Genomic DNA, 1,136,679 nt, shown 5'->3' on the forward strand with positions numbered 1-1,136,679 from the left:
CACATTTATGTAACCTGCACTCACCTCAAATTTTTCACATGTAATGCACCGATTGCCACCTCCTGTATGCTGGTTGCTCACTAGTGTCTCTTTTGCCAGCTAGTGCCATTCTTGATCGATGTAACCTGCTGTGTTTGCATTTGCATCTTGCTCCTGCTTATCATTATTGTTCACCCTCCCGCACTACTTTTGCCGCCATACCAACATGGATCTCATCGGCAAGCACACATATAAAATCAACTACCCACCCGTGCTCACCAAAAAAGCAGCTAAACGCTTCAAACACGACTTCCTTAAGTCCCACCCAGAAACCCCCTTTGCCGACACCTACTTCTCATCGGTCAATGGACCCTTGAACACCGATATCATCTTCCACACTACACGCAGAACTCAATGGAAAAAAGCGTTCCCCACCCTACTCAACATCTCCACCACCAGGAAATCCACCCATGGCCTAACACTCTCCATCACACCATCCCAACTCTTCCCAGGCAGAACCACCATCACTATTTACAATAACGGGATTGTCCTAATTCAATGGACAGACAGGAACCTGGAACTACTTGACAACCTGTTTCCCACTTTCAAAGAGCACCTATTCAATCCTCGGACTTACACTCATATCACCCCCTGTCTTACCACCCCTGACGGCAAGCACCCACCCTTAACATCCCCAACCCAGTTCAGCACCAGAACGACACTCACCTCACCTTCACACCCAGCACCATAGTCAATTACCCACCTGCTGCAGCTACCCCTCCTCACCCCTCAATCTCAGACAGAGATCTCGCCCCCCCATACACCACCCGCTCCCCCATCCCCCCTACCAACCCTCGTACCTCCGCTCATCTTCCCATATCCCCCCCCACACTTTGCACTCCCGTCCCGTCCTCCACACCAATCCCCTCAGAACACCCTTCCTCCCCCAACTGCACCCCACACAACATGTCTCTTCTCCGCCTATCTCCTCCCCCACACTTAGCATTCCCGTCCCGTCCTCCACACCAATCTTCTCAGAACACCCCTCCTCCCCCAACTGCACCCCACACAACATGACTCTCTCTCCGCCTATCTCCCCCCGACTCTTAGCACTCCCGTCACCCCTATCCTTCACCCCTCCTTCAACCTTTCACCCCCCACTCTCACTCCCCACTATCCCACCTCCTCCCCCGCTACCACCAGCCTCCACACCGCCCTCATTTACCCTTCCCCCCCTAGCACTGATGCCCTTCCCGATAACGCCAACACCATGCCTAACACCTATCCTCTCTCTAACACTTCCAACCCCTTCGCCAGCTCCACCTCCTCACCCCGATTCCCACCCGTCTCCAGCAACCTATTCGCCTGTTCACCGCCTGTATCCCTCCCCAACTCCGCGCCCAACACCACGCTGGACATGATTATGTCCACCCTCCTCCAATTGAAAGAAGAACTACACTCCATCAAAGAGTTGCTCATCACACACCCCAGACACCCCCCTCCCACCACCACCTTTACACCTAATAACACTTCCCCCGCGCCTTCTACTCGCCTCACCACACAACACTCCCCACACCGGACCTCTATCCCCTCTCGCAATACCAACAATCACAATACCAATCGCAATCGCATTACCACCAATCGTAATACTCCCTTTACACCTAACAACACTTCCTCCTCACCGCCTACTAGCCTTATCACACAACTCTCCCCACACTGGACCTCTATCCCCTCTCGCAATACCACCAATCGCCCCAGACGCACTACCAATACGATCTCAGACCATGACACACACGCCCTTCTCCAATCTTACGTCCCGGCTCCCCAAAATCGCCTAGCCACCAACCACCTGTCCATCCCAACGATTATCTCTAACCCCCTCAGGCACCAAAAGGATAACAACAGAGGCGCCGTCCCCAACAACCTCACTAATGTGCCATCACTATAGAACCTTCCTCCACCCTCTGCGCCCCTAGCCTCAAATGCATACTTCTCAATTGCAGATCGGCCCAAAGACATTCCGCGGGGGTCGCCGACCTCATCATGTCTCAGGAACCGGATCTGGCCATTCTGACTGAAACATGGTTGTCTGATTCTTCTACACCTATCTTGGATATCCTAGTCCCCCCAACTACTGTATCATTAGACTTGACAGGCCCAAAAAGACAGGCGGTGGAATTGCCTGTATCTACAGAAGCAATCTCTCAGTTACTAAAGCGTCCGCCCCTTCTCTTACTTCCTGTGAATACCTCTGCCTTGATGTCATCAGCGAAAGCAAACCGGTCTGCTCACTTCACATCATATACCACCCACCTGGGGACAAGCTCTCCTTCTGCCAACAACTCATGGACACAATATCAACCAATTCAGGACGGCAAAACACCCAAATTTTCCTTGGCGACTACAATCTCCATTGGAATGACAGCAGTGACACAGTTCAAATAGCCTCAAAAGCTTCCTCAACGCCCTTGATCTCACCCAAATATGCAATAGCCCGACCCATGAGAAAGGTTCTATCCTCGACCTTATCATCTCCAAAGAGGACGCTATTCAACTTGAGTCAATCCAACCTTGTGACTGGTCAGATCATCATATTGTCTCCTTCCTTATCAATGAAAAAATTAAATTTAACCCAGTGCAACCCTCTAAGCCCAAAGTCTGGAAAAGGGACATGAAGAAACTCAACCCAAACTCCTTACCGCCTAACAGCTGCAATCTCCTACTTCCCCCGTCCGGCGCTACGGACGTTCAACTCCTGACTGACCACTATCTAAATGCTATGTCCACAATAATCAATGAGGCTGCAACCATGCAACTGAAAAGAGTCTCGTCCAAGATCTCCAACCCATGGTATGACGGGAGCCTCAATGAGGATAGACGGGCCATGCGAATGGCAGAGCGCACTTGGAGGTCAGCCCCCTCTGCACTGCACCTAAAAAGCCTGAAGAAACAGAGAAACGCCTACTTCAGGAAAATAAAACGCTCAAAAAGAGATTTCTTCAGCCTCCAGCTCGCCCAAGCAAAAAACCGCCCAAGGAAATTGTTTGAATTAATCAGAACACAATCCAAAGAACAACCCCAGACAATCAGCACCATGGGCGTTACACCTTCCTGTGAAGACTTCTCTGCTTTCTTTAACCAAAAAACTGACAACATAAGAAGCGATCTCATCAATGACGCAATCCTTTACTCCAACCCCCAACTCACAGCAGCGCCTGAACCAAAGAACAATGCTACATGGTCATCCTTTGGCACCTACTCCGAAGAAGAAATTGGCAGATTGCTCAGCACCCTGAAACCATCCAATCACCTCACTGACCCCCTTCCTGCAAACGCTGTAAAAGACTTTACCCCTTTGCTCCTCCCACTCTGGACTAAAATTATCAATAGCTCTCTTCAACAAGGATCCATCCCTGACGCCCTCAAAGTCGGACAAGTCACACCTCTACTAAAAAAACCAACAGCAGACCCCACTGATCTAAACAACTACCCCCCTATTACAAATATTCCCACCCTTGCTAAACTGTTGGAAAAATGCGTACAGCTACAACTGACTAAACACATAGACAAGTTTGATCTCCTCAACGCTCATCAATCAGGCTTCCGTGCAGGGCAGAGTACCGAAACAGCCATGACTCACATAGTGGACGACGCCCTCCAAATCCTAGACCAAAACGATACCTGCCTCCTCATCCTTCTGGATCTCTCCTCAGCATTCGACACAGTTAAACATGAGAACTTACTCGAACTGTTAAACACAAGAATGGGCATATCAGGGACAATGTTCCCTCTAATTTTTTTCCTCTGTGTGCGGCAGTGTAGGGTCTCTGTGCACTGCAGCCATGGCTATGTGCGCAAGGAACCAGACCGTGCATGTGTGCAGAGCCAAATATCCCTCCAAACTTTTGCTTAAAAATCTGAAAAGATGGTGCATTTCCACACATACAGTGCCACGTTAAACTATACTATGTTGTGTGGTTAGGTTTGCCGTAATTTGTAAAGCAAATACAAGTCAAAGTACTTAAAAAGTATTTTAAAGTTGTGTAAACTAATTACATCGATGATACTCACAGTCTTAAGCCCTTTGAGCCCAATGGGTGTTGCGCGCCTGGATGTAAGCACATTCAGAATTTGGACAATTGCGCCTAGAGACAAAGACAGATAGGGACAGATACATACAGATAGGGAAAGAGACAGAAAGGGATAGAGACAGAAAGGGACAGAGACAGATAGGGACAGAGACAGATAGGGACAGAGACAGAGAGAGAGGAAGTTAGAGTGAGGGAGGTAAGTGGAGGGAGGGAAAAGGTGGTAGAGGGTGGGAGAGGGAGGTAGGGGAGGTAGAGAGAGAGGGAGGTAGAGGGAGAGGGGGTAGTTGGAGAGGGAGGGGCAGAGGGATGGAGAGGGAGGTAGAGGTAGAGGGAGCTAGAGAGGGAGGGACAGAGAGGGAGAGGGAGGGACACAGGTAGATGGAGAGGGAGGGAGAGGGAGGGGGAGAGGGAGCTGGAGGGAGAGGGAGCTAGAGGGAGAGGGAGCTAGAGGGAGAGGGAGCTAGAGGAAGAGGGAGCTAGAGGGAGGGACAGAGAGGGAGTGGTAGGGGAAGGTAGAAGGAGAGGGAGGTAGAGGAGGGAGAGGGAGGGACAACGAGGTAGAGGGATGGAGGTAAAGGAAGAGGGAGGGAGGGACAGAGGTAGAGGGAGGGAAAGGGATAGGGAGGGACAGAGAGGGAGAGGGCGGGACAGAGAGGTAGGGGGAGGGAAAGGGAGAGGGAGGGACAGAGGTAGAGGGAAAGGGAGAGGGAGAGGGAGGGACAGAGCGGGAGAGGTAGGTAGAGACAGAGAAGGAGGTAGAGGGAGCGGGAGAGGGAGGAAGAGGGAGGGACAGAGCGGGAGAGGTAGGTAGGGACAGAGAGGGAGTTAGAGGGAGGGAAAGGGAGGGGGAGGGAAAGAGAAAGGGAGGCAGAGCGAAGGACAGTGTGGGAGAGGTCGGTAGAGACAGGGAGGGAGAGGGGGTGGGAAAGGGAGAGGGAGGGAGAGTGAGCTAGAGGGAGAGGGAGGGACAGAGAGGTAGAGGGAGGGAAAGGGAGAGGGAGGGAGAGGGAGAGGGAGTGAGGGACAGAGGGGGAGGGGTAGGTAGAGACAGTGAGGGAATGGGAGAGGGAGCTAGAGGGAGAGGGGGGGACAGAGGTAGAGGGAGGGACAGAGGTAGAGGGAGGGACAGAGAGGTAGAGGGAGAGACAGAGCGGGAGAGATAGGTAGAGACAGAGAGGGAGGTAGAGGGAGAGGGAGGGAAAGGAAGAGGGAGGGACAGAGTGGGAGAGGTAGGTAGAGACAGAGAGGGAGTTAGAGGGAGGGAAAGGGAGGGGGAGGGAAAGAGAAAGGGAGGCAGAGCGAAGGACAGTGTGGGAGAGGTCGGTAGAGACAGGGAGAGAGAGGGGGTGGGAAAGGGAGAGGGAGGGAGAGTGAGCTAGAGGGAGAGGGAGGGACAGAGAGGTAGAGGGAGGGAAAGGGAGAGGGAGGTAGAGGGAGGGATAGAGGGAGGGAGAAGGAGGGACAGAGGGAGAGGGAGGGACAGAGAGGGAGAGGGAGGGACAGGGAGGGACAGAGTGGGAGAGGTAGGTGGAGACAGAGCAGGAGGGAGCAGAGGGAGAGGGAGCTGGAGGGAGAGGGAGGGACAGAGAGGTAGAGGGAGGGAGAGGTAGAGGGAGGTAGAAGGAGAGGGAGGTAGAGGAGGGAAAGGGAGAGGGAAGTGGAGGGAGGGAGGTAGAGGAAGAGGAGGTAGAGGTAGAGGTAGAGGGAGGGAGAGGGAGAGGTAGGCGAAGGGACAGAGCGGTGGAGGGAGAGGGAGGGAGAGGGAGAGAGCGGTAGAGGAAGGGAGAGGGAGGTAGAGGGAGGGACAGAGCGGGAAAGGGAGGGTGAGGGAGGGAGAAGGAGATAGAGGGAGGGAGAGGTAGAGTATTTGCTACTTCTGTGGACAATGTGCAACCTTTAATTTTAAACTTTTGTGTGTTCTAGGAGCGAAGTTGAATGTTTTCAGATATGTTTTTGTCCTACCCTAACAAGGATGTAAACGTTGATTTAGGTGTTTCACTGGTAGTAAGGTCAAAATATCCGGTCTTAATTTCGGAGGTCGGTTGTGGGGTAGAACATTAGGGTCAAACAGCCCGGGCACTGTTCATAATAAAATCAGTGTTGAAACGATGCTATCATTTTTAAGAGAACAATGAGTCTTTGTTTTTATTAACCCTATTTTGCTTAGTAGTATAGAGTATAGCCCTCATATGCTAGAGCCTGCATCAGGGCCATCGGATACTTTTTAGGACGACACTATACTTCCTAAATTACATTCCACATCACTATATACCACTTCATAACACACCATACCACTCAACTCAGAGTCATTCCATAACAATACACTCTACTCCACGTTAGAAGGCTTCACTCCACGCCACTTTGCACCAGTAATTTTTAGCCATACTGAATAGCAGCCACACTGCTGTACAACATGGCTAAGACAAATTCGTAAAGCTGTAGGCGAGATCTATTAGCTATGCCAGTGCTTGTTGTTTATACTTAAGCATACATTATAGGATCTCCTTCATATTTTGTCACTTTTGATGTCAATACCAGCTGGGTAACAGGAGTTTTAAATGCACCACTGCACGAATGGACCATCTCAATCTCCTTGCCAACTCCGTCTTGTTTATTGCTCTCTATCAAGGGGTAGACCTATATTAGAAGCAGAGTTGACTGATCTTTTTTCCGCACAGTAACTACAAGTTAAAGGCATTCAATGCTCTATTATTTCAATCTTCATTAGTTTTCATTAGGATACTGCTAATTTTCTTAGTGTTGTCTGGTACATCATTTTTAGATTCCTGGGTATGTTGTGATAAATATATCATTTCTGAATGGCCTTCAAGACGATGTGGTTCATTAAAAAAAATTATGTCCATTCAATGCCAATAGGATCTCGTTTTTTCCCATTTAACGTTAATTCAAAAGGTTTTGCTTTCAACTTAAGTTCAGTTCAAGATCTAAAGAAATCTGGCTTTGGTTTAAGTTTCATCTGCTTCCCAAGTCGAATTGAAAAGTGTCTCATCACTTCATCTTTGCAGTGTTTTATTGCCATCTTGTGTCAACAAAAGCAGTATTGGTCCAGACGATTTTGACTCCCACGTTTTTTCTATTTTTGACATTGCCAGTTTATAGTTTATTCGAGAAAGTCAGAATAGTTTTTTGAGCAGATACTAACCTATGGCTCCTCTTCCTAATTCTCATCAGAATGGGAAATTTGTTCTATTGCGTTAATTTGCTGCAATTGATGTGTAAACCTTTTTTGTCACTACTGAAAACCGAAATCTTTGGACTGTAGTCTTCATATTTTGTGCCACTATGAACTATCTGCACTACAGTTTGGTTTAAAAAGAGTGCAGTTGTAACAAATAATATTGTCATGATCATGAGGGAGGCACTGATTGCTGACATCATGCAAACCTAACTTAGGTAACATCATTTGCATAGTAGGCAGACAGAAAATGAAACATCCTGAAAAGACAGACACTAAACATAACCCTGTTTTCTCTCAGCACGTTGGAAAAAACTGTCTTCATGTCAGTTTTCAGTGTTTTTTACATCCTCTGCACTTTTTTGCCAATGTTCTGTTTTCTTCTTTTAAGGGTTGCTATAAACTCTTTTTGGGACTGATAGTTGAAAATTATTTCTGTTCGTGATTTGGATAGTGCTTCTGAATAGTATGGTGGGAAATATAAACTTAAGCTAATGGGCACTCGGTAGGGAACCCTGGCCTTATGGGAAACCTTTTTATTAAATATACAGACTGCACCTATGGCCATTACAAAATGATACTTTTTTTGCATGCTTTTTCCTCACCCACCCACCAGCTGGTGGAACGATGCATTGCATGTGAATCCTGAGTAGAATCACACTGCAAAATATTCACAGCCTCAGCCACCAAGCACCCTTTTCGTTAGTCCAAGAATCTTTCCATCAACAGCATAAAGTTAATGTTTAGCAATTTTGGTTTCCATGTCATGCTTCATCTCATCTTCATCACTCAATGTTGCTACAGTCCTGCTCTTCCCACCGACTAACCAGGCCCCAAAAATCTGTTTTGTTCAACTTTTTTATTTCCCTGTTCATCAAATGACTCCAGCTTCTTACACCATGTACTCGTTAATCATACCTTTTTTTTGTTACAGGCTTATATTTTACTTCACTCCCTATTCTGACAGTTACTCTAGGCTTACCCTGATTCAGATTTTATCATTTTTTTGACTTAAAGCCAATTGCCATTGACTGACAGTTGCCTTTAAACTAAACAGGAACAGGGTTACGATTAAAATATTAGTGCAGAAATATCTCAAGGGGGGGGGCATACTCAAACTGCTACTTATGTGGACATTGTGGACAGTGTCTAAGTTATTGCTGCGTACTTGATAGACTGTCTCTCCAATATCTTGCCACTTTCTTTTTTATATAAATGTCTTGCAGCGTTTTAAATGAACGTTCTTCCAAAGCTATTGCAGCGTTTTAAAATGAAGTTGCTTGCACTTGCCTCTCCCCTTCTTTCTTTTCTCTATCTTCCTCACGCCTTTCTCCTTTCATTCTACTTGTTCACCCATCCCGACCTCACCTCACTTCTCTCAATTTTAATCTCTGTCACCTATTCCTGAATGAGGAGGCTCAGAGGTCAGAGCATTGCACAGGCCCGACCGGGGCCGCTCGTGCACACTGCGCTATTGAAATATAATGAAAGAAAGGCTTGGGCGAGCCTCTCTCCTGACCCTCGGGGCCCAGGTGTGCGTGTACAGTACACCACTTAATTTATTAAGAGCCGTAATTTTCATTGATGAAGTGAGGGGGGCCCTGGAGCATGCCCCCCCACCCCCCCCCCCCCGACACACACACACACACAACAGGGGGCTGCGGAGGGCTGTGTTACGCCCCTTGTCCTCTGTCTGTTTCGAGAGCAGGGAATCCGTGTGTGTCAGGAAAAAGCAGGCTGAATGTGATTGGTTCTGGATTTCGACTATGCAGATTTTTAAAGCAGTGAGTAACCCATGATCTACTAAGAATGCTTTATTTGACGAATACGTCTGACTGTGCATCTTTTGATTGTTATTTTATGGTGTTATACAGCCATAAGTTTTTGCTTGAGTTGGTGATGCTGAACGTTTTCTCACTGTATGTGAGAAAGGTTTTTACTTTTTCTGTCCGTGTGAGCAGCAATCACAGTCCATTAAGAACATATTATAGAAAACGGATCCGTAGTTTTTAACTGAGGACTTGAATTTATAAAGTGTGTGGTTTTCGCCAACCGGGAGGAAGACCTTCTGAGCGCAATGGGATTGTTTGCGGCGTGTTAGGCACTCTGCATTGAGTTTCTTTCAGTGCACGGCTGCTGGTGTGCCTTGCAAGCAACACGAATACAAAATCGGCGTGTTAGGCACTCTGCATTGAGTTTCTTTCAGTGCACGGCTGCTGGTGTGCCTTGCAAGCAACACGAATACAAAATCCCGCATCTGTGCCATCAAAGAATCCTCGCGTTTTGGAAGCGGCGTTGTCGCGGTAGTGCGCGCTGAATACAGCGCACTGCGCGCTTAGGGTGACATCTGTGCGCGCGCGCTCACCCGCGCAGCTTATTGGGAACAGTGATCAGGGACTGTTCTCAAGTGGTTCACCTCCTTTCTACACAACCGGTCACAAAGATTCAAAAGCAATAACCTGATGTCCTCTCCGGTACCTGTATCGCTAGGCGTCCCGCAAGGATCCTCCCTCTCCCCAACACTGTTCAACCTAGTTATGGAACCTCTCACTACTTTGCTACAGACATCCAATGTTCACTTTCACATGTATGCCGACGACACCCAACTTTATCTCAAAATACAATCCCCCAAGGACATCATGCTTCTGAACACCACGATCAGAAACACCCAATCCTGGCTTGCCGAGAATCACCTCAAACTCAATGCCCTGAAGACTGAGTTCCTCCTGATCTCACCTCCCGCAAAAATCTCTACGGCGCAAACATGGCTTAAGCACTTAACGGCTCTAAATGTACAACCTACCGTCGTAGACTCAGCAAAATCCTTAGGCATAACACTTGACGCCAATCTCAACATGCAGCAGCACATCAGCAAGGCAACCAAAGGAGCGAACTTCCAAATCAATACCTTGAGAAAACTTAAACCCTTCCTTCCAGCCAAAGACTTCCAAACTGCAGTACAATCTATAGTCATCCCGCACATAGAATACGGAAGCACCGCCCTCTGCAGGCTCCCCCTAACTACAACGGCACCCCTAAGAGCGTCCCTTAACGCTGCAGCGAGACTCATCACTGGCTCAAAAAAACACTCGCATATTTCCCCTGACTTTAAATCCCTGAACTGGCTACCTTTTGAAGCCAGAATACATCTGAAAATCGCCTGCATGACTCACAAGGCTGTACACATGAACTCACCCGCCTACATCACTCAAAAGCTGACAATCTCGGGTGGCTCTAGAACTACTAGAAGCACAAACAATCTTCTGCTGAAGCCTCGAAGATTCCGGAAGGAAAAAACCTATAAACGCTCCTTTTCAGGAATGGCACCCAGGATCTGGAACTCACTCCCTCCTGAAAGCAGGCTCATCTCCTCCAACAAACTGTTTAAGAAAGAAGTAAAAGCGATCCTCATGGCTAAATACACATGATCTATTATTCTGTATTTCTCATGAATCCGCTCCGTAATACCTGCCTGACCCCTTGGTCTACTTGTACTACTTGTATTATGACTTATTTGATTGTATATGTTCCCTCTTTGTATTTTGATATATTGTTGACGCATCTGTCTGACTTTGCACACTGTACCTACACCACCTCAACCATCCCTACTTTTGTACTACTGATGCACCTGTGTGACTATACATCCTGCACTCACCTACCTCAACTATGCCCACCTTTATGTTATCTCCAAAAACACTTTAAGCACGCTTAAACAAGTATATGCTTATTTTTGTACTTTTATATTATTGGCGCATCTGTTTGACTATGCACCTTGTACAGACACTACCTCACCTATGATCTACCTCCTGTTTTTTGACCTACCTATGTACCTATGCACCTTGTACCTAACTACCTCAACTATTACATTCTTTTACTCCATCACCCCTGTGCCCTTGTAAAGCGCTCTGATATCTGCAAAGATCTTGTTCGCGCTATATAAAACTTTCAAAATAAAATAAATAAAATAAAAATAAAATAATAAAGAACTGTCTTTTCTGGATGTAAAAATAAGGATTGAAGACAAAAAACTCATCACGAACGTTTACATAAAAAGTACAGATAGAAACAGAAGTTTGCACTTTGAAAGTTTTCACCATTATTCTTTAAAAAAGCATCTACCCTTTTCACAGTTCATCAGACAAAAAAGAATTACATCTGACCCCAATGAGGTATCATCCACTATTGACAATCAGATCAAAAAATATCTCAAATGAGGATACCCGAAAAAGATGCTGGAAGAATCTAAAAACCAAGTGTTGGCAATGAATCGAGAAGATCTTCTTGAAACTAAAGAGAAAAAAGACAATAAACTCACAGTTTGTGTGCTCAAACATTCTACACAATCCAAACAAATCACAAGAATAATGAGACATTATTGGACAATGATCACTCAAGAACCAGATCTCCAACCACTATTTGCTGAACAGATTACATTTGCTTTTAATAGATCAAGAAACATTAAAGAACTGTTAAAAAGAAAGGAATTGAAAAGCACAACAGGAAATCATAAAGGTATGCAGAAATGTATGAACTGCGTACATTGTAATAATGTGATATTGGGAAGTGTATTCACTCATCCGATGACAGGAAAACAGATTCCTCTACTCCATTCAAGTACTTGTGACACAAATTTTTTTATTTATGGTATTAAATGCCCGTGTGGTAAACTGTACATAGGCCAAACCGAACGAAAAATCAAAGTTAGAATAACAGAACACAAGAGTAACATTAGACAAAGGAATCAGAAGTCATCTATAGCGGTTCATTGGTTGGAGGCTAAACATAACATTTCTCAACTTCGTTTTACTATACTTGAAGTGATCACAACAGAAGAAGACTTTGACATTCACAAGAAAAGATTAAGAGCTGAATATTTCTGGATTCGCAAAATGTGTAGTTTACAACCACAAGGACTAAATGACAGGATTGAATTATCCTGTTTTCTTTAATGTACATTACTGACTGTTGTTTCTGCTTACTACTTCCCAATTTAAGATGGCCGACATTTCTGTGATTTAGTTCATGTTTTAGGGTTGCGATAGCATTTTTTCTTTAGATTATACTCTTTAGCTCTTGGGTAATTCCCTGTGACTGCGTAAATAATTTTTTCACGGAAAAATTATAATTTTTTCATGGGTTAATTTTTCATGGATTAATTATATATTTTTGGGACTGTTTTGCATTATGGGTCAGATGTTGTCACCAATACATTATATACCTTGTCAGGTTATGTACACATTTTTGATCGTATTCTTAGTTAATTCACATACACAGGTTGCGATCACGTGATTCACATAGTATCCAATCATTGGAGAGTTTTTCAGTATTATTATACGCAGTGGAACGCCAGCGCGTAACGATCTAGTCACACAACTTTGTAACCGTAGTTTAATAATTCAACTTTCCAGATCCCAGTTTGTTTACTATTTCTTTCACAATTAATATTTATTTGTTTTATCAGCGTTTAGTTTCGCATTTAAATCTGAGAATTATCAAGTTGCGATCATGTGATCCACACATGACCCAATCACCACACTGGTTTTAAACGAGACATGCAGCTAAACAGCTAGCACGTCTAGGATTGGCTATACTACGAAGCTGACGCGGATTTTCACTTCCGTGAGTACCAACAGCGAGTTTAGGCTTAAAAACTTTGCGCAGTAAACTATCTTAGCGAGTATAACAAACAGTGTAGTTTATTTCAGATTTTTTATACCATGATTGTTTAAGTTAATGTTTTACGTGAAATGTCGAGACTATTTTGATTATACAGGGTATGGTAAAGCGATTTGATACACCCATTGATTGAATGGTTTGCTTATAGAGTTGCTTTAAAGTTTTTTCTATTGTTTATGCATTGAGATAAGAGATATGTAAGGGTGGCTCGTAAAAGTCCTTGTTTTTCCTTATAGAGACCCCAGAAGAAGGGTCCCTGACCCGAAATGCATTGGGTAAATGAGAAGTGAATATGATTTAACCAAGATGATAACACCAAGTATAAACAAATAAATAATCACAAGAAATGAATAATCAAATGATGACTTGGATGAATTTATTTGAGAAATGTGTTTGAAATGAATAAATGAAGAATTTTGGAATGACCTTTTCAGGCCAATGTTGAAGAGTGCACACGACCTCTAAAGGTGGGGGATCTCCACCTTTCCTAGTAATCAGTTATACAACAGTGTTCTAAGACACAACACTTTGGAAGGAGTGCACTAAACTAAAAAACAAACAAGGATTTATACAGTTTAAGCAAGGAGTACACCAGTGGATCTAATATAAGTCAACCAGCGAGGACCAGAATCAAGTTTTGGATCCAGTGTGGCCCAGAGGCACAGGGCCGAATGCGCCTGTGCCGTCTGAGCCAAAGCACCAGTCAGCGTCAGGGCCGGAGAACCAGACCCACTAGGGACCCCAGACGTGTCCGCTGGGCCCAATGCCGCGGCATTCCCCGTCGGAGGAGTGAGGGACAGCATGGCCATGAGGAAGCGCTCAAATTCATCCTGCATTGCATGCTGGCCATGGACCGGAGGATGTGGGGCAGGCTACGACGCCCGTGACTCTGACAGAGCCTTGTGGGCGGTGTTACACAAATCCCCTGCTGCATTCCACGTGCATCGTGGGCATTTGGAAGAGCGATGACCTCTCTGACTTCTTGTGTTTTGCAGACGACTTTGCCACAGAGGAGTGATGTTGACTCCCGGACCTGTGATGGCTCAAACCCCACGCCCGGTCCCTCGACATCCGTCCAGACCATGACCTCTTGCAGTGCAGGGCAACTGCTGGAGTAGGAGCCGCTTGCGGGACCACTACCGCTTACATTCCAAAGTCAGGGCCCGGCAGTCGGAGCAGCTCTTGTTGTCGTGTTTGACGTTGAGACTGTGTAGACACCGATGGTGAGGGTCAGTCATCGACATCAGTCGGTCGCAATCCTCAGAGGTTTGACATCGAACATCCCTATTGGCACCGTCCAGATTAGAAAATTAAAGTCTACTCAGCAAAAGTGATTGTACAAAGTTTCTAATGGAAATAACTAAGGTGACACTTATACCAGAACTGCGCTGCTGGGGTTTAAAATTCAGACCTGACGTCAGCACACGTAGGCGGCGTTTGAGTACTCAGACAACGTCATAAAGGCGCACACAATGCCAACGACACACACGAAGCCAAAGACGTTGCCTACAGACGCACAAGGGTACTGCTGGGCACAGATTTGCAGATCCTGTCTGACGCTTGTGGATATTGTAAAGGGAGGAATATGGTACTGACCTGTTAATTTCATATGCTATCAGCATGCATAGTGTCACACATGGCACACACATGAGGTGGTCACACAGGGTCATGCTGTGCGTCAATTTCACATCTGTGAAAGTGGGCATGTCAATGTCATGATGTGACATTTCCATGTACTGAATGGCGTGCCCTTCCAGTGTTGTTGTGCATCACAATATGTTGCAGACGTTACTCAGCTGATAAGTGTTGTATGTATGTGAGACACATGTGCACCATCATCATTGACATGTCTCAACAGCTCTTCACACATCAAGTGAGCCACAAGATGACATTTCCTGTGCTACATCACTGTCTGCCAGACCTAGGGCCTGCTGATGGAAGGATGCCATGCAGATGTATACATCCACTTGCTCAACATGAGTGTACACTACATCCCTGCCATGTGATTTACTAGGTGCACTCTCCCAATGTTGACATGAATGAGGTCATGGACGCAGCCTACACAACCATTCACTTGAGCATGTCTGACGCACTGTACGGGACATGCGTGTGTAGGCCTCTTCCTCATTTCCCCAATGCATTGTAGCCATACGCGAGCAGAGCGTACCCCATTCGTAAGCACGTGTGTAGGCCTTGTTTCCCAATGCATTGTAGCCATACGCGAGCAGAGCGTACCCCAATCGTACGTGCGTGTGTAGGCCTTGTTTCCCAATGCATTGTAGCCATACGCGAGCAGAGCGTACCCCAATCGTATGTGCGTGTGTAGGCCTTGTTTCCCAATGCATTGTAGCCATACGCGAGCAGAGCGTACCCCAATCGTATGTGCATGCGTAGGCCTTGTTTCCCAATGCATTGTAGCCATACGCGAGCAGAGCGTACCCCATTCGTACGTGCGTGTGTACGCCTCGTTTCCACAATGCATTGTAGCCATACGCGAGCAGAGCGTACCCCAATCGTACGTGCGTGTGTAGGCCTTGTTTCCCAATGCATTGTAGCCATACACGAGCAGAGCGTACCCCATTCGTACGTGCGTGTGTACGCCTCGTTTCCACAATGCATTGTAGCCATACGTGAGCAGAGCGTACCCCAATCGTGCGTGCGTGTGTACGCCTCGTTTCCCAATGCATTGTAGCCATACGCGAGCAGAGCGTACCCCATTCGTACGTGCGTGTGTATGCCTCGTTTCACCATTCAATGAGTTGCATTTGCGATGGCAATCGCACCGTACTTGTGTGTACTTTCAAAAATGAAACATGCTGAACATCTAGGGGAACAGTGGTAGGATTAGAATGCAGCCAGGTTGTCATGGTTACAGAGATTTCAGAGTGTCCTACAGGTGATCTGGAAAATTCAGTTGGGCAAAAGTATACAATGTTGCAAAAGTTGTTGTTCAGCTCTGGCTCACTTTTCAAACCATGCATACGTGTGTCATGGCCTTTTGTGTCATCGGATTGGATGGAACATAGGATGCTAACTATTGTGGCCTATCACACACTACTCCATGCACTCACAGACCCTCAGCAGCACAGATATAAGGCAGCATGTGGCTGAGGGAGGGGACTTGCCTGCACAAAATTGGAGTGGTAACCACAGCTGCTGTCTCTGTATCCTCTGGACCCTGATTAGCTGACCATGGAGAGGGCACCTGCATTCAGTGAGGGGGTGAACAAGGCCCTGCTGGATGCCCTCCTGCCTAACTACAGCAAGCTGTATGGGAGACCAGAGGATCAGGTGAGTGATGTGTGCATTACCTTGGAGTGCGCACCTGTTGTGTGTGTGTGTGACACTACAGCCATTGTGTATGCATATTTCTGAGAGATGCAATCTTGTTTTGAGTGAGTGCCGGTGTGCACAGTATTGTCTGAAGAGGGTTATTTGTTGTAGTTGGGTGTGTGACTGCATGTCACGTGCTGCAGTGCACCCTCATGTGGCAGATATTGCTCAGTGAGTGCCATGCAGAATGAGTGGTTTGCACCCCTTATGTCCTCTGTAGCCTTTCAATATCATGTAGTGCTTTTCTGTTTGCTCACAGGCCACAAACTCCTGGACAATGATGCAAGTGTGTTCATCATCCTATCCCCTGTTGTCCTCAAGTATTTTGTGCATATGTGTGTCTTTGGGACATGGACCAGGTGTACTGATGTTCTTTATCTTTACATTCATGACAGGTATCTGCCTTTGAGAAGGCTGACATCTGACTGGACATCGCCAGGGCTGTCAGGAGAGAGGGGGGCCTCGCAGGAGGCTCAGAAACATCAAGAAGAGGTGGCAGGACATCCGGTGCTGGACCCGCCGCATCGCCAGAGTACAGCTGAAGCTAGAAGCTCCACGCCGGCATGGCCGCACCCGCCACCTCACCCCCCACATGCTCCGGGTCCTGGAAGTGGTGTTCCAGACCTCCATAGGCAGTTGCAGGGGAGACAGCAGCAAGAAGGGGGTAGGTACATGTCTGGTTGTTGTCATGTGTGTCACATGCTACCTGCAGTGCTCCCATGCATGCTAACACTCCCACAGTTGGTGTGGTGTTGTCAGACAGCCACTTCATGCATTGGCATGAGAATGGCCAAGTGTCAGCTGATGCTGGTTTACTTGCCTTGCCGTACTCAACATTTGCCCTGCTCTGTGCCCAAACTTTTTCTTTCACAGGTACTCCTAAGGTGCTATGTGTTAGTATGCATATTCCTTAGCACATCATAATGTTGGAGGGAGCTCTGTGACACCTGTTGTTACCTTACATGTAGCACCACATGTGCACTGTGTCTGCCCTTCTACATATTTTCGCTATGATCAACATGTATTTTCTGCATGAGCCTGCCTCAGGGGCCTTTGTTCATGGTGTACTTTCTAATTGTCATGTGTTAGCTACAGGTGCACACTGTACATGTATAATAATTTTGGGTTGTGCATAGTCACACAGTGTGTGTGTGCATATACTCAAAATTAGTTGCATGTTGTTAAGAGATCTTATAGATGGACAACCAGACAATGTGAAATTGGGTGTAGACATCTGTAATGCCAGTGTGAGGTGAAGGTACACTTGGCTCCAGGTCCAAGGATGGCATCATATCGGAGTTCATGAAGGAGTTTTAGCATGTGGCACGGAGTCACAGCTATTCAACCATGACCAGGTCTTGTTTTGTGTGTCAGTGTGGGAAAATGAACAGTGAATGATCACCAGCTATCCAGTTGTCATGCAGTCGGTCATCAATGTGTCTCTCTCATACAAGTTGTTGCCTTGCCTGTTACTTCTACCCTACTATACATTGTACGTAGTTTCTCTTCAGATTGGCCAAGAGTAGGCTTAGCATTGTGCATAGTTCAGTGTATTGGGACTCATGATGCATGCCATGTTCAGAAACGTTGGCAATTTGTTACTAGCTGATTTGTCAAATGTGTACAGGTGACTGATATGTTTTTCTTATTCTCCTTGCCAACAGCATCATCACCATAATCTGGAGGAGACACAGACACGGACCAGACAGAGGGACCCAGTGACAGTGCCACCTGCTTTGAGAAGTCGGAGGGAGCCAGTGGCCCGGAGGGTGAGGAGAGTCTGCGGGCCGGACCCCATGTGACCGACACCTCCTACAATGCGGACGGCTCAGCATCAGACTCTCCGGAGGAGGGGGGAATATGCAGAAATGGCCTCTTCTTCATCTTTGGCTGGCCTCTCCTCCTCCATTACCATCTCCACTCTCCCAGTTGTTAGGGTCCCTAGGGTCCGTGCTAGCCCCCATGTCTCCTTTGGTCCCAGCACCGCAGCACCTGCCCCTGTGTCCCCTGCTGCCCTCAGTGCTGAGTCTGTGGACCTACTTCGGCAGCTTGTTGTAGGTCAGAAATCCATGTTGACTGCCCTCCATGGACATACACAACTCATTACACAGTTGGTGTCGTTCATGGATGGCATGTCATCTGGCATGTCTGATCTTCGTCGGAGTGTGGCTGCCATAGAATCAACACTGACGGCAGCTCTGTCCACCCAGCAGCATCTGCCCCCCCATCCTTCTGACCCATCCACCTCAGCCTGTCCCATACCTTCCCAAAGTACACGCAGACACCACAGGTCAGACACAACAACAGACACACCCAGCACACCCACACGCAGGAGAAATTCAAATCACCACGCACCCAATCTCAAGGGGATGTAGGCACACCCACAGGCAGAGGGGACACACAACACACACGCATCCACAGACCCGCGACCACACACTCACAACCCTCTACCTCCACCCCCAATGTGTCCCCGGGTTCATGTGGTAGCTTTACAGAACTGGCTGAGGTGTGCAGCCAAGTATATGTTGCTACTTTCTGCAATGCACCAGCCAGTGTGGATGGATCCACGCCACCTGCACCCACTACACCTGTCCTTCCCTCTCCTGTCCCTGCGGTGCCGGGGGATTCCACAGATGATGCCCCTACTGTTACCATAAATTAGCTTTGCGGACCACAGCATCAGGTAAAAGAAGATCCATGACCTCAGCCACTTTGAAACTTTCTGGTAGACTGGGATGTGTTGATGGCTTGTAGTGATTTTGCACACCTTGGCAAGGCAGCTGAGTTATAAGTTTCCAGCTTCGTTTGTTTATGCCTACAGCTGTCACAGCTTGTTTTCTAGCAGCTACTTTATTGGTACCATCTTGAAAAAGCACCATGGCACTGTCATGTGTGCTGGATGTTCCGGACAAAGAAGATCTGTCTTCAAAATCAAAATTATCAAGAGCAGCGATTATAAATCCTTTCCTGGTAAAGTGACTTGGAGGTTATGTGCTGTTGGTTTCACAAGATTTTACAGCAGGAGCTGCTAGCTAGTTTCTGCGCTGTACTTTATCATTATAACTTGTTGATACAGCGATTCTATTCATTGAAGTGATTAGCTTTCTACTTTTCCACTTGTCATAGATTGTGTGGGCAGTCATCATGTGTCGGGAAGTTTTATTTTTGCTGTGATGTAATTCATAAAGCATGATTTGGAAAAGACAGTATATTTACACATCATAAGCCTATCGGTTCATAAGATTGCCTTCCACTCTTCGCTTATATCTTCAAAGCCATCATCAATGTTATCGGCTTCTGTTCCGAACTCAAGAACTTTTGTTTGTAACAGTTTTGCTTTGCTGATATTAAACAATGATGTAAAAAATTTTAAGACAACATCAGGCATTCTTGTTGACTCCCATGATTTTCAGAAATCTGGGTTATCAAAAAATTTATCATTAAATTCAAAATATCTTTTAGGTACTTTCTTAAAATGGTTCCTGCTGATTTTACTGCATCCTGTTCTTTTATTTTGGTAGCAAGAACTTCAGGAGTCAAAACAGCTGAGAACACATAAGTGTCCTATTCTTTTTGTTAGGCTGACAAAAACGAATTCGGTCATTGCAAATTCTCACTTGAAAAATCTTAATTTCATTATTATGGATCAATACAGTTTCACCAATGTTAACCATTATTTCTCTGTTCTCCCTGAGTGTGAACCCGTAGCCAACACTCAAAATTGGCTTCATTTGCTGTTTCAAAGAGTGCAAACGTAACTGAAGTCTGTTGGTTACGCTGCAGTTGTGAGCACATAGGAATTTCATATGTTCAAATGTATGCATGCATGTAGTTCAGGTGGGCATAACAATCTGCTGCAAACACATTCACCTTGCTGTTTAGATCAGCTACTTGGCTGAAAACTTCCTCTTGAAAGAAACTAGCTGCAGATAAAAACATGTTTGCCCAGTCAGACTCACATACTCTGTGCTTTATTCTTTCATCAATCCCTTTGGCCCTTGTTCTGGCTAGGAAAAACAAGTAGGAGAGTAAGGAGTTGCGTCCGTAGTCGTCGGACGGGGAATACTCCTGATTCCCTGGGTCAAGGTATGAAAAAACAAAATGAAGGAGTACTACCCGATGAGGGTAAATGAAGGCTTTTTGTTTAGACAGAAGGAAATATTATTCCTTTGTTAGGAAACCCCTCACTCACCACCTGGTGGTGACTTGCTTCATCATCGGGGCCCACCCAAGTGACCTAGCGTCACTTGGGTGTGCTACAACACCTGCAACTGCAGTGGAGCTGGTTGTGAGATGTGGGGTGCAAACAAAAATGTGTAAGTGTTAAAAATTGTCCTGGTAGTCTTCTATTTATGATTTAATAAAAAAGTAACTGGACAAAGGTTAAAAATCAAAGCTGAGATAGTAGTAGGGAAGTTACGGCCTACTTATCTCTGTGTTATGTGATGGTCGACATGTTTCTACCATGAGGGGAAAATTCCCCGGTATTCATCAGGACCAAAACAAGGAAGTGGGTGGTATGTGCCCCCTAAAAGACACACCCAGTCCTAAATCCTTGGGCATCAGAAGAAAAAAATATAAACTTCTGGAACGCACACCTAAAATTTAGGGTGCTGCAAAAACCTGTGGAAAGGAAAAATGAATAAAATAATTACTATCCTGTTACGTAGTGCAGTGATGAAGTGCAGGATACATGCAATTATTCAGATATTCCACAGTGGTGGTTGACACAGTGCCTTCATCGGTGTAGAGCGTGTCTACAGGTGCTGTGCAAACGTGCTCTTAACTTGGGAAAAAAATATCTATTGGATAAGGTCTGTTTCTAAATCTTAGTGCGTGCTATAGAATATGTGCATGCTGGCATCACAGACTGGAGTGCACTAAGTTGGAGTGCTCATATAATATACCGCTGTGAATTCTTCTTAGTGCCAGCTAAGTGGTATATTCGGTTATTTAAGAACCTGTTCAGAGTTCGTGGTCAACATATAGTGACAAACTAGACTAACAAACATCAACAACATTGACTAGTTCACGACAGTATTACAAGGCAGAGAGATGCTCACAATGCTGGCGCTCGAATCGAGCTGCATCAGGCAGGGGCAGGGCGCTATGCCGGACACAACATACTCTAGAGAGAAAAAGGTATGTTGTTGGTAAAGGGGTAACTACCCATTTAGGCGTTAGGAGGGAGGTCTCCGTAGTTCGTGTCCTGCTGGAGGGAAGGAAAGGATAGACTTACAGTTTGTACGGGCGGGATCTGGCGGGTCACCTATTTCGCCGTGCTCGCTGCTTGGGAGTAATGCGGCAGTGCGGGCGTGGCGTCTATAAGCGTGTAAACGCTTCCGGCGCCGGCCACGGTGATACGGGAACCCAGACGGGTCACACGTAGCCATAGGAACCCAGCGAAGCTGCGCATGCGCAGAAGAGTGGAAGACGCGGGCCTGTGAGCGTGGTAGGCGCCCGGCGTCCAATAGTGCGTGATCCTCTTTGGAACAGCGGTTTCCAAGGGAAACGTGTGACGCTGCGTCTGCGCAATGACAAAGAAAACACAGGCTGGAGGGCGGAGAAATTGTTACCGCCCGATGCTTTGTGTTTGTAAAGTTGATCAAAGCGATCTTGGATGGGATAGGCTGGGACTTTGTTCAGCATGATGGAGGCTTTGGCTGTATTATTAAATGTAGATGCCGTCTGTGGTATCTACGGGATATGAAGCTACAATAAATAGCTGTCATGTCTGTGGGAAAAAGGGCGGGAGCCTTCAGTCTAGTGAGGGGCATATAAGGGCTATATGCTGAAGACATGGGGGACTAGGAGTAGTGTAAATAGTACTACAGCTATGGGACTAATTCAGGAAAAGGGTGCAATGATGCATATCCTCTGTAGGAGGAATCAAACTTAATGAAAGTTATCGTGGGTACAGTCAGGAAAGGGAATCATCTCAGTACAGAATTCCATGGGATGTTGTCATTAAGGCCATGGATGTGAGTGGAAAGTCTATATATCCATCTCTGTTCCTTTTCAAATAGGCGGGCCTGGATGTTGGGGCCCGCTTGTAGCTGTTCGATGACCGTCCACCTCATGTCGTTAGTAGTATGGTGGGCTGTGAGGAAATGATCTGTGAGTTTCGTCATATTTTTCTTACATCTTATCGTACTTCTGTGTTCACAGATTCGCTGTTTGATTTTTCGTGTTGTCATCCCGACATATGGTTTGCCACAGGTGCAGGTGATAAGGTAAACTACATTGGAGCTGTTACAATTGGTATGGGATCTCTGCTCCCATGTCTTTCCTGGTTCCAAAATGATAGTTTTGGTATTTTCAGTGAGGTGACATACACTGCAGTCCCCACAGCGGGAATGTCCAGTGACTGGTGGTAGACCCCATATCTGGGTCAATGTTGGTTCGTTGGTATTTTGATTGTTTTTGGGTCTGGTGTTTACCAAGGTATTTTTTAGACTGTTTGCTTTTTTGTATGAGAAGAGTGGTTTTTCCCATTGGAATGAGCCAGAGTTGATAATGGACCAGTGTTTCCTTATACTTTTACTCACTTCATTGGAGATGACATTGTAGGTCGTCACACATGTCAGAGGTATATTCTCAGTGTCTTTTTCATGTTCCTCTAGGAGTGCTTGACGTGGTTGATTTCTTGCCCGTTGGCGGCATTTTCTGGTGATTTTGGTGGGATATCCACGTAGAGACAATTTAGTGGAAAGGTCGTCCGCTTGTTTCCTGAAATCCTGGAGACTGGTGCAGTTCCTCCGCAGTCTAAGGTACTGGCCATAAGGGAGGTTCTCCCGTAGGGGTCGGGGATGAAAGCTTTCGAACCTTAGGAGGTTATTCTTAGCCGTAGGTTTGAAATATGTCTTGGTGACCAGAGTGTCCTGATGTTTTTGGATTTCAATGTCTAAGAAGATCATTTTTTCTTTGTCTATGCTATGGGTAAAGTGTAGATGTTGGTCCCGTGCATTGACCCAAGTGATAAAGGTTGTTAGCATCTCTTGGGGGCCTTTCCAGATTGCTAGCACGTCATCAATGTAACGGCGCCAGAACACTAAATTTCCAAGATAGGGGTTATTGGGCGAAAGTATGTGTTGTGTCTCAAAATCATAAACATAGAGTCCTGCTATGCTAGGAGCAAAGACACTGCCCATAGATGTACCCCCTACTTGTAGGTACAGGGAACCCTCAAACTCAAAGAAGTTCCTTTTAAGCGCCAAGGTGGCACAATCGATGATGAAGTTAATGGGTGTTCTATGTTCCCATGTGGACTTTTCCAGAATTTCTTTTAGTACCTTGATGGTGGCGTCTTGAGGAATGTTTGTATAGAGACTCTCTATATCTAGGCTGACCAATATCATGTCTTCCTCCATTTTGATGGTTTCCAAGATGGTCAGGAGGTTTTTTGTGTCTTTCAAGTAAGTTGAGGTTCCTTGCACAATTGGTTTCAAAAAATAGTCGCAGAATCTCGACAAAGGTTCTAGGAGTGAGCCTATACCGGACACTATCGGTCTCCCCGGGGGTGGGTTTTTATTCTTGTGCATTTTCGGGACTATGTAGAAATATGGTATTTTCCCTTCGGTCTTGGTGAGATAGTCCGCTTCCTGTTTGGAGATGTCACCTCTGTGTTCTGCTTCTTCGACCAAGTTCACAATTTCTCTTTTCAGGTCATCTGTAGGGTCCTGTGTGAGGGGAAGGTAATTGTTCCTGTCCTCTAGTAGTCGTCTGCATTCTTGTTGATAATCAGTGGTGTTCATGATTACTAGGCCCCCGCCTTTGTCGGCTGGCTTGATAGTGATCTTGTTATCCTTCTTTAGGTCAGATAGGGCTTTTCTCTCTGCTCCACTGATATTCTGGTAGCTTTTAGGGATTTGCGTGGACTCTATGTCTTTAAACACAGCTTGTTCAAACGTGTTTATCTCCACCGGGATGGTATGTGGTGGTGGGACAAATGATGACTTGGTTTTTAGGCCGGTTTCATTGGGTATTTCCTCTATGATTTCCTTGTTATTTTTCTCAAAAAACGCTTTGAGTTTTAATTTCCTGAAAAACCCTGCAAGTTCACAGTGTAATTTAAATTTGTCTAAATTTGCAGTAGGGACAAATCCTAGTCCTTTGTTGAGGACTTTCTTCTCGATATCCGTAAGGGTGTGTGCTGATAGATTGGTCACTAAGTCCTCATGTTGCTGGGACCCGCCTTGTTGGATGCGGTTTTGTTCCTGGTGTTGCTGCTCACCATGTCCTCTTCTTCCCAGTGTACGGTGTTGCCCCTTTTGTTGCGTCCTCTCCCGCGCCTGCCTCTGTTCTGAAAAGGAGGGCGGTATTGGTTTTGTTGATGTTTACCTTATCACCTGCACCTGTGGCAAACCATATGTCGGGATGACAACACGAAAAATCAAACAGCGAATCTGTGAACACAGAAGTACGATAAGATGTAAGAAAAATATGACGAAACTCACAGATCATTTCCTCACAGCCCACCATACTACTAACGACATGAGGTGGACGGTCATCGAACAGCTACAAGCGGGCCCCAACATCCAGGCCCGCCTATTTGAAAAGGAACAGAGATGGATATATAGACTTTCCACTCACATTCATGGCCTTAATGACAACATCCCATGGAATTCTGTACTGAGATGATTCCCTTTCCTGACTGTACCCACGATAACTTTCATTAAGTTTGATTCCTCCTACAGAGGATATGCATCATTGCACCCTTTTCCTGAATTAGTCCCATAGCTGTAGTACTATTTACACTACTCCTAGTCCCCCATGTCTTCAGCATATAGCCCTTATATGCCCCTCACTAGACTGAAGGCTCCCGCCCTTTTTCCCACAGACATGACAGCTATTTATTGTAGCTTCATATCCCGTAGATACCACAGACGGCATCTACATTTAATAATACAGCCAAAGCCTCCATCATGCTGAACAAAGTCCCAGCCTATCCCATCCAAGATCGCTTTGATCAACTTTACAAACACAAAGCATCGGGCGGTAACAATTTCTCCGCCCTCCAGCCTGTGTTTTCTTTGTCATTGCGCAGACGCAGCGTCACACGTTTCCCTTGGAAACCGCTGTTCCAAAGAGGATCACGCACTATTGGACGCCGGGCGCCTACCACGCTCACAGGCCCGCGTCTTCCACTCTTCTGCGCATGCGCAGCTTCGCTGGGTTCCTATGGCTACGTGTGACCCGTCTGGGTTCCCGTATCACCGTGGCCGGCGCCGGAAGCGTTTACACGCTTATAGACGCCACGCCCGCACTGCCGCATTACTCCCAAGCAGCGAGCACGGCGAAATAGGTGACCCGCCAGATCCCGCCCGTACAAACTGTAAGTCTATCCTTTCCTTCCCTCCAGCAGGACACGAACTACGGAGACCTCCCTCCTAACGTCTAAATGGGTAGTTACCCCTTTACCAACAACATACCTTTTTCTCTCTAGAGTATGTTGTGTCCGGCATAGCGCCCTGCCCCTGCCTGATGCAGCTCGATTCGAGCGCCAGCATTGTGAGCATCTCTCTGCCTTGTAATACTGTCGTGAACTATTCAATGTTGTTGATGTTTGTTAGTCTAGTTTGTCACTATATGTTGACCACGAACTCTGAACAGGTTCTTAAATAACCGAATATACCACTTAGCTGGCACCAAGAAGAATTCACAGCGGTATATTATATGAGCACTCCAACTTAGTGCACTCCAGTCTGTGATGCCAGCATGCACATATTCTATAGCACGCACTAAGATTTAGAAACAGACCTTATCCAATAGATATTTTTTTCCCAAGTTAAGAGCACGTTTGCACAGCACCTGTAGACACGCTCTACACCGATGAAGGCACTGTGTCAACCACCACTGTGGAATATCTGAATAATTGCATGTATCCTGCACTTCATCACTGCACTACGTAACAGGATAGTAATTATTTTATTCATTTTTCCTTTCCACAGGTTTTTGCAGCACCCTAAATTTTAGGTGTGCGTTCCAGAAGTTTATATTTTTTTCTTCTGATGCCCAAGGATTTAGGACTGGGTGTGTCTTTTAGGGGGCACATACCACCCACTTCCTTGTTTTGGTCCTGATGAATACCGGGGAATTTTCCCCTCATGGTAGAAACATGTCGACCATCACATAACACAGAGATAAGTAGGCCGTAACTTCCCTACTACTATCTCAGCTTTGATTTTTAACCTTTGTCCAGTTACTTTTTTATTAAATCATAAATAGAAGACTACCAGGACAATTTTTAACACTTACACATTTTTGTTTGCACCCCACATCTCACAACCAGCTCCACTGCAGTTGCAGGTGTTGTAGCACACCCAAGTGACGCTAGGTCACTTGGGTGGGCCCCGATGATGAAGCAAGTCACCACCAGGTGGTGAGTGAGGGGTTTCCTAACAAAGGAATAATATTTCCTTCTGTCTAAACAAAAAGCCTTCATTTACCCTCATCGGGTAGTACTCCTTCATTTTGTTTTTTCATACCTTGTTCTGGCTAACCACTGATAATACATTGAAGATCCTCTGATCAGTTGTTGGAGGTGGATGAGGGATAGCCATCGTTCTTCTAAATGGATGGGCATTGGGTTTGGTTGTCGTTGCCTTCTTAGAACACTCAAATTCTTGTTGTGATTCACTGGTTTCTGCTATTTTTTGACAATTCATTTTTCCCATTGTATACAACTTATAGCACTTGTTGTTACAATGATAAAATATTTGATCCTCTTCACCCATCTCTTTCAGCCTTTTGTGAACTTCATCTTGCCGTATTTCTGCAGCATCTCAAACTCTGTACTGTCCAGCCGCAGTTGATGTTAGCTTTTTTTCAGATTAGTTTGACATATGACACATTTTTCTTTGTTGAAGGAGTCCTAGGATTTTGTAGTTAGCAGCACTCTGTCAGAAGGTAGAAATCCTCTGCTGCCACCTGCTCTGCTCATGTTTATGAATTTAAATCGACGGAAAACCTGAAACAAAAACAATATTAAAATAAATTACCAAAATGATAGCTAAAACACATCATTATAGAGCCGCTGTTTTGGTAAATGGTCGAAGGGTTGCTCTGAGAAGTTATTTTCTCTCTCTATGAGAATACTTGACCCCCAAAACCTATGTCTTGACACCAAAATGAAGTATATAGGTATCATGGTTGCTGAAATATTACATCATCACTGCAAAACATCTGCAAGTTTTAAAAATCTTGTCCAGGAAAATTTGGCCTGGATTAGCAATGTCTAGATAAGCTGAATTACTTCTGTAACGATACAAAAAAACAAATAAAAAATGAACATTTCTGCACGGCAGGACTTGCAATCTTTAAAGGGTTCCCAACAGCCACCAACCATTTTGAGCCTCTCAGATGCAATTGCTTTAACTTGGTTATTTGATGTACTTTGTTTTTTCTAAAATTTTGCTGAAAACTAATTTTAAAGGAACACGTTTGACCTTCTCCTTTTTCTGGAGTTTCCCCTATCAGGTGCATGAAAGCAAGCTGTTTTGTTAGTTTTTAAATCAAATGTAACCGTTTTTTTTATTTTTATATTAAATATGTCAGGATTGGAATCCTTTGCCAGGAATACCAAATCTTATACAGTGGCATGTGCTCCACTCATTACAGAGGATCCTGGTGGGGGTGGGCAGGGGAATACAGGGGGACACTCCCCTAATTCTCTCGCAGCTGTCTGGCTCTTTTCATTCATTATCAGTTGAGATATAATGTCCTCTGTTTGCTGCACTGATCTCTCCAATGCTGTGATTTTATCATCACTCTATTGCTCTCTATGTAGGGGAACACATGTAAGCTTATTTACCTCTCCTCCCTCAAATCAGAGACTCGTTTCTTTGGAGAATAGTTGTGATTTTATTTGTGTGAAAAACATTTTTGATTGATAAAAGTTTGTCCTGCTGCCTTCATCTTTTTTCTGTCTGCCTGATTTTGGAAACTTCCATTTGCATATTGGTATTTGATAGCTGTCCACCATGCTCTTCTCCTGCACTTCAGGCCTATTTAAGGGCTATTTCAAAGCTAATTTGCCAACTATAATTCCGTAATCAAATAGGTTTCTAGGAAGTGGACTCTTAATCATTTAAACACAGATTCGAAGAAAAGCTGGTTATACCACTACTTTCTGAAGGTAGACTTGCCTTATTCCTCCTATGATCTCTCCTTTGATTCGGAATTTTAAGTGCATCTGTACGTGTTTTTAGTTCTTCTGTTTCTAGTCCTAATGCACTAGAATCTAGAAAGTTATTTTGCTTTTGTATCTGCTACGGTATTTTTCCATTTTTATTTTATTTTTAGCTTGGTTCAGCTTAAAATACATTTCATGATATAGGGACAGCTCTCTTTTTTTCTAATACAAAATAAATGTGTATTGCTTTATCATTATATTAACAAATGATTCATTAAATATCAGACATCAGTTCGTAGCAGTTAAATTATATATACTTTTCTGAAAAAAAGTCCACATCTTATTCAGTTTATACACTGCCCCAACACGCTTTGCATACTTTTCTCCTTCTTATATACAGTGCTCATTCTAATCACCTATATGCAAAATCCAACATACATGGTCAGCGCCATTAATCAGTAGACAAAAGAAGTCATTGAATGATCTCACCTTGAAAGCAGCTGAAACATTCGCCACTAGACTGCCAGGGACTGGCCGTACCTTACTCCATCAGAGTGGTGTGATGCTAAAAGGGTTCCACCTCCAAATGACAGACACAAAAGGGTGATCAGGCGAGGGAAGGAGAGGATGGGAACTGCAGGGAGGGAGACCTGAAACAGAGGCACACAAGCACTAGGAGTACAATCTCATGTTGCAGACACTACAAATACCACATGAGATTCACTGTACCAGTCACACCTGTGAAGTGTACCGACTGTAGCCAATTATAGACCAGTCATCATGCTATCACATAAGAGCAGATGCCGTAACACGGACACATGAAACCTAGGACAGCCTGTCACCAATTTCAGTCTTGGTTCAAGTTCACAAGTCTGCTACGATGCAATGAGATTTGTGTTCACAAATAATCATTCACTATGTATGCTGATGTGTCCCCTGCAAACACAGGTAAACATATGGAAGTGGTAATTACGCAAAGTGTAACATCTGTATATGTTCATGTGTACCCGTAAGGGCCATGAGGGCAGACTGTACATCACCCACAACTGCTGTCAGCATCACATATGATGTGGAAGATAATCACCCAATTGCAATACAGGCACTCTATAGCAGGTTTTTTGCTATAGTGAATGAGCTTCAACATGGTAAACATGACAAGCTGGTGGAATAATAGTCAACAACAATCAATGAGGAGCCAAGCCACATAAAGACCCCGACCGTCGCACATAAATGCTGCACGGGACAAGAGATTCATGGGAATTACCGCACCCCACTGGTGGCAAAGAATATTGAACATGTGCATCAGCACACCATTGTGATGTCATCAGCCCAACATACATGGCATCAGGTCAATGTAGACAGAACTCATACTCACAGTGAAGGCTGGTGTAGCGGTAGTCACAACCTGCAGTGAGGTAACGACACAACAGCGACATGACATACTGCAACAAGGGGTGATGCATCTATGCGAACAGAATCACAGGACAGTTGTCTTAACAAGTGGAACTTTCACTGGGCCACACCTACACAACATGGTTGTTATGTACCCAACTGGACTTGTCCACAAGTTGGAGGTGATGATCTTGATACATTGTAATGCACACAGTGAGGCTGCAATCCCCCACAGAGTCTGTGGTTGAGACCTCCCACACAATGTCAAACCATGGTATATGCAATGCAATGTCTCAGTGTCAATGTCAACCCACATTGATGCTGCCATCAGAGTCTAAAACAAGTACAGATGAACTGTCAGGTGGGGTGGGGTGACTATCCTGTCATGGGAGTGGGCCTACATGTGATAGGAAACATGACGTGGTTACATGTATGTATGGTCATACAACATGCGCAAGAACATGTACCACACTATAGAAAACATACCAACGCTAAACAGCCTTATATTAGTCCTTACCTAAAAAGACTTTTCCACATGTCCATGCCTGCTCCCTTGATTCGGCTGACGTTGCAATCATGATGAGCAATAGCAGGATGACCAAGATGGCACCAGCGGACAACAGGCAGGGCGAGTTGGGGATGAGAGGCACACAAGGGGTCAAGTCCTGTAGAATGTCATTCTGACATTCTCATGGTAATTACCCTGATGTTGTAGTACACTTGTACATTCCAACTACACACATAGCACATATGTGTGTTGCATGACATCTGCACCTGTGTGACACTGCACATCAAACATAAAAATGACATTCCATACAGTCAGCTGCATACACAGCATGCTACCCATGCAACACTGAAGTTGAGTTCTGGACAATATTCAACTATGACTCACCATCATAAAAGGAAGTTGCGGATGAGGTGACTCCGGATATCATCTTCAACCTCCTCGTCACTTGCATCCTGGGCAAGGCCTTCATCCTCAACGGGCGGATGTTCCAGCTAATCAGGATCGAGGATGAGTGGCACAGCCTTCTCCACTGCCATGTTGTGCAGCATGCAGCAAACAATAAAGATGTTACACACCTTGAGTGGGGTGTATTGGAGTGCACCGCCTGTCTTGTCCAGGCACCTGAACCTGCTCTTCAGGAATCCAAATGTACGCTCAATCACCCACCTGGTCTTCCCATGAGCATTGTTGTACTGCTGGTCTGCAGCTGTCCTGGGATTGCGTAGGGGAGTCATTAGCCACGGCATGTTTAGATATCCTGTGTCTCCTGCAAATTGACATCATGGAAATGAGTGTGTAATATGATGCCGTTCATGAAGTAATGACATACTGACATACATGGCTAACAGAGTACACCCACCAACTAGACATGCCCGATGGTTGTGCAGCTGCAGCATCATCTGTGGTATCCTGCTACGCCTAATGATGAAAGCATCGTGGTACGATCCTGGAAAGCGAGCACATACATGTGAGATAAGCATGTTGGCAAGACACACCACCAGGGCATTTATCGAGTGGTAGTGTTCCCTGTTGCGGTACACTTGCTCCTGAGCCTGTGGTGGCACCAGACTAACATGTCTACCATCAGTTGCACCAATTACATGTGGCATGCGACCCAGGGCATAGAATTCACCCTTGACATCTGTCAACTGTTCAGGAGTAGGGAATGTGATGAATTCATCAATGTGCAGCAACATTGCATCCAATACATCACTTAATACCCGGCTGAACATTGTCTGTGACATCCCTCCCACATCAGCTATGGTAAATTGGAACGTACCTGTGGCAAAGAAATGTAGTGCCGCCATCACCTTTACCTTGGGTGTCAGCGCAGTCGGATACCTATGTCGTGGTAGCAGGTGTGCTTCCAGTCTGTCCGTCAGGTTCTGAATCAACTGTGCTGGGAAGCGGTAACGCCGTATGCAATCACGTTCCCTCATGGCATCCAAGTCTGGCAACGGCCTTGGCAGAGGGGGTGCCCTGCAAAACATTTACCAGTGAAAAATTGTGTACAACTGTCAGACAAAGAAAATTACAATATACATGGCACAAGCAACAATGCTCAACACATCAATACAATTGTGAGTGTGGCGTGGGCTACACACACAGGAAACATTTGACAGCTCCAAGCCACTCCTACATGTAAAGTACAAGACCTGTGGTTTGTGGAATGGATATGACATGCATACAAATGATCTGATGGGAAGGTCTGAGTGAGCGTGACAATGTATCTGGTCAGTCACACACGTCACGTGATTTGCATTAGGAGGTTGTCTGCACCTCCAGACAGCTGACAGCAATGCACACACCCACAACACATGTCCCATAATTAGCAATGATCAGACATATTCTCTTTGGGGTGTCACATTTGCAATAGTCAAACATAGGCATCATCAGACAGCCTAAATATATCTTATTGACTATTTGTGTATGATGCCATCACACATATGGATCATTGGCACAAGTGGCATGTTGTGCGTACATGGGACACACTCTCATCACAGCTCCTACAGCAGATATACTTAACAGTATGAACAAGTTACTTACCTTTTGTAACGATTCATCTGTAAGTAACAGTAGTCTGCATCAGATTCCTACCTTGGAAAACATACCCCAGCAAGACCAATGCCTGTGGTCAGTTTTAAAAAAAATAATCACACAAGAAAATCCAGGAGGAAGGAGTGGCCAAATAAGACATCCCTCCGGACTTGGCTGTCCAGGCAGTAGTGTTTTCCAAACGTGTGCATTGAGGCCCACGTAGCTGCCTGACAAATTTCCTGCAAGGGGACTCCCCGACCCAGGGCAGTAGTAGCCACCGTGTCCCAATTGGAATGGGCCCTCAGCCCAACAAGGGTCTACGTATTTGGGAAGGGGTACCAAGCCTTCATACACCAGACAACACACAGAGAGATGGTCTGCTCGTGTACCGGCCTTCACTTTACAGCATACACGTTACAGACTAAAAGGTGTTCATCCACCAGGAACTGTTGTGTGCGATCCACATAGTATGTGAGCACACATTTTGGGTCCAGACGGTGTAGGTGCTCCATCTCCTTTGGGGGAATGCGTAGGTGGGAATAAGGTGTACAAGGTGAAAGAGTGGCGGATGTGGAAGTCCGTGTCAAACTAGTGCTGGAAATAGGGTGTATTCTGAAACACAAACTTGTCCGGATGGACTGAAAGGTGAGGAGGTTATGTACAAAGAGCCTGAAGCTCACTCACTCTCCTGGCAGTGTTGATGGCAAAGAGAAAAGCAGTCTTCGGAGTAAGAAGGTGGAGAAGAAAATTGTGCTGTTGCTCAAAGGGAGCACACTACAGAAATGTAAGAACCATGTTGTAGTCCCACTGAGTCATCACATACGGAACATAATGACACGTGTGTCTGATGCCTTACAGAAAACAACTCACAATAGGGGACTAGTACAAAGAGGTTGATCAGTCAGCCTTAGTATGGGTGTGAGGCCATGAACGTAGCCCTTGACAGTGGCCAGAGCAGAGCCCTGCTGGGCATCAGGAAGATGGAAGAGATGAAATTCATGAAGAGGTGCAGAATGAGGGCCTTTGGTGTGCACCATGCCACTAATCTTGTCCACCTGCAGGCGTATTCCAACTTTGTGGAGTGACAATTGCCAGCATGGATGAAATTACAGACTTGAGGATGAAAGTCAAATGGCCTCTACAGTCGCAGCTCAATCTCCAAGCATGGAGGTGGAGACTGTACAGGTACGGGTGGTAGACTGTCCTCTGATGCTGCAACATAGGGTCCTCCAGGAGAGGCAGGTGAACCGGCTGGTCAACTGACATACTGAGAACTCTGGATACCAGTACCGCTATGTACATCCGTGTTGCGCAGCTAAGGCCAAAGTGCAGCTGGGAAACTGTAAGTGCATGTGGCCTAACGTGAACCGCAGGTAGTGCCGGTGGGCCGGCAGGATGGGGATGTAGAAATATACATCCTGGAAGTCCACTGCTTCCACCCGGTATCCTTGGTCCAGGGCAGGTAGGACCTGGGCCACTATCAGCATTTTGAGCGTCTACTTCCGGAGGAAGCCATTGTCATTACATGTGTCCAAGATAGTGGGTACGCCCCCATTGGCATTCTTGGGTAGCAGTAAGTAGTCAGAGTAGCAGACACACCCTATTTTGGGCCCAGGAATGGGGATGTTGGCCCCCTTGGCCAAGAGGGCTGTAACTCCTGCATGCTGCAGTTGCCAATGATCTCCAGATATGCTTTTGGATAGCGGTGGCATGGCTTCAGTGGTTGCATCAAGGGTGAGGGAATAGCCGCTTAGGATGATTTTCTGCACCCACCTGTCAAATGTGACAGTGCGCCAGTGGTGGAGGTGTTGGCGAACCATGCCCCCCACTGGTGTCACATGGCCATGAAAGAACAGAGTAGGGGGGTGTGTAGGCAGATGTTACAGGGGAGGTGTGGACTGACCTCCCGTTGTCCACGAATGCCGCCACAGCGGTTACCTCTGCCGCCACTGCATTGGATGTTAGTCAGCGTTGTGTGGCTGCCAGCACATGTGTGTGTGTCACTTCCTTGGCCACAAAAAGAGCAAGAGGTATCAGTTTGCTGGTGCGGGGGCAACAGGCCCATGGACCTGCCCGTAGCCCTAGAGTCCTTAATGTGCTCCAGCGCATGGTCTGCCTTGTTGCCAGAAAGACAACTTACATCAAACGGCATGTCCATGAATGTACTCTGGACATCGGGTACAAATTGTTTGACTTCAACCAGGCTTTGCTACAAATTTCCTCCGTGGTTGCGATCGCCCTGCCCAGTGAGTTGATGCGATCCAGCCCACACCGGATCAAATGCCATGCCGCAGCTTGGCCTTCCACAAGGGCTTGGTCAAGTTTTGCCCGTACCGACAACGGGCAGCAGTTCCGCAACCGTGTCCCGCAAAGAGTGGGTGTAGCGGACACAGAGGCATGTGATGTTGGAAGACTGCAGTTCCAGACTCAGGGAGGATGATACCATCTTGCCGTACTGCTCATACCTCTTGGATACCCTGTCCGGCAGGGCAGATGGGAATGCGGTCTGTGAATTGGAGGCCTGGATGCCCAGGCTCTCTGGGGTGGGGTGGGAGGACAGGACACATGGGTAGTCCTGTGGCAGGTGTTGGCATCTGCCCACGTGCCTATCCACAGCCATACCTGCATCGGGCCTGGACCCAATGCCCGAAATAGCGTCAGGCAATGCCTCGTGACACGGCTGCAGAGGCTCAGCCGAGCCTGACTGCACTTTAAGAACCTCAGTGAGGAGGTTGGTCCTCACAGCCGCGACAGGGAGACGAAGGGGCAAGGCTTTGGCCGCCCGCGTCAACACCACACTGTAGGTTGGGCCCTCCTCCGAAGCCACGGTTGGATTTGTGACAAAACCGGTGTCTGGCGAGGTGTGCAGACCACTGGCATCCCCCAGTCCACTTGTCCATTCGTCTTGGGATTGACACTCACGTGTCAGTGGGTCTTTAGACCAAATCACAATACTCCTTATCACCCATTCCATGATTATCAGGGTTGTCGAGAGATGTGGCCGGCTCGTCTAATTTATACTCCCCATGCGGCATCTAAGGCGCCATTTGGCTGCACCTTTCCCGCGCCAGAGCCGTTTAGAGTGTGGTATTGTGGACGGCACCACCCGATGACGGCGCCAAGGGTGAAACCTGGGGGACTGTAGACGGTGAGTGCGTAAGGTCAACCAGCGAGGACCAGAATCAAGTTTTGGATCCAGTGTGGCCCAGAGCCGAATGCGCCTGTGCCGTCTTAGCCAAAGCATCAGTCAGCGTCAGGGCCGGAGAACCAGACCCACGAGGGACCCCAGATGTGTCCGCTGGGCCCAATGCCGCGGCATTCCCCGTCGGAGGAGTGAGGGACAGCATGGCCATGAGGAAGCGCTCAAACTCATCCTGCGTTGCATGCTGGCCATGGACCGGAGGATGTGGGGAAGGCTACGACGCCCGTGACTCTGACAGAGCCGTGTGGGCGGTGTTACACAAATCCCCTGCTGCATTCCACGTGCATCGTGGGCATTTGGAAGAGCGATGACCTCTCTGACTTCTTGTGTTTTGCAGACGACTTTGCCACAGAGGAGTGATGCTGACTCCCGGACCTCTGATGGCTCAAACCCCACGCCCGGTCCCTCGACATCCGTTCAGACCATGAACTCTTGCAGTGCAGGGTAACTGCTGGAGTCGGAGCCGCTTGCGGGACCACTACCGCCTACATTCCAAAGTCAGGGCCCGGCAGTCGGAGCAGCTCTTGTTGTCGTGTTTGACGTTGAGACTGTGTAGACACCGACGGTGAGGGTCAGTCACCGACATCAGTCGGTCGCAATCCTCAGAGGTTTTACATCGGACATCCCTATTGGCACCGTCCAGATTAGAAAATTAAAGTCTACTCAGCAAAAGTGATTGTACAAAGTTTCTAATGGAAATAGCTAAGGTGACACTTGTACCAGAACTGCGCTGCTGGGGTTTAAAATTCAGACCTGACGTCAGCACACGTAGGCGGCGTTTGAGTACTCAGACAACGTCATAACGGCGCACACAACGCCAACGAAACACACGGAGCCACAGACGTTGTCTACAGACGCACAAGGGTACTGCTGGGCACAGATTTGCAGATCCTGTCTGACGCTTGTGGATATTGTAAAGGGAGGAATATGATACTGACCTGTTAATTTCATATGCTATCAGCATGCATAGTGTCACACATGGCACACACATGAGGTGGTCACACAGGGTCATGCTGTGCGTCAATTTCACATCTGTGAAAGTGGGCATGTCAATGTCATGATGTGACATTTCCATGTACTGAATGGCGTGCCCTTCCAGTGTTGTTGTGCATCACAATATGTTGCAGACGTTACTCAGCTGATAAGTGTTGTATGTATGTGAGACACATGTGCACCATCATCATTGACATGTCTCAACAGCTCTTCACACATCAAGTGAGCCACAAGATGACATTTCCTGTGCTACATCACTGTCTGCCAGACCTAGGGCCTGCTGATGGAAGGATGCCATGCAGATGTATACATCCACATGCTCAACATGAGTGTACACTACATCCCTGCCATGTGATTTACTAGGTGCACTCTCCCAATGTTGACATGAATGAGGTCATGGACGCAGCCTACACAACCATTCACTTGAGCATGTCTGACGCACTGTACGGGACATGCGTATGTAGGCCTCTTCCTCATTTCCCCAATGCATTGTAGCCATACGTGAGCAGAGCGTACCCCATTCGTACGCACGTGTGTAGGCCTTGTTTCCCAATGCATTGTAGCCATACGCGAGCAGAGCGTACCCCAATCGTACGCGCGTGTGTAGGCCTTGTTTCCCAATGCATTGTAGCCATACGCGAGCAGAGCGTACCCCAATCGTATGTGCGTGTGTAGGCCTTGTTTCCCAATGCATTGTAGCCATACGCGAGCAGAGCGTACCCCAATCGTATGTGCGTGTGTAGGCCTTGTTTCCCAATGCATTGTAGCCATACGCGAGCAGAGCGTACCCCATTCGTACGTGCGTGTGTACGCCTCGTTTCCACAATGCATTGTAGCCATACGCGAGCAGAGCGTACCCCAATCGTACGTGCGTGTGTAGGCCTTGTTTCCCAATGCATTGTAGCCATACGCGAGCAGAGCGTACCCCATTCGTACGTGCGTGTGTACGCCTCGTTTCCACAAAACATTGTAGCCATACGTGAGCAGAGCGTACCCCAATTGTACGTGCGTGTGTACGCCTCGTTTCCCAATGCATTGTAGCCATACGCGAGCAGAGCGTACCCCATTCGTACGTGCGTGTGTATGCCTCGTTTCACCATTCAATGAGTTGCATTTGCGATGGCAATTGCACCGTACTTGTGTGTACTTTCAAAAATGAAACATGCTGAACATCTAGGGGAACAGTGGTAGGATTAGAATGCAGCCAGGATGTCATGGTTACAGAGATTTGAGAGTGTCCTACAGGTGATCTGGAAAATTCAGTTGGGCAAAAGTATACAATGTTGCAAAAGTTGTTGTTCAGCTCTGGCTCACTTTTCAAACCATGCATATGTGTGTCATGGCCTTTTGTGTCATCGGATTGGATGGAACATAGGATGCTAACTATTGTGGCCTATCACACACTACTCCTTGCACTCACAGACCCTCAGCAGCACAGATATAAGGCAGCATGTGGCTGAGGGAGGGCACTTGCCTGCACAAAATTGGAGTGGTAACCACAGCTGCTGTCTCTGTATCCTCTGGACCCTGATTAGCTGACCATGGAGAGGGCACATGCATTCAGTGAGGGGGTGAACAAGGCCCTGCTGGATGCCCTCCTGCCTAACTACAGCAAGCTGTATGGGAGACCAGAGGATCAGGTGAGTGATTTGTGCATTACCTTGGAGTGTGCACCTGTTGTGTGTGTGTGTGTGACACTACAGCCATTGTGTATGCATATTTCTGAGAGATGCAATGTTGTTTTGAGTGAGTGCCGGTGTGCACAGTATTGTCTGAAGAGGGTTATTTGTTGTAGTTGGGTGTGTGACTGCATGTCACGTGCTGCAGTGCACCCTCATGTGGCAGATATTGCTTAGTGAGTGCCATGCAGAATGAGTGGTTTGCTCCCCTTATGTCATCTGTAGCCTTTCAATATCATGTAGTGCTTTTCTGTTTGCTCACAGGCCACAAACTCCTGGACAATGATGCAAGTGTGTTCATCATCCTATCCCCTGTTGTCCTCAAGTATTTTGTGCATATGTGTGTCTTTGGGACATGGACCAGGTGTACTGATGTTCTTTATCTTTATATTCGTGACAGGTATCTGCCTTTGAGAAGGCTGACATCTGGCTGGACATCGCCAGGGCTGTCAGGAGAGAGGGGGGGCCTCGCAGGAGGCTCAGAAACATCAAGAAGAGGTGGCAGGACATCCGGTGCTGGACCCGCCTCATCGCCAGAGTACAGCTGAAGCTAGAAGCTCCACGCCGGCATGGCGGCACCCGCCACCTCACCCCCCACATGCTCCGGGTCCTGGAAGTGGTGTTCCCAGACCTCCATAGGCAGTTGCAGGGGAGACAGCAGCAAGAAGGGGGTAGGTACATGTCTGGTTGTTGTCATGTGTGTCACATGCTACCTGCAGTGCTCCCAGGCATGCTAACACTCCCACAGTTGGTGTGGTGTTGTCAGACAGCCACTTCATGCATTGGCATGAGAATGGCCAAGTTTCAGCTGATGCTTGTTTACATGCCTTGCCGTACTCAACATTTGCCCTGCTCTGTGCCCAAACTTTTTCTTTCACAGGTACTCCTAAGGTGCTATGTGTTAGTATTTATATTCCTTAGCACATCATAATGTTGGAGGGAGGTCTGTGACACCTGTTGTTACCTTACATGTAGCACCACATGCGCACTGTGTCTGCCCTTCTACATATTTTCGCTATGATCTGGAGTCTCAACATGTATTTTCTGCATGAGTCTGCCTCAGGGGCCTTTGTCCATGGTGTACTTTCTAACTGTCATGTGTTAGCTACAGGTGCACACTGTACATGTATAATAATTTTGGGTTGTGCATAGTCACACAGTGTGTGTGTGCATATACTCAAAATTAGTTGCATGTTGTTAAGAGATCTTATAGATGGACTACCAGACAATGTGAAATTGGGTGTAGACATCTGTAATGCCAGTGTGAGGTGAAGGTACACTTGGCTCCAGGTCCAAGGATGGCATCATATCGGAGTTCATGAAGGAGTTTTAGCATGTGGCACGGGGTCACAGCTATTCAACCATGACCAGGTCTTGTTTTGTGTGTCAGTGTGGGAAAATGAACAGTGAATGATCACCAGCTATCCAGTTGTCATGCAGTCGGTCATCAATGTGTCTCTCTCTACAAGTTGTTGCTTTGCCTGTTACTTCTACCCTACTATACATTGTACATAGTTTCTCTTCAGATTGGCCAAGAGTAGGCTTAGCATTGTGCATAGTTCAGTGTATTGGGACTCATGATGCATGCCATGTTCAGAAACGTTGGCGATTTGTTACTAGCTGATTTGTCAAATGTGTACAGGTGACTGATATGTTTTTCTTATTCTCCTTGCCAACAGCATCATCACCATAATCTGGAGGAGACACAGAGACGGTCTCCTTTGGTCTCGGCACCGCAGTGTGGAAAATCGTTACGGTTTGGTGAACATCGTCTGCGCCATCTTGCCTTTTTTCCCGATGCCACACTTTTTGTCATACGTTCCCACCATTTTAGCTGTTTTTGATCAGAACCGCTCTCTGCACGTCCCTGACCCCCAACCCGGTTCTTCACCCTCGCCAGCGCCCCCATGTACTAGTCACCCCCGCCCTCACATACCTTGCGCATAAGCGGCAGCCATTTTAAGCACCATGGCCTCCCTGTCCCTCGCTGATAGCCAGCGCGTCTCACTCTCTCTTAACCTCACAGGCATCCCCCGCACGCTGACAAACCCCCTCGCTCTCACATGCCTTGGGTCATAAACCCCTCTTCAGCGCAGATCTGCCTCAGAATCCCATCCTGTTCCCAGCGCGACACCTCCCTTCATTCCTTTCATAGTCTCAGGCCCTTTGATGCAAACCCCCTTTTCCTGTGTGCCCGTCTGTCTTCCTTGTTCCCAAGCTACCACCTGGCCCTGCGGATACTGTTTATTACCCCGTACAATAGGAAACCTCCCCTCCCCATCAAAAGACCCTTGAGCCGATCAAAAGCCCCCCACTCTATGAGATCCGATCAAACTCCACACATTCCGTGAATCGGCGGAATGTCCAGCTGCGCGATAATCATCACCTGTTGTGACCGGGGTGGGGAATTCAACTGTAAATGTATGTGGGAACGGGCCTGAAGGGGAGATTCCGAGGATGTTCTTTCACATATCAAAGTGTTGCAAGAATGTGTTACGTGCAATAAAGATCATAAACCTGTGTATAAGAGGCCAGGCCTCAGAGATGCGGGTAGAGCACCTCGTGACGATACTTGCTGTCCGAATTGATGTGTTCTCCTCCGGAGAGAATAAACCCTCGTTTCCTGCCTTTCAGTCTCCAGCGCCTGCTTCTTCATTGATTAATATTGGTGGGTCATTGAGGCGACATAGCCGGGCAACACTAAAGGGTCTTTGGTCACTGGTTGTCTTTGCACCCTTTTACAATTGGCGTCCCAAGCGTGGGGCCCATCAGCGACTCGTCGATCCAGTGGGAGAGGTCCTGACGACAGAGTGAACGACTGCAATGATCGGAAGGTACCCTGTCCGATAGACCCTCGTCTGACAGCCGATCATCCGAACTTCACTGGTTCCGAACGGACCTCTCTCGAGTGATCTACGGTCCTGACTGGGAACCATCAGGAGTGCCACGAGGAGTACGAAGAGAAGAGGACGATCGGGCGCTGGATTCGGAAGACAAGAAACTGTCCATACGGTCCGGGTAAGGTCGTGTAAACACGACGAATTGCGGAATGATTGATGATTGATGGAAAAATACTAGTATTATTCTTTGTTAATTTATTTGGAGTTTCGCTGTCGGCAAACGGAGAAACAACCGGCTCTCTCTTTGCAAGCAGTGAAGGATAGGTAACGCACCCGTCGTGCCTATCTTTCTCCCCCACTGATCAATTGCCCCTCCCCATTGATTAACTGTTACGGATCATTTTTCTGGAGATTCTCTGTCTGCAAAAAGGAAAGAATAGGTCCCCCTCTTTGCAGATAGTGAAAGGGTAGGTGACGCAGACCTTTGCGGGCCTACTTATTCTCCCCATTGACCATTTTTTATTTTTTATTTATTGACCAAACACTGATTGCCCGATATTGGTTCTTGAGGTATTCACTGCCTGCAAACAACGTAGAATAGAAATATTCTGTCTAGTCTTTGCACGCAGTGATAAGATAGGTAGTGCTGACTATTATCCCCATTGTGATCCGTCATGCCTGTCTTCTCCCCACTGATGGATAGCTGGTTCAGCCCGGACCGTTTATTAGAGGTGGACCATCTAGCCCCGCTGGAAGGCACCCCTAATAAAGACATGTTCACAAAGTATGGATTAATTACCATAGCCTATAGTAAGCCATGGCACAAGTATACCAAAGCAAACCAAGAGAAACAGTGGCCACTGATAGGATCCTTCGATTTAGACAAAATAGAAACGGTAGAAATAGCCCTTCGTAATAATAAGACAACGCCTATTATGCTCGATAGTCTCGGTATGTGGCGCAAAGAATCTACGCAACGAAAGGAAAGAGACGAAGTCAGAGTAGGTAAAGAAACGCAGCAGACAACCCTCCAAACGTCTGGTAGGCAAAAGGAAGGGCCAGCGACGACACAGTTCCGAGGATTAGACACAAAAAGAGAACGGTGTAAAGGGATGTGCCGACAGGACAACCCCGAGACACAACGACCCAAATGTAATCCCCCGACACTATGCACAGGACGAACAGATTTAAGGCAAAACCAATGTGCTTTTTGTAAATGTCTCGGGCACTGGAAAGCCCAATGCCCGACTCTACAGAACATAGGTAAGAGCGGAGGGTCGACAGAAATAACAGGCCGGCAGAAAGGGAAAAGGCGCGAGATAAAAACAAATCAGACTAACACGGACAGGACGGATAGAACCACCACGTTTGATTATGCTCGATGGCACAGATTTCGTCAGACCAATTTCAACGACATGTTTGAGTTCTGGGACTGATTGCTCCCTGTTGCCCCCCCCCCCCACTCTGAAAAACAAAAGCAATTACAGGCCGGCGTAGACAACCCCCCGTTAGAAAAAGGACTCAAGGAAGCCAAGCATCTGTTATATAATTTAGGATTTAATTACGATAAAGATAACACACAACCAACGATAAATAGAAAAACTAGTAAAACATTCTTTAAAGTAAACTGTACTAATAGGAACAATACAAAACATATTACGCTCACTCCGGAAGTTCTCAAAATGTAACAAGTCAACGGTCCCGCCCATCCGGAAGGTGAAACACACAGCACGTGTGGGGCGGGGCCAGCCATCAGCCATAGACCAAAAGAAATCGCCGACGAGAAGGTACAGGAGGCTCCATGGGCCGACATGAAATGGTCTTCCCATACTCTCCTTCCTGGGGTGACGTCCACCGGGCCACGAGTAGGGAGGGGGCGGATGCAGGTGACCCCCTCCCTCGTATCTCCTGGTCCGGCCATCACGAATTCCTCCATCGAACTGATGCAGGGTGGGCTGGGAGGGAGAGGCGACGCGGACGAGCCTCTCCCACCTCCACAGGTAGGAGGTCTCCCAGCCCTGGCCCGGCGCCGAAGTCCTCCAGCCGGGCGATGGACCCATATTTACGCAGCACAGAACATGCAATGTACGGCGGGCATAGTTCCGCAGCACAGAACGTGCAGTGTCCAACGGGCATATACTTGCGCAGCACCGAACATACAATGGTCCCCCAAGAGTCGGAGTCAGGGGTGTAGGGTGGTCATCATGTGCACCCCTGATTCGAAGGGACGGCGTGGGATGCGCTGGGAGAGGGAGGCGGCGCGAACGAGCCTCCCTCACCTCCCCAGGTGGAGGCTCCACAGCTGCACCCTGGCGCCCCGAACCAAATGTCCTGCTCCAACAGCATGGTGTTCTGTCTTTGTCGCCACAAGAAGTTTCTTCCACTCCTGAAAGACACGACGAAGGGCGGCGGCTGCAGGGTCTCAAAATGGCGTCTGGGCCCTCTGGAAGGCGGGTCTAGGCCGCTGGAGTAACTTTGTCCGGAATTGCAACTCGGGCACTTGCCCACCTGGGCACAAGACCCCACCTTCGACAACATCCCCACAGCTTTGAAGATTCTACCAAAGTCCCGGGAGCCCTCGGCCCCTACAGGTTTCCGGAGGGGAACAGCTGCATTAATCACTAATGAAATAACCACTACACAGCCACAAGATGGTGGTGCTCTCGTGACAGCGCCAGCTTCAGTCTGAACCACCCAGGAACATTATGGGCTAACGAACTCGAGTAAGTTCCGGCTGAACATCAACGTGACCCGGTAAGAAAGATTCTACCTCCCTCCCCCTTTTTGATTGACGGTCCACACCACCAGCCCCTCTGTTAGCACAGGTTTTTGAACTGCCGAAAGGGACTCTGGTCCAACCGCCAATCGTCGGAGACATTTTGCCCCTGATGCTACTTCCGGACTAAACCGGCCTCGCCCAAAATGGCGCCGGTATCAATAGGAACTAACGGACACCTCGTGGTGTTCTTTAGCTAATGAGACTTGATGTACTAAGATATATATGTGAACCTTTGCACACTTGACGAAAAAGGGAGGAGGGTTCACTTGGCGAACATTTGAAAGGGGTCCCGTCAAAATGTTGATTTCAATGAACGATTTATTTTGATATTTATTGTAACTGGTACATAACGTCGCTTATGATGCACACCCACGGTATACATCTAGGAAATGTGATTACAATGAGCTTGACTGTGTTTCCATTTATGAACTAAAATGCCCCTGATCCCTCATCACTTAATGAGACGTTTTTAGTTACTTGCAAATAATTAATTAGGCCTTTTTAACATGTTCTTATGCTGCAAAATAACCCCCCCTACTGTATGTGCTTCCACCGTCGCCATGTCCGGCCAAAATATGATTGCACTCTCACATTTTACGTACTGAACGATTATGCAAATAAAGGTTTTCCAAACTATGAATGGGTATCACATACTTTTGTAAATGTGGGAATTGGTGGGAGGACTTTTCTGTGCACAACCGTTTTGATCTCTATTTAAGGTTATTAGAAAATGGTTGGTCGGCCCCGGATGGATGATTGAATCTAAGGTATGATACGCTGCCTCCAAATGTGCGACTAGGCTCAGGAACTAACACAGGAAGAGGGACCACGACTTCTGAGAACGGGTAAAGTGAAGCGGTACGAATGACAGAATGTTATAAAGGTATGATACTCGAAGGTGCTAAGGAACAGGGTCGGCCGAAGAACTGATATGCCTTAAAACATCACAGCATTGAGGATGATTTAAGGGTCCCGATAGCTAGATACACCTCCAAAAACCAAATACCTTGCGCCAGGCGCCCCTGGTTTCTTCTTAGCGTTTCCCTACACACGATCTAAAATACCACGCTCGGACCGTCTCCCCCATGAACAACCTATCGCTCGCCACCCTTACCACACTGCCCACCCCTTTGACTTCGGAAACCGAGACCCCAGGGATTATATCCTGAGGGGATAAGACGAGTATGTGGTAAGTAAAGGACTTTCGTGCCCGTACATTTGATATGCTCGAATGTTGTACCCCCTCCCTTTCCCTCTTTTTCTCCCTCTGCAGGTTACAATGGAATCACGATTAGGGTATCGTAACAGATCTGGAGCCACGTCACGTCCGATACATGAAACGGACTAACGCTGCAAGATGACACCAAAAGGCGCCCAACTCAATGCACGTCCTTCTTGTACCTGACCTAATGCTCTTCGGTCCCAAAACTGCATGCTTTCTACATCCTAACACAGACCCGAAACGTCTCATATTGGGTAATGCACTGAATAGCCTAAATAGTACACAGTCACTCTCCAGGACACATGTGTATCATTTAGCCTATCGTTGCATATCTCTCTCTCTCTCTCTCTCTCTCTCTCTCTCTCTCTCTCTCTCTCTATCTCTCTATTTTTCTCTCTCTCACTCTCTCTCTGTCTCTCCCTAACGACTGGCACCTAATTGGCGAACCTGGTGTACCACCCAATTGGCTCCAAATACCACAAGTATTTGCACAAAATTCGTTTTTAATAAAATTGCATTGATGCCATGTTAATACCTCTCCTTTTCTGCTAAATATTGATGAAAACTAGATTGGCCGAAAAGAAAGGGATAGGTAAGACGACTACGGTTCCCTAATCTGACCCGTAATGAGGGACTACTTGTCAGTGGCTTCTATGATAAAATGTCTCTAGTAGCGCGACCTTCCCCGTCCCAAATTGTCTCAATGCCCCAATCAGTAAAAGCGATCGAGACATACCCGCCTTCCCAGGACACCATCAGTTTTGTATCGGCTGCCCCAGACGAGAATGTCCCTTGCTCCAATTCGCTGTGTTCCTAGTTGTTTTCCATAAGACCCCACTCACCCCAAAGATGAGTTTAATGGTTATCGCAAGCCCCTCCGAGTTTTTAATGAAGTAGCCAGGTTGTAAGAAACGATGTAGAAATTAGAATGATGTTTACAAAGTTAAAATTAGATCGAAAAATGAAAGAACTTGTTGCAGTAAACCTTGTTGAAAATAAGATGTTTAGCTAAAAGATAGGACGCATTGATGTAATGGAGAATCGTTTAGCCTATGTTCATTCCTCAGAAGGATGCCTATCAGACTATGGTGAATAACACGTTGCACTTTTCCGTAAAATACAAAGCCCTGAAGACCAGTCTAGCCTTGCAAGACTCGTACTAGGGAAATGGGTCTCTACCAGGAGAACTGACATGACTGTAATAAACGAATGCAATGAATGGGTATCAGACCTCGTACCACGACAAATGAATGTAATAACCAACAAAACGCCAAAGAAATAGCCTCAAAGGGAAGTTGTTGGGAATCCAGCAAACCCATCATCAATTGTTTATACGTTGGCTGCAAACCTCAATGTAGCGGATGTTTACCCCAGTTGCTTGGTGTTGGGAGAGAAATAGATTTACGTAATTACCTTCCTCTGCAAAATCTCTAAAGACTGTCTTTTCAAACTCATTTAAGGGTACCACTGTCGGAGGAGAAAGAGACCGGATGTGGGAGCACGCGGCCTGACTGCAGATCGTGGAACCTCAGCGACGGAGGCCAAGGCGAGAACACAACAGTAAGGAGTCGCAGGACGAGGCACTGTTTCCGACAAAACTAAAGGAAAGGGCTGACCTGAGGCCCCTGCTCTATGATCGACGTGTGCCGAAAAGTCCCCGCTCTCTGAACCTGGTTATGGACCCGCCTGTCAAAATTTTCCGTCCCCCTGATCTGTTCCCGACTTGGCCCTGCTCCATCCCCGCCTCCTCCGACCTACCATAAGGACTACTCACACACACCCCCCTTCCACCTGAACTTTCGAAATCCTCTAAATCCTACTGAACCATCCAGAGAAGGGTATTTCCTGCGACTAAAGGGAGGGAGCTCCGACTAAGTAGACCACGAACTATGTTAATCTCAGAACGGTGACCTAAACTCCACCAAGGGTCGCTCCAAAGAGAAGATGAACGAAGTATGTGGTTCTACCTGCTGCTGAGCGCCTCGACGATGATGGAAGCAACAGGAAATACCCACCACAGAGACCCAAGAAACAAACAGACTCCACAACTCAAAGACAATTGCACTTTCCATCGCAATCCTTTTCTGCCTCCTAATAACTATGCTCTGAGTTATGGAAGAAAATGTACGTGCTCCGAAACCATAACGCATTTCTCCCATGAGGTCTGGCGAAACAAAAATGTACTCCCGCCCGCAGACCTCCAACGACTCAATCCACATGAACATTCCTGTTGACAGAACGAATTGTAATACAGGTGCTTAACAGTGCCAACAGAAGACGACAAAGAATGCATTTTAATTTTGGATCCAGCTAAATAAAGCTATTTATTTTCTTTCTGTACTTTTGTTAGTCTGATAATGTCTTTGACTGCTGTTTGCCTGGGAGCTGGTGTGAAGTACAAATTTGGGTATGGTGACATGTGTCTATATCCTGATGGTGATGAGGTTACCAATGGAATGTTCTGGGTTTTACTGCTGGGGGTCTTAGCCACACACACACACACACACACGCACTGTTATGCTGGGCACTGGTGGGGGTCTTAGCCACACACACACTGTCATGCTGGGCACTGCTGGGGTCTTAGACACATACACACTCTGATGCTGGGCACTGCTGGGCACTGGTGGGGGTCTTAGCCACACACACACTGTCATGCTGGGCACTGCTGGGCACTGGTGGGGGACTTAGACACATACATACTCTGCTGCTGGGCACTGCTTGGCTCTGGTGGGGTTCTTAGACACATACACACTGTCATGCTGGGCACTGGTGGGGGTCTTAGCCACACACATACTCTGCTGCTGGGCACTGCTTGGCTCTGGTGGGGTTCTTAGACACATACACACTCTGATGCTGGGCACTGCTGGGCACTGGTGGGGGTCTTAGCCACACACACACTGTCATGCTGGGCACTGCTGGGCACTGGTGGGGGTCTTAGACACATACACACTCTGATGCTTGGCACTGCTGGGCACTGGTGGGGGTCTTAGACACATACACACACTGTCATGCTGGGCACTGCTGGGCACTGGTGGGGGTCTTAGACACATACACACTCTGATGCTGGGCACTGGTGGGGGTCTTAGACACATACACACTGTCATGCTGGGCACTGCTAGGCACTGGTGGGGTCTTAGACACATACACACTCTGATGCTGGGCACTGCTGGGCACTGGTGGGGTCTTAGACACATATACACTCTGATGCTGGGCACTGCTGGGCACTGGTGGGGGTCTTAGACACATACACACTCTGATGCTGGGCACTGCTGGGCACTGGTGGGGGTCTTAGCCACGCACACACTGTCATGCTGGGCACTGCTGGGCACTGGTGGGGGTCTTAGACACATACACACTCTAATGCTGGGCACTGCTGGGTATGTTTTCTACACATCACTTATACTTGCATTGAGACTGCAGACTTATGTCCCACATGTCTGACTGTGACACTGGTGGTATGCGGGAGCGTACTGTACCCCGGGATCGATGACGTAGGTGCGGCACGTCTGACTGTGACACTGGTGGAATGCGGGAGCGTACCACACCCCGACATCGATGACGTAGGTGCGGCACGTCTGACTATGACACTGGTGATATGCGGTAGCGTACCGCCTCCCGAAATCGATGACGTAGGTGCGGCACGTCTGACTGTGACACTGGTGAAATGCGGTAGCGTACTGTACCCCGGGATCGATGAGGTAGGTGCGGCACGTCTGACTGTGACACTGGTGGTATGCGGGAGCGTACCGCACCCCGAAATCGATGACGTAGGTGCGGCACGTCTGACTGTGACACTGGTGGTATGCGGGAGCGTACTGTACCCCGGGATCAATGACGTAGGTGCGGCACATCTGACTGTGACACTGATGGTATGTGGGAGCGTACCGCACCCCGACATCGATGACGTAGGTGCGGCACGTCTGACTATGACACTGGTGATATACGATAGCGTACCGCCCCCCGAAATCGATGACGTAGGTGCGGCACTTCTGACTGTGACACTGGTGAAATGCAGTAGCGTACTGTACCCCGGGATCGATGATGTTGGTGCGGCACGTCTGACTATGACACTGGTGATATGTGGTAGTGTGTGTCGCTACGTACCCCGACATTACAGGCGTTTGATGGGGTTGTGCGCGTGTGGCACCACGTACAGGTATGTATGAGTTTGTTGTACTCACCGTCTGCGCCGTCGTCGGTTTCTATGTACGAGGTGGTGGGCGTGCAGGACTGGTATGACACGGACGATGGGGTTCATGTCGTGTTTGTCGCGTACCGGGGTGCGGGTCGGGCCGCACTCTGTATTTACGGCAGTTTTTGACTCTCGTAGCAAGAGAGCCGTACGGAGTGTCTTCAACACGGATCGTACTTCCTGGTATGGATGACGCGGTGTATTTACGTTCGGACGTAGCGTGAAGCGTCAGCCGTATGCCATTCGTATGGACTTTTGATTTGTATGGAGATTTTTACGAGTCGTACGGAGTGTTGCTTTGGATTGAGATCGTACTTGCAGATGTGTACGGATACGATTTGTACGTGAAAAAACGCTTCGTACGGTAATTCGAAGCGTTTTTTTCCGGATCGGAATCGAGCCCATAGTGTTTTCTACCCCCATCTGTGAGTGTAGAAAGAAACCTACTAACAAATCCTTGGTGTAAAATATGTTTTTTGAATACGGTCTATAATTCTCGAATACTTTCTATGTCCACCTTTGATAAATAATTTAACACACTGCAACCCTGATTAAATGCAAACTGGTACCAATTTATATTACCCACAATCTGCAGTTTAATGTGTCCCCATGAGGCAAAATGGTAATTTATCATCTGGTCTCCTATTTTGCCTAACCCTAGTGTTTCCCAAAGTAATAGTCCCTTCTCTGATACCTCAGGAAGTATAACCTCCATAAATGAATGTGCATGCACCTTTGATCTAGTCAAATATCAGAAAAGATGGGTAAGTCTGTTATTCTAAATATTCAAACTACAGAATTGGAAACATTTTGGCTTGCTAATTAGTTTCTTGCACTGGTAGGTAACTAAATAGATCCATAATTCACTTAAAGAAGTGATTGTTGTAGCCAGTGTTTTCTACTAAATTATAGAGCCGGGAGGTAAGAGTTAATAAATAAGCAAGATAATAGCACTGATAATCAGGCAAAGCTAGCCACTCTTTCTTCTTCTCTAACTAGAGTTCTTTTCAAGATAATTTGTAGGGGGCCTTTTTATTCAAAAGAAAGCTACGAATTCATTGTTCAATTTTATTAACATTTTTCTCATAGAGCATACATGAGAGTGAAGAAAAGTGGAATGTTAATAACACCAGAATATTCATTTTAATCAAGGTAAATTAACCAATAACAGAGAAGAAGATTACTCAGATTTAAGGGCTTGGAGTTTAGTTATTAGTGGTTGAAAATTCAATCTATATTGATCTTCAAATTCTTCTGTGATCGAGATCCCTTAGTTGTTCTTAGGAGATTTATTGTTAGTAGCAGCTAAATCTTATGGGAGTAAACTAGTCTGCAAATGAAATAATAACATTGCTGTTTTGTTCTTGTTCACTTTATATCCTCCTACTTTAGAGAAGTTAGCTTTTACCTGGAAAAGAGCTTCTTTTGATGATCTATCTGAGGTTGTATGAACCACTAAGTCATCAGTCTATTGTCACTGAGCTTTGGGGTTAATGTTGCTCCAGTACCAACTGCTAGTGGTTCAATGTAGAGTGCAAACATAATTAGGGAGAGAACACATCCTTGCCATGTACCCAGTGTTATCTTGATTTGTGCTTGTGATCTTCCCATTTATTTTGAGCAAAGCTGTTGCTCCTGTATAAGGTAAAGCTAGTGTCCTAACTAATTGACCCAGAGAGCACAAATTTCCACTGCACCAAGTTGAATGCTTTTTTAGCATCTAGAAAAATAAATGGTGCAAGGATATCATTCAAAAACCACAATCAATTGCCAATGCTGCTACAATTTCCTAAATTAAATTTACACCAATGTAAGAACTAACCATCAGTACATCTTCAAGCTCATTAGTCGCTTTTATTTTTGAATTCTTATTTCATTTTTTCAAAAAAACGTTTTCATTTTTATATTCATACTAGCAGCCCATCCAGACCTTGTCCGGGAGCAACAGGCTTCACCAATTCCCCGCCCGCCCCAACATTGTCCAGCAGCTCGGGCCACTGCCCGGCCCGTCCCCCGCCTGCCCTGACCACCGCCTGCCCCGACATGGATCTCCTTACCTCCGCCGCCGCTCCTCCCGCCTGTCCGCTGCTCGCAACGCCGCTGGCCTGTCCGCTGGCCTGTCCGCTGCTCCTCACGTCACTGCTCCTCCCCCGCGCCATGTCCGCCACTCCCTTACCTCAGCCGCCGCTCCTCCAGCCTGTCCGCTGCTCGCACCGCCGCTGGCCTGTCCGCTGCTCCTCACGTCACTGCTCCTCCCCCCACGCCATGTCCGCCGCTCCTCATCGCGCTCCTGGACGCGGCTCCTCTCCGCGCTCCTGACGTGAGCACGCACGTCGCGGCGGGCGCTACTTCGGAGGGACTACTTTTTTTTTTACTGTAAATTTTTTAAATAACGTTTTTTTTAAAATGTATATAGCCTATAACCATCTACACACCCTGACGATTCCAACAGTGTAATCGGGTGTGTGGATTGGCGCTGTGGTTCCCGAGTTTACCCACCTCAAAGGCTGAAAGTTCTTCCTTTATTATAGTAGTATAGATATACAAAATTTTTACAATAACCCACAAATACTGTGCAAAAGATTTCACAAATTACACGACAAAAATCACATCAGACTCACCATTTCAAACACACTACATTCATACTCGTACACAAAAATACATTAATAAACCAAACATTAATACCCTTTTTCAATAAACGAAGTTATGTACACTTTATACATTTGATGCGCTTAATAATTTTTTGTATGAATCCTCTATTGGATCTAATGTACATTCAATGGAAAAGATGTTTGGTTTATCCAATGGCCTACACGTTTCAAACCTATTTGTTTTAAGAGGTTCTCATCAGGACCAAACTCACTACAAAAAAGAGACAAAAAGTTTATCAGAAAATGACCTTGTTTATGGAGCTTATACCCTGACTACCAGTCTTACATCACATCAGCAGCTTACCTCCAAGTGGGCTCAAAAAATGCCAAACGCCACAGATGGCACAAATTGCAGAAATACGAATCTAAAAAGAAACATAAAGGAAACAAGGGAGAAGGACTGTCAAACATGTGTCCGTGCTTTTATCAGCCTACAGAGTCCTGAGGATTGCATTGGCTCTGGACGAGTCACTTACATTCTGATGCGTAGGAGAGTTCCCAAGTATTCAAATATGTCGTTTTGCAGACGTCGCTTTCGGCGATCTAAAATGACCGAATAGCAGCGCTAATCAATTAAAATGAAATGCATGGGCGGTGGCTCAAAAGAACGCTAGACGTGCAGGCAGAATCGCTTACCTGGTTTATGGAGCGTCTTCCATACTGTCGATTGCAAGTTTAAATCTAAAAAGTAATAGGGAGGAAAGACGGCATTAGAGAAATCTGTACGGAAGAAATAAGGAGTTTTAAGCGTACGACGTCCACAGAGTTGTTAAGCCATTCACTCACCAGTGTCGAACAGAGTCTTGCATGAACCAGCGTTGGCCTATCGTAGTGCCTATTGCTGTTGGAAAAGGCAGGCCTTGTTTATACGCGAGCCTGATTATGCTGTGCAATGATTGCCGGGATGTGTAGTTTCTTTAAACACTCGAATGTGATGAATTTTTTCTTTTTAATTGCGATCTTATGTGCGATCCACCGCATAAACCACCCGGGACAAGGAGGCAATCTTGTCATCCAAAGCGGGGGTTGTTAGTTTAATTTAAATTTCAGCACGGCAATACCCCAAAGGGATCCTGGGAAGTCACATTAGTGGACTATGCTAAATTTACACAGATCATGGAGCCAATTAAAGAAGGCAATCTTGCCATCAAAAGCGGGGGTCATTAGCTTGATTTTCATGACGAGACCCCAAAGGGATCCTGGGATTTGTAGTAGTCCGTATGGATCTACATTCCATAAATTGAGTGAAACAGTTGTGTGGCTATACTCCTTTATGTGGGCATGTTAAAAAGTCACATAAGTGGACTATGCTAAGTTTTTACAGATCATAGAGCCAATTCCGGGTAAGTATCAACAGTTTTGCGTACACCATCCTAGTGCTCAGATGTAGATTCGTTGATTGTTCTGCAAGTCCCTAGTGGGATTAAATCGGTACGAAATGTAGAATGCTTATTATTGCAGAGTCGTGTTTATAACTTGTAAAGCTCAGAGATTTCGTTCAACCCTGACACGGCAGTGTCAAATTTGACTATAAGTAAAGCCTCCCTTTTCGATAATTTTTATTCTCTGTCACCGCCACGGGGATCCACCTTGACAACCGAGATCACAGTCCATTGTAGATCTTTTACAAAGTGTTATTTCCTGGTCCAATGATTCACAAGAGGGGCTGTTTCAACTTTTTTCCTAATGTGAGACTTGTGTTGGCTTATCCTTTGGCGTATTTCCTGGCTTGTTTTTCCAATATAAAGCAACCCACAGGGACAGGTTATTCCGTATATAACAAATTTTGTTTTAGAGTTTGAAAACATGTCATGCTTCCAGTGTATTCCTCTGTGGCTGAAGACATCGCCTTCCATTGTAGTCTCACAGCAGATGCATGCACCACATTTGTGGTGGCCTTTTAATGGTGTCATACCCATTAGCTGTCGTAGTGTAGATTTTGGTTCCTGTTTTAAAGCTGCACAAACAATGTAGTTCGAAATGCTACTTTCCTTTTTAAAGGCAAATAAAGGATTTGATTTGAACTCCTCGTCAAGTTTTTTGAGAAGGTGCCAATTTTGGTTAATTACTTTTTTCAATATATTCGACTCCGGACAAAAGGTGGTTACACAAACTTGTTGTGTCATTGTTGGCTTCCTTTTCCTTTCTAAAAGTGTCTCACGAGGAGTCCACCAGGCCCGCTTCATAGCTACTTTCACCAGTTTCCTGGGATAGCCACGTTATTTTAGTTTGGTCATCAAGTTGTTGGCATGTATCGTGTACTCATCTTTATGAGAACAATTACGGCGAATCCTAAGGAACTGCCCATATGGCAGATTTTTGCGTAAGCTCCTCGGATGATTGCTGGTGAAAAGGAGAGATTTGTTTCTATCAGTGGGCTTTTTATAAAGGGTCGTTGCTAGACCATCACTGTCGGCATATACTTCCACATCCAAGAAAGAAATTCTGTGAGCTGATTGGGATCTGCTGAATTAAATATCGGGCATCCTGGAATTTAGCCAGTTGTAAAAATTGCTTAATTGATCTTCATCTTCGGTCCAGACCATAAAAACGTTGTCTATGAACCGGAGCCAGGTGGCCACATGTACTGAAAATGGGTTGTTATTATATACAAATGACTCCTCATACATGGACATAAAGAGGACCGCCAGCTCCGGTGCAAAGGGGCAGCCCATTGCCACGCCTTTTATTTGATAAAAGAACTCTTTTCCAAATGAAAAATAATTCTTTTTCAATGCGAATGAGGCCAGGTCAACAATAAACTGAGTTGGTACTCTGAAGGGTCTTTCTCTACCATCCAGGAATTGAGTGAGCACTGCCACTGCCTCATCTTGGGGAATCTGTGTGTACAGAGACGTGACATCAAGTGGCACCAGCAAATCTTGTCCTTTTGTGAATTGAATATCCTGGAGTTTATTGATGAAATCAGTGGTATCTTGCAAGTAAGATTTAACTTCTGGCAGAAATTGTTTGAGAAATCCATCAACGTATTTTGAAATAGGTTCAAACAGGAAATCGCAACCGGACACAATCGGTCGTCCAGGGGGTTGAATTGAATCTTTATGAATCTTAGACAGTATATAAAATACTGGTGTCCGTGAATGCCTATTTTGCAAGAAGTCATATTCCTTTTGCCCCAAAAATCCTTGTTCAAACCCCTCTTTCAATAGAGCAAACAACTGCCCATGTAGTTCTTTTGTAGGGTCTTTTGAGATCTTCTTGCAGCAGTTCCAGTCGTCAAGCTGTCTGCGAACCTCTTTAGTGTATTCATTGGTATCCCAAACGACAGTGGAACCTCCTTTATCTGCCTGCTTTATAGTGACTTGGGGGTCATTTTTTAGAGCCATTAGCGCGTCCTTTTGGTCCTTTGAGATGGTATGTTTCAAATATTTTCTTTTCTTTTCCATTTCTGAAATAGCTGACAATACGTTTTTTTCAAAAATCAGTATTTCTTTTGGAACTTGATTAGCTGGTGGACAAAAGGTGGATTTCCTCCGCAGGCCTGTAACTTGCATTGTTGTTGGGGCACTTTTATCAAGAAAAAAGAGTTGCAATCTCAATTTTCGATGTAAAAGTCTGATACAGAACTATACCCGCTGGACTCAACCTGCTGGCTGTCCCGCCCCATCCCCTTCAGACAGAGCCACTGGGCTGACAGCCTGTCTGCCTCGGGCGTGGCCCAGGATTAAAAGCCAGGTAAAAGGTAATAATAGGGGCTAGAAATTACTAGTGGGTCAATGCCCCAGCGTCCTAGCCACTGCTATATACTTGTATCCGCCATGACGACTGAATAAAGGCTTGAAACAATTCCTGAGGTCACGCCCCATCAAATACAATGAGTACATGAGGATGCTTCTAGAAATCATGTTGTATTGGTGACTTACTAAGAACGTATTCATGTTTAATGATGAGCTCAATGAGCAAAAAAGGGGGGCTGCAATGGCTACATATTTCGCCACCTGCTGTGCAAATTTCTTTACAGGCTGGTGGGAGGAGCTGGTACTGAGTGATTGTGACAAAGTGGAGTGAGCACATTATTCTATGAGTACATTTCATAGAGAATATTGTTGTGAAATGGAGAGGGAATACCAAGTTGTCAGAAGAAATTGTGAGATAAATTATTGTGAATAACCTTAACCTGAACATTGTTAATGAATTCAGTGACAGAGAGCTTGAGGTCTTGGATGTGAAGCTCCATGTAGACAATGCTAAATTGACTACCACAAGCTACGCGAAACTGACTGCGAGCAACAGTAACTTGCACGCAAATAGCTATCACCAAGAGCTTCTTAAAAACAGCATACCTTATGGAGACATGCTTAGGGGTAAAAGACTATGCAGCTCTCAAGAGAAATATGTGAAGGTGGAAGAGGAGATAGGGTGACGATTTAGAGGAGGAGGCTACAAAGAACAGTTGTTAGGGGTTGCCAGGAGTAGAGTATCCAATATATCAAGGGAGGATGCCCTGTTTAAAGCGTGTAAAAAAGATGAACAAAGTGAAGGAGTTGGCCAATTCATCCCCAACTATAACTCGGCACATAATGCAGCTATTGTGAATGAAAAATAGCACTTACTCTGGAAAGATCTTATTAAGGGTTAGAAGACTGCTAGTAGAATACAGATTACCTACAGAAGAACAACATCAATGACAGATGAATTGGTGAAGAGTACTGTAAGTACGAAGAAAGATTTGTGGCTTAAACCATGTGATGGTTTTGTTCGTTGCCCTATCTCTAAGGCTTGAAGGCATAGTGAAAGTGCTACTTCCATCCAAAATTATTTTAATGGTAAACAGCTCAAAATTAGGGGTCATGTAAACTGTAAGATGGAGTATGCAGTTCATATCTTGATGGGCCCTCACCCTAATTTGAAATTTGGTAGTATCAATTTGCCAGTACACAAGTGCATTCTACACTATATAAGGGCTATAAAAAACAATGTTTCTACCTATCCTGTTGCTAGGCACTTCCATATTCAGCATGGGGGTGATCCCAACAATATGAAATATAGCAAGAGTGATCATTTTCATTTTAAGAGAGACTTGAGAGGAGGTATTAGAGAAATCTACTTGCACAGGTTGGAGTCGGGGTATATTTTGTCTCTGAATAGTAAGGAGCCTTGGGGGTTAAATATATATGAAGAGATGTATGTTCAGCTGCAAATTTGCTTGATGATGAGTTGTGGTGTTTTGATTTGGTAGGATGCAGTTTTCATTATGTAATTTTATGACGTTTTTACATGTTTTTAATGTAGGTATTTTCTTTATTCCTTTCCCTTTCATCTAGATAATTTTATATGAATTTGTTGTGAATGTATTGGGAAGTAGCTTTAGCTGTCACAATATCAAGTTCTTTGTGAATAATTGGATATGATACTCTTCATTAAATTAATCTCAATGAGTAATGGATATCAAGTGTATAATTGTAGTGAGTATTAAAGAGTTTCAGCCCACTTGGGTGTGATTGTTGGGCCTATATCCTATTGATTAATATGGGTCCAACAGTGTATATCTGTTGCTGAGTAAGACTAATTTGGATTATATATTTATTTAGTTATAAAATGTATTTAACATGCTTTATGTTTATGTCCATTTTCTAAACAGTAGTGTTTGTTTAATTATTTTTCCACACGCATACACTATCATGAAGGCAGGAGGTACTATGTTGTCAATGTTTGTTTTCTTTTTTCACAAGACAGGTGTATTTCATAGCATTTCAAAATGGCATCACTTATCGCGAACAAAGGCTTTTGAGGGAGCTGACAAGTGTTGATGGTTCTATATTTGCTGTTTAAATAAATAGTTTGCACCGTAAATCGTTCTTTGAGTGCTGGCTCTTTCCTGCATTAGAGTGAGACTATTAATATTATAAATATTATATATTTAGTTATATATTTTACCCAGTGGCAGCTGCTAGGGGAATTTGGAAATAGGGGGGTTCCCAACATGCATTTTCCCCATTTGATTTTGCATAGGAAAATTAGACACAGCTACTTTCAAAACATCTGAACGGAATCATACCAGATTTGGCAGAAAGCTGGATCTTGGTCCAGAAAGGGTGCTTTTTGTGATTTGGTGTAAATACGTTCAGTAGGTTTAGAGAATCCGCGGAGCTCACAGATCTCAAAATTAAATCTAATTGGCTGCCACCACACTAAGAAAGATGTGGCTGCAACCATCTTAGGACTCAGACTCATTCCCCTCTCCTAGTTTAAAGTAAACAAAAGAAAAGATATAGGCCCCCAGGCCTGGTGGGAGGGTCTCAGAGAGACACCCCCATGGAGCCAAAACAGGCATGGAGGATCTGGGATCTGATAAAAAAAATGTCAGTGTCCCACCATTCATTTAAAAAGGAAATGTGATGGAGCCATGGCCTGAGGGGATGGCAAATGGTATTTTTGGGGGAACGGGTGCATGGCCTCATCCCCAAACCTGGGTTGTTGGGCCCCAGGGACCGCATCCACTGGTGCATTTCTAAAATAGAGGGGAGGGAACACGTGGCCCCTCCTGAGCCACTGTTGGGCCCCACAAGTCAATAGAATGTTGGTGAGGGGGCGTCAGGCCCCCCTAACTGAGCTCAGAATGTGGTGCAGTATCGTGCAGCCCCCCCCACCCCAGGGGGGAGCAGTGAAAAATGCTGCTCTGGTCTGGGTAGCAGCAAAAGAATGGAACCGGCTCCCAGTATGGCTGGGGCAGAGGGTATTGCGGCTCCCCCACAGACCCCATCCTGGGGCATCCACAGAAAAGTTAAACAAGGGCGGTTCCCAGGGGGGGATCCGTCAAAGGTTGTGGGGCCAATGGGGTTTCCCAATGGCCCCTAACAAGAATTGTGTGGGGTGCCCCTGTTAATCAAAAATTGGAAAGAAAAGTTGCCTGCTGCTGCACATGGGGCCACTAGCAAATGCCGGTGGAGTCGTGGGGGCCCTGGGGCTACCCTCTTAACCCCCAAACAAAAAAAATGTGGATGTCCTGGGTGGGCACTGGGACACCCAGCATACTTTTTTTTAAAGCTATAAATGAGTGGCAGAAGTAGCACATTTATTATTAAATGCTCTGACATGGAGAGCTCCATAATGCCCTGAGAGGGCTTTTTATTTAAATTTTTAGAAGGGGCAAGGACACCGTTAAGCATTTTTTTAAATGCTGTTGAGGGCTGCAGGAAGTGCAGCAGCTCCCAGCGACATTTAAAAAATAAGGAACAATAAGTCTTCTCAATCATTAAATCCAGAACTCCAGGAGAGTTTACCATATTTTTAAAGGACACTTAGCTCGAGCTCTATTCCCTTCAGCTGGAGTGCGTGGCCCTCCTGTGGTTATATACATTACTGCATGTTGAGGGCTTAAAAATGTTAAAAGAAAGTCTCTGAGACTTTTTTAAATAAAACGTTATTAAACATTGTTTAAGATAATCACCTTTATTAAACATTGCACTGTATGACTTAATGAGACATTTATTTGATTATAATTATTGTTGATATTTTTACAAACATGATAGATCTGCTTTATATATTGATATGCTCTCCCCTTGATAAAGCGAATAGGCCTACTTTTTATATTTTGGTGTTGTGCACTTTTGACAAGTCAGTAATTCTGCCTCACTTAAAATAAAACCTTTTGTAGTGACTAGTGAAATAGACAACATACTACGATTTCAAACATTGTGACTAAGGTAATTGAAATAATCAAGATTGAGTCACTTCAACCTTAAAGTATACATGTATACATACAAATACATAACACTAAAACAAAATTGAATAAACATTTGTATTCAAGAAATTCATTACAGTGAAGTCACATCGTGTGTGAAAGACCACTTTCCTTGTTGATGATCTGCCAGCATTGCTAGATTGCATGTCCAAATAGTCATATTATGATTAGAGCTCCCGGTTTTATGGTACTTATTTTTTTGACATTTCCGTCTGTATTTATCCATATTTATTTTGGGTTTTGTGAAAAAATGAAGCAGAAATATGGATATTTCCACGTTTATTTAACCAATAAATATGCACTCATGCTTGAATGCATGCCAGATTTCAGTGATATGGACACCCGCAGAAGATTAATCAATGCACTTATATGAAAATATGCACATTTCAGTATAAACCTTGTATATATCTACTGGTGTTAAAGCCTCTATACTAAAATTGCTTTCTATTTGAACACCCTCACCTATCAATTCCCACAGCTATTGGCCTGGCTGTCATGGCAGACAGTATTTAAAATTACTCTAAAACCAGCCAAACTTCCGTTTTTATCCACATTTAAAAATAGTTATATATTTATCTATATAAATCAGTAAAAACGGAAAACAGGGAGCCTTAATTATGATCTTATAATAATGAATTGAATTGCAACATAACAATAGAAAAATAAATTAAATAGAAACTATTTATCTAAAAAGAATGAAGCCCCAGTGGGCATACTGATATATAGAGGGTTCTTATAATTACACAATGAACTCACCATGATTTCATACAACACCAGTAGCTCTAATTCATCTATCATGTAATTGTGACAATCGCTATAAACCCTATCCACTTCTATCAATGCCATTACTCTTTGGGCGTTGCATCCCCAATTAAAGAAAATGTATATACTTATTGCAATTTGTTCAGAGCAAGTATGCCCAAAGGGTTACACATAAACGCTCATATTCAAATGAGATGAAATCCCCATGCTTGTTAGAATCTCAGTCCGACTTTTTTTTTATCACACTTTGTTTTATTTGTTTGAGTAATTCTGAGATGTTATTTCTTAATATCTCAATTCTTTCTGTTTTCGCTGCATCTTTCGCATGACTTAGCTCATCATCATCCTTTAAATCTGCCATCACTCTGTCGAATAGTTGAACAAGCCAATCGGTATTGTATTGCTTCCATCCATTAGACATCAGCCGTTGTACTTTCTCTTCTGTATAAAGCAGCACGCCTTCATCATCTGCTATCCTTATCACAATCTTCAGGTTTGGTCGATCCCGTTTCAGTTCCTTTACATTTCTTATTCCAGCAAACCCAAAAAGGTTCATACATAAGCTGAAAAAATAAACCCGTAAAACATCTTTGTAAGTGAATGATAAGGTAGTTGTCTGCCTTATACTGTGTTCAATGTTTACGTATGCAAAAACCGTACACAGGCAATATATATATGAACACATATCCAATCTAAAACATATCAAAATTCCCCCATGGTCTCTTCTTAATTTCTCATGTGGCACAGCTCACAGAAACTAGACAATTAGCATTCAAATCAGTGCAGGGACAACAATATATTTTCTTTTGTTAGATATTTTTTATTATTTAGTTTTTTCATTCATTTATCAAAATTATTTAAAACTTTTTTTTCTTTTTTTGATCTTTTCTTGCGTGTACACATCAATTCATCATTATAGGTAGTCATCCAATCAATTTAAAAGTGTAATGAAACATGACATAATTATTCCTAGATTTCAAAAAGTATCATATGTTTTACAAATTAAATAAAGAAACAACTAATACCCTGTCTGGCACACACTATCTCACATACACACCACTCATTCATACACATCTACAAACTTCAAAACAATTTGTAATTTTGTAATATGTAATTATGTTATTTCCACGCCAGGTCGACCTGGCGTGGAAATAACATAATTACATACTGTGTCACCTCAACCTTAGAAATTGTTTTGAAGTTTGTAGATGTGTATGAATGAGTGGTGTGTATGTGAGATAGTGTGTGCCAGACAGGGTATTAGTTGTTTCTTTATTTAATTTGTAAAACATATGATACTTTTTGAAATCTAGGAATAATTATGTCATGTTTGATTACACTTTTAAATTGATTGGATGACTACCTATAATGATGAATTGATGTGTACACGCAAGAAAAGATCAAAAAAAGAAAAAAAAGTTTTAAATAATTTTGATAAATGAATGAAAAAACTAAATAATAAAAAATATCTAACAAAAGAAAATATATTGTTGTCCCTGCACTGATTTGAATGCTAATTGTCTACTTTCTGTGAGCTGTGCCACATGAGAAATTAAGAAGAGACCATGGGGGAATTTTGATATGTTTTTGTTTATATGTGCAATCCCCTCTTTTCCCTGGTCAATAAAGTAGCTATAGAGGGGGTCCCAATTCTCATATTAGCACATATCCAATCTATACATGTGTGTTTGGTGACAGTGATTGTAGGTCTGATTATAGGTAGGTGTATAGGTTTGTCACACTGTTAAGCACTTAAACCCTACAGTGCCCAGCGCCTGCTGCTCATGGTGAGGAGTTAGTCAATCCCTAGTCAAAGTGTTCTCTATTGTCATAATCCCATCACCAAGTTGAATGCTGAATGTACAAAATGCTTTCCAAAAAAATGTCATGCAAGCCAAATACTGGAAATTTTTGTAAATTGGTCTGGAACTTCGCTGTCTAGGAATGATCCCAGAAACTACTTGTCCTGATACATTTGTCATAGGGAAGTTGTGGACTTAGTGCTTGATTTGAGCCATTGTTTGCCGGTGCTACGCCCTGAAACTTGTGACAGCCTACCACATGGTGGCTCTGTTTGCCTAATTTCCAGGTAAACACAACAACAAAGTGTGGCCTGGAATAGTCAATTGTAACATTTGTAGGAGTGCAATAATTAGTAGATGTACGGGTACTGGAATTGGCAGTGCTGGCAGGGGCAATGGGTGGTGTAAACTACAATGGCATTCTGTTAATGGCCCTGGCACTTACTTTTTACACATTAAGCACTGGTTGAGTAAAACAAATAACTTGACAGATGTACCCCAGACCTAGCATAAAGACAGAGCTTAGGCACAGAAATTACATTCTATGATTTTGATTAATAAGGTTTACTCCAACTGTCATTATATGATCCATACTGGAATCCTTGTGTCCATGCTGGCAAATATTTTGCTGCAGCCTAGAAAAGTATTGCGAGCACATCATATGCCTAGGTGCAGCTTAGGCCATTAGTAGTGAAAGTGCAGCTGTCCCCAGTAAAAGGACAGCGTTTGTCAATAGCTCCACAAACCTACTTTCCATGAATTGACAAATAGGTTTTACCTGAACTTTGGGTGTAATATCATTTATGAACAGAGAAATATGATTTGGGTGAAATATTAATAGTGTATGTCCCTTCACTTTGCTTGCAACAGTGTATACTGTCAGCAAGGAATTCAGCAAAGGCCTCACCTGCGAGTCTGTTACATTTGAGTTCTAAAACCTTTTAGATGGGCCTCACTTGTGAGTCAGCTTACAACTCTTTATTCCACCATATTTCCTCAAAATACCCCAATGCATGCTATGAATTACTTTTCTATGGATGATGGACTGGTAATTCATTCCTATTATTCCTTTTAACTGTATTCATTTAGACTCCTTGCCTTGTAGTGAGAAGAGCTGGTACCAGGCCCTCTTTGTTTTTTGGCAATTTGCTTCTTGAAGGTGAAGTTCGTGTCCAGAGTGAATCCAAGTGACTAAGCATTCAATTAAATTTCGGTTTTGAAGCAAGGAAAGTACATGCACTTGAGCCAGGTTTGTACTGTATCTTGTCTATTGTTCTTGGCCTATAACAGGAATTTGGTCTTGATTGGGTCGAACTTCAAATAGGTGCTGGACATCCAGGTCTGGATGATGTGCAAGGAATATTTTAGGAATTGGGTGTCTGAGGCACAGGAGACTTTTTAAGCAGAGTTATAAATGATCACATATTGGTGAATCTTGATGTGGTTATCTGTGAGTAGATCATCATGTGACTCCCATGTAGACATTGAAGATGACAGGGGAAAGTATAGAATCCTTTTGCACTCCACAGATTAAAAGGATATTTTGGAACCTGGAGGTTCCCAAGTAAACAAACTGGTGCTGATTGGAAAGTGGAAAGATAGGAGGATAGCAAATGTAGGACATTGATGGTAAATCCCATTTGACACTTCAGGGTGAGTATGGTGGTGGTATAGTAGACTGTGCCAAAGGCAGTTGAGAGGTCTGGCAATATCAGACAGCAGGGGATTATCTTCCTCTGTGGTCAGAAGGGCATCATCAGCGATGTGTAAGGTAGCGGCCGCTGTGCTTCAGTGTGAACTGAAGCAGATTGATAGTTGTGCAGGAGATAGTTAGTATTAATGTAATCTTGGAGTTGAACATAGATTGCTTTTTCATTGATCTTGCAGATGAATAGGTAGGTGAGTGAAGGGCTGGCAGTTGGCAAGGTCATAAGGGTCTTGTTTATGTTTCTGTAGCAGTGATAGGATCTGGCCTGTCTTGATAGATTCTGGGAAGATGCCTCAAGTGAGGGTGGCATTGACAATGGTGATTAGGGGTGAGAGGGAATCCCCAGAGAGAGCTTTGGAGAAGAATGAGGGTAAGACATTATCTTCATACAAAGTCGATTTGAGAGAACGGAGTATATCAGTAAATTTGCAAGAGATATGACTATGAAGGATGACCATTGCAGGATTCTATGGGAAGGAGTAGGTGTCAGAGATTAAGCAGGCTTGGTCTTGTCGATGTCCTATTGGATATTCTGTATTTTTTCACTGAAGAGGAGCTTGATGGCCTTAAACTATCTATGGATTTTGGAATAGGTTTGTATGGTAGAGGATTGTTGCAGTGCTTGATTGTCTCAAAAAATATTCTGCTCATGTTGAGGGCTACATTAATGATGTTGGTATGCTACTTTGCGTTAGGTGGTGTACTGATATGTCATCTTATTGCTTGGTGGGGACTTCAGTATTGTAAGCTATTGAAGATTTCTGTTTTTCTTTTATTTTATTTCCTGCCTGCAGATGCATCACATATTGTCAGCAAGGTCTTTAGAGTACTGTGATGCTCCAGGCTCTGGCTTTAATCTTTTTACATTTAAATTGGGGCATTGATGTTCAAATAGTTTTCCAAAATTGTGTGTAAATTGTTCAAAAAGGTGTTTGCATCGGATATGCAGTTGATAGGATGAGAGATGAGTTCAAGCATTAGGTTGTCCAATTGTCCACTGAGAAGTCTCTGAAGATTTGGTCTACTCTTTTGAGTTTCCCTTGGTTTGCTGGTAGGACGTTGAGAAGGGAGATAGGGATAGTGAAGAGGTAGATCCATTCTAGGGTCATGGGTGGATTTCACTGATTGCTGGTTATGTAGAGGAGAAAAGGTAAAGGATTTAGCCTTTGGAGTGGGACGATTATATGACATGCTGTACCAAGTTAATGTGCCGATGTGGTTGAGCAGGTTGTCTCTTTTTGAGCTTGTGTTGTCTAGGTTGTTGAATGCACCCAAGAGGGAAGTGAGGCCATGGACAAGGTGGAAAGGAGTTTCAAGAATTCATCAATGCAGTCCTTGTTCTGTAGATGAAATGGAAGGTGGTGGTCTGAGTTGCGGAGAGTGAGAAATGACATGTCAGCAGCTCCATGAAGTTGAATGCTGCTTACTTTAAAAGGTCGCAGGACCAGCTGGACTTATGAATGACAGTGATGCCTCCTTCCTTATTGTCTGCAGTCTGTGGGAAGAAGTATGTCTAGGGTTTATGAGAATGTTGGGGTGAGACTTGTTTCTGTTGTGAAGTGTGTGTCAAGCCTGGTATAAGTGATGAGGTGCATGGAGTACACTGGTGTGTCTGGTTAATGTAGTATTGCAGAGCAAGTGTTAATGAACATCAGTTGAAATGTGTGATTTGCAGTTTGATGGTATGTGGCATGTGACTGGGTCTGTCTGTTATATAAATCCTATATGAATATCTGGGTTCTCTAGGTCTGAATGTGATCGTGTGATTGATAGTATGGGATGCAGGGTGAGGCACATGATTATATCTTACCTTGTGAGTTTCAGTGGAAAACTGGATCTGGCCCAAGGACCTTCCTGGCCCAAACAGACAATACCCTTATATGTAACAGCCCTTTGTTGGGGGCATACGTGCAATTGGACACCCTGAAGAGTTAGTTGAAATAGGGAGAAAGCAGGAAGTAATGTTACTTACTATACAGATTGCTAATGGGAAATTAAGTTCTCCTGTCTGTTGTCTTTTAAGAAAGCAGATATTACTGTTTATGTGCATATTGAGCTTTAGGCTTTGGATTGCAGGGGGTATGGACAGAGCTGTATAATGATCCATAAAATAAGATTAGTAGGAAGTTTGCTTTCGTGATGCAGTTTCCCTGTATGTACTAAAACTACATAACAGCAAGCAAAAACTATGACACATTACCACCGGCAAACTGCTGAGGATGGATGTAAAATCAATAAAAAATTTGACAAATCAGTCTTACTGCAAGTTAAACTTCCTTTTTAATTGCTACATAAGAAGCATAGTCAACAGAGGCAGAGTTTTTTTCCACCATCGGGGTTTACCTCCCTATTTATCAAGAGTTATAAATGAGAATAACTTTGTTTCCTTTAAGTTTGCTTCCTGGTTCATTCCACATAGTGCCTTTAATGTATTCTTTGTTAAATTACTTTTTCTTCTAACGTATTCATTCAGGTTCCCTTCTGTTATCAATACAGTTCATTTTGTGTAGAAGACATGCTAACTCCCAATACTACTGTACCATTAATTTGCCCTCAACTACTGGTTAAAAGTCAGCTCCTGGTTATACAATTCAATCTACAGAGAGCTTCAGTCATTTGTTATAAGTAGGGTGTTAAATATGTCATGGTTATCAAACTGAGTGCTTTAAACAGTGGAAGCAATCAACAAATTAGGGTAACAATTAAATATGTTTTAAGGTATACTCTTAAATACATAAACAAATCACCAAACTACTATTAGGTGACCATTCATTCTCGATTGCTTTATAAACAAACAAATAGATAGCACATCCTCGCATGCAGAGATTACCTATGAATATGCATGTATCACAATTCACGTGGCAGGGGAATGGGTCAGGGGGTTGATGAGTAGCAGCCTGATTTTGACTCACTTTCACACCACAGGAGTCAGCAGTTATTACACTCACCCTCATATGTGCAAGTTTCAACCATATCTAGGAAGCAGGGGCTGAGGAGGAGTCCGTTAGACAAGGGTGTTGTTCAGCAGGTGCTCACAGTTGCAAAGGATCAGTCCTTTGATGACCTTGCCTGTGTTTTTAGGTGATACGAATAAGGTTGTCTTATTGCTTCTTGTCAGTAAGACACAGATGTTCCAGTCCTGGGCTTCCATTTAACAAATGAGTCGTATTCCTCATCTGCTTCCAACATAACCAATCTTCATAAATAAAAGGAATAGCATGCTGGTATTCTGTCAGCAAGAAGCAGTCCGGTACCCCTGGGTAGAGACCTGGCGGGCAAAAGCCACATCACTGCATATCCGGCCCAGTATTTGCATGCTTGGCTTTTTCCTTCTGCATAAAGAAGGGCAGGGCGCGTTGCCTATCCTGGGCACGCTACTACTAATAGCAGAATGTGCCTGGAACAATACGCCTACTTGTGGTTTACTGTTTTACAAAAACACTGCCCTTGGTGCCCTTACTTCTGGCAAAGCACTCAGGATGCTCATTAATTCTGATGTGGTTAAAGGTTTCAGAACGGGGAATATTGTAAAACATGAGCAGGAAAGGTTTCTCCTGCTGTGGCATTGCTGGTCTTTTGTGTGCAGACTGAAGGGGGGCTGGATAGCCTTTAATGAGAAGAGTTCCTCCAGCTCCAACAGACATATTAATTTTATTCATATTTCAGTGGCAATAGCAGAGCGAGAGAGACTCTGCTGTGAGACTTCATCAATTTTCTTCGTGTGCAGAAGTATTTCAAGAGGGGACACTCATCTCAAAAGACAAACTATTTTTCATTTTCATTGATGAATGAGGGGTGGAGGTTGAGAAATAACACGTTTTCTTGGAAGTGGATAGTGCGAATTGGCTTTCAGACACTGCAGCTCCCGTGGTCTATCATTAATAATTACCATCATAAGTTGTGAAAAGTCATTAAAACCTTGCTATTACCCAATCAGAACTCCACTGACAGCCAGTAGTTCTTTTTTCGGTGACGTAACTGCATAAAGAGGGTTCCACTGAAGAATGTGCACTGTATAAATGCCAATATCCTACCACACCATCGTCAAAAACTGCAAAGATGATGGACCCTTTCTAGACTAAGCACCTGACTATCTATCCCCCATGCGATATTAAACCCTTAAGTTCAAACAAGGGGACTGTGTGCACACTGAATGGCACCCATCATCACTGTGCCTTTTCCCTAGGGAATTTTTTATAATACAAACAGCCGCAAAGGTGCACCACAAATATTATAACAGTTGTAATAATAATAATATATCTTGAAGATGTTGGAGTTCTTCTTCAAATCCTTTATTTTCAAAACATTCAGTCAAACATAAACAGCCGACGCGTTTCGTCCCAAACTGGGACTTCTTCAGGGCTGTCGGTAAAAAACATATATACATATGATCAGTATCGTATGTACTGAAATACATGTACAATTTACAAAATTTTAAAACATTAAACACACCAATTAAAAAACGAATTACTACAACAGACGCGGAGCCTATGCATGTGTTTGATGTTAAGGCATAGGCTCACTGTCCATCTGACAGCAAAGTAGTATTAGATGGCCTTAGGCTATGTACACGTGTATATACAAAATTTACATGTGAAATCTATATCTCTACAGTTCAGATCTACAAGATTGGGAAAAACTACTATTTCATAAATTTTCATGTATTTTCAAGAGATGGGAGACAAGAGTAGACATTTGGCATTGTGCCCATGTTTATGACCATGACACAAATGGAACGCACTTGGAAAAAGTACCCTGTATATAACAAAATGAAAGCATAGTATGAGTCTGGCTGTTAGGCACAAAAAGGGGAAGCGGTGATATGAGGACCCTAGAAAGTCTGTTTCTATCACTATTGGCGCTTAGGGTCCACATGCTCATTTACCTTTAAGTTAGTCGGACGTCGCGTGCGTGGCGGAAGAACAGAAGCGTAGTCCTGGGGTCTCCTTGCCAGCTACAATATATCCTGTTATTTGCGTTCTAACCGACGCTATTGGTTTATCTGGGATATTAAGAGAAAAAGAAATCTCTGTGAGCATATCAACTTTTGATCTTGTGTTTTTGCACCGCAGGAGAGTAGCACAGTATGGTGAGACTTGTTGACTGCTGTGCGGGGCACCTCTGACTACCTAACTCAAAGTCAGTCTTATGATCAATCTACTTACTATATGCATGCTAGCGGGCGACAGCAATGCAGAATTCTTAGAAGTTCTTCTGAGGTTTGATGGAAAAGTGCCACCTTACTTTATATATTGTCTCAGTCCATGTGCTGAAAGATGTAAACAGAGCAAAAAAAAGGAGCTAGAACCCTTACTATAGATATGTAATCATTAGTTCGTTAATGGCCAAAAAGTCATTAAGAAGGGAAAATAAATGTCCAACAATGTTTACCTGAGTCAGATGTGTCAAGATGTTGGACTGGAGGTCATGTGAATCCTATGGAGGAGGGTGTGGGCACTGTATCCCAGCAGGCCTGTTGAGGAAAAGTAAACAGGAACCTGTTTGTCAAGAAAGCCTCCAGCTCCATGGACATGAAAGTATACCATGATTATGTGAGAAGGTACCTTATGTCATAGCGCATCCAGTTTGGAGTATGCATAAGATTTGGCATGTACCAAATAGAGGTGCACAAGATCAAAAGGGTGAGCATGCAATACACCCTGTCTTGAAGCATAAATTGGTAAGTCCTTAGCCAATAAAGGGTTGATTGAATGGGGAGGTGGAAGGACCCAGAGTTTCCCAACCCAAGGTGCTCCATTGAAAAGTTGGTCCCCAAAGCCTGAGGAACAAAGTGTCCCCATTGTAGAGGGAAATGCCCAAGACCTAGCATGGGGACATAGGTAAGACTGCAGAGGTCAGCCAAGAATGACTGGTCACAAGTAAACTCACCGTCGTAGTCAGAAGCGGCCGGCGCCCATCCACAACCCTCGTCCTGACCAACACCTGCAGCGACGTCGTGTGCTGAAGGTGTGGGTCCATATTACTCCCTTTATAGTAGGGGAGATTGAACTGATGGATTGCACCTGGCCCCCGATTCCCGCCCTCACGCTGTCCTGGAAGGCAAAGGACCCAGCGTAATGCCGACCGTCAGGAAGACGGCGGCCATATTGTAGTGTCTAAAAGAACGTGTGTTCTAATGCTTCAGACCTCTTTAAGCCCTTTGCTATGTCCATATGCCCATCCCATGGGTTGACCGTAATATTCTTTGATTTGCATGTGCAGTCATTGATGCTCTCTATGTAAATTAACCATATTCTATCCGGCCGATAAATAAAATAAAGAAGTAAGAACCGCACCGAAAAATAAAGGAAAATCGAACCCGAACCCGTAATGGGGATAGAGCCGATTATAGGTCCCTTATGTGTAGAGATGTTAGGGGACGAAAGATGCATGTTGATGCAGCGTTTTCTGGTCAGGGAGCCCAATCTCGTAAACCCACGGTCCGGGTGAGCCTAACCTTGGCGGCCATCTTGGAGTGTCTAGGTTGAATGGCGATCTCGGTGAACGGGTTAAGAATACAGCCTGACTCGGTATTTTGAACACAGGAGGGAAAAGAAGCCTAACGCTTGGCTCACTGATAAAAACCGGGTTAATATGACCTTAAACAATATAGAAGGTGTCAATGTCTTTAGGGAAGATCTCGAAAAGATCCGGCAAGCCCTTTGTGCCTAATCGGTCCATCCAATATACAATAAGCCTACAGAATCAAGGCAGTGGAGAGTGCAAGGATAAGGGTGAACCATGGGTGCGTGAACAAGGGCAAGGACAAATGCATTGGGAACACAAGTGAATGTGGCGGCCATCTTTAACAGTCCTCCTGTTTATGCGGAGCTGTCTGTCGGATGTCGGATGTATTCATAAGAATATAGTGCAAGGGCCAACTGTTGTCTACGGGGGGCGGCGGATGGCACAAAAGGAGGTCAGTGGGATATAGACCCGAAGGATGCATAATGCGCGTTTACAATTGTGTACTGGGGTTTTCCAAGTGCTAAATGCCAAATTGCTCCATCTTAGGGCGTATGCTTTCAGAGAAAAGGGGAAGGAAGAAAGGGCAAGCCAAAAATGAGCTGATAAAAGTAAGCCAGAAAAGTGAACTAACATAGATACATGGTTCACAAACAAATGAACCCTTTCCAGTGGGAAGAGAGAGGTGTATACTGATATGTACAGTATGTAAGCAGGCAGACATTCCTTCGATGTTATAGTTTACAATAGTGTCATAATAACCTTGAATGTAATCTCAACAGAACAGCATGGCAGACATACCTACGATGTTAAAGTGTACAACAGTGTCATAATGACCTTGAATGTAATCTCAAAAGATCAGCATAGCAGAGACAGAGCAGAACATGATATGGACAGTGAGTGCGGGCTACTCCAGAAAATAATGTAGTTCATCTTCGGTGTTAAGACCAAATTCAGTGCACCGAAGTCTACAAATCCAGCCCGCCTCCCGTTGTCTCAATGCCAGTTCTCTGTTTCCTCCCCTTGGGTGTGTGGGTTGGTGATCTATGCCCATGAACCACATCTGGTCTGTTTCTTTGTGGTGTTCCTGCATATGAAAGGTCAGAGGATATCTTAGGTCACCATTGCGTCTTGCTCTTACATGTTCTTGTATACGGATCTTTAAGGCTCTCTTGGTGCTGCCAACATAAATCTTATCACAGCCGCAACCCAAAACATAAACTACATATTTTGTGTTGCAGTTGATCAGGTGATCGATTGTATAGGTTTTGCTTGTGTTGAAGCGAAATACCTTAGTTCTATTTCTGCCTAGTGCACACATATTGCAATCGCTACATGTGAAGAAACCTTTGGTGGGAGTCGTTAGCCAGTTGGTCCGCTTTTTCGATTCTAAGTAACTGGGGCAGAGGATATCACGGAGGTTTCTGCCTCTCCTGTAGCAGACTTTTGGCGTCCTGGTAACCGAATCCTGTAGGCTCGGTATGTCCGCAATCAGGTGCCAATGTTTTCTTAGAATGTTGAAAATTGTGCTGCTCTGATCTGAGTATTGTGTAGTGAACGACAGGGGTCTGCTAATATCCGTTGGCCTATGCTTTGGTTCTTTTAGACACTACAATATGGCCGCCGTCTTCCTGACGGTCGGCATTACGCTGGGTCCTTTGCCTTCCAGGACAGCGTGAGGGCGGGAATCGGGGGCCAGGTGCAATCCATCAGTTCAATCTCCCCTACTATAAAGGGAGTAATATGGACCCACACCTTCAGCACACGACGTCGCTGCGGGTGTTGGTCAGGACGAGGGTTGTGGATGGGCGCCGGCCGCTTCTGACTACGACGGTGAGTTTACTTGTGACCAGTCATTCTTGGCTGACCTCTGCAGTCTTACCTATGTCCCCATGCTAGGTCTTGGGCATTTCCCTCTACAATGGGGACACTTTGTTCCTCAGGCTTTGGGGACCAACTTTTCAATGGAGCACCTTGGGTTGGGAAACTCTGGGTCCTTCCACCTCCCCATTCAATCAACCCTTTATTGGCTAAGGACTTACCAATTTATGCTTCAAGACAGGGTGTATTGCATGCTCACCCTTTTGATCTTGTGCACCTCTATTTGGTACATGCCAAATCTTATGCATACTCCAAACTGGATGCGCTATGACATAAGGTACCTTCTCACATAATCATGGTATACTTTCATGTCCATGGAGCTGGAGGCTTTCTTGACAAACAGGTTCCTGTTTACTTTTCCTCAACAGGCCTGCTGGGATACAGTGCCCACACCCTCCTCCATAGGATTCACATGACCTCCAGTCCAACATCTTGACACATCTGACTCAGGTAAACATTGTTGGACATTTATTTTCCCTTCTTAATGACTTTTTGGCCATTAACGAACTAATGATTACATATCTATAGTAAGGGTTCTAGCTCCTTTTTTTTGCTCTGTTTACATCTTTCAGCACATGGACTGAGACAATATATAAAGTAAGGTGGCACTTTTCCATCAAACCTCAGAAGAACTTCTAAGAATTCTGCATTGCTGTCGCCCGCTAGCATGCATATAGTAAGTAGATTGATCATAAGACTGACTTTGAGTTAGGTAGTCAGAGGTGCCCCGCACAGCAGTCAACAAGTCTCACCATACTGTGCTACTCTCCTGCGGTGCAAAAACACAAGATCAAAAGTTGATATGCTCACAGGGATTTCTTTTTCTCTTAATATCCCAGATAAACCAATAGCGTCGGTTAGAACCCAAATAACAGGATATATTGTAGCTGGCAAGGAGACCCCAGGACTACGCTTCTGTTCTTCCGCCACGCACGCGACGTCCGACTAACTTAAAGGTAAATGAGCATGTGGACCCTAAGCGCCAATAGTGATAGAAACAGACTTTCTAGGGTCCTCATATCACCGCTTCCCCTTTTTGTGCCTAACAGCCAGACTCATACTATGCTTTCATTTTGTTATATACAGGGTACTTTTTCCAAGTGCGTTCCATTTGTGTCATGGTCATAAACATGGGCACAATGCCAAATGTCTACTCTTGTCTCCCATCTCTTGAAAATACATGAAAATTTATGAAATAGTAGTTTTTCCCAATCTTGTAGATCTGAACTGGAGAGATATAGATTTCACATGTAAATTTTGTATATACACGTGTACATAGCCTAAGGCCATCTAATACTACTTTGCTGTCAGATGGACAGTGAGCCTATGCCTTAACATCAAACACATGCATAGGCTCCGCGTCTGTTGTAGTAATTCGTTTTTTAATTGGTGTGTTTAATGTTTTTAAATTTTGTAAATTGTACATGTATTTCAGTACATACGATACTGATCATATGTATATATGTTTTTTACCGACAGCCCTGAAGAAGTCCCAGTTTGGGACGAAACGCGTCGGCTGTTTATGTTTGACTGAATGTTTTGAAAATAAAGGATTTGAAGAAGAACTCCAACATCTTCAAGATATATTATTATTATTACAACTGTTATAATATTTGTGGTGCACCTTTGCGGCTGTTTGTATCCTACCACACCATGTTTAAAACGTATTATGAAAATGCACTTCTGGACACCACTACTCTCTCAGACTTTCCTTCTGGCAGGCTTTGGCATCATATCTGGTACAGCCGTTCTTTAAGCAGCAATCCGATTATTCTCAGTTCTAATAGCTTTAGAAAGATAATGTTGATGAGCAACTCCCCTACTCTGATAACTGTTCCAGAACCACTGCCTGCCAGACTTGGCAGAGTAAATTTTATTTCAAGACCAGAGGCTCCTATTATGCATTCTATTCTTGCTTTATTATGAACAGCAGCAGTCAATATTTAGAAACTACAATTCCCATAAGGCATGGGACTACCATCCAATGGAAAGAAACAACGCAGTAACAATAACAATCAATAGGCACAAAATACTCAGCTTGACTGCGAACAGCCCTCTTTTCTTGCTGCTCGCAGTCAAGATAAGTATTGCCCATACTTTTATTATTGCCCCATACTTTTATTATTGCATGATTAATAATTGGTTTTGCTTATATTTACAGATGTACTTGACATTTTAGCCCTGTTTGTATTCCCCAAGCCGGCACCTTGCCGCATTGTATGCAAGCACTTCCCCTCGCGCTCAACAGTGCTTACCGTTGCATTGGCCATTTTTTACGCCTTCTGTCATATGACCGTTTGTCTTACAGCACCCTTTGAGTTTCCGCTCGGTGACTCCTTGTGACTCTTGGTCACTTCTAAACATCTCCGCTTACAGGCATTCCGTTTCCCATATTAGCCTACATTTCACTTCCTCAGCTTTGTCAATTGCTATCGTGCCCCATGAGCTTGGCATCAGAGGTTTCGGTCATACAGTCACTGCGAAAAGTAAGCGTTAAATAAGTCTAAGCCGCTGTGCAACATGGCCATAGATTGGAGACTTTTGACCGTAGTCTTACTCACTTTACCGCCGATAATACTCCTCCATTGCGCCTCAGTGCCGGTCCGTGGGTTACCTTTGTGTGTCTGACATCCCGGTATATATCGGTCTTTGAATGAGGAAAAGACCGCGTAAAAAAGAGAGGATTCACCGAAGGCTGGTCTGCTGCCTCTACTTCCGTTGTGACGTGGAAGTATGTTTTGGCAGGCTTGAAGTCCAGAGCGTCAACAAAGATGGCTGCCGGTTACCGGCACTATGTGAATTTATGTCACCCTTACGCATTGGTAGCGATTGGTGGCATCCTATCTAGCTCGGTAGTGTGGCCGGACCAGCCACTTGTGTTTTATTAAAAATTACGTAGTTTACTTGGAAAAAAGAGAAAAGAAGAGAGAGAAAACACTTGGAGACATGGAGCGTATTTCAAAACAGACATGTAGTCTGCACATTGTTTTCTTTACTGCTCCTTTATACATTTCAACCTCCCTTGCTTCCTTTATATTGGTCTGTGATATATGGCTAATTATAGCTGTATCTCATCCTATTAGAGAGACAACGTTTTTTTATGTTATATTACAACAGCACGCAACAACTGAAGGGAGAGCCGGCTCGAAAAGGCCCAAACAGGAAGACAAACAACCATTTTGTATAACTACATACAATACCAACTCTAATCAGGTGACCCAAATAGTCACAAAACATTGGAAAATCTTAAACAGTGGTGTTCTAGACATCCCAAAACCAATGTTCTCGCACAGAAGAGGCAAGAGTATTTGAGACATGCTAGTCCACACCGGACCGCAAAAGAAGGAAACGTTACACCTATCTGTCAGTATGGGAAACCTACAAGGTCACCATCCATGCGGTAGGTGTAAGGTCTGCCACCTAAGAAAAGCAAGGATCTGAAATTTCAAAATGGCATCTAGTGGGAATAAAGGAAGTTCACCACATGCAACAGCCACAACGAGGTTTACCTAATCACATGTCCATGAAAACTAGAATATGTTGGCATGACCACCAGACCGGTAAAAACAAGAATAGGTGAACATAAAAGCAGCATTTAGTGCAAAAAAACGAGTACAAAAATGGCCTCTCATTTCCTAGAAAAAGGACATAAACCAGATGATATCTCATGGAAGATCATTGAACAAGTAAACAACGTCAAATACCTATTTGAAAAAGAACAGAGGTGGGTATTCCGGCTCAAAACTAACCTCCAAGACTTAAACGATGAAATCTGTGATACCACAGACAACTGTGATACCAGTTAAACACTGACAATCTTCCAACAGAATAAGCACTTTAACCAGACTGGTATAATCAACAGACTTCTAACAGAACAGTGCAACCCTGCTATTCTAACTATTTTGGTACAATTGACTCTCTATACTATGTGAATTACCGGCATGAAACCAGTCCAATAAAATCAATCTGGACCAACTAACAACCAGATTGGCATTTGGCACATTTTTACACAAAACCACATTAAGACTGACCAACTGAAATAAGAACCTGAACCAGCATCCAAAGAATCAGCTACAATTATATGTGGGTTCCATCTTATTTTTCTTTCTTCTAATTAAGAAAACACTGTTTTTCAATAGGTAGAGACACAGTTGTCCCAACACATAATGAATCAGGACTACAGGCAGCGACTGCAATCAGATGTGGTGCCCCCTTATCGCTCCTTTTCTTGTAATATAACATTCAAAAACTGTTGTCTCTCTAATAGGATGAGATACAGCTATAATTAGCCATATATCACAGACCAATATAAAGGAAACAAGGGAGGTTGAAATGTATAAAGGAGCAGTAAAGAAAACAATGTGCAGACTACTTGTCTGTTTTGAACACGCTCCATGTCTCCGAATGTTTTCTTTCTCTTTTTTTCTCTTTTTTCCAAGTAAACTACGTAATTTTTAATAAAACACAAGTGGCTGGGGGGGCGTGGCTTCGCGGGCGAAGATGGTGGACGCAGCCTTCTAGAGCTCCCACCAGCCCGACATCCATCCGACGACTTATCCTGGCCCCCCGGACCCGATCTTCAGCCCACACCCTTGGCGATTGTGACGGACGGCGGGGGGTGCCTTCCGGTGCAGAGTGTGGCGCTCCCGGGCCCTCCGGAGTTGAGATAGCGGCAGAGGCGGCCTGCGGCCTAGTCCCGGCGAGTGCAGCCAAGGGCCTCAATTTTGGTGACTCCCGGACGGGAGATCCTTGTGCGGGCCCGCCGCGCTGACAAATAACCCTGGTCCTGTGCCCCTGGTCGGCGGCGGAGCTGCAGGCAGTGCATCGGAGCTGCCCCCTACTGCAGGCATGACGGCCCGTGCAGCGGGACGTCCGAGGAGAGCTGCGGCCTACATGGGAAACAAGAGACCGGGACCTCGAGTTTGGAGGCCCCCGGCTGCTAGTGGTGGTGCCCTGTGGCGACCTGGCGGCGAAGTGGAGGGATCAGCGGCGCTGTGGCCGCCGGGGCGCGACCCTGCCCAATGTGCCTGGCATAGCGCTGCCGTGCTTCCTGGGACCCCGGGCCGGTGGATGGCCTGAAGTTCCTGCGGGTGTAGCACCCGAGCCTTGGGGAGCCCTGCAACAGTGCCGGCGGCGACGACGAGAGAGAAGTGAGTGACTCCTGGGGCCCCAACTGTGTGTGTGGACGAGGGGGAAGGGGGGCCGCGGCCCACAGCTGCTGTGCCCGTGGGCTACCCAGGACGATTGGACTGTGCAGTGAAGGGGCCCCTGCAGTCCAGGGCCTGCAGCCGGCCGCTGAGTGGCCTAGAGTGGAGCCACGAGGCCCCCCTGTGGAGCAGCGTCCAGACCAGGGGTCTTACAGCGAAGGGACAGGGCCCGGCCGAGACCACGCTGTGTACCTTAGCCAGGAGGGCAGAACTGCGTAAGGACTTGGGGTGCCCCTCAGCAAAAGAGGACGACAGTGTGGAGGAGTTGTATACCCGGGGGCAGGAGAGACTTTAGCGTGGTGTAGCCTTGGTCACTATCGGTGGTGCGGGGTGTCTGAGCTGCGGCAACTTGCTAACGAACTGAAGAAGACAGCCTCCCGGTGCACCTCAGACATGACCAGGGGCGGAGGGGGCAGCGGGCCCGCCAAGCAGGGGCCCATTGATAAATTCACCGGGCCGAGTGGGGGGCCCGGGGCATCTGGTGGCGGTCAAGGGACAGGGCCGGACAACGCAGCGCTCATGGCGGCGATCACTCAATCCAGGGACATGCTGGACGCCAAAATAGAAGCGGTTGGGGCCGATGTGACCCTGCTGCGTCAGGATCTGCGCAATGCGGGGACACGTATCACGGAGGCGGAATCCAGAATATCGGTTGTGGAGGACGACGTGGGGACCCTAAAGCAGAAAGTGGCGGCGATGGAAAACATTCAAAAAGGCCTTGCGCTCCGAGTGGAGGATGCCAAAGGGCGGGCGCGCAGGAATAACCTTCGCTTTGTGGGTTTTCCCGAAGGATGTGAGAAGGGGAATATGGAACACTTCTTGTCCCAGTGGCTGGAGAGCTGGCTCCCTCCGGATGTTGTATCGCGCTGTTTAGTGATAGAGCGTGCACATAGAGCCCTGATGCAAAAGCCACCTGTTGGGGAGCGGCCCAGGCCGGTGATAGCTAAGATTCTGAATTTCCATGACAGAGGCACTATCCTACGAGAGGCGAGGGCAAAGACTCTCTTCTATTCGATACCAGAATAGTGCAACAACAATAACACTCATTTATAGCTGCCAAGGCGAAATTACGGGGTCTGAAGATCCAGTATTCCTTAATTTATCCGGCCCGCCTACGGGTGGTATTCCAGTCACGGACCCACTTCTTTGATACCCCGGAGGAGGTCTTCAAATGGACGGATGAGAGGGTGAGGGTCCGGCCGCATGCCCAACGGGGCCTGGACCCGGGTCAGTCGAGGGGCTCATCACAGGAGCGGGGTGACCAGAGTGTCCGGGGCAAGAGGAACAGGAGATCTAGATCGCGGAAGCGCTCCTCTTTTCGCAGTGGAAAATAGGACGGGGCGCCTGCTGACTCTGACCACTCCGGAAAGGATCATTGAGAAACTTCAGGGGGGCGAGTTTGTCTGCGGATGTCACGGGCTCCCGCTGGGAGGAGTTGAATAGCTGTGCCTTGCTGAACGGACAATTGAAGACTAAGTATATAGCCACTGCTCGCTTTACATACTTGTGATTGTGTGGGGCTGCGGGGTGGGGTTCGGGGAGCTTTTATGCAGGGGCTACTTGCCTCCCACACGAGTGGGAATGGGCGGGGGGGTTCTTTTTGGTTGAGTGGGTAGTTGGGATCATTGGTATGGTTGGCCTTGGGCGCTTTGTTTTGGGCCTGAGGTTGCCCATGCCGCGACAGATACTTCAGAGTTCTATGAGGTATAGGGGTGGGTGGCAGGGGACAGGGGACAGGGAGTTGAGGGAAATGTTCTGGGAGGGTGTGGGTGGGGGGGTCAGGGGGGTTGGTGGGGGGTGCACGTGACTTCTAATGCCTTGCTACTGACTGTGCTGTGCGCCTGGGCCTGGTGCTGGGTGCTTTTGTGTTGTGTCCCATTGGATCATGGCTGATGCATCAACTCCGGGGCTCCCCATGGAGTCCATGCGCATATTGAGTTGGAATGTTAGGGGGATGCTGGATAAAATTAAGAGGGGGGCGATTTTGCAGTGGGGGAAGAGGGAAGCAGCAGATGTCTTACTGCTACAAGAGACGCACATGATGGGGACAAAGGTGCTTAGCCTGCAGCGATTTGGTTACCAACAGGTTTTTCATGCTGGGTTTTCCAGGGGCTCCAGGGGGTTCGCCATTTTGGTCCATCGCAGGTTGGCTTACGTTCATGAGCGACAGTGGATAGACCCGCAGGCCCGGTACGTCTTTGTGAAGGGAATGGTGGGTACGGAATCTGTTGTGTTTGGGAGTATATATGCCCCTCCCCCGTTGCAGTGGTCCCTGGCTGAGAGGTTGTTTGTGGTGTGGGCGGAAATCCCGGAGTCCCTAGCAGTGCTGGGAGGAGATTGGAATGATGTGATGGATGTGCATATGGACCGTCGGAGACCGCGGGAGACGCTGACTGCTGCTGCCCCTACCCGGGTGAGTGCGATGGTGGAAGGGTTGGGCTGGGTGGATGCTTGGCGACACATGCATGCTAAGGCCCGAGAATATACCTCTGTTTCTGCTGTGCATGGTTCCTTCTCGCGACTAGACTATGTTTTTGTGCCCTGCGCTTTTTTGAGTAGGTTGCGGGAGGCAGGTATCTTGCCTAGGGGGTTGTCTGACCACTCCCCGGTGGCCGTGGATATTGACCTGCATAGGAAGAGACAACCGTTTTGGTGGAGGATGTCTTTGTGGCACCTTCAGCAAGCTAAATATGTAAAGCACATGCGGGGTGCGATTGCCCACTACTGGCAGGAAAACCTTGTAGCGGACATAGATGCGACGGTGGTCTGGGAAGCCATGAAGCCCACATTGAGGGGAATTGACATAGCGTGGTGCGCGGCGGCCCGTCGCCGACGTCGGGAGGCCATAGTTGCAACCGCGGCGCGTGTGGAAGTTCTGGAGCGGCGGTGTCAGAGAGAGGGAGATGATGTGGCGGTGCTGCTGCTCCTGCAGGCGTAACAGTCCTATGCGTCCGTGTTGATGGATGAGGCCCGACAGGCGTGGCTGGCCACGCGGAGTAGGATATATCAGTGGGGAGACAAGTCCTGTACTATGCTTCATAGGTTATGTCAACGTACCCTGCAGCCACTTACGTTGCCAGGACTCAAGGATGGGGACGGTGTCACGATAACAGACCCGGTTGAACTAGCAGCTAGTTTTGCCCGATATTATGCGGGGCAATATGCGCCGCAGGATTGCCTTCCGGCTGATGCGGTCGATAAATTTATTGCCGACCTTCCCCCGAAGGCAGTCTCCGATGAGACGCGAGCAGCATTAGACCACCCTCTTACGGCGGAGGAGCTGGGTGATGCGCTGGGGCAGCTCAACACAGGGAAGGCACCCGGGCCGAGCGGCTTCCCGTGTGAATTCTACAAGCAATTCCAACTCCAATTGGGGTCCCATTACAGGACTGCGCTGGAGGCAGCGCGGGAGCTGGGTCGGCTGCCAGCTGACTGGTGCCACGCTGAGGTGGTGGTTTTTCAGAAGCCGGGTAGGCCGCCTGATCGACATGAATCGTATCCCCCTATATCTTTGCTCAATATTGAAGCTAAACTGCTGGCAAAGGCATTGGCGAATCGTCTTCTCCCCTACGTAGCCGATCTGGTCCACCCGGATCAGGCTGGCTTTATGCCACGCAGGGCGACGCGGCACAATATTAGACGGGTGCAGACGGCTGTAGACGCAATCGGGGCCATCCGGGAGCGGGCAGCCCTACTGTTGGCGGATATCGATAGGGCCTTTGATTCTGTGAGTTGGACCTACCTATTTGCGCTCCTGCCTCATCTTAATCTAGGCCCGGTGTTTATTTCGTATCTCAAACTGCTATATACTGATATTACGGCGTCCGTGCGTGTCTCCGGAGCGGTTTCAGAGAGGTTTCCATTCGGTCGGGGGACCCGCCAGGGGTGCCCGCTGTCCCCGTACTTATTTGCGCTGGCCATGGAGCCCCTGGCCTCTTGGGTACGCATCGACGCGCAGCTACCGGGCTTCGTGTGGGATGGGGGACTCACTGACAGGATCGCACTCTATGAGGACGACGTCCTCTTCTTCCTCATGGACTTAATTAGATCGGGCCCCCGAGTATTGGAAATCATGCGCATATTTGGCGAGGTATCGGGCCTCTATCTTAACCCGCGCAAATCCACCCTATGGGTGCTGGGTGACGGGGCAGGTGCGGGCTCTTGGGCGTCGGCCTTGCAGGTGGCGGCCGGGGGCATGATGTATCTTGGTGTGTTCCTGTCCGAGTCCACGGCGATCTCATGGGAGCGCAACGTGATACTGGTATGGGAGAAGGTCCAGAAGGACATTACAACGTGGTCCCGGATGCCTCTTACTATATATGGTAGGTCTGCGATCTTAAAAATGGTCGCACTTCCGCTCCTTTTATATCAGCTGCAGAATCATCCGCACCGGATCGCACCTCAGTGGTTCCGGCAGGTCAATTCTGTCCTAGGCCGCTTCTTGTGGGCTGGGGCTCCACCAGGGTGGCGCTGCGTACATGCTTCCTATCCACATATTGTGGTGGTCTTGCTACGTCGGACGTACTGTCGTATTATCAGGCCTCCCATTGGTTAGTGCTGAATGAATGGTGGTACGGAGATGGAGGAGACCCGGCCTACGCCCTAGAGCGCTCGCTGATGGGTGACAACACGCTGCACACGATCTTGTACTCGGCCAGACTACGAAGGCGACTGCCATGTGCCACACAAGTGGTTTTTGCGATCTGGCGACAAGCACTACGTCGCATGGGCTGGTGGAGTAGATTGACGGCAGAGACCCCGTTGTGGAATAACGGGCAACTCCCCACACTCGCCTCGCTAGCGGGGTTTGGTGGATGGGATTCTATTGGGATCTCTTCGCTGGGAAATGTTATGACCGGTGTAGCCCTCAAGTCATTCCAGTAGCTTAGGGACGAATTCCATATGCCCAAAACCCAATTTTTCAGATACCTGCAGTTTCGGCACGCGCTCGCGCCTAGTTTAGTAGGATTGGAGTCGCTGCCGGAGTTCAGCCCCATGGAAGCGAAAGTTTTCATGGGAGACCTCGGGGATAAGAAGGTGTCCCGTATTTACCAAACACTAGTCACTCACTGTTCCTCTTCCTTACTTCCATTAAAAGAAACCTGGGAAAGGGACGTCGGACCCCTGGATGAGGATGATTGCAGGGAGGCCTTTCAAGTCCCCGTGTGGGACTGCTATTGCGGTACGACTCAGGTTAGTCCAATTTAAATATTTGCATAGGGCTTACTATACACGGGAGCGGCTGTGGAAAGCGGGCCTGATTGCGTCCCCGGAGTGCCTGCGATGTGGAGCTGAGATGGGTACTCTGCTGCATACTGTATGGTCTTGTGCTGGCCTGACCAGGTTCTGGAATGGTGTATGGAGCTGTCTGTCGGAGGTACTGGGATGGGATCTTCCCCATACCCATCGTTTGGGCCTTCTCCATGTGCTGGAGGGTGTGGGAGGGAATGTCTACAAACGTCACCTCTTGTTACTGGGTCTAGTGGTGGCCAAACGGGACTTGGCACGAGCGTGGAAGAATGAGCGAGCCCCCCCACTGAACGCTTGGAAGGCAGGGCTGGACTATTTTATGGGGCTGGAGCGCCCAGTGTTTGAGGCCAGAGGATGCCCCCGAAAACATTAAAAAATTTGGAAAAGGTGGGCCGACTATAGGGGTTTAACTCTGGAGCCTTCAGCAGAACCTGAAGATGGTCCGGATTTGAACGATGGACTTCAGGCCTAGGGAGGCGCATGGTGCCTGGCTAAGCATGGGCGGAAAATCCGTTCCGCTCACGGATTTTGCGGATTTTCGGTAAATTTGCAATCCGCGAACGCTCGCGAATTTACCGAAAATCCGCAAATTCGCACGCAGCGGATTTTTTTTTCTTGGTGATACAATTTTGCGGCGCGCGGCGTTCACTTACCGTCATTCAGCGTTTGCCGAGTTGTTTTTCTCGATATTTTGCGAGTGCTGCGCCATTTTGGATCTTGCTGCGAGATCCCGCTGGAGTTTGGCGACCGCGATTACGTCATCGCGCTCGCCACCTTGCACAGCGAGAGTTTGTCAACGCGAGTACACCGTGATCACGTATCGCGAGAGTTCGCAATCGCGAACCCGTACATGCGGCGGGCAGCAACAATCTTGCACTCGCGAAAATACAATTCTGCATTCTGCAGAATTTGCAATTCTGCACAAGAAATCCACCAGCAAGCAGCATAAAGCTTCTGAAAATGATGATTTTTATCTGAATAACTCCTCAGGTTGACATTTGCCTGCACTTTTTTTGCAAGGAGTCCATTTTGGGGTGGGGGGGTGGGAGGAAGGAAGTGCCCCACAGTCTCCAACTTCCTGTTCCTGTCCAGCAGGCTCCTCCCAGTGCTTTGTCCATCTCCTGGTCACTTTTCATTTGGATCTGGAGCTGGAAGGATTACTTTTTGTGGATGCTGCTGGATATTTGGATTTGAGGCCTTTTTGACTTTCTTTGGATCACTTTTGGATTAGAAATTTCAAAAGTAAGTTTGTTTGGGGCATTACAGTTGCTGCAACTACAATTTTGTAATTTTCGATTTTTGGGCTGTTGTTGGGGCCTTTTGCCCAGGGGTACTCAGTGGTGGGTGGACTGAGTCTTTCTGTGGGGTCTCTTTATTAAAAACATCATGGAGGGCCTGGATGGCTTGGGATTGTGCTGATTTTTCTGTGATTTTCGTTTTTTTGGGCTGTTGTTGTGGCCTTTTCAACAGGGCTAGTGAGTGGTGCATGTGCCTAGTCTTTCTGTGGGGTGTCTTGAATTTAAACATCATGGACGGCCTGTATGGCATGGGATTGTGCTGATTTTTCTGTGTTTTTCGATTTTTGGGGTGTTCATGGGGACAGGCCATGTGGCTGGGGGCCATTTTGAGTGCTGCTACAGGCCCTGGCCATGTGCTGGGAGGGAGGGGGCCATTTTGAATGCAGGCAGTGTTGTTAGGTCTGCAACCATTTTGCCTAGCTTTCAACCTTTATGCCCAGGGGTACTGAGTGGTGCATAGGCCTAGTCTTTCTGTGGGGTGTCTTGAATTTAAACATCATGGAGGGCTTGGGATTGTGCTGATTTTTCTGTGATTTTCGTTTTTCTGGGCTGTTGTTGTGGCCTTTTCACCAGGGATAGTGAGTGGTGCATGTGCCTAGTCTTTCTGTGGGGTGTCTTGAAATTAAACATCATGGAGGGCCTGGATGGCATGGGATTGTGTTGATTTTTCTGTGTTTTTCGATTTTTTGGGGTGTTCATGGGGACAGGCCATGTGGGTGGGGGCCATTTTGAGTGCTGCTACAGCCCCTGGCCATGTGCTGGGAGGGAGGGGGCCATTTTGAATGCAGGCAGTGTTGTTAGGTCTGCAACCATTTTGCCTAGCTTTCAACCTTTATGCCCAGGGGTACTGAGTGGTGTATAGGCCTAGTCTTTCTGTGGGGTGTCTTGAATTTAAACATCATGGAGGGCTTGGGATTGTGCTGATTTTTCTGTGATTTTCGTTTTTTTGGGCTGTTGTTGTGGCCTTTTCACCAGGGCTAGTGAGTGGTGGATGTGCCTAGTCTTTCTGTGGGGTGTCTTGAATTTAAACATCATGGAGGGCCTGGATGGCATGGGATTGTGCTGATTTTTCTGTGTTTTTCGATTTTTTGGGTGTTCATGCGGACAGGCCATGTGGCTGGGGGCCATTTTGAGTGCTGCTACAGGCCCTGGCCATGTGCTGGGAGGGAGGGGGCCATTTTGAATGCAGGCAGTGTTGTTAGGTCTGCAACCATTTTGCCTAGCTTTCAACCTTTATGCCCAGGGGTACTGAGTGGTGCATAGGCCTAGTCTTTCTGTGGGGTGTCTTGAATTTAAACATCATGGAGGGCTTGGGATTGTGCTGATTTTTCTGTGATTTTCGTTTTTTTGGGCTGTTGTTGTGGCCTTTTCACCAGGGATAGTGAGTGGTGCATGTGCCTAGTCTTTCTGTGGGGTGTCTTGAATTTAAACATCATGGAGGGCCTGGATGGCATGGGATTGTGTTGATTTTTCTGTGTTTTTCGATTTTTTGGGGTGTTCATGGGGACAGGCCATGTGGGTGTGGGCCATTTTGAGTGCTGCTACAGGCCCTGGCCATGTGCTGGGAGGGAGGGGGCCATTTTGAATGCAGGCAGTGTTGTTAGGTCTGCAACCATTTTGCCTAGCTTTCAACCTTTATGCCCAGGGGTACTGAGTGGTGCATAGGCCTAGTCTTTCTGTGGGGTGTCTTGAATTTAAACATCATGGAGGGCTTGGGATTGTGCTGATTTTTCTGTGATTTTCGTTTTTTTGGGCTGTTGTTGTGGCCTTTTCACCAGGGATAGTGAGTGGTGCATGTGCCTAGTCTTTCTGTGGGGTGTCTTGAATTTAAACATCATGGAGGGCCTGGATGGCATGGGATTGTGTTGATTTTTCTGTGTTTTTCGATTTTTTGGGGTGTTCATGGGGACAGGCCATGTGGGTGGGGGCCATTTTGAGTGCTGCTACAGGCCCTGGCCATGTGCTGGGAGGGAGGGGGCCATTTTGAATGCAGGCAGTGTTGTTAGGTCTGCAACCATTTTGCCTAGCTTTCAACCTTTATGCCCAGGGGTACTGAGTGGTGCATAGGCCTAGTCTTTCTGTGGGGTGTCTTGAATTTAAACATCATGGAGGGCTTGGGATTGTGCTGATTTTTCTGTGATTTTCGTTTTTTTGGGCTGTTGTTGTGGCCTTTTCACCAGGGATAGTGAGTGGTGCATGTGCCTAGTCTTTCTGTGGGGTGTCTTGAATTTAAACATCATGGAGGGCCTGGATGGCATGGGATTGTGTTGATTTTTCTGTGTTTTTCGATTTTTTGGGGTGTTCATGGGGACAGGCCATGTGGGTGTGGGCCATTTTGAGTGCTGCTACAGCCCCTGGCCATGTGCTGGGAGGGAGGGGGCCATTTTGAATGCAGGCAGTGTTGTTAGGTCTGCAACCATTTTGCCTAGCTTTCAACCTTTATGCCCAGGGGTACTGAGTGGTGCATAGGCCTAGTCTTTCTGTGGGGTGTCTTGATTTAAACATCATGGAGGGCTTGGGATTGTGCTGATTTTTCTGTGATTTTCGTTTTTTTGGGCTGTTGTTGTGGCCTTTTCACCAGGGATAGTGAGTGGTGCATGTGCCTAGTCTTTCTGTGGGGTGTCTTGAATTTAAACATCATGGAGGGCCTGGATGGCATGGGATTGTGTTGATTTTTCTGTGTTTTTCGATTTTTTGGGGTGTTCGTGGGGACAGGCCATGTGGGTGGGGGCCATTTTGAGTGCTGCTACAGGCCCTGGCCATGTGCTGGGAGGGAGGGGGCCATTTTGAATGCAGGCAGTGTTGTTAGGTCTGCAACCATTTTGCCTAGCTTTCAACCTTTATGCCCAGGGGTACTGAGTGGTGCATAGGCCTAGTCTTTCTGTGGGGTGTCTTGAATTTAAACATCATGGAGGGCTTGGGATTGTGCTGATTTTTCTGTGATTTTCGTTTTTTTGGGCTGTTGTTGTGGCCTTTTCACCGGGGATAGTGAGTGGTGCATGTGCCTAGTCTTTCTGTGGGGTGTCTTGAATTTAAACATCATGGAGGGCCTGGATGGCATGGGATTGTGTTGATTTTTCTGTGTTTTTTGATTTTTGGGGGTGTTCATGGGGACAGGCCATGTGGGTGGGGGCCATTTTGAGTGCTGCTACAGGCCCTGGCCATGTGCTGGGAGGGAGGGGGCCATTTTGAATGCAGGCAGTGTTGTTAGGTCTGCAACCATTTTGCCTAGCTTTCAACCTTTATGCCCAGGGGTACTGAGTGGTGCATAGGCCTAGTCTTTTTGTGGGGTGTCTTGAATTTAAACATCATGGAGGGCTTGGGATTGTGCTGATTTTTCTGTGATTTTCGTTTTTTTGGGCTGTTGTTGTGGCCTTTTCACCAGGAGTAGTGAGTGGTGCATGTGCCTAGTCTTTCTGTGGAGTGTCTTGAATATAAACATCATGGAGGGCTTGGGATTGTGCTGTTTTTTCTGTGATTTTTGTTTCTTTGGGCTGTTGTTGTGGCCTTTTCACCAGGGGTAGTGAGTGGTGCATGTGCCTAGTCTTTCCGTGGGGTGTCTTGAATTTAAACATCATGGAGGGCATGGGATTGTGCTGATTTTTCTGTGTTTTATCGATTTTTTTGGGGTGTATAACTGAACTGATGTTCCTCTGTCTTCCATTGCTTTTAGGTGCACAAGACTCAAGAGAACCACCAGTACCAGGAAGAAGTCCTGCAGCGGTGTGTGTGTGCAGCATAACGTCACGCGACATCACGTCTGGCCACAGACAACTCTGCAACTCGTGCAACTGCGGCCTGCTGTTCTGACCTGCTTTGAAGAAGATGGCCCCAAAAAAAGTTCCCCGTAGCTCCTCTAGCAAGAAAGTTGCCAGTAAGGAGCAGAAGAAGTAAGTTACCAAGGAGACTGGTGTGCCGCCCGCCACGTTTTTTGGGAGTAAAAAAAAAAGTACACCTGCAGCAGCAGCGGGATCTGCTGGGGACCAAGCTGGGAGCAGCAACCCCGCTCCATTGGGCTCAGTGCCACCACCACCACCACGCCAACTTAAGTCCAAGCCCTTGAGTGCTGCAGAGGCACTTAGTCTAGTTGTTCAATCACCATCGACCAGTGATGTTGGCTCATCGCAAGAAAGTAGCAGCAATGTCCCTGAATCAACACAGGTTGTTGTAACTCATCTGACGAGTGTTGAACAACCACAGCTGCAACAACAACCACATGTGCAAGTACAAGCCCAAGTACATGTGGAAGGAGAGGCAGCGCAAGGAGATGCGCAAGCAGACGTGCATGGAGGGTCACAAGTGCCCACAATAGTTGTTCCTTCTTAAGTAGGGGCACATCAGGAAATCGACAATCAAGGCGAGGTATCATTTGAGGAAGCCACTCCTCCTGATGATCATTCATTGTCTTCCACACCCCTAGCAAGGAAGAGATCAAGGGTGAGGTCTACATCTTCTTCAAGCCCACCTCCTTCTGATGATACGGATCTAAATTGGGAACCATCACTGCCGTCTGAGAGTGAGGCACACCATGATCTGACAAAGGTAGTTAAGCGTAAAAGGAAGGTCGTCGAAAGACTCATAGTTATGGAGTGTGATGAGGCTCAACAAGAAGTGGCGGATACTCCTGCTGATGAAGACTCTCACGACGACGACGCAGTCATCATAAAGGTCACTGCAGCCCCAGCGGGCATGCAGCAAAAAGACATTTTGACCCTAGCCCGAGAAGCTGCTGAGCGTGATGATGTTGTCGACGAGAAGGCAATGGAAGAAACACCACAATCATTGGAGTTAACTAGTACACCAACACCTACCGCTTCCATATTTCTTACTCGCCAGAAGGGACCTCCATCCACCTCGACCTCAATTAGTGGTGGTGAAAGTGCAAAACGTACTGAAGTTCGGCAATCCACATCCTCCACTTCATCTGGCATTAGCAGCAGGTCCACCAGTATCGCCACCTCCTCCGGCCCCCAAAGACATTTCAAGTCCGCAGTTTGGGACTTCTTTAGTGTTTGCCCAAAAAAGGAAAACCTCGCCATTTGTAGCATTTGTAAGTTGGCAGTTAGTTGTGGTAAGTTTGGTTCCAACTATGGTACCGGAGGCCAGAGAGGTCATCTTGAAAGAAAGCACGCTGTCAAATGGTTTGCGCACCTACAGGCGATCAAGGAAGCCCGAACTGCACGTAATGAAAACGTTGATGTTTCATCTGATGATGACGAGGAGATAGAAGACGTGTCAAACACTTCACTTACACCCAGTACCCCTGTCAGCAGCACACCCCATGTGAGCCACACTAAGAGTGTGGGAGAGAATGAGACACCAATGCGAAAAAGTTCATCAGCGAGCGTAACTGGGTCGAAGAAAACATCATCATCATCCCGTAAATGCTTGGTCCAGGGCAACATTAAAAAGATGTTGTTTACAGAAGCGCAATATGAACGCAACCACCCACTGACGCGTCTGTATAACACTAAGCTGGCTAAAATGCTAGCTCTGGACCTTCTCCCTTTTTCTTTTGTAGAAGGGGTTGGTTTTCTAGAATTAGTGGCAGCGCTCTGCCCTAAATGGAAGGTTCCTAGCCGGTTCTATTTTGCCAGAGTTGCGGTTCCAGCACTACATGAAGATGTGCTGGAGGTGATTGGGGCAGCTTTGCAGAAGAGTGCTGTTCACACTATACATCTGACAACAGACATGTGGACCAGTGGCGCAGGCGCTGATTACATGTGCATCACTGCACACTGGGTCTCTTTTTCAGGGGTTAAAGCAAAGCTAAACGCAGGTGTTGACCCGGACCAAGTTTTGAAAGCTGCTCGGAAACATGCAACACTAGCCATGTTTGGCTTGGAGAAACGTCACACAGCACAAAACATTTTGGATGAGTTTAACACAAAGGTCCTTCCCTGGCTGTCCCCCAAAAAACGCCAGGTTGGTTATGTTTCCACGGATAATGGCGCCAATGTAGTTAAGGCCATGGAGCAGGGTCACTATTTCAGAGTGCCGTGTTTGGCGCACTGTATAAACCTGGTTGTTAAAAAATTCTTGAGTGATAAAGACAGTCCAGCGTACGAGGTAGTGGACACCTGCCGAAAAATGTGCAACCATTTCAGCCATTTTTTTAAGGCCCGGAAGCATCTGAGGAGCCTGCTACATGAACGTTGAATGCCAGTGAAAGCACTCATCCAGGAGGTGGCAACACGTTGGAACTCAACCTTCTACATGCTTGAGCGTCTGTATGAGCAGTATACAGTATTCGATCACTATTTCTTAAAACAGGGTACAGCTCACAAGGACCTGAGGATGGATGCGGCGCAATGGGAAATAGTTATAAGCCTGACACACATGCTCCGTCCTTTTGAGGTCTTCACGCGTGCAGTCAGCAAGGAGGACTGTAATTTGGGAAAAGCTATCCCATTGTTGTACATGCTGGAGCACCAACTGAAGGCGGTGTCTTCTGTGTTTCAAAAAAATGAAAAAAACCAAGACCCTTTTGTTTTGTCGGAGAAATTATTAGAGCGCCTACAAGGTGATGAACGTCTTAAAATGATCCACTCAGAACAGCATTACATTTGTGCTACTATTCTGGATCCACGCTACAAAAAGGCGCTGGCAGGCCGAGCATTCTTTCCTTTTGCTGATGAAGATGTTACAAAGTACAAACGTTGGCTAGTCTTGTCAGCCAAGAGGTTTGAAAGAGAACGGCAGCTCATTGAAGGAAAAGGCAGTACATCAGCATCAGCAGGCCATCCCCAGTCAAAACAATCCACTTCTGCACCTGTGGCTGTGGCACAAGGGACCTCTCAGCCGTTAAAGACACCGGCAACCGGATCATCTGCACCAGACACAACAGTAACATTGGATGCAGAAGAGGATTGGCTAACTTGGCTTGGGTTTGGTTCTCAAAAGGTCACAACAACAGCTAAGCAAAGTGGAGGAACCTTGGAGGAGGACCTTGAGTCGATGGTGCAGGACTATCTGAATGACTCAACAGAGGTCTATGTTAATGCTGACCCATTGGCGTATTGGCATGGGAAAAAAGAATTGTGGCCACAGCTCTCCAGTAATTCAACTACAGACCCAATCCAACGGCGTCAAGGTATATCAGTGACTCTGAAAAAGGGGCAGTCAAAATATACTGCTCCCAGACATTCTCTAATACACGTTATAAGGAGGTGATGCCCTGTACTCCGCCCACGTTAAAAGACACACCGGTTCTCCCCGACAGTACCACAGAACAGCACAAGTTGTGACCCAAAAAAAGGTTGGTCGCAAGAGTCCACAGCTAGTGTTGGACTAAGATCTTAATAGAACAAATGTGCGAGAAGCAAGAGACGCCTCACGGAAACACCACCAACGGGGTAACTGGTATGTAATTTCCAGACAGGCCCCTGTCTCATCATCGGTAGTCACTTGCTTCTCAAAAGAAATAAGAAGAAAGAAAAGGTGTCCAAAATAAACAACAGAAATTGTGACAAACAGTGAAGGGCAGAAAAATCTGCTAGTGACAAACACACACATATAACCGAGTGCCTAAAAACACAGCACACAAGTCCCTTAACCAACTTTATTCATAGGGAGGTGATACTGTGCTGTTTATATTAAAAAGGCTGGTAGCTATTCATGCATACCATTACCTAATGCCAGTGCCGACATGTTTCACTGCTATAATGCGTTAAGCAGTTTCATCAGGGCTGCACTCATAAGCTACCACTCCACTTTTGGACACTAGTTCTGTAATGCACAGGAGTCAGCCAAGTTAGTCATACCCGCCGCTCCAGTATCAAAAAGGTAACAGGGTACTCCAATCGTAAGTTTTCCCTTTTCCTTAGTCTTAAGTTTTCATCACGACACCAGGAAGACGCCTTTCCTCCGCTCTCCAACCTGGCTTTAAACTACTTGTCTTGCCCACTCGCAATCTTGTCTTCTGAACGTGTTTTCAGTGCTGTTGGTGGCATTGTAACTCCCAAACGGAGCCGCCTCTCGCCCAAAAATGTGGAGAGGTTAACAATGATCAAGATGAATCAGCACCTCATACCACCAGATTACAAAGTACGAGAAAGCACGCCGGATGAAGACGAGGTGGACAGCAACGTAGATGAGGGAATTTCTTCTCTGTTAGGTGACACTGAGCTCACCCTGCCTGAATTCGCAGAGTATGATGACGAAGCCTTATTCTTATTCCTGGACCCTGACACCGAGCCCTGAAAATGAGACAATGAATCAATAACTTTCTTTTTCATCCTTATTCACTTTTATTCCTGTGTGTCTGTCTTTCTTTGTTGTGCACAGTTAATATAATTCAAACTTTAATCACCTAATCACAAAAACAAGCCCATCAGCAGAACTGTCTTCACTTGTTTGCTTATTGATTTGAAGGTGCCGCAGTCTGCATTCCTCAGGTTCACAAGTTCAGAAGAACATGCTCCTCTATCCTCCTCCTCCAGACTCCTATTTCCATCAAAGCAGAGGACTGGATTACGCCCAATGAAGAAAGACTCAGCACTTGTGGGGGTGTTCTACTTCTTTGCGGGTGAGTTGACGGCTCTGGGGCCATTGCTGGGAAGCTCTAATACCGGATAAAAGTGGTTTGGACCAAATCGGAGGCGGAATTTTTTTTGTGTTTTTGCTGACTTGCTTGTCTTTGAGGTGCTCTTTGGGGGGTTCCGGGTGTTTGTGGGTGAGTTTTGGGGTCTGGGAGCACTGCTGGGACAGTCTAATCTTGATTGCATTTGCTTTTCAGGAAAACCGTGGTGGAAAACTGGAGGTATGGCCTAGCTGCACAGCGCGTTTGGACCGAAGGCCGAGAAATATTGTAAGTATGAGATTTTCCTTTTTGGCAGTTTGGGGGTGTTGTGCTTTTTGGCGGGTGGGTTGGCGGGTCTTGGGGCATTCCTGGGAAGGTCTAATACCGGATAGAAGTGGTTGGGACAAAATCCACGCGGATTTTTTTTTTGCTATTTCTGACATTTTGCTCAATGTAGCGTTTTCGGGGGCCTGTTTTGGGGGCTTCCTGGTGTTTGTGGGTGGGTTTCGGGGTCTGGGAGCACTGCTGGGACAGTCTAATCTTGATTGCATTTGCTTTTCAGGAAATCCGTGGTGGAAAACGGGAGTTATGGCCTAGCTGCACAGCGCGTTTGGACCGAAGGCCGAGAAATATTGTAAGTATGAGATTTTCCTTTTTGGCTGTTTGGGGGTGTTGTGCTTTTTGGCGGGTGGATTGGCGGGTCTTGGGGCATTCCTGGGAAGGTCTAATACCGGATAGAAGTGGTTGGGACAAAATCCAGGCTGATTTTTTTTTTGCTATTTCTGACATTTTGCTCAATGTAGCGGTTTCGGGGGCCTGTTTGGGGGGCTTCCTAGTGTTTGTGGGTGGGTTTCGGGGTCTGGGAGCACTGCTTGCTATGGATACTTTAGTTTGCAAGAGGTTTGAAGCAAATCCATGGTGGCAGAGGGGAGTTAGGGCCTAGCTGCAGAGCGCGCGCGGAGTGATTTGGGAAATTGGCAAAAAAATGACTAAGTCCCCATTTTTGTACTTTTGCTTTTTGGCTGTTTGGGGGTCTTCTACTAGTTTTCTCCTGGGTTGACGGCTCTGGGGCCATTGCTGGGAAGCTCTAATACCGGATAAAAGTGGTTTGGACCAAATCGGAGGCGGAATTTTGTTTGTGTTTTTGCTGACTTGCTTGCCTTTGAGGTGCTCTTTGGGTGGGTTCTGGGTGTTTGTGGGTGAGTTTTGGGGTCTGGGAGCACTGCTGGGACAGTCTAATCTTGATTGCATTTGCTTTTCAGGAAAACCGTGGTGGAAAACTGGAGTTATGGCCTAGCTGCACAGCGCGTTTGGACCGTAGGCCGAGAAATATTGTAAGTATGAGATTTTCCTTTTTGGCTGTTTGGGGGTGTTGTGCTTTTGGCGGGTGGGTTGGCGGGTCTTGGGGCATTCCTGGGAAGGTCTAATACCGGATAGAAGTGGTTGGGACAAAATCCACGCAGATTTTTTTTGTTGCTATTTCTGACATTTTGCTCAATGTAGCGTTTTCGGGGGCCTGTTTGGGGGGCTTCCTGGTGTTTGTGGGTGGGTTTCGGGGTCTGGGAGCACTGCTGGCTATGGATACTTTAGTTTGCAAGAGGTTTGAAGCAAATCCATGGTGGCAGAGGGGAGTTAGGGCCTAGCTGCAGAGCGCGCGCGGAGTGATTTGGGAAATTGGCAAAAAAATGACTGTCCCCATTTTTGTACTTTTGCTTTTTGGCTGTTTGGGGGTCTTCTACTAGTTTTCTCCTGGGTTGACGGCTCTGGGGCCATTGCTGGGAAGCTCTAATACCGGATAAAAGTGGTTTGGACCAAATCGGAGGCGGAATTTTTTGTGTGTTTTTGCTGACTTGCTTGTCTTTGAGGTGCTCTTTGGGGGGTTCCGGGTGTTTGTGGGTGAGTTTTGGGGTCTGGGAGCACTGCTGAGACAGTCTAATCTTGATTGCATTTGCTTTTCAGGAAAACCGTGGTGGAAAACTGGAGGTATGGCCTAGCTGCACAGCGCGTTTGGACCGAAGGCCGAGAAATATTGTAAGTATGAGATTTTCCTTTTTGGCTGTTTGGGGGTGTTGTGCTTTTTGGCGGGTGGGTTGGCGGGTCTTGGGGCATTCCTGGGAAGGTCTAATACCGGATAGAAGTGGTTGGGACAAAATCCACGCTGAATTTTTATTTGCTATTTCTGACATTTTGCTCAATGTAGCGTTTTCGGGGGCCTGTTTTGGGGGCTTCCTGGTGTTTGTGGGTGGGTTTCGGGGTCTGGGAGCACTGCTGGCTATGGATACTTTAGTTTGCAAGAGGTTTGAAGCAAATCCATGGTGGCAGAGGGGAGTTAGGGCCTAGCTGCAGAGCGCGCGCGGAGTGATTTGGGAAATTGTCAAGAAAATGACTAAGTCCCCATTTTTGTACTTTTGCTTTTTGGCTGTTTGGGGGTCTTCTACTAGTTTTCTCCTGGGTTGACGGCTCAGGGGCCATTGCTGGGAAGCGCTAATACCGGATAAAAGTGGTTTGGACCAAATAGGAGGCGGAATTTTTTTTGTGTTTTTGCTGACTTGCTTGCCTTTGAGGTGCTCTTTGGGGGGGTTCCGGGTGTTTGTGGGTGAGTTTTGGGGTCTGGGAGCACTGCTGGGACAGTCTAATCTTGATTGCATTTGCTTTTCAGGAAATCCGTGGTGGAAAACGGGAGTTATGGCCTAGCTGCACAGCGCGTTTGGACCGAAGGCCGAGAAATATTGTAAGTATGAGATTTTCCTTTTTGGCTGTTTGGGGGTGTTGTGCTTTTTGGTGGGTGGGTTGGCGGGTCTTGGGGCATTCCTGGGAAGGTCTAATACCGGATAGAAGTGGTTGGGACAAAATCCACAAGGAAAAGCCTTTTGGCACTTTTTGTAACTTAGGGTTCGTTAGGGTTAGCCCTAACAGCAGGATTGCATGTGTTTCGGGGTGTTCTAGATTTTTGCAACTGAGTTCTGGGGGCTTAGAGCACTCGTGAGAATGTGTAATTTTGGTTGCAAGTCATTTGAAGAAAATCCATGGTGGGAAAGGGGGGATTTGGCATAGTTAAAGAAAGCCTTTGCCACTATTCTTAACTTAGGGCTCGTTAGGGTTAGCAGTATTTCTATTGCATGTGTTTGGGTGGGGGGGGTTTTCGAGTCTTGGAGCGATGCTGGCTATGGATACTTTTGCTTGCTTGCAAGTGGTTTGAATACAATCCACGGTAGGTAAGGGGGTATTTGGGCCTACTTTTACTTTCGAAGTACGTTTTGTCACCAGTTTTCTGCTAGGTCTCGTTTTTTGAGATCTGATTGGGGGTCTTCTACATTTTTGCGACTGGCTTTAGTAAGGGTCTGGGTGGGAGCACTGCTGGGAAGGTCTAATTTTGTTCTAAAACACAGTTTACAGTACACCTAGCTTGAGGGGAAAGATCCGCTAAATTAATTTGCCCATACTTATTTATCCTTCAAAAGGTGACTCAGACAGAGTACGCACTTTCAAAAATATTGTACTGTCTATTAGGAAAATCAAAGTGTGACTTTTTGCACTACACAGCGTACATACCTTATATTTATTTATCAGTGCTGTTTTTCACTCAATAGTTACAGGCCGGGTTTCAGTCTGTGCAATGGGGAAAAAAGGATGAAGTCAGGCTTCACATTAGCGAGCCGCAATTCAGCATCCGCCAGGCAGGCAGTGGACAGGGTGTCTTCTGGTCACCAACATTGATGGACGAAGCGTCAGCTGGAATGGAGGAGTGCCGCTAATAAGAGGAATTGTTTGCTGCATGCAACTTACTTACCAAATTCAACAGGAGGACAACTACAACAACATACATATACAGTATCCATTGTTTTCTTCTATGAGTGTGACTGCATTTCTTGGATCTCTCTCTGCTTCTAAATTGATCCCTACAGCCATTCTATAGGTTTTACTTCGCTATTTTTTAAACCTAATTTAATGTAGCCCTGTACTGTCGCATTCTGTCATTCACGGTTGTCGAAAGTACTACTTACTTTTCAGTAACAATGCATTCAGTAGTGCATGCACTTCCTTTATGTCACGTAAAAGATTTATGGTTAGCTTTGTACCCAAAAATTTCTTTATGTTCAATTATTGTTTGTCCATGCTGTGCTTTTTTTTTTTCTCTCAACAAAACCTACCCAAAAAGAAACCCCCATTCCCACCCATTTTACAAACCCTAACCCTCTTCCCCCGGGCTGTGTGGTTTTGCTTGATGTGTGACTAAATGACATCAATAATTCCACACACTTGCTGGGGAGAATAAGGTCATAGCAACAGGCTGGTGAAGGAATCCGAGGATATATTCTAGACTTACTCCGCTTCAGTACTATTTCTTGTAGTAGTAGCCAATGTCAAAAATCTAACACAAGTACAAGTTATACTATCAATACTTTACCATTTGTTAGGCTACATTGTGGCACTGTTCTAGTGTACTGTCACCTGCTATATTCTCTATCGTACCGTTGTAATGCTACAGTAAGGACAAACCAGATTTCATTTTCTTTTTTTCCATAGGCATGCAACTGCCACTGTGTCACACCACTAGTACCACCGCAATGAGGAGGAAATTTCATCCGCCCTGGATTGCCAACCTTAATCGCCATTTCCCGTGGAGCCAGCCCTGGGCCTAGCCCTACTTTCAAACACAAATTACAGGTAAGATAAGCGTTTGGTTGGAGGTAGTATAATGGAGTATTAAGAGAGACGAGAGATTGACGGTATACTACTAAAGTTCTAGGACTATTCAGGAAAACAAACTTACTGTTGAACCCCCACCCACCAGACTCAAAAGCAGTAAAAAACAGGTATGGTCAGATAAAGTTTCAAAAAGTATATTTTTATAGCCCTAACAAAATAATCTCCCGCAAGACCCTCTCTAACCCCAACGATTGTCCTTCAAAAGTCCCAGAAAAACCCAACTACCAATTCCCACCCCCCAAAAGTCTCTAAAAAAGGGGCAAGGGACACTACGGCAGGGTGCTGTTGACTTTAGCGGCCAGGGCATCATGCTCCTTGCGGAGGGTGGCATGGTCGAAGCGGAGGCCCTCCACCAAGTTCTTATAGTTTAGGACCTCCTGCTCCAGGTAGGACACTCTGAAGCATAAGCGGCGCTGGCGTGCCTTGCAAATCCTGTGGGGGGCAGCTGCTGTCTTTGCTGCTCGGCGGTGGTGTTTGGCTTTGGTAGCCCGGCTCCGTACCGCTGGAGCACTCCGCTGGCTGGCAGCCCGTGGGGGCACGGAGGAGGATTCAGCTGTCCCAGTGGATGTTGTTGTTGTTCCTGTAGACTGCGTCTCCTCCTCCTCCAGGGCCACCAGCCGCTGATATTCGGCGACAGTGGCATCCAGCCTCCGTTGCCGGGCCATTCGAGCCAGCTCCCTCCTCCTTGATGGTGTCTTTGATTTGGAAGGAGCAACTATATGAAGAAAGAAAGACATAGTCTGTAACCAATGCTCCTTAAGATTAACACAAAATGATTGAGCAGAAAGTTGTGTCACAGTACAAGTAGCAAATTGAAAGCACAGTACATAACTATTGAGGACAGTATCTATGTAACCTCCGACTTCTTCATCCTTGCTCTAACATTAGTGGGAGTTTAAGGAACAAATTCTACGAGCACTATGGACTTCCATTACAGTCGACTATGACAGTACACCAGTCGTATTCTTCTTCTTCTCTCTTGTTTAGGAAAATTGGTACGTTATCTTATGCAAGCCGGCATAATGCCAGCGCAGTGAACTTGCACCCGAGAAAAACAGACGCACACCATGATGAGTGAGACAGACTTGCGTTACTGTACCGGTCCAGTACATGCAGGTGGTGAAGCTCTTACTTTTCTATTACGGGTGGCACTGAGAATACTCTGTTAAAAGGGCTACTGCTTAATTAATTTAGCTTTCACCCTATAGTGCAAATGAGTATTAGAAAAGGAAAATGAAGAAGCTAAATAATCTGATTATCTATCACTTCACATGGGATGTATTTGATGACATATGGGATGACTTTAGGTGCTTTGCTTATTATTGAGTAAACAGTGATACACCCACACATGAATGACGTACTACTACTAAACTAAAGTTATTAAGAGAGGTAGGGAGTGTCCACCGTAATAACCGGATATATGCTGTGCTTGCAGTTAATACAAACTACTGCTACTATTCATGGTAGTATTTGGACAAAATTACAACTTCTTTTCCTTTCCTTTCCTACACTGGAACGGACGTGCGGGTGCGGTGTTACATGCTCTTCAAAGTAACACTTAGTTCATCCAGTGACTGTCTACTCTCTCTAGATACACATATGCTATCTAAAAGTCAGATAGTACCATGATCCAGGCATCCATCCATTCAAAGTATTTGCACACGTACAGTTTCTGTTTCACCCACCCAGGCTGTTCTCCTTCCACCCATCCTTGCTTCATCATTTACCCAGCCATGCACCATACCATATTCTTTCCTTCCCAGCCACCTCGGGGACCAAGCAAACACATATCATTCTTCTTTGCCAGTCATCATTACATTTCTCGTCCTTCCACACTTACTTACACCCTTCTTTCGCTTTTCGTTCATCCCATCCATCAAGTTCATCTCAGATCTGATTGGGATTCATCTCGCCAAAAACTTCACAGCTAAGTCGAAGTACATTTAGAGGAGGCTACTACCTGGTTGATTTATAATACACCCGTGCAGAAAGCACACTCTGCAGTCTTCAATCTCAATAAGTAAGGAATATATAGCTTACCTCTGCCCACCACCACCGTGTTATCCCTCACAGGCATGTCCGGCACTTGCACCGCCTCCTCCCCAGAGTTGTTCCCCTCGTCCAATGCCACCACCTCCGCGCTGGCCCCGCCTCCAGATGTTCCACCTACAAAGTACATTTAATAATGTTAGAATACACCACTCACTACTATATAATATTTGGTCTAGGAGGAAGAAAGAAATGTGAAAAAAACAGAATACAATTTAATAATTTGTGACTGTCTACTCTAAAGTAAAAATGTCCCTTTTTCCAGGGAAGGCTGTTGTCTTGCTGCACTTTTTGGCACAACTGATGAATGCTTGCTTTTTATTTTTAACATGCACCACTTTTTCTCCTAACAGACAGAAGCTTGACTTCTAAGAACACGAGCAGGATCAAGTTCAAACCAGGTGAGAGCTCGGCTCGACCACAAGAAATGTGTCCAATTAATCGTCAGCACTAAGCACTTTTCCATTTTCAGTTAAACGTTTACTTTTATGACAAACTTGATTTTAATAAATGTGTTTACTTTTAATAAAGCTTTTAAACTTAAATAGACTCTGTGGTTTTTGGTCCTCCAGACTTGAGTGGATGAGCTAAAGGTTTTGGAATTTTTGCAAGCATGAGTCCGTGCCTCTGACATCATTGGGGATCAATCATCGGTGACTTTGGGAGCTAAATGACTCTGCCACACTATCTAGTCAGTAAGGAGATTGGGGGTTCAACTACAAAGTCTGTTATCACTGAGGTATGTGGAAAGTCTAACAGCACCTATTATAATTGATAAGGTAATCAATGCATTATTTAGTGTCCATAGTTCTGTTTGTGCAGATTTGTCCCTGCAACAGTAGTAGAATGGATTGTCCTACTATCCAAACCAAAAGTAAAGTAGTATCTTATTATTTCTTGGTGGTCATTCACCTTTTTATTGTTGGCAATTGTCAAAGCATAAACATTTAGGAGACTTGAAAAGACATTATGGACAATCCCAGAGGACTGCACTCAGTGCATAGAGCTATTGCTGACTAGAATGGGAGTCCAATGGAATTGCCAAATATGCAATCTTAGTTAGCTACACAGACAGACTAATAAGAATAATCTAGTAATACCACAGGGAGTCATAGTCGAGGCAGGATAAGAATTTAGATCCAGTCTACAAGAAGATCAAAGACGATTTAGAAAAAAATCGAATGAGAAACGCTAGGAAAAAATAAGTACTCTATATTAAAATTAAAACTTACTGGGGCCAGCAAAGGAGCCCTCGCCTGCCCGATCCTGGCCTGCATCCTGAACAGCACCCTCCTCCTCCTCCTCCTGTGTCCTCTTGCCCCTGGGGGGAGCTGATGTACAACATGAAAGAAAGAAAGACCAGAAAACATGGATGATATTTGTCAACCAAATCAAACATTTCAAAAGAACAATAACAAAATATTTTGGCGAAATAGCAAATAGACAACTATTCCACGGGATATATTATTGACCGATCTCATGTGGTCTACTACGTTATTAGTATTGCTTGATTTACGGACCGTCGAATTGGAAACTTCTTATGTAACTCACTAAACAAAGTACTAAAAAGGTTTGCCTAGGATTGGCAGGCAGCAGTCCGCAGCACGCGAAGTGACAGACAAAGTCAATTGTGATTGCAGATCAGCGACAACACTAAAGTTTCCTACTACATTAACCAGTCATTAAAATACTCAAACTATCAATCCACCACCACTATTTCTTCTTATCACCATGTGTACAAAGGAAGGACTGGACTTGAGTCTGTAGGGGCTGATTTAGAAGCCCCTTGCGGCTCTTTTGCTCCATTGTTGCGTGACCTTTGTGACGCAGCGGCAGAACAAAAGAGGCGCAATGGTGCGGCGTATATTATTAACACATATGGGAGATGCATCACGTTGTAAAGCCCTACGCCATCAGGGGGCGTTCCGGCGCAAGGAAGGGCGTTCCTGCGCAGGAACGCATCCTAAAAGTGGCTGAGGGAAATCGACAAGATTTCAATCACTCACTTTAACGACAATGATGCGTGACTCAAACCCTGCGCCTGCTTGAAGCAGACGTACGGCTTGACGCAGCATTGGGGAGATAGGGCACCCCAGAGCATTGATGGAGCTGCGCCATCGTTGCGACGCAACTCCTGCAATACGCCGCCATTACGACACAGATGCGTAACGCTTTGGTGACATTTTGGGCCCATGGTGCGCCGCATTGTAAATACGGCGCACCATGGGTGGTGGTGGCGTGGCGCACAATTAATGGCGCATCCCTGCTACTTTGCAGGGATGCGCCGGTAATTAAAAATCTGAACCTTAGTGTCTAGCATTACGCAGTTTTTTAAACTACACTCATGCATAATTTCACAGGCCAATGAAATGAACACAAAATCGAAAACAAATAAGCATAGTAGCAACACTACTGAGAAGGAGAGCAGTGCACCTGAAATGCACAGAAGATTTTGAAATAGAATTTACCTACAATGTAATGAGCAGCATTATTGCTCTTGGTAAAAAACAAAAATTTGCAATATAATAACACACAGAGCAGGAGAAAACAGAGTAGTAAAGAAATAGCTACTACTACTCACCAAGCCCGGGGATCTCAAGGCCAAGCAGGTCGAGCAGATCTCGTTCACGGTCCAGGACATCCGTCCAGCGGTGGGTGGCCTGGTTGTAGGTGCTCCCGGATCCCGTACCCGACACCGATCCTGCCGCCTGCCATGATGGTCCTGGGGAGGCGGCGCTGAACATAAAAAATGAGTGCGGCCACCTCCTCCGGGCTAAAGCTCTCCCGGGGTACGACCTGCTCCCCCCTCAAACGCCCGCACGGGAGCCGGGCACGGGGTGCGGGACCCTTCCCCTTCTCGGGATGCTTCACCATGGTCTGGGCAGAAAGGAAGCTAAATAATAAAGAAAATACAATAGGGAAGAGAAGAAAAGTAAAGAGTTGAAAAAAGTAGTTTAAAATTAACCAAAAGTAGCAAAAAACACAAAAATATAGAGCAAGAAAAATAGAGAGATAGATAATAGGTAAAATAGATCAAAAAAAACTTCAAACAAGCAAAGGATGGCTGAGATACAGAGACGATACCAAAAGCATGCCCAGAACCATAGCAATGAATGAGAAACAAGATGGCCGCGCCCGTTCACGACCGCGCGGGTAAGTTCGCGCGAGATTTTCCTCGCGAACACTCGCGAAATTGTACTGGCGAGCCACACACTTTGCGAGATTACACTTTGCGCCCGGAAACGGAAATACGTCATGCAAACAAGATGGCCACGCCCTTGAACGACCGCGAGGGTAACTTCGCGCCTTGCGCTACAAGCGGCTCGCGAAAACGCACAAAACCTTGCGAACTAACACGCCGCAAAAAAACAAATCGCATATTCGCACAAATTCGCGGCTTCCGAATCCGATCTCGCGCGTGTTCGCGCCCCGCGAATCCCGCGAAATTGCAGAAAAACTAGTTTTGCAAAACTGAAAGCACTCGGCAGGTGCAAGAGTTCAAACTCATCATTAGTAACCATTCCCTGTAGTGCTTCCTGACTGGGGCCCCTCCAGAGTTCAGTTGCTAGTTGCAACAATTGTATGACCCTGCTCTGACCCTCACAGCAGGCTCATAGAATAGCTACAAGTAGGCCACAAAGGTCCTGGAAAAAAAATTTGCACTGCAACAGAAAGCAAATTACTGATAAGGAAGCAGGTGCCAGACCTGGAATTTTAAAACAGTGACACATTAATAAACTAACCCCAAATTAATTCATGTCAGTTGAAGCAGGGCAGGTGTGCTTGCTTTTCCCCCCCATAATCTACAGTGATGATGAACCAGAGGGTGGCATTGATGTAACAGAGGGTGGCATGGGTGAAACAGAGGGTGGCAGTCGTGAAACAGAGGGTGCTGGGAACCTGTGATGATGAACCAGACGTAGAAACAACATAGTCACGACCGTTGCGAGCCGACAAGTAAGTTTCGATTGCGAACTGGTACCAAACCCTCGCGAACTGGCACAAACCCTTGCGACACACAAAAAAAAATCCGCAAATTCGCGAGAATTCGCGGATTGCGAGTTCGCAAAATCGCAAAATTTGCGAACGCCAGATTCGCAAAATTCGCCCATGCTTATGCCTGGCATGATACAAACAGTTACTGGAGGCTTACTGTGATCACATGCACTGGGTTAGGGAGGGATAAGGGGTGGGTAGGGGGGTTGTTGGGCATCTGTGGGAGGTGGGGGGATAGGGGGGATCGTTCCTTTGTTTTTTATTGATTGGGTTTGCAAAATAGTACTACATGTGTTGAAATTTGGCAGCGATCACCTGACTGTGGAGAGCTGTGTATATGCCTTTACCTGATCAATCAATAAAAATGTGTTGTGAAAAAAAAAACACAAGTGGCTGGTCCGGCCACACTACCAAGCTAGATAGGATGCCACCGATCGCTACCAATGCGTAAGGGTGACATTAATTCACGTAGTGCCGGTAACCGGCAGCCATCTTTGTTGACACTCTAGCCTTCAAGCCTGCCAAAACACACTTCCGCGTCACAACGGAAGCAGAGGCAGCAGACCAGCCTTCGATGAAGCCTCTCTTTTTTACGCAGTCTTCTCCTCATTCAAAGACCGATATATACCGGGATGTCAGACACACATAGGTAACCCACGCAGCGGAACTGAGGGGCAATGGAAGAGTATTATCGGCGGTAAAGTGACTAAGACTACGGCCAAAAGTCTCTAATCTATGGCCATGTTGCACAGCAGCTTAGACTTATTTTAACGCTTACTTTTCGCAGTGACTATATGTCCAAAACCTTTGATGCCAAGCTCATGGGGCACGATAACAATTGTAAAATGTATGTATACTTTAAAAAAAACTTTTCCTTACAAAATGCTTCATACCAATGTATTTAGACAAGTATGCCGTTCTTTGACAACAAGCGGCTATCGGTACAGATTTACCATTTACTTTACTAGTCCTAAAGCACGCAAACGGTTGGTGTCCTCTATAAACAACTGACATACGTTTTTGTGAATCCATTAAGTCTGAATCAGTTCAAATTGCTGAAACGCCCACAGTACTTAAAACATGGATATCATGTCTTGTTTGCAGATGTAAGAATGAAACTCGTGTGTGTGAGTTCTTTGATGAAACTGAAAAATGGCAAAATGACCTCAAATTATGACGATTTTCGACAGTTTAAACATATGGATCTCTGCACATAGAAAATCCATGACAAGAAAAAAGACTATGAGAAAAATATATCACTTCTCTCTACAGGTCAAACTGAGATCTACGTAATAATATTGTGACATTTGCAAAGGAGTTTCAGAAAAATGGTTTTTGATCCTTTATTTTTTGTTTCTTTTCCTTTGTTTCTTTTTCCTTCCAGAGACCAGACTGGGTCATAATTTTTTCACAAGGGCCTACTCAAGTCCTGGAATAAATAAACTAGCTTATTTTTGCTAGTTTATTTTAGGAAAGTAGGCATATTATACATTAGTTAGTTTCTTGAGTTTGTTAGGGATCAACATAGGTCCTGATGAGTAAGCAGAGGGGGTCTGCTTACGAAACATGTTGACCAAGTAGGGCATAGTAAATAAACCTACCACAACCGCTTTTTTACATTTCCAGCTAGGGAAGCGAATAAATACTTTTTTCCACTAGCCAGGGAAGTTTTAACATTTTTCACTTAAACCGTCCACCCCCTACCACTAACACTATTCTCCAACCCCACACATAGCCTATCGTCATAACAAGTGCTCCCGCGTAGTTCGCAGGTCGCAGCACGCCCCGCCCCATAGAGGGATGGGAAGACCCCAATGATGAAGCATGACACTATGGGAATCATAGTGTGTGAGGGGTATTTTAAAAATACATAGTGCTTTTCCTTATCAACTACAAGGATTAGAAGCACTAACTATTAAATTGTCTACAGCCAAGTATAAGTCAAAATCTAAACATATTTCGTCACCCATTGTCAATGCTGTATTCACAAAAGAGGCCTGAGGAGATTTATAGACCAGCAGGGGACGACTACCCTTTAATGTAATCTAGCAGCACAAAAATGCAACTCTGGGTCTAGAATGAGAATGGAGTGCAGGGGAGTCCCTTTTAAAGGACGGTTCCATAACCCATCCGTAGTTGGCATGCTTCATCATTGGGTCACAGTGCGGGCTACAACCCCCTCACTGAGAGGGAGGAACTCAGGGATGTTTTATGGTCTGGTCAAGAGATACTGTAAAACATTTAGATGAGACAGATGTGGAGGGAGTGAAAGAGGTGTGTGTGAAAGTGAGCTAAAACTAATTCCCTGGTTTGTCGCAACAACCTATAATAGGATATCCAGAGGTCAGGATTAAAAGAAGTGGGCTATGGCAGGAGGATTCAACCTGTCATAGACTTTTACTGGTCGACATGTTTCAGCCTTTATACCCCCCGTAGAGGTGTAGTGGCTTTCTTCGGGACCATAACGTGCAAACTAAAGTGAAGGAACCACATATACCAAACTTTTGTAGGTGGTTAAGAAAGCTTACAACCAGCTAGTAGGTATTTAACCATTGGTAAGTTCTGCTGGTCAGCGTCTTCCCCGTATTGTCGGGTGAGCTAATGGCGCCTTACCCTCGGAGCACATATTTTAGCTGGCATCCAAATCCTTACGGATGGCCCCTTCTTACTGCGGTACAGTGCACCCAGGAAGGGACCTCTTGGCCGCACCATATAACATCCCTGAGCTACTCCCTTTCAGTGAGGGGGTTGTAGCCCGCACTGCAACTAGGTTCGCAGTGCGAGGAGGTAACCCAATGATGAACCATGCCACCTACTGATGGGTGAGGGAAACCGTCCTTTAAAAGGGACTCCCCCACACTCCATTCTCATTCTAGACCCAGGATTACATTTTTGTGCTGCTAGGCCCATTGCCAATGCCCATATCCCTGATACTGGATCCCTGCAACTTGGGTGATTTCCATTCTGACTTAGACAGCGACGGGGCATTCATGACCCTTTTCCTGCTCCTATCCTCAAAAAATCTAAGTTGTCTTTTCCCACACAAGACCCTTTTAAAGTCAATTTGGTATTGGAGTCAGAGGGTGCTCCTATGTTTGATCCTTGTCTGATTCATCACCCTAATTCAACCGAGTAGTATCCGACTGAACATGTGGGAGAGTATGTGGCTTCCAGATTACGTCTGCCATTTGATAAACAAGCAAGAGCTAAACTGAACTCAGAATGCCCTCATCCTTCCCTTCGTTCCAAAAATTCTCTCACCCCGAATGTAGACCCTAACCTTCTCACTTTTGTTTCCAATTTTTTCAAGGACCCGTGCAAAATGGGGGCACAAGGCCTGGTTCACGTGGCAGGATAAATTATTGGACATTGTAGGGCCCTTGGATTATATTTTCAATTTGGCAGAGTCTGCACTTCTAGATAATTCATCCATTGATCCTGATTTGCTTTTTTTATGGGTACAATGATCCTTTTGCCTACTTGGCAATAGCAATGTTGCCATTGCACATGTATGTTGTAAAGGACTTTTATTGAAACTGGACCCTAAATTAGCCAACCTGGCAACTATGGACCCAAAGCTGAAGGTATTTTGTTTGGAGATTCCTGTTTTAAGGAGCTACCTTTGCTTCTTTTGATAAAGCAAGACCATCACTCAGAAAGGCTTTTGCTCAACAGGTTTTCTCCAGGGCCGGCAGAGGCAGGGGCCACTCTGCCAGCCGCAACTCCTGAGGTTCCTTCAATTCTTCCTACCAGGAATACAAGCCTCAACTTTACCCCAAGCGCAATTGAGGTTTCAGCGGTCATGGACACAATGGCTCTCGATTAAATTCCCAGTCCAGTAAGTCCCTTTTCTGGCCCTCCCTCCGTAGGGGGTCGTCTCCGTTTATTTCTACCAAAATGGCATTCTAAAACTTCAGATCCAGGGGATCTAAGCATAGTTTGAGGTTATCTTATTGAGCTTTACTCCAAGCCTTTCCAGACTGTATTTCCTTCCCCTCCAAAGTTCTCTTCCGAGATGATCAGTCTCATCTCTCTAGAGATCCAGTTCTTGTTCTAAAAATGCACAATTGTGTTAACCCTTCCTGATCCTTCAGGTTTCTTTAGCTCTCTCTTTTTAGTCCGCAAGAAAAACAACAAAATGAGACTAGTGATAAACCTCAGACAGTTCAATCAGTTTGTCGTTTATCGCCATTTCAAAATGAAAACGATCATTTATTTCAGAGACTCCCTTGCTCCAGAATGACTGGAAGGTTCATTTGGATCTTCTGGATGCTATTCATTCATCTCAAAGGTAATTCCTACAATTTTAATGGCTCTGCCAAACTTATCACTTTTATATCTCTCCTCTTCGGTCTCTCTTCAGCACTATGGTGTTTTACAAAACTCATGAAACCTGTGGTAGCTTTCCTCAGAGCTCAAGGTATAAGGTTGATCATCTATTTAGAAGATAAACTTTTAATGAGCCAAAGCTTATGCTCCCTGCAGAATCACATTCTCTTGACATGTTCTTTACTCACGGTCATCGTTTTTTCTGCAATTATAGAGAAATATTTTCTTGTCCCTACCAAACAGATAGAGTTTCTGGGTTTCCTGATAAATTCTTCTTCTGCCACTCATTATCTTCCCTCACCGAAAATAAAGACTATAAAATCCGAGATTCTTCAGACTCTTCAAAGTTCAACAATTTCCTTCCGATTCCTGGCAAGAATTGTGGGCCTCCTCCTATCCTCTATTCAGGCACTTTTTCCAAGTCCTCTACATTATATGGCTCTTTAAAGAATAAACATCCGTCACCTGCAAAAATTACTCGCTTATTCCGATTTAATTTCCCTAGAGCAAGAGTCCAGACAAGAACTGCAATTGTGGTTAGACCATTTAGATGCTTGGAATGGCAAAACTATCTTCACCTCAGCCCCAGATCTTGTATTAAAGTCAGATGCAAACCGAACAAGATGGGGTGCCCGTTGTAGTCCAATATCGACTGACTGTTTATGGTCACTAGAGGAGTCCAAATTACACATCTATTGTTTAGAGATGCTTGCCGGTTCCTTTGCAATCAGAAGCCTTGCAAAAAACAGGGTACATTGCTCCATTCTTCCCTGAATAGAAAACATTTCCGCAGTTCTTTATATAAATCACCTGGGTGGAACCAGGTCCAGGTCCCTAGAGGAACTGGCAAAAGCTTTTTGGGAACACTGCCTTTTAAACAAAACTTCTGTATATGCAGAATGTTTGCTAGGAGATCTCAACTCTGTAGCAGATTGGCTTTCTTGCGACCTTCAAGATGCCAGTGATTGGAAACTTCATTCGTCAGTCTTCAAGTCTCTGCTCCTTAAGTGGGGTCCTTTTCAGATAGACCTGTTTCCTTCCAGACTGAACTCACAACTGCCCCAAATCTTCAGTTGGCGCCCAAATTCCTTGGCCTTAGCTTCAGACGCTTTTCTTCAGGACTGGTCCAACTACATAAATTATGTTTTTGCACCTTTCATCATGATAAACAGAGTCTTTGCACAAGTGAGAAATCACCAGGGAACTCTGGTATTGGTAAACACAGGTCTGGTTTCTGCCTCTGCTGGAATTAATAATGGATTTTTCGATTCTGCTCCTTTCCTTCCCCAGTTTTCTCCTAGATCCCTCGAGCCGTCCGCACAATCTAGTGTTAGAGAACTCCCTCTGTCTTTCCACTTGGAAAGTAACAGGGTCTCCCATTCTGTCCTGCTCATTTTATCAGAAGCGTCAGACTATATTAACAAGTCCTAGGGTCCTGGAACCACTAAAGTGTACAAATCTGCCTGGTCTTTATGGGCAGGCTGGTGTGTGAGGAAAAAGTATTGATCCCTTTTCCGCGACTATAATAAATACTTTTAATTTCCTGGCTGCGGAAGCTAGTAGTGGGAAATCATATCGTACTATCAATTTGTACAGATCTGCTATTTCTACCAATCATCAATACGTCAATGGAAAAGTGGTAGGGGAGCATCCGTTTATTTGTCGACTTTTAAAGGGAGTAAAGTTTTCCAATCCTCTCATTCCAAAGTACAGTACTTTGTGGGGTGTGAATGGTATCCTAAAGTTGTTTCTCTCATGGCCTGACAATGTTAACCTCTCTTTAAAAATGTTATCTGCAAAACTGACTATGTTGTTGTGTTTGATTTCCATTAAATGTTTGTCTCATGTTAGAGCATTCGATATTTCTTCTCATCAATTTACTCCAACATGTGTACTGTTTACTGTTTGCAGGCACACAAAAACAAATGTAATGTCTGTATTTTATCCTTACTTTCCGGATCAGTCCAGATTATATGTGGGACAGTGTCTCAAAATTTATCAGCAAAAGACAATTGATCTCAGAACGTCTTCACATTCCCAACTCCTTATTTCATTTAGGAAACCCAATTATCCTGTCCTCACCTACCCTTGCTCGCTGGATAAGGTGGGTTATGTCCCTAGCAGGGATTGATACTTCCATTTTTGGTGCCTATTCTTCCAGAGGAACCATGGCCTCCAAAGCTTTTTGGGCTGGCTATCGTCTCAAAGACATTCTGAGATCAGCCGACTGGTCTAATGATACTGTTTTCAAAACTTTCTATTGCAGACCAGAACATACAGCATCTAGGGCTAGATGTAGGTAGAATAGATTTACCGATTTTTAATTACCGAATGTTACCGATTCGGTAATTAAAAATCGGTAAATCTAAGGGGTGGGTATGTAGGTATTCCAGATGTGCTGGAATACAGAATCGGAATAATTCGGTATTTACCGATTCGGTAAATACCGAATTGGTAATGCCCATTCATTCCTATGGGCTTTGAAGCCCTTAGGAATGAATGGGCATTACCGATTCGGTATTTACCGAATTGGTAAATACCGAATTTCACAAGGGTGCAGGGGGTGTCACTTTGACACCCTCTGGCACCCCAAAAATAGGCATGTGCGCAATGTGGTACACAGACATGCCCTAAGGGGATGTCTGTCTGTCACATGGCTAGGTGTGCATGCACACATGTGCATGCACACCTGAATTCGGTATTTTAACACCCAATTGGATTGGGTGGTAAAATACCGAATTTGTAGGGCCTTTGGGACTCAGAAGAGTCCCACCTACATCTGGGAATTACCGAATCGGTAAAAATACCGATTCGGTATTTTACAGATTCTGTAAATTTACCGATTCGGTAAATTTACAGAATCTGTAAAATCTGGCCCCCTACATCTCAAGATGCCAAATACCGGTCGGAAACGGCCGAATTCGGCCGTTTCCGACCGGTATTTGCCACCTACATCGGGCCCCTACTGTGGTTGTTAACATGCTTTAAAAAAGCATAATGGGAGCCTCTGGTCTTGAAATAAAATGTATATTTTCCTAGCCGTTTATGAAGTAAAGTCCTAATTTTATTAAAGACACAGAGGCAAGTATTATCCCGCCTTAACAGTGATTAATTTCATGTTTCTTTCCTTCCCTCATAGTGACCCCTTCGCTTCCAGCTTCTTCTTAAGGAATTGTCATCTTCATCTAATGTTCTTTGTCAGACTCCTCTGGGACTTCATAGCCTTGCTGCATCTACTTCACCTTCGCCTGGATCTTTGGGTCTTCGACTTATCTGTGTTTGCCAAGAAATGTTCTCGTTGACTTGAACATGTGCTATATTTTTTCTATAATTCCTTTGTTCAATATTTATTAATTCTCGCACAAGAAAAGAGGGTTGTTCGTCATCAAGCTGAGTATTATGGGGTCTATTTTGTGCCTGTTGATTGTTATTGTTATTGCATTGTTTCTTCCCATTAGCTGGCAGTCCCATGTCTCATGGGAATTGTAGTTTCTAAATCTTGACTGATGCTATTCAAAATAAAGCAAGAATAGTATGCATAATACTCGCCTCCATGTCTTTAATAAAATTAAGACTTTCCTTAATAAATTACTAGGAAGATCTACATTACAAAGCAATGAAGAGATACCTTGCTTGCATAATAAATACGACCATTTTCGACAGAGCAAGTAGAAGGGATATATATATCTAACAACAAGCATTGCCAGAGCCAGGAGGTCTGGCTAATAGCCGACAAAGGCATGTCAAACCTTTCGGCATTGCTAATGCTTGTTTTTGTTTTTACGTTCTTTATTTCCATTCCTTGAGAGTGGTTGAAAAGCATTGCCTTGCCAAATGCAATTTGTTACGTACCCAAATTTGTGAGTCAAATAAACCTCTTTTCAAACTTTTCTTTTCCTCAAAATACAAATGATAGGAAAAAGAATAGTTGTAGCTTTTGCAATTGAAAACACACTTATTTGTTCGGACTTACCAAAGATGAATCATTATGATTGGATAGCCCTATGTTGTTCAAATATTTTCTTTCAGTGGTTGCTTGTCTCCCATTTGCTTGAGTTGTAACTCTTTCTTGTGACCCTTCATATATTCTTTGGAAGGTTTTGTTAGGTCTGTCGTTAGGCAAGACCTTTTGATTTTACTAAAATGATACTTCTAATATACTTACTTGATGTGCCTTTCTGCCACTTCTCTTCATCCATTGGTCTGGTGTGTCATTCACATTTTGCTTCCGTCCACTACAGCATACAGCATGGGGCAATGGGTCATCCTACTTAAGGCATCGGTTAACTTCACTTCGAGTGATTGCATTTCGCTTTTTCACAAGGAGAACATCCTCACACAATGCCAGTGTTTTTGGTTTTACTTTATATTAACTTTAGTGTTGTCTTTGAGGTGAGCACAGGCCCCCTGCCAGCTTTATCAGATCCCATCTTAGGCTTATTCTGTTGTAAATTCCTTGCTGAGGTGGCTTTATTTATCAACATACTGCTATTTCACATCAGATCACATGAACTCTGAATATAAGTTAATCGGCGTGCTATATAATCTTGCCAACCCTAACTGCTTTCTTTCTAGTTTTTTTCTTTCTTTCTTGTTTTATTTTTGTTTACTTTTGCTTTCTCTTTCTTTTGTTCCTTTCTTTCTCTTTTTTCTCTTTCTTTCTATTTTTACTTTTCTTTCTTGCTAGCTTGTTTTCTTTCTTTTTCTGTCTTTCTCTTTCTTTTTTCTTTCTTTTTCTTTTTCTTTCTTTTTCCTTTTCTTTCTTTCCTTTTTCTTTTTTCTCTTTCTTTATTTTCATGCTTTCCTTCCTTCCTTCCCCATTCCTTCCTTCTATCTACTTCCCTCCTTTACTGCTTCCCTCCCTCCCTACCTCCCGTCCTTCCTTTCCTTCTTTCAATGCGTTGCACAAATCCCATTTCTATCAGGCAGACATTTTTGAGTATTTGAGTGTCATAACACCGCTAAGATCTTTTAATCTTTCACATACATGATTTGAATGTATGAAAACACTTACTGAAGCTCCTCGAGTGTCTCGTTATTCTTCAAACTCTGAGCCATGCTTCGTGTGCCAAAGTCACTTATGTTGTTATCTTTCAGAGACAGGATTCTCAAACTTTTGTTCTTTTCAAGACCTTCGAAAATACGTCTAGTGCCAGAATTTCCCACACAGTTGGTTCCTAGCCTACAGAATACACACATGTAAGGCCCATGTCAATATAATGTATTAATATTCAATTATTGTAACACAGTATGTTACTTGTGCACAATGTTTTTTAGACAACTAGCCCACAAAGGATGTACACAGTTTATACATATACCTGTACCCCCCTCGTTCTCCCACCTCAATCGCCCTTTTTCTCTCCAAGAAAATGTAAAAATTAGATTGTATAGTGCATTTTACCAATATAGTGGGTAAAACACCACACATTTCACAATTCACCGCACATATATATTTCAGTGCTTCATTGTATATCTCTGTGCTCGAGCTAATTCCTTCAAAACAGAAACATTACCAATAAAATCATTGTGTACTGTCCTTTAAGATATTTGTAGAAAAAGGGTAGGGCTGATGACCTTTTTCAGAGTTGCCCGGCATTAACCGCCTCTATACCATTCTAGTTATCAAACAAAGAGGCAGGCGCTGGAGACTTGAAGGCAGGAAACAGAAGTTTTTATTCCGACGGAGCAGAACACATCAGATCAGACAACAAGGTATCGTCTCGAGGTGCTCTAACAGCCTCTCTGAGGCCTGGCCTCTTATACCCTGGTTTATGGCATGTGACCACTCTTTATTACAATCAAGACATTGTGAAGTAAGGAAAAAGACATCCCCGTAATCCTCGTGTCAATCCCACCCCCACATGCATCCACAATAGAGGTCCTCAACCTGCTGATAAGAGGAGGGGGCTATCACGCAGCTGAGTGTTCCGCCGATTCTTAGGATGTGTGCGCCTGATCGTATCCCAGGGGGTGGGGAGGCCATGATCAATAGTGGGTCCTTTGAAGAGGAGTGACTCCATACAATAGGGGGCAGTAAACTGTATCTCCCGGCTTAGGCGATGGCCTCGGACCTGTGTGGACAATCGGACTCGGTGGAAGGGGTCATCAAAGGAGAGGTATTCATGCCGCGTGGACAATCAGGTGCAGAGGGAGAGTTTACCAACAGAGGGGTATTCATGAAAGGAAAGGAGGTGTTTGGTCAGGCGCGAGCGTGACTCCCAAGGACAGAGTCTTGCAGAAGAAGAAGGTTTATGACTTGCCCATGTGAGGGAGGGGGGGAAGCCAGGGTGCGCGGAGGATGCTTGCCGGGTCAGGAGAGCACGCTGGCGATCGATCGTGGACAGGGAGACCATGATACCTAAAATGGCTGTCGTGCATGTTGTACGTGGGTGACAAGCTGGCGCAGATGATGTTCAGCTCGCGCACTAAAATTCCACAGTCCTCCCTTTTAACATGTCTCGCCAACTTGTCAGTTCGGATTTATCCCCATAAGGCCACGTATTTCTACTTCATAGAGGGGACTCATGCGTTCATTTCTGAAGTCCAAAGTCTTTGGGCACATACAGTTAGTAGCGAGTGCACACAAGGATGGCAGGCATTGGATACTTAAGCAACACGCACATAGTATCACAATCGGTATCAATAAAAAGGAAAACAACTTCCAACCCCAGTCCTTCAAAGCGCCCCAAAACCAGCTCCCAAGCGACCATCCTTCTTGTTCTTGGTGAACCTCCGAGGAAAGTCTGTGGAGGTGTTCAATGGCTTTGTAGACTGAGGGCGAGTTATCTGGCACGTAGGTGCAACAGCTAGATCCGATAATGCGGCATGCTCCTCCTCGATCGGCTAGAACCACATCTAGAACAAGGCGGTTTTGAAGGGCCACAAGGTGGACCGCCTGAAGCTCAGCCGTGTTGTTAGCGAGGATGTCAGCCGTGATGTTGATCGTTGTTTCTACTGCCTGGGTCAGGTGTCGGATAGCGCGGCTGTTCGCCATTGGGCCCCACAGAGGAACAAGTCCCTTTGCTGCATCCAGGAACTGTGCTCCAGTGGAGTCGGCTTGTTCAATGTCATTTGCGCGCCTCTGCCGGTGATGGTTAGCAGGGGCTACATATGTGGGAGGGAGAACGAAGGCGATGTAGCAGGTACCCTTCCAACCTTTTGGGAGCCAGGTGTAAGCCTTGGTGCCACAAACAAAGTACATATTCGGAGAAGCAACAAAGGAAGGGGGATCAACTGAGTCCAATGTTGTGGTGATGCGGCAAGAACTGTGACCCACCAGCTGCGTTCCCCGTCCTTCGAGGCACACAAGACCGGTGACATTGATAATGGACAGGGCCACAGTCAGAGTGGCGGCAGTCCGTTTCTGCAGATTAGAGAAGGTGGGTCTAGCTGGATTGTGGAGCACCTGCACTTCAACACGTTCTTTGGCTGGGATGTTCATAAGGAAGGCGGCACCCGAGGGCACAGGACACAGGGGAGCAGAGGTCCTTCCGGTTTTGTTCAGCCAGAACCCATAGTAGAAGTGGGATACTGTTTGACCGGAAGTGGCGTTGTCCTTGTGGCTCTCTTGCATGAGGATCAGCCAGGCGAGGCAGGAGCCGTGAACTGAGAAAGGAGAAGGGATGAAGGGGATGGAGTGTCCAGTGGCATGCAGGAGCAATCCGCAGATCCAGCAGTTCGTGGCATTTGCAGCAAGGTTGTGTTGGTGCAACAGTTGCACGAAGGAATTGTTCCAGAATTCCCTGCGCCTTTCTCGGAGCTGAGGCGACAGGGAGATCAGGTGATGCTCTTTCATGGGGGTCGGTTGTGCAGTGGGCAGCAATGCCTGATGAGCGGGGGTGTTTTCCTCCAGAATCCAGAAGGAGGTCATGAGGAGGAGGCAGAAGAGGAAGACAATGAAGCGGGCGATTGTCTTTGATTTGTGCAAATTGTCAGTCTTTGGGTTCCTGTAGTGGGTATTTCCTGTTGCTTCCATCATCTTCTTATCTGGCGCTTCCATCATCTTCTTATCTGGCGCTTCCATCATCTTCAAGGTGCTCGGTAGCGGGCAGAACCACAGACTTCGTTTACCTTCTCCCCCGGTAACCCTTGGTTGTGTTTAGGTCACCGTTCTGAGATTTAACTTAATCCGTGGCCTACTTAGCCGAAGCTCCCTCCTTTTGACGCAGGAAATACCCTTCTCTGGATGGCACAGTGGGATCGGGGAATTTTGCAAGTTCAAGTGCCTCGGTATCGGGATAGCAGTCCAGTGCTGGCCGGTCTTTGTTCAGGAGCTCTTCTTGGGTGTTGACGTTTTCTGTCAGGGTCGGGGAGACCCTCCTGCAGTGGTGTGCGTGCAGCCAGTGCCGCTTCCCCTCCACTCGAAGCGCTGTCCGGGTGGTGATCAGCACTTGCCAGGGGCCCGTCCACCGGGGTTCCAGACTCTTGGCCCGTTGAAAGTTTCGGACTAGCACATAGTCCCCCGGCTGGATGTCGTGGCCTGGGCCCCTGGAAGCATCGGGGATGGCCTGCTGCACCTGTTGATGAATTACAGACAACGTTTTTGTCAACTTGCACAAATAATCAGACAGTAGGAGGTCCGGGACGTCATGAATGGAGGTCGGTTTGGGGGCAGTCCAGAGGTTCATCGGTCGCCCGAATACAACCTCGTAGGGGGTCAAATGGTGTTTGGTGGGAGTGGAGCGCATCGACAGCAAAGCCAGTGGGAGGGCATCTGGCCACTTAAGTCCGGTGGTGGCCACTATTTTTGACAATTTCAACTTCAATGTGGTGTTCTGTCGCTCCACCAGACCGGCGGATTGGGGGTGGAAGACCGCATGAAACCTTTGCTTCACCCCCAACCCTTTTAAGATTAATTGGATAACCTCAGCTATGAAGTGGGGGCCATTGTCGCTCCATAAAATTCGACAAAGGCCATAGCGAGGGAAAAACTCTTTCAGTAGTACTTTGGCAGTAGTCATGGCGGTGTTGTCACGGGTTGGATAGGCCTCTACCCATTTGCTGAAGGCACATACAATGACTAGTACATACTTCAAGCCTTGGCATCTCTCTAGCTGGATGTAATCCATCTGGAGGACCTCAAAGGGGTGATCGGGGATCCCAAACCCTCCCCGGGGCACCACAGTTCCCTTCCCGGGGTTGTGTTGCAAACAGATAAGGCACTGCTGGACCAGGCGTTTGGCTGAGTCGGGGATTTTGTCGTTGTGACAGACTTTGGAAATGAGTTCGATCATGGGTGCAGATCCTATGTGTGCGGGGGAATGTGCCATAGTCAGTACCGGGATCAGGTATGAGTCAGGCAGCAGCCATCTGTTTGCGTCTTTTGTCCGCCAGCAGCCCTCAACGTCCTTCAAACCCACCCGTGCCCACTCGGTCAGTTCGTGAGGGGTGCTGGCCGACTGGATGTCTCTAATCATTTCCCTAGCATCAGTCCATTTCTCTGCTTGTGACCTGGTCACATATATGCGCGTCACCGTCTTATTCTCAGCTGTGGTTCGTGCAGTGATGTCGGCCAGTGCGTTCCCTTGTCCGACTAAGTCTGTCACCTTCTTGTGTGCCTGGCATTTGATTACTGCTAATCGTTTGGGGAGGAGAACTGCTTCAATCAAAGCAGAAACCAGATCTCCGTGAAGGATGGGTGTGCCGTGTGACGTCAGGAATCCCCTTTCCCTCCATAGGAGCCCAAAATGGTGAACCACCCCGAAGGCATACTGGCTGTCTGTATATATGTTCGCGGTGGTTCCTGTGGCTATGATGCATGCTCGTGTGAGGGCTATCAGCTCTGCTGCCTGTGCAGATCGTTGTGTGATGCGGGCTGTCTCAACTACTGTTCGGGCTGTCGTTACTACATAGGCAGCTGAAGTGGTGCCGTCTGGGAGTTTGATGCATGAGCCGTCTACCCATAGCTCTCCATCAGGGTCTGCAAAAGCAGTGTCTCGGAGGTCAACTCTACTCCTAGTTTGTTCGTCCGTGAGGGTTACACAGTCGTGTGTGGGAGGCACGTCGGGGTCATTTTCAGGCAGGGGCAACAGTGTAGCAGGATTCAAAGTCGTGCATCTCTTTAGTGTGATGTGGGGTGCAAGTAGCGTCAATTCGTACCCTGTCAGTCGTGCGCTAGTCAGGTGTTGAGTCTTGGTTTGGTTCAAAAGGGTGTCGACCGCATGGGGTACTAACACAGTGAGGGAGTTCGAAAGTACGATTCCCTCGCTCTGACGGATAGAGACAGCAGCGGCAGCTACTGCTCGAAGGCAGGCAGGCAAAGCTCTGGCTACAGGGTCAAGAGTGGCAGAGAAGTAGGCACAAGGGCGCTGCTTAGGACCGATAGACTGTGTTAGGACGGACAATGCACACCCCTCCCTTTCGTGGGTGAAAAGGGCAAAGGGCTTGGAGTAATCCGGTGTTCCCAGGACAGGGGCCGAGCAAAGGGCATCCCGTAGCTCCTTAAAGGACACTCACGGGTCCAAGGAAGCGGGAAGGGGGCATCTTTGGCCAGCAAGGCAAGTAGAGGTTTTACAATGAGGCTGAAATTTGGTAACCATTGTCTGCAAAAAGAGGTAAGGCCAACTAAAGAGCGGACTTGCTTTTGTGTTTTTGGGATGGGGGTATCTAGGATGGTTTGGATTCGATCGGGCGTAAGTTTCCTCCCTTCTTTGGACAGGAGATGGCCTAGGTATGTCACTTGTGACTGGCAGAACTGTAATTTCTTTTTGGAGACTTTGTGGCCATTTTCTGCGAGAAAGTGTAGGAGTTGGACAGTGGCTGTGATTGCAAGTGGGGTGATGTCAGCCGCCAAAAGGATATCATCGACATATTGGATCAACACCACTCCATCTGGTAGCTGGACGGCGTCCAGCTGTCTTTTGAGGGCCTGGCTGTAAATGCTGGGACTTTCAGTGTAGCCCTGGGGAGCTCTACAAAATCGGTATGAGCGGGATTTTAGAGTGAAGCCGAAGAGATAACGGCTGTCTGGGTGGATGGGGATAGAGAAAAACGCATTTTTGAGATCAATAACAGTGAAAGTGGTGGCAGTGGACGAGATGAGGGTCAGAATGGTGGTGATGTCTGAGACTACGGGGTATTGGGGTACAACCACTTTGTTAATCTCTCGCAGGTCGATGATGAAGCGGTACGCTTTCTCATCTCCCTCGCCTTGCTTCTTAACAATGGGTAGGATAGGGCTGTTGCAGACATTGCTAACCACTTCTTCGACCACTCCTGCATCTACCAGAGACTGAGTGATCACTACCAGTGCCTTCTCGCCCTCGGGCGATATCCGATACTGTGGGAGTTTCGGGAGCATGGCGTCCTGCCTTACAGTTATATGAATGGGGTCAATCATCATTCGTCCCACATCAGAGTCATTTTTGGCCCATAGGTACGGGGGCAGGGCGTCGAGCAAGGACAGATCACAGTCAGTCAGGGAGCACATGTGTCGTGTTGGGCAAGATTTAGGCACGCTCGGGTTGTGGTACAGGAATGACTCGGACTCCATCTGGGGAACACCTGATAGTGGCTCGAAAATGTTTCAGCAAATCAATGCCCATAATGGCGTCAGGGGAGTTGGAGGAGAGCAAAAATGTTGTGGCAGTGGTGTTGTTATCTAGATCAAAGGAGATAGGTACGGACAGGGGGTTAGTGGAGGGCGTCCCATCGAAACCTATCGATGTAATGTGTGAGCCAGACAAGGGTGCCCTTGGAACCAGTCGTTTCAATAACACACTACGGGTCGCCCCAGTGTCTACCAAAAATGGAGACTCTGTACCCAGGACCTTAGCAGTGACGTAAGGACCTTGCTGGTCAACACAGAGCTCGACTGGATCCCTCCCTTGCCCCTGGCAGTCCTATGCAAAATCGGGGGCATTCTCACCGTCGGATAGTTGATACTGGTTCTGTCGGGGACGGTCAAATGTGTTCGATCTCCCTGGTCTGTCATTGGTGGTGTCGTTTGTGTACCCTCGTCCTTGTCTCCTATTTCTCGGCCCACCCGCTACGTCCTTGGGGTCCCTATTTCTGTTCATCTCTAATAGAACCGGACACTGGGATTTCCAATGACCGAATCCTTTGCAGAAGGCACACTGGTCCCCGCTAATGTCTCTACGTCCAATGTGGGGTGTCGGGGTGTGGTCTTTGGGAGGTGGATTTCTAGGGGTGGTCGATTGGTAGTTCCCCCCATGGGGTTCCCGTCCGACCGCTATACCTTGTATCTGGGCTATCATCACCCTTTCTTTCAAATCTTTCTTCTTTTTCTCGGATGCCCTATCACTCTCATTCTTCTGGTGCTCGTAATACTGAGCCATCTGAAGGATAGCTGCGGGTTTGGAGGCCCCCCAACTACTCTCACTCATCTGCAGCTTTTGGGAGACCTCTTGTGATAGGCCCTTCACATAATTTTGTACAAACAGGTGTTGTCCGGTTGCGGTGGTCATGTCTTGGCCACTGTAGTCGGAGAACACTGTCTCGAATCGGGAGAAGTATTCCGATACATCTTCCTGGGGTTTCTGACGACAGGCCGTGACTATCGACCAGTCTACCTTTTTCTCTGGGATCAGTGTCTTTAACTTCTGAACTAATTTGTCTGGGAGTTCTAATATGTCCTTTACTGGTTTCTTTCCGGGCTCTCGCTGTCTATCTAGATCACTGAGTTGCTTCCAGGTATGTCCGAACAGATCCGTGTGGTCAGCCTTCCGGATTTGCTTCCACACGTCAGCTGGCAGGCATAACCCGAAAAACAAGTCAATGTCCGCTAAAGTCATTATCGTCGAACCCAAGGCTGTGCCTAATTCGGTATAGAATGCTGTCGGGTTCTTTCTTAAATCGGGCAGAGTTTGTCTAAAGGTTAAGATGTCTTGTCGGTCCCATGGTTGGTAAACCCAATTGTACACAACCCTCCCCTTTGCATCTTCATGGTTAATATCGTCGTTTGTTCCCTGACCACGCGGCGGAACCCAGTAAGGGGCCGCCTCTCTGATGGGCATCATAGAGTTGGCTACTCCTACTGAGGACTCGGTTGTTTCAGGGACTGTAACCTTGACTTCTGGTTTCTGTTCCGTGAGGTGGCGGAAGACCTCAAGCATTTGCATGAAGAGGTCCGTCGCATCACGTTCAGTCCCATCTCCAACATCAATCTTTCTATATAGCGCTGTCAGTTTAGCGGGGCCCTTACTCTGATATCTATCCTCATATGCGTTCAGGGTGTGGTAGCTGAATCGTAAAATGAAATGCCGTCTGTGGCTGTCGGCATGTGAATTATACATGTTCATTGTGTATTCTTCGCTCTCCTTCCGTTCTACTAGTGTCTTTGCTATTTTGTCAATCCCATCCCGCTCATCTTTACTCAACCTATTTGGTCTGGCTGGTGGTTGCTTGCTAGCCTCGGGGTCATCTGGTGGTGTTACTAATGCGGCTGGTGCGGAGGCCGTGAGGGCTGGTGCACTAGCGCTAAGGTCGCTCTCGTTCGCACTCAGGGCTTGCAGGTGTTGTTGGCAGGGAGCATATGGAGGGGGCATGTAGATGATTGGGGGACCTAGCAGTAACTCAACGTTCGCCCGTTGTTTGGAGGGCAATTCAGGGTAGAGCGTAGAAGGGGTCCTAACAGGACATTGACCTGTCAACCCTGATTCTTGTTTTTGTGTAGCTTCCTTTCTTTCTTTTATTTCTTCTTCTAGTTGATTAGCGGCTAGGTGGGCTGCCTTTCGTAATTCTTTCCCTATTTTTGCTTCTTCTCTTTTTCTTCGTTGTTCCGTTTCTTTGCGCCACATGCCGATACTATCGAGCATAGTGGGCGTAGTCTTATTTTTCTGGAGCGCTATTTCTAATGTTTTTATTTTATGATCATCAAAGGAACCTATCAGTGGCCACTGACTTTCGGGGTTCTTCTTTGTGTATTTATGCCATAACTTAGTATAAGCTATAGTGACTAGTCCATGCTTAGTGAACATGTCCTTATTAGGGGTGCCTTCCAGTGGAGCTGGATGGTTCATCTCTAATAAGCGGTCCGGGCTAAACAGGCTACCAATCAGTGGGGAGAAGATAGGCATGACGGGTTACAATGGGGACAAAGGTCTGCACTACCTATCTTATCACGGCGTGCAAAGACTAGACAGAATATTTCTATTCTCCGTTGTTTGCAGGCGGTGAATACCTCAAAAGAACCAATACCGAACACTTAATGTACGGTCAATCAAACAATCAGTGGGGAGAATAAGTGGGTACGACGGGTTAAAAGTTTGCGTTACCTACTTTTTCTCTACCTGCAAAGAGAGACCTTGTTCTTCCCTGTTTGCAGACAGAGAATCTCCAGACAACAATCCGCGAACAGTAGTTCGGGAAAACAGTGGGGGAGGAAGATAGGCACGACGGATTACAACGGGGACAAAAAGTCTGCGTTACCTATCCTTCACTGCTTGCAAAGGGAGAGCCTGTTGTTTCTCCGTTTGCAGACGGCGAATCTCCAGAGGAACCAACAAAAGAGTAATACTAGTATTATCCAAACCAAACAATCATTTCATATTTTTGTCGTATTTACACGACCTTACCCGGACCGCATGGACAGTTTCCTGTCTTCCGAATCCAGCGCCCGATCGTCCTCTATTCTTCGTCTGTTCGCGGCACTCCTGATGGTTCCCAGTCAGGACCGTAGATCACTCGAGAGAGGTCTGTTCAGAACCAGTGAAGTTCGGATGATCGGCTGTCAGACGAGGGTCTATCGGACAGGAGCTCTCCCGATCGTTGCAGTCGTTCACTCTATCGTCGGGACCTCTCCCACTGGATCCACGTGTCGCTGATGGGCCCCACGCTTTGGGACGCCAATTGTAGAAAAAGGGTAGGGCTGATGACCTTTTTCGGAGTTGCCCGGCGTTAACCGCCTCTATACCATTCTAGTTATCAAACAAAGAGGCAGGCGCTGGAGACTTGAAGGCAGGAAACAGAAGTTTTTATTCCGACGGAGCAGAACACATCAGATCAGACAACAAGGTATCGTCTCGAGGTGCTCTAACAGCCTCTCTGAGGCCTGGCCTCTTATACCCTGGTTTATGGCATGTGACCACTCTTTATTACAATCAAGACATTGTGAAGTAAGGAAAAAGACATCCCCGTAATCCTCGTGTCAATCCCACCCCCACATGCATCCACAATAGAGGTTCTCAACCTGCTGATAAGAGGAGGGGGCTATCACGCAGCTGAGTGTTCCGCCGATTCTTAGGATGTGTGCGCCTGATCGTATCCCAGGGGGTGGGGAGGCCATGATCAATAGTGGGTCCTTTGAAGAGGAGTGACTCCATACAATAGGGGGCAGTAAACTGTATCTCCCGGCTTAGGCGATGGCCTCGGACCTGTGTGGACAATCGGACTCGGTGGAAGGGGTCATCAAAGGAGAGGTATTCATGCCGCATGGACAATCAGGCGCAGAGGGAGAGTTTACCAACACAGTGGTATTCATGAAAGGAAAGGAGGTGTTTGGTCAGGCGCGAGCGTGACTCCCAAGGACAGAGTCTTGCAGAAGAAGAAGGTTTATGACTTGCCCATGTGAGGGAGGGGGGGAAGCCAGGGTGCGCGGAGGATGCTTGCCGGGTCAGGGGAGCACGCTGGTGATCGATCGTGGACAGGGAGACCATGATACCTAAAATGGCTGTCGTGCATGTTGTACGTGGGTGACAAGCTGGCGCAGATGATGTTCAGCTCGCGCACTAAAATTCCACATATTGTCACCTGCCTGTTTCAGCATTGTCTCAGTAAAGCAAATATTGCCATGATGCCATTTCTCATATTATCCTAGTAATGCATACATTGACATTCAAGCATTCACGTTGTCCCCAATTGTAGCAATTATATCTTCATTTAATTCGACATTAATAAAATGGTTCCAGACACATATTGTGCCTCTGTCCACATGTGTGCATGCATAGTGTACACACACACTTGCACACTCACAGGCACACTCGTATCGCATAGTGTACACACACTTGCACACACCTAAACAAATGCTTTGAACTTTTGTTTGTGTGGGTGCAGGTGGAGAAGGTTAGAACAAAAGTAACCTTTCACAAGAGGAGGCCAGATGAGTAGTTCAATCTGAGTTGATATTTTCTACATAATATCACAACCAGTAACTGCTCATGTGCAGAATATACAAACAGGCACCTGGTAAAATTATACTTGAAAAAATATTAGGCATGGCTACGAGGTGAGCTTCGTTAGCTTGATGGAAACTTTTTTGGTCATACCTTCTGAGCAGAGAAACTGCCCTGTTCAATGCAGGTGCGGTGCAGAAGGATGCCCGTAGCCCATTACACACAGCCTATTGCAATGCCCTTTTACATTCTAACTTCTTCTGTGGACACTAAATATAACCCGCTACTGCCAAGGGTTGTCAAGTGCACACTCCTCTTGCAATCAGTGTTTTGATCCTGAACTCTAAAATCTAACTTCACCAAGTAAAGTGACCAACTGTTGGAGCCCTAATGCTGATCTTTTGTCATAGACGAACACGGATCATGCGTGTATGCCATGACATTGGTCTGTCTCATTGTCATGTCCCAGAACGAACCACGGACGAACACGGCTGGTTGGCGGTCTAGCACTTACAGCAGCGCAGTACTGCGGGTTACCACCGAACTAATTCCGGGTGACGCACCATTTAGCAACGGATGGATGCTCACCCTGGCGCTTCTTATTTCACTCGAACGCTATCCCAGCACCTGTACGAGTGCTCTAGCCCTCACGGTAAGCGCAGGAGCACTTTACCGTTACCTTGCCTTTGATCCCCTCGGCAATGGCCCTCTCTGACTTCCTTGAAAAAGGTCCAACAGTTCCTTGGCTTTGCTAACTACTACCGGCGCTTCATCGTGGGATTTTTGAACATCATCACTTCCATCACGTGCCTGCTCTGAATGGGAACCAAGTTTGTGTGGAACCTAGAAGCCGAAAAGGCATTTCTTGAACTTAAAACCAGGTTCACCAGTGCACCCATCCTTATACACCCCGATCCGCAACAACTATTCGTTTTTGAAGCAGATGCCTCACAAGATGCGTTGGGAGGTGTGCTATCCCAGAGAGACACTGAATCAAATCTCCTGCATCCTGTAGCATATTATTCCCAGAAACTTCAACCGGCGGAAAGGAACTACACGGTTTCCGATCGGGAACTGCTAGCAATCAAGACAGCATTTGAGGAGTGGTGTCATTATCTAAAAGACGCGAAACACCCTGTCACCATATATACGGACCACCGGAACCTGCAATTCCTTCGAACGGCCAGGGCTCTTACTGCTTGCCAACTACGATGGACGCTATTCTTCAATGAGTATGACTCCTAGTAAAGAAAACGCCAAAGCTGACGCTCAATCAAGGCTAGAAGAGACCAAGGAAGGAATAGACAAGACAACGCCCTCTTCTATCTTACCAGAACGATGTTTGCAGGGAGTCATTGTTTCCTCTTCCTTCCCGAACCAGTTATGAGATCATCTCCAGGTAAAGAAACCAGAAGAGTGAATTGGCAATCTAACAGGGATCACTGCACGTGACCGACTCCTCTACAAGGGGGAATCATTCTACCTTGCATTACCACACCAAGAACAACAAGCCATGTACTTGTGCCATGACCAAGCACTGTCTCTACAGCCAGGATACCACAAATCCTTGGATCTATTGCAAAGACACTTCTGGTGGCCAACCATGCAGGAGTATGTATGCATCTATGTAGCCCACTGTTCCGTATGTCTGCAGGGCAAGACCCAACCACAACCTACAGTGGGTTTACTGAATCCCTTCCCTGTGCCATCCTACCCGTGGCATACCATGTCCATGGATTTTGTGGTGGAATTACCTCGTACCAAGACAGGATGTAGCACTGTTCTCACCATCGTTGATCACCTGACCAGATGGCCCACTTCGTACCATTGAGCAAATTGCCCTCTGCGGGGGAATTAGCAGGAATCTTCATGAACAATGTAATCCGTCTACATGGCATTCCTTCTGTTCTGATCACCGATAGGGGAACCCAGTTTGTTTCCCGGTTCTGGAGAACTGTGTGCGACACCATAGGTACGGACGGACGTCTCTCCTCTGCCTACCATCCCCAAACTGACGGTCAGGCGGGGAGAACAAACCAAACCATGGAACAATACCTTTGTTGCCTACTCATCACAGTTGAGACGGAATGGTCTGACGTCCTATGGATGATGGAGTACGCCTATAACAACAACAAACATGCTTCCATTGGATTGTCACCCTTCTACTGCCTTCAAGGACAACATCCTCGCACCACACCCTGGGATGCTCCCCAATCCAGTCCTCTGCCCACCATCTAGGTATATCACACACAGCTATGCGATCTTTGGCAACAGGCCCGTTTTGAGTTAGCCAAGGCTAAGGAAACATACAAGCATAACGCCATTATACACAGACAGGCCGAACATGTGTACAAGGAGGAAGACAGGGTATGGGTGTCTCTTAGAAACATCAATGTGCACTGCCCAAAGAAGCTGTTACCACGCTACGTAGGCCCCTACAGCATAGCCAAGGTAATCAATAAAGTATCCATGAAACTCACTCTACCTCCTCACATGAAGATACACCCTGTCTTCCATGTGTCCCTTTTGAAGCAGGCTTTGTCCGATGGCCAGGCTTCCGGGCCTCCACCGCCTGTACTCAGGGATGATCACAAGGAATACGAAGTCTGTGCAGTACTAGATTCACGTAGAACCAGAGGGAAGCTTTTTTACCTCATAGACTGGAAGGGATATGGTCCCGAAGAGAGGTCCTGGGAGGCCCTGTCCCTTGTACACCATGCCCCCCAGTTGGTACATGCTTTTCATACCTGCCTTCCCCTGAAACCACGCCCTGTTACTCCCATGTGAAGGTGGGGGTTTTGTTTTGTGGGAGGTACTGCCCTGTCCCTGAATGAACCACGGACGAACACGGCTGGTTGGCGGTCTAGCGCTTACAGCAGCGCAGTACCGGGGGTTACCACCAAACTACTTCTGGGTGACGCACCATTTAGTAACGGATGGACGCTCACCCCGGCGCTTCTGATTTCACTCGGACGCTGGCCCAGCACCTGTACGAGTGCTCTAGCCCTCACAGTAAGCGTAGGAGTGCATTACCGTTATTTTACCTTTGATCCCCCTCGGAACGGCACAGTGAGCGCAGGAGCGCGTTACCGTCACCTTGCCTCTGATCCCCTCAGCACGGCACGGTGATCGCAGGAGCGCTTTACCGTCACCTTGCCCCTGATTCCCTCAGCACGGCCCGGTGAGCGCAGGAGGGCATTACCAGCACCTTGCCTCTGATTTCCCCAGCACGGCACGGTGAGCGCTGGAGCGAGTTACTGTCACCTTGCCCTTGGGTTCTCTCGGCACGGCATGGTAAGCGCAGGAGCACGTTACTGTCACCCTGCCTTTCTATTTATTTTCTCATTTTCAGCATGGTGAGCGCAGGAGCGCAACACCGTACCTGGTCATAGTATTCCGGTAAGCGCTGGGCGCGTTACCATTTCTTATCGTGATTCCACGGTGAGAGCAGGAGCGCAACACCGTACTTTGCCCTTTGTTTTGCACCACATAGAAACGGTGAGCGCAGGAGTGCAACACTGTACTTTGTCTTGTTTATTTTGGTAGCGCTGGAGCGCGTTCTCTTTCTTTGCCCTGGTTAATATTTTCCTGGTATCAAAGATGCTTCACCCATTCCTCCTACTGTTCATCCGGACAACAAGCGCAGGAGTTCATTGTTTCTTTCCTTTCCTCTTCATATTGAAGGACTGCCTTGAACCTTCCTTTCCTTCACGTAACTATAGTTCCAATCTATCTTCCTGAACAAATGTATGCCTGAGAACAACGTGCATGCTATTGTACAGATGGTAATTGTTGTGGGTTGCCCTTCCCTCAGGTCCCGAGGCAGGAAGCTGTATTCACCCAGGAGGGTCCCTTATTGCCTAACCACACCTTCAGGCACCTCATTACCAGGATTCCCTCCCCCCGCAGTCACCACGCCACCGGCTGGTACTATTAAGGTAGGACAGGGCAGTAGATAAGAGACTGAGGAGGTAATTCATGTCATCCCTGCGGGACTACTCTACAGGCAGACTGTAAGGCATGTAGGGATTGTGACACTTATGGACTGTAGACTTGATGGACCGGATGGTCAAAGCTCTACCATCATACAGAGAATTGACATTACATAAAGGAAAAGCGGTTACTCATGATAATATGTTATTTAAAACCGAGCATTTAAACTTGCCACCAGAGGCCGCTACTATTGTGTCCTCTCGGGAGTACCAGAACTTATAAAGGGGAAACATGAAAGTCATCTGGACCTAAGAAACAAGGTTGTGTTTTGGCTAACCAAAAATAGACCCCTACCACCCAACATCGATGGCACCATACTAAATGTCAGAAGGGTGGGTTGGCTAGGACCTCTTCCTAAGGATATAGCGGGCAACTTGGTTCTTGTCAAATTCAGATCTAAACACGTTGTTCCATTTCTCCAATCCTGGCAGCCACAAATAGGAGATGGTCCTATATCTATCTGGAGCATAAGTGACTTTTACCCTAGATCATTATATGTCCCGCCCAAATGTCAAAAAGCAGAGAGCAACCTTTTGATGAGCAGGAGTGGTCTTGTATCGAGTGGCCGTATCATCTCCACGTCTAACCAATTTGACTCATTATTTCGCTCTAAAATGATTCGCTGATTTATTTTATCGACTTGTTTTTATTGTAACATAAGTAATTTTGATGAAATGTACTGATGTATTTTTATGTACTGTTGTTGCTTTTATGATTTTTATACAGAAATCGAATAAAGCTAAGATTGATTGATTGATACCATCATACTGGTGGAAGGCTACCACCTTCACCAAGAGTTAAGTAGCACAAGCATGGTGGTAGCAGCGTACCGTTTCATGATAAGTAGTAGTGAACAGGTCCTTTTTACCCTGTGTCACTGGAGTGATTCCTCTAGACTGATTGACCTTTTTAAAAAGTTCAGCTACTGCGTACTTAACTCACCCATATCCTACATCAGGTAGGTGTGGAGTCCTGCACAGGCGTAGTGACCCTGCACTGGATATATGTGTGCCTGGGAAGGGTACCATATAGGGATGGAGCAGTGCTGTGCAGTATATGTGTGATTGGTTCATGTACTGTGTGGAATACATTACATGAGCAATGTAGTGCTGTGCAATGCATGCGCAAATGCAGCATGTGATGGGTGTATGTGTGCTTGCGTGAGGTACAATACACGAAGGGTGCAATGTTGTGCAGAGCGCACATGGCGAGTGTGTGTGCTGGCAGTGTATTTGTGTACAAATAGCACACCCTGGTGCAATACAGAAAAAGTACAGTACTGAACAGAGTGCACAGACTGATTGTGTGTGCTGAATGTGTGTGTAATGGCACAGTGCATGGAGATAATAGTGCTGGACAATAAGTGTACTGTGCAGTACACTGAGTGCAAATGTACATGCAATGGTATATTGCAAGTAGGAGGACATTGGATTCCATTTTGGGAAGTCAAAACCTGCCTGGTGAAGACATGTGGAGTACAGGGATTCCCACAGACCGTTGTGTATTGCTGCATTCCTGTGAGCTGGGCAGACACACACTTGAGGTTCTCATCTCTGACCGTTTGCTTTCTATATGCCCACAAGCATTTGTCATTATTGTACATCACTGAGGGGCACCCAGCACCATAGTCACCAGCGTCTGATATTTGTTGATTAAATCTTACTTTACTGTCTACCTTAATTCTTTGGTATTTATTGAACAGTAAGAATTATGATAATAAGGTAATACAATGATTCCTCAGCTAACCAAAATTTCTCTAATACCATCACTTTCCTCCCACATCCATACAGACAACTTTTTAAGTTTAAGTTGAGCCCTGCAAGACCTGTTATTTCTCTTCTATGAGCTTTGGCACACCCACCAATTGCAATTGGTTATCGTCTGTGTCATTTAGAAATTATGGCTTGTTATTGGTGCAATTGTTTAAATGTCCCTCCTTTGTGTGCTCAGCTACCTCCCTGGCGATTTCACTAAGAGAACATTTGTTTGGCCATCAGAGTTATAGTGTGTGATGGCCTGTTCTTCCTCTTTCCGTCTGGCTGATGGCTCATGAGGTGCTGTTGCGAGCTCAATAGCCAGTGGTGCTGGGAGTCTGTACTACCCAAACAAACATCACTTTCGTATTTCATTTGTGGTTAACAGGGTAGGTGGGGTGCGCCGAAAGGTGCCCCGGCACTTGTGTGAGGCGCTCCATAGGGTTTTGGCAGAGGCCGTCCCCAAAGGGAGCCTTGAGGGTCGGTGCCATAACAGCTGCTGAGCCACTGGAAGGATCCGGTTCTGGGTGCTGCAAAGAGTCCAGAAGCAGATAGAGGCAACCCTTTATGCCAAGGTGTGCCTGAGAGACGCCAAAACCTCCTGACCAATGGAGGAGGACAGGTGAATTAAGAACCCCCCATGGGGGAAACCACTGTCAGATGCGGGAAATCTGCAGGGGGTTATAAGGCGCTGCTCCCCCCAGTACTGCTCGTTATCATCATGGAGTGGGGGGAGTGGCACAGCAAGAAGTTTTGAGCCGCACTTACCTTGGCATGGACGGAGCTTGGCGTCGAAGCAGGGGCTGTAGGACCCCCCCCCCCCCCCCCCCCTTGATCGTCACGATGAGGAAATTGACTGTGACCACTCCGGACTTCAGCAGGCTCCAAAGTGCCTCTCCGGGTGCGCTGAGGAACCTCCCAGCATCAGTGGGGGTCCAACTGTTGCTCAGAGTTGTCCACTGGCCGCTGTCTTACAGCGAGCAGCAGCGGAGTGGTGTGTGCAGAAAGAAAAGTCCGTAAGAGAGGGCTGGTGTGGTTCTGTGGTCGCTGGGAGAACGACATGGCTGAGCAGAGTGTGCCTTCCCCGTCCAGACAAACCGACATCTCATTCCGGATTGCCATCGCTGCCTCTTCGGCCAGACTGGGGAGCGGCTGCTGGGTGGAGACGGAGGAGGTGGAGCCGGTACATCGGTACAACGTGTTGTGGAGCATTCGAGCAGCCAATCGCTGAACTTAGGCCTAGATGTAGGTAATAGCAATTTACCGAATGGTAAATACCGAATTTTACAGATTCGGTATTCACTATTCGGTAATTGCTATGTAGGTAAAATAATCGGTAAAAATACCGAATCTGTATGATTCGGTAATTACCGATTCTGTAATTACAGAATCGGTATTTGCCATTGATTCCTATGGGCCTTGAAGCCCATAGGAATCAATGGCAAATACTGATTCTGTAATTACAGAATCGGTAAAATTACCGATTTTGCAAGGGTGACAGGGTGTCACTTTGACACCCTGTTGCACCCCTGTTTCTGGCTTGTGTGTCATTTGACACACAGACATGCCCTTAGGGCATGTCTGTGTGCCACATGGCACAGGTGTACATGCACAGATGTGCATGTACACTGGAATTCGTTATTTACCATGGAATTGTATTCCATGGTAAATAACGATTCGGTAAGGGCCTGTGGCACTGATTACAGTGCCACCTACATCTTGATTTACAGAATCGGTAAATTTACCGATTCGGTATTTTACCGATTCTGTATATTTACCGAATCGGTAAATATACCGATTCTGTAAATAAAATGCCACCTACATCTCAAAAGCCAAATACCGGTCGGAAACGGCCGAAATCGGCCGTTTCCGACCGGTATTAAGGCTCCTACATCTGGCCCTTAGAGGCCAGGGTTCGAACTTCGGGGTCGATGCCACACGTGGGGATTCTAGGCAATTTAGCAGCGATTGCTGCAAACCTGTCCCCGTGCCGTGTGGAGTGATCTGCCTGCAGTTGGAGGACTTGGCAGGGAGCAGAAGCCTCAGCAGTGCAGCGTTGGTTGGACTGCAGTCAGCAGGAGCTCGGAGCTGTGGTCAGACTCAGCTGTGCAGTGCTCAGTGTTCTGGGTCTGCGAGAAAACAAGTAAAGGGGCAGGGCCAGGAGCAGGATCAACCGCGGGTTGGTTGAACAGGTCGCTGCTTAGTCTTATTTCACTTGAACACTCATGAGACAAATTTGGCAAAAAAAGGGGGAATAATTACAGAAGAAGCAGCACTAACAAAGAGGAAGTTGGCTACATGTTGCTGGTGTTGGAAACTAGTGCATTAGGGGGGCTGTTCCCCAGTGGTAATAACACCCTGTTGAATTTAAGGTGTTTTGATGCATAAGAGGGCAGCTGCACCACACCAAGCAGAAAGATTGAAGGAAGTGAGCAAAAGGCACGCATGATTGAGAACCAGGGCGGAAAGGAGCAACCAGGAGGGCTGAGGGATTTATTGAGGTAAATGCGCGCAGCATCTGAGGTGCACGGGACCAGCCGGCTGCAGTCACACTTGGATCACAATGCCGGTGAAGGGTCAAGCAATCCGCCTCTCTAGAACGTCAGTAGGCCAGCACCCTGGAAGAGACAAAGGGCTGCATCGAGAGCACCGCAGAGGACGGCGGCCAAGAAAGGGTACAAGAGGACTGGCCTGTAGCCATCCCGGTGACAGCAGGAGCTAGCGGAGACGCCAGCAACACAGCGACAAGGGGTGAGAATATTGGTACAATAGTACAGGAATGCTTAAAATCAATAACGCCATTGTTGCTTAATGGCTTAGGCGCACAGGGGCTAGGGACAGTGCTCTCCCTACCTCAAGAGGGGGTATTTGGGCTACCATGGCACCTGGTAGACCCCGGCTGCTCGCGACAGGAGTGATTGCAAGGGCAGTTCATGCAGAAGACATGTGGGGGATTAGGGACCCTCATGGCAGCATGGGGCAGCACAAGCAGGAAAAGCGACCCAGAACAGGTCTACCCAAGGATGCTTACACTAGGCGTTCGCCAGGTCCAGCATCAATGACCACGAGGGCCACGGGGCTGGCGAGCCTTATCCCCTTAGCAGTAAAACAGAGGATATGGAGGAAGAAATGTATTGACGTTTTCTCCTTATTAGAGACTTAATTAGAATGGCTGGACCTGACGGTGTGCGATAAAAAAGTTGAGGAAAGAAGGGAAAGGGGAAGGGTGCGGAAAGAAAGGAATTTTGATATTTGGTTAGACGCATTTAGAATCATGGCCTGCATTATTGTTGAGAAGTTCCCACGCTGTGCGGCAGACCTATGGCTGTCTAAGGCCAACATCCACGGGGCACATAGGCAATTCCCAGGGGATGCATGGTTAGAATACGATGAGGGATTTAGACTAAAAATGCAGATACACCCAGAAATGGAATGGAATGTAGAGGGTGTGTCCGGTTTCATTCACAAAATGATGGTGGCGATAGAGGTTAAAACAGGCGGGGAAAAGTGAGCAGCCCTTTCAGGGTTCTTTCTACAAAGGGAAGTGCGTCATTTCATAGGCCCAAAACATAAAATACTTGGAAAACCCCATCCTGGTGAAAGTATGATTCGAACGAGTGCACATGGGGGGCCTTTTGCTAATTTCAGCACATAAGCTCCACGTGTGGCGGAGGACATCCAGCAGCAGGGAGCAGATGCAAGAAGGTGCCATGAGGGGAGAAAAAAGAGAAAACAGAACAGACAAGAGAGGGAGGGGGGGACAAAATGGTGTACACAACTACAGGTTAGCCGAGTCCCATATCAACACACAGCAACCCTGATGGCTACCCAACGAATATCACAACAAGACGCTGCCATGCTGGTGGAAGGTTTTGACAAAGGTTTTATTATATCATTTGAGGGTCCCCTACTACTGGGTGGCTCAAATAACTTGAAATCTGCACTATAGTACCCAGAGGTGGTTCGCAAAAAGCTAGAGAAAGAAAAATCTCTGGGTAAATAGAGGGTCCCCTTCCTCTCCCGGTAACAAAGAGATTGGTAATTTCTCCCCTGGGGTACTTCCCAAGAAGGAACTGGGGCAGTTCAAACTCATCCACCACCTCTCCTTCCCTGAAGGGATGTCTGTGAATGACGGAATTAGCATTGATGCATGTTCAGTGGGTTACGCTACTGTCGATGATGCCTTCAACCTGGTAAGGGCCTCAGGCCATGGAGCCCTCATGGCAAAAGCGGATATTGAGTCCGCTTTCCTCCTCCTTTCGGTTCATCCCGCAAGTTTCCACCTGTTGGGTTTCCAGTGGGAGGGGGCAATATATTTGGACAAAGCAATGTCTATGGGGTGCGCACTGTCCTGCGCATACTTTGAACAATTTAGCACCTATCTGGAATGGGCCCTGCATAACAGGCACCCGCTGGGGGTTAACTACACTACCTCAATGACTTCCTGTTCACAGGCCCGCAAGGTCAGCAGAGTGTGGGGACACCTTCACAGCATTTCAAGAGTTAGCCAGGGAGTTGAGGATTCCGCTGGCGGCAGAAAAAACAGTGGGCCCCTCAACCAAACTCACATTCCTGGGGATAGAGCTAGACTCAGTTGCTGTAACATCCAGACATCTCGATGAGAAGGTGAGGGATTTCAGGGAGGAGGTAAGGGTCTTACGCAACAGGGAAAAAGCAACCCTCCACGAGCTCCAGCAGTTGATTGGCAAGCTCAATTTCGTGGCCAGGGTCATTCCTGTGGGCAGGATTTTTGCCAGGCGCCTCACACAGCTAACAGCAGGGCTCACTCACAAGTACCACCATGTCAGGCTGAGGGCAGGGGTCAAGCAGGACCTGCTCATGTGGGATACATTCCTAGTGGAATTTAATGGTGTCTTGATATGGAGATAGGGCTGGGTGACAGCCAAGCAGATAGCCCTATTCACAGATGCAGCGGGTAGCACAGTTTCGGGCTAATCTTGGGCGACAAGTGGTATGCAGGTCAATGGTTAAACAGATGGCAAACACAGGGCCTCACCAACAACATTACATTCATGGGGCTCTTACCCATCGTAGTGGCCCTAACAGTCTGGAGGCGGAAACTGAGGAACATGAAACTGACGCTTTGGTCTGTCAACAAAGGGGTAGTTCAGGCAATCAATAGAGGCTCAGCCAGGTGCCCAGATACGCTCAGACTAATGCGTCAATTGGTTAAATTGCAGTTGGAAAGGAACATAGATCTGAAGGCACGTCATGTACCAGGGATGGAGAACGTAGTGGCGGATGCCCTTTCACAAGCACAGATGGGGAATTTGCACCTGGTGCGGATCATAATAAGACCCCCTTCCCAGACCAGTGATGGGACCTGGCGGGATAGACTTGTCAGTACTAATGAGTCAGGCCCTCGCCCCGGAAGCAGCCAAGCACTACAAGAAATACGCAGGGACAGTGATGCAAATAGGAGGAATCCAGACACTGGGAGATGCGGTCAAGACAAGGAGGGCCGTCGAGCAGTTCATCCAGTGGGCATTCACCAGCAAAAGGTCGAGATCATGGGCTCAGGCCTATCTGTCAGCTATTGCTTACTTCACTAAGATAAGCACGGGTAATGACCCCACGGCCTCTCACTATATTAAAGCAGCTATGAAAGAGTGGAAGGAGTCAGAGGGGGTAAAAACAGAAAATAGACGACCCATAGACTTCACAAGATTGGGCCAGCTCATGGACACACTGGGGTCAGATCGGGTTTTGCACTTTTGCACTTTTTGCCCCTTTAGGGAGGGAGGGTATGTTGTATTGAGTTACTGCCCTCCTGTTGGGTGCTAAAGGATTCTGTAGATTGCTTTTATCTCTGCCTTGTGGACAATGTAATGTATTTGATACACTGTGCTTATTTTTGGAAAGAGTTTTCAAAAAGTTGAGAAATTGTATTTTTGCATTAACCAATTCTGCACATTACGCTTTTCTAGTAGGTTTATAGCTGGAAAAACTTTACTATTGCATTATTGTACTATTGCACCTTGCACAATTTCACTTTACCTTCCCCCTGTTCTTGTTTGGAGAGTGGTGAAAAAAAAGAGGGGGAAGAGGGAAGAAAGGGGATAGGAGAAAAAAAGGGGGAGGGGCAAGAAGGAAAAGGAAGGAAAGGGAAAGGGGCTAAAAAGTGGGGGAGATAAAAACTGTGTGGCACAAATTTCATGAATTGTATTTTCTCTCATGCTCTCCCTCTCTGACGTACCATCTCTCCCCCTTTTTTTCACCGGAATATTGGACTATTGGATCATTGCACTCTTGCACTTTACCCCATTCCCCTGTTTAGGCAAGAGGGGGGATATAGTGGGAATATATCTCCTTTTAAATGGGGCGGTTCAAAGGGGTTCAGGGTTATGTACAGTAAAAGGAGTTAAACGCCAAGTGTTATTGCAGATCCACCAAGGCCTCCTTAGCAAGGCATTGGATATTGCATAACTGCAGTTTTGTTTGAAGCACTTTATACTAGGAATAGCCCAGGGTAAAGTACCATAATGGGGTTGCCCAGAGGGGAGGGGGGATGACGTGCCCCCGGGTGCCAAGTCAAGCACCTTGACGTTAGAGGGAAGCTGTGGATGTGAGGGAAGGGCTACCTCACTCTGCAGTTTCTGGTGGGTGGGGGCGGGGAGCGGGGGGAGCGGGGGAAGCGGGGGTGTTGCATAAACAAAAAAAAAGCGTATAGGTATTGGTCAAACTTGGGATAAAGGCTGGATTGACAATATGGTTAAATTGGGAGGCCAATCTAAAATTGGCAGGGTTTTTGTCATCAAGGGGTTATATCTGGTTTTTCCAAAAGAAATGATACAGCTGGAAAATAGACAGATGAAAGAATTTAGCAGACTCTTTCTAGAATGTTATAACTTGATTGAGGAATGGCATAATTGCTTAAGGTAGTTTCTTGTAATGTGAACAGACTCTTAAACGTACAAAAAAGAGGACCAATGCTAAAATGGCTAGAATCTTTCTCCGCTAAAGTGATGTTTTTACAAGAGACACATCTTAAAACTAATTCCCCTAATTTTACTCTCCCCAAGAAATATGCACAAGCATATTTTGCTTCAGCCCATACAGCAGTGAGTGGAGTGGGTGTGTTTTTATCCACAGAGTTAGATTGGGAGGTGGGCAAGGTTATTTGGGATGAGGGAGCTAGATAGATCTGGCAGGAAGTTTTAGTTAATGGAATAGCTCATCCTGCTTAATTATTATGGATCAATTGGGGATGACTGTATGGCCCTCAAACAGGTACATGGATTGCGGGTGAATGCACATTGGTCTATAATTATTAACCCTGGGGGCAGTAGTTTGTGCTAATTCGCACTCCGCAAATTACACGTAGCACAGTACAAAAACTGTGCTTAATCACGTAGCGTAGCAGCTAAATCAACAACATCCTCAAATGCTTTGATAAAGCAATTTTACATGCTAAAAAGGATATAACCAATTCACAAATGTGAACTTTTTGAATGAAAATATTAGGCAATAAGAGAGGTGATAATGTTGGGGTTCCCCCTAACCTAGGGGGAGGACCAAGCAGAGGACTTGAACACAAAGAGCATAAACAAAAAACACATCTTGTTGAACTTCGGTGGTGGTTCCATCCTCTTAGGACCACCCCAAGCACAGTTATTAGCAAAAAGACAATCCAACCAAAGGCCCTGCAAAGCATTATGGGATGAGATTAGCAGTGGGCAGTGAATATTATAGTGTCCAATATCAAAATATTTCTACAAAGAGCTGCAGTTCAACTAGTCGTTACTAGATGTCCCTCACGAGTCAAAAGCAAAAGCATTGAAATTATTCTTACATCAAGCTGCAGTTCCACTAGTCGTTACTGGTTGTCCCTCACAAGTCAAATGCAAAAGCAATTAAATCTTTTCATGAAGCTTTTGCATTTGACTCATGAGGGACATCTTGAAACGACTAGTGGAACTGAAGCTTGATGTAAGAATAATTCACTGCTTTTGCATTTGACTCGTGAGGGGCATCTAGTAAAGACTAGTTGAACTGCAGCTCTTTGTAGAATTATTTTGATATTGGATACTATAGTATTCTCTGCCCACTGCTAATCTCGTCCCATAATTCTTGCAGGGCCTTTGATTGGGATGTTTTTTTGCCAATAACTGTGCTTGGGGTGGTCCTAACAGGATAGGACCACCACCGGATCGTTCAACAAGATGTGCTTTTTGTTTTCAAGGCATCTGCTTGGTTCTCTCCCTAGGTTAGGGAGGATCCCAAAATCATCACATCTCTCACTGCTGGCTAATTTTTCAGTTTTACTTTTGTGAAAGTACTAAATGCTCTTTAGCATATAAAGATTCCTATTTTATCATAACTGGCACTGTGCAAGTTGCCATTTGCAATTATTGCACAGTGCAGACAGGTACACAGTGCCATCAGCTATGTACTATGCAGTTTGTGTACTACGAGTAGTTCAAAGTATATTACGTGCAGCTGCGTGTACTGCTATTACGCAAACTACGCCCAGGGTTAATAATCATGGGAGGAGATTTTTATTTAATACAAGATCTGGGCTTTGATACCTCTAATAAGGGAGAAAACAATTAAAACCAAAAACAGACAGACTTCTAAAAATTATTAAAGAGGACTTTGGCTTACTAGAGCCCTGGAGGGTAGATCATCCATATGGTACTTAGTTTACGTGCTACTCGGCAAGATTTAAAACAGCATCTCATTTGGATTATTTTGTGATAAGTAGCTATCTTGCAAGAGGATAATCCTCGGATCTGTCTAATCCGTTCTCAGATCACTCTCTGGTCTCCTTGAAATCATATTTACCCCCCTCAAGAGAAGAAATAACAAATGTTATTTCAATAAAACACTATTATCAAACCAAAAATGGATTGATGCCCCCATGATTTTATAACACCGTTTTTTAAAGAGACTGTGAACATGGCACCAGGTTTTATGGTCTGGGAAGCTTTTAAGGCCACATTTAGGGGATGGGTGGTGGCATATAGGGCCAATCTTTATAGATTAGGAAAAAATAAGATTTCTGACTCCAGGAGACAATAGAGCAGGTTAGGAGTGCTCTTTTGTGCAGGAGATCAAGGGGACCTGAGGAAGGGACATTCCAGCCCGATCTTTAAGGGCAAAAGGTGAGTTAAAGAGTTTTTTTATACTTGAGGAAATTGCGGGAAGTAAGGCTTCTCAAGAAAAAGTATACGAAGAAAGCGAGCAGGAGCAGGCAGTCTATTTCACAAATTAGAGACCCTAATACTAGGTGCCTAGTAAATGATAAAGAGGGAATTGCTTACATTTGTTTGTCCCACTTCTGCAAGATCTACGCAGAAGTCCGGTCAGTTAACCCTCGGGCTCCTGTGGATTACTTTATGACAATCCAGCTACCAACGATCAGTGAGGAGGAATGCAGGCTGTTGAGTGAACCAATCACAATTGTAGAACTAGGTGAAATTATAAAGAAAATACCAAATGAGAAGGCAAGTGGTAATGACGGAATTCCTTTTGTAGTATTTTAAGTGTTTTTTGTCGAACTCGCCTCGTTTTTTATATCATTATATAATCACATTATGGCAGGAATGGCAGTCTCAGATAGGTAGAGTCAGTTCTGGTCTCAATTTTAAAGAAGGATAAGAACTCTGAAGACCCAAGTTCGTATCGCCGAATAAGTCTACTAAATGTAGACTATACGTTTTTCATGAAAATTTGGGCAAATAGAATGATGGGCTGTGCTCCACATCTGGTATATGCCGACCAGACAGAGATCTTGCCTGGGAGATCTATGGCTGCAAATACTTTTGAACTGATTCAGGCCATTGACTACTTCTCTGCTAGAAAGAATGCTGTGGCCATCTTAATAATGGACTCAGAAAAGGCATTCGACCTGGTGGATTGGCAGGCCCTCTTTTTTTATTCTGGGCAGGTTTGGTTTTCCACATCACTTGAGGCTAGAGAGATGTGTAAGGAAGCCAGTGCAAAAATAATTATAAATTCTGAAGAGGCGAGAGAAGTGGAGATAAGGCAAGGTACTAGGCAGAGGTGCCCCCTTCCCCCCTTTATTTTCACTCTTTATTGAGCCACTGGCAATAAACATTCGCTCAAATGTACTAATTCAAGCTCCCTTGCTAGGAATGACAAAAATCAAGCTCTTTGCCAATGATTTGATCCCGTACCTGAATCTGGAGAAGTCAAATATCCAGAGAGCGCTCAGAGAAATTCAGGCATTCACAGAATTAAGGGGTTACAGGGTTAATCAGTCTAAAACGGAGCTTCTCCTACTTAACCCCTTCCATGCTCATGACGAGCTCAGCTGGTCATGAGGCACAGTTGAGCTGTGCTGATGACGAGCTGAGCTCGTCATGAATAGTGGAGTTCACCATAAATCAGCACAGGAGGGGAAAATGCACAGCAGCCAAGGTGTTAATGCATCAGGAATAGAGATGCTGGAAGGACTACAATTTTTTCATCACAGACCTATTAGATATCTGGAATTGTATGTGACAGTGGACTTCCTCCAACTTTTTCATTTAAACTATGGTAGGACACTTGAGAAGATAAAAAGTCTGTTAGAAAAATGGCCACTTTTACCCTTGTCGATAATAGGGTGAGTCTCTTTGATAAAAATGTCGATCTTTCCCTTGTTGTTATTTTTATTTTTATTTTTAAATATTTCTTTAAAGATTCCAATCTCATATTTTAATGAAGTAGAAAAGGTGATCCAGGAGTTTATCTGGGCTAAGAGAAAACCCAGGATCAAGTTATCCATTGTACAGTTGGATGTTGAAGAGGGGGGCCTTGCAATACCCCTTTTAGCCACTTATTATCAAGCTGCATTTTTACAACTCAGCTATTGGCTCCCATTTCGAAGGTTGATAATTTTTTATTTGATCGTGTGTTAATGGAGAGTGCAATTTAGCTACCAGCATTCCTCCGTACTGTAGTTACCAAAAAAGACAAGATACAAGGTTGTTACTAAACCTTTTAGCCGTATGCAGCGATGTATTAAAAAGTATAGTATTCCACTATACCCCGCATATTCCTCTCTATATGACTGTGATCAATGGGGCCTTGAGCTCTCTCTAAATGGGGTACAGCCCTATATTACGCTGGGTGTTTCTAAGCTTGGCGACTTCTACAACGCTGCAAACTTGATGACGTGGGCTACTTTTGTAAGTCAAATTCAATTTCAGAGAGGGGATCTCTGGCTAAGCTTTAGGCAGATAACATGTTTTTTACGGATTAACTATAGAGAAATTAGAGAGAGAGCTAGATTGAGTTTGAAGGCAGCTTTCGAGATTAATCTGACTGGTGTTGGTAACTGGTACAGGTTATTGCTCCAGGAGACAAATAAGAACCTTATTGAAATAATGCTCCCTAGAATTGCACTGGAAACCAATTGCTGGTTCAGTATCTAGGACTGGGGACGAATCTGTGAGATTGGCCACAGATCTTTTAGGGCAGCAAATTATCAAGGAATGTCTTTTCTCTCTAGATGGGGGACTATTACACTCCTTCGCAGCTCCATAAATGGTTTCCTACAAAACCGAATGTCTGTTTTAGATGTAATCTGTCAGAGGTGAGAGATTGTACACATATATTTTTTACTTGCCCGAAACTACACTACTTTTGGAAGGAGGTGTTAAAGTTTATTAGCTCATGTTTGTCAATATAGATCCTTCCAGATGCATCGCTGGCATTATTTGGTTTCTCCCATGCAGTGGGTCAGCTTTCTTTATGTAGACAATATTTTGCTTTTATAGCTATAACAGTAGTCAGATCACTAATATTACAGATTTGGAAATCTCAAAAGTCCCTATATTGGCTCAGTGGCTACTTAAGCTGGAAAGGACTCACAATTTCAAAGAGGCCTACGCGAAGAGGATAGGGGCAGTACGGAGGTTTGGGATGATATGGGAAACTTATGCCATGAGTATGTATCCAAATGATAAGATGCAAAGGGGGTTCATGGAATACCCTTCCTCTGTCACTCCGCTGTACTTCAAACATGCTGGCCTTCAGAAAGGGTCTGAAGACGTGGCTCTATGGACAGTGATCTGCTTGTTCTTTTCTCCTTTTTTGCCTGCCCTCTGTAGTCTGTTGTGGGTTAGAAAGCGCCGGGACACTCCTCGGAGTAGCCGAGCGCTATTTAAGACACCCATAACATTAACATTAACATTGTACTTCTAGGCTGCTATCTAGAATTCTGGTATCTTATATTAAGGAAAATGAGGGATGAAGTTGCACTCTTCATTTATTAGACTATAGTTCAAAAATGAGACCTAATAGTATACAGGTCTCTTTTTTCCTTTATGTATTTTTTATTGTGTGCAAATGGATCATGTAACTTGTTCTATTTATTGACTATTTATAATATGAGATGGGAGAGCTTTTGTGTTTATGTATCCTGTTTTCCATTTTTTTTGTTATGCTCAATAAAAAAAAGACACACTGGGGTCAATAGCAAGGGACACATTCAAGCAAAATTTTGGCTCAGCGAGTCGGTGGCCTCCAGAAAGTCTGGCCCAGGGCGGTGCTGCTTGTAAGGAGCCGACATCAAACCTGGCTTGGCGGAGGTAGAGCTAATACTGAGGCAGTCAAAGACGGACCAGGCTGGCAAAGGGGCAGTGGTGCGGTTGAAGTGCACCAAGGACCACAGATACTGCACAGTCTGCTGCCTCCTAACTTACACGTCAGTGCGCCCAGCAGGGGTGGGCCCACTTTACAAACATGGGGATTGGAGCCTCTTAAGTAAATTTCAATTCACATCAGTGATGCGCCAAGCCCTCACTAGATCAAGGCTCCCTCCAGCAGCTTTCGGCTCGCATTCATTTAGGATTGGCGCAGCAACATCGGCAGCTCAGCGCTGGATGACCGAGGCAGGGATGAAGGCGATCAGCAGATGGTAGTCTAGGGCATACAGGACCTACCTGAGACTCCAGTTATTGTAGAAACACTTGGCAAAAGAAAGTGGCGCTGTGAGGGGGGAGCGCAGCATCCAGTGCGAGAGGCCATCTGACATTTGTGATTATTGCTTCAGCAGGTAGGCGACCCCAACTGGTATGGATTGTGGAGCACTCTTTTGTATCCCGGATACAGTCTTGGTGGAGGCGGGGGGCCACAGGCATGAGGGAAGGCCAGTCAACACATGTGTCCGCTGGCGGGGTCGTCTGGGATGAGATGGAACCAGTTGCCGGAGGCTCTAAGGGATTTACAGGCTGACAGGACGTGGCATCTGGACATCTTGATAATAAACCTCGGGGAGAATGATCTAGCCCAGCTGGGGAGGAAGGTGGTCCTTCACGCCATCCAGATAGACTTAACAGAGGTGGCGAGGTGCTTCGGTAATGCATCCATCAAATGGCCAGAGTTAATCAGTAGAATGGCTTGGTGGGGGCGAGTCACACAAGGCGGTTGAAAACCCAAGGAGAAAACTGAACATCGCAGTAAACAAGTTCTACAAAACCAATGGCCTGGAAAGCATCAGGCATGGCCTCATCCACCCAGGCCGCCCAGAGCTCTATGGGTGGGTTGGGGTTCACCTTTCGGAGGAAGGGAGGATGCGTGCAGAGAAAAGTGCTCCAGCACTTATGTGAGGTGCTTCATTGGGTTTTTAGCAGGTTATTTCCTGGTTTTAAATGAGGGCCCAGCTTCCTCAGCTTCCCCCCTTGCTTAGTGCTGGTTCCTTTTATGTTTTTTTTGTTTGCTTTATACTAATCTCCTGGGTTGCAGGCAGCATGATGGTCTACCGGTTTAAGTCACAGTGGAACTTTTCAACATTTCATTAACTCCGGCTACGAACAACACAAACGCCATTCTTTGGGCACTTGGAGCACATTCTTCGGACAAACCAACCCGCACTCGGAGCATTCCCTGCTTTCCCAGTGGCGCCCCTCCCAGCAAACTGCGCTAATTCGCAGAGGCTCAGGACCTGACTGAGGAAAAAGCTTTTGGAGACTGGGTTTCAAAATCACTTTTTACGTGAAAGTTATATTCAGTATGTAATAATTTTTTATGTATCTTTTGTTGCAAACATATGGCTATCCCATTTAGTTAAACAAACAAAATATTCAAAAGAGGGTCTTAGGGGAAGAATTTTTAAAGACCTCGTGGTATCGAACCCCCATTAACAATGTATCACAACAAAAGAAATACCACTGGTCTACTGGTACGTGAACATATGAAGAAGAGGAAATGTCTGTGGTAAGTCTGGTTGTGTTGCAAGTGAGAAAGAAATGAATCCCATCAGCCCACCCAATGGCAGAGCTTCATCATCTGGGAATTTGGAAAAGAAGGTGTTCCAGATATAGGTGGCACACTAGTTGTAATCGTGTGTCGCCTTAATCCAACTCCTTCAGTGATGGATCATACCAAACGACCCACCAACACAACCAGACTTACCACAGACATTTCCTCTTCTTCATATGTTCATGTACCAGTAGACCAGTGGTATTTCTTTTGTTGTGATATCCCATTTAGTTGCCAGCAATCACACCGGAAGTTAATTGGCACTGCGCGCCTTTCCTGGTGGAAGGAGTTCTAGGTCAGTGCAGGAGGGGTGAGGGGCTGCTCTTGTATTGTATTGTGGTATACTTATATAGCGCAAACCTGTCACCACCAAGGGCATCCTGGCGCTTTGAACGATGATCCAGCAGATTCAGCAACTTAGCCTGTCCTAGGGAAAAGGTAGGTTTTTAACGCCTTTCTGAAGGCTAAGAGATCCTCAAGACTCCTTAGGGATATTGGCAGGGAGTTCCAGAGTTTGGCCGCCGCTACTCTGAACGATCGGCCACCCATCCTCACTCTCTGGAAACGTGGTACTACAAGTAGCCTGGATGAAGAGGAGCGTAGAGCTCGGGATGGAAGGTACCAGGCGAACATTCTCCGCAAAGGGACCGGGCCCAGGCCATGGATAGCCCTGAACACAATGCACGCTGCTTTGTAGCGAACGCGTAGATGGACCGGCAGCCAATGGAGTTCCTGTAACGCTGCCGTGGAAGAGCTGTGGTAGGGGCGGGAGAGGGCAAGTTTGGCAGCCATGTTTTGCACTCTTTGGAGCTTGCCCAGAAGTGTTACCGGGGCCTCCAGAAGTAGTGCGTTACAATAGTCGAGTCGACTTAGGATGGTGCTCCGCACTACTTCGGGTCTGGCTTGCTCAGGGAGGAGGGGCAAAACCTTGCGCAGCATGCGAATCAGCATCATGCACGTTGAGGTGGTCTTATTTACGTGCAGATCCAGCTGCAAGTTGGGCCCAAAAATGACACCCAAATTGCGCGCCGATTGTGCAGCTGACACCGTCTCTGGAAATGACGGGGGCCAAAAGTCGTCTGGGAGATCTCGGGGAACTCGGTCGTTGGAGCAGTACAGGACCTCTGTCTTAGTTCCATTGAACTGCAACGAGTTCAATCGGAGCCATTCCGCTGTAGCCTGCATGCACCGGTGGAAGTCTCCAATGGGACTGCATCCTGTCTCTCCAGTGAAAAGACCAGCTGGGTATCGTCCGCATAATTAAATGCGGAGATCCCAAATGATTTAATGAGCTGGACTAGAGGGCGGAGGTAAATATTAAAGAGTATAGGGCTGATGGCTGAGCCCTGAGGTACTCCTTGTCCTACTCTCCGCTCCTCTGAGCTCAAGGGAGGGAGCGAAACCCGTTGCTGACGGTTGTCCAGATAGGAAATTAGCCAGTCCCTGGCCTTATCTTTGACCCCGCACTCTTCCAGCCTCAATATCAAGGTAGGATGGCTGACCGTGTCGAACGCGGCCGACATGTCGAGCAGCACCAGAAAGGCTGCCCGACCACTGTCGACTCGCGCCCGCAGATTGTCTAACACGGTCACTAACGCGGATTCCGTCCCATGAGCTGGGCGAAAACCGAATTGCGTCTCATCCAACCAGGTGTTCCCTTCTAAGAAGCCGGACAGAGTGCGGGTGACCAATTTTTCCATGATTTTGACTGGAAAAGGAAGCAGGGAAATTGGCCGGTAGTTGGAGAGGCAAGCGGGGTCAAGCGTAGGTTTTTTTAAGAGCGGAGATACCACTGCCTTCTTCCAGCAGCCCGGTACAGTCCCTGTTTCAAACGACTGGCAGCAGATGGAATGCAAAGGCTGGAAGATTTCCTCCTGAAACACCCTCCAAAGTTTTGGAGGAAGAGGATCAAGAGGCGAGCCAGATGAGATCGTAAGAGCCAGGCTGCCAAACTCCTCCAAGGAGGGAAGGGGAAAGCTACTCAGCTGGGGTCGACTGGCCTCAATCGCCGGAGCTCTCAGGCTGAGGGCCTGGTCCTCTGGTCGGGGTCGACTGGAAGGCATGGCCGGAGCTTCCAAACAGAGGTGAGAAACCCTCTGCAGGGGTCGACTGGCCATCGCCTCCGGAGCTCCCAAACCAGTGGTGGAATTGACTGGGTCCTGCAAACCCTCCAGGATTTTGCAGATTTTCTCCTCGAAGGCATCAGCAAGTGAGTCACAAAGAGCTTGCGATGTGGGGACGGAGTTGGCCACACACGTAGGGTGGGCAAGGTCCCTGACGATTTTAAAGAGGGCCTGTGCCTTGTTTGGGGCCTGATTCAAGGTGGATTCAAGACAGGTCGCTTTAGCCATCTTGATCTGAGCCTTGTATTTTTGTAAAGCGGTCCGGAACACAGTTTTCTCCGAGTCTAAGTACTGTTTCCTCCACGCCCTTTCTGCGCGTTTACAGTCAAGTTTAAGCTGGCGTAATTCACTCGTATACCAAGGGCTAGCTCGATTCACCCTCCCTCGTGACTTCCGGAGGGGTGCCAACTTATCCAGCGAGCTCGAGATGGACTGGCAGAAGAGAGTGTAGCTCTCTTCAGCTGTATTGCCAAGCTTAAAGTCCTTTCCTAAGATATTCGGCAGTGGAGAGGTTTTGAGAATTCGGGACCAAGGTCTCTCTAGCTTGGCTTGGGGTAGTCCAGCCTCCCGCGAGGTGTGATCCTCTGAGCAAAGAGAGAACGTAATCAGAAAGTGGTCTGTCCAGAACTGGCACTTAATATCGTCTATTGATACCCATTGTGGATCCGCAAATATTAAGTCCAGGATATGACCCTTCCGATGCGTGGTGGCGTTCACCAACTGTTCCAGATTGATGTCCATGCAGGCTTGACTAAGGGAAAAGAATGCATTGCCCAGTGAGCCGCCTGCCCACAGGTTAAAATCTCTGAGAATCAATAGCTTGGAGTGAGAGCTGGAGAGCTCATAAAACAGATCAATAAGGAGCGGTATTGAAGGTGCCGGTCCTGGGGGACGATAGCATAGGACGCCCGAGCAGAATGTTAGCTCCTGCTCTTTGACCGAGAAACCCATCAGTTCAAATCCCGGCACCTCTCGAATCTTCAGCTGGGAAAGGGTCAACGAGTCTTTATGAATGAACCCGATTCCCCCTCCTCGATTGAGTGTGCGCGGGGCATGACTGATTTTATAGCCTGAGGGGCAGGCTAAGCCCAGCTCCACCTCACAGTCTTCCCGAGTCCAAGTTTCTGTGAGGAAAAGGACATCGAGTTTTTCAGATTCGATGAGGAAGGCAATTTCCGTGTAGTGCTTACAAAGGGATCTAACGTTAAGCAGCCCACAGGAAATTTGCCTAATAGTTGAGGCATAGGCATTGGCTAATTGCCTTACCGGGTTCTGACAGGGTCTGAGTCTAAGTAGCTCAGCCCGAGAATAGGCTATACGAAGAGGGCCAGAGGGGCCAGAGGTAGCAGCCCTAAGCGCGTCCGTTGCGCGAACGGGCGCAAACGGGCTTACCTCTGGCGCACCTCCGGCGCGCCTACGACGCGCGAGCGCTGCGCATCGGTATGTCCATCCTGAAATACTATTACGCTGAGCAGAGGACCGCCTACTAGCCTCTTGCCTTACGCAAGATGGCCGCGGAGTGCCTCGCTTCACTACCCAACCCAAGATGTCGGACCCGACTAAGTCTGTCTAATCCCCGCCGAATGCGAGGAAGTGAGCAATTATGGTGCCGGTATGCCTCACAAATTTCCCCGGCCTGCGGACGCCGACAAGAATGATAAGAATGGTAAGGGGAGATTCTGCTCTCCATTCTCATACCGTACTGCTTAGCTGCCTTCTGAGGAGTGTACAGGCCTTCGAGTGATGTAATAGATGTAGCCTTTTGTGAAGTAGAAGGACCGCCTCATTAAAAAAATGTATTGTATTTTGCACTATTTACTTGCATCTTGTATAGCGCTTTCAGGTCTGACGAGGCACTGACTTGCATGCAGTTCTCTTGAATTGCGGCAGGGTCCTGGTACTAACAGTTTTCTAAAAGTATTACTTGCTGCCCTGCAAAGAAGTGTGAGTTCTTTCGCCTTAGGAGCAATGTAGAGCCCAGAAGTGATATGTTTTACCCGCCACATCTCCTGCGGGATAGTGTGAGCCTGGACTCTATCCCTAAGTGATCATCATGGCTGAGAGTCAGCTAGCGCCCTTCCTTCCCTTAGGTGCACGGCGCGTATAACAACAAACCACACTAGGCACCTCTCCTCCAGCACGCTTCACCATTCCAATCCACAGGAATGGTGCAGAGCCCGAGGTGTTAGAAGAAGCATCTCGCCAGGACGCTTTTGGGCTGCCAAGAGGTACAGTAGCTGAGATATTAGTGGAAGTGCATAAAAGAGCGAGCTGGAAGCTCTTGCCAGCCCCGCCACTGACAGTACATTTCCAGTAATCTAAAACGCTTTTGTACGGGGTATAAAAAGCCAAATATGCCTCAGTGTTTTCAAAAGTAAAGGCGTTTGTCTGTCCCTGGCTGCAGGCATCTCCTCCTGTCTTCATAACAAGCATTTGCAATGCAATGGTCTCGGCATCATTAAAGGTAGAGCTATTGGCATTGCTCATGACATTTTTTTTCTTTAAATCAAAAATAAAACTCTGCCCTCACCACTCTGCACTCACCACTCTGTACTCACCACCACTCTGCACTCACCACCACTCTGCACTCACCACCACTCTGCACTCACCACCACTCTGCACTCTGCACTCACCACTCTGCACTCACCACCACTCTGCACTCACCACCACTCTGCACTCACCACCACTCTGCACTCTGCACTCACCACTCTGCACTCACCACTCTGCACTCACCACCACTCTGCACTCACCACCACTCTGCACTCACCACCACTCTGCACTCACCACCACTCTGCACTCACCACCACTCTGCACTCACCACTCTGCACTCACCACCACTCTGCACTCACCACTCACCACTCTGCACCACTCACCACTCTGCACCACTCACCACTCTGCACCACTCACCACTCTGCACTCACCACTCTGCACTCACCACTCTGCCCTCACCACTCTGCCCTCACCACTCTGCCCTCACCACTCTGCACTCACCACTCTGCACTCACCACTCTGCACTCACCACTCTGCACTCACCACTCTGCCCTCACCACTCTGCCCTCACCACTCTGCCCTCACCACTCTGCCCTCACCACCACTCTGCACTCACCACCACTCTGCACTCACCACCACTCTGCACTCACCACCACTCTGCACTCACCACCACTCTGCACTCACCACCACTCTGCACTTACCACCACTCTGCCCTCACCACTCTGCACTCACCACTCTGCACTCACCACTCTGCACTCACCACCACTCTGCACTCACCACCACTCTGCACTCACCACCACTCTGCACTCACCACCACTCTGCACTCACCACCACTCTGCTCTGCACTCACCACCACTCTGCACTCACCACCACTCTGCACTCACCACTCTGCACTCACCACTCTGCACTCACCACTCTGAACGGTTTTAGGGAAATCGCAGGTAAACGTACAGGACGGCATGCGTGTAAGAACAACTTGAGTTTGAAACTTATAGCCAGATTTTCAGATGTCGTTTCTTCAAAGCGCTACAAATGCAGGGAGATTAGCGACCGAATGGGTCTGCCATGGTTGACACAATTTGGTGAAGTGTGGACGTTTTGCTTGAATTGATGTTTCGCATCTTAACCTACTCATCCCATTTTTTCGTGAGCCCCAACGACCCCTCCCCAGATCTATTTCCATGCCTGCCAAAAAGAAAAAGTTTAGGGTACATTGGGATGAGCACGCTACTTAACTGTATGCAAACAGAATTGGTTTCAAAAGCTATCCCCGGCCTTCGTGTCCTCAGAAGGCTGCTTGCCCGGGCAGTTCTTCCTCGGTACATTATATCGTAATAAGGGAAAACGGGGTTCCAATTATCTAATTTCACGGCTAGGGGGCCCCCGCGCTACAAGTTAGTGCTAATACAGTAATCTGCCTGAGAGAGAATCATAGTAGGGGGGGAAAGTGAAAAACAAAAAGACAAAAAAAAGGAAATAATGGCAGAGAAACACCTGCTCCAGAAACTGCTGACAAGCTGGTCTACGTTTTAAGTGAAACAAGAACTTTGTTTGATTGACCCTGTGTGCTTTTAGGTCACACTCGGGTATATAGTATTTTGCTTTATTATGGAATTCGGACTTTGGAACTGGGGGGTCGTTTCACATCCCAGCGCATATTGGGCGACAGTCGGCATATTGCTCAGCTCGGTGTAAAACTGTGTAGCGCACAGAAACCCGCCACTGACCCCCCTTCGCAGCGCTGCCTCTACCTATCCCCTGCCTCGTTCACTGCAGAGCTCTTGTTTACTGACCTCCGCTTCTTTCGAAAGGGGGCTGCCGCTTGCACCCGTCGCATCTTGGCCTCTGTCACCCCTCACGATTTCATTGAACTCGCGGCCGCCCCGGAAGTCAGGCACGGTCGCCTGTGACGGGGGCGGGGCCACGTTCACGCCGGAAGAGGAGGCAGGCGGAGTCGTAGCGTCAGCAGGAGGTTGGGCGCCGCGTGCTGAGGTAAGGTAAGTTCCAAACGGCTGGAGCGCGATTGGTGCACTTGTGTGTGTGTATGCTCGTGTGTGTGTGTGTATGTATGTGTGCGACTGTGACGGTGGGGGAGGGGGAGGGGGGGCCCTCGGTGCACTTGTGTGTGTGCGCGCGTGTGTGTATGAGTCAGGGGTGGTGTCTCTGTATGTATGTATGTATGTATGTGCGTGCGTGCATGGGCGCGTGTGTGTGTGTATGCGCATGCGTGTGTGGTGCTTGCGCTTCCCAGGAGACAGCGCCTGGCCACAGCGCGCGTTCCAGTTACAAATCGCCTGGAAGGATGCGCGTGGCCAGGACTGTCTCCTGGGACTGCTACTCGCTGACATAAGATCTCGGCGGAGACGCGCTTACGCGCGTCTTTTAGCCGAGACCTAAAAAGCAGTCACAGAAGGAGATAAATGCCATTTTAAGCGTCGGTTGTCTCAGGTTCCTCTCACCTCTAGCATGTGGAATTAATATTTCTGTAATCTTCGATCAGGCAGCTGGTTCTTGTTGGCATGAGCATACATGCAGCACGAGCGTAACGAAACTTGAGGGGGCCCCCTGCAAAACATGAAGAGGGGCCCCCTCCGGACACGATTGGGAGAACTCTGACCAGAGTACTTTGTTGAGGGGGCTCTCGAAGCTTGGGGGCCAGCCGCACCGCGGGGGCTGTGGGGGTCTGTGTTACACCACTGACATGCAGGAAATCCACTGCAGAGCGGCATTATTACATCTCCTCCCGCTGTGTCGGACTGTCAAGGGGCAGCTCAAGATTCAAAAGTACTTCTTTTATCTCCAGTGTGAGGCCTTTCTCCAGACCAGGGTATGACTTCAACAACTGAAAAATAAAAAATACTATTTTTTCAATCGGGAAATAACATGTTTTGCCTCATTGCCATGGTATCCTCTTGGCACTTACGAACTATACTTGCACTTCAGTGTTGCTGCAACATTGGGTAACTACATCTGCGAATTGGCTATCAAAGGGAGCACCTCCTGCATTTCCAGTCTGATAGAATATTAAAGGAGTAGCCCTACATTCAGGGCTGATTGGACTTTAAAGGGTAGCACCTGCTTTTTAAGAATTGATTCAGAACAGCTAACAGCTCCTGCATATTAAAATCCCAAAATATGTACTGAATATGACCTTCAGTAGTGATGGCACACACTCGGCAAAGACCTAGCTGCAAGCAGTAGGGTCCACCCCTGATGGCGTGAAGGTAAAGACAGTTCCCTTATTTTAGCATTGATGCCAGATTAAAGGACCATACCTGTATTTAATTCTGATATTAAAGGAAGTGTGCATGGTCCCAGGTCTGGTCACACATAAAGTCGTAGTGCTTGCATTTCAGGTTCAATGACACATTAAATGACAGCCCCTACCTTCAGTACTGAGCGCATGGGGATTGAAGACAAACTTTAGAGTTAATAACATGCAAGTACCATCCCTAATTGTATTCCATCACTAAAGACTCATTAAGTACCTCACTTACTTTATAATGCTGAGGAATTAATGAACTTCAGTATTTATGGTATCCCCATTCTACTTTTAATGTAGTCATATAATTCGTGCCTCGGCTACTATGATTTCTCAGTAATGTTTCAGACACCATCCACTGCTGTTGTGTGTACCTTATAATGTTCCCTGATCATCAGGCGTGTCCTTTTGCATATGTACATGACACTGCTGCATATTGCCTATGAACTCACTTGTGTGTGATTCCATCGGACAATTCTGGCTTAACTGCAGATTGCATTCTGGGACTTGCAGTTCACATTTTAGGTATGTGAATTCTGGCCTGAAAGTGCTGATGGCTAAAATGTCATGACAGGTTGCCACATAATTCCACTACACAAATCCACGGCACACAATTCCACGCTACACAATTCCACAATTAATGATCCCAATCTAACCCACATAATTCCACTACACACCACATACATACACTCCATAACACATAGGTAAAAGACATTACCATTACAATGCCAACAGTTCTAACTCAGACAAATGCAAGGCCGGTTGTATTTCCAATGCTTGTTTAAGGCCTGCCACCGCAATGCAAGATAAACACAAAATTGAGGAGAACCCTGCTCGGAGTGTATATGTCAGGCTGAAGCTTGACAGTCCTCGGGCAGAGGACAGGCCCTCTTCACAGCAGGATTTGTGCTCCTCTTGTGGATGCTGAGCAGGTGAAAGCGGCACAGGTGTCAATGAAACTAGGGTACTGACCCCACCCTCCCAAACATGCAGAAAGGGTTGGGGCCCTCACTGTTTGCATCTCAGGTAACTGATGCATAGTGCAACAAACTGTAGGGAAGGAGGGCCAGGGGAAGGAAATAAAGAATAAGAGAGAGATGGAGTGATACAGAAGAGGGGAGATGAGAGGGAAGGAGGGGCAGATTGATAAAGCATTAGAAATGCATGAGACATTGTCAGAGTAGTTCGGTGCTGCTCAGTGGCGGTTTCTCTATGAGGGTGTCGGGGCTCCACCCCATTACATTGCTGGATATGCTCTGCTGAGCACTGAGCAGATATTTAATACCCATAATTTACGAGCTCAGCTGCCAAAATGCCTTGAACGCGGGGCACTGTATGCGACACACTCACTCAATGCCGATATGTATCACCACTGTAGTGACTGTGTTAATTCAATTGTTAATTGATTGAACACCTCACGTCTGGTGACTTGCCTTGCCCTGTTGTTTAAGGCTACGTGCTTCCCGGCTCAGAACCTCACACAGCCCTGAAGGCTGTGATGTCATCAGCTCGGCAAAGACCTAGCTGCAAGCAGTAGGGTCCACCCCTGATGGCGTGAAGGTAAAGTTAGCCCCGGGCGTTTTTAATACAAGCCCGGGATCACTAACCTTTCACGTCAATCTGAGAGAGTGGAGCTTGTCACCACGCCCTTTGGGAGGGAGGGGTGAGGGGGGGTGAAGCAGACCAGGACAAGGAATATGTGGAAAAGGCTGCTTTTATTGGAACAGGTGCACATCACATATTAAATAAACCTCGGCAAAAGCCTTCCAAAACTAAACCTCACTAAATACGTAACATCCCTAACCCCGCCCCCTCCCCTAAAATTTCATGACCCCGTCCCCACCCATACAATACAACATTTCAAACATTGCAAAAACATTACATCCCCATATCAACCACTATAACCTATAAATACAAGCCCTCCGTTAACCAACTCCCATGCCTGCCCCTTCACATCTGTCAATCCCCCAAAACTTGTAACCAAACTAAAAACAACCAATCTATCCTTTCCCTGTCGATAACACAACTTACCCATGAATCAACAAACCTCTGCCAAAAACTGCCCAAAAACAAATAGACCCCGCACGGCACCTGCTCCAAGCGACAGAATACAGCAAAAAACTCCTGCTCCCCTGTTCCAACGAAACAAACCGAACCACTAACCCACTGAGAATTTTTTTTTTAATTAAAAAGACAAAAACACTGACTGGCTAAAGGGAAGAAAAGCATGAAATATAGAAAAAATGGGAGGGAAAAAATTCCTGCCTGAGCTCCCAGCCACCAGGTCACCAAACCTAAAATGGTGGCTGGGAGCAAGGAGCCTAAAGCATTTATGCTTGGGCTCCTTTTGGGCTACATACTAGGAAAAGCCCAAAAACTGAAATGGCTGCTGCCCTGCCTCATAAACCCCCCCACACAGCCCCTCCCAAATCGCCGGCGGGGGGGGGGACCTCCCTTCGGTCGGCTGCCCCCCCCCCCCCAGCCCCCCTTGGGAGGGAGGGGTGAGGGGGGGTGAAGCAGACCAGGACAAGGAATATGTGGAAAAGGCCGCTTTTATTGGAACAGGTGCGCATCACATATTAAATAAACCTCTGCAAAAGCCTTCCAAAACTAAACCTCACTAAATACGTAACATCCCTAACCCCGCCCCCTCCCCTAAAATTTCATGACCCCACCCCCACCCATACAATACAACATTTCAAACATTACAAAAACATTACATCCCCATTCCAACCATTATAACCTATAAATACAAGCCCTCCGTTAACCAACTCCCATGCCTGTCCCCCAACATCTGTCAATCCCCCAAAACGTGTAACCAAACTAAAAACAACCAACCTATCCTTTCTCTGTCGATAACACAACTTACCCATTAATAAACAAACCTCTGCCAAAAACTGCCCAAAAACAAATAGACCCCGCCACCCAGAAAGGCGGGGGAGGGAAACTACCCCCCCTTTCTGCCCCCCCATAGGAACAATTCTAAAACCCTTCACTTCTGAACCTAATCAATCAATCAATCAACACATTTGTATAGCGCGCTACTCACCCGGATGGTCTCAAGGCGCTTGGGAAGGGGGGGTCCGCTACTGCTCGAACAGCCAGAACTTGAGTTGCTTCCTGAAGGCGAGGTGGTCTTGGGTCAGGCGGAGGTGGGTGGGGAGGGAGTTCCACGTCTTGGCGGCCAGGTAGGAGAAGGATCTTCCTCCCGTTGTGGCTCTTCGGATGCGGGGGACGGCTGCGAGGGCGCGGGTGGTCGATCGTAGCTGGCGGGTGGGAGTGTAGAAGTTCAGGCGGTCGTTGAGGTATCTTGGGCCTTGGTTGTGGAGAGCTTTGTGTGCGTGGGGGAGTAGTCGGAACGTGATTCTCTTACTGATGGGGAGCCAGTGCAGGTTTCTCAGGTGTGCGGAGATGTGGCTGAGTCGGGGGATGTCCAGGATGAGTCGTGCTGAGGCGTTCTGAATGCGCTGGAGTCTTTTCTGGAGTTTTGCAGTGGTTCCGGCGTAGAGGGAGTTGCCGTAGTCCAGTCGGTTGGTGACGAGGGCCTGGGTGACCGTCTTCCTGGTTTCGGTGGGGATCCAACGGAAGATCTTACGTAGCATGCGTAGGATGTTGAAGCATGACGAGGAGACGGCGTTGACTTGTCTGGTCATCGAGAGGGAGGAGTCCAGGATGAAGCCCAGGTTGCGTGCGTGGTCTGTAGGTTTGGGTGCGCTGCCCAGGGCGCCACCAGGAGTCGTCCCAGGCGGAGGGTGACGATCCCAGGATGAGGACTTCCTTCTTATCTGAGTTCAGTTTCAGGCGGCTGTTCATCATCCACTTGGCAACGTCTTTCATCCCTTTGTGTAGGTTGGTTCTGGCGGTGGCGGGGTCGTTGGTGAGGGAGAGGATCAGCTGGGTGTCGTCGGCGTAGGAGCAGTGGCGGTGCGTCCATAGGGGGCGTTGGGGCGTTGCCCCACTAGCCATGGACGACCCCGTCACTGCCAAAACATGCATAAATAAGAAAAGTTTTAAAACCGATTGTTAAATAAATCTAAGCGCACTGACTCGGCGCTGGCCCGGGAAAAGCCCGACAGAATCGGGCATTGCTTCGAAAGTGGGCCGTGAGGGGCGGGGCTGCGGCAGAGTGAGTGGCAGTCAGAGCGCACCGTCAGGCAGGCAGCCAGAGCACTATATGAGAGCAGCAGGGTGACTGCGCATATGACAGCCAGGAGTATTCCGAATGTAGACTGGCCTGCGCATGCGTAGTACCTGTTAGACCTCCCCCCCCCCCCAACCCCCTATAGCCCTGAGACACAGGAAGGGACCCGGGGCCCCGGTCTCATTACGGGCAGATTTTATCCTGCTCGAGGGCCAATCCTGGTGCAGCGGCGCTGTTAAGGCTGCGCCAGGATTGGCTGAATTAGTCAGTGTGAGAGCGCGTGACTCAGTCCAGTCCTGACTCGTCGTCATCGTCGTGACCACACCAGTTGTTTTGCTCCTACAGCCTAGCCTACTGCGGACCCGGACGGCGCAATTATATTGCACTGACTCAGGCCTGGGTAATAATTTTATAATGCTTCTCTTTCTTAGTCTTCTTTATAAATGCCAATTCCCTCCTTTTCTGTGTGTCGTGACTGCACTCGTGCCTCTCGTTCTCTCCCTGCGGCCCTGCCCACTCACAATCACTCTTCAAACTCCGAGCAGCTACACCGAGTGTAACAGCAGGTATTAATCGGAAAGGTAGTGGAACGGTGGGATGAAAGACCGAGCCCTCATCCTTTCATAAACAGAGACGTTGCTGCTTGGTTTTCAGATTGAAACAGGGGTTTTGCGCGGATTGCCAGTCAGGGCCTCACACAGCCGATAGAAGTGCTCCGTTCGAATTGCTCAGTGGGTTGAGTGCTCTACTCTGCAACATGTGATGTCCAACAGGTCACTAGATGGAATCAGAGAAAGGCCGACTAAGCTTGCCATCCTTCAGAGGATGACAAATGAATATAATTAAATGGAATGATAGTAACATTTATTGCCTATAGCGCTTAGTAGCAGAGATAATGGCGGCATCTTGATTCCCACTAACCATAAGCCCACCCCCAGATCTGGTTTGCTGCTTTGTTCATGGTGGTACAAAGCCTTATAGGTGCACTGAGAGCATTGAGATAAATCACGTTTTTACAGTTAACTCGCTTTTTTATGACGGTGGGTGGAAAGTCACGTGCCTACCGGAATGGTAGAGTGTGTTTGCTCTCTTTAGATGAAAAACAAACCCATGGAAATAGTTTTGTTTTAAAGATTTCCCAGCCATCTGAGGCTTTGTGGGGCAGTTGCGAGAGACTGCGAGCATTCTCCTGTGGCGTGTTTTCGGTATTGAGATTACCATAAAGGTAAAAAGAATTTCAGATTGGTTATTATTGTGCCATTGTGTATACATTTTCGGTATGATTTTTGAGTGAGCGCTGTTTTTCACTTTTTACAGAGTCATTCCTTAAAATTATCGCTTTTGTGGATAGAGATTTTTTGCTCAGCACATACAAGTTTATCTGTACCCGTTGGGTAGATGGTGAGTGTTCATCCCTCCTTAAAAACTGATCGCATGTGTTTGGACTACTGGTAGCACAGCAAACACAATGTTATACCATGATATACATCGCACTGTTTGTCATTTTCAGGTACTCATTCATATGCTGGCAACCTAAATTTGGTAGAACTAAGTTATCGCCTGCAGGCGTTTTCAACTATATTGCAACCCTGAGTCATAGGCAGCTGCTATCGTGACAAAATTGTGACAGTGAACTCACTAATCATACCAAAGGTGCGCTATGTTTTCCAAGCGATTTTGAGTTTTGTTTTGAGCACATAACACGTTTAAATTTTTAGAAAGAACACATCCTTACAGACACTTTTGATTTTACATTTCGCACTTGGGTGATGATATTGTTTACTTGGTTGATGTTTTTTATGTATTCAGTACTGGTGATTAAGGCGGATATTTGACCAGCAGTAAGCACATGAGGATGTTTGGCGCCTTGGCCATTATAATGATCGTGCATAGATTTTTAGCAAAATATGTATCTGGATTAGCAAATGTACATAATGTAACATGTTGTTCTATATATATTTTTTCATTAGTACCCCCGAAGAAGGGAGTCTCTCCCGAAATGCATTGGGCCTCAAACAAGAAGCAGTTGTAATGTGTATTGTGTTATATGCAGAAACGTGCATCATTTATCAGTTTTTGAAAATATCTGCAGAATATTGAACGATGACATTTCTTAGTTTGTTTTATATTTGCAATCACAAGAAGAACTTTTGCTTCATAATTTAAACATGAATTGATGTTTTTGAAAATAAGTGTGTCGTTTTGTTTATCATTTCTTGAATACTAGTAGCAATGAAAAATAACACTGTTTAAAATCTAGTACAATACTTTAGTTTCAGGCAGTGCACCTGGTATACCAGTGGTTTTCCACTAGCAGATGAATATTGATTGGGGCTGGCTGCCCATAAACCAGGGAGCACGCAATCAGTTGATTAAGTAGAATTAGCAATTGTTTCATGAGTAAACTTAAAAGGGTGTGCACCTCCTGACATTATCACAGTTGCAGCATTCCCATTCAGCGAGGTCCTGTCCATTGAAGTCTGCTGTCCGCACTGCTCCGATGCACGTGCACCTGGCGCGCTGTTGGCGGGAGGGGAGGGGTTTTAATTGCTCAGTAGGGAAGAGTAAGGCATGCAGTTAGCATGGGTTTCATCGCGCGCGATCCATATTGTCTATTCCATTTCCAGTTTGTACCCAGCCCCCCCCCCCCTCCGCCTCACCCACTCCGCAGAAGAGGAGTAAGCATGGCGAGGGCGCAAGTTATAGTCACGTGCAATACCTAGCTGTTGTATTTTAGTGGGTTTTTTTAAGTTTAAAACGTTATGTTACTGCAAAGTGTTGGATGCTGAGGAGAACTCCGTGAGGGTGGACGGATAGGTTAGGCCCCGCTCCGGAGGAAGCACAGCTTTACAGAAGTTATGGATTATCGGCAGCGTGAGGAAGGCATGGAGGTCCGGAGGAAGGAGAACGGATGGCGGGGGCCAGGTAGGCGAGGTGAAGAGGGCGGACTGGAGATCCTGACGGGGGGGAGGGGGTGGGTGTCCGTATACCCATGCAGGCAGGGTTTTGGTGGGACAGTGGTGTTTTAGGGAGATGTTCTTATTGGGTAGGTTTCATGCTACCCCTTAAGGCGACATGGCAGGGCACAAACATTGTAAATGCAACTCCTCCACATTAGAGGTGTCTTTTATTTACTATTGCAATATGTCGCGATTGTGCTATTCTTTCTAGAACGTGGTTGAGCCTCAAGGGTGACAGTAGATGGGTACACAAAATGAGAAGGTTACTATTAGGCTCATAGTAAGAGGCGAGGGGGAAGGGGTCTGTGCAGCATGAATTGCAGGACTTGGGCCAAATTAGTGTACCTTTTTCTGGGAAGCCAGTTCCTTGGAGAACGCAGGCTGCAGACTTTTCCAGAGGTGACAGAAGCCATGATCCAAAAAGTGTATGTTCCTGCAGTGACCACAGCACCCAGGAGGACAGAGAGTGCTCAGCTCCCCCGTTCCTGGTGGGGGGGGGGGGGCAGCTCAGAAACACAATCCACTTCAAGTTGTATTTATTCTTCAACCGCACTGACAAAAGAAGCCGAGACTTGCAAAGGTGCTAACTTAGTTATTTTTCATTGCGCACAAATCCTCTCTAGTATGTAACATTCAGTTGTCTGGACAGATTAATCGAGGACCAGTGCAGTGACCCTCTTAAAAGACTCATCTCCCATTCTGTGACTTTTTTCATGGCAAAGGCAGTTTAGGCACACGCACACGGTTGGTTGCGTCTCCAGGGTGTCAGATTTTAACCAAACCACTCAATTTGATCTAATGTCTTTCAATTGAGCAGGACCTCTTTATATCAACCAAATAAGTGTTTTTTGCTCGCAGATTGTAAAATGGCGGGAGCAGATTGTAATTCGATCGCCTGTGCCAAGAAGAGCCTCTCGGTGCAGAGTGACATGATGAATCTTATTGCCTGGTCAGGGCGAACTCCGTGCCTCTAGAATGAGACGTCGGTGCCACAAGGGCGATTTAGACACCTGGGTCTAATAATCACCGCAAGAAAAAAAATGCAAGCCAGAAATGTTTCCGAGGGGGTGTATTGGCTGCCTGTATACCACTGTTAATCACTGTTCCATCCGCAGTGGCAGGAAGGAGTGATATATGGGGTCATGTTGAGCCGGTAGATAGTAGGAATACAGGATGCAGGCATATTTGGGGTGGGAGGGTGACATCGTTGGCCCTGCTACCTGGGGCTCCTCCTTCATTTTGGCACTTGTGATGCTGATCACCATTCCTCGACCTCTCCTCTATGAGCAGGGTGACACGCTCGATCTGCAAACTGACACAACCACTTCATCACAATGCACGTCCATGTTTGTGAGTATAGTTGTAGGCTGCATTAAAGGGCTCTTGCTGAGGTGGATGCACCTGGTAGTCAGGAGTGTTGAAGAGCTCACTGTGGTGGGGGAGGTAGTGTTCAAAATTCCTGGATTTCATGAAAATAATCATCTCTTTGACGCTTCAATTAGGTTTGTTGAAGTTTTTTCTAATGTTTTTTGAGTAATCCCACCTCGTAAAACACAAACGTAATCCTAATACAAGATCATAGATTATACTTTAGGACTTTCACGGTAAGAAATCAACATTTCACCCAACGGGACAGAATGCTTACGCTTTTTATTTGGCAGCCTTGTGTCAGTAAATAATGCTTCCTTTTCCTCAGGGAATTTCTATATGATTAGAGTTGCAAATTTCTTATCTCCCTTCTCCTATCTCATATCTGTACTGAATTTCTCTTCAGCCCAAGTTATTAACCAATAGTTTGAAAATGTTACATTTTAGCTCCATAATAATATTATGTAATTTCAAAGGCTTTCTGTATTTCTCCATGGTATATCCATGTCTATGCTCATTAATCAGCTCATCAGATGACAAATAATTGTGGCAAAACTCAAAAAATCTTTTGCGAGCTATTCGCTGTAATTGTACAAATATGCAACGATTTCTGGAATCACCCGCTTTGCTTTTATTTTATTTTTTTATTGTTGGTATTTTTCTTTTAAATCTGCATGGTTAATTTGTTTTGATGTATTTTGCTGGATATATTTGGATTTAGTATTTTTTTTTACTTAGGTCTTGGCTGCCATTTTGGGTGCAATGTATAAATTGTAGTTAGCAAACCAGCTGGTGTTTTTGCACACCGTCTGGTTTGCGTCCTGAGTCACATTATTTGATGGAACATAGGTCCTGATTAGTTACATCACAACATCTAAATTAGCCGTAGGTGGTAAAACCTACTGCCTCGTTCATATATATGAGGCAGGAAGCAGTTTGCGACCCCCTCGGAATGCCTGTGACTCTAGGTCTGAGAGGGACAGCAGACTTCATTCCCTGCATTTGTAATCCCCACTAGAATTAAAAAAAAAAAGTATAATCTGTACCTTTAAAGGGACTGAGAGGCAGATTTACCGATTTCTCACGTATCACAGTGCAGCAGCCGCAAATGTTGCGCTGCGCTGCATGATGAGAGACCATGAGAGCACCAACTTTACTGAAATATGGCACTCCCCTCGGCCTCCCCTCTCCCTAGGGCATGTGCTGAAATTCGCTGCCGTGCCCACAGAGACACCTTTGCACCACAGTTCAAGGGTGCCTCCGTTAGTCAAGCATAGGTTTTGTACTGGAAGGATTCTCTTCCAGTACTAAATACTATGCTTAGACTTATTTTAAGCATTTTCCCACATGCAAAATAAAGGAGAAAAAAGGCATTTCTTCTTTACAGCGCCTGGTAGAAGGGTGCACTATTTTCTAACGCTGTCACTTTCTGTAGTAATTTGGATTTAGTGTCAAAAACCATGGGGGAGGGAGTGTTCATGGGTGTGCCCATGTACCACCCATGGTACACCCCCTTGGCGCGAAGTAATGCAATGCTGGTTTCACATTATTTCCAGCACTAAACAAGTTTAGCGCTAAAAAGAAAATCAGACTCAAAGATTTTGATCTGATTTGCGTAACTTCTGTGACACACACACAGCATCAAATCTTAGTAAATCTGCCCCTGAGTGATTTAATAATGCTTGAGGCGCTTTAAGAAAAATACAGTCAGCAAGCAAGGAATGAAATAGGAGGGCATGCAGTGTGCCCTGCAGCTTCCACTGCTCCAGATGGGACACCTGCCGGACACCTGCCACTATTAACAACGTGGAAGCTGTCCCCATGAGTCCCACAGTGCATCTGAGTTACCATCTCATGTCGGGTGTCGGACACCAGTCAGTGTTTTTTGACTGCAGATGCAGTCTGCGTTCTTCTCTGGAAAATACCTCTAAAGTGCTGTGTCCTCTGTACCCCTGTGCACACTTTTGGTGGCCATGTCATCGTAATGTTCAGGTCGGAATACCTCATTTGCAGTCTGGAGTCGACTTTTAGAAGCCTTATATGGTGAATCCTATTCTGGAGATTCACATAATCCTGTTTTTCTGATCCCAGATTTGATTAGGGAATTTATAGAATTTTTTATTCCAAGTTTTACATTTATTTATTGAATATTTCACTTAACATTCTCCCCTTACCTCACATCAACTGTGAAATCTGCAGTAATTTTTGTGCTTTCCCACTTTTTTTGCAGCGGTTTGCCAGGTTTTTTTTAGGAGTAATTTAAATATGCTGATTAGCTTGAAAAGTTAATTCACAAGGAAAAGGTGTTCACTACGTTTGCATGGGATTTTCCTGGTCAAGTTTTTAATGAGCTTTTGCTAGCATTCACAATTGTAACTTTGAAGCAAATTTAAAACTAAAACTGCCGCTGTGTAACAACTCATGACTGTGTACGTTACTAAGGTGTGCATATCATTCATAGGTTTCAATTTGGAAAAGATTTTTGATCAGGTGTGAAATATACAGACATAACTTACCACTTTTTACAGATGCAATTCAGACTTACACCTGGAAAATGTTGTGTGACCATTGCATTGCTCCATAAGTTTAGTCGATAGGAACTGTTTTGTCACTTTTGCCTATCCCGAAGAAATCGATACTGCAAGAAAATGAGTGTTTTTGTGCTCACGTTTTATTTATTTATGGCACATGTGATGTGAGGCTTAGCTATGTCGCACAGTGTGATCTAGGGCAACATTACGCTGGTGGCGGTGCTGTTTTGTTTTGTATGTTATCACATTAGCAGCACAGACCTGTATCATTAAAGCGGCCTTTTCTCGCGTAGCCTGGCACCGTCTTGCCCGAGGAAAGCGTTGGCACAGAGATCACTTTTTAATTTTGGAGAGCAAACATGTCATGTGTGTGCTGGTGGTGTGCCAGTGGAAGCAGAAATAGACACTGTGTCTATTTTTGCTTCCACTGGCACACCACCAGCACTTGGACAGAAAACGAAAGAGGGAATCCTGTTTCCTGTGGTAGAACGGGCACACCCCTCCTTACTAAGGAAGAAAGGCAAGCCGCCACTGTGCACTGGTGCGGAAACCTCAAACAGCGCGTGCAGAGCAGAGTTGCTCCTCACGGCCTCTGTTACTTGTAAATAGAGTTGTGCAGTTATGAAGCGCTGTGGTTATACTGAAAAGCAGCTACCTATGTTATATGAAAGCTCTTTAATAATGTAATACCTACACTTTCACAATAGCTTTATTAACCTTCCTGCTTTCTCAAATTTGCTTGAAAATGCACCATTTTCCCACTATTTTTTCAAAATTTTCTCGGGGGTAAATCCCCCCGAACCCTCCTTAGGGGGTTCGGGCTCGCTCGCTACGCTCGCTCGCTGCGGTGCAGTATGATTATCAGTTTCTGCCCCACCACTTTCAAATGTCACCAGCCGCCACTGCGTAGGAGATGATGTTGAGGTTGTGTTGGCGTGCGATGGCCGCGAGGGGGCTCATGTAGATGTTGAACAGTGTGGGGCTGAGTAATGACCCTTGTGGTACGCCGTAGATGACTTCGGTGGCTTCTGATCTGAACGGGGAGGCGGACTCTCTGTGTCCTTCCGGTGAGGAAAGAGATGATCCATTCCAGTCCCTTCTCCTGGATTCCAGTGTTGTTGAGGCGCTGCACTAGGGTGCGGTGGCAGACTGTGTCGAACGCCGCAGAGAGGTCCAGGAGGATGAGGGCCGCTGTTTCCCCGTTGTCGAGCAGGATTCGGATGTCGTCGGTGGCTGCGATGAGGGCGATCTCGGTACTGTGGTTGGCCCGGAAGCCGGACTGCGAGTGGTCGAGGGATCCATTCGTCTCGAGGAAGGCGGCCAGCTGTCTGTTGACGGTCTTCTCGATGACTTTGGCAGGAAACGGGAGGAGCGAGATGGGGCGGTAGTTTTTGAAGTCGGTGGGGTCTGCTGATGGTTTCTTCAGTAGGGCGCTGAGTTCGGCGTGCTTCCAGCTCTCAGGGAAGGTTGCGGTGTCGAAGGAGGCATTGATTATGTCCCGTATGTGGGGTGCGATGACGGAGTCGGCCTTGTTGAAGACGTGGTGGGGGCAGGGGTCGGTTGGTGATCCGGAGTGGATGGAGTTCATCGTGCGGATGGTTTCTTCGGTGTTGATCGGGGTCCAGGCACGGAGGGTGGTGGTGGGGGGCGTTGGTGCGGTCGTAGGGTGCGTCGGTTGTGTGCTGAAGCTGTTGTGTATGTCTGCGATCTTGCTGTGGAAGAACGAGGCGAGCGAGTTGCAGAGGTCTTGCGATGGGGTGATGTTGTTGTTTCCGGCGCTGGGGTTGGAGAGCTCTTTGATGATGTTGAAGAGTTCCTTGCTGTTGTGGGCTTTGTTGTCCAGTCGTTCCTTGAATGCGGTTTTCTTGGTGGCGTGGATTAGTTGGTGGTGTTTTCGAGTGGCGAGCTTGAGGGTGGTCATGTTGTCTGGTGTCGGGTCTCTGCGCCAGGCTTTCTCGAGGGTTCGGCAGTTCTTCTTGGAGTTCTTGAGTTCATCAGTGAACCAGGATGCTTTCTTGCTGCCGGGTCTGCTGGGAGGGGTCTTCAGTGGGGCGAGGTCGTCTGCGCAGTCGCTGATCCACCTCGTGAGGTTGTTGGCGGCTTGGTTTGGGTTTGCTGAGCCAGCGGGAGGGTTCTGGTTCAGGGATGCGGTGAGCTGGTCGGCTGTGATCTTGTTCCAGCTTCTGCGGGGGACCTGTTGCTGATGGTGGTGGAGCGTGGTCCTTCTGAAGCTGAAGTGGACGCAGCTGTGGTCCGTCCAGTGGAGTCCGGTGGCGTGGCTGAAGGAGATGTCCTTGCTGCCTTGCTGGAGGAGAAGACGGGGTCAAGCGTGTGACTTGCGTAGTGGGTGGGGGTGGTTACCAGTTGCTTGAGTCCGAGGTTGGCGAGGTTGTCCAGCAGGGTGGTGGTGTTGTTGTTCTCCAGGTGGAAGTTGAGGTCCCCGAGGAGGATGTAGTCCGCGGAGGGGAGGGCGAGCGGGCTGAAGAAGTCGGCGATGTCTTCGCTGAATTGTGTACGTGGTCCCGGGGGTCTGTAGATGAGGGTGCCTCTGAGGGTGGTCTTGGGGTCGGTGTGGATCAGGAAGTGCAGGTGTTCGGCGGCTGTGAGGGTGTTGTCCGAGTCGGTCGTGATGTGGATGGTGTTCTTGTGGACGATGGCGATGCCTCCTCCAGTCTGATTGACGCGATCTCTTCGGGTGATCTTGTATCCGTCCGTGATGGCGATGGCGATGTCTGGCGCTGAGGAGGCGTTCATCCAGGTTTCCGTGAGGAAGGCGACGTCTGGAGCTGTGGTGTCGAGCAGGTTTCAGAGCTCCACGGCGTGTCTGTGGACGGAGCGAGTGTTGAGCAGGATGCACTTCAGGTGGTTGCTGCTGGTGCTCGGCTTGGCGGGTGTGGGTGCGGTGCAGGTCTGGATGCAGGAGAAGTTGCAGGAATGGCAGCTGAAGGGTCCGTGGGTGCGTCTCGGGGTGGCTCGGTAGCATCCGGGGATCCGTCCGGTGTTGAGTGCGTTGAGTGTGGTGGTGTTGTACGTCCGGTGGGTGGGCTGGTGTCTGCGTGGACCAAGGGTTCGGGCGCTGGGCGCGGGCCAGGCGTGGACGGGCTTGCCTTTGGCATACCTTAAGCGCGCTTAGGGCGCGCCCGCTGCGCGTCAACGCTGCGCGTTTGCCACTCTGCCATAAGTGGAGAGTGGGGGGCGGAGCGAGGGAGGAGCAGCTGGGAGGCGGGAGCGGGGCGGCGAATGGGAAGGGACTCAGAGAGGGAAGGGGGCGGGCCGCAGGGGAGCAGAGGCGGGGGGCGGGGAGATGGCGGGAAACGCGGCAGGGGCTGGGCACAACAAGAGGGCAGCAGAGGAAAATATAAAAATTAACACAGGGAATACAATGCAGCGCAACAGAGGTAATACCACAACAGCGGACCAGGAGCACAGCTGCGGGCAGCGGCGGCACTCGGCGGGAACGGGGGCAGCCTGGACTCACTCACGGGGACTGTACACGGTGCGTGGGGTGACCGGCCCAGAGGGTCAGAGGTCACCTACAAGCATCTAGACAAAGCTTCTCTGAACTCCAGCAAATAAAGGTCCATACCCAACCTGGATACATGAACTCCATCATCCCGAAAAAACTCAATTGACTCAAAGCGGATATCCCTGTGTGACACATCTCCCCAAACCCAACTGACGGCAAAACCTAAAACTCTCTGAATTGACCTTCTTCTTAGCCCTGTCAATTGCTCTAGGGTTCACTCCCCTCTCCAGATCTTTCACGGCACTAATTCTGACCATAACACATGGCAACCAGACCAACACTCTTCAATTAAAGATAAATACTTCTGAGTAGCCAGCAACAAAACCACTTCCTATACCCCACAAACATCATTCTCTCCCAGGTGTATCAAGAAAATATCCAGACATAGTCCTCTCACCATCGCCTTATTCAAACACGGAATGAGTTCCCTCCAAAGAATACCCCCTTTCCCCTTCCACACAATATCGAACATTTGATCAGTAAAACCCAACATTTCAAAAATAACTTTGGGCTGCCTGCACCTGGGCCCCTTTAATGAACGAATGCCCCATTATCCAAACCGTCACTTCTTTAGACTGGGGCCCAGCTACAGAACCTGTAAAAAGAAAAATACAATGAATCTCAAATCAAGGAGGATGACGCATGCGCCTCCCCCGCGTTGCTCCTCACATAACACTGGAAACAATTTGACAACCAGCGCCCTTAACCGCATGATTTCCCCTTGAGACCATCCCCTATTATGTGCTTCAGACGCTGCTCAAATCCTAAAAAAGTGCGTTCCATATTGCTCCCCATCCAACCTAATCTTCTGCAAGCTTTACGTAACACCATGCACAGTTGATATGCTGTAACTAGCGCCCCATTAAATGTGCTGAAAACAGTATTGCCGTCTGACCCCCCTGACAATGTCTTCCAGCGGCGGGCCAACTCCATGAACAAGTAACCTGAGGAGCCCTCGCTTCCAACCAGACCCCTTTCCCCAACTTCCCCTGATCGGTTTTAGAACTAGAAAACCAAACCTGCACCCCTTCTTCAAGGAAAAAAACTTCTTACCAAGAGATTCCCTTTTTAGATTTGAAAACCTGATAACTCCGAGACTCGAAAAGCCCCAAAAAACACGAATGCCTGCAAACCAAAGGTAAAACTTCCAACAATGAGCCAATTACTGCCACGCGAGGGGAGAACGGGGCAACTGAACATCTCCCCGCTCACTAGCCCAACCTTCAAGCATTCTCTTCCCGACTTCGCCAACCAAAGGAGAATAACCCTAATCGTCCTGCGATGAAAAGCCTCTCTCTAAAAATCCATAATGAACCGTACAACATCCTCGGAACGCCGCCAAGCTCCTTCACGCCTACCTGCCCCATACACCAAAAATTCCTTCCATGCCAGGGCATATGCTATTCGCGTGGACGCAGACAAAAAACCTACCACCAGGTGTAATACCCTACGTTGCCTACATACTACAGATGTTACGGCATTGGGATTGGTGTCCTGTCCGCCTCCTTGTCCAGCCCACGGAATCCCCCCCCCCCACTGCGAACGAGACAACGCATCAGCTAAGTCAATGTCCACACCCGGCATGTACAAAGCTCGAAATGTAAAATCATGTTTCAGGCAGCCTAGAACAAAAACACTCATTAACTTCAAATTCTGTTAATCTCTAGTTGATTGCCTGTGGAAGATCTCAACCACTGCCATGCTGTCCACCCAAAAAAGGACCTTCTTGTGTGCCAGTTCCTCCCCCCAAAGGGTCAATGCCACTAACAAAGGAAAAGGCTTAAGAAATGTTACGCACCTCCCTCCATCCCTCCAGTCCTGTGGCCCCTTTTCTGCACACCACCTGCCGCACCAGTATAAGCCAAAACCGTCACAGCCCGCTGTATCTGACAACATTTGTACATCCCACTGAACATCTTCCTCCCTGACCAATGTCACACCATTAAATGAAGTAAGAAAACAAAAGGACCACCTACGCAAACCCTCCGTCACTCCCCTGACAACCGGACACGGTGATGAGGCAAATGCCGACCAGCCAAAGCTCTTCCCAATCTCTTACAGAAAAACCTCCCTGCCCTGACCACCCTGCAAGCGAAGTTAAGATGTCCCAGCAACACTTGAATCTCCTTCACCTCCACCTTCTATTTTGACAGCATCCTGACCAGTAATTCTATCATTTTCAGCTTTTTGTCAACCGGCAAGCGAGCCCCCATTGCCACTGAATCGATTGCAATACCCAAAAAGGATAATACTGTAGCTGGTCCCTTTGTTGTTTCAGGAGCCAAGGGCACTCCCAAGTCCTTCATGAGCTCATGGAACGTGTCTAGTGCTGACTGGCACTCCGCGGAGCCTGGGGAACTAACAAAGAAAAATCAACCAAATCGTGTGTTACCCATAAATGACCTGTGTAGTGCGTGAAATACCATTGCCCAAAAGGTGCTGAAACATTCAAATAGAGCACATGACATGGAGCAACCCATCGATAATGCTTTGTCCACGTACCATTTATCCTTGAAATGGATACTCAGAAGATCCCAATCATCTGGATGGACTGGAAGCAACCGAAAAGCAGACTTAATATCAAATTTTTGCCATTTCTGCAGTTGCGCCCGCGGTCACCACTAGTGACATGGCCACGTCAACTGAGGAATATGTAACTGAGGCACTCTCCTCATCAATGAAATCATTCACCGAAGACCCCTCAGGCCATGACAAATGCTGAATTAGCCCGTATTGCCCTTGTTCTTTTCTGCGTACCACTCCAATAGGTGATATTATCAATTTCAGGATCGGCCAATGAATAAAAAGGGCCTGCCATCCTTCCTTCATGCACTTCTTTGCTCAGTTTTTCTCGCACCCCTGCTATGTTCTGACGCTGACTTCAAGTTATCCGCCCACCTTCTCTGCCTTGGTCCCAGATATCCCAAATGAAAACCATTTTGAAAACCTTCTAAAAGCTTCTATTTCACTCCTACCTCCTCATAACCCTGGAGTGCCTGTTCTAGCTTTGACAGCCTAACTGGCGTAGGAGCCCTTTGTACCAGATCCCTGTGCCCCTCTACCTCCCCAACCCCCTTGAAACTGCTGTGTGGTGCCAGATGTACCTGCCCCTGACTGATTACCTTGCTGACTACCTGGTGGTTTTGGCTCCCAACATTTAACAAGGGGATGGCACTTACCACAGTTGGAGCATTCGTGTCTGTACTTGCAATACTCCCTAGTGCATAGCCCTTTGTTGAAGTCCCAGCATGCTCCAGTTCCAGCCTGTGTAGCCGATCCGCTTCCCACCCCACCCTGGGTGGGCTTCCCCTAAAAGGGGCGATAAATTAATGGCAAACCATTAACTGTAAAAATAGTTTTGCCGCCTGCAGCCGCCCCCATGGTATGCTGCCATAAAGCTATAAGTAACTCCCCCCACTTTGCTTCTTGAACCCATGCAATCTGAGCTTGAAACTCCTCAACGTATTGGGCCCATGCATAACCTCCCCCCGTACGCTGGGCTTTCAAATCACATCCATATATTTAAAGATAGACGGTCCAGGAATATCTCACAATATATACTTGCACATATTAGAAACGCTGCTGTCCAGTTCTCAATAGTCAATGTCACTTTAGGGCGCTTAGCCAATTCATACTTTTCCTCCTTAGAACCTTCTTTTAACCTGATCTCCCTGTAAAGGAGTTTCAATATCTCAACATACTCACTTTCCAAAAGCGCTCTTTTGTTGCCAACCTTAAATGAGCACCCAACGGCTTAGTTACCCCCATGTAAGGCAGCTTTTTAATTTTCACTTCTTTACTATCAAGTGGCTCTTTAACCCTCTTTGCTTTATCCGTATTAGTCTCACTCTCCACCTTATTGTCCAAAGCCACATTTCCATCCACAGTGCCCACTCCCGTGACCTTGACATATCTACCCTCGAGCAGTCAACCCTCCAACTCCCCCCCGACCCCCTCCACCCCAGTCCACACAGACACCATTTTTGGTTTGGCCTGTGTATGAGCTTTCTCACCTGGCTCTAAAGAGGCTGGTCGAGCCGACTCCGACCGCCGTGCCAATAATTCCACTCTTTATCTTGTCCGAGGAGCCCTCACCAGGGGGCCGCGCTCTCGTCTGTTCCTTGGTTGCTGTGCCACTCCTGAAACCTGTAAAACACTATGAGAAGCGTGAGAGGGCCCTCCCCCCTCCATATCCTGCAAGTCCCCTTCCTCGGGGCTGTCTTCATCATAATCAAGCAAACTCGGCTCCACCACCTGAAGCCCCTCATTATCAAAAGCAACCTCATGGGTCCTACCAAAAACCCGCATCAAAAATACTGTCCTTCATGTACACTTGGCGGGGGAGCCGACTGTACCCGCCGGTACTCCCCCAAGCGTTGACTCTGAAGTTCCATAGCCGACGGTAAGGTAGACCACCTACACCTGCTATTCGTTGGGGCCAGCGAGGTCGCGCCGGACCTTCATGCGCTGACCGCGACGGGGTCCCTCAGCGGTACGGAAAGTGCTACGCAAGGCTCTGTCCTCCCTTCACCTCGGCGCAGCTGGGCCGAACTACGCCCTACCGAGTCTGCTGCGTCGCGCTGATCTGAATCCTGAAAGTAAAAGTTTGGACTGATGTACTGGGACCCCTAATAGAAAAAACTGACTCTGCCCTTGCCAACTAGACACCACCGGGCCCCGCTGACCGCCTTCTTACACGCCCTGACTGCACTGTCCTGCCTGTACTCGCCACAGAGAGATGTGACCCCCCTCCTCAAAATCACTCCAATCCAACCTAGACCCCAATGCTGCTGAAACTTGACCGCAACTCTTGTCCACTCTAGCAACAACACTCTCACCTTGCTGCCTCCCGACTGGCCCACTGAAATCCAACCGGCCCCCAGATACCCCACCGGGTCATACTGTTCCACCACACCACAGCCCTTTACACCAACTGACCAAGAAGGGAAATTATCCAGGCCCTCCCAAGCTTGTCCCCCACTTGCTGGCCCCAAGTCCCCTTCCACCCCTACCACTGAACTAGAAATAACACTCCCAATACTCTCAACAGGAGACATTACGCGTGTCCTCACAGGTGAAACCAAGAAAGCACCATCATCACAAGAAAAACTCCCTTTAACCTGCCCTGCACCAAACCAGAAAAAACCCCTTTTGACAAACCCTCCAGTTGAAGTACCTCCAAATGTCTCCCTCCTTTCTATCTGCCTCGCACCCGAAAAGGAAAAACCTTCTTTACTGGAGCCCCCTTCTCCCACCTGCGCCCACTCACCATCACCTTTTAAACTCCCAACCACTTTATAACACCTTAACGCTAAATTTAATTAAACTAGCGCTAATTACAATTACCTCATAATACCACAAAAAATTCCTGCCTGAGCTCCCAGCCACCAGGTCACCAAACCTAAAATGGTGGCTGGGAGCAAGGAGCCTAAAGCATTTATGCTTGGGCTCCTTTTGGGCTGCATACTAGGAAAAGCCCAAAAACTGAAATGGCCGCTGCCCTGCCTCATAAACCCCCTCACACAGCCCCTCCCAAATCGCCCGGGAGGGGCCTCCCTTCGGTCGGCTGCCCCCCCCAAGCCCTCCTTCACAACTCATTACAGGGAGTGGGTGGGACTGGGACCCCTCCCTGTCCCTGGAAGCAGGAATTGAGTCTGCAGAGAGTCGACCACCTCAGGCGTCCCGCGCATGAGTATGAGTGACTCTGGCAGTTGGTGTTCGGACTCGAGTGCCTTTTTGACTGTGTGATAAGGTAAGGCTTGCCGTTCCCAGGTCTGCCTCATCTTGCTTTGGGTCCCATTCAAACACCTCTTCGTTTCTACATCCATTCCTGCCTTTGCCTGTTGTCTCTTCTGCCTCTCTCCCTTTGTATTTGCCCAGCGTCCAACTTTCCGTGCCGTTTGTCCAGTCCCCTGCCCCCGTTTATCATGCCTCCATCTTGTGCCTCCCCTCCATCTGTTCCGTCGAATTTAATCAGTTCCTGAAGGATGAGAGGATGGCAGGTATTTTCAAACAACACCCAGGCTGGCCACGTGTCACGTTTATTTTCATTTATGTATTCTATTCCTGCAGTTTTATATAGTGCAAAGTGCAAACATGACCTAGGGGCATTAGAGCGATTTTGAATGGAAACAGCCAGCTTACATAGATCATACATTACATAGCGAGTAAACACAAGAACAAATTACGCGGGGAAGCAGGCAAAACTAATTAAAGTAGATGAGAGAAAATGAAAGTGCAGAGTAAGTGGGAAGCAAAGAAAAGGGATTAACACCAAATATGGTCTGTCAGATGCACAGGGTAAAGGTTAGAAAGAAAAATGAGAGTGGGGACGGTGGGACAGAGGGATTGCAACAGGAAGTGAGTACCAAAGGCATCACCCACTAAGTTTTACGCCCACTACACCCAACTAAACAACAAGAAAATGTGAGCTTTTCTGTCTTGTTGTTGGGTGTATCTGTGCGCAAAAGTTTAAGGTGATGCAAAATTATTAGCAGTGTGCTCTGGGACCAATAGGCAGCTATTGCAGTATTATTTTACACAGGAGTCAGTGACGTGATCAAATTTTTTGGCTTCCAGACATGAAGCAAGCTCTGACGTATGACATTTCCCACTATGCTGCATTCGCAACATGATGTGCTGGCAAATGTGTGATGTGTACATGACTTACAAATAACCCTAGGCAAAGTACTATGCTACGCTCGCATAGTTTACGCAACTTCGCACTACGTGAACTGCATGTAGCACAGTGCAAACATGCGCAGCGTAGCATAGCGTAGTGCAGCTGTCATTTTTTGCTTGCTCGCGGTCCATACCGTCAAGTTGGCGACCGCAAGCAAGCAAAATTACATCTTGGCAAGACTTTTTCCTTGTTCGCGATCAGCAACATCAAGTTGCCGATCGGGAGCATGGAAAATAAACCTCCCAGCGAGATTCTCAACGTGGGGAGGTCAAATTTCTCAGTGCGAGTGGTCGCGCATGCTCGCGACCGCTTGCGATGAGAAACTACCAGTCTGCGTTGAGAAAGCTGCAGCTCGAGTAAAAATCTAGACAAGCGGCAGAAAAGTACAGCTTGCACTGTGCAAGATGCCGTTTTCAATGATTGCACAGTGCCGGATGCTTGCCCGCACTGTGCAATCATTGAAAACGACATCTTGCACAGTGTGAACATGCTACTAAGCAGTTCGCGTAGTGCTACGCGTAGCTCGTGTAGTGCGAAGTGCACTTTGGTAACTACGCATAGCGCTACTTCGCGAACTACGCCCACCCCTACTTACAAGCAGAAGACACACATACACAAGCTCACACCAAGCAGCCATGCAAAGAGGGGCATACAAACGCACTCATTAACATGCACATTGTACGTCCAAAACACACACAGAGCAGACACACCCACAGGAGAGACATGCACACTTCAGATATACATACCTCACGGCAGTCAGACAGGCACCCACATATACATACAACCGATACACCTACGCAATACACACTTTTCTCATTCGTGCAGTGCAGTCACAGGCTGCAGAGCAGTATTTAGCTTCTGCTGTAACAGGAGATCCTAATCCCGTCGCTGTCGCTCCTGTCTTTCCTTACCCTACATTCTCCGCCCACCCTACCACTCGCCCTTCATCCTCTCTCCCCTGACATAAATACACCGCAGCTTTCGGGAATGTCGTGAGGCGACAGCACACTTAGGAAAGTTAAAAAACCCATGTAGCAATCTATTGTGGGAATGTTGTCAGATTTTCAGGAAATTATTTTCCTGTTGTGTCTGCTCGAACTGGGACAGGGTGCACAGATTACGCTTTTTCTTGTTAAATAGTTGCCGTTTATTTAGCGCCCCCCCAAGAAAGCACATAGCTTCTTGGCTCTTTTATTGAGGCATTATTAGTTGGAACAATGAATGGGAGGGTTCAGTTGTGAGCCGCTGTGTAAATAACATACATGAACTTGGCAAGCTTTTACTGTGGTTCGAATCTGTGATCTGCCTGAGTGAGGTGGCACGGGCTTGATCTGGCGAGCAAACTTACTTGGGTTCAAGTGTTCAACCTGCAGATTATAGTGGCAGATTCATGATGCCTTGGGTGCGATGTTCATTATTGTGGATTTCTTTTTAGCTTCCTTGCCTCTTTCTTGTATTTGCACGTGCCTAGTTTCTAATAGATCATTGTGCTGCCATTTACTGTGTTGTATCAAATAGTTTGACATTGTATGTAGAACTAACTTTCAAACTGAGTATCCAAGCATTTGGAGAAATAGACTGAGAAACAATGTCCCAAAACCTTAATCTGATGCAGGCACTTGTCCATGACGCAAACATAGAATGAGGCAAAAGCATATTGCCCTTTCAGCAAAGAAAGCCAGTGTATTTCTGCTGTATCGCCACATCTGTCAATTATTTGGCTAAATGAATCCCAGCCTGGCAGAGGTATTGGAGCTGTTGGTCTATGTCAAGATCTTAATGGGTCTGCTCCTTTGACTTGGTGGAATTCTTGCTTGCACTTTTGTCAACATTTCAACTTGTTATGGATAAGATCCTAATTGGTATCCTCTAGTTATCTAACCACCTACACCAACTACAGCTTTTGCTGAACTATCCCTACAAATGCCAAGAGGATTTCCAGGACTAACTTTTCTTGCTTTGAAACCCAGTGAACAAGAACAATTTAAACCTCTCCCAGCATTATATGGCTGATTAAAGCATCTATCTAGGGATGATACCAAGAACCTGTGCGTGAGAAACATGGCAATCATCTCCTAAAGCACTGTCTTTGGTTCCCTTGAAGGGCTTCACGCCTGCCTGTCTCTTTCTTATCTCCACTGTCTCTCTTACGTGTCGGGTTGTCCTTCTGGGGGTTGTCTCTCATACTTCATGGATGCTGGATCACTCTCTCATTCCTTGCCTCAATTTTGGCAGTTGTTCTTATGGCGGCACAAAATGTTATGCCACCTCTCACTCATGGATGATATCTCTCAGTTTTCCCTAGAGGAGATCACCTCCACATCCTCAGAATCCGGTGCCCAGGCTTCCTTCAGGGATGCGAAGAGCTGTCGACCCTCCTGCAAGAAGATCCCTCTATGGGGCTTTCCCCAGTGATATATGATGCCTTTGACTGACAGAAAGTCTGTGACAAGCTTAAAGGGCTTCCGGTTGATGAGACAGCAGAAAGATCTGGGAAGAGCTATATCTGATCCCCAATGGAGGAGATTGGGCTTCCCTGGAAAGGTAAAGATGTTGATTTGGTTATGTAATCTGAGAGCCAAACCATGAATGAAGATTTGCACTTTGAGAATCTCGTTAAGCCATTTTAGTAGAGGTTATAGCTTGTTTTGCTAATTTTGCCACTATGGCCTCCATTTCTGTGTAGAAATGTATCAGCGGTAGACGATCTAGAAGCAAGCTCTTTACTGAACCCTTGAGGCCAGCCTGTGCAGCCTATCCAATGTGATTGGTTCTTTTTCTGGCCTTTCAAATATGGCATCAGATAGATCTGAAATACACTGGTGCAACTTTCTCTGGAACACTTTGAGAGGAGGCAGTGGCTGTCGAGTACCTGTTCCAGAACTTCAAGCTTCCGCAGGAGTCAATGCTTTTTTCCAAAATTCCCAAACTCTGATACCACAGTCATATAGAACGTTGGCAGCAAAGAGGGTGAAAGGGTATTGGGAAGAAAAAAGAAACGCCACATCTTCGTCTTGCTGGACTGGACTGCAACTATTCTTGCGTATTCTTCCTGTAAAAGAACAACTTTAGCGATTTCTATAATTACACTTCTAGTCTAATTCCCTAACCCAAAAGGATCTTTACCTGTCCTAGCTTGGTGGCTAACAGTTCTCTTGTGGTTATGTTTTCTAACAAGGTATCTGCTACACTCAGGTTCTCTTTGTGATGTAGAAACTAAAGTAGAGATGCAAAGAAAAAGATTTAAGGTTATGTAATGTGTCTCTCTCTCAGTTCTATCTTTCTCTGCAATCCTAAAACCTCCTATTACCTTACAGGGACCTTGAGTGATTGTAGTCTTTATTCTCTTGAGGTTTTATAGATATTTTGACCATCACTTTGGCTAAACTCCTAGAAAATCACCTCAATATAATGGAAGAACTTCGCTAATGTTGGTAAGTATCCATATATATATATATATATGGATATCATTTATTCAGGGAACTTAACAGCAACGACGCGTTTCGCCAAAGGGCTTTGTCAAGATGTACCGTATATATATATATATATATATATATATATAGCTACAGATATATAGCTACACATACTTGTTGAATCGATGTGTCTGGATCTTCTGTTGCACCTAGTCTCTGGGTGATTCTTGTCAGGGTTCTCAAACAAAGAAAATGCGGAATGCCCTGTACTATGATATTCTTTTCATATCATATGCAGCAGGTAAGTACTGTCTCTGTAACTGAGTCTCTAAGCAACTGAAGTCAGAAAGGTCCCTAGGGAGTGAGCTCAAGAGCACACAGTCTCTATCCTCTGTAGTAGAAATAAACAAATATTTGAAACATTGTAAGAGTCTCAGGGACTGGACTGCAGACGCTACGATGGAAACATCTTCCTGAAGCTCCTCATAAATTAAGAAAGGAATAGACCAACTTACTGCAGCTGCAAAAGCAGTCTAACGGCTGTGAGAACTCCTCTAATACTCACAAACCAAGGATTTCTCAACGTTGAAACGCCACAAGGAAAGAAGCGTCCGTTTCTCATAATTTTCCAGTTGAAGTGTGCAGTTTGCCATGAGGGGAGCCGCGAGCACAGCTGCGGTTGCTGAGGAGTCAAAACACTAGACCTGCAACCTCAATAGTTCCCGCCGGCAGCCATCTTGGAATTCCGCCACAAGAGAATCATTTGTTTCTTGAACAAGATTGAAGACCATCTATTAGGGAGGTATTTACAGGGTCTGCCATAGTGGCTCTGATGCATTTTACAAATGACCAGGAAGGAACTTAAGGCTTATTGGTGGCTTAGTCTGACCAGACCTGACAGTACCCCCCACCAAAACTCCCCCCTCAACCTCTTTGGGCATATTGGGGTGTCTCTTGTGAAACTCTCTAATTAATCGTGGAGCCTGAAAATTGATATTTGGTTCCCAAGTTCTCTCTTTTGATCCCAAAACTTTTCCAATCCACCAGATAGAACAATTTTCTCTTCTTCAACTTAGAGTCTATGATCCGCTTAACCTCAAATTCTTCTTCTGACTGGACTTGAATAGGCACAGGAGGACCCTTCTTTTTCAAATTTGGTGGGCTCTTTCTTAATAAGGAAACATGAAACATGGAGTGGATCCTAAACGTCTGAGGCAGTCGAATCTTAACACTAACAGGATTTACCATCTTTTCCACTTGAAAAGGACCAATGAATCTTGGCAAAAACCTCCAATTTCCCTTTAAACAAAGATTTTGTGTGGAAATTCAAACCTCCTCCTCAGACTCATAAATTCAACTAGAACGTCTCTTTTTGTCAGCTTGTTCCTTGTAGGAAGCCTTTGCCTTGATTATATTGTCTGTAGCTTGCTGATAAGCCTTTTGAAGATTTTGAACTACTACCTCAACAGCTGGAACATCACTCTCCTGTCTTCCTACAAATGTGTTAGGATGTCTACCTGAGTTTAAATAGAAAGGAGTGTAACCCGTAGATGAATGCTCTGCGATATTATAAGCAAACTCTGCTGCCCAAACTATATCTGGCCACTCCCCTTCATGATCCATCAAACGCAAGTACTGCTCCAATTCCTGATTAACTCTTTCCGTTTGGCCATCAGTCTCTGGGTGGAAACTGGAAGACAAACAAGAGTCAATATTCAATCTCTTTAGGAATGATCTCCAGAAATGAGAGATAAATTGGGGTCCCGATCAGAAATGACCACCGTAGGAATTCCATGTGTCTTAACGACATGTTGCTCAAATAGGGACGCTAATTGACTAGCATTTGGAATAGATTTTAAAGGAATGAAATGACTCATCTTTGTGAAATGGTCTACCACCACCCAAATGACAGAGAAACCCTGACTAGAAGGTAGTTCTACAATGAAGTCCATGGAAACAGTATGCCATGGATAAGGAGCCGGGGGCAAATGTAGTAGTAAACCTTGTGGGTCCAATCTAACAGATTTTCCCTTGAAACACTGCTCACAAGAGGCAACATATTGTCCCATCTGAGCCTCCATGGTTGGCCACCAAAATTCACGTAGTCCAGCGTCTTCTTAACTCCCTTGTGTCCAGCCAACAAGTCATCATGAAAATGTTGAATAATCATAGTTTGAAGTTCATCATTGGGAATAATATTTTTTCCCTTGAAATATGGTTGGCCATTCTTAACCTCTCGGTTATCATCTAGTTTGACCTATTCTGCAAGATTAAAGGAACCTAGAACCTGAATCAGCTGCTTCTCCAATTCCGGAAACAAAATTACGCCAATTATCGTTTCCTTTGGAATTATCAGTTCCTTCTCCAAGACCGGGGAATCTTCTCCAATATCCAAACGCAATAAAGCGTCAGCTTTACCATTGGTGGAACCAGGTTTGTAAGTTAACACAAAATTATAATCTGCAAAAAATAATGACCAACGCAACTGCCTGGGGGTCAAGGTTCGAGCAGATTTTTAAAACTGGAGATTCCGATGGTCTGTGAACATGGTAACTTCATGCCGAGCACCCAACAGATAATGCCTCCACTCCTGAAAAGCATATTTGACTGCCAATAACTCCTTATCGGCAACGGAGTAATTTAACTCAGCCGGAGTCAGTTTTCGGGACCGATAAGCAAAGGAATGAAGCTGACCGGTAGATCTATCCCACAGAGACAAAATCCCTCCAATAGCCAAATTGGAAGCATCAGCTTCAACAAAGAAAGGCTCCGCTGGTTTGGTATGCATAAGCACTGGTGCTGAGGTAAAGACGTCATTTAATCCACAAAAGGCTCCTTCAGTATCGGTGGTCCAATCAAACTTAACGCCTTTCTTCAGCAAACGAGTTAGTGGAGAAACCTTCTCTGAAAAGTTTTCAATAAAACGTCTGTAAAAATTGGCAAAACCAATGAAACTCTGCACTTGTTTCGAGGAGATGGCCACCCCTTGATTGTCTTCACCTTAGCTTCAACCATTGAAACTCCATCTGGTGAAAGGACGAAACTCAAAAATTTGACTTGGCTGGAATTGAACACACACTTCTCCAGTTTTACAAATAATTGATGTTCCAATAGTTTCTTCAAGATTTATTTATTTATTTATTAAGAATTTTATAGAGCGCACGGCTACCTCCAGAGGGGGTGTCCCGGCGCTAAGACTACTTGTTTATCACAGAGGGGGTTGCTGAGTTCATGAAAAATCTACAGGTCTGCAGAAGCTTTGCAGGCTAGTGCTTAGAAAACAGCCATGTTTTCAGTTTACGACGAAAGACTTGTTCTGATTCAGAAAACCTGAGATCCAAGGGTAGACTGTTCCAAAGCTTAGCGGACACAACGGTAAAGGTTCTGCCACCAGTACGCGTGAGTCTGAAGCGAGGGACCGTCATCAGGCGTAGACTATTAGATCTCAGATGCCTTACTGAAGAAGCTATTTTAAGCCTTTTGCTCAGATAGCAGGGGCCAATGCCATTAATTGCCCTAAAGGCAAGGGTCAGAACCTTAAAGTCAATGCGACGGGCAATTGGAAGCCAATGAAGCTCCTCTTGGTAGGCTCTGACCGAGTTGCGAGGAGGGATGTTGCCAATCAGCCTTGCAGCCGCGTTTTGTATAATCTGAAGTCGATCAATGAGATATTGGGGGGCACCGGCATAGAGGCTGTTGGCATAGTCAAGGTGTGACGTGATGAGTCCCTGGACCACTGTTTTACGGGAAGACTGGGGGAGGTAGGGAAAAATCTTCCTGATCATGCGCAGTTTATTAAAGCAAGCCGCCGCTACTTTATTAACCTGGGTTTTTCCGGACAAGGTATTATCAAATATAAAGCCCAGGTTGCGGGCTGATTGCACTGGTACAGGAGGAGGGTCAAGAATGGTAGGCCACCAAAGAGTTGAAGGGGGAGCAGTTTTCTGGCTGAAAAAGAGGACCTCTGTTTTTTCAGTGTTGAGGGCAAGATTGTTAGCAGCCATCCAAGTGCAAATGTTGCCAAGGCAGTTTCGAAAGTTGGAAAAGAGGGAGTCAGAATGGTCTCTAAATGAAAAAACAAGCTGAGTATCATCAGCATAAGAGACCACCCTGACTCCAAAAGACTCAACTACCTTGGCAAGGGGGGCCAGGTAAACATTAAACAACAAAGGGCTCAAGGCTGAGCCTTGGGGCACGCCACACAGGAGGGGTTTATCTTCGGATTGGTATGGATGCAACAGTACCCTTTGGGTCCGTCCGGATAAAAAGGATTTGAGCCATGCTAGGGCAGTGCCCTCAATCCCCAGCTGTTGTAGTCGGGATGTAAGAATGACATGGGAAACCGTGTCGAATGAAGCGGATAGGTCGAGGAGGACCAACATGGCCTCCTCACCCCTATCCACTGATTCCCTAATTGTCTCTGAGACTTCCAGCAACGCTGTCTCGGTGCTGTAACCGGTTCGAAACCCAGATTGAGAATCGTGAAGCAGTTTATTTGTTTCCAAGAACTGGGCCATTTGTTTCTGAACAACTTTCTCCAATATCTTAGCTGGCTTGGGCAGAAGCGAGATGGGTCGGTAACTGCAGAACTGGGAAGGATCAGCGTTGGGTTTTTTAAGAATGGGAAGCAGCCTAGCTTGTTTCCAAGCTGAAGGAAAATGACCCTGGGTCAGGGAGGCATTCCAAATGGAAAGAAGGGGATTAATTAAAACTGGGGCAAGATTGCCCATTACTTTAGCAGGAACAGGGTCTATAGGTGAGCCAGACTTGACTTGCTGAAGAAGAGATAGGGCAGAATCAAATGATAATTCATTAAAGGAGTTAAAGGAACATTGCGTAAGGAGAGAGGAGTCTGGAATTGGGTTGGGCATGGCTGAGACAAATGAGGAAGCAAGTTTAGTAATTTTGTCCTGAAAAAAATCAGAGAGACCATTGCAAAGATCTTGGGAAGGGCTGCATTGAGTTTTTATGGCCAGAGGAGTAACAAAATCTTTCACAATTGAGAAGAGGGTTTTTGACGAATTCTGTGCCAGTTGAATACGGCTGGAGAAATATGATCTCATGGAGGAACGTTTGAGCATTTGAAATTTATTTAAAGCAGATTTATAGGCCAGTTTAGCCACTGGATCATATTTCTGACGCCACATGCGTTCTAGCCTTTTGCATTTGCTTTTTTCCTCGCGGAGGAGGGGGGTGAACCAGGGAGCCGAGGGACGGGATCTGGCGGACGCCAGGGGAGCAAGAGGAGCAATGGAATCAAGTGCTGAGGTAAGGGCAGAGTTGTATCTTGCCGTTTCCTTGTCCAGATCCTCCGTCTGATTAAAATGGAACTGAAATTGAGACTCAATGGCCTCACAGGTCACCTTGACCCATTTACGACCACTATCTCTGTTGAGGGAAGAGGTAGGGGGAAGGGGAGGTCTGTCAATAAGAAAGGGGATAAGAAAGTGGTCGGACCATGTAAGGGGGAGAGATGGAAAAACCGTTATGCAAGGATGATTTGAAAAAATCAGGTCTAATGTGTGACCGGCTTTGTGCGTAGGGCCTTTAACTAGTTGGGACAAGGTCAGTCCTTGTAGGGTTTCCAGAATTGAAGAGGCTTGAGCACAGGAAGGATTATCTATATGAAGATTAAAATCTCCCAGCACTGTGAAGTGCGAGTGTTTAAGGGAAAAGTCCGCAATTGAGTGCAACAGGGCACTGAGAGAACAGGCAGTAACGGGGGGGGGGTTATATACCAGGATACCAGCAAAGATAGTGCAGGCGGCGTCCTTAATTACAAAATACATGGCCTCGATCAAACCGAGGTTAACAATTTTAGTCGAGCTCAGAGTAAAGTGAGATTTTGCAATGATCGCCAGACCCCCTCCAGGTTTAGTGCCGTCTCGATTAATGCCTATCAAACGGAAACCAGAGGGAATGGCCAAGTTGATATCTGGCATGGACGAGTCTTTAAGCCATGTTTCTGTGAGAAATAAAATATCCCACTTGTTCGTATCTAGTAGAAGCCAAATGTCGGATGCATGTGCAGGAAGAGACCGGCAGTTAATTACGCCAGCATGAATGGTAGACGGAGATGAGCAGTTAGTACCACTGTTGGATGGTGGACACCGTTTAATGAAAGCGGGAATGTAATGGTTACACCCAAGGCAAGAGTAAGAACAGGTGTCCAAGGTTTGGGGGTTACAATGTTTATGCGGGTTGCAAGTGTTGCGGCGTAGCAATACAAGTTGCTCCGAGGACCAAGTAATCATGCAAGTATGAGAGGCAGGGGGACTGGCGATGGGCGCGGGTCCGGCGCGGACGGGCGCAGACGGGCTTGCCTTAGGCGCGCCTTCGGCGCGCCATCGGCGCGCCCGCCTGCTGCGCGGACGGGAGAGTCGTTTCTTTATATCCATATCGTGTTGGGGTGGGAGGAGGGTGGGAGGCGTCCAGGAGCGGGAGCGCTACCCTGCCTCCCCCCAAGATGGCGGTTCCGCTTTGCCCAGCCGGCGAGAGCGCTGTGCTCGGCTGCACCGGTGGAGAAATGGAGATCGGGACCCCTGTGACGATTTAATCTCGTCAAAACATGCAGGCGGTCAGTGTCCGATTTTTAAAAGAGCCACAATTAAAATAATTACAATATTTAAAAGGCCGGTCAGCGCGACTGCATAGAGGTCATAAATCACCACACAAACAGTCTATGAGCAAACAATCATATACTCTCACACAGGTTCGATTTTAGTAAATTAGCAGAGAGAAATGCCCCCGGCTTCCGCCTCAGGGGAAAACAAGTAGTCACATTGTTCGAACATGCTGAATATGTTCCTTCAATTTTTCAGAGAAAATGAGAATGTCATCAATGTAAACGACTGCAAAACTGTCTAAATACTCTCTTAGGACATCATTTACAAAATGTTGGAAAGCAGCCGGAGCTTTACATAAACCAAAGGGCATGACCTGATACTCAAATAAGCCCAATCTAGTTTGGAATGCGGTCTTCCATTCGTCGCTTTCAGCCATGCGAACTAGATGGTAAGCCCCCCTCAAATCTAGTTTTGTATACACTCATGCTCCTTTGACCTGGTCTAACAACTCAGAAATTAATGGGAACGGATATCGATTCTTCTTGGTAACAGAATTTAAGGCTCGATAATCGATGCACGTTCTCAGACTTCCGTCTTTCTTGGGAATAAAAAAAAGTGGAGAAGATACCGGCGACTGAGAAGGGTGGATAAAGCCATTAGCTAGGTACTGTTCAAGATACTCCTTGAGGTGTTGATTCTCTTTTTCTGGGAGAGCATAAATGTGAATGCAGGGCAAAGTAGCCCCGGGTTCCAACTCTATTTTACAGTCGTAATCTTGGTGCGGAGGCAATTTATTGGCCTCCTTTTCATCAAAAACTGCTGCCAAATCCAAGCATTCACTTGGGATCTCTTGGGTTTCCATTACACAAATTGATTTGGCTTGACTAGCCAATAACCGAGGTGGTGACGAAGAAGGGAATTCCGAACTCCAATTGTGACAATGACCCTTGCAGTACTCAGAATCCATTTCAATGGTTCTCTTAGCTCAATCAATTGGATTATGTTCTGTCAGCCATGGTAGACCCAGAATGAGCTGGAATTGGAGTGCATCAATGAGACTAAATCTCAAAATGCTCACATGATCTCATCAGTGTCACGTACAATGGGTCCTGAGGACAGGTTGGTACCGTCAACAGCACGAACAGCTTCAGGTCTTTCTTTCTTGACAAATTCGATTCCCAACAATTTAGCAAAGCCTATGTCACAAAAATTGCCTGTTGCTCCAGAGTCGATCATCACCCAGATTTCATCCAACCTGGTTCCACCAAACTCAATTGAGCTTGCAACAATTAAATGAGGATCAGACTATTGTAATGTATGAGCAACTTACTGAGGATCAGGAGTCGACTTTTCTTTAGCTTCCACCAGAGCAACTCTTCTTACTGATGGAGCCTGTCTTTTACTGATACATTATTCTTTGGTTTCTTGGAACATTCCTTCACAAAATGCCCTGAATCACCACAATACATGCATAGCTTGCCCATTCGTCTCCTCTCTCTTTCCTCCTTTGATAGAGGACCACGAACCAAACTGATCTGCATGGGTTCATCTTCCAAAAGTGTTTCCTTAATCTTGGTGTTATCAGACTGTATTCGGTCGAAGCGGGGAGAAAAATACTTAACCTCCTTCCAATGCTCACTCTTTCTCTCACTCTGGCGCTGGTCAATTTGCAGGACTAAATCTATTAATTCGGAAACATCAGTTGGTTGCTTGGGTATCTGTGCTAGACCGTCCTTTAGCTCGTCTTTGAGACCTCAATAAAAAATTGAAGCTCTTTTGCCTTCGGGCCATGGGTCTCAACAATTAACTTATTCAATTGCGCCAAATATGCAACCAAGTCTCTATTTCTCTGTTTTAAATCCAACAATTCCTCATCCGTACTTTGCGAAACAGACCTTCTGTCGAAAATTCTCAAAAATTCTTTTTTGAACTCATCAAAATCATACAGAATTGAATCGCTGTTATTTACTAATGGCATCGACCAAGCTGCGGCGTCACCATACAGGTAGGACAACATGAACGCCACCTTAGACTGATCCTCCTTAAAAATAATTGGCCTGCAGAGATAGTATAAAGAACAATGCGTGAGAAAAATTTGGGCCTTATGAGGATCCCCACTGAACCTTTTGGGAACTGCTAGTGGGATAGTGGGAGATATGGCATGAATGGCCTGAGTGGTTAATTCTACAGACGAGGGAGCAGGTGCAAATGACTGAGACTTATTTTCTTTTGTTCCAGACGCTGAACTAGCAGATAACTCTTCTAAACTTTGTCGCAAGAACAGAGTTTCTGGACTAGACTTTCTGACTTCCTCTCTGAGCGGTTTATTCTCTGACATGGCATCACTTAGTTGCGTCTGTATCCCATCTAACACTGTTGCTAGGGCTTTAATATTTATTCCATTAGCCATTCTGCTCTGGCGGAAGTATTTTGGAATTTGGCACTTCAATCTGTCGAGTACCTGTTCCAGAACTTCAAGCTTCCGCAGGAGCCGATGCTTATTTCCACAATTCCCAAACTCTGATACCACGGTTGTATAGAACGTTGGCAGCAAAGAGGGGGAAAGGGTATTGGGAAGAAAAGAGAAACGCCACGTTTTCTTCTTGCTGGACTGGACTGCAACGAAGTTCATCTTTGTTTTGTGGTGGAGGAGCTTTGACAATTGCCTCAACAAGTTTTTCTTTAGGTTTAATGCCATCACAACAAATATCATGACCAAGATAAGTTACACTAGATTCTGCAAACTTGCATTTGTTAATTTCACTATTTAAACCTTTTTTATCAAGCACTTTTAAAACTTTCCTCAAAACGTCATCATGGTGTTTTTTTGATTTGCCCATGATTAATTTGTCATCTTGAAAAAATACTATGTCTTGTATGTCACCAAATAGTTGTGTCATGAACAATGTTCCCTCTATTTTTTTTTCTCTGTGTGCGGCAGTGTAGCGTTTCTATGAGCTGCAGCCATGGCTGTGTGCGCCAGGAACCAGACCGCGCTTGTGCGCAGCGCCAAATATCACTCTAAACTTTTGCTTTAACCCCTTGCATGCTCATGACAAGCTCAGCTCGTCATGAGCTACAGTGCTCCTGTGCTCATGACAAGCTGAGCTCGTCATGGCCTTTAGAACGCTCGCACGCTGGGCAAATTCCCCTGCTGTGCTGAGCGTTCTAAAGAAACGGGTGTGGCCATGACGAGCTGAGCTCGTCATGAGCACAGGAGCACTGTACTGCATGACAAGCTGAGCTCGACATGAGCATGGGGGCGCTGTGCGCACATCCCCGCCCCCCAGCACAGCAGGGGAATGTGCGCAGCAGGGAAGGGGTTAAAAAACTGAAAAGACGGTGCGTTTCCACACATACAACCCACGTTAAGGGGCTTAAGGCAGATTTGCAATTTGGATACACACGCCATGACATGAATTGGTTACACAGGTGAGTACACTTTAGTTTTAGAAAACCACAAGACTCCAACGGCTGAAGGGTCCATAGACTGCCTGAAGTACATGCAGTTCTCCAGCTAAAAATGCCATTATAACGGAATGGTCAGAATGAAATTGGGGGAGAAGAAATTAGATGGGGGATGGGGAGAGCCTGCAAGCTGACAGGGAGAACTGACATACTTTAGTTGGAACCTTCCAGGACTTAGTGCAATCTCATAATATCCCACATACTCAACAGTGGAGACATGCTCTACTGGTGCACCCACTACGTGGAAAACTGGGTCCATGACCTATCTACATACCACAGTCCCCAATTCTTCAATATCTACTCACCTGGAAGGAATATGGTGGCACGGATTCTGGCTTATATACAACTCTAATTGCTAAGATCTTGCAAGCCACCTCAAATGCACTTCATAATTGGAGGGAAGTGCAATTAGACACAATTCTTTGAGGGGGATTCAGAGGAGCCATTAGAAGAACATGTTTGAGGGTTAAGGGAGGCCCATCTGAAAGATAGTTATTTTACAATACTACATCAATGGCAGTGGCCCCCCAAAAGACTATACCTCCTTCTAACCCAACCCTTTTTTCTCTCTTCATATGTCTTTCTTCTCCTTTTGTCTCTGTCTCCTCCCATTGCTTCCCTCGTCCTCTTCTTTTTGCTTTTCTCTTCTTCTGTCCACACCTCTTGTCTCCTTACTTGTTTTTTCTCTTTTCCTCCCTTTTGTCTAGTTTTCCCTGATACTTCAATCACACATGTGATCTTTGTTTCTATCATCGCCTTGTCTCATCCCTCTCCCCTTATTCCATGTATCTCTCCCTCCATTTTGCCCTACTAACACTCCTGTCCATTAGCCTTTACCTCCCTTTCACCTCTCCTAGAGGCCCTGTTCTTCCCTATCACTCCTTTACTTTTATTTCCCTACCTCTCTCTCTTTCCTCAGTGTTGTTTTCTTTCTCTCTCCTGGACAGTTGATACAAGATTAAACTGGTTTTAGTTAGCATTAGTTTGGACAAAGAAAATCAATCTTTTGGGCCAACATTACCCAGATGAGTGCCAATAATACTCGTTGCTCATACAGCTTTCTGCACAGGGACTGGAGCCTTGCTGTCTGTGCAGCCATGTCCACAGGACAGCTGGAGAAGAGACAGTCTAGCCCAGCAGGATATCTATGTACACCTCTTCACCTGGGCACACAAGAGAGGTGCCCTCTAGTATGTGTCATGAAGCACACGGTTCTACACTAAGTAGTAAGCAGCCCCTACCTAGACAGTTCTCCACAGGAACAGGCGTTCCCCCGAGCTGTAAAGCCTGGTCTATGCAGCCACACTACTCTAATAATGGCTCTACTGAAAAGCCATTCAAAGTGGTGGACTAAATAGACCAGTTTGGGGCAGGGTCTAACCATACAATGCTGGTGGCAGAGGAGTTCTTCTGTTCAGGTGGGTGAAGGTCATGTATGCATGTATCTATATTAAACTTACTACAGGCTCCTCAACGGGAGCTTCTTACCCCAGCTAGGCCCTCTACAATTAATAATGATTATGATCAAAGATGTCTAGACTGTAACCCCGTCACAGTTTTCATTGGGCAGGTGGCAGATCGTACTACTGTGCAGACTGGGGACCACAATTAGAGTTTGGCCGAGTAAAAGCACCAACAAAAGTCGGTGGTGCTCACGCCCCTTGAAACTCACAATTTCTCTGCTCTCTTTAGACTCGGGGGAAGGCCTGCCCTCAAAGGTCCACTGATCAATTTAATTCTCAAAGCACGCCCTATTAGAAAGGTCCTTTCATTGTACTTTTTTTTTTTTTACTGTTTGAGACTGCTTAGCAAAGCTAAGGCGTTTCTGAACAGGAGACAAGAGAAATTACACCTACACTGGCAGAAACTCCCAATATATCAGGGCATGGTGTTTTTGCTAAACAAATTTCCACTTTGGGCATTTGTTTTAGAGAAACAAAAACATTACCAAATGCATGTAAACATGGTGCATACTTAGCAAAGCTTCAGCACTGTCAACATAGTCTCTGTCAATGTAACGCTGCTGAAGGCACAAATTCCTGGATTTCTGGAGAGGATTTCTAAATATGGATGGCAGTCATCTACAAGGGGAGCAGTGACCATAACTTCTGCAGACCTGGAGGGCGTGGGGGTCTCTGGCAACCTTTAAATGAGGTCCTTAGTTTTAGGTGCTGTCAGTGATACACGCCAAACTTTGCACGCTTCCAGATGTATACATCATACACCATCTGAGTTCATTACAGAATAACAATGTCTCTGTGGAGTTACCTTACATAAACCTCCTTATCGTTAAAAAGTCATAAACCACTGTGTTTTGACTTGAGTGGTAACATCGAATGAAATTGATTAGAGAGAAGTACCTGTTTAGGAATTATATAGGCATTAATCGTTAATAGGATTTAATCGTCAACGTCACTCATCATTACACTGTAATTATGAAAATGTCACATTTAGCAATCTGAAACCTTGGCAGCTATGCAGTGTGTACTTACACGCTGTGATTTAAAACTTGCTCTTCTCTTTTGTTAGTAAAGTGCGGATAGACTGTGGGCTTTTGTTGAAGTATTCGTGTTAATCACAGCCCCTTCACGAGCTGTGATTAACATGAATACTTCAACAAAAGCCCACAGTCATCCCCGCACCACGCTGTACTAACAAAAGAGAAGAGCAGGTTTAAAAACACAGCGTGTACTTACGCAGTGTTTTTAAACTTGATCTACTCTTTGATAGTAAAGTGCGGTGCCGGGAAGACTATGGGCTTTTGTTGAAGTATTCATGTTAATCACAGCTCGTGAAGGGGCTGTGATTACCATGAATACTTCAACAAAAGCCCACAGTCTTCCCCGCACAGCGCCACACCAAAACCATTCATCGTTTGCCCCAAGCCAGCCTTACCTGCACTCTACTGGCAAAACTTCAAAGTGCTTTTCGCGCCGCTCGCTTTTTAAAGCGGCGATGCAAATTCTCTTACCGGGATGTCCTGTGTGTGTGCGTTCCACACACTGGAGTGCACGCTCACAGGAAGATAGATGCGGGTGCGCGCGCAGCTCATTGGGAACAGTGGTCATTAGTCTTTGAAACACAGCTGCTGCCGGAGCCAACCCAAAGGGCATGCGGCGGAGCTGGAAACAGCCAAAAGGTGTACAGAAAGCAGTCAAGTGCTTACAATCAGGATCTAACATAATTTGATGGTAAGTTGAGGATAAATCTAACGTGGAAAACCACTTTACATCCCTGGTTAACGACAACATTTCATCAATGCGAGGCATTGGGAATTGATCAATAATAATGTTGTTGTTCAATCCTCTTAAATCAACACATACACAGACTTTGCCATTGGCACGTCTAGCGACGGCCAACAGAGATATCCATTCAGATGATTCCACAGGTTCAATAATGTTTGCATCTAATAATTTATCTAATTCCAGTTTCACTTCATCCCTCACAATAAATGGCATATTTCGTGTCTTATGAATTTTGGGGATTGCGTTCTGTTTCAACCTGATGGAATGAGAAAATCCTTTCAATTTACCAACTTAACTGTTGAATACATTAGGAAATTCTTCCAATACCCATTTCTTTGTATCCTCTGACTCACACGCTACCAATACCTGTTCTGCACTATTGGGATCTAAAACAATGTTGCATTGATCTTTTCATCCAAGGACAGATGGTCCATCCTTAGCTACATAAAGTTTACATGAAGCAGTTCTGCTATTGAACCTGAAAATTAGCTGTCTAAAACCAATAATATCTATTTTCTCACCTGTATAGCTTTCAGGATTGATGTCAGTTATTTTCAAATGACTTCCAATAGCAGAACAGGGCCCCACCCTGAGGTAGCTGCGGGGGTAGGAGGCTCGAAACTGGGTAGACCCTGGTCTCGTCTCTCTAAGTCATCCTCACTACCCGCACTACTATCAGCCAACTTTTGTCTGAGCAACTCGGTGGAGGAAAGTTATCTCTCCTTATGTCAGTCTATCACCGAATCGTTGGATAAGCTGGCTCCCCCTCGTCAGTCGCGAGGGAGAGTGAACCGAGCTTGCCCCTGGTATACGGAAGAGCTACGACTGCTTAAACTGGGTTGTAGACGTGCTGAACGGGCGTGGAGGAAGCAGTATCTGCCATCGACAAAGGCCTCGTTTAGGGCTGCTGTGCTGGGGTACAAGGCGCAGATCAAGTTGGCCAAGGCGGCCTTTTTGGAATCCACCTTGAACAAGGCGCCTAATAAATCGCAAGCCCTGTTCAAAATCGTCAGGGACCTGTCTCATCCAGCTTGTGTGGCCAACACGGTCGTGGCGTCGCAAACCTTGTGCGATGCACTGGCGGGTGCCTTTGAGGAGAAGACTGCCAAGATCCTAGAGGGCTTAAAAAACCCTCTGCCAGCAGACCTCGGTCTGGGAGCTCCGGTTAGCCCGATCAGTCGACCCCGGTCAGTCGGGTTCTGTCCTGACCCGGGAGCTCCGAGCGGGTCACCCAGTCGACCCCAGCCGAATGATGCAGGCCCTATACAGGTTTCGCTTGGAGTGGGAGCTCCGGGTGATCCCTCCAGTCGACCCCAGGTGGACTCACCTGGTTCCAATCTGGGAGCTCCGGTCGGAACATCCAGTCGACCCCACTCGAGTGACCTTGGTCTTTGTTTGGGTGCTCCGGATATTTTATCCAGTCGACCCCAACTAAGACAGTTTCCCCGTCCCTCTTATGAGGAATTCTGTAGCTTGGCACAAACGGTTGCCTCGGGCTCTCCGCTCGACCCACTACCTCCCAAATTTTGGAAGATCTTCCATGCAGAACTTTTTCCGCCGCTGCATGCCATCTGTCTCCAGTCTTTGGAGTCGGCTTGGGTTCCTGATTGCTGGAAGTTAGCAGTGGTATCTCCACTGCTCAAGAAGCCAACGTTAGACCCTGCCTGTCTCTCCAACTACAGGCCTATCTCTCTGCTCCCATTTCCTATTAAGATCATGGAAAAATGGGTGACCCGCTCGCTCTCTGGTTTTCTTGAAAACATCGGTTGGTTTGACGAGGCACAGTTTGGCTTCCGCCCCGGGCATGGGACGGAGTCAGCACTGGTTACCGTACTGGACAACCTCCGGACGCGTGTCGACAGTGGACGGGCAGCCTTTTTAGTGCTGCTCGACATGTCGGCCGCGTTCGACACGGTCTGCCATCAAACCCTCATCAGAAGACTGGAGGAGTGCGGGGTCACAGGTAGCGCAAGAGATTGGTTGGCTTCTTATCTGGGTAGCCGGCAACAGCTGGTCTCGCTTCCTCCTTTCCGCTCTGAGCCTCGGAAAGTGGGACAGGGGGTTCCACAGGGCTCGGCCATCAGCCCGATACTTTTCAATCTGTATCTTCGCCCCCTAGTCCAGCTTATTAAATCTTTCGGTGTCTCGGCTTTCAACTACGCCGATGACACCCAGCTGGTCTTTTCTCTGGAAGGTAACAACGCGGTCTCACTGGAAACTTTCCATCGCTGTATGGCAGCTACAGCAGATTGGCTTCGAGCCAACTCCCTCCAATTTAACAGCTCTAAGACGGAGGTGCTCCACTGCTCCAGTGACCGAATTCCGCGGGCTCTTCCAGAGAACTTCTGGCCCACTGCTTTCCCGGAACCAGTAGCGGCGGCGGAATCAGCCCGCAACTTGGGGGTTATTTTTGGCCCGAACCTACAGCTCGACCTGCACGTAAACAAAACTATCTCTACGTGCATGATGCTGTTACGCATGTTGCGCAAAGTTCTGCCCCTTCTCCCCGCCCAGGCCAGGCCAGAGGTAGTTCGCAGTACTATTTTAAGTCGCTTAGATTACTGCAATGCGCTGCTTCTGGAGGCCCCAAAAATCCTGGTGGGGAAGTTACAACGGGTGCAGAACATGGCGGCCAAGCTGGCTCTCTCGCGGGCTAGATCTAGCTCTTCCACTCTGGCTTTAAGAGACCTGCACTGGCTCCCGGTGCATTTGCGAGTGATGTATAAGGCCGCGTGCTTGGTGTTCAAGGCTGTACACCAACAGGGCCCAATACCACTTCGCGACATGTTTGCTTGGTACGCTGCTTCGCGGCCCCTCCGCTCATCCTCAGCCAGCCTGTTGGTGGTCCCGAGGTTCCAGCGAGTCAGGATGGGTGGCCGCTCATTTAGTGTGGCGGCGGCCAGACTATGGAACTCCCTTCCTCTCTCTCTGAGAAGCCATAAGGATTACCTACCATTTAGGAAAGCGCTGAAAACGCATTTGTTCCCGAAAATTGTTTGAGCAGTGAGTTGTGTGTCTGCCGAAGTTCAAAGCGCCAAGATGCCCTCTGGGTGATAGGTTGCGCTTAATAAGTACACAAATAATAATAATAATAATAAGAACAAAAATGATGTAACCACACACTTTCAGCAATGATAGTGTAAGGAGAGCCAGAATCTGCTGCCACCTGCAGTGATATGCCTCCAAAGGAAACCCAACACAGAGGTTTACTTTTACTCTCACCAGAAACTTTCTTCTTAGTGTCGCACCTAACCTTGATGTCATCATCACAATCGTCAGAGGAAGATTCCTCAATATCACTAACTATGGGTGAATTTTGCGGATCTGCAGCTGTGTACACTGCAGCTGTGTAAAGTGCCAGAAGAGTTGTCTCCAGTGACCATGTGTGTGTTACTATGCCGTTGCGCCGAAGGGCGCAGGGGTCCCTTGAGTGAGCTGTCCATCATAGTGGGTAAATGGCGGGGAGATGGTGCAAACCGCTAGTGTGTGGGCGGGGCCAAACGGGCGGGGCTTCTATGCGAGTTCACATGCCTCTTGTGTGCATAAAAGGTCAGAGACCAATCAGAGCAGCAGATGAGGAGAAAGAAGCCCCTGGTCACAGGAACTGCATGGGGATTGCCCTTGTGAAAGTGAAGGATGCAAACTAGGCCTCCATCCAGCATCACAGCTAATTTTCTACGGTATATATGGGGAGAAAGCACACCTGCCCAGCCTCGACAAAGCTCATGATTGTTTTTTGGGCTGATGAATGCATTACTGAATTTGAGCTTCAACTCGGGCACCTGCTTTATTTATATCTGTAAGTGCTTCCTGTTGAGGTTGAATTTTTGTGACAGGAGCATCGTGCCAGAATGAACCCTGCCCATCATATTTATCCAAGAAGACACCACCGGTTTGTGCGATACCTCTACTCAACTGCCAAACTTGCAGGCATTCTAAAACCCCCCCCCGCTCGCGAATTTGCAGATTTTTTTGAAATTTCGCGAGATTTGCGGATTGCGAAATTGCCAAAAATAAGCAAATGCGCAAGGGGAACGGATTTTGCGCCCATACTTAAATATCACTCTCTCTCACACAAGCAACTTTAATTTTTTTCTTATAATTCATACGTCTGCACGCTTTGGCAAAATGTCCAATTAATCCGCACTCTAAGCATTTGGCAGATCTTGATGGACATTTGTAATACTGAACAGAGTGTGAACTTCTACCACACTGATAGCAAGAATAATTGTGCTGCTTGTTTTTTTATAGAACTATCACCTTTCTTTATGCCATTTATATCAAACTTTTTTTTTTAAATGCTTGAGAGGATTTACGCTGACTCTGAAATTTTGTTCAAGGAGTCTTTACCTTCTTCTTTATCAGATACTATAGTAACTTTAGCACAACGCTTTGATAACTCAGCTTTTTTGACAAGAGCAATAATATCTTTCCAGTTGAATTCACCCTCCACCCACAATCTATCTTGAATAGCCTTATTTTTTGCATACATTACTATTTGGTCTCTTATTAGTTCATCATGAAGATTTCCCAATCTACCCGTTATAGAAAGCTTTCTTAAGGCTGACATGAAGAACCGGGTTTTAGAACCCAGCGGCGCCAGGGATAATGCCCGATGTCTTCGGATTCCCCTGCCTCGGCAAACAGAGACACGGGACACTTCTTGATGAAGTCAAAGACCAAATTTATTGGCTGCAACCAGGAACAGAGGTCTACGAAGCACAACACGGGTGGTTCGCTAGAGACTGCACAAATTCATAGAGCGGAGCATCGTCTTTTATGCTAAAAATCACATTCCTGGCTAGCATCAATTACTTACAAACTGACCAATGAAACGGTGACATTTCAAACATATCGCATGACGACAATCCCACTTTCCGCTGTTCAGCCCACCAGAAATGACCAAGCACATTCCAATATTCCTGTTCGATCAGGCCGTACAAACCCATCATAAAGACCTCAACCCAAATCAATGATTAAGTCATAAAGGAAGGAACAGAAGCATATGAGAAGCAAGATAGAAGGGTGTGTGCATGTACCATAAACTCAGCAATGTCCTGCTCTTTGATCTTTATCTGACAAGCTGCTTAACAAGGAACTGGCTCAACGAGGTCAGCCTCGGGCAAGGGAGTCAGTTCGGCCAGGTCACACAAAAGTCAGCTAAGGTGTACGTGTCCCAAAGACTCGTTCGGCCATAGTCATCGGCCTATGTAAGGGCAACCACACAAAATGGCTGCCGCACACAAAATGGAACCCGAGAGTTCAAACGAAATTCCTGAATACGTAGTGTTCTCATTGATCGGTAATGCAAAAACACTCGTACATACTGCACTCGTCATTTGCGGTCCGCTGATACCAAAATCGTCTATATCCGACGACCTTTATTGAACGGGTTCAGAATCTCCGAACCACAAACCCTCAGAGTCACAGAACCACAGAACCACAGACCCTCCTTTTTGCCCTTACATAGGCAATAAACCCAAACCCATGTCAGTCTGAATCCAGGTCTATATTCATCAGATCATCAAGATGTTGCTGTAGCATCATCCTAGTACTTAGCAACTCTCTCCGGACAGGTCTCCTCACACACGAAGTAGCACAAAGGCCACATTTAGCAGGAGCACACTGTACACAGAGACAGAACAGGAAAAGGATAACTAAGATCATCCCAATGACCATCAGAATCTTCCATCCCCACGTGGATATCCATCCCCAAAACCATCCCATTAACGACCAATCTCCCTCGTCTATATGTACAGACTTGGAGATCTTATGTAGCTTGGAAATGGCCTGGAAGACTGTCGGAGCGTTGTCTAGAATGAAAACGCAGCAGCTCGATTGAATCAGTTTACACACTCCACCTCTGTCTGCAAGTATGACATCAAGAGCAACTCTGTTCTGAAGTGTCATAAGTCGATCCGACTGGAGCTCAGCAGTCAAGTTACTAAGGGCACCAGCGGTTTCGACTATGGTGGACTCAACCACTCTCGTCAACTGTCGAATGTTCCTGCTGTTAGCCATGGGTCCCCAGAACGGCAGAAAACCCTTAAAGAAATCGTCCAATTCTTGCCCTGCAGTATCTTCCTTAGTGAAGACACCTCTAGCAACTCTCGTTTTATGGTAATCTGCCGCAGCTGTAAAAGTGGGAGGCAACAGGAACGAAACAAAACATGTGCCAGAGAAGTCAGGGGGAAACCATGTGTAAGCTTTATCATAACAAATGAAATAGGTACCCTTAGATGCTAAGAACGCTAGGGAAGTCTGAGACGCAAATACATAAGTCTCAGTGCAGATTCTCTTCCCTAACTGAGCTCTCAGATTCTTGCCATTACCTTGCAGACAATAATAACCCTGATGGGGCACTATCCAAATCGGTGGAGAACTTTTCACTTGCTGGTTAACACTCAGACTAACTCCATATCCAGTAATGTTCTAACCAATGTATGCTTGTGTCTCATCTCTCGGGATAGTCTCATAGGAACTAATTCCTCTAATCATGTCGACTATACCCTTGACCAGAGCACTAGTCTTCGGACTATCTTTCACGGAACGTTGGGGATAGACATCATGAGCATAAATGAACATCGTTCTGTATGCCCAAATAGAACCATTATAGCTGAAAGGCAAAACCAGGTAAGGAATACCTTTATCGGTCGTATGGGGCATTAGGCCACAAACCCAACAATTTGTCGTGTTCATGACTAGCTGGTGTTGGTGCAGGAGTTGAACAAAGGAATTATTAGCAAATTCCAGTCTTCTAACGATTTCATGTTCGGGCAGAGGGTGAAAAGAATGAGAAGAAATAGTAGGAGGAGGTATAGGTTGCGTAGTGGGCATGAACGTCACTTGAAAAGAGGATTTCTCTTATCCTATTAAAAACATCATTAAACTAAGCAACATAAATAAACACAATATTAAAAATCTTTTTCGAGTCATCAATTTACAGATTTTGCTCTTAAAGCTTATTCTCTCAACAGGTCTCTCTATCTCGAAAAACTCCATCCTCTCTAATTGCTGCCCGCGGTGGTAGGGTGTTCTATGCTAAGGAATGCTCTGTCAGCCCAGGGCAACTCCCTTAGGCCAACCAGAACCGTCGACTTAACGTCTTCGGCTTGAACTCCAAAGACTTCGTCAACCACGACCCTACAGCTGAACCCAGATGGCGGTTCGAAAAAAAAAAAATCAAAGTAGATCCTCGGAGGAGAGTTAACCTGCAAAAAATCATAAAAAGAAAACTTTATATTTTTATTTGTCCCGCGACTCTCGGTCGCAAATTAGAACGCTCTTTGCCAGGCAATGTCTGTTCACGGAAAAGTAGCTCAGATTCAACAGTGTTCAAACGGTTCAATGGAAGCACTGCTTCTTGTAGAAGATCGTCACTTTCTTGCTCAGTGTTCGACCCAATCAAACGGGCATCGCTGAAAGGCAGAAAACGAGGCACGGTCTCAGTCTCAGAATCAGGAAGTCCTTTCTGGACCCACCGGTCGTACGGCAGAGGCAAAGGAACCCTTTTGCAATATACGCCATGGATCCAGTTATTTTTACCATGCACTCGAACTGCAGAACGGGTAGATAACAACACCAGGTAAGGTCCTGTCCAGGGGGGCTGCTCGTTCTTCGTTTGCTGAAAATTCTTCACGAGCACCCATGCGCCAGGTTCAATGGCGTGCCCTGGATCTTCAGAAGCTTGTGGCAATGAATCGTGAACCTGTTGATGCAAAACACGCAATTTAGCCGTCAATTCATACAGGTAGTCAAGCAACACAGGATGTTCTATTTCACTAAATTTTGTCGGCCTCGGCACTCCCCAAATGTTTGCGGGGCGACCAAACACTACCTCGTATGGACTCAAACCCATTCGTGAATACACAGTCATTCTAGTGGACAAAAGGGCTAAAGGCAAGGCATCGGGCCATTGTAAACCAGAGCTCGCTTGAATTTTGGCTAACTTCAATTTTAGGGTGCCATTGTAGCACTCGACTAGACCAGCTGATTGGGGGTGATTTGCAGCGTGAAACTTCTGCTGGATACCTAACCCATCACATACTCTCTTCATCACTTGACCCACAAATTCACTCCCATTGTCACTCCAGATCATTCTCGGCAAACCGTACCTAGGGAAGAATTCCTTAATAAGGGCTTTCGCTGTGGACAAGGCAGTATTGTCCTTCAAAGGGTAGGCTTCCACCCATCTAGAAAAAGAGCAAACAACCACTAACACATACTTCAGGTTGTTGCACCTCTCCATGTGGATGAAATCTAGCTGCAAAGCCTCAAACGGATACGTTGGAGGAGCAAAATGACCAGCTGGAGTTGGAAATCCCTTACCAGGATTATACATCAAACATACCATACAGTTCTTAACCAAATTCTCTGCACGCTTAGGAATTCCAGCATTCTGCCATACCGGAGCCAACAACTTGCAAATTCCTTTCACGCTGATATGAGCCAATCCATGAGCCATTGCAACCACTGGAAGCACATCGGGTAACAACCATCTTTGATGCTCTGACAAATCAATCCAACAACCATTCAAATCCAATTTACCCTTACTCTCCATTCATTCAACTCTTTCTCTGTAGCTTCAGCTTGGATGGATTTCACACTTTCAATCGTATCTTCACACATACTTCCATCTGGAACCCATCTCGTCGGACCTGCAACAAACATTCGACTCATCACATTTCTCACAGTTTCTTTCGCGACCTCATCTGCAAACGCATTACCACGACCAACATCATCCGTAACTTTCTTATGCGCACTGCATTTCACAATCGCTACTTGCAATGGCAAAGTAAGTGATTCAAGAAGTTCATTCACCAACTGACCATGCTGGATCTTGGTCCCATGTGAAGTCAGGAACCCACGCTCTCTCCACAAACGTCCAAAACTATGAGCCACACCGAATGCATACTGGCTGTCAGTATACACAGTCACTCGTTTTCCTTTCGCCAACACACACGCTCTCGTTAATGCAATCAACTCTGCTGCTTGTGCTGAATTATGTGGGATACGTGCAGCTTCAACAATCGTATGCAAAGTCGTAACAGCATATGTCGCAGTCGTATCACCATTCGGAAGCTTGAAGCACGAACCATCAACCCATAAGGTACCATCACACTCTGAAAGAGGAGTATCCCTAAGATCTATCCTCCCTTTCGTTTCTTCCTCAGTTCTAAGGAAACAATCATGTTGTTCGATATCATCTGTCTCAATTGAAATCGGCAACAACGTGGCTGGATTCAACGTGTTGCATCTCTTTATGTTCACATGACTCGCTAACAAGGTCAATTTGTAACCCGACAACCGAGCACTACTTAAGTGCTGTGTCTTGGTACGATTCAACAAGGTATCCACTGCATGTGGAACCATCACAATCGGTATATTGTCCATTACCAAACCAGCAGACTGTCGAATAGAAACAGCCGCTGCCGCTGTAGCTCTCAAACAACTCAGCAATGCTCTAGCTAACGGATCCAAAGTCGACGAAAAATAAGTACATGGACGCTGCTTATCGCCAAACTGTTGAGTCAAAACTGACAATGCACATACCTCTCTCTCGTGGACATACAATGTGAAAGGCTTACTGTAGTCGGGAGTACCCAACACAGGAGCCGAACACAATGCATCACGTAATTCTGAAAAGCTCTTCTGACATTCGTCAGTCCAAGGAATAGGATTTGGAGTATCCTTAACAGTAAGAGCTATCAAAGGCTTGGCAAGCAACGAAAAATTAGGGATCCACTGTCTACAGTACGACGTAATACCTAAGAAAGCACGCACTTCTCTCTGTGTCGTAGGCACACTCATTTTCGCAATCGCTTGAATTCTTTATGGGGTCAGTTTCCTTCCCTCCTTCGATAAGAGGTGACCTAAATAGGTAACTTCTTGTCGACAATATTGCAACTTCGAAAGAGAAACCTTATGATGGAAATCAGACAAATGACGTAACAACGACAAGGTAGCCTCTCTACAAATCTCTTCATTGTCAGCAGCAACTAACAGATCGTCAACGTACTGAATAAGAGCAGCACCATCAGGTAAAATCAACAAATCAAGTTGCGTCTTCAAAGCTTGACTATATCGATGGACTCTCACAATAGCCTTGAGGAGCGCGCTTAAAGCGGAAACTTCGTCCTCCTAAAGAGAAGCCAAAAATATCTCTACTTTCCACGGCAATCGGGATGCTGAAGAAAGCATTCTTCAAGTCAATCACCGAAAACCATGTGGCTGTAGCCGGGATCAAAGTCAGTAAAGCGGTGATATCAGGTACAACTGGAAATTGCGGAACAACAATCTTATTCACCTTGCGGAGATCGATCACGAACCTATATACTGGAGGCTGTGAAGAATCAGTCCTCTTCAGAACAGGCAAAACCGGACTATTGCACACATTACCTCTTGTTTCCTCAATCACACCTTTCTCAATCAGATCATAGATGATCTCTAAAAGTGCTCTTTCACCATCGCTACAGATGCGATACTGCGGAATGCGTGGCAATCTAGCATTCGCCTTCAATGTCACAACATATGGCGGAATCTCTAGGAGACCCACATCATTTGGACCAGTAGCCCAAAGAGAATCAGGAAGAGAAGACAATTCAGGTGGAAGTCGATCTTCAGACAAGTACATCGGAGAGATCACTCTCTTACCCAATGTAAGATGTACTCCTGAAGGAGAACAATATAGCGTCGCGTACAATCTCTTTAACAAGTCCAATCCCAACAAGTTCTCACCACAACCAGACGTCAGAATGATGGGTGCTTCGAATTCACAAGGTCCAACAGAAATAGACAACGGACTAGAAATCGGATTCGTAACCGGGGCGCCAGAAAAACCTACTGAAACATTCTTTAAGCCAGACAAAGGTGCGCCAGGGAGTTTAGAGTGCATAATAGAACTCTTTGCAGCACCAGTATCCAACAGAAAAGGCTCTGACACACCTGATGCAAACACTTCAACATAGAGTCCACTCTGATCTACTGGAACTAAAACAACTCCCTCTCTTTGTCTATGGCTGTCCTAGCAATCATTACCATCCACATCCTCACCTTCAACATAGTAATCGTCCGCATAGTACTGTGGCGTCCTACCAGACGCACCATTCTGCTGATCAAAGCTATTCATAGAATTCTGTGGAGGCAAAGAACGCGTATTCTGACCACGACCTCTACCTCTAGAAGCTTGTTGAACGCCTCGACCTCTCACACCAGAAGCACCATTCGTGCGCTGTAACAGAACCGGACAACTACTCTTGAAATGACCCTCTTCTTTGCAATATGCACACTGATTAGGACCTACGGGAAAACGCTGCTGAGAAGACTCGAACCTCTGCGAGTTTCTCTGATATTGCTGAGGTTGCTGATAATCGCGCTGATTATTACGAGGCGGATAAGCTTGCTGTAGAAGAACTTTAGTCTTCAATTCCTTAGTATTCCTATCCGCTTTCTCTATCTCATCCTTATTCCTATTTTCATAGTACTGGGCAGTAGCCAAAATCTGCGCTGACGAAGAAACAGCCCAACCACTCTCAGAATCCTTCAGCTTATTGCACAATTCTGGAAGCAAATTATGAACAAATTTGTCAACGAACAACCTTTGACCACATTCGGTACTCATGTCCTGACCACTGTGGTCTACAAAGGTCTCTTCGAACCTAGTGAAAAAGTCAGACACAGTTTCGTCTTTCTTCTGCTTGCATGCAGACAACTTGTCCCAATTAACACGCAAAGCAGGCATCAGAGTCTTCATATAATCAATTATCCTACCAGGGAGTTCAGCAATTATATATTCAGGCTTAGCGCCACCTACTTGTCTATCCTCTGCAGCTTTAAGATTATTCCATGTATCACCTAATTCCTGCGCATGATCCGAATGACGAATCTTTCCCCAAATAGGCTGTGGAACAACATTGCCAAACAACATATCTATATCTGCTAGATTCATGATACATGAATCCGCAGTTTGAGATAGCTCCTTATAGTACCCTGCTGGATTTTTGCGGGGATCAGGCAAAGTCTGCTTAAGGGCCAAAACTTCAGCACACTTCCAAGGAACATGTACCCAGACACGCTGAAAGTGTGCAATAATAGGTGGAGCAACATTTGCATCACCAGGTCTCCAAACCGGGGGAACCTCACGCATCGGATATTGACGCGCCTTCCTCCTAACCGACGAATCAGGCTCAAACAGTCGCTGAGAAGGAGATTCACTCCTAAACGACAACAACGTCCCAACTGCTTTCTCAACCTCGAGACCCACAACAGTCCCTTTGGCAAACTCAGAACGTATACGGTACAACTCAGGCGGAGTTTGTCCTACCTCACTATCTTCCCATTGTTCACGAAGGAAAGAACACATCATATCAAATACATATCTTTGTTTTGGTGCTTCCCATTGATGGAAAACATCCATAACAACCTCAAGATCATAGTGCGAAGGATACGAAACCCATTTACGCGCTAAGTGATCTAACACCGTTCGTTCGTTAGCATCAGGCAACTGACTACGTGATTGCCTACGCTCGACAACAGGAGACATACCCAATGAACCCAACAGAGGAGAAAAGATACTAGCAACCGCGTCAGTCATTCTCTGTCGAGCAGAAGGAGAAGGTGACAAAAGAACAGGAGACGGAGCAGAATGAGAGGAAACCAAAGAGGGAACAGTAACAGGAGTAGTAAACAAGACAGGCATAGGCGTAGCAGACAATGGAGGTGGCAAAGGCGGCAGCCCTTGAGAAGGCTGCACCAAAGGAATAGGAGCCAACGGAAGAGGAGCTGGCTGTTGAGGAATCACAGGTGGCAAAGCAACCGGAGGTTGCGCAACTACAACTTGTGGCAGTGCCGTAGCATTCTGTGCATAAGGGGGTGGTGAACTCAATAGATGCGACATTAAAGGATCTTTCACACGATCTTTCTTCTCTTCTTGCTGTTGAGGTGGCAAAGCTGGATAGCATTTGTCTACTGCTAGTTTACGCTGCCTAAGCATCTGTTCGCTCTCTTGTTCTTCTTCATTATCCCTAAACTGTACAGCAGCTTGCACCATTGACATACCTCGTTCTCGTTTATTTTTCTTCGCTAATTTAATTTCTTTCTGTTTGGCTTCCTTTCGCCATATGCGGAAAGAGTCAAACATTGCCGGCCGGGCTTTCTTCTTGAACAGTTTAACTTTGAGATTGTCTAAAATCTCAGTTTCAAAGCTACCATAACGGGGCCACTGTAGGACACCGTCTTTCCTGGTATATTTTACCCATATTTCATTATACGCGATGGGGCCCACTCCATGTTTTACGTAGAGCTCATAGGTCGGAGTTCCAATCGGAGGAACCGGACACAAATCCTCCAATCGGGAATCCCTAGTACAACCAAAACCAAATATCTTTCCAAGTCTGCTAAGACCAGGCATCTGCGCTCACTAGTCTAGCTTCAAACTTCAAGGGAAATCTTAAAACGATAGTCTCGTGAATACACGAGTCCCTCGGCTTTGGGGCCTGCAGGTACCAAATCAAAGCGATCCCGAAGGATACCAAAACAAAACTAAGGACTGGGAGGCGCTCCACTCATACTTAACTGATCGATGGCATCACCAGAAGACCCGTCTATTGTCTCTCTCTACAAATCGTCTAATGGCTCCAAGACAGGGCGACAGTCAGGGCAGCAGTCCTTCGTAGCCGTCGGAAAGCGGGGAAACTCGCAGCAAAGACTTTCGGACCACGACGACATACAGGGGTCGATGAAGTGGCAGGCCTTCCTCCAGAATTTCCACACGAAGCTCCTCACGATCTTCGGGCTTGGACCGGTATCGCTGAAGTCGCCCCGCATTGGGCGCCAACTGAAGAACCGGGTTTTAGAACCCAGCGGCGCCAGGGATAACGCCCGATGTCTTCGGATTCCCCTGCCTCGGCAAACAGAGACACAGGACACTTCTTGATGACGTCAAAGACCAAATTTATTGGCTGCAACCAGGAACAGAGGTCTACGAAGCACAACACGGGTGGTTCGCTAGAGACTGCACAAATTCATAGAGCGGAGCATCGTCTTTTATGCTAAAAATCACATTCCTGGCTAGCATCAATTACATACAAACTGACCAATGAAACTGTGACATTTCAAACATATCGCATGACGACAATCCCACTTTCCGTTGTCCAGCCCACCAGAAATGACCAAGCACATTCCAATATTCCTGTTCGATCAGGCCGGACTAACCCATCATAAAGACCTCAACCCAAATCAATGATTAAGTCATAAAGGAAGGAACAGAAGCATATGAGAAGCAAGATAGAAGGGTGTGTGCATGTACCATAAACTCAGCAATGTCCTGCTCTTTGATCTTTATCTGACCAGCTGCTTAACAAGGAACTGGCTCAACGAGGTCAGCCTCGGACAAGGGAGTCAGTTCGGCCAGGTCACACAAAAGTCAGCTAAGGTGTACGTGTCCCAAAGACTCGGACGGCCATAGTCATCGGCCTATGTGAGGGCAACCACACAAAATGGCTGCCGCACACAAAATGGAACCCGAGGGTTCAAACGAAATCCCTGAATACGTAGTGTTCTAATTGACCGGTTATGACAAAAACACTCGTACATACCGCACTCGTCATTTGTGGTCCGCTGATACCAAAATCGTCTATATCCGACAACCTTTATTGAACGGGTTCAGAATCTCCGAACCACAAACCCTCAGAGTCACAGAACCACAGAACCACAGAAACATAATCCTCTATGGATTCATGTTTTTCCTGTTTTCTTTGAAAAAAAGCGTGCCGCATAACTCCAACACAAACCGTGGGTGAAAAGTGTTCATCTAGATCCAATAAGGCAGCTTTAAATACATCAATATCACCAGGTCTATCACATTGCTGTAATTGCCCAAAAATACGAAGACCTTCAGGACCAAGACAGTATATTAAGATCCTTTTCTTTCTTTCAGGAGAATAAGTTCCACTACAATCTTCAAGATTAGCAAAGTAGTTTAAAAAAATTCTTTCCATTTGTTCCACTGAATTATAGGCTCTCCCATAGTACGTAGGTGAAATGCAGTGTCACCCCGTGGTGCTGCCTCTCCTTGAGAAGATGCAGTTGAAGTGGTCATTATGCAGTATTACGTATCTAATTAAATAAACTGGGAATGTAAAAGTAATGGAGAGTACTTTTAAATAGGTATAATGTACTTACTGCCCAGTCAATTTTGTAAATAAAACCTCTGGTGCACTCCTGGTAAATATTAGTTGATTTCTCTCTCTCTCTGGCAAAGTTCCATTCGACAATTAGCTGAAATCGATTTGAGATCGAAATCTTCAAAATGACATCATGTTGGGGTCACGACCATGTACTGCGTAACCCACCGAGGCGAGAAACAGAACTTTTGTCAACAGAGCTCGTGAAGACCGCCGCTCGAGCCTGGGCAACGTTGAACTTGAAAGGTAAAAAACACGCGTGGAGGCGGTTAACTGCCAAATGTCGTCAGACAACGAGATTAAAATACAAAAGAATATTTCCATTATTTAAAAAAAATTGTCAGCTTACCAGGGAGCGTAAGTAGGAGTTTCCAAACTGGTCCTGTGATCTTTCAAAGCAAATCCAACTACCGTAGTTTTTAAACACCGTAGCTGACTGTGATCCACTGCGAACGTCTTGACGCAGATTAGGATCAGCGTGAGTCCATCGAGGTTACCATATCTCGTCGCCAAATATGTAAAGATGATTCAGTACAAAGGAGAATCTATTCTTGTCGTTTATTAGTAACTTCGAGCAGCGCTGGTGTTGAGGTATGAGCACATCCACTGCTAGACCCCGTCTCCTGTATTAACATTCTTTTTACATCATATAGAATACAAAGTCCACGTAACATTCTACACACTAATTCAAATTCAAATTTTATTGTTTGATTTCTTAAAATCATAACAAAATGTTAAAACCATATGACTCACGTATACATGTATTAATTTAAAAAGGAGCGAAAAGGAACTTTGATTAGTACAACAGCAGTGCAATAGTATAGCAGTAAATTGGATAACATTTTTAAATTGTCCGAATGTACATTTGTCTTTTACAAATCAAGCTCATTAAGTAACATGGCAGTCACGGAGTGGTTTTAAGAAAGTTTGAAAAAGGGAGACAAGTGAATATGACAGCTGGTTTTGAAATGCTGAACACAGTGTCCATGTGGGCCTTGCTGAAGGGGGCCGGGGGCCGGGGGCCGCTGGAGTTTTTATTGCAGGGTGATACCTGGGCCAACTGGAGGAAGAATTTCTGCCTTTTCTTTCCCACATGTTTTTGCAGCTCTGGCAACAAATTTGGTTAACCGGATGTTCAGCTTTATGTTTTCCTAATGTAATCCACTCTGCTCTCAGTAAGGTCCCTTTATAACAGAGCTGGGCATGCGCAGGCTATGTGCTCCAGACTTTCGGAGTGGTAGCCGCATTCCCTACATTCGATTTTGTGATTAAGGCGCCGTCGTTGTGGTAAATGCTTTAAAAAGGGCCATTCGCCTAGCCTTAGTGCCATAAATGTGATCTTCCAGAAGATTGAATAAGTACTTGATAGGTAGGATGACTCAACTCCCGGTTTATAATCAGAGACAACGGCCCAAGCGTGCTTTCTTCTGGATAATTTTGCTCTGTCGGGGTGGAAAGAACAGAGCCGAAAGCTTCGCTTGATTACGCTCTTCAGTGCCAGTTGTGAGGGGTATGCTCCCCAATATTCCGAAACTCCAAGGAGCTGTAGGGATTGATCCAAGTGGTGCCAATGTTTTTGACTAGATACACTGATCGATATTTCGTTCCAGAGTTTCGAACTCTACACACTTTAAATTCTAAAATCTATTTAAAAACCCATTACTACATAGTGCTCTTTAAATTGGTGTTGCCAGTTGTTTCCTAAATTGGAGCAGGGTTGGGCAATCCTGATGGCTAAGGTAGTGGGTGCATTTGTATAGAGGGTCTGTTTCCTTGTCTTTTATTTTTTGCACTTGATCTTCATTTTGCTGGTGTCCTAGTGGCAAGTGTGACAAGGGAAAAAGGAGGTTGTAAGCTTGTCAGCCAAGTAGAGGGGAGGTTGCTTTGTAGATGATTCAGCAGGCCAGCAAGGGGTGTCAGAGTTATTCTATGAGGCTTGGATTATGTGATCATATTTGTTCAGGCCACTGATACAAGATAAACTTTAGGGGCATTGTGTGAACTCAGACAGGCCATGGAGCACGCCATTGCCATTACCCACATGTACCCACATGTATTAGGTTTGAATGGAAGCTCCAAAGCCCCTTTCTTGGAGGAATGGTTTTACTTTATACAGTAGAGACAGCTGGTCCCAGTCTGACTAATTTTTCTCGGCAATATGTTCCTTGAGGGTGAGATTGCTTTTCAGGGTGAATCCAAGTGCCTTAGTGTTGGGGAAAGTTGGAATTCACATCTACCATGCCAAGTTGTTGCTTTTTGTTCTTGGTGAATAGCACTAATTCTGATTTGATGGGGTAGAGCCTGATGTAGGTGCTGGCGTCCATGTATGGATGTGGTGCAGATCATGCTTTAGGTATTGGGTGTCTGAAGTTGTTTGAAGTGGACGGTTACCCCAAACTTTTCAATTTCCTTCTCCTATTTTTCTGACCTTGTTTTTGTTGGCTTCAGGACTCTGGGCACAGGTTCGGCCTGGCTGTAGAGGGGGGCAGTTTTGGACTCCTGGGGGGGGGGGGGCGTTTTTGTTACCGAAGGCCGGCAATATTGCCCCTCTGTAACAAAAATAGCTGCAGTGTTTTACACGCGCATCTCCCCCTCATGCCCTCCTCCATAGCAAGCCCGACTGAATTGCCAGGGCTGGTTTGCATTTCCAGTCCAGCCCTTTCTGGGCACTTTAACACTGCTGACGAGTTCTAAAGTGTGTGTGCTCTCTCCTCTAAACATGTTATAATTGGTTTACACCTGTTTGGCATGTTTAATTTACTTGTAAGTCCTTGTAATGTGGTATACCATATACCCAGGGCCTGTAAATTATATGCTACTAGTGGGCCTGCAGCGCAGATTGTGCCACCCACAGTAGTAGCCTTTCAAACCTGTCAAATCGAATCAAATGAAACTCTATTTGGATAAACAAAAATATCCGTAAAAGAGTTCAACAAATATCATTTACAAAGAACTTAATGAAACAATTTATACTAAAATTCATAGAAAAAGGTCTCATGACATGAACACATTAAATAAACAAACCCAAAAGCTCAAGATACCTTTTTTGTAATTTAAAGTGTCCAAGCATAGCAGCTTTTTCCTTCTTTGGATGGCATAAGAAGCATAGATCGAAACTCAATGGCATAGGTTCACATTGTTACGTTTACGGATAAAGTAAAAAGCATCTTCAAAGTAAAATCTTTTCCCTTTTAAAAATAATGGCTGCTATATTTGCTTCCTCGGATCCCTATAAAATTTAAATGCAGCGTAGATTTGTTGGACTTACCATCACTTGGGTATTTGGGTAGCGGGTAGCTTTTGTGAACAAAAGCCCATCTCCGGAAAAGCAACCAAATAGTGCAGTTTGCATATTGCCAATCTTGTTAGATAAAATCTATGTTGAATGTTCTACACTAGGGTGAGATAGCAATGGGCACTTGGTTGTGTGGGACCTGAGAGGTACATTGACACAGCCAGTTTAACACTTGTCTCTTTTTTCCTATCAGCCATTTGTTTTCCAATCAAGATTGTCTTACTAAATTGTAACACTTCCTCTGGATCTTGAATGTAAATTTTCCCATCCAAATACTTTAACAAACTGTTTACATATGCCTACCATGGTATTCTTGCTCTATATTCCAAAGTAAGACAGTCTGTTATCATCTCTTTGGTGCATTTAGTGCTCTCGTCACTCTATATATTATGCCAGAGTGTAATGGGACTTATCTGCAAGATGTCCTCTAAATAGGGGACTGCTAATTCATTTTGAGCTATATTAGAGCAGGCTGAACAGGGCACAAGTAATAATCTGCATAAAAAAGATTTTCCTGTGCCTGCAACAATTTACAGTTTGTCATGCCCCACAAGGGGGCACCATAGTTGACACTAGAAAAACATTTACTTCTGTTTATAGTCAACAGCTTTCTAATGGGCTTTTTTCCCAATTTTCGATGCAAACCTAAAAAGAGCTTCTGATGATCTGATCAATTTCAGTTTTGCGGCGTTCACATATGTTCCCCATTGCTAGAAACATTCACATCTAAATCAGTAAAACTTTCTGTTACAGCAAATGCTACTCCCTTGATAAACTGAGCTTTCTTCTTGGGTCTCCCTTTCCCGCACATCATGGTAAAGTTTTTTTTATTAAATTAGTTTTCATATCCTTGTCCTCGAGGGGAACATCACTTACAACGCATTTATTACAACGCACTACCATTACAACGCAACCATTACAACGCAAACCATTACAACGCATTGCGCTGGGGGGCGCTCTAGGATAGGGAATATATTTAATTTACTATCCAACACCTTCCCTACTATCCACGGGGACTGGAGTTGGAATAGTAAATTAAATAAATCACTATCCAGCGCTTAAAAGCACTATGCGCTGTAGTGGTATGCGATGTAAAAACCGCGTTGTAACAGCAGGCGTTGTAATAGCCTGCGTTGTAACGACCCCAATCCGTCCTCGATGTACGTTGTGAAACCGTCAATCAAGAGCGGGCGGCTATTACCAGTTCGAGCGATCCAGACAGTGTCACCTGTACATAGGAGTACCGGTGTTGGACGTTGGCCTACTTTTGGGGTGTCTGCATTAATCCTTTTAAAACACTCATCTACCCCATTATTGTATAGAAAATATAAAGAGGAGACAAGGTCATAGCCCTGCCAAATTTTACAACAAGGTTTTACTTCCCCCCCTTGACCCATAGCGTACCCTTGATGGTAACTGTGCAAAAAGCTGTGACAAAAAGTTCACATCTCAATGGATGCCTTGTGTTGAGGTCTGCCACTGCAGTGCCTGTGTGAAGATTACTTCTACATTGACTTGCCATTTAAAACTACTTGCCAGGCCTGAAACTCCACATTTAATACATATGTGTCACCCCTGAAGTAGGCCTTAGGTAGCCCCAAGGACAGGGTGCTATTTCAGTAAAAGGTAGGGCATGTAGTGTTATGTTTTACATGTCCTCCTGGTAGTTACAAACAGCAAAACTCATTTTTCACTACTGTGAGGCTTGCTCCTCCTACAGGCCAGCATTGGGAATTCCCCCATACACTTTTAAGTGGTAATTCCTAATCAGAAAGAAGTAGATTCATCCTGTTTCATATATTTGGAATGGCAATGAGAAATCCACTACATTACTATTTTAGAAACGTCCCTTTTAAAAAGTGGACATTTCTCTGCTCTTACTGCTCTGTGTGCCTTGCAGCCTGTCTACAATGCATTTCTGGGCTAAAACTACACTTTGTTTATTTCCTCTAGACAGCAACAGCACAGCAAGGGCTGGCATTCATCTGCCTTTTGATAGCCTTCCTGGGCAGGAAGGGTGAGAGGGAAGCTCATACTTACACATGATTAGAGTGTGTCCTGTCCCCACACAAAGGACTGATTTCACCCCACAGATGGCAGTCAGGACAAGGTTGAAAGGGATTATTGCACTTTTAGAGAGCTGCTTTGAAGTCACTCCCTACATCAAAGGCACTTTTGGGTATAAGCACTAGAACCCAGGACCCACCAAATCAATACACTACTGGACCTGGGAAGAACTGTGCTGGAGTACAGAAAGCTGTGGTGTAAAGGTTGCTACTTTGCCTTGACTGACTGTTGCTTTGCTGAGATGTCCTGCTGCCAGTTGAGCTCTGAATTGCTGAGGACAAAGACTGGACCCATCTCACTTGGACCCAGAGTGACACCAAGGGCTTGTTGGCTAGCCTCCTGTTCTTTTGAAGGCTCAGGGGCACAAAAGACCTTCCTGCAATCCTTCTGGTGCTCTAGAACTCTAGCATCCGTGAGTCCTACTTTTGTCTGAGTTGCCCCTTTAGGCTCTGTGAAAAATTGACACATTGTTGGGCTGAAAAAATGCTTTTATTTAGTTCTCTGTGCACTGTACTGTTTGAGTTAGCATTCGTTGCACCATTTTGTATTAGGCCACCAATTTAAGCTATGATCGAAACTTGTTGCTTGCAAATATTGTTTTGTGTGAAGTTAGCATTAGCAGCGCCATCTTGTGTTAAGCAGCCATCTTGCCGCTGTGATTGCATATAATATGTGCTTTCTATTCACGCTGTTCTTGGTACACCTCACACCCCAAGGCCAGATCTCTTTTGCTAATGAATACACTGTCTTGTTTGTGCATACCTTTCCCACCAGATAGAGGGTTTCTCCATCCTTCTGGCAGTGGGTACAGGTAGAATGACCTTCACGTAGAGATAGCGTGTGCCATCTGCAGAATCGAAACTCATCCTACTGTACTCCTTTGTTTTAGCTATTCCGAGTGGAAAAACCCAAGGAAGTTGGGTGTTACTTGACTGAGAATTCGTACATAATGCTATTTGATGCCCATGATCGTCAGTCCCCTCTGCAGCAATCCCAGAAGGTTGGTCAGACTGGAACCCACTCGAGTGTACCTTCAATAAATATTCTCTACTGCCTCACCGACTCTTCATTTGTGTGGAAGGCTGAGAGGTGGTCATGAGTGACCCGGGTGACCCTAAACAGGCCACTTCCTTCAGTTGGCGCACAAACAGTGACTCCATCGGGTTGACCCATCCTTGCCCCCGGACGAGTGAGGAGGTCGGGGCCACATCGGGTTAACAGGCGGACCAGGATCCCTGTATGAGAGAGTCTTGTCTTGTACTCGCCAGCTGTCCATCTGTCTGACCGGGCGGTGCCTTGTCCAGTGATCATCCCGACTGAGTTCCTGAAAGGCAAAACCTTTGACAATCGGACAGTTTGGTCCGAAGAGTCGGCAGTGGAGAATAACTTTGTTTTGACCTGTGTGCACCAGGTGAGTTTGCTTTGGTTCTTTTGGAATATGTCTCCATTTTGGCTTGCATTTGATACGGTCTGAGGATCGTCATTTGGAAAAGCGCTTATACTTTGGTTTGGTACTTGACACGGTCTGAGGACTGTTTCTTTGGAACAAGCGTTTGAATCCTTCATAAACACTGTACCATTTTGCTTTGTGTTTAATGAAGTTTGAGAGCGAATTTTGGTAAGTACATTTGCAAATATCTGCTCAGTATAATAGTGAACCTGTTTTCATTTTAAAATGCCCTGTTTGAGCAAGGTTCTGTGTTTGAGGTGTCGTTGTTCAACTGATGCTCGATTGGAAGAATATCAACCGGCCCCTCCGGAAGGCACACCAAATTTAAAAATGTATGTGAAGAATAGCCTTGGTCCTATCATGTTTCGCACACTAAGGCACAAATATACTAAGGGTGGGTGGACAACTCCACTCCGCCCATGGAATGTGCAGAGTTTTGCCTGTCCCACGTTTCGCAAAGTAGGCAGAGCAGGCAAACCTCCGGACGGTATGCACCTGTTACAACGCATTTTTTACAACGCACTACCACTACAACGCCGGCATTACAACGCATACCATTACAACGCATAGCGCTGGGGGGCGCTCTAGGATAAGAGGTAAGTTTAATTTACTATCCAACACCTTCCCTAGGGTCCACGGGGACTGGAGTTAGAATAGTAAATTATACTTACCACTATCCAGCACCCCAAAGCGCTATGCGTTGTAACGGTATGCGTTGTAAATACCGCGTTGTAATGGTATGCGGAGTAAAAGTATGCGTTGTAACGTCATACATCCCCTCCGGACACCTGCGGAGTTGGCCTCCCGCCCACCTACCACCCACGCTACTAATAATTTTCAGCAGCTTTTAAAAAAGCCATTCAAAGAATAAGAAAACGTCTTACCTTATCTGCGGCGTCCCCAGGCTGCTGTCTTCCTCCATTGTGACTTCTTCAAGAACACTGCGCATGCGTGGGCACCCGAGCATGCGCATTCCTCGAGTGGTGGCTCAGAGAGGCAGCTTCCCCATACTAGCAGAACTGTAACACCCATTGGGCCGAATCGGTGTGCATTCTGTAAGGAGGAGGGACACTGGCGTAGCTATTGTTCGGTATTGTTGCAGAAAGTCGCAGCCCCTAGACAACGAGGCACTAAGGGATGGGGTCGTGTAACAGGTGGACAGGGCAGGGCTCAGCAGGCGATAACATCACAGGATCATTCTGCCAGTAATAATTTTGATGACAACAGAGGGGGACAGCACTTCCATGAGGATTATGACATGGAGGAGGTGACGGGGCTGGATCACAGCTAGGACAGCCAGGGACAGAGTGAGGGACCACTTCCGATACCTGTAGATCAGTGAGGTCCTTATGTTACTGCAGATTTGCATGGCTCAACTAAGGAATTTTTGTGGACACAGGGGCAATGAATAGCTCCATCTCCTGTTCATTGGTCCCCTGGCCATAATAATTGTATTGGTAGGTTTTTCTGTTGAGCCGGTTGTAAGCCCCATCTCTAAGCCCCTTACGCTGACTATAGGTCCTTTTACTGTGGATTCGCTTTTTTTGTTAACATCCAATTGCGGAAGAAATTTGATGGGTTTGGATTTATTAAAGAAGTTGCATGCTACCATCTATTGTTCCCTGGAAGGTGTTTATATGATGATGGGTGTGAACATAGTTAGCACTAAACAGTGCCTTTCCAAAGATGTTCCCCTTCCAGTTGAATTCAAAGATGTGCCTCCCATGTTGTGGGCGACAGGTGACAGATGTTGGACTATTGCAGATACTGCCCGTTTTGATCAAAGTTAAAGACAATGCTGTTCTGCCTCGTAATCCCCAGTATAAAATACCCCGAGCAGGGAAGAGAGCCTTGTTGGACAGTATTTGATTACATGGGGAGTTGTTGAGGAGATGCCTGCAAATGTGTGTAACAGCCCTATTCTTCCCATTCTTAAGAGGGCACCTTCGGAATCCTCTGACGATAATGTAGAAGTTCATCGCTTTGTGATTGATTTGTGCAAAAATAACAAGATAGTAGTTCCCCAGTTTCCAGTGGTTCCTGACATTACTGCCCTCTTGAATATGATTCTTTCTACTGCAAAATTATTTTCTGTCATTGATCTTAAAAATGCATTCTTCAGCATTCCGATAGACACACAGAGTAGGTATCTATTTGGTTTTACACTTGCTGGCAGAAGTTTTAGATTCTGTTGAGCTTTTCAGGGCTATACTGAGAGCCCCAGTATATATAGTCAAGCTTTAAAAGCCCAATTGGACTTCCTCACGGAATGTATTGCTCCAATATGTCGACGACCTTCTTATCACTTTTGACACTGAAAAGGGTGGCAAAGACAGTATGGTTAAATTGCTTTTACATTTGGCACACCACGGACATAAAGTGTCCCTTTCTAAATTTCAATATTGTCAACAGGAGGTCACCAATTTCGATCACCTACTGTCAAAGGAGGGTAGGAGATTGCCTCCTGAGCGCATCAGTACCATTGTTAAAATGCCTGTTCCCACAACCCAGAGGGAGGTGCGTGCCTTTATAGGTATTACTTACAATTGTTGCCAGTCTCTTCCTAACTAGTCTATATTAATAAGCCCCTGCTACTACTAACCACTAAAGATGTGCATGAACCCCTGCCCTGGAAGCCTGAATACCAACAGTCTTTTTTTGAGCAATTAAAAGTTGCGCTTTGCTCTGCTCCTGTGCTTGGTACGCCCGACTATGCAAAGCTATTTGTGTTGTATGTACAGAAGACGGCTGGCTGCACTCCTTCTGTCTTAACACAGGCCTTTGGAGGTAAGCAACGGCCATGTGCTTATTTTTCTGCCATCCTTCACCCTGTCGCAAGAGCCCTACCGAGCTGTCTAAGAGCGGTCGCAGCTTGGTCGTCTCTGGAAATCAATCAGATGGGCTCATACTTGATACTGACCTCACAGTTATTGCGCCCCGTGCTGTGGATACACTTTTGAACAGGACTAAGACACAGCACCTCACCAGTTCAAGTCTGACCGGCTACGATCTAACTTTGTTTGCACCGCATGTTATGATCAAAAGATGTGCCACTCTGAATCCAGCCATGTTACTACCCCTCCCTTCTGAGAGTGAGGAAGTTGACATACATGTTTGCATCTTCCGGACAGAGGAAGAGACAAAAGGACGTGTGGACCCGACTGATGTTCCCTTATCTGACCCCCAAGGTTAACTATATGTTGATGGCTCTTATTTTAAGTCACCAGATGGCTTTACCACTGCTGCATATGAAATAACAACACTACATAAGTAGTTGAGATGTTACAAGTTTCCTATCAATCGGCCCAAGGAACAGAGCTCGTTGCCCTTATTCGAGCCTGCGAGGTAAGTGAGGGACTGGCTGTCTACATCTATACTGACAGTCAGTACGCCAGGGGTCCCCAACCAGTAGCTCGGGAGCTACTGGTAGCTCACCACCACCCTCAAAGTAGCTCTCAGAGGTGAAGCCAAACCAAGCCAATCTCAGAGGTTCTGTGCATATCAAAGAAGGCAGCACTGCTCATTTCACTACCCGTAGGAATTACAGACAGCCAAACCAATGGCAGGGCCTGTTGATAACGCTCAAACACACACAGTGGTGACCAATCAATCAATCAGGGATTTATAGATTGCATTACTCACCTGTGTGGGTCTCAAGGCGCTGGGGAGTCTTGGGGGGGGGGGGTTTGGGCAGCTCAGGTCATTCGAAAAGCAAGGTCTTGAGGCTCTTTCTGAATGCTTTTAGTGTGGGGCTTCATCTGATGCAGAGTTTGTTCCAGGTCTTGGCAATGATATAGGAGAAGGGTGTGCCTCCTGTTCTGGTTCTAAGGATGCAGGGAATTTCAGCCAAAGCCTGTTCAGCGGAGCAGAAGTTTCTTTTGGGGGTGTAGAAGGAGATTTTTTTGTTGAGGTATTGGGGTCCGGTGTTGTGGAGGGATTTATAGTTGCGTGTGAGCAGCTTGAAGGTCACTCTTTTTTCGACAGCAATATAGTGGAGGTCTCATATATGCTGGGTAATTTGGTCTTGTCGTGGGATGCTGAGGATGAGTCTTGCTGCGGTGTTCTGGACAGTCTGAAGTTTGTTGAGTAGAGATTAGTTGATTCTGGCATAGAGGGCATTCCCGTAGTCCAGGCTGCTGCTGATAAGAGCATGGGTGACGGTCTTCCTGGATTCGGGGGGTGGGTCCATTTGAAGGTCTTGCTGAGTATGCGGAGGGTATTGGAGCATGTGGAAGCTGCAGCTTTGGCCTATGGGTCTGCCACATGAACCATCTTTATCCACTTTAAATCTACCGATGAAGGAGATTGGCCATGTTATCCGCCCTGCTCGATCAGTCGCACTGTGTGTGCCATCAAAGAATAGTTAAAGAACAAACAGAAGTGCCAGTACTGATATAAGTTGATTTAGATAAACAAATAATCATCCAGAACTCGAAAAGACATTCAAGAACGGGGATCGCTAGTTAATAGCTTTTTATTTTAACAATTTTTTGAAAAACACATTACACACAAATTTTTCAATTCATCATACAAAGGGGGAAGAAAACTCAGGAGGGACACATAATACATTAAAAACGAATCTAACTGTACATCAATCATTCATTCGTAGTTACATACATATCACAAACATACAATACCACTCAACCGATTGAAGAAAAAAGTAATGAAGCAATAAAACATATAATACAATATATATACAATACAATACAAAGAATTGAAAGGGAGAGAACGCCACAGTCTGCAAACGATTTTTCTATGATAATAAGAGAAATAATTTATACTAACTACATTCCTGTGTATTGAACCAAATGGTCAAAAAAAAAAATCATTCGAACTGTAAGTCCTCGGTAATGTACAACATGGAGCAGCAGGACAGGTTCATTCGATAACCTGCGGCTCTCGCAGACCAAACTGTGGCAAAGCCTACGCGTTTCGAATCCCACCAATTTATTTGGGATTCTCTTCAGGGCCTCATGCAGTATCTAAGAGAAAAGGGGAATAAAGCAAAGGAAAGAATGTAAGAGACACAAGTTTGCCAGTTACTGTGTAGATTACAGAGCATGACACCAAAGGAGTTTGCCAGGCGACTCTAACCGACCTCCAACAGCTTACCAATGAGTGTTGATGCCGAGTGTTCTGAATGGCTTCGCTGTTAATTAAAACACGTGAATCCATGTCTGAAGATAAACCACAGAAAGGTATGCTTAATAATCACATTCGGTGTTGAAAGCACTAGTTCAGATCGGTTCATAAGAACTGGTGGAATGCCTGATTTTACTCACCTTGTGCATAGAGTGCGAAGTATCTCTTTTTTTAAAAAGTGTCCGTAGGAAAATGATGAAAAGAAATGCCGGGATCTAAACGTGAACCTGTTGTGAAAATGAAAACTCTAATTTAGAGTGGAATCAGGCTATCACTTGGCAAAAGTAGATGGGAAAATCAATATCAATTCTCACCCCTAATATAAAAAAGAAGCATTTGGGGGCCTGATCGGAGTGAACAATCATTCCATGGTCGGTCTCTACAGTCCGAAAAAGAATGGAACAAGTTAAAGAAAAGGATTGCAGTATCTTACATCTTTAAACTAAGTTGATCTTAGTGCACGTTTCTTACCGGTATGAACGTATTTGTGAACTTTCGCGGTCTTGATTTTGGCAAGGTCAGACGTATGACTGATTTATGCTAGACAATAGTAAAGAAAAAAGGGTTATATATTTTTAAACGAGGGGAAGATTTTGGCTAACTAAGAAAATAATGCACGTAAAACAACGTACCGCGCTTAGTCGCGTCTATAAGATCGAAGGAGCCAAATGAATGAAGTGGTGAGTATATAGAATCTCTAAACGGGAGATAATGTGGAAAAACCGCATTAGAATCTATGGGTTTAGATGAAAGCATGAAATGGGTCCCATTTAATTACTATAACTAAAGCTTACCGCGGTTGATGCGGAATACAATTCAGACCTTGGGCTTGTCGTCGGAGCAGTCTGCTTCTAAGTAGCAGCCATAGTACATGTAAACTGTGGAGAGAGAGTTTCTGTGTCATTTTAAAACATATGTACAGTCTTACGAGATTTTCAGGGGGGGAATAGGAGGAATGCACTTACTTGTGACTTAAACCGATAAACGGACCGATGGCGTTCAGACCCGCACTACACCTTGGCGCATGCGTCTTAGAAACAAGGGCGGTGGATTCGACCTTTTATACGCCGTGGTTAGTGCTATACCGCCTCTAAGAGAGGAGGCGTGGAAGACATTATTGAAGCCCAGGTCTGTGAGAAACCACGGACCGGACACGATTACACAAAAGCCTAAACAGGGGGGAAAAAATGCAAAGAACGCAAGTATTAGGGAAGGAACAGGGAGTCCTACGTTAATGACACGTTTACGGGATAGAGTCACCGAAACAGGATACATATATGTAACATAGGATTCAATTCAGCATATGAGCAAAATTTACATGAAAAAAAGCGGCATGTTATAAACAGATACATAAGCAAATCTAGAGAAAGGGATGTTCAGCTGCATACTCGGCACTCAGTGAAGCATATAAGCAAGATCTACATAAAAGAAAGGGGCATGTTGCAAACAGATATATAAGCAACTCTAGGGGAGGATATGTTCAAGTTCATTTGCAAGTTCTGGGCACGGGTTGTTCTGGTCACAAAGTACAAGGGATTATGCGTCCCTAATTACAATCACAATGATGAACCATTCGAACCAGAACTCCCAGAAGCAGCGTGATTGATCCGCTTTAGGAGGGGAGATTGTATTCCCGCTCGAGGAAACTGCTAGAGCGCTCCACCTTAAAAATCAGCTTTACCTGACAGCGAAAAACGTGTCAAGCGCCCATCATTTTCCAGCAAAACCTCGCTAATGTAAACGTTCTTCTTTCCAGTTTGGAGAAGATTCTCCACTCGATTTTAGAGTAGATGGAACTTGATTGATCTACTTCAGGAACCATTGTAATTTGTACACCGTCGTAATCTATAAAGTGACATCATTCAACATTCTGAAGAGATTATACAGGACCCTATCCTATTTTACTTCTTAAAAACGTGGTAGAGAACAGACCCATCAGCTAACCACATCGCACAGAAACACACCGGGGAATTGTACAGACCCTGAAACAAGACAGACATCGAACTTTAGTCTTGATAAAGGTGGAACATATTCGCTTCAGAACCACCGAAACGCGTCGACGCCAAACTCCTGTACAATTCAAGTCCTCTCCTCCCCTGTTGATATACAAATTTGTGGCCATAAAACTAGGGAGTGATGAAATTGTAGTATTGAATGTACCACTTGTATTTTACAATTCTTTACGTTTTACAACAAATTTTTGTCTGTCTGTTGCATTGTGCAGGTCACAATAGATTGTATTATTAGTTGAAATTTTAATTGTTTTTTAGCAATTGTATGATGTATAAATGTAAACTGTTTTTATTTCTGTTACTTTAATAAATTGATGTGTACTTTATGTTTGGAATTGTAGTAGTTCATGATTTAATCATTAGTTGCTTTAAAGCTAAGTTTTAGCTTATCCTGTATATGTCTTAAGGGAACTAGTCTTATTTCTGTTTATAACATGCCGCTTTTTTCATGTAAATTTTGCTCATATGCTGAATTGAGTGCTATGTTACATATATGTATCCTGTTTCGGTGACTCTATCCCGTAAACGTGTCATTAACGTAGGACTCCCTGTTCCTTCCCGAATACTTGCGTTCTTTGCATTTTTTTCCCCCTGTTTAGGCTTTTGTGTAATCGTGTCCGGTCTGTGGTTTCTCACGGACCTGGGCTTCAATAATGTCTTCCACGCCTCCTCTCTTAGAGGCGGTATAGCACTAACCACGGCGTATAAAAGGTCGAATCCACCGCCCTTGTTTCTAAGACGCATGCGCCAAGGTGTAGTGCCGGTCTGAACGCCATCGGTCCGTTTATTGGTTTAAGTCACAAGTAAGTGCATTCCTCCTATTCCCCCCCCTGAAAATCTCATAAGACTGTATATATGTTTTAAAATGACACAGAAACTGTCTCTCCACAGTTTACGTGTACTATGGCTGCTACTTAGAAGCAGACTGCTCCGACGACAAGCCCAAGGTCTGAATTGTATTCCGCATCAACCGCGGTAAGCTTTAGTTATAGTAATTAAATTGGACCCATTTCATGCTTTCATCTAAACCCATAGATTCTAATGCGGTTTTTCCACATTATCTCCCGTTTAGAGATTCTATATACTCACCACTTCATTCATTTGGCTCCTTCGATCTTATAGACGCGACTAAGCGCGGTACGTTGTTTTACGTGCATTATTTTCTTAGTTAGCCAAAATCTTCCCCTCGTTTAAAAATATATAACCCTTTTTTCTTTACTATTGTCTAGCATAAATCAGTCATACGTCTGACCTTGCCAAAATCAAGACCGCGAAAGTTCACAAATACGTTCATACCGGTAAGAAACGTGCACTAAGATCAACTTAGTTTAAAGATGTAAGATACTGCAATCCTTTTCTTTAACTTGTTCCATTCTTTTTCGGACTGTAGAGACCGACCATGGAATGATTGTTCACTCCGATCAGGCCCCCAAATGCTTCTTTTTTATATTAGGGGTGAGAATTGATATTGATTTTCCCATCTACTTTTGCCAAGTGATAGCCTGATTCCACTCTAAATTAGAGTTTTCATTTTCACAACAGGTTCACGTTTAGATCCCGGCATTTCTTTTCATCATTTTCCTACGGACACTTTTTAAAAAAAAAGATACTTCGCACTCTATGCACAAGGTGAGTAAAATCAGGCATTCCACCAGTTCTTATGAACCGATCTGAACTAGTGCTTTCAACACCGAATGTGATTATTAAGCATACCTTTCTGTGGTTTATCTTCAGACACGGATTCACGTGTTTTAATTAACAGCGAAGCCATTCAGAACACTCTGCATCAACACTCATTGGTAAGCTGTTGGAGGTCGGTTAGAGTCGCCTGGCAAACTCCTTTGGTGTCATGCTCTGTAATCTACACAGTAACTGGCAAACTTGTGTCTCTTACATTCTTTCCTTTGCTTTATTCCCCTTTTCTCTTAGATACTGCATGAGGCCCTGAAGAGAATCCCAAATAAATTGGTGGGATTCGAAACGCATAGGCTTTGCCACAGTTTGGTCTGCGAGAGCCGCAGGTTATCGAATGAACCTGTCCTGCCGCTCCATGTTGTACATTACCAAGGACTTACAGTTCTAATGATTTTTTTTTTACCATTTGGTTCAATACACAGGAATGTACTTAGTATAAATTATTTCTCTTAATATCATAGAAAAATCGTTTGCAGACTGTGGCGTTCTCTCCCTTTCAATTCTTTGTATTGTATTGTATATATATTGTATTATATGTTTTATTGCTTCATTACTTTTTTCTTCAATCGGTTGAGTGGTATTGTATGTTTGTGATATGTATGTGACTACGAATGAATGATTGATGTACAGTTAGATTCTTTTTAATGTATTATGTGTCCATCCTGAGTTTTCTTCCCCCTTTGTATGATGAACTGAAAAATTTGTGTGTAATGTTTTTTCAAAAAATTGTTAAAATAAAAAGCTATTAACTAGCGATCCCCGTTCTTGAATGTCTTTTCGAGTTCTGGATGATTATTTGCGTATCTAAATCAACTTATATCAGTACTGGCACTTCTGTTTGTTCTTTAATGATTTGGGCTCAGCCTTACCGATTGGAGCCAGCCCCTAGTTGTTGTCTGATCAAAGAATAGTAGCAGCAGTAACCAGGGCTGACCCACCAAAGGGTGTGACTGCAAGAACTAGAGTGAAAATGTGTTAGTTGGGAGCATGATCAACCAAAGAGCTGGGAGAAGAGAGTATGCATCCAGGGCAGAGAAAATGAAAAGCATCACATTCATTTTTGTGTGGTTGTGTGACATTGTGTCCTTCCCAAATAAACAGTGTTGAATCCTTAAAGCTACTCCTAGCGTCAAGGACTGCCAAATATATATGCTGGTCTCCATCATAAGAGTATTATCTTTGACTCAATTGTGCCCATTCATGGTATAATTGTGCCATAGCCATAATATTTTTGTCCTTGACTATTTTGGGTATACAAGTCTAGTAATTACATACTTGCTGCCATCACTGACATATTAAGAGCATGACTTGCCTGCTTTTAGCCATTCCTGATAGAAATTATGCTTTTTCAGAAAAGGTTTTTCTTATGGACAATTGAGTTTGATTGCTCAAAGTGGAAAGGGATTTTGATAGAAAAATATGTGTATTTTCAAAAAATTAATATGCTAATGATGACAAAATATCGCAATTCTAAAACACATTTAAAGTTGTTAGCTGAATGGTAATTCAATTTGAGTTGGGGAGACTTACTGCTGTGGTAATACCCTTTGTGACACATAGCATGTGATGATTTGGATTTTACTTGATTACTAGCATTTAATATTGATAAACGTTTTCCTAGCATTCTGCTGATAACTTCACCTGGATTTTTTGGGTGGTTACTATTGATAATTGTGCTTAGGGTGGTCATAGTGTAATGTTAATACATATCATCAGCATTTTACAGTGATAAAATATGCTAGTAGCTCAGCAGGACTTTCCTTGAGCAGAATTAGCTCTCACTACAGAAAAGGTTGGAGACCCCTGTACTATACCAAAGTAAGATATAGTGTGCACAGGGTCCAATGGATCCCCAGAGGCATATGTAGAGAATACTAAAAGCTCTATTTGTGGTAGTGTAGTCGAGCAGTTAGGCTTATCAGAGGGCTGATAATTGTATACAGTCAGGCAGAAAATGAGAGCCCCCACTCAAAGACTGAATCCAGACCAATTGTTTTGAGTCACAAATTATTACGTTGTTGTTTTAATACTAGAACCAGAAGGAACTCAGTTGCAGGTAAGTAACAGTTTCAAAAGCAGCAATACTTTTCAAATGCAGCAAGATGGTTTTGCAAGGCAGTGAAAAATGCTTTACAGTAGTAGAAATACTTTTGTAGAATCAGTTCAGATAGTAGAACTTTGCAACAGAAATAGATAGACTTTTGTATGCAATAGGTTTGCAAACGTAATGCAATCCTATAGGAGAAAAACAGTACCATGCATTAACATGTAAGTACATAACTTACTCTCCTAGTCTTCAGGGGTTAGGATTGACACTTGGCAAGGTTCAGTTTACGGCTAGTACTGCACATCTAGCGGCAGTGGGGTGGCCGGGTGCAAAGGTCACTAGGCCTAATGCAAATCAAATGAGGCTGTGTGCACCTCGCAGAGGCACGGTTTGCAGGTAAGAATCTGTGCTTTCAGGGCAGAGGCTCTGGGGGTTAAGATCAGCAGAGAGAAGGCCACGAGGCAGCACCACAGCTACACCACCAGTGGCACCGGGGCGGCAGAGTGCAGGGTGCACAGCAGGGTCGGGCGCCCAATGCCTTTCTATGGAGGTTCTCGGGCCACAAAGAGGCTGCAGTCTCGGGCCAGGAGACTAAACAAAGACTGGGCAGGTAAGTTAGAGGGTGATGGAAATGGCGCTTTTTGCAGGGTTATCCCTAAGCGTTTTGCTTTTTCCTCCTATTTTTTCCTGACCTGTAGGTGTTGGTTTTAGGACTCTGGAAACTTTACCACTGCTAATCAGTGCTAAAGTGCATATGCTCTCTGTATAAAATATGTTATGGATTGGTATTTCCATGATTGGCTTTTTGATTTATGTGGCAGTCCCTAGTAAAGTGCACTGCGAGTGCCAGGGCCTATAAATCAAATGTTGTTAGTGGGCTGTGGCACTGGATTGTGCCACCCACGCAAACAGCCCGTAAAATGTAACTCTGGCCTGCCATTGCGGAGCCTGTGTGCAGCCTGGGGCTGCCATGTCGACTTGGCAAGTGCACACACTTGCAAGTCCCTAAACCTTCCCTTTTCTACATGTGAGTAGCCCCTAATGTAGACCCAAGGTACCCCCATGGGCAGGGTGCATTGTATGTGAAAGGTAGGACATGCCCTGGTATGTTTGGCATGTCCTGATAGTGAATTACAGCCTACTTCGTTTTTCACTATTGCAAGGCTACCTGTTCCCCATAGGCCAGAGTGGGAAGTTTGATTATAACATCCTATAATCCTAAATGACTCTGGAAACATGATTGAAATTCGAGTTTAGTATGCCTGAACTCAGAATGATAAAATACATATTTTAGTGAAGTTGATTTTAACATTCTGTGTTTGAAAATACCACTTTTAAAAAGTAGGTCTTTTCTGACCTAACCATCCAGCCTGCCTCTGCTAGCTTGTGTATTGTCTGTCTGGTTTGTGAATGACAGTGGCTGGGGGAGACTCCAGGAGACAGAATGAGTCAGCACAGGGCTGAATAAACCTATCTGCACATAGATGGGTGGGAGGAGTAGCACCTGGGTCTGAATAGGGCTGTGCCTGCCTGCCTTCCATAATGCTGGCTCCACCTCCTGTGGTGCGTCTGATAACCTTGGCCCACTTTGACAAAGGAAGAAGGTGCACACTGGCAGAATACAGCCAAAACTAGTTTGAACTAAGTCCAGGCCCCTCTGCCTTCAGAGAACAAAGGAATTGCTGGTACAAATATTGGGCCCCAGACCCCAAGACTTTAGATTACTTCTGAACTAAGGAACCTGCCAAGAAGAAGGACCGGGAAAGCTGGAGGAGGAGTACTGCCCCTATGCTGCATGTTGTGGGGTTGGCCTGCAGTGGTTGCTTCTGTCTTGGGTGGGGAAAGGACTGGACTGTGCTTTCATCATCTTCCTGTAAGAGTTTTCTCCAAGGGCTTGAAGTAGAGCTTGCCTCCTATTTGAAGTCTCAGGGATAGAAAAGGCTTCGAAGAACTCGCTGGAATCAAGGAACCTGCCAAGAAGAAGAGCTGGAAGAGCTGCCAGGAGGAGTACTGCCTCTTTGCTGTGTTGTTGCTTTGTTCGGTTGGCCTGCAGCTGCTCCTTCTGCCGTGGGAAGGGAAAGGACTGGACTAAACTTTCTCTACTAGTGATGAGTATCTCCAAGGGCCTGAAACTGAGCTGGCCTCCTGTTAAGAAGTCTCAGGGACTGCAAAGACTTCATAAACCTCTGGGTACCGCTGTTTCAGTTGCCACAGAGAAGAGGGAACCGCGACCAACTCTGTCACCGACTCCGTCGCTGGCCTGTGTCCTGAAGGCACCGCAGGACGCACCATCCCGCCCTGCACCGCAAGCCTTGGTCTCACAGACGCCGTCTGCATGATTGTCACCGAGCTGCTGCCTGCACCGCATCGAGAGGACACCGCAGCCCACACGCCTCACTTCATTTCGCTGGCCTGGTCTCACCGTCATGACCGCGTTGTCACGCACAGCTGTCCAGCTCGGCCTGCGCCAATTCCCGCCAACCGGCTCTGTCGCTTGCATCGCAACCTGCCAGCACTGCATTGAACACCATCTTGCCCTGCACCGCAAGTCTTGGTCTCACCGACACCGTCTGCACAATTGTCACCAAGCAGCTGCCTGCACCGCATCGAGAGGACACCGCTCCCTGCACCGCTTCCACTTTGCACCGTACCCGCGACGGATGCCATGACTGGCTCTGTCACCTGAACCACAACCTGGCAGCACCGCATCGAGTACCGTCTACCCCTGCACCACAAGCCTTATTCTCACCGACGCCGTCTGGACAATGGTCACCGAGCCGCTGTTCGCACTGCATCAAGAGGACACCACACCTTGCACCGCTTCTACTTTGTATCGCAACCGCGATGAATGCCAAGACCGGCTCGCACCTCCGTGTGGGCCGCACTAAGAAATATACTGCTAACGAGTCTGTTCACGCTATTGCTGGCCCGTACCGACGCAGTCAGCTGGAACTGTGAGACTCTGTTGTTTTCAGCATTGCAGTAGGCTTGGACCGAACTACTGACTCATACAAACTGTGTTTTCAATGTATTTTTGCAATTTAAAGACATCTTGCGTAGTAACTATTTTTAAAGTACTGTATTGTGGATTTTTATCGTATTTGGTCTTGTTTTAAGTATATAAAAATATTGGATATTTTCTAAACTGGTGTGGTGTCCTTTTGTAGTGCTTACACTGTATTACTGTTGGTTATGTGCAAATACTTTACACACTGCCTCTAAGATAAGCCTGACTGCTCGTGCCAAGCTACCAAGGGGGTGAGCAGGGGTTATTTTAGGAGTGTAACTAGAGATCACCATTTCTAATAGAGGGTTGCTGAATACCTGGGCACCATCAGCTGGGCACCCCAGAGTCGGGGGGCTGAGGATGCAGGGGTGCCTTTTGGTGTCAGGTTTTCTTTGCTGGAGCGGGTCGTCTTCAGGGGGACCCTTCATGAAGAGGCTGCAGGCGACGTGGAATCCAGGAGAGGTAAGCCACTGATGGAGAAAAGGTTAGGATTGCTGGGGAGACTTCACAGGATACGTGAGCCACTCAAACTCGAGCCGTGGGTGTCAGGTGTAGAGTAGGCTGAGATCACGTCTCCGAGCTGGAGCTGGAGTCCTTGAGTTGTATTATTGTGGACAGGGCCGCTGTCCTCAGGAGATCATTCCTTTTCAGAAGTGAAGTCAGTCCTAATTGGGTTTCTGGAGCTAGCTACTGCTGGACAGATGTCGCTGGTTTCGCAGGGTCTTTAAAGCTGATGAAAGGCCTGTAGGGCTGGGGCCAAGTCAGTGGGCATCTTCAGGCTTTGCTGCAAGGCATCCTCTTCACTGTTCTACTTCTTATTGCATGAATCTGAGGCTCTAGGTTCAGGAGTATCCCTAAATACTGAATTTAGGGGTGTTAAATATGCTGGTAGAAGGTAGTCAATGGGCTACTTGCCTTTAGGATGAATACACCCATAAAATGTAACCTCCCATTGGGGAGGGGGCATCCCCCTAACCTGATTGGGTTAAATCTTTCCATTCAAGATGGAGGATTTCCTAAGGATGGGGTCACCTCGGTCCTGGGCACCTAGAGGGTGGTCCTGGCAAGAGAGGGGACACACATCTCTTGACTACTCATTTTCCAGCTGACCTTGATGCCAAAATGGTGGCTTGGTCAAGGAGGCAGGCATCTCCAATTGCTGGAGAGGCCCTGGCTAGCACATCAAAGGAAGCCTTTGAGACTCATCGCCCTGAATGATGTACCTAATTGTGAGTAGGTGTGAAGTACCTCCACTCAGCCTATAACCCTGACCCACAAGAGCACAAGGACTCCCACCTCAGGGGGTCAGAAACATGTCTGTGTGTGGTAGGCTGGTTCAGACGAGTCAGCTGGACATGAGGGAGTTGGTCATTTTTCTGGGGGCATCTCTAAGATGTTATGTTATGTTATTCGGATTTATATAGCGCACAGCTGCCCCAGCAAAGGGGCATCCCGGCACTGCCAGCATGAGAGAAAGGACCTAAACACTAGGACAATAGAACGCCAAAGAATAGAAAGAGTGACCAAGGAAACTAAGTTGAGGGAAAGAGGAAAGTTTTAATAGCTTTCCTGAAGTCCAGCAGACAATTCATCCTATGGATTTGAACAGGCAGGGAGTTCCATAACTTGGCTGCCAGGTAGCGAAAGGACCGGCCCCCGCGCAAAGACGTTTCACATGGAGAACAGTAACCAGGTGCTGCCCCAAGGAGCGCAGCTGGCGTGGGGGAAAATATGGAGTAAACAAGTTACCAAGCAAGCTAGGCGTAGCAAGCTGCAGAATCTTAAAAGAAAGACACAGCGTCTTAAATTGAATGCGCTCCGCCATGGGAAGCCAATGAAGTCTCCGGATGGCGCCAGCAGAGGGGCAAGACCGCGGGAGCCCCAACAAGGCTCTGACTGCGGCCGAGTTTTGAACACGCTGCATCCGTGTTATTTCAGCTTGATTGACCCCTAATATGAGAGAACTGGCGTATTCCAATCAGGATAGAATAGCTGACTGGACAATCAGCTGGCGCGTTGGTGAGTCGAAAAACTTCAGAAGTGGCTTAAGACCCCACTGGAGTCCAAAGCATGTGCCGGCAACTTTTTTTGTATGGTTTTGAAAACTGAGGGAGGAATCCATCCATACCCCCAGGTTCTTAACCACTGCCTTGGGATTAGGAGTACTACCCAGGACACTCAGCCAGCATCGCTCACTCTACAAGCTCGAGTTCTTCCCTACTAACAAAATCTCAGTTTTGCTAGCGTTCAACTATAAGCAATTAGTGGTCATCCATTCTGCAACACCAGCCAGGCCGCCTCTAAATCTAGAGGCATTCACTGTGGAACCTTCAGCCAGGGCCACCGCAAGCTGCGTATCATCAGCATATGAGAACATGGTGAGGTCCCACTGCCTGGCGACCGCAGCAAGAGTCTGGACATTCAGATTAAAGAGTAAGGGACTTAGCGCCGAACCCTGGGGCACCCCCTGGTCGATGGAATGAGCCTAAGAAAAAAACGGAGGGGCTGACACTCTGAAAGATCTTTCGGTCAGAAATTATCTGAACCATTCCAGAGCCAGGCCAGCCACGCCCGCCTCCTTCAGCCGCTATAGCAGAATGCCATGCGAGACCGTATCAAAGACGGCACTAAGATCAAGCAAGATCAGTGCTGCCGTCTGACCGGAATAGAGAATGGTCCACAGGTGTTCAGTCATGGCCAGGAGAGCAGTCTCCGTACTGTGGCCCGAGCGCAAACCATTCTGAGATGGATCCAAGATGTTGTTGGTACTCAAGAAATTTATTTGAGTGTTATTAACATGCACCTCTGCTATCTTAGCCCCCCAAGGGACTCGAGTTTAGCCGAGTCAAGCAATGGTTTTTTGAGAATGGGGGATACCCATGCCTGTTTCCACGGCTCCGGGACAATAGCTGTGGAAAAAGAAACGTTGTCTATCTGGCATAGCGGGCCAGAAAAAGAGAGAGTGACTCCCTAAACTGAACCGGCTTTAAAGGGTCAGCCGGATAGCCAGATTTAACTTTCCTGCTCAGCCGAATGAACTCATCCTGTGAGATACTGGGGATAGCTATTAGAGAAGGCAGTGGCAAGGGTCTAGGAAGAGCAGTAGAAGGAGACGTCACTTGTGGGAAGGACCGATAGATGGTATGAACTTTCTCAACAAAGAAAGTAGCCAGCTCCTCACACTGCTGTTCAGATGAGATAGCAGATGCCGAATTTTTCCTAGCCATGAGGTCTTTAAGGATCTTAAAAAAACATTTGCCCCCTGAGGGCTTTTTGGTATAAATCCAACACTGGCATCAGTGTGGGTTTATTATGTTGAGGAGTTTGATACTAAACTCCTTAATATTCAATAAAGCCTTCATGGAGCTGTGGAGTACGTGATGACAACCTCCCAGCCCAAGTACTCAATATGGCTTCAGTGCACTTACAGTGTCTGTGAATGGCACATACACTGTAGGAGCACATTGCAAATACAGCTGTCCCCTCACCTGTGGTATAGTGAACCCTACCTTAGGGATTTGAGTCCTGCTAGAGGGGTGACTTACCTATGCCACAGGCAGTGGTTGATCGGCATGGCACACAACCCTGTTTGCCATGCTGTTATATTCTTGTCATGGAATTTATTATTAATTAACCTTTTCCTTCAGGTCCTTTAAGTGCATGCGACATGTGATGTTTCTTCATGCATTCTATGTTCTGAACAGAGCTTTCCTTATGTAACATTCTGCATTGCCTGTCAGTTATATCCCTGTTGTTGCTGTGCAAGGACTTAATGCTGTGCTGATTAATAAACCTTTAAAAAGTCTAATTTCTCTGGATTATTACAAATTTTGGCGACGAGGACAAGCCTACTCCAGCCATTTCCAGCACAGGAGCGGAGTTTGGATCCACTTTTACATTATTCTACAATTTTGGATTATCGTCTTGTTTACCTACTTCAAGAAATCGAAGAAAATATTACTGCCATTCTACTCAGAAGTGGGTAATGTACTTTGGTTTTATTTACTGCCTTTTGGGATGCGTCAACATTTAAAAGATTCCTTTACTTCTGATGCATCTTTTAAACTCACTGTTGCCTCGATTCTTTCATATGTTGCCGTTCCTGCTCGAGCTTGTTAAGTGACGTCTGGATCACTCGGCAACCATCTGGATCACTCGGCAACCAACTTCACGTCATAAGGGTCTGCCCTTATCTTTCACGGCATCACGACCTTTCTGATGTTTCATGGCAACCATTGCCGTGCATTTCCAAGTCAACTGACGACGCTGACGTAAGCGCGTGCAGTTTGTTGTTTCTTCATTTCTTTCCTCTAATTCATCAAGCGGCGCTGATGTCATCACATCCTTCTGTCAGTTGCCAAGCAGCCAAAAGCATCTGAGGAGTTCTCATTTAACGCGTACATTTCCTTAACACGTATTTTTCTTTTACATTTCAAGGTTATACGTTTGTTTCTTATATTTATATTTTCATTTAAAACGGAAAGGAAGTTTATTCAAATTCATATTCTGCTATACCAAATACAACATTTAAAGCTATTTTCGATTTTGATCATATTTCGGGTCAAAATCTTATTTCATCAGTTCTTGTGGATCAAACCTGGGCAAGTACTTTTAAACTGTTCTACATTTGTTTTATATTATTTCATTATTTTCCGTTTAACCCCTTCGATGCTCATGACGGAACGGTTCCGTCATGAGCATCAGTTGAGCTGTGCTGATGACGAAACCGTTCCGTCATGACCACACCCATTTGAAAGGATCCAGCACAGGAGGAAAATCTCTGTCGCAGCGATGAGGCTAAATAACTTTAGTTGCTTATTGTGACAATGCAGTTTGACCCTCCAGCAAAATTTTTACAGATCAAGGGTGATCCCCCCATGCCTTGGTCTAGATGTAAGGAGGAATTGTTCAACTAACAAAATAAAATAGAAACTGCACAAAACTCGAATAAATCCCTATATGAGACCACCAAACAATTAGCAGGTCTCTCTGTCGATCTTACACCTCCCCCGTCCCAAACTCTCTGTGACGCTTTGTCCAAGTTCTTCTTCAGTAAGGTTGACGACATTTACCGGGTCTTCGCTAACAACGCAACCCCTTCCCACAGGCCATCAATTCAACTTGACGGACCAATCCTCCCTCAGTTTAGAGAGGTGACTTGCCCGCAGGTGCTAAACATTGTATCCTCCATTAAATCCGGCTCGGCCCTAGACCCTTGCCCCTTGAAGGTCCTGCGGCCAATCATGGATGCAGTTCTCCCGACCATAACCGATATCTGCAATTCCATGTTTAGCACCGGTATCTACCCTGAGACACTTAAGAAAACTCTTATCAAACCGCTTCTCAAAAAACCTACCCTTGATAAAGAAGAACTCAAAAGTTACCGCCCCATCGCCAGTCTCCCACTACTAGCGAAAATAGTGGAAAAAATCATGAATGCCCAACTCTCTTCCTTTATCGAGGAAAACAAATGCCTGGCCGAATCGCAGTTTGGTTTCCGCCGTTTCCATGGAACTGAGACGCCTTGGTCAAAGCCGCGGACGACATCAGATCCATCCGGGATGCGGGAGGCACTGCTGTCCTTATATTATTGGATCTATCGGCGGCCTTCGACACGGTCGACCATACCACCTTGGTCGACCGTGTCGAGAGCATAGGTATTCGAGGCAACGCTAAAAATCTTCTTGCTTCCTTCCTGGCTAACAGGACCCAGGTCGTCACTGTAGGACCTTTTGAATCCTCCCCCCTGTCACTACCATGTGGAGTCCCCCAAGGCTCATCCCTCAGTCCGACACTATTTAACATTTATGTGTCGGACCTTGCCAATGTCATCAGGGCACACGGGATGAGCCTCACGTCATACGCTGATGACACTCAACTGGTCCTCGCCGTCAAAAATGACGGGCCTCAGAAAGCCAACTTGTTCAACCAGGGCATGCTGGCAATCGGGAACTGGATGGCACACAACTGTTTGAAATTAAACTCCGATAAATCGGAAGTTGTAATTTTTGGCAATCTCTCCCCGGAGTGGTCCCCCCTTTGGTGGCCTTCACCTATGGGCCAGCCCCCAGACCCGGTTAACAAAGTGAAGAACCTGGGAGTCTTGTTCGACAATCGTCTGAACTTCTTACCACATGCCAATCAGATATCCTCCTCAGCCTTTCATAAATTAAGGCTCATCAAGAAAATTCTGCCCTTTCTACCTGAAAATACCGCCAAAACATTGGTAAGCTCCCTGGTACTCTCCACCCTAGACTATTGTAACGCTTTGTTTCTAGGTGCCCAGGAGAGAGTGTTATCGAAAATGCAGGCTATTCAGAACGCGGCCGCCAGGCTCCTAGGGCGAATCCCCAAATACCAACCGGTGTCACCCACCATAAGACAACTTCACTGGCTTCCGGTGAAGAAGAGGATCAAGTTCAAATCCCTGTGCTTGGTATACAAGGCTTTACACAATGCCGGACCAGTGTTCTTCACTCAGAACTTAACCCCCTACTGCCCGTCCAGAACACTGCGCTCCTCCAGTTCCTTGGAACTGGTGGTCCCCCGAACCAAATCTGTCAACTGGGGTGACAGAAGATTTCTCGTAGCCGCACCAAAATTGTGGAACACACTGCCTCACTCAATTAAGACCAGTACTTCCCTCTGGTCTTTCCGCAAAAACCTCAAAACCTGGCTTTTTAATCAATGAACTTCAGTCCCCCTTGTTGGCTAAACATTGCAGTTACTTAGCGCCGAGATGCCCACGGGCCTTCGTTCGCGCTTTACAAATGCTGTTATAAATAAATAAATAAACTATAGGAGAGCTTTTGATGGAGAACGCATGGGGCAGAAAGAAAAAAAAGCATTCTGCTACACTGTATTGGTTCTGAGGGCCAAGAGATTTTTAGAACTTTACCCCAGTTGATAGTTCCTACTGGTAGTGGTGATTCTATAAATGTTTATACAGAAGCTCTTAACAGATTGGAGAAAAGATTTAAATCTACAGCTAATATTGCTTTAAATTGCTTCACATTTTACACTAGAGCACAAAAGCAGGATGAATCTTTTGATGAATTTCTCACTGCGTTAAGAGCCTTATCCTTGCATTGTAATTTTGGAGTCATGTCCGACGAAATGATTCGTGACCAAATTATTGTTCATGTTAAGAACAAAAAAATTCAAGACAAATTGTGGTGCATAGGTGATCCAAATTTGGAGGAAACTATTACCATCGCTAAATCCACTGAAATGTCTGAAAAATGGATAGACATTGTTGGTAAACAAAGTTCTACTTCTAGCAAAACCACTACTGAAGAAGTATGCATTGTAAAGCCTAAAATGGACAACAAAAATGTCCTTCCGATACAAGGGAGAGCAAAAAATTCTTATAATATCAGTAGCAGGAGAACAGATTTTACCAATAATTCTTTTTCTTGTTTTAGGTGTGGTAGCAGGTCACATATTGCGTAATTTCAGGGTTGTCCTGCTATAAATAAAGAATGTAATGTTTGTGGTAGATTAGGACACTTTAGTAATGTTTGTAGAGAAAAACGTTACAATAGCCAACTACGAACAGGACAATCACGTCCATCCACTAACAATGTCATTTCTGCAAAAGGGTCTTCTATTAGCAATATTGAGGAAGTGAATCAAGATCTTGACAGAGGTTATGTTGTTTCTATTGTTCAAAGTGGGTGTGTAATGCTAACTAGCAAGAAGTCACCCAAATGTATTTTCTATATTTTTTCTATTGCAATTGAACTTATGGTAGATTCAGGATCCCCGTGGACTATAACTACTAGAGAATACTTAAATGAAAAACTACAAAGTGTGTGTGATATTGCTAATTTACAACAATCTGATATTTTTGCAGAGAGCTTTAACGGAAACAAGATTGACATTCAAGGTTATTTAAAAGTTCCTTTAAGTTTTAGGGGAAGGTTAGCTCACATCAAACTCTATATTGCAGTAAAGGGAGTCAATGTGCTTGGCTGGCATGACCAATTGGAACTTGCATCAAATTAAACCCACTTGCCAAAGATCTTATCTCTCTGTGTAGTGAACAAGACAAGATGAATGAATGCTATTAGTCCTAGTGGAGAAGAAAAAAATGATATCGCCTTTTGGAGCAACAAGTTTGACAAAGTTTTCTGTGACCAGTTAGGGAAATTGAAAAATTTTGCACATAAAATTGTTCTTAAAGATGGGGCAATTCCTGTTAAACAAAAATTAAGAGGGGTCCCTCTTAATGTTAGAGATGAGTTAAAGGAAATGTTAAATGATTTGCTGAAGGATAAGATCATAGAGCCTATTGAGTCATCAGAATGGGTTTCACCCATAGTTCTAGTACGGAAGCCTGATCAAAAATTGAGAGTATGCATTGATTTGAGTGCACTTAACTCCAACATTATCATTGATTGTCATCCCTTTCCCAATATTAATGAACTTGTTTCCTTATTTGATGGTGCGCAGATCTTTTCCACTTTGGATCTTAGGTCAGCCTACCATCAAATTGAACTCACTGAGGAATCTAAAAAATATACAGCCTTCATTCCTCCCATGGGACTTTTCCAATACAAAAGAATGCCTTTTGGGTTGGCATCCGCCGCCTCTGTTTTTCAACGGGTTATGTTCCAAATTTTTAGAGACCTTGATTTATTTGTAAAATGCTTTCAAGATGACATCTTAATCTTTTCTAAAATGGAACTTGAACATGTTTCACATCTAGATGAATTATGTAGAAGACTTGAAAGTTATGGTCTTGCCCGCAAGGCACATAAATGCAAGTTATTTAGGAAATCTGTTGAGTACTTGGGGCACACGTTATCGGGGAAGGTTTAATTCCAAAAAAATCAAATGTGGAAGCTATACTCAATGCTCCAGCCCCAAGCAATAAGGAACAACTGCTGTCATTTTCGGGTATGTGTGAGTACTACAGTAAATTTGTTGAAAACTTTGCTACTAAAATGGAGCTGTTAAGGAGGTTACTAAGGCAAAGCAATGCGTTTGTTTGGGAATCTGAACAAGAAAAAGCATTCACAGATATTAAGAATGATATTGTTAATTCACCTATTTTGAAACCTTTTAGGATGGGTAGGAAATGTATCATCACTACTGATGCTAGTCGGTATGGTCTTGGGTGTGTGTTATCTCAGACGGATGGTGTTATGGAATGGAATGTAGCTTTTTCATCTAGGACGTTAAATGAGACGGAGCGCAGGTATGTAGTTACTGAACGAGAGTTGCTTTCTTGTGTGTGGGCTATCGAACACTATAGAATTTACATATGGGGAAGCAAATTTATCCTGAGAACGGATCATAAACCTCTTGTACACATCTTATCAGCAGGTGGAGGGTGGAATTCCACGGCAAGAATTGCACGTCTGGCATCCAAGTTACAAGAATACAATTTTATAGTAGAATACATACCTGGGAATTTTTTTTTACTGCTGACTGTCTGTCACGTCTTCCTTGTGAAAGTAGTGATGATCATGTTAATGCACTCAAGGAGGTTGATTTTTTTCTAGGATTGTCTGATTTTGTTTCTCCTCAGTATCAGGATATCACTGAACAATTTTGGATGAAATGTCAGGATGATGATGAGAAATTTGTAATGCTAAAAAAATGTCTTCTAGAAGGCTGATCCAACAAAACCAATGTCAGAGAAGATTTACTTCCGTTTTACAATGTTGCTGAAGAGTTATGGTGTGAAGGTGAATTAATTTTCAAATCTGGGAAATGTATCCCACCTAGTGGAGTGCAAGAGTTGATATTGAAGTTGGCACACAAAACTCATCCTGGAATCTCGGCCATGAAGCGCTTGATAAGATTACATTTTTGGTGGCCAGGGATGGATAGGTTTGTTGACCGTACTTTTAGAGAGTGTAGTGAGTGCCATACAAGTGATAAGATGCTAAAATTACATGTTCCACCCCTCAAAACCGTTAAGTGGCCAGAGTTTCCTTGGAGTAAAATAGCTTTTGATATTTCAGGCCCTTTTCATATCTTACCAGAATCCTCACGGTTTGCATTGGTTATTATAGATTACCATTCGAAATGGCCGGAAGTGAAATTTGTTGCCAAAGTAACATTTGATGTTGTTATTGCCTTTTTCAAATAAGTTTTTGCTAGAGAAGGGTGCCCTTCCGTGTTAGTTTCTGACAATGGTGTGCAGTTGGTTTCATCTGAGATGAAATCCTTTTTACAAAATTGCAACATTAAACACATTCGGACATCTCTTTATGAACTACATGAGAACGGACAGGTTGAGCGCTTTAACCGAGTACTAAAGAGTTTTGTTTCTGACGCTGTTAAAGAGAAAAGTAACTTGTTGAATGTTTTTTGGTGAGAAGCTTTGGACTTATCGCATAACTCCTCATACCACCACGGAACTTAGTCCTTTTAAATTACTTAAAGGAAGAGATCCTGCTTCAGTTATATGTCCCTGGTGGTTTAAGGAGAAATGTAAAAACTTGGCTGAGAATGAGGTGGACATTCAAAGTATTGCAAACAAGGTTAGTTGCAAACAAAGCAAGTCAGCTTTGTGGTACAATAAAAGGTGGAGGACAAGAGAACATAACTTGAAGGATGGTGATTGGGTCAGGATTTTGAAATCTTTCATGGTTAGCAAGGGTATGAGTAAGTATGGTAGACCCATTCAGGTTAAAAAAGTTTTTAATAATACCGTCATCACCCAAGATGGCAAGGTTTGGAATGTGAGTAAAGTAGCTAAGTGTACTACACAAAATAACTTACAGTCTCTGTCTCAAGATAATTTAAGTCAATGTAATAATTTCAAAGGTGAAACTAAACGTAATTCTTTTTCTGATTCAGTGGCATCAAGGATCAAAAATGATATGCGAATCAGGGGAAGACCCACTTCTCTACAAGATTTTGTGTAATCTTTATTTTGTCATTTTCCTTTAATAAGGAATTGTGTTATATTCTTGTCATGGAGTTTATTATTAAATAACCTTTTCCTTCTGGTCCTTTAAGTGCATGCGACATGTTATGTTTCTTCATGCATTCTATGTTCTGAAGAGAGCTTTGCTTATGTAACATTCTGCATTGCCTGTCAGTTATATCCCTGTTGTTGCTGTGCAAGGACTTAATGCTGTGCTGATTAATAAATCTTTAAAAAGTCTAATTTCTCTGGATTATTACACATGCCCACACCAAAACATATAGTCTGCAATGGCAGTGTGTATGTGTTTGGCGAGGGGCCTCTGAGGTTGGCATAATGCATGCTGCAGCCCTTAGAGACCATCTCTGGTCATAAGGCCCTTGGTACCACTGGTACCTATTACAGGGGACTTAGATGTGACCAGAGGTGTGCTAATTGTGAAAACAAAGGTACAGTTTTGGGAAAGGACACAGGCACTGGGAGCCTGATTGGCAGGGATCCAGTGCACGCTCACTCACAGTGCATCAGCTATCATGCAAAAAGAGGGTGGTAACCATGTAAAAAGGAGTACTTTCCTACAATGAACATCCTTGCAAGTTTTAAAATCAGCTGAAAGTTTGGAAAAGTGAAACAGCGTAGGCTTAAAGTCAAGGATTGTGCAGCTGGAATCCTTTCTGGTAAACAAACTGATCTATTGAAACAATCAACAATGCCTGGTCTACAATCCTGCCCCAGTCTCCCAACTCTAGGTGTCCAAAGAGGTTGTCTGTAATATCAGTCAATGGTGCCAGTTGTAATTTCTCAGTTTCCGAATCATTTTGATGATCTCGTTTGTGCTGCATTTCATGGTGCTACGCAAACAAATTATGGACTGAATACTGAATAAATCATACATTCACCACCAGTCAAGAGAACTGGGTTAAATCCATTGTTCTTTTGCACACCATGCAACCCCAGTTTAGACTCAGCCATATGCAAAGCAGTCTTGACCCTGTGCCTCATGGGAACAGTCCAGACTGAACTGCCAAACCAGGTCCCAACACAATTGGTGTTTCATACATTTTCTACAAAACAAATGGCTCTGCATTGTTGACTGACTTTAAAACTGTTTTGGTAACTGTGCCTGCCTACTTGAATTATTGTTTTTAAACTTTTTTGGTGCAGTATCAATGGTTTTCATTGCTCTAGGTAGTGCTGTGCCTGCCCTCCTTTGAAGGTGCTAAACATGAATAACAGGACTCCGTATTCAAGCGAGCTGCACTGTTGCCATGCTACAGCATCCTACTTGGGAGAAGATCTGCTATCCAGCCTGTGTGAGTAATGGGCTTTGTAGGACTTTATAGGAGTAATACTGTTACCATGCCCTGACACCGAATATCTCAAAACAGGTAATGGAAAGATTAATGGGGTGGTTTATAGTTAGGCAACCAGGCTACTGAATAGCAAACTTGACCATGTACGCTTTCTGTCCACCCTATTTAGGGTCAGGAGGAGAGTCAGCTTTCCATTAATGGAGTCCCATTGCCTCTAATGATGGAAAGCTACCACAGACAGAACAACAGAGTAGGAGGCTGTCGGAGTGAAGCCATTACAACATCCACTCTATTTAGAGTGGACGACCTGACTTGGAAACTTTGGGAGTTTGTTTTCGAAAAACAAACATTTTTAAAAGTTTGGTGGACAGCCAGCAAAACCAACCAAGGCCATCCCTTCCACTAAATGTACCTTGAAGGGAACAGCTGTGACTGCGGTTCGTTTCAAGATACTGAGATGACCGCTTTGCCGGGGTTCGTCTCTATATAGGACAGAAGCCATCCGTCAAGGTGGCGAAGGACTTAATGCCCACTAGCCTCACGGTCAATACTCCGATCTCCAGGGGCTAAATCAGCCCCTTAGTGATCAAGTGCCATACTTGGCTGTAAACCATGACAACACCATGTTCACTTATTTATGGTACAGGTTTCTTATGCACATCATGGCAGTGGACCAATTATGTGGTTTTTCTTACCTACGGAATGCAAAAAAACACAATGCCTAAGGATAATTTGCCTCGGCCTCTGAATCGGGTTCCTAAGAAACAAAAACTTGACCCCACTTTTTCGATTTACTATTGTTGTGTTGAACTTATCTGACATTGTTAATATTAATTCTGTGACGGAATGACTGCCCCTAGAGAAAGCCTATCAGTACATGCCAAACCGGTGGCTTTAAAGGGCATTCATTTTGTCCAATGTACACATGAAGTCTACTTACCATAGCTTTTCAATGGCACATTTCTCATGTTCCAGAAGGCGTCTGAAGATTTCACAAGATTTAGCAGTAAGTTTGTTGGAGCTCAGCCTGAAAAGACAGATTGATACAAACGGAGTGAGATCGTAGGATCCGGGAAAGGAATTCCAATTTTTTAAAGAATATATAATCTCTACTTCCTATTGCGGGTAATAGTTTACAGTGCTAGTCTTTCCTGTGCCGTTTAAATTCCTTGCTACGAATGCTAAAGAGATAATACAACTCTTGATTTATGCCATTACCCTTAAACCGCCTTCCTCGTCCCTGTCCTCACTTTAAGACAGGTAACCCTGTATTCCGTGATTGCAGAGAGGCTTTTTTTCCATAGAGGATTGCCTTTCTTCCATTTTCAAACGTTGACTCTGGACCTTCCCTATAATTCAGCCTCGCAGCCGCATTCCTCTGGGTTACAGCATGCGACTGGTACCGCAGCACTGGGTAATGACCTGGAAGGGGTTGGGGGGCAGGGGAGAGGGGGGCACTGGCCTCAGGGGAGGGCGCTTTGTTTAGCAATAACTTCCGATTTAAAAGCACCTACTGCAGAGTTCCTTGTGCATCCAGTTTCAGGCGGCAATAAAAATGTCAAGAAAACTCTTGTGAATAATGTTGGTGCTGGTGTTTTGTCTAGTGCCAGTTTTGACTCGTCATAAAGTAGCACAGAGGGTTAGTATGCCTGCTGCAAAGGACAGTTCTGTATTTTATGTTGACAGCTGAGTGGATTTGTAAAGCCAGTCTTTACCAGCTCTTTAAAACAAATGAAACATATGTGAGAGAGGGGCTATGGAGAGATATGGGGCACTTTGGCTGGTTGGTAGTGAGGGAATCCGAGGAGGATGTCATGAGGTTGGTGGGGGCGGAAAAGAAGATTGACGCACCAGGCACCACCAGTGCTAAAGCCGGCCGTGTCCACCAGGATACAGATTTTGCGCAGAGCGGTAGCCGTAGTACGACCAACTCATATTTCAAATCTGGATTGAATGGAGCGTATGACCTGGAATACACCTGTACCTATATACAATAAGACCCTCTTAAGACCCTCTCGGACTTTTAAATGCTGATACATGAGTTTGGTCTTCATACCTACTTGTGCCCCTTCTTACCCCCTTTTATCTAGCTTCTTTTACTTTTCTTCTATCGCTTAATTTTATGTCATATCACACACCCTATGGGTTTATCTAATCTTCATATGTGATTTTGCTCTTACTTACCGTCTGCTACCTGGGATTTGCTCTGTATTCTGGACCCTCAGGTCTCGATCAACCCTCCAGGACTTCACGCACCTGATATGTAAACCTTAAATTGGACCCTTGTATCCTCTGATTGTCCTTTTTTCTCTGTTCATGTTTTTGAAAAATATGCTCAATAAAATTTGCCTGAAATTAAAAAAATATTTCAAATCTGGAGCAGGGCTAAGGTTTCATTCCTTTCTCAGAAAAAGAATATGGACCATTTGTTTACATTTTGCTTTTCTGGAACTATGAAGAGCCGACAGGGGAAATGGCAGTTACCTCTGTTTGCTTTAACGATCCAAAATTAAACGATTTAGATGCTCTCGAATACCTTTTTACTGATCTCTTTATGTGTTTGCTGTTTTAGATTTACATTTCAGACGGGAAAAACAGCAGATTTCACGACAGTTTCCCAATTATTGGACATAAAAACAGGCCTGGCTGGTGGAAAACAAGACAGGGATAACTCAAGGTGGATTAGGTGGTACAGTGGAACCGTGCAACAGTGGTTGGCTTCCATTAGCAAGCTTCATTCCTGCTTCCTTGCTTCACCACATTCTGTAGGCCTAGTTTCTAGTTCCTAGCATAGAGGCACTGTACCCTGCTTCACTGACCTCCCTTGGTGCAGCAGTGCTTCTGTCTCTCTCCTCTAGTGGGATCAGGTATGTACTGCAGTATGATGTCACTGCTGTGAATGGCCTCTCTCGCCATTGCATCCATTATGTTGTGGTTATAGTGGGTCGCATTAACATCGATTCACCAAAATGCCTGGGGTAGCAGAAGTGATCTCATACACTCTTTGACTTCAGTGACATCACAAGAAATGACATCATATGGCGTTTGATGCTGAATCCCAAGAAATGATGCCACAAGACCTTTATCCTAATGAAATCCTAATCATTGACACCATTGAAGCCTAGTATATACCTTAAAGAGAACAAGTAGAACTAAATCGCAGTTAGAGGTTAAAAAAAAGATGTATTTAAAAAACAGTAGTGGTTAGACCTTCTAATACTAATTCATATGCACTATAATTGCAAACAAACTATGTTGTTGGCCTGATTTACTCCTTTTCATTGTTAATAAGTTTTGACATTATCGCTTGTAAGAAACTATCACACTTGCGAAGCACAAAAGTGATAGTTCTGCTCAAAAATATTTTTCACATATTCACAATAATGGGCGGAGGTAATAATTAAAAAAAATATATTTTCTCATTTCTTTACATTTATTTTGTATTATAAAAAGTATGCATTCCACTTAAAGTGTAGTCTGCCGGTGGGATCTGCAGAAAGTAAACAGTGTTCATCAAAACACTGTTTAACTCCTGTGTTTGGTACTGCTTTTGCTACCTCTGAGGCCATGGGTCGCAAAAGAAGTGCTAAGAGTCGCAAGAGGTAAGTCTGATCGAGGTTGAATTTCAGGCTGTAGAGGATTCGGGCCTTCTCTGCCCTCATCTGCAGGGTGTTGCGACCCTAGCTATGTTCTCTCAATTATAGTTCTTCATGTTTAGTTCTTGCCTTAGAACTAGGATTTGGGGGCTGCAGTATGGTTAGGTCGAGGCCTCGTCGCACTGCGTAAGCAGTGGGCCGAGTCCGAGATTTTTTGTTTTGGCTACAGTGGGGCTTGAACCCGCCCCTCTTCTCCATTGGCTGGCCTCGTAAATGCTGGTCAGCCATTGGAGAAGAGGGGCGTCACTCGGTTCAAGCCCTGTCTTTTCCAGATTCGGGGGCGTTTCTCTCTTGTTTTTTAGGCCCCACCCCTTTTCTAGTGATAGGCGTTACACCCTCCCTCTCGCCGAGGTCCATGGATTCGAATAAATGCTTTTGACTGGAAGAGTCGTCGCACCGAGTGTTCTAGTGTACCCTGAGGGCTGGTTGACACTGCGAAGGATGACAAGCAGGATGTCTGAAGCACAAAAAACAAGACCATTAATTCTTCACTTAGACGCACAGACACATAAACCCATGATCCGGCCACCGACGCAAGGCCTGCCAGACTGGGCGTTTGACTCCATTAAACTCCGTCTCGCGCTTCACCACCGGCTTCCAAACCTCAGCCCCCCTGGGCAAATACTCAGGGCCTCGGAGACCCCATGGGGTGTCCCCGTGTTTGTACACGAGGCCGTGGTCTGCGCGGGAACAATTACTCCAACTTAATACTCTTACTTCCATCCACTTAAATCTCAGTCGCTCCGCACCACTTGCCAAATGTAGCATAAACAGATGCGCAAGCTTCACACCCAGGAATAGGCGGCCTCCCGGGGGGGCGTGCAGGGCAGCTGGCAGCCTGGGCATGTCCCAGCACGCTCCTGCGGGTCACGGCTGGGTGCAACACTGGCGGTGCTCCCGGGGCAGCTCTGCAGCATGTGCTGCACCTGTTCAAGGCAGGGCCGGGTCACGGCTGCTTGCAACACTGGAAGTGCTCCCGGGGCAGCTCTGCAACATGTGCTGCACCTGTGCAAGGCAGGGCCCCAGCTCACGACCCTTTCACTCACCCACTTCTTTTATTTCCCTCCTTCCACCCTCCCTTCCTCACCAACCTCCACTAACCCCCCTTCCTTCTTTGCGCACTCCCCTCTTCTTCCCCCGCTCCCCCTATTTCTCCCGCCGTTCCTCATTTCTATCCTATCTCTTTTCCTTCCCTCCGCCTTCCTTGATTTTTCTTCTTTCCTTCTTTCCCCCTTTCGCGTCTACCTTTCCTCCACTCTTTCATCCGTTCTCATCGAGTCCTGTGTCCCATACCCTTCTTCCTCATACCCCCACCCTTTCCTTCTTTTTTTATTTCCTTTTATTTCCTCATTTCATTTCCTCCTTCCTCCCACCTTTCCTTTCCTCCACAATCGCTCCTTTTGCTTCATTTATTCTTTTCTCTGTTCAACCCTTTTCCTGTTTGTTCACATCTCCCCCCTGCACTATCGTTTTCCTCTTCTTTTCCCACCCACCCTTTAACACCCCTACTAGTTGTTGATTACCCTTTCTTTTCATTCTTTCTTTTCAGATTCCTTATGCCCCGTGCCCTCCATCCTGCCCTCTCGTCCATTCTAATCTCTCTTACTGCCCGCCCCCTCTTCCTTCCGCCGCTCGCTCACACAGTTTCCCCTTTTCGGCAATTCACCCTCTATTTCTTTCTTTTCAGCCCCCACCCCCTCAGCATTCCCAGCCTCCGGATGCCCCATTTCCTTAGGGTTCAATTCTTGGCTGATGTTCCCCCTCCCATCCCGTGTGCCCCTTTTCACTAAGCGCTGCCCTCCACCTTACTTCTCTGCTCCTCCAACTTGTGCCCCAATGCACCGTGGGTCCCACCTTCTTTCCCTGCCCTCCCCGCCCACACCTTGTGCCCTTTTCACCAGGCGCTGCCCCCCCTTGCCTTGGGTTCCACCTTCTTTCCCCCTACCCCCGAGCTTGTATCCTTTTTCACCAGGCGCTGCCCCCCTTGCCTTGGGTTCCACCTTCTCCCCCCCGAGCTTGTATCCTTTTTCACCAGGCGCTGCCCTCCCTTGCCTTGGGTCCCACCTTCTTCCCCCCCCGACCTTGTGTCCTTTTCACCAGTGGCTGCCCCTCCCTTGCGTTTCACCTTCCTTCCCTGCTCCCGTCCCCACCTTTTGCCCCTTTTCACCAGGTGCTGCCCCCCCCCCTTGCTGTGGATTCCACCTTCCTCCCCCCGCCACACCGACCTTGTGTCCTTTTTCACCAGGCGCTGCACCTTGCCTAGGCCCCCCCTGTGTCCTTTTTCACCAGGGCTACCCTCCCTGGCCTCGTTGGTCATTCTGGGCCATCATCACAGTGCCCTGTTATGTGTACCACTGTTCCTTACATTTAGACGTAAGTATCCACTTTACAAGATCTTGGTGGCCTATAGGGCACCATTCTGTTTGCTTCAATACCCCTACGAACGTCATGATTAAAAAATAAAATCTCTAAGCGAACAGATGAGCAGACAGAGCAAGGTGTGTGTGATTTCGAAGCACGCGTGCAGCAGTCTGGGGTACATAATTCTAAGTGGAGATTTGTGGTCCAAAAATTCCATTAGAGCTGCCTCCAATTTGCGAGACGCACTTCCAAATGGTCGTACATCTGGCACTAAATTCTTATACATACAATGAAAATCTTTTGCGGGAGAACTATGAGGTCACACAATGCAAACTGTTCTTATCTTCTGTAGAGACATGGGAAGAGGTGAAGGCATTGCCGGATGTAGTACCAGAACCTGAAAAACAAGTGTGGGTCAGAGCAGTATGCACAAAAAGGCAAGAAAATGAGGTGTGGGTGAACACTGATGGGAGACCTGTTTTACCAGATAGTTTGGTGCCTCCTATGGTGGTATTCTATCATGGTCCTGCTCACACTGGTAGGGATGATATGATGCGTCTATTTCATAAGATATGGTTCAATCCAAGTTTCAGATCAGTTGCAGAAGCCTTGTGTTATTGTTGCATAGTGTTTCAACAACAAACCGCAGGGGAAAGTACTCTTGTTATCATGAATCAAGTTGGAAGATCATGGGCTTATTTCAACTGAATGCAAGTTGATTTTTGTTGAAATGCCCCTTTGTAGTGGTTTGAGATACCTTCTTGTGATTTTGTGTGTGTTTTCGAGGTGGGTAGAAGTTTTCCCCATCAGACGAAATGACAGCCTTACGGTAGCTAAACTATTGTTCAGGGGGCTAATATCACTTTTTGAATTTCCAACTTCTTTGGAGTCAGACCGAGGGACACACTTTAACAATGAGGTCCTAAAGATGTTATGTGCAGCATTGCAAATTGATCAGAAGCTCAATTTTGCTTATCGTCCAGAAGCCTCTGGAATTGTGGAGCAAATGAACGGAACATTGAAATCCAGAATGACAAAGGTGTGTGCTTCCACTTCTCTGAGATAGCCTGATTCATTACCTCTTGTGTTGCTGAGTCTTAGAAGTACCACACTCAGATGAACAGGACTATCGCTTCAGAAAATCATTATGAGAAGGGCTATGAGACAGCCTGCAATTCCAGTTAATGCATTGATTGACATTACAGATTATTTGGTGCTCAATTACTATAAATGACTGGCTGGTGTGGTACCTTCTGTGACTCAGCAGGTTGGGGAAGCTGCAACTTCACCTCAACAGGACCAGTTTAAGAGGAACAATCTTCATGGAACTTGCTTTTCTGCTAAACCTAATAGCATCTAAATCCAAATTCATAAAACAGTCGTAAGAAGCGATGGATCCAAATGCGGTATCATCAAAACGCAAAGTGATATGTGCTTGTATACTTCCTACATTTTCTGTTGTGTTTGTAACATTGCTTATAGTTTTAAACCTGCCTCATCATATTTACATGAGCAAAACCTACTGCTGCACCTAAAAATGGGTTTGTGAATATTAATGAATTACTTGATACAAATGATGGATTGTTGCATGGAAATCAGTCCACTAGCGATTTTTCAGCTAATGTAATAAAACAATTACTCTATGAATGCATCAGCACCGTGGATGCTAGAGATTGCTATGTGTGTTTGCAATTGTCTACATCAGTTACTGAGGGGGTGACCTACCATCATCTACCTGTAAACACATGGTATTTCTTGTAGTGTTGTAGCAAGCTTATTTTATGGCAAGAGACAATTTCAGCTTTATTGTTCTAATGAGGATCTAATCTTTTCTGAAATACCTGAGAGTATTTAAATCCTGGGCCTGATACTAAAACAGCTGAATGATGGGAACATTATTTAAGCCTACACAAAGTCTAGACACAGCTTATGCACACTGACACAATTTAACATGCCTTTTGCATAATGTAGAAAAGGAATTTGTAGAATGAATAGAGGGTAGATGAAGAGATTTTATGGCTAAAGCTGCCAATCATTCTAGGATGCCATCTTGGGCACGTAGGGAACCAGATCTCAAAGCCATAGGAAACCAAGCTGGTATTGCCTTAGATTGGCAAAGCAGGGGGCAGCTATGTATACTAAAGCGTAGAACTGAAGCTGATACTAATTGTGTTGGTTCCAGCGAATGTGACGCACATTCCAAGTTTTGAAAAATGAGGGATTGTTTTTGGGAGATGTTGATTCAGTATTCCCTGGGGTTTAATATATTTGTGGGCAGAATGTCTATTATTGGCCACCTAAAAATTGTATGGATCCTGTTATATGGGGATTGTTTTTCCAGAAATCTACCATATGAGCCAATCTGATGGAACCAATGGAGATTCTTATAGGAGATTAAAAAGAAGAGCAAGTGCAGGGGAAGTAGTAGGGGACATTTTTGGAGCTCTTATACAATATGTGAGGGTAATACTGAATTTACTGATACTGCTTGAGGATTCCTAGCAATTGATACTGAAATGATTGCCATGAGATCTATGGTACTTCAAAATCGTCTTGCTTTAGACGTCCATCTTGCAAAAACACTTTGAGTCTGTCGAATGCTTAAAGTGTAGCATTGTTGCACTTATATTTCAAAGAAAAGTAAAGACTTGAGAGGTTACATTCGGAACGTCGCTCAACTTGAAAAAGACTTGAAAGGTTTAAAAGTCAATGCTGTTTGGAAATCAATTGGGAAAGGGTTTTCTTCTATAGGCAGATTGCTTGCAGGAAAATGGGTGTTTGGGAAAATCTTGAAGCTCATCTTGACAATTGCATTATGCATACAGACCTTTGTTGTTATCTTTAAGGTCTAAAGATGAAATAGAATTGGAGGATAGACAGTTTGGCTACTACAACGAAATAAAGGATTTGAAAAACTCTAGACTAAAATTAATGAAGACTACAGAATTGTAATGTGTGATTTCAGATTAAAATTTTATGAGGGCTTGATTCACCATCAAATGGGGGAATGATGAAGCAGATATACTACTTAATTTTTATATGACATAGCAAACAAAATTATTTTTGAAAGAAAACGACAAATGTGCACAATGGATGCTCATTTACGTTGATGTGTTTTGAGAAATAGTTATAAAGAAACTTATTTACTGCATCATAAGAATGATTATTACTATATTTGCTCAATGGGCATTCACAGAGAAGAAATGGCGTTGCACGTAAATAATAAATCTGATGTCACTGAAACTTTCACCGAATAATCTTTATATATGTACTAATGTAACATATCTAAAACTACATTTGTTTATAAGATTTTTGAGAGAAAGGTGCATGTTGGTACTGACGAAATGCAGTATGACGTTATAGTTATACATCTGAACAAAAAAGGTTGAAGCTGTTCCTCTGGGTTGGATGTCACCTACCAGCTGGTTTAGTGGTGGTGAGAGGGGACTGGAAAAAGGAGGTAGTGGGATGGGGAGATCCCACTTTGGCAGAACTAGGGTCCTCACACACCCAGCAAGCTAGGTGTCATGCTTCATCATATGGACCTGCACATCGTTGAGCCGGCGCTGCAATGCTCAACGGCACCCGCAAAGGGGCTCTTTATCGGAGATCTTTTGTTCCTTTGCCATATGATGAAGTGGGGGTATGTGACCCGTGGGTGTGTAGATATGGTGCGGTGCCGTGAGTGCGTATTTAAAAAAGCTTGGATATTCCAAGAAGATAAACTTTATTTTGGCTGGTAATCCTCCTTACTAAAATATTATCTAATTGAGTGGCAAAGCCCTGATGAGGGATATTCATTGAATTGAAAGATTTTGTAGTCATAGAAAAAGGACCTTCCTAGTGGGTGCGTGTTGCCTCAACAGGGGCGAGCAGGTCGTGGGGGCCCCTCAATAGTAGGAGCCTTGTCTCCGATGTAGTCCACGCTGGGAACCTACCCTCACCTCCCGTCCCTGGACCGGGAGGCGAGGGTAGGTTCCCAGCGTGTACTGTATCCTGTTTTAGGAGTTCTCATGGGTCTACAAGGGCAATTTGATACAAATATGTTACACCAGGAACATCTGCCTGGGAAACTGCCCTTTCGAACTTGTTCATGTGCTTTGTTAAAAGATCTTTGTTTAAAGATCCACCTCAACTGGATGATCTAATCATGTGCGTAACCTGAAATGCCTATATTTCCGAAAAATGTGCCTTCTTATATCTCTTGACAAGCATCCTATAAGAACTGACCAATGGACTGAGTGGTCTGATCTAATAAGGTAACCTAGAAGGTGCCACCCCAGAACTGTGATAATATAATACCCATTGGATTGATGATTGGAACACACATTCTTTTTGCCACCTTTACCATGCGGACTCCTATCGAACTGAGAGACAACTATCGGACTAGTGGACACGCCTGGCTGGTGCAAACGCTGTGTGCACTATTCCCCGACTTCTTTCCCCCATGGGAGAGAATCTTTGAGCTGACTTGATTCCTGTCCTTTCCTGAACTTTCCTTCTAGAACTTTGATAATTAATGGCCCATAAAGATCAATTTGATGATTCTGTACTCTTAACTTTTAATGCCTGATATTGGTATATTTACTTCCTAAAAATACTGATGAAACCAAACCATTTATAAACCCTGTTTCTGTCTGTCTATGACTAGTCTCCAGTACTTGATTGTGCATTTCCATAGTTTAAATGAGGGATGGGAATTCTAACATAGAGGTCTCTAGTCTACAGGTCTGCTGTTACTATTTAATATAGCTTTAACTGAGTTGCTTGTTTGCATGATCCTAGCTCGTCTAAATTTCTTCAGGGGATTTGGTTTAGCAGTTATAATTCTGTACCTATATAATATATTGTTAAGAGTCATATACAAGAATCTAATTACTAGCTTACAGATCAGTTATACAAGCCCTGATCCTCATTGGATGACTGGATTGGATCCCCTATATACGACCCCTGCCTGTACTGTTCAAGATCCATTGCAGGACCAAGTAAATGACTCTGAGGTGCAGTGGCAGGTAAATTTAAGACCAATAGTACATGGGACCAGTGGCACTACAGCAGCCCTCCTGGTACACTGTCATTAGACCAAAGAGTACACAGTGTTCTTTGGTAGAATTTCTCTTCCTGTTGTTCATCTCCTAAATCATGCTGGGAGACTAGGTGACTATCCATATGCTGGCTAGCGCTGGCTGAGGTCCGTATAGCGGCCAGTTTCTTCTGCGTATATCCAACTACCCAGAATATGGTTCGGCTTCTCCTCCTGTATGGCCAGACAAATTCCTTTCCTCTCTGAACAGGCAGGCAGAATATGAGGTGTGAGGCGGACCCTCAGCTTCCCTACTTGAGTGTGCAGACTTTGGGTGATATCCATCACCTCTGAGAGATTGGCTGTCATGCAGACACCAGCCTTTGTATCACAGCAGCAATTGTTTCTATTGATGTGCCTTTCTACTGATGATGAAGTGCTTCTCATTACCTGTAAGGTCCACAGTGTTCACAAGTGCCAGTATATCAAGTGAGTAGATTATACTTGTCTGAACAGAAAACGTTCAACAGTTCACAGCTCTATTACTTCTGTTTCATTCAAGCATTCCAGACTGATTGTAAAGACAAGCTGATGTAAAGGTCTGGTGTTCTTGTAACTGGGGTATGTTAGCTTAAGATGGTTTTATAGAACATGTTCTGTATAAATCCCTGAAGGTACTCCAGAGCACCAGCCTAAAACATTTGTGGGCCACTGATCAATAGCATTGGAGTTCCTGAGCATTCAGTGTATGCTAAGTTTACATTAAAGTTCTGGAAAGCCTTGCATAGTAATGGCACCATCTTCAATAAGCTTCTGAATTTAATTTAGATCTGTTCCTCTCAAATCCCCAAACATAACTCATGCAAGGGATCATCCATGAATGTCATACTGGTGTCTTTCTCTTGATTTAGTTTCTGTAGGTAAATGTTGGTCTAAGCATTTGGGTTTACTACATCTGATCACTCACTTCTGAAGATATCTTGGTCACTTGTCCAGACGGCTCTGTGGGTCAGATCTTGGAACCTGAATTTAACCTCCAATGTCACTGACAGCCAATGCAATCTTTCTCAGGTAACATCCTGCCTGATCTGAGGAGTCTTTGACTCTTTGACGGCAGCTAAGCTTGATAATTCACCTGCCATTAATTGTGTTTAAAAAGATAGTTAAGCAGAGGGTTGGACTGGAACAGAAAATAGGCCCCTGGGTCCAAAATAAAAGTGGCCCGCATTAGTGAATTAGACAGTTAAAAAAAAGTGATCCATGTTAGTAAGATGAGACAGTTTTGAACCTCTAAAGGCACTCTGTATACGTTTTTTGCAAGATATAGAACACTGTGTGGATTTGTGGTTGCAGCAGGCAATATTTGTGTTAATATCATCGAATGCAACAGTAAACACCATCCAAACAGACCATAAAATAGGCCTGATAAATGCAGAAAAACTGGCCCACAAACTGGCATGTCAGAGCAGCTTATCAGGCATTGCCTGACTGCCCTATAGACCAGTCTGACCATGGTTAACCAACAAACTAAACTCCTATATTTTACTCCACAAGTCCTGTTTTTGGAACCTAGCTCGTCGGGCAATTTTAAGGGGGGCAAGTCAGTTGCTCCATAACAACTTTCTGCAGTAATTTGAAGGCACATTTACTCACCATCACCCATGTATGGATTTGCAGCAGGTATTCATGGAGTAGCCCTGTTTCAATATTGGTGTCATTGACAAACATCTAAAAGTCTAGAAGGTGAGATCTGAGTTCCCTGCCATAAAATAGTTTGGCACTGAGTGGGGCCAACGCTCGAGGGATTCCACCTTTGAGGGAGACAATCAGTTAACAACCCCTTTTAATCTATTTTCTCCTAAATTTCAGAAAGTATTGTAGGCATCTCGTAACTTTCCCAATAACTCCTTCCAAAACATTTATCCTCTTTAAGCAACCAATGGGGTCCACTGGATAAATGGTGATGGATAGATTGTATTGAATTGTAATTGCAAGTATTACACCTGATGCAGAAACGCACCAGAGGATGAATATAACTCTCTACTCTGTTCTTGGTTGGTAGAGTACTGAACGCCAGTTTGGTTGAGTTGGACATTAGGGAAGACATCCACGAGCAGCCCATGGCATGCACTGGACAGAAGCAGCCATGACAGATGCTCTATATATTTCCTCAGAGTTACTGATGAGAGACCTGCAGTCAAACACTGTATACATTCAGCTCTCGCAAATTATCTGAGTTCATCTAAGAGCAACAAATAGTCACCCACTTCCCATACACAGGATTTTGTGTGCATCCAGAGTCAATTGCATTGTATTGCACTGTAGTTGAATTTATATAGTGCTTCCTACCCCTGATGAGGCGCTAAAGTGTTTGGTGGATTGGTAGCAGGCTACTCTGTGGGGCAAGAAAAAAAAGTAAGAGGAACATGAGACTTTGACACAGTTCAGGGCAGGCCAGTGGGGACTACATTGCCCAGCTTCATTTGTGCCAGGAGAAGCAGTGTCGCTTGCCCAGCCCTGCCCCACCCCACCTGCTGCTACAAGCACTCGATCCCTCCTGCGGAGTGGGAAGAGCAATCTGAGACTTTGCCGAAGATTGGGGCATACCAGTAGGAACTACACTGCCCAGCATAATTTGTGCCAGGAGAGGTGCCGTCACTTGCCCTGCTCAACCGTGCCTGCCGTTACAAGAATCACAAGGGCACCAGCCCTCTTGCATTATGGGAAGGACAACCTGAGACTTTGCCACAGTTGGAGGCACACCAGTGGGGACTACACTGCCCAGCATCATTTGTTCCAGTAGAGGTGCCGTCACTTGCCCTGCCCCACCGTTACGAGCACTCAAAAGGGCTCCACCCCTCCTGCACCATGGGAAGGGCAACCTGAGACTTTGCCACAGTTCCGGGCAGACCAGCAGGGACTAGACTGGCCAGCATCATTTACACCAGGAGAGGTGCCATCCCTTGCCCTGCCCTGCCCTGCCTCCTGCTACAAGTGCTCAAAAGTGCTCTAGCCCTCCCATGGCGCGGGACACACCCGGGTCGAGACTGGGCCTGTCTTTATCCGTCATTGACTGGATGAGGCCGGGCTCGGACACCCTTCTGACACTGGCTTCCTTGTGGTAGGTCTGCGAGCCTCTATTTACAACTTTCGAAGCTCAGAACCATTCTCTAACCTTGGAGGCCATCCTGCTTGTTTTGTGTCGTTGTAGCTGCTTTTTAGGTCTCGCAGAGGGCGCTGGAGGGTGCATGCGCTCCTCGCTCTGCGAGGCTTATTGTAATCGGTAAGATTTCAGAAGTGGTGTTTGAGCCCCCGCCCCTGCATTTCAATGGCTTGCGTCATCATCCATGCTAAACTGTGGTTTTGGACTGTACAGATGGCTTCCTAGTTCCTCCTTGTTACCGCCCTGTCTAATTTTAGCCCCGCCCATCCGGACTGCACGGTGTACTTGCGGCGGTACACTATTGACTTTATTAGTTGGTGCAGGCACTTTTTTCATTAAAGTGAATCTTCTGTCACGTCTATGCATAACATACATTTTTGTGGCATTACACTGTTTTCTTTATTATTATTGTTGGTTGTAGGCAATTTTTCATTTAAGTGAAGCTGCTTTCACGTGTTCGTGTTGTGTTGATACGTGCGAAGGAAGCGCCGAATGTCCTCCGATTGTCTAATAATAAACCATGGAGAGGTTAGTACATTCGGGGCAATACGCTGCGTGTTCAATTGTTGCTCTTCTGCTTTCACGGGATTGCTTAGTACGTTCGGGGCAATATGATGCGTGTTCAATTGTTGCTCTTTTGCTTTCACGGGGGAAGTTTAGAACATTTGGGGCAATACGCTGCATGTTCAATTTTTGCTTTTCTGCTTTCACGTCGCTGTGCATGTTTGAGTTGTGTTGATTTTTGGCGAAGGAAGCGCGGACTGTCAGATTGTTTAATAATAAGCCACAGACAAGTTAGTATGTTCGGGACAATGCACTGCATGTTAACTAGAATGGGGCGAGCCATGAGACAAAGAGGGAGGTAGAGGCTCACGGGGAGACAGAGCGAGAGAGACACAGAGGCAGTTAGAGCTTTCACGTGTTGATGCGCGGCAAAGGAAGTGTCGAATGTTCTCCAATTGTCAAATAATAAGCCTCGTAGAGGTTAGTACGTTCGGGGCAATACGCTACATGTTCAATTGTTGCTTTTCTGCTTTCACGTCACTGTGCATGTTTGTGTTGTGTTGAATTATGGTGAAGGAAGCGCCGCCTGTCAACCGATTGTGTAATAATAAGAAACAGAGAGGTTAGTACGTTTGAGGCAATACGCTGCGTGTTCAATTGTTGCTCTTCTGCTTTCATGGGAGAGATTAGTACGTTCTGGGCAATATGCTGCGTGTTCAATTTTTGCTTTTCTGCTTTCACGTCGCTGTCCATGTTTGTGTTGTATTGATCTATGACGAAGGAAGTGCTGACTGTCCACCAATTGTTTAATAATAAGCCACAGACAATTTAGTACGTTCGGGGCAATACACTGCGTGTTAACCAGAATGGAGTAAGCCATGAGACAAAGAGGGAGGTAGAGGCTCATGGGGAGACAGAGCGAGAGAGACACAGAGGCAGTAAGAGCTTTCACGTGTTCGTGTTGTGTTGATGCATGGTGAAGGAAGCGCTGAATGTCCTCCGATTGTCTAATAATAAGTCACGGAGAGGTTAGTACGTTCTGGGCAATACGCTGCGTGTTCAATTGTTGCTCTTTATGAGCATCTTTTCCAAAGTATGCATGCTTTCAAGTGCCAAGCCGACACTCATTTCCTAGGGTGCTGTATACGAAGACAACTCTCTAATACCTGCAGAAATGTTTCCAATACTCACAACATGGTGCATTCCACAGCAGCAGGTCTACCGCAGGAAGAAAGACTGACCCTCTTCAGATAAAGCTGATCTATCTATCTGCATGTAAGTGAACTTTGTTGCTAATATGCCATTGCCTGGAAGGCGTTACAAACCTCTAACAGCGTGACTCTCACATAAAATGACAATGAACATGTCAATCATTGTAACACATGTTGAACAATTATCAGAACAAAGCAGCTACTCACATGTACTACTTTCAAGGTGCACGCGCATACCTGCCAAGACCCGTGTGAATGCACATGTATAATGGATGAGGTGTAATAGGCATAAAGCCTTCAGGGGAACTGTAGGCTAGCGATCAAACATGCAAATGTGCCACACAACAACACATAAAAGTACAGCAGATGACATTTGTGAGGATTCTATATACCAGTGATGTATGGCACGATGCTCCAATGGTTTACAAATGCTAGTGACATGCTGATCTGCTGTACAGATGTTAACAAGTGTTCACATGGAATTCATTTGTAGGGACAATCTTCTATTGTCACAGAAAGTTTCTGTGTATAATTGTATCAATAATGTAAGGATTCAGAATATAAAACAGTTTAAATCTGTCTGAAAGAGTTGAAAGTTTCTTATAATTTTTAGTCTGATCTAAAATTGTTAAGGACACATAGTCCTGCTGGACTAAGTTATTTATGTTACGTCAATTATTGCACAGGATTCCAAACATGAGTATTACATTTATGGAAAAACAAAAGGCGCATGTTGTTTAAATTTTTTTTTGATAAGGTGATAGAGAACCCAGGTGAAATAACCATAACCCAACATCTAGAAGAAGTGACAATGGAGTGAAAAAATACAGTGAATTTATGAGATTATTGGTTTTTGAAGGAGGTCTAATGCTTATACAGACAGATTGAAAAGGAGCAACCAGAGTGCTTAATGTGCCTTTGCCTAAAGACTGTCCTTTCCTTGGTATCGATGACATTTCAACCCTATAAGGGATAGGAGGGTCTCATCAGGATTGCGATGATCTGGGGGGCTACCCCCGACCCCACCCCCCCATAAGGGACACCACAAATGTGGCAATTGCATGGCCTGTCAATATACTGTCAATACTAAAGAGTTCATACATGGAGAAGTGAAAATGACTTTACAATGGCACACGAACTGTGCTTCAAAGAACGTCATTTATTGTATCTTGTGTCTGTGCAATCTAATATATATCGGGCAAACAACGCAACCAATTAAGGCCAGAATTGGACAACACAGAGGCAGGATACAGTGCCACATTGACACGTCTCCCCTTGTACAACACTAAACTGAACAACATCAAACACCGGAAGATGTAAAATGGCAGATTATAGAGCAAGCCATACTTCCACCAAGAGGTGTGGATGTCCTCTCAATTTTACAGAGGTTAGAATGCAAATGGATTGATAGATGAAATTCTAGCAGACAAGTTTAAACACAAAGTAAGAATGGTGCAATTTTGTAACCTTGATGAACTGCCCCTCCTGATACAAACACTATACACCTCACGTCTGATAACAAAAGATGGCAGATTATAAACCACACTAAGCTACTGCTAAAAACGGAAAGATGTCCCTTTGATTTTACAGAGTATCAATGAATGTAACTCTGTCGTAATGTCAGACTGGTTTAAAAACAATAAAGGAATGGTGTAACTCTTGCAACTCTCATAACCTGAGTGCAATTCTACCTGCCCAGTATACACATTTGCACTCTTTTTGAATATTAATCGTATAAACAAATATAAACCACTATATGGACAATGACTACGTGAAATTGGATGACATAATATATACTTTTGTTTTTATGTCCTAGTTTTGTATGCTGTATTTTGTTTGTCTCTCTAGATATGTATATGTATATAGAATTAATGATGATTCCAAAAAACAGAAAGGACTCTTCTGAACCTATTATGTTGACAATTTATTATGAAATATGTGTAAACAATTAAGGATGAATCAAAAAAGAAATAACTTCTCTGAACGCACTATTAACATTTATGTTGTTAATCCATTATGAAATAATCTCAAATTCCTTGTAAGAATGTTTACTGTGGTATTTAAAAGGGCATCATTAATTCTATTGAAATTAAAGAGAAACAAACAAAGCCGTTCTCCCCCGGTCACCATGACAACCGGGTCCGAGCGTTTAGTAATTCTTCCAGCTTGAAGAAAATTAGTGCTGCAATTTTAGCCAAGTAAGATTACTTCCAGATTATATCCAGTCTGGTGACCCAACACTAGATATTGCAAAAAACATAGTTGATGGACAGAATTCAGAACAATGTCTTACATTCACCCCAGTACAAAGATCTGGGCCTAAATCCATCGTTTGCCCTGTGCCTCATGGGAACAGTCCAGCCCGAGCTACCTACCCATGAGGCACAGGGTCAAGGCTGATTTGCATATAGCCATTGTCTGACCCAGGGTGGTGTGGAGTGCAAAAAAACGATGGATTTAGGCCCAGATCCTTGTACTGGGGTGAATGTATGACATTGTTCTACATTCTGTCCATCAATTGTGTTTTTTTCAATTTTCACCCCGAGTGTGCTGGGTATACTCAGACGTGAGTCCCAGGCTCTCCACACCACTGGAGTCAAGCTATCCAGGCTGATGAAGGCTGATAGCCAGAAACCGGTCCTTGGATGCTTGATTCCGGTCTAGGAAAGACATGGCTTGGTAGTTCGGACTGGACTGTTCCCATGAGGCACAGGGTCAGAGCTGATTTGCATATAGCCAGTGTCTAACCCAGAGTGGTGTGGAGTGCAAAAAAAACGAAGGATTTAGGCCCAGATCCTTGTACTGGGGTGAATGTATGACATTGTTCTACATTCTGTCCATCAACTGTTTTTTGCAACCAACACTAGATATAGCTTAGTACAACAGCAACCAACGAGTCTCCGATTGGGAGTGCGTCTTGAGGAGAACCGGCCAGACAGTTGTGCAACTCTGGGTGCATCGATGAAATTCCCGAGTTTTGTACCGGGGAGGCTCTTTGAATGTTTTTATCTTGGTAAGATTAACCGCCCATCTCACATAACTCCCACATGCCCTGAGTAGCAGCATTCATAATCAGTGGCGGCTGGTGACATTTGAAAGTGACGCGGCGTAAAAGGGACACCTGAGTGCACCACAGCCAGCGAGCGCAGACAGGAAGCCCAAGCGACATAAGGGGGGATCGGGGAGGATCCCCCCTGAGAAATTGTTTTTAAAAGATGGGCAAATGGTGCATTTTCAAGCAATTTTGAGAAAGCAAGAAGATTAATAAAGCAATCGTGAAAGTGTTGTTAGTACATTGCACTTCTCCATTCTGGAACTGACCCTAAGGCAATGGTAGTAATGTGCAGAGAGTTAACATGCCTACTGCAAATAAAATATAGCTTGCAGATCACAAAAAGGTCATATAATGTAAATAATTCAGTGGATTACTGCTTTTGTTAGAGTCATGCTTTTGTTACTTGCAGTTTAAAAGTTACAAGTTAGTGGATAGAGCTAGTAACTTTCATCAGAGAGCTGCATAAAAATTGCAGGACATAGGTTAGAGCGTTATGACTTTTTTTCTCCAGTCATTCATTATCCTAATGTTGCGAAAAAGTGTGCATTTGGCTAGAAATTAATTCTTATTTGTATAGTCAACACAACCATGGTGTTACAATGGGTTTTAAATTATATGTTTGTGCTGCTCCAGACCAAACAGTCAGTCTTAAACTATACTGCCTACCATTATGGATGACATGTGACACCTGCACCATGTAGTCACGTTTGTTTTATGTAACATTCCCTATGCAATGATTTCACATGTATGCCATTGTCTCTGTATAATGTGTGTGTGTATGAGATGTAAATGGCTCTGAAATCCAACACTCCACAGCACTATAATACAAAAGAAACGCATGTGACAGAGGGGCTATGTGGAGATGAGGGAGGAGGCTATGTAGGAGCATAGTAGATGCATGAGACAAAAGAGTCCCAGATGTATTCGCCTTACAATGATTGCATGTAAAGATGAAGCTTGTCTTAGCTCACTGTAATTCAGTTCATACCTTGTACAGTGGCGGCTCCCCCATTAGGGTATGAGGGCGTCGCCCCATTGCTTTCTCGCAGTGGGAGAAGGCAGAAACATAAACGGTAAAAACGACCATTTATGTTTCTGCCTTCTCGAATTGCGAGAAAGCAGAAGTGTCACTGTGCTTGGTTGGGGGCAGTGGGTGGGGGGTCCTACCTGAGGGCAGGGGGAGTGGCTTGCCCACTGTTTTGGGTACTGACTGGTTAGTCGGCCCTGGAGCCAATTCAAACAGTCAGTAAGTACCCACAATAGTGGATAAGCCACTCCCCCCAGGCCCTCGAGCAGGACCGCCCACTCTCCCTTTTTCTCTATGCAGAGAAAATGTCCCGGATGAGGCGCTCTCCTGCTGCGCCTACCAGCATTGTGATTGGCTTCCGTTGCGTAGGGGAGGGAAGCTGCATGCTGGCTGCTTCCTGCAACAGGAACACGTGGATCCACCATTACAGCTTGACCAGCCTGGAGCGGAGGCGGTGTGCACTCAGGTGTGTTTTATTTTAATTGTTTATTATTCCCCACTCGCGACCCCCCCCATTTCCCTCCCTCGAGCATGCCACTTCTATGTAATTGGGGTTGACTACTGTAGTCCGAATACTCTGCCGATGGATCGGAATAGATTGCCTGGCTTGCAGAAGCTGTTGCTCGTGTGGTGGAAATAATTCCTTTTTAATCCTGCCGCGAGAACAGAGAATCATTTTGAAGAATTCTGCCACATTCTATTATTATCCATATTAAGTAACTTTTTACACAGTTGATGCCCCCTGCAGGTTTGGAGCCAGAGTGTAAAGTGTTTGTGGATACACGTGTGTGCCTAAAAGAATGTTTTAAATGTGCTTTACCAATCCATATGTAAGATGGATAGAAGAGCCGGCAGTGATTTAATAAAAAATCATAAATATGCTTCCTGCAGGCCTGCCTTTGTGTCTGCTATTTATTGTTCCTGCCCGTGCTCTGACTCATGCAGCACTTCAGCCGGAGGCCGTCCTGGCCAGACAGCAGCAGTGAGAAGATTGGCTGACGCAGCAAGTTTACTACCTTCCTCAGACTCTGTGAAAAGGACTGGGCGGGAAACAATGTTCTGAATTTTAATCGAGAATAAGCAGCAGAGCATTGGTCAAGACAGTGGAAATCTGATGCGATTATATCGCGAGGGTGAGGGTCGATAAACCAGCAATCGGTTAACCAGATGAGTGACGCCAAAAAAGGCCATTCTCATGACCGAGTAATCAAATTTGCCCATGGATGTTTCACAGTGGAATTATGTTTTAGGTTTTTTAAAGTAGAGTGCTTTTAGTATTTATTCAAACAATCGAGCTTCCTTAATTATTAGGTATTTTTCTTGTTACTTTGTGTGCCTCTGTGTATGTGTTTTTGCAGGTTTTTAGGTCTCGCCTTTTCCATCCTGAAGGAATGGAAAATGGAGAGAATTCAAGTGCTCAAAATACTCGTCAAACCAAGGGTTTTTTGGTGCGGTTTTCTTCGAGTTCACGTGGCCACAGGCACGCGCTTTTGGCCCATAAACTTTCACGGCCATCTGTTCCCCAGCTCCAGCAACTCCCCTCTCTCTCCCCGCACACAGCCTTAGTTGGATTTCTCCTCCCCCTACCCATCCGGCTTCCCTCCGCGCGCCTGCCACACTTCTCCTCCCCTCGCTCGCATTCCCGCCCCCCCACCAGGCTCTCCCCTCCCCATCCGGCTTCCCTCCGCGCGCCTGCCACACTTCTCCTCCCCTCGCTCGCATTCCCGCCCCCCCACCAGGCTCTCCCGCCCCCATCCGGCTTCCCTCCGTTATCTTTTTCAGTCTCTCGCCCTTTTCTGTCTTGTCCCTTCCTCTCATTCGCTGTCACCCTCCTGTTCCCTCTCTCCCAGTGATCAGTTTTTTTTTTCACTCGTCCTTCCCTCAACACCCTTCCTCTTTCCAGTTCCACGTTTACTCGATCGGTATTGTTCTTTTCCATGCCAACCCCCCCCTGCGCCCTCTCGCCTTAGTCTTCCCAGAACACGTCTCTCCTTGGGGGCGAATGCCTCTCATTTCTAAAAAGGAAGTCACCTTTTTCTGTGAATAGCGAGTTGTGCCAACAATACAAATCGGTCGCCGATGCGAGCTCATGAGTTCCGTATGCGCACACCACCCCCGTCAGATTCACCGTAACCACCACCACTACAATTCACCTCACACACTTCCCATTAATGGACCCAGCAATGTCTGCAGATGCACGAGGGGGCGGGGTCACATTCTGGGCTGGAGAAGCTTCAGGGTGGCTATGATGCGCAGGATGGTGGGGGCATGGAGGAGGGAGCATCTATCCCAAATGGTTTATTCAGATGAGGGAGTATCGGTCAATGACGTTCAACCTCTTGTGCGCACCCATCGAAAAATAGCCACTGAGTTATCAGGCAACAAATATCAATCTAGATCAGTGCCATCACACTGGGACCAGGTCGTCTTCCCGGCTCGTGCCTTCATTACAAAGTCATGAAATATTTCCAGATCTGATATCAATTCAATGTATTCCAGAGGCATGCCATCATATTCCAGAACCGAGTCATTTTCAAGAACCCTGTTCTGCCTACAGAGCACTCTCACCGGATCCAGAAACCAGGCATCATCCAAGAAACATGTCTTGGGAATTCTTACATCATTTCATAGCCCTTGCTTCGTAATCCAGAACCCGTCATCATTCCAGAAGCGTGGATTCATTTCAAGAATCTTGTTTTCATTCCAGAACATCCTTCACCATTTGATACTCATTGTATACTCATGGCTGCAAACCAGACATTGTTCACACCCAGAAAACAAAGTGCTTTCTAGAAACCTATAAGCACTTGTAAAACTAGCGGAAATACATGATATAGTCTCTCTAGAGTCCCTGTGTGTTTGCCTGTGCACACGCGCGTCTAATTATACGTAAGTATATACTGATTTGTATATTATAAGGTGTTGGAGTGATGGCTGGATTCTGTATGCATGCATGTGCAACTAAATATGACAAATGTGTGAGTGCGTGTATACGTACATCTATTTGCATACGATTTTATGACCTAACAACTACTGCCTAAACCACGACATCCTCAATAACGAAAGCTTAACAACGAACTGCATTTAACCACTACTTCTTAAACAACTACATCCTAAACAACGATATTAATTAGCTTAAAATGCCCATTACCAATTAATGCTATTTTGTTCTTTTTATTAAATACGTTACGAACTGTGTTATTCCGAGTGCACAATAATGCTGAGTGAAGCACAATGAAACCTTTATTTTTTAAAGGTAGGATTGCGTTCATTACCAATTTTGACATTGGAAAGTCATACTTGACAATACATAAAAAGAGAAGAAAGGTGCGTTAAAACACACTGCGCCACTTTATTTTTAGTTCATCGTCTTTTTTTAATACTGCTGACTGCAATGTAGACTAAAATTGCGGAATGACGAATTAGAAATGTTAAAAAAAATCACTTTGTCAAAACATCATTAATAATCACATATTCACTCATAAAATATTTTTTTTTAAACGATTGCAAAACATATTTCAATTCAAATATAACTCTAGAACATTCAATTACATTTAAAAAACGGACATCCACCATTGTAGAATCAATAAAGTTAAATACAGACTAGTTTTCCACACGGAGATGAGTGACGTTATGCTATGTCACTGGCCAATCAAAATGCAGGATAGGTGAATGGGACATCCCTATCATTCTTGCCGGATATTGTTGTTCCAATCAAGGTGAATGTGTCCTGGAAATGAAGATGACGTGTCTAACATTCTTCGTGGTTCCAGTCTTTGTTGTTCCGGTCGTCGTGGTTCCATACTTCGTGGTTCATCCTGGTTCGTTATTAAGACTTCGTGGTAAACGTAAGTCGTAGTTCAGACTTCGTTGTACAGGATGTTTCCCATTTGCATACATGTGCACGTGTAGCTAGACTGATATATATGTATGCGTATGATTGAGTATGCAAAAATATGATTGTATATATTTGTTAATTTCAATACATATTTATATAAGCAATCTAAAGGGTATGAATGGCCATGTGTTGGTGTGTATGTGTGTTGTGCGCGTTTGTGAACATGAATGTGTGTTGATGAGTGAGGTATTGGCCATGCAAGTGAGAATAAACTTTCCTTGGTTGGTTACTTTACCCTTAAAACAAAAAGCTCTGAGAATTGTATCCATTATTTGGCAGTATCTGGCCTCGGGCTCTCACGCACCAGTAGACAATGTAGTTTCACATTATGTGTCGCAGATGGATGGGGGAGGACCCGCAGGGCCCTCCCCTGGCCCGCCTTTACAGAGCACAGCCATGCACGCCTGTTCGCCTGCTTTACTAGCCCTGCCAAGATTTCCATCAGCCCTTTAGCGAGACTCTCGCACATGCCATTGAGGCGAACTGCAGTCAGAACTACTGGCTGTGAGACATTAGTTCACTCAGTTACCATTCAGATGGGCGGGGGTATTCTGCAAAGGCTAGTGAACAAATGTAACACATACAGACCATGGTGTGCACAGAATAAAGCAGAACTCGGTGGAGCAAACGACAGATGAAGGATCAGAGAGACCAGTGGGCGAAAAAACGCTAGACAGAGAAAACAAGCACTGGCGTTGCCAATAGGTTTCGCATTTGGAAAGTTGGAGCTATTGGTTTTGTAAATGACATTTTATATTTATATATTGTTATTGACAATGCCAATAACGATATATAAATATAAAATGTCATTTACAAAACCAATAGCTCCAACTTACCTACTGTGAGACCTATTGGCAATGCCAGTGCTTGTTATATAGTGCAAACTGTTGGAGCGCTTTACACGAGCACATTGCCTGCACGAACTCCAGTTACATTACACAGGTCGGATGATGCTGCTGTTTTTATGGGTTTTACTTCCTGGTATGAAGATTTTCGCTTCCCCAAATTGCCATGTGCATGATGATGATGAACTACCTGGCTAATCACTCAGCTTTTACGAGTGGCCTGCTGGGAAGGGGAGGGGTGGGGGGCAGTGACAAATGGCTTATGTTGGATGCCAAATGGTTTTCATTTTACTACTTGCGTTTGGAAGTGATAAACACACTGGTTTGTGCTGAAAGCAGCCGCTTCCAAATGCTAGCACTAACATTCAAGCTAGTAATCAGGGTATAAACTAAAACTAGCAAAATATCCACGGATGGCACAGTGTGAAATTGTGTTATGCCTCATCATTATTATACAAGGCTAGTGGTGGCTGCTGAGATTTCTAAGTGGTGGGGCGCAAAAGTTGGCCATGGCTTTGACATAGAAAGGGAGCAAAGCAAGCAAGCCTGACTATCATAAGTGTGTTTGGGTGGAAGTGCGGAGTTCAACTGGAAAATCAAGAGAGTAGGAAATGCCACATTTTTAAAATTCATTTTACCAAAGAACTTTGTGAAAACGCGAGAAAGTTTAGAAAGCAATTATGAAAATGTGATCTCAAAATATTAAAAAACATTAAATATCATCCCATATCTTAGCGCATTAAATATGGCCAACATTCATAGAAGTAAGATAAATGGACTTTAAAATTCACTGAAATTTATTTATCTACACGTAAGAGCATGTCACTTTAGCACATTAGAATGTTTTAAACCTGAGAAACAGTCCTGCCCTTCCCCTTAAGAGGCAAGTCAGCTGTCATGTATGCGGTATAAGTGTCTTAGATTTGTATTGTAGGAGGAGCGACTTTATAGGCTATTAAATCAAACACAAGACAGCTTTTGGGTACACTGCACATCTTTAACTCAAGTCTTTGAAACTGCACTTGTATGTGTTGATAAACAAACAAGATGTCAGTGAAATAATGTATTTGCTTAGGATCACACGATTTGGTCAAGCAGTGAACCAGGACTGGGATTGATGGCACTGTGCAATTCAGCAAGTAGATTGGTATCTTTTACTATTCCTGGCCTTCCGTCCCTCTTCAGCAAAGCATTACATTTCAGCACACCCTCTGACTGTAATACCATCCTATTTCCCTCACTTAACAAATCACTAGTTCCTTCCTTCAACACAACCCAGTATCCTCCTGCAACACACTTATACTAACCATCTGCAGCACACATCTCCTCTGTAGTTTAGCTCACCATTTCCAGGTCTGCCACTTTATAACTGCCCCTCTGTCAATGCATCTCAGCACATCTTGAATTCTCATGCCTTTTTACTACAGATGAATTAATTTAATGCCCGTACACCGGGAGATGCACTGGAATTTTCAAACTGGCAAACATGGAATACGACCTTTTCTGACACAACTACCCATGGTCTCTTGATTTTTGCATACATATGTATAATGTGTAATGCCTGAAAATAAAACTCTGCTTCACCGTGATATTTGTACACAGTTTTCAAGACGTCAATATATGATCATTGACTTGCCCCATTCTCCTGTGTTCAAGGGAAACATATTGGAGATGTGTTGTCTTTCTGTGCATGTAAGCAGAGCCGAATGATGTTATGTTATGTTAAGCTCCATTTATAACATGCACGGATACTCGGAAGTGTCCCGGCACGGAAGCCAAATGGAGGAGACCATGCTGGCTGAGATTACAAAGAGTACAGCTGCTTATATTTTTATACAGTGTTATATAGCACAAACTCGCCACACGGGCAGTAGTGCACTTTACATGATCACAAGTTACTTTACTGAAAAGTCAGAATATTTTTTCCTTTTTTAAGGCATGAGGAGATTACGTGATTTGCCGAGAATCACAGGATGTTGTAATTCTGCACTTTGTACTGTAAAATATTGCTACTCACTACAAGCAGTCACAAACGCTGGTCCTAATGTTGGTGACTCGGGGCACTACAACAAATATGTTTACTGAGCCATCAGAACCGGCCGACATCATTCACAAAATGTGCCCTTTTTATGGGAAAGGAGCTATTTGTTTTATCAACCTAAGTCAATGCATGGAGTACTTAGTAGCTTAACGCTTTCACTGTGGAGCAGGTACACAAGCCAAGCAACCAGAAAGAGCTCAAATCCCTTGTCCAGTTAGGACAGTTAGGGGTGATGGAGCTGGGATTCGCGTGCAAGCGCCCTACTCTCATGCAAAACCCTTGTCTAAATTGCATAATCGTATTAACACTGTTGTTCGTCATTTATAAAGTGTTTTTCCCAACACGCGGGTGTCCCCAGGATGCTTGCTTGTATGTCTTTTCTCGTACTAACGAAGCTTGCACTAAAAGCGGCTGCTTCGCTGAAATTCAGTCTGCGCATGCGTCGGTCATACCCATGTGATGTGACGCACTCGCATTCTGGAGGGAGTTTGTGCTCATGCGCACTGTTGCCAATATGGCCGCTTGACTCTCACCACGCTCTCCGCTTATTGCTGCTGCTTTTGCTTATCTGTCTTTTCGCACTAAACAATAACGCTATAGTCATTATAAAGTAAGGGTTGGTTAATATCTCATCATGGTATACAGTGTGCTCATTTTATATATGATTTTAATTTGTTCTCGCTTACTTTTCATGTACCGCGTCTTTGTGGGCTGGGGCATACGTGAGCAACGCCATACTGAGGCTCCTCTGAACCCTGTCAGCTGACCAGGGAAAATCCTAACTGCGCAGAAGCTAAAACTAGCCAGCTGGCTCCTGAAGCTCGATGCGCCTGGGAACCCATCCCGAAGATGCAAGATTGTACCTTGAACTGTCATACACTGTTGCTATATACTGAACTCGTGTATTGTATTCTGTATTCCTATGCCTGGGAACGTGAACCCAGGGGGCGGGTATGCAAACCTGAATATTAAATATGGGAAAGCTGAATTTTAGGAGGTGGTAATGATCGCACCACCTCTCTTGACCAATCATAATATGAGAAGCTGTCACTTGCAACATTAGTGGGTGGTCTGAGGGTCCCCAAAACTGTATAATTGCCCTAGTTTAGCTTAGGAAAATTGTCCGACTTGTCCGAGTAGCAGACCTGTCACTGACCCTACGAACTCTATAGGTGCTCAATCTGAAGTGCTGCGGAGCACTCTGTCCCTACTTTCCACAAACTCCTAAGGGGTGGAAAATCCTAAGTGCTGGCGAAGCACTTTGCTGGGAAATTCGAAACCCAAATCGGGGTTATTGGCGGATTACTTGCAGAGAGGGGTAACGCAGGCGTTGCTGTCCGAAGCTGTGGGTGTTGGTCGTACCCTGGGAGGCCCAGTCCTTTTGACCCGAACCTGAGGGGTATCCTGTCCTGATCTGTCCGCGAGCTGTACCTGCTTGCATTCTGGCATTCCTTCCTGAGGGTCCTTGTCCCCGTCTTCCCATCTGACCCGTGGCCAGGGTTGGACTTCAATCTGAACTTAGGTAATTATTAGACCGAGGGTTTGCATCTCTCTCTCTTCTTTCTCTCTCTCTCTCTCTCCTTTTCTCTCTCTTAAAATTATTTCAGTAAAGCATTACTTGCCAATGATATTGCTCTATTCTCTTTTTGCGAACTATACGTGATTGTTTAATAGGTTTGTTCCACTTCTCTCCCCACCCTTAGTAAATTGTCAATCCGTTTTATTAAATAGTATGTTCCCGTTTTTCCCTTACCTTTAGTTGGTTGCAGTGAATTTAGTAAAGATAGCTTGAGGATAAGTACATGTTTTAGGTCCCAACCTTAAACTCGTGTCCTAGTATAAAATTGCAGTGATTAGTCCTGTTCTAAAAATTCCTACCCTTAGTCTTCCCATATGTTCTAATGGTTATAATTCTAATACAAAGTTACCTATTGGTATTAATGTTGATGTTTGATATATTATTCTGCATATCGCTTATTGTCTTGGCATCTTCTCTTTGAATCTTTACATAAAGGTTAAAACTTCATCAGGTGTCTGTGGTCATTTTACAAATAATTGTGGATAAGTATGGTAGGAATTGCAGAGAGTATTTGATCTAGACCTGTCTACTCTTTTCCCTGCTTAGCTCCAGATCCGTCGTAGGAATTGTGCCTGTGGTAAGTCAGGTACATGGTAAGCAGAGGTGAAACCAACCTTAATTACTCATAAGAGCGTGTAGCAGAAGCCAAATCACCCAGTTCACCCCGAAAGTAAATGGTGTATTAGATCTTGTGCACGCCGTGGGCCCAGTGCGTGTAAAAAATAGGTGAACTCGGTGACCCGGGTGAACTGCGCGCTCTATCAGTAATTTTCTGGCAGCCAGAGGATGGTTTGGACTAGTTAGATTAGGTAGACAGGATAAGTCATAAACAAACCGTAAAAATAAAATGTGCTGCTGATTTGCTACTGTATTAGGTTCAAATATTTTGAAATGTTTTAAAGGATTTATATGTAAATGTATATGATTTTCATTGCTGCTATAAATGTTATATTAACCTGAAAATTGTTTGTGAATGTTCAGTGTAGTCCGAATCCCCGGGGAAGTATTTTAGCTAAACGGTGAGCAGAATCCGGTTAGCTGTTGAAGTCACTAGGGTTTGAATCATTAGTGCAGGGTTAGGATAACTGGAAGCACTAATTAGGACCTTTTGTTTTCTAGAGTGAATGATAGCTACGAGTCCTTTATAAAACTTTCATTGCGATATCACCTAGTAAGGGTCGCATACGGGAGGAGTAGTAGGGTCTCCGAGGCTTGTCTGGTAAGTAAGATAGTTCACTGGTGAAATCCTGGCTCAATACATATCCCCGACTAAGGTGGATGAGTCAGAAGAATAACGGGTTCTATGTTGCTAGTGTGAAGGGACAGGCAAAGAAGTCTATCCAGAGTGAATGAAAAGTAGACAGAAGTGGTTTACTTGTAGCGAGAGAAAGTTTTTCTATCTTTTTAGAACACTCAGACATAGTGGCAAACGTTGCGTGTTGGTAAATAAACTCTGTATTCGCACTTTAGGGAGAGTAAAAAGTTTCCGTTACCTTGTGAAGGAGGGAGTCAGTCGGAGAGCTGCTCTGACGTCACTCCGTGCCGCGCTGGTATTGGTCAAAACAGCGGGTGTATAGCGGAGCTGAATTTGTGAAGGAGGGGTGAGTGCTGAAGCGTGAGACTCTGTCTTGCGAAAAGGCCGCGCACCCATTGGACAAGGGAATTTGTAATCACTGACCTGATTGGGTATTGTGAAAATAAAAGTCGCGCTAGCATTGGAAGCACAAAGGTAAACAAAATTAATCAAGCCGAGTTAGAAGAGAGTCTGGAAAATTATATGTGGTATCCAGATTTTATACCGAATCCAAAGCACCTAGGATTTTACAAGGATCAGCTTATACGAGGTAGACCGCACATGATGTATGGAGTAAAGAGGAAATTGTCATTTACTGACAAAGTAAAGAATTTTTTCAAAACCGACAAGCCCATTAGGACGAGGGAAGGTGTGCTTATTCCCCCGCCGAATACCCCTGCTTCTTTTATGTTGTTTGATAAAGGGTATCACACTTGTGTCTGGTTAGAAAATTGGGCAAAGTATACTGTAGATGACGGAGTCCTAGCATTCCCTGTTGAAGGTACATTTAATGGTCGGATCCTGTTTAACCTAAGGACCCGCATGAATGAATTACACCCCAGACCTAGGTTGACCCAGTACGAAGCTCTGGAGGAATGGGAGATTGAGGCTGCAGAGCGAGATAAACCCAGGATGGATAAGGGAGTGAGTAAATGGTATCCCAGGCTTCCTACACCAACCAAAGAGCAGAAAATGAAACAGTGGAGGCAATCTATGTTGACGGAAGGATTGTTTCCCATGATGGGGGTAGTAGAAGAAAAGGGAGGTAAATGTAAAGAAAAGACCCATCACCTAATGACTGTAGGGGACTCAGAAGATGAGCACCTGGAAGATTTGTTAATGAAAAATCCACCTCCCTATGTTGCAGAGTCAGAACCTGTGCATTCCCCAAATCCCTTTTCAAAATATCCCAGATGTAGGAGGGATAGTGATACAGATGGAACAGGTACAGACAGTAAAACCAGTGACGGGGATGGATTTTGCAGACCTAAATCCACGGTCCCAAACTATCAGCCGTTCGGAGAAGGTCCACCTCGAGTGGTCACTCCGACTGCCCCGAGTATTTATCCGTCCTTAGTACCACAGGTATTGCATGACAATTCTGCCGAAAAAGCATTGCGGGAAAAAGAGAAAGAAGCCCTGGCTAGACAGCGGGAAGATTTAGTTCGAACCATTGCCCAGATACATCCCCATCCTGATTCTCTAACTATTCCAGTAACTATTGGCCCAGCTATTCCACTGTATAGAAATGACCTGACTTGTCCCCATCCTCCTGTTATTCCCCCCATACCGCCTACTCCTAGTGTCCCTTCCTCGAAGAAAGAAGTATTCATAGATGAGGACCAGGAAAGTGAATGTGAGTCTGTGGTGCTGATGGATTTGCCCATTAGAGAACCTAGGACTAGCACCGTAGGGGCAAGAAGTCAGCCTAGAGTAAGAGAGGTGTCGATTGAAGGCGCAACTGGGATTAGGAGTGCTACTGTAGTAACACCAGAAGAATTAGACAGATGGTCAAAGGAGCTGGAAAAGGAGACTACCCCCCAACCCAAAGCATTAGAGATATATAAGTTGAGAATAGAAATAGAAGAAATGATGGCTGGAAATGTAGGAGTTGAACGCCTAAGCTCGTACAATGAGGAAGAGTTACTGTTCATCAGCAAAAATCTTACCCGGAGTGCTAGGTTGCTCCATGAAAGGATAATGGATACAGCCACAGAAATGGGAATTGATGTCAGTCGCTCCAAAATTCTTCAGAAACCCTACAGAGTAGACTTTTCAGACAAAGATTTAGAAAGCCTGAATGTGATGGGAAAACAGATCCAAGTAAAAGAGTTGTTGAAGCTCCTGCAAAAGTGGGGAGAGGTGGGAAAATGGAGAACCCGGTGGGCAAAGAAAAGGGAAGACAGCAGGGCGAAGTCTCAGGCTTCAGAATTTATGTTAAAGGAAGTAACACCAACAGAAAAATTGTGCCCCATGAGAGAGGTCCCGGGAGGGAAATATGTCCATGTCCCTTGGTCCCGACAGGATATTGTGTCATTTACAAATGACTTCCCGAAATTACGAGAGAAGCCAGTTGACTGGTACAGGCAGGTAGAACGCTTCATAAAAGTTCAGAAATGCCTCTTGAAAGACCTGGATGGGTTTTTCGACATTGTTGTCCCTGTAGACCTGTGGACTGAATGTAAAATAGAAATTGATTGGCCTAATGATGAATATCCCAGAGATGAGAAAACGGGAGCCCCTTCACCTGATGTAATGAGGAAATATGACCAGGTCATACAGTACCTTAAGAAAAAAGTGCCAGCAAAGGAGACAGATTGGACCCGAATAGATAGAACCACACAAGAACGTGATGAAACGGTGCATTCATTTTATGAAAGGCTGTTGCAGGTATTTAAAACTTACAGTGGTATTGATAACGTAGACATGAAAGACATGACTCACTTTAGCTACAGATTCGTGCTAGGATTGAGACCTGAAATCTCACAATGGATTCGAGATAACAAAATCAGTTGGCAGGGAAAGCCCATAGATGATGTCCTGAAATATGCTAAGTACTGCGAAGATGAAATCGAAAATAAAAAGAAGGCCCTCAAGGAAAAGGTCATGTGGGCACAGGTAAAATTAGCTGAACAACAAGAAAAACAGTTAAGTCAGTTGACCTCTGGTAACAATGCTCAAAATGCCACTGCTGGGGGAGGAGGGAAGCCCCGCACTAAAATGAGTAGGGAAGAGGCCATGAAGAAATTTCCGTGCCACGGGTGCGGCCAGATGGGGCATTGGCGAGACGAGTGTCCACACCTGCAGGCCGGTAATGCCCCTGTAAATGGTTTAAATCCACAGGTGCCGAAAGAGGGGACGAGAAAGAACCAGCAACAGGTAAAACTACCTCCAGTACCTCGCGCTCCAAGACAGAATTTTAAGAATCAGGGTCAGCAGAATGAGAGGGCGGAAGTATGGGAAGTCGAGAGTGAAAGAAACGCAGTCATTCCACAGTATTTGTTAAATGATACCTTCCTCTGTGAAGATCAAGATTGACGGGGCCTGAGGGGGGAGGATGAGGAGTGCGTGCTTGGCGCCTCCTTACCGGTAGACCAGACTGGACCATACATTGAAGGAAAGGTTGAAGGAAAAGATGTCACCTTTCTGTTGGACACTGGCGCTACCAGATCTACTGTAAGAACAGTGGATGTTCCTAACCTACCCCTCTCGGGAGAAGCGATCCAAGTAGTGGGCGTCTCAAATCAGATAATAAGTACTCCAGTAACTGAACCAATGGAAATTTCTATAGGAAATTTCAAAGAAATGCACAGATTTGTGGTCTGTGATTCCAGTCCTGTAAACCTGCTAGGACGTGATTTGTTGTGCAAGATGCGTTGTACCATCTTCTGCACACCAAATGGCGTCGAAATTCAGACCCCTGATGAAGATGGCCTGTACAAACTGATGTTAGTCAGACAAGATTCTGATATTAAGCCTTTGACAATTGAGGATTTACCTGAAGAGCTCCAAGTAAGAGTAGTTCCAGAAGTATGGGATTTCACAGGAAAAGATGTAGGCTTAATGGCAAATGTGGACCCAGTTAAAATAGCAATAAAAGCAAATGCTATATACCCGAAAACCAGACAGTACAAAATGAGTGCAGAAGTAAAAGCTGGAGTGGCGACTGAAATTACCAGGCTACTCGAAGCAGAAATAATAGAGGAAGTGATGAGCAGTCCCTGTAATTCACCAATTATTGGGATCAAAAAGCCTAGTGGAAAGTACAGGGTAGTGCAAGATCTGCGCAAGGTGAACCAAATTGTTGTGCCTTGCTGTCCTGTTGTGCCCAACCCTGCAGTGATACTGTATCAGATTCCCTGGAATGCAGAATGGTTCACTGTCATCGACCTGTGCCATGCGTTCTTTTCCATCCCATTGCATCCAGAAAGCAAATTCCTTTTCAGTTTTGAATTTGACAGCCATATCTATGTCTGGAATCGTGTCCCCCAGGGGTACACCGAAAGTCCATCGATTTTCAATCAGATACTAAAAAAGTGTCTTGAATCCCTAGTGCTGCCAAGAGAGTCTGTCTTAGTGCAGTACATATATGACCTGTTGGTGGCGTCTAAAACCCAGACTGACTGTGTCACTGACACAATTGCCTTGCTGAATCACTTAGGAAAGGGAGGACATAAAGTGTCGCCTGACAAGTTACAATTCTGTAAAAACTCAGTAAAATATCTGGGGCACCAGATAGAAAAAGGAATCAGGAAAGTCACTTCTGAAAGGATTAAAATAATTAAAGCAATGGAACTACCCAGAACTCAGAAAGAAGTGAGAATGTTCTTGGGAGTCGTGGGTTACTGCAGACAATGGATCGTAGGATTTGCGGCTCTAGCAAGACCCCTGATAAAAATGACAAAGAAAGGAGTAGAAGACCCCGTCAGCTGGGACAACGAAAGCATGAATGCTTGGGTAACTTTGAGAAACTGTCTATGTACCGCTCCTGCATTGGGTATGCCTGATTACACCAAGCCTTTTGAACTATTCTGTGACACAAGAGAGAATTGCGCTCTTTCAGTCCTGACCCAGGAGCATGGGCTGGTTAGAAGGCCAGTGGCCTATTTCTCAGCCACTCTAGATCCAGTGGCTGCTGGATTACCTGGGTGCTTGAAGGCAGTGGCTGCTACTTGCGTCAGCCTGGAACAGAGTGAGAACATTGTCATGGGACATCACGTCACTGTATATGTTCCTCATTCCGTTGTAATCCTACTGACCAGAACTAAGACCCAGTACCTCACGCCTAGTCGACTGACTAAGTATGAGAGAATTTTAATTGGCGCCGAAAATATAACTATTTCTCGGTGCAACGTCCTGAACCCTGCAACCCTGTTACCGGTCCCTCTGGATGTAGAAAATGAAGAGGGGGGGGAACATAATTGCATCGATTTTACTGAGTACAGTACAAAGCCCCGTCCGGATATCCGTGAAATAGCATTACTTGATGGGGATAAGACAATGTTCGTGGATGGCTCGTGTTTAAGACATGAGAGTGGGAGTCTGAGTGCTGCCTATGCTGTGGTTACATTGACAGAAACAATAGAAGCATCCTACCTGAGCGAGGTGAAATCTGCACAAGTGGCAGAGCTCATCGCGTTAACTCGAGCATGTAAGAGGGGAAAGAACAAAAGAATTACTGTTTACACAGACAGTCAGTACTGTTTCGGGGTTGTTCATGACTTCGGCCAATTATGGCTGCAAAGAGAATTCATGACTTCCTCAGGCACTCCTATCAGAAACGGAAAGGTGGTGCATAACTTACTGGAAGCTATCCAATTGCCCAAAGAATTGGCTGTGGTCAAGTGTGCGGCTCACAGATCTGGAAATGATGATGTGACTGCCGGTAATAGGTACGCTGACCAAATTGCACAATTTTGTGCCCGACACCAGATGTCACTCCAAATTGCCTTGTGGAGTGGAACCAGCTGCCAACTTATGTTGTTTGAGAATGTGTCAACGTGGGAAGAATTGAAAGAGTTGCAACAGGCTACAGACAGACAAGAGAAGGGAAAATGGGCAGCAGAAGGATGCAAATTGAGAGATGATGGTGTGGTGGTAAACCCGACTGGTGTGCCCGTACTGCCTGATAGCTTGATTGACCCCATGATCAGAATGATACATGAACCCACACATATGGGAAGAGACGCAATGTGCCGAGTGTTTGACAAGGTGTTCTGTAACTCAAAGTTCAGGAACCAGGCGGAAAGGCTGTGCCAGAGGTGCCTAGTGTGTCAGCAATTCAATGCAGGAAAGAGGACTGTAGTAGAGCAAAGTACTGTTGGAAAGGCAGTAGGTCCCTTTGTTAGAATGCAGGCAGACTTTGTAACCATGCCCAAATGCAAGGGATATAGATATATCCTAGTCATAGTCTGCCTGTTCTCCAGGTGGGTGGAGGCTTACCCAGCAAAGAAAAATGATGCCCTAACTACTGCCAAGCTATTGCTCAGGGAGTTGATACCTAGGTATGGAATCCCAGAGACTATCGAAACGGACCAAGGTGGGCATTTTGCCAACGATGTCCTAGAAGAACTCTGTAAAGCATTCAAAATGAAGCAAAGACTGCATTGTGCCTACCGTCCAGAGGCTTCTGGGGTAGTGGAACAAATAAATGGCACCCTGAAATCCAGATTGGGAAAAATGTGTGACTCCACAAAGATGAACTGGATAGAGGCTTTACCCCTTGTGCTGATGAGTCTGAGGAGTATCCCGAACAGAAAAACTGGCCTAAGTCCCCATGAAGTGTTGATGGGAAGAGTGATGCGACAGGCATGGGTACCCGGACACAAACTGCTAAGCATTTCTGATGATATGGTATTAGAATACTGCAAGCAGCTGGGTGACCAAGTGCGTTCTCTCTCTCAGCAGATTGGAGAGACAGAAGACGAGTGGCCAGAGACTCCAGCGCATAAACTGCGACCAGGAGATTGGGTGGCGTTAAAGAAACACACCCGGAGCAGTTGCCTGAAGCCGAGGTGGGGAAAGCCACGACAAGTGATCCTCGTCACTACTACTGCTGTAAAGTGTGCTGGTGTACCAAAGTGGATCCACGCCAGCCACACGAAGCGGGTATCTGGAGAAAACGCGACTGGAGCTGAAGGCAGCACAGCGGAAGACGCTTCTGAGGAAGAGAGTCCGGAGCTAGCTGACATTGAACTGCCGAGCACAAGTCGAGACGTTGAATGGTATCCCGCCGACGAACAGGTTCATGATCCAATACGAACCAGGAAATATTCCTACTTAGACAGTGAGTGGGATAGTCCAGGTGAGCTAGAACTAGAGGAAGAAGGTCAGGTCAACGAGAATCACTTCACACCTGATCAGGAAGTAGGCCAAGTAGGGTCAGATCGAGACCTCGAGAATTCTCCTGAGACTCCAGAGAGTGAAGAGGGACAGTTAGAAATTAGAGCTGACGTTCATGCAGAAGAAAGTGAAGAGATCGAAGGGCATGAACAGGAACAGATAGAACTAGATCAAAGTGCTCAGACAACGGAAACAACAGTAACCAAAAATAAAAAGAAAGTGCGATTTGAATCTGAGCAGGGTCAGAATAGGGACCAGGCAGAAGAAGTAGATGAAAGACCTGGAACTAGTCAGACAGGCAGGAAAACAGAGGTGCCACAACAAAAAGTGAAAAGAGTGCACGAAGAAGGCCAAGTCTCCTCAACCACTGGGAGGCACGGAGGGAGAAGTGCACCCCGATACGTAAAGAGACTAAGGCTCAGACTAAAGACAGTCGAAGAAAACGATAAAGACCGAAAAAGGGCTCGAAGTGAAAGAAATGCAGCCCAAGGAAAATCGCTGAGAAAAAGCGACAGACTAAAGAAACAGAACCGACGGTATCGAAGCCCTGAGTGGACTTACTTTGTGTTGGAAGAAATAGACGAACCACACCACAGTGGCAACAGTGACGAAGAGTCCATTGCTGATCGGAGCTCTGACGAAGACCCTCCTTGAAAAAACCCCAGAAGTGAGCCTTTGGTGCAAAGAAACGAAGAGGGGTAGCGAAAGCCACCTGTAAGCTAAAAATGTCTGATCCGAGTGTCTCTGGGAGATCCCGGTGTGGGTGTCTCAAAACCTGTTGTAAGATATGCTTGTGTAGTATAGCCATGCTAATAGTAATGTGGATAGGACTAACAGTTTTTCTACCTTTTATGATAAGTAAAAATCCTAACTTGTCCCCCACTGAACCCGAAGCAGTAGACGTAGGAGATGTACAGACTGCAGAAACACCACGAAGCTTAGAAAGACGCGACAACCAAATCAGACTGACACACACACGACCTAATTTAGAAGCATCAGATGAGGATGGACTACATTTTCACAAAATGAAAAACAAGACGCATCTAAATGTTTTTGCTAACTTATTAGTGCATTACGTAGAAGCTATGGAAATAGAGGACTGTTATGTCTGCATGAAGCTGCCAACTTCAGTGGCTGAAGGCGTGACATACCACCATCTGCCTTTGACCTATGGAATCTCCTGTAGTATATTAGCTAGCTTGTTCTATAGAAGCACCTTGCAGTACTATTATTCAAATGATGACGTAGTATTTTCTGAACTACCTATTAGAGGACATTTGAACCGTGTACATACTACAAGCGACGTGACCCGTTATATGGGAGAATATTTTCTGACTATAGGTAACATAGATTTAGATGAAGCTAGAGAATCTAATCTGACCTGTTCTCTGCAAGAGCAGGAAAAGATGTTCATTAAGATGGCAGACAGAAGGAGAGAAAAGTTTCAGAAGAAAGCAAATGACGAAAAGGATAGAGTCCCTAGGTGGGCTGAGCACATGGATAACACCTCGCAAGGCGAAGCTAATCCTGCCTTGTTGCTGGATTTTGAACGAAAGGGGAAACTTTGTATCCATAGGGAAAAGACAGAGTACTATAACAATGTATTCATCGGTTCCAGCGAGTGTGAACATAATTACAAGGTAATTGGGGGTTGGGGTTTCAAAAATGGGTCAGAACCTGTGTTTCCCGGAATATATTATATATGTGGGAACAAGGCTTATTTTAAATTGCCGGATCACTGGTATGGAAGCTGCTACTTTGGCATTGTTTTCCCGAAAATATACCATGTGAATAATGCAGCTGGAAGCGATGAAGGTACTAATGGCTTAGTGCGTAGTAGACGTGAAAGTGTAGGTGAAATTATAGGTGATATTTTTAGTGCACTGATACCTGGAATGGGGGTAGTTCTGAACACCCATAGAATCTGCAAATTGTCTACAGTAGTGGACCGGTTGTCAACGGACACTGCTGCAGGATTCCTGATGGTCAATACCGAAATGGTTGCGATCAGATCAATGGTTTTACAAAACCGTCTTGCCCTTGACACCCTATTAGCAAAAGAGGGCGGAGTCTGTAGAATGCTGAAAGCGCAACATTGTTGCACTTACATTCCAGATAAAAGTATCGAATTAAAACAATATGTGAAGAACATAACTAATTTGGAAAAAGAACTCAAACCATTGGAGGTTGACAGTGCCTGGACGAGACTGACTGGAGGTCTCTCCTCTATAGGTAGTTGGTTTGCTAACGTAGGTAGAAATATTTTGTGGAAAATACTGATGCCAATAGTTGTAATAGGTGTAATTGTATTGATCATTTTTATCTGCTGCAAATGCCGGAAGTGTAAAAAGAAATATACAGTAAATAAGAGGGGGGTGAAAAGAAATATTGATGATTTAGAATTGGAAGAATTAAAGAGTGAAATTTACAAAAAGGTGAAAAATCACCACTCTCATAGAGAAGCTGCAAGGAAGCTCAACGATAAATTTGTTGAGATCCCGATGAGTGATATGGATGAGTGAGAAAAGTTGGCATCTGTTTCCTTCTGTGTGGTGATGATAGTAAATATCATCAAAGAGGGGATTGATGGAGCTGGGATTCGCGTGCAAGCGCCCTACTCTCATGCAAAACCCTTGTCTAAATTGCATAATCGTATTAACACTGTTGTTCGTCATTTATAAAGTGTTTTTCCCAACACGCGGGTGTCCCCAGGATGCTTGCTTGTATGTCTTTTCTCGTACTAACGAAGCTTGCACTAAAAGCGGCTGCTTCGCTGAAATTCAGTCTGCGCATGCGTCGGTCATACCCATGTGATGTGACGCACTCGCATTCTGGAGGGAGTTTGTGCTCATGCGCACTGTTGCCAATATGGCCGCTTGACTCTCACCACGCTCTCCGCTTATTGCTGCTGCTTTTGCTTATCTGTCTTTTCGCACTAAACAATAACGCTATAGTCATTATAAAGTAAGGGTTGGTTAATATCTCATCATGGTATACAGTGTGCTCATTTTATATATGATTTTAATTTGTTCTCGCTTACTTTTCATGTACCGCGTCTTTGTGGGCTGGGGCATACGTGAGCAACGCCATACTGAGGCTCCTCTGAACCCTGTCAGCTGACCAGGGAAAATCCTAACTGCGCAGAAGCTAAAACTAGCCAGCTGGCTCCTGAAGCTCGATGCGCCTGGGAACCCATCCCGAAGATGCAAGATTGTACCTTGAACTGTCATACACTGTTGCTATATACTGAACTCGTGTATTGTATTCTGTATTCCTATGCCTGGGAACGTGAACCCAGGGGGCGGGTATGCAAACCTGAATATTAAATATGGGAAAGCTGAATTTTAGGAGGTGGTAATGATCGCACCACCTCTCTTGACCAATCATAATATGAGAAGCTGTCACTTGCAACATTAGTGGGTGGTCTGAGGGTCCCCAAAACTGTATAATTGCCCTAGTTTAGCTTAGGAAAATTGTCCGACTTGTCCGAGTAGCAGACCTGTCACTGACCCTACGAACTCTATAGGTGCTCAATCTGAAGTGCTGCGGAGCACTCTGTCCCTACTTTCCACAAACTCCTAAGGGGTGGAAAATCCTAAGTGCTGGCGAAGCACTTTGCTGGGAAATTCGAAACCCAAATCGGGGTTATTGGCGGATTACTTGCAGAGAGGGGTAACGCAGGCGTTGCTGTCCGAAGCTGTGGGTGTTGGTCGTACCCTGGGAGGCCCAGTCCTTTTGACCCGAACCTGAGGGGTATCCTGTCCTGATCTGTCCGCGAGCTGTACCTGCTTGCATTCTGGCATTCCTTCCTGAGGGTCCTTGTCCCCGTCTTCCCATCTGACCCGTGGCCAGGGTTGGACTTCAATCTGAACTTAGGTAATTATTAGACCGAGGGTTTGCATCTCTCTCTCTTCTTTCTCTCTCTCTCTCTCTCTCCTTTTCTCTCTCTTAAAATTCTTTCAGTAAAGCATTACTTGCCAATGATATTGCTCTATTCTCTTTTTGCGAACTATACGTGATTGTTTAATAGGTTTGTTCCACTTCTCTCCCCACCCTTAGTAAATTGTCAATCCGTTTTATTAAATAGTATGTTCCCGTTTTTCCCTTACCTTTAGTTGGTTGCAGTGAATTTAGTAAAGATAGCTTGAGGATAAGTACATGTTTTAGGTCCCAACCTTAAACTCGTGTCCTAGTATAAAATTGCAGTGATTAGTCCTGTTCTAAAAATTCCTACCCTTAGTCTTCCCATATGTTCTAATGGTTATAATTCTAATACAAAGTTACCTATTGGTATTAATGTTGATGTTTGATATATTATTCTGCATATCGCTTATTGTCTTGGCATCTTCTCTTTGAATCTTTACATAAAGTTTAAAACTTCATCAGGTGTCTGTGGTCATTTTACAAATAATTGTGGATAAGTATGGTAGGAATTGCAGAGAGTATTTGATCTAGACCTGTCTACTCTTTTCCCTGCTTAGCTCCAGATCCGTCGTAGGAATTGTGCCTGTGGTAAGTCAGGTACATGGTAAGCAGAGGTGAAACCAACCTTAATTACTCATAAGAGCGTGTAGCAGAAGCCAAATCACCCAGTTCACCCCGAAAGTAAATGGTGTATTAGATCTTGTGCACGCCGTGGGCCCAGTGCGTGTAAAAAATAGGTGAACTCGGTGACCCGGGTGAACTGCGCGCTCTATCAGGGGCACATGCATCAAAAATCGGTAAAGCGATTCCTTATTACCGAAAAATAAGGAATCGGAAATAAGGAATTGCTTATCGGGATGCATGTACAGATTCGGTATTTTCTAGCGATTCACTATAAATCGCTGAAAAAAACAGAAAACACAATTGCGATTCGCAAAAAATAAATTGGCTAATAGCGAAATCGGTATTAGCGAAATCGCAAAAAACGGGTTGCTCCAGAAGCAGGCTGATGACATCACAACCAGGAAGCCATCCAGCCATGCTTCATTCAGTGCCCTGAGGAGCTCAGAGGAGGAGGCAGAGGACTGAAGCTGACATAAGAGACTTCACCCTCACAATCCAGCTACTCTAAACCTAGCCAGGATGGATAACAATGATGCACAGACAACTGACACGCCCAGGAAGAGGAAGAGAAAGTTCTCTGAGAGGGAACTGGAACACCTGATAGAGGGGGTGAAGAGCAGGCACGACAAACTGTTGGCTAGTTGTCCCTCAAGGTGCCTGTAGATGAGAAGCGCAAAATATGGATGCACATTAAGGAGAAGGTAAATGCTGTGGGAGTCACACACCGCAGCATTGACGAGCTGAAGAAAAGGTGGTACGCCCTCAGGAAACATGCCAAGGAGCGCATAGCAGAAAGGGTGAAGGAAGCAGCTGGCACAGGAGGGGGACCATCCAAAGTACCCACCAACACAGCCCTGGAGGACCTCGTTGAGGGGACGATTGAGCCAGAGGCATTCGTCGGAGTCACCCAAATGGACCCTTCCGGCACAGCAACCACACAACAAGGTAAGATGCATGCCTGCGCCAATACGGTGCGTATTGTATACCCATGCACATCTCCCCAGGCAAATCACAGTGTGCAGGAAGACGTCCATTACACAAATACCCTCACATACGTATAGCATCATGGGAGTTGTAGTCATGTTAGCCAAGTGTGCATGGATAATCACCAATGAGCAAGAAAAGACACCAGCAGTACATGTCCGACAGTGTGTTTAAATCTGTGATTTAATATGTGAAAAATGAGGCTAAATGATAAACAGATAGAGGAACAAACTAAAATAACAATGCACTGTTTCACACACAGATGCATCATGACAGTGAGCGCCTCTTCATTTCGGAGACACCGGCAGAGACGGATGGAGAGACTCCGCCGGACCCTCAATCCACACCACCACCACCACCAGCAAAACGCAGGGCACATGTACCCGCACTGCAGGAAATGGAAACTGAGCCGACCGCAGCATCCACAGCAGTCCCCAGCCAGACATGTGTTCCTTCACTAGCTCCAACACCAGTACGTGGCCGAGTCAGACAACAGCGCAGGTCCAGTAGCAGGATTGTGGCAAAATCAGGACATACTCCAAATGTCTATGCTGGGGTTGAGTCGCAGATGCTACGTGTGCAGCGCCTGCAGGGGAGACATATGGGCACAATAAACCTGCAGATCACCAAGCTGGCCAAAAACATGAGCACGATGACAGACTGTGTGTGTAACCTAATGACAGTTGTCGTAGAGGTGAATCAGAAGATAAACAAAAGCCTGCAGGAGCTGACCCGTGCCGTTATAGCAGGACAACGCACTAAGCGAAAGAGACGTCAGCAGAGCTTGCTTCGTCTTTCTGTGAATTCTAGGGCCATCACCAAGCTCTGCAACAGCACAGCTGTCTTGTCACGCCGCTCCGTGTCACTGCAGATTGACCTAGGACATTTCTGCAGGGATGTTGCTAAGGCCTTAGGCCAAGTGACCACTGCTGTGGAACATATACAGTCTGGGACATTGAGTGCCAGCAACTTGGAAGGGGAGGAGGGTAGTGAGGAGGCATCGAGAATGAGTAGCGTGTACCTGCCGGTGACCACTAGCAGGAGGCACAGTTCACGCAGCTCAACAGCCACAGGCACACATCAGAGTGATGTCGAGGAACCATGCGACAGGAGACTGGGGGTATGTGGCAAGAGGCGCTAGACTTGCATTTCTGCCTCTTTCTCCATGGTGGTGTAACCATGTACAACTTTAATATTGTGATTGCACTCCTGTGCGGTTAACGATTACATTTCATTTCATCAACCAATGCAATCACCGTCATGTTTCCTAAACATGAATATTTACTTTGACCTGTGTCATGTGAATAAAACATTTGAATTCAAAGATATTTTGTGATGGCTCATTCTTACCAGGCTTAGAAGTGATGTTGTGTGATGTATGTCCGCCTCCTCTGACCTTCAGCTGTGTTTGGCACGTGTGACTGTCGGTGTCGTGCAGGTGGTTGTTCATCCCGGTCGTTGTCATTTCTGTCAATCTCAATGGGTATCCCCCGTCTGGTTGCAATATTGTGCAGAATGCCACATACTGCCACAATCCTGCAGCAGGTCTCGGTGTTGTATTGTAATGCACCACCAGTCTTATGTAGGATCCGGAAGCGACTTTTCAGGATCCCGAGTGTTCTCTCAACCACATTTCTTGTGCTAATATGTGCCGTTTTGTAGAGCTGTTCCTGTGGTGTTGCTGGGTTGAGGTAGGGGGTCAGGATATATTCCCGCAAGGCGTATGCGCTGTTACATACAGGGTGGGAAGCAAAGGATTAGCCGCAGTAATGCAATTACATGTGGGATAATGATGTAACAAATAGGTATATGTATGTACCAAGTAGGTGTTCTTCTCCAAATTCACCGTTGAGCAGACGCCTGTGGATGCCACAGTGCCGGAATATATATGAGTTGTGTGTGCTCCCTGGAAATTGTGCCACTATATCCGTAATGATGAACCCGTTGGCTGAGGGGGGACAGATGGGGACATGCGTGCAGTCAAGGCATCCTATGACATGGGGAAATTGGGCCACCTGGTAGAACTCCAGTTTGGTCTGGTTTAACTGCTGTGGGGTTGTCGGGAATGTGATGTGGGTATGTATCATTGTCAGCATGGTATCAATGAATTTACGTCAAAAGCGTGAATGTGCGCTCTGTGGGACGCCTCCGGCTACCGCTACGACCCCCTGGAAACCTCCGGATGCCAGTAGGTGCAGGCTGCATAGGACCTGGATGTGCGCAGGAATGTCATTGGTCCTACGGGTCTGGTGCTGCAGTAGTTGTTCCAGGTCAGCTATTAGGCGCATTATCATGGCACAATTCAGACGGTACTTGTCATATATTTCGTCGTCATTTTGGCCCAGCAATGTAATGCGCACTCTGAATACCTTCTCCTGGAACCTCTTCCTGCGCGGTGCTGCTGCATTTATTCTCATCCTCCTTGCAAGCATGTAGAGGGCTGCCATTTTTAAAAACGTACGGGGTCTTCCGTGTCATTTTTGAAGGGTTTCAGATAGTTTACACCTGTTTATTTTTTTTTGTGTGTTTCATCTACTTTACCTCCTGGTTCAGATTCCCCTTATTCTGCTCATGCTAAATTGCGATTTTGATGAAATTCGGTATTTGCGAATTTTGATGCATTTTATTGCAATTCTTTATTTGCTAATCGCTATTGGCACGCGCAGTTGATGTTTATTACAGGCCAGGCACCAAAAGAACAAGACTAGGGAGGACTGGGTTGGTCTTTGGGAGGGCTGGAATTTGGAAGGGGGACAACATCAGTGGTAGGCCTAGATAGAGGGGGTAGACCAACATCAATGGGGGGCCTAGATGGAGGAAGGGGGTGGGCTAGGCTTCAGGATATTGGGAATCTTGTACTGCTGAATGGTTTGGAAGGGAATATGGAGGGTTGTTGGTTTTCTGGATCTGGATTTTTCGGGTGTTAAAGCTTTCCTCTTCCGGGAACCTTGGGGGGTACTCTTCTTTTTTGTAGGGGGCTGGCTTGGTGTTTAGTGGGATGTAGAAGGATATGGCAGGGGTGCCAGGGTCTTTTTCTTAGTTTTGGGAGGGGGTTGGTCTGTTTGGGTAGGGAAGAGGTCAAGGGCAATGAAGTGGAGTTTTTGGGCAGAGTGGGTATAATGAGAGGCAAGGGTAGGGGCTTTGGTGGCAGAGTATGCAGTATGGCTGTGGATGCTGGTGTGGTGCCTATTTCCCTGTTAGTGTGACATGTGGTGCAGAGGGTGTTGTGTCTGTTGGCATGTCTTTGGTAGTGAGTGTGAGGTCTGTCTTGTGAGTGTATGTGTTTGCCCTTCTGTCTGTGTGTTTGTGTGCTGCATATGGATGTTGATCTGGATGCATGTTTATGTTTGCGTGTGCTTCTGTCAGGGAGGGAACTGGGGACTTTGGATGGGGAAGAGGCAGGAGGGGAGTGGGCAAGCTGAATTTAGACTAATGCTGCCGTCAAATTAGAGGCTAGAGCCTGATTAGGTCTCTGTAGGGAAGACTTGTCAGAGTGAATACCCTCCAGGACAGATACCATCTGTGTAAGATGGTTGGTATGCACTTTGAAGACATTTAGCACTGCATTTTGCCCCACAGAGATGTGCCTCAGGAGGTCAATGGCCTCCACTCTCAAGGCAGCAGGAGAGACGGAGACAGGGGGTGAGGTGAGGTGCCTGGCGCAAAGGAGATACCTCCCCTTCTAGGGGAGCGGACACAGACAGGGGGCTTGCAGCAGCTCGGAGGGTAGAGATGGTAGGGGTGGTGGTGGACTCTGGTGGAGTGGACACAGCTCCAGGGGCATCCACCACCACTTGGGAGTCGTCACTGGAGCTTGAGCTTGATGTTGATGTGACCGATGTAACGTCGCTCGTACTCTCAGTGATGCTCTCGACACACTCCGTTCCACTGGTTTCCTCTTGCTCGCTGGCAGTATAGGAACCATTCTGGCTAGCTGCTTCCCCATCTGTGGTGCTGTCTTCTTCTCTGCCCCGGTCTGATGCTGTAAACAAGAGGTAAAATGAATTACATGAGTTGTTCATATGGACTTGCCACTAAGATTTCATCACAGCTCTTCCAAGATTACTCAACTACATTATTAGAACTTATTGGTTAAATAATTGATACTGTTCCATAAATATCCACATTTCAACACAAGAAAACCTGTGCACTGTCAAACTGTCATAGTGTCAGAAACATTGTGTGCTGCAACTTCTACTTCCTCATTCCCGATATCTTCACCATAACTTTATACCAGCTAATTAATTGTCTCTCACTACTGATGGCCTTGTGTCATAACATTCTTGTCTCATCTAATCCAAGGCAGTTTATAACTTATATTGAGAACAGGAGTCACACACTAGATTTTACATATGGTATCCAATTTGCTATCTAGAATCATCAACTTGGGCAAGAGCAGGTCTAGTGTCAAAGGTTACTTATCTTGATTATTATACAGAAAGCTGGTGTAGTCATTGAATGGGCCATATTACACAGATCACATTGAAGTTGCTCATATGTCCAGTAGCAGATGTAGTTGTTTGCAGTGTAACATGGGTTTCTCTTATCGTGGACATCGGAAATAGCCGTAGCTAGGATGAAAGTTATTTGACCCCAAACCTTGTGTCATTTATGCACAGTGTTACAATGATGAATCAGATTGCTTTCCAGATTGTAAACATTATACCAGTTTGGCCTGGAAACACAGCTTAGCACACTGCCAATTACAATAACCGCATCTTCTTTATGCTTCATGTGGATCACTATACCACCGGTCCAGCTTGATGCATAGTCTGTAGGTTTAGGGATTTATAAAGCACATGGCTACCCACAGGCATCCCAGCGCTGAACAGGGAGGGCAGACATCATACGCAAACTTTAAAGGAACAGCCACGTTTTGAGTTTTTTTTCTAAAACACTGTTCATTTTTGATTAGCCGTAGTTCTGGATCCATACCGTTTCAAAGTTTGTGGATCATATGTGAAAAGGATCTTCCACCCCATCTTGCTCTCTTGACTTTTGTTGTATTCATCAGGAAACTAGCTCCTGACCTAAGGCATCTATCGGGGAATAATGAGAGATCAAGGTTCATAACATCTCTCCCATGCATGGCTCTGTGAGCCAGGCAGAGGGACTTGAATTTAATCCTGGCCTGAACTGGCAGCCAGTGTAGTTCCCTCAAGGATGATTTAACTGGCAAGTGCCTGGGGATCTTGAGAAGCAGTCTAGCTGCCGCATTCTGCACCACCTGCAAACTATCTTCAATGTATTTGGGGGAGCCGAGGTACAGAGAGTTGCCATAGTCTAGTCTCAAGACTACCAAGGCTTGTACCTCCGTCCATATTGATTTTTCTGGGAGTAGGCTCAGGATTTTTTTAATAATCCGAAGGATGCCAAAACAGGTTCCCGACAGTTTTTTGGCTTGCATTTCCATGGTTAGGTTTTGGTCCAACTACATCTCCAGATTTTTTATGGAAGTTTTTGGGGTGGGTGGAGGTCCCCAGTTTACTGGCCAGTTAATCTCAGGGTGTGGGCCTGGACCACTACCTAAGACAAGGAGCTCAGTTCTGTCCCCATTAAGTTTGAGGCTGTAGTTGGCCATCCAGGTTCCTATTTTTTCCAGGAATGGGATTAATTGCTGGTGGTTGGAGTTGGGGGTCTCTGCCACTCAGACCACCAGTTGGGTATCATCCACATATTATACAATGGCTAGTCCAAACTCCTACACTTTATGAGCTAATGGCACCCGCAGGCATCCCAGCGCTGAACAGGGAGGGCAGACATCATACGCAAACTTTAAAGGAACAGCCACGTTTTGAGTTTTTTTTCTAAAACACTGTTCATTTTTGATTAGCCGTAGTTCTGGATCCATACTGTTTCAAAGTTTGGGGATCATATGTGAAAAGGATCTTCCACCCCATCTTGCTCTCTTGACTTTTGTTGTATTCATCAGGAAACTAGCTCCTGACCTAAGGCATCTATCGGGGGAATAATGAGAGATCAAGGTTCATAACATCTCTCCCATGCATGGCTCTGTGAGCCAGGCAGAGGGACTTTAATTTAATCCTGGCCTGAACTGGCAGCCAGTGTAGTTCCCTCAAGGATGATTTAACTGGCGAGTGCCTGGGGATCTTGAGAAGCAGTCTAGCTGCCGCATTCTGCACCACCTGCAAACTATCTTTAATGTATTTGGGGGAGCCGAGGTACAGAGAGTTGCCATAGTCTAGTCTCAAGACTACCAAGGCTTGTACCTCCGTCCATATTGATTTTTCTGGGAGTAGGCTCGGGATTTTTTGAATAATCCGAAGGATGCCAAAACACGTTCCCGACAGTTTTTTGGCTTGCATTTCCATGGTTAGGTTTTGGTCCAACTACATCTCCAGATTTTTTATGGAAGTTTTTGGGGTGGGTGGAGGTCCCCAGTTTACTGGCCAGTTAATCTCAGGGTGTGGGCCTGGACCACAACCTAAGATCATGAGTTCAGTTCTGTCCCCATTAAGTTTGAGGCTGTAGTTGGCCATCCAGGTTCCTATTTTTTCCAAGAATGGGATTAATTGCTGGTGGTTGGAGTTGGGGGTCTCTGCCACTCAGACCACCAGTTGGGTATCATCCACATATTGTACAATGGCTAGTCCAAACTCCTACACTTTATGAGCTAATGGGCTCAAGTAAATGTTAAAAAGGGTCGGGCTCAGGGGTGATTCCTGAAGTACTCCACACGGGCCAAGGAGGTATCTTCCATACATTGAAAGGACCTGTTACTTAGGAATGAGGCCACCCATCGGTTGGTTGTCTCTCTGATCCCAATGCCTTTGAGCCTATGAATGAGAATCACGTGGTCTACAGTGTCGAAGGCCGTACTTAGGTCTAAAAGCAGAATAGTAGCGCTCTTCCTTGATCAAGTATGGATTTAAATTTTTCGGTGACTACAAGTAGGGCTGACTCAGTGCTGTATTCTGGGCATACAAAATAGTTGTCCAGAACATCTTACTTGAAAACGTGTGCTCAACACTTCTTACAATTGTGTCAATAGTGCAGATGTCCATGGTTTTCAAAGCATAATGTATGACCATTGAAGGGCATTTACACACATGCTAACCTTTGGAAATGTGTTTTTTTTATCATCCCTTTATTTAAAACCCTGTTTCCAACAAAGACCTACTTTGCAAGCCACTGAATGACATGTGGTGTTACCTTTACAGAGTTAGAAACATGGATTCAACTTTGGAATCGATATGATGAAATCTGACACTCAATCATGGGAATGGCCAGAGTGACATGTGACATGAGTAGGCAAAATTATCATTTGGCCATCAGATACATTGGATTACACTTTGCGCCACCTTTGCTGGGACCTAACATTGCCACACTGAACAATCACTACTCTGCAAGCCCTCAACATAAACATTACCTGCTACCTAGATGGGTAGCATATCATTTCACAGTTAAGTGATCCAACATCAATTTACTTTACAACATTGCTGAGGCCACACAGAGAACAGGCCAAACATTTGCTGATGTGCTAAACCATGTTGAGCAATAACAAAAAAAGACTGAAGGTCATCTCCCTGCACATGATGTTTTCTTATGTGTTCATATTACAATAGAAGGTCACTACTGGCAATACACTGACTATTTCAGCCTCACATGCCCCAGATTAAAGGCACATAACCATGCATCTTCAACGTTTATTTATTTATAAAGCGCAGCACTCATCCCATTGGGATATCAAGGCGCTAAAGCACATGGTCCGGTAGAGCTTAAAGAGGGTCGGGCTGAAGTTTCTTAGGTTTTGGGGAACAAGTGGGTCTTTAGTTTTTCCGGAAAGCTAAATGGTTGGAGGTGAGCCGTAGATCCAAAGGTATCTCATTCCATTTCTTTGCTGCTAGGTATGTGAAGGATCTCCCTCCGGCCCTCACTCCCTTGATGCTCTTTGTTCTAGCCAGCACTAGATGTAGTGACTGCAGGCTCCTTGGGGGGGGACATAAAATTCAATTTTGTCCTGGAGTATTTTTGGGCCGCTTTGGTACAGTACTTTATGAGCGTGGCAGAGCAATTTAAATACTGCTCGTTGACACACGGGTAGCCAGTGCAAGGTCTTCATGCACAATGATGCAGAGCTCTTCCTATTTTGGTTGCAGACTAGTTTGGCGGCGGCGTTTTGGAGTATCTGAAGCCTCGTGAACAGAGGCTCATTCATGCCGACAAATAGTGCATTACCATAGTCAAGTTGACTTATCAGCAGGGCCTGCATGAGTGATTTCCGATAGTCCATTGGTATCCACGGAAACAGTTTTGTTAGTAATTTTAGTGTTGCAAAACCCCTTCCACAGAGGATCCCTACGTGGTCCAATATGGATAGGGTGTCGTCGATAAAGATGCCTAAGTTTTTTGCACATTGTTTAGGACGTGGGGCGGTGCCCAGTGTTTGTGGCCACCACGTGGCGTCCCACAGAAGCTTGGCACCTCCAAAAAGTAAAATCTCGCATTGCCCGCATTCAGTTTTAGGCAGTGCTTATTCATCCATTGGGACATCTCTTTCAGGCAGTTATGAAGTTTATGTTTGGAGACTTCGGGCCTTTCTTCCAGTGCCACCATTAATTGCGTGTCATCGGCATATGAGCAGATGCCGATTACCCACTTCCTGCCAATTATGGCCAAAGATGAGACATAGGCATTAAATAGGGTTGGGCTTAGTGATGCCCCCTGTGGGACACCACATCTGGAGGTGCTAGGTTTAGATTGGAATTGGCCCAGGCGGACTGATCGGGTTAGAATGCTTAGGAATGATCCAAACCATTGCAAAGCGTTGGAATGGATTCCCTTATCACTGAGGATTTCCAGCATTCTTTTATGTGAGACCGTGTCGAACGCTGCCGACAGGTCCAACAAGATCAGTGCAACTGCTCCGTCTTGATCAGTGCATATTCTGATGCTGTCTAACACTGCCATCAGCGTGGCCTCCGTACTGTCAGTGGCCCTGAAACCTGTCTGTGATGGATCAAATATATTATTTGTTTCCAGGAAGAGTGTCAATTGCTTATTTACCAGTCTCTCCAGGACTTTGGATAGGTAGGGAAGCTGAGAAATTGGTCGATAGTTCTCCGGATTGAGAACATCTGATCCGGCTTTTTTTAACATGGGGGTTAGTATTGCCTTTTTCCAGATATCTGGAAAGATGGCAGTTTTGAGGTAGTTGTTGAGCAACTGGGTGACATATAGGCAGAGGATGGGGGCAATCTGATTAAAGATGAAGTGAGGGCAGGGATCGAGGGGAGAGCCAGATTTGACTTCTCTCATTGCATTAAGAACCTTAAGTTCTGTCAGTGGTGTAAAGCTACTCATTTCTGATAGGGTCTCCGGATGTGGGATTTGTGAATCCAAAGAAGCTGTGTTTGTATGTATAGTTGTATGTAACGTTTGTGGCATATGCATCTTTTAACGCTAAACAGTGGTTTTAAGTGTCTCACAATCTAAAAAAGGGAAGGCCAGCATCAAACACCTGCACATCAATGGGCAATTATGTTGTGCAACAAGGCACAAACTCACCCCCTCCTTGCCTCTGTCTGGCTCTCACTGTGCCGACGTGTGACCTCCATGGAGCGCACCTTCCAGGTGATGGTCCTCCACAGGATGACCTTCTGACAGGAGTTGAACTGTAAGGATGACATGGTGGCAGACTCTTATTTCACATGCAACATGTACATATACAAATACTTGTACACATAGGTCATGAACAGCTTGCCCTAAAAATCTATAAGTTAGCATAGTGGTATTCTCAGCACTTCACCTGTGGCAATGGGGACTCTTTCCCTTGTGAACAGTGATATAATGTTAACACTAGTACACTCACATCTACAGCAGTGTACCTGGATAGAAAAGTTACATACACAGTTTGCAAGGTTTAAAAACAGATTTAAATTGCTGTCTCTGTGATTACTAATGCCAGAAGTGCATGGTGTTTATACATGTAAACTAACAATGCTGTCTGATCATCACTCACCTGCTCCTCTGGTGTGCCATAGAGCTGCCTGTACAGGGGCAAGACCGTGTCCAACAGCACCTTGACTTCTTCAGCTGTGAAGGCCGAGGGCCTGCGCTCTGTACAACGAGATATTGTAGTTCTCAGAGGATGTAGACAGCAGCAGAGAGATAGGGGGATCCTAAAACAATGCACTTAGTGCAGGCAAGTGAACTCTCTCGGAAATCGCCAAACTAATATCTAGACTGTATAGGTTGTCTTCAGTCCAGGCAGCCAAAGCGATAAGTCCCATCCAATGCATTCTATTGCTTATTGCAAATACTTTTGTCAGTGTTGTGAGTTTGTAATATTCCATGCCTGGATGCAGCATATTTCTGGTGAAAGGGGCATCTAACTGAAACAGTCACACTCCCATGATGACCTAACCTTGAAAGGCACATAACACACTGATTTGGAGGCTAATATTGACAGGAAAAAGACTATGCCATTTAGGTACGTAGGGTTTATATCAGTCAATATGCATCTCATGGGCATTTCAAGTACAGATTACACCTAGTCACTGCATTACACGACAGCGTTACCCAGTGTGCGATCTGTGTGATGTGCAGGTAGAAAGGGGGTGGATGTTTGAAGTCCTGGATACTACATTTCCGAAGGAATGACTACACTCTAATATAAAACAGCCTACATATGCTTTGCTCTGATATGTGAGGTTTATAGGACATCTTTGTGTGCTACACTTAAGTGTACAACAGCATTAAGACATTTCTACATTGTAAATGGCTTGTGTATGTCATTGTTTAGGGAATGCAGACATCACAACATTACTGTGTCCACCATATGACATTAGTGTGAATATATTGCGTAGTGATACGCTAGATGCATGTGGTGTCCCAGATGTCATGCATTACATGATCCTATTGTGTGTACAGATGAACTATACAATTGATATCACAAATATAACTCTAGGTTTCATTGCTTGTGAGTTTTGGAGTATGTCATGCTTGATTTTGCATGAACAACTGGCACTAGTGAAAATTACACTACTGCACTATCAATGCTGTGTCAACAAACATTTTATACATGTTTACCAATATCATGTATGCAGTGATATGTATCCAATGACAATATTGATCAGTGAAATGTGTTTTTCACTAACATGGAGTCTTATGTGTGTTTAATTACTATATGCTGCTGCTCTAAGTGCATTTTTATTGGAACATTTTAAACTGACACCAGCTTTGTAGGCACTCTACACATAGGTATCACAGAGGAGCTGGAAGACAGCCTCCTGTGTACAGGCCCTGTAAAGACCTCCAAACAATGTCAGAGAGATCCTTAGTAAAATATTACCATCTCAGAAGGGCATCAATCAATGATTTGGGCCAGCAGTTGGCAGGATAGGGCCTGATGGGAGATGTAGTCATTGCAAACACTCCTATTCCCACCCAGCACAAACATATCAAGATGGCTGACACTGGTGTCTGACTTGACTACTTCTCCCAACAAGGCCTTGTGCTCCAAAGACCATGCAGCAGTGTCAGTCATTGTTACAGGGATTCTGTGCACACACATGACAATGCGTAGGATTATGGGCTCTTAGTATATAGGCACTGAGTCTTCCTAGCACCTTAGTACCCATAATCCCAGGACCGACTAGCTATAGTGTCTCACTTGCCCTCCGACTCACCCACAGAGGAACAAGTGATTAGACACCCCAGAACATAACACTCCCAACTCTCTCAGGAATTGCAGTTACAAGACACACCCTTCCGCTGACACTCTTGTACGTGTCCACAATAAGATCTGATAGAGACATGAACAGGTTTAAAGTATTTATTTTAACAAACATGCTCTAATAGGCAGTAGAAGTGCCACAGTAAGCAGAAAAATGCATAAGACAAATACGGTCAGCATAGCAAGTAGTGCATAAATGATAAAATGAGCTGTTATAATGAGAGACAGCATAGCATAACCTCCCTCCCCTTGTATAGAAGCAAGATGATTACATAACAAAAGATCTCTGAGTGTTTTCTACAGACCCCATACCTCAGTCTATAGATGGTAGTTCTTCATCACAGGTGCTGTTGTGCTCTTCTCCCTGGAAAGGTCGCTCTCCAAGTGTAGGCTCCCTATCTGTGTATTCCAATAAGACCAAAGTACGTATTCCCAAACAACAGCTGCATCTGTATGTTTTGTCTAGGTGCTAGGGCCTGACCTGAACAGAACAACAAGGGGCATTGTTGTTCAACCTTGTTCACAAAGTTCAAACTAAATCCCAGGAACCTGCAAAGCGTGAACACAACAGTAGGTTCTCATGTGAAAATATCAAAAGAGGCATTTGCTAAATAAACTCATGTAGTAACGTGTGCAAAGCAGTGGTCAGTCTGCAGCATGCTCATGCTAACTTAGGGAAGTCAGCAATGTACCCAATCAGCCACAGGTCACCATCTTATCAGTACATTTCCACTCACACGTCAGGAAAGCATAGTTCCAGGTGGGCTGGTTTTGCTGGGTGGGAGGAGGAGTGTTTGCAATGACTACATCTCCCATCAGGCCCTGTCCTACATTCACCATCCCATCCTACCCAACCAGCCCACCTGGAACTAGGCTTTCCTGACAGTGAGTGGAAATATACTGGCAAGGTGGCTGACACAGGTGCATGGTGTTTGGAGCACAAGGCCTTGATTGGAGTTTGGGATAAGTGTGTACATGGCAATAGTTTAGAGACTTTTGATCTTCATTGCAGGTATGCAGGTTATCAGTATTACATACACATCACATGCTCTTTGACTGATAGTTTGTTTGAATACAAAATGAATTCATGTAGCTAACTGGAACCATTACAGAGATGTTTGCAGAAGTATCATTGCTAACTTGTGTGAAATGTAGAGTACCTACTTACCAGACTCCATTCCGTCAGGTATTCCAAATAAACTCTCCAGCAGAATGATGGCACACACCTTCTCCTCCCAGGACGTAAAGTGCAAAGAGAGTATAGGAGTACCACCACCCATCTGTTGTGTGGACTGGTGTTCTTTGGTGGCCAAACATTTGACCCTTCTCCTGACGCTGTACCGCCTCTTTTTGATATCATCCATTGTGCACAGGATGGGGGCTTCATCTTGCTGACTATCTTGTCCCACATCTGATTTTTCTAGCTCACGGGGGTCTGTTGGACTAGGGTCCTGAATAAATGTGGCTTTATTCTAAGGATTTCATTAACAAGCACTCTCAACTCCTCATCAGTAAAAAGTGGCTGCTTCTTCTTTGACATGGTGAGTGTGAAGGTGAATGTGAATTAGAAGGTGTCAAAGAAAGGAAAATGAAACAAAAAATGATATGTGAGGGTAGTCGTGTAAATGCAGTGCATGTGTGTACGCAGGGCTTACAGCAATATCTGAAGAAAGAGCTCCTTACTTCACGCAGCAGTATTGTGTTGCCAAAGGATCATGGTCTAGGTTTTTTGCAGGTGGTTTGTTGGGTGTGTCGACTTTTTTAATTGGCATGTACTGTTTATTTGGCACTGACTATGCTTGTTGTTGTGTTATTTGGCCTGAGTTTTTAATTTTTGCTCTGGCCATTGGGCACACAAACCGCCATGGTTCTGCCACTGCACCGGATGCATCATAATCTGTTCGGTGGGTCAACCGATGCATTTTCGTAACCGCAAACCTTATGGGACAGCCTTTCTAACTAACGCAGTGGGATCTGACTCGTTTCCAGCCAATGCTGTCACGTCGGAATCACCCCCGACCAACACGGTCAAAGTTTTGCCAGATATACATCATAATATGGTGGTCGGAGACATCGTGGAAGAGTAGGCGGAATGTCTCCACGGCCGTGTCAGTCAGATGGTCTTTCCGACCGACATCATAATATGGCCCCTAATGTCTTAAATTGATTCACCCAGCAATAAGAATGGTTTTGGCCATAGCAGTTCAAATCTGTATATCGATGATGATGTCAGTCCACAGTGTGCAACCTCTAATCTTGAAGGATTTGTTAGCTCATGCAAAGGGCTTTTAATTACTTTATTGAACAATAATAGAGAACTGATATTCTGACAATATTTAGTATGATGCTGTTGGATATGGAGTTAATACCCCCCAAAAGACAAGAGATTCAGGAAAGATCTAATGCAGCAATTTTTGATGCGTGGGTATCTGAACCTTTGACCCTGATTTGCTTCAGCATCCAAACTCCTCAGAGGGGGATTATATTGAATCGAGAATCAGAACTTCAGTCGTCAGGGCTAAATGTCCTGGACATACTGTAGCAAACAAAAATGCTAAAAAACATATCTTGAACTCCAAAATAGTTTCCTTTTTAGGCAGGGACGGAGAGTCACCAGAAGGGGAGTGGACAAAGATTGGGCATCGTGTGAGGACGAACTGTGAACATCTTGGGGTCCAATAACTAAAATGTGGTGTTTGGAAGCTCTGGGGAACCATTAGATCACACAACAATTTCCAGTTGGGCTCAGAGAGCTATCTGTGTATTGGGAAATGCTAATTCGAGACTGCCATTTGTGAGGCTTATGGGCCTTTTGATCAATGTAGCTGGCGAGCTCTGATATCGACCCAGAAAATCAAGGCCTCTTTTTTGGTGACGGACACATCAGGGAAATAGGCAAATACTGGACAAGGCCCTTCATCTCTGACTAGAGTTTTTTGGGATTGGGTCACTTTAAGAGTCAGTGACCACTGAGGTGGTTTTGCTGGTCCTCACACGTATGACAGACCTTTCTACCACCACTTGTTCTATGTTCTTAAGACGGGGGTCGCTTTCCCTCCTAAGAAGGGCAAGCATAGAAAATGAGTCCAGGGTAAATGCTCCTTTCACTTCTCTCGAAACAAGTTCTATTTGTACACTGTTGGTAAAAAATTGCAAATGATCCCTGGTGTTGAAATGTAAAATATGTTATGCATTCATTTTGTTCGCATATTGTTCCATGTAAAGTTAGCATTCGCTGCACCATTTTAAGTTGAGCTGCCATTTTGAGCTATGATCTAAACTAACTTCTGCCTCACTCTCTGTCCACTTCAGCTGAAGGCAGCAGCGATAGTTTTTTTTTGTTTCTTCAAGGTTGAGTTTCACTGTGCTAATGAATACATTGCCTTTGCTGGTACATACCTTTCCTTGGAGATAGGCCTGCTCCCACCTTAGAGAGGTGGGCATAGGCAGAGTAACCTTGAAGTTAAGATAGCATGTACCCGGTCTCAGGATTGCAACCCATCCTTCTATATCTCCTTTGTTCACCACCTACCAACTGGAAATTTCCAGTTGGGTCGTATTTTAGTGGTTCTGAAGATGTACATTGTGTGTTACCAGGCTGGCACAAAGGCTCTGCAGCAATCTAAGGAGGCTGGTCAGACCGGACTCCACTTGAGTGCACTTTCAGTAAATATCTTTGGTTTGTGTTCTCTACTGTCTGACTGACTCTTCATTTGTATGGAAGGCTGAGAGGTGGTCGCGAGTGACCCGGTTGACCATAAACGGCCACTTCCTTCACTGGGTTTGACAAATTGTGTAGTTTTCAAATAGACTTTTATTCTCACCCTGTTCAGAAACATATTCCACTCCTGGCTCAATTTTCTCAGAAGGCTAAGGCTTCAATTCCCATTGAGGTGAAAGAGTTGTTTTAGAAGGGTGCAATAGAACTATATCTCTTGGATCAAAAACAGTTTATGAGCAACATATTGGTAGTCAATAAAAATGTTGAAATAATCAACCTGTGATAAATCTGAAAGATTTCAATCATTCTTGTTGTTTCCTCACTTCAAGATGGAGATAATAATCCATCTCAGAGATATTCTACTCCTGAGGCATTGGATGGTTTAGTTAGATTGAAATGATGCCTTTTCGAAGTACCGACAGTTCCTTTGGCAAGAACAGGCACTCAGATCCTCTTCCCTTCCTTTTAGGCTGTCTCCTCAGTGCCTTTGTTTTTGAATAAGCTAATGAAACCACTTGAGGTGACCCCAGAGTTTGTGGTCTCAGGATGTTTGTTTATTTAGACAACATTATCTTCTCAGATCAGGAGAAGGAATTTTTTTTTAACTGATCAAAAAGAATCAAAAGAGCATGTGGATTTACAAACGGTTTCTCTTCATCACTTAGTAAATCTGGTGGGCCAGGTATCAATTCAGCCAATTTTACAGAGTCCCCATTATTATCAGGCACTTCAGCCATTAAAGAAAAAGAACATAGAAAGAGACCTTGATTACTCAGATGCAGTTCCAATAGATCGGGAGACACTGGGTGAAATAACTTGGTGGTTAAGTCACATAGGGTCAGATGTATCAAGATACCCTTTTGCGAATCTCAAATAGCGATTTTTAAGGAATCGCTATTTGAGAATTGCAAAATGGTATGTATGTAGAAATTTGCTAATTTTTAGCGATTTCTTAAAATTCCTTAATTGCACTTAGCAAATTGCTAATCGCAATTAAGGAATAATTTCCCATTCATTTCTATGGGCCAGAAGGCCCATAGGAAGGAATGGGAAATTATTCGCAATTTGCGATTCGCAATTTGCTAATCGCAAATTGAGAATAATTACAAGGGTGCAAGGGTGTCTTAAGGACACCCTGCTGCACCCCTGAATTGACATTTGTGCGCATATGGCGTACATACATGCCCTAAAGGCATGTATGAGTGTCAAATGCCAGCTTTACAAATTGTAAAAAGTGCATTTGTAAAAGAATTCGCAAATTACCACCAACGACAAGTTGGTGGTAATTTGCGATTTCTTAGTGTGAATTCGCAAAACCTTCTTGTTTCTTACATACCATTTAAGGAATCGCTTTTTCCGATTCCTTAAATGGTAGCGCAAAAGTAAGGAATCGCAAATTTTGCGATTCCTTAATTTTGCGATGCGATTTTTTCATACATCGCATTTCCCGCTTGGTACATCTGCCCCATAGATTCATAGAACTGTCAAGCAATTTTTCCTATGTCCCCAGATCTAGTGCAAGAATCAGATGCAAGCCTTTGGAGATAGGGGACCCCGGTGTGTCATATCCTTGACTGGTAGAAGATAGTCAAAGATGGAGTTGTCAATGTGCATAAATTGTTTGGATCTTCTTGCAGGCTCCTTCGTGATTCAAAGCTTTGCAAAAGACAAGGTCGATTGTGCAATTCTGCTGCAGGCAGACAATTTAGTCAGGAAAGAAAATTGTTGCTGGCGGAGAATCTTCCAGGATTGTGAACTGGCCCTCCAGAAGTGTCTACGGAGGCACTGGCTGGCGTCTGCATCTCCATATCTTCAGAGCCCTAAGCAAATTTTTGGGACCCTTTACAGTAGATCTTTTTGCCACATGATTAGCGACTTATCTTCAATAAATCTTTAGTCAGAGACCAGATCCAGGTGCATTACCGAACAATGCTTTTCTGCCAGATTGGCTAGGCAACCATATGTACACTTTTCCTCCTTTGTGATGATATCCAAGTGTCTGGTACCAATCTGCAGGCTGGAAACAATAGTAGTTGTGATAATTCCCCTATGGAGGGCCCAGCCTCTGTATCCTCCCTACTGGAGTTTTCATGTGCTCTCTCAACTCTATTACCGGTCCTTCCAAAGTTGTTGGCAAATCCAGAGAGACACATTCATGATCTAGCCTAGAGGGCAACCTTGTCTGGTGGTTTAATCTTTCAGGACATATGCAGACATCCCACCAATTTTGGAATCGGCCTCTGAATACATTAACCCATTCTAGGCATAGAAGACGTCAAAAACATTCAAAGCAGCCTGAGACATTTGGTCTAGCTGGTACATGGAAAGGAATATCAATCCCATTTAGTCAGGTGTGTCTGCAGTTCTCTATCGAATAGCATGTATGGCATTTAATCAAACACACATCATACTATAAATGGATACAGATGATCTATTTCAGCAGATCATCTGAAGGTGGAATCAAAGCCGGTTAGATGCACCCTCTGATATGTAGGTTGTTAAAGGTAATTGGGTATTCAAATCTGCCAAAGGCATGCTATAGTTCATTGTGGGATGGGCATGTGGTGTTGCTGTTGTTTGAGCCATGGAAGGAAAACTATGAGCTTTCACTGAAAACTATTAGCTAAGTTAATATCTTTCAGGAAAGTTTCTGATGTTAGAGCTTATTACCGCTATGCGGCTTTCCCGAAACAGAGTTCATTTTATCATTGCTAGATGGAGTAAAAATGCTTCTTCTGCTATGAAATTTCCTTCTTTTCATTATATCCTAAAATGTGTGTGGCAAGATGTACTAAGCAGTGTTTGCATGTGATGGAAGGCCCAAGAATGTCCTCTCCTGAGTTAGTAAGCTCTATACTGCACCTTACTCTCCAGTTTCTTCTGCTACCCTTAGTCGGTCTGTGAAAGAGATATTGACCCTGGCGGATTTGAATACAAAATAATTTTGGTTCCAGAATGTAAGGGGTCAATTTGGCCTCAAAAGCCTATTGAGCCAGCAATCACTAAAACATATGGGATGGTGGGATAGGCTCACTCGGGAGACCCCACTCTGGGTGGGCAGCCTCCTACCACAGATGACTACCGTACAAGGCTATCAACACTGGGATGACACAGGTATTTCCACACTAGGGGCAGTTATACATGGGAGAGTTCTCAAATCCTTTCAAGATCTGCAAACTGAATTCCATATGCCACATACACAATTCTACAAGTATCTGCAGTTTCAACACGCTGTGACCCCATATATTAAAGACGTGCCAACACTCCCCGAATTCAATCCACTCGAAGGTAACTGTTCATGGGTGCATTGGGCGACCATAAGATTACAAAAATATATCAATCACTCATCACAAACAATCATAACACCCTGACAGCCCTTAGGCATGCTGACCTTGGCCCACTTGAAGAGGACACTGGAATGAGGCCCTGGAGTACCCTTGTGGCGCAGCCATCTCATCCCGTCTGCGATTTATCCAATTTAAATTCCTGCATAGAGTATACTTTTCATGTTATAAGCTGTGACAGTTGGGCCTGGTGCCCTCCCCCACCTGCTTGAGCTGTAATGTCATAGAGGGATCCTTCCTGCCCACGGTGTGGTTGTGCAATGCGTTGGCCAGGTTTTGGAAGAGAGTTCTCACATGCCTTTCAGAGGTCCTAAGCTGGGAGCTCCCTACATCCCCTAAGACAGCACTCCTACATTTAGCAGTCGAACTAGGGGGCAATAGAAATAAATGCCACCTTTTATTTCTGGGTCTTACGATCGCAAAGAGAGACATAGCCCAGCTATTGAAAGCGACCATCCCTCCACTGCTGGGTGTGTGGAAGCGGGGTCTTGATTTCTGTATGGGCCTTGAATGCCCAGTTTTCATCATGTGAGGATGCCCAAAAAAGCATATCAGAATATTGCAATCCTGGGCAAATTACTATGGTATTCTGCTACCCCCCCTTACCACTGACCACACAAGGCATGCCCTAACTGAGGCACAGACACCGACTATAAGGTACATTCTTTAAAAAAGACGGTGTTTGGACGTCAGTGGGAGCTTGCAAAGTGTCATAACGGGCCTATGGCATGTGTTGGGGGGGGGTTATTGTTCATTTTTGCGTAGTTGTAAATGTTTCTAATAATTACTAGATGCCATGTCTCTGTATTACATCAAAATGCTACTGTATATGGGCCCTTGGGCCAAATGTGGCTTCTAAAATGCTAATAAAATATGTTGTTTAAAAAAGAAAAGCCTTTTGAGCCAAGGCTAGATTGTAGGACATTCTCAGGCCGGCAGACAGGTCTGGAGTTACCACTAAAGATTTTCTATTGCAAGCCAATATAGCATGTGGTATTGTTAGAAGAGGATACGACCTGGGCATGCACAATTTAGCCTACTTTCTTGTAATAACATTAAAGAATCTCCTAGCCATTTTTGAAGGAGCGTCCTGGTTATATTGATGGACCAGAAGTGAAGACTATCTCACCTCTTGCAATTGATCCCTCCCTAAATGTCAGCGTCACAGTAAATTATGTAATTCTCTAGTCTTCATGTAAACTGCCACAAATACACAAGAAGGACGAAGTTTAATGGTTCCTTTTGGGATTTCTATTATTATTTCTGTTTTGCATTTCTTGAACGGAATCTGATCACATGCATCAAGAAACGATGAAGGTAATTGGATTCAGCAACTCTTTATGCATCGTATTGCGCTTTGCTAATGTTTCTACTTTTTGCCTGGGTGAGCAAAATGGTGGTATTTGTACTTTTGCTTTACAATGTTTGCTATTGAAATAAAACGGTACAAAAGGGGGTGGTGATAGACGGAGCATCTGAATCAATCAAACACTCACACCCAGTCAAAGGATCTGGGTTTAATCCATCACCGTTCTTTAGCCCACTCTGCCACCCCAGTTCAGACATGGCTATATGCAAATCAGTCGAACCCTGTGCCTCATGGGAACAGTCCAGCCCGAACTGCCAAGCCATGCCTTCCCTGGACCGGAAACAAGCTTCAGAGGACCGGTTTCTGGCATTCCAGCCGTCTTCAGCCCGGCTTGCTTGAATCCAGTGGCAAAGTGAGCAAGGGACTCACGTCTGAGCATACCCTGCCACACTTATGGCGGCCAAAAGCGGTACAAAAGGGGGTGGTGATGGACCATCCCCTTTTGTACCGGCAGAGTAGGCTAAAGAACGGTGATGGATCAATCCCAGATCCTTTGACTCGGTGTGAGTGTTTGATTGGTTCAGATGCTCCGTCCATCACCACCCCCTTTTGTACCACTGAAATAAAACAGCAAGATACAAAACTGCATAATAATCGCTTCTGTGTTAATGATAAAATAATTGGGACTCTCCCTCACAAATGGCTGGGGGAATCTGCAGTTGCTTTTCTGGTGCAACTGTCATGGTATCCTAAGGGAATCCTCTTCAGGGTAAGGACATGTGGGGCCCGTCACACCGCAGGGGCTGTGGGGCCTTGTGTTACACCTCTGGGAAAGTATGGAAGCAAGATGACAGCTTTGACGCAGCATGACTTACCCCAGGGGCTCTGAAAATTCGGCTGAGTAATGGGATCCTTGTTAGAAGAGGGAATCCAATAGAGACGGAACTGTGCGAAGAGCCATATGTTTTGAGGAGACAGAGGGGCATATAATCAAGGACATGCGATAATTATCGCGAATCACGATTAGCGCAATTCACATTATCGCAGTATTACATCGCTGTGTTAGCGACGCATTATCTACGTTTAGCTAACAGGCGATGCAATTCCAGCGAATAACAAGAATAGCGCGTGAAATCCAGCGAAGATTTTACAGCGCTAAGGAGAGTCTTGCTGATAGGGAAGTGTGGACCTAACATGGCATTCAACCTCCCATTATCAGTATGCCTAAGTCATCGGCTGTATCCGACATAGTGGTCCCTACAAGCAGTGAACGCGCAACTTGGAAAGCGCGGACTGGTATTTTTTGGAACAGTGTTCGAGTTTATAAAAAACTGCCCGAGTCTGTAAACAATGCCGTGAGTGATGGCCGCTTGAAATATGAAAAGCGATTAATGGTGTCTGGTTTGTGAATTGTGTCTGAACCTTCTTCTGAACCTTCAACTGCCTTTACTGGTACACCCAGGACAGATTACGACACGCGGTCACCCCTAAAAAACTTTGGTGTTGGGCAAACTACGGTCAACTATCTATATCGTCCATCCTGAAGTAGGAGGACCGAGGCCACCCATTAGAAACTCGTGGGTACACACTTTGAAAATCTACGGTTTGAAGGTTGTGCCATACACGTCCTGAGGAAGACCCGGAGGTCGAGGCCCCCAGTTACCCCTGAAACCAAAAAGACGGGTCGAAACGTTGACGCTTCTTTTTATATGCAAATAGGACCACCATATATTAAGAATTTCATTATACATGTTATTCTTGACTGTATAAATGACAAAAATAGTAACCATTAATAGTGGCCTTATTGTTCAATAAGCTGGATTCTAAACAGCTTTGTTCTAATTCACTTCAATTGTTATTTTCATGTCACTTTTCTTTGAGGCTTACACCCTTTTCTTAAAATCACTCTTTCTTCTTTTTCTTGCACCTTTTTAGAAGCAGTTTGCTCCCTTTTTACCGTTAGCATTGAAAATGTATAAATGTATATAAACAATTAGGTTGCGATGGAGTAATTTATTAAAACTCCCCCTTTTTTTGAAAAAACTTGGTTTTGTGTCAGGTAGTTGCTTTACTTTGGTAAAACATTCCTACCGATTGATCTCATAGAGCAGATTAATTCAAATACTCATCTAATAATGTGAAATGAGTAACTGTGAGTACATCATTTGTTGATTTGAAGAACCATTTCGATTTGGACCACTGTTTTTTTATATTAAGTCATTTTAAAAGCAGGTGTTACATACTTGCGATAACATCGGTTAGCGCGGTTATTTTTATCCCTTCGCGGGTCTGCTGCACAGCTTGCTAATATCGCAAAGCGGTATTAGCAAGGCTTTCAATGTTGTTTAGCTAGGGAATGCCTACTTTGCGTGTCATGAGCAATATTGATCGCTGACATGCAAAGTCGCAAGGAAACACGCGCTAACGCTAAAAGCTTTGATCTTACTATCACCCTATTTGCAAATAGGGTGATAATAAGATCGAAGCTTTTTCAGTGCTATGTGCCGAAAAAGCGGCAATGCTTCACTTAATAATATGCCCTCGAGTTCTTAGATAAGTTGCTAACTTTGAAACATGTAGACCTAGGTTCTTACCAAGGCTTCCTACTTGACCAAAGATGTTTGATCCTGAACAACTCAATCCATGAGCCCATACATCTGCTCCCTTACTTGCCAACGTTGAGGGCAATTAGAAATTGTTCAGCTAGTAGTATTAGGCTTCACACATACAACATACAGACTATTCCGTGCAGCCTGGAGGCGCATAGGGGCACTTTGTGTAACGTAGCACAACACAAATTCTTTACTTCTTCCTCCTTGACTGAGGCTTTGGACACAGAGGGCGGTACAACAAACAGAAGTGAGATCCCTTAGTTGAGGTTATGCGCTTATCTCTGCAGAGATACACATTTTAATTGGTCATGAAAAAAATAAGATATAGCATTTTCAGTATTCTGGCGCACAATGTACTTACTTTACATCTTTACAGGTGCGTATAACGTCTTCCAGCTGTTCCAGGCCTGCGTCGCTCAGCTCGCACAGTCTTAGATCAATCAAGTCGAGTCTCGAATGTTCAAAGCAATAACGCAACGCGCTGATGTCCAGGGAGTTGAGCGGTATGTTAAATACATTGGCTTCCTGGGTGTGACGTGAAACATGCTCTGTCACGTCACCATCGTGTAACTCGAACACACAGTGCAAGAAGACGAAGAATTTTATTTTGACAGGTTTTTTATCGATCCAGGCCTGAAACCATCTTTTCAGAAGCTCCCTCCTGCCTGGGCTGAGAGAAGGTTTCTCGGACAGTAGGCCTTGGTCTGCATAAGGCAGCAGGCCCAGGAAGAATCGTATAAAGCCCTGGAGCCTTTTCCAGTGAGTGGGAGTGATATTATCAAGAAGAGGTGGACGTGGAGATTCGGAAAAGACTCCGAAAACCCAGGCGTTCAGGGCGGTCTCGAGCTCCGCCTCATCCCGGATCTCCCCCACACAGTACAGGGCAGCAAACATGTCCCTTATGCTGGCGTGTCGATATTCAAACTCCTCTCCGCTTCCGTCTACCCTAAAGAAGAACTCGGCAAGATGTTTCAGGAGGCATTCTGTGTGTGAACAGTTTATTGCAATGTCTTTGGTATTTATTTCCCGTGCTCCGCAGATAAGATTATTGTAAGACTTGTTGCACAGCTGATGGACAGAGTTCTGAATGCATTCTGGTACATGGGAAGCATTATTCATTAATGACGCGCAGCGCTTGTGATCACTGTGTCCTGTCTCTGCTAAGGTGGCCTTCAGAGTGACCTGTAGAGCAGAGTACATCATTCTGCTGCGCGTGGCCAGAGCTCCCTCAGACTGGGGACCAAGCCCTTTCTTGTAAATGTGACACAGGGCGCTGCTTAGCAGAGGAACTGACAGCAAACTGCACAATTTATAGTTGCTGATACATTCAGCGACAGTTTTTGTTCGGATATCACCAGGTAGGAATGTCCGACAGTATTCCCGAACCTGATCCTCCGTGAAAGCTTCCAGTATAAATGTGGAGGTGAAACGTTCTCTTATTTTACGCACAGAACCCATCCGAGATGTGATTAGAACATGTGTGTCTGGGAGAAGCTCCCTGGATATGACTTTTGATATCAGAGTGCTTATATCGAGGCGCGTGTCAATGTCACACATGGCATCGGTCGGTGAGCCGTCCTTCAGTTCTTGATTAAACTCGTCCAGGCCGTCTAGAATGATGAGCACTTTGTCTGTGTTGAGCAGCTCAGTGAGCACTGGAGACAGCTCCGGGCACTCTCTTCCTAAGAGGCTTCTCACACTTAAAGGACCCTTCGTGGTATTTAACTCACTGAATGTCATGTAAATGATACATGTGTAGCAAAGATCCCTTTGTCCAGACGCCCATCGTTTCAGAAGCCCTGCCGAGAAGCAGCTTTTCCCAATCCCAACATCGCCTATTATCAGCATCCGCGGTGAAATCAGCTCCAGGGTTTTATCAGTGAATAGATCTTCTGACTGTACATTAATCTCATTTTCATCAAACGCAAACCCCGTGCGTTCAAGCAGCTTCTCTTTATCCGAACATTCCGGCGTCCTCTCTTTCTCCATCCAGTTAATCAGATTTTTTCCACTCGTGTGAAACCTTCTTCGCAAGTGAACATCGTGTTCATCTCCTCCAGGGCGGGTGGACTTACAACCAATCGCTTCTGTCTTGTGGACTTTGTTCCTGTAGAATGTAATTGTCCCTGCAAAGGGGAAAGGCAGTTTAGAAATATGTTTACATTACTGCATGGTAAAAATAACTAACATACAGCTAAAGATGAGTGACAAGTCTGCTCAGCTAAGCTTTTCTTAACTTACTCTTTCTTAGTACCTTCCAAAATATTCCTCTTCAGATCTCTGTTTCACACTATAATAAATGGATTGTTTGAGGGGACAATTACTGACCAGAACAGATTTAATATTCAAACTCTAATCAATAAACATTATGAAAAATTCATAAACTGGAAGGGGTCATTTAAAATTCTAACTCACATCCCCCAAAACGTTAGAGAAAGTGCATAGGATTCTCTTTACTAGATCAGGACAACGTCATTTGTGTGAGATTGCTGATAAAGGTTAAGAGAACTATTGGATCAGATACAAAGGAAAACAAGTATTGGCATTAGCAATAGGTCTCACCTTTGGAACCTTATAAGTGTTTAGGTATGCAATGGTTGGTGTTGTTGCACCAAGGACATTGTGCTGCATAACTAAATTCTTATAAGGTCCCAAAAGCGAGACCTATTGGCAATGCCAATGCTTGTTTGTTTAGCAAATTTATGTGAGCATTTATCTTTAAAATGCACTATTTAATCCCATGTTCTTCTCTTCACTTACTCACTGCAACTCGGTGCAGTGCAAGCATTGACCTTACCCCTTTCAAACATCTTCAGGCGCCACTGCACTAGGGCACCTGCAAGGATACCAATGCTGTTTGGGGAATTGGGGGAAAGAGAAGGAGCACCATTCAAGTCCCATGGAGCATATAGCAATGTGTCAAATGAATCACAGAATCAAGTATGCTCTGGATGTTCCAATCAAATGTGACTGCCTTCTGGGGCGCTTGTCTTTTCTAGCAAATTTCAGATACCAGGGGGTGTGACTAACATTTCTGCCTACAACTGTTGTTAGTATAGACAACAAATGGTCCTAGACATAATTTCAATGGTAAAAATAATCATAACATTTGATCAATCTTATTAACTCCACAATCAGACTTAATCTATAGTCTTTCTGACATGGATGATATTAGCCCACAACCTCAAAGAACATTTACAGTATGTGCCAATAAATCAATAAACTCGAAAAAAGAGGGGGTTCAGCTGAGATAATTAATTTAATTTATCATGTATTAGCAAATGGAAATCAATATTTCTATATACATATATATTTACACAAATCCTAAGACGAAATACATTTTTACTCTAAAACAGGAAAAAAGAGAACGTGCACAGAGAAAGATAAAGCGTGTGCTCAAGTGAATGATCAAGAAGATCAGGAAAAACAGTGTAGATCATTTATATACAGGGAAACATTGAGCCTGTCCTAGGTATAGCTTGTAAAAAATACTTCTTTTTTACTCGCTAAGTGCTATCTACAATTCCTTGGTCCTTAAATTGCCCCGTTGGCAATGGGATTACCAGGGAGAAGGGGATGGAAGGTGGACTGGGGACAGGGGTCACTAGGTACAGGCTCCCAGAAGGGAATGTCGTCGACGTTTCGACCCAAATAAAAAGTGGGTGGTTCAAGTCCTCAACAGCGGGTCTTCATCAGGACGGAGTGACAGGGGATATCTCTCAAAAGTGCACGTCAATTAAAACCATTTGTATGGCACCCTCCCGTGGTGCCTTGATGCGTCCAAGTGCGACGACCGGTCCGCACTTGTACTATGCAAGTGTCCAAAATTATACCAATGCGTTTGTCACTGGTGTGCTTATTTCAAAATTGTAAACTGTTTATCCGGCACGTCTGATGCCTCACGCTCGTGTGTGCAGTCAGCGCCGAGGTATCTGGTTGTTCAGCTCCGTTTCGCGTTGTGCAGCCTTCCGTCTTGCACCGCGTTTGGAATGTTTTATAACAGTACAACTGTTGTTAGACAATAGAGAAAGTGAGAGTGGAGAAAATCATTTGCACAACCAATCACTGAACCTTCACAATTGTCCAAAGAAGCACAAGCTTGAGCTTTTCCATCCTGGCCCCTTCTACGTGGAACTCCCTTCCACTTTCGCTCCGTCTCTGCCCTAAGTATGACTGCTTCCGCAGACTCCTAAAAACCCTGCTCTTCCAAGCCGCATACGACTAAACCTCCTGCTTCTGGGTCACGCCACCTGTCAATGAGCGCCAAGAAACCGATGGTGATAGTGCGCGTTATAAATGTTTTTTAAAGTAAAGTAAAGTAAAGAAGCACCTACACCTTATGAAATGCTAGTACTGACCAAATATTTCTATTATGAAAGCTACAAAGTCTGTCTTGAGTTAACAAATATCTATATGTCTTTAATAATAAAGTACAGAATGCAAGGAATGCACTGCTGAAGTTCAGTGGATGCAATTTCAAAATGGATTGAGTATTTTTAGTTAATTTGCCAAAATACTGCACTCAGATGATGCGCTTTCTTGTATCAATTTACACATAGAAAACAAATGTATCCTAAAAACGAACTTCTGTCTTGAAAACGACATCAGAATTTTGAGTCATTCCTATTTTTAATACAGGACACAACGTCATTCAATTTTTCGAACGATTCCAATCTGGAGCCTTAAGTCCTCAATAAAGGCAGCTTGAAAACCAGGGATCAAAGTTTATAGAGACTGGGAATTATATAGGATTGTTTAAGATTATGATTACAGCCAGCAAAATCATACTCTGCAAACACATTGTTTGCATTCGTTTTGCAATAAAATTACGTAAAACCTATGGTGGAAGTCCTTCACAGACTGTCAAGGGGAGCCTTCCCTGTAGATTAGAGGTAATCCCAGCCTATATTCAAAATTATATAATTATTTGAAACCCACTCCTGCAGGTACATTGTTTTGGCAAGCTGTGTGCCAAAGGTGGATAAATGCCTTACCTAGGAACTTTCTCTGTTCAAATAAAAGGTAAAGGATTATTATTTCCGCTCTGAGCCTAACAAGCAAAAAGCGATAAAGTCAAGACGTCAAACTTTTACCATGTACATGGAGAACTTTATTTAAATGCTTAAGGGAGAAGGGAGCAACATATATGGGCTTATGCATGTTGAAATTGTTATAACTGAAGCACTGGGTTCATTGCTAAGTATGTTTTTATTGTAACCTGTAATCGATACCAGTGAAAATGTACAGACATACATATAAACTGAGTAAAAATAAAACATAAATATGTACAAATACATAGGATATTCAGGAATTGTCGCGTTGTACATTAAATACTGTTTGCTTTTTTATGCTAATGCTCAATTCACACACATACAAGGAATCTGGGGCCAGATGTAGGTAATCCCCGATTACAGATTCTTAAATACCGAATCATACCGATTCGGTATTTAAGAACTGGCAATCGGGATGTAGGTATATTTACCGAATCGGTAAGATTCGGTAATTACCGAATCGGTACGCCATTGATTCCTTTGGGCCTTGAGGCCCATAGGAATCAATGTCAATTACCGATTCGGTAAATACAGATTCGGTAAAATTACCAAATTTACAAGGGGGACAGGGTGTCACTTTGACACCCTGTTGCACCCCTGATTCTGGCTTGTGTGCAATGTGACACACATACATGCCATTAGGGCATGTATGTGTGCCACATGGCACAGGTGTACATGCACAGATGTGCATGTACACAGGAATTCGTTATTTACCTTGAGATAGTATTTCATGGTAAATAACGAAGTCCTAAGGGCCTGTGGCACTATTTTAAGTTCCACCTACATCTGGAATTACCGATTCGGTAAATATACCGAGTCGGTATTTTACCGAATCTGTAAATTTACCGAATCGGTAAATTTACAGATTCAGTAAAATTCAGGCCCTCTACATCTCAAAAACCAATTACCGGTCGGTAACGGCCGAAATCGCCCGTTCCCGACCGGTAATTGGAGACCTACATCTGGCCCCTGGTACTGTTGCTGAACATTGTGCAACAGTTCTGAGAGCATGAAAAAACAGGCTTGTGGTGTGGCTCACCGTCATGGGTATGTGGATGCCATCCTCTCAGGCTCCGCTCTCCACTGCACTTATCTGTCACATGCAGGTATGTAGGAGACACAAAATGTGTCAAAACCGAGAGGACTATTGGCGGGGGCATTGAGGGTGGCTCCGATGACTGGGTCTACCCATCCAAATTAACAGTGGCCCCAACAAAGAGGAGACTTGGATGATATCTGTGACTCGTCGATGATCGCCGCAGGCGAGGTGCTGTAGGGGTTACGGGGGACTGAAGCCGCCCACCGAGGCTGGAGAGCACCGCATACTCGACTGCCTGACCCAACATGGCATGACACCAACCATGAGACTGATCTACGGGTTACTGAGGAGGTGAGACACAGGAGCCCAGACCTTTCTAGGCTTGCGCTGTGACGTTTGCGGCCCAGTAATTGCCAGACTCCACCCCTCAGTAATAGTAAGAAGCCACAAACCCTCCGGGCTTCATTTAATCATCGGATTCCTCGCTTGGGGGAAAATATCCTGGTTTCCACTTAGTATGACCCGATGGAAGTTGTCTCAAGATGGAACGGCAGGGGTGTCAACAGGTGTGTCACTTCGCACCCCTCCTTCCACCCTTGATTGGGGTAAATTTCCTCCAGAGATGAAAATGTCCTGACCCTTAATCCTTACCCCAGTACCTTTAAAAAGGTCTCGGTGCATTTTAGGAGCTTTGGGACCCCTGGCCCAACCTTCTGTTCACTCCACCGAAAGCGGTTTAATTAAAACAACGAAGCAGACTCCCTGGCCTTCTTTCAATCGATGGAGGGTCAGTGACAAGGGCAGCATCTTGCCCCAGGGGTCACAGTTGGACCTGAGCCCAGGTTCATGTATTGGATTGGATGCTGCTCCTCAGCAGAAACCTTCTGACATCATGAGAGGATTCAGGCACAGTGCTTGGCTTCAACATCAAACAACTGAAAGCCAGGGGTCGAAGTGGGGGAAAAAAAGTGGGGGAACTGGGGGCGGAGACTCTGAGGGCAGGGATAACCCAAGGATTGGATCAGTGGGCGGAGTTAGAGGTGTGGCCAGAATGTGCCAAACATCCCAATCTTTAGTATTTGTTTGGCATTTCACCGACCAGTTACAGCTTATTGTGTTATTTAATTCAACCAATGGATACACTTGATTATTTAAGGTTTAATAGGAGTTATTGGCATTTAAATACATTCCCAAAGTGGGATATATTTCCATATCACACAATGTCCCAAATACACTTAAAAGTGAATCACAAGCCATTTGTCTCCAAGCCATGCAGTTTCTCTCATTAGCACTTCTCCTCCCTTCTTCCACAAGAGCAGTTCAAACATGAATGGCAAAATATCCTAGTTTGCAAATGTTTTCTATATAATTATGGCTCTGTCATCTTTGCCACATAATGCATCATCCACTGCATAATCGTACAGTTTTAACTAATCATTTTTGTAGCTCAAAAGGATACAAAGTTACTAAAAAATGTGACTTGAGTTGCTGAAAAGTGGATGGCCCTTTGCAAAGATTGACTGGTCACCTTTCTCACTGCTGCATTTGTATGTTATACTGATACTAATGAGGCAAAATCTTTGCAGACTTAACATGTGTAAAAATGTCTAAGTAATAAAGTATAAAAAATATATTTCACTAAGCTGCAGCCTTTTTTTGTTGCATAATTTAGTCAACACTGCTGTATCATTTTGACCCCCATTGTTGCATAATTCCAGTGGCTCCAGAGCAGCTAGCACATGTTAAAAGGGCTTGTGCATGAAGCAGAGAGACTGTGAAGTTTGCAAACTTAGTTTGGCGTGCGTGCAAATCCTGCATTGCAGATCCTTGGTGAATTGCAGCTACTACTGCTGAAACAAGGCCAATGGAGGTACCAATGGGTAAGGCGGATTGGCCTCAATGGTAGGGCCGGCTTTAGTGCTAGTGGAACACTGTGCAACAATGTTTGTTGGTGCTCCCAATGTTCACCTATGCCTCAGACCCCCTCACTACCACCCTTTAAGAGTCCCCCTCAAGTCTCCATAACCACACTCTTTCTCAGATGCATTTAATTTGATTTACAGCGCCACTCATACCAGTGTATGGTGTCAGAGTACTTTACATCACACGCACTACACAGAGATAATCATTTATACATGTGTAAATCACTGTATAGGAAATGTTACATAAGACAAAGGACTACAAGGTGTAGAAGCCACATGACAACCATACTAGTAGGCAGTATAGTTTAATAGCTTACTGTTCCATGTTAGGATTTTAACTTATAAACTGCAAGTAACAAAAGGATCTCTCTGACAAAAACAGTAACCTTTAACCTAGCACTTTATGATCTGCATGGTACATGTTCTTTGTAGCAGGGACATTAACCCTCTGTGCTACCTTTCCACCAGTCAACCCTTCCACTAGACAAAACGTTGATCTTTCTCTAGGAAGAACATTACTCACCAAAGTTATCATTACATTTTTATTGTTGCTGAAAATTGCTGGAGGCCAGGAAGGAGGCAGAAGTTTTTTTTAAACCATAATATACTTGCAAACACTACGCACCCACCCGAAATAGGTACCCAGTGCGGTCACACCGTTCACACCGCCCTAACCTGCTCAAGGTTCATGTGACCTCAGTGACAGAGTCACAGTGACTGGATCACTGTTGCTCTAGGTTGTGCTGCTACGTAGACCTGCCTGCAAGATTGGAGATGAACTTCAGTATGGATTGTGGTGGACAGGCCTTCAAGGTTAACCCACAATTGACACTGCTAGGGTACACCTGCTTGTGCTAAGACATCAGGCCTTCTAAGGTCTAGTGGGGCCTTCTAAGGTCTAGCATGGGAATATGCTCCCTCAGTAGAGTGGTCTGGTGGACTGATCATGAAGGCTGAACCCGGTTCCCCAGTTCCAGATTCGACAGCACTGGCCATAGTGCCATATCCTCTCCCCCACTGAACACCATACTGCCCCACTGAGAGAAACTCGCACTGCCTTCAGCTACAACCTAATTGTGCCCGCTATGTGGCTCAATTCAAATTATGCACTTGATAAGACTAATATGCTGCCTAAAAAAAAGGTAAACACAAATACTTATAGGGAATGCAATATTAAGTAAAGCATTTGAATTGTATCCGAAACAATATGGTTACCTTAATGATCTCTCACTCTCTATTCAGAAATCAGCAAGCGGTTTTACCTGAAAAGTTAAGGACATGACTACAGGGCCCTGAAGGGAACTGTCACGATTCGCTCCCTGTGCTCTCGTGCCCACCACCAGGGGGCTGAATTGTGGGGTTTCCAATGTTCTAATATGCCTCCAGACACTCCCCTGTATGCATATCCTGACTTCCAGGCATTTGGACATCATTTAGGAATTGACATCCATTCCCAATCCATGCCGGGTTTTGTGAAAGCCAGCCTGCTTAGACTTAAAGGCAGCCTACTCATACCTGAAACTCCAATACCCAGAATTCCCTGCTCACTGCTTTGTCTCCACCCCTGCAGGCCAAGGATGGGTGGAGGAATTCAGCTCACCTGTGGCTGGCTGCAGCTAGCCTGCTCCACCTGATGCATATGATTACTGTGAGCTCTTTTAAGCCCCAGCTCCCTTCAGGCAAAGGTTGGTCATTGTAGCTGTTTACCGGTGAGACCGATCCTTGGTTCCAGAGTTCCCTGAGCTTTTGCTATTCTTGTTTCCAGTGTTTCCTGAGCTTTAATTATGCCTTGTTCCTGACCTGCTGCTGTTTTCCCTGTTCCTGAATTAGCACTGCCTGCACTGCTACCCTGACCCCATAGCCTTACTATTCCTTGTTCCTGAACTGCAGCAGTTTCCCGTCTCCCGAATTAGCACTGCTTTCAGTGCTACCTTGTTTCCTGAGTTCCTGAGCTATAGCTATTCCCAGTACCTGAATTAGCACTGCCTGCAGTGCTACCTTGTTTCCTGAGTTTCTGAGCTATAGTTATTCTTTGTTCCTGGGCTTAGCTATTCCTTGTTCCTGATTTGCACTGCTTGCAGTGCTCTCTTGACTCCTTGTTTACTGAGCTGTAGCTATGTCCTGTTTCCTTGAACCAGTATTGCCTGCAGTGCTACCTTGACTCCTAAACTCTAGTAATTTCCCTGTTCCTGAACTAACACTGCCAGCAGTGGTGCTTTGACTCCTGAGCCTTAGCTCACTTCTTGTTCCTGCCCCAGCACTGCCTTCGATGCTACTTTGTTTTCTTGATTCTTTAACCTGCACTATTCTAGTATACCCTTGTAGCCTCCCCTTCTGCATATCCGTTTCCAATCCCTGCCTTGCTTCCCATTTCCTTGATTCCAGTTCTAGTTTGCTGCCTTTCTATTCTGCTGTCTTACTTCTGTTACCTTGTATGTCTGTTACCTGCTTTCTGCCAAGTGTGCCCTGTCATTTCCTCCCTTTCCTGTTAAGCACTCCTCCTTGCTAGCTCCTTGTCTATTGTGCTTGTGTTTAGTTCTACCTCTTTGCTGTTACTGCCTTGCGTGTTCCTGTTTGATCGCCAGGATCCGTGGGCTCAGCGGACTACCTAGGTGGTGTTTCTTGTTCACTGTGAGTTTTGTCTTTGAGTTACATTTATAACATCACTATAGGTATAAGCTCCACAGACCCTGCCTTTGCATGCATATCCTACATGTGGGTATTTGCAGTCAGTATCTGTAACAGCAATTGCGTGTAAGAAACTTACTGAGCTTCAGTCTTACCATGCTGAGCTCCTGATTGCTTTACCCCTCACCCTCCTTTATTGTTAATGTTGTATTATATATATGTCTTGCACGTCCGTCCTGGGTGTAGTTAGTCAGAATGCTAAATTGCCTTGCGAGTGCCCTTCCTTTCTGAGTCTTACCCATCTTGTTCACTTGTACAGGCTTCCCCACATAGTCCCGGACAGTCCCTGACAGGAACCGTTTCAATGTTCATTGCTTATATCCATACAAAACGCAAGCAGTATAGTTTAGAAATACCTCATCCATAAACACAGAGCATGGTACACATTTTGTTTTCCAATCCACCCATGAACCAGGTAGTGCAATACATCCAGGAATGGTGCACTTCCCCACCTGGGGACAACAATACTGTTCAAAGAAAGAGGAGAAAACAAAGTAGCGCTTCACTGCAAAGTCTGTAAAGTGAGGCTGATGTGGTTGGATGTGAATAAAACCAATCTGGCCACTTTGGAAGCACCACTCTGGCTTTCTTTATTTAGTTATGTGTTTATTTTTCATATTTAAAACCTTTTATTTCTCTCCATCCGGAGGTTGTGAACCGTTTCTTCAAGTCAAGGTTTTCAGTAAGTGAGGAGCAAGACAGAAAGAAAGAGAATAATGGGAAGCGGGGTGGGGGCAGCTGCCATCACAGAAAAGAAGAGGACATTGTCCGTGTCTTCTCTGGCAGTAAGGAAGAGACCGAGTTCTTTTACTTTCTCTGGGCACAGTCACCTGTCACCTGCTCCTGACTTGCTGCCCGCTCTCCCTCCTTCAGCCTTCCCTCCGTCGCTGCCCTGCTCCCGCCTCCCCACCTCCAGTCTCGCCCTCCCTCCCCCACTTAATGGCGGCTGCTGTGGGGGACTGAGTGTGATGCCCAGACCGCTGGTCCAGGCAACACTCTTCCCAGCAGCTCGGCTCGTAGTGTTCCCTGCTTCAGCGCCAGGACTTACCGCCTCCTGGGTTTGCACTGGCAGTCCGCCACCACCGCGACTTTTCCCCCCAGCTCTTCAGTTCTTTTATTTTTTAGGTATTGTTAGCTTTATTGGACTTTACTTTCTCTGGGCACAGTCAGCTGTCACCTGCTCCTGATGTGCCGCCTCCCCACCTCCAGTCCCGCCCCTCTCCCCTACGTAATGGCATCCGCTGCACGGTTGCGCAGAGGACGCAAGCTGCGGACACGCTTAAGGCAGGCCATCTGCGCCTGGACAGCGCCCAGTCACCAGACCCCCTGGCCCCTGAGACAACCTCAACATCTGACGCCACTACGACGCCAACTTCCTCCACGAACTCAATGCCGGACGATCCCCCAACTGCTTCCAGGCCACCCCGAATCCCACCCACGGACCCATCTACTGCCGAAGCTGCAGCCTCACCAGCCACAGAACTCCTGCACGTCCTGCCCCACCCACCAGGGCAGGACGCAACCATCTCAGACGCATAATACTCCACACTCGCTCCAGCCACAAGCACGCCATCGAACTCTGGGACCTACTCGACTCAGCCTCCCAGGACGTCGCCTTCCTAACGAAGACCTGGATGAACCCCTCTTCGGCACCCGACATTGCCATAGCCATCCCGGACGGTTACAAGATCACCCGCAGGGTCCGCGCCAACGGACTAGGAGGAGGAATCGCCATCATCAACAGGAATACCCTCAGAATTTCAACCAGCACCGGAGACACCTCCAGCGCCGCCTAATATCTGCACTTCCAGATCCACATCGACCCCAACACCACCCTCAGAGGAACCCTCGTCTACAGACCCCCCGGACCTCGGTCACAGTTCAGCGACTCCATCACTGACATCGTCAGCACGCACGCTCTTGGTTCCACAAACTACATCCTCCTCAGAGACCTGAACTACCACCTCGAGAATGCCGACGACAGCAACTACATTGCCCTGCTTTAAACCCTCGTCAACCTCGGACTCAGACAGCTCGTCACGACCCCCACCCACTGAGCCGGACACACACCCGACCCCATCTTCTCTGCCAGCAACCACGTCACCTTCAGCCACACCACCTAACTCCACTGGACGACCACCGCTGCGTCCACTTCACCTTCAAGAAATCCACCACGCACCACCACCAGCAACAGACTCCCTACCACAGCTGGAACAAGGTCACCGAAGACCAGCTCATCGCCACCCTCGCCCGAGACTCACCAACCAACGCCACTGACACAGCTGCCCGCAACTTCAGGCAATGGATCAACGACTGCGCCAACACTCTTACCCGATCAAAACACCCTCCAAAAGACGCACTGGCAAAAAGACCAGCTGGTTCACCACCAACTTCCAGGAATCCAAGCGGGCTTGGCGAAGATTCGAGAAAAGGTGGTGCTAGGAACAGACACCGGACAACCACGCAGCCCTCAAGAACGTCAGCTGCAAGCACCACCAACTCATTCGAGCCACCAAAAGGCCTTCCTTCAAGGAACGCATAGACAACAACGCACACAACAGCAAATAGCTCTTCAACATCGTGAAGGAACTCTCCAACCCCAGCTCCAGCTTCAACGACATCCCACCATCGCAAGACCTCTGCAGCTCCCTAGCCACTTTCTTTCACCCCAAGATCGCAGACCTCCACGACAGCTTCAACACCCAGTCGCTCCTGACAGCCACCGCCACCACAGATCCACCACCACCCAACCTCACCAACCTCCTGGTCTTCTGGACCCACTTCAACAACAAGAATACCATCAAAACCATGAACACCACCCACTCCGGCTCACCTTCTGACCCTTGCCCTCACCACATCTTCAACAAAGCAAATCGCATAATCGCACCCGAATTCCGGAAGATCATCAACAGCTCTTTTGAGACCGCCACCTTCCCGGAAAGCTGGAAGCATACCGAGATCAACACCCTTCTCAAGAAACCAACCGAGGACCCAAACGACCTCAAAAACCTCTGTCCCATCTCCCTGATCCCGTTCCCGGCGGAAGTCATTGAGAAGATAGTCAACAGGCAACTTACCCAGTACCTTGAGGAGAACAACATCCTGGAACCGTCCCAATCCGGATTCCGCAGCAATCACAGCACCAAAACCACCCTCATCGCTGCCACCGATGACATCAGGACCCTATTGGATAATGGCAAAACCGCCGCCCTCATCCTCCTGGACCTCCCTGCTGCCTTCGACACCGTCTGCCACCACACCCTACGCACACTTCTCCGCGATGCAGGGATCCGCGACAAAGCCCTGGACTGGATCACCTCCTTCTTAACTGACAGAACCCAGAGGGTCCGCCTCCCCCATTCCGATCTGAAGCTACCAAGATCACCTGCGGCATGCCCCAAGGATCACCCCTCAGCCCAACCCTTTTCAACGTCTACATGGCACCGCTCGCCGACATCGTCCGCTCACCCAACCTCAACATCGTCTCCTACGCCGACGACACCCAGCTGATCCTTTCACTCACCAAGGACCCCCCCCACTGCCAAAATCAGCTTCCACAAAGGAAAGAAGGCCATGGCAGACTGGATGAAGAACGGTCGCCTGAAACTTAACTCAGACAAGACAGAGGTCCTCATTCTTGGCTGCACCCCCTCCGGCTGGGATGAGTCTTGGTGGCCGGCCACTCTGGGAGCCGCACCACAACCCACCGACTACGCACGCAACCTGGGGTTTATCCTGGACTCATCGCTCTCAATAGCCCAGCAAGTCAACGCCGTCTTGTCCTCCTGCTTCAACACCCTCCGCCTGCTTCGCAAGATCTACAGATTTTTCCCCACCGAAACCAGAAGTACGGTCACCCAGGCCCTTGTCAGCAGCAGACTGGACTAAGGCAACGCCCTCTACACAGGAACCATGGCCAAACTCCAGAAAAGACTACAACATACACAGAACGCTTCCGCACGCCTCATCCTCAACATCCCCCACCACACCCGCATCACAGCCCACCTGAGAAACCTGCACTGGCTCCCAGTCAACAAGAGGATCACCTTCAAGCTCCTCACCCATGCTCACAAAGCACTCCACAAAGCCGGTCCAGCATACCTCAACAAACGACTCACCTTCTACACCCAGAACTGCCAGCTTAGCTCTGCTTACCTCGCTCTCGCCACCGCTCCCCGCATCCACAGGCAACAACTGGCGGCAGATCTTTTTCCTACCTTGCCCCCAAGACATGGAACACCCTCCCCTTCCCATCTGCGACAGACCCAGGACCTGCAGACCTTCAGGAGACTTCTCAAGACCAGGCTGTTTGAGCAGTAGCTGTGCCCCCCCCCCCACCCCACCCCCCTCAGCACCTTGAGACCCTCGCGGGTGATTAGTACCAAATACAAATGATTGATTGGTTGATTGGGCGTAGCTTTAACTATCCCTTCAGGTGTCAATATTTTGAGTAAGGGCTTGTGATCAGTTCGAAAAGTAAATCTTGTGCCCCAAACAAAATGCCTGAATTTCTCCATGGCCCAAACAGTAGCTAACATCTCCTTCTCTATTATAGAGAATTTCTAATCAGCAGGAGATAGAGAACGAGATTCAAAAGCAATCGTTAATTCTACTCCTTCCTCATTAACCTGAGACAGGACTGCGCTAAGTTCCTTGTCACTAGCATCAGTAGTGGGCAAGATTGTCGAAAGCTTGTAATGGAAAAGCAGAGACTAAATTGTGTCTTCTATAATCAAAGTCTTTCTGAAGTTCTGTGTCCCAGTGAAATTCTTGTCTTATTTTGAGAAGTTGTCTGAGGTTATAAGTTTTGGTGGCAAAATGTTGTTTATACTTTGAATAAAATTCAGCAAGGCCAAGAAAGGATCTTACATCATCTTTTGATTTTGGCACAGGGGCACAGCTGATTGCTGCTATCAATTGTTTTTTAGGTGAAATGTCATCACCACCCACCTCAAGTAGGTAACAGATTTCATCCAAAATTTATATTTTTTTAACTCTGCCGTAAGTCCTCTTTTTGCAAGTGTGCTTAATACCATAGTGAGACGCTCATCATGTTCCTTTTTGTCATGTTCCATGATCAATATATTGTCTTGGAAATAAACCACCCACTTAAACAGATTATGCATTAACCTTTGGAAAATCGCTGCTGCCGAAACCAAGCCAAATGGCATTCTCACAAAGCGATAGCATCCAAAAGGTGTAATAAATGCTGTCAGGTTTTTGCTGCTGTCATGTAGTTGGATCTGTTGGTAAGCTGAAGTTAAATCTATGGTCGAGAACCATTTGATACCTTGAGACTGGACCAAAAGTTTGTCTATTCTTGGTAAGGGAAATTTGTCAATTACAATATTATTATTAAGGTCTCTCAAATCAATGCATAGATGCAGACAACCATCTGGTTTGCGTGCCACGACCAATGGGGCCAACCATTCCGCACATTCTACGGGTTCAATTATGCCTTTCTTCTTTAGAGCATCTAAATCTGACATGACTCCTTCCCTCACACTAATGGGGATGTTCCTGGGCTTGTGACATACAGGAATTGCATTTTCCTTTAGTACTATTTTATGTATGAACCCAATTAATTTTCCAACTTCTCCAGCGAATACTGTAGGGAATTGTTTAATAATGTTGTCAATAATATGTGAGTCACCATCTTCTAAGAGCATTACCTGATTTTCAGATTTAGGGTTGAGAATGATACCCAGTGCTCCCTGGTCTACCCAACCTAAGACAGAAGGTCCCTTTTCAGCTACATATAGCTTACCTATTGCGTTTCTGTCCTTAAATTAGAAGATTTCTCCAATTAATCCTACCATGGGAATATTTTCTCCTGTAAATGTCACGTGCTGTATTTCAGGTGGTTCTAATTTCTTATTTCATGTTTTTCCAAACAAGTCTTCCCATACATCACGCTGAATAATAGGAAAGGGAGAGACTGAATTGGGTAAAATCTGTTGTTGTGCACCACCAATTATTATGTCACACACAGGTTTCTTTTTTGACTTAACACTACATTATCTGAGTGCATCATCTACACACAATATTTTATCATCACTGGATGAATCAGAGTTATTACCACATTCTGTATCTTTATCCTCAATGCACCAAACACTTTTTTTGTTGATTCTACTTAACCTTCTTCTGCAAACCATGCCAAAATATCCTATTTTGCCACAATATGTGCATTTTGATTTTAAAGCAGGACACTTTTTGTCATTTTCTATGTGGCCATTATATCCACATCTATAACAAACAGAACTTTTGAACTCAACCTCACTTTTGTTATTTGATGCATATGTTTTACTCGTATCTGTATGAGGACGTTTTTCATTTCTTTTCGTGTCATTTTTGCTATGAGTAACTTTACTGACGACCAGTCCTTCTTCATTGCTTTTCAATGCAACTTTCACACACTTTTTTGGCATTTCTCCCTTTTTAACTATAGCAATAATTTCATTTAATGGAGCATCACCACATACCCATAACTTTTCCTGGATAGAAGAGGTATTTGAATGCATGAAGAGTTGATCTCTAAAAAAGCTATCATGCAAAGTGCCAAAGTCACAATTTATAGCTAATTTTTTTAAGGAGGAAACATAGTCTTCCACAGACTCAGATTTGCTTGGTTTTCTTTGAAAGAATTCATATCTATTAATACCAACACACACAGTAGGGTGATAGTGAGAATCTAAATCTTCCAGTGCTCCTAGAAAAACATTGTCATTTTCAGAAGATCTTACTCTCTTCTCCATCTGAATAAATACTCTAATACCGTCTGGTCCTAAACTATGTAGTAACATTTTTTTCTTTCTGATGGTGTACATTCTTCATCGTTCTCCTCTTCTAGTGAAGCGATATAATTTAAAAAATAATCTTTCCCGTGGTGCCACTTTAATATTGGCTTCCTTTGGACGAGGTAAAAACGGTACAGGTGAACCTAACCCACAACCTTGTGATGCTATGTTATAGAATGTAAAAAAAAAAATTATAATACTGTCTGAAGAGGTGTGACCTGGAAGTAAAATGTGTGTAGTAAATATAAATTAAACACTTAATATAGCATTAAGTCAAAGTAAATATTTGGTACAGCTAGCAGTTAAAGAAATTTTGCAATAGGTGTGCACATCACCGTGTGCAACAATAGTTATCTTAGAAGTGGAGAGTAGTAAATAATATATGTGGTGTGCATATCACCAAAGGAATCTGTAAAAGTAAACAAATACCGTGTTATTTGGAGATATCAGAAGCTTTCTCTAAGTTGCCAGTTAATTTCTGTAAAATAGCAGTTTTGTTAAAAAAAAACCTGAGTTCTTGGATGTTCACAATGAAAGTCTGACGGCCGGCCGGTTGCTAGGAGGCAAACAACAAAGAAAGAAAACAAAGATGGCCGCTACACAAGGTCATGCTGCGTGACCTTACGTGATGACGTGGTCTCTCCTTCCTTGCACATTCCAGACAGCGTCTACGGAGCTTCACAGAGCGTGTGACGTTCGATGGAAGAAGACGTCACTTGGAATCTTCGGAGAACTCGAAGGATGCAGCAGAGGTTTGGATTTCGCTACGAATGGAATCACGCAGAGGGTCCTTATGGACTGTGGGGGCGTGCCTATACATGTGTGCATCATGGGCAATGTAGTTTGTTATATTGGTATTTATGAAAAAATGCATTTTCATTGGCTGCTGTGTTTTTGCAGTAAAGATTGAGAAGCATAATCTGAAGCCTCCGGTCCTGTAATAGAATCCTACTGCTGCTCGAATAATGCGGCCGAAGAGGGGATTCCACCAACGGTAAAAGCAACAGATTTGAAGGTAAACACTTCCTAAAAGTGCTCAGACAGTACACTTTTTGCTCAAAAAAGCTGCCAAGGTGCCTGGTCCCATAGTAAATAGCTGTAAAAGCAGTAAAGGTGTCCCAAAGATTACTCACATGTCACAATGAGTAAGAGTCGGTTGCTGCAATCCGACATTAAAATGATCAATCCAGGGTTAACTGGTGGAGTTCAATCCTTGTAAAAAAGGTGTCTAAGTCCTTGGTTTCTTCGATAATTAGAATCCTTTTTCTTTAATTTGTTTAAAATCAGCAAAATTCCATAGATTCAATGAAAGCTTTACTCTGCTTGCTCAGGATGCTCTCCTCAATTGTCACCAATTGTAATGAAGATATATCACCAGAAAGTTAAGTAGTAAAGACTTTATTCAGGAGCAAGCAGGTACATCTTCTTACAACAGTAGATCCACTCCAACTGGCCTCCCACTACTATTCTAGAACCCCTCTATGTAGTATGCTTCCAATTATCAGGTCTGCTGAAACTCGTGAATGTTGAGCAATTACCAGTGTAACAACTCAGATATATTTATATATTTTCTCTTTACAGGGTGGGCATTTGTTCGATATATGTATAGCAGCGTTGCTGTGAAGTATGCATACTATTCTATGAGAAGCATAGCAGTTATACTACGTATTGTGCCATCAGAGTCCTTCTGAGAAGTGTTTGTACAGAACCACCAATAGCATGATAACCCTGCTGGTGTGTGCCTACTGTGTCTTTCGAAATATTACAGCCATGCGCAGAAGCACAGGTATTGTTCCATTAGGGGTTCCCCAACCATACATGGGCCCTCATTACACGTCGCCCTGAAAATAGTTGGTGCTTCACCACCCTTGAAGTTACAGATACAGGGCTAGCAATAACTCTCGGGGTTGGAAAAGGTAGGTCATTACAAGTGGGACCCTGAGGGTCCCCTTAGACTTGAGGAACTACTGAGTAATGCATGTATTGTACCATTACAAATTTAGCAGCTCTGCTGAGAAGTATGCATCCTGTTTTCTTACAAGTACAACCACTCTGCTAAGGTGTGTGCAATAGCCCTACAACAAGTATTACAGCCCTGCTCAAGTGTGTGGTATTTGGCTGCATAAAAAGTATAGAAGCACTACTGAAAAGTCTGAGTATTAGGCAATCACAAATATAGCAGTTCTGGGAAGATTTGTGAAAGGTGTACTTTTGTAGCTTTACTGAGAAGTGTGGACATTGATCCATTATATGTATATCTGCTTTACTGAGAAGCGTGCATGTTGTCTCATTGCAAATATAGCAGTCTCAATGAAAAACACGCATTGTGTGCTCTTCTGGAGGGTATCATTTGTGTCATTATAAGTTTTAAAGCACTGCTGAGAAATGTGCATTCTGTCCAATTACAAGTAGAACAGCCCCTCTCAGAAGTGTGTAGGTTATGTCATCAGTAGTATAGCAGCACTCCTGGGAAGTATGAACATGGTCCAGTTACAAGAACAGCAGTTCATTTGAGAAGTGAAGGCATTACTGAGAAGTGTGCTGATTGCCCTATTACAAGTAAAGAAGACATTCTGGGAAATATGCATATTGTGACATTACAACAAGTTCAACAGCTCTGCAGAGAAGTGTGCATACTCTCAAATTACAAGTAAATAGGCCCCATTTAGGAGTGTGCACATTGATTATTACAGTGTGGTCTGGTACTCCCCAAGTCCCCGTTTTACCTTTTGTACCCACATCCCTTGTCCGGGTGGGGTCTCCCTCCCTCCTTCAAGTCAAGCATTAGGACCACACCATTTTTGAATTATGGATTGTAACCCCTCGGCCGTATTTATTACAAAATCTAAAACATTAGTTATTAACATTATGTACAATTACGCAGAAAGTCCAGATACATTGTTAGACAGATGATGTCACGCAGCTAACCTTAAGAACTCTAATACACACAACAGTCCTACCGTAAATCTAACAATGCATATATTCCCTTTCTGCGTGTTCCCTCTAGAGCCTATGGCAAGGACAATGACCGGGAGCCTCCAGATCCCAGCAAACTACGGAAAAATTACTCCGCCGGAGTAGGCTTGCACAGGGGGTACAGCTTATCGGACGGATACCTTCCCCCGTGCCCTGTGCCTTAAACTCCATAAAGGGGGCTGCAGAAATTCTGCATACTTGCGCCCTGATGCACGAGTGAGGGTGTCCACAGGCCCACTGGAAAGAATTACTTCCCTGGCAACGCACCTCGACAGCCTACCTACCGGCTGTCACTGACACTGGAGTTACATGGTTCTAAAGGCTAAGGACCGAAGACTATGCTTACCAATCATGACCTTACCACCACTGGACAGCATAGTTGCCCGACTATCTGTTCCCACCCTCAGCCCACTAGGAGGTCATGCCCTGTAACTTGCGCCCTTCACCTATGCTAAAATGTCCTCCTTGAATGCCTGATTCCCTTTGAATGATATGTAAAACCCGTGCAAGCAAACATGAAAATAGAACTTCCGTCAGTGTATTGCCCTACTGACAGGCTAAAACCTACGCCACTGCACATGATACTATGTAACTGTGTACTGATGCAAACTTCTCCCTGAGTCACAGGATAAAGAAACTTGCAATTCACATGAAACAGAACCAATGGGATAGAGCATGTTCAGCCGGACATAGCGCTCATAGTAGTTAGAGGACCACCTACCGATCTTCTTGACCTGCTCCTCCCTTAGTTGCCACTGCCTCGGTGGCTGCCCCAATTCTAAAGGAGTGGGTCCTAAAGTTAGCCATATCCAACCCGGCGTCTTGGATGGCCAAACCCATGACTCTTTTGAACTGAAAAATAGTGAGGAGTGACCCATCGCCACGTAGCAGAAGTGGCCCTGACATCCCGCCGTCATTGCGGTGTGGATCACCTTACAGGTATCACATTCATGGATCCGCCATACATAAAAGAACATAAAACACAGATGATTGGTGGTCCTAGCCTTTGGATAAGAGATGCGGTGTGCATGCCAAGCCCATTGACTACATCATGAGGCTGTAACTCCCCTTTACCACCCACACCCTCAGCCCAGGGTGCATAGTTACGCTGTGTCACAACCCGTACATCAAATGCGCAAGCCAACGGATGCATAGGTACTGTGTGTCAGCACATATGTATCTATCTAGTGCAAAAAGTATACAAGCTCAGGGTGCATAGGTACTGTATGATACGACCTAGGCATTTAATACCTATACAGGTATTCCCATACAGAGAATTGGTACAGTGTGACATCACAGGCATATAATGCTTAATTGAGCAGGCCCAAGGGAGCATAGGTACCGTAACACAAACACGGACATCCAATGCATAAGTGTTCGGGCACAAGGAAGCTGAGGTACTGTGTACCACAATACATTAATATTATAAGTGTACAAGCACAAGGGTGTGATGAACCACAGGCATATAAAGCTTGATTGCACAAGCACAAAGAGTGCATAGGTACCGTGTGATACAACACGGACATCTGATGCATAAGCGTCCAGGCACAGGGTGCCGAGGTACTGTGTGATACCATACATAACTTATAAGTATATGAGCACAAGGGTGCATAGGTACTGTGTGACAAATCCACAGGCATATATTGCGTACGGGTGTCAGCACACAGGTGCAGAGGTATGGTGTGACATAACCAGTTTCCAACGCATATGTGTACCTGCGATGGGTGCATAGATGCTCTTTGACAACAGACTCCTAATTTTTATGTGTAACAGCACAAGCATGCATATGGCACTCTAAAAGGTGTGGCAATGAGGCCTGGGATGTATTGCTGTAACATCACAAGTACTGATACTATATGTAAGTGACATCACAGAGGCAGGCGCCTCCCAAGACTGACATCACAGACTTGGAATTATGTTGACGTGATGTCACCATGGCTTGGAATGTCTTGATGTGACGCCAATAGTAAGCAGTCACGTTTCAACCTGAAAAAACGTCAATGGTTTGACCATTCCTTGGCAAATAATGGACACTCCATGGATACGTAGCATTGCGTTCTTCGCGCTCAGATTGACCAGACACGTTCTTACTCCACGAGTAAGTTCTACCACAAAATGTGGCATGAAATTAGAGCGAGCTAACCAGGTTGTCATCACTTTTTAGCAAGCAGGGATATGTTCGCTTCCGCAAGGATTTGTTTGTTGAACTCCACTAAGAATAACGGGTAATATACCGTATATAAACCTTGCTGGCTGACCCGAAACAGGGCTTTTAAAACTTTATATTGAAATCAGACTTTCAATTCTGACCGCTAAGCATAGCCTCAGTTGCATTATCTAAGGAACATTGAAATCTGACTTTCAATGAGAGCGCCTAGCATAGCGCCAGTTGCATGAAGTGAGGAACATTAAAATCATACTTCCAATTAAGAGCGCCTAGCATAGCACCCGTTGCATTTACGTGAGGAACATTGAAATCAGACTATAAATGAGAGCGCCTAGCATAGCACCTGTTCCATTAAGTGAGGAACATTGAAATCAAAAGATTCAATTAAGAAAATCTAGCATAGCACCAGTTGCATTACATGAAGAACATTGAAATCAGATTTTCAGAAAGACTTTGAGAGTGCTAAGGATAGTACCAGTTTCATTACATGAGGAACATTGAAATCGTACTTTCAAATGAGAGCGCTTAGCGTAGCACCAGTTGCATTAACTGTGGAACATTGAAATCGGACTTTCAAATGAGAGTGCTTAGCGTAGCAGCAGTTGCGTTAGCTGCTGAACATTGAAATCTGGCCACGACAGGCTGAAGTCCGCTCGCGCCCAATGCAAACTGGGGCCAGATCACAGGATCTGCGCCAAATCGCACAGTTTGCATTCTGACTGCTACCTTGTACCATATTATTTTGACCAGCAAACATATCCTCATTAAAATCATAATCAGACAACTTGGTCATGAAATGCATACCATATGTTGGAACCTCAGTTTCCTATGCATTATCACCAGTGATATAAAACAGCCATCTAGCCGGGTGAAATTCTAATTTCCATGTTTTTGTTATCAGTTACTCTGGTCGTTACGATTAGTGTAAGAGTGTGTTGGCTCATTTCAGGGCTGGCTGACCCAAAGCTGCGGGACTCAAGACATTAAGTTGAAAGAACTTAACATAGCCCAACCATATTATATGAGGACACATTCATATTTGTTAGGCATGGGGAGATTAATTGATCTCCTGCCTTACTCCTGCGTATCATGCGATGCAGTTGTGTTAAGATGGACATGACAATATGTGGTAACCACTCCACGGTAACACACATGCTGTAACACCCATGCGGTAACACCTATGTGGTAATACCCAATAACGCCCATGTGGTAACATCACTGCAGCCACCTCCATGCGGTAACAGCCACATTGATCTCACACAGTAACAACCACTTGTTAACACCTACATGGTTACACAAGGTAACAGTCACGTGGTAACACACCCACGGTAAAACACAAATGCAGTAAACCCCAACACGGTAAACACCCATATGGTAACACCCACCAAGCGGTAAACATCCACGCAGTAACCCCCACCAAACGGTAAACAACCACCAGGCGGTAAACACCCACCAGGCGGTAACACCCACCAGGCGGTAACACCCACCAGGCGGTAACACCCACCAGGCGGTAACACCCAGAAAGCGGTAACACCCACAAAGCGGTAACACAAACAAAGCGGTAACACAAACAAAGCGGTAGCACCCACAAAGTGGTAACACTAAAAATGTGGCAACACCAACACAGGGTAACCCCCCCATGGTAACCCCCGCAGTAAAATCCACAAAGTAACATCCACCAAGCGGTAACCACCCACCAAGCGGTAAACACCCTCAAAACGTTAAACACCCACAAAGCGGTAAACACCCACAAAACGTTAAACACCCACAAAACGGTAAACACCCACAGAACGGTAACACCAACAAAAGGGTAAACACCCATGCGGTAAACACCCACAAAACGGTAAACACCCACAAAACGGTAAACACCCATGCTGTAAACAGCCACGCGACAACACCCACGCGACAACACCCACGCGGTAACACCCACGCGGCAAGACCCACGAAATTCAACATATAATCCCCCTGGGACCATACATTAAGTAATAACAACAACGGTTATTCACTGTGCATGGAAATCGCCAATACTGTGTTATGAAGAGCTACATACAACAACCTCTCTTCTCTATCAGTTTGGTCCAAAGAAGTGCCCCAACGCTCTTGAGCTCGACATGTCACCCTCAAATGTCATACATGACCCCACTGTACTATCTTAACCCATCCCCAAACTTTAATGCTAGATGGGCAAATACTTAAATGTTTAACCCCAAGAAATAAAGGATGCAACCTATGCCCTGCGGAACAAAGGTTCTCATAGTGTAATGTCTGATGGCACAACTAACCCCGCTCAGTCAAGCAACAAGGAAAATGTTGGAGCAAATTTCCCCCTGCAGTGGTCAAGAAACCGTCATAATCAGTGGCTGTGCGCAAGTGGTCCACGGAATAAGGGATTGTGGGGTGTTACTATTGATCGAGGTAACAGTTAAAAAAGGGACAAATGGTGTGCTAAACACTTCTTTATACATCCTAAAAACCCCACTAAACACAGGATGCTGCGCACAAACCAGCACAAGCCCACTTTTGATGCCACTTTAAACCCATGCCCAACCTTGTGATAATTTGACACCAACATGCGTGGCTGCCTTGCTGCCACTGTACCTAGGATTGAATAACAGTACAGCTGGACAGAGATTGACCCTCAAACAATTCTGCCTTTGGCGCTCACTCATCTCGGGAACAATCCAATCATGCAGCAGTAAAATACAGCCAGCGTGTGTGTGGGAATTCTTGGCAGGATTACCAGGGAATTACAAGTGGGATCCTTAGGGTCCACTTAGAGATGAGAATTTACGGATTAAATATTACATTTTTGGTGTGATTCCCCTGATAGTTTCTCGTTTTTGCCCTAGATTTCACCCTATTTTACACATGGTGAAATGAAACACATCTACTTTGTTTCTCTGATTTAATCATTCCGATGCAGCCACTGACTCTTTTTACCGGACGCTGACCCCTCCTGAGTAAAACTAATGAGACCTGGTGATGAGGCCAGCTTGTGTGCTAGTCTCTTCTCTCATTCCATTGTCTCCCAGTGAAGCAAAGCGACTGTTGGTTTAGCCTGTTCACAAGGTCTTTTTGTCTCTTGTGAAAGGCCTTACCTAAACCCTTCGCATGCATTGTGTTTGCTTTTACTAACACAATGAACACATTTCTCATTTTAATTTTCCTGCTAAGGCACAGCTGCGCGGATTGCAATAAAAATCCATGACTGCTTTGAAAATTATAATCAGCATACAACGTAACTTTCACAGACTACTGTCTGGGACACTACTAGCTACGGTCTAGTGTCTCAGTTCTTTGTAATCTTACACCTTACACCCACCCACCACCAGGCGTCACAGGTCAGATGACCCTGGCCAATAAAAGGGGCTGAGCACACGTGCTCAGGGCCCATTACCTATCCCCATTCACTGTGTCCGTGTCTGCTTACTGAGTGATTGCATGCCTGCATGATGAGGGCCTAGAGCCCCTCACCAAACCTTACAATGGCGACGAGGCGGTAACGCGATGCCACGCGTGCCAGCTACAAAGAAATCTTGACGAAAGGGGAAAGAGCTGCAGGGCGATGTCGCGCCCCCCCCCCTCCCCCACAGGAGTGGCACCAGCCTGCCGAGCGATCCACGGGGCGTGTGCTGTGCCCCAGGGCTCAGGCGCTGATGTCGAGGTGACCGGGAGCCGACCCCACACCTCACACGCCGTGCCTGCCGAGGAAGTGCGAACCACGCGGAGCCCACCCGCTGTGGTCGCAACCAGGTGCCCACCGGAATAAGCGGACCGACCAGAGCTCACCCGAGTCGGCCGCGACTGACCCCAGCTGCGCTGAGAGGCGACCACCGCAGAGCCCACCTGCGTGGTAGCACAGTCCCGTCGGCCGAAAATGAGCCCCAGCGCTAGAGAAGCGGACCGGTGAAATGAAGATAATTCAAAGGAATTAAAGTAGATCCTTTATTCAATCGAAGAGAACAGTACAAGTAATCCAGCAAGATCAGCATCAAGGAGTAACTGACTTACAAAGGATGCACATCAACATGACATGTATAACATTCTACATTCAGTAATGACATAACTTAGAATGTGTATGATTAAAGGAACAGTGCAGTAAGTAAGCAACACAACACATCCCCCTTTCTAATAATAAAATAAAAAATAAAGGAACACGGAAAACATACATTAAGTGGATCAAAACCTTTCCAATCATAAACAAATAAAAAGGAAACTACTACCTATTGTTTGTGATAAAACCTTTGAAACTACTACCTATTGTTTGTGATAAAACCTTTAACTATTGTTAGTGATATAATCTTTAAGCCACAGAGGAACCACCCTCTTCCTTGAGGAATGGCGGAGAGTAGGATCCTCACAAGTAACAGAACCATCTTCCATAGGAGTGACAACGGAATCTTCAGGGATGTTGCTAGAAGACTCTAAGTTGTCATTCTCAGAAACAACCACACTAGAATTAGGAATATCACTCGAACTAGAACAACTAACCACTCCAGAATTGTCAATCAAATTATTGTTGCCACTAGAACCATCAACATCCAAATCTTCTGGTTTCCAAAAGGTGTTAGAAAAATCAGGTCTAGAAGAACAACTCGGATTACATCTGGCAACTCTACTCAAATTCCAAACTTTCCCATTGCTAAGTTTAACAGAATTCTTTAAAACTTCCATTACTTGAAAGGGTTCAGAAAAAGTAGACTCGCCTTTCTGGACCTTAAAAGGTTTTTTAATTCTAATCCAATCACCGACACTTATCTTGACTTCTTTAGATCCATGTTTCAAATCATGATATTTTTTACTTCTGTCATGGACCTGTACCAACCTTGCCTTGACTAAGTCCTTAGAATAAGGCTCAACTTCACCTGAAAATAACCAAGTAGGGATAGTTTTAGAACGTGGTTTCCTACCCTTCATTAAGACAAAAGGGGAAACACCAGTAGAATCATTAACAGTAATACGGTAATTCCAAACAACTTTCCCAACCTGAGTTGGCCAATCCAGATTATTACTGATAGAAAGCTGAATAGTATTCTTCAATACCCTATTAAAACGTTCTGCGACACCGTTACCACCAGGATTATAAAGAGAAGTTGTCCTATGCCTAATACCAAGTTTACTAAAATATCTTTTCGTTCTTACAGACAAAAACTGAACACCATTATCGGTGAGAATGCAAGAAGGGATACCCTTTGTAACAAAAGTTTCATCCAGGAAACTTAAAACAGAATCACTATCTGCTCTCTCTACTACCTTAACAACGGGCCATTTAGAAAACAAATCAATGAGGACAATCAAGTACCGATGAGAACCATCCTGTTCTTGAATAGGACCCATAATGTTCACCGCAACACATTCCCAAGTAAACTCAGGAGAAGAACACTCCAACATAGGAGGACGAAAGGTACGCAAGGTTTTGTCTGCAGAAGCACAAATAACACAATCTCTAACAATCTTTTCCGTCTGAGAATCACAACCAGGCCACCAGAATGCATTCTTTACCAATGATTTAGATCTCACAATCCCAGGGTGACCCTCATGGCAAAGTTCAATGATTCCTTCACGCAAACTACTAGGAGGAACAATCTTCTCACCCCTTAATAAAGTCTCATGAACAACTGAGAGTTCAGACCTAACTTCCCAAAAAGGTCTTAAAACATCATCCAACACATCTTTTTTATCTGGCCAACCTTCAACTGTGTAGGAAATTACTTTCTGTAAACATTCATCAGCCAAGTACTCACTACTCCATTCTTCCCTGCTGAAGGCTGAAAGACCTTCATCATGAACATAGGCTATTTGTAGTTCATTCCAATCATTATTATCAACTTCCTCTAACATTACAGGCATCCTTGAAAGAAAATCAGCAAGAACGTTGCTTTTACCTGGCACATAAACAATCTTGTAAATGAAGTTCTGTAACCTCATAGAAATTCTAGCCAGGCGAGCAGAAGCATTGATAACCCCTTCTGTTGTCAAAATCTTAACTAATGGCTTGTGGTCGCTGCGTAATAAACACATTTTACCCCAAACGAAAGACTTGAAATGATCTAACGCCCAAGCACAAGCTAAAGCCTCCCTTTCTATTATAGGGTACTTTTCTTCACAAGGAGAAAGAGATCTTGAAGCATAGGCTATTACATTTTCCTCCCCTTTCTCATCTATTTGCACCAAAACAGCTCCAAGACCCTTGTTACTAGCATCAGTAGTAATTACGTTCTCCAAGGATGGATCGAAACTGTGTAGAGCAGTGGCCTGAGCAATAGCGTTCCTAATATTCTTGAAATCTTCATTACAAGATTTAGACCATTCAAACTTCACACCCTTCTTTAAAAGTTGTCGAATATTATAAGTGACACTCGCAAAATTAGGAACATACTTAGAACAAAACTCAGCCATTCCTAAGAATGACTTAATGTCGTCTTTACTTGTAGGAACAGGAGCCTCAGAGATAGCTGAAACCAAGGAAGGTTTAGGTTTAACACCTTCAGCATCAATGACATGGCCTAGATAAGTTACGCTCTTCTGAGCAAATTTACATTTAGAATGTTCAACGGTAAGGCCCTTGCTTTCAAGAATATACAATACTTTATGCAGTCTTGACAAATGTTCATTTTCATCATCCCCAAAAACAAGAATGTCATCTTGAAAAAATCTGACACCTTTTTCTCCCTTAAATAATTGATACATTAGTCGTTGGAAAACTGCAGCCGCCGAAGCTAAGCCGAACGGCATGCGTTTGTAACGGAAGCAACCAAAGGGTGTCACAAAGGATGTAAACTTCATTGATTCAGGGCACAGAGAAATTTGGTGGTATGCAGACGATAGGTCTATAGTAGAAAACCATTGTGCATTACCAAGACTAGAAACCATCTCATTGATTTTAGGAAGTGGGAACTTGTCAACCACAATATTGTTGTTTAAATACCTCAAATCCACACACAATCTGATTTTACCATTGCTCCGTCTCGCGACGACAATTGGCGAAACCCATTCACTCGCTTCAATTGGCTCAATAATGTCAGTAGAAACAAGTTTATCCAGCTCTTTGCTGACTTCATCTCTTACCAAGATAGGAACGTTCCTACATTTATGTACCTTTGGACAAGCATCATCCTTCAATATAATCTTATGCTCGAAACCAATTAAATTTCCCAAAGTTTTACTAAAAACTTTTGGAAATTTTTGTAAAATACTATCAGTAACAACAGAACTATCATCCACTACCAGTAGCGGTCGGCAGTAGGTGTTTCTATAGGGCGGTGACGTGGGCAGGAGGAGGGGCAGGGTGGGGGGAAATAATGTATGGATTACGGAGTTTTACAGGTAAGTAAACATTTAAATACATAAAACGAATTTCGTTGCGCGCACTGCATCACATTTGGTGATGCAGTGTGCGCAACGAAATTCGTTTTATGTATTTAAATGTTTACTTACCTGTAAAACTCCGTAATCCATACATTATTTCCCCCCACCCGGCCCCTCCTCCTGCCCACGTCACCGCCCTATAGAAACACCTACTGCCGACCGCTACTGTCCACTACTAAAACTTGTTCTTCACTGTTTGGATCTAGAATAATGTGAAGTTGTTTTTGGTCAAACCACCCTAAAACAGGTGGTCCTTTCTTAGAAATGTAAAGCTTTCCCCTACATTCTCTATCTTTGAATCTGAAAACAAACCAACGAAAACCCAGGATAGAAATAGGTTCTCCCATATAACCTTCAGGGTGGATATCTGATGGCAATAACTTTTCACCAACATGTTGAATAAAAGAAGATTTCCACATTTCCTCATTAACAATGGTATAAGGTGAGCCCGAATCAGCATAGATTTTGACAACTACTCCCCCAATACTCATTGTACAAATAGGTTTGTTAACCATGTCCTCATCTCTTATTCTTAAAACTAACTTATCATGAACATTCATTACCAAATTATCTTCTATGTCGTTCTCAAAATTTTCTTCTTCATCAATGTCATTTACAAAATTTACTTTACTCTTCTTTTTCCTGTTACATGCTTTTGTCAAATGGCCTTTCAAACCACAACTAGAACATTTAGCTTTCAGGCCAGGACATCCTTGGAAATCTGCCAAATGTTCCAAACTGTTGCATCTGTAACACTTAGGTTTAAAATTCGAGGAAGATTGAGGATTTTTAGTTGAAAAGATTTGTTGTTAGAACCAAAAGATTGCCTAGAGTTATAACTAAACCTCTTTTTATCAGTAGCATTCACCTTGCCAACCACTTCATTAGTCAGTGCACTATTATCATTCTTTATCACGTTAGCGCACCTGCCAGACATTTCTGCTTTGCGTGCAATAGCAAGAATGTCATCTAAAGGAGAATCTCCATTTATCCATAACCTATCCTGTATGGAAGCATTGTAAGAATGCATAACAATTTGGTCTCTAATTAACTCCTCTTGTAGTACACCAAATTTGCAATCCAAAGACAATTTTTTAAGATCAGCAAGAAAATGGTCAATGTAAAAAAATTTGTACCTTGTTACGCCAATACACACTTTAGGAGCAAAGTAAGTGTCTAAATGTAAAAGCGCTAACATATAAACATTCAAATCACCAGGAAAAGAGGGTTTAGTCATGGTTTCATATACTTTTAGTCCAACAGGACCCAAAGAATGAAGAAGAAATCTCTTTTTTTGAGCATGAGACATTTTTCCATCCTCATCTAAAGCATCTATATAGTTACAGAAATAAGGCTTCCATTCCAACCATTTAAGTGGTGGTTCATTGCCAGAAACCCAAAATGCCTGAGGTGGACTAATGTTATAATTAGGTTGAGTCATAGTAAAATATGAAACCTAAAATAATAACAATTTAAAATAAAAATGTTGAGTAATGCTGGATTAAGTACTTAAAGTATTAATAGCAAGAAAGCCAGTGCACATACAATAATCAACATAAAATATACTTATAGTGGTTCAATAGTGTAACACGCTAATTTAAATCATCATCACTGTACTGAATAAAATAATAAAGAAAATAAGAAAAATGGAGAAAGGTGTGCGAATCACCGTCGATGGTAACACTCTGATGAGAGTGTGGAAGGTGTGCGAATCACCGCTGATGGTAATGCGCTGATGAAAGAAATGTGCAAACTTCCTCCCGATCGTTTAACTTTCTCTTCAAGTCTCTCGCGAAGAACTTCGTAACTTTTCTCTCGACTTCAGGTTTACCTAAGATGGCCGCCAAAACATGTTACGTCACACGCAATTACCCATAATTCCAAGCGGGGCGTCAGAGCGTCGAATTCCAAGCGGAGCGTCAGAGCGTCGAAGATGGAACCAGAAGGGAGAAGCTGACAGCAGTCACGAGGAATCACTAAGAAAGGTGATTACTTTTGAAAAAAATGGTGGAGCTGTTGAGCGAGCAGTAGTGCGAGCTGTGACGTGCTAATGGCAATTTAAACGGTAAAACACTTCGTTTCTTTAACATCAAAAGTCACGCCAATTTTTCAATTCCACTCGCATTCAAAGTTAAGTCAAAGTGAAATTCTTTTTTTCAAAAGCGAATAAATTTGATAATTAAAATGCTTGCAATATTTAAAACGTTTGTAATTTCTTAAAGCACAGCGCTATGAAGGAGTTCAAAGCTCAAGCACCCAAAAGTTAATTCAAAAGAATCGCCAATAAGTAATTGGTATATTTACCAAAGAAGATAGGCGCCAATGTCCTTTCCAGTCCACTTGAGAATAGAAGTCAATGTCCTTTCCAGTCCAATTGAGATAGAACCACAAAAAAAATAATGATCAAAATCAGGTTAAAGTAAGTGTCCCACGTAGGTTCTGCTCTTCGAATCCCGTCGCCAGTGAAATGAAGATAATTCAAAGGAATTAAAGTAGATCCTTTATTCAATCGAAGAGCACAGTATAAGTAATCCAGCAAGATCAGCATCAAGGAGTAACTGACTCTTACAAAGGATGCACATCAACATGACATGTATAACATTCTACATTCAGTAATGACATAACTTAGAATGTGTATGATTAAAGGAACAGTGCAGTAAGTAAGCAACACAACAACCGGGCAGTGCCCACCTGCGCCTGCCGCACCGGTGGCCGGACCAGAGGAAAGCCAGCGGAGCCCACCCGCCACGGACGTACCTATTGAAGAGGCCCGTGGGCCTGAGGTGAGCCGGGAAGTGCCTGGGGGGCCGGGGGTGCCTGCAGCGACCCCACCCTATGACTGTGGATTAAAGCGGTGCCCACCCGCATTGAGGAGAAGGTGAGCCTGCAGCGAGAGGCATGGAGCGCGAGACGCTTCCTACTTTCCCGCCCCAGGGACAGAAGCAATCGTGTCCCGAACGGAGTCAGCGCCAGCCCTTCTCCAACTCGCGCAGCGCGTGGAATTGAGAGGCTGCTGCGGGTGGGGAGAGCAAGGACCGGACAGCTTGCGGCCCGTGGGCGAACAGAGCGCCACTGAAGCGAGGATGTCAGACGTCCGGAGGGGGAAGCAGTGCCCATCCCCCACCCTGCGGTTTGGAGGACGCCCGACCCGCCCGCAATGGGGGCAGCGAGGGAGCGGCAGGAGCGGCCGTGAGAGTAAAGTCGCAGCAATGAAAGGCCTGCAGTGTGTGGAGAGCTGCCAGGCGTGAATGCACTAAGCGGAGCCCACCCGCAGCAAAAGTGAACAGTGTGCGCCCTAGCGAGGAGAAGTACATTCAGGCGGCAGGCGGGACATGCAACACTACGAGAGGCAGCCGCAAAAGAACAGTTTGTTCTCACCCCCCCTTCCAGCACCGAGTGTGCATCGAGCCCCCTGCACGTCTGGGGATAAAATGAACAATAATGGACAGCCTCTGGAAACGGCCAGCGCCAAAAGAGCTCACCTTTGAGAAGCTCTGCACCCCACCGTCTCAGCTGCACTAAACACGGAGAGAGAAAGCCCACGAGAACGGAAGAGCTGCTGGGAGCTGATAACAGAAAGGGGAGCTTACCCGCTGCAATCAGTAATGTTGCCTCACCTGTGAAAGCGCCAGGCCCTGGGGAGAGCACAAAAAGGGGAACAGTGTGAGGGGAGTCAAGAGGCGCTCACCAGGACGAAGGCAGCAGTCCCCCTTTTCCCTCATGGAGACTAACGGGCAGACACTGCCGAGAGCACTGAAAATGGACAAGAACCAAGCAGCACTGCCACCCTGTGGCCAAGTGCGAGATTGCACCTGTGCATTCCAAATAAACCCTGCAAAGAAACTGGAGCAAGCCCAAGGCTGCCAAAGCGCCGAGCGTACCCCAGGACAAGTGAGCAGGTCCTACAGGGATGCAACAGAAGTGCAGGAACACAGTACGGGGCACACATCAGAGTGCAAGAGCTACACACCCAAAATCCAAAGAACGCGCCAGGCGCACAAGAGTACCAGGAACACATGAAGGAGAGCGCAAGGATGGACGCTCGCAAGCAGTGACCAGGAGCAGGAGACAGAGCAGAGGCGCAGACCACCTGATGCACGGGGACAAGCAGAGACCAACTGCCAGCGGAGCGGCACCTGATGGCCACAGGTTGTCGTTGCAACCGCAGGGAAGAAACTGCAGCACCACCACCACGGGAAGAGACAGAGGTCCCAAGACGCCCCACCAAGCAAGTGCAACACAGGGAGGAAGCGCGACGACCGCCAACACTGCTCCAGGATCCCCAAAGAAAGCAAGCACACCCCGTGAAGTAACGGGTGCAACTTGAACACGAAGAAGCCCGGAGCAGTGACGTAACCCTCTACACCCAAAGAAGCACAAGAGGAGCGCGGAGAAAAGCGCGCCAATGCTACAACAAACCGTAACCTAGCACGTATCCCGCAAGAGGACCGAAGATAGCCTGCCAGCATCGGCAGAGTGGACCGGCCAGAGGTCCAAGAAGTTCGAACATCAAGACGCAGTCCACGATCAACGACTAACGAACTTCAACAACCACCATTCAACATGTAACGTCTAAAGAGAGAGAGAAGTTCGCAACGCCCGGTCCAGTCACAGATGAGAAGAGACAGTGTCCGTGAACCTGGACAAGTCCGGATGTGAAGCAGGCGGAGTGCACGCTGCCTGGAGAAGTCTGGCCAGGAAGAGGAAGACAGCAAGGTGACCAGACCGCGTTGTGAAAAGGAGAGGAGGTCTGAGTGGCACGACGCCACCAAAGAATAAGAAAGGAGAAGAGGTCTGGTTGGCACGTCTGCCACCATCAAAGAGAAAAGGAGAAGAAGTCCAAGCAGCACGACGACAGGAAGATAAGAGGATAGAAGAGAGCAAAGAGGAGTGTGGACCAAGACGCTACGACACTAAAAAGGGGAAACACCGAGGAGAACGTGAGAGGTGCACAACAGTCCACACGCACGACCGGGATACAAGTAACACCACTGGAAGCAAGCATCCACGTGCGAACCCGACAGCCATCCAGGAAGGACAGAAGCGAGCATGCCGGTCTGTTGGCAACACCCACCTCTGGGATGGAACGGACATAAGGGCCGCGGAAATCCAGGGGCAGAGGCCTCAGGGACACCGGTGGCAGCGGGTCCCACAACGAGAGATGGACTGTTGAAGCTCACGCTGAAGATCCTGGAAGACCGAAGGTCGCACATGACTGAACCAGTGCCAACAACACCCTTTCAGGTGGAACTCGGACACGGAGAAGATGACCAGTAGCGACGTCCTTCAACATGTTTGAAGAGGCAAGGCGGCATGCACACCGGTCCAGTGGAAGCCTGGTAGAAGGGCCTCCAGGTCGTCCAGTGAGAGGGGACACCCACGAGAGAGGGGTATCCGTGAGAGGGATAACCTGCAGCTGAAGGTCCCGTCAGGAACAGACACCAGTCTGAACCAAGCACTTTGACCAGGACGGTCCCGCTGAAAGTAACACACTTGGGGCTCAATATATATCTATACCTCTGCACGTTCACAGGATGTGGAACAGAGCGAGAGAGACTGTAAAGCCCACTTACAAGCTGAGACAACATTGCCAGCAATCAACGTGACCAGCAGTGGAGAAGACTACGTGGGAGTCGTCGTGATTAAGTTATGGGTTTTGTGTGAACTGTATTCTTTCCCACAGGTTGGACTTTAGTTAGGGCAATTTTTCTTAACTAAGGTTGGGAGGGATGTAGTAACGTGAGACACGGTCTAGTGTCTCAGTTCTTTGTAATCTTACACCTAACACCCACCCACCACCAGGCATCACAGGTCAGATGACCCTGGCCAATAAAAGGGCTGAGCGCACGTGCTCAGGGCCCATTACCTATCCCCATTCACTGTGTCCGTGTCTGCTTACAGAGTGATTGCATGCCTGCATGATGAGGGCCTAGAGCCCCTCACCAAACCTTACAGCTATGAAACACTTTCCACTTTTCTTTCCAGCCAGGATTACACAGTCATACGGCCAGAAATACCGCCAGCGCGCATGTACTCAACATTTTGTGTGAAGCACCCCTCCTTACACACTGCCGCCGATCGCACTCCGGGCCTGCCGATTCAGCTGCCGCTTGCTCTCCTGCTCCTCCTGGAAATTCCCGAAGACGCTGCCACACCTCTCCAGCTGAACAAGGTGTGATCTTGCACGCTGCCACACACAGACCTGCAGGAAAAACAAAAGGGAAAATAAATTACGGGCCGCTGGTGGCCCGGGTGCTGTGCCTGGTGGGAGCGCAGGAACAAGAGACTGTTCTGCTGCCACTCCCCCTTTTAAGAGGGGGGCACGGCCGGTTTAAACTGGTCAGACCCCAACACCGGACGCCCGTGTGGTTCACGCCCCGCCGAACGCTACCTATTGGACGCTCATAGGGAGGTGGGATAGCTCCCACCTCCTCCTTTTCACCCGGGGACAGGTCCGACCGCAGCTCTTTTGAGAAGTATGCACTGTTATGAGGAAGTATACCAGACCTGCTGAGAACAGTGGGGCATATTATCAAGGGGGTTTATCTCCGCTTTTTTGGCTTTAAAAGCCAAGAAAGCGGAGATAAAATTATCTCCCTATTACCAAGCTGTCACTAACACCAGTTAGTGACAGCTAAAAGGAGATAGCGACCATCTTGGGCCCCGCTTTGCATGTGAGTGATATTTATCACTAATGACATGCAAAGTGGGCGTGCCAAGATGTTAGCGACTGGAAACAGTCCCTAACATCGCTATCTCCTATTACCAACTTTTGGAGATATTCGCGCTAAGCGCGAATATCTCCAAAAGCTAACACCTGCCCTGAGCAGTTCTTAGCCATGTTATCCAATGGGAGGTGGATAACATGGCTAAGAGCATTTGCTCGATAATGCATGAATATCGCTGACTTTTCAGCGATATTCATGCATTGCGGCCGTTTTTTATCGCATTTGCGATAAACCTTGCTAATAGCAAGGTTTATCTGCGATAAAAATCGCCGATGTGCGGCGATAATGTTTGTCTCTAAACAAGTTAGAGACAAAAATTATCGCTAGTTGTTGGTAATATGCCCCAGTGTCCTTTTACAAGTAGAACAACTGCACTGAGTTGTGAATGTGTGTACTGTGACATAACAACTATTGTAGCTCTGCTGAGAGGTATGTCTCCTGCTCCTTTTAAACTGTATCAACTCTGCTGAGAAGTGCGCATATTGTCCCACTATAATGATAGCAGCCCTCTGACAAGTGTGACCATTGGAACCATGAAAAGTAAAGTAGTGCCGCTGAAATGTTTGAGTATTAGGCTATCACAAATGGATCAGCAATGGTGGGAATTGTGCAAGGTGCACTTTTTACAGTTATATAGCAGCCCTACTGACAAGTGCAGGCATTAGTCCATTGTATATATAGCTGCTTTGCAGAAAAGTTCATACATTGTCCTATTACAAGTATAGCAGTCCAAATGGAAATATGCATAGTGTGCCCTTCTGAGAAGTGTGCATATTGTGTCAAAACATGTTTTCCAGCCCTACAGCTGTTGGCACTTACAATCATTTATATTTGTTTCTGTCTTATGGGTGTTTCAGCAAACTTATTTTACATTAGAATGACGCAGGTTCAATAAATGTTTATTGAAAAACGTCCCCACCGTTTATTCTGTGTATTTCTCTGAGACAAAGTGAGCATGAGTGACTGAACGAAAAGTACTATACTGTTTCCACGATCCCGGAGGGCACAGAGTGGTCATGTTCGATAGTTCCCAAGAACTATTCTCTACTTGGTAAGAGGGGTTATAGTGGCACTGTGAGCTAGCTGGTATACAGGCTTACATACCCGATGGGGGTGTCCGGAATCAGTCTGAACACCAATCCCGCAATGTATGTTGTCTAAAAGCGCATATCCTAAATAGGTTTATAAGAACTACACAACATGGCGCAGCCAACGTTGGTTTGGTACTTATTTAACTGTCAAATATGAGTCGTTCAGTTGTGCTGTTCTCAGAGACCCCTACTCACATTTACCCAGAGACGTTTGGAGAGTGAAGGGAACTATCCGCCACAGCTGAGTAGGCATATCCTATGTATTGGCTGTAGGTTTATCAAGCTTGAAAGACAAGCAGTTCTCTGTTGTGCATAAAAACTTATCTCAGCTTCCTTGAAACTTCTTTTTAATAATGGCTGACGAAGACGCCGCTGTGCCAGCCCTACTGAAAAGTCTGAGTATCAGGCAATCACATATATAGCTGCTCTGGGAAGATTTGTGAAAGGTGTACTTTGGTACAGGTGGACTGCAGCAAGGGAGGAAGAACAGGAAGGTGAAATTAACATTTCAGAAAATATCAGAACTGCCCTTACTTTAAATCTAGCAGACTATGGAGTCACAGCTAGGGGTGGGACAGTAATATTCGTGATTGAGGCACACGAATCATACAGAACAGAGGTATTCTATTCATGGGTTAAATTTCCACCAGCAGATGCTCGCACAAATATATTTCATTCTTACACTGAAGATAAAATACCAGAGGAATACTGTCCATATGAGGACATTGAAGTTCCCTTCACCTACCAGGAGCATAAACTGGTTTAAAGGCACCCTGGCCACATACAAAGAACAAAGTGAGGCTCGGTCTGCTCAGAAGAGACAGAGCCACTTGGCCAGTTCTAGCGGCTTACAAACTGCATCCAGACATTGACTCAATGCCAGTAGCAGACTTACGCCCACTTCATAAAGAAATAATAAAAACTTTACAGAAACCTGACACCATTTGTGATGAGAACACTCACACTTCAGCCAGAAAGGGCTACACAGGCAGGACAAATTCAGGGATCTACAACTAAAATGACTCCACAAACGCTACACACAGTTATGGGTAAAATACCCACTAGACGTGAACAAATGCCATTCTGGATAGCTCAGAAAATAACACAGCTAGAGGCAGTGTTTCCACACACAAGCCCTCAAGAAAAACACAGAATGCTAACTATCTGGTTGCCAATGAGGATAGCTCCTTAGATAAAGGAGTGTACCTGTTGGGGTTCAGTCTTCGCTGCCATATATACCAGAACTCATGGTATTCCTTCAATAGCTGTAATACCAGATGTATTAAGACAAATACAGAATGAGTATGGAGCAAAACCGGCTCTGAACTTAGGGATGAAATTGTTAGGAAATGTTGCCCAGATATCAAGTATTATATCAGCAAACATAGAAGAGGAGGCGGCAGCAGTGGCAATACGCCAACGCCTGAGGGATTTCACTCCTTTACAATAGGAAGATGAAGTACCTTAAATTATCGAAGACACCTATACCGAATTAGGTAGAGATGGCTTGGGAATAGAGCAACAAAACCTCAACTCATGGGTGGTCCTGAAAAGGATAACACCAAGCATGCACCCGACTCTTCTAAAAAGAAACGGGATAACAATAATAGAAAACAAAAGTATAAGCAAAATAGGTCACAATCCAGGAGTGGGTCTCCTAAACAGGAGCCCTCTGAAAAGGTTTTAAATCTTAGGAATAGAGAAAACATTAAAAAACCTGAGAGGTATCAGGATACTGGTACACTTTCCTCTTGTTCCTTACAGGTTTCACCAAGAAACTGCGAGAGGGAAAGATGGTCAAAATATAGACAAGAGCATACAAAGTCCAGAGACATGCAACACGCTTCAGACTACACTTCCAAAAAAAAAGAAAGAAGAAAAAAACAAAAAACAAAATCAAAACCTCAATTTCAAAAGATGAAAGTAGCAGGTCTCATAGTTAGACGTGCCCAGAATTCTGAGGTCTTAACTTCTGAATGGGGAATGGGCTATGACAATGCTAGACAGTGCAGCAGAAGTAACAATAGTTCACCAGATCGAGTTGATTTCTGGTGACAGCGGAGTTGAATGAACATATCACGGTGGAGACAACTAACACATGGGTAAGTGTCCCGCATAGGTTACATGAATTAACACTCTAAATGAAGGGAGACAAACCCAGAAAAGTTAAAGTTCTCTTTTTTTGAGAGCCTGACTAATTGATATGACATACTTTTGGCTGAAAAAGATTTGCCACTTCAAATTGTTATGGATTGCCCAAAAGGAGAAACGGTTATTTTACCTGCCTTCTCCGACCTCGTTCCTATATACTCAAAACATACATACGCACAGGAGTGGGCAGTAGCACTCACTCCGGCACTATATCGCAACGATGTTCGGTGGGATGCTGAGTCACCTCACCATGTAATCCCAGTAAACTCCACAGAGATAGTACCCAATAAAACAAGAAGTGAAAAAACAGGTCAGGGAGATCTTAGATCAACTTGAATACCAGGGTGTAATAGAAACTTGTACCTCCTCAATGAATATTCCTTTGTTTTCCGTAATGAAACCCAATAATTCATATTGTCTAGTTTTAGACTACAGACATCTGAACACATGCACTAACATTTGCAGTACAGAATGCACACAGTGCCACATTGATGAATAACATTGTGTGGGAAAAAAAACCAACACTATGGGCCCCATTAGGATGACGGGCGGACTTTGTCCGCCCGCCACCCTATCGGTAATCTGGACCGCCCGCCATAAGGGCGGGGGTCCCGTTGGGGGAATTAGGATGTGCCCGCCACAGTGGCGGGCACATCCTGTAGTTTAAGCATTGTGGCGGGCGGTGCACTCTGCACCGCCCGCCACAATGCAAAAAATGCATTTTCACATTTGCATATGCAAAGCGGCAGGAACCGCGCGGTGACTGCCGCTTTGTATATGCAAATGAAGGGGGGTGCCATAGGTACCCCCCCTGTGCACCCCTACCTCAGCCTTCACCATGGGGGCCCGCAGGGGCCCCCAGTTGCGACAACCGCCTGCCTTTCCGTGGCGGGATCGCCGCCGCGGAAAGGCACCAAATCGCACGCATGCAAATATGGCTGGCGGTGTCTGATAGACACCGCCACCATATGAACCCTTTTCCGCCCCGGCCGCAAGGCGACCGGGGCGGAAAAGTGGCGGGGGTGTTAGTCTCCGCTGCGGTCCCCCCCGCCATTGTAATGTGGCGGGGGGGAATAGGGTGGCGGACGGGCATTTTTGTCGGGCGGATCGCCACCGCCACCATGGCGGTGGCGATCCGCCCGACATCATAATGGAGCCCTAGGTATCTCCAATGGATTTTTCTGCCAAAATATAGCACCTGAAAGCAGATATTTGTCAGCATTCTCAGCATTAGGATCTTAGCACCAATTTCTGAGACTGCCCCAAAGGTATAAGAATAGCCCTGGGTTGTTCTCAGCTAGCGTAACAGAATTACTTCAAAATTTGGATGAAGAGGCATTGTCCTATGTAGATGATATTTATCTGACGGTTGGTGATTTCAAGGATCACTTGACCAGGGTGAGCAGCATATTTTTTTGGTTCGCCTCTCAGGGCTACAAATTCAACTTTAAAAAATCTATAATAGCCCACCTCAATGTCCTATTTTTGGGATATGAGCTTTCAGGTGACGGGAAAAGCCTGACAGCTAACTTTTTAGGAAAGTGTGGCCTGCTCCAACCTCCTAAATTTGAAAAGAATTTACATTCCATATTGGGATTCCTCTATCAATCAATCAGGAGTTTGTTAAAGCGCAACTACTCACCTGTAAGGGTCTCAAGGCGCTAGGGGTGGGGGGGAGCAGGTTCCATTCCATCAAGGAGGGGGTCTGTCGAAGAGCCAGGTTTTGAGGTTTCTTGCGAAGATGGGGAGCGATGTTGTCTATCTGAGGTGGAGCGGAATGGCGTTCCATGCTTTGGCCGCGAAGAAGGAGAAGGAGCGGCCTCGGATCTGGTCTTTCTGGTGCGGGAGACCTCAGCGTAGGAGAGCTGGGCTGATCGTAGGGTCCTTTGGGGTGCGTGGAATTTGAGCCGGCTGTTCAGGTATGCTGGTCCGGTGCCGTGGAGGGCCTTGTGTGCGTGGGTGAGCATCTTAAAGGTGATTCTTGCCTCGACGGGGAGCCAGTGGAGTGTGTGCAGGTGCTGGGAGATGTGGCAGTGTTTTGGCAGGTTGAGGACCAGTCTTGCGGCGCGTTCTGGATGTTCTGTAGCTTGCGGATGAGGTTTTTGTTTATTCTGGTGTAGAGTGCGTTGCCGTAGTCGAGTCTGCTGGTGACCAGGGCGTGAGTGACTGTCTTTCGGTGTTTGAGGGGGATCCATTTGAAGGTCTTACGAAGGAGGCGGAGAGTGTGGAAGCAGGAAGATGAGACCGAGTTGATCTGGCGTTCCATTTTGAGCTCGGAGTCCAGGATGATTCCCAGGTTGCCTGCGTTGTCTGTGGGGGTTGGCGGGTTTCCGAGGGCGGTGGGCCACCAGGTGTCGCTCCAGGCATCGGGGTTTGGGCCCATGATGAGTACTTCTGTTTTGTTGGTGTTTAATTGTAGGCAGCTATTTTTCATCCATTTGGCGACGGCTTCCATGCCTTCTCGAAAGTTGCGTCTGGCGGTGTTGGGCTCGTTGGATAGGGAGAGGATGAGCTGGGTGTCATCTGCGTATGACACAATGTTGAGTCCGTAGGTTCTGACGATGGGGGCAAGTGAAGCCATGTAGACGTTGAAGAGCGTCGGGCTGAGGGAGGAGCCCTGGGGGACTCTGCAGGTGGTAGGTGTGGGGTCTGAGAGGAAAGGGGGGAGTCTGACCCGTTGCGTGCTGCCGGAGAGGAAGGAGCAGATCCAGTCGAGGGCCTTGTCCTGGATTCCTGTGTCGTAGAGTCTGCGTATTAGGGTGCGGTGGGAGACTGTGTCGAACGCCGCTGATAGGTCTAGGAGGATGAGGGCTACTGTTTCTCCTTTGTCCAGTAGGGTGCGGATGTCGTCTGTTGCGGTGAGGAGGGCGGTTTCCGTACTGTGTTTTTTTCTGAAGCCGGATTGGGAGGAGTCGAGGATGTTGTGTTCTTCAATGAATGTGGCGAGTTGGCTGTTGATGGCTTTCTCGATGACTTTCGCTGGAAAAGGGAGCAGGGGGATGGGTCTGTAGTTTTTGAGGTCGTTGGGGTCCGCTGAGGGTTTCTTCAGGAGGGGGTTGACCTCGGCGTGTTTTCAGTCGTCGGGGAACAAGGCGGTCGCCAGGGAGCGGTTGATGGTGTGGCAGAGCATGGGTGCGATGGTGTTAGCGGCTCTGTTGAAGATGTGGTGGGGGCAGGGGTCCGTGGGGGCCCCTGAGTTGATTGACTTCATTGTCTTCAGTGTGTCTTTGGTGGTGAGGGCTGTCCAGTCATCAATCGCTGGTTTCCGGGTGTCGGGGGTGGTTGGTGAGGGTTCAGTGTGTTGGTTGTCTTCGTCGAAGTTGTCGTAGATGCTCTTGATTTTGTGGTGGAAAAAGGTGCTGAGTTTGTCGAAGAGGTCTTGTGAGGGAGGGATGTCGGTAGACTCGCGGGTGGGTTGGGCGAACTCCTTGATGATGCTGAAGAGTTCCTTGCTGTTGTGTGCGTGGGTGGAGATTCTGTCTTCAATCGCCTTTTTACTTGTTTCTCTGATGAGTTGATGGTGAGCGTTGGTGGCGGCTCTGAAGTTGTTGTGGGCTTCTGTGGATTTGGTGTTTCTCCAGGCCTTTTCGAGGCGGCGACATGCGCCTGGACTCTCGAAGTTCGGTGGTAAACCATCTGGCTTTCGTGGCACGGGTATTGTTGTTTTTCTTGAGGGGGGCTATGGTATTGGTGCTGTCCGAGATCCATTTATGCAGGGTTCGGGCTGCGGTGTTGGGGTCATTGTTTTCCGCGATGGTTGGGGTGGAGTTGTTGAGTGAGGAGATGAGCTGGTCATCGGTGATTTTGGTCCAGTTTCTTTGTGGAAGCAGGTGCTGGTGTCTGTGGATGGTGGGTGTTCTGAAGGTGAAGTGGACGCAACAATGGTCGGTCCATGGGAGTTCGGTGGTGTGGCTGAAGGTGATGGAGTTTCCTGTAGTGAAGAGGGGGTCGAGGGTGTGTCCTGCTGAGTGTGTGGGCTCGGTCACGATCTGGCAGAGTCCAATGTTGTGAAGGTTGTCCAGGAGGCATGTGGTGTTGGGGTCCAGTTGATTGTCGAGGTGGAAGCTGAGGTCTCCCAGCAGGGTGTCGTTGGTGGATGCGATGGCCTGCGGGGAGATAATGTCCGTGATGGAGTTGGCGAAGGGTCCGCGGGGTCCAGGGGGTCGGTAGATGAGGGTTCCTCGGAGGGCGGCAGTGGGGCTGGCCAGTATCTTGAAGTGAAGGTGTTCCATCAGTTCTGTGGACTCGTCAGGGAGTGTGCTCAGGCGGAGGCTGGATTTGTGAACAATGGCGATTCCTCCTCCTGGGTGGGTGGGGCGGTCCTTCCTGTAGATCTTGTATCCTTGGGGGATGGCGATGGCGATGTCCGGTCCTGAGGTGGCGTTGGTCCAGGTTTCGGTGAAGAATACTACGTCCGGGGTGGTGCTGTCGTGGAGGTCCCAGATTTCTGTGGCGTGTTTGTGGAGGGATCGGACGTTGAGGAGGATGCATTGCAGGGTCTTCAGTTTGGTTGTGTTCTTGTGGGCGGGTTGTGCTGGATCCGTGTTCTTGGCGGTGCTGCAGGTGTGCCGGCAGCGGTGACAGCTGAAGGGTCCATGGATGTCGGCTGGTGATGCTAGCTTGCAGTTGTTGTTGCAGCCTGGGTTGAGTGCGTGGAGTGCTGCTGGGTCGTAGCTTTGGCGGGCGGAGGTCCAGGGTTCCTGGTGCTGGTCGTGGATGGGTCGCGGACGGGCGCAGACGTGCTTGCCTTTGACGCGTCTTCGGTGCACCAGCGGCGCGCCCGCAGCCCGCGGCCGCTGCGCGGCCCCACAGTGGCCGCCATTAAGTAGGGGTCGGGGAGGGCTGGACAGCTGGGAGGCGGGAGCGGGGAGAGGAGCTGGAGTGGGCCGGTCGCGCTGGGGGGGGAGGGGCCGAGGGGGCAGCAGCAGCAGGGAAAGGCAAAGGGAGGAAAGAAGGGATAAAGAAAAAAGGGAAAATAAGCAGAAATAAGGCACAAAAGAGCAGAGATGCAGAAAAGGGCAGAAAGGTGACAGATGGAAAGGGTAGAAAAACGAGTGAAAACGAGTGAAGGAGCAGAGGGAGAGAAAGGGAAAATGGGCAGAAATAAGGCAAAAAAGAGCAGAGGTGCAGAAAGGTGAAAGATAGAAAGGGTAGAAAAACGAGTGAAAACGAGTGAAGGAGCAGAGGGAGAGAAAGGGAAAATGGGCAGAAATAAGGCACAAAAGAGCAGAGATGCAGAAAGGTGCAGAAGGGTGAAAGATAAAAAAGGGTAGAAAAACGAGTAAAGGAGCAGAGTGAGAGAAAGGAGACAGAGGTCCACTGGACCACCAGGGATGAGGCGCAGGGAAACCTGCGGGTGGAGGAGGGCCTCGATCACTAACACTCAAGAGTGCAGGGGCAGGGGCACCTCACTTAATGGTGGAGCTGCGAGGGTGGGAGAGCAATTTCACTGACAATGAGTCAGTGGTCTTGCTCGCCTGTCCCCGCAGTGGCCGCCATTAAGTAGGGGTCGGGGTGGGCTGGACAGCTGGGAGGCGGGAGAGGAGCTGGGTTGGGCCGGTCGCGCTGGGGGGGGAGGGGCCGCGGGGGCAGCAGCGGCGGGGAAAGGTAAAGGGAGGAAAGAAGGGATAAAGAAAAAAGGGAAAATAAGCAGAAATAAGGCACAAAAGAGCAGAGATGCAGAAAAGGGCAGAAAGGTGAAAGATGGAAAAGGTAGAAAAACGAGTGAAAACGAGTGAAGGAGCAGAGGGAGAGAAAGGGAAAATGGGCAGAAATAAGGCAAACAAGAGCAGAGGTGCAGAAAGGTGAAAGATAGAAAGGGTAGAAAAACGAGTGAAGGAGCAGAGGGAGAGAAAGGGAAAATAGACAGAAATAAGGCACAAAAGAGCAGAGATGCAGAAAGGTGCAGAAGGGTGAAAGATAGAAAGGGTAGAAAAACGAGTGAAGGAGCAGAGTGAGAGAAAGGAGACAGAGGTCCACTGGACCACCAGGGATGAGGCGAAGGGAAACCTGCGCCTCATCCCTGCGGCTAAATTTGGGCAGAACGTACATTTTGGATTGCGCAGAAAAAGTGAAACCTTTCTACGTCTTAATAAGACCTGATATTTCAGTTAGGCTTTGGACTCATGAACACACAGATAACCTTAGTTCCTTACAAGATGACATGATAGCTTCCAAACAGCTACACACAGATGTAAACACCACAAATCTGGTGATCCATGTTATAGCGGGTCAATCTGGGTACACTTACCTAACCTTCAATGAAGGAGAAACAGTACCTATAGAACATAAATCACACCTGTACAAAAACGCAGAAATGCGTTTTGCATCCACAGAAAAAGTTCTTATAGCAGTACAGACTGCAGTAGTTAGAGAAAGAGAACTGGCTCAGGGGAAATAAATAATTGTCGTAACTCCAGTGCCAGCCTTAGAGGCTGTCACAAAGGTAAGCATTCCCAATGCTAAAGCTTTACATCTGAGATAGATACAATGGGCTAAGCATGGGCGAATTTTGCGAATCTCGCGTTCGCGAATTTTGCGGATTTGCGAACTCGCAATCCGCAAAATCCGCGAATTCCCGCAAATTTGCGGATTTTTTTTTTGTGTTCGCGCGTGTTTCTGCCAGTTCGCGAGGGTTTTTACAATTTCGCAATTTGCGAACTTACCTGTCGGGTCGCAAGTTTTGCGAACTTGTTGTTTCTACGTGTCCAGCCTGTTTGGGACACTCTTCTTCATCACTGCCACTCTCTGTCACCACTGCCACTCTCTGACTACTCATGCCACCCTCTGGCCCACCCATGCCACCCTCTGTTTCATCACCACACCCTCTGGTTGTCCAGTGTACATTATCTTCGGCAAAGCAAAGCACACCTTCCCTGCCTCAAGTGACCTGAATTAATTTGGGGCTGATTAATGTGTCACAGAATATTTTTTTAGCTGGCACCTGCTTCCTTAGTGCTTCCTGATTAGTGATCTTTTGCACTTGCTAAGTGCTTTCATTGTTGCAAAATTAGTTACAACACCTGCCCTGCCCCAACTGACAATAATGAATTAGGGGCTGATTAATGGATTTTAACTTCCAGCCTGGCATATGTGTAACTATTCTGAGGTTCAGAGCAGGGTCACATAATAGTTGCAACTGGCAACTGAACTCTGGAGGGGCCCCTCAGGAAGCACTACAGGAAATGGCTACTAATGATGAGCCTGAACTTTTGAACCTGGTAAGTAGTTTCAGTTTTGCTAAGATCGTATTTCTGCAATTTAGCACTTACTCGCGGGGTGCGAAGTTGTACTGGCAAGCCGCGAACTCACGCGAACAGTGCGAGCAAGCCATAAAATCCGCTGCTCGCGGATTTGCTGATTTTGCGGGAGATTCGCGGATCTCGCGGATTGCGAATTTTCCGAAAATCCGCAAAATCCGCGAGCGAAACGGATTTTCCGCCCATGCTTACAATGGGCTAATTCTCTCACTGCAACAGATGCAGATTACAAATTTGACTCTACACTTAAAACACAAGCATTTCTGCAATATGAAAAAGAACATCCTCTCCCGATAATACCTCTAGATCAGCATGAATATATTCTTTACACTGACGGATCTGCTCAGCCAGCCATAAGAAGTAAACAACAATATAGCACCGCATGTGCGATTGTGAAGAGTCGTATGCAGGAAGGCAAGTTCCATCCTAGCAGTAGGAAGACACAGTCTCTAGGAGACTGCACGGCACAGCTGGCAGAATTAAAAACCCTGTTATGGGCACTAAGAAATATGGATCAAGAATTCCCCACACTTATTGTGTGCGATTAATTTTACTGTGTCCAGTCATACAATGATTATCTTCACTACTGGGGTCAGAATGGGTTTAAAGACTCAAAAGATTGCACAATCGAGCATAAAATGCTATGCGAACAGGTGGAAAATGAACCACCAAGAGCTCACATGATACACACACTAAGTCATCAAAGTGATGGCGTTCACCTTGAAGGGAATTTATTGGCTGATGAAGCTGCAAAAGGGGCAGTACGAATTGCTGCCGAACCTCTGCCGTAGCTGCAATCACTTGTTCTAAAACGAGAATGGAAAGGGGCGACCACTCGGTCCCCCCGAACGTATGGTCAGGTGCCCCGATCCCCCCGGGAAGCCATTTTTGGGCGGGAGGCGCGTCACGGCTGGTATGCCCGAAGCTGCGTAGCCGGGGCGCGCCTTTTTCCCGCCCAAGAGGGGTTGTCCTAGACACCTACACCGTTGGCCACGCCCTGTAGGCGGTCGGAGGAGGGTCCACGCCCTCCCGGAGAAGAATAAAAGGAGCAGCAATCCAAGGAAGCATCCTCTTGTTCCTGTGCTTGGAAGCTGCACCTCCTCGTTGCACGTGAGCCCTTGATGGAACAAGAGCCAATTTTGAGAACTTTTAATCTTGTGTTTCTTCTTTCAGCGATTTCGAAGCTTCTTGACCTAGGACCTCGAGGAATATCCGTGAACGATGCCTGGCAAGAAAGTCGGAAAGAAGGTTGGAACCGACCAGATGCTTCGTATGCTGGTGAAGGACATGGCCGATATGAAGAAGCAAATGGCGGCAATGAATGGTGCGGGTGGACCAAAGAGAGTCATCGGACCAGCATTGCCGGGAGTAATCCCTAACGGGAGAGGTAGAAGGCCCAGAAAGGGGGCATCAGGAGGGGAGGCTCAAGTTCCCGAATCACCTCCAGCGAGCCCGGTCACTCCGATCGGGGCCCCAGTTCCGGTCCCGAATGCGGGACAACCGATCCCTGTGGTGGTCACTCCTGTGAACGAGGGCGATATGCCTCCTGAGCTGGCTGCCCAGTTGGCGGCGTGGTTGGGCAGAGAGAATGAGGGGGCCACGGCTGATGAAGCCAGGTCGATAATGAAGCAGTTGCGGCAATCGAAAGATGCTGCGAAGGCACCTTGTCCTCTTGTTTCCCCGCAGGTTCCCGAGGAACAACCAGTATCGGGCGTTGGGTCGGCAGCGACAACGGTCACAGCTACCGGTTCGGGTAAGCAGTCATTGCCGATGGCCGGGGAGGGGTCGTTACCCTCAAGGAGGGAAAAAGTTGTGCAACATATCCCGATGGATGTGAAAGAAAGGATTTGGGCAGATAAATATGTAAACATGTTTTCCTTGTTGACCGATCACTATGAGATTGAGCATGTGAAAAATCAGAAAGAGTTGTTGCATCCCAGTGTATGGCGTGCAAAGATGGCGGGTTTCAGAGTAGAGGAAACGATCGCCAATTGGGCCAGGGCGTTTGGAATGTTCACTGCAATTATGGGGGAACGTAGGCCTGAATTATTGTTGGAACTAGCAGTTTATCAGACACGTATCATGGAATTCTATGAATCGTACGGGGGCAATAAATGGTGTTGTTATGATAGCACATTTCGTAAGTCCAAGGAGCACGACTCATCCCTGACGTGGGATTGTTTCGACTCCATTTCCTGGCAGAAACTTGAGAGATCAAACACGGCGAAGTCGCCTTCTTTGGGCGGGAACGGGGTCGAGCCTTCCCGCCATTCTTTGGGGGCGCCCTTTCGAGCGGGCACAAGCAGTGATCAGAGCGAGAAGAATAATGGGAACTCGGGTAGAAAAGGGGTCTGTTGGAACTTTAACAGAGGCAAGTGCACTAGGCCACAGGGGACATGCAAGTTCAGGCATGAGTGTGCAGGGTGCGGACAGTCCTCACACCCCGAAAGTTCGTGCAGAGCCAAGAATGGTGATACGGGAGGTAGAGGAGGCGCCAAACAGGTCTAAAATCGACCGAGGGGCACCATTACCTACTCCTGTTGATATCATGGCACTGATCCCTTGGCTGAATGAATACCCTGATCATATCTCCGCCGGGGTGTTGCGAGACGGTTTCTCATATGGTTTCCGCATCCCGGCGGGGGATTTTCGGGGGTAGGCAAATGTAAGAACCAACTATCGGTTCAACAAAATACGGCGGTGGTACAGGCAAAGATTGGGAAGGAAGTGGCCTGAGGTCGGGTTGCTGGACCATATGGTATGCCACCAGTTGGCGATTTTGTTTGTTCACCGTTGGGAGTGGTCCCCAAGAAGGACCCAGGTGAGTTCAGGTTAATACACAATTTGTCTGCTCCTAGGGGTCTTTCGGTGAACGATGCGATTGACCCGGGAGTTTGTTCGGTGCGGTACGCTTCCTTTGATGAGGCCGTCGCCATTTTGAATCGCCTGGGGCCCGGAGCGCTGATGGCTAAATCAGACATCGAGTCAGCGTTCCGGTTGCTCCCGGTACACCCAGATGATCAGCGACTCCTAGGTTTTATGTTTCAAGGACGCTATTACATGGACAAATGTATGCCAATGGGTTGCTCCGTCTCTTGTGCGTATTTTGAAAAATTCAGTCGTTTTTTGCAATGGGCGTTCACAAGGGCCACGGGCTTTACACAGGTTATGCATTACCTTGATGATTTTCTATTCCTGGGGGCAGCCGGGGACACGGAATGTGCACAGGCTTTGAGGGAATTCTGTACTCTTATGAAGGAATTTGGCGTGTCACTGGCACCGGGTAAGACGGTAGGGCCATCTACTACACTTGAGTTTCTGGGAATTGAGCTCGATTCTGTAGAGGGGTGCTTCCGCTTGCCCAAAAGGAAGATAATGAAATTCAGGGCCTCGCTCGAAATGTGTCTCGGCGAGCGAAAAGTAACTCTACATCAGTTACAACAGGCTGTGGGTCAGCTTAACTTTGCCCTGAGGGTAATACCGATGGCTCGCCCCTTTTCCCGTTCTATCGCACAAGCCATGGTGGGCCTCAAGGAAGGGCACCACCGCACAAGACTGTCAGCAGAGGTTCACCAGGATATGCTCATATGGCTGGCATTCCTGGCGGATTTCAACGGTCGTGTTGTGTGGACCGAGCCACCAGTTTCCTCGGAGGAACTGGGGTTGTGGACCGACTCGGCAGGAAGTGTAGGTTTTTCCGCCATATTTGGCAATCAATGGTCGGCACGAACCTGGCCTGTGTGGTGGCACGATAATGGACTCACTGGTAACATTGGGTTTCTGGAGCTGTTCCCCATTCTGGTGGCCTTCAAAACTTGGCCAGAGGGGTTTCGTGATCGCTCTGTGGTGTTCTGGTCTGATAACATGACCGTGGTTGAGTGTATCAATAATCAGGCAGCACGCTGCAAATCGATTTTGAGATTGCTGAAGGAAATTGTCCTGCTATGTATGAGACTAAACGTCCACTTTAGGGCAAGACACGTGCCAGGGGTACTAAACCAGGCAGCTGATGCACTCTCTCGTTTCCATATGCAGGCCTTCCGGGGTTTTCTGCCCTCAGCGGACTCGGTGGCGGCACCATTTCCCGAAGCTCTCTGGTCTCTCGGTGCCCCGGATTACAAAACCTCGTGGGAGAGAGTCTAGCACCCAGGACAAGGAAGGCATATGAAGGGGCGTTCCATTCCTATTGGTCCTTTTTGGGTTCAGCTATGAGGGAGCACTGGGGGCAGGAGGAGTATGTCCTGAAATTTCTGGTATCACTACATCAGGCAGGCAGATCAGTGGCTTCGGCCAATAGGCACCGGGCCGCCATTTCCTTCATGGCGCGGGCTCATGGCATCCAGGACCCCACGTCGTCCTTTCTGGTACAGAAGGCGCTGCGTGGGTGGCAACGCCTTGAGGGTCGTAGAGGGGATGAGAGGCACCCGATAGGTTTAGAAAGATTGTCCCTTTTAATGTCCGTACTTCCTGCAACATGTTCATCTCAATCCGAGACGGTGCTGTTCCGGGCCGCTTTTGCATTAGCATTCCATGGGGCTATGCAGGTAAGCGAACTGGTAGCGAGGAACAAGCAGGACACGGGGGGAGGACTGTGTCGAGAACACATTCAAATTAAGGGCGAGACAATGGTGATCTCGATAGCCAGGTCCAAGACCGATCAGGGAGCAATCGGGGACAGTGTGGTAGTCCAGCGGATTCCGGGATCTCCCATGTGCCCGGTTAAATGCGTTGAAGAGTACTTAGCGCTGAGGGCGGCAGCATGGGGGGGAAGCTTGCTGAGGCACACCGATGCCACCCCACTGACGAGGTTTCAGTTTCAGCGGGTGTTAACAATGGCAATCGCGGCGGCGGGCTTGAACCCGAGCGATTTTGGGACCCATTCCTTCCGGATAGGGGCTGCTACAGAGGCTACAGCCAGGGGTCTGAGTGTTGAAAAAGTGAAGCGGTTGGGGCGTTGGTCCTCAAACTGTTATAAAAGGTATGTGCGTTTGCACATGTTATGAAGCTAATGTCATGCACTCACGCTTCTTGTTTTCTGTTTGGTTTGCAGTTTCGCAAGCAGGCTTTGCGGGGTGGACTGTGCAGTTGACCCGACACCTGGGGACCAGCGGTCAAAGATCACCGGCTGAGGAAAGAGTGGTGTGGGTCGTTGGCCACTCATATGTGAGGCGCGCCGCAGACGTATTCAAAGCAGGTGACATGATTCACGTGGCTGGGGAATACGGGTACAGGGTGACCTTCCACGGAAGGGGCGGGCTCTGTATTGACCAGTTTCAAAGTTTCATTGAGGGACTGTTAGGGCGGACGAGGTCACCGCCATCTGTAATCATAGTGCATCTTGGGGGCAATGATTTGGTGACCGTTGGTCGACGAGTGCTTCTCGAGTTAATTTTGTCCACAGTAAGTTGGTTGGCAAGAAGGGTTTCGGGGTGCACAATCGCATGGTCACACATGATTCCTCGGAAGGTGTGGAGGGGGGCCCTCTCTGTGCCAGCTTTGAACCAGTCAGTAAAGAAGGTTAATAACAAATTGAGTAGGTTGTTCCGTACAGGTAAATTGCAATGTATTCCACACGGGTGTATCCGGGGGGACCATATGTATTTGGCGGATGGGGTCCATTTGTCCCGGGAGGGAAATGTCTTACTCATAGGAGACTTCTTAGCTTGGTTAAAGAGTTTACGTAATCATGACCTTTAGTAGGAGCTTTTTGTGGGGGGGTCCGGATAGCCGGTCAACTATCCGGCCTGTGGCGGTAAGGTCATGATCGGTGAGCAGTAATTGGAAGATCCCTAGAGGTGGGGCGCCACCCATTATGGATGGGAGCGCCCGGGGGGAGGCGGCCATTGGCCACTCACACGGGGAGGCAGTACCCTTCTGAGGATGGGACCGCCGAAAGGGAAGGCGGTCAAGACCCCTCCCTGGGGAGGAGGGGCTACGGGTCCCCTCCTTGGAATTTCCCGGGGCCAGGACATCCGCGACGGCGGATGTGGTAAGCAGTGTGGGGTGGGAGGGGGGTCTACGCTACCTTCTAGACACCTCACACGAGTCCTCGGACGACCACCAAGATGGCGTCGAGTAAGTATGGGCCCCCGTTAAGACAAGGGAAATTGGAAGTTGGCACAGAGGTACAGTCCTCTGTGCGCCCGCCCCTCACAAGTAAGGGGGGGAGTCTGGTATTAGGGATCTGACACCGGTTACGACCTTGCCGTTGGCCCGTAATGTTAGGATGTACAATTTGAATTTTGAGAAATGCATTTACAGGATGTTTTAGAATCGGCTAGGAGAACCTTTGTATTAGAGATATGTTAAGGTTAGCCAATAAACATCGTAATGTATAAATGAAATTGTACATGATATGAAACTGTTATTTTAATGTTTTAATTTTGTTTCATATTTTAATAAATACGGCCGGGAGGGTAACTCCCTCCCGCCTTCCAAAAGCTCAAGAACTGTATCCGTCTTCCCATTCTTGGGGATTGTGTTGGGAGGGGGTGACGGGTATCCAGGCCATATGGAAAGAGGCGACCACTCGGTCCCCCCGAACGTATGGTCAGGTGCCCCGATCCCCCCGGGAAGCCATTTTTGGGCGGGAGGCGCGTCACGGCTGGTATGCCCGAAGCGGCGTAGCCGGGGCGTGCCTTTTTCCCGCCCAAGAGGGGTTGTCCTAGACACCTACACCGTTGGCCACGCCCTGTAGGTGGTCGGAGGAGGGTCCACGCCCTCCCGGAGAAGAATAAAAGGAGCAGCAATCCAAGGAAGCATCCTCTTGTTCCTGTGCTTGGAAGCTGCACCTCCTCGTTGCACGTGAGCCCTTGACGGAACAAGAGCCAATTTTGACCCATCCACCAGCCCCTGATGACAGCGTTTGTATTGCAATAAAGTCGATTGATGATGATTTATCTCTTTTTCAGGTTGTTTCTAATAAAGTTTGATGTCTCTTTTCAGGTTGTTTCTAATAAAGTTTGATGTTTTGATATACAATAAATGGTTGCTCTTTTAGCATGAACTCAGGCGAGTATCGCAGCTGTAATGAATGAAGTGTATTGTAGAGATAAAAGTTTATACTTGAATGCTGGTATAACTGTATATGTCGTTCTCAGTAGATTAAACAATGTCGTATTTATTTTTTGGTCGGGCGGTAAGGTCATGATCGGTGAGCAGTAATTGGAAGATCCCTAGAGGTGGGGCGCCACCCATTATGGATGGGAGAGCCCGGGGGGAGGCGGCCATTGGCCCCTCACACGGGGAGGCGGTACCCTTCTAAGGATGGGACCGCCGAAAGGGAAGGCGGTCAAGACCCCTCCCTGGGGAGGAGGGGCTACGGGTCCCCTCCTTTGAATTTCCCGGGGCCAGGACATCCGCGGATGTGGTAAGCAGTGTGGGGTGGGAGGGGGGTCTAGGCTACCTTCTAGACACCTCACACGAGTCCTCGGACGACCACCAAGATGGCGTCGAGTAAGTATGGGCCCCCGTTAAGACAAGGTTAGCCAATAAACATCGTAATGTATAAATGAAATTGTACATGATATGAAACTGTTATTTTAATGTTTTAATTTTGTTTCATATTTTAATAAATACGGCCGGGAGGGTAACTCCCTCCCGCCTTCCAAAAGCTCAAGAACTGTATCCGTCTTCCCATTCTTGGGGATTGTGTTGGGAGGGGGTGACGGGTATCCAGGCCATATAGACGGAGACATAATAGTAGCTGTCATTGCTGCACGAAACAATTCAGCAGTACCAAAGAAATTCCCACTCAAGTACTCCTACAAGTTAGATGCAAATAACATTCCATATGCTCAAATTCCAGGAGCGGGGATAGAGTAATACCAAACATGGATCGATTAGACTCAATACTAGCTGCACGAGGGTCTGGGTTCTCCACATGCAGGAGTTACTGCAACAGTTTCTATACTGAAACATTGTTATTAATGGCCAGAGTTAACTAAACTGACAAAGAATGTTGTCTTAAAGTGCGACATCTATGAGCAGATGAAGGGTTCCACCGTAGCACGTCCAGCACAGACACCATTATTAATATCAGACAGAACACTCGCTTGTGTCTATTTGGACCGCTGGGGCCCTCTACAATCAGATGGGGCTTACAAGTATATCATGGTGGCAGTGGATTCATGTTCTAGATTCCTATGGGTATGGCCTCAGTGCTTGGCTGACGCTCGAACTGTTATAAAAGATTTGCAAGTCTTCATAGGGACATACACAGTTGAAACATTATATTCTGACCGTGGCCCCTCATTTAGCTCAAGGGATTACAAGGAAGCCATGGGAAGTATGGGTGTAGCTCTGCGGTACTCCTCTCCGTACCACCCTGAGGGAAATTCGGTAATCGGAGAGGAAAAAGTGGGACTTAAAGCAATCCTTAACAGCAAGGGTATTAGGTTAGGGTGGTGAGGATGGGTCAATCACTTATATGGGGTCCAGAGGGCTCTGAACAATATGCCAAGAAATCCCTAAGAGGTGTCACTCCTTATGAAGTCCTATTTGGGACTAGAATATCGGTAGCTGATCTCGATTAGGAAAGCACAGTGGCGGATGAAAAACCATTTGAGATCAATAAACGTTTAGCTGTTTTACAGGATCTCAATGAATTCTGGGTACTACAAAGTAACGTGCAAGTAAAACACACCGCCACTGGGGAAGTCAAATCAGTCACAGCAAGACCTGCCTGGATCCCAAAAGTCAGAGATCTGGTCAGAGAAAACATTGTGGACAAGAAAGAATTTGGGCCATCGTACAGAAAGCCTGTACCTGTCCTGGCTGTGGAAGGAACACAAACAGTGCTTCTTCCACCTCTTGCTGGAAAAAAAGAAAAGAGATTAAACTCCATTGATCTGATCAAACCACACTATGTGGCTGATACTGAATAGTAGGCCTTGTGGACTCCTGAGTAGCCGCTGCCCTCCTCTCGCTACCATACAAGAAGTTCAGACAGAAAGGCTCATAACATTCGAAGAGACACCAATACAAAGTAATGTACTTTCCAAGAATGAAATGGAACGCATTCCTGTTGAAATACAACATCAAAAAACAAATGAAAGACAAATATCAATTTGGCCGACCACTGATGTCTGCATCAATATGCCTCTACAAGAGAGGTCTTCTGGTTCAACAAAACCTGCTGAGCTACCAAAGATGTATAAAACTGTATCTGGCTACTTCTCTCTTGATCCCAGTAAACCTGAATCAATGCCAGCCCCAGTTTCTACATTTTTCTGAAAAAGACTTACCTAGTTTCACCATAGCTACAGCTCTTGATAATAACTGGTATATTGTTTTTTCTATTCTGGATTGGCTTAGTGACGTTCTTTGGCTTGCTCATGAATGGAAACTATCTCCCAGAATGCTCTGCAGTTTCAAATGTGAACTTGGTCGTGAAACCTCATACGTTATCTCTTTGTGAACAAAGAGACCTGTCTTTCGTGAACATTACAGCTGTTCCAATTCCTGATGGTATAATGTGGGACAGGGTTGATTAGGATGTATTAGGCCCCAAAGAACATTAGAAAATACCTTATGTATTCAAAATTCTTCCTGTACATTTTGTGATGATTGGGATTTTGAAACTGTAAATAGCATGTTGTCTGATTTAGAACAATCCACTGCATTTTCAAGCATTGAAATGTTAGAGGACACAACTGATTTCAACAGTATGTACTGTTACAAACATTATGACTTTCTTTTAGTTGTGATTAGATTGTAACCTAATTTGGGAGGATTGATAACATGATTTTGAATGATAATAATGACTGTCTAGATATAAATTGCATCTTTTTAACCAAATAAATATGTTTTTAACTCACTTTTTTGAATTGTGTATAATACTTTAGGTCTGTTACAGTTGATGACTAATACATTTCTGGTTTAAGTGCATGTTTTGAAACAATAGATGACCATTGGTCATTTGAGGTAATATTGGTCTAAAAGAATTGTACTTGGTCTAGGACACAACAGTTAGCCCTTTCCTTAGAATTACAGGGACTTGTTTGTTGCTGTTTGTTCCATACACCGTCCCTTTAGTTTTTACTTCTGGAGTAACTCCCTTTTCTTTGAAACAAACATTATGGTCATCACTTTTTACATAAACCCATTATGCCACTTAATGTTTTTACATACCACCAATGGGAACATTGCCCAACACCTCCAAAAAGTAGTTGACAAACATTTGCACAGAAGTTTTCCTATTTTTTAGGGTTTAACACTTCAGACCTGACATCATATTACTGGAAGGTTGCACCAACAACTGCACAGTAAAATAGGCTAACAAACACCAAACAGATTTACTCTGCAACCTTTATTTCCCAACTGTCTGAACAGTGTTTTGACTTATGGAAAGACACTATAGACATAAAATCATTCTGGGGATCAGAGGAGTGGCAAGTTCAGGGAACAGAGGCACTATTCAGAGCATGCTTCATTCTACAGCAAACCATCTTTCTGTGCAACAGACTTTGTGTCTTGGACTAGCCAAGAACAAAGACTTGAACACAACTCAGATTCCCTCACCAACACACTTTGAGGGGTGGCATAACTTTACAACACATGGTGGGGATACAGTTGATGACACCGTCTATACAGTTTCATACAATTCATCATACCCCGAATGGAAGGGTTGGTTAGTTTGTATCAGAAAAATTAGAACAAGAAACCCTGCCTAGGGATTTAAGATAAGGTCCTGCACAGGGATCCTGGGTAACCAATGGAGCCGTAACTGTCTTCTAGAGCCCAAATTACAAGCAAAACATAGTATACTTTTTATATACACATTTATAATTTATTTTTATATATATATATTATTTCAAATTCTCATAAGTTGATATTACAACATACAAATAAATATTAATTCATCTTACAAATGTCCATTAAAACATATATGGTTTAATGCCACATATACAGTCCCACACAACTCACATCACTCTCAAATTCACTCTTCAACATACTCTAAACACACACATACCATCATTCTTTCACAAATCGAAACAGACAAACTCCCACTGATACGTAGACGCCATTACATGAATCGGTAAAAATGAAATACAATTCAAAAAACAAAGGGATGCTGGGCAACAAACGACAACAGAAGGGATTGAAGATGCATAGACAATCCTGTTGCCAGCAGGAAACATGCCTGGGACGGTTAGTTTGGCCTACAGACACAAATAGATGTCCGTCAAGGTTCAGGGGTACCACCGAAGGGCTTAGTAGCCATAGGTCAGGCCAACACTATGTACAAAGAGAACATCCATGGGTAGTGACATCATATAGTGTTGGGAAGTTTTGCCTCGATTGGCTAAAAACCTTGACAGTGTCTCAGGTGAAACAGCACTTATCCTTACTGTCTGAAAACATGGATCTAAGGTATTTTTTACTAGGAAAATCTCTCACCAGGAAGCTGCGGACAGACTGTGTGAATTTGACAGAATTAACCTAGAAAAGGCCTTAGAGGTTGTTGATAATGGTATGACCACATTTACATCCAGGATTTATTTATTAGGCAACATTGTATCTTCTGCTATAGATATACAAGAGCAGGATTTGTCCATATTACAGCATGGACAGTCTCAACTACGTTCTATTATGTTGTTAAGTTGGAAGCTACAATCATTGCGTTCTGGCTATGTGCCTTGGCGATTTATCAACAGTACATCCCTGTTCTCTGCATACAATCTAACTAAGAAGCAGATAATGATGGCACAAAGAGGAACAAAATATACAACGCTGCATATTGAAAAACTGGACCAATTAACTTTTACTGTAGCCGAGTCAGGTAGCAAGGTCTTCAGCTGAGTACAGGCACTTGTAAGAACAAACTGCCCTTTCGATTTCACAGAAATGGTACAATGTAGCTTAAACATGTCTGACACAAAGGGTATAGTACACCTATTTAACCTGCTCCATGCTTGCGTCGGCCAATGGCCGTCGTGAGCACTACCTCGCTGGTGATGCGCACATCCGTTGGCCGACGCAGCCCCGCCCACTGATTAGAACTCCCGCACCGCGGCCAAAGGAGCACCACGGTCAAGGGGTTAAGACCATAGGCACTGGGCTCTTAAGCACCTTTCAGAAAGTCTTGGGAGTGATTCCAGCTTTCATACACTCCGTATTCAGAAACATTTTTGGAGGACTTCCACTGATCCTGTTCTTAATAGCAGGGATCCTGATTGTAATTTTTCTGCTACACAATGGATGTCCCAGTCACCAAGGAGATAGAAAAAAAGCTCTTGGAGCGCCAATACTGTGATCGCATGGTACTCCATCTGGGCACACCTCGCCTTCGGGAACTGAGCAAGTCTTGGTTCTTATCATTTGGACCAGTCTGGATTGACTGTGTTCAACCTGTCCTCTGCTGCCTACTCTGTGGACAACAAAGTGTGATGAATCTCTGTCTAACACTTCCATCTGTTGCGGCACCGGACGTGGAGGCTTTACTGGACCCGTTAAAGGCCCATGTACTGCTGTGTCCTCAGTGTATTCCCACGTTGATGTCAGCATTTTTAGAGCCACCAAGGGATGCTTCAGCTCCTGTTGGAATGGAGAGCCACTCCTCTACAGGCACACACATCATGGATAGCATTCAGGCTTCCCCAGCATTGGCTGTGTGCACTGCAGATCATCTGTGCTCAATTGACCTGATCTGTGAAGTGTTGCAGGGATCGTCGTCTGCGATGGCAAGCAGCAGTGATGTTGCGTCTCCCGCACTGGACACATAAACCTTTGGCTCATCATGTACTTGGGAAAATGTGTCCTTTTTCGAAAACAACCAAAACATGGTATTTCAAAACAAAACGCTTTTTATCTTCTTTTGCTGAATAGCATGGCTTTTAGGCACTCATAGTTGTTCTGACCGTATATACGAACATATTTTAATAGACTTATACAGCTTGTGCTAAAATGGTAAATTTTTTAATGCATTTTTAATAGACTTGTTAGCTGTTTGCGTATTTTTAAAATACTTTTTTAGGTCTTTTAATATGTCGTCCAGTCGGATAAGGAGTGGGTGTTATGTTTCATTCAGGTGCCTGATATAGGCTCAGGTAGCAATCAGACCTTTCACCTACATTTCCCCTGACATTACACTACATAATAGTTCTTAGTACTGACCTTATGTCTAGTTACAGTAATGTCTAAAGGAAATTGGGTTTTCTCTGAAAACTATCCTCATTCATAATGCATGAGGATCCTTGGAATCTCAGCAGGGCTGCATAATAACTATATATCAGGGTCATTCCTTCCGTCATTCTAGTCTGACATGACACAGCAAGGTATATCTCCTTTGGGAATATAAACACCATATCTTTACTGAGACAGGTAGAGGAGAAAAGTACTTGCATGCTGACACACTGGCGCGACGCAAGACGCTAAGGTTCCTGCACGCACACACTCCAGCTCTCAGTGGTCCGACATCCCTGACGGGGTGTCTATCTCAAGATCAAGATGGGGTCCCACAGTCTCTCAATCCAGTTAACGGGGTTGGCTTCATACTAGGAGGATTCTTGGCTCCACACCTACATACATGCTAAGTACACTTAGGTATATCTAGTTAGGGTCGTATCACAGGAGTAGCATGTATTACTGTCATGTATTGTTTTACTTGCCTGTATTCATTGTTTTAGCACTATGGTAGGAATCTACCACCCTTTTACTCTGTTGGTGCTTACAATCATCAATACCTGTTTCCGTCTCATGGTTGTTTCAGAACACCTATTTTGCATTAGAATGACACTGGTTCAATAAATGTTTATTGACAAACGTCCTCACCGTTTGTTCTGTGAATTTCTCTGAGACAAAGTGAGCATGAGTGACTGACCGAAAAGTACTGTACTGTTTCCACGATCACTGACGGGACAGAGTGCTCATGTTTGATAGTTGACAAGAACTATACTCTCCCTGGTAAGAGGGGTTATAGTGGCACTGTGAGCTAGCAGGTATATAGGCTTACATACCCGTTGGGGTGTCCGGATTAAGCATGGGCGAATTTTGCGAATCTCGCGTTCGCGAATTTTGCGGATTTGCGAACTCGCAATCCGCAAAATCCGCGAATTCTCGCGAATTTGCGGATTTTTTTTTTTTGTGTTTGCCACTCTCTGTCACCACTGCCACTCTCTGACTACTCATGCCACCCTCTGGCCCACCCATGCCACCCTCTGTTTCATCACAGCACCCTCTGGTTGTCCAGTTTTACATTATTGTGGCAAAGCAAAGCACACCTTCCCTGCCTCAAGTGACCTGAATTAATTTGGGGCTGATTAATGTGTCACAGAATATTTTTTTAGCTGGCACCTGCTTCCTTAGTGCTTCCTGATTAGTGATCTTTTGCACTTGCTAAGTGCTTTCATTGTTGCAAAATTAGTTACAACACCTGCCCTGCCCCAACTGACAATAATGAATTAGGGGCTGATTAATGGATTTGAACTTCCAGCCTGGCTCCTGCTTGTCTCCCTTAGCTGTAATTCAGGACCTTTGTGGCATATGTGTAACTATTCTGAGGTTCAGAGCAGGGTCACATAATAGTTGCAACTGGCAACTGAACTCTGGAGGGGCCCCTCAGGAAGCACTACAGGAAATGGCTACTAATGATGAGCCTGAACTTTTGAACCTGGTAAGTAGTTTCAGTTTTGCTAAGATCGTATTTCTGCAATTTAGCGCTTATTCGCGGGGCGCGAAGTTGTACTGGAAAGCCGCGAACTCACGCGAACAGTGCGAGCAAGCCATAAAATCCGCTGCTCGCGGATTTGCGGATTTTGCGGGAGATTCGCGAATCTCGCGGATTGCGAATTTACCGAAAATCCGCAAAATCCGCGAGCGAAACGGATTTTCCGCCCATGCTTAGTCCGGATCAGTCTGAACACCAATCTAGCAGTGTATGTTGTCTAAATGCGCAGATCCTATATATGTTTATAGGAACTACACAACCAGTAACTATAACGCATGCCCTCACCAAGCTCAGCTGATTACCCACACATCATTGACGATAAGACTACGCAAGGCGAGGGCACATGCTATAGTTAGCTAAGGATACAAGTTATAGTTATTAGACATAACTATAATTGGTGAAAAAAACATATATATATAATCATTAAGGCACGTATGAAAGTGAGTTTGCTTCTACAAGTCAGCCGAGTTCGTAATGTCACCCCTTCCCTGGCCATATAAGGCTCTGGGGACCTCATCTCCCGGGGCCTTTTTCTTTTTAGGAAAGAGGATGGGGCCACATGGCCCCCTCCCACCCCATCCCTAGGGCTGTTTTTTTAACTATAGGGGCTTTGTAGCCCCACTCCTGAAGCCTTTTTCTGGCCTGAGGACCCCATCCGTAGGTGCCCACAACAATAACCCACCATTTACTCATTCGGGGCAGTGGGGGTGTGCAGATCCAGGGTCCCACGGCCCCAGCCAGCTCCCTGCATGCAGAGAATGCCTGCACTGCTCTCGCCTGCAGGGAGCAGCTACTTAAGCTGCTTCCTCCAGGCAAGAGCAATATTTTGATCTGTTCCCTGCCTGCATCAGTGCACATTAATTGCTCAAAAACTAATGAACAAATTTATACCAAATCATCAAATCACAAAAAGCAGGAAGAGGTGTGGCACAGCAGCCAGGGCGACTGCCGCCGGACGCTGGGGATCACGGTTCAATCCCCGGCACTGGCAGCAGGGGTCTGGCCAGCACCATGTGACTCTGGGCAATAGATTGCTTATTCTTCCCAACGGACCCCAGCGCCGGTATGCCTAAGGGTAGCTGTGCGCTTTACAAATACTGGATTTGGATTTTTCACTCTTTCTGGACCAAGATCAAGATATCTGGTAAACTTGGTGTAAATCCATTCAGCGGTTTAGGCTGTAGCTGTATCTAAAGTTCCTCTGGAAAAATGAATGGGAAAAACACGTTTTAGGACCCCTTTTTTCTCAGCCCCTGTTCGATGGATCACCCTGAAACTTATCATGCACTGACTAGTCAAAAAGTCACACATCTTTAGAAAGTTTTGTGGACATTCATCAAAAAGCGCCAAAGTTATTAGCAATACGAAAATTGCATTTCTTCTGTAAGCAGGATCCTAACTATAACTACTCACTACTTTCCAAGAAAGAAGCACTCACAGGGGTTCTTTATCAATATCCGTCAATGTTTATTAGGGAGCAAACATGACGCGTTTCGTCATCCGCCTTACCCTGAAGTTCGAATAGCGCGCCAAAAAGCAGTGCAACAATTAGTCACATGGTGTGTTGGGATTCAATAATCAAAAATGGACTACCCATAATGTTAATTCTATTCGCCAGAGTCAGCGCCATCTTGGTACGTATACCTTCACCATATTACTAACGGGCATATTTTACAACATAGAGTGTCCTTTTTCTCTTCATTTAAACCATATAAATTAAGTGATTACATCAACATCTCCAATATTGCACTGCAACTGAGTATTTATTCATCACAATGACAACATAGATGTTATCCTTGCTCCGCAATCGTAAAAACATATCACACCATATATTAGCTTTGAAAACGATCTGCGTAATGTCAAATTTATGAAGATGTGTATCAGCAAAAAATAGTAGTTGTCAATATTAGTTAAAAAGCTCTTATGACACAGGAACATAATTTAAAAACATGATTAAAAAAAGTGGGAGAAAACCCATACAGTTCATATTTCATCAGTAGTTCATACCCATTTAGAATTATCTTCGATCCCCTAAGTGTACCATCAGCTCCTCACCACTATTCTTCCCATTCGGGATTTTAGTCTGTAAATCTAATATATACCTAGATACGAGTCTTCTTAGCCTATCACTCTGTCACCCCCTCTTATATTTGGTGGCACATGATAAATTCCAAAATAGCATAATAGATCCCTATCACTACAGTGTTATTTCTAAAAAAGTGCCTAGCCACAGGATATGAAGCATTGTTTTTTGTTATTGCCTGCATGTGCTCTAAAATGCGTACTTTGACTGGGTGAATGGTGCTTCCAATGTATCTCAGTCCACATGGACACATTAAGCAGTACACTGCATATGCAGTGGTGCACATTAAAAACTTGTTTATAGTTTTGTGTCTCTCTAGACAAAGGAGCAAGCCTTACACTTACCGCACTGGTAAAATCCCCTCATTTCTTTCAGGGTACTCATAGGTTTAGATTCTGCCCCTAGATGGCTGTATACTAGGCAGTCTCTTAATGAACTCGCCTTCTTAAACATTATCTGAGGTACTAAGGGTATATCCCTCGGATATACCCTTAGTACCTCAGATAAACCTTGAATATACCCTTAGTACCTCAGATAACGTTTAAGAAGGCGAGATCATTAGGCAGGGTGCACATCATAGTTACTTTAGGGCATGAGTTATAGTTACTTGAGATAAGTATAACTGGTTAATTTTATTATTTGTTTCTTTCAACTGTTTTTTTTTAAAGACATTTTTATTTAGCTGTAAAGTCCCTGTAACCTTTGTATTTTTAGTACATTTCTATGATTTTGTTTTATGTAAAGTAACATATTATTAGAATTCCTAACTATAGTATCACTTTAACCTTTTTTCCAATAAATTTCTATGCTTTTTCAACATAAAATAAGATGTCAATAGCCAGTGGCCAGACCCAGTGCCCAACCCCCTGCAAGCACCTCATCTGCTGCACTTGGAAGGGTACACTCACAGATAGCAGAGTCCAGGCGCGGATGAGTGGTTTTTGGAAGCCTGTTGTGTCCCTTAGGCTTCACATCAGGAGTCCAGTTAACTAGATCTTTGAGTCACTCTACGTTCAAGTGTTGTAGGTCAGTCCTTCTCACCCAGGCAGGAGGGCAGCAGGTCAGCACAGCAAAGCCAGAGTCCATCATAGTGCAGTTCAACAACACAGCAGTCCTTCTTCCTGACAGAGTATCCACAGGTCCAGAAGTGTACTGAATAGTTGGCGGCTGAGGTCTCCTTTTTATATCCTGGTACCCTGGTTCTAGAAGGTGGGAGAAGCTTCTAGACAGTGAAGTGCATGAAATTACCTACCTCCCCAGCCCTAGCTCCAAGATGGCTGCAGTAACAATGTGGGTTGTTACACTCTGTGTATGAAGGCAGAGCACAGGCTTTTCAGTTGCAGGTGGGGCTGTGCTAAGCCCCGCCTCCCATCCTGCCATCAGATGGCCCATTCAGGCACACCTAATCCCACTGTTGTAAGACTGCCTGGGAGGAAATCACACAAAGTCTGTCAGTTACACCCAGTCATGTGTCCAGAGACAGGCTACAGACACTAAATGTGTGGAAAAGTCAGCCCAGTTTACAATCGATGCCCAGGCTGCTGGCGCAAGACACCTCTTAGTTCCCATCCTGAATAGTTACCAAATAAAGAGACGGGCGCTGGAAGCAGGAATACAAGAACAGAGTTTATTTCTCATTAGGAGAGCCTGTCATTTCAGACACGAAACAAGGTGTCATCGGGAGGTGCTCTAACAAGTTCTCTGAGGCATCGCCTTTTATACATCACATACATTCCTTATTACAATAGTGACATTGTGAAGCAAGGAAAAGCCCTCCCCGACCCCTCCCCGTTCTGGCGCAATCCAACACGTGGCTACAGTACAGGTCCTCACACCATACAATGGGAGGGGCTTATTGCTCAGCTGAGTGTTCCGCTGATTTCTTTGGAATGTGTGCGCCTGATCGATTCTCGGAGGGGTGGGGAGGTCATGATCAATAGTAGCTCTTTTGAAGAGGGACGAGTGCATACAGTGGTGGGCAATGAACTGTATCCTCAGGCGAAGGGGATGACCAGTGGTCCGTGCGGACAATCGGGCTCAGTGGAGGGGTCATCAAGGGAGGGGTATTCATAGGAAGAAGGGAGGTGATGGTCAGGCACGGGGTGTGATTCCCAGGGACAGAGTCGCACAGAGAGAGAGAGATCTTATGACCCGTATATGAGAGAGCGGGGGCAGTCAGGTACAGCTAGGGGGGGGGTTATGTCAGCTGAGGCGAAGGATGCTTCTTCAAGAGGAAAATGGGGGGGTGCGTGGGTCAAGCAGGAGGGTTACTTTTCAGAGCAGGGTCGCGCAGAGGGAGAGGGTTTTATGGTCTGTGCATGTGAGAGTGGGGGGGGTGTACAAATACGCGCAGGAGGGAAGCCGGGGATTCCAATGAGCGGGCAAAAAGGCCATGGTGCCTAAAATGGCTGTCATGTATATATGGGCACGGGCTTTTACTAGCGGGGATGGTGCGGTCAACGTTTCACGGTATTCATGGTGCCTACAGGGAGGGGGATGGGAGAAGGCAAATGAACGCCGCTTATGTACATTAATATTGCTAATTTCCACAGTCGCCACTTTTAACATAAGTAAGTTCATTTCCTAACTAATGGGCGTACATATAATACATGTGTGGACGATGAGATAGCGTTTGTCATATACCAGTGAATTGCATATAACCATGGCACGATCGATGCGGTTGGTGGAATGTAGCACATATGAATTCACAGTTGCTGGGTTACCTATACAAGCCTAGAGATCAACATACTACATAGTATAGATGTTCTGACTTTCTTTTCGGTAGCATCAATGTACAGCTTTTAAAAGTGACCGAAAAACATTTTGAAAGCAATACAAAGTGGTTGAGGGCGGAATTCAGTTCGACACAAGTAATTTAGTCAAATTGATGGGTGTCTTCGTCACAGTGTCTTTTTAGCAGTGAGCCATCACTGGTAGGCTCTAGTCCGTTTTCTTTCGTTGGCGCTGTTGAGCACCGGCGGTGGAGCTATAGGTCCAGCTCGGATCTATCCGTACGCGTTGCAGGGTGCGGTCAGTCCTCTGCTGTTAGACCACAGTCCTGTTCCCTAACCAATTCTTTAACGGTGCCTTATGCTCGGCACCTGTATTTCCTTTTTCCTTCTGTGGCAAAACCCATTTCCATCTAAATGCTGTTCTTCTTGTCTGAGTCAAAAAGTCAAGTGGGAAAGAGGGGGTGTTGGATAGTTGAGGGAAGAGAGGGCGGAGTGGGGTCAGGTCTTTTCTTGGACACATCAAGGGACCAAGGGAGCAAAGGAAAACGAGCAGGCAGGCCCATCAATCGGGCCCAAAAAGGGGGCGAAGACTTCAGGCACACGTGGGTTAGCAGACAGAGGGCTTCAGGGCAGCCCTTCAACCTTTTATTTTCCACGTTTGAGATTGCTGTCTCGTCCCGTATCTTGTTGCTCTGCAGCTCCACCTTTGGTCGAAGTCACATGTGTCTCAAGATCTGCAGCCAGGCTGTACGTCACGTCCGACCCTTCTCCTCCGATGATCGTATATCTTTGAATGGGTACAAAACAAGTTTTAGAGAACTGGTAGGAGAAGACATTTAAGCATTTGAATTCCGCCCTCAATCCTACGCATTTGGGGGGCTATGTTCATCGGTCACAGTCAGAACCCTACCACCATGAAGTACACATGTCGGCACTCCTACTGTGTTTGTGCCAAGTCTATTTATCGTTCATTCCGGCTAACCCTTTCAAAAACAGGGCAGGGGTGCTATCATCGAGAGAGGGGGAGGGAAAACAGGCTTTCATCGAGGAGCGACAGTTAATCAAGGTCATCAGTTATTCTTCAAGGACAGCTGATATGGAGCAGGGCTCAGGGAGAGGCGGGGACGCTTTGGACATTCGCGCTTGAGTGCAGAGGGGTGGGGCAATCTGGGCATTGGGGATCAATCTGGACATTGGGGCTTGTATATCTAACGAACTGAAAAATAGGATGCCATTGACATATAGTCCCCCTATAAAAGGGCCAGATTAGGGGGCATCAGCCGTCTTACCTGTCCCTTCCTTCTTAACCAATTCAAGTTCTTTCATTTTTGCAGAAAGGAGAGGTAGTAATATGGCGAGCTGCAATCATTTTAGTTTCTGTTAATTTTGCTGAACACCTTCGCGTTCAATGAGTATCCGATTAGGCTGGTGACGGCGGGGCACAATTTTACCACAAAAAGGGAAGAGGCAATAGAGGGGGGAGGCTCTCATAGAGAGTGAGAGTCGTACCATATTCTAAACAAGCCATTCGGTACACGTATGACATGTAGAAAGGTAGAGAGAGAGAGAGAGAGAGAGAGAGAGAGAGAGACGTGTACGGTAATAGGTCATTTAGTGCGCTCACAACACAGAACGGCAGGGGTCAGGTAACACGGAAACGCAAACAGAGGGAACACATAAACCCATACATTACATACACACAAACTCAGACAAGGGAAGACAGTACGTGTGTTACAAAAAATTCACGACAAAACATAGAACAGTTATTGGCCAAAAAGATCTCTTTCTGCATGCTGCGCATCTTTAGTATCCTATTTATCTACGTTCTGAGCTCTTTTTACCTTTTTCCTCCTTTCCCTTTCGTTTGCCATCTTTGCGAGTGTTCTCGGTTGCTAATACTTGCACCTCGGTCAGTTGGTCAGGAATTAACCTGGTCGGGCTACTACTCACGGTGGGATCTTTGAATCATTTTTCCTTTTCTCCCTTTGGCGAAAAGGTTCTCCAGGCTGAGGCAACGGAGGGCATTAATCGGGAGAACAGTCGGACAGCTTAGCTATATCTATACGGGTGCGAGAAGGAGATGGTACACGGTCTTAAAACATTAACAACATTCCTAATTTTCCAGACGGGCGGTGCTTAGGCAAACCTTACCCCGGAACTTTCATTGTCTTTTCCCTATCTAGTTAAACGTCATAGTTGTATTATCTGGCGTGTTGGTTCGAGTCATATTCTGTCATATCGTACTAACTCGTCGAGTATCTACGTCAGTCCATCCTCCCAATCACTAGGTTCTGAGGGAGGAACAGTCATGTCTAAGCAAGGGGCTACATCTTACAAAGCTCGTCATGTATAAGCACTATGCTCAAATTCCCTACTCCCCCGTCCGTCGGTCGTTCGGTCATTACTCCTCCAAACTTCAGCCGATGTTCCGACGTGACCTGCAGACGGAAGGAGAAAGAAGGGGGGTGGGGGCAACATTCTCTACCATCTCGGCGTTTAAGCCCAGAGGGACCAGTAGTGTTAGAAACATAATCATTGGTGTTCTGCGTATCCGTAAGGATCACTCGAGCGTGGTCTTTTAGATCATGCGCAAGGGTGGTGGTCAGGTGGCGTTTTCTTCAGCATTGTTTAAGGGCACCTAAAACGTTTTCCTGTTGCCTGTGGCATGTAATGTAATGGCTTAAGTATCGGGCTTTTTAACCTTCAACCTTAATAAAGCTGCTTATCTTTCACTTATATCGGAGACAGTAGTAACACATTTGAGACTTATTAATGCAATCGCTACAGTTGTACTTGCTTTTTCAAAAAACATTTAATAAAAAATGTTGGCGCACAAACACGAGCCTACAGCCCAGTGGGCCGGCCACAGAGCAGACTGGAGCCGGGCGTGAGGGGAACGGAGTCAGTGGCCATTCATTTCATAATATAAAGTGCGGCAAGTGCAATAACATCATATCAGAATTCATTGGGAGTAAGCATCATAAATGTCGAAAAGTCAAACTTTCAATAACCATGGTGCGTTAAAACTTAATATCAATTCATTGTCCGAATGCTCAATTAGTACCTATCTCATATCAATTCATTGCTTTAACACATAATTGGTACCCACCCTATACCAGTTCATTGTCCCAACACATAATCAATATCCATCTTATATCACTTTCTTTTCTGAACACATTGTCAATCTCCATCTTATCTACTTTCCTTGTCCAAAAACTTCTTACACATCTCAGAACGTCAAGGCTTGAGCAATCAGGGTACAGCAAGGAGCTGAAAGTTTCATTTGTACCGGCGCCATTTTGGGCGAGGTCAGGCAGGCCCAAGTATAGTCGAAATGTCTCCACCATCTCGTGGTTGGACCAGAACCTCTTTCGGCAGTTCAAGTTTGTTTTCGAAAAGGGCAACAGAAGAGACTGGCAATGTGAACCATCAGTCAAAAAGTGGGGAGGGAGGCAACAATTTTCCTACCGGGTCATATTGGTATCCCACCGGAACTGTTCAAGCTGGCGGTCTTGCAGGGTCTTAGTCATTTCAAAACTGAGGTCAGCGACGGCAGGAGTGCGCCGATGTCGCGGTTCCCAATGGGGGCGGGGGCGCCCGTGTGGAAGGGTCGGGGGCCCCCCGGCTCTCATAGAATCTTCAAGGTTGAGGAGAGAAAAAGCACAGGACGTGCACCGGTCCTGGGCCAAGCGCCGCTTTTCGATTGGGACCCTGTTGATCGAAGCGTTGGGGGTGTCGCTGGAAGCCCCCACCTGGGGGGGTGGGGGAGGCTCGTTCGCGCCGCCTCCCCCTTCCAGCGACCCCACGCCGCTTCTCGGCTCCAGCACTTTGGAATGGCCGTACCAGGCAATGAAGAGAGGTGGGGGGTCGGAGGCAGCAAGACATCCCCCCCCCCGTGCGGCCTGCAGGGCACCGTTTTCTCTGGACTTTTCATAGCGGCTAGACCGGGCGAGGCTATCTGCAACTCTCCAGTATTGCCGCAGCATTGCTACCGACCTCCGCTCTGGTTTCGTTTTTCTGACGGCCGGAGCAGGCGATAGAGAGGGGGGGGGGGGGGGTCGGAGGCAGAGGCAAGACAACCCCCCCCCCCTCCATCGTCGCAGCCATCATTGGAGGTGCTGCTGTAACCAACAACCCTCCAGTGTTGTCGCAGAAGGGCGCTGTCCTGCAACACTCCAGTGTTGTCCAAGCCATAATTGAAGAAAGAAGTGTTGTCGCAGCCATTATTGCCGAAAGAAGTGCTGCCGACAAGGGACCCCTTCGCCTTGGCTCCGGTATTTGATGATGGCCGGATCAGGCAATAGAGGGGGGGGGTCGGAGGCTGAGGCAAGACATCCCCCCCCCGTGGCCTGCGGGGCGGCAGAAGAAGGGAGACTGGTACATTTTCGGGCCATCCGCCCCACGGCCTCCCCCTCCGATGGCAGTCAGCCGGGCCCTGCTCTGCACGCGTCAAGGCCTCGCCTTCCGGATGGGCGTAGTCGCTGGCCTGTTGCACCTCGGGAGCTTCCGGAATGGGGGTAGGTATCTGCTGATTTGTATCTATTTCATTTTACAGTTATTGGGCGTGGCGGGCGGTGGGATAGACATGGTTGGAGCAGTGAGGGGCGGTGAAGCCTAACTACCTCGTGTCTGCCTTGGTGTCAAGCTTGGCTTCCCTCGCCATTTTTATGTTTCTTATTGTGGGTTATTTCTAACGTTTCTTATTTTTAGCGATGTCGGAAGCTCATCAGTGGCCTACTGATTTCTCTCGACTTCTTTTTCCTTCTTTTCTTTATTTCTTCTTCTAGTTGTTTAGCGGCTAGGTGGGCTGCCTTTCGTAACTCCTTCCCTATTTTTGTTTCTTCTCTTTTCTTTCGTTGTTCCACTTCTTTGCGCCACCTGCCAACACTATCGAGCATGGTGGGCGTAGTCTTATTTTTCTGGAGCGCTGCTTCTAAGGTTTCTATTTTATTATCATCAAAGGAACCTATCAGTGGCCACTGACTTTCGGGGTCCTTCTTTGTATATTTATGCCATAACTTATTATAAGCTATAGCGACTAGTCCATGCTTAATGAACATGTCCTTATCAGGGGTGCCCTCCAGTGGAGCCGGATGGTTCATCTCTACTAAGCGGTCTGGGCTAAACAGGCTACCAATCAGTGGGGAGAAGATAGGCATGACGGATTACAACGGGGACAAAAGTCTGCACTACCTATCTTATCACGGCGGGCAAAGACTAGACAGAATATTTCTATTCTCCGTTGTTTGCAGGCGGTGAATACCTCAAAAGAACCAATACCGAACACTTAATGTACGGTCAATCAATCAATCAGTGGGGAGAATAAGTAGGTACGGCGGTTTAAAAGTTTGTGTTACCTACTTTTTCTCTACCTGCAAAGAGAGACCTTGTTCTTCCCTGTTTGCAGACAGAGAATCTCCAGACAACAATCCGCGAACAACAGTTCGGGAAAACAGTGGGGGAGGAAGATAGGCACGACGGATTACAACGGGGACAAAAGTCTGCGTTACCTATCCTTCGCTACCTGCAAAGAGAGAGCCTGTTATTTCTCTGTTTGCAGACAGCGAATCTCCAGACAAATCAACAAAAGAGTAATACTAGTATTATCCAAATCAAACAATCATTTCGCAATTTGTCGCATTTACACGACCTTACCCGGACCGCATGGGCAGTTCTTTGCCTCCCTCCTTTCAGCGCCCGATCGTTCTCTTACTTCATTATTTACCGCAGCATTCCTGTGGGATCCCAGTCAGGACAGTAGGTCACACGAGAGAGGTCCGTTCAGAATCGGTGAAGTTCATTCAATCGGCAGCCGGGCGAGGGCCCTCTCAAGGCAGGTATACTCCAATCGTCTCGACGTTCACCCCTTCGTCTGGACCTCTCTTACTGGACCTTATGTCGCTGATGGGCCCCGCGTTGGGACGCCAATTGTGGAAAAGTCAGCCCAGTTTACAATCGATGCCCAGGCTGCTGGCGCAAGACACCTCTTAGTTCCCATCCTGAATAGTTACCAAATAAAGAGACGGGCGCTGGAAGCAGGAATACAAGAACAGAGTTTATTTCTCATGAGGAGAGCCTGTCATTTCAGACACGAAACAAGGTGTCATCGGGAGGTGCTCTAACAAGTTCTCTGAGGCATCGCCTTTTATACATCACATACATTCCTTATTACAATAGTGACATTGTGAAGCAAGGAAAAGCCATCCCGACCCCTCCCCGTTCTGGCGCAATCCAACACGTGGCTACAGTACAGGTCCTCACACCATACAATGGGAGGGGGCTTATTGCTCAGCTGAGTGTTGCGCTGATTTCTTTGGAATGTGTGCGCCTGATCGATTCTCGGAGGGGTGGGGAGGTCATGATCAATAGTAGCTCTTTTGAAGAGGGACGAGTGCATACAGTGGTGGGCAATGAACTGTATCCTCAGGCGAAGGGGATGACCAGTGGTCCGTGCGGACAATCGGGCTCAGTGGATTCATAGGAAGAAGGGAGGTGATAATCAGGCACGGGGTGTGATTCCCAGGGACAGAGTCGCACAGAGAGAGAGAGATCTTATGACCCGTATATGAGAGAGCGGGGGCAGTCAGGTACAGCTAGGGGGGGGTTATGTCAGCTGAGGCGAAGGATGCTACTTCAAGAGGAAAATGGGGAGGTGCGTGGGTCAAGCAGGAGGGTTACTTTTCAGAGCAGGGTCGCGCAGAGGGAGAGGGTTTTATGGTCTGTGCATGTGAGAGTGGGGGGGGTGTACAAATACGCGCAGGAGGGAAGCCGGGGATTCCAATGAGCGGGCAAAAAGGCCATGGTGCCTAAAATGGCTGTCATGTATATATGGGCACGGGCTTTTACTAGCGGGGATGGTGCGGTCAACGTTTCACGGTATTCATGGTGCCTACAGGGAGGGGGATGGGAGAAGGCAAATGAACGCCGCTTATGTACATTAATATTGCTAATTTCCACAAATGGCTAAGGCAAAAAAAAACTTTCTAAAAGTGGCATTTTCAGAATTGCAGTTTAAAATTCACCATAAGGTAGGATTTCAAATTAGGATGTCAGAGACACCAAACATGAACTGGTTATCTCTTTCCATTGGAAACCACACTGGATTAAGGCAACTACCAGGACATGTAAAACTTAAAGGTACATGTCCTACTTTTAAAATATATTGTACCCTGCCCTCTGGGCAGTCCAGGGCCTACCCTAGGGGTGTTTTATATGTATTAGAAAGGAAGGTTTGGCCTTGCAAAAGTTTTAATTTGCCAAGTCGAAATGGAAGTTTAAAACTGCACACACAGGTTCTGCAGGAACATGGTTAAATGGCTAATTAAGTGGGTGGCACAATCAGTGCAGCAGCCCACTAGTAGTATTTAACTTACAGGCCCTATGCACATATAGTGCCACTTTAATAGGAACCTATAAGTAAATTAAATATACCAAGTGGGTATAAGCCAAAGTTACCATGTTTAGAGGAGAGAGCACAGTCACTTTAGCACTGGTAAACAATGGGAAAGTGCACAGGGTCCTAAGGCCAGCAATAAATAATTCAGCAAAGAAATATGAGTAAGGTAAAATATTTGGGGGTGACCCTTCAGGAAGGGCTAAATCCAACAAACATATATAAAGCAGATCTATCATTTTTGTAAAAAAATCACCAACAACTATAATCAAATGTATATTTTTCACAATGCAATGTATAATAAAACAGATTGTCATAAAAAGTGTTTAATAAAGTTTTATTTAAAAAAAACACTACTCTTAAGTCTTTTTTAAAACTTTTTCCATCCCACAAAATTTAGTCATAAAAACAACCACAAGAGGGCACTGCAGTACAGCTGAAGAGCATAGAACCCCATCTAGGAGTGCATTACAAAAATATGGTAAGCTCTCCTGGGTTAAGGATTTAATGACCTAGGAGACTTACTTTAAAAAACTGTTGCTAGGGGGCTGCTGCAGCCCCCACAACACCAAAAATGAATTTGGTTTGTGCCCCTGCCTTTTCTGCGTGCACCACCAGCAAGAACATATTTAGGGCATTATGAGGTGCTCCTTACCAGAACATTGAATATTAAATGAGCAACTTCTGCCACTCATTTATGATCTTTTTTTGGGGTGTCCCGGTGCCCAACCGAGACACCCACATCTTTAATTTTCATTGAGGGGCAATAGGGGGACCTAACAGCCCCATCGTCCTCAGCTGGTTCCCCAACTGGCACCCATCATAGGTGCCGGTGAGAGACATAGGGGCATATTATCAAGGGGGTTTATCTCCGCTTTTTTGGCTTTAAAAGCCAAGAAAGCGCTGATAAAATTATCTCCCTATTACCTAGCTGTCGCTAACACCAGTTAACGACAGCTAGTAGGAGATAGCGACCATCTTGGGCCCCACTTTGCATGTCAGTGATATTTATCACTAATGACATGCAAAGTGGGCGTGCCAAGAAGTTAGCGACTGAAAACAGTCGCTAACATCGCTATCTCCTATTACCATCTTTTGGAGATATTCGCGCTAAGCGCGAATATCTCCAAAAGCTAACACCTGCCCTAAGCAGTTCTTAGCCATGTTATCCAATGGGAGGTGAATAACATGGCTAAGAGCATTAGCTCAGTAATGCATGAATATCGCTGACTTTTCAGAGATATTCATGCATTGCGGCGATTTTTATTGCATTTGCGATAAACCTTGGTAATACCAAGGTTTATTTGCGGTACAAATCGCCGCAGCTCAGCGGTAAATTTTTGTCTCTAACCAAGCAATAGCGATAATTATCGCTATTGCTTGGTAATATGCCCCATAATTTTTTTACTAAATGGTGCTCCAGTCTCCACCACGGACAGCCATAGCTCCATTTTTTGGGGGCGCCGTAGGGGAAGGTCCAGGGCCCCAGCTAGCTAGCCTGGTGGAAGCCAGTCATTTTGTTCAATTTTATGTGGGTGCGCCAGGCCCCCCTGGGGCACCAAAAATACATCTTTTGTTGGGGGCTGCGGGGGGGAGCTTAATGACTCACCATGAAACTTTCAAGGAAGGACCTGAGGTGAATCTGGCATGTGTTTGGAAAGTTTCATAAAGATTTGCAAAGAGCACCAAAGTTATAAGCAAACCCAAAAATGTTTTTGCTATGGAAACATGATCTTAACTATAACTGCCCAGTGGCAACCACCACTTGGTAAGATATAGATATTTAATACATGGGATTCTGCAATCCCTGTATTATAAGCCTGTTTATAATTCCTTTATAATTGGTGACTCCAGGCACATTTAGTCACCAATTATAAAGATTAGAGATGAGAAGTCAACTATAGTACCTTATTGCAGTTGAGTTCTGACATCACAATGCTTTCTACCAACAGCTGAGGTGAAAGACAGGTCAGGCCATGGAGCATGTCTGTAAAAGCAATGAAAATAAAAGTCACATTTTCTTTCTTCTGCTCTCTTTTTTTTTAACTCTAGCGTGAAAATCTGAAAGTTATGTTCTTGCACTCCTTGGGACATTTTAGAAAAGTTAAACTTTTTCTGCATATTTTTGCTATGCCTTTTTTTTTAACTGACAAAAAATTAAACTGCTTCTAATATATTTGTTCACTAACTAGCTAACAACTTTTTTTGATATGTTTAAGTTTTACTAGTGATTCTATTTTTAGTCTTCATGTTTGCATATTTTTAGTCTTCATGTTTGCAAACATGCTCTCTTTCATATGAAAGAGCTACGCATCAAGGATTTAAGTGGTTTATTGGAAAGGTAATAGCGTCACCGTGTGTTATAGGGGATTAAGTACCCCCTGCCATACATGATAAGGATATTGCAAGTCATCACTGAGTTCTTTAACCTTCTAAAGGTACTCAGCATTCGGCCTCATTCCTCTATATGGCCATGGAACTCCTCAGTGACTTGTAATATCCTTATAATGTACTGCAGGGGGTAATTTATCATATATATATATATATATATATATAGATATCCGTTTCACTTCCTCCAACGAAACCGGGACACATTGACTGCGGTGCACAGCAGGGTCAGAGGGTTTCCTGCCAATGATACTCAGTTTCACAAAACGCTGCAAAGAAGCGTAGAATGCACTCTTTCTCCAGTCTCAAACACCACTTTTTCAGACCAAACAATCGTATTTCGTATTCTTCATATTTTTATTCCAGCATAACAACAGTGCATGGAACCAACCCAACGCGTTTCACCGAACACTCGGCTTGAATTGTGTTCCTCAAAACCATAGTTAAATAAAGTTACACACATCACTTCCCAAAGTGAACATAAACATAGGACTGTGATTCGTGTCAAAAACGGAGCGGCCATATTGGAACAGTGTCACATTTAGCGAAATTGATGGCATTTCGTATAACTCCTAGTTAACAAAAAGAGATAGCGGACATTTTCTAAATATACCCATCCGGGTTCTATGAATTGTCCTATACAATCATTGTTGTTGTCACATTTAGCGAAATTGATAGCATTTCGTATAACTCCTTGTTAACAAAAAGAGATAATGGACATTTTCTAAATATACCCATCCGGGTTCTATGAATTGTCCTATACAGTCAACTAGTACTATTAAGATCTAATACTGTAATTATGTAGTTGTGCTATGCAGTCACCTGCTGGTGCTCCTTATGTTTTAATTCACATTTAGGTTTATCACTTTTTTCACGTTTTATTATCAATGTTGCACTGTTTTGATTCATATCATGAAGGAGGTGTAGCGAATAGAGAATTGAAGAGATTGTTTCTTTTTATACAGGTATTGTGCTGATGAAGATGGAGTGTATAAATGAGCATGATACACGGAGACCATTAGCCCACTTGGGTATTACTTTGGAGTCTAACGAAATTCCCACTTGGGATTTAGTACTTTGAATTTTTTTCTGCAATGAACTGTTTCAACAATGACTGTATAGGACAATTCATAGAACCCGGATGGGTATATTTAGAAAATGTCCATTATCTCTTTTTGTTAACAAGGAGTTATACGAAATGCTATCAATTTCGCTAAATGTGACAACAACAATGATTGTATAGGACAATTCATAGAACCCGGATGGGTATATTTAGAAAATGTCCACTATCTCTTTTTGTTAACTAGGAGTTATACGAAATGCCATCAATTTTGCTAAATGTGACACTGTTCCAATATGGCCGCTCCGTTTTTGACACGAATCACAGTCCTATGTTTATGTTCACTTTGGGAAGTGATGTGTGTAACTTTATTTAACTATGGTTTTGAGGAACACAATTCACCCGTGATCAAGCTGAGTGTTCGGTGAAACGCGTTGGGTTGGTTCCATGCACTGTTGTTATGCTGGAAAAAAAATATGAAGAATACGAAATACGATCGTTTGGTCTGAAAAAGTGGTGTTTGAGACTGGAGAAAGAGTGCATTCTACGCTTCTTTGCAGCGTTTTGTGAAACTGAGTATCATTGGCAGGAAACCCTCTGACCCTGCTGTGCACCGCAGTCAATGTGTCCCGGTTTCGTTGGAGGAAGTGAAACGGATACTAAAAGTGTTTACCGGTCAGACCGCGTTACTTGGAGTGCTTTGTGCAGTCGATGCAGGCGGAGAAATAACTACGAAGCAAGGTGGGAGAGGAACTGAAACCCAGAGAAAAACGGAGACACGGGTGGAGCTCCACTCGTTGAAATCCTATATCTCCCGAGGGGTGAGTCTTCTCCATTGTGATCTAATACAACCTTTGCTCACAAACTTTACCCGTACATCCAGCAAAGAAGGGGGTTATTTCAGAACATTTCCTAGCACGCTGCATTTTGAAAGTATTGACTTTTCGCCACAAGCAATAACGCGACTGTCTCCTACACGGCTACCAGAACACAATAAATCTGGGTTAGTGGAGTGGGAGTTTTTCCAGTACACCAACAACAAGTACCAACTTCTGATCATATTTTAAACATTAACATTATTCCTTACTGAGCATGTGGAGATAAAATACACTCTCCTAAACAACGAAAATGGAAGAAGAAATAGAGTCGCGCAGGAGACTGCGAGCACAATCTATGTTCACTCAAACAATAACACCACAAGCACAACAGAATATCAGTGCTAATTCCAATCTTCCCACATCTATCCAACAAAAATATTCGAGATTGGAGAAACTAATCCGAAAAGAAATCTCAAAATGGTGGGAAGCTATTACACTTGAAAAATATCAAGAAGAAAAAAGAGTGCCAAGGGGCCTGAGGATTCTGATAGCCCCTTCTTATGAGGAAGCAGATGTCGAATTAGCTGAGGAATGGGCGGAAAACCTAATGGACTGCTCTAACAGAATGCTATCTATCTTGATCAAACACGCCTGGAAAGACAGAGCGTTATTACTCAAAGAAATCGCTGAACTAAAAGAGGAAATAACCAAAGAAGATACGCCTGAAAACCTGACCAAAAAGATGGAAGAAATAATGAAAATAATTGCCAAACATGAAGACGAGATTGTGGCTAAAAAGGAGAGAAAATTCCTGAGAGATAAAATAGATTACCAAACGGGTCGTATTTTCACATTTAGCCGCAAGTACGATAATGTCAAAAGGAAAGGAATACAGGCAACTATAGACAAAGTACAAGCCGAAGGGCTATCTGAAGAAGAACCGATTGAAAGTGACACTTCAGAAGATGGCAGTCTACTGGTACAAGCGAACGCTGTTAAACCTTCAAATTTTTGGGAGGAATTTCGCACAATGTCCCGAGTAGCTCAACAACAAAATTGGCAGATAGACCGGGGCAGAGGGAAAGGAAGGGGATCTCGAGGACAAGGCAGAGGAAGAGGCAAAGCTGGAGAAGGAGCCACCACGTCCAACGCCAAACAAGGAGGGGGCGGCAGGTTGAAAAGCCAGCGTTACCCCAGTGGGAGTGGAAACACGGGGACAGAAAAACAAGAGAGGAAAATGAACCAGAAAAACGTGGTAAATTTATCTTTACGCTTACTTTCTAAGAATGAACATAATGTATTGCAATATGGCCTTTCTTTCTGCCCAACATCAAATTTCATTTATTCCCAGGAACGTATTGACTTATTTAAATTCACACGTAAGCTACGGCTGCAAAAGTGGAATAAATTGAAGTTAAAGAATGTTACTAATGGAAAGGGGCGACCATTTGGTCCCCCCGAACGTATGGTGGAGTACCACGATCCCCCCGGGAAGCCATCTTGGGCGGGAGGCGTGTCTCGGCTGGTATGCCCGAAGCGGCGTAGCCGGGGCGCGCCTTTTTCCCGCCCGGGAGTGGGCTGGCCTAGACACCGACGCGGCCGGCCACGCCCTCGGAGGCAGGGGGGGGCGGGTTTACGCCCACCCTGAAGACGGATAAAAGGAGCGGAAGCCAAGAAAGCATCCTCTTGTTCCTGTGCTCTGAAGCTGCACCTCCCCGCTGCACGTGAGCTCGAGACGGAACGAAGAGCCAATTTTGAGCGTTGTAATCTTTCTTTTTGTCTTACAGATATCCCGTCTGAGAATGCCTAAGAAAGTCGGAAAGCGGGTCGGTACCGAGCAGATGCTCCGCATGCTCATGAAGGAGATAGCCGATCTGAAGAAAAAGGTGGAGGCTAAAGACGGGCCGGGAGGAACGAAACGGCCTTTACAGGGAGCGGTTCCCGGTGAAAAAAGCAAGAGGCCCAGAAGGGGAGCACTTGGGGGAGACACCCCGGTTCCCGATACCCCACGTGAGGAGCCAATCCCGGTGCCGAAAGAAGGGAATCCAATTCCTGTGGTGGTCACCCCCGTGAACAGGGAGGATATGCCCCCCGAGTTAGCGGCACAATTGGCAGCGTGGTTGGGAAAAGATAGCGAGGGCGCCACGGCTGACGACGCCCGGGCAGTAATGAGGCAGCTGCGGGAATCGAGGGAGACTGCGAAGGCAACATCTTCTGTTCCCTTACAGGTTCCGGCGGCTGGAAGTACAGCAGGCCCAAGTTCGGCGACAAGCACGGGGTCTACTTCAGGTAAGCGGCCATTGCCGATTGTGGGGGAGGGGTCTGTGCCTTCTCGAAAGGAAAAGATTGCACAGCATGTCCCGCTAGAAATTAAAGAGTTGATTTGGGCGGATAACTATATAAATATGTTTTCATTGCTTACCGACCATTATGAGATAGAGCATGTAAAGAGTCAAAAGGAGCTCATGCATCCGAGTGTTTGGCGCGCAAAAATGGCCGCCTTTAAGGTCGACGAGACCATTGGTACTTGGGGCAGAGCGTGGGGAATTTTTACATCCATCATGGGTGAGCGCAGGCCCGAGTTGCTGACCGAGTTACCCATTTATCAGTCACGTATTATGGAGTATTCTGTGGCAATCAGTGGTTCTGCTATGACAATCTATTTAGAAAAGCTAAAGAACACAACCCATTGTTGTCTTGGGATTGTTATGACTCCGTGTCATGGCAAAAAATGGAGAGTAGGGGAATGTTGAAAGTACCATTGGTAGGGAGTAATGGGGGGGAATCTTCCCGCCAAAACTCTGCGACACCCTTTCGGACGGGTGCAGGTAGCGAATACCACTCGAAGCCGAGTGGCAGCACAGGTAAAAGGGGGATCTGTTGGAATTTTAACAGAGGGAAATGTACAAGGCCCCAGGGGTCATGCAAATTCAGACATGAGTGTGGGGGGTGTGGGCAGTCATCCCATCCTGAGTCCATGTGCAGAGCCAAAACGGGTGATAACGGGGGTAAGGGAGGCGCCAAACAGGTCTAATACAGTCCGAGGGGCGCCTTTACCTACCCCGATTGATACCATGGCAATGATTCCTTGGCTCAGCGAATACTTCCGCTGGGGTGTTACGAAACGGGTTTTCATATGGTTTCCGCATCCCGGCGGGGGATTTTCGGGGTGTACCGAACTGTAAGAACCAACTGTCGGTCTTGCAGCATACGGCGGTGGTGCAGGGAAAGATTGGGAAAGAGGTGACTCGAGGTCGTGTCGCCGGTCCCTTCGATTTGCCACCAGTTGCTAACTTTGTTTGTTCCCCTCTAGGGGTGGTCCCCAAGAAGGACCCGGGTGAGTTTCGGCTGATACATAACTTATCAGCCCAACGTGGTCTTTCCGTGAATGATGCGATAGACCCGGAAGTGTGTTCGGTGCGGTACGCATCTTTCGATGAGGCCGTTGCCATGTTAAATCGCCTGGGGCCCGGGACGCTGATGGCAAAATCGGACATCGAGTCAGCGTTCCGGTTGCTCCCGGTACATCCAGACGATCAGCGTCTCCTGGGTTTTCAATTTCAGGGTCGCTATTACATGGATAGATGTATGCCAATGGGATGCTCGATTTCATGTGCCTATTTCGAGAAATTCAGTTGTTTTCTGCAGTGGGTATTCACAAGGAAGACAGGTTTTCAACATGTTATGCACTATCTCGATGACTTTCTGTTTTTGGGGGCAGCCGGGGATCCTGAGTGTGGACAGGCTTTGCATGAATTTTGTGTTCTAATGAATCAATTTGGTGTGCCATTGGCGCCAGGTAAGACTGTGGGTCCCTCGACCTTGATCGAGTTTCTGGGGATCGAGCTCGACTCAGTGGAAGGTTGTTTTCGATTACCCATGGAAAAAGTGTTAAAATTCAGGTTATCCCTTGTGACATGTATTCGTTCAATGAAAGTAAACCTGCATCAATTGCAACAGGTGGTGGGTCAATTGAATTTTGCCTTAAGAGTGATACCAATGGCGCGCCCCTTTTCCCGCTCGATTGCGCAATCCATGGTCGGCTTGAAGGAAGGACATCACCGCACTAGACTCTCGGCAGAGGTTCGCCAGGACATGCGCATTTGGATCGCATTTCTGGCGGATTTCAATGGTCGAATTGTCTGGAACAAACCAGCGGTGTCTTCCGAGGAGTTGGGGCTTTGGACAGATTCGGCGGGGAGTATAGGTTTTGGCGCCATATTGGGTACACAATGGTCGGCACAAAAATGGCCGTCATGGTGGCATGAATGCGGGTTGACGAGTAACATTGCTTTTCTCGAATTGTTCCCTATTCTGGTGGCGTTGAAAACATGGCCGGAAGGGTTTAGGGATCACTCTGTGGTATTCTGGTCTGATAACATGACCGTGGTTGAGTGTATCAACAGTCAGGCAGCACGATGCAAATTGATTCTGAGACTGCTCAAGGAAATTGTGTTGTTATGCATGCAACTGAATGTACTGTTTAGGGCGCGACACGTGCCGGGGGTGATGAACCAAGCGGCTGATGCGCTTTCTCGTTTCCGTATGCAGGCTTTCTGGGGTTTTCTGCCCACAGCGGACCCGGTGGCGGCACCCTTTCCCGAAGCTCTCTGGTCTCTCGGTGCCCCGAACTACAAAACCTCGTGGGAGAGAGTTTAGCACCCAGGACGAGGAAGGCATATGAAGGGGCGTTCCGTTCATATTGGGCCTTTTTGGGTGCTGCCGGGGGGGAGCTTTGGGGTCAGGAAGAGTTTGTGGTGAAATTCCTGCTCTCTTTACGTCAGGCAGGTAAATCAGTGGCTACGGCCCAGAGGCATCGGGCCGCCATTTCCTTTGTGGCAAAGGCTCATGGGATCCAGGACCCGACAGCGTCTTTCGTTGTGCAGAAAGCGCTACGTGGGTGGCAACGCCTTGAGGGTCGCAGAGTAGACGATAGGCACCCGATAGGTCTGGATAGATTGACCCTGTTGTTGTCCGTACTTCCGGCAACGTGTTCATCCCAGTACGAAGCAGTGTTGTTCCGAGCCGCATTTGCACTAGCATTCCATGGGGCTATGCGGGTGAGCGAATTAGTGGCAAAGAACAAGCGGGATACGATGGGGGGGCTGTGCCGAGAACACATTCAGGTCAGGGGGGAGACCATGACGGTCTCGTTTGTTAGGTCCAAATCCGATCAGGATGCAATCGGGGACTGTGTAATCATTCAGAGGGTCCCCGGGTCTTCCATGTGCCCTGTGGTGTGCGTAGAGGAATATTTAGCACAGAGGGTAGCAGCATGGGGGGGGACCTTGTTGAGGCACGCTGACGCCTCCCCACTGACGAGGTTTCAGTTCCGGAGGGTGCTTGCAATGTCTACTTCTGCCGCGGGCTTGAACCCCGGCGAGTTCGGGACCCATTCCTTTCAGATAGGGGCTGCTACTGAGGCTACAGCCAGGGGTCTGAGTGTGGAGCAAGTGAAGCGTGTGGGGCGTTGGTCCTCTAACTGTTACAAAAGGTATGTGCGGTTGCACATGTTGTGACGCTGTAATGTATACTCACGCTTCTTGTCTCTGTTTAATTTTCAGTTACGCAAGCTTACGAAGCATGGCGGACTGTGCGGTCGACCCGACTCCTGGGGGACAGCGGTCAGAAATCACCGTCTGCGAATAAGGAGGTGTGGGTCGTGGGCCACTCATACGTGAGGCGTGCCGCGGACGTATTCAAAGCAGGTGATATGAGTCACGTGGCTGGGGAATACGGGTACAGGGTGTCCTTCTACGGAAAGGGCGGGCTCTGTATTGACCAGTTTCAATTCTTTTTTGAGGGTTTGTTAGAGCGGACGAGGTCACCGCCGTCTATAATCATAGTCCATCTTGGGGGTAACGATCTCGTGGCCACTGGTAGACGACTTCTTCTTGAGGCGATGCTTTCCACGGTAAGTTGGTTGGCAAGAAGAGTTCCAGGGTGCACAATTGCATGGTCCCATATGATCCCACGGAAAGTGTGGCGGGGGGCTATTTCGGTTACTGCTTTGAATCATTCAGTAAGGAAGATAAATAACAAAGTGAGTAGATTGTTTCGTTCAAATACACTGCATTCTGTTTCGCATGGTTGTATCAAAGGGGACAGTATGTATTTGGGGGACGGTGTTCATTTGTCCCGGGTGGGGAACGAGTTACTCATAGGAGACTTCTTAGCCTGGTTAAAGGGTTTGCAGCATGACCTTTAGGTAGGAGTGTTTTGTGGGGGGTCCGGATAGCCGGTCAACTATCCGGCCTGTGGCGGTAAGGTCATGATCGGTGAGCAGTAATTCGAAGATCCCTATGAGGGGGCGTCACCCATTACGGATGGGAGCGCGCGGGGGAGGTGGCCAATTGGCCCCTCAACGGGGAGGCGGTCCTGTCTAAGGAGAGGCCGCCGGAAGGAAAGGAAAGGTGGTCAAGGCCCCTTCCTGGATAGGAGGGGCTACGGCCCCTCCTGGGGAATTTCCCGGGGCCAGGACATCTGCGACGGCAGATGGGTAAGTTGTGTGGGGTGCGGGAGGGGGTTTACGCTACCTTTTAGACACCTCACACGAGTCCTCGAACGACCGTTAAATGGCGTCGAGTTTATTGGGGCCCCCGTCAAGTCCAAAGGGAAATTGGTAGATGCACTTGAGGTACGCCTCTGTGCGGTCGCTCCTCTCACAAGTGAGGGGGGTATGTCTGGTTTAGGGATCTGACACCGGTTACGACCTTGCCGTTGGCCCTTAACGTTGGGATGTACAATTTCAAGTCAAATGTTTTGTAGGATGTTAGTTCGGCTAGGAGAACCTCTGTATTAGAGATCTGTTAAGGTTAGCCAAACATCGTAATGTGGAAATGAAATTGTACATAATATGAAACTGTTATTTTAATGTTTTATTTTTGTTTCATATTTTAATAAATACGGCCGGGAAGGGTGACTCCCTTCCCGCCTTCCAAAAGTTCAAGAACTGTTTCCGGTTTCCCAATTCTTGGGGATTGTGTTGAGAGGGGGTGGCGGGTATCTCAGCCATAATCAATTGACATTGTTCCCCCTGCACCCAAGTCTATTTGTGAAGTAGAGGATATCATTGCTACCAAGGAATTGGAATCTGATATCCCAGTTGATGCGAAATCATTGGGTTTCAGCAACAATTCAAATTGCCCGAATGATTTTAAACCTAAGTCTAATTTCAACCCCATGTTACCCACATGTGGAATTGACATCTTTGAAACTTTGGTTATCAGCGATTTGAAAATGTTGGCCGGAAAGAAGGGTTGGTCCAAAGACAATTTGAATAAGAATGAACGTCTTGCTATCAAAACTTTAGAGAGTGACACTCGATTGTTATCCGTCAATCGGATAAAGGAGGTAATGTTGTTGTGATGGATGTTAACAAGTACATTAATGAGGGGATGCGACAATTGAGTGACACAGACTGTTATGAGATCTCTTCAAGCCAGATGGTCGAAAGGACAAACACAATCTACTATACGATGTTGAAAGATTGGCAACAAAATGGCTTATTTGATTGGAACGAATACTCTTTTTTACTCAATCGCAATCCCATAGTGGCAGTATTGTATCTGCTACCCAAACTCCACAAGAACGCTGAAAACCCACCGGGTAGACCAATAGTCTCCTCCATGGGTTCTTTGTTGGAGAACACGTCCAAATACATCGACTTTTTTCTTCGTCCCTTTGTGGAAGCTATACCATCATATCTTAAGGATAGCAGGGACTTTATCAATAAAATCAAGAACGTTGTATGGCAGGACAGTTTTTTACTCAATTCACTTGATGTCTGTAGCCTCTACACCTCAATTCGACACAAAGATGGTATAGATGCTTGTTGTCAATTCTTGAAAAAACGCTCCATCTCCTTTAAAGATCACACCACCATGATCTTAGACATGATGTTGTTCTGTCTTCAGAACAACTTTTTCATCTTTAATGAGGTCTTTTACAGACAACGACAAGGGACTGCGATGGGAACTTGTTTTGCTCCCAGCTTTGCCAACTTGTTCATGGCAAGCTGGGAGCAACAAGTGGCCGAGACCCATGTACTATATCGCAGCCATGTGAAGACCTGGCTGCGTTATATAGATGATCTATTCATCATCTGGGATGGTCCACAAACATTGGCTGAGAGCTTCATTCGAGATCTTAACAGAAATGATTTGAACTTGGGTCTAGATGGCAAGATTAACAGCCAATACATGGAGTTTTTAGATCTCAAAGTGACAGTTGCTGGGAACAGACTAGTAACCAAGTTATTCCGCAAAAGCACGGCGGGTAACACACTGCTTCATGCGGAAAGTAGCCACCCAAAATCTCTAATACGCAGTATTCCCTTTGGCGAATTCCTCCGGGCCCGGAGGAATTGCAGTAAAGATGAGGACTTTCTGTTAGAGGGAGATTGTATGAAGGAACGATTCAAGGAACGTGGGTATCGTCCACAAGTAATTGAAGAAGCCTTTCGGAAGGCAACAGAGTTGAGCCATGATACACTTTTGATCCCCAAAGAAGAGAAAGAGAGTGAGACACAGGAGGTGGTTAGATATATCTCCACCTATCATGCCAAATCCTGGCAAGTACAAAGCAGCCTAAAAAAACATTGGAATGTTTTAAAAACAGAACCCACCATAACATGTGTGTTCAGTTGTAATCCTAGCATCACATACAGAAAGGCAAACTCTTTAAAAGATAGACTAAGTAAAAACGAAGTAACTACCAAACAAGGGAAAACATCTGATATACAGGGCTTCTATACTTGCATGTCATGCAAGGCGTGCAAGTTTAGCCAAAATGTTAAAACAGTATATTACCGCATTGAAGGTAGGGAGAAGTCTATCAAACAACACCTTACTTGTCTATCTGAATATGTGGTTTACATTCTTGTGTGCCCGTGTTCCAAAAAGTATGTTGGAAGCACGATGTTTCCTGCTAAGAAACGTATTTTGGAACACATGCGGGCAATTGAAAACAAGGATCAGAACTCACCTGTAGCCAGGCATTTTGAGGAATTACATCGCAGCAATCGCAATTTACTTACGTTTTTTGTGATCGATAAAATACCTTCCATGAAAAGAGGTGGTGACAAAATACGCAAGTTGCGACAACTAGAGAGCAAGTATATTCTGGATTTAGACACCCGTATACCTGGGGGGCTGAACTCTGAGGAGGAATTAAAATGGCACTTGGGCGAGTGAACTAGTACTATTAAGATCTAATACTGTAATTATGTAGTTGAGCTATGCAGTCACCTGCTGGTGCTCCTTATGTTTTAATTCACATTTAGGTTTATCACTTTTTTCACGTTTTATTATCAATGTTGCACTGTTTTGATTCATATCATGAAGGAGGTGTAGCGAATAGAGAATTGAAGAGCTTGTTTCTTTTTATACAGGTATTGTGCTGATGAAGATGGAGTGTATAAATGAGCATGATACACGGAGACCATTAACCCACTTGGGTATTACTTTGGAGTCTAACGAAATTCCCACTTGGGATTTAGTACTTTGAATTTTTTTCTGCAATGAACTGTTTCAACAATGACTGTATAGGACAATTCATAGAACCCGGATGGGTATATTTAGAAAATGTCCATTATCTCTTTTTGTTAACAAGGAGTTATACGAAATGCTATCAATTTCGCTAAATGTGACAACAACAATGATTGTATAGGACAATTCATAGAACCCGGATGGGTATATTTAGAAAATGTCCACTATCTCTTTTTGTTAACTAGGAGTTATACGAAATGCCATCAATTTCGCTAAATGTGATACTGTTCCAATATGGCCGCTCCGTTTTTGACACGAATCACAGTCCTATGTTTATGTTCACTTTTGGAAGTGATATGTGTAACTTTATTTAACTATAGTTTTGAGGAACACAATTCACCCGTGATCAAGCTGAGTGTTCGGTGAAACGCGTTGGGTTGGTTCCATGCACTGTTGTTATGCTGGAAAAAAAATATGAAGAATACGAAATACGATCGTTTGGTCTGAAAAAGTGGTGTTTGAGACTGGAGAAAGAGTGCATTCTACGCTTCTTTGCAGCGTTTTGTGAAACTGAGTATCATTGGCAGGAAACCCTCTGACCCTGCTGTGCACCGCAGTCAATGTGTCCCGGTTTCGTTGGAGGAAGTGAAACGGATACTAAAAGTGTTTACCGGTCAGACCGCGTTACTTGGAGTGCTTTGTGCAGTCGATGCAGGCGGAGAAATAACTACGAAGCAAGGTGGGAGAGGAACTGAAACCCAGAGAAAAACGGAGACGCGGGTGGAGCTCCACTCGTTGAAATCCTATATCTCCCGAGGGGTGAGTCTTCTCCATTGTGATCTAATACAACCTTTGCTCACAAACTTTACCCGTACATCCAGCAAAGAAGGGGGTTATTTCAGAACATTTCCTAGCACGCTGCATTTTGAAAGTATTGACTTTTCGCCACAAGCAATAACGCGACTGTCTCCTACACGGCTACCAGTACACAATAAATCTGGGTTAGTCGAGTGGGAGTTTTTCCAGTACACCAACAACAAGTACCAACTTATGATCATATTTTAAACATTAACATTATTCCTTACTGAGCATGTGGAGATAAAATACACTCTCCTAAACAACGAAAATGGAAGAAGAAATAGAGTCGGGCAGGAGACTGCGAGCACAATCTATGTTCACTCAAACAATAACACCACAAGCACAACAGAATATCAGTGCTAATTCCAATCTTCCCACATCTATCCAACAAAAATATTCGAGATTGGAGAAACTAATCCGAAAAGAAATCTCAAAATGGTGGGAAGCTATTACACTTGAAAAATATCAAGAAGAAAAAAGAGTGCCAAGGGGCCTGAGGATTCTGATAGCCCCTTCTTATGAGGAAGCAGATGTCGAATTAGCTGAGGAATGGGCGGAAAACCTAATGGACTGCTCTAACAGAATGCTATCTATCTTGATCAAACACGCCTGGAAAGACAGAGCGTTATTAGTCAAAGAAAATTTCAGAGGAAATAACCAAAGAAGATACGCCTGAAAACCTGACCAAAAAGATGGAAGAAATAATTAAAAGAATTGCCAAACATGAAGACGAGATTGTGGCTAAAAAGGAGAGAAAATTCCTGAGAGATAAAATAGATTACCAAATGGGTCGTATTTTCACATTTAGCCGCAAGTACGATAATGTCAAAAGGAAAGGAATACAGGCAACTATAGACAAAGTACAAGCCGAAGGGCTATCTGAAGAAGAACCGATTGAAAGTGACACTTCAGAAGATGGCAGTCTACTGGTACAAGCGAACGCTGTTAAACCTTCAAATTTTTGGGAGGAATTTCGCACAATGTCCCGAGTAGCTCAACAACAAAATTGGCAGATAGACCGGGGCAGAGGGAAAGGAAGGGGATCTCGAGGACAAGGCAGAGGAAGAGGCAAAGCTGGAGAAGGAGCCACTACGTCCAACGCCAAACAAGGAGGGGGCGGCAGGTGGAAAAGCCAGCGTTACCCCAGTGGGAGTGGAAACACGGGGACAGAAAAACAAGAGAGGAAAATGAACCAGAAAAACGTGGTAAATTTATCTTCACGCTTACTTTCTAAGAATGAACATAATGTATTGCAATATGGCCTTTCTTTCTGCCCAACATCAAATTTCATTTATTCCCAGGAACGTATTGACTTATTTAAATTCACACGTAAGCTACGGCTGCAAAAGTGGAATAAATTGAAGTTAAAGAATGTTACTAAATCAATTGACATTGTTCCCCCTGCACCCAAGTCTATTTGTGAAGTAGAGGATATCATTGCTACCAAGGAATTGGAATCTGATATCCCAGTTGATGCGAAATCATTGGGTTTCAGCAACAATTCAAATTGCCCGAATGATTTTAAACCTAAGTCTAATTTCAACCCCATGTTACCCACATGTGGAATTGACATCTTTGAAACTTTGGTTATTAGCGATTTGAAAATGTTGGCCGGAAAGAAGGGTTGGTCCAAAGACAATTTGAATAAGAATGAACGTCTTGCTATCAAAACTTTAGAGAGTGACACTCGATTGTTATCCGTCAATCGGATAAAGGAGGTAATGTTGTTGTGATGGATGTTAACAAGTACATTAATGAGGGGATGCGACAATTGAGTGACACAGACTGTTATGAGATCTCTTCAAGCCAGATGGTCGAAAGGACAAACACAATCTACTATAAGATGTTGAAAGATTGGCAACAAAATGGCTTATTGGAATGGAACGAATACTCTTTTTTACTCAATCGCAATCCCATAGTGGCAGTATTGTATCTGCTACCCAAACTCCACAAGAACGCTGAAAACCCACCGGGTAGGCCAATAGTCTCCTCCATGGGTTCTTTGTTGGAGAACACGTCCAAATACATCGACTTTTTTCTTCGTCCCTTTGTGGAAGCTATACCATCATATCTTAAGGATAGCAGGGACTTTATCAATAAAATCAAGAACGTTGTATGGCAGGACAGTTTTTTACTCATTTCACTTGATGTCTGTAGCCTCTACACCTCAATTCGACACAAAGATGGTATAGATGCTTGTTGTCAATTCTTGAAAAAACGCTCCATCTCCTTTAAAGATCACACCACCATGATCTTAGACATGATGTTGTTCTGTCTTCAGAACAACTTTTTCATCTTTAATGAGGTCTTTTACAGACAACGACAAGGGACTGCGATGGGAACTTGTTTTGCTCCCAGCTTTGCCAACTTGTTCATGGCAAGCTGGGAGCAACAAGTGGCCGAGACCCATGTACTATATCGCAGCCATGTGAAGACCTGGCTGCGTTATATAGATGATCTATTCATCATCTGGGATGGTCCACAAACATTGGCTGAGAGCTTCATTCGAGATCTTAACAGAAATGATTTGAACTTGGGTCTAGATGGCAAGATTAACAGCCAATACATGGAGTTTTTAGATCTCAAAGTGACAGTTGCTGGGAACAGACTAGTAACCAAGTTATTCCGCAAAAGCACGGCGGGTAACACACTGCTTCATGCGGAAAGTAGCCACCCAAAATCTCTAATACGCAGTATTCCCTTTGGCGAATTCCTCCGGGCCCGGAGGAATTGCAGTAAAGATGAGGACTTTCTGTTAGAGGGAGATTGTATGAAGGAACGATTCAAGGAACGTGGGTATCATCCACAAGTAATTGAAAAAGCCTTTCGGAAGGCAACAGAGTTGAGCCATGATACACTTTTGATCCCCAAAGAAGAGAAAGAGAGTGAGACACAGGAGGTGGTTAGATATATCTCCACCTATCATGCCAAATCCTGCCAAGTACAAAGCAGCCTAAAAAAACATTGGAATGTTTTAAAAACAGAACCCACGATAACAAGTGTGTTGAGTTGTAATCCTAGCATCACATACAGAAAGGCAAACTCTTTAAAAGATAGACTAAGTAAAAAGGAAGTAACTACCAAACAAGGGAAAACATCTGATATACAGGGCTTCTATACTTGCATGTCATGCAAGGCGTGCAAGTTTAGCCAAAATGTTAAAACAGTATATTACCGCATTGAAGGTAGGGAGAAGTCTATCAAACAACACCTTACTTGTCTATCTGAATATGTGGTTTACATTCTTGTGTGCCCGTGTTCCAAAAAGTACGTTGGAAGCACGATGTTTCCTGCTAAGAAACGTATTTTGGAACACATGCGGGCAATTGAAAACAAGGATCAGAACTCACCTGTAGCCAGGCATTTTGAGGAATTACATCGCAGCAATCGCAATTTACTTAAGTTTTTTGTGATCGATAAAATACCTTCCATGAAAAGAGGTGGTGACAAAATACGCAGGTTGCGACAACTAGAGAGCAAGTATATTCTGGATTTAGACACCCGTGTACCTGGGGGGCTGAACTCTGAGGAGGAATTCAAATGGCACTTGGGCGAGTGAACTAGTACTATTAAGATCTAATACTGTAATTATGTAGTTGAGCTATGCAGTCACCTGCTGGTGCTCCTTATGTTTTAATTCACATTTAGGTTTATCACTTTTTTCACGTTTTATTATCAATGTTGCACTGTTTTGATTCATATCATGAAGGAGGTGTAGCGAATAGAGAATTGAAGAGCTTGTTTCTTTTTATACAGGTATTGTGCTGATGAAGATGGAGTGTATAAATGAGCATGATACACGGAGACCATTAACCCACTTGGGTATTACTTTGGAGTCTAACGAAATTCCCACTTGGGATTTAGTACTTTGAATTTTTTTCTGCAATGAACTGTTTCAACAATGACTGTATAGGACAATTCATAGAACCCGGATGGGTATATTTAGAAAATGTCCATTATCTCTTTTTGTTAACAAGGAGTTATACGAAATGCTATCAATTTCGCTAAATGTGACAACAACAATGATTGTATAGGACAATTCATAGAACCCGGATGGGTATATTTAGAAAATGTCCACTATCTCTTTTTGTTAACTAGGAGTTATATGAAATGCCATCAATTTCGCTAAATGTGACACTGTTCCAATATGGCCGCTCCGTTTTTTACACAAATCACAGTCCTATGTTTATGTTCACTTTGGGAAGTGATGTGTGTAACTTTATTTAACTATGGTTTTGAGGAACACAATTCACCCGTGATCAAGCCTAGTGTTCGGTGAAACGCGTTGGGTTGGTTCCATGCACTGTAGTTATGCTGGAATAAAAATATGAAGAATACGAAATACGATCGTTTGGTCTGAAAAAGTGGTGTTTGAGACTGGAGAAAGAGTGCATTCTACGCTTCTTTGCAGCGTTTTGTGAAACTGAATATATATATATATATATATATATATATATATATATATATATATTCACTGAAAAAAACGTAGGTTATAGACCATATATAGTCTGCCAAGCGTTTCAGCAGCTTCCTTTTAATGCATGTGCAACTTCACTCAAATAAAGCGGCTTTTCCAGTCCCCCGGAGCATGGTCACACTTTTTTCCAAAGATTGGGAGAGAGACTGGTGCGTATGTGTAAGCTGGCTAGCAGGAGCTGGCTTTTGTGACCGCCCTCTCGTTCTGGTGCTACGCGACCTTCCTGTAAAAACTTTGGTACTTTTGTTGCAAAACAGCAAATCGCGTCGCCCCCCCAGTTGCTGTTTACAGTGCATGGGGAGAGAGGAGGCAGAACCTTCTGCCTGATAAGGGGGACAGAGAAGTCCTTTGTTACCTGCTCTTCGACTGCTGCGGACTGTGGAGCGCTGACCGACGGCATGTTGGAGGCATCACCGGGTGTCTAGTGGGTCCCTTCTCTATATGGGTCCCTGCAGCAAACTTCAGTATCCAGCATGCATTGGGGATGCAGGCACAGCGCAAGGAGAATCACACACCTGTGAGGCATAGGAGGGGCGTAACCACGTGACTGGGAGTGGTCACAGCAAGATAAAACCTAACAGCAAAAGAGCCCCCTTAAGGAGAACGAACTGAAACAGGCACTGAAGAGTCCATTCTAAGGACGAAACGCGTCTGCCAAGCGTTTCAGCAGCTTCCTTTTAATGCATTGGCAACTTCACTCAAATAAAGCGGCTTTTCCAGTCCCCCGGAGCATGGTCACACTTTTTTCCAAAGATTGGGAGAGAGACTGGTGCGTATATATATATATATATATATATATATATATATATATATATATATATATATATATATATATATATATATATATATATATATATATATATATATATATATATATATATATATATACACTGAAAAAAACATAGGTTATAGACCATATATAGTTAGGAATTAGTTAGGAATTAGCATTTACAAAACCTTAAAAATTCACTGAAAAAACCATAGGTTATAGACCATATATAGTTAGGGATTAGCATTTACAAAACCTTATTTTACTCGCACAAAACCATTGAAATTCGCATATATAGTTAGTTGCACTAACTATATATCACGCACCCGCAATCCACTGCTAATGATGTCACATATTACATCATTCATGACATGGTCAGTGACATCACTGATGACATCACTGATGACATCTCAAATGACATCACTGATGACATCACTGATGACATCTCATTTGACATTACTGATCATATCACTGATGATATCATTCATGTGATAATACGTTGAACCTCTTCAGACTCTAATATAACCTTACATACACTCAGTGTAAACAGACACTCACAGACTGTCACTCATCCATGGAGTTACTCACACACCTAGTCAGTCATGCAAAGAATCAATCACACCTCCATTTCCTCAACTATACAGTTATACACACCTTACTTATTCAAACATATACTAACACATATTTACTCTTTTATACAATCCTTGATTGAAGTTCACAATGATCCATACAGCCACTCACACATTCACTGGCTCTTATGCACAGTTATTTATATATGTCAACTGTACTTACTTTGACATGTAGCACTGAGATATCCATTCACTCACCAATACACTCATGCACACAGTCAACTGCCCATACAGCTGTTTCCACCTGCACTTTTGAACCCATACATCTAGTGAATCAACTGCTCACACATCTATGCACAGAGTCATACACCTCCCAGCCACCCACACACATACTCAGTCTCCCATACAAATACTTGGGCAACCAATCAATAACCCATATAGTTACTCATATAGCTACTGATCAACACATGCAGCAGCTTACACAACAACAGACATCCTGATGCACAAATTAAGACAGTTTAGTCACTAACCATGCACTCAGTGAGACACATTTAATCACTCACTCATACAGTCAGTCATGCACCTACTAAATCCTTCATCCAGACACTTATACATCCACTCATTCTTCAATATGTAAGACATATTTTAACTTTACAGAAACATACAGTCACTGGATGTTGTCATCAGTGATGTCATCAGTGATGTCACTGACCATGTCATGAATGATGTAATATGTGACATCATTAGCAGTGGATTGCGGGTGCGCGATATATAGTTAGTGCAACTAACTATATATGCGAATTTCAATGGTTTTGTGCGAGTAAAATAAGGTTTTGTAAATGCTAATCCCTAACTATATATGGTCTATAACCTATGGTTTTTTCAGTGAATTTTTAAGGTTTTGTAAATGCTAATTCCTAACTATATATGGTCTATAACCTATGGGTTTTTCAGTGAATTTCAATGGTTTTTTAATAGCAAATATCAAAAGCTATACAATGTATTCTTATTTTAATGTAAAAATATATTTTATATGTTTGTAATATAATTTTTTTATTTATATTTTTTTTAATGATTTTTTTTTGTTTCGCCACAGAAGTTTTCCTATTTTTTAGGGTTTAACACTTCAGACCTGACATCATATTACTGGAAGGTTGCACCAACAACTGCACAGTAAAATAGGCTAACAAACACCAAACAGATTTACTCTGCAACCTTTATTTCCCAACTGTCTGAACAGTGTTTTGACATATGGAAGGACACTATAGACAAAAAATCATTCTGGGGATCAGAGGAGTGGCAAGTTCAGGGAACAGAGGCACTATTCAGAGCATGCTTCATTCCACAGCAAACCATCTTTCTGTGCAACAGACTTCGTGTCTTGGACTAGCCAAGAACAAAGACTTGAACACAACTCAGATTCCCTCACCAACACACTTTGAGGGGTGGCATAACTTTACAACACATGGTGGGGATACAGTTGATGACACCGTCTATACAGTTTCATACAATTCATCATACCCCAAATGGAAGGGTTGGTTAGTTTGTATCAGAAAAATTAGAACAAGAAACCCTGCCTAGGGATTTAAGATAAGGTCCTGCACAGGGATCCTGGGTAACCAATGGAGCCGTAACTGTCTTCTAGAGCCCAAATTACAAGCCAAACATAGTATACTTTTTATATACACATTTATTATTTATTTTTATATATATATTATTTCAAAGTCTCATAAGTTGATATTACAACATACAAATAAATATTAATTCATCTTACAAATGTCCATTAAAACATATATGGTTTAATGCCACATATACAGTCCCACACAACTCACATCGCTCTCAAATTCACTCTTCAACATACTCTAAACACACACATACCATCATTCTTTCACAAATCAAAACAGACAAACTCCCACTGATACGTAGACGCCATTACATGAATCGGTAAAGATGAAATACAATTCAGAAAACAAAGGGATGCTGGGCAACAAACGACAACAGAAGGGATTGAAGATGCATAGACAATCCTGTTGCCCGCAGGAAACATGCCTGGGTTGGTTAGTTTGGCCTACAGACACAAATAGATGTCCGTCAAGGTTCAGGGGTACCACCGAAGGGCTTAGTAGCCATAGGCCAGGCCAACACTATGTACAAAGAGAACATCCATGGGTAGTGACATCATATAGTGTTGGGAAGTTTTGCCTCGATTGGCTAAAAACCTTGACAGTGTCTCAGGTGAAACAGCACTTATCCTTACTGTCTGAAAACATGGATCTAAGGTATTTTTTACTAGGAAAATCTCTCACCAAGAAGCTGCGGACAGACTGTGTGAAATTGACAGAATTAACCTAGAAAAGGCCTTAGAGGTTGTTGATAATGGTATGACCACATTTACATCCAGGATTTATTTACTAGGCAACATTGTATCTTCTGCTATAGATATACAAGAGCAGGAATTGTCCATATTACAGCATGGACAGTCTCAACTACGTTCTATTATGTTGTTAAGCTGGAATGTACAATCCTTGAGTTCTGGCTATGTGCCTTGGTGATTTATCAACAGTACATCCCTGTTCTCTGCATACAATCTAACTAAGAAGCAGATAATGATGGCACAAAGAGGAACAAAATATACAACGCTGCATATTGAAACACTGGACCAATTAACTTTTACTGTAGCTGAGTCAACATCCACAGAATGGTTAATTCATGTCCATATAACATTACCGGTCACAACTTTCCAGTTTCAGTATTGCCTAGAACAACCACAGGCAGGCAGATATGAAGAAATGGGTAAGGAATCCATCAAGGAATCCTGGGATTTGCCTTATAGATTTCGGTGCATGAGTGGGGACATGGAAGTGTTTCTAAGCGGTTCAGACTGCTAAAACCCCTTAAGTGGATCACTCATCTGCCGGGATATCATGCTTCACGGGCCTGTAATCTTTTAGTTGCAAACTTATCCTGTCATTTAAAAGGTTCCCTGGCTGCCGTGATTAATACGGTGTTCAAGTTGCTCATGAGTTGGAGTTACTTGATGCTGAATGATCAAGGTTGTTGTGGGATGATTCCGGGCATCGCACATCTTGTCATGGTAGGCTCCAGGGTTACTTGCTGTATGACAGTATTGTTTCCACCGACCAACACAGTCATAGAGGCACCATTATGGCCTTTATTGAATATTTCCTTTATACAGTTTGATACTCTGAGCAGAATGAAAGCCATGCTTCTACAGAAAGCTGTGCCCTTAACCTCCGCATGAGAGACATTAGATCTTCAGGTTGCAAGGTCTTCAGCTGAGTACAGGCACTTGTAAGAACAAACTGCCCTTTCCATTTCACAGAAATGGTACAATGTAGCTTTAACATGTCTGACACAAAGGGTATAGTACACCTATTTAACCTGTTCCATGCTGGCGTCGGCCAGTGGCCGTCGTGAGCACTACCTCGCTGGTGATGTGCACATCCGTTGGCCGACGCAGCCCCGCCCACTGATTAGAACTCCCGCACCGCTGCCAAAGGAGCACCACGGTCAAGGGGTTAAGACCATAGGCACTGGGCTCTTAAGCACCTTTCAGAAAGTCTTGGGAGTGATTCCAGCTTTCATACACTCCGTATTCAGAAACATTTTTGGAGGACCTCCACTGATCCTGTTCCTAATAGCAGGGATCCTGATTGTAATTTTTCTGCTACGCAATGGACGTCCCAGTCACCAAGGAGATAGAAAAAAAGCTCTTGGAGCGCCAATACTGTGATCGCATGGTACTCCATCTGGGCACACCTCGCCTTCGGGAACTGAGCGAGTCTTGGTTCTTATAATTTGGACCAGTCTGGATTGACTGTGTTCAACCTGTCCTCTGCTGCCTACTCTGTGGACAACAAAGTGTGATGAATCTCTGTCTAACACTTCCATCTGTTGCGGCACCGGACGTGGATGCTTTACTGGACCCGTTAAAGGCCCATGTACTGCTGTGTCCTCAGTGTATTCCCACGTTGATGTCAGCATTTTTAGAGCCACCAAGGGATGCTTCAGCTCCTGTTGGAATGGAGAGCCACTCCTCTACAGGCACACAAGTCATGGATAGCATACAGGCTTCCCCAGCATTGGCTGTGTGCACTGCAGATCATCTGTGCTCAATTGACCGGATCTGTGAAGTGTTGCAGGGATCGTCATCTGCGATGGCAAGCAGCAGTGATGTTGCTTCTCCCGCACTGGACACATAAACATTTGGCTCATCATGTACTGGGGAAAATGTGTCCTTTGTCAAAAACAACCAAAACATGGTATTTCAAAACAAAACGCTTTTTATCTTCTTTTGCTGAATAGCATGGCTTTTAGGCACTCATAGTTGTTCTGACCGTATATACGAACATATTTTAATAGACTTATACAGCTTGTGCTAAAATGGTAAATTTTTTAATGCATTTTTAATAGACTTGTTAGCTGTTTGCGTATTTTTAAAATACTTTTTTAGGTCTTTTAATATGTCGTCCAGTCGGATAAGGAGTGGGTGTTATGTTTCATTCAGGTGCCTGATATAGGCTCAGGTAGCAATCAGACCTTTCACCTACATTTCCCCTGACATTACACTACATAATAGTTCTTAGTACTGACCTTATGCATAGTTACAGTAATGTCTAAAGGAAATTGGGTTTTCTCTGAAAACTATCCTCATTCATAATGCATGAGGATCCTTGGAATCTCAGCAGGACTGCATAATAACTATATATAAGGGTCATTCCTTCCGTCATTCTAGTCTGACATGACACAGCAAGGTATATCCCCTTTGGGTATATAAACACCATATCTTTACTGAGACAGGTAGAGGAGAAAAGTACTTGCATGCTGACACACTGGCGCGACGCGAGACGCTAAGGTTCCTGCACGCACACACTCCAGCTCTCAGTGGTCTGACATCCCTGACGGGGTGTCTATCTCGAGATCAAGATGGGGTCCCACAGTCTCTCAATCCAGTTAATGGGGTTGGCTTTATACTAGGGGGATTCTTGGCTCCACACCTACATACATGCTAAGTACACCTAGGTACATCTAGTTAGGGTCGCATCACAGGAGTAGCATGTATTACTGTCATGTATTGTTTTACTTGCCTGTATTAATTGTTTTAGCACTATGGTAGGAATCTACCACCCTTTTACTCTGTTGGTGCTTACAATCATCAATACCTGTTTCTGTCTCATGGTTGTTTCAGAACACCTATTTTGCATTAGAATGACACTGGTTCAATAAATGTTTATTGATAAACGTCCTCACCGTTTGTTCTGTGAATTTCTCTGAGACAAAGTGAGCATGAGTGACTGACCGAAAAGTACTGTACTGTTTCCACGATCACTGACGGGACAGAGTGCTCATGTTTGATAGTTGACAAGAACTATACTCTCCTTGGTAAGAGGGGTTATAGTGGCACTGTGAGCTAGCGGGTATACAGGCTTACATACCCGTTGGGGTGTCCGGATCAGTCTGAACACCAATCTAGCAGTGTATGTTGTCTAAATGCGCAGATCCTATATATGTTTATAGGAACTACACGACCGGTAACTATAACGCATGCCCTCACCAAGCTCAGCTGATTACCCACACATCATTGACGATAATACTACGCAAGGCGAGGGCACATGTTATAGTTAGCTAAGGATACAAGTTATAGTTATTAGACATAACTATAATTGGTGAAAAAAATATATATATAATCATTAAGGCACGTATGAAAGTGAGTTTGCTTCTACAAGTCAGCCGAGTTCGTAATGTCACCCCTCCCCTAGCCATATAAGGCTCTGGGGACCTCATCTCCCGGGGCCTTTTTCTTTTTAGGAAAGAGGATTGGGCCACATGGCCCCCTCCCACCCCATCCCTAGGGCTGTTTTTTTTAACTATAGGGGCTTTGTGGCCCCACTCCTGAAGCATTTTTCTGGCCTGAGGACCCCATCCATAAGTGCCCACAACAATAACCCACCATATACTCATTTGGGGCAGTGGGGGTGTGCAGATCCAGGGTCCCACGGCCCCAGCCAGCTCCCTGCATGCAGAGAATGCCTGCACTGCTCTCGCCTGCAGGGAGCAGCTACTTAAGCTGCTTCCTCCAGGCAAGAGCAATATTTTGATCTGTTCCCTGCCTGCATCAGTGCACATTAATTGCTCAAAAACTAATGAACGAATTTATACCAAATCATCAAAATACTAAAAGCAGGAAGAGGTGTGGCGCAGCGGCCAGGGCGACTGACGCAGGACGCTGGGGATCACGGTTCAATCCCCGGCACTGGCGGCAGGGGTCTGGCCAGCACCATGTGACTCTGGGCAATAGATTGCTTATTCTTCCCAACGGACCCCAGCGCCGGTATGCCTAAGGGTAGCTGTGCGCTTTACAAATACTGGATTTTGATTTTTCACTCTTTCTGGACCAAGATCAAGGTATCCGGTAAACTTGGTGTAAATCCATTCAGCGGTTTAGGCTGTAGCTGTATCTAAAGTTCCTCTGGAAAAATGAATGGGAAAAACACGTTTTAGGACCCCTTTTTTCTCAGCCCCTGTTCGATGGATCACCCTGAAACTTATCATGCACTGACTTGTCAAAAAGTCACACATCTTTAGAAAGTTTTGTGGACATTCATCAAAAAGCGCCAAAGGTATTAGCAATACGAAAATTGCATTTCTTCTGTAAGCAGGATCCTAACTATAACTTCTCACTACTTTCCAAGAAAGAAGCACTCACAGGGGTTCTTTATCAATATCCGTCAATATTTATTAGGGAGCAAACATGACGCGTTTCGTCATCCGCCTTACCCTGATGTTCGAATAGCGCGCCAAAAAGCAGTGCAACAATTAGTCACATGGTGTGTTGGGATTTAATAATCAAAAATGCACTACCCATAATGTTAATTCTATTCGCCACAGTCAGCGCCATCTTGGTACGTATACCTTCACCATATTGCTAACGGGCATATTTTACAACATAGAGTGTCCTGATTTTTCTCTTCATTTAAACCATATAAATTAAGTGATTACATCAACATTTCCAATATTGCACTGCAACTGAGTATTTATTCATCACAATGACGACATAGATGTTATCCTTGCTCCGCAATCGTAAAAACATATCACACCATATATTAGCTTTGAAAACGATCTGCGTAATGTCAAATTTATGAAGATGTGTATCAGCAAAAAATAGTAGTTGTCAATATTAGTTAAAAAGCTCTTATGACACAGGAACATAATTTAAAAACATGATTAAAAAAGTTGGAGAAAACCCATACAGTTCATATTTCATCAGTAGTTCATACCCATTTAGAATTATCTTCGATCCCCTAAGTGTACCATCAGCTCCTCACCACTATTCTTCCCATTCGGGATTTTAGTCTGTAAATCTAATATATACCTAGATACGAGTCTTCTTAGCCTATCACTCTGTCACCCCCTCTTATATTTGGTGGCACATGATAAATTCCAAAATAGCGTAATAGATCCCTATCACTACGGTGTTTTTTCTAAAAAGTGCCTAGCCACAGGATATGAAGCATCGTTTTTTGTTATTGCCCGCATGTGCTCTAAAATGCGTACTTTGACTGTGTGAATGGTGCTTCCAATGTATCTCAGTCCACATGGACACATTAAGCAGTACACTGCATATGCAGTGGTGCACATTAAAAACTTGTTTATAGTTTTGTGTCTCTCTAGACAAAGGAGCAAGCCTTACACTTACCGATCTGGTAAAATCCCCTCATTTCTTTCAGGGTACTCATAGGTTTAGATTCTGCCCCTAGATGGCTGTATACTAGGCAGTCTCTTAATGAACTCGCCTTCTTAAACATTATCTGAGGTACTAAGGGTATATCCCTCGGATATACCCTTAGTACCTCAGATAAACCTTGAATATACCCTTAGTACCTCAGATAACGTTTAAGAAGGCAAGATCATTAGGCAGGGTGCACATAATAGTTACTTTAGGGCATGAGTTATAGTTACTTGAGATAAGTATAACTGGTTAATTTTATTATTTGTTTCTTTCAACTGGTTTTTTTTAAAGACATTTTTATTTAGCTATAAAGTCCCTGTAACCTTTGTATTTTTAATAAATTTCTATGTTTTTGTTTTATGTAAAGTAACATATTATTAGAATTCCTAACTATAGCATCACTTTAACCTTTTTTCCAATAAATTTCTATGCTTTTTCAACATAAAATAAGATGTCAATAGCCAGTGGCCAGACCCAGTGCCCAACCCCCTGCAAGCACCCAATCCGCTGCACTTGGAAGGGTACACTCACAGATAGCAGAGTCCAGGCGCGGATGAGTGGTTTTTGAAAGCCTGTTGTGTCCCTTAGGCTTCACATCAGGAGTCCAGTTAACTAGATCTTTGAGTCACTCTACGTTCAAGTGTTGTAGGTCAGTCCTTCTCACCCAGGCAGGAGGGAAGCAGGTCAGCACAGCAAAGCCTAGTGACACTCCTTCAACAACACAGCAGTCCTTCTTCCTGACAGAGTATCCACAGGTCCAGAAGTGTACTGAATAGTTGGCGGCTGAGGTCTCCTTTTTATATCCTGGTACCCTGGTTCTGGAAGGTGGGAGAAGCTTCTAGACATTGAAGTGCATGAAATTACCTACCTCCCCAGCCCTAGCTCCAAGCTGGCTGCAGTAACAATGTGGGTTGTTACACTCTGTGTATGAAGGCAGAGCACAGGCTTTTCAGTTGCAGGTGGGGCTGTGCTAAGCCCCGCCTCCCATCCTGCCATCAGATGGCCCATTCAGGCACACCTAATCCCACTGTTGTGGGACTGCCTGGGAGGAAATCACACAAAGTCTGTCAGTTACACGCAGTCATGTGTCCAGAGACAGGCTACAGACACTAAATGGCTAAGGCAAAAAAAAACTTTCTAAAAGTGGCATTTTCAGAATTGCAGTTTAAAATTCACCATAAGGTAGGATTTCAAATTAGGATGTCAGAGACACCAAACATGAACTGGTTATCTCTTCCCATTGGAAACCACACTGGATTAAGGCAACTACCAGGACATGTAAAACTTAAAGGTACATGTCCTACTTTTTAAATATATTGTACCCTGTCCTCTGGGCAGTCCAGGGCCTACCCTAGGGGTGTTTTATATGTATTAGAAAGGAAGGTTTGGCCTGGCAAAAGTTTTATTTTGCCAAGTCGAAATTGAAGTTTAAAACTGCACACACAGGTTCTGCAGGAACATGGTTAAATGGCTAATTAAGTGAGTGGCACAATCAGTGCAGCAGCCCACTAGTAGCATTTAACTTACAGGCCCTATGCACATATAGTGCCACTTTAATAGGAACCTATAAGTAAATTAAATATACCAAGTGGGTATAAGCCAAAGTTACCATGTTTAGAGGAGAGAGCACATACACTTTAGCACTGGTAAACAATGGGAAAGTGCACAGGGTCCTAAGGCCAGCAATAAATAATTCAGCAAAGAAATATGAGTAAGGTAAAATATTTGGGGGTGACCCTTCAGGAAGGGCTAAATCCAACAAACATATATAAAGCAGATCTATCATTTTTGTAAAAAAAATCACCAACAACTATAATCAAATGTATATTTTTCACAATGCAATGTATAATAAAACAGATTGTCATAAAAAGTGTTTAATAAAGTTTTATTTAAAAAAAAACACTACTCTTAAGTCTTTTTTTAAACTTTTTCCATCCCACAAAATTTAGTCATAAAAACAACCACAAGAGGGCACTGCAGTACAGCTGAAGAGCATAGAACCCCATCCAGGAGTGCATTACAAAAATATGGTAAGCTCTCCTGGGTTAAGGATTTAATGACCTAGGAGACTTACTTTAAAAAACTGTTGCTAGGGGGCTGCTGCAGCCCCCACAACACCAAAAATGAATTTGGTTTGTGCCCCTGCCTTTTCTGCGTGCACCACCAGCAAGAACATATTTAGGGCATTATGAGGTGCTCCTTACCAGGATATTGAATATTAAATGAGCAACTTCTGCCACTCATTTATGATCTTTTTTTGGGGTGTCCCGGTGCCCAACCGAGACACCCACATCTTTAATTTTCATTGAGGGGCAATAGGGGGACCTAACAGCCCAATCGTCCTCAGCTGGTTCCCCAACTAGCACCCATCATAGGTGCCGGTGAGAGACATAATTTTTTTACTAAATGGTGCTCCAGTCTCCACCACGGGCAGCCATAGCTCCATTTTTTGGGGGCGCCGTAGGGGAAGGTCCAGGGCCCCAGCTAGCTAGCCTGGCGGAAGCCAGTCATTTTGTTCAATTTTATGTGAGTGACCCAGGCCCCCCTGGGGCACCAAAAATACATCTTTTGTTGGGGGCTGCGGGGGGAGCTTAATGACTCACCATGAAACTTTCAAGGAAGGACCTGAGGTGAATCTGGCATGTGTTTGGAAAGTTTCATAAAGATTTGCAAAGAGCACCAAAGTTATAAGCAAACCCAAAAATGTTTTTGCTATGGAAACATGATCTTAACTATAACTGCCCAGTGGCAACCACCACTTGGTAAGATATAGATATTTAATACATGGGATTCTGCAATCCCTGTATTATAAGCCTGTTTATAATTCCTTTATAATTGGTGACTCCAGGCACATTTAGTCACCAATTATAAAGATTAGAGATGAGAAGTCAACTATAGTACCTTATTGCAGTTGAGTTCTGACATCACAATGCTTTCTACCAACAGCTGAGGTGAAAGACAGGTCAGGCCATGGAGCATGTCTGTAAAAGCAATGAAAATAAAAGTCACATTTTCTTTCTTCTGCTCTCTTTTTTTTTAACTCTAGCGTGAAAATCTGAAAGTTATGTTCTTGCACTCCTTGGGACATTTTAGAAAAGTTAAAATTTTTCTGCATATTTTTGCTATGCCTTTTTTTTTAACTGACAAAAAATTAAACTGCTTCTAATATATTTGTTCACTAACTAGCTAACAACTTTTTCAGATATGTTTAAGTTTTACTAGTGATTCTATTTTTAGTCTTCATGTTTGCATATTTTTAGTCTTCATGTTTGCAAACATGCTCTCTTTCATATGAAAGAGCTACGCATCAAGGATTTAAGTGGTTTATTGGAAAGGTAATAGCGTCACCGTGTATTATAGGGGATTAAGTACCCCCTGCCATACATGATAAGGATATTGCAAGTCATCACTGAGTTCTTTAACCTTCTAAAGGTACTCAGCATTCGGCCTCATTCCTCTACATGGCCATGGAACTCCTCAGTGACTTGTAATATCCTTGTAATGTACTGCAGGGGGTAATTTATCATATATATATACACCGATTCACAGCCCAGCTTGGCTTTGTATTCGGGGGCAGAACGTTGGGGACTTGAGGGAGTTCCTAATTCAAGCCCTGGGGTTTGGCCGCATCATTAAACTTCCCCCCCTGACTGGCAATTCAGCATCCATTGCAGGACATTACCGCAGCTCCGCTGGTCTCACTGGAGAGTTGAATTTTGGGAGCTGTAGTTCGGCCAATCAGACTGCAGCTGCAACATATTCAGAGGAGCTTGCTGACCTCACAACAATGGGAGGGGCCTAGTATTACAAGAAGGAAGTTAGACTCACCTCATTTTCAGCTACGGCATCTGAGGAAGGCTCATGCGAGCAGAAATGCATTATGCCATACAAGCTGCTGAATAAAGAACCCCCGTCAAGCTCCCCGCTGTGTCCTCTTGCTTCTTTGTTGGAGAGGTATTTCTTGGATATATATATAAATATATATATATATATATATATATATATATATATATATATATATATATATATATATATATATATATATGTATATATATATATATATATATATATATATATATATATATATATATATATATATATTCACTGAAAAAACCATAGGTTATAGACCATATATAGTTAGGAATTAGCATTTACAAAACCTTTAAAACTTCACTGAAAAAACCATGACTGACTAGGTGTGTGAGTAACTCCATGGATGAGTGACAGTCTGTGAGTGTCTGTTTACACTGAGTGTATGTAAGGTTATATTAGAGTCTGAAGAGGTTCAACGTATTATCACATGAATGATATCATCAGTGATATGATCAGTAATGTCAAATGAGATGTCATCAGTGATGTCATTTGAGATGTCATCAGTGATGTCATCAGTGATGTCACTGACCATGTCATGAATGATGTAATATGTGACATCATTAGCAGTGGATTGCGGGTGCGCGATATATAGTTAGTGCAACTAACTATATATGCGAATTTCAATGGTTTTGTGCGAGTAAAATAAGGTTTTGTAAATGCTAATCCCTAACTATAAATGGTCTATAACCTATGGTTTTTTCAGTGAATTTTTAAGGTTTTGTAAATGCTAATTCTTAACTATATATGGTCTATAACCTATGGTTTTTTCAGTGAATTTCAATGGTTTTTTAATAGCAAATATCAAAAGCTATAAAATGTATTCTTATTTTAATGCAAAAATATATTTTATATGTTTGTAATATAATTTTTTTATTTATATATTTTTTTATTGTTTTGCCACAGAAGTTTTCCTATTTTTTAGGGTTTAACACTTTAGACCTGACATCATATTACTGGAAGGTTGCACCAACAACTGCACAGTAAAAAAGGCTAACAAACACCAAACAGATTTACTCTGAAACCTTTATTTCCCAACTGTTTGAACAGTGTTTTGACTTATGGAAGGACACTATAGACATAAAATCATTCTGGGGATCAGAGGAGTGGCAAGTTCAGGGAACAGAGGCACTATTCAGAGCATGCTTCATTCCACAGCAAACCATCTTTCTGTGGAACAGACTTCGTGTCTTGGACTAGCCAAGAACAAAGACTTGAACACAACTCAGATTCCCTCACCAACACACTTTGAGGGGTGGCATAACTTTACAACACGTGGTGCGGATACAGTTGATGACACCGTCTATACAGTTTCATACAATTCATCATACCCCGAATGGAAGGGTTGGTTAGTTTGTATCAGAAAAATTAGAACAGGAAACCCTGCCTAGGGATTTAAGATAAGGTCCTGCACAGGGATCCTGGGTAACCAATGGAGCCGTAACTGTCTTCTAGAGCCCAAATTACAAGCAAAACATAGTATACTTTTTATATACACATTTATTATTTATTTTTATATATATATTATTTCAAAGTCTCATAAGTTGATATTACAACATACAAATAAATATTAATTCATCTTACAAATGTCCATTAAAACATATATGGTTTAATGCCACATATACAGTCCCACACAACTCACATCGCTCTCAAATTCACTCTTCAACATACTCTAAACACACACATACCATCATTCTTTCACAAATCAAAACAGACAAACTCCCACTGATACATAGACGCCATTACATGAATCGGTAAAGATGAAATACAATTCAGAAAACAAAGGGATGCTGGGCAACAAACGACAACAGAAGGGATTGAAGATGCATAGACAATCCTGTTGCCCGCAGGAAACATGCCTGGGTTGGTTAGTTTGGCCTACAGACACAAATAGATGTCCGTCAAGGTTCAGGGGTACCACTGAAGGGCTTAGTAGCCATAGGCCAGGCCAACACTATGTACAAAGAGAACATCCATGGGTAGTGACATCATATAGTGTTGGGAAGTTTTGCCTCGATTGGCTAAAAACCTTGACAGTGTCTCAGGTGAAACAGCACTTATCCTTACTGTCTGAAAACATGGATCTAAGGTATTTTTTACTAGGAAAATTTCTCACCAGGAAGCTGCGGACAGACTGTGTGAAATTGACAGAATTAACCTAGAAAAGGCCTTAGAGGTTGTTGATAATGGTATGACCACATTTACATCCAGGATTTATTTACTAGGCAACATTGTATCTTTTGCTATAGATATACAAGAGCAGGATTTGTCCATATTACAGCATGGACAGTCTCAACTACGTTCTATTATGTTGTTAAGCTGGAAGCTACAATCATTGTGTTCTGGCTATGTGCCTTGGCGATTTATCAACAGTACATCCCTGTTCTCTGCATACAATCTAACTAAGAAGCAGATAATGATGGCACAAAGAGGAACAAAATATACAACGCTGCATATTGAAAAACTGGACCAATTAACTTTTACTGTAGACGAGTCAACATCCACAGAATGGTTAATTCATGTCCATATAACATTACCGGTCACAACTTTCCAGTTTCAGTATTGCCTAGAACAACCACAGGCAGGCAGATATGAAGAAATGGGTAAGGAATTCATCAAGGAATCCTGGGATTTGCCTTATAGATTTCGATGTATGAGTAGGGACATGGAAGTGTTTCTAAGCGGTTCAAACTGCGAAAACCCCTTAAGTGGATCACTCATCTGCCAGGATATCATGCTTCACGGGCCTGTAATCTTTTAGTTGCAAACTTATCCTGTCATTTGAAAGGTTCCCTGGCTGCCGTGATTAATACGGTGTTCAAGTTGTTCATGAGTTGGAGTTACTTGATGCTGAATGATCAAGGTTGTTGTGGGATGATTCCGGGCATCGCACATCTTGTCATGGTAGGCTCCAGGGTTACTTGCTGTATGCCAGTATTGTTTCCACCGACCAACACAGTCAGAGAGGCGCCATTATGGCCTTTATTGAATATTTCCTTTATACAGTTTGATACTCTGAGCAGAATGAAAGCCATGCTTCTACAGAAAGCTGTGCCCTTTACCTCCGCATGAGAGACATTAGATCTTCAGGTTGCAAGGTCTTCAGCTGAGTACAGGCACTTGTAAGAACAAACTGCCCTTTCCATTTCACAGAAATGGTACAATGTAGCTTTAACATGTCTGACACAAAGGGTATAGTACACCTATTTAACCTGTTCCATGCTTGCGTCGGCCAATGGCCGTCGTGAGCACTACCTCGCTGGTGATGCGCACATCCGTTGGCCGACGCAGCCCCGCCCACTGATTATAACTCCCGCAGCGCGGCCAAAGGAGCACCACGGTCAAGGGGTTAAGACCATAGGCACTGGACTCTTAAGCACCTTTCAAAAAGTCTTGGGAGTGATTCCAGCTTTCATACACTCCGTATTCAGAAACATTTTTGGAGAACTTCCACTGATCCTGTCCTAATAGCAGGGATCCTGATTGTAATTTTTCTGCTACGCAATGGACGTCCCAGTCACCAAGGAGATAGAAAAAAAGCTCTCGGAGCGCCAATACTGTGATCGCATGGTACTCCATCTGGGCACACCTCGCCTTCGGGAACTGAGCGAGTCTTGGTTCTTATCATTTGGACCAGTCTGGATTGACTGTGTTCAACCTGTCCTCTGCTGCCTACTCTGTGGACAACAAAGTGTGATGAATCTCTGTCTAACACTTCCATCTGTTGCGGCACCGGACGTGGAGGCTTTACTGGACCCGTTAAAGGCCCATGTACTGCTGTGTCCTCAGTGTAGTGTATTCCCACGTTGATGTCAGCATTTTTAGAGCCACCAAGGGATGCTTCAGCTCCTGTTGGAATGGAGAGCCACTCCTCTACAGGCACACACATCATGGATAGCATATAGGCTTCCCCAGCATTGGCTGTGTGCACTGCAGATCATCTGTGCTCAATTGACCTGATCTGTGAAGTGTTGCAGGGATCGTCGTCTGCGATGGCAAGCAGCAGTGATGTTGCATCTCCCGCACTGGACACATAAACATTTGGCTCATCATGTACTGGGGAAAATGTGTCCTTTTTCAAAAACAACCAAAACATGGTATTTCAAAACAAAACGCTTTTTATCTTCTTTTGCTGAATAGCATGGCTTTTAGGCACTCATAGTTGTTCTGACCGTATATACGAACATATTTTAATAGACTTATACAGCTTGTGCTAAAATGGTAAATTTTTTAATGCATTTTTAATAGACTTGTTAGCTGTTTGCGTATTTTTAAAATACTTTTTTAGGTCTTTTAATATGTCGTCCAGTCGGATAAGGAGTGGGTGTTATGTTTCATTCAGGTGCCTGATATAGGCTCAGGTACCAATCAGACCTTTCACCTACATTTCCCCTGACATTACACTACATACTAGTTCTTAGTACTGACCTTATGCCTAGTTACAGTAATGTCTAAAGGAAATTGGGTTTTCTCTGAAAACTATCCTCATTCATAATGCATGAGGATCCTTGGAATCTCAGCAGGACTGCATAATAACTATATATAAGGGTCATTTCTTCTGTCATTCTAGTCTGACATGACACAGCAAGGTATATCCCCTTTGGGTATATAAACACCATATCTTTACTGAGACAGGTAGAGGAGAAAAGTACTTGCATGCTGACACACTGGCGCGACGCGAGACGCTAAGGTTCCTGCACACACACACTCCAGCTCTCAGTGGTCTGACATCCCTGACGGGGTGTCTATCTCGAGATCAAGATGGGGTCCCACAGTCTCTCAATCCAGTTAGTGGGGTTGGCTTTATACTAGGGGGATTCTTGGCTCCACACCTACATACATGCTAAGTACACTTAGGTACATCTAGTTAGGGTCGCATCACAGGAGTAGCATGTATTACTGTCATGCATTGTTTTACTTGCCTGTATTAATTGTTTTAACACTATGGTAGGAATCTACCACCCTTTTACTCTGTTGGTGCTTACAATCATCAATACCTGTTTCTGTCTCATGGTTGTTTCAGAACCCCTATTTTGCATTAGAATGACACTGGTTCAATAAATGTTTATTGACAAACGTCCTCACCGTTTGTTCTGTGAATTTCTCTGAGTCAAAGTGAGCATGAGTGACTGACCGAAAAGTACTGTACTGTTTCCACGATCACTGACGGGACAGAGTGCTCATGTTTGATAGTTGACAAGAACTATACTCTCCCTGGTAAGAGGGGTTATAGTGGCACTGTGAGCTAGCGGGTATACAGGCTTACATACCCGTTGGGGTGTCCTGATCAGTCTGAACACCAATTTAGCAGTGTATGTTGTCTAAATGCGCAGTTCCTATATATGTTTATAGGAACTACACGACCGGTAACTATAACGCATGCCCTCACCAAGCTCAGCTGATTACCCACACATCATTGACGATAAGACTACGCAAGGCGAGGGCGCATGTTATAGTTAGCTAAGGATACAAGTTATAGTTATTAGACATAACTATAATTGGTGAAAAAAAATATATATAATCATTAAGGCACGTATGAAAGTGAGTTTGCTTCTACAAGTCAGCCGAGTTCGTAATGTCACCCCTCCCCTGGCCATATAAGGCTCTGGGGACCTCATCTCTCGGGGCCTTTTTCTTTTTAGGAAAGAGGATGGGGCCACATGGCCCCCTCCCACCCCATCCCTAGGGCTGTTTTTTTAACTATAGGGGCTTTGTGGCCCCACTCCTGAAGCCTTTTTCTGGCCTGAGGACCCCATCCATAGGTGCCCACAACAATAACCCACCATATACTCATTCGGGGCAGTGGGGGTGTGCAGATCCAGGGTCCCACGGCCCCAGCCAGCTCCCTGCATGCAGAGAATGCCTGCAGTGCTCTCGCCTGCAGGGAGCAGCTACTTAAGCTGCTTCCTCCAGGCAAGATGTAACAAACCGGGTCTGGCGTGTGGCACAGTAAGGCTGCGCCAGTTCAAGAAACAAACAAAACAATTTGCCAGTACTGTGCGATTTTTTGATTTTTTAGTAGAAGAGCTACTAATTGCTCCTCGACAAAGACCAATCTTTCAGTCCAAACAGTTTATGAAAACATCAGTTTTTTATTTTATTATTTTATCTGAACTGTCTTTCAGTTCTAGTTCATATATTTCGCAATATTTTATTCTACGATATTTTCAGAATATGCATATACTCTCTGTCAATATACATAACACAGGGGAGGAACAGGGAAGTGCACGCAGGAACAGATAAATCAATAGGTTATTGGACAATTAGACAATTGACACGAGACATAGACACTGAACAACATTAAACATTCATGGCTATCTACAAGAGGTTGGGGCGGTAGGAGTTGGTGGCGTTTCTTTCAAGCTGTTTGTCATAGAAACACAGAATGTGACCTAATTATATGTGCAATTCACCTTATTTACACTTAAATCATATTTAGATCCCACTGGATCAATGCTTGCATTGACTACTAAACAAAACAATCCATTTCAGGCCACCTAACAAATAGCGCCTCAATTGAAACGCGTCGACCAATTGAGGCGCTATTTGTTAGGTGGCCTGAAATGGATTGTTTTGTTTAGTAGTCAATGCAAGCATTGATCCAGTGGGATCTAAATATGATTTAAGTGTAAATAAGGTGAATTGCACATATAATTAGGTCACATTCTGTGTTTCTATGACAAACAGCTTGAAAGAAACGCCACCAACTCCTACCGCCCCAACCTCTTGTAGATAGCCATGAATGTTTAATGTTGTTCAGTGTCTATGTCTCGTGTCAATTGTCTAATTGTCCAATAACCTATTGATTTATCTGTTCCTGCGTGCACTTCCCTGTTCCTCCCCTGTGTTATGTATATTGACAGAGAGTATATGCATATTCTGAAAATATCGTAGAATAAAATATTGCGAAATATATGAACTAGAACTGAAAGACAGTTCAGATAAAATAATAAAATAAAAAACTGATGTTTTCATAAACTGTTTGGACTGAAAGATTGGTCTTTGTCGAGGAGCAATTAGTAGCTCTTCTACTAAAAAATCAAAAAATCGCACAGTACTGGCAAATTGTTTTGTTTGTTTCTCCTCCAGGCAAGAGCAATATTTTGATCTGTTCCCTGCCTGCATCAGTGCACATTAATTGCTCAAAAACTAATGAACGAATTTATACCAAATCATCAAATCACTAAAAGCAGGAAGAGTTGTGGCGCAGCGGCCAGGGCGACTAACACCGGACGCTGGGGATCACGGTTCAATCCCCGGCACTGGCGGCAGGGGTCTGGCCAGCACCATGTGACTCTGGGCAATAGATTGCTTATCCTTCCCAACGGACCCCAGCGCCGGTATGCCTAAGGGTAGCTGTGCGCTTTACAAATACTGGATTTGGAGTTTTCACTCTTTCTGGACCAAGATCAAGGTATGTGGTAAACTTCCTCTGGAAAAATGAATGGGAAAAACAAGTTTTAGGACCCCTTTTTTCTCAGCCCCTGTTCGATGGATCACCCTGAAACTTACCATGCACTGACTAGTCAAAAAGTCACACATCTTTAGAAAGCTTTGTGGACATTCATCAAAAAGCGCCAAAGTTATTAGCAATACGAAAATTGCATTTCTTCTGTAAGCAGGATCCTAACTATTCGCCACAGTCAGCGCCATCTTGGTACGTATACCTTCACCATATTGCTAACGGGCATATTTTACAACATAGAGTGTCCTGATTTTTCTCTTCATTTAAACCATATAAATTAAGTGATTACATCAACATTTCCAATATTGCACTGCAACTGAGTATTTATTCATCACAATGACAACATAGATGTTATCCTTCCTCCGCAATCGTAAAAACATATCACACCATATATTAGCTTTGAAAACGATCTGCGTAATGTCAAATTTATGAAGATGTGTATCAGCAAAAAATAGTAGTTGTCAATATTAGTTAAAAAGCTCTTATGACACAGGAACATAATTTAAAAACATGATTAAAAAAAGTGGAAGAAAACCCATACAGTTCATATTTCATCAGTAGTTCATACCCATTTAGAAATATCTTCGATCCCCTAAGTGTACCATCAGCTCCTCACCACTATTCTTCCCATTCGGGATTTTAGTCTGTAAATCTAATATATACCTAGATACGAGTCTTCTTAGCCTATCACTCTGTCACCCCCTCTTATATTTGGTGGCACATGATAAATTCCAAAATAGCATAATAGATCCCTATCACTACGGTGTTTTTTCTAAAAAGTGCCTAACCACAGGATATGAAGCATCGTTTTTTGTTATTGCCCGCATGTGCTCTAAAATGCGTACTTTGACTAGGTGAATGGTGCTTCCAATGTATCTCAGTCCACATGGACACATTAAGCAGTACACTGCATATGCAGTGGTGCACATTAAAAACGTGTTTATAGTTTTGTGTCTCTCTAGACAAAGGAGCAAGCCTTACACTTACGGCACTGGTAAAATCCCCTCATTTCTTTCAGGGTACTCATAAGTTTAGATTCTGCCCCTAGATGGCTGTATACTAGGCAGTCTCTTAATGAACTCGCCTTCTTAAACATTATCTGAGGTACTAAGGGTATTTCCCTTGGATATACCCTTAGTACCTCAGATAAACCTTGAATATACCCTTAGTACCTCAGATAACGTTTAAGAAGGCGAGATCATTAGGCAGGGTGCACATCATAGTTACTTTAGGGCATGAGTTATAGTTACTTGAGATAAGTATAACTGGTTAATTTTATTATTTGTTTCTTTCAACAGGTTTTTATTTAAAGACATTTTTATTTAGCTATAAAGTCCCTGTAACCTTTGTATTTTTAGTAAATTTCTATGATTTTGTTTTATGTAAAATAACATATTATTAGAATTCCTAACTATAGCATCACTTTAACCTTTTTTCCAATACATTTCTATGCTTTTTCAACATAAAATAAGATGTCAATAGCCAGTGGCCAGACCCAGTGCCCAACCCCCTGCAAGCACCCCATCCGCTGCACTTGGAAGGGTACACTCACAGATAGCAGAGTCCAGGTGCGGATGTGTGGTTTTTGGAAACCTGTTGTGTCCCTTAGGCTTCACATCAGGAGTCCAGTTAACTAGATCTTTGAGTCACTCTACGTTCAAGTGTTGTAGGTCAGTCCTTCTCACCCAGGCAGGAGGGCAGCAGGTCAAAACACAGCAAAGCCAGAGTCCATCATAGTGCAGTACAGCATAGTGACACTCCTTCAACAACACAGCAGTCCTTCTTCCTGACAGAGTATCCACAGGTCCAAAGTGTACTGAATAGTTGGCGGCTGAGGTCTCCTTTTAATATCCTGGTACCCTGGTTCTGGAAGGTGGGAGAAGCTTCTAGACAGTGAAGTGCATGACATTACCTACCTCCCCAGCCCTAGCTCCAAGCTGGCTGCAGTAACAATGTGGGTTGTTACACTCTGTGTATGAAGGCAGAGCACAGGCTTTTCAGTTGCAGGTGGGGCTGTGCTAAGCCCCGCCTCCCATCCTGCCATCAGATGGCCCATTCAGGCACACCTAATCTCACTGTTGTGAGACTGCCTGGGAGGAAATCACACAAAGTCTGTCAGTTACACCCAGTCATGTGTCCAGAGACAGGCTACAGACACTAAATGGCTAAGGCAAAAAAAAACTTTCTAAAAGTGGCATTTTCAGAATTGCAGTTTAAAATTCACCATAAGGTAGGATTTCAAATTAGGATGTCAGAGACACCAAACATGAACTGGTTATCTCTTCCCATTGGAAACTACACTGGATTAAGGCAACTACCAGGACATGTAAAGCTTAAAGGTACATGTCCTACTTTTTAAATATATTGTACCCTGCCATCTGGGCAGTCCAGGGCCTACCCTAGGGGTGTTTTATATGTATTAGAAAGGAAGGTTTGGCCTGGCAAAAGTTTTATTTTGCCAAGTCGAAATGGAAGTTTAAAACTGCACACACAGGTTCTGCAGAAACATGGTTAAATGGCTAATTAAGTGAGTGGCACAATCAGTGCAGCAGCCCACTAGTAGCATTTAACTTACAGGCCCTATGCACATATAGTGTCACTTTAATAGGAACCTATAAGTAAATTAAATATACCAAGTGGGTATAAGCCAAAGTTACCATGTTTAGAGGAGAGAGCACAGGCACTTTAGCACTGGTAAACAATGGGAAAGTGCACAGGGTCCTAAGGCCAGCAATAAATAATTCAGCAAAGAAATATGAGTAAGGTAAAATATTTGGGGGTGACCCTTCAGGAAGGGCTAAATCCAACAAACATATATAAAGCAGATCTATCATTTTTGTAAAAAAATCACCAACAACTATAATCAAATGTATATTTTTCACAATGCAATGTATAATAAAACAGATTGTCATAAAAAGTGTTTAATAAAGTTTTATTAAAAAAAAACACTACTCTTAAGTCTTTTTTAAAACTTTTTCCATCCCACAAAATTTAGTCATAAAAACAACCACAAGAGGGCACTGCAGTACAGCTGAAGAGCATAGAACCCCATCTAGGAGTGCATTACAAAAATATGGTAAGCTCTCCTGGGTTAAGGATTTAATGACCTAGGAGACTTACTTTAAAAACTGTTGCTAGGGGGCTGCTGCAGCCCCCACAACACCAACAATGAATTTGGTTTGTGCCCCTGCCTTTTCTGCGTGCACCACCAGCAAGAACATATTTGGAGGTGCTCCTTACCAGAACATTGAATATTAAATGAGCAACTTCTGCCACTCATTCATGATCTTTTTTTGGGGTGTCCCGGTGCCCAACCGAGACACCCACATCTTTAATTTTCATTGAGGGGCAATAGGGGGACCTAACAGCCCCATCGTCCTCAGCTGGTTCCCCAACTAGCACCCATCATAGGTGCCGGTGAGAGACATAATTTTTTTACTAAATGGTGCTCCAGTCTCCACCACGGGCAGCCATAGCTCCATTTTTTGGGGGCGCCGTAGGGGAAGGTCCAGGGCCCCAGCTAGCTAGCCTGGCGGAAGCCAGTCATTTTGTTCAATTTTATGTGGGTGCCCCAGGCCCCCCTGGGGCACCAAAAATACATCTTTTGTTGGGGGCTTCGGGGGAAGCCTAATGACTCACCATGAAACTTTCAAGGAAGGACCTGAGGTGAATCTGGGCTGTGTTTGGGAAGTTTCATAAAGATTTGCAAAGAGCACCAAAGTTATAAGCAAACCCAAAAATGTTTTTGCTATGGAAACATGAGCTTAACTATAACTGCCCAGTGGCAACCACCACTTGGTAAGATATAGATATTTAATACATGGGATTCTGCAATCCCTGTATTATAAGCCTGTTTATAATTCCTTTATAATTGGTGACTCCAGGCACATTTAGTCACCAATTATAAAGATTAGAGATGAGAAGTCAACTATAGTACCTTATTGCAGTTGAGTTCTGACATCACAATGCTTTCTACCAACAGCTGAGGTGAAAGACAGGTCAGGCCATGGAGCATGTCTGTAAAAGCAATGAAAATAAAAGTCACATTTTCTTTCTTCTGCTCTCTTTTTTTTTTAACTCTAGCGTGAAAATCTGAAAGTTATGTTCTTGCACTCCTTGGGACATTTTAGAAAAGTTAAAATTTTTCTGCATATTTTTGCTATGCCTTTTTTTTTTAACTGACAAAAAATTAAACTGCTTCTAATATATTTGTTCACTAACTAGCTAACAACTTTTTTTGATATGTTTAAGTTTTACTAGTGATTCTATTTTTAGTCTTCATGTTTGCATATTTTTAGTCTTCATGTTTGCAAACATGCTCTCTTTCATATGAAAGAGCTACGCATCAAGGATTTAAGTGGTTTATTGGAAAGGTAATAGCGTCACCGTGTATTATAGGGGATTAAGTACCCCCTGCCATACATGATAAGGATATTGCAAGTCATCACTGAGTTCTTTAACCTTCTAAAGGTACTCAGCATTCGGCCTCATTCCTCTATATGGCCATGGAACTCCTCAGTGACTTGTAATATCCTTATAATGTACTGCAGGGGGTAATTTATCATATATATATATATATATATATATATATATATATATATATATATATATATATATATATATATATATATATATATATATATATATACATACATATACATATATATATATATTCACTGAAAAAACCATAGGTTATAGACCATATATAGTTAGGAATTAGCATGTACAAAACCTTAAAAATTCAGGTGATGTCCCTGACCATGTCATGAATGATGTAATATGTGCAGTGGATTGCGGGTGCGCGATATAAAGTTAGTGCAACTAACTATATATGCGAATTTCAATGGTTTTGTGCGAGTAAAATAAGGTTTTGTAAATGCTAATCCCTAACTATATATGGTCTATAACCTATGGTTTTTTCAGTGAATTTTTAAGGTTTTGTAAATGCTAATTCCTAACTATATATGGTCTATAACCTATGGTTTTTTCAGTGAATTTCAATAGTTTTTTAATAGCAAATATCAAAAGCTATAAAATGTATTCTTATTTTAATTCAAAAATATATTTTATATGTTTGTAATATAATTTTTTTATTTATATGTATTTTTTATTATTATTTTTTTGTTTCGCTACCGGTCCGCGAACCGGGCAGCTTCCTGTTAGCTCCATTTGGTTCCGCGACCCGGTCCGCGAACCGGTAAACGTTCCGTTAGCGCAACTACTGCGTTAGAAAGCAACATCGTGACGCATCGCGTGAGCGCGACGTATCGCATTACCACGTAATGCGTCTTATGACGCGCCGCGTTAGCGCACCCGGTAGCGCTCCGGAAAGCGAACCGAGGCGCGAAGCGCATCGCCCCGGAAGCGCTCCGGGTGCGTAGCGGGACTCGTAACGTAAGCATAACAGGTCATGTGACTTGTTCATAAAACTTTTCATTGGTTCATTTTACTTTTGGCTTCCTAATGATGTAAGGCTTGGTCATATGACCTAAAAATAACACTTTTCATTGGTTTAGAACATTTTTTTCCCAAATGATGAAAGCCCCACCTTTTTTCCTCACTCTGACTGATTTTTATGAGAGAAAGACCTACTTTGAATATCTTAGAAATGGCTTCATTAATAGCTGCAGGTGGTGCACCCCCACCACCACCACCACCTCCTATGAAGAGAGGACCACCTCCTCAGGTAATCCTTCAGCAAGAGGAGGAAGAAGAGGAAGAAGAGGAAGAGGGGCAAGGGAGGAGGAGGTTTTTACCTGAACAGCCGAGGAGGTCCCATGTCAAAGAAAATCATATATGGCAATTTTTTACATTTCCCCAGGGCCAAAAAAAGGTAAATGCCCGCTACGTTACCTGTCTGATCTGTAAAAAAGATCTGTCCAGAGGGACAGAAAAGAAATACAGTTATGGCAATTATACCATGCATCGGCACATGGACAGGTGGCACCCTATAAATTATAGTGCTGCACAAGTACGTGACCTGCAGGATAACCCCCCACCTGTGGCCAGTACATCCAATGAAGAGGCAGTGACGGGACCAGAGGCGAGGGAGATGGTCCCAAATATTCAAATGACGTTTGGGAATGTGAAGCACGTATGCATTTTTTGTGGCCAACTGATTTGCTACAGGAAGAGTAGCATACATTTAATCAATACAGCTATTGACAATCACAAATGTCCAAAACGCCCCAGAAAATAAATTATCTTTTTTTTTGTTGCTCCTGTTGAGCCCTTTATAATGAATCATTTTTGTCCCCCCCCCCAAAAAACAAAAAAATATAAAACCGTTCAAAAAATACAAAAAAAGTAAAAAAATGTTCAGAAAAATAATAAAAAATCATATAAAACAACAAAAATAATTTAAAAAAAGTTCTTTTCAGAACTACCTCCCCTTTATAAGAAATTGCTATAATGTTTAGCACTCTGGCAACCTCTATTTCTTTTGATTCGCTTCCCCGTTCGCGCGCCGGTACACGAACCGGAAGCGAACTAAAAAAATAAAAAAAAAGAAGAGTAAGTAAACAGAGAGTAATGTTAAAAGAAAGACAGCTAGAGGGAGTAACACAGAGATACTGTTTAAAGAGGGACTGAGAAAAGGAGTGGAAAGAGTAGAGTAAGTAAGTAATAGAAAAAGGAATGAGGGAAGTAGCAAAGGCAGGAAACTGAGGGTTAAAGAAATGAAGCAGTGGAACTAATAAAAGTAAAATGTGAAAGAGATGTAACGGAATGAGTACTAAACACTTACCTTATAATTATCGTTAACTTATTCATGTGTTATTTTTATACTTTCAATCTGTGAATGAGAGAACAAAAATTTTAAAATTGATAGAAAGTAGTAAAAGATGAGTGAGCATGAGACAAGATGAGTACATATTAAAAATCACAATTCAAAGTACAGAATTAATTATACATATTAAATGGTTTATTTTTGCTGTTCTCAGAATATATCAAATTTCACTGAAAACAGTGAGTTGAAGGTATTCATCATATAACAGCCGGGAAAAAAAAACACAATCAAAATGATTGGGTTTAAAAAACCCATATAATATAATCAATCAGAAATCAGAACTCCTCAAAAGTAACTTACTTTCCATGACGTCAAAGGATGTCCTATGAACAGCTTATACTCTGTTGTGCTGTTATTATTTTCTGCCCGCCACTTTCTGAAAGATAAGCTCCATCGTTTTAAGAAAAATGAGACATACAAAGCAATTTAAAACAGCACACTAAATTACAGCAACACCTAGAATCATTATAATCCAGTTACCTACCCTAAATTCTCACTTCTGAAAACAAGTCAAAAGGCAACATTGCTCCATAGTCAAATACTAATCATTGCCGAAAGACCAGCCTTTTTTACATTTCGAATAAGCTGTGTAATATCCTGGAGTTGTTAAAGGACCATCATGTCATATAATAGCTGCAGTTACAAATGTTCTTCCTGAAATCGACGACTGTGCAGCCAAAACATTTTTAATTAGACTTGACAACTTATTTACATCCGGTTTATATAGTTGGAATTGTAAAATGACATTTCACCGATAAGTTTCTATAAATAATGTGGACAGCATTGCAGACTTATATTACCTCTACTCCTTCTTTTGATCTGCTGCTTGAATTAGCTTATTAAAACAAACAATTTTCGCTCTGTGCTACACTTATCCACAAGGCTATGTAGTGTAGGAGACATTAGAACCTCTTGAAATTCCTCAGAACAAATCCCGAGATTCCTTCCCTAAAATTTTGGTTGTAAGAACACCAGGTAAGAATTTTGAAGGTGAAAAGGCAATCTTTTTTTGAAAGTTAAAACAGAATCATTGCAGAATGACCAGCCGTTTCCAGACTTCAAATAAGTTGTGTAATGTCCTGATGTTGTTGAAGGACCCTCATGATATATAATTGCTGCAGGTAGAAAAGTCCTTCCTGATATTGACAACTGAGAAGCCACAACATTTTTAATTAAAGTTGTCAATTTTGTTCCATCAGGCCTACATCGTTGGAACATTAAAATGACATACTGGCCATATCTTCGTATAAATAACGTGGACAGCATTGCAGACTTACATTGGCTACACTCCATGTTTTGATCGGCTGCTTTTACTAGCTTATTAAAGGATACTGATTTAGTGTCTGGCAAAGTTAAATATATAAATCTTTCTGAGTCTACACTAGTAGTACTTGATAACGTACAATTCTCGCAGTCATGCTGCCATTGATAAGAAAGGCCAAACAGATGATCTACATCTACACCTTCATCTTGCAAAACATTAAGCATATACATTAAAAACTCCTGACACTCTTGCTGAATATTTTGAGAGAATTGTGTTTGACCTGAACATTTGTCTAACAGATTTGGAATTTCAGACACACATTCTACTCTTGTTCTATCAGCGTTACATTTCTCTAACACAGAATTCAACAAACAGCAAAAACTTTGATCCGAATTGATCACAATCTGTTCTTTTAAAGTTTCTAGAGAAAAGACAACATTAACCACTACACTAGCATAGCAGTTCACACCAGAACTATTTTCAAATTGAAAACCAACAACATGTTCAACAGAATTCATTTTCTTTCTGCTTACAATTTTAAGTTCATCGACTTTTGGTCTTTTTGCTACAACCTCCCTACTATTAGTGACATTTCTATGTTTCCGGCCTACCACACGTTTCTCAAACAAAGGATATTGAGGCAAATGTGGCGCATCCTCTCTTCGTAACCTATTGTATTCCATAACACAATCTAGATCCGCAGAAATGTTTGTGACATCACACTCAATCAAGTACAAACCCGATAAAGTTCTGACTCGTGACAATGCTACATTAGCCATACCCTCCTTGAACACAGAACTGCCAATATTCACCAAAGCACTGTCTACACTTAAACCTTGTGATTTATGGATTGTCACCGCATATGCCAGCAAACAGGAAATTGCTTACGGCGAACATATAAGTCTTTTACAAGCAAAAACCTAGCTGTGCAACGACCAATTAGCTGTACTTCCTCAATGCCATCAAATTTAATTTTTAAAAATTCAATTCCATCCCTATTTCTGTATTTCTCAAAATCAGCAACATTACCCATTGATCCATTTACCAGACCTCTTTCAACATGTAAATTCCTTCTCAAAATGATACGGCAATTTAAGCACACATTCAGAGTCTTTTCAAAACCAGCAGTTTTAGATATAGTCTTCTCTAATGAATCCAATTTAGATTTCAAATTCTCAGACAAAACAATTGTTGCACCCATATGCTCTATTCTGTCAATAGCTTCCAGTTTCACAATCTCTTGGTTTTCTAAATTCAACATTTTGTTGTTGAAGATGGAATATTCTGCAAGAGTTGGCATCAAACATATTCCCAATTTCTTCTCAGTAATTTTATGAAAAATATTCTCTGGCAGAACGTCTTCTTCTGGAAACAAATTTGACAGTAATCGTGCATGTAAAGCTTCTTTCCCACGCTCAGTCACTTTCCCGATTCTAACATCTTGTAGAATATTCTTGTAATCTTCATCCTTCGCCTGACGCATATTTTCACGCAGCTCAGCATAACTGAAGTTTAACCATATGTTAACGTTGCCAATGCTCCCTAGGCACTTCCTGGTATCTTCATGCGTAAGCAGTTTAAACACTGGTTGTCCTTTCACTGGTGTCAGCTGCAGAAGATCACCGAAAACAATGATGTGTTTGCCACCAAATAACACATCATACTCTGTTTTAAGAACTTCCTGCATTCTCAAATGCACAAAGGCAAGCATGACATTGGAAACCATGCTTACTTCGTCAATGATAAGAAGTTTCATCTTCTTCAGGACTCTAGATACTTCACAACAAGCATCTCCCGATAACTTGTGGTATTGTAATTTGTTATCATGCACCACTGGCAGCATCAGTAGACGATGCAAAGTAATACCTTTAATGTTATGTGCTGCCAGACCAGTTGGAGCGGTGACAACACAAGACAGCGATGACTCAGTCCTTTTCTGCAAATAACATGAAATTGCTTTAATGTTCCTGCTTCTCCACTCACGTACAGTCGGATAGGCTTCAACGACGTACATGAGCACTCTTTCTTCTCATGACTTAATCCATGATCAATTTGGCTGGTAACTTCGTCATATATTTTCCTCTGCTCAACGTTGAGTTGTCTTTCCAAATCTTCTAAGTTAACCACATCCTCCTGAGCATGTGCCATGGCTCTTTCCACTTCAATCATGGCAGTGGCAGCTTCATTTTCGATAACTGGTCCTCCTAGTGGATCCTGACTCAATAAAACAGAACTCTGACTGTCTTGAGAACTGTCTCTAGCAATCTCGGTTGCTATTGTTGCTTCCTGCTCGATTTCTGCATTCAACATTTCTAGATATTTTGGGAAAACAGGACATTCTATGGACTCCTTGGCTGCATTGAAAGAGTCTTCATAACAGAGGAAATCTCCAAGCAGTTCCTCTTCTGCACGCCAAGGCTTGAAAAGTTGCAAAAGAGCTAAATAGAAAAACTCTTTTCTTTCTGGAGATTCGCAATCCAATTTTCGATGATTTACCAATAGACATTTTTTTTTGCTTGACCAGACATCCCTCACTTCCAATTACAGCATACACTCCTTTATCAATATCTTCTGTGATGTTCCTCTTGAAAATGTAATTTTGAGGAACCTCATACAGACAAACATTCTCCAGGTGACTGCTTCTATTTAGATAATATGTATCCAACATGTTGGTCTTCAAAATATCTGTACTGCTTGTCTCCTTCTCTGCCAAATACTCAATTTCCCGTACAGGTTTGAGAACTCGATTACGCGTTACAGCAAGACCAAGACTTGCCCAAATGATACTCCTAGATTTGGCATAGAGACTTGCTGAAGATAACCGGTCAGAACACTCGTAAGCTCCGATTTCTCGATGCGACAACATCTTCAGACTGAAACTGTACAACTTCTTACTGAGGCTCTTTTCATGGGAAATGTCCTCCCACATATCCTTGAGTTCTGTCTTTTCTTTTTTTGTGATGTAAGACGTCACATACAGAGCCACAGCCATACAGTTGTCAGCCACAAACTGTATATCCATGTTAGCATTCCACATGGACAAAATCACTGGGTTGTAGTCATTGATGTTCTTGGACTCTTCGTTTCTCTTCAAATTGTATGTATTTTTGGGTGATTTCCTCATCACATTACGTCGCAGCGAAGACATCAAATTGTTCACTCTTCCTTTAGATATCACCAATCGTGGAAATCCAAAACGACATTTTGTATAGTACTTGTTCTTGTTTCTGAATTTACGACGACAGTACTTTCCACAATGATGGCTTTGAAACCGTAAAACTTGTTCTCTTAGACTTTTGTCTTCCTTTGTCTTTGGAACAGCACATGTAGAATACTGTTCTATGAAATTCATCACTAAGTCATCCGTATCTGTTCCAAATTTGGGTGCATCTTTGATCCATAGCAGCATATGTATATGAGGAGCACCTCGTGCTTGATACTCCTTTCTCCAGAAGAAATCCAACATGTCTCCAAGAGGTGGATTTTTCTTGTTCGTGATGAAAGACATCATAGCTTCAAATCTATGATTGAAGTACCTGCATACATTCACTGGATCCAAAGAGCACAGTTCTCCGGGTGTCTTGAATTCAATATTTTCAATGTTTCCATTTGCCTCTCGTAGAAATTCAAGTAAGTCTTCCCAGCCATACTCAGCACAGCTGAGAGTGAGGAACCATGTGGGAGTTCCTAAGTTCCTCAGCATACATTTTAAGTCACCATGACGACGGTACCAATACTCATTAGTACCACGCTGACATGCCATCAGATTATTCAGGTGAGAATCCAAAATACTGTCTTGCACATTGACTTTATCCATAAAGTCCCTTGCTGAGATATTTCACAGTTGTAAACCACTTTTCAGGATGTGGTTCACTGCATAAGACAGTCCAGACAGATCACTTTCAAACAGTAGATGAAACAAATAGGGAATGCATTGACGAAACCTAGGATCTGCATTCAATCGTAAAGTCCGGTATTCAGAAGAAGGAATTTGATCAGGTCGCTCATCATATCGTCCTCCTCGACCTGTGGGAAATAACTGTGGAAAACACCGAGCTTCCAAACTTTCCTCCCAAACACTAATGGGACTCCCTTTGGCTTGTTTCATTTGAAACAACTCAATAGCATTCCCCATGACTTCCTTGGATTGCAAAGGATGAACACTATAATGTTCATATATTTCTTCATTTTTAGAGGCTTCTACTTTCTCAATTTGTCCAGCACACAATTCGCTGTCTTCTTCTTCACTTACTTCCTCTTCTGCAACACATACATTCTTGTAGTACTCATTGATTTTTATCAAATACAATGTTGCCTTTTTGACTTTCCTAACATCCACAAAATCTTGCCAGATTTTCTTACTCTTTGTCGGAACACCATTAACTAGGATAACCAGAGGTTCCTCTTCCACTTTCTCTACTCCAATTGTATTAATGTTTTTCTTCAAATCTAAAGGCAAATAAACAACTCTTCCCTTTAATCCTCTCTGTAAATCTGATGGAGGCAATTTCCCTGTCTTTGGCTCCATTCGTACAATAGCCTGAAAGGGATGCATACTTTGAATCAAAATAGATTCCTAAGTATTTAAACCCTTCAATTCAGAAGGAATGTCAACCAATTCCAGATATTATGAACCGCTCTAGCAGGCATCCGGTTTTGGTTTAATTTGTTAAAACAATAAGTACACATACATTGGTCCGATTCCAAATCAAAACAATTTTCTACCATCAAATATGTAGCAAAATCCTTCCATTCACTATTGTTTTCCATTTCACTTTTTGCATATAAATCCGCTTAGTCTGATTCTTATAATAAGTCAGTCGACAACACACACAAGTGAAATTAGGCCTCTCACTTGATTTCACCTGAAAGATGGAAATTTCTTTGTGAAACTTATCTATATTAGAAATCTGTACACTGTCTTGCACATTACCTTCTTCTACTGGGTCAATTTCAACATTGTTCTCTTTACTAGCAAAGTAACAGAACTCAATTTCTTCACAAATATTTTTCACATGTTGTTCTGAACCATGCAAAAGAGCACTGCTCAATTGTTTAAGCATAATTGCTGGACTCTTAGCATAATACAACATTCTCACTAATTTCCTCACTTTATTATGATGCACTGCTAGCATCCTGAAATGATGAAAAACACTCTGGCATACTCTTCTGGAAAGACAAGCCAGGGAATGCCCATGCAAACCTGTTACTTCTCTCACTCTGCAAGGATCTAATTCTTGCAACAACTTCATTTTCTGTTTTAAACTTTTCTTATTAAATGTACGTACAAAATCACAAAACAAATTGATGAAATCCTGTCGCACACTACAAATGCTACTACATTTCCAGGTGTAGACTGGTCCCTTAGGACGTCTTCCTAAAATCTCATCACCTAACACCTCTTCTGCATCTGCAGACACAAGTTTTTCTTTTTCAACCGGACAACCATCTTTTACCTCATATGCTCGACCACTGGTGTCAACTGCATGCACCAAATCATTGTCCTGAAAGTAACTCTCCTCATTGAAAAATGCCTCACAACTTGAACTATGCATCCATTCTCCTGAGAATACTTCACAAAAATTACTTCGATTAACTACTCTCTTCCATCTACTATTTGATTTGAAATCAGAAATTACCTTGTTTAGTTTCCTAATTCTATTGATTACCAAAATAAATAACTTTCGCTTAATTTCGAAAGCCTGATCAATAATTTTCTCTACATTTTTCTTTTTCTTATAAAATGTCACTTTCTGTTGGCCTTTCTTAAATTTTTTTAACAAATTGACAATTATCCTGTTGCGGAACATTCGCCTACGAATGTCCCTGAATTGATTTTCCCTTTTACTGCCATGCACAGACTTATCTCCTGCTCTAGCAGAAACTTTTTTGACGGGCCTTTCCTTTTCCTTTAAATTGTCTCTCTTCTTATGCACTAAAACATGTTCAATACTGGGTTTTTTTTGTCTGCAAATTGTTTTTAAAAATGATTTTATTTTCTTACCCGGAGCTTTTTTGGCAACTTGATACGATTTATTATTACAGGACTGTTGCAAATCTTTACCAAGATGGAGTGTAAGTCGCTTTGCTTCTTTGAGTATTCTCTGCCTTGAGGGCATTTTTAAAGTTTTCTAAAGATCTTCAGTTAAATCTGTGGGAAAATATTTAAAAAATTGATATTAACCACTATTACCATACAGTAAACCAATAACAGTAGGCAAACAATTAACACACTAGATGTCAATTCTATCTACAGTAATTTAACAACACAAAGGGGAAATATTTACAAGGCACTTGCACCATGGGGAAAATGAGTTAAAATTCCAAGAACACATAGGGTCGTATTTACAAGGACCTTGCACCAGGGGAAAGTGACTTAAATTTGCCAAGCAGACATGAGGGCGTATTTACCACACCCATGCAACAGAGGGAAGTGAGTTAAAATTGCCAAGCACACATGAGAGCGTATTTAAAAGGCCCTTGCACCAGCAGGAAGTGACTTAAAATTGCCAAGCAGACATGACGGCGTATTTACCACACCCATGCACCAGGGAGAAGTGACTTAAAATTGCCAAGCAGACATGAGGGCGTATTTACCATACCTATGCACCAGGGGGAAATGAGTTAAAATTGCCAAGCACACATGAGGGCGTATTTACAAGGCCCTTGCACCAGGAGAAAGTGACTTGAAATGGCCAAGCACACATGAGGGTGTATTTACAAGACCCTTGCATCAGGGGGAAGTGACTTAAAATTACCAAGCACACATGAGGGCGTATTTACAAGGCCCTTGCACCACCATAAGGTGTGGCCTATGCAGAGGTATGCTGGATTGTCTGTCTGCCATGGTAAAACCAAGAAATATCTAGGAGCAAAAAGGCAGGTCTGGCAGTCACAAAAGTTTGTTTGAGGTGAGGCCTACTCAGGGTTGCAGATGAAATTTTGGCTTGTTGAAGAGTACAGAGGACATAATACATGTGCAGGCCAACAGATGAAGTGAGTCATGTCCACTGCACACTTCAACAAAGGCCAGACCTCCTCTGTCTCCCTGGACAGGCCTAAACCTCATCTGCACAATGTGATTAGTAATGTTAGGAAACACAGGTGATGCAATTGAAAAACGTGCAAATATTTTTGCTCATTTCACAATCACATCACCTGTGTTTCCTCAGCTTAGGTATCTCATTGAGCAGATATAGTCTAGCATATCCAAGAGTACGCAGAAGGTGAGGACTGTATGCAGCAGTGCAATGTACATAATTCTCCTCCAATGACAATTACAGAAGCCTCAGCATATCCATGCCCCCTAAACAGTCCTAAATGTATATCATAATTATCATAGTGACTATGAAACTCTACCAGTACATATTGTGAAACCTAAATGACTTCAAGAAACGAGTTTTTAAACCATCAAACAAGCAAATTATTCTCCCATATTCATGTTGAGAAATAAAATATTTATTTAAAAAAGCAGACCCCTTGTTGTCCTTCTCATAAATGTGAAAAGTATTTCTTTTATTAAAAAAACGATTTTTTGGTCATAATTTCAAAACACAGCACAGCTCCTATGTACAAGCACACCCTAGCTGGCTTCCTTATTTTCTCCAAAAAGCATACTAATCTCCTTCTAAATTAAAGGAATCTTTTCTCACCTTAGCACGATTTTTAAACACATCATGTAAGCAAATTAGTCTCCCAGATTCCTGGGAGAAGTACCTTAAAATTGTCTAACACACATAGGGGCGTATTTACAAGGCACATGCACAAGGGGAAAATGACTTACATTTGCAAAGCACTCATGAGGGTGTTTTTACAAGGACCTTGCACCACCTTTAAAGTCACTTTTAAAATGGGGAAAATGACGTGAATGTGTCTCATAAGCCTTGTAAATATGCCCCCATGTTGACTATGTAACTCTTGCAAAACATATTGTGAAACCTAAATGACTTCAAGAAATGAAACAAGCACACCCTGTCAGTACTAATACTTCACATTATCTATAATTATAATTTGTCAAAGAAGCAAAATCTTTTTGGAAAAAATAATGAAAACACTTGACACAAAACAACATTTTAAATGTACAGCTGACTTCCTTATTTTCTCCATAAACTATACTACTCTCTATCTAAATTAAATGATTTTTTTCTCACCTTAGCAAATGCTTTTTGAATTTCAAAACAGTCTCAGAAACACACCAATCTTTCTTTAGCAGAGCAAAAGGTATGCACTCCAGAGGCTGCAACCAACAAAGGCACTGAAATGCTGAAATTCATCACACATATCTCTCATGTGACCCAATCAAAACTCTTCCCTCACATTTTTCAAATCAACACCCTTCCCCCCTGCCCTTTCCTGGCCTTTTTCCATAGCAACTACCTCCTGCCAGACTTCTCATGTTTACAAGTTCACACAACAATGTTTCAAATGAACTCTGAACTCTCAGTACACCTGCTAATCCACTGCAATGTTTCTTAAAATCATGTTTTCTTAACCATTCAAATTACATGTTTCAAAGAACACATCCATGCACCCTAACTTTCTGTTTTCAGCAATGGAAATCCACCAATCACTACTACTGAATCATTAGCACTGAAACTCCACAGTTTTTTTTCTTTACAAACTCCTACTGTTTCAACTGCCATTTCATTCCCACACTTCATCTGACTGCAGCAGAACCTCCTCTCACCATGTTTTCTGTCTGGATTGTTGGACATAGTTACATCCACTGGGCTCACAGGTATGCTGATAACAGAAATTTACACAACCTCAATTTACAAAATGTGGAAATCAAATGGATTGGCCAAAGAGGATTGAGATGTCACCAATTGATACCATTGGTGAAAACCTTTTTACATTTGCCAAACCCTGACCTCATAATAGTGCACTGTGGAGGAAATGATTTGGGCACTTTGACTGGGGTAGGTCTGGAAATGCTCTTAAAGGACACCTTTGAGCAATTAACGGCACTTTTCCCTCAAACTGCCTTGGTATAATCCAATATATGCCAAAGACAGAAATGGAGGTGGTCCAATCAAATTTGTCCACAAATTGAGAAAGCGAGGAAGCATGTAAATAAGTCTGTTTCAGCTTATATGAGAGACCATGGAATGGGCCCCATCTACAACAATAACTTACTTTACTACATGCAAGATATCTACAGAGGAGATGGTGTGCACTTCCCAGATGAGGGAAACAGAGTTGTTTTCATACAAAATTTAAGACTGTGTATTGGTACCTACTTATAAGTACCTAGAACTTACACAGAACCCAAAAGCTCTTTTCAGAGCTACCTTAACTATAATTACTCTTTTAAAATTTCGAATGTACCTTTTTTCAATAATTTTCACTTATGTTCGTTTCCCGGTTCGCTACCCGGTTCGCGTACCGGCAGCTAACCGCGCGAAAAATTTAAAAAAAGAATTTCCGACATATATGAGCCTCCTCAGCTACCCTCAGAAAACCTAGGGGGTCAAGATACGTCTCCCGTGCCTCCTTATACCCATTTCCCACATTGTTATTCCTCCATCTTGTGATTAAATTTGTCCAAAACACAAAATGGCGAACTCCCGTTACGCTACCGGTAAGCTACCCGGTTCGCGTACCGGGACGCGCCTCTACGGCGAAAAATCGCAAAAATGTTTTATTTTTTATGTTTTGCCCCGCGGGGTACTTTAATATCCCCCTCATCAATCCTAGGGGGTCAGGAGGGGTCTACCTTGCCCCCTTTCATTAAATTCCCCCTTCATTTTTCTCCACCTCTTGTCTCTCGATCCTACCGAGAGACAAGATGGCGGCCGTTCCGGACTGTTTAGAATGTTGACAGACACCGGAGAGCCAATCAGCTTCGCTTCGCAAAGTTCCGTAACGCGTCAGGTACGCGAACAGGAGCGCTGTTACAGATATATCTGTTTTTTAAAACGTTAATTTCTCAAAATCCACTGGAGCACATATATTGAGACATAGCAAAGGCACGTCGGGCAAACCATATCTACAATTTTGCCAAGTTTTGTGTAAATCCATTCAGCCGTTCGAGCTAAAAGTGATTCCAACCGCCCTATGGAAAAATGAATGGGAAAAACGTGTTTTGGGACCCCCCTTTTTTCTCGGCCCACCCTTGACGAAACCCCCCCAAATTTTCAAGGGCTGCTCAGAAACAAAATGTGCCATTTTCCTGAAAATTTCAGCCAATTCCGTCCACAAACGCCAAAGTTATTCGACATAGAATTTTCAGAAATCCCATAGGAAAAAAATCCTAACTATATATACCTACTGGCGACCGCCAGTAGGTAATATATATATATATATATTTTTTTATTAATATATTTTTTTTCCTACTGGCAGTCGCCAGTAGGTAGTTATATTTAGGACCTAGTTTCCATAGGATTTTTTATTTTTTATTTTGCCAATAACTTTGGCACTGTTTGCTAAATCTTCACAAAAGCTTCAAAACTACTTCGCTGCTCACCTGAGCTGCTGTCTTGAAAGTGTTGGGGTGATCTGTCAAGCAGGAGCCGGGAAAAAGGGAGGGCCCATAACGCGTTTTCCCCATGTTAATTCCCACAGAACCGAATTACAGCAAATTAGTATATATTGGTCCAGGGAAGGGCCTTTCTCTGATTGGGTAAAAATCCGCTTAGTAGTTGCAGAAATTCAAATGTTTTATATATAGGAATGCAGAGGTTCTGCGAACCCTGTCGCTCTCGTGCTGAAATTTGATTAGCTGCCAACACTTCAAACCAGGAGGTGTTGGCAGCAATTTTGGTAATTGGCTTGAGCCAAGTCCGACAAAAAAAGGTTAAAAAAAATAGAAGAGGGCAGGGAAGGAATGCCCCCCTAGGCTTCTTGGTGTGAGGGGGGGTCCTGCAGGGCATTTGTTAAAAATATTTTTGACAGAGTTATGCTAAATCCACAGCATTTGCCCCAAAAAAAGTGTGGGCTCCTGCACTTCTGAAATGTTGAGCCCCCGGGTAAGCACTTATATAAAGGAGGTGGGCGCATGGGGCCCGCGTCCTATGGCTTATCATAAGCCCCGGGACCACCATGTCCCTGGGGCACTTTCAAGTCCCACTGGGCCTGCCCGGGCAAGTTAATTTAACTTAATATGGTGGACCTTCACCCCCCCACACAGCCCTGGGGACTGCCACCTCCTCATGTCACTTTGAAAAAATTTGCATGGGCCCGCCTGCTCCCTGGGGACCACCACCTCCATATGGCAAAACATAAAATCAATGCAGGGGCCCACATGGACCCCCCCAGCCTGAGGGACTGCCCTTTCCCTGGGTTACTGTATAATTTACATATGCAAGTGGGCCCGCTAGGTTTACCTGCAGTTGAAGATTGCCACCTCTCTGGGGTAAGGAAAGTGAAATAAATGTGGTGGGGCCCATCAACGTTCCAGGGACCTCCACTTCCACAGAGCAAAGAATATAAAATAAATACCTGCATGCAGCCCCGGGGACCGACACCTCCCCAGGCCTCAAAGAAAATAATGAAGGGGTTCCATCATGGACCCCCAGTCCCAGGGACCACCACCTCCTGGGGTTTAAATATACATTGAAGGGGGCACCATGGCCCCCCTCATGGAGCTATAGATGGTCCTGGGGAGCGCCAGCCCATGGTTGGCTCCTCCTACCTCCTGAGGTGGCTTCCCTCGGGAAGTAGATGTTTGCTTTTGCCTGTTGGGAACTGACAGCTTCAACCAAGCAAATTCAAACATAACTCCGCTTTCTGCAAGCCGGAGCTGTCAAACAGCTTCGACTTGCAAAGAGCGGAGTTTCCATCTGTTTCCCTGCACACAAATATGAGTGCAGGGAAACAGATGAAAACATATGCTATGACAGACAGGGTGCTGCCTTTCGGTAGCCCCCTTTCAAAGCAATGCAGGTTCCTGTAGGATGTGGGGAGCTGGCAGGGAAAGCGGGAGCCTTGAAGCTCCCCCTGCGGTCCCCAACAGAGGACACTGGATGCCTTGGTGGCACCCGGAATAAAGAGGCCTGTGCCCTGGGGATAGGGTCCCCGGGGCCAAAATTGGCCCCAGGAGTGGGGCCACGCAGTCCCTCCCATAATAACAAGCATTTGCAATGCAATAGGTCTCGCATTAGGAAAGTTTGAGCTATTGGAGTTGTAAATGACAATTTTGTTATTTATATGTTGGTTTTGAAAATAGCGGGATTAATAGCTTTGTCATTTACAATGCCAATAGTTATAACTTTCGCAAATGTGACACCTATAGCATTTGTAATGCAATATGTGTTGTATTTAAGTGACTTAGATGTATTGATATTGCAAATAACAATGGCTTTTATTATTTTTTATTAATTAATAATTAAATAAAAGTTATTGTAATTTACAATGGCAATAGCTTAAACTTTTGTAAATAACTTTTGTGAAGATTATGTTCAGTGTATTTTATTGTGACGTAAATCCAAGAACAGAAGTTAAATATTGACTTTTTTTGTGACATTTGTAATAAAGTTTGAAACATTGAGAGAACATATTTGAACCAGTTGTTGTTGAATGGTTGCACAGATTGATGCTGTGGTGGGGCTGAGTCATGTTGTGGTGCCCCTGAGTGATGCTGTGGCGTTCAGTGATGTTGTGGTGCCCCTGAGTGATGCTGTGGCGTTCAGTGATGTTGTTGTGCCACTGAGTGATGCTGTGGCGTTCAGTGATGTTGTGGTGCCCCTGAGTGATGCTGTGGCGTTCAGTGATGTTGTGGTGCCCCTGAGTGATGTTGTGGTGCCCCTGAGTGGTGTTGTGGTGCCCTGAGTGATGCTGTGGTGCCCCAGAGTGATGTTGTGGTGCCCCTGAGTGATGCTGTGGCGATGCGATAGATAGAGTGCAATAGAAAGATAGAGTGAGGGCGACAGACAGACAGGTAGATAGATAGATAGATCAATCAATCAATCAGGAGTTTGTTAAAGCGCGACTACTCACCCGTAAGGGTCTCAAGGCGCATGGGGTGGGGGGTGGGGGGGTGCAGGTTCCATTCCATCAAGGAGGGGGTCTGTCGAAGAGTCAGGTTTTGAGGTTTCTTGTGAAGATGGGGAGCGATGTTGTCTGTCTGAGGTGGAGCGGAAGGGCGTTCCATGCTTTGGCCACGAGGAAGGAGAAGGAGCGGCCTCCCGATCTGGTCTTTCTGGTGCGGGGGACCACGGCGTAGGAAAGCTGGGCTGATCGTAGGGTCCTTTGGGGTGCTTGGAATTTGAGTCGGCTGTTCAGGTATGCTGGTCCGGTGCCGTGGAGGGCCTTGTGTGCGTGGGTGAGCATCTTAAAGGTGATTCTCGCCTCGATGGGGAGCCAGTGGAGTGTGCGCAGGTGCTGGGAGATGTGGCAGTGTTTTGGCAGGTTGAGGACCAGTCTTGCGGCGGCGTTCTGGATGTTCTGTAGCTTGCGGATGAGGTTTTTGTTTATTCCGGCGTAGAGTGCGTTGCCGTAGTCGAGTCTGCTGGTGACCAGGGCGTGAGTGACTGTCTTTTGGTGTTCGAGGGGGATCCATTTGAAGGTCTGTAATGGCCGGATTTTCTGCTTAGATGGGATCCGCCCCTAGGGGCCCCTCTAACCCAGCCAAAACGTAACCACATCCCTCCTCAGGACCATCTATCCAGGCACCTGGGTACCTACCTGAGGATGGGGAACTCGCAATATACAAGCTCATATTATCAGAAACACCACTAAATCTATAGGGATACTAAGAATACTCACTGATTACTAAGGACATCCATGCCCTACACCACACTCATACCTTATAGTCTCGCGACCACATGGGTCCAGACTAATCTACCCTGGGGCAGTTCTGATTATCTACCATTTACACACCAGTATCCTACCTGACGTTCTCATTACACACATGGGTCTGCAGTCCCAGTGCTCTCATTTATACCCGGTCTGCAGTCCAGCAGACCTACACACCCCTCCATCTTGGGTGCTCTCACTTACACACGGCTTACAATCTGGCAAGCCTCCGCACCGTAGCCCTCAGGTGCTCTCATTTACACAAGCCACAATCCTGTGGGTATACACACTGACTGTAATCAGTGCTCTCACTAACGCCACTTACCAATGACGACCACTTTCCTATGAACACCTTCAGCTTTCTGTCTCTTCACTAAGGGTCTGCTATTACAATAATATTATGGGATAGCCAAATTACTTAGTGTCAACAATTCCCTAGCTCAAGGGCTCCCTGTTCTCCCTATTTATTCAGACTTACCGGAACATCTGACTAGGAGAAAAAGGTTACCTATGCTTTGGAACAGAAGACGCTGTTTACAGGATTATGGGAGGGTGTACTAACTTTGTCCCTTAGTTGCAGGTCTCCTATCTCCCTAATTATTCACTATTACTTACCTGATCAGGGGTAGCATCTGTTCAAACAGTAATACCTGACTAGGAAAGGGGATTACCCTCACTGTATGGGGACAAAGATATACACACTACAAAGATATACACACTATGTGATTGAGTTATTCCTTGATTTAAGCGCTCCTACTCCCTTCTGAAGACAGGCTAGCTTTATCATAAACACACTCATACACACCAGTTCATTAATTAAATGGAATAACTTTATTGTAACAATGATAAAGACACATACACAAAACTATGGGGTCTCTATAACTAGCAGTAACTTTAACACACCGCTGAAAGAAAAGGATTAGACATACAATTTATCTGCGGGGTAACAGGAACTTTTAACACACCGTTGCAAGGAAAAGGATTAGCAATACAAAAGCCTAGGGAATAAAGATAAGATTAAGATGTAAGTGTGATTAGTTCAGACTACCTCACCTATTAGAAGGAAGATTTCTCTCTGCCTCTGGTGGGATTAGGGCTCTCTCTGTCTCTCCCTCCTTCACCACATCATCACGCCTCTGGTTCAATTGCTCCAGCTGACAGCCTTCTTTGATGCTCTCTGCACTGCTCTCTCTCTCCTCATCTTCAGCAATCGTCTGCCTTCTTTCTCCATTCCAGAACTGCACTCTATTCTGCAGCTCCAGCAGACATCCTGTTCTCTCTCTCTCCAAGCTGAACTGAGCTCCAAGCTGAACTGAGCTCCAGGCTGAACAGCACACAAGCTGGAATGAACACTCCTCCTTTCCTGTAGCTCGCTAATATGGAAGCTTGTCCTTTCATGGAAAGTTACGGCCAGTAACCTGCCGCCCACCAAATTCTTGTACCTCCCTGTACCAAGGACACGTTCCCAGCTGGCCAGCCTGAAGTTGTGTCTTCGGAGTGGAGAAAAATACATTCCTTCGATAAGGGCCAGCCTGAGCCGGTTCTCTCCAAGCGAACAACAGCTTTAACTATAAACTTTACCTTTACTCTAAAAAGCCTCTCAGCTCCATCAAGATGGAGTCCCTCTAGTTCTAGGCCTGTAGGCCTGAAAAGGATGAAATACCCCTTAGCTCTGTCAGAATACCTACATAAACCATACCAATGTGTCAAGTATGTCAACGCCAATAGGCAATAGACAGATTAGAGTCAAGAATAAGGGATCTATCATCATATTAAGCAGCTATCCTCTTCTAGGTCTGGAAAAAGGGCTTAAAAGGGCCAACACAAGCTAAGAATACCTATCCTAGATGTGAGCAAGATTAAAGTCTATATCACTGCTAAATAGAGCCAAAAACCATGTCAACACAAGGTCTTACGAAGGAGGCAGAGGATGTGGAAGCAGGAAGATGAGACAGAGTTGATCTGGCAGTCCATTTTGAGCTCGGAGTCCAGGATGATTCCCAGGTTGCGTGCGTGGTCTGTGGGGGTTGGCGGGTTTCCGAGGGCGGTGGGCCACCAGGTGTCGCTCCAGGCGTCGGGGTTTGGGCCCATGATGAGTACTTCTGTTTTGTTGGTGTTTAGTTGAAGGCAGCAGTTTTTCATCCATTTGGCGACGGCTTCCATGCCTTCTCGAAAGTTGCGTCTGGCGGTGTTGGGCTCGTTGGATAGGGAGAGGATGAGCTGGGTGTCGTCTGCATATGACACGATGTTGAGTCCGTAGGTTCTGACGATGGGGGCAAGTGGAGCCATGTAGACGTTGAAGAGCGTCGGGCTGAGGGAGGAGCCCTGGGGGACTCCGCAGGTGATCGGTGTGGGGTCCGAGAGGAAAGATAGATAGATAGATAGATAGATAGATAGATAGATAGATAGATAGATAGATAGATAGAGAGCGATAGATAGATAGAGTGAGGGCAATATATAGACAGATAGAGTGAGGGCGATAGATAGATAGATAGATAGATAGATAGATAGATAGATAGATAGATAGATAGATAGATAGATAGATAGATAGATAGATAGATAAACTGAGGGCAATAGATAGATAGAGTGAGGACGATAGATAGAGTGAGGGCGATAGAGAGATAGAATGAGTGTGATAGATAGATAGATAGATAGATAGATAGATAGATAGATAGATAGATAGATAGATAGATAGATAGTTGTGTGTGTGGTTGTGGTTGTGTGTGTGGTTGTGTGTGGTTGTGTGTATGGTTGTGTGTGTGGCTGTGTGTGTGGTTGTGTGTGTGTGATGGTGTGTGTGTGTGGTTGTGTGTGTTGTGTTTGGGGTTGTGTGTGTGTGTTTGTGGGTGTGTGTTGTGTTTGGGGTTGTGTGTGCTTGTGGTTGTGTGCATCTGGTTGTGTGTGTGGGTGTGTGTGGTTGTGTGTGTGGGGATGTGTGTGGGGTTGTTTGTGGGGGGTTGTGTGTGTGTGTGGGGTTGTGTGTGTGGGGTTGTGTGTGTATGGGGTTGTGTATGTGGGGTTGTGTGTGTGGAGTTGTATGTGTGTGTGGGGTTGTGTGTGGGGCTGTGTATGTGGGGTTGTATGTGTGTGTGGGGTTGTGTGTGTGTGTGGGGTTGTGTGTGTGGAGGGGTGTTGTGTGTGGAGAGGTTGTGTGTGTGGAGGGGTTGTGTGTGTGGGGGTGTTGTGTGTGGGGGTAGTGTGTGTGGGGGGTAGTGTGTGTGGGGGGTAGTGTGTGTGGGGTTGTGTGTGGTGTGGGGGGTAGTGTGTGTGGGGTTGTGTGTGGTGTGGGGTTGTGTGTGTGGGGGTTGTGTGTGTGGGGTTGTGTGTGTGTGGGGTTTTGTAGTGAGCTCAGTGTAACAGTATAGCTGAGAGCAGCATGGTACGACCCAGGCACGGGTCCTAGGAGCCAGCGCGAGGCGCGTCTGAACGCTCTTGTCAGAGTGCGGCGCAGCAATGACTCTGAGGTGCTTGATGGCATTTTTGACGCAGGCATTTAGGGGAATGGGCAAATCGAATGCCTGGACATAATGTCAGCTGCTTGACTATGTGTGAGAAAAAATATACTATGTTTAAATGGAGATGAACTGGGGATGTAGATCGATATTACACCCATGTGCATTTTAATAACGATCAAAACTCATAAGGAAGATGCATGCCTTAAAAAAAATTAAAAACAGGATGAGTGTACTCAGCAAAAAAAAAAAAAATCTGTTGCGAATGTGTGCTTTAATAGGGAACTGGAGGTTCTGCCATGTTGAGTGCCATCGTTAAATAGAGAACCCTGTGTAGTGTCAACGTAGCACGGACACTGTGACCTCCTACTGCTGATATAATACAATAGTGCCCCCAAAAGTGCCCTTTTGATAGAAAGAATACATCTGAGCTGCTCCAGTGAGGTACATCCTCTATCCTTAGCACTAGCCATGTCAGTACCCATGTGCATGAGCTAATATCAGGGTATTAATACTGGAAGGTAATTTCACAAGTTTAGACTTTGCTTCAATGTCTTTTTTTAGGGCCTGGCACATTTTAGACGTGTTTACTCAGTGAACAGCGATTTTTAAGTGCATTGCATTAATGACGAAGGGCACCCTAGTTTATGTTTCCCCTGTACTCCATCAACGTATGGTGAAGAGAGAAACGGTGCAGGAAAGAAAGGAAGAGAAATCGCCTAAAACAAACACATCCTCAGTTAGTTGGAGCTGCATAGATCTGGATGGAGAGATGCTGCATCATGAATAGCCTTGCACGTCTTTGCAAACCTCTTGGGCGCGGTGGCCTGCACTACGAATGCCTCAAACCGCGCCTCACTAGACTTTTCATCAGTACTGGCTTTTACATGATAATCTGGAAAGAACAGAACTGACCAGACACTAGAACATATGGATTGATACAGCGCTGACTGTGGATAAAATGGCATTTTGAGAAGATGAAAACAATGACATCCACCTATATAAACTGACTGGTTGCCGAACATAGCGACGGCAGCAACTCACGAAAAAATAAGGCGCCTGGGCCGGTGGGTGCTGGGGGAGGGGAGAGGAGGGGCGAGGGCTGCCAGGGAAGACCAGGAGAGGAGGGATAGGATTAATTCCCCCACAGATGGCAAGCTGCCATTCACGAGTCTCTAGCGCACAGTTGTGCACCTAAAAAAGCCTTTGATGCAGCAGGGGGCGGAGAGCAGGGGGCGGAGCGGGAAGAGCTGCTGGCGTGGGAGGGTGATTGATGGGCGGGGCAGTGCTGGGGAAACCTTTGATGTGGCCTGGCGGCCGTGGAGAAATGCTGCTGGCAGTGGGAATGCTCGGGCATGGGATGGCTGGGCAGAAATGCGAGTCACAGTAAGAGGAGCCTTTGAAGAGCAAGGCAGGGGGATAGAAGCGCGGTCACGAGCACGTGCACTTCTACAAATCTGGATTGTAAATGTCAGCTTTGTGGATGGGCGGCAATAGGTCTCTCTGCAAGACCTAAAAATGAGGGATTACTAAAACGTCATTAAGCCCACACCCCCTTTCTTCACCAGTCTGCAAAAGCACCTCCTGGTGCACACCTGGTTGGGGGATGAAGTCCCCTTGGATGGTGAGGGTCCTTGGGGGCCAGAACCCCTCCTGTTACCACCAGTAAGTCCCACACAATGGGATTGCAGAGAGATCAGAGACCCTGCCCCCTTTATTTACCCACTGTAAAGACCCATACAGCCACTCAACACACAGACCCATAGAGCCACTCACAGATGCACTCACACACCCACATAGCTACGCACACAGTCACACACTTACCCAAACAGCCACCCACACACCCACCCACTCACCAATGCAGTCACACAGCTTCTTCTACACCCATACAGTTACTCACACACCCACTAGTTCACCCATACAGATACTCACACACCTACTTATTCACCCATATAGACACTCACACACCCACTCACAAACCTATACAGCCAATCAGACATCTACTCACACATTGATACACACAGTAACGCAGCCAATGACATAATATATGTTAGAAATATTATCACTCAGTAATACACAAAGTATAATAAATTAACTTTTGTAGTACATGTAGTACCTTTGTATATATGCTTCACACTCACAGTCAATGGATGAGGTCATAAGTGATGTCATTTGAGATGTCATCAGTGATGTCTCTGATGATGTCATGAGTGAGGTAATATGTGGTCATAAGGAGTGTATTGCGAGGGCATATGTTATATGTTATAATTAGCTCAGGTAACTATAACTGCTGAATTTCAATGGTTTTGTATGATTAAAATCTGAGCCAAACTATAAAGTCTGTGTAACCTTTGTTTTTTCAGTGAATATATATATATATATATATATATATATATATATTTATATATATATAAAGTGAAAAGGCTGAATTTCTGATCTAATTCAGACAGAAGTCGCACTCCACAGTTCAGGATTTTCCATAAGAGTTTTATTATTGCAACACGTTTCACCCGCACTCAGGCTTTGTCACGGCCATTCAAAGTAACTGCTGAATTTCAATGGTTTTGTATGATTGAAATCTGAGCTTAACTATAACATCCCGGTAACCTTTGTTTTTTCAGTGAATATATATATCAAGCGAAAAGGCTGAATTTCCGACCTAATCCAGACAGAAGTCGCACTCCACAGTTCAGGATTTTCCATAAGAGTTTTATTATGGCAACACGTTTCACCCGCATTCAGGCTTTGTCATGGCCATTCAAAGTAACTGCTGAATTTCAATGGTTTTCTATGATTGAAATCTGAGCTTAACTATAACGTCCCTGTAACCTTTGCTTTTTCAGTGAATATATATATCAAGCGAAAATGCAGAATTTCTGATCTAATCCAGACAGAAGTCGCATACCACAGTTCAGGATTTTCCAATCATATATATATTTATTTTTTTTCACTGAAAAAAACCCACAGGTTTCGGTGACGTTATAGTTAGTTGGACATTTCACTCATACAAAAGTAGAGAAATTCAACCGTTATAGTTAGTTGCGCTAACTATAACTTGCGCCCCCGCAATGCACTGCTGATGACGTCACCTATCACATCACTCATGACATGGTCAGTGACATCACGGATGACATCTCAAATGGCCTCACTGATGAAATCATCCAGAGATTGGGTGATTTTTAAAAGTTAAATAATATTATATATAGATACGCAAAGGTGTATTGAAGGATGAGTAGGTGTATGAGTGTCTGAATGGATGATTTAGTGGATGCATGACTGACTCTATAGGTGAGTGATTAAACGTGTCTTAGTGAATGCATAGGTGAGTGACTAATCTGTGTCAATGTCAGTATCAGTCTGTCAGTTGGTATGTAAGTGGCTGGATGGGTTGGTGAGTAGCTACATGAGAGTCTATATGGGTTAATGATTGGTTGTGAGTGCCTGTATGGATACCTGAGTATCTGTGTGGGTGGGAGGGGGTGTAACTCCTTGCATGGATGTGGGATTGGGTGATTTAGTGGGTGTATAGGTTGCTGAGTGCGTCTCCGAGGGGCTGTATGGGTGAGTGAGTGTGCGTATGGCTGTGTTGGTGAGTGAATTGATGTCTCGGTGGTATATGTGTGAGTAACTACATATGTGAAAGGTAGTATGTGTGAGTGCTGGGGTATATAACTGACTGTATGTGAGAGTGAGTGATAGTGAGAGTGGCTGTATGGATGAGTGTGTGCTTGTATAGGAGAGTAAGTATGTGTTAGTATCTGTATGAATAAGTGAAGTGGTGTGTGGACTTACATGAGGTACCAGGAGTCCCTCAGAAGTAAAGTGGATTTCATCCCCCAACCTGTAGTGTGCCAGGAGGTGGGTTTGCAGAGTGGTGGAGAAAGGGGGCATGGTCTCCGAACACCTCTTAGCAATACCACTGTGTGGGACTTACTGAAGGTAACAGGAGGGGTAGTTGGCCACAAGGACGTCCTTGGGGGCCAACTACCCCTCTTATTACCTCCAGCAAGTTCCACACAGCAGCATTGGTAAGGATGGAGATTAAAGTCCCCTTTGATGCTGGGTGTCCTTAGATGCCAACTAGCGTACCTGACACCTCCAGTAAGCCCCAGATAGTGGGATTGCTTCGAAGTGGTCGCGGGCCACGCCACCACTCTGCAAACGCACCTCCTGGTGCGCTCTTGGTTGGGTGATGAAGCCGCCTTGGCTCCCCAGGGTCCCTGGGGGCCAACTAGCCCTCCTGTTATCTCTAGTACGCCCTACATAGCTGAATTGCTGAGAGTGGCCCAAGACCATGCTCTTTTTACACCACTCTGCAAACACGCCTCCTGGCACACTGCTGCTCGGGGATGAAGCCCACTTTAATCTTGAGGTCCTCAGGACACAAGAGGACCTCATCGCGCCCCCAGCAGTGCACCAAGAAGCGCATTTCCAGAGTAGTGTAAAAAGGGGCGTGGCCTCGGACCCCCTCTCAGCAATCCCAACCCAGAATTCACCACTAGGCGCGTTTGCAGAGTGGTGCAGGGAGGGGGCGAGGCCTCTGGTGAGATGCCGGATTTTATTTTATGTTAGAAGGTGGGCTGTGTGGCCCCCCTTCTCTCAATATTTTTTCGGGCGCTGGGGACCCCATCCCCTAAGGCATGGCCACATATTTATTTCTTATATTAAAAAATGTACATTTAAAGGAGGGGGCTGTGCGACTACCCTGCTGAGGCTTTTTCATCCCCAGAGACCCCACACCCTGGGGCTTTGCTCTTTTGTTTTTATTTATTTCGTTATGGGAGGGGGGCCACTTTTTGCCCCGGGGACCCCATCCCCGGGGCCTGGCCTCAATGTTGGGGAGCCCCAATGCCCCCACAGTCCCAGCCGCCTCCCCGCCTCCTATGGGAGCCGGCATTGCTTTTGGACAAGTGAAGCTGTAAATATGCAGCTCCACTTGTACAAAAGCAATCTGTTTCGCTTCATGGAAGGGAAAGAAGGTTTCCTGCTCTTGCTTCCATGAAGTGAAGCAGTGTTTGCAATGACAGGGCGGGAGTAATGCTCCCACCCCGTCATTGCAAACTGCAATGTCCCGGGGGTGGGCACTCTGGGACATTGCTGAGGCTGCCCCTGGGGGTGGCGGTCCCAGGGCCAAGTAGGGCTCCAGTAGGGGGGCCACGCAGCCCCCCTACAAATGTGATCATAGCCCCAGGAAGGTGGTGGTCCCAGTGGCCGGGGGTCCACAACGGACCCTCACCCTTAATTCAAAATTCCTCAGGGAGGTGATGGCCCCCTGGGCAGTGTGTCATGATTCTGTACATTCTCCATTCTTCCCATGCCTAACTCTGGCAGATGCCCCTGAATAAAGTTCCCTGAGGAAGTGGACGAACGATTTTTCTACCCCCAGCTTCTCCAGGATCAGCCAAAGTTTACTATGAGTGACGCAATTAAAAGCAGACGTCAAGTCTACAAAAGTTAAAAACATGCAGCCACCCTTAGCTTTAGTGTATTTCTCTATAGGACATGCAGATTCAGGCACTGATCAATGGTACTTAGCCCTTTCCTTAAACCATATTGTAAATCGCTGATCATCTTGTGTTCGTCAGCCCATGATTGAAGTCTATTTAAAATCACACAGCCGAAGATCTTAATGGTGGAGTCCAAGAGCGATATTGGGCGGTAGCAATGGCAACTTGCTCTACCCCCCTTCTTAAATATTGGCACAATTATAGACCCACACTAGGAAGATAGGAGACCAATGCGAGATGTAGCATTAAAAAGTTGGGTGAGGATCGGGCCCCAGAGACCATTATTGTTTTTATATAAGTCCACCGGGCCCCGATCGGGTCCGGGTGCTTTTTCTCCCAGGCTTGCATTTATGCTTGCATTTACCTCCACTAAGGAAATACCCGGATCCAGGCTAATCCGTGAGTGATGGGAGTCTTCAAATAAGTTATCCTCTACTGAATAATTTTCCTCAAAGCTCACCGCAGAATATAATTCTGAATAATGCTTCACCCACTCTGTCTCGGTGATAGCTACTTCTATCCTTGCCGAGGCGTTATCATTTAAAAAAGGGGCATTTACTGCTTGCCAAAAAGCTGCAGTATCTCGGCGCAAGGATGCCTCACACAATCTATCCCAAGCTTCCTTTTTTAAAGTGTCTTTTCTCTTCTTCAAAGTCTGCTTATAGTTATTTCTCAGTACTTTGACCAAGGTGCGATCTTTATCAGGGGCTTTTAAGCATGTTTGAGATTAGAATAAGTCTTGGTGCAGGCCGTGTCAAACCAGCTGGTTAAATACTTTTTTACATGGTACACAGTAATATATTCATTTGATTTCTTGAATGGTTATATTTAAAAAGGGTTTATGATTTGTAATAAAACAATACTAGTAAAATCCCTATGGGTTACTGAAAGTTGGCAAAACAGGGACCAGACATATTATTTACTACATATTTGTTTCCTATTTTGAGTGACACAATTCTATACAGGTGCTAAAGTTTTCAGAGAGGACCATGGTAACTTGATGATTTTGTAATTTTTGGGCGTCATAGGTGTTCATCAAAATATGTGAGCAAAAGAGCTTCTCCACACAATTTAGGCGCAGTCTACGAATATGAATCGACTCCATTTACTCCTTATGAAAAACCAAGTATAACATTGGTAATTCATGGTTGAATAAATGTATACAATTTGAAGTTGTCTCATGAAGAAGGCTGCAGGATGGGGGGCATCTCTACATCGGTAATCAAGATGGTTGCTCAGCGGGAAGCTCCAGGACCAAGCCTTCACGCATGGAGGAGGACGAGTCATCAAAGAGGAGATGAGAGGGGTCAGAACATTCTCGAGCCCGGGAAACACCAGAAACATGCTCTCAGGCCATTCTGTCGCATCAGACGACTGAAAGACCTACTAAGCAGTGCCCAACCTTGGAGGCTAGTGGCGATATGGACTACTTTTATGCCTGAAGCGGTCACTAATTTGGCACTGAAAGGCTCACAACGGGGAGGATATAGGTTTTTTCCTCTTACAGCTCATATGCTAGATGAGCATTCATATTGATTCATATACAAATATAAATTACTGAGGGCTACATCATAAACATGAGGAATCAGAAGGCCGATTTACCCTGCTAGATAGCGTGCTGAAGTTTTCCATAAAGTTCTTCTGACACTTAGACACACAAAAGCAGAAACTGTGCTTTGGGGAGGAAACGTAAACATGGGTCTTGACTCATCGGTGGACTTCTTCAGGATTTAGAAATACCAGTAAAATGCTCTAGTGCAAACATTGGCAGACATAATAGATCAATATAGTCTAAACTATGTGTGGCGTTAGAGACATGCAGTATATGTTCCATTCGGCAACACATGGGTCACAATCATATATACACTACTGGCTGGACTCAAAAGAGGTATTGCGCTGGATTACTGAAGCCACACTTCTTCCTTGCATGCTATCAGATCATTCACCTATTAAATCGATTCTTTCCATTCCATGCCCCAAATGATGTCATCCCTGTCGAAGGTACCTTGGAGAGGCATTAATGGGCCCAGTGTTCCGTGCTGAGAGGTAGGAAACGATAACTGGTTCAATAATGAGACAAGTGACTCTCTGGGATGCAAGTAAACCTATATGCAGAATATTGCGATACCCAAACAGGGCGGTATATTGAAAGTCTAATGCATCTAGATGTCTCCCTTAGAGCAAAACATTAAGGATCTGGAGGATAAAATTCCACAACTGGCAAACAATGTTTTTTTCATGAACATAACCAGTTATTACAGAAATGCAGAGACTTAACAGATAGAGAGGCAGCTTATCTCTGAAAGCACACTCTAGTGAGACGATATAGACAGGGTGAAAGACCGGACAGAACCCTCGCTTGGCTATTAGAAGAGAGCAGGCAATGTAACCCCATTATTCAGCTGCAAACTGATAGTGGAGACATGTCAATAAAGAACAAAGACACAGCCACTGAGTTGGTTTGCTACTATCAACAACCATAAACTACACATATGACAGAAACATAGGAATCCATACAGGCATGCTTAGATGAAATTTGAATGGGGTGGCTATAAGACATCACTGTAGTGAGGCTTCATCTCGCCCCAAACAATCGCACTGCTGAATGTGCGAATTTCGCAAGTGTATATTTATTTATTCAACCATTTTCCAAGTTCATCAATGTACTCCATGATAATCCATATTCATTTTAACCTCTTCTCAATTTTTGTGCGAGACCACATGCCATGTGTTAATGCCATTTCCGATGTTTTACTGCTCACTCCACGTCTATCCAGACTTTTTAAATGAACAGAACTGAAGCATAAATTCATATCAGGCAGCGTTTATTTAAAAAAAGTACCCAATGCATTTCGGGCTCAACGCCCTTCTTCGGGGGTCACTGTGAATAGAATGATAAAAAACCACCATCACTCATACTGCTTGTAATTTCCATAAAACATTCCCTATTACTAACCCATACTAAATATATTGTGTAATAGCAAAAGCGTTTATATCACTTTAACAGAGCCTAGCGAGGTGATTGCATATATTACAAAAATGACAAGCAGCCTACCTCATCCTTTCAACCCTGCTTGTAAAAATTTTCTTATTAATCAGCTTCCGATATTTTAAAACAACCCTCTCCCCCGTAACAGACACATTGATTTTTAATAAATCTTCCTGCATCCCTCCTACTAGACAGCGTGTCAATTATGTTTCACTTCCAACCTTCTACGCATTTTATCTACAAACGCCCTTGCTCCACTCGTGACTCAGTTTGTGAAATGCCATAAACATATCTCGCAACTCAACTCCCCCACTTCCGTTCTAAAACCACCATTGTTTTACCACCTGTTCTCACTCCCTTTCACCCTCGGTAGCAGTATGAGTGATGGTGGTTTTTTATCATTCTATTCACAGTGACCCCCGAAGAAGGGCGTTGAGCCCGAAATGCATTGGGTACTTTTTTAAAATAAACGCTGCCTGATATGGATTTATGCTTCAGTTCTGTTCATTTAAAAAGTCTGGATAGACGTGGAGTGAGCAGTAAAAAATCGGAAATGGCATTAACACATGGCATGTGGTCTCGCACAAAAATTGAGAAGAGGTTAAAATTAATATGGATTATCATGGAGTACATTGATGAACTTGGAAAATGGTTGAATAAATAAATATACACTTGCGAAATTCGCACATTCAGCAGTGCGATTGTTTGGGGCGAGATGAAGCCTCACTACAGTGATGTCTATAATTTCAGTGCTGACAGGGCATAGCACTTTACACAATCAGCACGCATATCTCAGACATAAGAAGATGAACTTGAAAAAAGAGGAATACAAGGTGTGCATCCTGCTCCCCTTTACAGTGGCTATAAGACAGCCATAGACAATTCTTAAGCAAACCCACAGCATCCGAGGGGGAGTGGCAGCCATTGACGGCCTTGGTAGATATAAAGCTGCTGGACTTCTACAAAGCTTACAAACATATTATAGCCCTCTAGTTACTGTAAGTCTACTTCCACCACCACTCTGGGAGGCAGCGATTACATTACTATTAAAGCCGGTTAAAGATCACATATCTAGCACCTCATATATGTGGCTCTAAATGTGGCTAATAAAATTCTATCCAAAGAAGTAGCCTCTCAACTGTCTATTTGAATGGAGCAAATGATCTCTCCAGTTCAATATGGGGTTGTACTGCACAGATGAAAAGCTATCAATCTTCATTCAATCTTTGCAAATACCACATCAGGTGATCACTAACTTAAGAGCAGTGGTTGCCCTACTAAATGCCGAAAAGGCGTTTCACTCCTAGAAGACATTACATAGAATGGGCATACCAAAGTTTTTTTTTCAAATTAATGCAACTCCTCTACTCATAACCAATGGCTCGGATTCAATCCAATGGCTTTACTATCTCCAGAGGTGTCAGACAGGGTTGCATTATCACCACTGGTATTTATCCTGGCTATGGGTCCGCTGGAACGGCAATTGCAAGAGAGGTACGTACACAGAGGACTGTGTTTTCATACTGGTTGTTTATAACTCTCAATGTATGCAAATGCTATTCTGATATTTGTCAGAGAAACATCTGAGAATCTTTTTGCCTTAATATGAGAGGTTATCAGATTTAGACGGTACTCTGGGTGGCTAAATCTAAGCTTTTCTCTTATACAGATTGTACTACAAAGACTGACTTTGATTTTCCTGCAGGATCAGCTGCTGAATGGGTTAAATATTTTGATGTGGTCCTAAACAGAGATAAGGAAGCAATGACACAGTTAACCTACAATCCTGTAGTAGAAAGATGTTTAACTCAGATAGAAGGCTGGATAAAACTACCCCTGTATTTGCCATCAGAGTGGCAATAATAAAGGTTGTGCTTCCTAAATTACTATATATATATTCATGAATATACCTAGCCCACATACCAAGAGCTTTTTCTTCACTGTAAGTCTAGTAATCAGACTCACATGGTCAGGAAAACAGCCTAGCATTACCTGCGATACACAAGATTCCAGATTCGGATACTTACTGGCACAGTGCCATTTTTCCAGGCACTGCTATCACTCGGATGCCAGACTACCATAATTCAAGCCCAAAAGAGACCAGACAGAAGGAACCCCGTTAAAAACACTCCAACCGAGGCGGCTACCCAGAACCCTGAATTAAATCAAAACAATTGCAACTTCGTGCTGGACATGGAAACAGTTAGGCCTTAAAGTGGGATTTTTGCTATTGCACTCACCAGTGCTTCAATTAGTACAAATTCCACACAACAGGCCCTGTGGTGGACCTAGAAACCTGTACGAGAACAAATGCATGGGTTCCCAGAAAAATCCAGGTAATTCAAACAAATAATGCAATTTATTCGATTGGCAGACGTCACGGGATGGGTCTCCAAACTATACAGCACATGCTCTGCGTTTAGAGAAAATAAAAACATACATACTAGATTATCCTGCAGGCAAATATTAGTTCAGAGATCACAAACATACAGCGGAAATATTGCTGCACACAAGCGAAGCTCGTTTCGATGAATAACAGACATGAATTAGTATTTAACATCATCTCCTACGCAGACGACACCCAGCTGATCCTCACCCTGACCAACGACCCCGCCGCCGCCAGAGCCAACCTTCACGAAGGGATGAAAGACGTAGCCGAATGGATGACGACCAGCCGCCTGAAACTGAACTCAGACAAGACGGAAGTCCTCATCCTGGGCTCCTCGCCCTCCGCCTGGGACGACTCCTGGTGGCCCCCCGCCCTGGGCACCGCACCCAAACCGACGGACAACGCACACAACCTGGGCTTTATCCTGGACTCCTCCCTCTCCATGACCAGACAAGTCAACGCCGTCTCCTCGTCGTGCTTCAACATCCTGCGCACGCTACGGAAGATCTTCCGGTGGATCCCCACCGAGACCAGGAAGACGGTCACCCAGGCCCTCGTCACCAGCCGACTGGACTACGGCAACGCCCTCTACGCCGGAACCACCGCCAAGCTCCAGAAGAGACTCCAGCGGATCCAGAACACCTCAGCCAGACTCATCCTCGACATCCCACGACACAACCACATCTCCGGACATCTGAGAGACCTACATTGGCTCCCCGTCAACAAAAGAATCACCTTCCATCTCCTCACCCACGCACACAAAGCCCTACACGATCAAGGGCCGAGCTACCTCAACAACCGCATCAACTTCTACGCTCCCAAACGCCACCTCCGATCAGCCAGCCACGCCCTCGCCGCCGTCCCCCGCATCCGAAGAACGACTACAGGAGGAAGGTCCTTCTCCTACCTGGCCGCCAAGACCTGGAACTCCCTCCCGACCGACCGACCTGCGCCTGACCCAAGACCACCTCTCCTTCAGGAAGAAGCTCAAGACCTGGCTGTTCGAGCAGTAGCAGCACCCCCCCCCCCCCCCTCCCCCAAGCGCCTTGAGACCCTCCGGGTAAGTAGTGCGCTCTATAAATGTCTTGATTGATTGATTGATTGATTGAACATAGTTAACATTTTTACATTGCGCATATTCCACACCTAAAACAGGCTAAAATGAGCACTTCCAGACCACATCACTTTCCCGAATGTAATTTAGGCCAAGAATGTTTTTACCATACAAGCCTGGTCATATTCTCCCATGTAGGCTTTTTGGTCAAGGGTAATTGAAACAGTATCTGTTATGCTTAGCAATAAAAAAGATCTGCAGCCATTGACTGCTCTGATTGGATATGTCAAGAAGATACCCCCGAGTACTCAAGCTGCCTGCAATAGCTTTCTTGCTTGTTACGAGGACAGGAATAATAATGATTGTCCAAAAGACTAAAAATGATGTCCAAAAGACGTGGCACAGTTTAACAATGGAATGAGGCGTTTGTTACTCTCCAGCCCCCAACTTCAAGACCCAAAGTTATCGGGAGCCCTCTGTGACTCTATTTAATCCGATCAGGTGAGGGGGATGAGACACAGTAGCCAGATATAAGGTTGGGGGAAACAAACTGTTAGACCTGATATCGTTGGCATGGTTTCCACTGTCTTTTTGGCCTCTGCCTTCTGTATTTTTGCTGTGTGCGGAATTTTGTTTTTGCTGGTATAGATGCTTTGGGCACTTTGCCACTGCTGATCAGTGCCAAAGTGCAGGCGCTCCCTGTATAATTTGTGTTTATGGATTAGTGTTTCCATGATTGGCTTATTTGATTCACTGCAAAGACCCTATTGCAGTCCACTGTGTGTCCACAGGGCCTGTATATCAAACTTTGCTAGTGGCCTGCAGCACTGATTGAGCCACCCACACAGGCAGCTTTTCAAAGGTGTCTCAGACCTGCCACTGCAGTGTCTGCGTCCCGTTTTTACTGCCATGTCGACCTGGCCAGTACACCCACTTGCCAGGCCCTAACCTTACCCTTTTCTTACATGTGAGTCACCCCTATGGTAGGTCCATGGTACCCCCCTGGGCAGGGTGCAGTGTATGTAAAAGGTGGGACATATATTGTTCTCATTATATGTGAATAATGTTGTTCAATATCTCCAGGGCTGTAACCACGACTTGCCGAAGTTAGGAGGGACTCCAGTCCCTGCGTTACTTTTTGCCGATGACACAATCTTAATATCACAAACACCTACGGGTCTACAAAATCTCCTAGACACTTTTAATAATTTTTGCATGCTAAAGGGTCTTGAAAATTTCAACAAAACCAAATACATGGCGGTTAACCCACATAAATCCTTTAAGAAAAACATAATTTTACAGAATCAAAAACTAGAATATGTGGCACATTTTAATTATATGGGTATCATACTCGACACAAAGTTGTCATGGAAAACACACATAATAAGTAATCAACTGGTAGGGAAGAGGAAAAAATTTGTCCAGTTATTTCCCCATGATAAGTATTCGGTTTATCAAAAAAGAAAAAAGGACACTTGTTACAGTTCTAAACCATTGATTAGAAAAGTGAATGAAACACCCTCAAAAACTCAATGTTGGTCGTAAAAGCGGTATATATTTTTCATCCGCCCCGCATTGATGTTGTGGCATTTATCATTGGATGTTACAATACGTGCTCAATGCCAGCCTCATCCAGAGGCACCTCTGGCATAGAATGCAGTGTCCAGAGAATTGAGGGTTGCCCCCCAAAAAAGGTGTGGAGAAAAACAGGAATAATTAAAAAAGAAGAAATGTTAAAAAAGAGAAATCACCCAAATGCTTTAATAAGAGGTGAGGTTCTACTTTTGTAAAATGTATGGGTACTTTAAATAGATCGAGTTACTAGATCCATTAGTATTCTTAGAATAAGCTTTGGGGGGAGGGGGGAGGGGGTCAATAGCCAGAATATGCTCGTAAGGGAGGAAAATATATTTCTGAGAATACTATTAAAATTGCCTCATGTACACCAATGATCCCCATCACATTTGATGTAAACATTAGGCGCATCGAACATCAAGATGCGCTAAGACCTATGTTGTTCTGGGTGCGCGTGTGGACTACACAGAAACTTTCAAATTAAAAAGATGGTTTAATCGAGTTATTGAAACTCGATCAAAGTATTGCACTTCCCTGGGTCCAATATGTTCGAACCTGATTTTACAAACTAGGCCTGAATAGCTATTGGGATGCCCCGAGTTGCTTTCACGACTGTCAAAAACAGCTTTAAACAGCACATACTGGATGTACATAGAAAATAGCATACACTGCACCTTATGGACAGGAAGGTTGACTTCACAGTTTATATCCATGAAACCTTTTCCTGCCTTTGAGGAATATCTAGATGAACTAAACCTCCGATGACCAAATCGCTATATATGAAGTTCCTCTTCGATGTGTTACGGACAAAATACAATACATGAAAATGGGATAGGCAGCAAAACAAATGACAGGGAGGGCTTTTGCTCTCCATGTTCTCAAAAAGCTGTCGAAAATGATGTCCATATATTATTCTTCTGTTCAACCTATGCTACTTCTAGGAAAAACATGGATTATACCAATATGCCGGAATAGGGAATTCAGGACCCATCTAGAAACATTGAGAATTTAAAAAACAGATACGTTGCAGAAAATAGTTTTTAGTCTAAGTAGATACTTATTTGCAGTAAGCCTCACTTGTAAGGGAAAGGGTTTGGAATTTTGATGCCCTACGGTCATGACATATATATCCAATAAGTTGATCGCAACTGAAAAGCATCTGCACTAAATTTTTTTATAAAGCTTAAAAATTGCACTATCATAAGGAAAAACTAATGAGGCTGTTGCAATTGCACTCTAGCACTTTAGTGGCCAAAATGTTCACTTTAGTCACAGTTGATTGATACCATAGCACTAGCACACAAAGCACTTTCATGTTGGATATATATGATTAAATGTGTACTTTAATGCCTCTAGTGGTTAACATCTGTGTTTTACTCCTTTATTCTCTAACCTGTATCATAGGCTTACCCTTGGTTGCACAGCTCTCCGAGAGATACAAAAAAGTGCCAAGAATCTAATACATCTTCTATTTGTCAAAATTAAAAACTGTTTGATATACCGACTGTATTTGGTTTTACCCTATGAATTATTTGCCTGTATCTGCACATTACTCGGAAAGTGGTTTTAGATAATGATTGGTTTTTAAATTTCAACTATTTTAAACATAATAACATATTTTAAAATCAAAACCAAATGTTATTCTACCTACTCAATATGTATTTTCCATTTGTTGAATATATATGTGTCTCTTTATGGTTTGTTAAACCAAATAAAGATTATTGAACAATCTACAATGAGTTTTTTGGGTGAACCAATTGCTTAGTGAGCAGAATTCAATAAATGATACAACTAACCCTGTGCGGAGTTCGCGAAAACGTCAAGGAAAGGCTGGCGGAGATTCTATTCTGGGGCCCGTTGTGGACCCCTAATGTGTTGGGGGGTTTGGGGGAGGTGTATGTGCCCTGGGGGGTACCCATGGTACACCCCTACATTTCAGTGCACTAAGTGGCAGGCACCGTGTGGTGCCTGCCACTTAGTGCACTGAAATGCTCAACCTGCATTTCCAACATTGCTGCGGATGCTGCTGTCAGCAGCACCCACCACAATGTTAAAATGCAAGATGTGACCGCCATGGTGGCGGTCACATCATAATTTGGTGTGCAGAACCGCTGCATGTATTGCGGACGGTCCCGGTCACCACCACGATGGCAGACGGACTGGAGTCAGTCTGCCATCTTAATCGGCCCCTTAGTGCAGATTTTGAGCTACAGAAAAGTACCCCTGCTCTTAGCCATGCCTACTCCTACTGCCCTAAGTGTTATATGAAATTTTCAAGGGGACACAACTTTTTACCATCAGTTGGCACAAAAGTTAAGACCTTTATTGTAGGTGAACCTTTTCTGTCCTCTTTTTAAAACTCTAACAGAATTCCTGAATCCACAACTTATGCTTCACTCATAACCCTTTAAGTGTGCCCCTCGGTCAATGGCCATCGCGAGCACTACCTCCGTAGTGCTGCACACGTCCGTTGGCTGACGCGGCCCCGCCCACTCAATGGAATGCCCCGCACTGGGGTAGAATCGCCGCCGCGGTTAAGGCGTTAAGTTCATAAAGGAACTTTTTCTTTCTTCACCTTCTTCCCCCCTCTTCATCAATGCCTTGCTCTCACCTGTGCCTCATTGACCAAGTGCCCTCAATGTTACACTTATGAACCCTTGTAACCATAACCATTTCTCATCAGGCACACTATATGAAATAATGGAATTGGAACTTTTTAAAGGCATCCCAGCCTTATTAAAAACCAAAAATGGTGGTGGTAACATGATACTGATGTATGTTGTTTTGCTTTTCTAGAGTATATGATGTCTGTGTGAAGGTCCAACGGTTGGTCAATGCTGGACAACTGAACTATAAGAAGGAAGCTGGCTATAAAGATTGGCAACGATAGAAGAGGACTAAAGAAAACTCAGAATCTAGAAACAAACAACGAAGTTGCTTGTTTTTGTTAACCCTTTTGATGCTGATGACGAGCTCAGCTCGTCATCAGCCACGGGTGGCGTGTGCTGATGACGAGCTGAGCTCGTCATGTAACGCGGCTTTAAAAAAAAAGCCGCACAGCGCAAAAATCGCTGCAGCAGCGATGCGGTTAAGCATTTCTGTTCTTGTTGCAGTAGTCTTGCCCTTTTTCCCTCTTGCACAGTGTCCTGGACTTTTTCTCTTGTTTTGTATCCTGGCCCCTATGAGGCCAAATGTGTGCTTTAGATCAATGAAATTACATGTTGACACATCCCTTTTGATAATTTTTCCTTTAACCACTGTTTTGTTCAGTCTTTTGCCATGGATCGCCATGTCAAACAGCTTCAGATAATGCTCTGTACCTCAAAATAGGGCATGCCCCAGTGAGTCAGGAGTATGGGAGTAGCTTCACAAGTTGTTAAGCTTCTCTGAATGCAAAAGTATAACATTGGTGCAGACCACTACTTTTGTATGAAGGTGCTTGTGGTATTTCTGAAGCACAAACCTAGACAAAAAGATAATTTCTTAGATTTATTTTATATAGGTGTCTACCTGTGACTGTTGAGTTTAAAAAGTAGTCTTTCCAAAACAGGAGAATATTGATCCGATTATTTGGACCAGATTTATAGAAGTCTTGTGTTTGGTTTGCATAAGTTTTATCTTTCAGACCTGAATCAAAATCCTTTTCAGGATTTACAAACCAGAACAAATTGGTATTTGGTACAACACTCATACGAAATGGGAAATGTTTCACGTTTGTCTAAACATAGTATTTGTTTTTTAGTGAATGGGGACTCTTTTCGTAGAAAACCTAAGCTAGACTCTCGCAGACAACTTTGCACTTTAGTGCAAATTTGTGTGCATGGCGCTCGGTTGCCTAATAGCGCAGTGGTGCTAGGGAGAGGGGTAGACATGACAATTTCCTGCTCTCTCCCTGTCATGCAACGCAGCAAATTAGGGTGCGGCACGGCGTTCAGTGACAGTTTTGTAAATCTGGGCCTTACTTTAGACCTTGTGGTTTTGCAAATAATTCATGGTTACAATGTAAAGAAGGCATATTACATCCAAAGGGTTTTCGACAGGAAGGTACATTGAGGAGGTGGCCCTCCAAATGTTTTCCTAGTGATACACAGGCATTCTAAATTATTCATTAAATCATCTGAGATTAATCTACACTTGGCCTTCCGTTGGCTTAAAATCCTCCAAGAGTATTTTACAATCATCTGAAAGTCCTTATGTAGTCATCATTTAGTAATCCACACTCATTCTGTAGTTGTCCTTCAATAATCCTGTCATCCATGCTCATTTTTGAGCCATCATTAGATCATCCTAGAGTAATCAACACTCATCCTAAAATTGTCATGGGACTATTCTAGAGTAATCAACAGCCATCCTGAAGCGGTCATAGGACCATCCAGGAATAACCAACAGTCATCCTGAAATTCTTGTAGAATCATCCTAGAGTAATCCACAGTCATCCTTAAATTGTCTAGAGCCCATCCTGGAGTAATTCTTACTCATCCTGAAATTGTCAATTAGTATTCGTTGAATTGTAAAAGATAATCACTCCCTGCCAGTGGAAGTCATCAGAACACCATCCTAGAGTAGTTTTTGTCTTGACTCTAGAGCCATCTCATTTAAATATTTCATCCTATAGGCATACTTCAGGATGGTTTGGATAACTTTCCCAGATAATCACAGGAATAGCTCAGCTGAAGCCATCAGAGGACTTCAGAATGACTCCAGGATAATCTTCCTTTTTGACCTCGGTACTGTGCCTCTACATTTTTAAATGGCAGCAGAACCTCAACACTCACAAGGGGACAATACCAATGATTTGTAGGAGGGCAACGTGATGTGCGTTCACCTTGCAAAGAGAGCACAAAGATGTGGGGGGTGGGGGGGAGATTGTGGAAATTATCACTAATAGGAGCCTATAAACTCCAGGTGTTGTCGCTTAGCTACCTAGGCGTCGCATCAACTTGTAAATTAAAGTTTCAATTAAAATAAATGGTTGAAAACAGTAACACATGAAATGATTACAAATTCTGTATAAGCTAGGCAACTCACAGTATACAGGGTAAGAAACAAAGGTAAAGGTACTGTTAGCACAGTAGGCGCTGGCTTCCTTCCAGTGAATCAATGGACTGCGTATACAGTGACGTTAAATGGCTACCCTACCTCGACAAGAAGGAGGGGCATGGCCAAGAATTTTCAACTAGGCAGCACAATGCATGTTAACTTAGCAGAGAGACTACAATTGGGGTGGGGGTTGTTGGGGGAGGTAATCATGAAGAGGAATTAGGTGTTGGCACCTAGCTACCTAGCTATCACTTCTACTGTTAAATTAAAGTTTAAATTAAGATAAACAATCCAAGTAAAATGTGAGCAATGCTAACACAGCAAATGACTACAAATTCCAAGAGACAAGACAAGCAATTAGTTGAATACAAGTAAGGAAAAGCATATAAAAGAACTATTAATAAAACTATGGAATGCAACTTGTCTACCAGAGAGAGAACAAGGGAAGGTGGCAGCAAATATTACAAACGGCTGCCCAGATATAGAGTTTTTAACAACATCCAGTGATAATGAATGCACTCATTCACTAGAGCCACATATTTTTTTCCAATATGCTATGCACTGTTTTGTGGCAAATCATAAATAGTTGTGCATTCACTTTTTCTATGTTTATACTTGGGTTTTGATTGACATATTACTGGGAAGAAAGCCACATGTTTGACTCGCAGAAACTCAAGAGCATCAAATTCTACAAATCACAAAAGTTTGCCAAACACTCCAGCCTATTTAATGTACTCTGTGTACTTAATGCCCTCATTTCCAGAATTGAATACTTAATTAGCGCTTTGAATTTGTTCAGTCTTTTTAAAGAAATAGGAAGGTGGCGTCTAAGTTAATGGGAAAACATATTTTCAAAACAGAACAAATTGAAGCTATATGCTCAATCCACCTGCATGAGTCGAGAGTTTCAGGAGCACGTGCATGAAGCATTTTTGTATTCGCAAACGGGCCGATTCACAGAAATGGCCCATTTGCAAATACAAAAAACGGTTTTCAGATGCATCAAACTCAAATTGCGATTCGGTAACCTGTTACCGAATCGTAAATTGGGTTTTGCAATTCGGTATTTGGAAAGGGCGTGTTAAGGACGTCCCTTCCAAATACCGAATCCTTCACAGTAGGCATGAATGTTTTGTGACTGTGAATGCGGTCGCAAAACATTTGCATATTACCACCTACTTCAAGTAGGTGGTAACCCATTTGCAAATGTGTAGGGGTCCCCGAGGGACCCCCTTCCCCTTTGTGAATGGTTGTAAAAGCATTTTTAAGAGCAGGCAGTGGTCCCACAGACCACCGCCTGCTCTTAAAAATAGGAAATAAAACCTTTTAATTTCACTTTTTGTACAGCATCTCGTTTTACTTTAAGAGATAAAAAGGCCATTTTCCTTAAAAGATAACAAGATGGTTTACAAAAAAAAAGATTGCTTTATTTAAAAACAAGCATTTACAATGCAATGGTCTCGGCAATATTATAGGTAGAGCTATTGGCATTGCTCATAATTTTTGTATTTTTATTTTATCCCTAAATAAATGGCATTGTCATTTCAATTGGCAATAGCTGAATTGTTTGCATATGTGAGACCTATTGCATTAGCAGAGAGAGAGTGAGATAGTGAGATAGAGAGAGAGAGTGAGGTATTGAAATTGAGAGAGAGTGAGGTATTGAAATTGAGAGAGAGTGAGGTAGTGAGAGAGAGAGTGAGGTAGATAGAGAGTGAGGTAGTGAGAGAGAGAGTGAGGTAGATAGAGTGAGGTAGTGAGATAGAGAGAGTGAGGTAGTGAAAGAGTGAGGTAGTGAGGGAGAGGGATGTTGTGAGGTAGTGAGATATAAACAGAGATTTTTTTTTAAAATCATAAATAAATGGTATTGTCATTTACAATGCCAATAGGTTAATCACTCGCATATGCATGACCTATTGCATTTACACCCACACAGAGCCACACACACAAAGCCACCCACACACACATACAGAGCCACCCACCAGTCATTCACATAGAGCCACCCTCACACAGACAGAGCCACCCACACCTAGAGCCACCTACCCAAAAAGCTATCCACACAGAGCCACATGCACACACACACACACACACACACACACACACACACAGACAGACAGAGCCACGCGCACACACGCACAGACAGCGCCACGCACAGATAGAGCCACGCACAGACAGAGCCACGCACAGACAGAGCCACGCACAGACAGAGCCACGCACAGACAGAGCCACGCACAAGATAAATGCAGTGTGTATGTGTTAGCTGATTACTGCATAAGTGAGTTAAAGAATGTGTTGAGGGTTTCACTTAACTCATTCAGCTGTAGTGCTTTAGGGACGAATTCTACTTGGAAGAGGTTTGATACCGTTCTTTAGACCCCCCAAAAGAAACGTTTTGCTTCATTTGTGGGACCAATAAACACTATTGCTACCCACACAATATAGATTTTTTACAAAAACTACAAAGCTGGTGCTTTTTAGTTTGTCAGTAAATGTGCAGTTTAAGTTTTGCCAGGCAGGAGTGTGCTTGTGCCCTCCGTCGTGCTGTGTGACTCTAAAAGGGGACGTAATTGGAACTCACGGTGGTTGTCGGGTGTTCTGCGGGACTATTTTCGCCAGCACGAAGGCCCCTACCTCCACGGTGTCGAGCAGCATGGTGGCGGCCCGCATCTGGTTGCTGGTCGTCAGGTCCCTCCACGCACCCACGGGCTGCAGCTGCAGGAGGCTGTTTACCAACTCCACCATGTCTTGCGGAGCACATGAAACAGGATCTGGACAAAAGTCTGGTGTGCCCTCACAGCTCACGCAGCTCTCGCAGCCCACGCTGCTCTCTTAGCCAATGCATCTCTCGCAGCCCACACAGCCCACACAGCTCTCACAGCCCTCACAGCCCACACAGCCCACACAGCTCTCACAGCCCACACAGTTCTCACAGCTCTCACAGCCCACACAGCTCTCACAGCCCACACAGCTCTCACAGCCCACACAGCTCTCACAGCCCACACAGCCCTCACAGCTCACACAGCCTTCACAGCCCACACAGCTCTCACAGCCCACACAGCTCTCACAGCCCACACAGCTCTCACAGCCCACACAGCCCACACAGCTCTCACAGCCCGCACAGCTCTCACAGCTCTCTCAGCCCACACAGCTCTCACAGCCCACACAGCTCTCACAGCCCACACAGCTCTCACAGCCCACACAGCTCTCACACCCAACACAAGCTAGAGGCGGGTTTCACTCAGTGCCGATGGAGGAGCACGAACACATGCAATTGGGCAAACACCATTACTTTGAGCAAGCATTACAGCACATGCACACACCACAGATGAGAGCAATAAAACGGACAGTGGGATTATTTAGGCCAATAAAGGATTGAATGGAGGGGTGGAAGAGACCAACGACTTCAAGAGGAGGAAAAAGTGGGAAAAAAAGAGAGGGCTAAGGCAGGAAGAGGCGAGCAGAGGGCTAGCGTTCGGTGCACAGCTGATGCAGTGACACTCGGATTACAGCTATTATTACTACGTCAGTTGGGGCTGGGGGGGGTGGGCAAATAACCCAGGACTACATTATGGCCCATAGCACTCTGGATACGAAACAGCAGGAAAGGTGGCTACAACGAGGATGTGGGTGAAGGGAGATATTGAGCGGGGAGGAGAAATGGGAACCAAGAAGGGTGGGTGGCTGGGTTAAGAATGGCGTGAAGGAGATAACGAAACAAACGTGCACTAGGTGGAAAGTGAGAGAGAGAAAGAGAATTTAAGATGAGGAGGCAGAGACACTGTGGGGAAAAAGAAACAAGGCGGTAAGAAGGGGCTACTGAGTCAAATGCTGGAATAAAAGAGGAAACGTACCGGGCTAAGGGGTGCGAAGGAGAGACTAGCAAAGACAGAGCAGAGGGGTAGGAAGTGGCAGAAAGGGAGAGCGAGAGACCCTGACGTTTATAGGACTAGAAGCTCGGGCATAGAGGGGTCCAGTGAGGCTACCAAAGAGCAGAGACATGCCAACAAGAATGACATACACAGGCCGGCAGAGAGTGACTGACGGCGAGAGCACAAGCAGTGACCGATGAAGTGAATGAAGGGTGCGGGGCGTCGGAGAACCTCGAGGAGAAGTTATCCAGAGAGGCAGGGGTAGATACCTATGTCAGACATCCACAGATAGGGGGCATGCAGACAGTAGTGAGAGGTCAGACTTCCACGACATTAGGGCACACAGGCCGTGGTGAAGGGTTAGGCATACACGGGAAGAAGTCAATGCAAATAGGTAGCGTGTGACAACGTCCACACGAGGAAGATGAAGATGAGGGCTCAGACACCCACTGGGAGAGGGCATGCACAGAGTGGTGAGGGGTCAGACACCCATGAGGAGAGGGCATGCACAGAGTGGTGAGGGGTCAGACACCCACGAGGAGAGGGCATGCACAGAGTGGTGAGGGGTCAGACACCCACTGGGAGAGGGCATGCACAGAGTGGTGAGGGGTCAGACACCCACGAGGAGAGGGCATGCACAGAGTGGTGCGGGGTCAGACGCCCACGGAGAGAGAGGGCGCAGACAGTGTTGACAGGGGTCACTCCCCATTGAGGCGTGCAGGCAGTGGAAAGAATAACAGGGTGAGATATAGCAGCGACCCACCAATACAGACCTCGGTGCCCACTCGGAGGGGTGTTGGTGGGTAATGAAGGGTGCTGGAAAGAGAAACACCCAGAGACCCTTGGGAGGCGGGTATGCCACGCAATAATCAGCTGTGAGAGAAGGGCACATGGATGAGACATGGGAGGAGAGAGTATTCAAAGAGCGTGACATGGTCGGACATCCATGAGAATGCAGGAAAGAGTGGGAGGTTAAAGTGCACACACACAGGAGTGAGGACGAGGAGGTCGACTCATTAACAAGGGTACATACACACTGAGTGTTATTTGGGGAGGAGCCCCCAGACAAAGAGGGTCATGCAGGAGGGACAGGGGTGAGGGGTCGGTTACCTTCTCCCCGGAGCCCTGCTGCTCTTGCAGCCACAACTCAAGCCGAGCCGCTCTCCCCATCAAGGCTGCCACTCCTGGAGCCCGGGCGCGAGTCACGTCCTTCTTGGCCCCGGCTCCTCGCCAGCTCCGGTGCCCTGCGATCCTCAGCCCAAGACTCCCCACTCCATCCATCTAGACTTCAGCCAAAATCTCCTCTGCCAGCTCCCGGCTGCACTGCTGCTCCTGCTGCCGTCAGCGCCCTCTGCTCCTCTGCCCCCCAGTCCCGGCTCCGATCCGGTCCGCAGCCCCTCTCCCCTCTCTTCTGTCACAGTCCGGAGCCCCCAAGGCGGCCTCGTGCACTGCCGGGTGCACCTGTCGCGGCCCCCGAGCCCCTCTGTGCAGGGCCGAGGTCCCGGACCTGGGAGAGCGGCTCAGCCGTTCACACCCCCTGAGCGGTACCAAGCAGGAGGCAGGCAGTGGAAGCCCCCAAATCCGGACGAGCGATGCACAGAGCAGGAGCCCCTTTGTGGAGCAGACGGGCCTACAGCCACCCCCGCCGACGAGGATGAGCAGGGGGTGGGAAGCGAGGCAAGCCAGCCAACCCCCTCTCAGCGGCGGTGGTGGAGGGAGAGGGAGCGAAGCAAGACGGAGGGCAAATGCAGAGGGAAGGACCACATTCAAAATGGAGAGAGAGAGGCAGATCACCCCATCTGATGGCACAACCTCAGACCCTTTCGCATAGTAGAGCGAGCACCAAAGCCCACCCTTGGCGTGCACAGGCAGAGTCAAAGCAGAGTCTCGGAAGCACCCGCCGCCCCCACCGAGGGAACAGAGACCGCGAGGCAGCACAGGCGCCCTCACTGCTAATGGACGCTACCAATCAGCTAGAGGGGGGTTGTCTCTCCCACAATACTGTCTGAGGACTCCCACGCTCGGCGGCTTCCCCTGCGAGCAGACACGGAGATGAGGACACGGACAGCGAAAATACACGGAGAGCGGGAGGGGGCAGGAAACAGACAGGGGGAAGAAGGCACGGAGGGAAACAGACACGGGCTTACCTTCACTGCGAAGGATACAAAATGGCAGACAACCACCATCTTTCTCTGAGGTGAGGCAGAAATGCCTCGGAGAAAGTGTCGTCTTTTTCCAATTCGGGGGCGTGTTTGGCCGTCCCCAAAAGCGGCGTGGAAAAAAAGTGGAAAGAACACCACTTTACACGCCCCCGAATCTGAAAAAGACGGAGCCTATTTGGAGGGACGGCTCTCTCCTCCAATGGCTGGCCTCCGTTTAGGAAGCCAGCCAATGGAGGGAGAGCCAAAAAGAGGGAGGGATAAAGCAGCCCTCTTACTGACAATAAATCTCGGACTTCCGGTCTGCAGACCGGATATTACCTCGACCTAACAATCATGGACATGGTGGTCTGCTGACCTCATTAGGCCAACATCCCTGTGATTTTTGTGATTCCTAGGGAGTCGCAAAGTGCGATCTACCTCATTAATATTAATGAGGTAGAGCGATTTGCAATCTGAAACTCTTTGAGTTTCATGCATTGTAAATTGTGATTACCTAATTACGATTCTCAGGCATTCGCAATTAGGTTTTTGCAATTTGCAATGCTGATGTATGTGCCCCTGAGGCCTTACTTTCCATCCGTAGGAAGAACCGAAGTCGATTATAGACAGAGAGCATGGTTTGGAGTGGCCATACAAAGGAAGAGGGAATCAAAATCTGATAATATGAGCAGTTGAGTCAAGTAAATTACCTTCAAATCTGACCTTCCAATATAAGGATAAATGTACTAAGCATTTTAACATTAGCACACACTCTGATGCTGTGTTTTCAACCATTACATTTTTGTTTTAATGAATAGTCACATTTTAGGAGTCTGTAAACTTTTATTTAGCCTTCAAATGGGATTGCAACATATTACCGATTCAATATTTGGAATGGGCATTTTGCAGGTGTCCTTCCTTATACGAATAGGTGTTACATGTATTATTGTTTTGCAACCGAAATCCAGAAATGCAGTTGCAATGCCCCTTTTGAATCTAAAACAATTCATAAATAAACTTTTTTTTAAATTATTTTATTTTTAATGATGCAGTCCCATTTCCTTTAAGAAAAACTGGCTACAATTAAATAAACCTTTTTTTATTGAGAGACAATCACAGAAATGGTGGACTGCTGGTTATCGGAGGCCACCGTCTATGTGATGGTCTCCAATTAGAGTAAGTCGCAATTTGCAACCTACCCCATCCATTGTTTATGAAGCAAGTTCGATTACAAACTACTCTGAAACAGAATTGCAGAAACCATACTATTAGTCCATAGGTTGGTTCATAAAATATGTCAATAGAGGACAATTGCGACCAGTAGTTAGAACAATTTGAATTTTTGTAATAATATTTTCAATGTCTATCTAGAAATCCTTGTTAAAACAAATACAATTAAGTTTTATTTTCGAAGTTCGACAAAGAGGCTTTTATTATCTTCAGCAGTGCTTGGTTTCCTCAGCTTTTGACACAAAGGTCCTCTTCATACCTTTGGAACCTATGGAACCTTGAATGTTTCTGGACATTCCATTGTCTTTCCCCCAATTATCTCGACAGTCATGTGAGACCACTGAGTGTTCTCGTATTTACTGACTTTTGGAGATCAGACCTGACTCGGATTTCGATAGTTAATTTAAAGTTCATCCTCTTTGTTAGAGTGACTACTGTTTCCTGAATACAGTCTGTGAGTGGTCTGTTAGTGAAGTCATCATAATCGTCTTCCACCCTTTTCACCTGTATCACTGGAGCTGTAGGTGTAAAGTAATTCTTACTTCTTCTTTGTAAGTCTGTGCTCTCGTCTATACTTAGGGTTTCCTTGCCTCAATATGTCAGGCATAAGTGTGGAGTTCTACTGTGCTTACATCTATGTAGGTTTGTGAACACTGAGGGATTTCAAGTGTGGTCACATTCTAATGCATTCCATATGTGTGAATGCCTCAAGAAAGTAGAATTCTTTCGGTAATGCTACCTGGAATCCATTCTGGATCTGAGAGCCTACACGTACACAATTTACCATGTCAGGTAGCCCACCAAGGTTTTGAAGTTGTCATAGTTCTTCTGCTAGGTAGAAAAGAATCCATCGCTTTCACCTCCCCCTTCTTGCTATGGATCTGCATTCCTTTATGAAATGACCTCCGTTTTTAGGTGAATGTCTATTTCATCAGTGGCTCTGGATTGTGCAATATCGCTATGGTGTCTAAGCTTTCTAGAGCCAAATATTGTAATTTTACTAAAACCCTTGCTGCTCCATTGCTACTTGTATCATACAAACTTTGCACTTTTAAAACCTTCACGCACTGTATAATTACCTGATCACAGAACACAATCATGAAGCAGTAAATATGCTTATTTATGCAAGTTTGTAAAAGCCTTTATTGTGATTATTTCTGATCTCATAATTAACAGTGACTTTTTATGTGATTAATTATTACTGTAAATCTAATTGATCTCTCCACAGGTAACATTTTGTTGTTTTAGTATTTGGATGCCCCCGGTTCCAGGATGTTTTGGGACCGCCCCTGTGTTGTGTAATTCGTGCCCAAGGATCTGGCCATGGTATCCACAGTATCCAGGCCGTACTTTATAATCTGTGTGGATTTATCGAAACTATAGAATGATGACTATCTTTCACACCAGTTCCGGCTCCGGCATGAACATAGCAGACGAGACAAGGTATGCAGCGTTCGTCATCTGGAGGGCGAGGCTACCAGACCTCAATAACGTTCCAGCCCATGAAGTCCATCCTTTTCAACCCTCTATCTGGAGGTGTCGTGGAAAAGATATCTGATTTTAATTCAGAGAAGAAGCTTGGACCACTATATTTTCTGGTGAAGGGTGTGATGACCGGAGCTTCGGGTCGACTGGGCGGGTCAATGCAGGAATCGGCTGTACTATAAGCTGTGAGAATTTAAGAAAAGAATCATGCAACTATGCTATAAGTACAGCAATCGAAACTTGTGATTGTCTATGAGAGAGCGCAAAACTGAAATAGAAATTGTAAGGGGTGCACCATATTCATGAATAATCAGCACCCACATATAAAAAGGACTATAATCATGTTTTAATGTGATGTATAGCTATGAAATAATGTGCCAGAAGTGACATAGAGTAACGTAAAGAGTTTTGAAAATACTAATGTCGAGTTAATCTAGAAATTGTTTGCAGTGAAGTATTTACTCAATTCATTAATGTATTAAGATGCTTGATTAGAAATTCATTATTGTATTCATATAACGAGATAGAAGTGCATAAGCTAGTAAATGTGTTTAGAAAAATGTATTTTTGTTATAATGATGAAGGCCTAATGAACGAAAATGTACTGCTCATGGTAGGATGGGATACCCAGAAACGTCCAGAGGCCCAGGTGGGGAAAAAGATTGTGTAGGCCGGATTGAGAATGTTTCACTTGACATTAAATCATGGAAATGTCTTTTCTAGAAGGTTGCTTTAGAAGGTTAATTGCAAGTAGCATGGAACTGTGAGCCGATTTATGTGCGTTCTTTTGCAGGTGCAAGGTTAACTAGAGATTGTAGAAGAAGGGCCCATTGTGTATGAGTGTTAGGATGGTAGTCCCAGACGTGGAGGAGTGGCTGCGGAATTTAGGGAAGCAACTTCAAGAGAAGAAGGCTCTGGGACCCAAGGACGTTTTTCAACGAACAAGGATGAAGATGTCGTAATGGAAATTACTGAAAGTTAATACCTTTGAGAGGGGCGTATCTTAGGGCGTGTCGTCGATATTGTGGGATTTTGTATTAGGGACAGCACCCCGAAGGATAGGCAGAGCAGATGCGCATGAGGGCGAAGAAAGATGTTGGTCAGGCAGAAAGCTTTGCTATGCAAGATGGGGTCTTAGGCTAAGTCCGAGCAAAGTGAGTGTGCTTCTTTGGAAGTCACCACAGCTGACACCTTTGATAGAAGGGAACTTTGTTAAGTAGGGATGTCATTTAGTATAGTGTAGGGACAGATTAATCTGGATTTATTCTTTCTTTTCAGATGCCTACTAAAACCCAAGTTATAGCAATCCTTGTTAGTCTGATGATTTTGGAATTAATACTTGTATTGTTTCTTAGTCGATTGAGACTTTTCCGTAGAATTATGTTTGTATTAGTGCCTGTTTATCTTCTGAATCTTTTGCTGAGGTGTTTATATACACAACTGTTTTTGGCTTTATAATAAATCTTTAAACTCGATCTTATGTCAGTAGTTCTTTGGGGTAAGCAATGTGAATCGTTCAAGTTGATATTACACTGTTTGGATAGATTACCTTCTACACTCTATGACAGGTAAAAAGGTCTAGTCGACCTGTGACGGGATTCTAGAAAATACTCTTCTAATGGTAAAGTAAATATCCCGCCTTTCCAGTTGGTAGCAGAGTAGGATGGTTTATCTTCTGGAGTGAGGGTAATCTAGGATAGGTTAAGATTTCCCCAAGGCCCGTAGAGATCTGGAGATGTGCGTCCGCAGAACCGCGGAGGATGGCGTTCCACGGAAAATGACGGAGAGTGACGGTGCGGCAGAAAGCAGCAGGTCGGAAGAGAGTGAGTATGAAAAGGGTCATGCGTGTTAGATTGCGGTGTGCATTGTGTTGTTGAGTTGTGTTGTCTAGCGGAGTTGAGTGCCTGTAGTGTGAAAGGAGATCAGGTTGTGAGCACGCGCAACCGGTGAAAATCTTAGACTCAAGGAGAGTTTAAGTGGTTCGGGTGTATCGAACACCTACAGTAATTGTCGAACATTGTAAGGGGGTCATGAGGTACGTACCATTGATCGCCCGCATGACCGAGATAGGGGGAACGAATGTGTGAATGCGTGGGTTACGGACGCTGGTCGGAAGTTGCCGTGTGTATGTAACCTATCAGAGACGCGATTGTCTGGTCATTAAAGGGACAGACAATTGCCAGTTCGGTGACAATTACAGTCAGACTGTGGACGTACAGTCAAGGAAGTGGTTGCTTGGTCGGAAGTGATCATTTCAAGTGTATGATTGGGACGCATGCATGACCGAGAGACGAGCGGAGAAAGGAGGGGAACTGCTGCGAAGCGGAAGCGAGTGACGCCAGAAAGAGCTGCGATGGGATAGGACGGTTAGTGTGGAGCCGCGCTGAGATTGGGCGGTTAGCGAGAAGCGAGTGACGTCAGAAGAGAGCCGCGCTGGGAGAGGGCGGTTAGAGTAAAGCCGCGTTGGGATTGGTGGATTGTCATCAGGAAGTAAACGAGCACCGTAAACAAGGAAACGTTGTGGGTTTCATCATGAAATGTCTAAAAGGATTGCGAAGCTGTTTTAAGGGAGAAAAGAAGCTAGAACCTCGGGGTGGGGAAGAGGCTCCAACCGAGGATACGCCAGCCCATTACATGGCTACGAATGTTGGGTTGCATACCATATTATGGCTTGAGAACTGGTGTAAGATGACTGACGGAAGTGAGGAATTGACTTTTCCTAGATATGGAACGTTTAGATTGGAGGTGTTGTACCAGTTAAAAGTGACTATGGCTTCTTTGCGACCTTTGCCTAGACCAACGCAGTTTGAAGCATTAAATGCATGGATCAGGGCAGCCTACGAAAAGAACAGAGATAGGCGACAGGAGAGAGTGAAGAGATCAGTTAGGGTGGTACAGGATGCGAGATGGGATGCACTGGCCAAGAGATAGAGAGTGCAGACCATTGAGGGAGCTAGACTGTACCCACTGTTGGTAAATGCAGGGGAGGCGCAGAAAAAGAGTACAGAGGATGATGACAGTGAAGCAGACGACAGCCTGATAGAGAGACTGTTGTCGGAGAGACCACCTCCATATAATCCGGAGGTAGAAGGGAGGCCAGCACCACCAATGGGAAGAGAGACATCTGTAGTAGACAGTGGAGTCTTAAGAGAGAGCGACTTGGGCCCAGTAGGGGACAGGTCCGGCTCAGTGGAAGGAGAGGGGGCATCTCAGCAGTCCCCAGAAGCGAGAGTAGTGGGAAGATTCACGGTACAGAAAGTGCACTGCGAAGAGGGGGCCAGTGCTCAGAGGCTACCAGATGCTCTTATGGTACCTGTCACCATAGGTCCCATAGTATCAGTATACAATCCAGAACAGATACAAGGCGAGAGTCTGCCACAAATAGACAGAGAGAGAAGTACCAGCGAAGGTAGAAGTAATGTGGCGGACGAGTGGAACCAATGGTCCAGACCCATAGAAAGGAGCACCCCTTTGGCGGCATCAGCAGACTCATCCAGAGAACAGGGAGGTTTGAGAGGACCGATGGATCTGAGAGGACCACGACCAAGGCCGATTAGGGAATTGAGGCCAGATTTGAGAACTTGGGAGACGGTCGTGGACACCCAGAGCGACAGGTCAAGGGATGGTTATGGCAATGGAGGTCAGGAGAATAGGGGGGTGTCTCATTGTACGTCTAATGGAAGCAGGCATGAATGGGACCGTAGGGGTGAGGAGAATAGGGGAGCGCCCCCCTCTGTATCTACAGATAAAGGACAAGACTGGGATGGTGAAAGATGGGAGCGAGGAAGTGTTCCCCATAACACACCCGAGGAGGACAGACGAGTGAGTCAGGAATGTAAGGGGAGGGACTCTAGTGAAACCTCTAGTCAGGGCACATTGAGGGCGGCGATAAAGGCAAGGAGAATTGATGTACTGAGACTTAAATCAGAGGTGGAGGAAATAGTGGAAGGTACCCTGCCTCTGGAGAGAATAGAACTCTATGAACCAGATGAACTGTTGTTCGTAGCGAAAGATGTTACTCGGAGGGCTAGGACAGCTCATGAGAATTTGTCTGAACTAGCGGACAAGTATTCTGTGGATTTGACGAAGACCAAAGCATTACAGGGTGGCCATAGGTTGCAGTATTCGGATCAAGATCTAGATGAGAAGAGAGTGATCGGATTAAAAACCCACATAAGAGAATTGATTGTGGGAATCCGAACGTGGGTCCAATTGGAAAGGTGGGAGGAAAGGTGGTCAAAGAAAAAGGGTGTTAGACGAAGCGCTATTGAGGCATCACCGGGAGCGGGACTGATGCATGCAGAGACATACCCCTTGAGGGAGGTGGCTCATGGGGGATATGTGCATGTACCTTGGAGTAGGGGAGATTTGGCTGCCTTTACGAACACATTTCCTAAATTGAGGGAGAGTCCAGTAGAATGGTACAAGCAGGTAGAGAGGTTTGTTAAGATCTCGAAGGTACTGTGGGTTGATTTGAACACGTTGTTTGACATTGTGGTTCCGGGAGACCTGTGGGTAGCATGTAAGGTCAGCGTTGAATGGCCCACAGAGGATCCAGAACGAGATGCACTCACGAATGGACCCTCACCTAGGGTGATGATAAAGTACGAACAGGCGATTACGTGGTTAAAGAATAAGGTACCACCACAGGACATAGATTGGGTGAAAATAGATCGAACTAGACAAGAACCGAAGGAGACAGTTCATGAGTACTATGAGAGATTATTACAGATATTCAAACAGTGCAGTGGATTGGATGTGATGGATCCAAATGACATGGGACAGTTCGTGTCCAAGTTTGTTCTGGGACTGAGACCCGATATCTGTCTCATGATACAACAACATTTGATTTGTTGGCAGAACAAACCTCTAGATGAGATCCTGAGGTATGCAAGGTACTGCAGTGATGAGATAGACTCTAAGACTAAGAAGCTCAAGGATAAGCTGATGCTAGTCCAGATGCAACTGGGAGGGCAGGGTCAGTCGGGAAATGGAACATTAGGGAGGAGATCGGGCGGTCAGAAAAGAGACAGTGAGGATGGTCCAAGGCCAAGGGTAGACCTGGCGACTCTGAAAAAGACAACCAAGTGTCATCAATGTCATGAGATCGGACATTGGAGACACGAGTGTCCCCATAACCCGGAAAATCAGGTACAGGAGGAGGAAGAGGAGAGTCAGGCCCCTCAAGTACAGAGGGCAACAGTAGTTAAGTTCAAGGCGGCAAAAGGGGGGACTCCTGCTCCTAGAGCTCCGGTTCCCCAGCCACTGAAGATTGCGGCAGGAACCAAGGTTTACCGGCAGATGCCTCTCATAATAGACGGAGACGAGTACTATCACTTTGACCCAGTAACCGGACGGTGTCTGAGCGAAGAGGAGAATTGTACCCTAGGAGCAGTACTGGAGATAGACCAGAGGGGACCATTAGTAGAAGCTGATGTGGCTGGACACCCCACTACCTTTCTGGAGGATACGGGTGCTACCCGTACTACTGTACGGTCTGCAGTAGTTCCTAATCTACCACTTTGCGGACAGACCATCCAAGTGGTAGGGGTCGCAAATAGGAGAATGACAAACCCATTGACCGAGCCAGTCCCAGTAAAAATAGGGAATTTCAGAGACAGACACCAATTTGTGGTATGCGATTCTAGTCCTGTGTGTCTGCTAGGGAGGGATCTATTGTGTAAACTTAAGTGCACCATCTACTGTACACCTAAGGGAGTAGAGTTAGAGACAAATTATAATGATGCTGCCTTCAAGGTGGCAAACACACATGTGTGCATAGAACTGTATCCTGCACTAACGGTGGCAGAACTCCCCTGGGATTTGAGAGAGGCAGTCAGACAGGAGGTTTGGGACTTTACAGGAGAGGAGATTGGATTGATCAAAGGAGTGGAGCCAGTTAAGATTCAAGTGAGACCAAATGCAGAGTTTCCAAGAACACCCCAGTACAAGTTGACTCCAGAAACAATTGCGGGAATATGAATCCATGATCAGACAGGGAATTCTGAAGGAAGTAATGGACAGTCCATGTAACTCCCCGATTATGGGCTTGCAGAAGCCTAGCGGGAAGTTCAGGATTGTGCAGGATTTACGAAAAGTGAACGACATAGTTGTTCCATGCTGTCCAGTGGTACCGAATCCATCAGTGATATTGTTTCAGATTCCAGCACAGGCTGAGTGGTTCACAGTGATTGATTTGTGTCAGGCTTTCTTCTCAATACCATTACATGAGGAGAGCCAATTTCTTTTCGCTTTTAAGCTGGAAGATCGCGTGTTAACATGGTGTCGTATCCCTCAGGGGTATACAGAGAGCCCATCGATTTTTAACCAATTGTTAAAAAGGAATCTTGAGAGTCTAGTACTGCCCCAGAACTCGGTTCTCGTACAGTACATAGACGACCTCCTTGTTGCGTCAGAGACAGAAGATGCCTGTAGAATAGACACTATCGCTTTGTTGAACCATCTGGCAGAAAATGGTCACAAGGTATCTCCCAGCAAGCTACAGTACTGTCTGTCTGAAGTCCAGTATCTGGGACACAGAATAGAAAAGGGCAAATGAAAGGTATCCCCAGATAGGATAGAGGCCATAATGAAAATGATGGTGCCCTCAACACAGAGAGAGGTTAGAATGTTCTTGGGAATGGTTGGCTACTGTCGCCAGTGGATTGCTAACTTTTCCCTGAAGGCGGAGCCCTTACAGAAACTGACGCTCAAGGACGTAAGTGATCCGGTACCATGGGACACAGACTGCATGATGGCTTTCCTTGAGTTGAGAGAGGACTTATGTCGTGCTCCGGCTCTGGGAATGCCTGATTACAACAAATTGTTTTCATTGTTCTGCTGCGAGCGAGAGGGTTGCGCGTTGGCAGTTTTAACCCAAGATCATGGAGGTGTCCGTAGACCAGTTGCTTATTTCTCGGCTACCTTAGACCCAGTAGCCGCAGCGTTGCCCGGATGTCTCAAATCCGTTGCTGCAACAGGTGTCAGCATTGAAAGATGTGAAAGCATTGTAATGGGACATCCACTGATGGTACATGTTCCACACTCGGTAGAACTGTTGATGACCAGGACCAAAACGCAGCACTTGACCAACAATAGGCTCACACGCTACGAGCAGGTTATACTTGCCGCGGAGAATGTGACCCTTAAGAGGTGCTCGGTTTTGAACCCTGCTACGTTAATGCCATTGCCAAATGTCTTAGATGATGACTGTGAAGACCACGACTGCCTTGAAGTGACTGAACTGTGCACCAAACCTAGACCAGACATTGTCGATGAGCCATTGGAAGACCCTGATGAAATTTACTTTGTTGATGGCTCATGCATAAGAGACAGTGCTGGACAGTTAAGAGCGGCTTTTGCTGTTTGCACGATTCATGGGATAGTCGAAGCTGCCTGCCTAGAAGGAGTACACTCCGCTCAGGTGGCTGAGATAATTGCGCTGACGCGTGCCTGTTTGGCAGCCAACAAAATTTGAGTCACCATATACACAGACAGCCGATATGGGTTTGGTGTGGTTCATGACTTCGGTCAGTTGTGGTCTCAAAAGGGTTACATGACATTGTCAGGTTCCCCTATCAGGAATGGAGAATTTGTCAGGTTACTGCTGGAGGCTCTGCAGGGTCCAGCAGAAATCGCTGTGGTGAAATGTACAGCACACAGCAAAGGTGCTGATTTTGTGTCCTTGGGTAATCGTTATGCTGATGAAGTTGCACGCTATTGTGCAGAACAAGGTTACTCATTTACTGATCAAGTTATCGAGGGGATGCAGGGAGGGACCGAGCTAAACATGATACTTGAAGTGGCTGATACCTGGGATGAATTGAGGAAGATGCAGGAGCAAGCGTCAGAGTTCGAGAAAAGAGTGTGGGTGACCTCTGGTTGTATCAAAGGGGAACTGGACTTGTGGATTTCAGCTGATGGGAGAGCTGTGTTGCCGAATGAACTGGTGAGCCCAATGGCTCGACAGATACATGGTCCTGTGCATTTGGGAAGGGATGCAATGATGCGAGTGTTCAGGCAGACTTTGTACAATCCCAAGTTTCGAACGGCTGCGGAAGCAGTGTGTCAGAGGTGTGTTACGTGTCAACAAATGAACGTTGGAAAAAGAACACCAGTCACACTGAGTCACGTTGGAAGGTCTGGTGGGCCTTTCAATAGGGTACAACTGGATTTCATTGAAATGCCGAGGTGTAATCGTCTCAGATATGTCTTGGTGATTGTATGTGTGTTCTCCAGGTGGGTCGAGGCATACCCAACTCGTAGGTGCGATACACTCACAGTAGCAAAATTATTGTTGAGGGAGTTAGTGCCAAGATTCGGGGTCCCGACCTCTTTGGAATCGGACAGAGGGACGCATTTTAACAGTGAAGTTGTGAAAATGCTCTGCTCTGCACTGAACATTGACCAGAGACTGCATTGTAGCTACCGACCAGAGGCTTCTGGCATAGTGGAGCAAATAAATGGAACACTCAAGGCCCGAATGGCGAAAGTGTGCTCATCCACGTCCATTACGTAGTACACCAGACAGGACAGGAGGACAGGACTCTCACCCCATGAGGTGTTGATGGGGAGGGCTATGAGATTGCCGTCCGTCCCTTCAGCAGCCTTGTTAAATATCACAGATGATCTGATTCTTGACTACTGCAAGGGACTATCTGATGTCATCCATTCTGTGTCTCTTCAGGTGCAGACTGCTGAAATCCCGACTTCTAGAGACCTTTGTCACGACCTGTGTCCAGGTGACTGGGTTCTGGTGTGGAAGCACGTGAGGAAGAGCTGCTTGGAAATGCGCTGGCGAGGCCTGTTTCAGGTTATCCTGGTGACGAACACTGCCGTGAAGTGTGGTGGATTGCCAAACTGGATACATGCTTCTCACACCCGAAGAGTTCCAGCACCCATAGAAGAAACAGCTCCTCTCGTTGATGAAAATCCAGATGTGGAGGAAGATCCACTAGAGGGGACAAGTCAAGCTGTGGGGGTGTCTGAAGAAGCTGGTAATTCATTCGACCGAGCTGAAGGAGATCACGACGACAGTGACACGGAATCTGCCTCTGAATGGGGAAGTTGTTGTGAAGGTGATCTCAACCCAGAGCAAGCTTAAGGTAGTGATGAGCAGGGTGTGCCAGCGAGAAGCAGAGGAGTGAACAGCACAGAGGCAAGTTGGCCTGAGAGGCGAAGAAGGCTGAACGTGAGGGTGACCTCTAAAAGAGATCTTGCACCTGTATCTGAAGAATCAGACCCGGAAGGGGGAAACCAAGAGTCCGAGGAAAAGGGTCCGAGGAGATCAAGGAGGGTGAGAGTACCGTGTCGAAGATACGCCACCCCGGAGTGGACCTACCCTTTGACAAATGCCAGGTGTACTGAGGTCCGGGAGGGTGAGGTCAGTGGTTGTGACCAATACGATTCCCAATGTTAAGTTGGAAGTGATACTGTTGGTACCTGGACTGGAAATTGAAGGCATACTGACGATCACAATTCCTAATCCCCCTTACTTAAGCAAGATACATGATTTAATCCTGAATAGACTGATATTCCCTACATTTGGTCCTGAGATACCTGCTTATGAATCAGTAGTCCTTCGAATGGAACTCTTGGATTACGTGCTATGTGCAGTTGGAGCCAATATCATCATTGATCAGTAAAGACTTTGTAAATAGTTGCTGAATTTACTTAGAGCCGAGTGGAAGAAGAAGAAATTTAGGGACATCCCTTAGAGGATGGAGAAGGGTCAGGGTCGCCTGAATGCGGATGGAAATGAAGAAATGAAAGGGGGCTTCTGCTTCTAAGTGTGGTTCGATTCACAAAGTCAAGGAAAAGACTTTGTGTTGCTGCTAAAAACGAATCGCACTGTTTGGGACCATGGAGGCTGGGAACCCGACTCGTAGAGCAAAGTGTATTATAGGCACACTTATAGGGTTAGTGATATTCTTTATATTTTTAGTAGTTTTAGTTTCCTATTCAGCACCACAAAAGCAGGACGTGGAGGTCGAGGGAACTCCTACACCTACCACTCCTAGCCAGAAAGAGGTCAACATAGGAGCTGAGAAAGCTTTGGTAGCAGAAGAAAGCCGTAGATTACATGCAGATTTGTCTAAAGGAAACTTTGGAAAGAATGCGTATGCCAAGTTGTTGTATGAGTACATTGATGCGATGGATGCGAAAGATTGTTATGTGTGTATGCAATTGCCAGCTTCAGTAGACGAGGGTATTAGATACCATCACTTGCCATTGACATATGGAATTTCATGTAGTTTGTTGCTTAGCATATTTTATGGGCGGAATCATTTTGAATATTTCTTTTCGAATTATGATGCTGTGCTTCCAGAGGTCCCTAATTATAAACACTTGAACAAGTGGGATTATTATAAGTCAGAGGATAGACTTAGATACTTTTTCATTCCAACAAGAGAAATAGACACCTCATATGCTCATCGACACAATTTGACCTGCTCATTGGCAGAGGTAGAGAAGAAGTTCATAGAACAGGTAGAGGATAGGTATCAAAAACAAAAGCAGTTGCAGGCGTCAGGGCAAGGCAAAGTAGATTGGACGGATGAGGAGAAGTTGCATAAGACAAGGGGAAGCTATGGTCCGATAGTATTGGACGAGGTACAGAAAGGGAAGTTGTGCCTTCACAGACCAAAGAGGTATTATAAAAATGTGTATGTGTGTCAGACAACTTGTGAACACACTTTCACATTAGAGTATTACACCAAGGATTTCCTGAAGAGTGTGGTACAAGTGATCCCTACTGTGTATTTTGTCTGTGGGAAAAATGCGTACGTGAGGTTGCCGGATAAGTGGTATGGGACAAGTTACCTGGCGATTATTTTTCCTAAGATATACCACACTGAGGACTTTGCTCTCGTGGAAGGTGGACACTTGACAAGGGTAAAGCGAGGAGAGAGTGCTGGTGCAATAGTGGGTGATGTGTTTGGAGCTGCGATACCAATGTTGGCAGTGATCTTGAATGACGTGAAAATACGGCGGTTGGCAACGGTGGTGGATGAATTGTCAATGAGTACAGCTAAGTCGTTGGTGTTGATTGAGGGTGAAATGCTGTCGATAAGGACAATGGTTTTGCAGAACCGTCTTGCTCTAGACGTCCTTCTGGCGAAAGAGGGCAGAGTCTGTAAACTTTTAAAGGTTCAGGAATGTTGCACGTATATTCCAGATAATTCCAAGGATTTGAAGAAATATATACGGAACATTACTGCAATTCATTACGAAATTGAGGATTTGGCGCAAGAGAATGCATGGGAAACAGTCGGCAAGGGATTTGGAAATGTTCGAAACTGGTTTGCAAGCCTGGGAAGGAGTTTCCTTGGATACATACTGAAACCCCTTATCATCATAGTGGCATGTGTGATCGGATTATGGGGTTTGCTGAGACTGTATAAATGGTATAGGTCAAATAGGCTGACAAGGTCGATGAGAGTACAAGAGCAGAGAATGGAGAACTTGCAAGACAATCAATATCGAAGCCTAAGGGCATTGGAGATGCTCAAGCGAGGGAAACTTGCGATAAGTTCTGTGTAGCTCGGTTCCTACCCTAAGAGACGTTGGGTTGTTGGTGATGGCACAGGTCATCAAAGGGGGGACTGAGAGAGCGCAAAACTGAAATAGAAATTGTAAGGGGTGCACCATATTCATGAATAATCAGCACCCACATATAAAAAGGACTATAATCATGTTTTAATGTGATGTAGAGCTATGAAATAATGTGCCAGAAGTAACATAGAGTAACGTAAAGAGTTTTGAAAATACTAATGTCAAGTTAATCTAGAAATTGTTTGCAGTGAAGTATTTACTCAATTCATTAATGTATTAAGATGCTTGATTAGAAATTCATTATTGTATTCATATAACGAGATAGAAGTGCTTAAGCTAGTAAATGTGTTTAGAAAAATGTATTTTTGTTATAATGATGAAGGCCTAATGAACGAAAATGTACTGCTCATGGTAGGATGGGATACCCAGAAACGTGCAGAGGCCCAGGTGGGGAAAAAGATTGTGTAGGCCGGATTGAGAATGTTTCACTTGACATTAAATCATGGAAATGTCTTTTCTAGAAGGTTGCTTTAGAAGGTTAATTGCAAGTAGCATGGAACTGTGAGCCGATTTATGTGCGTTCTTTTGCAGGTGCAAGGTTAACTAGAGATTGTAGAAGAAGGGCCCATTGTGTATGAGTGTTAGGATGGTAGTCCCAGACATGGAGGAGTGGCTGCGGAATTTAGGGAAGCAACTTCAAGAGAAGAAGGCTGTGGGACCCAAGGACGTTTTTCAACGAACAAGGATGAAGATGTTGTAATGGAAATTACTGAAAGTTAATACCTTTGAGAGGGGCGTATCTTAGGGCGTGTTGTCCATATTGTGGGATTTTGTATTAGGGACAGCACCCCGAAGGAGAGGCAGAGCAGATGCGCATGAGGGCGAAGAAAGATGTTGGTCAGGCAGAGAGCTTTGCTATGCAAGATGGGGTCTTAGGCTAAGTCCAAGCAAAGTGAGTGTGCTTCTTTGGAAGTCACCTCAGCTGACACCTTTGATAGCAGGGAACTTTGTTAAGTAGGGATGTCATTTAGTATAGTGTAGGGACAGATTAATCTGGATTTATTCTTTCTTTTCAGATGCCTACTAAAACCCAAGTTATAGCAATCCTTGTTAGTCTGATGATTTTGGAATTAATACTTGTATTGATTCTTAGTCGATTGAGACTTTTCCGTAGAATTATGTTTGTATTAGTGCCTGTTTATCTTCTGAATCTTTTGCTGAGGTGTTTATATACACAACAATTTTTGGCTTTATAATAAATCTTTAAACTCAATCTTATGTCAGTGGTTCTTTGGGGTAAGCAATGGGAATCGTTCAAGTTGATATTAAACTATTTGGATAGATTACCTTCTACACTCTATGACAGGTAAAAAGGTCTAGTCGACCTGTGACGGGGTTCTAGAAAATACTCTTCTAATGGTAAAGTAAATATCCCGCCTTTCCATCTATCTATAACTTCAATCTGCTTTTGCTCCACATGTTTCTGCTCAAGGCCTACAGGTAGGTCACCACAGTGCAGAGATATGCTCTAGTACAGTTCCACATCCATTCAGGTGTATTTTCAACTATTGAATATTCTCATTCAGGGCCAGAATAATGTCAAACTAAGTATGTGGATCTTTAGTGTTGATACCCTTGCTACACCCAGGATGGCAGAGGAAGACATCCGAACCAATTAGGAGCCATTGTCGGTATACACAATACAACATTATTGTGATTGAAATGTGCTAGGTGAGTATTCCACTATCAGTCAGTTGTCATAAAACAGCCGTTCAATTTTGTTTCCACTATGTAGAACAAGTATTAGGATTCCGGTGTCAGGGATGGGTCAACAGGAAGTGGGCTCATGTTGGACTTGGCCCTGCTTAGAGGGTCATCCCAAAACATTTTTGCGTTTCCTCTAGCCCTTTCGCTGTGATGGAATTGGTGGGTTCAGGATGATGGACACTTTGGCGCTGGTTAGCAGTGAAAAATGTGTGTGTTTCTGCCTTACATAGGTATATTAGGACCCCCCCTTTTAGGGAACAGCTCCCCCATGGTAGGAAATGTATATGCCATGTGTGGTGTGAGAGGAAAATAATAAATGCTGTGTAATGGTGTACGTACATTTATTTTCACCATTGCAGAAATGTCACTTTTAAAATGGATGCCATTTCTGTCTGCTTGTGCCGCCTGCCGGAGGTGGGTTGGCGGTCTAGTGTTTGAAGTGACAAGGTGCTCTACACTTCCCCCAGTGACAGTGAGGCTGGAACTGCCAGGGACCCTCTAGAAGCTTCCAGCTCTTTCTGGTAGGTGGGAGGAGGGGTGTATATGTAGAGCAGTAGAGATGCCATGTGCTCAGACTGAGGGTGGACTGGAATGAGAGGGGACACTCTGCCAGGAGGTACCACCACATGGGCCTGTGTGCTAGCCCCTGAGCCCATCTGTACCCCTCTGCTGTCCACAGGGCAAGTGAGAGCCGTTGCTGGAGTGAAGACTGCTGTGTCAGGAGGAGTGCCACTTTATGGGAGATGACTGATTCTAGGAGCTGCTGTCCTGTACTGATGAGTGCCCACTGTCTGCTGATCTTGCCCTGCCTCGCCTGCCTGCTCTGCTGCCCTAGCGCCTCGTGAGTGCTATACTTTGACTGCCTGCACTCCAAGGAGGTGAGGAGCTTGGGCGCTACTCCCACGGTGGGACTCCGGGAACTGTGAGTCACCTAGCGCCTGGTGAGAGCCATATTTGAAGTGACTGTGCTGCTCTGCCTGCACTCTAGCGTCTGGTGGGCACTGTTTTCCCGATTACCAGAAGAGGTACACTATCTTTCTGCCCCTGAAGCTTCTAGTGGAACCTAGTGCCTCGCAAGCGCTATATTCAAGGTGCCAGGGAAAGAGGAGCTGACACCTGCAGCGCTGTGCTGTCAAAGCGCTATATTTCACTTCCCCTGTGTGTGTGCTGCATTTGGGTGCTGCCAGAGTGGAATATTTGCATTGACTATGCTCTGCTTGCTGCCAAGGCGCTACAACTGTGCCCAGAAGAGGAGCGGACATCTGCAGCACCACAAGGGGATCCCGGCATGTGGGATTCCCCCCTGCCTGCTTGGTTGACAGTGGACAGCTGCAACATATTGGGGGGCATTGTACTTCTCAGGAGTAGAGAGAGAGGAGTGAGAGACACTCCTGCCCTGCCCAGTGCTTTGCGCACTTTGCTTTTGCTGTTTTTGCAGCCAGCCCTGTCGATGAAGAAAAATGTCAGTAATATAATGAGTTCCTGTTATTATAGCCTCCGGCTGTTGCAGAAAATTATTCCATACCTCCCATGAGCCACCGTAGGACGGTGGTCCAGGCTCCAGTAAACAGCCGGATGGACTATGGTAATGCTTTGCTGGCAGAAATAGGGGACACGCAGTTAGCAAAGCTCCAAGTTATCCAAAACTTAAATCGTCCCCCTGGCACACCATCTCTCCCTTTATTGAGGGAACTACATTGGCTTTCAGTCAAAAAGAGATCCTTTTTTAAGACATGTTGTCTAGTTTTTAAAGCTATGAGGGAAACCGGCCAAAAGTACTTACAAAATAAACTCTGCAAATTAACATCTTGCTGTAACTTAAGATCTAATGGAAAGGCTCTTCTAGCGATTCCATGCATTCAACGGACTCGTCTGGGAGGTAAAACTTTTTCTTTTGTAGGCCCAAATATTGGAACTCACTTCCAGAAGTTTTGCGTAAGTCACCATCTTATCTGGCTTTCAGGAAACACCTGAAAGCCTTTTTATATTGATGTCTCTTTTGGGCGTTGTTGTTCTCGGCAATTGGTCTAGGTGGCGCGGGTTCCCCTGGGTGATTCATGCGCTTTATAAAACACCAATAACATAACATAACATAACATTTGAAGGACATAGGGCATTAGAGCCCCGGAGAGAGGCCAGTTGGCCTGGGGCCAGTTTCAGAGTGTTGTGCCCCCGATTGGGGCATACTGTGTTTATGGTGGCGAGGCCTATTACCCCATATGATTTCTTGCATAATATTGTTACATAATGCATTTGTACTTAGGATGATACCTAATGCTTTTCCCTCCAATTTGCAGTGCTGATTCTGGGCCATTGGTAATTTGAGAGCCCCCGAGTAGGGGCTCCCCAGGTGCAGTAACGCCAGAAACGAATCTGCAACCTTGGGGTAGGTATTACAGGTGTATTCACATAAAGGGTACTGTTAATGTTGCTTATGCCTAAAGCATGTGGTTATATCGCTATCATTATTTCCCCCCTAATGCTTACAGGATGTGTGGGATGTTACTAGAGATGCACCATTATGCTAAAGTTCTGTACTAATGTGCGCAATGAGGAAATGCCTCATGTGTATGCCCCATTCTAATATGATAAGGCTCCATGTACCGCAAGAGGTGCCTTATGCATCTGCCAAAGCCTAAGGTGATGTTGCCTAGCGTTTTTACCCTAATGAGAATGCTTCATGCCTACTATGTTCATGCCCACAGGTTGATGCCTAATGCTTTTGCCGCCTAATAGGTTATTCATACTGTTTGTATGCCTAATACATTAATGCTGGCAATGCTTTTACCCTAATGCTACATTGTGGGGGTCCTGCGTAAAGTACCCTAATCTAAGGTGATTTAATGCTCCCATCGTGTATGCCCCAGCTGAGTATGGTGTGCCTAATGATATGCAGAATATGCTCACCCGTTATGCATAGTGTATTTGTGTTTTCAGGTCCACTGTGACGATAAGCCTAAGGTGTTGATTCAGGCTTTATGCCTGACTGCTGTGTTTTTTATGCCTAGTGCTAATGGTTTCTTTTCCCCTAAGGCTGCAATGCTGGTGTTCTGCATACTATGCCTAACCTGAGGTTCCCATTCTAGGCTACCGCAACGATGATTCTTGCCTGAAGTTATGCATAATGTGTTTTTATGATTAAAGCCTTTATGCTATTGTTTTTCCCTAATGCCTACGTGGCTGGTTTCATGTTTAGGCCTACCTTGACAAATGCCTAAAGTGATTTATGCCAAGTGCATGTCTACTCATCAGTAGGTACGGCCGGTGAGAAATTATTTCTTATGGACTTTCAGTTATCCTTTGACTTGTGATGGTTCTGGTAGCGGCCCGATTGGCGCTGCCGTGTATATAGTCCCCCTGTGAATTATTCCCTGGTGCCGGCTGGCACAGTTTATCTGCACCTGTGATTCCCTTCTGATGTGTTTATTTGACCATACACATACTGTTTTTCACCTAACCTGGTGTGGAGTCTCTTTTTGTAGTGTGCCTTGTGTGTCGCCTGTGTGTGCTGCGCGGATGCTTTACACATTTCCTCCGGCATTTGGCCCGCCAATCTGCGAATCACATTTTCACATGCTGCTGTATTCCAATGTCTCTCATCCATTCCTCATGGTTAGGGAATGTGGAATATTCCTGTTTTTATAGGATACAGACCTTCATAGCTGTTGGCTAGTGGGGCAATCATTGTCTTTAGTGCTTTGTTGGGTCAGGGATGGATGATGCCTCATGATGAATTATCATTAAAGCAGAGAAGATGGCACCTTGGTATCTGGGCCCAGTAACCATTCTCCAGACATGCAAGCAAAACGTTGTCTGGCACTGCCACAACCAGAGGATGCACACAATGCAGCATCCATTATAATGGCATCACCAACAAAGTTAGTTTTACATGATACACACTGCTCTAAACCTCCAGGGGGACTAATGCCAGACAGAAATAATTTTAGAACAGCTGAATGTGAGATGGGCCTCCTGCAGGCCTCTCATGCAGGTTAATCATCATCTGAAAACTGCAAAGAAGACACTTCTTCCACTGTTCCTTAATGTTAAACACCATGCATTCCTAGAGTAGTCTATCAACAATTATACAGTGTATTTCTTGTGCTGTGCTTTGAATTGGGTCCACATTTTCAGTTAAGACAGGATTGGCGCTCTGCCCACAGCATAATTTTTGTAGGACCTGAGTTGGGACAAGGTGTTTTTCTTACACTGCCTTAAATGACATCACATATAAGGCGGCTCTGAAATCCCATTGTATTCATATTGGAGCCGCCAAGAAGAGCTATCTGCAGAATAAGATTGCTATCTCCAACAATAAGGGAAAGGAGATTTTTAACATTGTGAAGCAGTTCACTACTCCTAAGGCTGCTATTAAGGAGCCTACACACTCAGCTGAATGGACAAGCCAGCTGGCATTGTTGCTACACGAAAAGATTGTTGAGATTCAAGATTTCTTTTTCAGAGGGGTCTATGGAGGACCCTGCTCCAGGGACTCAGCCGTCCAGACTGTGTTCCACCCGGCAACCCCCTGTGTTAATGCAGATACCTTTTTTACAACATGAGACATCTCTTGAGATTCTGAAGGCCTAAAGTCTGGCTCGCCTACAGATGCGTGCCCAGCACAAATGTTGGCCTCTGTGGCCTCTGTCGTAAACCCTGTGGCCAATAAGGTGATGAACACATCTCTTTCAACAGGCCTCATGCCTTCCATCTGGAAGCATGTGAAAATTCTTCCACTGCTTAAAAAACCCTCTGCTGATTCGAAAATGCTTGGTAACTACAGGCCCATCTCTCTCCTACCTTCTCTTTCTAAGGCGCTGGAGAAGCCTGTGAATAGAGTAATTTCAGAATACGCTGAGAGTCATAATCTCCTACACATCACTCAATCTGTCTTCAGGGCTAATTATAGTACAGAAAAAGCTCTATTGGAGGTTACGGAGCACATCAAGGAAAAGCTAGACCAAGGCGGCAGAGCTATCCTTATTTTATTGGACCTGTCGGCAGCCTTCGATATGGTCCCACATGACAGGCTCCTGGAGAGTGTGAGGGAACTTGGCATAGGCGGATCTGCGCTTGCAGGGCTAGCCTCCTTTCTTGAGGACAGAAGCCAGGAAAATTGGATGCCCCCTTTTGCTTTCCCCATGCTCAACCTGAAAGTGGAGGCCGCTCAGGGCTCTGTTCAAAGCCCCACTCTCTTCAACCTCTATATGTCGCACCTTGCATCTCTGGCGAAAGCTTGTGAAGCCAAGATAATGTCATATGCCGATGATACACATCTGATTTTCACCTGTGAGAAGGGAACAGATTTTGATGGTGAAAGGATCAGATCATGCCTCACTAAGGTGTTCAACTAGTTCAATAGGAACCAACTTAAATGTAATTCAGAAATATCGGAAATTGTCTTTTTTGACTCTCAATCCGTGGTGGACTGGAGACAATGGTAGCCGGATGAGATGTCTCTGCCCTTCTCAGCCCAATCCATGGTAAAGAATCTCGGCATCTACAATGACAGAGCTCTCTCTATGAGACCCCAAGTCCAGTCTGTAGTGGACATTTGCTTTGGCATGCTGCGTATGCTGAGAAAGTTTCTTCCTCTTCTCTCATTCGACACCAGGAAAATCATGGTCCAGGCTCTGGTCACTTCCAGACTGGACTGTACCTGGGCCTTTCAGGCTATCACCTCCAGCGCCTTCAAATGGTTCAAAATGCCACTGCCAGACTGGTCCTTAGCTTAAGCCCAGGACCCACATGACCCTGTATCTTAAGGCATTACACTGGCTTCCTACAAGTAAAAGGCTCCAGTTTAAGGCCCTCTTAATGTTCTCCAAAGCTCTTCATGGTAAGGGCGCCGGCTACCTCAGAGCTAGAGTCAGCCACTACTTGCCTGCCAGATCCCTGAGGTCATCCTCCATTAGCCTGGCCAGCGTTCTCAGAATACGCCTTGTTCCGGCAAGGTTGGATCTAGCCCTGATCTCTTGACTGGGTGAGAGTATTCTGCTTAATTCAGAAACTCTGTCCATCACCACCCCTTGTTGTTAAATATTTTGTCCACCCTAAGAGTGGAAGGGTATACTCAGATGTGAGTCCCTTGCTCATTGCACCATCAGGATTCAAGCAAGCCGGGCCGACGACGGCTGAAATGCCAGAAACCAGTCCCCAGAAGCTTGTTTCCTTCCCAGTGTAAGAATTGGCTTGGTAGTTTGGTTTGCCGTGTTCCCATCATGCACTGGGACAGAAACAGACTAATTTGCATATAGCCAGGTTCTGAACTGGGATGGTGCAGTGAGCTAAAACACGGTGTTGGATCTAGCCCTGATCTCTTGAATGGGTGAGAGTATTCTGCTTAATTCAGAAACTCTGTCCATCACCACCCCTTGTTGTTAAATATTTTGTCCACCCTAAGCGTGGAAGGGTATACTCAGATGTGAGTCCCTTGCTCATTGCACCATCAGGATTCAAGCAAGCCGGGCCGACGACGGCTGAAATGCCAGAAACCGGTCCCCGGAAGCTTGTTTCCTTTCCAGTGTAAGAATTGGCTTGGTAGTTTGGTTTGCCCTGTTCCCATCATGCACTGGGACAGAAACAGACTAATTTGCATATAGCCAGGTTCTGAACTGGGATGGTGCAGTGAGCTAAAAAACTGTGTTTGATCTAGCCCTGATCTCTTGACTGGGTGAGAGTATTCTGCTTAATTCAGAAACTCTGTCCATCACCACCCCTTGTTGTTAAATATTTTGTCCACCCTAAGCGTGGAAGGGTATACTCAGATGTGAGTCCCTTGCTCATTGCACCATCAGGATTCAAGCAAGCCGGGCCGACGACGGCTGAAATGCCAGAAACCGGTCCCCGGAAGCTTGTTTCCTTCCCAGTGTAAGAATTGGCTTGGTAGTTTGGTTTGCCCTGTTCCCATCATGCACTGGGACAGAAACAGACTAATTTGCATATAGCCAGGTTCTGAACTGGGATGGTGCAGTAAGCTAAAAAACGGTGTTGGATCTAGCCCTGCTCTCTTGACTGGGTGAGAGTATTCTGCTTAATTCAGAAACTCTGTCCATCACCACCCCTTGTTGTTAAATATTTTGTCCACCCTAAGCGTGGAAGGGTATACTCAGATGTGAGTCCCTTGCTCATTGCACCATCAGGATTCAAGCAAGCCGGGCCGACGACGGCTGAAATGCCAGAAACCGGTCCCCGGAAGCTTGTTTCCTTCCCAGTGTAAGAATTGGCTTGGTAGTTTGGTTTGCCCTGTTCCCATCATGCACTGGGACAGAAACAGACTAATTTGCATATAGCCAGGTTCTGAACTGGGATGGTGCAGTGAGCTAAAAAACGGTGTTGGATCTAGCCCTGATCTCTTGACTGGGTGAGAGTATTCTGCTTAATTCAGAATCTCTGTCCATCACCACCCCTTGTTGTTAAATATTTTGTCCACCCTAAGCGTGGAAGGGTATACTCAGATGTGAGTCCCTTGCTCATTGCACCATCAGGATTCAAGCAAGCCGGGCCGACGACGGCTGAAATGCCAGAAACCGGTGTCCGGAAGCTTGTTTCCTTCCCAGTGTAAGAATTGGCTTGGTAGTTTGGTTTGCCCTGTTCCCATCATGCACTGGGACAGAAACAGACTAATTTGCATATAGCCAGGTTCTGAACTGGGATGGTGCAGTGAGCTAAAAAACAGTGTTGGATCTAGCCCTGATCTCTTGACTGGGTGAGAGTATTCTGCTTAATTCAGAAACTCTGTCCATCACCACCCCTTGTTGTTAAATATTTTGTCCACCCTAAGCGTGGAAGGGTATACTCAGATGTGAGTCCCTTGCTCATTGCACCATCAGGATTCAAGCAAGCCGGGCCGACGACGGCTGAAATGCCAGAAACCGGTCCCCGGAAGCTTGTTTCCTTCCCAGTGTAAGAATTGGCTTGGTAGTTTAGTTTGCCCTGTTCCCATCATGCACTGGGACAGAAACAGACTAATTTGCATATAGCCAGGTTCTGAACTGGGATGGTGCAGTGAGCTAAAAACGGTGTTGGATCTAGCCCTGATCTCTTGACTGGGTGAGAGTATTCTGCTTAATTCAGAAACTCTGTCCATCACCACCCCTTGTTGTTAAATATTTTGTCCACCCTCAGCGTGGAAGGGTATACTCAGATGTGAGTCCCTTGCTCATTGCACCATCAGGATTTAAGCAAGCCGGGCCGACGATGGCTGAAATGCCAGAAACCGGTCCCCGGAAGCTTGTTTCCTTCCCAGTGTAAGAATTGGCTTGGTAGTTTGGTTTGCCGTGTTCCCATCATGCACTGGGACAGAAACAGACTAATTTGCATATAGCCAGGTTCTGAACTGGGATGGTGCAGTGAGCTAAAAAACGGCGTTGGATCTAGCCCTGATCTCTTGACTGGGTGAGAGTATTCTGCTTAATTCAGAAACTCTGTCCATCACCACCCCTTGTTGTTAAATATTTTGTCCACCCTAAGCGTGGAAGGGTATACTCAGATGTGAGTCCCTTGCTCATTGCACCATCAGGATTCAAGCAAGCCGGGCCGACGACGGCTGAAATGCCAGAAACCGGTCCCCGGAAGCTTGTTTCCTTCCCAGTGTAAGAATTGGCTTGGTAGTTTGGTTTGCCCTGTTCCCATCATGCACTGGGACAGAAACAGACTAATTTGCTTATAGCCAGGTTCTGAACTGGGATGGTGCAGTGAGCTAAAAAACGGTGTTGGATCTAGCCCTGATCTCTTGGCTGGGTGAGAGTATTCTGCTTAATTCAGAAACTCTGTCCATCACCACCCCTTGTTGTTAAATATTGTTCCGGCTAGGGGCAGGTCTTTCAGGCTTCTGGGAGCTCGAGCGTGGAACCAATTCCAGTGTTTCTCAGAGCTTCGGCTAAACTGACGGTTTTTAGGAAGCTTCTTAAACCCGAGCTCTTTTAGTTCTAGGTGTCTGCGCCAGGTCTGTTAGTTTGAGACTATTAGCACCGGGACACTCTTGTTGAGTAGCTGTGCGCTCTATAAATGTATTTCATTTATTATTTCATTCATTAATTCGACCACATCTTGGATTGGATGTTATTGTCCTTGCCAACCTCCTCCCTAGTGCAGCAAGCAGTCACCCCCAGTGACCGTAAATTGGCAGACCTTCATGGCTTGCCAAACCCGAAGTTCCCCACTCCATTCTGAGGTGTGAAGAATCAATGGTTTAGCGACAGCAGAGCCCCAGTTGGCTCTCCTAACAGTAACTCATCAGCTGCCCTATTAAGGGTGAGCCAACCACCACTGATTTTCCCTCCCATGTTGCCATTTAATCAGTCCGAGCAGAGAAGCAAGTCATATAGTACAGAGAGGATACTTTACGAAGACTGTCTGTTACTGTACAGGTCTCTTTTCCTTCAGATTTGTCATGCACATAAAAGCCCTGAGCTGGAGCATGGCAAACACCCAGCAGAACAAACGCCCGACGCAGGACCATAGAGATGCGGAAGAGCTTAGCCCTCAAAGGTTGACACTACTTCTGTTATCTGACACCCCGAACCGAGGCAGCCTCCCCAATAACCAGGACTGCAGACAGAGGCATAATCAGAAGGTAAGATCCAATGGGAACACCTTGAATGCTGCAGTACCCCCACCTTTAGGGGCACCTTTTAGGAAGGGCTGATTTAGTAAGATGAGAAGAATGAAATAATACAACTATACAAGATGCGTATACAGCAAATGCAGGGTCCCAAACTGAACCTCTGGGCCATATTCTTTCTACCCAATGAGATATTGTAAAACTCCATTAAAAAACATATAACTATCTTCTGCACATATTTCTCGAAACCCACAGGGCCGGGCTGGGAACAGAAACCGCCCTGGCAAACTGTTCGGCCGGCTCCCCCTGGGGTTAGGGGGGGTGCAGCCAAACTGTTTGCGAGGGCCAGTTTCGGCTGATTTTGTTACAGGGGGCTGATATTGCCGACCCCCGGTAACAAAAACGGCCCCAAAGGGTCCCAAAGTTGGCCCCCTACCTAGCAGCCTACCAGGGAAACGCGCGGTGCCCGCTAAGGCCAGTCCAGCCCTGCAAACCCATGGCTAGAACAGGAAAAGGAGTAGTCAAAAAGTGCATCAGTGTTAACTAGTAGGAAGTATAGATATTTGAAATAGAATGTTTTGAGCTTTAAACAGGAACTGTAAGTCAGACCACCACTGGACTGATGACTTTTTTAAGTACGTCAGGGCAAACATAACAAGGAAGAATATTTCTGTTTTGTACAACTCGAGGATTGCATGTGTATTGCCAAACCTTGCCTCCAGTGGAATACAAAGGAGTGTCACTGAGATGGTGGCTTGCCTTGTGTTTTTACTGTTATTTGGCTCTATCCAAATTCTTTTTTGCGTGCTTTCTTAAATGGTTTATATATGTTGTTACTCTTCCACTACAGATATAAAAATTCTACTCTCACCAATAATTTAGAGTTTTGATAAAATACAAGTCAGTTTCCCTTATTTTCTCCGGTGAAATGGTAAACGTAGGCTTTTATTTACAAATAGGTATTCTCACAAGAAAATGTAACTTGACCTAACTAAACAATAACGCACTGTGGGGATATATGTTTCTTAAACATTTAACAAGTTCTGCTTTTATACATCCATCACCCAATCCTGTAGGCTTATAGCCTACACTTAGGTGTGACTTAACTAAAGTAAAAAAGGTGGATTTCAAGATGATGAAGCACATTTCTTTGACACGTGTTACTACATTATTTTTAAAACTACGTCCAGCCTGGCCACTACAGAGCCATACATTATAGTAATGTATGCGAGGGAGGCAGATATACACTTCAGTACACATGTGACATTTAACATCCATGCCATTGTTGATTACCCTGTGCTAACTTATTGTGGTCTTTCTGAAAAACTGAAGAAGCCAGTTGGTTATAACTAATTTTACATCATGTTTCATAGGGAATAGCACACATGTTGTGATACTGATTAGCAGCATCTTTAGCGTGCACTCTAATGCCAGCAAATCCCCTTACCCAGAGCTCGAGTGGGGGTACCACATAGGTGGAAGGCGTCCCCCCACTTATTTTACCGGGTGGACGCCGTCCCCCCTGCCAAACAGCTGGACTTCACTCATTGGCCTCTCTGGGGCGAGATCGAAGCTCACAGCACGCTGCTCACGTGCTGGCTTCTCAGATGCAAACGCATCTAAGGGGTGAGCGAGAGGACGCAATGAGCCCGATGGTGCAAGCTACCTTTCGTGACATCATTTCCTCTTGTGACGTCACTTCCGGTGACAGCGTCCCCCCACTTCTTTTTTTAGGACTTTTGCCCTGCCCTTACCCTCTGCTTTCCAATCCTAACATGATGATTTAGCTAATGTTTGAACAAAATGGTCGCCCGGGGCTCAACCTCCTCACTAACGGTTCTCTGTGATGGAACTCTAGGCAGCTCCTGTTCTGTTTCTAAATTGGCGAGGGCAAGTTCATACATAGCAAGGACCCCTGCTCCTGTTTTAAGTGGAAGCGAGCTGAAATTCAACCTACAAACAAGGTTTAATCGGAGCCTTCGGATGTAACCACCCGGTGAAAGGATACGACTATTGCAAAGTGGCAACCGCCATGTGGTGAGGTTCATACCAGCTCCAACAACAGAGGTGCATCTGGTCCTTCAGATCATTAACAGTGGAGTGCCAAATTTAAAAAAAAGCAGAGACGTGAACCCTCATAATGCTTTATTTCTGTCAAGCCGAGCAGCGGAGGACATTGTCATTTTAAGTCCAGAGGTAACAGCTAGCTTTAAGAGCCTGTCATAATTAACCACCTCTGGTAATTGAGACATGTCCTGGGTGCACCTAGGACTTACCGGTAAATCAAATTAGCCAATTATGGAAACACCAATCCACAATGCAATTTACAATAGGTGCACTTGCACTTTAACACTGAAAGCAGTGAGAAAGTGCCCAGAAACTAAATCAGCAAAGACAGAGTCAAAATCAGGAGGTCAGAAAGCAAAAAAACAGGGGAAAACGGCAAAAGATGCCAGGTCTAACAGGACTTGATTTGCATTGACGGCTGTGACAGAAAAAAAATCACATTGTGAGAAGCGCACAGAGCACTCACGCTGATGTGCACAGTTTTGATTTAAACATTTCTTGGCACTTCATTCTCGTATTTAGGGGGTCATTAGGATGGCGTCCGCCACCCCCGAGGTAGAGGGACCGTCCACATGGGCAGCGGCGGTCCCTCCATGCAAATTAGGATGTGACCGCCACCATGGCGGTCACATCCCGTATCATTAATCTTGCGGCGGGTGCTGCTTGAAGCAGCACCTTCCGCAAGGTTAAAAATGCATGTATTGCATTTACATGCACAAAGCGGCAGGCACCACGCGGTGCCTGCCGCTTTGTTCATGTAAATGCAGGGGGGTACCATAGGTACCCCCCATGTGCACCCCCCACCCCCTGACACGCTGGGGGCCTGCAACGGCCCCCAAAACTGAAAGTTTTGGGGGTCGTTGCAGGAAATGGAGTTGAGGAAGTGGAGGTGTGATTGATTCTTTGCATGACTGACTAGGTGTGTGAGTAACTCCATGGATGAGTGACAGTCTGTGAGTGTCTGTTTACACTGAGTGTATCTAAAGTTATATTAGAGTCTGAAGAGGTTCATCGTATTATCATATGAATGATGTCATCAGTGATGTGATCAGTAACGGCAAATGAGATGTCATCAGTGATGTCATCAGTGATGTCATCAGTGATGTAATTTGAGATGTCATCAGTGATGTCATCAGTGATGTCATTTGAGATGTCATCAGTGATGTCACTGACCATGTCATGAATGATGTAATATGTGACATGATCAGCAGTGGATTGCAGGTGCGCGATATATAGTTAGTGCAACTAACTATATATGCGAATTTCAATGGTTTTGTGTGAGTAAAATAAGGTTTTGTAAATGCTAATTCCTAACTATATATGGTCTATAACCTATCGTTTCTTCAGTGAATTTTCAAGGTTTTGTAAATGCTAATTCCTAACTATATATGGTCTATAACCTATGTTTTTTTCTGTGAATTTCAATGGTTTTTTAATAGCAAATATCAAAAGCTGTAAAATGTATTCTTCTTTTAAAGGAAAAATATATTTTATATGTATTTAATATAATTTTTTTATGTATATACATTTTTTGAGGGAACGAATTTATCAACTATCATGCTGAAGAAGAGTGTGGGGAAAAAAAAACAAAGAGGAGGACTAAGAGGAAAGAACAATCAGTTCAAAAATACAATTGCTTTAAAGCATGAAGTGCTTTTCCACACATTTACATTTAAATAACCCATATTAGAACATACAAAATATCTACAGAGGAGACGGTGTACATTGAATTTTAGACCCTTCATTGGTACCTACATGTTGGTACTTACATCACCCACACAACACAACAGCTCTATTCAGAGCTACCCTACCTCAAAGCACTCTAAAATATTATTTTACTATTTCCCTTGGTTTTCCCCTTGTTACGCTTTCCGGAACGCTACCCGGTGCGCGGACCGGGCGCTAACCGGGCGAAAATTTGAAAAAAAAAGTATTTTTTTTTACATATATGGGCCTCCTCAGCCACCCTCAGAAAACCTAGGTGGTCAGGATATGTCTCCCGTGCCCCCTTATACCCATTCCCAACATTGTTTATCCTCCATCTTGTGACTAAATTCGTCCGAAACACAAGATGGCGGACTCCCGTTACGCTACCGGTGAGCTACCCGGTTCGCGTACCGGGTAGCGCTTCCACCACGAAAAATCGAAAAAAAAAATATTTTATTTTTTTGCCCCGCGGGGCCCTTTAATAGCCCCCACATCAATCCTAGGGGGTCAGGAGGGGTCTACCTTGCCCCCTTTCATTCATTTCCCCCTTCGTTTATTTCCACCTCTTGTCTCTCGATCCTACCGAGAGACAAGATGGCGGACGTTCTGGACTGTTTAGAATGTTGAGAGTCACCGGAGAGCCAATCCGCTTCTCCTAGCAAAGTTCCGTTACGCGTCTGGTACGCGAACCGGGGCGCTAACCGGGACGCTGTCACAGATACATATATTTTTTTGAACGTTAATTTCTCAAAATCCACTGGAGCACATATCTTGAGACCTAACAAAGGCACATCGGGCAAACAGTCTCTACAATTTTGCCAAGTTTCATAGAAATCCATTCAGCCGTTCGAGCTAAAAGTGAGTCCAACCGCCCTATGGAAAACTCAATGTTAAAAACACGTTTTGGGACCCCCCCTTTTTTCTCGGCCCCCGCTTGATGAAAGCCCTCCAAACTTTCAGGGGACGCTCAGAAACAAAATGTGCCATTTTCCTGAAAATTTCAGCCAATTCCGACCATCAACGCCAAAGTTATTCAACATAGAATTTTCAGAAATCCCTATTCAAAAAAATCCTAACTATATATGCCTACTGGCGACCACCAGTAGGTAATATCTATAAATATATATCTACTTCTCTTTACTTCAGGAGGAAACTGCCACCTTCCAGACCAGCGGGCGTCTCGTCTCAAACGGGGCCTCTGAAGTCAGGTCCCGACAACACTTCACCTCCCAAGTAGAAAAACTACCAGTGACGAGACTTTGTGCAGACCAAAGTGTTTATTTTATGTCGCCCTCGGACGCGTTTCACCTGACCAGCAGGCTTGCTCACCGATACTTCAATAAATTACAGTCGCCATTTTAAAGAAAAAAGTGCACCCAAAACAGTCACTCCCCCCTCCCCTCCTTTTTCCTTTCTTCACCTCCCCGCCTCCCCTCTTTCCGCACCTTCTTCCCTTCACATTCACTCCACCTCTCCCTCTCCCTGTCTTCCCAGTCCCTGTACTCCTGCCGACAATTGAAACTAGCCCACTTTGGCACTATTTATCTATAACAACACCTATAATGCAGATGAATTTTAATCACTACAATGCCTTATCGACATGTATCAAACATATGCCCACCATGGGCTGAATGTATAACTTTTGTGCATTGCATAGTTTTTGACGCAAGTGTAAAAATACGCACCAGGCGGGTATTTTCTCCACAACGCTTCTGACTGTAGTAGGACCAGAACGTTGGGGTTAAATATGTAAAAAATGTTTTAACTATGCGACAATACGGAAAAAGTTGTTTAAATGTACATGGAGGCGATCAAATTGAAAGTAGTGAACGAAATGAATTGTGCAATGGCATATATTGTAAAAACTACGAGTCTGTTTTCTATGTCAGTCGGTGTGTAGTACTAATCACGTGACTGTTTTGGGTGCACTTTTTTCTTTAAAATGGCGACTGTAATTTATTGAAGTATCGGTGAGCAAGCCTGCTGGTCAGGTGAAACGCGTCCGAGGGCGACATAAAATAAACACTTTGGTCTGCACAAAGTCTCGTCACTGGTAGTTTTTCTACTTGGGAGGTGAATATATATATATATATATATATATATATATATATATATATATATATATATATATATATATATATATATATATACACATATATATATATATAACATTTCTATGGCAAAATGAAACCCCTCATTTTGTTCCTTTTCAAATTAAATGTATTAAGTGTTACCACTTTATTCCAATCAAGATGACTTCAGGTGTGCCATACTTTTGTCATAAGTAAGACTGTTAGCGTTCTAGTTGTTCTTTAGAACACTCTGGGACATTCTGTCATTGGGCTATAGTTGTGCTACTTCTGGCTGATATTTGGGCTACATTTGGGCTCTTTTGTCTCTGGTGGCCATCTTGGGAGACTGCATATCAGAATTTTTTTAATGAAATATAAGAGGATTTGAGAAGTCACTCAAAATGTGCCCTAATTTTTCTTTCTTCAGCACTAATCATAATTTCTATGGCAAAATGAACCCCCTCATTTTGTTCCTTTGCAAATTAAATTTTAAGTGTTAACACTTTTTTCCAATCAAGATGACTTCAGGTGTGCCATACTTTTGTCATAAGTAAGACTGTTAGCGCTCTAGTTGTTCTTTAGAACACTCTGGGACATTCTGTCACTGGGCTATAGTTGGGCTACATCTGGCTGATATTTGGGCTACATTTGTTTTTTTTTGTCTCTGGTGGCCATCTTTGGGCTACATTGGGCTACATTGGGCTACATTTGGGCTCTAACATATACATAGCCCAATATATATTTTTCAAAGGTAATTTTTGTAGAAACCACTGGAGCATATATCTTGAGACATAGCAAAGGCACATCGGGCTACCAGTCCCTACAATTTTGCCAAGTTTTGTGGAAATCCATTCAGCCGTTCGAGCTAAAAGTGAGTCCAACCGCTCTATGGAAAACTCAATGTTAAAAACACGTTTTGGGACCCCCCTTTTTTCTCGGCCCCCGCTTGACGAACCCCCCCCCAAACTTTCAGGGGACGCTCAGAAACAAAATGTGCCATTTTCCTGACAATTTCAGCCAATTCCGTCCATCAACGCCAAAGTTATTCAACATAGAATTTTCAGAAATCCCTATTCAAAAAAATCCTAACTATATATACCTACTGGCGACCGCCAGTAGGTAATATCTATATATATATATATATATATATATATATATATATATATATATATATATATATATATATATATATATATATATATATATATATATATTACTGCTCACTGTTCGAAGAACACACCACACTCACGGGGATTGCATTACCGATGCTTTATTCTGCAGCAGCACACTGATTCACTCAAGGTGAGCAAGCCTGCTGGTCAGGTGAAACGCGTCCGAGGGCGACATAAAATAAACACTTTGGTCTGCACAAAGTCTCGTCACTGGTAGTTTTTCTACTTGGGAGGTGAAATATATATATATATATATATATATATATATATATATATATATACATATATATATATATAACATTTCTATGGCAAAATGAAACCCCTCATTTTGTTCCTTTTCAAATTAAATGTATTAAGTGTTACCACTTTATTCCAATCAAGATGACTTCAGGTGTGCCATACTTTTGTCATAAGTAAGACTGTTAGCGTTCTAGTTGTTCTTTAGAACACTCTGGGACATTCTGTCATTGGGCTATAGTTGTGCTACATCTGGCTGATATTTGGGCTACATTTGGGCTCTTTTGTCTCTGGTGGCCATCTTGGGAGACTGCATATCAGAATTTTTTTAATGAAATATAAGAGGATTTGAGAAGTCACTCAAAATGTGCCCTAATTTTTCTTTCTTCAGCACTAATCATAATTTCTATGGCAAAATGAACCCCCTCATTTTGTTCCTTTGCAAATTAAATTTTAAGTGTTAACACTTTTTTCCAATCAAGATGACTTCAGGTGTGCCATACTTTTGTCATAAGTAAGACTGTTAGCGCTCTAGTTGTTCTTTAGAACACTCTGGGACATTCTGTCACTGGGCTATAGTTGGGCTACATCTGGCTGATATTTGGGCTACATTTCGTTTTTTTTGTCTCTGGTGGCCATCTTTGGGCTACATTGGGCTACATTGGGCTACATTGGGCTACATTTGGGCTCTAACATATATATAGCCCAATATATATTTTTCAAAGGTAATTTTCGTAGAAACCACTGGAGCATATATCTTGAGACATAGCAAAGGCACATCGGGCTACCAGTCCCTACAATTTTGCCAAGTTTTGTGGAAATCCATTCAGCCGTTCAAGCTAAAAGTGAGTCCAACCGCTCTATGGAAAACTCAATGTTAAAAACACGTTTTGGGACCCCCCTTTTTTCTCGGCCCCCGCTTGACGAACCCCCCCCCCAAACTTTCAGGGGACGCTCAGAAACAAAATGTGCCATTTTCCTGACAATTTCAGCCAATTCCGTCCATCAACGCCAAAGTTATTCAACATAGAATTTTCAGAAATCCCTATTCAAAAAAATCCTAACTATATATACCTACTGGCGACCGCCAGTAGGTATATATATATATATATATATATATATATATATATATATATATATATATATATATATATATATATATATATATAAGATATTTACACTTTTAGCAAAATAATCTCTTACAAGAAATAATATAAACAGAATTGCATTGAAGATCATTCTCCGACAAATCACAATTCATGAATATTTCTTGTTGCTGATCACTTGTTAAAATTACAAAAATTACAAACCAACCCCCAAACCTAGAAGCAATGCTTTCCTCGAGTCTGTTCCTACCCTTCCCACACTTCCCATAATACACAGTCTCATTTGAGCCTCCCATTGGTGGGTGTGTCATATGGAAAATGGAGAAGTGGATTGGTGGTTGTGCACACCGCTTCCGTTAAAGCCCCTGAAGAGAAGCATATGGAGCTTCGAAACGCGTCAGGCAGATCCATTACGGAGCGGCATCTACAAGTGGATCCCCATCCTCACCTACACATAAATGAAGCTGCTGCTCGTGTGCTACTCAAAGGTGGACAACCTTGGAGCGACAATTTATACGCGGCCGTCCAGCCGCGGAGTATGCACCACCCCGTCATCCTTGGGGGTCACAGAAGTGAAACAGCAGCCGTACACTGGATCAAGGACGGGCCCACTTGCGGGGTCCATGCAGGACTTGATTGTGTGCTTTCCGCACCACACTTCCCATAATACACAGTCTCATTTGAGTCTTCCATTGATGGGTGTGTCATATGGAAAATGGAGAAGTGGATTGGCGGTTGTGCACACCGCTTCCGTTAAAGCCCCTGAAGAGAAGCATATGGAGCTTTGAAATGCGTTGGGCAGATCCATTACGGAGCGGCATCTACAAGCGGATCCCCGTCCTCACCTACACATAAATCAAGCTGCTGCTCGTGTGCTACTCAAAGATGGACAACCTTGGAGCAAAAATTTATACGCGGCCATCCAGCCGCGGAGTATGCACCACCCCGTCATCCTTGGGGGTCACGGAAGTGAAACAGCAGCCGTACACGGGATCGAGGACGGGCCCACTTGCTGGGTCCATACAGGACTTGATTGTGTGCTTTCCGCACCACACTTCCCACAATACACAGTCTCATTTGAGCCTCCCATTGGTGGGTGTGTCATATGGAAAATGGAGAAGTGGATTGGCGGTTGTGCACACCGCTTCCGTTAAAGCCCCTGAAGAGAAGCATATGGAGCTTCGAAACGCGTCGGGCAGATCCATTACGGAGAGGCATCTACAAGCGGATCCCCGTCCTCACCTACACATAAATCAAGCTGATGCTCGTGTGCTACTCAAAGGTGGACAACCTTGGAGCGACAATTAATATATATATATCTATATATATATACATATATATATATATATATATATATATATATATATATATATATATATCCAAAGAAAATCCCCAAACCTCCACACCGCATGGCGTGGCGAAAGAAGAAGACAGACCCCACGGCTTCAGCCAAGATGTTGCTTTTTATTGGTAACCTTTCTGGCGACGCGTTTTGAGTAACGTGTACTCTTGATCACACCAAAACGCGTCGTTCAGATCCAATACGGAGCGGCATCTACAAGCGGATCCCCATCCTCCCGTACACATAAATCAAGCTGCTGCTCGTGTGCTACTCAGAGGTGGACAACCTTGGAGACACAATATAAAAAAAATATATATATATACATATGCAAGAAATTATGATGCCTCGCGCCAAGCACTACAATCGAGAACTACCCCAGCACTCGAACTCCTCACGTCTGAATCCGATGTAACGGAGAATGAATCCGGGGATGAACAACAAACAACAAGGATGCCAGCCAAAGCACGGCAGAAATCAAGACCAACGCAAAATGACAGTGAAAAGACCCCTTTTCATCAGGAGTACGATGTTATCAAGGGGACCTGGTTAAGAGGCGGCAAGACAAAACCACCGGACATGGCAGAACAATCACAGAAAACAACAAAAAAACAAGGCGGACAAGGAGAGGGGGCGGCGGCAAGCGGCGGCGGAAAGGGAAGAGGCAGAGCCAAGCCCAACAATTGGGGCAATCGGACACGAAGCAACAAGAACTGACTCAGGCAGCAGAAACCACCAGACAAAATCTGACGGTGGTCAACCTGACCGAAAGAACTCTAACCGATACCGAAACAAATCTACTTAGCCTTGGATTGACGTTTTGCCCCAGCACCCCCCTCGAATATACCCAAACAAGAATAGACCTCTTTAGATTTACACGCAAGTTGAAGTTGCACAAATACTTCAAACTACGACCCCACCTAAAAGAAAAGGTAGGGGTAGGAATCAGAGCAACAGCCACGGATGCCCTCACGGGCAGAGAAATTGAAGCTCTGGAAACTTTTGAAGAACTGCGTGAAGAAGATCATAGACAGGACCCATTTGGACCCCTGAATAGAGGACAAAGAGCTCTTGCGTTGGGTATAGAACAAGATCGCGAAGAGAGCGGATATAAACCTCCATCAACATTTGTCCCACAGATGCTCTGGGATGCGATCGACGCCTTTTCTGAAGCCATGACCCAAGAACTCATGCAATACAGAAAAACAAACCATCCTGTAAAGTACAACATTACAGAACAACAAAAAATGGCCCTACAAGATCTTATGAAGGATGAAAAAATTATCATAAAGCCTTCGGACAAAGGGGGTAATGTTGTACTTCTTACCAGAGAATACTATAGATCTGAAGCCCTACGCCAATTAGATGACACCAAGTTCTACGTCAAATGTACCAACGATGTATACTTGGAAAGCATCCGGAACTATGATAAACTAATAGGGAAATGGCATAATTGTAATATGCTCAGCAAAGATGAATTTCTCTATCTCCGGACTACCCAACCACTTACACCAACCTTTTACCATCTGCCAAAACTACATAAGGACAGTCTATTTCCTCCGGGCCGTCCTATCGTCTCTTCAATTGGCAGTCTCACCGAAAACATGTCCCGATTTATAGACAAATTCCTATTTCCCTTGGTATTGACTCTACCCTCATATGTACGGGATACCAAGGACTTTTTGAATCAAATAAGGAATGTGAATTGGGATCCTGACTGCCTATTGATTGTACTTGATATCACTAGCTTGTACACTGTTATTGACCATCAACAGGGCTTACAAGCTATCCAGCACTTTTTGAACTTGAGACAACTGAGATTTACAACGCATAGCGTTATGATTCTTGAGTTCACTGAATTTTGTTTGAACAATAACATATTCCTATTCGAGGATCAATTGTTTAGACAAGTGTCTGGTATGGCGATGGGTACCTGCTTCGCTCCCAGCTACGCGAACCTCTTCGTTGGCTGGTGGGAGGAGCAGGTACCCAGGAGCTGCATGGTGGATGGAGTGGAAGGGAGGACTGAGGGTTGGTTTAGGTACATTGACGACCTGTTTATTGTCTGGCGGGCCCGTTAGTAACAGCACATGCCTTCATTGATAAACTGAATGAGAATGCCTATAATTTACATTTTTCAGGGACAGTAAGTGCGACATCAGCTGAATATCTAGACCTGAAAGTGTTCTCACAAGATTCAAACAGCTCTACACAGGAAAACAACCGCTGGCAATTCTACCCTTTTTGCCAGCAGTAGCCACCCTCCCCAACTAATCAAGAGCATTCCGTACGGAGAGCTTCTTAGGCTCCGTAGGAATTGTTCAAGATTAGAAGACTTTGATGAAGCAGCCAATGAGTGTGTGACTCGATTTTAGGTCAGGGGGTACGGTGAGTCTCTTCTGAAAAACACCTTGAAGAAAGTAAGGGCTATCCCTAGAGACTCCTTAATCACCACTAAACCTGCCATTGAGAAAGCTGACAACGGCACAGGAAAGTTTAGGCTAATAACCTCTTTTTCTGCTGGAGCTAACAACCTTAGATCTATGCTGCGAAAAAATTGGCATATTCTCAAGACGGATAGCACCATTAAAGACGACCTACCTGATCACCCTCTGATAACCTTTAATAAAACTAGATCTCTAAGAGATTATCTGGTGACCAGCCACTTGGAGAGACCACTGCCTAAAAGTAATACCTTAAAATCTATGAGTGGTTTCTTCCCTTGTGGGAAATGCAAAGCGTGTGCCGGGAGTAAAAGAGTACTTTCAGTGGACAATCAAGACACCGGCAAAAAACTGCACATAAAACAGTTTATCACCTGCAGTACTCCCCTAGCTGTCTATTGTTTGGTGTGTCCCTGCGGCCTCCGCTACATAGGGAGCACCATCAATATGCTGAAGTTGCGGATTTTAGAACCTCTAAGAGCCATCGACAAAGCCGATCAGGCATACCCAGTTGCCCGGCATTTTGCCGAAAAACACAACAGGGATCGCAATCAGCTCCAGTATTTTGGTCTTGATACCATAAAAAGCAATGCTAGAGGGGGTGACCGTCTGCGACGACTACGCAGACTTGAGTCACGCTACATTATAGATCTCTCCACGAAGTGGCCCAAGGGGATGAACAGTGGGGAAGAAATGGTCGTTCATTTAGGCAAATAACAACATGGCTATTCCTATAATTAACTGTATTCTATTTTTGCTAAAATATGGGTCACAGTGTATATATTATTACTGCGTGTGTGTGTATATATATCGTATGTTTCTGTATAAGCGTGTGGGGGAGGTTATCAAGATGAATTGACAAACTGCCTCTCCAGCCCACATGTAATCTACATATGCAGAAGTTCTATTGATCTTTTTCATCTTTTTTATCTTGTTTATATATACATTGCTCATGATAAGTGGCACTTTAATAGGATTCGAAAGGCTCTTTGTTTCCTATGTTACTTGTTTAGTTAACAGTAACTAGATTATAATACACCACTGGCATATTTTCACGTTTTCTTTTGGTACCCCTCACCCTTTTGCACTTTGTATGATACGTTTACGGTTTATCTATTGATGTATACAACTTTGCATTACAGGTTGCACATAGAGTAATGCCTATAATTTACATTTTTCAGGGACAGTAAGTGCGACATCAGCTGAATATCTAGACCTGAAAGTGTTCTCACAAGACCAGCAGATTCAAACAGCTCTACACAGGAAAACAACCGCTGGCAATTCTACCCTTTTTGCCAGCAGTAGCCACCCTCCCCAACTAATCAAGAGCATTCCGTACGGAGAGCTTCTTAGGCTCCGTAGGAATTGTTCAAGATTAGAAGACTTTGATGAAGCAGCCAATGAGTGTGTGACTCGATTTTAGGTCAGGGGGTACGGTGAGTCTCTTCTGAAAAACACCTTGAAGAAAGTAAGGGCTATCCCTAGAGACTCCTTAATCACCACTAAACCTGCCATTGAGAAAGCTGACAACGGCACAGGAAAGTTTAGGCTAATAACCCCTTTTTCTGCTGGAGCTAACGACCTTAGATCTATGCTGCGAAAAAATTGGCATATTCTCAAGACGGATAGCACCATTAAAGACGACCTACCTGATCACCCTCTGATAACCTTTAATAAAACTAGATCTCTAAGAGATTATCTGGTGACCAGCCACTTGGAGAGACCACTGCCTAAAAGTAATACCTTAAAATCTATGAGTGGTTTCTTCCCTTGTGGGAAATGCAAAGCGTGTGCCGGGAGTAAAAGAGTACTTTCAGTGGACAATCAAGACACCGGCAAAAAACTGCACATAAAACAGTTTATCACCTGCAGTACTCCCCTAGCTGTCTATTGTTTGGTGTGTCCCTGCGGCCTCCGCTACATAGGGAGCACCATCAATATGCTGAAGTTGCAGATTTTAGAACCTCTAAGAGCCATCGACAAAGCCGATCAGGCATACCCAGTTGCCCGGCATTTTGCCGAAAAACACAACAGGGATCGCAATCAGCTCCAGTATTTTGGTCTTGATACCATAAAAAGCAATGCTAGAGGGGGTGACCGTCTGCGACGACTACGCAGACTTGAGTCACGCTACATTATAGATCTCTCCACGAAGTGGCCCAAGGGGATGAACAGTGGGGAAGAAATGGTCGTTCATTTAGGCAAATAACAACATGGCTATTCCTATAATTAACTGTATTCTATTTTTGCTAAAATATGGGTCACAGTGTATATATTATTACTGCGTGTGTGTGTATATATATCGTATGTTTCTGTATAAGCGTGTGGGGGAGGTTATCAAGATGAATTGACAAACTGCCTCTCCAGCCCACATGTAATCTACATATGCAGAAGTTCTATTGATCTTTTTCATCTTTTTTATCTTGTTTATATATACATTGCTCATGATAAGTGGCACTTTAATAGGATTCGAAAGGCTCTTTGTTTCCTATGTTACTTGTTTAGTTAACAGTAACTAGATTATAATACACCACTGGCATATTTTCACGTTTTCTTTTGGTACCCCTCACCCTTTTGCACTTTGTATGATACGTTTACGGTTTATCTATTGATGTATACAACTTTGCATTACAGGTTGCACATAGAGTAATTTCTCTTTGTTTTAGGGGACCATTGCCGATCCACGGCTATATCAAACAGTGTATAAAAATCCACTAGTATGGTGAATAACACCTCCCATCTACGCATACTTACCTATCTGTAGGTATGATTACGTGCAGTACATTCATTGCGAACATAAATGTATGTATATTTTGCCGTTACAAGATGGCGCCCGCGATGGCTGGGAGAGTTGTGGTCCTCTGTCGATGTCGACTGAGAGGTGTAACCTGTGTACTTTGCAATCTATATTATGTACCGGTTGTTCATGTGTAAAACACACACTGACGAAGGCCAAGAGCCGAAACGCGTCTGTGGCGCGCTTGTAGTTAATAAAACTACTGTGTGAGTGAAGGTACCCCCCGAGTGCTGTCATTTCTTCCTTGGGAATACAAGGTTGTACGAGCGCAATATATATATATATATATATATATATATATATATATATATATATATATATATATATATATATATATATATATATATATATATATATATATATATATATATATATATATATATATATATAACAATCCAACTTGTGCCGGGTGTGCTTCACTGCACCGACAGGTACGCAGACTTCAAAAATTAGCCCGAGTCAGTCTTCACATTTTTCTCAAAATATTTATTTCATTGTGGTGCAAGCCATCAGACGCGTATCGGACCTCATGTCCTTGCTCAGTGATGGGGAGTGATTGAGTAACCGCTATTTAAAAACAGTTTTCACACACAAAAGCGTGCCATTTCATTTCAAAAAGTAAACATAAACAAAGGACTGTGATTTCACATGTAGTCCTTAACGAAATGTTTCTGAAGGCGCCATTTTTACACAATGCATTATTCATATGTTGTATAAAAATGTGTTGACTTCCACATGATACACTTGTAATTAACTATATACAGGCATATAATATCGTGACCCAAGCATCATATTTATAAAGTGATATGTGCATTGGATGTTATACAAAAACAAATTAAGTTTTAAAATGCATACACTTCCCTGATGTCTTGCAAATCGGTAATAATGCAACAACATTGAAAACACATCCTTACATGGCACATAGGTCATTGGACTATAGACAAAGATTTATGATTGCCTATTATCTGTACAAATACTAGAAGATGTCATGGTCAAATCTGTGCCGACCGTATCTATGGATACTTTGTGAACTGGTCTGCACATGCCTGGGATCTTATTAGTCGTACTAATACCCATAATACCACATATATATATGTGTAACTTGTCAACTACTAACCCACACAAGATGTCCTAAATCTGCCCTCCATTGTTACACAACAAGACTTTGTTGTGTAAATTCTCTGATTAAGAACCTGAGTACATCCATTTACTAATTCCTGAGTCAGGATAAGGCAAGAGGATGGTAAGGAGGCACCTCTAGTCTAGATCTGCTTATTTATTCTTCTGTATTGTGTTACAAATTGGGAGAGACAGATGGACAGTCTTCAATTTTTATCACTGGACTTTAAAGTGAGGCTAACTTAAGAAGGGGCACCATTGGCATTGAGAACTTGCACAATTGGGCCAGTGGCAAAGATAAAGTTCTTTACACTTTTCTTGAGCTTCAAAATGTCCTGTACAAACCCAGGGAGAGAAACAGGGATGTCTTGCACAGGGGACAGGGTTTTACATCCTCCAATCCATCTCTAGTTTGTCTAGCAATGAAAATTAATCTTAAAACATTTCCCTCAATGTCGGCACTCGCTATGGTCATGCCTCACCAGTGATCAATTTTTTAAGGGGTTTTCTCTCAAAGGGCAGTTCTCATTAAGGATAGTTCTATTTAAGGTTTGCTCTCACACTGGAACCTGACCTCTCAGGCAGTTGACACTAAGCAGTGCTTAATCTAACAATGCGGAGGACTCACGATTATCTACAAAAACACAATTGACTGCACCACCTCCACGTACTTGAATACCAACTGAATGGAACACCTCCACTTGAAAATACAAATGGACTACAACACCACCCTTACCTACCATCCCTTGGGCCCCCAAGCCGGATTCTACAACCAAATCGCAGAATTTATTGCTCCCTTCTCCACCAGATCAACCAACTACACCCTCCTTGGAGACCTCAATTTCAGCCTCGAAGACACCACAGAACCTAACTCCACTGCCCTCCTCGACAACCTCAGCAATCTTAGACTCACACATCTTATCAAAGGGCCATCACACACAGCAGGCCACACCCTCAACTCTATTTTCTCCTCCAACAACAATATTGACACCACGCATATGACTCTGCTCACATGGTCCGACCACTACATCATACATTTCCAGATACCCGCCCAACAAGCCATCCCACCAGAAAAACCCAAAGCACAATCAAGACACTAGGACAAAATGTACAAAGACAACTGAAGCAACACCCTACAGGAACTCCCACCCAACCACACCGGGAAACTCTCTAATAAATGGCTCGCTGATTGCTCCAACCCCATCGCTCCCACCAGAAACAAGACCTACAAAAACAACAAACGATCAAGCTGGTACACAAACAACCTCAGGGAGTCCAAGCACCACTGCAAACAACATGAGAGGAAATTGAGACTGGACAAAAACCCCACTGCAAGATCCACATACAAATTCACCCTCAAACTCTACTACCAACAACTATGTAAAGGAAAAAGGACCTAACTCCTTGACTCAAAGCCAGTTCCGACAACAGCAAAGGAATCTTCACCATTGTGGGGTTCTCCAATCCTGCAGCAGCCAACAATGACATCAACCCATCCCAAACACTCTGCAATGACCGCTCAAAACTTCTTCTAACAGAAGATTTCCAAGATCGACAACACATTTGACCTACAGCATACGGATACAGACTCCTCCTACCAGATGCACACCTCCTTCATTGTGAAACAGCATCCAAGCAACTGGATGCCCTTCTTGAATGAAGAAACCACTGCCCTGATGAACAGCATCCGCTCAGGAGCCCCCTCCAACCCATACCTTAACTTCATATACAACCTTGGAAGAACCATCATCTCCCCCAAGCTCACCACTATCATCAACACCTCCATAACCACTGCCACCTTCCTGTCTTGCTGGAAAAATGCAGAGGTCAATGCTGTATTGAGGAAACTAACAGCCAACCCCCACACCCTCAGCACCTACAGGCCCATCTCGATCCTGCATTTTCCAGCTAAAGTCATTGAGAAAACCATCAATACCCAACTCGCAAACCACCTTGAACTCCATCAACTCCTAGACTGCTCTCGATCAGGCTTTCACACCAACCACAGCACAGACACCGCCCTCCTTGTGGCCACCAATGACATCAGAAGTATCCTCGAGCAAGGAGAAACAGTTGACTCAAACTCTTCGACCTCTCCACAGCTTTCTCTATGGTCTCCCCCCAGTCACTCATTTGAAAGCTTTAGCACGTGAGAACCTGTGGACCGGTCCTCAAGTGGATATCCTCCTCCCTCACTGAGAGAACTCAATGAGTTAGACACCCCCTACACCTAAGAACCCAAGAAACTCATCTGCTGCGTCCCTCAAGGATCGTCCGAAGGCCTAATACTCTTAAATGTCTACATGACACCCCTGGCAGACATCATCAGAGCCCATGGCATCAACATAGTATTTTATGCCGATGACACACAGCTCATCATCTCTCTTACCGACTCAACCAGCACTGCCTAAACAAACTTCACCAGTTGCATGAGAAACATTGCTGCTTGGATGAAAAACAACTTCTTCCAGCTCAACACTGACAAATCCGAAGTCCTAAACTTTGGCAGCATCCACTCCCCAGGACATCTCTTGGTGGCCGTCCAAACTTGGCCCTCCACAAATCCCAGCGGACCATGCCAAGAACCTCGGATCATCATGGGCACCAACCTCTACAGCAGCAGACAGATCAACGCTGTCTCCTTATAATACTTCCATGTGCTGTGAATGCTATGCAAGATTTTCAAGTAGATCCCACTGAAAACTAGATGAATGGTCACCCAGGTTCTTATCACAAGTAGACCTGATTACGGAAACGCCCTTTAAAACATATTCCTAGCCCATGTACCTCACTGACTCCAAACCACCCAGAACGCTGCTGCCAGACTCATCCTGAACATCATGCAAAATAACCACATATCTAACACCTCAACAATCTCCACTGGCTCCCAGTCCAGGAAAGATGTAAGTTCAAGCTACTCACCCTACCTACAATGCTCTCCACAACATCGGTCCAGCTTACCTCAAAGACCACCTCAACTTCTACCAACCCAGGGGGCGTGGCTGACCGCGCAGCAAGATGGCCGATTGTTAGGCGAGCTCCGCCGAACGGGACAATAATCCTCTATTTATCCGCAGTGCGACCGGTTCTATCACCTTGGCGGCTGAGGGGGTTCAAAGTGCTGTGCCTGGAGGAGAAGCGCTTCGGTTATATTGCGTGTGAGAGCTGCGACTGAAATCGGAATGGCAGGACCGGTGTGGGCGGGGCTGCTGAGGCCGTGCCTGGAGCCTCACTTCTGGAATTGAGCCCCGGGCGGCACACGAGTCTGCAGGCCGCCACCATGATGAAGGGTCACAACGATTCACAAGCCCCCCCTACGTTGCGAGACCCGGAACCAGAGGCCAGACCACAGCAAGTACTGAATGGGCATATGTAGAGGGCTGATCTGCACCGCTGCTTTGGCTGGGGCAGGCAAACATAACAATACAAGTTGCGGCCCTCAAGTTTGGTACTGCGAGTTATGGCGGTGCCCTGGGGCTTCATATAATTGCGGCGGAAGCTGGATATCGCGGCATAAACGGCGCAGTGCCCTGTGGAGTCGAGACTGTGGGGTCCCTGCATGGTGACAACCACGCTGGCCAACGAGGATAGGGGGTCTGAGAGTGCATAAAGAGACGACCTCTGAGGTAACGAAGAGCCATTCTGGGGCATTGCGGAGGCAGAGTCTGGGCTTGAGAGGCCCATGGAGAGCCGCAGGCTAGCGAAATTGGTGATTACCGCCGCATGAAACTAGGCATACCTGGGACACAGTGCCTGCGCTGTTGGAGCTGAGGTTCCTTACAAGATACAGTCGGTCAGTATATGCTGGCTGGTGGAGGTGGCTGAAAGCTGTTTGAGGAGGTACGATTGCCTGTGGGTGGCGTGGGGGCATATCCTGCTGCTTGCCTAGGTCAAGCTGGCTACTGGAGGCCGGGGCATGCCAGAGAGGCGAAGAGAGGTGGTGGAGCAGTGAATACCGGGACTGTCCTAGTGGAGTACTACTGTGCTGAGAAGTGCAATCCATTGAGAGCTGAGTGGCAGTGTACAACAAGTGGCCTGCTAGACGTCCTCTGCTGTGGGGGAACTATGGGCAAACAAGATCCCAAACAATTGAAAATTACATTTGACCCACAGCGGTCGACCAGGCAGGCTGAGACAGCTGAAGGAGCGCAGGGTGGGGTTGAGACAGAGATGCAGACTGGGACGGGAGACGAAGATGTAAAAACCCAAATATTGGAAATGCGCTCGAGCCTAAAGAGTATTGATTCTAAACTGGACACCCTGACCAAGCAGCTGAATGCAGTGAAAACGCAAGTGGCAACACATGAGACGAGATTGGACGGATTGGAGAACCGACAGGTGGAGGCCCATGAGTATCAGACTGAAACGAAGGAACAACTGCTTCATATGGATCAGATGCTGAGAGTGATCCGGGAAAAGAACGACGATTTAGAAGCCCGCTCTCGGAGGAGCAACCTACGCGTGGTCGGAATCCCGGAGACGACAGCTATGTCAAAAATGGAAACCTACATGTCTGACCTCTTGCATACTCTGTTTAATCCGCATCTTTCGACGGTGTTCACTGTTGAGCGGGCGCACAGGACTCTTGGCCCGAAACCACCAGTGGGGGGTAGGCTCCGTCCCATACTCATCAAACTGTTGAACTACCAAGATAGGGACACGATACTGAGATTGGCACGAGAGAAGGGAAAGGTCACACATCAAGGGAACACTATTTCTTTCTACCCGGATTTCACCCCGATGGTGCAGGCAGCAAGGAGAGACTTTTTACCGGCAAAGCGGCTCCTATTGCAGGCACAGATTCCGTACTCCCTACTGTACCCAGCAAAGCTAAAGGTGGCTTATGAGGGCATGTCGCATTATTTCACAGACGCCAAGTCAGCGTTGAAATTCGCGAAACATGTTGCTGGCAAGGGGGCCAAGAAGAAAGCAGCTGCGGAGGGGTCTGATGCTGGAAGGCTAAGTGACAATGACTGAAGTGCTGATTTGCTGCTAATTTTTGGCTTTGACATGTTTGCTTTGCTGATTTTGTTGCCCGGTGGGTGGGGTTGATGTGCTCTGGTCTGGGGAGACTCTGGCAGGCTGTTGTAAGTGGGACTGCATTTGATTGAGATCCCTCGTAATTTGTAATTTCTTGATACTGGTTATACTTGCTGAGGTTGGTGGTACATGGTTTGCACTGGCTGTATGTTCCCGATCACCCTGCGCAAGTGGGGGTGTTAGCCAGTTTACTTTCGCCCCCCTGGGAAGGTTCCCACAAAGAACTGTTTATGTTTGCAATGGTTAAAAAAGGGAGGGGTATGTCACAACCTGATTGTGGGGCTGGTGTGGGAAGGGGGTGGATTGGACTGTGGGGTGTTGTTTTGTTTAAGCCAGGACGTCTTGATCATGCATTTGGCATAGTGCGACTGCTGGGAGGCTGTCATAAATTAAGAGCACGTAGGTCTGTGTTTATTGTATTGTAATGGCACCTAATGCACAAAGATTGACCATTGTAACATGGAAAGTAAGGGGGCTAAATGACGGTAGGAAAGCAAGGTTAGTCCATGCATATTTAACGAGACATGATGTTGATATATGTTTCTTACAGGAAACGCACTTGAATGTTGCACCGTCGCAGAGGCTAAAGCATAATAGATGGGGGGAGGTCCACTCGGCAATTTATTCTAATTATGCACGGGGAGTCGCTATCATTATTAAGAGGGGGTTGGATTAGAAATGTATCATGTCAAATGTTGATCCAGAAGGACGCTATGTGCTGCTGACTGGCATGGTGGGGTGAAGGTGACGCCAAATGTGGCTTGTCCTGAGTTCTTTCACCAGATCTGGTCCAAGATGAGAGCGTTGGGCTGTCATACTGTGATATGGGGTGGGGATTTTAATGCAATACTGTCTGAGGTGGCGGATAGACGAGGCGCGGCTGGGTCGCTGCACCCTAGGACACGCGCTGCCCTCCTTGATATAATGGCTGATGGGGAGTTCCTTGACATATGGAGGGACAGGAATCCAGATCTGCGGGAGGGCACATGTATGTCCACACAGCACCAGGCTTGGTCCAGGTTGGACTTTTGGCTGGTTTCAAGGGATGTTGCCACATGGACGGTGGAGGTTGCCCATATGGCGCGCTCACTATCGGATCATGCACACTGCCTCCTCTGCCTGGTTTTGCCCGGGCCCCCTCAAGAGCCTTCACTTGGCGTCTCCCTCAGAACGCTCTATTAGATGAAGCCTTCAGGGAAGAAATCCGGAAGGATATAGAGCTATATTTTGAGACCAATGAGGGGTCGATGAAATCTGTGGCTACGCTGTGGGATGCCTTTAAGGCTGTTATTCGCGGTCAATGCATTGCGAGACAAGCTGGGGTGCTGAAGGCAACAAGGGGGACACTGACTAAGTTAGAGGCTGAGATCAAGGAGTTGGAACGTACGTGGTGTTTGAAAGCGGATGTTGAAACTGCAGGCCTCTTGAAGGCAAAATTGCTAGAATTTGAAGATGAAGCTGCTGGAGAGGTTAAGTTCCTTGGAAAGTATGCTGAAGCCAGGCAATATGGAGAGGAAGATAGGCCGGGACGGACCCTGGCAAGTATGATTCGGCATTGAGGGGTGCTACCTATGTGCATGAGGTTACAAATGCAGAGGGGGAGACAATAAGACGTTCAGAAGGGTATTTTGCATGCATTTAGGGAGTTTTACACAAGGCTATACACATCTGCTGGAGAGGCTGATCCTGCCAATATGTCGGAGTTCCTGGACTCGGTTGCATTGGCGTGGTTCAATGATACTCACAGATTATATATGGACTTGCCCCTGACAAAGGAGGATGTGGCGCAGGTGATTAAGAGCTTACCCCTAAATAAGGCTCCGGGCCCATATGCCCTGACAACTGCCTTTTACAAGGCGTATGTTGAGGAACTGGCGCCTAAGCTACTGTCAGTTTATGAGGAAGCACTGGAGACTAAGATTCTGCCTCCGTCGATGAGGGAGGCTATGATTATTACGCTCTTGAAGCCTGATAAGGCGGAGACTGAGTTAGACTCTTATAGGCCGCTGTCCCTGATAAATGTTGACATCAAAATATATGCTAAGTTGCTGGCTAATAGGCTTCAACCGTTGTTGCCGATGATTGTGCTACCTGACCAGTCGGGATTTATTCCGGGGAGATCGACATTGCATAATCTGAGGACGCTCTTCTCTGTCATACACTACTTACACCCTACTATGCAGGCTGCTGCGATATTCTTGGATGCCACTAAGGCATTTGAGACTCTGGAGTGGTCATACCTGTTCTTGGTGCTACAGCGCATGGGGTTTAGCCCTTTATTTCTTAAGAGGATTCGGCTACTTTATGAAGCGCCTAGGGCCCGCATTCGTGTGAATGGCATGGTGTCAGCCCCTTTCCCGATATCGAGGGGTACGAGGCAGTGATGTCAGCTGTCGCCCTTGTTGTTTGCGATAGCTATGGAGCCGCTGGCTGCGCGTGTCAGGCAGCACCACACCGCCAGGGGAATAGGTTTTAGTGCACGGAGTCTGGTTATCTCTCTATATGCTGATGATGTCACACTTCACATTCTTGAACCGGAGGTGAATCTGGAACCAGTGTTGAGGGAATTCATAAGATTTGGTGGATTTGCTGAAGTGGCTATAAACTGGTCTAAATCGGTAGTGTTCCCCCTGACGGATGGCAAGAGAGAAGTACGATCTGAGTTCCCACTTCGATGGGAAGCTCATGAGGTTAAGTATTTGGGGGTATGGCTAAGCAGAAGTCTCCAAGATATATGGACGTTGAACTTTGGTCGAGCGTACACCTGGCTTGAAGGGAAGGTGGATACTTAGTTGAGGCTGCCTTTGTCCGTGGCGGGAAGGGTGGCCCTAGCAAAAATGGTGATATTACCTAAATTCCTGTATCTCTTCGTAAATGTGCCTATACCACTCACGAAACACTTCTTTACACTGTTGCAAACCCAGATGCTGTCGTTGGTGTGGGCTGGAAAGCAGGCCAGGGTGTCCTGGGATCTCTTGACTCTTCCGCTGAAGCAGGGTGGGTTGGGTGCCCCTCATATGCATCTGTATGCATTGTGTGCACAGGCGCAGTTTCTGCATTTCTGGGTGCACGAGACTCTATTTCAGCCACATGTGGCTGTCGAGAGGGATGCAGTGGCTTCGACACCGTTGGCAGTGGCGTTGTACCGGAAAGTCAGCAGGCTGCGGGAGGATGTAGATACAGCTGGGACGTTGTGCTGGGCTTGGCGAGAATTGCAGAAAAGGGCGGGAATGCGGACGCTATATGCGCCTTCTATGGTACTTGAGTGTAATCCCATGTTGGCATGCATGGAAAACGGTGTAGATAGAGCACTAACGGCGGTCCTGAAGCTGCGTACATTTGAAGACTTGTATCCGGAGGGACGCTTTAGGCCCCGTGGTTGATACTGAGGAGGGCACTGTACCGTTTGCAGAGAGGTTTTTATATCACCAGCTGCGAACTGCCTGTGGCGCGCGCTGATCCGGAGTTTCCTGATGCCCCCCAGTTTTGTTGCCCCTGGAGAATGCACTTAAGGCGGCAACAGCCAAAAAATTGATTACGAGGCTGAGCACGGTCATGCAGTCGTCTTATCCGGTTGTGCGGCCACAGTCCTTGATGCTTTGGAATGCAGAACTAGAGCCGCAGATAACTGAGGAGCAATGGGATTTTTGCTGTCGTGAACTGACAAATCTCCCCCCAATTACCACCTGAGATTGATACACTTCAAGTTCCTGCACAGATCTTATAGGACTCCGATTGGTTTGCACCGGAAGAAGTTGAGGGAGGATGCTAGGTGTTGGCAGTGTGGCTGTGACAGGGCGTCTTTTCTGCATGTGGCATGGGAGTGTCCGCACCTGATTAGATACTGGAGTGAGATATTTGATGCGATAAATGGAATAGTTGGCAGAACTGACCAGCCCTCTCCTATGATGGGTATATTGGTGTATGTGCGAGACACTGTGCCAGAGAGGCGGAAATTGCATGCTCTCCTACTGTTATATGCACGAAGACAGGTCGCGATGCGTTGGGGTACGAAACTGATGCCTAAGTTTAAGGATTGGCTACTAGACGTGACTTATGGGCATACTCAGCTGCAGCTCTTTTGGGAGCAGATGCCATCCACATCCCGCCCAAAGGACATATGGGGACCGTTTTTGGAGTGGTCGAAGGTAGCTGCTGTTGGCGTAACATTGCATGGGGAGGTTGCTGTAGAATAGGCGAGAATGGTATAGAGCGTTTGGGGTCACTGTACGGATGGTCGGGTTGTACTTAATATTTTTGGGTGGAGGGGTGAGAGACTATTGATGTATATGTGTGGTAGATACGACATGTTGAGCCACTTAATAACTTGATGTGCTAGACTTTACTATTGGTGCCTCTATTGTTGAATGTACTTTGGACAATTGCAATATACCTATGTATATGACTGAGAGATCTATAGTAGTATAACACTGTTAAAAGAACGGGACTGCGGAAAACTTTGTAATTTCGATGTTTTTTGTCTCACTGATATGATCTGACTGGCTGTAAGTTGGCACATTATGCCTTTTGTTTTGTCTTTAACTTGAAAACTAATAAAAAAAATTTAAAAACTTCTACCAACCCACAAGACACCTTCAATCTGCTTCCCAGGCAAGAGCACGCCTTCCGCACACCCCACTCATGGACTTCCGAAGGAACCTCAAGACATGGCTCTTCCAGGCGAAATAGGCATGATCTCCTTCTCCCCCCTCAGGCCACCCCTACTCAGCACCTGAATACCCTCATGGGTGATTAGCTGCACTCTACCAATTCACATAACATTAATTTATGAAAGAATAATTGACGTCCCACATTTCTCTCAAAAGCCCTTTGGCGCCACTGCTGATATGTCGGGTTGCTGAATAAAAAGACTGTCAAGTCTTTATTTCAGCTCATGCCTATTTCTTCCCCCAATATATTGTCCCTTCCCATAAACATTACACTCGTAGGTTCCTTTTCATCCCTATCACTGATTTTCGATCTCATTTCCCCCTTCTTTCCCCTATTCCTGCTTCTTTCTCTCTTGTTCTGGGCCAAAGTCTGATGAGTAAAAATAACTCCTGGTCCCCAAAAAGAATACCGGTGGGCCCACCTCCAACCACTGGCTTAAATTGTGCACTGACACTAAGATCGGTTCTTGGCAAAGGCGGAAGTTGCTAAAGGCATTTCCCTCTAAGGGCAGACTAATATTTTTCTGAGCAGTACAATTCTTTATAAGAGCGAAATAAAGGCATGCAAGGGAAAAGCAGCACGTTACCATATAAGTCCGGATTGGTGAGTAAAGATTCTTCATCTGTTGAAAAATTAAAGCAATGCTATTTAAAATGCTGTATCTCATATCACATGATTGACAAACAATAGGTGTTAACGATCATTTACTTGTAATTTAGGGCAATCGGTTTCCGATTGTACTGCGTGATGTGAATTATGATAGCCACAGTGTGGTATCTCAAGAAGAATTAATTTAATGAAATACAGTCTAACAATGACAAATACATTATTTACTGTTTTTTGTACATGTATTCAGGGGAGTGGCAATCAAAGGTGCAGCAGGTGCAGTGGCATCATGCCCAGGGCTATGAGGGCTCTCTGAACTTACTATCCAACAGAGAGTTATGCTTGCTTGTACTTAGGCCCAGTGTACCCTTGATATACCTCTGTGTGTATTTCTACACTGGAGTTTAAGGGGGTTGAAAAAAGTGGGGTTCTCTAAAAGAGGACCAGCCTCAGAAATGTAATAAGGAATCTTCTCCAAGAGGTGTGACCTAATAATGAAGGGCATGGCTTAAAACATTTAAACTAAAATTCTATACTTCCCATAGAATGCAACCAGAAGAGTATGTTGGTGCCTTTCTGTGAGCTTTCTGTTATTGCATCCAGACATATCACACAACAACGGACATGCACCTAAAAAATGCCAGACCCATTAATTTGCCAGTGCATGAAGGTAGTATCAGATAATTGAGTAACAATGATCTCATTGTGAATCATTGAATTGAAAATGTTTACAATCTGAAAACATGAGACAGTAAATTAAACCTTACCAAGATATGAGGACGGGTTAATGGTCTTCTGAATGTGACAATCACTTCTGTTTAATCTCTTTCAGTCACTTTCCTCTGCAGTCTATCACTTGGTTAAACACATATACTTTTTCTTCCACAAATCTTTCTGAAATCCTCCATCTGCATATGTGCCACTTCATCTGTTTTCTTTTTAGCGCCCTCTTTTCACTCTCTTGTACATGTACTTTCTAGCATCTCCTTCCCTTCACCTCTTCAAACACAGAACCCACTCAATCACCTGTAAGCACTGTATTTTCTTTTACTTTCAGCCAGTCAAAATTTCGACAGCTAGGTACCTACTTCTTATACTTTTGCATGTTATCCAAACACAATCAAGCACCACAAAAGTGAGTCCCTGAGTCTGGAACTTAAACGGAGTACGGGGGAATCCCTTTTAAAGGACGGTTTCCCTCATCCACCCATAGGTGGCATGCTTCATCATAGGGTAATCTCCTCGCACCCAGAACCTAGTCACAGTGTGGGCTACAACCCCCTCACTGAGAGGAAGGAACTTTTTATATAGAGAAAAGGTATCCTATAAAATCTTAAAATTAGCAGGGTGTGGAGGGAGTGAACTGAGAGGTGAGTGTGAGCTACAACTAACTCACTGGTAAGCCAGAACAAATTCTAACAGGGTATCCAGAGGTCAGGATAAAAAAAATAGGTAATGGCAGGAGAATTTAACTGCTGATGGTCGACATGTTTTAGCCTTGGTGGTAAGAGAAGCATACAAAAAGCTAATTGGTATAGTAACGACTCAAGTTTGCCGCTGGTCAGCGTCTTCCCTGAAAACAGACAAAGTGTTAGATAAAAAATGTATAACACACAACACCACGCACTCGCTTATAGATCACCACATGTACATGCTGTGAATGCAGTTGTGGCCTAATACAGTATAGGAGTGACTGTTCTGAATGCTTACCTGTATTATCGGGTCCTCTAGTGCACGCAGGACATCTTTAGTATCTTGTAACCTCACCCTCATAGGTATACCCGAGCCCACGGGCTCCATTATGGCAGCCATGTATGGGACACGAGTTATCCCTTATGGTTGCGCCCTTTCCGGGTCGGGCTGTATTGTTACATTCTACAGAAGCCCCAGCACCCACGTACTCCAGTGAGTTATGGGCTCCAATTGTAGGACATTTCCAGACACACTCTACTTTGTTTGTGGCAACGTAGTTTTCTCAACGGTTTGCTGGTCACTAGTTTTACATTTTAACCTTTGCAATGACAGCTGAGTGGGGCATCATCACACCTTTTTTATAGGTGCGCACCACTTACTATTTTTGGTGGGGTGACAGATGCGCAGTTTCTTTATAATGCAGGGAGCCACTGCATTGAGGGGGTTGTGTATTTTAAGGTTAGTGTCCTTAGTGCAACAATGAAGGAGCTCTGTGTTGGCAGTAGTACAGTCTAGATGGTGTACTCTCCCTTTTTCTTTCCATTTGGCTTCTTGACAAGTTTACCCATTGGCCTTTTCCATAGGTGGGTTTAAACATCATTGTGAGTCTAGGACTGCTTTTTCCTCTAATAATACAAGTAAAGCCTTGCAATAGGTTAGTAACCATGTCATGTGTACAATTTTCTTAATGACAATTTTTTGGTTAAGTACCTTGATGCTAGAATAGGGCCCAAGTAGGTCCTCTAGTCTTTCATACGTTTCCCCATCAGATAGTTTTGCATTACTTCTACCGCGGCCAGAATTACGGGTGCTTACATTAATACAAGACCTCTCATTCTTTGCTTACACAATTGAATTTACATCTAGTCAACTGTGTGTTTTTGTATATTTTATGACTGCACTTTACAGTCAAGTGTTTATTCCCACTTTCCTCCCATATAGGAACTGGATCCCACCTCAAGTGAGTGTGACGAGGTTAAGGTGTCATTAGCTCACCCGATAATACAGGTAAGCGTTCAGAGAGTCACTCATAGTGTATTAGGCTATGACTGCATTTACAGCATGTAAAGTGATGATCTATAAGCAAGTGTGTGGTGTTGTGTGTTATACAATGTTTATCTAACAATTTGTCTCTTTTCAGGGAAGACGCTGACCAGCGGCAATCCTGAGTGGTTACTATACCATTAGCTGCTTGTATGCTTCTGTAACCACCTACTGAGTTTGGTATGCATGGTTAACTCACTTCACTTTTTACATTTGGTCCTGAAGATAGCCGCTACACCTCTACGGAGGGTGCCAGGCTGAGACATGTTGACCATCACCAGTCTATGACAGGTTATATTCTCCTGCCACAACCTAATATTTAAATCCTGATCTCTGGATGTCCTATTAAAATTTGTTCTGGCATTCCAGTGAGTTCGTTTTAGCTCACACTCACCTCATATTTCACTCCTTCCACACCTTTCTAATCTTAAGGTTTTAGGATACCTCTTCTCTACATGAAAAACATCCCTGAGCTCTTCCCTCTCAGTGAGGGGGTTGTAGCCCGCACTGCGACTAGGTTTGTGGTGTGAGGAGTTGACCTTATGATGAAGCATGTCACCTACGTGTGGGTGAGGGAAACCGTCCTTTAAAAGGGATTCCCCTGCACTCCGTTCAAGTTCCAGACCCAGGGGCTCACTTTTGTGTTGCTTGATTGTGTTAGAGGGGAATCACCACCTGCTGGTCTTTAAACCTTCTCAGGCCTATCTTTAAGACCTATCGACTGGTGCTGTCAGAAACATTTGTTGCCTTCAGCCTCAATTCCAGATGTCTATAGCAGCCCAGTAGATAAACATACTCGCAACTTGAACTCACACAGACACTTCGAGGTGACTATATGCTGTATGAAAGAAGATTACAGAAACAAAAACATGTAAAAAGCAAACACTTTTAGGGAATTAAACATTAAGTAAAATAATTGAAATGTTCACAGGAACCAAACCACTGATATGGATTGGGAGAAGGTGGTGGTTTTGACTAGGGTGGGAGATGCTTAGTCGTAGGCACAACCAGACTCTGGAACCCTCACCCCCTTGAACTGAAACCGCCCCAGATCTGTTAGCTTTCTGAAAAGCCTTCAAGACTTGCCTTCTCATCCAATAACTTATACCCTGTATTTCTTCTCTTATTCATCAGTCTGGCTTTCTCTGAGATCAGTGCCTAAACATCTCTGGGCTTGAGTTTGCTCTATAAATCTTATTTTCATTTCCTTAACGTTTTTTACATTGTTTTAAAATCGATCAGTGGTTTTACCACTATTGCTAGGGACATAAATATATATAGGTGCCCTACAGGGACCCATTACAAGGACAGGCTTTCATTACTGCCAGGTCTGAACGCCTGGAAAGACCCGGCCGTCTTAAAGTCCTGTTTCTACAGATTTTCAACTATAACCTGAATAGCAAAAAGTTTTGAGACAGATTTCAAATTACCCCTCGGCTCTCCCCAAGGCTTTAAGTGGGATGAAAAAACAGGTGGGTCTCTCAAAGAGGCAAGGCCAATGTATCTGCGGGCCGTAGGTTAAAAAATACATAAGCGGCAAATCTGTGTTTAGCTTAGTGTGCCACCCGACTGGTATTTTGCTACTTCCGTCATTACCTCCAGATATTATTATTTTTTTCATCCTGAGGGTGAGGGAGAGCACGATAGGAACCCGTCTCAGCATCTGCTTTTTAGAATTGCTGGTGCTGAGCACCTATAAGACTGAGCTCACTTAAAGCCCTGCCTCTCCCTATTAATTAATAGGCTGTGGAAACTTGAAGTCTGTGCTCAATCAGAATGGTTACAGGGAAACAGGGAGGAGTCAAAGACACCTCTCCCCCTCAACCGATCACTTCCTGATCCGATGAAGTAACACAAATGCACCTACAGTAATGTAAGGGTCACGTTCGGTAGTGAACTGCTAGGTCTTAGTAATAAATGTGGTGCATTGTAACGCTCCCAGAGTGCCAAAGAGACCGCTATGGGCATCTCATTACTTTTGAAAGTGAGATTTCCAAGCTGATGTTCTAAATAATTTTGTATTCAAATCGTTTATTTTTAAGTTAGTTTTCAACATTGAAACATGCAAACAAGCATGGAACTGGCAGTAAGTTTCAAACCATGCCTCTTGATTGGGAACAGTGTTGTTGCCAGAACCAAAACTTAACAGTCAGGAGAACAGAGGCAGCGTTGCAAAAGAGAGCAAAAACACACAGCGACTAACAAACCCTCAAGATTCAGTAGCAAAAATATCTGGTAGCTGTCCCCGTCACAGTCCAAACCACATAAGCATAGCTCCTCCCACCAGAACTTCCAACAAAAAAGCCCATCCCTTCCCTCCAGGCCACTCCCACATCCTGTGGCATATAATCCATGAACCCCATATCCACATCCTGTACCACCAAACACAAGAAGACGAACAGGGAGGGAGGGATGGCAACCAAGAATGTGACAGGAAGGGCTACGACTCGGAGTAATGAATATAACTGGTAAGTAACCGGACATCACTTCCTCCTCAGCCCTCCCCTTCACAGTCCAAACCACATGAGCAGATACCAAAGCAAGAATCGGCTTCACTGGCAGTTCGGGCTGGACTGTTCCCATTGGGCGCAGGGTCATGACTGATTTGCATATGGCCGGTCCAAACTGGAATGGCATGGTGAGCAAAAAAACAATGGATTTAGGCCCAGATCTCTGTACTGGGGTGAATGTATGACATTGTTCTGCATTCTGTCTATCAATAGTTCTTTTTGCATTTCTCACCCCGAGTGGGACGGGTATGCTCAGACGTGAGTCCCGTGCTCTCCATGCCACTGGAATCAAGCTATCTTGGCTGATGAGGGGTGAAACCCCGAAAGCGGTCATAGGATGCTTGTTTCCAGTCCAGGGAGGACCTGGCTTGGCAGTTCAGGCTGGACTGTTCCCATTGGGCGCAGGGTCAAGAATGATTTGCATATGGCTGGGTCCAAACTGGAATGGCATGGTGAGCAAAAAAACAATGGATTTAGGCCCAGATCTCTGTACTGGGGTAAATGTATGACATTGTTCTGCATTCTGTCCATCAATAGTTCTTTTTGCATTTGTCACCCTGAGTGGGACGGGTATGCTCAGACGTGAGTCCCCTGCTCTCTATGCCACTGGAATCAAGCTATCCTGGCTGAAGAGGGGTGAAACCCCGAAACTGGTCCTAGGATGCTTGTTTGCAGTCCAGGGAGGACCTGGTTTGGCAGTTCGTGCTGGACTGCTCCCATTGGGCGCAGGGTCAGGACTGATTTGCATATGGCTGGGTCCCAACTGGATTGGCATAGTGAGCAAAAAAACGATGGATTTAGGCCCAGATCTCTGCACTAGGGTGAATGTATGACATTGTTCTGCATTCTGTCGTTCAATAGTTCTTTTTGCATTTGTCACCCCGAGTGGGACGGGTATGCTCAGACGTGAGTCCCGTGCTCTCCATGCCACTGGAATCAAGCTATCCTGGCTGATGAGGGGTGAAACCCCAAAACCGGTCCTAGGATACTTGTTTCCAGTCCAGGGAGGACCTGGCTTGGCAATTCAGGCTGGACTGTTCCCATTGGGCGCAGGGCCCTGACTGATTTGCATATGGCGGGTCCAAACTAGAATGGCATGGTGCGCAAAAAAACAATGGATTTAGGCCCAGATCTTTGTACTGGGGTGAATGTATGACATTGTTCTGCATTTTGTCCATCAATAGTTTTTTTTTGCTTTAGGCACGTAGGAAAACCAACGGCCGCAAACACAGACCGCCACACACTTACCTGTCAAAGGTATTTCAGGCACCCCCCACGACGAGTCTTGCCTGGAACAGCATCCAACAGAAAAAAAACAACAAGATGTGGCTAGGGGGGTCATGGGTTATATGCCACAGGATGTGGGAGTGATCTGGAGGGAAGGGATGTGCTTGGAGGTTTGCTTGGAAGTTCTAGCGGGAGGAGCTATGCTCATGTGGTTTGGACTGTGACGGGGAGCTGACGAGGAGGTAATGTATCCAAGACCAGCAGGGACATGCTCTGATGTCAGACAACACAATTAAACCAGGTTATGTAAACAGTAAGAGACAAGCTTAGAGACTGAGTGGAGGAGGGCTGTGCCCCATAGGAACACCCTGCGTTTAGGTCGACCCTTCTTGGGCCTGCAGACTCCAGCGCTATGGGGCCTATGGGCCACTCAAAGGACTGCACAATAAATAATATAACCATATATTTCATGTCAACAAACTTGGACAGCGCTCAGCTACTTCATGCTTGTGTGCTGCATATTAAAATTGACAATGGGCCATATGTATCATTCCAAATTGCCATCGCAATTGGGCTTGGTGGTATGTATGAAAGAAAAACTGCCTCGCAAAATAAGGAATCGCAAAATTTGCGATTCTCTATTTTGTGATAGCATTTAAGGAATTTCATATTGCTATTCCTTAAATGTAATGTAAGAAGCACAGAAAAAGTGCAATTTGGCATTAAGGAATCACAAATTACCACCAACTTCAAGTTGGTGGTAATTTGCAATTTTTGTGAAAAATTAACTTTTTTGCATTTTCCAAAGTGCCATGTGGTGCACGTAGCCACATGTGCACACATGCACATTTCAGGGGTGCAACAGGGTGTCCTTTTGACATGCTTGAAATTGCATTCTCAATTTGCGAATCTCAAATTGAGAATGTCTTCCCATTCATTGCTGTGGGCCACTAGGCCCATAGGAATGAATGGGGAGGTATTCCTTAATCGCAATTTGGATTTCTCAATTAAGGAATATGTAATATTCACAAAATTATTTGCAAATCCTACATACATAGCGTTTTGCGATTCTCAAATAGCGATTCGCAAAAATCGCACTTTGAGAATTTCAAAATCAGAGTTTGATACATATGGCCCAATGTTTACAATTGTGCGATTTAGCCCCGGGAAGACTCTGTGCATCAAAGCTGATGTTTTGCCGCCAGGGTGGGGCTGGTTTGGGGCCCCTGTCAGTCCGTTTTTGTTACCGGGCCCGGCAATATTGGCCCCCTGTAACAAAATTACAAACAGCCCGGCAGTACCCCCACCCTCCCCCCTAGGGGGGGGGGCGAGCGAGCAGTTTGCCAGGGCCAGTTTTGGTTCCCAGTCCGGTCCTGACTATGTACATACTGATACTAGAGGCAGGGTCAACCCTTGACTGATGTAAAATATAGACGGGCAATGAATTGTTTCCTGTGACATACATTCTGCTCTCACATTTCTATAATTAGTGTCTGAAACACTTGGCATACCTTCTTTCATTATTTCCCTCATTCGGTTCTTTCTGATGCGGACGAAAGGCACGACTGCAACAATCAGAGCCACGGGAATTGCCAACAGTAAATAATATAGGAATCTTCTCTTTTGCTCGTCAGCACCGGATGTTTCTTCATCTGTAAAAACGTTCAAATATTAATTACAAAGACACTTGTCCGGGAAGGCATAAAAAAATACTGTGTTAGTTCTTCAATAAAGTCCAGTTCCAAATCTTGAATCTGCTCAAGCAAGAATTCTTTAAAGACCCTGAGCAGTCAATAAGGTTTTTGGTAGCATAGAAACACTGGGCCCGATTCACAAAAGTAATCTGAGACAAAATCCTAACTTTATGACTTTTGGTATTCACAAAGGATATTTACATTTTTCATATACAAATAAAGGATTGGTGAAACAATAAGAAGACTGACCTATCTGGATCTTTGTTCTCTGGATTAGTGTTATTGACTTTTTTCTTTTCATTGTCCAGTAGAGGGTTTTATTGATACCCGAAGAAGTGATAATTATAGCTAAGACTAAATAGAAACTGAGTGGTGTGCTTTAAATAGCCCTAATTTTGAGTATATAATTTGGTTGCACATTGATTTGTGACTACAGCACCTTGAGGTAGTAGGTGTTTGGGGCGGATATAGCACCCGCTTTGTGCATTTAATAGTATATTCATATTATCACGCTCTACTTCTTGTTACATTATTGTGTTGTTCAGTGAAATGCGCGGACACTTCCCTATGGGAACACTACTACCTAAATTGTATTGTGTTGACTCACTACTTTGGTAGCGCCGGAGCAGGCTGGCTTTGTACCTAGCAGAAATGTAACATATAATTTACGAACCGTTTTTGCTGCTCTACAACATACACGTCCGGAGGTTCCTGCTATTGCGGTCTTTTTGGACATGGAAAAGGTTTTCGACTCGGTCGAGCGGCCCTTCATGAGACAGGTCCTTGGCCGCATGGAAGTAGGAGTGGTTTTCTTACAGCTCTACTCCTCCCCACGGCATGCATCCGGATTGGATTCCTGGTCACTGACCCCATACGAGTTTGCAGAGGTACGAGACAGGGTTGCCCCCTATCACCAATACTATATGCCCTGACAGCAGAACCCCTGGCTTGTGACCTATGGGAATATCACGGGCAGAGGGGTATACATTTTCCAAACTACCGTTTAATTGTCTCTATGTATGATGACAACACGCTTATCTATGTTAGAGAGCCTGTGACCAATCTCTCTCTGGTTCTGCGCGAGGTGGTCCTCTTTGGTTCCCTATCAAGTATAAAAGTGAACTGGAACAAGTCCATCATGTTCCCCCTCACCCCAGCCACGGTTCAATTTGAGCTGGAATACCCCTTGCAATGGACCACAGAGGCGGTGCGATACTTAGGTATCCGGCTACATACCGGTTGTCCTTAGGGAGAATTATGGAGTTGCTATCTCCAAGCTGTAGGATGATGTTTACAGATGAATTGGTCTCCCTTTATCATTGATGGTCAGAGTATCCCTTATGAAAATGATTGTCCTACCATGCTTCTTCTTCCTCTTTACGAACATACCCATGGTCCTGTCCAGAACATTCTTTTCAGCGTCTACACTCCCTAATGGTGCGTCTGGCATGGGCGGGCAAGCAGCCATGCCTTGCTTGGGAGATATTGACATTGCCATATATGATGGGGGGCCTTGGAGCTCCTGACTTGGAATTATACTATAGAGCTGCTCAATGCTCGCATGCATATCACTGGATAGGCGGACCCTTTGACATTCCACACATACGGATGGAGACCATAGTTGCCACCCCAGGCCTCTTCCATCCCTGCTGTTTGCGCCTTGAGATAGACTCACTGGTATAATGGACTCTCTAAACTCGGTTACACACGCTTGGCATTATAAACTGGATGCTCAAGCCGGTAATATACTATATGCTCCACTAGCCCGTCTTGATTGGTGCCACTGGCTTGCTCCATGTAGAGACAGGGGAGTCATCACTGCATTGCAGACGCTAAAAGTACTTACCATAGGAGACCTCTTTGCAGACGGCACTTCCCGTTCATGGGAGGATGTTACAGAGGGGGCTGCAGTTCAGACGCCCCTTGCACAATTCCAATACCACAGACTCAGAAACGCTCTCAGGGATCTACTTAGGAAGGATATCGCTGAGCCTCCAGAGTTTCCGGCTCTGACTGCTGTTATTAAAGCACAGTCACCCGCTAAGTTAGTGTCCAGAATATATCACACCACGCTGTCTGCCAGAGAAGGCAACTACACCAAACCACGACTGGCAAGGCAGCGGGACTTACAGGTAGACTTGACGGATTATAAGTGGCTCTATTGCTGCTTGAGTACCAAACGAATCTCACTTAACAGACGTCATAGATTAGTCCACTTTAAATTCCTCAACAGGGTTTACTATACACCGGAACGATTATATCGCTTTGGCCTGCGCGAGGGATCTTAGTGTGAAAGATGCGAGGAGCAAATCGCTGATTTCTTCCACGTAGCCTAAGTCTGCCCGGGGTTCGCCCATAGGAGATGTCTTTACTGAAATTAATCATATCACGGATTTGAGGCTATCCCTGGACCCGGTCCAAGCACTACTGGGATATTCCAAACCTCTTCCTAAGGCACACAGACGTCTTGTGGACATGGCACTCTTCCTAGCTAAGAGATGCGTTGCACTCTGTTGGCTTCGCAGCCCGACTCCTACATTAGCGCAGTGGTCCAGGGACATGCTGTACTGCTGCACTCAAACGGAAAACTATAGCGAGCTACTACCACCCCGCAATAGACCCAAAACCTTTGGGCCATATATATGACCAGAAGATCCACCCTGATGACTACCGAGCATAAGGACACTACACCTACGGCGACGGCCGGTCAAGACAGGCAAGACTCTACCACGTAGCGAGACCCCCTATTTTGACTCGGATCATTTAACCTTTCATATTACTACCCACCAGGGTAGAAGTATAGAAGATAAGGGGCTCTTTGTCGTTCTGTGGGCGGGACCACTCGTATGTTTGCTGTACTAGCTTTTTTATCCTTCTTTAGAATGATGCTACGATGTATGATCATCAGACTGTCGCATGTAGATGATGTTTTTATTTTCCTTTTTTACAAACTCAATAAAAATATTTCTTTTAAAAAATGATGTGGCCAAGGTAAAAAAAATGTTTTGTTGACGACTGGACAGGAAACCCTCAAAAGGGGAGGCGTAGACGCCCTTCCTTACACGTATCAACATTCTCTACACCGTTCACATTTGGTGTGGGAGCTTCAAAATGACCCCGGCCCCTCACATTTGTTTGACCACTTGTGGCCCTTGTGTGTTTCTGTTAAATTCCTGAAAGGTTTAGGACGGGACTCCTGCCTGTCCAAGGATGGGACCAGATTTCCCTTACCACAGTAAATGCCCTTATGCCCACCACTGCAACCCTTACTGTGCTTTAAAAGTTAATACAATCTAATACGTAATGAAAAATGTGTTGTAAAATGCTTTGTTTTGGCCTTTCTGTCTCCAACATTTTCTTGGGGGGACAACTTCCCAAACTCCCCCTAGTAGTGGTTGTTCACTAGGCTTGCTCGCTACACACCATGTGTGGGCTGGTCTCACTTTTACTTTGTTCTCTCTGATTCAGTACTTGTGTCTAATTTTGGTGCTCTCTGAAAGAATGTCTATGGGTACATATGACTGGGTGGGTAACCTGTTGCTCTTTAAGGTCATCATCCACTATTTACTGTGCTTTGAAAGTTAATACAATTGAATATGTAATGAAAAATGTGCTCTAAAAATCAACATTTTGGTCTTTCTTTTTCCAAAATTTTCTTGGGGGGAGAGCTCCCCCAAAATCCCCCTAGTAGCGTTCGGACTTGCTCGCTGGGCTTGCTCGCTACGCGCCAGACAGGGGCTGCTTTGGCAAAAGTTGCCAGGGCTGCTTTCAGTTCCCAGTCCGGCCCTGCTAGGAATCCTAACTTTACTACTCCTAAATGCTCTTCGTGAATACCGAAAGTCGTAAAGTTAGAATTTTATCTCAGATAACTTTTGTGAATCGGGCCCACTGTTTTGATTCAATGATTACTACAATATAAAAAGACAAAACACGTGAAAAGAAGAATATGAAATACAGGATGGGACTTCACTTAACAATGACTCATTTTCTAATACAAATAAATAAATTACAAAAAATTCAGAACTTAAACGGGTTCCAGTGAAGGTCTCCTAACCGTACAAATGTTCACAACAGTTATTTTACTTGTTAGCTTTTCTCTGTGATCAACAGAATAAAGCAGTGACCCGGGTGTGTGACACCTCAAAGGAACAGGCGCACCTTGACTTCTTTCACTTTCCAACTACACCCAGGGCAGGACTAGGGAGCCAAAAGCAACCCTGGCAAAAAAGGTCAAAACAGCTTTGCCCCATTCATCTCTTCATGCCATCTCTCTCTTTCCATCTATCCTTTCTCTCTCTCTCTCCCTCTTGTTTCATCTCTGTTCACTTTCTCTCTACTTTCTCCTTTCCTCCCTTTTTCTCTCAGGAACTGGGGAAAGTGACAGAGGCACCAGGAGAGGTTCCGGGTTTTCAAAACTGGCCTCCAAGGGCTCCAGACCACCAGATAAATGACCAGTGCAATAAAAGTTCTGTCTAGCCCTGACAACTTTTCCCCACCAGCAAGAATCAACGATTAGAAGACACCACGAGCCCTCAAAAGGAAAACAAACTTTGGCAAAGTCAACAGGTCTCGCTCATGCAAGAGCGATTATCTTTGGCAATGAGTTTAGCCATATTGTAAACCAGTGTGGCTGCTGTTCAGCAAAGTTAAAAGTTAGTGGCGTGGAGTGGGTGGAATGAGGCAGATTGGGCTAGATTGGAATGAGTAGATTGGGGTGGACTGGAGTGGGATGGATTGGGGTAGAGAGGGTTAGTTAGATTGGGATAGAGTGGAGTGAAGTTGATTGGGGTAGAGTGGAGCTGGGTGAAGTCGGGTAGATGGGGGTTAGCTGGCGTGGAGTAAATTAGGGTAGAGTAGGGCTGATTAGAGTGGGGTAGTTTGGGACAGAATGGGGTAGATTGGAGAGGGGCAGACTGCAGAGGAGTGGAGCGGGGTAGATTGGAGTTAAGTGGGGTAGATTGGAATAGAGTGGGGTGGAATGAGGTATATTGAAGTGGGGTAGATTGTGGAAGATTGTGGTGGAGTGAGGTAAACTAGGCCTTCCTGCCTAGTGGCATGCATGTGGCATTAGGTAACACAATTTATGTTAAGTTCGCGCATAACCCCATGATTGGTAATTTGTCACGCAAGCAAGATAAAGATAAAGCTATGCGGATATCTTTTTTTTTTGCTGCCTTGTTGTGGATGGCTCTACTCTTTTAATTGGCGGTCAGACAGTGACACCTAATTGCAGCCAGCTTCGTTGATCAAAACAGTTGTAAGAGCGCTCCTGACACATGGGCATCCTTACATAAGCAGCTGAGAAGAAGCACTCTTACCCAACCAGGTCTGAGAGTGTTCCAGAATTATGTTGTGTCTGCTGGTAAGAGTATTGGGGCCAAGTAGTTGGGGTGGTTTAACACATGCTGACTGTAGAGCGTGGGTGGCAAATAAATCCAATATATTGATGTTTGCAGGTCAAATTTTAGTAAATGAAAAACATTTGCATATCTGAAACTCCTTGTGGGTGGGAAATGCCATTGAACGAGAAACACTATTTTTATTTTGCAGGGTTTATGTTTGTAGGCGAGGCAGTGGTTGCAAAGTAGCCTTCTCTTATGTGATTTATGCTTTCTGCCAGTGGGACTTTGCTGTCCAATTGATTACCTATTAACCGTATCAGGCTAAAGCCTTCTAAGTTGGCTACATTAAATGCTGGTTTAGAACGTTATCATTGCATTAGATCATATGGGCTTACAGTGTACATGAATATAAACATGGTTTCAAAAAGCCTTGTGAATTGCGTATGAGCCGGTACATCCCATACTACAGTGAATACATTTTGGCCCATCATACACAACTTAGCTTAGCTTGGCTTATGTTCAGTGTGTGTACAAGGTGGTGCTAGGGACATGCACTCATTAAATGGACATAACTGCTTGACTACACTCACCATAACATATCACTCAAAGTTTCAAGAGTATGGCAATAAAATGTCACAAGTAAACAATGTAAACACAGAAATGTCGCACTTATGGAATCAGAAAACTTGGCAGCTATGCCATGCTACTACTAAGTGTGGGGGACATTATACAGTTCTCAATAAAGTGCCACTCGTAGTCATTGAATGTCACTCAAAATTACACTGAAATTATGAAAATTGCACACATAGCAATCTGAAACCTTGGCTGTTATGAACTGGGGTAGATTGGAGTGGATTAGATTTGACTGGAGTGGAGTGGGGAGGATTGTGATTGATTGGAGTGGCGTGGAGTTGGGTAGATTGAAGTGGGGCAGACTGGAGTACGGTAGATAGTGGTACAGAGAGTCGGGTAGATTGGGGTAGAGTGGAGTGGATTAGATTGGGGTAGATTGGGGCAGATTGGACTGTGGTAGTTGGAGTGTGGTAGAGTTGCGTAAATGGAAGTGGGGTAGACTGCAGAGGAGTGGAGTGGGGTAGATTGGAGTGGGGTAGAATGTGGTAGATTAGAGTGGAGTGGGATAGATTTAAGCTGAGTCGAATAGATTGGGGTTGAGTGAGATGCAGTTGAGTAGAATTCTGTGTATTTGTGTAGATTTGGGTGGAGTGGTGTAGATTGAGGTGTAGCAGAGTGAATTGGGGTATATTGGGGTAGATTTAGTGGAGTTGGGTAGGTTGAGGTAGATTGGAGTGGATTGGGGTAGATTGGAGTAGAGTGAAGAGGGGTAGATTGGGATAGATTGAGTGAAGTGGGGTAGACTGATGTGGAGTGGGGTAGATTCGGTGGAGTGGAGTGAATTGGGGTAGATTGGATTGGTTTGAGGTAGATTGGGTGTAGATTTAAATGGACTGGCGTGGGGTAGATTGGAGTGGAGTGATTAGGAGGATTGGGCTGAAGCCATCTCAGTGCCAGAAGATGTTTAAAAACAGCAAGTATGATGGTGTTCCATTTGAAACTAGGGTTCCCAGGGGTAGACTGGTGTAGATTGAGAGGAGTGGGTTGGATTGTGGTAAATTGGGGTAGACTGGAGTGGGGTAGATTGTTATGGATTGAAGTGAGGTAGATTGGAGTGGATTTGGGTAGATTAGAATGAAGTGGGGTAGACTGGAGTGATGTGCAATAGATTGAAGTGAAGTGGAGATTGGAGCGCAGTGGAATAGATTCTGTAGATTGGAGTGGAGTAGGGTAGAATTCAGTGGGGTAGATTGGATTAGAGTAGGATAGGTTAGAGTGAGTTAGATTGGAGTAGGATAGATTGGGTTGAGTGGGGTAGATTAGGGTAGATTGGAGTGGGGTAGTTTGGGGTAGAGTTGGGTAGATTGGAGTGGGGTAGACTGCAGAGGACTGGAATGGGGTAGATTGAGTAAATGGCTTTTCCTGAGTGGACATTAACTGCATCATCATGTACTCTTTCTCTAGTCCCCTTGTTGACAGATTTGACATTTATCCCAATGTATCATTCGCTATGTATTCTTGATTGGATGTTAAACTGTTAGGGCCCTTTCGGAACTATAATAGAAGAATACTTCTTGGGCCGATTACAGATTTGTCATTGACTCTACTATGCTGTGACGTGCCTCTATATGATTGTTTTACTGAATTTTATGCGAAATATTTTGCACTATATGGGAAACTGAACTAGTAGGGCCTTCTACCCGGTAGCTGACTTTGATTGTTTACTCCTTGTTGTTTTACAATGTTGGCCTCAACTGTTCTGAGTTCATGCATGCTTCTGCCTCTGTGTACAGCGCTCTGATACTCGCTAGGGTCATGTTCAGGCTTTATAATACTTTTCAATAAATAAATAAGTAAGTGCGTTCATTGACTGTTTAATTATTTAAAATCTTTACAGTAGAAAGGCATTTTTGGTGTAAAATGCCATTTCCTTAAAACCAATTAAAAATACTCTTATAGATAAACGTGGGGAGCCTAAAAATTATTAATTAACGTGTGCCATCGGATGTAAGAATGCCCTGTTCTGGTTAGCAGCCTTTGGCACAACCCGAGAATGTTCGAGTGCAAAAAGTCAGGGATAAAGTACTGTTTCCTCGCACCTTGCCGCTGGCCGCGCGACACGGAGGGGAGCATGGGCGAGACAGCGTCTTAGTCCCATACGTCGCGCAAGAGGAGCCTGCAGCGCGCCAACCCCCCTGTGAGCCGCCCTCCTCGCCAACGGCCAATGGGAGGGCTCTTCTAGGATGGGGGCGTTCCCGGGGGTATATCAGCAGGCCCAACAACTTTGCTCGGCCTCTCCTTCCCGCGTCTGTTCCTTGGGCTGCTCTGCGCTGTTCGTTTCGTCGCGGCGTATTTCGTCTGCTAAAACCAGGTATGTGCCGCTCTCTTCTCTCCCCCCCGGCCTTGTCCCTGGGCATGACCAGGTTGTACGAGGCCCCGGTGTTGAACATACGGGGGGAGGAAGAGGTGGCCACGCTGGTTGTGCGTGCGGGCGGGCGCACCGTTGGAGAGCACGGGCGGTGGGGGGAGGTTCAGCTATCCCGGGCTAGCATGCACGGCCTCGTACGTGGTCGGGACGCCGTGTGGCTGAGTGGAGGGCCAGCTTATCTATAGGCTTCTTTCGTTGCAGGGTGTGAGTGTTTGCTCGGGCTTTTGTCCCGGCGTTCACTGGTCTCCGTGACAACGGGCCCCGTTCCAAGCGTTGTGATTGCGCGAACAGGACGACAGTCACCTCAGCTTTTAAATTGTTGACAACGCTGGGAATGGCAGCATTTATGCTGTTAGTGTGTGTGGGCAGAGAGTTCTCAATACATCTATCTCTAGTTTTAGTGGGGCTCTGCAAGGGAGCTAAATGATTGATACCGTCGATGGGTAAATCAATGATGTCATTAGAATGCAGATGAGTCTGATTTTCAGAGTGTCACTGCAGCTTCTAAATATAGATTTAGCCGTTTTGTTGTAGGTGCAGGGTTCTTTAGTTTCTTAGGTTTTGAAAACATTTTAGGGATGGTTTGAGCTGTGCTATGGCTGATACGGCTCAGGGGCTATAAGAATCACTGGAGCCCACACCCCTCCCAGGTGGGTCTAAAATGCCTTCGCATCACCCAGTAAACTGTCTATGCGATCCAGGACGCAATTGCTCCTTGGATGCCTAGCCAGTTTCTTGCTTTCTTGGATTTGACTGAGCCTGCCCCTCCACCACCCTACACTACCTTCAATTTGGCCTTTACACAAAGGGAAGGACTGCCGCAAATGAAACCACCTCAAATGACCGCTAGATCTTTAGATCGGTTGTGAAATTGGCAGACTTTCCTTGAACTTACATCGAACGGGAGCGGATTCTGTCCCCCTGATGGCCTTCTGTGCCATCCATCCCCCATTTATGGACAGCGTCTGCATTCTCAGCGGTTTGTCCTCTCATCATAGCGTCGGTTTGTTTGTTCGTGGGACGCTGTCTCCACCGCCCAGACGGTGCTTGGAAGCCCGAGTCGCCAGGCGCTACACAGGCCCTCGTCTTCTCCGCCAGTCACTCTCCGCACCTGCTTGGGTCACTATCGGCGGATGGGGGTTGTTTGGCTTTGGGCAGGGGCGGCAGCGAGGAGGGCTCCCGAGTCCCCAGGCGCTACACAGGCCCTCGTCTTCTCCGCCAGTCACTCACCGCACCTGCTTGGGTCACTATCGGCGGATGGGGGTTGTTTGGCTTTGAGCAGGGGCGGCAGCGAGGGGGGCTGTGTGTTCAACGAGCAGGGCATGTTTGGGTCCTATCGGGCCGATCCGGTCTTTCATTCTTCCGAAGTCCACAGAACTGGCCGTAATGGGTTGCTTGCGGAAGGACCTATTTAAGTGCTTTAAAAGAGCGAATATTGTTAGGTATGCACTCACGTACCACAGAATAAGGTGTGGAAAAATGTTTCTTGATTTGCTAGTGTGTTTACGATCGAGCCAACAGATGTACAGTCAGTCGCGGTGCTCAGCGCTGGCAGGCCGGAGGGCAGGCTGGCTTTTTAGCGAAATCAATGTTGTAGATACTCAATAATGTAACAATGTTCGTGCATTTTCCGCGGAGATGTCTGTCGGGGAAGCACTCTTGCAACTCTTGACAACTTGCACAGGGTTTTGCGATCTTACTTGTGTCGGGCATTTCCAGTTGCGCGAGTGGGGGTGAAGGACCCAGCGGGCTGCCCGGGTCGCGTGGGAGGATTGGGCCTTGTCCCCTGGACGGTAGGCGCCACAAGGTGTGGAAGTACTCCCCCTCGGGCAATCTCGGTGGAAATACCCCCCCTTGGGCAATCTCGCTGCGATTTGGTTAATTAAACAGGTCGCACCCACTTAACGAAATTCGTTCACCAAGGTAACCGGTGGTTGGCGCCAAAACCTGGACCGCCATTCCGGCCCTTTGTTCTAGGCCCTGCAAATACCAGGCCCGCGGCTCGGTCCTTCAGCAACCGCCCTATTTTGTAGTAACTTCTATGTCGTTTCCGCTCGGTGCCTTGTAAATACTTATTCGATTTAGTTAGAATATTCGAGGCACTTGGTAGTCAGTAACTGTACACCCCCCCTGCTAACCACTGCTCTGTTGTGTGGAGTCTGCTTCGGCGGGAGTGAAAGCGGCTCAAAACAAAAGGGGCAATGAAAGAGACGGAAGATCGTTATTGCCGCTGTAAATATTCCTCCTGTGCAGCGACCGGCCCAGGCAAAATGTTTGTTATGCCGACACAACTTTGCAGAGTTTCTGTAAATGTGTGTTCCACGTTGTGATGCAAAATTCCATAATTAAGACAGCACCAATAATTGGTGTTGAATGTTGCATAATAAACCATAATTCTGTCGCATTTCACCGCAATTTCTCATAATTGCTTAAATGCAGATCGCGAGACGTCCAAGCGTTCCTTACTGTAGGTTCCAACCCCTTACTTCTACATGACGCATTTGAGTTCCAGTCTTACTTCCCTAAGGTTGCCTTATGACTGTGAGCAATCGAGTACAATACCTCCATGCTTTCCGCGGGAAAGGGTGTGTCGCATTGTGTTTCCGACATTGGAAGCCCCTGGATTCAAAGTTTCTATACGTTTGTAAAGACCGCTTTCACTCAAATGGGGTGACAAAGGGGGATGTTTTAGCGACTATGATACGATATGGGTTTGTATATTTATTTAATGCGATTTTATATAGCGCAAACATTACTCGAAGGTGTCAGAGCGCTTACAAAAGAACCAGTTGCAATACTATGCTCCCTCCTCGCTTCTTTTGTTAAGAGTTCTCGAAGTAACCTACTGTATTCTGCAGCGCGTTCAATGGGGCGTTAACTAGAGCTCCCTCCGCGCTTCTTTTGTTAGGAGATCTCACGTCTTGCCATCTCTACCTGCAGGAGGAATCGATAGAGATGCTAATGCGTCGCTCTTTGTGCGCCTGGCGGTGTGGTGGTTTGGAAGAATGGGACTGCAGGGAAGTGGATGGAGCGAGACGGGACTGCCGACCACCCGCCATCCTTTGAAAAGGGAAGGGCCGCATCCGCCCGCCTCCATTGGCCTATTCGAAGCTGCCTCGGCCAATCCTAATTGCGTGATTTCCTTGCGTACAAAGCCTTTGTGCACCTGGTTTAGTTCTGCACAGGGTTAAACTACTGCTCGAATAGCAGCTGCCGCAAAATGCTTTAAAAGCAAGAGGGCGCCATGGCTTCGGATTGCTTCGCTAAATTACGGGTCCCAGGCCAGATATGCACTCGGACGCGTTTGGGCAAACGAGACCTGGCTAATCCTACAGGCGGTTTACTCCATCCAGTCCCCCGGCTAAGCACGTTACCCATCTCTAAGGGGGGATTAGGCCCTCGTACACCACTATTCATAGTAAGTGGGTAGTAGAGCGGCAATTGCAGAACTAACTTGAGCAGCTCTGTTTGCCTGACCTGCAAACAATGAGCCTGGTCCTACAAAGCAAATCACGTGGTAGCCGCCATTGGCTGAACGCCACCACCGTGTAAACGATCTCATCGCGGCTTTTGCGCACATACATGCGAAGCTTAGGTGCACACGGGACTTTGAGAATCAGACCCACACCTGTTTCTTATAGGAAGAAACTCCCTCACTGAGACAGGCATAAACAGGAGCGTAGCTTCCGTGGGTGCAGCGGGTGCAGTGGCACCGAGGACACTTGAACCCTGATTGTTGCTGTAGTTGATCATTGCTGTATTTTATCATTCTAACACATCCCGGGGCCCATTTCCTTTCTTGAAATAGTGCCTATGACACACTAACTACACTATTAGGCGTGCACTCAGCACCCAAACCTTGCGATCCTGGCTCAAAGTAAACAAGGCAAAACGCAGCTATAGATCATGCTGCACTCCGGGCAATGTTACAAACAGCAACCAGACATCTTGGCAACGCACGACTACTACAATTTGATAGTTTTGTCTTGCAACTGACACGCAGGTATTCTCAAAGGAAACTCCAGTATCGTTTTATGTTAATCATTATTTTAAAGTACTTACGTTATAACTTGGTTCAATTTACCACAAAAGAGGTCATTATCTTACTAAATAGGCACAACTGCCGATCTCTATTCAGTCCTTGGTTTTCTAACATGCGGTAAAGTGCTAGACATATGACATCTATATGTCACACGTAAAAAGACTGGATATATGGCTAAGCACACATACCTAGTCTCAAACTTTGACAGCTATGTATAGGTCACTGCAATTACTCCAGTAAGTTAAACAAGAGGCATGCTATTCTTTGGAATACCAGGGCTTAACTTGTTTCGCAGTTAAAATAAATATTATGTATGTGTGTGAATGATGTGTGAATATGCAAGCCTACAAACGGTGTATACGCTATGGCACAAGTCATAATGATCAGATAAATACGATCCCTTGCTGAGCAGCTGCTGTTTCCCTCGTCTTCATTGCTTGATTTTACGTACGAGAAAGCGTCACTCATAGCTATTGAACTGTCACTCATAATTACACTCAAATTATAAAATGTCACACATAGCAACCTGAAACCTTGGCAGTATGCGGACTGGCGTAGACACCCCTGCATCGGAGTTAGGATGAATGCTAAACAAGTGAGTGTTCATGTAAATAAGCCAATGCCATATCGAACTGCCTTGGCGTGTCCCTGTAGACAAAGTTAGCGCTAGCAAAGGTGTATTGTTTCCAAATGTTTTGTTTACATACTAACCAACCAATTTCTTTCAACATATAATCTACTGGAACTATAGGCAGACACTTCCTCCTGGGACGAAACAGCTACCCAGGCTGTACTTAAGCACACAATGGGTGGGTATGATTTTCCTGACCTCAACACATATCAAATCCGCTTTATCAATCACCAGGCTAAGCACTGTGTTACACCAAAGAATTCTGAATGGATCCACAATAAAGACTCCCCCCCAATTATATATCATTCCAAATAAGCCTTTATAACAACAAAATCACACCAAAATCATCCCTGTTAGACATGATCACAAATGCCAGACGATTTTTAGTGGTGTGGCAAAACACAGTCTACTTCTGAGAAGAACCAGAAAGCGAATTTCTGAGTGTTAAATTTCCAAACTGGGGTAATCATAAATGCTTAGAACCCCGGGAGTTGACAGTAACCCTATTATTTTGGGCAGGCGAAGGGAGTGCAGCAAAATCGATTATGCCATGCATGGTCGGCAAACACGTCACCCTGAGTGGGGCTCAATAGGTACAGAAAATGACGGGCAAGAAACTTTGCAGTAAATGACAGGGGAAAAACCTACAAAAACAGACAAGTTACATGAGGTAAGACTGACAATTGTGAGTAAATGAACTGCAGGAGGTAGCAAACAGTACAACAGTGTGCAGGTTGCAAGGGAACATACAGTATAATTAGAGGTATAGTACGCAATACATACCAGACACCCAGGCACAAGAACAAACGATACGTAGGCAATGATGGCACTTGTGCAAGTGCAAAGGTAAACAACACGTGAGAAATAGCAAACAGTGTGTTATAAGAGAGAAGTGGCGTGGCATGCACCACAGAGTACCAAACACAGGTTCAAGGAGAGCACTGCAATAATGGCAAACACTTTAAACTGAGAACTGGGAATGACATTGACGGTTACGGGTGTCTGCTAGTTGGCTCTAACCAATCGCAAATAATGATCTTGCAGTGATTTGCCAGGACAATCACTGTCATGATTATTGCAGCACTGTGCCCATGCAGCAAGTAAATGATTTGACTACAGGATAACTGTCATAATCCCACCTCTTTGCGGGGACGAATATCACTGGTTTTCCATTCTCAGCAGATACAATAATGCAAATAGTCACTTGCCGATCCCCCGTATAATATGTCCGGACAGTGACTAAGGGCGTGGCCTAAGAACCGTGTCTAAGCAATCGCCATAAGAGGTGCGGCTCGTGTAACGAAGGGCGTGTCCTAAGACCCGTTCTAAGAAATATCCATAAGTGGTGTGGCCTATGTAATTGAGAGCATGACCTGAGAACCATAGCAAGAAATCTTCATTGGCAGGTACCAATACGGAGAGAAAGCGGAAGGGTACTATGATAAAAGTGCACTTAACAGCGACCGAAAGTAGCTAGGTGGTGGGGGGCTCTGTCATCGACGGGGGCCTCCTCCAGAGCTGTGGCGGAGTACAGGGCGATCTGGAAGCAGATGGACAGTAGGGGTACCTCTGCGGCAGAAGGATACAGTCTAAATACCTCTGCCTGGCACAGTAAGGGTGCCTGAGCCAAGAACCTGGAGCCGAGGGGGTTCCAGGAAACAGCGTCGGCGCCCCGTTAGTCCTTCGGGCGGTCGGGGGGCCTGAACCGACCGGGGGTGTGCCTCATCGCTCCGCCCTGACAGGGGGGGGCGGGAGTATAATGAAATAAAGTGATAATTTACTGCACCGTCAGAGCATCGACTCGCCGTGCAAGATGGCTCCTTAGGCATGCGGGTCAGCGATGGGCTGCCGCATTGGATCGCCTGTAAGATGACCCACCTTATCAGCTACTTGTTGTACGAAATAAACCTGCACCACTGCTTTCCCACAAATATGTCTCATGAGTCTCTTTGGTATATAAGTGTTAACGTGCGCAATGCGAGCGAGCGCTGGCGGTGTGGGCACTATGTTGCTGGTGTGATGCCTCAGCAGCCTACTGTGAATTAATTCCTCGAGGGGCTGGAGCTTTTAAAGGTGTGAACCTTTCATCTGCGGGCCCCGCTATGACACTCATTGTTGATGGCTCTTTTTGTTGCCAGGAACTGTCAATTTGATTTTGAGCTCAGACGGAGCGCCCAGGCTGTTTTTCTGTTTAAATTTATAACATGCCGAGGGCTCTGGGGACTGTGGCAGGTCTGCAAGTGCCTGTCTCATTTGGTGTGTGAACTTCGCCACTCTCGCAAGGATGCAGGTTTTTATTTCAGAAAAACACTAGTCAGAAGCCTCCTTGCAGGTCCTTGTGCCCTAGTCCCTGAAAATGGGCGGTAGCAGCCGATGACGTTCTCTGGCCAATTTGGAGCATCAGCATAGTAAATGTAACCCGAATTCCTTATGATAATAATATAACCGACAAAAGGCTACTCCATTTAATTAGCCCAAGCTGAGCTGAAGACCGAAATCCTGAGTGCGATGAGCAGCATAAACAGAATTTTCCTGCTTGGCTGGACTGAGACCACCTCTCGTAAGTGTTACTGGGCTTTCCCCGGGATGTAAGACAAGTCTAGTACCGTTTTATTAAGGTTATAACAAAGTGAGGATATCCTTTTCATACGAGATAGCCCGGACCTGCCGCTACACTGCATTTGTCCAGGCAGGTATCAGAATCTCAGTTAAGGGCAGGCTCTCTGCTTCGATCTTCAGATTCCCAATTGCTTGGCTCAACTTGGAATACCAGGGGGACTCCACTTCCCTGAAGATCGATCCCAATTGATGTTTTAGGGTGTTTTACAAGGCTTTAAAGACCCTGATATAGTACTTCATTAAATCCCCCTGTAATGCCAGACGGGTCTGTAAAGGCCAAATTCCAGCCATAGCCTGACTTCCCTGGCTTGTCTTGGCGCTTGCATCACTGTCTTATAGGTTTTTATCTTGGTCGCCGTTTCAAATTGATCCAGGGGTCCTAGGAAAGCCAGGTGGCCGTAGTTGATGGCCGGAATTAGTTTTGCCTTGAGGACTGTCAGCAATGGCTCCGCTGTTGGACTTATCAAGCGTTGGCCTCAGTGTGAAGATTACTTGGTTGGTCTTTGCGCTTAGATGTTTTTTATGGGTCACCGGGGTTGCTCTCTCTGAGAGGCAGACCCCAAGGTAGTTGCAGGCAGGTGTTGTCCCTATTTGATGATCTCCCAATTTCCATGTAACTTGCCTTTTATGAGGGTATTTGCCAAGTACAACTATCTTGGTTTTACTCTGGTAGACTAGCAGACAGATTTCCTTATTGTACTTGTGAAGTTTGTTTAAGGCTCTGTGAAGACCCACCCTAGTGTGGTCTATTACTACTGTGTCATCCGCGCACTGGAGGTTTGAGAGCCTCACCTTGCATCGAGGCCACTAAGCTGGCTTCTTTCAGGACGTTCCCCAAGTCCACGGTGTAGAGATGGAAAAGTAGGGGGGCCCAAACACAGCCCTGCTTGAGCCCATTGTTGGTTTCGACTATTGCTGTAACTGCTGTGGGGATTATTTTGACCCAAACCCATGACCCCTCGTCAAGAGCTGTAATCGCTTTCAAAATCTTAGAGGGGATCCGCCAGGCTGTCAGATTCCCCCAAAGCCTGCCTCGGTATACACTGTCAAAGGCTGTGGTATACTCCATGAAGCAGCAAAACAGGGGCGGGTGCTTTTCTTTAACCGCTTGTTTGGAGAGATAAGCCAGCACAATGATGTTGTCCATGAATCCTGACTGATGGAGTGGTAGAAGTCTCTTTTTATTTGCTTTTTCCTCCAAGTCTTTCAATAGTATTCGGGCGTAGGCCTTGGCTTTTAGAAAAAGCAGAGCAACAAGCCTGTAATTAGCACCTACTCAAGTGCCTAGATACCGTCACCTGTGATTATTCAGCTATATTAATGGACATAACATAACATCAAGTGAGAGAGTATAAGGAGGTTTTGGGTGAGTTTGGACACCTCTTCCTACTGACTCCAGGGTTAACACCTGACTGTGTCTATGAGATAGACATAGGAGATAGTCTTCCTGACAAAAGCAAGACGTATTGCATGTCTGACGAAGTCCAGTGGCCCGATTCACAAGGGTAACTACTTTTCGGTATTCACAAAGAAAGGTAAGTTATTTTGTCTAAGTTTACCTTTGTGAATAGCAAACAGCAGTAAAGTTTGATTTTTGGTCTAAGTTTACCTTGCGAATACCGAAAAGTAGTAAACTTACACAAAAGCGCAAGTTTACATTTATGTATCAGGCACCAGGAGTTCATCAAGGCAGAGGTGGTCAAGATGTTAGATGTGGTGTGATCATGAACTTGCATAGCTTTGGCACCAGACCAGGGATGCTGGTGCCAAAGCAAGGTTCTATGAACTTGCAGGTCTGCGAGGACTACTGAGGCCTCAATGAAGGCATCAAGAAGGATGCACATCCGATTCCCAGCACTCATGAACTTGTGGACCACTTGGGTGCTTCGAAGCACCTTTGATCCAAACAGTGGTCACTGACAGATCACTTTAGCATCAAGTGACAAGGAGAAGACCACATTTTCAAAACCAGAGGGATATTTCCAGTTTAAGGTGATGCCCTTCAGAATGAAGAATGCTCCTGTCATTTTTCAGCACCGTGTTCTTTCAGGGTTAGAACCGTTTGTGTATCACATAGATGGCTGCTCCATGTTCAACAGTTCATGGAAGGACCACCTGCAGCACCAATGAACAGGATTTGGACAGGATACATATGGCAAAAGTGCCAGATGGAGAAATCCACTGTAGTCTACCTTGGGCATCTGGTGGGAAACAGGATGATTTGGCCATTGACTGCAAAAATATAATCAATGCCAGTTAGCTGGACTAGAATGCATGTATTCTCCATGACTTCCTTTTATACACCAGCCTATGCTTGCTGCAGCATGAAAGGAGAGGCCAGTACAGCATTTACAATCCATGCAATTGACTACATTGGGTAACATCTTTCCAGAAGGTCAATTCATTGACCTACAGTTTATTATATCCAAACCCTCACATACAGCACTTATGTTTTTATACTATAGCCTCAGAGTCACATGCATGTGTGTGTTTCCAGGATTCCCAGAACAGCTCCTTTGAGCGTACTCCACTCACTATGGTACTCTCATCCGCAACTAACAGTCACATGGTTTCAAACCTATATGCGGCAGTTCAGAAGCAGGAACCAGTGTTTCACACTTATTAGAATGGCTTGTGGAGTGCTGAATTAGGTTGTCACATTACAGATGCAGATTGGGGGCATTGCTGTGCACAATTTGTCACCATATACAGGATAAGTCTCTATAGAATGATCCACTTTAATTATTTCCACAAAATATACCATACCCTGATAAGTTTAAAACATTGTGTTTTGGTGGAAGATGCAAGATGCTGACACTGCAGTTCTACTGATGCTGGCTTGTTATACCTAGCATGGGTTTGTCCGCAGATCTACAGCTACTGATGTGCAACAATATCTTGGCTATCAGCCATGGTGGGATTACCTAGTCAACTGGACCCCAAAGTTTCCCTACTGGGTCTGGTTAATGAGATCCCTCCAGATGTTCGCAAATTCACAGCAAAAGTAACCAAGAGGAAAGTATTGAGATGCTGGGGGAGAGGTAGTGCACCAACAAATCAGAGATGGCTCAGAGAGTTAACTTATTGTAGGGAGCAGTTTGAGCAAAACAAGAAAGTATTATCAAGGACATCCAGGCCCAGGGGCATTTGACAGCGAAAAGCTAAAATAAGTGTGATATTAAATAATGTTAAAATAGGTGTTACATGTCATGATCAAAACAGTATTTTGATGTATTAATTCATTGACTGTACTATGCTTGAACAAAGCAGAAACACTTCAATCTTATTCTCCTTTACTGCTTTTCTTATTTGTATGGCTAACCCAGCTATATTGATTATGCAAGTTAGACCCTGCCATGTGTGGCTGAACTGCATTTAACTGTGATCCTGAATTTCGATTTTCAGTCATGCAATTCACTAATCCTATGTGCATGCATTGACCCAGGCTCAGTCTTTGACAATGATCAGATCTGGACCTTGTCCAGAACTAGGAAGTGCATGCCAAGAACACCGTCATACTGTCAGAGGACTACCATGGGATGGGCGTATGATTTGCACCCATAGACCTTCCCTCAAACTCTGAACCTGAGGGGGGACCGAAAGAAGAGGGGAACCAATAATGTACAGGTAGATCGATGACTGCAGAGGCTCCTTAAAAGCACAAAGACTCATACCCATGCATTGGAGATTCATGCAGTAATATTTTATAGTGGAATTCTATGTTTTCTGTGTAATAAAGTGCTTGTCTTTTCGACAAAGAGAAGCACTTGGCTGAATACTGATTTTATTGTGCTGCTGGGAGGTGGTATTGATTTCTTAGCCTGAGTACTCCCACAATAGCCTCCCTGAAAAGCCTGTTACTCCTCTCCTTCACCACCACTTACAGTCAAGTGGGGAAAGGTTTGTACTTGGCCCAGTTTGCAGACAACAAGATAGGCCTGGGACAGCAATGGAAAATTCTCTCAACCCGCACAGTAATGGCCTTGTAGCCACTGACTGCCCCATGCCTTTCTGAGCAGGTCTCACACATCCTGAGTCTCCTGGAAGCACTGAAGGTACGCCAAGTCAACCTTCTTTTATTGATGCACACTGCTGACCATGCTATGCTGGATAAGTGCTGTTAGGAATGGGGGTCTCTAGTTGGCAGTGGCTGGCCACAGTCCAAGTAGGGACCCTTCTTCCTAAGTCAGAGTAAGGGGGCTGCACCCTTTGACAACCCCTGTTCAACCCTGTGGTAACATAGCACGAGCAGCTAGGCTTATCTCAGAGGCAGTGTGTAAAGCATTTATGATCATACACAGTAACACAGTGAAGGACACTACAAAGGGACACCACACAAGTAGTTATAAAAAATAAGTATCTTTATATTGTGGTAAATAAATATTTACCGTCGGAATTTCTATGCGGTAAAGTTCAATAAAATAACTCACTCGGAAATGAGAGGCAGAGTCCGTGGTATCTGATTTATAAGGGTTTTATTCCATAAAATGGAATGGTTCGAACCATGGTATCATGTTCCTTTCACCACTAAGGATCAGGAAGGGATAGACAATACTTTATTAACAGAGTACAATATATATAGTCAATGCATATAGTGGTGATGGATACAGAAGGCGTAACAGCTGAGAGAAACGAGATAAGAACACATGTGCGTAACAGAAGGCGTGCACGAGGGCGTACACAGAGGTGTGTGCTAGAAACGTCACATGAAAGTGTCACAAGTGGGTGGATACATGGTGGAATCTTGCAATGTCAGCAGAAATCTGTAGCAAAGATGCGCGCGCAGCGGCATGACGCGTGACTGACGTGAGGCTGGAGGGTGCAGGGGACTTGACATTTAGCACTAGAGGAAGAGACAGAAGTCTGGCATGTCAGATCGACTCGTTCCTAAATCACATCTGATATCTTGTGTTTGGGGAACTATATTATCTAGAAGGAAAGGTCTCTTGGGCAGAGGCTACTCTATACTGACTATTAATGCGTGCATATGTGACTACGTGTCTGCGTGTAATGCGAGGGGCCATGGGCCTACCATGGTAACGGGAGCAATGAATTACTTGCATGGAGACAGAAAGGCCGGGCCCTTTGCTCTGCAGCCGGGGATTGTTTATCTACTCTGCTAGACTGGAATGTGTTTTCGAGGAGCTGAGCTCGGCTATACTGATAACTTGAAGGCAAAATACTGTCTTTGGCAGGCAAGCAGGCCGAGCCGGGCACCGCTCGCCACGCAGGGAGTAGGACAGAGGTCAGGGATGTATCCCACGTTGCAGCTTTCAGGAGGCAGAGAGCAGAAAGGGCTCGATGGCAGAAATCAGGGCCTAGCTCTGCAGGGCTAGGAAAACGTGAAAGTGCACCATGAAAAGACGTTGGCAAGGCATACTTAGGAACTGAATTATCAATCCATTCATGGTGGATCTGAAAGAGGACATGTTAACGTTGGACGCAAATGTATTTGCGTCTTCATAGCTGGTCGAGGAGGGAAGTTACATGCACTTTAAGCACGTACATGGAGACGGTGGGGTACACGTTAGGGGACATTTCTTGACCATAAAATTAAAATTACCTCATTCCCTCCTTGTCCCCTACGGACCCTTCATGATATATCGATCTTCATTAATCCATCTATCTGTTCATATAACATCATTTGCTCATCCTTTCTCAGGCGGGATGTAGAGCGTGAACTTGAACGGGGGATGCAGGCTGTGGCACACAAGCCACATATCGCTGGCCCACATTGAATGCAGAGACAACAACTGAATACTATGGCCAATATAATCCCTAGGAAAGAAAGTAGCTTCCATCCCCAGGCTGTTATCGTACTCCAGAACCAACCGGACCAAGTCCAGGTGCCTGGATTCTGATGAATCTGATTAGCGATCTTATGAAGACGGGATATGGCTCTATATACTGACGGTGCATTTTCTGGAATGAAAACACAGCAACTCGATCCGATGACTCTACAAGCCCCGCCCCTATCGGCCAGGATGACGTCAAGGACGAGACGATTCTGTAGAACAACAAGTCTTATAGCAGACTGTTCCTCCGTTAAGTTACCTAGGGCGGAAGTAGTTTCATTCACTACTGCTTCAAGGGTTCTGGTCAATTTTCGTATCAATTTACTATTCGAGACAGGTCCTAAAAAGAAAAAGAATCCTCTATTGAAATCTGTATATTGTTCCCATGCTGTTTCAGTCTGATCTACAATTGGGAGTTCTCTCTTGTGTCTAGTATGTATAAGCTGAGGATTTCTATGGTAATCAGGAGGAGCTAGAAAAACAGGGGGCAGTAGGAATGCAATGTAACAAGTACCATCCCAATCTAGGGGTAAACGTATGTATGCGGTATGACCACAAATGAAATAGGAATGACGGGAAGCTTTGAATGTGGACTTGCCCTTATCACTGAATTCGATCACAGTAGTACATTCACTATGACCTAGGTGTATTGAACCATTCTTTTTGACACATAATTCGCCTTTAACGGGTAGCACTGACATAGAGGGCAAGTCTGGTTCGGTTTCAGACTGGACATTCAGAATCATGAGGTTAAGTGTATAATTACCTAATCCATATACTTCGTTTTCTAGATCGGTCCCTGTCCTTTGTGGGAGACCCTCCTTGTCTGGGAAACATGCTTGATGCATGACTGTGTTCAGATTTCCCCATACCCAATTGCCTTGGTAAACTATGGAATCAGTGTCTACAGAATTAATTAAGCTGAACCAGGCACCACAGGAACCATTATGCGTAAACGGATACGGGAAGAGGGGCAGAGCTCCCTTGTATTTCTGATAGGGAGGGAGTCGGCCACATATCCAACAATTTGTAGCATTGCTGGTCTGATGGGAATGGTGTAACATACTGATGAATGTATTGTTGCGCAGCGCAAGTCTATAAGACAATTCGTGTGGAGGCAGTTCACTGAACGTGTGCTCTGCAGTGTTATTAAGAGTAGAGTGTGCAATAGGAAAGAACATATGCAATAATACACTTATGCCAATAACCATAAGACTCAGAAAAAACATAATCAATAACGTAATGATGAAATAGCTCCGGAGAGATTTACAATGTTTCTGTTTCTTGATCTGTTTCTGTCTATCTCTCTCTCTATTGGGGTCTAACTTGTACATGTCAGGAACCTGTCTAACCGCTTCACCTAGGGGAGGACTTAAACAATTAAACTGTCTGACTTACTAGACCTCAATTTTGTTTTGTACTCCTGAGACGGAGTTTTCTCTAACAGGGGGAGTTTAGAGTCACTGGAATCTGGGCAGTCCTTAGAGGGGGAGGAAGAGTCTGGCAACAGTCCGTGAAACTTTTTTATATGGCTTGTGTGGAGCCAGCCCTTCCTCCCTTCCAACTTCACTGCGGTCCTTGTAGTTAGTAGCACCAACTTTGGCTGCTTCCATCTGGGCTCCAGCGGGCTTTTCCTGTCGAAATTTCGGACGATGACAGTGTCCCCTGGACGGACGTCGTGTTGTTTTACTTGGGTGTTGTCCGGAAAGGCTGCGGCAACCTGTGAACGACAAGATTGTAGTGCAGACATCAAGGAGGCAAGGTAATCTGTCAACATAGTACTATCAACATCGGTTATTTTCCTCGGCAAAGGCGTCCCCCACATATTCGGTGGCCTACCAAAGACCACCTCATACGGGGATAGCCCTGTTCTAGAGTGTGCGACCATTCTCATATAAAACAATGCAACTGGCAAGGCGACAATCCAGTCTACCCCTTTCTCGGCACAAATCTTAGCAAGACGTGTTTTCAGTGTCTGATTGTGGCGTTCCACGAGGCCTGCTGCCTCGGGATGTCGGACACAGTGGAACTTCCACTGATATCCTAGCAGGAGTGATACCTGCTTCATTAGATCGGACGAGAATGGCTGACCGGTATCTGAGTACACGACACGAGGCAAACCGTACCGTGGGAAGAATTCACGAACCAACTGTTTGGCAGTGGTCGGAGCAGTGTAATCTGGGACTGGATATGCTTCTGTCCAACGGGAAAGTGCACATACAACTACGAGGACATATTTGAATCCTCAACATCGTTCCATCTGGATATAATCCATCTGGAGGACTTCAAAAGGGTGATCGGGAGGATGAAATCCACCTTGCTCTACAGGAATGCTTTTGCCTGGGTTGAACTGACAACAGATCATGCAAGTACGCACTTTCTGTTTTGCTGCTGCTCGTAAATGTTTATTGTACCAGAGATTCTGTAAACTGTCTAACATGGCTTTTTCTCCTAAGTGTGCTGGACTGTGTGCGGTGTTAATCATAACTTGAACCATAGAGTCGGGGAGAAACCATGTGGCTTTTCCCTTCGTCATCCATCCCTGGTCTGTCTGGATCCCTCCTAGTTCAGTCCATTTCTTTATTTCGTCTGGAGTAGCATGTGTGTGTATGTCAATTACATCTAGTGCGGGATCCTTAACTGTCATGCAATGTGTCGGAACTATTGTCTTTGTCATATCAGCTGCATGTGTGTGGGTCAGAGCTGTGTGTTTCGCGGTTCGATCGGCCAGGTCGTTACCCTGGGAAATAATATCTGTAACTTTAGTATGTGCTTTGCACTTCATGATAGCTATGGCTGATGGCAAATATATTGCTTCTAACAATGCTTGAATGAGGGGACCATGCTGGATCTTGGCTCCGTGAGAGGTCAAGAAACCTCTTTCTTGCCAGAGTACACCGAAGTCGTGTACGACTCCAAATGCATAACGTGAATCTGTGTATATGTTAACGTTCCTGTTCTTGGCTACTATACAGGCTTGAGTCAGAGCAATGAGCTCTGCAGCTTGAGCAGACAGTGTATCAATACGGTGTGTTTCTTTGACTTCAGTTTCAGTGGTCACTGCATATGCGGCCACTAATTCTCCTGTGCTTGTTCTCATACATGAACCATCCACGTAAAGTGTCAGGTCTGGGTTAGTCAGTGCAATATCTGTCAAATCTCGTCGGGGCTTTGTTACTGCATTAATGATCTCTATACAGTCATGTGGAGCTGGATCTGTTGTGTTCGAGGGTAACAATGTGGCAGGATTGAGTATATTGCAGCGTCTGATTTCTATGTGTGGCTGGAACAATGTCAATTCATAACCTGTCATTCGTGCTATAGTCAAGTGTTGAGTCTGTGTTCTGTTTAAAAGAACTTCCACAGAGTGTGGAACTTTTACTGTCAATTGGTGTCCTAACACTATGGAATCACTTTGTCGGATTGCTAGGGCTGTCGCTGCAACTGATTTTAAGCACGCAGGCAAAGCCTGGGCTACTGGGTCTAATGTACTCGAAAAATAAGCACACGGCTTATGTGAACCTGCTTGGTCTTGTGTGAGGACAGATAATGCTGTGTCATCACGTTCTGTAACGAAAAGTGTAAAAGGTTTGCTGTAACATGGTGTTGCTAAAACTGGTGCTTGACATAATGCTTTCTTTAATTCATCAAAAGCCTGTGTGTGTTCCTGAGTCCAAGGGAGGACAGTCGAAGTCGCTGCCTCCTGTGTTGTCAACTGTATAAGTGGTTTGGCTAGAAATGCGTACTGGGGAATCCATTGTCTGCAGTAAGAGGTGAGGCCAATGAAGGCCCGCACTTCCTTTTGTGTCTTGGGTTGCGGTAAGTGTGCAATTAACTGAATGCGGTCAGGTGTTAGCTGTCTCCCCCTCTTGGACAGCAAGTGCCCAAGGTACACCACTTGCTGAACACAGAATTGTAGCTTCGAAGGGGACACCTTGTGTCCCTTGTCAGCCAGAAAATACAAAACTGTCAGTGATGCTTGCTCACATTCTGGTTCACTCCGAGCGGTGATCAACAGGTCATCGACGTACTGGAGTAGGGCAGTGTTAACTGGCATGTGAATACTGTTAAGTTGTCTTTTCAATGATTGCCTGTAGATGCTGGGGCTTTCTGTGAATCCTTGAGGTGCGAGTGCAAATTTGAAGCTACGGCCATTTAAACAGAATCTGAAAAGATATTGGCTTTCCGGATCAATGGGGACACTGAAGAAGGCGTTCTTGAGATCAATTACAGTAAAGAACGTCGCCTCTGAATCAATAGCAGTCAATAATGATGAGATGTCTGGGACCACAGGATACTGTGGTACGATGCATTTATTTAATTCTCGTAAATCAATCACCAACCGATATACTGGAGGTGCATTCGGATCAGTACGTTTAAGAATCGGAATGATAGGGGAATTACAGACATTTGAGTCGGTTTCTACAACCACTCCTTGTGCAATGAGCTCTTCAATGATTTCCAGTAAAGCCACTACAGCATCGGGTGGTAACTTGTATTGTCGGATTCGGGGTAATACAACTCCTGGCTTGAGTGTAACACGGTATGGTGTAATGTGCATACAACCTACATCAGTTGGGCCTTGCGCCCACAAATGTTCTGGTACATTTTTCAATCTGACATCAAAATCCCGTAATACATAGTGACCCATAAAGTCACGCAAAAACAGTCTAACTCCTTCCGGAGAACAACATATCACTGCTCCTAGAGCTTTTAGTGTCTTGATACCCAGCAAGTTTTCTGGACATGATTTAGTGAGCAATAAGTCTGTAGTACGTGACAATGGACCAACTGCTAGGGGAACAGGTTTCGATACTTCATTAACAATAGGCTGTCCTGAAAATCCAAGGGAAACATTCTGTGAGCCTGAGAGGGGTGCCCCTGGAACCTCGTCGTGACTTATTGTTGTTCGACTTGCCCCTGTGCCAATCAAAAACTTTCTATCTTTTCCTAATACTTGACTATGTACATAAGGACCCTCTTGATCTACAGGAATTTCAATAAGAGGCAAGCCTACCTCCCTCTCTAGGCTGTTTCATGTGTATCGCTGATAATCGGGGTAATCAGATTGTGCATAATGGTACATCTGCTGTGATACTTGCTGTGTCGCGGCAATGGGCTGTGGATGTGGTACCGCTACTGTCTGTACTGTCTGTTGTGGAGCAGGCATAGGCTGTACGTTCTGTGGAATATGTTGCTGGACCTGATGTTGGACCTGGTCCTGTCTAGGCTGACGTGGTCTCTCTTTAGTTTTACCTGTTGCTATATTGTGTTTCAGAACTGTACATTCATTCACATAGTGACCTGGCTGTTTACAATAGTTGCATGTCCCTTTAACGGGAGCCGTCGTATTATTAGACTGTGTCATACCCCTTTTCTGACCGTCAGCTGGAACTGACTGAGCAACTAACATTTTCATTTTCGTATCTTTCATACGTCTCTGTTCGTGATCTTGTTCTTCCCTAATTCTATTCTGGTGGTACTGTAACATTTGTAACATTTGGGACGGCGTATTTGCTTGCCATGTGCTTTCGACTTTCAAAACACGGTTCTTAACTTGAGGCAGGGAATTCTCGACTAATTTTGATACAAAAAGGTGTGGGTATGACTCGCTACTTGTTTTCAGGCCACTGTTAATAATAAAACATTTCTCGAATCTAGAATAAAAATCACTAGTATCTTCATCGTGTTTCTGCTTACAGGCTGAGATTGCGTCCCAGTCTTCCTTTTTAGTCGCTAACAGTCTAGGCAAAACCTGTACTAATAAACCTGGTAATGCTTTAGCTTTATCCCCAAGGCCTAACCCTGGGGTACGACCATTTTCTTCGACTTCTAATGCAGCCCAATCAATCTTTTTGTCTCCCACCTCCCATTCTTTCTCCTTTAGTTTCTCGTAAATGCCAGCAGGCAATAGTACCTTTAACATTTTCATAATATCTGAATACGTGTAATCGCCCATGAGTAACATATCTTTAATTTATCGGTGAAAACCTGCAGGGTCCTTATCATGACTGGGCACTATTTTCTTCATTTCCAATAATTCCATTTTAGTTATGGGCGTGTATACGAATACACGTTCTAGTGTGTTATCGTCTTTTCTGACCGGATGTACTTCCCGTAAGGGATTCTGTCTGTCGAAGTAAAACATTTTTCTTTCTGGGGGCGGTGGAGCTGAAATAAACTGCGGTTTCAGGAAGGCACTATATTTGTGTCGATGTTCTAGAATTATTTTAATTAAATCGGTACCTAGGCCTCTCCATCTATTCGAGAGCAGTTCTATTAATATATCCGGTAGGGGACCTGGATCAGAATGTTGGCTTTTGAACATTTCCTATTCGGGCGCCAAATTAATGTGGTAAATAAATATTTACCGTCGGAATTTCTATGCGGTAAAGTTCAATAAAATAACTCACTCGGAAATGAGAGGCAGAGAGAAAAAGTCTTTTGCTTTCTGGACGTATTGTTTTCTTAAGGGATCTTCCCTTACCTACATATGCTATCATGTCTCTAGTTGCTAATTGCGACGTTTCTGCTGTGGTCTCTGGTTGTTCTTCCTCCTCTGAGGTTTTCCCGTCATCTGACTCTAGTTGCTCTTCAGATACTCGGCGGGCATGTATTTCTATTATTTCTTTACAGATCTTTCTAACCATAGTATTTACACTGTTCTCCTTATCATGTTTACCATCCGCAATATTCTGGCTCCATCTATTCAGTCTATTCATCTCACTTTGTGGAAAACCTGCCTGATCTTGTTCTCTTATTAAACAATTAACCAAAAATCGCATTATTAAACCTTTGTTCTCAACTTTCTGACGTGACATGGCTTCAGCAACACACTCCGGTCCTTCTCCTGTTCTAATAAAATAATACAATTTGTCTAGATGTTCTGGCATTTCTGGTAGTAACATCAAATAATCTGTAACGCGTCTCAAACGTAGGGACGCTAACAACATGGGTCCTGTCGTACCAGGCACTGTGTCATATCTGCAGTCTGTAAGTTCTCTTCTAAGTTGTTCGGCCGGTGCACCTTTAGGTGTCCGAGCCTTTGCTAACTCTCTCATTGTCACTCGGTGTAACGGTGGGGGTGTTTGATAACCTCCTGTAGCACCTCCTGAAGCGGAGGCTTGAGCATAACCTGGCTGTAGGGTCGGTACCTGCTGTAGCTGGGTTGGATCCTGGACCACGCCAGTCCCAAAAGGATTAGATGGATGCAGTTGTTGAATACCAGGGGGAACAACGAGAGCGGGTGCGGGTAGCGAACCTGGAGGGATCTGCTGTTGCGGACCTGGGGGCTGATGATCAGGGGGCGGGTTACCGTCAGCAGGTGGTACATGGGCAGGTACATTGGCATATGCGGGAGCTACATCATCCAAGTAGGACGAAATAAAAATGTCTGCTGCGGTCTTGTGACGTAATTTAGTCGGAACCAATGGAGGGGGCAGATCTTTTGGTATTTCCGGAGTGGCCTTAGGTAAACCCTCGGCGAAAAGAGGATACATACCATTCACAAGAGTGTTTCGTTGTCGGTCTACTTGTTCTGCTTTAACTCGTATTCCTTCTTCAACTAGTTCGTTTTCTCGAGCTTTATCTGAATCTTCTCTACGTTTTTCTGCTTTTCTGAATTCTTTCTCTGTACGTCTATGCGAATCTTTACGCCACAATTCTATGGCGTCTTTCTGAGATTGTCTGGCTTTCTTTTTCCATAGCGCTTCTTCTACTCTCATGATGCAATCTGCATCCCATGTCCCTGTAACGGGCCATCTATATTTCTCGTCTAGGTTCTTAGTATAATCGACCCATAAATCTAGATATAATATGGCATCTAAGCCGTGTTTGTGATACATAAAATTTCCAGGAGTGTCCCTAGGTGGGACAGGAATCGCTTCCTCTAGTATCCCTTTCCTAGTTCCTAACTGTCTTAACTTTGAGAACAATGGCATCTTGATACTTTGGCACTTGACACTTACTCGAACTTGGACACAATTTTTACACAGAAACACAGTAATGTAGATCAAACAGTCACTCATACCACGACATTAATCACATAGGAACATTTTGAACACATATTGACTATACATGAATTCTATAACGAAAACAAAATCAAACCGTTGAAGACACGAATTACTTGATATACTGCTAAACAGTACAGATACACTGCTAAAACAGTGCAGACCGGGTCTGTGTACCCAAACCCGTCTTGACCGGATACATAGTAATGCACCCGTCTAGATGCGTCCCCAGCAACGGTACTCACCGGGAAGCACGGAACGGAAGGCCTCGGAAACTCGTCTGGACTGGACCGGACTGGACTCGACTCGACTCGTGACGTCACAGGTACGTCGGCGCTGGTGGGCCTCTAGACACCTCGGACCTTGCTCTCTCGGCTGGGCTCTGGTCGGGATCCTCCGCACTCCTCACCGCCTCGTCTGGATGCTGATCGCAGTCTCCGTCACCTCCGTAGGCCTGAGGGAGATACAGGAAATCCTGCGGGTATGCGTAATTGTCCGTCACGGCTGTGGCAGGGGGCAAAGCCTGCGACGCACCTACTGGCGCGTGGGGTGGGGGAGGGGTCCCTATTCGGGCGCCAAATTAATGTGGTAAATAAATATTTACCGTCGGAATTTCTATGCGGTAAAGTTCAATAAAATAACTCACTCGGAAATGAGAGGCAGAGTCCGTGGTATCTGAGTTATAAGGGTTTTATTCCATAAAATGGAATGGTTCGAACCATGGTATCATGTTCCTTTCACCACTAAGGATCAGGAAGGGATAGACAATACTTTATTAACAGAGTACAATATATATAGTCAATGCATATAGTGGTGATGGATACAGAAGGCGTAACAGCTGAGAGAAACGAGATAAGAACACATGTGCGTAACAGAAGGCGTGCACGAGGGCGTACACAGAGGTGTGTGCTAGAAACGTCACATGAAAGTGTCACAAGTGGGTGGATACATGGTGGAATCTTGCAATGTCAGCAGAAATCTGTAGCAAAGATGCGCGCGCAGCGGCATGACGCGTGACTGACGTGAGGCTGGAGGGTGCAGGGGACTTGACATTTAGCACTAGAGGAAGAGACAGAAGTCTGGCATGTCAGATCGACTCGTTCCTAAATCACATCTGATATCTTGTGTTTGGGGAACTATATTATCTAGAAGGAAAGGTCTCTTGGGCAGAGGCTACTCTATACTGACTATTAATGCGTGCATATGTGACTACGTGTCTGCGTGTAATGCGAGGGGCCATGGGCCTACCATGGTAACGGGAGCAATGAATTACTTGCATGGAGACAGAAAGGCCGGGCCCTTTGCTCTGCAGCCGGGGATTGTTTATCTACTCTGCTAGACTGGAATGTGTTTTCGAGGAGCTGAGCTCGGCTATACTGATAACTTGAAGGCAAAATACTGTCTTTGGCAGGCAAGCAGGCCGAGCCGGGCACCGCTCGCCACGCAGGGAGTAGGACAGAGGTCAGGGATGTATCCCACGTTGCAGCTTTCAGGAGGCAGAGAGCAGAAAGGGCTCGATGGCAGAAATCAGGGCCTAGCTCTGCAGGGCTAGGAAAACGTGAAAGTGCACCATGAAAAGACGTTGGCAAGGCATACTTAGGAACTGAATTATCAATCCATTCATGGTGGATCTGAAAGAGGACATGTTAACGTTGGACGCAAATGTATTTGCGTCTTCATAGCTGGTCGAGGAGGGAAGTTACATGCACTTTAAGCACGTACATGGAGACGGTGGGGTACACGTTAGGGGACATTTCTTGACCATAAAAATTCAAATTACCTCAATACATAGACTTAACACAAGACCAATAACGGTAAAAAGCCACAATACTGAAAAATGAATGTCTGACAAATTATCGAAATTCAGATTATCGCCATACACTAATATCGGAACAAAAATATCGACATCACTATTATCGACTTCCTATACTTAACGATAGATTTACAAATATATCGATATCTTAATATCGGCATACGCAAACATCGTTTTCATTGATATCGACCACTTTTACATCGGTATACATAAATATCGATTTCTTAAAAATACATACACAATATATAAAATATCGACATCAAAAATATCGTGAACAAACATATCGGATTTTCTGATATATCGACAGTTTATATACATATCTTTGCACATTTCTTTTACTTTTTATTTTTTAACATCTAAATAAATACACACTAGTTAAATTAACAGTATTTTATCCCAATTAAATCTTCAAAACTATTCTATTTTTTCCATTATATTACCTACACATCGAAAAATATTCTATGCTATTTTTATAATTATATAATGTATTTTATTTTTCACTTCTATTACAAAATACTCACAACTGAAATTCAAATATACTAACTAACCAATCACAACACTGATTTTTTAAATCAACCAATAGCAAACTAATTACTAATGACACTCCCCTATATAAACAATTAAACCCAAAACACAAACTACTTGCTAAAAGTCACGGAAGGAGATTCATCTCTCTATGAATTGCAGCACACCAACAAGAACATCAAGACTATCAACATACAATTACATCTTCCAAGTAAGTAAATAAATAATAAACTACATAAATTGCTACTACTACATTACTTACCTGCTCAATACCCACTGCTCCTTTTCTATTCGTACTACTGAACATGCTAATAGTTTATATATACAAATGTTTTTATAGATACTACAACTAGAGAATATTCTACACAAAACAACTGTGAACAAAAACATAGGAATACAGATTATAATAACTAAGTAAGTAAATTGTCAGTTTTTATTTAATTGTAAATAATTCTAAACACACACAAAGTATGACAATTTTTCCCACATTTTTGTTTTTTTCCTCCAGATTCTATTACTGAAAACTGCACTACAAATCAACTAAGGACATCATTACTATTTCTACATTACATATTACTAAGTAAGTAAACTGAAATAAATGTGGAAAAAACCTACAAACATTTTCACTTGTTCTAATCAGTTGCTATTATCTATTTTTTTACACTGCTACCACTACAAATAGATATACTGAAATTATAAAGATCTCCAAAATCGGAATACCACATATACAACTCACTAAGTAAGTATATTAAAGAACATAATTAACTGCTAATCTGTTAAAAACCTACCAACATGGTGAATATTCTAACACATATGTTCCTTATTTTTTTAGATAACACTACAAACTACTCTCCAGAAAACGAACATACAACTATACTGGAAAACACTAACAAAAATAAAAATGTAAGTATCTTGACAATGTAAATGATAAATGTACACTTATTAGTATCCCCTTTTTTTGTCGAATTTAGCTGTAACATTGTAAATATATACACAAAAATGGGTAATAATATACTCTTTTTATGTTTTTCCTAACAGCTACAACAACATCACAAAACAGTATCCCCAACAAAAGAATAAAGCTGATCAAAATTTTGAACAGATTTATAAAGAACGTAAGTATATACATTACTACTTATCACTTACTTAGATTTATAAACACATTTTCCTTAACATTAACTATTATTTATATATTTTTTAGATATACAAAGTACAAAATGACAGAAGGAGCAGAATTTGTTACCAGACAGAAAGGAAAACTATTACGGTGCTACATGGGTTACACTTATACACAAGAAAAGCAATATGGCATGAAAGTTAATTGGAAATGTTGTAAATATTATTCTGTGTGTTATGGAAGAGCAACAACTAGAGAAGCTACTGTACTGTATACTAGGGAACACAATCATCCACCAAATGTTACTGAAATTGAAGTTAGAACAGCTTTGGAAAATATAAAAGAGGCAAGTACAGGTTCCCAAAACAAACAAACATCATATTAAAAGAAGCAATTCCTAAAATCCCTAAAACTGCCACAACCCAAATGCCAAATATTCTCTCCCTAAAAGGAACTATAGCACGAACTAAAAAAGCTACTACTACTACCATACCACCTCCCAGAACATATCATGATATAAATTTAAATGCTAACCAAATTATAACTTTAAACAAACAACCATTTATATTTTACGACAATGAAAACAATGACAAAAGACTTATTATATTTGGTACAAATATGAATTTAGTTAAACTTCAGCAAAGCCAATATTGGATGATGGATGGAACATTTAACATCTGTCCCAAACCATTTTTCCAATTATACACAGTACATGGCCTCTACCACAACTGCAACATACCACTACTATATGCACTATTACCAAACAAAAATATTTCCACATATATGGAATTATTAAATATTATTAAACAAAAAACAAATGATTTTTCTCCTGGAAAAATAATTCTAGATTTTGAGCAAGCAATGCTTTCAACAATCCTAAAAATCCACCCCCATACCTGCATTCAAGGCTGCTACTATCATTTAAACCAGTGTTTATGGAGACATCTACAAAAAACTACCTTAAGTGTAGAATATGCTACTAACTCATCTTTTGCATACCAAATTAAAAAGCTCATTGCACTGGCTTATGTCCCAGAAACAGACGTAGCAGAACACTACAACATTCTTATAGACAGACCCTTCTACAAACAAAATGAAGCTAAGTTGAGTCCATTTTTGGACTACTTTGAAGACACCTGGGTAGGCAGACTCCACAGATCTGGCCACAGAAGAAACCCCAAATTCCTAATACCCTGGTGGAACGTTTACAGAAGCACCTTAAATGGAGAATCTAAAACTAACAACGCAGTAGAAGGTTGGCACAAAAAAAATGCAAAAATACAACTGTTCCCAAAATACCAAATCCACGGTGTGAAGAGCCATCGAATAACCATTAAAAACCCGAAAAATAGTAAAAAGTTAAAGAAACGCTCCAGGAAAACCGAAAAGTGAAAAGTAGTGTTTGCAAAGCAGTGGTGAATAAAACCAACAAACACTTCCTTAAAAATAAAAACCGGGAACTTCCGATGTAGCGAACACCTATAACAAAAACATAGAAAACAGACATTCCCACCCAGATAAACCAACACATAATTAAGTACTAACATTATAAAAAACATAATTTTGTTAGTACATATACTTTAAACCTACAAAAAGTAACTCTGTAAACAATCCTATAACTAAGTAAAACTACGTGTATCTACCACACGGAAATAATCGTTTTCAAAATGTAAAACACAACTCCCTCACATTTAATAACAGTAAATAGAAGCACACTACTCTCAAAACATCATTAAAAGACACATAAAACATATAAAATAAACCTTACCTGAAGCGACGTGAAGTGTCTCCCAACCACGAGCAGCTCTTCATCCAAATGACCCAAAACGACCTAACCCGGTTACAAAATAAAGAACCCAAAAGCAATAAAATAGTCCAAAGTAATAAATATAATATCAATACTTTAAACAATTGCCTAAAATAATTTAAAAATTGCTATTATTTGTAACACCTTAGCTGCTTTGGAACGTCCAGCTCCAGTGCTGAACGTTCCATTGCGCAAGTGCAAATGGAACGTCCAACGGCCGACGGCAGCACTCCCGAGGTAGTGGTGCCGTCGGCCGTTGGTATAGGCGCAGCACTTAAGAGGTTAAATAAAGTTTAACTTTTGTACTACTCTAGTTTTATTTACAAATATGTATAAAAAGTTAATAAATAAATATTATGAAAACAATAATATTTATTTAAACAATGTATAGAAATATTACTAGATTGTCATACAATGTATAAATGTAAGAAAAATGTTAACAAAATATTTCCCTTATTTTATTAAACTTTAATGTTAACAAATAAAGGTGAAAAAAATTATTATTAATATAAAAATTGTTATTTTTTTTTTATATTTAATATACAAAATAATATTACATATTAATAATAATAAATAAAAAAGATATAATGCTTCTGTAAATTTGCTTGTCATTGTGTTTATACATTATTATCATAAAAATAAATGTTTCATAAATTTGCATTTGTTATGATTTAATTTGTTATCTCTGGAAAATATACAAAACATAATAAAAAAAAATTACAATCATGTTGCACATTTTATGTTATTGTATTACTATAATCTAACAATCTTATAATTGGGAAAAACTCCAGTGTATCTAAAATTGAAGTAGGTGCAGGACACTAATTAATTAATAATTAGTATTCCAACTCCAGTCTACCTTAATTTGTAGTAGGTGATGGACACTAATTAATTAAAAATTACTATTCCAACTCCGGTCTACATGAAATTGGAGCAGGTGCTGTACACTAATTAATTAATAATTACTATTCCAACTCCATTCTACATTAAATTGGAGTAGGTGCTGGACACTAATTAATTAATAATTACTATTCCAACTCCAGTCTACATTAAATTGGAGTAGATGCTGGACACTAATTAATTAATAATTAATATTCCTACTCCAGTCTACATTAAAATAGAGTAGGTGCTGGACACTAATAATTAAAAATTACTATTCCAACTCCAGTCTACATTAAATTGGAGTAGGTGCTGGACACAAATTAATTAATGATTACTATTCCAACTCCAGTCTACATTAAATTGGAGTAGGTGCTGGACACTAATTAATTAATAAATACTATTCCAACTCCAATCTACATTAAATTGGAGTAGGTGCTGGACACTAATTAATTAATAATTACTATTCCAACTCCAGTCTACATTAAATTGGAGTAGGTGCTGGACACTAATTATTTAATAATTACTATTCCAACTCCAGTCTACATTAAATTGGAGTAGGTGCTGGACACTAATTAATTAATAATTACTATTCCAACTCCAGTCTACATTAAATTGGAGTAGGTGCTGGACACTAATTATTTAATAATTACTATTCCTACTCCAGTCTACATTAAATTGGAGTAGATGCTGGACACTAATTAATTAATAATTACTATTCCAACTCCAGTCTACATTAAATTGGAGTAGGTGCTGGACACTAATTAATGATTAATTACTATTCCAACTCCAGTGTACATTAAATTGGAGTAGATGCTGGACACTAATTAATTAATAATAACTATTCCAACTCCAGTCTACATTAAATTGGAGTAGGTGGTGGACACCAATTAATTAATAATTACTATTCCTACTCCAATTAACATAAAATAGATGTAGGTGCTGAACACGAATTAATTATTAATTACCATTACTACACCAATCTACATTAAATTCAATTAGTTGCTGCACACTAATTATTGAATAATTAATCATCAAACTCAATTCTACATTAATTGTCTTCATTTATTGTGATTTAAAAATATATTTTAAAACACTTCCCACCCTTATCCCCTATTAACCCTATCACCCGCTCCTAAAACTAAATAATGTATTTTATGATTTATTTTTATTTTAAATATTATTATATTATTTTTTTAATTTATGTGTTTTTAACATACATTTTAATACACTCCCCACCCTTATCACCTATAAACCCAATAACCCGCTCCTAAAACTATATATGTATTTTTTAAATTTATAATAATTATATATTTTTTTAATTTTTTTATTTATTTATAATTTTTATATTAACATTTTTATACTAATTTCATTACTTTTTTTAAATACATTTTTTTTTATTTTCCAGTCTGAAACGATATTTTTTATAGTCGATATTTTGTCATACAATATTATTAATTGCGATATTTTATAATACTTACCAATTACGATATTTTTGTATTCGATATTTATGTTTTCCGATATTATCGACCTTCGATATTTAAACTTCGATATTTTGTCTTGTCGATATTTTTTTTTCGATATTATGTCTGATTACCCTGAAAAATGGGGGTACTCTTGAAAAGCTGGAAAAAGAGTTCAAAGTGTTCAAATAGGGGTTCAGTTCAAAGCAGTGGTCTCTGCGACCCTTTTACTTACAAAGTACCTGGATTTTGTAGCAAAACCAACAAAATGTCGCAAAGGAGCAGTAGCGAAGATTTTCCCCACGCTAGGCTGGCGATGCGTTGAATCCTTGCCGCAAGGGAGGATGATGCGCCGGGCTGCGGGTGCATGCGGGACAAAGCGACAGATTTCCTCACGCTAGGCCAGTGATGCGTTGAATCCTTGCCGCAAGGGAGGATGATGCGCTGATCCTGTTGTGTGTGCTATCTTGTTGCGATGAAAGAAAATGGCACGGCGTTAGCGACGATTTTCAGCTCTCTCTTCTCTGTAGTAGAACTAGAGGCCCTGGAACTCACAGGGGCCTCACCTGCAGATAGAAATACTCGCTGGGAGGAATCAGGAGGCTGATGGGGGAGTCAGATGTGCCTGTGACTCCAGCAGGAGGCTAGCTCTCTTCTAGCCCTTGGGTGATTGCTTAGCAAAAATAAAAGTTTCTCAAAAGTCCTTTTCCCTCTTCTTCCAAGTCCAAGGGGAATTACTGTAGGCCAATCCAAAAAACAGCACACAAGCACAAGGACAGTCCTCTCCTGCTGATTCCTTCAGTAACACGGACAGAAATTCCACTTGACATCCAGGAGCAATACAAAAATTAGGGGTTTGGGCACAGATATTTATACCCCAAAAGTCTTTGTTCTCAGAAGTCTCTAGTCACTGAACCCAGCCAGAACCAGTTCTGCTCAGGCATGGATCACTTTGTTTACCAGGCTGCATCCTTCCTTTCAGAAAGAGGGGGTCTGCCATCAGACACACAGTAGGAGGTGGAGCCAGCATTCACCTTGCCAGGCACAGCCCTATTCAGGACAAGAAGCTACCCCTCCCCAGTACTCAATGCAGATCTCTCTATTCAACCCGGGTCTGACTCAGCCTGCCTTGCCCCTCTAAACCCCGACAGCTAATACACATAACAGCACAGCACACTGGAGGCTTAGGCAAGAAAATACATACTTTCTAAAAGTGGTACTTTCAAACACAGAATATTAAAACCAACTTCACTTAAAGATGCATTTTATTATTCTGAGCTCAGACATACTAATTTCGCATTTCTACCATGTTCCCTGAGTCAGATAGGGCTATAGGATGTAATAGCCAGCCTGCCTAATTTAGCCTATGGAGAGCAGGTAGCCTTGCAGCAGTGAAAAACAAAATGGAGGGGATTCACTACCAGGACATGCTACACATATCAAGCCATGTCCTACCTTACGCACACAGTGCACCTACCATAGGGGTGACTGGCATGAGGCTAAGGGAAGGGACAGGGGCTGGGAAGTGTGGGCACTTTACAGCCAAGATGGCAGTTCTGGACTGCACGTAGACACTGTAGTGGCAGGTCTGAGGTACACTTTACAAGCTACTTCTGTGGGTGGTGCAAACCAGTGCTGCAGGCCTATCAGCAGCATTTGGGTTACCAGCCCTGGGCACACACAGGCCACGCTACTAGGGACTAACAGGTAAACCAAATAAGCCAATCAGGGATATACCAATTCACAAGCATGTTTACACCGGGAGCATTTGCGCTGTGGCACTGAATGGCAGTGGCACAGCGCCCAGAGCTTCTAATACCAGCAAAACCAGAGGAGACAACAGCGAGAAATGGAAGGGAGACCCACGCCAATGGTGCCAGGTCTAACAAGTACCTAATCGTCATCAACCTTCCTTTACTTTCTAAAATTCTGTAAAACCTACTTTAGAATTTCATCCCTGACCATACACTTCTAGGAAGCATTTTTTGTTGTATTTCAGACCAGGCAATGGTTTGGAAACTGTCATTCTAGTGGTAGACGACGCTGAAGTGTGCTCCATGGATAAGGGTGGTTCTTGCAAGATGATTACCTTTGTCCTTGCAGCAGCTTTTGATACCTTACAGAACGTGATCCTCCTTGAGACCATGAGTTCCAGAATGGTTAATGGTTGGCAGGTCATGAAATGGTTCAGCTCAAATTTTGCAAAATGCAATTAAGGGGTGAGAATAAAAGCTTCTCCTTCTTGAATAGGGACCACTCTCCCGGATGGCACAAAGAGCTACTTTGTTCTTCAACTTTTATATGGAACCCTGTAAAACTCTTCTATATGATTTAGATATTCTCTATCATCACTATGCTGACAACACATAGCTGGCTAACTGCTCCCTCTCCACTTAGGGGATCACAGAGTTGTTCCAAAGTGATTCCAAAAAATTCAAAGTCACTGCTCCTCACCCCAACCACAACAATGCTGAGTAAAAGGCCTGGTTCCACCTGCCAGTACCCTTACTGGTATCCCAAACATTGCCTATGGCTACCTTTGTCCAGTACTTCTCCTGGAAAAGAGCCAATGGGGTTCATTTTAATGGGGGGCTTGGCACAAGGGTAGAACCACCATCAATCATTGGTTGTCCCTTCCCATCACACCTATAGTTACCCCTCTGCTGGCAGTCTCATCTGACTCTCCTGATGAAAAACCTCTGCCTGGCAGTCCATTCATCGAAGGACTTCCAGGTTATAGTGACAATTATTCTGTCGTATTTACGGCAGGGCGACAATCAGTGAGTCTACCATCCTAGGTTCACCACTCAACGCATAGAAATCACAGCCAGAAAACACCATGCCTGTCAGGGACATTGATTTTGTATTATTTTGAAACAAACTGCAAATGTGGGAGATTCTTTAAGAAAAACAAAAAAGGTTGCATGGTGGGGCTAAAATAGCATAGCACTGAAGGAAAAGAGATCTCGGCCAGGAAGGCAAAGATCTCTATCTATGGCATGTGCTCCTTTGCCAAGCGAGTGATGTCTAGAGCCACTGTTGATATGGTGGGGAATACCCCCACTATATTTCATGCATTATATCAAATTACACTAATGTTGGATCTACCACAACGTCCTAACTACTACATCACAAGGTTAGCATATGTGAGTCTAATGCAGGTAAGAATACAAATTGTATACTTACTCAGCAATGTAGTGGATGCAATATTATCATAGGTCGATATTACTGACCTTCATGTAGTTTCATATAGGCCCTGGCTGACTTCACTCAAAAAGGTAGATGAGAACAGGACCAAAACTGCCCAACTCCAGCTAAGGCTTCTTCATGATATCAAAACTGACATTCACACGGAAGAACTCAAACAAGGTATGGGGCACTTGTGATCTCTTGTATAGATTACTGGAATGATCTCTGGATAGGTTAGTCTTTAAGTTACCCTTTATGCAAACTCATATCTCATCTCAGGAGGCAACAATTTCACTGGCACGATCTGAAAGATCGATGTAGGTTCTTATAGAGGCCTGTCCATCTACAAACCAGCCTGCCATTTCTACAAGGTAGTAAACCAGAGCCCCCTCACATCCAAAGCTCAAAAACCCATTTTGTATGGCCAACACTTGGGGGCCGATTAGGATTGCGGTGAATCCGCATCCTCCGGGCCGGCGATGTGGATTCACCGCTGCGGTGATTGCAAAGACCCCCCGCCAGATTAGGATGACAGGGGGTCATCTGCAGACGTGAAGAACGTCCGCCGCTTTTCCACCGTGGTCCAGCGGCGGAAAAGTTCTAATATGGTGGCGTTTGGTGTTTGGGGGCCCGTTGCGGGCCCCCAGGGTGTCGGGGGGTGGGGATGCACATGGAGGGTACCTATGGTACCCCCCAGCATTTAGATGTACAAAGCGGCAGGCACCACTTTGTGCCTGCCGCTTTGTGCATGTAAATGTTCAACATGTATTTTTAACCTTGCGGCGGGTGCTGCTTCAAACAGCACCCGCTGCAAGGTTAAACGAACAGGATGTGACCGCCAGGGTGGCGGTCACATCTTAATTTGCATGGAGGGATCGCCGCTGCCCATGCGGACGGTCCCTCTTCCTCGGAGGTGGCGAACGGACGCAGGTCCGCCCGCCATCCTAATGACCCCCTTGGTTAGGAGCAACAGCCATGTGATTTAGGTCCCTATTTAGGAAGAAGTCTACAGTTCTCTGCTCCTCATTAGTAAAGACTCATGGAGCCTAGATTATCCTATGTCCTAAATTTAAAATGACCCCTTCATAATCCACTTTCTGTCCTGACGTGACAAATCTGAGGTTTTATAAATATTTCAAGGATACCATGTGCCTATGACCCGGTTTTTACCCCATAGATTGTTACACTCACCTCTGATGTAAACTGAAATTCTCATAGCTCATATCCTTTGACACTGATTACTTTCTATTGCTCTTACCCACAAGCACATGATCTGGTTTGGTCTCAAATACAGACATGCACCATCCCCTGTTCTTATGGCATTCGTTGTTGCAACGTCATAATTACATTTGTTTCTTAAGCACTATTATTCTAGACACAAATTATGTATGTTAATTTGTGAATACCTTGCTTCACATGTTTTATTGTACCTTGGTGCACTATGCACAATTTTTGAAAGACATATTTTGAGCACTTGGCCTTTGTTCACTTTATATTTATTGCACTTATATAGCGCGCTATCACCTCGAGAAGCATCCTGGCGCTGGCAGTAGCAAAAAAGCAGAGAGGAAGGGTAGTTGGAGGCGGCTAACGATTAAGGCACGCGTGGAAAAAGCCAAGTTTTTAGCTGCCTTCTGAAAACAGGTACATCATCAATATGACTGAGTTCCATGGGCAGAGAATTCCACAGCTTAGCCGCAGCCACCCTAAATGATCTGCCTCCAGCTCTAGATCTTTTAAACCTAGGTACAGCCACCACCCTGGCCAGGGAGGAGCGTAGATTACGGGCTGGTACATACCATGAAAACATCCGTTGGAGGCACACTGGTCCCAACCCATGAAGGGCTTTGAAGGTCAGACACAAGGACTTAAAGGTCACCCTCTCCCTCACTGGCAGCCAATGTAGCTGCGCCAAGGCCATAGCAGAAGAGGATCTCGGAGGCCAACCTAAGGCCAATTTGGCAGCTGCAGACTGAAGTCTCTGAAGCCTATCCAAAAGATAGCCCTGGGACTCCAGCAGAAGGGCGTTGCAGTAGTCTAACCTGCTTAGCACAGTGCAACGTACCACCTCTATCCGTGCCGTAGGTGGTAACAAGGGCAGGATTTTTTTCAGAGGGCGAATGATTGCCATACACTTTATGATTTGCCAGCTTGTGCCCTATCGTGCTGCATTCATACTACTGTTTTTACTTCCATTGTGAAGCGCTCTGACATCATCTGTGCACAGATGATTGCACCACAAAATATCATAAATAGATGAATAAACAACCAAAGACCGTGTTTGTAGTTTAGCAGACAGGGTACGCAGCCAAAACGTGGTAAGCATCCCATCTGGTGTTTTTAGTATGCCATGATCTATAAAGCATTTGTGAGATGGCAGGCCTGAGAACCACCACATTTTTGATTGTGGATCCAGTCCACCAACCTCTATGTAAGGCCCCAAGGTTTTAAGCTTTCTGGACGATTTAGATATAAATGGCAGGAATATCAATGGGTCCAATAGTCTAGTTGATAATAAAAGAAGAACCTATTAAACATTTTATAGGTAAACATGTTGCCTACTCCGCCTTCTTAGATAAAGGCCTATTTCATGTAGGGGACGGGATACATGATTCCTCTCTTAAACTTATGTAGATTTCCAAAGGTGAACAACTTCAAGCCGTGGAAAGTCTAGTCGGGTTTTGAGCTCCACCTGTCCTGTACTGAAAATGCCAAGGTGAGACTAAAACTTGTTTATAAGAGACTGCCATGAACTAAACTGAGCAACCTGTCTGTGACCATCATAGAGTACTCTTTCCTCTCTTTCAATCTGTATGCAGACCAAAAATGTATTTTATCTCAGAAGTCAGTGCCCTGTCATTTTTCCATAATTGGCATCTTCTATCCCTACACTGACGCTCCCACAGATTTGTATTTGACAGAAAATGAGAGTTCAGTAAAAGCAAACATGTTTCTGTGGCATTTATAAAACATCAGCATGGCATGAATTTGAAAGAATTTTCTCTCAGTCGAATCGCAATTTTTCCCCGAAAGATTCAGATTAAGAATTGCATGCACTTACTATGCTCTGGAAATGACCATCCTTTGAATCTTAGCCACAACAGCCCCCACCTTTTACTCCCACACCATTTTATCACATTTTCTTTTTTGATAGTTAATAGGTCCAAACATAAAAAAATGTTGATCGCCAAAAACACTTGAAGTGAAATATCGAGTAAGTCTTTTCAATTCTAGAATCATGCAATGAGACAGTGGGGCAAGAGAGTGAGTTGCTCCGCAAGAGAAAAAGCTAACAACATTTGCACAATCTGGTCAAGAGTGGAAGGAAGTTGAGAGTATTTGTTTAACTTGGTGTTAGAAAACATCTTTTTTCTAGACTTAAGAGGACTTAACAAGCACAGCAAAGTTAAAATGTCATCATCGATATAGTTCATATCGGAAATAAGACCATTAACACACCAATCATAGAAAACAATAAACTATACAGCATTACAATCACATAACAACAAAATGGCAGATGACACTGTTTTTAGCACAAAAAAATGACCATAAGTCACCATATATAAAAAAAAAGTGAATACAATTCACACAAGTCTGATAAATTATCAATATATTCCCATCTGGCAATTATAAGATTCACCAGCAGGTACTGCACTTGAAAACATAAAGTGCAAGTGTGACACAATTATCGAGTTGTGAACAACTGTGCTCATCAATATTATTGCGGTACAAAAGGGGGTGGTGATGGACGGAGCATCTGAATCAATCAAAAACTCACACCCAGTTAAAAGATCTGGGTTTAATCCATCACCGTTCTTTAGCCCACTCTGCCACCCCAGTTCAGACATGGCTATATGCAAATCAGTCTGACCCTGTGCCTCATGGGAACAGTCCAGCCCGAACTGCCAAGCCATGTCTTCCCTGGACCGGGAACAAGCTTCCGAGGACCGGTTTCTGGCATTCCAGCCGTCTTCAGCCTGGCTTGCTTGAATCCAGTGGCAAAGTGAGCAAGGGACTCACGTCTGAGCATACCCTGCCACACTTATGGCGGCCAAAAGCGGTACAAAAGGGGGTGGTGATGGACGGAGCATCTGAATCAATCAAACACTCACACCCAGTCAAAAGATCTGGGTTTAATCCATCACCGTTCTTTAGCCCACTCTGCCACCCCAGTTCAGACATGGCTATATATGCAAATCAGTCTGACCCTGTGCCTCATGGGAACAGTCCAGCCCGAACTGCCAAGCCATGTCTTCCCTGGACTGGAAACAAGCTTCCAAGGACAGGTTTCTGGCATTCCAGCCATCTTCAGCCCGGCTTGCTTGAATCCAGTGGCAAAGTGAGCAAGGGACTCACATCTGAGCATACCCTGCCACACTTATGGTGGCCAAAAGCGGTACAAAAGGGGGTGGTGATGGACAGAGCATCTGAATCAATCAAACACTCACACCCAGTCAAAAGATCTGGGTTTAATCCATCACCGTTCTTTAGTCCACTCTGCCACCCCAGTTCAGACATGGCTATATGCAAATCAGTCTGACCCTGTGCCTCATGGGAACAGTCCAGCCCGAACTGCCAAGCCATGTCTTCCCTGGACCGGAAACAAGCTTCCGAGGACCGGTTTCTGGCATTCCAGCCATCTTCAGCCCGGTTTGCTTGAATCCAGTGGCAAAGTGAGCAAGGGACTCACGTCTGAGCATACCCTGCCACACTTATGGCGGAAGATTGTTTCCGGGCCTGTGAGGCGGTGTCAAGGCAGTGCCTGTCTAAGGATCCCCTATTTAGGGAGAGGTCCACTCCCCAAAATGGACTTTGTAGGTAGATTTATATAAGACCCTATATAGTGGGTTCTGCAGCAAACAAGTCACTTAGTATGCCTTCAGGGCCTGGGGATTTCCCATGGATAATAGCTGCCAAGGTCTAAAGATAAATCCCTGGGATTGTAGAGCCCTGGACTAGGGGTATTACAGCATGTCATTGGGGGATCAGAATACAGCCCTTCAAAATGTTGGCAGGAGAAAGAAGTCAACATGGATTACAGACAATTTGCTCCCATGGGCAACAATATTCCAGAAGACTTGTTGATCCCCGTTCTCACAGCAGAACCAGATCTTCCCACACATCTGTCTTCCAATTGGATCTGGCACACCTAATCTGCATAAATTGCTCCCATCTATTTAATTTAATTGACCGTACTAAGGCTGTTTTAGCAAACACATACTGCTTGTTAGACTAAGCATGTTTAAATCTTCCTATGTTTGGCTGTTTACATTACCTAAAGAGTTAAAATGTCCTTTGGAGGTAGAGAGCATGTTGCCCTCATGAGCTGCCGGGATTGGGTCTAGGAGAGTGGGACATAAAGTGACAAGGGAGAACCAGTGCAAGAGTAGTTGGTCTTTGTTGTGTGTTACTGTTTGTAATGACGCGCGTGGTTGCAGGTGCATCATTGCAAACAATAATGAATTATGTTGTGGTTTGAAAGTCGGTATCGCGTGTTGTTCCGCATGCTGTGTGTTGTGTTGGGATATCTGTTTCCGCGTGATGTTGTGTTTTGAAAGGGGAGCGGGAAAGTGATATGTTGGGGAATGACGGTTTGGAGGCATTCAGTTACTGCTGTGACTTGTGATCACCTGGATTAAAGAACACCTACTTATATCTTTACTTGGATCCTGTTGTTCTTCTCTCGGATGTTCCTTGATGCTTTTATAACAGTCTTCCAGCTTACAAATAGGATGACAATGTTATTGGAGAAGAGAGCCATTTCATCATTAACTTAGACAATGTTTTAAGATGGCTGTGCTGACACGCATATCCTTGCGTTTGTAGAGTGTGATAAGTAGCCCATGGGCCTGCACACTAAGAGGATGTGGAAGCAGACACACAGCAGATGACTCTTTGGTTCTCATTATATGCATATGGACACCCTCTGGGAGCAGGATTCCACAGCCTTATCATATTGAAGGCAATAAAACGCCAGGGGAACAGAGTGTTTGGGGTGACACTGGGGATGTAATGCATTCCGAGATGTATTCTGTAAAATATTTGGTGAGGACATTTGAAATACATCCTTGAGTGACTCCAAACTGCTATCTAGCGAAAGGCTAGAGCAGAAGAGGCCTACAACTCTACCTGTGTGGTGGAATAAAACCGGTGCCTAGGGCGTTATTTTTAAATCAAGTTGGTAGAGCAAATACATGATGGCACCCACACATGGTACGAGAGGTACTTCATGTAAGAAGCGCATTGTTGGTGTAAACTCGTGTTGCCTTTTTTTTACTAATTTATTTCACGTGTTTCTTTTCCGTTACTGCTTAACAATTGAAAACGAATACAAGCGAGTAAATTGTGAAAGAGAGTTAGCACTGGCTGTTCATTATCTCTGGAGATGGACCATTCTCTCACTGAGTGCTTACTTATATTTCTGCTTCAAGTAAGACTGAAGTAATTCTCTTTCACTACGGTAAGAAAGATGTACTAGTGTTAGAATCTGCAGATTGCAGAGTAATTAACCAAACTGCATCACGTTTTAAATGCATTTCTGTTTTTTTAATATAATATCGTATAGTCCCAATATCTTCGAAGTCCCTGATCAGATTGTCTCTATTAACTAAAAGGATGGAGTCTGACCATTTAAATCCCATAGCAGGTGCTCACCAGCGGCCATCGAAGGACTTGTCTTTGATGACAAGCTGTTGAATTCAGCCTTGACTGTAAACAATTGTAGAATTCTGAGTAATGAGGTAGAAAATATGTCAAACGAAAGGTGTGACCTTTAGTTTCTGGAGGCTATTTCCCAGATTGAGCAGTGCTTGCTAAATTTGATAACAGATTAGTCAACACCTACTACCCAGGCCATAGTAAAACTGTTAAGTTGAGCCATCAGTCGTGGCATACTTTATTTTCTAAAATCAATCCAACTTCAAAGGCTCGGTGATATACGATGATAGATTTAGTTTGTAAGTCAAACAATGGCAAACCATTGTGACTTACGTTGCCACCTTTGATAGAAAGTTGGGACCCTAAATGAGATAGTGGAGTGGTGGAGGTTACAACCCAAAGGCACCTCATAAATGCTTTTCAACTTTTAGATAAATTATGTAGTTAAATATTTTAGAGACACTTGATGATGACCTAAAGACCGCACATAGAAGCCGGTTATCACATTTTTATGAAAAATTATAAAGGACAGGATGCTTGAGAGGAGTGTTAGCCCCTTCTAGATTGCTCAAAGAAAGGACTTCTCCTCCCAGTAATCATGGTGCTTCTCTGCACAGAATAGTATGCATGGAAAGTGTCAAGTTTCTTCTTAAGAGGATCCCAAATCGAATGAAAACTCCACAAAGGGAACAAAGCCATGGCAAACTTATGAATCTTGAATGAAGATGAATAGCTAAGCACCACACTCTTCTTGAAGGAACAAAAAAGAGAAAATTGCTAGGTCAATTCCAAGAAGTAGAATACAGTAGATTAGATAGAGAGAATACCTTCAGCAACTGTCTTATCTAAAACATAGAGACATCGCCCTAACATATGCCTTATGTTGCTAGTCCAGCACAATCTATATTACCCTATGGTTTTGTGGGTTACCTCTAGATGTTCAGCAAATAATAAGATTCTGCCCGAGTTAATCTTTTTATGGCTTTTTTTTAGCTCCCTAAGTGCACTTTTCCTTGTTAGGTGATGCAGAATTTGAATTATAGTCTCAATCTCAATAATGCAAGCAGTCTTTCTTAAATTATGTTATCAAATCCATGCAGGAAAAAAATACTAATTAACCCTACACCCTGAGAGCAAATTCCCAGGGTGTCAGGATCATTGTATATTCGTTTTTCAAAAACAAACTTTCAGTTTGTGAATAAAAATGTTTGCTGTGCAGATGTTCACCAAACTTTTAGTGCCTTCATAGGAGCTGCTTTGGAGGCAGCTCCTGTGAAATGCACAGAGCTTCCTAGTGGCCCAACAGTGTTCTCTAGATAAGGGGTTGATAGTCTGCAAGATAGAGCGTGTAATGTCCGCTGCCACCCTGATGGATGGCGGGCCGCCCCCAATCTTTAGAGCAGTCCCAGAGTCTTTCAATTCAGTTGTAATAATTTAATGTGTTTCTGTTCTTCCCAGAGAGGCTAGGACCAAAATACGTTTTCAAACAGGTTTAAGCAGTATGTGAAACTCACAAACTCTATTCGCTTTCCCACATTGTAGTAATTAAGTAATTTGGTGTAATTTAACATTTTAGGTACTCTTCTTCTTGCTCAACTGAGCAGTCACTTTCTCTTCTAAGTATATTATTAGCTTAGGGATGGGATGTATTGCAATAACCAAAACCACTTTAGTTCAAGAGATTGGTCAGACGGAATTCTGCTACATCTGTGCAAATGGAGTTGAGAGCGTCCTGGAGGCTATCTGTGGGCAGTAGAGGAAAAAGCCCTGTAGCATGGATTTTGTTATGGTGTGTTACATTCTGAGATATAACCTGTTTAATTTTTAAAGGACAATGGCTAATCCATTTGCTGTGACTAATCTAATTTTATGTTTTGAGCTACCACCATCACCGGGATGCATATCGCTGTTTGGGGCAGGGTTACATCAGCAGGATGCAACCCTGAACCTAACAAGTTTATTATTTATTTTCATTAACAAAATCCCAAAATGAAATTTTCTATTTAAAAAGAAAAAATAATAATGCTTCCCCTCACCATAAGAGTCATCGGCCATGGTGGGGGGAGCATTATTCACATTTTACTGTCCCTCACTGTTGGAAAGTGGATTGTTGGTAGGGGCAAATGTAGGTCTGCCACTGGCAACAAGGCCACTAAAACAGTATAGGGCTCTGAAAAGGTCTTAGAAAATTATTCCTATGCTCAACCCTTGGTAGCTTGGCTGTGAGCAGGCAGGCTTAACTTCAAAGACAGGTATGTAAAGCATTTAAAAACACAAATTCAGCAAATAATTATGACATAACACAAAATAAAAATCCAACACCAATTTATAAAAATGTGCAAAAATTGGATCTTTTAAATTACACCAAAATGAAAGAGATCCACTGTAGGGAACCAGAGATATGAATTTTCTAAAGAGTAGTCACTTTCTAGTGCTTAGAAACCAACAGTGCCCCTTTTAGTCATTTTGTTTTCTCTGACAGGGACACACCTTTAGAAATTGTTCTGGAGAATTTCTCACAACTGTGTTGTGCAGCCTTCTCCAGCAGGCTGGGTCCAGTTAGAACTCCTTCCTGAAGTTCTGCTCGCGGGTCCCAAAGTATCCAACACACAATCCAAGGTTGAGGAATCTGCAAGATGGTCCTTGAAAATGTGTGAAACTTCAATTCTGCCATCCAGTTGAACAAAACCCTTACAAATGCACTGGTACTCCAGGCTTGGAATTCTTTGGGGATGTCCAGGTGAGCTCTGTTAATCTGCAGCTTGCAGGGAGTCCACTCTTTAGTTCTTTTACAGCAAGGTAGTCCACAGGGCTGTAGTTTCAGGTGGAGCAGTCTCCAGAGGGGTGGCCTTAGAAATTGCACTTCAAAATTCTCAGCATGGCAACGTCTTGCTTTCTCAAGTTTCAAGCAGCCGATCTGGAGGGCTCTGTCCCTCTCAGATACTTATTCCAACTTCTCTGGGTCAAGCAGGTAACTTCTGACCAATGGGAGCAGGGTAACTCCTCCAAGCTATGACCACATCCTGTAGAGTTTGTCCCAGAGTGCATCACATCTTCCAAATCCATAATGGCTGATTTTCCAGCAAGAAGGTAGGAGCTGGCTAAACACACCCCTAGGATGGCTAATTTACTTAGGCTCCCCCCCCCTGCTTCTGCTCATACCTTCGTTAATCTTGACATCTGCCTAACGTGGGAATTTCAGAGTGTAAATGACACTGTTTTCTGCTCTCCTCTTTGAAGAACATAGTTTACGACTCCTCCCCCTGGCCTGGCATTCCTATGGAACAGCACACTGCCCTGCCGGCAGAGCTGACTGACCCCAGGGGCTCTTTATCACCTCTTCAAGGCAGCCTGGCTAATCCACTTAACTCTAACCAATCAGGGCTGACCACTGGAAGGCTGAATCTGGACTTACAAACAAGAAAGTCTTATTACTTCTTGTATGTACACTTTAGGAGAAATTCAACAATATCATATTGTTGAATTTATTAATAACATTCGGGGAAGTCTTTGAATGCCACTTCTAGTCCTCTCCTATCATGAGTTATTAATCAATAACTTCCTACCATGTTAACCTATGTAGCAGGGGATTTGCAATGGGAAAAAGGACTTGGGCCATTTTTCCAGCATGAGGACTTACAGAAACATATTTTATAAGTACTTTGTTTATATCTACAACCCCCACCCCAGGTTCAACTAGGGGAGACTTTAGGGGTTCTGAATCTTTAGAAATATTGTAGATCCTCGCTCCAAAGTGCTTCTAGCATCAAAGTCGAATTAGAACAGCACTTTACCACAATGTGTGGAGTGAAATGTGAAATTTCACTTTACCCAGGAATATAAAAACTCATGTTATAAGGGTGTACCTTATAAATACATGACCCCCCCCACCCCTGGGATACCTAGGGGAGACCCTGGGGGTCCCTAATATGCCAAAACATTGTAGGTTATTCATTTTTAAGTGCCCCAAACACCAAAAGTCGAGTTTGGGCACAATTAACTTTTTAAAAGCAGTCCCGGCACTCAGGGCTGTTTTTAAACGTACCTCAGGCTTCAGCAGTGCAAACATGCAAGTGCAGAAAAGGGATGCTGGCCTATAAACTGCCATTTCCCAGGGTTTTGGCGATTTCTAGGTAGTTTTAATCACCTTGCCCTATTATATATTAGGGGCCTACAGGGGAGGTCATGCCAATCACAGGCGTACCTCACCATACCATTGTGTACCTTAGAGTATGTAGGTGTTTTAACTGTATTCTAATGTGTCTCTTTCAGCATAGCACTGGCCCTGGGCCTGGTTAGGCAGAGCCCAGGGTCAGTCAGAGTCAGCTACCACCAGTATCAGTCAGCAAAAAGTTGAGGGGTACCCAGGGCACCTGATGACTTTGCAAAACTCGCCACCAGGGTTAGCCTGGTGGCGATAAGGAGTAAAAAAAATGGGTACATGCCTGCCCCTCTAAATTGTGGAGTAAGGGTCATCGGAGAAGTTTGACTGTGGTGGAGACAGAGTGGTCTTCACCATAGCCAAATTTAAAACCCACCCGCTATATAGATCAGGCAGGTGGACTACAATGTTGGCGGGAAAGGATCTCAATTGCAGCGACAACAGAGTTCCCTTTCCACCAATATATAAACTGGGCCCTTTATTTTCTAGAGCAACAGTGTCAGCAGAATTTCCTGGCCATAAACTCTGGTGACTTGATATAGGCACCCTGGTGTGCTATTGTCATGGCCTTCAACAAAATTCAACTTGCCTTAGTCACTGATTCAGACTTTATGAGGCCATATGTTACTCGTGATCAAATAAAGGCATGACAAATGGTACTCAAAGTACACACAGTATGGCATTTCAAGCAGAGACAGAACACTTCAAGAATCTGGTGATTCATGTCATGAGGAACACAGATCAGGTTATGTAGGGAAACAGAGTAACATTTGCCGAGGTTCAAAGAAACTGCAAAACTATGGAAGGGATTGCATTTTAAGTCAGAAGTAGAGATATCATTTTCAAGACCTCTCCTCATCTGTGTTCGCTCCATATGGCACACAGTTCTTCATTTCAGAGGCCTGAGATATTCAGGGCCAGATGTGCAAAGCATTTTCATGTTCATAAACACTGTGCAAAAATGCCTTTTCGAGTGTATAAATTACATTTTTGGGGCTGGTAAACATGTACCATAAAAAATCAGTAAACACTGAAACAGTATGCAAAGTAGCAATGTTTTGCGACCGCACTCTGGTCGCAAAACGTTAAAAAGTTACTGCCTGCTGAGTTGGAGTTGTAACCAATTTCAAAATGTAAGAGGTCCCCCAGGAACCCTTCCCCTTTGTGAATGCTTAGACAAAGTTAGTTGGAGAGTGGTCTTGGGGATCACTGCCACCTCTCAACAAACATTTTTTGAAGCAGCTCATTTCCTTTAGAGAGAATGGTCTGCATTAAAAGAAAAGTTTATTTTATTGAACTGTGGTCACAGATATGATGGTTTGCTGACCCTAGCACATCACCTTCTCTTTGATCACCTACAATCAAACTGAGCTGAGAAGTGTGGCTCACCGGTTAGAGGTGGCAGACCCAGAAGCAGAGGTCGGCCCGGGACCAGGGTTCAATTCCCAACGCGGCAGGGTACGGAACCAATGTCAGCGGGCTCAATAAATCTCGCCTCAGTGCCTCTCTAACCATGGGTCCCATGCTGCAACTCTGGGCAATAACTTGCTTAATCTCCACAACGGCCCCCTCGCTGCTGGGGATGCCTGGCTTCACCTTGGGGATGCCCATTAGGGACAATCTCACATGGAAAGCCAGGACGGGTTCCCCAGCGGCACACAGCGCCAAGAAACCATGGGGTGAACGTGCGCTCTACAAATTCATACTAACATAACTAACAGCTGCAATTGGGAGCACACCTCATAATATTCATTAGGTAAGTGAGATTAAAAATCAGAATTTTATGAACTGACTTATTAGTACATAGGTCAGCGCATAAAACGTTTTAGTGGTCGCAAAAATACGTTTACACAAATTGCGACCAGTTTTTTGCAACCAATAATGGCACATCTGGCCCTTATTTGCAGGCTGTAAGAAGAGTTACAAAGATTTTTTTGCAACTAGTACAAAGGTTTAAACTATATACAGAAACATATATGGCGGTACAAAGTCTGCCTTCAAATTGACAAAAGCTATCAGTGGGTATCACAGTTGATCTTCATTAAGAACTGGATTCATATGACAGTTAAGGAACCTTCTCCCCTCCTAAAGTGGAGCTAATAAAAGAGGCATCATGTTCATATCTTCAGTATGGAGCAGGCCAGTGACTAGCATACCTGTTATATTCGTATATATTTTACATTACTATTTGTCATATTGTAAATGTTTGATATTACTAATAATCATGTTGTAAATATTTTAGATTACAAAAAATCATACTATAAAATTTTCTGTTATTATATCCTGGGTGTTCTGTACTTCTTTTATATCTGTGTTGGAATGTTTGCATCAAGCTGTTCTGACTCGCTGCACTGCTGGGTGGAACTGGTTCAAGAATCTTGTCAGTTGGTTTGTGTTATGTCAGAGATGGATTACAATAAATGGATTCCTCCATACCTGAATTGATTTATTCATAAACATGGTGACGGTTTGGCTGCTGACTCATCCCAACAGGTTTCGGCACAAGAGTTGGTTCTCTGCCCAAACACCAGAGTTGTTGAGCAAATCCATATCTCTGCTGTGTGTATCTTGAGAAACACTCTGTTGTAACTTGGAACATGTTTCACCCTAACCCTTCCCCTTTCCTTTTCCCCCTCTCCTTATGTGAATGTTGGTATCTTCCAAGTGTCAGCCGGGCGCTCGCTGTGGAATGTTGACACAGTGACCCCGGCTGTGAGTTTGACAAGCTGACGGCAGTCTATTATGCTTTATGAGGCAATAAAGAAACTCAGTTTGAACTTAACGTTGTCCCGCTTTACTACATTTTTTCCTGGCGACGAGGTGGAGGAAACTGAGCCAGGGACAGTGACTGCCGTTTCCCTGGAATTGTGAGTGCTTGTCATCCTGAGGAACCTACTGGGCGCCAGCTACCAGTGCCCAGCGAGGAGGTTATCGCTTCACCGGAAGAAGGAAGAAAAAGCCACTTCAAGTAAGGCGATTCAGCTAAGCTACCCCAGCGCAGTGCAGCCCTTTTGATTTATGCCGGCTCGCACCGGGTGTCATATCGGGCATCGTGTGGATTGTTGTGACTGTGCCACGAGTGTGAGGGCGATGTTAGCGGTTGGGGTAGAAGCTTGGTTGCTGTGTTCGGGTGTCTTATCGGGCATCGCGTGCAGCTGAGGGAAGGAGCGTCGTCTTTAGGTTGCGCACGCAGTGTGAGGGAAGTGGAAGAAGATACTCCTTACGCTCCTCCATGAACAAAGAATTAATTGGAAACGTGATGGAAAGTATGCGCACGCATCGACTCTGAGGAGAAGTCATCTGCGCCTCTTACAGTGTCGTTCCTCGGTGCACATGAAAGTGTTCCAGCGTGACGCACAAACAGGCGGGCGAGCTCTAACTGAACGCTCTCGCTCTCGCTAGCTGAATGAAACCAAGCGGCGCACTCACCATCGGTTCCCTTGAGCGTGGAGAGGCTCGCTTCAGTGTGAAAATTGTGAATCTCGGCGGGAACGTCGAATAGACTGAGGGGCTCGTCGCTTTTCTTAGGAGCAGTTCTTGAAAGACATAGCCCAGCCGTCAGAGAAAATTTCCTCACACAGGAACTCGATGAGTGAAGCTCCCAGTACAGGAAGCTAACGCCAGCTAAGGGGAAGCTGCAACTCTACAGGAGAGTTACAGTACACCAGTAGAGGCAGAAAGGGGACTACACTTTCGAGTGTGCTATGCAATAGACTTTTTTTTTTTGGTCTTGAAATTGTGTCTAGCAAAAAAAAAAAAAAGAAAAAAAAAGAAAAGGAGAAAAGGTGAAGTGGTTAAAGCTTGTGTGTGTGCACTCATCCTGACAGGAAAAGTTATAGAATTCTGCTGCTTTTATCACGTCTAGCAATAAGGGGTGAGTTATATGGCCATGGCAGGAGCAGGAATGAGCCAACCTCCTCCTTTCCTCAACGAGTTGGGTGAACCAGTTATTCCTTGGAGAAGGTGGGAAGGAATATTTAAATCATATCTGATAGCGATAGGAGGTAGTAATTACACCAATGTGCGCAAACAACATATACTGTTACATAACTTAGGTACACATGGTAGGAAAATATACGAGGACATTACAGGTAGATTGATTGAGGATGAGGAAGAAGTCGTAGAGGAAGGCGTTAATGTCTATGAAAGCACCCTGAGAGAACTAGCAGCTCATTTCAAGGAAAAAATAAATGTTGTGATGGAAAGGCATAAGTTCTTCAAGAGAGTGCAGAAGAGGGAGGAGAAAGTGAGCAATTATATAGCAGTGTTGAGAGGTTTGTCAGCCACATGCGAATTTGGGCAGCTCACAGACTCTTTAATAAGAGATCAACTCGTCAGGTGCACAAATGACACTAAAATACAGGAGGAGTTACTGACTAAAAACCCCAATCTAGAAGAAGCAATTAACATAGCCAAGGGCTTAGAACACACGGCGCGCTGCATGAGAGAAATGAAGGTATCAGAGAGCTCTAACAGAGAAAGGGTTGATGGAAAATCTAGTACAGAGAGTGAAACAGTGTGTAAAATAGGTGAAAAGGCAAAAGAGATCACTCGCAGCAAGCCTACTGCTTCAGTGTGTTATAAATGTGGTAGTCCCAACCATATGGCCAATAATTGGAAATGTCCGGCAAGGAATGTACAGTGCAGAAAATGCAATCGGTGGGGTCATTTTTCCAAAGTGTGTAAGGCCTCTGGGAAAGCAGTACATGTCATTGAGGAGACACCACTGGATGAGGAAAGGGAAAAGTCGTATGTATTTCAAGTGGGGGATGAGGACAATAATGATGATGTGTATCCTAAATGTGATGTCTTACTTGATGGGGTCAAGTTTTGTATGTATGCTGATTCATGCTCCCCATATACCCTAGTTGACAAGAAAGTGTTCGATGATAAGTTTGCCAACCATCCAGTTAAATTGCTACCTCCTGATATAAGTCCTAAGGGTTACAATGAGGGGAGGATTCCTCTGGAGGGAATGGCGATCATGAGAATATCCTTTAAGGATAGGCACACGGTTGGGAAGATTTATGTTTCCACTAGGGGTTCCACACTATTGAGCTGGAGGCACCAGAAGCAGTTGGGAATCACCCTTGACCCTAACAATAGGGAGCAGGTGTTGTTGATTGAACCAGAAGGAATATCCGAGGACCTCACTAAAGAATTTAAGGAAGTGTTCAGCGATAGATTGGGGGTTTTCAAGAACTATATGCATAAAATAGTGTTAAAGGAGGGGGCGGTGCCTGTGGTGCGCAAGACTAGGTCCATACCTTTACGCATGAGGGACCCCCTCCAGCAAGAACTCAAGAGATTAGTCAGTGAAGGGGTCATCACAGAAATTGAGAGTTCTGAATGGCTAGCACCCATCGTCATCATGGCCAAGGATAAAGGAAACAGTATAAGACTCTGTGTAGACCTAAGAGACCTAAATGCAAACATCCTTGTCAACAGGTTTCCCCTTCCTAGGATAGGGGAGATGCTTAGCACAATAAAGGGGGCCAAGTATTTCAGTGTGCTGGATTTATCATCAGCCTATTATCAGATCAAACTACATCCAGACTCCCAAATCCTCACCGCTTTTACCACCCCATTTGGAAACTTCAAGTTTCAGAGAATGCCATTCGGATTGGCATCAGCGGCGGCTGCCTTCCAAAGGGTTATGCAACATGCATTAAAGGACTGCAAGAACACCCTCTGCTTCCAAGACGACATACTTATCTACGGAAGTGGAGAAGAAGAACACAACAAAATGGCTAGGAGAGTATTGGAAAAACTAAAAGAGGTGGGATTCACCACTAAACCTTCGAAATGCAGATTGGGAGTAAGTTCAGTAGATTACTTGGGACACACGTTATCTGAGGACGGAATGAAACCTAAACTGGACTTGGTGAGGGCAGTGGAGGATGCTCCGAATCCAAAGAGTAAAGAGGACATATTGTCTTTCCTGGGCCTGGCAGAATACATGGCCAAATTTATCAAGGATTTCGCTATAGTTTCGCAGCCCTTGAGGGACCTCATAAGGAAGGACAGTGTGTTCGTATGGGGCAAGGAACAAGAGATGTCCATGAAGAGTATCAAGAAAGCCATCATCGAAGCTCCTTATATAGGGAAGTTTGACCCCAATGGTGTAACCATCATCTCCACAGATGCGAGCAACAGAGGCATTGGGGCAACCCTATCACAGGAAGAAAGAGGCAAGATAAATGTCATAGCTTTCGCATCCAGAACCCTCACCTTGGCAGAGAAGAACTACTCAACCATTGAGAAGGAGGCCCTAGCAGTGTATTGGGCCATACGCCACTACAAATTCTTCATTTGGGGTACCACGTTTGAAGTACGCACGGATCACAAACCATTGGTTGCCCTGTTCACAAAAAAGGACATGGAAAGCATGACACCCAGAATAGCCAAATGGGCAGTAGGCTTACAAGCCTATAACTTCGTTGTATCATACATTCCGGGGCAACAAAACAGAGTTGCAGACTTTTTGTCAAGAGCACCCACAGAAGGAGATGTAGAAGAAGAGGAGAAGGGCAACTCGATCTTGGAAGTGCGAATGGCAGCCGTAGAAAAAGAGTCATGGGAAACACAAATGGAACGAGACGAAGATTTGAAGAAGGTGAAGAGGTATATCTTGGCAGGATGGCCCAAGAAATGCAAAGACGTGGAGACAGAGATCCAACCCTTCTGGAATGTGAGGGAGGAGCTATCGGTGGAAGGGGATCTCATAATGAAATCAGGAAGATTGGTCCCTCCAGAAGCCCTGAGAAACCAAGTAGTGGAACTAGCTCACGAAGGACATCTGGGGAGAAGCTTGTGCAAGGCCAGACTTCGTGCAGACTACTGGTTTCCAACCATGGACAGAGAGATGGAAGACAAGGTGCGTGATTGTTACGCATGCGCGGTGAGCGATAAAAACAAAATCATAAGAAGGGCACCACTGGCACCAGTGGAAGTACCAGAAGTGCCGTGGAGCAAGTTGGGATTTGACATTGCAGGTCCAATCCATGGCAGAGGCCCGCAAGACAGTTATTTATTGGTCCTAGTAGACTATTTCTCAAGCTGGATAACCTGTAAGTCAGTACACAGTGTGTGCACAAAGGTGATCGTTGAGTTCCTCAAAGAGGCGTTCACACAGGAAGGCATCCCTTCAACATTGGTCACCGACAACGGTGTCCAACTGGTGTCAGAAGAGATGAAGGACTTCCTCAAAGACTGCTCGGTGAATCACATTCGTACCCCACTTTACTGTCCCAAAGCCAACGGGAAAGTGGAAAGAGTAAACAGGATGTTAAAGGAATGTATTCAGTTGGCCAACCGTGCAGGAGAGAAAGTAGAAGAAGCCATAAGGGACATGCTGTGGGCGTATCACACCACGCCCAAGTCCACTACTGGAAAAACGCCGTTTGAGCTACTGAGAGGAAGAAAAGCAGGCACAAAACTCACCCCAGGATGGATGGGGAGAAAACAGACAACGGAAGTTGAGCACAGTGAAGTCAAGAGAAGGATAGAAGCCAGCCAACGCAAGTACAAGGAATGGTACGATAAGAAGTGGGGAGTGAAAGAAAGAAAACTTCAGGAAGGACAAGGAGTCTACGTAAAGAAACCTGAGAGAGAATGGAGAGGGGGCGACAAGTTCTATGCCTCAAAGACCATCTGTAGACCCAATAGAAATTCGGTGGTCCTGGAAGATGGGAGGTTGTGGAGCCATGATCGAGTGGTTCCGGCAGAAAGAAGAGAACAGGGGTCAGGAATGAGAAGAGTAGGAAGTAATGATGTAAGAGAAAACATAAGGCAACACAGAACGAGCGATAGACTCAGGACATCTCCCCAATGGCACAAACAGTACATAATGAGGTAGACTCGCAGGCAGGCTTTAGCCCCCAGCCATCTCTATGCATGGTCCTTATAGTGTTTTTCAATTTCCCTTAAGGGGGATGATGTGTTGTAACTTGGAACATGTTTCACCCTAACCCTTCCCCTTTCCTTTTCCCCCTCTCCTTATGTGAATGTTGGTATCTTCCAAGTGTCAGCCGGGCGCTCGCTGTGGAATGTTGACACAGTGACCCCGGCTGTGAGTTTGACAAGCTGACGGCAGTCTATTATGCTTTATGAGGCAATAAAGAAACTCAGTTTGAACTTAACGTTGTCCCGCTTTACTACACACTCCTTGGATAATTTTTCTTTGAAAGATTTAAATGTTATACTTTTGCTCAAAAAGATGGAGAGACATTAATTAATTGTATTGTTCAGTGTTAGATCTTTATATATGTCATGCAATTTTTTTCCAGTAATGGAATGAATGAATGAATAAGGAATTCAGTTGTAATTCACAGCAGCTACTTCAGAAAGAAGTTTCCGGATCCTAGTGAGGAGTACAAGTTTTAACCTGCTGGGTAAAGAAACAAGAGGCTGAAAGAAACACCAACATCAACCCAACAATTAGAAGGTGTTGGTAAACAGGTTAAAATGATCAGAGATTAGATTATATCAACTATCAGAATGGTAGCACAGGGAGCAACACCCCTGCTCAATCCCCCCCAAAGAGATTTGGTTAATGTTAAAAATGAACAAATAAGTAAAGATTCTACAACAAAACCCACTCCTGCTAACCGAGAGTACCAATATGGAAATTACTAGCAGCAAGCCCAAATATAAATACTCAGATTCGTCTGGAGTACCAAATATATTAAATATGTCAAACAAGATTCTGACCGTAATAAATATGATTCAAGAACATTGATAATGAACCAAAAATGCACATGTAACCAAAGCCCAAGGTTTTAGTGTTCAACAAGAGACAATAATACAAATACTCCTACTAGCATTGGACATTATACAAATATTTTTGTGTACACTCCAAAAATAAACAGTAAAAAAATCTCCCAAAGTCTTTTAGTTCGTGTGCTCATTAATCAGAAGTCAGACATTGACATCAGGAAAATTTCTTCCACATCCAACATATTTATTACAGACTGTCAACATGTGTTTTGTCTACTAGACTCTTTCAGGACTGGAAGAGTACATTAATATCATGTTTACAAAAAGTAATCAGTTTTTTATTGAACAGTACATTAGAGTAAAAATGGAAAAACGGGTGAATACATACCAAAATCAAAGACACCCTTAGTTGTGCTAAAAAGGCATTTATAAGAAGAAAGTGTGTAGTACATAAATAGGTTAAAAGTCAAATAGACGTAGTTATACCAAGAAAGAGTTTTCTTAGGTAACAACATCAAGCCCTAGGGACAAGAAATATGTAGATAGAAGACCGAAGCTAACCATAGTCCATAGCCACCATATCAAAATGGCCAGCGCACATAAAAGACTGTAAACGTTAAAAAACGCTACAAGCCGTAACTACATCCATTTTGACGCTAGCCATGTATAGAAATAATTTAGAGATATTTACAATACCAAAGGGCTCAAAAAGTGAAAACAAACACCTGATAACATACGGAAATTCTAAATTTAAAATTCTAGCAAAAGGTTGAAAACGGACCGTCTGCTGTATATAGGAAGAGTCCTTTCTGGGAGAGAAAACTACAAATTCAGTAAAAAAGGGGTGGAACACCAAGGCTATTACAGTAAGGGAATGATAACTCGCATTCACCGTGTAATTGAATAAACTTTATTACTGTCAGAATCCTATGTGATAAGAAATATACATAATACAAAGTAAACTTATTTGGAATCAACTATGGATTCTGGGAGACCTTTCACTGAAAGTTGCAGTAACAACTGTAAAAGCCATTGGACAATTTATGACATGAGTAAGATCTGTCATTGAGGAAAGACTGGACACAAAGGGCCTCATTATGATGTCAGTTGGAAAACATTCCTACCGACTCTTGTCGGAATCAGTTCCGACAGACTCGGGTTCGGTGATTCTGACTGACCGACCGACAACACAGTCTCCCATTGAAAAAAGTGGTGGCTTCGGAAAAGCTTGCACCCTGTCGCAGGCACCCCATTGTACCTGCCACACCATGCATGATTAGAAAGTGGGTACCCCCACGGGTCCAAAACGCATCACATTGCAGGGGATCCTGCTACGGGCCCCCAAAGTCAGTTTCCAACAGCTGTACCGTGTCGAACAGACCAATCCGGAAAGCCTGTCCGAATTCTACATCGTAATACGTCGGTCGGAAATGCAGTCCATAGAGCTGTACGTTTCAGCTCCGACCCACTCGGATTCTCCGAATGCCGGTCTGATCCGAGTCAGAAAGACCAAACGTTTACCTTTTATCATAATCGGTCAGTCAGAAATCTTTCTGAGTTGGTCGGAAACATGGGTTCCGAGATTGGTTAGGAAAATCCGAATGCCGTTCGGAGCCATTCCGACCAACATCTTAATGAGGCCCAAGGAATGAGGGTGTATGCAGAGTTACTAACCAGGTTACCATAGCTTAAGATCAAAGAAGTCAGAGAAGAATTTTATGTGTTAAAAGTGTAGTCATTTGTTTTATTTATAGAGCTCTGAATTGATTGTTTCCTCAATGTAACATAGTCATAAAATCTTAACAGCATAATGTGATCAATGTCAGGTCGGGACGTACTTGTCTACATGAGTCATAGATAACTTTTAACATTAACATCACTATGTAACAAACCTCATCACATTGCTCAAAGAATGCTACCACAACATAACATATTCAATAGCCAGAGTTCCAGTGGTACCCCATAGCTCTCAAATATAATCCCAAGAACCTCTTTATGTCCAGTGTGGATGGGGGGAAACTCCTAGATATCATCACATTTGGAGGGTAATGATCCCCAGTCATAAGTTTGGTAATTTGTCCCATATTGCATCCTTTCCAGAGATTGGAAAAAGGTGTAAGACCTGTGGAAAATATGGAGATTTCACAAGAGCTTGTAAAGACCTCACAAATGTAAGCAGAGGTTTGAGAACTACAGTAGTATGTACACCAAAATGTTCAGAAGTCAAAAAACCTATAAGGGATGAAGTGGATGAGAAAGGTTTTGTTTTAGCAGTAAGAGAGTGTTTTGAAATATAATGATGTACCTCCTAAATGTCCTCCTTTATGTCAAGTACATATATTGGGCAGGTAACGGAATGTAATGGCTGATTCAGGATCGTCCTGGATTGTCATTATTAAGGAGAAAATCCTAGAGAAGCTTTGAGACATCATAGGGTTGAATGCCCAGAAACCTTCTGACATCAACTGTGAGGAATTTGAGGGACCCACTGTTCATGACATCGGGTTTTAGCCTTTAGAGATGACTTTTATGAATAAAAAAGCTAATATTAAGTTATGTGTTAATCCTTTTGGGTGACGAGATCAGTGGGAGTTGGGAATCATACTGAACCCCAGAGCTGAGGAACAAGTGTTACTGGTTAAGACCAAGGCTGAAGCCTTAAAGAATAAACAAATATTTCCCAAAGATTTTAATGATAAGCTTAAGAAATGTGTACTTATGATAAGGTAAAGTTACATAAAGGCAAAATTAAGAAGGGTCCCTAAGCATCATTTACAATATAGGTTCTTCTGATCGCCTATAATTTTAGCCAAAAAAGGAGACCACAGTTTAAGACTATATGTCAATTTGAAGTGTTCTCGGTGCTAACATTTTAGTGGATTCTCATCCCTTACCAAGGATTAATGAGCTATGTTTCACATTTCCACAGCAGATTTAAGATCTAATTGAATTATGTTCCGAATCTAGACCTGTAACACAATTCATTACACCTTTTTGCCTTTTTCAGTAGAAATGTACACCGTATTGGCTGGCCTCAGCTACATCTGTTTTTCAGAGAGCAGTATACTGTATAATTAAGGACATGGGGGCGGGGCACTACACTTAATCCTTTCATGATAATATCCTTACCTATTCAAAGAACAGGAATGAACACCATAGTCACAGTCATAAGGTGTGTCAGAAGGTGCAATAGAAGGATCTCTGATTTAAGAACCAAAGAAATGTACATTGTTTTCCAAAGAAGTTGATTACCTTGGCACACTATTTCAAGTGATAGTATTATTCAATAAAAAGCCCTTGGTGTAGTCTATTTTTAAAACCCCTTCTCCTGATTCTTAGGAAAAACTTTCATCTTTTGCTTGAATGTGTAAATGCCGTAGCAAATTCACCAGTATATTTGCTGAGAAAAGTGGGTCTAGAAGGAAGGTAATTAGAAAGAGGCTACGTTTATGTGGGTAAAAGAACAACAAGAAGTATTTGAGAGAAGTAAAGACGAGACATGCATTACACTCAATTTGAAATCATTTTACTCTGGTAGAAAATGCATTATAACGGTTGGTACTAACAAGGATGGGCTAGAAGGAGTATTGTCCCAATATTTAGAGTGTGAAAAATGTAATGTTACCTTTGCATCTCATATGTTAAATGTAACTGAAAGGAAGTACGCTGTCATCAAGAAAGAATTATTGGCATGTGTATGGCCTGCAGAACATTTTGGAGCTCATGTGTGGGGATATATGTTTGAAGTGAGATCAGACCACAAGCCAGTAGTTGGGATTTTATCCCCAGGATATGGGAAGGGAGCCACTGCTCCTATTGCAAGGTTGCAGGAATACAATTTTGAGGTCACATATGTACCAGGAAAATAATGATATGGCAGATTGCTTATGTATAATTTCTGTAGACCAGAAGGTCACCAGTTTTGAGGCTAACAACTGTAAAATGGATGCCACAGTAAGTGAAGTAGCAAGAGGACAATATGGTAACCTGAAGGAGGAAGAATGGAATGATGCTAATTATAAAGATACTATTTTGAGAACTGTGATTGAGGATGTGAAGGGAGGATGGCCAGATGTGAAGGAAGGTTTGTTATGAGCTCTATTCTCTTGCAGAACAGTTGCCAGTGGAAAACATGTTGCTTTTAACCCCTTCGCTGCAGGGTGTTTCCCCCCGCTGTGGGGGGCGGGGAGGGGGGTTGTAGCACGGCGCGGGTGTGCTTGCTGGTGACGAGCTCAGCTCGTCATGAGGCACAGCGGAGCTGCCCTTATGACAAGCCGAGCTCGTCACTACCACACCTGTTTTTGGAACGTTCAGCACAGCGGGGAAATTATACCCGCGTGCAAACGTTCCAACTGCTGTGACAGGCTCAGCTCGTCATGAGTACAGCTCAACTGTACCTCATGACGAGCTGAGCTCGTCAGCAGCATGGGAGGGGTTAAAGATGGGAAGTGTACCTACTGAAAGCTATTTGTTGGTCTATACTTAAAGTTGCACATCAGGGGCATCCTGGTATGTCCTCCGTTACATAACTATAGAGGGATTTCTTTTGGTGGGCAGAAATAGATAGGATGCCAGTTAAATGGGTTACAGAATGGAAAAATGTTCTGACATTGACAAGCCAATGAAAGTGACCTCCATTGTCCTCTGTTCCATAGCCACAGTATGCATGGCAGAAAATTGCCTTTGAAATTTATGGACCTTTTAGACAGTTACACCAGGAGAACAAATTTGCTTCGGTGGCAATAGATTAGCATTCCAAATGGCCAGAAGTCACATGTGTGGCTCAAACTACTACTGATCTTGCAATTTAATTTTCCTAGGAAATGTCTAAAAAGAGGGTTATCCTGATATAGTGGTCATAGATTACAGAGTTCAATTGCTGTCTACCTGTAAAAGAATTGTTTTTGTGCCTGTGGTATTAAACTTATAACAACTTCCTTATAGACCCACCAATTAAATGGCCTTCAATTTAACAACATTACTAAGGACATTATTGTGTGGGATCTTACAAAGGATTTGCACTGGAAAGAGCAGTTAAAGGAAAAAGTATGACAGTATCACACAACTCCTCACAGCTCCACTGAAGTCAGTCATTCAAGGTTTTGAAGAATAGAATGCCCTCTTTCAAGATATGTCCTTGTCAATTTAAGAAAAAAATTGTTCTGTGAGAGATGCAGAATGATTGCATGAGGCTGTTCCTAGCAGTGACGAGAATAAACAAAACAAAGTTAATTGTTGGCTTGACCTCAACAAGACAGTGTTGTCAAGGAGAATGATGTTTTACTTCTTTTAAAGCCTGGTGCTGTACGTAAATATTAGTCAAAATTTGGGCAGTCTATTAAAATCATGAAGGTCAATAAAAACAGTGTAATAACACAAGATGGTAATGTTTCGAACTTAACCCCTCCCACGTTGGTGACGGAACGCTCCGTCACGCCCCTCGGGTGGGCTGTGCTGGTGACGGAACCGTTCCGTCACGGCCCGCTCGCCACGCTTGCGCGGCGCTGATTTCGCGCCTGCGCAGCGCTTTCTATTGAGCGGGCGGGGCCATGACGGAACCGTTCCGTCACAAGCACAGCTCACCCGAGGGGCGTGATGGAGCAGTTCCGTCAACAGCGTTGGAGCGCTGCACCCCCCCCCCCATTTGGCGCTGCGGCGGAATTTCCGCCGCAGCGAAAGGGTTAAAGACAGTTTTTAAGTGTGGAAGAAGTGTGTGTAGATGATTCAGTCTCTTTTGGTAAGTCAAGCTTTAGTGGTGAATTTGGTAAGACTACATAGAACGTGGGTCATGTTTGGTTGGTGGAGAAGCAAGTGGTACCCCAGCTAAGGTGATGACAGCTGAACTGTTTTACTGGGATGACATGCAAGATTCTAACAAGTGAACTAATCAGTTGTTATGTTATGTTGTTATGTTATGTGGATCTGTAAAGTGCACTATCACCCATGAGTGTATCCGGCACTGAGCAGGTATGAATGCCTAGCCCTGCCTATGGTAGGTTGATTAACAGAAAAGGCAGGTCTTTGGCTTCTTCCAGACATCAAGAAGAGAGTAGGAGGCCCTGCTTCACTTTAGGAGCTATGTGAGAGAATACCAGCCCTCTGGTTCTGTGTATGCATGGGATGTGTGCGAGTAGGAGTCCTGCAGAGAAACGGTGTCTGAGTGAGTGGTGGAAGGAGAAGATGCAACTGTTTGGACAGGTGGGGTTTTAGTTATGTAGTGCCTGGAATGTGTGTGGGAGGAGTTTAAAATGAGTGTGTTTGTGAGCTCCCTGAGGTGTGGTGTTACATGAGTTCTGTATGGAAGGTTGATGATGAGTCTGACTACCTAGTTTTGGATGGTGTATAGTCTTCTAAAGAGTTGGTTGGTGATCCTAGCAAAGAGGATATTCCCGTAGACCAAGTTGCTGGTGGTTAGGGCATAAGTGACAGCTTTTTGTGTGTTGTTTGGGAGCCATTCCTCAGCATCATCAGGGTATGGAAGCAGGATGCAGTGAAGTCATTGACCTTTGCGGTCAAGTTCAGTTTGCTATTGATGATTATTCCAAGGTTCCTGGCATGGAAGTGAGGTGGGGGTTTGGGTCCAAGTTCAACTGGCCACCATTAGGAGTCCCATGGTTTGGTCTCCTTGCAGTAGATCACTACAACGGTCTTGCCATTCTGGAGCATGAGACTGTTGGATTACATCCAGTTAGCGACTTCGGTGATTCAGGCGGTTAACTTGTTTCTTGTGTTGGGGGTCTTGTCTGAGAGGGAGAGTATGAGTTGCATATCATAGGCGTAGGAGAGCATGTTGATGTTGTGTGTGCAATGATGATGGCCAGAGGAATCATGTATGCATTGAAGAGGGTGGGAATGAGCAGTGAACTTTGAGGCATATGGGTTTGGGGGGCTTCAAAGGAGTAAGGTGCCAGGCTGATAGGTTGCATTCTAGCCATTAAATAGGAGCAGATTCTTGGATGCCAATCTCATGCAGTTTTCTGATGAGGATGTGGGTGTGAGACTGTGTCAAATGCTGCAGAAAGGTCTAAGAGAATGATTGCTGCCATGTTTCCTCCGTCAAGGATCATCCAGATGTCATCAGTGGTGGCAGTGAGTGCTGTTTCTCTACTGTTGGTATGAGTCTAGACGGTCTGGCATCGAGGAGCTGGTTGCTGCTGAGGTGGTCAGTGAGGCATAGGTTGATTAGTTTCTGTAAGACCTTTGTCAGCTATGGCAAAAGGAAGATGGGTCTGTAGTTAGCGTGGCTGGGTCAGCGGATGGTTTCCTGAGCAGGGGCATGATGGAGGCTTGTTTCCAGGTGTACACGAATGTGTCTGAGCCGGTGGAGTCATTGAGGATGGATGTTAGTGCTTTATTGATCAGTAGGTTCCTTTGGCGAAGTCATGGTGGGGCAAGGGTCAGATGGGGCCCGAGTGGATGGTCTTCATGGCAGCAGTGATTTCGGCTGTATCAATTACAGGATTCATTCTTTGTCCATGATGCAAAGTTGAGGGGTCCGGTTTAGAGTCAAAGTTGGTATATGTGAGGGAGATTTTGTTACGCAATTCCAAGAACTTGTTGCAAACGTCTTGTGATGGGGTCAGGTTGTTGGAGGTGGCAGGAGTAGCAATCACATTTTTGATGAAGATGGAGATTTCCTTCCTGCTGTTATTGCCTGTGCACTTTGTGTTCGGTATCTGATGGTGGTAGGGTCTGAGGGCTGACTTGAAGATGTCTTTACCCATGGTGTCGTGACATGTTCTCCATTTGCCCTCCATTTGCTTGCAGTGCTGTTTTGCCAGCTTAAGTTCCTATGCGTACTAGCTGGTCTGTGGTCAGACTCTTGCTGTTGGGTTGTGCTTGAGGATAACTAGGGTGTTAATACATGCGTTGATTCAGCTGTTGAAGTTCTTGATGGCTTTCTAAAAGTTCCTTGTGTGCTAGGGCAGCTGTGTGGAGAGAGGTGAAATTCACTCCTCCTCTATGATGCTTTTACAACTGCTGCAGGCTGTTCTGGTGGTGATAGGTCAGTGGTGGTGTAGGATAAGTATACTGAAACTGACAAGGGCATGGTCTGTCCACAGCATGGTTGCTGGCTTGCTGACTGTGATGCTCCTGATTTAGGAGAATAATTGGGACAGGTGGTGTGGGTGGGTTCAGTAACAGGGTGGGTGAGGTCATGGTTTCCAAAGTTTTCTAGAAGGGCAGTGGAGTTTGTTTTGGTGTGGTCTTGTAGGTGAAAGTTAAGGTCTCAATAGAGGATGAAGGTGCTGGTGTTGATGATGAGGAGTGTGATGAAATCTGTCATGTCACTAACGAAATTGGTGCTGATCCCAACAGCCTATATATAAGAATTCGATCTAGGGAGAAGTTGGCTGTGATGCGTATCATGGATGTGAGGTGTTCCATGTAACTGGTGGTTGTATCAATGTAGGTGGTGAAGTTGATTCTATCTTTGAACCTAATGGCAACTCCACCTAAGGGATTGCCTGGCAATCTTGGATCCTGCGGGATGGCTGTAGCAATGTCTGGTGCAGAGGTTGGATTTAGCCATGTTTCCATGAAGAAGAGAAGGTCCAGAGCATGGTCTTATATCTCTGTGGTATGTTTGTTGAGCCAGTGGGTGTTCGAGGAGCATGCATGTGAGCGTGGTGTGTTGTGTGTGTGTGGTGTTTAGTCTGTGTGAGCGTGAGCAGGTGGCTGGTTTGAGTGAGTGTGGGGTGCTTAAGTAGTGGGTGTAGTAGGGTATGGAAGAGTGCATGAGAACTTGCAAGAGGCACATGTGAACACTCCTTCCATGTTGTGTGATGTGGTGTGGCAGCATTGCAGCAAGTGGAGGCTGGGGTTGAGAGCATGGAGGAGTGTGCAGGGTAGAGCTGAATAAGAAGAGAGCCAGAGCTTCTCTTTACTGTACTTTTGGCATGGTAGTGGTGCACCCACTGCACATCCATGCTGCAGTCGCCATTAAGTATGTCTTAGGAGGGGGAGGGCCACAGGGCACTGTGGGAGGTTAACCATTGATGTCACTTCCTGTGCAGATGGATGATGCAAAATTAAGTGATGTCACTTCCTGAGCAGATGGTTGATGGGAAATGTAGCTACGAATGACACAGTAGCTTGCTGAGTTAGATAAGAGGAAATAATCCATATTAGGTCAGATAGACGGAAAAACTTTGTATAGTTAGTTCAAATTCTATTCTACATTATTCCATGATGTATGATCTTGCACTTGTTTTAAAAGGAAAGGATTTGTTATATTGATAATTATTGTATAATACTAATTGCGATATTGTAAATAATTGGGATTACTAATAATCATATTGTGCAATGTTAGATTATTATATTGTGGATGTTCTGTATTACTTTTGTGTCTGTGGGGGAATGTTCGCTGCGCTGTACTGTCTCGCTGCACTGCTAGTTAGAAATGATTCAAGAATCTTGTCATTTGGGTTGTGCTGTGCCAGAGTTTGGTATCAACAAAGGCGTCCTTCCATACCTTGATTTATTTATGAAAATACCAAAAACCACAATGGCAGTAATTACAGAATATATACCAGTCTACACATTGATAGGCTGGAAAAACAGACATAAAGGTGAAACACATGTTTGTAAAGACTATGCTGTTAGACTTGATATAGTTATAGGTTTTTCATAGCTATGTAACCAAGAGACTTATCAGGAGTTGGCCTGGACGGAGTTTCGTGAGTGGCAGAGTGCATTACATGGTCCTGTTTGCAGTGTTAGCGGCGGGTGTTTGCCCCGTGCTGTGAAATCAGCGCAAAAGGCATCACATGCAGCGCAAGAGGGTGCTGCTTCTTTCTGCTGCTCGAGTGGAAGTTCTACTCGAGAGGCAGCTTCCTCAACGCGAATGGAAGGGTTCTCAACATGAGCGGTAGCCACCATCCGCGACCGCCCGCGTTGAGAAATCTTGCTGGGAAGCAGTTTTGCGCTGGAATTTCCACACTCGCTACGCTAACTTATTGTTGGTGAGCGATTGAAACTGCTACATGTAGCAGAGTTTTTCTGAACCCCGCGAGCTCTGTGGAGTGCGAAAAACCCCACAAATAGAGCAGAGTTCACTGCCCAGGCCTAATCAGGAGTGTCTACACCCAACAAGATACAATATTACAGCGGGATTGTACCTCTGTATAATGCAGATCTCTCCCTGCATCAGAAGAAGCATTCTAAAAGAGGGTTGGCACATTATCTATGAATTATGGAGAATCCCTAAGAAAACATTTGTCTTCCCCTCCCAGTAAGCACTATTCAGTCTTGTCCCCAAAGGATAGGCATTACCATAGAGGCTATCTACATAACTGCTTGCCTTGAACAGATAGAGTGTAAATTGGAAGTTCCTGGCTGGCACTTTTATGTCAGCAGGGGCAGTGGACTGGCTCAGTGCTGCCACATGGAAGCATGAAGAAGGCAGGTGATTAAAAGTGTACTATATGCTTGGTATACTACAACTCACACCACGCCACACATATGACATCAGATAGGCTGCTTTTAGGATGATGAACATCTTACTTAACAACCTGACACATTGTGATTTAGGTGCTCCACTACTACTTTGTCACAGCGACCTCCACTAACCCTTTGCCTTAACGTAGTCTCTTGCTAAAATAATAGTTGTGTTTCTTCTCCCTTCCTGGATATTTTGCTTAAGAGCCCGAATTAAACTGGCACTGCCACAGAAGGATATTTTTGCTTCAACTAACCTTCTGAATGACTTACTGAGTACTTACAAGACAAACTAAGGGCCTGATTTAGATCTCAGTGGGTGAGTTACTCCATCACAACGGGGACAGATATCCCATCTGCCGAAATATATATCCTATGGGATTTATATTTCCGCGGACGGGATATCTGTCATCGTTGTGATGGGGTAACATGTCCACCGAGATCTAAATCAGGCCCTAAGTCTTAGTTTTGACAATTGTCCAGGAAAGCACGCTTGGAATTGCCTTATGTTTTTTTTAATTATTCTTAGTTTTCTATGTGTGGATTGTTAGCTTTACTCTGTTAAGGTTGTTTTCCTTGTAACTTTTGAATGGATGTCTGGAACCTCACCCTTCCCATGCATGTATGTGTCCCTAACTATTTCTGACCAACATTCCAGATACGATTATGGAAACCAAGTTTTCACTACCATCTCCTCTGATTGCAGTCCGCTGAGCTTCCTCTCAGGTTGGCACCAACTTCAGTCATGATGACTGGACTAGTAATGAACTGCACACAACCTATCCCTTTCCTTTAAACCCCATCTTTTGGTTCATCAGATTCTGTCAAATGGGTCCTCTATGAACCGTGAACCATGAAGGAACTCATTGTTGTGCACCAGAGTGTCAGGATGTGAAGTGTATACCTCTAGCCGCAAGGCCCGCAGTTGCACTACTTCCGAAGCTCCTGAACTAGCAGTCTTTAGGAACAGAAGATGAATGAAGGGTGCATAGAGAGTCATCCCCATCTGACCCGAAGCCTCATATCTCGGGACAACGTGCTATGATAAACACCTGAGTAAAGGCAAGAAAGACTCCTCGTCCCATGGAGCCAAAGGGCTCTCACAGACTGGCCGATGGTGGCAGCCAGCTTCAATGCCTAAAATATATGTTACTCGTATTCCATAGAGTCCTTGCTAGGCAATTGTAATATATACTTTCTGCAGTTGAGATTTGCCGTCTATCAGGAGACAAAAGACAAGGGAAGGGTCAGATGTTGATTGGCAGAGTCCTGATTAAATGTGGGCTTTAACACATTCCTGGGGGCTGTGTGACATGTTATGTCGGCTTCATGAAGCATTCTACAAACCCTCCTTAGCAAAGGTGAATTTCGAGGTTTAGCGACAAACTTTTTGTGTTTTTTTGCATCATATTTTGGGATATTGATACTTTTTCTATAGTAAAGGGATTTTGAAGGGTATTTAGTTGCCAGGTCTATTACAGCCTGAGAAGAAGGCCATTCCACCCTACCATCCATCTCCAACCGCACCAACCTTTTGCATCATGATCTGCCTACTTGCAGTCAAGATCCCAACATGGCCAGCAAATAGCATACAACTACTTCCACTAATATGTTTCAGGATAACACGGCTTTCCCTCACCAGCCATGCATAGAAGGCTCTTCAGCAGGTACCCTCACCTCAAGACTCAGCACCTACTATCCACTTATTACAAAATGGGCACTATGCAGGCTTTCTATAGGATGGGAAGAAGTGGATAGTAGGTGCTGAGTCTTGAGGTGAGGGTACCTGCTGAAGAGCCTTCTATGCATGGCTGGTGAGGGAAAGCCGTGTTATCCTGAAACATATTAGTGGAAGTAGTTGTATGCTATTTGCTGGCCATGTTGGGATCTTCACTGCAAGTAGACAGATCAGCAAAGTAGAAGCCTGCATAGTGCCCATTTTGTAATAAGTCGCCAGTGCCCAAAGTTTTGCTCGGAAGCCAATGACTAGCGCAACTGAATGTTGAGGTGCTGAATACCCAGGCTGTGAATTCTTGATTTCACATTATAACTCTTTAATCCACCAGGTATTCCCTGCCTCTTTAACTTGCTGGCTCTTTTCCATCCTTCCTTTCTCCCTTCGTGGCTGTTTGTCAATAATTCTCTTCCTCCTTCGTTCCCCATTTGGTGTGTGTTGTTTATTTGCTCTGGATCTAGGTTTGTTGAGGGAAATTAAAGGACACGGTCCCCAAAAATGACTGCACTGCTTTTGGGTCACATTCAAACAGCTTCCTCCTACCCTCCTTCATTTACGCAACATAATGACCACAATATGCCACTATTTCTGTATTATGTTCAAACACATTGAGCCCAAGTAACAACCACTGTAAACCTCTCCAAGCTCACATTAGCCAGTCATCTACTTTGCTTTTCTAATCCCATTTCACCTCATGTGCTGAAACAAGATCCCCCACCTTCAAAAAGCTGTTTTTTTTCCTCAGCACCTGCCGCCTACTGGTAAAGAATACCCATCCACACCACCCACACCACTGCAATCCCGCTATGGGCCAACAGGAAAGCAGCAACTACTATGACACTATTGTGCTCCCCACTTGCTCTCAAGCAATCCAGTCTTTCCGATCACCAATGCAACCACCTTCTCTCTAATTACTTTCCTGTTCTATTGCTTCAACTAGAACGTTATACCTCATGTACCTGCTCCATCATCTTCTACACCTGTTCACACCCCACCCTCTATAACTCAGAGACCCAGTATGGCCAAGTCCACCTACAACAATCTCAGCTACTACTGCTTCCACCTGTCCTTCCAAAATCTCTGGCACGAAGAGACCGCTGGCCTTCAAACCAGATATTTGCAACATAACCATACTCTACTTTCGTACAGCATATCACCCATTCCAACCTGCCGCTGACAAATACACACCAGGCCCTCCCACCTCTGCGGGTGGTCATTGCCCCTCTTTACTTCGGTCCTTTGAAACTTCCTCTCAAAATACCTGTGCCGTCTTAGATATTTTTGCCTTTATGAAAATAGTAAAAACGTGTTTCTGCCCCTCGTGACCGCTTTCACACTACCAAAATCATCTCACTTCCAGTCACATTTTCCCAAGAATAAGCGCAGACTGTAATCACCAACAGGCTTATCAGCCTTCTGCGAAAAACAATCCAAACCTCAGATATCTCATTGCCCAGAGGTCACCCCAAAGGCACAGTCGTAATTTGCAAATACTGCATGAGGTAACCCTTCATACAGCTGATGTAAATGGGAAAGATACACATGGCAGACCTCGATATTAATGAATCATCTTTTACAAGAGACCCGTTAGCATGCCTTGTAGGGCAGGGCTAGGTCTAATGTGTCACTCCAGTAAGTACGTCACATATTTCTGTGAGGGTGCTGTCAGTCAAAACCATCCCCTTCAAGCAACTTTGGACAGAGAGCTAAATTAAGCCGAGGGCACGTTTCTTTGAAAGGAATGCTTTTTATAGTTAATTAACTTACAAATTAGTTCCCCAAGATTTGCAAAATGTCAGCTTTTTGTCAGTAATTTGAAAGTAGTATGTCATCTATATGAAGGCTATCCTTCCAGTGTTGAAGCACCGCATGACCCCGAATCATAATTTTAGAATAATTGTAATCAGCCATAAGTTGCTGAAATTATTTTACCTCAGTTTGGTTCTTTACTATCTTTTCATATGAATTAAGGAACACAAACACATCTCTTGGGAGCGATTTTAAGAATCTTCTCCGTCTTTTCAAGTCACCCAATAACTATGCGATGTTATTGATGTAAAAACACTATCTGTGAGAACGTTCTACCTTAGAATAAAAAGATACGCAGGCCACGTTAAATATTTTTACACCTAAATACATTTTCCTACTAACGTCTTTAATTGTGGTATCAAATTTCGATTATCAAACGTTTACTCATCTACTGAGGATACTACTTATGGCCTTCAAAGGAATGACATCAGAGCCACTTACTCTGCACTTGAAGTACAACGCGTTGAGCTGTGTATCCGTCCCTGTCATGCAGTATGTAGTGACAGGTATAATTCCCAGCATCGGACTCTCGCACATCTTTCAATAACAGAGACGCGTTTCCTTCCTGAAACTCTCCAGGGAATAGCTGTGTCCGCCCTTTGAACTCCTCTTCCTGATACTCAGGCTGATCTCCTCCATGAAAGAAGCTGTGCACAACTGCGTCATTTTCAGAGCTCTGCCAGCTGATAACCAGGGATTCCAATGTGAATGTTCCACTGTAGGCCCCTTGACAAGGCAGCAGCACATCTTTGTGTACATTCGCTCTCATCACTGAAGCATCCTGGCCTATCAAAACAATATTTTTTATAATTAAAACAAAGAAATGGCAAGCAACGGGTTCATTCAATGTACGTATCTCGATTGAATGCTGTTAGACGGTAACATATTATAGTATTCTCTATCAACTCCATTTAATCATTTTATCTCCATGACAATTTCACTCTCAGTTGTATGAATGTGTCTACACCCGGATGCAATGTAGCACTGCTTTAGAGTTACTGAAACTGTCGTTTTTTCTAATGAGCAACATTTGCATTTATCGTGTGAAAATTATTTGTGAGAATTAATGATTTTAATGATGCATGGAATCGTAATTGATTAATTAAAGATGTTTCTCTTGAAACAATTTGACTACCTTACCTAGAAGTATAATTAATTATGTGAAGTAGTTATGTCACATTTTCTTGTGAGATCCCATATATATTAAAATGTATGCAGTTTCTGGTGTTCTGCTCATCTTGCTTCTGCTCATCCCCTCACCCAATCAGTGACATGCTGCAAGCCATGCATTCCCTCATTTCCACGGAGCACAAAGTGATAAGACCTCAACGTTGATAGTCAAAGGTGGAAAACTGTGTTAAAAAGCATACATTATGAATGAAGCTTCCATCATGTACCTAAAGTATGATTTTCAAGGACGTCCGCTGGAAGTTCTGATGCAGGTGTGCTAGAGAACGACTCAGTGAGCCATTGTTTAAGAAATGTTTCATTTTGTTCTACACATCTCCAGAGTGCAGTGGATGAGAAAGAAGGTGGAAGATTTCTCTTAGATTAAGGAATGGGTTAGTGCTAATACCACGAATAATTATGTAGGTGTTTCTGATTTTTCAGTGCAACCTAGCCATGATCATACCATGCTGAATTTGCAGATTCTATTAATAGATATGCGTGATTTATGTATAAAATGCCTGTGTTTTGGGATCCAGGGCGACTTCCATTTTCCTCCTGAGACTATTTGTTTTTAGACTTTCCTTTATGAGATGTTGTCAGTACTATTTATGAATTTGGCTCTTAGAATTTGTCTAGACATGCCTCAATAGTGATTTTGCTAAGTTTTGTGATTCTGTATTTCTGTGTCTGAGCCTTTGTGATGATTTATTCATTGGTTGTACCGTAGTTATTCAGAATTCCGTAATACATCTATTTTTCCCTATTTTTGATCTGGAACATAGTTATTAATGGTTCCATATTTGATTCTGCAAATGTACACGTATTTGATGAGGAGTGTTTTCTCCTAACTGCTAGGTCAAGGGAAAATCTCAGGGTGTCCAAAATATTAGGGTTCAGGTGAATATTGGGGTTCAGCTTCCACAAAACCACGAATTTACGTTCTTTATCTCCACTTTTTACTTCCTGCCTTTCACTTTTAGCTTTTTAAGTAGTTTTTTAAGTAGACTAACCATCTTCACTGGAAAGCTCTGGCACTGATTGGGTCAAGGGCCTGCCAGTGGCAACATGCTTCACATTTTCTACATACTACGGCGCATATTCATGCATGCACAGCACACTCATGATCTTGTATGCAAATTGTTGTTGCCTCCCAGTGACTGCCTAGTTCATTATTGTGTATCAAGTAGACTATCTGGAAATGACAATTTTCTGTTTTAACTTCAAACGTTTTCAGCATTAACTTCCTCCTGTTTGAATCTCTGAGATTCAAGAAAAAGACGAACTACACATGCACCTTCTCTGGATCTGCAATTAAATTATGAAACCTGCTCCCATTTGAGATTATGTCTATTCCCTCAAATGACGCATTTAAGAAAGAAGTCAAAAAATTCTACTGGACATATTCCTAACATACATTTCTGGTCCTGAGGATTTCCACCCACAGGACATCACCCTTAGGAAACTATGCTTCTCCGGCAAATATGCATCTACATGCTGCCACGAATATTTTGCCTAGATGATGATATCCTGTGTAGAGCATTTTTGAATGTCTTGGAAAGGACCAGACTATCATGAAACAAAATGTGATGTTTATGTACAAAGAAAGCAAAACAACAACAATCTACAGCAGTCTAATAATGATACTAGTGCTGGTTTGTGACAAATATATTTAATGATTATTTTTACAGAATTGAGTTCTTAGTAAAATAAACTTTTGAAAAGGATTAAATCACATGGTGGAATGAAAAATAAAAATGAAGTGATATTTATTTATTAGCACAGGATTTATTGTATTAAAAGCAAAGTAAGAGTTTCAAACAATGGTTGTGTGTGTGAATCATCACAGTTAACACAAACACTTGCTGTTTATAAGTGGCTAAAAAGCACTATGTGTACCAAGCAGTGGCAAAGTGAATAGGCTTGGCTTGCATTTTTGCTTATCAGTCAAAATTACTAGGTTTGCCAGTTAGAAGAATGGAAAGCAGCGCAATCCCAAAGGGCAGGCCAGCTCAATGAAAATGCAAACATTACTTGTGAGCCATGAAGGCACATCAATTCAGAATTGCATTCTTCTGAAGTTACTGAGTGCAATTACATAAGGTAGTATTAGTACCAGCTATATGCAGTACTTACAAGTGTAAGACATAGAAGAGAAGTTTAGATTATCTGGATAAATTAAATAGCCCAAAAGCTGCACTATTTAACAGGATATCGGGATAAATGGTGCAGAAAATGTGCCTTGTAACATGCAGTCTGTGGCGATCCTCCCGCCATCACAATTTGATTCACCCACCGTCAAATTAGGATGGTGGTGGGAATCACATTGGGTCTGCGGCGGACGGAAAGTCTGCCTGCCATGGCCCTTCAAGGCGGTCCGTTTTTGGCTGCCTTGCGGAACCCAGAACCAGGGCATCATTGAGGTGGTGCAGTGCAGGCACTGCCATAGTGATTAGGATGAGCCCTTCTTCCTGTCTTTTTGCGGCGGATAGCCTGCTGCAAAAAGACAGGTGGAGACTGGCTTTGGGGGCCCGTTGAGGTCCCACTCTGTGGCGGGGTTGCACTGGGGGTATCCATGGTACTCCCCTACATTTCCATGCACATGGTGGCAGGCACCTTGTGGTGCCTGCCACATTGTGCATGGAAATGCACATCATGGCATTTTCACATTGCGGACGGTGCTGCAGCCGGCAGCACTGTTCGCAATGTGAAAAGGCCAGGATGTGCCCGCCAGTGTGGCGGGCGCATCTGAATTGGACTGGTGGGACCGCCGCACGTCTGGCGGGCAGTCCCATCACCGTTATAATGAGCCCCTTAATTCGGTAAATCTGTGTTAATTAACAAAATATAAGGGTAAGTAGTGGAGAATCTGCTATTAAACAAACTTCATTTTAAATGGTGCAGTGCTTAAAGTATTTCACATACACCCTGAATAAACAGCAATATATCTGTGCTACCTAACACAATCCCTGCATAATTCGTTTTGAATCTGCACTGTTTAACGCAACATCCAGACATATATTCCTGTAAATAATCTTTTGAGTTTTTTATAAGTTTCATGATTTTTATTGAAATAGTAAAAATATATTAAGAGATACCTATACAAAAATGTAACAACCATGCAATTAAATGTGAATGATAATAGTTCACAAAGTCATATCAGAAACAGTAAAGAACATTTTTTAAGAACACATTTGTATACCTATGATAAATGCCCTAAACAAATTTGTTAGAGACAGGCAAAACATTTGAAAAAGAAAGTGGGTTTTGAATGATTGCATTTGTTTTTTTTTTGTGTAAAATTTTTATTTTGCAGTATATCAGATGAAACAGAGAGGGGGTAGGGAAACAGTAAGAGGGGGATCAGAAAGAAAGAGAGAAAGACAGGCAACATACCGCCACAAAACCCCACACAGGGGGAGCAAAAATAGGGAGGGAATCATTCGAAGAAGAAGGGCAACAAAGCTCCATAGTCCACAAGAAGCTGGCAATAGTCCGACAAAGCAACGGGGGAGAGTCCGCTCAGTTCAGCTCCTAGTTCAGGACAGATATCCCAACAGTGGACGCGGTACCCTTAGACAGAAAGAACAGCCCAAACTCCGCCCAAGGCCCAGTAGCCATCCCTAGTCAGAGCCAGTCGCAACTAAAGAAGAAACACAAGACAATTTCCCCAACTATCCCCCCACCCTCGTCCCTCCCCAACATCACCCTCCCCCCAGTGGCGGCGACCAGCAAGCATACAAAGCAATACAGACACTCTTGAGATCAAACTTGGAAGAGATGAAGGGACCGCAGCGTTGATGGGCACACAGCCGAAGGCAGGCCTCGGGACAGAAACCTCACAAGCGGGCCCCAGTTGTACATAAAGTTCTTAAAATTCCCCAGGAAGATGTCAGATAGGCGTTCCATGCTCAACAGACGCCACAATCGGGCATGCCACAAGGAAATAGCGGGGGCAGATGGGGACTTCCACGCAGCCGCTAGAGTCATCTTAGCCGCACCCAGACACAACCACATAACACGCTTATCCGCCCTAGTCTGGTGCTCGAGCAGCGGGTCCCTAAGCCCTAATAAGACAAAGGCCATGGAGTCCGGGATCGGGTAACCCAAAATGTCCTTTATGTGGGATAGAATCTCAGCCCAGAATGGCTTGATGGTGGGGCACTCCCACCATATATGGCTAAAGTCTCCCAACATCCCACAGCCCCGCCAACACCTATCTGAAGCAGTGGGAAATATGTGGTGTAATTTAGAGGGATATAGGTACCAATCAAAGATGAGTTTCATATGCGCCTCTCTGAGGTCAGTAGAGTGATTATGCGCTGTCACGTCTCTCCATAAGCCCTGCCACTCACTAGTAGAAATGTCCCTCCCCAGTGTGGACTCCCAATGGTCTTGGTATCGCGGTCGCGGTGTCACGGCAGAGTCTAACAACAATTTGTACAGGAAAGAAATCGTTCCCTTCATGGTGGAGGTGCGAAGAAGGAAGGATTCAAATTTTGACAAGGGTCTGGTAGCAGCGTCCACTACGGCAGGTGACGTCGCCCAATGCAGGAGTTGGAGATGTCTGAAGCGTTCTGTTGGAAGAACGCCATAATCCCTCATACAGTTGTGGAAAGTGAGGGGTTCGACGCCATGGAACAAGTGGGTGAGGGCTCTACAGCCACCCTCCCTCCAAGCTTCAAAGGGACCTTCCGTCAGAGCCGGGGGAAAGGCCGGGTTGAAGTGAATCGGGGTGAATGGGGACGGGAATGTGGTCCAGCGGTCGTCGCCGCTCACCGTGTCCCAGACCTTCAACACTGTGCTCGTGGGAGTGCTAATGTAAGCATTTTTGGGCCGGTCTGCTTTAGGCTTCCAGGCCAGATCCCAGATGGAGTGGCCCGCAACGCTCCGATCCATGTGGAGCCAATGCTTCTCCGACAGCTGTTGGGACCACTCCACGATGACCCTCAGTTGGGCGGCCTTGTAGTACAAATGCATGTCCGGAAAGCCAACCCCCCCCTCCAAGCGTGGGCGCCGCAGAACCGAAAACGGAAGCCGTGATCGGCCACCCTGCCAAACATATCTCAGCATCACGGTCTTCAATCGGCGGAAGTAGTCTAGCCCTATCGGAATAGGCAAAGCCTGAAACAAGTACAACAATTTGGGAAGGAGCACCATTTTAAGGGCGTGTATCCTGCCCAGCCACGAGATGAATTTAGGCTTCCAGCGTTCCAGCTCAGTCTTAATGGAAGATAACATCGGTGGGAAGTTAGCGTGGAACAGGGCATTCACGGTGGAAGTCAACCGTACGCCCAGGTAAAGCAAGGACTTCGACGCCCAAGCGAGCGGAGTAAGCAGCCGGGTCAGTTGTACCTCCCCCGCCGACAGGGTCAGATTTAGGATGTAGGATTTATCGAAATTAACCTTGAAGCCCGCCACCTCCTCGTAGGTAGAGAGTACCGAGTGGACATGCGGTAGCGACAGCGCTGTTTCCCTGATGGACAACAGGACGTCGTCAGCAAAGAGCGAGATCTTATGCTGCTCGCCTGTAAAGGGAAGTCCTAGAATCCTCTCGTCCTCCCGCACCGCCAATGCTAACGGCTCTATACTAAGGGCAAAAAGCAGGGGCGAGAGGGGACATCCCTGGCGCGTCCCTCGGGAATGACGAAAACTCGAGGACCTATGGCTGTTGACCAACACACGAGAGGTAGGGCCACTGTAGTTGGCCTCAATCATCCTTATGAAAAGAGGCGAGAATCCGAAGGCCACTAATGTCTGGTGCAAAAACCCCCAGTCGACGCGGTCGAAAGCCTTCTCCGCGTCGAGCCCTACTAGCACCGCAGGTATGCGAAATCGTTCCGCCTTTTCGATGAGGTGTACGACGCGGCGCAGGTTATCATGAGTCTGCCTGCCCTTAATAAACCCATATTGATCAGGATGGATCAGGGCAGGCATCAGATCCTGCAGTCTACCCGCCAGAATAGAGGAGTACAGCTTGGCGTCCAAATTGAGAAGCGCGATCGGGCGGTAAGATGTACAAAAAGTAGGATCCTTCCCCGGCTTGGGGATAATAGTGATCAATGCTTCGGCCATAGAGTCCGCGGTCCTACCATCAACCGCCATTGCGTTGAAGAGGGAGACTAAGTAGTCGCAAACTTCAGAGGCGAACGTTTTGTAGAAGAGGGCCGTGTAGCCGTCAGGCCCAGGGGCCTTGTGCATCTTCAGGGCTTTAATGGCATCTAAGACCTCCTCCCGGGTGATGGGGGAGGACAGTAATTCATTCCATTCTTTAGAGACTTTCGGGAGAGGCAGACCTTCCAGGAATTTGGATTGTGCGGCCGGATCGAGAGCGTCACTCGAGTAGAGCGCTGCATAGAAGCGCCCGAATATGGTTGCCTTGTCCGCATCTCTATGCTGAACAGAGCCCGCATGGTCGCGAATTCCCCCTATATAATCTTTCTCGCGTTTGTCCCGGAGTTGCCGGGCAAGATGGCGCCCGATCTTGTTGCCCTGGGAGTAGGAGGTGCGCCTAAGTCGCAGAAGAGTAAACTCCGCCCTGTTATTATAATGGGCCCTCAGTTTCCCTCGCACCACCGTCAGGGGGCGCAGAGTCACCCTGGAGGGGTTCGCCTTGTGGGCCTGTTCCAAAGAGGCCAGTTCCGATTCAAGAGCCTCCCTCTCCTCGCGCCTCAGCTTGTTCAAGTTCGCGTTGAGGGCGAGGCATGTGCCCCTTAAAGAGGCCTTGCACGCGTCCCATGTGGTATACACTGATGTGTCCGCAGGGGGATTGAGGAGAAAAAATTCACCAATAGCCTTGCGTAAGGCCTTACAGGACTCCTCATCTCGCACCAGAGCTGCCAGGAAATACCACTTACGCCAACCATCCCCCCCGGTGGCCCAATGTAGTCCCAGAACCACGAGGCTATGGTCCGATAGTGAGAGTGGAAAGATATTAGCCAATTGTATGTCCCCCCGAAGAGCCTGACTAACCAAGATATAGTCAATGCGGGAGTACGATTGATGTACGTTGGAAAAAAAGGTGTAATCCCTGGTCTGTGCATGGATAAAGCGCCAACTGTCGATCAGTCCCATGTCACCTAACTGACGTTTAGTTTCATCTGAGAAGACGCCAGTGTCTGCCCTGCGGGCCCCAGAACTATCCAAACCCCTGTCCCACACCATATTGAAATCACCCAGCAAGAGTAAGTGACCCTCCACAAAGTCCCCCATCTTGTCTAGCAGACCCTGCAGAAAGCCATTCTGTCCCGCATTGGGGGCATACAGTACAGCAAAAGTACACAGGCGGCCACGCAACAATCCCTTCACCAGCAGCCAACGGCCATCCTTATCCACACTCACTCCCATGGGCTGAAAATGCAGGGAAGCCCGGAAGAGTAGGGCCACCCCTCTATGCTTCGTGGTCGCAGACGCCTTGTAGATAAGAGGGAACTGCCTATGACGAAGCCTCAACTCATCTCTCCTAGCCAGGTGGGTTTCCTGGAGGGCCACCACATCCAAGTGATGATCCACAATGTACTGCCAGAGTTTCTGCCGTTTCTGCGGGGAGTTAAGGCCCTTTACATTCCAAGTTCCTACGCTGATAGACATAAGGGACAATAAAGACTCCACGCCATGCTCACATCCAGACAGCCACGGTGCCCGCACCGGTCTCGCACATGCACCAGAATCCACGCCCAAGGAAGAGAAGCAGACACAGGGACTCGAGGGAAAGGTCCCAGCCACAACCACCCCGAAGGGCCCATATGTTCATTCCTCAAGCCCCGCGTGGCACCCACGCTCCTAAAGTACGCGGGGGCGAAGGAAGTCACATCCCGGAACAACATGCGAAATACAGGAGGGAATATCAACAAAAGCACCTTCAGTACACAATCATCACACACTGTCGCCGCCACCACCCCCCCGCCCCCCATCCCCAACCCAAACCGCCCTGTCATGACATCCATACTCAGAGCGCTAACAGACCCACCCTCTACCCCCCCAAGAACAAAGAACAACAAAATGCAACTCAAGGCACTGAACCTGAACCTCGCAGTCTTCAGTTCCAGCAGGACATGGTTCAGAAGTCCCCCACTGGACTGGAATCGGGGCAGGGGTGTCAACCTGGTGACCCCCAGGTCCAAAGTCCGGGGTGTCTTCTCCAAAAGTACCATTGTACCCCGGGGACCTCAAGCCAAGAGCCCCTCCGACGCCATTCCATGAGTTTGGGGTCACGCTGCTCCAGAGCTCATCTGGGAATCCGCCATGGTGGCGGAGGCCACCGAAGCCACTGCGGCCCCTCTCTCCTGCTCACTAGCCGCTGAGTCCGGTCGTCGCCGCTCTGGGGATGGGCCCACCCTGTGCCATGAGGAAGAGCGACGCCGCCTCCGGAATGGGGAGCCACGCGCCCCCTGCAACGGTTCCGTGTCCTCGATACCTAGGAGATCCTTCGCCTCCCGCAGGGAATTGATCTGTCTCAGCCTATTCTCCCATCGAAAGATGATCCGGAAAGGATGGCCCCAGGAGTAGGATACTCCGCGTTCCCGGAGAAAGGCGGTCACCGGTCGGAAGTCCCTTCGCTTCTGCAAGGTTGTCGCCGCCAGGTCCTGGTAAAGCTGGGGGCGATGGCCCCTAAATTGCAACGAGGCAGTGGTTCTAGCTTTTCTCAATATCTTTTCCTTCACCTGAAAGTCATGCACGCAAACGAGGATATCTGGCGGCGGCCCCCCGCCCCTCCTGGGCAGCCCCACTCTATGCACTCTGTCCATCTGGATGTCACGCACCTCTTCATCCTCTAAGATCTGGAGAAACAAGGCTTGGACGTACCCACGCAGGTCCCCCGCTTCACCGTCCCATGGCACCGCCTTAATACGAATGTTATTTCTCCTGGAGTGGTTCTCCAAGTCTTCTGCGTGGGTCTGCAAATCCAGATTCTGCTCCGTGAGACGTATGATGTCCTGTTGGAGCTGGTGCACATCATTCGCCATGCTAAGGTCATGGTCCTCCAGCGTCGCCACCCTTTCGCCAATCCCATCCACGTCCCTCCGTACCTCTCTGAGGTCCGAGGCCAACTGCGTACGGAGTTCGGTAATGTCCTCCTTAATAGTTGCGAAGAGCTCCTTCATGAAGGCTTTAGTCGCCGGCGCCTCATCATCTGATTGTTTTGAGGAACCGCTGGCCCCCGCCGACGCCGGTTGCTGCGATGGCTTGGGGACTCCCTCCTTCCCCGTTTTCCCCCCTCTGCGTTGCGAATTGGACATGGCCGTGAGCTGCTTCCACACTCCTTCAACTAGGCTCTAGGTAGCCGCAGCCAGGAGGAAAAGTCTCAGGACGGTGACTCACCGCGTCGGGACGACCTGTCAATGGTGCTGTTCGCCTTCCCCAGAGTTCATTCAGGCACGCTCCGTCGGTAGTGCGGCCTCGCCCTCCCCAGGGCCACCACGACTCGCCGGTGCCTCGAGTGTCCAATGTTCTGTCCAGCCCCAGGGGCAGACAGCGGGTGGAAAGGCTCTCACCTCAAAGCCGGCACCCAGGCACAGGGCTTGCGTGACCCCAACACAGCACGTGTCCCCGCCAACGGTCAAGACCAGGGACAATCCGGTCCGGTCCGCCAAAGTCAAGGCTCCTCCAAATTGGCGCCACGTGCCCAGTCGTAAGAGGGGCCCACCACCCCGGCGGGCGGCAGCCTCGGCGCTCTGCACCTGAAAATCCGTGCTTTCAAGCTGCGAACTCTCCGCCCCCCCTGGGCGCCAATGTACAGCCTAAGGGTGCGACCGCGCCGGTGAAGTCGCCGCCCGGTAGGTCCACCTCAAGTGCGATGCCAGGCCCCTCCACAGCATCGATCAGCAGAGCCAACTTTCCCCGATGGCTCCTAAAGCACCGCCACCACCATGGCCTGTCCGCTAGGCTTTATGTCCCACCTTGCGTTTCGCGGGCGTGTGCAAGACCACTCGTCGGCCCTCCAGCCGCTCTCCCTCTCCAGGCCCGGCTCACGCAGGCACCAACGTGGCGCTCGCTCCTTCGCAGATATGGGGCCCGTCACAGTGCAGCCTCGCCCCTTCTCCCCCATAGGTCAGGCACGCCGATCTACTGTCCCTGGTGAGACGGGTTTCTCCTGCTCTCTCCCGCTGGGCAGGCGCTGCTGCGCTCGGGTCTGCTCTGGATCCCAGGAGGCCGCCACCCAAGTCTTTGCACGGCTCCTCCCTGCTTACTACCGGCGGCGTCCAGCCACCGGCGCGGTCCGCCGAGTCCTCCGCCCAGCCTCCTCCGTTGTCTGTTCCTCCGCTGGCGAGTCCAGCTCCCCGCTTCTCCAGCACAGCGCGATGCCACCAGCGCCGGTGTCGCGCCAGGGCCCGGGTCCGCTCCGCCCCCTCCGGCCTCTAGATCACGCGAGGCCGCCGCCTCACAGGCCGCAGCTCGGCTCCTCTCTACCGGCTCTCGCAGGCCACAATTCTCTCAGGCGACGGCACCGGAGCACGCCGCCAGTAATCGGCAGCCCCCGCCGACCGAGTGGCACTGGCAGGACGCCTTGGGACCCCGCTGTAAGCCGCTATGCAGGTTCGGCGTCGGAGAGGCTCGAGAAAGCGTCCTACTCCGACGCCATCTTGGCCACGCCCCCCATTTGTTTTAATATAGTGAAATGCACCCATACTATTAGGTTATTCATTACTTCTAACAATTCTGAACTTACAAAACACATGTAGGTCATTGTCGGTAAGGAAACACTTCAACTTCTTAGCCTGAAGGGGGTTTGTTTGCTGAAAAGGTGGCCAGTTGTTTCAGGTTGCCAGTCATGTTAGTTCTATGTTATGTCTGAAGGTGGCTGTTTTTCATGGCTGTCCGACTTGAATAATCTAATACGCCATAGCTGTTTGTGACTCAAATGAGAAAATGCCTTTTGTGACGAATGGCTACATACTGGGGAGAAGGCGTCTGCTGTGTATGAAGCCATTAGTCTGTTAGTTAAATTAGGCATACTAATTACATGGATGGTGCTGAAGTTAAGGGGATTCTTGTCATTGTTTTCTGCTAAATACTCTAAAATGATGCCCCACACCATTATTCTGGGACGCCCTGTCTTGCACCTTTGTTGTGTGGTGCTTTCAATCCATGTCCCTTCTCTTTTCCAAATGCAAACCTGTGGCCCATTCGAAGATCTCCAAGTCATGCCTACTTGTCTTTGAGCTAGCACGAAAGCCAGAATTTGCACATCTACACTCTAGGTTCTCCTTTTTCTTCAGTCTTGCTATCAAGTCAAGTAGGCATGTGTCAGGGTTATATAGATGTGCTCCACAGAATGTGTTATCACTAGGTCAGAACCTGTTCAGAACCTGTTAATTCAAAGTATGTGGAGGATGTGCTGCTCATCTTACATTGTGGGCATGTGCTTGGTATCTCTGGATTTTCTTTTGTGTAGTGGTTGTGGTGTCAGGTAGATTGTGTGTAAAATGCTTCATTGTATTAGCTTAACTTCTGTGTTTATATAAACTCTGGTGGGGAATGCGAGTACTGAGATCCTTTCTGCATCCATTAGTGGTTTATGAAGGTTTATGTCCTACCTATCTCGGAGATAGGTGACATTCATCTTTGCTATTCCTTGAATACTTTGGTATAATATAGAAATTGCGTTCCAAGGCTTACCAATAATGAGTGTGAAGTATTTGTGATTTGGGGTTCAATGTTATCACACCCCCATATCTGTTGGGTTTGCCGAGCAAGTGAGCTGTAGGACAAAATTGGCCCACTAGTATGAAGTATATGTGCTGCCTGCTGTTAAATCTGTACAGAGTACATCATCAAATAAATTCCACATTTTCAAAATGAGTGCCCTGTGCAATATCTTAGTATTAATAGTATGTGCTTGTTCTCTGGGCTAATCCCACAGTGATGGCTCCTGAGACCATTTAAGGCATCACTCCCAACAGTACTTGGCAGTATCAGGTGGTCTTGTGGATACTGGTGGCATACATAACTCATGTATTAAACATCCTTTCTGTCAGTGTTGTGTACCCTCAGGTATCACGATTTTTCGACTTTCAGGTCTCAATCAGAGCCAATAGTAGTCGGCCGGATTGATAAAAGGTTTGATAATCTGTTGCTTCCAGTTCTCCCTCGATGCCGGTAATTGGAGTTTTGGCGGTGCTACTCTGTATCTGCAGTGCTTTACGCCACACCCAGGTCAGATCTGTTAACAACAAGTCCAAGATTTTCAATATTTCCCATGAAAATGTCTCTTGGATATTTGCAAATTAGAATAGGAAACAAGGTATGGTGATCATTTTAAAGGGAGACTGTGGAGATTGGTAGTTTTTTTCCAAACGTATATTGTTTCTAGTGTTCTCAGCGCCATCTGTCCTGATCAGGAATGGTTATGATTGACCGTTTCGTGTGCATTCATATAGGCAAGGTTAATAAACAAGGAAAGAAAGCTTTATTTTACAGGACTACGAGTACCATGATCCTTAGCCCTGATCTGGCATGGCATCTCCAGTACATAAGGTAACCACACCCAGTTAGCAATGCTTACTATTCCAATTCTCCCCTGCTGGTCGGAGAGAAGGGGTGCTCTCTCTCTGACTTACAGTTGTCGTTATCATGGAACCTTGGAATGAGAGTATGCAAGCTCTCAGCATTCATCATCCTCGTGGAGCATGGTTGCTCATACATCTGAGGAGTGAATGTGTCCTCTGTTATACCATTGTAAATGCGCGGTAAGCAGCGCTGTGGAAGCACATTCACTTTGGAATAATCAAAGTTTCATCTTATAAATATCTGTTTAATATTTATGATTAAGTATGGCAGGAATGCATTTGTCTCTCTTAGCAATGAACACTGTTAAATGTTTTCAATTTCAAAAGTTAAAAGTCTTTGCGGAAACCATGAACTCTTCCAGGAAAAATTAGACTCACTTTGTTTTCAAGAAACTCGAGGAAAGTGAATTAAACTTGTTTGGTAGTGAATGCTGTTAATTGCTTCAGTCACAAAAAGGAAAACCTTTTCTTTTACATTAAATCTTTTGAGAAAGACTGGATTCACTGGGGCAGATTCACAAGGAACTGATGCCTCTGTATGGATGTGTCAGTTTCCTTGCGCCACCTCCAAATGTCTATGCGCCACCATGGATGCGCTGTATTCACAATACAGTGCACCATGGCACAAGGAATTACAGATGCGCCAGTAATTCTGACGCATCTGTTGGAGTAAAAGTGACACATTGTTGGAGTTTGTCACAAAAGTGATGCAACTCTAGCAATGCGCCAGAAAACATAGGTAGGTCCCATGTAAAATGCCCTGTGTCAATCCTTATACGCCTGGGCTGAGCAGGCGTAGGGGTTTTGATGCAGTGAAGGCGTACAGTGACGCAGTGAAATCTTGTAAATTTCACATTGTAATGAAGCCGCAACTTTTGCGCTGCCGCTGCGTCACAAAGTGACGCAATAGCGGCACAAAAGTGACGCAAGAGGCTTGTAAGTCTGCCCCACTGTATTTATCAAGAAGCTCAAAGAATGCGGATTTGTCGCATTGGACAATAAACCATGTTAACGGCTTTCAGTTTCAAATGTTGAAAAGACTTTGCAACAACAATTAACTCTTTTGAGAAATATGAGACATGCTTGTTCAGATGCTCCAGGAAAGTGCAAGGATTAATTTAACTAAGGTGATGTCTGTGAATAATTTTATTTCTGTGGCAAATACAAACTCAGATCACTGGCATTGCTTTCGACTTAACAAGCGCTGAGGAAAGTGCAATTTAGGTACACTACAACAATATTAATGAAGCATAAAGTGCTGAGCAAAAGCACAGTTGTTTGGAGATTAAAGACACAATAAATTAAGAAGCACTGAGGAAAGTGTAGTTGTTTAGTTTTTCAAAGACACAATGAAAAGTGCACTTGTTTGAAGATTGAAAGACACATTGAATTAACAAGTGTTGAGGAAAGCGCAATTCAGGTGAACTACAGTAATATTAATGAAACATGAAGCGCTGGGGAAAAGCACAGTTGTTTGGAGATTCAAAGACACCACGCATTAACATGTGCCGATGTAAGAGTGACATGTGAAGAATCTAAGTCATATCTAATTGGCGGGGAGTAGCTTGATGCCGCAGCAAGATGGTGGTCGTTGGGTCTGTTCCGCCAACTCGTGGAGCTTCTTTGTTTCCCGTTGCCTATGAGTGCTGGTGTTTGCGTACAGGGATGGCGGTTCCGATGCCCTAAATCCGCGCTGCATCTAACGGACGCTTTTTCCTGCCTCTACATCCAGGGTGAAGCACGGATTCGCCATCGGTGCTGATTCCCTCACATAATCGTGGGTCCCCGCGTTTCAACGGAATTGTACCTCAGGTTCTGTTTTGGATCCTTAACTGCTGGTATGTCCCCTAATGTGAACTCCTTTCACTCAACATGAATGCTGCACCTCTATTTGTATTCTTTCTATTGACTTTACAAGGAGTCGAATTCCTCCTTCATTTCCAAATGAATGCTGCTTCTTCTTTTCCCTTTGACTTGCAATAAGAGGGGATGTACAATTACAGAGAAGGGTTTTCCATTTTTCTCTCTTACAGTGAAGGCACTCTTTTGAAATAACAGCTTATTTCTATCAAATCCGAGGTACACACATGAAGCATTTATGGAGCAGCACTTATGGTTGTAATTGCTATCACCTTCAATTTTACTGATATAAAAAGGTGCATTTTATGATGTCTTACTCTTCACTCAGTAGTTACACAGTTTTTAGCTGTGATGCTTTTTCCTACTGTGGTAATATTGGATCTTCCACTTTCCCTTCATTGAATACAGTACTATATTATAGTGCTCCATTTCAATTCACCACTTGCTCTTATTCGTGGACGGTCATCATTCCTGCCTTCCTCCCCTGTGGTGTATAGGTCGCATTCGTCCACTCTCAACTTCTACTCATCGTTCTCTCTTACAATTCAAGATGGCGAATGGCATTCACACAGCCTCTAGATCCTCCTCCTCTGGCCCTAAACCAAAGAGACATAAGTATGATTCTCCATCCCCCATTCTTATATTACAAAATCCTGTGCTGGACTCTATTTTAGAGGAGATTTGAGGTCTTCAACCCTTCATGGTCACCACTAATGAAAAATTGAAACAAATTGAAGACCGCTGGATAATCATGGAGGGCAAAGTTTTGGAACTTGAACAACGTGTTGGAGATCTTCAAGATATCGCTACTAAAATTCCTTTGTTAGAGCAAGAAATCCACAAGCTTAAATTTCACACTGAAGATTTGAAAAATCGCAATCAAAGGAATAATCTTCGTCTTTACGGCCTGGCAGAAAATATTGAATGTCTAGATATGCTGTCCTTTCTAAAAAAGTTTCTACAGGACCTTTTAGACCTTCAATGGTCACCACCTCTCAACATACATCGTTTGGGTCATCCTTAACCTAACTCCAATAAGCCACGTAGTATCATCATGCTTTTCTTAGACTTTACTGAGTTGATGCATGTCTTCATAGCAGTTAAATCCAAACGACGCCTCACACGGTCAGGTCATGATATTTTCATTTTGCAAGATGTTTCAAATGCAATGAATGCACACCGTAAAGAATTCTTGGCTCTCGGTCCCTAGATGAGACAATTGAACATTCAATATGGTATTCTTCCCCATGTCTCTGTAAACTTACTCACGCAGGAAGGTCTCGTTCTTTTGAAGATCTGGCAACGCTGGGACTCTTTCTTAATAATATCTCCCCTCAAAATATGGAAAATTAATGTTGTATACTTTCTTAGTTATATCAGTTAACTGGTTCTTGCTCATCTAATTCTACCTTTATTCCCCTCTTTTTACATGTTCCTTCTTTAAATTGTTTTTTTTTCCTTTTTTCTTTTCTATCTTAACTATGCACTTCATATTACTATTGTCTATTTATTTATTTATGAGGCTTATTATTATTTATTTATTTGTATCGCTGTCTCTGCTTTTGTCGTCACCATGTCCCATCTGTCTTGTTGCTCGTTTTTCTTCAGATCTGGATTCTGTTCCTTGATCTGCTTACTTTCTTCCTTTCTCCATTTTTCTCTTTTTTTTCTTCTTTTTTTTCTCCTCTTTATCTTTCTACTGTTCCTATGCTCCTTTGTTATGGTGCTTCTTTATTATCGATCCTTTGTTTTCACAAATATCTTTCCCTGTTTTTCCATTAAGTGTTTACGTTTCTCTATTTTGTTGCTTGATGCTTTTGCCTATTTTCATTAATCATTGTTACACGTTTTCTTTTTTGTATTTATCTAATATGTGTTTTTTTTTGCTTCCAGTCGTTCTCCTAAAGTGTTTCATCTCTATTTATGTATTGCCCTCCCTTCCCTTCATTATGTCTAATGTTGTCACATGGAATGTTCGTGGTCTTGGAAACCCTGTCAAAAGACAAAAGGTACTCTCTCACTTATCTAAATTGAACTCTCACGTCTCTTTTTTTCAAGAAACGAATTGCAATGATATAGAATCACTTAAATTGAAAAGACATTGGGTGGGTCAAGTTGTTTTTTTCTCCAGCTTCTAATCGAAAAGGTGGTGTAGCTATTTTTAATTTCATAAATCGATCCATGTTCAAGTTTTATCTACGCAATGTGATAGTGATGGACGTTGGGTAATAGCTAAGGTTGTTATACAAAATAAAGAAATTGTCTTATTGAACATTTACGGCCCTGTTAAACCAGATCCAGTCTTTTGGAAAAACATTAGGATTTTACTATCCTCTATGGATACCCCTAATGTTATTGTTGCAGGGGATTTTAATCAATGGTTAGACCCATTTTCAGATAGACAATCCAAATGCAAATTTAACCCAGATAAAACTCATAAATCATTTCAATCTGCCATTTGCCTCTCGTCCATTACATGATGTTTTGAAGACCTGTAAGCCTGACACCCTTGAATTTACTATTTAGGTCGAGGACCGTAGGCTGCGCTTGGGCAGTCTCGGTCAGAGAATTAATGTCTCCTAGAGTGGGGCATTAACCTGCCCCTCTTCTCCATTGGCTGGCTTCCTAAACGGAGGCCAGCCATTGGAGGAGAGGGGCGTCACTCCCTTTAAGCCCCGTCTTTTTGCGATTCGGGGGCGCGTTTTTTGCCTTCTTTCTATCTGTGACGTCATCCGTCACTCAACAAAAAAAACGCCCCGAATCACGAAAAATGTCGGAGCCTTGTGGAAGCCATTTTTTGTTCTTGTTTCCTGGTTCGCGTGTCCTCTTTCCTTCCCTGCTATTACATGCCAGAACCTGCGGTGCCCACCGCCTTACCACCCTCTGCTGGCTGTCTCACTGCACCCACCGACAACAGAGACATGGAGGCGAAATTGTCTAATAGGTATGGAGGGGGGCGGGGCGCTACGTTTTTGGGTGGCGGTTTTAACGTGCTCTGTAATTAAAGTGGGTCTATCCAAGAATTATCCTCGAAGGAATGCAGAAACATTTTGAATTGATTAATGTATTGCTCTAAAAAAGGAGGATTTTTTTTCGGGGGTGGGGTTTGTTCTCCTCTTAATTGTGCGTGCCTTCCTCTCCAGCCCTTGCTTTCCTCTCACAATGAGGGCCGGACTGGCCATACTGCCACCTGACATTTCCCAGTAGCCTGCGGACTAAGGGCTGCTTTCAGAGCAGGGTGGAACGCCGTGACCCCACCATACTCCAGAGCCCTTGCGTGACATCGGCCTCCGGCCCTGCGTGGTTGATTTTACATTTCCGGTCCGGCTGCTTACAAGTTACACATCATTGTTACCAGGTGCCTCAGGTTTATTGGTTCGATTGAAAGGAACCGGCTTCTCGGCTCAGAAAACGCACCGGTTTGTCGCTTCAAATACCAGGACACATCGTGTTCTCCTTCAAAATGCTGCTTGTAGCCGGTGAGCATGAATGCCTCGGGTGGGCCCTGCGATGTTGAGGCGGGGGGCTGGCCTGACCGTGACTGGAATCCCCCAGGCCATTTTAACCCTGCTCCAAGGAGCTAGCGCCCAAGATAATACACTGCGTTTGCAGCGTGAAAAGCAATATTTTGATCAATTTACAATGGATGGGGTAGGGCAGGTTAAATTAATTTCTCCTGGTAAGGAGATTATTCAAAGACTGTTCTTGCTGCTCAATTTTTTCCCCTTTAATTTATAATGGCGAGGATTTCGCCGGATGTGCTTAATTTAAAGCATATGTATAAGCCTTTCGGTCCCCTGGCAGGGTCTCAAGGGATGGCCCAGGCCTCAACCCCTCACTAGGTCAGTTGAATCCAATTTATCAGACAGCGCTAATCCCATAATCTGGCTGTGTCATTTCAATTAGTGGTGAGGGGCATGCAGGGATTATCTACTCCTAAACCGAATTAGCGAATCTGCTGAGGATAGCTCTGTGGGTTCAAGTGCATGCTACACAGATCTGTCTGGAACCAAAAAACCACGGGATTGAATATGTACCGCGCCATCTGCTGAATGAGATATGTGCAAAACCAGCAGGTTATGGGGTGGGAACCCGACCTGTCAAACTTCAGACAATGATAAAAGGAGCGGTGCTGGTCTGTAGGTTGCACGGACAAATCTTAAATAGGACATTTTATCCGTGCCGAGCTCTTACCGGTATATTTCTCAGGCCCGACACGAGGCCACCTCCCTAAAAAGGAAAGAAAGTGACTCAGCCCAGATTAGCGAGTCTGAGGTCAGGTTAAGGGTGGTGCGCGAGCCGGGTTAGAGTGATAGTGGGCGGTATAAGAGCCACTTTCTAAAGAGTTTGTGCAAAGTTCATACAAAGGCACAGCAAAGGACACACTGCTCGGAGACACTGCAGACAGATAGGCTGACTGGCTATAAAACATAACGTGGTGGCCATAAAGTAAGTTTTATGGTCCAGAGGAGTTGACGTCCAGCATTATAGTCCGCACAACATATAATCGTCTCTGACGCCGGACCGCGCTTGCCTGATTTGCGAGCAGCATCTGTGGCCCTGGTGGCCACCTGAGTAGCCCGTTTGGTGGTGCTTAAGGGTGCGGTGCCCCAAGGTTCCCCTCAACTTTCAGGAACAGCCCCGCTGCCACTCCAGGTAAGTTTTGATGTCCGGTTTCTTACGGCCCCTTCCTGCTCCAGCGGCTTAGAGATCACAGGGCAGGGCAGTCTGGTGCAGAAGGGAGTTTTTGTGATGTAAACTTTCTTCACTTGCAGCTGCGGTTGTCTTGCAGGTATATTTAATAATTTAATAAAAGTTGGTAAGACGCAGTTCTGGGAGGAGGGATGGGGTAAGTTGTGGACTAACAAGCTTGGGGGAGGGGAAGTGATGGCTTCCGCTTTGGGTGACTTTGCATGTGTATGATGCGGGTTTGGCACCCAAGAGGCAGACAGGCTGCATTCAAACACCCGAAAGTGCCAGTGAGTGAGTCTAGCGATATTGGTACTTAACTGCCTGTTTCATTGGCCTTACGATCTTAAAGATGCTTTTGTGACTGCACCAGGGCCACATCTTTGGAAAAGCGAAGCAGATGCGCTATTCTAGTTGTGTTTGCTGTAGTTGTGAGTTTGCAAGCAGTGTTTTCAAAGGGCAGGGCTATCTCTTTTTATCTCCCATCTGAGGCATGCCTACCAAATTGTAGCACATCAAAGAGAGTGGGGGAACCCAGTCTGGCTTCTTGGAGTTTTATGGCCCAATTAATAGCTGCCTCTTGGCGAACAAACGCTGCGTAGGCCTCAGCTTTGTGCCACGACATAAAAGGGCTTCTCACCAGAGCGCGATTACTAAACAATGCACTTTATGGCCGCATTTAACACCAGTCTTTGAATTTGCACTGCTAAGTAAAAGGACAGTGGGGTGTTCTTTCCTTTTTGTGCCATATAACACACTGTTGATTTCCTAGAAAGTGTTGCCTGGTTAATCTTTCACCACCTGTGCTGATTAAATCAGTCCTATTTATCTATCTATCTATCTATCTATCTATCTATCTATCTATCTATCTATCTATCTAGCTTGTCAGTTACACATGCTTGTAGATGTGAATGACTGCTGTAGTTCACTCCGTCGCCTCTCTGCAGAGGTCACCTGAATGAGAGAACTCTGATTTCGTATTTATATAAGGCCTTCCACCTGCTGGAAGTGAGGCATTGGGGCTGAGGGTGAGGCTGCGAGGGTTCAGTCTAAGGATTCTGACGTCTGGAGTTAGTACCCTCAGGCCTGGAGTGAGAACACTGAGGTCTGGAGTGAGGACCCCGTGATCGGGGGTTCTTACAAGAACATTCAGTCCCTAAACTAAAATTACTCGTTTTACGTGGACCCCTGGCTACATATTGACACTCATAAAAGGTGAAACCTGCATTAAAGCACTCATACACACTAGGCCAAAAAAACACACCTTGTTCCCATTGACTGCAGTTACGAGGTCTTCAAAAAATCAGCATGTTTTATAATTTAGTTTTATTATAAACACTTACATTGTCCTAAAAACACATACATTATTGTGCACAGTTTTACCAACACCGTATTTGCATTTCATTTTAAGCCACACGTGTGTGTGTGTGGGGCTCTGTGTGTCTGTGTGGGGCTCTGTGTGTGTGTGTGGGGCTCTGTGTGTGTGTGGGGCTCTGTGTGTGGGGCTCTGTGTGTGCGTGTGTGGGGCTCTGTGTGTGTTAGGCTCTGTGTGTGTGTGGGGGGCTCTGTGTGTGTGTGTGTGGCTCTGTGTGTGTGTGTGGCTCGCAGTGTGTGTGGCTCACTGTGTGTGTGGCTCGCTGTGTGTGTGGCTTACTGTGTGTGTGGCTCACTGTGTGTGTGGCTCGCTGTGTGTGCGGCTCACTGTGTGTGGCTTGCTGTGTGTGTGGCTTGCTGTGTGTGTGGCTCGCTGTGTGTGTGGCTCGCTGTGTGTGGGGCTCGCTGTGTGTGTGTGGTTTGCTATGTGTGTGTGGCTCACTGTGTGTGTGTGGGGATCGCTGTGTGTGTGTGTGGGGGGCTCTGTGTGTGTGTGGGGCTCTGTGTGTGTGTGTGGGGCTCTGTGTGTGTGTGGGGCTCTGTGTGTGTGTGTGTGGGGGGCTCTGTGTGGAGGGGGGGGCTTTGTGTGTGTGTGTGGGGCTCTGTGTGTGTGTGTTTGGGGGGGCTCTGTGTGTGTGTTTGTGGGGCTGTGTGTGTGTGTGGGGGGGGCTGTGTGTGTGTGTGTGGCTGAGTGTGTGTGTGTGGGGCTCTTTGTGTGTGTGTGGGGCTCGCTGTGTGTGTGGGGCTCGCTGTGTGTGTGTGTGTGTGGGGTTCGCTGTGTGTGTGGGGCTCTGTGTGTGTGTGTGTGTGGCTCTGTGTGTGTGTGGGGCTCTGTATTTGTGTGTGGGGCTTGCTGTGTGTGTGTGTGGGGCTCTGTGTGTGGGGCTCTGTGTGTGTGTGTGGCTCTATGTGTGTGTGGGGCTCTGTGTGTGTGTGTGGCTCTGTGTGTGTGTGTGTGTGTGTGTGTGGCTATCTGTGTGTGTGTATGGCTCTCTGTGTGTGTGTGGCTCTGTGTCCGCGAATACTCTCTACTACTCTCTAATGCTCACCTATTGCCATTGTAAATGACAATACCATTTATTTATGTTTTAAGAAAAAAAATGAAAAACAAATGTCATGAGCAATGCCAATAGCTCTACCTTTAATAATGCAGAGACCATTGCATTGTAAATGCTTGTTTTTCTAATGTCCACCACACGCGTTCTAGAATTGATTATATTTTAGTTAGTAAAACACTACTCCCATCCATTCACTCTTCTGAAATTGGATCTATTTTTATTTCTGATCATGCTCCTGTGTTCTCTACCCTAGACCTCTCTCTGAGTTCTCCAAAATATGGTCCTTGGAAACTTAATAATTTTTTATTGTCAGATAATACTTTTGTTAATCAATTGTCTCCAGCTCCTGTTCTAGATTTTGGATTTTTGATAGATAGTTTTTCCTCATAAAGGAAGCTCTGTTGGTAATGCAACCTCTCAGGTATGCCTTAAGAGTTTCCCAAACTAAAGCGAGGGAGGTTGAGTGCAAATTACTATCTAAAAACATCCTAGCTTCGGAGTTGAGGTATGTCACTTCCTCCGGGACCAATAAAATGGTTCGATCGAATGACCAGGAGGGATGTTTTTTTTGAGTTTGAAGTATTAAGATGAAAGACAGAGCTGAATGATCGGATAGGTGAGAGGGTATATACTTAATACTGGCTATGGAGTTTTGGAGACAGTAGCTAAACAGGGCAAAATCTATTCGCGATGTATGTTTGTATTTTAGATTCCTATAAGATACCCCTGGTTTAGTGCCGGCTCTTTCTCTCCATAGATCTGCCAGGGCTAGGTCCTCCATAATCCCTTTTAGAGTCTGTCTAGATTTTGAAGGGGGTTGACAGCTATACCTACTACTATTAGTGGTTTTATCTAATTTCGGGTTCAAAATAACGTTAAAGTCCCCTGTCCAAATTATGGGGCCAGAGGTGGTTGTTAAATCGTTCCTTATTGTTTCCCAAAAAGATGGGTCATCAGTATTAGGACCGTAATATCCAACTAAATTGTACTTCTGCCCATGTATAGAGAGGTTAACTATGAGCCATCTTCCACATTTGTCCTCTCTGAATTCAAGAATCCGCACATTAGCTGATTTTTTGCAAATTAAGAGAATTCCTCTTATATTTGCATTGTGGTCGGTGCTTAAGAATACGTCAATCCATTTTTGTTTTTTTAAAATTGCATCTGCCTCGTTTTTTAAAAGATGTGATTCTTGGATAATGATGATCTGCACCGGGGAATCGCGCAAATATTGTAAAATGCATTCTCTTCTCCCCTGTACGCGCAGACCATTCACGTTCCAAGATAAAAAATGTATCAATGTCATTTTTCCTTCCCATTATTCACTTCCATTCCACACAGTTTAGTATTTATTGCTTTGTTGCTTTTAGTTATTTTATCTAAGGCAGTCGGACTATTAAAAAGAAAAATCTGTTTTGAAGGGCCAAGCTTCTGAGGATAATTTTGAGTTTTTATGCTTTTGTGCCCCCCCCCCCCTCCCCTCCCCCCCCACCCCTTTGGAGAACCCATCCGTACTTACTCCGGCCAGTTGATGGGCCGGTTCGCGCTGATCTGAGCTCTGCTCTCAACACGGAGTTGCACTCCTTAAAGTTATCTGGGAAAAAGAACATTGTTCTATCTTGTGCATTCACCATCGCCATCGCCATCACCTTCACCTTCCACCTATTGATTTGTTATTTACATTCTCCAGGTAGTGTGGGTTTTATTTATTTGTTTATCTACACAAAAAGTTTATTTGAGATAGTGCAGTTTTTTTTTTTTTTTTTCCTCCTCCCTCTTTTTATTTATATATGTATATATATGTAGGCTCGGGGGCACAACTGGCTCACTACAAGATCAAAAAAAATGTCAGACCTCAGAAGTCAGATAGAAGATATCCTACAAGAAAGGGTCTCAAAGAAATGGGAGGCGAGTAAATTGTCCAGCTTTGAATTCGGAGAAACCGCAGGTAAGATTTTAGCCTGGAGGGTTAAAGCAGACCAAGCAAAAAACCACATAAGAGGGATTATGGCTGCGGGGGAAAATCAGCTCAGGTCATCAGATGTAGGAATTAGTACTGCCTTTACGCAGTTTTTTGCGGAAATATACAGGGATGACATTATAGATGACCAACAGGCAAGTAAGTCATGGCTGGATAAGATATCTCTTCCACACTTATCGCAAGCGCAAAGCGAGGCAGTGGAATTGGACATCTCAGAGACAGAGGTTAAAAAGGCCGTATCCGCACTAAAACATGGCAAAGCTACAGGTCCTGACGGACTCCCCGGAGAATTGTATAGAGCCTTGGCCGACACAATTGTCCCTACCCTGACGGCCCTTTTCAACGGTATCCTGAAGGACGGTAATGACCCACCTCAATCATGGAGCCAGGCAACTATAGTCTTGATCTTAAAACCTGGAAAAGATCCAACACTATGTGGGTCTTACCGCCCTATATCATTGTTGAATAATGATTACAAGATATATGCCTCCATTTAGGCAGCTAGATTGGGATCAGTAATGGGGGAAATAATCCATCAAGATCAGAAGGGATTTATTATAGGGCGTCAGCTCTCTGACCTAACATATGATCTAGTGGGGGCAATCGACATCGCCTCAGCTTTTTCTATCCCACTGGCAACCCTCACCCTAGACGCGGCTAAAGCTTTCGACAGGGTAAACTGGCCCTATTTAAACGACGTTTTAAAGAAGGTCAACTTAGGGGAGAAATTCTGTCGAACAATAAAGCTTATATATAAATCGCCAACAGCACGGCTTCTAATAAATGGCAAACTGTCTGAATCGCTCAGGATCTTTAGAGGCACAAGACAGGGCTGCCCGCTTTCCCCCCTCCTCTTCAACCTATACATAGAACCGTTTGCGGTAGTTCTCAGACGAGAAGATTCTATTCCATCTTTCAGGTTCGGGGAATGGGAAAAGCGGGTAGCCTTGTACGCAGATGACATCTTGGTCTTCACCTCAGACCCGGAGACCGCACTCCCAGTAGTCATCGAGAGAGCTGAAGACTTTGGCCGAATCTCGGGCTATGAGATAAACGCCTCCAAAACAGACATTATGGCATGGAACATACCTGACCTACGGTTAAACACATCAAACTCAATGAGATATTTGGGAATCCGGATAGTGCAAGATATCGCCCAAATTGCCCAAGTTAACCTTGAGAGGATTCTTAAGGAAACTAAAAAATCTTTAAAATCTTGGTCTAATCTCCCACTAACTATCCTAGGCAGAGTAAGTCTGTTAAAGATGTCAATCCTTCCCAAGTTTACCTTCTTATTTAACACGATCCCCCTCGCCTTTGATAAAACAGCGCTAGAGAAATGCCAGAGAGAGCTTAACTCCTTCGTGTGGGGATATAAGTCAGCAAGAATATCCTGGAAAAAGCTGAGGAGGAGGAGGGAAAAGGGGGGCCTATCCCTACCCGATCTACAATACTATGCGTGGGCATTCCAACTATCCCATTCGAGAATGCTCTTAAAAGTGCCATCTAATACATCAATAGGTCTCATGTTCATGGCAATGCTGATTGGTGCTGGCTTACCAACTAATGGCTGCATGTTTAAGTTTGGAGAACAGAAATATTTCAAGAAATTTAAATTAAAAACTCTCATGTCCCAAGCGAAGCTATGGTCACATATAAGGAGGAACCTGGGTTTGTCATACTACTCTAACCTTGCGCCCATCTGGGAATCCCCAGGGCTCCCTTCCTGCTGGGATGACAGGCTTACTATTCTGTTGAGAGCAGGAGGGATACTAACATGGGGAGAAGTGTTGACAGGTGACTCTCTGAGGCCCTGGGAGGATTTGCGGGAGCAGCGGGGGATAGAGCTCTCGAGGTTTAAGTTTCTACAATTAGATAGTTGGGTTAAGGCAACAAACAGGTCCGGGGTATCATTAGGGAAGCATAGCATCACTGAAGAGAAATTGGTAGCGCAACCTGCAGGGGGTAAAGAGGTCTCGCAGTGGTACTGGTGCCTGCTAGAAGAGACAGACGGAGATTTCACCCTCCCGGAACAACTATGGGGCTCAGATCTGGGGGCCCAGAGCATCGAAACCTGGCAGAATTCCTGTACCCTACTATATAAATGCGTCAAACCCGCATGGCTAAGACGTAATCATTTTTTTACAATTCACCGTGCATATTTTACACCGCTAAAGCTATCTAAATTTATCCCAGGGAAGAAATGTAATAAATGTGGCCATATCGCAGCCTCAGATATCCATATGTTCAAGGAATGCCCCAACATATCACAGTTTTGGAATGAAGTTAAAGTAACTCTGGACTCTATTCTTAATACTTAGATCTCCATCACACTCTCCTTGATTATATTTGGATGGGACAATACTATAAAGGGCTACGCAAGGACATTTCTGTTCTTTGCCATACTGCTTGCAAGAAGAGAGATATGCAAGGTTTGGATTGAAAATTCAGCACCAACCCACGCAAACTGGCTGTCGTCTCTCTACGCAACCTCTAAAACAGATTTGAGGAGATCAGGTGGCGAGCGTAGCCGTATCTTTTGGGACGTTTTGGTTCGTTGGAGACAATAACCGGGGTTTTTTTTTTTTGTTTTTTTTCCCCGGTCCTATGATTATGCCTTGAAACTCCAAGAACTAGGCCCCCCCCCCCCAGTCGGCTCAGAATGGCTAGTTCAATTGAATAAAACTTCAAGTTTGGAGTCTTTTCCCACGATACTCTTCGGGCCATCTCTTGCCGAGTTCCACCAAATAGAGCACAAGATGCAGAGGAAACTCTGCACCTGGATTAAGTGGTTGGCAGTTGGAGGCTAAATAAGAGTGGGTCAGGCAAATGAGGATAACAAAAAAAAAAAAAAAAATACTTTTGTTAAAGAAGCCACTACCTTTATTAATTATTTTTTTACTACTAACAATCCATTGGACACTTCCATTACTAATAACTGGGAAGCCTTTAAGGCTTCCTTTCATGCTTTTGCTATTTCATATTCAGGAAAAAAGAAATAAATTGCTAAAGCCAAATATGCCATTTTACTACAGCAACTTAAACGATTGGAACATAATTACTTTACCTCTAAGTCGCCCTCGGTTCTTCATGAACTGATTAAAGACAAATCTCCTCTTAATAAACTTGCCACAACTGATGCTTGTAATGTTCGTTTCAAAACTAAGTCCAAATACCACGATGGTCAGAATAAAGCTGGTAAAATGTTGGTACATTTAAAAAAAATTTAATCTGAACGTAAAAATATAGGTCCTATCATCAATGAATTTACTAATAATTTGTCTTCTTCTGAGGAAGATATTGCCTCTATATTTCATTATTATTACCAGTCACTATATTCTGATGATACAAATCCCTCTCCTCAAAATTTACATACATTTTTTTCTGGCCTCTCTAGTCCTCCTTTGCTTCCTGATAAGTTTGAATTGCTAGAAAAAGAGATTACTCTTCAAGAGATAATGGAAGCTATCAAATTCTCCCAAAAATCCAAAGCTCCAGGTCCTGATGATCTTTCTGTTGAATTTTTTGCTACTTTTTCTCCATTTTTGCAACCAAACTCCTGGCCCTTTTTAACTCATTTCTTGTTGACTCCAAAGCATCTGGCTCACTTATGGAGGCCTTGATTGTACTTATTCCCAAACCTGACAAGGATCATTCCCTCTGCAAAAACTATCACCCCATTTCATGAATCAATTATGATTGTAAGATATTTGCTAAAATCCTTGCCACTCGCGTTGAAAGTATCATCCCTCTTTTGGTTAAAACTGATCAAGTTGTTAAGGGCAGATTGGCTTCGGACAATGCTCACATGTTCGCTAATGTTATTTCCTTCTGTAAAAAGTACAAATCCCTACTTGCAGCTTTGTCTTTAGATGCAGAAAATGCTTTTGATCCCATAAACTGGAATTTCATGTTTAATACACTCAAAATTGTTTAGTTTTGGTCCAAATGTTATTTCTTATGTTAAATTATTATATTCTTTTCCCCATGCTAGTATTTTTGTTAATAACCATTTTCCTAAATCTTTTCCGTTATATAGAGGCACTCGTCAAGGTTGTCCTTTATCGCCCTTGTTATTTGTATTATGTCTTGAACCTTTCATTGAACTTATTCAAATTAACCCATGTATTTCTGGTTTTTCACATAATTCTATAGAATCCAAATTATCAGCATATGCTGATGACATCCTGGTATATATGTCTGATCCTAACTTCCTCCTACCTCCTTTCCTGGATGAAGTTCGGCTATATTCTAGTATCTCCGGATATAAGCTGAACTTTTCTAAGACAGAAGTTTTACCCTTAAGCTCTCTGTGTTATCAATATATGTTCAATAATACAAATTTTACCTGGTGTCCCACAAAAATTAAATACCTTGATATTTGGTTTTCCTCCATTTTATCCTCCACCATTAGTTATATGTTCAATGTTCTGCTTACCAAAATACAAGCACTTGTTCTTTCTTGGTCTCCCCTTTCCTATTACAGTGGGGTAGATTAGATACCATTAAAATAATGATTGTGCCCCATGTCTTTTATACATTATCTATGTCACCTTTTTGAATTCCAACCTCCTATTTATCACAGATTTATTCTATTTGTACACATTTTTTATGGAATAATAAACATCCCCACATTGCTCCTATAAAATTCAAACGTCCTAAGACTGAAGGGGGTGTATGCTTTCCAGATATTACATTTTACCACTTCGCATTTTTAATTCGTACATTTTTTGCTTTAACTTATGATTTTGCCGACATCCCTATCCCGGTTGGATTGTTTTTGAATGCTCCTTATTAAAAGATTTTTCTTTCCGTGATATAATATATATGTCTAATTGTTCCTTCATACCAGATAATCCTATCTTAAAATACTCCTGACAATTACTATATAATTTTTTTTCTGATGGTCTAGATTCCTATCAATGTTTTTTATTCTCGACCATTTGGTATAACAAATTTATCAAATATAAACGTAAATCATTTTATTACAAACAATGGAAGGAAAAGGGAATTGTTTTTATTCATCAATTTATCAAACATACAGGTTGATTCATTGAGCCGAAATCGGCTCGCAAAGGGCCAGATTCTGAGAATCTGGCCCTTTGCGAGCGCTATTTTTGCATTTGGGATTCATCATCCCAAATGCAAAAATCGCAATTCTAGAAATCGCAAAATTGCGATGAATTGCATTTAAGGAATCTCAATTTGAGATTCCTTGAATGCAATTCATGAACCATTTTAAAATTGCGACTTCGCAATCTGGGGCTGCTATTTACCGCAAAGTCTAACTACGTGGTAAATAGCAAAAACTTAGAAAAATGCATTTTTCTAAGTTGTATGTTACACACACACATGTCTTTTGGACATGTGTGTGCGCAACACCAGCGTACATTACCATTTCAGGCATGCTACAGGGTGTCCAAAGGACACCCTGTAGCACCCTTTAGGCCCCTAGGAATGAATGGGAAAGCCATTCCTTATTTGCGATTTGCAATTAGCGAATCGCAAATAAGGAAGCAGTAGAAATCGCATAAAATATTGCGATTTCTACATGCATACCGTTTTGCGAGTCTTTAATAGCGATTCCTTAAAATTCGCTAATAAGGACTCGCAAAACGTTACTTTGATGAATCTGGGGGATAATTCTGTTATTCCCTTCCCGGAATTAAAGTCACAATATAATTTACCCGACTCATTTTTTAATTAATACCTTTTACTATGAACAGCTTTACAATCTTACTTATCTTCCAACACTTTCCCTTTAGCCTCTCCATTACTCACGTCACCCTCAAAGTTATGTAATGTTTCCCAAGATCATAGACCTAAAGCAGCTTTTATTTATAAGCTGTTATTATCTCGTGATAATGAATGACCTAAATCCCATGCTGAATTACTCTGGGAAACAGACTTATCTTTGTCACTCCCCCTTCTTTCTTGGGATAAATTATGGCTCAAGCTATTTAAAACTTCTGTTGCGGCACGTATTACTCAATCCCTTTATTTAATTTATAGTAGAACTGTTACTAACCCAGTTCATATATTCAAGTTTTCCCCTACCTCCTCATCCCTCTGTTGGTCCTGTTCTGAGTCTACTGGGACTTTAAGTAATCAACTTTATGATTGTTTGAATGCATTAAAGTGTTGGCAATCTATTTGACCTAAATGCATGATAATATTTCAATGTAATATTCCATTAATGATACAAAATGTTTTTCTGGGTTCCTGCTCGCATGATTTTGATGTTTCTAATCATATTACTCTGTTGTTTGATGTACTTATTGCTATAGCATTTAAAGTGATTTTGTCCTGTTGGAAAGACAATTCTAAATTATCATCATTAACCTGGTGGAATTTTATCTGCGATGAACACAGAATTGCTACTTTTTCTTCTCTTACTCTTCATCAGAAAATCAAATCTGACCTACTTTGGCAACCCTTCACTTCTTATCTTTCTTCTTATGCACCTGCATCTTAATTTCTCACTCTTTCCCAATGTCTAACTCTCTTTTTTTTCTTCCTCTCCTTCATATTGCTTCCTTTCCTTTTCTTTCTTTTTCCTCTGTCTGTTTTCTTACCTCTTTTTTATCTTCTCCTATTTTGAATTATTTGCTTATATATTTTTTTCTTTAAATCAATTATTGTACTTTATTCATAATGCGTTTATTTAATTATCATATGTTCTCTTTTTCTGACGACTTAATAAAAATTATTAAATGAAAAAAAGCATATCTAATTGAAAACGCTGAGAAAATCGCACTTAATTTGGAAAGACAGACATGCGACATTATCATAGCTAGAAGGTTCAAGCTGTAAGTTATTTTTGTTCATGAGAAAACATTGTGGAAAAAGAACAATCACATCTAGGCTCCCTTCTCTTTACATTTCCTGAAAGACAAATCAGGATAATATTAAGCAAGCCAATCTACCTCTGGAATTATATATTTTCAAAAATGTATTGAAGGTACAGGTGATTACTGAAACTGAGACATACAAATACTATGCTAATATTTCTTACATTTGTCATCTCAGACTTCCTTCCAAACAGTCTCTTTCCCTTCTCCTTCCCCTCACCTGGCATGTGGGGGTGCTGTGTTGATTTAATTTAGGAACCCAGTGGTGCTTGGAGGTGGGTCCATTCTTAACATTTGTGTCATCATGATGTGTCTGAATCCCCAGATATATAAAGTTTCCATTTCCCACTTGATCCGGAATAGAGGTGTGGGGGAGGGGGGAGGGGGAGAAAGAGGAAACCGACATTATGTGCTTATGTTTACATTTAAATTGGGTATTTTGAAATGATATCTTAATTGTTTTAAAATATTAATGGTGTTTCCATGCTATGATATAACTGAATATAGAGTTTATGAATTGTGGTTTGTCTCTACCATATGGAATCTGTTTTTAAACTATTACATTAATCTTATGTCTATTTATGAACAATAACAATAATTTTGTAAATATGGGTTAATGTTATGGTACTGTGTAGAATTCCCAGCAAGGAAATTCAGGAGGGAGCTGGAGGTGAAGTCTTTTGGCCCTGAGACTTCCACTGGAGGCAAGCACAGTTCAAGCCCTTGGAGAATATTCTGTAGATGAAAGTCCTTACAAAGTTCCTTCTTCTTTCCCTTGGCAATGAAGCAACCACTGTAGGCCAACCCAGCAAACAGCACACTGGCAGAGGGGCAGTCCAAACTCCTGTTCAAACACGGATCTTCTCCATGGCAGAAAGGTTTCTTGTTCCAGAAGTGATCTAATTTCTTGGGATCAGGGTCCCAATATTTATACCCCAAAATCCTTTGTTCTCTGAAGGCAGAGAGGCCTCTGACTAGTCCAAACTAGTTCCTGCCCACTTTGTTTACATGACTGTCTTCTTCCTTTCACTGTGCAGGGCAGAGACATCAGACGCCCCTCGGGAGGTGGAGCCAGCACAGGGGAGGGAAGATACAGCTCTGGAGCACTCTGTTGACATGATTCCCCCTCTTCTTTCACAGTACTGGGCAGAGACATCAGACTAGCCACAGGAGGTGGAGCCAGCATTGTAGAGGGAAGGCCCAGCCCTATTCAGGTCCCAGGTTCACTCCTCCCTTCCATCTGGATGTAAATCTCTCTATTCACCACTGGGCTGTCCCAGCCTGTCACTCACAAACCCAGACAAGGAATACACAACTCAGCAGAGGCAGGCTCAAATGGTTAGGCAAGCAAATACCTACTTTCTAAAAGTGGTATTTGCAAACACAGAATATTAAAATAAACTTTACTAAAAGATGTATTTTATTATTCTGAGTTCAGGCATACTAAACTTGAATTTCTACCATGTTCCCTGAGTCAGTTAGGATTGTAAGAATGTAACAATCTTAACTGCCCATTCTGGCCTATGAGAACAGGTAGCCTTCAATAGTGAAAAACAAAAATGGCTGTAATTCACTATTAGAACATGCTACACACATCAGAGCATGTCCTACCTTGTACTTACAATGCACCCTGCCCTTGGGCCTACCATAGGGGTGTCTAATATGAAGCAAAGGGAAGGTTTAGGGACTAACAAGTGGGTGCACTTGGCCAAGTCGTTATGGCAGTGCTAGACTGCACACAGGCCTTTCAATGGCAGGCATGAGACACACTTTACAAGCTGCATCTGTGGGTGGCACAACCAGTGCTACAAGCCCACCAGCAGCATTTGATTTACAAGCCCTGGGCACACATGGTGCACTGTACTAGGGGCTGCCAGGTAAATCAAATAACCCAATCATGGAATCCAATCAGTATATCAATTTAACATAGGGAGCACTTGCACTGTGGCGCTGATTAGCAGTGGCACAGTGCCCAAAGCATAAATCCAGCAAAAACATATTAAAACAGACGAGGCAATCAGTCAAAATGGAAGGGAGACTCACGCCAATGATGCCAGGTCTAACAAAGTCCATCTGCAAAATTGTTACATCTCAGTGAAAGGCCTCACCAGGAAAGAGGAGCTGCAAAAGGCTCTGTGGGTCTGGGTAGCAGCCATGAATTCCCATGGGCATAGAGAGGAGACTGTGATGGAGGCTGAGGATTTAAATGTACAACACGATGAGTTGTTGGTTTCGGACCTGCCTGGTGGGAAGGGACCCTCCAGGGCAGGCATTAGTGTCTCTTCATGGGGTTTGTCTCCAGGGAAGCTAGAGGAAAGACAAAGGGCCAGAGAGCATGAGCTTGAGCTAGAAAAGCTCAAATTGGAACTAGCAAAACACAAAGAAGGAGAGGGAATTGCTCAAAAGGAAAAAGAAGCAGCCATTGAAGAAAGGAGATTAGCCATGGAGTAAAGAAAGATGTGTTTGGACCATAAGCTAAGTCTGAAGGAACTGGATATAAATGCCAAGAGTGTGGAGTCCAAAGGGTGGTAGCATTTCATGGGTGCACATAGAAGGAAAGGTATGCATACCGAAGGGTGTGGTAAAAGGTTTCATGGTAGAGAATGACATTGACCAGTGATTTAGGGTTTATGAGGTATCAGTGGGTTCACACAAAGTCCCTGAGTGATATTGGGGGGTGGGGTTGTGGAATCACTCCACAGCAGAAGGGAAGGACAATTTGCTAACCTTACCCATGGAGGATCAGATTAAATAACCCCTATTGAAAGAGGTCTTGGTCAAGAGGTATGGGTTGACCCCACAAACTGTATAGGCAAATGTTCAAGGTCTTCAAGAAACTTGAATCATAGACCAGGGTTGAGTGGGTTGTTTCATTTTGCAGGGTCCTGGATGGTTGGGTGAAGGGTAGCAAGGTAACTGACTATCAAGGGATTTATAGTTTGATTGCATGGGAGTACTTGCCCAATAGTAGTTTTCCAGAGCTACGTCAACACTTGATTGACAGTAAGCTTACTGACTCCAGGAAGCTGGCTGTGGAGGCGGACCACTGGGTCAGCACCAGGGTCTAAAAGAGGTTGTTTGTGGGAGACTCTGCCAAGGGTGGGCAAGGTCCCCATGAGAAGATTGGGGGGGACAAGGGTAAACAAAGAGAGTTCTCAAAAGAGCCCTAAAGTGGTTACCTGGGTAAGGATTCTCAACCCCCAGGTGATAAGAAACCTTGGTTCTTTGCAGCAATGCCTGCAGATGGGGGTCCCCATACGTGCTATGCATGTAGTCAAGAGGGTCCCAATTGTCCCAAACAGGCACAGCCACCCACCGGTGAGCAGTCACGGGCTAGTCAGTGTAGGGAGGAGTTGGTTCTATGAGAAGGGTGGGAGTCAGCCGAGATGACCCATGTCTCACCAGGGGACAGTGATATGATCCAGAGAACACTGATGCATGAGAACACTAAAAAGTTCAGGCAGTGTGTGACCATTAATGGACATAGGGTGAAGGCTCTGAGAGACACAGGAGCCAGTATGACTACCATCCAGTGTCACTCGGTGTCTGAAGAGCAGGTGGTTCCCAATGTCCTCCACCAGGTAGTTAGAGTGGACAACTCTGAGTGCCAGTACAATGTGGCACAGGCTCCTTTTGAATGGGGGAGGGGGTCTCAGGTCTTTTAAGGGTAGCAGCGAGTCCATCCTTGCCTGTACACTGTCTGCTAGATTATGACCTGTAGGAATCCCACTGGTGGGAGGTGGATCTCAAGTTTCATTTGGAGATGTTGGGTTTGCCAGATTGGATATGAATCATCACTCAGTCCAAGGCAGCCAAGAAGGGTGATCAAGAGGACCTGGAGCCTGAAAGAGTGGTCTATGTGTCTATGTGCAAGGGGAGGTGCAGGGGGTATGGGAACACTGCTCCAGAAGTTCCCACCACCCGGAAGGAGACTGACATCAAGGGAGATGCCCCAGAACCTAGAGGGGAGCAAATTTCCGAACTGAGGGACTTGCCTGAGCTGACTCATTGGCAGCAAGAAGGTGGTCCCACCAGGGAGGAGTTCTGCATGGAGCAGAATGTGTGCCCTTTTCTTGAGGGTTTGTGGCAGTAGGCTGCGAACCAGGCAGCTGGTGATGAGTTTGGATCACACTGGATTGCCTGGGAGAATAATCTCCTGCATAGCGATCTTGAGGTTGCTGAGCCTGGTGCAGCCCATGTGCTGGTGATACACCAGTGCTTCGGAGCCGTCCTACTGGGTCTGGCTCATGATGTGCCTTTGGTAGGACATTTGAGGCAGGACAAGACCTTTGAACGGTTTGTCACCCACTTCTTTTGGCCCCATACACAAAGGCACTCAGATGTGCATTGTAGGTCTTGCCAAACTTGCCAGGCAAGTGGCAAGAGTAGTGGTAGAGATAAGTCTTCACCCCAGACTTTTCCTGTCATGAGCACCCCCTTTTGAGCAGTAGGGCATTGACACTGTGGAGCCCCTGGATTCCAAGACAGCCATATGCAACAGGTACATCCTGGTCTTGGTGGACCATGTTACCTGGTACCCGGAGGCCATCCCTTTGAGGACAACGACTGCACCCATTGTGGGCCAGGCGTTGATGGGGATCTTTACCCATGTGGGTTTCCCCAAGCTGGTGGTACCTGACCGGGTACTAACTTCATTCCCACATACATAAAGGTAGTGTGGGAATATTGTGAGGTGACCTACAAGTTCACAGTTTTATATCTCAGTGCAATCCGTTTTACAACAATAATGACAAATATTTTGCTAGTTCGTGGTGTGCTACTACATCCATTGCACTGTAATACTGAACTACATGGGTCAGGCGAACCTGTCCCTAGGATGTGTGCACTTTTATTGAAACATTACGTTTCTTATCATAGTTCCACTTTCATCAAAAGAAATATTTCCAATGTTTCTGAAAATTCAATTACTTCATTCATTTATTAGTTCATCCATTAAATCATGGAACGTTGATTCCAAATTCCAATATGGTATAGACATAAGAACGCTTTTCATGATCCCCAATGCATTTTGGGCAAGTATCGACCCTTCTTCTACTGGCAATCTAGAACGTTATGCCGCCCGGCCCCCGGGATACGGGCTGAATGGCTGTGTATACTTTATGTTACTCGAACTATGCGGGGGGGACACCATGAGTGTGCTGGTTGATTTATTGTATGCAATGGTTTCTAATTCTGCAATAAAAACAAATTAAAAAAAAAAAAAAGTATCGACCCTTCTTCAGGAGTATAGGAAAAAATACAAAAAAACAGATCAAACTTTAGTCAATCATGCCTGAAATAGCCACATCGTTGAAATACATAGGTCGAGTGCACAGAGATAATGGGTGGTAATACAAATGCTAGAGCACATGGAGCAACAGCAGATTTACATGAATAAATATTACGATCTCTCAGATAACAGTGCAACCACATCATTGAAATACCTAGGTCAAGTGAAATGTGCACAAAAATAATGCGAAGAAATACACATGCTAGAACACACGGAGCATCAGCAGATTTACATGAAAAAAGTGTTACGATCTAACAAACCGTTGTGCAAAGGTTACCTGTGCCGCTAACAGCTGAGCGATGTTCTTTTATAAGTGTAATGCTCCGTCTGCCTATCATACGCGCTACAGCCTAATGGTAACTGACCATGCTGCTCTCAGTTAGCCCCTTACCTCCACTACCTGCCTCCCGCTTACTTACTTCCAAGCGTAAGTGTGCACGCCTGTCAAAAAAACCTGTCGAAATACCGTCAAAGCGGCACTTCCGAGTTCATTCTTTCAAAGTTTTATATTAGCCAATCATGTTTCAACCTTTCATGTTAACAAGTCACATGATGTGAGAGAACCACTCCAGCACGGAACTCGCTTGCGTGCTGATGTAACCCAATCAGCTTACATCAATCCAAGCTCCCTCTGCACCTGATCTCGGGCGTACTCACGCTTCTATCCTATCTACATCGTTGACCTTATGTGCTAAACTACTCTCAGTGCTACACTCATATTGCTTCCTATCTATAGCGTGTGGCAATCGCTGACAGTATTATCCCATCCTAAATATATCTAAATGAGATCTCCTAGGTACAGTTAATGAATAAGCATAATAATATTACAATAGCAAAGACCTATCTATGGGAAACACAGAAACTCAGTCTGTTGTGCAGTGTACAAAAAAAAGCGAATAAATAAATAAATAAAAAAAATTAAAAGATCACATGTTTCTTGTCTCTCTTTATAAAAAGCATGCTAGTTCCACTCGGTCATTCATTCCATATGGTTTCATGGAATGCAATTTCCTGATCCAAACAAATTCTGCTCTTAACAATTGTTTATGTGGATCCATGTCACAATGTTGATGAACAGCTTCCAAAATCGTGAACCTGATTTGTGCAATTTGATGACCAGCCTCCTGCCAATGTGTAGCTACGGTAGACTTCATGTTCTTCATTCTACCATTACTTTTATGTTCTGTCATTCTGATCTTGACCTTTCTTTCCGTCTGCCCAACATAAATTTTGCCACACAGGCATTTGATGACGTACACAACATTTTTTGTATCACATGTGCTGGAGTGAAATAATGGTATTTTATTGCCTTTCGTGGAATGTGTAAATTCATTGCCTACACTTACGTTGTTGAATGGACACAGTTTCTTGCATCTTTTCATGCCTTTTGACACACACGCCTCTTTACTCTTTTATTATTCAAAAACTCTTTAATGTTCTTTGACCTCTGAAAAGCAACCATGATTCCGTCATCAAATAAAGGTTTTAAATCTGGTTCCAATTGAATCAATGCCCACTGTTTCTTAATGATGTTGTAGTGACCTTCTTAATAAGATAACATCCCACAAAGTAGTTAGTTCTTAAGTATTTATTTCAAGAATAGTTCAAGAGATAAAAAGTGCATGCAGCAGATCAAGCAGGTAACAGCATAATGATCTCATAACATTCTACCATCTACAGAACACACTACACTAGATTCTATTACATAGTACAATTCTATTAGTAATTAAAGAAACATACAATCAGCACACATCCCCCTTTTTTATAACAAATAAAAAAACAATTAATCACAAAATTTACAAGCGCACAAAATCATTAAATTTACTTGGAACACGAATAGGTCTTCCAAAGCTGCTTGACTTAATACCTTCAGCATTGTGTATTTCAACTGCAGCAGGAACATGAGTAACTTCTACTGCAGGAATTTCTGGTACTTGTGTGGAAAAAAAAGTGGAGGTAACAGGAGCAGAAATAGCTCCATCCATTGTGCTAATGTCAGGAACTGAGAGCTCAGGAATAACAGTGGCCCTTTCAACATCCGGAGTACTAACACCTGGAAAGGGATACTTTTCACACCGGAGTTTTAATTGTGTTTATTTGCCCACATCTCGCGGCCCCCGCTTCGCGGGAGCCGCTTGTGACTAAGTCCGTGAGGGAGTGCTGTTTTCATCTGGGCACACGGAGCTGCGTTGGACTCTGCACCTTGACTCTATTCATCTCCAGGCTGAGGCAGGACTACGGGGACCAGCGTTCTGAGCGGCGCTGATCGGCCGCAGATGGTCCTCTTCCCGCCCCCTCCCTGCTCGGTCAAAAACCGCCGTAGGAATTGTACCTGCGAGATACCTTTCACACCGGAGTTTTAATTGTGTTTATTTGCTCACATCTCGCGGCCCCCACTTCGCGGGAGCCGCTCGTGAATAAGTCCGTGAGGGAGGGCTGTTTTCATCTGGGCACACGGAGCGGCGTTGGACTCTGCACCTTGACTCTATTAATCTCCAGGCTGAGGCGGGACTGCGAGGACCAGCGTTCTGAGCGGCGCTGATCGGCCGCAGCTGGTCCTCTTCCCGCCCCCTCCCTGCTGGGTCAAAAACCGCCGTAGGAATTGTACCTGTGGGATACCTTTCACGCCGGAGTTTTAATTGTGTATATTTGCCCACATCTCGCGCCCCCCGCTTCGCGGTAGCCGCTCGTGACTAAGTCCGTGAGGGAGTGCTGTTTTCATCTGGGGACACGGAGCGGCGTTGGACTCTGCACTTTGACTCTATTCATCTCCAGGCTGAGGCGGGACTGAGAGGACCAGCGTTCTGAGCGGCGCTGATCGGCCGCAGCTGGTCCTCTTCCCGCCCCCTCCCTGCTGGGTCAAAATCGGACGTAGGAATTGTACCTGTGGGATACCTTTCACACCGGAGTTTTAATTGTGTTTATTTGCCCACATCTCGCACTTCGCGGAGGCCGCTCATGACTAAGTCTTTGAGGGAGTGCTGTTTTCATCTGGGCAAACGGAGCGGCGTTGGGCTCTGCACCTTGACTCTATTCATCTCCAGGCTGAGGCGGGACTGCGAGGACCAGCGTTCTGAGCGGCGCTGATCGGCCGCAGCTGGTCCTCTTCCCGCCCCCTACCTCATCACTGACTATTTCTGCAATTGGCCTCCACACGCACGCAGGACGCGCGCCGGCGAAGCCTGGGCAAACGGCGGGCCGTCTAAGGCCGTCCGAGGCTGGTTGAGGCTGGGCCGGGCCATCCCCCCAAGGGTTTTTACTTTGGTTCGTGCTTTGTTTATCAAATCATACTATTTATCATGTGTTATGGCGGTACAGTTGGTAAAGGGGGGAAGGTAGGAGAGAAATCCATTACCGGAAGTCTTATGGGTACATTGGATAATTACATTACACGGGTCTCAGTGGCTTTGGATCACCAGATAAGTGTTGTTGAGAAAAGATTATTAACGGAAATATTTTCTAAACGGTCCTCTCTGGGGCCGATTCAGCATTGTACTACGCCTGAGAATCGTATTAGTCAACAGTTAAGTGATTTGGGTCTGCCTGAGTCCAGTATTGAAATAGACTCTCTCGCAAATATCCTTGAGGAAAATAATTCATCAGACATACAGACAGTTAGTGCTGACCTAGTGGAAATTCCCACTAGTAAATCATCGCCTCAATGCACTCCTGTCTGTCTCATAGACGATTCACCGCCCTAATGTAACAGAGCAACAGGCAAAAGGAAAAGAAGAGGGGGCGAGCCAAAATGTAAAAGAGCTAAGATTTCAAGGCTAATGAAAAAGGGGGCCAAGTCCATGGGTGTAGGGATTCATGCTGAGACTGTTAATCCAGTGCATTCCAATCCCATACCAAAACCTCCTTTTGTTGCACAGGGTGAAGGGTCTCTGGTGGGGCAGGTTGAACATATGATTACATCCCTATTACTCCCTGTAATCTAGAGATTGAGATTAGTCACTGTTAGTTTGGATAAATTGGAAATAGTCGTTCAGGACAATTCTAAAATGTTACACTCTTTAGTTAGTGAAAAGAGGAAGGGACAAGATCACATTGCCACTCCCAAACAGGTAGACACTAGAGGTGAACAATTACCCACTATTTGTAAAACTCCACTGCAGAATGAAAAAAAACTAGTGCCACACAATGATGCAAGACTGACTGATCTAGGGGGGAAAAGCACATGCTATGAGATTAACGAGGGCTACAAGGAGGCTTTGCAATCAAATCAGGAGGTCCGTGCAGAACCAGCGAGATCGGCATCTCGGCACCCACCCTCTGTAAAATTGGACTTAGTTTCAGGTAACCAATCTATACTAGACCTACCCCCCCAAAGTGCTCCTTTGGTGGTGGTTATGGATAATGCTCCCCCTCTTCGTGCTGGTTTAACAGAGGGCTACTACCAATTAAAGTCTAAGGTTACACACTGGTTCTCAAAGAACCTGGAAGACGGCCATGAGGTAGGACGCAATATACTCATAGCCCGCAGAGTAGCACGGGTGGGTCGCTCAAAGAAGACTAGAGAGGGTGACTGTATAGTCATAAATTTTAATAACTCAAATTCAGTTGGTAGGATTCTCTGGGAGACAGAACAAAACTCACTAGTAAGGGGGCAGGGCATTGAAATTTTGCCCCTTGGGTTATTCTATAGACCTGGTAGTCAGGGAGTATCCACATTTAGGATCCCCACATCGAGGAATTTTAACAATCAAACTCGCCCTATGAGAGGACAGGGGTTGTGGCATACAACTCATTTGACATCAACTGGACCTTGCTCTAGGGGAGACTTAAGGGACAGAGGCAAAGCTGAAGTTACAAATAGATTCAATGCCCTGTCAGGGCTCAATGATTGCGACTGACTTGGTTTCAACCAAGTTGGACGTAATTTGGAGTATGACTCTAATCCCCCCCTTGACCACCCTTTTAACCGTGTGTCTATGATGAAGGGTAATATCAATCCAGTAGTTGTCGCTGGCAATGCTATTTATCCAGATGCACCTCTGACAGGCACTCCTGGGGAACCATTAAAAAACGACAGGGATGGTGTGGGAAGTCTGGTGTCTTGGAATATAGCTGGCATGCGTCATAAACAGGAGTCACAAGATTGGGTAGATTTTGTTAATAGTTTTGATGTCTGTATATTTCAAGAGATATGGATGTGTTAACCTTCCTTTTTCCAGGGGTATTTGAACTACTCGGTTCCTGCAATTAAAGGTCGAAAGGGTCGCCCAAAGGGAGGTTTGACTATCTGGGTGCGGCAAAGTTTGCCTCTTTCTGTCAAGGTGGTAGAATCTGGTAGCAAGGATATTCAATTTATAAAACTGGATATGGGATTACTAGGGCGTCTGGACATATATAATGTATATGCTAAGGGTAACAAGGGAGGGAAGTCAGAAGTTTTAGCAGCTTTGGTTATCCTACTTGAAACCCATTCCCTGGATAATAATATCATAATTGCCGGTGATTTTAATTGCACGTTTGAGCCCCTGGATATTTGTGATGATCTTGCTGGGGCGGAAGAGGATAGGCAATGGGGAGTTCCCAAAATAGACTTAGACCCTGTTAAACATTGGTCCGAGGACATTATTTGCCTAAATGCCATCTGTCTTGAAAGGGGCCTCAGGCCACTAAATGGGAGAACAAAGAGTGACGGGGGGGGGGGGGGCTTGTACCTTTGATAATGGACGAAATAGGAGCAGGATAGATTATGTTCTGTGTAGCCTTAAACTATGGAAGCTAGTCTGTGACATGGAAGTCAAGCGTAGGCTCGGAGGTGACCATGATCCTCTGTGCGTAGTGCACAAATGGTGGACATCTTACAAAGGGAACCCAACTATAGAGTGGGATGGTGTCCCCTTGCCTGTCCCCACTAATGACCTGCGTCAGCTAAAATGTGTTTTGGCTAACCAACAGTCTATGGCTAGTATAAATATTGAGGTGGACAGGGCGATAAATGCGCTGGAGCAGGTTTATACAGTCACGCCAGAGTCAAATGAAGTAACAGCTATTCATGATAATCTCTTCTCTGCTATTAAATCCCACTTTCAGAAACCAATCAGGAAAACCAATAGGGTACCTATTAGGCCTGCGAAGTGGTACAATGCGCAGTGTAGGATCGCCAGGCTAGCTCTGGGCACTGCTATTAAGAGCAGGGAACAGGTGGCTATTCGTAGTGCCAGAAAGAACTACAAAGATAGTATAGCCACAGCAAAAAAAAGTGGGACGAGCGGCATTGGAGTGAGCTAAGGGAAGCATGTAGGACCAAAGATTCCAGGCTTTTCTGGAACATTGTTAAATGGGGTAGAGGTGGTGTACCTGACTGCCCCGATAATAATGTCCAGGAGGAGGATTGGGTCAATTATTTTAAGCCACAATATGCCGGATCTTTGCCTGGCAGTGAGATGGAGGAGTTTATGGCTGTGTATTCCAAAGATAATTTTTTTAGTGATAAAGAGGTGTTGTTGGCCCTAAGTGCAGTGTCTAGGGGCAGAGCACCTGGCTTGGATGGGGTCCCGGCGGATCTTTTTATTAACGATAGGGTACGCTGGGGTAAATATATTCTTCTTTTTGTTAATGCTGTTGCCCAGGGAGCATTGGTACCGTCATCTTGGAAGGGTGCAATTATTATTCCCGTATACAAGAAAGGCGATCGGGGGTTGCCGGGTAATTATAGACCCATAAGCTTGATTGCTACCATTCAAAAGGTGGTGGGGAGGATGGTGGTGAACAAGCTTATGGACTGGGTTGATGAGCATAACTCATTATCCCCCTATCAAGCCGGGTTTCGGAAGGCCACTAGTACGGTGGATCAGGTGTTCCGCTTTACTTTATTACGGTGGCGAACTGTGGTGCTAGGCTAGGGCAGCTTTATGCAGCTTTTGTGGATCTGCGGGCTGCCTTCGACTTGGTCCCCAGGACTAAGCTGTGGTCAGTATTGAGGACCCTGGGACTACCGGAGGAACTACTGACTATGATTATGAGGTTGCACGAGGCGAACTTCGCTAAGATTCAGTGGGCTAGGCAGGGTGAGGTCACCGCCGACTTCCCGGTCGAGCGGGGCGTTCGGCAACAGTGTGCGATGGCCCCCTTGCTCTTTTCATTATTTATTAACGGGGTAGTAGCAAGAATGCTGTCTGTTAATGTAGATGCACCCTCGTTGGGGGACATTAAGGTACCAATTTTAATGTTCGCAGATAATACCCTGATCTTATCAAAGACCCCGAGTGGTCTGCAACGTGCTCTCTATATTTTATTTTGTGGGGAGCATGGATTAGAAGTCAATGTGGCTAAAACCAAGTTAATGATTTTAACCCCATCATAGTTTTCGATCTACGGTGTTTATGAACCATCGACCTTTAGAGGTAGTTAAAGCTTTTACCTATATTGGCATCTATGTAACTAATGATCTAAGATGGTCCCAGCATATTGATCTTGCGGCACTAAGGCATAGACAATTAGCTGGAGCCCTTGGGGCCGAGCATAGAAAATCAAAGTCTAAACCAATCACGCCAGCACTACAGGTTTACGAAGCAAAAGCCCTCAGCTCTGCATTGTATGGGGCTGATCTGTGGGGTTTTGGGAAGCTTTATTTAATGCAGAAGTCCGAAAACAAGTTTTTTAGGGCAATTACTGGTCTTCCCAAAAGTACCCCATTGCTCCCCCTTAGGTATGAGTTGGGTAGGAAGGCTGTAGAAGACTTGGCGAGGCTTCGCCCGATTTTATATTGGATATATATTTATATCTGGAGCACCCCAGAGCTTAAACATTATGCAGAGGGCTTTCTAGCAACGATTAAAGCTGATGTGTTCCACAGGATAAAATGGTTAAAAGATCTTAGAACCATGTTATGTGTGCTTGGCCTCCAATTCCTTTGGGATAACCCTTCAGGCGTCCTTTTTCCTAGCAAAAAAACATTAAAGGAACTATATTGGGATTATGTGGCCAAGCGGGACTGGTGTAAAACTGATGCTGAATCTATGACAGGTCGTTTTTTGGAAGCTAAAATCTTCCCCAACCGAGAACTCTACTGGGACAATATAACCAAGCCAGGGGACAGGAAGCTTTTTTTTCAAATGAGGACAGGTGCTCTCCCTCTCAGGTCCTTAACTGGCAGGTGGAGGGGTTCATCTAACACTACCTGCCCCACCTGTGGAACTCCTAAGGAAACTATTGGGCACTTCCTATTTTCTTGTAGAGCCTATGTTGTCCCAAGGCGAATTTGGCTAACACCGGTCTGTAAAAACGTAGGCACCTCTAGTAGCTCAGTAGCTCTGAGAATTATCTGCACCAGTACTTGTTTGCCATTAGCTATAGCAACAGCTACATTTCTGGGGTGGGCATGGTCTATCAGGCAGAAAGCTATAGCCGAGAGACTGCCTATAGAGGGATTGTTTTATTGTATCCATTTGAGTCATTGTGTAAATTTTAACCATATGTTTTTTCTTTTTTTTATTATGTTTTCTATGTTTTGTAATCGATTCTTATCTGAACGAGGTACCTATTTAATGATGTTTTAAATGTATGTATGTGCTTTTATGAGAATTACTCGAATAAAGCCTCTTTGAATTGAATTGCTACACATTGAGAAGACTCTGCCACTCCCTGCACATCCCCTTCCTCAAAATTTGATAAAGCATTTAACCACCAATAATCTCTACAACCATCATTAATGTTTTCTGAATCAAAACTGGCTTTTGTCAAAGCTATACGACTCATGTGATGTATGCTTCCATCCTCAAATTGAACAGTATTCTTCATTACTTTGGTGATTAGCTTAGGGTTTGAAAATCTAGGTTCCAATTTCCCAGATTTTTTTCGACGCTTAATGCTGGCCCACTGTCCAACTCTCACAGAAACTTCTTTAGTACCATGTTTGCTATCAAAGAATTCTTTATTTTCTGCTTGGGAGATACTAATGGACTGCTTAACTTGAACCACATCCCGCTCATACCTTTTGCTTCTACCAATCCACCCAGGATTGATTTTGCAATGAGGAAAAATCATCTGCCTCTGTTTCAATTTATTAGATTAGATTAAACTGTATAACCTCTGATCCCACAGAGGTAGCAGCAACGATCAATAACCAGGCCATGAAATATATGAGGCGAGGTTACCCGAGGAACATCATTGACGAATCGATTGTAAGAGTGGGACAGTTGACCAGAGAAACTTTACTCACACCTAAAGTCCCTAATGAGAAATCACCAACTATCTGTGTTCATAAAGATTCCACGCAAGCTAACACAATCAAAAACATCATTAAGAAACAGTGGGCATTGAGTCAATCGGAACCAGATTAAAAAACTTTATTTGATGACTAAATCATATTTGCGTTTCAGAGGTCAAAGAACATTAAAGAGTTTTTGAATAATAAAAGAGTAAAGAGACGTGTCAAAAGGCATGCAAAGATGCGAGAAATTGTGTCCATTCAACAACTTAAGTGTAGGCAATGAATTTACACATCCCACGAAAGGCAATAAAATACCATTATTTTACTCCAGCCTATGTGATCCAAACATGTTTGTGTACATCATCAAATGCCGGTGTGGCAAAATTTATGTTGGGCAGACAGAAAGAAAGGTCAAGATCAGAATGACAGAACTTAAAAGTAATGTTAGAATGAAGAACATGAAGTCTACCGTAGCTGCACATTGGCAGGAGGCTGGTTATCAAATTGCACAAATCAGGTTCATGATTTTGGAAGCCGTTCATCAACGTTGTGACTTGAATCCACATAAACAATTGTTAAGAGCAGAATTTATTTGGATCAGGAAATTGTATTCCATGCAACCGTATGGAATGAATGACCAAGTGGAACTAGCGTGCTTTTTATAAAGAGAGCCAAGAGACATGTGATCTTTTTTTTGTTTTTTTTTAAATTTTATTTATTTTTATTTATTTTTTGTACACTGTACAACACACTGAATTTCTGTGTTTCCCATAGATCGGTCTTTGCTATTGTAATGTTGTTATGCTTATTCATTAAATATACCTAGGAGATCTCATTTAGATATATTTAGGATGGGATAATACTGTCAGCGATTGCCACACGCTATAGATAGGAAGCAATATGAGTGTAGCACTGAGAGTAGTTTAGCACAGAAAGTTAATGATGTAGATAGGATAGAAGCGTGAGTACGCACAGGATCATGTGCAGAGGGAGCTTAGATTGATGTAAGCTGATTGGGTTACATCAGCATGCGGGCGAGTTCCGTGCTGGAGTGGCTCTCTCATATCATGTGTAGGCCTGGGCATAGTTTGTGTAGCAGCACTCCACGTAGCTTCACATAGTTCACGTAGCTAATGACACTGTGTACTGTCTGCACTGTGAAAAAATGGTAAAATAATTGCAAATGGCATCCTGTACAGTGCCAGTTATGATAAAATGAGAATCTATATCCTTATATGCTAAAGTGCATATAGCACTTCACAAAAGTGAAACTGAAAAATTAGCAAGCAGTGAGAGAGGTGATGATTTTGGTATCCTCCCTAACCTAGGGGGAGTACCAAACAGATGCCTTGAAAACAAAAAAGCACATCTTATTGAACGATTTGGTGGTGGTTCCATCCTCTTAGGACCACCCCAAACACAGTTATTGACAAAAAACATTCTCAACCAAAGGCCCTGCAAAGCATTATGGGATGAGATTAGCAGTGGGCAGTGAATATTATATAGTATCCAATATCAAAATAATTCTACAAAGAGCTGCAGTTCAACTGGTGGTTACAAGATGTCCCTCACGTCCCATAATGCTTTGCAGGGCCTTTGGTTGGGATTGTTTTTTTGCCAATAACTGTGCTTGGGGTGGTCCTAAGAGGATGGGACCACTTCTGAAGTTCAACAAAATGTGCTTTTTGTTTATGCTCTTTGTGTTCAAGGCATCTGCTTGGTCCTCCCCCTAGGTTAGGGGGGGACCCCAAAATCATCAGCTCTCTCATTGCCAAATGTTTTCATTGTAAAAGTTCACTTTTGTGAATTGGTTATATGTTTTTAAGCATGTAAAATTGCTTTTTCAAAGCATTTGAGGATGTTGTTAATTTAGCTGCTAAGCACAGTTTTGGTACTGTACTACGTGCAATTTGCAAAGTGTGCATTAGTACAAACTTTGCATGCTCCGTTAGTGTAGTATTAAGCCCAGGGTAATCATGTGACCTTTTAACATGAAAGGTTGAAACATGATTGGCTAATATAAAACGTTGAAAGCATGAACACAGAAGTGCTGCTTTGACGATACTTGGCCAGGTTTTTGACCGGCGTGGACACTTACGGTTGGAAGTAAGTAAGCGGGAGGCAGTTAGTGGAGGTAAGGGGCTAAGTGAGAGCAGCATGGTCAGTTACCATTAGGCTGTAGTGCGTATGATAGGAAGACGGAGTGTTACACTTTTAAAAGAACATCGCTCAGCTGCTAGGGGCACAGGTAACCTTTGCACAGTGGTTTGTTAGATCGTAACACTTTTTTCATGTCAATCTGCCGATGCTCCGTGCGATCTAGCATGTGTATTTCTTTGCATTATTTTTGTGCACATTTCACTCGACCTAGGTATTCAATGTTGTGGTTGCACTGTGATCTGAGAGTTTGTATTATTTATTCATGTAAATCTGCTGTTGCTCCATGTGCTCTAGCATTTGTATTTCCTCTCATCATATATGTGCACTCGACCTATGTATTTCAACGATGTGGCTATATCAGGCATGATTGACTAGAGCTTGATCTGTTTTTTGTATTTTTTCCTATACCCCTGAAGAAGGGTCAATACTTGACCCAAAATGCATTAGGTATTAAGAAAAGAGTTCTTTTGTCTATACCATTTTGGAATTTGAAATCAACGATCCATGATTTAACGGATGAACTAATAAATGAATGAACTAATTGAATTTTCAAAAACATTGGAATTATTTCTTTTGATGAAGTGGGACTATGATAAGAAACATAATTTTTCAATAAAAGTGCACACATCCTAGGGACTGGTTCGCCTGACCCATGTAGTTCAGTGACCTACAAGTTCACCACTTCTTACCACCCTAAAGGCAACTGGTAGGTTGAGAGATTCAACCGTACCTGAAAGGCATGATTGTGGGTCTGTCAGATTCCATGAGTAGTAAGTGGGACGTCTTCTTACCATGCAATCTCTTTGCATACAGGGAGGAATTGCAGTAAGGGATTGGTTTAGCCCCTTCGAGCTGCTGTATGTGCACCCTGTGAGAGGACCTCTAAGTCTGGTGAGAGAAGGCTGAGAGAATGCTCCCAGTAAGCAGCCCCAGCATGTTTACAGATACATGCTGGCCTTCAGAAACCAGACAGCCGCTTCAGGAAACTCGCTCAGGCGAACCTGGAAGCAAGCCAGGAGGATATGAAATAATGATATGACCAGAATATCACTCCGGTTGACTTTCAACCTGGCCAGAAATGAAGGGTCATAGCCCCAGTGGCGCCCTGCAGGACAAGTGGTCCAGGTCTTTTGAGGTGAAGGAGCGCAAGAGCGATGTCACCTATTTGGTGGACTTCAGGATCGAAGGAACCTTTTGAGGGTCCTACATGTGAACGGCCTTAAACCCCACTTTAGGAGGTTTGAGTTGTCCATGCTCTTGGTTACTGATGATAGGATGCAAGAGGAGAATGAGCCCCCCTGACCTCATGTCTGCCAAGGAGCATGATGGGTCAATAGAGGGTATGAACCTCTCCTCTACTTTGACCCAGAAGCAACTGAGTGACTGTCGCCAGTTACTGGGACAGTTTGCCTCACTGTTCTCCCTTACCCCAGGAGTCACCCATTGGTGTACTCATGATGTGGATACAGAGGACAGTTCACCTGAAAAGGACAACATTTATAGGTTGGCTGACAAAGTCAAAGCCAGCATTAGGGAGCAGGTCTCTAAAATGCTTGCGCTAGGGGTGACCGAGCCCTCCAGCGGTCCTCTATCCAGCCCAGTGATTTTGGTACCGAAGCCTGCTGTACCCAGTGCCACGCCTGAACTGTGGTTCGGTGTGGACTACAGTGGGCTCAATACCGTCACCAAGACTGAGCTCAGTAATTGGTTAGGAGCTGCCAAGTTCCTAAGAATGTTTGACTTAACATCTGGGTGCTGACAGATTGTTTTATTCGAGGGGGCCAAAGAGAGGTCAGCGTTCTCAATGCCAGAAGGGCATTTCCATTTCCATGTCATGCCCTTTGGGTTGAGGAATGCCCCTGCCACCCTCCAGTGACTGGTCAACCAGGTTGTGGCTGGACTGGAGGACTTCAGTGTAGCTTATTTAGATGACATTGCGGTCTTCAGTACCAGTTGGGAAGAGCATTTGCCTCTCTTCAGGCAACAAATGTTGAAGGCACTGCAGAGGGTAGGCCTCACTATCAAGGCCAGTAGGTGCCAGGTAGGGCAGGGGTCAGTAGAGCACTTGGAACACCAGGTAATGAGCAGTCAGGTGGTGCTCCTACAGACCATCCTGGCTTGGGTACCCCTACCAAAACCCAGACAGAGGTGAGGGCCTTTTTAGGTCTCACAGGATATTACAAGAGATTTGTCATGGGATATGGTACCATTGTTGCCCCCTCTATAGAGCTGACTTCTTGGAAGCAGGCCAGGAAAGTGATCTAGACTCAGGCCTTCCATACCACTTTTGATGTCCTCAAGACTGCCAGATGCATGGCACCCATGCTCAAGGTGCCTGACTTCTCCCAAACCTTTGTGGTACAGACAGATACTTCAGAGTATGGGGTGGGGTGGTACTCTCATAGCTTAAGGAAGAAGGCCTAGATCCACTGTAGCCTTTATTAGCAGAAGGTTACTCCCCAGGGAACAGAAGTGGCATGCAATTGAGATAGAATATTTTGATGATGTCCGGGCACTGAACAAACCAGGACCCTACTTGCTTGGGGCTCACTTCTGGGTTCAGAAAGACCTTAGGCCCCTCAGATGGTTAATGCAGATGATGGGTGAGAACACAAAACTGTTGAAGTGGTCTATCTCCCTAAGGGGTATGGGCTTTACAGTTGAACACCGCCCTGGTACAGAATATACCACTGCTGATGGTGTGCCCAGGTTCTTCCGCCTTAGTGAGGAGAACTCAGAGAAGGTTGGTTAGTTCTCCATACTTTCACCTGGGGGGGCACATGTTAAACCCGGCATCCTTTGCATGGTTTCCACTGTCTTTTTCCCTCTGCCTCCTGTATTTTTTACTGTGTTCTGGACTTCGTTTTTTTGTAATTGTAATAGTTATTGCATTTATATAGCGCTTACTACCCTTGACAAGGCATTAAATCCCTTTTTGGTGAGTAGCACTTTAATCCAGAAACCAAAAAGCATTAGTGGTGAAATAATATGGGGAAGTATGAAATTAATGTGAGTGGTGGACATGTAAGTCTGTTATTTGGATTAAAAAAGGATAGCGGAGGTACAGAAGAGGGAAAGGTTTGCATTTATATAGCTCTTGCTACCCCTGATGAGGCATCAGACGCTTTTCGGCAAGTAGCACGCTAGTCCGGAACCCAAACAGGATTAGTGATAAATTCTCCTCTCTTGCCCCCATCGCCCATGGTGCCCGTGCCCAACCCCCCCTGCCCCCCAACCGCTCCCCCTCCCTTACTCTTCCCGCTGTTGCCACCCTGTGGCCCGCCCCCCAGGTACCCCATTCGCCACCCCGCTCCCGCCTCCCAGCTGCTCCTCCCTCCCTTAGCCCTTCTTATGGAGGCCGTGCAGTAGGAGCGCGCAGCGGGCGTGCCGCAGGCAAGCCCCTCTGCGCCTGTCCGCGCCTGGACCACGCCCAGCACCAGAACCCCTGGCCCCCGCTGAAACCAAGCAACCCGACTGAGATACGACACCTCGACCCTCCACGCACTCAATACCGGCCGACCAGCCGGCTGCTACCAAGCCACTCCGAAGCGCACCCACGGACCCTTCTCCTGCCAAACCTTCAAATTCACCTGCGTCCGAACCCACGTCCCACCACCCTAACCAGGCAACAACAACAACCACCTCAAGTGCATCCTGCTCAACACCCGCCCCGTCCACAATCACGCCGTCGAACTCAGGGACTGCCTTGACACAACAGCACCAGACATCGCCTTCCTCACAGAAACCTGGATGAATGCCTCCTCAGCCCCCGATATCGCCATAGCCATTCCAGATGGCTACAAGATCACCCGAAACGACAGCATCAACCAAACCGGAGGAGGAATCGCCATCATCTACAGGAACACGATCGACGTCACGACCAACTTTGAAGATGCCCTCACCGCCGCCGAACACCTACACTTCCAGATCCACACCGAACCCAAGACCACCCTCAGAGGAACCCTCGCCTACAGACCCTCAGGCCCACGCACACAATTCAGTGAAGCCATCGCCAACTTCATCAGCCCACACGCCACCCGCAAACACCACCAGCTGATCCGCATCACCAAAAAGACATCTTTCAAAGAACGACTGGACAACAGTACACACAACAGCAAGGAACTCTTCAACATCGTAAAAGAGCTCTCCCATCCCAACGCCAACAGCAACGACATCACACCGTCACAAGACCTCTGCAACGCCCTTGCCACGTTCTTCCACCACAAGATCGCCGATATACACAACAAATTCGGCGCCCAGACTCTCCCCCAGCCACCGAACAAACGCCCCCTACAACCATCCTCAGCGCTTGGACTCCCATCAGCACCGAAGATACCGCCCACGCTATGAACACCATCCATTCCGGCTCTCCCTCCGACCAATGACCTCACCACATCTTCAACAAAGCCAATACCATCATCGCTCCCCATCTACGGAACGTCATAAACAACTCCCTCGCGTCCCCCACCTTCCCAGAGAGCTGGGAGCACGCAGAGATCAACGCCTTACTGAAGAAATCCACAGTGGACCCCAAAGACCTCAAAAACTTCCACCCCATCTCTCTTCTTCCCTTCCCAGCGAAAGTGATCGAGAAGATCGTCAATAAGCAGCTTACCGCATTACTCGAAGCCAACGGGTCCCTCGACCCATCCCAGTCCGGATTCCAAGCCAATAACAGCACCGAGACTGCCCTCATCGCAGCCACCGACGACATCAGGACTCTACTCGAAAACGGGGAAACCACCGCCCTCATTCTCCTAGACCTCTCAGCCGCCTTTGATACAGTTTGCCACCGCACCCTAATAACCCGCCTCCACAACGCCGGGATCCAAGACAAAGCCCTGGACTGGATCACCTCTTTCCTCTCCGACAGAACCCAGCGAGTCCGCCTCCCTCCCTTCCGCGGCCACCGAGATCATCTGCGGCATACCCCAAGGCTCATCACTCAGCCCAACCCTCTTCAATATCTACATGAGCCCCCTCGCCACCATCGCATGCAAACACAACCTCAACATCATCTCATACGCTGACGACACCCAGCTGATAGTCTCCCTCACCAAAGACCCAGCCGCCGCCAAACTCAACCTCCAGGAAGGAATGTAGAACGTCCCAGAATGGATGAAACTCAGCCGTCTGAAACTGAACTCATCCTCGGACCTTCCCCATCCACCTGGGACGACTCCTGGTGGCCCGCAGAACTAGGCACCGCACCGACACTCACTGACCACGCACGCAACCTGGGATTCATCCTGGACTCCTCTCTCACGAGGACCAAGCAAGTCAACGCCATCTCATCCTCATGCTTCAACACCCTGAGCATGCTCCGTAAGATCTTCCGCTGGATCCCTACCGGAACCAGACAGACTGTCACCCAGGCCCTCGTCATCAGCTACAGGAACGCTCTATACGCAGGAACCACAATCAAACTTCAGAAAAGACTCCAACGCATACAGAACGCATCCGCACGACTCATTCTCGACATCCATGCCACAGTCACATATCAGCCCACCTGAGAAACCTGCACTGGCTCCCCGTCAGCAAAAGAATCACGTTCAGGCTCCTCACCCACGCACACAAAGCGCTCCATGACATAGGCCCCGAATACCTCAACAACCGCCTCACGTTCTACACTCCAACACGCAAACTCCGCTCCGCCAGCCTCACCCTCACCACCGTCCCACGGATCCGCAGAACCACCCGCGTAGGAAGGTCATTCTCCTACCTGGCAGCCAAGACATGGAACTCCCTACCCGCCCACCTACGTCTGACCCAGGACCACCTCACATTCAGGAAACACCTCAAGACCTGGCTTTTTGTTTTGAGCAGTAGTGGCACCACTCCCCCCCCCCCCCCCGAGCCTTTGCAACCCTCACGGGTGAGTAGCGCGCTTTACAAGTGTATTGATTGATTGATTGATTAGTATAGGGAAATATGAAATTAATTTGAACGGTGGACATGTGAGTCTGTTCTTTAATTGGAAAGGATAGTGTGGGATAGAAGAGGGAAGGGTCTAGAAAGTTTGTATTTGGAGATCCTAGCAGTAGGAGGAGGTTTGGGATGTCTAAAGGGGAGATGGAAGGGTAATATTCAGAGGGAAGGGATAAAAAAGGCTTGTTTGGGAGATCTGATTAGTAGGTTTGAGATCAGGCAAATAGGGGTAGAGGATGGAGGAGTTAGAAAGGGTTGTTTTCGGGGATCATAGTAGTAGAATGTGGTTTGGATGAGTCAGAGAGTGGAGGTAGAGCATATATTGAGAGAGATATAGGGTGAGATTTAGAGTGGTTTGCATTGGAGATCCTGAATTAGGAGTAAAGTAATAAATATAAAGATATATATATATACATGGAAGGTATAAATGTAGAAGGAAGGTTATCTAGGTTTAAGCTGCATTTATTAAACTCAGACCTTCAAGTGTTGCTGTACTTTAAGCTAATTTATGTTTTTATAATTGACAAGTTTTTAAAATTCAATATTAAAGCAATTGTGGATAAATAGTTCTGATACAAATGTACTGATGTATGCAGTGACCTATATACTTGTTAAACATAAAATGATATAACCATACATAATATCATATGTACATTTGTTAAGCAGAATCTGACAAATACCTCTATAATTATAAACATTAATTATTATACACATTTAAACAAAGGAATACACATATTTAGGTACACATATATAATCCAAATAAATGCTTATATACACAGGGATATTCTTTATATTTATGTTTGAGTGTGGGAGTTATTTGGGGAAGAGCCAACGTGTCCTGTATGGGAGTCAGCAGAATACAGTGAAGGTTGCACCGTGAGGTATGAAGAGCTCAAACATGCTGTCCACCATGGGTGCCTGTTGCATGTGCTTTACATTTACCTGCCTGTCTCTGAGTCTGCAGAATGCCTTGGAGGCATACCTGCCTCATTGGGGCAACCTGCAACAATCTGGGAGTGTGGTCTGAGGAAAATCTATCCTTTTCTACCCAGATTAAGAAGTTAGTGGGGACCTGCTTCGGGCTACCCTAAAACCCTCAGGAAATTTGTCCCGCTCATCCCCAGAGCAGCTAATGAAACAGTGATTGGGGCCTTGATACTTTCTCGACTCAACTATGCTAATGCTCTGTATACCGGCTTGCCGGACTACCTTCTTTGGAAACAGCAGACTGTCCAGAATGCTCCTGCATGACTTGTGTTTAACATACCGATGAGAAGCAGTGTTCGGCAGCATCTGCGACTTCTCCACTGGCTGTCGGTGGCTAATCGAGTCAAATTTAAAGCATTGACTCTGGGCCATTGTGCTCTACATGCCCTTGGCCCTTCCTACCTCCGGAAGAGGTTTTTGTTTTACACCCTCGCCAGACACCTTCGATCATCCTCAGTTCTTGGCCCATATCCCTCGCTTCCGGCTCACAAGAGTGGGGGACAGCTCACTTGCTGTTAGAGTGGCTACGGCCTGGAACTCACCTCTGGTTCTCCGCAGTATTCAGGACTTCTGTCTATTCAAAACAAAACTGAAGACCCACCTTTTTGACTAATTCACCCCCACTTCCTTGTATCTATTCTTTCTCTCTTGATTTGCGCCGGGACACTCCTCAGAGTATCTGCACATAGTATAAGAATAAGTAATATAACATAACATACCATGAAAAGCTCACAAATGCTGCTTACCATGGTTGCCTGTTGCATGCTCTTTGGCCTCACATGTCCTGTTTGTAAATCTGCAGAATGCCTTGGAAGCTGCACCCTGAAGTATGAAGAGCTCACACATGTTGTCCATCCTTGGTGTCAACATCAGTAAGGACAAAGTTGATGCATGCTTGGACAACTGTATGCACAATATTGAGAATGTCGGTAAAAATGATATCAATGACCACCACATTATTTGTCAAAGTTCTAATGAACTCATATCATTGCTGTCGGATTCACCCAAGGTGACCTCCCCATCAACCCTAAGTCAGACATACATGGTCAGTCAGGCCCTGCCACCCCAGCCCATGCCTATCGAGTGACAGGTCACAGGTGGGGTCTCACCTAGCCCAACGACAAAGACGCACCCAGGAAAATGCCGGATCAATCCCATGGATATAGTTGCACCACAAAAAGGTGAGGGGAAATTGGCCATAATAAAACACATTTGGCCAAAGGTACACGTTCCCCAAAAATACCACAAAACTACAGCCACATGTAGATAGAAACATTCAGCCAATCAGAACACAACACGCACACTGCACATACTGATCACTGCATCTGGACAGCAGACATACGGACACATACACACTGGCCCACACTAGCTCTCCCCGAGGTTGGGAGCCATCTGTGTCCTTATTCGATGACCAAACGTGTTATTTTCGAGTAAGATGCTTTTTCAAGAATGCAGAATTGGTTTATTGTACCTCACAAGATGTATATATTGTGGCCAAAACTTTGTACAGTGTGAGACTTTCTTCAGACTCACTCCGTCGATATTCTCATGGCCTCTGCGTTTAATTAAACTAACTTGTTATTGTTTTGCCAAACACCTCTTGTTTTTCATTTCTTTAACGTAAATTCTTATCCGAGCAACATGGTAAACACTAATTTCTACAGGTTTCTGGAACAGGGGTGTTGCATAGACTCTTTAAGGCCAAGGCACGGTAAACATCTTTATCATGGAGGAAATTAATCTTGACAACTTATACACAACAATATTTTATACAGTGGGGATTACCAGTGATAATTTTGTGGACTAATCATCACATATTGGATAGCTAAACTGGAAAACGTTTCTAGAAAAATATCATATCATGTGGGTGGTAAATTTTAAAATTTTAATTGTATTCTTGATATGTTGAGGTGCCAGCAAATTTAAACGTTTATTAAACATTAGTCTTAGTATTTAGAGGGCCCAGCTTAATAATCTTTGGAACATTTAAAAAAGTAAATACCCTGCTACTTTCTGGGCTCTAATATTTGTATTTTCTGGTTTCAATTTTGAGACTTTGGAAAGAAATCTTAAAAGTTAATATTGAGACTTTAAATGCTAATTGGTATCTGCTGAGGTTATCTCAAAACTATATAGGATGGCTTTCATGCACTAACTCACAAACTTTGTATATCGGAGGCCCAATTTCAATACAATAGGCCTTGGTGATAGCCCTGAGATGAGTCTGAAACGTTCAATGGCCCTTTGTGACATAATTAAATAGATGCAGATGCGGACCTTAGATTGAACTTTTCATTTAAGCCCGGGGTCTACTAAAAGAAGGCAACTGACCAAATTTTGGAAACAGGATCCTTGCTTATTTTATTCTGTGTGGAGTTGCAAGTTAAGTGTCCCATTTTAACTTTTGATGTCAACTTCGATGTTTTCTTGACTTGTTTGCACCCCATGTTATTTTATACTCTGGAAATGTACCATCCTTGCACCAGACGAAGTCGCCTCCATCGCCCCGCTACCACCACCGCTCCCTTTGTTTGTATTATTTGTTGGTTTTAGGTCTCTGGGCACTTAACCACTGCTGACCAGTGGTAAAGTGCAAGAGCTCTCTGTGTACATTGTACTAACAATTGATTTCTCCATAAATGGCACATTTAATTTACTTGTAAGTCCCTATTGAAGCGCACTGTATGTGTCCAGGGCCTTTAAATAAATGCTACTAGTGAGCCCTCAGCACTGATTGTGCCACCCACTCTGTAGCCCCTTAAACCTGGCTCAGGCCTACCTGCATGGCAAGGGCACCCAATTGTAATATGTATCATCATGACGAACTAGTCTAGGGGTACGTGATAATAAAGGAGCTGTATGTTTTTAGCGAAAGAAAAAGAAAATAACTTTCTTTAGGTCTTGGCCTGATCCAGCGCATGTGCTGGTCTGGCCGAGACATCTAGTAGCTGCTTAGAAAAGTGCTACTTTTCTGGCCACCAGCTTACTATTACGAGCACAAGCGCGCGCGTGACGTGCACAGCTGCCACCGTGCACAGCTGACATTTGGCCTATTTTATTGCACGTGTTCAGTCCCTCCCTTACCATGCGTGCCGCGCTTCAATACCCGCGTCACTCTGCTGGCCTTCATGTCTGTCCTTCTTTCTCTCACACTCCCCCACCCCCACCACAGAGCACGTCTTGTCTCAATTGCCAATTGTATGTGGCGCCACCAGTTTTAGCTGTTGACCCTTTGTTCAGCCCGTTCCTCCTTTCTCCAATCCCCGTTCTGAAGATGTTACTGATTGACCAGAGCGTGAGGTTGATTACACAAATCATATTTACAAAAGGGCACCTTGAATGTGTATAAAAATATGATGTGAACTTTCCTATTTCATGCTCGAAATGCCCCTACCACCGCAGATTTCTGGCCCTCGCTCTTTTCTCATTAGCTCAAAAGAAACGAAAAAGAACTACATCCCTCCCAGTTCCTTAAATTCACTCTGAGGAAAGTTGCTGTTTCAACACCTCAGAGGGGATTTCACAGAGAAGAGATTCATATCGGTGCTTGGTCCTCTGGCCATATATTTATCCTGAAATGAAGGTTTTAGCGATCTTTGTGCTTTCAATATTAACAGGTAAGCTGGACGGATTTAATAATATCAATGGCTGCACTCTTGTGCAGTGATTAATACTTTGCAGTAACACCCGTTAATATTACCCAGCTTAAAGATATTCAGACTTTTGACCCTCACTAAAGTGAAATGCAAAATCTATATTAGCCTATAGGTGACATTCAAGAGATCGTGCAAGCGTGCGCATGTGTGTAACGCTTGTTTGTTTTGTTGCAAGAAGCCTCAGTCAGTTGTACCTAAACTCCTGACAAATACGTGGCCCAAGGCTTCGGTTTAGACTCTGGCAAGGCAAACTCAGACTTGCATCTTTGTGATGTCGTTTTATTACCTACTGGTAAATTGGCCAATAATAACCTATGTAATTAACAACAATATGAAGCACTATACAAAAAGTATTGTTATGTAGCAGGTACACAAGCCCACTGCGTTTCTAAGAAGGAAAGAATGTATACATTTAGTGAAAGCATTTTTTAGATTGATACAGGAATCCTAACGATTATCCCGTGCCTACTAAACGGCTGCTGTGGTGTCATGTATGTGTGTGTACTGTATATGCAGTAGTTATCTAGTGAAGGCGTAGCTAGCACCCATGGGGGAACTACATAGGAAATCGGGGATTGGGAATGATTCAGGTTTGTGCACTTATGAAACAGGCTGGGCCTTGAACATCCATAGCGCATGGGCTGAGAGTGACTTGGCAGTCACTGTGCCATTACTATAAACTCAAGACAGCGGCTTGTCCTTCTTTTTCATAGAAATGAAATGAATGAAATGAAAATTAAACTTATATAGCGCGTAACTACCCTGAGGCCTCGCAGCGCTTTAGCTAGGACTGTTCTGACAACAGGATAGGGCGCTAATAAGCTTTTGCAAACAGATGAGTTTTTAATTGTCTCCTGAAAGTCAGCAGGTTGTTGTTCTCTCTCAGGGCAAGCGGGAGGGAGTTCCACATTCTGGCGGCATTGTGCGAAAATGAGCGGCCACCCCAGCGGGCTTTGTTTATTTTGGTCATAGTGGCCAGGTGCAACATGCTGGATCGTAGAGCTCTAGAAGGGGAATAGGGAATGGCCAAGGGAAACATTATGGACGGGCCTGTCTTGCGAAGGGCCTTCTGAGCCAGGCATATAGATTTGAATTGTATCCTGGCTGCTACCGGAAGCCAGTGTAGCTTCCTCAAGGCAGGTCTGGCCGACTGCCATCGAGGGATCTGGAAAAGCAAATGGGCTGCACAATTTTGGGTAACCTGGAGCTTCTGTATTGCGGCAAGAGGAGCTCCAAGATAAAGCGCATTGCCGTAATCCAGGCGGGAGAGGATCAGAGCCTGAACCATGATTCTCCTCGCCTGGAACGGCAATAATGGGAGGACTTTCCGGAGCATTTTCATGAGTCCGAAGCAAGTAGCAGATGTCTTGGTTGCCTGGACAGTGAAGTCGAGTGATCTGTCTAACCAGACTCCTAGGCTCTTTATCCGGGGTTTGGGAGAGGGGGGAGGACCAAGACAGGGGGGCCAAATGGGGACCGGAATGGAAGGTGAAGGGTTCCCCAACAGCATAACCTCCGTCTTTTCCCCATTTAATCTAAGGCAGGAGAGCTCCATCCATCTGGCGACCGCCTCGAGACAGGTACTCAAAGTGCTAGACGAGCCCTGAGCATTGTTCAATGATACCACAAGCTGAGTGTCGTCTGCATAGGTGACTATACGGACACCAAATGGATGGGCAATCTGTGCGAGGGGCCTCATATAGACAACAACTGAGTGGCTGTTTGAGGAAACATAGTTCACTGTAAAAGCCTCGCTGCTCAAAAAGAGCGTGAAATTGACATGTTTATTCTACCAAAGAAGGAACCGGTTACGGAAGTCAACAATGAAATACCAGCCATTATGCATGTTATCCCCAATTCCATATTCCTGTGTGACTGAGCTACATTTCCACAGAGAAGGACTGATTTATAAAGGAAATTACACTTTTAAGTAATTTACACATGAGTAAGTTTACTGCTTTTTTCTGATTGTAAGCTACTATTAAAACAAGCACTGGCATAGTCAATAGGTCTTCCCATTGGGACCTTAGAAGTGTTTAGCCATGCAACACTTGTGCTGCATAATCCTTGGTGCAACAAATGGCTATAGTCACAACCACACACACACAACCACAACCACACCCACAACCACAACTACCCACACAACCACACACACAACCACACACACAACTACAACCACACACAAACACACACAACCACACACACACAACTACAACCACACACAACCACACACACAACCAAACCACACACAAACACACAACCACACACACACAACCAAGTACTACCCACACAATCACACACACAACCACATTCACACACTAACACACACAACCACACATACAACCACAACCACACACACAACCACACATACAACCACAATCACCCACACAACCACACACACAACCACACACAAACACACAACCACAACCACACACACACAACCTCAAGCACACACACACAACCACACACACACACAACCACACACACACACAACGACTCACACACACACACACACACCAAACCACACACACAACCACACACAACCACACAACCACACACACAATCACACAACCACACCCAACCACACAACCACACACACAACTGCACACACACACACAACCACACATAACCACACACACAACCACAACCACACACACAACCACGACCACACACAAAAACACACACAAACACACACAACCATGGATGGCACTATGAGCTGGACATCATGTTTTGAAAGGGATTCTCCTAGCCAAAGGCAGCCAGTGTAGAAACTGAAGAGCAAGGAAAATGCATGAACTTATATGAAGGTTGATGAGCTGTTTTGAAGTTGCATTCCAGATTCTTTTTTATCACTTAGTTGGCTGCTGTGCCTTATAAACCATTGTCGAAGTCCAGACAGATGAGGACTAGACTAAAGGTGGCTTGTATCTTTTGTTGGAATCCTAAATAAAGGGAGTTTTTGCCTATGCATCGGATCATGTAAAAACACCATTTTGTGATTTGCCTCACTTGAAGTGTCAGGGATGGGCTTGAGTCCCAGTGCTTAATGTGAGCCAGTGTTAGTCAGTGCTCGGCACCTGTACTTATTTATTCACACGGCACATATTTATGAGAACCCACTTCATGGTGGCACTGTCAGTCTATTAAAACAAGCATTGGCATAGCCAATAGGTCTCGCTTTTGGGACCATATAAGTATTTACTTATGCAGCACAATATCCTTGGTGCAACAACATCAACTGTTGCATGGCTAAACACTTATAAGGTTCCAAAGTCGAGACCTATTGGCTTTGCCAATGCTTGTTTTCAAGAAGCCCTCACCCACCAACCTGGTTGGTGGCATGCTTCATCATCGGGCCCTCCTGGTGACACAGAGTGTGGCCTTGGTGTGGTACAATGCCTGGCTTACAGCGGAGCAGGTATTGTTACTGAGTGTGCAGTGAGTGGTGTGATAGTGATGTTTGAAAACAGTACAGCGGTCCCATTACCCACAGGGTTTTACTTAATGTTTGGGCCGCTGGCAGTAATAAAAGCAAGGCGGTGGATGTGGGTGGAGTGGTGTTTAAGTACTCCTACATCCAAAAGACGGTCTACATGTTTCAGCCAGGCCTTGGGTATATACTTGCTTTCCTCAGGACCTTAAATATGTGAAGTGTGAAATCTAAATCAAGTTTAAATGTTTAGATCAAGAATGTGTTGCACGGTCTAAGGTGCATTATGTGTGAGAGGGGAGTTTCCTCTCGGGGCATTCACTAGCGATTGGCAGGAAATGCCTCATGAGATTTCGGCAGGGGTTCTGACTGTTAGGTAAAATTACATCATAGCTCTGGACCCGTGTGGAGACCTATTCATCTGCTTCGGATCTCCGTCGATCGATCATTAAAGTGTTATGACTTGTTTATGTACAAAATGCTATATAATGTGCTGTTACTAGTGGTATAGTGCAGGTAAGTAATAGCAACATTTTGAACAATGAAATGAAAGAGAGAAATAATAGAATTCATTAATGTAATAGCAATATTATGTGTTTAGAGGAGTTCTGACAACTTTTGGGCCCGGTGCCACTGCACCTGCTGCACCATTCAAATCATGCCCCTTGTCCCTTCCAAATAACTGCATTTGTGATTGCCAGTTTTATAGTACAATATGCAATATTTGGTCTTTAGAGGAGTTATAACGAATGTTGGCCCCCTTGCCACTGAACCTGCTGCACTATAGAAATCATGACCTTAGTGTCTGCAAAGTAATTGCACTGGTGACTGTTTATTTAGTAGTTAAATATAACAACATTTGGTGTTTAGAGGAGTTCTGACAACTTTTTGTCCGGTGCCCCTACATCAGCAGCACCATTGAAATCCTGACCCTAGTACCTGCTAGATAAATGCACTTGTGACTGTCTTGTTTAGTAGTAACATTTAGCAATATTCTGGGTTAAGTGGGGTCCCCAGAGTTTTTAGCCCCAGTGCCCTGCACCTGCAGCACTATTCAAATCAAGTCCCTTTTAATTGCAAGATGACTGCAATTGTGTCTGCCTGTATAATAGTAAAAGGTAGCAATATTAGGGGGGTTCTGATAACTTTTTGGACCTGGTGCCACTGCACCTACTGCACCATTCAAATCATGACCCCATTGCCTTCTAGATGAATTCACTTGTGACTGTCTGGTTTAGTAGTACATTTTAGCAGTATTCCTGGTTTAGTGGGGTCACTAGAGCTTTTAGCCCAGGTGCCACTGCACTTTCTGTACCATTCAAATCAAGTCCCTTTTAACTGCATGATAACTGCAACTGTGTCTGCCTGTATAGTAGTAACAGTTAGCAATATTAGGTGTTTACTGGGGTGCCTAGAGCTTTTGGTCCTGGTGCTGCCGCATTTGCTGCACCATTAAAATCATGACCCTATAGCCTTCTATATAAACGCACCTGTGACTGTTATGTTTAGTAGTGCAATTTATCAATATTCTGAGTTGAGTGGGGTCCCTAGAGCCCCAGTGCCACTGCTCCTGCTGCACCATTTAAATCAAGTCCCTTTTAATTGCAAGGTAACTGAAATTGTGACTGCCTGTTTAGTAGTCAAATATGGCAATATTATGTGTTTAGAGGAGTTCAGATAACTTTTGGGCCCGGGCTACTGCACCTGCTGCACCATTCAAATCATGACCCTAGTGCCTGAAAGATAACTGCACTTGTGACTGCCTGTTTAGTTATACAATATAGCAATAATCTGTGTTTAGTGGGGTTTGTGAAGCTTTTGGCCCCAGTACCACTGCACCTGCTGCACAATTGAAATTATGACCCTAGTGCTTGCTAGATAACTACACTTGTGACTGCATGGTTAGTTGTAATATTTAGCAATATCAGGTGTTTAGAGGAGTTCTGACCTCTTTTAGGCCCAGTGCCTCTGCACCTGCTACACCATTCAAATAATGACCCTGCTGTCTGCAGGATACCTGTACTTGTTACTGCCTGTTTAGTAGTATAATATAGCAATATTTGGTGAATAATTTACAAGCACCTTGCACCACTTTTGCATCATTTTTAAAATGGTAATAGTGACGTACAGGTGGCCCCTAGGTGTTCGGTGGAGTTATGACAACCTTTGGCCCCAGTTGCACCATTTTAAATCAAGCCCCTTTTAACTGCAACATAACTGCAATTGTGACTGCCTGTATATTAGTAAAATATGGCAATATTAGGTGTTTTGAGGAGTTCTGACAACTTTTGGACCTAGTGCACTGCTGCACCATTCAAATAATTATCCTGTTGTCTGCAAGGTAACTACACTTGTGATCACATGTTTAGTAGTAAAATATACTAATAGGAGGTGTTTAGTGGGGTGCCTAGAGCTTTTGTTCCTGGTGTCACTGCGCCTGCTGCACCATTGAAATCATGACCTGTTGTCTACAAGGCAACTGCACTTGTGAATGCCTGTTTAGTAGTCAAATATAGCAACAATGTGTGTTTAGAGGATTTCTGACAACTTTTGGGCACGGTGCTACTGCACCAGCTGAGCCATTCAAACCAAGTCCCTTTTAACTGCAAGGTAACTGTAATTGTGACTGCCTGTTTAGTAGTCAAATATAGCAATATTATGAGTTTATAGGAGATCTGACAACTGTTCGGCCTGGTCCTACTGCACCTGCTGCACCATTCAAATCATGATCCTGTTACCTGCATGGAAACTGCACTTGTGGCTGTCTGTTTAGGAATAAAATATAGCCATTTTAGGTGTTTAGTGGGGTTCCTAGAGCGTTTGGCCCCAGTGCCACTGCACCTGCTGCACTGTTAAAATCATGACCCCAGAGCTTGCCAGATAACTGCACTTGTGACTGCCTGTATAGTAGTACAATATTGCAATATTAGGTGTAAGCATGGGCGGAAAATCCGTTTCGCTCGCGGATTTTGCGGATTTTCGGTAAATTCGCAATCCGCGAGATTCGCGAATCTCCCGCAAAATCCGCAAATCCGCGAGCAGCGGATTTTGCTCGCACTGCTCGCACTGTTCGCGTGAGTTCGCGGCTTCCCAGTACAACTTTGCGCCCCGCGAATAAGTGCAAAATTGCAGAAATACGATCTTAGCAAAACTGAAACTACTTACCAGGTTCAAAAGTTCAGGCTCATCATTAGTAGCCATTTCCTGTAGTGCTTCCTGAGGGGCCCCTCCAGAGTTCAGTTGCCAGTTGCAACTATTATGTGACCCTGCTCTGAACCTCAGAATAGTTACACATATGCCACAAAGGTCCTGAATTACAGCTAAGGGAGACAAGCAGGAGCCAGGCTGGAGGTTCAAATCCATTAATCAGCCCCTAATTCATTATTGTCAGTTGGGGCAGGGCAGGTGTTGTAACTAATTTTGCAACAATGAAAGCACTTAGCAAGTGCAAAAGATCACTAATCAGGAAGCACTAAGGAAGCAGGTGCCAGCTAAAAAAATATTCTGTGACACATTAATCAGCCCCAAATTAATTCAGGTCACTTGAGGCAGGGAAGGTGTGCTTGCATTGCCACAATAATGTACACTGACTGGACAACCAGAGGGTGCTGTGATGAAACAGAGGGTGGCATGGGTGGGCCAGAGGGTGGCATGAGTAGTCAGAGAGTGGCAGTGGTGACAGAGAGTGGCAGTGATGAAGAAGAGTGTCCCAAACAGGCTGGACACGTAGAAACAACAAGTTCGCGAAACTTGCGACCCGACAGGTAAGTTCGCAATTTGCGACATTGTACAAAACCCTCGCGAACTGGCAGAAACCCGCGCAAACACACAAAAAAAAAATCCGCGAATTCGCGGATTTTGCGGATTGCGAGTTCGCAAATCCGCAAAATTCGCGAACGCGAGATTCGCAAAATTCGCCCATGCTTAATTAGGTGTTTAGAGGACAACCTTTGAGCCCAGTGTCACCACACCTGCTGCACCATTCAAATCATGACCCTGTTGTCTGCAGTGAACTGCACTTGTGGCTGCCTGTTTTGTAGTAAAATATAGTATAGCTCTTCTATAATAATTTTATTTTTAACATGACATTTTTTTACAACATTTAGAAATTGATCATAATGACCAAATAGATTAAGTTGAAAAAATCAATCAGAAAATGCCTACAAAGTGCAAAGAAAGGTACCGAGGCATGAATAGGAAATGCCACAAACGTTCTAAGGCTAAAGCAGCTGCTTTACACAACTAAGTAATGAAAAGCAAGCATTCCAGCATACTATTAGAAGCTGTCTGCCTTTTCCATGGAAAGAGATCCTATCTTATCAGTAAATGGGGTTTAAACAGTGTGAACAGCTTTAGTAGAAGCACTGTAAATGCGTGTAGCCAGGGGATGTTAGCAAAAAAAGTTTCACACAAAAGTGAATAAACAAAGTAATTTGAAAATGGAAACTGATAAAATATATTGAATACAAGATATTGCACAAGCGCAGCGCAAGTGCTGTGCAGGCGAAACCTAGAAACTGATACCATCCTAATGCTCACAAGATTACCCCGTAAAAATTATTTAGCAGTCTAACACTGGTTAGACTGGTAGGGAGGTACAGAGGTACGGTCAGGTACGGAGAGGTACGGAGAGGCCCAATAACTCATAAACGTTTATGTGTTCCATAAACAACACACTTTTATCCCAAACCATCAAAATAGTTACCTTGACTGAGGCACCTTCTGGTGCCTCACTATAATTTTATGAATAAAGTGTAGGGAACATACCCTAAAAGAAGAGCACAGGAACATCGAAGAAAGTAATTTAATGATGGCACATGAATTAACAATTGAACTAAGCACTTATCCAACAGGTCTTCAATCGAATCTGCAAGTGCACCAACTTTTTGGTAGCCACATCAACACCCAAACAGGGTCTAAAATGTTAGAATAATAAGTTACGAACTGCACTGTGAACTTTTTGTCTTGAACTATTAAACAAAGAAACCCCCAGTCACCAGAGGACTACAGATATCTTCCCTGGATTTATCCCAAGGCCCGAAATATTCAATAAGTTATGTATTGTACACTTCTATGTACCCTCTGTTTACTATGGGTGCTGCCACATCCCTTTATTGCCAAAGAACTGCCTAGTCAAATGGAGTCCATCCAAAAACTCTCACAGTGCTTGTGCAGGGATCTTTCCCATATCACCTATAATTACATCAGCTCAACACTAGCATTCCACATGTACTCAAAAACCTTTTCCTCAACCATTTAACCCACTTTTTTAGGCAGAGGTTGGGGCATCCGAAGAGGAGGCACAAAAAAGGTTGAGTGGCAAGAACCACAGCCAATGCAATCCCAGAGCCAGTCTGGGAAGAAAAATTGATAGTCAATTTCTCACAAGGGGTCCTCACAGAGACAGAGACTAGAGTCCTTAAGAAAGGTTTGGGCTTTGTACCCACTCCTAAAACTGACATGTTCCTAAGCAACTGGGAACTTCACAATTTCTTCCCAAAAATATGTCTGAGGACTTTCTCTTTTGAAAAACCCAGCCTGGAACATACAAATTCAGGTTTAGAGAACCCTTTCAAATGTACTCCCCCTGCGCATATGATACCCAATGATTTCTTAACTTTTTAACAGGCAGTCCTCAAGGATGTGGCAAAATACTTACAAGGACCCAGCTTACACAACATGTCCAATCAAGAACTAGAAGCAGCAAAATCCCTGGCTAATGACACTCAAATGACTATCAAACAGGCGGACAAAGGGGGTGCAATAGTGATTATGTCCACTACTGACTATGAAGTATAATGTTGCCGGCAACTGGCTAATAGGAAATACTACACTCCCATTGGTCAGGATCCCACTGTGCTCTTGAGTTCTCAGACCAACTCAATCGTATCCACAGCAGAGGCACAAGGATGGATCAGCCAAAACAAAGCTGATTTCATAGTTAATGCACAATCTAGGAGTCAATCAATTTACATGCTCCCGAAAATGTATAAGTGACTACACCCCCCACTGGGAAGGCCTATTGTTTCAGGGATTGGCTCACTCCTGAAGCCTCTGTCAACATTTTGTGGCCATTTCTTACAACCTGTCGGGATCCTCTCGGGGACACTAGCGGTGTCAAACAGATTGATCACATGGACCCTTTTTCTTCCCCTAAGCTCCTGGAATCGGAGGTGTGCCTAGCTGGGGGTGAGACGATTGGTGAAACATATCACTGACCCTTTAGGAACCTCTACAAGAAGACGGTAGCCACGCCCTTTGGAGGTGGGAACCTAGAACATCATCCACTGAAAAGGAGCTGTTCTCCAATGAAGGTGTGTTCCTGGACCAGAAGGCTGAAGACGGAGGAGCCGCATCGAGCCTCGAGATGGACAAGCCTCTACAGGAGACGAGAACCACATCTGGAGAGCTGACTCGAAGACTGGAGGAAAAGCCAGGATTCCCACAACCCTACGCTGCACCCAGCCTCACTCCCGGAGGAACGTGGCTAGAGTAACATCTCTAACTGGGGGCTCCCTTTCCTTGACCTCATGATTTGTTGGGTGGGGGACAGAATACAAACCACTGCATCCAAAAGCCAACTGACAGTAACAGCCTTCTTCTATACAGTAGTCATCACCTGAAATTGCTCAAGGACAACCTCCTTTACAGACAGTTTGTACGACTGTGCAGTAATTGCAGCACTACAGAATACTTTAAGACACCAGCACAACTGCTGTCCAGTAATCTGGTGGCACAAGACTATCCCACACATTGTGTTTGAACAGCTTGAAAGCGTGCTAGAAATAATAATAGGGAAGCCATGTTGGAACTACACATGAGACCACGGAGGATATACATACTTGCGTTACCACTTTCACACCTGATTCCAACAAAAAACAGAAAATCCTCTGAAAACATTGGGGTATCTTGAAAACAGGCAACCTTCCACTACCACCACCTCGTTTTGCCTTTAAACCCACCTCAAATCTAAAAGACATGCTTGTGTGTACCAAGCTACGAAAACCCACAAGAGCTGAACAAAGATCTGTATGGGATTTACCCCCTGTAATAGGACATTTCACATGTGGCTCATGCGTAGCCTGTGCCTTCACAAACACTACCAGAGAGGTCAGATTGACCAGTACCTTCATCTGGATACAGAAAACACACACTAACTGTAACACAAGAAACTGCATATACACAATGACATGTCCCTGTAGCAAAAGATACATTGGGATGACCACAAGGCCTGTCAAAATACGAATCATGGAACCCCGAAGCAACATTTGTTGCAAAAGAATAAGTGCAAAAATCTTCACACACTTTTTGACTGAAGGGCATTCACCTGATGACATACGTTGGACAGTCTTGGAGGCACACCCACACATGAACAAAGACACCCTACTTAGTAGGGAACAAAGCTGGATTTTCAGTCTGTCGACTCATGCGATTGGACTAAATGACGACATTCCATGGAGTGAACTGAACAATTGAACCGCCTATGGTCACCTCCAGGAATGACGGTTGTCCATCAATATTGACACTCCACCACTATTCGGCCTTGCAACTCTGTCATTCAGAATAAAGACATCTAAACATTGAGGCAACATAGGGGCAGACATACAAAACTCTAATTTTGCATTTCCTAAATGGCGATTCCATAGGAATCGCTAGTTAGGAATTGCAAAATGATATGTAAAAAAGTTGTGTTTTCCTAATAGCGATTCCTACAGAGTAGCAAATCCAAACCCAAGGGTGCCTCTGGATTTAAAGCTCCCATGCAGGCACCCCGAAATTCATATTGCACATGTAGGTGCACATATGCCATAGATGCATATGTGCGCTTTATGTCACATTAAAAATGCATTTTTAAATTTTGCACATGGTTATCATTGACTTTGAGTTGATGGTATCAACATTTCCTAAATGCCCATTTCACATTTAGGAAACGCTTTGTACATGTGCGATAGGAATTGCAAATAGGTAATCCCTATTTGCATTTCCTAAAACCCAGTCGCAATTTGCGATTTCTACAGGGTAGAAATCACAAATTACAACAGATTTCAGGCCTTTGTACATACCAAAAGGCCATTTAGCATTTCTTAATGGGCTGAAATAGCGATTCGGCCCATTAGGAAATGCTAAATGGCTTCGTACATCTGCCCCATACACTGTTACATACTGCTCCTCCATCTATATGGCCTCACACCGGTAGGCAGGGATTGACCCCAGGGATCCATATTAGTTATTAACAACAGACACAGACATTCAGCCGTCCCACCAGTGGGTTGAATTCACATCTCTTTATGAGACCCACCTACTCCTGTGGCACATTTACTATTGGTTGGCAATAGACACCTTGACTTACGCTTTACACATTTGTGATTCTATTGTGTTTAATTTTGTTCACATGCCAGGCATCCTAGCCATGTCTTCCATGTTCCAATATGGCGCTTATGGAGAGCTGGTTTGGATTTTGCTGACATACTTGTGAACAACACTCCTATGTCCTCACACATCAGTCACTAACCTCATTGAATGCAAGTACAAGGCACCTTGGCCATATTTTCTTGCTCCAATATGGTGCGGCGGGAGAGCCGGGCTACACTCCTTAAACTGCACTAACAAGCATGTGCAATCCGAGTACTTCAGTTTTCTAGCAGAGCAGTAGCAAGGGAAGATCTCTCTGTGTATCAGAGAGATCTGAGGACCTACTCAGTCCTCTTAGTGACCATCTCTACCCTCAAGATGGGGCTCGCACAAACCCCTTTGTGACACTGTCTTGTCTTACAATGCACAATAACAGAAACCACCTGATAGTCATTAACTACTGGCCATGGCCATTTAAGGTGACCCACTCTCTCGCGCCTCCACTTCCAGGGCAGCAGAAATTGGGTCAGTCGTCCTGTGGATTCTTCACTACGACACTGTAAGTAGCACTATATGGTCTTTTTAAAGGTCTCCCCGACGGAATCCAGGCCTCTACAATGAGATGGCTTCAGCATAATTTACCTTTAGCTCTATATTCTAGCATGCTAAATCAGACTTAACTCTTCTCCTCAAGGAGGCAGTATTGATACCCTAATTGGGTGCGTTTTTATCCTTTGTGACACAGCGTCTAAAATCTAAGTGTCTGCAACTACTTCTGAGTGTATCACCTGTATGCTGTGTTGTGTGGTGTGTTTCTCACTGTGCCAGTTGCACCAACATTGATAGCAGAATGTTGAGCAATACTATGCATGCTATACTGAGATAAGAATATTTTTATGGTTAGCCTTGCTACGCAGATGGCTTATTTTATGGTTTTATTTCCATTACAGGTCGGCCTCTCTTTTTTAGAGAAAACTATATGAAGATATCTACCTTTACTAAAATCTAGGGGCCATATTACCAAGGCAGGCGATATGAAATTATCGCCGCTTTTGCGGCCGTTTTCGGCCACAAAGCGGCGATAATTTCATCACCTTATTAGCAAACTGTCGCTAACATCAGTTAGCGACAGCTTTTAGGTGATAGCGAGCGGTTTGGGGCCCGCTTTTCATGTCAGCGAAATTTATCGCTAATGACATGCAAAGTGGGCGTACCCAACCTGTTAGCGTCTGAAAGCAGTCGCTAACACCGCTATCGCCTATTATCAAAGCAAGCGTAGCGATTTAAAAAATTTGCGCTAACCACGAATATCGCTGAAAACTAACGCCTGCTCAGGCCACTTCTTAACCTCTATATCCAATGGGAGTTGGATATTCAGGTTAAGACCCTATTGGCGTTAATGCCTGAATATCGCTGGATTCCCAGCGATATTCATGCATTTCACCGCTATCGCCGGATATTTTATCGCATTGGAGATAAATGTTGCTAATAGCACTTTATCTGTGCGATAAAATCCGCCGATGCGCAGCGAGAAGAAAAATGTGGCTAAGCTTATTTAGCGATAAATTTCGCTAGTTGTTGATAATATGCCCCTAGGTTATTTGTGTTTCTATTACCCCTGGAATGACATGACCCCAGATTTCAACCACTGTGTAGATTAGGGACAATTGTCCCTGACAAATTGCCAGCTATTCATTATTGACTTACAAATGGCAAGAATTATTTTGTAATCTATTGAGCTATCATAGATCATTGCCTCTCTTGTTAGACATCATGTTTTTATTTAGACACCAATTAAAAATACATTTTGGAGGAATACCTAGTCTATTTTAACACACACTTCTACATGCACATACACACAACTACAACAATCTGAACAAGCGACCCTGCACCCACACTCTACGTACGGCATTGGAACAACCGATGTCCGATAAAGAGCCCCCTTGTGGGAGCCAGTCGGGCATTGCAGCGCCAGACCGACGAGGAGCATGCCCTCTGATGAAGCATTACACCCATCTGAGTGTGTGAGGGCTCCTGTTCCTGAGATATTGGACTCCTTGTCCGATTCCCCAGTTTATACCAACCACATATTCTCTCTTTTACAACCAATAAGGAACTGCATACCCTTTGTTGTAACACTTCAAGGCATCAGACAGGTCATGCTACATCTGTTCACTGGTACCGAATGCAGGAGGTATAGACAGACTTTACTTGTCCCAAGAGGAAGACCAGAAAAAGCAAAATGCCTTATCCAACTAAACCTATGCAGGATTAGGGTCAAAATACAACCCAACAAGGTAGAACCCCGCAAAGTAGTAGTGAATCTGACCCGATACCAGACCAATCCAACAGCACTGCACCTTTTCACCAAGTCTAGCGAGATTCAAATTGAGCTAGATAGGATGCGAAGGAGGGGCTCCAAAGGGAAGGATACTGTTTTGGCCCTAAAACTTCCCAGAGAAGAGATTCTTGGAGGTAGCAAATCCACCTATGGTCCTAAGGTGGCCCTTAGCCTATCTGGGGCAGTCTTCTATAATATCAAATAGACCCTAGAAATGGTCTATTAAGGTGATCACTGCTGATGAACTTCCATACAGGGATCACCAATGTAATATTGTTCAAGGTGGTCACTTTTAATATTAGAAGCTGGGATGACTTTCATTGATCATAAGTAACTGTTATTAAAGATAAGGTTAGAGTCACCTGCTTTTTACACTTGAATAGGTTCAAATTTAGTCATTACACATCAATGCCAAGTAGAGTATTTGATAACAAAAAAAGTCCAAAAAAATATTAGCAGAAAAGCAGTACATGGTTTAATACCTGTGATGGACCAAGGATTCGAGAAAAACAAACTTGCTCGGATCAATCTCTCGCTAACAAACACTAATGAATAGAAATCATAAATAAGTGAAAATTAACAAATATGCAACGCTCATACACGGGGAAAAATGCTTTTTGCTTGCTTAAATATCAAAGAATAATTTGCTACGTAATTGAAATCCCGCTTAAACGCATGTGCGAACCTGTCTTGTGCAAGTAACCATGCGATTAACCATGAGAAGAAAATCCTCACACATGCGCAAAGAGTAGCTTACCATGGGTCTCGAAGTGCCACATGTCTGGCATATGCTTACCCGAATGCTAAAGGAAGTGTTACGCTACTAACGCCTTGCTTAACAAATGGGATAGAGTAGAAGGGGGAGGTAAACAGTGATAATAACATATTTAAGAAATTAATATCTGTTTACAATTCTTTTGTAAATAGTGAGCATTTTGGGCCTGATATGATAACTTGAGTGACTTAAGATTAAGAGATAGCTGCTGCAAGAACTTGATGATGAGTGAGAAGTAGGCGAGAACTGCTGCTGGGACGAACAGACTGAGAAGATTCAATACTTAAGACAGCCTGATTAGAGTGAAGATTCCAGAAGAATATCGAGGAGGAAGAGAGTGTAAGAGAGAGATGCGCTCCGGTGTGTCGGGTTGTAGAGAAGTATAGTAAGTATAAATCTATCCTGCACCTGTCCTATTGTCTTTGTCTCGTAACTCTTGTTCAGAGGACCACTACCAGTCCTTAGGCCAGAGGGTTGGGTTTCTTGTTTCACCATTGGGTAAATATAGTTCTGTCTTAAATTTGCATATCCTTTGCAAATCTATGATTTATTATGTCCTTTTGTCCCTCTATCTATCCACTCCTAATGCATTGGATTGTTGAATGTATCGTGAATTGAATGTATTTGTTAAATAAATTTTTCTCTCCCATGACAGTTCATGGAGTTTGCACTGTGAATCTGTATAAATGATCGTTCATTCTATTGAATCATTAGATAAAATCCATTGAATCTTACTCGGAGTCTGTGATCATTTTATTGAAAAGTTATAAGATAAATCAGTGAATTTGTTAGTATCACCGTCAACTACTCGACTAATGCTCCATGAACTAAAGGAAGTGTTGATCTGTAAAGATTAGTTAGATATTGACTAATTCAGATCAAAGGAAATAAAACTTGACCCCAGTGAGTCAGGAAATCTGAATGTGTTTATGGACCCAATTTTGAACGATATGCTGATGTGTGAAACGTTTGTCCTGGCCTTTCACTGGATCACCTGTTCGATAACTGAATTAAAAACAAAAAAAACACTTTGATAGCATTTAAGGTTTGACATGCTTCCATCATAACTTTACCGATTACAATAATGCAGTATTTGTTTACCTCACACAAATCCCTTCAGGTGTTGCCTTATATAATTTGCTCACAGTAAATAGGTCGAATAATAGAAAATGCGAGGATTTTTTTACTTTTGTATGTGCTATGCATAGGACAGTAAAGTGCCACATGCACATGTCCTATATAGTCAAGGAGCACTGCAATGTGCATGGGTTATGCTGTAAACATACAAGCACGCCAGGCTCAGAAATCATTCATTTCTGCTCGCAGAGGCAGGACCGTTGACATGGCCACAACATTTGTGTGTATGAACTGATGTCCACACAGATGCGCTTAACCCAGCTTTCCTTTCTGTGTGCCTGATATGGCCAGGCAGAGGGGAAGCAGAGGGTGTAACTATTAACAGTGCAGCATGTGCAGTAGCACCATGCTAAGTGAGGTGAAGGGTCCATTCACCCTACTAAACTAGGGGATGGGGTCTCAGGTTTTTACCTTGCTTGAGAGATAATGGCACAGTTTTTACACCTCCGAGTGGACGCCTCTAGACAGGCAGTTTTCAGTGCTTGTGCTATTCTTTGCTTCATTGTTTAGTCCTATATACTTATATTCAGGTTCACTCGGGTTATAGGTGTCTTTAACGTATCTTCTCATTCATTACCAATTTATGCTTCTTTAAAGAAGTCTTCCCCATCTCTGGGACAAATCACGTCCTAATAGGCTTCATTAAGAAAATATGGGCTCAATAACACGGTCCTTGAAAGTTCATTCCCACATGCAACACCTGCTCTCCAGGAATCTAAACAACAATTGCCCAGATCACCCCACCCAGTCGTTCCACAACAATCCAGATTCCCTATCAGCATCTAAGCGCACCTGATGATTAAAAAGGTGACAATGACACTAGATGCCCCTGCTCCCCTCTTATTGCGTAATCAACACTTGCTGAAGTTCAATAAATCATTAAATAATTCACAGAAGACTTGCAGAATGGCAGATCACTATAAAGATTTTGGAACAAATCTGAACTTCCTGCTACTCTAACAAACTGCAAGAAACATTCCAGAGTGTATAAGTCAGTATCCATTGGGGTATAAAAGATGTATTTCCATGCCCTCATTTATGAGGAAGGTAGTTTCACAGAATAATGTTTCTGTGTTTAAAATAATAAATTGACTCTTGAAACTTAATCCAAGTTACCTTGAACTATTGCAGACAACGTCTTGTTCATCTTAAAGAAAATATCCACACTCTTCGAGGGAGTGTCTCCCCTTCTCCACAATCAGAGTCACCTCCTTTCCTAAGCCTCCCCCACCCACTCTCGTGGATTTCTCTCTTACCTTTGAGAACGAAGTTGGTAAAGTCCTGAAATTCTTCAAAAAAATCAGCCCTCTCTGGGCCATCTGTAATGTGAAAGTCATCAACCCTGGGCTCCCCATCATTGCTCCCACTCATCAACAATCTTCACAATACCTCTATCTCTAGCGGGTTCATCGATCAATCGTTGAAGTATTCTTTTATTACCATAATCCTAAAAAAAAACTCCTTCGAATATACATCATTCTTGGGCCTCCCTTGCGTTGCCAAAGTAATTCAAATTGGGGTTGCACAACAACTCTCCTCTCATCTTGAAGCCCATAACATTCTCAGTGGCTTTCAGTTTGGTTTCAGACCACGGAGGAGTAGAGAATCCCTGCCTTTCAAATATGAAGAAAGAACTTCTAATTTCAGTTGCTCAAGGCACAGTGTGCCCTAATTCTACTGGACATCTCAGCATTGTGTGCCTCCATAAATCACCAGGTAATTCTTGATGGTCTGGAACTCTCGACCAGCATAAAGGGAATGGTGCTATCTTGGCTCATTTTCTTCCACCAAAACTTGCTCTGTAGATCAAACTGGGCAATTTCTCTCCAAATCTGAGGCAGTCACCTCATGGATTCCTCATGGCTGCGCTCTATCACCCATGCTGTTCGATAGCTAAATGATCTTTCTCAATAGAATACAAGATTCCTTCAACATACAATGTCATTTGTATTCCAATAATGATACGCCCTTACACATTAAGCTTGTTGATAGTTTGGCAATTCATCGAAAGTCACTCACTGATTATCCAAGTTGCACTGTTGGATGAAGGAAACTGTTTTTTGACAACTGTTAAAAACTGAAATTCTGTCTCTAGAATTCTTTTCCCCTGCCCATCTTCCCTTTGTCTGGCATGATTCATTGGGTTCCCACCCACAACAAGTAGAAAAACTTACAACCTGGGTGTTTTGTTTGAAATCGTTCCCTCAAATTTTCTCAGTTACAAAAAAAAATGTCCATCACATGTGGCTACTCTGAGGTGTCCTCCACCCAATTCACCTCACACAAAAAATTGCTAACCTCCTTATTAAGGTGATATCCCACATTGACTATTGCAACGGGCTTTACATCGTACTAAATCCCCATGACCATATCACCTCTACACATTAGGCACTCCACTGGTTTCAAGCAAAGGTACGTGCTGATTTCAAATCTCTGCTTCACTTAGAAAGCTCTACACAGGTCACCTGTTGAATCTGTTACTCTCCTAAGTCTTTTCCAGAACCCTCAGATACAAAAATCACAACCTACTTTCCACATGCTCCCATCCCTACAAGAAGTTCAATAGCTAGGCCCTATACTTATATGGAGCTTCCTTCTTGATCTTCCTTCCAAGGAGATAGAAACCAGACTTCAACAGATGCAGAAATCTGCTTACAACACATTTGTTCAGACAATCAATTCTTCATACTGCCACAGACTGCTCCCGGTCAGTTTAAACATGTAAAGCCAGCCCTCCGGTCCTTATAGCGCCACCCATGCTCCATCCATTCTAAGGCTTTATCATTTAGCACCGTTTCAGTGCTCTGGGGCTATAATGATGGCTTGGTGTGCCATATAAATCATTCAAATAAATAAAATCTATAGCATAGTTATGCCCTTGTCGATTCCAGATACTAATTTGAGTGGGGCTTGCATTAAAAGAGACAGGGGGGATATTCTCAAGAACGTGCTATAATCATCGCCAACCTAGGCTAAAGCATTTTTATATAACGCCGTCTATCACGGGAAACTAACAATGTGTTAACGACCTATTCTCAACACGCCGGCAACAGGCGATAGTGCCCCGATAACACGTCTGTGTTAAAATTACTGGGACGCCGATAAAAAAGGAAACCCAAATGTGAAAAAAGTTGCGATGGGCCCAACAGCGATAAAAAATCCATAAAAATATCAGCGATAATCAGTGCCAGGCTTGCTATTCCCATGTCAGGTGGACACATTCACCATAAAAGCTGCCTAACAAAAAACAAAACCCAAACAACTGAGAAGCACCATGGAGGAAACTGGAGCAACTACAGAGGCCAACCAGAACCCCACAAACCTCCAGGAAGGCCAGCCAGGGGCGTCGGGGAAGGAGAAGGGCAATGTCAGGAACCTTAGCATTGCCACTATAGGAGTTCCCGAACCAAGCAAGAGGACCTGTACAACCTTTAAAACCAATCAGGTAAATGTTTGGTTTCCTAGTATCTTGTAATCTTGTAAATAGCGCCCCTTTGTTTTCTGTACATCATTCCCACCTAAGATGGCCGCCGCAGTGGCTCTTTGTTTTTCAGTAGAGTAGGGCAGGCTAGTGTATCTGGGAAGCGAGCGAGTAAGTAACTGCGCACTTCAACGAAGGAATTCAAAGAAGCCACAGTGGAATTCTGTAACTCCGCGTTATTATTCAGACGGGAGTTGCAGAGACCTATTTCCAAGTATTTTCCCAGTTTATTCACGAAGGCTTATTAGCCTTCGAGTTTTGAGCAGTAATTCTGCTTTTCAGTCATTTCCGTTTTGGTTCGAGGTCCGTGCTTCGGAGTCTCGAGTTTGAAACAGCTGAGTAGACGTTTCAGCAAACGGCAGTAAGTGAACTCTTTTCACTAGGAGTCCTTGAAGTCTCTGTGCAGCATTTCTGGGAGCTGACCGTGAACTCCAGAGAAGCAACTGCAGTAATAGCGCTTCAGTCAGTAAGTGAACTCTTTACCTGAGCAGCGTCAGAGGAAGAAGCGCTTCATGTCTAAGAGCTGAAATATTGTAAAGGGCAGCATCAAGAGAAAGCTTGACAGCAGCGTAGTCTTTTCCAGCAGCGTACTTGTCCTATAGAACTTTCCTATTTGCACTTTACCAATTCTTTCCCCCCCCCCCCTGTTCCTACCCTGTACCTTTTTGCGCGCCATAAGGATTTCAAGGACTAAGAGACTGCTTGGCTACATTGTGAACAATTGGATAACTATAAAGAACACCTTCAAGACAAGAGCAGGAGGTCCTTCAGATAGAAAGCTTCCTGCTCAACATTAATACATATACATGAAGAGTTGCTATTGCCTTGAGCACCACTGGTAGGATAAGCTTAATTATTTCACATAGAGTGATGTAAGAAAAGGTTGGTTGTTGTTTATTCTCTTCCCCATTCTGTGTATTAGGCTTTCCTACTGGGCAGAGGAACGAAGCTAATAGCGTCCAGCAGCCAGTGCGTGTAGCAGAGGAATACAAGGTGTCTCTTCTTTTCTTCCACTTCCCCTTTTCCCTTTTCCCTTTGGCTGGTGTTCTTTGCTCTTGAAGTGGAGACACTGGTTGGAGGGCGATTGGGACTAGCATCGATGCTGCCTCTGCGAAGTGCTTGGAGCTACTTGACAGATTGAAGTGCCCACGTATTTTACTTCGCCCGGGCAGTATGGCTGAGGGAATGAATTTGAAGGCCTTGGGGGACATCCTGGAGGGAATCCAAAGAGAGATAGGGGCAGTTCGTGAGGAGAATCAAGGTTTAAAACAAGAATAGGTGGCGTCTCGTCTTGAGACTAGGACATTAGCTCAGAAGGTTGATGGATTGGCTATGGGAAATCCAGTTCAGAGTACGTCAGTTCCTAGTACCAGTAATCCAAGCCCTGATCCTAAGGCAGTTGCACAGGTTATACATTCGGTCTCTCCTTTGATTCCGTTGGCAGCTCCAGAAAGATTTACTGGGGATCCCCAAAAAGCACAACTTTTCTTAACTCAATGCTCCTTACATTTTATGTGCCGTCCCACGCTCTTTCCCAATGCTCAGTCTAGGGTGGCCTTTATTCTATCCTATCTGGGTGGCGAAGCAGCTAATTGGGCTATGCCATTGATTAGTGCAGATGATCCCCTTCTATGTGATTTTGATCTATTTAAGAGGGAATTTCTTAGAATTTTTGACAGGAGAAGGATTTCCCAGGCTACCAATAATGAGTTGCTAGAGTTACGTCAAGGCTCTAAGGATCTCATCACTTATCTCACTCAATTCAATAAACTCATTCTGGAAACCAACTGGCCTGAAGAAAAGAGAGCAGCACTGTTTTACCGAGGCTTGAGAGATGAAATAAAGGACACTCTAGCCCAAGTCCCGATTCGTCCGACACAACTATCTGCGTTGGTGGATTTGGTGTTAGAATTGGATTTCCGTAGTTCTGAACGCAATGGAGAGAAGAGAAAAGATTGGAGAGTCAATTTTCCCCGTTTTGATCGAACACGATCTGAGAAAGGAACTGTTAGAAACAATGACAGCAAACCAATGCAGATTGGAGCAGTTAGAGGTCCCTTGAGTAAAGAGGAAAAGGAAAAGAGACGATTGAAAAGGTTGTATTTATACTGTGGTGGCTCCGGTCATTTTGTGAAGGAATGCACTAGGCGACCCAAGACACCGTTGAAGGGAAAAGAGACAAACCATCAGTAGACTGAGTCGCTCTGGTGGTGAAGGAGGATAAAACGGCTCCAGAATCTCATCTGATCTGAAACACTCTTCAGACAATGTCTCCTCATGTGATTCTTCATATGACGTTAAAGTTTCGTTAACATCAAATTTTTGGAGAGGCCATAATGTTGGACTCTGGGGCCACAGGCAATTTCTGTGACATCAAATACGCCCGTAGTATGGGAATTCGTGCCATCCGAAAAGAAAGACAGGAACCAGTACGTGCAGTGGATGGAACGAATTTGACTTCCGGCCCTATCACCAGTCATACAGAGAAATTAATGTTTACTCAATCCGATGGTCATTGGGAGATATTACAATTCAATCTAATTGATCCACCACAATTTCAATTGATTTTAGGGTTACCGTGGCTAACCACTCACAATCCGACCATCGACTGGGAGAACCGAACAGTCAGCATGCAATCTAAATTTTGCTTGGAACATTGTTATGGTCCCAAAGAAGTTTTGGAAGAACCTTCTCAGGCAACCTTGATTTCGTTTGGAGGGCAGTCTATTGGAGTTATCACTTCTGGAGAAATCCCTACAGAGTACCAAGATCTAGAGGCTGTCTTTAGTGAACAAGAAGCTGAGGTGTTACCACCCCATCGTTCATACGATTGCACTATTGACTTGGTGCCTGGGGCAGTTCTTCTGTGCAGTCGGATTTATGCTCTTACGGAAGCAGAGAATGAGCACCTTAAAGAGTATTTGGATTGTTTTCTTGCTAACGGTTTCATTAGACCATCTCAATCGCCGGTATCCTCTCCCTTATTTTTTAATCCAAAGAAGCAAGAGGGAAGTTTAAGAACTTGTATTGACTACCGTGCTTTGAATCAAGTGACTATTAAGAACAGATACCCTTTACCGTTAATTTCGGTTTTGTTGGATCAAGTTAAGGAGGCCCAGATTTTCACCAAGCTTGATTTGCGGGGTGCTTATCACCTTATTCGCATGAAAGAAGGGCACGAGTGGAAAACAGCTTCCCGTACCAAGTTCGGCCTCTTTGAATACTGTGTGATGCCTTTCGGTTTGTGCAATGCACCTGCGGTGTTTTAACACTTCATAAATGACATAATGGGATACTTGATTGATAACATTGCCATAATTTATTTGGGTGACATTTTGATTTTCTCCAAGAACTCACAGGACCATCTCAAACATGTACGATTGGTGTTGGAGAGACTAAGATCTCATCATTTGTTAGTCAAGCTGGAAAAATGTGTCTTCCATGTGAGCAGAGTGGAATTCTTGGGATTTGTCATTTCTTCTCAGGGAATCACTATGGATCCTGGAAAAGTGTTAGCTGTGGAGAATTGGCCAGCTCCTCATAATATCAAGGATATTCAAAGATTTTTACAGACGTTTTATTCAAGGATTTTCTCAGTTAATTGCTCCCATTACTCGTCTGCTGAAGAAAGGAGTCAAGTTCGAGTGGAACCTGGAGGCGGAAAAGTCCTTCCTGGATTTGAAGGAGAAATTTGTGTCTGCTCCTATTCTGTTACATGCGGACCCTGCAGAACCCTTTTTTGTGGAAGCTGACACTTCAGATCAAGCAATTGGTGGAGTCCTTTCTCAGCGTCATCAGCAAACTGGGCAACTTCCCCCGGTAGCCTACTGTTCAAGGAAATTGAATCCGGCCGAATTGAATTACACAATTACGGAAAAATAATTCTTGGCTGTGAAAGATGCTTTCGAAGATTGGAGACATTACTTGTTGGGGGCCAAACACACTGTGACGGTATTCACGGATCATAAAAATCTGCAGTTTCTAAAGATGGCCAAGACTTTAACCCCGCGGCAATTACGCTGGTCCTTATACTTTGCAGATTTTGATTTTGTGGTCACTTATCGTCCGGGCACTAAGAATGGGAAAGCTGATGCATTGTCCCGTTTGAATACAGAAGAATGTGAACATGCAGTGGATCCACAACCAATCATTCCAGAGACCAAGATTATTTGTACTCTTTCCATAGACAATTTTCAAGAAGAAGTCCGGAAAAGTTTGACTCTTGAAGAGATTCAGAAGTGGGTCTTGCTGGGAGGAGAAAGACATTGTCATCAGCAACTACTTTATTTCAAGGAGGCTTTATACCTTCCCACGTCCACTCTCCAACAGAAGGCGTTACAAAGGTGTCATGATCATCCTTTAGGTGGTCATAAAGGAGTTTCCAAGACTCTTGATTTGGTGCAGCGTTACTTTTGGTGGCCTGGGCTATCCTCTCAAGTCAAACAATATGTGCAGTCTTGTGAGTTATGCGCACAAAGTAAACCTAGTAGGCAGGCTCCACAGGGATTTTTACAACCACTTCCCACTCCTACCCATCCGTGGCACACCATTTCCATGGATCTCATTGTAGATTTGCCTGTCAGTAAGGGGTTTAACACCATTTTAGTGATAGTGGATACTTTCACTAAGATGAGTCACTTTATTCCACTGTCTGGAACCCCTAACTCTCCTGAGATAGCCCAAGTCTTCAGTGAAAGCATAGTCAAAATGTATGGAGTCCCAAAGATTGTGGTGTCAGATCGAGGCCCTCAGTTTATCTCCCATTTTTGGAAGGCTTTTCTTAAAGGTCTGGGAATTGAGAGTAGATTATCTACCAGTTATCATCCTGAATCTGACGGACAGACTCAATCAGGAGTTAGAGCAATATCTCCTTTTGTTTCTCATTGATCAGGGTGGCGAATGGGCAGATCGGTTGTGGATGGCTGAGTTTGCTTGTAACAACGCTAAGAGTGTTTCTACGGGCTATTCTCCGTTTTACTTGAATTTTGGTCACCACCCTAATCCCTTTGTAACTCAGGAAGATTTGGTGGTACCTGCAGTTAAGAATTTTATTTCAGAAATCTCTTCTCTTCATAAATCTGCAGAACAAAATGTGATTAAGGCTAAACTCTCTTATAAGAAATTTGCAGACCGGCATAGACAGTCCGCTCCACAATATCAGAAGGGAGATCGGGTTTGGCTTTCCACTAAGCATCTTCATTTAAAAGGGAATAGGAAGTTCCAACCTAGGTTGTTGAGAAGGTTTTGGGTCCAGTGAATGTAAGATTAAAATTGCCAGCTAAGATAGGCATTCACCCAGTGTTTCATGTATCCTTATTGAAAAAGGTTAAGCCACAAGTGCGGTTGAGTAAACCTCCGGAACCTTTAGACATTCAGGGTCAGTCTGAGTATGAAGTCAAAGACAGCCTAGATTCCAAATTTAAAAAAGGGAAACTACATTATTTGGTGGACTGGAAAGGTTATGGCCCAGAAGATGGATCTTGGGAACCTGTTGCTAACATTCATGCACCACATTTGATTAAGAGATTTCACACACAGAAACCACTCAAACCAGGACCGATGAATCGGTCATTGAGAGGGGGTACTGTCAGGAACCTTAGCATTGCCACTATAGGAGTTCCCAAACCAAGCAAGAGGACCTGTACAACCTTTAAAATCAATCAGGTAAATGTTTGGTTTCCTTGTCACATGTAAAATTGACCTTAGCAATCTTGTAAATAGCGCCCCTTTGTTTTCTGTACATCATTCCCCTCCTAAGATGGCAGCCGCGGTGGCTCTTTGTTTTTCAGTAGAGAAGTGCAGGCTAGTGTATCTGGGAAGCGCGCGAGTATGTAACTGCGCACTTCAACGAAGGAATTCAAAGAAGCCACAGTGGAATTCTGTAACTCCGCGTTATTATTCAGACGGGAGTTGCAGAGACCTATTTCCAAGTATTTTCCCAGTTTATTCACGAAGGCTTATTAGCCTTCGAGTTTTGAGCAGTAATTCTGCTTTTCAGTCATTTCCGTTTTGGTTCAAGGTCCGTGCTTCGGAGTCTCGAGTTTGAAACAGCTGAGGAGATGTTTCAGCAAACGGCAGTAAGTGAACTCTTTTCACTAGGAGTCCTTGAAGTCTCCGTGCAGCATTTCTGGGAGCTGAGCGTGAACTCCAGAGAAGCAACTGCAGTAATAGCGCTTCAGTCAGTAAGTGAACTCTTTACCTGAGCATCGTCAGAGGAAGAAGCGCTTCATGTCTAAGAGCTGAACTATTGTAAAGGGCAGCATCAAGAGAAAGCTTGAATAAAACAGCAGCGTAGTCTTTTCCAGCAGCGTACTTGTCCTGTAGAACTTTCCTATTTGCGCTTTACCTATTCTTTCCTGCTCCCCCCCCTGTTCCTACCCTGTACCTTTTTGCGTGCCATAAGGATTTCATGGACTAAGAGACTACTTGGCTACATTGTGAACAATTGGATAACTATAAAGAACCCCTTCAAGACAAGAGCAGGAGGTCCTTCAGATAGAAAGCTTCCTGCTCAACATTAATTCATATACATGAAGAGTTGCTATTGCCTTGAGCACCACTGGTAGGATAAGCTTAATTATTTCACATAGAGTGATGTAAGAAAAGGTGGGTTGTTGTTTATTCTCTTCCCCATTCTGTGTATTAGGCTTTCCTACTGGGCATAGGAATGAAGCTAATAGTGTCCAGCAGCCAGTGTGTGTAGCAGAGGAATACAAGGTGTCTCTTCTTTTCTTCCACTTCCCCTTTTCCCTTTGGCTGGTGTTCTTTGCTCTTGAAGCGGAGACACTGGTTGGAGGGCGATTGGGACTAGCATCGATGCTGCCTCTGCGAATGCTTGGAGCTACTTGACAGGCAAGGAGAAAAAGAAGAGGAACACACAATTCAGTCAGTAGGAAACAAGATCCTGATTACAGAGGTGATAGAACACCACCAACAACTGTTCATCACCTCCACTATGTCATTTGCAACTAAAAATGCAATATGGCAGTCCATCTTGGCCAAGGTGAATGCAGTCGGAATGAAGAGAAGGGAAGTGGACGACTGCAAAAAGCGCTGGAATGATGTGAAGCGCAAAACCAAGCTGAAATTCACTAAAGCCGCAATGCAGACTGGCGGTGGGAGTCCAGTGCCACAGCAGGAGCTGGATGAGATGGAGGAAATGGTGTCCACAGTCATCAGTAGGGAGACAGTGGCAGGAGTTGGGGAACCGGACACTGCTCAACATGACCTGACCCAACAGCAACAGGGTAACTGTGGGGACGGGGGAGATGGGCACAATGGCACACATGCACAATTAAGTATAGCACAGTGCACACCCACAATGACTCTGGATCATGTCCCTGATCACCTTGGGATACTGCAGCACACATAGAAACATCAAGTAGGCCCCTGTCGACAATGTGCCCAGAGAGGGCCCTCCCCACACATCACCAATCTCACAACAAACCCATGCACATGTGCTGAGCCCAGCAAAGCTGCGGGTCCATGAAACACACTGACATTGCAAGTGACGATTAGCATGGCTGCAGACCAATTATCATGACAAGGTGCACGCCACGACACTGAGGTGGCTGAGTGTGGACCACATCAGTAAAGGAGCAGGTGACACCCTGAAACATCCACATGCACAAACAACCCCTGATGTCAACAAGACATCTGCGGACAAACCATGCCCAAGAGTCCCAACTCCCACCAAGAGCTCAATTTACCCAAGTATGCAACATCTCAGCACTGTATGAGCACAGAAGTTAAAGACACACCGCCTGAAAGGGATAAGGGCTAGCAAACTCAGGGCTGCAGGGGCAAATCTCCCACAATGCCCCACACACACACATAAGAAACAAAATAAATAAATAAAAATAAGAGCATTTCAACATTGACAACAATGTGGTACAAACTGCAACACTTTCACACAAGAACAGAAGACACAACTGCTGCCGCTTGTGTGTAGAAACTGGCCAATCACATTTGGCACAACAGGAAACTGAGATGATAATGTACAAGTACAACCTCACATCCCTGATGGTGAAGAAATGTCCACTGTCCTGCATCAAATAGGCATCTCCTTCTAAAGTCACAATGTACATTGTCATGTAGTCTGTCTTTAAACTTGTCCAATGTGTGAACATACAAGGAACACACTGTTAAACTGCATCTCCCCTTTACATGGCAGAGGGAGAATCAACATCTCCTGCAGAGCAGACCGTACATCTCTTCACTGATGATGAAAAGGACCCCCACACCATCGACACCAATGCCCTCCAACAGCTCATGGACACCCTCACCCTCACCATCCCAACACCAGGAGCGGGGCAGCACAGCTGCATTGCGGAGGCCCCACCCCCTGCAAAGACCACACAACAGGGACCACCCACCACCTCAGCTGTCTCCCAGGACCCCCACAACCAACACATGGCATTCCAACGCTGTGTGTTAGATGGCCAGAGGGAGATGTCTGATCAGGTGCGGGTGGGGTTCAATCTCAAGCCAGTCAACCTAGATGCCCTACATGGGTGCCTAAGTCCCATCAGGGACCACTTACAGTCCCTACCGGACACCCACAGTCCGCTCTCTGCTCTCCAACAATCCGTGTCTGACATTGCTGTAGTCATGACTCTGAGGCAAGAACAACTGTCTACTCAGAGTGGCTCCAGCGATGTCTCCCGGGAGTTGGGACACATGCAGAGGATCATGGAGAACATGGAGGGGATGAAGGTGGAAAGAATGGCTGCCATGGCTGCACACCAGTGAGATGAAGCTGGGATCTTCCATGGCCTGCAGATCCTCATCATGGCATTGCTTCCATGTGGACGACGTGCTTCAGGACACCGGATCCCAAAAACCTGGCAGGCACTTATTCAATTAAGAAACGCATTCAGCGATGCACTGCCCCATTAACAGCACTATACATAGAATGCTCCTTTTTACATTCAGTCACCGTCAGGGAGGCAAGGAGCACACATCTAGGTGCAACTACGGGAGACACACCTTGAGGCAGTAAGCGAATGGTTGTGCGCATGCTTGAATGCACAAATGTGTCATGCTTAGAGCAATTATGGGATCTGTATGTTTGATGGAAACATATCATTGTTTTATTATATTTTGTTTTAATTTATGCTACCCTTTTTTATCCTCATCTTGTCCCCCTTCAGAGTCTGACAACAGGGGCCTCCCTCTCTCCTCCTTCCATGGGGCATTACCTTTCTGGCCCTTGGGTAAGACTAGTGAGAACTATTCTCTCACAGAAAAAGCTTTTACTTAAGTATGTGAACATATGAGTGTCACAATTTTCTCACAAATAGCCACCCACTTAAAATATTGTGCATGTGGTTATCATACTATCAAGGGGACCAAGGTATTTCTCATTGTACTATATTTCATATTTTGTCTTTCAGGCTTTACTATGAGCGAAGGAACAGTGGAGCGTGACACAGGTCGCTACGCAAAGTGGTCCCCTCCCACTACAAGGTTGGTGGTAACGGAGCCCCTACTTTTTAAGTTCCTGATGAATGCCACTGACCCAACTGGACCATTCGGCAGAAACATGTCGACCGCATCCATTACGGTAAGGGGACAATGAATTCCCCAACATACCGTTCACTTGTTTTTAGTACCATACAGCTACTTGTCACATTAAATTGTATTTTGTAACTGCAATGGTTTTTAACCTCACTTACTCTATGTGGGCTCTGACTTAGTTTAGAAGTGCATCCTTGTCGTCAGGTGTATGCCCGTCCTCTTTCAAACGTAGTTTTTAGAGGGCGAGGACTGGCCGATGATGAAGCATGACAGCAGGTGGTGTGTTAGACCAGTTCCACACTTTTTATGAGATGTCCACACTCATAAAGTAACTTTTTGAGCACCTTTGTCACATAACTGGGAGCAGCTCATTTTGTGATGAACATTGCTGCCACACGGCCTGGCACAGATGAATGCTGCTGCTACTACTTCATCCACATCGCCGCCCCATGATGTGTCAGGCCTCACAGCACGGCAGACATCCACCATCCGGCCCATGATGCGTAAGTGCCACACAGTGCTGTAGATAAAACACCACCACCCACATGTGAGGAACATAACACATCAGAGGACGATGATGTGGATGATTCTGCCATTCTGGTAGGAAGGAAGCGGTAGCATTTATCTCCGCCATAAGGTCTGTTTCAGTTTGGTTCTGCCCTCTGCATCATGCCTGGAATAACAACACCACTGTCCCCCGATACACTCTGAGACACTCACCTTGGCCCTCTACATGGACTGCCATATTTGGTTTGGTTACCAATGACACAGCAATCAGATTGCGGACTGAAATCTTCCTCTTCCGATGAACTTATCAATCTCTAAAGGACTCTGGCTGGCTCTCCACAGGGCAACAATGTAAAGTGGGGTTTGCATGGCCATGTACTGGTCCAGCTTCAACACTCCACTAAATTTGATTAAACATTCTTATTCACATAGATGTGTGATGTCTATGATCAAGCAAGTATGCTATTGACGTTACGCCTTTGGCTTATGCTGCAGCAATAAAGATACACACACAACAGTTGGCATGTATGAGCCAAGACCCCAAGCAATCTTGCGCTCCTTTGTTTTTGCATTCGGGCGAGCCCTCCCTATGGGTGCATGCTACATTGCAACATTGTCGATTAAGGTCCGGGCAGTGCCGACACTACAACGGAGACACATGCCATAGTGATGTGTTTTATCTAGGAACCCGATCAATATTGTGACCTTATGCCCCTATACGGCTATAATCAATGAATACCCCTATAATGGCATAATAATCAGAGCTATATTTCAGTAACTCGCCTCTGCAGTTCATGACACCGCAGAAGCTACTTCCTTAGATTCCTAGAGAGCACACCGAGTTCTTTCAACACACCAAACCCCCAGCAACCTGGGAAAGCCCTGCTTGCTTTGTTTTGATTTGTCATAGAACTCCTGCGAGCACTGTAAGAACGACCAGTTCTTAGTGACATCTTTATTGACGTCTTATGTCCAAAACTTACGTCAAACTCGGCACCTTTCAGGTATAAATATATCCACGTTGCCTTAAGCAAACACACGGTGGTGGTGAATTCTGGAGCAGAACAGCTGTCCCCTTGCAGAGAGCCCAGCAGATGCGAGAAGCCCACGGACGCTGCCCCTCCTCCTTTGACGCTCAGAGAAAATCCAGCTCCGGCGTTTCCAGCCTACCCTTGCGGGTGACTGGGATATCGGGTCCTGAGAGGGAGATACCAGACCTCATACATTCTATTCCAGAGGTACGGTGCTGACTAAACCCTTAGAGAGAATTCTTGAATCAGACTCTTGGCAAAACCTACTTAACTTAAACTGCTACTTACTTACTCCCTCCCACATATTAGGCTTAGGTCAGGTACACCGGGGTAGGCGTAGTTAGAAGCACCAGTTGAGCAAGTTAGCCTATGTATATATGTATATATCTTTTATCCATTTTAAAGTGTCTTATGGCTAAGAAACCATATCAATGCTTTTACAGTATTATTTCATAATACTCCTTTTACTGTACGTACTTTACTTAGTAGGAAGAGATTCCTATGTAGAGTTTCTGGTTTAGTCAACGTTGAAGGATACAGTGTTCCAAAATATTGTGCACCAAATCTTTTGTCTCCTTGGAGACCTGCTCTGCAAACTTTTTATTAAAACAATGTCAACTAACGGCGACAGCAACTAAACCAATGAGGCTGCAGTAGATGCGAATCAACTGAGTTTCGATGTTACAGGGTTTCAATGAAAATTAACCGGGTGCAATTATCATCCCGGCAAATATAAGAAGAACTATAACTTTAAAACTTATAGAAAACGGACTGACAGCACGAGGCGGTACAGTCATTTTCGTGATAGAGGCACACGAATATCGGCAGACAGAGGTATTCTACTCATGGATAAACTTTCCAGCGGCAAACGCTACAACACATGAGTTCCACTATTACAAGGTAGAGGAACCCCCGGGAGAATATACTCCTTTCGAGGAGATTGAAATCCCATTAAAATACCAACAGCACATGCTCTGGTTTAAAGGCGCCCTAAAACATAATGATCACATCACCAGGCTCGGTCCACTAGGTAGACCATGAGCAACGTGGCCGGTTCTAGTCAGCTACACACCATATCCAGACATTGATAAAATGTCTCGCGAAGAACTTTTAGTACAGCTAAAATTACTAATTAAAATTCGCAGACAGTTAGTCCAATATGTAGTGCAGACTGCAACAGTCCAAACAGCTGTTAATATTCCACAGCTAACCCCTCATCAGGGGAACACAAATAAAATCACACCACAGAACATACAATCATGTCTTGGAAAAACACCCGCAAAACGGGAACAAATTCCTTTCTGGTTAGCACAGAAAATAACTCAAATAGAGGCAGTATTCCCGAATACTACCCCTATTGAGAAACGCAGAATTCTGACTATCTGCCTTCCAATGGGGGGTCGCACCACATGTGGAGGACTGTGACACTTGGGGTACAGTTTTTGCTTCCATTTACACAGAAACACACGGTGTTCCGTCTATGGCGGTAATACCAGATGTGCTAAAACAAATTCAGAATGAATACGGTCCAGAACCTGCTTTAACTCTTGGTATGAAATTACTGAAAGACTTCAAGCAGGTCTCGGCTATATTATTAGCCAACATAAAAGGAGAAGCAGCATCTGTGGCGATACGCCAGAAATTGAAAGAAACAGATATAACAGATCAACCAATTGAACTTGCCAGAATCATAGAAAAATGCTATGAAGAATTAGGTAGAGATAGTTTGGGTGGGAAACCAGTAAAACCCCAACTACTTGAAAATCCTGAAAAATTATTTATTAAAAATAATATAAACACTCCTAAAAAGAGCTGGGATGGAAATAAACAATCCACTCCCAAAGAAAATTTTTTCCAGTCCAGAGGAAGGTCTCTTTGGCGGAGGGAAAGAACTCCGAATCGAGAGCACCAGTCTCCCCAGAGGGAGCCCTCTGAGGAAAGATATAACCTTAGAAATAGGGATAACTTGAAAAAACCTGATAGATATCAAAGTGTTGATACACGTCCCTCTCGATCTTTTTCGCAGAAATCGGAAAGAAGAGGACGGTCAGAACCAAGGGAAGAGCACGCCAAGTCCAAAGACAAGGAACCTGCTCAAAGTAAAAAATTAAAATTTCCAAGAAAGAAGGTAGCCAGTATTAGAGTAATCGAACATGCCGAGAATACTGAGGACACAACTGAAAAACGGGGAGTAGGCACAGACAATGCTAGACAGCGCAGCGGAAATCAGCATCACTCAGAAGATCCTGATGAGTCATCTGGAGACAGTGGACACGAATGAATACATTCAAGTGGAAACTGCAGATACCAGAGTTAGCGAACCTCATAGGATATACGAAATAACACTGCGTATAGAGGGAGATAAGACTAGGAAAATAAGGGGTCTATTTTGGGATAACCTCTCAAAAGGCTATGATATCCTGTTAGCAGAGAAAGATTGGCCCCCAGAGTTTGTCAGGGAGTGCCCTCATGGCGAAGAAATGATTATGCCTGCCTTCTCAAATCATATTCTAATTCATACTAAATATATATATGCAAGGAAATGGGCAGTAGCTCAAGCACCTGCACTATATAAGAATCATGTAGGATGGGATGAGGACTCTCCTCCTCACAAAATCCAGTTAAAATGTCAACCTACTGCACAATGGCAGTATCCGATTAAGCAAGAAGCTAAAAAACAGGTCAGGGAGATTATAGATCAACTTGAATACCAAGGGGTGATTGAAACATGCACCTCTCAAATGAACAATCCTTTGTTTCTTGTCTCCAAACCAGACGATTCATATCGTCTAGTCTTGGACTACAGACACCTTAACTCATGTTGCAAAACATTTGCGGTACAAAATTCGCACAGTGCGGCACTAATGAATAACATAGTTCGCAAAAAATACAAAACAACATTAGACATATCTAATGGGTTCTTTTGTCAAAATATTGCACCAGAAAGCAGGTACTTGACTGCTTTCTCAATAATGGGGTCACAGAAAAATTTATGTAGGCTCCCACAGGGATTCAAGAACAGTCCAGGATTATTCTCAGCCAGAGTAACAGAGTTACTACAAATGTATGATGATGAGGCATTATCTTATGTCTATCTCACAGACGACGACTTGGATACTCACTTGAAAAGAGTGAACACCATAATACTTGGGTTCGCAGCAGAGGGTTACAAATTCAACTTTAAAAAGTCGCACATTGCCCATCCAACTGTCTTATTTTTAGGATACAAATTATCAAGTGAAGGCAAAAGCCTAGCGGACAACTTCTTAGAGAAGTGCGCTGTACTCCAAGCACCAAGCACCAAAAACGCTGAAGAACTTACAATCGATTCTAGGCTTTCTAAATTTCGGAAGAACTTATATCCTAAACTATGCAGAGAGGATTAAACCTCTCTACGAACTGATAAAACCTGATTTTAAACCAATCAACTGGACTCAAAAACACACAGAAATTTTGAGATCACTGCAAACAGACATGTTAGCTAAAACAAAATTAGAAGCACGTGACAATACAGGCAACCTTGTAATCCGGGTCATCCCAGGAAGATGCGGATTCACATACCTGACCTTTAACGAGGGAGAAACGGTACCAATAGCTTACAAATCACATTTGTATACAAAAGCTGAAATAAAATTCAGTTCAACTGAAAAAATTCTAACTGCGGTTCAGACTGCCGTAGCAAAAGAAAGGGCCCTAGCACAAGGTAAACGAATAATATTCGTTACACCTATACCTGCTTTAGAAGCAGTAACTAAAGCGAGCATCCCAAATGCTAAAGCTCTGCATCCAAGATGGATCCAATGGGTCAATTCTCTTGCTGTAACAGACGTAGTATATGAATTTGATCCTAACTTAAAGACTCAGGAATTTTTACAGTATGAATATGAGTGTCCTCTGCCAATTGAAATCCTGCCTCTAGAACAATACGGAAGTATCATATATACAGACGGATCAGCACAACCCGTTGGGGGTAAACAAGCTTACAGTGCTGCGTGCGCGATTGTTAAAGGTCGCTGGCACAAAGGAAAATTTAGACCACTGGTCACTAAAACGCAATCTCTAGGAGATTGTACAGCTCAGCGAGCTGAACTACTAGCATTTAAGATGGTGCTTGAAAATACCAATCGAGAATTCCCCACACTTATAGTGTGCGATTCATATTATTGCGTTCAATCTTATAATGAATACTTGCAGAATTGGGTTGAAAACGGGTTCAAAGATGCAAAAGGTGGCACAATCAAGCATAAAATGCTTTGGGAACAAGTAGTTCTTTTACAGAAGGAACTACAAACGACTCACGTGATACACACTCTGAGTCATCAACGTGATGGCGTTCACGTTGCAGGGAATTCATTGGCTGATGAAGCCGCGAAGGCAGCTGTGCAAACGGCTTCCGTAGCTGCTATCCCGGTCAAAAACAAAAATTGACAGCGATATACTACAATCTGTCAGTGCGTCAGTAAAAGATGATAAAGAAACACTCCCAAAAGGCTTTCCAGAAAAGTACTCATATTTAACAGATACGAATAATATTCCTTTTGCTCGAATCCCTGGAGTGGGGGATAGAGTAATTCTAAATATGGAACACAGATTAGGACTAATTACAGCGGCACACGAAGGGCTTGCTTCTGCACACGCTGGCGTTTCTGCCACAATATCATTATTAAAACAGAGATATTGGTGGCCGCGCATGAGATTACAAACTAAGAATTATGTGCTAGAATGCGAAATATGCCAAAGGATGAAAGTATCAACAGTGAAACGACCAGCGCAGAGACCCCTTCTCATCTCAGATAAACCTTTAGCATGTATTTACCTGGGTAAACAGTCATAATATCGATTCCAAAATATAGAATGAACATAATATCGAAGTAAAAATATAGAATGGACAAAATATCGAATGGACACAATATAGTGGTTAAAAATATCGATTTTAAGGTAAGTAATATCGATTTTTAAAATATAGAAGTCAAAATATCGAAGGATACAATATAGGCATTGAATATATCAATTTTTTAATAATATTCATTTTTTTAAAGTGTTTTGTATGTTAGTATATGTGTGAAAAGTGTATATTAATTTTTGTAATGTATGTTTAACGTATTTTAAGTAATGAATTTTATGTTATTTAATTTTTGCGTAATTTAATTCTGTAGCGGGTTGTGGGTTTATAGGGGAATAGGGTGGGAAGTAATTTAATTGTAATTAAGTAAATAATTTTTTTCATTCATTAGTATTGATTTTAAATTTATTGTTAATTAATTTTTAATTGGTAATTATTTCTATTAATTGGCAATTAATTTTTATTAATTGGTAATTATTTTGTATTAATTAAATATTTGATAATTATGATAATTGTATTAATGTATTTTCTGTAGTGGGATGTGGGTTTATAGGGGAGTAGGGTGGGAAGTAATGTAATTGTAATTAATTACATGTTAAAAATACTTTTTGTGTATTGATAATTAATTTACTGTTAATTTTTAATTGGTATTAATTTGTGTTATTAATTAGTTTTTGTTATTGAAAATTAATTAGTTGTTAAATAATTATGAATAGGTTATTAATTTTTAATAACTAATATGTAGTTGTATTTCTAATTAATTATTACATAATATTAAATTGGTTATTAATTTCAATTAATGTTTTATTGGGATTCATATTTAATTTATTTTTAATAATATATTGAATCATTACTTTCCCTACTGTTAAACTCACTGGAGTGGGAATAGTAATTTTCACCCTTCCGCTATCCAAAGCTTTCCCTACTTTTGCACTCTCTGGAGTGGGAATAGTATTTTTTACCCCTACGCTATCCAACTCTTTCCCTACTGTTGCACTCTCTGGAGTGGGAATAGTAATTTTTACCCCTACGCCATCCAAAGCTTTCCCTACTGTTGCACTATCTGGAGTGGGAATAGTAATTTTCACACTCCCGCCATCCAACGCTTTCCCTACTGCTGCACTCTCTGGAGTGATAATAGTATTTTTTACCCCTACGCTATCCAACGCTTTCCCTACTGTTGCAGTCTCTGGAGTGAGAATAGTAATTTTTACCCCTACGCTATCCAATGCTTTCCCTACTGTTGTACTCTCTGGAGTTGAAATAGTAATTTTTACCCTTCGAATATCCAACGCTTTCCCTACTGTTGCACTCTCTTGAGTGGGAATAGTAATTTTTACCCCTACGCCATCCAACGCTTTCCCTACTGTTGCACGCTCTGGAGTTGGAATAGTAATTTTTACCCTCCCGCTATCCAACGCGTTCCCTACTGTTGCACTCTCTGGAGTGGGAATAGTAATTTTTACCCTTATGCTATCCAACGCTTTCCCTACTGTTGCACTCACTGGAGTGGGAATAGTATTTTTTACCCCTACGCTATCCAACGCTTTCCCTACTGTTGCACTCTCTGGAGTGGGAATAGTAATTTTTACCCCTACGCCATCCAACGCTTTCCCTACTGTTGCACGCTCTGGAGTTGGAATAGTAATTTTTACCCTCCCGCTATCCAACGCTTTCCCTACTGTTGCACTCTCTGGAGTGGGAATAGTAATTTTTACCCTTATGCTATCCAACGCTTTCCCTACTGTTGCACTCACTGGAGTGGGAATAGTATTTTTTACCCCTACGCTATCCAACGCTTTCCCTACTGTTGCACTCTCTGGAGTGGGAATATTAATTTTTACCCCTGCGCTATTCAACGCATTCCCTACTGTTGCACTTTCTGGAGTGGGAATAGTATTTTTTACCCCTACGCTATCCAACGCTTTCCCTACTGTTGCGCTCACTGGAGTGGGAATAGTATTTTTTACCCTCCCGCTATCCAACGCTTTCCCTACTGTTCCACTCTCTGAAGTGGGAATAGTAATTTTTACCCTTACGCTATCCAACGTTTTCCCTACTGTTGCACTCACTGGAGTGAGAATAGTATTTTTTACCCCTACGCTATCCAACGCTTTCCCTACTGTTGCACTCTCTTGAGTGGGAATAGTAATTTTTACCCCTACGCTATCCAACGCTTTCCCTACTGTTGCACTCTCTGGAGTGGGAATAGTAATTTTTACCCTTACGCTATCCAACGCTTTCCCTACTGTTGCACTCACTGGAGTGGGAATAGTATTTTTTACCCCTGCGCTATCCAACGCTTTCCCTACTGTTGCACTCACTGGAGTGGTAATTTTAAATGTTACCCTCCTGCTATCCTACGGTAAAATATTGTACATTTGTTATTAATAACTTAAATTAATTATATCTTAATTTTAAGGTTATTTGAGTATTTTTAAGTATATTTTAGTTAATTATATTTATTATTTCATTAATTTAAAATTACTTTTAAGACATTTAAAAAAATTCGATATTTTGACTGACTATATTTTTTACAGACTATATTTTGGATTCGATATTTTTGTACTTACCTGTTTGTAGATAGGAATTCGATATTTTGGCATTCTATATTTTGGTGACTATATTTTGGTAAGTCTATATTTTGTCATTCTATATTATGTCAGTGATCCGTTTACCTGGACCACTGTGGTCCCTTACAAAGGGACGGCAACTATAAATATATCATGGTTGCAGTGGACTCCTGTACAAAATTCATATGGATGTGGCCCCAGCGCTCGGCTGACGCCAGAACTGTTATAAAAGATTTGCGAGTCTTTATCGGCACATACGCAATAGCCATGCTTCATTCTGACCAGGGTCCCTCTTTTAGCTCTCGAGCTTATAAGGAGGCCATGACCAGCATGGGCATTGGGTTGCGGTTCTCTTGTCCCTTCCATCCTGAGGGAAACAGGGTAGTGGAAAGAAAAAACCGAGACATAAAGCAATCTATAACGTCAAAGGTATTAGGTTCGGTTGATGGGTGGGTCCAGCATTTAACAAGTGTCCAACGTAGTCTTAATAACTTGACAAGAAATTCTCTAAAAGGTTTCAGCCCGTACGAACTATTGTTCGGAACTAGAATGTATGTTCAGGACTTAGATAGTCAGTCTTCAGTGGTAGCAAATAAGGAAAAATGCTTTGACATCAAAGATCGTTTGGCTGTTTTACAGGACTTAAATGAAACAAGAAAAGCCCTGAGCAACATAAAGTTAAAACAACAGCCAACAACCACTGAAGACACACCACCTGTCCCAGCAAGACCTGTCTGGATTCCGAAGATTGGGGATCTGGTCAGAGAGAAAATAGCGGTGAAGAAGGAATTTGGGCCTTCTTACAGAAAAGCAGTACCTGTCTTAGCAATCAACGGAACAAGATCAGTTGTACTACCGCCCCTTGCTGGTAAAAAGGAGAACCGAGTTGTATCAATCGACCTGGTAAAACCGCAATCATGTGGCCAATCATAAGTAGTAGGCCCAGTGGACTCCCAATAAATAGCAGAATACCCAAATTTGCTAGTATCCAAGAGGTTCAGACTGAAAGACTAATCACATTTGATAAACCTGCAGTAAATAAAAAAAGGACTATGCAACAATGCCATGGAACTTGTACCTCTTGAAACCCAAATTGAAACAGTTCGTCATGAAACACCAGTCTACAATGATGTAGCATCAGAATGTGCTAATGAGAGGCAAATTGAGAAAACAATTCCAACAATTGACAGAACTGCATCTGGCTACTTCATCAATTTTGATAACTTTTCTGAAGATCAAAACGACACTGAAGTGACGCCAGCAACAAAGACTTTTAAAGAAAAAGCAAAAGAAATCTTTCATCAACTCAAAGAAACCTATCTTATTTCTCCATGGTTAGAATTTTGGATTGTGCTAGGTGTATTTTTTCTCCTATTTTGGCTCATTATGGTACTTTGTTTGGGAAAATTCATTGAGGGAAAATACAGTACAATGGACACAGCAAGTCAGAACATCAACTTTGTCCTGAAGCCACACAAATCATCTCACATCGAGAAAAGAGAACTATCATCAGTGAATGTCACAGCCATTCCAATACCCGGCAGGGAAGTTTGGGACAAAACAGATTACAAAATCTATGGCACGGTGGAAATCCGGAAATATCCTCACCAATTTAAGGTTTCTTTAAGTGACTTTGTGAAACCAAGTACTTTCTCTGATGATTGGGACTTTGAAAGTATAAATAATATGATGTCGGATTTAGTTTTGTCAGCAAAATTTACAGAACATGATTATTTGCAAGGTTCATAGAATTATGAACAAATGTACTGTTTTACTCATTATGCAGACCACTATTTGCATAAATCTGCTCAACCTAGAAATGTTTTTAAATATAACCAATGGGAACATTGTGCTACTCCACCTAAAAGCAGTTCATAAACATTCTATGAGAAATTCCAATACTTCTCAGGGTTTAACACAAGTGATGCAGAAACATTTTATTATAAATTGTTAGATAAAACAGGGACAAAAACAATGCTGACAAATACTAAATTGATATATTCAGAAACATTTTATGAAAAACTGATTACATTTGGTTTTGATTTCTGGAAGAACAACGTTGAAACAAAAACCATCTGGGGTACAAAAGATTGGCAGGTACAAGGCCTAGAAGCATTATTTCGAGCCTGCATGATCCCAGAACAAATAATCTTCTTGAATGACACAATTCAACAGACCACTTGTCTTGGCCTAGCTAAGATAAAAGAACTGAACAAACTGTCTATTCCAAAGCCAATACCTGATAGTAACACCACTGCAGATATTGAAATAGACGTATCCAACATTTTAAATGAAAACAGATCACATCCTGATTGGAAAAAGTGGTTAATCTGGCCTACAGACACAAATAACTGTCAAGATAGATTCCTGAACAAAATACAGGGGTTAAAAATGACCAGACCAGACCCTAGATACTCCCAGAGACAACATCCAGGGATAGTAACAACATACAGTATAGGGAAACTATGCCTTGAATGGTTACAAACATCCACACTGGCACAAATTAAGCAACACTTGTCTTTACTTAAAGATGGTGCTGACTTGCGCGATTTCATAATGGGACCACGCAAGCAGCGTCAAAAACGTTTCATAGCGGCCAGTATATATGCTGCTTACAACGAGGCATGGAAAGTGACTCAAATTGAGACAGCAAAGAAAATACGAGAAATCGATCGTATTCATTTGGATAAATCACTTTCTGTTGTGGACAATGGGTTAATGACTCTGTCCTCCAGAATATATTCACTAGACAGTATTGTATCATCTGCTATCAATATAATAGACCAGGACCTGCTAATGTTACAACATGGCCAGTCCCAATTACGTTCTATTGTACAGCTAGGCTGGACGTTGCAAAACCTGCGTTCAGGCTATGTGCCATGGCGTTTAATCAACACAATGTCATTGTTTTCTATCTTTAACTTTACTGATAAACAAATCAGCTTGGCACAGAAAGGAGCAGACTATACAATCCTGAGCATTGAAAAACTTGAGAGATTACCATTGACAATGTCAAAAAAACCTGTCATTGAATTGATAATACACGGAATAATCACAATCCCGATAACAACTTTCCAATGTAAAAATTGCCTAAAGTATATACCAGCAGGCCAGTATGAAAGGTTGGGTAAAGGATACATTAAATCATCATGGAAATTACCTTATACACACACATGTTATAGTGACAATAACAAAAATGTATTTCTTAGTGGTAATGAGTGTAAACAATCACTAAGCGGTATACTTTTGTGCCAAGGTATTAACTAGCATGGGGCCTGTGAGGGGACTTCAAATAACCTTTCATGCCACCAGCATGGTACACCTGCAACACAGATAGAGCCATTCTTTAGACAACTTTCTAACGGGAGTTACGTTCTAATAACGGATCACAGCTGTTGTGGCTTGGTGCCAGGGAAAGCATATCTCTTAAGCGTTAGTTTCATGGTCACTTGCTGTATGCAAGCATTGTATCCAAACGCCCCTGGAGACTCAGTGGCTCCGATTTGGCCTCCGTTGAATATCTCTTCTATACGAATTGATACTTTAAGCAGAATGAAGTCTGTGCTTTTACAGACAACAGTACCCATCACGTCATCAAAAGAGACGTATGATCTCCAAGTTGCAAGGACAATGGCAGAAATACATACACTTTTATCAACAAATTGCCCCGTACATTTCGTAGAAATGTTAAGCCAAATCCTAAATATGTCGAATGCCAGTGGTATCTCGAATGTATTTAAGACAATTTTTTCGCGACTGTTAACACCCTTCGAAGCAGTCCTTTTGTCCATTCGGTCTTTGGCGGCCTACCACTACTTTTGGGACTCGTAGCAGGTATATTATTTTTGACCCTCCTGCTCCGATATGGCAAGCCAAAACACAGACATGGCTCCAGCGATAATAGAAGAAACGATCCTAGCAATACGCTACCGGGACCGCATAACTAAAGTCCTTGGACTAGCCCGGCTGAGAGATCTGAATATGACCTGGTTTCTTTCATTCAGACCTATATGGCAGAACTGCATCTTACCTGTGCTTCGATGTATGCTATGCTGAGAGGAATGTGTGTTAGACACCTGTCTTGCACTACAATCCAGTAACGGCTCATGCATCGTGTTGTCCCCAGCGGTTACCAATCCTGATGACAGCATTCGTTGAGACTCCTGCGCTACAATTAGGTGGTGGGAGTGAAGCAAGAAATGAAAGCAACATCACCCAGGTACGACCTTCTGTGAGCATTGCTGATCCCGACATCAATGATAGCAATCATTCTCACGACTGCCAGGTTACAGCGTTATCAAACTTGGTCGAACTGTCACCTGAATATATAGACCAATTTTTTGCGAGTCTGTCTGAAATGATGTTCTCCCCTGAACAGAAACAATAACTTTTTGAAAAACAATCCGGCACACAGCGTTCCCATGAACTCTGAATTCGGCCTTCGGCTTTGATAAACAAAAGCTACTAAAAACATTTGGAACTATTTTTTCCCCTGAAGATGAAATTATTTTTTCCAAATTCCAAAATATTTACCTTTTTTCTGGCACTTGTACTTTGCTTAAAGTAGAACTATTCATAAAGAACAGAGCTTCTATTTTTAGTAGATCTAGAGACAAAATATTACATCAGCCTCTAGCACACTTCACAGCAACTGTATTTATATGTGATGAAATAGTCTCGCCCTTCTTTTCTGTATTTAGAGACATTTCATGTGTAATTTTTCGCAAATCGTTCAACTGAAAATATATGCAAAACCTTTATGAATGATTACACGGCTTAAAACGTACAGTACCTATTATCATTTTCATGTATTTCGTATACACCATTTCAAATGCAAAATGTATTTTGGGGTGGGTTGGAATACACAGGCATCTTTTTATTGCTTAAGTTTTTAGTAATTTATGGACATAAAACCGTGGAGTGGGTGATGTGTTTTATCTAGGAACCCGATCAATATTGTGACCTTATGCCCCTATACGGCTATAATCAATGAATACCCCTATAATGGCATAATAATCAGAGCCATATTTCAGTAACTCGCCTCTGCAGTTCATGTAACAGCAGAAGCTACTTCCTTAGATTCCTAGAGAGCACACCGAGTTCTTTCGACACACCAAACCCCCAGCAACCTGGAAAAGCCCCGCTTGCTTTGTTTTGATTTGTCATAGAACTCCTGCGAGCACTGTAAGAACGACCAGTTCTTAGTGACATCTTTATTGACGTCTTATGTCCAAAACTTACGTCAAACTCGGCACCTTTCAGGTATAAATATATCCACGTTGCCTTAAGCAAACACACGGTGGTGGTGAATTCTGGAGCAGAACAGCTGTCCCCTTGCAGAGAGCCCAGCAGATGCGAGAAGCCCACGGACGCTGCCCCTCCTCCTTTGACGCGCTGAGAAAGACGCTGTCTTTTCTCCTGCCGAGAAAATACAGCTCCGGCGTTTCCAGCCTACCCTTGCGGGTGCCTGGGATATCGGGTCCTGAGAGGGAGATACCAGACCTCCTACATTCTATTCCAGAGGTACGGTGCTGACTAAACCCTTAGAGAGAATTCTTGAATCAGACTCTTGGCAAAACCTACTTAACTTAAACTGCTACTTACTTACTCCCTCCCACGTATTAGGCTTAGGTCAGGTACACCGGGGTAGGCGTAGTTAGAAGCACCAGTTGAGCAAGTTAGCCTATGTATATATGTATATATCTTTTATCCATTTTAAAGTGTCTTATGGCTAGGAAACCATATCAATGCTTTTACAGTATTATTTCATAATACTCCTTTTACTATACGTACTTTACTTTATATTAAGTATTGTAATTGTGGCAATCCATTTCTCTTGCATGAGAAGGAAGACTGTTCAATAAATCATACCTTTTATTGAAAACGCCCGTCTCTCTCTTCTCTGCACTCTGGTGAAACTAAGAATGCACGTCTGACTGAGTGAAATAATTGTCTATTGTTTTCACACGACTATAGAGATTGACTCTTATTCTGGGGAGCAAAGTTGTCATGTTTATGCGGTTGTCGGAAGCTGAATCCCTTCTTGTCTGAGCCAGGGAAGCTGATCACTTCCTATTCAGTCAAGAAAGTTTCCAGTGACCTCTGAGCTAGCTGGCGCAAACCTAAATTAAGTCTAACATAGTCAGTAGAGACCTAGAAGACCTCAGTCCTACGTCTACACTGCTGTTTATGTTTTTCCAATGCGCAGGGCCTATAGGGAAAATAGGAACTACACTACAATAGTTACTTTTGTGGCCAGCCCAGAACTGAACCATGGCCAGAGCCCAGAACTAAACCATGCCCAGAGCCCCCGGCCATTTTTTCACACCCCCATATGCCTATGCGCAGTCTGCTGCCGCAGCGCTGGGATGTCGTGCCCTTCGGAGTACGTCTCCAGACATTCCACCCAGGCTTTCCAGTGGCCTGCCTGGGACGGGGGTGGCCATGTGACTGTGAAGGGCTCCAGTGGCGTTACCGAGGACATGCTGTTGGCTGCTTGAGGCGGATTTGTAGGGTAACCCCACGGAACGATGACTTGCAGTGCACTCAGTTATTCCAACCTGAAGAGCTGAGCAGGTGTGCAGCCTGCGATTATGAGAAGCCTGGAGGCTGAACGGTGACTTGTGGTTCACTGAGGTAGGCACACCTGAGAGCTGAACGGGTGTGCAGGCTGCGATGATGCTGTGGCCTGGAGGCTGGACAATGACTTGTGGTGTACTGAGCTAGGCCCACCCGAAGAGCTGAAGGGTGTGCAGCCTGCGATGATGCCATGGCCTGGAGGCTGGACAATGACTTGTGGTGTACTGAGCTAGGCCCACCCGAAGAGCTGAGCGGGTGTGGAGCCTGCAATGATGCCGTGGCCTGGAGGCTGGACCAATACTTGTGGTACACTGAGGTAGTACCACCGGAAGAGCTGAGCAGGTGTGCAGCTTGCAATGATCCTTGGCCCCTAACACTCCCAGATTAACAATGTCACCAAGGGGGTTCCGCAGGGCTCTTGTTTGAGCCCCACATTATTCAATATCTATGTTACCCCCTTGGCAGGGCTACTAAGGAAACTAGGCATTACCCCATCTCCTACGCTGGTGACACACAACTTCTCCTTTCCTTTGATAAAACAGACCGCACATTCAGGACACCTTTTCAGAAGGGATGAAAGGCATCGTGCAGTGGATGAGGGACAATGTCCTCCAATTGAACACTGAAAAATCCAAGATCATGTTGTTTCTAGAAGCAAAACTGAGATGGTCCCCAACTGGTGGCCAGGTGAATTAGGATCAGCCCCTCCCCCAACGCAGATAGTGAAAAACCTAGGAGTGCGAGTTGATCAGGAACTAACATTAGAAGAACATATTAACACTACAACCAGGCTATGCTTTCACACACTCAGCATCCTCCGAAGGGTTTTCCCCTTGCTGCCATTGGCTACCCGAAAAACCCTTACACAGGCTTCGATCATCAGCAGTCTGTACTATTGCAATGCTTTGCTGATTTCCGCCAAAGAAAAATCCTTAAACAAATTGCAAATAGTCCAGAATACCGCTGCTTGTTTGGTGAACAATGCCCCTCCCACTCCGCTCCTTCGTAAACTTCACTGGCTCCCTATAAAAAAGAGAATTAAGTTAAAAATTTGCTGTATGGTGTACAAATCATTACACAATATGGGTCCCAGCTATCTAGCCCAAATATTGTTTAGATACACACCGGCCAGGCCCTTGAGGTAAAGCCACCAAGCACTCATTCGTATCCCCGTGTCAAACTGGCACGCACGGGGGCAAAGCCTTTTCCCATTTGGCCCCTCGCTACTGGAACCAACTACCCTTACAGATGCGCCAGTGTACTAACTTCTTGGCTTTCAGAAAACTCCTGAAAACTGCACTGTTCTAACTCTTTCCAAGGAGGGCCACTAGCCGTCTCAGAAGAGATACTCCTTTGGGGTGATTCAGGCGCTAGATAAGTCTCATAAAATAAATAAACAATAAATAAAATTAGGCCTGTTGGGCTGGACTGGAATGGATTTGACTGAGACCTGCTGGACCGCAGTGTAGGCCGAAGGGAGCAGTCAGCACACACTCAACTCCGCAGTGAGGTGCCGCAGGGTGCGCTGGGGGCCTATTGCGTGGAAGCCAGCGATCGGCTGAGGAGGCTGCCAGGCTCAGGGGCCCCGGTAGCTTGAAGATTGATCCGGCACGTGGTGGGCCCTCTTGGAGACACGCCGGTGGTAGAGCAATCACTGCTGGGTGCCGGACGGGTCTGGGGACCAGTGGACTGGGGTGCAGCAGGCGCACAGGATCGTACAGGTTCCACTGCTAATGGCAGCAGCCTCGTGGCAGGGTGAGGGGCGCCGCCCTGGCAGACACGCCCCTGCAGGCGATGACGAGATGTGCGCCGGGTTACGTGTGACGTAGCCACCTCGCCGCCGGTGTAAATTTGCCCATTGGAAGTGGTCGGCCATGCATGTGTAGGCCTATGATCAGGATATGGCAGTCACAGAGACACACTCAGAAGGTCCGCTGTCTTGTTCTGCGCAGCCTCATTTGTAGTCCGGTGGTGGTGGTCTTGGGGGTGGGGGTGGGGGTGGTGGTGGTGGCAGTAGATGTTTTGGCCCTCTTGGGTCTCCAAGCTGTATGATTAGTAGCTCTATGGCATCTGTTGGTGTTCAGATGTGGCTCTGGGCTGGGCTCCCTTTCTACTGTAGGTTTTCGTCCTACTTAAGAACAGAAAAAAGCAGGTCTTAAGTCCCTGCTGCTAACGTGCCTTATTGCCTGTTTTTGGTCCACATCGCCGATCGGGCTGGTCATAGAGATTATCACGAAGTGGTGTTATCGTGAGTATTTGGATGGGAACGCCTACTCTGAATATGACTAGCGTTAGTTGTTCTAACCACTAGGTAACCAGGTATTAGACTAGGCACTCAACACTTAATCTGAGGTAATGTAACGTCCTCAATGGTGCTCCCTACACTCCCTATCTCTACAAGCCTAACCTTACCCTCAAAGGAAGGTAACAAAGCAAATTAAAGAAAACCCTCCTGAGCACTTAAACCTGTAACAATGATTAATAGTCCCTAAACAGTATATAAGAATACAAATAAGGAATAGTCCCTAAAATACTGTTTAGGGACTATTAATCATTGTTACAGGTTTGAGTGCTCGGGGAAGGTTTTCTTTAATTTGATTAGCGTTAGTTGTCGTTGTCAGCCTTGACGATGTTTTTAGCGGCAGCTATCGCAGGTAAACTGACAATGTTGGCTGTTAGCACATGCTTGTGAATAGGGTGATAAATCTATTGCCACTTTCGTGGTGGAAAGTGCTGCTAAATCGGCGATGTGTCCTTGAGAATATGCCCCACAGTCTCTTAAGCCCTGATCTCTGCGATGCACTCCTGTCACCCACGTACAAGGAAAGTAATGGGCCTACTTGAATTCATGTGATGTTGGCCAACATATAATACAATAATAGGAATCCACATAAGATGTTATTCAGACTCTCCAGGATATCGCGATTTCGCGATTTGCAAAAAAATCGCGAAATCTGCAGTTTTGAAAAAAGTCCGCGATTTTTACTAAAATGCCCGTGAAATTTGGAAAACGCAATCCTTTTGGTTTTTTACAAGGCACTCCAGCTCATTATTTCTGTGCCCTCTATAAAAGCATCTGTACTCCTTTCATTAAGGCATGGTACGAGTATTGTTAGAATTAGCGCCGACCTCTGAACTTAACTAACTAAAAGTTGGACAGTTGTATTTTTTCCGTCTGCCAAATGTTAATTAAACATAGCCGTCGTGCTGGCCAAGGGTTCATACTTACACCAGCGCGTGCTGTAGGTTTGCACGTTGCCTATCGATATGTGCTCAAACTTCTGTTTTAGTTTATTGACGGTATACCAAGCCCTGGGACAGTTAAGGGGGTTCACTGGGCAGTTAGAGGCCTAGTTCTAATGAAAGTTGGTTGGCCTGACTTAAAGGAGCTGAGCATGGCAGTGTTGGTGCTTTCATTGAAAAACTTCCACGGAAACGTGCAGAAGCTCAAACAATGGATGATGTGTGCATCAAGCTCCGAAAGCAAAAGCGTCAAAGCCAAGGAAGCGTGTAGAGGCAGCTTGGCTAAAATCCTGGAGGAAATAACTATGAATGTTTAGTTTAATGTTGCGACTCTTGGAAGTCAGTGTTGCTTCGTGTCAATGGACGATGACATAATGATGTCATAGGTACTGATGCATTGGCCTCTAGGTGGTCTGATGGACATTAACCAATTGGATTGCTGTATTCTTCAATAATATAATTTTTAGTTAGATTAGTGGGTCGAAAAAGATATAAAAACTTAGCCTTTTGAGGGGAGCGGGGCTGACTGTTTCCTGAGGGCGAAGTGCTGTCCGTTTTCCTTTGGACACGTAAGAACTTAGAACGCTTAATAAATGTTTATTCCTTTTCAGGTCAGAAAGCTTAACTTAGGTAGTTAGGTTGATGTTTATTTTAATTCATTAATTCTGTGCTATATTTTGAAGTGCCAGATCTTTGTGCCAATGATCTAATGAATAAAGCTGATTTAATAAAATGTATGAAATTAATAAATGAGCTAATAAAGATTTTGAAACTTTGAAACTTTTAAAAATAAAAGACTTAAAACGTCAAGCTGGTCTTGATTATTTAGTCGTTACCATTATTAGAACCATCGGCCAAAGTGGTCTAGTTAAAAGTTATTTCTTTATACTTATGAATAAAATGTTATACTGCAGTTGTAAATATTGTATATAAGAGTTTGCATAGAATAATTAATTAGGCCACATGATTCAGCTTCATGATTTTCTGTCATAGCTGTATGGGCCTAGGTATTGATTAGTATGGTGAGTATTAGGTAGTGAATGGTGACGCATGAGTGACAGAATTTCTATAGTGACGCTGGATCAATTCTTTTGATAGCAGAGTTCGGTTACTATGGTAACTGACATGTTACATGTTAATTACATAGGATACATGTCTAAAATGTGTTGTTAAGTTTGTTCACTTGTTGCATGTAGTCGAAAGGATTTTTTCCAGCAGTGTGAAAAATTCCTGGTTATTTGCCGGCAAAAGAGTAGTGTGACTAGAAAAGTTACACAGTGCATTTGTTCTGTTTCAAAGTTGTGGTATAGAATATATCACGTGTTGTGGACGTACAGCACAAGTTTAGGGACCTTAGATGTGACTGGTTGAATGTAATAGTGAGGATTGTCTATGAAATCGTAGCATTAAGCATAGGGACCTGGTGAGCCTGTTTTAAAACTTTTTGTGAAAAGAGTAATAGAATTTATCCAAGCTTGAAAGAAGGGTGAGATAGCGTCGTCTATTCTTATCAATGTTTGACGTTTTCTATGGTTGGTTCAAGTCCTGCCAAGATCTCGTGTGTGTATGAATAGGGTTTTCGTATGAATGCGCAAATGATCGTATAGAAATAGCGTCGTCTATTTTATGCGGACAGAGTTCTGAATGTTTGTAGAAACTATCACCTTATTAGTGAAACAGACAAGTGGTTTGTTTATTTGTGGTTACTAATTAAAATTAATTGGAAAGCATGGTTTAAAATGGCGCTGTGAACATTTTTTGTGAAGGAGGGGTGAGTTTACGGAGTAACACGCAGAGAAGCTGCAGCGGCAGTGTACGTCATTTCGGTTCGCGCTGTGATTGGCTAACATACGTCACAGCAAGCGCACTGATTGGTTCACGTGGTTGGGACAAGCTGGTACTAGATAGGTCAGTTCTGAATACTGTACTTCTATTGGTTGAGCAAGGTGGTGACGTAGCTTAACCTGATTGGCTTGTTGGTGTCTTTCGCACACGGATTGGCTAGAATAGCGGAACAACGAGAAAACATTTCGAAGCTTTTGGAATAAACAATTTTGATTTAAAAACATGAGTTTTTGGAACGATAATGAGATAAAGAAGCCTTCATGGTTTCAGAAAGTGAAAAATTTGTTTAAACCTGACACGAAAATTGAAACGCGTGGTAGCAAATTACTTCATAAGTACAAAACACCCGCAGCCTATATGGAAGGCGAATATGGCTATCATACTGTAATTTGGTTTGACAATTAGATGCATTATACTAAAAATGATGGCGTATTAGCCTGGCCGAAAGATGGGTCATTTAATATGAAAGTTTTGAGAAACCTGAGAGGAAAAATTATGGATCTTGTGCCTAAGCCTAGAACTACACAATTTGAGGCATTGGTTGAATGGGAAGTTGAGATGATGGAACTGGAACGTGAAAGCAAATGCCTGGCACCTAGAAATTCAAAGTATATCCTAAATAAAGAAACACATGAAGACAAAGTGAGACGCTGGAGAAAAGCAGACATGTATGATGGCTTGTACCCAGTGAGAATAATGATCACAGGAGACCCAGGTCAAAAGAAAATTCAAGAGAAAAGTAGACTTGATGAGGAATTAGATGATGCAGTTTAAGAAGACATTTATGCTACTAAACGCAAACCGCCACCTTATCAAGTAGATTCTCAATCTACCCCGAGAGTTTCTACAGGAACTTCTCCAAGTGCACCTCCTAGGGAAGCTGAGGAAGGCTCTCCCAGATTTTTAAAATTACCTGAAAGAGTAGGGTCAACGAATAATTGTAGTACACCTAGAGAAAATAGATTTCCTCAACAGGAAAATAATTTTGTGAGAAATCAGGAAAGAATATTTGCTGACATGCCAGAAATGTCTAGTTACAATAAAGCGAAGGAAGATTTAATTCAACAATTGACAAAAAACATGGAAGCAGTGACAGTACCAGTAACTATTGGTCCTGTTGTACCAGTTTTTGATCAAGGAGAAAATAGACATACTGCTTTGACAGTTCCATTAAATACAGAAATTCAAAAAGTCGCTGAGAGATTTTATTCGGAACTTTCAGAAATACATAGAGAAAAATCTATGATGCCAAATTTAACTTTAAATGGGAGTCTGTCAGTTTCTCAGACACCATCAGTTCTAGAATCAGATCCAGGTCCGTCAGATAGAAGCTTAATCAGAATAGATTTAACACAAAATGCATTGTCTTCAGAAGCACCTGATTATAAAAAGCTTGATGTTGCAAAATTAAAAGCTGATTTAGAAGAATTGATTATTGGCACAATTGTTACTGACAGTTTGAAATTGTATCAGGATGATGAACTTCTTTTTATTTGTAAAAGTATTCAGTGGAAAACGAAAAACAGGTACGAGCAACTGGAAGAAATGGCTGCTGAATTAGAAATTGATCTGAGTAAACAGAAACATTTGCAAAAACACTACAGAGTGGATTTTTCTGAAAGGGATATTGACAATCTCAATGCTGCTGGAAGAATGGCCCATATAAAAGAATTAATAGGTTTTCTCAGAAAATTAGGTGAATTAGGTAAATGGAGAATAAAATGGTCAAAGAATAAGGAACACGATAAAAGGTGTCCTGGACTGTCCTCAAGTTGCTCGTACCCTCACGACCTGCTCTGCTGTGGTGTCACTACAAGTCTCTGCTTCCACCAGTCTAGCTGCTGTTGATAGTATTCTCAAGGCTGGACGACTTGTATAATGCCGCTGACAGCTTCTTATCAGAGGGAAAAGCCTCATTCCCTGAAGTGCATGACATTTGTATCCTAACATTGAATTGACTCCAGAAATCAGTTAAGAATAAAGCAATTATAATGTTCTAATTTTATAGGTCTTGTGCTATTCAAGTCTACAGCCGAAGATGCACGCCATAAGCACTGTATGCTGTGTTTGTAGATAATGAATTTGCCTTTTTTTTGTAAAATGCATTTTTGCTATCAGTTCTCATCAGTGTACTCAATATGAAAGAATTGAAATGTTCCCCCTTTCCCTAAATAAAGAGTTTGTGTAATATTTAAAAAAAAAAGAGAAATGAAGTGGTTTCAGAATTTCCAATGGGGGAAATTGCAGGAGGAGGGTATGTGCATGTTCCTTGGTCCAAACAGGATATTCTGCTGTTAACAATGATTTTCCTCGTTTGAGATAAAAGCCAGTTGAGTGGTATCGACAGGTAGACAGATTTATAAAAGTGTCAAAAGTTCTGTGGATTGATCTGGATGGATTCTTTGACATTGTTGTCCCATCAGATCTTTGGACAGAATGCAAAATTTCTGTGGATTGGCCAAAAGAAGAACCTGCCCGAGACACAATTACAGGTGCCCCATCAAAAGATGTCATGGACATTTATAATAAAGTAATTTATTGGCTGAAAGGGAAAATTCCTCCTAAAGAAGTGGACTGGGTTAAAATTGACCGAACAAATCAGGAACCAAAAGAACCAGTACATTCATTTTATGAAAGATTACTGTTAGTTTTCAAACAGTACAGTGGCTATGAAAAATTAAGTGAAAAGGACATGAGTCACTTTATTTACAGTTTTGTTTATGGCCTGAGACCTGAAATTGGTGAAATGATTAAAAATGGAATAGTGTGCTGGCAATCACTTTCAGTTGATGACATCCTGAGAAAGGCAAAATATTGCAGTGACGAGATAGATGCAAAGCAGAAAAACCTCAAGGAGAAGGCAATGTGGGCACAAGTGAAGTTAGCAGAGCAACAACAACAGCAGTTAGCTTCTATGCAGCAGCAGAATCAAGGCAAATTTAAGAATAATTTTAATAATAATAACAAGCCTAAATTTAATGTAAATGTTGAAGAGCTAAAACAAAAGCTCCCATGTTTTAATTGCGGTGAAATTGGACACTGGAAACGCGAGTGTAAAAACCCGCCCAGAAATTTTAAAAATAATTCATTGAATCCACAGGTGCAGTGTGAGTTAAATCAGCAGCAACAGCAACAGCTACAGCAATAGTTAAACGAGTTAAGTCAGCAGCGACAGCTACAGCGACAGGTAGCAAATCAGCAGAGCCAGATTCAGCAGAACCAGATACAGCAGAGCCAAATTCAGCAGAGTCAGGTACCACAAGCACCATTTCCTAATAGTGCTAATGCTCAGAGGTTTACACCTGAAACAGGTTTCTGTGGAGGTAATCAGGTAAATAATGTGTCAAGAGTTAACATGTCAAATGCTTCACAATTTTGGCTGAAAAACAAACAAGAGAGTGATTCATCAGAAGATTATTCATGACGGTGCCTGAGAGAGGAAGAAGAGTGTGTGCTTGGACCCACTCTTGAGGTAGATCAGTCTGGTCCATTTGTGAATGGTAAAGTGAATGATGTTGATATCACTTTCCTTGTGGATACAGGTGCTACCCGTTCTACTGTTAGATCAGCAGAAATAGAAAACCTTCCTCTCTCTGGTGAGTCCATCCAAGTTGTAGGTGTAGCTAATCAGCAAATTAAAACAAGCCTGACAGAACCAGTGAAGGTAGAAATTGGAAATTACAAAGATAAACACAGGTTTCTAGTTTGTGATAGCAGTCCTGTGAATCTGTTGGGTCGTGATATATTATGCAAAATGAATTGCAAGATATATTGCTCACCAGATGGCATTGAAATGCAAACATCAGAAGAAGATGGGCTTTATAAATTGACAATGTTAATGGTTGATGAAGAAAAGAAACTACTGTTTCCTGTTTTTGACAAAAATGATTTACCAGAGGAGCTCAAGAAGCCAGTTAATCCAGAAATTTGGGATTTAACTGGGAACGACATGGGTCTTATGAAAAATATAGATCCAGTAAAAATTACTGTGAAGCAGGGAATAAATTTTCCAAATATTCCTCTATACAAAATGAAAGCTGAGACAATTGAAGGTGTCATTCCAGTGATTGAAAAATTCATAAGTCAGGGTGTGCTAAAAGAAATTGAGAGTAGCCCATGTAATTCACCAATAATGGGTATTAAAAAGCCAAACGGAACATATAGAATTGTTCAGGATTTGAGAAAAATTAACCAAATTGTTGTTCCATGTTGCCCAATTGTTCCAAACCCTGCGGTAATTCTTTATCAGATTCCGCATGACGCAGAATGGTGCACGGTCATTGACCTGTGTAATGCCTTCTTTACAGTTCCATTGCATCCCGAAAGCCAGCAAATTTTTGAATTTAGGTTCCAGGATCGTATTTTAGCATGGTGTCGTATCCCACAGGGGTATTCTGAGAGTTCATCTATCTTTAATCAGTTATTAAAGAAGTCTCTGGAAGATCTGATTTTGCCTGGAAATTCTACGCTGGTTCAGTATATTGATGATTTGCTCATGGCAGCAAAAACACGAGAAAATTGTGTAACTGACACCATTACTCTCTTAAATCGATTGGCAGACGAAGGACATAAAGTGTCACCTGCAAAATTGCAGTTTTGTAAACAAGAAGTAAAGTATCTTGGTCACAGAATTGCAAAAGTTACGAGACAAGTGACAATTGAAAGAATTAAAATGATTCGAGCAATACAGCCTCCGACAACACAAAGACAAATCAGAATGTTCCTAGGAATGGTTGGTTACTGTCGGCAATGGATTGGTGGATTTTCGGTAATGGCGAAACCACTGCAAAGACTGACAAAAGCAGACATAAAAGACCCAATCAGACTATCAAAAATTGAACTAGAAGCTTTTGAACAAATAAAAAGAAGCTTATGTGAAGCTCCAGCTCTAGGTATGCCAGACTATGAGAAAGAATTTGAACTGTACTGCAGTGAAAGGGAGGGTCGTGCATTGTCTGTTTTGATACAGAGACATGGAAAACTGAGAAAGCCAATCGCATATTTCTCAGCTGTTTTAGATCCTGTTGCAAAAGCTTTGCCAGGTTGCTTAAAAGCAGTGGCTGCAACAAGTGTAAGTCTTGAACAAAGTGAGGGTATCATTATGGGATTTGCTGTAAAAGTATAATTACCTCATTCAGTTGAAATTCTTCTTACCAGAAGCAAAACTCAACATCTTACCAGTAACAGATTGACAAAATATGAGAAAACAATTCTGGGATCAGATAATGTTTCAATTGCAAGATGTGTGAATCTGAACCCTTCCACATTATTGCCGGATGGAGTTGTTACTGAGGTAAGTAACGAAATTGATATTGATCATGAGTGTCTGGATGTTGTAGATTATTGCACAAAACCTCGACAGGACATAAAAGATGTTCCATTGCCTGAATCAGATGTAGTCTACTTCGTGGATGGTTCTTGTTTAAGAACAGACGAAGGAATTCCGAGAGCAGCATATTCAGTATGCACAGTTTCTGATGTTGTAGAGGGTTCACCTCTTGATGGAATTCGATCAGCTCAGATTGCTGAGTTACTTGGTCTAATTCGAGCCTGTGAGAGAGCAGCTGGCAAAAAGGTAACCATAGTGACTGATAGTCAGTATGGATATGGCGTAGTTTATGACTATAGACAGCTATGGTCTCAAAGAGGTTATTTGACCTCTGCGGGTATGCCAATCAGAAATGCAAAATTGATCAAAAGATTGATCAATGGCATTCAGTTACCAGAACAAATTGCTGTAGTCAAGTGTGCAGCTCACAAGAAAGGTGATGATTACATCACTAAAGGCAACGCTTATGCGGATGAGATCGCAAGGTACTGTGCAAAGAACAATTATTCAATCAATCGGGAAAATGACAAAAGTCACACATTGAATTCTCTCGTGCTAATTTCTGTAGTTGAAACATGGCAGGGGGTAAAAGAATTACAAGATGAAGCAGAAGATGAAGAGAAAAACACATGGTTAAAAGCAGAATGTAGACAGCGAGAGGAAGATGGAGTTTGGGTTTACAAAGATGGAAGGCCTGTAATGCCAAACTGTATGATTGCTGACATGGCACGGATGTATCATGGTCCAGGGCATTTAGGAAGAGATTCAATGATCAGGCTATTCAGAGAAACATGGTTCAGTCCAAAATTTAGAATCATTGCAGAGTCACTTTTCCAAAGATATTTGACCTGTCAACAGATGAATCCAAATAGAAGAACTGATGTAAGCATGGGAACCATAGGACGGGAGGGTGGTCCATTTAGCAGATTAGAGATGGATTTCATTGACATGCCGATGCACAACAAGCTAAAATATGTGCTTGTGTTTGTCTGTTTTCGAGATGGGTGGAAGCTTTCCCGACTCGTCACAATGACTCAGTCACTGTGGCAAAATTGCTTTTGAAGGAGATCATACCTAGGTACGGATTTCCAGTAACCATTGAAAGTGATTGCGGAACCCATTTTGAAAACAGACTGATGAAATTGATTTGTGAAGCTTTAAACATTGAGCAAAAGCTGCATTGTGCATACAGACCAGAAGCATCAGGTGTTGTTGAACAGATAAATGGAACTATCAAAAACAGGATTTCAAAAATGTGTCTAGCTACAGGAGTGAAGTGGACAGATGCTCTTCCACTTGTTCTGATGTCATTGAGAAGCACTCCAGAGAAAAAGACAGGCCTTAGTCCCCATGATATTCTAATGGGTAGAGTAATGAGGCAAGCATTTGTTCCAGTTGGCAAAGTATTGAGTATTAATGATAGTGCAATCATTGAATACTGTCAGAATCTCTCTGATGTAGTTAATTCTGTATTTCATCAGGTGGGAACAGATGTAATTACAAAGGAGAAAGAGCAAGCTCATGATTTGTTGCCTGGAGACTGGGTGAGGACTAAAGTTCATCGAAGAAGAAATTGTTTAGTACCAAGGTGGCAGAAAGCAAGACAAGTCATCTTGGTCACAACAAATGCGATCAAGTGTAAAGGGCTGAAAAGGTGGGTGCATGCGAGCCATACTATTCGTGTACCACCTCCGGAAAACCTTGATGAAGAGAGTGAGACAACAACTGATTTAGATTCAGAAGGAGACCTTGAAGATTCTGAGTCTGATGATCAGTAAGAAAATTAACATCAATAAAATCTAGATGAGAATCAGAACTTGAATGAAGAAGATCTGAATATCGAAACTGGAGATCAAAGAGTTGATGAAGATCTGCTAGAAAAAGAATCTCAAAAAGAGAATAGAGATTCAGAAACAGAAGATTCTGAGCAAGATAGAAATCTAATCCAGGAGAGTTTTGAAAGGCAAAGAAGTAACTCTGTGTGCAGGAGCAAGAAACCTGAAACTGGGAAGCTAAAGGTGATCCCTGAAGAAGTGGAAGAATTACCAAGTACCAGCTGTAAGGATATTGTTCCTAATAGAGGGAAGCTGCCAAGTAAAGAAGTTCCTAGGTACAGATTTGAAGTCTCAGATACAGACACTGATGTAAGTGATGAAGAATCTGAAATAAGAAAATTCAGAAAAAGAGCTTGGAAAGTTGAATGTAACGAAATTGTGCCAAAGAAGAAAATCTTGAGAAAAGGAGATATTTGGCCTGAAGATAATTTAAAATTCAAATTGGTGAAAAAATCAAAAGAGCAGATTAACGAAGTATCTAGTCAGAGAGAAGACTCAGATAAGAAAAGTGAGAATAATAAGAAAATTGAAGTGATCACTCGTAAGACAAAAAGAGTGGTATAGCTGAATCAAAAGTATAAGTCTCCGGAATGGACATACATTATAATTCCGCCAATTGTTGAGGTAGAGAGTAGCAGTCAGGAAGACTTGGAAGAAGCTAGTGACAATGATTGATGCTGTTTAATTTTAGATAAGGGTTTTGATTTCCTGGCATAAGGCTGAAGAAAGTGTGTTAGGTGACTTTAGGTCGAAGAAATTGTGTTTACCTGGAAAGCACATATTTATGTGACGCAAGGTCGAAGAAAAGCTGTTTAGGGTTCTAACAAAAAAAAAAATTAAAAGGGGGAATATTAGTTTTATAGTTTTATTATTCACAATATTTTAATATTTAACATTTTAGTTTTATAGTTTTATTATTCACAATATTTTAATATTTAAAATTTTTGTTTTCATTTTAAGAATGCCTAGGTCAGATACTTCAAGGTGTTCTATTTTGAGAAGATGTTGCAAGATGCCTTCAATCTGTGTGGTTTTATTAATTTGAGTTTGGTTAATATTAGCTGTAGTATACCCTTTTGGTATTGACAAACAGAAACAAAAGACTAATATAACAAGCAAAGTAGAGACTAATCATGAAAAACATGCTGACAAATTTAGTAGAGTTATTAAGCATGATCCAGAGATCCATCAAGATAGATCTGTTGGAGATTTTTCTAGTAATTCATTGTCAAGGCTTTTGTCTGAATGTTAAAGACTGCTATGTCTGTGTGAAGCTGCCTGCTTCTGTCTCAGAGGGGGTTACTTATAACATGTTACCTCTCACTTATGGCATTACTTGCAGTGTATTTGCTAGCCTGTTTTACCAAACTGGTCGTCTGGAGTATTATTACTCAGATTTTGATGAGGTTTTTGCAAACCTCAAAGTTGTAAATAGCTTAAACAAAGTTAAGCCTGCGAAGCAGATGAGGGAATTCTTTTTAGTTACTAATGAACTTAATTGCGAGTATGCTTATAGAAATAATTTGACATGCAAAATGAGAGCAGAAGAAAAGACTTTCCTGAACATGGTTGAGGAGAGAAGGGCTGTTTACAAAAGGAATGAGATGCTTAAACATGCTAAGTCCAAGTACTGGCAAATGGAGGATGCTAAGCTAAATGGTGTTAACACAAATGCTGCTATACATATAGATGAACCAGTTAGTAAACTTTGCATAGGAAGAGACAATACTCTTTATGATAATCTTTTTGTTGGTGCGAGTCAATGTGAAGATACTTATCTTATTGCTGGGGGTTGGGGATTTTAAGGTGGAAAGGATCCAATTTTTCCAGGAATTTATTTTATCTGTGGTAACAAGGCATATATTAGCCTTCCAGACCATTGGTATGGAACGTGCTACCTTGGATTAGTTTTTCCCAAAAAATTTCATGTTGACAGAAATGAAAAGGGAACCTTTGAATTTGGTGAACACCTGAATAGGTTCAAGAGAGAACGTTTTTCAGAAGTCATGGGGGACATATTTGGTGCAATCATCCCTATGGTTGGAATACTGATGAATTCAATCAAGATTAGAAAGGTGTCCACAATTGTTGACAGATTGTCAACAGATACTGCAAGTGGTTTCCAATTGGTTAGCACAGAACTTGTTGCTACCAGAAGTATGGTTATGCAGAATCGTCTTGCATTAGACATTCTGCTTGCAAAAGAGGGAGGAGTCTGTGGGGTCTTACATGTTCAGCGTTGTTGTACTTATATTCCTGACAAGAGTCGGAATATAGAGTCGTTTATCAAAAATATAACGGAGTTTCATAAGGAAATAGAACCCCTGGAAGAAGAAAGTTTCACTGAACAAATAGGCAAAAGAATGGGGGCAATAAAAGAATGGTTTTCGGAAATAGGTGGCTCCATCATTGGCAAAGTGCTTTACCAGTAATTGTCATTATTACAGTGATATTGCTGCTAAAAATTAGTTGCATGATTCACAAGAGGAAGAAGCATCAGAAAGAAAAGAGGAGGATTTACAAACTCAGAAAGGAACAGGAGAAGGAATATGAGTTAGAAGAGATGCAAAGGGCTCAGTTTGAAAGTGTTGATCAGACAGCAGAAACAGGGGTTTAGGGTAACTAATACTGAAAGAATTCAAAGTGTGATGTCTCTAAATTGGGTTCAAAATTTCTTAAATTTTGGGTGTTGTTTGGTGATTTTAAAATCACCAGATGAGGGAGTTGATGGAGCGAGTTTCAGAATTCATTTTATTCTGGCTCGTGAAATTAATTCTCTGTAATATGAATTAATTTATTAATGAATTGTTGCATGATTTTTATTATTAAACCAACCTAGAGTAAAGTTGCATTCACAAATACGTGGGATTAACGTTTATGTGCTCATGTTGCATTTGCGAGTTTGTCTTGTAACATATGATTAATATTGTTTTGTTCGTCCTTTTGTCTTTGTCACTATTAAATGCGGCTGATTATTTAATGACATGTGCTTTTATTATGTGTGCATATGTGTTTGTCTTTGTTGTGATTGTCTATCTATGTTTTGTTTGTCATCTTTTTACTCTTTCAGATATATAAAGAAACCAGCTGGATTTTAAGAAGAATGGTAGATATTAAATGTGCTGCTTTATTTGTGTGCTTCTGCCAGGTGATTTCTATTAATGAGTTAAACTTTAGCAATGAAGGGTGGGTAACAGAAGGGTTTATTTTACCTGAATTAATCATTCTTTTGTGTTTGTTTAAATACTAGCCCGAGAGAAAAACTTGAGGCCTAGTTCTAATGAAAGTTGGTTGGCCTGACTTAAAGGAGCTGAGCATGGCAATGTTGGTGCTTTCATTGAAAAACTTCCACGGAAACGTGCAGAAGCTCAAACAATGGATGATGTGTGCATCAAGCTCCAAAAGCAAAAGCGTCAAGGCCAAGGAAGCGTGTAGAGGCAGCTTGGCTAAAATCCTGGAGGAAATAACTATGAACGTTTAGTTTAATGTTGCGACTCTGGGAAGTCAGTGTTGCTTCGTGTCAATAGACAATGACATAATGATGTCATAGGTACTGATGCGTTGGCCTCTCGGTGGTCTGATGGACATTAACCAATTGGATTGCTGTATTCTTCAATAATATCATTTTTAGATAGATTAGTGGGTTGAAAAAGATATAAAAACTTAGCCTTTTGAGGGGAGCGGGGCTGACTGTTTCCTGAGGACGAAGTGCTGTCCGTTTTCCTTTGGACATGTAAGAACTTAGAACGCTTAATAAATGTTTATTCTTTTTCAGGTCAGAAAGCTTAACTTAGGTAGTTAGGTTGATGTTTATTTTAATTCATTAATTCTGTGCTATATTTTGAAGTGCCAGATCTTTGTGCCAATGATCTAATGAATAAAGCTGATTTAATAAAATGTATGAAATTAATAAATGAGCTAATAAAGATTTTGAAACTTTGAAACTTTTAAAAATAAAAGACTTAAAACGTCAAGCTGGTCTTGATTATTTAGTCGTTACCATTATTATAACCATCGGCCAAAGTGGTCTAGTTAAAAGTTATTTCTTTATACTTATGAATAAAATGTTATACTGCAGTTGTAAATATTGTATATAAGAGTTTGCATAGAATAATTAATTAGGCCACATGATTCAGCTTCATGATTTTCTGTCATAGTTGTATGGGCCTAGGTATTGATTAGTATGGTGAGTATTAGGTAGTGAATGGTGACGCATGAGTGACAGAATTTCTATAGTGACGCTGGATCACCACCCTCGATAAAAAAAGTCCCTGTCTTCACAAGAACAAACTGCCGAGAGCTGGGCCACAATATTAATCTGCACCTCACACGCTAGTAACCAGTGTTGGTACTCAGCCCTAGTGCAGTTTTTGCTGGCAGCTTCTGAAACAAATCCGTTTTCCTCGATGAGCTAGGAACCCACTCAGCTGGCTCGGTAGAAATCACCTAGGAATTTTTTAACCTGAATTTAATCTTGAAGAAGCCGCAGCAGCCATCTCTCGGCGGAACAAAAGTTGCTCAACTAGGCAGCTGCCCACTTCTGTGAAAGCCTAAGCTGGTAGATGCGCACATACACTGTAAGGGTTTATTAAATTTACACTTGTGTTAATGTATTTTCAAGAAAACGTATTTGAAAATCATTTAGTAAATGTGCAATTAAACAATGTTAGAAAATATGTAGTATTTCTATTGGAATGTCTCCAGTTCGTCAATTGTGAGCACAACAGCATGTTCTGGGATTTGAATTATATTTTTGGCCATTACTTTATGACACCTTCCTGATACTTCTTGTTCACACCGTGTGTGTTTGTTAGTCGCACTGAATACATGAGGCGCTGCCGGACATAGAATTCCACGTGCTTCCTGACAAAAAACACACCTGGCAAAATATTATTGAAGGTTGGTTTAAATAAAACGATCTGCGACACAATATTTATCGCATTTAGTAGCTCGACCTGTGCCTGCACGCCCGGTCCGACCCTCCATCCAATCACGGGTGCGGAAGGCGGGGAAGAGCCAGGAACATTCAGGGAGGCGAGCTGTTAGCGCTCTAGCTCTCCCCTACTCGAGGGCTATAAAGCAATTCGTCGGCTCAACGTGCAGTGTTGACGCGCAGTGTGGCGCCTACTCCTGCGCCTAAGACGAGCTGAAGACTAGCCCGTCTGCGCCCGTCCGTGACAGGACGGGACCAGGGGCAGGGGGCTATGGCGGAATGTAGCAATTGTCTGGAGAGATCCAACTGCAACATACTTACATATACCAGCCAGACACTAATGGATATTGGTAGGTACGCTCCCACACTGTGCACCCATAGGGTAGGAAACAACCTGGAGGGGCCCTTCTCTTGTTGGGGTTGTCACGAGCAATTCACCATCAGCGCTGACACCGCACCATGTCTGTCAAGGTCTATTAAACATCCTGCAGAGCTGACTGTCAACCCTCTTAAGGACCCAATTTTAAACTGTAAAAGCTTATTGTGCAATATCCGCTCCTTAGTTACACATGCAACCCAGGTATGGGATCTTATAACATCTGAGAATCCACATCTCTGTTTTCTAACTGAGACATGGCTGAAGCCACATACTGTCTCGGCCATAACACTGGGGGTACCGCTAGGGTACAAAATAGTGAGGATGGACCGCCCAATTAAAACAGGAGGGGGGATAGCCATTGTATTTAAACAGGAGATGGATGTTGTAGTTACCGAGACAGTGTGTACCCCCCAGATGGAGCTCCTGATCTTTACAATTAACCCTAGCTCTAGGGAAACTAGGAAGGGAACTTTAGTTTATCGACCCCCAGGCCCATGTGGGAACTTTTCTATTCAACTCGTTGAAGCTCTGGTACCCCATGTGCAGGAGAATTCAGACTTCATCCTGGTAGGGGATTTTAACGTCCACAGTGAAATTGCTACCTGAGTGGAGGCTCAGACTCTATTAACTGATCTGGGCACACTGGGGCTTAATAAGATAAATCAGGGGCCCACACACTTAGCAGGTCACACATTGGACCTAGTGTTGTGCAACTCAACTGCCATAAAATGTTTGCCTCCCATCCAAGTGGAATGGACTGACCATTCCATTATTGGATTTTACACTCATACCAACTATAAACCAAAGGGTATTCAGAAGGTTATGGCAGATATTAGGAGGCCCTGGAATAAATTAACACCAGAAGGTTTTAGGGGGAAATATACTGAACCCAATTGGGACGAATGTGGGAACAATGTTGCCACTGCACTATGTAAATTCAATGAAGCAGTGACAGCGACTATAAACCACGTTGTACCTCTCAGAACATTCAAACCCCGGCCTGCTCCAAAACAAGAAGTTTGGTTCACTGACGACCTCAGACAACTAAAGCTAACTGCGAGGAAGTTAGAAAAACGATGAAGGGTCACACGCAAGGCTGAGGATAAGGAGAGCCACCGGATCTCTCTAAAAAGCTATCACAAAGCCATTCGGGCTGCTCGGAAACATCATATAGCAGCCCAATTATCAGCAGCCGGTAAAAGCGTAAAAGTTCTATAACAAGTCTTACAAACCTTCATCAAGCCCATTGCTTGTGAGACTGGGGAGATAGAATCCCAGGAACTTTGTGATAATATCTCCCAGTTCTTCATTAGAAAAATCGAGGGCATATATGATAAGATATTAGCCTCCAAGAACAACACTAACAACATGGTCACAGTTGACCGTATGGCTCAGTCATCCATTGGTGCAGTAGAGAACTGTGTTAGTAAGCTTGTAGAATTCCCTCCCATATCAATGGAGGAGACAATTGCCTTAATCACTCAAATAAAGAGCGGGTGCCCCTCAGATATTATCCCGGCACGTATCATGCCACTTCTGACTAGTGATCTGGGTGCTGGAATTCGGCACGTAGTTAATCTGTCCCTGAGCACAGGGGAAGTCCCCCCGGACTGGAAGCGTGCTCTGGTGAGACCACTGCGGAAAAACAATACCATCCCTTGGACCGAATTGACAAACTTGAGACCTATCTCACTCCTCCCTCTCTTAGGGAAGCTTACTGAGAAGTTTGTCAACCGGCACCTGTCAAAATACATCGAAAGTGCCTGGGGGCTAGACCCCTCCCAGTCTGGGTTTAGGCCTAGGCATAGCACTGAGACCGCCTTGCTGTCCGTCGCTGACGATCTTCATATGCTACAGGATAAAGGTTACTCCGTTATCTTGGTGCTTTTAGATCTGTCAGCGGCGTTTGACACTGTGTCACATGACATCATGACCTCCAGACTAGTTGACATCGGTCTGGGAGGCAAGGCGCTGGCCTGGCTAAGGAGATTTTTCACTAAACGTACCCAAAGGGTCATTCTGGGTCCATATCAGTCGGAGGAGGTGGAGATCTCTAAGGGGGTGCCACAGGGCTCCTGTTTGAGCCCCACGCTATTCAACATCTATGTGGCCCCCCTAGCTAACATCATGAGATCCCACGGGTTCATGCCGGTATTGTACGCGGACGATACTCAACTCCTCTTTCCGTTTAAAACAATGACACCTGAAGCACGTAACTCCTTTGCCCGGGGGATGAAAGAAGTGGCCCACTGGATGGCAGTAAACTTCCTGCAGTGTAACGTATCCAAGACTGAGGTGATGCTCTTCGGGGAAGCTAAACACCTGTGGACTCCTGACTGGTGGCCTCAAGAACTAGGTCCAGTCCCTGAGCCCAAATTGGTTGTGAAAGATCTGGGAGTAAAACTGGATCAGGAGCTCGCCCTCAAACAACACGCCAATCAAGTGGTCAGCTCCTGTTTCCATGTTATCGGGCTTCTTCGGAAGGTATTCCCCCTGTTACCTGATACCACCAGAAGAACACTGGTACAGTCGCTCGTGCTGAGTAGACTGGATTATTGTAATGGTTTCTGCTAGCCGCCAACGAGGGGATTATCGCAAGACTTCAGGTTGTGCAAAACACCGCTGCACGCCTTGTTCTTAATGTCCCAGCTCGTACTCCTTTGAAACCCCTGTTAACCAAACTTCACTGACTCTCAGTGAAACAGAGGGTGATGTCTAAAACATGCTGCATCATCCACAAGTGCCTTATAGGTAAAGGTCCAGATTACTTGACTAAAAAATTCAATCTATATGTTCCCTCCAGATCTCTGAGATCAGGAGATCAAGAATTGCTATGTGCTCCCAGGTTCAAGAAGACAAGGCAAGGGGGAAGGGCCTTATCAGTAGCCGGCCCGAAGTTGTGGAATGATCTCCCTATGGAAATCAGACTATGCAAAGAACATCTTCCTTTTAGGAAAAAATTAAAAACTTTCCTCTTTCATTACTAGGCAATCCGTCTAGGGAGAAAGGATACATGACTGGGCCCCTTTTGCTCTCAGATGATGCCAAAGGCGCGGAGATACTCATTTGGGAGTCGATTCCTAGCGCGGTACAAAATTGCAAATAAATAAATAAATAAATTTAAGGAATTGGCAGTGCACGATGAGCATGGTTATTTTTCATTATTTGGAGACTCATAAACGTCAAATACTTTGAGATGACTCCAATTATATTCAAAACCTGAAAGGGGGAAGGCGCAGACCCTTGAGTACAGTGACTATAATGAAGGGAAACCATTGCTTGCATACTTCGCAGCTCGTGGTGAGTGAGGCAAGGTGACAGGATGTGGCATTACAGTGAAAACTGCTGACTCGAACTGGAGAACTCGGTTCGAGTCTCGGCGTTAGTTCTTCATCCTGTGATTCTGGGAAAATCACTTAAACACTAAAAACATGAATATGTCCTTGTGTAAAGTAACTGCCACTCAGGTAAAGCTCCAATCAATACCTTCGGGTTGAGTTTGCCCTATAGATGTAAATATGAAAAAGTGCAGTCCAAAAAGACCAATACTAAACTACCCCAGCTACCCTGTGGAAACTTTGAAGAGCCTAATGATGTGAGAGGGTAAGTCTGAGGTGACTAACAGGCTGAGAGGCTTAGGTTTAGCCCACAAGGAAGAAGATTTCTAGTTTGAAATAGTAACACGTTCTATGAATACTCAATTTCTACATTTTGCATAGAATTATAGTCGAACTTACATGCCTGAAACAGATAAAATACAGAAGGTAGGCTGAAGACAAATTCACATATGATGGACTCCTTTTCTGCGGCAAACGTGCGACTCCTGGGTAACACCCTATGCATGGCAGAATTCTTTAAATTTTTTACTCCCATCACAACATCCAGCTTGCTTTGCAGCTCACGTTTCTACAGATCTTTCAATTCGCTCCTCTAGTCAGACCCCCCAGGATATTGCGGCATGGATTAGCAAGTTTAGCGGCACAAGGAATAGTACCAGGGTGTTAAGTACATGCTCAAGTCAACTTATGAGGACTGAACCCGGTAAGCAGGTGGTGACCTTCCTATGCAGTCTGTTTAACTTATTTGGATCAGCCACTACAATTCTGCGCCCTAGGGTGCCTGAGGAAGATGTGTCCTGCCTCACGGATCTGGGAGGCAGCGGTGCCCCGGCAGAGGTGCACACATGGGCACTAGAACATCCCAGGGAGAAATACATCTCCCTCCCATAAGGTTAAGACTTGAGCTGTGCTTCCGTAGAGCTGCAGACCCTTTAAATATGCCTATTGCAAAGTGGAATACCCTGCTAAAACAGTTTCCATTGATTTCAGGCTAAAAAGGAATGATTATGAGTTAAATAAAGTGCCGCAAAAATGCAGCTAAATTTCCATATTTGTGCCGCTAAATTTGCGAATCCATGCCGCTATATCCTTGGGGGTCTGGTTATTGTGCCGAAACACAGACTGCTACTCACTTGTGATGGTTGCCCTGTTGTTTCTCTACCTCACATACATCCACTGAGAGAATAACTGGATCTGCGTGATCTGCTTGTGGCACGCCTGCATTGTGCAGTGTGCACGTCACTGGCTTGTGACAAGCTCTGTGTCAATCAGAAGCAACATGTTCGGAACAATCTCTTAGACCTGCAGTTGATGGAGCAAGGTGGTGAAACAAAATTTTGTGCACCCTTGTGAAATCATACTTCAATAACCATAACTTGTATTAATGAAATGTTGTGCATGAATTACCAACATAGAATAAGAAATGCATCTACACAAATACACGTGGGAAATTAATCTTGCTTATGTTGCAATCATAATCAACTAATTGTGGGGTTTTGTTATGTTAAAACGAATAAGCAGCTTTTAAATTAATGGAATGCGGCCTAAATGTGCTTTTATTTATGTGTCTTTGGGCAAAAACGCGAAAACAGAGTAAGTATACTGTGCTTAAATGTAGCTATATGCCAGGTAAATACTAATTGGGAAAACCTTAGTAAGGGGGGAGGTAAACAGAAGGGTTAAACAACTTAAATGTATGTTTATTTGTGTTTGTTTCTATGATAGTTCCCATTCTCATATCGTGAGGCCTAAGAGAAAATATAGTCACTCGCTTATTGTGGCCACAAAAGAACTACGCATGAGTGAAAATTGAATGCGAGCAGCTTGAGCCCAGACTGAGTAAAGTTCAAGGTTGTTCTGGACTGGAAGTGACAGACGCCTGCCAAGTGATGAGCACAGTGGTACAGAACGTGGGAATATTCAGTAACGTTGCAAGTAGGGAACCGGACTAGGCTGGACATCGAATAGTACAATAGACCCATTAGAAAAATTGCGGACGGAAGGAAACCTAAGTTTTGATGACAAGATGCTGCTCATCCACCCCAAAAACTGTCCAATCAGAACTCACATTTAAGTTAAAAGATACAATTTTTGTTATATAGAGCTAGTGAAAAAGGTATAAAAAGTGCTGATTTTACAAAAGGGAATCGCTTCCTTCGATTTCCTCCTGAAATGATGCCGGATTGCTGATTTTTCCTGAGATGTAAGAAACCTACCTAACTCTGTTTTCTTTTACCATGAGATGCACTTTATCTGAGAGTTTAGTTAGGGATGTTAGGAGAATAGGTGAATGGTATGGGAACTATCAGTCTATTTGCTAATATCTGATCTATTCAAATAATGAAAATGTCTATTCTTGAGTTTTTCTAAAATAAATGTTTTAACTTTCCTAAATCCGAATCCTTTTATTTTAAATGTTGAATTTTCTGAAATAAAATAAATAAAAGTGAATAATATAAGACATGCTGAATTTGCTATTAATAAAAATTAGATAAATAGAGAATCAAGCTGGTCTTGAGTTTTCCTACACCTAATTTTCTTACTAGCAGATCTATCGATCTCAATGGTGGTGTGTCTAATAAAATGTCGTATTTTATGAAACCATGGTAAATACATCAAAACTGCAGGTGTAAATAGTATAAATATGCAATTTAGTTTTTAGACATTCCACTATGATACAGCAGCTTTTCCTTTGAATTTCACCAATCCATAAAATAAAGTGTAAGTGTTTAAGAGTGATTCGCAGAGTTATGGGCCACACTGTTTGAGAATATGTTCGAAATTATACTTCAGGGAGAGGTGACATGTCTTTAGAAAATTATTTCTGGAGGAGCGCTGCATCATAGTGACACTTACCTGCTATGCAAGATGACAAAAGCACAGTCACAGTGAAGAAAGTGTTGCCAGGTTTGGAAGGCGCTGCTCTTCTTTTAGTCAGTGATTTCATGTTCATCTTTGTAAGCTGATTCCTATGTCACAACTTCTTTTCTTTGGTCACTAGTTTTAATTAGCTTGGGTGTCACTAGAGGCAAAAAAGAGGGGCCAAAAGCTTGTTATTGTTCAAAGAAAGTATATACATTTTTACGTTGCAATGAATGTGGAGCTGTTCTGCAATACAAACAATACAATACACAGATCTACTACTTGGTATATGCAGTTTGCCAAGTATTTCTTGTTTTATCATAAACAGCTTTTAATAATGCTATCATGTACATCAGTTATAGGTTTTATTTAGAGGAATCGGCGTTCTGCTACTTTTATCTATATACCGGTGAAATAGTTATGTTAAAACAAACCAACGTCTCCTTTGGCTCAGACCTGTCGCCTTTTGTCTGCAGTCCATATTATGAAGCCGAAATTGATCTAACCATATCTTCTATATTTTCAAAAGTTTCCTATTAAAAATATCCGAACAAACATTCTAAGTTCAATTTCGTACAAGTTCAACAGAACGTTTCAAGAAATACATTCTCCCTTCTTTAGGGTTTCACAGGAGCCTTTGATTAAACCGAGCAGTTGGCCTCAACTTTAATATAAAGGCAAACGGTTATGTAATCGCTTTAAATCAGCAGATAATCAATCTGATCATTATTATTATTTCATTTGCAAACCAACCAAACCTTTCCCTGGTATATTCACCTAAATACTGTGCCTATTACTGAATCGCCTCTCGTTTTCTTGATTTTCAAATGTTATTGACGTTAATTAAAACAATTCCCATCTGTACACATCTACGAAAGATGGGAAGTACAGATCTAACCAAAATATTATTCCCTACGTTTTCGCACTGGCTGCTTCCAGTGGTTGCAGGCACACATTCAAACATGATGCCTGTGAGACCTGGTAGTAGGAAGTCGCACAAACACTTATAACTTACACTAATGTTTCCTTTGGGCTAAAATCATTTTTTCCAGTTTTTAAGAAGCTTTTTTTGGGAAAACAAAGAATCTAATATGTAATTTAAAAAATATTCAATATCTCTGAACATTTTAAGTACTAATTTGTAATTCGAAAGGGTCCTACCATCCATTAAGGATTCGATCACTGTTCATGCTCCTACACAAAGTTGCGCTCAACCGCAGCAGCCGCTTATTGACCCCTCCAAGGGTCCTTCAATCAAACTCAGGAGGGCGATCTTGTTCTTATGAAGCCCCCTTAATGTGGAATTCTGTCCCTTCTCACCTTTGTATGTCTTTCTGGCAATAAGCTAGATGCTTAAAACACATCAGTTTACTTCATAAATGTATTGCTTATGGCCATCTTAGAGCCAAGATACTCCTACCAATGTAAAAAGTATGGAATGCCTTACACCCTTCAGTGTCCCTTCTCGGGAGGCCTTATGTACAATAGCTGGTAAAATCAAATCAGGTTCCCCTACAGATCCTGCGTCACCTAAAGTACTAAGAGGCAGTGTGGAGATTCTAGAGCCCTATATTAGACACTTACTAGAGCTCTCCTTTAACTCGGGGAAGGTACCGAAAACTTGGAAGGAGGCTGTGGTGCTCCTCTTGAAAAAAAAGCCTAATATCAGCATGGAGCGATTAGAGAACCTGCGCCCCATCTCACTCCTACTTTACTTTGCCAAGATCGCGGAGAAGGCTGTCAATAATCAGCTGACAGCCCATATTGAGGCTCATAAGATGCTCCATCCCACCCAATCTGGTTTCCGTGCACTCCATTCGACAGAGTCAGCGCTACTGTTATCTACAGAGACCTTACGGAAATTTGCGGACGAAGGTCAAACAGCGACGCTGATCCTGCTGGATCTAAGTGCCGCATTCCACACTGTAGCGAATCCCACGCTGCTACAGTGTCTAAAAAGGGTAGGAGTGGTGGGTAAAGCATGGGAATGGCTGGAGTCCTTTCTGCTAGATCGCAGTTTCCAAGTGGCACAGGGACCCTACCGGTCCAAAGACATCAGCCTGAAACAGGGGGTGCCACAAGGGTCCAGTCTTAGCCCAACCCTTTTTATTAATTTGTATGTTGCACCAGTAGCAGAGATCACGGAAAAATTCGGGTTGAAAGTCGTGTCCTATGCAGACGACACGCAACTGGTTGTGGCTTTGACACAGCCAGAGGAGCAGGTCGCCAGCAACTTCAGTTCTTGTCTGCAGGAACTGGAGGCCTGGATGGCAAATAATTGCCTCAAATTGAATGGAAATAAGTCGGAGGTACTGATTGTGGGGAAGGCCCCTTTGGTGTGGACCTCGGCATGGTGGCTTGCAGCGCTGGGCGCTCTACCCACTCCTAGCGATCAAGTGAGGAACTTAGGGGTATGGCTCAATACCCAAATCTTGTTTGAGCACCACACAAAACGGGTGGCAGGCACCTGCTTTGGCATTCTGAGGGTTCTCAGGAAGACACTGGACTTACTGCCATTGACTGCCAGGAAAACCATGGTCCATACCTTAATAACATCAAGGCTGGACTATGGGAATGTTCTCTATTTGAGAGATAATGCTAAGCACTCAGAGGTTGCAGCGCATACAGAATGCGGCTGCATGCCTGGTCTTGATGCTGCCTAAGAGAGCTCCTTCGAAGAAAGCGCTGAGAACACTACATTGGCTTTCGATTAGGGAACGTGTGATGTTTAAAGCCCAATGTGTTGGCCACCGAATTTTACAGGGCAAATGGCCCACCTATCTCCATAACCTGTTAACCCCTTACCACCCTACCCGAGCGCTGAGATCTAGTGGGACGGGCAGGTTCAGGTTCCGAAATTCAGGAGAGTGAGAATGGGAGGGCATTCCTTTTGTGTTCTGGCAGCTCAACAGTGGAATAGACTTACTCTGAGTCTCCGGCTGGAGACGTCAGAGCCTGTATTCCACAAAGAGCTGAAAACTCACCTGTTTCCCAAAGAGTAGGGCGGTGCTAGGTTTTGGGGTGTGTGGGAAGAAATAGCAGTTGAGGTGCTCTAGTTATAGCCGTTTTACAGCGCGGGGACACACTAGTACAGTGCAACCAGGCGCTTTATAAATTAAATTATTATTATTGAGAGGCCTTGTTGGTATTTGCCCCTTCACAAAACATTCGACATAACATAACATAACATGCCATACCATACCATACCCATACCATACCATACCATTCAATGGATACTACAGTGTTTGTGTTCCCACCGTCCTTTATGCAAGTTTCCTTTGGTTGCCAAACTGTGGACCGTTATTAATCATACCTACTTGTCTGTTACAGCTGATGTGGCTGTGTCTTGCACTTGGACATATGTTGTTTAAAATGTTATCCACAGATAGGTTACTCTTTTTTGGTTTAGGCAGTTTAAAAGGAGGACATTCAGTAGCTTTGTTAAGGTTTGCAAAGCAAATAGCATTCTATTCCTGGTATGACCAAACTGCCTAGTTTTGGATTACTGTTCTTACAGTTTGTAACATAGGAACAGCGTGTGTCATAGCTGGGACACATGCAGCAGCACATTCACACATTTAGGGGTATATTTACTAAGCTTTAGCTCTGTGTTTGTGTCAAAAAAGTGATTCAATTTGACGCTAAATCTCTTTTTACTAATTTACTTTCCAGCGCAAAACTTGTTTAGTGCTGGGAAATCATGCGAAAGTAGTGCTGCTGTGCATTACTTAGCGACAAGGAGGCATACCATGGGTGGTGCATGGGCGCTCCCAAGTAACCACCCAATATTTTTGACGCAAAACCCTATTTACTTAAAAAAGTGGACAGGGTTTAGCTTCAGAATGTAGCACCCATTTCAAATGGGCACTATGAAGGAGAAATTCTTTAATTTTATGACTTTGCATGTGTGCTGCAATGTACAGCACACATAAAAAGTGGGAAAAGGTTTAAAGTTAGTCTAAGCATTGCATTTTGTTCTGAAAGGGTATGTTAGACTCATGGAGACATTCTTGCACTATGGCGCAAATGTGTGTCTGTAGCGTGCGGCAGAACATTTCTGCAATGATGCTAGGGAGAGGGGAGGAGAGTGCCATATTTCTGTAAATATGGCAAAATCCTATTCTCTCCTTCTCATGCAGCACAGTGCAGCATTTGTGGCTGCTGCACTGAGCTGCACGATACACTAGTAAATCTGAGCCATAGTGTGTAGAGCATATATGCGAGCGTGGTTCGAAAATCTTTCTTCCACCACCGCTCAGCTACAAATGTCTCACTTCAATGCTGATCACTAATTCTTTTTGTTCAAGTTGTGACATGGTTGTAGCAGATGTCTGAAGTCTAGGGAAGTCCAGATAGATGCACAACACCACTCTTTTCTGAAGACCCAGAAACCCCATTACGAGAAACAAGGCTGGACTTACCTTGTCATTGCACAAACCCAAGAGATAAAACAAGATGCAATAAAGCATTTTATTTATCATGCATTTTTGGTTTAAGTGCCTTTTTCTTTGGGTTTAAAGTTATAAACATTAAATTCCAATTCCAGCTTCCCCACCATTACCTCCCTCACCCATCTACCTTCTTTATTATGGCCCATCATAGACACTTTTTCCAGTCCAGCTTCAGTTACATAGCCCTTTGCCTTCGGTTTCACAGCTACACAGATTTGGTGATCCATGGTACCCTGTTTGCTTTGATAATAACTTTCAAGCTGAGATTTGTCTATGTGCAATGTTCTTAATGGCAGATGCAAAAACGTAGCCTTTTGCTATTCCTAAATAGCGATTTTTAAGGCATCGCTATTTAGGAATAGCAAAAGCCTATGCATGTAGGAATCGCTATTAAAATAGCGATTTCTAAACATTCCTTAATTGCTATTTGCAAATTGCTAGTCGCAATTGAGGAATGCTGTCCCATTCATTCCTATGGGTCTACAGGCCCATGGGAATGTATTGGAGATTGCATGAGCAATTTGCGAGTACCAGTAGGTACTCGCAAATTGCTCATGCAATTTCAAGGGTGCAAGGGTGCCAAAATGACACCCTGTTGCACCCCTGAAATAGATCTATGCACATATGTTGCACACACACATGCCCTAAGGGCATGTGTGTGAGCAACATGAAACTTTGAAAAATGCACAAAAGTGCTTTTTTCAAAGTTTTAGCAAATTACCATGAAGTCCAACTTTATGGTAATTTGCTCCCCCTATTAGCGAATTTGCTATTTTTTTTACTTTCATGCATTGCATTTAAGGAATCTCAATTTGGGATTCCTTAAAGGCAATCTCAATTTAAGGAATCTCAATTTAGAGATTCCTTAAATTGCGATTTTTGCATTTGGGATGATGCATCCCAAATGCAAAAATACCGGGAGCAAAGGGGCAGATTCTGAGAATCTGGCCATTTGCTCCCGGTATTTACTTTGATGCATATGCCTGTTAGTCTTTTGGGGCATTGTAGTTCAGTAAAGTGTTTGTTGCTAGTTAGTCAATCACTAGTTCCCATTGTTTTATGAATTCACTTTTCTTTTCCTGGTCCGTTTTCACCAACTTTTCCATGTCCAGGATCAGGGATCCAGGTCATGCTAAATGCTGACAAGACTGCTAAAATGTCCATGCTAAAATAATACAAAATATTGTTCCCTTTCTTCTATACAGTGGGTATATTTCTTCTGAAAGGTTGCATATTAGAAAAACTTCTGTGGGCATTCTGCTAACTGGGAACCTGCTACCTCTCCATTTTCATGCCATACCTCGTGCGAGACCATTTCAAGTGTGCACAAGGCCAGAGATTAGATGTTGGGGATTCGTTTTACCACATCCCCTCCTCCAGCAGAGTGTTCCCCCTAAATGGCCCATTGCTCCTAATTTCCCCTACATGTAATACCCCAGTATGATATTTTCAAGAGCGTTTCTTCCCTCTCGCAAGGCTTGTATTATTTGTTCTTATTTAGGCCTGGGGAACAATTTCTGTAATTAGGCATTACTTTTGTGATGCAAAATTACTGAAATTTCACGCTAACACCACCTTCCCTATTGAAGAGTAATTTGGGGTAAACATCCTACCACAGGAGCCCAGGAACAACCATCTAAGAGAGAGCATGCTGCTGCTGGCTTCTGCTGTTTTTTCTTTGTGCAAAATGAATCCTTTGGACCAATTTGGGCACGAGGGTGCATTTTGCACTAAAAAAAATAGTGCTAAATGCTGATCACACTTCTCACGTGATTACACATAATTACGAGTAATTTTGTTGTATTTGTGAGTAGTTATGCTTGAGAGAATTATAGGCCTGATTACAACTTTGGAGGTCAGGGAGCAGGCCGCCACGCCATGCCACACCTGCGCCCCATTCCCAGACCGCCAAAGTCGACTGCCGCCCACCCGCCAGATTATGAGTTTCCTTATTGTCTGGTGGGTGGCGCAACGGTCTCATTGCAATGCCTATTGAAAAGACACGGCAGTGGGAGGGCATGAGGCCATTCCTGGCATGACATGGACTGTCCAGTCCATGTCGTGGATGAAAAGGGGGGCATGCAGACAGGGGGGCAGAAGCCCCAGATATGTGAAAGTGGATTCAGCCCACTTTAACAGATTCAGTCACGTCAGGGTACGGACTTTTTTTTTAAAGCATCAATATTTAATCCTGACTTGTTCATGTTTATTGGAAGCCTCAAGTTCAACACTAATTGGTGCTCTTTGACTTTCTCCATAGGGAGTTATTGAGTTGACAGAGTCTATCAGAGACAGTGGATTATCGTTTGAAAACTTAGTGAGCTTAAATGACCTCTTCCCAATCATTTTACTGTGATGGAGCTAGTATCTCTAAACTACTGCACTTTTAGTTCTTGTGTAAGGACAAACAACAGGCAAGAGAAGTGGAATCCTTGTCTAGTTACGCTTTTTATGTGAATTCACTGCTGACATTTTCTATTAAATGTGTGGGGAGTGGTATCTATTCTCAACAACAAAGGAGTGACTCTAGTGAAAAAAGTGATAATAAAATTAGAATCACAAGATAACGCTTCACTGTATGCTGCACGTGTGATCAATACTCACACGCGTGCAGGGAATACAGTCAGGCAGTCTGAGAAGTCCCTAGGGGGGCCCGGGCGACCGTCTTCAATCAGAAGAAAGTCAAAGCGTTTGTTAGTCACCATCTAATGGGTGGGGGGAGGTCCTAAGTTCTTAGAAGGACCCTCACTCACCACTAGTTGGTGACATGCTTCATCATCGGGTCCCCGCTGGGGTGACCGAATGTCTCCCCAGCGTGCTACGACGCCTGATTACAGCGGAGCAGGATGTGGTGGGTGCAACAGTGCCCAAATTAGGAAGTGACTAAACGTGGTAGTGCAAAAGTGTATTAAAAAATTAAAAAATGCAGAGGTTGTGCCCTTAGAAATTTTTTTAATAATGGCCAACCCGCATTGGTTAAAAACAAAGTGTGCGGACTCCCACGGTTCTTAATTAAGGAACCGGAGTCCTAAGTCAGAGGTAAAATTTGGTCGACATGTTTCAGCTGTTAGGGTTGCATGTAGCTCAGCTTTCTTCAGGAGAGACAGCCAGAGCCCGTGTAGGTACACGGTGGGGAGCCGCAGGCGTGGAATATAACGCCGCGTGAAAATCAGCCAGGCTGCCATTTCCGAAGGAGCACAATCTGTTCCCTCAGAAAGTTCCCGTTTTTCTAAACCCCTACCAGAGTGAGTAGTGTGGTTGAGATGGAATGTTCTTCCATCCTTTGATTTTAAACAACATTTTTCACACTTAGAGCCTCACGGGAGGGTGCACCTTAGAGCGTGCATACCACCGGAGGACTTTTGTTGTAGGTCCTGAAGAAAGCTGAGCTACATGCAACCCTAACAGCTGAAACATGTCGACCAAATTTTACCTCTGACTTAGGACTCCGGTTCCTTATTAAGAACCGTGGGAGTCTGCACACTTTGTTTTTAACCAATGCGGGTTGGCCATTATTAAAAAAATTTCTAAGGGCACAACCTCTGCATTTTTTTATTGTTTAATACACTTTTGCACTACCACGTTTAGTCACTTCCTAATTTGGGCACTGTTGCACCCACCACATCCTGCTCCGCTGTAATCAGGCGTCGTAGCACGCTGGGGAGACATTCGGTCACCCCAGCGGGACCCGATGATGAAGCATGTCACCAACTAGTGGTGAGTGAGGGTCCTTCTAAGAACTTAGGTCCTCCCCCCACCCATTAGATGGTGACTAACAAACGCTTTGACTTTCTTCTGATTGAAGACGGTCGCCCGGGCCCCCCTAGGGACTTCTCAGACTGCCTGACTGTATTCCCTGCACGCGTGTGAGTATTGATCACACGTGCAGCATACAGTGAAGCGTTATCTTGTGATTCTAATTTTATTATCACTTTTTTCACTAGAGTCACTCCTTTGTTGTTGAGAATATATTTAACTGGGGTACAGGAGTGTCTACACCCTACCTCTCTTGTTGTTTTTGAATAGGGAGTGGTATCTAGCCACAATCAATCCTCTAAAATTATCTCCTAGGTCAATGTCTTGCAAGGTGTTTGTTGTAAAGTCCCAATCTACCATGTCAATTACCTTTTCTGCATCCTGGGAGCTTAAGACCACTATTCTGTCACCTTTATTTCCAATGTCTAACAAATGGAAGGTTTTCTTCATATTGTCACCTGTATGTCTCCTTCAAATAAAGTCTGAATGGGTATTAGAGATGGGTTCTTTAGTTGGCAGAGGTATGCATCCTGTCCAAGTAGGGACCACCACTCTAGTCAGGTTATGCCAGATACACAACCTAAATTAACCTGTGATCTTCCACTGGTAGCTGGGCACACAGCAGTCAGGCTTAACTTAAGAGGCAATGTGTAAAGTATTTGTTTAACATTTGAATGACAGTAACAAAGTGAAAACACCACAAAATGTCTCCACACCAGTTTAGGAAAGTACAGAATATTTATCTGATTAAAACTAAGACCAAAACAACAAAAATCCAATAAGTAGAACTCAAGATATGATATTTTCAAGACTAAGGGGCACATTTCGATGTCTGGCAGATTTGGGTCTGCCTGACATCGTTAAGGAAATGGGACCAACTGACCTCCGGTCGGCAGTCCCCATTGCTTATCATGATGCGACCGCATATGGTGCAGTCGTGTACTTCCATTCCTCTATGGGAGCTCCTGCTATGGATGTAAACCGGCTGTAACACAAGCTGTCATAGAGGAATGGGAGTCTGTGTTCTTCCCTGTACCCTGTGGCAGGCACCTATTGCACCCCCTTGGCCCTCAACCAGAGACCGAAAACAGAAAGGGGCCCTATTAGGGCCCCCAAACACGCTTTTCAACAGTGTTTCCATGTCAAAAAGACCGGCATGGGAACCCTGCCGGAAACTTTGCATTGTAATCTAGAAAATCAGAAACGCCTTCCATTTGGATAACGGGCCAGACTCAGACTGGCAGACGGGCTCCTGGATCCCGCCGGAAGCCTGCCGGAATGACCGGCCGGTTTAAATTCCAACCAGCTTTATTGTAATCAGCTGGTCAGAATTAAAACCAGCGATCTTGATCGTAAGGGTCCTAACCTAAGGTTGGAGGCTTTACAACTGAGATTGTAATTGGGCCCTTAATGTGAAAACAGTGCTTCGAAGTCACAAGCAGTCAATAGATTACTTGAGGTTGTGAAGGACCAGTTCAAATTCAAAGTTCAGGCTGACCGCGATGTAGGGCAGGCAGGCTACAGAACCCACACAGGATTCACTGAAAAAGTACCTCATATGGAGCAAAGCATTGACGTCGAGAACACAATGTGTTGATCTTTTCCACGCAGTTGGGGCACTGCATCACCATTGGACTTTCTTTGAATTACAGTTAATGCATCATCATCGAGCCATGCAGGGGGTTGTAGTCAAAACGAGCAGGCAATGTAAAAGAATTGGTGCTGCATTGTTGAAACATGCAATCAGGACCCTTGTTGTGGTTTAATTGGCATTGCGACGAAAGGCGATGTGTCGGTTTTTCTCTCGCAACAGGGGCGATGCAGCAGTTTTGGATCAAAACAACTGCAGAATCCTCTTCTGAGGCCCAGGATTGTTGGAAGCACCTCAAGCGAGTGTAGGGCTCACAGATCGCAGAGTCCAGCAGCACCTGCAGAGTTGCAAAAAGTCTTTTGTGTCCCTGAGAATTTTGAAAACAGGAAGAAAGTCAGCAAGCCCTTGGAGAATCTTGGGCTGAAGGGTGTAGAGAGCAGGTCCAGTCCCTCTTACTCCCAGGCAAGAAGCAGCAGGCATCAGGCAAACACAGCAGTGCAAGTTGCCATGCGGCAATCCATCCTGTAGCACAGCAGGCAGCAGCCCAACACAGCAGAGCAAGTAGCACAGTGGCAGGGACTCCCACTGCTAAGCAGCTCTTCTTCTGGGCAGAATATTCTTGGTACCAGCAATGTTCTGATTTAGTGGTGTCAGAGGTCCACTACTTATACCCAAATGTGACTTTGAAGTGGGGGAGATATCAAAGAGGCCTTTGAAGATCACAAGCCCCTGCCTTTCCTGCCCTGGCTCCAGACACACTACAGAAGGGTGTGCAGCTCTTTATGTGGGGACATCCACAGTCCTATTCAGGTGGAAGTGTCAGATCCTTCCTCCCAATCTTCCTCATGACGGCCCATCAGCCTGGTGATGGGCTATCTATTAGGATGCAAATTCCACATTCCAGCTTCCTTTGGGTGACTGCCTTGAGGGAAATCACAAAACCCAGCTGTCACCCAACCCAGACTTGTATTCTGCCAATTTCTATTCAGAGACAGGCTGAAGCACAACATGGTTGTCAAGAGAACCCACCTGTCTCCGGGTGCTTGATCCTTCCTTGACGTTGGAGATGCTGAGTCCCAATTCCTCCTGAAGTCCACAAGAACGGCAGGGGGACAATGTCAACCCTGGCCACTCAAATGGTCTCCAAAGGGAAAGGGAAAGTGGAATGAGACAAGACACAAAAACACAAGAGACTGGTCACAGGTGTCTTGGGTTGGGTTTGCCGTCTCTGGGTGTCTTCACAAGATGTCTCAGCAGATTTTCGAAGTGACTTGAGCCTTGATATTTATAGTTTGAAATTCTATTCAAGTTTTATCTGAATACAGAAAAGAAACGGCCCATATTAAACATCCCCAAAACAACTTCATGTTAATTGGAGGCGATGTTTGACTGGCAACAATCTCAGAATGCCTACCCATAAAATATCAAGGCCCAGCTACACTTCAGTTTGGAGAATTAGTAAGTTTTGATTTGGTCTTGATAACCTGGAAGATAACACGGAAATATATATATACATTTTCAAGACAACTTGTAAATAACAAACTAGTTTTTACAGTACTTGGACGTTCTTTTACATATGCCTTCAAGTTCTGAGAGCTTGTCCTTAAATGGGTGTCCAATGCCTAAGCAGTAATGTCTGCACACAGAAGAGAGGATGACAAAAGAAAAACAAGCATTTGCAATGCAATGGTCTTGGCATCATTAAAGGTAGAGCAATTGGCATTGCTCATGACATTTCTTTTTTTTCTTTAAATCATAAATAAATGGCATTGTCATTTACATTGCCAATACACAGCACTCTGCACTAAACAGCACACACCACTCTGCACCTGCACTCACTACTCTGCACTCACTGCTCTGCACACTCACTACTCTGCACTCACTACTCTGCACTCACTACTCTGCACTCACTACTCTGCACTCACTACTCTGCACTCACTACTCTGCACTCACTACTCTGCACTCACTACTCTGCACTCTGCACTCACTACTCTGCACTCACTACTCTGCACTCTGCACTCACTACTCTGCACTCTGCACTCACTACTCTGCACTCTGCACTCACTACTCTGCACTCTGCACTCACTACTCTGCACTCTGCACTCACTACTCTGCACTCACTACTCTGCACTCACTACTCTGCACTCACTACTCTGCACTCACTACTCTGCACTCACTACTCTGCACTCTGCACTCACTACTCTGCACTCACTACTCTGCACTCACTACTCTGCACTCACTACTCGGCACTCACTACTCTGCACTCACTACTCTGCACTCTGCACTCACTACTCTGCACTCTGCACTCACTACTCTGCACTCACTACTCTGCACTCACTACTCTGCACTCACTACTCTGCACTCACTACTCTGCACTCTGCACTCACTACTCTGCACTCACTACTCTGCACTCACTACTCTGCACTCACTACTCTGCACTCTGCACTCACTACTCTGCACTCACTACTCTGCACTCTGCACTCACTACTCTGCACTCTGCACTCACTACTCTGCACTCACTACTCACTACTCTGCACTCACTACTCACTACTCTGCACTCACTACTCTGCACTCACTACTCTGCACTCACTACTCTGCACTCTGCACTCACTACTCTGCACTCACTACTCTGCACTCTGCACTCACTACTCTGCACTCTGCACTCACTACTCTGCACTCACTACTCTGCACTCACTACTCTGCACTCACTACTCTGCACTCACTACTCTGCACTCACTACTCTGCACTCTGCACTCACTACTCTGCATTCACTACTCTGCACTCTGCACTCACTACTCTGCACTCACTACTCTGCACTCACTACTCTGCACTCACTACTCTGCACTCTGCACTCACTACTCTGCACTCACTACTCACACTCACTACTCTGCACTCACTACAGCTTCCTTCCACAGCTAGAACTAGTGCATAATGTCAAAACAGAGAAAACAAGGAAACACACTGAAGCTGTCTGTACCACGCCAAGTTCACATTTCGAGCAGCATGTGTTAAATCACGCTTTAGACTACTTCTCTACTCAAAAGTAGTACATTTCCTTCAAAAAGATAAAAATATGACATGCAAACAGTAATGCCGAAACAAACTGTTCAGCATGGGTTCTGATTTACATGAAAACATTAATTTCACTTAAAATAATAATAGTTTTTAGCTAAATTAAATTTACATTTGGATTTAGGGCATATTCACATATTTTTAGTAAATTTAAATGTCAGTGGCAGATGGACACGCTTTCATTTAGCAGCCAAATATACAATAACTTACTGCCCCCGGAATTCCGCCGCGGCCGCACCGGAAGTCAGGCAAGGTCGCCTGTGACGGGGGCGGAGCCGCGTCCGGACCGGAAGAGGAGGCAGGCGGAGGAAATGCGTGGAGCGGCCCGGGGCTCCTGCGAGCGTGGAGAGCCCCCGGGGCCGACAACAGGACGTTGCACGCGTGTTGCGGGGCTCCCTTGACTAAGAGGGAGTCCCGGGATAGGAGCCGCAGCGTCAACTCTCCCTACCGGTGCGGAGCAGTAAGTTAAAGGGGAGAGGGGGGGCCGGTGCGCGCGTGTGTGTGTGTGTGTGTGTGTGCGTGTGTGTGTATGAGTGGGGGGGTTCTGTATGTATGTGCGTGCGTGAGCGCTTCTGTTTCTATGTATGCGTGTGTTGTGTGGGAGCCTCGCGCAGCGCTCGTACTAATGCGCGTGCCAGTTTAGAATCGCCTGCGCGCGGCCAGGAGTGTCTCCTGGGAAGCACGCTCGGTGACATAAGATCTCGGCGGAGACGCGCTTCCGCGCGTCTTTAGCCGAGACCTAAACAACCAAAAGAAGATAGCTCTACAGAAAAGTCCCTTGACTGACACTGCAAGGGTTATTAGCAATGTAACAACATTACAATTCTGTCACTTGTATTCTTTCACGATCTTGCCTTTTTATCGGCTGTGAAATTATTTCTGTACTTATTGTAAAACAAATTATGCACCTTCTAATCTTCTAAGATTTATCCTTTTAAACACACATTTGGTTACAGTTTAATTAACACACATTGTGCCCAACAGTTATTTTGGCAGTCCAGAAATGTACTGTAAATTATTCTTCATTTACAGCTAAAGAAGTGTTAATGTGTAACAAGTCACTCAAGAAATGTCTTTTTTCAAAAGTTCTTGGCAAGCTGTATATTTAAACAGTATAAATTGTCCAGAAATTCTTACCGCTTTTCTGTAGTTTAAGCAGTGCAGGATTTGCCAGGCAACACTAATGATTCACCTCTTTTTCTTGTCTTTCAGGAACTCAAGAAGGAAACCGGAACCTGTGTCAGAGTAAGGCTGGGGAGTTTCCAGTGGAACCGGAATGAGGAAGTCAGCTGGGACCAAAGGTTAGGAGCAGAGGGCCTGCAGCAACCAGAATCAGATAAGCTTCTTCCTTCAAAAGCATGAAGTCTTCAAATGAGTAATGACTGGAGACAGGAATGCTCACAAGAGCCGGAGACAGCTGAATGCTTTGCCGGAGAGATGCGAAGCACAGACTGAAGGCAGGAGGGAGTTAAATAGGGTTTGGGAATTCTATTCATTTAAATAGCACTTGTATCACGAGGCCAAAGATTTACAGTGGGCACATGCTGACAACAGTAGTTCAGGGCTCAAGGCACGCCCTTTCCAGATTATTCCAGAGCAAGTCCATATTAAAAAAGCCTTGGCATTGACAATCAAGTCCATAATACACAAACATTGGCAATAATAAACAAGCATTGGCAATAATATGAATACATCAATGATGTGCTAAAGAACAATGTTAAGGAAAGAATAATTCTAAATATTACCACAATATTATTGAGATCTTTCAGGATTTCAATGGTTGTTTGCTTTTTCGTGACAATGGTTATGGTAAGAAAATGCTAACTTTTTAAAAGTCTAATATACGCACAAAGGGGGTGTATAGAGTGGATAACATAAACAAAATATGCAAACAGAGAAGGCCCCAATAAGGCAAATCACTCTATTTGAAAAAACTGCCCTCACTCACATACCGAAGTATGTGACATGCTTCATCATCAGGCCTGCTTGCAATACGCCCTGGTGTAGCCACACACAGGGCGGAGCATTAGGGAGGGGGAAAAAATTATAAATTTCTCTTAACAAAACATACAGTCAAGACCAGTGGACATAGACGACATGTAACCCAAATATTGGTGAAAGCCGTGCAAACACCCAGTGACCACAACTGAAAAGTGCGACGAAAAGTGCAGTTTGGAAGAGTGATTAAAACTGATTAAGGGTGTCAACCAGAACACAACCTTTATTAAGATTTTCTTGACACCCCTATCAGGATTAAAAAGAAGAAAGAGGATGGGAAAAAGCCTCAAAGAGATAATTTAGGAATCTCAAAGCTTCACTCCTACCACTGCCAGAGTCAACATGTTTCGACCGCTCTGTATGTGCCCATAGGGTCACTCCGGTCTTCTTCAGGACCGTCGCATTCAGTGTCACTCGTGTTCATGTAGCATTTACGTGGTGACCTATCCTGCCTGGGACCTCTACCGGGATCGATAACCAGGTTTCTTGTAATACAATTATTTCATAGCTGTCCCAGTTCTCAGTGGTCCCTTTATCATGTAGGATTCCTCTTGCTCCTGCCACGTTCCAAGACAGAATCTCGATTAGAGAAGAATAATCTATTGGGTGCGTTGCACTAGCACGTCATTCTCCTTTCCAGCCTGTAGTGGGTTATCTTTGGTGTACTATTTTTGCAGACTCTGTTCTTCTGTATTTGTACCGTCTGCACCTTTGGCACCTTGCAATACAAAAGAGATTAGGCTTGTGGTTGGATTATTGGGTAGAGACGTATTTAACAATAAAAAAAGGTGATGGATAGCGTTTTATTGCTGGAGTGAAAAGTGGTATTTCCCAGTATTCAAATTTTATGGTTTCTTTTAAGATGTCTGTTACTATGTCTTCATTTCTCCATATTGCTAAAGTATTTTCCTTTCCTATACTCTCTCCAGTATTAACGAATTCTACTGCTGTGGATTTGAGGCATTTCAATGTTGGAATCACTCCCATTAGGCGCATGATGTTCCCTATGTGAGAGTGATGTTTATGAATAATGCAAGTTTATGCAATTTTAACTGACCAACTTTGAAATAGGATTGTGCAACTGATCTTTAGAAGAAATCATACCTGGTTAACACTTGGGGGAAGATTTACAATAACTGGCGCATCCCTGCATATCAGCAGGGATACACCAGTTATTGTGCGTCATGGCTCCGCCACCATGGATGCGCCACATTTACAATGCGGCGCACCATGGGGCAAAAACGGACAGATGTGTGACGCATCTGTGCCGTAAAGGCGGAGCATTGCTGGAGTTGCATCGCAAGCGCAACCCAGCTCCTGCAAGGCTCTGGGGTGCCCTATCTTTAAAATGCTGCATCAATCCTTGCACCTGCTTCAAGCAGGCACAGGGTTTTGACGCAGCATGGGCTCAAAAGTGAATGAGTGAAATCTTGTAGATTTCACTCAGCCACTTTTAGGAGGCGTTCCTGCGCCAGAATGCCCCCCGCTGCGCAGGAACACCTACTTCTGGCGCAGGGATTTACAACGTGATGCATCTCCCAGATGCGTCACGTTGCAAATACCCCCGGCATGGCGCTGGCTTCGCGCCACCGCCGCGTCACAAAAGCGATGCAACGGCGGCATAAAAGAGGTGCAAATGGCTTGTAAATCGGCCCCTTGGTCCTTTTGTGTTTTAAAATGGAATATATCTGAACCCCCACATGTTGAAAGTATATAAATTGGAAGTGGTCCCTGAAAAAGTGATTATATTTCTGATAGAGGAACCAAAACCTCAGTTGAGACTTCACTAAATTTAGGTGCACTAGACACAGACTAACAGTATATAATATAAACAACGAAGTAATGAGAGACACTGGTCAGAAACTTGAAATTGTTTTTGTAGGAACTTTTATTTTCATTAGACAGCTAAATGTGTGCGTTATTGTGAGTTTGTTATATTAGGGAGTTCCGTATGCACAAAGAACAAATGTTTAAATAATGAAACTGAACTGATTATATATAATTATGCATAGTTAGTTAAAGGTTTCAATGTTTAATGAAATTAGAGATTCTATTGTGAGCTAATAGATAAATTCTTTGTATTTTTTAGAGATCCTATATTTATCTTTTTTCAAGAAGCAATAGAGGCTGAGTGGAATTATGTTTTGAATCTAGTCATCCCCCCATGGTCTAAACATAGCTTTAGAGGGATACCCTTTTTGTATTCATAATGATAATGAGGACATAAAAAGGCGCCTTTGTGGGACAGGATGAAATCATACACTAAAGGAACTTAATAAAAGAAGCTGTGTGCTTAAAGAAAATTAGAGAGACATTATAAATCCAGCTGAGTAAACAGCTAATGGAGATTTAGGAGATTTATAGGCGCTCACAGTCCCCAAAAACATGGAGGAAAGTATCGACCACATGAGAGCCAAATTAAAACACTTGAAAATGACAGAACAAATTGTCCACTGGCAAAACTAGAGATAACCATTTTTAGGAACTTAGCAACTACCTTGGCAAGCTGTTAGTGAACATTCCTTAACAAAATAAGCAAGAAGTCACATTTTGGAAGTTAAAAACAGTGAAGGCCTACTTTGCTCAAGCGAAAAGTATGAGTCTAAGTACTTTTAGGAATTGTATGGGGAACTATATGACAAAGAACATGCAGACAGAGAGTTGTAAGTCTAATTTACACATAGAAAAAGTAGAAAGAAGTCTTTTAAAGGGAAGAGAGAGATTCTGAAGATGCTAGCCTGCCTTCATACTTCGAAGTCATCAGGCCCAGATTGGTTGAACAGGAGATAATAGAAGAGAGGAAAGTAACGCCCACAATAGTGAAAACCACAATATTGCTAATATTAAAACATAACCACTCCTTAATAGCTGTATCTCTTCTAGACCAATATCTCTGCTAAACTTAGATTTTAACATTCCAACTAAAATAGTTGCATTCCAATTGCAGAAGGAAATTGGAACCCCAATGCAAGACCTGGCATCCTTGGGGCGGTTTCTTTAGACTTCTTGCCTCCTGACCTCCTGTTTTGTGGACTTCATTTTTGCTGGCTTTAGGATTCGTGGGACTTTATCACTGCTAACCAGTGATAAAGTGCATATGCTCTGTACTCTAAATTTGCTCATATTGGCTTATCCACAATTTGCATATTTAATGTACTTGTAGGTTCCTAGTAAAGCGCACTATGTGTGCCCAGGGCCTCTAAATTAAATGCTACTAGTGGGCTTGCACCACTGATTGAGTCACCAACTTCAGTAGCCCTTAATATGGCTCAGGCTTGACACTGCAGATTCTTTATGTGCAGTTTTGAACTGCCATTTTGACCTGGAAAGTTCACCTACTTGCCAGGCCCAAACCTTCCCTTTTATTAAATATAACGAACCCCAAAGGTAGCCCCTAAGCAGCCCTGTGGCCAGTGTACAGTGTATTTGAAAGGTTGGATATGTACGTTTGAGTTTTACATGTCCTGGTAGTGAAAACATTACTAACTTTGTTTTTCACTACTGCAAGGCCTGTTCTCCCACATGTTAACATTGGGATTGCCTTAAAACATCTTGTAAGTATTATTTCCAATTAGAAGCAGATCAAAATTTGGAATTAGGTGTCACTTAACTCACAATATAAAATCACAACTTATGTTGAAGTGGGATTTTAAATTGTAAGTCTGAAAATGGCACTTTTAAAAAGTTATATTAAAAACGAAAGAGGGGCGAGGGTCAAAACAATTTATACTCTAACACCCCAGACCCCCAAGAAACTCTAATATACGCACAAAGGGGGTGTATAGAGTGGATAACATAAATAAAATAGGCAAACAGAGAAGGCCCCAATAAGGCAAATCACTCTTTTTGAAAAAACTGCCCTCACTCACATACCGAAGTATGTGACATGCTTCATCATCGGGCCTGCTTGCAATACGCCCTGGTGTAGCCACACACAGGGCAGAGCATTAGGGAGGGGGAAAAAATTATAAATTTCTCCTAACAAGACATACAGTCAAGACCAGTGGACATAGACGACATGTAACCCAAATATTGGTGAAAGCCGTGCAAACACCCAGTGACCACAACTGAAAAGTGCGACGAAAAGTGCAGTTTGGAAGAGTGATTAAAACTGATTAAGGGTGTCAACCAGAACACAACCTTTATTAAGCTTTTCTTGACACCCCTATCAGGATTAAAAAGAAGAAAGAGGATGGGAAAAAGCCTCAAAGAGATAATTTAAGAATCTCAAAGCTTCCCTCCTACCACTGCCAGAGTCAACATGTTTCGACCGCTCTGTATGTGCCCATAGGGTCACTCCGGTCTTCTTCAGGACCGTCGCATTCAGTGCCACTCTGGGTTTCTCCGTACTTCGGATAATGATACCCCAAGGGTAAGGTAGGTCCGCTAGATCCGTACATCTCCCGTGATGTGTGTGGAGACAATTCCCTCAAGTGCGGGAAAACATTCACTGTCGCAATAAAAGAGAAGATAGTACAGCCAACCTCTTAGTATTCACATATTCTTACTATCATTCTCTTATCATTATGTCTCTTTAAAACAAAACCCAATAGAACCCATTGTCTACTATTGAGCTAAAATACCGGTTACACATTGTACGCAGAGTCCTGCTCATACTTTAATTATCGCTCGCCCATATAAAACCTGATGTATGCAGGATGCAAGCCCTTCAAATAGCCCATTTCCTCACATTTTGCGTGATCACTCGTATCTAGTACCTAGCCCCCTCGATGTTCATGGGGCCATCATTATACTACAACCTACTTCTCATCCTGTCTAAATGTCCACTCTCGAAAAGAGTGTATGTTTAGTTGTGCACTTACTGAGTTTATCGATTTTACAAACTCGAACTGGTGTCCGGTAAAAAGGACGCCAAAGAACACAATCTGGAATGAAATGAAATAAATGAGGGAGAAGATGTTACCTTCAATACCTCCACCTCCCGATCCGCACCTCTGTTTACAAACGCTAAAACAGCGTATAGTGTTATGGTGCCTTCATTGGGTCTATGAAGCCACATGCACTCTATGCGCTCACCCCCTAAAGCCCTCTCCTTACCGTTCTGTAGGCGAGTCCCGGCGTAGTCACCTGCAGACCGTGACACCGCGCAGATGATACGCGTGGTGTTTCTCAGAACTTAAAAGATGTCCGGTGCCGGCTCGAGCATCCCACGTGACCGTGTCGTCGGCATCGTCATGTGGAGCGCTGTCACTCCCACACGTACTCCATCTCATGGGGAATGTAGTTCTATAGGCATATACCACCCGCGTTGTTGGTTCGAGACTCCTACGACACTGCTACGTATATTAAGTAGCAACTTCCCTGCAATCTGATCGATAGCAATAGATATCATTTTCCCGCAGTGTGCCCCCTGGTGTCGGAGTGATGTTTAGTGGGGTAACCCTGCGATTGACGGCCTTAGGAGATTACTGAAAAAGGCGGTCAGTAGGAATGGAACACTCATTAGAGGGCAAGGCATCCCGCGACACCATCCTATCCATTCCATGTGTGGTTTTTCCATGGCTGCAATATGGGCTCTATGTCATAGGGATTGTGTTTCTTAAGCTCAAAACTAAGTCACTTCCGTTCTAGCCGAACTCAAACCCCTGTGGACCATTACTATTATCTCTCCCCAGTTCATTGCTAACTCCCAAACACCAGAGGGTGAAAGTTTGCGGTTGGTTTCATATCTCATTAAAACCATCCGGACTAGGGAGGGGAACTGATATGTAGATGGTAATAACCCAAGGAGCCATACAAATACCAATAGGGTATCATTATCCGAAGTACGGAGAAACCCAGAGTGGCACTGAATGCGACGGTCCTGAAGAAGACCGGAGTGGCCCTATGGGCACATACAGAGCGGTCGAAACATGTTGACTCTGGCAGTGGTAGGAGGGAAGCTTTGAGATTCCTAAATTATCTCTTTGAGGCTTTTTCCCATCCTCTTTCTTCTTTTTAATCCTAATAGGGGAGTCAAGAAAAGCTTAATAAAGGTTGTGTTCTGGTTGACACCCTTAATCAGTTTTAATCACTCTTCCAAACTGCACTTTTCGTCGCACTTTTCAGTTGTGGTCACTGGGTGTTTGCACGGCTTTCACCAATATTTGGGTTACATGTCGTCTATGTCCACTGGTCTTGACTGTATGTCTTGTTAAGAGAAATTTTTAATTTTTTTCCCCTCCCTAATGCTTCGCTCTGTGTGTGGCTACACCAGGGCGTATTGCAAGCATGCCCGATGATGAAGCATGTCACATACTTCGGTATGTGAGTGAGGGCAGTTTTTTCAAATAGAGTGATTTGCCTTATTGGGGCCTTCTCTGTTTGCTTATTTTATTTATGTTATCCACTCTATACACCCCCTTTGTGCGTATATTAGAGTTTCTTGGGGGTCTGGGGTGTTAGAGTATAAATTGTTTTGACCCTCGCCCCTCTTTCGTGTTTAATATAACTTTTTAAAAGTGCCATTTTCAGACTTACAATTTAAAATCCCACTTCAACATCAGTTGTGATTTTATATTGTGAGTTAAGTGACACCTAATTCCAAATTTTGATCTGCTTCTAATTGGAAATAATACTTACAAGATGTTTTAAGGCAATCCCAATGTTAACATGTGGGAGAACAGGCCTTGCAGTAGTGAAAAACAAAGTTAGTAATGTTTTCACTACCAGGACATGTAAAACTCAAACGTGCATATCCAACCTTTCAAATACACTGTACACTGGCCACAGTGCTGCTTAGGGGCTACCTTTGGGGTTCGTTACATGTAATAAAAGGGAAGGTTTGGGCCTGGCAAGTAGGTGAACTTTCCAGGTCAAAATGGCAGTTCAAAACTGCACATAAAGAATCTGCAGTGTCAAGCCTGAGCCATATTAAGGGCTACTGAAGTGGGTGACTCAATCAGTGGTGCAAGCCCACTAGTAGCATTTAATTTAGAGGCCCTGGGCACACATACTGCGCTTTACTAGGAACTTACAAGTAGATTAAATATGCAAATTGTGGATAAGCCAATATGAGCAAATTTAGAGTACAGAGCATATGCACTTTATCACTGGTTAGCAGTGATAAAGTCCCACGAATCCTAAAGCCAGCAAAAATGAAGTCCACAAAACAGGAGGTCAGGAGGCAAGAAGTCTAAAGAAACCGCCCCAGGGATGCCAGGTCTTGCATTGGGGTTCCAATTTCCTTCTGCAATTGGAATGCAACTATTTTAGTTGGAATGTTAAAATCTAAGTTTAGCAGAGATATTGTTCTAGAAGAGATACAGCTATTAGGAAGTGGTTATGTTTTAATATTAGCAATATTGTGGTTTTCACTATTGTGGGCGTTACTTTCCTCTCTTCTATTATCTCCTGTTCAACCAATCTGGGCCTGTTGACTTCGAAGTATGAAGGCAGGCTAGCATCTTCAGAATCTCTCTCTTCCCTTTAAAAGACTTCTTTCTACTTTTTCTATGTGTAAATTAGACTTACAACTCTCTGTCTGCATGTTCTTTGTCATATAGTTCCCCATACAATTCCTAAAAGTACTTAGACTCATACTTTTCGCTTGAGCAAAGTAGGCCTTCACTGTTTTTAACTTCCAAAATGTGACTTCTTACTTATTTTGTTAAGGAATGTTCACTAACAGCTTGCCAAGGTAGTTGCTAAGTTCCTAAAAATGGTTATCCCTAGTTTTGCCAGTGGACAATTTGTTCTGTCATTTTCAAGTGTTTTAATTTGGCTCTCATGTGGTTGATACTTTCCTCCATGTTTTTGGGGACTGTGAGCGCCTATAAATCTCCTAAATCTCCATTAGCTCTTTACTCAGCTGGATTTATAATGTCTCTCTAATTTTCTTTAAGCGCACAGCTTCTTTTATTAAGTTCCTTTAGTGTATGATTTCATCCTGTCCCACAAAGGCGCCTTTTTATGTCCTCATTATCATTATGAATACAAAAAGGGTATCCCTCTAAAGTTATGTTTAGACCATGGGGGGATGACTAGATTCAAAACATAATTCCACTCAGCCTCTATTGCTTCTTGAAAAAAGATAAATATACGATCTCTAAGAATTTATCTATTAGCTCACAATAGAATCTCTAATTTCATTAAACATTGAAACCTTTAACTAACTATGCATAATTATATATAATCAGTTCAGTTTCATTATTTAAACATTTGTTCTTTGTGCATACGGAACTCCCTAATATAACAAACTCACAATAACGCACACATTTAGCTGTCTAATGAAAATAAAAGTTCCTACAAAAACAATTTCAAGTTTCTGACCAGTGTCTCTCATTACTTCGCTGTTTATATTATATACTGTTAGTCTGTGTCCAGTGCACCTAAATTTAGTGAAGTCTCAACTGAGGTTTTGGTGCCTCTATCAGAAATATAATCACTTTTTCAGGGACCACTTCCAATTTATATACTTTCAACATGTGGGGGTTCAGATATATTCCATTTTAAAACACAAAAGGACCAAGGGGCTGATTTACAAGCCACTTGCACCTCTTTTATGCCGCCGTTGCATCGCTTTTGTGACGCGGCGCGAAGCCAGCGCCATGCCGGGGGTATTTGCGACGTGACGCATCTGGGAGATGCATCACGTTGTAAATCCCTGCGCCAGAAGTAGGTGTTCCTGCGCAGCGGGGGGCGTTCTGGCGCAGGAACGCCTCCTTAAAGTGGCTGAGTGAAATCTACAAGATTTCACTCAGTCACTTTTGAGCCCATGCTGCGTCAAAACCCTGTGCCTGCTTGAAGCAGGTGTAAGGATTGATGCAGCATTTTAAAGATAGGGCATCCCAGAGCCTTGCAGGAGCTGCGTTGCGCTTGCGATGCAACTCCAGCAATGCTCCGCCTTTACGGCACAGATGCGTCACGCATCTGTCCGTTTTTGCCCCATGGTGCCCCGCATTGTAAATGTGGCGCATCCATGGTGGCGGAGCCATGACGCACAATAACTGGCGTATCCCTGCTGATATGCAGGGATGCGCCAGTTATTGTAAATCTTCCCCCAAGTGTTAACCAGGTATGATTTCTTCTAAAGATCAGTTGCACAATCCTATTTTAAAGTTGGTCAGTTAAAATTGCATAAACTTGCATTATTCATAAACATCACTCTCACATAGGGAACATCATGCGCCTAATGGGAGTGATTCCAATAATCCAACCACAAGCCTAATCTCTTAGGTATTGCAAGGTGCCAAAGGTGCAGACGGTACAAATACAGAAGAACAGAGTCTGCCAAAAATAGTACACCAAAGATAACCCACTACAGGCTGGAAAGGAGAATGACGTGCTAGTGCAACGCAACCAATAGATTATTCTTCTCTAATCGAGATTCTGTCTTGGAACGTGGCAGGAGCAAGAGGAATCCTACATGATAAAGGGACCACTGAGAACTGGGACAGCTATGAAATAATTGTATTACAAGAAACCTGGTTATCGACCCCGGTAGAGGTCCCAGGCAGGATAGGTCACCACGTAAATGCTACATGAACACGACAATATGGAAGAGCAATGGGGGACCTTGCTGTCTACATCTCCACTAAACAACAACAGAGATTGCATGTGCTGCCACTCATTTGACTCTCTTATTTTGAGTTTGAACATCTGACCATAGAACAAATGTTACTGATGACCAAAATGTGTCGTTTTATTTATATTTTATTTTGAAAAGGGGTTATTTCTTATTTTTTGAATCTCAAAGAACGATTTAAGAATTTTCAATAAAAAATTTAAGACCTTATGTACAACAAACAAATGATCATTACTTAAAAGAAACAAAACTTTTTTCCGCAGGTAGAAATCTTTTTAGACTTTTTTGGACAACATATAGTACATACATTCAATCATACCACTCTCAAACCACACTATTTACATATATACAAACAATACAAAGAAAGAACATATAAGTTGTATCTACAATGTAATCACTTTGATTTACAAAGAAGCCTAGAAAACATTCATATATTTCGAAACCATTCAAAAGTAAATATCACACGTTTTTTGGTCTTTTTTAAGGCTTGAAAAAAACGAGAGTAAAATAAGAGAGTCAAATGAGTGGCAGCACATGCAATCTCTGTTGTTGTTTAGTAGCTTGTGGCAAGCAGTGCTGTTGGGAGCCCAAACCCAGTAGTTTTTTGTTTAAGGTCTACATCTCCACAGCAATAAAAATCTCCTCAACTCAATTGTCAATAACCACATCAGCTATGCAAATAATAAAAATGGAGCTGACCAAACACTCAGGGTTAAGCACAATCTACGCACAACCGAAAATAAAAACAAAAAAGGATCTATTCAACAAACTCATTGCAACTATCATGGAATTTCGCTTAGAACAGCCAACTTGGGAAATTATTCTCACTGGAGATTTTAACTCAAACCTACTGTACATCCAAGAAGCAGAAGCTAACACCACCGCAGCAAATGCTTTCTGGGCTGTAGAAACGCAAATGTTTCCTATCCCTATCAAATCTGATTTATTGGTCCACCGAGAACAAAAAAATTCCTCTAATCCAGTTGGGCTTTCGACGGGGCACTGGTGCAATTGCCAATGCATTAGCAATAGGGCTACTGGCCGACAAAAGTCTACGACAACGAATAGCATTGCTTCTATGCTTTGTGAATTTTATGGCGGCATTTACCGGGTCAGCCGACTCACACTATGGGCTAAATTAAAGCAGCAAGGTCTGAATCCAATGATGGATCTTTACACCGGCACCTGGATGCAGGTCAAAATCACCGAAGGACAGAGGCTAACAAGGAAAATCTACAGAAATGAGGGGCTAAAGCAAGGATGTGTCTTGGCCCTGCACCTGTTCAATCTATTTATGGCTGATTTAACACCAAGGCTCGACGGGGTCAATTCACATCCGCCACGTCTGGGCACATTGCCATTAACACACCTGTCTTATGCAGACAACGTCGTCCTCCTTAGCTATCCTAGAATTGGTCTGCAACGATCAATAAACGGATTTGCTGAGTACACCAAAACAAACCTGATGGAAATTAATACAAAAAACCAAAGGTCATGATCATTACTCATAGACTACCCAAACAGATGATATTTGTAATAAACAACGCAAAATTAGAGGTGGTTACCAGCTATGAATATCTTGGAATTTATTTGGATCGAAGGTTTTCATTCTCCATGCATTATGAGGCTATACAAAAAAATGGTACTGCTTTACTGTTCGCATTTTGCAGTAATTCCAAATTGTTAAAAGGTCCACTGTTTACTCCACTACTCACAGTCATGAAAGCAAAACTACTCCCAACCATCGCCTACGGAAGCATGGTTCATCACCGAAACAGCGTAGCAATTCTAGACAACATCCAAACGCAAGTGTACAAAAGAGTATTCTGTCTAGCATGCGACGCTTCACCTGCTCAGGTACGTCTAGAGTTTGGACTACACCAACAAGCACTGTACAGAAGGTATGAGTCAATCAAAACCTGGTACAAAATTTGGATTAATCGCAATCTAGAAATCAAATCAGCACTCTGGGAAGCTTTGCAAAATGATCCAAAATCACACTACGCAAAGTATTTAAACACCTCATTGCAAATAACCAGGATGGCAGATCTCTGGGATCGGAAACTACCTTTATCTTCTTTCCAGTCAATTGTTAAAAAGGTGGCAAAAACACACTCACTAATGGAAGATAAAGCTATGTTGAGTTGCCGTGACAACGCATGGATGGTATTACACTCCTATAATAGGCTCGAGCCAGCGACATACCTGGGCCTCGCTTTTTCCCCTTATCTAAAAACCAAATTCTTAGAACTACACTTGGGGAAACTGCCTTCCAATGCAGATCTTCCGAATTGGAAGTTCCAGGGCTCAAAATCATGCAGCCAATGAGAGTTCATGGACTACCTCTTCTCCGATTTCTCTTTTGACTATGGCTCAGTAATATGAACTGCAGGAATTAAAAACTAAGGTTATGTTAACTCAGGCTTATGGTCCGCCTTCTAGAGGTGGTGACAGGGGTGGACGTGTGTCTTATGGGCCGTCTGTTCCTCCTTATGCTCGTCTGACATTGTCTTCTGACCAGTGTGCATGCTGCAAGAAATTTCGACATTGGGCTGCCGGTTGTCCTGTATTGCATGCTCAGCAGTATCCGCGGGAAAGAGGTCAAATGAGAAATCGTTCAGGATATTCAGGGCCTAGAGGAAGCATGGACTACAGTGCTAGATTTGATACTAATACTAATACTAATACTTGATACTAATACGTGTGGACAGAATGGTTTTAACACTTTCGATAGACGGAATCAATATCAAACGTCAGACTATTTGCAGTCTGATTTGAAAGATTCTGCTTATGCATAGGACTGCCTAGGATGGGGTAAGGAATCAGTTGAAGTTCCAGTAGATCAGAAGGGTCCCTATGTTACAGCACATGTTTTGGGTTCTACTGATCAGTTTCTGGTTGATACAGAAGCTACTTGGAACGTCTTCTCTAAACAACTGGTTCCAAGGGCTTCCCTGTCTGGCTTAACCATTACATCAATAGGTTTCGATAGAACACCTTCCCTTAGTCCACTGTCACAACCACTTGCATTTCAGGTTGACAAATTTACTGCTCCTTGTCCATTTTTGCTTTCTCTGAACACACCGGACAATATTGTGGGTCTTGATATGCTCAAATATTTCAGGGCTACGATACGATGTTCTCCAGAAGGTGTACGTGTTATTTTTAATGACAACTACCCTGTGATTGAGAGATCTTCTCTTGGTAAAGAGGACATTGCATTAGCTTCACTCCCTAGTACTTTGTGGGCTACTTCTGACACCGATGTAGGGCAAATGGTATTCCACCAGTACATATTAGTGTCCAGGAGGGCGCTTCATTGTCACGCTTGCCTCAATATAACATTTCTCAAGAAGGCGTAGAAGCACTTGTATGCATTGTTCATGATTTAATTGAAGTGGGGGTTATGAGTTCCTTATAATATCTGCAACAGTTGTATTTTTCCCATTTTGAAAAAAGACACTGACACTAGGATTTACAAATTCACCATTAATTTGCGAGAAGTTAATGAGATTGTAGTGCGTGTATCAAGAGGGAGAGAGAGGACCAGATAGCTAGCCCAGATCCCCGGTTTATATGTTCAATTAATCAAAAAAGGACTAGCTGGAATGGGGTTGGTATGATATTATATTATTATCATAATAGTGACTCAGTATTGTTTTGTCAGAAGGAGATGGCACCTGTTAGGTGTCTTATGAAAGCCCTCACCCACCAACCTAGTTGGTGGCATGCTTCATCATCGGGCCCACCTAGTGACACCTAGCGTGTCCCGGGTGTGCTACGATGCCTGGCTACAGCGGAGCAGGTATGTCACTGTGTGTGCGGTGAAGGGTGTTAAGTAAGTGAGTTTAAAACGGCTTGGCGGGGGTCCCAGTACCCAAAGGGTAAGAACACTTTATTAAATGGGCCTCCGCCAGCGGTTAAAAATAAGGCAGTAGGACGTTAGAGGCGGGTTACGACCTCCTACGTCCTTTGATGTGTCAACATGTTTCAGCCAGTGCCTTATCTGTAATCTGGCTTTCTTCAGGACTGATAAAAGTGTGTGTAGTTAAAATTAGGGGATGTGTAGTGCAGGCTATGTGTCTACACGCCCTAAAGTGTATCTAACTGTGAGAGGGGGGATTCCCTTCTCAAGATCACCTGTACAAATAACATAAAGGGACATAGACAAAACATACATGGGAGAAAAAGAGTCACTGGAGGAAGTTTATCATAGGTACTGACAGCCGGCTAAATAGCGATGGGGTGCAGGCTATTCACGGCTCAAGTGTAATGGTACTGGTGGTAGCATTATGGTGAAAGATCGCACTAGAACTTCGGTGGTGAAGTGGTTAAAACAACGGAAAAGTAAACATAGGTGAAGAAAGTGAAAAAATTAGGCGTAAGGGCTATGGCTTACGCTAGTTTTAGGTAGGTATGGCTTCAAGGTTATTGAAGTGGCATGGGGTTGACCCTATATAGGAGACAAAGGTGGGACCACTGGGGTTAGGAAACCTGTAGGGAGAAAGGTAGCGCTTACCCAGCGTAGTGGAGGTAGATCAGCATACTCACAGGACTTCTGGTCAGAGCCGGCGTGGGACCTGTTGTGCCTCCTTCGCAGAACCGGTAAGTAATGGCTTGTTCTGCTGGTTTATATACTGGTGCTGATGGGCTAAGTGAGGGCACCTGGAGGGGGAGGAAATGGTGGAAAGACTCGAATATCCGAGTCATAGTCGCGCTACAGGTGTGCCGGTTGCTTAGCGCTGTTGCGCGTCGTTGTGGCTTGTGTTTGCGCATGCGCGCGTATTTGTGGCTCTTCTTCGCGCATGCGCGAAGCGATTGGACAAAGGGGCGCATGCGCGGTGAAGCGGTGTTGCCGCGCATGCGTCTAAGTTGTTCTGGGCGCCTGGGTTATGCACGGGGCTGTTGTACATGTGCTGGCGCCGGGTTTACGCAATGGGATCGGTCTGAATGGCACTCTATTGGGTAGTTCAGAGGGGTGCCAAATTACAAAACGAGCATTACAGTTAAACATAACATTAGAGGGGTATAAAATGACACTCTGTCGGGTATTTCAGAGGGGTGCCAATTTACAAAACAAGAATTACAATTAAACATAAGCTTAAAAAGGCTTGTCATGAGAGCTGGTAGTGATAGTGGTGACAATCAAGGGCAACAGGACCCAATATCCAGGGAAAATATGACCCAAATGTGCAGAGGGGTTTTCTGGGGGTTTCTCAGTTGGTGGGTAATTACATGGTAGACAGAGAGTTCCAGGGGATGGCATCGTTCAGGCCATTAGTGGATGTGGAAAGGCGGTATATCCATCTTTGTTCTTTATTGAGCAGTTTTTTATCATTATTGATGGGGCTTTCGGGGATTTGCTCAATGACTGTCCAGGAGAAGTCATTAGGTGTGTGGCCTTGGGTAATGAAGTGGTTAGTCAATTTACTGATGTTCTTTTTACATCGCATCGTACTGCGATGCTCGGTTATCCTGGTTCTGACTTTACATGTGGTCATGCCCACATATCTGAGGCCACACGTGCACATGAGTAAATAAATCACATTGCGGGAATTACAGTTGGTGTGGCTCCTTTGGGACCAGATTTTGTTAGGTTCCAAGTTTAAAGTTTTAGTGTGGGATGTGAGGTGGCATACACTGCAGTCATTGCAGGGGTAATGTCCTGTGACTCTCGGCATGCCCCAGGCATTAAGTATGGTGTTCTCCGCCGGTTTTGGGGGTGGTTTTGGGGGGGTTCTGACTAGTTGGTCTCGCAGGTTATGGCACCTCTTGTAAGCGAACCTTGGTAGCTCCCAGTTTCTCTGTCCAGAGTTAATGATTTCCCAGTGCTTCTTGATAATCTTCGCCACTTCATTGGAGGCAGTGTTGTAAGTGGTGACACAGGTAGTAGGTTGTTCCTCATCTTCTTTGATGATGTCCTCTAGTAGTGCTTCCCGGTTTTGGTTTCTGGCCCTTTTCTGGGTCTTTTTGATGATGGCCTTTGGGTAACCGCGGTTTTCTAGTTTTGTGGCTAGATCCGTAGATTGTGATTTATAATCATTCACAATGGTGCAGTTTCTTCTGATCCGAAGGAACTGGCCAAATGGTAGGTTTTCTTTGAGAGGCCGGGGGTGGAAGCTGGTGAAGTGGAGTAATGAGTTCCTCGCTGTGGGTTTATAGTAGGTAGTGGTCACCAGTGTTCCATTCGTGGCAGTTATTTGCAGGTCAAGAAAAGGGAGTTGGTAGTTTCTGGCTGTACTTGTGAAGTTCAGATATGGGTCTCTGCTGTTGAGCCAGTTCAAGAAGTTGTCCAGTTCATGTTGCGAACCTTGCCAGATGACCAGTATATCATCGATATACCTGTGCCATTTCAGGATATGATGTTTGAACGGATTGGATTCCACTGCGATGTTGGTGCTCTCGAAGTGGTGTACATAAAGTCCGGCCACGCTCAGCGCGAAAACACTGCCCATTGAGGTTCCATTTGTCTGTAGGTAGAAGGTGCCGTCATACTCGAAATAGTTTTCTTTCAGGGTGAGGGCTGCACATTCCAGTACGAAGCTCCTCGGGGTGTGGTAAGGCCAGGATGATGCTTCCAGGATGTCATGTAGTACCTGCAGGGTGGCATCTTGTGGAAGGCTGGTGTACAGGCTTTCCACGTCAAGCCCTACCAGTAATTGTGTGTCAGGGTTGAAGGAGATGTTATTGATTACCTGCAATAGGTGTTTGGTATCTTTAATGTAGGAGGGGGTCTTTTGTACCAGGGGATTTAAGAAGAAGTCACAGTATCTAGAGAGTGGCTCTAGTACAGAGTTGATGCCCGACACAATTGGTCTTCCTGGGGGTGGGATTACCCCTTTGTGTACTTTGGGTACTGTATAGAAGTACGGTATTCTGGTGTGTACTGGGCAAAGGTATTCGGCCTCCTGTTTGGAGATGTATTCCTCGTCTGCTGCCCTTTTGACTAGGGTATGCACAGTTGTTCGTAGCCGATCTGTTGGATCATGTTCTAGTCTGCAGTAATTCCTGCTGTCACTGAGTAGTCTGCGACATTCTGTTTCATAGTCAGCCTTATCAAGGAGTACGATGCCACCTCCCCGGTCCGCTGGTTTTATTATTAGCGTCGGATTGTTTTGGAGGCGTTGTATGGTCTGTCTGTCCTCCCATGACAGGTTATTGAAGTGTGTGGTTGGGTTGAGATTCTCAATGTCATGAAATACTGCCTGTTCGAATGTGGTGATCTCAGGCGGGATGGTGGAGGGAGGTGGGATGAAGGTGGATTTGACTCTAAGCCCTGTGATGTTAGGGTTGTCATCTGTTTGTGTGGGGTCGGGGGTAGTTGTTTTCTCAAAGAAGGATTTTAGTTTCAATTTCCTGAAAAATTGTGCTAATTCGGCATGTAGCTTGAATTTGTCAAGCCTGGTTGTTGGCACGAATGACAATCCCTTCTCCAGGACTGCCTGTTCCTTGATGGATAGTGGGGTGCTGGATAGATTGAACACCAGTGACGGTTGGGCTATGGGGTTTGCTATTTGCTCGTTCCTGGTGTTGCTTCTTTCGTCTTCTGGCGTGTGTTGGAGCTCACTGGGTTTTCTTCTTCTGCCCAATGTACCTGTGTGTTGTTGTGCTGGGTTGTTCTTCTGCGACCTCGTGTTCTGTGGCCCCGTCCTAAAAAAGGAAAATTAGGGCCCTGGTTGCCTGCAAAAAGCGGCATTGGTCCTGTGGGGTACATGTTGGGGAAGCCAAAATAGGGATTCTGCATGTGGCTTAAGTTCGGTGGGAAACCATAGAATTGGTTTGGTTGTCCTCCTTGCCAGTGGTTAGGCCACCGTTGTCCTCTGCGTCCTCTTCCTCCCCGTTTCTGTGATCCACTGCTGGAGTCACTGGAGACGGAGCTGTCACGCTAGGTGCCACTGGGTGGGCCCGATGATGAAGCATGCCACCAACTAGGTTGGTGGGTGAGGGCTTTCATAAGACACCTAACAGGTGCCATCTCCTTCTGACAAAACAATACTGAGTCACTATTATGATAATAATATAATATCATACCAATGAGATTGTAGTACCACAATACCCCGTGGTTTCTGACATAACGACACTTCTTACTTTAGTTCCTCCGACAGCAACTACATTTACTGTGATTGACCTGAGAATGCTTTCTTTTCAATTCCTATTCATCCTGATAGCTGATATTTGTTCGGCTTCACTTTGAATAATCGATTGTACAGATTTTGTAGAATTCCTCAAGGGTATACTGAGAGTCCGAGTATTTACAGTCAAGCATTGAAAAGACAACTTGATTCTTTCACTTTGTGTGAAGGAGTGGCTCTCATACAATATGTTGATGACATCTTGTTGGTAGCCAATACGCCTGAACATTGTGAATAATGCACTTTGTCTTTGCTTTCCTTTCTTGCTTCACACCACCATAAAGTGTCACGGAAGAAATTACAATATTGTAGACCAAAGGTTACCTACTTAGGTCACCTTCTGAACTAAGGAGGGGCGTGCACTTACACCAGATCGCATTCAAGCAATTTTAGACACACCGGTACCTTCTCCTCAGAAAGATGCCTGTGCATTCATTGGTCTTGCTTCTTTTTGTAGGCAATGGATATTAGGTTTTTCACACATTGTTAAACCCTTGTTGGAACTTCTGACCAAATGCACTCCAATGCCCCTTCAATGGTTACTGAATGCCAGAATGCTTTTCGTCAGTTATGTCAAGTACTTTGCTCGGCACCAGTGTTAGGCACTCCAGATCACACGAAGGCTTTTACACACTATGTACACGAGAAAGATGGGTGTGCATTGTCAGTGTTAGTACAGACACATGGTGATAAGCAGTGTCCCTGTGCATATTTTTCAGCTGTTCTTGATCCAGTTGTGCGTGCATTGCCTGGGTTCTTCCGTTCAGTTACAGCAGCAGCTGTGTCCATATGGCAGAGTCAAGAGATAGTTTTGTCACATAAATTGTTGGTGCTAGTACCCCATGTGGTCGATGCCCTTTTGAACCAGACTAAGATGCAACACTTGACTAGTGCTCGTTTGACAGGATACGAATTGACACTGTTGGCCCCTCATACTACCCTGAAGAGATGTGTGACTCTGAACCCAGCTACGTTGTTACCATATCCAGCGACTCAGACTCAGTCACAGGAGTTTCATGATTGTATATTCCTTACTGAGGAACAGACAAAGGGTTGCGTCGATTTGCAAGATATGCCCCTTTCAGATGTAGATAGGGAACTATGGGTTGATGGGTCTTGTTTGAAGTTACCAGATGGCACGACCTCAGCCGCATATGCAATTATGACACTTCAGACAGTAGTGGAGACAGCTCGTATACCACAGAAGTCAGCTCAAGCAGCTGAACAAATAGCTTTGACACAAGCGTGTGAACTTAGTACTGACTAGTGTGTGAATATCTATACAGATAGCCGCTATGCTTTTGGAGTGGCCCATGATTTTGGCCTACTTTGGAAGGAAAGAGGCTTTCTTACATCCCACAGGATGCAGACAATGCATGGAGAACTAGAGCATAATCTTCTGACTGCATTGACATATCCGAAGAAAATAGCTATTTTTAAGTGTAGCACACACAATAAAGTGACTGACAAGACAGGACAAGGCAACGCCTTTGCAGATCGCATAGCTCGTGAGACTGCGATGCAGCAAAGCACTACAACTATGTATGTAGTGAAGCCACAAGCTGAACGTTGGCATGATGCTAGACAAGAGGTTCTAGACACACAGAGATCTGCTTATGTGGAGGAGCTTGAGCAATGGTCTAAAGAGGGAATGTTGGATGATGAGGGCTGTTGGCGCAATAAAGAGATGGATAAGTGGAAACTGCATATAGCCTATTTACAGCCTATGGTTCAGATGGCACATGGGCCCGCACATGTTGGAGCTTCAGCAATAACGAAATTGCTCACACAAGTTTGGGAGCATCCAGAAATTGCTGGCACAGCTAAAAGGATAGTACAGTCCTGTTTGATCTGTTGGCAGTACAATCCTGGTAAAGGGACACGGGCTCCTTCAGGAGGGTTTGCTACACCAACCGCACCTTTTGAAGTTTTGCAAATGGATTACCTCCAACTTGAACGTTGCAACAACTTGAAGTATGTTCTAGTAGTGGTATGTGCCTTCAGGTAATGGATAGAGGCATAACCTACAAAGGATAATACGGCTCTCACCAAAGCAAAGGTGCTTTTAAAAGAATTCTTCCCTAGATTTGGTGTTTGCAAACTTTTGTGGAGTGACAATGGACCTCATTTTGTTGGGCAAGTTGTTGAGTATGTCTTGAAAGGATTAGGGATCCATCAGAAGTACCATGCAGTCTTCCACCCACAATCAGCAGGGCTAGTGTAAAGGTATAACGCTACTTTGAAGTTGAAACTAGCAAAAATACTGGCTTCCACGTCTTTGAAATGGCCTGATGCCTTGCCCTTGGCATTGTTGTCTATTAGATCAGTGCCACATTCGCTATCTGGGCCTACATCATATGAGGTGATATTTGGGAGACCGATGAACATTTGGGGAGTTCCTAAACCACGTCACATACATGATGTCCAATGTGTTCTGATGAGTGACTACTTATCACGGTTGACTGACAGTTTGATCTCTATTCATCAACAGGTTCGAAAAGCTCTTCCTGACAGGTCCACAGGTGAGGACTATGAACTCCGACCTGGCAACCACGTAATGGTCAAGGTCTTCGAGAGGTCAAACAGCTTGGAGCCCAGGTGGCGAGGACCGGAACAGGTGCTCCTAGCCACGAGGACAGTGGTTCGAGTGACGAACTGGATTCACAGCACTCATTGTAAAAGAGTGGAACTTGCAGTGCTGACTGACCATCAAGAGATTCTGGATATGGAGAAAGGCCAAGCTATATCAGCTGACTAATCTGAGGAAGTCTTCCCGGACCACACGATCCCTGGAGTATCCCAATACCAACTGAGACCTCGGAAAGGGCTTGCATTGTTGAAAAAGACTGGTTGAGCTTACGTCCTGGGTTTGTGAAACGGAGCTGATGTGGCAAGGAGGGGATCAGTCCTAACTAGTGACACCCGTCTTGACCCTTGGTGAAGAAACCAATGGCTGCCCAGGACTTTAGAGCTCCAAGGATTGATTCAACAACGAAGTGATCATGTCTGCAGGGAGATCAACTGTTAAAAATACCATTTGTGCTGTAGGATTTGTTATTGCTATGGTAGTTGTAGAAGTGACAACCTGGTTTGGTGAGAAAGTGGCTCCTGCTCAGCAACTGCTGATTGCCACTACCCCAATACCAGCTGAACATCATTACTTTACACTTCCATACCATGAGCAAAAGCATCAACAATCTTATTTGAACAACACGTTTATTCAGATGTTGCATCACACTCACAATGCCACAAATACTACTGACTGTTGGGTGTGTGGGATGATACCTGCTCACCAGAAGGAGGGAGGAACACCTTTTATTCCTCTTCCTTTCTCGCATAATGGTTCTTGCCAAGCCTGGTTTGCACTTTTGTTTGCTTCTGAACAGGCTAACATCTTAAGGAGGACAGTAGGACGGATTCATTATCATCTCAATAAAGTGTGTTATCCAGATGAAGATGGTTATCCTCGAGTGGAAGGGACTAAATGGGAATGGGAGGAGTATCGACCTGAAAATATTTCTACACCGTATGTTTTCCCAGTTATGGGAACTATTAAGAACAATGGACCAATTGTGACTTCTGTTACTAGAGCTAAAGCAGACTTGTGTATAGGTAGTGTTGGGAGGATTCCAGTGGGGAGAAGTGAGTGTACTGTGGCTCTGACTATTGAAGGTACCAATAACAGCAGTTTCATATCCTCACATAATACCTACTTTGTCTGTGGTAACAAGGTATATTACCAACTACCTGTTGGATGGTCTGGAGTATGCTATGTAACCTTTGTGTTGCCCTCTGTGTTTCTGGCACCTGCATCATATCACAAGGATTTCAAACTGTACAATGATATTTCTAAGAACAGATATGAGAGGACAATAAGCACTGGTGAGGTGGACCAGACTGCCACCACCTTACAACAATACGTTGATTTCAATTTGGGCTTGTTTTTCTTTGTTGGTGCTGCATTAAACAGCAGAAAGATAAGATGATTGACTCGTATTGTGGAAGCTGTTACCAATCAGACAGCTATGGCACTTGGGAACATTACAGAAGAGCTACAAGTTGCAAGGATCGTAGCACTCCAAAATTGTATGGTTTTAGATGTAGTTTTGGCTGATCGAGGTGGTGCATGTCGCATCATCGGTAGTAGTTGCTGCGTCTACATTCCGGATCACTCTCCTTCAGTGTTTGATGCAATCTCTAAACTGCATAAGATTGCTGCTGAAATTCACCCAGAGACTGGCACCTGGACTTTTGCCAGCTGGTTTTGGACACTATTTGTTACTTGGGGATGGAAGCTATTGACCATCTTATGTGTAATACTAGTGATACTATTTACATGCTGTGTATGTATACAATGTGGTCCAATGCTTTGCTCCGTCTGCATCACTGCCTGTACGCCTGCTAAGCGGAATGTTGCAGAAATAAAAACCCAACACATACTGAATAAAGAGATTACTGGCATGATGCTAATAAACGTACAGGATGCATATTCAGATTACCCTAAATGAGCTAATGCTAAAAGGGTCGTCTGTTGTAATTTGGCAGCGATCGGGGTTAGCATTTAGATGAAGCCATCTTGTTTTCGGCAGCCATCTAGTCTGCCATGTGCTCACCATGTGCTCTGTCCTTCCTTGCTGTTGTTTACTCTTGTACTCTGCTTTTAGACAGACTATTTTTAGACTCTGCTACTCTGCACATGCGCAGAAGAAACTGTAACTTTTCATACACCTGTTCTAGTCTGTAACTATCAGGTTATTCTTATCGGAGTAAGCAAACTGCCAGCTCCTCCCAATTGTTGACTGTGCATTCCTGTATGACTTTTTATGTATGTACACCTTCCCTTCTGTACTTGTACCGCCTTCTTGTGACCCCCTGTGTGGGTATAAAAGGACCATGTTCCTTCTGTTCAGGGTGCTACTTCATACACTACCGAAGGGTGTTGTGTGAATGTAGTTCCACCTCATGAGGTTAATAAACACTTTGTTTTATATTCTAGTTTCTGTGCCAACTTCTATTCTATTGGTCTGAGGACTTGTGCAGAGAAGCGTGAACCCCTAGCACTGGTAGGCCTAGCTGAGGCTCACCACGACACTCGGAATCACTAAAGACGCAAAAGCAAAACTGCAGAAGGGTGGAAAATAAATGGAAGACTAACTATGATCAACGGTTGAAAGACGAATATAAAACATCCCTGGCTATGTACATAAAATTAATATTAGAAGAAAAAAACAAATATTTTATACGGAAAATAAACAAGGCCAAAAATTCTAGTAAGCAACTCTTTACAACGGTGAAAAAACTAACAGAAATTGATAGTAACAAACAGACAGTAATTAGTATGGAATATTTTGGGCCAATTTTTTGTTGATAAAGTCACCTCAGTCTAAGAGTCCTTCAAATTGACAAACAAGTACATTCCCACACCGCCAAACACAGAACTTAAAGAGGAATAGTTCCCACTAACCCATAACTCCTCATTTCACTGTTCGTCACCATCAATGGAACAGATTCTTCAGGTGGTAATGACAACTAAGTCCGGGGGTCTAATGGACCCTTGGCCACCAAAGGTTATGCATCTTTTTCCTGAGCTGTTGAGCGAGCAACTAGGACTGCTATTTATAGAAATAGTTAAATCTAGCCGCTTTCCAGATGCATGGAAAACAGCCTCAGTTCTGCCGTTACTAAAGAAGCCAAATCTAGACCCTTAGGAACCCTGGAATTATAGACCTATTACGAAAATCCCTTTTGCCGCAAATGTACTGGAGAAATTATTGAACAAACAGCTGTTTCAATTTCTCTTGGATGCAAATGCTCTGGATCACTCGCAATTTGGTTTCCGAGAGGGACCTGGAATAGAACAGCCCTGCTCATGGCAATAGAGGAACTCAGGAGTGTACTGGGTACCGGAGGGAAGGCCACCTTGATCCTTTTGGACCTCTCGGCGGCCTTCGACACGGTAAACCATAATACACTCTTGATCCGACTAGCTGAAGTTGGAGTTCATGCATCGGCACAAACGCTGTTAGTCTCATATTTGTCTAACAGAACGTTCACAGTGGAGCTGGGAGAGGCTAAATCGAAACCATTTAACTCTCCCTGTGGTGTACGTCAGGGGTCTTCTTTAAGTCACACTCTTTTTAATTTATTTGTGGCATCTTTGGCGGCAATAATAAGGAATTGTGGCTTCCTACCGGTCTCCTATACTGACAAAACCCAAATAGTGGTATCAATTGCAAACAATGCTAAAGAGACTGCAGACAGATTTAAAACCTGCAGGAGTCAAATCAGTCAATGAATACAGGGTAACTGCTTAAAGTTACACGGAAAGAAAAGCGAAGTCATGCTGTTGGGGACAAACATGAAAATCTGATCCCTGGAGTGGTGGCCTGATAGTTTAGGCGATTACCCATCCTCAGTTAGCAAAGTTAAAAATCTTGGAGTGATTCTGGACAATAATCTGTCATTTGACACTCAGTCAAACAAATTGGCATCCACTATATGAACATTCTGAAAATGATAAGGAAGCTCCTGCCATTTATTTCCCTTGATTCCTGTAAAACGGTGTTAACAGCGCTGGCCTTATCTATGGGAACGCTCTGTATGCTGGGATACAGATCCGATTTAGAAAAGGGGGTGGTGATGAACAGAGTGTCTGAATTAAGCAGACCACTCTTACCCAGTCCAAAGATCAGGGCTTGATCCATCACCGTTATTTATCTCACTGCCCCATCCCAGCTCAGAACCTGGCTATATGCAAATCAGTCTGTCCCTGGCCCAGTGCATCATGGGAACAGGGCAGACTAAACTACCAAGCCAATTCTTCACCAGAAAGGAGACAAGCTACCGGGGACCGGTTTCTGGCATTTCAGCCGTATTCGGCCCGGCTTGCTTGAATCCTGATGGAGCAGAGAGAAAGGGACTCATGTCTGAGTATACCCTGCCACACCTATAGTGGCCAAAAACGATTTAGAAAAGGGGGTGGTGATGAACAGAGTGTCTGAATTAAGCAGACCACTCTTACCCAGTCTAAAGATCAGGGCTTGATCCATCACCGTTATTTATCTCACTGCCCCATCCCAGCTCAGAACCTGGCTATATGCAAATCAGTCTGTCCCTGGCCCAGTGCATCATGGGAACAGGGCAGACTAAACTACCAAGCCAATTCTTCACCAGAAAGGAGACAAGCTACCGGGGACCGGTTTCTGGCAATTCAGCCGTCTTCGGCCCGGCTTGCTTGAATCCTGATGGAGCAGTGAGAAAGGGACTCATGTCTGAGTATACCCTGCCACACCTATAGTGGCCAAAAACGATTTAGAAAAGGGGGTGGTGATGAACAGAGTGTCTGAATTAAGCAGACCACTCTTACCCAGTCCAAAGATCAGGGCTTGATCCATCACCGTTATTTATCTCACTGCCCCATCCCAGCTCAGAACCTGGCTATATGCAAATCAGTCTGTCCCTGGCCCAGTGCATCATGGGAACAGGGCAGACTAAACTACCAAGCCAATTCTTCACCAGAAAGGAGACAAGCTACCGGGGACCGGTTTCTGGCATTTCAGCCGTCTTCGGCCCGGCTTGCTTGAATCCTGATGGAGCAGTGAGAAAGGGACTCATGTCTGAGTATACCCTGCCACACCTATAGTGGCCAAAAACGATTTAGAAAAGGGGGTGGTGATGAACAGAGTGTCTGAATTAAGCAGACCACTCTTACCCAGTCCAAAGATCAGGGCTTGATCCATCACCGTTATTTATCTCACTGCCCCATCCCAGCTCAGAACCTGGCTATATGCAAATCAGTCTGTCCCTGGCCCAGTGCATCATGGGAACAGGGCAGACTAAACTACCAAGCCAATTCTTCACCAGAAAGGAGACAAGCTACCGGGGACCGGTTTCTGGCATTTCAGCCGTCTTCGGCCCGGCTTGCTTGAATCCTGATGGAGCAGTGAGAAAGGGACTCATGTCTGAGTATACCCTGCCGCACCTATAGTGGCCAAAAACGATTTAGAAAAGGGGGTGGTGATGAACAGAGTGTCTGAATTAAGCAGACCACTCTTACCCAGTCCAAAGATCAGGGCTTGATCCATCACCGTTATTTATCTCACTGCCCCATCCCAGCTCAGAACCTGGCTATATGCAAATCAGTCTGTCCCTGGCCCAGTGCATCATGGGAACAGGGCAGACTAAACTACCAAGCCAATTCTTCACCAGAAAGGAGACAAGCTACCGGGGACCGGTTTCTGGCATTTCAGCCGTCTTCGGCCCGGCTTGCTTGAATCCTGATGGAGCAGTGAGAAAGGGACTCATGTCTGAGTATACCCTGCCGCACCTATAGTGGCCAAAAACGATTTAGAAAAGGGGGTGGTGATGAACAGAGTGTCTGAATTAAGCAGACCACTCTTACCCAGTCCAAAGATCAGGGCTTGATCCATCACCGTTATTTATCTCACTGCCCCATCCCAGCTCAGAACCTGGCTATATGCAAATCAGTCTGTCCCTGGCCAAGTGCATCATGGGAACAGGGCAGACTAAACTACCAAGCCAATTCTTCACCAGAAAGGAGACAAGCTACCGGGGACCGGTTTCTGGCATTTTAGCCGTCTTCGGCCCGGCTTGCTTGAATCCTGATGGAGCAGTGAGAAAGGGACTCATGTCTGAGTATACCCTGCCACACCTATAGTGGCCAAAAACGATTTAGAAAAGGGGGTGGTGATGAACAGAGTGTCTGAATTAAGCAGACCACTCTTACCCAGTCCAAAGATCAGGGCTTGATCCATCACCGTTATTTATCTCACTGCCCCATCCCAGCTCAGAACCTGGCTATATGCAAATCAGTCTGTCCCTGGCCCAGTGCATCATGGGAACAGGGCAGACTAAACTACCAAGCCAATTCTTCACCAGAAAGGAGACAAGCTACCGGGGACCGGTTTCTGGCATTTCAGCCGTCTTCGGCCCGGCTTGCTTGAATCCTGATGGAGCAGTGAGAAAGGGACTCATGTCTGAGTATACCCTGCCACACCTATAGTGGCCAAAAACGATTTAGAAAAGGGGGTGGTGATGAACAGAGTGTCTGAATTAAGCAGACCACTCTTACCCAGTCCAAAGATCAGGGCTTGATCCATCACCGTTATTTATCTCACTGCCCCATCCCAGCTCAGAACCTGGCTATATGCAAATCAGTCTGTCCCTGGCCCAGTGCATCATGGGAACAGGGCAGACTAAACTACCAAGCCAATTCTTCACCAGAAAGGAGACAAGCTACCGGGGACCGGTTTCTGGCATTTCAGCCGTCTTCGGCCCGGCTTGCTTGAATCCTGATGGAGCAGTGAGAAAGGGACTCATGTCTGAGTATACCCTGCCACACCTATAGATACAGATCCAGCACCTAGCAAAACTGCAGCGCTTGCAAAACGCAGCAGCTAGACTGATGCTGGATATTTCCAGATCTGAGCCTATTGCACACAGATTAAGAACCCTCCACTGGCTTCCAATGGAAAAAAGAATACAATTTAAGTCTGTGTGTCTGGCCTATAAAGCCCTTCATGGGAAGGGATCTCAGTTTTTAAAAACACATCTGAAACTTTATGAGCCATCCAGGAATTTGAGATCTAGTCAAGCTAAACGGATTCAGGTGCCAAAATACAAGCAGGTCAGGTGGGGGAGGAGGGCCGGGGGGAGAAGCTTTCTGCTGCATACAGCTAAGGCTTGGAATCTTCTCCCAATTGCAATCAAAAATAGCCCATCTTTGCTTTCGTTCAGGAAAGAGGTAAAAACCTGGCTGTTTACCTCCTGTTAGAATCTAGTCTAGGCAGATTCCTGGTCTCTTTGCATCTACTCAGCGCCAAGACGCCTATGGGCAATCGCGCGCTTTATAAATTCACAAATCAAATCAAATCAATCGATCTGGTTTTACCTTTGTATTCTGGGGACTAGTAGTTTAGCTTTTTTTATCATTGCAACAGTAACAGTGTCAGAATGCAAAAATAAGTATTGGATGAATTACTCACAAATGACATGGGATGACTTCAGAGCTTTACTTGAAACCCCCCAGCTTTCACTCTGTCTGTGGGCCTGGGTGAGTACCGGCCCATTACTCCTGAAATATTGATAGACTTCAGTGTCCTGTGGTCTCCCTTCAGAATCGCCTTAATTTGAGTTCTATCCATAGCTTTGTACCTAAGGGCTCCGAAACCTCCTCAAAGTGATATAGGTGCTATTCAAATCCATAAATAGAAGAAAACAATCAGGCAAGGCACACGTAGCATGCATTGTGATGGATTTTTCATTGTATTTTTATTTCTAGTTTTCTTTCATAGCAGGAAAAACAAAACTACACATACCCAACTTCAAAGAAAATACCTACACTGGACAAAATACTCGGACACGGTGTTTAATTTGAGCAGGTGGAGCGCACCAGTACGAATTTTTAGGGATTTGGACTTATTTTTCACCCTCAGACTTTGACCCAAATCTAGAGAGAAAGGCAGGTAAGGGGAAAAGGAGTTGGGAGATAAACCTAGAAGAACAGTAACTAAGAAAGCAGGGGAGAAAAAGAACCTTCAAAGTGAGGTAAGAGACGGAAGAGTAGGGTAGTGCATGTTAGAGGGGTGAGGTGGAATCAAGACCAGATATCCTTGATATTCGACAGACCAGACATTGAATTGCGCCAGCGGAGGGCTTCTCAGAAAAAGCTTGTACCCTGGCATTTATTCTTTTACAAATTAGCCACTGCTCACACCTGATATGTTCACAACTTGTGAGCTGGGTATTTCCATTTATTTAAAAGAGGGCTGGTACTTTTGTGCCAAGTAGTGTAATTATTACAGTTTTATTTTATATGATAATGTGTATTTCAATTAAATTCTTGGTCAAAATCATAAAGCAAGAGATTTGACACTGAATAGGACATCTGGAGTGTCTCTTTAACCTGATCTTTTGTCAAAAGATCAGGTTAAAAACAAAAAGGCTCCAGCCCTATAGCTTCTTGCGGTGTTATCATTTTCAAATCGACATCATTCAGGGTTGTGGCATTCTATAGTGCGACCAGTACAGTGGCATAGGGACCCAGCGGTGCCGGGAGACTACTGCACCCAATTATTTAAGTTTCTTACTAGAAAACTATCATATGGGCCCATGGCACCCTTAATACGCCACAGTCACAAATGAAACAAATTGTGGCACACCCGATGTGCCTACCCATTTCCAGACACATCCACTCAATGAAATAATAGAAACTCTATGAGACTGAGTCTGAACGTAACTGATTTTGATTGCAGTACGTCGCATACAGGTTACATGCAGACTTTGTCTCTACTTCCTTTATGAATTCTGATTAACTTTATTGAAATTTTAATTGTATGTTGTTTTGTATAATGTATTTTTTGTCGAATGTATGTTAATTGTATATAGTGATTGTAAATAATTCGTTTGTAAATAGTCAGATATTGGAATGTAAATGTATTGAATGTATAGTGTTTTCTTTTTTGCAAAATTTTCAAAAAAAAGTTCAAAAAAATATATGAAACATACAGGTATAAATAAAAATACCGGGTCAAACTCAATAAGTGTGTTTCTCCTACAATTGAAATAGATTTTTGGAAATTAGTTGGGTGTAGGCACATCTCAGTGTTTTCTATTATGATGCACCCGCCACACTGGCGGGGGCATCCAACATATTTTACATTGAGGAGGGCGATGCTGCAAGCAGCACCCTCGCAATGTAAAAACTGCATGTTGTGCATTTGCCTGCACAACGTGACAGGCACCGCACAACGTGCCTGCATCCTTGTGCATGCAAATGTCGGGGGTACCCCCCAAGTGCACCCCCCAACACCCCGGGGACCCGAAACGGGTCCCAACACAAATAAACACATGCCTTTAAAGGCCAATTGCCTCCATCATCATAATATGGATGGCTGTGTCTTGCCGCCTCCGCCATCATATTATGCATGTCTTCCGTCCTGATTCCAAGTGGTCGTTTTCCTAGAGCAGCGCATGCGTGCAGCCCTAGGCTCATCCTAAAAATGCTTTGCCAATTTGTAATGTCTTTACATGAGTAATACATTACAGCCATAGCTGTAATACCCCTTTCACCAAGTTATTATTATACATACATCTCCTCTAACTTCAGCTCATAAGTATGTGAAATACAGACATTTTCATCTCAAATGCACACTTTCCGATTTTGGTATACATGTAATAATTCAACCAAGCAAAAGCTTCTAATTTAGTAGGCTGGCTGAACATAGGAGAGCTACTTATGAGTGCCCGGAGAGCTACCAGTAGCTACTTATTGAAGAAGCCTGCTCCAGTCTTTACCTTCTGATGCCCATCCTTTTTGACTTTCGAGAACAGGAATCTCTCTTCTTCTCACTCTTCTTCTTTTCATGCACTTAGTTTACTATGGTCAGTGCTTAATTTGTAAACAAAAGTATGCACCAGGGACCTTCTCAGAAGGTCACTGCAGCTTGCACAACCAATTGCCCCTACCAGCGCTGCCAAAGACAGCACTTTAACTACTAAAATTCATCGCACTCTTACAGAGTGACAATTCAGAATATTCCAGACCACCCAAAGCTATAAAGATGCCGTTGGTGGCAGGTATTATTCATTTGTAATATAAATTATATTTTTAAACACTGTTGTTGTTCTCATCTCAAAATTAGCCAGACAGTGGTGCCATGTGCTGTCTGTCATTAGTGCGATGTTGAAAATTAAGTGTTAGTCCTGGAAACTACCAGCTCAAATGAAGCACTTGGTGTGACAGGGAGGAGGGCAACAGCGGTAGCGCATGACACTTCTGCTCTTCATTTACTGCAGGGGACTGTTGTCTTTAGGAGCACTTATTAGGGGGCATGATGATGACCGTGTAGAATGCTGGGCTTGCAGCTCCACCCTAGGGAAGAAGCGGGAGAGGCAGCTGAGCTGAGTAGCCTGAAATGTGGTGTTACTCAGGGTGGAGAACCTGCCTCCCTCTGAGCTCACACTGGTCTCCGCAGAATACCAGAGAGACGTAGGTTCGGTTCTTTCTCATTTCTGCCGCGATCATGTCATGAATTGCATGGCGTGCAGCTGGTGTTCTCAGCTGCGTTCTGCTCCAGTGTCTCTTGCCGCCCCAAGGTTCAGGGTCAGGGGCGAAGGAAAGGGGGTGCGGTGGGTGCGGGCCGCACTGATGTCATCACTGAGGGGGGGTGACAAAATGGCAAAAATATGTGTTTTAAACACATTTTTGCCATTTTGTCACCCCCCTCAGTAATGACACTTGACACCCCTGGCTTGACAAAATGGCAAAAATATGTGTTTGAAGCACATATTTTTGCCATTTTGTCAAACCGGGGGTGACAACAAATTTTCCGCACCGGGTACCACTTGACCTTGCTACGCCACTGTTCAGGGTTGGTCCTGGAGTGGACTGAAGCAGCAGCGGTCCAGCAGAGGACTACAAGGATAACCTGCCCGAAAATGGAACGACATAGTTCAGGAGTTAAAAAACTGAGTTATATTTCCGGAAAGATGTGGACACTTTCCCCAGACAACGGCAATCAGGAAAGCTCCCAATCAAACAGAGCAACAACGGGAGCAGCGGGGTTTACCGCAACCTTTAATTACTGAGTTTTTCTCCCGAGCTCCAGTGGATACTTGCCTGATGGTGGAGCAGGTTTCAGATGCCGAAACGGAAGCAGTAGTTGGGTGCAAAGACTCTAGCATGGATTTTCCCAGATTGTCTGTCGCCTGGAGCAAAACGGCGGAGGCCTCTATGCTCTGGCCTCAGGATGGTGCCGAGGTCGTACAGAGATACTCGAAGGGTGTCACAGGTTCTGCAGGATCAAGAATCTCCAGAAGTTCTGCAGGTCAATGTGGGGGGGCCCGGTGAAGGAGTTGTGTTCCCCAGCTTCTGTTGCAGCTAAAATGAACCCTGTTTGGTTGGGTGGACAGTTTGGAGCAGTCAACTAAAGTGTAAAGCGATTTAGGAAATAGACAGCAGCAACTGCTTAACAGAGCATCTGTGATCACAACTATTCCTGTAGAATCTGTCCGAATCTTAAACTGGTAAATTGAGTACCATCTTCTGTGCACCTCCCGTAAACACAGTCATCACTGCTACCACACATACAAGACTGTGTCCTCATGAGGAGTGTGTGAGCTGTTTAAATAGCTTGGTGGATTCTCCAGAGAATGAGGATACATTTTGTTTCATCACAGATGGGTCAGAATCCTCCAAATCAAGTGCCAGTGATTTTGACAATGATCTGCTAGCTTTAAACTTGGGGGCTTCAGGGATTAGTTCAAGCAGCACTCTCAACAAGCCAAGTGGAGGAAACATGGGATAAAGTTGAGAGGGGGAAGCCATAAAAAAAGGGCTGAATCGCAAAATAAAACTCTTGGGCCTCCGGCCCTAAAATGGGACTACTCTGCAACTTGGCAAATCTAACCAGAGAACCTCATCTCACACCCTCTCAGGAAAGCAATCATTTGACTCCTCCTGTAGGAGGTGAGGCCTCGCTCGGGTTCATTTACAACTCCATAAAGCAACTTCAGGAGGAATTCGCAACGAGTTGACAGGTTCATTTTGACTAAGGGTGGGCGTAGTTTGCGAAGTAGCACTACGCGAAGCTACGCGAAGTGCACTTCGCACTACGCGAACTTCACGTAGCATGTTCGCACTGTGCAAGATGTGTTTTCAATGATTGCACAGTGCGGACAAGCATCTGGCACTGTGCAATCATTGAAAACGGCATCTTGCACAGTGCGAGCTGTAGTTTTCTGCTGCTCGAGTAGATTATTACTTGAGCTGCAGCTTTCTCAACGCGAACTGGTAGTTTCTCATTGAGAGCGGTCCCCAGCATGCACAACCACTCACAATGAGAAACCTTACCTCCCCGCGTTGAGAATCTAGCCGGGATGTCATTTTGCTTGCTCGCGGTCGCGAACATGCCGTTCAGGCCTGCGAAGAAGCAAAAAATGAGCGCTGCACTACGCTACGCTGCACTACGCGTGTTCGCACTGTGCTACGTGCAGCTCGCGTAGTGCGAAGTTGCGCAAACTTCGCAAACTCCGCGAGCGTAGCGTAGTGCTTCACCCAGGGTTAATTTCGACCCAAAAAAGCTGCAAGGAGTTATCAGGAAGGTTAATAACACCTACACAGAAATAGGGGACCATATCTCTTCAGCGGAAGAGCGTTTAGCGGCTCTGGAGCTTGATGTAGGGACACTCAGAGGTAAAGCTGATGCAGAAATCCCAGATGTCTAATTTAATGTGGAAGATGGAGGATTTGAAACATAAACAGCACAGGAATAATTTCAGATGCCTGGGTCTTGCAGAGGGAGTAGAAGGCAGTGATATCAGGGCCTTTATTCTGAACCTTCTTAAGGAGGCTTTTCCTGAACTCACTAGCTGCAATTGCGGTCTGGAGGTTCAACAAGTGTATCACTTCCCATTAAAGCTTAAAAAACCACAAGATGAGCAAGCTGAGACACCTAGAGCTCTCTTGGTATACTTTGGGAGTTTCCTGCTCCGGCAGGCAATCTTTAACAGGGCCTGGCAAGATGACAAGCAGAGTTCTGATGGTCATTCCTTTTTTACCAATCCTGATTTTTTATCATGCCACTGTGGAGCAGAGATGGTGGCTTAGACAACTCATTAAATCATTTCAGGATCTTGGGGGGGAGGCCTTCTTTTTGAATCCAGGCCACTGAAAGTCATTCTCAAGGCAAAACTCAGACATTCACCTCTGAGATCAAGGCTATGGAATAATTTTACAATGTATCCTCCGGGGTTGGAAAAGTCTCTTAGCCGGGATGGTACCTCTACAGTTTAGAACGGGTCATTAACACAAGTTTTTAGATGCATGTTTATTGACTCTTAGCACGAAAATCCCCTCTCCCTGTATTTTTTCAGAGCGTGTTAAGCATTTTCTCTGGGGGCTCTACAGGTTATGAAATTTATGATTGATGAAGGGGGCAGGGGGGGTGCTCCTAAACCCTTCTGATGTTTTGATGTTTTGAGGTATCTGCATGTTATGCTTATATTTGCTCTTTTCTCCTTTATATTTTGTACTAGAGCTTACCCGTCTCGTGTTACTGCGATCTGAGAAGAAAGTAAATTTAAGGAAACTTGTTATGATAACATTCAATTTACATTTTGACATTTTTATTGTAACTTATTCATTTTAATATGGAAAACATTTTAAAGTGTTGTTTTAATTCTGTTTATTTATTCGAGTGCTTGTGGATACACAGTATTTTTTGTTTTTCCGTCTGGTGCGTACACAAATAAATCAGAAGGTTTTCCGACGCGTGAGCTGGCCACATACAGTTGTCCATGTGAGAAGCATGGATTCTCTAAATCTAGTCCACACACCTGCAGCGATTGTCCTTGTGCTTTGTTGATGGTCATTGCAAAAGTGAGTTGCACCGTAACCTGTAAACGTTCAGTATTGGAAAGATTAGGAGGGCCATCGGGGGCCGATATTTAACATTTTTTTTTTTTTGCCAGAAACCTCGCGGAGTGTACTCAACAACTTTTAACAATGTATTTATTTATTTTATTATTTTTTTGCCAGAAACCTTTGCAGGAGTGTACTCAACAACTTCCCAAAGTTTCATGGCGTCGGATGAATGGTGTAGTAATGCATAAAGGACAAACAGACATACTTTCGTTTTTATATATATATAGATTTTGAGCTGGGGGAGCACAAGAAGGGTGGTCTTGGGAGTCATCACTCAGATCATGGTTGGCCTGACTGCTTCATGGTGGTGGTGGGGTTGGAGGAGGTCAGTGGGAGGGATGTCGAGGGAGGGGGGTTGAAGGGGCATAGGTTGGTGGCACTCAGGATGAAGGTTGGGGAAGGGAATCAATGGGGGAGTCAAGACAGGAAAATAGACAATTGGAGAGTATGGTGTGCATTAGCTAGAGCAGGGGAAGCATGTTTGCAAATGGGACCAGGGTCTCAGGGCAGTTGTTCTGTTTTTGGTACAATGATTATAATTGAGTTACAAATAGCAACCATGAATATGTGTGGGTTAAACAATAGCAGTAAGAGGAGAAAGATAGCCCAGGATCTAAAAGTATTATGGGTATACCTACATTGTTTACAGGAGACACACATAGTGGGAGCAAGGAAACACCTGCTCAAATTTTTATACATTTAATTGGCAGGGTGTATGATCCAGGGGGTGATGATTCTGAGGGGTGGCTATTCTTGCACAAAGAAATGTTGGTCGGCAGGTTTAATTGTACATTGGTAGATAGATTCTGAAGATGGATGATCACTGAGTGTCATTATGCAGGTGGATATCGAATTGGCACTTTAGCCAATCCCGATCCTAATCTGTGGGGATTTTAACATAAATATAAGGGGAGGGCTGTTGTATGAAGGGGTAGATTCCTATTCAGGTTGGAAACCCAAAGTTTTTAGATCCTGGTTTACCTGTGGAATAATCATTGGTCAACTGACACCTGGCATAAGATTAAAGTATCAGATTCCAGGTTCACCTATTTATCTGCCCAACACAGATCACACCCTCGCTTGGATTATTTCTTTAAATTCACATAGTTTACTACATGGGCCTAAGATCGAAAGATTCCTAGGGTTAAGTCAGACCATAACTCACTGGTCATAGAGTTGGCAGAGATAGGTCTGGGTTCAAATACACAGTACTAGACTTTGGAGCAGGCATTACTCATGGATGAACAATATAGCCGGCGTATGAGCAACTGAATCGTGGAATTTATGGAGTATGATAGAGGATGGTGGTCAGTTGGGGCCATGTGGCATTCTTTTAAGGCCGGGGTTTGAGGGGAAACATTCAGCAATGGTCTAAATTGCCAAAAGAAGGAGAGGTTGTAGTGGACGGAGATATAGAGTGCCCCGGAGGAAGCTGAATCTCAATTAATTTCAGTGGCCTCCAAAGGAAAAAATATTGAGGGGGCTTATCAGGTGGCTTTGGCTAAGGCAGCGATCAATGATATCTCTGGAAAAAAGCAGCAGATAAATATGTGGCTTGGAAGAGGGAGTATTACAAGTATAGTGAAAGGGTGGGACATATGCTTGCTGTCCAAACAAGACAAAAAATTTCGCAATCCGAGATAACTGAGGTAAAGGACTCTTGGGTGGCTTGGTCTCTCATCTAATATGAGAGGTTTTTAAGGGATATTATGAGAGGCTCTATAGAGAGTAAAAGGAAGAGGATTATGAAGGGGGGGGATTTAATTCACTTTCTAGAGTCAGTTCCCTTGGCAAGACTAAGTGCTGAAGATCGAGATTCATTGGATGCACTCTTTCATGGGGAGAAGTTCAAACTGCCATAAAAGGTTTTCCCTCATGGAAAGTAGTATGGATGGACGGGACCCCCTTAGAGTTTTATAAAGTCTTTTCCTCTCAGCTAAGGCCAGACCTGCTGTATATGTTTTTGCAAATACTAAGTGGCAAGGGCAGTCTGATTTGTAGTCCAAAGGTAAATATTATTGTCGTTTTTTTTTAAAAGGCAAACCACCTCAAGAGCCAGGGTCATATAGGCTGATCACCCTAATTAATTGCGACACTAAGATTTATTCTAAAGTATTTGCTACACACCTAAGCCTCGTTATAGGTAAGGATGGCTCTCCAAGACAACACAGGTTCATACCCGGAAAGGGAACCACAGACTACACTTGCCGCGTCATTACGCTCTTTGAAGCTTTTGCTGTTTCTTGGAACCCTATGGCTCTGATTTTATTAGACACAGAGAGGGCCTTTGTTAGAGTTTCCTGGAAGTACCTATGGACAATTATGGATCAGTTTGGAATAGGGCATGTTAATGGAGTGAGCGCAGTTTACCATGCAACTGATAGGTGGTCAGACAGAGGAAATACAATTCAAAGAGGTACCAGACGGTGGTGTCCTTATTCTCCCCTGCTATTTGCACTATATATTAATCCCCTAATCTGGAAGCTAGATATGAACCCCATGATTGTACCTATGCAATTTCATGGCTGGGACACATAAGTCCTTGCCTATGTGGACAACATTGCAGCAGATGCACCTAATTCCGGGACTGCACTAATTGAAATTGAAAAGGAGGCTCGGGTCTTTGGGAATTTCCTGGGCATTTACTTAATCAAAGTAAAACCTAAATAGTTCTCAACAGGTATGCTTAGCTCAGGTATAAAAGGGTAGTTGATAAAGCTGTGTATTTGGGGGCCAATAAGGAGGCTGGGGTGGACCAAATGGTAGAAACCGATCTAGCCCCAGTCATTGGGAATGCAAGATGTCACAAAGGATGGACAATTTGCATCTTTCTATTGTCGGACGCAGACATGTCGTTAAGATGGTTTTCTGACCTAAGGTTCTGTATCTATTCTGGGCAATCCACTTGAGTTTTAAAAGTATTGGTTTATGCCAGTCAATGATATATCCACATGATTTATCTGGGGTTTCTCGGAGGCCAGAAGGGTGATTGAATATATTTAACTCTTCCCAGACACAGAGGGGGTTGGGTGGTACTGGATTTTAAACTGTGTTACTGGGCAGAGGCTCTCCAGCATATGGACTCACTGTTTAGGGACCAGGGGTGTGCAGATGAAATCTCCCCAATTTCTCATTATTCTTAGGGAAATAGTCTCGAGGCTGTTTTTTTGTGCCACGTTGAACCCAGTTATTCCAAGAAGGTTGCGTACAAGACCTTGCAGGGAGCTTTCAAGATTTGGTCCTCACTTCGAAAGAAGTTGTGGTTAGGGTGGCTGAACCATTATTCTCTTCTATAAAGGAACCCATTACTCCCTTGCTTTTTCAGGGATTCACTGGTGCTGGGCTGGGAGGACCGTGGGCTCAAGAAATTAGGCGATTTCTTCTCCCAAGATGGAATAATCTCTTTCGAAGAATTATGTCATAATTTTGAAATCACTCAGAAGGAATTTTTTAAATACCTTCAAATTCGTGATTTTTTTATCTAGGAAGGTGGGGGAGTCACGGGGCTTTGTGAGAACAGAATTGGTAGATTGGTTGGTTGAGGTTATCAGGGCACTATTAGTCAGCTCTACATCGCTTTGAATTCCGTGTCACAAGATGATCTTGAAAGACAAGCTGAGAAGTGGCAGAATAAGCTGGGGGCCTCAGACTGTGCCTTCTTAGAATCTTTGAAGTTATCTTGAACTTTGCTACTCTCGGCTAATCTACAAGCTCAACATTACAAAACAATCTTCAATCTCTACTACATGCCTATAAAAATCGCCATGTGGGGGGCTCGGTTGGCACTTGTAGCCCACGTTGTCAACATTGAGGGACTGATTTAATACATACGTTCTATAATTGCCTGTATTAGAACTGCTCAAGAGTGAGATTACCAGATTTTCGGACATCAGGCTAAGAACCAGGATCACCCTCACCCTCCAACAAATCCTGCTGGGTGTGCATGACGATATGGTTCCTGGGACTTCCCAACTGTTTACATTGTTTGCTATGGCGGTGGTCCATCTATGTAGTGCTTTGGCCTGGCTTGACAGTATCCCCACGACTTCTCACCAAAGGCGTGAACACTTGTTTGTAATATTTGATTTGGAAATGTCTCTTTAATAAAGAAGAGGTAAGAAGGCTAGTATACAGGGAAAAAAGATTTGGGCATCCATCTTAGGAGCTGATTACGATGCCGTCCGGAAAGGCTCCGAACAGAATTCGGATTCGGGAATCCTATTCGGAACCTTTGTTTCTGACCGAATTGGACAGATTTTCCAACAACCGTTTACAATGCAAGGAAACCGTTTGGGCTGTCCGAATCGGTTCCGAACAGCATTCGGACTTGCAGAGTCGTTCGGAGCTGAAGCATACAGCTCTATAGACACATTTTCCGAGCGAGCGATTATGATGTTAGAATTCGGATAGCCGTTCCGATTCGGATGCCAGACACGAAATGGCTGTCGGAATCTGACATTGGGACCCGTTGCAGGCCCCCCTTCACCCAGAGGCCTCTGGTTGGAACCTTGGGATTACCCAAGGGACCCCTCTTTCCAACCATGCACAGTGTGGCAGGCACCATGTGGTGCCCGTCACAGAGTACACGGTTTTCCCCAACAACCCTTTCTTCAATGGGAGCCTGTGTTCTCTCCTTCAGAACACAGGCTCCCATTGAAGTCAATGGGAGTTTGACGGAACGATGTTCTGAAGCCTCGTAATCGGTCAGTCGGACTCGCAGAACCTGATTCGGTCAGAAGAGTTTCCTGATGACATCGTAATCGACCCCTTAGATGGGTGTGGTGATGAAGCTCAGGACCCAATCTAAGACTGAATCACAATAATAGCTTTAGAAATATCATCCATGGGTATCTATGCTAGTGTGAGTTACAACAGAGACTGGATAATATTGGTTGATAAAGTGGGACACAATTGTGCACATAACTGCAGGCATTGGTAAGGCTAATCGGCCCATGAGGGAGATATTAGGGGGTTTCTTCTTTCCTGGTTCTCATGTTAGGATTGAACTGTGTAATATGTTAACTTGGATAGGGGCTTTGAAGCTTTGCTATTATGTTGAACTTATAGAATGTATTTTTCAAGAATATTAATTGAGTAAATGTGGCACCCTATTGTACGGGTGGTCCAAATATCATGGTCTTATGGGAGGGAGTGTTTGACCAATGATATGGGTAACCGCTTTTTGATCGTCATATACGGTATGCACTTTTGTTCAGATTGGATGCATTGTGTAATCTTATTTGATATGAGCTGGGGCTCCCCTGTGAGAGTAATTACATATCCCTCTTTCCTACGTGTACTATTCTATCCTTTGGGATAATTGTCTTCACTATATAGTGGTACTATCTTCTTGTGTTATTTTATAAATAAAAAACTGCAATAAGAATAAAAATATAATTTTTTCAAAAAAAAGTCTTGCAGCTGAATTGGCGAATGTCTAAATGTAGAGGGTTTTTCACAGTTGGAGCTCAGTGGGTCTAAGTGATCTAGATTAGGATACGTCTCCCCTATTGAGAGCCTATCCTTGATGGTTTGGAATGTTCACAGGTTAAAATTGTTTTCACAAACGGAAGATTTAAAACAATTGTTGTGTGAGAATGCTGGTTTATGTTTTCAGAAGGCTTCACTCCGGGGGAAAAGTAATAGCACCTCACTTTATTTGAATATGTTCTGAACACTTCTGAACACCTCTGGGCGCAACTCGATTTGGCTCATAAATACTTTAATGTCAAACAAGATTGCCAAAGAGGTAATTCAGTAATCTACAAAAAGCAAATGGTTGCATGCTAGTATGATTGTTTCCCAATAATATGGCAGTAGAGATCATTATCATCATAAATGTTTATATAAATCTCAGGGAAGTCACCGATAATTCTAAACAATTGTCACTCCTTAAGGGAGACTTATATCAGATCTATTTATGGTTTATCAAACCTATCATAATACTTTTGGGTGATTTCAAAATGCATCTAATACCCTGCCAACATGAGTAAATGAGGCTTGTTCCATTCCGGTGGCAAATTTCACCAAGTGCACAAATTCAAGGACTTCTTGGCAATCATTTTCTGCCTGAACGGGCGATTTCGATCTCACTCTTTGGCTTCTCCGACATTTAAACTGGGAAATCTAAAGAGTTGAATTGATTATATCTTTGTGCAGGCAAGGCATTTCTCTTTAGTACAGAACTTTCCACCTCTCACGCTGAGGGGAAACTGATCATCTGCCCCTAAGGCCTCAACTGCAACTAGAAATGCTGTCTATGGTAAAGTTCTGCTCTTTGATATGGAATTTTCTATATGTTTTACAGTTAGAATTGGTGCCCACCATATTCAAATCTTACTTGACTTGCAAAATCATACTGACTTATTTAGGGGCATATTATCAAGAACGGCGTTAAAATAATTGCGGCTTTAGCGGCAGGAAACTGGCGCTAAAGCGGCAATAATGGGCTTGATAATATGCTCTTGAGAATTCCAATAGAAGCCCATGTTCACACCAGAATATAGGCTTCTATGGGAATTCACAAGGGCATATTATGAAGGCCATTATCGCCACTTTAGCGGCTGTTTCTTGATAATATGCCCCACACTTTGGTCTTGGTAATCAATAACACTAATGATAATTATGAACTACCAATAATAGCTTTTGTCAACTGCTTGATAGGAAACTGGAAGACTTTTACCAAGCTCTCGATTAAGAAAGAAGGCCACCTGGTGTGATGCTCAATGCCGGGAGTTAAAAAGAAAGTTAAGGAAAATTAAATGGGCCAACATTTCAAATGATGATGGTAGTTCCTATTACAAAACCTATAAGAAAGATAAACCAAGGATAACGATGAATAACATATCAGCATAAAAAGGAACTGGGGTGAAATGATGGTGGTAATCTCTTCTAAGGATGTGCATTCATTTTGGAAACTGTTGTGATCTGTGGTTAATGGTAGCGATTTACAAACAGAAAGTATTGATCTTAACAGGGTTGGATGGACCATTTATTGACAGTCTTTGCAGAGAAAGAGAATTTGTAGCCAAGGAGATTCCTCCTGTTGATACTAAGGGCCTGATTTAGATCTCGGCGGATGGGTTTCTCCATCACAATGGTGACGGATATCCTGTCTGCGGAAATATAAATCCCGCAGGACAGTGGTTCCCAAACTTTTTTGACCTGTGACTCCCCTGACCTAATCGGCATTTGGCCGTGGCTCCCCATCATTTTTTTACCGGTGGGTGGGTGGGTGGTGTGTACCTCCTGTTATCTTCCTTAAAGTATTTGGGATGCAATGAAGGTATTATATTGCTTGGAATGCTTGAATTATTAATCTCATCCACTGGCAATCACTGTGGCTGCATCCCAATCCATTGTTTTTTTCCCCAACAGAGTGCCTGGTCCCAAACCCTTATTCATGCCAGCTGCTGCTTTCAGTACCCGCTCTGAGAAAATGGAACATTGAGTTTGGTCTGTCGTAATCAGTATCCCCAGCCTTATTTTTACACTAAAAAGGTCTGTCCTTCCATCTGTGTGCCCATCTATATCCAAACATATTCAACCATTTGCTCACCTATCCACCATATATCCTTCCGTCCATCATTTCACTCATCCATCCCTCCATCCACCCTTTCACTCATCCATCCATTATTCATCTACCCACCCTTTCACCCCATCCATCTGTACAATCATCCATGCATCCACTCTTCCACCCAGCCATCCATTCACTTACTCATCCATCCACCCATTCACTTACTCATCCATTCACCCAGTCATTTATCCTTCCACCCATTCACCCTTTCAGTCATTCATCCCCCCTTTCTCTCTCCATCCCCCTTTCACTTATCCGTCCATCTACCCACCCATTTACTCATCCATTCATGAATCCATCCATTGATCCTATTGCTCTTCCATTCTTTCACTCATCCAACCATCCGTTCACTCATCCAGCCATCCGTTCTCTCATCCATCCAGCCTTTCACTTCACTCATCTATCCATCCTTTTGTCCATTTACCCCCTTTCACTAACTCATCAATCCTTACATCCACCCTTTCACTCATCCATCCATTCACCATTTCACTTATCAATTCATCCATCCACCTATTCAGTTGCCCATCATCTACCCTTTCATTCATCCACCCATTCATCCTTTCACACACCCATCCACCAATTCACTCGCCCATCAGCTGCCCTTTCACTCATCCATCCATCCTTTCACACACCCATCCACACTTTTACCCATCCATCTACCCTTCCACCCATACATCTACCCTTCCACCCAAACATCCATCTATTTACCTTTTCTCTCATCCATACTTCCATTCATTCACTCATTCATCCATCCTTTCTTTCATTATCTATCCATTCCCCCTTTCATTCATGCATTCATCCTTTCAGTAATCCATCCAGCCATTCAGACATTCCTTTACTTATTTACTCACCCACCTTTTCACATTATGAGCTGAGTCTTTGTTTGCAGAGTTGCAGGCAGAAGAGTCCCATCAAGAATGAACTACAGCAAGGGGTGGGCTGGTGGAGAGTTCACTATGCCCCTGCACATAGGCGGACTGAAAACGTAGAAGTCATGCATGATGCACAGTGCCAGGATGTGAGGTTACTGTAACATGGTGTTGTTTTCAGGGCTTTAAGTGGTGTAAAAAAACTGGGGGGGGTCTCTTCAAAGGGGGTGTTTGACATAATTAAGAGCGCAGCTTAAAACACCTAGGCTAAAAATCTGCGCTTAGCATAGTGTTCCGCCTCACTGGTATTATGTTGTCTCTGTGATTGCATCCAGATATATAATACAGCAAGTATCATTACACCTCAACAAGCTAGGACTATTGGCTTTGTCAATGGTTGCTAGTTCCTTAAAAAAAAAAAGGAGCAACCATGGCTTAGTTGAATACAATATTGAAAATACATCAGTTCTAAAATGACAGGACAGTGAGAGAACGATAACCTGTTCGTTTAAACTTATTTTACAGGCTTCTTTGCATGAAGTGTTTTCTAACGTTGCAGCATGGGCGTTTTACTTTTTATCGTACAGAATGCCCTTCTGTACACTGAGGCAGGAGGAGGCCGCCACATGGTGTCACACCCCCAGACGGCCCCATTGTCATTCAGTAAGTGGCAATCAGCGGCATACTGGATGACAATGGGCGGGAGGAGCTGCTCTTGTGCTCCTGGAGGAGTGCGAGGCGCCTCCAACAGCAGGGGGGTGAGGCCTATCACAGGGGAGCAGCGCTGCTCCCTGTGATGGCCAAAATGACAGATAAAAGGCCCGTGAAATTTACGGACGGTTGGTCACCCTAGTGTGCGCGGCGCCCCTGGCACCTCATTACGGCGCACCGCGGCGCAGACTTTGGGAACCACAGCCGTAGGAGATAATGGGATTCATGTTTCAGCAGATGGGATATCTGTCACCGTTGTACCGGAGTAACCCGTCCACCGACATCTAAATCAAGGCCTACGTTTTTTGCTTTATTCTCAGAATCTGCAGTTAGAGACACCATCACAGAGATAAAATTAACCAAATAGGCAGGACTGGACAATCTGCCAGCGCTAATAATAAAGACCAATTTAAATTGATGGCCAGAATGATTTTCTGAGGAGTTTAAGCAATTTCTCGGACCTACCCTGAGAATTGGAAAGGTGCCACAATAAAAACAATCCATTAAAAGAGTGACCCGGCCGACTCCAAAAACTACTGGTTAATTAGTTTAGGCGATATGGATGCTAAATATTGATAATGAACTCTGAGGGAAGAGGAATTTGAATACAATCTTTGGTTGATGGACATCAAGCCCTCAAAGGTGTCGATGAGGTTTTGCTTGCCAAATTTAGAAGAATTGAACTATTCAGGCAAGGCACGAGTGTGACTGATCACGTGTAGAGAAAATACTGTTCTGCATCATGTGACCCATAACGTGAGGTAGTGTGAAGGGAGAGAGAAAGACTAGAGCATGAAGCAATGCTTGCAGGTATAAACACTGTCTCATTCATTCCACATGTGCTGGCCAGTGCGAAATTTCTGTGGTATCTACAGTTGTTGTGTAAAGGACAACAACATTTATTTCTGTGCTGTGCAGTGCAGTGACCAATTTATTATTTGCTGTTGCTTTAGGACATACGGTGATTCGCAAACCACTTATTGGTTTTTAATGCAGATCTAATTCACAGCACATTAGTTTTCAATAATTCGGTGATTCGCTCACCTTTCACTGACAGTAACTGATGGTGTTTTGTGATATACAGTGATTTGCACACTAGTTATTTAAACCGAGTGTGGGTCTAATTTCACAAAACATCTGTTTATTAATATTTCAATGATTCACACACCCATTATTTTCTCGTGTAATTGTATTCTGATTCTGTCACATATAATATGGATGTAATTTCTGCACCTGTGCTTTTTTTATCCAATCCTGAGGATCCTAGTTTGGAATGGACACTATGGAAAGATGGTTTTGAGGCATACTTGGAGGCTGTTGGTGGGGATGTGTAAAAGGATAAAAATAAGTTTTCAATATTGAAACAATGTCTGGGATCCAGAAAGGAGGTGAATTATATATCATTTACCAACAATAGGGCCTAATTACAATGCGGTTCGGACCACAACCGACGGCTTGTCGTTGCGGTCCAAACCGCATCTTCCGCTGCGGTCTGACCAACGCATTATACGGTGTGTGGTCAGAAGCAGCAGTCTGAGGGACCAACCAATGCTTTCCAATGGGCTCATGGAGCTTGGCAACTCACCATAATCTCTTAAGGACAGCACTTCTGCCGTTGAGATTAGGATGTCAGTTTCTGAGAGCCTTTACATGTTGCCATTCTGACGTGAAAAGGCTGTCGGAAAGTGGCACTGGGGGCCCTTAGCAGGGTCCCCTTGCCCCCTGGCCCTCCACATCTGTTCCTGAGGGGGCACCTATGGTGCCCCGCTGAACACCCCTGCACCGTGTGGCAGGCATCGTGAGGTGCCTACCACACGGTGCACAGATTTTCACAAACGCCCATTTCTCAATGGGAGATAGTGCTGCAGGCGGTTCCCGCCGACTGCAGAATCTTCCATTGAGAAATGGCAGTGCGGTTGGATCGTAATTCTGTGTGTGGAACTCCGACCAACATTGTGTACAAGTGTAGAGGAAGAGGATAATGAAGACTATGTGTATGAAACAGCTATAAAACAACTGGATAGAAATTATAAGAAAAAAATAAATGAAGTGATTGCAAGGCTTACATTTTTGGGAAGGGGGTTAGCCGTCAGTGACCTGTGAATATTAGCCACAAAATTTAACTGTGGGGATTTTTGGGATCAGATGATCTTTGTCCAGATGGTACACAAAACTTCAAATAATAAACTTCAGGAAAAATTGTTCTTGACTGAAGAATTGACTTTGGATGAAGCTATATGTATAACACATCAATTTGAGGAACTGAAGATAGGTATGAGAGAGTTAGCTAATAGGATAACTGATGAGTACATTCAGCAAAAAGAGATGGTGTTGGAAAGAAGCAAGGATCCCGATATCAAAATGATCTATCATAGGAAAGCAATAGAGAATGAAGAAATTATTTGTTTTAAATGTGGGTTCGTTGGGCATGTAACTAATGACAAGACATGTCCAGCAATTGGTCAAATTTGCAGATTCTGTAGACATAAAGGCCATTAACCCCTTAAGTGCTGCCTCGGTGCATTGGCCGACGGCAGCACTACCTCCCCAGTGCTGCGCACGACCATTGGACGTCCATTCAGCACTAGTTCCAATGGACAGCGCAGCACTGGGGAGGAATGTTTAATAGCATCTATGAGGTTAAGCAAGAATGTGCAAAAGCAAAAATACAAATATAAATGTCAAAGGCAATTCTGCTGCCAGGCAAAGCAAACCAAATTACATCAAGGAAGTAGTTGGATGTAGATAATGGGCCAGAAGAGTATGTTTTAGGTATATATGAGATAAATTTGAAGATGCCCCCTTTGTATGGTGAATATTGGTGGTAAAGAAACAAGAATAATGGCAGACTTGGGAGCAAGATACACTTTGATTGGCAATTATTTATCGTATTTATTTTCTGAGGTTGATTTGCTATCGCTAAACATCAGGTTAGTGGGCTATGGAAATAAGTCCATCGATGTTATTGGTCATTTTATATCAACTATTAGTTGAAAAAGTAAATCTATTAAGATCAAAGCATGTACCAAAAGATGGATCTTGCTTATTAGTTTGGCACCAACAGAGAGATCTTATGATAACTCTAGGACCAAATCATCTGAATTAGGTTTTGAGTTACATTGATTAGATCTCAGAAATTGAGAAGATAAAGATCAGGAATGGAGAAATTGCATCCTAAAGATTCGATCCAAAGCAAGACTTATTAAAAGAGCTTTATACACAAGACCAGTTTGAAAAAGGGTCCAATAGCGAAAGTTAATAAAGTTAGAAACATTACATTGTCATTGAGATATGCACTGAAAGAAGAGATAGAACATTTGTGCAAGCAACACATCATTTAGGAAACAGAGTCATCTGAGCGGTTGTCGCCGGTGACGGTTGTGCATAAACTCAATGGAAAAATCAGATTATGGACCTCATTACAATGCAGGTCAGACAAGGTTCCGACTGACATCGTTTGGGGATCGGGACCGCCCGACAATTAGGTGGAGGTCCCGACTGCCAAATTACGATCCGACCGCCGTGCAGGTGGTCAGAAATATGCCTTTCTGCATTGAGGCTTGTGCTGGGGCTCTTTTCGGAGCTGCAGCACAAGCCTTAATGCAAAAAGGCATGTTTGGAAACATCCCAACACCATGTACCAGCACCATGTGGTGCTTGGCACAGGGTGCATGGATGTTTCGGTAGGCACTATGGGTGCCCCCCGGATCCCCCAGCTGAGGCCCTGGAGGGACAGGGGCCCTGCTATGGGCCCCAGAAGTCCCTATCCGATAGCCTTTCTATGGCGGTCGGACCATCATGAAAAGGCTGTCTGAAAAGAACATCGTAATCCCTACTGCAGTATCTGAGTAGGCACCAACCCTATTATAGGGTATTATGCTCTGACTGACTGTCCGACGGGCTCCTTGGGCCTGTCAGAAACGTTGGTCAGTCCCTCCGCCGGCTGCCTCTGACCACCACACATCATAATGCGGCAGTCAGACCGTGGCTCCAGATGTCGGACGGACCGCCACTGTCCGACATCCTAATCGGGCCCTATGTGTAGACTTGGAGATCTCAATGACTGAGTATGGGTAGATCACCACTGATCTCAATTGCACAGTGCAACAGTGTTTTCCACCTTGGAATTGTCTAGTGCTTACCATCAAATTGCTTTGCATGAAGACAGCAAACACTATACATCCCCACATAACGCCTGAGGGGGCATACAGATATAAAAGAATGCCATGTGAATTACTATCTGCCTCTCCAGTGTTCAAGAGTTATGGGCAAAATATTTAAGAATGAGAAAAACATAAAATGTTTTCAAGATGATATACTAGTATTTAGCAAAACTAAAAAAGAACATGCAGAAATGCTATGCAAGGTATTAATGATTTTGCTAAATAAAGGGTTGACGTTTGCAAGAAACAAATGTAAATTTGAAGTAGAATTTGTTTATTAGAAGTTGATTCTTTAGGTCACAATATTGGCAAACAGGGAGTATCTCCAAAACAACGTCTTGTTAAAGCCAGGATCTGCATAGATCATTTCTGGGGTTGGCACGATACTGTGCAAAGTGTATTCCAATACTTGTAGACAAAATTAAGCATATTAGGCAATTAATGAAGAAAAATTAACAGTTCATATGGTATACCAAATATGTTTGTGAATTCAGTGGGTTAAAAAGAATTATTACATGTACGCCAGCATTGTCTGCTTTTGGTATTAACTCTGAGTCTATCAGCATGACTGATGCCAGCAATGTAGGAATCTGAACTGTCTTGTTACAAAAAACCAAAGGCAAATTGGTTATCATTGGTACAAGACCGTTGAGAGGTGCAGAACTAAAATATTACATTCTAGAAAAGGAAACACTGGCATTTTGGTGGGGTATTGAATATTTCAGAAAATATGAATATAGTACAACATTCAGAATAAGAATTGATCATCATCCATTAGTAGTGTTGTTCACTACAAAGGGTTGCCAGCGAGCAACATCTAAGGTGGCAAGGTGGCAATACAAATGACAGGAATTTAATTTCAAGGTATAATATGTTCTGAGAGCCAGGAATGTTCTGGTGTACTGTTTATCGAGACTTCCAGTTGACGATGATGACAATATATCATATTCAAGATGATGACTTAGAAAAAGCTATATCTATTTGTGAAGTTTCAGGAGGGTGCATTTTGGAAAAACAGTGGAGAGAAGCATGTGATAAAAATGAAGTAATTAAGAAGATATTGGAGTACAATCAGACAAGATGGCCTAATAAGAAATTCAAAGATGAGGATTTGTTATCTTGTTTATATGTAGCAGCTGCGCTTTCAGAACAAGGTGTCTCCTGTTTCATGGTAAGCAACTAGTGGTACTTGTGAGTTTGTTAAAAATTGTTCTTGACATGGGACATGAGGGGCATCCAGGAATGAGCTGCCCTGCAAGGAGTGTGCCACTAGTGACAAATCACAGAAGACAGTGAAATACGGTGGCAGTGTCTCCCGGACCCGCTGCTGCCTGTGAGTACTATCAACTTCAGAGTGTTCTTATCAGCGATATTATCTGGGCTGCGAGAAGCTTTTTATTAGAAAGGAAACATTTTTACTTTGGCGCTTTTAAACCCACCTGACAGACTATTCAGGTTTTTCATTTAAATCCAGCTTTCTCTCCCACTCTCATCGCTCGCCTGGGCTCAATATTACAGTCTGCCCGCCCTGGTCCGACTCGGCAAGCAGTGCCGTTGTGCGGAGGGCGGACAGGCAAGAGCCAGGCTGCACTTCCGGTTAGCCGGAGCTGAGGTTAGCGCTCTAGTGGCTACCTCACTCCGGGCTATTTAGGCCGCCCTGACTCACGAGCACGCGCGGTAGGGAGACGGTGGCAGTGTCTCCCGGACCCGCTGCTGCCTGTGAGTACTATCAACTTCAGAGTGTTCTTATCAGCGATATTATCTGGGCTGCGAGAAGCTTTTTATTAGAAAGGAAACATTTTTACTTTGGCGCTTTTAAACCCACCTGACAGACTATTCAGGTTTTTCATTTAAATCCAGCTTTCTCTCCCACTCTCATCGCTCGCCTGGGCTCAATATTACAGTCTGCCCGCCCTGGTCCGACTCGGCAAGCAGTGCCGTTGTGCGGAGGGCGGACAGGCAAGAGCCAGGCTGCACTTCCGGTTAGCCGGAGCGGAGGTTAGCGCTCTAGTGGCTACCTCACTCCGGGCTATTTAGCCACGCCCTTCCTACAAGCGCGCAGCGGTTGCGCGCAGGGGGCGCCTTCGAGCGCGCCTAAGAAGCGCCGAAGAAAAGCCCGTCTGCGCCCGTCCGCGACAGGACGGGGCGAGGGGCGATGGACCCTGGTCTCTTCCCCCAAACAGTTACTGGTAAGGATTCCCAACCCCTCATTTACTCAGCCCACACTTTACATAGCCTTAGACCACCTATATGCTGTAGTACAGTCATACCCTGGTATCGCATTGAGGAGGTTTACTCTTGTCCTCTGTGTCGACACCTACTGAATAACAACTTGCCCCCCCCAGATTCCAACGCTTCTGTCAAAGGTTTGAAAAGCTTTCTCCTAAACGTACGTTCCCTACCTAAACACCAACATCAGGTTTGGGACCTTATACATTCTATCCAACCAGATATATGTTTCCTTGTGGAAACCTGGCTGAAACCCCATACAGTTACAGCCATTGCAATGGGGATTCCCTCTGGGTACAAAATCAAACATCTAGACAGAGATATCAAAATTGGAGGTGGTGTGGCAATTATATATAAGGATAATATACAATGTACAATCATTGAACAACACTCTAACTCACAATTAGAAATTTTGCTTTTTAAAATTCACCTAACTAATCAGTTCACCTGGAAGGGTGCTCTGGTTTACCGTCCCCCGGGAGCAGATCCTAATTTTGCACTCACCCTTCAGGAAATTTTAGCCCCACATATAAAATCCAAAGAAGACTTCTTACTTCTAGGTGATTTTAACATACACGTAGATCAGCCAATGCTAACCGAATCCACGGCTCTACTTACAGATCTATCGAATCTGGGCTTGGAATTAAAAAATCAAGGACCTACTCACATAGGAGGACACATGCTTGATCTTATCTTCTCCAATTCCACCAAAATAAACTGTTCCCTGGCCATAAGTATATCATGGACCGATCACTCTTTATTGGAATTTATACTACTAACCCCTGTGAGACCTACTAAGAACGCTCCTCCCCCCCCCTCATGGAGACGTTAATGGCATAAAGTTAATGCTAACACAGCTCAAGAAGCATGGACAGATCCGAACTTTTTAGAATCTGATACAGCGGATCTAGCCCTAGCTAAGCTGAATGAATCCATTAAAAAAGCAATTGAAATTATTGCTCCCCTAAAAAAACACAAACAACATCCAGTGTCAAAACAAGAAAAATGGTATACAAAGGAATTGAGGGCAGAAAAACAAAAATGCAGACGTATGGAGAAAGCTTGGAGAAAAACTAAAAATGAAGACTGCCGTTTGATCTTTATAAAAGCTCAATCAGAATACTATAAGAATATAAAGCTGGCAAGAAAACAACAATTAACACAGCAAATAGCAGAGGCAGGCAATAGCCCTAAGGAGCTTTTTAACATTCTCCAAAACTTTATTAAGCCCACGGCCTGTGAAAGCTCAGACGACTTTTCGCAGGACCTGTGCGACAAAGTCTCATTGTTTTTTGAGAATAAAATCAACATCATATATGAAAAAATAGTAGCTGCCAACAATGTCAATAAAAATAAAACTAATCTATGTCCCACTACGATTACCACTACAGGCAATAAACCCTCTCTGACGTCCTTCCCTCCCGTCACGTATACAGAGCTTCTTACTCTCTGTAACCATATTAAAACGGGATCCCCCAATGACCTTGTCCCAGCCAAAATGGTAGGCCCTCTGATTCCTCTTTTAGGTCCCCACATACTTGAAATGGTCAACATCTCCCTTAGGACAGGCCAGGTCCCGGCAGATTGGAAAAAGGCAGTGGTGAACCCGATAAGAAAAAAGGCATCATCTCCCTGGACAGACCTATCCAACCTACGTCCCATCTCTCTCCTACCCTACCTGGGCAAGATCACGGAGAAGCACGTGAATACCTATCTTTCCCAACATCTGGAAGCGACGGAAGGCCTGGACCACTCTCAATCGGGGTTCAGGCCGAACCACAGCACAGAATCAGCACTTCAAACAGTGACCAACAACATCAAAATGGCACTGGATGATGGCTGCTCTATGATTCTGGTGCTGTTGGACCTCTCCGCCGCTTTCGATACGGTGTCACACAAGGTGCTTCTCCATCGCCTAAAGGAGGTGGGAATAGGGGGAGGGGCTTTGACATGGTTGGAGAGCTTTCTGTCCGGGCGTTCTCAAGAGGTTAGGCTGGGCGCCCACACATCCATCCACAGGGAGCTCAATAAGGGGGTGCCACAGGGCTCATGTCTGAGCCCCACACTTTTCAACATATATGTGGGTCCCCTTGCCAACCTAGCGAGATCTTTCGGGTTCACCCCCGTGTCGTACGCTGACGACACCCAACTCCTTTTTCCCTTTAAAAATCTTACGCCTGCAGTTAAAAGATCATTTGCAGATGGCATGAGAGCCATTGCAGACTGGATGTCATCAAACTGTCTGCAGTGTAACGTCGGGAAAACCAAAGTGATGTTGTTCGGTCAGGCGATGACACACCGGTCATCAGACTGGTGGCCTCAAGAACTGGGCCCTGTCCCTACCCCCAAGAGTAAGATCAGAAACTTGGGAGTATTATTTGACCAACAACTTACCTTCAAGGACCACGTTAATCAAGTAGCCGGCACCTGTTTCCGGGCTATAGGGATGCTAAGACGTGTCTTTCCCTATCTTCCGGATCACCACAGAAAAACTCTGGTGCAGGCGCTGGTTATTAGTAGGGTTGACTACTGCAATGGATTGCTCCAAGGAGCCAACGAGGAGCAACTCAAGAAATTGCAGGTCATTCAAAACACTGCCGCAAGGATTGTCGTGAATGCTCCTCCCAGGACACCATCTTGCCCCCTACTGTCTCAGCTTCACTGGCTCCCAGTGAAGAAACGAGTTCAGTTCAAGACTCTTTGTACCATACACAAGAGCCTAATGGGGATAGGCCCTAAGTATTTCACTGACATCTTTCAGCCTTACATTCCAGGACGCTCTTTGCGTTCCAGCAACCAGCAACTTCTTAAAACACCTAGAATCAAGAAAACCAGACAAGGTGGCCGTGCACTGGCCCACACTGGACCCATATTATGGAACTCACTACCGCTTGAACTAAGGTCAATCACCAACCATTTGATGTTCAGAAAAAATCTAAAGACCTATCTGTTTCCCAGCTACTAACGCTACTTCATTCCTGAATACACTGTTACTCCTACCTCCATCTGCAGTTATAGCGCGGAGATACCCCTTCGGGGGTCTAGTCAGGCGCTCTACAAGCAAATAAAATAAAAATAAAAATAAAAATAAATGTATGAAATTACCCATGTCGAGACCATGTAGAGTATGGGAAAGAGTTTCTTTGGATATAGCCTGGCCAATGTCTTTAGTGAAAAGCCAAGTATTTGCTATAGTATTAAGTGATCAGTTTTCGCAGTGGCCAGAGGTCAAAATTGTAAATCATGTTACGTCGAAGGGGATTATTCCGATGCGGTTAGAAACTGTTCCGACCGTCAGTCTGAGCCGTTCCAATCACATCGAAATGTCCTGTTTGGATTCCTTTCCAACCGACCCATTTAGATTGGGTCGGTCAGAAAGGAATCCAAAACAGATTTCTGAATGGCCTCCAACGGGCTTGGAGAGTTTGTCTGTCATTTGGAAAGCCTCCAGTAATTCCTCTGGCAGCTTTTCCGCTGAGGGATTAAAAAGGCAGATTCCAGCAGCTTTTCTGTGCCGGCCTTTCTGACACAGAAAGGCAGTGGGAATCCGACTTTAGGAGCCCCTAGCAGAGCCCCATGTGTGCAAGGCCTCCAGATAGCAGCCTAGGGGACATGTATGGGCCTCCCAGTTGATCCCTGCACCCGGTGGCAGGCACCTTGAGGTGCTTGCCGCGGGGTGCAGGGATGAACTGCACCTCAGTTCTTTAGAATGAGAGCATGCATTCCGGTTGGACTGCATGCTCCCATTGTAAAGAATAGGAATGCGACCGAACAGCGTTTGGTCGCATCCTAATTGCTGGGTTGGGACCGACGACAGGAGGTCATTTGGTCCCAGTTGCTAAACAATGTTTGACGACTCAGGTTTCGTCCGACATCATAATCTGGCCCTAAGGAAGTAATTCAATTTATGAAGAGTTTTCCAAAGGATTTATTAACAGATAGCCATGTGCAATTAACATTGGTTGAAATTAAGGATTTTTTTACAGAGCAAGGCATTGTACATATTCATACATCTGTTTTTTAACCACAGAGTAATGGCACTGTAGTAATATGGAAGAGAGTTTAGAAGGCGATTTGCAGTTGGTTTTAGCTAATGGAAGAAATTGTATTCAAAGGATCAAGGATTTTTTGTGGTGGTAATAGAGATAAATCGCCTTTGGAAAGATGAGAGGTAGAGAGGCAGTGTGTAATTTAAAACCAATGTGGTTGTTGGATTTAAAAAATAATTCTGGAAAAGAATAGGTGAAGGACAGGGAAAGCAGATGGGGTGGAGGAAAATCTACTTCTGAACTTGTGGCCAATTTATGGGCTCATTAGGATGGTGGGCGGAGGCACATCCGTGGTGCTGGCAGTGGCAGTAAATGCCATTTTCCGCACTCCAGCAGCGGTCCTCGCGCCCGCCATATTACAATGGGTAAACATAGCCCATTTCCCGTCCGCCACGGGGCGACATGAACCGCCACAAATATGCGCCCGCCACCATGGCGGTGGGAGCCAATAGAGTCCACCGCCATGCGGAATGACTTCCCGTACGCAGTACAAATCAGGATGCCCTAAACAGCCCGGCACACCGCAGACAAAAACCAACCAACTGGAGATGGCGGAAGCTCGACAGCGGAGCTTGAAACCAGACTCCTGGTCCACTACATCCGGTCCCGACCGCAATGGATTCAGCTCTACAAGCCTTTCCGGTGCTGTACACGATCCACTACCATCAAATAATGGACCGTTGCTGACAACGCCGCAGGTACGCAATCACACAACTCAGCACACAACCACAACACACAACTCCTGGGCTGATATACGGTTCCTGTCCATATCAGACACTCTGCTGGGGACAGGAACACATCTCCAAGTGTACCCACACATGCCCTACTTTTAAAATCACCCCTCCTCATCCGGGTCACCCCTCAAAAGCGAAATCACTGCAATGTCCCAGTCACATCACCGCCACGGTGTATACGCAGGAAAACCTGTGCAGAATGTAGTGGGCAGGGCCGACGCCAGGCTTGGGCAGTGGAAAAACATTTACAGGGCCCCACCTCCACCCTTCACACACTACGCCCACACACCTATTTGGGGACATGCTATGTGCTCCTCCTGTGCCCTCCTGCTCAATTCATCTGCCAGGTGTAGCCAGACCCTGCACCACACACACCAAACAACCAGGGAGCCTGTCTTAGAAGGTGGGTGTGAAGAGGAACAGCCTGCACAGAAGCTCAGGGGCAGGGCATCCCTCCTCCTCACACCTACCCTCCACTCATGTCAAGGAAACTGAGTCCAATCACAAAATGAAAACTCACACTGCATAGGAATATCCACTGAACTGTCCACACTGCCTGTCAAGTCACTCAGCCACAACCCACACTGACACACAGCCACATACACATACCAGATGTCAGCAACAATGGAGGACAATACATGGGCTAGCCAAAAGTGAAGCAGACAGTGCTGGAAAGCCATGGAGCAAGCCACAAAGCGTGTGTAAATCACAGGCAAGAGAAGGAACATATCACACCACCCTTAGGCCATCAAATCAGACATGGGTGGCACAGTGAGTGAAATCAAACCAAAGTGACATTCATACAACAACCCAGGGAGACATCAAGGCAAGCTATGCATAGGCACAGGATGATAGGAAGTGTCCGAAGTCAGTGATCAGCCACACATCTGTGTTAACTTAATTGACATGTGTATGTCATCAGCGCAACACACATGGCACATTGTCAAGCTCCCTGCCTTTCGAACACAAGTAGGACCTTCATACATACCCCTCCTCTACCCACCTCACACCTGCAGCACTCAATACCAGTGTTAAACATCCCAAATGGTGCAAATGGGTGAACAGACAAAATATCGACTCCAAAATATCGACTGGACATAATATCGACTTTTAAATATAGACTGGACAAAATATCGACTGGACAGAATATCGACTACAAAAATATCGTTTTTAAGGTAAGTGAAGTAATATCGACTGTATAAAATATAGATAGCAAAAATATCGAATGTTTAATGATATATAATACTTTATAGTGTATTTTTATGTAATAATATGTGTGAAAAGTGTGTATTAATGTTATAAAATATTTTATTAAATGAATTTTGTTTTTATAATAATTGCGTAATGTAATTCTGTAGCGGGTTGTGGGTTTATAGGGGAATAGGGTGGGAAGTAATTTAATAATAATTAATTGATTAATATATGTTTGTAAATATTTTTAATTAATACTTAATTGATAATTAATTAATATTAATTTAGTTAATTAATTAATATAATTTAGTACATATTTTTTATTAGTAATTAATTGGTAATTAATTATTTGTAATTAGTTAATTACATTAATTAGAGTAACTTTTACATATATATAATTTTGTGTTATTGTAAAGTAATTAATTGGGGTAAAATAATATTAATTATTAAATTAATTACAGCTAATGTGCTAATATATTTACTTTATTGTTATTGTTAATTAATAATTAATTGGTAATTAAATAATATTGATTAATTTTGGGTAAAGGAGTATTTTTAGGGTTCAGGGTCAGTTTTCAGTTTTTGGGTAAAGGGGTATTTTTAGGTTTTAGGGTCAGTTTTCAGTTTTTGGGTAAAGGGGTATTTTTAGGGTTCAGGGTCAGTTTTCAGTTTTAGGGTAAAGGGGTATTTTTAGGGTTCAGGGTCAGTTTTCAGTTTTAGGGTAAAGGGGTATTTTTAGGGTTCAGGGTCAGTTTTCAGTTTTTGGGTAAAGGGGTATTTTTAGGGTTCAGGGTCAGTTTTCAGTTTTTGGGTAAAGGGGTATTTTTAGGGTTTAGGGTCAGTTTTTAGTTTTTGGGTAAAGGGCTATTTTTAGGGTTCAGGGTCAGTTTGGGGTTTTTGGGTAAAGGGGTATTTTTAGGGTTTAGGGTCAGTTTTGGGTTTTTGGGTAAAGGGGTATTTTTAGGGTTCAGGGTCAGTTTTTAGTATCTTATTTAATTATAGTATGTTAATATATATATATGTTTTAACAAATAATATTGTAAAAAATAATTTTATTACTTTCATTTATTATTTAATTATTATAAGTTAATGTAAGTATTTTTAAGTATATTTTAGTAATTACATTTTAATATTAATTTAATTTAACACTGTTTTTTATAAAGTCAATATTTTTTACAACTATATTATTGTAAACGATATTTTGTACTCGATATTTTTGTACTTACCTGTTTGTAGATACAAACTCGATATTTTGACTGTCGATATTTTGTCCACGATATTTTTGCTAGTCGATATTTTGACCCTCGATATTATTTCAGTGATCCGGTGCAAATGATGTCCTGTGAGTACACTGACAACCTATCATACTCCCTGGGGTGCATCCACAAACATCACACCCACACTCAGGGATGCCTGAGCCAATGCAGACACAAAAACAATAGCCAAAAACAAACCGCACAAACAACATACACAGAAGTCCAACAAGCCCACACATGGCCACTTAGACATTTGAAAGGCAATGGGACCCCAAACAGAACAGGAGCACAGAACATTGTCACTCAGGACCAATGCACAGACAGCATACCCCAACTCAAACAAGAATTGCATCATCTAAAATCTATCATGAACACAAACTGGGATGGGGCGTGGCTAAGCACGCAATGGCGGAGGACGTGCCTGGGTAGAGCTCCGAGCTGAGCTCCCTTTACACAGGCCAATTCTCAGTTTATTTTATCCGGTACTGGCCCCAATTAGCAGCGGAGCTGCGAGAGGGCGATCTTTGCATCCCTGCCGAATCTAGGGCTGCGGAACTGTTCCTAGCCGCTCCGGTCGCGGCGTGGGCTGGCTGCCTCCCTTGCTGGTTTCCCCGGCCGGTGCTCACATCTACGCGAGGCCGGGGACGGTCTACAGACACGAGGCCCTGCTGCCGAGGCCTAAGCCTGGGAACGCCAGGGGCGGACCCGAGAAGCTGTATACGGACCCGTCGGCCGGACTTGTCAGTCCGGCCCTGCCAGCACAGGAAATGCCAGCACAGGTACTTGCCTTCAAATAGGCAGTCACCTTAGAAATTGACATACTAAAAGAAGTGGAACATAGACGTTTCTGGAACATCACACAACAGGAAAGAGAAGCCTTCAGAGAACTTTCAGCTGACAAATCTATGGTTGTATAACGTGCTTATAAGGGGCTGCAATAGTCATATTACTACCTAAAGATTGTACAAAGAATCGTTTTAGGCCACTTGCAGATGAAAGTAATCATAAACGTTTGACAATAGACTTCATAGCAGACATAATGGATGAAAGTTCTTGCCTATATGGCAGAGGGGCAGAAAATGAATGGATCACAAAATCAGAAGCTGATTTATTGATCAGCAAAGAACCTCGGTTTCAATATTTTTATATCATCTATAAGGTCCACAAACACCCCCCACAAGAACTGCCCATAGTCTCTGCTATTGGTTTGGCCCTTTGAACCATTGTCACAGATCTGTGACTGATTGTGAGACTCTTGGTATGCAAAATGCAATTTTTTCTGAGGAACACCAAGGATACACTGAAATGGACTTAAGGTAGGGGCATAACAAAGGCCCCCACAGCCCACGATGCGAGGGGGGCCCAGGCTTACCCTAACTAGAGGGGGCCCCCTCAGTCCCGACTGTTGTGAGTATGAGGGGCCCCTTCAGCATATTTTGCAGGGGGGCGCCCATACGTTTTGTTACGCCACTGACTTAATGATGTGAACTTTAACCCAGAAATGAGATTCTGATCAGCAAGGATGTTGAATCAGGGCCGGCTTAAGTGCTGGTAGTGCCCAGCACAACAGTCTTTGTTTTCGCCCGCATGACTTTCTTCTTCATGGATTCCCTCACTACTTTGCTCCAATGGTGCCCTTCATTTGTCCATTGCCTTTATCTCATATTTATTTAAAAAAATTATACCACTACTTAGAACAATGAAACTGTCAGAACACTTTACATCATACACACATATTAGAGAGGGGAATATCCATTACCACTGTCTCTGTCCCCTCCATGTCCTCCAAAAAAGACTTCAACTGTCAAGAGTTCTTTCTGAGTATCTTCTCTGTGTTACCACGTCCAGCATCTGAGGTTGAATTTTAAAATAAGACCTCAGAGAGGGGGTAATCGTAACTTTTGAATCTAAAGATTTACCCTTAGCTCCGCCTGTTTCAATACTCCTACCCTTAATGTCACAGTGCTGGAATGTTGAAATGTTTTCAGGTTCTATAGCCAAGGTATTGCTTCCTTCTGAGTTATACCATTTTATCTGCCCAATTTACCCCTTAAGGGGAGTTTGATGTTTTTCCCGCAAATTTCCCTTTTATCGACCCCTGTGCTGTATGCCTCCTACCTCTCTTAACGTTTTTTGTCGGGGCTTCGATATTAGTGGGAGCTGTACTAATCTTAGAAGGCCCCCCCCTCCTGGCCTCCTGATGCCTGCTCTAATCGAGGTTGCAGCGTAAAAAAGACAGGTAGGTCAAGCTTACCATCATCCCTTACGAGCGTTTTCGCACTTGGTATCTTCGCCGAGGCTACTGAGGTTACCCCCCTCCTCCCAATTCCCCTGTACCTCGGGCTGTCGCAACTGCAGAGACGGAGCAAGCACACCACTTTCAGAGGGAGAGCACAAAAACCTTCTCCAGCGTAGACAGCTTCCCAGTGCGCGAGTCGACGCGGAGAAGCCCACGAGCCGCCGCTCTACGGCCCCTCCTCAGCTCTAGGGCGGTAGCGGTCCATTGCGGGAGTTCTGCAGGCACTCCAAAAAACATTCACCAGACGCCAAAGGTAAGTCGATGCTTCAAAAAATAGATGCGGCGGTCGTGGAAATCAAATTGTGTGGGTTTTTGCGGGTCTTCAGCTTCCCATATTTAGAAGCGGTACATGGGTGTCTCCGGGCGACAAAAAAACGCTTTACTAACAGCCACCATGTTCTTCACCCTACCATTTTATGTGTGCTGATGTTTTTATAGGTGTAAATGGTGGGAAGTAATTTATTTTTTATTCATGATTTAATAATTATTTGTTAATTAATTGGTATTAATGAATTTGTTAATTAATTTGTATTAATTAATTTGAATTAATTATTTAGTAATTATTAATTGTAATTGTGTAATTAATTTTAGATGTCTGTTGTGGATATTATAGTGTCAAACAATGTGTAATTAATGAATATTTAATAATATATTTAAATTTCAATATTAATTATGTTAATAATGGAAATAAAATTTAATAAAAATGTTGATATTTCTTTTTTTCATTGGTGTGGTATCCAGCACTTTCCCAAATGTTGCACTCACTGGAGTGGGAATAGTAATTTTTACCCCTCCACTATCCAACACTTTCCCTACTGTTGCACTCACTGGAGTGAGAATAGTAATTTGTACCCCTCCGCTATCCAACAATTTCCCTACCGTTGCACTCACTGGAGTGGGAATAGTACTTTTTACCCCTCTTCTATCCAACATTTTCCCTACTGTTGTATTTATTGTGTTGCGAAATGTATTTTTTAAATTTCTTTTAATAGGTTAATGTGTTAATTAATTATAGAATGTTTTATTTTATTTTTAATGTTCATATATGTATATATTCTATTTGTATATAAAATTCATAAATTAAGGAAAGATAATAGTTCATAAAATGTTTTTAATTAAATATATGTATTTGTACACATTTTAGTATGTTTATAATTTATTTAATTACGTTTATTTGTTATATTTAGTTAAAATATAAAATAAATGTAATTTATTTTGTTAATAAAATTAATATGATTTAATATATTTTATTTAATGTATATATCTTTTTTGAATCAATATATTTTACATCCATTTGTTTTACTTTGATATTTTTGTATCGATATTCTTGTACTTACCTGGTTGAGTATAGGGAGTCGATATTTTTGTATTCGATATTTTTACCACAATACTTTTGTAAACTATATTTTTTACGTCAATATTTGATCAGGGAACCATGCTTAGTATGCAAGGCTTATATGTGCTACAATGGTGATGACTTATTTTTGCATCTGTGATCTGTCTTTTTGCTTAATATGTAGTGTGCTTAGTGTTGTGCTATATGTTGAAGTCTGTGTGTGCTGCAGGTATGATTGTGTATATAAAAGCTGGTTGATGAGATTAGTTGTAAACCCTTCAACAGTAGCTTGTCCAGCAGGCACAATAGTGTGCTTCTTATGCGCACTGTCTCTTATGAGGTTAATGAGCTGGATGTTAAGCTTGCAATGCTTACTGCTTTAAAATGAAAGCCAGCTCCCAAATATTTCCTTCCCAAGTCACTCTCAACTTTGCCTACTGACAGTGTAATGCAATATGCGATGCACAATTGAACAATGTACTGCACCTTACTGATGTCCAAATAGACATGAACATAAGTACCAATACATTGCAGACTGCTATTTGTTCTGAATCTGCAGAATTCCACATCCATGCGATGTTAGTTTAACCCAGAGGTGTTCTTTGTTTGCTGTAATAGCTTTTCTATTCCATTTTTCCTTCTGCATTTTGTAGTCCTGAATATTTAATAAATGTCAATCTACTAGAAACGGGATTCAATGTAAAAAACTCAAATTGATAGGTAACTTGTATTTCATAGGTTGACATGAGCGCTCCGATTTGTTTTTAGCACAGGTTTTAAAACCAAATGTAAATGCAACCTTGAAAATACCAGATACTGACAGCAAGCTGCCACCATATTACTGACTGTTCTGGACCACCCTTCCTGCTTCAAGAGTTGTCAGGCTAAAAGGGGAGAGGTGCTTGGGTGGTACTGTTACCACTGTCACTTCTCCATTCATGAAATAAAATGCGTACATGTCACTAACAATTAGCTGCGTGTTGTGGTGGTTTATTTTGTTAAAAATATACAACTACTGATTAGTGGCATAAGGCAAAATGATGCGCCCTGTAACAGATTGTGATGAGGGACCCCGGCGTATCACAAGTTGCACAGATAGTAATTGGTCTTGGGCTCAATGGGGGACATCTGAACAGTTGGGGCCCCCCTTACACTGCAGGGGCCGGCTTGGAAAGCAGAGGGGCTCCGTAGAGCATTTAACTATTTCCTATTCCTTACCATTGCACACATGCTTAGAGTGTGAGGGACCCCCTCCAAGACATGAAATCCTGGGGGCTGTGGGGGCCTCTGCTACACCCCTGCTACTGGGCCTTAGCAGGGTCACTGAAAGCATGATTCAAAACTCCCGTTTTGTCTTGATGCTCTAAAATGAATTCCTGTCTCAATTTTAGAGCTCCTAACATTTATCTCATATTCTTTGCCATCAGAACATCGTTTGTTCTCGTACAAACAAATCTCATTGCAAGACAGATTTCTTCTTGCATCCAGGAAAGGGAATGAGACAGCTGAGGAAGACACTCAATTTGGCATATTCCTGTGTACAGTGCTGCATTAAAGAACTCCCCCCGACTTCACCTTACAAGGCTTCAGTGGCAGGCAGGGCACTGGGGGATTCTGGACATCATCAAGGGACAAAGGTTTTAAGTACACCTTCAGCCATTAAACAGGCATACACGTGAACTGAGCAGTGATAGCAGTGAAAGTGGACACATGACCATACACATCAACATGTTGGAATAGGAGACGTTCAAAAGAAGTCATTGAAATGTTTTTTCTCAAGTAATTAACATTGAACTAGAGGTTTTTGTCAAAGTGGAGAAAGAAAAACTAAAGGCACTTTTGCTTAAAAGTGATAGGCTCAACAAAACTGGCAGAGTTTTTCTGTCTTAGTTTGGGAATAAAAAGACAGCCTCCCCTCCCCACGTCCATCACACAGAAACAGGTGCACACACTCATCCACCAGAATACATATCAGTGGACACATATGCAGACACAAATATGCACGTCGTTTCACACCTTTTTAAGGGTATGAAGCGCTATATCACTAAAATACATTATACAGATATGAATCAAGAGACCTACAGTGGAACCTTCTTAGGTACAGCACCTAACAAAAAATAATCCCAATTTAGTAAATGGGATTACTAAATATTGGGAGTATCCGATATTTAGAGATGGATAAGTGTGCACACTGAAAAGCACCCACTGTAACAGTGCTAGTTCCCAAATGGAACCTGGTAAAACGATTACAACAGCACAGGTGCATGGTAACACCGTTATATGCACAGTACAGACCCAGAGCCTGCACTATTATGGCAGGAACGTGCCCGCCTGTTACTCTTCATCGCCCCCATAGCGATACCGTTCCACCGCTTCCCAGCCTGCAGGCGTCTTTACACGATCATAATGCACTGATTAACCGAAGTCATGTATATGTGTACCAGTTCTATAAAATAAGAAAACGTTGCACACATAGCTGTTCGTGGCTGAATGTTGAGGCCACGTCGGCGGATTGTTTACACTGTACTGATATACTTTACTGCAACAATAAAAACAAATTTAAATAAAATAACAGCACAGGTGCACCACAATTTTTTGGCATGTAATTCACAAATTTCAATAAGTCACAAAAGATGTAGTTCCCCTTTTTCATTTCTTTATTTCAACTCAAAGAGAATGGAGCATCATACAGCCGACGCATTTCGTCCCATACAAAGGGGACTTCTTCAGGGCTTATATTAGTAGACCGAAGTTTCAAGCAAAAGACGATAGGTAATGATTTCAACAAAGTAGTGCCGCAAAGAGAATAACAAGTGATTCAATCTGATTAGAGTCAGAGTTGCCAAGCAAGTGAAACTAGTCGATGTAGCCGTAGGTTCACTGGGGGAAAAAGGTCCAGAGGCTGAATAAGGCCTGTAACAGAATTTCGATCTATACGTAAAACATTGCAGATGTTAACTTAAGCAGCACGGCCTCTGAGATTGAGTGTGAAGGGTGGAGTACCCCAATCGGAATTTGATAAAACTGAGAAGTCCAATGTAATCCAGAAGTGAACCCAGTGCTTCCTCCGGCTCTGTACATTATACAGACTTTGACACTGCTGTTAGTTCTGCTTAGTGCTGGTACCAGGCCATAATCTGTGCTTCCTGCAGCTGGCATTGCTGTCCCTCCCCCTTCCTTTGCAAGCACTGGCCTTGCTTGTCTCTATACACAAACTCTTGATGCTGCCCTCTAAAAAATACTGAAAGTTGTATTTTCATTGAGTTCACGAATACCATACCCCAATCCCCAAAATCATGTGTTCTGCACACCTATAAAGACATAAGAGCATGCCATTCTATGCTATATTAAGCTGTTGGAATGAGCAAACATGTTTTTCTAAGATTGAAGGTGGAAGATTCCTTCTTCAAAGAGAAGAAGCCATTTAAGGTAGTTTTGTCTCTTCAGGAACAAACAAAGAGGGACTTGAAAGGCTATGGTATTAGAAACATAGTCACTGCAGCACTACAAAAACCTATCTCACCCACCAATTCTCTCATAAGAATGCTAAATTATTTTGTTTCCTCGCTCATCGACTCCCTTCCCAAGACCTGCTTTCCTCTTTCAACAGTGTTGAGGCCATGGTCATGGGATCACAGAAGACAGAACCTCTGTCTCCCTTCTCAGGCGCATTGTTGGACTGTGAGAGAAAATAAGCTCGAAAACCAAAATAAACATGGCTCATTAGCAAATCAGATAGGAAACCCCATATTTATAAATTAGATTCGTTTTGAGCTTGCAGACTCACGCTGTACGGCTGTTTTGCAAGATATGAGAGATACATACATTTGTGCTTGCTGCAGGCAATGGTTGTATTAATCAAAAGCAAAAAACAGCCCTGAAGAACATAAGCAGACCACAAACAGACAAAAATAGCCAACCCACTGACCTGTCAGATCAGTCCTCCTGCTACTGGTAGATTGCCCAAAGGAGAGACCTACCCTGCTCAGCCCCATATGCAAGCAACAGACTCTCTGGGCTGAGTGTGACTGTTTATTCACTGACTAAACTAATGCTACTTTAAACACAGAGAATGGGTATGATTTAATTTGGTGTGCCAAACTAATAAACAGAATCGAACCCTAACCTGATCTTCCACTTGATTAATGGCCAGTCTGTCTTGCGCTGCTGCAGTCCCAAGAGGAGCTGCAGACTGAAGAGAAATATTCCTGTTTTGCTTGGAGGTGTGGTAAATTGGGCCCGAGAGAAGTCTGCTTCCTCCCACCCCTGTGCAAAATTATTACAATGTTGCTACTTTCAGTGTGGAAGAGGTGTGCAGCAGCCAGGGTGCATCAGCCAGGGCGACTGAAGCCAGACGCTGGGGATCATGGTTCGATCCCCGGCACCTGCGGCAGGGGTCAGCACCATGTGACTCTGGGCAATAGCTTGCCTAATCTTCCTGACGGCCCCCAGAGCCGGGAAACCCACGAGTAGCTGTGCGCTTTACAAATACAGGATTTCCCTATCTAAAGGCCTCTGACCTGCAGGCATTTTCTCTTTCCTAAACGAAACCACAGCAAAAGCAAAAGGCATCATTGTTAAAAGTGAGGCCCAGTTTCCTGATTTTCAGTTTTTTAGGACTGCTGCTTCTGAGATGAACTCACTAGCCCCGTAAGCATTGCAGAGCAAGCTTTCCTTCTGAAAGCAATCTCTGCCATGCTTGCAGTTTCATTTAGAGGGCCCTGGCATTTTTATGGAGGTGGCCGGCACCCTCAGGCCCCCCGTGGCTGCGACCCTGCTGGAAGCTAGATGTGAACCCCTGATTGTACCTATGCAATTTCACCGCTGGGACACTAAAGTCCTTGCCTATGCAGACACCGTCGCAGTAGTTACACCTAGTTACTGGGCCACACTAATTGAAATTGAAAAGGAGGGTCAGGTGTCTGAGAGCTTTTCTGGGTATTTGCTTAATCAAAATAAAATCCAAATAGTTCTTAACAGGTATGCGCAGCTCAGGGATAAATGGGTAGCTGAGAAAGCTCTGTATTTTGGGGGCAATATGGAGGCGGAGGTGGACCAAATAGTAGAAACAAATCTAGCCCCTGTCATTGGGAAGGCAGGAGAACTACACAGGATGGACAATGTACATCCTTCTATAGTCAGTCATGGTAATGTTGTTAAGATGGTTTTCTAACCCGAGGTTCTGTATCTGATCAGCGCCATCCCACTTGAGGTTGAAAATTATTGGTTTAAGGACATCAATGATATGATAATGTGATTTATCTGGAGTTACTGGAAAGCCAGAAGGATGCTTAAATATTTAACTCTTCCCAGAGACAGAGGGGGCTAGGCCATACTGGATTTTAAACTGTATTACTGAGCCGCAGCTCTCCAGTATATGGGCTTACTGTTTAGGGAGCAGGGAGCAGATGCGTGGGCAGATAAAATCTTCTGTATTTTTGAATTATTGCTGGGGAAAGAGGATAGAGGCTGTTTTTTGTTGCAAGTTGAACCCAGGTATTTCAAGAAGGTTCAGTTAAAGACCTTGCAGAGAGCTTTCAACATTTGGTCCTCACTCCTAAAGAAGCTGGAGTTAGGGTGGCTGAACCATTATAGTCCACTATAAAGAAACCCATTACTCCCCAGCAACTTCTGGGATTCACTAGTGCTGGGCTGGGAAGACCATGGGCTCAAGAAATTAGGCGATTTTTTCTCCCAATATGGAATAATTTTGGAAAAAGTTTGAGTTCACTCACAAGGAATTTTTTTTAATACTTTCAAATTTGGGATATTTTATCCAGAGAGGGGAGGGGGGCACAGGGCTATCTGAGAACAGAACATGTAGATCGGTTGGTTGGTCAGTGCACTAATAGTCAATCAATCAGTCAATCAGGATTTATATAGATAAACACCCAATTTGATACCACGATAGCCCCAGACGCTTATTTGAACAGCTAGGCCCTAATGGTACAATTTGGAATTCCGGAAGTGAGGTGACGGTCCGAAGGTACATAGGGAGGCTGATCCAGGTCTTTGCTGCAATGTGGGAGAAGGAGCATCCTCCACTTCTGTTTCGTTAGATACGGGGAGTATGAGCAAGTGAAAGGAAGGCAGAACGTAGTTTTCTCGATGGTTGGTGGAAGTTCAGGCAGTAGTTAATGTAGGGGGTTTTCGGTTTGTAGAGCCTTGTGTGCGTGGGTCAGCAGTTTGAATTGGCATCTCTTCTGTAAGGGAGCCAGTGGAGTTTCCTGAGGTGGGGTGTGATGTAGTTTTGTCAGGGAAGGCAGAGGATGAGCCTGGCTGCGGCTCTCTGTATGGTCTATGCTTTCTGTAGAAGGTGTGCGATGATTCCTATGTAGAGGGGATTGCCGTAGTCCATTTAGCTGGTGATGAAGGCTTGTGTCACAGTGCATCTCAAGCATAGGACTAGCCATTTGAAGATCTTAGGTAGCATGTGCAGAGTGAGGAAGCAGGCTGAAGTCAACTTTACAAAGCTTTGAATTTCCTCTCACAAGATGATCTTGAAAGACAAGCTGAGAGGCGGCAGAATAAGCTGGGGATCTCTGATTGTGCCTTCTTAAAATATTTAGCTCAAACATTGTTACTCTAGGCTAATCTACAAGCTCAACATTACAAAAAGATCTTCAATCTCTAATACATGCCTGGAAAATTCACAATGTGGGCTGGGTCAGTTGAACTTCTTGCCCATGTTGGGAAGATCCGGGGGCTGATTTAATACATATGTTCTGCAATTGCCAGTATTAGAACCACTCAAGAATAAGATTATCAGATTTTTTTACATCAGGCTAAGAATCAGGATCACCCTTACCCCCCAACTCAACCTACTGGGTGTGCATGGCAATATGGTTCCTGGGCCTTCCCAGCTGTTTACATTTATTGCTATGGCAGTGGTACACTGATGTATTGCTTCTGCCTGGCTTGACAGCAACCCCCCGACTTTTCACCAATGGCGTGCACTCTTGTTAGCAATATTTATTTTGGAAATGTCTCTTTACTCAAGAAGAGGTAAGAAGGCTAGTATAAAGGGAAAACAGATTTGGGCGTCCATCTTAGATTGGCGCCAAGATCAAGCTCAGGACCCAACCTTAGGCAAAATCACTATAATAGCTTGAGACATATCATCCATGGGTATCTATGCTAGTGTGGGTTGTAACAGGGCTTGGATTATATCGGTTGATAAAGTGGGATACAGTTGTTCACTTTACTGCACGGACTGGTAAGGCTAATCGGCCTGTGAGGGAGAATATTGATGTGTATCTTCTTGCAAGGTACGCTCTTTAGGATTGGACTGTGTAACATGTTAACTTGGATGGGGGCTTCAAAGCTTTGCTATTATGATGAATTTATAGAATTTTTCATTCAAGAATATTAAATGAGTTACACTTATGCACTTTATTGTACAGTTAGTTCAAAGCTTACGGTCTTATGCGAGGGAGTGTCCTAACCAATGATAATGTATACAGGTAATGGCTTCTTGGTTCTCATGAACGGTATGCACGTTTTTCAGACTGGATGCATTGTATAATCTTATTTGATATGAACTGGGGCTCCCCTGTATGTTGAGAGTAATTACATATTGCCCTTTGCTACTTTTACTATTGTATCCTTTGTAATAATTGTCTGAACTTTATAGTGGTACCTTCTTCTTGTGTTATTTTATAAATTGAAAATTACGATCAAAATATGTTTTTTTTCAACAACAAAAAAAGATGTCTTACAGCTGAATGGACACATGTCTAAATGTAGAGAGTTCTGCTCAGTTAGAGCTCAGTAGGTCTAAGTAATCTAGATTAGGATAAGCCCCCTAAGGATTGCCTATCCTTGGTGGTTTGGAATGTTCAAGGGTTAAAACTGTTTCCACAACAGTAAGATTTACAAGCATTGTTGTGTGAGAATGATGTTTAAAGCTTTCAGAAGACTTTGCTCCTGGGGAAAAGAAATAGCACCTTCATTAATTCAAATATGTTCTGAGCAGTTCAGAATACCTCTGGACGGAATATGGTTTGGCTCATAAATACTTTACTGTCAACCCAGATTGTCAAAGAGATCACTCAGTTATCTACAAAAAGTGAATGGTTGCATGCTAGGACGATTGTTTGCTGATTACGTGGCAGTTGAGAGCATTATCATCATAAATGTTATATAAATCTTAGGGAAGTGCCCAATAATTCTAAACAATTGCCACTCATGGGAGACTTAGATCAGATCTAGTCACATTTTACCAAACCTATGATAGTAATTAGGGTGATTTCAAAATGTATCTGATACCCCGGCAAGAAGAAACCAATTTTAGTGAATTATTGAGGCTTGTTCCATTCTGCTGGCAAATTTCACCAAGTGCACAAGTTCATGGACAGTGCAGTAGAGAGCGCAAAAGTCTTCAGCCTGAACGGGCGATTTCAATCCGACTCCAAGGCTTCGAAGACATTTAAACTGGAAATCTAAAGGGTTGAATTGATTATATCTTTATGCAAGGGTGGCATATCTCTTCAGTATGGGACTTTCAACCTCTCACACTGGGAGGGGACTGATCATCTGCCCATAAGGGCTCAACTACAACTAGAAATGCTGTGTAAAGAAAACCTCTTCTCCTTGGCATCAAATTTTCTATATGTTTTACAGCTAGAATTAGTGCCCATGATAGTCAAATCTTACTTGCAAAATCATGACTTATATAGTTTGGGCTTGGTAACCAATAACACTGATAGTAATAATGAACTAGAAAGAACAGCCGTTGTCAAGTACTTGATAGGTAACTGGAGTTCTTCTTTTACCAAGTCCTCAATTGAGAAAGACGGCCACCTGGTTTGCTGCCCAATGCCAGGAGTTAAAAAGAAAGTTAAGGAAAATGAAATGGGCCAACATTTTACATGTTGATGGTAGTTCCCATTAAGAAACCTATAAGAAATATAAAGCAGGGATAAAGATGAATAAAATATCAGCATAAAAAGGAACTGGGAGGGATGATGGTGGCAATCTCTTCTAAGGATGTGCAAACATTTTGGAAACTGGGGTTAATGGTAGAGATTTGCGAACAGGAAGTAAGGCATATGAAGAGGTTAGATGGACCATGTATTGACAGTCTATGTGGAAAAACAGAATTTGTATCTAAGAAGATTTCTCCTGTTGACACTAAGGGCTGTATTTAGATCTGAGGGTGGACGGGCTATTCCGTCACCACAGTGATATATATTCCGTCCACCAAAATATAAATCCCGTAGAATATAATGGGATTGATATTTTGGTGGCTGGGATGTCACCGTTGTGATGCAGTAACCAGTCAGCCAAGATCTAAATCAAGCACTAGGTCTTTGCTTTCTTCTCAGAATCTGCATTTAGAGACACCATCACACAGATAAAATTAACCAAATTTGCAGGACCGGAAAATCTGCTAGTGCCAATAATAATGACAAATTTAAACTGGTGATTAAAATTATTTTCTGATGAGTTTAAGCAATTTACAACTGCTCTGACCTACCTTGAGAATTGGAAGGATGCCACAATAAAAACAATCCATAAAAAGGCTGACCTGTCTGACTCCAAAACTAATGGTTAATTAGTATTATCGATTTGGTTGCTAAAGTCTTTGGAAAAATATATCTCCATGCTCTAATAAAGTGAAAAGCTGTATTTGATTCCATTGAAGCACAGTGGATTTAAGACAGGTCACCCCAGAAGAGGCCACTGGTTAAGCCTATGGGCTTTTGCACAGAAATCACTAGAAACTGAGGGTTCTTAAAGCACTGGTTTAGCAAATTTCTGGGTCACCTTTGACTTGGTGGAATGGGAAATTCTGTGGGCCAAATTGGAAAGCATGGAATCCCAGGCACTCTACTGGGGATACCAGAGGAGATCTACAGGGGAAACTGGGCAACAGTGGAGTTGGTAGTGTGACTTATAGACTAAGGGACCACTGCCTGCCCTTAAAAAATGTAACGAAAACGTTTAATTAAAAAAAATATGCATCCCGTTTTCCTTTAAGGAAAACGGGGTGTATTCAAAAAGAAAAAAGTGCTTTATTTAAAAGCAGTCCCAGACATGACGGTCTGCTGAGCCCAGCAGGCCACCTTACCTGGGAGAGCTTGCCATTCCCAATGGGCCCGCAAATTGAGAGAGGTTCATTAATATTTATGAGCCTCGCACTTTGCGATCCCATTGGGAATTGCAAATAGTGTTAAACACACTGTTATACATCCAGTTTTGCGAGTCACAAATTGCGAGTCGTAATTGTGACGCAATTTGCGAGTCACAAAATTGCTGGTCATACATCTGGCCCTAAGTGTATTTGGGAATTCATGAAGAAAAATCAACACTTCATATGGAATAGCGAATATGCATGTGCATGTGAATTCCGTGAGTTAAAAACAATTATTGCATGTACGTCAGCATTGTCGTTTGGTATTAACTGTGAGGCTATCATCATGACTGATGCCAGTAATGTAAGAATCAGATCTGGTTACAAAGTAAGAATGGCAAATTGGTACTATTGCTACAAGACTGTTGTGAGGTGCAGAATTAAAATATTCCACTCTAGAGAAGGAAACACTGGCATGTTGATGGGGTATTAAATATTTCCAAAAATATGGATATGGTACAACATTCAGAATAAGAACTGATGATCATCATCCATTATTGGACGTATTCACTACAAAGGATTGTAAGAGAGCAACATCTAGGGTGGCAATAAAAATGACAGGAATTTCAATTCAAGGCAGAATATGTTCTGAGAGACAGGAATGTTCTGGAGAACGGTTTATCGAGACTTCCAGTTAACGAGAATGACAATATTCAAATTCAAGATGATGACTTAGAAAAAAGCTATTTCCATTTGTGAAGTTTCAGGAGGGTGCATTATTGAAAAGCAGTGGAGAGAAGCATTTGATGAAGATGCAGTAATTAAGAAGATTTTGGAGTACAATCAATCGGGCAAGATGGCCTGATAAGAAATTTCTCAATGAGGATTTGTTATCTTATTTATATGTAGCAGATGAGCTTTTTCGAACAAGACGGTCTGATGTATCATGGTGAGGAACTAGTGGTACCTGCGAGTTTGCCGAAAATTGTTCTTGACTTGGGACCTATGGGGCATCCAGGAATTAGTTTCCCTGCAAGGAGTGTGTTGTTAGAGAGAAATCACAGAAGATAACGAAATATACAAAATTTCTCATGTCGAGACCATGTAGAGTATGGGAAAGAGTTTCTTTGTATATAGCAGGCCCAGTGTGTTTAGTTGAAAGCCAAGTATTAGCTATAGTCTTAATTGATCAGTTTTCACAATGGCCAGAGGTCAATATTGTAACTCATGTTATGTCTATGGGCCCGATTTCGATGCAGTTTGGAAATATTCCAGATCTAATTGGTTTGTGAATGGTTTCTGACCGACTTGGATCGGGAGAGTCAGACCGACTGATTACGATGCATCCGGATGCTTCCAGATACGATTTGGTTGGACTCCCATTGACTTCAATGGGAGCCTATGTTCCGACAGAATACATAGGCTCCCATTGAAGAAAGGGGTGGCTGAGGAAAATTAGGCACCATGTGGCGGGCATCCCCTGGTGCTTGCCACACTGTGCATGGATGGTAAGGGGGGCCTGCCACGGGCCTCCAAAGTCTGATTCTGAATGCTGATTTGAGTAAGACGTTACAATTCTTAAAGTCTGTCTGAATCCAGCATTGCAATCCGTCATTCGGAAACGCGGCCCGGAGAGACGTATGATTCTGCTCCATATGGCTCGGTCATTCCGAATGCCTTCGGGTTTGGATTGGGATATTCCTAATGCCTAACTCGCATTGTACTGGGTCGGTCAGAACCCTTTCCAATTCAGTCAGAAAGACACATTCCCAACCCGATTCGGACGAAGCCTATGCCATTAGGAGGCCTTCCTAACAGCATCTGAGTCGGGCCTTCGGTCGGAAAGACACGTTCCGGTCCAATTTGGAAGGAGCAAATGCCATTAGTAGGCTTTCCAATCAAAATCGGCCCCTAAGAATGTAATTCAGTTTATGAAGGATGTTTTTGAACACAAGGGTTTTCCAAAGGAATTATTAACAGATAACGATGCTCAATTAACATTTGTGACAGAGCATGGTATTGTACATTTTCGTACATTTGTTTTTTACCCACAGAGTAATGGCACTGTAGTAAGATGGATAAGAGTTTAGAACGAGGGTTTGCAGTTGGCAATAGCTAATAAAAGAGATTGTTATGAAAGCATCAAGGACTTCCTGTGGTGATATCTTATCGCACCACACCAAGAACTAATAAAGATAAATCTCCTTTTGAGAAGATGAAAGGTAGAGAGCCAGTGTGTTATCTGAAACTGATGTGGTTGTTGGATATACAAAATAATTCAGAAAAGGATTAGGTGAAGTACAGGGAAAGCAGATGGGTTGGAGGAAAATTTACTTGTTAATGTGTGGCGTTTTAGGCTCCGAGTGAATTTTCCAGATTCATGCCCTTATATAGGTACAATTCACATTGCCCTAATATAGGCATAGAAATCATTCCCTTATTTAGATATAGCCCATGGAGACCAAATACAGGCAAGGCTACTTCCACCCGTACAAAACATCACAACGATTTCTAGGAAAATCGGCTTGAGCAGTAAGGGACCTTCCCCTTGCTTGAAAATTGATTTGTCCAAGAACTCATGTACTTTGCAAAGAACTACTATTCCTTAGGGGTTCTTTCCTGATGTTATCATGCCCGACTTTACGTCAAACTAGACACCTTCAAGGTATAAATATGCCTTCACTTACTACGGTAAGACGCGGTGGTACGGAGCATGTCGACTATCTACTCGCCCGACGCAGCTCGCTACAGCAAGTGCCGAAGGAAGAAGACCCTCCAGCTGACACACTGATTGATAAGCTGTCCTTTCTTTCACTGAGAATCCAGCTCCAGTGTTTCCAAGCTCCCCTTGTGGGGTGTTGGGAAATCGAGTCCCGAGACAGAGATACCAGACCTCCTTCATTGTAAACTAAGGTATGGAGCTGATTAGAAACTAAGAGAATTCTTGGTATGATTCCTGGCAAAGAAAACTAAACCTAGGCTACACAAAACTTACTTCCTCCCGCATACTAGACTTAGGTTAGGTACATTGGGCTGGGTGTATTTTAGAAGCACCAGTTGAGTTTTTAGTCATTGTTATTTATGTGTGTATTTTTATGGCTTATAAACCATACAATGCTCTTACAGTATAATTTTATAATATTGTTCTCACTGTACGCGTTATACTTTGCAGTCTGCATTACGATTGTAGCAGTTTATTTGCATGAGAAAGAAGACTGTTCAATAATTCCTTTTCATTGAAAAACGCCAGTCTCTCTATTTCTCTGCACCTCTGTAGAAACTAAGCATGCATGATTGACTGAGTGAAATTCTTATATATTGTTTCCGCGACTCGAGAGATACATTTCTTATTCTTGGGAAACAAAGTTGTCATGTTTATTAGTTTGTCACAAACTAATCCCTTCTTGTGTACTCGAGAAAGTTTCTAGTAACCTCTGGCACTCACTATTAAGTTTAATATATTCGATAGAGCCTTCGTCGACCTCAGTCCTACGTCTAAACTATAGGATATAATATTCCAATGCGCAGAGCCTATTGGGAATATAGGAATAACACTACACCGTGGCCAATTTAGATTACAGAAAAGTTACAAATACTTTGAAGAAAGGTTAGTGGGTTCAGGTGAAGAAAGGAAGAAGGGTATAAACTGGTGAATCAACATTTTCTGATCCTATGGGGATAAACAGAGTTAGTAATTGAGAAGTTGAATTGTCTGATGGCAATGTGTGGAGTATGAGTACAGTGATCAGGATGCTTAGGTATTTGTGGCCCAAATGTGATACGATGATTGACAAACCAAGTACCACTGTGTCAGATCAGTGACACAATATCAATTCAATAAATATCAAGAAATGAAAATATCGGAAATTTAATGTGGAGAACAAAATATTGACTCCTTATACATAACTATAAAATCAATAACCTCGAGCACACAAATATCATTAACAACATTTTTTTTACATATATCAATCACAAAAAATTGGTAACACAAATATATATAAATGTATACCATGTCAAAAACATTGATTATCACATTATCAACTACAAAATTATTGTCAACATAACTAATAAAAAAACACAAAAAGCCAGTTTTCACATAAACCAATCACTTCAAATAAACCTGAAACTTATATTAAATATTATAATTAATTTAAAATAAATTTCATCCTAAAAAAATTAAACTATCACCCAATAAAAATAGTACACCTACAAATTATACAATAAGTGCATCTAAAAAGTTATTTAGTATAAATATTAAAATACACATAACAGTATCAAACATTATATCAAAACAAATACATTCATAGTTAAATAAATGTTCAAAAAGTATATTGAATGTAAAATAACGTGAAAATTTATATTATACAAATATGTATAAAATCTATGTTTTCTTTTTTTTTTTTAAAAAAGAAACTACTTTAATTGACTTTAAAATTGCTATTATTTTGGTTTACAAATATATTTCACAGAATTTAAATTGGACAATAAATTAACATTGTTAAAAATACATTTTTTAAATTAGGTGTGACATCTTTTTAGTATACCAAACCGGAGGAAAACGTTAAAAATTAAAGGGCTAAAGGTGTGACATTTTCTATTCCCACTCCAATCTAAACCAACTCGGGGAAGTTGTTAGACACTAAAGGGGTAACACTAACTAGTCGCCTTCCAATCTAAACCAATTTGGGGAAGCTGTTGTGTGCCAAAGATTGACATTTACTATTCCCACTCCAATCTAAACCAATTTGGAGAACGTATTGGACACTAAAGGGGTGACATTTACTATTCCCACTCCAACCTAAACCAACTCAGGCAAGGTGTTGGTCAGTAAAAGGGTGACATTAACTATTTGCTGGGGGGCCCCCCTCAGACAGATTTAAAGCCCCTGGGTGGTGGATGTCCCCGGGGGTCTGCTACGGACTCCTGTATATACTTTAGTCAATGACCTGGGGAAGTGGTGGGAAGCCCCCCGTACTTTTATTTCTATTCAAACCCTGGGGAGGTGACACTTCCAGGGGCTTGTGGGGCCTGCGAGGCCCCCACACATAATTATACAGATCCCCAGGCGGGTGGTAGTTCCTGGGGCAGCGTCCCCAATGCATAATATATACAAGCCCTGGGGAGGTGGTGGTTCTTAGAGCTGCGGTGGCTGCGTGCCCCCATGCATAATATTAATCATTATTGTTATTTCAGTACTTGTTATAGCGCATACTGTCACCCTACGGGTATCCTGGCACTTCCGACTGAAAAGAGAGACAGGAGTGGAAGAGAGAGGTCAGGCAGAGTGTAAAGGAGGCGGAGATCTAAGCTTTTGGGAAGAGCCAGGTTTCAATCAGAGTATCCGCTTGTCTAAGGTTCGGAGGAAGTTCATTCCACAGGCGGGCACCCACCACATTGAATGCCCACCCTCCGAACATGGCACGTTTGAACCTGGAAACCGACAAAAAGCCGGCAGTGGAGGACGGAGATGCCTCTTGGGTTGGTACCACCTGAACTTTTCCTGCAAGGGGATTAGACCCAGCTTGCGCACTGCTCTGAAAATCAGACATAAGGATTTAAACTGGACCCTTTCCTTAATAGGCAGCCAGTGCAGCTCTTTCAGAGCCATGAAGGAGGATGAACTACGCGGCCTATTAAGTACTAATTTCGCTGCTGCCGACTGTACTCTCTGCAATCCCTGAGTGATGTATTGTGGGGCACCCAAATGCAGAGAATTGCAGTAATCAAGCCTGCTTCAGTGGAGAAGTGTGGCTCACTGGTTAGAGCAGGCAGACCTGGAAGCAGAGGTCAGCCCAGGACCAGGGTTCAATTCCCGGCTCGGCGGGTCTTGAGTCCTAAAATGTCCATGGACTCGACAATTCTCGCTCCGGTGCCTACTCCATTCATGGGTTCACACTCTGCGCAATAGCTTGCTTAATCTCCACAACGGCCGCTCGCGGCGGGATGCCTGGCTTTCACCTTGCGGATACCCTGCCGGGGTAATCTCACAGGGGAATACCAGGACGGGTTCCCTAAGCAAGCGCTTAGAAACTAGTGGTGATTTGCGCTATATAAGTTCCTGTACATTTACATTTACTTAGCACGGTGCTTCTTACCAGCAGTGAGCGTGACTCAGTCGGTAATAGCGGAAGTATTTTTCGTAACAGCCGTATTAAGGAGAAGCATACATTAGCGGTCTTAATTGCATGAGACTCCATCTGGAGGTTGTCATCAATCAAAACCCCCAGGTTGCGTACCTTCTTAACCAGTGCTATTGGTTTCTCCTCAGGAGCGAATTTAAATTGACAGATATCTTTACAGTGGAGCAATACAGCACCTCGGTCTTACCGCTATTAAATTGAAGGGAATTTCTCCTGAGCCAACCAGCCGTGCGTTGCATGCACTGCTGGAAGGAGTCCAGGGAGATCGCATGTTCACCTTCTAAGGAGAACGCCAGCTGAGTATCATCAGCATAATTAACTAAGCTGATTCCATAGGATTTATTAATAGGAAGCAGGGGCTGCAGGTATACATTAAAAAGAATAGGACTGATTGCAGAACCCTGCGGCACTCCGTATATTACCAGAGATTTGCTAGAGGAGAAAGGTGCTAAGGACACAACCTGTTGTCTCCCCGTCAAATGGGACTGGAGCCATTGCAGTGCTCGTCCCTTCACCCTCAGCCTCCTAAGTCTCTCTACTAGGATGGAATGATTTACCGTGTTGAATGCTGACGACATATCGAGAAGCACTATAACCGTAGCATTCCCGTTGTCGGCTTGCATGCGCAGGTTATCCATCATGGTGACAAGCGCCGTCTCGGTCCCATGACCTGGTCGAAACCCGAATTGGTCTCTGTCAAGCAGGAAATTATCCTCCATCAAGCACGACATTGTCCTACTGACTGCCTTCTTCAGGATTTTGACCGGATAGGGCAGGAGAAAGGTAGGCCTAAAGCTATCCGGGATTGATGGATCAAGAGTTGGTTTTTTGATCAGTGGGGTCACCACCGCCTGTTTCCAGCTGTCTGGAACAGTTCCTTCCACCAGTGATTGATTACAAATCTGTCTCAAGCACAGGAAGGTTTCTTTACCAAAAGTCTTCCAGACTTTATGAGGGAGAGGATCGAGAGGGGATCCCGACGTGACGCTGTGCGCCAGGCTGTTAAAAACGTCCTCAGTAAGGACAGGAAAGTTATCCAGAACCATTGGTTGAGGAATGTCTTCAGCCACCGGTTGTTCTAGTTCATCTTGGCATTCCTCATTGGTATTTAGTGTGTTAACAATTTTAGTGATTTTGTCCTGGAAATAGTAAGAAATGTCATCACATAGTTTTTGTGATGCTGCTACCTTGTTCTTTAGGCAGGTAGGGGAAGACAGGTCCTTTATGATTTTAAAAAGAGCTTTTGCTCCATTCAGTGCTTGTATTATAGAGGTAGCATGGAATTCGGCATTTGTTTTAAGAATGAGTACTTTATATTTCAATTGTATTAATCTAAGCTCTTTTTTTTATCTCCCTCAGTATACTCCCTTCTCCATTTCCTTTCCGACTTCTTGCGGGGTATACGCAGCTGTTTCAGATCTTCATTGTACCAAGGGGCCATGATTTTGTTCCAATTTTTAGCTTCTTTATTGGGATTATCCGGTCTAGAGTATCTGTTACATAGCTGGTATAGATCTTATAATTCTCTTCGGCAGTCACCATAGATGAAAAATAATTATCCTCACTAGCATGTAAGAAAGAGCCAGTCTTAACTAATGTTGCCCAATCCCTACCGCTCCTGTAGGATTTCTGCTGGCTGGTTTTGACCTGTACGCAGGGCTGCCTAATCTCAAACTGAATTAAATAGTGGGCGGTCCAAGACTGGGAGGTGGCAGTCCCCCGCATATATTTTACTTATTGACCCCAGGACCTGGCTTACCCGGGGGCTCGCTAAAACAAAGTGCAGAACACTGCGCTTCTTTCATTAAAATTTTCTCTGTGAGATTCGTGCTGGGTGTGCGAATCCAGATGAAAAAAATGTTTTTTGGGGCCCTGGGGGTCCCTGTGGGACCCCCTGACCAGGAGGTCGGGGTGTTTCTACCCTGCCCCTTTTTCTTTTTTTGAACCATTTTCTTCCCTTTTTTCTTGTGAGTCTGTTTTAGCGAGTCATAAGATGGCTGCCCACACTTCTTGGTTTGGAGTGTTGACAGCCAATCAAAACAAAGGTCGTGATCGGGAGGGTTCGCGGATCCACCGCGGTCACCATATATCAATATTCTTTTATTGTTTCATTTCTCAGGAACAATTGAATGGGTTTACACCACTTAAAGCAAAAAGTGTAATCTGGACCAAGTGCTGCCTCTGCCAGTTCGAGTTGTAGCCGCGACAAAAGTTTTCTATGGAAATGAATATGAAGAAAATGCGTTTTGGGACCCCCCCTTTTTTCTAGGCCCCCGGTTAATGAATCACACCAAAACATTTAAGAAAGGAGCTGACCGGAGCGCCCCGTTAGTTTTGAAAATGTTGCGAAGATTCGTCAACCCACGCCAAAGATATTGGCAAAAGAATAAACTCTTTTCATATGGAAACTAGGTCCTAACTATAACTATCTACTGGCGACCGCCAGTTGGTAATATATATATTTGTATAACGGTGCAAGAAAAGCCCCCACAACAGGTGGTGATTAAAATACATTTATTGTAGCTAACAAGTTTCGACTACCCCGGTCTTTTTTAAAGCCCGCAAGACTTTAATTACAATGCCTTATTTCTCATGAAAACAAACACCCATGTAACTACTTCTTAATAGACATAATAGAAAGACTGTGTATGTTACTAGACCCAGCGCATACCCTTGAAGGATCTGTGGTTGCTGGCAACTAGGTGGTAGATTCTATAGGCACCAAAAATTATCCTTTCCCATTCATAGTCACATTCCCCCCTATGCTGACTTTTTCTCCTTACCAGGACTGTGGTTGACTGCTGTTCTCCACTGAGCTAGGGTCATAAAAAGAGACTACAGGTCCAATGGTGACTGGTACCGTAAGGGCCTCTGGCAAAAGCAGGGCAATGCCAACTCCCCTCGGCTGTGTACCTCCTAATGCTTGCACCCCTTCTCCTCCTGCTGAAATCCTTCCCACTACTCCTGCACTAAGGCCCATCTGAACAGTTGCCGCCCTTTCTAGTTCTGCTGCATTCGTCTTCTTCTCGGCTTACCTCTCCTGAATGGGGATTGTAGGGTGAATGTTGCTCTGACAGTAACCTATCTAACAAGCTGTCCTCTGTATCATCCCCATAATCCCATCCACTACTACCCTGTATCCTTCCCTCTTTCACCAGCATGGTGCACAATATCTCTCCCTTAATGGTATCTACTCTCCATCGCTTCAACTGTGCATCCTATCGCACGTCTTGAAATTCTCTCATTGGCTTGTCATTCGTCCTTAAAATGTTTTCCTATTCTTTGCCTGTGCTGCTCACATCTATGCATCTAGTGCCTCAAATTGTGTTGGTCTAGGCGGGAGACGTAAGGAAGACATCACTCCTCTCAACTGATTCAGTACCTCCAATCAAAATGAACCATAACATGGGAAAGCCAAATCACCCTCTTTCTCAGTAATTTTTTGCCAATTTTGAGGCCAAACTATAGTATGAATTCCCACATTTGTTGCCATATAGTGTACTGGAGTATCCTCGTGTGGTGCTTCCGCGCCCACTTGAGTGACCACTCCCCAATGCCGTCTAAACACTCATCGCATGATTATTCAAAATTCTCCACAAGTTCTCTCAAATCCGACCTCCTGCGTTTACCAGCCAATCCTAGCTGGCATTACCCCAACTGACCTATCATAGTGCAACGTGCTCTAACATCACCCTTTCTTCCTCACAGTGTCTCACACTCCTTCACAATTTCTCCAATACACATTCACTTACACAATCATCAAAACCAAGTAACCTTCTAAAAGATCGATAGAATCCAATCACTCAAGAACCTTATACACGCAGTGACCCTCGAACTACGCTGGTCACCTGAATCAACATCGTCCACTCCTGTACCATATGAGTCTCACGAGTCCCACTCACAAAAAGTTTCCTGCCTTAAATGGAATTGCTAATGACGTCTCACGATAACTCCCCAAACCAATGGTCAGACAATCACAACAAATCAATGTTTCCCCCACCTACTTACCAAATATCCTGGGATCTTAGGCCACTTCAGGGCTTGAATCAAAACCAAATTCCTGGACCATGCCAGTTCCAAACCCACATTCACTCAACTCTCACATAAACTCTGCCACACATCATACAATCAACACACTCCTCCAATCCAACACACAATGCATCCCATTTTAATACTCACTCTAACTTCTGCCGATGTTCTTGCCACACCATCAATCTCCGTTGGTCCCCGCCAAAGTCTGTCGTGTTCTGTTCTCAATCATTGGGCTCTGTTATGGGTTCTAGGGATCTATAGCTGCTCTAAATGTTTTGTAGGCCAGTCTCCTAGTCCATGTAACAACCATCCTATGCTTCTACTAACTGAAGGAGCCTGGTTCCACATTCTAGATCAGCCTTGGAACCCCCAGTTAGATATCACTTTTTGTCAACATGTGTAAGGAAGAGAGAATCCATTATCAATACATCAATTCTTTTGTTCCAATAAACTATGATTCCTAAGAAACACAAACTCCAAGAAAGTTTGGTTAATTTATTACAAGGCCAAGAACAGTTGAGCATACAAACACATCAAGAGGAGAGTGTAGAAATACATAGGAACTAATAAAAATACAAATCTCCAAGCAAAATTGAATTGGTGCAATATGCACAAAATGACGAACTCAAGAATCAAAATATAGAAAATTACTTGGCAGATGTTGAGCTTTCTCTTCATTGAAGTTCGTAAGTACAAAGCATTAGTCTGTCTGTACTGTGACATCCCTTTTCAATCCTTCCTAAGGCAAGGTTCCTTAATGTGTCAGCATGTGAAGTCTTCCTAAGAAGCCTCTCCACGTTCCATGAGTCAAGTAGCATAAAGCTGCGGAGCTCGTTCTAAGATGCTCCCTATCTCAAAGCAAGGTAAGAATCTCTTGGACACTGTCCCTACCTCAACACATTGCCTCCAGAATGCATTTCGGCATCACACCACTTGTCCAAGACATATCCTTGTAGGTTGTAGGTAAATTTCCGATGGGCAATGATGGTCCTAGGCCACGGCAAGCTGACCTTGATTCCCACCCAGGCTTGCCCCGCTGAGAAAGCACAACAGTCCATGTTATTAATATCTGTTCTTAATGTATCCTTTCTTCCCTAAGTCTAACTCCTAAAACAAAGACATTAATCGAGTTAACGAGGCCGAATTCTCCACCTGCAATAGAAACGTGAGAGAGAACAAATTCAACATGCACATGAAATTCGACTATTAACCCTAATGCAAGAGCTTCCTGGGGAACATACTATCCAGACCTACAGAAACTGGCCAACATAAGAAACGGCACCAGGGCCTCTTGAATTACAAATAATAAGTACCTTTCTGAGCTTCTTTATGTTAATACATTAACTAGTGAAAGAACAACAGGAGTAAAACCCATAAACCACGTCGGGATGGGTGTAGAGTATATATATAGAAAAACAATTCCCAACAGGTATCAATTTAAGGCAGTAAATGATGTATGCAGTCAGTTTTTTTCCGTGCACTTCCATCGTTGCCCTAGCAACACTCTGACACGGCCACTACCCCGCCCCCTACCCAGCCACGCCCCCCCTTTATTCACTACCCAATCACGCCTTATATACAACGCGACACCCCTTCCGGGTTCACCGAGCTGCTCCTTCCCACAGTTAGCCTCCTGAGCGTTCTGAGCCTTTGTTGCCCCCGGCCGCCTTGATTCATTCAGGTATGTGACCCCTCCACGTTCTTTTTCACTCTTTATTTAACTCGCCGAGCGTGGCACCAGCTAACTGTAACTGACGGCTCTCCCCTGTCAATTTTCACTCGCCGAGCGCGGCACCAGCTAATTGTAACTGGCGGCTCTCTCCCTCCCACAGGCGCTGCCCTTCCGAACCCGCCCTCGTCGGCGCCAAACAAATTGCAGGTAACTATCTGACTATGTTCCTGCGTCACCATCATGCCCTTCACCGGTCATGACGTTCTTTGTCCCCTTTCTCCCCCAGACTGTCCATCCTCTGCCTCCGCCCATGGACGAAGAAACCACGCGGCCAGCGGACTGCGTAAAAGTATGTTCTATTGCCTTGTTGTGTACCATCCCACCCACTATAGTTTCCCTTCACGTAGTTCTTGCACCCCTTAAGCACAGTCGTGGGTCGTTGCCATGCCAGGTCACCCACCTCAACTACCCAGCTTCTGCTGACCAGGTGACCCACCAACCAACACCCCGCCCCCCCCACCATCACCACCTCTCACGAGTATTCAGCAGGATGCCATACCCTCCGAGCACCATTCCTCATGATATCCTCATGATACCGTTGCCAATCCCCGATTCACGCCCTACCCACCCAATTGCACGACCAATCACTCGCAACTACCATGCGCGACCCTTCCCAGGCTTCTATCACATTAAACCGCACTTCGTTTAGCCCTTAATGTGCCCGTTCACACCCACACCGGACACCCAGTCGACCCACCTTTAACTCGCTCCCCTCCGGGCCTGTGTCGCCTCAAGTTGACACCCACTGGTGTACTCCAGGCCTCTTGATCTTTCTCCCTCACTTCTCACACCCACCCCCCCGGTACCGATTTTAGGCCCGCTCACCACCACCCCGTAGGCATACCACAGTCTGATTACTCCTTCCCGCTCCCCCACCGCTCCGCTGCCCAACTGCCCCTCTACTTCACTCCCTGGTCCACCCCCCTCCTCCATTACCTTGCCTGATCCAACCTTTCTCCCCACAGCACTGCCGGAACCCGACAACCCTGTCCTGAAGACGATCCCGACTCACGGGGATCAAAACGCCGTCGACATCACAGCGCAACCTTATGGCACATCTAACGTTTTTGGCTCTTGTAAATTGTTTGATACCATGATTTAAGTGACTAAAACTAAATCCTACGGAGCCACCACTGTATATTTCTTTGTCACCTTGCGCCGTTCACGTTCAGCACTTGCATCATCACCTTTCACCAATTGTATATATCACCACTCACCAAGTGCCTTCGGGTTGTCACATGATTTCCTCTGTACAGTGCTGCCTATCTGTATTTCCATGTGGAACACCCTCCTTTGAATTGGTGAATAACAAGCTCTTAAAACATATGAGTCTCCTTGTTTCTCTTTTATGTAATGCTGACTGCATACATCATTTAACTGCCTTAAATTGATACCTGTTGGGAATACATTAACTAAGCACAACAAATATACTGATGATTATTGGCAACATGATGGAACAACCTCTATGCATTAATGTTTCCAACTAAAACATAAGTTATTGCAATAATGATTTCTTCCCATTTACTCTAAAACGCTAACACATCACTTTTTGCCTTATTACAGCCATGTCTACTATCCTAAATTAGCACAGTGAATGATTATATGTCGGCGCAAACTACCCTCAATTATAATGCACACCTGCAATTTTAAAAAAGAAAATTCTGTGCTCTATCAGTCCCCCCTCAAATGACAAGTGTCATCAACCCACATTGCACCCTGTAGGACGAACTGACCTAAACAGAAGTTGTAGCCAGTTTTCCCTATTGAAACCTTTCTAGATTCTTGAGATTCTCATAGTGACTGTCCTGCAGTCGTTCCAGTCTCCTTTACCTTTCCCTAAAAGAATTCTCAGTTCATCTTGATTGATGCCATTTATAAGTTTTCACCATTCCCATCAGCAAGATGACACAAACCACAACTATGACTTTTGGTTTCAGGATATAACCAATAAGTCCCTTTCCAAGGTTTGCAAACCAACTTCCAAGTTTTCCAAATCCTTTCCCAACTTTGTCCCGAACTCCCTCAAATGTCAGATCATGTATCTTCTGATGTAAATCAGTGATGTTACTTATATAGTTTCTCAGATCCTTACTGTGTTCTGGGATATAAGTACAGTACTGTTGGACCCTCAGCATTTTGTAGACTCCGCCCTCTTTTGCTAGCAACACATCTAAAGCAAGACGGTTCTGCATCACTATAGCCCTTATCGAGACCATCCCTCCATCAACAAGTAACAACGACTGAGCTGTATTAACAGACAACCTATCCCCTAGAGTTGACAATCTTGACATCATTTAAGACCACTCCCAAGTTAGGTATCATTGCTACAAATACATCTCCTATAAACTCTACTGCAATGGTACCACGTCTCTCCCTATGCGGTACTCCTGCCAAATTCCTCAGATCTTCCACCTGGTATATTTTGGGAAACACAAAAGCCACAAAACATGTGCAATGCCAATTCTTTGGCAAATGCACATATGCCTTCCTTCCGCACACAAAATACACATTTGGCACCACTTGTACTGCAACCTGTATAAACTTCTTTACAGAATCTTCCATAGTGAAGATGTGATCACTCACACACTGTCCCACAAATATCTTGTAATAGTATGTCTGATGCAAAGCTTCCCTTGCTGTTTCCAATCCAAAGCTATTGGACCATAGCTACCCTTAGTCTTTTGAGCTAATTCCTCCTTGGGCCATGTAAGATCTTCCTTCCTATTCTTAAACTTAACCATTATTGATCTATATCCATCCTCTACCTGATCTACAAACTTCTTCTCTGTGTCTGTTAGCACACATGTCAAATTATGCCTATGAGCAAAATCTGTGTCTAGTGTAAAAGTAGGTATGAAATACTTTCCTACTATTTCCTCTTGCTTGTAATATTCATACTGGTTCAGATGCTTATATGCTGGAACCTCAGAAAGCACTAAATTATAATTCGAGAAGTAGTACTCGTAATAACCCTTTCTATAAAACATGAAAAGCAATAAGCTATAACTAATGCCATAAGTCAAAGGCAGGTGGTGATCCCTGATGCCCTCTGCCACCGATGCTTGCAATTGCATACCACACATAACAATCTCTTGCATCCATGGTATTCACATACTCATGAAAAAGCTTCACATAAGCATTCACTGTATAATCACCCTTCGATAGATCTATATGCAGCAAGTGACTAGTCTGTTCTATTAAAGCTCTCTCAGCTCTTAAGTTACTCCTTTTTGTGCAAAAAGTGGTAGATATGGGTGTCCCATGTACTCCCACTCCTTGAACCTCAGCTTCCTGTAAACTTATTATGGGCATAATAATGACCATAGCTATCATTGCCTACAATTAATATATTATACATGTGTGCATACGGTTTGACTTTCCAGACTTCATCTTTAATTGGGATTGGATCACAACAGTAATAGGGTTAGTACAAAGTCTCTTTCTCAGCTTCCCTCGGTGCCACAAAAGTTCACATACAAGATCTAGGAGTCGTGGAAATAACTTCCATTTTCAGTACAATATTAACACAGTTCAAAAGACTTCCCTATCCCCTTTCTTCTACTACGGAAAAATTCCTATGTTTATTCTTCTTCCACTTGGACCTAGGTTGTCGTCTTTCAAACACGGACATTTTATACAATGTAATATTTCAATTTACATCCCTTATGAGCTCAGAACAAATGAATTCAATGACACGTTGCACAAGTTCAATGAGGAAAGCTGCCACTCCTGAGGTGGTGGCATATTCCCAAAGGATGGAAACGTGAGATCTTCCAAGATCAAGCTCCTCAAGCCACTCAGTCTCGGTGTATACAGTACAATCAATGCCGCGCTACGAGGCCTCCGGGTAGTATGCGCTTAACAAAACTCCATTAATAATAATGTCAAAACATCTTTGACTTCTATTCTGGGGACTAATATTTCAAACTTGATCACCAGTACTGACGTTCCTGATCTCACTCTCCGCGGCATTTGTAACATGGTTAGTCAACTCAGGAGAGGTGTACCTCTGACACAGTACTCTTGCTCTCCTTGACCTCCTCACATTCTCCTGTGCCTGCTCGGGTTCACTATGATCAGATTCATATGATTCAGTTATGGGAGCAAGGTCTCTTTCTGTGGCAAGTCTCAAGTTCTGCCTTTTCTGTCTCACAAATGCAAAAACAACAGTTGATGGACAGAATGCAGAACAATGTCATACATTCACACGGTGCATGTCTGAACTGGGGTGGTGGAGTGAGCTAAAGAATGATGATGGATAAAACCCAGATCAGTTGACTGGGGGTGAGTGTTTGATTTGCTAAATGGCTCCGTCCATCATCCCCTTGGTATCGCTTTGTTTGCCCTAAGTTGGCAGGGTATGCACAGACGTGGGTCCCTTGCTCACTTTGCCACTGGATTCAAGCTAGCCTGGCTGGTGACGGCTGATTAGCAAGAAACCGGTCCCAGGATGCTTGTTTCTGGTCCAGGGAAGACATGGCTTGGCAGTTCGGGCTGGACTGTTCCCGTGAGTCACAGGGTCAGACTGATTTGCATATGGCCATTTCTGAACTGGGGTGGTGGAGTGAGCTAAAGAATGATGATGGATTAAACCCAGATCAGTTGACTGGGGGTGAGTGTTTGATTTGCTCAAGCGTTCCGTCCATCATCCCCTTTGGTTTCGCTTTTTTCTGTCTCACAGGCCACGACTCTCTAGCAGAGATAGTTTTCCTTTCCTGCCCCACCACCTCCTGCGCCAATGTCTTCAGCGGAGTCAGACTCTACACCACTCGCAACGTTTGAGTCAGAGTCTTTACCTTGGTCTTGTGTCTTGTGACCCCACTCAGCTCAACTCAGTGGATATCCAGACTCGCCAGGAAACCTCAGAGCTTGGCTTACCCTCTATGGTGGCCTTGCAATCACAGCTGGACTCACGTCTGAGAGAGGAGCGGTTTCTTCCGAGGGTCCTGAAATTCAGTGGGTATGAGAGGCATGTATACAGTTTGGCAAACCTCCACACTTCACAGAAGTGTTTGTGACCAGTATCACCTGGTCCGGCCGTCGCCAATGTGCGTCAATACAATTCTTCCTCACATGTTTACGAACCAGCACCCAGTCTCCTGGGCACAGATTGTGACAACAGCCCTTCGAATTCGATGCAGTCGCAGCTTCAACTTGGTTAGACACAGAACGAACCACATCAGCCAGTCCCTTGCAGTATGCAACAACCAAATCATCGGGGATGTTAATTAACGCTGTAGATAGCACTGCAGGGTAGCACATTGCCATCCCCATCAAAATCTCATAAGGGGATAGTCCAGTCCTCCTGTCTGGAATGCTGCGAAAACTCATCAACACCAAAGGTAACACATCAGGCCAGCTTAGAGACGTCGAGGAACACACCTTTGCTATCCATAACTTTAAGGTCCCATTAAACTTCTCCACAATGCCAGATGCCTCAGGCATGTAGCTACAGTGCAACCTCTGATCAACACTTAGGGCAGCACACAGCAATTTCATGATTTCGCTGTGAAAATGTGTTCCTGTCCCTGACTCTAATGTAGTTGGAAATCAGAACTGTGGTATGATCTCTCGTGACAACAGCTTGGCTACAGTGAGGCTATTAATCTCCTAGTTGGATATGCTTCCACCCATAGTGAAAAAATGCACACTACAACCACTATGTACCTCAAGTCATTGCACTTAAGCATCTCAACAAAATCCAGTTGCATCCTGTTAAAGGGACCTCCTAACTTCCCAATGTGACTCAAAGCAACTACAGTTTTCCTACCAGCATTCATCTGTTGAAAAGTCACACTTCAATGACACACTGCATCTGCAAATACTCAAAACCTAGAGTTGAATGACGTCTGTCTGAACACTCGCACCGTTGCATGCCTCCCAATGTGAAGTACTCCATGAATCTGCCACGTCATGGGATTCAGTAAACAAACTGGCAACACTGTCCTGGCATCCATAGACACCCAAATGCCATTCTCATTCCATTCAAATCCTGCTTTGACCCAACTGGCCTGTTCCTGATCTGATACTTCTCCCTGCACACTCCTGATCTCATCCCAGGTATCTGCAATGGCTAGGATCATGTGGAGCTCGGTTCCTTCTGTGCTCTCACCTAATTATTCCCCACTAAAACACATGCATGAATTGCATAGAACCAGGCAACCTCATCCTCGTATTTGTTACCAACTTTCATAAAGTCTTCCCCGTTCTCATGCGCAGCACATTTCACTACTACCACTCCCTTTGGCTTCTGTATGGCTTCCAACAGCTGTCTCACATATTCTCTATTTCTTACGGGAGACCCTGATGACGTTAAGAACCCCCTCTGTGACCAAAGCTGTCTAAAGTCATAAACCACACCGAAACCATATTGGCTATCTGTATAGATGGTGACTCGGATCTGTTCCGAAACAAGATAGGCACGGGTTAAGGCAATGATTTTGGCTACTTTTGCAGAGTATACTCCTTGTAACCAAGCAGCCTCCACCAATCCAGAAAGGGTACAAACAGTAAATGCTGCTCTCAGATTACCCTAATTTTCTCTTAAACATGAGCCGTCAACAAAAAGGATCTGATCAGTATCGGGCAAAGGCTTATCGACAATGTTGGGTCTTGGTTTGGTACAAAGTTCAGTCACATCTGACAGTCCTGGTCCTCACAATCGTCACCATCAACATTTGGAATAGGCATCAAGGTGGCAGGATTTAACATAGGACATTGCTTTAAATTTACATATTCTGCTGCCAATAAAATCTGCTCATATCGGGTAAGCTTATTTTTCATCAAATGTTGTGTCTTGGTTCTTGTCATCAGGAGCTCAACTGAAAGTGGAACATAAACAGTAAGTGGCTGACCCATGACAATACTTACACATCTTTCAATGCTGACACCTGATGCAGCAACGGTTTTGAGACATCTGGGCAATGCTGAAGCCGGGGTCTACTGTAGCTGAAAAATAGGCCACTGGTCTATGGACACCCCCATGTGTCTGGATGAGTACAGGTAGAGCACAACTCTCCTTTTCCCAACAGAAGAGTAAAAATGCTTCTTTGTAATCAGGCAATCCCAGAGCTGAAGCATGATAACGGCTCTCTCTCAACTCCAGAAAGGCAACCAAACAGTTGTTGTCCTAGGGTACCAGATCACATCACAAATGTATGACGTTACAACGCATACATTTACAATGCATGCCTTTACAACACAGTTTTTGCATCGCAACATCCTTTACAATGCATTCTTTTACATAGCATGCCATTACATCGCATTATACCTTTACAACGCATACCATTACAATGCATACCATTACATTGCATTCATGGTAAGTGTTGGATAGTATAGGGGTAAGAATTACTATTCTAACTCCAGTGAGTGCAATAGTAGGGTAAGTGTTTTATAGTGTAGGGATAAAAATTACTATTCTAACTCCGGTGAGTGCAAAAGTAGGGTAAGTGTTGGATAGTGTATGGGTACTATGAGTTGTAATGGTATGTGTTGTAATGACTTGCGATGTAATGCCTGCGTTGTAGTGACATGCATTGTAATGACATGCGTTGTAGTGACATGCAATGTAATGGCTGTGTTGCAATGACATGCGATGTAAAGGATGTTGCGATGTAATAACTGCTATGTAAAGGTAGTGCGATGTAATGACTGTGTTGTAAAGGTTGTTTCCCATCACTCATATCCTTATGCGTTAACCTCTGCAAGGGTTTCGCCGTCAACAAGAAAACGGGAATCCATTGTCAGCAAAACAACCTCACTTCTTTCTGTGTCGCAGGCATATTCATTTTCATGATCACCTCAATGCGTATTAGTGACACCTTTCTTTTACCTTTTTCAATGTGATGACCTAAATACTGAACCTCTGTCAAACAGTACTGAAGCTTGCTCAGAGAAACCTTGTGACCATTTTCTGCAAAATTATTCAACAAGACAATGGTATTGTCCCTGCACACCTCCTCCAGATGCAAGCAGAAGGCAGTCAATGTATTGCACCAGTACCAAGTTCTGGGGCAAAACCAAGCTCTCAAACTTCTTCTTCAAGATCTGATTGAAGATGGATAGACTGTCAGTATACCCTTGAGGGATACAACATGAAGTTAAGACACAGTTCTCCGGCCGGAAAGCAAATAAAAATTGGCTCTCCTCATGCCAAGGGATGATGAAAAATCCTTGGCACAAATCAATCACCATGAACCATTCTGTCTCACATGGAATCTGAAACAGTATCACAGATGGATTCAGTACCACAGGACAGCATGGAATCACAATCACATTGACCGTTCTCAGGTCGTGAACAATGAGATACTTGCCACTGGGTTTCTGCAACCCCATTATTGGGGAGTTGCATGCACTTCCTATGATCCCCTTTAGGATGCCCTGTGAAATCATAGACTTGATCACAGGTGTGATCCCTGGGATGGTTTCGGGAGTCAGATTGCATTGGGGCATTCTTGGGTATTCTGAATTGGGTTTCACCTATATCCAGACTGGCTAAACTCCTAGAATCAGTCCCATACCACTGGAGGGATTGTGTCTCTCAAATCAAGGGGCAGATCTTCCACTGTCAACATAGGAAACATCTTTGCACAAGGGTTTTTATTTTTCCAACTTAAAGGCAATATCATCATCATGAGTCTGTAGCTCTACTCCTCTTGGTGTACAGTAAATAGTGCAGTTCAGCTTACATAAAGGTCACGCCCATTACAGACAGACTAGACTTGAGTCACAGTCATATTTTGACGGGTAATTCTTCTGTTAATGGGTTTGTCATACTTCTGTTAGCAACTCCTACAACTTGGATGGATTGTCCCGAGAGGGGTAGGTTTTGGACTACTGCAGAGCTTACAGTGAAATTGGGGGCACCGGTATCAATCAAATAGTAATGGAATGAGCATCTACTTCAGCTTCCAAAAATGGTCCACTCTGGTGTACCTCTAAGACTGCTCCAAGGGTACAGTCTTCCTCCCCCCTCAGGCATCGTCATTGCGACAGGTCCAGATCCAATACATCTAGGGTTTCCATAAAAGGCATTTGTTGGTACATTTGCTTTTCCTGTGAGATTCTCTGAGGTTGGAGCACTTGCACTAGCTGACTCTGGCTGCCCCCAGTAAAGGACCTAGGGCTGGTTCCTGTCTCGAGCCCGTCTGGCACCACCAATACTTCACCTTCCTGTATTTGATTTGCTGGCTTTAATTGACACTTGTGCCTCCAATGCCTGATTTTGGGACAATAATCACAATCAGTTGGTCTCCTCAAGGTAACAAAGCCTACACCCATCTTGGGGTCTGTACCTTTCACTCTTCCCTGACCCATGTTGTTCAGACCGCCCTGAGCTCCTCCTTGTCCATTTCCCACCTTATGCCCTAGGGTTCCCTCATTTGTCTGCACTTAATTTGGCTTGTTCGCTTTCTTCAACTGGACCAACATTAGCTTGTCCTTAATACTCCTATGCTTGGAGTCCACCTCATCACTGCAATACCTGGCATACAGCAGAATCTTGTCCACTGACTTGTTTTGCCAGCATATTAGATGCTGCTGCATCATGACACTAATCTCTGGTCTCAGACCTAGTACTAACTTGGAGGCAAATGGTCCCATGTCCTTTGGGCCTAGAGTACCTAACCCACTGTACTACTTGAATGCCTGTAAGAGTCTTTCATATTAAGCGTGTACTGATTCCTTAGGCTCCTGCATCGTCCTGTTGGGCTATTTTGAACTGTACATCGGGTAGCTTGCTCAAACATTTTCATAATTAAGGGTGAGGAACCATGAGTTCTGGGGACTCTGTCTGGTTCAGTAGAGGGCCAGTAAATAGCAATTTTACAAGCAGACCAAAGGTCACTGGGAACCACAATATCAAGTGTATTTAGGTCAGTCCACAACACCTTGGAAATCTTTACAAAGTGATCGACTTGCTTGTATCTTTCAGCTTGTTTTCCCTCAGCAGAGGAAAATCATTTGTGAACGCTGCAAAGTCAACCCCACTCGATGGTATATGTACATACACTCCAGTAGGCACCTCCCACAGTAGATAAGCCTCTACTCCCAAAGTTCCCCTCCTAGAGGCAGAGTTTCCCTATATCCCTTCTTGACATTTGTTTTCTTCAACCACCTTTCTTCCCACTTATCAAGCATGCTCCAGGCACGTATTCCTACAATCAACTCTCTAAAATGTGTTTTCAGTCCTGTTACTTTTTTCTCTTTCAACTCCTGATTACTGTAATTTAATCAATGATTTCCCTGTAACAAGTCGACATCATATCTCTTAGCCAATTCCGTTAATTTCCCATGGGCTCGCCTCGCTTTACGAGTGTCATCCCTTGCCACAAACACAAGCTCATCCTGTTCATAAATGTCAATTCTTTCCAAAGGCAAGTTTCCATCAATTATTTCATCTACCTCAGATTTCAATCTTGCTACATTCAACAATGTCTCCTTTACTGCAGCCTTGATTGTCCCCTGACTCAACATACTGCTCTGTCCATCCTCTTCACTGGTTTGGTCTCTCTGCTACTTCTCTGGAGCTGGGGTGTGAGAGACATGCCAGTTTCCAGAAGTTCCTTGGCCTGTACCTATCTCCAGTATCCTTCCCATGGGTCCCCTGACTGGAACTTCCCACATCCTCAAATCTGAGTTTGTGTTCCCTAATCACACAGACCGTATATTACTAGACCCTGAGCACAACCTTGAAGGATCTGCGGTCGCTGGCAATGGCACAAAAAATGAGCCTTTCCCATTCACTGTCACATTTTCCCCTGTGCTGACCCTTTCTCCTAACCCAGACCGCAGTTGACTGGCGTTCCCTGCTGAGATCGGGTCGTAAACAGATTACAGGTCCAATGGTGACCAGTACCATAAGGGCCTCTAGCAACCGAAAGGCTGTGCCAACTCTTCTCGGCTCTGTACTTCCTAACGCCCGCGTCCATGCCACTCCTGCTGAAATCCTTCCCACTACTCATGCACTCGAGCTTGTCTGAACTTTTGCCGCCCTTTCTTGTTCTGCTGCATTCGCCAGCGCTTGCCTTCCCTCTTCTGAATGTGTATTGTAGGGTGGAGCTTGCTCTGACAGTAACCCATCTAACAAGCTGTCATCTGTATCGCTTCCATCATCCCCATAATCCCCTCCACTATTAACAGTGTCCTTCACTCTTTCACCAGCATGAGGTACATTCTCTCTCCTTCGATGGTATCTCCTCTTCATCGCTTCAACTGTGATATTATCTCATTGCTTTTTCATTCTTCCTTAAAATTTTTCCTATTATTTGCCTGTGCTGCTCACATCCATGCATCTAGTGCCTCAAATTGTGTTGGTCTAGGTGGGGGACGTAAGGAAGACATCACTCCTCTCAACTGATACAGTACCTCCAATCGAAATGAACAATAACGTGAGAAAGCCAAATCCCCCTCCTTCCCAGTATACTTATGTCAATTTTGAAGCCAAACTATGGTATGAAGTCCCACATTTGTAGCCATATAGTGTGCTGGAGTAGATAGATAGAAAGATAGATAGATTAATATCTTTATTCAGTTTCATCATAAAAACCATGAAAGCACATTAATTTGCAGTACATTTTTAACAAGAACGTTTAAAAAAAAATAGTAGGTGAAGAGGGAGAGGGAATAAAAACATGCTTCGCATCAGATGCCCATAGTTAGATATACTATTGGATGAGTTATATCTAATACTTTACTTTTCCGGACTTTAACCTCTACTTTTTAGCTACTTTTTTTCTACGAACAAGGAGCTTACTAAAAAATACTCCTTCTTTATTCTTTCATCAGTATATGCTAGGCGCCGACTCTAATCAATTCCTACTACGTGTTCATGATCCAAATTACTTTAAGCGGGTCAAATTTAAGACTGCTAAACATGCTATAAAAATTTGGGATAAAATTTTACACATTAGTAACAGCTCATTTTACAACGCCAAACTTAGATTATGGAATAATCCTGGTCTGCCAAGTATATTTTCGGATGGTTTGGCGAATCGCTGGATTAGACATGAAATAAATATACTAGGAGACCTTTATGGGACCAATGGTTTGACAGACTTCGAGAACCTAAAAATTACTAATGGGCTCACAGACGATATGCACTTTAGATATAGACAATTGAGAGATTTTTTCCATAGCAAAATGAGAATAACGGAAGCTAAACATTCAGACATTCTTGAGTGTATTTACTCTGATAAAACAAAATCATTAATAAAACTGGGATACCAATGGTTAATTAAGGATAAGGGAGAAAACTCAACTCAAATTGCAGCTAAATGGTCTCGCAGATTAAATTTAAATATAAACTCAATACAGATCAGAAAAGCTTTAACTCATTTAAGCGATATAGTACATTCCTCTAACCTTAGAATGTAATTATATAGGACAATTACTGAGCTGTACTATACACCACAAAAAATATCCAGTTGGGCGCAAGGAAACCCGATTTCAGACAAATCTATCAGCCTGATTCATGAAGTGAAATTGCGCCCGCAATCGCTGCGAAAATGCAAATGCGGGCGCAATTTCCGTAATCTGCATTCAACAACAAAATAGCGAATTCGCAAACACATATTTGCGAAATCGCTAATATATTCGCAGAATCCCAGCCGCTGAGCATTAGCGATTCGGAAATAGCGACACACCACGGATTCTGCGAAAATAATAGCGAATTCGCAAAATAATCGCAATCGGTATTCAAGAAAAATCGCAATTAGCGAAAAACCCAAAAATCGCAATTTGCACCGCGCAAAATAAGGACAACTCAAAGCAGGTGGTAACCATGAAAGCCATGGAAAAAAAACTTTCAAAAAACCGTTGTCCTATCACCAACAGGTACTGGCCTGACCAATCACACATAAGGACCATCATCAGCAGCAGCATTAGGAGTCCCACAATGCCAGGAATGTACATGGTGGTGAGGCGTCGCAGGCTAGAGCGATTAGCACGGAGGAGACGCAGGATCCAGGACAGGATATTCCGCCAGCGGGTCACCTTGCTGGGCCAAACCAGAGAGCAGATATATGCTAAATACAGGCTGAATGGGGAAATGATAATGCAGCTAATACAGGACCTTGACCCCCTGATGCAGCACCCAACAAGCCGTACCAATGCTGTGCCTACACATGTGCAGGTATTGTGTAGCCTGCACCTCCTGGCCTCCGGAAGTTTCCAGGGGGTAGTAGCGGCTGCTGGGGGAATATCCCAGCCCACCATGTCACGCTGCCTCCACACTTTTGTTGACGCCATGCTCACCCAGCTACACCGTCACATCATATTCCCCGCCAGCCAACAGGAATTGGACATGACCAAGCTACAATTCTACAATGTAGCCCATTTTCCACATGTGCTCGGATGTATAGACTGTACCCACGTCGCCATCTGCCCACCAGCTGGCATGGAGTATATGTTCCGCAATAGAAAGTGCTATCACTCCCTCAACATCCAGATGGTCTGCAATGCCAAGACATTCATCACTGACATTGTCGCACGGTACCCAGGGAGTACCCATGACTCCTTCATTTTCCGGCACAGCGGACTCCACACACGACTGGTCAGGGGAGAGTTTGGGGAAGGACACCTACTTGGTAAGTACACTTTGATTGAAATGTCACATTGCAAAGATGTAACAGCGCAGCACAGGCAATCACCATCTGCTCCTCTCATTCAGGTGACAGTGGCTACGCCCTCCGTGAATACCTCCTGACCCCATACCTCAACCCTGCTACACCCCAGCAACGGCGCTACAATATTGCACACATACGGACAAGGAATTGCATAGAAAGGACATTTGGCCTGCTCAAGAGCAGGTTCCGCATACTGCACAAGACAGGTGGGGCCATGTATTACAGTCCTGAAAAGTGCTGCCGCATAGTGGCTGTCTGCGCAATACTACATAACATTGCAACCAAGCGCCGGATACCTGTTGACATCTCTGGCAGTGAATCTGAGGGGGACAACCGGCCACCTGCACATGCGCGCCATGCACAAGGGGAGAACCCAGCAGAAGGGCACAGACGTCGCAACCACATCACAGTGAACAGTTTCTAGTACAACCACTTCTATCACCCCACAAATCAACAATGCATGCAAAATGTAATGATGACACAACGCTAATGTGTGTAGAAAAATAAATGTATTTGTTAAATTCACGAAATGAAATATACGGTTTCTGTCCAAATAGCAAAATAAATGTATTTGTTAAATTCACAAAATAAAATATAAGGTTTCTGTCCAAATAGCAAAATAAATGTATTTGTTAAATTCACAAAATGAAATATAAGGTTTCTGTCCAAATAAGTCCAACAAACAGTATTACGCCATACTGCTGTGCATCACTGCATGGCAGGCTTGACCTCAGCCTGTGCCATTGGTGAAGTGCAGTTCTCTAGGTGCGCCTAGTGCGCGTTCCTCCATAGCGCCTCTGAGGGGCATCCTCCTCCGGGGCTTCAGGCAATGGGGGGGTCCTGGTGCTGCGGGTGGGTGGTGGGGCCTATGAGGCAGATTGTGAGCTGACGCTGGACACCCCCTCACTCGCATCATCACCCCCCACAACAGATGGAATAGGTGGAGGGTGAAGAGCAACGACGGCCGTGGTGAGGGTCTCCAGCACCCTTGTCATGTCCTCGCTGCACTGTATGATTGCGTGCTGCTGGGTCAGAGAGCGACGCGCCAACAGAGATGTCGCATTAGCTGACACGTAACTTGCCCTGCTGTAAGTGGCAAGCCGGGTCAATAGTTGGCGGTGGCGCCGGCGTTGCCCACTGCGCACTCTCAACATGGCACGGGTGTTGGCCTCCACGGCTGCAGCAATGCGGGCCATTCCATCTCCCACACCTGCCAGGTCTGCCCTCATGCCTTCCATGTGGCCTGCAACAGAGGCGACATTGCGCCCGATCATGTGCAGTTGAAGCTGTATAGCTCCCTGCTGCTGAGCCTGGCACTGGTGGATGCGGAGCATGCGTCTCTCGACGCTGAGCCGCGCCAGTCCATGAGCATTGGCCCGCCTGGTAGCTGCTGTGGAGCGCTGGCCTGACCTGCCACGCCTGCCCTGCTGGCCTGAGTGTGAGGCTGGCCGCTGTGTGGACATTGGCGCAGCCCCGGATGTAGAGGCGACAGCTGCTGGGGGTAAGACCGCCGGTGTTGCAGGTGCGCCAGTCGCAGGGGGTGTGCCTGCTGGTGTGGCAGTTGCAGTTGATGCAGGGGGCACAGGAGTGACTGCCCTGGCTGCGGCTCTGGGAGGATCAGCGGTGGCAGGAGGCACAATGGGGGCTGACATGCCAGCGGATGTGGGTGCTGCACCAGTTGCAGGGGGGACGCTGCTGGTGGTACTTGCTGCTGGTGTACATGCAGCGGCAGGGGCTGGTGCCTGGGTTGGTGTTGGCACCTCCACCTCCGGGACGCCCTCATCGATCTCCAGCCTATCGCTGTCACTGGTATCGCCACCTGTGGGGGTAAGTGGTGGATCATTAGTTGCATGTATCTGGCAGACGTGCAGTTGCTACATGCATGCTGGGTGACATTCCCTTAATGGCAGTGGCTTTGTGTGCTTTGGGACCTGTCTGGCTGCATTGTGGTACTACAACATTGTGGCCAGACTACATCTCCCACAATGCTTCAGGACATTCCTTGTTGTGCAACTATGGCATGCCTATGGGACATTGGGGGAGCCTATTTGGACATGGACATCCATAGGGGGCAGGGTCGCAGTCGCATGCCACTTACCTTGGGTGTCTTGGGTGGGGCGGGATGAATCCAGTGTAGTGAAACCGACACAGGCCTCCTTCTCCAGGGTGTTCTCAACCTGGTCCTCCATGGGGGTGTTTGGTGGTACCGTTGGTCCTCCTCCTCCTGTGCCCGAGGACTCCCCAAGGCGCGCCGCCACCTTCTCCTTGGCACGGCCTCGGAGGTCGTACCACCTTTTTTTAAATTCCTCCAGGGACCTGGCCGCCACTCCCACGGAGTTCACTGCTGAGGCTATCCCCTGCCATATGCGCCGCTTCTCCTGTTCTGGGACCCTCCGTGAATTAGCGCCAAACAGTCGGTCATGGTTGGCCACAACCCCCTCAATTAGGTGTTCCAGCTCCTGCTCAGAGAATTTCAGTTTTCTCTTGCGGCCAGACGAGCTGCTGGTCCCAGGTGCAGGTTCCTCAGCCATGGTATAGGGTTGTGGATCTGTGGATCTGTGTACTTTCCAAGATGAGCTGCAGCTCTCCAATGTGCTCCCTCTCTCTCTGCCTCAATGTGCAAAATGGTGGTGGGAACCGGCAGCTTCCTGGTTGTGATGTCATCACTGGGCTCGAAATGCGACTTCCCGTTTTCCCGATCTCGCGAGTTTGCGATCTCGCAAATAGCGATATTGCAAATAGCGATATCGCTATTTGCGAGATCGCAGTCCAGGCGCGGGTAGCCGGAAATTGCGAATATTCTGCGATTAATCGCAATTTCAATCGGATCGCTATCGGATTTTGCGATCGCGTGCGAATCGCTTTTTTTAATCGCAATTATTCATGAATTCGGATTTGCGATTTCTGAATAGCAATTTGCTTTTTTTCGCTATTTCAGAATCGCAAATGCCGATTTTCATGAATATGGCGGTATGTGTGTTAAATGCAACACAGTTGCGGCTGGAATCGAACATATGTTATTTTCTTGCCCAGCATTTTCCACTTTTTGGAACAGAATATCCGACCATTGTAGAATTAACCAGATAACTATACCGGAGCTTACAGTACAATTGGTTCTATTAGACATCCAGGATAGCAATAGTCCCAACAAGGATCTTATAACGATTTTGCTAGCATGTGCAAGATTAACTATAGCTAGGGCATGGATATCTAAAGAACCCCCTAAAGCGGCGGACTGGCTTACTTTGGTTCACGAAATCAGAACCATGGAATTTTCACTAGCTAAATTTAGAGGTCCAAAAGCCCTTATTAGAAAAGAAAGGATCTGGAAACATTTTTTTGAAGGGCAAGAAGGGGGGACAGGCCTCTAACACTTCTTTTCTTTTTCTTTCTCATTTTATCTTCTTAAAGTTTTGTGGCAAAATGTACTTCTTTTTTTAAGCTCTGAATTGTTTCCATACCTCTACTATACTTCTGTATTCATTTACTTACGTTTACTTCTCAAAACGATACCAGTGGTACTATATTGGTAAAAACTGAATTACATTATGGAACGGAATTGTAATGCTTATTGTCGTATCTTGCAATAATAAAAATTATTTAAAAAAAAAAAAAGAGTTATATCTAATACCTCTTCCTTTATATTAGTATTCTATTTAGAGTCGGAGTTGTTATTAATTAATAAACTGCCTAGTGCTAGTACATTTTAAAATATCTATGACACAATCATGCTAAAATTACAGTATGTACAATAAAATCACAATTAAATAAATAAATAAAATAAATAAATCTTGTTCTCACAAGTATATACAAATGTCAGTTATAGACGTAGCAGCATTATCAGTTAAGCCTTCACATGTTTAAATCCATCATTGCTTTATGTCGGCTTCTCAGTACTTGGCTTCACTAAGGTGTCTGGCATGTTCTAATCAGAATATTGGTAAACCATTACATTTTGCAGTTCCCTTCCATTATAGTTCCATGAAGGTTACCCATCCATGCACTCGATTTATCGTTCCTGCATTTAACGTGCTCTCAACCCTGAGCATAATTCCATGCATGAACCAAGTATCTGGACAGGCCAAAGACTAAGTATTCTGTGCTATCGCTTTTCAGAATTCTGACAATCTCTGTTAAGCGATTAGCTGCCAGAATTTGACAAATCGGAATTATCCAAGTCCTTCTTGTTTGTTTGTACATAGGACAAAAGAATAGGACATGGACTTCTGATTCGAGGACAGCCTCCCACTCTGGGCAACTGTGCAGGATATCAACACAATTCCAGCTACTAACAAAACCGTTAACTGGAAGAATGCTGTACCTGAATTTTAATTATAATGATTTTGTAAATGGAGGCTCTATTTGGTTCAAAAAATCTTCTTGCTGCATTTTATCTTTGTTGAGAAATCTGATTGTTAATTCCCCTGCATCTCTCCTATTTAGCCAGCTATCCCCCACTTGGCTCCAAAATCTCTTTTTGAGGATGTTTGCTGAGTTTTTAAAAATATTTCCATGGGATAGGCATAGGTCACTCATGCTGAGTTCGCCCAGCCAATGCTTGGTGTGATTAAACCACTGGACACAGCCTTTGGTGTCCAATGATAATATTTCTTGGAGTGATTCTTTCATTGGCAATGTTTAGTCATTCACCTGTATGCATATCCAAAAGGTTAGGGGCCTTAGGGCGATTGCATGAGCAACACTCTTCATGCCTAGATTAAAGCGCATTGGTGGAAGTTTTGCATTTCGGGGAAGCTTCAGCACTGATGTAATGAAATTGTTTTCAGTTTTTTGATAGCAGCTACATTGACAAGTCCCCAAAGCTCCAAACCATATAGTGCGGCCTCTAATCCCTTTGCTTGGTATACTCGGATTGTTAAGGTCAACGGCCTGTAAGATGACTTTCTTAGTTTTTAGGTCTCGTCTATTATATTCCGCAAGGAATAAATAGACGAGAGTATTGGGGGCAAACCAAGGGCTAAACCATTGCAGATTTCGTCGAGTGCATGTGCTCATGCACGCGCTTGCCATTTGCTCCCGCCTGCCTCCGAGAGCTTCACTTCAAAGGGATCCGCTTCCCCGCCCCCTGCTTCACACTTTTCACAGCCGCCAGGCCGTGTCTCGCATTTTTTGTCTTTTTCTTTCTTCTTGCTTTTGTTTACTTTTCTGTTTCTCTGCATTCTTCCTGTCTCTCATTTCCTTTCCACCCTCTTCTCCCTCCTACTTTCTTTCTCCATCTCCCCCTTATCTTCTCTCTTACTCCCTTTCCTTTTCCTTCTCTTTTTCTCCACTTCTTCTTTCTTTTTGTGCCCTTCTTATTCGTGCATTAGATTTGTTCTTCCTTTCATTCCCCTGTGCTTTTCTTCGTTCCTTTGCCTGATAACTTTATTTTATTTTCCGGTTCCTCTTTTGCTCCATATATTTCTGAATGTACCCTGAAAGAGCTTTCTATGACGATTTTATTATAGAAATGCCGCGCTATCTCTCCTGAGGCAGCAGGATATAGATCTATAACGGATGCCTTAGTCCGAGTTTTACCCTTTTCACCTCAGTATCCTCTCACAATGGAATGCCCGTGGCCTTAATTTTCTTGCAGCTGAAGCCTTGCAGCTGTGTGGAGCTCAGATATTCCTTCTCTGTGGATGCCATTGGTGGACAGCAAGTAAACAGCTTACTGTAAATGCGCTCCGTGCCAGCTGGCAGCTCGCGCCTCAAACTTGTGACTCGAGCTAGGGTTAGAGAAACGTCTTGTAACATGCTCGCTTTCAAGGAGGCGGAGAACCCTCTGCCCCGCTGCAGTTCGGGGGCAGAATTTACTTCGGATCTGAGAAGCGTCGTGTGCATGACGCAATTATCAGCAACATATTTGATACCTTGCACTCTGACCACCCCACAAGCTTTTAAGAAACAATTGATAATAACAAATTCAGAACACCACAGCCATTTAAATTTGTATTTTTTTTAGACTTTACATTATCGGGTCATTGCAGATAGTGGTGAGCACAGTGTGCATCCCTCCCTACCACAGCTTTTGTTCCCTTCTTGCATTTGTCACTGTTCATGTTCACCAGCCATATCCAAGTACACTAGTCTCCCCTGCTGTATCCTGTGGTTTTGTTCCCTTCCTTCCCATGTCTGCTCATATCATGTCAGCAGCAGAGTTTTCACATCTTTTCGGACCTCCCCATTCTTATTTCTTCTGCCAGAGCCCATTCGACCACATCTCTCTCCCAGCAGTGCACCTCACAGCCCTCCAGTGTCACCATCTAATGGCTATCCATCTCTTCACCAACACCAGTCACAGCAGAGCAAATTTATGTTCTCTCTCCGTGTTTTGGGGGTTAGGAATAACCCCTAGGATGCACAGTTTCACTGATCCATCTAGTCCACGCACGACCAGGTACATGAAGTAACGCGCCCCCCTGGGGAGCCGCATCTAGTCCAAGCGCAAGACTTCTGTGGGTATATAATGTTCTGTTTTATTGGCGTTAAATACATTCTATGTAATCACTCAGCACCACCACAGCACCACTCAGCACCACCACAGCACCACTCAGCACCACCACAGCATCACTCAGCGTCACCCCAGCATCACTCAGCTCCACCCCAGCATCACTCCGCGCCACCACAGCACCACTCAGCATCACCACATCATCACTCAGCGCTACCCCAGCATCACTCAGCACCACCACATTATCACTCAGCACCACCACATTATCACTCAGCACCACCACAGCACCACCTCAGCACCACCACAGGACCACTCAGCACCACCACAGCATCACTTAGCACCACCACAGCACCACTCAGCACCACCACAGCACCACCACATTATCACTCAGCACCACCACATTATCACTCAGCACCACCACATAATCACTCAGCACCACAACAGCACCACTCAGCACCACCACAGCATCACTCAGCATACAGGAGGTAACCAGAGCACAAGTAAGTAGAATAGGGCGTGAAGGAATGCCGATTTTGAAACGGAGACAATGCCTAGAAAACGAACAGTACTGGGTGACTTAACAACTCCATTTCTTTCTCATCAGAGTTGCGAGGATACCGATACCCCTCCGACTCCATGGGGCCCAGCTAGGTCTCATAAGAAAGTATGTATGAGTGTGTATGACTGTTGAATGTATGGGTGTGACACTGCGATAGGTGTTATGTTAAAAACCACGTTCGAAAATGCACGAAATCAATCACGTTTTTGTGCATGGAAAAAAGCACGGCCAATGAGTTCGCTTCCTAATTCACAGAATACATCACTTCTGTAAAAAACTGTGTGTGATAACTAATGGGGCCAACCACCCCTTGAATTTTAAAGTTGTTTTCTATCTTTCAGGAACCACGTGTTTTTGGAACAAAATACGTAGGTATAAATGCATGCACTTAACAGAGTTTGCTGCAGTTTAAAACCTTTTTTGTAAATATCTCAGTGACAGAGTAAGGAGTGGCGAACACAGGGCTGGTCCCTGTGTAGTCCCGAAGAAGTGCTTGGGGTATGCACGAAACATGTCGACTTAGGAGTTGATAGGTACATCTGGACACATTAAGTTTAGGACAGCCTATCTCCCTACCCCGTTTTTAATACTACCACCTAGAGGCCAGAATAAAGTTTATTAGTAACCTACTGGGCAGGTATTTTTAACTCATCACATAGTCCACTCCCCACAAATACACATGCACCACACATAGTCCATTTAAGTGCTCCTACGTAACTCCGCAAGTCGTAGCACGCCCCAGCCCGTAGAGGACTGGGATGGCCCCAATGATGAAGCATGTCACCGTGGGGCAACCCCGGTGAGTGAGGGGACACCTAAAAAAGGAACAATTTTTCCTTTGTTACACATTAGACACTATCCCAACAGCCAACCACATTGAGCAGTGGCTGTCTTTTCCTCTAGCAAGGCTCTCAGGTATCTGGAAACAGAAACCTTTTTTTGATTTCCACTCAGCACCACCACAGCACCACTCAGCACCACCTCAGCACCACTCAGCACCACCACAGCATCGCTCAGCGCCAACCCATCATCACTCAGTGCCACCACAGCATCACTCAGGACCACCACAGCATCACTCAGCACCACCACAGCATCACTCAGCACCACCACAGCATCACTCAGCACCACCACAGCATCACTCAGCTCCACCACAGCATCACTCAGCACCACCACATTATCACTCAGCACCACCACATTATCACTCAGCACCACCCAGCACCACCACAGCATTACTCAGCACCACCACAGCATCACTCAGCACCACCACAGCACCACCTCAGCACCACCTCAGCACCACTCAGCACCACCACAGCATCACTCAGCACCACCACAGCACCACCTCAGCACCACGACAGCACCACCTCAGCACCACCACAGCACCACTCAGCACCACCACATTATCACTCAGCACCACCACATTATCACTCAGCACCACCACATTATCACTCAGCACCACCACAGCACCACTCAGCACCACCACAGCATCACTCAGCACCACCACAGCATCACTCAGCACCACCACAGCATCACTCAGCACCACCACATGAGCCACTCAGCACCACCACAGCACCACTCAGCACCACATCAGCACCATTTAGCACCACCACAGCATCGCTCAGCGTCACCCCATCATCACTCAGTGCCACCACAGCATCACTCAGGACCACCACAGCATCACTCAGCACCACCACAGCATCACTCAGCACCACCACAGCATCACTCAGCACCACCACATTATCACTCAGCACCACCACATTATCACTCAGCACCACCCAGCACCACCCAGCACCACCCAGCACCACCACATCATCACTCAGCACCACCACAGCATCACTCAGCACCACCACAGCATCACTCAGCACCACCACAGCATCACTCAGAACCACCACAGCATCACTCAGCACCACCACAGCATCACTCAGGGCCTCCACAGCATCACTCAGGGCCTCCACAGCATCACTCAGGGCCTCCACAGCATCATCAGGGCCTCCACAGCATCACTCACGGCCTCCGCAGCATCACCCAGGGCCACCACAGCATCACTCAGGGGCACCACAGCATCACTCAGGGGCACCACAACATCACTATGCGCTACCACAGCATCACTAAACGCGTCAGCATCACTCGTCGCCACCACAACATCACTCCGCGCCATCACAACAACTGGTTCAAATATGTTCTCTCAATGTTTCAAGCTTTATTACAAATGTCACAAAAAGATGTTAATATTTCACTTCTGTTCTTGGATTTTCGTCACAATAAAATACACTGAACATAATATTCACAAAAGTTATTTACAAAAGTTTAAGCTATTGCCATTATAAATTACAATCACTTTTATTTAAGTATTAATTAATTAAAAAAATTAAAAGCCATTGTTATTTGTAAAATCAATACATGGAAGTCACGTAAATACAAAACATGTTGCATTACAAATGCTATAGGTGTCACATTTGCGAAAGTTATAACTAATGGCATTGTAAATGACAAAGCTATAAATTTAGCTAGTTTCAAAACCAACATAAAAATAAAAAAATTGTCATTTGCAAGACCAATAGCTCAAACTTTCCTAATGCGAGACTGTTAGACCTGTCAGCCCTTTGGGTGGGGCCTCCTCATGGTTTATTTATTTTGTCCCTTTTTGCCCCCTAACGTTTTTCATTTTTCTGTCCACTGGAATTTTTAGTGCTGTCCTAGGGGTTAGGTGCTACCTGGTCCCCATACTTTTTTTTAGGCCTAGTCCTCCTCTTGAATTGGTGGAAAATAGAGTCACAAAATGGTGGCTTGTAACTGCCACCTACTTCTTACCTCAGAGACTTACACCATAGGACTACACTAGGAAGGCTCTAGAACCTTCCAGCTGATTCTGTCATTTAGGGACAGTCTATAAAAGGGTCAGACCCAGGGCGTCCATTTTAAGTTAGCGTGAGAGGTGACCAGAGAGAGGTTGGGGTGGTCCTGGTGTGGAGAGAGGCAACCCAGTGTGGAGGAACGCACTATTAGGGGTTAGATCGACCTGTGGGCCGGCTGCTTCCCTGTATTGATGTGACCTCTCTTGAGTTGACCAATCCCGGCCATTGCAGAACTATAATTAATTCTCTGGAGACCTCCCCCGTTTTACCCCCAAAACCTCTGGGTCCCCTAACCGTGATTCCACTGTAGAGAACTAGCCCTGAAGGATCGACTATTGCCGCAACAGATCTAAATTGCCCTTTGAACTGTGTGTGGAGAATTAGCCAGCAGCGCTTTGAGCCCGGGCGTTCGTGACCACAGCGAGTGAGGTAGAAAAGACTCACCGGGTGGGAAAGATGTGGAGCCATCTGACGACCCGTCTGTGAGGAGGCGCCGACAAGCAGAGAAGGATGCCGGACGAGGGCGGAGTCTTGGAGCGGAAGGCCAGCGATGACGACGAAGAAGGCGGATCAGCGTTGGAAAGGAGGCCGGACGAAGGCGGAAGTCGTTCGCACGCTGTGACCGGCTCACATGGAAGGGAACGCCTGAACCTCGCTTCATGAGAGGAAGGGGGCAAGACAAACCAACCCTTGGCGAAGCTTCCACAGGAACAGAAGTGTAGAACGGACTGCCCAGAAATCGGGTGACCGCACACCAGTACCGAAGTAAGCTGGGGATATACTCAGGGAGAGGGCGGAAGCAAGAACGAACAGCCCTTGGCTTTAGTGGGTGTCGGGCTGGGAACTGAGACTGTGACAGTTATTCCGGAGGTTCTGTGAGACAGGCCAATAGCATTGTGTTCAGCCCTGATTGGGAACTCGACCTAAACATTCATGGAACTGCCATACTCACATGGGGAATGAGATTGAAGAGTGGGAGAGCGTCATTTAGGCTGCACAATTGCTGAAGAGCGGAAACCAAGGGAAAGCAGAGATCAGGGAATAATCTTTTGTTGACTATCCCGGGCCCCATAATGCTCGTATGTCAGACAGGTCAACCTCTGTTGAAGGGAAGTAAAACGTACAGAGAGAGGGAAATGTTTGAATAACGTACCTATTTTCTTCTAGATGTACAGCGGTTTGAGCTAGAGGCAAAAGTGGAAAGAGGGGGAAGGTGCTAGGCAACTGTGATTTTTAGCCTCTGTTGAACCTGAATACCCGAGTGTAATGTATAAATCAGTTCCTCCTGGAAAAGCTTTGCTCTAAATATCCTCCATATAAGTACTGTGGTTTTAATTCTGTAACGGGGGTATAGAGTAAATTCAAGGATTCCTTCCTCTTGTATAAAAAAAAATAACCAGGAATGTGATGTGAAACTTTGTAAATGTCAACACTTGATTGAAAAATAGTTTATTGCACTGGAATGAAAAATCTGATATAAAACAAAAAGAAACTGAAGAGAATTTAATAAAACAGACCGTATTTTCCTAAACTGGTGTAGTTTCTTCTTTTTGGTGCTTGGGCGCTAAGTTACTGTATTTGGTGTGATGCAAGCTTAACACGTATTGCCTTTGAGTTCAGCCTTATCTCCTCTGTGCCAGGCTACCCTATGTAGACTGGATGGTCCAGGTCTAACATAATTGGTGCTCAGTGGTGGGATAGAGCTTATGCTTGCGTCCACTTAGCAGTGGCTTAGTGTACTCCACAGATCTACACCTGGAGTTTTCTCCTAAGCGGCCTCCCTAATTAACAATTTTTGCTTTTCCAAATTTACTCCTGGTGGTGGGTGGAGGTAGCTCTTACTTTACACCCTTCCTTATCTTCTTCCAAGTGGTTGTTTGAGTTTCTACTGACAAGATGGAATTTGAGTTGGAGGAGTTGGAGACCTACAATGTGGCCCAACTCAGGGAATTTTGCCAAAGCAAGGGAGTATTTTCCAAGCGTGGTGCTAAAAAGAGGAACTCCAGACCAGCTTGAGAGCGTGGGAGGCAGCTCACCCAGATGGAAAGGAGGAGGAGGAGGCCGACCGGGACACTGTCATCGGGGTAGATGTATTGTACCGACCTGAGGGGAAGAACCTACTGACGGGTCCAAGAACACTCTCAAGGGAGGGCAGCAGTGTCTCTGTGAGGAGCTTAACTGAAGCTGAACCAACGGACCAGAGAGAGGAAAGACAGCTAAGGTGGGAGTTAGCTAGGATGGAGAAGGAGAGGGAGGAACAGAGACAGCCTCATGAATTGTGTCTCAGGGAGCTAGATCTCAAGGCCCTGCAAATAGGGACTCCCAGTACTCCTAATGGTGGCAGCGAATCCAAGGACTTGACCAGGGAACCCAGACCTTATCCACCTAAGGATGTAGTCGCCAGCTACAGCGCAGGGGATGACATTGTGAAGTGGCTGGCTGCCTATGAGGTCCCCTTAAGAGCCCATGGGATACTGGAGAAACACTGGGGGGGTGGCTTGTATAAATACACGCCTCCTGCAGGCCCTAGAGCAGGGAGAGCAGACCCACTACCCCAACATGAAAGTGGCGCTGGTAAAAAAGTTTGGGCTGACTCCCGAAAAATACAGACAGAAATTTAGGAGCAGCCATAAAACTAAGCACACAGAATTGGGTGGATTTTCTGGACTACGCAAAGAAGGCACTAGAAGGTTGGGTACAAGGCAGCGAAGTGGGGGACTATGAGGGGTTGTATGACCTAATCATCAAGAAGCACCTACTCGAGAAATGTTTTCCCGAGCTGCGACAACACCTGGTGGACAGCAAGCTGACCAGCCCCGGGAAGCTTGCTGAGGAGGCGGATACCTGGGCTAGTACCCGGGTATCCTCAAAGGGGACTGGAGGGACTTCCAAAGGACTGGACAGGGCGCCCCCCAGAAGAAGGAGGGGGGAGATAAAAAGAGGGAGTTCTCAAAAGGCCCCCAAAACAATTTCCAGGGAAAAGGAACAGGATTCATTCCCAAGGCTAACCCGCCAAGAAACCCTCATCCTGGCCAAAGCCAGCAGCCAAGCGTTGTCCACTGCTATGAGTGTGGTGGAGTTGGGCACTATAAGGGAGATGTCAAGTGCCCAAAGAGACCACCCCCTCCCACTGGAGGAAAAGCCCCGGGAGTAGCTAGTGTAGTGCTCGGGGAGGAGTTGCCCTTGGATAAGGGGGGGGATTGGGCGGGTGTCACCTTAGTGTCCCTGGGAGATCGGGAGATGGTTCCTAAGATCCAGGTGCCCCCAAATACTACTAAGTATGGGCAGTGGATTACCCTCAATGGCCAAAGATGGGAGGCTCTGAGAGATACAGGAGCCAGTATAACTATGGTAAGAAGTCATCTGGTGTCTCCAGAGCAGGTGATTCCACATGTACTCCACCCCGCTGCGATGGCTGACGGCAGAATGGGTCACTATCCAGTGGCTGAGGTTCCATTCGAGTGGGAAGGGGTTGCAGGTCTACTTCGAGTTGCCGTAAGCCCTGCCGTGCCAGTTGATTGTCTGTTGGGGAATAATATGGAGCACAATGCTTGGAAGGAGGTGGAATACCGGACTCATTCTGAGATGCTGGGTACACCTGATTGGGCTTGTGTTAGCACAAGGTCCGCGACTACCCAGAGGGGGAGTTTGCTTGGGCTGGAGCCTGGAACCAAGGCCCAGCCAGCTGCCAGAAAGGGAAAGATTCGGGGACAGGAGAAGCCTGCCTCGGCATCCACGCCCCGTGAGACGGATAGGCCACCTGCGGTGGTGGACCAGGAGTCCGCGGAGGGGGGTGTTGTCTCCCTGGAGAACCTACCTATCCCTGCCGAGTGGCATGTGGAAGGAGGGCCTACCAGGGAGGAGTTTTGTAAGGGCCAGAAGGAGTGCCCTACCCTTGAGGGACTGAGGCGACAGGCCGAAGCCCAGGCAGCAGGAAACGTTACTGGGAATTACCATATTTACTGGGAGGATGGACTCCTCTACAGTGAACCTAAGGCACCAGTGCACGGTTCATCATGGGCCTTGGTTGTCCCTCAACGTTACCGAGCCTTTCTTTTAGAACTGGCTCATGAGATACCCTTGGTAGGACACTTGGGTCAGGACAAGACCTTTGCCAGGCTTGTCCCCCACTTTTATTGGCCTCAGATGAAGGTGGCGTCTGACACTTATTGCCGGACATGTATGTCTTGCCAAGCTAGTGGGAAAACAGGGGTGAAGCTGAAAGCTCCCCTGGAACCACTACCCGTTGTTAGCACCCCCTTTGAAAGGGTGGGCATCGACATCGTGGGACCATTGGATCCACCAACTTCAGCTGGTCACAGGTTTATCCTGGTTCTGGTGGATCACGCCACACGGTACCCACAGGCAATCCCTCTGAGGACCATTACTGCACCTGCAGTGGCGAGGGCCCTGATGGGGATCTTTACCCGAGTGGGTTTCCCCAAGGAAGTTGTGTCCGACAGGGGGACTAACTTCATGTCAGCACACATGCGGGCTATGTGGAAGGAGTGTGAGGTTACCTACCAGTTTAACACTCCTTACCACCCACAGACCAATGGTCTAGTGGAAAGGTTCAACAAAACCTTGAAAGGCATGATCAGAAGTCTGCCTGAGAGCCTGCGGAGGAAATGGGACGTCCTCCTACCCTGTTTGTTGTTTTCCTACAGGGAAGTGCCACAGAAGGGAGTGGGATTTAGCCCCTTCGAACTTCTGTATGGGCACCCTGTGCGTGGACCTCTCAGCCTGGTGAAAGACGGATGGGAAAAGACTCCCAGGAAGCTTCCCCAGGATGTGGTGAGCTACATGCTGGCCTTCCGGAGCCAAATGGCTAAGTTGTGGAAGCAAGCTTCTGACAACTTGGAAGCCAGCCAAGCAGTTATGAAGAAGTGGTATGACCACAATGCTCACCCTGTGGAGTTGGAGCCTGGCCAGAAAGTGTGGGTGATGGAACCTGTGGAGCTAAGTGCCCTCCAGGATCGCTGGACAGGCCCCTTTGAGGTGAAGGAGAAGAAGGGTAAGGCCACTTACTTGGTGGACCTTAAGACCCCCCTGCAGCCCCTGCGGGTGCTTCATGCCAATCGCCTCAAACCCCACCATGAGAGGCCCGAAGTCATCTTGATGGTGACTGATGGAGCAGAAGAAGAGGAAAGCGAGCCTCTCCCTGATCTTTTCTTGTCTCAGGAAAAGGATGGGTCGGTGGAGGGAGTGATTCTCTCACCATCCCTGAATCCTGAACAGAGGAGGGACTGTCGCCAGGTCCTGGAGCAATATTCCTCGCTGTTCTCCCTTGTCCCGTGAAGGACCCACCTGGGTACCCATGATGTGGACACAGGAGACAGCCCACCTGTGAAGTCTAAGATCTACCGGCTGTCAGACAAGGTGAAGGCTAGCATCCACAGTGAAGTCACCAAGATGCTAGAACTAGGAGTAATTGAACCTTCAAGTAGCCCCTGGTCCAGTCCGGTGGTTCTGGTACAAAAAGCTGCCCCACTGGGCACCACTCCAGAACTAAGGTTCTGTGTGGATTACCGTGGACTGAATTCAGTGACCAAAACTGATGATCATCCGATCCCCAGGGCGGATGAACTCATTGACCGGCTGGGAGCTGCCCAATACTTGAGTACCTTTGACCTCACTTCAGGGTACTGGCAGATCTCTCTTACAGATGAAGCAAAGGAAAGGTCAGCCTTCTCCATGCCTGAGGGCCACTACCAGTTCTGTGTAATGCCCTTTGGGCTCAAGAACGCTCCTGCCACCTTTCAGCGGCTGGTGAACGAGGTCCTCTCCGGGATGGAGGCCTTCTCTGCTGCTTATCTGGACGACATTGCCGTCTTTATCAGCAACTGGGAGGACCACTTGTGTCACTTACAAGCTGTTCTCCAGGCCGTGAAACAGGCTAGCTTGACAATCAAGGCCAGTAAGTGTCAGATTGGGCAGGGGTTGGTGGTGTACCTAGGCCACTTGGTGGGCAGGGGTAACGGTGCGCCCCTCCAGGCGAAGATTGAGGCTATCATGGCCTGGGAGCCCCCCAAGACCCAAACAGAGGTCCGAGCTTTCCTGGGCCTCACAAGATACTACCGTCGCTTTGTGAAGGGGTATGGCACTATCGTGGCACCCCTAACTGAACTCACATCCAAGAAGCAACCCCGACGGGTAGTCTGGACGGAGGCTTGCCAGCAAGCCTGCGACACTTTGAAACAGGCAATGTGTGCAGCACCAGTGTTAAGGGCCCCTGATTTTTCAAAGGAATTCATTGTCCAAACAGATGCATCAGAACATGGCATTGGGGCAGTGTTATCGCAGCTCAATGAAGAGGGTCTTGATCAACCTGTGGTCTTCTTGTCCAGAAGACTGCTTCCCCGGGAACAGAGGTGGAGTGAAATTGAGCGGGAAGCATTTGCAGTGGTTTGGGCTCTGAAGAAGCTGCGGCCATACCTGTTTGGCTCGCACTTCCTAGTTCAGACTGACCACCGACCCCTTCGTTGGCTGATGCAAATGAAGGGAGAGAATCCCAAGCTGTTGAGATGGTCTATCTCCCTCCAGGGAATGGACTTCCGGGTGGAACATCGGCCTGGGGTGGACCTCGCCAATGCAGGCGGTCTCTCTAGGTATTTCCGCCTTAGTGATGAGAACTCCCGAGGGGTTGGGTAGCTCTCCCCACTTTCAGCTGGGGGGGACGGGTGTTAGACCTGTCAGCCCTTTGGGTGGTCCCTCCTCATGGTTTATTTATTTTGTCCATTTTTGCCCCCTAATGTTTTACATTTTTCTGTCCACTGGAATTTTTAGTGCTGTCCTAGGGGTTAGTTGCTACCTGGTCCCCATACTTTTTTTAGGCCTAGTACTCCTCTTGAATTGGTGGACAATAGAGTCACAAAATGGTGGCTTGTAACTGCCACCTACTTCTTACCTCAGAGACTTACACCATAGGACTACACTAGGAAGGCTCTAGAACCTTCCAGCAGATTCTGTCATTTAGGGCCAGTCTATAAAAGGGTCAGACCCAGGGCGGCCATTTTAAGTTAGCGTGAGAGGTGACCAGAGAGGTTGGGGTGGTCCTGGTGTGGAGAGAGGCAACCCAGTGAGGAGGAACACACTATTAGGGGTTAGATCGACCTGTGGGCCGGCTGCTTCCCTGTATTGATGTGACCTCTCTTGAGTTGACCAATCCCGGCCATTGCAGAACTATAATTAATTCTCTGGAGACCCCTCCCGTTTTACCCCCAAAACCTCTGGGTCCCCTAACCGTGATTCCACTGTAGAGAACTAGCCCTGAACGATCGACTATTGCCGCAACAGATCCAAATTGCCCTTTGAACTGTGTGTGGAGAATTAGCCAGCAGCGCTTTGAGCCCGGGCGTTCGTGACCACAGCGAGTGAGGTAGAAAAGACTCACCGGGTGGGAAAGCTGTGGAGCCATCTGACGACCCGTCTGTGAGGAGGCGCCGACAAGCAGAGAAGGAGGCCGGACGAGGGCGGAGTCTTGGAGCGGAAGGCCAGCGACGACGACGGAGAAGGCGGATCAGCGTTGGAAAGGAGGCCGGACGAAGGCGGAGCCAGCGAGGGAAGGACCGCGGAAGTCGTTCGCACGCTGTGACCGGCTCACAGGGAAGGGAACGCCTGAACCTCGCTTCATGAGAGGAATGGGGAAAGACAAACCAACCCTTGGCGAAGCTTCCACAGGAACAGAAGCGTAGAACGGACTGCCCAGAAATCGGGTGACCGCACACCAGTACCGAAGTAAGCTGGGGATATACTCAGGGAGAGGGCGGAAGCAAGAAGGTACAGCCCTTGGCTTTAGTGGGTGTCGGGCTGGGAACTGAGACTGTGACAGTTATTCTGGAGGTACTGTGAGACAGGCCAACAGCATTGTGTTCAGCCCTCATTGGGAACTCGACCTAAACATTCATGGAACTGCCATACTCACATGGGGGAATGAGATTGAAGAGTGGGAGAGCGTCATTTAGGCTGCGCAATTGCTGAAGAGCGGAAACTAAGGGAAAGCAGAGATCAGGAAATAATCTTTTGTTGACTATACCGGGTCCCGTAATGCTCGTATGTCAGACAGGTCAACCTCTGTTGAAGGGAAGTAAAACGTACAGAGAGAGGGAAATGTGTGCGTACCTATTTTCTTCTAGATGTACAGCGGTTTGAGCTAGAGGCAAAAGTGGAAAGAGGGGGAAGGTGCTAGGCAACTGTATTTTCTAGACTCTGTTGACCCTGAATACCCGAGGGTAATGTATAAATCAGTTCCTCCTGGTAAAGCTTTGCTCTAAATATCCTCCATATAAGTACTGTGGTTTTAATTCTGTAACAGGGGGGTATAGAGGGTAAATTCAAGGATTCCTTCCTCTTGTATAAGAAAAGATAACCAGGAATGTGATGTGAAACTTTGTAAATGTCAACACTTGATTGAAAAATTGTTTATTGCACTGGAATGAAAAATCTGAAATAAAACAAAAAGAAAGTGAATAGAATTTTATAAAACAGACCGTATTTTCCTAAACTGGTGTAGTTTCTTCTTTTTGGGGGTTGGGCGCTAAGTTACTGTATTTGGTGTGAGGCAAGATTAACACGTATTGCCTTTGAGTTCAGCCTTATCTCCTCTGTGCCAGGCTACCCTATGTAGACTGGATGGTCCAGGTCTAACATAATTGGTGCTCAGTGGTGGGATAGAGCTGATGCTTGCGTCCACTTAGCAGTAGCTTAGTGTACTCCACAGATCTACACCTGGAGTTTTCTCCTAAGCGGCCTCCCTAATTAACAATTTTTGCTTTTCCAAATTTACTCCTGGTGGTGGGTGGAGGTAGCTCTTACTTTACACCCTTCCTTATCTTCTTCCAAGTGGTTGTTTGAGTTCCTACTGACAAGATGGAATTTGAGTTGGAGGAGTTGGAGACCTACACTGTGGCCCAACTCAGGGAATTTTGCCAAAGCAAGGGAGTATTTTTCAAGCGTGGTTCTAAAAAAGGGGGAACTCCAGACCAGCTTGAGAGCGTGGGTGGCAGCTCACCCAGATGGAAAGGAGGAGGAGGAGGCCGACCGGGACACTGTCATCGGGGTAGATGTATTGTACCGACCTGAGGGGGAGAACCTACTGACGGGTCCAAGAACACTCTCAAGGGAGGGCAGCAGTGTCTCTGTGAGGAGCTTAACTGAAGCTGAACTAACGGACCGGAGAGAGGAAAGACAGCTAAGGTGGGAGTTAGCTAGGATGGAGAAGGAGAGGGAGGAACAGAGACAGGCTCATGAATTGTGTCTCAGGGAGCTAGATCTCAAGGCCCTGCAAATAGGGCCTCCCAGTACTCCTAATGGTGGCAGCGAATCCAAGGACTTGACCAGGGAACCCAGACCGTATCTACCTAAGGATGTAGTCGCCAGCTACAGCGCAGTGGATGACATTGCGAAGTGGCTGGCTTCCTATGAGTTCTCCTTAAGAGCCCATGGGATACTGGAGAAACACTGGGGGGGGGGGGGTGGCTTGTATAAATGCATGCCTCCTGCAGGAATCAATCAATCAATCAATCACAGCATTTGTATAGCGCACTACTCACCCGGGAGGGTCTCAAGGCGCTGGGGGAGGGGTAAGTTACTGCTAGAACAGCCAGGTCTTGAGCTGCTTCCTGAAGGAGAGATGGTCTTCGGTTCGCCGAAGGTGGGTGGGGAGGGAGTTCCAAGTCTTGGCTGCCAGGTAGGAGAAGGATCTTCCTCCGGCGGTGGCTCTGCGGATGCGTGGTACGGTGGCAAGTGCGTGGCTGGTCGATCGTAGCTGGTGGGTGGGCGTGTAGAAGGTCATGCAGTTGTTGAGGTACTTGGGTCCCAGGTCGTGGAGAGCCTTGTGCGCGTGGATGAGGAGTCTGAACGTGATTCTCTTGCTGAACGGGGAGCCGGTGTAGGTCTCTCAGGTGTCCGGTGATGTGGCTGTGTCGGGGGATGTCGAGGATGAGTCGTGCGGAGGCGTTGGAGTCTTTTTTGAAGTTTGGCTGTGGTTCCGGCGTAGAGGGTGTTCCCGTAGTCCAGTCGGCTGGTGACGAGTGCCTGGGTGACGGTCTTCCTGGTTTCGGTGGGGATCCATCTGAAGATCTTGCGGAGCATGCGCAGGGTGTTGAAGCACGAGGATGAGACGGCGTTGACTTGTCTGGTCATTGATAGGGAGGAGTCCAGGATGAAGCCCAAGTTGCGTGCGTGGTCCGTTGGTTTGGGAGCGGTGCCCAGGGCCGGGGCCACCAGGAGTCGTCCCAGGCGGAGGGTGATGATCCCAGGATGAGGACTTCCGTCTTGTCTGAGTTCAGTTTAAGCGGCTGTTCCTCATCCAGTCGGCGACGTCTTTCATCCCTTCGTGTAGGTTGGCTCTGGCGGTGGTGGGGTCGTTGGTGAGTGAGAGGATGAGCTGGGTGTCGTCGGCGTAGGAGATGATGTTTAGGTTGTGCTGGCGTGCGATGGCTGCGAGGGGGCTCATGTAGACATTGAAGAGGGTTGGGCTGAGTGAAGATCCTTGTGGTACGCTGCAGATGACTTCGGTGGCCTCGGATCTGAACGGAGGGAGGGATACACTTTTGGCCCTAGAGCAGGGAGAGCAGACCCACTACCCCACCATGAAAGTGGCGCTGGTACAAAAGTTTGGACTGACTCCAGAAAAATACAGACAGAAATTTAGGAGCAGCCATAAACTAAGCACACAGAATTGGGTGGATTTTCTGGACTACGCAAAGAAGGCACTAGAAGGTTGGGTACAAGGCAGCGAAGTGGGGGACTACAAGGGGTTGTAGGACCTAATCGTCAAGGAGCACCTACTCGAGAAATGTTTTCCCGAGCTGCGACAACACCTGGTGGACAGCAAGCTGACAAGCCCCCGGAAGCTTGCTGAGGAGGCGGAAATCTGGGCTAGTACCCGGGTATCCTCAAAGGGGACTGGAGGGGACTTCCAAAGGACTGGACAGGGCGCCCCCCTGAAGAAGAAGGGGGGAGATAAAAAGAGGGAGTTCTCAAAAGCCCCCCAAAACAATTTCCAGGGAAAAAGAACAGGATTCATTCCCAAGGCTAACCCGCCACGAAACCCTCATCCTGGCCAAAGCCAGCAGCCAAGCGTTGTCCACTGCTATGAGTGTGGTGGAGTTGGGCACTATAAGGGAGATGTCAAGTGCCCAAAGAGACCACCCCCTCCCACTGGAGGAAAAGCCCCGGTCCTCCTCCAAGTCTCTTCTCCAGATCCCCCGCTTCTCACGCAAAAAGTGGGGCGGGTCTAACTTCTCATTTCTGGCCCCCACTTTCTGGAACTCACTTCCAGACCATCTCCGCTCCGCATCCCACTACCTCTCCTTCCGTAGAGATCTGAAAACCTTCCTCTTCTGCCAGGCTTTCCCCGCCTAAACTTATCTCATTCTTTCCTGGTCTTTCTCCCTCAGTTACTCAACCCCCAGCGCCAAGAAACCGCAAGGTGTACGCCGCGCTCTACAAATGTTTTAAATTAGAAATTAGAAATTAGTAGCTAGTGTAGTGCTCGGGAGGAGTTGCCCTTGGATAAGGGGGGGGATTGGGCGGGTGTCACCTTAGTGTCCCTGGGAGATCGGGAGATGGTTCCTAAGATCCAGGTGCCCCCAAATACTACTAAGTATGGGCAGTGGATTACCCTCAATGGCCAAAGAGGGAAGGCTCTGAGAGATACAGGAGCCAGTATAACTATGGTAAGAAGTCATCTGGCGTCTCCAGAGCAGGTGATTCCACATGTACTCCACCCCGCCGCGATGGCTGACGGCAGAATGGGTCACTATCCAGTGGCCGAGGTTCCTTTCGAGTGGGAAGGGGTTGCAGGTCTACTTCGAGTTGCCGTAAGCCCTGCCGTGCCAGTTGATTGTCTGTTGGGGAAATAAGCAGGGTGTCATCTGCGAAAAGTAGCGGAGGCACCTCTTGGCCTGCAAGCTTGGGGGGGTCACCTCTACAATCTATTAACTGTTTGATCAAGCCATTTATATAGAGCGTGAAGAGGGTTCGATGCGAGAACACACCCTTGCCTCACTCCGCAACTCACCCAATCCGTTTTTTTAGCCCACCTTCGTTCCCCCCTCTAATTTGGGCATAATTGTTTGTGTGAAGTCTCATGATAATTTGTAGGAGGTTTGTTGGGATCCCTAGTTTGATCAAAGCTGTCAAAAGTTTTTCCGGTGGCACCAAGTTGAAAGCGGCTAGGAGATCTACGAATACCACGTATAAAGTGCCTTTTCCAATAGTCATATATAGGAGGCGAAGCAACTGATTTATAGTGCTTGTCTTCCCTCTGAATCCTGCTTGTAAGGGTGATATAAGGTCTCTATTCATGGATTCTCTTCAACAGTTGGCAACAGAATATTTTTTGGGCAATATCGATAAAGCTTATGGGCCTGTAAGTTACCAGGTCACTTTTGTCTCCATTTTTATGGATGGGGACAACCTCGGCGCCCAACCATGAAGCTGGTAATTCTTCCCCTTTTAATATGGCATTATATGTGTAATTAAGAATGAATCTCCATGTTTGTGGTTCAGAGAGGTAAAGATCCCTCGGAATTCAGTCTAGACCTCTAGACCTGGGGCTTTTCCCCACTGTATAGTTGCAATTGCTTCCAAAGTTTCATCTATGGTGAAAGAAAGGCTGTCACTGTCTCCTCCATGGTTAAAAGGTTCTTTTCGCCCTACACCACTATCCACTGGTCCTGCATACAGGTTAGAGAAATGTTCTTCTCATGTCTGTGGAAGGATATGGAAATGTTCTTCCACAACTAAGCTTATTGTACCTTTTGAGATTAAATGCCAGAATTCCTTGCTGTTTTTAATGTGTGAAGCCCCTTGTAAGTCTTGCCATAGCTCTATGTGGCAGTTTCTGTGTGCCTCGTGCTGTGCATTTTTATAGACCTTCCTTTTTATGGCTATAAGTTCTCTCTGGCCGGACTTGATTCGTCTCATCAATGCTTGTCGTGCTAGTTTACAGTTTTAATCAAACCACTCGTTTTTTTGTTCCTGGTCTTTTTTTCTCACGCTATGGTTTTTATAGTGTGCTGGAGTATCCTTGGGTGGTGCTTCCTCGCCCACTGGAGAGACCACTCCCTGATCCCCTCTGCATTTGTCCCGTAACACTCTAAAACATTGCATGATTATTCAAAATTCTCTTCCGGCAACAAGTTCTCTCAAATCAGACCTCCTAATGTTTACCAGCCAATCCCAGCGCTACCCCAACCAACCTATCACAGCGTGATGCACTCCAACGTCACACTTTCTGCCTCTCAGCGGGTCACCCTTCTTCACAATTTCTCAGTACACATTCAATCAGACAATCATCAAAATCAAGCGACTGTCTGCCTTCTAAAAGATCGACAGAATCCAATCATTCAAGAAACTTACACACGCAGTGACCCTCGACCTGCACTGGTCACCTGAGTCAATATAGTCCACTCTTGTACACAAAGATTACCATATGATTCTCACGCATCCCACTCACACAAAGCTCCCTGTCTTAAATGGAATTGCCAATGAAGTCCCACGACAAATCCCCAAACCAATGGTCAGACAATCACAACAAATTAGTGTTTCCTACACCTACTTACCAAATATCCTGGGATCTTAGGCCCCTTCAGGGCCTGCACCAAAACCAAATTCCTGGACCACGCACGGTCCAACCCCACATTCACTAGAGTCTCACACAAATTTCGTCAGACATCATACAATCAACACATTCCTGCAATCAACACATCCTTGTTAATACTTACTCCTACTTCTGCTGCTGTTCTTACCGCACCATCAATCTCTGTTGGTCCCTGCCAAAGTCCATCATCTTCTGTTCTCGATCATTGGGCTCTGCTATGGACTCTAGGGCTCTTCTCTAGATTTTCTAGGCACTCCTCCTACTCCATGTAACTACCATCCTATGCTGCTACCAACTGAAGGAGCCAGGTTTCATGTTTTAGATCAGTCCTGGAACCCCAGGTCGATATCACTTTTTGTCAGCATGGAAGTGTAAAGAGGAGAAAATCTGTAATCTATAATCAATAAATCAATTATTTTGTTCCAATAAACTATGAATCCTAAGAATTACAGACTCCAAATAAGTTTGGTTAAAACATTACAAAGCTGAGAACAGTTGAACATTCAAACACCTCAAGATCAGAGTGTGGAAATACATAGGAACTAATACAAAGCCAAATCTGCAAGCAAAATTGAGACGGTGCAACATGCACAACATTTCCAACTCGAGAATCAAAATACAGAAAATGACTTTGCTGACGTCGAGATTTCCCTTCATTAGAGGTTCAAAGGTATAAAGCATTAGTCTGTCCCTACTCTACACTACAGTGACATCCCTATTCAACCCTTCCCAAGGCAAGGTTCCTTAAGGTGTCAGCATGTGAAGTCTTCCTGAGAAGCCTCTCCACGTTCCATGGGTCAAGTAGCATAAAGCTACAGAGCTCGTTCTAAGATGCTCCCTCTCTCAAAGCAAGGTAAGAATCTCTCAGACACCGTCCCTGCCTCAACACATTGTCTCACAAAAAGATCCAGAATGCATTTTGGCATCACACCACTCATCCAAGACACTTCCTTACAGGTAAATTTCCACACAGCAGCGATGGTCCCAGGCCTTGGCAAGATGACCTTGATTCCCAGGCTTGCTCAGATGAGAAAGCACAACAGTCCACGTTATCAATATTTGTTTTTAATGTATCCTTTCCTCCCTAAGCCTAACTACTAAAACAAAGACATTATTCTAGCTAACAAGAACCAATTCCCCACCTGCAACAGAAATGTGAAAGAGAACCAATTCAGCATGCATATGAAATTCGACTATTAATTCTAATGCAGAATCTTCCAGGAAAAAATACAATCCAGACCTACAGAAACTGGCCAACAAAAAAACAGCAACCGGGCCTCATTGAAATACATATAGTGAATAGCTTTCTGAGCATCTTTATGTTACTACTTTACATAGGCATTTCGAATATATTGATTATTATTGGCAACACGTACAAAACTAAAACACACATTATTGCAATAATGATTTCTTCCCATTTACTCTAAAACCCAAACACATCACTTTTCGCGTTATTAAAGTCACGTTTACTATCCTAGATTAGCACAATGAACGATTATACGTGGGTGCAAACTAACTCAATTATAATGCACCTTTACAATTTAAAGAGCAAATTCTGTGCTCTTTCAGTATCATAACAAAATCGCTCTTACCAAGACCGCTTCACATCTTGGGTAACCAGCTTGTTTTCAGCATACCTTTCCTCAGGTCCTTCACAATACTTGGCCGAAAATGTTAAAATACTCAAGCATAATCTGCATAGTTTTCAAAATTTCACATTACGCTTGTTACGTTAAATTCCTGGATTTCTGCCATAACACTACTTTGCGTATTTAAGTGCAATTCTCTGTAAAAATGTACCGCAAATGCATGTGCTTTTGTTATTTGCATTTTTTTATTTTGCATAATGTGTTCTTGGGTAACACATTTGCATGAAGAGCCTTTTTTGTGCTGAGATATAGTGCTACACGGGGCATTTCCAATTTGCATAGTTAAGTCTCATTTTGCATAACTTTCCTGAAATTTCTAATTACACCAAAGCAACATTCGTGAATTTTGCACAACCCTTTTCACAACCCCATCTATATCCCTCTCTTCACACCTACAACTTTAATGGCACCCTTTTCTTTTACTGCTCCCATTTCAACAATATCATTTTGCAGGATATGATATCTCATATTAAATATTATAATGCCACACAGAAGCACCCGATCTATCAAATATACCCTCACCTAGCCAAACCTGCTGCCACGTAAAGACACCAGACTTTGACTCACCCTAGGGACTGCTCATCTTCGATGGCATCTTCTATAAGATCTACTAGATCACACACTCATGATCTTAATGAAAGAGACTTGCTTCAGTCAGTACACACACACACACACCTCTAATTGAATCTAAGAGCGTCATTAAATTCAGGTGCTTTTTAACCACACAACCCCCTCTAATAACTATACTACAAACATCAGACCACATAGCAATGAAGAACCTCACAACAGGAGAACCAACACTTCCCAACGGAAAATACACTGAGCACCTGTTGTGACAATGCACTCAAAAGAGGAAACACCATCTGAAGCACTTCCTTCACCGTAATCATCGGATCCAACAGAAGAACTCACAACCCCATTCAAGTATAGGGATACAACATGATAGCCTCCTAGAAAGAAAAAGAGCTGACAAAACTTCACAGTCCTCCGTCAAATACCTGTGGCATATGTGCTGATCAGTAATGAAAAAAACGTGAGATTACAAAGGTAATAACTGTGAACAAATTAGATCTGATCTTCCTGACCCGCTTGGCTTAATAAAGTCTCTCAACTAATTTTGGATCTGCTGGGTTCACTAGGTAACTCCATTAATCGACTGGACAAAGCTGATAAAAGATGTCTCACAGCGGCAGTCGTCCACTACAGCTAAGGAATAGGATTCATAAAACTAATGAACAAGTCACTCTCAATGTATTAATGTTTGGAAATAGAATTCTATATGTCACCTTACACAATTACGTTTCCAGTCAATCTGCTAATAGCAAAAGATGGGATACTTAAGATGTACGGTCTGTTGGCAGAAGGCGGGTTGCATCTCATCCTCACCCTATTCTCACTTGGTGAAAATGTTGATATCCAACCAACAAAACAGACAAAAGCAATGGATAAGGAACCTTTGAAATGTGAGCACAGTCACATTAGCCTGAGAAGCAAACTTCACACTACATAGCATCTACCACAAGAGGTTAATAAACTCCCAAATCAACACTCTGAAACGGAGTCAAACATGTTTATAAAGAAACAAATACAAAACACATAGTCAAATCCACTTTCATAAGGGCTGAAATGCATTAAACAAAAAAGGCAAACGATCATAAAACAACCCATTCTTCCTCCCTCTCTTCTGATTTCAAACTCTTCAAAAGAAAAAGAAGAGAAGTTCTCCATCTTATTTACAGAGAAGTTCAATTATTTAGCTCTCCTCCATTCTCCTCTCAAAAGAAAAAATACAAAACCTAGGGGGCATATTTAAAAGCCCCGATTGCCACCACAATGTCACTTTTCACAACGTTGTGGTGGCGATAGGGGCTTTGCCTTATTTACAAGGCAGTGTTAAGCCACTTAACTTTGCTTAAAGCTGCTTGTAAATAAGGCATCCTTTCATGCTATACTTAGTGTAAAGGGGGAGGGCAATGGGTGTTGCAGTGGGCGTTCCACCATAACACTATTTGATTTTGACGCTGCTCCATATTTACAAGCGTGGAGTAAATATGGGGCAGGGCCAAAATAAGGAAATAAGGAAAGCCTGGTCTTACCCTGGTGAAACAAGGAAAAACTTTTAGTTTCTCCTCGTTTTTGCTGTTTCCATGTGCGCTGTGTTATGCAGCACACATGGAAACAGCAAAACGCCATTAATTGTTTACGTGCAGGAAGGTGTCTTTTCCTGCACATAAACAATCATTAAAAAATGACGTTTTGCAACTTCTATGTGTGCAGCATTAAGCAGCCCACATAGAAGTTAAAAAGCACATTTAAAGGTTGTTTATTTTCAGGAAGGGACACCTTCCTGCACATAAACAATGTTCCCCTGCAAAGCAGACACCCTTGCACCATGGTGCAAGGTTGGTTGCAATGGTGATAGGCAGTTATTAGCGCTAGCGCTGGGGGAAATGCAGGGCTGCACCAGATTGTTGAACATATGGTGCAGCCCTGCGTTTCAGAAGTGACAGATCATGGTGTTAGGCCAAAGAGGCTAATGTAAGGCCCGCCACTTCCTTGTAAATATGCCCCCTAATGTCAGTCCTCATTCAGGGAGCTCACACAGTCCGATCTTAATAATACAATTGCCTAAACCTGAGCCAAGCGCAATTTCTTGACCCATGCCCTCCTATCCACTTCGAGAACAGCTGGATAGTGATTCCATGGTATGCGGACGTTGTACCATGTTTATTTTGCTGATGGACATTTCACCGCCAGCACTGACGAGCCTAATTAAACAGCGCTGCAGTTGGAGGTGGCGATATGCCATGGTCAGGGTGGTGAGGACAATGGGGGTACAAAAAAGGCAATCACTGTGAGAAAAGACGTGTGTTGGTGTTTGCCACTCTGTGAAATATGCGCAAATCATGATTCCATAGTGAATGACCCTTATCAGCACCTCATTTCCACATGAAACAGCCTCAGACTAACATAAAATATGTCAGGCCTCACCTCTCCCTAAAATCCGGGAGCAAAAACCGAAGTCCTAAAAATGTCCACATAGTTTCTAACCTACTGCTCCTGGCTACCTCACGAGTAAGCTGTGAGAAACGCAATTCAATCTCTTCATGGAAGGTAGATGAAGTCCTACTAAGACTCGTCCGAGGCATCAAACAGTACATCCCGAATTCTGACTTCAAACCATTAGTACAATCCCCAGTACTTTCAATATTACCCCATGGTAACTGTTTCAACAAAGGATTTATAACACACACCAAGCTGCCCTTAGAGTAGCTATGCCAGGAGCTGCTAGACTGATCACGGGCTCAAGGAAATGTGACCACGGTTCACCCCTTCCGATTTCACTGAAATGACTTCACCTTGAGACCGGAGGCTTTGTATGCATCACATACAAAGCAGGGTATGCAGGGACCCTGAGCTTTCTCACGCAGAAATTGTGGATCTCATGAGGTCAAAGAGATCTGGGAAGATTCGACAACCTTCTGCGTGATGCTCCTGTCCTGAAGAAGGAAAAACAATAAAGCAATCGTTCTTGTGAATTATTCCCAAAGTTTAGAACTCCTTTCCACCTGACATCCTGAAAATACCAATGTAAGAGTCATTTAAAGTGATTACCTAAAAATCCAGCTTTTCCATCAGCACTTCCACTGATAAATATTACATATGTGAAAAAGGTTCCTGGACACCAGCCAACCGTTATGATAGCCTCTGTTATATTTTGTGCATTTTTGTAGATACCGTATGCACAGAACTGGAGACTTTGTTACTTCCTCATACATTCAAGAATATTTTCTATGTAATAGCACAGCAAGAAAACTGAAAATAGTTTATTCTATGTCAGCATGTCTGAGAAAATTCCACAAGGTGAAGCGCCCTTTGGCCGTGTCCCACTACATCAGGCCGCTAAGTTAACAATAAATAGATAAAGCCGCTGATAGACCTTTAGTCATGCGCTGGGTGTCTCTCTACTTACATCTTCGCACACTTGCGAACGACTGTTGTAAAAATGGAAAAGACATGAGACCTAAAAAAGAATGTGAACAAATATCGCCCATTTGGAGAAGCTCTCTAAAAAAATATAATACTTTCTCAGTGAATCTACATAGGAAAGAATGCATGATGTTTAGCACAAACTTCTCTGAGGGGAAAAAGTATATATTTTAGGATTGTAGTGTGGGTTTGGGACTTGTTGCGCACATTATTAAGTTAGCATAGGCTTATTAGAAGTTTAAACGCCATTTTACCTTTTTGCCACTTTTGCACACAACACTACATATAACTGTTGTTGTAAGTTAGGCTGTGTGAAATGCTTCACATGAGAATGGCTTGTTTTCAGCATCCCTAGACTTACATCGTGACTCTAGTCTGCACACCGAGTTCTAAAGCCTCCAAGGTCATCATAACAAGGTAGCTGTTGTTCGAGCTGAGCGGCCCACGTTTTTAGACATAAAACAAATGCAGCTGCAGCCAACGTGATTCTGGCGCCTTTAATATCACACTGTAAGCATGATTTCACACACTTGGAAGAAGCCCGTTTTTCCAGAGAGACAGAGAGCTTTTGCATATCTTGATGTGATACACTCCTGTCGATCTTAGAGGTATGGGGTCCCCCAAACAAGGCTAAGAGACCTTCTATATTTTATAAAACATAGTTCCTATCTAGGGAGGGTGTAATATTAGGCGCCATAAGACCTATTTTCACCATCATTGTAATATGATTTCTCCTTTTGTGTTTTATGGTATTGTAACAATGCTGACCATATTATTTCTGATTGTATGTCTGCTTATGTTAGCGAAAATACAGCATCATAGAGTACGTCGTTAAAATAAATATTGTAACTTTGCCCTTGTCTCTATTTACTCCTGTTGTGGATTGGTATGAGAGTATAACAAAAGAGTGTTCTTATTTTCCACCATTCCTGAGTAAAACCTAAGTCGCATGTTCTGGGTTGTCTAATCATTGGTTCCTTTGCTATAGGACAAAGAGCTAATGTGACACTGATGCTAGCTGGTTGGGGTTTGTAGGCACTAAGGTGAGTTTTTTGGTACACCACAATTCACTGAGGTCCTGGGTCTCTGTGCACAGTTCTGTGTAGGAGCAGAATCCCTGTGACATGGCGCACCTAACGTTGTGGTCTTATTTTGAGACTCTCGAGTAGTGCTTGTTTCAGTCCACGACCCCCTCACTATTGTTTCCGGTTGACAGTGGTGACGGATAAACCTACCTATAGTTAAATAGGTCTTTTTTGAAGCTTGATAATTTAAAACGGTTTCCTTTGAATTGCTACCATGTTGTGCTACAATACTTTGCATTGTTTCTTCTCTTTCTGTATTGTTATGGCTGCAGTTGATATCCTGCAACACAGTTGTTTGGCTGTTCGCATTCATTTGCAGGACTTCAACGTCCCCTTGGAAGGCATGGCAGTTGTTTTTGTGGTGAGTGCTGACGCAGCTTACCCATTTGAGCTTTTCTACTCATGGGTTACGTTTCCAGCAGTTAATGCGGATACCACTGTGTTTCATACATACACTCCCACAGCCATGCCTATGGAGTATATGGTATACAATCTTGATATCGAATAAAAAATATCGACTGGCAAAATATCGAGTTAAAAACATAGAATGGACACAATATCGAATAGACAGAATATAGACTACAAATATATCGAATAGAATAGCAAAATATCGAATAGAATAGCATTAATATCAAATCCAAAATATAGAATGGACAAAATATCGAATGGACAGAATATAGCCAACAAAAATATCGAATTTGAGGTAAGTAAGTTAATATGAATTTTTTAAAGTGTTTTTTATTTTACTATATGTGTGAAAAGTGTATATTTATTTTATAATTCATTTTAATTAATTAATGTAACTGTATTTAATTTTTGCGTAATATAATTCTCTAGCAGGTTGTGGGTTTATAGGGGAATAGGGTGGAAAGTTATTTAAATATAATTAATTAAATATGTTAATTTACTAATTGGTATTTATGTTGAATTAATTGGTAAATAATTATTAATTGGTAATTATTGAAAATATAATTGGTAATTAATTTTGATTAATTGATTAATTGATAATTATGTTAATTAAATTAATGTATTTTCTGCAGCGGGTTGTGGGTTTATAGGGGAATAGGGTAGGAAGTAATTTAAATATAATTAATTAAATATGTTAATATATGTATTGGTATTTATTTTGAATTAATTGTTAATTAGTTATTAATTGGTAATTAAAATATAATTGGTCAATAGTTTTAATTAATTGATTAATTGATCATTATATTAATTTTATTAATTTCTTTTCAGTAGTGGGTTGTGCGTTTATAGGGGGATAGTGTGGGAAGTAATTGAATTATAAATAATTACATTTTTTAATTTATTTATTGCTTATTTTTGTTGTAATATTAAATTTTTTATTGATTGTTAAATAATTTAGTGTTAATTGGTAAATATTTTGTATAAGTAGGTAATTTTTTTTAATAATTACATTTCATTTGTATTTTTAATTGATTAATTAATATATTATATCAAATTGTTAATTATTTTATATTATTTGTAATTGGTATTATTATTTAATTTAATTTAATTCATATATGAAGTATTTACTTTCCCTACTGTTGCACTCACTGGAGTGGGAATAGCAATTTTTACCCCTACGCTATCCAACGCTTTCACTTCTGTTGCACTCTCTGGAGTGGGAATAGCAATTTGTACCTCTAAGCTATCCAACGCTTTCCCTACTGTTGCACTCTCTGGAGTGGGAATAGTAATTTTTACCCTCCTGCTATCCAACGCTTTCCCTTCTGTTGCACTCACTGGAGTGGGAATAGTCATTTTTACCCCTACGCTATCCAACGCTTTCCCTACTGTTGCACTCTCTGGAGTGGGAATAGTAATTTTTACCCTCCCGCTATCTAACGCTTTCCCTACTGTTGCACTCACTGGAGTGGGAATAGTAATTTTTACCCCTACGCTATCCAACGCTTTCCCTACTGTTGCACTCACTGGAGTGGGAATAGTAATTTTTACCCCTGTGCTATCCAACGCTTTCCCTACTGTTGCACTCACTGGAGTGGGAATAGTAATTTTTACCCTCCTGCTATCCAAAGCTTTCCCTACTGTTGCACTCACTGGAGTGGGAATAGTAATTTTTACCCGTGTGCTATCCAACGCTTTCCCTACTGTTGCACTCACTGGAGTGGGAATAGTAATTTTTACCCCTACGCTATCCAACGCTTTCACTTCTGTTGCACTCTCTGGAGTGGGAATAGCAATTTGTACCTCTAAGCTATCCAACGCTTTCCCTACTGTTGCACTCTCTGGAGTGGGAATAGTAATTTTTACCCTCCCGCTATCCAACGCTTTCCCTTCTGTTGCACTCACTGGAGTGTGAATAGTAATTTTTACCCCTACGCTATCCAACGCTTTCCCTACTGTTGCACTCCCTGGAGTGGGAATAGTAATTTGTACCTCTAAGCTATCCAACGCTTTCCCTACTGTTGCACTCTCTGGAGTGGGAATAGTAATTTTTACCCTCCCGCTATCCAACGCTTTCCCTTCTGTTGCACTCACTGGAGTGGGGATAGTAATTTTTACCCCTACGCTATCCAACGCTTTCCCTACTGTTGCACTCTCTGGAGTGGGAATAGTAATTTTTACCCTCCCGCTATCTAACGCTTTCCCTACTGTTGCACTCACTGGAATGGGAATAGTAATTTTTACCCCTACGCTATCAAACGCTTTCCCTACTGTTGCACTCTTTGGAATGGGAATAGTAATTTTTACCCCTACGCTATCCAACGCTTTCCCTACTGTTGCACTCACTGGAGTGGGAATAGTAATTTTCACCCTCCTGCTATCCAACGCTTTCCCTACTGTTGCACTCACTGGAGTGGGAATAGTAATTTTTACCCCTGTGCTATCCAACGCTTTCCCTACTGTTGCACTCACTGGAGTGGGAATAGTAATTTTTACCCCTACGCTATCCAACGCTTTCCCTACTGTTGCACTCTCTGGAGTGGGAATAGTAACTTTTACCCCTACGCTATCCAACGCTTTCCCTACTGTTGCTCTCTCTGGAGTTGGAATAGTAATTTTTACCTCTACGCTATCAAATGCTTTCCCTACTGTTGCACTCTCTGGAGTTGGAATAGTAATTTTTACCCTCCTGCTATCCAATGCTTTCCCTACTGTTGCACTCACTGGAGTGGGAATAGTAAATTTTATGCCTACGCTATCCAACGCTTTCCCTACAGTTGCACTCTCTGGAGTGGGAATATTAATTTTTTATCTCCTGCTATCCAACGCTTTCCCTACTGTTGCACTCACTGGAGTGGGAATAGTAATTTTTACCCCTACGCTATCCAATGCTTTCCAAACTGTTGAACACTCTGGAGTGGGAATAGTAATTTTTACCCCTACGCTATCCAATGTTTTCTCTACTGTTGCACTCACTGAAGTGGTAATAGTAAATTTAACCCTCTCGCTATCCTACGTTGAAAATATTGTATATGTTTTGTTAATAATATGTATGTGTATATATATATATATATATATATATATATATATATATATATATATATATGTATTAAAATTATTACATTTGTTTTTTAAGTTACATTAATTATTTATTAATTTTAAGTTTTTTTAAGTATGTTTAAATTAATTATATTTATTATTATATTACTTTTAAATGACTTTTAAGACATTTAAAATATTCAATATTTTGACTGTCTATATTTTTTACAACGATATTTTGGAGTCGATATTTTTGTACTTACCTGTTTGAAGATAGGAATTCGATATTTTGGCATTCTATATTTTCTCCACGATATTTTGGCAGGTCGATATTTTGGTTCACGATATTCTGTCAGTGATCCAGAGTATACTCCTTATAGGACACAGGAGATTCTGATTTCTGCTTGGCAGCACCAAATTTGGTTTGATGGCGCCCTTCCCCACTCTCTAACGACAGTTAGATTAGGTCCATTGTCCATTCTAGGAGCTTCTTGGTCTATTTTGGTTGGATTTACCCCGCACCCGTCTGTGGGGTGATGAATTAAGGCCCCTTTATACCTCTGCAGTAGCGGTTATTAGGGCCTTGGTTCATTACATGTCACGCAACATGCAGGGTGGGGCCCCTGGTGTCGCGGTGCGCCAGTTGGAACAAACAAATTAAAACTTAGTCCCATTATGGTTAATGCGGTTATGGGCAAGCGCCCCCAGGATAAGGATGAAATGCCTTTATGGCTTGCCGAGAAATTTGTTACACCTTACAACCTTAGGTTTAAGGATGAAGAGTACCCTCAAAAAACTCAATGCAATTGGGAGTGCGGTATATATGTTTCATCCGCCCCGCATTGTAGTTATGGCAGTTATCATAGGGATATCTTCTGTGCGTAAACTGCCAGCCTCAACCCGAGGCACCTCTGGGTTATTTGGTGAGGTGTCCAGAGATATGAGGGTTTCCCCGCTTACATAGTGCAAAAAAGGAAGAAAAAGAAAATAGGAAAAGTGATGTGCATAAATTGATTTAAAAAAGGGGAAAGTGACGCCGAGGATTTATTTAGGGGTGTATTTCCACTTAGTTTTAAAAAAGCACAGTACTTAATGTAGACCGAGTTACTAGGTCTATAAGTATTAAAGTTGTTGAAAAATCGTCGACATGTTTCAGCTCCTTGGGCCCTAGGGGTCTATGGAGCTTTCGTCAGGACTTACACAAAAACGTAGAGAGTATACTCACACTATTTGTGCAGTATCAGTTTTGTATTTTCAAGGTCTAGACAGTTTGTCCAATTTCTTTATTAAATCAGGCGCCTTTCAACGTCGGGGGAGTTCGCTTAATAAGCCCAGAGCCGCGTGTGGAAAGTATCCCAACTGGTGCTGACTCTGGGGCCGTAGGTCCTGTGAGAGACTTTTTGAAACCCCTGCTCACGATACTGGAATGGTATTGCACTGGTGTTTCCACACCAGCAGTGCCCCCTGTGTGCTCTCTGCTTCAAGGTACACAGCACAGGCTCGGCTGACATGCCATCAAACACATGCAGTGAGATGGGGGCCTCTCTGTGCAGATGTGACCCTTTCTTCCCAGGTTTAGCACCATTCAGCAGCACTGCGTATGCCACCGCCATGCACTGGTGGCTTCTTGTGCAAGAAGTCCCTGGCACAGTCGTAGGGTTGGCTTTATTGTGAGCCCTGGCATCTGTCTGTCTGCAGCACGTGACACGGGCACTCCCCTGTGCCCTGCAGCTGCTGGCACCAGAGGTGTCTGTGTACTTACTCAGCGCGGGGCACGTACCTGGCGCTGGCACTGCAAGCTGTACCCCATGAATGTTTGTTTCTACTTCAGGCATCCCATAATTTCACACTGGCTACTGAGAGATGAAATGCTGCTTCCAGGTTCAGATACAGGGATGTGTGTGGACAAACGCCTGAACGCACACATGCACAAATGCACACACACATGCATGCACACACTGACGGACCCACCAGCACACAAAGGCACACAAACACCCAGAAGACGAATTACCGCTCACAAGCAGACACATGCACGCACGCAGTTAGGGCACAAAAAACATATTTATACATTGGTGCACACAAAACACACCTGGAAACATGCAAGCACACACCCAGACAGAAACATGCAGAGAAATACACACACCGAGGGCAAAAACAGAGGGAGAGGCAGGCACGTGTGCACATCACTGCTGCACACACACGCGCACACCTTCACAGCACAATTCCAGTGCACAAAGCTGCTTTTACATGCACTCGAGAGATTTATTTTATGTTTTCTACAGAGAGAAGTTCCAACGCTGACAACAGAGGATGCCTCCGAAAGTGAAATGGTTAAAGCAACACTTGCAAGTTAAATGAACTTTCCAGATAGTTCCAGTGGTATGCAACACTCTTACCGATTGTGTTCGTGGAGGAACTCATCCACACATGAACTTCAGATACATCATGGCGTGTTCACGAAAGCAGCCTGTTTGGGAATCTTCTGAAAGAATCACCGTGCATGGCGCTAGCTGTTTCTCTCCTTACCCGAGCCACACATTCGACACCAACAGGTGGGTGGTAACCAGTGCTGGAAAGTAGGGGAAACTCGCCAGAAACTGGTTTTCGAACCAATATCTGGGCCGGATCTCCCTGGAGGTATGCTGATGCTGAATTTGTCCTGCTGTCATATTGCTCCCTGAAGCACACATCCACGGCCGGCATGCTCGCAGGAGGGAGGGGGAGCAGGTGGGGAATAAAAATAAACAAGCATCATGCGCTGCCCACCCCTCGCGCAAACCGCTCCTTGCGCATGCACCGCTGCCTTGTTTAGGTCAGGCAGCGATGAGCAAGACGGACAAAAAGTCCAAACAGTGCGGACTAAAACTGTAGTTAGTGGCTGCTGCTTCTGGACTACACGGAAGTCAGAACAGCCACTGAAAACAAAGGTAAGAAATGCAATTACAACACTAAGTCAATTGCAAGCAGCAGGAGAAACTACCCGCTGCTTGCCAACATATACAGATTACTTAAGGTCTCACTGAGACAGCTGCCAAACGCGAGACCTAACAGGTGAAAAAGCAACAGAATAAGGGGTCCCGTCCCGCTTCACCAATACCTGTGTCTACTGAGCGCACTGATCAACGTTCTCCTCGCTCTTTGCAGGATTCATCGGTTTCACCTACCGTTGGAGGAGACGGTAGCAGAGGAAGGAGTGCAAAGCAAGAGCAACCCCGCAAGATGGGCGGTAAAGGCAAGCAGGACGACTCTCCACGTCAGAGACCCCAGTTTCAGAAAAAGAAAGTTGCTGCTTTAACAGCGAGATATGCCACGGATAGTGAGAACGCAGCTTCAAAATCAGACATGGGGGCTGACGCTGTTGGACAGAGCGGCAGAGATTACCATAGTGCGAGAGGCGCTGCATCCACTACTGAAGGTGACAGCGACTGATACATTTGTTGTAGTTGAGACTGCTGACACTAGAGTGGCTCCCCCTGAAAGACTTTTTGAAATTGTCCTTTTAATTGAAGGTGACATACAACGTTCCATAAAAGAGGTATTTTGGGAGAATCTGACTACTACATATGTCATTTTGTTGGCGGAGGTCGACTGGCCCCCACCTTTTGTTTTAGCAGCTCTGCAAGGGGAGGAGGTAATCCTCCCTAGTTTCGCACACACAGTGCCGAAAGATCAAGCCATGCGTTTTGCAGAAGATTGGGCTAAGGTGCTTGCACTGACTTTGTACCGTACTCACTGTGGATAGGACAAATTTTCCCCCAGACATGAGATTCCCTTGTGGTCTATGCCACAGCCTCAACCCCAATACCACATGCGACGTGAAGCGAAAGCTCCTGTAGCAGAAATCCTTAAGCAAGTGGAATATCAAGGTGTTATTGAAACATGTGTGTCTACGATGAATAACCCTCTTTTTACTGTGACTAAGCCTGGCGGCTCATACCGTTTAGTATTGGATTACCGCCACCTGAGCACTCATTGTTGTACGTGTGTGCTACAAAATACTCACAGTTCTGCTCTTGTGGATAGTCTCTTGCGCAAAAGTTTTAAAACCACACTTGACATATCGAATGGCTTTTTTGCCCACAATCTGTCCTCTATTAGTAATCATTGGACAGCTTTTACCAGTGGTGGCAAACAGCGCCAATTCCGTTGTTTGGCTATGGGCTATAAAAACAGGCCAGGCGTCTTTGTCGCCCGAATAGTCTATCTTTTAGTGGGGCTCGCCCCAGATGCATGTTCGTATGTGGATGACATTTATCTCACAGACGAATTATGGACCCATCTGTGTCGTGTTGACCGCAAAATCAGCAATTTTGCGGATTTTGGCTATAAATTCAACTTTGCGAAATCACAGTGTTGTTCCTGAGCTACGAGCTCAACAATGAAGGTCGAGGTTTGGCTCCTCACTTCCTGGAAAAATGCGCACAGCTGCACGCTCTCTCAACACTGGATAAACTACAGTCTTTACTGGGCTTTTTGAATTTCAGGCATACTTATATTCCCGATTATGCCCAGCGTATCAAGCCTCTTTATGCCTTGGTACAACCTACTTTCTCCAAATCCTGCTGGCTTCCTGCTCATTCAGCCATTTTGCAATCTTTGCAGGCTGATCTGTTAGAATCTAAGTTCTTACTGACTCGTGACGACCCCACCAACCTGGTGATAAGAATCATACCAGGGGCGGTGGGTTTCACATACTTGACTTTTAATGAGGGTGACACAGTCCCTATCGCTTATAAGTCACACTTGTACACTTTGGCTGAGTTGCGGTTTTCCACTCTAGAAAAAGTTTTGACAGCAGTGCAAATGGCAATTCTTAAGGAGCGTGGACTGTCGCAGGGAAAGCACATTTTGGTTGTTACTCCGTATCCTGCCTTGGTGACAGTGAATAAAGCCAGTGTACCAAATTCAAAGAGCTTGCACCCATGGTGGATACAATGGACCACGTCCTTGACATCTCCGGATGCCATGTTCATTTTTGATTCCTCTCTGCAGACTCAAGAGTTCTTGCAGTATGAATTTGTCCATCCTGCTCCTCTGACCATACAGCCACTGGAGGATTTCCTTTGTATCATTTACACTGATGGTTCTGCGCAACCGGCAATGGATTCTAGCCACACCTATTCTTCAGCCTGCGCAACAGTGGTCGGTACTATAGTGGATGGTGAATTCAAGTCTGATGTAATGCATACACAGACATTAGTGGACTGTACCGCCGAATTGGCAGAGCTTCCTGCTCTGATGCTTGCATTGGAATACGCAGATCCTAGTGTGACTACTCTTATCTTAAGTGACTTTTACTACTGTGTCCAATCATACAATGACAATTTATGCTTTTGGACTCAAACTTACTTTTGCGATTCCAAAGTCGCACAATAAAACATAAAATGATCTGGGTACGAGTGGCTGAACTAAAAGAACGGCACCCACTCGTGTTTGTGATTCATACTTTTGGTCACCTGCGTGTTGGAGTTCACGCTGTTGGCAATTGTCTTGCCGATGAGGCGGCGAAGACAGCAGTTGCAACATACTCAGTAGCAGCAGTTACATGTTCCAAAACTAAGATTGATGATGACATCTTGGCAGCTATTGCCGCAACAGAGAAGGGAGGTAATTGTCCGAAAGGTTTCCCTTCTAAATATTCTTATCATTTAAGTCCTGATAAAGTTCCTTATGTGAGAATTAACGATGTTGGTGACAGGTTGATTCCCAACGCGGACCGCAGGCAGACTTTGATTACAGCGGCACACAAGGGCATGGCCTCAGCGCATGCCGATGTGTCAGCTACTGTATCTCTCCTATAGCAGCGTTACTGGTGGTGGGGATTGTACAAACAGACGTGTGATTATGTCCTTTATTGTGACATTTGCCAGCAGATTAAACCTTCTACTGCTGCACACCTGCCCCAGACACAGTAGTACATATCTAATAAACCACTTGCGTGTGTTTATTTAGATCACTGCGGTCCTTTCTCTGATGCTGCGTATCAGTACATCTTAGTTGCAGTTGATTCTTGCACGCGCTTTGTGTGGGTATGGCCCCAAAGGAGTGCTGATTCCAGAACTGCCATAAGGGAATTGCGTGTCTTTGTGGGAATTTTTGCATGTGGTACCTTCCATTCAGGCCAGGGTCCAGTGTTTACCTCTAAGGCATACAAGGATGCCATGCGTTCATTGGAGGTTCAAGTCAAATTTTCGTCTCCATATCGGCCTGAAGGCAACAGTGTTGTGGAGCGGATGAACCGTGACTTAAAGCAATCCTTGACAGCTAGGTTATTAGGTACAGGCCGGAACTGGCTAGCCCACCTCAATAGCGTTCAGCGTGCACTTAATAATCTCCCTAGAAGGTCTCTGGGTGTGCGGACCCAATATGAAATGCTCTTTGGTATCAAAATGTAAATGTAAATGTACAAGTGATTATATATCGCAAATCACCGACCCGGAATCTAAGCGCTTGCTTAGGGAACCCGTCCTGGTATTCCCCTGTGAGATAGCCCCGGCAGGGTATCCACAAGGTGAAAGCCAGGCATCCCACCGCGAGGGGCCGTTGTGGAGATTAAGCAAGCTATTGCCCATAGTCGCAGAGTGTGAACCCGTGAATCAAGTAAGCACCGGAGCGAGAATTGTCGAGTCCGTGGACATTTTAGGACTCAAGACCCGCAGAGCCGGGAATTGAACCCTGGTCCCGGGCTGACCTCTGCTTCCAGGTCTGCCTCCTCTAACCAGTGATTCAGAAAAGGGGGTGGTGATGGACAGAGTATCTGAATTAAGTAGACTACTCCTACCCAGTCCAAAGATCAGGGCTTGATCCATCACCGTTTTTTAGCTCACTGCACCATCTCAGCTCAGAACCTGGCTGCATGCAAATTAGTCTGTCCCTGGCCCAGTGCATCATGGGAACAGGGCAGACCAAACTACCAAGCCAATTCTTATACTGGGAAGGAAACAAGCTTCCGGGGACCGGTTTCTGGCATTACAGCCGTCTTCGGCCAGGCACCACCAGGATTCAAGCAAGCCGGGCCGACGACGGCTGAAATGCCAGAAACCGGTCCCCGGAAGCTTGTCTCCTTTCCGGTGAAGAATTGGCTTGGAAGTTTGGTCTGCCCTGTTCCCATGAGGCACTGGGTCAGACTAATTTGCATATAGCCAGGTTCTGAACTGGGGTGATGCAGTGAGCTAAATAACGGTGATGAATTCAACCCTGATCTCTTGACTGGGTAAGAGTGGTCTGCCTAATTCAGACACTCTGTTCATCACCACCCCCTTTCTGTATCGTTTTTGGCCACTACAGATGTGGCAGGGTATCCTCAGACATGAGTCCCTTGCTCACTGCACCACCAGAATTCAAGCAAGCCGGGCTGACGACGGCTGAAATGCCAGAAACCGGTCCCCGGAAGCTTGTCTCCTTTCCGGTGAAGAATTGGCGTGGTAGTTTGGTCTGACCTGTTCCCATGAGGCACTGGGTCAGACTAATTTGCATGTAGCCAGGTTCTGAACTGGGGTGATGCAGTAAGCTAAATAACGGTGATGGATTGAACCCTGATCTCTTGAATGGGTAAGAGTGGTCTGCTTAATTCAGACACTCTGTTCATCACCACCCCCTTTCTGTATCGTTTTTGGCCACTACAGGTGTGGCAGGGTATATTCAGACATGAGTCCCTTGCTCACTGCACCACCAGGATTCAAGCAAGACGGGCCGACGATGGCTGAAATGCCAGAAACCGGTCCCCGGAAGCTTGTCTCCATTCCTGTGAAGAATTGGCTTGGTAGTTTGGTCTGCCCTGTTCCCATGAGGCACTGGGTCAGACTAATTTGCATATAGCCAGGCTCTGAACTGGGGTGATGCAGTGAGCTAAATAACGGTGATGGATTCAACCCTGATCTCTTGACTGGGTAAGAGTGGTCTGCTTAGTTCAGACACTCTGTTCATCACCACCCCCTTTCTGTATCGTTTTTGGCCACTACAGGTGTGGCAGGGTATACTCAGACATGAGTCCCTTGCTCACTGCACCACCAGGATTCAAGCAAGCCGGGCTGACGACGGCTGAAATGCCAGAAACCGGTCCCCGGAAGCTTGTCTCCTTTCCAGTGAAGAATTGGCTTGGTAGTTTGGTCTGCCCTGTTCCCATGAGGCACTGGGTCAGACTAATTTGCATATAGCCAGGTTCTGAACTGGGGTGATGCAGTGAGCTAAATAACGGTGATGGATTCAACCCTGATCTCTTGACTGGGTAAGAGTGGTCTGCTTAATTCAGACACTCTGTTCATCACCACCCCCTTTCTGTATCGTTTTTGGCCACTACAGGTGTGGCATTGTATACTCAGACATGAGTCCCTTGCTCACTGCACCACCAGGATTCAAGCAAGCCGGGCCGACGATGGCTGAAATGCCAGAAACTGGTCCCCGGAAGCTTGTCTCCTTTCCGGTGAAGAATTGGCCTGGTAGTTTGTTCTGCCCTGTTCCCATGAGGCACTGGGTCAAACTAATTTGCATATAGCCAGGTTCTGAACTGGGGTGATGCAGTGAGCTAAATAACGGTGATGGATTCAACCCTGATATCTTGACTGGGTAAGAGTGGTCTGCTTAATTCAGACACTCTGTTCATCACCACCCCCTTTCTGTATCGTTTTTGGCCACTACAGGTGTGGCAGGGTATACTCAGACATGAGTCCCTTGCTCACTGCACCACCAGGATTCAAGCAAGCCGGGCCGACGATGGCTGAAATGCCAGAAACCGGTCCCCAGAAGCTTGTCTCCTTTCCGGTGAAGAATTGGCTTGGTAGTTTGGTCTGCCCTGTTCCCATGAGACACTGGGTCAGACTAATTTGCATATAGCCAGGTTCTGAACTGGGGTGATGCAGTGAGCTAAATAACGGTGATGGATTCAACCCTGATCTCTTGACTGGGTAAGAATGGTCTGCTTAATTCAGACACTCTGTTCATCACCACCCCCTTTCTGTATCGTTTTTGGCCACTACAGGTGTGGCAGGGTATACTCAGACATGAGTCCCTTACTCACTGCACCACCAGGATTCAAGCAAGCCGGGCCGACGACGGCTGAAATGCCAGAAACCGGTCCCCGGAAGCTTGTCTCCTTTCCGGTGAAGAATTGGCTTGGTAGTTTGGTCTGCCCTGTTCCCATGAGGCAGTGGGTCAGACTAATTTGCATATAGCCAGGTTCTGAACTGGGGTGATGCAGTGAGCTAAATAACGGTGATGGATTCAACCCTGATCTCTTGACTGGGTAAGAGTGGTCTGCTTAATTCAGACACTCTGTTCATCACCACCCCCTTTCTGCATCGTCCTCTAACCAGTGAGCCAATGTTTGTTCCGGACCTTGAAGGTCTAGACCAAGCGGCGTCTGCCGTTCCATTGACATAGATGAACACTGTACTGTTTTCCAGAATCTACAAAAGACCTGTGACAGTCTTGCAAAGGAACACTTGCCCTCCACATCTGATGCTGCGTTGCAGATCCCGTAGTTGGCTGGATACCCCAAATTGGTGAATTGGTCTGAGAAAAGGTTGCAAACAAGAAGGAGTTTGGTCCCTCATATTGTGCTCCAGTTCCTGTGCTTGGCATGTAGGGTACATGAACAGTCATTTTACCTCCACTTTCTGGCCGAAAGGAAAACAGGTACATCTCCATTGACAATGTCAAACTACACAGAGTGGCCGATTCTTCTTAGTATGACACCTGCGATCTCTTGTCCAGCTATGCTGCGAAACTCTGTTTTGGCTCCGACACCTGCTGCCAGACCTGATGTTGCCATCGATATGAATATAGTTACTAATCCGTTATTGAATCCACCGGCTGCTGATCCTCTTGATGATACTGAGTACACATATCCCACAGATTTATCTATGCCTGATTTAGAGACCTGTGTGGCTAATCAATCACGTTTTTCATTTGACACTAACTCTACCACATCAAAGTCTCCTTCAAAAGTTTCGATTTTTACTGTTTGGTTTAAAAAACATTTTTCAATTCCACCATGGACTTACATTTGGCTGGTGCTTTTTTCGATTTTTTTGTTCATGTCCATTGGATTTGTGGAGTATTTTTTCCGTCTTGTGAATGGCCACTATGTTAAGGAAAGAACAACAATTAGACTAATTGATGGAACTTTGGCACTCCACTCCTCATCGCACAAAATGAAGAGAGACTTGACATTCGTGAATATCACTGCTTGGCCTGTCTTAGATGGGTTAGTATGGGATGCTGTTAAATTTCAGATTCAGGGTCCCACAGAGGTTATTAATGTCCCTAATGTACTTAGTGTTTCAATGGGGGATGTGGTTAACAGAATATTTGCTCTGATGATTGGGATGTCCAAGCCGTAGAGGCTCTGTTTTCGGATTTGAAATATTATCCTGCCTTTGATGCTGAGGATTTGTATTTAGATTCTGCTAATTATGCTGATTTGTTCTGTTACCAACACTATGGAAATCATTTTCTGCACAAAGCAAACACATTTAGGAATGTGGTTAATTATACACAATGAGAACATTGTTCCGCACCTGTTGAAGCCAGCTCTAAAACTCTTTTTAAAAAGTTTTCTTACTTCACTGATTTTAATCAACCCAACCCTGATGCATTTTATTTTAAGATGACTGAGAAGTCCTCTTCCAAAGTTAGACTTACCCACACAAAATTACTGTATTCAAAGTCCTTTATTGACCAATTGGCTGTTGGGGGCTATGAACTGTGGAAAGATACCATTGATCTTAAATCTGTTTGGGTTTCTAGACGTTGGCAAGTGCAAGGCACTGAGGCTTTGCATCGTGCATGTCTCATCCCGAACCATATGTTGTTTCTGAATTCGACTATTTCACAAACCACCTGCTTTGGATTGGCTATGTCTAAAAAATTAAATGCCCCCCTATTCCTGACTTGGGAGAATACTCCAATTGGAATAATCATACCAGCAGGTCCCTTAGTGATTTCCAAACTCTGTTACAGAATTCATCCTTTAACATTTCCAGTTTGAATCCCAAAGGATGGCTATCATGGCAAAAAAGTGCAGATTCATGCCAGCATCGTTTTCTGGGTTTAGCCCCTGGTTATACACAAGGTATGGTGGACCCCCGTTTTGAGACTGACCATTTGGTCACTACCTATTCTGTGTCAGTCATGGCTCAAACACTCCACCTTAGAGTCAGTTAAACTCCTTTTGTCTAAATTGACTGACTCCGTTGACTTGAATGACTTTGTCAAAGGTCCTGCAAAAGGCTGATCAAAAAGATGGATTTATGCAGTTTATAACGAAGTTTGTAAGCTGTCCCAAATTGAAGCTGCATCTAGGTTACATGCTATTGATCAAGCTAATTTAGAAAAAGTGCTTGCAGTTGTAGATAATAGCATTAACACACTTTCTTCCCGAATTTACACATTAGATAATATTGTTTCTTCTATTGTTGATATTGTGCAAGATGAAGTCTCAGTCTTGTACCATGGTCAAAATCAATTGCATTCCATTATGCAGTTTGCATGGAGTTTTAAAAATGTTGAAGGCTGGGAAGGTGCCTTGGGACTATATGAACACTTCTTCACTGTTTTTACCATTTAATCTGACTGTTAAACAACAATTTAAGTCAATGAAAGATGCTACGTTTTCACTTTTACATATTTAAAAGTGAGAACCCTTACCATTTTCAGTGGGTGAGACAAATTCTGCTGTGTGGCTTATTCACGGGTTAATAACGCTCCCTTTCCTGCTGTTTAAATTTGAAGAGTGCATGAAACACTATGCCACAGGCAGATATGAACTATTAGGTAGTGTATATCTCCATGAAGTTTGGTCTCTTCTGTTCACCTATATGTTTCTAAGGGAGGGAAAAGAAGTTTATTTGAAAGGTGAAGATTGCACTTCAACCCCTGATCACTCATCGGTCTGTAGGAATCTACAATTGCACGGTTCCTGTAATACTGACGTGCCGAATATGGCCTGTATTTTAAAAGGTACACCCGCCCCGGCCATTACACCTACTTTCACGTTAATAGCAAACGGTAGTTATTTACTTTTAAGTAATGAAGATTGCTGTGGTATGCTGGTGGGAATTCCGTACATAGTGACTGTTTCCCAACATGTTGTCTGCTGTAAGAAAGTCCTGTTTCCTCCTCCACATGGGAAGCACGATATATCCATCTGGCCTTCCATTCTGACCTTGAAAGCAAAGTTCAACAAGATGAGTCAAATAAGGGCTCTTTTATCCCAGAAAGAAGTCGCCCTTACATCTGCGCGTGAAACATTCGCCCTTCACGTTGCTAACACTTGTACTGAGGTACATGCCTTATTAAACACAGATCTCCCCCCGCATTTTGGGGCATTAAGTCACACTATCTTTAATGCCACCTCAACCACAGGCTTGGCACACTTTTTTTAAAGTAGTAAGTTCTGGCCTTATGACCTCATTTCAAACTATATTTTGTGTGATACCGGCATTTTTTCATTCCATTTTTTCCAGTCTCTTTGGTGGTTTCCCGTTAATTCCACCTTGGGTGTTGGTGTACTGCTGTTAATTTGCTTACTTCAAAATGGTAGCACATTCTGTGACCCACGACGGTCTGCCCCGGCTGCTCCAACTTCGTAACCGGATGCTTGAACACTATGGATCGCTACCTCTGGTGACTCAGCGTGTGGCGTATGGTTAATCTTTCCGGTTTTCGTATTTTACTTGAGGGCAGCCAGTTTTCCACTGCCTAGATTGCAGATTTGAATGGGCCCTGGATTTGTGTCTCTGCAACACGGTGTCTCCTAACCCAGATTATGATCTACTAATGAGTCCCTTAGTTGCTCATGAACTAGACTGTTCTGGAGTCGGGATTATGGCCTGCGCAGCGGCTCATGGGGTCCTAGGCAATTGGAATATATGGACTGCACCCATGACTTTCTGGCAAGCAGTTATCTCGAAGAACACCTGAGTTGTCCTCTGATGGTGCTAGAGGCTCCGGCTGTTGAAGAAAACGTGTGTTCTTTTCCATTGTTGAATTGGATGGCTGAAATGTTCACTGAAGAAAACAACAACTTCCTGTTGGAAGCGGTTGCAATGTACTGTGCCTATACGCTGTTGGATTGAAGTTATGATTTTTTTTCTGCTTCATAGACACGTAATGGACTGATGAATTTTTTCTCCCTTCATTTTTTCTCTATCACTTTTCAGGTTACATGTGTTTTGACACTATTCATTCCTGTTGGGTTTTACATTTTTTTTGTTACTAATTCGGATTGTACTCCCAATTGTCCACTTTAGCAAAATTGTGAACTTGGTTCTGTCTCATTCAAACTTGAACTCTGCGTTCTCAAAATTGGCCCCGCTATTGTGCGTTCTCCGATCAAGGGAGGGTGTAGTGTGGGTTGGGCCTTGTTGCGCACATTGTTAAGTTAGCATAGGCTTATTAGAAGTTTAAATGCCATTTTACCTTTTTGCCACTTTTGCACACGATGCTGCATATAACTGTTGTTGTAAGTTAGGCTGCGTGAAATGCTTCACATGAGAATGGCTTGTTTTCAGCATCCCTAGACTTACATCGTGACTCTAGTCTGCACACTGAGTTCTAAAGCCTCCAAGGTTATCATAACAAGGTAGCTGTTGTTCGAGCTGTTCGGCTCACGTTTTTAGACATAACACAAATGCAGCTGCAGCCAACGAGATTCTGGCGCCTTTAATATCACACTGTAAGCATGATTTCACACACTTGGATGAAGCCAGTTTTTCCAAAGCAACAGAGAGCTTTTGCAGATCTTGATGTGATACACTCCTGCTGATCTTAGAGGTATGGTGTCCCCCAATCAAGCCTAAGAGACCTTCTATATTTTATAAAACATAGTTCCTATCTAGGGAGGGTGTAATATTAGGTGCTATAAGACCTATTTTCACCATCATTGTAATATGATTTCTCCTTTTGTGTTTTATTTGATATTTGATATTTGAGGGGGTATTTCTAAAGCGCAGCGGTCGCTCCGAAGGGAGCATCATGGCGCTGAAAATCCTGAAGGCCTAGTCGTGTTAGCAGAAAGAAGGCTAGATGGCAGCTTTAGTCCAGTCGTCGGGGAGGTTAAAGATCCAAGTCTTAAGAAGTTTTCTAAAAGGTTTCTCAAGGGCCTGTTGTCTCAAGTGTTTGGGCATGCTGTTCCAGGCTTTGATGGCCAGGGAGTTTAAAGTTTTTCCACCTTTAGTCTTCAAGTTGTACCTGGCGGGAAACATGAGATACTCTTGGGCAGAACGGAGGGAACGACTCGGTTTGTAGTGGGGGAAGCGTCTGGTTAGGTATTTTGGACCAGTATTGTTGAACGCCCGAAAGGCGATGGTAAGTATTTTGTAAAGAATTATTTTATGGAGGGGGAGCCAATGCAGGGATTTTAGGGCTGCAGAGACAGATGATTTGCGGGGTAATTTTAGGACCAGTCGGGCAGCCGTGTGAAGGACGCTTTGAAGTTTGGTCTGTGTGGACTTTTTTGTCCCTGCCAAGAGGCCGTTACAGTAATCTAGGCGTGAGATTATGAGGGCTACTGTTACTGTTTTTCTGGCCTCAAGTGGAAGAAAGTCGAAGAACTTTCTGAGTGATTTTATTATGCCAAAGCATCTGCCGGCAACATTCCTGGCGTGCTGGTCGAATGATAGGTCCGAGTCGAATATTAGACCGAGGTTTCTAGCTGTTGTTACGGTCTGCGGAGGGGCAACAGAGTTGTCCGGCCACCAGAGGGCTGGGCAGAAGGAGGTGTTCTTTCCGATGGGGCGGATCTCTGTTTTGCTAGAGTTACATCTGAGATGGTTAGTGTCCATCCAGTGGAAGACCGCGGTTAAACAGTTTTTAAGATTGAGCTCAGCTTTGGTTGAGTTATCCTCAAGGGATACAATCAACTGCGTATCATCGGCATACGAGGTTACAGGTATGCCGTATGATTCAATCAGGGAAAAGAGTGGGATGAGGTAAATATTAAAAAGAAGGGGACTCAGGATGGACCCTTGGGGTACTCCGGAGGAGACCTTTTTTTCCTTGGACTGAAAAGGGCCAAGAGCAACAGTTTGGAATCTGTCGCTGAGGAATGATTTTATCCATAATAGGGCTGTATCTGAAATCCCAATGTCCATCAGTCTGTTGATCAGGATAGAGTGGGATATGGTGTTGAACGCTGCTGTGAGGTCGAGAAGTATGAGAATAGCCTTCTTCCTTTGGTCTTGCAGCGTTTTTATGGTATCTGACAGTTCGATCAGAGCAGTCTCAGTTGAGTGTTTGGGACGGAAACCAGATTGTTGGGGGTGAAGTATGTTGTGGGCTTCCAGGTAGATTTTGAGTTCTTTGTAGACCAACTGTTCTGTTATTTTTCCCAAAGCAGGGATAAGGGTGATCGGGCGGAGATTGGTCAGGTCAACCGGTGATTTGTTAGCTTTCTTCATGAGCGGTTTGACTATACCCTTTTTCCATATGCGAGGGACAGATCTGGTGCTGAGTGACGAGTTGACTATGTCATTAATGATAGGGTTAACAACGTCAATGAGTTGGTGGAGAATCTTGGGAGGGCATGGGTCAGAGGGGGAACCGGACTTACAAGATAGAATGACTTCTATGGTTTGAGCCAGAGTGACAGGGGTGAAATGTTTGAGACTCCCAACTGGAGGTTCTGATTTGTCAGGGATAGGGGGCCCTTGAGGGGTTTGTGGAGGGGGGAAGTTCATTTGGATGGAGGTGATTTTTTCGTCGAAGTAGTCTGAAATCTTATCGCAGAGATCTTGGGATGGGGGGATTTCGGGTTGGAGTGCTTTGGGCTGGGTAAACGATTTTACTATTGAGAACAAGGTTTTTTGTTTCTGACTAGCTTCTTTGATGGCATTGACGTAGAAGATTTTCTTAGCAGATTTGATGCTAGAAAGGTAGTTTTTCCTTTGTTGGATATAGGAGAGACGGTCGTCATTGTCGTATGTTCTGCGCCATTTACGCTCAGCTTTCCTGCAGAGTAGGTGAGCGGTAGCTAAGACAGGGGTGAACCAAGGGGCGTTGTTTTTCGTTTTTTTTAGAGTTCTGCAGGGGCGATTTGTAGGGTTCCGATTTTTGATTTCGTATGAAATCCAATTATGGAAGAGGTCTGCGTCCATTTCAATGTTACCAGATAAGGCGGGGGAATGTGATTGGAGGATGGGGTTAAGCGTAAGGTTTTCCTGGACTGTTTTGCAGTTGACAAAGTGGTCACCATGAGGATTTGTTTTGTTGACGGTAGGGTGTGAAATAGTAATATGGAATGGGATCAGGCTATGATCTGTCCATATCTGGGGGAGGGGGGGTAGGGTAGTGAGAGAAGGGAGATTAGTACAAACACCGTTAAGGGTGTGACTTAGTGAATGGGTAGGCAAAGTGACACTTTGTTGAAGATTGAAGATTTCGAGTGTCTGTAGAAAACTATTAGTTTGTGGGTCAGATAGAGACTCGAGGTGTAGATTAAAGTCCCCAAGAAGGGTAAAATGAGGGTAACGGAGTAGGAAGTGTCCCAGAGAGTCACTCAGGGAGGCTAAAAATTTGGAAGCATTTCCGGGCGGACGATAGATCAAACCACCTGAGAAGGAGAAGGATTGACTGAGTTTGATAGAGAAACCCATGCCTTCTGTGTCAGTTAAGGGGTCTAAACTAAACGTATGACAGGTGAAGGTATTTTTCAGAATAATTGCAACGCCTCCGCCTCTACCTTTCAGTCTGTCTTGTCTAAGAAAGGAATAACCCTGGGGGAGGGCAGTGGCTATGTCTGGGTTGCTGTCTTCCGTTAGCCAGGTTTCTGTAATCAGAAGACAGTCCAGATCAGACTCTAGGATGAGGTCGTGTATATCTTGGCTATGTTTGCACATAGATCGGGCGTTTATCAAACCACCTTTGAAGGGCGGCATGGAGTCCTTGGGGTGGGGTAAGGGAGAGGAGGAGTGGGCTGGATTAATAGTGAGGGACCAGCGGCAGTACTTGCAGCAGGCCGGGCCAGAGACATTTGACAAGTCCAGTTTGCAAGAGCAGTAGTGGTTACCCCGCAGTAGGTGGAGTTCGCTAGGGAGGTACCTGATGTGCGTGGAGGTTTGGGCAGAGTTTCCTGCGCCTGGTGCGGTCTTGGCGCGGACGGGCGCAGACGGGCTTGCCTTAGGCGCTCCCGCTGCGCTCGTCCGCTGCGCTTCCTGTGCATGTACATTTCTAGCGGGGAAAGGGGGCGTGGCCTTAAAGGAGGCGGAGTCAGCGCGCACGCCTGGACTGATGGCGGCCGCTTAGTGCGAGAGAGGAAGGCGCGACAGCTATCAAGATCAGCTGTGCGCTACAAGCGAGGATTGCACGAATGTATGAACAGTCTGTTAAAAGCACAAGTAAGTGACACCACACAGAAAATTAAACATTTTAAAAGCAATGTGGAGTACCGCCAGCTCCCGGCTTCCGCCTCAGGACTGGAACAGGAGTTATCTGTCTGCCGCTAGAAATTCAGCGATTAAGTAGTCAAACAAGGGGGCGTGGCCTAAAAGGGAGCGGAGTCAGCGCGCACGCCTGGACTGATGGCGGCCGCTTAGTGCGAGAGAGGAAGGCGCGACAGCTATCAAGATCAGCTGTGCGCTACAAGCGAGGATTGCACGAATGTATGAGCAGTCTGTTAAAAGCACAAATAAGTGACACCACACAGAAAATTACAATTTTTAAAAGCAATGTGAAGTACCCCCAGCTCCTTGCTTCCGCCTCAGGACTGGGACAGGAGTTAATTGAATTGTAACAATGCTGACCATATTATTTTTGATTGTATGTCTGCTTATGTTAGTAAAAGTACTGCATCTTAGAGCACATAGTTAAAATAAATATTTTAACTTTGCCTGTATCTCTATTTACTCCTGTTTTGGATTGGTATGAGAGTATAACGAAAGAGTGTTCTTATTTCCCACCATTCCTGAGTATAACCTAAGTCGCATGTTCTGGGTTGTCTAATTATTGGTTCCTTTGCTATAGGACCAAGAGCTAATGTGACACTGATGCTAGCTGGTTAGGATTTCTAGGCACTAAGGTGAGTTTTTTGGTACACCACAATTCACTGAGGTCCTGGGTCTATGTGCACAGTTCTGTGTAGGAGCAGAATATCACAACCAATAATCTCAAAGCCTTAGAGCAACAGACTCCATTTTACAACGTATACAAGTGGTATTTTTATTCTTACAAAAAGAATGTACCCTGAAAATCACTTAAAAGAATAAATATATATATATATGTGTCATAATTATTTCACAAATGCACTTTTCCTCTTCAGTTATGTTCTGTGTGTTATGCAGATTTGCAGAGCCCACTATCACCCGGATGGGTATCCTGGTGGTTATCAGGAATGAGTTTAGCCAAACCTATGGCCTAGTGGGACTTCTCAAAAGTCAGGTCTTCAGCTTCTTGCGTAATTTAAGAAGTGAGGAGGAGGATCTTATGTGTAGTGGCAGGTCATTCCATACTTTAGGAGTGATGAAGGAGAAGGCTTGACTGCTGGATCTGGTTTTCCATAGGCATGGAATGCGAGGAAGCAGGAATCCTGATGAACAGAGGTGTCTGGAAGGTTTGTAAAACCAGATGATATTGCTGAGTTATGCTGGACCTGTGTTGTGTAGAGTCTTGAAAGTGTGGGTGGGGAGTTTGCGCTCGTTCGTGAATGGGAGCCAGTGGATCTCCTTCAGGTGTGGTGCAGTGGCCGGTCCTCGGCAATGGCAGATGAGTCTCACCCACTGCTTTCAAGCAGTGCTAGAAGCAAAACCATATAATTATAATACCTTTCAGGTATCATCATTGTTTGTTTTCCTTTGCTGGTGGGAGGGGCTGCTCTGCTAACAGAGCTGAGGCGGGTAGGAGTGGTTTTCCCACTCCAAAGTGCACAATGACTGCTGCATTATGATTGGCTTAGGGGGTGGAAGCCTGGCTGCCTGCTTCCTGTTCCTGAAGCTGGATCAGAAGAGTAAGAGCACAGACGCAGGATTCGGTGGCTGCAAGTTGAGTGATTTTTGTTGTTGGTTTATTTTAATTGTGCTCCCTTCAACATTGCAACGTCCCCCTCACCCGTGACCCCCACATGGAACCTACCCACCTGCCTCCTCACCCACAAGCCATGATGGCCGCAACTGGTGTGGTGTGATGTGAGTGTGGCGTGAGAGGTTGACTGTGATTCTGGCCACCAGGTTCTGAATGTATGGGTGAGTTTTTTGTTGATCCAGGTATTGAGGGTGTCCAACAAGTGCACCTTGCTTGTGATGAGGCCATGCTTGATGGTTTTAAGGGTGCTGATATTGAGCCATTAAAATTTTTCCTCAAAACCTTCGGGGTATAGAAACGTGAGATAATGACGGTGTTGACTTGGGTGGCCAAGTCGAGTTTGCGGTTGATGACAACCCTGATGTTCTGGGCATGAGTGGAGGTGGATGTTGGTCCTAGCTCTGTTGGCCACACAGTGGAGTCCACAGTGAAGAGTTCTTTTGGAAGATCACAATTTCGGTTTTGTCTGTGTTCATCTTCTAACAGTTGGTCTTCATCCAGTGGGTGATTTTAGTCATGCAAGCATTTAACTTGACCCATGTACTGGGCGTGAGGGAGAGAATGAGCTGTGTGTCATAGGCGTAAGAGAGGGTGTAAATGTGAGAGCAGGTGATGCTGGCTAGAGGGTTTATAGATGCAATGAAGGGAGTTGGTGCTCAGGGTAGATCCTTGCTGAACTCCGCAGGTGAGGTAGTGGGCATCTGAGGTGCATGGTGCCAGCATAACTGACTGGGTCCTTCCAGTGAGGAAGGAGCAGATCCATATGAGCATGTGTCCTTAGATTCCGATGTAGTAGACGGATGATGATGGGGTTGGAAACTATGTCAGATACTGCGGCGAGGTCCAGGTGGATGAGGGTATCTGTATCACCTCTGTTCAGAGTCATACAGATGTCATCTATGGCAGTGATCAGGGCGGTTTCAATGCTGTGATTGGATCTGAAATCAGACTGAGTGGTGCGAAGGAGTTGGTGGCCATTGAGATATTCCATGAGGTTGGGATTGATGGACTCTTGCAACCGTCCCTTGAACCCAATAAAAATAGACTGTTTTGATAAGCCCAGCCAAAAGCGTTTCAGTGCGTGCAATGAAATTTGTTTTATTTATTTATTTTTTTCTTTACATTACTCCGGTCGTGAGCCGGAGTTTATTACCCCGCCACACTGCCCCTACCACGCCCCGCCCCACCCCACCACCCCGTGGCACTCCCTCCACGTGCCGCTACTCTCCTCAGGGGTATTTATAAGGGGAGGTGGCCCTTGCTTCACCCATCCCCAAACCTTTAAAAAGACCAGAGGACCCCATCCCCAGGCCTGTAACTTCCCAAAAAACTTAAAGGGGGTCATGTGGCCCTCCTCCTTGAGCCTTTATTGAGCCTAGGAACCCAGGGACCCAATCCACAGGGCCTGCTCAACTTGCTGTGCCCCGGGAGCCCACCCAATGGACACAGTGATCTCACTGCACGTACCAGCGTGGGCAGGGAAAAATGTGTGTGTCCATCTGGTGGGAGCATTTTTTAATCTCCTGCCAAACGGAAACAAACACAAAGTCTACTTCCAGTGGGCAGAAGCTTTAAAAATGTTCCCTTCATTTTGGAGCAGACTTGTATTCTCTTTATCTGCTCTGCCCAGAGATATTGCTCCAGACCAGGGGAATTTATACAAAGGCCGGGCCTCGCAGGATGGGGTTCCCTGGTGCCAAAATCAGCCCAGGAAAGGGAGCCGCATGGCAGCACTTTCCTTTGCAAAAATGCCTGGCCCCAGGTGATGGGATCCCTGAGGCCGAACTGGACTTGGGGAGGGGGGCCCTGCAGTCCCCCCTAATAAAAAATACATAATTTTTAAAATGCCAGCCACAGGGAAGCTGCTAAGGCCCTGCCTCCTTTCTCAACCACTTCGCAAAGGGGCCTCCTGGGGCACATCTTGTTGGGGTATGAAGTCCCCTCAGCTGCAAAGGGCCTTTGGGGAACAACAACCCCTCCTATGACCTCCAGTAAGTACCACAAAGTTACATTGTGAGATTGCTGAGAGGTTGTTGAGGCCCCACCCCCTTCCACCATCATTCTGCAAATGCGCCTCCTGGTGCACTACTAGTTGGGCGATGAAGTTCCCTTGGCTCCTGAGGGCCTGTGGGACCAAGAACCCCTCCTGTTACCTCCAGTAAGTCCCACACAGCGGGATTGCTGAAAGTTAGTCAGAGCCCGCACTTTTTCGCCACCACTCTGCAAATGTGCCTTCTGGCGCACTACTGGTTCCATAGGAAAAGTGTTTTTGTGTTGCTAATAACTTTAACACAATTTGATGAATCTCCACTAAACTTTCCAAAAAGGTGCTACTTTTAGACTAGTTTGGATATTTAAAGTGGCAGGGTGATACGTGAAGCGGGGGCCGGAAAGAAGGGGATTTCTAGAATGCAAAATCCCAATGCATTTTCCATAGACTTCTTTAAACAAGGCTAAAGCAAAAATCGCCAAATGGAATTGCACCAAATTTGGCAGGAAGCTAGATCTTGGTACACAGCTTGTGCTTTCTATGATTTGGTGTAAATTAGTTCAGTAGTTTTTGATAAATTAAGGTTGAAAAATAATGTATATCTGGACAGTTAGTGGCCGGATATGCTCTGATAGGCCAATTTAAACTGGACTAGTCAATCCTGATTGGTTGGTTTCAACCTGAACGGTATGTTTTGGCATCCCTTGCAAGACTGAGGGACTTAGTCCCTGTGTCCTGTAAAGGAATTTAAAAAATATGCAAGGTGGCAGAGTGAGCACACCCAGATCCCACACGGCATGTTTGGCAGAGGTCCCAATGGGACCGCCCCCTTTAATTAGCTGGCTGCAACATGGTGTAGCAGTCATTACAGGACCCTGGGACATGGACCCCAATAAAATGCATTGTAAAAAAATCCTCTAATGCACTGAGAAATTTTAAGGCCTGCATTTTGGCATTGTTCCACTGGATTCACATCAGGAAGCTACAATGCTAAGAATGAGCGTCAAACTCTGCTCCGTGAACAGAGTTAGCAGAGTTTTACCACTCAGCACCTCCGTTTATGGTGTGGAGTTTTGGCAAAACTTTGGCTCCGCCACGTAGCAGAGTTTTTTTTACCACAGTCCACCATCACCCACTATTCTGGCCAAGCTCGACTGCTCGATCACACAGATGCTGTATTAGTGGCCTCTTGCTGTAGCCAAGGAAACAGGCGCTAGCGGAGAACAACAACTTCTGGTCCCATCAGATCATGTGACTCATGTCACCTCCGGTGCAGGACTCAGGAAGGATCAGGAGCAGCGTACGGACGCTGGACCCGTGACCAAGCCTCATCCTGGAGCTGCCACTGTCGGAGCCTGAGTCCCAAGAGACCCTCTTGCATCATCGATGATTGAAATGGTAAGGAAGATCCCAAGCCTATGGCTGCCCCCTCAGGATTCGAAATGGGCTAGCGTTTTCCCCTCAGCTTTTATCCCTTGTCTCAGTGCATGCTATGTAACTCCGCCTGCTAGCAGAACTCTGCGTAGCATTGCAGAGTGGGTTTTTCACTTCACGGAGTTCCGCGTAGCGTGGCTACATGGACTCCGCCCGGGCCCATACAATGCAAAATTAGTATTATTGAAATAATGCTTTTCGGGATCCAGCCACCCGGCTGGTATAATAACATGTGGCCCAAGGGGCCTGCCTCCACCGACCCCTGCCATGGTGGCACGCAACCTGGGAGTGAAGTTTGCCATCTCAGCCACCTTTTCCACCAAGGTAGCAAGTGTTGTTGGAGTTTGTTTCAGACTTCTAAAGAGCCTACAGAAGTTCCTCTATCTTCTTCCTACCCCACAGCAGTAAACAGTGATCCATACACTGATCACCTCAAGGCTAGATTACACCAATTCCCTTTATTTAGGTCTAACAACCTATCTTTTGAGAAGATTGCAGCTAGAGTAGAATGCTGCAGCATGTCTTCTCTAAAAGCTGCCCAGAAGGACTCACATCCAACCTCACCTGAGGGAACTTCATTGGCTTCCAGTCAAATAACGGGTGACGTTTAAAGGACTTATTCTGGCACATAAAGTCTTTTACCATTATGGCCCTAATATCTATCTAAAAGGTATACCCCCTATCTTCCACCTAGATCTCTCTACTCTTCTATTTCTCTTCTGGTTGTGATTCTCAAGTTTGGAAGGAAAAGATGGGGTGGCGCCTCCAACTCTTACGTAGCTGCCAAAGACTGGAATGCTCTTTCACAGCAGTTGCAAGCTACTGAGGATATTTCCGTTTTCATATGATTGCTCAAACCTGGCATTTCAGTTCTGCTTTTTAAATTCATGACTCCCAGGATTTGAACCCTCTATAGTGCTGGGACACTCTATGGGTAGCTCTTGCTCTCTATAAATCCCCCAAACATAAACATAGTAGTGAATGGCAGGTTTTGAGTGTCATAAAAAGTAGCATGTACAAAGCGTGATAACAGATGTTAATTAAAATATAAATCATTTGTTGGTGGTACAATACTAGTTTTAGGAATTGTGGTGTGCTGAGCTTTTGCTGGGATTTCATGAATCATGTTTGAGAGAAAACTATTTGTTCATAATTTTCTCATAGAGGTTATAGAAGGTGCTCCAGAAGCTAAAATGAGTGCATATTTTCAGTAAATTCACACTATCATTCTCAGCTATGTGTGAATAAAATCTGATATTCTATGTAACACCTGTACCTCCATCTGAGGAAGCCTGTCAGTTGATTCCTCAGTGTTCTATCGCAGCCTCCCAGAGTGTTCTAAAGAACAACTAGCTTACATATAACAAAATTTAATTTAGAAAGAAACAAAATAAGGAGGTATATTTTGCCATAGAAGTTATGGTTAATGCTGTAAAAAACTAAATTAGGACTTTTTATATGAGTTCTCAAATTTCTTTCTCTTCTGTTTCATTAAAACATTCTGAATATGCACACTGAAACATGCACTTTCAACACCAGCAGCAGGCTGCCAGGTAACTCCCTCATGATCATCAGCTTTACCACACTGTTCCAATGAGCAACTAAAGTGCTCACATTCTGGATTGATGCCAGAAGTGTGTCACATCTGAACACCATCATGAAGGAATTAAAGTGGAAAACTGAAAGTAATCTCTACTGAGGATACTTCAGTAAATGAGGGAATTAGGGATTTTCATAACAAAAATGTCTTCCAAAATGTCCAGCAGAGAAAAAATAGCCCAAATGTAGGCCAAATAACACTAATAGGTGGTCCAAGTATAGCTTAATGATAGAAGAGTGCAAAATGTTCAATTTGTTTTGTTGCACTTTTATATAGTGCACATTATGTTTTGTTTTAGGGCAGGGAGCTTAAGGTCCTTATTTAGATCATGGTGGATTTGTTATTCTGTCCCAGCAGTGACAGATATACTGTCAGCCGAAATATAAATCCCATTATGTCCTATGGGATTTATATTTTGGAGGAGTGATGGAGTAACCTCTCCACCAAGATCTAAATCAGGCCCTAATTGATTTTCCAAGAATCATTCAAAAGGGGTCCGAACCTCAGGGACAAACTCGTCCACACGAGACCTAGGACAAAAATCCCGGGAGCAATAGGGACCTTGTGGGATATGCCAGCCGTCGAAGGGCACCACCCTTGTGGTAATTGTGCAGCGTGCCCCCAAACATCAAAACCGACAAGTCTGGACATAGAAAGCAATCGCCCTTGGCAACAACGGCGCTTTACGAACTGTAACAGTCACAATGTGATTTATCTCATCACTTGTCCCTGCCAAAGGAAATATGTAGGCATGACCAACAGGAGAGTTAAGATTCGTATCTCCGAACATAAGAGCACCATTCGATGCAAAAAACAAGCCACACGTCTCATGAACCATTTTCATGAGATTGGACATACGCATACTGATTTTACCTGGACAGTAATTGAACAGCCCCTTATTCCAGAACACATAACAGATATCAGTAAATTCCTTCTCTTAAAAGAACAGAGATGGGTGTACAAACTGAATACAGAAAAAGTAGGTCTAAATGAGGCCATACCGTGGATGTCTCTCTAACCCTACTATACTCTAACTCCCACTAATCTAGACATCCGAGTAGGTTCTTCCATGGCGCCAATGACCAACTGCGACATTGACTATGACCTGCCCCATTTACATTATAGGTGATTTGACGGCCTACTGACTCTAGCCTTTGCTCTTGAGGGCGTCAACCATCAGATTTGCTATCTAGATAGTTGAAAATCCGGGTCCTAGATAACATATTTTTAACTGTAATGAGGATGATAGAATGCCCACAGAAGCCGCCTACCAACTCCTACTAGGTGACTGGTTGACACCGTCCGTGTTTACTTCTCTACTATGTAGGAATCAATGTAACAAAGAGTAGGCCACTGTCCAACGTAAATGGTCGCCAAAAAATAGAATAGCCCATTTTAGTTGACAACATGGATCGGATGGTTATTATCTACACAGTCTATGGAGGTCCGTCCAGGATACATTAGATTCTTTTTTTAATCATTAATTTATTTATTACACAGCCTACCCGATGTATAGCAAGACTGAGATGGCCATTTTAATGTATCAATTTTAATATACTGTTGGGAATATATTGTTTAGAGTTTCTACCAAACACCACACCTACTGTGGATTAATAAATAAGGTAGATCTAACTGATTGTGACAACCATTGCACTTGACTAACTATGACACAATTAGAGGAGGTGATAGATGCGAAATCGCCATACATAACGCCGAATTTCCGGACTACATTTCTCTGCATGCAAACTGGGTCACGTGGTAGACCCACGCTGCAGCGACCACAACCAGGAAGTTGTGAAGAATGGATACACCGACCCACCCTATACCTCCCCGAGACGGCCCAGAGGGACGCCCGGAGTACTGACGGGAAGGTAAGTGTGCATCGTTTCTATCTACTTGATTCAGATCAGAGTCCTCATGTAGATCGGGGCATTGCCATCATGATCGGCCTGTATACACGCGACCAGTAACGGCGGCTACAACCGCCTTAGACATGTAAGAGAGCCGATGATTTTTGGTTTGCTAATATCTGATGTGTGTCGTATTTCAATATCGGAACACAATGGTATGAGTGTCTTAATGACCAGTGAATGTGGACGCTTCAGCCTTAGTCATTACCTTCTTAGATATCGATAAATTGGGCCATCAGTGTGACTGTGTGGAGATACGTGAGTTGTGTCATCAACTTTTCTTCGAAAAACCGGGGCAACATATCAGACATCGATAAACCGGGCCATCAGTGTGACAGAGTGATGATATGTGATATGTGACATCAACTTTTTCTTTTTTTTTTTTTAAACTGGGGCAACACGGCATGAGTGTCTTTAAGGCTTGCGGATCTGGACGTTTCAGCCTCAGTCACCACCTCCTTAGACATCTCTAAACGAGGTTATCAGTGTGACTAGGGTTAGCTGCAGCTTTGTTCCACCTTAGACACAAAAACTCGTTGAAAGAGATGGTTGCGACCGAGTTGAGTCTATCGAACATCTTATTAGAAACATCCCTTAGTACCATGGGAAGCTAATGCTAGATAATTAACTGTTAAAACGAAACTAAGGAATATAGTTTTAATCGCCTTTTGAGACAGATGAGCCCCACTAGATCTAAGAGGCAGACCGCTCGATTGGTGGCCAAGAAGTGATGAAACTGTTAGGGAGGTAGAACGACCGGTGATACCGGCCATGCGATTCCTCCAGATGCACAAAAGATTTAAATAATGCTGTAAAGGGGCAATTGATTAGAAACTAACTGTCCCGGAATAATGTTGCTTGTTTTTAATAGAGCGGTGCTCTTGCTACCTGAGCCGTAGCCAGGTGAGGCACAGCCTTTCGTCCTACCAATAAGGTAAGTGGACGATAGTCTTCGAGTGAGGCGTAGTACACTATTGTTGGGTACTGAAGGTACTGAAAGATGAATGTATGTACCTATTACTAAATGTGAAGTTGCCTTACAATTACCAATGTGTTTTTGTTTCTTCTTCCTATGTGTTGTTGCATTTGTCTGATACACTGACCTGTTCTACATGGACGCCATCTCCTTTAGAAGGACGATTACTCTACAAAGACGTCCAGGTGACATCTTTATGTTTATTTAATGATTGAATTTATTTCCCTATTCACTAAGCAGTAGCGAAGTCACGGTCCTGAAGAAAGCAGCGGACACCTCTGAGGTCCACAAACTGCAGAAACATGTTGACCTTTACATCAATATAGCAGATATTTGTTTGAAACTGCTATGATCCCGCACTGGTTTTTTAGACTTGGAAACCTGAGAGACACCTAATAAAGTTCCTTTGCTCGCTATTATCCAATTTTAGATTCTTTCACATATTTCACTTTTTCACTCACATTTTTCACGCACTGCTTTTCAGTCACCTCTAGAAGGTTACACCACCCTTATTCTCGGTTGCATTGGGGCATCCATACATATACGGTGCATTTACAACTAAAGCAGGAGCTCTCTCCTTGGTGAAAGGAGTCCCAAATGATGACAAGGGCGGAACCGAGAGATGACTGATGGGTACTTTTTCATCTGAAGAAGTATCATGCATTGGAGGTGTTGATTCTTTTCACTGCACCTTGACTGAAGATTAGGTCAGTGGTCAGACGTTCCTCTACACTTTATGTCTAGACCTACAGTTACTCAGTGTTTTGTGTGTAATAGTAATAGGGAATGTAACTGTTTATGGTCTTTACAAATTCTCCCTAGGACCCTCCTCTTATCGGTTTGTTTATTGCTTCACAATAGATCACACAGAGTGGGCAGGAGGAGCAGTTGCAGCACAACAGAACATGGAGGGCAGAAAGCAGTGCCAGTATAATGAACCCTTGAAGACAGGAGGGAGGGTATAAGGGTATGGAACTAGGACAATGGAAGCCAGAGTGGAAGGGGCAGTGAAAGGTGGAAGCCAACTGGCCATGCTGGACAGGTGGGAGGGGCAGTGGCAGCTCAACAGGACACTCAAGAGTAGGCAGGAGGGGCAGTAGCAAGTCTATTCAACATGGTTGGCAAAAGGGGGGAGCAGGGTCATGCAAACAGACATCGAAGGGCAGGGAGAAGGAGAGTAAGTGCAGCAACCTAAGCATGGAGGCTAAGCAGGAGGGCAATAGAGGGGCATAGCCTCCGGCAATGGAGGGCAGGAGGAGTGGGCAAGGACATCAAGATAACTGGAAGGCAGTGGCAGCTTATAAGACCATGCTGGAGGGAGGGGGCAGGTACTCGGACTCAGGCAACAGAGGGCAGGAAGGAGGTGGGTAGGGGGGCAAGGTAACTGTGCAAGGCAGACAGGAAGGGCAGTGGCAGAACAACAAGGACCTTAAAGCACGATTGTGCCGGAATAACATTTGCATACTAGGCCTTTCGGAATCCACAAATATGGGGCGCCCTGAACAGTTAGTAGAAACTCTGCTTACCAATCTATATGGCCCCCAGCATTTTACTTCCATAGTTCTCATTTTTTTTATGTGTTTATCTTTTATTGAGCAAGAAAAAGAGAAAGGTCAAAAGACATTAATATATTACTGATCAAAAGTGCAAGTATGGGGCAGATAAAACAATTCACAAGAAGTAATCCTCTAGTTTATCTGGCTCCCCATAACGTAAACTCATATTTCACATAATAACACCTACAATCTTTTTATCCAAACACATAGTGCAATAATTCCTTAAAAAACTGTTTCAACAAATTTGCATAAATCCAATACTTTGATCTATAAAACAGCATTACCCTTTTCCAGAGAGAGGACGTTTACCATACTAATATTGAGAAAGAGACAAAGAGTAGGCCACCCACGTATCCTTAAATCTATGGAGTGCCCCTACCCTCTTTGCATATGCCTCCTCAACCAGATAGTTCTGGGTCAACTTGGTAAGCCACTGTCCTATTGTCGGTACCTTGGATGATTTCCAATTCTGCAGCAGCAAAGACCTAGTTACTGCTATTGCAATAAAAATAAAATATTTCCGATATTTTGTTAGCTGGAGCCCTACATGGGAGAACCTAAATAGGGCCAACAACATTGATGGAAGGATAGTCATTGACATAAAATAACTAATAAACTTAAAAACCTCCTCTCAAAAGTGCTGTAATCTAGGGCATGTAAAAAATATATGTATCCACCGGCCCCATCCATCTTACATCTGAAACATTGATCCAGAGTAGATCAGAACATCTTATGAAGTCTAAGAGGCGTGTAATATGTCAACCATCTAGATCGAAAAGTAATACTCTTGAAATGAGCCACTCTCATGGGTTTGTGACCAGTCTCACTCAGTAGTTGCCATTTTTTAGTGTTACACCTCCAACTTGTTTCCGGCAAAAGTTTTGGAAGAATCTCCTCAATAAGCTTACTATTCACACCCTGGCATAGCAACCGATACCAGTTTCCTATTCCACACACTTTCATATTATTAATTCCCCTTATCATTGTTCTTGCTACATCATTAATCAATATAATTATTTTTAAGAAAGCTTGTTATTTGGATAAAACATAACCATAAAGATTGATTTTGGCTACCAAATTACTGTAAAAACAATTTCCATGTTATCAAATTAGTAAGATTATGAAGATCACCTACCTTCAAAAAATTAGGTCGCTCCAGGACTGCAACACCCCTTGTGTGTAAGCTCCAAATCCCACAGTTTTGGAGAGAGGTAAATGCAAGGCATGCCGGTGTCTTGTATGCTTTATAGAATCGCTGGGTACGTAATGCTATTGTCGTTATGACCTTGTACCTTGTTTTCTTGGATAGTTTCGTTGACCAAAGAAAAACTAGTAAATTGATTGCACTTTTATTTAACATATGATTTAAAATAAAAATTTCATATTTCAGTGAAGGTGCTATTTGTATTGCCTGGCTAGACCTGGAAATATGTAGGAAAGTGGGATAATGCTAGCCCCCCTGTGCTCAATTTCTAATTGAAGAATAGAGAGGTTCACCCGGGTTTGTTTCTTTGCCCATACAAATTCCCAGACACCTTTGTCTGATTCTTTAAAATATGAGTTTGGCACTCTCAAAGGGAGGTTCAGAAATAAAAATACAAACAAGGGGAGTATTGACATTTTAACTGGTGAAACTCGACCCACTAATGTCAGGAGTAATAACGTCCACCTCTCTCAAACCGTTCTTACCTTTATAGGGACATTCCCATAATTTAGGTGGAACAATTGAGTAAAACCAGCTCTTGCATATAAACCTAAGTATCTTATGGGTCGTTGTGGAAAAGTCTGTAGCCCTGCTGGCAACTGGGCATCTGTGGAGTTTAACAGAAGCAACCTTGTTTTGGACTGAATGACTTTGTAACCACCCAGGCCTGTAAAGGCCTGGATTTCCTCCAACGCACCCTGAATATTTGCCCATTCAGCCTTCAAATATAAGATCATATCATCAGCTAAAAGTGACATTTTTTCCATCCTCAATATAGGGGCTAGGATTGATGGATTTGAATGGAACTTGACGACAAGTGGCTCAATGAAGTGGAAGAATAAGAGTGGGGATAATGGGCATCCCTGTTGGGTGCCACTCCTAATCACCACCTCTCCCACCTGTTCTGCATTAATGAATACCTTTGCTACGGCCCCCTTGTATATTTCCTTTAACGTCGCTATCAAGTGGGATGGAAAGCCAAACTTCCCTAAAATAAAAAATAAAACAGGCCCTGCCAGTCAACAAGATCAAGCGCTTTTTCTGCGTCTGAATAAACAACAAAAGGATTCGCTGTCATTAGTCTAACTGGAAGAAATCCTGTTTGGTCAGCAAGAACCACTTGTTGTGCACACAAAGCAATCCTATTCGCCCCAATTATCATAAAAACGTTGTAACCTGCATTTATTATGCTTATTGGGCTATATATTAATTAGGGTCGCTCGGATCTCTGGGCCACATGCATGAAGCCTTTCTGTGTTCCGAAACAGGCTGATTATGCGAATCGGCCTGTTTGTGAATGCAAAAAAAGGCTCTTCACATGCATCAAACCCAAATTGTGTTTCTTTAACCTGTTACTGAATCGCAAATTGGGTTTTGCGATTCGCTATTAGGAAGGGGCATGTTTAGGGCATCCCTTCCTATTGCTGAATCGCATCAGTATGTGTGAATGTTTTGCGATTGAAATGCGGTCGCAAAACATTTGCATATTACCACCAACTTCAAATAGGTGGTAACACATTCGCAAATGGGAAGGGGGCCCCACGGACCACTGCCTGCTATTAAAAAACTGAAAGGAAAACTTTTCTTTTCTCTTTTTGTAAGGCATCCCGTTGTCCTTTAAGGAAAACTAGCTGCTTTACAAAAATAAAAAGATTGCTTTATTTAAAGCAATCACAGACATGGTTGTCCACTGACCGCAGCAGGCCACCATCCCTGTGATTTTTGCGATTCCTAGGGGGTCGCAAATTATGATCTACCTCATAAATGTTAATGAGGTAGGTCGGTTTGCGACCCACTACGAATCGGTATTTGAAACTCATGGAGTGTCATACATTGGAAACTGCGATTACCTAATTGCGATTCTCAGAAAAACGCAATTAGGTAATCGCAGTTCCAATTTTGATACATGTGGCCCTTTGTCTTTTTTAGGAATGCTAATCACAACTGACTCCTTGAATCTATTGGAGATGGGGATCCCTTCCATAATTTGATTAAACAAGAATATTAAAAATGGGGAAAGCTCATCTAAAAACATCTTTTGTACTTCAACAGGGATACCATCATTCCCGATACCCTTAGCACCAGCAATACCTTTCAGTGTTTCAGTTAGTTCTATAGGTTCAACATTATCCCAAGTAATTTGTGGTAGCTGAAGTGTGGCGAAGTAACTTTCTAAATCCTGTGCGTCCATTACCTCTACTTTGGCATAATTGTTGTTTAAAATGGAGAAGAAATATTTCTGCTATTCTATCTTTATCTGCTACGATAATTGCAGTACTAGGCTCTCTTACTTGTGTGATTATTTGCCAGTTCTGCTGCGTTTTAGTAGACCGTGCTAAATATTTGCCTATGAGCTAGCTTTCTTCACACACTTTCTGTTGGTATGCCTTACTACCTGTAATATCCTCTAAAATAAAAAAGTTTCTTAGTTGGTCTTTCACTCTCGCCAATTCTTGCTGCAATGCCTTTTCATCATGTTCTCCTAGGCTCGCAGAATTAAGCTTGCTCCTAGCTCAACTGTTTTTTTGTATAATTCCTATCTTTCCTTTCCTCTGCTTATCGGTACTAGCTTTATAAGACATAACATGTCCCCGAAAAGAGGCCTTAAAAGATTCCCACACCATAAAGCTCGAGCCGTATTTATATTCTCCTTAAAAAACAGCTGTATCAACTTTTTTTAAATTAATATTTATAGTGTTAATGCTAGTAAAGCATACAGTACAACTACATAGTTTCATCACAGTAACCTTGGAAATGTTCACGACTGCTCATTCCATCTTTACAGCACATTACAGAGTATTATGGCATCTATGTTTTCATAACATTATATAGTCAATCTTGTAATTGTTATTATCCAGTACCACCCCCTGGCTGTATGGCATGTTCTTTTGCAGCTATTGTACTAGTGGACTCCAAAAGTCTCTTGGGCGCAAAGCCGCTGGTAGCTCCTCTGCGTATATTTCTAACTGTTCCTTACAATATGTCATATCTGTTATCCAGTGCCTTATGTTTGGTGATCGTTAGCTACCCCATTTCATAGCAATTCGCTGTTTAGCTAGTAAAAGGGCTATGTCTAGTAGGTTATGGTCAGGTGATTTTTTGTGTTTTAATCAGACCCAATAAAGAAATCTCTGGGGTGTTAGCAATTGGTTCTGCTAGTATAGCTATTTCACAGACAGGAGCATACGAGGGAAAAAGAACCAGGAAGCCCTCCAATTTCAAAACAAAAGCCTGATTACATACTAACACATATCTACCTATTTTTAAAATGAGCATCACTCCATTTTTCTCCTGTGAAACAAGGCTAACTATCTAGTCATGCCCACCCATATGTGTTATTTAGGTTTATAAAATCAACCATCCCTGATCAATTCGGCGCCCACCATTCTATAGTCCCTAGAAAGGACAAACATGGTATAAAAAAGTGTGAGGTGGGTCAGATAATAATAATATGAATGATGATTATGACATTGGGTTGGAATATATGGATGCTTTGATAGAAGGCGTAATCTAATTGTTGGAGTGAAGTGTACTGGCAGCTTTCCTCTCCACTCCTAGTGTCCTCCATTATGAGTATATGATACAATAATGGTTCAGTGGTTTTGCAATAAAGTGGTTAAAGGTTTTAACTACCTATGGTAACGTGCACATATTTACTTCCAGGTGTGCGTTTGTGTTTGCGTTTGTGTTGTGGGGGCCATGACCCTCTGTGACTACTTCTGGTGGTTGTTGGTAACAGTCCATTTGGCAACTATCTGGTAAGTATGCTATTTACATCAAACATTGTAGAATGGAATGGTTGCTGATGGGATGTATTGCTGTACATCGAATTTTTAATTTAACTTTTATGTCCCTGCATCTGTCTCTTTTTTCTTCTTTTATAATCAACACCTACAGGTCTGGCGTACTCTCGAGATGGAGTTGAGTCCCCATGCCAGATGAAATTGCCACAAAATTATCATCAATGAAACATGTCGGTCGTTCAGGTTAAAATGGTCTAAACATGCCATTATTATTTCAATTGAGTGCGAACACTATAAAAAATAAAGGATATGTATGACGTATCCACAAGTCAGTTTTAACCTGGGGGAGTATAGATGACCTTCCTTGCACTACAGGGTTTTTAGATGCTCGATAGATATCACTTTAATTGATACACCTTTGATACACCTTTCTCTTTTCTCATAATTTAGAGTTAGGTCACGTTCTTTTCTGTTAGGAAAGTGCCAATGATGACAGAGTGAGTACCTACCAGTAGCTCCATGGGAATTGCTTTTGTGAGGCACTTTCTAACCCACCTCACACTGTTTTAGACCTTGTTAGTCCTTTCTAAGGACTATAGAACGGTGGGCCCAACCTGATCTGGGATGGTTGATTTTATCAACCTAAATAACACATATGAGTGGGCATGACTAGAAAGTCAGCCTTGTTTCACTGGAGAAGAACAGTGTAATGCTCATTTCAAAAACAGATAGATATCCGATAGTATAGTTCCCAGTTTATTCATAACCTCTTCCCAGTACCTCCATGCCAGGGGCAGGCCCATGCAACATATATAAAATCTGCTGTGTAGCTCTGCAGCGCACACACTTGTAATCTCCCCGTAAACCATACTTATGTAGTTGTGATGGTGTGTAATAGATTTGTTGCATAGATTTGAAATAAATAATAAGTAGATTGCAGTTAGGTTTTAGCAGTTGGTTGCGTGAGTGTGCAACAGAAACCCCAGTCATCTTTGGATGAAGGTGTGTCTAACACAGTGTTCCATCTCGCCATAGCTTGTTCACCATGTCTGTATTGTTCATGTTATAAGGTACTGGCATGCAGAGCCTGCAGTGCATTGTGTATGGTAGGTTCCTGAGAAAATGCGGGATATAAGTTCTTGACTGCTGATCGTAGTCTTAAGTGTGTGTAGAGCATTAGTGGTGTGTGAGCCCTGTCTGGCAGTACATTCGAAGGACCTACAAATTGACCATTATGGAACATGTCCCCCATCATGTGTAGGTCCATTTCGCCCAGTATTCCCTGTGCTTTTTGCTCTTGTGTTACTGATAGTTCCGGATAATGCAACACTGGGAGGGCAGGAGCATATACCAGGAGCTTATGGGCACAGGGTCCTAGTGTGTGCCAAGCTACTATAGTGTTTTGGACTGGGTTTATCACGGATCGTGGGATACACTGTCTTTTTTGTGGTTTGAGAGCAGCTAATGGAGTCGGGTATATGTCGTCTGTTTCTATGGCGACATGTGGAAGATAATAGTGTGGATGTATCCAGTAGTGTGCGTATTGTGCTTGGGCGCAACAGTAATAATGTTGTAGGTCTGGTGCTCCAAATCCTCCCGGGGCGTATGGACTTGTACGCTCTTTCATTCTTGGTTGCTGGCCCACCCACGTGAGAGTATTCATATGCAAACATAGTTTCAAAAAGAACTGTTGCGACAGGGTGATGGGTGTGTTGAGAAATAAATACAGGAACCGCAGTATTACAACCATTTTTTGAAAATTGCTTTTCGGTCTGTTAGTGACAGCGAAAGTCAGATCCACCTTGTCACCTGACTTTCTAATTTTGAAAGGGCTTTCCCATAATTCTCACGGACCACCTGGTCCGTGTCCTTGTGTACTCAGATCCCTATATCACCATATTTAGGAGGGATAGACCCTCAGGTCGAGGTGGCGGGATAGCACTAATCATCAAGGAAACATTTCCCTGTCACACATTTGATTTATGCCACCTTAAGGACGTTGAAAGCTTGGGTTTTTCAATCAAAATCACTGCCTCGTTTTCCCTCTCGGTTGGGCTCCTTTATCGTCCTCCGGGTAACCCTACTTCATTCCTCAACTCTTTAGATGAGGCCCTCGGAGCACTCATGCTACAATACCCTAACTTTACGCTTCTTGGCGATATGAACCTTCATATGGAGTCACTTATCAACCCTCACTCCATCTCCTTCCTACAGTCCCTGAACATCTTTGGACTCTCCCAACGCATCAACACGGCCACTCACACTGCTGGACACACCATTGACGGCATTTGTTCCAATCTCTCTACCCTCTCCACTTCCCCTCCATTGCCTCAAATTTGGACCGACCACTATTTCATCCCTTTTGACATTATGACATCTATTCCTATCTCACCCAGCCCTAGACATACACAAGCCACCTTTACAGTCAACTGGAAGAAAGTGGCCGAACGAATAAAGCTGGAGTCAAAACCACTGCCCTCACCCCCCACTGTAACTGGAGATGTTGAAATTGACTCCTGCAACTTCCATATCTGGATGAACCAAATAGTCGCGGTTAATACTGAACCCAAAAACAATCAAGGAAAGGGCCCTAAGAAGAAAAAACCAAATGCCCCTTGGTACACCCAGACCCTTGCAGATAGTCATCTTCTATGTCGGAGACTAGAAAGACACTGGAGACAAGCATATGACACGGTCTCCAAAACACGCTATGTCCAACAGAGGAAATTATATCTCTCTGACATAAAATCAGCAAAAAAGGAATACTTCACCAATCTTATAATGGAAGCACACCAAAATCAAAAAACCATCTTCACCATAGTTAAGTCTTTCACTCACCCAAAAGCTCTCACCATCGATATACCTCCCTCAGAGAGCCTCTGCAATCAAATTGCTGATTACTTCATCGATAAAATTGTCAACATCCAAAAAGACTTTCCCCCACCCTCGACAATCCCCTTAGAGGTAACAGTTAACTACCCTCTTCTCTCCAGTTTCAAACCAGTCTCCTTGCAACAGACAAGCAAGGCAATCCAGGCCTGCAAATCAGGAGCACCCACTGATTCCTGTCCCCCCATCATTCTTCATCACCTGATTGACACAGTCAACCCCTACATTAATGGTATTATTAATGAATCCCTTGAATCCGGAACTGTACCTGCCGAATGGAAGAAGGCCACTGTAAAACCTCTGTTGAAAAAACAGAACAAATCACCTACAGATTTGACTAACATGCGCCCCATCTCCTTACTTCCTATTCTGGGCAAAGTCACGGAGCATTTAGTGCATGAGGAGCTTAAAACTTTCGCAGAAGCCCATAACATCCTGCACCCTCAGCAATCGGGCTTTCGCTCCGGTCACTCCACCGAAACAGCTTTGATCGAACTTGCTGATTCCATCAAATTCCTGCAGGATGAGGGCAAGCAAGCTGTCCTCATTCTGCTGGATCTCACAGCAGCATTCGACACTATCTCGCATGCCATCCTAATCAATCGAATGCGAGAGATCGGCGTGACAGACACAGCCCTGGCCTGGATTTCATCATTTCTATCAAATAGGTCTCAGACTGTGTCACTAGGACCTCACCTATCCAGCGAAAAACCCATTACATCTGGAGTGCCCCAGGGGTCCATACTAAGCCCTTTATTTTTTAACATCTATATGGCACCCCTTTTAGCTGTGATAGAATCACATGGGATCTTGGTCACGTCTTACGCTGACGACACTCAACTGGTCATCACCATTGACAAACAACTGACTGACGCAGATCTCCGGTTCAAAAATTGCCTCTCTGATGTTTTTGAGTGGTTAAATACTAATCATCTTAGATGTAACAGTGCAAAGACGGAAATTATTCCATTAGGTAAGAATCTTTCTTTTTGCCCGAAAGATTGGTGGCCCACGGGATCTGAGGCCCCTCCTAGTGCAGTTACATCAGCCAGAAACCTGGGCGTGCAATTTGATTCTTCCCTTTCTTTTGATGAACACGTTAAGATCACCGCCGGTCGCTGTTTCGGATTAATAAAATCTCTGAAGAAATTTTTTGATTTCCTCCCAAGTGCAGCCAGAAAGTCAGTCGCGGTAGCTCTCATACTCTCTCGACTTGACTACTGCAACGGCCTTATGGCCGGAGTGAAAAAATCTACTCTCAGAAAGCTGCAGAGCATCCAACATGCTGCAGCTAGACTGGTCTTACAACTCCCCAGAAGGTCATCTGCGTCTGCAGCCCTGAATTCGCTTCACTGGATGCCATTGCACAAAAGAATCCTTTTCAAACTGCTCCTCACAGTCTTCAAAACCATGCAAAACACAGGACCCCGCTACTTTGTAAACCGTTTTACGCGCTATAACCCCTCGCGTTGCTTGAGATCCTCTGGGACAAATCTGGTTCAAATTCCCAGATTCAAATATAAGACTAAGGGCGGAAAATCCTTTAATGTTCTGGCAGCTAAAGCCTGGAACACCCTACCCGCCAACCTTAGAGCCATAGACAATGAGAACAACTTCAGAAAACTCCTCAAGACATGGGTCTACAAATTACCAGACTCCTCTGTCCTGGCTGCTATTTAGTTCTCTCTTCCACTATACTCCACCTTCCCAGTTATTTCTCTGCAGCTCGCCTAGCGCCATGATGCTCCCCTGGGAGCGAACGTTAGCGCTTTACAAATGCTCATAAATATCAAATTTAACTGGATCTGTTTGCCACCGCATGGGAAAATCCAGCGGGAATTGCTGTGTGCAGGGTGTCAACGGAATCACTACTGATTTAAAACCAGTGTACACCTAGTCCTGAGTAGCGTTCAAAGTGAGTGTATTCTCGTATTAGTGGGTTTAAGTTTTCTGCTGGGTGTCGGACATATAATGCCATGTCAACTGCATATAATGAGATGCTGACAGGCCTTAGGCGAAACCGCAGCGCCGCGTTCACATGCCTTTGGTGTATTTTACAAGCTGGTGGTTTAAGAGCTAATGTAAATAATACATGACGAGTCCCTCTGGGGGGGGGAACAGCCATGACAACGCGGGGATTACCCCGCACTGCCATTACAACGCAGGCATTACAACCAAAGTCGTTACAACGACTTTCGCTGGAGGGTGCTGTTGGATAGGGAATAGTTTAATTTTCTATCCAACACCTTCCTTACTGTCAACGTGGGCTGGAGTTGGAATAGAAAATTAAACTATTCCACTATCCAGAGCCCTCCAGCGAAAGTCGTTGTTACGACTTTTGTTGTAATCCCCGCGTTGTAATGGCACACGTGGTAATACCACGCGTTGTCATGACATACAACCTTCTGGGGATATATAACGGGTCCACAGTGTTGCCATTAATTCGGATTCTGGCAGCTTGTTCAGTAAATACCAACCGGATCCACTGGAGAAAAGTTTGGGGAACCCTATTTTGTGGAGGACTGTGAGCATAAATTCCCATTCCACTGAGGCAAATGCTTTTGCCACATCTAATAGGACAGCAGCTGCATGTAGATCCAGTTCCAACTGGTGGAATAGTGCAAATATTGTGCGTAGATTATTAGTTGTCGAGCATGTTGGAATAAATCCCGATTGATCAGGTAGAATCAAGTGCTGCATTATGGGCTGTAATCTAAGGGCTTGTATTTTGGCTAATATTTTGGCATTAGTGTTTATAAGGGACATGGCCTGTAAGAGTCACAGTAGTCAGGGTTCTTCTCTGGCTTAAGTAATGGTATTAGCAAAGACGCCCCTAAATTTAGGGTGAGTATTCCTTTCTCATAGGCCTCCTTATACATTGTGAGCAGGTAGGGAGGTCAGTAAATCACTAAACTCCTTACAAAATTCCCCTGGTAGGCCGTCGGTTCCCAGAGTCTTTCCATTTGGAAGGGCCTTTAGCGCATCCTTAACTTCATCTTCCATTATAGGTTGCATAAAATATTCCCTATGGTCATCAAAGACCCAGACCTGTGCAACATCTTCTAAATAATCCTGAATATAGTCTGCTGAGATGGTCAGCTGTGTGAAGTATAGATGTGTATAATATTCTGTGAATTTCCGTATTATAGATGGTGTTTTATAGTAAGTCCTACCTTGTGTGTTAGTTTTTTTGCACTATTTGTGAGGGGGTTCAAATGGACTATAACCTTGCTGCAAGTGAGCGGCCTGGTCTCAGCATCTTCGTGCAGTAGGCCCACTTGAGAGGAATTTTATTTAACTTTCTGCAAATTCCTGGTAGTTAGTCATTTTGTTTCTACTGGTAGCCAGTAATGCGGTGTCAGATGTTTGTGCGTGCTCCCTCGCCAAGACCTGAATATCGTTTTCCAGCTTAGTGAGTTGTTGGCAGGTATTGTGTAGTATGCAAGTGTGTTTACAAATAGAGTGCCCTCACAGTATTGCCTCAAAGGCTTCCCATAGTGTCTGTGTACTCTTTACTCTTCGAGAATTGTGTTTGAAGGACTCTGTCTGTGTCTCATGTCAGCTTTAAAATTCTAGTCGAACATCACTGCTGTCAGAAAACATCACTTGAATTGTCGGGGTGTGTGTGGGCAGTTTCAGCACCAGGAAGACGGGGCATTATCGAATAGTGTATTTGGCATGTGTTCTCTCGAATCTGTTGAAGTGCTGACCACTCATGTTGCTAACCAAAAGTCTATCCTTGATCATGTGTTATGTGCAGAGGATAAATAGGTGTCCTCTTGTCTCTCTGGATTTCTCAGCCTCCAGAGGCCATTTAGGTTTCGCTCCTACACACCATTCCTAAGTACCATGGCTGCCTGTTTGCCATATTTATCAGTGCTCGTCGATCTATCCACTGTCTACTCAATGCAAGTATTTCAGTTGGTGTCAGCTCATGTAGTTGTGCCCATATATGTGCATAAAATGCTGGATCATCGGTTTTTGGTACATTGACATTAACTAATGTCAGTACCATGCTGCTGAGGTTTCCCTGAACTTTAACATACCGGCCTTGAGTGTCCCTGATTGTATGTAATAATGTGAATGGAGTGCCCTTTTTAACCATCAGTAGTATCATGCGGGCAAATGTCGGAGGATGCTATATGTATTGACGCCCATCTGGCACACACATTTAATGCTGTGTGGTGTGTGAGATGTTTTTCCTGAAGACAAGCTAACTCCACTCCATCGTGGTCGAGGTAGACTAGTACCTGCCTGGTTATTCAATCCCCTAGGATTCCATGTGAGCAGCGCCAGTGGTCTAAGGGTATACCCCATAGTGCAATCTAATATCATTACTCAAAATATGCAGTGAAGCCCTTTGTTCAGTCTCTTATAGTGAGTGAGTCGTGCTATTTCGGTTATTGCCATTGGCTACATTTTCCAACCCCATCCCGTAGCCACCCCCAACCCCCTCCCACTCCAACACCCCAATTGTGTCAGAAACAGTCCCATTTTGTGACCCAACTTCCGTTTCCCCCCAATAACTTTAGAAACTTGTTGTGGTGCATACACGGGAGTGGAAGTGGCTCGCCAGTACCCCCGCAGTGTGGTGTTTGCGGGGTGGCCATCTGTCTGGTGTCCTCAATGCGCCAATGATATAATATCCACTAAGCGGATATTGAGTATTTTTCTTTAGCAATGTTGGACCCCCTCTAATGTCTCCTGATTGTCTACAAAATTAATATTTTGCAGGGGCAACTGTTTCTCGAACTGTCCTGCTGTATCTACCTTCGGCTTAGGCATGACTTTTCCAGTGACACTTTATAGTCACATTTTATTATGGACCAGGTTGCATCGTGTAATGTTACTCGGGATCTTCTAGTCTTGGATTTTGATCCTGGTCATCTGCTTTCCCTTTGAGTGATTTTCGCCAGATGCTTGTTCTTTCCGCCTGTTGCAGGAATAGCTGCAGGGGTTTGGGGTCTCCCAAAATCTATGATCTGCCATCCATTGTGATTTTGGAACAGGCAGGGTAATGTTCAGTTCTTGAAGCTTTCTTTTTGCTGGTAGGAATTTATTTCACGCTTCCTGGAACGGGGCTGTAAAATCCGGGTAGATGGAGATCTCTGCACCCTCTTATCGGAGAGTCTGCAGTTCCCTGGAATGGTGGAATGCTGTGTCTCACTCTTTATAGTTGAGGATCCTTGCTATGATAGGTCGGGCCTTGCCCCTGGTGGTGGCTGTGGCGCAAGCGATCTGTGTGCTCTCTCAACTATAAATATTTCGGAGAAGGCTTCTCTCCCTAACAAATCTATGAGTAGCTTTCTAAGAACTGCACCATGTTACCTGTGGTTTCCAAAATTCCAGTTATTCTGAGGTTGTTGCACCGGGAGCACACCTTCCAGTTCTCAGCTTTGTCCTGAAGCGATGCTCCTGCTTTCTCCATCTTTTTTGGATTCTCTTCAGTTGTATGTTGGGTGCCTTCTATGTCGTATACCCTGCGCTCTACCATGTTGAGGTGCTCTGCGTGCTTATCTATCCTTTCTGACTTTCTGTCAACGCGATATGTCAGAGCATCTAACTTCCCATCCTTAGCAGTTAGAGTAGCCTGCATTGCTGTGAGGATTTTACGCAAGTCTCTACCAAATTCCAACTCTTGAGAAGGTGCGTCTGCACTATGCATCTCCTGCTCTTCACTTTGCAGTTCCAGGGGCTTTTGTTGTTCAAATTGCAGCTTTGATTGCATTTTATCTGCCTTACCCGTGTTTGCAGTGCACTAACACCAGGAGAGAGGATATGAAACTATTAAAGTTGCACTACAGCAAGTATGTTGGTCCAGCAATGTCCACCCTGCAGTGAGCTGTGATTTTCAGACAACATAGGGATCTCAGTCTCACAGGTGTGGAGTAGGTTACTGTTTACTGTGCTCCCCCATGGGTGCAGTTCCAGTGCTCATTCCCTTTTGGCCTTGCTGCTCTATTAACTCATGAGGTTGTTTATCCTGTTGCGAAGATGCATAGTTGTGCCGTGCCGCTATGTTCTGGGGCTAATATAGAGGTTTTGTGACTAATAGCGCAGTACTAGTACATTTTTTATAATGAGCGTTCAAGTCACTGCTGCTGTACCTCGAGGTGGTGTTTATGCAGGGCATTTAACACTGACAAGTAGCGATCGCAGGCCTCCATTTTCTTAGAGTGCTTCACTGTTTGTGTGTCACAGTAGTCACAGCAGCCCGGGCCCAGTCGGTAATCAGGGAGGAGGCCTTTGTCCCTCCAGCCACGCCGCACTCTACGCTATAAAGACTTTCTTTGGTGCGGACACTGCCAGACCCCACGCCGTATCCTGCAGTCGACCCTGCTTTTGCACATTGGCCCCAGGCAGTCAGCTCCTAGGTTTCTGCAGTATTTACTCTCTGTTCCGCCGCAACTTATTTTGTAGCTTTCCCCTGTCAATGTGTCACCTGGCTTTGCTTTGGCCGCGGTACTGGTACACCTTTCCCCCTCCGCTGTGATCACTATCAACTAGGACGGGCAGGACCTCCATGGCCTCCACTGTTGTTGTCTGCACGGCCTGACTCAGTTCAGGCAGCTGTGACAGCTATCGGCTGTCTCCTTTTGTGGCCACGTTTTGTGCCTGGTTGCTGTTCTGGATATTACATTTCTGGGTCCACTACACCAGCGACCCCCCTCTAATTGGCTTGTCTCCGCTGTCGTATGTGTCTCCTCTCGCCCTCTCCAGGCCGTGGGCCTGCAGGCTTTTGAGGCAGTGAGCTGAGCTCAGCCACGATTTTTCTAGGGGACCGTAGGTTTCCACCCCGGGTGTGCAGCCTGACTGCACCCTGGCAATGGTCCTGGCATGTCGCTCAACCCCCGCGATGGTCTCGGTCTTTCCGGTCTGGTGTGTTTCAGCAGCCCCTGTTGTGTCAGTAGCCCCAGCCTCTCCCCGGCTTGCGTATTCAGAACTGCTGGCGGGTACCTCCTGCCGTGCTGCTTTGAGCCCCAACTCTCAGGGTGGTCAGATCTGCAGTTGAGGGGTATATAGTTATCTTTTTTGGCTCAGGATGATGAAGGAATATTACGGCGGCCGAAGGAGCTCGATTCAGAAGGCGGCCATCTTTAGGCTCTCCATGCTCTGCCCGCTTAGCTGTATAAACTTACCTGTTTCTTCAATCCATACTAAGTTCGTGAGCAGAGCTTTATTGACTGCCATGTGGCATTATTCTTTATAGATGTTCCTAATAATAGGACATGGGAGACTATAATTTGGTCTGAAATACAGTTGGTTATAATCTCTGATACTCTTCTTTCCAATTGCTTATTTATCAAATAAAAATCCAGTCGTGAAGCTGTTTTGAACCTTGCAGATTAACATGTAAACTGTGAAAGGCATGTCATGGATCTATTAGGGCAAAATCCTCCTTCATAATCTTTATCAATTTTGAGGTATTTTGGTTTTAACTGTTGCTTAGCCTTATTTTAGTTATCTAATAACTATGGGGCTTGCTCATTTATTAACAGATCATAAATCTGTTCTAAAGCTTTAGAGTCAACATAGATTGGCCCCTAGTAATTCAAAACATAAGAAAGACCTCAGCCACCTTAACCTCAATCCAGATCCATCTTGATTCATCTTCCTGGATCACCTCTCTCACCTCCCAATCCAATGTACTCAAAAACAGGATACCAACTCCCTGAACTGCTCTATTGGCCGAAGCAAAGTACGTTTGTAAATATTTCCTTGGCAATGACAGTTCAGGAGTGTTGGACTTAAAATGCATTTCCTGCAAAAATAGTTCTTCAGGAGAAAAGGAACCCAACCATTTCAGCAATGCCCCACTTTTATGTGCATTTAAAAGGCCATATACATTACAAGAGATTACCTTTATCCTTTGAGACATTCCTTAAATTTAACCACAACACCATTGCTTATATAAAAAATAATTATTATGCCCGTATCTTTATTTTTCCCCCTTGATATATCCTTGCCATTCTTTACTTGTTGGAGTTGATCCATACCCCTACTGTCCACAATTACCACAACTGCCACCTTACCACCACTTCTCATTCCGTTCTTATACCTTACCCATTTCTGACCTGCTTGTCTTGCTCCTTTTTAGCTGCCTAACCCTACTCCACACCCTTGCCCTTCAAACCCCCACCCCTGTCCCATCCGAAGAAGAGAATGTCCCTTAAATCCCTTCCTCATCCCACCCACATTTTGGTGCCTTGACCTGGTGCCAGCCCACACGCTTATGCTCCCACACCCTCTGTAATGTTTAAGTAACCCCTTCGCAACCTCCCTGAAACCTCAGTAAAGTGGTGGCAGTTTGGAAAAAAAGTGCTTGTGCAACCCCTGTTTATATCTTCACAGGCTAGGGAAGGCCCATCCGCACATTAGCTTATATCCTAAACCATAGGTTTTTGCTTGTTAAATGGATAAGAATATTCCTAAAATGTTAAAATTATCAGGCCATAATTGGTAAGCATCATTTTACAGCACTCTTTACCCTGCATAGGGCCCAAATTACCTAATCCCTGAAGAGCCCTTGTAACCAAGGAACACTCTTCAGATATATTGGTATGTACCGTATTTTCCGGCGTATAAGACGACCTTTTAACCCCTTAAAATTTTCTGGAAAGTCGGGGGTCGTCTTATACGCCGGGTACAAAATGTAATGGTATGTTTTCATGCGCTTTTTCATAGCGAGGACTTCACTCAAAGGTGTCAGACCGCTTCACAATAGGAAATAACAAGAAACAACACACCTTATGTTAAAAAATACAGCCACCGACACTGGCAACGTCCACACCCAGCCCCCGCGCCATGAATTGTGCAAGTATCGAAAGCGAGCGTTTTTTTTCCATAGCGAGGACTTCACTCGAAGGTGTCAGACCGCTTCACAATAGGAAATACCGTATGTAACAAGAAACAACACACCTTATGTTAAAAAATACAGCCACCGGCCCTGGCAACGTCCACAACCAGGCCCCGCGCCATGAAGTATCGAAAGCGAGCGTTTTTTTCATAGCAAGGACTTCACTCGAAGGTGTCAAACCGCTTCACAAGCGAGCAAATGGCGCCATGAGTCTTACCTCGACTGCCGCTGCCGCTGTACACGCGCCTCCAACCGCTTGCACATCCCCAGGCAGACGATGCAGCAGGACGAGGCAGCAGGACGTCCGAAATACGGTATATGGTAACGGGCAGCCAGCGCCGAAGATGGCAGCGCCCGGTGTGTTGACACGTTTGGCACGTTTGGCACGTTTTGGCACGCGCCCCTCTCTCCTTGACATGGGCGTGGGCATAGAAAGGGGACTGTCGAATGTTCCCGAATGTTACCGAAGGCAGTAGAGCACTTGCCGTGATTGGCTGGTTGTTGCGAAGAGGAAAGGCAGTCTGGTGACCAGATACCGTATTTGCCGTACCGTACGTGTGGTGTTGAAGACAGTCTCTACACCTGTTCATACTGTACAGCACCAGTACATCCAGTGCTAATGGCTGACAGTCAAGAACCCGGCAAGGCTCCAGCAGCACATCCAGTGCAAATGGCAGACAGTGAAGAACCCGGCAAGGCTCCAGCAGCGCATCCAGTGCAAATGGCTGGCAGTCAAGAACCCAGCAAGGCTCCAGGAGTGGCAAGAAGAAGGAAATATGAAGCCAGTTACAAACTTAAAGTTGTGGATTTTGCCACGGAACATAATAACTGTGCTGCTGCAAGACAATATGGAGTGACAGAAAAGATGGTTCGGGCCTGGAGAGCAAATGAGAAAGCATTACGGAGTATGCCAAGGGGCAAGTGTGCATTAAGAAGAGGCACCCCACATTGGCCAGAACTTGAAAAGCATGTAGCAGACATGGTGGCCGAGCATCGGCAAAGCGGTTATGTCGTGACCCGAAATAAAATCCGATTGGTTGCACTTCAGTGGGCCAAATCTAATCCAGATCTCAGCCACAGATTTAAGGCCACTGTATCCTGGTGTACCAGATTCATGGGAAGGCATAATCTGGTATTGCGGCAAAAGACAAAAATTGCCCAGAAATTACCTGCGGATCTTGATGCCAAAATGCATAGCTTCCATCGCTACGTTATTAGGCTGCGCAATGAACATGGCTATGCGCTAAGTAGCATCGGAAATATGGATGAAACTCCAATGAATTTCGATATGATTGCCAACAAAACTGTCCATCAAAAAGGCGAAAAGACAATTTTAATAAAAACAACAGGACATGAGAAGTCCAGTTTCACAGTGGTACTAGCATGCACAGCTGATGGCGCAAAGCTGAGACCAATGGTTATTTTCAAAAGAAAAACAATGCCGAAACTCAAGTTCCCTGTTGGTTGTTTTGTGCATGTGAATGAGAAAGGATGGATGGATGAAGAAGGGGTAAAGCTATGGCTTGATAATGTATGGAGCAGGCGACCAGGTGGACTTCTACAAAGACGTAGTCTACTGGTGTGGGATATGTTCAGGGCTCATTTAACTCCGAGCACCAAGCAAAGGCTGGCAAGAATAAAAACAGATGCTGCAGTTATACCTGGAGGATTGACATCGTTGGTGCAGCCACTGGATGTGTGCCTAAACAAGCCATTTAAAGATCGCATCCGAGAACAGTGGATGGTTAGCGGTGAAAAAACATTCACAAAAGGAGGAAACATGCGTGCTCCACAGTTGGATGTTTTGTGCACCTTTGTTATAAAGGCCTGGAACGACATTGATGCAGAAACTGTAATAAAGTCTTTCAAGAAGTGTGGCATATCAAATTCATTAGATGGTATGGAGGACGACTATTTGTGGGAAGGTGAAGAGGATGCCGAAGAAGAGACCACATCATCTGATACGGAATTGGTACCAGATCCATACGATGACTGCCTTACAGATGTACCACAAGATCTCATTGACTTACTTATGAGATCAGATGACGAAGAGGAGGATTTTGAAGGCTTTTAAAGGGAACGTTGTAAATCCTGTAGAAATTCCTTGGATTTATGGAAAGTTATGGGAAGTTTAATCCACTTGCACTGTTTCATGCACTTATTTATGTTTACCGTACCGTACCGGTATATTCAGAAGTGACAGTTTTTCATATGGTTCTAAATAAAAATATTGCGAGTAAAGCAAGATTGTTTATACAACCAATTTGTTTGAGTACAGTCTTTGAGTTTGTAAAATAAACGCTTAGGTAGGTAACACTGTCCACTGATAAAGCCTTACTGCTCACCCACAGGGAGGAGGACTAGACTAATACGGTAAGTTCAAAATACCGGTACCGTACATTCTCGGAATGGCTATGCAGGACTGCGTTGGACTGCGCTGGAAGTGGGGGTCATCTTATACGGCGAGTATAGCACAAAACCTAAAATTTTTCAGGCAAAGTAGGGGGTCGTCTTATACGCCGGGTCGTCTTATACGCCGGAAAATACGGTATTTGCCTGCTGGCACAAAAAAGTGCAAGTGCAATGTGCATGGAGTTACTTCTTACCATTTATAAACCTACAAAACACTAATTACAATCTGTAAACTGATCCTAAAATGCTAGTATAACAATTCTGAGGTTATAGAAAAAGTGCTAGTATATAAAAGTGGAAAGTGTATAAAGTGCAGAAGTGCAGAGGGTCTAAAACGTATAATTTTCAGGAGTTCACTCATAGAACAAACTTAGTGTACCAGATCCAAACTCATATAACATATCAAATAATCCCTCTATCCACAGCCCCCGCAGTAGCCAGAACATCTACAACCTGTACCCTTAATCACAGTAATCTTTTTCTTTTTTATTGTTATTGCATTCTTTCCTCAATTGATTTACTCCCTGGTTAGCACTGGTCTTCACTTGCTTGCGTCACCTGTTGTTGTACAGCATGAGTTTCTTCGAGAGTAGTACATGAATGGAATTAGTCTGTAAATAAAATGTGAAAGTTTGGACTGTTGGATGATAGAAGCCTGTGTTCCTGCACTCTCAAACTGACCAATCAGCCCAACAAACTCTCTTTGCAGACTTGCTTCAAGTGACGACATATCAGAGAAAACTCTCACCTTTGACCCATCAGATAGAAAAATATCCTTTTTCTGACCTACCTTACTCAAAATGGCTTCTCCTATACGAAAATCCGAAAAATGTACAATCATGTCCTTGGGTACTAAGACCCTGCTGAACGTTGTGCTGGAATCATATGTGCCCTCATTATGGTAAGATCTTCTGGTGCATTCTCAAGTATATACTCTTTGATAATTGTTTCTATATATACCAAGGGATTAGACTGGCCACTTATACCTTCCTTATACTCCATAATCCCTGTAAAGAGCAGGTTCGATCATCTTGCAGAGTTCTCCATTTCATCAATTTTCAATTGTGATGCCTGCAGTTTTTTTGGGCCAATGTTCTGCCCTGCCAAAATTTCCATAGACGCTAGTATAGCAGGGTTGCTAGATGATACTCCATCTGTAGCCTGACCTTTGGAGTGGCAATTTAAACTCTCCCACATCAGTTTGCAAATAGTGGGTACTCTTTATGAGATTTATCAGCCACATTCCCTTCCTCAGATCCAGTAGGTGTAACTATTGGCACAATTCCACTGCTCCTGATATTTTCCGAGTTGATAGTGGCCTTTATATTTTCCACCCCCAATGTATTTAAAGTATCATCAATCTCAGGTACCAAGACAGTTTCTGCCCTAGAATTAATATTGCTGGCAGATAATTCTAGGGGGACCCTGAGAAAGCCAATGCAGGGGGAGAACATGTGCAAGTCGAAAGACCTAGATATAGTGACTCAATTGATTTAACTGCTGCTCCACTTTTTCTGAGCCCTTCTTCATATCCAGGGGCACATGGCACCCTCAAGAACATCACATTCACAGAGGCCTTCACTTTAAACCGGGGCCACTCCTCATATATATGTATGCTGACAACATTTTATTATTTGTTTAGCATCCCTCAATTAACTTGGCCTCTCTTGTGTGTGAAATCATTTGATTTGGTGGCCTCTCTGGACTTCACATTAATTGGGCGAAGTTTGAATTCTCACCTCCCTTACAGATGTCACTAATTATCCCCCTTGCGAACACCCCCTTAACTGTTGTGTAGATACAACTAAATATCTGGGCATGATTTGCACTACAGTCCTGCCATCAACAAACCTACAGTCCAAATAGAGCGCTGGATCAGGCTTCCTCCCTCCATGGCTGGTCGTATACCTTATATTACAATGGGTGTTCTCTTCTGTTTTTTGTATGTCTTTTCAAATATACCCATTCCTTTGACTAAATCCTTCTTTGCTTCCCTGCGTAGTCTCCTATTTAAACTGATCTTGGTTGGTTGCAGACCTCGGATCGCCTGGGACACCCTTATTCTTCCATATGACCGTGGTGGCTTTGCGGTACCTGATTTACAAATGTATATCCTGGTTGCTCAGGCTCAATTTGAACACCGTTGGTATCCTCCAGACACCCATATACCTTATGGTAGACCGCAACGTAGTCTGGCTGACCCAACATCCCTAACTACCCTATTACTAAGATATTCAGACCTTGTCCTCCACATGCTGGGCCTGGCGGAAACTCAGTAGGGTTCTGGACTATGACTAAAAAATTACTATTCCCTCTCCAGAGGGTGCAACAGTAGGGAAAGCGCTGGATAGCGTAGGGGTAAAAATTACTATTCCCACTCCAGAGGGTGCAACAGTAGGGAAAGCGTTGGATAGCGTGGGGAAAAATTACTATTCCCACTCCAGAGGGTGCAACAGTAGGGAAAGTGTTGGATGGCGTAGAGGTAAAAATTACTATTCCCAATCCAGAGGGTGCAACATTAGGGAAAGCGTTGGATAGCGTGGCGGTAAAAATTACTATTCCCACTCCAGAGGGTGCATCAGTAGGGAAAGCGTTGGATAGCGTAAGGGTAAAAATGACTATTCCCACTCCAGAGGGTGCAACAGTAGGGAAAGCGTTGGATAGCGTAGGGGTAAAAATTACTATTTCCACTCCAGAGGGTGCAACAGTAAGGAAAGCGTGGGGGTAAAAATTACTATTCCCACTCCAGAGGGTGCAACAGTAGGGAAAGCGTTGGATAGCGTAGGGATAAAATTACTATTCCCACTCCAGAGGGTGCAACAGTAGGGAAAGCGTTGGATAGCGTGGGGGTAAAAATTACTATTCCCACTCCAGAGGGTGCAACAGTAGGGAAAGCACAGGATAGCGTAGGCATTAAATTAACATACTTATCAATTACATATTAAAAAAATAAAATAAAATTGTAATATTTTATTTACAAAAATATATTACTAAATACCAAATATTTATAAATAATATTTACTTTAATAACAAAATAATACTTCCCTCGCTACTCCCCCTTTAACACACAACACACTACACATACAAACACAATTAATCAAAATATCAATATTCAATTATTAACAATTTATTATTAAATTGATGTAATTATAAATTAAGTAATTAACAAATATTAATGACCAATTAATAATTAATGACCAAATAATAATTAATTACCAAGAAATTTACAATAAGAGTAAACAATATTTATTAATACATTATGTATAATTATTATTATAAAATAATTAAAAAAATACTAATTACCAAATAATTATTTAACAATTAATTATTAATAAATACCGATAAATAAATACAATCTCTTTAATTAATTTAATTTAATTATTTCACACCCTATTCCCCTATAAACACACAACCCACTACCCATAAATAGGTCACATCAAAAATGTAACTATCATTTAATCACTTAATAATAATTAATTACCAATTAAGTATTGATTAACAATAACAAAAAATTAAAAATATTAATACACTAAATCGAATTAATTTAATTAACTAATTAATAATAATTAATTACAAATTAATTATTAATTAACAATTAATTATTAATCAATAATATTTTTTTAATTAATTAATTATAAATAAATTACTTCCCACCCTATTTACCTATAAACCCACAACCCACTACACATAAATAAATCACATCAAAATGTTAATTATCATTTAATCACCTAATAATAATTAATTACCAATTGACAATAACAACAAATTAAAAATATTAATACATTAAATCTAATTATTTAATTAACTAATTAATAATAATTAATTACCAATTATTAATTACTGATTAATTATTAATCAATAATATTTTTTTAAAATGTTAAATATTTATAATTAAATTACTTCCCACCCTATTCCCCTATAAACCCACAACCCGCTCTGATACTAAAACGCAAAATGTAAACAAAATTACTAATTTCTAAACATACATTAAAAACATGTTTAACAAACATATAAAATACATATAAAAATACATAACACTAAACAAAATTTCAATATTAGTAACATCGATATATTTGATATCGATATTACTAACTTCGATATTACTTACCTTAAAGTCGATATTCTGTTCATCGATATTACTGCACATCGATATTCTGTGCCATTGAAATTAAAACATCGATATTGTTGTATATCGATATTTTAAACTCAATATTTTGGCTACTCGCCGATGACATCATCCGGTGAATGTGTGTCTTTCTGAAAAATAAATCTTTTTTATATATGTATATCTAAATGTCGATGGAAGAATAAATGGGTAAATAAGTGTCTAAATGGATGTTTTTTTGTAAAAATGATTGTAGAACTGACTTATTAAGTGTATCTTAGTGAATACATGTATTAGCGAGTAATGTTTAAATATGTAAATATCTGTATCAGTGTCTCACTTTGTGTATAAGTGGCTGCATGGGTTGGTGAGTAGCTACATGAATGTCTATATGGGTTATTAGTTGTTTTTTTGAGTATCAGTATGAGAGTCTGTACGGTTTGGTGGGGGTATTACTTAGCGCATAGATGCATGAATGAGTGACTCACTGTTTGCATGTGTTTTGAAGACAGCATGTGTGCAGGACTGTATGGGTGGATGAGTGTGTGCATGGATGTGTTAGTGAGTAAATGACTGTCTCAATAGTATCTTTATGAGTAACTACATATGTTTTAAACTAGTATATGTGAGTATTGATGTATATAAGTGAGTATATGTGAGAGTGAGAGATTGGAAGAGTTCCTGTATAAATAAGTATGTGTTTCTATAAGTGATTGTTTAAGAGAGTAGGTATGTGTACGTTTCTGTAGAAGTAACTGTAGTGGTGTGTGTATAGCTTTATATGCAAGTAAATAAATGTTTGATAGTTTATTTGCATGTGTGAGTATGTGTGTAAGTAACTCTATGGATGAGTATCGGTGTGTAACAGGATGTATAAGTGTATGAGTACATATGGTGAGTGAGTACATATATGAGTGACTATGTAGAACTGTTGGTGAATGAGTAGATGTGTATGTAGATGTTGGAATTACTGAATAGGTTGTTGTAACTTGTATTGGTATCTAGTGCGTCACTAAAAACCCCTTTGTACTTGCCCATTTTGTCCTCCCAGAAACAGATTTTCCCTACCTGTCACAAAACAAGGGTCCTAGTATGGAGCATTGCTGGTCTGATGAATAAGATGGATGACCAGGAGTGGGATTTATTCACTAGTCAATTCGAGATCTGCATGTTTCAAGAAACATGGGCAAGAGTGGAGCTTTTTAATCAGGGCTTCGCTATTTTTAATATACCAGCATCAACTGGGGGCAAAGGGAGACCGTCTGGAGGCCTAAGTACCTGGGTAGGTGTCCATTTAGGTTGCAAGGCTAACCAGATCGATACAGGTTCTAATGACATTTTGTGTGTCATACTCCAATTGCCATCCAGGATTTCTGTAGCTCTTATCAATGTATATTCTAGACCCATGGCCTTGGGTAAAGAATCTGCCACACTGGAAGCATTAACTGCATTTTTAGGCACCATTGCTGCAAATCATATGGTGATACTAGGAGGGTACTTTAATTGCCATTTCGAGCCCCTGGAGGGAATTCTATCGGATAATCTCTCCGATGAGGACACATTTTGGGCAATCCCTGGGACGAGATGCCCTCCAGTGAAAAAATGGTCCCCCCTGGTGATCCAGATGAATTGTCTTGTTCTTAAGCACTCGTTAAGAGCTTGCAATGGTAGAACATTGTCCGATACCTCCAATAGCTGTACTTTCCATAGAAAAGACCATGGTTCTTAACTAGATTACATCATAATTGATTTAAAATCCTGGAATAGGTTGATGGATTTTAAAATTATTACTCGGTTGGACAGAGACCACCAGGCACTTGTATTGGAACTCAAACCAATGAATTCTGGGAAAGCCCCCTACCCGGATGAACCTAGCGATGTAAAACTGGCTCTCTCCAGTTGTAGGAGAAGAGTGAAATGGTCTCATTTCTGCCACTCCCAAGACAAACTGAGCTCCCTGTATGAAGAGCTAATCCCTGTTCTATTGGCGGCCTCAAATTCGATAGCCATGAAGGAGGATGGTCCTGATCTGGAGAAGGTGGCAAACAAATCACACCAAATTAGGAGAAATCGCATTGACTTTCTTCTACCCAAAAAAGAAAATAATAAATTATCCAGGCAGGAAGCCCCATTCCTGGTTTAATGACCAGTGCCACATGGCTAAAAGAATGCTAGTAGCATCTATCAAGGATAAGGATCGCCTGAAAATTACAATAGCAAGGAAGGCATACAAGGCGGCTATCTATGGAGCAAAAAAGGAGTGGGAATTGGAGAGTTGGGATGCATTGAGAACTGCACTTGGGGACAGGCACATGAGGCCTTCTGGGGTATTGTCAACTCTGACAGTTCTGGACCCAAAACATTGGTAGACTCGAACTTGGATGAAGAGGTATGGCGGGAATACTTTGAATCCCTCTATCCCAAAAAAGCCTCGCCGTCTGGTGCGCCACCAGCAGGATGCTACTCGGGGGCCGACTCTCCCCTCTACTCTGATTCCAATGATTGTCCCTATGATAGCAGCTTTAGCATTAGAATAAGCCTAGATAAAATTAAGGGAGCCCTAGCGAAAATAGCCCCATGCAAAGCTCCAGGTATGGACAAGATCCCTGGGGACCTTTTTCGTCAGCGAGCCAGCTGTTTGGGACCCGCACTTCTGTGTTTTATTTAATGCTACAGTGCAGGTTATGAGGATCCCATCCAGCTGGCTGGGTGCGGAAATAATTTCTATCTTTAAAAATGGTTCACCACTCTTGCCAACCAATCACAGGCCAATCAGCCTGATTGACATCTCCCAAAAAAACTTTGCGCGCATCCTGCAGGGAAAAACTGTCTACCCTGGATCAAGTACTCAGATTACAGCTGTTGTACTGGAAAACCATGTGTCTGGAGGGAGGCAGTCTCTTCTTAGTATTCATGGACCTGAGGTCAGCCATTGACAAGGTCCAAAGGGAAAGACTGTGGACAGTCTTGGGGGTACCTGAATATTTATCCCACCTCATTAAACGGCTTCATGAGGACAATTTCGCGCAAATCCGGTTTGGCAAGGCTGGTGAGCTAACTGCTCCCATCCCAATTAAGCGCGGTGTCCTCCAGGGATGTGTCCTTGCCCCCACTCTTTTTAGTTTATACATTAATGGTCTAGTAGATTCTCTCCTGGTCGAAAAAGACCTAGATGCACCCAAGTTGGCCTCCCGACTGCTTCCGGCATAGGGCTACCGAGGATCCTGAACAAGTTTGAAGTTTTCTGCAAAGCAAGAGGGTTAGAAATTAACCTTCAGAAAACCAAATTTATGGCGTTTAAAGGTTCCAAGAGCACACGTTCCAACCCCCTACTATATGGCAAACCCCTTGAAAGAGTTTCCTCTTTTATTTATCTGGGGATTACCATTACAGACCAAATGGATTGGGAGGAACATATAAAAAAATCATCTCTAAAATTGGCCCAATCATCAGGTGGGATCATGAAGGTCTTCTGTAAGTTCAATCTGAAACCAATTAGCCCAGCTATAGAAATATACAAGGTGCAAGCCCGGGGAGGGGTACTATACGGGGCCGAACTTTGGGGCCACTCCGGTCCCGAGAACATACCACAGGTAGAGAACAACTTTTTAAGGCACTTGTTGAATCTCCCACAGAGTACCCCGTTAACTCCTCTCCGACTAGACTTGGGGCTTATGGCAATGTCAGAAGTACTGAATCTCGAATCTTTAATGTATCGGCACCGTTTGTGGGTAACCCCAGAACTTTTACTGTATAGAGAAGAACTTTAAGAGGTAATGAACCTCTGGGGGCTGCCAATTTGCTGTGGTTAGCTTATATTAAACACACGTTTACTAACATGGGGTTAAGGGAATTTTGGGTTGATCCTGAGCTTGCCTGCTCCTCATTATCTAGGAAACAACTGAAGATTTGTTTTAAGGAGCATAAAATGGCCCAGCTTCATAGCAACCCACAAATAGGCAAGTTAACCTCAACATTCCTGGAGATAAAAGACAGGTTCTTCTTTGAGCCGGCCCTAGATGTTATTAAACCAGCTGCTGCAAGAAAACTTTACCTTCAGTATAGGTATGGGGTGTTGCCACTTCGCTGTTTCACTCATAAATGGAAGGGCTCCCACGCTTTGAATTGCCCGGCTTGTGATTACCCTGATAAGACAGAACTTCACGTGTTCTTCAGCTGCCCTGGCTACTATAAAGCAAGGAAACGTTGGCTGGCACCGATCTGCAGGAACCTTGGAACTAGACACTGTAAGGAAGCGTTCAGAATTCTTAAGCATGATACAAGTATCCCAATTGTTTTTTCAGTCGCAGGCTTTTTATTTTCTGTGTGGTGCACTCATAGGCTCTTTCTTAAATCTTCCAAACAGACGATAGAAGCCCCTATAAAAGAAACGTAACTATATCATGGATATCCATGGCACTTTTATATTTTCAGCTTCGTTTCTCTGTTTTGAGGGACAAAATCTAGATCGAGGACTGTGCTGACATCTGTAATATAAGATTGTGGCCATCTTTCTATGAACTTTTTTAGTATAAATGTATTTATTTATTTATTTATTTATTTATTTATTTATTTATTTATTATCTGCGCTATGCACTTTCTTTAGATTAATTCTTGTCACCACCTTAGTAAAACCCACCCAGATGTGATTAGTTGTCCTCTATTTTCGGGTATAGAACACTGAAATAGGCTCGGGAATCCCTGTATTCTTATTGTATGATATCAATGTACATAGTGACACTTTTTAATTATTCTTTTTTTAATAATAAGCAAATGCATTATGAGGGTATTTCTTTTTCTTCTTCCCTCATTTAATTTTTTTTTACTGTATGTATTTCCATTGCACTTTTGAGGTCATATTGACCGAAATAAAGTTTATTGATGATGATGGTATTGGTATCTCCATTTTTTTGAAAATTTTAGTTTCTATTTTTGAATGTGTGTATCAAAGGTTATATTAGGGTGAGAGGAGGTCTGCCACTCTTTCACAAGGATGATGTCATCAGTGATGTCATCAGGGATGTCATTTGAGATGTCATGAGTGATGTCATGAGTGATGTCACTGACCATGTCATGAGTGATGTAATATGTGACATCATCAGCAGTGCATTGCGGGCGCGCGGGTTATAGTTAGCTGAACTAACTATAATGGGGGAATTTCAATGGTTTTGTATGAGTGAAATGTCCAGCTAACTATAACATGTGTGAAAGCTACGTTTTTTTCAGTGAATTTTTAAGGTTTTATAAATGCTAACTCCTAACTATAACGTGGCTAAAACCTATGGTTTTTTCAGTGAATTTTAAAGGTTTTTAAAATGCTAATTCCTAACTATAACGTGACTGAAACCTATGGTTTTTTCAGTGAATTTCAAAGTTTTTGTAAATGATAATTTTTAAATGTATTAATTGTTATATTTTTTATACTAATTAACTACATTTTTTTAAAGTATTTATTTTTAGATATTTTATTTTTCAAATTACATTACATATTTTTAATATAAATTGAAAAAAATGTTTTGAAAAATATTGAAATTGTAATATTTTTTTTATTTAATATTTTTTTAATTTATATATATTTTATATAGCAGGCAATGATATCCTATGGAAGGAAATTCAAGTTACTGGTAACTACAGTTACATTTACTTCTCAGAAATAGTAGTGAGCTGAAAGATGCAGCACTGAGGTCTCTCCTGAGAACAGGTGAGTAAATCCGAATTCAAAGTTCAGCTGATTTTTGAGGAATTTTTTAAAGTTCCAAATCTCCACACTTAGAAGAATTTGTCAATGTTAGCCTATGGAAGGAAATTCAAGTTACTGTAACTACGATTAGAATTACTTTTCAGGATCAGTAGTGGGCTGAAAGATGCAGCACTGAGATATCTCTTGATAACAGGTGAGTAAATCGGAATTCGTAGTTCGGCTGATTTTAGAAGAATTTTTTTAAGTTCCAAAACTCCACACTTAGAAGAATTTCCAAGTAAAACATGTCAATGTTAGCCTATGGACGGAAATTCATTCAAGTTACTGTAACTACGATTAGAATTACTTTTCAGGATCAGTCGTGGGCTGAATGATGCAGCACTGAGGTCTCTCCTGATAACAGGTGAGTAAATCGGAATTCATAGTTCGGCTGATTTTAAAGGAATTTTTTAAAGATCCAAAACTCCACACTTGGTAAAATTTCCAAGTGAAACCAGTCAATGTTAGCCCATGGAAGGAAATTAAAGTTACTGTAACTATGATTAGAATTACTTTTCAGGATCAGTAGTGGGCTGATAGATACAGCACTGAGGTCTCTCCTGATAACAGGTGAGTAAATCGGAATTCGTAGTTCGGCTGATTTTAGCGGAATTTTTTAAAGATCCAAAACTCCACATTTAGAAAAATTTCCAAGTGCACCAGTCAATGTTAGCCTATGGAAGGAAATTCAAGTTACTGTAAGTATGGTTAGAATTACTTTTCAGGATCAGTAGTGCGCTCAAAGATGCAGCACTAACGTCTCTTGTGATAACAGGTGAGTAAATCGGAATTCGTAGTTCCGCTGATTTTAGAGGAATATTGTGCTCAATAGTGAAGGAAGGGGGTGGGGCCTGAGGTGACATGTGTGCAAACACCCCCTGTGGCGCGTTTTAGGTTGGGGAATGAATTCCTCTTCAATCCTGAGGTCCCCTGTGAGCCAACTAGCCCACCAGGTACCTCCAGTATGCGCCAGGGAGCTGCGTTGCAGAGAGGTGTTCAGAGGGCACGCCCCCTTTTTACAACACTCTGCAACACAGCTCCGTGGAGCTTACTGGAGGTACCTGTTGGACTAGTTGGAACATAGGGGACCTCTGGATTGAAGAGGAATGAATTCCCCAACTTAAAACGCGACACAGGGCATGTTTGCACACATATCACCTCAAGCCCCGCACCCTACCTTCACCACTGTGCAAACGCGCCCCGTAGCGCGTTCTAAGTTGGGAGATTAAGTCCCCTTGCACACTGGGGTCCCTGAGGGCCAATTAGCCCACCAGCAACCTCCAGTATGCGCCAGGGGGCTGCGTTGCAGAGAGGTGTAAAAAAGAGCGTGGCCTCATTACACCTCTCTGCAACGCAGCCCCCTGGCGCGTTTGCAGAGGGGGAATTAATTCCCCTTGCATACTGGGGGTCCCTGGGGGCCAACTAGCCCACTAGGAATCTCCAGTGTGCACCAGGGGGCTGCGTTGCAGAGAGGTGTAATGAGGCCACACCCCTTTTTACACCTCTCTGCAACGCATTTGCAGAGGGGGAACTAATTCCCCTTGCATACTGGGGGTCCCTGAGGGCCAACTAGCCAACCAGGAACCTCTAGTATGCGCCAGGGGACTGCGTTACAGAGAGGTGTAAAAAGGGGCGTGGCCTCTTTACACTTCTCTGCAAGGCAGCCCCCTGGCGCATACTGGAGGTTCCTGGTGGGCTACTTAGTCCCCAGTATTCAAGGGGAATTATTTCCCCTCTGCAAATGTGCCAGGGGGCGCGTTTGCAGAGTGGTGCAGGGAGGGGCGGGGCTTGAGGTGACAGATTGCACCAATCTGCAAATGCGCCTCCTGGCGCGTTTGCAGCGGGGGAACTAATTCCCCTTGAATACTGGGGGTCCCAGGGGGCCAACTAGCCCACCAGCAACCTCCAGTATGCGCCAGGGGGCTGTGTTGCAGAGAGGTGTAAAAAGGGGCGTGGCCTCTTTACACGTCTCTGCAAGGCAGCCCCCTGGCGCATTTGCAGAGGGGGAATGAATTTCCCTTGAATACTGGGGGTCCCTGGGGGCCAACTAGCCCACCAGGAACCTCCAGTATGTGCCAGGGGGCTGCGTTGCAGCGAGGTGTAAAAAGGGGCGTGGCCTCTTTACACGTCTCTGCAAGGCATCCCCCTGGCACATACTGGAGGTTCCTGGTGGGATACTTCGCCCCCAGGGACCCCCAGTATTCAAGGGGAATTTTTTTCCCATATGCCAGGGGGCGCGTTTGCAAAGTGGTGCCCTAATTTGTTTGGGGCGATCGGCATACGTGTATCCCGTGATTTAAAAAAAAATAAAGAAAATTTGTTTGGCCTTGGGAGTCCTTGTGGGACCCCCTAAGCAGGCCTAGGGGGTCGGGGTGTTTCTACCCTGCCCCTTTTTCGCGTTTTTCGCGTTTCTTTTTCTGTTTTCTTGTGACTCGGTTCAACCTGGTTTGGAGTGTTGACCGACAGTCGACAGCCATTCAGCATGCAGCTCGTGCTCAGGAAGGTACAGAGTACAGTACTTCGTCTCTAGATATCACTATGATTTTACTTTTGATTTTCGCAGGAACTACTGAACGGATTTGCACCATTTAACAAAAAGTACAATCTGCAAACCAAACTCTACCTCTCTGCCAAATTTGGTGTAATTCCATTCATCCGTTTAATGGCCGTTTCCATAGGGACCTTCAGCCCTGGCTAAAGGTCCCTATGGAAAATTGCATGGGGAAAACACGTTTTGGGACTCCCCTTTTTTCTCAGCCCCCACTTGACGAATCACCCCCAAACTTTTAGGGAAGGAGCGGAGCGGAGCAGGCCATTTTCTTGGAAAATTCGCAAAGATTCGTCCACCAGCGCCAAAGTTATTCCAAATAGAATGTTGCGGACTTCCTATGGAAACTAGGTTTTAACTATAACTACCTACTGGCGACCGCCAGTAGGTAACATATATATATATATATATATATATATATATATATATATATATATATATATATATATATATATATATATATATATATATATATATATATATATATATATATATATATATATATAAGGGGAGATTGCTGCTTAATTAAGCGCTATCTCAAAGTCAAAGTGTTGAACGAAAACTGTGTAGATTGTTGGGTGTGGCAAGCCCGTCCCAGCCCGCCGCTGCCAGTGGCAGAAGTCATTTTTGCCGAACTCGAGTTGGATATATATATATATATATATATATATATGCAATTTTGGAGCATGCATATATATATATATATATATATATATATATATATATATATATATATATATATATATATATATGCATGCTCCAAAATTTTGCACCAATATCCCAGCACTCATGAACGGGTGCCTTTACGCGGGCGGTGCCCCCGCTTCTATGACTGCTCAAAGTTTTCGTAGTTTACAACCACAAAGAACCAGCACTCACGGTGGCGAGCTTGTAAGATTTTATTCAGCTCACAGTGTCCAGACGCGTTTCGGCATTCGCCTTCGTCGATGGTAACATGGCGCCACCGAAACGGCCGTTTTTTATGTTCAAACATCATTCAAGGACATAGTGATAGGACCATAGTGCAATATCGGTCACCATCTTGGAGTGTTGGTACATTTTATAGTATTTGCAATCGTATAAATCGCATCAACATTAAACCGCATATCACAGTTATTATAATGCCCATTGATGAGCCTTCTCATGTAAATCACATCAACATTTAACATTTAACCCCATATTTACAGTTATTGGAATGCCCATAGATGAGCAAGCCTTCTCTTGTTCCCCATAATGCCCTTAGATGGGCTAGCGGCAATTACTATTGCACTTATTCTAATTGAGCTCCTTGATGAGCCATAAAGTCACAATGTTCACAATGTCCATATTCATAATCAACCACCAACACTAAAGACAAAACCCAAATTTCATTGTGCATTGGATCCAGTTACAGTATATCTTCTCATTCAAATTACATCAGTTACATCAGTTATCCCCCAAGTGTACTGCCAGTTCCTCATGCGAATTCAAGCCTCCAGGTGTTTTGATGTTAAGATCAATAATGTACCTAGACTCCAACCTCCTAAGGGTCATCAATCTGTCCCCTCCCCTAGGATTCTGTGGTACATGATCCAAACAAAAGTATCTCAAAAGGTTCCTATCTCCATTATGGCTTTCTTTAAAATGACGAGCCACTGGGTATGTCAAATCTCCATTGTTTATCGCCCTGGAAACTCTTACAAATGGACCCAGTTATTGGAATGGATATTCCGAAGAGACCCCTAATAACTTTTCGTAAGGCCAGATCCCTCAGAGACAGCCTTACTAACAGTTATACCCAAAAAGCCATGATGAAAGGCTTTGAGAAAGACCTGAAAGGATTCCATCCCCGTAAAAAATGCAAAGCCTGCGCTGGGAGTAAAAAAGTCTCCACATTTCAAATACCAGGTATGAAGCACCCTAGAGTGATAAGCAAATTCCTGACTTGCTCCACACCGTACACAGTGTACTGTTTGCAGTGCCCTTGCGGATTAAAATACATAGGGAGCACCATTCATCCAGCAAAAATGAGGGTTTTAGAACATTCTAGGGCGATAAACAATGGAGATTTGACATACCCAGTGGCTCGTCATTTTAAAGAAAGCCATAATGGAGATAGGAACCTTTTGAGATACTTTTGTTTGGATCATGTACCACAGAATCCTAGGGGAGGGGACAGATTGATGACCCTTAGGAGGTTGGAGTCTAGGTACATTATTGATCTTAACATCAAAACACCTGGAGGCTTGAATTCGCATGAGGAACTGGCAGTACACTTGGGGGATAACTGATGTAACTGATGTAATTTGAATGAGAAGATATACTGTAACTGGATCCAATGCACAATGAAATTTGGGTTTTGTCTTTAGTGTTGGTGGTTGATTATGAATATGGACATTGTGAACATTGTGACTTTATGGCTCATCAAGGAGCTCAATTAGAATAAGTGCAATAGTAATTGCCGCTAGCCCATCTAAGGGCATTATGGGGAACAAGAGAAGGCTTGCTCATCTATGGGCATTCCAATAACTGTAAATATGCGGTTAAATGTTAAATGTTGATGTGATTTACATGAGAAGGCTCATCAATGGGCATTATAATAACTGTGATATGCGGTTTAATGTTGATGCGATTTATACGATTGCAAATACTATAAAATGTAACACCACTCCAAGATGGCGACCGATATTGCACTATGGTCCTATCACTATGTCCTTGAATGATGTTTGAACATAAAAAACTGCCGTTTCGGTGGCGCCATGTTACCATCGACGAAGGCGAATGCCGAAACGCGTCTGGACACTGTGAGCTGAATAAAATCTTACAAGCTCGCCACCGTGAGTGCTGGTTCTTTGTGGTTGTAAACTACGAAAACTTTGAGCAGTCATATATATATATATATATATATATATATATATATATATATATATATATATATATATATATATATATAAAAAAATATATATATATATATAAATTATCTATGGTTGTAGTTAGGACCTAGTTTCCATGGAAAAAGCGTGTTTTCTTTTCCCAATAACTTTGGTGTCGGTTGACGAATCTTAGCGAAATTTTCAGAACTCGTGGGACGCTCAGGTCAGCTCCTATCTTGAAAGTTTTGGGGTGATTCTGCAAGCGCATCGTAAATATTTCGCCTCTGGGGGCCTGGTGAAATAAAATTGCGGGGGGCCAGGGTTACCCCTGCAGCCCTGGGGACTGCCACCCCGGTGTTTTTCTTAAATATTTGCAGGCCACATGGCCCCCCCACTCCCCGGGGCTTATTTTTTTAATGTTTGAGGGGCCTCCAAGGGCCCCCAAGTCCCAGGGACCACCACCCCCGGGGCTTTTATCAAATATTTGCAGGGGGATCAATGCCCCCCACAGCCCCAGGGACCGCCACCCCGGGGCTTGTTTTTAATTTTCTAAATAAACCTGTGTGGGGGGGCTGGAGGCCCTCCACACACCGCGGGTACCGCCACCCCCCGGGGCACTATAACGGAAATGTGGAGGTCCGTTATGGACCCCCGAGCCCCGGGGACCACCACCCCCAGGGCTTTGCAAACGTTGGGAGGTGGGCCATGTGGCCCCCCTCCTGGAGCCTTTCATGGCCCTGGAGACTGCTACCCTCCAGGGCCGGCTCCTGCAGTGTCACGGGGTGCTTACCCCCGGGACACTGCTGTTTGCTATGGGAGTACGGCTCCCGCTCTGTCATAGCAAACTGTGGTTTGGATTTTGAAAGAGAGAGCAGGAAACCTGCTCTCTCTTCCAAAATCCAAACCAGATTGCTTTTCCACATGGGGAGCTGCATGTCAGCAGCTGCCTGTGTTGAAAAGCAATACCGGCTCTCGCAGGAGGCGGGGAGCCGGCTGGGCCCGTGGGGGCACTGGGGCTCCCTCACAGTCCCCAACGAGAGGCCAGGCCCCAGGGGATGGGGTCCCCGGGCAAGGAGAGGCCCAGGAGGGGGGCCACATGGCACCCTCCTCCATAATAAATGTAAAATAAAAAAAACACGCAGAGGCGGCCCCCGGGGGTGGTTCCCCGGGCCATAAATGGCCTGAGGAGGGGGCCATGCAGTCCCATCCAAATATATATATTTTTTAAATAAACACTGGCCATGCCCCGGTGATGGGGTCCCCGGGCCGAATATGGCCTGGGGAGAGGGGCCACTGGCCACCTTCCATTTTAAAAAAAAGGGGTCAGGAAAGGAAGGCGGGCCACAACGCTCCCCTTCTTAAAACATTTTTTTTTAAAGATCGGCATTGGCGAGGCCCCGCCCCCATCCAGCAACACTCTGCAAATGTCTTTTGGCGCATTTTAAGTTGGAGAATTAAATCCCCTTCAATACTAGGGGTCCCTGGGGGACAACTAGCCCACCAGGTACCTCCAGTAAGCGCCACTGCGCTGTGTTGCAGAGAAGTGGTCCAGGCCACCCCCCTTTTTACACCTCTCTGCAACTCAGCTCTGTAGTGCTTACTGGGGGTACCTGGTGGTCTAGCTGGACCCCAGGGAACCTCGGGATTCAAGGGGACTTAATCCCTCAACTTACAACGCGCCAGGGGCTCGTTTCCAGAGTGGTGGAGAAAGGGGGCATGGTATTTGTCTACTTCTCACCAATTCCACTGCGTGGGGCTTACTGAAGGTAAAAGGTAGGCTAGTTGGCCCCTAAAGGACCCCCAGCAGTGAAGGGGACTTCAATCCCCATCCATGAGTCTGGCAGGGAGCTCGTTTGTAGAGTGGTGGGCAAAGTGGCTCTGGCCCGGTATGAGTATTTACAGTGCTGCTGTGTGGGACTGACTGGAGGCAATAGTTTGGGAAGTTGGTCCCCAAGGATGTCCTTTGGGGCAAACTACCCCTCTTGTTACCTTCAGTAAGTCCCACACAGTGGGATTGCTAAGACGTCTTCGGAGGCCATGGCCCCCTTTCTCTACCACTCTGAAAACGTGCCTCATGGCAGACTACGGGATGGGGATGAAGTTCAATTTAATCCTGAGGGAGTTTTGGGGCCAAGAATCCCTACTGGTACCTCCTGTAAGTCCTACGCAGAGGAATTCCTGAGCATTGGTTGGACACCCAGCACCCTTTTTCCACCACTCTACAAACGTGTATACTAGTTAAAGTAGCATATTTCTGCACCTCTGACTTAGAGGTAGTTTTAATTCCCTGCCCTATTATGTACTAGGGCCTTACATAGGAGGTCATGCTAATCACAGGGGTACCCCAAAGCATAGTGTTCCCTAGTGTGTGTAGGTGTTTTCACTGTATTCTAAGTGTCTTTTAGCATAGCACTGGCTCTAGTCCTTGTTAAAACCAAGGCCGTGGGAACCCACAACCAGCGTGAAGCACAGCTCAAGGCAATATTGACTCTCCAAATTATAAATGTTTGTCAAAAATTATTCAGAAAGTCATTTGTAAAACAAACTCAGAAGACAACTTTGATGAGAGTTAGTTCCACTCTTTTTTTTTTAACTTTATTTTTAATTTTCATTTAAAGAATACATGGTGGCAGGAGAACATTAGACATATAATACACACAAAAAAACTATACAATACAGTAAAATAAAATTTAGTTGGATAACCAACGCTCAAATGGTGCCCAATTCTTGGAGGCAATCAAACGCCGTCTACTCCCTCTCAACACCTGAACCGACATCTCCAATTTATGCCATGCAAGCATTCTAGCCTTCCAATGACAAAAAAATGGGCGGTTCAGTACTAAGCCACTGTGACGTAATACAAAGTCTGATCATGGCCATTGCAATAAACAAAAAAGCATGACTATATCTTGTTCTTTCAGAGGCCATTGAATGTTCATAGCCAATTATTATTAACTCCGCTGAGATCTTAACAGGGGTTTCAATTACCTGATTAATAAAGACTTCAATTTCATTTATAACAGAACGTAACTCAGGACATGCATAAAACATGTGAACAGAATCTGCAGAGAAAAGTTTACATCTAGCACAAGAAGATCCTTTAGCACCTCTGGCAACCCCCCAGCTACCTAACTTAGCAGGAGTATAATAGAGATTAAACATTGACATAAAACTTTGAGTACGGAGCGTACCTGAGACCAAGACAGACCTAGCTAATTCCAGTGAGTATTTTAGATCTACAGATAAGACCCCGAATTTACCAACCCATTTACTATTCTGAGCATCTAAGTCATCTGGGAGTTGAGCAAGAAGACACTGATACAGTGCCCCTATTTTGGATTTTCTTAGTATTAATTCCACCATACTAATCTTATCAAACATATTAGGATTGATTGGGAGATTCTTGTCGAGGAAACTTCTGAGCTGTAAATATTTAAAAAAAATTGTTAGATTGTAAATGAAACTTCTCTTTCAAATAAGAAAATGAAGCCAGTGGGCCAGATCCCCGATTTCCTTCAAACCAGCAGAGCTCCATTGGATAATCACACCCTCTTGAAATATTGGAGGTAATAATCCTGGAGAATTAAATGGAGCATAATAATTTAGCTTTGAAATATGACAATAGCGGCCAATTTTTTGCCAAATCGAAAATAGGGCCCAGCAGACTTTAAATTTAGTTTTTTTGAAATAGCTTGGTTCAAGACTCCTTTAGTAGCATCACCAAGCGATATTGCATATATTAAGGGAGACATATGTAGTGGAATCTCAACTGAGTCTCCTAACAGAGGGACGCCAAAATGTTGTAGCAAAGCAGCCCAATAGTAATATAGCAAATTCGGAACTTTCCAACCGCCACGCTCGCGCGGTAGACAAGTCCATTTTGCCACTTTTCTTGGTTTACGATAACCCCACAAGAATCGCTGACATATCCTGTCTGCTTTTATTAATGTTGCCTTAGGAATTAAAAGTGGGATAGATCTATAAAGGTATAAAAATTTCGGAAGAACAAACATCTTTAAGACATTACAACAACCAAATAAAGAGAGGTGAAGGTGATCTAATCTCTCTAACTTGGTATGAAGTGAAGCAATTATGGGGGAATAATTCAAATCAGGAAACTGATCTACATTAGCTGAAATTTGAACACCTAAATATGTAGCCTCTGGAACTATAGAGAACTGTGAAAGGGGCATAGTTATTGATAGTACGATTTGCGTCTTTGCGACGTTTAGCTTATAGCCAGAAATAGCTCCGAATCACCCCGCAAGAGTCTCTAATGCAGCAAATGATACGGCAATATTGTCAGTTAATACTACAATATCATCAGCATATGCCAATGCCTTATACTCAACTCCCTGAACCCTGACAGGAGAAATGGCCTGGGACCTTTCAATCATGCTAAGGAAGGGATCGATAAACAAAGCGAAAAGAAGGGGAGAGCAAGGACATCCTTGTCTAGTCCCCCTACTAATAGAAAAATACTCAGACTCCTTCCCTGAAATACGGATTGCGGCAAATGGAGCTAAATATAAAGCTTGGAGGGCCTGAATAAAGTTCACAGAAAATCCCTTCTAACGTAACACACCCCACAAATATCCCCAGGAGATCCTGTTGAACGCCTTCTCGGCTAGTAACCTTAGCCCAATCAAGCACAGCATTGACAAGCCGGATATGATCGGTTGTGTCTCTGCCGGGGATAAACCCGTGTTGATGGGGCAAAACCAATGGAACAATAACTTGAACTAACCTAAAAGCTAAAATCCGGGAATAAATTTTACTATCTGTGTTGATAAGTGCTATTGGCCGGTATGATGCGGGGTTCAGCTCATCTTTGCCTTTTTTCTTGAAAAGGACAATTAGCGTCCATCGCCAAGAATCAGGCACAATCCTAGCTTGCGCGGTTCTAAAGACATCTAGCATTTCTTGCTTGAATACTGCTGAAAAGGTCTTATAAAATTCTAAATGAATGAGGTCAGGTTCGGCTGCTTTACCATTAGAAAGAGATTTTATGGCAGTTTCAACCTCCTCCCAACTGATAGGACAAATGCCTGAAATTCACCTTTACAGCGGACAGAAACAGCTTGGACTTCCTCGACATCACAATCTTCATTGAGAAAGGACTGATTGAGACCAAAACGTATTACAAACCAACATCAAAAAATAATCTCCTGTCATATAACAGCTACCACCCAAAACCTCTGCGAGAAAATTTACCGTACAGCCAATTTCTGAGGCTCAAAAGGAACTGTAGCAAAGAATGTGATTACAGAAGACAAGCCAAAGAATTGAGCCAGAAATTGGAAAATAGAGATTATCCATCGACTACAGTAGCAAAATGTCGAAAAAGAGCGAGACATCAGCCCAGAGAATGCCTTTTACAGACAGATATAAAAGAACCAATCACCGACCTCATGACATGCGTAACCACATACTGTCCAGCAACTTATGCAGTGCAAAAAATTGTAAATAAAAACTGGCGTATCTTGACATCGGGAAAATTTAATTGGCCAAAACCAAGATTCGCGAATAAAAGAACACGCAATCTAAAAGATCTGCTTGTACATACACGTCCACAGAAGCACCAAAAAATGACAGTCACCAGAAATATTGTGATGGTTCCAATAACAGGCCATTATCCATGCGGAACCTGTCTGGGATGTAAATTAACAACAGTTACGAAAACACTACAACTTACAGATTCACTGCTTTGGACTCAAAGGCAACACACGAACCGTAATTCATCACATGTAATTTACATGATTCAATGCTCCTGTAGAGAGAAATATATAGGCATGACATGCAGGAAAGTCAAGATAAGGATTGGGGAACATAAGAGTAATATCAAAACGAGAAAGAACACAACAAAACTATGTGCCCATTTCATTGAACAAGGCTATAAAGCTGAAGATCTTCGATGGACCGTGATAGAAATGCTACATGACAAAACCCAGAATGCAGAAAGATTATTGTTCGAAAAAGAACAAAGATGGGTGGACCGATTGAAAACCAATGTAGATGGACTAAATGACAATATACCATGGCATCAATTTGCTAAATGATGCCAATCCATCTATTGGACATAATATAGGTCTGTCAAAGGGATTTATAGTGGTTACAGAGACTCCAACCAGACCCTCCCTTACTAGCGAGAGCCATCACTAACTCCGAATGTACTGGACCTGTCAGGCCAATAGGAATGTTACTAGCGATATCAATATCAAAAATAGAAAGAATAGACATGTATATTGAATTAGCAAGTAAAGGTGGAAATGGCCAGATGATAGAATTTGCTAGTCCTTCTTTAATGTTTATCAGTTAATAGTAGCAAAGATACCTTTTCATCATGCTTCAATGGCGAATGATGAATAGAAAAAACACTTAACCTCTATATACGTGGAAGTTTTCCCTAATACTTTTTTCCGTGCTAATTAAAGTGGGAGATAGAAACTACGTCTAGATGTATTAATATTAATCAATAAAGTGTAGGAGTACTCCGCTTCTGTCGGAATATTTATTAAACCCGCATTTTTTATTGAGACGACTATCACACGCGTAGTCCTATTTCTATGATGACACCACATGCGGTAAAAAGACTCTCGCAATGTGACTTCCGCGTCCAGGGGCAGAGCCAGCACAAGACGCGGAGCAGTCTCCACACGCGGGTAAGACCGTAATGGATGATAGAGGATTATTGTATAACTAGACGGCTCTAAACTGATAAATGTTCGTGTACTTTCCTATTACAGCCTGGGATAAGAACATCCGATTATTCCCCTGATGACACACGCTCAATAACTCAGAGAGGTATTTCTAGTAGAACGGGCGTTTTTGTTTGGTAACAAGTAACGAGTGCTATATAGATTGCCTGTCGATTTCAATACTTTTTGCGGGATGGTACCGGAGTAATTGACTTATGAACACATCAATCTAGATTGGGGCATTGTAGGCTGTGTATACATGCAGAGTCAGCGCAAAAGAACAGTTAGCGTCTGCTCTGGGTTTTTCAGACAATAGTTAAGCCTCAAGTAAAGTTTACTCAGATAGCATATCTTTTTGGGCAGTGTTAGGGTGCGACATTTGCACAAGACACCAAGGCTATTGATTCTTACCATAACCAAATTTATTTGTTCTTCCCAAAGCTCTATTTCCCTCTCGGCGTCCCTTGTTTGTGAACTTTTGCCATAAAAACCCATGTAACCATTTTTCAGTGTGCTTCCTCCTAGAGTATCTCTATGGTGCTTGTCGGATGAGCCCCCATTCATGAATGCTAATTAATGAGCCTTGGTTTGTACTTCACTCCAGTGTCGATTCCTCCTTACTTGTTAAGAACCTGTGGACGAAGGGTGACCTTGCAGCAGTGGGTTTTCAATAATCTGCTTTCACAAGGGAATCAACTGGAAGGCTGCTGCAGTTGGAAGTGCATATAAGACATTATTCTCACATGGCTGAGAAAGATAGTGTGAATTTACTAAAAAAATATTCTCTCATTTTAGCTTCGGGAGCAGCTTCCATAACCTCTATCAGAAGATCATGAGAGAAACGTTTTCTCTCAAACATGGTTATGAAAACCCAGTGGAGGGTCAGCAATTTAAACAGGAAAAATCACCTAAGAATACATTACCATTCTTAAGATTAGTATGGTGCCACAAAGAAATGATTAATCTTGTAACTAAAATCTGTTCTCACCCTTTATATGTGCACCTTGCTGTGACCCTCTGAACCTGCCATTCATTACAATTCATTTTAATTGAGACCTTTAACGGCTGCCACACCATGTTGTCCATGTTGTGTCCAGCAATATAGGGGGGGGTCCCTTTGGGATCTGGGTGTGCTCACACTTCCCATTTGCATATTTGGACCTGAATCTTGCAATTAGTTGCTGTAACATATTGTTCAGGTTGTCGCAAACCAATTGACTACTCCTTTAAATTGGCAAATCCGAGCACATCTGAACACCAACTGTCCAGATATATATATATACATTTTGGACCTTCATTTCTCAAGCACTCCTGAAAAGGTTTACACCAAATCCCAAAAGCAAACTAAGGAACTGTATAACATATATATATATATATATATATATATATATATATATATATATATATATATATATATATATATATATATATATATATATGAAAGAGGAAAGAGGAACTCGCCAAACAATCCCAGCCCTGCCACGTTTCACCGGACTGGAAAGGACGAAGAGAGGAACCCGTTTTCTTGGTGCCAAACAAAGTGAGTTTATTTAAGCTTGTTTTTGCTCAGCATGCCCGCCATTACGCGTTTCGACAGTATCCACTGTCTTGATCACATGATATGGTCGCAAAGCCAAATGGGAAATTTATATGCAAGGCACAAAGGGCGGACTGATAGTTCCCACCCACATATGCATACAGGTTTCAGATAAGGAAACAAAAAAAGACTGTAATTGTAGTTAGAGTTTTCCTTGTCACAAATACAACCCAAAGTGGGTCTTAATTACCTCTTGCAATGTCATATATGTACAAATGTGCAACATTGAGCAATCGAATAAATACATATATAAATAAATTAATAAATATATAAATATATATAAAATATCCTACACATAATATTAATGTCATTGCATTGAAGACCAAGCTTCCAAATTAAAAACCTGTACAAAATAAATCCCAAGTGGGGATCTACATTAAAGTGTCTTGTGCAAAATGTAAACAATGATCTCTGTAAACATAAGCAAGTTATCATTTTTTTCCATTTCATAGCAAGGAGCAGTTATTACAGCTAAGTGCAAAGTAACTTGATAAAGTGCAAAGTGCAACCAGTGAAATAGTCAGTTACAGAATGACTACCGTAATTTTTTTTAAAAAAAGATTTCATCTCAATGTAGAGGGAGGGCCCCTCCCCATCAAGTTGACTGTCTGACTGATGTTATGAACCAGCTAAAAACCATGGCAATTGATGGAAAAAAGAGACTGTATGAGAATCATAAGTGGCTGCCAAAAGTGAGATATACCAAATAGATCTGTTACTTTGAGTAAGATGATACTCCTAGATGTTAATACAGATGCCAATAATTCATAAACAGGTATATTGTCTCATTGCACTTTTTAAAGTGTTTGTGGATTTAACCAGGAATGTTGGCGATATGCTAAAAATGCAATATGTGTTTTGGAAATTATTTAAATTATAATTTCATTTTGAACTGCTTTAACGCCTTAACATTGCAAATGAATTTTCCGATGTATATACCGATATATTTGGAATTACAGTGTCAAGGTTTTGCAGAAATGAATTACGCCTTGATGGGACAGCCTAATTACATTGATGAATTATAAATCATGCAGTCTTTCTGCTATGTCCATCGTTTTGTTCTCTGAACATGTGACCCCGGTGGGAAGGGCATTTTATTTAAAAATGGCTCCAATCACACACAGCCTTTATGTGAACAAGGGCGCCTGAGCCCGAAACGCGTCATCTGTCGACTGCTGTTTGGTTACATTAAACATCTTGCCTGAATCCAGAAGTGGTTCGTGTCTCTTTCTTCGCCGCCGGGGCTTTCTGGTGGAAGTGGAAGGAGTAACCTGTTCGTAATTCGTAATACACGGAAGCTCGACTTTCTTCCGTTTCAACGAACCCTCTCACCCGGAAGCGGCTGCCGCCCTAAAGTCGAAGAAGCAAGTGGTTCGAGGTGAAACATTGGCAGCAGCCCCCTCGCGCCGCCACACGTCACAGGAGAGTAAAGGGTTACTGACCGGCACGAAGAACCAGATGGGTTCAAAGGAGAAGCGGTAACAGCACCCGGTGAGTGACGACGGCATTCTGGCAGAGGTGGGGAGAGATCAGGCACAACGAAGCGACTCGAGACACGATCCGAGTTGCACAAGGTATATTAACCAATCAGTCAGCATGACAGACGAGGCTGTACGCCAGCGCGAAGCGGCAGCGGAAGAATTGTTCTGCAAAAGACCCGTTTCGAATTCTAATGATGTAAGCACACCGGCGGGGTCGGATGACAATGAGAAAACGCTACTAAAAAACCTCGAGAAGTACATGCGTTTAGAGATAACCAAGTGGTGGGAGCATTGCTCACTTACTAAGTATGCAGAGGTAGGGAGGGTTCCGAGAGGTCTCCGGATCCTTTTGGCTCCAAGCTATGATAACCCCAACCCTGCAATGCTAAAAGAATGGGCACAGAATAACTTAGAAGCTTCCATGACCTCAGTCCGCATTTTAATCAAATATGCAGCAATAGACCGAGTGGAAATAGTGAAGAAAATTGAAAACATTGAAGAAGAGTTGAAAAAATCTGCCAAAGTAGATTACATCAAAACAGCAAGAACTGCCATTGAAGAAAGGCTGCGCAAACACGAGGAAAAAATAAAACAACGTAAAGCGCATAAGTTTGCTAGGGATGAAGCAGACTACAACAACGGGCAGATCTTCACTTTTGCCCGTAAGTACAATAATGAAAACCGTAAGAAATTCGGGGAACAAAAGGGCAAAAGCAGCGTAGAGCAAAATGTACAGAAATCTGCTGCAACTGGAGGAGCGGCAGCGGAAAGTATCAGCTCTGACTCTATTTCCATATCTAGTGAATCTAGCATAGAAAGCGGAGAGAGACCTACACCCACAATTGTACTTGATGCAGGAGAGGAATTGGATTTTTTAGTTGCAGAGAGACTGCGGTCCTTGAGACCGAGAAAGGACAGCAAACCACAGCAAAAAACACAAGGAAAAACAGACGAAGAAAAGAAAGAAGAAAAATCAACAAACAAAAAAGGAAAAAACAAAAAGAAGAGCATCTGGACAAAGAGAAAGTAGATTTGGATAAAACCATCATTAACTTGTCTAATGTACCGTTGTCTGATGCTGAAAAAACATTGCTGTCCCTGGGTCTTAATTTCTGTCCCGGCCATACTTTCAATTACAGCTCCACAAGAATCGATGTCTTTAAGTTCGTGAGAAAACTTAAATTGAAAAAGCATTTCTTTTTGAAAAACGCCAAAGACAAAGACGGGGAGTCACAACAAGGAATGACAACTCATGTGGAAAGTCTAGGGATAAGGGCAGCAGACATCCCTATTTACCTGGACCTCCATGACTTGAATGTTGGCGAGGCAGCAGACAGTGATAACGAATGTGACCCATCTACTCAAACTAGAATGAGCAACATCAATCTGCTACAGAAAGGTGCTGGGATCAGCCCTTTCAAGAAAAAATCCAAATATATCCCCATGATGCCGAGGGATGCATTAGACACGTTCCACAACTGTGTGGTCGAAGACATCAAAAAATTGAATAAGCAAGTACAGTCTGAGAAATTCAAACAAAGAAAACATGTTGAGCAAAAGAAAAGGGACTATGCCAATCTAATGAAGAAATTAGGAAAGAATAATGAAATCATCATAAAAAAATCGGACAAAGGGGGCAATCTAGTCATCTGGCCCCGGGAAGATTATATCAAGGAGGCAAAACGTCAGCTTGGCAATACTGATTGTTATGAGCCATCTAACATCAAAAAATACAAGCAGGCTACAGATTCACTGAAGAAACTGTTAACACAATTGCGCAGCGATGGCCTTATCTCCAATGATGAGTTCAAGTTTATGCACAATGAAACCCCAATCACACCTGTATTTTATTTAATACCAAAAGTGCATAAGTGTGTTCTTCCCACTCCTGGCAGGCCAATCATTTCTGCTATAGGCAGCGCAGCGGAACAGGTTGGCCAATACATAGATTTCTTTTTGCAAAATCATGTAACAACATTGCCTAGTTACATCAAAGATACTGGTGACTTCCTGGGTAAAATTAGGAATATTCAATGGTCAGAAGGGATGTATTTAATTTCTTTAGACAATGAATCTTTGTACACTAGTATAGACCACCAGGCAGGATTATCAGCTGTTAAGTTCTTTTTGGACCAAAGACCGTGCGAATTTTACCAGCACAATAAGGCTATAGTAAGCATGATGCAGTGGTGTCTCCACAACAACTTCTTTCTTTTTGGAAAGGAGTTGTTTAAACAACTAAGGGGTGTGGCCATGGGAGCTTGCTTCTCCCCCAGCTATGCGTGCTTGCACGTTGGCTGGTGGGAGGAGCAGGTGCTCAAAAAAGACTATTCTGCCATATATGAGGAAAACATCATACACTATTACAGGTTAATCGATGACATTTTCATCGTGTGGAGGGGTAGTAAAGACAAGGCGGTGGAATTCATCAATAACATCAATAAGAAAAATTTGAATCTCCACTTTACCCACCACATAGACAGTTCCAACTTGGAATTTCTTGATGTTAAGCTGTATATAGCCAATGGTAGAATAGAGAGTACATTATTTAGAAAGCCCACGGCTGGTAACGTCACACTCCATGCCACAAGTGCCCATCCCAGGCACTTGATAGCCAGTATCCCCTACGGGGAACTGCTACGCTTAAAACGGATATGCAGCACGGAAGCTGAATTTAATATCTGTGCAGCAGAATCCATGCGTCGCATGAAGGCTAGGGGCTATTCTGATAAAATTGTGACATCTGCCTTAGCTAAGACAACGGCTAGATCTAGAGCCAGCCTGTTACCTGATCCCGTCGGAGAAGAATCTGCCCCACAAGACCAAGCTGTTCCATCGAGAACATCTGGGGCAGTTGAAAAGGTCCATTGTCCAAGACTGATCACAGCCTTCAGTGAGAACGAGCGCAAAATTAGATCCATCATTAACAAGAACTGGAGAATAGTTCTCACTGATCCAGTTCTGAAAATGAGCTTGCCTTCCAGCCCTATTATAACATTCAGTAGAGGAAGAAACATGGGAGCTGAATTAGATCTTACCAGTCCTGAGATTAGAACTAGCCCCAATTGGTTAAAACCCAAAGATGGTTTTTTCAAATGCTCCTCGTGCCGGGCGTGCAAGTTTGGGATTAGCACTACAGAATACAACACCCCATTCAGCCCTATACCACATAAGATAATAGGTAACTATAACTGCAAAACTGAGTTCGCAGTATATGTCCTCACCTGTACCTGTGGGCTAAATTACATCGGGAGCACGAAGCTACAGGTACATGAGAGAATACTCCAACATCTCCGTGCCATCCTACACAGTGATCCTAATTATGCGGTGGCACGCCACTTCAAGCAAGTTCATAATAACAACTTAACTTGTTTGAAATATTATGTGGTATCAGCAGTCCCCAAACCACGGAGAGGGGGTAACAGAGAAGCCTTGCTAAGGAGATTAGAGACTAAATTTATCCTAAACTTCGATAGCAAATGCCCTAACGGTCTGAACAACACCGAAGACATGTACACGTGCCTGTAATTCAGTATTCTGTATGCAGCCCTATATGAAAAAAGATACATACTGTACATCATTTGAATTTGAATTTGAATTTGTTTCTTGTTTAAATCGTGATAACATTATCCGATTTATTGAATGTGTTCAGATAGTCATATTCATGACCAAAATAGAGACGTAAATTGTCCTTGGATATATGAATTATGACGTTCAGTTATTATTCACCTCACTTTTTGTCACTATGGTAGAGATACTGTATCATGTCTCGTACTAGTCGAGGTTAGGTTGAAAGATGCAATTGTATCTTTCCACTATTTTTAATACATTTAACACGTAACTTATTATTTACACTGGGTATTTGTGTTTTGTAGAGAAATCTAGAAAGCAGCTTCTTTATGCACTTATTCTTTTGTATATTCCCCCCCCTGTTTTTCACTGAAGTCACAATTCAGAGTATAACAATATGCATTTATGCAGTCGAAATTGTATCATTGCACTTTTTAAAGTGTTTGTGGATTTAACCAGGAATGTTGGCGATATGCTAAAAATGCAATATGTGTTTTTGAAATTATTTAAATTATAATTTCATTTTGAACTGCTTTAACGCCTTAACATTGCAAATGAATTTTCCGATGTATATACCGATATATTTGGAATTACAGTGTCAAGGTTTTGCAGAAATGAATTACGCCTTGATGGGACAGCCTAATTACATTGATGAATTATAAATCATGCAGTCTTTCTGCTATGTCCATCGTTTTGTTCTCTGAACATGTGACCCCGGTGGGAAGGGCATTTTATTTAAAAATGGCTCCAATCACACACAGCCTTTATGTGAACAAGGGCGCCTGAGCCCGAAACGCGTCATCTGTCGACTGCTGTTTGGTTACATTAAACATCTTGCCTGAATCCAGAAGTGGTTCGTGTCTCTTTCTTCGCCGCCGGGGCTTTCTGGTGGAAGTGGAAGGAGTAACCTGTTCGTAATATATATATATATATATATATATATATATATATATATATATATATATATATATATATATATATATATATATATATATATATATATATATATATATATATATATATATATATATATATATATATATATATATATATATATATATATATATATATATATATATATATATATATATGAAAGAGGAACTCGCCAAACAATCCCAGCCCTGCCACGTTTCACCGGACTGGAAAGGACGAAGAGAGGAACCCGTTTTCTTGGTGCCAAACAAAGTGAGTTTATTTAAGCTTGTTTTTGCTGCCCGCCATTACGCGTTTCGACAGTATCCACTGTCTTGATCACATGATATGGTCGCAAAGCCAAATGGGAAATTTATATGCAAGGCACAAAGGGCGGACTGATAGTTCCCACCCACATATGCATACAGGTTTCAGATAAGGAAACAAAAAAAGACTGTAATTGTAGTTAGAGTTTTCCTTGTCACAAATACAACCCAAAGTGGGTCTTAATTACCTCTTGCAATGTCATATATGTACAAATGTGCAACATTGAGCAATCGAATAAATACATATATAAATAAATTAATAAATATATAAATATATATAAAATATCCTACACATAATATTAATGTCATTGCATTGAAGACCAAGTTTCCAAATTAAAAACCTGTACAAAATAAATCCCAAGTGGGGATCTACATTAAAGTGTCTTGTGCAAATGTAAACAATGATCTCTGTAAACATAAGCAAGTTATCATTTTTTTCCATTTCATAGCAAGGAGCAGTTATTACAGCTAAGTGCAAAGTAACTTGATAAAGTGCAAAGTGCAACCAGTGAAATAGTCAGTTACAGAATGACTACCGTAATTTTTTTTTAAAAAAGATTTCATCTCAATGTAGAGGGAGGGCCCCTCCCTATCAAGTTGACTGTCTGACTGATGTTATGAACCAGCTAAAAACCATGGCAATTGATGGAAAAAAGAGACTGTATGAGAATCATAAGTGGCTGCCAAAAGTGAGATATACCAAATAGATCTGTTACTTTGAGTAAGATGATACTCCTAGATGTTAATACAGATGCCAATAATTCATAAACAGGTATATTGTCTCATTGCACTTTTTAAAGTGTTTGTGGATTTAACCAGGAATGTTGGCGATATGCTAAAAATGCAATATGTGTTTTGGAAATTATTTAAATTATAATTTCATTTTGAACTGCTTTAACGCCTTAACATTGCAAATGAATTTTCCGATGTATATACCGATATATTTGGAATTACAGTGTCAAGGTTTTGCAGAAATGAATTACGCCTTGATGGGACAGCCTAATTACATTGATGAATTATAAATCATGCGGTCTGTCCATCGTTTTGTTCTCTGAACATGTGACCCCGGTGGGAAGGGCATTTTATTTAAAAATGGCTCCAATCACACACAGCCTTTATGTGAACAAGGGCGCCTGAGCCCGAAACGCGTCATCTGTCGACTGCTGTTTGGTTACATTAAACATCTTGCCTGAATCCAGAAGTAGTTCGTGTCTCTTTCTTCGCCGCCGGGGCTTTCTGGTGGAAGTGGAAGGAGTAACCTGTTCGTAATTCGTAATACACGGAAGCTCGACTTTCTTCCGTTTCAACGAACCCTCTCACCCGGAAGCGGCTGCCGCCCTAAAGTCGAAGAAGCAAGTGGTTCGAGGTGAAACATTGGCAGCAGCCCCCTCGCGCCGCCACACGTCACAGGAGAGTAAAGGGTTACTGACCGGCACGAAGAACCAGATGGGTTCAAAGGAGAAGCGGTAACAGCACCCGGTGAGTGACGACGGCATTCTGGCAGAGGTGGGGAGAGATCAGGCACAACGAAGCGACTCGAGACACGATCCGAGTTGCACAAGGTATATTAACCAATCAGTCAGCATGACAGACGAGGCTGTACGCCAGCGCGAAGCGGCAGCGGAAGAATTGTTCTGCAAAAGACCCGTTTCGAATTCTAATGATGTAAGCACACCGGCGGGGTCGGATGACAATTAGAAAACGCTACTAAAAAACCTCGAGAAGTACATGCGTTTAGAGATAACCAAGTGGTGGGAGCATTGCTCACTTACTAAGTATGCAGAGGTAGGGAGGGTTCCGAGAGGTCTCCGGATCCTTTTGGCTCCAAGCTATGATAACCCCAACCCTGCAATGCTAAAAGAATGGGCACAGAATAACTTAGAAGCTTCCATGACCTCAGTCCGCATTTTAATCAAATATGCAGCAATAGACCGAGTGGAAATAGTGAAGAAAATTGAAAACATTGAAGAAGAGTTGAAAAAATCTGCCAAAGTAGATTACATCAAAACAGCAAGAACTGCCATTGAAGAAAGGCTGCGCAAACACGAGGAAAAAATAAAACAACGTAAAGCGCATAAGTTTGCTAGGGATGAAGCAGACTACAACAACGGGCAGATCTTCACTTTTGCCCGTAAGTACAATAATGAAAACCGTAAGAAATTCGGGGAACAAAAGGGCAAAAGCAGCGTAGAGCAAAATGTACAGAAATCTGCTGCAACTGGAGGAGCGGCAGCGGAAAGTATCAGCTCTGACTCTATTTCCATATCTAGTGAATCTAGCATAGAAAGCGGAGAGAGACCTACACCCACAATTGTACTTGATGCAGGAGAGGAATTGGATTTTTTAGTTGCAGAGAGACTGCGGTCCTTGAGACCGAGAAAGGACAGCAAACCACAGCAAAAAACACAAGGAAAAACAGACGAAGAAAAGAAAGAAGAAAAATCAACAAACAAAAAAGGAAAAAACAAAAAGAAGAGCAACTGGACAAAGAGAAAGTAGATTTGGATAAAACCATCATTAACTTGTCTAATGTACCGTTGTCTGATGCTGAAAAAACATTGCTGTCCCTGGGTCTTAATTTCTGTCCCGGCCATACTTTCAATTACAGCTCCACAAGAATCGATGTCTTTAAGTTCGTGAGAAAACTTAAATTGAAAAAGCATTTCTTTTTGAAAAACGCCAAAGACAAAGACGGGGAGTCACAACAAGGAATGACAACTCATGTGGAAAGTCTAGGGATAAGGGCAGCAGACATCCCTATTTACCTGGACCTCCATGACTTGAATGTTGGCGAGGCAGCAGACAGTGATAACGAATGTGACCCATCTACTCAAACTAGAATGAGCAACATCAATCTGCTACAGAAAGGTGCTGGGATCAGCCCTTTCAAGAAAAAATCCAAATATATCCCCATGATGCCGAGGGATGCATTAGACACGTTCCACAACTGTGTGGTCGAAGACATCAAAAAATTGAATAAGCAAGTACAGTCTGAGAAATTCAAACAAAGAAAACATGTTGAGCAAAAGAAAAGGGACTATGCCAATCTAATGAAGAAATTAGGAAAGAATAATGAAATCATCATAAAAAAATCGGACAAAGGGGGCAATCTAGTCATCTGGCCCCGGGAAGATTATATCAAGGAGGCAAAACGTCAGCTTGGCAATACTGATTGTTAGGAGCCATCTAACATCAAAAAATACAAGCAGGCTACAGATTCACTGAAGAAACTGTTAACACAATTGCGCAGCGATGGCCTTATCTCCAATGATGAGTTCAAGTTTATGCACAATGAAACCCCAATCACACCTGTATTTTATTTAATACCAAAAGTGCATAAGTGTGTTCTTCCCACTCCTGGCAGGCCAATAATTTCTGCTATAGGCAGCGCAGCGGAACAGGTTGGCCAATACATAGATTTCTTTTTGCAAAATCATGTAACAACATTGCCTAGTTACATCAAAGATACTGGTGACTTCCTGGGTAAAATTAGGAATATTCAATGGTCAGAAGGGATGTATTTAATTTCTTTAGACATTGAATCTTTGTACACTAGTATAGACCACCAGGCAGGATTATCAGCTGTTAAGTTCTTTTTGGACCAAAGACCGTGCGAATTTTACCAGCACAATAAGGCTATAGTAAGCATGATGCAGTGGTGTCTCCACAACAACTTCTTTCTTTTTGGAAAGGAGTTGTTTAAACAACTAAGGGGTGTGGCCATGGGAGCTTGCTTCTCCCCCAGCTATGCGTGCTTGCACGTTGGCTGGTGGGAGGAGCAGGTGCTCAAAAAAGACTATTCTGCCATATATGAGGAAAACATCATACACTATTACAGGTTAATCGATGACATTTTCATCGTGTGGAGGGGTAGTAAAGACAAGGCGGTGGAATTCATCAATAACATCAATAAGAATAATTTGAATCTCCACTTTACCCACCACATAGGCAGTTCCAACTTGGAATTTCTTGATGTTAAGCTGTATATAGCCAATGGTAGAATAGAGAGTACATTATTTAGAAAGCCCACGGCTGGTAACGTCACACTCCATGCCACAAGTGCCCATCCCAGGCACTTGATAGCCGGTATCCCCTACGGGGAACTGCTACGCTTAAAACGGATATGCAGCACGGAAGCTGAATTTAATATCTGTGCAGCAGAATCCATGCGTCGCATGAAGGCTAGGGGCTATTCTGATAAAATTGTGACATCTGCCTTAGCTAAGACAACGGCTAGATCTAGAGCCAGCCTGTTACCTGATCCCGTCGGAGAAGAATCTGCCCCACAAGACCAAGCTGTTCCATCGAGAACATCTGGGGCAGTTGAAAAGGTCCATTGTCCAATACTGATCACAGCCTTCAGTGAGAACGAGCGCAAAATTAGATCCATCATTAACAAGAACTGGAGAATAGTTCTCACTGATCCAGTTCTGAAAATGAGCTTGCCTTCCAGCCCTATTATAACATTCAGTAGAGGAAGAAACATGGGAGCTGAATTAGATCTTACCAGTCCTGAGATTAGAACTAGCCCCAATTGGTTAAAACCCAAAGATGGTTTTTTCAAATGCTCCTCGTGCCGGGCGTGCAAGTTTGGGATTAGCACTACAGAATACAACACCCCATTCAGCCCTATACCACATAAGATAATAGGTAACTATAACTGCAAAACTGAGTTCGCAGTATATGTCCTCACCTGTACCTGTGGGCTAAATTACATCGGGAGCACGAAGCTACAGGTACATGAGAGAATACTCCAACATCTCCGTGCCATCCTACACAGTGATCCTAATTATGCGGTGGCACGCCACTTCAAGCAAGTTCATAATAACAACCTAACTTGTTTGAAATATTATGTGGTATCAGCAGTCCCCAAACCACGGAGAGGGGGTAACAGAGAAGCCTTGCTAAGGAGATTAGAGACTAAATTTATCCTAAACTTCGATAGCAGGTGCCCTAACGGTCTGAACAACACCGAAGACATGTACACGTGCCTGTAATTCAGTATTCTGTATGCAGCCCTATATGAAAAAAGATACATACTGTACATCATTTGAATTTGAATTTGAATTTGTTTCTTGTTTAAATCGTGATAACATTATCCGATTTATTGAATGTGTTCAGATAGTCATATTCATGACCAAAATAGAGACGTAAATTGTCCTTGGATATATGAATTATGACGTTCAGTTATTATTCACCTCACTTTTTGTCACTATGGTAGAGATACTGTATCATGTCTCGTACTAGTCGAGGTTAGGTTGAAAGATGCAATTGTATCTTTCCACTATTTTTAATACATTTAACACGTAACTTATTATTTACACTGGGTATTTGTGTTTTGTAGAGAAATCTAGAAAGCAGCTTCTTTATGCACTTATTCTTTTGTATATTCCCCCCCCTGTTTTTCACTGAAGTCACAATTCAGAGTATAACAATATGCATTTATGCAGTCGAAATTGTATCATTGCACTTTTTAAAGTGTTTGTGGATTTAACCAGGAATGTTGGCGATATGCTAAAAATGCAATATGTGTTTTTGAAATTATTTAAATTATAATTTCATTTTGAACTGCTTTAACGCCTTAACATTGCAAATGAATTTTCCGATGTATATACCGATATATTTGGAATTACAGTGTCAAGGTTTTGCAGAAATGAATTACGCCTTGATGGGACAGCCTAATTACATTGATGAATTATAAATCATGCAGTCTTTCTGCTATGTCCATCGTTTTGTTCTCTGAACATGTGACCCCGGTGGGAAGGGCATTTTATTTAAAAATGGCTCCAATCACACACAGCCTTTATGTGAACAAGGGCGCCTGAGCCCGAAACGCGTCATCTGTCGACTGCTGTTTGGTTACATTAAACATCTTGCCTGAATCCAGAAGTGGTTCGTGTCTCTTTCTTCGCCGCCGGGGCTTTCTGGTGGAAGTGGAAGGAGTAACCTGTTCGTAATTCGTAATACACGGAAGCTCGACTTTCTTCCGTTTCAACGAACCCTCTCACCCGGAAGCGGCTGCCGCCCTAAAGTCGAAGAAGCAAGTGGTTCGAGGTGAAACATTGGCAGCAGCCCCCTCGCGCCGCCACACGTCACAGGAGAGTAAAGGGTTACTGACCGGCACGAAGAACCAGATGGGTTCAAAGGAGAAGCGGTAACAGCACCCGGTGAGTGACGACGGCATTCTGGCAGAGGTGGGGAGAGATCAGGCACAACGAAGCGACTCGAGACACGATCCGAGTTGCACAAGGTATATTAACCAATCAGTCAGCATGACAGACGAGGCTGTACGCCAGCGCGAAGCGGCAGCGGAAGAATTGTTCTGCAAAAGACCCGTTTCGAATTCTAATGATGTAAGCACACCGGCGGGGTCGGATGACAATGAGAAAACGCTACTAAAAAACCTCGAGAAGTACATGCGTTTAGAGATAACCAAGTGGTGGGAGCATTGCTCACTTACTAAGTATGCAGAGGTAGGGAGGGTTCCGAGAGGTCTCCGGATCCTTTTGGCTCCAAGCTATGATAACCCCAACCCTGCAATGCTAAAAGAATGGGCACAGAATAACTTAGAAGCTTCCATGACCTCAGTCCGCATTTTAATCAAATATGCAGCAATAGACCGAGTGGAAATAGTGAAGAAAATTGAAAACATTGAAGAAGAGTTGAAAAAATCTGCCAAAGTAGATTACATCAAAACAGCAAGAACTGCCATTGAAGAAAGGCTGCGCAAACACGAGGAAAAAATAAAACAACGTAAAGCGCATAAGTTTGCTAGGGATGAAGCAGACTACAACAACGGGCAGATCTTCACTTTTGCCCGTAAGTACAATAATGAAAACCGTAAGAAATTCGGGGAACAAAAGGGCAAAAGCAGCGTAGATTAAAATGTACAGAAATCTGCTGCAACTGGAGGAGCGGCAGCGGAAAGTATCAGCTCTGACTCTATTTCCATATCTAGTGAATCTAGCATAGAAAGCGGAGAGAGACCTACACCCACAATTGTACTTGATGCAGGAGAGGAATTGGATTTTTTAGTTGCAGAGAGACTGCGGTCCTTGAGACCGAGAAAGGACAGCAAACCACAGCAAAAAACACAAGGAAAAACAGACGAAGAAAAGAAAGAAGAAAAATCAACAAACAAAAAAGGAAAAAACAAAAAGAAGAGCAACTGGACAAAGAGAAAGTAGATTTGGATAAAACCATCATTAACTTGTCTAATGTACCGTTGTCTGATGCTGAAAAAACATTGCTGTCCCTGGGTCTTAATTTCTGTCCCGGCCATACTTTCAATTACAGCTCCACAAGAATCGATATCTTTAAGTTCGTGAGAAAACTTAAATTGAAAAAGCATTTCTTTTTGAAAAACGCCAAAGACAAAGACGGGGAGTCACAACAAGGAATGACAACTCATGTGGAAAGTCTAGGGATAAGGGCAGCAGACATCCCTATTTACCTGGACCTCCATGACTTGAATGTTGGCGAGGCAGCAGACAGTGATAACGAATGTGACCCATCTACTCAAACTAGAATGAGCAACATCAATCTGCTACAGAAAGGTGCTGGGATCAGCCCTTTCAAGAAAAAATCCAAATATATCCCCATGATGCCGAGGGATGCATTAGACACGTTCCACAACTGTGTGGTCGAAGACATCAAAAAATTGAATAAGCAAGTACAGTCTGAGAAATTCAAACAAAGAAAACATGTTGAGCAAAAGAAAAGGGACTATGCCAATCTAATGAAGAAATTAGGAAAGAATAATGAAATCATCATAAAAAAATCGGACAAAGGGGGCAATCTAGTCATCTGGCCCCGGGAAGATTATATCAAGGAGGCAAAACGTCAGCTTGGCAATACTGATTGTTATGAGCCATCTAACATCAAAAAATACAAGCAGGCTACAGATTCACTGAAGAAACTGTTAACACAATTGCGCAGCGATGGCCTTATCTCCAATGATGAGTTCAAGTTTATGCACAATGAAACCCCAATCACACCTGTATTTTATTTAATACCAAAAGTGCATAAGTGTGTTCTTCCCACTCCTGGCAGGCCAATCATTTCTGCTATAGGCAGCGCAGCGGAACAGGTTGGCCAATACATAGATTTCTTTTTGCAAAATCATGTAACAACATTGCCTAGTTACATCAAAGATACTGGTGACTTCCTGGGTAAAATTAGGAATATTCAATGGTCAGAAGGGATGTATTTAATTTCTTTAGACATTGAATCTTTGTACACTAGTATAGACCACCAGGCAGGATTATCAGCTGTTAAGTTCTTTTTGGACCAAAGACCGTGCGAATTTTACCAGCACAATAAGGCTATAGTAAGCATGATGCAGTGGTGTCTCCACAACAACTTCTTTCTTTTTGGAAAGGAGTTGTTTAAACAACTAAGGGGTGTGGCCATGGGAGCTTGCTTCTCCCCCAGCTATGCGTGCTTGCACGTTGGCTGGTGGGAGGAGCAGGTGCTCAAAAAAGACTATTCTGCCATATATGAGGAAAACATCATACACTATTACAGGTTAATCGATGACATTTTCATCGTGTGGAGGGGTAGTAAAGACAAGGCGGTGGAATTCATCAATAACATCAATAAGAAAAATTTGAATCTCCACTTTACCCACCACATAGACAGTTCCAACTTGGAATTTCTTGATGTTAAGCTGTATATAGCCAATGGTAGAATAGAGAGTACATTATTTAGAAAGCCCACGGCTGGTAACGTCACACTCCATGCCACAAGTGCCCATCCCAGGCACTTGATAGCCAGTATCCCCTACGGGGAACTGCTACGCTTAAAACGGATATGCAGCACGGAAGCTGAATTTAATATCTGTGCAGCAGAATCCATGCGTCGCATGAAGGCTAGGGGCTATTCTGATAAAATTGTGACATCTGCCTTAGCTAAAACAACGGCTAGATCTAGAGCCAGCCTGTTACCTGATCCCGTCGGAGAAGAATCTGCCCCACAAGACCAAGCTGTTCCATCGAGAACATCTGGGGCAGTTGAAAAGGTCCATTGTCCAAGACTGATCACAGCCTTCAGTGAGAACGAGCGCAAAATTAGATCCATCATTAACAAGAACTGGAGAATAGTTCTCACTGATCCAGTTCTGAAAATGAGCTTGCCTTCCAGCCCTATTATAACATTCAGTAGAGGAAGAAACATGGGAGCTGAATTAGATCTTACCAGTCCTGAGATTAGAACTAGCCCCAATTGGTTAAAACCCAAAGATGGTTTTTTCAAATGCTCCTCGTGCCGGGCGTGCAAGTTTGGGATTAGCACTACAGAATACAACACCCCATTCAGCCCTATACCACATAAGATAATAGGTAACTATAACTGCAAAACTGAGTTCGCAGTATATGTCCTCACCTGTACCTGTGGGCTAAATTACATCGGGAGCACGAAGCTACAGGTACATGAGAGAATACTCCAACATCTCCGTGCCATCCTACACAGTGATCCTAATTATGCGGTGGCACGCCACTTCAAGCAAGTTCATAATAACAACTTAACTTGTTTGAAATATTATGTGGTATCAGCAGTCCCCAAACCACGGAGAGGGGGTAACAGAGAAGCCTTGCTAAGGAGATTAGAGACTAAATTTATCCTAAACTTCGATAGCAAGTGCCCTAACGGTCTGAACAACACCGAAGACATGTACACGTGCCTGTAATTCAGTATTCTGTATGCAGCCCTATATGAAAAAAGATACATACTGTACATCATTTGAATTTGAATTTGAATTTGTTTCTTGTTTAAATTGTGATAACATTATCCGATTTATTGAATGTGTTCAGATAGTCATATTCATGACCAAAATAGAGACGTAAATTGTCCTTGGATATATGAATTATGACGTTCAGTTATTATTCACCTCACTTTTTGTCACTATGGTAGAGATACTGTATCATGTCTCGTACTAGTCGAGGTTAGGTTGAAAGATGCAATTGTATCTTTCCACTATTTTTAATACATTTAACACGTAACTTATTATTTACACTGGGCATTTGTGTTTTGTAGAGAAATCTAGAAAGCAGCTTCTTTATGCACTTATTCTTTTGTATATTCCCCCCCCTGTTTTTCACTGAAGTCACAATTCAGAGTATAACAATATGCATTTATGCAGTCGAAATTGTATCATTGCACTTTTTAAAGTGTTTGTGGATTTAACCAGGAATGTTGGCGATATGCTAAAAATGCAATATGTGTTTTTGAAATTATTTAAATTATAATTTCATTTTGAACTGCTTTAACGCCTTAACATTGCAAATGAATTTTCCGATGTATATACCGATATATTTGGAATTACAGTGTCAAGGTTTTGCAGAAATGAATTACGCCTTGATGGGACAGCCTAATTACATTGATGAATTATAAATCATGCAGTCTTTCTGCTATGTCCATCGTTTTGTTCTCTGAACATGTGACCCCGGTGGGAAGGGCATTTTATTTAAAAATGGCTCCAATCACACACAGCCTTTATGTGAACAAGGGCGCCTGAGCCCGAAACGCGTCATCTGTCGACTGCTGTTTGGTTACATTAAACATCTTGCCTGAATCCAGAAGTGGTTCGTGTCTCTTTCTTCGCCGCCGGGGCTTTCTGGTGGAAGTGGAAGGAGTAACCTGTTCGTAATATATATATATATATATATATATATATATATATATATATATATATATATATATATATATATATATATATATATATATATATATGAAAGAGGAACTCGCCAAACAATCCCAGCCCTGCCACGTTTCACCGGACTGGAAAGGACGAAGAGAGGAACCCGTTTTCTTGGTGCCAAACAAAGTGAGTTTATTTAAGCTTGTTTTTGCTGCCCGCCATTACGCGTTTCGACAGTATCCACTGTCTTGATCACATGATATGGTCGCAAAGCCAAATGGGAAATTTATATGCAAGGCACAAAGGGCGGACTGATAGTTCCCACCCACATATGCATACAGGTTTCAGATAAGGAAACAAAAAAAGACTGTAATTGTAGTTAGAGTTTTCCTTGTCACAAATACAACCCAAAGTGGGTCTTAATTACCTCTTGCAATGTCATATATGTACAAATGTGCAACATTGAGCAATCGAATAAATACATATATAAATAAATTAATAAATATATAAATATATATAAAATATCCTACACATAATATTAATGTCATTGCATTGAAGACCAAGTTTCCAAATTAAAAACCTGTACAAAATAAATCCCAAGTGGGGATCTACATTAAAGTGTCTTGTGCAAAATGTAAACAATGATCTCTGTAAACATAAGCAAGTTATCATTTTTTTCCATTTCATAGCAAGGAGCAGTTATTACAGCTAAGTGCAAAGTAACTTGATAAAGTGCAAAGTGCAACCAGTGAAATAGTCAGTTACAGAATGACTACCGTAATTTTTTTTTAAAAAAGATTTCATCTCAATGTAGAGGGAGGGCCCCTCCCTATCAAGTTGACTGTCTGACTGATGTTATGAACCAGCTAAAAACCATGGCAATTGATGGAAAAAAGAGACTGTATGAGAATCATAAGTGGCTGCCAAAAGTGAGATATACCAAATAGATCTGTTACTTTGAGTAAGATGATACTCCTAGATGTTAATACAGATGCCAATAATTCATAAACAGGTATATAGATCCTCGCTGGCGTTAAGCCCCCCAGGGGTGCGACTGTCTAGTTCTAAAATATAGCGAGTTTCCAGGACCATCAAAAGTGCATCCCTGTTGCCACCTCTTTTGAGAGGCAATATGCAATCAATGACATAGTAAGAGAGGTATTTGGGGTCACTCTCATGAGAGCTTTGAAAATGGCGCGCCACAGGGTAAGATTGGTCCTTGTTGGTGATTGCTCTTATGTGCTGCAGTATCCTCCTGTGAACCGGCAGTCGGGTGCTCCCTACATACCGGAGATCACAAGGACACTGCAGCACATAGACTGCAAACTCAGTCTTGCAAGAGAGCTGTTTGGTAATGGATACAGGGTCATCTTTGAATGGTGTGGAATATTGTGTTTTGCTGCAACCATGTTTGCATGCTTTGCAACTTGAACATTTTATGAAACCCTTTCTCAGTGCCATAAATGTTTTAGAGATGGGTTGTTCCAAGTGATTCTTGACAAGTCTGTCAGACATAGAGGTAGACTTTCTAAATGAAAATTCCGGTCTTCTGCCGACCAGACCACCAATGACAGGGTCCCCTGTCACCAGGTTCCAGTTACGACTGAAAATTTTTCGGATTTCCTTATGTTGTTGATTAAAGGTGACAATGATTCTAGGGGAGTCTGAAACGGTGTCTAACTGAGATGTTGTTGACACAGTTTTGGAAGCTAAAGCCTGGGCTCTAGAAATGGTATTAGAGCGCTCCATCACCTTTGCTAATGCCCCCTCTGAGTAACCCTGTGCCAGAAAAAGCAGTTTACTTGCTTCCATGGCTCTGGAACACTCAATTTCATTACTGCAGATTCTCTTGATACGAAGCATCTCCCCAAAGGGGATGCTCCGTATCAAGTGATGGGGGTGCTGGCTGGCTGCGTGCAGGACGGTGTTACCTGCAGTCGGCTTTCTGTATAGCCTGGTCGCTAATGCTCCTGAATCTATATAAACCTCTATGTCCAAGAAGCATACCTGCAAAGTACTCATTGTGGATGTAAATTCAAGATTTAAGTTATTGGTGTTGAGTTGTTCTACAAACCCGCTGGCTTCCTGCATTGTACCTTGCCATATGAAGAAGAGGTCATCTATGTACCTCAGGTACAGGGGGACATGGCTCTCCATGATGGCCTGATGTTGTACCATGAGGACCTGTTCCTCCGACCAGCCCATGTGCAAGCACGCTAGGCTGGGAGAAAAACAGGCCCCCTTAGCCACCCCTCTGATTTGTTGGTATGCCTGGTTGTTGAACAAAAAATAATTCTGTTCTAAACAGATTTTAATCGTGGCAATCAACATAGAATTATGTGCAGTAAAATTGATTGCACGTCTGTTCAGGTAGTAGTTAACAGCTCTAATACCATCATTGTGGCGCATCGATGTATACAATGACGTGACGTCCAAAGTCATGAGTACACAATTTGAATTCCATGAAAAGTTACTTAGTTTTCTTACAAAGTCAGACGAATCCTGCACATAAGAACTCAGGCTCTTTACACTGTCTTGTAAAAAATAGTCAATATATCTTGACATATTTTCCGTAGAGCTATTGATCGCTGAGATTATAGGTCTTCCGGGGGGATTGTCCAAACGTTTATGTATTTTGGGAAGCAAGTAGAATGAGGGTATAACTGGAAACTCTTTTTTGAGAAACCCAAATTCTTCCTTTGAAATCAAATTTCCACTTTTCCATGCAACAAGTTTAGCATTTTGATCTTGCCATGCTGATCTTATCGCTCCCAAGTTGCTTCTTCTATAACAGGACTGGTCATGAAGTTGTGTTTCTGCTTCCTGAATGTACATCTGTCTGGGCCACAGAACTACATTGCCACCCTTATCCGCTTGGCGGATCACAATGTTGTTGTTGGATTCTAGTTTCTTTATTAGAATGTTGTAGCTCTGATTTAAATTATTGAGCACCATGTGTCTTTTATTGGTTGCGATGTACAGTTTCTTCAAATCTTTTGTGACCAGATCCTGATAAACATCAATATTATCATGAGGCATAGTTGGGAGGAATACAGATTTCGGTTTGAAGGGAGTGACGCAAACCGCCTAGTCGACTCTTGATTTAACTAGAGGGACTGGTATTGATGGGTGTGTCCCCTCCTGTAGAGCCCATATATCATCAAAGTCAGACCGGTCTCCTGCTTCCAGGAGAAGTGGGCTATTTTCGGTCTCTCCAGGTTTTTTCTTTTTGATAGGTTGCACCCTAAAGTATTTTTTAAGCTTAAGCTTCCTAACAAAACGGAAGGCATCCATCCTTGTATCAGCGTAGTTAAAATTGCAGGGAGGGCAATATGTGAAACCTAAGCTGAGGATCTTTTTTTCTTTGTCCGTGAGAGCTAGCGTTGTGAGATTCATTACTGAGCAGGGGCCGCCGCCTGTGTTTTTGCTGCCTTTTTGTTCCAGCGACCTTTCTGGGGCTTTTGGTTGTTGTTTGTTTTTCCTGGCACAACATTTCCTCCTTTCGCCACGTTTCCAGTTGGCCCTTTGATGTTTTGACCGCCAATTTGTACCCTGGGTCTCAATGTGTCCCGACGGTCCTGGCACATACAGCTTACTTCTTGGGCAAGGGACAGTACGGTAAACCCCAACGGCATATTTTTGGCTCCCTCATTTTCAGATTTGCTTCCTACTGAACTCGCATCCGACGAGGACGCGATAGTAGGAGTGCTGCCAGGTGGAATACTGCGTGTTTTCCTGACTCTGGCTTTAACATTTTCATATCGCTTTGCATAGGTAAAAATTTGACCATGCAAATTATCCAAGCGGTCCCGCTCAAATTTAAAAGCCTTACGTTTTTTTATAATTTCCTCCTCCTTATTAAGTCTGAATGTCATCTCAGCTCGCATTTTGTCAATAGCCTCACTCGCACCCATGCATTTTATTTCTTCCTCTAATTCCTCAATCTGGGCTTGAAGCTTACATCGGTCTCCCTCGGCATACTTCACCAAGATCCTCATCAATTTAGCCGACGATTCCAAATTTGCCTCAGCCCATTCTGTGAGCATATCTGGGTCAGGTGTTTCATAGCTTGGGGCGAGACTAATACGTAATCCTCTAGGTACCCTTCCCTCCTGCAAGTACATATTCAGAGATTTGTTCTCCCACCACTTCGATTGCTCTTTCAGTTTGAGCTTTTCCAACTTTCTGTATAAATCTCTTACAGTTGGATTTGCATTGCCAATGGTTGTTTGCCGTGTTGAGTCAGCTCCCCCAGCCGGGGGTTGTACAAATACGAGGCCGTGTTGTAGCAATTTATCAATCAGCGCTTCACTTTGTTCAGAGCTTGTGTCCACAGTGTGCAAAATACGTCTTGCTAAATTGTGATCACAGTCCCGGCACACTCCCCGCCAGACAATCTTGTATCTCCTACCTCGTGGAATTACCGCATACGCCGTCTGCTCTTCCGAAACCGAAGGCTGCGATTCCCTCTCTGAGGCAAGACTCTACAGTGTCCAGGGGCTCCTGGCGGCTAACTTCACGCCGAAGTCTCGCAATGGGCAGCTCCGTGAACAGAGCTCTCCGCTTCCTGCCGCCGAGCCTCACAAGGGGGAGGGGTTCCTCTCGCACCAACGAAAGCCTTCAGGTGCAAGAAATGAAAGAAGAACTCGCCAAACAATCCCAGCCCTGCCACGTTTCACCGGACTGGAAAAGACGAAGAGAGGAACCCGTTTTCTTGGTGCCAAACAAAGTGAGTTTATTTAAGCTTGTTTTTGCTCGGCATGCCCGCCATTACGCGTTTCGACAGTATCCACTGTCTTGATCACATGATGTGGTCGCAAAGCCAAATGGGAAATTTATATAGAAGACACAAAGGGCGGACTAATAGTTCCCACCCACATATGCATACAGGTTTCAGATAAGGAAACAAAAAAAGACTGTAATTGTAGTTAGAGTTTTCCTGGTCACAAATACAACCCAAAGTGGGTCTTAATTACCTCTTGCAATGTCATATATGTACCAATGTGCAACATTGAGCAATCAAATAAATACATATATAAATAAATTAATAAATATATAAATATTTATAAAATATCCTACACATAATATTAATGTCATTGCATTGAAGACCATGTTTCCTAATTAAAAACCTGTACACGTTTCTCTCAAACATGGTTATGAAAACCCAGCGGAGGGTCAGCATTTTTAAACAGGCAAATTTCACCTAAGAATACACTACCATTCTTAAGATTAGCATGGTGCCACAAAGAAATGATTCATCTTGTAACTAAAATCTGTTCTCACCCTTTATATGTGCACCTTGCTGTGACCCTCTGAACCTGCCATTCATTACAATTCATTTTAATTGAGGTCATTTCCCAAAGACTTTTAACGGCTGCCACACCATGTTGTCCATGTTGTGTCCAGCAATATAGGGGGGGTCCCTTTGGGATCTGGGTGTGCTCACACTTCCCATTTGCATATTTGGACCTGAATCTTGCAATTAGTTGCTGTAACATATTGTTCAGGTTGTCACAAACCAATTGACTACTCCTTTAAATTGGCAAATCCGAGCACATCTGAACACCAACTGTCCATATATATATATATACATTTTGGATCTTAATTTCTTAAGCACTCCTGAAAAGGTTTACACCAAATCCCAAAAGCAAACTTTCTGGACCAAGACCTAGCTTACTGGCAAATTTGGTTGAAATCCTATGCTGCAGTTTTACCTATGGAGAAATAACATCTATGGGAAATGTATAGAAATTTTACAATTTGGGGCCACCTCCCTTTTTCTGGGCTTACGCTCTACAGATCACCCTGAAAATTTCCAAACACAAACTCGGTAAAAAAAGCGTTAAAGTTATTAACAAAACAAAAAAGGTATTTTGTAAGGTATCGCATACCTAAGGAACTGTATAACATATATATATATATATATATATATATATATATATATATATATATATATATATATATATATATATATATATATATATGTACATATATATATATATATATATATATATATATATATATATATATATATATATTACATATATATATGTATATATTCACACAAAACAGGAACCCATTTGAATGAGGCCACGAGAAGTAGGTAAGCTTTGTTCATTTAACTGACAGCATGCATATCCATGTCGAAACCACTTGGTGGCTGATAAGGAAGAAAGAGCTGACGTCTACAGGGGGTGTCAGTCTCGTGCTTTATTGACAACAACAAAGCAGGACAGTCTCACGCCACGACTGCATTTCAACCCACTTGGGATTTACATGAGTCTTTATCTAAGGGAAAAGACAGCGCACCCACTGGGGTAAAACTTCTCATGCACTACGGATCCCATAAGGCCATGGCAGTGGCCACGCCCACATGGGCTGGGACTAATTATTGAAAAGGTGCGTGAGTAATAGGTTTTCTTTTCGCACTGACAACGCTGCTGAGGAAGGGACATTCCCGAAACATGTTTGGCGTTTTATTTTGTGAAAATGCATTACTGACCGGGAGCCTGTATGCATGCTGTCAATTAAATGAACAAAGCTTACCTACTTCTCGTGGCCTCATTCGAATGGGTTCCTGTTTCGTGTGAATATATATATATGTATATATGTATTTATATATATATATATATATATATATATATATATATATATATATATATATATATATATATATATATATATATATATATATATATATATATATATATCACGTTGGCTTGGATGGTATTTAAGGAATTTAACCAATCCAAAGTTGTATTACTGCGCCTGGAGGAGTAAAGAGCTGTTGTAATTTTTTTAGCTATCTATGGCACTAGCTAATCCCATATTTAAAATGTTGCTTAAAAAATGGCAAATGATTTTTCTAACTCAATGTGGATGGCAATATGTTAATCCTATGATTAAAAACTCTGCTAGAAAAACACATTTGAGGTAAGCAGTTTTAGCTGTGGCGGCCACTCCCCAATAGGGCAGAGGAGTGTCTCCTCCGTACTGTCAGTGCAGCAAAAGTGAAAAATAAAACGGTAATAAAATGAATTATCATTTTATTTTTCTCCACTCCCAGCTCGAGCAGTGTTTGGGTGTGGGGCATTGCTGCTGATTGGCAGCAGGGGAGTGGTGCTCACTCCCCTAGTTCACACTGCCCAAGTCACTTTGGTCTTCCGTCTTGCGATGGACAGCCTGACATGTGCAGTGTAAAACTCTCTACCTGGCTGTCTCAGACTGCTGGGTGGAGAGCATGCACAGGCCTCCTCTGCCTACTGGAGCATCCAGGCAGCCCACTCCAGCCAATCCTGGTGCTGCTCTCATGCTGCTCATCTGCAGCATCAGAGTAGCATCTAGATTTGCAGAGGGGGGTTGCCTGAGGCTCCTTGAGGAGCCCTGGCTCGCGCTGACACCAGAAGAATGAAGAAAACACAGTACGGGTAAGTACATTAAAAAAACTATTGTACGCTTTTTGCGCCCCACTAGGTTTGTCTCTTGGTACCCCAGACATGCCTCCAGTTTTGAGGGTCACCACCGCCACTGACTTTTAGAGTGTTGGTGGTGTTGTAGAGTGTTCCATATAAAGGAACTGTTCTCCACCTAGAAATTGGGAACTACCTAGAGTATCTACTTCCATTTTTACATAATTTATGCAGCACTCCAAGCCTAAAAGGGTATTGCTTTCGCTTATATTGGAAAGTGTCTGTAAAAATATATATCTGTCTGATAAGCTCTAATAAGAGTAAAGCATGTGTCAGGGACTGCTTCCATTAATTAATTTAATTCCAGGTTGGCTTGGATGGTATTTTACCAATCCATGTGCCTGCAGAGGTTAGGCTTTTGTAATTTTTTTTTTATCTTAGTGTGAATGGCTCTAGCCAATGCTATGCTTAAACACTTAGCAGCAAAAATGGTAAAGGTCTTTGCCACTTTTCTAGCTTTGCATGGATGGCACTATGCTAATACAACTCTGCCAGAATAACAGGCATTTAAGGTGAACAGTTTTAGTGAGTTTGTGGTGTTGTAGTGTGTTCCATATAAAGGAGATGCTCTCCACCCAAAACTTGGGACCTACCAGAAGTTCCCTACTTCCTGTATTGGTAGAGTCTCTTGAGTGTTTGGATAGGTAGTCTGCTGGATTCCGTTCATTTGTCCAATATGCATCCTTAAATGCATACTTTTGGAGCTGTAGTATCCACTTCTCGATTAGGGGAATGAGTGGTATGATGTCTGCCCCTACTCAGAATTAGTTGCTGTAGAGAAAGACATAGAAACGTTGAAACCCCAAATTATTGCAATTATTTATTTTTTGATATGGGAGTATCCCTGCTCTGTCTCAATCAGGGCTCCGCTTGGAGTAGGCTACTGACATCTACTGTCCTTTTTTTGCAGGTGCAGCAGGACAGCACCCAGTCCACTGGGACTGGCATTGACGGAGAATTCAGTGGGTAGCGTTATGTCAAAATTTCTCATCCCATGTTCGTGTACAGAGTTTCTTTGGTGTTCTGGAAAGCTTCTCGAGGCCCAGCTCCATGGGGTCTCTGCTTTTAGCAGGTTTTGCGATGGTTTGGTAAACGTTGTCAGATTGGGAATGAAACATCTTCAATACATGACCATCTCTTGGAAGCTCCATATTTTTGTGACTTTTGGGGGGCAGTTGCTGTCTTGAGATCTTGCTCCTTCTTCAGGTCAGGGACTACCACGTCAGCTGCGTAGTGTTATCCAAAGAAGCCAAAACTTTGCTTCAAGAGCTCACATTTATTCTTGTGCAGGTTGAGTCCACTTTCTTTGACCTGTCCAGGAGGGCTCTTAGGGGGTGGTTGTGTTCCTGTACGATGGTGGTGTGAAGGATATTGTCATCGCTCACATTGAAGACACCAGGGAGCCATGCCAGTACTTCTAGGATGAAAGTGCTCAAATGCTTTTGCTGCAATTGAGATACTGGAGCTGAGGCAGACATGTGCAGAAGGTGGTTATATATCTTGATGCCCCGCGAAATTACAGCTGGTGGTAACCCAATGGGAGATCAGTTGTGGATAACCAATTAGCTCCAATGGTTTCGGCCACAATGTTATCCACTGACGGGATTGTGCAATGCTGTCTCTTTATGGCTATGTTGGGCAGCCTCAAGTCGACAAATATCTTCACCTCCACAGGTCGCATATGCCGGCCCAGCATGGAAGCCAGTAGTGTGGAAAGGAATGGGAAGCTCCTCTGTGTCTTGATACCGCCGATAATAGTGGTCATGGGTAGGCACAGAGTGCCCTGAACTTCATTTGTGCCCTCAATATTGGTGCTCATGATCAGGCACAGGGTGCCCTGAACTTCAGTTGTGCCCTGGAATAGTGAATAGTGACAAAGGAAATCACACTCAAACTCCCAGGAGACTTCTACAGAACATGCCCATCTTTGGCACAGCTGCTACTTAAAGCCTCGCCCATGTTCTGGAACCTACTTGTGGTCAGAAGACTCACCTGAGAACCATCTTATAAGCGCTTCTCGTCCGATTGCCCAACCACGTCCTGCACACGTCGACCCTGGAGGAAACCTAGGAGTACAAGGAGAAATTCAGGACAACAGATATTACAGGCGGTAAACCGCTTGCGACATGCACGCAAGAAGCAAGATTTACCTTGATACTCTCAATACACTGTTGAGTTCCTGCAAAACAAAATATAATAAAGTGAAATTGCTTGTAAGAAAGAACTTAATTTAAAAACAAAAAAGTTATTACACATCATGTTATTGTCCCTTAGTCTTATGCACATCGTGTTAGTGTAAGCACTGTTACGGTTATTGTCAGTTCTTGATTATAGCATTTTGTACCATCGCTGTAATAACTTTCAAAGAAGGGTTGCAAGAGGTTAATTGTAAACCTGAAGTGATCAATGTTTAGTTTCGAATTGAAGGACTCTGCTAGGCATACTCTTCCTACCAAGAGATGCATGACAAATGCTTTGGTCGATTGTAATCTCAAATGAAATTAACCTACGGCGTTCCTTTTAAACGGTGTTCGGAGTACGAATCCCACAAAAGAGAGTTGAGACTGAATCAAGTGGAAGCCACAGGTATTATGACAGTTGCTAGAGGGAGGGGTGGGAAGTACACAAGTTCCTGCTGTGAAGTATTAGTATTTCTTTGCACTTCACAGAGACTCACTAAACACCTAACCCAGTGACACCACCAGCAGAAGAACCCTAGGAGAGACACCACCCATAAGAAGGAGGAGGTGCTCGACTACAACATTTCGATGATCCCACCAGCTTCAGAGGCGTTGAGCGCTCTTTCCACTTGTGCTCAAACCTGGAATGGGGTTTGTCGTGGCGGAGTGCTGTTTGCTGGACCGAGTGGTCCATGTGTAGCTTTATGGTTACCCCACTGACACACTTAATGCCTTCAAAGACTTTGGTGAGCTCTTGCTGCAAGTCATCTACTGTGTTTGCCTGTACTTTGAACATGAAGGTGATGATGAGGCAAAGGGTTTCTGCTGCTCGGTATCCAATCCATTAAGGAAAAAAAGTTTGTGCTTTGGCAAGTGCCCTTTGACACCTTGGCAGCTATGTTATACTAAAAAGGTTCCAGCAACATGCAGATGGGGTCCGGAATACTGATTTCTAGCCAATCTCACACGCCGCAGGTGGCAGCTCATGCACCTTCAGTAAGAGGTATTTGGAAGAGAAGACTCGAGACTTTCTAAGCCTGGAAGCTCACAGCTTTTGTGTGAGCATTGCAACACATAGGTGACTTTTTTAAGGCATGCAGTTAACTTTTGATGGATACACACCTCAGCCTCACAGTCAATTTTTTGTTAATTAATAAACCGTATTGGACCAAAAGAGACTCCCATTTTTAAGTGATATTCATGTGATATTTGGGATTTCACCTAATATCCACAAGATTTTGCAAGAGATTGATTTTTATACACGCACCGAAATGTGCCTTTTTTTCCAGGCTATGCCCGTATGAGCAGCGTCAGGCTTGTTCAGAATTGCATGGTAACATCTTATGATAACTTTGTCAAAATTGAGGCATCGGGTTTCCAAAATATTGAAAAACAGTTCTTATATTTAATCACCAAACAGGTAGATAAGAGATAATGCTTTGTCATGATTTTGTAATAAATATACAGAAGAATTGCATGAAAGGTCCTGCACTGGAACATTTGGTAACTGTATGTATTCCTGCGTTTGGGATGTCAAGAACAGTCTCTTGTATAGGTGCTGATGAAGCCATAAATAATTATTTGCCAAACACGTCAACTATATTTTGGCGGAGTTTTTTTAATAAAGGAAGTGATAAGGATAGTATTCTACATGACAAATAACGAGGATTCCCAAAGCAGTGTGGAGCTTTTTGAAGCGACTGCCTCCTGATGATACGCAAGACACTGAAGTTATGTGTAACACCTTTGGATTATCTATACAACGAGTGAAAAACCCGCTAGAATCTGCAATCATAATTATTTCGTTAGATGATTATGTTTGGTGTAAATATGTATGAAGTATTAGGATGAAAGTATTTGAAAAAAAAACTTTTTTCACATGTTTCACACATTATGGGTAAGATAAATGAGTTTTACGTCACTAAAACACCAAAAAATGTCTCTAGAAATAGTTTTATGGGAAATAAGTAGTCTGGGGATCAGTAATGAAAGTGCCATTGCTGTGCTTTAAAATGTAAATATTTGAATATCTCCCTGCAGGAGCTCTTGGTTTTTGTACTTGATATTTGCCCAGTTTTTGTCTGTATTATTCGTGCTACTACAATATATAACTTTACCAGGAGAATGCATCACTATAGACATGCAACCGCAGTACAACACAAGTATTGTTGCGATAATTCATCCATGAAATCCATGTGACAGGCAGGGATATTATGCATTAAAACAACACTGGTGTGGCAGTATCACCACCTGATACACAATCTCCTCAAACCAGCACACCCTGCTGCCCTTTGCGCACAGGAAGGAAGAAACAGCATTTCGACTCATCTGCCCACGAAGAAATAGACCGATTTTCTCAACTCCACTGTCCAACCCTGCACGCTGCCAGCGAGAGCAGAGAACCTCTGACTCTGAGAGGGGGTCATTCCATTGGGCACTTGTCCTGGGGTTCTCCTGTCCATAAAATAGCAGACACCACCAGCCACTGTGCAAGGGCTTTCCATTAAAACTTGGATTCTGATAGTCATGAGCCACACCAGAGCTGCTGCTATGGAAAAGTTACTTTTCACTAGGAGTTGCGCCACTCTGCAGTTCCTCCTCAGACACATTTTGCTATGAAATGCTAATCATCTCTGTCCCTAGTTTGTATTTGTATGCTCTGGTCCGTATGTCTGCTCTGTCTTCAATTACTCCTTTTTCTGATCCATTACTTTTGCATTAAATCTGGATCAACACTTGAAATAGAAAATAATAGCTCGGGTGAGCTATCAACTAGAGGGTGGCAGCACTTTGGGGCACATTGATAAAGGGCTGGATCATGAAGAGCAGTGTCAATAACAGTCAGCATAAGGTCTACTACTACACAGGCATTGTCTTTACAAACACTGCCCCTAAAGAAATAATTGACAATGAAGAAATATGTATAGTAAATTTGTTGTGGCTTACTTAATTGGTCACCAAGAGAGTACATTCTGAGACAGTTTTGGGGTTATGGAACCTGCTATCGAGATCTCTGTGTGTCTAGCAAGACTTAAAGTCTGAAAATGGTGAAATAGATCAGGTAGTTAAGGCACAAGCTGGGTATTTGAATCATCGTGAAATGTTTTAGAGGATTAAGATGCCTTTAAAGGAGCCTTGCAAATAACAGTAGGTCACAGGCCTTTGTGTAAAATAGCTCAGTGTGTAACCTACTGGTCACAGGTGACCATCCTAGTGAAGCAGCTCACTGAGTAATGCCCCTGCACTGTAAACAGATGTATGTGACCTGCAAGGCGAAAATGTGCATTTTTCGAAGCATTGACTCATTCTTATTGTAATTTTTTTTTTTTATTCAAAACAGATTGTATTTGGTATTTCGTGTAACATTTGGGCTGGAGCCCTACATGTACCTGTAAGAAAGCGTAAATTAACAGGGATACCGTCATTTCACATTTCGTGCACAGCCTGCGAACATGCAGGAGAACCAACAAAAACAGTATGCAGACAGATCCAGACTCAGCTGGACAAACCCAGGATAACAGTGTAGGGAAATGCAAAGATCAATGGGAACTAGCTACAGAATAAAAGCTCCATGTGTATGTTTGTAAATATAAAAACATTTGTTTTTTGTTTGGGAAGACCCTCACCCACCAACCTAGTTGATGGCATGCTTCATCATCGGGTCCCACCCAAGGCCCAGTCTGCCCCTTGTGGGGGTGTTTGACGCCTGATTACAGCAGAGCAGGTTGTGTGCAGTGAGTGTGCAGTGAAAGTGCAAAGCGTGTGAGCTAAAAAACTGTCCAAAGGGTCCCAGATGCTCAAGGAACTATTTTAATAGCAGCCCTTGGCAGCCTTAAAAAACTGAGAAGGGGATATTACTGGAGGTAATTTATGGCTCCAATATCCCGTGTGGTCAACATCTTTCGGCCAGGTCTCAGTACTAAACTGGCTTTCATCAGGACCTATGTGAGTGGTAATTAGTGGTGGTCTAACTGTGTTTTCAGACCAAAATGTTTTGCACGCGCTAAGGTGCAATAGTTGGAAGAGGATGGTTTCCTCTAGTAGCTCAATACCTGTTTAGGATAAAAAAAAAGACAAAGACATACAAACATAGACATTTGAAATAATTGGCTTCATTTGACACACTAATTGATGTGAGTGAGTAACGTCTTGTCCGTGCTCATATGCGGTAAATGAGCGATTGTGGGGGGCGGAACGTGACCTTGGGTGAAGATGTCATTGAATTATGCGCTGCTGTGCAGTGGTTCAATAGTGCCAGGGCGTAAACATTGTTTGGCGTGAGTGATAAAAAATAACAAAAGTGAAGTTTTTCTTACTCTGGAATTTTCAGAAATGAGCCCCATGAGTTCAGTGGGGGGCCAGACCTATTGTCACACACTGCCTGTTTTGAGGAAAAGAAAAAAACAAAGAGGTTTGTAGCATGAAGCCCGTCAGCGTGAGAGCTCGCCTCCGCTTGACGGCTCGTTAGGGAAACATTCCCCCTAGCACACCCCACTTACTTCATCAAGGTCTGCGGCCCTATGCCCATACCTACTGTGGCCTGCATCTGAACTCTGTTGATGTGGGCCTTTGTAGTCAGCCCCAGTGTGAGTAGCGTCTGGACGAAGAAACTGACAACACCGAAGGCAGACACGGGTCACTGCGCGTGTCTCGTGCTGTGTTGTCCTTCACATAAAGTGTTATTGTCAGTGTTCATGGTGAACATAGAGAGTTTCTAAATGTGACTAATTTGTGGGAGATAATATTTCATGTATGTGTTTTGTGCTTTAGCGGTTTAGGGGGTAAAGAAAAGATAAATGAAATAAAAGAAAGACTGAGCATTGGGAGTGCCCACTAATAAATTAGGTGGGAACATGTCTGTGAGTATCTCAGGATCTGCTGAATTTTCCATTGGCAGTGTTCCACAACATTATCGGTTTTGTTATGAGGAGAATGTCCCGAAGCTGGGGGAACTAATTAAAGCCTGGGGTTAACACTCTCAATTTGTATGGAAACTTCTAACCATTGGCTGGATTGGGCTGGGACTAGTAGGACATGAGGGGGCTGTAGTGATGGCTTGTGCCAGGCCACTCATTGTCAAATTGTTGTGTCCTGTGAGTGAGCGCTTTGAGCCTGGAAAGCCTCCTATTGGTTGTGTGTGACACATCCAAGTTAGGCTTCAACTCAGGGGAGGTTTCAACGGTTGCTCAGACTATTCAAGAGAATATTATCATTAAGACCCACAATATGGGTGGAGAGGTGATAAATCCATTGCTGTTTCTTCTTGAGTAGGATCTTGCCATTTGTGGAATTGTGGCATTCAATTTGTTCAATAACAGTCCACCTCATGTCGTTGGGGGTATGACCTCTCTGGATAAAGTGGTCAGTCATCCTGCTTGTATTCCTTTTGCACCGTATGTTGCTGCGTTGTTCTCCTATTCTCGTCTTGACTTTGCGTCCTGTCATTCCAATGTAGCAGGAGTCTGCACGGGCATTCAATGATTTCAGATTTCAGATTTAGTTTATTGTACAGTTAATAAAAACTCACAATTTTAAAACGTGTAATTATATAAAAGGAAGTCAATAGCAAAAGATAAAGCTTAAAAGTAGCGGGTAGGCTCACATTTTTAAAATCTTAAAAGTCACAATTTGGATTAAATGCAGTCTGTTGGGGTTTATTTATTTATTTTATTTGTTTTCTTATATAGCGCCGGAATCGACCCCAAGAGGTATCTCCACGCTTTTAAGGTCTTCCAAGATGCCAGATCCATACCATAGTCATAAAAAGCCCTAGATCTTACACAGCCGGAAACAGATAAGTCTTCAAGGATTTCTTAAAGGCATGTAGATTAGTAACTTGTTTTAAGGTTAGGGGCAAAGTGTTCCAGAGAGTGGGGCCCTTATAAGACAATTAGGGGGACAAGGTGTATGCAGTTGTTTTGGTTTGGCTAGTGTTTCTGGTAAGACCTGGGTCTGTTTCTTTTAGTCTGCTGGCCACTATGTCAAAATATTTTGTTATTCTGCAGTTTAGCTGGGTTTCTACGGGATTAAAACAAAGCATTACAGCCTGTCTGCAGCTTGTTATGCCCTTCTGATTCCATAGGACCCGAAGCAGAGAAAGCCTTATGTCCAGAAGGTTTTTGCAGATGCAAATGATGTGTATGAGGCCCTCTTTCCCAGAAAAGCAAAGTTGGCAATGATTTGCTGTGTTTTCCCTTTTCCGGGGTGCTAGGTGAGGCGTTATAGGTATGTTCCCAAAGCGCATGTTGAAAAACTTGTTTTTTGTTATCTGTGTGAGGCCCGTTATTAAATACTGTTGTGGTTTGAGAGCTGTGTAGCTTTTCAGCACCACCCATCCATGCGCTCTCTTGGCTAGGGTGGCTTTGTCCTCAATAGATGAGACCATCTTGGTGACTTTGGATACCACTTTTTTGAAGGTGCCAGGGTCGGTTGGCGAATCCCCTAGGTTTGTTAATCCTAAGGTCTCCAGTGATTCCATTAGGTATTTCCTTGCTGGTGAATTATCTCTAATGGACAGTTCAGTCCAGAGGTAGGCATTTAAGGATCCAGGGTCCGCATCTCTGATTTTCCGCCAGCTTTTTATGTATACGCCTCTTCTCTCCACCGTTTGTTTCTGCAGTACGAATTCAAGTCGGATTTGAGCGGGCGATGAGAAGGTGGGAAGGTGGATGCTCGACTAATGGTGTTATCTAGTGTTGTTGCATCTTTGCCTCACATGGATTCGCTGCGGTAAGTGAGCAAAGGCTGTAAGCGAGCTCTTATTACCTGTAGGAGAGGCCCCGTGTCCAGTCAGGAAGAGCTTTTTGCAGTGGCTTTATCGATAGGTGGAATGTCGTGCCCTTCCAGCGGATGGCCTCTAGCTGTTGTTTGAATGAGCCGTTACAATCTATTATGACGCCTAAGTATTTATAAGAGGCTACCTGCTCTAGCCTCTTACCATCCAGAAGCCATGTGAATTTCTGTTTTTTGTGGTAATTCATTGTCATGATTTTTGTTTTATTTAAATTGATTGTTAATGAATTAGTTGTGGAAAATGCGTTTGTTTTCTCCAGAAGATGTTGGAGGCCGATAGGGGATTGGCTGATGAGGAATAGATCATCTGCATAGAGAAGGTTTGACAGTGTGATGTTGCCCAGCCGCGGTGCGTGAGATTTGGCGGTCTCCATCTGGCCAGGGAGATCTGCAAGGAAGAGATTAAACAGCATAGGGGCTAGGACGCAGCCTTGTTTCAGTCCTTTACTGGTACTGGTACTGATTTCTCTTGAGAGGTGCGTGCCGGATCCCAGTTTGACCCTGACCCAGGTGTTGGTGTATAGCATTACCAGTTGCTGCAAGAGTGGGCCTGGAATTCCCCATTTGTTCAATTTCTGCCAGAGTTTGTGCCGGTCTACATGGTCAATTGCGGCGCTCTAATCAATAAAGCACAGAAACAGAGAGCTCTTAGTGGCTTTTGCCGCATCTGCCAAGAGAGTTAGCGCCATAATATTTGTCGTAGTGCCCTGGCCGTTGCGGAATCCAGTTTGGGTTGCTGGGATAATGTTCTTTGCAATTGCCCAGGATGTTAGATCCTCCAGGATGAGGCCCGCGTAATACTTTGCCTCGGTATCGATTAAGGCTATGAGGCGATAGCTGCTTGGGTCGTTCCTGGAGCCCTTTTTATAAATCGGGCTTATTATCAAGCCTCTCCAGGATGTTGGTGTAGTTGTTGTTTCCCTTGTTTTGTGAAAGACTGGTGCCAAGATGTTGCTCCAAAAGACAGCATCATTTTTATATAATATTGGCGGGATCCCATTCGGGCCGGGGGCCCCCTCAAGTTTGCCTTTTGAAATTTGTGTTCTAATCCTGTCTGCTGTTTCTAGGTGTGGATTATCCTCTATGTTTGCTGTTGGGTTGAGAGTTGTTGATAGGTCTCTGTCCGCGGTTGGGATGTAGGACAGGGATGATTTCCTTTTATGGACTAGGATCTCTTCATTGTTAAGTGTGCTAGTCTTATTAAGGCTCTGGTACGCGCCATCTAGCCAGTCTCCCCCTCTAGAATTGGCCACTTTTGGATCAACTGTATTGAAGTGAGCTGATAGGTAGTTGGCCCAGTTGGTTTCTGGTATATTAGAGTTAATGCCTTTGTGGCCTGACTGTTGGAGGTTGTGGATTGTTTTCCAGAAACTGGAGCTGTTCTTTTGTTTGGAGCTGTGAACAATTGTTATCCATAGATCTTCATTCAGTTGTCTTCTCCTTTCCCAGGTCTTCTTTTTTAGTTGTGCTTTTGAGATGCGGAGCTCCTTTTGAGGGACTTCATTGTTAGGTTCTTTCCGGAGCTGCTTGAGAGTCTTTTTTATTTCTCGTTTTATGTTTTTTATCTCTAATGTTGTTACTTTTCCATGTGAGCACCGTGGAGTGTTCCCTTTTTGAGTATTTAGCTCAGTAGCATGTTTGGCTCCCTGTTCCGTAACAAAGTCTACCCAGGGGTCTAGTGGATTTATGTTTGCGCAGGATGTCTGGTGCATGATTGTTTTTGCACTGGATGATAATTCCTCGGACTCTGTAGTCTTGCACTTTATTCGTCTATAATTGGCGGTGTGTTCTGTGCCAATGTATCTTTTTTCCACTGCTTTGTTCTCGCAAGAAACACCTAGTTTAACTTCTAGTGGCAGATGGTCGCTTTGAGTGCTTTCACCTATCTTGAACGGGCTGATTTTCTCGTACAGTGGAAGTGCCGCTAGCATATAGTTGAGATGTGAGGAAGTACTTGAAGAGAAGTATGTTGGTACTGGTGGAATATCCTCTGTGAATCGTCCGTTAAGTACTCTCAAGTTTAGCTGCTCAAGATCTTTCAGTAGCTGAGTTGAGATGTTTGTTTGTTTGTTTGGAAATGGAATCGATTGACTTGGGATTTCCCAGACAATGTCCATTTCCTTTGTCATGTCGTCTATTGGTTTGTCTCCGAAGAGGTAAAGGTTAAAATCACCAGCCGCAAGTGTGTTCTCCATTTCTCTGTCCTCCTTAAGTCTTGTCAGTTCTTTGACGAGTTCCCTAGACCCCCGAATATCTGTGCTTCGGGTGTGTATATATATATATATGTTGATAATATAGAACTGTTAGGTGACCTGATTATTTACGATTGTTATTGATAATGACAGAACTTGGTATGACATATCTAGAAGATCTTATCCGGGTGCAACCAGTTCTTTTGTGGCATAGGGTTTGGACTAATGAAGAGTGCCATCTGAATCGTCTCATTTTGGAGGACGTTTTAAAACTGGAGGGTGTTCACAAAGTAAAATGGCTGAGTTACGTTAAAACCTTCTGTTACAGCTTGAATTGCCCCGAGTTTTATGATGATCCTATGTCATTGTTAAGTATCCCCAGGAAAGAACTCAAGAGGTTATGATTAACTTTCCTGGTGAATCAAAGAGACATAACTGAAATGTTAAAAAAACTGTGTCTGCTCACCAATTGATTTTAATCGTTCAGGATATACAACCTTACCTAACCTTGTGGATGAGTGCACATGAACGGTTTCTAATCATAAGATTTAGATTTGGGATCCTATTTAGATTATTAAGTTTCCCGGCCATCAAGGATTGGTCTACCTCCCTATGTAAGTGCCCGTGTGATAATATCTCTAACCAATCAGACATCCACATTTTATTCTTTTGCAAATTTTATACGGTACCAAGGAGAAGATGGATCACTCCTATTTTAAAATATTTGGATATGAGACAATGCAGACCTGCCTTTCTAGCCATTCGGAAACTGGAAGATATTTTCACTGTGGCATCTGTCTCTGTATTTCTTAGAAACGTCTTTCACTCAAGACAAACATTAATTGTTTAATTACACAGTTTTTAATATATGAGTCCCTGTACTTTTAACCTATTTATTGCTTTGACTGACATATGTAAATAGATTATGAATTGTGTATTGTTTTTAATGTACTTTTATGGTTATCAGAGATTTATAACCGAATAAAGTCTTTCTGATTCTTTCTGATTCTGATAATGCCTGTATCGCATTTGGTGGAGTGAGGCTTACTTTTATTGCTTCCGTTGCTCCAATAGTTGATATTGAGGCAAATGTCACCAGGCCACCTGAGCTGTGGCCATATTGAGAGCCTCTGGTTGCCGGGTGCGTTTGGGCTATGTAACCTGGTAGTGGTATGTTGTTTGTTTCCCACGTTTCCTGGAGAAGAATCAGGTCAAAAGGTTTTAACCCCTTCGATGCTGATGACGAGCTCAGCTCGTCATCAGCCACGGGTGACGTGTGCGGATGACGAGCTGAGCTCGTCATGTATCGCGGTTAATTGAAAACAGCCGCACAGAGCAAAAATAACCGCAGCAGCGATGCGGTTAAGTAATTTAGTATTTCGGGGTCCTCCAGTTTGTCTGAGAGTCCATTGATGTTCCAATTGCATATTTTGATTTTGGGGGGGACAGCAGAATTGGAAGTTAAGGCAGGTGTTCTTTGTCAGTTAGTGTCACCTCCAGGTATGGTGCGTGTTATTGTTATTCTGCGTGGTTCTAACTGGTGGGAGCTTGAGTGTTGAAGATGTGGTAAATGTTTATCCGGTCCCGGGGAGTAGCTGCGTGCTCCTTTCAGTATTGATGTAGCTGTTTGGAGGTGTTCTTATTTCTTTTCTTCAAGGAGCAGAGTGGGATAAGCTGGCCTTTTTATTGCTTCAAGCTTAATTCCCCACCTGGAGAATCTGAGTGATTCCTCCATGATTGAGTTTACTACATCGTTTGTTGACTATATGGTCTTTGTTGTTTCATTGCCATGTGGGTGTGGGGCTGGATGAAATTCAATTGCATGCAAATTAGAGGTGTTTATATTTTTTAATTTGTCGATTGAGTTGATTAGCTTTAATATATTGCCCCTGTTTAGAGTATTCACTCTTCCTCTGGATTTGTATTCGGTAATGAAAAGGATTGTATCCAAGTCAGATTCCCCAGGGGGCTGTGTTATCCGATGTGTTTGTTGCTCGATATCGTTGGCCCCATGTGGGTACTGGGTATTGAGTGTTGTGGGGCTTCGATTGGGACTCGCTCGCTGAGGTTGATCCTTGGTCTGACCGCTATCTGCTTTAGTGATGTTTACTATCCAGGGATTCCTCCTTGGTTCACTGCAAGTGGTCTTAGTATTGTGGCAGGTGCATATTTTTGGGAAGTCGATGGTTGTAACCTTTGTTCTGGCTGTGTCAGGCTCCTCTTGGGACTGCTTTCTGACTTCCGAGGCCAATTGCGTTGTCGCTACTTGGCAATCGCCTTGGCCTGTGTGGGCCAGTTCTGGTGCGTTATCGGATGTTGGGTTGTTTGTTTGGCCAAGAGGCTTCTGGTCTGTCTGTTTGCCGGTTTTCTCATTTAAGAATGACAAGGTTCCCGTTCCCGCTGCAGTTGGAGTCTTTATGTTTGATACATTTTTAAGTTGAGGTGAAGGACTTGTGTGCTCCGTGTGGTGCTTGTTGGCTCCTAGCAACTCCAACCCCCCCGGTGTAGTTAGCTGACAGTTCTCTTCTGTGCAGACCGCTTCTGCTGGTTTTCTGTTCCTGCCCTTTCTTTTTTGTTTGCGTCGGGTGCGCGCATTCGTTGGGCTTCCCAATTGCTTGACGTGTCCTCTTGCTAAAGTATTCTGAGGAGACTCTTTCGATAAGGTTTTGGGGTTTGATGGCTGGCGCCGTTGCATGATGGCTTTATTTGGATCGTTGCCGTTTCCTGATGGGCTTTTGTTGGGGGATGGACTGCCAGGCCTGGCCTTTGTTGTGGGGAGCTTTGTGGTGTTTAATTTTATGTCCTCCAAGAGGTTTCCCAGCATCGTGGGTAATGATGATAGTTTATCAATGATTGGTGAACAGACGCAGTCAGTTCTTCCAATTTGGGTTAGTTTAACTGACTCTTGTCCTCGTCTTATGAGGCCATTAAGATCTGGGAGTTTTCTGTCAATGCCCATGGTGGCATCTGCTAGCCTTTGCAATACAGTCAGTTGTAGGTCTAGTTTGTCCGATTGATACTGAAGTGCTGTGGAGGACAGTTGGATTGTGTTGAGTAAAGTTACCCAAAAGGTGTTAGTGGGGTCTCTTGTCCCCTCTGTGGGATGATTACAACTCTCTTCACTAGTGATGTTTGTGGGTTGCTTGACGCTATATGCTGCCACTAGTTCACTCCATTCTTGTGATACCAAGAAGGTCATGTCACTGTTTGAGAAAGATAAGTCCCCGTCTGCCATGATTGGGGAGGTGTTTGCGGGGTCTATTTTTGATCCCTGTGTGACATTAGCCTTGGTGTTGTCTTGAGTTTTTAATTCTGCGTGAAAATAGGCTTCGTATGCCCGAGGCGATGCTGTTTCTTGATAATTTTTTGCCTCTGCCTGCTAGATGAGTAAGGAGGAATGTATTTGGGATGACTTGCCGCTTATAGCGTAATTGCTGAAGTGCCCCGGCGACACTTCCAACTCTGGGCCGTGATTGCTCGATGTGTTCGTCTTTGGCGGTGGGCTGGTTGGGTTTATTTCCTGGGTACCTCCCTCTATTGGTGGGGCTTTGCTGATGATGCCTTCTGATGTCGTTGGGCTTCTAGCTTCTTGTGCCCATTGTACTTCAGCTGTGCCTTTGGTGAGATCCGTATTCTCTTTTGGAGTTGGAAGTGTGTGTATTTCTGCAACAGTGTGATTTGGGGCAAAGAGTTGTTTATGCCGGCAGGTTGCAATGGAGTTTGGAGGCCTGTGACAGAATAATTTGACGAGTAGATCGCATTTCCTGGGTTTTTTAAAAAGGTGAATTTTGTATAAATTTTCGGTTGGTAGTTGTATTTTGTTTTCGCTGGCTGACCTGCTAAGTTAATTAGTTCATGGGTGTTTTTACTTTTATTGCTTGTAGATGAATCTGGTGTTGGAGATGGGGTGTGGTCTGTGTCGGTTGGCAGTCCTTCGTTTGTGCTAATGTTGGTGCCATTATGGTTACTTTCCAGTGGTTGGGTATTGCTGGGGGCATTGCTGGCTTCCTTGGCTTCCTTGGTGCTGTTAAATGGTCGCTTGTTTTTTCCTGGTGTCACTGAGCTCGTGATTGTATTATTCCTTTTTCGTTTAGTCGGTTGCTTTGTCGGAGGTCTTCTTCCTCTTCCCGACCTCATGGTGGTCCTGCTGAGTCCCTCTCAATGTCTCTCCCCGTGTGTAATATTCTTCTATCACTTCTATCTCCTAACCCCAAATAATTGGCGGTCGCTGGGAGAAATGGTCGGGGCTGGGTAGAGGCTTATCTAAAGGGACAAGGTTGTTAGTTCTGCAGGACGAGGCACAGGGGCACAGGGACGCGGGGAGACTTCTTGATTTGCCAACCACTATCCTCACCTGTGCGCCTGCTGTGTGCTTTGGGGCTGCTTGGTGATTGGTCCTTGTTGATTAAAGCCACAAGAGCCTCTAGGCTGTTTCCTGCTCTCAGCGTGTTTAATTTGTGCCCTCCAAGGCAAGCACTGAGTCTGGAGCCAGTTGTGACAATGTAGCGAGCTAGAGCGGGAGCGGGGGGAGGAGCAGGAGCAGAGCTCGACTGCTTGGCCGCATGACCGCTCTTCCGTTCAAACCCTCTGCGGCCACCAATGGTGCTCTCTGCCTCTCCAGTCTCTGGGCTGTGCATGGGCTGTTCCTGTGGAAGACTTCACTTGTTTTGCCACTGCTGCTGTGTTCCTACCGCTTTGCTGCCGGGTTGCCGCCTTGTCTGGTTGTGCCCTGGTTGGTTACTCAGGGGCAGAGGGGGAGAGGAGTCTCACCCGCCCCTTCCTCGTGGGGGGATCTCAACACGGCTCCTGCACGTTTTCCCCATTTTCCCTGTGGGTCTTGTCGTGGCTGCCTGCCTCTGCCAGGCTTTCCCTGCGTTTCCTGCGTTTCCTACTCCGGGGAAAGGGGGGATCACTGCGGGTCTCTGCAGCCCCTACAGGGCTGATCCTCGCTGCTCCTGTCGCTGCGGGAGTCAGATCGCAGCCCCCCGCTGCAGCCGGGCTGTTCCCGCAGCACTACAGAATAAGAGACTTGCGTGGGGCTCGCAGGAGCCTCCTTTCTCGCTCGCTCGCTGACTCACGGTGTATGCCTGCGGGAGGCCAGCCGACAAGGGACTGAGGACCCGGGCCTGGGACTGGACGGGAGGGGAGAGCCGAGAGCCGGGACAGACCCGGGGGGGCAGAGCCGGGGGCTGAGAGCCGAGCCTCGCGTGCTGCTGCTGCTGGGCTCCGCTGTGGCGAACTGGCGATGTGCTGGAAAACACGGACTGGATCAGAAAGCCAATACAGGAAATTCTATGCACTCATCTGCTACCAGCTAAAGTGATTGTGGGTGATTTTAATCTGCCAATGAATGCAGCAGGAAGACCTACTGGTACCATGCACTGTTCAAAAGGTTTTTATCCAAAAACTCTACAGTAAACAAAAATAACCAAAGCAGAACAAATGTATTCTTTGTATTCAATTTGTACAGTGAAGCATCAATACATATCGAATAATGCTTGTAGTACTGAAACATGAGTTTCTATACTCAATAATGCATGACATTAATCATTCCTAATGTTATGCATAATATGATGAACAAAATCATATGGTACAAAAACTTTTGTTGTTCAAATCTTCATCCATATTCAAAATGCTGCCCGATGCATTTCGGGATAAAGGAGTCCCTTCCTCAGGGGAAAACCATGGCATGAGAAAAATGGATGTTTTGAAAAAGGTAAAAACAACGCAAAAAGAACAAGTGTTGTCGGTTCGTGGTTACTTAGAAATAAATGTGCAAGTCAAATGCTTGACAATCCTAGAATGCATAAGTAGTGGGAACGCAGAGACTGAGGGACAAGCTATGTCGAATACCAGGCAAGTCTGTAAGCAAACAAAAAATACACTGAAAATAAACTTATTCCACAAAATCACGAATCTCCAGAGTCCGAGAATGAATAATTAAAAACGAATTGGTAGCTTGGCGGCATAGACCTCAGAGTAAGCCAAGGAATCCTGATACTGCAACAATTTCCGAACGGTTTGGCGTTACATTACATTAGACATTAGACCTTGACGAAGTAAGTCGGGTGTGCCAGGGGGATGTTTCCCTAATGAACCGGCAAGAGGTGACGAGCTCTCACGCTGACGGGCTTCATGCTACAAACCTCTTTGTTTTTTTCTTTTCCTCAAAACATGCAGTGTGTGACAATAGGTCAGGCCCCCCACGGAACTCATGGGGCTCATTTTTGCAAATTCCAGAGTAAGAAAAACTTCACTTTGGTAATTTTTTATCACTCATGCCAAACAATCCTTATGCCCTAACGTTATTGAACCACTGCACAGTAGGGCATAATTCGACGACATCTTCACCCAAGATCACATTCTGCACCCATAATCGCTCATTTACCGCATATAAGCACAGACATGTCGTTACTCCGTCACATAAATGAGTTTTCAAATGAAGCCATTTATTTCAAATGTCTATGTTTGTATGTCTTTGTCTGTCTTTTTTATCCTAAACAGGTATTGAGCTACAAGAGGACACCATCCTCTTCCAACTATCGCACCTTAGCGCGTGCAACACATGTTGGTCTGACAACACACAGTTAGACCACCACTAATTACCACTTACATAGGTCCTGATGAAAGCCAGTTTAGCACTGAGATCTGGCTGAAACATGTTGACCACATGGGATATTGGAGCCATAAATTACCTCCAGTAATATCCTCTTCTCAGTTTATTAAGGCTGCCAAGGGTAGCTATTAAAATAGTTCCTTGAGCATCTGGGACCCTTTGGACAGTTTTTTAACTCACACACTTTGCACTTTCACTGCACACTCACTGCACACAACCTGCTCTGCTGTAATCAGGCGTCGAAGCACACCCAAGGTGCACACTGGGCCAGAGGTGGGACCCGATGATGAAGCATGCCACAAACTAGGTTGGTGGGTGAGGGACTTCCTAAACAAAAAACAAATGTTTCTCCATTTACAAACATACACATGGAGATTTTACTCTGTAGCTGGTTCCCATTGATCTTTGCATACTCAACAGGGGAAGTGAACTAGCACACGCTTTTTCTTCTCTCTCTCTTGATACTTATCATAAAAGTGTGAGGCGAAAGAAAACCAGGAAAATGTGCCTACTGAATTTTGAACTGATAGATTCCACTTGGTAGTAAAAAATACTTTTTTAATATTATGTGCAAAAAAATTGTGTTTTGTGCTACATAAATACTTGGTAGGATTATAATGATACACGGAGGGCTACCTGACATTCCTAATAGCAAAGGAAGCCCTACATATTTCACCTAGATAAAGTGCTTGAGAAAGTTAGAATCAGTTTCAAATCTCCCTTTATATCTTGGCAACATCATAAGTCACACTGTAAGTGTATCTTTGCTTCCCTTTATGGGCAGGTGAGTCTGGCAGCAAAGTGTAAGTGTCCAGCTGTGCTGCATTTGACCTGCTGTCTGCTGCGAAATATTGTGGAGAAAATGAGTTACTGAGTGTCAGTGAAGTGAGGCATTCACAATCAGAACTGTAGAAGAGGGCAAGGCGCACTGCGTTGGTGGTTCTTGAAAGGTTGGTATGTGGTTGTTTGAGTTTTTTGGTGAGTTTTTTATGAGATTTTTAGGGTGCTCCAACAAGTGGCGTAACCGTCCCAATACGCCATAGATTGATGGCTGGTTGAGTGCGTTACGGGGTGTGTAAACGCATCCTTGTGTTTGGGCACACCGTCTGGTTTGTCATGAACACGACAGAATCCTTTGAATTTCAAAATAGGTTGCTTTTATTTTCAATTCAAGTTTTTCATAGTTCATTTGGTTACGTTTTGCAAATTCATTTTATCCATATTGATGCATACGGTAAAATTGATTCAACACTGTTGTACTTCACACAAAACAAATGCTCCAATGCATTTCGGGCATACGAAGCCCTTTTTCCAAGAGCGCTGAAAACGTAATGGTAAACACTTTTAGAATGTAGGACTAACTCAAAAAAGCACACATGTATGTTCAAACATTGCATTTAGGTATTTCTTCTAGTATACAACCCATAAGTAAACATGCTCGTTTGATTGTCTGGTGGCGAGTGAAAAAATGTACCTTATAGACCATTAGGACTGTGATTGGCCAGGACAGCGCGTGGAATTAGCAGCGCGTTTTTAATCGAGTGCCCGTTTTTTCTTGAAATATACTGCTTATTTAATTAATTGTTGTACCCCTGTTTTTAAAACAATTCTGGAGAGTAGCACTTACTTGCATTTTAAATTGGGCCCCTCACCGCGCTTTTCGCGGGTCTTTAGACTTGTAAATTGCATCGCCGCCATCTTGGGGGTAGTTTAGGGACTCTGTACAGGCGCCACTTCCGCGAGCGCTCTAGTTGTAAACACAGGAGGCGAGGCCCCTATTTAAAGCTACCATGAAGACGCGCAGCGGAAGCGCCGTCACAGCGCCGGAGTCACGCCAGAGTCCAGCCCGTCTGTGCCCGTCCGGGCCCAGACGGGCTTAGGGCCCGATACTCTGTCGAAACCTAATCCCGTGAGGCGCTCTTATGAGCGCGACGAACTCATGGCTCTTCGTCACTCATTGTCCTTTAGCGACGATCCTTCTATGCAATGCCCGTCTCCCCCTTCAGTTGGTGGGGTAAGGAGGAATCTTTCCGCTATTAAAGGTAAGAACGACCTGGTTGTAGGTTTACTGAATTGTAGATCCCTCCCACGTCATTCGACAGAAGTCAATCTACTCATCCAAGACTCTGCTCTAGATCTTTTGTTTCTAACGGAAACTTGGCTAACTCCTAGTTCCGATGCGGACATTGTGGAGGCTCTCCCGCCGGGCTACCTTATCTGTCAGGTGGATAGACCAGAGGGGCGAGGGGGCGGCCTTGCTATTGTATACAGGAGCCTGTTTGTTTGCAGGGCACAGAATGGCCAACTCTCGGACTGTGAGAGCTGCCACTTCGCTTTTAGGATATCCCCGACAGTGTCAATATCAGGTTTGTTGATCTATCGGCCCCCGGGCGCACTGGGCAATTTTGTGACTTCCCTTGTGGAATCAGTGACGATCCTGGCCGCATCTACGGCTAATTTCATGGTATTAGGTGATCTCAATCTTCACTTCAACGATCCTACTGACCAAACGGCTCTGGACCTCCAGAGCGATTTAAAAGAGCGTGAGTTGGACCTAATTAATTCCGGGCCCACTCACGAAAAGGGACACCTACTCGACCCGATGTTTTCCAACATTCCCCGCTTTACAGCTAGGCCTGCCCTTCCCCTTCCATGGTCAGACCACTTTATGGTATCAGCACTTTGGCAAATTGACCTACTGCCTACAAGTACCAAACAGGCCTTCCTAGTGGATAGAGCCTGGTCCAGATTATCGGTTGATAACTGGACCTCTAAACTGGAAGACACGCCCCCTCTTTCTGAGTCGGACCCAGTTAAGGCCGATGCCAATATCAACAACTGGTTATCCGCTTCTTTGGACGCTCTGATTCCCAAAAAGAGAGTTCAAAAGAGGGAGAAACGAGTTGGCTCGGCTCCGTGGTACTCCGTAGAACTTCGCACCCTCAGGAAGGGATGTAAAAGGATGGAGAGGTTGTGGAGGAAGAACTGGGAAGTTTCTAGGAGAGAAGAATATCGTGCGGCAATGAGGGGCTATAAGTCCGCCCTGCGACTTGCGAAAGCCCTATTCTTTGAAGACCGCATCAAATCTGCCTCTAGTTCTTCTAGGGAGAGTTTCAAAGTGGTTCAAGAACTGCTTAAAGTTCCGGAGCCGGCTGTTACGCATGACAAACAAAAAAGCACGGAGCTAGCTGAGTTCTTCCACACAAAAATCGAGAAGATCCTAAACTCCCTGCCCCAGCCCAGGCTATCTCAGGACAATGGCAAGCAGACCTTGGGAACTCAGGCCAGAGAGACCGCCTTCGATCTTGACACCTTTGGCCCAGGATCAGTGAGCGAGGTCGCCAAAACCTTATCTTCGATTAAAAGTGGTTCCCCCATGGACCCTGTTCCCATGAAGTTCCTCAAATAGGTAACAGCGTCCATTGCAGCTCCCGTGACAGACCTAATGAACGCCTCTTTTATCCAGGGTGTGGTGCCACCCACTTGGAAAATGGCCGTTGTTAAGGCTCTTTTAAAAAAAAAACAATCTGGACCCCACTGACCTGTCGAACTTTAGGCCCATCTCGTTGCTGCCGGGCCTCGGCAAAATTGCTGAACGGTTGGACAACAAGCAGCTGTCAGCCTTTTTGGAGTCGAATGGTCTCCTTCGGGCATCACAGACTGGATTCCGCCCAGGTCAGGGCACCGACACGGCCCTTTTGGCGGTCGTTGATGAAGCTAGACGTATTCTGGATTCAGGAGGGTCAGTGGCAGTGATCCTCCTGGACCTCAGCGCGGCGTTTGACACCGTGAGCCATCAGGTGTTGATTCGGCGGCTGGCTGAGGTAGGGGTGTCTGGGGTGGCCCTGCAGTGGCTGAGATCCTTTCTCTCGGATCGAACTTACCAGGTTTGGGATGGCTGTGAGAGATCCAAATCAATTCCCCTCCAGTGTGGAGTGCCACAGGGCTCTTCTTTGAGCCCTACATTATTCAATGTTTACATGGCCCCCCTGGAGGACGTAGTATCCCCATATGACATCAAAATCGTCAGCTACGCTGACGATACGCAGCTGGTGGTTTCCTTATCCCATCTGGCCGACAACCCGGACACCTTGAACTCCTGCCTGGCGGATGTTCATACTTGGATGGAAGAATCCTCCCTCAAGTTAAACGGCTCAAAGACGGAAATACTGCTGCTGGGGAGTAAAACTACCCTTTTCCCTTCGCTCAGCTGGCCGGGATGCATGGGTGATCCCCCGGCCCCCAAAGAAGCGATTAAGAGCCTTGGAGTCTGGCTAGAACCAGACTTGTAATTTCGCACTCAAGCTAAGAAAACAGCAGGAGTGTGTTATGCCCTGCTTAGGTAGGCTCGGAAAATCTTCCCTCTCCTACCGTTAACATCGAGGAAGTTGTTGATTCAGGGTCTTATAACATCTAGACTCGATTATAGCAACGCCATTTTTTTGGGCGCCCCTGAATCTACCTTCAAGACCCTTCAACAGGTCCAAAATGCAGCGGCAAGGCTGCTTATGGATATTCCGAGGACGCAATCAGCGAAACCGGCATTGAAGGCGCTGCATTGGCTCCCTGTGCGGGAGAGAGTGACTTTTAAGGCACTTTGTACTGCCCATAAAATCCTCTCAGGTAAAGGCCCCCTCATTTTAAAAAACCTAGTTACTCCATACAAAGCAAGCAGAACGCTGCGATCGGAGAGGAAATATCTCTTGCTAGTTCCTAGAGTTAAAAAGGCCCGCACGGGCGGGAGAAGATTCTCATTTAATACGGCAAAGCTTTGGAACTCGCTCCCTCTAAAACTACGCGCTGAGCCTTGCACACTGCGGTTCCGCAAAGGTCTCAAAACCTTTTTGTTTCCTGTATAATGCGTTAATTCTGTCCCCCATTACCATCGGATGTTGTCTGGAAAGCGCCGGGATGCCCAAGGTTAGCTGCGCGCTATATAAGATTTTAAATAATAATAATAATAATTGGGGCGGTGCGGTTATTGAAACTAAGAAAAGGTGATGACCTAAATAAGGATTGTGCAAGGGGATGTCGAAGAACACTTACGTCCGGGTCGTAGGTTTGTTTAGTGAAAACCTAAATGAAAAACACGAGAGAAGGGTATTGTCAATGTTTGTTTCAAGCCAGGTATGGCGAAACAGCATTCTGATACCCATCGGGGCCCCGACTTACTTGTAGGTTAACTGGATGCGTACGAAGCGTTAGGATGAATCGTCGGCAACTAAGGTGACAGGAATCTGGTGCGGAGTTCCCGCGGAGTTGGATATGAAGTCTCTACTGGCGGAGTGAGACGGAGTCATGTGACGAGTCACGTGGCTCGGAGATAAACATGGTGAAAGGACTAGATAGTGAAGGGGATTGTAGGTGGCCATGTTGGAGTGGGGTAAAGGGGTAAAATGCCGAAAGAACAGAAGGAGTACCAATGGTCACAGGATACATGATTATGTAATATCTAGGGTTGACAAAAAGCATACGAAAGCACATGATTTTACACAGACAGTGATAACACTCAAGTAGATGCTGCCAAGGGGCAACGTGTGGAAAAAGTACCTGGCGGGGTACTATAGAAATGCACTTAGTTCAATTCGGTCATTCAGACCGTGTGGCTTCATCGCCTGAAGCCTATAGATCCAGGCGGTTTCCCGTCGAAGGAGAACTTTATTATTGTCTTTACCTTCATGTTTACAAACAGTCTCAAGTACCATGTACTTTAGTTGGGCCACGTTGTGGTTGAAGTCATTGAAATTAATTGCTACATTTGATTTCTGGTTATTTGTGCGGATATTTGATTTGTGTTCGTTAAGACGAACTTTGATTTTCCGGGTTGTTTTTCCCACGTAGATCATGCCACATGGGCATTTGAGAAGGTAGATGAGGTTGGAGGAGTCGCACGTGGCATCTACGTTGAGTTTAATTTTGAAACCTCTCATCGGGTGGTTTATACTGTTTCCACGGATGACATTATTGCAGCTATTGTAATTATGACACGGACGTGTGCCAGTGTGTGACACCTGTTCAGATGGTGGTTTGGATAGTAGTTCTTTCAGGTTTTCCGTCCTTGTGTAGGCGAAAAGCGGAGGTTCTTTAAAGAGATTTCCAAAGTCAGGCTCCGACGATAGGATGCGCCAATAATTCAAAATGATACTTTTGAAGGTTTAGCTGGCTGTGGAGTATCTTGATACTAGTACTGTTCTTTTGTTATCTTTTTTGGTGGTGGATCCTCTGAGGGCTTCCTCTCGTGTAATATTAGAGACTTTGGTGATGGCCTCGTTGAGGGTTTCTTGTGGATACCCCCTGCTTTGAAATCTTTTGCCCATTTCTTTCATTTGGCTGATGCACACATCTGGATTTGATACAATTCTTTTGACTCTTAGCATTTGGCTAAAAGGTAAGTGTCTTTTCAACGAGTTCTGGTGGAAGCTAGTATGATGGAGGGTGTTATTGCGGTCAGTTGTTTTTCGGAAAAGATCAGTTTCTAGACCTGTTTCTGTGATTTTTATCTTGACGTCAAGGAATGTGATTTCTTTGTCACTCATGTTCCATGTTAGTATAATGCGATTGTCTTTGGTGTTTAATGAGTTTAAAGCCTTCTCGAGGGTATGTTGCGTGTTCTTCCAAATAAAAAAGAGATCATCAATGTAGCGGACTTATAGTAGGAGGTTGTCCGTTAAGTTGGTGTCGGTATATATATGTTTTGACTCGAATTCACCCATGTACAGGTTCGCATATGTTGGTGCTGCACTATTGCCCATTGACATTCCGGACATTTGTAGGTACCATTGGTGCTTATATACAAAGTAACTGTGGTAGAGTGTGTATACCATTAGTTCCATGAGGAAAGTTTGAAGGGATTCCGTGATGTTGCTGTTCAGTAAGGTGTTTTCAATGGCCTCAATTCCACCGCCATGGGAAACGAGGTGTAGAGGCTTTTAACATCTGCGGTGCGGGGGATCAATTGTTCATCATTGGTGATGGTAATTTCAGAAAGTTTTTTTTAAAACTCTGTTGTATCTTTGATGTAACTTCTGAGCTTGATGACAGTTGGTAGTAAGTAACGGTCAAGAAATTTTCCAATTGATTCATGGAGGGACCCTCTCGTAGATACGATGGGTCGAAATGGGGGGTTTGTCAGATTTTTGTGGATCTTTGGTAACATGGTTATCGTTGGGCTTCTGGGATATTCAACTACCAGAAATTTTTTGGTGCGATCATCAATGATGCCATCTTCATGTGCTTTGGTAACTAATCCTATAAGTTCCATTTTGTATTGGAGGGTGGGGTTTCCTCCAAGGGGCATGTATGTTTCAAGGTCAGAGATATGTTCATTAACTTTGTGCTCATACATGCTGGTGTTGAGGATGACAAGAGCACCCCCCTTATCAGCTTTGAGGCATTTTATGGTGCTGTTGCCAGCAATTTTCTTTAGGGTGTCTTTGTCTTTCATCGTGATGTTTTGTCGAGTTTTTTTGTTAAGTTTCAGTTTTGAGATGTCTTGTCTTACAAGGGTTTCAAAAGTGTCTATACTTTTGTGTCTACATGGGGGCATATAAGAACTAGGCGGCCGTAGGCCCAACAGTTGATCCGTTTTGGTGTCAGTCGTGGGTGGTATGATGTTTTCGAAGAAATGTCTTAAGCGTAGTTTGCGAGTTAGCTTACAGGTGCTGACCTCCAGCTCTAGTAAATTAGTGTTCCTTGTGGGGATAAACGATGTGCCTCTTTGGAGGAGTCTGATTTCGTTGGAGGTAAGATGTGTGTCTGATATGTTAATAACTAGCGATTCCTCCTCGCCTTGACTTTCTTTTTGTTTAACGATTGATTGTCTTCTTGATCCTTTTCCTGCTCTTTTCCCCCGACGGGGTCGTTTGTGTCGTCTGGTCCTACCTCTAAAAAAGGCTCAGATGTTGAAGGGGTGTCAGCTATGACGGTAGGTGTGGATTTTTGTCTGGTATCTCGTGATTCTCCTGGTCTGAAGGATTCTGTGGTTGTTTTTCTTAGTGGGCGGTTGGAACTTTCGCTGCCAGAGGATGATGTGTCGGTGTTCTGGTTAAAAGGTTTGTTTCGGCGACGCTGGGCATACACGTCGGCCCAGGTGTAAACTTCCCCTAGCTTGTAGTCTAGGGTGTCACGGCGAAATTTGCGAATTTTTCGTTTGTTGATCTCCTTGATATGTTTATCTAACTGTAAGTTAATGTCCTCTAGAATTTTGGTTAAGTCCTCTGAAGTGATGGAATCCTTGAGCTCCTGTTCTATGTCACTGATTTCTTTTGTCAATTCGAACAGAATGGTAGATAGCTCTTCCACGATCAGGAGAATTAAATCGAGACTACATTTGTTGAATATGGCGTTCCATTTTTCTTGGAACACTGGTGAATTCTTGCATAATGATGGTTTCAATGCGATCCGTAGTCCTCTGGGAATGCGCAGGGCCTTATGGTATTTGATGAGAGTGTTTGCATGGAGTTTTTGATTAATCCTACGTTTTGAGAGGTAGAGAAGTTGTTTACCACATTGTTCCTTGGTGCGACTTGAGGTTGTTTGAGTTAGGCCCTCATTAATAAGTGCGTAAATCCGTTCAGTTTCTTCTGATCCGAAAGCTAATGTACTTGCTCTGGCTTCGGTTGATTTAGAGATTTCCTCATACTGCATGATGTTCAGTTAAGTGAGGGTGCTGCCTGCCGGAGGGGCGGAGTGGATAATGTAAGAACTGTAGAAGAGGGCAAGGCGCACTGTGTTGGTGGTTCTTGAAAGGTTGGTATGTGGTTGTTTGAGTTTTTTGGTGAGTTTTTTATGAGATTTTTAGGGTGCTCCAACAAGTGGCGTAACCGTCCCAATACGCCGTAGATTGATGGCTGGTTGAGTGCGTTACGGGGTGTGTAAACGCATCCTTGTGTTTGGGCACACCGTCTGGTTTGTCATGAACACAACAGACTCCTTTGAATTTCAAAATAGGTTGCTTTTATTTTCAATTCAAGTGTCAATTCAGTGTCAAACACAGCGTGTGCTAAAGCACACGTCGTGTTTGAAACTCAGTTTTTCTTTTCTTAACAGTGCACAGATGCGGGGCTGATTGAGGGCCATTGAGGTAGTATTCATATTAATTGCATTCCGTGTGCGCTGCAATTAATATGAATACTAACTCAATGGCCCTCAATCAGCCCCGCAGCGGTGCACTGACAGGAAAGGAATCGTGCAAGTGCTAGGGCCATTTGCACGTGAACGGGAACAGAAAATTACGGGTTTTCGCGCCGCTCGCACGTTAATAGCGGCGGCGCGAACAGTCTCAGAATGTGCGCGCTAAATAATGAGCACTGCGCGCTTGGGGTGCCTTCAATGCGCGCGAGCGCAGGCGCGCAGGTTATTGGGAACAGTGCACAGGATACATGATTATGTAATATCTAGGGTTGACAAAAAGCATACGAAAGCACATGATTTTACACAGACAGTGATAACACTCAAGTAGATGCTGCCAAGGGGCCACCAGACAATCAAACGAGCATGTTTACTTATGGGTTGTATACTAGAAGAAATACCTAAATGCAATGTTTGAACATACATGTGTGCTTTTTCTGAGTTAGTCCTACATTCTAAAAGTGTTTACCATTACGTTTTCAGTGCTCCTGGAAAAAGGGCTTCGTATGCCCGAAATGCATTGGAGCATTTGTTTTGTGTGAAGTACAACAGTGTTGAATCAATGTTACCGTATGCATCAATATGGATAAAATGAACTTGCAAAACGTAACCAAATGAACTATGAAAAACTTGAATTGAAAATAAAAGCAACCTATTTTCAAATTCAAAGGAGTCTGTCGTGTTCATGACAAACCAGACGATGTGCCCAAACACAAGGATGCGTTTACACACCCCGTAACGCACTCAACCAGCATTCACAATCAGACCATGCAAGGGAGGAAATAAGCAGCCCCACACGTCACTGGCAGGCTGCTTTTCTGCATGGTGAAGTAGATTCTTAATGGAACTGATTGTCACCTGTCTTAGCACACTGCTCCCCACGACATTTGAGATGATTTGATGGGAATGGACCTGAACTCATTTGTGGTTTAAGACTAATTACTGGAAGCAGGAGAACGCATCACTATAGAAATGCAAATGCATATACAACACGAATATTGTTGAGTGAATTTATACATGGAATCCATGTGACAGGCAGTGATATTACGCATTAAAAAGGCACTGGTGGAGCAGAGCGATATCCGCTCCTTGTACGTAATCTGAAGATTCTGACTCCCTCAAACCAGCACTCATTTCTTCACGAAGTATTAGACCTATCCCTGTCCAAAACCCGCGGCGATGTTGGAACAGGCAGTGAGCCGACCTGTGGCAATACATTTCTATACTTCTCTCAGTTTTGAAAAAATTAAAATTCACCAAATGTAACTTTTGTTCAAAATGAGATTATCACAGGTTTGCGTGCCAGTTTGAAACATTATTCGTATAAGAGGCTCAAGGTGGGCGTGGTTAAACATTCAGTCATTAATATCTCAATGGCGATTCCGCGTTCTCTCCCCACCTTGCATTTGCCATATTTTATTAGGGAGAAGTGTGTGTGATCGGTTTACGTTATCTGTATTACAGCATTTACACTTTCAGCCTGCTAGAACAATCCACGTGAAAAACAAGCATTAGAAATGCAATAGGTCTCGCAGCATTAGAGTTAGTGCGTTTAGAATTGTTTATGGGTTTTTTGTTGTAAATCTTTTGCATTTTTATTTTTTGTAGCCAATGCTAAAGAATTACAAATCAAAAAAGCAATAAACAATTGTAAAAGCTTTAACTAAAAATCCTCTGAGACCTATTGCACTGTGTGAGGGTGAGGTGTTGAGGGTGAGTGAGGGTGAGTGAGGAGTTGAGGGTGAGTGAGGTGTTGAGGGTGAGTGAGGTGTTGAGGGTGAGTGAAAGTGAGAGTGAGTGAGGATGAGGGTGAGGGAGGGTTATTGTGAGTTAGGGTGAGGGGTTGAGGGTGGGTGAGGGTGAGGGTGAGGTGTTGAGGGTGAGTGAGGATGAGTGAGGGTGAGTGAGGGGTTGAGGGTGAGTGAGTGTGAGTGAGGGTGAGTGAGGGTGACGGAGTGTGAGTGAGTGTGAGTGAGGGTGAGTGAGGGTGAGTGAGGGTGAGTGAGAGTGAGTGAGGGTGAGGTGTTGAGGGTGAGGTGTTGAGGGTGAGGTGTTGAGGGTGAGGTGTTGAGGGTGAGGTGTTGAGGGTGAGGTGTTGAGGGTGAGGTGTTGAGGGTGAGGTGTTGAGGGTGATTGAGTGTGAGTGAGTGAGGGTGAGGTGTTGAGGGTGAGTGAGTGAGGGTGAGGTGTTGAGAGTGAGTGAGGTTGAGGTGTTGAGAGTGAGGAGTCGAGGGTGAGGGTGTGAGGTGTTGAGGGTGAGTGTTTGAGGGTGAGGGCGAGTGAGGGTGAGGGGGTGAGGTGTTGAGGGGGTGAGGTGTTGAGGGTGAGTGAGTGAGCGTGAGGCTGAGGTGTAGAGTGTGAGTGAGAGTAAGAGTGAGGGTGATTGAGTGTTTCAGTGTTAGTGAGGGTGAGGTATTGAGGGTGAGTGAGGGGAAGGGTGATTGAGGGATTGAGAGTTAGTGAGGGTGAGGTGTTGAGTGTTAGTGATGGTGAGGTGTTGAGGGTGAGTGAGGGTGAGGGTGAGTGAGGGGGAGGGGGAGGCGTTGAGGATGAGTGAGGTGTTTAGGGTGAAGTGTTGAGGGTGTGGGTGAGGTGTTGAGGGTGAGTGAGGGTGAGTGAGTGTGTGGTGTTGAGGGTGAGTGAGGATGAGTGAGAGTGAGGGTGAGTGAGGATTTGAGGGTGAGGCATTGAGGGTGAGGCGTTGCGGGTGAGTGAGGGTGAGAGTGATTGAGTGTGAGTGAGTGATGGTGAGGCGTTGAGGGTGGGTGAGTGAGGTTGAGTTTTTGAGTGTGATGCATTGAGCGTGAGTGAGTGAGGGTGAGGTGTTGAGGGTGAGGTGTTGAGGGTGAGCTGTTGAGGGTGAGTGTTGTTGATAGTTGTTGAGTGAGGATGATTGAGAGTGAGTGTGAGTGAGGTGTTGAAGGTGAGGGGTTGAGGGCGAGGCGTTGAGGGTGAGTGAGGGTGAGGGTGAGTGAGGGTGAGGGTGAGTGAGGGTGAGGGTGAGTGAGGGTGAGTGAGGGTGAGGGTGAGTGAGGGTGAGGGTGAGTGAGGGTGAGTGAGGGGTTGAGGGTGAGGGGTTGAGGGTGAGGGGTTGAGGGTGAGTGAGGGTGAGTGAGAGTGAGAGTGAGAGTGAGAGTGAGTGAGGATGAGGGTGAGGGAGGGTTATTGTGAGTTAGGGTGAGGGGTTGAGGGTGGGTGAGGGTGAGGTGTTGAGGGTGAGTGAGGATGAGTGAGGGTGAGTGAGGGGTTGAGGGTGAGTGAGGGTGAGTGAGGGTGAGTGAGTGTGAGTGAGTGTGAGTGAGGGTGAGTGAGAGTGAGTGAGGGTGAGGTGTTGAGGGTGAGGTGTTGAGGGTGAGGGGTTGAGGGTGAGGGGTTGAGGGTGAGGTGTTGAGGGTGAGGTGTTTAGGGTGAGGTGTTGAGGGTGAGGTGTTGAGGGTGAGGTGTTGAGGGTGAGGTGTTGAGGGTGAGGTGTTGAGGGTGATTGAGTGTGAGTGAGTGAGGGTGAGGTGTTGAGGGTGAGTGAGTGAGGGTGAGGTGTTGAGAGTGAGTGAGGTTGAGGTGTTGAGGGTGAGGAGTCGAGGGTGAGGGTGTGAGGTGTTGAGGGTGAGTGTTTGAGGGTGAGGGCGAGTGAGGGTGAGGGGGTGAGGTGTTGAGGGGGTGAGGTGTTGAGGGTGAGTGAGTGAGTGTGAGGCTGAGGTGTAGAGTGTGAGTGAGAGTAAGAGTGAGGGTGATTGAGTGTTTCAGTGTTAGTGAGGGTGAGGTATTGAGGGTGAGTGAGGGGAAGGGTGATTGAGGGATTGAGAGTTAGTGAGGGTGAGGTGTTGAGTGTTAGTGATGGTGAGGTGTTGAGGGTGAGTGAGGGTGAGGGTGAGTGAGGGGGAGGGGGAGGCGTTGAGGATGAGTGAGGTGTTTAGGGTGAAGTGTTGAGGGTGTGGGTGAGGTGTTGAGGGTGAGTGAGGGTGAGTGAGTGTGTGGTGTTGAGGGTGAGTGAGGATGAGTGAGAGTGAGGGTGAGTGAGGATTTGAGGGTGAGGCATTGAGGGTGAGGCGTTGCGGGTGAGTGAGGGTGAGAGTGATTGAGTGTGAGTGAGTGATGGTGAGGCGTTGAGGGTGGGTGAGTGAGGTTGAGTTTTTGAGTGTGATGCATTGAGCGTGAGTGAGTGAGGGTGAGGTGTTGAGGGTGAGGTGTTGAGGGTGAGCTGTTGAGGGTGAGTGTTGTTGATAGTTGTTGAGTGAGGATGATTGAGAGTGAGTGTGAGTGAGGTGTTGAGGGTGAGGGGTTGAGGGCGAGGCGTTGAGGGTGAGTGAGGGTGAGGGTGAGTGAGGGTGAGTGAGGGTGAGTGAGGGTGAGTGAGGGGTTGAGGGTGAGGGGTTGAGGGTGAGGGGTTGAGGGTGAGTGAGGGTGAGTGAGGGTGAGGGGTTGAGGGTGAGTGAGGGTGAGGGGTTGAGGGTGAGTGAGGATGAGTGAGAGTGAGGGTGAGTGAGGGGTTGAGGGTGAGTGAGGGGTTGAGGGTGAGTGATGGTCAGGGTGAGTGAGGGTGAGTGAGGGTGAGTTTGAGGGGTTGAGGGTGAGGGTGGGTGAGGGTGAGGGGTTCCTCTCGGAAAAGCTAGCAAATGCCCCCTGGCCGCATGAGAACGACACAACGCTGTGGCCTCCACAGAGGGTGTTCCATACACACAACCACTTGCTGTAGTGCTTTGTCCACTTGTAACAGAATCTGGAGAAGGCCGGGGGCGAAATGTCAACAGAGGAAAGAAAGCAAACTCAACCTGGGGGCCGGAGCTGGAAGCCATTTTATTATCATAACACCCCTCTTAGCGCTGTATAGACAGATAAGACAGAAACGGGGCTCCAGTTACGAGGCGCATGTCTTCAAAATTGCACCCATGACATTTTGTTCTAGTGTTCCTGGTGTTCGGTTCGTCTTACTCGGTGCTGTGATTGGACCATGGAGGCGGATATCCGGTGGCTGCAGGCGGAAGTGTGTTTCTTGCGGAGCCGGTGCAGAGAGGGATAGTATTTGCCGCACAATAGAGTGATCGACTGCCTGCAGGAACCGCAGCAGCATGTCCTTCCCAGCACCGGTCAGCAAGCCTTCATGTCCAGACAACCCTCGGCTATTTTTCGACGTAGAGGTCGGCGGGGAGCCTGGTGAGGCAATGTTTAGCCACGGAGAGTGGGAGGTGGATGAAAGGAGTTTACAGCGCCCGCCAGTTGCACGCGTGCGTGTCAGCGCCATAAACCAACGTACAGTATTATTGTGCCCATCAACGTTGCTAGGAGATCTTCTGTAAGCGTCGGCATAACTAGGTAACAGAGGAAAGGCTACGCACGTTGAATACTTGGGACGTCAGACGTTGCGTTTCAGTTTCACATTTAAGTTTCAGTGATGAGTTTTGAACACAAAAGCAGTACGCGAAATTCAAATGTAAATAGCACAACCGCATGGTCCGCGGTGAGGTTACATTTAAAAGCTCAATAATAGAAGTGCGTTGAATAAAATGCGACACGGCGGGAGGGGGCGGAGCGGGTAAACATAGACGGACGTGCACGCGCACGCGCTTTTAAGGTCAAGGCGCATGCGCATAAGCTTAATGCGCATGCGCATTGACCTTAAAAGTCACGGGCACTGCAAGGAATCGCCACGATTCCTTGCAGTGTGGATAAAGAGTGGATAACTCGCAATACTCTCGCCTTGCTCGATGCGCATGCGCATCGACAGGCGAGACCTAAAAAACGAACCAGTCAGCTGAGTAAGAATGTCAACATGCACAGCTTGTGTTCCGACTGAGCTGGCGAACAAGCGATCGTCAATCCAACTAGTGAGTGGAAGAGTTGCAGTGAATGCAGTGAGCAAGCGTCAGATCTATGAACCAATAAAACCTTTTAAGCAGCCGGACACAGAGCTGCAGAGACCAAGCAAAGTATTTATTTACACGAGCCATTTCCTCACGTTAGCGGCTTTGGAAATACTGCCACTTAACTGACTTTGAGACTAAAAAAGTTAAACTGTGCGTGTGATAACCTCAAACTAATAAATGCCAATGAAAGAGGACGTTTTTGCACCGGAAAACCTGGACACTAAAGGATCTTCCAGCAACCAGCCTGTTTTACTGTAGTTCTCAAACCCCCCTCCATGAAAGTATATTCCTTTCTCTCATTCCCCCTTCCAAGGTACCACAAACTTCCTCGAAAGCATATAATTATTATCGAAAAATCGGAATTTCACCTTCACGAACCTACTGCGCGCACCGTGTCCGGGCAGAGCTGTGTCCCCTGAGCAGCGTCCTTCACATCTAAAAGTGAAACCAAGAACAAGATATTTGTTTTGTTGCTGTCGTTTCCTTTGATACTAAACGATCTTTGGTTGGTTGCTAGGATCCGCTGTCTGTTGTCATTGCATAAACAAACTAGTCACTACTAGAGGAAAGGCTAATTTGGTCACTGAGGATGGTAGTTTCCACAGCAACACGCATTACCAAACCCAATAAATCTAGCTTATTACTGAAAGTACCTCTTCATTGGTGATTTTGTGTCATATTGTGGATGGGCTAATGGAGGAGTGCAAGGATGAGTCGGTGGATAGATAAAGTGAGAATGAAATCCATGTACTCAGTCACTACAAGTACTCAGTCACTCATGTTTGCATCGATTTATCCACCGATCAACTCAGTCATGCATTCACACACACGCCCATTCACATTACCACAAAACCTCACTCATGTACTTTCACCAGACATAATGGGTTTGCCAGTGCTTGTTTATATTCAAGCTTATCTTTTATATGTGGAAAGTAACTATGGTTTTCCCTCTTGAAAAATGTGACTATGTCAGATAATTATCTTCCACGCATTTTCCGTTGTGCCTTTCTATCCAACATTCAACCATGTACCAAGAAAATGACAAAGCTGGGTGGGGACTCCGCTCCGGGCTGCCTGCGCGCCTGCCATACAGCTGCTAGCTCGGGAGCCTCCTGCCTGCTGCAGCTATTCTGAGGAGAGAAGGGGGGGGTTTCTGTCACATTGGGAGCGCCCTGCGAAAGCGAAGGTGGTGGAAACGTTTAAGGGGCAGACAATCAAGAGAGGAGATACCCATTTGTGGCAGGCAAGAACTTGTCAATTACCGGAGTGCCTGCTTCGAACAGAAAGAAACTATCTTTGGTGAAATCGTTGGACGCCATACTGAGCTTCTTTTGAAGTCATCATTGTAAGAAAGAGTTCATCTAGAAAATATCACCAGCCCTCAGATGGCCAGCAATAACACAGCAAGCATAGCACAAGCCAGGAAACTGGTGGAGCAGCTGAAAATGGAGGCCAACATCGACAGAATAAAGGTGTCGAAAGCGGCAGCGGATTTGATGGCATACTGCGAAGCCCATGCCAAGGAAGACCCACTTCTTACCCCAGTTCCAGCATCGGAAAACCCGTTTAGAGAGAAGAAGTTTTTCTGTGCCATTCTGTAAACAGAGAAAGAGCCTGGAAACCAGGCAGGCCTCTCTGGACATTGATGTAGAAATTTTAGCCATGTGGAACCCTTGTGTGGGCCACAGAAATTGAAATTGCTCTGAAGCTTAAGGGATGTGCCTGTTTCGAGATATTAGCCATCTTTTCAGGAAGAGAGGAAGATCTACATCATGTAACTTAAAATCTGTAAATGGCCTGTATAGAAACCAAGTAAAGATAAAAATGTTTGAGACTTCCTGCTCACGCAGGAGGCTAATGATAGATTCTCCCTTCAAAAAGAGACAGGTGTGCAGCGCGAGATAACACTGAGGGTCTGTATAACCTTATTGGATTTATAAGTGTTGTTTTTCAGATACCATTTGATTTAAGGTAAACTGTCAGTTTTAGCAGCAGGGTAGATTGCATTAGTGTTGTTACTTAACCTTTGGTCATGTGCTTTTCTAGTTTAATTTTATTCAGCTTCCAAGCAGACTCAATTTGGCATCAATACGTTTTAAGCGAGATACTAAACCAGACAGTGGAACCAGGACCTTGCAGTGATTAATCACCTTATATCCCCATGTAAATGTTGTTCCCGCCGCCTTTCTAGGAAAAATTACCACTCTTTCTAACATGTATAGATGGTAGATTTGATTCTGCAACTAAAAGTAACTTGTGTTGTAAACAGTGCTTCATATTTTTCGTAATCTACTTTGAGGGTGTGCTGCATGATTATGCTCTCTTTTATTTCCATTTAAATATTTAAATTGTTTCCCTTTGTACCCAGGTGCAAGAAGCTGTAGAGGAAAAACAAATACCGAATCAGTGCAGAAAATGGGGGAAATATTGCTAGTGCTATTGGTCTTACAATAATTTTACCACCATGCACTTGCACAGCAAAGTGCGCATGACACCACTTTTACCCGACACGTGTTCCTGACAACAGAACTGCAGTCCTGGATAAAAAGAACGCATTACAAACCATTGGTGTCTGCCAGATTGCTATATAAAAATATCACCGTGATATAGAGGAGCTTAGGATATCCTGTGGCATTCAATCCCCTTTAAAGCACTGACGACTGATCCACACCAAGATTAGTGAGATAGCCATCATGACAAATATCTTAGAGGAATTGACATCCATATTAGCTTTTTTGTAGTAGCCACATAAATCTTTTGCTACCCTTCTGAAGGAACTTTATATCCCATTTGAAACAAAGTATATTTTTGCTATATTTTGGTAAACATGAGCATTTCTGTCGCAGCAGAGGGTTGTTTCTGTAGAGATGCCATTGACTGCTTTGTCGGATTGTTGCTCTGATATTGTGGCTTTTTACTTTTTTTTTTTTGGAAGCATGCAAAACAATTATAGAAAGGTATGAAAAAAGACAATAGTTCCCCTCTAAAGGCTATGGCACTCCCATCGGAGGTTGCGTCACACGATTCCCGCTCTACAGCTGTTTTCACTGGTCTAATATAAACAATGTAAATATACTGTAGATTGTACTTTTTTAAACTTGGAAACCTTCTTTAACTGACGATAAAGCCCGGCCTGGTTCTTCGAGGACCTGAAATCCAGCTCACACCTGACCCATGCTCATTTTAACCATAATGCTCATTCGTACAAATCGTGATGGTTATTTTAACATGACATTTTTACGAAATAGTAATGGAACCTAAGGGAGTGCCACCTATTGCGCAGCAGCAGCGCCACCAATAAAAAGCTTCCCCAACCCTGGTATCAACAGTTAGAAACCAACTTGTTGGCATGCTCTTTTCTTTTCTAAATTCCAACAGAATATATTTCGCCATAAAGGAAATGTAAGCACTTGAAAGATCTACAATATGTGTCCTTTTCAAGATTTGAGATCAACCTATTGAGCGTGAAGCACTATGTACAAAACAAGTTATTGTTATTTTTGTAACCACCTGCAATTGAATGGTCTTTGAGTGCAATAAAATGTAATCACAAAATGAACAAAGAATGTGCAGCAAAAAATCATTCACATGCCATTTGGGGATTTTTTTTCGGTGGCAACACTGTTGCAAATTGTTTCAATACATATACTTTGGTTCTAAATTGCAACAAATCGTGGCACCCCTTTCCACTCATTTATCTTCGTTGTGCATACAGAGAGATATTGGAGACAGCGGCGGGAAAAAAACGCTAATAGCAAATTTGTGAAAGTGCGCCTGGCTGCGCTTTGCATCAAATCTTTGCACAAAGGAGAGCCAAATAAAAGATTTTCTCCTCCAATTTCTCACACTGTACATACTGCACACCATAAACCACTTCAACCCTACGGAGTGCCTAGAAAACGGTGTCCCTTAAAGGTATCATGAGTACAGGCATGTGTGAGATGTTTTTAGACAAACGTGTGGCTTGGTGACTAGGTGCTAGCCATCCTGCCACACCTTCTCATATGGATTTCCTGATCATTTCTGTTCAGGGGTAGGTGAATGTGAATGTGAGCCCTTGTCAGTTTTTTACAGGGAAACTTGAATGAATTTAACAATGTAGTGGTCATTTTCATCCCATGTGAAATAATGTACTTGTTTAAATAAACTTTTGGATTAAAAAAAAAAAAAAAAAAAGAAAATGGACAGTGAGCTAGTTGCTTGACGGGTAAAACAGAAAATGTGTACCAATGTTTGTGGGTCACTTTATGTCTCTCGTACTTTTATTGGTTTAAGTCATGGAAATATACTCCTCATTTATGAGGCTGTGCGTCACTTTTACGCCGCCGGTGCGTCACTTTTTGTGACGCACCAGTGGTGTAAAAAATACGCCTTGTTGCGCCATATTTACAAAGTGACGCATCTAGGTAGATGCGTCACTTTTAAACCCCTGCACCACATTATACCTGCTCCAGGTATAATGTATGCAAGGGGGGCGTATTGACGCAAGGAAGGCTCGTAAAAGTGACGCAGTGAAATCTATGAGATTTCACTGCGTCACTTTTAGGACACCGTTGCGTCAAAATCCTGTGCCTGCCTCACAGCAGGCGTAAGACTGACGCAGGCCCTTTCACATGGGACTTGCCCCATGTGAAAGGACGCATTGCTGGAGCTGCGTCACTTTTGTGACACACTCCAGCAATGCGTCACTTTTGCGCTTACAGATAAGTCAGAAATACTGACGTATCTGTAACTCCTTGCGACATGATGCGTCATACATTAAATATGACGCATCAGGAATGTCGCAAGGAGTGCTCACTGAGAAGTGACGCATCGCTGCTTTCACGCAGCGATGCGTCATTTCTCATAATGTGTATTTGTAACGGGTACATTCACCCATCTGTATCTTACCACTATATTATGGGGAAGATTTACAAGCCCATTGCACCACCTTTGCGTCATTTTTAACATGGGAAACGTGACGCAAAAGTGGCGCAAAGGGCTTGTAAAACTGCCCCTACCTGTTTATTGTTTCCCACCTCAGGAGTACTCATTTTCTCAACCTTTCGAAGATGAAGGATTGAGTGAGTCCACTAGAATTAAAATCTGTGACCACAGGACTGAAATACAATTTCCTGCAGTTGATGTATTAGTTAACTGAGCCATCGGACCAGGAAGAGATGGGCAAATAGGTGTTGGGGTAAGCAATAGTTTGACCCTTTTACTGTATGACAAGGTTTATTGAGGCATACCCGAGTATGAGAACCGATATTGCTTTGTGTACACCACACCAGTACCAACCACACCTGGTCTGAAGTGTGAAAGGTGAAGCTGAGCTCAATGCATATTTCTGCTGGGACCTGATGCTGAGCTCAATGCCTATTTCTGCTGGGACCTGATGCTGAGCTCAATGCCTATTTCTGCTGGGACCTGATGCTGCCTTAGGTTCACCACAGCAGTAGCCATCACATTATTTTTTTAGGAATGAGAAAGGGAAGCTAATTTTCTTTGTCCAATCAAACATTGTATTTTTTTGCTGAGTCCTGCCTGGCATACACAATCTCAGTAACCATCACACCTGTTTTGGAGGGTAAAAGAGGCAGCCAACATCTATACCCATTCAGCCATTGGCCTTTGTGCTGAGACCTGATGTTGCTTTGTGGACACCATCCCAGTATCAATCACATGTGCTGAAGGGCTTAGAAGAGGAAACCAATCTATATGCACATTCAGCTACCAGTTTCTTTACCGAGAATGACAACATTTACAGCCACCACGATTGCTTGCCTGTAAAATATACAGTGGGTAAGCAGATCACAATTTCAAATCACGACAAGACTGACTCCTTCACATGGAGAGGGTTGGAGTCAAAAGGATTACAAGGAACCCTTGTCCCTAGAGTCTGAGACTGATATGGTTGTAATCCCCCCAAATGCCGTAGCAGTTTCTCCATCTACTGACATCCCTTGCTCCCAGCTGGCTACTAATGATGATTTAGAGACACAAATAGCGGGGGGAAGGGACAAATGGCTAGGAAAAAGAGGATTAGCATTAAGAAACCCAGGCAGAAGAGGGGAAAACTATTCCTGCCCTGACCGAAATCACCAATGCGGCTGCAGGGGAATCTAAGGGTCACGCGCTGCTACCACAAGTACTCCCGAACTGGGTATCTCAAATCATTAGTGACTTGCAGAATCATTTTGAGCAGCTTGTCAACACTCAAATGAAACTAATTCTGAGTCGGCTAGACAAAGTGGTAACCTTGGTTAAAACAAAGGGGGTGGGGGCGGGTAACACTTCGCCTCCACTGACAACTGCCAAAGTCACTGAGACTTTCACTACGATCCCGTTAGTTGTACAACCAAGTAATCCCCCAGAAGGGCAAAACATTATTGCCACACGTCCTCCATTGTCCCCAAACCCTCATCAGCCACATACTAGTGTCCTCCCAATGTCTATAGTGTGAGCTCAGGTGATGTTACTCTTGCCCCACCAACACGTATTCCACAAGCTATAGCTCATAAGCAGCCCTCACCAGAATTTCCACCCCCGTGTCAATTAGAAGGGCCACCACCCAAGGCAACCATTAACCCACTACCCTGTATAAATTTACCCCCAGAAGTGGCCCAATACGTAATTATACTCACGGGGGTCCCGGAGTTGAAGCACAGATGCCTAGATGAAATCAAGAACAAAACCATGTTCTGGCTGAATAAGAATAGGCCGCTAACAGGGAATGAGCAGGGGGAAGTCCTGCTTGTCTGAAGGGTGAGCTGGTTGGGGAACACGCCAAAGGATGCTACCGGTGACTGTGTGGTGGTAAATTTTAGGAACCACGGCGTAGTCGACCAAATATTAAGTTGGGGACCGGTCAGCCAAACAAGCAATATCAGATCTTTTCCCCTAAGCTTTTTCTATCCAAGGGGAACCCCGTGTTTTGGTTCAGGTCCAGCATTCCAAAGCAGAAGTGATAGCCCTTTGGGAGGGAAGGGTTTCTGCCGTCCAATGCCATATGCCTCCTTCAGAAATCAGGGAGCATTGAGCCTGAGGAACAGATTTGACCCCCTTATGTCCTTAGAGGAGCTGGACTGGCTAAAGAGCAACAGAACCCCTCCCACAAACCCAACCTGGGAAAAGGGTTGTCCCCCCAATATCTCCCAGATCGTAAATTTTATCTCACCACTCCGCATCGATTGGGCCTACCAGCTATGTTGTGGAATCCCAGGATGGGACTCTCACGGATCGTGTTGCAGTCCCCCCTGTCTTAGGAAATACCCCATGACTACCAGTTCGGTTATCAGGGAAGGAGGAAGTATTGGGGCTGGGTCATACCTTCCTGCACCCTCAGAGACTAGAGAATTTACATAATCTGTCTAGTTCTAATGGGGACTCTAAAGGGGAAAGGATAGACGACATTAACCCAGCTACATCATATCCAAGAGAGATACAAACGCAGGAGGGGCTAAAACTGGTATCATGGAACATAGTGGGACTGTCAGCAAAATTTGATAACCAGGAATGGAGGAAGTATATCACCAGGTTCCAGGTAATATGCTTGTAGGAAACCTGGGTGATAGACTGTGGCCCCTTTCATTTAGCGGGATACAAGTGTTTTCCTGTGCCCGCACAGAAGTCTACCTCGGGAAGAGCTATGGGAGGACTTTTGACATTTGTAGATTTGCAATTGGAAGGATTATGGGCCAACTTAAATTGGTCCACAAATAATATGCAAGTCCTTGGGTTTCACACAAACGGGCTAAATGTGATTTTGATGAATTTGTTTAATGCAGTGGCAGCTAAGGGGAAGGGATCCACAATAAGTGAACTAGATAATCGATTAAGTGTAGAGACAGTCTCGAGGAAGGGAGCGGTGGCCACGTTCGTGGTTCAAGCGGGTGATTTTAATTGCCACCTGTGCCCCAACCTGATACCTGTTAATGAGGACTGGTCTCGTTGCATGGTGGAGGAAGGTTCGCACTTTCAGCACTCCAGTGAGGGGTTGGAACTGGATAGGGTCCTGAAAAACCAAGCCCTAGTGCACACTATAGATCTTGTGGCTATAGGTAGTGGGGAGGCCAATCCAACATTTAAGGGCATAGGGTGTCGCTCTTTTATAGACTACGTAATGGTCTCCAGTTTATTTAGGGACTGGATAAGAGAGGCAGAGATTGAATGGAGTATATTCAGCGATCACAAACCCTAGTGTTGGAGATAGAAGGCCTGTCCCCTCGAAGTGCTAGGAGAGGTGTAGGGGCAGCCAGTATTGAGAGGGTAACAGATATGGGGAGATTACTTAGATGGACCAAAGTGGACGGGGTTGCTTTTTACAAATCCCTAATGGAGAAAGGGAATGAAGTGATCTTGACCCTTCCGTGGAGGGACCTGCCATTGTCAAAGAATTTGAGGAAGTGGCGCATCTAATAGATGGGCTGCTAAAGACCACTAAGCAAGGGAGAGTAAACACCACCCCCAGATGGTTTGACAATGATTGTTCCTGGGCACAGAAAGAGCTAAAATCTAGCCTGAAAACTGTACCCCGGGACAAGGCACGCATTGCACAGTGTAGGATCACATACAATAAGGCGATTAAATGCAGGAAATATTCCCTCCAGTCAGAAGCCTGGGAAGATTTAAGGGCTGCAGCAGACAGAAGGGGCACAACTGCGTTCTGGAAAATAATAAATAACCCATGTTTTCAGGACACTAATGCCCCAGAAATTGGTACTACCATTTTGCCAGAACAATGGTTTGATCATTTGAAAAGTTTATATAACCACACTGTTGAGAATAACAAGGATGATGGGAAGGAACTCCGGTGGCTTGCCACGATTGAATTTTCTCTGGGGGAAGTGGTTGTGGGTATCCAGGGCCTAACGCAAAATAAAGCGCCAGGACCAGATGGTATCCCACCAGACTTTTATTTAAGCAAGGTGGAGCTGTGGGCCCCTATTCTTACAAGGTTGACTAACTCGGCGGTCGCAACCGGCCTTCCGCGTTCATGGTCATCGGCAACAATAGTCCCCATCTTTAAAAAAGAGAACAGAGATAACCCCCAGTGCTACCGCCCCATATCTTTGATTGATGTGACGGCCAAAGTGTTGGGACTAGTGGTTCTCAACCGCCTTATGGACTGGCCCGACGAACATTACATTATCACAGATACTCAGTACGGGTTCAGGGCAGGGAGATCAACAATGGACCAGTGCCTGAACCTCTATCTATTGGTGGCAAAATACACTCTAGCTAGTAATGAGGCTGTATATCTTGGGTTTATGGACCTCACTGCAGCTTTTGACCACGTCAACATAGAGAAGCTGTGGGCCCTGATGTCCAGACTAGGGGTTGATCAGGGCCTGGTTAACTTCCTGAGAGCATTGCACTGGAACACCACTGCCAAAGTGCGTTTTAATTTGGACGGGGGCACCACTGCACCTTTCGCTTGCAACAGTGGGGTCAGACAGGGATGTATTTTGGCCCAGTTTTTGTTTTCCCTATATATCAACAATTTAGACCAGGCATAAGGTAAATTAAAAGTAGATTCTCCCCGAGTAGGTTCCCGCCCTGTCCCTGTGTTGTTGTACGCAGATGATGCAGTTCTTTTAGCCTGCACCCCTAAGAGACCTCAGCCCCTGATAGACGGGTTTGTCAATTTTATGGCCACCCTAGACTTGCCAGCAAACCTGACTAAGTCCTATGTTATGTTGGCCGGAACCAAACCCTGTAAGAAGTTCTCTTACAAAATAGGCACACATAAATTAGGGCAGGTACAGACCTTCCCCTACCTTGGTTTGTTATTTGATGGGCTTCTAAATTTTAAATCTTTAATCGACGAGCGATGTTCCAAATTAGTGGCCTTGACTGGGGCGATAATGAACTATGGACGCAGGCTGGGCCGGTGGTCGCCAGAACAAGTTATGACCTTGGACAGCTCAATCTGTTGCTCAAAAGTGGTATATGGGTCTGAAGTTTGGGGTTTTGTTCGCACTCAGCAGTTACAGATAGAGGAAAACCAATATCTGAGAAAGGTGCTCAAACCCCCACAAAGTACTCCTGCCTACATTATTCACGAAGAATTAGGAAGGGTATACATTGAGGATCCGATAAAGGTCAGACCTCTTATGGCCTGGCTAAAGATTTGGTCCAACACCGAGGCAGACCTGAGCAGACAAATTATTAGAGACTGCACAGAAAGGGACAAAGGAATGTGTATTCCCTGGCTTAAATACCTGAAGTCTACACTTGAGGGAATTGGCTGTAAGGATCTTTTTACTAATCCAACTGAAATTATCCCCCAAGATAAAATGAGAGTCAAAATAATTTTCTTGGACCTAGTAGCCTCACGTAGAGCAGCTGCGGAAGAAAGTAAAACCTCAGTCTGTGCTTATAGAATGGCGAAAACTGAGGAAGGAATGGAACCTTATCTTGCTCTTATGTATAATGCACAGGATAGATTTTTAATTACTCGTTTTAGGCTCAACCTTTTACACCACCTACTGGCTGATCCACCAGGTTTTACTTTAACTGTTGAGCAGAAGGGTTCCTGCGGTTGCGTCAATAGGTCTTCGCAGGATACCCTTCATTTTGACCTATTATGCCCATTTTATGTTTTACCCAGGCGTAGTTTTCTGGAAGGAATTTTAAAACAGGCAAAGTTTAAACATGCCAAGGTTGCTTTACTATTCTTGCAAAGGGCTAATGATCCTCACACACTGTTTTGCATTATGAATTTTATTAAGGTTGCTTTAAGGTTAAGGAACTCAAGAGGGTGGTGCTGAATTAATTTTTTTAATTGTCTCCAATCTTGTGTTACGAACTGTATTTTATTGATTTTAACTGTATAATATGTACTTTTATGGTATTATCTAAGTACCGAATAAAGGAGTATTGAATTGAATTGAGTGAGTCCACTGGAATTAAAATCTGTGACCACAGGACTGCAATACAATTTCCTGCAGTTGATGCACTGGTTAACTGAGCCATCAGACCAGGAAGAGATGGGCCAATAGCTGTTGGGGTAAGCAATAGTTTGACCCTTTTACTGTAAGACAAGGTTTATTGAGGCATACCAGAGTATGAGAAACGATGTTGCTTTGTGTACACCACACCAGAACCAACCACACCTGTTCTGAAGTGTGAAAGGAGAAGCTGAGCTCAATGCCTATTCAACCACTGGTATTTCTGCTGGGACCTGATGCTGCCTTAGGTTCACCACAGCAGTAGCCATCACATTATTTTTTTAGGAATGAGAAAGGGAAGCTAATTTTCTTTGTCCAATCAAACATTGTATTTTTTTGCTGAGTCCTGCCTGGCATACACAATCTCAGTAACCATCACACCTGTTTTGGAGGGTAAAAGAGGAAGCCAACATCTATACCCATTCAGCCATTGGCCTTTGTGCTGAGACCTGATGTTGCTTTGTGGACACCATCCCAGTATCAATCACATGTGCTGAAGTGTTTAGAAGAGGAAACCAATCTATATGCACATTCAGCTACCAGTTTCTTTACCGAGAATGACAACATTTACAGCCACCACGATTGCTCAGTGAGCTGAATGCTTGCCTCTAAAACATACAGTGGGTAAGCAGATCCCAATTTCTAATTACAACAAGACTGACTCCTTCACATGGAGAGGGATGGAGTCAAAAGGATTACAAGGAACCTTTGTTTTTCTTAGCAGATGTTCTGTCTGGTCATAGGAGAATCTTGACTGCTTCTGTCAGTTTCTAGTGCTCTAAGAGAGGCCTGGTGCATGCTACTTAAGGTCCTGGGGTGCAGAGGAAACAGGCTACAGTTCTAATACTAGTTCCGGGGAGCAGCTGCATGGTTCACTTGTGCAGCTTAGGCCGACACAGGTAACCGTGGTCGAACGGAGGGGTGGAGCTGGGCGTGGCAGGGGGTGAAGCTGACCATTAACGGAAAAGGTGTTATTTAATTACACCTATTCCATCATCTGTCAACTCCCCCCCCCCCCACCCCCCCCCCCCCGCTCCCACCCTGTCCGCACCTTCCAGGCACACTGCATTTACCTGTGCCGGCTGCTGCTGCACTTGTGTAGTTTCACAGTGTTGGCAAGAGGTGTCCTAATTCAGACACCGTGAGATTAAGTGATTCTGTCCTGGGTGCTGAGCCTCAGGGTTTTCCTTAGAGGTGCCTGGTTGCAGACACCCTGGTTTTGGGTGGTTCTGTCTCGAGTCTCAAGGAGTTGCTGATAGATGCAAACGCCGGATGTAGCAACCGCCTCCCTGGATCTTCAAAGAGTCCCATATGGCCTGAACTGGTGAAAAGAAAATTGAATTTCCTCGTAGTTTATGAAGGAAACACTTATTTTTTATTATAGACATGGGGGTGAGGAATATGCTTTCAAATCTTGTTTTATTTTGAGATCAGCAGTCAAGATAACTAAGAAAACTACAAATCCCACATGGCTGCAGGAATGCAGCCAATGGGAACAAAAACATTGTACAACTGAATAGCCAATAAGAATGCGGCAGCACCTATAATACCTAGCTTGACTGTGAACAGCACTCTTTTCTTGTGCAATACGTTAATAAGCACTGAATAATGGAAAAAGAGAACATAGAATAGTCACAGCCATGGTCAGGGAAAAAAGTTCTTGACAGAAGCCCATCAAAAAAAATCCCAGAAAAAAGGAAGTTGATGCAGAGGATCCAGGATCATGCTGCAGGTCCAGAAGAGAAGACTGCAGAAAAGAACCATCACGAAATGAAAGATCCTTATGAGGAAGCAAAGTGAGGTTCTAGAGCCAATGTCAGGGAGGGAAAACATAATAATTAATAAATGTTGAGGTGGGATAATACTCGCCTCTGTGTCTTTAATACAATTAATACTTTCCTACATAAACTACTAGGAAAATCTACATTTTATTGCAAGCCTGGAGGCTCCTACTATGGGTGTTTAATGCATGTTAACAACAACAGAAGCAGCAGTAAGTACAGGTTTACAATAGAACGTTCTGAACATATTGACGTTAGGCCAATCAGCCGATTTCAGAATGTCTTTGAGTTGGGAACCAGCCAAAAAGCATTCAATGTCTTGGCTCCTCTGGAAGAATGGGCACTAAAGTAGAGGTATCTATACCAGCTAAAGACATAATCCATTTTTCCAGTGAGCAAGGGTAGGGGAAGAGATTGGAATATGGGTCTTTCTGAAGGAAATGCAACATCAAAACATGATTTACGGAATGTTGAACATTGTGAAACATTCAGCCACAGTTACAGATCTGGGTTTAATCCATTGTTATTTTGCTCACCACGCCATTACAGCTTTATCCCAGCCATAAGCAAATCAGCCTGGACCCCAGCCCAAACTGCCAGGCCGGGTCCTCCATGGACCAGAAAGAAGCATCCTGGGACTGGTTATGGGGCATCACCCCTCATCAGCGGTACGCAAACCGGAGGACTCCCCATAGACGTGTAGCTACATGCCAGTAAAGATCGTGATGTGAGACACCGATCCCGGCACTTAATAAAACAAGACGAGGAATTGCAGCTTGTATCAATCTGAATTTATAGATCTTCAAATAGAGAAAGAAGCATCAGGTTGACCCATACGGAGCATCTGAATAAACATGAAATACTCATAAGGAACAGGCTTTCCCACTGCATCAAGAAAACCAGCCATTTGCAGGATCTACCTTTTAAACAGAATCTATATGGACATTGTGCAATTAAGCCTATCAACACACTAAGTAGCTGTGGATTGTTCTCTGTCGCTACTTTGAATCAAAGAAACCCAAGAACCCCCTGGTTTTAGCATAGAGTGTATGTACTTGTTTGTTGTTTAGTTTGTTTTGGCCCTGAAGAAGGTGAATCAAATACCTGCAATCACAGAAACGTACGTAGGCCGTACGCATCAGAGACCCCTATATTGAAAGTCACCACTCATATAAGAAAGAAGAAAAGACTTGTAGAAAATGTATAAACCAGAAAGTGAAAAAATCTCAGAATTCTTGTCTCAGATAAACCTATAGGGGTCTCTCAATAATAACTTTTTGTATGTCTACTGATTTTTGTTCTATATGTCAATTCAGTTCTTTTTAGATTGGGTAGCGAATGTAATAGTATGCATGATGGAATGAATGGTATGAGTTTATGATGAGTTTATGGGGTTCTTCTTTTTTTTGTCTAACTATGTATCACTTAGATTGATTTATAGAAAGTGTTGGTTAATTTTCTGTATGCAAATACATTGTTTGAACCCAGCTATATGCAAATCAGACTTGACCCTATTTCCCATGGGAACGATGGATTAAATAGTGCAAATGATGGTACATGCACTCCTGTTTTAAAAATCGAAGTTTGTCAGATTTGTAAAGTTCTGCATGCAGATCGAGTATCCCTCACTGGTCCACAAGCGTCTCTGTAAATATGTTGTGAAAGCGACTGAAAGACATTAAATTGGGACTGACAAATTGGGACCCAAATCATTTCAGATAAAAGAAGAGAGGGACAGGGAGAGGGAGTGCCGACACTGCCCACCCAGGCATCACTGCTCACCTGCTGACACCGGTGTGTCTCCAACCACGTGCTGGTATGTAGTACAGTTCACCAGGTCCCACAGCTGAAACAGATCCGTCATCTGAAACAGAGTACAGATACATGAATGGCACAGTAAATACAATTGCACACAAACAATACATCATCGCCTGTCTGCCCCTACACACACAAGCAGCTGCACCCCAGCCCCTCCCACCGCCCAGCGGTGCATGCCCGCCCCTGGGCACCTAAGCAGCTGCACCCCAACCCCTCCCGCCATCCAGCGATGCATGCCCACCTCTGCGCACCCAGGCCTCACTGCTCCTCTTGCCACCAACTTGTCACAATGAGGACCACCATGTGTTGGTGCAAGCCCGAGCCCGGGGCCCGCAAACATGGCACCCTCCACATCATGTAGCCCCGCTACGCGGCCCACCAGGTGTCACATTTGATTCTGGGTCTTGATTTTGCTGTGGCAGAAGACATACCAGTGCACAGGGCATCATCGCAGGCTGCACACCCGCTCAGCCCTTCAGGTACCAATAACTCTGTGACCCGCGAGGCCACACCACGTGGCGGGGGGCACGCACAGCCCGCTGGCTCAGGCCTACACTGCGGACTAGCAGGGCTCACATCGATCGACACCAGTCCGGACCGCCAAGACAGGGCATCATCGCAGGCTGAACACCCGCTCAGCACTTAAGGTGCCCCTACCTCAGTGCACCAAAAGTCACTGTCCCGTGGTGCTGTGCCTGTGCTGGCCACGGTGTATCCGGTGCCACTGTGCCCCAAAAGTCATGGACCCTGTATGATTGGGTATCGTGGTGCAGACAACAGCATGTCACCTCCGGCCCTGGGAATGTGATGTTGCAGGGCCCTAGGCCCTCATGCCTACATGGACACCAAACGGATGCACCCAGATAGAAAGTGGAAATGGCGTTGTGCACGTGCGCCCGGCCATTTTTATTGGCAGGGTCACATGTCCTGTGATGCGTGTGTGGATGAGTGTGGTGTGGGTGTAAACCAGCCGTGAGGGAGTGGCTGTGGCATGCTGACAACTAGACCTGTGATCAGCAGATCACTACAGGGAAGACGTGGCACATGTTATGTTATGTTATGTTGTATGAATTTGTAGAGCGCACGTTCACCCCAGGGTTTCTTGGCGCTGTGTACCGCTGGGGAACCCGTCCTGGCTTTCCCTGTGAGATGGTCCCTATTGGGCATCCCCAAGGTGAAGCCAGGCATCCCCGGCAGCGAGGGGGCCGTTGCGGAGATTAAGCAAGCTATTGCCCAGAGTTGCAGCGTGGGACCCATGGTTAGGGAGGCACCGAGGCAAGATTTATCAAGCTGGCTGACATTGGTTCCGTACCCTGCCGCGTCGGGAATTGAACCCTAGTCCCGGGCCAACCTCTGCTTCTGGGTCTGCCGCCTCTAACCGGTGAGCCACACTTCTCCATATGTAGCGTTGTTGCCCCCCCTCCTGTGAGCATAAGCGGAGTGGGCTGGTCTGGCATATACCAGTCCAGCGTAAGGGTGTGAAAAATGGCCCCGGGGCTCTGGGCATGGTTCCATACTGGGCTGGACAAGGAAGAAACAAATGCGTTTGTCCCCGTTGTTGGGTCGGCGCCACCTGGACAGCATTCGGCAATGTGTCACCATGTGACCCAAGTCCCACAACGTGAGAAACATGGACGTCAGGGGAATTCACTGAGCCTACATTTATCTATACTTCCACACCAGAGACATGACACATCTGTGTGATTATGAATATTCAATGCACATTCATTGAGTGTTGCAGCTGGAGCAGTACTGGGCCATGCAAACCCCGCTTTACAATGTTGGCCCGTGGAGGGCCAGCCAGAGACCTTCTGGGAATGACAAGTCCAAAGGAAGAGGAAGAGGAAGTCCGCAGTCTGATAGCTGTGTCATTGGCGACCAAACAGAATATGGCAGTCCATGTCAAGGTCCAAGGTGAGTGTCTTAGAGTGTATCGGGGGCAGTGAAAGGTGATGAGGTAGAGGGCATAACCAAGCAGAAACAGGTCCTATGGCGGAGAGGCATGCTACTGCGTCTTTTTTACCATGATGGCAGATTCATCCGCATCTTCGTCCTCTGCAGTCTCATGTGCCTCACATGTGGGTGGTGGTGTTCTGTCTCCAGCACTGTGTGGCAGTGACACATCAGTGACTGGAGGTGGAATGTCTGCTGCACTGTGAGGCATGACACTTAAGGGGGCGGTGATCTGGATGTAGTGGTAGCAGCAGCATTTATCAGCATCGGCCTTGTGGCAGCAATGCCATGAGGATGGTCATGAGGTCATTGAGGAACCCAGCTACCTCTCGCTAGTGTGCAGCCGTGGCTGCAGGTCTTTCCGCCTGCGTCCGCTCCATGGTCTCCAATGACCTCCAAATGTGTTCCATAGTTTTTTTTTTTTTTAAAACCTTTATTAATCTTGCAATCAATTACAGGTACGGGCCTACAACCTACTCGGCCGGCCGCGAAGTAAAGTAAAAATGTAGCAGTCAATGCGAAACATCAGCACAGTTCAAAAGCCAGGGCGATACGTAGACCAGGAGACAACTCGTGAACAGATGATCAGGTCCGGATTCAGGATTACAGAGGTTCATTTTTAGATTTATAAGAACTAAGAAAGTGCCGTACAATCACATGTGGTCCTGCGACACAGCAGGCAATCAGGATGTCAGCAATTAGTATAAATACAGACGAAGTAGTGGGGTAAGGCACATAAATCAGGAGAAGCGTAAGCACAAATCCTATGGATAGCAAATCCTAACCCCACCCCTTAAGACAATACACGTTACAGGAACCATGGGTGAAGACGACACTATAGAAAAAGGAAAAAGACTAAGGGCCATGGAAACAAAAGAAATACTAATCTAACACCCATCCCACAACCCCCCACCCTGCACACCCGCAGAAGGTCATGGCCTACCCCCCAGCCGCGTGCCTGTCGCCCTAATAGACCCGAAATATAGAGAGATAGGGAAAAGGAAAAAAAGAAAAGAAAAGAGAATAAACGGAGGAGGGCCCTCATCTCGCAGCCCGGCCCCGCCCTTCACCCCTACACTTCGGAAACACAAGTAGGAAGCAATACCATAAGGAAGAATAACACATCCCGAGTACAAAAACAGTGAAATATCGATCAGAGTTACCCACTGCACCGTCTGTCAATAATAAAGCAGATAGATCATAAACCACCTCATCCCTGACCCCGTTTGGCGGTAGTACCGCCCGAAGCCCTCTCGTTAAGCAATGTAAAGCACAGTCCTGAGGGTCCAAGCAGCATGGATGAGCCCGGACGGGGCGAAGCCATAAAAAAGCATAGTAATCCAAATCTGTCCAAATATTGAAAGCGAAAATCAGGCAACAACAACGCCGGTCCCATGAACCTCCCAAAGCTGGCAGATATTAACATCATACAGGAGAGGAGAGACAAATAGTTTGGCCACCATCGCGATACAACCAGGCCAGTCCAAGAAGAAAAACAGCGCTCCACCCCCAGCCACCAGCCGGACTTGTGTCCCGAGGATTTCTACATACAAGCAACCGAGACAGTCCGCGCGGGCATGGGAGCCCGGTCTTCAAGTGACCCAAAGCGCCTCCAAGGATCCGAAACCTCCATCACGGATGCAGCAGCAAGTCCATCGGTCGACCCATGGAATAGGACCGTGGCCGCCATAGATGGCGAAACAGTAATGGCGTCTATCCTTGCACCCAGGTCTCGGGCGTGGCGATCAATAGTCTCGTGCAAAACTGTTAGGGCAGCCAACATGTCCCATGATGTGAACTCCGTCATGCGTTGCGGGCATCTCGGCCCCTTCCTTGCATCAGCCGCCCAACACGGACGAGGACCACAGAGAGGGGCACCGGCCGCCATCTTAATCCAGTCGGCCCCGTCCCTCTTCACCATATTCAGGGATCAGGCCTTACTGTACGGGCACCGCAGGATGCGTCCCCAGGGCAAACGAACTGTGGGGCAGGGTCCAGGAAGGAGAGCCACCAAAAGGCTAGAGTCCCGCAGGACCCCGGGACTCGCCCGCCTATGTCGGGGGCAATCTTCGGCTATGCCCAGGCAACAAAATTTAGAGAGGGGGCAGGAGTTCAGCGCCCCCCTCAATCCTGGGTCGCCACGCTGCCCCTCAAGGGTCCCCCGACAAGCGGGTCGGGTCTTCACCGCTGGCGCGGTCGTTCATATCATCGGCCCCCACCGGCAGGCTCTCCGCAGCCATCAACGGCCGCTGGTGCAGCAGCTGCGGCCGTAGGCCCCACCTAATCAACGCCCCGGTCTCACCATCGCATGGGCCGCAAAGCAATCGGGTAGAATTCCCAGGATCGGTGGCAAGCAGGTGCTCCGGAAGCAAACGGTAGGTGCTTGTTGTCTTCCCTTTATCAAAGTATGCCTCCGTGGGTCAGGATATTCGGCAGGATAGACGTATGGGGCGAATGGGCTCGCGGAGCCAAGCGACTATGCGGCCATTTCGAATGCCTGCTTGGCTCCTCCCCCCATGTGTTCCATAGTTAATGTTAATGTTACTAAGAGTTCCAAAGCACTCTGTTACCCTGGGGTGTCCTGGCGCTGGGCACTGCCTACCTGGAAGTAGATAAGATAGAACTGTTCATGTGAAAAGCCATGTTTTCAATTCTTACCTGAAGGGAGTAGCTCAGCTGAGCTTCTAAAATGGAAAGGCAAGCTGTTCCATGCCTTTGTGGCACAGTGACGGAAGCTCCTACCACCCCAACTGGCCCTGTTAAAGCGAGGAACGATTACTTGTTTAGCATGCGAGGAGCGCAAAGCTCTTCCAGGAACATACCATTGTATACCATGTTTCAGAAAGTCAGGTCCAACAACCATAAGGGCCTTAAAAACTGTACACAGAGCCTTAAATTGTGCCCATTGTTTGACAGGGAGCCAGTGAAGATCTCTAAATCCCATCCTTAACGAGACAAACCTGGGTGTACCTGTTAGCAGCCTGGCTGCCGCATTCTGTACGATCTAGAGTCTGACCAGATGTCTCTTTTGGATGTTCATATAGAGACTATTGCAGTAGTCCAGATATGACAGAATGAGCGCTGTGACTGCTGTCTTCAGGCTGTCTTCCGGAATTTTCCTCAGAATTCTAAGAATGTAGAAACATAATGAGATAACCCTGCTGATATGGTCACCGAAGGAGAGTTTCGAATCAAGGATCACCCCCAGATTCTTAGCTTTCTCCACCGGGACTGGAAGCATGCCCATTGCAGTTGGCCACCAGTCAGGTGTCCAGATGTTAGAGGTGTTCCCAAATATGATCACCTCTGTTTTACCTGCATTGAGTTTCAGGCAATTTGATGCCATCCAACCCGCGATCGCCTGCATACAGTCATGGCATTTTGATCCCGTCTCTACTTCTGTACCATTCTGAAGGGACAGCAACATTTGTGTGTTGTCTGCATAAGAGGTTAACTGGAACCCAAAGGATCTAATCAAGACAGTCAGTGGTGACACATACACATTAAATAATGTGGGTCTAAGAGAGGACCCTTGCGGCACTCCACAGGGGAGAGAGAAGGGCCTAGATCTATCCCTACCTAGGTCCACTGTTTGTGTCCTACTGGTCAGAAAAGATTTAGAAGATCCCAGGCCTTGCCTTGGACCCCAACTTCAGATAAACGGTCTATCTGAACTTCATGATGGACCGTATCGAAGGCAGCCAAGAGCTCTGGCATGATGAGTATAGTGGCACCTCCCTGGTCCAAGGCCTCTCTAATCTCCTCCGAGGATTTGATCAGTGCCAGTTCAGTGCTATGTTCCGCACTGAAGCCAAACTGTGTAGGGTCCAACAGAGAGTTGGTTTGAAGAAATGTACTGACTTGGTCATTCATGGCCATCTTAATCATTTTTCCTGGAAAACGGAGACGCGAGATGGGTCTGTAATTGCATGGGTCCTTTGGATCCAGGTTGGATTTTTTTAATAAAGGAAGGATCAATGCTGTTTTCCAGGGTCCAGGAAAATGACCAGAAGAATGGAGCAAAACAGTGGGATGAGGGTTTCCCCAATGATTTCTGGAACCTGTTTCAGTACAGAGGCTGGACATGGGTCCAAAGGGGAACCTGAAGGAATTTCTAACAATAATTTGGTAACCCCATGTAAATCCAGCGATGTAAAACAATCTAGTATGGGGATAGGCCTATTATCCTTTAGCAACCCTGTCACTTAGGCCTTATTAGCAACAGTAGGCTGGAGAGTAAAGGAGGAAAAGATGATTTCCACCTTTTGCAGAAAAAAGACGGCCAGAATCTCACATAGTTCAGGGCTGCTGTCTGTCTTGATGCTGGAGGAAGCCATACGTGTGGAGAACATTTTAAACAGAACTTTGATGAGTGTTAGACCTGGTACCATTGGCGTGGGTCTCCCTTCCATTTTGTTGCTGTTGCCTCATGTGTCTTTGCTGATGTTAGCTGCTCAGAGCACTGTGCCACTGCCAATCAGTGCCACAGTGCAAGTGCTCCCTGTATAAAATGTATATATTGATTGGATTCGATGATTGACTTATTTGGTTTACTGTCAGACCCCAGTAAAGTGCACCAGGAGTGCCCAGGGCGTGTAAATCCAAATGCTGCTAGTGGGCTTGCAGCACTGGTTGTGCCACCCACAGCAGCCTGGTAAAATATGTCTAAGGTCTGCCATTGCAGAACCTGCGTGCAGTCTGGTACTGTCATGCTGTCTGGGCAAGTGCACCCACTTGTCAGTCCCTAAACCTTCCCTTGACTTCATATTAGTCACCCCTATGGTAGGCCCAAGGGCAAGGGGCATTGTAAGTATAAGGTAGGGCAAGCCCTGATGTGTGTGGCATGTCCTAATAGTGAATTACAGCCATTTTCGTTTTTCACTATTGCAAGGCTACCTGTTCTCCATAGGCCAGAATGAGCTGTTGGAATTATTACATTCTATGATCCTAACAGACTCAGAGAACATGGTAGAAATTCGAGTTTAGTATGCCTGAACTCAGAATAATACAATAAATATTTTAGTAAAGTTTATGTTAATATTCTGTGTTTGCAAATACCACTTTAATAAAGTTGGTATTTGCTTGCCTAACCTTTTCAGCCCGCCTTTGCTAGGATGTGTATCTGCTGTCTGGTTTCTGTGAGTGACAGGGCTGGGGAATTCCAGGATACAGGCTGGGGCAACCAGGTGGTGAATAGGAAGATTACATCCAGATGGGTGGGAGGAGTGCACCTGGACTCTGAATAGGGCTGTGCTCTGCCACCACAATGCTGGCTCCACCTCCTGTGGAGCGTCTGATGTCTCTGCCCTGCACACTGAAAAGACAAGCCAGAGTCCTGTAAACAAAGGACTCCAGAACTGGGCTGAACTGGACAAAGACCCCCTGGCCTGAAAGAACAAAAGAATTGTGGTATAACTCTTGGGGCCCTGCTCCCAAGAAATGAGATCCTGCTGAAACAAGAAGAATCTCTGTCCAACGAGAAGGAACTGGGAAAGCTGTAAGGAGGAGTACTGTCCCTGACCTGGGGGATTGGCCTACAGTGGTTGCCTTGCTACTGAAGGAGAGGAAAAAAAATGGAAAATACTTTGGCTCCAACTTTTGCTTTAAAAAGATCTCCAAGGGCTTGAGAGTGAGCTTGCCCCCTGAACGAAGTCCCAGGACCAGTGGACTTCAACAACCTGGAGAGGAGCTGCTGAGAATGCCGTTTTCCCCCCAGCTCTGAAGCAGGGAGCCGTGTGCGCCTCGTGATGAACCACCGCGTACACTGGGAAGCCCGTGCCCAGCTGTCCGCCCCGAACAACGCCACTGTGTGGCCCTACGAGCCGTAGCTCGCAATGTAAAGGAAGGACCCGTCCGGCCCAAGCAACGCGACTTCTTGGCCCCCACGAGCCGTAGCTCGCAACGTGAAGGAAGGATTCCGCTTCATACCTCGCTTCTCCCCCTTCGCACCGCACTGCCCCACGCGTACCCTGCCGCTGATGCTGACAGGCTGCAGCGCGTAGAGCGGCTAGGTACGTCTCGCTCAACCGGAGCGTTCTGCCACCTCGCACCGCGCTCGAAGGATCACAAAGGCTCCCGCTCTCCAGGTACGTCGCGTACGCTGCAACGAACAGCAACGGCACCACACAAGGCTCCGTCGCTTTGAGTAACGCGACTCTGGGCCCCTACGAGCCGTAACTCGCACCACGAAAAGAGGACATCGCCGCGTGTAACGCTTGGGCTTTTCAACGCATCGTTCGTGACGAACTAAGGTACTGTGTACGACTCGCACTCTGTGTTTAAAGCGCATCGGACAGAAGCGTCCGCTTCGCGCATTTGACTCTGTTGCTGCATTTCATTGCCGTAGGGTCGAACTGAGAGATACGAATCACACAGACTGTTTAAACTACGCATTTTTAACAAGAACTCTATTGCTAATAGTATTGTGGTACTCTTTGATGTTAATTGGTCTTGTGCTAAACATTTATATAAAAGATACTTATTTTTGATACAAACTTAGTGTGGTGTCCATTTGTAGTGTTGTCACTGAGTTACTGTATGTGTTCACAAATTCTTAGCCTGTAACGCCCCTGAGATAAGCCTTGTCTGCTCGCGCCACACTACCTAGAGGGTGAGCAGGGGTTATTTTAGAGGGTAATCCCCTTGTCCTGACTAGAGGAGAGGGTCCCTGCTTGTCACAAGTGCCTACCTGTGCCAACCAGAGACCCCCCAAATCTAACATTGGTGGTCAGCGGTGAGGATTCTGAATTTGCATTTGTGATTCATGTACAGTGATTGGTGAACACTACGTAGTGAGTTTAGACCATAACGCAGCCACATACTTTTTTGATTCTTGTTTTGCTAAGAGATCTCCATTTAAAAAAAAAAATCATGCCTGGTCCAAACTGCATAGAAAGGGCAGCATCTGTAGCCTCTGCAACTGAAGATATTGAATGGGAAGAGGAGAAACTAGAGCTCTAGAAGGGCTTCTGCAAAAAGTTCAAAGTTCCCCATGCTGGGTGCAAGCTCAAGGGAGAGCTACAAAAGGCGCTGAGGGCCTGGATTGAGTCAAGGAATGACCCTGAGGATTTGGTGGAAGTTGAACCAGCAGAAAGCGTCAATGGTTTTGGCAGAGTCCTGTCGCCAGAGGAGTTGGCAGACAGGAAGGAAACCAGAGCAAACGAAATGGAGATGGCAAAACTTAAATTGAATGGGCAACTGGAGCTGGAAAGCAAAAAGCTGGCTCTGGAAGAAAGAAGAATTCAAATGGAACATGAAATGAAATTGAGGGAGATGGAGCTGAAGGCTAAAAGTTTGGAGCTTACTCCCTCTGGTGGCAGCACATCGCCAGTGGAGGTAGAATCAAGGGTGTACATACCAAAAGAAGTGGTGAAATAATTTTTTTTAAATGATGAGATAGGGCAGTGGTTCAAGGCCTATGAGGTAGCCATGTCTTCCCACCGGGTCCCTGAGGGAGATGGGGGAGCGGGGTTGTGAGGACGGTGCCTGAGTGAGGGGCGGAACACACTGCTAGATTTGCCCTCAGAAGTTCATAATTCTTACTCACACATGAAGGATGCTTTGATGACCAGATATGGGTTAACTCCTGAATTATATAGACAGAGGTTCAGGGGTTGTGCAAAGATTCCTAACGGTACGTATGTTGAGTATGTAACTTTTTATTCTGCAGAGCACTGGATGGTTGGGTGAAGGGTAGCAAAGTTAATGATTTTCAAGGTCTCTTTGATTTGATTGCATGGGAGCACTTGTCTAGTAATTGTTTTCCTGAGCTACGCCAGCACCTGCTTGATAGCAAGCTGACTAACCCTAGTAATCTTGCTGAGGAGGCGGACCGCTGGGTCAGCACCAGGGTCCACAAGGGTCAAGTGGGAGACTCTGCCAAGGGTGGGCAGGGTCCCCAGCAGAAGAGTGGGGGGGGGGACAAGGGCAAACAGAGGGAGTTTCAAAAGAGGCCCCATAGTAATCCCCAAGGGAACCAAGGGAAAGGTTCTCAGCCTCCCCCACCCCAAGGTTGACCGGGGCCCTGACAGGTACACCTGTTCAAAGAGTGCCCCCAAAGTGTTACAAGTGTGGTGAACTAGGTCATTTTGCCAATGATCCCAAGTGTTGCCAGTTTGTCAGATCTGCACCCCCTGGTGCAGCCCCCGGGCAGATGGCTAGTGTAGCCCTGGGTGAGGAGTGGGTTGTCCAAGGAGGAAGAGGTCCCGCAGAGATGTCCCTTGTCTCATTAGGAGACTGTGAGGTGGTCCCAGCAAACCAACTGCCCAACAACACTAAGAAATATGAGCAGTGGGTGACCATCAATGGCAAGAAGGTAGGGGCTCTTAGAGATACAGGAGCCAGTGTGACAGTTGTCAAGCATCACCTGGTGTCTCAAGAGCAGGTTGTCCCACATGCATTCTGCCTAGTCGTGAACGCCGACAACACTGAGAGTCAGTGCCCAATGGCTCAGGTTCCCTTTGAGTGGGGGGGTCTCTGGTACTCTTCAATTAGCTGTGAGAACTGCCATGCCTGTAGACTGTTTGTTGGGGAACGACTTGGAGAGTTCACCTTGGGAGAAGGTGGAGAAGAGTACTCACCTGAGGATGGTAGGTCTGCCTGACTGGGCGTGCGTGACCACCCGGTCAATGGCAGCCAGCAGGGGTGCTCAAGAGGTCCTGGAGCCTGAGAGGGAGGCCCAGGGACCGGCCTTAGAGAGAAGACACAGGAGGTGCAGGTTTCCGGCCTCTAGTTCCCACGGTCCAGGAGGAAGCAGACCTTGAGGGGGATGCCCTGGAACCTACAGGGGAACAGATAGCCAAACTGGGGGACCTGCCTTGGCTGACCCATTGGCAGCAGGAAGGAGGCCCCTCCAGGGAGGGATTATGCTTGGCGCAGAAGGAATGCCTTCTCTCGAGGGTCTGCGATGGCAGGCTGCAGCCCAGGCCAACGGTGATCAGTCTGGAACACATTTCATTTATTGGGAGAATGACCTCCTATATTCAGAGCCTAAGGTTGCTGAGCCTGGCTCAGCCCGTGTGCTGGTGGTACCCCAGAGCTTCAGAGCCTTCCTACTGGGGCTGGCTCACGATGTGCCATTGGCAGGACATTTGAGGCACGACAAGACCTTTGAGAGACTTGTCACCCACCTTTATTGGCCCCTAATGCGCAAGAGCTCAGATATTCATTGCAGGACCTGTCAGACTTGCCAGGCAAGTGGAAAGAGTAGAAGGAAGCAGAAGGCTCCTCTCCAACCATTCCCTGTGGTCAGCACCCCATTCCAGCGAGCGGGGATCGACATTGTGGGACCGCTGGGCAACAGGTTTATCCTGGTCCTGGTGGACCATGCCACCCGGTACCCGGAAGCCATCCCTCTCAGGACAGTGACGGCCCCCATGGTGGGACGTGCGCTGATGGGAATTTTCTCCAGAGTGGGATTCCTTCTAGAGGTGGTGTCTGACCGGGGTACCAATTTCATATCCAAGTATATGAAATCCCTTTGGCAAGAGTGTGGTGTAACCTACAAGTTCACCACACCTTACCACCCCCAAGGAAATGGGTTGGTTGAGAGATTCAACTGTACCCTCAAAGGCATGATAATGAGTCTGGAAGAACCCATGAGGCGTAAGTGGGAGGTCCTCTTACCGTGCCTTCTCTTTGCTTACCGTGAGGTGCCACAGAAGTCTCTAGGGTTCAGCCCCTTTGAGCTTCTGTACGGCCACCCAGTGAGAGGACCTCTAAGTCTGGTCAAGGAAGGATGGGAGCAATCTCCCAGGAAACCTCCCCAGAATGTATATAGCTACATGCTGGCCTTCAGGAACCAGTGTAGGCGTTTCAGTTAACTTGCTGAGGCAAATCTGGAAGCCAGCCAGGAGGAGATGAAGTGGTGGTACAATCAGAATAGTGTATAAAACAAGGACCCCCTGAGCAAAGAACTATCTGTGCTCCTAGGTCAGGGATAAATCATATGTGTAAACAACAACCTAGGCAGACATAATGCTTGTCAAGTGAATATTATACGGGCAAGGGGCCATTCTCAAAAAATGAAGTTAAAATAATTTATATTGGCAACACATCAATAATTCATATAGAACAGTTAAACATAATTATTTAATACAGCAAAAATTGATAAAATAGTCCAAAAGAACTATATACGAAATGACAACATATAACACAATCACTATGCACAAAAAACAATTATAAATAAGTTACACAATACACAAAACAAATATACGTGGCACAGAAGTAATTAATCTCGACGCGCGTTTCGGCGACCAGCGCCTTCTTTCATTTTGTTGCTGTTGCCACATGTGTTTTTGCTGGTGTTAGCTGCTCAGAGCACTGTGCCACTGCCAATCAGTTTTTTCGGAAAAAAGAGGCCCCTACCTAAACGGATAAACCCTAGTAGGGATATTAAACTTCTGTGAAAGCTGGCCTGTACACCAGGTTATGTGTATGTTTCCTAAATACTATCACACATTGTTACTTAAAAGATTGATTAACACCGTGATATGTGAATTTATAAAACTTCTTTTTAATTGTCTTTTTTTCTCACAGATATTATATAGTTTTTTTCCTTTTTTTTACAGTTTGTATACTTTTTTTAACAATAATTCATAAAAATTCTTAACATAAATATACACCTAATCACAATAGTTTATGATACATGTTCTAGTACATATGTCAACAATTGATTTTCATCGCCAAATACAAAACTGAATCCAACGCGTTTCGGCGAGTGGCCTTCATCAGGAGTTCTGTATTTTCAATTGATGATTAGATACTTAAGCGTCTTGTAAGTATTTATACGCAGTATCTAAATGCTGGCAGTAAAAAGCTCCTGGATAAGGTTAAAATCTGTTGTTTGATATAGTCTGACATAAGTTGTGTAGCTCAAGTTCACGTCACGTTCGATTTAGTGTGGTGTGGGGTGCTCCCGAGACACTGGGTTCTGTCAGGTGGTGTTAAATATTGTAGGTTCTGTATTCGTTTTCAAGGGCTAAGATGGACGGCTATATGTGGATCATTGGCGCAGTAGGAAATGCTGAAAAAATCGGCAGCCTGTGATTGTCCCTTCTTAAAAGCTTTGGGGGATTTCTGTAGTTTTTCTTGCTGGTATGACAATAATCGATGGTAATGATGAAATCTTGAAACTGAGTCGCTGCGGGGTCCCGTCTTGCCCGTACCGCTGTGAATCAGTGCCACAGTGCAAGTGCTCCTTGTATAAAATGTAAATATTGATTGGATTCCATGATTGGCTTATTTGGTTTACTCAACAACCTAACAAACCTATGGGTCTATCATCTGAAAATCTTATCAGGAATACAAATTATTTCTCAGCAAACACATTGGTATGCTGAAAAGAAATCAGAGACAAGGTTTCTGACTCAAGGCGTCATACAGAAGATGGTTAACCCTGTGTTAGCAAAGTGAATCACTATATTGGATTCCCATCAATATCATGTGTGATCAATATTCTCATCTGGTCCTCGGTCCTGGGCCTTGTGTCTCTAGATCACAGAGACAGCTGTAGTACCCTCTACGGACTCGTAGTTCACACGTGCCAACACATGGACAACCATAAGAATCTGATCTGACGGGTAGGTGCAGTGCAAAAAAAGAAAAGTGTGTGAGATATCAAAATAGGATAGAGAATCTCATTATAATATTTTTATTTAACCAAGACCTCTTCCTAACTAAAAACAAAGAACAGCGCAAAACATTACTCCTGCAGTTTAACAAATATCTGCATAAGGGCCAACATGTTTCAGCCTTAACGGGAAATGGACCCTAGGCTTTCTTCAGGGCCTCTGTTCTCATATCAATGCGACTGCAAAACTGGTGATGGTGAAAAACTCAATTGCAAAGAAAAATATTGCTGTGGTATATTATTAACAGAAAAGGATATAAGTCTCCATAAACTGTAACTTCACTCCTCCGTGACACCTGGTAACTCTGTTAAATCCAGTGTGCCCGGGGAAGAGACCTCACCTCGTCCTGGACCTGGCTCAGGCGTAGTGAGACCCCGCTCTGTCCGGCGTTGTCTCTGGCCGTGGCTAACACAGGGTTAACCATCTTCTGTATGACGCCTTGAGTCAGAAACCTTGTCTCTGATTTCTTTTCAGCATACCAATGTGTTTGCTGAGAAATAATTTGTATTCCTGATAAGATTTTCAGATGATAGACCCATAGGTTTGTTAGGTTGTTAGGTTAGGTTGTTGATATATTGGTACAGGGGGATACAACCTATGCAGGTCTCTAAATGTCCCTCAGGCCCTCCCCAATTTGTGTGTTATATATATTATTTGGTTTACTGTCAGACCCCAGTAAAGTGCACCAGGAGTGCCCAGGGCTTGTAAATCCAAATGCTGCTAGTGGGCCTGCAGCACTGTTTGTGCCACCCACAGAAGCAGCATGGTAAATTATGTCTAAGGTCCGCCATTACCTGCGTGCAGTCTGGTACTGTCATGCTGACTGGGCAAGTGCACACACTTGCCAGTCCCTAAACCTTAACTTGACTTTATATTAGTCACCCCTATAGTAGGCCCAAGGGCAGGGGGCATTGTAAGTATAAGGTAGGAAAAGCCCTGATGTGTGTGGCATGTCCTAACAGTGAATTACAGCCATTTTCGTTTTTCACTATTGCAAGGCTACCTGTTCTCCATAGGCCAGAATGAGCTGTTAGAATTATTACATTCTATGAGAACATGGTAGAAATTCGAGTTTAGTATGCCTGAACTCAGAATAAAACAATACATCTTTTAGTAAAGTTTATTTTAACATTCTGTGTTTGCAAATACCACTTTTAGAAAGTTGGTATTTGATTGCCTAACCTTTTCAGCCCGCCTCTGCTAGGATGTGTATCTGCTGTCTGGTTTTTGTGAGTGACAGGGCTGGGGAATTCCAGGAGACAGGCTGGGGCAGCCAGGTAGGGAATAGGAAGATTACATCCAGATGGGTGGGAGGAGTGCACCTGGACTCTGAATAGGGCTGTGCTCTGCCACCACAATGCTGGGTCCACCTCCTGTGGAGCATCTGATGTCTCTGCCCTGCACACTGAAAAGACAAGCCAGAGTCCTGTAAACAAAGAACTCCAGAACTGGGCTGAACTGGGCAAAGGCCCCCAGGCCTGAAAGAACAAAAGAATTGTGGTATAAATCTTGGGGCGCTGCTCGCAAGAAATGAGATCCTGCTGAAACAAGAAGAACCTCTGCCCGACGAGAAGGAACTGGGAATGCTGTAAGGAGGAGTACTGTCCCTAACCTGGGGGATTGGCCTACAGTGGTTGCCTTGCTACTGAAGGAGAGGAAAAAGACTGGAAAAGACTTTGGCTCAAACTTGTGCTTTAAAAGATCTCCAAGGGCTTGTGAGTGAGCTTGCACCCTGAACGAAGTCCCAGGACCAGTGGACTTCAATACCCTGGAGAGGAGCTGCTGAGAAGGTCGTTTTCCCCGCAGCGCTGAAGTAGGGAGTTGTGTGTGCCTCGTGAGGAGTCACCGCGTACACTGGGAAGCCCGTGCCCAGCTGTCCGCCCCGAACAACACGACTGTGTGGCCCAACGAGCCGTAGCTCGCAATGTAAAGGAAGGACCCGTCTGGCCCGAGTAACGCAACTTCTTGGCCCCTACTAGCCGTAGCTTGCAACGTTAAGGAATGACCCGTCTGGCCCGAGCAACGCGACTTCTTGGCCCCCACGAGCCGTAGCTCGCAACGTGAAGGAAGGATTCCTTTTCGTACCTCGCTTCCCCCCTTCGCAGGCCCTGCTCCACGCGCACCCTGCCATTGATGCTGACAGGCTGCTGCACGTAGAGCCGCTGGGTATGTCTCGCTCACCTGGAGCGTACTGCCGGCTTGCACCGTGCTCGAAGGATCACAAAGGCGCCCACTCTCCAGGTACGGCGTGTAGGCCGCAACAAACAGCAACCGCACCACACAAGGCACCGTCCCTTCGAGTAATGCGACTCTGTGCCTCTAGGAGCCGTAACTCGCACCACGAAAAGAGGACATCGCCGCATGTAACGCTTGGGCTTTTTAACGCAACGTTTGTGACGAACTAAGGTACTGTGTACGACTAGCACTCTGTGTTTAAAGCGCATCGGACAGAAGCGTCCACTTCGCGCATTTGACTCTGTTGCTGCATTTCATTGCCGTAGGGTCGAACTGAGAGATACGAATCGCACAGACTGTTTACACTACGCATTTTTAACAAGAACTCTATTGCTAATAGTATTGTTGTACCCTTTGATGTTAATTGGTCTTGTGCTAAACCTTTATATAAAAGATACTTATTTTCGATACAAAATTAGTGTGGTGTCCATTTGTAGTGTTGTCACTGAGTTACTGTATGTGTTCACAAATGATTAGCCTGTAAAGCCCCTGAGATAAGCTTTGACTGCTCGGGCCACACTACCTAGAGGGTGAGTAGGGGTTATTTTAGAGGGTAATCTCCTTGTCCTGACTAGAGGAGAGGGTCCCTGCTTGTCACAAGTGCCTACCTGTGCCAATCAGAGACCCCCAAATCTAACAATGAGGATCTGGCTTTCCTAATTTGTTCCCTGAAGTATATCTTTTTGGTTTCAGAGGGCAATTTTGTATAGTTTGTAAGGCTTACTTTATAGGCATCTTTATCAAACTTATTGTACCCTCTCCTCCAGGCTCGCTCTAGCCTCTTACAGTCAAGTTTATGTGCTTTTAGTTTTTCTGAATACCAAGGGGCAGATGGAGATGTCGCTTGGGAATGAACCGTTTGCCCGGCACTAATTTCCTGCAGGCCAAATCAATCCATTCCGTGTAGGTGGCCGTAGCTTCTTCTACATTAGAGGATGGTGGGTGTGATGAAGCTTTCAGGAGACATCCTAGTTCTAGGCTATCAATATTTTTCTACGCCCTTGTGGTTGTCACAGCCTTAGAGAAAAGTTTATATTGATAGCGCTTAGCCTGTTTAAATTCAAATAAAATCGCTGCATGGTCAGTCCAGGTAAGTGGTAATGTTACCATATATGCAAGATTAGGGTTTTTAGAGAAAATACTATCTAAAGTATGCCAACAACCGTGTGACATCGCTAGTGCCACTCTGACTGGACAGGTGTTCTAGTCTCTGAGTCAGGGCTCCAGCGATATCAGCCGTGGTCTGTTGGGGAGCATGGAGGGGACTGTGGGTGTCCGTTAGGGATCGTGAGTGGTCCCTGATGGGATTTAGACACACATGGCATCTAGTTTGGCTGCCATGCGGTCGAAGCCCATCAGCACCTGTTCAGCCAGCTTCTCCTGGCACTCCAACACACGGCATTGGAAGGCCATGTGTTCTTCATGGGGGTTCTGGGAGGGAGCCGTGGTAGTGGGTGCTGCCTACTGTGTGGTCTGTCAAATGCAAAAAGAACAATTGATGAACAACATGCAGAACAATGCCATACATTCACCCCAGTACAGAGATCTGGGCCAAAAACCATAGTTTTTTTGCTCACCATGACATTCCAGTTTGGACCCAGCCGTATGCAAATCAGTCTTGACCCTGCGACCCATGGGAACAGTCCAGCCTGAATTGACAGGCCAGGTCCTCCCTGGACTGGAAACAAGCATCCTAGGACCGGTTTCATCCCTCATCAGCCAGGATAGCTTGACTCCAGTGGCATGGATAGCACGAAACCCTGTCTGGGCATACCTGTCTCACTCGGGGTGAAAAATGCAAAAAGAACAATTCACGGACAGAATGCAGAACAATGTTGCTAGAATTGGGATCTCTGGTTGGCTAAGGCTTGCGACAAAGTCAAGCAGAGACCACAACTCTATTCAGGGCAAGGGAGTTACACTCCAAAGATAACCCCTGCTCACACCCTTGGTAGCTTAGCACGAGCAGTCAGGCTTAACCCGGAGGCAATGTGTAAAGCGTTTGCGCAACACACACAGCAGCAACACCCTAGGTACACCACAAAAGGAACTCCACACAAGGTTATATAAAAAATTGCCTTTGTATTGTCATAAATACATTAGAAACATAATCACATAAAATACACTGTGCCAACTGGCACTAGGCAGTATCACAGGGGAATTATATACAGGACCAGGCAAATCGGGCCCTGGTCTGAACCATCAGAACAGGTAAGTAGATGCAAATATAAAACAAATATAAAACACAACCAGTAACTACTGGTACATTAATAACCTCAGCATTATCACACTAGGCATAAAACATAACGCAATAGGCATCCCAGTAGGCATCACAAGCATAAATACAGTATGCCGTACCTGTAAGCATGAGCGCCATCACATAAACACATTGGGCATCACATTGGGGCCTTGCACCCTACCAATACTCAACTGACTGACAAATGCAAAAAGAACAATTGATGGGACAGAATGCAGAACAATGTCATAAATTCCCCCCAGTACAGAGATCTCGGTCTAAATCCATTATTTTTTTGCTCACCATGCCATTCCAGTTTGGACCCAGCCATATGCAAATCAGTCTTGACCCTGAAGAGCACAAGACCCACGTCTGGGCATACCTGTCTCACTCGGGGTGACAAATGCAAGAAGAACAATTGATGGACAGAATTCAGAAACATTTCATACATTCACCCCAGTACAGAGTCTGGGCCTAAATCCATTGTTTTTTGCTCACAATGCCATTCAAGTTTGGACCCAGCCATATGCAAATCAGTCTTGACCCTGTGCCCCATGGGCACAGTCCAGCCCGAACTGCCAGGCCAGGTCCTACCTGGACAGGAAACAAGCATCCTAGGACAGGTTTCAGGCTTTCAGCCCTCATAAACCACGATAACTCCAGTGGCATGGAGAGCACGGGACCCACGTCTGGGCATGCCCGTCTCACTCGGGGTGACAAAAGCAAAAAGAACAATTGATGGACAGAATGCAGAACAATGTCATACATTCACCCCAGTACAGAGATCTGGGTTCAAATGAAATATCACACATAAACAAACTGGAAACATTTGGGTTGGCTTTTCATTTATTTGGATGGTGGAGTTGTATTTGGGCATAAACAAGATAATATAGACCGAGGAAGAGCTGTTCAGAGCTTGACTGGGCAGAGGAGGCATTGGTGTGGTGTGCGGCATCCTACCATCGAAACACCATTCGGAATCCTCACTTCCCATTGCAGCTAAGACCGGGTGCACATAGGCACCAAGGGCCCGATTAACAGAACTAACTTAAGACAAAATCCTAAACTTACTAACATTTTGATAATCACAGAAGGCACTTACTTATTTTGGTATTCACAGAGGCACTTACTCATTTCAGTATTCACAGAAGATAGGCGTCCTAACTTTAGGACTCCTAAATGCCTTCTGTGCATACCGAAAGTCTTACAGCCTGATTCATGAACGGGCCGTTTTGCGAGGCTCAAATAGCGAATCATAAGGAATCGCTATTCGAGACTCGCAAAACGGTATTCATGTAGGAATCGCAATATTAATTGCGATTCCCACTGATTCCTTATTTGCGATTAGCTAATTGCTAATCGCAAATAAGGAATAACTCCCCATGCATTCCTATGGGCCAAAAGGCCCATAGGAATGCATGGGGAGTCATATCCCATTTGCGATTAGCAATTAGCTAATCGCAAATGAGATTGCGAGTACAAGGGTGCCAGGGGTGTCCAAAGGACACCCTGTAGCACCCCTGCAATGGAAATTAACACAGGTGTTGCACACACACATGTCCAAAGGACATGTGTGTGTGTAACGTGCAACTCAGAAAAATGCATTTAAATGCATTTATCTGAGTTTTCGCAATTTACCACGAGGTTTGACCTTGCGGTAAATTGCGGCCCGAAATTGCGATTTCGCAATTGTAAAATGGATGATGAATTACATTTAAGGAATCTCAAATAGAGATTCCTTAAATGTAAATCCTCGCAAATATGCGAATTAGCAAATAGCGATTTTTGCATTTGGGATGCTGAATCCCAAATGCAAAAATCGCTCTGGCAAAGGGCCAGATTCTCAGAATCTGGCCCTTTGCGAGCGCTATTTTCTTTCATGAATCGGGCGGACTAAGTTAGTATTTTTCTCAGTTTAGGAAACCTAAAGTGTGGAGTCTTAACTTTACTACTCCTAAACTGAGAAAAATCCTAACTTTAAGACTTCCAGTATTCACAGAAGGCATTTAGGAGTCCTAAAGTTAGGACTCCTAACTTCTGTGAATACCAAAATTAGTAAGTGCCTTCTGTGAATACCAAAATGTGTAAGTGCCTTCTGTGAATACAAAAATGGTAGTAAGTTTCGGATTTTGTCTTAAGTTAGTTCTGTGAATCGGGCCCCAAAACGCTGCTCAACACCAGGGCCAGAGGTTAACACACCACAGGCAGTGACACACTTGACTTCAACACCAAAAAGCTTTTCAACATCGAAACACACTGAAGAAACTGTAAAGCTCGACCCTGAAAGGAAGTCGCTCGAGATAGAGCGTGTAAAAAATTTAAATTAAAAGGCATCTTGAGGCTAAACTTGATGCGCTAATCAAAAAGAAAACGGAATTCAATGATTCTCTCCAGGGGGTACAGAATTCCTCTAAACAACCCTGATCCCTCAGGACCCTGGAAACAATATTCTACTTTTCCCTGAGTCACTCATGCTCACTTAGTTTTGTCTCATAGAGATACACCGAATGAAACAAGCTGGGCGTTTTCAATAATCATTTATTGAACAGTTGTTATTCTGGTGTAGAATAGATGTGCTGCAACAACCGTTAGACAGTATATGATTAACAGTACTGCAAAGGTAAAAGGATGGTAGAGTTCTACCATCTTACTAAAATCATGAATACATTGAAGTATATAAACACGTTAATAAAAAAAGGTATGTACTCCTACAATGCCTCCATCTCTAGATTTCCTAAATGTACCTAGCATGGGTGTAGGTGTTAAGATGTTAAGCCAAGAATTCCTCTAGGATTCAGTCAACCCCATTACCTTAAGTGAGACTATGGGACCTCGTCCTGGTCTCCAGCTGGACACCCCGTGAGGAATGTTAGAACACTGCGAGCTGGAGTGTCTGCAGACAGGAACCTCAGCGTCTCTGGTCAGTGTGTCGGCTGGGAAGTCTTGATCTCCTCTAACTATCTTAGCAAGATGTGATGTATATATACCCATAGGTCTCCCCAGGGGCCCTACCTTGCTGTGCTACTGTGTCGGCCTAAGGATGATGTCGGGCCTGAACTTTGTACATAGATTTTATACAGGAGATGGTAGTCCTGCTGCGTGGTCTGTGCAGGGGGAGGGTTCTCCTCATAGCAGCGGGGCTGCCCTGCTCCTGGAGGTGGGGTGCAGAGACTCTCCAAGAGCTGTTGAAGGGAGTAAGAGTCGAAGCTGTGGTAGTCCTCTTCGTCATCAGAGAAGAGAGGTTTGGGCTGCTCAGCTGGAGGTGTTGATTCTCCCTCTGCAATGTGTAGGGGATGTGCAGTTTAACAATGTGTTCACATGTATGTTGTTGCATTGTACATTTTTTCCTTCGGACTGCATGACTGTGTACATTGTGGCTGTTTAGGGGGAGCTGCCTCTTTGGTGGGGGAGAGTGGACATTTCGACAACATGATGTATGCGTGTTTGTACTTGAACATTCTCAACTCACATTTCCCTGCAATGCCAAATGTGATAGGCCAGTTTTGACACTCAAGTAGCACCTGTTGTGTCCTGTGTTCTGTTGTGGGCGTGTTGCGGTTTGTACCACATGGTTGTCAATGTTGACGTGGCCTGCATGTTATGTGTGTGTGTGCTCCATTTTGGTGGAGTAGCCCCTGCAGCTCTGATTTTGCCGTCCCTTCTCCCTTACATGCGTTGTACCATTGACTTCTGTGCTCATACGGTGCTGAGAAGTTGCATACTTAGGTATCTTGGAGTTGGTGGTGTGGGGCATGGTTTGTCTGCAGATATGCTCTACTTAATTGTGCATGTGTGACCATCTCCCCCGGTCCCCCCAGTCCCTGGTCGTTACTCGCCCTGGTGCTGTTGTGTCCGGTCATGTTGAGCAGTGTCCGGTCCCCCAACTCCTGCCACCGTCTCCCCACTGATGATTGTGGACACCATTTCCTCAATGTTGTCCAGCTCCTCCTGTGGCGCAGGACTCCCACCTCCATTTTGCATTGCTGCCTTCCGGTTGTTGGCCAGTTTCAGCTTGGTTTTGAGCTTGACATCATTTCAGCGCTTCTTGACCTCTTCCATTGTCCTCTTCAGCACTCCGACGGCCTTCACCTTGTCCACGATGGACTGCCATAGTGCATTTTTTGTTGCCAATGACACAGTGAAGGTGACAAACAGTTGTTGATGGTGTTCTATCACCTCCGCTATCAGGATCCTGTTTTCCTGTGGACTGAAGCGCTTCTTCCTACTCTTCTTCTCCTTGCCTTTACCAGACTCCGAGGTCCCAGGCTGGTCCTCCGGGGAGCTTGTGGGGTTCTGGTTCTCCTCTGTACTTGCTTCGGCAACATCCATTGTGTTTCACTGTTGTTTGGCTTTTGTTTGTCTGTTTTTTCTTGTTTTATGGTGATTTTCCCACCTGACTTGTGAGTTGCAGGCCTGTCTGTGGTTTTCGCTGATTTAAGTTTCATGATTGGCCTCATTGCAACTTTTTTTGCGTTTGTGTTTTGCATTTTTGCTGCGTCGTGTTGACTTTATCGAGGACATTTGACGCATTAGAGTGGGCCTATCTCATGGTACCTCCGTGTTGTGAATACTGAGTTAACACAGCGTTGTTTTACCGCGATAGACTGCGCTATGAAGAGTTGCGTTAAGTTAATTTTGCAATGGTTATCACACGTTCTTGAGGATATCCCCCATTGAGTTTACTTACAACAAACCAACAAAGAATTTATGAAAGAAGAATAAATTCAATTGATTCAACTCATTTATTTACAAGTGTTTTGAATGGAATCACTCCACTATTCTAGAGATATAGCTGTGCAGTGAGGGGACGTCTCTCCTGGGGGGATGCTTTCACAAGAACAATGGATTAAACCCAGATCTTTGACTGGGAGTGAGTGGTTGAAAAGTTTCAGCACTCTGTCCATCGTCTTGTTGTGTTTGCTGTATTCACCCTAAGAGGCCAAGTGGGTCCCTTGTTCACTGTGCCACTGGATTCAAGCTAGTCTGGCTGATTAGGGGTAAAACCTTGAAACTGGTCCTAGGAGGCTTCTATCTAACCCAGGGAGCATCAGGCCTGGAAGCTCAGGCTGGACAGTTCTCAAAAGAAACAGGGTCAATAAGACTGATTTGCATATGGCTAGGTCCAAACTAAGGTGGCATAGTGAGCAAACAAATGATGGATTAAACTCCGATCTGTGACTGGGTGTGAGTGGTTGAAAGGTTTCAGCACACCGTCCATCATCTTGTTGTGTTTGGTGTGTTTGCTCTAAGTGGCCATGGGTAGGCCCAGACGTGGGTCCCTTGCTCACTGTGCCACTGGATTCAAGCTAGCCTGGCTGATGAGGGGTGAAACTCCGAAATTGGTCCCAGGATGCTTGTTTCCGTGCATGGAGGCTCTGGCCTGGCAGTTTGGGCTGGACAGTTCCAATGAAGAACATGGTCAAGACTGATTTGCGTATGGCTAGGTCCAAACTGGGGGGATGTACGTTTTTACAACGCATGCTTTTAGCACGCATGCTGTAACAACACGGTTTTTATAACGCATTCTTTTACAACGCATAACACAAAGGGGTGTTGGATAGTGAATATTTTAATTTACTATTCCAACACCAGTCCCCGTTGACACTAGGGAAGGTGTTGGATAGTACATTAAAAGTATTCCCTATCCTTGAGCGCCCCCCAGAGTCATGCATTGTAATAGAATGCGATTTAAAAACCGTGTTGTAATAGCACTGCGTGCTAAAAGTTGCGTCGTAAACGACGTTCCCCTTCAGCACTCTGTTCATCATCTTGTTGTGTTTGTTGTGTTCGCCCTAAGTGGCCAAGGGTATGCCCAGACGAGGGTCCCTTGCTCACTGTTCCACTGGATTTAAGCTAGCCTGGCCGATGAAGGGTGAAACACTGAAATCAATCCCAGGATACTTGTTTCCAGTCCAGGTAGGATCTGGCCTGGTAGTTAGAGCGGGACAGTTCCCATGAGGAGCAGGGTCGAGACTGATTTGCAAAGCAAAAACAAGAGAAAAGACGGTTGACTAAAACTTCTGCACCTCACGCCAGTTTTGACATATATACAGGTCCCGCATAGCAAGCCCTGGCATCAACCATCTAATGATGCCTCTGTGCTCCAGATCCTTGAAATACAAATGATGTGAGTGTGCAGAGTGACAAAGTCCAGATAACAAAGTAAGATTTTCAAAATTTCTTTATTGTTCAAATGATTTCAAAGCTTTAGATTCCAGCCAACACGTTTCGTTCTCCCTGGGAGAACTTCATCAGGGCTGACAAAAAGGTATAAAAACAACATTCAGTATATATACGATCAAATTCGACAAGGGAAGAAAAAACAAAAAAGAAAAGAACAGAAAGATACACAAAGACACTATCACATGAGGAGTTAATAGACAAGGCATGACTACATACAACAACACCACATTGACAATTACAATATATTGATTCTTATTAGATGAACAGGAAAGGTAAACGGTTATACAGGCCATTTAAACATATATTCCACAATTGAAAAGAATATACCTTAAAAGGTACCTCATCACAACCTTATTGGGAATTAGTCATGAAGCGGCAACTAATAACCATACATAAATGGAGAACATTTGGATGAGGTCATAAAACAGCACCCACTTGAATGTGGAGAGCTTATCATTGAGATGGCATTTGTTGGATACACAATGATGCACATAAATGTGCATACATATAGAAGCACTAAAATTACATCACAAATTGACATAAATATCATTTGATAACACGTTTTAAAGGGTAAGAGGAGGGGGAGAGACAGACGTGAAAGGACACATTTTTGACAAGAGATAAAAGACAGTTATCATCAGAAAATAGTTACATACATGTGAGGTAGATCAAGGCCACAAAAGCAACTATAAAATGTTTTGTGGAGCATGAAAAGAAAAAAACGGGAAATAATTAAAAAACGGGAAATACGTAAAAAACACTGACACCCTCAGAAAATCCCAGTAAAGACAATCGAGCTATAGTTGAAAGCTAAGACGATACATGCTCTATATTTTGAGTTAGCTATACGGAAGAATATATCTTCAGGAAATGCTCATTTATATTATTAATATGGAAAAAGGAAAATCTCACCTCCTAAGGGCATACACCCTTATGAAGGGGAAACCAAGTTAATTATGGAAAATCCTTGTGTCTAAAATATGTCCTGAGCTGTACCGTAGTGTGGCCATGGCAAAGATGTCTGGATTAAGAAACTAAAAGTCTTTAAGTGACAGAAAAATGTACATCATCATAGGCAAGGTTAAGAGTGAGAAGAAGTGTGAAGGAAGGGTTGAAAGTGAGAAGAGTAATAAAGGTTGGAAATTTAACAATAGAAAAAAATGGAAGAAAAATAACTGTAACGAACCATAACCCGAGTTCAGGCAAAGAATAAGTAGGGAATCTGTATGATGGCTCCCACTGCTTGTCATCAAAGGGCTGTTGTGTGCTCAGAGATAGGTCCATGTAGGTCCTAAGTTCTACAATCAGAAATGCAATGAGAGAAAGAGCAAGCGTCACCATAAAATTGATATGATACCTGGCCACTATCTGCCCTGGAAAGAGGTTATTTAGTAAACGATGAGGTAATGTCACGAACCTGGACCAAATACATATCCATAGCAGTTAAATATTTGGGTTTCATGTAAAAACAATCCTAAATCAGGGAGGCGAGTCATGTGATCCCACACTTGTCGTCGAAGGTCCTAAATTCTAAAACCAGATTATTGAACAATAAAATAGAAAAGGGTATTAATACACAGTTCCTAATGTCCCTGGGTAGACAGATGCTCCCATACTATATATGAGTTCTTACCTGTCAGGTGTAAAATAGAACATGAACGTAGTATATTCTCCAGGCAGTAACTCTGGAGTCTTTCATGGGAAAGTTCCCACGGCCATGTTGGGCCTGAATGAGAGGAAAAAAACATATCTGGAAAAACAAGGTATCTTATGTGTCCAGCATGTAATTGCTATAAGGCAATCTTATAGATAAAGCACATGTATAAGGACCCCAGTGCGTCGAGATTAAACAAATAATTACAGACAAGATTTAAGAGGCAAAAGATTGCACTGCTCTCAATTGCACCCTACACGGAGCGACCACGCATTGACATTTACATAGAAGTATCGTGCCATTCCAGCAGTGGTTCAAAAATGCATGTTCAAATGAGAAAATGAGGGAAGACTGAGTCCACTGAAATAAATTGAGCAATCAATACCAAAAATAGATCTAAACAGTCTCCTGGCTGTTGGCGGGTATGCCACCACACCCTACTAGCATACTGAATAGTTTTGAGTACGACATATTCATAATCAAAATTGTAGTGCTGAATGATTCTGAAGTGACAAATGGAGCTAATGCACTATGCATAGATTCACACCAAGGGGGAGGGGGGAGAGTTGAATAGGATGCAATTGTTTCAGTGAAGTAATCATGATGAGTTACTGACATTATCATGTACTGTAAAAGATTTAGATCAAGCATGGTCTAACGACAAGCAGTTCCACGCCTGCAGACCTCTCACAAGTAAAACAAAGCGTGCTGTGCATAGGAGCATGCAGAGGAATCAAAATGTGCCTAGCTTCGTAACGGTAAGTTTCAATTCAATTAAGGACACGGAGGCGAGGATTATGCTATTCTCTCTTCGCTTTATTCTTATTACATAACTCCACAGCAGCTTTATTAACACCATAATAAAACCTTTATCCCCATCAGAGAAAACTGTCCAAAAGGAAAAACAAAGTACAAACAGGGCTGAACCAAACTACAAAGCCCATGAGTCCATATGACAACACCATCATAGTCCTTCCTCAGTGTCAGTAAGCCATAGAATGTCCCTCCTTCCTAGCTGTCCCTCCTCTTTCTTCGCGCGTATGTCACAGATCACTGGTCTTGTTTGGAAACATCCTGTCGTAAAATGAAAAAATATTGTGTAAAGAAACTGATAAAGGCTGAGCATCAATCATCACAATATAATCGTAACGGCACTCAGACGAATATCAGTGAAAGTTATCGGAAAAAGAAGGTTACTTAACGCCATACGGGTGGGTTCGCACAACCGTGCCGTGGGAGGGATAATCCTCGCCTCTGTGTCCTTAATAGAATTGTAACTTACCTTTACGAAGCTAGGCAAATTTCGATACTATGTCAGGACGGGAGGCTCCGATTATGCTAGTTTAAAGCTTACTTACCACCAAATGTGCAATATCCACCACTGGTTTAAAATAAAAACGCTTAAAGGTGGAATCTGAATACCAATCTGTGGCTCGCAGCAAATCCTCCAAGCGAGCACCCAGCGAGAACGCTTTCAAAGCCATGGCACCTCTGGCTGAATGTGCACCAAACTGTTTTGTGTCAATACCCGCTTCTTGATTGACCCAACGCACCCACCTAGCAATGGTGGGGGAAGAGACTGCCTTGTGCGGCTTCCTTAAAGCAATAAGGAGTTGTCTTCAGCACGGAGGGCGCAATTCAGAGGTCAGGTCCTCGTAGGCCTTAAAGCACTGTACCACACAAAGTTTGGGCATGTCGGCAAAGGTCGAATATAAAATTGACCTGAAAGCAGATTTCGCACGCTGCCCAATCGTGAAAGTCACCCCATCCGGGGAGAACACACGTGCCGAAATGTCCAGTGCTCGAACATCCGAAACCCTGCGGCAAGAAACTAAACATAACAACATGGCCAACTCTTTCAATGAAAGGTACCTGTTAGGCTGCCAAGACAGAAACAGATTGAGGACCATATTAACGTCCCACAAGACAGAATAACGCGGCTCAGGGGGTAATGACAGACGGATACCCCTCAAGAGTCTGCAAACAAATGGGTGCTCCCCCACTGGAGCATTATCGATTGGAGCGTGACCCGCTGAAATAGCCGAACGCATAGCGTTGATGGTCCGGTACGCTAAGCCGTCAGTCACCAACTCCGCCAAAAAATTCAGGATGGGAACGACTCCTGCGACCACGGGATCCAGATCCCTTCGAAGACACCAACGTAGCCACCTCCTCCAGGCAGACCGATACCGCTTTGAGGTGCTACTGGCCCAGGCCTTTGATAACAGAGACTCAGCTGGTCGCGAAAGACCTGGGAGCGACCAGCGTCGCCTGAAAGGTGCCAGGCCATGAGATGGAGAGAGCCCTGGGCGATCAGGTGATGCTGCTCTCCGTCCGCATTCCGAAGAATGTGAGGAAATAGGGGGAGTAGGATTGGAGAATCCCAAGAAAGTTCCAGAAGAACTTGAAACCAGACTTGGTACCTCCAAAGCGGTGTCACCAGCACCACCTCTGCCGCCAAAGCTGGGCTGCTAGTCGCACAATCATGGAGAATGGAGGGAACGCGTAACCCCGTTCCTGACTCCAATCTTGCAGGAACGCGTCCGTTGCCTGCGCTAGAGGGTCCGGCCTGCAGCTGAAGATTCTCGGAAGCTGGTGGTCCAAGCGGGACACAAATAGGTTCACCGAGAAGGGGCCCCAGGTGGTGGTTAACCATCGGAAGACATGGGTATCCAGCTTCCATTGACTGAAGTCCCGCAAGTGTCGAGAGTGCCAATCTGCGACCTGGTTGGACTGGCCAGGCAAGTACTCCGCTGTCACCGAAACATGGTGCGCCAAGCAAAAACCCCAGAACTCCTTTGCCAAATTCGCTAGGGCCCGGGAACGAGAACCTCCTAGGTGGTTGATGTAACGCACCGCGGAGACGTTGTCCATCCTCAGCAGGACGCACAAGCGCACTCTGTCCTTGGTCCAGGATAGGACTGCAAACGATCCCGCTAAAAGTTCCAGACAATTGATATGGAGCTCTTGCTCGTCTAACGACCAAGCACCTCCAGTAGAAAAATTGCCGCAGCGGGCTCCCCATCCTGACCTGCTGGCATCGGATTCTATGACGACATCGGGGGCCGCCCCGAAAATGGCCCTGACATTCCAGGCGTCCATGATGGAAAGCCACCTGTCAGGAATTCCTCCCCTCGTCCTGCCTTCGCCGTTAAAATTGCACCGCTGGCAGAGCGGACTACGAATCCCAGGAGGCCTAGCACGGCGAGATTACGCAACAACCATAGCACGTGTTGCAGACACGAAGGTCCGCCTATATAAGGCGGAAGTGGAAAGGACGCTGTGTCGGATATTCAGAATCCTAAGCCGACGCATCCTGAAGCCGAGCGCTCCGTGAGCAGTGACCAGTGTATCAAGCCTTGATCTTCGGAAGAACGGAGGTAGGAACGCCCCGTGTCTCAGTTACTAAGGAACAGTGGTATACAGCATGCTAGCGTCCTCTGACTCGGACGAGTCAGCGAGGCTCGCTCAGGATCCCGAGTTGAGGCTGGTTGGAGCGGCTGCTCCCAGCCCGGTTCCAGGGTCTTATCGAAGACCGAGTAACGGCGGTTGGTGTGAGCCGTGGCTCCCAGCCCCCGTCCTCGTACTAGTCCGGGATTAGTGTTGAGACGCACTCCAGGAGGAGTTTGCCACGTCTCCACGGCCCTAGTATCTAGAGGTAGGTCAGATCGAGCGGCTGCTCTCGACCACCTCTCGCTTTTGGTTCTTGGGTGGTAGCAACAAGAAACACCTGAATCGAGATACGGGTAGAGCGGCTGCTCCCCGTATCCCCTAGGAAGGAGTGGTAGAGAAACCGGCTGGGCGACTCCCACCTTCCAGACGTCTGCTCACCCAACGGTAGAGACTATAACCCCTCACAGCGATCGAACGGCATTGTCGGCCGCTTGTAGCACAGTGCCCTCCGTTGGCGTACAACTGGACCGTTGTACTTGCGGAGGACGGTACATAACACCAGCGCTGTGATTGGGGTAACGTATACAGAACTGGTGCATCCTACTTATCGTTTCTGTTTGTATTCTCCTTGTTACTTTACCCTACCCAATAAATCCTTAAACTTACAAGAAGTGGTCTTGTGTTCAGTGGGTGTCTGTCCCCAATCCTGGGAACGCCAGGTCGTTACAGAATATCCGACCTTTTCCCATAACTATCCCCCGGTCGGGTGACAGACATGGCGTCATTGGAGGATGTATTAGCAGCGTTGGCTACAATACAGATTGAACTAGCAGCATCGAGGCAGGAATCTGCAGATGTAAGGGCACGACTTGACGCTATGCAGAGAGACCCTCTGACACCTGGTCCTGCCTCCACAACCGCTGCCCCAGCGGTTTGGTTGAGATGCCCGTCACAGTACCATTGGCTGCACCGGAAAGGTATAGCGGAGACCCCAACACCGTACAGGTGTTCCTCACGCAGATAGCTCTGCATCTATCCTGCAAACCAAGGGCTTTTCCTACAAGCCAAACCAGGGTGGCGTTTCTATTGTCATATTTGGCCGGTGACGCGGCGCATTGGGCGGTTCCCTTGGTGAGCAGGGACGACCCCATATTGTGTGACTGGGGAGCCTTTCGTGAGGAATTTCTTCGAGTATTCGATCGTAGGGCAGACCCATACACGGCGGACCGCGAGATGCTGGAACTGAAACAAGGCAATAACGACTTGTTGCAATACCTCAATACATTTCGCCGGCTGGTGGCTGAAACAAAGTGGCCTGTTGCCAAACAAACAGCGTTGTTTCACCAAGGACTGTGCGATGAGCTCAAGGACGTGGTGGCTCAGATCGATCCCCAGCCCAAAACGTGTGAGGGTCTCATCAGTCTGGTCCTGCGTTTGGACCACCGGCTGGGCGAGAGAAAAGGGGACCATAAGAAAAAAGGCAAGGCGTTGCCTTCTTATATCTCCATGGGGAGCCCCGAAGCCAGCTCCGCTGCCAAGTCTGAGCCCATGGATATCGGAGCTATAAGATCCAGTCTTACTCCAGCAGAGAAAGAGTCAGGCAGGAAACAGGGTCTTTACCTGTATTGCGGCAAGAAAGGACACTACGTCCGTGAGTGTCCTGCCAAACCTAAGACCAGTAGATACCGGAGCCCCAGGCCTGTGACAGCTGTGGTGGACGCACCGGCGGAAAACTGATGGACTCCAGGAATACGGAAGGGGCCTCTTGGAGTCATAATTACATTCCTTCCATGTCAAGTTCCGACCAAAGAGGAAAACAACATTTGTTCATCACGGTACACGTTGGGGTTCAGGATCAATGGCTTCCCGTGGTGGCCATGGTGGATTCAGGGGCCACAGGCCTCTTCATGGACTACAATGAGGCACAGAGACTGGGGATCACTCTCATTCCCAAAGGAAAGCCGGAAGACGTCTATGCAGTGGACGGAAGACATCTGGTGACGGGACCCATCGGACATCATACGGGTGAAATGCCGGTAAGGTTCGGCAGATGGCATGCTGAAACCATTGATTTTAGCATTATCAGAGCACCGCAGTATGGAGTCATATTGGGACTACCATGGCTCCAAAAACACAACCCGTCGGTGGATTGGACAACGCATCAAATCGAAATGTCCTCACCGTATTGCATGCAACGATGCGGGGTGCGACAAGAAATGCATGACACCCCAGGGACCAGAAGTCACACAGTGGCCACTGCAGCCGAGAAAGCGGTGACACTTCCTAGCGTATATCAAGGATACGAGGACGTTTTTGATGAAGTAAAGGCGGAGGTGCTCCCGCCCAATAGGGTTTACGATTGCCAGATCGACCTGGTACCAGGTGCAAGCGTCCCCAGCGGCAGGCTGTATGCCCTCACCGAGCCCGAAAACCTGCATCTGCGTTCGTATCTGGACAAACTCCTGGAGTTAGGGTTCATCAGGCCATCCAAGTCACCGGCAGCATCGCCCCCTTTTTTATTCCCAAAACCAACGGCGAATTGAGGGCGTGCGTGGACTTCAGGGCCTTGAACGCTATTACTATCAAGAACCGGTATCCCCTTCCCCTCATCAGCGTTCTCCTGGAACAGGTACAGAAAGCTAAGGTGTACACCAAGCTGGATCTGAAGGGGGCTTACCACCTTGTGCGCATGAGGGACGGCGACGAGTGGAAGACGGCCTTCAAGACCCGGTTCGGCCTTTTTGAATACCTCGTCATGCCGTTCGGGCTTTGCAACGCCCCAGCTGCCTTCCAGTTCTTCTTGAATGAGGTGTTCCGGGATGTGTTGGATATTTACGTCGTCGTATACATCGATGATATCCTCATATACTCCGACACAGAAGAGGACCATGTGCGTCACGTCTCAGCAGTCCTGCAGAAACTAAGAGAGAACATGCTATACTGAAAACTCAGTAAATGCGACTTCCACGTCTCCTCTGTAGAGTTCCTTGGGGTGATGCTGAGCCCAAGAGGACAAGAAATGGCGGAGCGAAAGATCAGAGCGGTGGAAGAATGGCCGGTGCCACGGAACGTGAAGGACGTCCAGAGTTTCATAGGCTTCGCCAATTTCTACAGGGGGTTCATCGAGGGGTTTTCCGGATTGGTCCCCCCAATCACTCAGCTACTACGGAAAAATCAGAAGTTCGAGTGGAACGGGGATGCGCAGAACGCATTCGAGGCATTGAAGAAGGCCTTCGGAACTGCCCCGGTGTTGGCTCACCCTAATCCGGAGCTTCCTTATGTGGTGGAGACGGACGCCTCTGACGTGGCTCTGGGTGCCATACTGTCACAAAGAAATTCCGGTACAGGCATACTCCACCCAGTGGCCTACATGTCACGGAAACTCAATGATGCGCAGCGCAACTACCATATTGCCGAGAAAGAACTTCTGGCGATCAAAGATGCGTTCACTGAGTGGAGACATCTGTTGATGGGGGCTAGACACGTCGTCACTGTGTATACAGACCACCGGAACCTACAGTTCGTGACCGCAACTCGACACCTTTCTCCTAGGCAGTTGCGGTGGATGATCTTTTTCTCTGGATTCCATTTCCACATCACCTACAGGCCTGGAACAGAGAACAGGAAAGCGGACGCATTGTCACGACAATCGGACACCAGAGAGACAGCACCCATCACAGAACACTCCATCGTTCCACCGCATGTAGTAGTGGGGGTGATTCAGCCCGATACGTTCCTCCGAGACATCAAGAGGGGGATTCGCACCTTTGCGTGGCAGAGGTGGCTCCGTAGTCACGGAGAGTGGAGGGTGTCTGATGGCATACCCGTAAGGGGCCGCTGCCTGCTGTTACCCACGCCTCGGCTACAGAGACAGGCCTATGAGTGGTGTCACGTATCCCCGTGTGCGGGTCATCTGGGATTTGAGAAAACAGTGGCATACGTAGGTCGTCACTTTTGGTGGCCAGCCATGAGAGCGGATGTACGAAGGTGGGGTGCGGCATGTTCTGTATGTGCTGCCATGAAAACTGACCACAGCCGGACGCAAGGGCTTCTCCAACCTCTACCCACGCCCACCAGGCCATGGGAGAACATCTCACTCAATTTCATAGTGGGTCTACCTATGGATCAGGGGAAAACGGCGATATTGGTGGTGGTGGACTACCTCACCAAGATGGGACACTTCATTGCTTGCCACCAAGTCCCATCGGCGGGCGAATTGGCGTTGATGCTACTACAGAACATAGTGAGACTACATGGCCTGCCCAAGGTGATCGTTTCCGACAGGGGTTCGCAGTTTACCGCCCAATTCTGGAAAACCTGGTGTTCGGCGTTGCACGTCAGATCGGCCCTATCAACGAGCTATCACCCCCAGACGGACGGGCAAATGGAACGTCTGAACCAGTCCATCAAGCAATACCTGCGCTGTTTTGTCGATCAAGGGAAGGAGGAATGGGTGGACTTGCTATGGATTGCGGAGATCGCCTACAATAACGCCACGCATTGTTCCACAAAAACCTCTCCCTTCTACGGCAACTACGGGCATCACCCACGGTTTTTGCCCTTTGTCCATCCGATCAGGGAGAGTAACCCACCAGCCACCGCCGAAAGAGTGGCTCACATCATGTTATTTATGCAAAGCTACATGAGGAGACACCACGGCCTTTCTTCGACGGACTTTCTTAATGGTCAGACTGTTTCTGTCCACACACTGGGTCAGTCTTTACTGTTGGAAATATATTTTTTGTTTTAACTGTGTGAGATTTGTACCTTGTACTTTTTGGTACATACTGAAGTTTCATTGGGCATTTAGTTACAGGCCAGTCATTACGCAGAGTAGCACTATTCTGGTGGACATTAATCATTTTTAAATTAATTATTATTGTCTCTAAATATTTTGTGTGTAGTCTAGCTTTATGGTTTTTGTTCTTGGGTTTTTGTTTCCCCTACGCAAGAAAAGTATTGACCTATCACAACCCGGGTGGGAGATCGTTCAACGGCGTGAGGCACAGTCTCCTATTTAATAGTATTGCAATTGCATTATTTATGGTACAGTTTCATTAGTTTTGTGATGCAACAGTTTTATGCTGTATATGGTTGGGACGTCTTAGTCTCCTGGTGGGTGGACATCACATGTTATTTCAGCTGAAGGGTGGTTCTGGTCTTGGTGGGTGGTTCCCATCTTCTTGTGTCATGTGTTGGTAAGTCGCCTTGCGCTGCACGTCTTATATATTTGTATAGGTGTAAGTCGTCCTGCGCCTCACAAGTTGTCCTGTGTAAGTCGCCCTGCGCTTCAGATGTTGTTGTGTGTAAGTCGCCCTGCGCCTCACCTGTTGTCCTGTGTAAGTCGTCCTGCGCTTCAGGTGTTGTTGTGTGTAAGTCGCCCTGCGCCTCACGTGTTGTCCTGTGTAAGTCGTCCTGCACTTCAGGTGTTGTCATGTGTAAGTCGCCCTGCGCCTCACCTGTTGTCCTGTGTAAGTCGTCCTGCGCTTCAGGTGTTGTTGTGTGTAAGTCGCCCTGCGCGTCACATGTTGTACTGTGTTAGTCGCCCCGCGCTTCACTTGTTGTTATGTGTAAGTCGCCCTGCGCCTCACTGTGTGTACCCTCTATGTGGTCCATATTGTGGTACACGTGTATTTGTAGTGTTGGTTTACCCTTGTTGTCTGTTTCTGGCCTCAGGTGTTTGTCGTGGGTGTGTACACCTTTCAGTACAATATTTTCTTTTGTGTTTTTGGGAAAGGATGGCGTTATTGCTATTTCTTATGTAATATTGCTGTTTTTTCTCATGTAATATTGCTGTTATTCCTTCCCAATTTGACATTGTTTGATGGTTTATATCTAATTAATCTTATCAATGTCAAATTCTTAACAATTTTCATGAGGGAGGATGGGGGATTTTGATGCATGTTTTTAATATGTCGTATTATGCCCATCTTTTCTTGTTTGCTTTATTCTCTCTTTGGTGATGTTTTGAAAGGCTGACAACATCTAAAGTGACAAAGAGTAAGTCATCAGACCAGCTGAAATCTTGAGCTTGGTCAGAATGTCCTTGCTATCACAGATATAAGAGGGTAAATTACTCACAAAGGGCTGTAATTTAAGATCAACATATTCTGAGAGTCCCGCAGTATGGGAACCCACACCAGATATGGTAGGTCTTCCTGATGGGAAATTCCCCACCTTATGTGTCTTGGGTAAGATGTAGATACAAGGATATTGGGATTTCTCTGGTCTCAAATAGCGATATTCATTCTCAGATAGTAAGCAAATATCCTTCCATTCAGTGAGTGTCATATTGATGTCCCGTGTTAGTTCAACCATTGGGTTGGTCCTAACCCATTCGTAGCAATGGATGTCGCTCAGTTGTCGTGTGATTTCACCCATATAGACCGGTGTATACCCAAGATAAATAAGGAGGGGAATTTCCCACCATGAAAACCGATCATATCTGGTGTGGGTTCCCCTGCTGAGGGACTCTCAGAATATGTTGATCTCAAATTACAGCCCTTCGTGTGGAATTTACTCTCTTATATCCATGATAGCAAGGACATTTTGAAGGAGCTCAATGATTTCAGCTGGTCTGATGACTTACTCTTTGTCACTTTAGATGTTGTCAGCCTTTACACTAGCATCAAACATCGATTTTGAATCTCAGCCATCAGATCCTTCCTTGACAAGGGTGGGGCTGATTTCTTTGAACACCATGAAATGCTCATTGAAATGATTGAACTGATTCCTACTAATAACTTTTTCTTACATGACAGTGCCTGGTACCATCAGAAACAGGGCAAGGCCATGGACTCACAGTTTGCTCCCTCTTACGCCTGCCTCTTCATGGGGTGGTTTGAGAGGGAGCATGCCTGGGGTAAAGGTGCCACCCCCTGGATAGAACATATCGTGTTCTGGGGGAGGTACATTGATGACATCATTTGCCTATGAGCAGGATCAGAAAACACCTAAAGGGAATATTTCAGATTCTTAAATACACCTCTGTTCAATGTGAGTTTCACCATGGATTACAGTCATGAATAAATTAACTTCATTGATTTACATTTCTATATAAAGGAAGGGACTGTAAAAAGCACTCTGCACCGTAAGAGCACATCGTGCAATAGTATACTGCATGTCAGTAGCGCACTAGCCAGCTCAGTTATCAACAGTATACCATTTGGAGAGATGGTAAGGATCAACTGTAGCGAACATGACACTTTCACCAAAAACATTACAGAAGTTAAAAAGAGATTCATCACTAGAGGCAACACAAACAAAGTCCTCGATAAATCCGAGAAAAGGGTTCACACTCTTGAACAAGAGACCACATTGTTGACTAAGAATTCTAAGAAAAGAGACAATGGTCAGAATAGGAAGTTACACTTTATTACCGAGTATACTGACCACAGTAGTGATATTTTCAAACTGTTCAAAACGTAATTGGCATGTATTACAGGCAATACCAAGTCTTAAGGGCACCATATGCAATAATCCCTCAATTACATACAGGAGAGGATCTACCCTCAGGAATAAACTTTGCCCTAGTTATGTTATGGCTAACATCAGTACTAAAACATGGCTTCCTGAGAAACCTAGCGGGTTTTATATCTGCAGATCATGTATGGTTTGTAAATAGGGGATCAATAAAACCAAGTGCCTTAGACATAATGGACCTATCCAGCATACAGTCAGGCAATTTATCAACTGCACACTCTGTATGTTATTTACATCATTGGGTGCCCTTGTGATCCAATGTACATGGGCAGTACAAAAAGGAACCTGAAACTAAGAATCCAAGAACACTGAAGAGTTATTCTGAATAGTGACACTAAATACCATCTGACGGAACATTTTTCTAAATTGCATCCTGGGAACAACCAATATTGGTTCTATGGCATTGAGCACATTGAATCAAGTCACAGAGGTGGGAACAGGGAACTCAGCCTTAGACAAAGTGAAGCATAATGGATTTGCAGATTACGGGCAATTTCACACAGTCATAATACTGATTACGAAATGCATTTTTTTCTGAAATGATAAAACATTTGTTTTTGCCTATTGGGCACCAGTACTCAGTATGATAAATCTCAATGATTAACCTGTAACCGGTTTCTCACTAATTCACCCTTGATTTGAGTCTTTTTAAATGTATTTTCGTCTTAGACACCTTTGACCCTCTAACCCTAGGGATTTTATTCTTGGGACGTTACTCACTCTGGACTCTGGACCAATTCACTTTTGATTTGAGTTTTTTAAATGTATTTTCGTCTTACACTCCTTTGTCCCTCTAACCCTTGGGATTTTTACTCTTGGGATGTTATTCACTCTAGAGTCTTTGTTACACTATATATACTGAGACCATTACCTTTTCTAGGGCACATCATTGGGTCTCATTCTCCATGATTGAAGAGGATTACCCCAGAATATACAACAATTTCTTGTGTGGTATTTTTCTGTTTTCTTCTTTTGGCACGCCATACCCGGATCATTCAGGCTCCACCATTTAACCTGGGCCTTCTTTTAAAATACAATGGTATTTGTCGCATTATATATACTCAGACTATTAATTTCCTGGGTCATATCATTGGGTCTCATTCTCCAGGATTGAAGAGGATCACCGCATAATATACAACAAATCTTGCATGGTAATTTCCGTTTGATATGTGATACTCGGATCATTCGGGCGCCCACCATTCACTCTGGGTCATCATTCAATATACAATGGTATAGAGCATGACCAATGTACTTGAGTACATCTCATCAGTTTTACTGGTTTTCCTCTGCTGTTATGATGATTATTCGTCCTCAGGATTATGTTTTTTTCATCCTTTCCATAGAGCAATTCCTACAGTTATTCTTTACTTTACTAAATAATAATGTTTTACGTTTTGGGGCACTCACTTTCTTTTACTGCTCGTCCACTGCAATTTTATGCGTTTTAGTTAATTTTGTGATTTTCGGTATCCCACTATATCAATTACTTTGGGTTTTCCCCTGGGCACGCTCACAACCTGGGTACTCTTATTTATGTTTATATGTACTCTTGCCGTCTTGAGATATGCACAATTAATAGGGGTGAGTGGAATTTGCGAAGTTGCCTTTCGCAAAATTCTGAAAAACGGCAAGAAAACACAACATTTGGCGTGCTCGTGGAGATTTAGCTGCGCCCGTCGGAAGTATCGCAAGTAAAGTGGCGCTACTGTGTTTGCGGGCTGTACTTTATTTATTTCTTTATTTTTCACCTTTTCCTAACCTTTTTATTTTTTTGCCCTTCTCCATCCAGATTCCATACGCTGCACTTTGAAAGAGAAAAATGAAAGAAACATCCGTGGGTGTGGGGATGGAATGTTCCAGTCATTGGTAAAGCCACAGCGGCAGCTCATGTTTTAGGGTCACGCCTCACTCTGGGACCGAGCATCTAAATAGAGACCTCACATCCCAATATAGCTCCCTGGCGACGTGCGATATTAGTAAGCAGCGCGGCTGTATGTGTTATCGTCTACTCTAGTTTGTGGGGATGCAGGGCTGGGTCTGGCAGGATACGCCATGCGCAGGGATGGGCTGGGCCAGACTGACACCCTCTTCCCTGTCTGACGGCGCAGAGCGAGGACTGAGCGAGACCGAGCAAGCAGCACTCACCACAGGATGCCGGGCCGGACGGACTTACACAGGAATCAGCAGCAACAGCCCCAGCCGACCTCCGGAGAGTAACTACCCCCGTTTAGCCACACCGGCAGCAGCCTGGGCAGGCCACACACCCCACAGTCGGCTGCCCTGTTTATTTTTTTTCCTTTTTAATGCCATATTGCGCTGAAGGTTGATTTTACCAGCACCATGAGATGTCGGGTGCCCCCCACTTCCGGGCCACATCTCTCTTGGCCACCATTAAGGCCAGCACCAGGAAAATAAGCAGGGGTCAAACCAAGTCCACGTCATTTGTCATTCCCAGGAGGGTAAGTTTAGGGTCTAAAGGTGAGGTGGTCTCCAGGACCTCCCCTAACTCTTTCAGGACCTCCCCCCAAAAGCGTTGAATTTCCGGGCATGCCCAGAAGGTGTGATAGAAGTCCCCTCTCTCATGGCCACACCTCAAACAGCAAGGGTCAGTTACTCTCCCAATCCTATGTAGGCGCACTCTAGCGTAATAGGTTCTATGAAGGACATTAAATTGGATCAGCCTTAGGCGAGACTTAACGGCTACTTCCCTGGGATGCATCAGAATCATACCCCAGTCTACTTCGTCCATGTCACCCACCTCTCGCTCCCATGTGACCCTGAGGGTCCCAAGTCTGCCTGGCCTGTTATTCATTATGGTTTTATATGTGAGGGACACCACCTTACCAGAGATCCGTTCCTGCAGCAGGCGACCCTCCAGTCGAGCGTATTCTGGGAGTGCCTCCATCAGAGGCCTCTCCACCTTCCAGGCATGTCGTAGTTGCATATACTTGAAATATTGTGTGTGGTGGAGCCCATAGTCCTTTCGCAGTGATGGAAAGGATTGCAGCACCCCTTTCTTTATCACGTCTCCCAGAGTCGGCATGCCAATGGCATCCCAGCTCTGGAATCCTCTCAATTTATTAAGCTCCTTTAACCAGGCGCATTTCCATAGTGGTGTTTGTTTCGTTGGCCTGTGCTCCCACCTTAACGCTTTTGTCGCCCTCGTCCATATCCCTAGTGTGAGTCTTGTAGCGGGCAGTAGTCTAGCCCTCTCCCTACCCACGTATAGATAATGTATGCATGTATGGGTCTCCATGGTGTGTCTTTCTAGTGTGAAAATGGGGTGGGTGGCCGGGGTGTGTATCCATTCATTTATGGGGACAAAGTGTTCTGCCCAATAGTAGGCCTCTAGGTCGGGCAAAGAGATACAACCATTATACTGGTGTCTCTGCAGGGTGGACAGCGCCTCTCTAGGTTGCCTTCCCAGCCATAGAAATGTCCGGAGCTCCGCCTGTATGTCCTTAAAAACCAGACCCTGCAGGGGAAAATATTCATTTTGAAAGGCGTATAAGAATCGCTGGAGCGTGATCATTTTAAACATTGCTGCCCGGCCTAAAAGTGTCAGGGGCAGCAATTTCCATCTCGCCGCATCCTCATTAAAGTTACGCACTACACGGTTAACATTCCTCTCAAAAGAGAGTGTCCTGTCAGTCGTAAGGAATACCCCCAGGTAGGCAAATCCCTCTGTTATCTTTTGTGGCCTCTCTGGCAGCATGGGCCCTTCCTCCCTTCTCTGGGGATCGTAAAGAGTTGATTTATGCCAGTTGATCTGGTAGCATGCTTTGGCCCCATAGCGATCGAGTTCTGAGAACAGCACAGGTATGGTAATATCTGGTTTTGTGATATACAAAAGGACATCGTCCGCATATAGGGAGAGTTTTTCTTCGGACCTATCTGACTGTGGTATTCTAAACACTCTGATTCCCTCATTCTGCCGGATTGCGCATGCCATCAACTCAATGGAGAGGGTGAACAACAGTGGGGACAGGGGGCATCCCTGCATGGTACCCCGCCTAATGGGGAAGTCCCCTGACAGTGTCCCATTGACCCGAACTCTCGCCCTGGGGTCAGTGTATAACAGACCAATCTTCTTCCTATATTTGGGTCCAAAACCGAAACGTTCTAGTACCCCCCTAAAAAGGGCCTTTTCGGCATCGAGGGATAGGAACCAATGTGGGTCTTCTCTAGTGTACATCTCCATTAGCCAGTTATGGGTTCTCCTAAGGTTGTATCTGGTCGCCCTCTCAGGAAGAAACCTGATTTGGTTGAGATGTACCAGTCCCGAAATCACCCGCCTAAGGCGAAGGGCCAGTATCGTTGCGAAAAGCTTTGCCTCCACATTTAAGAGGGAGATGGGTCGATATGACGAACATTCATCGGGTGGCTTACCTTCCTTGAAAACCGGGATAATCGTAGCTTGTCGGAGGTCTAGCGGGAACACCCCTTCCGATTCAGCGTCCACAAAGAGGCCCAGTAGGTGACAGGTCAGGAAATCCGCCGTTTTAAAAAAAAATTCCCCCGGGAAGCCAATAGGGCCCGGGGCCTTCCCCGCCCAGGGTTTCACCATAGCCTCCCTAATTTCATCCTCTGTTATGTTCGCCTCCAGGTCCTGTTGGTCCGCATCCTCCAGGACCGAAAGTCCGATCTGTGTCATGTACTGCAGCGCGTCCTCCCTTGTCCCCAGTTCCCTTGCGTCGTAAAAGGCCTCATAGTAGCCTGCAAAAGTTTCGGCTATCTGTTCATCAGTTCGAGCCCATCTACCCTGGCCATCTCTCACCTTCTCCACCCATCTCGCATCTCTCTCTTTCTTGCTAAGCCATGCTAGTAGCCGCCCGGACTTGTCACCCACATCGTATAGGCAATGTAGGGTCGCCAGGGCCTGTGCCTTTGCCTCCCCTGTAACCAGATGTTTATACTGGGCTTGTACATCCCAAAGTCGTCTAAGCATCCCTAAGTCTCTGGCGGTCTGATGCTCCTGCTCTAGAGCCAGTATCTGGGCTTCCAGGGCTAGGACCTCTGCTTGTACTTTTTTCCTGTCTTCCGCTAACCTATTTTGTGCCCTGTCACGCAGGACCATTTTGAGTGCTTCCCATAGCATCACCCGGGAGGCCACCGTCCCCTCATTTTCTGCTATGTAGACCTTCACATCGGCATCAGGCCTCACAGTATGTCTGCGCTTTGGATGTCCCAAGCAGTCAGCCGTAGTGCCGCGGGTCGCCCTCCCCTCCTGTCTCCCACATTAAGCAGCAGGGGTGAGTGGTTCTAAATGCCTCTTGCGCGGTATTCTGCCACATTGGTGACACACAGGGCCTGTCTAGCCATAAATATATAATCTAGGCGGGAGTACACTTTATGCGCTCCGGAAAAGAAGGAGTACGCCTTAGTCTCCGGATGGAGCCATCTCCAGGCATGCACCAGGCCCACTGTATCCATCATTTTAGCCAGCAAAGTAGGGCCCGCGGGCCTGTCCCTGTCTCCTGTCCTGTCCGCCCCATATCCATAACGTCGTTGAAGTCTCCCTCCAGGACTTGCACCGTGTCGGACGTATTGAGGAGGATGTCAGTAACGCCTCTGAGTGTGCCTACCTGTAATTTGGGTGGGGCGTAAACCGTAAATGTGTATTCCCTCCTCTTCCAGTGACCCCGCACTCCCACATATGTCCCTTATGGGTCCGTCCAGGTCTGTGCTATTCGCATGGGTGGATGTTTTTAAATCAGGATCGCCACCCCTCTCGAGCCAGATGTGAAACCTGCATGCGCTAGAACTCTGTAGTGCCCTCTTGCGAGGACAGCTACAGGTTCATATTCTTGACCCAACCCATGTGTGACGATGATTTCTGCCTAACATAGGTTTTGTCCTTTTAGCGCTGGGTGCTTTGCTTACATCCATAACTTCTCAACTCCTGGGGTTAATTTACCTTAGCTCCACTCTATGTGCGATTAGGACTTTTTATCCAGAGGCCATTTCATTTCATTATGGCGCTCGATGTGTCATTTAACTATTAACACGCTATTGCTGTAATTCCTTTGCAACCAAATGTACTCGGTTATCTAGCATTTAGAGTAGCCCTAGAGTAGACTAATCGCTTGGTGCGTTCTTATTCCTCGGCATGCTCCTATGCGCAGCACGCTTTAGTTTACTTGTGAGAGGTCTTCAGGCGTGGAACTGCTTGTCGTTAGACCATGCTTGATCTAAAACTATTACAGTACATGATAATGTCAGTAACTCATCAGGATTACTTCACTGAAACAATCACATCCTATCCAACTCTACCTCCTCCCCCTTGGTGTGAATTTATGCGTAGTGCATTAGCTCTATTTGTCACTTCAGAATCATTCAGAACTGGGATTTTGATTGTGAATATGTCGGACTCAAAACTGTTCAGTACGCTTTGCTAGTCTCAGTTAAGTAGGGTGTGGTGGCATACCCGCCAACAGCCAGGAGACTTTTTGGATCTATTTTTGGTATTGATTGCTCAATCTATTTCAGTGGAATCAATCTTCTCTCATTTTCTCATTTGATAATGCATTTTCGAACCGCTGCTGGGATGGCATGACACTTCTATGCAAATGTCAATGCGTGGTCGCTCCATGTAGGGCGCAATTGAGACCCGTGCAATCTTTTGCCTCTTAAATCTTGTCTGTAATTATTTGTGTGATCTCGACGCACTGGGGTCAGTATACATGTGCTTTATCTAAAAGATTGCCTTATAGCAACAACACGCTGGACACATAAGATATCTTGTTTTTACAGAAATGTTTTTTTCCTCTCATTCAGGCCCAACATGGCCGCGGGAACTTTCCCTTTAAAGAGTTACTGCCTGGAGAATATACTGCATTCATGTTCCATCTTACACTCATATATAGTATAGGAGCGACTGTCTACCCAGGGACATTAGGAACTGTGCATTAATACCCCTTTCTACTTTTTCATAATCTGGTTTTAGAATTTAGGACCTTCGACGAAAAGTGTGGGATAACACGACTCGCCCCCCTGATTTAGGATTGTTTTCATATGAGACCCGAATCTTTAACTGCTATGGATATGTATTTGGTCCAGGTTTGTGACATTACCTCACTGTTTACTAAATAACGTCTTTCCAGGGCAGATAGTGGCCAGGTATCATATCAATTTTATGGTGACGCTTGCTCTTTCTCTCATTGCATTTCTTATTGTAGGACTCAGTACCTGTCTCTGAGCACACGGCAGCCCTTTGATAATAACCAGTGGGAGCCATCATACAGATTCCTTACTTATTCTTTGCTTGAACTCGTGATTGATGAAGGTTCGATACAGTTATTTTTCATCCATTTTTTTCTATTGTTAAATTTCCAACCTTTATTACTCTTCTCACTTTCAACCTTTCCTTCACACTTCTTCTCATTCTTAACCTTGCCTGTGATGATGTACATTTTTCTGTCACTTAAAGACTTCGTTTCTTAATCCAGACATCTTTGCCATGGCTACACTTCGGTACAGCTCAGGACATATTTTAGACACAAGGATTTTCCATAATCAACTTGGTTTCCCCTTCATAAGGGTGTATGCCCTTAGGAGGTGAGATTTTCCTTTTTTGCATATTAATAATATAAATGAGCATTTCTTGAAGATATATTCTTCCGTATAGCTAACTCAAAATATAGAGCATGAATCATCTTAGCTTTTAACTACAGCTCGATCGTCTTTACTGGGATTTTCTGAGGGTGTCGGTGTTTTTTACGTGTTTCCTGTTTTTTCTTTTCATGCTTCACAAAACATTTTATAGTTGCTTTTGTGGCTTGATCTACCTCACATGTATGTAACTAATTTGTGACGATAACTGTCTTTTATCTCTTGTCGAAAATGTGTCCTTTCACGTCTGTCTCTTCCCCTCCTCCTCTTAGCCTTTAAAACATGTGTTTTTTCAAATGATATTTATGTCAATTTGTGATGTCATTTTGGTGCTTCTATATGCGTGCCCATTTATGTGCATCATTGTGTTACGCTGTGTATCCAACAAATGCCATCTCAATGATAAGCTCTCTACATTCCATTCTTATGACCTAATCCAAATGCTCTCCATTTACGTATGGTAATTAGTCGCCGCTTCATGACTAAATCCTAATAAGTTTGTGATGAGGTACCTTTTAAGGTATACGCTTTTCAATTGTGGATTGTATGTTTAAATGTCCTGTATAACCGTTTACCTTTCCTGTTCATCCAATATGAATCAATATATTGTTATTGTCAATGTGGTGTTGTTGTATTTAGTCATGCCTTGTCTATTAACTCCTCATGTGATAGTGTCTTAGTGTATCTTTCTGTTCTTCTCGGGCGTGGCTTAGGCACCAGCGGGTATGGACGTGTGAGCTCGGAGCTCCATGTCAGCCTCGGACCTTATGCTGTCTTAAAACTCCCCCGGCGGTGTCGGAGCCCTCAGCAGGGGCCCCCCGGGACTGAGAGGTGACTGCACCCAAGTTGAGCCTCGGTCTTGACGGCGGGGGCTGCCGGCGCGGCGATTGCGGCTGCCGCCTTTGAAGAAGCCCGGCCATCTTGGTTGCGGCCTGCACGGGGCCTGGCATCCACGGCCTCGCGTACAACTGAGGCCGCCAGTCTTGGACAGTGGCCCGGCTGAGGCGCCGCTGCGAGGCGCAGGGGCTACCGCGGCGAGACAGAGGGCGGCGCTTGGAGAGACCGCGCTGACCGGAGCAGACCTGGGGCCGCCTCGGTGACGGCGGTGACTGGACCCACACCTGAATCCCAATTTGGAGCCCCGAGGTGCACCTTAGGTGACGGTGCTGCCGTGGAGCGATGGCGGAGGCTCCCTGCGGCTGTGGGTGCCTCAGAGACTTGCCCTTGTGGGGAACCCTCCCATCTGGTGCTTGCTTCCCCGCACCTCGACCTAGGGGAGAGATGGCCTCAGTGGCAGGTGAGAGCAAGCGCGGACATTCACGCCGACTCCCTGCGCTACTGCTCTGTGGCCGGATCGTGGACCTGGAGGGCTGCTGCACGGAAGACTCATTGGAGTGCCTGACCCAGCCCTCTGATCGGACTGTCCCGGCGCTGCGGGGCGCTGTGCTCTGCTGGGGGTACACACCCCGGGAGGAGGATTGTGGCGTGCTTGGTGTGGCGGCTGGAGCCGGGGGGGCAGCACCTGTGGGAGCCACATCTTGGTGGAGAGGAATACCGCAGTGGAGGGCGGGTCCGGCGAGGCGGTGGGCATCCATTTCCTAGCGGACCCGGTGGAGGGGCCGGGTGGGACCCTATCCCTAACGGGCAGTACCTGGTGCTGGACTCCCAATTGCTGCGCGACGGACAGAGGGATACCATTGTGGTGAGACCGGGCAACGAGACTCATGGACACTGGAGAGACCCGCCGCGCTCGCCCTAGTGCTCCTGGTGGTGCACGGCTGGGAGCGCTTGGCACTGGGTTGCCGCGCTGAGCCGCTGTCAGGGTTCTCCCTAATGCAAGGTCTGCAGGGGTTCTGAAGTTACGAAAACGAAACTGGAGCCAAATCACTTCCTGGTCCGAAGCATGGAATTTACGAAATTCCAAGATGGCGGTCGGAACAAGGAAGTTAGCAGTCTAGTGTTTAGAGTGCTTTTAGAGCGGAGTTCCGGTGGGGCGCGCGCTCTGTCAAAACTGCGCACTTCACTGCGTTTCCTGACGAAGACGGTTGAGGAATCTAGCTAGTCATAGAAATCACCCAAGTTCTTAGTTTCCGAGTTATAGTGTCTGGGGTTGAAGTAACAGAAATTAGTGCCCCCTTTACCAACGAGCTTCACGTCGTGAAGCCGGAGAATCGTCTGACTGAAAGCCGACGTTTGTGAGTCTTCGCTGCTGTAGTCGCTAGCAGAGAGTCAGCAGTAAGCTTGAGAGCCTACCCGACTGAACCATGTGTCGCTGAGCCAGCTGAGAATCGACGCGTCGGAAGGAGTCAGAACTTAAGGAGATAAGTCACAAAAGAAATAACACTGTACAGTACCGTGTAGGAATTATTTGAGACTGAGCAATGAGAGTAATATTGTTATAGAGTGCACTCTAGTTAAAAGGTCAACGTGAACTTTAAAATCTACAAGAGACAAGTTATATTTAGTGACTGCATATTAAATCCGAGAGTTGTCACGAATTGAGACGCTTCTCTGAAGAATTTCATCAGCAGGAAAGATTTAGAAGTACCTTCAGGGAATTCGAAAAGGAACAAGATCCTCCACCACACGTGATGATGAACTGACACTCATCTGGGGAGAAAGGTTCCGAATATAAGGTTAAGGAGTCGCTATTAGTGGTAGGTTAAACTCCAAGTTCTTAAATGAGGAATCGCAAGGGAATTAGATAGAGAATTAATAAAAGTATAATTTTCTTTCAGTGAGTCGAAATACTAATAGGCAGCTCTGGTTAAGAAATCCTATCTGAGGAAAGAAGAGAAGCAGGTCTCACCGTTCCTTGGGTATGTCATCAGGTTAATGTGAGATAAGAAAGTGTAGGGTCTAAGAAAGGATTTCACGGCATCTTGTTTATGCTTAGTATTCACAGGCATCTTGTTGGGCAGAATAAAAGCCAGAAGAGGATATCGCTAGAATACCGAGGAACCAGGACCAGTCTCTTCTGTGCTTTATTTTCTTATGGTTATTTTCTCCACTTTTCCCCTTCCCTTTTTCTGATTGCTTGGAGTTACGATTACACTCTGACTCCGATCGATTGGAGAGAGGGAGTCGGAAAGCTAGCATCATCTGTTCCTGTGCAAGTCGACAAGAGAGAGATTCGTGGACTCTGACAGAGTGAAGTGCCCACGTTGTAAATTTGCACCCGAACAGAATGGTTGAAGGGGTTAATTTGCAGACCTTAGGGGCGGTATTAGATTCCATACAAAAGGAATTAGTGGCGGTTAGGCAAGAGAATCAGGGTTTGAGGCAAGAGGTGATAAATGCTAGGAAAGAGACGGCAGAGTTAGCACAAAGAATTAGTCAACCACGTTCAGAACATAGAGAAACCCCCTCCACGTCCGCAACGGAAACAAATAGGCTAACTACACAGGTTATACATTCATTGTCCCCAGTCATTCCCTTGGCAGCACCAGAGAGGTTTAGTGGAGACCCACAGAAGGCGCAAGTATTCATCTCTCAATGTACCTTACATTTCATGTGTCGTCCTTCTGTCTTCCCCGATGCACAATCCAAAGTGGCCTTCGTTTTATCCTATCTGAGTGGAGACGCTGCCGCGTGGTCGATGCCCATCGTTTCTCGAGACGACCCTCTTCTACAGAACTATGACGAATTTAAGAAGGAATTTTTGCGTATATTTGATCGAAGGCGAATTTCCCAGGCGGTTGATAATGAGCTTCTGGAATTGAAACAAGGAAACAGGGACTTGGTGGCGTACCTAGCCCAATTTAATAAATTGGTAATGGAAACTGACTGGCCAGAAAATAAGAGAACGGCCATTTTTTATCGAGGTCTCCGAGACGAACTCAAAGATGGACTGGCGCAAATTCCTAACCGACCAACAGAGATATCGGCCCTCGTTGATTTGGTTCTTGAGTTAGATTTCCGGCAAGGAGAAAGACGAGGTGAGAGAAGACGAGAATTTCGAAGCACAGTGCCTCGATTTGATAGAGCCAAGCCAGAAGTTGGAAAGGTTGTAGAAGGAACCAATGGTCAAGAACCAATGCAAATAGGAACGATAAGAGGCCCACTTACTAACGAAGAAAAAGAGAAGAGACGAGCCAATAATCAGTGTATGTATTGCGGTTCGAGCGGCCATTTTGTGAGGAATTGTCCAAAGAAGCCAAAGGGAACATACAGGCCGAAGGAAAACTAGCTGCACCACCTGTAGAAGGAGTTGTACAGGTGGATGCGAGTCAAAATTCAACTCCACAAGAACACCAACTGGCCAATACCTTGCAATCGTCGTCCCCTCATCTAGTGTTATCAATGACGATAAAGTTCCGTCAAGAAGTTCGAGAGAGAGTGATGGTGATGGTGGATTCTGGGGCGACTGGAAATTTTTGTGACCAACGATTTGCAACCAAGATCGGTTTGAGAGCAATCTTAAAGGATAAAAGTGAACCAGTTAGAGCCATCGATGGGACAAACCTATCTTCAGGACCCATAGTCAGTCACACAGAAACGGTGCAGTTAATCAGAGAAGATGGACATCAAGAAGAAATCCAGTTTAACCTAATAGACGCACCTCAGTTCCAGTTAATCTTAGGACTTCCTTGGCTTACAGAGCATAATCCAACAGTAGATTGGGCAGCAAGAACTATAGAGATGTCTTCGGACTATTGCAAGAATTATTGTTTCGGAAACCAGAAGAAAAAAGACCAAGAAAATCCAGCTCTGGCACTGTGTTCCGCGAATGCAGTTGTGTGTGTAATCAACACCCAGTCCATTCCATCGCAATATCAAGATTTTGAAGATGTATTTGATGAGCAAGAAGCTGAGCAATTACCACCTCATCGGGTTTATGACTGCAAGATAGATCTTGAACCAGGAGCAAATATGCCATGTAGCAGGGTCTATGCCTTAACGGAAAAGGAGCATGAACATTTAAAAGAATACATACGCAAGTACTTGGCTAACGGGTTTATTAGACCTTCTCAATCTCCAGTATCCTCGCCCCTGTTTTTTGTACCGAAGAAGGAAGAGGGCGAGTTGCGAACTTGCATAGACTACCGCGCAATCAATCGGATCACTAAGAAGAATAGGTATCCACTCCCCCTCATCTCAGTTTTATTGGATCAGGTGAAAGGGGCCCAAGTATTTACTAAACTGGATTTGAGAGGTGCCTATCATCTCATTCGAGTAAGAGCTGGTGACGAGTGGAAGACCGCTTTTAGGACTCGGTTTGGGTTATTTGAATACCAAGTAATGCCCTATGGTCTATGCAACGCCCCAGCAGCATTTCAGCACTTTATCAATGATGTCCTTAGTGAATTCATAGACCAATGTGCTATCGTGTATATAGACGATATTTTGATCTACTCTGCAAACACCCAGGAACATCAAGGTCAAGTGAGAAGAATTTTACAAAAATTGAGAGAGAACAAGTTGTTTGTTAAGTTGGAGAAATGTGCCTTTGATGTCACTGAGGTAGAGTTCTTGGGATTCGTGATCTCACCAGCCGGTATACACATGGATAAAAGGAAAATTCAAGCAGTCTTGGAGTGGAAGTCTCCGACCAGTGTGAAAGAAGTACAAGCCTTCATTGGCTTCGCAAACTTTTATCGAAGATTTATCAGTGAATTTTCTCGACGAATCCTTCCTCTCACAAGGTTATTGAAAAAAGGTGTGCAGTTTCAGTGGACAAAGGAGGCGGAGTCAGCATTCAAGAGTCTGAAGGAAGAATTTACATCAGCTCCAATTCTTCTCCATGCGGATCCATCCGAGCCATTTTATGTGGAAACGGACGCCTCAGATCTGGCGGTAGGAGGAGTACTTTCTCAGAGAAATAAGAAGACGGGCCAATTACATCCGGTGGCTTATAGGTCTAGGAAATTGTCACCTGCTGAAGTCAATTATACGATCACAGAAAAAGAGCTGCTGGCAATCAAGGACGCCTTCAAGGAATGGAGACATTATTTGATGGGAGCTCATCATGTTGTTACGGTGTTCACGGATCATCGGAATCTGAAGTTCCTAAAGTCTGCTCGGACCCTAACCCCAAGGCAACTTCGTTGGTCGTTATATTTCGCTGATTATGATTTTGTCATCACATTCAGACCAGGGGCCCAGAACGGCAAAGCGGATGCCTTGTCGCGGATGGGAACAGGAGAAGAAAAGAACCAAATTAAGACACAGGCGATCATCCCTGATTCCAAGATCATAGGTGTTGTAGAAACTCTGAGTGTGAAGGATCAAATAACCCGCGCCTTGTCTCCAGAGGACATGTTAGAATGGAGTCAGCAGGAAGATGGCAGAGAGATATTGGATGGTCTACCTTACCACTCGGGAGCCTTGTATTTACCAACATCCGAATTGCAGAATCAGGTCATGAAGGAATGTCACGATCATTTACTGGCTGGACATAAGGGAGAGTTGAAGACTACGGATTTGGTGAAAAGAAGTTACTGGTGGCCACACATGAGTAAAGACATTGAGTTATACGTGAAGACTTGTGAAATATGTGCACAGGGGAAGTCAGAACGACAGGCGCCTAAAGGTTTGTTGCAGCCTTTACCCACTCCACCTTCTCCTTGGCACACAATCACTTTAGATTTAATTACAGAACTTCCTTCCTGTCAGGGTTACAACACCATCTTAGTAGTGGTAGATGCATACACCAAGATGACGCACTTTGTAGCTATGAAAGGAATTCCAACTGCCAAACAGCTCGCTACTCATTTTAGTGAGCAGGTGGTGCGGTTACATGGCATTCCTAAAATTGTCATTTCAGATCGTGGCACCCAGTTTGTCTCTCACTTCTGGAGAGTTTTCATGAAGGCTCTTGGAACTGAGACACGATTCTCCACAAGTTTCCATCCGGAAACAGATGGACAGACAGAACGGGTGAATCAAGAAGTGGAACAGTATTTGAGATTATTTACCTTAAAACAGGGTGGGGAATGGTTGGACTACTTGTGGGCAGCAGAATTCGCTCATAACAATGCCATAAATGTGTCCACGGGTTATTCACCGTTCTATTTGAACTACGGAAAACACCCGAATTTCTCCATGCAAGATATTTCACTTCCGGTACCAGCAGTTCAGGACTTGGTAACTCATCTGTGTCAGGTACATGAGTCTGCATCAACAAATTTAGAACAGGCCAAGAATAGGTATAAAGGGTATGCTGACAGAAAAAGGAGAGATTCCCCACAGTTGGAAATTGGAAGTGAGGTCTGGCTAAATACTAAGCACTTGCGATTAAAAGGGAATAGAAAGTTCCAGCCAAGATTCATTGGTCCTTATCCTATTGCAGAACAGATTAACCCAGTCACCTACAGATTAACCCTACCCACGAAACTCAAGATACACCCAGTCTTCCATGTTTCGTTATTAAAAAAGGTAGCTCAGGGTTTGAGACAAGAGAGAGCTCCACCACCGATTCAGTTGGAAACGGGTGTGGAGTTCGAGGTAAAAGAAATTCTTGACTCCAAAATAGTGAGGGGAAAACTGTACTATTTGGTGGACTGGAAGGGCTATGGGCCAGAGGAGCGGTCTTGGGAGTTGGAGTCTGATGTCCATGCACCTAGATTAGTGAGACTTTTTCACCTGAGATATCCAACCAAGCCCAGATTGGGAGGACCTTCCTTGGTGGGGGGTACTGTCAGGGTTCTCCCTAATGCAAGGTCTGCAGGGGTTCTGAAGTTACGAAAACGAAACTGGAGCCAAATCACTTCCTGGTCCGAAGCATGGAATTTACGAAATTCCAAGATGGCGGTCGGAACAAGGAAGTTAGCAGTCTAGTGTTTAGAGTGCTTTTAGAGCGGAGTTCCGGTGGGGCGCGCGCTCTGTCAAAACTGCGCACTTCACTGCGTTTCCTGACGAAGACGGTTGAGGAATCTAGCTAGTCATAGAAATCACCCAAGTTCTTAGTTTCCGAGTTATAGTGTCTGGGGTTGAAGTAACAGAAATTAGTGCCCCCTTTACCAACGAGCTTCACGTCGTGAAGCCGGAGAATCGTCTGACTGAAAGCCGACGTTTGTGAGTCTTCGCTGCTGTAGTCGCTAGCAGAGAGTCAGCAGTAAGCTTGAGAGCCTACCCGACTGAACCATGTGTCGCTGAGCCAGCTGAGAATCGACGCGTCGGAAGGAGTCAGAACTTAAGGAGATAAGTCACAAAAGAAATAACACTGTACAGTACCGTGTAGGAATTATTTGAGACTGAGCAATGAGAGTAATATTGTTATAGAGTGCACTCTAGTTAAAAGGTCAACGTGAACTTTAAAATCTACAAGAGACAAGTTATATTTAGTGACTGCATATTAAATCCGAGAGTTGTCACGAATTGAGACGCTTCTCTGAAGAATTTCATCAGCAGGAAAGATTTAGAAGTACCTTCAGGGAATTCGAAAAGGAACAAGATCCTCCACCACACGTGATGATGAACTGACACTCATCTGGGGAGAAAGGTTCCGAATATAAGGTTAAGGAGTCGCTATTAGTGGTAGGTTAAACTCCAAGTTCTTAAATGAGGAATCGCAAGGGAATTAGATAGAGAATTAATAAAAGTATAATTTTCTTTCAGTGAGTCGAAATACTAATAGGCAGCTCTGGTTAAGAAATCCTATCTGAGGAAAGAAGAGAAGCAGGTCTCACCGTTCCTTGGGTATGTCATCAGGTTAATGTGAGATAAGAAAGTGTAGGGTCTAAGAAAGGATTTCACGGCATCTTGTTTATGCTTAGTATTCACAGGCATCTTGTTGGGCAGAATAAAAGCCAGAAGAGGATATCGCTAGAATACCGAGGAACCAGGACCAGTCTCTTCTGTGCTTTATTTTCTTATGGTTATTTTCTCCACTTTTCCCCTTCCCTTTTTCTGATTGCTTGGAGTTACGATTACACTCTGACTCCGATCGATTGGAGAGAGGGAGTCGGAAAGCTAGCATCATCTGTTCCTGTGCAAGTCGACAAGAGAGAGATTCGTGGACTCTGACAGCCGCTGACTTTGAGACTGGGCCATGGGGAAACCGCGGCGCATTCCGGAGCCAACGCAGACTGACCCAATTTATGATTAGCACGACTCTCAAGACCAAAACCTGGCTGGCGGTCCGGCTGTGGGGCTACAGCAACAGCAAATGGACCAAGTCCTTAAAGCCATTGGAGACACAAAAGAATCATTGCACCAAGATATAATGCAAGTCTCAGCAAGCCTTAGACTGTTGCGGGCTGACCACCGCAAGCTAGCAGATCGCGTCAAGAGCACAGAACTTGCGCTTGCAACGCTGGAATCCGCGCAGAAGGCAACAGACGTGTCGCTGAGCGACCTATCGCGCAGAGTGCAATTGTTGGAAAGGAGGTCCGAGGATGCAGAAGGGCGCAATAGACGCAACAACATAAGGGTGGTGGGCCTTCCCGAGAAATGTGAAGGGGACAATATGGTTGACTTCCTGGGAAAGTGTCTGCGAGAGGTGGTCGCCCCTGAAGGCCTATCACAGTTTTATACCCTGGAGAGGGCTCATCGTGTGCCGGCCCGGCCCCCGGCCCAGGGCCGTCCACCCAGACCAGTGGTCGCACGCCTGCTCCACTTCAAGGACCGCGATCTCATACTGCGGAATGCCCGGACATCTGGCGCCTACAAAGTGGACAATGCCTCAGTCTCCCTCTACCCTGATTACTCCCAGGAGGTCCAACGAAACCGGTTTCCCTTTATGACGGTCAAGAGGGCCCTCCGGACAGAGGGTATACAGTATGCTTTGTTCTTCCTAGCACGCCTGAAGGTGATGGTAGATGGCACTGCAACCTTCTTTGACAACTCCGACGACGCTTGGCACTGGCTCGAACAATATCGCGCGGGCAAGGATGGCCCGGGACAACGGGATTCAGAAGCCGAGATGCAGCCTGGACGGCAGGGATGTGACCTTCAGCAGCATCTATGCTCCAAACTTCGACCACACCGCATTCTTCGCGCGGCTTTCTGGGAAGTTAGCGTCGTTTTTGGTTGGAACAGTGTTTATGGGGGGGACTTCAATTCAATCACTGACGTGGAACTAGATCGTTCTCACCCCCCCCCGCTGGCTCAGACAGCAGTAAGACGAGTGGCCAAGGTGCAAAGGGAATGGCAGGGAGCGTGGGGCTTTGTGGATGTCTGGCGCGCGCAGCATCCCGCGAATAGGGACTATTCTTTTTATTCGGTGCCCCATGATTTACACGTACGGCTCGATTGCATTTTGTGTACTCCTGGGGTACTGGAACTCACATGCCATAGCGAGTACTTGGCGAGGACACTCTCGTACCACAACCCCTGCCTGATAACCGTGCTCTGGTCGCGGCAGCGGCAGGTGATCCCGACGTGGGGATTGAATCCGGCGACGCTGGAAGACCCCACGTTTGCAGCAGAGATCGGGGAGGGCATAGAGCGCTACTTCTTAGACAACTCAGGGACGACGTCGAGTAGGGCGCATGAGTGGGATGCCTTTAAAACAGTGGTGAGAGGGACATGCATTTCATCCGTCGCTGGGACGCGTAAGGTGCTGTTGCAGGATATAGACCGAGCGGAGACTAGCCTACGCCAAGCAGAAATAGATGGCCACACGAATGGGAACGGCCCAGGTGCGATGACGGCGGCACGCGAGGAAGTGGCTATGCAGGTCGAGCGGCTCCACTGCTACGATTATAGAGAATATATGGTCCGAGCCCATGCTGAACGAGATAAAGTAGGGACGTTATTGGCCTGGCTGGCTAATCCGGCGGTCCTGGGCTCGCCAATAATGTCTCTGACCACACCCACAGGGGACCTGGTCTTTTCACAAAAGGAGGTTAACAACGAATTTTTTGAATATTATATGCTGCTATATCAGAGCAGGATGAGGGACCCCCCTGATGGTCTGGATGACTATCTAGATGCCGCAGGCTGCCACATTTGGACCCGGAACAGGGCACCAAGTTGGGGGAACCCATTTTGCCATGAGAAATTAGGGCAGCGGTCAAACACATGGCTCAGAGAAAGACGACGGGGGCCGACGGACTCCCGGTGGAGTTCTACGCATGATATATTGGATAACCTGGTGCCACATTTGCAGTCGGTTTATCAAGAGGCGTGGAAATTGGGCAGGCTGCCACCCACCATGAGAGAAGCGATCATAGTACTGCTACTGAAGAAGGGTGGGGATCCCGCGTCCAGGGCTGCGTACCGACCGCTCTCCATGCTCACAGTGGACTATAAGATCCTCAGTAAGATTTTGCCCATGCGTCTCTTAGACCACATGGGCACCCTGGTGCACCCGGACCAATCGGGTTTTATCCCTGCCAGGAACACCGCGACGTGTATAGGGCGATTGATCCGGGTCATGGGGGATGGAGGAGAGGGCTCGGCGAGGGCAGCAGTGCTGTCGGTGGATATCGAAAAGGCGTTCGATAGTGTGGAGTGGGCGTATTTGTTTCGAGTGTTGAAGGGATTTGGTCTAGGGGATCATTTTATACGCTGGACCAGTCTGTTGTACAGTTCCGCCACGGCTAGGGTTCGCACGGGACGCACTAGCTCAGCGGCCTGTCAGGTGCAGAGAGGTACTCGTCAGGGCTGTTCTCTGTCCCGGCTACTGTTTGCGCTGGCAATTGAACCGCTAGCAGCGCATGCCCCCCACGGACGATTGTACGAGGGAGTCTTGTTGCGCGGGGAGCCTCATCACATTTCTTTATATGCAGACGATCTCCTCTTATATTTGGCAGATACAGGGGACGCCTTGCAGGGCGCCAGACAATTGCTCAGAGAATTCGGCCGCTTGTCAGGTCTACAGGTGAATTGGAACAAGACCTGTTTGTTTCCCCTATCCCCTGGGGATCGGATGCCCTCGGCACTTGATGGCCTGAGGTGAGAACCCGACTGCCTACCGTATTTGGGTGTCTGCATATTTCACACCCCCATTGACCTCTTTGACGGGAATGTGTGTAGCACGCTGGGAGGGTTCAGAGGCAGTAGTGTTCTGGTGTTCTCTCCCCATATCGGTAGCTGGGCGCGTAGCGCTCTTGAAGATGGTAGCGCTCCCACGGCTGCTCTATTTTTTCCGTACTTTGCCGATCTGGATCCCCGTTTCCTTTTTTCGGACACTCCGGGCGATGATGACAGGGTTTATCTCGGGATCTGGCAGACGGCGGGTAGCGTTGGCTACCCTGATGAGACCGAGAGAGGAAGGGGGGCTGGCGGCCCCAGACTTCGAGTGGTACTATCTGGAGGCACAGCTGCAATGGCTTACACAGGCAGTGGCGCGAGAGTTTAGGGGGCCTGACGGATCGCAGGGTAGGGTCATCCCCAGACACGTACTGTTGTTTATCATTCTCCGGCAGAAGCTCCGATTGGACCAGCTCACCCTCGAAGAGCGCACCCTCCGGTAATGCTGGATGCAAAGTCAGAAGCGCGCAGGGTTTGCGAGCCCATATGCCCCGGAAATCCCCCCTGGGTATGTGAACGGCCCTCCCTCATGGTGGGAACTGGTCGGCATTGACTGGCTGGGAGGAGTGCGGGCTCTACATGATTGGGGATTTATATAGAGACAGTGTCTTTCCCGGCCTTGCAGGAGGCCTTCGACCTGCCGAGGGGGGATTACTTATTGCACGCTGCCCTTGTGGTGGGAATTCAGAAACAGTGGAAGATGGGATTGTCGGAACCCCCAACATTGTTGGGGTGTCAGTACGTCAATATGGTGGCGGGTACGCTTAAGGCCATCACCTGCTTATATCTGCGACTCTCCACGGAAAACCTTTCCCCTCTGGATAGCTTGAGAGGTAAATGGGAGGAAGATCTTGGTAAGCCCATTCCCGAGACGACGTGGCCACAGTTGTTGAGGCGAGGTTTCAACTGGTTCAATTTTATACTCTCCACAGGGCCTACTTAACCCCGGTCAAAATCCAGCAGTATTTTGGGGGAACTCAATTGCTGTGCCCTCGGTACAATGCAGAAGACGCTGATTTTGGTCACATGTTCTGGTCCTGTGAGGGGTTAGGCTCTTATTGGGTGGATGTGATGACATGTTTGAACCGAGTGACGGCGCGTGAGCTGGAAGCTGAGATGGGAACCTGCCTTCTGTTGTCGTTTCCGCACACCCCCAACACTAAAGTAACGAGCAAATTTTATGATTTAGGTTTAATTATGGCGAAGAGGGAGCTTACCATGCACTGGAATACGAGGACGGGTCCTAGCTTTGGGAGGTGGAAGGCGAGCTTCCAGCACTGGGCGGGGAGCGAGGCGACACTTCGGCTACAGCTGGCCAGGCGTTCCTCTAATGACAAGGCGCTGGAAGTTGCAAGGGCCTAGGGAGCGTTAGTGATGGAACTCCAATCCCCGGTTGAGCTGGACGAAGGAGACGAGGTGCAGGCAGTTGTAGATCAGGGAGTGAGGACCAGAGCAGGGGATCCCGGGAACGCAGAGGGGAATGTTTTAGATGGGGACACTTGAGCACATATAGGGAGGAGCTAAGCACTACAGAACACATTCAGAAATATTGAAAGTTCAGGAGGGAGACTCGGAGCACATGTGAACAACCATATAGAATCTACTACCTATTGAGATTAATGATGATTTTATCTCGCATTGATTTGGGTTAAGTTTTGTGGAATCCAGGATTGCAGGCGCTTTGTAGCAAGGAGACATTTGAGGGCACACTGACAGGGGGGTGGGGGTAGAGGGGAGGGGTACGGAGGAGCTGGCCGGAGGGTAAAACATTGAGCATCGGTTAATCCTGTTTTTGACAATGAATATTGAAATGCATACAAGTTTTTATTGCACGTGATATTAAGTTGTTAATGTGCTGCTTGTTAACTCAATAAAAAATATATTTAAAAAAATATATCTTTCTGTTCTTCTCTTTTTTTGTTTTTTCTTCCCTTGTCAAATTATTTGATCGTATATATACTGAATGTTGTTTTTATACCTTTTTTCAGCCCTGATGAAGTTCTCCCATTGTGAATGAAACACTTTGGCTGGAATCTAAAGCTTTGAAATTGATTAACCAATAAAGACATTTTGAAAATCTTGCTTTGCTATCTGGACTTTTTCAGTATGCGCACACCCATAATTTGTATTTCAAGAATGATTTGCACATGGCTAGGTCCAAACTGGGGTGGTGTAGTGAGCAAAGGAAGGATGGATTAAATCCAGATCTGTGACTGGGGATGAGTGGTTGAAAAGTTTCAGCACTCCGTCCATCATCTTGTTGTGTTTGCTGTGTTTGCCCTAAGTGGCCAAGAGTAAGCCCAGACGTGAGTCCCTTGCTCACTGTGCCACTGGATTCAAGCTAGCCTGGTTTATGAGGGCTGAAACCCTGAAACCAGTCCCAGGATACTTGTTTCCGGTCCAGGGAGGAACTTGCCTGCCAGTTCGGGCTGGACTGTTCCCATAAGGAACATGGTCAAGACTGATTTGCTTATGGCTAGGTCCAAACTGTGGTGGCATAGTGAGCAAAAGAACGATGGATTAAACCCAGATCTGTGACTGGGGGGTGAGTGGTTGAAAAGTTTCAGCACTCTGCCCATCATCTTGTTATGTTTACTTTTTGTAAAGGAAATCAGGAGTTGTGTGTCTGAAGGCTTCCTGAGATCAATGTACATTGCTCATAAGGCATTTTCCAACACATAATTTGGGTTGATTAGGAAAATTGGGATAGAACATAGAGATTAAGTTTGTTTTAGTGCGTTTTCTGACTGAAAACAAAACACCGGTAAGGGTAAATTGCAGAGAGTAACTATCTAGTGCTTTAACATCAGATCAATGCTTAATGGATATAAGACAATATATCTTTGTAAGTTTGGATGATAGCATTTTCAGAGAAAGAAGATCATTTTCAGACCAGGAAGGAAACCATATTCACATCTCACAAGGTACAGTGTTTAGGAACAGGAGGATTTCAAAATGTTACTACTTTTAACAGACAGCAAATGATTGGATTTTCTCCCACTGGTTGTCCATTGATATATGCATGATTAGTAGAAATGGCTGATCTTTAAAGGCTAATAGTCGGGTAATTTTATCCTCTGCTAACATCAGCTGCTAAAAAATTAACAATATAAGTTACATCTGGTGAAAATGGATCAATATTTTTTCCCATACGCGAGCTTACCCATAAAGCCCATGCTGATTTGTAAGCCTTTCTAGTTCCTGGACCCCAGGATTTGTTAATGTATCCTGAAGCTTCTGAATAAATGAGAGGGAAAGACTGGGAATTCCCAATATTTTCCAGGCTGATAGAATGAGGGAATTGTCTAAGCCTAGTTGGTGAGGAAGACCTGAGGGGTCCAGGAGTAGATCGGGAAAGGACGGAAGCAGAACTGGAAAGCCCATTTATTAATTCTAAGAGAGGGGGAATCCATACTTGTGACTGCCATAAGGGAGCAACTAAGACGAGAACTGCTTGTCGGAGTTTGACTTTTGCAAGAACTCTGTGTATCATAAAGAAAGAAATAAAGGTATAATTTGTTGAATTGGAAGAGTCATGAAGAAAAGCATCCAGCACTAAGGCCAAAGGATCTGGTCACCAACTGAAGAGGAATCGGATGATTCAGGTGATAAGCGAACAGATCTATTGGAAAAGGACCATATTTGTGGTGTAAAGAAATGAATACTGTAGGATGAAGTTTGAAATCACTGTAATCTCGAAGGTAACAGGAATGCCAATCTGCTACAGAGTTGAGATTTCCTGCGTGTTTGCAAACATTGTTTAACAGGGAGAATTCCCAAAGTGCTTTTGCTAGTTCCGCTAGAGGTTTGGATCTGGTACCATCTAGGTGATTGTTGTAGCGAATGGCAGACATGTTGTCCATCCGAAGAAAATAGAGCAATGAACCCTGTTCTTTACAAGGTTTTTTATTGCAAAGGAGACTGCAAGCATCTTAAACAATGCATATGCAATTTTAACTCCTCTAGAAACCATGTATCTCCAGTCGAGATTGGTCCACAACGAGCACCCCAGCCCTGGCGACTCGCATCTGATTCTAATACAAGTTCAGGGCTGCTGCGAATATATTTTTGCCATTCCAGGCATCTAAATGGTTTTTCCACCACTAGAGTTCCAACTGGGACTCTTGATGTAGGGAAATGATGTCGGAGGACGAGAGGGCTCTTTGTAAATGGTGGATTTTCAACCTTTGATGAACCCGATAATAAAGAGGACCTGGAAAGATGACCTGCATGAGAGAAGAGAAAAGACCTATGATCCTTGCTTACATTGTGAGGGAGATCACCCAACTCCGAAGAGCCTGTAATATCCTGGATTTTACCTTTACAGAGGGAAGATGCAGAGTGGCGGTGAAGGAATTCATGAGAAAACCCAAGAATTCTCTCTGTTTTGTTGGAGTTAATAACAACTTTTCCTCGTTGATCAGGAAACCTAAGTCTGATAAAAAAGAACATGTACGTTTAAGGTGAGTATGTAAAGACTCGATATTTTGACTCACCAAAAGGGTATCGTCCAGATATATAATCAATCAGATGCCTTGGGGTCTGAGAAAGGATACCACTGGCTTCAGTTTGGTAGAACATCATGGCGCTGAAGAGAGTCCGGAAGGAAGAGAGGAAAAATGAAAGGTGCGGCCCAAACACTGAACTTGAAGACACTTCTTGTAATCTGTGTGGACGGGAACCGTTAGATAGGCATCCTGTAAGTCCAAACAAACCATCCAGTCGTGCTGGAGCAATGAATCTCTGAGACAAACAATAGTCTCCATTTTGAAGTGACGGAATGCGACAAAATTATTTAACTGTTTGAGGATTATTACAGGCCTCATCTTCTTGCTCTCCTTTTGAACTAGAAAAAAAGGGAACTGAAGAAACCAGAGGGATCGGGACGTGAAGGAAATATTGCCTGCTTTTGAAATAATGTTTGTATTTCTAGAGGGAGGGGGCAGATATTTTGGAAGAAGGAAATACAGTTTGGAAAGGCTCGGAGTAGAGCTATATAAAATAACCTTGAACTGTGCTTAGCGCCCATGAGTATGCAGTTATGGTACACCATTTTTAGAAGAAAGAAAGGAAGCCAACTCCCTACAGAAGGAGGTCCATAAGAAAGACTTACTTGGTTGGGAATGAGATCTGGCACCTTTGTTTCCGCGACTGTGGAAGCCTCAGCCCCTCTGTGGATACAATTGAGCCTTGTACTCCTGGTAAGATGAATTAAGGGAGCCTCTGGAACATTGGTTATTGTAGTTGTGGCTTGTAAAGTGGTTCCTGTCTCTACTGGCCCTAAAGAAAACATGTTGTGAGAAAACTTTCCGTGAGGATTGCTGGGCTTTGTCCAGTGAGGCAAAGTTGATACATATTTCCTTAGTTCGTTGATAAAAGAATCTCTGAATACAAAACCCAGGATCCATAAAGGCAAGGTTGACAAGTTTTGGGTAAAGGTTTAACAACATTCCTTTTCTGTATTAATGCGTAATCTCAGAGTTTGCATTCCCAAGCAAAAAAGAAGCTTATTGTACCCAAAGAAATACGGATGTATGACATTACAACGCATGCCTTTACAACATGTTTTTTACAACGAAAACCTTTACAACGCATAGCGCTTTGGGGTGCTGGATAGTGAATAGTTTAATTTACTATTCCAACTCCAGTTCCCGTGGACACTAGGGAAGGTGTTTGATAGTAAATTAAACTTATTCCCTATCCTAGAGCGCCCCCCCAACGCAATGCGTTGTAATGGTTTGCGTTGTAAAAGTTGTGTCGTAAAGGCACTGCGTGGTAAAAGTTGCGTTGTAAAGGATGTTTCCCAAGAAATACGTAGTCAGGATTGATAAGGGATTTATACAGCCTTGCAGATTTTGCCAAATCAAAAAAATTGCGTTAGAAGACTGACAATGTCTAATAGTTCGTTCTGGGAGGTGGACCAGGCCTTGCTTAACCCTTCCGAGGGTCCTTACCAAACTTAGAAAAGAAAGTCAGCACAGAGGGATCTATAGAAGAGGAAAAAGTAAAACAGTCATCTTTGATGGAAGAGAAGGGTGGGGACAATCAGACCTGGATTTGGCTCTTGTTTGCCTATCTAGTGGTAAGCGCAATCTGCAAGCAACATACTCCTCTAGGTGGGACGAGGGAAACCACTCAGTAGAGTTAGAGTTATAGATAAGCATAGGCTCAAACACAGGAACACCCTTTGAGTCCATAATCAACTTTTTCTTAAAAGGATCATGTGATATAGAGGTCATCTTTCAATTTTTGGCAGGAGGAGAGGCATAAAAATCTACATCACCAATTGCAATCTTTCCATTGTCCGAATCGATTCACCCATATCGTTGTCAGTATTGGGGATATGTGAAATTACAATGGGAGAAGATGTGCTTTAACTTAGATTTATGGTTAGAAGATCATTGCAAATCAGTATTATGCTTATTTTATTTATCTTGCATATTTTGCTTTCTCCCCTCTAAAGAGGAGGTCTGGGAGGAACCGGGGGGCATATTATCAAGGGATTTATCTCTGCTTTTTTGGCTTTAAAAGCCAATAAAGCGGAGATAAAATTATCTCCCTATCAGCAACAGGGTGCTAACACGCAAAATTGCATGTTAGCACCCTTTTTCTCTACGCTTCCCCTTGCATCTCTAATGAGATGCAAAGGGGGCGTTCCAGAGGAAAATAATAGGAGAAATGTTGTTAAGTTGTTTCTCCTATTATCAAGAATATCGCTAACCCTGTTAGTGATAAAAAAAAGCAGAGCTAACCACGGTTAGAGCTGCTTTTTTTACACCTGGTATTTTCCTGACTTAGCCATGATATCCTATGGAAGGTGGATATCATGGCTAAGTTTGTGAGCCCCTATCATCAAGCTAACGCCAAACTTCGAGAGATAATCGTTGGTTTTCCAGTGATAATCTCTCATTTGGCAGTTAGCATGAGGATTTATATCACTTCTGAGATAAACTTTGCTAATAGCAAGCTATCTCAGCGATAATTTCCGGCGATGCTTAGCGATAAAAAAATCGTTGCAAAGCCTAGTTAGCGATAAATATCGCTACTCGTTGGTAATATGCCCCTGGGTCCTCTGTCATGAGTGAGGGAACCTCACTGGTCGATAGCGCAGTATCAAGTGTTTTGGAGTTAACAGTAGCCAAAGGCAGGAACACCATCACCTTGCACTTTCTGCTTTCCCCTGTAGAATGGGCCAGAATCATCTTGGTCATTAATTTAAGGACAAAGTTGTCCATAGAGGCTTCAACAGCCTGCTCCACAGAAGTATGAAAGAATTAATTTAAAATGTCTTTAAGGGAATGTTCCTTCTAATTGTTATCACTGTAATTGGAGAACTACCTATCTCCATTATTAAAGCAATGGAAAACAATGAAAAAGACGCAAATTAATTGTGTCTGGGAAACAAGGGGTTTAGAAGCTAGTGTGTGTGAGGGAGAAGCCAAAACCCCTCTGTTAGGATTCACAGGGATCACCCGACTAGTTATATCGGGTACATGGATTTATTGCAACTCGAAATCCAGAAACAACAAACAAATAGTCCTGTATTTTCTTGGGAAATTCTTTTTCTTTCTTCTCCTTGAGGCGTCGACTTTTCTCCACAACTTCCCAGTCGGCCCAGTCAGGAGGGAAGGCACCAGAAAATAAAACGAAATAAACAACAGGTCAGCGCGATGCGACAATACTTAAGTGAGGGAGAGGGAGTGGGGAAGACACCATACCCATTTAATTCACTTGACACAGTGCAGTAGAGCAAGAGACCGCCACTGTGAATGTAGAGAATGAAAACGCTCAGTCGTTTTAAGGAGTTCCCAAAGGGTGTCCTTTCCTAATACCCTGGGGCGTTGCTCCCACCTGCACCCCGCTTCCCAGGAATCTTGCAAGTACCTGTGCAAGCCACGTTCCTTCAGGAACGTGGCTGGGCGATTTGTGATGTTGTTGGCCTCCTGGCACTCCTCTGTGATGTTCACCACCGGAATTCTGGTTCATCAGGTCACCTTCACTCCTCGTCCGCCCTCTGAGTTGTTGGGTGTTCTCTCTTGTCCCAGGCGGGTCAATTCCTTCCTTCCGCTCACTGCTCTCTCGCCTCCTTCTCGGGTGTTCACCATTTCATCCGGCGTGGTGCTTCCCCTGCTCCAGGGGGCGTGGCTTGTCTCTTCCTCCACATCCAGGGGTTTGGAATCAAGGGGCCCGTAATACTGATCAACAAGATCAGCGCCCATGTATTGTACCTCGTATAGCGATCCTGCGGTCTGGAAAAAAACAAAGGTGTGGGCCAGTAAGCCGTATCTCTTCTTCCTCCTTACGATCAGGGTCAACAGGAACCAGCGCCTGACACTCCCCACCCCTAGAGTATTCCTGATCAGGGAGATACGGGATGTGAGATAGGAAGTCCGCATTTGAATTAAGGGAGCCTTTCTTATGAATGACCTTGAAGGCATAAGGCTGGAGGAATAGGAACCACAGCTTGACCCTAGGGTTGGTTCTTTTGTTCCTGCTCATCCACAATAACGGGGCGTAATCTGTGTAAAGGATGAAAGGTTTTCCCTTTAAATAGTATCTGGGTTTGTGTCTATTGCCCATTTAACAGCCAGGCACTCTTTCTCAATCACAAGGTAGTTTGTCTCCCTCTGGAAGAGTTTACGACTGACGAATAACATGGGTCGTTCCAGGCCCTCTTTGGATTCATGTGAAAAAACCGCCCCATGCCTATGTCCGAAGCATCGGTCTACAAAACAAAGGGTCTGGAATAATCAGGGAAGGCTAGGATCGGACTGCTGGTTATGGCCTCCTTTGGTTGATGGAATGCCCTGAGAACCAATTCTGAAGGATTCAGGAGGTTTTTTTTGGTTACCTCTATTTTTAACAGACCGGTAAGAGGGCCTGCTATCTGGGAATACCGAGATATAAGCCCTCTATAATAACCTAGGAAGCCTAAGAAGGCCCTCACCTCTCTTTTGGTCGTGGGAAGGGGATTTTTTATGATGGCTTTTACTTTCTCTTTTTGGGATACTACACATCCATTGCCTAAGATGGTATCCCAGGTATCGTACCTTCTGGAATCCGACTCAGGACTTCCTGGCATTTATGTAGAGCCCCTCGGTTTGTAGCTCTTGGAGTATCTAGTGACAATGTACAAGATGTGTCTCCCACATTTGAATGAATATGACAAGGTCACCCAGATAAGCCGAAGAGTAAGCTTGATGAGTTCGGAGGAATTAATTCATCAGCCTCTGATATGTGACAGGTGCTCCATGTAGACCAAAAGGGAGTACTGTGAACTCAAAAAGACCATCTGGGGTGGAAAAGGCGGTCTTTTCCATATCCCTTTTATACAAGGGTACTTGCTAGTACCCCTTCTTAAGTCCAGCGTAGTTATATACATAGCATTCTCTAGCTTTTCTATAAGCTCATCAATACGTGGCAATGGGTATGCGTCAAATTTGAATATGGCGTTGACTTGCCTAAAGTCGATACAAAACCAGATAGAGCCATCCGGTTTTGGGACCACAACGATGGGGGACGACCAGTCACTCTGGGAAGGCCTTACAACTCCCATATGTAACATTTTCCAGATCTCCTCGGAAATTGCTTCTCTACGGGCAGCTGGTATACTGTAGGATCTCTGTTTTATCACCCACCCAGGAACAGTCTCTATGGCATGCTCTACCAAAGTGGTCTTTCCCGGGTGATCGGAAAAGAGATCGGTGAAGGGTTCCAGGAGGTCTAACTGACCGGTACGTTGTTCCCCTGTCGGCTCCCCGTTTACCACCAGATGTTGTAAGGTACAATGGTCGGCCGGAGGGGCCAGGGCAAGTTGCCCGTTCTGGGGTATTGGACCCAACCACTTCTTTAATAGGTTGATGTGGTAGGTCTGCCGTTTCCCAGGGGTGACTTGAATGCGGTATGTGGTTTTGCCAATCGTAGCTGCCACCTTGAATGGGCCCTTCCACTCAGCGCTAACCTTAGTAAGGGAGGTGGGCTGAATATGAGTACCCAGTCATTTACCTGCAGGGTTCTCCATTTCTTCCCCTTTCTCATAAAAAGCTTTCTGTTTTTTTTCCAGATTGGAATGGGCTAGGTCTCGCAGTTTGCCAATCCTAGATAAAGGTGTCTGGCGCAGTCAAAAGAATGGTCTGGCATCATCCTCCCCTTTCTCCCACGCCGCCCTCATAATCTTCAACAGGGTCCTTGGCTGTCGGCCGTACAACAGCTCAAAAGAGGAGCAGCCCATACTGCTGTCGACCTGTCCTCGGATGATGAAAAGGGCGAGGGGGAGGAGCCAATCCCAGTTCTTTCCTTCCCCTGTAAGCATCTTTTTCAGGGTCAGCTTGAGGCTCCCATTGTACCTCTCCACGAGCCAGTCAGTTTGAGGATGGTAGACAACTGTTTTGAGGTGCTTTACTTCCAACATCCGCCAAACTTGAGAAATTAGCTTGGATACAAAGGGGGTTCCCTGATCAGTAAGGATCTGGTGAGGAAACCCAACCCGGAAAAAATACTCAATCTGTTTATCTGCTATGTTGGCGGTATTAGGGGAAAGGCCTCTGGAAACCGAGTGGAATAATCCACAAACGTAAGAACATATTGGAACCCCTTTGTGGATTTGGGGAAGGGGCCTATTAGGTCCATACCTATCCTTTCAAATGGTTAGTCTATGATGGGCAATGACTGGAGTGGCACAGGAGGGCGTCTATTGGGATTCTTCCTTTGCCAAACCAGACATTCTTGGCAATATTTTTTTATGAGGGCATAAATGCCAGGCCAATAGAAGTGTCGCAGAAGATTTTGGGTCATCTTTAAAGCCCCTGAGTGACCCGCTAGCAAATGTTAGTGGGCGAAGAACAGTACCTGGTCGCGGAAGTCTCTTAGTACCAACAGCTGAGGGGATACGGTTCGTCCACCTACCCAATACCGAAGCCCGTTGGTCACTCTGAAATAGGGATAAGTTGGGGAAGCCCTGTTCTGTGATTGTCATGCTTCCTGCCAAGCATTGTGCAAGGTTGCATTGTTGACTTTGGCCAGCCGGACTTTTTTATCTGTCTGCCAGGGTACTTGGGTGATGAGAGCATGAGAGACCAGATTCTTGGTGTTTAGAAGCCGGTCCCTTTCCCCCGTATGTTTCCTATGAATAATCACAAGAAGTTTGGATTGTCAGTCCTGAGTATCAGCTCCTCAGGAGAATTGGATAGAACCCCCACTGTTACCATTGTTTGGGGCCCATCCAAAAGTCAGAGGGGTATGCGGGCTACAGGATAGGCTTGATATCCCCATGGACACATCGTATCTGTACCTGTTTCCCCTGGAGGATCTGGGTAGCCACAACCAATTCCTTCCAAACAAGGGACTGGCGGCACCCGGAATCCAGGAGAGCTGCTACCTGAGTCTGATTAATTAGAACACTCACATAAAAACAAGTGCCCATTTCCTACGTATACATAAGGGACTTTGGAACGCAGCTGACGTCCATGGGTTCATCACCGGGGTTCTTTTGGGGACAGGTCCCCGCAATAGGACCCCACTCTCCACAGTCGAAGCATTGGAGCCTGCAGTACGGGGGAGCCTCGGGTTTGGAGAACAAGATTTTTGGAGGCTTGCTGACAGGCCTTATACTCTTCTTTGGCATCGGGTTTCCTCACAATGCTTTTTCCATCTCCCATGGAGAGAGGCAGGGCTGTGCCTGTGAAAAGGAGGTGGTCATTTCCACCACTTGCTCAACTGTGAGGTGGGAGTTTTGGCAAAGCCACCTTTGAGGAGGAAACGGTAAGGCTTCCAGGTACTGCTCAAAGGTATATGTGGTTCATGATTTCCTCTTTTGTTCTTTCCGTTGGCTGTAACCACTTATCCACAGCTAGTTTTAATTTGAATAATAGTGTCTTCGGGTTGTCTCCAGGGGCCCCCTTTTCTTTTCTGAACCTGACCTAGTAATATTCAGAATCCATACCCTAATGGTCCAGGATGATGGTTTTTACTTCCTCATAAGGGGTTGTACCCCCACCATTGGTGACCTGGTACGCCGATTGGGCCTCCCCAGACAGGAGGAGAGCCAGAAAAAATGTCCACTTTCCAACCGGCCATCCCGAGGCCTTGGCCACACTTTCAAAATTGAGTAGAAATGCATCTGGGTCTTCACCAGGTATGTATTTCTGTAGGGAAATGTTTGGGTGTGTTGGAGAGCCTACACGGGTGCCGTTTTATCCTACTGTAGTCTGTGTCTGTTCTTCATCCACACTTTGTAGGGCATCCACTTGGGACTTAATGATAACCCTAAACGTAAAGAGAAAATAACAAAAAAGAGAGATTAGGGAATGAGCCTTTTCTAACTCCCAAATTCACAACTATATAGTCACTATAGAGAAAAGGACAAAAGTTTGGGTCCTGTTCTGGGGTGGTTGGGGGGGGGCCTTTGTTGGTTTTTGGGTGGTTTGGTTTTGGTTGGGGAAAATGGCCGCCATCAGCGCTGGGAGGATTGATGCTTTTTCTTTGTGGGGACCCGAACGGGGAGACTGTGCAAGAACACTCTGGGACAATGGCTGATGTTGCTAACTTGAAATGTGTTACTTGGAACGTGAGGGGGCTTCACACTATGTCCAGGCGTCACAAGGTCCATGCTTATTTAGTGCGTAGGGGAGTGCAAATGGCGCTGCTGCAGGAAACGCATCTGAACAAGGCGGAAGGGGCGGCGCTTCAGCGTAGATGGCGAGGGCAGGTCTTTTCCACGGCGTACTCTGCTTATGCCAGGGGGGCGCTAATATGGATCAGGGCAGGGGTCCCCTTCCAGGTCACGAGGACAGTGTTGGACCCAGAGGGGCGTTTCGTGGCCATCTCAGGCACTCTGGGAGGGAGGGACCTGAACGTTTGCTGTGTGTACGCTCCTAATGTAGACCAGACTGCCTTCCTTTCCAGGTTATCGGGCTCGTTGGCCCACTTTTTCGCCGGGCCCCTCCTGCTGGGGGGAGACTTTAACTCCGTGGTGGATGTGGACTTGGACCGCTCGCATCCCCCGCTCCCCGATTCCCCGGTCCGTCGCACGGCTAAGGGTCGTCAAGATTGGCAGACCCGCTGGGGTTTGACGGACGTTTGGAGGGCGCATCACCCCGCGTCTAGGGATTATTCATACTTCTCGAGCCTCCATGAGCTGCATGTCAGGCTAGATGGCTTTCTTGGTTCGCCCGAACTAGTTTCGGCAGCGGTCCGTTCAGAGTACTTATCGAGGACCATCTCGGACCATAACCCCCTCCTGCTGGACATTCGCTGGTTTCCTGGGACGCCGGCGGTACCCACCTGGAAGATGCGCCCCGAGATCCTCGAGGACAGTGTCTTCAAGGCGGACCTAGGGGAGAGAATCTCGGATTATTTTGCGTCCAACGGCGGTTCCGCGAGTACTAGGGCGTTCGAATGGGACGCTTTTAAGGTAGTGGTGAGGGGCTACTGTATCTCTAAGAAGGTGGGCATGAGGCGTGTTATCCTGGCTGATTTAGACACAGCGGACCGGGCACTCCGCGAGCTTGAAGTTAGCCGCCCCGGACACCCGGAATTGCAAACACAAACGGTAGAGGCGAGGGAGAGGGTAGCGGTGGAGGTCGAGCGGCTCCGCTGTTTTGATTATAAGGCCTATACGGTCCGGTCTATTGCGGAGGGAGACAGGTCGAGTGCGTTGCTGGCGTGGTTGGCCAACCCTACGCGCCAGTCCCAGACGACGACAAATATGCGTAGGGCAGATGGGACCGAGGTATGCACCCAACCGGAGATTCTTAGTTGCTTCCGGCATTACTACGAAGGTTTATACCGCAGTCGCTCCGCACGTGACCCAGACCGGCTTGATAACTATCTTCGCCCACTGGAACTCCGCACAGTAGGACAGGAAGTAGCGGAAACCCTGGGCTCTGATATCAACTTGGGGGAGATCCGCGGGGCCATCAAACGGATGGCGAGGAACAAGACCCCGGGCCTAGATGGCCTTCCGGTGGAGTTCTATGCAGCTTACGCTGACCTCTTGGCCCCTCGGTTACTGGTGGTCTACAGGGAGGCGAAGAGGTTGGGTCGACTCCCTGGCTCGATGTGTGAAGCGTTGGTGGTTCCTCTCCTCAAACCGGGCCGAGACTCATCTGACCCGGGGTCCTACCGCCCCCTATCAATGCTGACGGTAGACTACAAAATATTGAGCAGCATCTTGGCCTCGAGGCTGCTGGGACATATGAGTTCCCTAGTACATGAGGACCAGGCCGGCTTCATCCCACGGCGGAATACGACTATGAACATCCGAAGGTTGTTCCGATTGCTTGGGGAACCACTTGTGGATGCCCCGTCCCCGGTAGTCTTGTCGGTGGACCTGGAGAAGGCTTTTGATAGCCTAGAGTGGGACTACCTATGCACGGTGTTACGGAGATTCGGCCTCGGGGAGGGATTTGTCAAATGGACTGCGGTCCTCTATGCTTCCGCTTCGGCCAGGGTTAGATCGGGCCCTTTGATTTCATCGCGATATCCGGTGGAACGTGGCACGCGGCAGGGGTGCTCCTTATCCCCGCTTCTTTTTGCACTAGCGGTGGAGCCACTGGCGATGCACCTTCGCTCGGGAGCCCACTATACGGGCTTATGGACGGCAGCGGGCCCGCATTATGTTTCGCTATATGCGGACGACCTGTTGCTCTTCCTGGAGGATCCGGTCGACGCTTTGCGGGGAGCGGAATTGGCGCTAACGGAGTTCGGAGCGGTCTCAGGCCTCAGAGTGAATTGGTCTAAGACCTGTCTCTTTCCGATGCGCAGGGGTACCCCCGCCCCTGCGCTAAGTAGGGAGATCAGATGGGAGCCCGACTGCTTTAAATACCTTGGGGTATTTGTTTACCACGACCAACCCGACCTCCTAGATGGGAACATTGCCCGTTGTATTCGAGCACTTCGAGGTTGCATGGACTTTTGGGCCACGCTGCCGCTCTCAGTGGCGGGACGTATCGCCCTGCTTAAAATGGTGGCGCTCCCCCGGCTATTGTATTACTTCCGAACTTTGCCGATCTGGGTCCCACCGGCCACGTTTCGTCGCTTACGTTCTATGGTGGTCGGGTTCCTCTGGGGAACGGGCCGGCGGCGGGTGGCCCTCAATACCCTGATGAGGCCGAAGGACGAGGGGGGGCTTGCTGTGCCGGACTTCGAGAAGTACTATCTGGCGGCGCAACTCCAGACCTTCGCCCAGGAGATAGCCAGGGAATTCAGAGGCCCGGAAGACGGTAGAGGGACGGGTATGGCCAGGCATGTCCTCTCCTTTATCGCGCTGCGACAACGCTTGGTCCTACGGGACTTGTCGATGGAGGAGCGGACTATCCGACTATGTTGGAATCGGGCTCACGCCAGAGGCCGCCTACGGACGCCATATGCGCCTGAAATACCGTTGGGGATGCTGACGGCCCTCCCCCACGGAGGGGATTGGTCACGATTGGCGGACTGGGAGGATTCCGGTTTACAGCTCGTCGGGGATCTGTACGAGGACGGAGCGCTCCTGTCCTTTCAGGATCTCATTGACCGCTTTGGGATCCCCCGGGGCGACTTTCTGCTGCACTCGGCCATTGTGCGAGCGATCCAGGCGCACTGGCAGAACGGGCTGGAGGAACCCCAATTGTCTCAGGTGTGCCAGTACGTGATGATGTCGGCGGGCACGGTGAAGGCGGTCACTTGCCTCTACGGCAGGTTGATTACCGAGGGGTTGGTTCCTCTCACCACATTGAAGTCCCGCTGGGAAGAGGACATTGGTAGGGAGATCCCGGAGACGACCTGGGCCCAATTGGTGAGACGTGCCTGGAAGGGTACACGTAGCGCCCGTTTCCAACTGGTCCACTATTATGTTCTCCATAGAGCGTACCTGACCCCGGTAAAGATCAGGCGTTATTTTGCCACGGCTTCAGCGGAATGTCCTAGGTGCCCGGCTCAGGAGGCGGACCTCCTACACATGTTATGGGCCTGTCCGGGACTGACGTCCTACTGGCAGGAGGTAGCGACGACTCTGGAGGAGGTGACGGGGAGGCACTTATCATTCGATGTGGCGGTAGGGCTCTTGCACTGGTTCCCCCATACCCCCCGGAATAAAATCTCCAGTAAATTTATCGACCTGGGGCTCCTACTTGCTAAGCGAGAGGTGACCAGGAACTGGAAGGCACGAGCTGGTCCGGCAGGTAGCAGATGGCACAGTGAGCTTCTGAAATGGGCGGCGGGTGAGAGCGCGCTAAGATACCAGCTGGCTTGGAGGCAGGGTAATGAGAAGGCGCAGGAGGCCGCGTTGGAGTGGGAAACGCTGGTGCAGGCCCTCAGGGATTATTGTGCCCCCAGCGACTCCGAAAGTGAAGAAGCGACTCGCCCTGAGTCCCGATGAACGTCAGCATTGACAGTACTATTACCTTCCCCGTGGGTCAAGTAGTGGATCCTATGTTGATGAGCTCCCTGGCGCTGATGGTGGGGGGGGGGGGGGGGGGGGGGGGGAAGGGAGGGTTTCACAGTTAATGGGTATTTCGAGGGGGGGGTTTATTTTGGGGGTTTTGGGTTTGTTTAGAAAAGCAGATGACGGACAGTGTGTTATCCGGACCAGCTCCAGCATTCTACTGACCCCTGTTGCATTTAGCCGCCCAACCCCAGGGTTATGGGCTAGTTGGCTGTGGACAGACTTTACGGAGGGGGGTCGGTGGGCGTTATTCTGTATATGTTGCTTATGATACAATGCTGGTCGCTACTGTATTGATTTACTGATTCCTGCAATAAAAATATATTTAAAAAAAAAAAAAAAAATAGAGAAAAGGACAAAAACACTAAAAAAGAGTGGGGAGCTGTTGTACCCCAATCTAAACATAGGGTAGGGGGAAGGGCGTGGGAAAGATATCTACTTTCTAAATACTGCCCTCACACACCTTAAGGTGTCATGCTTCACATTTGACGCCGACGTGCAGACCACCACAGTGGGCGAAGCGCAATTATTTTGTACAGAAAGTGGTGAGGAAAGAAAATATATAGACAGGTGAAGAAAAAGAGTAGTTCCTTCAAGAAGGCATCAGAAAGTGCAAGACAAAAATAATAATAAAACTATCTGAGGGGAACCTAGGTTACCTTTATTTTTGGTCACCCTCAATAGGGTTAAAAATGTATAGGATACACCGGGGGAATCAGTACCCCTATATCCTCTTTGCAGCAACTAACATGTTTTGGCCTTTAATGTATGCCCCCAGGGGTCACAGCGGCCTTCGTCAGGGTATTGATCCCTTAAAAACGTTCTTGGTCTAGACCCACATTCAGGTCTTAGTCACTGGATGATTTCCATAACTCACTCTTATGCAATAGAGCAGAGGAACAGAATAACTGTAAAATAAAAACATAGAACAAGCTAATATTCAAGTTCCCTTGTTATCTTCCCTACACCCAAAAAAACCCTCATGTGCTTTAAAAAGGGTAGCCACCACCACCGTAATCATTAATTTATAGCTATCACACTCGTGTGGTTAGAATAAAGGACAAATTAATTCATAAAATGTTGTTATTAGCCCCCCATTTTTGGTTGTGACCAACACACATTAATTACATTTAGGTCAGTGTAAACCTAAAAATTTATTATCTGCATTAGATCTTGCCATCATGTCACCACATCTGTGCATAAAGAATCTTCCATGCACTCATTTCTTATCCGAGTTTCACAGCTATTGGCTGAACTTGGGACCGTCGTGGGACCGTGATCCAATTTTTATTTTTTTCTCTTTGCACCCGACCCAGAGAGGTTGTATTTGCTTTTTACTACGTGAATGAGCATTTAATCATCTGTCTTCTTGTGTAGTACCTTGTTTAGGTCCTGACGAATCGCTGGTTGGCGAGAAACATGTTGACCACACTAGGGGGTTGAGTTAGTTTTCTGTATACCTCCACAGCTTCTAGCTCCCCTCCCACCCCTTTTAATCAGGGAATCAGCCACATCAATAAAACTCATTGTGGACTGATCACCCTTTTTAATATTTACTCACTTTGCACCGACTACACGTTCTTTTCGTCCTCACTCACACTCACCATCGGCAAGGAACAAAAGAACTCCGCCAAAAGAGTGCCCTTGGGCACTCCGTCAAACATTGCAGTGCCGGTCTGACGAGGGGCAGTGAGCCGATGATGATACTGGACATCCTTCAGTCAGGGTGTGTTTCACACCTAACGCTCTGGGTGTGTGAGGCTCTCTAGTTCCGACAAGGGAACCCTCCCAGTTCCTTGACTCTTTACATCCACTCTCTTCTCCACACTGTATCACTCTCCCCGGGGAACTTTGTATTCTTCTGTGTGACCGTGATCCAATTGCCACACTCTATAGGAACACAGAATTAGGAAGGACTGCCTTCATACTTCTGATGATTATTAAATGTCCATTAAAAAGCTCTGTGCCCCTTATTCCAACTACTCAAAAAACGACAGCTAGCTCCAAAAACAGTGAACCACACACTCGCATCTTGCATTTGAGATACTCCTGTGCACTACTCAGTGCATATACCTTTGTATAAGGGCATATATATACCCCAGTATATTAGTAGTTATACAGGATTATTCATACCTCCATTATATGCCACCCAGGGTCCGGTAGCCCAAAAGTATTTACTTTTCAATGCTTAATACCCCACTAACTACTCCAGGATCGACGTGTAGTTCTCGTCCGACTCTGAATCCACCGACGATACCGGTGTTATATTCTCTTTGCTTTTTAAACATCCTAACGCGTCTTGCGCGTGGGCACGATCACGTGTGGGATGTCACTCTAACCACTAGACTACTGCTAGTCTTGCACATCGCCATAATCCACCGCGACGATCTTGAAGTACTGCTCTATTCTCAGTGACTACAATATACCCATTGGATGTTACACTTGCAGTTTCCCTATTGCTACATCCGCCCGTCACAATTCACTATGGCGGCCATCTTTGAATACCGCAATGTTTTTTATTTCAACAGTATTCAAATGAACGGGTTGTTCACCTCACGTAATCAGCTCATTATATCTTATCTCTCATTAGTTGTTTTGACACACATCAGCTCCATCTATCTACCCATTGTTGTTCCCTAAACAATAAAAAGTTGGAAATGTCAACTATGTTCGGTGGGATAAAGGGTCTGTCAATTACTGTCCAACTTAGTTCTTTTTCTGTGTGTCCAAAATCCTTAAAATGTGCAGTTAATTTTGTGTTGGTTTCACCGCAACGTATCGTACTCATATGTTCCATTATGCGGGTTTTGACCCGACGGGTCGTCATACCCAGATATTGGAGAGCACACGGGCACTTCAAAAGGTAAATGACTCTGTCTGTGTTACAAGTTGTTAAAATGTTATGCTCCCATGGGTATCTCAGGCCAATATCTATACTTTTACCATTTATAGAGGTGAAAAAACCCTTACAATACCCACAGGCATAGTGGCCTTTAGCTGCAGGTAGACCCCGCCTCAAAACCTCTCCGTTTTCCTGATGTAGTGGGATTATGGGACATGTATTGACAATAATGTCCTTAATACTGCTACTCTTCTTAAATGAAAAGAGAGGAAGTGGTTGGTTAAGGCCATTAGAGTTAAATATACGCCAGTTCTTTGTCAACACTTTCTTCATGAAATTTGAGGTGGTATTATATGTGGTAACACACACACTTCTCTCTGCGTATTCTTTAATATGTGTTTCTAGTAGAACTTCTCTAGCTCTTTTCTTAGCCCTTGAACAGTCCAATTTGGATAGTCTCTTTCCATCAATTTATTGCTCAGGAGATCCGCCTCCCGTTTGAAATCTGTGATTGAAGAGCAGTTCCTGCGGAACCGCAGGAACTGCCCATAGGGCAGATTCTCCCTAAGGGCTGAGGATGGAAGCTTTTAAAAGACAAAAAGCTATTTCTATCGGTGGGCTTAAGGTAGATGCTACTCCGCAGGCCATTGTCTTCCGCTCTGATGTCCAGACCAAAGAATGCCAACGATTCACTCAACATATTCCCAGTAAAGACAAGGAATTGATTAATTCCATTGATCCATCTCATAAAAGCCTCAGCTGTGGTTTTATTCTCTCTCAAGACAATGAAAACTTCATTGATATATCAACGCCATGCCCTTATTTGATCTCAATAGGGATTGGTCTGGGAATAGATGTTCCTTTCTTCGAAGTGAAACACATATAAACAGGCTAGGCTGGGCGCACAGGCACTGCCCATGGATGTTCCGTGGACTTGTAGATAAAAATTATTTAAAGACATTTTTGGTAAGGGTAAGTTTCAGAAAGCTGGGAATTAATGTTTTCGGTGTCTGATATTCCCATTCCTCAGAGAAGAGTATGTTTTCTATCACTCCGAGTGTCTCTTTTTGGTGAATATTTGTGACTCTATGTTGAGTCCAATTAATAAGTCCCTGGTAGAGTCAAACTCAATCTCTTGAATGAGATTTAATACCTCAGTAGTATCCTTTAGATATCAGGGCCGGACTGGGAACTCAAAGCAGCCCTGGCAAATTTTTCCAGAGCAGCCCCAATCTGGTGAGTGAGCCTGGCCACTACTAGGAGGGTTTGGGGGGAACATTTTGGAAAAAGACAGACCAAAATAGTGCATTTTACAGCACATTTTTCATTACAAATTTAAGTGTACTCACTTTTAAAGCACAGTAAATAGTACATGATGACCTTAAAGAGCACCTGCCATTATGACTACAATTAAGGCAGGTCAGGTGCCTCAGTGCCTGCCTTGTCATGAGGGGGGGTGGTGGTAGACAGTGGTGTGGCCCTGAAAGTAAGTGTACGCGGGCCGCAGCCTACACGCACAGTGCAGTAGCTGGGTGGATTGGTATGGTAACTTGGGTTGAATTAAGTAGTGCGTGTGTGAGGCACATGCACTACTACATTCAACCCAACTACCGCACCGCAGCACCTCTGTCTGTCTGTGCTAGTAAAAAGCTCCACTGCCATTTATGAGTGACAGGTCACCTCACCAATGGCAGTTGTGCTTTTTCTCCACAGAGCAGAGGCAGGAGTGCACACTGCACTGCGCATAGCTGCTAAGGTTTCAGATTGCTATGTGTGACATTTTCATAAATTCAGTGTAATTATGTGTAATATTCAATGACTATGAGTGACACGTTCTCGTGAGCAAACATCGAGCAATGAACATGTGGGAAACATATAAATATCTGAAATTGCACCTATTTGAGCAACCAGAAACTCTAAGATCTAAAACTGTTGCACTAGTGCTGCTGGGAAATTCCATCTGTAGCTGGCTCTGCGTGAGACTGCGATTGCACCAAGCAACCCACCCACTGCTCTAGTGGTCTCAAAAGGACAGAATATAAAATAATGGCAGTGGTCTGAAAATACAGACAATTAGAGCTTGTATGATAGCGGTTATAGTTAGTGTAGCTCTGTAAAGCTATGCAGACCAATGGTTTGTCAAATTTCCAGAATTTCAGTCCTGAAGTAGGCTGAAAAGTGCGCAGATGCATTTTAGCTTCCAGTACAGCGCTATAAAAAGTTCACAAATAAATACAGTCAATAAAAGTGTATCATAATCGTCATGTGAAATATTCATTCTAAATAAAACATCAATGTGAGGCAGGGCAGTACAAGAAGTTCAGGCAAAAAGCTAACAGCAACTGGTGGCGCTGTGGTTTGTGTTTACGCGCTTACGCTGACCCCTTTCGCATAGCTGCCAAGGTTTCATATTGCTTATGTGTGACATTTTCTTAAAATTATTGTAATTATGAGTTACATTTCATCAACTATGAGTGACACTTTATTGCATGCAAAATTAAGCAATGAAGATGAGGGAAACATAAATATCAGATATTACACCCATTTGAGCAACAAGAAACTCTAAGAAGATGTTAAAACTGCTGCATAGCACCAGAAATGGAAGAGCACTAACTAGAGACAGACCGCATGACTGCAATTCACAGTAACAGAGTGCAGACAGGCACTGCAGCAGCTCAGAAGATGATCTCATTGATCTGATCATTGATAGCCACACACTAGCCTAAAAGCTGAATTTATAGCATAGCAGTCACATTTTCAGATTGCTTATGTGTGAGATTTCCTTAGTTGTAGTGTACCTGTGAAATACATTCTACTGCCCAATGGGTGGCAAAATCAGTGGCACTTACTCCACAGTAGAAATAAGCAATGAAGTCCATATTGAGAGTTAAATATCACAAATGTCTCACCTTTTGGGCAATGAGAAGCACTTACCAGACAATATTGTCCCTTTTAACACCTTTAACTCCTTGTGTGCTGTTGACGAGCGCAGCTCGTCATGAGGGACGGTTGAGCTGCCCTCATTACGAGCTGAGCTCGTCACAGCCGTTGGAACCTTCGCATGTGGGGATAATTTCCCCGCTTGCTGAATGTTCTAAAAACGGGTGTGGTGTGACGAGCTCAGCTCGTCACGTGGGGCAAGCTCCGCTGTGCCTCATGACGAGCCGAGCTCTTGAACAACACAGCGGCGCCGCGTGCGGCCCCCTTCCCCGCACAGGGGGGGGAAACACCCCGCAGCCAAGGGGTTAACAGCCAATAAGAAGTAGCCTGACCCACTCAGTGCATCCTAACTTCATTGCCAAGACCAGCTCAGTGTGTTAGAACCCTGAACACTTCCAGCAGAATTACCCCTGCTCAATGCACTCTAACCCCCTTACCTCCATCAAAGCCATCCCAGCCAGCTGAATTTCATTCTAGCTCATTCGTAGCCACCAGAACTAGTGTGACCCTGCCCAGTGCATTCTAAACCGTTTAACCCTCAACACAACCATCCTGGCCCTTCCCAGTCCTATCTAGTAGCCTTTTCCCAGTATGATTTAGTCAGCCCTGCCGGTGCATGCAAACACCATATCTATGCAACCCAGTCAGTTTAAGCAAATCTGGCCCCAGATACAGCAACCAGAACCAGAGTTGGTACCTGACTGTTTTTAAATCTGGCTGATTACAATTTTAATGTCTCAGCACACAAATCACTAAAAGTTGGTATTTTTCAGTGCACATTTAAAACAGCAAACATACGAGTAAAAGCACTTTAAAATGTGAGGATGAGCTGCTTTGATGGTCCGTGACTAATAAAGTAATAAAAGAAAGAAAGTCAGTCATAAAAAGGAATACAAACTATTTGTATAGAGTCCTGTTTATCATGTCTAGGCTTTTGGAGATTCTTCCAACATTAGAAAGTGCTGGTATTATTCCCTGGGTAAGGTGGCAGCCATACTGGTCTATCCCTCACCACCTTATCCCATTCACAGCACAACTCACCGGTGACAAGTGCCCCTCATTGCCTAACTGCCAGGATGAGCGTCAGCGTGTCCTCATTGGGCCGGGCTGGGGGCGACCGGACGGTGCCCTTCTGTGCTGAATATTTTTTTTCAGGCTTAATACATTTTTATTTTGAAGTTATTGCTGTATTTGTATTTTGCTCCCACTGTCTGATTCTCACCACCCCGACCCACCCTCCACCCGCTGTGTGTTTTTGCTCAGTGCACAGGAGTTTGTGAATGCAGTGATCAGAGAACGGGCTTAATGCATTTTTAGGGCTCGCCTGTTGTGCGCAGTACAGCTGGCAAGCTCTATAGGGGCTTATCCAGTCTTTAACCACACCACCACTGGCTGGCGATTCCTTGCAGTGCATGAAGCGCGTGCACAATGCCACCAGCCGCCTGCCTGCCTGCCTCGCATTCCCACATCAAAGGCAGCCCTCCCAGCGCATTTGTCACCCCCTAATTATTCACGGCCTGCCGGCCGTACTTTCAGTTTAGTCTCCTTTTAACTTGCTCGCATTTCCCTCCTCCCCCTTCTGGGTCCTTATCTCCTCGCATTCCCCCCTCCCTTCTCGCCCAGCCCTTTGATGCTCTGCTGTAGACCCTGCCTCTAAACCTGTCGTCCCATCTTTCACCCTCTCGCTTCCCCCTTTCCTCTCCATTGACGATCTCCCTCATGTGTGAGTGCTACCTGAGCTTGTGGCCTGTACCCGTCATGTCTCTCTCCCTACCATACACTGTTTATTTCTTCCTGTATGCAGCAAACTCGTGACACACACGGACCCTGGCCGGAGCGGGATCCAAGCTCAGTCAAGCTCAGATGGGCGCGGGCCTACCAACCATTCCAAACACCATGCACGGTGCAGTGTGCCACCAGCTTTGGCAAGTGCGTCAGCGCCCCACTTAGGGACAGTAAGCGCTATATAGATGTTGCAATTGGTGGCAGGCTTTGTGTCAATTATGCCCCATATTTGAAGACTTTCCTCTTACAGACCATTACAGAGTGAGCATTTAAATAGTTCAACTGCTAGTATTGAAAGCTTGGCAGCTAAATTCATATAACCGAGGTCCTTTGTAGAAAAAATTGTAACCAAATTGCTTTATCCCCTACTGCCTCGCATTTCTTATATACCAAAGCAGATAGCACTGAGCAAGCACTGGCAAAGCTGTGCAGTGGTTAAATATATTGTTTAAATTTTGTTTTATTGTAAGCTACTATATATTCTACGGACGCGCGACGGAGACGGAATAACAAAAAAAAAACAGTTTCTGCGACGAATGGTAAACAGTTCGCCAACGAGCCCCTCACCCCCCCCCCACTCTCCCCCTCCCCCATCTCCCCCCCCCTCCAAACCAGCAGCCACGCGCTCTCATTAACTGCAGGCCTAATGAACAGGGCCTGGATTTAAAGCATGAGCGCAGATAATTCACGCGCCGCTAATTAGCGCCTAGCCCTGATTACAGGAGCTAGCCGAGGCCCAAACAAAGACGCGCGGATTCATAAAGCATAAGCCGCGGCGCCCCCCAACACTGCCGTTTCCACTTATCTTGAGCACTCACCCCTCAAACAGAGTCAGCGCGGTACAAAAATCATAATTACAACCAGTGCGTTGGAACTAAAGGATTAAAATTTAATGCATCAGGAAAACAAACACCAAGCTATTTTTTAGTGACTCGACATCATTGTCCTACCATCTCAATTAGTCCATCTCTTCATCCCCCACTTTACTTGTCTGTTAGTCGCTCCCCCTCCTTATTATGAACCCCCTCATTCTTCACCAATCACTCGCTATACATTTGCTAATGCTCCCCATTGGGGCTTTTACTCCTCACTAACAGTCCCTCCCCTCACCTTTGTTTCCCGATCCTGTCCGCTTTCCCAGACTCACCCACTGTTTCCCAAACCTCAATTCCGAACTACTCCATAATCATTGTTTACCTACATTTTTCCCATCTCCCACAACCCTCTTCTGTTACTGCCTTCTGCTTATTCCTATTTAAGCGTGTCTTTTCTCCACCGCTCACCCTTCCCTTATAATCCCGATGCCTTCCTTTGCCCGCAATATTACCTCTCCTCACTGGCACTGATTGCAAGGGACACAATTTCAAACTGGGTGGAATTTCTCTTTCCCACGCCTACTACTTCCCTTGCTACTGACATCTTTCAATCCCTTTATTCCTCTTTTCCAATCCCGCCGATGACTTTTTTCCTTTTCTACCTCCCACCACTCTAACCACACTCCCCCTCACTCATTCCATTGACATTGTTCCTACCTTTTGCCCCCCTTTTCACCACCTTGCTATTACCCCCATCACGCGTGTCTCTGCAGTGCGTGTGCGTGCGTGTCTGAAACAGTTTATCTCAGTGTACACTGGCATGCGAGGACGTGTTTGTATGTGACGACGTCGTTGTATGCGAGTATATCTGAATAGTGTTGAAAACCCATCCCTGCATGTGTGCATTGGAAGTGTGTTTGTGTCTGGTGTGTATGCATTCAAAGATCGTCGTGTGTGTATATTCTATGTAATGTGTAAGTGTGTGTTAACCGATGTTGGTGTATGCATTCAAGAATCCATCTGTATGTGTTTTTGTGTATGATGATGATCTTTTTGCGGTGGTGTTATCTGCATTCAAAGACGGAGTTGGGTGTTTTTCATTTTAATGTATCTTTTGTTTTGTGTGTGTATCATGCCTGTGTGTAGCATAGACGACGATTTATCTGTTCAATAATGTTATCTCGCCTATATTTATATAGTAGCATGCATCTGAATTTGTGGTCTGTCTTGACTGTCCATTTCTCCAATGCTTTTGCATATTGTGTTGACCGGAGTTGATTTTGTGCAATTTGCTGTGTCTAATGCAGTGTGTATTTTATCAGGTACTTTTATCTGGGGCTATGGGAGAAACTGAAAGCCATTAGTCGTCCATTGTGTGAGGTGATTTCGGGGTTGCAACCTGCAAAGGCGGAATAGTACAACACTCAGCGACCCTGCAATTATTCTTACCGCTTGAAAAATATTGTTACTGAAACTATAGGCATCATTTAGATTTAACCGAGCTGGAACCTCGTTAGGAGTGAAGGAAACACCAGGCTTGCATTGTTGGAGCCTCTGCTGGCTCTGCCTGCATAAACATCATACCTGGTGGCCTATCAGCCACTGAGCCGCCATGCCACTGTGGTCACCTCTCCCTACTTCCTACCAGCTCTACATTTCCATGTCTTGTTGTACATTGAAGGAATGGCCGTCCAGGGCAGAGTAATCAAGTGAGGACTGAATGCATTGGGGTTTTTTTTTAATTTCAAGAAACAAACTCATACTTTGGGAGCTTGTTTCTTGAAAACATAATTTTTTGAGTTCATGCATCAAACATGACTGTTGCTCAGCAATCATCTGTGCCTTCAGTGGTACCACTGAAGGCACACGGGTCCTCCACCATAGGAGCGGAGGCCAAACGCACCAATGACTGAAGATGGCATCTGCCAACACCTGCTGAAAGGGGGTGCGCACTCCGAGCAAAGGTATCACTTCATCGCCACTGTTTGCAGCAAATGGACACTTTAAAAAAAAATCCAACCCTGCTCTCTAGAGATGTGGCCTAACGACCAGAGCTGCCATCTAAGTCACGTAAATACAAAACATGTTGCATTCCAAATGCTATAGGTGTCACATTCGCGAAAGTTATAACTATTGACATTGTAAATGACAAAGCTATCAATTTAGCTATTTTAAAAACCAAGAAATAAAATATTTGTAATTTACAAGACCAATAGCTCCAACTTTTCTAATGCGAGACCTATTGCATTTCCAATGCTTGTTATTTTTGAAGTTATTGCTTTGAGACCCAGCATTGCCAGTCTTCAGCTGCTTGAATAGATCCCTCAGACCATAGCACTTACCGCCTCTCATCCCGATAACCACTGCCCTAAAGGAGCACCCTGCCCCTCGAGCCTCCAGCAGGATGTGGGACTTTTGGTTTGTGCTGCTGAAAACTAGTCAATTGACCGGTCCTCCTGATTTTGGAAAATCCAGTGCTTTGCCATGATGCATATGAATGCCCAAGCACTAGTTAGCCTCTTCCAGCACGTTGAGATCACTGTGCTTGACCTCACACTAGAAATCTGTTGAAGATGCACCTGCAAGCAACAGCCCCTCACCATGAGATCTATGCTGTGCGGTGGTCTTTCAAATTCGTCCAACAGGAGTTGGGGCCATGAGGCTCTATAAAGCAAATAACCCCTTTACCTACCCTTTGCCAGCATTGAGATTAAAAACCGTATTTCACTGACTTGGATGGAACGAGAGGCACTGATTGTAAAACATATACAGCAGCTACAGTTGCTGAAAGAAGTGCTTTTGACAACAGTCCTAGAGTAAAATTGCTCCCATTCAGGATGCATATGGCCTGATGTTTTCATACATATGGGTCCATCACATTTGAAGGTTGATTGGGTTTGAACCCGGTTTTGACGTTTTTGTATTTTTTGGGTGAGTTGTCCTCTAAAGGCAGTGCGCTGGTGTTGTATACTGTATCTCATACCCCACCGCCTGCTGTTCTTTGTCCTTCTCCTCTGACATCGCTGCCAAGGAGAAAAAATGAAGCAGAGAATGCAGGATGACCCCGATACTTACTAGTTCTCTCAGCACTATCATGACTGGCAGCACAGACCCAAACTACAACACCCCGTACCTAAAAATTAACGTGCCTTTAACTAGGGTTAAACAACACACAAGCTCAACAAAAGGGCTTCCAGACTAGGTACTTCCAAACCAGATTCTGTGCTGAATATTGCACAAAGAGTGAGTCCAGAGTGAGTCCAGGCTGCCTTACTTTAGAGCCTACAGGTATCGGTCCGTTGCTGCTAAAACAAGGCTGCCCTGTCACCCACCACCTCAGACCTCACACTGTGTGAGACCTGGGAGTGACCCGGATGTAGGTAGAGCGCACGTGCAGTACTCCAACAGCGATGCTCTAATGCACCTTCTCGAATGTGTGATTTCTGGATGAGTTTTTGTCATATGTGTTAGAATAAATCACAGCCACACGAAGATGCAGAAAAGCTGGTTTATTCACGTCCGGTCTCATGCACTCCGCTCACTTCAGTGAACGTTCTATCACAGACGCCCTGCCAACATTCCATGGAACACCCAATCCGAGGTGAAAGGAGAAGGGGGGTAGGAACATACCATCAACATAAGTAAACTAGATAAGATTACAACACATCTCCCTTTGTATGGGAAAAACAACTTCTGTAATAGGTTATCCAGAGAGGAAAAATTTAAGCAACTTAAGTTACATAGTCTTTCTGCCAACTAGGTGGCTGGCGCATCCTGGTCACTCTGGTTTCCTGACTGTCCAAAGAATTTCCATCTTGGTTCTCCTCACCAGTGGTCATTGGTACACACACATCAGGGCATGCACTTACATTTTCCATGCTCCATGTGCTTCCGTCTTCCAGCAACAGCGAGTTACTGTTCACTCTCTGTATCCTTACAGGTTTTGAGAATGAGGACACCTTTGCTCGTCCCACAGCAGGTCTTTTGACCACTACCCATTGTCCAACAGAGAACTTCCTGGAAGTGGTTCCCCATTTCTGGTCATATTTGGTTTTGTACTCCCTTTGATGTTGCTCCACTTTGTCCTTCACAGACATCCTGTCCACCCACACTGGACTGCCCCCATTCAACCAATTAGGGTTAAGCTTAGACCCAGGGTCTCTTCCTTTTAGGGAAACAAATGGGACTACACCAGTGACGGCATTGGGGGCGGAATGATATGACCATAGTGTTTTCCTAACTGCCTCCTCTACTGGTTCACGCATTGTGACTGCCATTTGAATAGAGTTCTTCACCATCCTGTTTGCCCTTTCCACCATACCATTAGCTTTGGGACAGTAAAGAGGTGTTCTTATGTGTGAGATGGCTAATTCTGACAAGAACTTTTTCATAACCTCTGACGTAAATTGGACACCATTGTCCGTCACCACGGTGCTGGGAATACCTTCAGTAGCAAACACTTCCTTTAGGAATTCTACCATATCATGTGTAGTTATTGAGTGTACAAACTTAGTGCTGATCCAATGAGAATGGTAATCTATAATTACAAACATAAATCTCTGGTTGGCACTGAGAAAATTCATGGGCCCTATGATGTCAATCCCCAGCTTGTCCCATGGTTTACTTGGAACATCTATAGGATTGAGGGGGGCTTTATGTACAACCTTGGATTTGTCACTTCTACCACACGCTTCACAGTCTTTTACCATGCTCTCCACCAACCCATCCATGCCTGGGAACCAATAGTGTTGTCTCACTTTACTCTTCGTCATGCTCCTTCCTGGGTGACCCTCATGTGCTAACACAATGATCCTGTTTCTCATGCCAGCCGGGGGAATGACCTTTTTCCCTCTCCAAAGCTGACCATTCATGCTGGATATTTCATTCCTTCATGACCAATAAGGTTTGAGGATTTCAGCTAACTCTCTATTGTGCTCAGGCCACCCATTCTCAACCAACTTCATAAGTTCCTTTAACTCTGGGTCACTTTGGGAACCACTCTCCCATTCCTCTTTACTGATGGCTGGAAGTTCCACCGCAAGAATAGCCTCATCTGGTGGTTCACTCACATTGTTTCTCCTTTTATAGGCAACCTAGACATGCAGTCTGCAATGGTATTTTTCTCTCCAGCCACATAACACATAGAGAAATTGTACCCTTGTAATGCCAGTACCCATTTGGCAATACGTGGAGTGGCCCTCTCCAAGTTCTTGGTGGAAAATAAAGGAATTAACGGTTTATGGTCAGACCTTAGAGTGAAAGGAATACCCCACAGAAAGAATTTAAAGTGGTTTATAGCCCAATAACACGCTAAGGCTTCCCGTTCAATGGTAGAGTAATTGGACTCTGGGTCCTTCAGTGTCCTGGAAGCGAAAGCGATGACCCTCTCGCATCCACCAATAGTTTGGGTGAGGGATGCCCCTAGGCCCTTGCTGCTGGCATCTGTAGTCAGAGTGGTTTTTTTCATTGGGATCAAACATCCCCAATGTGGGTGCTCTTGCGATGGCTGACTTAATATACTTGAATTCCTTATCGCACTCCTCACTCCAACCAAAAGTGCTACCCTTTTTCAAAAGCTCCCTCATGTTGCTTGTGTGGCTAGAAAAATTTTCAACGAACTTACTCATGTACTCAACTAATCCCAAGAAGGATCTAACCTCCTCTTTCGTTGACGGAGGGGGTGCCAACGATACAGCATCTACCAGACTGGTTTTAGGTTTTATCCCCTCGCCTGATATGGTATGCCCAAGGTAGGTCACAGATTTGACTCCGATCTTGCATTTGTCCTTTTGTGTGGTAAAACCAGCCTTACTCAATTTGCATAAGACTACTCTTAGAATCGAGTTGTGTTCGCACTCTGAGTCTCCATAAATTAATATATCGTCCTGAAAGCACAGAACCTTACTGAGGTCTTCCAGGATATGTTGCATAATGCGTTGGAAAACCGCCGCCGCGGACGCCAACCCGAAGGGCATACGATTATACTGGTATGCTCCGAATGGCGTAATGAAAGAAGTAAGGCTTTTGGACTCCGGATGAAGGGCAACCTGGTGGTATGCCGCCGAGAGATCCAACACGCTGAAAAATTTTGCCCCCTTTATCACACTGAGCATCTCGTTTATTCTAGGGAGGGGATGCCTCTCTACCCAGATATTGGCATTAAGATCCCTGAGATCCACACATAAGCGAATCCCTTTACCACCACCTTTTGAAGCGACCACAATGGGGGCTAACCACTAAGAAATCTCAATCTTTTCAATCACCCCCATGGACTCCAATTTTTCCAACTCCTTCTGCAGGGAATCTCTCACCACTAATGGCACTGATCTAGCTCTGTGTACTGTGGGCTTGCAATGCTTTTTAAGTTTTATTTTATGAAGGAATCCTTTTAATAACCCTAACTCACTGGAAAATACCTCAGGGAACTCCTCACACACCTCATTACCAATATTGGGTTGATCTATCAGGTAGACTGGTTCTGAGGCATTGAGGTCTAATCTTATACCTAGGTCCTTTTGATGTCTCCATCCCAGTAAACACAAACCTTTCTTAGTTAGATACACTTTACCCACAGTTGCTCTTTCTTTAAATCTGATGTGCATAATGATCATTCCCACCACAGGTATAGTGTCATGATTGTAGCCTCCTGGGTTGATGTCTGGGGGCAACACTTCATAAACTTTGTCAACTGACCTGGTTTTAAATGTGGTTTCATTTATAAGAGTGTATGGTGAACACGAATCCGCATATACATTATAAGCCACATCATCAAGCATAATCACACATTCTGGGTAGCTACATCCTGCATTTTCAAGCAATTCATTAACCATGAATACAATGTCCCCCCTTGGCTCCTCATCATCCCAAATCATATGGGTCACTTCTTTCTTTATATCATGACACACCTTGGTGAAATGTCCCCTTTTGTTGCATTTCCTGCACATGGCACCCCTTGCTGGACATTTTACACTATTAGCAAGATGATTAGGATTACCACAACGGAAACATTTCATCTTTTGGGACTCATCCTTCAGGATTGTACTACCTTTTTGCACATATTTACCCTTGTCTTGCTTATTGGACACTTTCAGGACTTCATCCTCACACACTTGCTTCACCTCAACAGCCTCTTTCATTTCATTCATACAGAATGCCGTGTGTTCAATGCTTTTAGCTATATCTATCGCCTGCTTCAAATCAGGGGCATCAGCAAGCAATTTTTCTTGTATTTTCCTATCAGAGGTGCACCTGACCAACTGGTCTCTGATAAGTGAATCTGTGAGGTTACCAAAATCACAGGTGGAAGACAACCCTCTAAGGACTGCTATGTAATTCACCACCCTTTCTTGTTTCCCTTGAGACCTTGAAAAAAATTTGTGTCGCTCCAATACAACATTCATTTTTTTTCCAAACTGAACTTCTAATTTTTTCAAGGCAATACGATACACATCTGGCGGAGCATCACCTTCTCCCCCACCACCACCGCTTTCAATATCAATTTCAGGTAAATTATCATACATTTCTCTAGCATGCTTACCCAAATTGTGTAACAATATATGCAATTTCCTTTCTGATGAAAATCTGTTGCCTCCAATAGCTATCAAATAAGATTCAAAAATCCTCTCCCAATTCTTCCATGGAGTGAGTGGTTCCCCATCATCACTGAGAAAAGGAGGAGGTTGTGACATCGACATTGCAGTAGCCATATTACAAAATCTTAAATACACTACTCACCCCCGAAATTATTAAACTGGATGAATAAAATTGGTAAGACTGAACAACAAGAATACTAACACTCCAATATGTCAAACTCTTCCAAAATAAACATACAAGAATATGTTTGAAGATGACACCCTCAATGTCAAAAAGGAATAGAATAAAACGTCTTATGTAGCTGTGCCTATTATCATGTGAGGAGAACACCACGAAGAAATACTGAGCTTATCAACGTATGCGCACTCAACAAGCAACTTGGATGAAAGCTGTGCCTGTCAGCGTGATAAAAGTGTCAGATTCCTGAATCGTATGGTAAATCATCACCATGTAATATTGCAAATCTACAGCTGTGCTTATCAGCGTGATGCGCAGCAAGCACACTCTGACAAGCTTCTAGGCGTTAAGCTGTGCTTATCAGCGTGAATAAAATAACCAGTGATGCTGGGCTCTCATTCCCCATGGCTCCCTCGACGGATCTGCCAAAACACGGTGCTATGGTGTTCCAGGCGCACTCAATCTTTCGCAAGCACCCTCACGAACCGTAGAACCAAAGGAGCCTCAGCGTCAACACAGATGACAAGAGTTGATGGCGGAGTTAACAACCGCCACTTCCAAATGTCAAAAGCGCTCGCCCCACTGTAACAGCTGTTGACACGAGGTGTCGTCAGGGTTGACAGCTAAGCTGACTGATCTCCAGAAAAGGGCCTCATGTAACTGTCGCCAGATCAACTAAGAAAGGAACAGCCAAGTAAGTTGCAAATCGGCGCCGTGATCTGGTAAAGAGCAATGAAACACGGCAATTTCCTTACAACAACAGTTCCCTTTGACAGTCACAGAGCGACCGATGCGCAAATGTCAAAAGCGCCGGCTTCAGTCAACAAATGCCTCAGAACAATTTTGCGAAGAAAGGAAAAGTTGTCCTCTTCAGGAAATACGTTCAGAGCACAGCGGAAAAGGATGGTACGCTTGGCTCAATCAATGATGCGCAAATGTCAAAAGCGCTGGCCTCAAATAACAAACGCCTCAGAGCAGATGAAGAAAAATAACCTCTTCAGGAATCGAATTCAGAGGTAGATAAGGTTTTGTTGGTACCGAAAATCCAATAAAGAAAATAGTTAAAAAAATACTAATTCCCCAGGATGCAAACACCTAAGCAGGCGGGGTATAGTGCTGCCGTCTGCAACTGTCTTTTATTTGTTCTATTGAAATATGTTAGTCTTAATTTAGGAACATTTCAGTGTGAATATTTTGAGGTGCCCCAGACATGTCAGGAGGTCGCTGCCGCCTATTCCGTTTGTTTAATCCCAGCCCGGCCCGGCCCACAGTGCCAATGCCATGATGAATCTGGTGATTGCAAATGCAATTTTCAAAAATACAAACTACATTAGTGACTCACCTGCAGGCGGTGGGCGGCGGGCTGCAGACAGTCGACAGCAGGGAGGGACAGCCAGGCAGGCAGGTGCTAGAAATAATTAGAGTATGGGGTGCCTGTGCCTCACTCAGTCTCTGGCTCAGTTGTTCTGGAATGCTCCTTTCGACCTGGCCTCATGTCACGGGTCACACAAACTTTTTAGTGTGTGAACTCCAAGGCGCATGTCACCCCCACCAGCCGCCCCTCCCTTAGGTGGGTGAACTGAGACCTAGCAGACAGACCCGGCGGCAGAGACATGTGCGCTCTGCGCACGACCCACCCCCTATTAAATAGTGCACAGACATGCTCTCAATACATTATTTTACAGATGATAATGGCTGAGAAAGAGAATCCAGAAATTGTGCTTTTTTTGCCTATGCACGGAGCGTGGAGCAAGTGAACTTCTCAGATTTATTTTATCTGACTAACGCCAGATCAAAAATCACCCCCAGGCAACAAAACCGCCCCCAAGCCAATAAAACCGGCCCCCACCACTGGCAGCCTACCGGGGGATTTCCCGGTGCCCGGCATTGCCAGTCCGGCCCTGTTAGATATGCTGGCATTTTCTGTACTAAAGGGCGCAAATAGGTGTCACAAAATTTTGACAATGGCTTTAAAATGGAATTAATCCCTGAAACAATGGGTCTTCCAGGAGGCGGCTGCGTAGTCTTATGCACCTTTGGCAATACGTAAAAGTACGGCACTGTAGGTTGCTCTTTTGTCAGGAAAGCTGCCTCTTTGCAACGAGTCCAGCCATTACCCAATGACTCCTCTATATGGGTGGCAATTGATACTCGAAGGGCCTCAGTTGGATCTTCCCTCAAGATTTTATAATTCCTTTAATCATTTAACAGACGTAGACACTCATTATTGTAGGTCTCTTTGTCCAACACGACAATAGCTCCGACTTTATCGGCGGGCTTAACGATTATAGTTGGGTCATCTCTGATTCTTGTAGGTCCTTTTTCTCATCGTTAGGCAGGTTAAAAAATGGTCTCCCTCTTTTTTCTGTCTCCATCCTTTCAATGTCTCTCAAGATGGCCTGATCGAAAATCCCTACTTCTTGGGGTAATTGTCCCAATGTGGGTACAATGGTTGACTTATTTTTTAGTCCTGTGTCCTCATCTTCCTTCAGCCTGGCATTACGAAAAAAATATGCAAGTTCACACTTCAATTTGAAGGGATCTAACAGGTTTGTAGGGACAAAGCCTAGGCCTTTGGATAAAACCTTCTCTTGCATAGCCGTCAGTCTTATATTACTCAGGTTCATAACAAGCCCTCATCTCTGCTGCTGCCTGGTTCCCCGTCCCGAGGCTTACTGAGTGCCACCCGCTGATTCACATCGTCCCATTGTACCCTGTTGGCTTTCTGTCTCCCCCTCCTTCTCCCTCTGCCTCTCGCTAAAAAATGCTGGTATATCCATTGGGGAAGAAGTGTGGGGGTTCCATAGGATGGTACATTGGTGGCCATCCGTAGATCATTTCGGGGGCCCTGCTGGTAAGGACGCAAGTATCCCCGTGTCCAACCTCTCCCTCTATATCTTGGTCTGTAATCCATGTCACTACTCTCACTACCAGAGCTAGAGGTATCCTTATTTGGTCACTGTGGTTTCTTTTGTGAGTTCAGATTTTCTTTATTCTTTACGTATTCATCTGTAATATAAGGATATATCTTTTCTTTTGAAAACTTCTTTAGATCTTTTTGCGGTTTTCCCCACTTTAGAATTCAGCAGGTAATACTTGTATTCATTTATAACCTTATTTGTTTCCTCTAATTTCTTTGTAAAAACTGTAACATGGAGGTGTGTCCTTAAATTGCCTTCACTGATCTGAATCTGAATGAGTAGATCATCTGAGAGTTTTTTGGCAGTATCTATAATTAAAATCGGCCAGCGTGTCAAAACAATAATGAGCTGATGTGTGTCAAAATAACTAATGAGAGATAAGATATACTAAGATGATTACGAGAGGTGAACAGCCCCTACGTTTGAATACTGTTGAAATACAGTATTCAAAGATGGCCACCATAGAGAATGGTGACGGGCGGATGTAGAAATAGGGAAACTGCAAGAGTAACATCCAATGGGTATATATTGTAGTCACTTAGAATAGAGCGGTACTTCAAGATGGCCGTTGTGGATTACAGCAGTGTGTAAGACTAGCAGTAGCCTAGTGGGAGTGACATCTCACACGTGAGGGTGCCCACGCAATAGTTGCGTTAGGACATTTAAGAAGAGAATACAACACCGGTATCATCAGTGGATTCAGAGTGGGACGAGAACTACACGTCGATCCTGGAGTAGTTAGTGGGGTATTAAGCATTGAAAAGTAAATACTTTTGGGCTACCGGACCCTGGGTGGCATATAATGGAGGTATGAGTAATCCTGTATAACTACTGATATAACAGGGTGTATAATTGCCCTTATAAAGAGGTATATGCACTGAGAAGTGCACAGACGTATCTCAATTGCAAGGTACGAGTGTCAGGTTCACTGTTATTGGAGCTGGCGGTCAGTTTTGAGCAGTAGAAATGAGGAGCACAGAGCTTTTTAACAGACATTTAATAATCGTCAGAAGTATGAAGGTAGTCCTTCCTAATTCTGTGTCCTATAGAGTGTGACGATTGTATCACGGTCCCATGACGGACCTGGGTTCACCTAGTAGCTGTGAAACTGGGGTAAGAAATGAGTGCATGTAAGATTCTTTATGCACAGATGTGGTGACATGATGGCAAGATCTAATGCAGATAATGCGTTTTTAGGTTTACACTGACCTAAATTGAATTAATGCGTGTTGGTCACGACCAAAAATGGGGGAGGCTAGTAACAATTTTTTTTTTATTCATTTGTCCTTTATTCTAACCATACAAGTGTGATATCTATAAATATTGATTAGGGTGGTGGTGCTAACCCTTTTTAAAGCACATACTGGGTATTTAGGGTGTAGGGAAGATAACAAGGGAACTTGAATATTAGCTTGTTCTTTGTTTATATTTTACAGTTATTCTGTTCCTCTGCACTATTGCATAAGAGTGGGATATGGAGATTATCCAGTGACTAAGACATGAATGTGGGTCTAGACCAAGAACGTTTTTAAGGGATCAATACCCTGACAAAGCCCGCTGTGACCCCTGGGGGCATACATTAAAGGCCGAAACATGTTGGTTCCTGCAAAGAGGATATAGGGAAGCTGATTCCCCCGGTGTATCCTATACATTTTTAACCCTATCGAGGGTGACCAAAAATAAAGGTAACCTAGGTTCCCCTCAGATAGTTGTATTATTATTTTTGTCTTGCACTTTCTGATCCCTTCTTGAAGGAACTACTCTTTTCCTTCACCTTTATATTTTCTTTCCTCACCACTTTCTATACAAAATAATTGAGCTCGCCCAGTGTGTTGGTCTGCACCTGGGCATCAGATGTGGCCCAATAATGATACATGACACCGTAAGGTGTGTGAGGGCAGTATTAAGAAAGTAAATTTCTTTCCCACTCCCCTTACCCTTACCCTTTGTTTAGATTGGGGTACAACAGCTCCCCACTGTTTTTTTTACCTTTTCTCTATAGTGAGTATATAACCTTAAATGTATCCCTGTCCGCTTGGGCTGACGACATCTGGCGTTCAATGCCCATTCCAGTTTCTTCTGGCCATCCACCAGGTGATGGATTAGAGCTTTCATTTCATCTCACCAATGGAATTATTTATGCCCGCATTCTTCACCATATGTTAGGTTTCGCTGGAATCACTCAACTAGTTATGTCGGGTACATGGATTTATTGCAACTCGAAAACCAGAAACAACAAACAAATAGTCCTGCGTTTTCTCTGGGAATTCTTTTTCCTTCTTCTCCTTGAGGCGTCGACTTTTCTCCACCGGTTCCCTGTTGGCCCAGTCAGGAGGGAAGGCACCAGAAAATACAAAGAAATAAACAAAAGGTCAGCATGATGCTCCAATACCTAAGTGGGGGAGAGGGAGTGGGGAAGACAACACACCCATTTAATTCACTCAACAAGGTGCAGTAGAGCAAGAGCCTGCCACCGTGAATGCAGAGAATGAAAACGATCCATCGTTTTAAGGCGTTCCTGAGGGGTTCTCAAACAAATGAGAGGGGCTCCCTAAAGCCAAAAAGGTAGAGCACCCAATTAACAACAGTCAAAAAAAAGTCCTCTTTGGTAAACACAGATCCATAGATTACAGACACCTCACACATCCATACTGCATCATCCGAGCATAAACATTCCACTCTCTACAGTTTAAACAAATTGTTTATTTCAAAGTAATATACAATATAAAAACCAAGTAAAAAAAAAATGTTCTTAAAAAAAGAAAATTTCATACACCATTAAACATAACATCACATTTCATAATATCAAAAACATAGAATTTATAATAAACACATATAAAGATACACAAGAATTGTACACAGAAAACACAATTTTTTTTTTACATTTGGCGTTACTACTGCACGCATCCCGCTTCCCAGGAATCTTGCAAGTACCTGTGCAAGCCATGTTCCTCCAGGAAGGGGGCTAGGAGATTCGTGATGTCGTTGGCCTCCTGGCTTTCCTCCGTGATGTTCACCGCCGGAATCCTGGTTTGTCAGGTCACCTGTACTCCTCGTCCACCCTCGGAGTTGTTGGGTGTTCTCGCTCGCCCAGGTGGGTCGATTCCTTCCTTCCGCCTCACTGCTCTCTCCGCTCCTTCTCCGGCGTTCACCTTTTCTTCCGGTTAAAATAAAGGAAGAATTGAAAGCATATTAAAAGCCTCCAGGCTGCATCTTCGACTGTACCCATCATCTTGAATGTAGCAGATGAGGTGGGGGTGCGATCCATGCCTGGATTCAATTCAAAGGCCCAGTAAATTGTCTTGTTGCTCTCTCTAACGTATCCCTCTGTTGCAAACAGTATGCAGCTTGTCTGTGTACTAATTTTGAAGCAGTTTCCCTTGTGGAGAAGATAATTGTTGATCTTCACCCTGTTGATGCTCTACTGAGACCAAATGAGCATTTGAACACACCAGTCTAGCTGACTCAATAATGTTTGCAATGATTTCTGCAATAAAATCAAGCATTTCATTTATGGTGTCGATGTAAGTGCTCACTTTTTAGGCCGATCCTATAGCGGCAGCATGCATGCGCTGCTCGCTTTGCGAGGCATGCAGTATTCAGTATGGAGTGAAAGCTCTGTGGAAGCTCCGCCCACTCACCCCCCATCTTTTCACAAACTATAGTGCTTACTACTCCTATTAGGAGTGCTGAAGCGTTTTTCCACATGGATAGAACGCTACACTTAATCTGTAGATTGTAACACCAGAAAGTTTTTGTTTCTAGCTCCAATGGTTCGAAAGTTAGTATAATTGCAGCAACACATGGTACCATGCAGTGGAAGGCCCTTTGCAAGGGTTGACTGACCATATTTCTTTTTATTGCTATATTTGGATATTAAACTGAAAATACTGAGGGGCAACCAATACTCAGATTGTGTTAACAAGTTTGAAAATGACAAAAAATTAAGTAATACCATCACAAAATGTGTAGCATTATGCAACATAATTTACCTTCTCTTGCGACATAATTTATTCAACCGTGCCCCATAATTAACCCTCTTCTGCAGCATAATTCTACTGACCCTGGGTATATGGTATCGTATGATGAAACACATTGTATTAGATTGAGACACGGAAGACTATCAGAAAAATACACTTGCTGTCCTTCTTGAGCTTAGAGGTAGAAGGAAGGAAAGATTGGTTATCATTCTCTGGAGCCCATGAACAGCAGCCCTCACACTGCAGTTGTGTATGGAGACGTGTTAATTTCCAATCGCAGTTGCCTCTGCAGCGGTGAGTGGCTACCTACCACCAATACCACCACCACCAATACCACCACCATACCACCAATACCACCACCAGTACCACCACCACCCCCACCACCTCAGCGCCTCTCACTCACTAGTAATAGCAGGGGCAAAGTATGAGGCCGGAGATCCAGCCAAGACCATCCCTCCCTTCCTCCATGCCTGCCATAAAGCACAGCCCACCCTGCAGCAGGAGGTGAAGCCAGGGCCCTAATACAGCTGGAGTGTTTTTTTATTAGGCCAAAGATACACTGCACACTCAAATCACGGAGAGGGCAGGAAATAACCCCCTCCCTCCCTTTCTTCTTAACTGCAACAGTGTAATCACAGAGCGAAAGGTGTTGGAGCGCCTTGTTAGTGTTCATAGCTCAGATCATATGTACCTCTCACTTCACACTTTGTATCTGTGCAATTTAAAAAACTCACACATCTTCTTCACTGCACTATTTATCACTACTTTGAAGACGTAGCAGGCCCGTCTCTTCCTTTGATATTTACAATCTAACAAGCGGTCAAGTCGACCCTTTATTGACATGCAATAGGTTTCACATTTTTAGGAAATATATTTTTCTTAGCATTTATACATGTGTTCAAAAAGAAAAGAGAATCAATACAGTTATGGAAACATGATAGAAAGGCAGTCCCTTCAGCATAACAAGAACATCATAAGAAATAAAGATACCAGTGTTTCCTTCAAAACAATATATATGCTCAGGCTCAATACTTCTCAGCAATACAATACTACTGAACTACGTAATTATCAGCAGAAACCGGCATTTTTATAATAATCAAATTATGTGATAGCGCCTTTCCCGTGGGGGGTAAAGGAGCATCTATTTTGTCTATTGTTTGTTCCCATCTGGTTGCCCATAGACATGTCTTTGTTGTCTACAGGGCCTTATTCTGCAACTAATAATCAAAAAATGCGAACACAACACATTATACCAGTTCAAAAGAAAAATCATAATAAACAAACCTACAACAACTTCTAAACCCAAACCACCAGAGGGCCGCTCACCTAAACTTGTGACTTTAGTTTAAAGCATCAAATCAAAAGTCAGCAGGGGGGTAGGAAAAGAGGGGGGGGGGACCCCACCCATGACAGGGAAAAATTAGAAAAAGAAAGAGAAACAGACTCATAATACCAACCGAACATCTTTAGCTATCCCTCAGAGTCGGTGGAAGAGGGGGTCTGAGTTTTTTCCAGTGCGTGCCGCTGTTCCCACATTCTCACCCTATCTGCCCAGGGTTCTGCCATTGCTTTACGTCATTTCGTACCCCCAACTTCTCGTAACAAGGCTTGTTCCTCTGCTCTGACCCAGCGGGTAACGTCTTCCTCCCAGGTCCTCACTAGCGGGGCATGCTGTGACTTCCACTCAAGAGCTATCCATCTCTTAGCCAGGATGAGAGCCAGATCTATAAACCGATGTCCCAGTTTTTGCGGCTTAGGTCTCCGGAATAATCCCAGTAGACAAATCTCTGGGGAACATGCCAGGGATCTAGAGAAGACCGTATTAACCATTTCTACAACATTAGACCTGTAACCTGTCAGTTGCCCACAGGACCAGATCTTATGGTCAAAATCTGCGTCCAATTTTGAGAATCGAGATCAGGCCTGATCTTCCCTGAAATAAACCACGTTTAACCTAGGTGGGGTAAGGTAAGTTCTATGTACAATATTAAATTGTATTAATTTAAAAGCTGCATTTCGGGATATCTTTTTTGGAACACCCAAGATCTTTTCCCACTCCTTCTCAGTCAAATGACTATTTAACACGGTCTCCCATCTCTCGAGCAAGCCAGGCAGTGATGGAGGTGTTAGTTTCCTTATTGCCAAGTACAACTATTTCACTAAGTGCCCTGCCGAGCCCAGCGTCAATTGCGCCTGTGGGGCAGAATGAGTGCCTGGTTAATTTTCCGCTACACCCCAAAGCTCTGTCATCGCCCTCCGAATTTTGTGGGTGTTTAAAAACTGTCCTGGTGGGAGTTCATGATATTCCAAAAACTCGTTCAATGGCAACAGTTCGCCATCCCTGTAACAGTCCCCAACCGTCTGTATACCCACGTCCAACCATCCCGTCAGTTGCCTGCCAGTAAGGGGTAGACCTCTTACCACCTGAGGGACACCCATGATTGGTATGCTGGGTGCATAGAGCAATGTTTCCTTAGAACGCGCTACACCTCTATCGCAACAGGTCACTGCCACGGAGAGCAAGGTCCCCATATTATTACGTTTCTGGCGACAATTAAGCAATCTAGGGAGCAGTTACATGCGTAGAGCCTCTGGGGTAAGCGATGAAGAAGTTAGATCCTTCCCATCCAACCATCTGGCAAGGCACTGGAGCTGGGCCGCCAGATTGTAACCCTCGAAATCCGGGGCCCCCAGCCCCCCGTTCGCCAATGGGAGCCGCAAGGTCTGCAGCAATAATCTATTCCCTCCATCATTCCACACCAAATCTTGCAATATCCCATCGAGAGTTTTCATCCATTGTTTGGGCACCACAACAGGCAGGTTGACAAAATAATACAAAAGTCGTGGCAGTATGACCATTTGGGACAGCGCTATCCTAGCCATGACCGGAAGTTTGAGCATTCGCCAGAAGGCCACATTAGTTCGAAGGGATCTCATTGTCCGCCCCAGTTTGTGAACGATAAATCCGTATCCCCAGGTATCTAAAGGAGACTGGTGTCCATTCTAAGCCAGGTGACAAATCCTGAGGCCGCGGAAGCGCAGGCTACATTGGGAACACAGAAGTTTTCCACCTTTTCACGCGTAGAACAGAGTTCGAATTCATTAAATATGCGCATTACAGTATGGATCCCATTGAGGCCATCCAGCATATATATCAACACATCATCTGCATAAAGCGATATTATGTGTTCGGCCCTACCAAGAGGGATCCCCAGACTACTCCCTTCCTGTCTTAATCATGCCCCCAGTGGTTCCATCGCTAGTGCGAAAATCGGGGGTGACAGAGGACACCGCTGTCTAGTGCCTCTATGGATGGAATACAGGGTCGATATTATGTGGCCAGTACGCACCCAGGCCCTAGGCTCTGCATATAAGAGATGAATCCACTTCCCCCACCCTTCCCCCAGCTGCATCTTACCCATCACTCCTAATAGAAAATCCCAGCACAACGAATCAAACGCTTTTTCTAAATCTATCGCTACCACAACAGCATCAGGTAAATTTCCTATGTCGGGATGGAACATGATGTGGTAGAGCTGCCGAAGGTTGCCAGACATGGACCGTGCGGGGATAAAGCTGTTCTGGTCTTCATGAACCAGATGCCTCATGTGGGTCAAAAGCCTAGTCGCCGGCGTCTTACTCAGGATCTTAAAATCCATATTCAACATGGATAATGGTCGAAACTCAGTCAAATGAGCATGTGCGTTTTTGGTTTTGGGCAGTGGGATCACCAGTGCCTCTCTAATTGTAGGCAGTAGTAGCTGTTCCTGCAGTGCAATGGCATACACCTGTTCTAATTTTGGGACAAGAATATCCACGAAAGTTGCATTAAACTCGGCCGGGAGGCCATCATGTCGTGTGTTTTTTCTCTACCCGGGTCAGTGTCAAGCCCTCAAGATAAATAAGTAGGTCCTCTTCTAGAGTCACCCCGGTAGCCCATACAGCGTCTCATAATATATTCGAAACGCAGTGTTAATAGCATTTGGAGAGGAAAGTATCCGGTCTTGACCGACTGTTATACAGGGAATAGGCGTACCACTGCTTTCTGGCTTGATCAGCCAGGCTAGCAATCGCCCAGCCTTACCACCCTCCATATGTTGGCGTGATCTATAGGTTTTGAGGTCGAATGCTCTCAGTCTGTCCCATGTAGCATTATAGAGACTCTTCACATCCACCAGCTTACCCTACAATCCAGACCCACCTGCAATCTCTCTATTCAGTGTTAAAATGTGTCTGTCTAAGTCATCCAGTTCCTGGGTCACCATCTGCCGGAGTCTCACCTTCTGTCCCAAACAGTGTCCCCGCTCCACCACCTTAAACGCTTCCCATTCTACTAACGGGGAGCTGGCCGCCCCCCTGATTCTCCGTAAAATAGTGCACCAACTCTGCATACAGTAGCTGTCAGAAACCATCGTGCTCTAATAGTCCTGGGTCTAGTCTCCACAAGGGGATGGGGGTCTTCTTGAGGGTGGGGGTAAATCGCATGAGCAGGGGGCTATAATCCGACAAAGACCTACCCAAGTATTCAGCTCCCGTTAGCATAGCAGACAATGCAGCTGAGCAGAAGAACATATCCAGCCTGGTGTGTAAATCATACTAGGAATATTCTCTGCGTTGTGAATTCTGCAGTCTCCAAATATCTAACAAATCCCAACCTGCCACCCATCCAAAGGCCCTTCACCGCATTAGCGGCTAAAGTACCCTTCAGTGGAGGAGTCGATCTATCCTGCCCTACATTATACACACAATTGAAGTCTCCCCCACCACCAAGTTCCCATTTGACATTCCAGCCAATTTACCAGATAAACGTTCAAAAAAGGTGAGTTGCTCCCAGTTAGGTGCATACACACAACATATCGGCATCTCCTTCCCATTCAACGTACCTGAGATTATCACAAACCTCCCGTCTGTGTCAATTTTTTTCCTAGTAAGGGAAAATGGAACCCCGGGGGGATCAATATTAACATGCCTCTTGCAAACTCTGAATATGTGGTTGCGAACAGCTGTTCCCTCCACCTACGTCTGAGTCTGGTGACCTCTACTTCGGTAAGGTGTGTCTCTTGGAGGAGGACCACGTGCGCACCCCAGTATCTGATATCATTTTGTATCTTATAGCGCTTCAAGGAGGAACCCATACCCCTGATATTCCACGTTAGGAATCTATATTTTTCAATTCGTTCAGCATTATTAGCTATTATTATACATGGTAACCCCTCGCGACCTCTCCCCCCGCCCACCTGTAAAAGCAAGGTAGATCCTCTGGTATACAACAGCAATCCCAACCATAAAACTCCCCAACCCATGAGCGGTCTGACAACTGTCACCTGCCCAAACTCACAGTAGTACTGCTTAAAAATTACCCACAACAGGTAGTTAAGGCACCAGGCTACAGGCGCCACTGCCTACAGGGGAGCGTGATCTCTACATTCAAAGTGTGTAACAGTGCAAGAAGCAGGTAGACTTCACAGCCTAATGGGGCGTTCCAACCCCATCCAGAAGCGCCCAACCAGAGGCCCACCCAGCCCTCCCCCGACATTACAATACCATGCAGTATAGAAAGAAAGACACATCACCAATCACATAAGTTCATTTGCCGTTTGAGGGGTTTGACTTTTGCGTTTAGTCATTTTAAAACTGTGTGCAGCTTAGGATCGCGCTAGATTAATTAGCGTGTTGCTGCCTTGCCAGAGACTTCCAAGCGCTTTTAAGCGCTTCGCCTGCTCCCTTCCCCTTACCTGGGTTTTCAGACCGCCCTCGGCCGAGTATTGACGCCGAGGGCTGGGATCTGATTCTGGCCGCCATCTTGGGGGTAGGACTCTCCGCCCTCGTGCTCTAGTAGCGCTATAAATAGCTCCTCCCTCCCTCCGCGCAGCGGACGCGTACAGCGGACGCGCCGGATCTGCGCCGGAGTCGTGCCAGAGTCCTGCCCGTCTGCGCCCGTCAGCGTCCCGGAGGCGTACGGCGTGGCAGGTTCTCTTGGTCTGTAGACTCTATCCTCTCTGCACTATAATGTTGTCGTACTCGTCCCAGGAGCTCTACTCTTTGCGCATTGTTGAGGCGTCCTGTCGCCCAGTCTTTCCTGGCAGCTACAGCGGTAAATATAAATGCCCAGGCTGTAACTGGCATCTTACTAGCGTAACCCTCCCCACGTGTCATACGAAGCAGTGTAGCATTAAACATCTTTGCTTACTACTCAACACCAGGTCGCTGCATAGACACACTCAGGAGATATTTGATCTCCTTTCTACGAACAATCCTACCTGTCTTATGCTCACTGAGACTTGGCTCAATGAGTCCTCTCATCCGGACATCGCTGCAGCCATTCCCCCTGAGTACAACATCTATAGACAAGATAGAGTTAAGGGGAGAGGGGGAGGAGTCGCCCTAGTGGTGAAAAAATCTCTCACGTGTTCAGTCATTTACACGGAGACCATCACGGGCGCCGAATCCCTTGCCTTTACCCTATCCCTATCACCCCAACAAGCTGTGAAGGGTTTGGTAGTATATAGGCCGCCGGGACCTGTGGGGTCCTTCTTGGAGGAACTCCAGCAGGTCTTGTCTGTATTAGTTCTGAGATCTGAACAGTGCCTATTGGCGGGAGATTTCAACTTCCATATGGACGATCCTCAGGATCAGGATGCTATTAAGTTGCTTGATATTACGTCTGCCTTGGGCTTGCTCCCCTATCTTTCCGGCCCGACCCATGACAAAGGTCACACGTTAGACCAGGTCTTCTCCACTTCACCTATTGTGGTTACTGCACTCCTGCCGGTATTATGGTCCGATCATCGACTTGCCCATTTCCAAATATCGGGCACTGAGAAACCAGCAATCAGTGCTATGAGACAGCAAGGAAGTAATTACAGGGCGTATCATCGGGTGACTCCAGATCTGTTAGCCCAGGCCCTGGTGAACCATCCTCTTTCCTACACTGGTGATCTGGAAAATGACCTTGAAATCTTGCAGACCTGGTTCCTAGCTAGATTGAATGAGCTGGCCCCGTTACAGCCCCCCAGATCTGTTACTAAACGGATCTCGGCCCCCTGGTTTACGGCGGAGATGGCCCACTCCCGTAGACAATGTAAAGTCGCCGAAAGGGCATGGAGAGCCCAATATGATGCCGAGGCAAAACGGACCTATAAATCCATGATGAAATCCTATCATGGTTTAATCCTACAGGGAAAGAAGTGCTATTTTGCTAAAAGAATTGAGGAAGCAGCTAACTCCTGTAAGGAGATTTTTTTGGTCGTACAAGAATTTACTACCCTGCGATCGAATTCAGCACAGAAAGTTCCAGCTGAGACCTGGGCTGACACCATTGCGAATTTTTTTACTACTAAAATCAGGCAGATACAGGACTCCTTCCCTCCGAGACCGACAGCTGATCCCTCGACTTTGTCAAATGAGATAGCTCATCTGCCTACCTCTGGCCCCGTCCTGTTGGACTTCCCGCCTCTCACGATATCCTCGTCTCTAGCTTTGATGAGGAATCTAAAATCTGGCTCACCACGTGATCCCTGCCCGGCTAAATTCTTAGCTAAAATGGCAGATGTTGTTAACCCTATAGTCAACCCTATTCTGAATCTTTCCTTGAGACAGGGAGCCTTGCCTCATTCCTGGAAACAGGCCATGGTTATTCCTCTCCTTAAAAAGCCCAACCTTGCCCCGGAAGCCCCGTCCAATTATAGACCAATCTCGCTCCTCCCAGCACTTACTAAAATTCTGGAGAAACATGTTCACAGCGTGCTCTCCAACTTCCTGGAGTGGAATGAGCTTTTCCATGCGTCTCAATCGGGTTTTCGACCCAATTTAAGTACTGAGACGGCACTCCTGGAAGTCTCAGAGACTGTGAAGGAGGTGCTGGATGCCGGAGGCAGGGTGATGTTAGTTATGTTAGACCTGTCGGCGGCTTTTGACACCGTCCCCCATGAGGATCTCCTCATAAGACTACATATCATCGGTCTAGGGGGGACGGTGCTCAATTGGTTTTGTTCCTTTCTAGCCAACCGCCGACAAACGGTCTGGGCCTCTCCTGGATCTGCCGAAATGCCGCCATTGGGAGTTGGAGTCCCTCAGGGCTCAGTATTGAGCCCTACTCTATTTAACATCTTTATGACCCCTCTGGCGACATTGGTGGAGTCCTACGGGGCCCAGATCGTCTCTTATGCTGACGACACCCAGCTTCTCTTCACCTGCCGGAAGAGCGAAGAATTTGATGGGGAAAGTATCCGTGAGTGCCTTGGGGCTGTTTTTAACTGGTTCCAACTGAACAGCCTCAAGTGTAACTCGGATAAATCTGAGATACTTTTCTTTGGTTGCCCATCGGATCCGGACTGGCATGGTTGGTGGCCTGCCGACATGTTCCCTCCAGCTCACTCTTCGGAATGGGCTAAGAACCTGGGAATTAAAATTGACAACGGGCTTACGCTTAAATCCCAGGTGTCAACCCTCACAGGAACATGTTTCGGCATCCTCAGGATCCTCCGAAAGTTCTTTCCGTTGCTTTCTGAGGAACATCGGAGAATAACTGTTCAGGCCCTCATTGGATCCAGATTGGATTACGCTAACATTCTGTATCTGGGTCTCCCGGAATATCTTTTACAGCGTATGCAGGTGACCCAGAATGCTGCAGCACGTGCTATTTTTGGCCTGCACCGTCGAGCTAGTGTCTCAAACTTGTTGCAATCTCTCCACTGGCTCCCTATACGGAAGAGGATAATGTTCAAGGCCATGACACTAGCCCATAAAGCCTTGCACGCTACGGGTGCAAAATACCTACAGAAGAGGCTGGATTTCTATCGGCCGTCACGATCCTTACGATCGGAGTCATTGGCACTTGCTGTAGTTCCTCGTATAAAGAAGGCCCGTGTGGGTGGCCGGTCCTTTAGATTCCTGGCCCCTCAGCTGTGGAATTCTCTACCGCTGTCCTTACGATCCACTTCTAATCTGCTTGCCTTTAGGAAGGGTCTAAAGACTTGGTTATTTTCTGGTTAAAGCGTCTCTATCCTCGGTATGTTTTCCTTTTCTGCTGTTATGTTTTTCAGTCTCCTTTCTGGGTCTGGAGCACAAAGCGCCGGGACACTCCTTTGGAGTAGCCGTCGCGCTATAGAAAACCCATTAATAACATTAACTACTGGGATAGAGCCACTTTCGACTGGGGAGCCAACCGACTCAGAGTTCTCACTTCCATATTTCACCTCAGAGTCCCTGTCCAGGGAGGTGTCTCTGCTATGCATCATGGCGGACACAGCTTTAAGTGCTTCTGCCCTCTCCTGTGCTGTCCTAGAGGGAGGGCTCTCTGATGCCACCGTAGTCGTTTCCCCTGGGTTGTCTGTTCGGGTCTACACTCAGTACTCAGTTTAGAATTACCTTCAGTTCTATAGGCCTCAACCCAGTCCCAGGCCAACTTGGGGTCTTCGTAGAAATGAGTTTTGCCATCTAGCATTCGTTTAAGTCTAGCCGGGAACATCAGGGCATATTGGATCCCCTCATCTCGTAGTGCCCGTTTCACTTCTAGAAAGGAGGTACGGTGCCTCTGGACCTCCATGGTGTAATCCGGAAATAAGGACACTTTGTTATTATACACCATATAGGGACCTGCTATACGCGTTCTCTGTAACAGTAGGTCTCTGTCCCAGAAGTGAAGCAATCTGCCCACCACTGCACGCAGTGGCTTCCCAGGAGCCGGTTGCCTCACCGGTACCTGGTGTGCACGCTCCAGAGTGTAGAATTGGGAGAGCCCCTCCGGCCCTACCACCTCTCGGAGCCACTTCTCCAGATATTGGACCATGTCTACCCCTTACACTCCTTCCGGGAGCCCAAGGACCCTCACATTATTCCTCCTGTTGCGTCCTTCCGCGTCCTCTGCCCGCCTCTCTAAGGTCATAACTCTGGTGGTCAAGTCCCTGACCTGAGCCGCGAGGGCCTGATGCGCAGGAGCAAGCATTCCCAAGGATTGTTTGGTTTGTTTCACCCTCTCCGAAAGCTTACCATGTTCAGCTCTTAACAACCCCAGGCCCACCGCCACCATACTGATGTCTTGGGGCAGGGTCTCCTTCGTGTCGGCGATAGCTTCTAGGATCTTAGCAAACTGTTGGTGAATGAGAATGTCCGGTTGATCTCCTCCGTCGTCAACCTCAACAGTTTCAGTTGCATTCTCTTCTAATTCTGGGGGAGGTCCCTCCGGCTTCCCTCTAGGTTTCTCCATTTGCAGCACTATTTGTGCTTTTGTGGGGGAACTCAAGCGCTGCTCTCCAGGAGGGCTCGTGGCAGACGCCAGTGTCCCCGGGCTCTATTATTCAGTTATCTGACTAGGGTCACCAGGGTTCCATGCACCGCAGCCAGGCACCTGCTGAGTGTGATCGCGCAAGTACTGAGGCAGCGCAAGGAACAATCCTGTCACGTAGAATATGCGCATCCCCCACAGTCCACTCCCAGTGCGCCAGGCACCATGAGCAATGGGACAGTTTCGAAGGAGAAATCCCAGGTCAATGCCTGGTTAGAGATGTTGCAAGCCAGTATAGGTGTCCCAGCCCTCCACCGCAGCTGACAAAAACTCACGTGGACCCAGCAACTGAACCTCAGGACGCAGTCCCAGCTCCCAAGAGGTCATCCAGCCTCAGATTCTGCCTCAGGTCGAGGAAAAAAGGAGGGGTCCATGTAAGGTTATTGCCCCCAGAAGATTTGCACCAAACAGTAGTCCCACCAGGTGTTTATCAGCCGCCCAGGGGGTCCAGGCAGCAATACTCCTCTCGCCTCTCGCCTCTCCCCACTCACTACAGCAAGTGCCTCACAACTGGCGCGGGGGTCGTGTGGGTCCAACCTCAGCTCAGAGAGGCAGCACTCGTATATACCCCATAGGAGCTCTCACGCACCTTCTGCTTCCGCGCCAGGGAACAATTGCAGATTAAACACACTTGGCCCCGCCTTCTCTGACCCAGGCAGCACACCAGTCAGCACAGGAGCAGTTCTCCTATCCGCTTCCCGGCTGCACAGACCCTCCCCACCGGGGAGCCGAGTCAGGCACCAGGTGGAGCAGTCGGTGGTCGTGGTCCACAGTTCTTCTCTCTGCACAGGCTCCCCGGGTCGTCCGCCGGGGCTGCCTAGTCTCCCGCTCCTCCAAGTGTGTCGGTGGGGGGCCTGCAGGAAAAGAGGATGGCCGTCACTTCTCCGCGGCGCAGGCTGTCTCTCCCCGTCAAGCCGCCATTACCGCTACAGCGCTTCCGGCCTCACCAGCATTACCGCGAACTCCAACTGCGTCAAATCGGCACCGATCGACAGCACACAGGGTCTTGCTGGTGTCGCCCCCAGAAAAGCGCCTCCAGGCACGGGTGGAGTCACCGATTCCCAGGATAATTGACTAGGCTTATGCAGAGCTCTCGGCTCACGTGTCCACCATCTTCGGTTACAATAGGTCTCACATTTGTGAGAGTTTAAGCTATTAGTATTTTAAATGACAATTCCTTTCATTCATGTTTTAAAACCCAAAACATAAATAAAAGGCATTGTCATTTACAATGCCAATAGCTCAAACTCAGGTGAATGCGAGACATAGTGCATTGCAAATGCTTGCTTGTGAATATCATTTGCGAATTGTGCTTTTTTAAAATGTTAGATGGGAGAGAACCATGTAACAAATTTGAAACATAAAATGCATGGGACTTTGATAGTATTTATGATATTGGCGTTAGTTACAGGTGCCTTCTTTGGTAAATAAGTGCAGGGCATACGGGCTCAATTGTGGTGAAGGTCATAGAATGCATCATGTGGAAAAGGTAACACAAACAAGTCAAAGCTACATTTGAAAATTGAATGAGCTGTGAGTTGCAGTGATACACTTGTTACACAGTACACTTCATCAGGCGCTATGGAGAACAGAAAAAACCTATTGTTATTGACTTGAAAACGAATCTAAAAGCTATCAACCTGAACAAGCATTTGCAATACAATAGGTCTCGCATTAGGAAAGTTTGAGCTATTGGTATTGTAAATGACAAATTTTTTATTCATGTGTTGGTTTTGAAAATAGCGAAATTAATAGCTTTGTCATTTACAATGCCAATAGTTTTAACTTTCGCAAATGTGACACCTATAGCATTTGTAATGCAATAGGTGTTGTATTTACGTGACTTAGATATATTGATATTACAAATAACAATGGCTTTTAATTTTTTTAATAATACTTAAATAAAAGTTATTGTAATTTATAATGGCAATAGCTTGAACTTTTGTAAATAACTTTTGTGAAGATTATGTTCAGTGTATGAAAATTCAAGTGATAGAGGGAGGGCGATAGATAGATAGAGGGAGGGAGAGCGATAGATAGATAGATAGATAGATAGATAGATAGATAGATAGATAGATAGATAGATAGATAGATAGATAGATAGATAGATAGATAGATAGCAGTTCCACATATTGCCACAGTGTAGTTTTCGGTCTTTTTTTTTCCTCTTAATTTGGAACGAACCATCTTTACACAGACAATAAATACTCCTACATAACCAGCTGGTCAGGTGGCATTAATCAGAGAGTTCAGGGGTTAATCTATTTAATGCTTAATGAGACAGTGTGAGGAGCCATAGCCCGAAATATGATGTTGGTGTCATCCCAATAATAAACGGAGCTCTTTAAACTTTGAAACTTGTGCTTTTTTAGGGAGGGGGTGCTGAACATGTGAGCTTGTTAGCATAAAGTGTAAGTGACCTAAGAGACATGAAGCAAGGTGATATATGTGTAAGAGCACCAAACCACGGAAATAAAGGGGGACCAAGGTCTGTATCCCGCATGTAGGCGCTAGGAGCAGAGAGAGCAGGCAAGAGCCTAAGAGCGCAGCAACGGGAGTGCATGGGTTGGCGAGATTATAGTAAGGGCTATATTTAATAAGCTACTCCGTGGGGTAATGCTCCGTTGTAATAATATTGGTATGGCACTGCTAAAGGTTTTCAGACGGCTGCTTATGTTACCAGCAGCAACATATAATGGAGGGACGAGGGTCCCGACGGGCTGCATAATGGAGAGGGGGCGTGAAAGGGTAGTGAAGAGCTGAGGAGGATTGCGAGGCGGGGAGGGGGGTGTTGGGTGCTTGTTAGCATAAAGTGGTAGTGACCTAAGAGACATGAAGCAAGGTGATATATGTTTAAGAGCAACAAATCACGGAAATAAAGGGGCACCGAGGTCTATATCCTGCATGTAGGCGCGAGGAGCAGAGAGAGCAGGCAAGAGCCTAAGAGCGCAGCAACGGGAGTGCATGGGTTGGCGAGATTATAATAAGGGCTATATTTAATAAGCTACTCCGTGGGGTAATGCTCCGTTGTAATAATATTGGTATGGCACTGCTAAACGTTTTAAGACGGCTGCTTATGTTACCAGCAGCAACATATAATGGAGGGACGAGGGTCCCGACGGGCTGCATAATGGAGAGGGGGCGTGAAAGGGAAGTGAAGAGCTGAGGAGGATTGCGTGGCAGGGGGAGGGGGGAGGGGATGGGGGGTGCTTGTTAGCATAAAGTGTAAGTGACCTAATAGACAAGAAGCAAGGTGATATATGTGTAAGAGCAACAAACCACGTAAATAAAGGGGCAGCGAGGTGTGTACAGCAAATGAAGCAGCAGCCACAAGCATTTCATTAAGCCCATTGAGTAAGTAAACAGCAGTGGTCGGATGTCAAGTAGCTCTTGGCATTGCTGTGGGGGGGCGGGAGCGCATTGCTTTGAAGTCTGATGCGGGGGCGGAGAGCGGCAGCTTTGAAGTGTGATGGGAGGCACAGACAAATGGTTGTTTGTGACGTGGCTGGTTGACGTGGCTGGTGTGGCGGGGGCGGGGGAGCAGAAGGGATTACTTTGAAGTCTGATGCCGAGTGTCGGGGAGCAAATTGCAAGCGTGTGCATGGAGCACATGCACTGTGCGTAATCCATCTGCCAAAGCCCTCTTGGTAAGCTTCCCTGATGTCCTCTATATGTCTCGATCTGCAATGCACAAGCGCATTGGTTGGTCGAGACCTAAAAATGACTCAATGATCCTATGCCTTGTCCAAATAAAGAAACATTTTGACATGTAGGTGAACAGAGGTGAACAAAGGATTTCAGACTCATATGATGGTTCCAAATTCACCACAGATCTGATTACTAAGCTTGAAAATACAATCACGTCCTCCAATAAATAACAAGTGTTATAAGTAGGAGCCATTTTTGGGACAAGGCAAAAAGGTTTGAATTTTGCGAACTGCTGAGTCTAATGCAGTGGAGAATACAGAAACCTTTGTTTTGTTTAAAAAAATATATATTTTATTGTGCCTATGTCAAAATACATTAGAACACATTGCAGATGCAAACATGTGAATTGTGAACTTGAACAGTTTAAGTAATACGTAGATGCTTCACAATAGAAAAATATAGGAGTTTGAACAAACATGGCAATGTGAGATAAGTCCATGAGTTTTGAATAAGATAAAAAGAAGAAGGCGGAATAAGAGCGAGAGGGAGACTAGAAGGAGATCAAGGAGTCAAGTTTATAGCTGTCAAGTCTATGATAGTAGCAGATTCAATTCCACCAATTTAGAGGGTGATGTTGTTTGTAGATTTCCAATTAGAAGTTATAACATAATTTGATATAGAAAGCTAGAGATCCACCAGTTTCCCAAGGATTCTGTGTGAACTCCAGATTTTATGCAAACTGCCCAAAAACAGAAGATCGACTGAAAGAGGTAGTGAAATCTGGGTAAAGGTTCCAATGTAAGTCCATATCAGACCCTCCAGGATTTTGCGGTTTTCCTCGAAATCTGCACTTTTGTAAAAATGCCGCGATTTTTACAAAAGTGCACGCGAAATCGCGAAACCCTGAAGGGTGATTATTGTTTCTAGCTTTTCATGCTCCCTTCTACTTTTCACCCACAATCTGATGGTTAGATAACATGTACAAAACATTGGAACAGTATTACAATGTTTTTTTAATGAAGATTAAGATGAGAGGGTAGAGATACTGGTTTTGCTCAATTTGTTAATAACAATATCTTATTTTTTTCCGTAAGCAGACAGTCACAGCAGCATTCCAGCTTGCCCATATCTGGTTACTAACGTTATGGCTCAACAGCTACAACAGGTTTATGAACTTGACTTTGAACACTTGTTGAAATCTAAGGAATTCATGTGTCCTATGTAAATTGAAAGAGAAAGGACCTTATTTTGAGTTTGGCAGACAGGATAATCTTTCACAACCAAGACAGATGTCCGGTCCACCATACTGCAGGTGGCAGGGCCACTGGAATTATGCAACAGGGCGACGATCATTATATGTGGAAGGGTTGACTAAATTATATGGCAAGAAAAGGCAAATGATGCTGCGCAATGTGGCAAATTTTGTGACAGTATTACATCATTGTTTAGTGTTTTTGGACACTTTTACACTACCGGGGCAAAGTTTCACAAAGAATGTTCACTAGGCGCCCCAAATCTGTGCCAAATCCAGGATGATATGTGATGCATACCTTGTATTTCCACTTCGCGTGACCTTCCCAGTGGCCATGGTTAAGCAGGGGTCCTCATAGTCACAGGTTCAAATCCCGGTGGGTCCACTCAGCCTTTCATCCTTCTGAGGTCAATAAAATTAAACCACGGAGTTGGGTAACAAACATCTGATATTCAGCGTCAAGGTGCCCTTGGGTGAAGGTTTGCTTTACAAATACTTATGCTTTGTTACTGGAGGAATCTCCTCAGCATTGGATCTTACTCAACAGAGTATCTGCACCCCCCATGGGAGGAGCCACTTTGGTGATAAAACATTAAGGCCAAAACCCACCAAAGTATTTCTTTCAATGGCGGATGCTGCAATTTTGGTGGACAACCCTCCTGTGCCCTCTGGTTAATCCTTCAAAAGGTGAATTTTCAACAGCTGCCTTGTCAGGGGGAGTAAGTCTGCCAGCATGGGGGGTGGAAAATCCGCCAACCCGAGTCAAAAGGCGGCTGTTTGTTGTGTAATTAAAAACACGTTACAGGGTTTTACTGTCATTAAGCCGCCTGTCTCTCCGTGTAGGACAGAATAAACCTTTCTAATTCAGAAGTTGCTTTAATATATGAAAGTATGGGTTGTCTCAAACGCATCAAGATATATTTTAAATACACGCACATTGGACATGGAAGGTGAGGCGGTAACATGGCCGTCAATTCATTAAAATGCTAGGGGTAGTGGAAGGGGACATCAAAGGAAATGACATCACATCAGGGCCTATTTCATAGTGGAATACTCTGCTAAAACAGTTTCCATTGTTTTAAAGCTGAAAATTAATGATTAGGAGTAAAACAAAGTGCCGCAAAAATACCGCTAAATTTCCATATTTGTACCGCTAAATTTGCTAATCCATGCCGCTATATCCTGGGGTCTGTATTGAACCCCAGAAAGCGGTCAGAGCTGGAGAGGAAAAGAACATGTAAAAGAGTGGAAATTGAAATCAGGTGAGGAGAGGAACTAGGATGTGAGATATCAGGAGAGAAATGCTGTTTAAGATTTTTTTGAACCAGGGTGCGAAGTTGGTAGTACTGGAGGCGCATGTGAGTTGGGAGATTGTATGTTTACGAAAGGTCAAAAAATGTAATACGTTGATCTGAATGACATAGTTGTGAGATAAGAAGAATACCTTTGTTCATCCATGCCTTCCAACATAAGATCCTGCTCACCTCTTAAGTATAATGTTATGCCAAATGGGACCATTAAGGAATTGATTAATGGGGGTTAAGTAAAAGGTAAAGTAAGGTTTCAGTATAGTACAAGCATGTAAGACAGTGCTAGGTAACCAAAACATGGCTCATCAAATCCCAGTAGAGGATCTGAATTTTTCAAAGGGTAAATTCATCTAGAACACAACTCAATTCCTATAAATAGTATCGTACTGTGGGAGCCAAACCCCTATAATCTCCTGAACCCCAATATCAGATAAACCCCCAAAATGAACCTTAGGGAGTTCAGCCCCACAAGCCTTTTCATTGTTCTAGTGGCAAGAGGCTACCCTCTCTTTTAACACACAAGCTTAGCAAGGAGAAAATTATAATTTAACTGGGAAAGCCCAAAAACTGAGTTCTAGATCTGAACTTATTTTTAAATGGTAATATAAAATCATCAAATTTAACATTACAAAGGAATGTGCATGTTCTCCCATGAAGGCTCATACACAGAATACAGTATCATGAATCATAATATGAACCCAGGTAATCAATCTAAATTGTAAGTGTCAAACTCATAAGGAGTACTGACCGTATCCTAAGCAAGGAAATCTCAAAATAATTGGACAGTGTTTCAGGAGGGAAATAGAAAGTTAACTTCGATCCTTCAAATCAAGGGGTTTTACACACAATTTATGCATATTAATTAATAAAGGTGCAAACTCAGCATGGCATGATAATTGTTAGGTAGCATTGGCAAATCAAAAACATTTTTATTAATATGAAAGGCTCCCAACACTATCCCCATTTCTTAAGGTAAGAGATATTTTCTGCTTTCTTCCTCAGCAATAGTACTCCGGACATTTACAACACAATCTGAAACATTTTCTTAACAATAGCTGACAGAATTATATTCTTCTACAACCCTACATCGGAATTAGCAATGGAAATCCTTCAAAATGATAAATTAGCTACACAATAAAAAGTTTTATTCACACTACATGCTTTCTAACACTACAGTACATTGATGTCATTGCTCCTTGTGTTCCGTGGAAACTGTAGCAAGAGAAGACCTGCAGCGGGGAACTGACTGGGAGGGAGAATGGGAAGGAGCAGGATGAGCAAAACACCACATGCTGAATCCATTTAAAAAATAATAGAGTACAACTACACTACATTGTTAATCACACTTCTATATGGAATAATCATTTCATTTTAAGTATAAAATAATACATTAATTGTTTCTGGTCATATTCATCATTAAAATTACTAACTCACAAACAATTAGCACCCAAAATTGAACATTGAAAAAACCTTGAAAGTGCCTGCAACAGTAATGTTTACTGTGACTAAAATATGGTATCACACTTTATATGTGCTTCTTTTTGTCACCCTCAAAACCTGCCATTGCCTACAATGCATTTCAAAGGATACCATGACCCTGAGTCCTGTAATTGCTGCCACAACATGTTATCTAGGCCAGGGCGGAGTTCGCAGAGTTCTGCTATGCGAAACTCTGCAAAGTGACCAAAAAACTCTGCCGCACTGCACGGAGTTCCGCAAGCGGGGAAGTGTGTTAGGTTGCTCTGTTTGCGCTGATTTTTAGCGCCGGATGTTTGTCCAACACTGGATAATCAGCACGGATGGCATCATGCATAGTGCAAGAGGGCGCCGTTTCTTTCTGCCGCTCGAGTAGATTTTCTACTTAAGCAGCAGCTTCCTCAATATGAACACATGGTTTCTCAATGCAAGCGGCGCGACCATCCAAGGCCGCTCGCCCTCATTGAAAAATCAAGCTAGGAGGTGGTCTAGTGTTGCATTTTCCTCACTCGCACTCGCCAATTTAATGTTGGTGAGCGAGGTAAAAATCCTGCTCCTTTTTGGAACTCCACATTTTCTGCAGATCACGGAAAACTGCACAAACTCCGTGAACGGAGCAGAGTTCACCACCAAGACTTAGTGTTATCCAATTTGTGGGCAGGCAATCAAGGAAGGGATTCTTTGAGCATCCCCCCATATGCCCCTTGGGTCATGGTGTGCTCAACCTGCCCCCTTGTATATTTTATTTAATGTATTTTCAGTACACAGTGACAATGCCCCTTAGTCCTGTAACAGCTGCCTCAGCATATTGTTCCGGTTGTGGCCAGTTAATCAGCTTTCACTAGTCTCTTTAAAGTTGTCAATCAGAGCATATATGTGCATCAAAGGTTCAGATATGCCTATTTTATTTAACCCCTTCATGACCATCCCAAGCACCACTTTAAACAGAAATTCCTTGAAACCGGCTGAACGAATTTACACCAAACAAAAATAAAGCTTTCTTAGTAAAGTTCTAACGTTCTGCTACATTTAGTGCAATTCAGTTCAGCTGTTTTTTCTGTTTTGCTTTCCAAACATTTCTATGGAAAGTAACATGACAAATCAATGTTTTGGGGAGACCTCCTTTCTTTGTGGCTCTTGCTTCACGTATCAACCTAAAACTTTCCGGAGAGGAGCTGAAGTGGATGAACTTCTTTTGGGAAGTTTTGCCCCACCAAATTTATTTGCAGCACAAAAAGTGTTCTTCCTATGGAAATTATGACCTATTACTACACAGTGGTCACTGCCCTAATCTAAAAAAAAACCTTACCTCCTGCTACCTCTACCCACCACTGAGCCCTAAAACCTCATGCCTCCCTTCACTGCTACTTGCACCTGAACCATTAAAAAACCGTTACCCTCTTTACCTCTACCTAACCCTGAACCCTAAAACCTTTTGACCTCCCTTTACCGCTACTCATTCCTGAACCCTAAAGATGCTTTCCCTCCCTTTAGCCCTTTCAATTCCTAACCCTAAAACCCCTTACCCATTTAACCATCACTGACCCCTTAAAATCCTATGCCTTAACCCATAAACCCTCATGTTTTTAAAATGACATGAAATTAAGTCATTAAAAAAATACTTACCTGAGTTGTAAAGGCCTGCTTTGTCAAAAGCGTAAAAGTGACTCTTTGAAGTAAAGGTAAACAAAAAGTTGTAAGCATTACATACGGGAACAAACATTTAGCAATGTCATTTAAGAAACAGCTGCTTTGGTGATCAGCTTAGTCCTTCACTTCAACACTAATCAAAGGTTGCAAAAAGAGATCATGTCCACCCAAGAGCCCATTTGTGCCACAATACTGGATCCATTGTATGAAAAAGCACTGGGCACTTTCATACCTTTGTCTGAAGTGGATGTCTTAATTTAAAAGACTGAGATAATCAGGAAAGCGGGTGATTTATAAGAATGGCTGCAAATTTGAGGGCAGAGCAGAATTTAAGTGCAGCCTTCAAAGAGGGTAGTGCTGTTGGCTCTCTGTTTCTGCAGTAGCAACCACCACCATTGCCGGCTATGAAACTCACAGCAAATACAGCTTCACATTCACTGCCAGCCTCTGCAACAGGTTGGTTACATATGATGATAATAATAACCCAGTATTTGCAAAGCGCGAGCTAATCACCCCTAAGGGTCTCAAGGTGCTGGGGGATATCTGGAAGATTAAATGAGCTACTGTCCAAAGTCACAAGATGCTCAGCAGAATGCCTCCAGCGCTGGGGATCGAACTGTGAGTCCAGCGCTCCAGAGTCAGAAACCCTGGCAGCTGCCCCACACTCTCCCATTAAAGTACCTAAGTCTGCGGGCAATGCAAGCACAGCAAGTGGCAGCACTAATGAAAGTTGAGAAAACCGCCCAAGACTATCTGGATGACACAACAGATGTTTACCTGGATCAAAGTCTATTGACCTATTGGCAAGGGAGGAATTAACAGTGGCCAGAACCCAGAAGTCTGGCAATAAATGATTTTGCATGTCTGGTTCGCAAGTGTGTCTTAGAAGTTTGTGTTCAATGCAGGGGGGCATCTGTCATAGTCATAAGGACCATCAAAAGTGGAGTTTGATGACAACTGAAAAAAACAAAGACTTCATGTGAAAAAATGATAATGCTCCCGGAGACACACTGTGGATGAGGGCAGTTAATCTGGCATCACAAGTGTGGCGCGTGATCATACTCCCGGCAACCCCCTGAGCTATGCCTGCTTTTGAAAAAAAAAAGTATATATTTTAAATCTCTCTCTATGTACTATGACCTGATGTTTAAGGCATCCATCTTCTGTTTCCCTGAGGGTGAAGTCATTCCACTGGGAGAGTGTCAAGGCACAAACACTCCGAATAAAGAGCCTTTGACAATACTTTGGGTGATTATATCTTTCCGACTTTCATTTGTAATACTTACCAATACATATTTTACCTACCAATGAGATGGTGTGGGTGTGTGTGTATATATATATATATATATATATATATATATATATATATATATATATGCGTGTGTTCGTGTATATCAGGGGCGGGTGGCAAACTCTGCTGTGCCCATGGAGTTTGCAGAAATTTGACAACTCCACACTCTGCTGGGAGTGCGGAATTTAGCAAAAAACTCTGATTCCTCTGCGTGGCATTGTTTTCCCCCGACATCCACCCCTACTCATTACATGGATCTCAGCGATGAGTTGCTGACATCCTCCGGATGTCGATGAGCTGAGCCATGCTGGTGTTCTCTGTCTCCTCATCAGTGCAGGATTATTTGCCACTGCACACTTGACCATGAATAAAGAAGCTGTGGTGGTAATCCGCATTGTTTCTTCTGTAACTAATGAAACCCCTTTGCTGCAGGACTTGGGAGGTCTGTGCATAGTGGGTGGAGACCGGGTTTAGGTCTCGCAAGTCCTGCAGCGAAGGGGTTTCATTAGTTACAGAAGAAACACCGCAGATCACTGCCACGTTGGAAGGAAAAGTGGCAGCACTGTGCCCGGTGCAGAAGAGCAGCACCTAGGCCGGCAAAGAGGTAAGCTGACAAGAGCTGGAGGTAGTCTGGTATTCAGGAATAGGGGAGGGCCCCTTCCTGACAAACGAGCTGTGCGCTGCCAGCTAGGTCTATGACTCTGCTGCTGCCATAGGGCGGAGTGGAACTTTGCAGAATTCCACTAATTTTTAGGCAACTCTGTGGAATTCAGCGTAGTGCCACTCCACCAACTACACCAACTCCTAGTGTATAGATAGATAGATAGACAGACAGACAGACAGACAGACAGACAGACAGACAGACAGACAGACAGACAGACAGACAGACAGATAGATAGATAGATAGATAGATAGATAGATAGATAGATTTGGCATGCGGCTTACAAAGGCTGCTGTAAATTAACTTAAAAGGGCCAGTGTGCATGACATAGAGTGTCAATCAAGCAGTACATTGCAATCCTTTTGCTGAGGGTGACTGAGCGACGAGAGGTGAGAAAGGCTACTTCAACCTTCAGTTCAACTGTTGATTTTGAAATGAGCAGTGGTATCAGCCTTCAATAGAAGCTATAATTTCATTAAAATAAACAAGAAGGTGTCTCTCATCTCTATTCTTTGTTTTATAACCATGCTGGACTGCTAGTGAAGATTTAAAAGACTGCACTGTTTGTGTATCACTTCCATGGGAAAGAGAGACACATGGGTAAATGGAATCCACACTTGAAACAAGCAATTTGCACCAATGAATACCAAATGATGACGATTCATGTGATGGCTGGGAGGTTCTTTACGGGTAAACTAAAATTGATATGTATGTCTGGGTGATCATTTGGATCAATGCTTACCTTCCATGTGTCACTGTTATAGCTGCCTTACTTGATTACCCAATCATTAACTTGGGCCCATCTTCTCTAGATTTTTCTGAGACCACTCATTTTAGCTAGATTAAACTAATACTCAATTTCTTTTTATTTTCTTGTTCAACAGGCAGATCCCTATTTGGATAAAATCTTAAAGAACAGTTGACAGCAGCTAGCAAAAGGACCAATGCCCATTAATTTCTATTGACACAAAAGGACCCAAAGAAGCCTACCCTTGTTGACTCAAAAGAGGTGCATTGATTCGGAGACTGCAGACTAGCTGCTCAGGTAGCAAACTAAGTGGTTGTGGTCTTGACATGTCACACAATAGGTACAGCTACATTGTTTTATTTTATGGGCGATAAGCTCGGAACATGCAGCCAATTGTCTCTCTGATTATCTGGGCTCTGGGATCGATACAAGATTGCCTCTGAGCTAATGGTTTATCACTTTAACAGCATATGCTCCACCGTCTGAATCCTCATGAACTATGATTACCTTCACTCTCCAATACAGTCATTTTTATTATGCGTTCAACAGGCCTTCTTTTCTTTTATGCAATGAAACGACATAGCGTGCTTGTACAGCGATTCAGCCAGGCCTACACCTAAGTCAGACAGTGCAGATGAATGCAGCTGCACGGTCCATTTGTATACAGTATAGTTTTTCTTTTATTATAAATATTTTGTGAGCCATGTGGGTCCTCCCTATTTTGCATTTTTCCAGCAAAAGTAACACATAGCTATCTTGGGAGCTTGGGAGATTCTAAAGAAAAAGGCAGTTTGAATGTGCAAACTGAACTGTCATATTCCTTCCTTCTAGGTGTGATGCCATTTGCTGCTCATGGACTTGATGAATGTTGCTTTTACAGGAAAGTAAGACACAACCCACACCATCTCATTGGTAGGTAAAATATGTATTGGTAAGTATTACAAATGAAAGTCGGAAATATATAATCACCCAAAGTATCGTCAAAGGCTCTTTATTCGGAGTGTTTGTGCCTTGACACTCTCCCAGTGGAATGACTTCACCCTCAGGGAAACAGAAGATGGATGCCTTAAACATCAGGTCATAGTACATAAGAATGCTCTATCACCGATCTCACCCTTGTGGTTTTTAAACTGAAGGAGTCCACTGTCTAAAATCTACACCGAGGGACTTTTATTGTCGATCCTGTTTGAAGGAAAGGATCACACCAGGACAATTCTCAGCTTTTAACTTATTGCTCATGCTCAATTCTAATAGAATAGGAAGCTTGTATCCATCTATGCAGCTCCCTTTGACCAGTGAGGGTTTTAAAACTAATGGTGCCAGGAAACAAACAAAATGTGCCAAACCCAACTTAATGTGCTAAGATAACAATGGCGATATTACTGTTCAATCCCCAGAAGAATCGTCACACGGCCACCAAATATTCCTGTGCCACCATCAACCAAGCCAAAGTATGTGCACCCTCCCAGGTCACTTGCCTGAGGCCGTGACTCTCCTTAAGAGCCGCAGCGACCTCGTCCTTTTCGCCCTACCCTGGGATGTCAGGAGGAGTGCCGGCTTCATTTGACAGGTCCTCTGCCTTCTCTGGTACTGTAGCCGTCCCTCAGCTCCACAAGTGTTGAAGGGGCTTTCCGAGTCCCTCCAACAGGCACCTCCCACTGTCGCCTAGGTCGTCCTCTTCTACTGAAGCACTCATGCGCTTCTCTCCATCACGGTATTCTCGCCACGCATCAGCCTGCAATGCCAATCCTCTTCTCATTCTGTAATTGCCTTCCTCCTCACTGGGTTCAGGCTGCCTATGAGCCTGTTGCAGCCAATGAGGGGGCATGGCCTCACCAACAACTAGAAAGTTAGCTGAGGTCTCTGTCGTGCCCGGGGGTCCCCAAACTAGTCTGCCTCCACAATGTCCTTGTTGCCCCGGCCCAGTTGTGTTTCTCTAGCTCCCCTAATTCCCTCTACCCATCCATTAATGAAACTCACAGGTTGGGCAATCTGTTGTGATGTTAATTTCCACAATCAACAGATCTCAGACTAAGTGGGTGGATGTGGTTAAAGCTACATCATTTTTTACTGAAGAGGGAGGTTACCGAAAACTTCAAACTTCATTTTTCCCACGCCAACCCTCCTATGTCCAACCTTGCAAAAAGGGATCTAACCCCCAGATTCATCAAGGTCACATTCTGCGAATTCCAAATTGCGATAATTACCGAATCGCAATTTAAGATTCGCAGAATGGGATTCATGAAAAAATGTGATCAAAAAATGCAAATCGCAATCGGCCGCAATTGCCGATTGCGATTTTTCCAAAATCGCAGGAAATTCGCAGAATCGGTCGTTTTCCATGTTGAAATTGCGATCTCGCAATTACCGAATTCGCAAATTGCGATCTCGCTAATTGCGAGATCGCAAAAACGGGAAGTCGCATTCCGAGCACAATGATGACATCACAACTAGGAAGTAGGCAGTTCCTTCCCTCATTCTGATCACTGAGCCTGAAAGTGGAAGCAGCACTGGCCAGAGCTCCACTACAGACCACCTGCAGCAGCACACCAGGAGACAAACAACCTCAGAAAATGTCCCAGGAAGCAGCAGGAAGCAGTGCCCTGGGCAGAAAAAGGAAAATTAAATTTTCCGAGCAGGAACTAGAATACTTAATAGAGGGAGTGACAAAGGACCATGACCGCCTGTTCGGTAAGGATTCATGGAGGGTGGCTGAGGCGGACAAGAGGCGAATTTGGCTGCGCATCAGTGCAAAGGTCAATGCAGTGGGAGTGACCCAGCGCTCCATTGACAAACTTAAAAAGAGGTGGTATGACCTCAGAGGGCGTGCGAAAGAACGCATTGCTGAGAGGTTGGGGGTGCGAGTTGCAACCGGAGGCGGAGATCCCACTGTTGCACCAAGCACCCCACTGGAAGACCTTGTGGAGGACACCCTGAATCCAGAAGCATGCGTGGGGCTTACCCGGCTGGACTCATCCCGACCCACCCAAAAATCCCAAGGTAAGTGCCATGCGAATGCGACCCTGTCCCCTAACAATGGCCATGACTTCAGAGCTACCCATTAGACAACCCCAGTAATGCAGGCCATGCACACCATAAATGCCCAATTGCATTGTGGGACTCGTAGTGTGACCACAATTACCAGACAGCCCAACACACCCAGACCTGTCGAGTGAGAGTCATTCCTAAAGCCAGTCAGGGAATGCAAGCCTGCATGCATGTAGCAACCTCCCATGTGCAAGAAACATGTCAATAATCATGGTCCCATTTACATCACAGGTGGCACTGAACAACCCAGCACCGACAGTGAGGCCCTACACATCGATGAGAACCCCGAGGACACCGAGGGAGAGGGCCATCTTTCCACTCAACCCGGACCATCACAGTCAGCAGCAGCAGTACCACCACCACCCCATGTGGACAGGGCCACCCCTGCAGCCACAGGTGCGGCACAACCACCCCATGTAACACCCATGGCAGTGGCACAGCCCACAACAGCAGCAGCCAGGAAGCAGACAAGGCGCACAGCCACTGTGCGATCACAGTCCAGCGGACTGGTGAGGGAGCAGCGGGACGTAACAACACGCGCTGGCAGCGGGGTACATGTCCCGGATCCTGGCCTGTCCATCGACCGTCGGATGCTCAGAGTCCACCAGAAGCAGGCACGTCACTTGGCAGCCATCAACCTGCAGCTGCACAAGACTGCGCGTAATGTGGGCCAGCTCACTGAAAGCATGCAACTCATGACCGCAGCTGTACGTGAAAACAGCCAGGTCCTGCTGTCCCAGCAAGATGTCACCCACCACCGCCACCGCCAGCTGCTGACCCTCCTGTCAGCTTACACAAGATCTAATCATATAATTGGAAATGCCACCTCCCAACTATCGCGTCGCTCCCTTGCCATGCAGATCCAGATGCTTGAGCAAGTCACCACAGCAGTGCAGAGTCTGCAGCCGACTGGCCATGGCCAAGCTAGTGGGGGGGATGATGCCAGTGAGGGCAATTCCAGCCACAGTAGCCTGACCTTGCCGCTGGTGACGTTACCCCGCCGCAGCACCAGGCCCACTGCAGCCTCACGGGCTAATACTGATGTTGAGGAAGTTGAAAGGCGACTGGGTGCGTCCACCCGGAGGCGCCACTGACTCATTGTACTGAACCAGCAGGGCCATGCTGATGATACAAACTTGCCCTCTTCACAAGCATGGGGATGTATGAGTGAATACAGCTCATGTCATATGTAAAACAAATTCTACATTATTGTGCAAAAAACAATAAGATGTAATAGTCACAAGTTAATCTGACTCATGTCA

General features: G+C 44.7%; 2 protein-coding genes and 1 long non-coding RNA gene across 3 annotated transcripts; 2 read left to right on the forward strand and 1 right to left on the reverse strand.

Annotated features, from left to right (window-relative positions):
- Positions 1 to 59,870: 59,870 nt before the first annotated feature.
- Positions 59,871 to 600,603, reverse strand: LOC147750992 (uncharacterized). Its single transcript, XM_086931993.1, has 8 exons — positions 600,265 to 600,603; positions 525,888 to 526,028; positions 517,832 to 517,919; positions 329,502 to 331,708; positions 302,862 to 304,626; positions 238,446 to 238,532; positions 112,601 to 112,768; positions 59,871 to 60,933 (listed from the first exon to the last, which is right to left on the reverse strand). Exons 1-8 carry the CDS (start codon positions 600,590 to 600,592, stop codon positions 60,591 to 60,593), a joined length of 5,127 nt encoding a protein of 1,708 aa, XP_086788119.1. The 5' UTR covers positions 600,593 to 600,603; the 3' UTR covers positions 59,871 to 60,590.
- Positions 103,814 to 111,128, forward strand: LOC147750993 (uncharacterized). Its single transcript, XR_015299908.1, has 2 exons — positions 103,814 to 103,959; positions 110,726 to 111,128. It is a non-coding gene; the product is annotated as an uncharacterized LOC147750993 (long non-coding RNA).
- Positions 600,604 to 1,000,789: 400,186 nt separating the features above from the next.
- Positions 1,000,790 to 1,003,902, forward strand: LOC147750994 (guanine nucleotide-binding protein G(I)/G(S)/G(O) subunit gamma-2). The gene has a single exon (XM_086918887.1). It carries the CDS (start codon positions 1,001,129 to 1,001,131, stop codon positions 1,001,342 to 1,001,344), a length of 216 nt encoding a protein of 71 aa, XP_086775013.1. The 5' UTR covers positions 1,000,790 to 1,001,128; the 3' UTR covers positions 1,001,345 to 1,003,902.
- Positions 1,003,903 to 1,136,679: the final 132,777 nt, after the last annotated feature.

This window comes from Lissotriton vulgaris, chromosome 1_1 (genome assembly GCF_964263255.1).
Source record: "Lissotriton vulgaris chromosome 1_1, aLisVul1.2, whole genome shotgun sequence".
Lineage (NCBI taxonomy): Eukaryota > Metazoa > Chordata > Amphibia > Caudata > Salamandridae > Lissotriton > Lissotriton vulgaris.

Bases quoted from the DNA above. Each gene is read 5' to 3' on its own strand.
- LOC147750992 (XM_086931993.1), bottom strand. From the start codon at position 600,592: ATGAGAGCGAATGTACACAAAGATGTGCTGCTGCCTTGTCAAGGGGCC. The intron at 331,709-517,831 runs GTACTGCTCAGA...TATTCTTGAAAG, and splicing joins TTTCGCTCTTATAAAGAATT to CAAGGGCCTTACCGTTGAAC. The intron at 60,934-112,600 runs GTAAGTGTTTTC...TTATTTTTTCAG, and splicing joins GAGACACTCGAGGAGCTTCA to CTTATGTATGAACCTTTTTG.
- LOC147750994 (XM_086918887.1), top strand. From the start codon at position 1,001,129: ATGGCCAGCAATAACACAGCAAGCATAGCACAAGCCAGGAAACTGGTG.